The sequence below is a fragment of the Sturnus vulgaris genome, chromosome 14 (genome assembly GCF_052056855.1).
Source record: "Sturnus vulgaris isolate bStuVul1 chromosome 14, bStuVul1.hap1, whole genome shotgun sequence".
Classification (NCBI taxonomy): domain Eukaryota; kingdom Metazoa; phylum Chordata; class Aves; order Passeriformes; family Sturnidae; genus Sturnus; species Sturnus vulgaris.
In genome coordinates, this window is record NC_142256.1 from 15058495 (window position 1) to 16197020 (window position 1138526).

General features: G+C 38.3%; 2 protein-coding genes, 5 long non-coding RNA genes and 1 pseudogene across 15 annotated transcripts; 4 read left to right on the forward strand and 4 right to left on the reverse strand.

Annotated features, from left to right (window-relative positions):
- Positions 1 to 40684: 40684 nt before the first annotated feature.
- Positions 40685 to 56610, forward strand: SH2D1A (SH2 domain containing 1A). Of its 2 annotated transcripts, XM_014886226.2 has the most exons (4): positions 40685 to 40951; positions 52881 to 52944; positions 55289 to 55424; positions 55800 to 56610. In XM_014886226.2, the coding sequence occupies exons 1-4, from the start codon at positions 40815 to 40817 to the stop codon at positions 55838 to 55840; spliced, it is 378 nt and encodes a 125-aa protein (XP_014741712.1). In that variant the 5' UTR covers positions 40685 to 40814; the 3' UTR covers positions 55841 to 56610. The 2 variants fall into 2 exon arrangements, with proteins under 2 accessions (XP_014741712.1, XP_088029381.1); XM_088173255.1 differs by lacking the exon at positions 55800 to 56610 and having other exon boundaries at positions 55289 to 55645.
- A 3155-nt stretch (positions 56611 to 59765) lies between these two features.
- On the reverse strand, positions 59766 to 377946 carry TENM1 (teneurin transmembrane protein 1). Of its 4 annotated transcripts, none has more exons than XM_088173258.1 (32): positions 377849 to 377946; positions 302353 to 302631; positions 273860 to 274120; positions 220207 to 220447; positions 207554 to 207792; positions 197728 to 197877; positions 192434 to 192633; positions 190817 to 191027; positions 187462 to 187563; positions 186293 to 186487; positions 183206 to 183406; positions 163352 to 163537; positions 162327 to 162350; positions 159917 to 160063; positions 145077 to 145293; positions 138076 to 138195; positions 136068 to 136329; positions 133299 to 133566; positions 127796 to 127939; positions 122922 to 123171; positions 122056 to 122076; positions 118408 to 118640; positions 108575 to 108729; positions 89553 to 89919; positions 87259 to 87769; positions 82083 to 82255; positions 79600 to 79835; positions 73354 to 73650; positions 68856 to 69243; positions 66924 to 68144; positions 66294 to 66436; positions 59766 to 64879 (listed from the first exon to the last, which is right to left on the reverse strand). In XM_088173258.1, the coding sequence occupies exons 2-32, from the start codon at positions 302567 to 302569 to the stop codon at positions 64121 to 64123; spliced, it is 8139 nt and encodes a 2712-aa protein (XP_088029384.1). In that variant the 5' UTR covers positions 302570 to 302631; positions 377849 to 377946; the 3' UTR covers positions 59766 to 64120. The 4 variants fall into 4 exon arrangements, with proteins under 4 accessions (XP_088029384.1, XP_088029383.1, XP_088029385.1 ...); XM_088173257.1 differs by having other exon boundaries at positions 197728 to 197880; XM_088173259.1 differs by lacking the exon at positions 273860 to 274120 and having other exon boundaries at positions 197728 to 197880.
- A 5667-nt stretch (positions 377947 to 383613) lies between these two features.
- On the reverse strand, positions 383614 to 899989 carry LOC148222161 (uncharacterized). Of its 5 annotated transcripts, none has more exons than XR_015806784.1 (6): positions 899700 to 899989; positions 888938 to 889000; positions 765792 to 765885; positions 558868 to 558972; positions 458878 to 459113; positions 451153 to 452219 (listed from the first exon to the last, which is right to left on the reverse strand). It is a non-coding gene; the product is annotated as an uncharacterized LOC148222161 (long non-coding RNA). The 5 variants fall into 5 exon arrangements; XR_015806787.1 differs by lacking the exon at positions 458878 to 459113 and adding an exon at positions 714857 to 714934; XR_015806785.1 differs by lacking the exons at positions 451153 to 452219; positions 458878 to 459113 and adding an exon at positions 383614 to 385765.
- LOC148222162 (uncharacterized) lies at positions 388189 to 404723 on the forward strand. The gene is made up of 4 exons (XR_015806788.1): positions 388189 to 389801; positions 392400 to 392461; positions 396086 to 396201; positions 400852 to 404723. It is a non-coding gene; the product is annotated as an uncharacterized LOC148222162 (long non-coding RNA).
- An 87212-nt stretch (positions 899990 to 987201) lies between the features above and the next one.
- Positions 987202 to 1023704, forward strand: LOC148222163 (uncharacterized). The gene is made up of 3 exons (XR_015806925.1): positions 987202 to 988313; positions 1019427 to 1019478; positions 1022379 to 1023704. It is a non-coding gene; the product is annotated as an uncharacterized LOC148222163 (long non-coding RNA).
- Positions 997558 to 1000524, forward strand: LOC148222164 (uncharacterized; annotated as a pseudogene).
- Positions 1023705 to 1029867: 6163 nt separating the features above from the next.
- Positions 1029868 to 1039369, reverse strand: LOC148222165 (uncharacterized). The gene is made up of 3 exons (XR_015806926.1): positions 1039298 to 1039369; positions 1033175 to 1033273; positions 1029868 to 1031584 (listed from the first exon to the last, which is right to left on the reverse strand). It is a non-coding gene; the product is annotated as an uncharacterized LOC148222165 (long non-coding RNA).
- A 44364-nt stretch (positions 1039370 to 1083733) lies between these two features.
- LOC148222166 (uncharacterized) lies at positions 1083734 to 1090245 on the reverse strand. Its single transcript, XR_015806927.1, has 3 exons — positions 1089169 to 1090245; positions 1088955 to 1089071; positions 1083734 to 1085299 (listed from the first exon to the last, which is right to left on the reverse strand). It is a non-coding gene; the product is annotated as an uncharacterized LOC148222166 (long non-coding RNA).
- Between the last annotated feature and the right edge of the window lie 48281 nt (positions 1090246 to 1138526).

The window sequence follows — 1138526 nt, forward strand, 5'->3', positions numbered from 1 at the left end:
TAGCCCAGAAGTGAATGCTGTGGTGCTTTATGCTATACAGATACTCTTTTTATCTCTCCGTGTAGGTCCTGCAGTAGCCTGAGAGACGCCTATGCTTGCACAACTGAAGTGACCCCTGCAGCAGCAGGGTTGTCTCCCTGGTGTTCTGGGCATACATGGCCACCACCACCATGGCTCCCTTAAGAGACTCGAATTACAGTATAAATTCCATATTCTCACTGTGATGTCTCTGGGGAACTATCTGGGCTTGTTTCAGATCCACATTTCATTATGGATCAGTGGGGATGAATGCTGTGTAAGCTGGTTTTTCTATTTCCATCACAGTGACCATTCCCTGCTTCTCCTGTAGGGCCCCTCTCAAGGTAATAATTAAAAGTGGGAGGTCCTCACCACTTAGTAGTGGTCTGTAGCTGAGGCCTTAGGAAGATATTCTCTCTGAATCATCAGCAAAAAAAGGTGTGTATCAATGTCTTCTGGATTGTGTTCTCTGCTAATATGTCTTGCCATATCTTCTCAGTGGCCCACCAGCTAAAAAGAAAAATAAATTTAAAAGTCTGAGGATGTTCAGCAGGAATTTGGGATGACAGTTCCACAGAAGCTAGTCATTCAACTTTACATATTTTCATCACATTTTCTTTTAGTCTGTCTTCTGAATGGATTTGTCACAACAACAAAGTTTTCCAGCCTGGGAAATACTGATTATTTCCCCCGCTTTGTGGCTGCCTGGCCTAGCTGTAGGACAGACATCTTGCAGTGGTGTCTGGGAGCACCCAACCTCACCTTGGCCTCCACAGACCCTCTGGATCCAGTAAAGCCTAAAAGCTGTCACATGGGAAACTGCAGGGCTACTGCCAGGTAGCTGATGATAGAAAATATACAGCTATATAATTTCATTAATAGCACTTAACTTCATCTGTTCTTTTCAGCCTTGGGTATGAAATTGGCAGCCTGAGCGCAGTGCTGTCCTTAACTTTTTATTGCTTTCCTTAACCATTTCTTCTCAAATTGTTGCAATTTGTTGATTCATTCAACATTTGCACAATTAATTGTCAAATATATTCTTGGCATAGGAAAAGAAAAAAACCCACAATTTTCATTTAAAATTCGAGTAGTTTTCAACTTGACTTTGACTAAGTATTCAACTCCCAAGCACCAATTAGAACTAGTAATGCCAACTCCTGCACCAATTAGAACTAGTCTGTCATTTAACAAGGAATTTAGGATCTATCCAACTTGAGATGGTTTCCATTAAATAATTGTTTCTATCTCCACCTTGTCTATGGTAGTTGAAGTCTCCTTGGCTCTGTAGATGGATTTGTTTTAAGCCATACTAAAATTTTGCAGGCTCTTCTTTCCATCAGTGAGGCATTGTTTGAATGATAAAATAAATGCTAGAGGAAATGGGAGCAAAACCCTTTTCTTCCTTGAGGAAATGACTGCAACACCTTGGATGACTTGGTTTTCTTTGCTTCCCTTTTGTGCTTCATGTAACTAGATCCATTTTATTGCATCTCTTCAGTGCCACTCTACAGAGCATTATGGCCATGGCGCTGAGCTGGTGGCTCTGTGTTTCCAGGGCTCTCACTGAGGAGGGACTCTGGGCTGGGGAGCTGTGGAGGAGAGCCAGCAGTTTTCTGGAGGTGGACTGGGAGTGGCTGGTGAACTGGGGCAGCACGGGAATGGGTGGCCTCCATCAGCAGGGAAACAGGCCCAGGAGAGCTTTGGCTGGGAGGGTTTTAAACTTCTCCTTATTGCCCTCCTTGAAACTATGCAGGACAGTGTCTCCTGCCTCAGAGAGGATCATGGAAGTGCTTTGCAGAGGTGAGTTCTCAACACTCCATGACATCAAATTTGTGTTGAGTGGGGCCGTTCCCCACAGCAGGACAGTAAAGGTTCTACCAGTGCTCTGGGTGCAGCAGAAATGGAGGGATGGGGGTCTGAACTTCTGTAAGCACTTTCCCAGGCTGTTGGTGAGGCCACGTGTATTGTCCTGTGTCACAGCTGTTTCTGGATGGGAAGTGTGGATGTGAACATGCAGAGATTTGTGTAGGGGGGGAGAGTTGGGTACTGGCTCAGCAGGTGCCATCAGCTGCTCAATTCACTCCACAGTGGAATTTTAGCAAAAACCTCTCTCACTGCAACTGCTCAACAGAAGGCTGAGCTGTGGGAATGACTGAGGTGTCTGATATACACACATCTTCTCCAGTGCCAGATTCAATGGTCCAAACCATTGAACAGATCTTCTCAAATCATTACAGTATCTTTCAATAGTGGTGAAGTCTGTGCTTCCCTGCAACATGTTGGAGACCACATGGAGCTTCCCATTTCAATTGTGATTTCCTATTATTTCCTTCATTCTATCACAAAAGACCACCTTCTGCAATTTTAAAAGTTCATGTGCAAATTAAAATCAGAATTCCACTGCATACATCTGAATAGCACAGCAGAACACAGAAGTAGACATTTCACAATATTAGGGCACATCCCTACATGCAGCATCACACAGTGATACTGAGTGGTACTGAGGAGATGCTACAGTCTTCTCTCACTGGCCTTCCCAATTTCTGGGAGCCCAGCTAGCTCAGAGGCAGGGATGTGTCAGAGCTGCCCAACCTCATGACAGATGGGCAGGAAATGGCTTGAGGGAAGATGGACAGTACCAGTTGGCTTGCTTCATTTGGGAGCCTTCAGATTCCTTTCTGCTGTTTCTCTGCTGCACAGTGGAGTTCTATGTTTGTCTTCCATCCATAAATGAGGGTGGGGAGTGCTATGGGTTGTACAGGGCATCCACCTAAAAACCCAGTGTGAGAGGAGCTGTGACATTCATGGGGCGAGCTGTGGGCTGGCCTGTCAGGTGTGATGAGCTGGAGTGTCCCTTTCGTAACTGAGTTTGGGGGACAGACTGAGAGGAGATAAGAGGAGGAATAAGAATCAAATGAGGTATAGGTAAGGAAATTTAAAAAATACTGTAAGAAAGGGGGAAACAGGAAAATTTGTTCATACCAGTCAAGCTGGTTATTTGTTGGTTCGGTGGACCCACACATATCCCGGGAAAATAAGCCATTAAGGAAAATGGGCCTGCCAGCAAGTGGAGAGAGATATGATTGAGGAGGAAACTGCTAATACTGCTCTAAAAGCATGGGCTTTGAAGGAAACTTTAGTGTTGGGTGGAAAATCTGAAAATCACTAAAATGGAAAGGAAGTTGGGAAGCCACAGAAGGCAGAAAGCTCTGCATAAACCTGCTTGGTGATGCTGAGCTGGCAGGAGCCCTGTTCAGGTAGGTGAGGCAGGAAAGGCAGCTCCTACCTGCACAGAATGAGCCCCTGTGGCAGGACAGCTTCCCCTGGCAGTGGGGCTCTAATGCTCCTCACCGTTGGTCTCTCGCAGCTTTATGAATCTCTTTAATCACAAACTCGTGTGTGCCTCTGATGAACAAGAGGCCCTGTCTTGCTTGTTGTAGGTCTTGGTTCAAACCCCAGTGGATGAGAGAAAAGTAGCTCCAAGGCCTGTGCTAGGCTCTGGCTCTTCCCCAGCTCTGTGTGATCCCACAAATGAACACTCAGCCCTTCTCCACACAGGAGAGGGGTTTTGCTGGTGTTGCAGGATCTATGGGTACAAACCTTCCTGCAAGTGAGAGTGGCCAGTTTGAGTCCCTGTGTGCACAGAGCACACAGGGGAGGACCCAGGGAGTCCCTGGGCACTGGGATGGGGCAGTGGTTGCAGATGACTCCAATCCCACAACCAGTCAACTGTGGGCAAGAGCTGAGACCTGGGTGGAAATAAGAGTTTGTGGATTTCCAGTGTGCTGGGCAGCAGTGCCCTCCTTTTAAAGAAGTAAACGGATGATTTAAAAACTGATTTAGTCAAGCACCTCCAGTCCCTAGGTCGTCTCTCCCAGTTGGGCACAATAGTGTTTTCTGTCCCTGACAGCTGTACCCTGTGCTGTGTTCCCTGGGGGCTGCCCCTGTTGGGTGAGGGGCCATGAGTGCTGGACCCTGTTCCCTGTGTGCCCAGGGAACACTGAGTCATAGAATTGTTTTGGTTGGGGAAGATCTCTAAGACCTTGTTGTGGTTTGACACTGGCCAAACACCAGGCATCCATAACAGCCTCTCACTCACCCTCCCCTGCCACAGCTGGGCAGAGGAGAGAAAAAAAAAATGAAGTCTTCATAAGTTTATATAAGGACTAGGAGAAAAACACTCTAAGGGCAAAACAGGCTCGGCTTAGAGGTGCAAAGTGAATTTATTACTAACAAAATTATAGGATAATGAGAAGTAAAATAAGCCTTTATAACACCTTTTCTCCACCAGTGCCTTCCTCTTTCCCACTGACAGTGTAGGGAGAGAGGGCCTGGGGGTTTGATCAGTTTGTCACCTGAGGTTTTCTTCCACTGCACTGAGAGAGGAGTCCTTCCCCTGTGAGACCTCGGGGTCCCTCCCACAGCAGACAGTTCTTGGTGAACTTCTCCAGCATGGCTCCAAATCTCATGAGCAGCAGCCTGACCACACCTGCTGCAAGGTAAGACCCTCCCATGGGCACACAGTCCTCCCAAAACTGCAGTGACATGAGTCACTTTTTCTACAGGGTGCAGTCCTGCCTGGGAGCAAGGGCCCCCTCCCTCCACTGGGTCTCCCACTGGATCACAGCATCCTCCAGGCATCCCCTGCTCCAGCCTGGGCACCTTCCCCATGGACTGTGGGTGGATCTCTGCATCCCCCATGGATCCCATGGGCTATGGGTGGATCTCTGCATCCCCCATGGATCCCATGGGCTGTGGGTGGATCTCTGCATCCCCCGTGGGTCCCCATGGGCTGCAGGGGCGCAGCTGCTTCACCACGCTCCTCTCCAGGGCCTGCAGAGGAATCTCAGCTCTGGTGCCTGGAGCACCTCCTGCCCCTCCTTCTGCTCTGACCTTGGTGCCACTGTGTTGTTTCCCTCACGTGTTCTCATCTCCTTCTCTTCTCTGACTAGAAAAAACTGCGCCCTGCTTTGTTTTGATTTTCTTTTTAAATCTGCTATCACAGAGGCGTTACCAACCTCTGTAATTGGCACAGCCTTGGTGAGCAGCAAGTCCATCCTCAGAGCCATCAGAGAGTTCTGCTGGACATGGTGGAAACTTCAGCAGCCTCTCACAGAAGCCGCCTCTTTGGCCTTGCCCCCTACCAAAAACCAGGCAAAGCAAAACTAACACAGACCATCAATTCCAACCATTAAGACAGCACTACCAAGGCCACCACTAAGCTATGTCTAAGGGCCAAATCTATGTTTTTTAAATCCCTCCAGGAATGGGCACTCCACCACTGCCCCGGGCTTGATAGTGTTCAATGCTTGGCAACCCTTCAGGCAGAGAAATATTCACAAATATCCAATCTGAACCTACCCAGGTACACTTGGAGGTCATTTCCTTTCATCCTGTCACTTGTTACCTGGCAGAAGAGCCCAACTGCCACTTCTATTCAGGCAGTTCTGGAGAGTGGTAAGGTCCCCCAAGATTCCTTTTCTCCAGGCTGAGCTCCCCAGCTTTTTCTCTTCAGATTTGTGCTCCAAACCCTTCCCCAGCTCCATAGCCCTTTTCTGGACACACTGGAAACACCACTCAGCTGCCCCATGGGAGGCAGGGAAAAAGATTTAGGTCTGTCCTGAGTAAATGACTGCAAGGTGGTGGAAAAAAGTCTTCAGGTGGGGTCAGCTCAAGGGTGCTGTCCCCAGGGCACAATAATTGATGGGGATAGGCAGATCAGTCCCATCAGGTATCATCTGACATTTATATTTTGTCAGGCTGGGCTCCATCCTGTGGGAGTCTGTCTGTCCTGCTTTCCATGCCCTGGAGCCTGGATGTGAATACCCACTCACCATCTTGGCATAGGACCCTGCTGGCTGGAGAGGAAGCCCACTGTATTCTGGGCTTGTGACAGAAGACTGCAAAGGTTTTGTGACCTTTCTTGATGGTTCAGGAAGGGGAAAGAAAAAAGGATTTAAAAAGAATGCTTTGTTCTTGCTCTGGAGTACTGCAGCCTTTCAGGCACTCAAGTAAATGTTTGTTCTGATTAACTGCTCACTCTGCATCTCTGTGGTCAGACTGAAGTAGCTTGTACTGGGTCACTAATAAAAAGTAGGGATTTGCATTTCTGTTCCGAACTGTGTTCAAAGCACTAGGCATTAGTGATGGCACTCAGTGAGTGATTACCATGTTTCATTGCATGGCCTCTGACTCCTGTCTGTCTGCTGCTTTGATGCCAGATCTCCAAAAAGGCCCAGAACTCACCTGGGGATGGATTTTTAAATGTGCATCATCTAATTCAAGTACAAAGCAGATGAGCAGTCATATAACTGTGATCAGTAACTCAGGTGCTTAAGTTAAAGCACTGTCTCTTTGTAAATCCAAACATCTCTTAATCTTCAGTCAGAGCTGCTGGCTGCTGTGTTTTTTCACAATTTATTTATTTTTAATATCTAGCTACTAGTATGGCAGCACTTCACTCTTCAATGCCAGGGGGAAAACCTGTGCAGCCTTGCTGGCAAGAGTGTCTGGGGAAAGCAATGAGATTTGTGTTTGTGCACGAGCAGTGACAGAATTGAAGTGTAAATAAGGGTTCAGGCTGTGTAAATCTGTGCTGCAAGAGGTGCTGCTTGGTGGTAAATCCCTGTGTCCCAGAGGGAGGAGGCAGCAGGAGCCTGTCTGGGCTCTGGCTCTCTGCAAAGCAGAACAGTGGATGAGGAAGGAAACAGTGAACACACGAATTTCCCCCTGTCCCAGGTGGGACTTTGCAGTTACGGGGTTTGTGCTGCCCCACTGGTGATCCCACTTCGAGGGTGCTCCAGGATGCTTCATGGCTGTGCCTTGTGCCCCTGGGACATGGAGGGAGGGTTTCAGCATGTTGGGGATTAGTGAGTTAAGCCTGGATAGGGCCCCAGAGCAACAGGGGCAGCACTGCTGGGACAGTCCTGTAGTCCCCTGGAATGGACTTTGTTTGCTGGTGCTGGGGAAGGTGCTGAAATTGCCCCAAGGAGCCCTGCAGTAGGAGCCCCTCTCCCTAGGAAATGCACCTAAACCTCCCTGCAGGTCACACTCAGCAGGCACTGAGTGGAAGGGTGAACTCCTGCCCACTCCCAGCTCCCTCAATAGCTGTAGCTGGGGAGAACTTGTTTTTAATCCAGAAGGAATTTTGCTTAGGGAAGAAATGAGGCCAGTTGCAAAAAGGAGAGGTGAGATGCTAGGCAGAGGTTTGGCCTCTGTCTTTGAGGGTGGTTTCCAGACAAAAGGCATATTTATAGAACAGTCCAGAAATAGCAATGTGATCTATCTCTAAGACACTTGTTCCCTGCCAAGACATTTGGGGTGGCTTAGCCATTTAAAATATTTTAGGCACAGAGCAACATCAGCTGCCATCAAAGCTTGCACGGAAGAGCAAGAAGTGTCTGGGTACGGCGGCAGCAGCAGCTCTGAGCCCTCTACTCAGAACTGCAACCTAGCCATGCTGTATTTGCAAGCACTGAAGTCTAGTATTAGCATCTTATTTATGTTTGGAGTGCAAGTATAATGGAGAGAAAAACAGTTAAACTTTTCTTAATCCCTTTATTTGTTCCCCCTCTTGCTCAAGCCTGGCTTTCCCAAGGGAGCTGCATCTCAGCCTTTTCCAACTCTCCTTTCACAGAAGGGGAGAGAGGAAGGTAAGTCCCACACCCAGATGAAAAATAATACAAAGGGAGATGCTCAGAGGGCTGGAGTCCCTCTCCTATGGAGACATACTGAGAGACGGGGCTGTTCAGCCTGGAGAAGAGAAGGTTCCAGGGAGACTTTATAGCACCTTCTGGCTGGAGAGGGGCTTTTGACAAGAGCATGCAGTGACAGAACAAGGGGAATGGCTTAAAATTGTCAGAGGGTGGGTCTAGGTGAGATGTTAGGAAGTGATTCTTCCCTGTGAGGGTGGTGAGGCACTGGAACAGGTTGCCCAGAGCAGCTGTGGCTGCCCCATCCCTGGAACTGTTCCAGTTGGATGGGGCCCTGGGGAACCTGGTCTGAAGGAAGACATCCCTGCCCATAGCAGGGGGTTGGAAGCTGATGATCTTCAAGGTGCTTCTAGTCCAAACCATGCTGTGATTCTACAATTTACCTTGAACTAAGACCCTGCAGGGCCCCAGGGCACTTCCAGCCATACACAGCCACCAAGAACATACACAGAGTTGTTCCCTCTGTGCTTTGGGTCACTTGTAGATCCTGATGTATGCTGAAGGGGAAAGAGGAGCACTGTATCTGCTTCCCTCATGGATGAAGTAATGGTTTGGTGGAAGTGGAGATTTGGAAGCACTTAGATAAATAAATCGAAAAGGTGGAATAGAGGGGCTGGACAAGAAAGCATCTCTGCTACTTCCCCTGGAGACAACACCCAATGTTTGGTCTTTTGGACCCCCTTGGGTGCTGCTAAATACTGGGGGGCCTTTGTGCAGCCCAAAAGGGAGAACTACTCAGTGGTGCTCCACAAGCCCCATGGATCAGTGTAATGCAGACACCCATGGCAAAGGACATAATTCCACTGGTTTCAAGAGGCTCCATCAAGACTGGAAAATGTGAGTGTTAAGATGAGTTTTGTTCACTGTCACAATTGCATTGATTTGTCCTGTACCAGCACTGTGCTGTGAAGGGGCATGTGACAGTCCCCATGGGGCCACTTACACAGGCAGATCTGTGCTGCACGCTGTTGGGGAATAACTTGTGGAATCTACTGTCTGAAGGATAGCTGGCCTTACGAGTATTTCTGGCTGTATGTTCTTTTCTGATAGAAAAGGGAAAGAAGAGCTTCATCTGCCCTTCCCAGGAGTGGCCAGTGCAAATTTCATGTGATATATGTAATTTGAGGGCTGGGGGGCAGTGGAGCTTTTGGAAGCTAACTGTACTTAATGATTTAAAAGTAACTCTATCTCCTTCCCCCAGGTGAGGGCTGGACCTTTCCTTCCCCTTGGAGTACTTCTGGGGCTCAGGCAGGTGGAGGAGGGTGCTGCTCCCTGCAGCTGCAAAGAGACAATTAAACGAAATGGAAATTAGGGTTTCCTCAATCAGGATGGGGACTCAGCTTTTCCTGCAAGAAAGGGAGAATCTGTTCTTGAGCAATAGAAAAGGCCATGAAATCCACTCTGTACATCCAGATGGAAGCATTGTTTCCCTATACAACAGCAGGACCAAGGGCCCTCTGCTTCCTGTCTTGTCTGCTCTTGGCTTATCCCATGGAAAATCCCCAGTGTCTTGCTCATGTGACCTTGGACTTTTATAGGAAAATACCAATATATGCTGTTAGAATGAAGCAGCAGCTGAAGCATAGTTCAATTAAGACAGGTTCTTTCCACTGCAAAACGAAACAACTAATAAACCACAGCAAAGGTTAAATCTTCCAGCAAGAGAAAGTTTGGTTTTCTATGAGAAAAATGCTTTCCATGGTCTCTTTTATTTATTTGTTAATGGTTCATGTGTGAAATGAAAATCCCCACATTACCACCACCTGTCGGGTGTAACCAGACTCCAAAAGCTGGTGTAACCATCTTTCCCTTATGGTAATGCCTGCTGCTGTTGCTCTGCAAGGAAAAGAGATGTTCTGCCCTGTGTAAATGTGGTAATGCGACCATCGTTCAGCAGTTTGGTGTTTCAGGGGCTGGAGGTTTTGCCCCACTGCATTCTTTGTGGCCCAAAAGCAAGCTGTGCTCATGCCTAGAGGAGCAGGAACAGAGGCTACACAGAGTTAAGGGGAATAAATGGATATTTATTGAGAGGCCTTCAAAGGCCACACCCTGGCAGTGCCAGTGCCACAATCGGGGCCCCTGTCTGGATGGCTCTAAGATGGAAGCAAAAGAGGGCTTGGTCACGAGATCTCACACCTTTATAGGTTTTAGTCCATTTGCATGCAGGAGTCAATTGTCCAATTAATAGTCACAAATCGTGAAGTTTCATCCTCCTTGCTTGCCTGCTTGCCCGCCCTCCCCTTTTCACAATGTTTATGCTTCGGGCCTGAAGTTTGAAGAAATTGTCCTTGAGTCCTTAGCTGGAATAGGGCTGTTTTCACCGCCCAAGCACAACAGAAAAGCACACCTAAGCAGAACAGAAAAACTTAAAACCCATCTCACCATGGGCACATCCCTCTGTTTTGAGCCAGACAAAGCAGGCATTACTGGGCTGCGTTCCAGGAAAGAGGCCAGCTCGAACCTTCCATGTCTGCCCAAGCAGAGTCACTCTTGGCACTCACAGGAATGCTCCAGCAAGGCAAGTGAGGCAGGACCATGTGAGTGGTAGAGCATCCATCTGCCTAGTGATGAGACCAGGAGATGGGGGTGAGATGTGAGGTACCAATAACATGCCAAGGTGCCTCTTTATTGTTCTGACTTCACCTTAAATACCTTTCTTAATGTTCCCGGGTAAGCATCTGTGATTGGTTCAAAGTTCAGGCTGCTCAGCTCTCTGACAAATGGCCTCTGCAGCTTGGGCTGGGACTCATTGGGTCACATCCTTGTCTATCTCCAATTCTGTGCTATCTCTGGTCTCTGGGGGCCTGTCTATTAGGCCAGGCCGCTTCTCCTGTTTGTAGCCACATTAACTGCCCAGTACAAGCCAGCTCACACTGTGACAAGGCAGCAAGGCCAGCCTGGTGCCACTGTGAGCACTGAGAGCTGAAGGTAACCCAGATGCTGTTCCACGGCAAAAGCATGAAGCTATTCATCAGGATCTGGCTAACCTTTCCATCCTTTTAGTCTTGAGGAAGTGGTAAAAAAACTTGGAGGCCCAAAGCAGGGAAGATCAGAGTGCTTTGCAGAGCTTGTGTGATCACTAAAGCCACACACATTGTTTTTCTTTGGTTTGACTAAAGCCCAGGAAATGTAAACTGTGATGGTTCTGCAAGGAGGAAGCTGTACCACAATTCACTTCCTTGGCAAAGGTAATTAGAGGTGTTTGTGGTTTTTGTGTAGTCTGCAGCTGTCAGTGTGTGACCACTGGGCACTGGCTGTCCCTGTTCCCTGGACACCTGGCCTTGGAGTGGAGGCAACAGTGACATGTGGTGCCAAGGAACAGGCACACAAACATTAAGCCTCACACCCAAAGGTTAAAACTCACAGCGTTGTCTGCTCTTGGAGGATGGAGAGAATTTAATTCAGCAGCTCAAAGCCAGGTAGCACACAAGCCAGGTGGAGAGCTGGGTGAGAGGTGCTGGAGGGAGGGAGATTGGAGGGAGGTGAAGCTGAGGATGTGGATTTGCATGTGCTGAAATGGCAAATAAAAAGGTTAAACAGAAAACCAAGCAACTACTGTCCTGTACCTGAGCCTGGTGCTGGGTGCATCACTGTGAGCAGCAGCTTGGTTGTGGAGCCACTGACTGCATCCTCTGTTGAGTTCCATGTCAGTCCATCTCAGTCCATCTCAGTAACTACTGACTGTGGAGGAGTTTCCACACATCCCTCATTGTGTCAACCACTTTTGCTGTGACTGATTTACCCAGGGACCAAATCTTGTCCAGAAAACCATCTGAACTTTGTGAAAGACTAATCTTTTTTTTCCCTGTGAGGTTGGTGAGGCCCTGGCACAGGTTGTCCAGAGAAGCTCTGGCTGCCCCATCCCTGGAAGTGTTCCAGTTGGATGGGACCTTGAGGAATCTGGTCTAGAGGAAGACATCTCTGCCCATAGCAGGGGGCTGGAAACAAGATGATGTCTGAAATCTGAATTCCATGATTCTATGATTCTATGGTAAGAACTGGGGGTGAGTTCTCCCATCCCACTTGAGCCCTGGGTTAAGATGTGGGGCAGCTGCTGCCCTTGATAGACAAGTAGAGTGGGGCTGTGGGCTATCAGGAGTGGAGGGAGATGGTTTCTCTGTCTTCCTTTATTCCCAGGGTCTGGTGCTAGGTGTCCAGTGCTGCTCAGATAGTAACAAAGAGCTTGGAGAAGGCAGAACTGGAACCAGCCTTTATTTCTGTGGGAATCACTGAAGTGTCTTGGCAGTGGGAAAGCCTCACCTCGCTCAGTGCTCCCACTGGATTAAAGCTCCTGATGTTAGATATGCATATTTCTGTTACCCTGGCAAAGCTAACAGTGCTTGGCTCTAAGGGAGGATTGTAAATCTGAACCTTCCCCTGTCATCCACACTCATCTTGATTTTAGAGCACTTGGTGGTACCTGGAGTATTTAACAGCACCTGGCTCTGACTAATGATTACAGAAGCATATAAGATAGAAAGATTAGCAGCTCAGCTCTCTGATTAATATGTAAATGTACCCAGTTATGTGTGAGGGCTCTTAATGAAGTAGCTCTCACTTCTGCCTCTGTATATCAAAGGTGATTGATGGAAAAGTACTTCAGGTGCCTGCTGGAAAATGTAAAAGTTGTTTTTGTCTACATCTTGTCTTCAAAAAGTGGACCTAGGGCTGAGATTTCCTGAGGGAGGAAAACCAACCCAGTCTGAGTTTAATCTCAACTAATCCAAATTGTTGGCCATGCTCCTGCAATATCTGTAAATTCTCAGATAGGAATAATCCATCAGGATCTTGTATAGCAATCCACACAGTGCCTTAAATAAACCTCCCTTTTGGCTGTAGCCTGCAACTGACACCTCCTGTAAATTATTTGATGATACTTTATATGAAGGGCTGGAGGCTGAAATGAATGTTGTGGTGCAGGCAGGAGGCCCCAGTACCATGGAAGATGTTCCTGTGCTGTTGCTTCCAGACAACTGAAGTCACATCACAGCCTCAGTCCAAGAGCCTTCTGCTGGGCAACCCTGGGCAGCTGCGTGGATCAGGGAAATCAAATTAAAATCCTGACACATCAATGGATTTGTGGGATGCAAGGATTTCCCTGCTGGAGAAGGAACACCACCTGAGATCTCATCCCTGCAGCACAGGGTGGTGCTGACTCCATCCAGGGCAGGGGCTGTCACTCTTGGGGTGTCCCTGTCACAACGCTGAACACTCTGTGCCCCTGGTGGGTTCCCTGAGATCACCATCCTGAGTCATGCCAGGCTTTCATCCCACCTCTACAAACCACTGTGTACATTTCAAAATCACTCTGCAAAATAAAGCACATTCTGCTGAAACTGGTCGAGGAGTGGAAATTTAGTGGCAGTAAAAGCTGGGGTGATGCAGCAAGCAGAGCAGTGTGTGGTGCCTGCTCCAGGATGGGGCTGTGAAGTGCTCGATGCTGTGAGATCTCACACAGATAAGATGCACTATAGCACCTGGCTGTCAGAGGAGTTCAAAACATTCAAATCCTGTTACAGCTCTCTTTTGCAGCCTCCTTCTCACTCCTGCAGGTATCTGGGGCCTCAGAGCACACATCATTTCCACCTCCTCTCCAGGCTGTGGGGAACCCCAGCCTGTCCCCCCGCAGTGTGCCCTGGCCCAGCAGTAAGCAAGGGAAGAGGGAATAAGTGACAGGGCAAAAAGGCAGCAGGTTGCAATGCCACCAGCAACCACACGAACCATGGCCACACGCTTGCCATTCCCTGGTTTCAGCTCTGAGGAGGAGCATTTGGGACACGGGTCCCCTTCAAAAGTCCTGCAGGAGAGCCCCATGGAAGGTGAGGGCAGCAGGGTGACCCCTGACCCAGCCAGGGCACGTCACTGAGGATGGTGCCAGCCTCTGACCACCATCTGGGAATTTCTCCATAAATAAACACTATTGCTGGTTCTGAAGGTTTTTTCCTGCCATCACATTTATTGGCAATCATTCACATAATTTTTCCCCTAACTGCAGCAACTTGGGTACACACTGGCATTTTTAAGTGTAGCTTCTTATTTCCTTCCAGTTCCTCTGATGCAGGAGAACCACCTCCTTGTAAGCACTGGCTCACATAACAGCTTATTGTATTCCTGATGACAAATTGGTTTACGATAATTATTAGGCTGATGTTTAAAGCTTTCAGTGTAAATCAATGCAATTAAAAAGCAAATAATACTCCATAATTCATACAGAGAAAGATATTTGTTGATGGCTAAGGCTTCAGAAGAAAATTTTATATGAGAATTGTTCAGTCCGTGTGACACCAGTGTCCAGCTAATGATGTTGAACTGAGACTGTAACACTGTTATCTCTTTATGTTTCATGGCTACCACATGCATCGGTCCCCAGCTCCCCTGAAATGCTGAGGGGCTGAGAGTTCCCTCTCCTGATTCTTCATGATGGCAGAAAGAGTTGGTAACTTCAACATCTTCCAGACTTCCATGATCCTTCTGCTGTGAGTTCCCTGCTCTGCCTTCTATTCCCACCCTTTCATGAAAGGTAGGCAGGAGAGCAGATCAATAGACATTTGGTTGTGTTTCCTGTGAGTTGGTCTTTTCTTCAGCTGGAAGATATGTCAGACACTGAATGTTATAATTTATGGCTTAAACATCTTCATGTAGGCATCTTCATGCCTATTATAGCAAAACTGTATCACAAAAACTGCAGAGAAGACCACCACATCCTGAATAGGCTTTCTGACTAAGGCTCTGAACTGCTTGCTGGTGGAGATAAAGTAAACTCAGGTCTGGGGAGAAAAGAATGCATTCACAGAGGGATCAAGCTTAGCACCTTTGGGTGGAGACCACAGTTCCCGGGCTATCGGCTGCCAGGCTGCACAGACCCTCACACCAAAGCAGGGGAGGAGGGCAGGTTGTGGGTGTGTGGTGAAAAAGCCTCTGGTGAGAGGCAGTGAACACCCATCCTCTGCTGTGCAGAGCTCAGCTCTGGGGTCCTTCACCCTGGGAAAAGTGAAGGACAGAAAAGGAGGCATCATGGCCCATCAAAGACACTCCCCTCAAAGGGCTCCCCAGACCCTACACCAGAGATGATGCAACAGATGCACCGTGTTGCAAGGGACAGTGTCAAACTTGCCCTCTCCAGGGGAGGCATGTGGGTGTTCCCACCTGCCCAAAGTGTGTATCAATCCACTGGATTCTGTACTCTTCTGTGTGGTGTGGCACAGTGGTGGCAGGGCACCCTCACCACCAAGAAGACCAGATGGAGGGGAGCAATGAGACATCGTTGGGACCCTTGGAGGGGTGATATGCTTCCACCTAACCCCTGTCACTCTCCCCCTGTCCCCCCACCCATTCACACACAACTCTTTCTTTCTTTCTTTCTTTCTTTCTTTCTTTCTTTCTTTCTTTCTTTCTTTCTTTCTTTCTTTCTTTCTTTCTTTCTTTCTTTCTTTCTTTCTTTCTTTCTTTCTTTCTTTCTTTCTTTCTTTCTTTCTTCCTTCCTTCCTTCCTTCCTTCCTTCCTTCCTTCCTTCCTTCCTTCCTTCCTTCCTTCCTTTCTTTCTTTCTTTCTTTCTTTCTTTCTTTCTTTCTTTCTTTCTTTCTTTCTTTCTTTCTTTCTTTCTTTCTTTCTTTTCTCTTTGCCTCTTTTAAATTAAAGAGGCAAAAAGAGAACTTATTATTAAATAAATTTTTTTGACACCAACATCTAACCTCATTTGGTTTTAATCACATTTTGGGGTATATTTTGAACCTTTCTGTGTCCAATCCATGTTATTCACAGAGGCTTAGCTTCCCTTGGTCTCGTGTTAAACCTGTTTGTAACAAGATATTTAAGGGTTCACAAAGATCAGAATAGTCAAAAATCTTTGATCTCCCAGGCAGACTGGGGAGAAACACAGGGAAAAATACAGCCCTCCTTTGAGAGACAGAGGAAAGGGACTGGTCCATCACTCCCTCACACGATGAGAAACTGTTTGTACCAGGTAGGAGACACCCAGCGTGGACTATTCATCCCTGCCCGAGATGACTTTGTGTCATACCTCCCCTTTTTGGAGATCCCTTGCCGTCAGGCTCTGGGGTCCCCCGGGGTATGAGCAGCTGCCCTCTCTCACCTGGGCCCCCGCCAGCAGCAGGAGGAGGAGGTTCACTGGGCTAGGAGGGAAGAACCATGAGGAATGACAGTCTGAGTTCTGAATTTTGTGACAAAATTATTAATAGATTTTTACCCAATGACGGTTTGGTGGTTTTGAAATGTAAATATTCTCAGTATAGAGTGAAATTTAGGGTCACTCCTGGGTCACTCCTTTACTAAATGACATTGTGGCTCACAGACCTAATATATATATACACACTTATATATTTATATATATTTTAAAATGTATATAGTATATATTCATTTTGCTGTCATGTAGCAGGCTACTCATATATTAATAATTACTAACAACACAGATCTTAGATCTGGGTGGAGAATATCTAAAGTTTCTGCAGTTCAGTTCTGTTTTAAGGCTTCAAATCCTTTGACTCTACATTATAAAGACAGACCTAAAATTATTCAAGAGATATCCAGTATTTCAAGGCCACATTTCTTAATGTGACAGTACTTTAAAATCTGGTTACTATGCAGAGTCAGCCTCTGTGTCCCTTGCTAAGGGACAGTTGTGGGTGTGCATTGCAAAGTTCTAAAGCAACATCATGATGAGTTCAACTTCACCCTGTAATTTGCATTCAGCTGTTCACAGCTGTATCTGGGTCTTTCGTGGTAGATTTCTTTTTTCTTTTCCAATTCTAAACCAATTAAAACCTTTTAATGGCAGTAAGTGTACAGCTGATCTGCCATTTTCAAGCTGCAACTTACGGTGTCTCACAGCAGCATTAATTCCAGCCCCGAGGCAGGAGAAGAGCTCAGGGCCGGCAGGCTGATGAGCACGAATGGATCTGTGCTATTTAATGAGGAGCAGCAGCCTCTTCCCACAGTGCTGCCAGCACAGGACCTGCGGGCAGCCCAAGCAGCAGCCACTCCGTGGGGCAGGGCCAGTGCTGGCCCCAACCCAGCACCCACCCAAGGTGCTGGAGCCCTCTGAGCGGGCAGAGCAGGAGAGCAGCTGGCACACGGCTCCAAGCCCCTCACCAGCACTCCCGAGAGCAGATTTGCCATATCAACCTCTAGGCACAAACTCCATCACTTTTGAACTGAGATTCACCCTGAGAGCAGTCTTGCTCTGGGAATCCTGAAGATTATGTGTAGCTCTGTGTAAAGGAAGAGATAAAAACCCCGCTCAAATTTCCCTTTCTGCGGGAGAGCATTGATTTTTTTTGTGCTACAAATTGCTCTTTGTTTTTAGGAAGACTTTCTGACAGCCCTGGTGAGTCCTGCTTGCTCAAAAACACCTGGGACTACAAAGCTGTCACTCTTAGAGGGAGGATGGCTGGCTAGAAACTTTCTGTGTTTTCTAAAACCAGAGAAAAATTGTCAAGAAAGATACATTGCCATGTATACTGGCATTGGTCTTTAAGGTGTTTTCCAAGGGCAGAAGTGAAACTGCACATTATGTGACAGGGACATAAACCATCATGTAAGTGTCGGAAGAGGTGTAGTGTGGTTTTCTTTGCCTTTTCCACTTCCTTTGTCCCTGGCTTTGCAAGTGGGACAAATGATTCTCAAAATGTTTCTGGGAGAAATCCAAGTGGGACAAATGCTACTGGGAGACTCTGGAGGAAGGGAAAGAAAATACTAGGAAAGAGGTAGATAAAATGGGAAGCAGCAGGACATGATGGATATATTTGCATATCATTTTGCATTCGTGAGAAAAGTCATAACCCGGTTATAGAATGATGACATCAAGCAAATCAGTTTTAAAGCCTTTCATTTTGTTTCCAAAATAAGTTCTCTGCAGTTATTTTCCTTTTTAATCTAGGTCCATCCAATCTGCTTACTGGGATTTATGGACTGAAATTTGGGATAGCTTTGTTTTATCTGTCATACTAAAAATCAGATAAATAAACACAGCCTTGCTAAGTGGGACTGGAAACTGCGGGGCTAAGGGATAATGATGAGAAATGTGCCTGAATGGGAGATGGGAGCATGGTCAGACACTGGCAGCATCATGGGGTGGGGCCAGTCTTTAGGTTTAATCACACAGAGCCACTGCCACTGGGGGAAACCAGTCTCCAACCCCTTCTTTTCAAATATTTCCCTGCCTAATTCTGGTTCCAAAACTTTTCTATATTTGAGAAAATGGGGATTTCTCTGGAAGAAATATGGGAAGAAAAATGATACAAGCAGAGCTCAATAATTTTCAGAATATATTGGGAAGAAAAGGCATTTATTTTGTCAGGTACCAGCTGAGCCCTGCAAAAAAGATCTTTTGACAATGCAGAAAAGCCACTGATAATGCAGAAAAGGCACTTGATCCTTGCAGAAACATTCAATAAATGTGTCATGTTTGGGGGAAAATAGGTTCAGCTGTGCCCATACTGCATGATGGAGTGTCCCACAGTGACCCTGAGTGAGCAGCACAGCATGGGCCACCACTGGTCACTGATACTGGCCACACAGCTCTCAGAAGTAGTCGTAATGATTGTCAGTGGTGATTGGGCCATGACAGATGGGCAGCAGTGAAAGCAGGCTTGGAAACCAGCTGAGGACAGCCCAGCTTAACACCAGACCTAGACATACATGGAACAGCACATGGGAGGATATGGCTAATGAAGGATGGGGACCTATTCCAAGTCCTTCCGTTCACTGTAGGGTTACAAAAAAAAATTTCATATCTTTTTAATGAGATTACAAATTAGACTGCTAAATGTAATAATGTTATTGTCATTTACAGAGATATTTGATTCTTCAAAACTGTTGATTAAGGAATTAGAATTATATAAAATTAATGTAGTACATACTGGGTGCATTTCAAGGCAAGGGATTTACAAGCCTCACACAACAGAGCTGCAAACAGGGAAGCAGGGACCTTGTGTCTGTCTAGCTCTCGTGAGGCTCAGGTCTTGCTCTATCACAGTTTAACACTTCTGTCTGTGGTTTTGCGGAGAAAATGAAACAGCAAAATGAAACAGTAAAATCAGAAGAAAGGTGAAAAGTGAGGTAGTAAGTGACGGAGGCCGAACATTTGGGCTTTTTAGCTTAGCACAAATAAACAGTGATTTTTTGTTTGTTTGTATTTTAGTAAGGTCATCAAGCCCTGCATCCTGGAAGTCAGGAGCCAGGCTGTGTTTGCAGGACAGGGACTGCTGCCCAGACGACGAGCAGGGAGACAGAGAACAACTGAGACATTATGGAGAATTAAAGCTCCTCATCTAGCACTGTACCTTGAAGGTAAAGGATTGATTATGGTGGGATAGAGGGAGGAATTTCAGCGCTGATAAGGAGACACTCTTGTTTCTGTGTCGGATGACACGTGAAGATTTCTGAAACAGAGCTGTTATGGATAGGTAATATGATGACTGGCTCTCGCAATTAGGGGATGGATATTGTGTGTATGTTAAGAGAAGTTTTACTGATGTACAGTTATGTTGTTCAGATGTCCTCTGCTCTCCCCATAGCCCCTTCCTCCCGCCCGCCCCCCGTGGCTGTCAGGGCTGTTGGGGTTTCCATGACAACAGCTGGCTTCCAATCAAGTGGCAAGGGAGTCGTGTCCGCCAATGGACGGCAGACAGGGGATGATTGACAGCTTGGGGGAGGGGCCAGGTTGGCTGATGCAACCCCGGGATATAAAAAGGGAGCGGCCATTTTGTACATGAGCGTGTGGTTGTTGGTCCCAAAGACTTGCAAGGCTCTGATTTTTCCTTACTCAGTCTTTGGTTATATTTTGTTAAAGTTTAATAAACGCTTGAAATTTTGAAACTGAGCGTTGTTTCTCACAGAACCTAGCTGAGACAGGGCTGGTACAAGGGCCTTTTGGACCTGATAATCTACGAACTGTGCTGCATGTTTCAAATAATGCCCGGTGTGGGTGGATGGAATGTGTGCCAGCTCAACCCAGATGTGCCTTGTCTTCTCGGAGCCTCTTGTTGGAGCCAGGTGCTCACTCCCACCTCCTTGCTGAGGCTTTGTGTGCTCTGGATACGCTGATGAGTGTAGAGGGGGGAGAGATTCAGGTGGTACATTTTACATTTTCCCTTTGCCGCTGCCTTTTGCTCCTCTGTAGCTGCTTAGTGAGAGCCAGCTGCAGCCTTCAAGCATTAGAAATATTTAAAAATCATCTGCTTTGCTCAGGGGAAAGGTGGCATAGCAAACAACTGCCACGTTCCCCGAGAGATCAATAACACCCTGCAGGAAGCTAAATCGTCCTTTATTAATCTGATGAATTAGCCTGATACAGGGAGGAAGAGATCAACAGCATGGAAAATAAATGCATGCCCTGAGGCAAAGCTTGTCAGGTATGGAAATAGAAGTGTCTTTCATTTTATCCATAACAAATAATGTTGAAAGTTAGGCTGGAAGACCAAAGTGACTTCTGAGATTTGTTAGTGCAATGTGTACAGAAAAACTCACTTGTCTCTTTGAAAAGCAATTACACACTCACACAGAGACAAGCAGTTTTCCTGCTGTGCTGCTGGATTAGAAAGCCTGGATATCTTCCTCCTTATACTTCAAGAGGGACTGATTCAACCAAGTACTTAGGTATATGTTTCAGCTCCAGAGTCATTTCAGGGAGCTCAGCTTTAGCCTTGAAGAATCAGGATCTAGGGAAAAAGACAAAATGAAATGGTATCAGATTTCTACCTTCTACTGAAGAGGGCAAATGAGAATTTTCATAATAAGGAACAAAAATCAGCACTCCTGATCAGCTACTCTGGAGAGGCAGCCCTGGCCCGGGTTTTTCCCTTGCTCTTATGGGAACAGGTTGCACACTGCCAAGAATCATTGTGGTTTTCTCTCTGAAAATGGCATGATTCAGCCATTCCTTAGAAAATGTGATCAACTTTTTGAAAGCCTCCACACTACTTTTGGTTGCATTGATTTGACCAAATCAGGGCTGGCTATTTTGAGTTTTCAAAGCATATTCAATTTCGTAGTGTGGAGAGACTTCTGCTGAGACTTAGGGATGTGATTTGGTGGTGGACTTGGCAATGTGAATTAATGGTTGGACCCAATGATCTTTGGGTCTTTTCCAGCCTAAATGGTTCTATGATGGTACTTTATGATTTGTGCCCGTTTTCTTTCAGGAACATGGTGCATCATCGCCCAACCATGCTCTTCCTGGACCACAGCAACCTGAACCCAGTAGCTCTGCAGAACTGAGGGAGGTTCTTGTGGCTGCTGGAGAGTTTTGTTTCCTAAAGGTGCAGGGGCTCAGCAGGAGCTTTTGCACACCTGCTCGTTTCCCAGTAAAATAAGCATGAATGCTCATTCCGGAGCCAGGATGGTTGATATGTCAACTGTCATATCACTTAGTGTTTTCGCAAGAGTGAGAATTTCAGTTTTCATTTCAAAAGTCCACAATTCTTACTTAAACTGTCAGAAACTGCTTGAAGAAATTTTAAGTCGGATTTAGGATTTGAGGGCATGTCAGAATTTGCAAATTGCTGTGCATGGCAATGTGAATTGATAAACATGGCTCTAAAATTGCCATTGGGGGTGGTTTTTGAAGTGTGCAATAATAACTCTGGAAGATCTTCAACCAGAGACCATAAGGATCTTGATGTATTTTCTTGGTGTAGAGTTAAGGGCTGCATTTTCCCCACTGAGCTCCACAGCCTGAGTCAAAACCAAAATACACTGAGGTCTCTAATTCAGTCTTCACAACTTATTATTATTTTTTTAGTAGATAGAAAAGTCAAATACACAAATAGTCCGTTACAGTTATTGGGTCCGTGCAAGCCACAAGGTGTGGCCAAAAAGCAAGAGGGGGATTCTGCAGGTGCAAAACCCAATTCAAAAGATAAACTACCTCCAGTGTAACCACTTTGTTCATTTCCCATTCCTATGGGCAAATATGAATTTTTTCTGAACCTTTAGTCTACAACACTGAATAAAGTTATGTAAATCTGGTGCAATGAAGAAGGCTTTTAAGATGTGGTAGGTATATCATGGTTCTCTCTCATTCTGTGAAATTGCTTTACAGCCAGGCCATAATCGCAATGACAGACATGCTTGATTGAGTTTTGTCTCTCTGTTAATATATGGAGTCATTTGCAGTGAAAATGAAGAGCTGTGTGTATCTGGGAAACTGGGGATGCACTGAAAAATAATCCTTTTAATTTAAGCCTGGAGATTCCCTTGTGCTATTATAGGAGTGCATTTTAGGATTAGAGTCTTTGGAAGCTTCTTGTTGTAAGTATGATTTATTTTTAGTGTTTTTCCCCATGAAGTAATATTAGATATTAAAGAGCATATATTTCAGGTGATAGTGAAAAACTGAAGATTAAGACAAGGTTCTGTGAATGTGAATTCATGAGAGATGGTGAAGATGACTCACTTCTCTAATGCACAGGGTGAAAGCTTAACTGAAAGGGTGAACAGATGAGAGGCAAAGCACAAGTGGTGTTTTATTGTCAAATCCTGAGAAATGTCATTTCAGACTCTCAGGGGAATTCTGCCTGGGCTTTCCTGTTATAAGTACAATTTGTTGTACATGAAAGAAACCGATGACAAGGGGACGGATGGCCTTTCACAGTGGGATGAGGAGAGCCACACGTTCCGGGCAGGGCGGACTTGCAATGGCAGGTACCAAAGTAGCCAGGAAGGCTATTTGTGTTCTTTCCTGGTAAGGATGAGCCAAGGAGAGCTACATAAAAGTGGGGGAGGGTTATCTTGAGTCTACAATAATGGACTTAGTGGGACTCACCAGATCCTGAAGTGGTGCATGAAGTTAAATCCAGCCAGTGCGGACTGGAAGGGCTTTTCTCTTTTTTTTTTTTTTTTTTGCACAAGGGGGTGCATGCTGCTGCTGGAACCTTGTGTGGCTGCAGTCATCTTGTACAGCCCTGGAAGGGTCACATTGCCACTGAGAAAAGGTGATAAAAGCTCTTTTTATCTACACAGCTCCTCTCAGATATCAAGATGATTAAGCGCATGTATTTGTAAAATGTGCCTCAGCACCTCTTATTGTTGATGACAGGGATGACTGGGAGCAGTGAGTCAAAGTGAAAAATCAAAAGACAAGGTGAGGCAGGGGGAAGATTCAGACTCCCAGTGAACAGGCTCTGCCATGGTTCTTGCTGACATGGCTGCTTCCCACCCAGAATAAAGGACCTGACAACAACCAGGTTGCAGATGGGGCAAAGAGGTTCTGCTTGTTCCTTGGTCTAATCGTCATCATATGAGCTGTCCCCCTGTCCTGAAAAGGCTGTCCCTGGACTGGTGACAGTGTGGGGCAGTGCCAGAGCAGACATCAAGAGGCTGAAGCAAGGAGAGAGTCACTGGAGTGGACTTGGCCCTCCTTGCACAGACCTGTTTGATTTTCCCATTTCCCTTGGAGAAAGAAGAGGAAGAGTAGGCAAAGTGAAACAGAGTACCTTGACATGGAGTATTGACTCATTTCCATGCCCAAACCTATGTCCTCAGGCTCCCTGCTGGCTCCCCTCATCTGCACCCAATTACACACCCAGTAAGAAGGTGAATACTGGGAGATCTGATCATATTTCTGTGAAAATCAATGGCAAGCCTTCCCTAGTGCCAGACCAGGCTTCTGTGAGGCAAATGTTTCTTGTGAACTAGAAAAGTTGGTGGGAGAAAAAAAACAAACAACTTCTTAAAAATCCTTTGCAGGGATCAGCATTTAAATTTAGCCATTCAGAGGGACTTTTGGTCCAATGTAAGTGGAAAATTGTAACCTTTGTTGAAGACCGAGATTCTGCTCACCGGGAGGTGGCAGGGTGCTCCGGATCTCATGGGATTGAACCCAGAGGGAGGTTTGTTTTTAGGTTTCATGTTGACTAAGTTCTCCTCTCTCATTTAGAGAGGGCAGTGTTACTGTAAGGAGGAATATTCAGATGATCGTTGCCTTGGGCTCTTCAGAAAAATTGCCACATTTTACATTAAGGGCAACCTTCGTCACATTGTACATCTCTGCAATTAATTGTTTTGACACATGATTAGTACCTAGGGGCAAGGACGGATCATTCTGTTGATTGGGCAGGGATGCGTTATTAATTGTATAAACTGGCTTATAGTCAAAGGACACACACCAGTGGCTGCAGTTACTGTCACCATGGATATTTGAAAGAGTGCTGGAGATTTATGCCAGGACAATGCTCCTTTGCCATCCCAGTATGATTAAGATTCTCTCACTGCAACTCCTAAAAAATTAGTCTTTAAACCTGTTCCCCTGCAACACCAGGTAAGCTGGTAGTTCTGGTACCATGATGCATTGTCTCTTGTTTGTTTTCCATCATTGTCCAGACATAGAATGTGGCAGACAGAAGAGTACAGGCAGCTTCTCCCCAGCTGGCAGGGAGCAGTGTGGAGTTTTATACTTAAAGAAGGAATTAGCTGGCCTTGACTCATTCTGAAATTATATGATGTCCCTTTTAGAGTTTTAATACCATTTTTTCTGCCAAGAAGTAATTTTGAAAGGAAATAAGTTCATGAAAGATGTTACAAGATTTAGCAGAAGCAAATGTCAAAAAACTAAAAAATAATAATGATCATATAGTGTAGTTTCTTCTCTCTGCATCCCATGTAGCTGAAGCAATTTTATAGCTATTGTTACACTGTTTGGGATCTTCTCATAGTATTAATTACCAGATGAGATAATACAGTTCAAGCCTTACATACTTCACTAAAGTGAATCCTAAAGTTTTTCACTGCTGATTACACACTGTTCATACCAATGATGCTTTGGAGAGCACACCTGGACACACAGGAGGCAGCCACAGATGAGTAGTAATGATGGCTCCTTCCACAGGTAAACTCATAAAGGAGAAGCTGTGAGGTGGAGGCTAAAGGAAAGTCCAACAGCCCAAGGTGGGGGGAATGTGTGAGATGTGATGAAGATATTAAGGGTTATTTCAGGTTAATATTATTAGCTGTGAGTTGTGCATTGCAACAATTGGAACATCTCTGTTGCCAGAAGGCCGTTCCATGCGCTGCGTTTTATTCATGTTCATTCTCTTTGTTTTGTACTGTGTGGGCTCTGAGGGGAGCAGTTGGTGCTTCCACGCCTTCAGCACCTCTCATGTGAGCAGCTCCCATGCTCATTTCTAAACCTGTTCGAACTCCCTGGAGCTCGTGGCAGTGACGGGTCTCTGGTGGTGCCCAGGGTGGGGAGGACACTCCTGCCTTCAGCCTTGGGGTGACCCTGCTGCCCCCAAGTCCTGCCCAGCCACATGACAAACTGCCTGCCTGGGTGCAGCTTCACACAATGCTGCCAAAATTCCTCATCTTGACAGCATCACCCTCTGCTCTCATTACTTTGGAAACAGAAATTGTCCATACCAACTTTTTAGAGTGATACCTAAAGGGAAATGCATGTTATGTTACACAGAGTCATTAAGTGCCTCAGGCACCAGCAATCTCTTTTCCTGCCAGCATTGATTCATTAAGCAGCATACGGAAGTATAACAGTGACTGGTATTAGCTTATATCTCCCTTGCTTACCAGACTCTAATTTGTCTTCTTCATTTTTATTTCCAGTGTTTTGCATTGCAGTAATGAAGAACAAATAGCACTGGAGAAAACGCACCTACAGAACTGTAGCTTTTTGGCTTGTGCATTTCTACTAGGCCCAAGTGGTACACTGATAGGACTTTTATATATTGCAAATTAAAAAGGAAAGACTTCTTGGTCTAAAAATTGTCTTGATTTAAATGGGATCTCAAACCGAGAATAAACGTCTCAAGTTTAAGCACATTCTAGGATTGCAGACATTGTACCTGGTAATGTACAGAGATGTCCAGGGCCCTGGAAGCTTATGTAGAAGCATAGGGAGGAAAAACAGATAAACCAGATAAAAAAGTAAACAGCTTAAAAAAGGCGTCATGAGAAATGCTGAACATTATACTCTCTCCCCACAGGAGAAAACCGCTCAGACGTCAAGAGCAGCCCGGTTTGGTTCAGCTGAAGCATGTGTAGTGCAGGAGGCTCCTGTGCTGCCTTGCGCAGAACCTGCTGAGGGCTGCGGTGCCCTGGTTTTCGCAGGGCCCTGCAACACCTCACATTTACAGTTGATCGCCTCTGTGTTTGTGTCAAACCTCATGGAAACAAGATTAAAAATTAATGTAAACCACACGATGTGCAGAGTGAGGTGTGGGACTGCTCGGGGCATGTGGTGGAGATGGACTGGTGGCCCGGTGCACAGGAGGGCTGAACAGATGGCTGAACAGCCCCAGTGCACAGGAAGGTGAGATGCTGCCTGGCCCTGGGTGGATTTTTACATCTTGCTGGACGTTTTTCTCAGCCAGTTGTGTGGAATTTCCTTTGTTTCTGCTTTCTCCTCTATTTTACACCTGTGGTGACTGTGCAGGAGGAGAAGTGACAAAAAGCTCATCCAGCTAGGAGACCCAGTGTTTCAACCCTGTACACCTTCCTCAGCATGAATACTTTCACTAATGCCTTTTTTATTTTAAAGCCACCTCCTGGGAAGCTCTAGGTTTGTTGCTGGGCTCTGTGGTGCTGCCCTAGGGCTCTCAGTGCCAAGAGTGGCTTGGTTGTGGCAATAGCCCTTCTGCTCTCAGGGCTTGTATCCCATAACATTTCTTTCCTTGCTGAGTCAGAAATAACTCCCTCCACACTCATGCTGCCCATGTCCTGAATTTTTAAGTGTCTTCAGATAGTAATGACTTCAGAGCGGCTCCTGAAAAGAGCCCTGAGATTAACACTGCATCAGCAGTAAAAGTGGTGCACTAACCTCTAATAAAGTTTAAGAGCTCTGTTAACCAAATACTTCATGTCTCAATTCAGTTTAAGCCCTACTGCGAAATATTTGTTCCTTTGAAGTGGACAAAAAATATTTTCAACTGATGATGCACATTTTAAATTAATTCTTAAATTATTATATTAAAGTACACTAATGACAATGAAGAGATGTGTGTTGGTTCTTGAGGCAAGACCAGAGCAGACGTATTCTTCAATATTAATTAATTTCTGTTATCACCTATTATGTAATCACCCATCATGTGTTTTATTATTGTTAATAATTAATTTCCATGATATTAATATTTATTATTGTTCTGGCCCTGAGAAGAATCTCAGGGCTCTGGGGAGCAAAACGAGCTCTGTCAAACTCCTCATATTTCAGCTGCAGTGGAAGGGTGTGATCATATTGCTCCAGTAGGTAGAGGTGAGCTCTGTGTCTGAATTTAAAATGTCTCTGAAACAAAAATGGAAAGATAGTCCTGAGGACGGGTGGATTTCCCTGGGTCACAGCTTCTTGCAGTGTCTCTGGTGCTCTGGGTGTGAACAATCTCCTGTTTTATTTATTTTTGTGGTAGGCAGTAATTTTGTAAGTGGCTTTCTAGGCAAAGCAAAGGTTGAACTTTTGAAGCAAATGCACACGGCATGACCTTTATGTCTCTTAGCCACTGTCAGGCTTCGCTGAGTGCTCTGCACCCTGACATTCAGTAAGGCAATAAAGAAATGAAAAGTACTAATGTAACCTTTATAAAAATAGTGGAAATGATAGTTTAATTTTTAATCTCCCACTATGGTGTTAAAATAAGCTCAATAAACTTTCGTGGTAAATTACATTCAGAAGGAATTAAATTTAAATGACATTATGGTTATGATAGTCAGCAAATTATGTCCTAAACTGCCGCTTCAAGAAAAGAAAGACACATTTAGGGTGGGATTGTTGACTTTTCCAATTCGTGGAGAATACTTGGGCCACTATTAATTTTTTGGTAGTTGATCTGGAAGCTGAGGTCCTTTCGTCTTGCATATCCTGCCAGGAAATCAAGCAGAGGTTGTAGGTTTGCACCTCTCAGCAGCCAGGGCAGATGAGTCTGGTATGTTTGAGCTGCAGCATTGTGCTTCATGCCATCTTTAGAAAAGATCTGCACAAAAAATAGGACCAAAAAGCCTGTTTGAAGTGAAGAGGAAGAAATGAAACAAAAGAATGTTTTAAACAAGGTTATAAAGTTGTTTGATAGTGAAAATAATTTCTCAGCCTTCATATAAAGTGACATGGTTTGCAGAGTGGTCATTGCAGATCAGGCGATAAAATCGGGCTGAGCCTGTGGCTCTGAAGTACCTGTTGAAAACTGAATGTGGCATAGGCTCACATATATGAGTACATGCTGGAAACAAGTGCTGTGTGATGACTGAAGCCTCTATGTGAGATAAAAGTTAAGTAGAACCGTATATACAAGACTATGTCTTGCATTTTACATGGAGGGATCTGAAACTATTTCTCAAACATTTATTTCTCAGAAGTTTTTTTTACCTAAAATGCTCTCCTTTTGCAGTCTGTGGTGATACAGTAATCTTTATCCTTTGCCCTGGATGCAATTTTGAACTCTGTTTTGTCTAACTGTGCAAAACATAGGAAGGTAAGGGTCATGTTCCCAGCACTGATTTTGTTAGATGTTTTAATTCATGAGAGATATCACTGTTCTGTTGTTCTTTTGCAAAATGAAATCCTCTCCCATTTTGTCAGCCTTTAATTGCTTGTAGTGCTAGGACAGAGCTTGGAGAGGCACAATAAAAGGATTTTTTAAAATAGGTAGGACTAGAGAAAAACATGGTTCTCGAGCTCTGCTCACCCTCTCCTGCCTCTGTCTGCTCAGCCTGGCTGTATCTCTCACAGTGGGACTTGTGGCCCAAGCACAGAAGCACCAGAGAAGATGAATACAGTGAAAAAATTCAGTATTTCCACCAGTTCAGATAGACCAGGAGATATTTCTGGAGGACTGGCTTTATTTCTTACAGCTTTTGGGAGGTTTCTGTTCCTTTGAAGCTGAGGAGAGCACAGTGAAGATGTAGGAGGTAATGTTCAGTGCGGGGAAGAGGGACAGAGGAAAAGCAGTTTGCACTGCCAGGGAAAATGCGCCGAAGGGAAGGAAACAAATCTTGCCTGTGGGTGATAAAAAGATAGATGCACATTATAGACTAGTGGGGACTATTTTCTAGAGAAATGGTGATCTCTACTAGCAGGTGAGCGGGATTGCATTGCTAAAGACTCATTGCATTGTTCCCAATGCTGCTCTAGGCTTAGGTAATTTCACACTTTCACACTTTCTCTATGAAGAAATAATCTGCTAAATGAGTTTTACTGTATAATTTTCAATGAATATGATTTTAAAAGGTTTCAGTAAAACAGCTCTTTACCCCCTGAAGGAAACTGAGAAGTAGGAGGTCAAAAATTAGTGATGTAGTTTCATGTTATTAGATTTCCTCTAATCAAGGCAGTGGCGAATATACTGCATTAATAGAGCATCCACTGGGTAGAACAAATGGATTATGATTTTTTTAATGGTGTTGCTATAAATACTTTTTCTCTACCTAGATTTGCTGTTGGAAGTGAAGTATGACATTTTAACACGTGTAAAGAAGGCACATAATCATAGCTGCATAAAATTTTAACTTTTTTGCGACTGATTAGGAATATAGGGACTTTTTAAAAAGTCTCGGTTCTTTCTTCTTGAAAATTAAGGCAGATGAATATGTTCCAGATGTTGAATTGGAGGGGGTTTAAAATTTATGGTTATATTACTAGTTGGAATTTAATAAAACTGGGGTCGTTTATATACCCTTATTAATGAAAGATGTGGTTTGTTCCAGGGGGTAAAACTGGTAAGAAAGGAATGGGCTGAAAATGTGATACTCCATGAAATTATCTGGGAGTTAAGAGAAACATTTCCACTGGCTTGTAGTCAGGACATGGCTTAGTAAAGGAAAAAGCATATTTCATGTTTTTGTTCAGTGAATATCCCCTCCTTCTATTAAATGCAGGATGCTATCTAGAATTCTCTCATTTCTTGCATTTTATTAGTTTTTCCTTTTTTTACTCAGTATTTGCTCAGTAGTTTTTTCTGTTAAAGTATGTACATGTTACCATAGAATATAGAAGTTAGGTTTACTTTGCTGAAATTTTTGTAAAAAGAGAAGAAATTTTAGAGAAGTTATGAAAATAAAATGCCCTAAAGTCTGCCAGGTTTATTATATTGTCTCTTAGAAATTTTAGGTGAAAATATTGCAGGAAGAATAGTAACGAAAGTGTTTCCACAACACAAGAAGGCAAGTATTTAATGTAGTATTTATGTAAAAACTAATTAAATGAAACTAAAATCAGAATTGTATTTTACTTTAAAATTTGTAATGCAATATCCGAATGGGGAAAACCCCTTCATATTTGGTGACAAACTCTCTAAGGTAGAAAAGAATTCAGGTCAGAGATTTCTGCCTGTTTTATCTGCCAAACAAGAGCAGGAAATTGAAGTCAAACACCTATATTTAGCAACACAAAATGATGTGCCTGCTACAGCCCACATGGCTGCCACTGTTTCCTCACCTGGCACAGGTGTGGTCCCCGAGTGTCCCATTGCCACTGGATTGCACCAGACCAGCAGGCTGGGGTCTCTTTGGAGGGCTGGAGTCTCTCTGAGGGCAGGTCACTGCAACCTGGTACTTGAAGATGTTCCCGAGCACATTCATTTCTCTGAATGCAAACCCCTAATGGTTTTTTTGGACAACCCTGAATGTGCTTATGAAAAGTTCATAGTAAAAGCTTCCACGGAGAATATAAAAAGCAATTAAATCTTAATGACCTGATGTTTACATTTTTTGAACTACAGGTTGGAAAGCCTGAGTGCAAATTGTTCTGACACAGCTAACACTTTTGCTATGAGGGGATTTATGATAAGCACTGGGCAAAAAAAAAAAAAATCTAACCAATCTAGTTCCTCATTTTTTAATACACATTTTCCTTGTACCACTAGAAGTGAGGATTTTCAGTGGTATTTTAGGTGACAGTTCCCTCAGCAAAATGACTGTCAGTACATGTGGATTTAAGGTCCCAGGGAGAGGGGAATGTGGTCTCACCCAGGCAGGGAGGTCAGGATGAAAATGCTGTCCCCAAACACTATCAGGATGTTTAGACACCATCCCCATGAGAGCCATGATGACTACATAAAAATAAAAGATGACTCAAGTACTCAAAGTACTTTATAGCTGCTTTTAAGGAGCCAATCCTGCAGGGACAGCAGCCTCAGGGGGGTTTCTACACAGGCTGGGACTTGGGACCCACTGACACAGGCCTGCTACCAACCTTTCATGGGTATGTTATGCCAAGTCAAGCAGCAGGTTTCAGCTCCAAATAAAACTTGCCCTTTGACACAAGGGAGGATGACATTTTTGGTGCTTTTAGTTTTTTCTGCTCCCTTCTGGCATTTGCCATCTCAAATTTTGTTACCAACAGGCCAAGAGACACATCAAGGGAGGCAAAGAAAAGGCTTCCCTTTCAGCCTTGAAGACTGTGTGTCTTTGTGCCTGTCACAGGTTTATTTATCTTAAAATACAGTAGTAAGCTACCCCAGAATCATAGAATACCCTGAGTTGGAAGGGACCCACAAAGATCATCAAGTCCAATTTCTGGCTTTGCAGAGAACAACCCCAAAAAACGTGTGCTTCAGAGTGTGGTCCAAATGCTTCTTGAACTCTGACAGGTTTGTATCCCATGCACTCTTCCTCATCTTGTCCTTCTGGCTCACCTTGCCTCTGACATGGAGGGGTCAGCTGTGCCTGGGACAAAGCTTCCCAACCAACAGGGCTGCCAAGGCATGCCAGCCAAGGGGCATTGCATGAGTGCACTGGCTCTCAGAGGGGACCCGTGTGGTACAGATTGAAAGCAGTGACCTAGAGTTATGTAGATCCTCTGCATCACCCAGACTTCATCTGCTTAGCTTCTAACCTTTGAAAAACCCACATCTGCCTCAGGGAATGGCCTTAAATGCACAGAGCTGTGACAGTGATACAAGGAGTAAGAGTCTCTTGTGGCATGTAAAGGTTGTTGTCTTGGCCAGCTCAATTTCTTTCGCTCTTTTCTCAGTGTATTTGAGTCTGTAATCAATAGTGAAATTAAAAGAACGTGGGTTTATTCCACCCACAGACTTTCACTGCCCTGCTTGGGGATGCCAGATCTGCAGTATTCTACTAATCTATGCTCAAATGCTGGGTAGTTCTTGCCTAAAGATTGCTGCTCTCCAAAAAACCCCACGTTTCCTGTTGTCTGTCAAGAGTAGTTTCACTGGCTCATGCTCTCATTACAAGACGGGCAGCTCTGCTGTTGATTTCAGTAAGAATAGGATTGGAGCTACTGCCATCTTGGTATCTGTGTAGGTTATGAGCAGGTGGTATTGCCTGACATTGAGACCAGTGCAAGATTTCTGGCTTGGGCTGAAGCAAAATAACTCTATTGGAGTCTTTAATCAGTGAGAAAAGAGAACATTTAATGAAGGCATTTTTCAGGATCTGCCAGAAAAAAAAAAAAAGAAATTTATTACACATATCTGTTTTAAAATACATAAGCTCCACATGCATATATATGTGCCTGTACATGAACACATCAGTTCTGGGATTTTTGGTTTTGGATTTTCGGTTTTGGATTTTCTTCTACAGATATATAATTTTTCTTATTGCTGAAGTCTGTGATGTAGGCCGGAAAAGCATGCTGTACCCAAAATACTGAGGCAAAACTTTCCAAGAACTACTAGTATAACCAGAATATGGTTTATTTCCTTATTGAGATTGTGTCTGTTTTGGTGACAGCCAGGTGTATGTGAAGCAAGCATGCAATGAAGGCCATAGTTAGTGTGGTATCTACATAAAATACTCAGTGCCAGTGTGTGTGTATTTCTCTCTGCTGAGACCAATAGAGTATCACCACAATAGCTTTCGAACAACTCATGAAATGAAAAATCCCAGTGCAATGAGGGAATACCTACTGGGCTGTACTGAACTATCTGTTCAAACAGTTAAACTTGTTTTCTAAATTTAGTAAACAACCAAAATCTTAACACCTCCCATCCATATGTTTTCCTCTGTGTTGTTACAGGCAGATTTATGATTGGAATCTCAAAATACTAGAAACTCTAGCTGAACATAGAAATGTGCACAGAGCACATTTTTATTTTGTCATGACCAATGTTTGGTTTCAGACGAAGCTGTTTGTGCATCACCACAAATTGATAGTATGTGATGATGAGGTGAAAACCGTCCTACGAGAAACTTGGATTATACAATAAACTGCTCCCATTGGGATCAACTGGTACATTCTGAATTCTGTATTTATGAACCTTCAGCACAGTGTCATTTGCCTCACCCTACAGCTGTGTACTGGGAAGGAGACACTTCATTATAGACCAGAAGTTCCTACCAGGAAACCAGGTCAGGACATGCTGCCAGGGTGGCAGAGACTCTGTGCTCCTTGTATGCATCATTGGCACCATGCAAAACATCTGGGCACTGTTGAAATAGATACCAGGTAAAGTAAAAATACACAGAAGGACTGCAAAAACAACTTTGCCCCATGAATTTTCAGAGTTCACCGAAGGTTATTAGAAAAAAACCCAACAAAATACTTGAGAGGAGACTTGACTCCAGGGAATAAACACTTACACAGGGGAAAAAATAATGAGTGTCAAACAGCTTTTTGACTTAGCTCTGAAAAGTGTAATGAGATCCAGTGGATGGAATCTGGAGCCAGACACATTCAAATTGGAAACATGACCTACATTTTAAATGGTGAGTGTGCTTAGCCATTGGAACAAAGTACTCACAAAGTGGTGGATTCTCTCCTCTTGATGGCCTCAAATCAAGACTAGGTGCCTTACTGGGAGATAATCTTTAGTCAAAAATAGCTGTGCTTTAGTCAAACACATGTTACAGGGCTCGATATAGAGGTAATTGGGAAAATGTAATGGTCTGTAGCATCCAGGAGGTCAGGCCAGATGGTATAATGATGCCTTCTGGCCTCAAACTCAGTGAATCTCAGAATGAATATAAATGCTATCATCTGGATCTGCGTTTGAAATAATTGCAGGCAGAGATTAGACACGCAATTGCATATGGTTCAGAATTGATAAACTTTCTTCCCCTCCAGAACAAAGGCCCTTATTTATGCCTAATTACATGGTGCTGTTGTAATTCAGATAAATATCCGTTGGAAACTCAGATGCGATGTCAGCAAATCAACTTTAACTTCTGTGTGTGTGGTGTGGAAATCTAGTTTCTAAAGCTGAATATTCAACTGCAGACTTGCACAGGAATGTATCCAGGAAGAGCTCCTGTGTGGACATTTGCTTTGCCCTGAGAGTACCCTGATGTGATTTAGCCCTGTCAACTTTGAAGCTGATTCAGCTAAATCATAAAGACATGGAGGTCCTGGGCTTCAAAGCAGCTGGGTTCCTAATGCTGATGACTGCCCACACATTGCTGAATTTTACAGGAAAGAGTTGTTGAAAGAGTAATAGCAAAAACTAAAAAACTTCAAGCTTCTCTGAGTAGATTTTCTTGTGCTGATATTATCACAAGCAGCATCTCTGCTTGGCAATGCACATGCACCTGCAAAATAGCCACCTCTTACATTGCTTCTGCAGAAAGAAGATATAAGAAATATTAACTGGCAAAAGAAACCACATTAAAACACAGATGACTTTTAATATGAGTTTCACCTATATTATGTAGCTTTCAATTTTAGTGTTCTCTCACTCACAAAGCATTCAAAACAACTGTGCAGGTAAGCAGTGAGGCTGTGCAGAGGAAATAATATTGTTAAAGTTCAGTGAAATGTCGTCATTTATGGTATCGTGGACTTTTACCTATACTCAGAAGAGGAATGTTGATGAGTTTCATTCATAAAGGTCCATAACCTTTTGCATTCTCAGTTCTTCTCCACAATGAGTTCTGATTGATGGCACCAAACACCTAATTTCCAGGTGATGAGAAAGTTTTTTTTTTTCAAGTTCTCAGCACCATAGGGAAATTCTCACAGTAGGTTATGTGCACCTTGAGGACTGAATATTCTGAGGTAATGAGGTTTTTCCTTAGGCTATAAGTTTAATTTAAAGTGGGGGAAAGCCTGGATCTACAACCACCCTCACAACTACCATGTTCACCATTAAATCATGTTCTCAAGTGCCATATCCACATATTTTTTGAACACTTACAGGGATGGTGACTCCACCACTTCCTTGAGCAGTCTGTTCCAATGCTTGACCACACTTTCCATGAAAAAACTTTTCTTAATATCTAATTTAGATCTGCCGTGGTGCAGCTTGAGGCCATTCCTCTTGTCCTGTCACTTGTTACCTGGGAGAAGAGACTGACCCTCACCTTCTGTCACCCTCCTTTTGGGGAGTTGTAGAGAGCAAGAGGGCCCCTCCTTTTCTCCAGGCTGAACACAGGTTGGCCTTTCTCAATATGAACGATGTGTGTGTCCCAGAATATAAAGCTAGAATCCACACCTACATCCAAATTCTATTTATTATAACCAGCTTCCATTTCTGCCCCCTTTTTCCCAAGCAGCACACACAGAATATGATGATTAACATGGAGGCTATATAAACACATGCTTATCTGTGAATTTTAAGCCAGAAGTTCTCTGTATTCTCCTCTGCATTGATGACCAGAACCTTGCAACTAATTACACTGTTACTAATTGTAGTCTGCTTTTCTCAGCTTCTTTCATTTCAGCTAAAAAGGAAACATTATAATGGTGACTCTGCAGATACTCTAAAATAACCAATGCTTTTCTGAATCTCAGCATTATTTTCTTATGTGGAAGGCAAAAATCTCTCTGCTGATACTATTCTATGCCGTTCTGAGTATTTTTTCAGATTAGACTAAAAATGAAAGTGACATGAAATAGTGAAAATCATATTTGAAGTTAGCTGTGTTTTAATGTGGCATTCTACCAGTTAGATATTTTGTCCAGAACTTTTCAAAAGCTCCTGATTTTGAAGGTGCTTTTTCAGTATTTCTGCAGGGATGACACTTACGGTAATGCTGTTGTATTAGCAAAACCACCAATGCAGGTATTTTGCTTTTTGTCTTGCTTTATAGCCCTTTATACAAGGCCTTCTTATAACAGTTCTGCAGTAGCAGTCATTTCATAAAGGTCTTGAAGGTCATTCTTATTTTCAGTCAAATAACAATAACTGAGAATTTTAATGATGATCTTGCATTAGTGTTATAATAATCAGAATTGTTATAAAATTCAACAATGTATGAAAATGTCATTGCTAGGGATGAATGAAGCAGCTCATCTGAAAATGAAAATCGGCCCAAATCTTTCAAAAGATGTTAAAAAAACTTCAGGTAATTTCATTTGCTCTCTCCCTACTGCCACTTCTCAGGTACTTCTACAAGTTCCGGCACCTGAAATATCATCATAATTGATTTTTCTAGACAAAGGAAGTGCTTAGAGCTAATTATCTAAACTTAAGTACAGCATTTGGTACAGTGCCATGTGGGAAATTATTACCTAAAAGGGGAGATAAAGACAGAAATCAAAAAGTGAATAAGAATGTGAGGGCAGGAGGAGATCAGTACTGAGGGAAGGTAGTAAGGCTTCTCAAGCATCAGTCTTGGGCCTAGTAATTTTTAACTAATGATGATCCCATAAAAAAATTGGTGTGTAGTAATGGAATTTACCAGTGGCATAAGGGAGGGAGACACTGTCACTGCAAGGATGAATAACACTCTCATTTAGGAAGAACTGAGTGACCTTGAAAATAAGATAAATTAGACAAAATTCTGAAGGATTGGACTGCCAGTTCATGCATCTGGGTTTTGTTAATCAGGTTTCTACTATACCTGCATGCTCATAGGTAAGAAAGCACTAAGGAAGGGAAAACACAGACCATGAAAATCTGGGTATTTTCACCAGGGTAATGAAATACCTGTAATGGTGTATGAGTCAAGTGTTAGAAATCATCCAGGATAATGCACACTATTCATAAATGATTTGCTTCAGTTTTGCAAAACTATGGAAAAAGATGATTAGAGTGACCATGAAAAGGGAGAGCCTGCAGTGCAGAGGAATTTGGCAAAATGAATGCTGAGGGAGGCCACTATAAATCCAGCATGGGCATAAGCTCTAGGAAAATAAAACATCTATTTAAACTGAAGGACAACATTGGCACAAGAACAAATGAGCATAAATTGGTCATGAATAAATTTAGGATAGGAATTGGAAGCAGGTTTCCAAACAACAGAATAGCAATGTTCTACAATTGCTTTCCAATGAGAACAGTGGGAACAACAACAAATCCCAAGCTACTTTTAAGATGGACTTAAATGAATTTCTGAAAGGTATTATATGATGTGTTTGGCTAAGATAGCAGAGAAGTAGGTTTGATGACCCAAGAGGTCTATGCAGTCCTATCTGTCTAAACCTGTTTTTCATGACCAAATATTTCAGAGCACTTTTAAGTACTTCCTTTCCTTCATGTATTTTTTAGATAAATTTTTTATAGCATACTGCAGGGATTGCTAGCTGGACTGATTTAGGTAAGGCACAAAACAGTGGTGTCCAAAATATGCTGAGTACTCTCCTAACAAAACAAGTGTGCAGTGTCCTACAGGGAAGTGCTTGGGTGCTTAAAGAAATCACCATTTTCTGTGGAAGGTAATGGGGACATAATCCCCACAGGAGCAGCAGCCCTTTGAGCCTCAATTCTCTCCCATTTCCCTATGCTCCCAAGCCTGCTGCTCTATTTTGCCTTCTCAGCCCCACAGCACAGATGCAGCAGTGTGAAACAGGATGGCAAACAATGCTTTAGATCCACAAGATTAAATGGATGAAATCTGGAGCAGTGGGTATGAATCTGAGAGGATGCCAATCTGCAGTGAAGATGGATTATTTGGGGGCATTCCTTCAGCCTCACTGGAGTGAGCCTCCATTCCTCCAGCCTCACAGGTGAGTGTGGTACAGAACTGTGTTAGTATGCCATGGTTTCTCTTCTATCAGCCCAGGAAGCCCCTATGTCCTTTGGTTTGGTTTATCCTGCTTGGTGCTGTTATGGTCTGGTTTTTACAGTTATTAGAAAAGCCTTTGCCTGAATTAAGGTGCAATGAGACCATATGCTGAAGTCAATAGTATGGATTGTATTTAATAATAAATATGTGTGTGAGAGAGAGAGAGAGAGAAAGGAAGAGAAAGAAATAGAAAAGAGGGGGGATGGGACAGAAAGAGAGTGACAGAGACAGAAAAAAGAAAATATCATCACTCTGTGGATCTCAACAATGTTTCATTGATCCTCTCCCGCTGGTCTTCTTGGTGGTGAGGGTCCCCCCAAAAGCACAGAATCCAATGGAATATGCTCTGGCCAGGTGGGGATGCCCGGGTACCTCCCCCCAGGGCAGGGGCAGTTTGACAGTCTCTTGCAGCAGACCAGATCTCTTACATCACTTTGTGTCACCTGCAAGGCCTCAAGAATGAGTCTGGGGAGCACTTTGGGAGGTTTTTGATGGATTATGACACCCCCTCAGCTGCCTCCCGTGTGGATGTCCCATGAATGTGGCCTGTGGGGTTGGAGATTTCACAGCTGGGCCTATTTGTGTAAGGGAGGAGTCTGTGTAAGCTTGGCCTCTGTAGGCTGTGGTCTCCCCCACTCCAAACCCAGCCAGAGACGATTCTCGGTGCAGCTGCTGGGTGTGGCTTTCTTGAGGATGCATTCTTCTCCCTCAGCTTGAGATTATTGAACAATAGTGTCCCCTTTATTTTATCTACATGGCTTAACTCAGGGTCCAAAGTTTCAGTCAAGCTTCTTCAAGGAAGGGTGGGCTTCTGTGCTTGTAGCTTCTTTATACAGTTTTTGATATAATGGGCAAAACTCCTTCATAACAATGTTTAAGACATGAACCATTTTTAGTCCCTGACAGGTGCCTCAGTGTTACTGTCCCTTGTTCTTAAACACAGCATTTCCATGATTTCTTAAAAGCTGAAATTCCCCTAGTCAGTGGGGCCATAAAAGGATTTGTATGGAAGCCTGGAGTTGAGATTCAGAAGCTGGAGATTTATATATATTTCTTAACCAGACTAGCAAAGCTGTGTGTTTACAGCTGTTTTACAGTAATAGATGCTTCTTCATCCAAGTGCTGGAGAATGCAGGTTGGCTGGGTGACTCACATTAGGAGAGGATCTCAGTGAAAAGTTTTATGATTTTCTTTAGTTGAAATCTGATGAATGGGACAATGAAATCTGCAGAATTAAATGATTCTGGCTGGTTTTCCTCTCCAGCTAATTACACACATACTTTTTATGAAATCAGCGATTAATATTGAGAATAGGTTAAGAAATGGGGAAGTTGGATGAAATCCCCAAGAGCACAGGTAGTTTGGAAAATGAGAAGAAATAGGCAGCAGCTTTACAGCTTGTTGCCATCCACATTAATCAGATTTGCAGTAGGCAGCAGTTACTTTATGTGCAAATACTTTAACAACTGGTTTTAAAAACCAAGCAGGATGTCTTGAGTCCCTGGGTTCATGTAAAGGGGGTAATGAATACCTGCATAATGAGATAGAAAGGCCATAAACTCCGTGGTGGGAGTTTTCAGTCTCTCTTCAATGGAGGTTTCTGCAGCTTTCTCAGCCTGTCAGTGCCAGCCAGAGAGGCAGTCACTTGCCAGGGCCTCCCTGTGGGGAAAGAGGCTCTTGGCCTCCAAACGCTGCAGCTTTGCCATCAGTGACTTTGTGCAGTGCCCCATGCACGATCTACCCTGTGATTCTCGGATCAGAAATGCCCATCCCTCAAAAGGAAAAACTAAAGCTAGTTTGAAAAAAATATTTCCAAGGAAAAATTATATGGAAGATCAAAAAGTAAAAACATGCACTGTGAAATGGTTGAGAGAAAACACTTTGATTGATTGAAACTTAAAAAGAGCAACCATTATTTTTGGTATTTTTAAATTTCAATTCTGTTCCTGAACTGTGTGTACCTTAAAAGCTATTTTTTCACCTATCCTTAACTTCAACAGGGACACAGTATCTGTGAGCAACTGAATGAGATTATTTCATTCTGCCCTGTCCTGCTAGTAAACTCAATTTAAAAGCAATCAATCATAACCACAACCCATATTTATTGCTATATTTTACTGACTTCTTGCTCATGCACACAGGTATGAGAATGTGGCTCTTCGAAGGAGGGTGGCAGCCTCATGCCAGAGATGAATTTAGCCCTGAGCTTGCTGCAGCCTCATGGAGCCGACCTGGTGGGCATAACTGTGGGGAAACATGCTCAGTTTTTCCATGGCTGGAACTACCTGTGGGGTGGAAATATTTGTGGGGGTATAAAGCACATTGACAGCTTGTGTTCAAACAGACCTGCATATGCATGTGGGAGCATTCAATTGACAGGTATACTGAAGAAATGTCTTCAGCCACAGCAGGCGAAGAGAAGTGACTCTTTCAGACATGGCTCTGGATTTTTGATGCCAGCTCATGCCCCACATGAAGGCAGCATTGGCACCGATGGCATCCAGGAAGGTGTGCGGGGTCTCCTTGTGTGTGCCAAGGCTGTTGCCTTCCTCTAAGTGGGAGTAATGACCACCCCGACATTAACAGTGATTAAACAGCACCAAAGGCTTTGAAAACACCCCCTCATGAGGTGAATCAGCTGGGGCTTGTGTCCGTGGGCACTGGAGCAGCTGGTGTGGAGCAGAGGCTGTGCTTGCACCTGCAGCCTGAGGTGCGTGGGTGGGACAGTGACACTGAGGTCAGCTGACTTACTTTAGTCTCATCCCTGGGGATTTTAAAAACAAGAGGTTAAAAAATAATCCCTGCTTGGGATAACAATCCCCTCGGGTTAACACCAGAAGAGAGAAGTGCCTGGCCCAGCCGCTGGGAGCAGTGCCCTGATCCTGCCCTCCCTGTCCCAGCCAGGGCAGCCATTGGCCCCGTGGCCATCGTGTGCCTCATCAGTCCCACATGGCTGAGGGTTGATGTGAAATGACACCTGTGAAGGAGAGCTGCGATGGTGTGAGGATGTTATAGCCTACGTAAAAGGAAGATAGAAGGGGGCAAAGGAAAAAAAAACCCACAAAAATTCTGTGTTCCTTCCTCACTCTTCCCTCAGTGCTGTCTCACCCCGTGCAGAGGCTTCAGAGGTGTGAACACATCCTGTTTACATCTGCCGCCAAGGCGGGGAGGCTGAGGGAGCACACGGCTGCGGCACAGTCGGAGGGAGCTGCAGCTGGAGACGGCCCTGGCATGGACACAGTGCCTGTCTACCACGGGGCCATCAGCCGAGAGGCCGGGGAGAAGCTGCTGCTGGCGGCGGGCACGGATGGCAGCTACCTGCTGCGGGACAGCGAGAGCATCCCGGGCGTCTACTGCCTCTGCGTGCTGTGAGTGCGGGACCGAGGGCACGGCTGGGAGCGCGGGGCTGGCAAGGGCTGCTCCGGGGACAGCTGATTCCAACATTCCCCTCCGCAATGTGGGCTGTCCCCACAACAAAATATATTCTGATGTTACCATCTGCTTCCGTGAGTGAGACTTCTGGCTTCACCTTAAGACAGAGGTCTGCAGTAAGTGGTGTGGGGTCCCTTGCAAAGCAAAGAGGAGAAGGTTTTGCCTTGCAGAGCCCACGCTTCTTACAGACAGAAAAAACATAAAGAGAAAGCAGGCAGGCACATGGGAAGGATAAGCAAGGTGCCTTGGAGAAATGCCAGGTGACTTGGCTCAAAATGGTGTGTACTGCCTCTTTGTGCTGGATAACCCTTTTGCTTTCTGCCTGTGTTCTGCTTCTCTACTGTCCTCATGGTGTGCTCAGCAGCATCCCCAGTGACCCTGTCATGGGGAAAGGTAACACCGAGTGCCGCCATCCAGAATGTTCCTTTGTTCAGGATGCTTTCAGTCCCACAATCTTGTGCCCTGTCCCACAAGTCATGAGGGTTGAAGCAGATTACCTGTAATGCACATAAAATACTGATGGTAACAAATTAGGTGATAATGTTTCATCAAATAGGGTGAAAAGGGAGAGCTCTGATGGGATGGTCAGTCAGAGCGAGGGTAAAGATTCCCCTGGGAGAGCTGGGGGACTTTGTATTCATAGGACCTCATTTTAATGAGGAAACTTAATTACCCTCCTGTTGGCAAAATTCTTGGAAGTCCTGGTGGCACTGTACTGTTGCATCAGAAGAACAGATGGCACTTATGCCTTACTTCAGTAGGAGGAGGAACACTAGAGAAAACCCTTTTAGGCCCACCATGAAATTAGCTAACAGAGGCAACTCAGGTACCTGGCAAAAAAACACAAGAGAAAGAAGGGTTGTCAGTCAGGTTTTTCTCAAATCCCTTGAATACATTTCTGACACTAAGTAATTAAGCTCTGGGCGAGCATCATTATCTTCCTGTTACAGACCAGAAATGGAGACACACAAGAAGGTTATAGACAATCCAAAAATACACAATCCTCTTCTCTGGGAAAAGCTTTGTGGCAGAGGATGTATTTTTACTTCTATCATGAAATCAGGTGAACCAAGTTAGGGGCTCCTGCTAACAAATAGCTTAACAGTGAGCTGAAAAATGTGAAATAGGAAGCATCTTGAGTTAAATGAAAATGGAATAGACATAGCAAGAGGTAAGGAGTGCTATGATGCCTGTGATGGGAATAGGCAATAAAAGCAGAATCTCTTTAAATAACTATCAGAGGAAATGGGGATATATCACCCTTACACTCAGAAGTCATTCAGTGCAGGTGAAACTCTAAGGCATTAGAAAAAGGGTCAGGAAAAGTGTTACAATTCTGCATAAGACAGAGAATACTAGAATTAGTCCACCATCCGTCTAAATCAGGATGCGGGTATGTGATAAGGTCTTTCAGTTGGACACAATCAGTTGGGATTTTTTGTATATTAGTAGTAATTTATGCCCTTTGAAAAAAATTCCATGAATGAAATAAAATATGGAAAATGAAAATAGGAAGAAATTAAAACATTTCTAACTGTGAAGCTCTGCAGACCAAATTGCTTCCAGAATGTGGCCATTCATGTGTTCATGGTATGTTGCATTCAAACATATGTATGACAAACGAAAGGGTAAAAGAAAAAAAAATAAATTAATGGTGAATGTTATGCAGGCTTCTTACAGAACATAGATCCTTAATAGTTATTCTATAAAGGAAATTTGTAATAGCATCTTGGATAAATCCAGATAAAATGGAAATTAAAAATATTATTATGAGTATGGACTGATACAGAAAGAAAGGTGGCTGAAGAATGGTAGAATTAAACCTTGGTTCCAATACTTCTTAATATTCAAATAATTAGATAAGAAGTAGCAGATGTGGTAAACAGCATATCACACAGTAACTGTGGAGACAGCTTTCATACCAGGAAAGGACCCCACACTGAGACAGCAATGACAGTTTGAAGAAATGTGGGCTATAAACTAGAGAAGTGCTTTGACAGGCAAAGTTTGCCAAAGCAGAGCACTTTAGTGGAGAGACTGGCAAAGCAGGAAAGGAAGGCATGAGGGATGGATATATGTGTTCAGTGGAGAATGCTAAGCCTGGCTTTGGCAAAAGAAGCCAGTTGACATAGCCTGTCCAAATTCCAGTCTGAGCATCGTGGGCAGAGATGCAGACGGGTGACAAACATGCATGCACGTGCAGGAGACCTCTGGTAAAAACGGAGGGAAATGTGCTGTTGCTGTTAAAACTTCATTCTAAATAAATAGTGGAAATTATTAGGAAGAGCAAAGTTATTCAGCAATTTACATTTTGGTTCAGAATCCATGCTGAAGATCACTGTAAGAATATATAGACATATGAAGATCAGAAAAAAGATGAATTTACTAGAAGTAATGAAAGGATCTTTGAAACATGGGAAATAAAGCTGGTCAGCCATTAGATATACTGCAATAAGTATCAGAGCTAAACCAAATATTTTGCATGTTTCCAATGAAAATTTCTACCGGGAGTGTATCTGCTTTCTACTGCCGGTAGTATTTCTCTTGCCCTTCGAAAGCAAAAAGAGAAAAATAGTCCTGTTTTCCAAAATCAAGACATGTTCAGTCTGTCTTCTTTCCCCTCTCCCTCCACTTCCCTGGGGAGCTAAAACAAACCAAAACAAACATAAAGCCCTGCGGCTTCCCAGTTCTAACCCTCTTAGGGCTCCTTTTTCCATCACAGGGGAGTTATAAGGCACAGTTCTGATGAAGAGAAAAGGAATATTTATCAAAAGAGCAATTAAGCATATATTTGGATGACAGTGATATCATCTGCTTGAATTCACATTAGTGGCTGCTCTGCACTTCCAGCTCCAGGTACTGTAATTGTCAAGCCCTGTGATTTCACTGCATTGCTTATGCTCAAAAAATGTCTCCTTTTCCTGAGAAACTGCATAAATTTGTAATGCCACAATCACCACCACATCCTCCCCCTCGAGCACATCCAAAAAGCCCTGACATATTTTGGCAGGCTTTGAGCTTCTTAAGGCACAAATAAAGACACAATAAAGATTGCAGTGTTCATGGTCAGGCTCATTCACCTTTTGCATTTCCAATTAAAAAGCAGAGCCCTGACCTTTAAAAAGGAGAAGAGTCAAAGACTTCATGAATCCCTTGTGACTGATGCTGATTTTACAGGGCAAGCATAAAAGAGACAGGTAGTAGCATAAAACCTGACCTATAGAGGTGGGTAACTGCAGCAGGCAGGACCCTGTTGGAGCATTCATCTAGAAAACTCTGCTTTCTCTCTTTGTTTCTCCTGAGCTACTGATTTATCTCCCTTGAATGCCACTTTCCACTTTCTGAAGCTGGGATGTGCACATGGTGTGCTTGAAAGCCTTCAAAGAGACAATGAATATTTTCTTGGACTGCAGCAAAGCACAAAGGACCCACTTTCAAAAATATTTTAAGACCACAATTAAAGTATGCATGGAAGAGTAGGAAGGTTTTGATTTGCAATTGTGTGCTCCAGGGCTCTTGCAAACAGACAGAGGTGCTGCTTTTTGATTTTGGCAACAATTTTAATACTAGATGCACCCAGGTCTTCATTGTATGAATATCATTACTGAATTGATAATATATATTATTTAAAGATGTTGTGAATATGTCAACAGAGGTACACAATTGTTTCCTGGAAATTTTTGGAGTTGCACTGAAAGGCAAATTTTTGCTGTTCCTGAAAACTGGTCTAGAAGAAATGCATATGCTTTATAAAACATACACGTTTTACCCATAAAGAAGTTAGACACTACACACAGTACACCAGGGTTTTAATAGCAAACCTGATTGTTCCAGGGAGCTTTCTTTACTGGTCTGGTTTCCTCCTTGCTCAATGCAAAAACCGTTTGACATTTTTAGCACACTCAGAAATCCTCTGTGCTCACAGCTCCTAATGAAGTCAATGGGGGACACGGGACACACTAATGGTGACTACTTTGAGGAGCAGCCTCTTAAACCTTGCCTGAAAAATGTACAAATAAAATGCCTGAAAATGCCAAAAGCCCCGCATTCCTTTACAGATATATGAGCACACATGCAGAAACAAGCAGCTCATGCCTGAATTGACAAAGATAAAGCATTTTTAGTTTGGGTTTTAAAATTCATATACTTGAAAATACTGAGAATGTTAGTAGTTGTTTCAGAGCTTTAAGTAAGACAAACACGACGTGCTTGTCAAACTGTATGTTCAGATGATATGTTTGAAGTCAGCCGTTCGTGTACTGTGCTGCATTAAATTTGTGGAGAATAATCAAAAGCTGGAATTGAAAGCTGTTTAGAACTCTTGAAGCAACTTTAATGGCAACAGGGATAGGCTGCAGTCCTATCAGATTTTATGTGTGCTATTTTTGCTGTCACTGTAACCACGGTGAACAAGTTCAAGGCAACGTGCCGAAACTTTCTGATGCAGCAGATATATCAGCTGTACAGTACGAAGGTGTAACACAGGATCACAAGCCAGCTTCAGCTTAGCATTTTCTTTGTTTCCTATGTATTATTTTTGATAGAAATGGCAGAATAATTGCATTTTTTTATAACACTGCATATAATCATCAATGTAATTTAAAATGTAATTTGAAACAAAAGAAGAAGCCCCTCAATTCAACATTGCTGTTGCAAATATCACACGCTGTTTTCAGCTTTGAAAAAAGTCTTCTATAGCACAATGGTAAATTTTACTGAGGTGAGTATTTCAGGTACTTGCTAACAAGAGTGAGTGTTTTCTTTTCTGAACATAACTTGGCTAACTTCACATATTCCAATAACTTTTCTTGGAAAGGTAGACAGCCTGAATCATAGAATTGATGAAGCTTAGTGGGAGGCTAAATAAGGTAATACCCTTCTACATAGCATCTCAGATTTGAATAAATTCTTGCTTTATTTCTGAATTTGAAAAAATTCCTCTTTGAGGCATTGCTTTTGTCAGGAATTTCCTTGTACCAAACTGACACAAACCCTGCTCAGAAAGGCTACAGACTCAGCAACATTTCTTCAGATGATTAGGAGTGTTGAAGTGGTGAAGATTCCGACAATTTTCCACAGACATCTCTGCATAAATTCAGAGCTTTTTCACAAGATTTAACTTTCTGTTTTAAGCTTTTGTTAATTTCAGAAGAGAAAATCAAGATAATGCATTTTTTAAATCATTCTACAGTATTACAGTAAGTTAGCATGTGTTACTGATGCGATATTGAGGGAAATTTTTCCCTCAATAAAGGAATAAAGGGTAAAGGAATCAGTGACAGAAATCAGTGACAGAAGTGTTAATTCAAGTGCTGCTGTGAGTTAAGCTACAGGCACTCTGTTGGGCTTTTCAGATGTTGTAAACACCAGTTTAACCGATTTTATTCACTCTTGCAGGCAGAGAGCTTGTGTCTTGTGATACAGTGATCTCAATGTGAATGCTATTTCTTCAGCTTGAGTTCGCTGATGGGTGGTAATTTCTAAGTTGCTGTACTTAGCTGAGACCTAAATAAGGAGGGAACCAGACTGTTTGTCAAAGAGAAAAGATGAATTCTAGGAGAGAGTGAGGAGAAGATTGATGGCTCCAAGGCACTGCTGTGTGTTCCCCTAAATTCACAAGTTTTGGCTTTGTGGTAGCCATCTCCCACCTCTGTAGCTCCTGTTGTGCCCATGCCATCACTCACATTCCCAGTCCAGGGTTGCCCACCAGGAAACGGCCTGAAGTTGGTCTCTTTGGGCATTCAGGAACTGATCTGCACCTGCATCAAACCTATGATAGGGCAGAAGAGGGTCCAACCTGACCTCCCTGCCATTGACCCCCACTGCAAAAGCATGGAGTCCCCCTTGAGCTCCTCTCCAGAGCACTGTGGTACTCGTCTCCATAGCATTAAGTGGTTTCTAAGCTTTATCTCTGCTTGAGAGATGAAGAGTTTATGGAGAGTTTAACTGTTTCACAGAAGAGAAAAGTGACACAGGAGGCCCAGATCTGTGGTACCCTCTAGCTTTGGGTTTCAGTGTAAGGGCCACGGGAAGGGATTCTGAGGCTACCCAATGTTATTTGGCACAACTTGCTGACTTTGCTTGCATTGCTGAGATCTGTTTCCGTGTTTCATACAACTTTGGCTTCCAAAACACCCATCTTCTGTTCCTGGTTATTTCAGCATGTTGTGCTGTTCCCAGACCAAGCTCTCTCATACTTTACCTCTCTATATCCCCTTCCTTACTCATTTAGTGCTTCTGTCAGAGGTTCAGTGTTCATTGTTGTTTCCTTGCCCAGCTTGCATAGGTACTGGTCCTCTTTTTTTCCTTCCGCATCCATCCCACCAAATCCCAAACTTCCTGCCCAAGATGCCCAATTATTAAGTTACCTTCTGGTTTTTATCTCACTAATCTAGGCTAGGCAACACACATATATTTTAGATCATGGATACTGCTTGGCTGAGTGCCCGTGGTACAGGCAGCCCAGACGTGGTGATGCTACGACTGCTGACAACCTTTAGACAGTGCCTCTCTTGCAGCCTAGAGGGCCACTATTCTTTCAGAGAGTGCAAGAGATATACTTTCTTTCAAACAGATTTTATGTCTTATTCTGAAAACTGGGCACCTCCTCCTCTGGCAATTAGAAGATAATATTTTTAACATGGGAAAAGCACTGTTTTGCCTAACGTGTTCCCTTCTGCATTCTCCATCCCTAAATAAGGGTGAGACAAGCACCTAATAAATGAATTTTCAGTCTGAAATGCTGAAATGTGGCAAAGTTATAAGAAACTGATTCTGGGTAGCATAATGCTCAGAACCACTGTTTGTAGGCTACACCATGGTCTGGTTCTTCAACTATGTTTTAAAGTGAAATTCCAAGGTAAGGTCAGGTTGTAAATGTACCAGGAAAGAAGAGCTGAATGACATGATGCAATGACATCTGAAGAGAAAGGTATGTACAGAGGAAGCAACTGATGTAATTTATTGCTGACATAGCTTTCCCTTGTCTCTCTCCCTTTACATTTGTTCAATTTTGGGCTCAGAAATGAACAAAAATTTGTTTAATAAATTTCCCAACTGAGATGCAAAGTATTTGGAAATGATTTTAAAGTATACCATGCAGCTGAAATGTCATTGTTAATTTTAATCTGCAGCTTGCATCTAATGTCCTTGGGCAATTTTAATGGTGCAGAAGATTGTAATCATTCACCTGTTAAAGTAAATGCACCTTTAACAGGTCTGATCACAGCTAAAAAGGAGGAATGGAGAGGACAGGTAGACAGATGGTGTTTCAGTATGTCATCTGTGCACAATGCCTTGGTAAATCTTTGGGAGGAATTATCTGGCTATTAAGAAAAAAAAGCCTATAATATAAAGTGGACTGATTCTTGTAACAGCAACTTTTTCTAGGTTTTCCTTTGACAAAGTTTTCCAACGGAAAGTATTGAAACAGAGACTGTGTTAGTGCAGTTCCAAGCTGGTATAACATATCTTTCCCCGTGGAGACAAAAAAAAAAGAACTGAGATGTCATAAAAATGTCATTAGTGGTGACCAAAGCACTCTTTCCTAAGTGCGATCTGGTGTTGTCCTCACAGCAATGGCTCTTTCCTGCTTCCCCTCACCATCATTTTGACATATTTTGCCTATGAACAAAAATTTATAGAGACTCATTCATCAAGGTGTTAATTCATGATTGCTTCTGTCCCTTGAGCTTCACTGTCAGGAGAGAGGAGCTTTGCTGTTTTGAGTGAGGCTGTGTCTGTCCTTGGGACAAGTGAAGGGATGGGGGAGCCCTTCAGAGAATCTTTACCTGGGTGTCATGAACTGGTCTTGTCCAAGATGTGCTGGTACACCAGTGTCCCTGAGAGTGCTCTCTGAGCTCACACCACATATACAAATACATATACAAATAGGAACATTGTGTCTCTCTGGGAGCTTTTTTTCTGCCCTGAAGAGAGTAAAAATGTAGAAAATTGAGCTGTCCTCTCACCTTAGCTGGGAATTTCTCATTTCCTGAGGCTTAAGCTTCAGTAAATGAACTTTTTCATCTGCTTTTGCCCAGTTTTATGTGCTTTACTCTTTGGAAGGTAATGTTCACTACAATCTCAATTTTAATTCCTGTATTTAATTTTTCTTTTAAGAAAAATACCTTGATCTTCCTTCAGCCCACCCTGATCTTAGTTCATTTTAGGTAGATTAAATCGTAAAAACCTCTCTCATGGGAGGCTTTTGCCCAGGTAGCAGTAAACTTGGCCCAAAATCATATCACTTGTAAAATGGAAGGTAAAAAACTCTTAGAAGTGGTAATGAAGTAAGTTCCTGCTGCAGGACAGAAAGTTTTGATAAGATCACATTAATTGGGAGAGTACTTATCAGAAGAACTGTAATTCATTTTTTGGAGACCAAGGTTCCAATGGAAAGTAGTTCAATGGGAAGACCTAGCTGTTCATCCTCTTAGCAAAATGCATCTTCCTTCCTTTGTTCATCACCTTTGAAGAGGCAGATCTGGATGTCCAAGTCATCTCCCATTTACACAGTGTTTCACTTTCCTGGTGGCTTCAGAGCCAATAACAGATGATAATGGTGTGTTTTTCAACTTAAGTGCAGTAAAATCCCTCAAACCTTTCAGTGTTTCCTTCTCTGGGAAAAACATGAACATTTGCCAGGAGAGTGGAGAGCTTTCACTTGTCCCTCACGAGGCTGTGATAACAATGTCATTCTCTTCCCTTTCTCCACACTGTGCTCAAAGCATCCATCTCCTCAAACTCTTGTTCCTTTTTCAGAATCTCATGGGCTTTTAATCTGTACTATCTTTTGTGCTTTCCCTGTGCTCAGCTGAAATATTTTACAATGTGATTTTTTGAAAAATACAGGATAGGTGCCTATCTTGAATCTCAACATACTTCAATACTGAATATTATTTTATCTGACCTCTTCTTTTGAATTCATTCTGCTTAGCAAACCTTTCCAACAGAGAGCTGAGAGCCAACAGACAGCTCAGAGTCAGAACAGCACCACAGCCCCTCGACCTCTTCAATTCATGCCATCTCTAATGTAGAGAAAACAATGAAAGAAACAACAAATGGCGGCTTTCCAGGCAACCGTGCTATTTGTGGAAAAATCATATTTTAAAGGGAGTGAAGCAGTTGGAAAAACATTTCTTTCAGGAAGACCAAGAACCAAGTAAGGATATCAAGAAAGGATAGTAGAATCATAGAATCATAAAATGGCTTGGGTTGGAAGGGACTTTAAACATCCTCTAGTTCATCCAGTTCATCTAATCATCTAGTTCCAACTTGCCCTGACATGGGCAGGGAAGCCACCCACTAGACCAGGGTGCTCATACCCTTATGCACAGTGTAGTATTGAAAACAGAAAGCAAGAGAATGAGTTTTAGATGTATAGATACTGATTCTGGTGGATTTGAGACTTGAAAAAAAAAACACTGCAGAGAAGGTTAAATATCCACTTCAAAGAGATGGAACAAAATACCAGGACGTCTCTGATATTTCCCAGTACATTTTGGCCTGTAAAATCCTCATTTCAGTAGCCATGTATTGGCTGGTGTTCTATATACTTAGGTACAGCAAAACTCCTTGTGATTTAAAAAAAAAGATTAATGTGAACATCATGTTATCATGAAAAGTTCATCACAGGCACAGCTCTCAGTTTTTAAGAAAGAACATGATGGTACAATCATCTGAGGCTCCTAAAGGGAAACACTGGGTTCCCTGAACAAGAACATATATAATCTAGTGGCTTAGAGGAATGTGCTTTTAATCAGCTGGGCTTGAGCTGTGGCCTCAAACACCACTGACCATAGTGCCCAGGCGTGGACAAGAAAGCAGTTTGAGGGAATTCAGATCCAAATTTGGACCAGAGCAGCATCTCTGCATTACAGTTCCACAACACACAGAACCAAAACCTCAACTCAGCTGTGGTCAGCCTGTGAAACCTCCCACCTTGGGGCAGCTCAGGGGAAGGAATGTCTGAGTGCATCGAGGAAGTCAAAGAAGCCAATAAAACAGCATTTCTAGTAAGAGACTAGAACTGTTAATTACATGTCGAGTCCTGAGAGGGCCTCTTAGGAAACACAGATGTATATTCAACCATTTTTATGCTGTAGGCTATCAGGCAGTGTGAATTTGGGGCAATTTCCCCCCAATTTCAACATAGTTCTGGCATAGCTAGGAGGAGACTTGACCTCAAATTGTTTACTGGGATTTTTTTTTTTTTTGAGCAATGCAGGAATAGAAAGACCCAATTATAATCTTATTTAGACCAAACTAATTCCATTTGCTTTAGCAGATTTGTTCCTGATGGCTGTTTTCCTCCTTGGGTTTCCATGAAATGAGCATGGCCAGCTGCTTTTCCTGTCTATCTGGTGGCATACAGAAAGTCCAGGAAAAAGCCTCTCTTGGTGGACATGAAGAGGTGGATGAAGTTGTGGTGGGATTGTGGAGCACTCTCAGGCACATTCCCATGCTGGAGGAGAGGAGGGCAATGTCTCAGCTGTGCACAGGGAGCTTGTCCCTGCAGCAGCCCGGATGGGAGGGAATGGCTTTGTGTCCTTCACCTCTGTATCTAATCACAGTGGGAGTCAAGTGGGGTGGGAGTGCTCACAAATCACTACAGGCATTTTGCTCCCACTTCGTGGGGTTGTAGTAGAGTGCCAACTCTTAACAACTTCCTGCTTGGGCAAATTATACCAGACAACACTTTGCAAAGGTTGCTGTAATGACTTTTAAACAGGAATTTTTCCAGGAGCCATGACACAGATCATAAGTAATTGCAATCATATGATGTCTGTATCATTGATGGTTTCTCATATTTTGTAGTAACTGCTTTAATGCCATGCAAAACTGGGAAGAAATACAGTATATTTCTGCTTTCTTAAGAATAAGAATTGATGGTCAAATAGGGAATGGTCCCTAAAATCCTGCTGTGTATTCATGCAAATCTATGTAGTGTGAAATAGAAGCAAAGAATCATGGAATGCTGAGTTAGAAGAGACCCATTGGGATCATTGAGTCCAACTCCTGGCACCGCACAGGACACCCCAAGAATCACACCATGTGCCTGAGATCACAGCCCAAATGCTGCTTGAACTCAATACAGTCTTTTTTATTTGGTACCATCTAAACTAATGTTGTACCCATGGAGCTGCTATTAATTGATTCTGAGCTAAATTTTTGGATATTAGTGTAGTGATCTACCATGTAAATCATTCACTGAGTTGGGTTCATGAGAGAAGCAAGAGTGACTTTGGCACAAGTTGTCCCTTGTGTTATTAGTCTATTAGGAGTTATTAGGCTCCTTATTCCCCAGAGACTCTGATTTTAAAAGAAGGAAGATTCCATACTCTTTTATGTCACTTTCATCAGTATTTGAAAGTTTGGAATGTATGGGCAAAGCAAAGAGTAATTGATTTAACTCCTTTTTGTGGGTGTGGCTTTCCAAATAAATAATGTAATGGCATTGCTTCTGTTAACATCTGCATTTAAATGAGTCACAGAACAGTAATGCTACCTGTCAATAATACACCTTCTCTTTTTGCAGTGAAAGTGTTTCTGGTGTGTGTCACTGAAAAAAATTTATAAAAATTCCTAGGAAGGAATGAAAACAACACCATTTAACCTAAAATAACTGAATACTGCTAAACTAGATCTGAGTCAGACCAATCCCTCTCATCCCAAAAAAGCCCAGTAGGTTTAACACTGCATCTGGCCAGTAGGGTTTTAAGCTACCTAGAGCCTTTAGAGGTGAATTTATTTTTAAGGAAAAGTTAGCAAATGAGCTGATTCTCACATAACAGTGTAGTTCTTGTGAAAACTGTCAGTAGAAATGAATAAGAGATATCTGTTTTTAATTTTTTTTCCCTATAGGCATCAAGGTTATGTTTATACCTACAGAGTGTCCCAAACGCAAACTGGTTCCTGGAGTGCTGAGGTGTGTATTTCTCCTTTCCCTTCTGAAAATTTCTACATCCTGTTTGATATAGATTATATATTTAATGAAATATATTCAAATTATTCATGTTTCTGCCTAGTCTGATTTTCATTGATGGTAATCGATCTAGAGCACATCCATCAGTAAGATGTCTTGGTGCCACTTCTGACAGTCTGGATCTCATAAATTAATTCCCTGATTCATTTAAGCTATTGCATAATGCAATAGTGCATCATTTTGCATAATTTTAAATGGAAAAAAATATTGTGGTTTTATAATTTGACAAGCACAGTCTGTTTCCTTCTATCCTATGTAACATCAATATCAGAATATTAAAGAAATAATTTTCAATGTACAGTGTTTTAATTAATTATTCCAGATTAATTCATCATTAATACAAAATATAGAGGATAGCCAAAACTTGATACAAAATATATTTTCCCCCATCTGACAAGAAACTGGTAATTTGGGTACAGAAAAACATTTCTTGTAATATAGATAACATTTAGGTTGATGAAATTGGGATGTTAATCTCTATTTATTTTATGATTTTTTTTTTCTTTGGATGTAGTCTGTGTCTTGATTCATAATTAGCTTTCTGTTTGTATGTTAATGAACACTTATTTCAAATATTATATAATTTCTAGACAGGCATAATTCCTTGGCTATTACTATATCAGAAGTGATTCTGGAAGACACAACTGATTCTGTGGGTTACCCCGAACATATTGGGGGTGGAAGCAAATGACATTACTGTGGAGTGGATAATTATCCATGTGACCCTTGGGAGCAGTGCCCAGTAATTCTTTCTACAAGACTTCAGGAGGTTGATGTAAGGGTTAGGATTTGTAGTGCCCAAGACTGAAGTTTTCCAGGACAGGGTGAGAATGACAGTGCACCATCTGCCAGGGCAAGCACTGGCATCTGTGAAAGGGTTCCAGGATGCCAGGGACCTCCACTTGTGGAGGGTAATTCCCTGAATGAGGCTGAGACTCCTTTGGCCCCTGGAGACATCAGTATCTGCAGTGAGGTTTTTCTGGTGTTATATGGGCCACAATATCTGGCCTGTGACTTCCACTGGTGTTTTATGTGTGGCTTTTGGGCTTTCCCTGGCTGCCTTTTAGGCAAACCTTACCTGAGCTTCACACCATAGGTGTGCTGAAGGCCCAGGCTTCTCTGTACATCCTCTGTAGGAGAAGGTCCTAGCTACAGATCCATGTTCCTTCCCTTAAGGAACAGAAACCTCTAAGTAAATGTTGCTAAGACCATGCTGGCCTCAGCTATTACACACAGCAGCCTAGCTCCAGCTTATTCCCATGGAGTGTGCCTCCAAGGCCAAAACAGACTCTAGATGCAGCTGGTCCTTTCCTGCTTCTGCTGCCTTCCCTGTGGCTGGTTAGTCTCTAAGCAAGCTCAGGTCACATCCATCTTTCAACAATGAGGCAGGAATTTAATTTAAAACAGTGCTGGTGAAATCTCAGCCAGTGTGAATACTCCAGCTGGTGCCAGCAAGGCTGGATTTAGCTCACGGCTGCTGGGTGAGAGCAGTGTCCCTTGAGTGAGACTATGCTGGCAGGACCCATGCTTGTCCTCCCTTGACTTTGGTGAAGAGAAGTTATTATGAGAACACCCTGAAGGATTTAGCACAAACATTGGATTTGTGATTAAAAGCACACATAGTTTCATTTCATATTGTTTGAAAATATGCTAATGTAGAGAGATAGAAAGACTCCCACTTTTAATAAATATAGGTAACGTTTGTCTTTGTACAAGAAGTAGACAGGAATACTCAATGAACACATAAGTTAGCATTGCATGCTCCAAGAAGAGTTTGCAAAGATGTTGTGTCCTTGCTGAAACTTAGTGGTGTGGGGACTTCCTCTCTGTGGTAAGCCCAGGTTGCTCTCTAGGTTTTCTCAATGGTGTATCTAGGATGGAACTATCTTACTGATACAGGCTAGGAAGTTATTGGTAAGGAGGTTAAATCACTGACTGCAGTACGTCAGGGTCAGAAATAGCAAAGGGTCACTAGTAACTCTGCCTAATTAGTGTGGCAGGTGAGTGTGGGTAATGAGTGTGGGTTTCTCCTGCAGCAATTAAGAAATTGTCCCACTTCCAACTTTTAATCGCCATGCTGCTGGAAATTGCTCAGTGAAGGAAGGCTGGAATGCCCCAGGGAAAGCGGAGAGCAGTGCAGCAATTGACTCACCATGAACTGGCACATCAGGGGGTTCACATCCATGGGGGGCTCCTTCTCTGGGAGCAGGGAAGTTCTGAGGACAAGGCGTGTGTGTCAGCACAGGCACCCAGTCCCCTTCTCACCTGTCCTGCTTTGGCTTTGCAGACAGCGCCTGGGGTCCACCGGAGGCTCTTTCGGAAAGTGCACAACCTCATTTCAGCCTTCCAGAAACCCAACCAAGGCATTGTAACACCCCTGCAGAACCCAGTTATCAACCATGTGAAAGCCAACTATTCCCCAGGTACTGGTGGGGGGAGGAAACTGTTGCTGGAGCTGAGCAGATCCCTCCAAGGTGGCAGGGGTAGGAGTCTCTGGCTTATTTGTATATTTGACCTGAACTAGCCAGAAGAGTGATGCCAAAAATGTGCCCTAACTTTGCTATTGTGTCATTTGTGCCCTAACTTTGCTATCGTGGCACCTGTCACTCAGGTGCTCATTGTAGACAGGGCCTGTCAATGTGATAAGAAAATGGATTTTGAATATATATTCCTGAGTGCTACAGCAGCAATGGCTGCCTTCCCTTACCACCACCCTTGCTCATGGAGGTATGAGCCTTCTGGACTGTCCATTTTCTTAACTGTTCATCTGTTCATATATTTGTGATTATTTCTCTTAGGGAGAAATGAAGGCTACGACTTCCACCTGCAGCCATCCTGAGGATGTCTCCCCAAGTGTGACACAAACACATCTTCCAGCATCTCCTCTAATCCATGCTTTAAAACAGAATGATTTATATGATAGTAAATACAACTCTGTGAGTTTTCTTGTAACATTTGCAGAAATGTGTATTTCATAGAATTTATTGCTCAAGATGTAGAAGAAGTTTAAGTTTCAGAAGTTTAAGTTTCAGAATACTTTGAACTTAGGGTGGGATATTTTTTGGTTTTGTTTTGGTTTTTCCCAAGTGAGGATAAAAAAACATGAACTGCTAAATCCTTTATGTCTTTTTTCCCCCTTTGTACTGTCAAGTAAAAATATTTTTCCCTTAAAGATCAGTTCTTAATTAATAATTAGTTATTAATTTTACATTGCTTAACTTTGGATCCTGCTTTTCTTTGTTCTGGTTGGCATTTTGTGAAGAGTTGGGCAAGTCCCCTTTTATAACCTTAGGAGAATTGTTTTTATTAAAGTGTCCTTGCCTTGGATGGGCTGTGTGTTTTTCATTCATACAGTTCCTAAAGATATTCCAGATGCTACACCATGAGGATCCCCACTAACTTATTGCCCATCAAACCAGTTGCTCTGCCCTCTAACAAAATCTGTAGTTTTCACCAATGACCTTAAGTAATGAGCTTAAGTAATGCACAGAGTAACCAAGAACACCCGATGAAGTAGAAAGCCTTGTTCTTTGCTTTTAGGTGTTCCCTGTACTTGAAGCAAGCCATCCTTGCATACAAGTTTAAAAAATAAATTATTTTTGCATGACAGATTTTCTTTTCCTCTCTGTGTGTTTCCATGCTGCTGCTGGGCTCCTGGAGGGGGGTTTTGGATCTACAGGACTTGTCAGCTGTGCAGGGTTAGCGTGAGGCTACTGGAGAGCTCAGAGGATGTACCTTTTGCACTTGGGGTGGAACAAGTGTGATGACACTGTACTAATGGACTGGCAGACAGTAGGAGACACTTTTGAACAGACTGGGTGTTCTATGGCCCTCTGGTTTGAGGAGATAGGGCTGTGTTTGAGGAGATTGGGCTGTGTTTGAGGGGATAGGGCTGTGTTTGAGGAGATAGGGCTGTATTTGAGGGGATAGGGCTGTGTTGCACTGCAGTCCACAGCCCAGACTACTTCTATGTGGGTTTTTGCCAGGTAGGTTCACGTGAGTTCCTGTGGGCTTTGGGAGGGACCCCAGCTAGGGCCCAGCTTTGTTTGTGTGCAAGAGGGATGCATCTGGTCCAGATGGCTGGTTTGTGCCACCAATGGTCATGCTTCAACAAAAATAAATGGTCCTGACCACCAAAAGAATGTGAGTCTCAAGTGCTCCCGTCCAAAGCAGAAGACTAACAGTGATTGCAAATGGACTACAAAAATATATGCAATTACAGAAAAACATTGTATAGGCACTTTTGGGTTGATCTGGTCATGTTATATGCCTGTACTTTTCTCTTCTGCAGATACTGGAAGGCTGAAAATATTTCCTAAGAGAGAAAGAGCTTTTTCCAGAAATGCTAGGCTACAGACTCAGGGAGAACAAAATTGACTGAATTTCACTAGACACTGCCACCTGCAACTTGGTGGCACAGTAAGAAGCCCCACACCTGCCTTGTTTTCACCTCGCTAAAGGCAAGTTGGATGTGAACAATTGCAGAACTAAGTGGGCTGCAAGTCCAGGATTCAGCAAGGTGGGGATGCTCCAAACAACATTTGATAAAGCTGAAAGGTTTACCTTTTTACCCCCTCTGAGTGAGACACTGTATGCAATAAAAGATTTTCTGTGAAGCACAAGTTTCTTGTAAACCAGCAATAGGAGTAAGTGCAATAAATGAACAGCTCTGTCTTAACAGGGACTAGTGGGCAACAATGTTGCAAAGTTGTGTTTGAGGCATTTCCAAGTCATTACTCGGTTAATGTCTAATTGAAGGACAAATTTCATCTATGGTGAACTGTCCTGTTCTATTTTTCACTGCATGTACGTGTTGCTCTGTGCCTTCTTTGTACGTGTGCTTGTTGGTTGAAATTAGTCTTACCTTAATACAGTGCCATACAGTGGCAGATCCAGCATGACTTCCCCTTCAATAAAATATTTAAAGGCTGTTATTTTAATCGTTACATAACTCAGCAAATGCACTGGCTGTTTTGCTGTCATTTGTGCCCATTGAAGCTTTCCCTTCTCCTCCCTGCCTTAAAGGTTTCCCAGCCTGCTGTGAGCCTGCCACATCTGGTCCCTGGCAGCTCCTCTCCAGCTTTGCAAACCAGGCTTCCCCAAAGCCCGCTGAGCTGCTGGGTGCTGGCAGCGTGTGTGTGCAGTCCCAGCCTTTCCAGGGAGCTCTTCTGCTTTCCAAGTGCTGGGTCTAAACCCCTCGTTCACTGACCTCTCCTGGGAGCAGGAACAGGTGTGCCTGGAAATCATCCCTGGCAGACGATTGCACAGTGGTAGGGATATGTGCAGTAGGAAGAACTTTGCCCAGGGGCTATTTCCCATAGAACTGTCCTATTGACTTGAGGCTGAGGCCGCGTGTAGAAAACCTGCAGCACACAAGCAGCAGCCGCTCGCTTGCTTTGCAGTGCAGTGAGCTGAGGATAACTGGTTTGACTGTGGTTGACTCCAGAAGTGCATTGTTCTTCTGAAAAATATACAAAATAGGCCAGAAGATGCCATTTCTATTTAAAGCTGAGAATGTCATTTCAGTTTCTTGTGTAAATTATTAAGACAGAGGCTTGTATTGTTTTTTTTTGGGTTCCCAAGGGTCTGGAATTGCTGTAGGCTTAAACAAGGTGGAAACAGAGAGAAACTGATGGTGCCTGTGAAACAAGAAATAGATGCTTGGTTATGGGAACAGTAATATGGAAATTATATTGATTTCCTACAATGACTTAGGTGTGAAGAGCTACAGATCCTTTTAGAGAGCAGCAGCTGCATTTTGCAGGTCTGACTTCCCACATGATGTCAATGTTGCCTGCTGCTTCCTTCCCACCATCTCCTTCAGACTGCAGCCCCATTGGGCTCAGCCCCTCACTGCTGCCCTGTTCCCCTGCCAGCCCTCCCACGCCTGACCCCTCGCTGCCCCAGGCCCAGCCCTGGCAAATGGCTTTGCAGCTCGCTGTGTTCCCTCTGCTCTGGCCCTCTCCCCAGCAAAGGCAATGCTGCTCCTCTGCAGCAGCCGGCGCTCCCTCAGCTCTGGCTTTGCCTCCACTAAGCCCTCCCCTGCTCCCTGTCTGTGGCTGTGACAGGCTCCTGCAGCACTCAATCAATACAATATCCCAGGCTGGTTTCCTCCCTTTTCTACTGGAGCACCCGCCCCTTTGGAATCGTTTCCTTCTCATCCACCCACCACAGCTTCAGCCCTCCTGCTTGGTTCTTACCCAGCCTGGCTGTTCTATGGTTTTCACCATGTAACCTTTCCTTTAGCCTTATGCATTCCTTGTGCCCCTCCATTCATGTGCTCCTTCTCTTTGCTGAATGTACTGGGTTTTAATGTTTTATTTTCCTGGGCACATACTTTTGATAAGATAGAATCATTTATCATCATCTATTTGAGGCAGCTCTAAAGAATATGCAGACACTTAAACTTTGCTAACTTTGCTAGTCACACTGCCAGCAACATTGACTTCACCCACTCTGTTATCAGGAGTGCAAAGGCATTTAACAGAATATTATTTTCTCTCTCACATTTGCTTTGATGAAATATAATAACTTTTACACAGAAACTGGCTGGGACTTCACCTACAGTGAAACCTGCAGAGTTATAAGAATGAACATTGGTGAATCAGAAGTAAAATTAAATCTTGCTAAGCAACATTCTGCCCCCAACTTTTGAGTCAATCAGTATTGGCTGAAGTCCTCATTTAGCTCTATGGAAGCACCTTTTACTGACATGATGAGAATATCTCAAATACTGATGTAAACAAAGACAACATCACATGCCATAAGTTTGCACCTTTATTTTTTAAAAATGAAATAGTCAAAGTACTTTCTTTTTCAAATATCGACACATAATATATTAACTTTCAATATTTACAGTGTGTTGCTGGGATGTTCTTGTAGAAAATACATGCTTCTGGTCTGAAACCCAGAGCAAAATGCATCAGACCATTTAACTGCAGCCATATAACATAAACCTGTACAGTATCCAGTCACTATTCAGCACAGGAGTCAGAGCAGGAATAAAAAAAGTGGGATCTATTGTTTCCTAGCAACGAGGCTGAGGCCATTATAACACAATTTCTGTAAGATCAGAACCTCTAACTGGTGTTAGACAGAAAGTGAAGATCTTGGCATACATTGTAAACATTTTTTACTGTTGATGAGAAAGCTAAAAAGGAACATTACTTTGACATATATCGTATGCTATGCTTCTCGTTCTTGTTTACTGACACTTCTGCCAGAAGAGTTATGAAGATTTTAATGTTTTATCATGGTTCATACAAGTAAAATACTGTCAAGGACACGATCTGATATACTAACATTTATTAAAAGGCTAAAGTCCACCACGAGATCTAAGGAAAAACTGGAAATTGTCAAACACGTTTCCTTAGACAAATAATGGCAGGTGACAAATGCCCAGACAAATCTACAGCGAGTCCAACTCCACCATTCCCAGTTTCTGCCTGGAAGTGATTCCTCTGGCAGTCAGGTGCTTTCGACCTGGTAATGTTTTGCATCAAGGAGAGGTTTAAATAGCAGCCAGCGTTTGATAGGAAAACCCTTGGGGCTATTGGTGCAGCCTGAGCCGGGTGTCACCCGCGTGTCACCGTGCTGGATCAGCTGCACCCTGGGCACTGCCTGCCTCCTTCGGCTCGCCTAAACCACCAGCTCCTCTGCCTAAACCACTTTCCCTTTTGGAACAGCACCTTGGCTTCCAACAGCGCCCGTCGCTCACCCTGGAGGAGCTGCTGGCCCTGGCTGGGGAGCTCCGAGGGAAGGGGGTGCAGGGTGGGACCCCAGAGCACGGCCAGGGCACGGGGCCACCTCTGCCCAGCTGAGGGATGCGGGAGAGCTCAAACCAAAGAGCCAAGGTGGGTATACCCAGTTGCACATTGACCAGTTCATATATATTTATTTGGCTATGTTCTACATAGATATCTATATATATATTTATAACTTTGAAATGTTCTAGATTAATAAATAAATCTGAAAGCAAAGGAAATATTACTTGTACACACTATATGTTTGGCTGTCATAAAAAATATAGCATGTATTTCTCATGGTAGGTACTTTGCTACAGGATAGGGTGCAATAGTGGATTTTATTTATTTTTATTTTATACTTTAATTATTTTATTTTATTTTTCCCTCTTTCAGAACCTTGTTTTCAGTGCAGAATGCTAGCATCAAATTATCTGATCTAAATAACGGTAAATATTTCCATGCTATTGTTTTTTTTTTTCTCCACTGGGTCTCTAGGTTATAGTGCAAAATACAAAATAAAAAAAAAAAGGAAAAGAAAAAAGGAGAACTATATAAAAAAATCTAAACCCACCAAAAAACCCACTGAGAAATTGGTCTAACTACTCGGGAAAAAAAATGGGGATTGAAATATTCCCTGCCTCCATCTGAGGTTGTTTGTTAACAAGATGGTCCAAAGCTATTTGTTCCTGTAGTTCTCACAAATCTCTGCTGACTGGCCCATGTGTAGCTATGATATGACTTCAATCTCCCATGCTTGCTCTTTCAGCAATAACTTGTTTCTTGAGCACGGTCATCTCAACATGACATTTATATTTAGTTTCCTAAATTTAAGAAACTGTTATGATGAAGGCATTTTTTTGCTTTTGTAACTGGGCCATGTAATGTCATGTGAGTCTTAATGAAACCGTATTCTCATAAGAAATATTGTTCAAAATGTACCTTAGACTGCACCGAGGAAATAAGAAAATGCCAAATCTACTTTCAAAGACAAACTTGTAACACATCTAACTCTTTGACCTTTTGGCATGAGAACAACAGTAATCAAGGCAGTATTAAAAACCACAGCTGTAGGTAATACAAAGTGCATTTCCTGCATATAATACAAATATAACTTTAAGAAACTAAAGGCACAAGCTAACTAAATATGTATTACATACTAGAAATGCACAGTTCAAGGTAACTCTAATAGCTCCAAATATTTGTTTATAATGGATATTTAAAGCAGTTTGAAAATGATCCTCATTAGTGAATTGCAAAAAAGTATAATTGCTTAAAATATAAGTAAAATAGACTCTAATATTGACATCTTGGATCAGAGATAAAATACATCATCACGTTTATGAATGCACTCTATATACAATTCATAAATTATTCTTCCATTGATTAAAAGTGTATTAGAGGCTCAAGGATTTGAAGGTCCATTTTTAGGCTGGTGTGGAGGTATTCAAATTCTCTGTGATTTTATGGAAAATTACAGAAATCTGAGCTGTCAAACCTGGATATTGCCAGCTCCCTGCTCTGTACATTAGTTAATGATGAGCCTGATCACAATGTGTATGTGCAGATTTTGGTCCACAGGTCCCCCTGGCTGGGGACAGAGGAGGCTTTCAGGGGGCAGGCTCCCACTCAGCCTGATCCTGCACCCCCAAAGCTGCACTGGCTCCCAGAGGAGCAAAAGGAATCTGGGAAGAGACAGTAATAGGCCGAGGCTGAGACCTGAGCTCAAACCCAAAGGACAGGCTCAGATCTCAGCTACCAATTCAGGCTCATCTCTAACTCGGGTACAGTCTGCTCCACTTGCCCAAAAAGAAAGGAAAAAAGAAAACTTGGGGAAAAAACAGACAGAAAGATAAAGAATGCACTTCATTGGCTTCCATAAATAAGAGCAGAAATTGTTTCAATGTATTTACTATGTCTGTTCTGAAAGAAATGTGCAATACATTCACTGTTATGGATGCACAGGCTCTTTAACAAGACTTCTAGATCCCTCTGGAAAATTGCTTGCCCACCCCCTCTCCCTGTGTGCCTGACCCACCTCCTGATAATCAAGTCTTTTAAAAATAACAAGCTGGAGGAAGAATCATCTACTCTGCTATGAAGTAACTGTGCCAGTAGTGCATGTTACCTTGGGAAATAAAAATTTCTGTCCATGCAATATAATGCTTTTTAATGTGCTCTAGATATTGAGCTGAAAAAGTGAAGAGTCATCCCCGAAATGTTCTATGTTTATCAACATATTTACTATCCACACTTAGGTTCATCAACTCCCAATCCACCCATCTTCTTCAGATTCAAAAAACCGAGTACAACAACAGGATTATTAATTTGAGATGAAAAGAATGTGATGCCTAAACCCAACAACACTGCACCTTCCAAATCATCTGAGTGAATACGAGTCCTGGCCCAGTGACTATAGACAGGACTGATGATTACTCTCTGAAGGCTCCCAGCTGGGGTGTCCTCAAAGCACTGGATTAAAGCCCAGCCTAGAGCACACATACCAGTGGAGAGCCTCCAGAAGACTACAGTGCCCACTAAGCCTGCTTTAGCCACCCCATCTCTGGCTGAATCCTGGCCAGAATGGTGCCACCAAGCAGACTGGAAGCTCTGTGTGCTGCCAGACTGTAGTACATCCCAATGCCTAGGAAAACCCTGGGAGAGAGGCCTGACATGCACGAGTGGACATAATGTGATGTTCAGCATGGAGTGGCTGAGGGGAGGCCACGGCTGAGCACAGGCCATATGGGACATCCTTGTATGTACTGAATCCAACCTAAGTCAGATTTCACAGGTTACAAAATCCCTTAGCTTTTAACTAAGGAACACGTGTGAGGAACATGTGTGGGGCTGGTGAGCAGCTGCGGAGTTTCCATACACAGTCTGGTTTCTGTATGCAATCCCTTGAACTTATGGGAGATCTCACTGGGATAAAAGACACCCAGTAAATATGGGTTACAGATTCAGGCTCTGTAACCATTTAAATAACTTGTGAATTATTAAATCAACAACAACAAAAAGCTTGTGTTTCTTTAGGAGAAGGCAGAGCACGTGGTGCTCACCTGCACCCTGCAGGGCTGTGCGGTGTCACCCCGGGCACCTTGTGCCACAGGTCGCGCCGCTCAGCTTGCAGGACTCTGCTTCTGAAATTTTTGAATACTGCCACACAAGAACTAAAAATTGTCACTGTCATCTCTCAAAGAGTTAAACAAACAATATTAAAATACCATCTTCTGTCACATTTAAAGGCAGTTGGATATGTTTTTTCCTCTATAGTTATATATACAGAGTTCTGATCTAGAAAAACCAATACAATAAACCATTTTACGTTTAAAAACAGGCAGTCTTTGGTGACGCAAAGGCAGAGATTTTCTTTGTTACCTTCTGCCTATTTCACTCTGTCTCATGAAGTGAATATTATTGGCACTGTCAGAAAGTTCGAGATACTGCTCCACAGATAAAACAAAATATCCATCGTAGCCTTGTACCCGCCCAGTGCTTAAAAGTTGTTGTTTCTCTCCATCTGTCCACGCCCGAATTCCTTCTTCCCCCTCCTGCAGTCGCCTCTGCTCCTTAGTCCAGGCCTGAGCCACGGCTCGCTGCCTGGCTATCTCCAGGACATGATTCTTTTCCTCTTCCACCGTGGTTCCGTAGCGCACGTTGAAGCAGAGCGCGCTGTGCTGGAGCTGGATGTCAGCAAAGCGTCTAGTCCTGCCATTGATCACCGACGTCATCTGCGACACCGTCACGTTGACGCCGTTCTCCAGGATGCGGCGCCCTCCGGTGCTGCCAATCAGGGCCAAATCCTCTTCCAAAGAGCCCAGCTTGATGAAGTAATGGGTGTCCCGGCCCTCAATGGTGAAATGCAGGTTCTCCAGATAATGGGCGTTGTTGAGGATGGCAGCAATGCGCCGGCTGTCCTCGTTAGCCACCCCGATAATGTCAGCTGTCACTATACCGTCCTTTATTGCAAATTTGATGCCTTTTCCAAATACTGAAGGAGCAGCTGCAAATCTCAGTTGCTTAACTCCTTCAGAACACTTGCTATCACTATACCTGGGTGTCATAGGAAGTTGGTCCAAGGATATAAAGTTTCGGAGCTGCTTTTGTAGCTCACATTGAATGCCAAGGATAGTCTGGAAAAGAAAATATCAATCATGTTTGTAGGCAAGGTACCTTGAAGTTCATTATAGTATCTCACCCTATTTATCTCTTAATTGCTTAGAATGGATCTTCAATTTGTTTGGAAAGTATCATGCACACCTACAGAACCTGGGCATATGCACAGGCTTTTTAATCACTTACAGCAGTGCTTTCTGTTTCTTGGATTCCTTCATTTCTAGGAAACAAATTGAAACGTATTTATCACAAATGCTATTTTTGTATTTGTTCTTTTTATTCTTCCTCCCTCTTGAACTGTTACTCTAATGACTGGTTTTTCAGCCCTTAGCAGTTCAGGGAAACCTGAATTTAAAGCTATGGCCTTTCACACGGCTCTGCTTAGTCTCTGTGTTTAGTTATACCTTCTGTAGAACAATGCTAATGAATTTTATAGCCCATTCTTTAGGGAAAGCAGGTTGTGAAGGTCTGGAGACACTAAAACAATAGGCAAGTACATCACATCTATAGATCTTGCTCCCCATAGAAGCTAGAAGAAACTTCACTCCAATGCTCTCTTTGTCTTTTAACATTATTCCTATCACCACATCTTTTCTGTGCCTTGGAAAAACTTAACAGCTCAGTGATAATTTTCCATGGACATGCTCCTACATCTGGCATGAGCTCTAGCACTCTAGCCTTCTGCACTTGGTGGATGGTAACTGTCTTAAATGCTGGGAATATGAATGTGAACTCTCAAATGCTCTATACTTCTGTTTCCTGACTACAATAGAGGAAAGGCATCTTTACAAAATCATATTTCTTTGTTAAGAGATGCTCACATGCAAAATGTGAATGCCTGCGCAGAATATTGGTAGTTGGTTCTGTTGCAGTCACATTGATTGCCAGACTCTGATTGCTGCTGTCTGGCTCTTTGTTACTGAAAACAAGCCCTGGAGTAAGGCTAAGATTTACAGACCCCTTAAAAACCCATAGCAGGATTTCTGTTTCCTCCAATAATTAGGAAGAGGTACTGACTTGTAAAGCTGTTTATACCCTCAACGATTTTCCAGTGCTTGTGGCATCCTGGCTAAAAAAGATGAAAATTTGCTGATTTAGTTTTCTAGTTCTACAAGATTTTCTGTGGTTTTTTTTCAATATTCACACAAACACTTTTACCCTTTTACCTAACCTGCATCTCTAATTTGAATATTTTCTCTGTAAATATCTGTAAATTTTCTTCACTGTGGTGCTAAAAGCTTCTCCTTGAACCTCTCCTCCACTCTGATAGTAGTACATAACTGACAACATTAAAGTTTCTAGCATTCTTAAACAATTTACTTTGCCTATTACCCTGAAAGATATAGTCACATTTTTTCCTTGATATCCAATATTTTCTATTAAAACTCCTTAATTTACTATTAAAAGCAGCTGAAGAGAATGGTTGCTAACCTTTCCAGGATCCCACTCCTGGGTTTTTGTTTGAAGCTGTAGAAGTTCATATGTTGTCCCCAAAGCTTCTATCTCTGGTTTTGGAAATCCAGGCAGCACGTTGTGCAACTGGAAACCAAACAGCTCTAGCCAACTTCCAATGTCTACAAAACAAGAAAAAGATGCTGGCAAAAAGGCTCATAAATCCTAGAAAAAGTGAGGGCAGTCTGCAGAAATTCTAGCTATGCAGAAATGATTTCACATCAATTTATGTTTCCTGCATTAGCAACAGCATTTTTTTGTAGCTAAGAAGTTATCTGGTTACAAAGCATAGCTATACTCTAATCAATAATGTTCCTTCTATCTATAATAGAAAAAATTCAAATTAAGCTGCTTCCATTCTTTCCCTAATTTTAGCACTGAGAAAAGCAACAGAAGCAGCTATTAATTATTTTCTTGGTTAGCATAAATGTTAAAGAAAACAGATCAAGCTCAGTAAGATGCAATCTATTAAAGAAATTACTTCAATAGATTTAACATTAGAGACTTTTTGTATGCAAAAGGTTTCCAGAATGTTGAATCTATACCACAATTCGAGAAAAAGTTTTATTTTCTTTAGAGACATCTTCATGAGAGATAGGCTACTTTTACCTGTTGTATACTTAGCAACGTCTTGGATTTTGCCAACTGGGTAATTATTTTCAAATGAGTAGAGATTAAAGGGTTGTGGGACAGCATTCAGGTATTTCCATATACGGTGATTTGGTGTCGTCCACCGACCAGCAATGACATCATAGTCCCGCTGACCCAGATGAACTAATTTAGTAAGAGAATCATAGAGTCCTCCATGAAAACCAATGATAACTTCAAAATCTGGATTAGTGTCCTGATAGATCTCTCCATATGGGGTGTACAAAATTTCTTTTATGACTTGGCCTCGACTGCTGAACACAGCCAGAGGTGTCCCAGTGTTATCACAAGCAACATAATATTCTTCTCCACTGCTTAATTCCATTGCGATGAGATGACCTTGCAGATCATAATATAGGGATGTTATTTCTGAGCTAGTGTGATTGTACAAGTGAGTAACTCTTATTGGGTTGGAGAGATCAGCATAAAAGAACTGTAAGTGTTGTCCTAGGCTTGATTTGCTTGCAACTCGTCTTCCAAGACCATCATAACAGTATTGCACAGTCCAGCCAGACACTTTGTTATACGCTTTGTTCAGCAAACCATTAGAGTTGTACTCAAAGATCTCATTGCCTCTTTGCCTGAGAAAACCATCTTCATCCATTTTATACTGAATTTCCCCAAGCCTGGTAATGCGATCTCTCAGGTCGTATCTCAGAGGAGTGAGGCGCGCGCTGTTGCCATGGCTCAGCAGGTTGATGTTTCCATTAAGGTCATAGCTGTAGCGCCACTGGGTTTTATCATTCACAGACACAGTCTGGAGCTGACCATCAGCGTCATATTCATAAAAATACCTTGTTATATTGGCATCTACACCCACACGTATGTCACAGATCACCATGCGACCCATGTTATCATACTGGATGGTCATCCAGTAAGCAATAGACTTGAGAATTTCATACTGTACTTCAATCACCTGACCATTGGCACTGAAGATTTTGGTATGCTTCATCACAGTGGTGGTTATAACTTGGTTTAAATCATAATTAATGACACTGAATTTTCCAAATTGTTCAGTCCTGCCAGAAACATCGACGTAACGGTACAGATCTATGGGAAGGGGCGTCTCGTTGATCATGGCCTGCATGCTTGTGACACGGAAGTTGTTATAGCTGTAGTCAAACCTGGCATTTACAAGCCCTTCTTCACTAAACCTGAAGATTTGGCGACCAATAAGTGGACCTGTCCAAAACAAATAGAAAGAGGAAAACCAAGAAAAATAATTAATTATGCCCCTGGTTTGCTTACCCTACAGATCTAGGACAGACAGGACATGACCTCAGGTATGCCCTTTAGCCTTACTACTCCTTAGATATCTCAGAAAATACCATTAACTAAGAATATGTTAGATTTTTCTCTCACAAACCCTTATTAATGCTTGTTCTACAAATTCTTTATATTTTATTAATATTTGCTTAAATAAATGTTTTATTCATAATGATGATTTCTATTTACTTACAAGATAATTCTAAATTAAATTTATTTCACATGGTGATTTCCTTCCTCATATAAGAGGTCCTTTTGAATTTATGTTATATTATGGTGTAAACAGGGAAACTTGAAAATACAAACAATAAACCAACTTGATTTAGTATTTAGCAAATATCCACACAGAGGAATAAAACCAACAAAACATTTGAAGAGCTATTCCACACCAAGCAATAAAAAGAAAACTGTATTTCAAGTGGGACAGCTATATTCACCTATGGACACAGACATAGAGATATATACACATATTTTTTTAGTGAAACATAAAATGTAAGAACTTGTAGACATAAAAATAATGGAATTTCATGCCAGGTAAGTGCAAGATCAGGGTGTTGTGAATGAGGAATGAGTGTCACATTTTAAGGGGCCAAAAAACTTTAGCAAAGCAGTCACAGTTAGACAAACCTGTTTGCCTGTATCTGATGGTACAGATGAACCCATCATGCATTAAATGTATTGTTTTAATAACCCCAGAAGATTCCTCGTAGGTGAAAGTGACTTGCGTGGTGTCGTAGAGGATCTCGGAGAGCCGGGACTGTTTGGTGTACTTGTACAGGACCCTGCGGCCCGTGCCGGGGTACAGGGTCTGCAGCAGCCGCCCGTCCCTGGCGAGGTCCTGGATGAAGGCGGCGCCGCTGTCCGGAGGGGTGTAGATGTTGCGGTAGTAGCCCACGGACAGCATGGTCTGCAGGGCGTGCCGCACCATGCTGGGCATCGTCACCGACTGCAGCGACTCCGACTGGTCGAACTCGAAGATGTAACGCCGCTGGCTGTGCAGCAGGAGCATCACGGACTGCAACCAAACAGCAATGGCACCGTAAGGGGTGGATTAAGCACATGGGGATCCAGCTACTGAGCGCCTGAAGGTTATGGAAATGCTGAAACAACCACTCACTCTTGTAGTTTGCTCTTACTGTTTGTACAATTCCAAGTGAAGCTTTCAGCTTCAGGAGACCTGGCCAGCAAGGTGGTACAAAACAGCAGGAGGATCATAGTAAGTTAGAGGTAAGGGCCTCCGAACTGGAAGGCAGATGTGGCTCTCAGTAGCATTTCAGCCTCATGCTGACTTGCTATGTTGCTTTGAAATATTTAGGGCATCCTCTCAGGAAGCAAAAACAGAGGGAATCTCTTCCTCACACACAGGCAGAGCATCTGCACCAGCAGATGTGTCTAGAGAAGTAGGAAAGGGGAAACTGTGCATGTACAAGGTGTTTAGCTTTTATTGGCATTCTGTTTATCTCCAGCACAGACCTATCCCTTTTCCTGTATATCTTCTTTTAAATATACATTGCCTCAGAGTTCATAATATCTCCATGCTTACAGATGGATGAAAATACTCTGCAGATTCTTTGGTGTGACTACTATTGTTTATTTTTAATGTTTACAAAGAATATAATTTCTATGCAGGTATACTTGGTATTTGCCCTGTGTTGGTTAATTGTGGCTTGTTAATGAAATCTGGTTTGCTTATCTGGCAGATGAATGTGCAAGCATAGCAGACTTTTTCTATTGATAATTAAAGTTTGGGTTCTGTACACCTTCTCACCGACCATGTAAAGTCACAGTGTAACAGAGCACAAGCTGCCTGGTGAACAGTCACTGTTGAAACAAAGGTAATGAAAACACAGAATGAAAATATATGGAGGAACTCTGTAGCCTTCCCCCAGCTCTAGCAAGTGACTTGGCTGGACCAGGTCACTGCACATTCCTTGCCTTCTCTGAGTTGTGCTGGAGCACTGACACTGCCCAGCTCTTAGCCCACAGCTCAAACCTACCAGGCACATAAGCAAATTTGTCAGGCTTCTGCAGGACTGAGACATCATACAAAACAAAGTCTTACATGGAACAGCGTGACGACTTTGTCATAGAGTATTGGGGAAAGAAATCTGAAAAACAGGATCTTTTCCCCTCTAAGCTCAAAAATCTTCTCTGGGAAGAAAACCACCATAAGATCAGCCTTGCAGTGTGTTAAGTAACACTGGCCCTGAGCCACTTTTCTCTGACAAATAAACCAACTACCCATTCAAAGGGCCAGAGATAGGCTCAGCCTTGGCCATCCTCTCTGCATCCCCAGCCCCCTGCCTGCCCAAGATGTGTCTCTTCCTGCCCTTGGCAAAAGACATCTGTCACCTGTACAGCAGCCAGAGAGCATCAACACATGCCACTCCAGGTCACCCTCTGCCAACTGGTGACGACAGACCTTCACACCAAGCATTTTCTGATCACTTTATTGCTGCTCCACCAACCATTTCCAATATGCACCGTGTTTATTTTGTTTCCACCTTCAGTCAAGAGTCTCCAGTCTGCAGTAAACCACTGGCTGAACTGTCTCATAGCACTGCTGTGACGCCTCTTCCTATATATTGCTCCCATGCCTGTTTTTAAGCTGTCTGCCATTGACAGAGTATGAATAACAAGATCAGAAACATCCCCAATATAATTTTAGTGCCCCTGGGTACCATTTTTACAGCACTTTGTGGCTTTTCCACGATTGTCCGGGATAGTAAAAAGATAGACAGTACAAGGGCTAGAGACTGAGTATCCTCTCAAGCCTATTAGAGGATACCATAAAGAGAAAAGAAAATTAATTCCCTATTCATCCTGATAATATTACAATAGATTTTTCAACTTTGTACAAATTGGGTTCTAATTGTTTTAAAGGATTTCAGAGGGTAGCTCATAAAACATCCAAAAATCTGTCCTTTATTAAAGTAACCAGAGCCTGGTCAACCACATAATGATTGATGCCGTATGGTGTATCAAGACAAACAGCCAGTGGCCAATTACTAAGAGCTCTGCTGGGAATAGATAAATGCTGAGCATCACCACTAGATGTCATTTCTGTCCAACAGACACACACAGACACTCATCTGTTTTGTCTGCCAGATTTTGGAAGTGAGCTTGGAGTATTCAGGAGATTTTATAACAGCATTAACTAATTGAGGAAAGTGACCAAACAAGAGGTACTGAATCACATCAGTAGGAATTATTTACAATGCTAATATTGTAGTGCTTTTTAAAACCTTAATTACTTGAGCTAATTTTGTAAGGGGCCGAGATTTTTGAAGATGCACAATTAACTCATCTAGTGATAAAAATGAAAAATTAAATAACTGAATTGGAAGCGATCTATAGAATTGATTTTTTTCATATAAGGAATTATCGGATCTTGCAAAGCTTCAGACAACCTTTAGCAATCATTATATAATTAACACAATGAGTTATTGACTTTAATGGAGCCACGATGTTATATTTCAGTGTCTAATTTTGATAGTGAATTCATCTTCTTTGGTCACAAGAAACAACAGTCATGAAAGTACATTAAATAGCTGGGAGATTATTGTTCATGGTGTGAATGACTTTCCATAGTTTTAATGACAAGTTTCAGTATTACCCAAGCTGCCACCTGAACCAATAAGCTTTTGCCACTTGCTTCTACAAAATCAGGATTTGGTCTTTAGTGTAGAATTCTAGAATAACAGTGTTAAGTTATATGACTTTCTTTATGAGCACATCATAAACTAGGACCAAAGCGGTTTGGAAAGATAAGAAGCATATATCTTTCCAAAATTACAGTCCATTAGGTCCAAAGAAAAAAAATAAGAGATTCCTCCAAAAGGCACATTGCCCAAATATTTGAAAGCTGTACAAAATGCCTGTTTACTTGTAATTTGCAAAAGAGCATACAGACAAAAAGCCCTGACAAATTTATCTGAAACAAACTTCTGAAGCTCCTGGGGTTTGCCAGTCTCGTTAACACATGCAAGAACCACACTGCATGCAGACACGAAGGAATCATATTTTTATGCATTTTCCCTTGATCTTTTTTTTTTCACTGGGTTAGGTGTAAGTTTTTTGAGGATCAAACTTAAATACATTCAAAATAAGTACAGCACAGTTTATCTTAAAAGTACACATTTGGAACTCTTTAATATACAAGTAACTTCAAAGTCACTGGATTTCCTGTGTGGATTTCCTATCAATGTTACTCTTCTGCCCCCAACCTCCCATAGCCTTTTCCTGTGGTTTACAGGTTCAGAGAAAATGTTCTGCTAACTCAGGGTGCACTGGACAGTCCAAGATGTTGCTATTTAAAAAAAAACTGAATATGAGTTCGCACTGAGTTCTGAAAGCTTTAAAAAAACAGACTGGCTTTCTGGTTTTGAAAGACAACACCAAACAAAATGTTACTACAGATGAAGATGCTCCTCCTTGGTTTGTACAATATTTATCTCCACGTTTTGTGACCACTGCCTCTAGAACATACATAGAACTAACAATATTCAGGGAATTTAGATGTGAAGTCATCATAAAAGCAGAGCAATAACTAATTTCATATTAATATTTTCCCCCCAAATGGCCCCCACAAACACTGCAGTAAGCTTTCTCCTCGCAGGATCAATCCCTTGTTTAAAATACAGCATTGAATAGGTAAGCTTGTGCTCATGGGCTCCTAATTTTGGCTTAAAAGAACTGTGTTTGTGGGGAGAAAAAAGTTCTCTTTCAGGACTGATATCTTTCTGACTGTTATCCAGAGTAGCAACACGATTTTTAGCAGTTACAGTGTGTTCTTTGTTCACCCGAACTTGGACTGAGACCAGAAAGATGTTTTGACCTACTAATTAAACAAACCTGAGGTGCTGATAACTTTCTTCAGAACTAAACTGTGTCAGGTTTGAGCAGGTGACATGTAGGTCTGAGCATATCCAGAGATATTTTTGTCTAGTTATGTAATTCTATGCATTTTCTGTGTTACAAGTCTTAAATACTCTTGCAAGAGGCAGCATTATAACACAGTTCAAAATATAATAAATAAATAAACACAATATAATAAATAAATATAATATAATAAACCAAAATGTTTTTTTGCCTTGGCACAAACCCCACTTTTAAAATAATTTACCTTTTCTAGATATGTGTAACTCCATATTTTACCATCTGCCCATGTTCTGGAAACGATGTTCCCACTTGGATCATACTCCATTTTCTCAGTCCAGGTTCCTCTTTGGATATAGGTGACTAATCCAGAATGTGAATAAGTGATATTGACCTCATTGTACTTGCTGATGGGGGACCATAAAATGGGGCGTCCTATCTGGTCATACATAATTCGAAGAGTGAATTTTCGATGATCATCATAAATCTTCCCTGTTCTGGTTACATGGTCGAAGTCAATGGAGAGCAGGTTTCTGTTGTGGGTCTAAACACAAAGGTACAGTACAGTAAGAACACAATGCATCCTAAGTACACCTGACACAGACATATCTGTTTCAGCCCTGATCAAAGTGAGCAATGGTTTAACATTTTGAGTTGGGCCTTACCGAAGAAAAGAAAACAGAAAAGATTCAGATGAGAAACAGAAGGACCAAAAAGAAAATTGTTCCTTGCATTCACTGTTACTACATTTGGCATTACAGGATGTTTCCATGTGCTAAACCCTCACCTCTGCTTTCACCTTTTCCTGAATTTTTCTTCGTTCTTCTCAACTGTGGATGAAATTCTTGATTCCAGCCAAAGATGTGTAGTTACGCCCACAAACTAAGAAAGATCTACGATTTCACATCCTCTACTGGGCTCTGTTAACATTGACAGGTCAGCTTCTGCTCTGGGACAGCCTTCATAGCCCAGGTCACATCCTGGTGCTGCAAAGGGCAGAGCTGTGCTTACAGCTCCTGCAGACCCTGCTCACCAGTGTCCTCATGCTTCCTCACAAAACCACCTCACTCCCAGACTCCTGAAAGCCAGCAGCAGCCGTGCCTGGTACTGGCTATACTCCTCACTGCAGCCCTCATCACATCTGGGACCAGCAACTCTGTGTCTGGCAGGTGGAACACAGCCCAATGCTCAGTTTGAAATCAAGTTCAAAACTGACTCAGATTCATGAAGACAAAATACATTTATCCAGTGCTATCATCATCTGCCTCCTTAGATCATTCAGTCACTGGGAGATCTCTGTTAAACACCATTTAAATCAGATATATAATTTAGGGAACCATAAAATATTGTTCATTGACATGTCATTTTCAGATCAATGCTCAATGTGCTTGTTGCATTAATCTACCACATTTTATCTGATCATTCTATTCCCATGATTAACTTCCTTACAGCACAGACAGACAATGCCAGTGCAGGTGTCAAGCACAGAGCACGACTCAGTGCTTGCTCCTCTCTGAGACCTGGAGGCACAACCACGAAGTAAATGGTTAATAAGCCCTGGTTAAAAATTCAAGATGTAATTAGAATGAACATTTCTTTTTTGTTCCTCTTTCTGTTTTTAGATACAAAATAATCTGAGAATCCAGAAGGAGCAGGTGTTCTTTCTTCAACTACTATTTCTGGAGTTTTATATACACACATATCTAACTTTAATAGTGTTCATTTACAATAGCTGTAAAGTACCTATATACTCCTGTAGACTGCTGTAACTACTATAATTTATGCCCTAATGATAGTTAAGGAGACCAAGTAAAATGTGATGCTCAGTTCAACTACATTTGCTTGTATACAGACTGATGGTTTAAGTTTAATATAATATATTTTTTACCAAACTTCTTAAAATTTCTGAAAAAAACAAAAACCTCTTGGTGGCAAATAACTGAAAAGCAAGCAGGAGATATACCCTATGTCATATTAATTCAAGTTCTATGTACATGTTTAATGTTCTTATTGCTATTACTATCATTGTAGAATGCAGTTAGGAGAAAGAAGAGCCTTGAATATAAATGGCTTGCAATCTGAATTTCAGAGACTATACAACAAATAAGAACGAAAACCAAACGGAGGCAGAATTAGCAGTGAAGTGGAAAACAGCAGTAATTGAAAACTCACAGAGTTAAAATAAGGTTAAAATACTTCCCTTATATTGCACATTTTATGTCTCATTTGTTTACTTTCTTATATTAAAGTTAACACCCTTCTCAAGGCAAGACAGGACCATAAATGGGTAAGAGGACTCATCTCAATGTTGCTATTGACAAGCTGATTTCAAATCCCAGTGGCTTCATGAAATGACTCCTCCACAATACATAAACCATAGTAATGAGACCCCTAAGAGTGGCCAGAACTTGTGTTCTGCTATGAGCCAGGGAAAACTGGTTTCTGAAAGCAATGTCAGGTTGGAATACCAGCTAATGAAAATAGGGAGAAAATTCAGCTGACTTCAATAATGTTAGAAGTATATAAAAAGATGTATCTATTCTATGTTTTAAAAACATTTGTTGACTCTACTTCCATTAGTTTTTTAGCCAGAAATTTTGCAGTGTAAGTATCACATAAACATGCACTTCTTTTGATTTCATGTCCAAGCATACCCTGTCTACCCTGCTTGATTTTTAAGTCAGATGAGAAAATTGCATTCTTTCCTTGTCTATGTTTTGATTTGAGCCAATGCAAATTCATACATCCTGGCAGAGGACTTGGTCCCATCTTTAGAATTTGCTGTAAGACTGGTAAATAAAGGGAGATAATTTGGTAAGTGCAATAATGAACGTGGCTGTCGAAGCCTGTGTCTGCAGGACTTTTGAACTGAGGCCAGTGAGTTATTTCTGTTGTTGTTATTAAAAAAAAAAAACAACAAACAAAACAAAAATAAGTAAGACTAGCCAAGCATTCAATTTTCAATTTTGTAGACATTTCGTTATAAAACCTGGACTGCACCCAATGCCACGTTCCTCAAGTTATGCAAAAGTCAGGAGGGAGCAGAGCTGCATTCTAATCAGTGTATTAATATGCATCATGCTCATCAGATTTAACAGCAGTCTTTGCTTCATTTTTAGAAGTCAATTAAAGTAGCAGTTCAATTGATAAAAAAGAAGTCTTGCTAGATTAAGATTGATGTTAAAATGCCTGATTGTACATAGATTTATTATTAATATAAAATGCATACATGCCCACAGACTGTTTTATATACGTTCAGGAAGCACTGGGGCAAGCAGTTGTTCACTTAAAGGAAACCCATGGTTAATTTCTGTTTCTCACATTGATTTAGACCCTGAGATAAAGTTAGATGACTGTTCCAGCATTTCAGTTAACTTACTCACTTCTGTCCTATTTCCAGAGCAGGGAATTCACACCATGCACAAATCCAGTTTTTTAAAACCCAATGTTTCCAGCATTATTCAGAATATGCTAACAGTGGCCTCTTTCTAAAACTGGAAATAACACTAATAGAGTGACACGCTTTCAAGATGGTTGCTAATTGCTATTAGAATTTTAAAAAGTTAGGACTAGGCAGAGAAGGAAAACCTTTATTCTCTTTCTTCTCTTCAAGTAGGTCATCCTTTATCTCATCCCCAGCTACCTGCCTTCTAATTTATACCTTTTAGCAGTCAAAGCCGTTTGTTTCACTGATGGTATCAGGGCTGATTTCTAAGTAACATCTTTATACCTGATTTCTATGCTTTTTTTTTTTTCTTTCTCAGAAAACTTTTCCATTGTGCCAGGTTTTTTTTCTTTAACTGAGGGCTCCTGCAAGTTTGTTCATTTCCATTGAGATCTGCTACAGTCCCCAGAGCTTTTCTTTACATATATTTTCAAAATTCAGCATAGTTCTTTCTGCCCTACATTGCAAGCTTTCTAACAGGCTTCCTATTATGCCAGGCATGGCATATTAAGTGTTTAAATACTTTCTTTTCAAAATATAACTCACTGAAAGTTCTCAGAAGGTCTGTTCAGAATCTCATCCAGCATAATGACTTTCAATAATGCTATTTTTTTTCCCAGCAGTACTCAAGGATCTGTCCACACTAAGTCCTAAATCCATTTCATTATTTGAAAGAGAAAAGAGAGCTCTCTCTGGCTAGACTCTTTGCTCTTCCAGGTCCTTCCATCTCCACTGACTCCCCATTCCACCAGCATACCATGCAGGTATCTCAGTGCTAAAGATGAACTCCAGGATCCAAATATTTCTGCTATTCTCCAAAGTCTTTCTTCATGATATTACCAGCCTAAGTAGTACATCTGTCATTTTCTCTTGTGCCTATTTACATGGTGTCGCCTTTGTGCAGAATACAATTGGACTTGACTTTCTTAGAGGTCTTTTAAAATATAAATGATTCTATGATTCTAACATTTCTCCTCCTTTCCACTCTAAAATCCTCCTTTTAGAGGAACCTGTGCTATCCTACCAAGTTCCTTCCAGCCTTGCCCTGACAGCTCTCAGAGCAACAGGCCCAGAGCTCAGTACAGCCAAAGGAGTCAGTACAGTCAGGACTGCAATACAGGCTTGTCCTTCTGAGCAGGCAGGGACAATTCCTAAGTCCTCTTGATCTTGGATAGGTATAAAAAGGCACAGCTTACAGAAATAAGAATGCAATGTTCAAGAGCTGTGTTGCTAGTGTGTACTTTTAGAAGGACAAAGAGTAAAAGACGTCAGCGTATCAGAATTATTCTTATGCTCGTCTTTCGCCTTCCATCCTCTCTCTGAATGAAGGTGAATGGAGAGTAGGAATAAATTAGTGGTTTTGTCAACCAACAGCCTATTCCAGAGGTAGGTCAATGAGTTGACCTCTGGATACCTTCAGTGTTGCAATATTTCAGTGAACATCTTATGCCTCCAGCCAGAATGCATGTAATCCTGACCACTTTGTGAATCTGCTTTTAATTTTTTTTTCCAGGCAGTGCTAAAGATCACATAGAAACAAATGAAAATGCAAAAGAAACTTCAATCAATTTCAGCAACAGAAAATACAAACTGCCTAATGACGAAACTCTGCAAGATGAAGTAGTAGTATTAAACAGAATTGTAATGAACAACTAGTCCCTGGCAATGTAAGCAAAATAGATGACTGACTACATCCTTTCTGTTTACAATCATATTACATAAGATTCTTGTAGAAAAATGTGCCATACTGTTATTTAAGCACGAAGTTACACAGAAAGCCTCCAACTGAGTAGACAACATGAGCCAAGGAAACCACAATTTGGATCCTGCCATCTTAACATGTTTGTCATGGTGCCAAATTCAGCTACCTCCCCAGGCTGGGCTATGAGGCCTCACACCAATTAAGAGAGGAATGATGCAGAAGGTGGGCAAGAAGAACTCAAGAAGCTTTTGCCCCCTTGCAAGATCCTAAAAAGTAACTGTGACTGTCAAATCTGAACAATGCCCTTTGAAACAGGTGTTTTACATACAGTAAATGATCTGGCCCAGTCTGGTCAGATCTTCCAAGTCTTCCATTTTTGGTTGAGAAGTTGAAAAGCAAACAGATGGTACACTTACAAAAAATATGTAGTATCTCATAATCAAAATGAGATGGTTTTGATTTCGGTGGTTTTGACAATCCAGAGATTTTAATAACCATCTCTGTATTTTCAGAGCTATTTTTCAGGTCTTCAGACAGAATTCCTATCCAGAAAGGTTGTAGTCAATAACACAATATTTTAGGACCAAATTCCCAGTTGTACTATTGGTACAGGCATTTTAAGTGGTGTTCATGTGAAAACCAGAACTGATTTAATAAAAAACCTGTTTAGCAAAGTAGCAATCTCTTTGAGCCATGGTGTTACGTAATTAAATGGTAAATGTTGACCATCTGTCATTGTACTCACAGGTAAAAATAAACCAACAATGCAATGTTAAAGCAAGCATTTCTTGGAGCCATGGTGTAACCCAGCCAGAGAGAGTTGGAGGTTTGAGAGCATGTGGCAGAGGGAGAATTAATACACAGCCTGTCTGCATACACAGGGAGGCTCTACATCGGTCTGAGTCGAAGGAAACACAGAAGCCAGGACAGCCAAAGTGTGTCCTGCAAGACCCTCTGCTCTGGGCAGCAGCTGCCACCTCTCAGCTCCCCCAGAAGAAAGAGGGTTGATAGATCTGAGAGGCATTTTGCCTCCAACTTTGCTGCTGTGCAAGAGTAACGATGCACTGTCCTTTGCTCACAGTTTCTTCCAAAGCCATAATTAAGTTCTTAGTTGAAAAAGAAGAGGAAGAAAAGAAGTAATTATGCCTTGAGGTCAAATCTTACCATCAAAATCAAACAGAGATCAAACATCCCTGAGACTGTTGGAGTAGTTTGGTTTTGAAATTCATAGCTAGGGTGCACCACTGATGCAAAATTTTCATTCTTACAAAGTATAACATTTCAACATGATTTTAGTTCAATGATTTTCAAAGGGAACACTGCACTTACACAGGAGGTAGCCTTACCCTTAGCCTTCTCTCAAATGTGGAGATATTGCCTTTGGTCTGTTCCCTCCTTTGCCTCCATTCAATGAGATTTGAGTTATGCTCTCCAGGAAGGGAGATATTGCACTTCCCTAATGTGGGGCTGACAACCCCTGCTAGAATGTGAGGTTCCGTGTTAAGCGTGATTTCCATTCCACTGGCAAAGGTGACTCTCAGAGACCCATCTGGGCTGACCCGGTAGATGTTCTGTGTGTTATCTGTCAAAAAACAACAAAAATCAGGGAACAGAGAGAAGTTCAGATCTCCAGATTTATAAACCAAATGTTAGGCACAACAGGGCTCAGTTTGTAACCCAGGGAGGTTACAGACAGCTGAACACCAACTACAGTGTGAATTTTGCAAGCTGTAACCTCCAGGCCTTCCTAAGTCTGAAGAGCTTTTTATTGCATTTGGCCTGATGATTTCCATTGTGAAGGTTTCCTGCAGCAGGAAAATTTTTGAAGAAGAATTTTTGCTTTCAGCTGAAAAGTATGTGAAACCATAAGCTGAGTACTGACTGCTGATATTGTGATGATCTTAGCATGTTGCAGATCCCAACAGGAAAACGTACTGCTTTGAACAACTGCAAGAGTATCTGCGGTCAAACAAGAAAGCTGTTTTCCAAATATCTAGGATGACAGCAGTCTCCTATTCTGTCCCTTTTCCCTTTGTCACTGTACAAAAAGCTCATCCTCTTCCCCATTAGCAGCAGGACCCTGGGTTGAGGCACAGGGATGATCAGCTACAAGGCTGAAGCCTGGTGCAACAGACCAATTGGGAAGTGACTATTAGCAGAAAAATCAATGGATCAGCAGTGGTGGCACAGTGAGCAGCTCCAGAGGCTCAGGATGTGCCACAGAGGGCTGTTAAGGGACCTGGGGTGACCCAACACAGCCTGCCTCTCCTCCCCAAAACTACTAGAAATATGTGGAGGTCTCCACTGAGAGTATATGAAGCTGGAGCTCTTTTCCCCTTGCCTGGGCAGTGCAATTCCTCCTCTGCAGGCACAGCTGTACCACACTGTCTGGCATCTGCTCAGGCTGGGATATGGAGGTTCCTGCAGCCCAGCTGCCACGGGGAACTCCAACATTAGTTTAGTGCTAACATACAAAACAAAAGTATCACCCTTACAGTGAGACTGAACACACTCCAGCTAGGGAGTATCCAAAGCACCCTTTTTTTAAAGCTAGTCCACATGGAAGTAACTGGTCCAGCTCTTGAGATGTGAATACAAGGAAAATAGTAGGGTGTGCCAGAAAGTAAAGATAATTGGATGTACGGATATCACACCTGACTGGCTCTTCACAGGGTGCTTTGTGCTAGTTTCTCAGAGATACGTAAACATGTAAATTATATGAACTTATATGACACATACAATAATAACTAGAGCTGTTGATTTCTGGCACTGCCTGTTGTGTTGCAAGCACTTTCCTGAGATAAACTTTGATAATCTACCAACATTGAAGATTTTCAGATTTAAGGACAGACCGATCAGGCACCAGACAACACAGGTAGCAGATAGAGTCACTTGGACAAAGCCTAACAGGTGACAAAAAATATAATTCTTCCTATTTATGCAGTGTTGTCTCTACCACATAATAGTAAAGAAGAATGAGGGGTATCTTGTGAGATTAATTCTTCCTAGTTTTTCCTTATAGATCAAAACTTGAGAAAAAGAAAAGTTCTGTGATGTGCTCAGCTACAAAGCTTTTCTCTAGCAGACCTAGAAAGACATCAGAGAGCTATTTCCCAGCACCTGCTCTCTCAAAGCCTGAGCAATCCATTGACAACAAAAAAACCCAACCAGGACAAAAGACCCCAGACCAATTAAACTGTGTAAACCCAGAATTCTGGTGATAAATCTGCAAAATATGGAGGAGGACAGTGGAGCACTTCCATTAGGCAAAAAGCTTTTTTTTTTTTTTAGATATATGATATTACCAGGGAAATCTGTGGTGTCTACAGGGGTTGAGTCAAAATCTAATCCCCAAGGCGGCCACCAGCAGAGGTGGGCCATGTTCTCCCCTTTACTACAAGTGCTGTACCACAGAAGTCAGAAAGAATACACAGCATTGTCCAAACAAGGTATTTTAGTGCTAAAATGTCAGTGAAACCTGTCATTCTTCTGGGAAGTATTTCTTAGAATAACAAAGCTCAGTGTATTACAGGTTAGTCCAAGTCCTCCAAATACTGAAGCAGAGAGTAGCATGTAAAGGTTGGAGACATCAGAGATTTCAATAATTCGATTTTATTCATGGGATTCTTCTAGGAGAAGAAGAATTCACTTGTGGCTTGTTTCTAACTGGTAGCCAAGGAGAACTGTAGCTGTTTGTGCTGAAGCAAGGAAGAAACAAATGAACTAATTCTAAGGTCTTTTTTTTCTTGGGCAACAGTTAAGAATGCAGTAATGTCTAGGGCTCAAAACACAGTGATTAGGGAAGAAAAAACAGAAATGCTTTTATTACCTTGTTTTAAAGTATATATTGTAGAGGTAGCTGAGAAGTTTGTGGCTGTGATCACATTCTCCCTGTTTGAAGTATCAAGTTCCACTTGTGTCAGTTTTTCAACATTGCTGTGGAAGCTGCTGACTTCCCCTGTTGGGAAGGTTGCATTAGTCAGGTGGCCGTCGGAGTCATACCTGCAAAATGATGTTAAAGAGCCATGAAAATACACCACTACTGTTGTGCAGATACTCCTAAAAGCAGAAAAAATAGTGAATAAAGTAGGAAGCATTTTCAACACTGTAAGTAAAAAAGTAAGAACTGGTCTATTTAGTCACTCAAAATGCATTCAGTACCTAGCTTGAATTCCTGCTTGGAGTCTTTTTCAGTGGTGCTGGATCAAATACAACTGGGAATACTATGAGATGCTACCTACATCACTCAGCCTCTGCCTGAGGGTTCTGTGCTGCTCACAGCTGGCTGGGGCTTCCCCAGTGGGCTGCGATGCAGGAACAAGGCCACTGGAGGTCACTCGTAGTCAGGCATCCAACTCACCCCTAAAACGGCATTTTCATACCATAAGATTACATAAAACCAGCTCTTACCTTCTGCAACACTTAAAAGCTGCCTTTTGTCATAGATGTGTGAAGCAAATAATATGAGTGGTGAATGTAAAAAGGGGACCTAAAGCGTAACAACAGTGAAAAAATTAGATTGAAATCTGCAGGAAATAAGTTGCTTACACGGGTTTTGCTCTTGTGCTTCATTTCCCATGGGTTTACTTAAACCAGCAGGAAATTCTCACCTAGAATCTAGAGTACCACATTTCAGTTCACCTAAACTGCATCAGTGCTAAAGAAATTCTTGTCGCTCAAGGTACTTGATTGTGAATCGGGCCATGTTACCAAAAAGTCAATAATTAATTCCAGAGCTCTGGAGCAGAATTTCTAATGGGTTTTTTCATTTCTACCAACGTATTTCTTCTTTCTGATGGTTCACATGGAAACTAGCACATAACATTGCTTGGTGTTTGATATTGTTTCATAATAATGCCTCACATCTTAAAAATCTTATTGATGCTGACATGTTTTTATTCACGTAAGACAACTCACTGATATTGCAGAGTATTTGCATGAGGAAAACCAACTCATGTTCATAAAACAGAAACTTAATGTGCAGGTATGAAAGCATAATTAAATTTTCATGTTTTGTTAGCTGTCTCTTCTCACAGACCAAACTGGTATATCAGCAGGCAGAAATGCACTGCCACCAATGAAGCTATTCCAATTCACATCAGTAGATGATCTGCCTTTGTCCTTCTCTTTCAGGTATCGGCATAATTTCTTTAGGATCTTTATTTGACTCTAATCAGTCAGAGAAAATCCGTACGTCACAAGAAGTACTGGTGAAAAAATATTTGGATTTTTTTGTCTTCCCCTCAACATAAAGAAAGAAAAACAGAGCAGCTGTTCTTTTCCAATTAAACACTAGAGAATGAACTACAGAACATCTTGTGTTTTTTTGACAAATAAGTTAAAATTAATCAAACGTTAAATTCAAAATAATCTCTCTTCTTTTCACCTCTCACTGCCCTTCTATAAATTGTGTGACTTATTTACATTCTCCCCTTATGCCGGATCTGTGCAAGCTGACTGGGTGCCACAGGCAGCGATTAAAATTGACTCAGATCACTACTTTCCATCATTAGAAAACTCCACGAACATCAGGCAGTTATATTTCATTTACTGCTTGATCAAACAGGTATGACAGCTTGGTAGGTTATTTGGATTTGCTACTGTACCAAAGAAAATCCCCCCAAACTGCATTTTTAAGGTGCAAATGCAGCCGCTTTACTGCAATGTACTTGTGCTCAAGATCCGGGATCCATCTTCATTAAGGAGTTCACAGTCTCACTGCTGATAGTGCTGCTGCTGAGATACAAAACTCCCTGTCTAGCTGAAAATGGGATAAACTGTTCCTGGCTGGCTGGCCAGATAGGTGCTGACTTGTAATGAGACCCAAGCACATGCCAGAGGCCTCTCACTCGTGTAGATGGTCCCACTGACTTCAAGAACATGCAGAAGAGTGCCTCAGTATTGATTCTACAGCATGATCATCTAAAGGGTTTTTTTTCCTTCCAGATTACTCCAAGAAACTCAGCCCTCTGAGGACAGGTTCTGTCACCTTCCACATGATGAATAGCAGCACACTGAGACTCAGCTCCTGCAATGTCCTACCCATACTAATGGGGGTGGAATCATGACATATTTCTTAATGGTAATTTGGGGCTCAGTTATGCCACTGTTAATCATGTCAGTGACCATTTAATCATGCAAATAATTGCATTGATTTCAGTACTCACATGAGGAAGTGCTCACCAGTATTTTGAAATGCTCACATGGGGATATTGCTTCACAATCCATTTGCATTTCTATGTGTAGCACAGTTAAGAGTTATATAATTTCAAAACGGAAGCAGTCTAATTAATTTTTTTCAGAGAGTTGTTTCTTGCAGGTATTTTCTTGTCCTTGATTTAATAGAGGCCCAGTGCTTCCCCTCCTCTTTTACAGCTTTAATGACACAATATTAAAAGAAATATAGATGACTTAAAATTGTACATTAGCTATAATTGTATGCAAGAGCTCTTTCAGCACTTCAATTCCATCAGATTAGAGCAGATGGATGACAAGTACTTTTGTAGGTGGTTTTCTACCTCTTAATAATTTCTCTCTGCAAGTGATTCTGACATACAGGTAGATGTTCTGAACAGGTCATTATCTTTGCTCATATTCCCAAGTATGTGTGATATGTGTTAAACAAACTCATCCCTATTCAGCTTGACAGTGCCATGGGTTGAACTTTTGGATGTGAATGCAAATCTAGCTTAAGCACAGAAGATGATTTCAAGCAATTTGAATGTTGCTCTTAATTTCAATGCTACATTCTCATAGTGCTCACAAGCAATTCATATATATAAGTAAACCCTTCCAAGAATTCTAATTTTCAAACTGAAATTGGCTGTCAGTACAGAATGTGACCTCCCTGGAAAACAGTATCTGGGTAAAAGATAACTAAGGCCATCACAGCCCATGGACCTATTCATGGCAGCAGGTGAGCAGCATCCCCTGAAAGCACAACTATTCAGTAGAGAGGTGATTAGAACCCACTGCCCCTCTGCCTGGAGCAGATCAGGTGACATTCTGTGCTTCAGCCATTGAGGAACTTGTAATGTACTATGAACATGATTTAAGATACTGGGTTGAGTATAAGTAATAATGATATGATTTTATTTAATTGACATTATTTAATTTTGTTGCTGTTTTTGTAATGCTAAAGTTAATTTTCCCTGACTGATGTAGGCTGGCAGGAGTGTGTGGTCATGCAAAACCTGGACAGTGTTACCCAGCCTGTAGTTAAAGCTGGGCAAGTATGTAAAACTGTTTAATTTAGCAAAATTTCTTTGTGTTAATCATATACATAACATTAATCCTCACAAGTCACAGGTTCTTCTTCATGAATAAATTTCTACTACATACAGTGGGAAGCACTTGCAAGCAGGTAAAGTTCTTTAAAAGATCTTTCAGCATTTGAGCTGTACTTTAAAACGAGGAACAAGCAATAGTTGTGTGAAATGGTTTATGCTCAATGTCAGTGGGACAGAGTAAGAATGCCAGGACAGAAAGGCACATGACTAAAAATAATCTGTTCTCCCATGCTCTAACTATCAAGGCCCTGCTACAGGGCCTGCTGTTCAGCATTTTAATAGACATAACTTGGAGCTACTGTAAAGGGTCTTTGAAAGTGTCATTGGCCTGTGGCCTGGACTGACACCATCATCAAGTGGGGATAGAAATGGCTAATTCTCAGCACTGAAATTATTAAAAAGAAGCATACATACATTTACAGTCAGTTCTGTTTATAAAAGGTGACTCTGCTCAGTGTTTGAACAGCACCAAGGTAACAGCGAGCTTTGTGCTGTTGCAAGAGAGTTTAAATCTCCATCAATGGATGTTTGATAATGAAAACCGAACCAGGAAGATCCTGTATGCTTTTGTTTTTCCATGTACTGTAAAAAAGGCCCTCTCTAATGTCTTATACTTATGCCCACCCTATTAATTTAGTCTTTGGCAGAATAATAGAGAACATGATGAACAAACATCCTGTTGAATAAAAAACCCCACATACCAGGCAGCGTTTTCTCTGCTTTTATCCTACTTTCATTTGAATAAATTATAATTCCAAAAACCTGTAAAGATAGATTTAACTACCTCTCCAGGTGGCTCAGGCAGTAACTCACTTCTTATCAATGTGTTTTTTGTTCCAATCTCACAGTCTGGATGGTTTTAATTTTAGCTTTTGACCATGAATTCCTATGGTCCATAGGAAACAGGTACTATTATCCTCCTTGAGGACTCTGAACTAGGAACATGATTTCCATCCAGCACTTGCTGCATCCTCAAACAGGGATTATGACAATCAATTACAAATAATGAGAAATCCTGAAACAACACACCACTTTATAAATCAAAAATGAACTTTCTCTTGGGTTGTTCTTTCTCTGGGACCAGATTGGGATGTTCTGACTCCATCTCTAACTGCCTCTCTTTTTTTGAAGTTCTGTCAATGGTCTTGTTTATGAAGCCTTTCCTACTTCCCTTATTTACAGCCATTTGCTATCACATATCCTTTTGCTATTATTATATATCTTCCTCCCCTGCTGATAAAGACAAGCTCACTCTTGTCTTTGAATATTCCTTCCACTGAGATTCTCAATTTCCTTTGCAACACTCCCTTCTCTGATGAGTGTGCTAATTTTCCCCTTTTTGCCCTCCTCAAGAATTTTGCAAATTCCTGATTCATGTAACAACTTGCCTGTACCACTTAAGTTGCAAAAAAAAATCTCAGATTTTCATTTAGAGAAACAGATTCACAACACGAAAGTGCAAATGAAGTGCAATTTCAGGCAATTTTTGCTGTACTTAACAGGCACTGTGCATAGAGCTTTTACATACGACAGGTTTAGGCACATGAGAAACAGCAGTACTTCATTTTAAAAGCTTGTGCAACAGCACTGCTTCTCCTGTCTCACACAGTGTTAGTAGCAGGGTGTCTTTTTTAAATGACTAGAACTGTCTAAAAAAGTTTCAGTGCTCGCTTAAAATAGGGTTCCTTGCACCAGGCATTAATGTCGTGGACTTACTCGTACACAGTTGTCCATCCGTTTTCATCACTCTTGGTTGCTAAAAGCCCTGTATTTCCAGGATATGTCATCAGGGCCAGGTTGTAGCCTTGGGCATAGACCCTTTTCAGAACCCCATTGCTGCTTATGGTGAGCCAGTAGACCTGGCCCCCTGGCACCACGACCCACAAGGGCAGCCCACTTGTGTCCCTGCGGATGTGAACCGAGTTCCCATTGCTGCTGGTGATGGTGCCAACATCCCCCTCCCCGCTGTAGGAGAAATTGTAGATGTAGTCCCTGGTGATGAGGTTGAGGGTGTGCAGGTGGGTGCCGTTGATGGTGAACTGGTAGAGCTCCTGGTCGGCGGGCGAGGCGATCTCGTACAGGTTGGTGTCGCTGAGGTGAGCCTTGTTCTGGCTCACGGCGCGGATGCGCACGTTGCCCAGGTCTGCCACGTACAGTGTGTCATTGGGAGACACTGCTAGGGAAGAAGGGGCTTTCAGCTTTGCATCTTTGGCATATCCACCATCACCTGAAGGAGAAATGGTAATTTTAGCAATCTCAAATGTCCTTGTTTAAGCTGATCCCCTAAGCCTGACACACTGCTTCTCCTCAGTATCATTTACAGGTCAATAAAACAATATCCTCTTCCAACTAATTAAATCCCTATTATCTAAGGTTGGTGCAATTCTAAATTAGACTCAATGGAGACAAACAGGAATATAAATTATCTAATTCACAGCATTTTCGCTGAGTCTCAAACCCTGCTGTTCAGGAAAGCTTTAATGCAGAACTGTGAAAGAAAAGATCTGAAGTTTCATCCCCTACTTACTGTCTGTTGGCATGTTGTTAAAGTAGAATTGAGTTGTAAACAAAAAGAAAATAAACACAGTAATTCAGCTAAAATGACACTGCAAGAAAGATTAGTTTATACTTACTAAAAACTCAACACTACAGGAAAACAAAATCAGAACAGTAGTCAAAAAGTGCCTTGAGAAACAATCCCTTTCAGTATCTCTTTGACAATTTACTTGGTTTGTGTCATTTAAGGTTTCAAAACGATTTTTGCATTATCATGGACTGTATGTGTCTATCAAAATGAGCTTACATGAGCAAGATTTTCTGTAACTAGCAAGAAAGCATATTACACCTCACTCTCAGGGATAACCACATTACTGTGTATATTGCTCTCCTTCTCCTGACTGAGACATGAAATTGCTGGAGTGTTTGAGTATACCCTATGCTTCCTTGGAAATGGAAAAATCACTGGATCTTTCTGCCAAGCTAACCCTGCCTTTCACCAAACCAGGCTGACATAATCATTAGACTTGCCACATTTTTTTTCATTTTTCTCTCAGCACTGAGAGCAGTTTTCCTCAATAGGAATCCTGTCCAGGATTCTGTTCCTCACTGTCTTCCTGCAGCCACCACTAGAGCTTGTAGCACTTGGCAGTGCACAGGAGGCTCTGATTGTCATTACAATGCTCGGTCAGCAATCCACCTTTTTCAGAAGACCATTTGCATTTTTTCCTCTCTGTTCTCGACATACTTAATGTTTTCTTGTCAGTAATTAACCTTTTACTTGAAATGAGAGGCTTAAGAATTATGATGACATTATTATGGAGCTGAACATGGCGGTTTGTAGAGATGTCAAGATGGCAACATACTGCACACCTCTGTATGGGAATGCTGCCCTTTGTCACATTATGTTTTCATGAAATAAAAGAGCCACACTTTGTTTTGGTGCATGCAGGGGAGAGTGGCTGTGCTGCTGAGAACGCCCAGCAGTGCATTGCAGGCCTGGCACTGGCTGCTCCAGTTTAAAACACACAAAGAAAAAGAAATTTTGCACAGTATATGTTTGCACCATTTTGCTGGTGGTGCAGCATGACATGAGTGATGAGGAGGCATAAGCTGGTGTTCTGCACTTGATACGAAACCCCTTGACACTCTTCTTGCTGAGCAGGGCTGCCTGCTCCAGTAGCATTTAGGTAAAACTTGGTACCATCTTCAACAGGGCAAATGCAACTGCCACAGCAAGACAAACTTGGAACTAATTCTGAACAGTGTATAATCACTGTATCAAAAGAAAAAGCTAGGACCATCCCGAAGTTCTGTTCCCGAAGTGGCAACAGAAGACTCACATCTCAGAAGTCAATGGAAAAAATTCACAAAGATCTAGTGATAAGCTTTTGGGCTTTCCAAGGAAAATGAATCACTGCTTGTCTCTCCTTCCCCTTGTCGCTTTGCTGATCTGCAGTTTTATCAGAAAATCTCAACAGATAACAGACAGGAAATAACAAGCATTCCCTCACCTGAAAAACAATCACAATTAGGATCAATCTTGCAGTCACAATCTGACGGGGCTCCAGCAATGACAGAAATTTCACCATTGGTTGTGACCTGCTGGATGCGGTTGATTTTCCTCTCATCCGTCTCTGCGATGTAGAGGATTCCGCTGTGGGACACGGCGATGGCCCGGGCTGACTCCAGGGTGGAATGGATGGCCACCTTGCTCACCAGGAAGTGGTCGATGCCGGGCACCTGGCAGTGAATGGGGCGCCCCGCAATAATCCGCACACGCCGGTTCTCAGAGATCTGCAGGACAATGTTGTTGTCCAGGACATACAGTGAATTGTCCAGAGGGTTCACTGTGAGGTCTGTTGGCCACTCTAACCGCACCTGGAAAAAATAATAAGGGGAAAGCACGGGAAAAAAAGGGAAAAAAATGATTAAGGCAGTATGGCAGTTTTATTCAGCCATCTCTCATCACATCAGCAAGACACTTGGCAGATTCTCTCAGCACTGCTTCTCTAATACCTTTAATTAGGTTTGGAACAAATTTCAACAAGCATACTCTTTTCTGAGGTCCCACTCCAATGTGGAACAAGATTTGATTTGAAAAGTAATTTAGCACCCTCTGAGAGGTATTTGCACAAGTCCATTAAAGTGGGAACTTTATTATACCTATGCAGTCTTGCAAATAAAAACACACTTCATGTCATGCAACATCAGCCAGAAAATTTTCTAGGTCTGAATGTTATTGTTTCAAGGTTGCAGTCAGTGCTGGCAGAGTAGAAAACAGTGAGAGGTTGTCAATGTCATAACACTTTAATTGCCTGTTAGCACAAAAGGAAAATGACATACCAGAAGAGTAGGACACATTTCCACTATTTATTTACTAAGCAAGAAACGTTAATAAGACTTATATGCCACAAGAAATATAAGCTTAATACTTTGTAACAAAATAATACGCCAATATATCTTACTTTGTATGATAATGTAGCCAAGCCTAATTATTTATAATGATTTTGCTTTGTGAACTCATTATTTCCATCATGGATTAAGTAAATTTGTCATACTTAAGGGTAGCTTTTTGCCTTTCTCTGTGTAGGTGAGAGTGCCAACCAAAGGAAGTTTCAAACCAAGCTGGAGAAAATAGCTGAAGAATGACCTCACTCATCTGATACCTTTTGCGTTGTGATCTGGAGGAATTAAACATGCTTCAAATTAAAAGTGGGGATGTCTGTCAACCTGAAAAGCAATCAGTACACAGGCTGCTGATTACAGCATGTGCTGGCCAGAGCTTCAAACTACTTCTGCTGAGAAAAGCAGCACAGGATTGCTTAACTGGGAAACAACAGAGCAGCTCGTCCCTCTCCCCAGCTCACAGCCAGCGGAGGATTTGGACTCCAGGTTATCTCTGGAAATGTCAGAAAACAACTGAGCCCCTGAGATTGCAAGAGATCGTATTTCTGTCTGTCCCAGGATGCTTTTACTCTTCTCCATGAAGAGATGGATGTTTTTATCTGAGTGGAATTTTTCTGGTCTAAATATTTCAGTCATCAGAAGACAATAATTACCAGCCTAAAATGTAACTGTTTCATATGCTTTATATGTCACAGAAGCTTTTCCTATTTCACTTACTGATTTTGATGCAGGTTTTGCTCGTTTTTCCACTGTGCTAATTAAAAGCACTATGAATGTAGAGACTGCTGATGCTAATGCAGTGCTCAGCACTGAGGAATACCATATGGTGGAGTGTGTGGCCATCACCGGCCACCTGCTTGCCTGGGGTCAGCTCGGCAACCAGGCTGGATGCCAAATTCTCTCCCATTCTCAAGCACCAGTATTTCCTGAATAATCCTATTTCCAGAATTGCATTACTGGTTTGGTAAGTGATGTTTTGGTAATGTGAGGGCACTGTGACTGCCGTGTCTCATCCTGCGTGGTTACCACACAATTATGAAGGTTCACAGAACAATCCAATTCCTCCTGTGCCCAGTCCTTTTGATCAGACAGCATCATAACTGGCATTAAGACCAATGCTGTTGGGCTCAAGATTTCTTCTGAACCAGGTGGTCAAGTCCTTCCAAAAGATGCTAAATGTGGTGAAGTAGTTGGAATCAGATTCCTCCCATAACAGTGTTAATTTCTGTGCACGTATGACTGCCTGGGTTCCACTCACTGCTCTGAGGCTGGTTTGCACACCACTGTTAGCTCTTGATTCAGCTGAGAGTTCACTGGGACACCAAATAAAATTCTTCCCTTAACAGAGAAATCTCTACATGACTTTTTCCAGGAAGCTTGGAAAAAAAACATATTTGCAATGCACCTTTTAATGCAGAATAATTGCTGTTGCTACCTAAGTAGATGGATTAGTTTTAATGGCAAATAGACACCTTCAACTTTAAGGGCCTCCACAGATGGCATTGCTGTAAGAATAATCTTTGACTAACCGTAACTAGATTATTCACAATTAAAAATCTGGGACAAAACCATCTATTTTACCACAATGACCTTGCCTAGCACCTGCCATGTTTTGATAGCTGGTTTTCTTCTGTGGATCAGCTGCATTGCCTTTACCCAGCAAATAATGTGAATTCCTCTGACTGTGAAGGTATGTCTGGTGTCCTGTAGACCAACAGGGACTGGTTTGGGCCTAAACAACTTTTCCTCTGGTTTATTTGAGGCTGATTTGGTTAACTGAGATAGAAGAAACTCTTATGCAGCTGCACATTTCACTTGAAGCAATGTGCCCAAAGCTTAACAGCTGTTAACTGCAAGCATATTTGCTTTCCTACTGCTCACATGTATAAAACTAGCTGCAGTGAGGTAAAAATTAATAAAATTTTAGTTGGAAACATCCAAACAATTTTTGCTACTACACCAGACGTGCTGCCCAGCTCTCTGCTCTGCAAAGCTAACTGAAGGTTATTCCTACAGCTTCCCTTCTGTGGTTTAAAGCAGTCATGGATGTATCTGAAATACTAAAAGTAGCATACACCTGTCTGGAGATTGCAGCACAAAAACCAGCTGCTGCATACTGCAAGCTTATGCTGGTGAAATAACCCTATTAAAATCAAACATACACAATAATACAAATCACTGAGCATTCCTAAACTGAACAAGAATTTCATAGATTTAGAAAAAAATCTTCACTGTTCTCCTCAGGATTAGCCTTCATGACATTTTAAACTGATGTAAGATGGGACTGCCCTGTCTCCATCCGTTCTCCCAGTGCAGTCCCCAGGAGCAAGGCCAGTTTATGTGTTCCAACAGAGAGCAGGTTCAGGACAGTTTGCTGGCAAAAAACGAATCACCTAAATCAGCTTAAGCTGAAGTGTAACTGCACCCTCAGGTTCACTCTTACCTTGAAAAGTCACTGGTTGTTTACTTCTCGTTAAAGCAAGCTGCCCTCTGGCAGCTTCTGTGACCAAACCATCAGTTGTGCTTCATTCAAAGGCAATAAACATATTACAGAGAACCACCTCGATTTTCATCCAATACCACTGTGCCCACCACAAAGTTTTTCCAGACAAAACCTCAGTTAGAGTTAGAATATGAAATCCATTAATATACCTTTAAATTTGAAGCAGTACTTCACAAATCCGTGCAAAAAAGTCCTTTTCCATTTATGTATAAGTTTTTTGTAACTCAAAATTGGGCCAATTCCAAGCATTTTTTCTTATATTCAATGGGGCTCTTCTTTTTATTTTCTCTCTCTCTCTTTTTTTTTTTTTTTTTATTTTAGAGAAGTGACCAGAAATGGCATTGCTGATTATCCCATTATAAACAACCAGCCAGAGTTTGTTTACTCTTCACAGACTGAAATTTTCAGGTGACAATTCTGGTTTGGTTCACTGGAGACTGAGTATATGCAATAGAAATCACTGACAAAACAAGTGAACCCTTGAGCAATGAGAATTTTGCATGTAAGTATTAACATGTCAGCTTTTCTGGGAATTCAGCATTTAACTGTCCACATAAAGACTCCAGTTATATCTAATAATCCATCTCTGATTTGAGAAGTGCAAAATTAACATCCACCAGTCTGGCTTTCTAATACATTTTTTCATTTCGAGTGTTCTGGAAAATACAAAGTGCATTAAGGTGACTTTAATTTAAATGAATTTTCACTGAGAGATCTCACCATGGGTTGCAACACAGGCTGCAAAGGAATCTCTGCTCCAGCACCTAGAGCATCTCCTCCTCCTTCTTCATTGACCTGGGTGTCTGCAGAGCTGTTCCTCTCACATATTCTCACTCCTCTCTCTCGAGGAGGCTTTTTTCTCCTTCTTAGAAGCATTATCCCAGGCGTGTTACCACTGCTGCTAATGTCCTGGCCAGCACTGGGTCCATCTTGGTGCCAGCTGGCCATGGATCCACTGGACACAGGGGCTTCTCACAGAAGCCATTCCTGCAGCCCCCCTGCTAATGCAAACCTTGCCACACAAACCCACTCCATTTTCCCACAGCAAAGCTTGACAACTAAATTAATAGCTTGAGTTTTTTGCCTAATGGTACTGCTAGGAGAGTCCACACATATACTTAACCATACGTGCCTGAAGATGTACACACATCCATGGGTTAGTTTGTGAAGAACACTGCTTCACTTTTTGTTTTGAAGATATGGAAAAAACTTTCTGCACATTTTGCATGACATTTGATGGCTGAGCCATTTTTGGTACTGTTTTAAACAAATCATATCAAACAATTGATACTGTTCATATCAAAGTAAGACAAGTAAAGAGCGAAAAATTTATCCTTGTCTACAAATGCCAGTTGCAAGAGCTTAACTGCTTGGTTGTGAGGGTAAATTTCACTGGGATAAGTTTTATTTATCGTGGATTAAAAGAAGCTGCATAAATCCCTAGAAAGGCTTCACCATTACTTTGATTTCTTGCCATGCATTGCTTGTTTATTTTGATTCAATTTCATGTCGTAGCATGAAATTCATGCCAAAATTTTTCTGATAGTCCTGACTGATGGATTACTTCCTATCTGTGCTGCTCAGCTTCAAGCAATTCTGTTTATGATACCTCTGCCTTTCTTCAGCTTTACGATATGCACTTCAACATCTGCTCATGGTCTTTTCTGTATTTCTCTTTTGCTACTAACTTCCTTTTTTTAATCTCCTTTTATTTATCTTAAGAATCACAGAATATCCTGAGAGGGAAGGACCCGCATGTATCAAGTCCAACTCCTGACCATGCACAGCACAGTCCCAAAAATCACACCATGTGCCTGAGGACATTTTCCAAATGCTCCTTGAACCCTGTCAGGCTTGGTGCTCTGAACACTTCCCTGCTCTAGTGCCTGACCACCTTCTGGGTGAAGAACCTTTTCATAATATCCAACCTACATCTCCCCTGACACAGCTTCATGCCATTCCCATGGGTCCTCTTCATACTCACTTCAGATGTTGTTTCCAGGCCAAAGCCTTTTACTCACCACAATGTCCTTCGAAATAGCATTTTTCTCTCTTCCTGCCTAAACCCTTCTTTCTCCTACCTCCTGGGAAAGAAGTGACTCCAAGGAACGACTCACACAGGTAGGCTATTAGGAGTGAGCTGGTAGTTTACAAGGCTGAAGGAGACTGGTTCTGCTTCTGTGAACTCTTCACAGGATGTCTCACTACATATATTTTTCTCTATTTTTTTTTGGGTTGACAATCTCAGATATTTTTTCATCATTTTCTGTTAGTCTGCTCTCACTCTGGGCTCTTCCTTTTGTTGACACTGACACTGTCAACTCTCCTCATCAGCTTTTCTCCTTTCTTAATGACACAGCAACACAATTTGGGTCCTGTGGTTTGACACTGGGGAACCCTACCCTTCCCTACAGTGGGATCACAGCCTCATCCCACGCTAGAGGACCTGTTGTGTCTCCTGCTTCTGAGGCTGCGTAGTATAAAATGCAGAATTTTACAGTTCAGCTATAGCAGTCCCTGTACTAGACTTCACAAATATTGCTCTCTGCACTCTCTGGTCCCCAGTGAAAAACCCATATAAATGAGTTTTACAGACTAATGGCTGCTGTTTTCTACCCTGGGCTGGGTAAGCAGCTGTGGCACATTTCCAGGTGCAGCTCAGAGGTCTGAGGCCACCAGTCCTGCAGGATCTTGGCTCAGAGTCTCCCTGCCAACGTGCTTTTGCTGTCAATTATTTCCAGCTGATGAGGGACCCACTGCAGGAGTATGAAGGAAAGGCACCACTTCACAGCTTTCACTGCCTGTCTTTGCTTTGTCCACAAGACTTGCTGTGCTCTCATTTCCCAGCTCTCTACTTGTTTCATAATTTCTTGTTATTTTTTACTGCTTCACAACGTCAAAGACCATATCTAGGGTCTAGTAAATCGATAGGAAAAGTTGATTTCTATGGGGACAGTTTTCAAATCATCTTTATTTAACAATAGAGGGAATATTATCCAGTGTCACATAAGCACAGTGACTATGAAAATCAATGGGACTTAGATTGCTAAGCCATTTAAGTAGTTTAAATATGGTACCCATGGTTTTCACAGGCTATGAAAGAAGCACTTTGTTAAATGCCCAGAAGGAATTTATAAAGTATTTGGAACAGACTGGTACCTCTGAGAGGAGGAATCTTAGACTCTTCAATTAAAATATCTCAAAATAGACCATGCATTTGAATGTAACCCAAACATGTCTCCAGTGCAGGAGTGGGAACAGATGTCCTCCAAACATGCTGCTGCAAGTAATTTGCACAGCCAAAAGGAGGGAATGGGACCAGGTGGAAATCTAGCTAATAACAGGACTGGCTCCATTCTGCCTCACTTTGTAACTTGCAGTTCCAGGTCCTGGGGCTTGTCAGACAAGATGGTACAAAAGTGGGGTTGCATAAATCTTGAGTTTTGGCTTCATCTCTCTGTTTTGAGCTCAGAAATTCTGGATACAGAAAGCCAGTGTGCTGCCAATGCAGATAAGGTGAAAGGAGTATCTGGAAAAGCTTTAATTGAGACAGTAATTAAGAACAGTTTGAGAACAGTGAGAGGCTGGAGCTAACATATTACTGTGTCTTTTGTTCCCAATAACTGCTGAGGTTCATAAAAACATCTGGCCTGAAAACTGAAAGAATGAAAGGATACATAAAAGGAAATTTCCCAAACTGAAAAAGGCGAACTCCCTGCCTTTCAGCAACACCAGCCACTGTGAATATATCACTTAAATACTCAGACTCTTCCCTGAATTCTGAGTCAAACTCAAAGTGAAAATTTAAATTAAATTCTTGAAATGAAAACTTCCTGCAGGTTTGTGCCCAGGAAACTGCCTGCCTCTGCAGCATCTTGACCTCTGACAACAGCTCTGCTCCTCAAGGCCGAGGTCCTTTAACTCCAGGGGTGGGCAGAAAGTGGGACTGGGGGAAGCAAAGGACGAGAAGCTGCTGCCAGGAGGTCTCCAGCTGAGATGTGAGAGCTAAGAGTGCTCCTCAGACAGATCACGGCTGTGAAACACATTTCCACAAGGATCTGAACAAATGCCAACTCCACAGCTTTCACAAGAAAATACAAATTCACTTCTGTGGTTTAAGCTTTCCCTTAAGAGTTAAACTCACAAATACAACTTCTGCAAGGGAAAGAAAATAGGATGGAAAAATAGGTATCCTGCAATTCATGCTTATGACAGGGCATCTTCTATGGCAAATTCCTACCATGTTATGCAATTCAGTAGTAATAGCTTTTAAAATTCCATTCTAAGAGTGAACTAATTCTTTACTAAATTGTAGCAGAGAGTTAAAACAAAACAGTTACAGAAAAGTTTCATTATTATCTTTAAATTATATCTTTTCCCCCTCGTATTTATAAAATTGATAGGCAGAATAAGTAAAAGAAGTAGTTTGAATTCTTACTTTTACAGAAATTAGCACCAAGATCAATTGTTATCACAAGTTGATTTTCTGCAACTAATCTTTCACAAGTATTTACACAATAGGTCTTTCAACTGAGGTAAACGAATGCAAACAAACTAGCTGTGGTGCTGAATGGAAAGCAAACACATACTGCTGTAAAACTTCAAACAACTAACAGAAAAAAGATTAGACACCTTGCATCTTGCAGAACAAACAAGACAACAGCATTCTGTGCAGCAACCCTTCTGTGTGAGCATTTATGTTGATTAAATACAAGAAAATGCACTGGAGAATGTTTGATTCTAGTCTGAGACTGTAAGCAGGCACTCTTGATTTAAATTTCTGTCAGTTCGGGGCTTTTGTTACTGCTGTGATGCATATTTTTGGATACCCATTGTCAGACTGTGCCAGAACAGCTTACAATGACAACATTTAGGACTAAAGATTTTTTAAGCAAAATTCAGTAACTGCCACTTGACTCAATAACATATCTCAAGCCTTTGATGGATTAACTTGGATACAGAATGAGTGGCATTCTCTTTTCTTGCCTTCCAAAAGAGCTCTAGAAAAGAGATTTAAAAAGTGAACCTGAAATTAGTTTTGAAACAGGTTCGTAGTCAGATCAATAACTAGTTTTTGATTTTCAGTAGCTGAGTTCTAGATCTACAAAGGCATAGAATGGATTCAGGCCTAGAAAGGCTCAAAGGGCTCCACAGAAATGCTAGGCAGGCTCTAAGAAAAGGCTCTAAAAGGCTCTCTAGCCATGCTCCATAGGCTGTAGGTCTAGAAAGGCCCTATACCTCAAAAAGTCCTAGAGGCCTTCAGAACGACCCTCGACATCTAGTGAGGTCCTAAATATCTGGATCTCAGGTTTCTGGCAGCTTCTAGACCCAGACAGTTAAAGGAATCCCTAGCAAGTACTAGGTCTAAAAATGTCCTTTTTTTCCTTCAAGCCAAAAACAAAAAAATGAAGCAACTACCATAAATCCTTCTGGCTGGTTGAAAGCATACAAAAATAATTTCAAAATTAAGTTAGTTCCTTAGGACTAGACTACTTATACAAGTTTCAACCATTGGAACTCTTCTGATTCCCTATATTTTTAGCATACTTTTCATGAGCCACCCAACAGACTTATAGCTCTTGGTAGCAATAGCAAAAATCACATTGGTTTTATTATCACTGCTGATATGGACGAAGAATTTTAGTTCTGAAGTGGCAAGAAAAAAGGAATTAAAAAAACCCATATAGATGAAGGACCTAAAGGGTTTTACATCATATCATGACTTTCCCTGGTTCTCACCAGAGACAACTACATGCTGTTCAGTTTCCCCATTTTGCTTTGAGCAGTTGATTGAATGGCTACTGAGTGATGTTCAGACATTTATGATTTTCTGCAATGTGACCTACATTGCTAAACTTCGTAAATTTATTCTCCAAGGCAGTGTATCATTTTGCATGCCATACTCATCCCAAAGGAAACTATCAGCAGGAGATGAGGCCCAGTTTGTAAAAGCTGAATGTCCTTCAGACATTTTTAACTAATTTGTTTGTAAATGTGTTACTGTCAGAGCAACATACTGTATAAAATGGTGCTCTCTATCATTATGTTTGCAAGTCTCTGTGACCTGAACTCCATAGTGCATGGCTTTAAGCCCTCTGTGTGGCATAATACAAATGGGTAGAACCCATTTCTGTCTTGACATTTGCAATTTTTTTCCTCTGCTGACACATATTATTTTTTCCCTTGTTACAGCCAATGGTAGAAAAGATGCTGCAGCAAACATGGTATCATAGAGAGGCAAAATCAGGCATTGTTAGTTGTCACTGCCCAGGCTGCAGCTCCTGCCACAGTACTTACTCTGACCAAGCCAATGCAAGAATTTCTATGCCTGCAGGGTGTGACACCTCTGCAGGACAGAACACCTCAGGTGCCTGCTGCCCTCAAACCTGCCCTGTACTCAGACTCCAGACTTGTGACAACCCATTTGATTGTTGCATTCCTGGGCCCTCTCTAAAAAAAAAAAAAAAAAGGCTGTGCAGCATTTCCAAATGGCCAAACCAGAATACAATGTGAAATCTGAAAGGTTTGGAACAGAGGCAGTAAAGACAGCTCCACAGAGAGCTTAGTTATTCTCGTTATTCACTTCATAACACAAAAAACCTTTTACATCTGTGGGAGGTCCTTTAGCCCATAAATACGTGAAGGGCTGCTTGGTGAGAGGAGGAAAGCAACATGCACACAGTTCCTGTCCTGACAATTTTGAAAAGCATGGCTGAAGCAGGAATTGCCTCTATCAAAATAGCTGGCTCTTAAATCACAGGCAAATCTTGCTAGTGGATGTGGATAAACCACTGCATTAAAACAAGAGGGACATGGCCTGCTTGGCTTGGCTTGGCTCTGCATGTTCTCTCCAACACCCACTCTTCTTAGCAGATTGACTTGAGGCTTGGAGCTCAGGATGGCAGGGACCAGCTTTCACTGTCTGATTACTTATGGTAGCTCAGCAGTCTATGGAGAAACCACATACACCTGTACATATACAGACACAGTAGTATGTGCACATATAGATAATAAATTAGGTATCAATATCTCCTTCAAGCTTACATTTTGTCCATTATGTCTCTGCAACACAAGAAAAAAGACAGATATAGTAACCAATATATCTCAACACACTGCAGACTCTCACCAGTCTGACAAAGCTGTACTGAACATTTTCTGCAATTCAACACAGTAGAGATGGCCTCTGCCAAAAATAACTGACCCACTTGACTCCATTGTACTGAAACCATCTTTAGATAAGAGAGATAATCAAAAGCTACTTGCACATATGGAATAAAAGGTGGAGCATTGAGAGAAGTTAGTTGCACATGAAAGACTTACAGGAGAGCCCAAAATAAGACAGGCTTCTCATCTAGGAACCTATTTCCCAGATGGCTAAGAGAGGGTCAGGAGTTTGTGGAGCTGGGCAGTGTGCCACAGGTGGTGGGTGAGCTGGAGAAAGTCTGGGGGGGGCAAGGAAGCTTGGATGACCTGGAATTGGTGGGTGGTTATGTGAAAGGGCTTTGTGCATGTGCAGGCAGTGTTTGGTGAGTGTGGAGGTTTCTTCTAGTTGGAAGCATGGAACTGAGAGCACCTGGACTCAGGGCTGAGTTCCTCCCTTCTTACCAGTCATCCAGTTCTTCAGAAGATTTTTCCTTCTTGCAGTTGTTTATTAGAAACAAATTTTTGAAAAAAGAATTAGAATCTGTCTCTGTGTAGCAGGAAGTAAGAGGGAAATCATGAGCAGAGTCTCCTTCACTTCCCCATCAAACGTCTAGCACTGGCTCAACAATCAAAGGAAAGGATGCACTTGCTGGATGAGTTAATTAAAATGTACATAGTCTTTTACTCAGTTGTAAGGGAATATTTATGGCAGGTAAGCGAAATAAATTGCTGTTTTGCAGGTGCCCAATACAAAGAAAATATTTGGGCTTTAACGGAGAAATTGCAGTGTGACTTCACTGGACGTTATCTTGCATCTATGACTAATATTTCAAATTCAGTGATAGAATAATTTGATTGGAATATAAATTAGTTCTGATAAAACCAGCCTGCTTTCTGTTTGATATTAAAAAAAAATCACATTATACACCTACAAGTTTGATTTATGAGCTCTCAGACTTTTTTCACCTGAGGTCCTAATCCTATGAGCCTCTTTTCTCTCAGCTCCTGCTGAAGACAGGCTACTTAGCTGATCCTGTACCCCTGGGAAAATATTATTTGCCCTTATACCTGAAGATCCTTTTTAAAAAAGGCTTTCAGCTTGGTTTTGCTTCGAAGTATGGATGCTAGTGACTGCTTGTTCCTGCATATGCTATTATGGCTGGAATGATTTTGTACAGACTTAGAGTCTCCAAAGAGTAACACTTAATTAATTGGAGGGATGTCTCATTTTTGAAAAGGTTTGAAAATGCCTCAGTGAAGACCTGTTCTGGTCTATTTCTCAGAAGCACATACTTTCTTTTTCACTCCTTGCTACACACTCGCCTCTCACTACCCTTTCAATTAAGCTTGGCAAAGTCATGGTTTCACTAAAGTCAGTGACAAAACAGTTGCTGACTTTGCTGGGGCCACGACTTCCACTCTATCTTTTCTGGTACTCCAGCAAAGCCAGAGAAGAAAGAGCATGAAATTAAGCAATAGAGTAAAAAGAACCGGAGAACAAGATGACTTTATTTTGGAAAAAAAAAAAACAAAACAGTTTTTGTGGGCTCCTTCATCCAGCAAGACCCAGAAAAAAAATAATGAAGTTCTTTTCCAAAAAGAAAAATGTTCTGAAAGTCTTCTGTAAGGGAAGACCACAAATAAAATAAAAGGGTCTATAAAATGTTATTTCTGCTTTGTGTGCTTTTGTTCAGCAATTTGAAATATTTATGCTGCATTAATACTCACAGCTAGAACAATGTATCAAAAGACACAGGTAGAGGACTAAAAAGAAAGGAAGAGAAGTAGTAGTTCTGCAATACTTTGCTACAGTGAAAATAAAGTTGTCCCTTTCTGATGGCACAATTAGAATATTGTACATCTAGTGCTAAAAGATGCCTTTTTTTCCTTCTGCTTTTACAAGAAGGCAGTTCATAATGTCAGGTATGTACATTAGAAACACCTAAAGGAACAGTGTGTGTTCTGATCTACAATACTAATTAATTAATCAATGAGCCCCATGTAATCTTGCAGTTGCTCTGCAATATTCTACTCTCAACCTGGCTTAGAAGTACTTCAACCTAGAATCAATTTGGTTTTGTGCTGGCAGCTCGCTACACTTGTTCTCACCTGGTCATCAGATCATATTTTTGTCTTTCACATTTTTCTTTCCTTCCTCCAAACGTACCCAGTAAAAGTGCTGTTCAGGCTGTGCTTGCTCTGATGAACAGACCCTCATTGCTGCTTTCAAGTGAGGTCACCATATCCTGGGAGCTTTTTGTTCTGCTCAAAAGGCTTCCACAATGCCACTGAAGCATATTGTGCCTGTGCAGATGCTTCTGGGGAGTGCCTGCAGCACTTGTGAGTGCGGGAGCAATGTCAGTGTTTGCATTTTTGAGATATATAATACATTTTCAAGCATTTCTGTTTATCTTCACTCCTGCTTCCCCGCAGTCTGCCTCTCCCTTCACTATTTCAAGTAGGTCATCAACAGCATTACTTATTACCCTCTCTTCTCCATCACTCAAAGCAGGCTGTCTAGGACACAACATTTCTGCCACTCATGGGTCACCTTTAAACTCTGTTCTAGAAATCTGCCTTTTAATTTAACCTGTGCAAGCAAATTGCCTACGTAAGTAACGCTGTCATTTTTGTAAGGGAGCAAAACATTTTGCAGTGTCACTGAAGTTTATGTGAGGCAACACAATATAGACGGTTCCCTCACGTGGAGAACTGCTGAACAAAGGCTGATGAAGTGCAAATGTCAAGAAAAAGTCTTCAAACCAGACCTTTCATTTTGGAACATGGCGGTGACAGTTATTAACACCATCAATCAGGTCGGAGCTATTGCTCTAGCACAGACTAATGCCTAGTGGGAGTGATATAAGCACAAGAACAAGGCCATAGTTACAGGCAAAGAAAAAGCTCTTGGGATTCATTTTCTGTTGACTTGCAAATGTTTGGTCTCTGTATTTACAGTGACTGTGCTCGAGGTTGGTTCAAACAGCTCCCAAATAATACCTGCAGCCATTCACACAGATATAAATGACTTGTGGTTTGGAGCAGTGGAAATTCAGCCCACACATTTCTCATGGGAGGAAAGATACATGATGAAATTGCAAGATGGTAGAAATATCTGCTAATTTTCTCCTCAGCTTTCACTGTAGCAATGGAAGCAGAACAGCAAAGTTTATCACTCAAGATGAGCTGTAGTGTTTTTACTTTCACACAGAAACTCCCACAACGTCAGTATAACTTCCAAGAACACTGGATCTGATGAAGTCTGGTTTCCTAAGGACTTCTGTTGCATGGCTGACTGACTTGGGAGTTAAATAAGATCCAAGCACGAAATGAAATTTTCCTGTGAATGGGGCATTTATTACATCCTGAGTAGAATCTCTGGAGTTTACTAAAAGAAAGCTTATGCTGCAATATTTCCTTTTGAAAGGGCACTTTAGGTTTCTGTCCTCCAACTGGATTAATATTTTTATGGAACATGTAGGAATTTAATTGCCGTGAAGGCGGGTGTTTCTCTACACATTTGTTTGAAATTGGCCCAAGCTGTTAATTTACTGTGAGGAGAAGAATACAGACAGACAGACACATATCCAGACAATGTGTTCTCATCTGCTATCAATAACCAAGCTAAAAATATCAGTGTATCCTAGGGATGTGCAAACACAAAGAGAGTGTATACATGTGAGATAAAAGGCAATCTACAGAGGCCTCTGGTGTAAAGTCATCAGGCAGTGAAACAGAATGATGATCTCATCTCTTTTCTTTCTCTCTCCATCCAAGTCCCTTCCCTTGGTACTTGTGGCTCATGACCATGTAGGTGTCTGTTGAGGTCCTGGCATCAATAGTGAATGTTGAGCACAAACACATAGATATACACATACATAGCTCTGAAGAGCCATTTTGCTCTCTATCAACTAATTCAAGAACACTGAAATGATCTGTGCAGAGAAGAAAAGTCATCCAAATTCTGAACAGGCTGAAACAATACTAAAAATGCTGGAGCACCATATAAACACTTCGACTGAGTATCCCTTTCCTTCTAAATTCAGATTACAATCCCTTCAGTGAAGTATTAGATTCACAGAATTCACAGTATAACTAGGTTGGAAGAGACCTTCAAGATCACTGAGTCCAACCCATGCCCTAACACCTCAACTAGACCACGGCACCAAGTGCCACATCCAATCTCTTTTTAAATACAGCCAGGGATGGTGACTCCACCACCTCCCCGGGCAGACCATTCCAATACTTTATCACTCTTTCCGTGAAAAACTTTTTCCTAATATCCAACCTGTATCTCCCTTGGCTCAGCTTGAGACTGTGTCCTCTGGTTCTGTCAGTTGCTGCTTGGAGAAAGAGACCAACCCCCACCTGACCACAGCCTCCTTTCAGGCAGCTGTAGAGTGACAAGGTCACCCCTGAGCCTCATTTTCTCCAGGCTGAACAACCCCAGCTCCCTCAGCCATTCCTCACAGGGTTTGTGTTCCAAGCCCCTCCCCAGCCTCGTTGCCTCCTCTGGGCGCGCTCAAGCGTCTCAAGGTCCTTCCTAAACTGAGGGGACAGAACTGGACACAGCACTCAAGGTGTGGCCTCAGCAGTGCCCAGTGCAGGGGAAGAATGACCTCCCTGCTCCTGCTGGCCACACTATTCCTGTTACAGGCCAGGAGCCATTGGCCTTCTTGGCCACCAGGGCACACTGCTGGCTCATGTTCATTCAGCTGTCAGTCAGTCCCCCCAGGTCCCTTTCTGCCTGGCCACTGTGCAGCCACACCACTCCCAGCCTATAACATTGCAGGGGGTTGTTGTGGCCAAAATGCAGGACTGGGCACTTGGACTTGTTCAACTTCATCTTGTTGGACTCTGCCCCACATGCTCCCAGCTTAGTGTCATCTGCAAATTTAGTAATGAAAGACTCAATTCCCTCATCCATGTCATCAATAAAAATATAGAACAGACCTGGCCCCAGCACAGACCCCTGAGGGACACCACTGGTGACTGGCTGCCAGCTGGATACAGAACCATTCACCACCACCCTCTGGGCCTGGCCATCCAGCCAGTTCTTAACCCACCAAAGAGATCAAAGTAATTAGTCAGAGCTTGGTCATTTATTTGCCACAACATACAATCTTTTCAGCCCTATCTGTCCTTTCCTCCCCTGGTTATGAATGCAGGATATGCAGAATTATGCTTAAGAAGGAGGTAAATAACGAACACATAATTATTACCAAGAATACCATGAAAACTGATATTCGAACAAATGATTAAACCCTTCCATAATCAACTCATTTATTAAAGTGAATGCCTTAAAGCCAAAGCTTGTTATTTACGGTGGTGTTTGCAATGGACAGTTACTCTACATATTTATTCCAAGAGTACATTTTTGTACTTCAGTAAATAAAGAAATACTGATTTTGGGCAAGTTGTTGATTTTACTGTCAGAACAAATTTAGCATTGAGAAATGATTTTATTAACCTATTTGATAAGTCTCTCTAAACACACAATTTGTGAGCAACCCACATTCTCTTGATTTAAATGCCATTTGTAACTTAGTGAAAAACTAATTTAAGTGGAGATGGGCCAAATTAATTTTTCATTTATGTTTGTGCCATTATGGAATAAACTCAGCAGTCTTGCAAGGATATACACTTGTTTCTAAGTGAAAATATCATTCCATTATTTTCATTGATATAATTCCAGACTGACATGCTTGACTTCAAGTGGATGTGATTATTTCAGAGGCTTTTCTGGTTATCAGCAACAATTTTGGAAAAAGATGATTGAGCAAATTTGATACAATTACTTTTCAGAACATGCATTCTCAGTTTTTATTCCATGTCTATGATTTACTGTGCATGCAAAATACCTCAAAGGTGTGGATTTTCTGAAAAATTTCAATAAAGAGGTTTACTTAAACCCTCTCAAAACAAAACCTCCAAACAAGAAATGTTTCCAAAGGCTTTATGTTGCAGAGTGTTCACATTGTGACTTCACTTACCAGTGAAAAATATACAAAAAATTATACAGTATTTCTACCATTAGAAAATGAGACTGGCCCCTTTTCTAGGGACATGTTTATATGCCATAATTTATTATGTGTTTTTAGAATATTTACTGTCATGCATTCACAATTTAATTGAAGACTGTATTAATTTATGGGTAAGACCATATCTTAGCTTCCCAGCACACTGAGAAAATTGAAAAAATTTGAGAAATGTGAAGCCATATTTTCCTGCACCATGGAAACACCTTAAGTGTTCATGGAAAAAAAAATTGTTTATTCCTGCTTCTATGAAAAGGAGATTGTACCCCAGATGAATGAAGAATGATTTGCTCTGACATCTTTTTTCTTACCTATGACTCTGCAGAACACCAGCTTCCATGGCATTGGAACTATGTTGTAGGGTGAGGTAAATGAAACTTGTTTCTGGCAAGTAGCCAACCTATGAAGAACTAGGATTTTAGGGCTATTTAAATCTACAAATTTAGCATATTTGATTTCAGCCCAAAATGTTTACTTTTTAAATTTAGTTTTAATTTATAAATAATTTTATTTTTAAATTTGCCAGACCCCCTGCTGAGACTTATTTGCTAACACGTAGTTGCATTTTTTAAAAGGAAATGAAAACTATTACAACTCCCTATTTGAGATTTAGTGAGATATTTTCTTACTGAGCAAAATCAGCAAAAATTTGAATACATATCACATTAGACAAATAAAGCAATTATTTGTACAGCCTAAGAGTGCAGATCCAGAAGGAGAAGGCAGGGAGCAGACACCGCACCTGGCACCCTTCCCTGACCTCAGAGATATCTAATCTGGTTATGGGTGCCCCAGGCAGTTGTTAGATGTATCCAAGAAGCAAGTAAATGTGCTCCAGGCAGCTGGTGGGCAGCAGTGGAGTGGGAATGCTGCTGGCTGTCAGCTGCTGCTCAGCACCTGCAGGACTGGCTGGCCTAAGGCGAGGGGCCAAAGCAAGAGCCAAGGTGGCCAGAAGCTGTATAATCTTAAAACAATTACCAGGCTAATTCAAGCTTGGGTTTAGCACAACTAAGCCAGTTGACCCTGTTATGCTTTATATGGAATAATTACATATCAACTGGACCCGAGAGAATACAAAGGACTGTCTGTCTTAGAACAGGGAAGAGAGAGGCTGAGGTTCCCTTCCCCACATTTGCAAACACAGAGTCCACTGAAACACACAAAAGCAAAAGAAGTTTCACCTCAACAGGAAGAAGAAGCAGCTCTTTACGTTGAGTGTGGCAGAGGGAGGTTGTGGAGTCTCCCTCTCTGGAGACATCCAAACCCCCTGCGTGCATTCCCATGTCACCTGCCCCAGGTGACCCTGCCTTGGCAGGAGGGTTGGACTGGGTGATCTTCAGAGGTCCCTTTGAACTACAAGAATTCTGTGATTTGGTGACATGTGAAATGGAAAACAGAGTCGTTCCTGTTCTGATTCTAGTAATAAAATTCCTGAGTGACAGCAGCCTTTGATCCCTTCATTTGACCCTGTGAAATTTGATAAGAACTAACCAAAACATTGACCCCACATTCTTCAGGTATGTGAATTCAAGACCACAGTCATTTGCTATTACTCAAAATCTACTTATAAATAAGCAACAAGCTCTTACCATTGTTATACATTGTATTTTAACTGTGACTCTCCAATTGTGAAGGACAGAGGAAAGGGCAGGGAGAAAATGAAATGAAAAATTAACCTGACCCTGGTTATTAGCGACACAGTCCATAACAGCTTAGTATGTCACTTGAATGCCTCAAGATTTTTTCAAGTACAGCTTCTCCCCTGTTTTGAAGCTGATTAATTCAATTATTTCTTGACAAAGGCCAAGTCCTTCCTTGTGCTGTGTCTAGGTGTGGCTCACTGACTAGTCAAGAGTATAATTTATGTTTCTCCATGATTATCCATATTTCTTTTTTAGCATAAACTAGAATGTGATAAGTTCTTTTATTCCTATTTTTTTTTGCTCTTGACATAAGAACTGAAAAGCATTTTGAGAAATTGAAATGCAACAGTTTCACCACAATATTGCTGTTGTGTAATTACTTACTCTAATGCTCCTCCATGACTTAGAACAGATTTAGATGCAAACAGAATATCTATTTTTTTCCATTTACTAATTCAAGCAAATCAGTCTGCATGCTGGACTAAAGGAAAGCACTTTAAACTTCTGATTACCTTCTTAGAAGATCTATCTCAGAGTAGCAAGTGATTTTTTAAAGCACTTTGTATTCTTTACATAAGAAACTCTCTACCTTCACAGGCCATCTCCTGGCAAAAGAAATCAAGTGTAGTTTTACATTCATGCACCTTAAAATAGTCATGTGAGTGGAAGAACTACTCCATACTGTACATTCAGAACTATATGGCTCATCCAGCATATTTGATGTACAATCTTGGCACAAGAAAGTGATCTGTCTCTATAGTGTGTATCAAACTGACAACACATAAAAACGAGGTGTCTACCTGAGTGATGTCCATCCCAGAGTCACAGCTCAATGGCTGGGTTGATGTGAGGCCATTTGAACCTATTATTGTTGTGATCACACCGTTCTCATCAATTTTCCGTATCATTGTACCATCAACGAAGTAAATAAATCCGTGCTTATCTACAGTGATACCTGGATGAAGGGGAAGGGTAAAAAGTGTGTTAGTACTGGCATTATCTTGGTTAAAAAATATGAGCTTAAAATGTTTCCTCTCTTCTTAGACCACGAAAATCTGCTGATTTAAAGAAGTATGACTTTTTTTTCTCAACAATTACTATTTGAGACTTATACAAACTGTATATGGAAAGTTCATACCCCTCTATCAGATTAGCTTTGACTTTGAAGAGACAGAGGGAAGATGTGAGGATGAAACAAAACAAAACACCAGAGGTTTTGCTTTTAATGTAATTTTACATACAAAGAACAAGGTTCTTCAGTAACTTCATGTCTATCATGAAGTGGGCAATATTAGCTTTTCTAAAAACTTATCTTACAGTTGGTTTTTCTTCATTTTCATTTCACTTTTTTCATTCTTATGCTGAGAAAATTTTTTAATTGCTGTACTCTCTGAATGATGAATGTCTGAACAAGGACGAAACATCCACAGAAGGACTAAGAGACTTGTTCTGATAGGGGCTACATACAAATGGTGCAGACCAGGCTCTGCTCAGCAGGCAGAAGGAGCAACTGTGCTGCAGGACGTACCACAGTGCAGTGCTGCCCAAAATGATGGTCCTTTCACTGGAACCAGGCTCATGACAGCTGTGGTCACCAGCAGGAACTGGGGCAGTTCTCCCACTCCTGGATCTGCAGCAGCTCCTGCAGCACTGCACTGCATGGGAGGGATGGAACTCAGGTGCCAGGGCTCTGCACAGAAAAGGTCACAGTCCTTTGTATTTCAGTGGGGCAACTGAGGAATGGAAGGGATGCTCTCTCCCACCAGCAGCTTATGCCACAGTCTTGTTCTGCCCCAGTCTAACAGCTCCTCTGGAGTTCTTCCTGCATTAGATTTGAACTTTAAGTAAGATCTTATATCCCTCAAATACTGAAAATATAACTAGAAGAGCACTTCTATTCATGTTAGACTTGTGAAATCCTTTCTACCAAAACTGCTCAATTTCTTGCTTTAAACTACTTCATAATTTCCCAATTAAAGTTGCATAACTTTGCAATTATAGCAGCTGCTGTGCACAGCCAAGCTATTTCAATAATGAATTTATGTTCTGCTACACAGAAATGAAAGGCAGAGGACTTGAACAGATGGTCTGGACAGCGGCTTATATGGTTCTTGATTTTTGTCCCCTGCATTTAGTACAACTGAAGGCTGTAGGTATTCTAAGTTTACAAAACACTTGTCTGCAGGCGAGTTTAGGACCCCACTCAGCAATTCCACATACCATTAAAAAAGAAAAGTAGCCTCAAACTGAATTTCTTCAGCTTCCAACCCCAACTCCTTATATTTATGGTTTTTTTTATTCAATACATAGAAGCAGTTACAGTTGGAGAAAAGGGAGATTAAGCAGTCTAGGGGGCAGAGGCAGGACCAGGAAACCCTGATGCAGAACATGCATTTCCTATGGGGCTGGGAAGAGGGGAGGATGGTCTCCCCAGGCCCCTAAACACATCTTTACCTGGCAGCTGCAAACGCCTGGGCTTTGAGTTGCATACATAACTGAGTATAATGTGCTTTCTGTTGCAGTGTAAACACCCGGGGGTGAGCTCCCAAGACAAACTGCCCACGACTGCTTCTGAGGTGCCTCTTCACCACAGGCAATGCTCAGGCACCTTGCAATGGTCTGAGGGTATGATCACAACGTTCTGAGGGTATTATCACATAAAAAATCCAAAAGCCACAGCAGTTAACTTTAGTGTGCAACACTCCCTTTTGCATCCAGCTCCCAGGCTATCAGAATAGTGTTGGGACTTGAAACTAATTCTTTAAATTGCCAATGCAATGTATCCATCTGTCTGTGAACTGCCCTTAGAGAAGAGTATTCACCAGCCTGCCACCTCCTCCATCCAGGACAAAAAGTGCCCATGGACTGCTTAGTGCCCAAGGTACAGGGCTAGGCCACATCTCCTCATTATGTAAGATGGCTGAAGCTTCTGCAGGACAGAGACCACCTGGGAAACTGAAATCATCTGGTGGGGGCTGGATGGGTCAGCTGGGGAAAACTGGGAGGTTATAAAAAGGCTAAAGGAGGAGCAGACAGTCTCAGAGCCTGAGTCCCTGCCAGCCTGAGAGCTCATAAATCGTGACTCCTTGCTACTGGCTCCCTCAGAGGATCTTCAGTCTTTAATTAGAAAGTAACTGTGCCTTTGGAAACTCCAGAATGACTGGCAAGCTCCTGGCTGTCATCTGTTCCTGAGAAATACAAATCCAAAAGCCTGAAGGTGAGCTGAGGTAAAGAGGGACTCTGAGAAGCAAAGAGGCTTGTTCTGGTGTTGGGGGGTGACGTATTTTCCAGTTTTGGGAAGGGATGGTCCCTTGAACCTCTATCTCACTGATACTTCATCATATAGCAATATTAGATGGGATTTGATTTGCTTTCCAGTGTGGTTCACAAACTGAAATGAGAAACCTGATGTGGGTGGGAAGGGCAGCACATAGGCTGTGCCTGAGCCTGCCTTTGCAGAGGGGAGGTGCTGCATGGTAAGTGAGAAACGTTGCTTCTCAGCTGGATCAGATCCACACCACAGATAACACAAGGCCAGGATCTGTCGCTAGGGCAAGTGCATCTTCTATTTGTGTGCTTTCCCTGAGAACAGATGGCTGTGTTGGCTGCAAACCATCCATTATATAAAAATCAAAAATTATGCTGCAATGAAATAAAGCTACTCAGCTGTGTTGTTGAATGGGTTTCAAACACTGACTATATAAGAAAACCAAGGATCTTTTAATGTTTCTAGCATTCATGTAGCTCTCCAGCCACTGCAGAAAAGCAACCTGTTTGCAAGGGAAGGACATAGGCCAGTGCAATGGCATAAATAAGCCCATGTCTTCAGTATTTGCACTGAATTCCTGGTACTTCCTAGTAAGCCAGTTTCTTCAAGTACCAGTGAGTATATAGATGTTCAGCAATGACCTACTGCTTCCAGAGCTTATAACTCTACAGTAAAAGAATGACTTTACTTACTTGAAAAAATTACTTATGCATTTAAATCTTGTTGACAAACACCTTACATAAAGCATCCATTGGAAAACAATACAGACTTGTGGCTAAACTGTCCCAATTTATTCATTAGAGTTGGATTCATTAATGCTCCTGTCACATCTTACAGGATGTTACATATAATCTGTACTCCAAGAGCTTATTTTTAATCTTTTTCTGACGTACAGTGTAATGCAAAATCAAATCACACACAGCACAGCAATTGTGCTTTAATCACCAAGGAACTGGGGGAGGAAACATGTACATGCTGAGGTTAATGAATTGCACTTGAGTGCAAGTGGGAGCACTGCTCACCCCATGAGTGACTTGGAAAGGCTTTTTTTTTTTTTTTTCCAGAGAAGGAGATGTAGTTTGTATTAGGCTCTTGGTCTGATTCTGTTTTTCTTTTTTAAGGAAGTGTAGCACTAAGTTCTATGCCCAAATGATGATGCCTTTGAGCACTAAAGGGACCTATGGCCTATTGCACAAATGACATACCCTGCTTACATACAGATTTCTCATTAAAAACTGATTTCTGGGTAAGGACAAAATAAATGTGTGCCAGGATTTAGTCTCGTTGTTTGACTCAAAGCTGAGTATCAGTCATGCTGAGTGACATACTTGTGCTGAAGGACTGGTTTTGGTCATATTTTAGTCCCTGGAAATGTCCTACATAGGGCTGGATTTTGTACCTGAATGTGAAACAGTAGTTTTAATGAAGATATATCTCCAGTGGATTTACATGCAGACATTTAGGAACAGTATTTATAACATTCAGAGATCTTTTAATCAGTAGCATTTGAATTCTGTTAACTAACATTAAAAATTAACTGCTGGCAATGCTGTCAAATACGGTGACTAAGTATTATTACTAGAAAAACTATGCAGAAAGTTTTCCTTTTTATAACTATTTCCTCCAGCAAATAATAATTAGTACAGGGTCTGGGTACACCCATGATAAACACAGAAGGATGACTATAACCTCTCCCGTTATTTGCTCTCCAGAGCTGTTTTGGTTAAAGGGTTATTTCCCTTGACAGCTCTGCCTCAGTGCACGTACATACACCATATAAATGCAAATAGCACTCGGAAAGCAAACTGATTGTTTTTTGTGTAGTTATCATAGCTATAAATTCAAAATACATTTGATCATTCAGACTAAAAATTTTGTCATTTCAGAAGTTAAGCTTATAATGCTAAAAATACGGATTAAAAGTGATACAGTAAATTCACTATTAAGACATTTTCTTTTTTACCCCATATCATATCCCACACTTACATTCTAAGAGATGCTTTTCTAGGGAACAAATCCTTTTCAAACATGTCAATAAAGAGCAGCTAGAACTATATGTTGCTCACTTCTAGAAATTCTACCTTACACTTTTTGCTAAGCTAAAAACTTACAAATGAGCATTCTATATTGAAAGCTTCTAACTAAACTTCTGAAGGCTTTTTAAAACAACATCTACAACTCTGGGTGAGGAGGGATAAAAGAGAATTCTGCCTTCTGCTGAAGAACAACTGTATTTAGAAGGAACTTGCAATTCTCCTAAAACTTTTAATAGGAAGAAGTGAATTAAATTAGTTAATTACCATTTTACGGTGCTAAAAGGGCAAATTGCATGCCATCCATTTCTAAACTTCTAAATTTCTTTGGTGCTTTTAATTAAAGCTGCCATCTAGGAACTAAAGTAATTTTATGCAATTAGTTATTTATAGGTTACTATAATACACCACTCAAAATATGATTCAAGTGATTTGCAGTCTGCTGCCTTGTGATCTTTGTCATCTTTACTTCCTTATTGTCTCAGCACTAGCTGCAAAGTATTCAGTAGTTCTTTGTCAGTTAGAACACGACTTCATTACTTGCACTTGAGTGTTCTCTTTAGAGGCAGATCAGTAGAGTTGGAGCAAACAGCATTTTTAACTACTGACTGTGAATGAAAATGTTCAGCTCCCAGCCCAAGACATGACTGAGGTCATCCTGCTGACATGGGTGAATAGAAAAGTGAATGATTTATGAATTCAGATGAATGTTGGATGCAATTTAGGAAAAACCTGCTATCCAAAAAGTTTACAATGTTCTATAAGTTTCCCACACTTTGGAAATCACAGGTAGCTAAGGCTACTGAAGGGAAAAATAAGGAACGAATTTAAATGAATCAAAAATGGCATGAGCTTTTTTTTTTTTTTTGCTGATTTTATGATGCATATATGACAATGACTTGAGGCTGCAAATTACTTTGGCTTGTCTATTTCTAACTTTATATACTGCTAATGAAAAATCTCACCCCATTCTAATTTCCTTTTTGAATTCTATGGAAAGGTTAAAAAGATCCTAGGAATTTACAGAATAGCAAAGATTGCTGGAAAAATAGCATTAATCATTACCTTTGGCAAGTATGTCTGTTGTCACAAAAGGCTATAACAAGAATTTGGTTGTGCAGCCTACTGAAAGTAAAAGGAATCTTCTAGCTTAAGAGGAGTAGTCCTAAATGGGCTACTGCCATTTGAGAAGTGTAAAGGTTTAGTCTGAACAGCTGTTACAACTTTATTTACGTTAGAATGTATTGCTGAGGATGAGGAGCAACAAGACTGATTATTTCAGGATGCAAACTACAAGGATGAACACACCTTCAAAACCATAATTTTTTAAAAGTAATATTTCCTTAGTAAAGTAATTGCAAGCTAAATAGCAAAACTATAAGTAAAACTATACTGCAGAACTGCTTTTTAAATTATGCTTTCATTTGCATTTCTATCTCATGGCCATTGGCCTGAGTGAAAAAGTTCTTTGCTACAGCTGTTTGTGCATGGGATTTAGAACTTACTCCAGCCTTCTCCATTTCCCTAGTGCTTTCTTTGAGGTCACTGCATCTGCAGTGAGGTCACTGCACTGCACCCAGGTACTCTACTCAGTCAAATTTCTTGAGGCACTGACATGGCCTGAACAGACAGTGCATGCATCAGTTTTAGATGCTGGTCTGAACCCAGGAATTAAAAAGCAGACACCGCAGGACCTTAAATAGTTACATCTTTAGATTTAGTCCTTGGGCTTCCAAAAGGTGTAAATTACTTCTGATGTTTAGGGTGGCATCACGGGAGGGACCTACTGTTTTCACAGAGGTTACACAGCTTGCATTTCCAGCAGAGCTGTTCTGTGTGAATGCTGGTCGCAGACACAAGGTAATGGAAATCAGATGTTAATCAGACACTTTTCTTACCCTGCTGCCTGAGAGACACTGGAGCTCAGCAAAAACGTGGTAGCTTGATTGTCTCAAACTCTCACTCTGTCAATTATGCTTAGAAAGTCAAATCTATTTGCAGGTCTAAAACCCAGTGATTTCAGAATGCAGGATAGGTAAGTATTTAATGGTGTTGATTCAAGCATTGGCTTTGCAGGGCTAAGTACAAGTCCCAAGTATTTCCACTCATTTTAGTGCTTCTTACTGCTCTAACATTCGATGACTAATCTAGTTAAAATCACAACATGATCCTCAAGTACCTTATCATAAATATTAATCAGATTTTTTAAAAGATAGTGCTGGTGACTAGATGTGCCAGAGAGAATTTTTATTAAAAAAAAATCTACAAACCTGCCAAACAGAATTCCCTACCCCAAAATTAAAATCTGTTACTTGGTAAAGTTCAAGTGATTGGAATTCAGTCAATGATTAATATCTCGTGTAGTTACTTCTTCATTTTCAATATCTTCTTGTGTAACAAATGTGTTCAGCTTGTCACAGATCTTATTTTATGTTCCCACCTTGTATCATTTCACATTCTGCTTAAATACTTGGTCATCTATTACATGACTCATTAGTCTGAGATCTCTACAGAATTAAAGAAAGTTGCAGTAAAAATAATATATTGAAGTTCAAATTTCAACTACATCAGCCATGCATGTTTAAAAACATCTTTCAAAGTCAGCTCAACATACAATAGTACAAGATTAATATTCACTAAGCCCTAACTCTAGTCCTTCACAGAGAATTTGGAACAGACTGAACAAAGCTACATGTGTTTGCTACCTGTAAAATGAAAATTGTGCAAAGATAAAATCAGAATTGATTTAGTGTCACTAAGTGATATTTTCCTGTCTAGCATTTAATTCCTGGTCACTAGGCAAAGGCAGTCTTTCCAAATAAATATGAGAAATAAACATTGATGTAAGACTTAAATAATTAAATAACAATCTAGGACTCTCCTCAAGCCTCCCTGCATGTTCAAGGAAGTAAAAAAATGAGTATGAGTTCAGAAAAGTTAAAGCCCTATTCAAAGCAACTTTCATCCAGAAAAGTAAGAAAGAGAATTTGAATTTCCACCTGCTAACATAGCTTTGAGGATGTTACCAAACAGGATTAAGTTTCACAATGTTACACAGTAGGTATTTCTTACCAGTTTTGCAAATGGATAAACAGAGTCCTCTAGATAAGCCTTTATTCAGTTACAAGCAGCTAGTAGCAGAAATTAGAGTCCAGCTTTTAAGATATAATTAACCAAGGTCAGACAACCACTAAATGGAGTCCTTTTTCACATACTATCTTTCTATTGAGTAAGGGGGAAATTTATCTTTCATTTATAATGGGAAAAGGAATACTCAGGACAAAACCAAGAAGGCAAGCAAAGTAAAAAAAGCTAATAATATTCCTGTATCAGCTTAAAAAATAAATACAAATTATTCACTGAATAATAGAAATGATTATATTTAACCTTAACTTGGCAATTACTCTGTCTTTGTCTGGGACCTATTGTTGACTGTAAAAATCTCAGAGGTATGAAACTAGAAACAATTCATTTATTTCTGTGGTCAAATGCTATATCACACTGTGTGTCTGGGTGTGCCAGGATTTTTAAACACGGTTAAAAAGTTTCTGTGAAAATTTCCTGCTTCCTAGAGAAAATGGTTTTCTTTATACTGTTTGAGTGTTATTTCAATAGAAATATGACATCTTATGACTTGACAAGTATTTCAAGAACAAGCAAAATAAGTGATCCAAAAGAATCTTTAAAACTGTATTCAAGTATGGGAGACATCTGTTTCTTAACTAAGATCTGTGGGTACCAGGGAAACACCACCTTCTATTTTCCAGGGTTATTCAACCTCTTACAGTTCAAGGGAAAACAAGGACCTGTAGCTACTGGGCTGTTACAATGCTACACTGATCACACTACTGGTGACCACGAGCTGATGCTGCATTTTGTTAGGCCCTGTACAAAAAAGGCATATGGAAGTCCAGACTTCCTCGAGATGAAAATAAAAAACATAATAAATCAGATAATTTCAAACTGATGTTATTTAGAGGAGATGCATAAATCTAAAGTACCTGGGAGTCATTGCCTGATTTTGCCAACAGAAGAGTCATTGTCTGCTGACAATTTCTTTTTAATAATTCCTGGCTGCCCGAGAACCTTCTATTAAGGAAGTAAGTATAAGTATCTTTAAAGTAAACAGTGTATCACAGCATTTTCATCAACATATTTCCCCACTAAAAAATAAGATGGAACAACTGATTGTATTGTAATTGGATATAATAAATTGTAATCAGAAATAAAACATTGATCACTTTCACAGAATCACACTTTTCTGGTAAAGGACCTGAAAACCTTTGTTTTCTACTATTTTTAGAAGTGATTCATTAAATTAATTAGCGGCCTGAAGATTAAAATTTATTTGTACTTACCTCACACTTACCTTCTGTCATTAAAGACATGCTAAAGTCACTCTATAATTACAATGTCTCTTGCTAAACCTTAAACCAGGATTATTTGCTTGTCTTAGAGGTATTTCCGCCTGGATATACATTCTAATTTCCTACTGATGTACAGCCTTCCTTTATTAGCTCGCAAAAAATAATCAAACTCCTTCCTTTGAGCCAGCTGTGAGCAGGCGCGGGGGAAGTGCAGCACAGCCCACGCAGGGTTCTCTGCCTTGGGAGCTGCTCAGTACCCTTTGTTCCAGAGATTTCAGTGGGAGCTGAGGGTGATCAGCTGCTTTAGAGCACCAAATCCAGAGACTTTATCACAGTTCTAATGCACACTGCAAGGGGATTAATTGTGGCTTTGGTGGGGATTCAAGGCTTCACATGCATTTTGCCTTTGACAATACTGGATATACTCTGACAGGGAGGCTGCAGTAAAATGCTTGCTTCATGTGCAGCAGGGGAGATGCTCATCTCTTGCAAAGTGTGTTAATAAGAAAGGACAAACTAGAGTTCCAAATAAACTCGATTTTGCTGGCTGATTTGAACAGCACTCACTGACTTACTGCGTATGAGTAAGCTCTGTCAACATTACAACACTCGCCTGATGCATGAAGTCTAGAAAATGGACTTTGAAACCATATAATTTGCTTAAGAGTTACGTATAATTAAATGTTGCTACCTTGCAATTGAAAGGTAATGAAAGACGAGTGTTGTCATACAGGGAAGAGTAATCAGACACTTCAAGCTGGAGCCTGCTGCCCATGTTGGTCCCTCATAAAGAACTGATTGTACTGCAGACATGAGTAGGCTTCGTGAAATGATTCGGCTTAATAGTTGGTTAAATTATTGCCACAGACACATTTTTGTGCTTCCAATTGCATCTGAGTTCTTAAATAATGAAAGGAAATGACAGGTGACCAACACTAAGTACCCCAGATATGGTCTTTTCTTACCTCTTGGGCTGTTGAGAGAGGCCTCGGATGCCTTTCCACCATCCCCACAGTGACTCTGGTCGAAAGGAAGGCACTGATCACCTGTTCCTGCCACCACATCTGCATTTTTGGCCAGATCCCTTGTTTCAGTGAGAGATTTTGCTTTGTAGACTTTTCTGGTGTTGGTATCTGATAAGTAAAGGGATTCTGACACTGGATCAACGGCCAAGTAATATTTATGTGCAGGACTTGTACTAAAACAGAAGAGAAGAGCATCAAAGTCAACTTTTTTTTTCCTTTTATGTCTCTGTGGCAGCATAACAATTGTACTCTACTTATCTGAAGACGCCAGCTCAGTGATCTGAAGAGGACAGAGGTGTAGGTGTGAGCAGCTCAAAACACCACCAGTGTCCTGCTCCAGAGCCTGACCAGTGAGTTATGAGTCAGGGAGCTGGGACAGAGACTGGTACTGGGGCAACTGGTCTGCCCACCAGAACCAAACCACTCAGGATAAAGCTAACTGGAGTGACTTCAGCTTAGTTATAATTATTACTATCAAATGCAAGATCATTTTTCTCTGATACCTCCTAGTACTCTTGGCACTGAAAACAAATCTATGAGTTGCAGCAAAGTGAATCACAGGCTGATCTGGATGGGCAAAAATACCAACTCTTGGTTATTTTTATCTGTTTCTAAACCTTAGGAAATATGAAGGTGTGAAATATGGTGCCTTAATTCATGCCGACTCTATTGTCAGGAGCAAGGCAGAAGGCCAAGTACTGTCAGTGCAACTAAGCATGAATTAATGCACCATAATTCATGCACAGTCACTGCCTTATTGAGATGATAAAATGTTATTTTAAAAAATATTTACATATGTTAATTAAATGTGGGGATCATAAATTCTAATCTGAAAACTGGGCTGCATCTTATTATCCAGTAAGGCTTTTAGTTTCTTTTTCAGTGCAAAGTTAATGTCCCGTTTGAAGAAATTTTTTAAGCACATGGCACACCATGCTTAGTGTCCTGAGCCTGCTGAGCCTGCGTGGGGCCTAACTAAAAATCCAGATAGAAATCCTTTGTATCACACAGTTGGTTACTGAAATGGTGGGAGAGAGACACAGGCTGAGTGTTTAGGTGCTCAGACAATATTTTTAACAACTACTGTGTTCCTCTAAGGAGAGAAGGAGATTTCTGACAAATGGCTGGGTTCTATATGCCCAGTTAGATTTAAAAAAAATGTAGAAGATACCCCCTGCCTTTTGTTTTTAGGAGACGTTTTAATATTGGTACAATTAACTAACACTTAAGATTGCTACAACAAAGTTGTGAAGTTAGATCCTCCTCTCCCCTAGGCCAGTTCTATTTGTGGTGAGTTTGACAATGCTCAGTGATACTCCCAGAGCTGGGGAACAGATGTGAAACCCAGTCCAAGGAACCACAGGGAATGAGAGGGCAGTGCTCTGATGAAAGATGAGTAAGAGGATGAGCTAAAAGCAATTAATGTGAAAGGATCACCACTATAAAATTTGTTTGTTGAAAATATCAAGAGTCATTTTTGCTCTCTGGATTGAGGTCAGGAATGACTGGCCAGCCAAATGATGGCTTTTAAATAAAACACTTATATGAAAAAAGTTGCAAGGAGAATTCTAGATTTTAAATAAAGATGTTGTTCAGTATGCAGAAGCTGCAGAGAACCAGAGGTCACTCTATATTCTCCTTGTAGATACATTTTCTGTCATCCTTGTCATTACATTTAACAGACCAGCTGTTAGAAAACTCTTCGTGTTTATGCTTAAAGCCTTGCATACTAAAATGCTTAAAGAGTACTAGTAAAAAATAGAACACAATTAAAAAAACTTGCTATTTTTGCAGAAGATTGTAATCAGATATAAATCTGAGGTGATTTAAATTAGCCTTTTGAAAACTATATGAAGCAGACTAGGATTCAAAATTAATCTTTTCAGTACTATTCTGTAATAAATTTTTCTCTGTATTGTTCTCGAAGTTTAGTTTCAATTTTTACCAGTTAAACAGCTTCTCTATAGCTTATTAAAATCATTATGATAAGAAAAACAAATGGGATAAGGTGTTTGTAAACAGTCAAAAATAAGATCAGTGGCGTGTTTTTTTTTTTTTTTAATTGCCAAACTCTCCCTTTTTACACAGTGTTATCTTTTTTTATGTGGTAAAAAGAACTCTTTTTGAGGCTAAAAGTTATGTACATGAGCTGGATTTTGAAGCCTTTTCCTGTCCGGACTGTCAGGAGCCATCTTTTACCTGCTGCTTCTACATGTTTCTTGGAGCATTCTATACATTTCCACCATGACTACGACCTTTACAGCCTCAAGAGAACAGAGGGGAATGTCGAGTACACCCCATCACCTTAAAAACTACATTAACTTTAAGTGGTTTCCTCCAATTTTCTACAAAATTCACTTGGACAGAATAGTGACATTATTATTGCAATTAATAGGGCTGGGGTATTTGAATATTGTCATAATTAAATAAGGTTGAAGCTCAACTCAAGAAACTAGTAGTAGTGAACAGGTATTAAAAAGAAAAATCTAAGAAAGAAACCTCCGAATGTAAAAGCTGATTTAGTTTTTGAATAAATCATAAAGAAATTTATTTTACAAAGATACTGGTCAGTTTAAAGCAAGTGGAAAACACCCTTCTGTTAAAAAATGGTACCTTGCACTTACCAACTAAGAACTGTTCTTCCTTTTTAATTGTAAAATATATGAGATGTGACATAATCTGGTAAATAATTTATAGTATTCAATAGCAGTCCTGTGGCTAAAGAGAGCAATTCCAACCAATACTATCATGCTGTAAACACAGTTCAGTCCACACTTCACTCCCTACCTATGCCATGAAGTTACTGTCTTATATTGTACCAGTGCTGGTTTATTTATCTCATTTAAGTACTGGAATGCTAAGAAGCTTATTTCTAAGGAGACCAAGTGCCTTGCTGTCTCTTTTCTAGCATGCAACACCACTTCTGCAGCTGGATTGTTGGAACCAACTCCCTCGCCGTCTGTCGCAGAAGCCGAACGTGCAATGTTCATTCCTTTAAAAAAATCCCTAAATTAGAATGCTAAAATCCCAGTTGGAAAGGGGGAAAGCTGCCTGCTTTGTTTTTAGCTGGACCAGCAAGGACTGAGCTTTGACACAGCATCTTCAGTTCTGGGTTCTGCCGTGCACTCCCTGACTGGCAGATTTTAAAGCTCATGGTATCCTAGAACCTCTAAAGCACAGTCCACTGAAGTACAGTATGTTTCTGCAGCCTTTTTAACAGTTTTTTTTTTTTTTTTTTTTGCAGCTGAAACTCTTGTTTGCTTGGATGGCTATATCTGTGATCAGTCAAACACCATGTGAAATGGGTATGACAGCTATGAAATGTATTCTCAGCGTTCAGGTTTGAACCTCTCCATCTCTTCTTGGTGATCAGCAAAGTGGTTTTTAGAGGAAGACTTTACTCCTTCAATGGGAACAAATCAAACTTTCTGTACTATAAACAAAGGTGAATTTGATTAACATTTGTATTTATTACCATTTATATTTATTGAATTCCGAGTGTTCCTCTATATCCAGACTTCTAAAAGGACTTTTTTAAGACTGTCTCCTCGAATGTGGTTCACATACCAGTTATTGCATTTTACTTACCTGTGCCTTGTGTCTCTATTCCTGGAAAGGCAGATTGATTCAGGTTTAAAAGGAAAGAAAAAGACAAGAAATGTTAATCCTTGACAGAACTTTGCCTGATTGCTCACAGACTCATATCCCAATAGCAAAACATTGTTTATCTTCTTACTTGGTATTTCTTTCTCTCAAACTGTTCCTTTGCACTGCCCGCACATCGCCAAGTTATTTCTGAACAATGAGCACACAGAATCATCCCAGCAATGTTAGCTAGGTGGATGTTAAATTACGAGAAATTTCATGTATTAATGTCCAAAATCTTTCCTGTCTTTCCCTGTATCCCTCAAAGGGAATGGGAATCTGGGGTGATAATTACAGGGGAGTCTTTAAGGGCAGCACAGACTCAGCCTCTGGCATGTCTATGATGCCAGGTTTGCTCCTGTCTGCTTAAACTGAGCCACATCCATGTAATTGTATTAATCGCAAGTCTATAGGCCCAGTGCTGTGACTTACCATGATATTCTGCATGTTTGCTGTGGAATTATGCAGCTTTCTTCAAAAATGTGGATCATGGTATATTTTAACTTTTGGAGAAAATGTATGGAAAACCTCACAGGAAGAAGAATCAGCTTTATTAATTCTGCAATTTTCAGAAATTCATTATGCAAGAGCTGTCCTAAAGGCCACTTAAAACATCCTATTTAACTGATGACTGCAAGTAAGAATAAGCTTTCTGTTAAGTTGGTTTGATAGTTGATGACACATGTGGCCACAAAGAAACTACACGTGGCTATTTCAAGTCCCAAGGGATAAAAGCTCACCCTAGTTTTCACAGGCATATCATAGCCAGGATTATGAACACTAATCAGAGAAAGCCAATTATCTTTTACCTCAATTCTAATATGGCAATCGAATTTCCAGAGGGAAAGATCCGTCTAACATAATTGAAGTCCCCAATGTAGACACTTCCATCAGGCCCAGAAGCGAGTGCAACTGGTGCAAAGAGTTTGCTGTTGAGGGCAAGCCCATTGCAGTTGGAGCAAGAGACACTCCTCTGGTGTCCATTGCCCATCACAGTGGAGATGACTGGAGGCTGCTGGGAAATGAACATGTTTTCCCCATTTCCTTTGTGCACAATTCCTAAAGGGAGGGGAGGGAAGAAAACAGAGACAAAATAAGCAAATGTATGGCATTTAAACTATTCTGCAGTTTTGGATTACAAAATCCTCTAGAAAACCAGATTACCAAAAAGGCAACAAACATCTGATATTTTAAAGACTGTCACAGGGTTCCACTAATCTTTTCCAATCTTGCTCATCCCAAACTTCACTGTCACCATTTTGTTCAGCAGTGGCTAGTGGTTATTTTAAAGCCAACCTCAGGAGGAGAACTCATGGCTGGTTAATGTTCTAACAAATTGACTGCTAATTGCAGTGCTATCTGATTTCTTGGGGATTACTGCTTTAATATTCATTTTATTCATAAATTTTTATTAGGTAGCAGAAGAATTTCTTAGGCAGTTTGAATATTTAATTAAAGGAGATTAATAGCGGGACTACTATGCATTTTTCACAAAAGAGCACCGAGTGGCAGTACAAAATCAATATTCAAATTCAACTGTGAGTCCTTCATGGTATATGAAAACGCTGCCAAGTGCAGCAAAGCCAAGTTAAGAGTCAAAGAGCAATTGTGAGGCACCAGTGAATGTCTTCCCAGCAACAATATCCTACCTTCTGCTATAAAGGCTAAAAGAGTTTATTCTAGCACTGCTCTGCAGCATACATTGTTCAAAGTCTTCCCAATTACTAGGTTGGTGATACCAAAACTAGAACAAAGATGTGTTTTCTCCAGCTGACAGCTATAGTGTTTATTTTAGGTAACAATGTGGTAATATATTTATGAAGTATCTTTGAAATGACAAGTTATTGCAATAATTTGGCTACTGCAAACAGAAGATAGGTACTCTTTTAGATTCTAGTCCAAAATTTCTTATTTCCCTTGAAAGGCACAGTACTTCATCAGAAAATTGGCACTATTAAAGGAACAACCACAAGGGAATTTACTTTCTGGAGGACTCATGCTGGGAAATGAGAATATTCTAGACGCTGCAGGAAGTACATGTTGAGACATGTTTGAGTTTTCCCAAAGTACAGTAAATGAATTTATGTATTGTCTCTACCAACTTTTGTTTAAACTATTTTTTGTGACTTTCAGATAAATCTGAAGGCAAAATTCACCTTGGAAATTATTGAATGTTACCACAGCTATTTTGAAGGGAATTATATTAAAAAAAATAATTATGAACAGTAGAGGACAGAATGCATAGATTTGTTTGAATGATGGCTTTAAAAAAACCATCCTGGAAATATGCCAGCAAAATAAATGGCAATATCCTCTCTTGCACAGTGGATAAAAATACTATGAAAAGAAGATGCTACCCTTTGTCTGAAATTACAATGCTAGGGTAATCTTTCAACATCCTCTTACAAATGCCAGTAAATAATTAGGGCTCTGGAGAATATGTTTTGCTGTCAATAAATGTAAGTGTGTGCTTAATATCAGGCTTTCGAGCTGCTGCTTTAATTTTAGTTGATGCTCTGTTGCACTGGGGTTGAAATTACCTTAAAGCATGAAGTCCCTCCAAAACTACTCCTTCTTGCCCCAGATAAATAAAAATGGAATCAGTTAACTTGCCCATCAGAAAAAAAGAAATTAATTCAAATAACACCCTGAAAAACTGGCTAATAGCACATTCATTTCTATTCATGAGATACGGGTGTCTTTAAAAGACCTCAGTGTAGGAACTAATATTTATGGTATCTGTTTTCTTCTTGATTATGATAAATGCCCTGATGGTCTTCCAAACTGACAAAAACCTTTGTAACAGAAAACATTAAACTCTAATTATGTCACAAATTAGAAGTGATCAAACCTCCAAACTGGTGAGGAAAAAAAAAGTGGGAAAAGAGCAGTGGAGTATACCTAAGAATAGGATGTGATCCTTTGTTAACCTAACAGCCAGACTGATGCAAAACTGCATACTTTTAAAAAAACTGAGTTTCCAGTGACAGCCACATTGGAACAATATTTGTTATTTCACATCAATTCTGCTAGAATCAGGCATAATTTTCTTTTTCTTTCTTTTAGTAAATCCTTACATCTGGCAGTAGAACAGTTTTCACTTGCTAAGGTTTCTGCATGTCAATACATGTACCTCCTGTCAACACATGTACCTCCACATCACTGTGAACTGCAAGTCTGTAAAATTGCATCTATTTCTTGTTACTCAGTTATTTTGTAACTTCTCTAAAATGAGCAACCTTCAAGGGGAGGGAAAGAAGAATATCTACCCTGGCTCTGAGCAGGAATGTTGTGCACAGTACCAGACAAGCTGGGCAACCAGGCTTAATGGCTGCAGTTAGATATAAGCTCCTCAGGACTAGTAAATCAAGCGTTTCTAGTTTTAGTTTGAAAATAAAATTGCAATTTGCATTAGAGAATGTTACATTCCAATGATGTTTCTGCAGTTAATCCAGTTGCAGTGTTTCAAAATCATAAAAGTTTCATCCTTCTAAAAAGAGCAGTTCTTCATTCATACAGAGGAGATGCTTTAACTAAAAAGTGAAAAATTTAATATATTCATAGTCAAGAAGGCTACTCAATGCTTTTCATATCAGTAGTCACGGTGGCATGGAGATAACTCTGTAATATATAATTCTAGTCTGAATCATATTCTTGTCCTTATTTAAAGCCCATTTTTATATATCTGAAAGGGAAGTGCAATTCACTTGTTTCTAGATAAGACCAGAAGCACACTTGTTATTTTTATCCTTTTGGTTACCATAGTTCATTACTTTGTTCTGTTGCTTTAATATGAACCTACAAGCTGCTCTGGTAGGTGTGCAACAGCTTTGTTATAGTAATTGTTTTTCTGCCCTTAGCTGCTTTTCGAGTTGTTGTACACAAGCCAGGTGTGGGTTCTCAGAGCTGTAATAGTCCTGAGGAACCTCTGGCACATCCCTGAGCCTGGGCTTGGTCACCTCACTGGAGATTCTCTGACATGCAAACTGCAAACAGAAGAGACTCTGGATTTCAAATCAGATATGCTAATGCCCTCTCCTTCCCTCCTGTGCCTCTGCAAGTGATGGATAAAGATGTTTGGCAGCTTTCCCTGACTTCAGCCTTGATCATGTCCAGCAGAGTGGGAACATGCAAGGAAGAGGAGCAGGTGTAAGAAGTTGCCATCCATGTAGGGGGCACAGCCTGATTTGAGAGGAGGTGGCTTGAGGCTGACAGGTCAGTGCCCTCTAGCATTCTCAGCCATACAGCTGAGATGGGGACAGGAAGCAATTTGTCACCACATACCTTGTGCTCCAGAGAGCAATGACTTAGCCCTGCTTGGATTATAATTGTGTTCTTTACCAAATCTCAGAACATGTTAGTGCCTATGGGGTGAATTCTAGTAGTAACCAGTGCAGTTATCAGATAGTCATATAAACTGGAGTTACTGCCAGCAATTTAGTCTTGAAATTAAACTATGCAAGTGGTAAATTGCCACTAAGGAGCAGACTATGGGACTCACAGTTGGAGGCTCAGCTGACTGAGGTCAGATTTCTCTTTGTTAAATGTCAATAGCTGGCATTTAAAAGAGACAATCTATACAAACCAGTACGACAGGGAATGAAAGAACTGCTGTTTAAAATGTCAAACTATTTTAAATCAAAGTAGAAATCCAGATAATTTACAAACTAAATCTGACCTTTTGTATTTGGAATATTTATACTGTAGCTGTGCATTCAGCAACAGAACTTGTAAAACCTGAGAGCCATACATCTGTGTATGAATCTTCATCAACAGACGTTTGTAGATGGAAATAGATTTTATTGGACTGACTCTCAGCTGGATCAAATTGAGAGAACTTTACTGAATCCAATACTTTTTTGACTTATAAATGCCAAGATCTGACCTCAATTTTCTCTTCACCTGGCCAACGAGATATCTGTTTTATTGGCAAAACCATATATAGTTACCATAATTTATCTACAAATATTGTTCTAATAATTTAGTCTCATTAGTTCCCAATCATAGATGTTCATGGAGGAAAAGAAACCTACCAGGTGTGAAACAAAAGCAATGGGAAAAAATATTTAAGCCTCCATGCTTGAAGAATATCTCTGCAGGCTTAATGTTATGACACCAAAATGTTTACAGTTTTTTTTACTTATGCTTTGAAATGTTTTGCATTGCTTGTACTGAGGAATGACTTACTGTGCTTCTCCACAGAGTGGGCAGCCACAAAAGCTGCTGCACACTGGACTGGCAGCGTGGGCTTAGAGTGCTGGTCTGTGATCAAGCAGGGCTTGTCTGCCTGGGGCTGTGCTGCTGCAAACTGGCTGCAGCCATAGGATGAATCAGGGGTGAAGACACTTCACTGAGAATGTAACACACTACAGACTGACCTGAAATGTGGCACTTCTATACCAGCTGTGTGAGAATGAACCCAAATTAGTTTGCCCTTTCCCATCTGAACGACCACAATGTGTTAGCCATCACAAGAGTCGATGGTATTAATGTCTAAATCCTGGGAGCCAGAACATTAAAAATATCCTTTCAGATGGCATTACAGTTCAGCTCTCAATACATGAGGGTGCACATTCAAAGAGGATTACACATTAGGAAGTGTAACACTTAAAATCTGAACAATTAATTCCTTTAAAATTTATATTCTCCTCCTGCGTGGGGAGTTAATAAAGGAGGGACTTACCACTTTGTGGATTTAATACATGGTGCTTGTTTATAGACCAGCCACCCAGATTTGAAGCATCCATTTCAAAGCCTTGAAGGATTACTGTTCTCTTCTCCCACAGAATAAAATCAGGACATGTTTCATATTCATATCCCACCGACACTGCAAACAAATAATTAAAGATCTCTCAGTCTGCCTTTTTCTCTGTGAACTGCTAGGCAGTTTGTCATTCCAGGTTTTGATACTCATCTGTCAAGTAATGATGCCACTAATTTTCCTCTGCCTAATTGCTATTGTATGGTATTTTTTGAAAAAAGGTTTTAAGAGATTATTATGTTATTAGAGCTATAGTTATTACTGCTTCAAAGCAGAAAATTGTCTGTGGTATCAGTTATGGATTTCATAAGATTATAAATCTCCTCCAACGACTCCTGATTTGATTTTTATTGCATTTCTGCTCATTACCTGAGTAACAGCTTAAATAGAAAATAATCCATGCTAAAACAAATTGGTTTTAATTTGTTTGCTGACTGTAAAATTACAGTTAGGCAGAAATGGATTGACAAGCTGAACATTTCTAGAATTATACATTTATCTTAACAGGCTTGCACATTACCAAAATACCTGATGAAAAATCTTGAATTTCCCTAAGGATGGTGGGTCTTGGGAAATTGATTAAAATCCTTTTCCATTAGTAATTCCATAAAACAAAACAAAACTTCAATATTTTTGATATCTCTAATATACCATCCTTTCAAAAAAATTATTTATCTCTAACTTTACTAGATTTCAGTGAAGCTCATTCATAAAGGAGGAATATTTTAAACACCAAATTCCATAATTTGACCTAGGAAATATTGAATTAGTTCAACCTTTCCAAAATAAAAATATTAAAAAAAAAGATTTTAAGATACAATTTTTTTTTAATAAAGCATTTTTAATAGTTTCTTTTCACTTTTTCTACATAACAGCTTTAGGTATATTTTACTTAAACCAAAAATAGTTTTAATACCACCTAAATTCCATTCAGTATACAACCAAAATATTTTGACTTGCTCTAACAGGGAACATTTGTGTTTATAAGATAAATATTTTATGGAAAACTGAAACTGTTCCTTACAGTAACAGCTCTAGAGCTGCTTCACCATTTTAGCATAAAGAATCTATTTTTGCAGCTAAACTCTGACTTGTAAAAATCACGTATGTTTCAAACACTACAGGTCTCAGTTTGAGGGTCCAGCAGCCACTTTGTCCCATTCTTCTGTTAAAGGAGCTCTTACAACCAACACCAGCAAAGCTTCTAGGTACCAGCCTGAGCTGAGAGCCCATGAAAGGGCACGGAACTTCCAGAACAGCTACATCCTGTGCTGGGATGAGTCAGAAGGGCTCAGTAACCGAGCACACTGTTTTCTAGGTGTTAATGCAGAGAGAAGATAAAGGGCAGATTTTTTTCCATGAAGCAACCTCACATTTGCCACCTACACATTAACATCTTTGCTCCAGTCATGCACTTAACACATTCAGCCCCGGGTCAGCTGTGTGTGCCCTTTAATGCAGCCCCTCAGCCTTGCTCAGTGACCCGGGACCCACAGCACAGTTATCAGCTGCTGGGAGGGACCGTGCTGAGAGCTGGGCAAGGGAAGCATAACAATTCACAGTGCCTGGGATCTGGGCCCATGGGGCATCTTTACCAGGGCTGGAGATAACTCCATAATGCCTCAGTATTCTCTGCCTACTGCTGATGTTTCTGAGCTGCCAAATACTCTCCAGAGGTTATAATCCCTTTTTTCTTAGAAGTTCACTGTTCCCTGCTCCCACAGTTACTGTGCATAGCTGTCCTTTTATTCCCTCTCATCAGTGAGAGACATATGGACACACATTCACACTCACAACCAGGTTTCTATGCAAATTTACTCACATTTATGAAAGACAACTATGCTCTGTGCTCCAAAAAAAAAAAAAAAAGTGTGTGATATGTGTTAAAGCAGGGTCTCCTGATACTTCTAACTGGAAGTCCTAGTATTACAACCACGAAAATTTCCTATCAGTCATTTTGCATGCAAAGTAATCAAGGCAAAGCATAATGCTGGTAAAGTCAGTAGAATGATTACAGTGCCATGTAAGAAGTATTTTTTTAGGCACAGGTTTTGAGAAGTGTAATTTTGTAAGTGAAATTAAAATCTCTGTCAGCTTACCCTCATTGTGGGGTGTTACTTTCTGATCCAATTAATTTACAGCACTTTCTTGAGGTGACTGAGATTTCATTGTATGAATGTGAACTCTAGTGACTAGGGTTTTAGACTTTAAGAGTCAGCAAGTACTGCTCTTTGCAATCTCAAAATGGATTTCAAAAATTCTACTGATCATCTGTATCAAAACCCAATCCTTTTCATACAACTACTGAGAAGAATAATCGGTGCCAGTCCTACAGCTTAAGGGCTGTTGCCAAAATACAGGTAAGAAATAAAAGACACAATTAACCAGGACAGTAACCTCTATTTCAACCTCCTCTGAAATACTTGTACTTATCTGCATCCATCTTCTTTGAACAATGAACAAAATGAACTCAACGACAGCACCAGGTAGGGCTGCTGGAGAGCTCGTTTATGCCCACCCTGAAGAGGGCTCATCCTTGCAGACCCCTCAGTGCTTTTGTGTGGGATGCACGGACTTGCATCAGTCTGTATGGAGTTACACAGAAGCATTTATTGAGGATTTAACTGATATCCTTTTCTTGTGTTAGATTATAAGGGGACACAGACTTTACCCCCAAGCTTTTGTGTGTCAACATCCACATGATGCTTATTTATCCAGAACAAAAAATGCTGCTTTGTCATCTCAGCTGTTATTCTGAGAAAATGGCCTCTTTGTGAGGAGCTTGGAGACTGGACACATGCCAGCAAACATTTCTCCAGTAAGTTTAAACAGAACCATTTGCATATAGAAATATGCTCAGAAAGTCTTGTTTTCTGTAACTGGTTATGTGACTGCTGTCAATAAACCCGAAGAAAAATACAGATGTTTATAGTATTTAGAAAACCAAAAGCAGATGCTTATTATCCTGAGTTCCAGGACTTCAACCTGCTCCAATTTAATTTAATTAAAATAAAAACCTAACAGAATGCATTATTAAATATTGGTAATATACTGGCAGAAGAAATTATTTTGACAAAAAATCATATAATGGATGCAGATAAAGGTCTCGGAGTTACTACAGTGTGTCAAATTAAATAAAGTTTTATTGGAATATAACAAAGCATGCTAGTAATGCATTTAAAATATCAAGATTTGTGCTCCTATTTTGAAAGAAGTGTAATAACCTAAACTTTAGGGAAAGAGAAAAAAATTAAGCACCAATTAAATAATTTAAAAGTTGTTATCCAGCACTATTGTGTAAGCTTTATTAATATTTAAACAAATGAAGCTCATCTACCTCTAATGTGGGAAACTAACTACAGTATCATTTCATGGGATGCTATGTACATGAATTTATATGTTTTAAAGTCTGGATATGTACTGACTTCACATCATTAGAGGACTCTTAAAAGATGCAGTGGGAGCAGTATAGTCAACTGTTCCCTCTCAAACATGAGACAGTGACAGCCTCTGGACACAGGGCACACGTAGCCATGCTGAGGAAAGCCCCAGGTGGCTCCTGTGACCCACCTGCTCCTGCCTGATCATCCATGGGAGTGCTGAAGGGCAAGCTGGAGTATTTTTTTATTTCTGGATTTGCACAAATATGTGCCAACAACTCACTTGGTACCCTCCCTCCCTGCAAAAACAAACAGGAACTGGTATCAGCAATGGGACAAGGCTGGATCTGCCCCCTCACAGAGACTCCTGTATCTTAACAGGCTGAGAAGGGCACTGCTGCTCCTTGCCACACACCACACCTGGGATGTTCAGAACCTTGGTGTCTGTGCCAGCACCTGACTGACCCCAGCAAAAAGTTGCCCACTCCTCTGCAGATGTGAGCCAGAAGTGGAAGATCAGTTTCACATAGGAGGAGATGATGCAGCAGTTCTGGAGACCTTGCACCCAAGGCTGGAGTTTGGATTCCTTTAGTTCAATGCAATGTGTGAGCTACAGCTGGAATGAGATGACCTGAACTTCTGCATGAGCATTCACAGCAGATCAGGAAACCAATGAAACAAAAAACGTATCACTAATTTCTTGGTTGCTTCAGTTTTCAGCTGAATTTGTTCCTGATCTGGCTCATTTCATGATCAAATGAATGTGAGTGGTGGCCCATGGTAAGGAAAGAACGTGGGAATGTCCCTGCAGGCAGCAGCCAGTGTTGTGTGTGTTCAAGGAGACAGCAGGACAACACTCTGGGAAAAGCTTTATCTGACCTTTTCCCTTGCATACTGCATTATGTAATCATACCCCACATTTTGGTCTCACAATCATTCATGGACATCCTTATCTGTCTATGCCTGCATCATTCTCACGGAAGCAATGACAAGGAAAATGCTATTATCCTCCTTTTCCCCACTGCTTCCCCACAGAGCCACCTCACAGGCCACCTGTCTGGGAGCACACAGTAACACTGTCACGCACCAGACACCCTTTTGGTTCTGCACAGGCCACTCTGCAGGCACTCTGCCTGCATGGACAACACAACAGATGCTGAAGGAAGCTCCTGACTGCCCCTCAGAACAGCATTTTCTTATATGGAACGAAGCATACTCCTTGTGAGGGTGCATGGCTCTGTTGCCCCTGCTACTCTTGCCCTACAGACCGATCTGTCAGTGCTTCTGGTTATAATTGCCCTGACATAAAAAGCAAACAGAACTGCTACAGAAGTGAATGGGGTTGATTCACAATACTAAGCTTTGCTTGTAAATTAATTCTAATATAAAGCATCTATTGTACAACATCCATTGAACAACATAACACCGAACTAAATTAAAAAATAGAAATCCCTTAAAAAACATATCATGAAATTAATGGAAAAAAAAAAGCTGTCTAAATAAAATATGTTTGCACAAACAGCACTTCTGTAGCAATTCTCAGAATAGCCTGTGCTGCTTGCTGAACAAAGCCCATGAAACACGATGATTTTTGGGTAAACATCTTTAAACAATAAATCAATTAGTTTTAACTGCTGGGGACATGAAATGTAGTAAGAAAGGATGCCCAAAAGTTAGAATTTTGCAAACCCTAAGCGGAAATGACATTTTAAATGTCACAGCAAAAAAATGACAGAAACAATGACACACCAAAGGTCATATTCAGAGTAACATTCAAAAACAGAGACAGCTGAATATAATGCCATTAGTACATAACCATTCTCTGAAGGAAAAGGGAATTTTAAAATTGATTAAATTAGAAAGATGACATTGGAAGAAAAAGAAAGAAAATGCTCTTGGGAAATCATACAAGTCACTTCAGTGACTTTAGCTAAAGAGGCATTTGATTTAAAAGCATGTAGGAGCAGCAACAAAATTTATTGGCCGTATTTTCCTTGCTTGATGTGTGTGAGTGCTTCTGTTAACATCAGGGTGATTCTACATACCCATTGCTTCAGCCAGACCAGAAACTTTCTGTCCATATATATCTGTCTTATTCCAGGCAAATGTGTATACCAAATTGGCTGCAGCAGGAAACCATTTCTGAAGCAGACGACCTTCAACAGCAACTATCAGATGGACTTTTGCCATTCCAGAAGGGATGGTTGTGTGTGTCAAAATAATGCGCAGCAAAGCTTTATACCCCGGTGTCCGACTACTGAGATAACTGAGCTTCACAAAACTTGAAGGAATTGCGATTTCCTCTTGGACCACCTTGGAAAAAAACCCACATCATTATATCTACAGCCAAGAAAAATGCAAAATTATAATAGTATTAATAGCTGATCATTTTATGTTTCACAATTATTATGTGAACACGGCACCACTGAAACAACTGGGTTTATTTTAGCAATGCAGTAGTCAGGCACATGACAAAATGTCCAACATCAGACATTGTTGGTCAGCTTACTGGATGGCAGCCTGTCTGTTTGATAAAGAGCCTCTTCCTCAGATGCTTTACTCGTATCTACTGGGGAGCAAATACTGCATTCGTGCAGATATTCTTACATACAAGCTGTACAGCTTTGTCTTTATCACTTGGTTTACTTACTAAGTGCTCTTAACTGGAATACAATTAATTAAAAAAAATATACACACACCTTCTATCATATATATTGGGATGTTAAGATACTATTGTGCTTTGGAGACAATAACTTTAACCTGAGGAGGGTTAAGAAAGAAAAGAAAAACCTTCCTGCTAAACTATCTGTGCAGTTAGGCCAAGCTCCAGCAAGAAGGGGCATGGTGTATGAAGGAGCAGCATTAGGAAACTAGCAAGCCAACTGGGGACACACATCAGTGAGGATGAAACAGCCTGAGCATCAGAGTCATCTCACTCACAGGTAAGTCCCCAGGGAGTGCAAGCGAACTCAAATCCCAGGGCCCTGCTGTCAGTGCTGCTGTCTGAGCTACTCGGATTAAAGCAAGCTTGGATATGCCCACTGCGGGCTGGTATCAATTCCCACTGCAATGGAGATGGGCCCTTAGCAACCAGAAGGACTGCAAAGGCTCTGAGCTTGTCATGGGAACAAAGAAATTTGGCCATGACCTTTTGAATGATGTCGGCCTCGGAGCTACAAAAAGGGATTTAGCTCCTGAGAGAAAAGAGCTGTTCTGGGACAGACTGTGAGCAAGAGCAGACAAGAGACAAGAATGGCGTCTTGGAGGATGCTACCACAGTCACTCAGAAGCCACCTAAAAACGAGACTGTGGTTAACAAGGTTATTGATGTTCGTGCATTTCTGTACTAATGAATCAACCTGTCACAAGGCTAAATTAATCATGCTTGGAAAAAGACAAACTGTTTTGTTTATATTTTCCAGTTTTTAAATTTTCCTTATTTAACAATAGATGACTTCAGTTTCAACCAATTTTATTTACACACTGCAACAGTATCACTGTCACAGCATTGCTGCAATACAGCTGGAGGCCTGCCAGCACCTGTCGTTTCAACATATGAAATGTAGTGTTGCCAGGGAAATCCTGCTCCCTTTATTGTTCCTGATTTGCAGTGTTCCCCTTCTTTCCTGCTGACATCCCAGCTGCCCTCTCTGTCATACATCTGACATTCCTTTTCATTTTTTAATGGAAAAGCGGGAAAAAATATTCATGCATTAATACAAGCTAATATATCTCTGTTACCTATTATTCTCAGTTAATTTTTGCTCAGTTCCCAGAACATACAATGAAACTCAGTGCTCTAAGAAACCTCCAATGGTGGTTTCTGAGCACACTGCATCTTTGAGTACCCCGTTCTTCAAAGAAGACACAGGCATACCTCATGTGGAGCTCTGTGACCCAGTTTTTTCTTACTGGCATGCAGCAGTAATTCTGAGTTTATGTTCATTAGTTTCACTTAGTACATTCTGTGAAGCAATGCTATGACCATCAACAGGATAAAGCATGATAATAGTTATGGAGGTGTTTAGACATAATTCAGTTCAAGCAGAGGTCTTCACATGTAGAACAAAGTAGCAACACTTTTATGAGGCTACAGGTGCCCTCCAAAATATCTTCCAGGCTTGCTCAGTGAAATTAAGAGAACCCAAAAGAGGTCTTATGCTTTAAAATCTAACTGCTCCAACAACGTACTAAAAATTAAGGGCATTAATATGACCCTAGATGTGTTTTGTTGTGTGTTCAACTCTCACAACCTCTTTTAAATCCCAAGTAAAACAACAGTTAATTACCAGGTTAATTAGAAATTACTTTAAACACTTAAGGGAGTGTCAAGAAAATATACATTTAAATTAAAAAAGGAGTCCTAAAGATCATATTAAAATTGCTCTACCTTGGAAAAAAAGACCCAATAATAAAACCCAAGCACCTGACATAAAGCTGTGAATGGATGAACACCCCTAGGAATGTTCAAAGCATCATGTCCCACATTGATGTTTGGGAAGTTGTGCTGTTCATCTGTAACTAGGAATGGTTTTATGCATTGCTATCAACAAATCAGGGTTTCAATAATAATCCATGTTAGCATTCCCCACTTTCTTCTACTTGAAGGTAAGGAATAAAAAGCACCTTTAAATACAAAAAGTAAAGAAAGAATAAAGACAACAGAATCTTGTTGAACCATACTGAAGATAGGCATTGGTGCTATTCTGCCAAGTGAATGATATTACAGCAGTTATTTGCTCACTATCTTCGAAGATTGTCTAAACCTGGTTCTGCAACAGAACAAACTGTTAAATTAAAAGTCTTTTCATTACCTGTAGTTCTGGAATAACAGTTCCTCTTTCAGGACAGAACCCTCCAAACGCTGTCAAGGGGGATGGGAGTACAATTGGATTTGGGCTGATAAAACTACTGATGTCACAAGATGGTGTGTCCGACTCTGTTCTTTGCATTACAACTTTGTCTACAATGATAAATCGATTCCAAGGCAACCAAAGTGTTCTTTTTTCAGATAGGAAAGGAGATCTGTCAAAAACTAGAGTGACAGAGATTCCTCCAACAGCCACAAGGTCAAAACTGGAAAAGAAAAAACAATTTTTTTTGTTTCTTTTTGCTTTTTTCCATCACATTACCACATATTTCAATGCACCACAAACAAAAATTTTATTTTCATTATTACAGCTCTTAATTTAGTATGTGAAATCATTCAAGTGTACATTCCTTGCATCACCTTTGTATCTGCAAAGAAGCTTTAATGCTGTGTGCTTTCTCTCTGTATGCATCAACACCGAGGCACAGTACTTGGCCTCTCTCCCCTCTATTTATCAGCTAGCATCAATACTAACAAGCCATCTGTAACAAAGGGGTGAACCCAGTTGCTTTGGTTTATATGAAAAGAAATCCTGGTCCCAGAAAAGGATGCCACTCATCATCTATGCAGGAAGAGCATGCAGAATAAGAAGGCTTAAAGCCTGTTAGGCCTTAGTTCTATTAACATAACCCTTTCTCTTTTTCTAAAAGCAGCAGGAGGAAAAGGTTGAGTACACTGAGAATATGACCTCCCTGCACAGGATATGAATTTTTTGGGAAAGATGGCAATTAATTGCATTGAGAACTGAGTCAGCTCTTGAATACAAGGAGGGTGATCCTCTGGGAGCTACTGTGAAAAACTTTTGGCACATCTGGGCTGCAAAACAGTAGGACATAGAAGGCATGATGTACAATCTCAATTTCCAGAGTTTCTGACATCCAGAGTCAGGCAACACTAGGTAATATGTAAATAGCTACTCCTCTGCATTACTGAATGCATCTACTATGGAGGTTTTTGATGGTAACAAATTGTGATAAGAAGTCAGACTTAATTATGCATATCTCATCACATTTCCCAAATGACACCGATTACATTCATAGCAAAATACAGGTAGCATATTTTAATGCAACAACTTTATCCAGGCTAGTGTAAGGAGGAAATGATAATTACTAACTTTCAGTAGTGCGATTTGAAAGTCAACAAACTAAGGTGAAATAAATATGCACACTCCTTACTTTTATAAATTGGCAAAGCCAAACAAAAAAAATTTGTGGGAACAGTGACAATTGCACCACTTTTTCTCTGCTGGAAGACAGCTTCAGATTTCTTATAACTCACAATCCAGCCTAGGAGGATGAAGTCTTAAACTGCCCTGAACAGATTAATTGAAGTTCAGGAGCAAGTCATGACCCTATTGCAAATGCTTGTCCAGCACTGGAGTGCAATATAGACTATACTGAAACCTCACCTGTCTTTGAGAAATGAACTCAGACTTGCAAGGCTGGGGAAGAAGGGGTAGCTAGGACTGGTTATGGACCAGCAATTAACCATTTTTCTTTGGAAAGTCTGTTCCCACTTTTACTTGTGTGTCTCAGATGATCAGCTAAAGGATTTGACTTCACTGACACCTCAATAAACTACTTGGATAATTCACACTTAACAACAACAAAAAAAAGCAGGACAGGATATTTCCTGGAAATCCTGACTTGTGAAAATATTCCAATGTCAAGAAGGTACTGTTACAGCAGATCTGGCACATTTTAACTCCAGGAGTTTGAATGTCACTGTAATTTTGTTGCAGTTGATTTTTTTGTTCCTTGTCTTTCTTCTTTGGTCCCTTCACTACAGAGAGCTCCAATCAACTGTGCTCCCAGAGCAGAAGGCCAGACGTCATCCTCAAGCCATACTGCGAACTGTGATGTCTATGACAATTTTATACATGAATAGAAGTTGGCAGATGGACTTAACTACACAAACCTAAACCAGTGGAGGATCATACATGAAAGCCTGACCTTCCATCCTGTCGACTGATGGTGTATCCATACTCATTGTGGTGCAGGAAACTGACGTTCACTCCAACCAAAGGTGTTCCATCAACTGCTACAACCTGGCCTCGGATGACACATGCCCGTCTGTAACAAGAGCAGAAGACAACATGTAACAAACATAAGGAGGGTGAGAAAGGCATTGATTTCAGAAACTGGGCTGTGCTTTGGTCCCAGACAGACAGAATTACTGATTTTTGGAAGAAAAGTCATATAAGCCCAAAAGATTTATTTGAAAAAGCATTCTCTCTAAGGATGACACACAGACTCTCTCTCCCATGAACTGTTAGTATAGGGAGAATATATTCCCGTTTCCTGACGTATTTTAGGGTACTATTTGTTCTGCCACTGAATGGCACTGCAAAGGTTTCACTGATAGTGTGATTTAGCTTGCTACAGTTCAAGGGAGTGATGGTTTGTGAAAGAAGAGAATGAAACCTCATTCTCTGCTGCTAGGTATAGGGCATTGCTGTCTATTAGAAAAAAGCTGAACTAATGTGATAAGGCAGCAGTGAGATACACAAGCTTCACCAAACTTCAGAAAGTTATACAGGTAAATTCACAGGGTGCCTAATCAAGTGTAACTTACATTTTTCTCAATCCCCCACCACATGTGATTCCCTTCTAAATTCCCTTTGGGATGTGTCAGACTTGCACCCACTTTCCACTTTATCCTCACATTCCAGTAAAGGGGTTGGAACATGGCAGCACAGCAGAACACATCAAAGTCAATTGACAGGAAAGTGAACTCATTGCTAAGTGCATCTAATTGGAGGCTAACAGGATCACAGAATCACAGAAAATGAAAGCTGAAAGGAAATACAAGACTTTATCTTGTCCATTCCTTTGCCTCCGGTTAGATCAACTATGCCTACATCAGTCCACACAGATGCTTGTCTAACTCTATAAGCTCACCAAGTAACCCCTTTCAGTGCCTCTGTGAGTACTCTGCTCATGGCAAGTTCTTCCTACTGTCCAATTTGAACTTCCACTGTTGTCCCTTCAGACCACTGCTTTCAACTTAATCACAGAAATGGTGAAGAAATTACTCTTTGTCTTGGCTTTAGCCTTTTACCTATCTGAATAAAGAAACACAAAAGAATCAGGTCTCCTAAGGATAAGGAGTAAGATGTAAAATATCCTTATGGTTGGTGGGATTTTCTAAGGGCTTACACAGGTATATTCTACTGAAATTCCTCTCGGTATTTTTGCCCCGGGCTGTCAGCACATTACATCAACACACCTTCACTAGCTGAACCAACTCAGGTCTTGGAAACTCATGATACTGCTGCACCTATTTCCTGGAACTGTGGTTTGAGATAATGAAGTGAACAGTGTATGCAGAAGTCTTTTGGTAACATTAAGACATTCAGGGTCAAAACAACAGAATACTTATAAAATGAACTGGCATTAATTACTCAATATAAATGACAAGCATAAATTTAAGCATTGTTATGTTTCTTTCTCCGTTTGAAAATTTGTGGCAAACCTCAACAGACATCCACTGCACAGCGAATATGTGATCTAAAGGAAAAAAACTTAATAGCTTCTCAGACAAAAGTTATTTAGGAGCCTACATATGAATTTTAAAAATATCCCTAGAGAGATTAATTGACCATGATCCAATGAAATCATATGCAGAAACTGAAGAACACAAATTTCTGAAAATTTTGACATGCTTCTTAAGATCCCATTCTCCCAAGCCACTAATAGGACACTGATTTATCACCATGATATCATCAAACCTGTCTAACTATGACTTGAGAAAAAGCAACTGGTAAAAAAATAACCTCTCTGCAAGTACACTATTCAACACAGTTGCTAATAGGAATTCCATGCTCCCAGGCCATGGAAAGATGCTGATAAATCCTAGAAGAATGGGAGACGCTGTATTACTGTCAGTATGCAAAACGAGTTCTGATTTCTCACCTGTTTTGTTTTTTGAAATAAATCGGTTGTGGCCCTATTTGTGGCCCAAAATCTGCTGCTCCACTGAAGGCAACTGAGTTCCTCAACAGACTCAGTCTCAACAGACTCACAAGACTCACTCAACACAACAGCCAGGTCCAATTGCTCATTGATTTGTTGGAGCAGAAAATACTTGTTCCTATTATTTCCCCATATTTCTAACATTAACAGACATGCATTTTCTTTCTAGTACCTTTATTAGTGCACTCCATATATTTACAACACACATTGGTGTGAGAGTGAGAACCCTGGGAGTAATCATTACTCTACAATGTGCTATATTCTTGCACTCCTGTTTGTTCATTCCACACACACCTGTCTTCTGACACTACTCTGTCCTCATATTTTATTAAGCACACAGATTTGTATAATAACAGCTCATCAAAAATCTCCATTATTTCATCCATGGTCTTTTCTTCCTTTACTCATTCACTTCCCATTATTCATAAGTAATACTAAGAGACTTATATTTCAACATTCTCCTTTTTTATTCATCATATTTTAGAAGCCACATATATTTACAGTATGTGATAAATACGTATAAACCTCATTATTCTACATTTATCCGTACTGAATTGTCTTTGTAATCTTTTAGATTTTAAATGTCCTAAGTCTGCCTCTGTGTTCCTACATTTGTCATCATTATTTAATGGCTCTTTATGACCTACTCTAAGTTGAAGAGTCTTCTCTGCCCTCTTTTTGAAATACCAGAACCTACTAAATCTTTGACTAAGCATTTGATCAGAATTAGCTTTAATTCTGGCATTTACTGCAGCTATGAAAACATTTTTCAGTTCTTTTATGACCACTACAAGTCTCCAAGGCTCAGGAGGTAACCAAGAGCCCCAGCTTGCAGCCAGCTCTCCCTTGTTTCCCAGTGCCCTGGCAGCTCACAGAGCAGACCCCTTGTCCCCAGGCAGGCTGGCATGCAGGCTCCCTGCAGCTCTGCTGCTTAGAGAACACCTGACTTAATTCCTTCCCTTAGCAGAGCTTTTAGAGCATGTTCCCTGCAGTGATGTCCCCTCGTAGTCAACTGCCACTTCACGCTTCCTTGCTTCAACATTCATCCTCTTCCCAGATGAGCTGGAGGCCTTGCTACCACTCACTGCTTCTCTTCGTTTGAGCAGAGAAACCTCTGAAGATCTTGGTGTCTCCTCAATGCACTGTACTTTCTGCCTCTAAGACTTATTCCTCACTCTGCTGACTGCCCTGCTTTGCTTTCTCACGGGGGATGACTTGTACTATCTGTCCAACAGCCACCTATTTATGATGATTGTGTAATCTCAGACCTAAGGCTTTCCAAGTTGTTTTAACTTGAAAGTATGTGCAAAAATGTCTTTTCTATGAAGCTGGGCAGGAACGTGCCCCTGATAAGCTGCCTTAGTGTTTTCAAATGCATTAAAAATGTTCCCAGTCCTCTGGCAAGCTGTACTAAATCTGCAACTCCAGAGGGAGCAGTTGGCTTTTGGAGAGAAAGCTGAGATTCCCACAGGTTGCAGGTGGCCTGAAAGAAGTCGGATTCCTCTGTCAGTGCTTCATGGGTCATTCCACAAGTAACTGAGGAATTCACTATTCTGTGGATCTCAGGTGTCTGCTGTCAAGCAGTTTGTTTGACATCTCTAATTTAAAATATGAACAGAAGTTTAAATTTTAGATGTATTTTTTCAGTACCTGTAAAGCATTTTATTATTTTACCACCATTCTGCCTTGCCCTTCTGCTACTTACCTGCCATTTTTTTGCTTTTGTTTTGCATGTTAAGTTTCCAATAAGCACCTCAGGCTGAGACATTAGGCTCAGATATGGAACTCTGTCAAGCAGCTTGTGAATTTGCAAGTGTCACATTACCAGAAGATGTCATTTACTGTACTATATTTCTGATTAAAATCTTCAATGAGAGAAATTAAGCTGAAGGCTAGTGAGGTAAATTCATTTCTTCCTGCTGACAATGTTGCTGTAAGCAGCATTTGAAGGATAATTAATTCAGTACCATACGCTGGATCCTTTTTGTGGGCAATTTGCAGTGAGTCAAATAGCTTGCCAGCAGCAAAAAAAAAAACCTCAGCAAAGAAACAAACTAAAAACCTTCCTGAGAACAGAAGTTGACAAAAACATTATAATCTGCTATACCCTACTACATGCAGTAGGTTAAAACTGTGCCTGATGTAAGCAAGCACATTTCCATTTATCCATTTATTAATCTGCCTTTCAGCATGTCACAGTTTAAGTGGGAGTTTGTAAAAACCCAGTGTATATGACATGGCTTTGACATAACAAAAAGTAAAACGTTTTGCAAACATGTAGTCCCTTAACATTATTTTTGGTGTAATATTTAGCCATGGCTCATGCAACATCCTGACTGTACTGTATAAGCCACAATGTTTAAATATTAGACCTAAACTAAAGTCCAAGATACAAATGCAGAGAGATAGATGTCTCAGCAGCTGTTAGAACAACCAGTTTTAGTATTTCAGATTATTTGGAAAATTCCAGGATATGGCAGAGACTGAACACTTCCAGTCTGAAGGACAGAGATAAACTTCACCATTTTTGTTAACTTTCCAAGATCTAATCAACATCCTTTTGTCTCCAGTGAGATTCATGCAAACATCACCCATACTAGAGTTCCACTGACCTGTGCTATAGTAAAACACGGCACAATGTCATTTGAATCAGAAGACTGAAAACACTGGATGGATGTCTCTTCCTTAATTCTCCTAATGGTCTCAGAAATTTCTTGTAAAGGGAAATTAAAAAAGAAAGAAAGGCAGATAGAGCTTTTCGAAATTGGAGCACCAGTGGGAATGGATGCCAGTGTTCTGAAATAAATGCAAGCCACTGTTACATCCAATCCTTCTGACATTTCATGTTAAACCACCAATGCTATAAAATCAGTGGTGTTGTAGGCAGCTATGAGTTAATATCATCTGCCTAGACACATCCTTTTTAGCAATAGCCCAAAGGAGATTAAAACCTCCCAAGCATTCTTTGGTTTTTTACCAGACAGGCTGGATCACAGAGTTTTGATGGTTTTTTACTGTAGCAGCAGTTGTCTTTCTATATTTTTTCAGCAATCTTAATTCCCAGGAGAAGAACCAATACAAGATGACAGTCAGATTGGCAATGTCAGAGGGAGATTTCTGAACAGGGGCAGCACAATTTAGCTATTGCCTCTTTCAGAGACCCTGCTTATCTCTCATCCAAATAAAATTCTGGCAGCTTTTAATAATGTTTGGCTTATGGATGAAAAATATTTCAACAGCCTGGAAGACCCAAGGATTAAGCAAAGGGTAGACTGAGAAACCCTTTGGGGCGCCCAGTACCTTGCAAATTACTGTTGACAAACTCCAGGAGATACAGCACAAAATGAGTATATAGGTATTGCCCTGACTCCAAAGATGCAGCCACCGTCATCTGAATCCCAATGATTTTCTCACCAAACTAACTATGAATTTGTCTATAGTGGGAGGAAATGATATCTGGGGTGTTGGTGATACACCAATGCCAGTAAAGTCTACTCCTCAGTGGCAGGAAGTTAGAAACCATGGTGAGGGTGGGCTGCTGCTCCCACACAGAACTTTGCTGCTCTTCAGTCTTCAAAGGCATGGCAGGTATCAGGGTAAAGAAATGAAATACTCAGAAAAAGCTTTTAAATCCAAGTTAAATCCCATCAATGATAGCTTTAAAAGATCAATTCCTTATATCTATAAAAGCACGTTGATGGGATTATGTGCAATCTGGCTGCTAACATTTGCAGTGTCACAGTGTACAGGCAACTTGAGCACTCACCTCCTCTCTGGAAACTCCTCATTGTGAGGCATTTTGATGAGGAAAATATTTCAGTGGTGACTTTTGGTTTAAACTGCACACAGAGCCAGCCAAGAACCCTGCCCCAAGTACAGTGGCCTCATTCATAAGTGCAACACTCCAAGAGACTCAGCAGTGGCAGGAGGGTGCTTCTCATGGAGTTCATTTTCATAGCCTATTGTTCTACATATTTATAACATCCTGTTACATTATTAATAGTGATTAAATGTTTAGGTATTTCAGATCAATAATGACTGTTTACAAATCTACTTTATGAAAAATTAATGCTGAAGAAAAAAGTACACTGAATTTGTGTGCAGGATTGTGTTGAGGTTGTAATCTAAGTGCTTTGTACTGTGAAAATAAAAAATTCTTATGTGCTTATTACTGGAACATGGTTTATCTAATGCATAGGCCTAGTTGACAGGGTAATAGTCAGGTGATGTGGATGATTTGTGGATCTCTTTGTCAGCATGGAAGTTATAACTTCCCAAGTGAACTGCAGCATAAAAACTTATGTGCCCCTCTATTTCAAATGTTCAAGAAAATATGTTACCAGGTTTTCTGATCAAGTAAGTGCCCTTCTTTTACTGCACAGCTCCTTCCTGTTAAAGGACAAAGCCAATCTCATAAACACACAGGGATCACTCTACTCTTTGTGAGATAACCTGTAGCACAAAATAGTAAAGTCCACACTGCTTTATCAAGGTGTAGCAAAAGCAAGAAAGTTTTTAAATTATGTGCCTAGACTATGTGCAAGCCACACATACTAAATTCATTACATTGTAAATATCAATCAAATTGTATTGGGCAGAAACATGACTGAAGACAGCAGATGTGAATCCAACTTGTCCTTCTGCATCCTGCCATTCTATATGTACAGTGTGAAGGGCTGAACTTCCCCTGCTGGTTTTACAAGTATGAGACAACTTACCTTCCACAAGAGTCAATCTTGTTAATAAGAGCAGTAAAGTTTGTTGCTGTGACATTTCCACCAACCAGACAGGTAGCAACAACAATCTGATTACCAAGATCCTCAGCTGTTGGGACTTGGAAGTTTGCTATCCTTTTAAGTATTTTATGAGCACTGGTGAAGAATTCTCAGTTATCCAGGTATCCTCATTTCTTCCTGGTTTAAAAATTTAATTGCAGTTCTCAACATTCAGAAAAGTCTTTCATTTAAAAGAAGACTCACCTGCTTTCAAAGGAGATATCTCCTGGGATTACATGAGTGCTTTCCTTCCCAATAAGGAATCTGATTCGATCATAAAAGAGCCTTGGAGGATGCTGAGAGAAAGGTGGTTGGCTGTGCTGAATAAGGTCAAGGGGATCAGGCGAACCCTGGCAGAGAGGACTTGAATAACAGTTGCTTTGCTGACAACAGTCAGGGTCTACACAGTCTGTCAAGCCATCTAAAATGGAAAGAATGGAAACTTCAGGAAACGGAGCTGTTTTGAGAATAAAGCACTACATTTATTACCAGAGAGCACAGGTAGGATGTAATCAATGTGAAGGCATGCTGATTATGACACAGTCAAATTCAATAAAGCATTAGCATACATGCTTACTCCAGGAAGGGTATTTGTCTCAGTCATTAACACTGTATCACCTCACCAAATCCCCACTTAATGAGTAAACAGAACCTACAAACTGAGTGAATAAGGAAGAGCAGGACAATCTCTGCAGAATAGGCAGAAGAAAGTCACTACACTTCACTTGTCAGTGCAATGTGATCCACACTGTGCAGCTGCTCCCTCTAACAGCCCTTTACTGTCAGCACTGGTCACTCCAGCTGGGACATACACTCACTAACCAGTCCCCAACAATGACGTCTGAAATTTACCCAACTCTCCTAAGTATCCCCACTGCAGTAGTAAAAAAATGTACTTGTTACAGTTGTCTGACTTCTGTTTTAAACCCTGTAATAGTTTTACAAGTGGTTTAGAATATTTACTTTTCATTTATTGTTGCAATACCAAAATGATCCAGAAAGGGCATAATCTTAACTACACTCCTGCAGTTGATACATGAATACACACCTTGATTCAGGCTCTATCTCAGTGACCAGACAGTTACAGTCTTCTCTATAGATGTTTGCAACATGAAAGCAAATTTGGAACATGAAAATAAAGCTATTCCTCCTCTGTCCATTTTCAAGTATGAAAAATAGAAGAAATAATAGATTTTTTCAAAAATCTACATTTCTTCATGGACAAACTTGCAGCAACGTTTGTGGGTGAAATTAAGTTACTTAAATATCTAAAGCTTATGATGAAAATTGAAGCACTGAAGCACATCTAAATTAAGAACCTAAATAAAACTTAAAATTGGGCTACTGGCATTTAATTGCTTCTATCAGCAGCTTAGATGTCCAAATTGCCTAAATTACATACTCAATCAGAAACAGGTTTAATAGATGGCAAAACATCCAACAATCTTCTTCAACATCCACTTTATGACTTAGCAGCTGTGTTGCTTGCATTTAAAGCAAAATAAAGGTGTTTTATCCATCAACAAAGACAACTCTTTGTATTTCTAACAAGGTTGGTCTGAATAAATGCAGTGATCATATCACTGCATGGATCTCCCTTGTGTCAAATTTGGAGTTATAGGATCAACATACTGTTAGGTATTTTCACTTCATGCTTTGACTTGCCATGTTCTGTGGGTACCAACACTTCAAAGTCTATCAGACTGCACCTCCTCCAGGCAAACTGTGAGAGCAGGGGAGCTTCTAGAGTTTTGTCACTGACTTTAATGGGTGCAGGACCAATCTCCAGCCAACTCTACTACTTTTTCAACAGTGCTCTGTGTGAATGCTCAGTAAACAGTGGGATAAAACATTGACTTTAGAAAGAAAGAAAGCAAAAGCCCTTCTACAAAACAAACACATATAATGAAATGGGCTTTCCTGGCATCTGAAAATCCTTGCCTGACCTTGAGCAAGATTACTGCTTGGCTAAGCAAAAAATATTAACAAATCTATCCTCTGCAGCTGGGAAATCACATAGACCAGGCTAGTTTTTGTGAAAATGAGCCAAGGGCAAGTGAAGCTAGTACCCTTGGCTAGGACCCTCGGCTCCAGCAGAGCTGTCATGGCTACAGGTCAGTATGTGCTTTAAGTTCTTTCCACATTCCCCAAATCCTGGAAACAACAGGCATTTGCCAGCAGTGAAAGAAGAACTTCACAGGGCAACATTGACTTTATTTTGTTTGAGTCTAGCAGTCACTTTATATTAAGTAAAGCCCAGGAAGCAACTGAAATCTGCTAGGAAGTCAGTAATCTAAACCAATAAGGGGCCTCCAGTCTAAACAAAAGCACACAGGAAACGGATAGAGGAGTTCACAACTGTTAGGGGGTTGGTTTTTTTCTTCCTTTCCTCTTTGCCTGTGGAATTTTTCCCATTGACATGCTAAGAAGCACTGAAGGCTAGGTCCTTGAGACAGGCTACGGGGAACCTCTCCGGTTTTTGGGAGTTTCTCTCAGAGGAAGTGGGGGGGACACACCATGATATTTAGAAGCAGGTAAAAGGAGAGCAGGGACAGTTGCTCAATCTCCCACTCGTTCTCGGCTTCGCAGGAGGAGCGTCACCGCTACCACCGCCATAACCCAGCTGGGAGCTGCCCTCTTCATCTTCTTCTGCTGCTGGACACCACACCCCTGCCCTGCCGTTTCAGTTTTCTGTTTCCAAGAGTTCTGCTGGAGCACCGGGACCGACACTGCCCCGGGATTCCTGAAGCAAAGCCTCTCTCTTCCATCCCGTCCCGTCTAGGCCATGCCGCCATTACCGCGCGCTCTCCGAGCTGGCGCCACAGCGCCCCCTGCAGCCGCGCGGGGATGATGGCGCCTGCCCTGCCCACCGGGGGCCACCAGCGCCCCTGCTGGCTGTGACTGGAACTGCACCAAAGGGAAAGAGGAGTGTTCCTATTCTGTTTGTTATTAATTCCTTAGCTGTTGTTGTTTTGTTTGCCTTGTTATACATACTAGTAAAGAACCGTTAATCTTATCCCCATATCTTTGCCTGAGAGCCCCTTAATTTCAAAACTATACTATTTCAGAGGGAGGGGGTTTACTTTTTCCATTTCAAGGGAGGGCTCTGCTTTCCCTAGCAGACACCTGTCTTTCAAACTGAGACAAGTTTTGGTGCCCAACGTGGGGGCCTAAGGGCATCGAGAGAAAAAGGTGTAACAGTTCTTAAGTAACCTATTCTTTTGTGTGCTAAATTTAGAAACCTCATTAGGTAGCACCATGTTGTCTAGCCTACCCTGGTATGGGTGGCACGTGGTCCAGCTATATTTCTCCCATTTGCAAACCCTTATCTAAACATGGGTCCTATAAATAAGGCTACTGTGGCCATTATCTGTTTTATTTTTTGGGTTGATAAGATGAAGAATTTGTGGATTTTTAACTTCCTCTGGAAGAAAAGTACATGGATTCAGAGCTATTGCACACTATGTTTTTGGGGTTACTTCAATAATAGTACCTACTGTGAGGAAGTAACAACAGGGAAAATTTTCTCCCAACCCTTCACCTAGCTTTTTGGATCTACCCCACCAGTTTTCAAAGCGTTCAAATCTTCTCTAAATGCTAATGATACCATACAACAGCTAGTGTTGCTGATATGCTTGTTCTATTTCGCATTCAGTGATCAGGGGAGATTGACTTGGATAACCACCCTGATACCTACCCCAGAAAATAGGGATACTGCCACAGAGCCTAACCCTACCCCAGGGACTAGGGATGCTGCCCCACAGCCCACCTCAGAAATGAACCACTCAGATGGGGTGGGGGTTCTGGTGAAGGAAGTATGTGAGATGGGCCAGATGCTGAAGGAATACATCTCCCCAGCTCTTGAGAAACTCTCCCCCTGCCTCAAAGAAGAGTCTGAGAGTGCAGCAGTGAAACCCACAGATGTTACAACGGTTCAGGTTCCAGCTGAACTGCAAGGGTAGTCACAGCCAGCAGCAGTCACCCCATGGAAACAAGTCTAAGATGAAATCAAAGCACCTAGTTAATAAGGATGAAAAAGGAAGGCCCTCACAACTAGCAGGGGAGCCAGAGGCTGAGATCATCACTGAGTTCCCATTGTTTGAAAGTCTCCGTAATCTGCAAAAAGACATTGTACGATGGGGCCGTGAGGCTTTTACAACTTGGCTACTTTGGGTCTTGGATCTTATAGGTACAGGTGTGCAACTGGATGGTACTGAGGCAAGGAATTTGGGACCTCTGACTCAGGACTCAGGTGTGGACCAGGTATTCATAAGGGAGCCGGGGCTTCTTTCCCTTTGGGAGCGGCTTTCAAAGAGTGTGAGAGAGAGGTTTGTCCACAGAGAGAGAATGGAGGAGCTCCATCACAGAATGCACTGGAAGACCCTTGAGGAAGGGATCCAACAGCTGAGAGAAGTGGCAGTATTTGAGGTACTCTTTGGGAAGGATGGACAGTATGACAATGACCCTGACAAGGTCAGGTGTACAGGGCAAATATTATGGAATCTGGCAAAGCTAGGGCCATCTCAATACACCACCTTCATTGTGACAATTAATGCTGATAACAACCAAGAGACAGTGGGTTCTGTTGCCAACAAGCTCAGGAATTGCCAATAAGCTCAGGAATTATGAGAGTATGATCAATGACCCAATGCAGGCTCATGTCTCTGCTGTAAGAGCCTCCAAGAGGAGATGAGAGAAATGAGGGAGGAGGTGAGGAGAAGGAGTTCCCATATGGCACCAGTGCAAGTCACGGGCCCCAAAGTCAGAACCCAACATCCCCCAGCTAGGCACAAGACCAAGGGGGTGGATTTAACCATGAACAGTATTAGTCAAGTTATCCATGACTGTGAGATGTGCGCTGCCATCAAGCAGGCCAAGAGGGTGAAGCCCCTCTGGTATGGGGGGCGATGGGTCAAATATAAGTATGGAGAGGCCTGGCAGATTGACTACATCACACTGCCTCAAACCCGCCAGGGCAAGCGCTATGTACTGACCATGGTGGAAGCCACCACCAGATGGTTGGAGGCCCACCCTGTGCCTCATGCTACTGCCTGGAATATCATTCTAGGCCTTGAAAAGCAAGTTCTTTGGAGGCATGGTACCCCTGAGAGAATTGAGTCAGACAACAGGACTCATTTCAAGAACAGCCTTATAAACACCTGGGCTAGGGAACACGGCATTGAGTGGGTGTACCACATTCCTTATCATGCACCAGTGTCTGGGAAAGTTGAACAGTGCAATGGCCTGCTTAAAACCACCTTGAAGGTACTTGGTGGGGGGGACTTTCAAGAACTGGGAGATTAATTTAACAGAAGCCACATGGTGAGTGAACACCTGAGGTTCCACTAACCTGCCCAATCTGATCCCTTGGGATCAACAGATGCAGAGAAAGTTCCAGGGGTACACATGAGAGGTATGCTAGGAAAAAAACTGTTTGGGTGAATTCTACCTCCAGCAAAGACAATCCCATCTGTGGGGTTGTCTTTGGTCAGGGACCAGGTTGCACCTGGTGGATGATGCAAAAGGAGGGAGAGATCTGATGCATAACCCAAAGAGACCTTGTTTTAGAGAAAACTACCCATGACACTGTGCCTGTATCCATATCTGCATGTATGTATATAAAAGTTTAAATTTGATGTAACATGTTGGTATGGGAAAAAATTCGGGGCAGATAATGTTAGGGGTTGGTTTTGTTTTTCTTTCCCTCTTTTTCTCCAGAGGAGGTTTACATTCTCCATTTCAAGGGAGGGCCCTGCTTTCCCTAGCAGACACCTGTCTTTCAAACTGAGACAACATGAACCAGAGTCATTTGCAGTGTGCTCTGCTGGGAGGAAAAAAAAAAAAAACAAAAAAACCAAAAAAAACCCAAAAAAACAAAAAAAACCCCCCAAAAAAACAACAAAAAAAAGAGTTTTGGGTTGAAACTTGAAGAGCATGCTCGGAACTGCAGAAAAAAATAATGTTTCATCTATTTTTTATCCAAGGAATGAAGCTCTCTGTATTAATAAGTGAACTGAAAAGCATGAAGTTACAGATGCTTTTCAGCAGATCATCAAAGACTATAAACATTAAAGGATTCTACTAGATTTGAAAATGTCATAAAGACATTGAAATCTCTTGCTGTGGTTCATACTGGTGCCATTTAGGGCTGGGCCCTGCCAGTGGAAGGGTTACGGCAATGACAAACCTTGTTCAAGGAATCAAGGGATTTTCTGGAAGATACCAATTTCTGCAAGCTCGCCACTGTCCACCTGAGAAACGTGACAAACATTGGTCCAGCAGATTATGTGCTAATCAGAAAAAAGGAGCACTTATTTCAGAATAACAGTATCCATAGGGAAGCTACTTTAGAATAATTTATTTTGCAATAGCAATTCTGAGTAATTTTTTCCTTGTCAACTGGCCATTAAATGTGGGAACTGAGCTGACCTGATTCCCTCATTTATGTAAGAAATAAAAGTGAAAGGCCACAGAAATAATAGAATATGAAGATCTGCTTAGGAAAGAAATAATTACCAAAATAACACAACTATTTTGCTTTTTCGAATAGACTTCTCATTTTCTTCTTCTTTGGTCAATAGTTCACATACCTGGTGACCAACACAGTGCATTCAGGCTCTACACAAAAAGAAACCAAGGAAAAAGAAAGCAGTTTTGCATCTTCCAGTCAGACTCAATTTTCCTCTTTCCTTTCCAGCTTACTTGTCAGCAACATGACTGCCTTATAAACTCTTCCAGGTTCTGCTAATGGAGTTATTTTTGGTTTGAATTACTTGCACCTGCTTGCATTTGCCTCTTCAGCCTTCCAGGGCTACAACAAGGTGGGTTTCCCACTAGGAGAGTGTTAAGTCCCAGAAGCACATCTGAACAAGTCATTTTAAGACTGGTGTGTCCTAACAGCAACATAAATCTATGAAGTGCTGGATTCAGCAGGGACAGCTTACAGGCAACAAAGGCTACAAAGTCATCAGAGAAAGAAACTGCTACCCAAAGTACCATCAATGCAAAGGAGAAGTATCACAGACTATCATTCATGGATTCTCTTTCTCTCTCATGGTATATTTTTTAAAAAATATTTTGATTAAACAGATGAGAATTTATTTCAATCTCCTCTCATAACCATGCAGAATGAAAGAGAAGACACAGGCTCAGAAAAGATGCTTCATAGGCAGTGAGGCAGTAGGTGCAGAAGCTCCAGCTTCTCTGTGGACTCTCAAATGTATTTGGCTCAGACTGTTGTGGTATTTTAGGATAACTAATTACAATTTTCTGAATAATGCAGCTTCCAGCTTTTCTCCAAACAATCAACCAAAATTTAGAAGAGAAACTGATTTGCATAGAACTGAAAAATATTTTTCTCATTTTGTGAAGAAGCAAAATAATGAAACACCTTTTCTGGGGAAAACAGGGAACGCTTAAACCAAAATAAAATCTTTGTTTCACTTTAGGCTCATTCAAGACATTGGTTTTAAATTAAACAATTTAAAAGAAAAAAAAGGAAAAAATCCAAATCTAAGACCTAAGAAAACTCCTGTAATTTAGCATATCAAAATGAACCAGGTAAGCCAAGCTGGTACTCACAAGCTACATATGAAGGCAGATTGTGATAATGCAAATCATATTAGTAAGTGCATGTGAGGATAAAATTTTCAACAAGCCAATCCTTCTTGAAATGAGATTTTTAACACAGGAGAACAACCCAGAAAAAAAAAGCCAAATAAATCTTGTTTATAAACTATATAGTCAAACTCATTCACTTGAAAATGCTACAAATACATGAATCATTTCTCAGCCAATGGTCACAATTTTAGTTAAATTTTCATATCAGGAACCAACTATTAAAAAGCTCACTGTGTTAGAATATCAGCAGGGTTTCTTTTAAATCTCAAGAGACAACAGTCAGGAGTATGAATAAACTACTACAAATAGTAAACACTGTAATTCATACAGCAGGGGATCCTGTACACTGAAGTTTTTACTGTCAATTACCCCAAAGTACATCACAGTGTAGGTGCAGACTAAAACGTATTACAGATGTATGAATGGTTTTGGTTTGTTATTACCATTTTAAAATTTATTTAATATGAAAGACAGGTACATTCACAATACACTACAGATTATACAGTAAAGTGATTTACATTTTAATAAGTCTGAGATTATGGCTTCCCGTCCTCCAGGTACCTTCTTTTGTATGCAAGGATAATGATAAACCGGGGTTTTTGTTTTGAAAGTGAATTAGAAAATTAAAAGATGTTTAATATTACTGCTAAAACAGAATTCACAAAGACCAAGTTCAGGATAGAAAGCACTTCCTAGTACTATTCAATAATTTAAACAACCTCAAAGAGAAGGTAGAGCATGCCAAAACAAGTTGCTCTTGTTTTCAGTCGCAGCACTCCTATCTGCATTGCAATAGATCACAGAACTAGGACAAGATTTTCCTATTCCTTCGCTGGGGAATAGATTTTTTCAGGAAGCCTTCTATAAGGAATATTAGTATTTATTGGGTCAGGAGTGTGTATCAATGGAGTCACACAAAGTTTTCCATCAAACAAAATATATTTTCTTGCTTATACATTTATATATATGTGTATTTCTTATTCCATATGATGGAAAGGATGCCACAAGTGTTCTGAAATTACTTCCTCAGCTATGCTTCTGCTGCAGTCATAGAAGGCTCACATTGTGCTTGGTACAGCACATTTTCTGATGTACACATTGGGCAGCAATCTCTCTTCTACAGGCATGATCACCTTCAGCAGACAGAAGAATTGGCAATGGACCTGTGGCTATGGACCTACTTCTCCACTGGCCACTTGCCAGCAATCTATATCTCTCTACTTTCTATGTCTGGGAAAATGTTACACAGGAATGCATTTTGTATGTTTTCGTGCTGCAGAACACTTGTGTTAAGTTCTCATTAAAATAAAAGTTGGAAACAAAAAAGGCATTTTGTCAGCTCTAAGTTAATTGCAACATTGAACAAGTCATGTTTTTTGAGCCCAATATGAACACCTCTGTCACCTACTTTCCAAATCCCAGCATCTTTATTCTTGCACCTACCCTTGTTGTACTTGCAATTCATGAGCACAAATATGGGAATATCATAATAACTCATGCTCCTGGAAATGGATCTGTGTTCACAATTGGCACAAATTGTCTAGATATAATTTCAGCAGCACCCAAGGACAGCAGAGAGGCACTGCATGGGGACACTGGTAAGGGGACAAAGAACAAAGTGGTTCACAGTAGCAGTGAAGCACACAACAACTTGCACAGCAGCTTCTTTCATATTAAACCACTGAAACACTATTACCTGGCTATGAAAATGAAAAATTCAATCAGACTCTCCATCCCATATTGCTGATGTTAGATATTTTAATAAACCATCCACTAAGTTCTGGTGAGGAAAAGGCAACTAATTAGCAATGAAACTTAAAATTGCTATTCTTCTGCTTAAAAGTTCATTAAATAAGCAGAGTTCTCACCCTTTCCATCTTTTTTTACACATGCAGAAGTACTGAAGTTAACTACCTGGTTAATGCAAAGTAAAAGATTGAAGTTTTATGGTAATGTCAAACCCCGAATACTACAAGAAGTGATCTAGATGCTTATATGGTGCATGAACATGTATGCAGACATGCTCACAAACACATCCTAATGATGTACTTGCTCAGTGACATGAAAATCTAATCTCTAAGCAATACATTGTGTTTAGTGTTGGGCACCATGATGTAAGAAAGATCTAAAGCTACTAGAAAATGTCCAAAGCAGAGCTACAAAGATGGTGAAAGATGTCTAGGGGAAGCCCTAAGAGAACCATCAGAGGTCACTTGGCTTGTTCAGCCTGGATGAGACTGAGGAAGATCTCATTGTGGTCTTCAACATCTGCATAGGGACAGGCACTGATCTCTCCTCTCTGGTGAACAGTGACAAAACTTGGGGGAACACCATGAAGCTCTGTCAGGGGAGGTTTATGTTGAATATTAGGAAAAGGTTCTTCACCCAGAAGGTGGTTGGGCACTGGAACAGGCTCTTCTGGAAACCCATCACAGCATGAAATCTGTCAGAGTTCAAGAAGCATTTGAATAACACTCTCAGATACATGGTGCAATATTTGGGGCCGTCCTGAGCAAGGTCAGGAGTTACACTTCAGTAATTCTTGTGGGTACTGTTCAACTCAGGATATTCTATAGGTACCAATGACTTTCATTTTCACTGCTGCAGAGCAACCCAGAGAGGTGTGTGTGTCAATGCTCTCCTGCTCTATCTATACTGATCCCAGTGAGTGCAAGCCAGAGATGGAGCTGTGACATCTATGTCCAGAACATTTTCACAGAAAGTAAAAATTGGATTTAAGTGTCTCCTTAAATATTGCCTGCACTGACTTTATTCACCACAGGCTCAGTTCAGCCTAATTAGTGTTGCCAGGAATCTAAGCAAACAGAATCAAAGAGTAACTTCAGAAGAGACTAAGCAGCAGCAACTGTCAAGAGTCTCTAATGCTTTTTTATATGCATTAATTCAAAGTGCCCAAATTTTATCCATAATACATAGCATGCAGCAGACAGTGAGGCTGTGTCTTGGGTTGTAAAGCAGGATATGACCAAAACTGTGTATTCTATCACCACCTGTTGAGACCAGGTAAGGCTTTCAAACCAAGACAGGCTGGTAACTGGGAACACTGGTGTTTATATAAGGAAGCCCATCAGTGTACCTATGGAAAGGCTGCAAGTGTTTTACTCAGTGAGTACCAGCAGCGGTTGGCCTGCCACACTTGGGACAATATGAATATATCAGGGTTTTCAGAAACTCTAAGTATCTCTGGGGAGTCCTTGCTGCTCAGCAACAATGAAAACCATTCCCATCAGTTTTATTTATATTGGGTAATAATAGCATATTACTTATATATGGACTCAATATCTCTGTGATGGATAGGTTATTAAAATGCCAATGGACGGGTCAGAAATACATCAATATTTTAGCAGCACTGTTATCAACCTAAGGCTATGCTGAGTCATATTTCCTTGTGCTTGGAAAAGCTTGGAGAAAGCTACAATAACTGTCTGAAGTGACTGAAGGCATACTTGGAAAAGAATTCAAAGCTTGTATTAACAGCATTTTCCTTAAAAACAAACAGGCAAGATTGATTCATGAAAGAAAAACAATAAAAGGAGATGCAGGCAAATTTAAAAGAGAGATTTGTATCAAAGAAACTAATGGGAGTGACAGGCTGCAAGTTTCAGCTTGAGACAACGACCTGTTTGTGCAGCAGCTGGGTAAATATGTCCAAAACTCAGGCAAATTATAGCTTGGCTACAATTGAGTGGGGTGTGACCCATGACTGCCCTTTGTGTCCCCACGCCTCAGCAATGTGTTCTGCCTCCTACTCCAAGACACAGGAGCTTTGCCTGCAAAAAGCTCAGCAGAGCTTTCTAGAGACATCCTGGAGCTTCCAGTGAGCCTAAATTAGCAGCAGAACAAGAGGAAATGACCTGCTCAGATGAGCTGAATGATCATCTTATAAACCAAAATCATGTCATTCATGACTGAAAGGAGAATTATGCTGAGGGAAGATACAGTGAGGGAAAGGCCCACTGCAAAGGACATCTGCTTGACTCCTTGGCATTTTTAAATGGACATCACACTGCTAACAAACTGCAGAAGCACTCTGTGAGGGCAAGTGCAAACCATGCCATCATGCATCTGTTATAATGCTAAGACCTTTTCACTGATATTTGTAGTGATATTTGAACAGGTAAACATGCCCTTAAGTCTGCGAGCAGGAAAAAGCTAACAGAGAGTTATGAGCTGGAATGGGAAAGGCAGTTATGGTACAGCCAGGAAATAAGTACAGCGAATTCTAATGGGGCATTAAAAGAAATTGGACTTTGCCTGCCCCTGAGAATAGTTCCACATGTGTTTTATCTTACCAGCAGTAACTGCACTGAAGGGACCTTGGTGCTTCAGTGGTTGCAGGACCAGGATGCCTGTGAATATGCTTATGCCTTTTCCTTATACAATTGTATCAGTCCTTAAAAAATGAATTCAAGACTTGCCTCTTCCATAGCCTTTGTGCTCTTAACATGGGGCAAACAATACCACTAACACTTCCTCATGCCAATTAAATGATATTATTAAATCCTTATGGTTGGGACTAACCTGTTTTTTTTTTTGTACCGTATCTCGGAATGTAGTTTTAAATGATAAAAATCTCAGCTTTTCCATCCCTGAAAGTACAATGTCACAAATTCACTGAAAAAATAACCTAAAACTACACAATTATCCCTTTGTTTAAGTCCTAAAATTAGGGTTGGCTTGAAATTATAATTGTTCAACTTTACTACAGCTTTGTTCTTTGGTGGTGACCTCCTCCTCATGAACTTGAAGCAAAATAGGACTGAGATTTAAATGTTTGATTTAAACACAACTGGAATGATTAAGACCTTTTCTAGATGAGAATTCCATGATTTGGCTAATACAGGGGCACTCAATTATCTGTTGGGCTATGTGTCACTGACTATGATCACATCCCTAAGGCCTTAGGAAGTTACCACTGTCAGCTGTGTTTCTTTAACTCACCTGAGTGCAAGCTCTTACCTCAGCTGCAGGTGAAAATGCTAATAACTTCCATCCTGATGAACCTATTCCATCTGTAGCTTGATGGATGGAAACTTGCTATGCCACCATAATATTTTCATAGCCTAAGGCTCAACCTCCCAGCAAACAGGAATTAAGAGGTAATGTCATGTCTCCTTCCCAGTTCCTGATTTTCCTGTTGCGTTGGTATACAAACCCTGAAACACACAGCTTCTGATTTCATATTCATTGAACACTGGTATACCTTCAATAACTTTAGGGGAATTTTTCTAATTTATGCTTATGCCAAATCAGGTCCTATGAACTTCATATATATATAAAGAAAAAGAGATATATGTAGATATAATTTTCTTTTCTTATATTAAGTTGATTGTGAGGAAAACTTAATTACATTTAGCCCATCTGTAGTCAGATTAATTAAATATTTCTCTCTGCACTTATTTCTAATTTTAATGTCAACAGAGCTATCCTAGTCCATGTTATGTTCCCATTAAAAAGGCAAAAGAAAATTGCTTTTAAAACCTGCAGTGAAAATGACGTGAAGTGTCTGCCTTAAACTGACAAGTTCAAGGAGATTTAGAGTTAAAAGTTCCAACTCTTCCAATAACTCACTGTTATTGTAGAATATAAAGCACCCAAAATCACAGTACAGGACAGTTTATACAGAGCCAGTTCATAGAGTGTATCAGAAAATGCTCTCCATACATTACAGGCTAAATAGGGTTTTAGTGGGCAGATTTAAGAGCGCAGGCGGGTGAGTCATGGCTCGGACAGCGGGGAAGAACAGCGACAGATGGGAGAGCACAGGGGGGCAGGGATGCCAGCTGTGGGATCTTGTGTGACAGGGATACACACTAGTACAGGAGAGCACAGACAGTGGGCAGAAACAGGGTTCTTGGACCTCTTGGAAATAAAGTGGAAAAGGAAGGATATGAGAGGAATAAGGCAATTTTGAATAGAGTTCAGAAATGAGAAAGCCTTTGCCAAAGGACAGCAGGGTCTTAGAGCCCACAGGATACAAAATCAGAAGGTCTCAAAATATATTTGTAAATGAGGAATCATCACTGAGTCAGAGTGTTTCTACTGCGGTCCCACAGTGACCTCAGTTCTTGGACCTACATCAAGCTTAATTTATCAATGACCTAGAAGAAAACAAAATCATCATAGCAAGGTTTGCCCTTAAAGTTGCATATAAGCTCTCATCCTGGACACTGATATAGTCTTTAGGTGTGACACAGTAAGATAATATGTACTTTAACACATCTCAGTGTGCAATCAAAAGAAAAAAAAGTTAACTATGTTTGGGGCTGTTCATAAAATCATAGAACTGTATGGGTTGGAAGGGACCCTAAAGATCACCTTGTTCCAACCCCCCACCATGGGGAGGGATATCTTGCAGTAGACCAGGTTTCTCAAAGCCTCATCCAACCTGGCCTCGAATCCACTCTCTGAATGAGAAAGCTGCACAGCTCTGTGGATGACAGACAAGAACACTGCAAAGGCCGGTAGTAGGTGAAGGAGAAAAAAGCAATAGTCCTTGACTGCTCAGCAAATGAGTATTCCTAAAACAGATAGGAAAATTAATTAACTCTGAGAGTAACCAGCCAGGAATATTGTGGCTTCTCTCCCACTGGCAAGTTTGAAACAGAGCTGGACGTCTTTTCTTAAAAAAAAAAAAAAGTGCTCCAACTCATGTATTAGAACAAACTGTTGGAAAGAAAGCAGAGACCATTGTATAAAAGAACTGTGTTTTCTCTAGCAAACCTAAAACTTAAGCAACCTTAGAAAGAAATCAAGATCACAGAGGACTGAGGTGGAGAGCACCTAGTGCCAAATGCCCTTGTTTAACCGATAAAAAGGAGCAAATAATTATTTCAGTACAGGGCTCTGTTTAACATACTTTCCAAAGTCTCTTCTACATGCTACCTTCAAAAGTAGGTCCACATAATTGCTGATTTCTGCTGTGTCTCAGTAGAAATATTAAGAGAGACTATGTTAAAAGCACCTGTAAATGTGCATTTTATGCTTGCAAATATATTAAATTAATAATAATGGAAGACTAACTGGATACCCAGATGAAAAAACCTCTCTGCCTGTCAAAATCTATCTCTTGGCTGTTTCTTCTGAAAGATTGCAATTATGAGAAAGACTGGAAAGGAAGTACAGGAAATTACTTATTACACTTTTGATCTGCATTTTATGAGAAAGAATTAAGTACTGGGATGGTAGAGCCACAGATACTTTCTGCCTGCAGTAGCATCCAGCACAAGGGTCTGCTCCCTCACGGTACCGCTTCCGATAAAGTCAGTGGAACAACTGTCCTGAGCAAACAGACAGACATCGACATTTTGTGCTAAAAAGGAAAGCATACAACAAAACTATGGATTTAAATGGCAGTCAAGGATGTGACAGATAAACAGAAACACATGAATTATGTATCATACCTCCATCATTGTCCAGGTTATCTGCACACACCATTTCCATGACAACGTTACATCCCGGGCCACTCCAGCCTACTTGACAAACACAGTGCCACCCATTCTGATCAAGAGTGCACCTCCCATTTCCATAACAGAGACCTGGGCAACCATCTAAAAGAGAAAGTGAAAAAAAAAAAGCCCTCATGAAGGGATATTTTTCTCTTATTTTGCAGTTGCAATTACTCATTAACATCCCTACTTCTAGCCACCACTATACTTGCTGCCTTCAAATGATCACAGCTTGGAAGTCACATTTCTGGCCAAATATAGAAGAATCCCCAACTTAGTGCTTCCCTTTGCTTGCCCAAAAGTAGTTTCTCTGTGAGGAATGAGGATTATTTTTTAGTGTTTAGTATTTTGTGTACAGGAAAAAGGTGAGTAAAGTCATGCTATAAAGTTCTAGAGTCATGTCCATCTCTTTCTCTATTGAAAAATAAACTGTAGTTCACTAACAACATCACACACATAATCAAGACTTACATCAAAGTTACACATGAAAAATATTGTCTAAATGACAAACTGGCATCTGTGGACATAATTCTACGCATTGCAGGGAGTGGAAGTGACCTTTTTATTCTGTTCATAAATACTCATCTGACTGAGAAAAAGCCAATTTGATTTATGCTACAACACACTCTTTCCACAGAAGGCAATCGAGGGAGCATTGCCTTCCTGTTCTGGTTTCTTCCCTTATAGCCAATTCCAAGAGGACCAACACATGCCCTTTGGTGGTGCTGATTTTAGATCATAACTGGACCAAGGACTGTAGCATCCTCTCAATTATATACTTGCAAGCTCTGAATCAATAGTAGTTTGGACATTCACATCTAGAGTTCTTGCCTCTAAGAGAGAGAGAGGAATGGTCTCCTGGATATGTACACTCACATCCATCTGCTTGCATAGCATAGTGCCAGCTCAGACATTTGTCAGATCCTCACCATGTCACATATGGAGCCAAAGGACAATGGATAAAGCTTGGCAGTAAGTTTGACAGAGTGAGTGGCATCACTTCTAAGATGGCTCCTTTCTTTTTCCCAGCATGGACATACAGGGTCTGAAAGCCCCTGTGCATCTGATCAGCAACATATAGGTGTTATGAGAGAGGGTTTTTTTAAGGGGGAAAGAAGAGTCAGTGTCTGATAGGCCCAAGATGCTCCAAATTAACTTTGGAGGAGCCAGTCAGATTCTGGTCTGTCAGGCTGTGATTCACAGCTCCACATGTAGCACATTTCCTGGTAACTTTACATGAGACACACGATCTCCCTTTCTTCTTACAGTTTATCAATCACACCTGCAAACAGAAGGATCAGAGTCTGACCCTTTTGCTCAGAAAAACTGGGGTTGGGTGAGACCATATTCTCACACTGAGTTATGGAAGACACTACTCCAAAGCAACATGAACTTGGCAACCACCAAATATACTATAAAAGCCTCTTTCAGGGAGTTGGGGGGAAGGACAGGATGTGAGAGTTCTTTTGGGTAATGTGGATGTTTCTCCCCTTTCAGTCACTGTCCTGCTGAGTTCAGCAGTTTCTTGTACACGATTAGATTTTGCTACTGTTTATGGTTACCCTCTAAGCCTACAAATGCAATAAAATGAATACTTACATGCTTTTATTATTACCTAATTCCAAAGAAATAAAATAAGAAACAGAAAATAGGCACTGAGATCTTTCTGAACTAATGGGTATTTTGATATTTCAGTGAGCAGTGTTTTTGGAAGGGGCTGTGCATCACTGCTCTGCTCAGTGTATGCCAGGCAGAGGGACTGCTGTCACACTGGAGGAAGGTTCTCACACTGACATGAATGAGCAGCGTCTGAGGAAAGGCATGGGAATCACAGGAACAGCACCAGACAAAGCAACATCAAATTTTACTCTTGTATCAAATGATTTGAAGAGAACTAGATCACATCTGGCACAGACACCTTTAGAAAACAAGAGTACTTCTCTATCAAAAGAAACTTCAAGCATAAATGACAGAAGTATATTTTTTTTTACTTTTCATGGGAGACAGTATCAACACAAGCTTTTTAGCAAGTCCTCAGCTCTGGCATTACTTTGGATGGTAAACAAGAGCAAAAAATGGATTTGCCTAACACAGCACATCAGATGGCCCTGTAAAACATGCTTACATTGCTACAACTTTGCAAATGAGTTGAGCACATTACTTATTAAAAACTGCATTTTCTGCTGTAACTCTGTGTCTCTACATGTGCATATATATCTATATATACCTCCATAAGTGAATGTGTCATCTATTCTGAGAACCTAGCAGTACAGAAGCTCAAACAAAATGAGTAACAGAGAACTCTCCATTCCCAATACTTTTGTATATTTTCTTTTTTTTTGTAACATTGATACGAAAAACTTACCTTGAACAGCATCTAAGTAGTGAGCTTAAAAAAGAAAAGAACAAAACTGAGATGGATCAAACTTGTGTACCAAATGAAAATACATTTGCTTATGGCTTGACACCTGGGGGTTAGATATAAAATGTCTCCCTCCTCCTGCAGGCAGATCTAGTCCTGCTGCTGTGACCAGAACATTGCTTGTGATCGTCCTCCATTTGATGACAAGTGTGCAGGGGCCACACCTGGCACTACCTACAATGTGAACAGCAGGTCTTTTTATCTTTTTAAGTATTTCGGTTCTTCTCTGGATTTGCTCTAAACAAACTTCAGAAAACTACCGCAAACCTAATTCTTGATTTAGTGAATTCTAGAGCTAGTGAATGAATTAGCTTAGAACACTCAAGATAATGATAACACAGTCTAGATTTTTTTCAAGAAACAAATGTGAGACCTTATGCTGCTCATCTGAAAATTAGATAATAATCTCATTTTGGGACATTTTAGGGAGAAACACAGACTGCAAAAAACTGTTAAACTTCATTAAAAATACAACCTACATTTTTATAGTAGACTAATGACTTCTAAAAACATCTTTACCTTATTAGGAATATTGTTAGAGGTCAACTCTAGGCAAAATACCTTTAGCAGTAAGTAAAGTATGTAAATCCTCATACAGAAAGGCAACAGATTTATTGCAAGAATTACATAAGGCAAATAATAGCTTTGGCTCCTCACACCTTGTATTTTTTAAGCATTTTTTTTCCTCCCTGACTACCAAATTCATATATGAGCACATCTCAAAGATATGTAAGGACTGAACTATCTATGTTTTTTCTTAAAAATTAACTAATCCGTTATTTCCTCTATACAGAAAGCTGTGCCAAGTTGTTATTTTGTGGGACAAACAGAGAGCAGAGCCACCTTTTTAACACTTTGGATTCTGAGACTCTGCTTTTCCAAACAGATTTTAATCTGAATGATGGCAATCTGTCTAAAACCGGATTAAAACTTTCTGTATTTCATTTCTTGAAACAAAACCCCCTTACCAATGGTGCAGTGGTCCCCTTCCCATCCGGGGCTGCACTCACACTTCCCGTCCTTGCACTGCCCGTGCTCGGCACAGTGGGAATGGCAGGTCCGCTCTTCGCAGCTGGGCCCCACCCAGCCCTCTTCACACTGGCATATTCCTCTGGAGCAGACACCGTGGCTGCCACAGTCCAGGGTACACAGCTCTGCACAGAAAAACGAAAAGTACACCATGTGGAACAGCACTTTCATACTGCAATTAGACCTTGCATCAAGACTAATTTCACTTCTGTATGAATATCACTCATCAGCTGGATCAAACGTGGGATTTTATCACTCAATAGATGTTGCAATAGACCTCTCACGAGGGGTAGAAATGAGCCAAGACAAAAGACTCTCATTTAACAACATGAGAAGGGTGCTGGTTTATTCTTCTTTACAGCTTAGCCATCCTGACTCCGACTACAGCAAGCTCCTACAGTGGGGTCCAGCTGTAGACTCTAAGCACTGGCTGTTTCCCTGCCGGGCCATGACTGCACGGATTGGTTTGCAGACTCTGACTGCAGGCTCCACCAGCGTGCTCTAACTCCATCAGACCCAGACTGACCTCAGAGCAGATCTCCTACAGCAGCAGCTCTCTTGCTTGTTTCATTCTTCTTTGTGTCTCTCTGGATCATTCCTTTTCCCCCCAGGGCTCCTTCATTTCTTCAAGGTTCTCTTCCTCCGGAATCCTCCCTGAGCGGCCACTCACCTCTTTTATCACACTTATCTTTATTAGTCACAGCTGCGACCCATTAAGGGCAAGGCTGTTTCTCTGGTAATTATGATGATTTATCATTTATTTATCATAATTTATCATAATTTATCATTTAGCTATGATTTATCATTTAGCTATGATTTATCAGGGGCGAGATCCCCTGTAATCTCTTCTTCTACACCTACAAGTACCTTACCTACCAGACATCACCTAACAGACCTTATGCAATCTGGCTGCCTCCTTCTTTAGTAGTTACTTTTCAGATAATTTATTTGTTGGGGGTGGGGACTGCAAATGATGGCTTTGCAGAGGGTAGAGTCTGGTGAACCAGACAAACAATGACATGAAAAGGTCAGTATCTTTTGACTAATTCTTCTGAGACTCAATTCTAAAATCTCTTACAAACTCAAATACTGTGAGCTGAATTAAAGGATAGAGTGGCACATAAAATACATATAAGCAAACCAATCTTCTAGATATTCAAATGTTTGTAGTGATGATAAAATGGCCTTCACTTGCAATACAGAAAGGCACCAGAAAGGGAGTAAGAGATGAGGCAAGCACCTCTGACAGCAGTAAGCAACATTACATGACCTACAGGCCATTCAGATCCCCCTAGTTCTAAAATGGCTTCTGAGGATTCAGACTTTTTTTTCCCTTCCTGACCTTCATGAGTCAACTGCTAAGAAACCAAGAAAGCTGTTTCAAGTAATACCTCCTTCATTGCCCTCAGAAGAATTTCTCTACCTGGGCACTGCAGAACACCCCTAATTGTGAAGTGGTATGAAAGTCCTAAATTGTTTCAATACGTCAACATATGCTAACTGCACTTCTACTTCCATTTATATTAAAGTTGTTCTGTGAAAAGAATGGTTTCACTATAGAAAGGTTCAATGTAGTTTGAATTTATTTAGAATGATTATTGTAAAGACACAGAACTTGCTTGTTATCCTGTAATTAACCTGCTACAGAAATGTCTCCTCCTTCTTCCTCACAGAAAGCAGCTGATAGCACTTAAAAGGATAAGTCAAACACTCGTGTCTGTTCTGATTTCAAATGTCAATGCTACATATTTAGTTGTGGCAGGATTTTTCCCTTGACAGATTTTAAACAATGATCATTTAGATCTTGGAGCTATTGTATATAAACATCCTTAAAAGCATTTGTAGTGACAAATGCTGTCACTTACATACCAAGAAAAGTTTTTAAAGTTTAAATTGAAATCTTATCTTGCAATCATTTTAACACAAAGCAAAAAGCATCTCAGAACTGGAACAGCACAGTGACATCAAAGACGTGCTGGGCTCTGTCTTGAGTGAGAGCTTAGCCCTTATTTTTGTTAGGAGCCAGGATGACAGCACGATGCACAATCAAAAGGATGGGTGAGTGACAAACTGCAAGAGCATTGTCCAAATCAAATTCAGAAGCAGAAGGCATGGTAAGGAGCATTACACAAAATTCAGTAAAGTCAACTGCAAAGTACTGTCCTTAGGAAGTCAAAATCAGCTATACAAAAATAATTAAATTTACTATTCAGACAGGGAGTTGTGTTATACTGGATTAAAAGACAAAAATAATTATCTGATTATATGATTCTATGATATTACTGAAAAAACAATATGTAAGACAAGAAAATAGACATATTCAAATGAAAACTGTGCTGAGTCTGGGGCATTATATCTTAGAAAGTCTTGATTGTTGCCTGCTGATCATATATTAATCTACTGCTTCATGCCTTGGACTGCCTGCCTGCAGGTACTGGAAAGGATTTCTTCCTCTTTGCAGCATAATTTGTCTTGGCTCTTACATTTTGTTACTTGTTTGTTCCTGGAACAAACCTGGGGAGACTATAGGAGGACTTGCTTTCTTATTCCATTGGTACTGAAGGTGTCCAAACACTTGCTCCCAAGTTTAGGAAGTAAATTGATTCCACCAGATCACAAAAGCATCACCCCCAAGCAGACTGGCAGAGGATCACTGATTTTATTTGAAGCTTTCTTTCCAGCTTGGGCCTACTCCTGAGAATTAGATCTAGCAAATACTTTAAGAATTTAGGCTTCTAGATGTGTTTCATCTCCCCTGATCTCCCTCTAGTTCATTATAATTATTGCTTTTGTTATTTTACTTCAAGTGGCAATATACAATTACAATATACTAAGGTAGGTGGAATGGATGGTCTTTTTGATCCTCTGGATTGATGTTCTACTACACAGACTTCTTCAGTGGGACTGGCTTAGTTCAACTGATTCCAAAACTTCAGGGAAGATTGTAGGCATTGGAATACAGAAGTGGCAATGCTGAAGTGGGGAAATAAAGCAATACATAGAGCTTCTGACCCTGGCAGCAGCACTAACAGCTCCTGCCACTTCTCTATCTGTAAACAGACCAAAGAACCAGCTGTGGAAAACCTTGAACACATTCCCACACATGGCATGCATGGCTGCCTCCCCCGTCTGTCTACCCCGCAGAATCTAATTATGACAAACTCATCTTCCAAACAAACAAAAGAAATAACAGCATGGAGCTGAAGGCAATGTAGGCACATCCCTACCACAGGGACAGGGATAGATCTTGTGCACATTCCCCTTTTAAAACCAAAATATTAAACAAACCTTAAAATATTAGGAAGTTTTCCACTGTTTTCCCCATACATGGAATAAAATTTTTAAACACAACTTAAGCTCCTAATCTTTAACGAGTCTTCACTCATAAGGCTTATTTTTTTGGGTCTATTTTCCAACATAAGATCATACTTGAAATGAATGTACCTAGTTCTTGCATTTCCTTCTAAAAGTGAATTTTTTCCTCAAAATATTGAGTCTAAATGTTCTTTAATGAAAACCAAACCCAATTTTGTAAGCACTAGATGTAATGTAATGAGGTTTTTTAGTTTGCAACAGACACTTTCCTCAGCTACCCTAGCTGACCTGCAGTTCAGCCAATTCACACTTTGTTGTCACTGAGGCAACCTTGAGAATTACATTCATTTTGGTGATTTCATAAGGCTTCAGAAATGCTGTTTACCATGATAATGTATTATTCTGCCAAGCAAATCCAAGATTCTCCACAGACTTGTCATGAAAAGCAAGGGAAATTAAGACTAACGTCATCCTATTAATGCTGTGGTAGAATATGCAGCTTTAATCCACAGCTAATTCAAACAACTAAGATCAGAAAAAGGATTATCAGTTCAGGTTGTCCTCTTTTAAATGCAAAACTATTTATTTCTTAACTTCTGCAGATAAACAAGCCCAGAAACCTCTGTGTAGCAGGGAGCCACATTAGCATTTGTGTTTGCATGGAGGGTTTCCACCAGAGACCGGACAAAATGAGATACTACAGTGAGTGCTCAGGGACCAACAGCAATGGGAAATTATACAGGAAATTTAACTAGGTAAATACCTTCAAATAAAGCTGATGTGGCAAAAATTCACATAGAAGTGAAGTTGGACAGCAAATCAGACATGATGCAACTGTTCACCTCACCGGAACATCTTCCTCCTTCCAAAGCAGTTGGTCCCACAGGGCATAGAATCATCACAAAATGCAGCAGAGCCAGCACAATAGGGAAGGGCTTTGAGCTGTGGGTCAGTGCAGCAGTTGAGACAGCCAAAAATATCTTCTCTGATTGAAACACCTATTCCACTCCTCCTCCTCTCTATCCATCTCCTGGCTCTGTGATCCCTGCCTAGTGCTTAGCATGTGAAACTGGTGAGATGATTCAGATCATGGAACTGTCAGATAATTATTCAGTTTATTTTTCTGGGTTAATACCTGACAGCTAGCTGAGCTAAATCAGCCCAAGGAGAGATCAAAGCAGGCAGGATGAGGGAGGAGATGCAAATCACAGCCTGGACAGAGACTGTCCTGCTGAGGAGTCACAAGCTGTGCCATCATCTGACTGCGAAGGACAAGAGCAAAGAGATGACTTATGTAAGGTAACAAGGGAGGCAGTGACAAGAGGTACAGTTTGGATTAGTTGACTCAGGGATATTGCATCACAAGCCTTCACTTGTGCAGTTCCATTAATGCCATTCATTCTTACAATGTACAGTGACACGCTCACAATTCCTTAAGTTCCTTGACCATGTTGGTGTTCAGGCTTGTAGGCTTACATAAACCCATCTCCTCCCTGCCACTCTCCTCTGTGCCATTAGTGGGATATACACTGCCTGCCTGAGCTCTGGGCACACCTTGTGCAGCAAGCTGGGTTACAGGCTGGTCTGTGGCTGAGACACACTCCTCAGTACATGTGAATTTTCATGGTTCCCAGGAAACCAAGTCACCCAAATTCACAGTAATTCATGGCTGTGCAACAATTTTTGTACCTTTACACTTTGAAATCCAAACAAGGTTCTCTAAATGTAGGCCTGGAAAGTTAATTTTGCTTTTGAAAAAAGCCCAGCCATGCAGAGCCACTGTGAGCATCGTGCTGGCAGAGTGCCGGGGGCTGGCCTCAGCTGACCCCAGCAGCTTCTCTCAGCCTTTCATCAAATACTGTTTGCATCAAATCTAAAATTCTGAGTCTTTAGACTCGCACCAATTAATGAAGAAGAGACTTAAAAAATGTTCAACTCAGTCTATAATTTTTACTGACATGTCCTTAATTCTGAATGCTCATTAATTTCTTGGAAAAAGGCAAATGTGAGCTGTGAACCATTATTTGCACATATTCTTGAGAAGGAGTCAAATAGTTGATGATTCCTGAGCTAATCTAAAAAGCATTAGAAATGCACTCCACACTCTTAATTTTAATTACCTAAGTCAACAATGAGTTCTTTCAAATGTGTTTTTATAATAAGCTCCTACTTAGGTGTTATGAAAAGGGAAATTAAAGCTAAATATTTTATAATTTGTAATGATATGGGAAGATTTTAATGTTAATTCAACATGTGTCAGAAATAACTCCTAGATAATCATGCTAAGAATAACAATAACTATATGTATAAACAAAAGTGGCCATACATTTTTGTTCAGTGGTGAGTCTACAGATAGTCTAAACTTTCAGTATTATATTAATAATTTTGCTATCCATTTTTAAATAAGTGGTTTTCCATAAAGATTAGAAATTAATCTACCCTGACTTTCACCCAATAAGCTTAACTGCTAGAGGCAGCAAAAAAATCACCTATCTAGACCTAATAAAGAAGTTTTTCCAATTTAAATATACATTACATTTAATAAGTTTGCATGATAATTTCAACAATGTTCCTGAGCTTTTTAAATTACCTTCCTGCTGTGTCCTGGAGACAACTCTGTTCTAGCTTTCATTTTCAGCAACTGACTTTATTAATATAATTTTTTACACCACAAAAAGGTTCAAAAATGTAAAGTTTTAGGAGTTTGAAAAGCACTTGAGCTTTTTTTTTTTCTGTAAAACCTAAAGGAAATTTGTTCCCCTTAACAAAGGTTACCTAGGAGTGCACTGTAGAGGTTTCATGCAGACATCAAGTTGTACATATCTGTAGTAGAAGAGATGTTATTTTTATAGTACAGCTTATCTTATCTTCCCAATTTACATAAACTTATTTGGCAATCTGGATGTTAACTGCATCTGATCTCATCTTTTCCAGCAGTGTCACAGTCTGTTAGTTAGATGTGTAACTTTTTACATTCTCAGTCAACCACAGCTATGCCAATAAAGCTTCCTTGGAAGTGCTCAAGGCCAGGCTGGATGGGGCCTGGAGCATCCTGGTCTTGTGGAAGATGTCCCTGCCCATAGCAGGGGAGCTGAAATGGGCTGATCTTTAAGATCATAGATGTTAAAGAACCCAAACCATTCTGTGATCTATGATCAAGCAAGGGACATTTAGAGGCAACACAACAGCACTGTATGGGTTATACCAGTATCCAGTGGCACCTGCTCTTCAAGCTTGAGATGGAAATCAAAGGGATTTGCAAATATCTTCAAAACATTAACGCTGAAGTCCTTCTCTGTCTGCTGCCAGGTTTTGTATGTTTTCCTTTGGAAAACTAAAATCAGGTTCCTGTGTGGAAAGGCAGCAATGGTGCATTGCCTGTCTCTTCCCTAGCCTTCACACCACCGAGGAACACGTGATGGGAACTTGCCACAGAACTTAATGTGAAATTTAGTACAATCAGAAATAAATCAATATGATAAATCATCACCAAATGACTGATCTATTTTAACATAAATTTATAAAGAATAGAGCTGCAAAGGACTTCACAGAATCATCTATTATAGTTTCAAAATAAATCATACCTGGCATCCTTGAAAAGCTCCCAGCAACACAGAACAGGACTATACTATGACAGGCAATTCATGCCACTATCAGACCATCATCACAGACAAGTATTCTCTCAATCTAAATTTCTCTTGCTGCAACATTCCTTATCCTTCTCTTCATGCATTACATGCTAATATCTGACACTGAAATATACTAAAGGTCACCTCACAATACCACAACAATGTGCTACAGTTAGGTGAATAAATTCAAAGCAACTCTTTCTGCAAAACTATTGCATTGAATTTATTATCATCTCTCTCTCCAAAATAATTTTCACAGTCATTTCCAAAGATTCTGCCCTTGCCCAAAGTGGGACATGATGGCCCATCCCAACAAAAGACTCAAAGAGTGAGATTCATCTCACCTGAACTGAAATATTTGTCTGAAACACTTTTCTATTACAGTTTGTTATCAGACTAGAATGCTTAAATTTATTCTGCTATTGATATTTATCCTTTCTGGCACTATCACGAAGCAAGACTGTAGCACGTATATAAAGCTATATTAAGCCAAGGAAGAATTATTTGGAAAAAATCTTAAGGAGAAAACAAGTCCAACTCTAAATTGCATCTGCCCTCATTTCTGGCTCTGAACGATGTTAGAGAGGCTCATAACATATTCCAACTATTTTTCAGTTTTCGATGAATTACACAAATATAGACATGCCTTAGCCCCCTCAAATACCATTTTTTTCATGTCTTCTTGATGTCTTCTAATACTTAAACTCATATTAAGTACCCCCTTTCCTGCATGATTAAATGACTGATAACCTGTTTCTATTTTCTCTTCAGTAGATCTCTGGGTTTTGTTATGAAATGAATTAGTGATTCCAGAAAATAAGCTTTTGTGTGGTCTCGCTAGCATTAAAAAAAACCCAACAAAACCAGCACAGCTGAAATCTCAGTAGTGGACTGGCCCAGGCACTCTTCACCTTTTGCTCAGTATTACCTCAGGAGCTTTTCTACCAGGAGGCAAAGAAGTACTTCAGGAGGTTGGGTCTTCCTTAGAGAGACAAGAGTTGCTGAAAAAGAACTACTAACTAGCCAATAAGTTCAGAAAATAAATGGGAGGGACCTAAACTTCATACAGCCCTGACTATTATTTGGGATAATTCAGACACAATTATTGGACAACTATCAACTACTTAATTCCCCAAACATTACTTCATTTTAAACCTTCCTACTGTAAGTTCTATGTAGAAAACCTTTCTGGTGTCTTGCCTTGCAGTTAGCTAACTAGCTTTCTTATCTTCTTACCACAGGCCACAACATACAAAATAAACCCACTGGAATGAGATGCTGTATCCTCACTATTTGTTACTCAGAATTTTTCACTATCCATACAGCAGTGGTTTTAACTGCTTTCTGGAAATTATCCTACCATCATCTCATTGAACTTTTTCTTGATGCTCTAGGTACTCTATAAATAACTCTTCTGGCCTCCAGTAGGAAGGTTGCCATTAGCACTACTGTGTATCACAAAATACATGAATGCAATTGTGTTTAAAAAGCCCTGTAAAGTAGTTTCTGATAATGCTACATCTATTTACAAGTATCTTTTCGAAACTGAAAGCCTCACTTTACTTGAAAATTTATTTGTGTAGAAAAGTAATCAGTGGACAGACAGAGAGGTCTAGAGGGAAAATACAACATAGGTTGGGGAAATGACAGTAACTTTTTCTCCTTCTGAGATCTTTTATTACACTTTTTTCATCCAGCTTTATTTTTCATCTGATGAAGATTTTCTTCCTGATCCAAATCCAATTTATATATATATAAAATCTCACTCTATATCGATTTCACTGTGGTTCAAAATGGTATTTTTACAGTACAAAAATTTAATCAATACAGCCTGAAGAAGCTGGACTGGTAATGGTAAACATACTAACAGATATTTCATTTCAGGCAGCCAAAGCACTGAAAATTGATACCACTGCAAAAGATTCCTCATTTGGCACTGGGAACATCTCTGTTTACCCAGCCATAGCACTGGTGTAAAGGAGAATACAACTATGCTGGGCTTGCTACCCAAGAGACTTCAGCTGCAGAACTTGTTTCTTTCTTAGAGATCTGATGCAGGTTGGCAGGTTGGATGAGGCTGGTATGGGCAATGTTTAAAATAAATGAGCAGAAGTGTAACCTAATAGCAAGGAAGATTAGACTGACACAAGGGCAAGGAGAAGCACACAGAAATCTGACCAGGACATTTAAAAAATATTGTTGCCCAAGTAAATGTGGAGTTTCCTTGTCAAATTTCGTCCTGTTTTATAATTTGTCTTCACTCTATCATTTCAAGTTGTACTAGTAGCAAAGCAGTGAGATATCAGTCATCACTGGAGACTTATACTCTGACTAACAAGCTCTGAAATCCTCTGCAACACTCCAAGAACCACAAAAGGAAGTGCTGTGCAACCTCTACCATGTTCAATACTTTGTTTGATCAGGAGAGTGGTATGTAAGCAGTCCAGAACAATCTGTCATGAGCTGTAATGACTGAGATGAAAGTAATGCCTTTGTGCTCACTCACAGAGGGGAAAATGCAATTCACAGTTCCTTGGACTGAAAAGCCAGTTGTGCAGAAAAAATGGGAAACCTGTTGAGCAAGTGACAGACCACAAGAACTAGGGAAGGCATGAGGCCTGTGATAATGATAAGAAACATGGAGAACAACCATAGCTTTGTGGGGAAAAGGGAAATAGGCAAAGAGATGGCTCAGTAGGTTCATTCAATATAGCTGTTTCACAGGTACAGCCTGAACCAATACAGCATCAAAAGAAAATAAAGATTTTGAGACACCTATTTTCAGCAAAAGTTCACCAGATTGTCTGAGGAGATCAGGATATGTCCATATAAGCACTAAATCTTCTGTGGTACACAGAACAACTATTGTTAACACTGATTTGGGCTCTGCTCAGAATATAAAGCTTTCCACAATCATTTAATTACTAAGTTTGATTAGTGATACCCAGTAAAGAAGTCATGATTTATTCAAGCATTATTTACAACAAGTGGGCACCATCTTTAATTCACTGGCTCACAGGATGACCTTTGGGTATGGGTCCACTCACAAAAATTGTGCTGGTGTGAGCTCTGAAAGTTGGATGTACTTGCTGACTTGAGTAATGAAGATATATTTTACTTATCCTATTTTGAAAGAGCTCAAAATGCTGAAAAGGTGAGCATTGGCATTACTTCTCAATGTATTACAGGAACAGCTATTCAGATTCATCTCTGTAAAAGCAATGTCAGCCCACAAGTGAGAGAGATGCCATTGCTGCCCAAATCAGACACAGACCTGGCACTCAGAAGGAAAGGGGTTAATGATTTATGGAACGTTCATCTACACGCTGGGAATGGATGCTTTTAAAATAATGTGATTTTTATTAATTTTTTTTTTTCACTGAAGAGCCAGTCTACATGGACAGATGGAAATCTGTCAAACCTGGAGAAGAGAAGCTTCAGGGTGACCTAACTGTGGACTCCCAGTACCTGAAGGGAGCAAGGAAGAGGGAGAGGAACAGTGGACAAGGGCATGTGGTGATAGGACACAGGGAAATGGCTTTAAACTGAAAGAGGGTAGATTTAGATTAGGTATCAAGAAGAAATTCTTAACTCTGAGGGTGGTGAGTCACAGACACAGGCTGTCCAGAGAAGTTGTGGGTGCCTCATCCCTGGAAGTGTTCAACACCAGGGTGGATGAGGCTCTGAGCAACCTGATCTAGTGGAAGATGTCCCTATTCACAGCAGGGAAGTTGGAGGGTGCCTTTAAACCCAAATCATTCTATGATTCAATGAAGCAGTGAATCAACTAAAATAAGGCTTTGGTCTGTGTGTTCCCAACAATCAATCTGTACTATAGAAAAAAATACTGTGAGAAATCAAAAGTCATTACCAGCTTCTAAGTAACATCTCAGGTTCACAGGCAAAAGTAAAAGTAGATGAAGAAGCTAGCCTTGCTTCCTCCCATTTTATACAAATAAACAGTTCCTTGGACAAACTCAGCAGTGAGGCATAACAAGCTCTTGCACAAAACCAAGGAGTGTGGCCTCAAGTAGCACAAGTTCCACAGCACTCAGCATCTGCCTACGAACACTGTGTCCATCCACATGGCGGGAGCAAACATCCCTGTGCTCACAGCTGAGTCAGTGCAGGTGAGTGCAGACACAAAGCAGCTCCCAGTAAATAAACCATAACTTCCTCTGTGTCAGCAGCACCAACAGAAATAGCAGCATGCATCCGGCAGCTGCTACTCTGCCTGACTGCTGCCAAACCAAAGGTGCAGCTCATGACTTGCATTTTTCTGGGGAGCCTGGTACCAGCTCCTCAGAGCTGGCAGAGGCACCACCAGGTTGGCCACCCTTCTTCAGGGCATTTTTGAATTCAGCATATGGGGGACGCAAAGCAGGAGTTGAACAATTATATGCCATGTGAGCAATCAGCTCTCTGCACTCCCATCAGAAAATGATTTTGGACCCCAAGGTGATAGACACTATTTTAACAATCTGTTAATAGAATAGCCAAGGCTTCCTGGACTGAAGGGTGACATACCCAAATCTACACTGTAGCTGCAATACACAAGGAGTTTTTGCCCCACTGACATTAACATATTCTTGGATAATTATTATAAATTTATTTTTTTAAAGCATATTACTCGAGCCAAAACATTTAAGCAAATGTCATTAAGGAGGGCAGAGACTGGGAAATCCTTATATATCTACAGATATTACCCTTGCAACAATATAGACAACCAAAATGCTCAGAAATGTAGTATGTAGGGAAGTTCTCATGAGTTTGACTTTTACCAATAGCAATTGCCTGTTTTGAGAGGAAGCTGCTGCATAAATACGTTGAAATGATAGCTATTTTTGTACACTTACCATGACAACAAAAAATATAAATATCAGCTTTTTAGGGACTGATGCAGCACATTTTGCACAATAGATGTTCCAAAATGCACTGAAGGACAAAACCTCTAGTTGTTCTAGTGCTCTTTTGTACCCTTGCTCTAGCAATTCCCATTTGTGCTTTTCCAGCTGTGAAGAAACAGAAGCTCACTCTAACACAAGAACCTTCCTTTAAAAGAGAGCGGTATGGATAATTTGTGAGCAGCAGAACATTCCCACAGCTTCTCTACTTCAGAGTCCTCTTTTACAAAGGGTTATTGTGGAGTACAAGCCTTCCATAGTCAGAATTTCTATCTTGACATTTTCTTGAACACCGACTGTTCATGAAAGACCTTTCCATGCTATATCCTGTCATTTGTTTTAGCATGGCTCTTAATCCCTGTTCAGTAGATTGACTCCTGTGTAGATGATAAGGTTGAGATGTAAAAGAGGGATGCAGGCATTTAACTACAAATATACACCTCTAAACCCCTTGCTTACCGTACCTAATTCAAAGGTCCTTGAACAACTTTGGCACCTGAGTTGCTACTAAAATCCCACTTACTCGCCAGGTTTTGCTACTAGATGACAGCAGCTTTATGTTAAGAGCTCTAGTTTTGCAATCTGCAGGACCTTGCACCAGTGTTGCCCAAAGATCCTAAGGAGCATCACTTTCCTAAGGCTGGACTAGAACAAAGCACAGTGAGGGCAACATTCCTGACAGGATGGACTCCCTGCAGGGGCACGATGCCATGCAGACAGAGAGGAAAGGCTCTGTCAGCTACCCAGAGTGGAGGGCAAACAGAACCCTTTTGTCATCACCAGGGCAATTTGGGTATCTCCCTCCTGGGTAAGACAACAGTTGCTGAGATAGAAGCATTCGAAACTAAGTCTGTGGATTCCACCCTGTGGAAAAAGTAATACCTTGCTGTGCATTAGACTAGGATTTACAGAAGCTGACTTAATTAAATTGCATTTACATTCGAATGAGCAATATTTCCATTAATTGCTGAATGAGGTGCAAACAGCAATAGATTAAGAATCTTAATTTTCAGGAAGAAAAAGAAAAGGAAAGGGCCATTATTTTTGGTATATCTGCAAAATAAGCAGCAATCAGTTGAAAAACACCCTGTATTTCCTCACTGTATATCTCATACCCTTGACTTATCCTATTTCTTAAATCAATACATTACTACATCAGGTATTTTTGGTTCTCTCTGGACTAATTTAAACATGTAGATAATTAATTTTTATTGGAGTGTTTCTTCACTGCCTTAAATTTCTCATGTTCTAAATGCTGCAGCAACACATATTAAGTATTCCAATCTTTAACTGTATGTTTTTAATAGAAACCTTGCTCACCAAATACATTTTTGCAAACTCTTGCAACTCTACAGAAGATACAAATCAAACTAGTCACACGCTGTTTTTTTCTTTTCAATGAAATATACTGTAGTAGGGAAGAGTCTTTCTGCAATGTCAGACAATGTACAGCAGGAGAACTTCAATCATCCTTTTAATTAGCAGAGCAGTAATAGACAAATTACAGAAAAAGGACAGTAAGATGAAATTAAGCAAGTCCGTCATTTCTTAAGAACAAAACAGTGAAGGACGTTTCTAGTATAAAATCAAAAAGTTCTTGAGACTTGTCTAAAATAGGGAACAGAGTGGAAGCCCCAATGTGCAACTGAGCAGTCTTTAGAAAATGTACGACATTACATCATGTACCGAGGAAATCTCAAGGCTATTTTCACTACTGAAAGCTCTTTGTAGTGAACATCCTTGTCCTTGGTAAATGAGAATGATTGACACCCATACACTGCAATTCCCTAAACCTGAAGAGTTTCTGATTACGATGAAATGGCTTCACCTAATTATTTTTTCAAGTTGCAGTTTTTGATGTTTAATTTTGAAACCTATTTGAGATGTCTTGAACTATATTAATATACTGTATTATGCCTTCATTTCTTTTTGAAGTACTTTACTGTAAAAAATGGAGACTTCTAATGATTTTTAAATTATTCCACTCTGCACATATCAATTTACAACAATTACAACATTTTGCATTTCTCAAAGCCCTACAGTTTTAAAGAGGTTTTTTGCTTCACAAGATATTGAAGGAAGACGCTGCTGATTCATTTTTACCCTTTGTAAAATTACAACCAATCTTGCTAGGATAGCTTAACCAAAAATAGATATTCTAAATATATACCATCTCCATATAATCATTTTAGGATGAATGTTTTTGTGACTAAGAACTGCCAGTATTCTTTTCCCAATCATAATTAGGTTGCTTCAGCGATATAAATGGATTCAGTGGAATTATGACAAATGTCCTGGAGTAAGAGGACAGAAACTGGCCTACTTTGTCTGAACAGAGTCTAAAGAAATGAAGGCAGGACAGGATGTCAAAGGCATCAGCTCTGTGACAGATTTCTCAGTCTATAATATTTTAGGCACAGTGCTACAATTGATTAGTGACTCAGGGCTGGATTCTCACCTGAAACACATCGGGACTGCACTGCTGGTATCACTGCAGTTACACTAATTTATACAAGGCTCTGCCCCCCTGAACAACTCTGTCATCCATTTTCTCTTGATATTTCTCTCCCTTAATCTCAAGGCTCCATGTTAAAGGTGTCAATCTGGGAACAGAAGATGAGTTTTTTTGCTCAGTTGATGCTGCACCTTCAATTAGCCAGAGCTTCCCTTCTATCTGACAGGAGCAGTCAGCACTCATGCGTTTGACTTTCTTTTTCTGAAAAGCACTGCCTAGATGCCTCAAGGGGAGATGACTCATTAACATCAAGGCATTTTGGGTGACAGCCTATAAATAAAGCAACAAAGATCCATAGACAGTAAGTAGAGATATGACTATACTGAAGTCCTGGTGACATTAAAAGAGTGTAATATCAGTCTTCCATCCTACTAACTGTGTTATGTATTGGTAGATCACACCCCTACTACGGGTCAGCGAGATGTATGCTGGAGGCCTGACTGATAATGGATTTTTACATACTATCATCACAGGGTTCAGCATGGTGTAAAGATGCTGAGACTCTGAAATAGTCCAAGAATGACCTTTTTCAGTACAGGGGGTTTTCAAAAAGAATATTATCTAATCTGACTTGGAACAAAGTATGAAATTTCTGTTCTCCACATCTTGTAGAGGCAGGGAAAGATGACATGAGAAATGGAACTCAGTCTCTTGTGCATTTCTCTTGGGCACATCTACTGTCAGATGGCTAAATTGGTAATGGCTAAATGTCTCTGAGCACTTTGGTGTGATTTGCCAAAGGATGACCAAACTAGGAAAAAACTAAAATTAAATGGGTAAAGTGATAAACAAGATACCAAGGAATTAATTCCAAAATAGAATATATTAATTTGCGTTGTGAGAATTATCACGGATTTTTAATTTTCAGTGCTTTATATCAGACAAGCATTTTTTTTTTAACAGGCTAATTACTAAAGAGATGAAATCACATTTTCTTTTTTAGTATGAGCTAAAGCCATTTCAATGCTTGAAGATGAGCTATTTGCTGTATGGTTGGTGTCACTGCTGGGAACAACATCTTGGACAATGAAGAACTGTAGCAGTGCTGGTGATGTTTCTTTTTGTCTAAGAAACGCTTGAGAATCAAGGTGGAGAAACACAGCTCTTCTCAGAGATGTCTGTGGATCTCTGCCTGCAATCAGCTTCCCTGATGCCTCTGCCTCCCCTCAGGCAAAACTGACAAAACCCTCTTTATTCCTTGCACACTCCAAAGAAAAGCAGTCCTGCAGAAAGCAGGACAGATGACTGTTCAAGGGACAGCAAGTAAAACAACTAAAGAAATAAAGTTCCTGTAGAAGAAGATGTTGGATCTCTGTGTATTTCAACATGGACTTCACCACAAGTAAAGATTGCAAGCAATGTCTGCCCAGATCAGTAGGAATGGAAGAATCAACTGTATTACTTGAATGATGACTGCAGGTTTGGGATTCTTGCAACTGGAATTATAACAGCTATGTCCCAGGTACAGCACTTGAAAGAACTCTGCCAGAGTTCTCTATAAGAACTCTATAAGGCTTCTCTACAAATTTCTGACACTGGTGTAATTTTGAAGCAGTGAAAGCCATAGTTTGTTTTTGATCTTCAGCATTCAGGCCAATTGGTAAACTGGCACAAAAGACTAATCCATCTCCCTCATGGGAAATACATGTTAGTCTATAACCATATAGAACAATTAGAATACTTTCATCTTGTCCATATAATAAACCAAAGACAGACAGAAAGTACTTTTAAAATTTCTTCTCCTGATCATATATGACTGTAGAAAAAGCACAACAATATTGTTGTTACTGGTGTAGCTAAAAATCTGCCAGAATCTTTCCAGAGTGAAATTCACTTGATGCTGCCTAAAGAAGGCAGAAGAATCAGAGCCGTATTATCTGTATGTTTGTAGTTAGCTGATAGGAAGAGCCTAAAAAGATGCTCATAAGCAGCAAGGCAAAGCTTAAATGAAAACCATGTCATCTCTGGGAGAGGTAAATTGAAATCTGAGCTAACAAAGGAAAATGACTTTTCATGAAAGTTCAATATTGTAGGGTAGAAAGAGGCCAAATATATCTGAAACAGATATCCAGCTAGGGCTATTGAAAGGATGGATCTTAGCTGAACAAAAAGCCAGCCTAAGTTCTATCCCACAAGTAGTATAGGATTAGCAATAATAAGTCTGAACAACTTTCAAGCCATATTGAGCTGCTTTTATTGAGAACCAATTTAAACACAATGAAAACATATCTTGATAGCTGCTTTGGAATTCTGCAAGAGGATCTTTTGGCCCTCAAGGGATGGCAATTGTCTGGCAATAACTTTGGAAATAGAAAGAATATTTGGGGGTGGTGCAGTGATACTGGGTTATGCCAGTCCACAGGTCAGAGCAGAGATCAGGCTGGACACTGGAAAGGACTTCAAATAATCTGCCAGTCTTTCACCTCACAGAAAGAAACACGATTGCAAGACTTTGCACCTATTCAAACTAGGAGTGAAAGGTGCACTTTTTAGCAGAGAGGGCCAGACATAATTGAAACAATTTATCTAGGAAATGGTGGACTACCCTTAATTCTCAGTATCTGTGATGCTTCAGTTTCAAAAAACTAAACGAACTATGAGTGTCAAGCAAAAACCAAAGGACGATTGTAATTTTTTGGCAATGTTCTATAGAAAATCAAACAACATGAACAACATGGTCTTTTTCAGCTTCAAAAAATCCATGAATGATTCCAGAGCTCAGGCTGGGCCTCCAAACATTGGCAATTCTTAAGGAAATGCATGGGTCACAGTCACCCTTCATCTGTCTTCTTCCACCGATACTGATTCTTGTCTTTCCCCAGGGTACCACTTTTAAAATGGAATTTTATCTTGTTTGAAGAGCTAGAGATGGGCAGTTAGGGGAAGGTATCATAAAGGTGGCTCACTCCTCTTCAGGTTGGGCCACATTATATCTGGAACCATACATTACAAAACATTCTAGAACCTTGTAGCAATACAGTTGGAGAGCAGGGCTCAGAGCACTGCAACGTGACTGAAGTGGATGTACCAGGTTTGGGAGGCCACAAGCCCTGGCAAGCTGAGGCAAAACCCTGAATGGGGAAGCAGAAGGTGGGCTTGGCCTGCTTTGTTTAAGAAGAATCATGCAAGACCATCTGTGCCTATGCTGGTCTGTATAGGTCTGTGCAGAGGGTCTGTGCAGAGCTCTGATCTTAATAATGTTACTTAGAAACACCAATTGTGTGATTGTGCTATTTTTAGCTATAGTTTTAGAGGTATATATATTGATGTGCGAAATAAATAAATTGGCTTCATGCTTGCATCAAACAGGGGTCTTGTCTCTTTGTTATGCAAATGTGGGTCCCAGATTTTTGTTGATTGCTGTCAAAACCTTTGCTATTTCTCCCTTTTAAGTCTGCCAAGATATACTAACTTCTATTTTAAAAGAAAAAAATCTTTTATATAATGTATCCTTGTATTTTGAAAATATTTGGAATTTGCTAGGAAACACAGAAATTCTCAGGACCAGAGTCTTCAATGTGCTATAGAAAGGTGAATTTTCACAGCACTGAGAATGACGTGGTACAAAGATGGCAAAGTTAAAGGGTTTGAGGCAGGCTGAGACACTGCTGTTCTCTCAGTTGCAAAGCTCTGCTGTTGTCTGACTCCAAATAATCAGCCTGTGCTTTACCCATTTCTTCATTGTACAGAACCTTGTGACTTTCTCCATTCACATGTGAAAATTCATTTATTGTGACCTTGTTACTCCTCTTATGTTTCCTTATTAATTTGATGTTTTCCTTACTCACTGAAATCAAGCTTTATTTCCAACAAGCACAGCAATTACTGATCCTAGGAAGAACATCTCAGGCACAAATGAACATCTATACTTCAGTCTAACACTCAGTGTATTGCCAAGAGCATCCTGAATCTAGTCTAACACCTAAGAAGAAACATATATTTGAAAGGAGAAGTCTGAAGCATCTAGCCATGCTGCCTGTGGGTAGCTGTAAAAACATCCTTTGATAACTCAGGATACACTAGGGATGAAGAGAGGTATTTTCTCTACCGATGGGGGTAAAGAGGCTTCCTTCCAAAAATGTTCAAAATAGCTTTGGAGTTTATTTATTAGAATTTTGATTCCTTAATATCTGACTGCCCCCCATGCAGCTGGCACAACAGACCCATCTGAGACTAACATTGCTTTTTGATCTACAATAACATTGTATCAAAAGAGAATTAGTCTGCAATATTTTGTGAGTTAAAAATAATACATAGCTAAGACCTCTCCTAATTATTGTCTTCATTAATGGATATACTTCTATAATACTGAGCTTCAGAGAATATTTTTAATATATAATAAAATAAAGGATAAAAATGCAAGCATCTAGGCTTTTGCTGAAAACCAGTAAAAAGTCAAGTCTTATCAAAGCAGGTGCCATATCTGACAGTGTCAGACTAAAATTGCATACATTAATTTTGGAGTGTAGAATGAATGTAAGGTCCTTGAAACAAACACTGAAAATTATTAGCAGGTCAATATTTTGTTGCTTAAAAATTCATCATGTAGAGGAACATTTTAAAAGTCCCTACTTAAAGATCACAAGCACACACTTTAAAGATCTGAGCAGATATTTATACTGTTTCAAGTGCTCTTCTGAATGATGATTTCTAAGAAAAACTGGTGACTTGGACCACTGGCAGTATTCCACAGTACTCAGCAGATCTGTCACTTCCATCTATTCTTTACTGGGATGTGCTACTTATCATCTGAGATTCTGGCTCTGTGGCCTCTATAGGGGAAAAAGTAGTAGTAGATACATTGGTAATGACATGCTCCATTACAGAGCAAAATGTGCACAGTACATTCATTTCAAGAAAACGAAATGTAAATGTATAAAACACGTAGGAAATCCATTTCAACTCTCAATCTTAAGGGGAATCAAACCTTGATGGTCCTCTAAGGAGGAAGAGAATTTTTATCCCAGCGTGTGAGAATTATGGTCTTTTTTGTTTTAAGATTTTTTGGACAGAGCTTTCTTACTCATCAGTCATTGTGTTTGGATTTTATGTTTTTTTTAATATATCTTCCCAGTCTCTCTCAGAACTGTGGATTCCCTGACTGCATGAGCCTGACAGGTGCTCATCAGCTCAGGTGAGAGTCATACTTGCCTCCAGTGCATGCCAGGAGGCATCTGTCCTCTTGCAGGACTACTGGTCTCAATGTCACACCACCAGGCAGAAAAATTCTTGCCACAGACAAAATCCATTTCTTATCTGTGGCAACTGAAAGCCAGTTGCTGACAAGCTCATGAAGTGCCATGCCACAGTACTCATGGTTCATCCCAATCTTGTTTCTTAAATTCCTATTAGCACGGTAACAGCAACTACTTTCTTTCATGACTCCAGCATAAAGCACAGGCAATGCTGATAAAGCAGTCTCCACCATACCTGTGGAACAGTCTGGGCCCGTCCACTGTGGCTCACAGCTGCAGAGTCCCGTGTCCAGGAGGAAGGTGCCGTGTCCTGAGCACTGCTCCTGGCACACGGGCAGCGCAGACTCACAGTTCACCCCGCCCCAGCCTGTGGAGCAGTGACATTCCCCTTGGACACACACACCATGGCCAGAGCACATTGGATCCAGGCAGTCCTCTGGAAACCAGAGAATATACAACTTAGAGCACAAAATTCATACCTTTACAGTTATTTACTAGGGAAATACATCATGGATTTAGATTAATTTGATAATTTTTTTGTACAAATACCTAACTGAAACAATGTTTACAAACACAAGGCAAAACCAGTCTGTTAACATCTGTGCAAAAGGATAAGTCGAAAACAGTAAAAAAAGCAAGCACGTAGACTGTTAGAGGCCATATGAATCTCTTGACATGGATTTTGTCTTATTTTTAAAACACAGTTTCCCAGGACAGATCTATTGGTCTAAGTTGGTGAAGTCTGTGCTTCAGCAGTAGGGCTGGGAAAAAACTGGAGGAATTAAGGGTTATTTCTGTAATTGTGCTTTCTATTTCCATTTGGGTATTTGTGCACTGTGTTTTACTTACATCTGGGAAAAGGAAGATTTATTTTTTCACCTTCCTGTGAAAAGCTATCTCTATAGCTGAAAATTTGCTATGAAAGAAAGGTTATCCACTAAGACTAAATAGTGAATCTCTGACTCAATGCTTGCTGTAAAAAAAAATAAAAAATTCTCATATACATAAAATATATGTGCTGGGCAATTGCAGGTAATGAACAGCTTCTTAAAAGTCATAATGGACTGATGAAAAATTCGCAAACAAAGAACTAAGTTTGTTCTCAATTTGGAATAAACTATTCCTAGTGAAAAATTCAGGAGCTCTGTAGAGGAATTTATATCAGCTGGTTAGTGCTGTATGAGCAGCATATTCTTTCACAAAGCCCCAGCACAGCTTTAACAAGACAGGTTTTAAGCAGGAAGCAGCCAGCCTTCCCTGGAGGCTGCAGGAAGACTGCGGAGCTGAAGGATCTGTGGGGTGTGAGCATGGGAAACAATTAGCCAGAAGCCTATTTATGTTATATCATGCTTCAGACTGATGTTAAAGAGACACTGTGACAGTTCTGCTATGTATTTCTCAAGTATCAGCACAAGTACTGTTTTAATAATTAAACTGTAAACTTAACAAACAGTGTCCTGTGCTATGGGAATGAAGAAATGTTTTCTGTTAAATACTTCAGACATAGAAATTAATGGCCTCCAGTTTACAGGACCTTTCAACCTAAAAATAAAGAAGTAGAGTTTTATCTTTTGAACTGCTTTGCCACCAATTCAACATCTTATTTCTGGATTTATTTTGTATCTTTTTCAGCCTTCCAAGCTTGTGCACAGCACAGTGTAATTCTTAGAGAGGGAATCAGTGTTTCTGGACAATGCACATGTTGCTAAGCATAGGACAAAAAGACACAGCAATTTTCTTTCATCCTCTTTATTTTGCTGATATTTTGAAATTGAGTGAATCTTTTTTAGGAATGATAATCTGGCAGGACAAATTCAAAGGACCCCCATAATAATGAATACATGCAATTACTGGTGCTCCCTGGATAGTACATCTGTTGCTATGTCTGTTAACAGCACTGCTGTAAGACTAAATCTTGCTTACATGCAATAAAATAATCTTAATTCCTGACAGAATTCCCTAACTACTGCACAAGTTATGTTTTACAATACAAAATGAACAGTCATGTCAAGGACATACTGTTACAATAAAAGCCCAACGTACTTGGTTACATAGGTTTGTTTAATCCACCCCATATTTCTGCATTTCTACATAATTTCATGGGTTTTTTAAAATTTAAATAAGTTTCTTACTATAAAAATCTAATGTTTCTCCACTCTCGGTTTCGATATCTGTTTGAGTGCATTTATGTCATTTTTTCCCCCAACCATTTTGCAGGATCTAATCATGACAAGAAACAAAGCAACTAAAAACAGCAGTCAGCCTCTCACCAGCTACAGGCTTGTTCAGCATCATGGCCTCGCTGAGGAAATCTGTGTATTACTTGCTTTTTCCCATTTGGGTTTTCTTGGTTTCTGAAACTACCAACAATTGACTATGTCAGAAGCATTCTCTTGATCCTCCCTTTAAAAACCATTCCAGGTATGTCAAATCTATCAAATTCATCCAGGACATTTTTCTGACTAGAGAATTCAAGCAACATAAAAAGCCTCCTGTGTGTGCTTCTCAAAAGAATTACTGAAAATCTCTACAGCAGGAAGCACAAAGTATGCTGTCAAGTAGCTCCAGGCTAAGGAGACTAGTGAAAAATCATCAAATCAGGGAAAGCACGAGGAAGAGTTCTGCTTTCTGAGGCTATGCACAAGGGAAGAAAGTCAAAGCTGATGAGCTATCTCAGACATGCTGAGGGAAACAACAACTACTTCTGTTTATAGATGAAGGCAGAGACACATCAGTACCATAACCAGGAAAAATACAATAGCTTCTTCTCAAAGAATTTCCCACTTTTTTTGAGCCAAGCCTTAAAGGATGCCAGTTTAGTGCTGTGAGCAAAGGCTCTCAGTAAAAATGATATATGAGAACAGAATTACACAATATGTTCTGGTAAACTAACCTGTTTGATGCCCTTTTGGCTTTATATTGTCAGAAAAATCTAAGATGTAACAGAATGGAAAAGGGAAAAGCTGATTACAATCATCTCATTGCTTTGGAGAACTACCACATCATGTTTTGTTTAAATGATCTTCTGACTGCCTTACCCTGAGCTTTTGGCCAAATGAAAATAGATAATTTTATCTTTTCAAATAAAAATGCGAACTTTATGTGATCAGTCCACTGGACTGTTACCAAGACCGGAATACCTTTACCTTTGAAAATTTCCTACCTTTACTTGATGTGAGACAGTAAAGGTAGTTTTGAGCAAAATAGTTCTGCTTCACAGAAAGCTGATTACTTCTTTGTGACTTTTTGACTACCTTAAAACAGGTAGAAATTAAATACAAAAATCAACTCCCCTGACTGCAGAAAAGGAAACTTCACAAACCTTCCTCACATATCTCTCCTTTGTATCCAGGGACACAGATGCAGACGCCCATGATGCAGGTACCATGGCCAAAGCAGGTTGGATCAATACACTGCTCTTCTGGAACATCACACTCTGGTCCTTTCCAGCCATTTCGGCACACACAGTGACCTTTCTCATATTCTCCATTTCCACTGCACAGCACTGGACAGGAATCTGAAGAAGGCAGATTGACCTTTTAAATGTATTTACATACTTACATAGATTAACATTTATTGCATTTATGGTTCTATAAAATTGCTTTTCCACTCTAGCTCCTCAATTCTTCATTTGGTTTAAGGGTTTTAACAGTAATACAATGTCCTTTTCTCCTCAGTCTGCCTCTCTCGTACACTTTAATTTTGACCAGACATGGGATATCTTAGAAGATAAAGCCAACTCTCTCCTTGATTGGCCTCTGCAGAAAATTTGCAGGGATGCCTGATTTTCAGTAAGATTAATATTTCTTTCCTGTGAACTGAAGCAAGATCCTGCCTTTTTTGATTCTAAGAAGACATAATATCATTGAAATTGTAGCCATTACTGATCTGTATGCTTGCTTTTCCAATCTAGTATCAATTTCTGAGCCAATTGAGTCTTAAAAAAATAAATCCTACAATTGAGGAAACATGAGAACTTCTGGACATCACATGCAGAGGATAATGGATAACACTGGCAGAAATATCTGAAACAGAAGTAAGCTCACTTAGCATGTTTTTTTGCCTTAATGCTGGAAAACTGTCTCTAAGCTGCTTTAGGTTTCTTATCTACACCCTATTCAAGTTAAGACCACAGAAGAATTTAATTTACTTACATTTTCTCCAAAGTGAAACTGTTTGTCACTTTTAAATAACAGAAAACATTATCTATGCCAGCACACCGATTAAAAATGTATTTTACAATTACAGACAGGATGCAAAGGTGGGTGGAGGAACCTATTAAATTTGAAAGTCAGGGAGGGAGAAGTGGTTGATCTGTGTTAACCCAAGTACAGCATAAAGAAACTTTCCACATGTGTACTGTATCTGCCATCTGGCTGGAAAAAGGAATTTAATCTCCTTTAATCACTTTGAATCTTCGCAAGCCCAGCAGTTCACACACCATAATCATGATCCCTGTCATGCACCATGGGTCAGTTAATATAAGATTACCTTTTGCACAATCAGGACCAAGGAATCCTGGGAAGCAGTGGCAGTGGCCTGAGATACATTCTCCATTCCCATTGCAATTAGTTGAGCAGTCATCCAGGATTTCTGTTTATTCAGGCAATTGTGCACAAAGAAAAACATAAATTGCTTGAATTCGAAATGAATGGCATCTTCACCTCACTCTGCAGGACACATCTCAACATACAAATAGGTGCAGAAGCAGTAAAAAACCCATTTTCATTCATAGGGAGCATAAAACAAAATTCCTGTTCAAGAAGCTTACAAATATTTATTAGATTTTTTCTTGACAGCTTTGAGATAACAGGTGCATCATTTATATTACACCAAAAAGCTTTTAAAGTAAGTGTTCATGTAAAATTTACTACCATTAAAAGCACTGCAGGAACCTGAGTATTTACTGAAAAATGTCCACCTTAAACACTTTCTTTCTTGCTGAAGTAATTTGTTTGAAATCTGTTTATAGAGTAAATTGCCTTCTATCGTGTTCATTTGAACCATGTGAATTGAATCCCTTGGAGAAGGGCAGAATTTCCACTTCTATACAATCAGATAAACAAAAAAAATAATCTTTTGTACAGTAATGAAATTCAATGTGAAAAAGAACTAAGAACTAGATTTGAAGGGAAAAAAACCCACCTTCAGTTCTGATCTTAAAATTGCCCATGTTTTATCACACAGCTTTGGGTATTAAGCCACTTAACCTCACACATCTGAGGATAGGCTCCTATCTCTACATGGATTAGCTGGTTCCAATTTACACATGTATTTCCTACAGGAATGCAGTGGATTCACTGATTTATATGGATTTTCTGTAAAGAATATGAAGTAAATTCAAGCTAAGATGATCCTGTGTGGAGTAGGTCACTGTCAGACCAGCTCCAGGACTGAGGGGCTCTGCAGCCCTTGCTGGATGGGAGAGAGGCTCTGAAGCCAGGGAAACTGGGACTGTCCAGTGGCCACATCCACTAATAGATGTGCTGAAGTACCTCTGGCTATAAGAAAATGGGAAACTTGATGCCTTTCCCACAAAATAACTGAGGAAAAAGAAACCGAAGATCCTACAATTAATAAAAATAACTGATATAAGTGTACTTTGATCTTAATTATGGGTGCTTAGATGAAGACTGGTTCCTCTTGAAAACTCCTATGGTTATTTGAATACATTCTTTTCAGGCTATCAGTTTATACTAAAGAACAGATATTTGATATGAATCTGTTCATCAGATATCCACAACCAGATATACACAGATGTTTGTTTCGAAGTTAAAAAAAAAGCTCATTTTTAGAAGGATGTTTTTCTCACAGGACTGCTACTCGTTATTAATTTTTTATATTACTGTTCATTATCAACTCTTCTATTGCTCCATGTGTGCACTTGCCTGCCTTCTCTCAGTTTTCCTAGAATCACATGGCAAATAATCCCTATACTGACTGAAATGAAGAATGAATGGTTTCAGAAGTTACTTCCCCTCAATGCCATGTCCAGTTTGGGCTGCCCTTTATTTAGTTAATCGAAGTACATGAAGCATGCCATGTTTTGCATTCATTTCATCCTCCTCGGGAAGGTCTGATCAGAAAATCAGTAAAGTGTCAGAAAATAATAGATTTTGTACATAACTAATATGGAGCATCTTGAAATACAATCTAACAGATGCTGATGAGGGACATGGCTGGTTCACAGGAGCATTTGGTAGAGATGCATCCAAGCTCTTGCTCTGTTCTCAGGGTTTCTGGTCTAGTCCTGGCTCATTCCTTTGTTTCAGAGATGTCAAATATGACTCTAGACCAGTCTAGGTAAGAACAAGAAGAATGCCTCAAGGATTATTACTTTTTTAAATTTTTTTTTTGGAAACCCCCAAAGAAACAATCAAGTTAAGATGCACAGAAAACTAGGAGAAGAAGTTATACAGGTTACGAAAACATAATAGCTGGCAGTATTTTCAAATGCACCAGCAGTAGATTCTTGCAGCAACATGAACAGACTTTTTCCCAAAAATATCTTCTTGAAGCCATTTTGAAGATGAAATACAAGGATTCCTGCCTGCACTGTGGCTCATACACTTCCCTCTTTCATAGTCTCTTCTGCTTATTGGCCAGAGAAGGAATGGACAACTTTTTTACCACTTGCAACATGAATTAAAGTCTGGCAATAAATTTCATTTTTGGAGGGGGTGGGGGGGAAGGGGAGGAGTAGAAGTTATGCTACTAAATGAAATATTTTTTAAACCCTCCTCTATAAACTCTGCTGTCTTACAATAAAAATAAATAAGGGATCAGGAATTTGGATACTGGAATGGGCTGGAGTTTGGCCAGGTTTTATGGTCCTTGTAGAACATCTGCAGAGATGCTTCATAAATTGCTTGAATCTTATTTTCTCAGATGGAATCGAATAATGACATATTTTCTTGCAGAGGTTCAACAGAGCAAATATGAAATTTTAGACCAGAATCAGTTGTTACAACTCTGTCTCAATTTCTAGTTTTTTTCTTTTATGCAAGTCCTTGAGAATACTGATATTTGAATCATACTGTCCTACTCTGCACGGTGTTTACCACAAAGTAAAAATAGCATCCACTTGTTCTGAAGAGCAGATGGCACGTCCATTACTAGTAAAGACATCTTGTTAAACATATGGTAAAACAGGTTAACTAAAGGGTATAGTGGTTAAAGTCTTGCAGCAAACCAAGACTGTCATCAGTGTAACACTTTACCTATATTTAAATTCCAAAAAAGCCCTATGTGTGAGGACTGCTCACTCACAACACCTACACCTGCAAACACTTGCCCACCTATACGTGTTAAAAAGGCAGGAGGAAACTCATACACAACCAGGACACTGCCTCCTGTATTTGTCCTTTGTATTCCAAACAAAATGGTGCATTTCAGTAACTGCATAAAACAACAACATCCATCCATCAAACAACACTCACAAACAAATCCACGAAAGATTTTCCAACTTTCAACTGACTAAAATACTGGAAATAAGAACTTAAAGCCTGGATAATTTATGTAGGATTTATAGCCCACCTAAGTAGAGAGCACAGATATAATCTCTTTTACTCGGAAAAAGACAACACCAAAAATCATTCAAGCATTTAAGTTATCATATAAAAATCTTAACACATGAAAACTTCACACTTAATTTGGTAACATCCATCTTTAATATATAAATGTTTCTATTTGTCTAATATTGGCTTAAACATGATGTTGCTTCACTGTGGTTAATTAAACTAAGCTGAAATAAAACACATTTAAGAGAATACTTGTGCTGGAATACATCAAATACATCTTTGCAAAGTAATAATCAGAATAACAATTACATTGTGAGTGTTCTTACCAATAGCTGTAGTTAGTACAAACACTTGCTCTACTTTCTTTCCATCATTGTAGAATGCCATATGCCAAGCTCCTTGATCCATGTACTCGATGAAACCTGTCTCTTGCAGTGAAGTTAAAATCAGGTTCCTGGGAGCTTGCTGAGGCTCCTCTGAGTTTTTTGGTTCCTGTTTAATTAACTGTTTTCCATCCATCAGTTTTACAAAATCAAACTGAAATAATAATGAGCAAGAATTAACCATCTAGCAAATATTCATGAATCTACTCTGCATGTCTCCTTCAAACATGAATAAACAGTTGAAATCTTTAGAGGAATTGCCTAAGTACTCACCAATGTAGACAGCAATTGCATAACCCAGTCAATCTAGCTTCAGTTTACATATAAAAAGCATTATCAGAGGTCAGAAATGTGGCATCAAAACTGGCATAGCTGTTTGGTATGGCAGGGTAAAATCAGACTTGCTGCACTAGATACAGCACATTTACTCCAAAAATTACATCTCTTTAATGGGAATAATTCCAAAATTCCCAAGATACAGTGCCTGTGCTATGCAGCTATTCATCTCAAATGCCAAGAGCAGATTACAAATCTATTGTTCTATACCAGATTTTTAAATCATCACCCCTTAATATTACTATCAGATATCAAAACCTAAATATACTTTTTCTTTATATTTAATTTTAGTAATGCAAATAAGTATGCATTTTTACAGGAAAGCTCTTAATACCTAAACAGGTGGATGCTGACAATTTTAATGTCTGTCAACTTCAAAGCACCAGAGATTTTAATGAATCCCTGTTCAAGAAATATATGTATTTCTCTAGGTTTTATAGGCATTCTGATTTTCAGTAAAGCTCATTGTCAGCTCAATTGAAGATCCAGTGACAAGCACTGAAAGTGCTTATTTCTAGTATCAAAACTCTAGTAAAAAATTCTTGAGGATAGAGTAGATGATCTCCAGTGGTACATTATAAACAATCTATGATTCTATATATGTTTATCACACTCTGTGGAGTGTGATCCTGCTATAAAGAAAGATGAAAAATTTATTATCCATAGAAATGACAACTTCATATGCCAAATACATTAAGCCTAAACAAAAAAATCTGAATGTGACCAGCAATATTGCATATGACTGCTTAGCTAGGTTTTCTCTTGCAAAACCCCCAGGAGTAAGCATTCAAAAATAATTTTGATCTTAGAAACCTGAGATAGCATTTTTCTTTTCTATTAACTCTTTATACTGAGTGTACAATCGGTTTCTTTTAAGGGAATCATAAAAAAATTAAAGCATTTTCAAGTGAACTGGAATTTCATCTCTTGCACAGAATATGCTGGATCTATGCAGCAGGACAGTGTGTACCTGTTCAGCCTCCCTGACAGTCGCATCTCTGAGGTCACAGCTGCTCACCTGTCTGTTATGACACTGTCCCTTCCTCTGAGAGAGCATGGTTTGAAGTATTGCTAGGGCTCAGTAGAAGAAAAGGATAACCAGACTGCGGTTACAGCCAGTCCCTTCCTCCCTCTCTGCTTTGAAAGTGTGTTGTGAACACTCCCATCCCGTCCACTGCTGTTTGAAAATATAAATGTGATAGAATCAGGATCATTTCCAATTACCTGAGTGTGAGTAGGTGGGATGTTTCTTCTGCCATAAATTCCCAGCAGAGAGTCCTTCGCCAGTGAAATGTTAAATTTCAGGTACACGGGGTGATGTATGGTAATTTGGAAGCGCCAGAACAAACCAGGTGGGATGGTCTGCATAACCTGTGCTCCAATCTCTACTTCTCCTGTGTCTATGGCCCGGCCCTTCTGAAACACTAATTTTCCGGAAACAAACAATTAGTCAGTTGAGTATTGACAGTGGTTGAAGAGAGAAGTTTACAAGCTATAAATCTGCCTTAGATATATTGGAATATACAAAAAGCAACTTCTAACACTGATAACTGCATTTTCTTATTCAACAAGTTGGAAAACACAAACAAACATGTACAACATATTTCCAACAACACTTGTCATGCAGTATTTTTGTAATTATTTTTGCTGGAAATCTTATAACACTTTACTGATTATGAAAAGGTGGAACTGCTGCTGTGTAAACTGCGGTCTTTGCAAATCAACTATGCAAACAAAACACATTCAACTGCAAATACAGAGTGAGGACAGTGGGAAATTCTTCCTCTGGCACGTATTTCAGACTGCTGTGGAAGGGGCATTGCAGAAGCTACACAAATGGACCCCAGCGAGGACAGAAAACCCATCAAACCTGGTAGTTCAGAGGCCTTGTCCAAAGCCCAGATTTCTATTAATCACCATTCCTAATGGTTTTATTATGGTAGTGTTAATCTGGTCCTGAAGAAATAACATCTGTTCTGGCTTGGTCTTTCTTCATGAAAGCCTAACAGGGGCATGAGGACAGGGAAAGGCACTGAAGACAAAACTGGCATAATTTCATAATGCCGAACAATAAATTTGCAGATATCTACAATGTGTAACTTCACACGTGGGTGTGAGAGCACTGAAACAGAAAGGGAAATGGAATGCATAAGGAAGACTTTGCCAAGCTAAACTGGAGCTGGCTTGCTTTGCTGGCTTATATCACTATCTTTATGTTTTTTACTGCCTGTCTGGGATCAGCATTGTGACATGCTGCAAATCACAGACCCTCGCATTTGAGCTAATTCCATTGAAAGGTTTGTAAAACTCTATTGACATTTCCATTCTCTGAAATAGAGTAAAAGCAGGATAGTGCATAGCATTAGAGGACAAGTCAAGACTGAATTCAGCAGCCATACCCATCTATGTCACATTTCATTCCAGAACCACAATGAAAAATAACCAGGAGCAAAGTGACTGGAGCCTCATCTTTTACAATAAATGCATACAAATATCTAATCCAACATAATGTATGTGATATTTAATAAATCACCCCTGATTTATGGAAATGAAAACAGCAGTAGCAAAGCTAGGGCCAGCTTTTGCCTGAGTGTGTTAATAACAAAGACCCTCAGTGGGACCTTACATAGGCTTTAACTAGCGTAGGAAGTACTTAGCATTCTTAATGAATAGAGATTTAATTTACAAGGCAGGAGCGATTCTCAGGGTACCAGATCTTCCAGCTTTACAGCTGCTTTGTGTCACCAAACCCACAGGAAGAACAAGGGGCTAACTTATCACACCCCACCATGTAAATACATCTATTTTTAGAGTAGAAACTTGTAATCCGGTATTCAAAAACGACACCACTTACTTAGTTTATGAGTTAAACTATTTCCAAATTGCTACTTGAACAATGTTCAAAGTGAGACTACTTCTGCCCAATTTGCTTCACAGAAAATATCTTGAATTTTGGAAAGAGAATTAAACTTTCTCTGCTGTACAATGAAAGTGGATCCCTTTCTACTCCAACCCATAAAAATCCTACTTGGCTTATGTAAATTTAAAAACCTTCTTCCTTATTTCCAATACTCTAGAGATATTAAATCTTAATGATTCTTTGCAAGCAATTACCCTGGGTTAAGTAAAACACTATGGTATTTTTTGATGATATTGACACATGGTAATTAATATGATTCAATTACAAGACAGTAGAGCACTAAGTAAAGAGTCAAGGATACAGTATCATTTCTGAAGTTAAAGGCATTACTGGTCTGTGTTCAAGGTCTTCAACATACAGTAAATACTTCTTACATTTTGGAGTGAGAAAGTCTGTTTCCTTGTTGAAAAGAAAAAGTGTTATGTCTTCAGTCTGGGTGAATTCTCACTAATTGATATTATCAAATTATGCTAAATATCATATTAGTGTTGCGATGTACCTCGGGAGTTTTTCTGCATTTGGCTGCAGACACCTTTGCTTTAGGAATAATTTAACATAGGCTTAAAAAACCCCAGATGCACGTAGATGTATATATATCTCTTCCCCTGGGAAAGAAGTGCATGCTGCTGTTCACAATGCAAACAGGAAAATACACATGCTATCTACCCCTGCTGATAGGATGCAGTGGCAGAATCTTTACCTTCCAAATGCTAATTTTTCAGACAACCACAGAGCATAGAAAGGCTGTTGTAGGAGTCATGTCTGAAATGCATGTTTTAATATTGACTGAGCTTTTCTGCTTTCTTTACAGAAAAAGAATTTAGCTTTGTTTCTGTGTTTAGTTGAACTAAGCAGGTATTTGGCTATACAAAAAAGGCACTTGAAAACACACAGTCCTCACGGACTATCCTTGTGTTCTTTCTTGCTCTTTCTTGAAAAAGTCCAAAATAAGCTTTTAAATTACAGCACTGCAATATAATTCTACTCTTGTTGTAAAAACATTTTTGTATGACAAAGTATCATTTCATTATCTATATTCAATTCTTTGTACAGCTCCCAATCTTTCCAGTTAGGGTATTAATTCTCCCCTAAGCTTTCAAAGCAGTTTCCTCAGAAGTCTAAAACAGAGTACAGATTCCTAATCACAGGTTTCTCTTAGCTTCAAGAGAGAAAAACTCTGAACAGTGTGGTGCCAATTACCTCCACAAGAATATACCCATATGCTTATTATTACTGATCCTGAAACAATCAATTTCCTTGTATTCCCCTGGTAAATACCAGCATCAATAGGATATCTGACTTTTTAATCACATTACTACATATTAAAATGTTAACTCATAGCTGTGGGTCAGTGTGTTATAAAGTGACTTCTTGAAGAAATCCGACTTGCTGGTTTATAAACTCGATTTTCATTAAAAAGATTAGTTTTAACAGATATGCTTTCAAAGTCTGGAAAAGCATTCTGTGCTTCTGCATTGAGTTGGGAAAATGTGAGGTCACAGTATCCGACAGCAGTTATTTATCCCTGTGAAATTACATCAGAGGTTTCAAGTTTACAAGCAAAGCATCAACTTTCTGTGGTATCCTGCTGTAGGGAAAGGAGTTGCTTGCTTCCAAATGCTCCTTTTCATCACTTCTAGCTGCTTTTAGATGGAGAATTTGTTATGAGGACTGGGAATAAAATTACTGATATATATTAAAAGTGATGGAAAGAAAGAAAATGAGCAAAGACTAGCCAGAGTCAGATTATGCATGCACTAATGCCACATGATTTTTCTTGTGTTTTCCCAAGTGTATACTCCTTGCTATCTTAAACTCTGGATTACATGTTAGCCCCAAAAGGTGAAAGGGGACAAGTGAGATAACAATGTAGGTCTGTTCATTACTAACCTCTGAAACTGCTGGATAAGCCCTCAGTGAAATGGCTCTGCTTTCACAGGACCCTGTTCTTTAGGTTTGTGGGGGAGTTGTGTAGCTACACTAAAAACTGGAATTCCTAGGGGCAAGGCAGGCGGTTTGCATTTTTACCTACTACACCGAGTCTTTATTGACTTGCATATTCTTTTCTCTTTTTCCAACCATCTAATTTTTTAAGATTTTTGATGTTTTGGATGTTTTTTTCTATACATCCTTATTTGGAAGCCAAATGCATTGGGAAAGCTTTTATTAAATCTGTAATACATTGACAAAGTGATTTAATGCAGTTGAGGAGAACTGTTTGAGATATTTTCCATGGTGCACCAGGACAAAAATACAAAAGTGTATAAAACATTTTCTGCAACTAACTACAAATCTATTCTAAAGGATGAATTTATGGAAAACAACATCACTGTCTCTTTACATGCATTTCTGTTGTTCATTTATCTAATATGATCTCTATCCAGTTGTGCCACACTGATTTGCAAGATTATTGATGTGCAGTGCAATCTTCCTCCTGGAGGGACTGGTACAACAATGTTCTACTTTGTTGCCTATTTTCAGCTATGGATCTTACACAGAGCACACAAAATCAGATCCCTGCTCTGCTCTAAAATTTGAAAGCTCTGGAAGTCTCCTATCACTGCAGAGCTGCCAATACAATTTTACTTTCCTCCTAACAACTGGAAAGATTAGGTTTCATATTCCATTCCCATTCACTTTGATCTGATCTGATTCATCCATTTGTCTGAGTACCATAAAAAAAAAAAAAAAGGGAAGACCATTTGCTTTTTATGGTCAGAAAGCATTGTCATGGTGGTCAATGGGAAGCATAGACCAGAGCATGTGACTAATACTGGAGCAGGTGATCTAACAACATTAAATCACAGGAAGGAGAGCAAGGAATTGCACATTTTGGACAGTTCCTTCTCTGTTTCACACCCTGGCTGCACGGCCCACTCCTTTCCTATCCTAGCTCTGGCACTTCAAGAGGTTTGGTTCAGCCACTTCCTTGGCAGAAGATAATTTGCATTCTTTAACAAAGCCATTTCTGCTGCCATGGAGGAATGAGGTGGCTGGGCTGTGCAGGAGACAATCCCTGCAGTGGGCACAGGGACACAGTGAGCTGCAGAGGGAGGTGGGAGGGCAGAGCAGGGCTGTGCCCCTGGCAGCAGGGAGCTGCCAGCCTGGCTCAGGCGTTTTTGTGAAGCCGTGGTAGATTCCCGGGAGCTGATTCACTGTGACTGGGTCAGCCGGGATGTGACAGGATGCTGTATTTTAGCTTATGCCTTCAAGGACTGGATGCCTTGAAAAGCGTTAAGATTTCCACTATTCTGCACATTCTGACCTGTCAATACAAAGAGGTTCCCTTTGCCTGAGACTGACTTAGGTCTGCAAGACAGCGTCAAGCCCTCTGCACAAGAGGGGACGAGGCAAAAAGCACTCTCATCTCTTCTCTCACTGTGCTACCGACCCTTCCTTTTCTAATGGGCTGGTTGCTAATTTCAGTGAGTTCTGCTAAAGGAACCTCTCTGGTTATGGTTTTTTTATCTGTTTTAAAATTATACTGAAGAAGATAGAACCTGGCCTCAAAATACTGTCAAAATGTATGAAATACAGGATCTGAACAGCAGTAATGTTTAACTATTCACCCTCTGTCTGGCTTCTCATTTACACATACCTTTTTTTTCTGTTTTATCCGAAGCTTTTCCTCCAATTGGCGAGTAAGTAGTATCCATGGATTCTGTTCCTTTATTTCCTTTGCTAACTCCATTTTCATAGAGCTGCCCTTCCACAGGCTGTAGTTGCCAGGTTAAACCAAACAAGTGTACTGCTGCAAAAAAATGAAGACAAATTAATTGATGTCTAAACTACAGCACCTTCAGTGAGACTATGAAGGAATGCTATGACCCCGTTTCTGCAAAGTCAAGTATTACTTTATTCTGTTAGCAATAAATCAGAATTTCAAGCGGGCTAATGAGCAATTTACCATTTTACCTTAAAACTCAATGTTTAATTAGTTTCCACACTTTCTTCTGGAGCTCAGCCAGGTCAGGGTGATGAATTTCTGCAGCAATTAATGGAATTACTTGCAATTAAAAGAATAACAGTTGAATAAATTCAATATTATGGGACAGATTCTAATGCTGTATCAGTGTTTTCCCTCAGCTTTTGACTGTCAAAGATCTCAGAATTTGTTGACAAAAGCAATGATGCTAACTAAAACTTCTCACCTTTCCCATCCAGTTTAAAGTGAAACTCTGCCCACTACACTCTGAAACTATTTCATTTAGGTTAAACAATAGCAAAAACATTGACTCCAGACTTACTCTAGAATCGCACTGCAGATAAATTGCTGGCTCTACATTTAAAATATACGCAATTATTTTACAACACAAATTAATAGAAATATAGTTGTTATTTATGTTTGTACAAGGAAAATTACTAAATAATTATTTTAAGAAGTTAAAAACTATCTTTATTGCCATCCACGGGGGCTGCCTATTCTACCTTGCTTGCAGAGACATTCATGTTTTCTGCTTTCCCTTCTTTGTTTCTGATCTGAGGCCTTGAAGGATGGTTGGAGAAAAGAGCAACAGAGGATCTTATTTTAGTATAACATGATAGTACTGCAGCTAGTCTAGACAATTACTTAGGTCTTACTGAGAAGGGCAAATTATTCCAAGGAAGAGGTTGCCTTAGCATTGAAGTAACTCAGCAGGGAGGACTGATGACCCACTAAAATATGGATTGAGGATGACTCCCACTGAGGAGCTGAAATTGTCACATGAAGAGCAAAGCCTGAGCAGCAGCTCTTTAGCCACATGCAGCATTTTGCACTGAGTAGGATCTACCCACAGTGGGAGACTAAAAGGCAATATATTTGCTCTTCCTGAACCATGTAGGAAACTCAGAGACTCCCAGGAGAAGAAAGTGTGATCCAGAATGGGTCTTGCATTAAGAAAATACATGGTTTTATTCTGCACTTGTACATACTTCAAGGAAAATATCTCAATACAACCAGGAAACTTGGAGTGCATTTCCCATGTGTTTGGTCTCAAGTCTCCCTTGCATGCTGAAAAGGTGAATTATAAAAATTCAACAAAATCCCAAGCCTGGAATGGATTCCTGTCAAGCGTATGGGAAAACTACCACAAAAATGCAAAGCTGCCAATCTACAGCCATTAATTCTAGATCTGTGCACTCTAGGTCACCCAACTACAGATATATGAATCCAAATCAAGCAAATGAGAGCATTCCTACTGAATCAGTGAGGTGACAGTATTTGTGAGAAATTTACTGCATCTCCACTGACTCATCAGATCTGGACTCTGGAGACTGGGCAGCACATACCCACTCCCCAGAAGAGGTATCAGAAATGTACTTTTAAGCTTCCTGGTGTCAGTAGTGAGATCTCAAGCCTGGATTGCTTCATATTGTATGGTCTTGAAATCATCAAGGACCATAATAATACTTTGAAAAGGGTCATCCAGATCACAGAGAGTTAAGGTTTGAGTTTCGAGATTCTTAACACAAGACAGATCACTGCCACATACAACAAAAAGCAGCCTTGACTTCTCTAGAGTAAGTGCTCTTGCTCCTGGCTTGAGCCTCTGGACATGATTATTATTTAAAGAGTTATTAACAACAAAAGGGAACACAGTTCAATGAGACTGATAGCTAATGAATGCACATTTCATTTATACTAATGTAAATAATTATATAAGCACTTGAAACAGATCACTAGAAGCAAAACACAATGGCCCACATCAAGAATAAGCTTTTAGTGGTTATAGAATCTTGAATATAATATAGTTGCTTTCTGACACTATTCCCATTGTTGTTACTATTAATTTCCTAGGACAGCATCTGAACATGCTGCAGAGGGTACATCACAAAGCCGGGGCTGAATGTGTGCTGCACCTTTTCCTTGGTGCATGCCTTTGCCACATTACACACTCTGTGCTTGATATCATCAATTCCAATTCTTTATTGGCTTTGTCTTCCTCCAGGCTGGGGAAGTATTGTTTTTATAGCTCCTGCCAAAGCTTGGCAAGCTGCAAAATTATCTGTATCTACGTTGACAGTCAGCTTCCTCCTTGGAAACACCAACCACGTTGCAGAGAGGATAGTCTCTGCCAGGCTCGGATGTCTCATCCCTGGGAGGTGACAGGGGGCACCGCACTTGTGCTAAACAATGGGCACAACTGAGGGCAGAGCAAAGCACATGGCTGTGAAAATAAGATCTATGTGAACTGATCTGAATGACTTGTAACACTGCACAAACTCAATCGCCTTGCAATCTTAAAATCATTCAAATTTTCATTGCATTAATTATAGCTATTGAGAAACTACCTTCAGATCTAAGTGTCACTCTGGGACTAACTAGACTACAAACACCAGTGAAGGCATTAATTCCTAGAGATACCTTTTTCAGAAGTTAACTACAGGGAATGATATTTATTTAGCAGATATAGAATCCTCCCTAACCTCTTAATTTTCTGTGATACTTTTATTTTACCTAGGATATGCAAGATTCCTATGGAGCTTTTTTCCTACAATATATGTACAGCATGTTTTAAATACACAGTTATTTCACCAAATAAGATTACATAAAACTTTCAAATCTCTATCTCTCAAATCTCTTTAGAAATAAGTAAGCATGTAATGAATTTAATTAAAAAGCTCTAAAGAACTTATCTTTTGAGTTATTCTCCCTTTGATTTTTTGCTAGTGGATTTCTGGCTTTTACTAAAGGGGCACAGAAAACGCTATGCAATTCAAGTGTGGGCCACAATGTCATTTCCCCGTTTGCAAGGCTCTCAGTTGTATTTCCCATGTGTAATGCCCAGGTGTAATATCCTACTCCACTGAACAAACAGGAGATGATACCATCACTCTGTCTAAGCACTGGGCTGGGAGGAGGGAGATTCACTTTCTGATTAACATCTCTGCCTTTTCCTCTGATTTCAACCTTCTGAAGACCTTGCCTGCAGCACCCTTGGGGGCTGCCTGCTGACTAACAGTAAGAAACCCACCACTAGGACTAAGGATGCATTGTATGATGTAGCTCAAGTTCACACAGAACAGTCTTAGAAGTTTGATGACTACACTACATTACAGAAGCAAAAGCTCTGCCTATCTGGCACTCAAAAAAAGTTTCTGCAATCACATACCCTGTATTTTGCAGCATCTAAAATACTTCAGGTACTAGTAGGGCGTGTAAAGTCACTGCTGAGCTGCTACAGTTTCAGGCAATACCCAAGGAGTGGCAGGCAAATGGAGATGAAACAGCTTCTTAGCTGGCAGATGGCAAAATTCACACTTTTGTTAGGAGGAGCTGTGGTGAGTCAGCAGGAGCATCAGCCCCTAACTTCCATCAGCTGGCCTAACCAAACCTGTCCTCTGACAGCTGAGTGCTATACTCTCCCTGCTGGGAGGAGCTGCACTCATCTGAAAAGATACTCTTTCTTGGCTTGCTTGAACATCCAGTATAATCCCCTGCCAATAATTACATTATTACTTTGCTCTGTGCAATCTATGAGTTGCATGTTGCAATGACCAGAATTGTAGATTGCTTTCACTGAGGTGATCTGAAGGCAAAATTTGACCCTTTTTACATAACGTTGGGAGATAGGGCTTACACGATGAATACTACCATACCTATATTTCATTTATATTTTATTAGATAGACCTTTTAAATTCAAAGTTTCTGATAAAATTCTAACATAAAAGTAGAGAGAGATTTTTCTTTTTCTAACATGCATTATGGATTTTACAGAAGAAGCTAAATTTGAAGGAGTCTGTAGTCAGTGGATTTGAAGAGACTGGAGGATGCCAGAGGATTACGATGAATCTAATTTTTTTCCTCAGCCACTCTGCCCAGGCCATACAGTGGAGTTGTGCAGCATAATTTTAAATGACCTCTCTCTCTCCAGTACAAAAAATCCTAGTCATAGTACAGAGCTTTTCTTAGCTAAATTATTATGCTTCTTAGGTAAAAAAAAATATTAAGTATAAAACAGGTATCTTGCATAAAAGAAATATTAAAGGACTACATCATCTAACCTTTCTATAAATTTCTTCCACGGAATCTCTCAGCAAAGAGATGAAAAGTGAGTGTAACTTATGCTGCCTAAGGGATTCTCCCTACTCAGAGCCAGGTTTTTGCTTCACATTACTGCTGTACGTGAAACCAGTAGGGCCGTGTTCAGAACAAAAGTTTGGGTCTTTACTTCTGAAGCAACTGACCAGATCACTTATTTTGTTTTACATTTACACAAAACAAACTGACAATTCCAGACTGACTACCTCAGTCCCCACAATTCTACTACATACTCAAGTAAATATCCACAAGTACACAAGCAATTTTTTCAGAACTTGCTTTGTAAACTGGATTAACCCACCATCTGCTAGGAAGCCAATGATCTAATTTAATTTATTCTTATCTACCTTCTGTGTAAGCACAGCTTGTCAACTCCGGTGCTACATGTTTGGCAGAATGTGAATAAGAGCCTTGGCTCCAGTGCAAAAGAGACACTCAGTAGTGAGGAGACATCAAGAAAGTCCTGTGCAGTAAGTACTTACTACCTGCGAGATGAACTTCAAAGGACAAAATTCCTGCAACTGTGAAGCCCCTCCAAATTGCTGACCTCCACTAAAGGCTTCTGTTTAGTTTTCTCTGCTGTTTTACAGAATCTCAGTAGATCATCTCCTGGAAGCCCAGACTTCAGAAGGGCTGTTATAGAATGCATATCAGCAGCTGACTACTCTTTCTGCACCTGCTCTAAATGCCAGAAAATTATTTGTTTCTGTAACTGCTAGCAGGTTCTGCTCATAAAACTCGATTTCACTGTGGTGTGAAGACACATCAGTGTCAGTTCCAGTAAAGGTGAATAAATGAAAAAAACACCTGGACACATGAGCCAGAACCAAAGTTCTGATCCTGACCTTTAGAAGAGGTGATCTTCTGCAAGCTTATTTTACAAATAAAATACTATTTCATCCTGCTGTAAACGATTTCAGAATTTGAGGCTTTTAATATTTGATTCCGTCTTCAGAATATTTTTAAAAATCCATATTAAAGTAGTAAATTGTTTTGATAATCTGGGGCATTTAATGAAATAAGGACTTCTTCCATATATTTGTTACAGCCATCTTAACTTTCAGCACTCTCCTCCTTCTCACGAAGTCTCTTTATACCTAACATATTTTTATACCTGAAAATACAAATATACGCCCCTCCTAGAAGGATGATGGCTTCATTTTTCATTACTGAGTCATATTTTATACTTAGGAACAAACAAAACCTAGTCTTGGGCAAGAGTAAATTTTTCTTCCCTGAATACTTAAGAGATTTGTGACAGTATCAAGCTCCTCAGTAAGACCCAGGATCCAGGAGAGCAGGCACCACAATTCCCAGCTGAGAGATGCTGATGTATCTGTCACAGTGAGAGCTCTCCCAATAAGGAGTTCAATGGCATTTCAGGGTTATGCAGCTGTATCACAACGTTTGCATAACCCTGAAACCCCTAGCGCTGTTTACCTTTACCATTATATTATTCCGTGTACAGCAGTATATTTTCCCCTTGATCCCTCTCTGCATAATTCCTTTTTGCTACTGTTATACATTGTCTATAGCAATGCAATCAAATGTTATAAATCTATGCACTGAGATACATATGTCCTTAAAATTTGGGCTGGCCTTTCCCAATGTTGAAAACATCACTTCTCTCCCTCGTACATGGAGTGAGAAATGACAGGTCACAGTGTCAGGCAGCACAGAGGTTTTAACTTCCTTACCCTCCATGCGAATATAATTTAAGACCCAACACCCACCTCCAGTGCCTAGTCATAGTGATAATATCATGAAGGATGGGGACAACTTCATATTCATACTTGTGAATTAATTTGTTTATAAAATGGTCATTTCATAGTCAGGGATGGTTAAATCCAAGAACATGAGATGCAATTTTCAGAGGCACTGAACAATTGCATCCCCTGCTGAAATCAATAGGAACAGTAGGAGTTCAGCACCTTTGATCAATGGGACCAGTGATTTGCAAGTCTTAATCACCTGCTGATAAAATGGTGAAGTATCATGGAAGAAAAATCCTACTCACTAATGGGCTAAAAATAACTACTAAATGAGCAGCCACAGCACCCACTGTATTTGGCTTAAAGGAAATGATGGGGTGCTGCAAAAAACCAAAAGAAGTACTATATTTCTTATTCTATCTCTTGCATTTGCCTAATTTACTCTTAATTTTTTTGGCAAGACTCTCAAGCAGACCAGGAACTGCTGGTGGAGCTATTGCAGCCCTCCATGCATTGGTGAGAGGCACCAACATCACATCCCTGAGGTGTGTCCCAACTGCTCATATGCCTCACTGCCCACTTTGTGGGCAAATTCAACAACCGTGCCTCAGATTTACATTCCTCAACACATAGGAAAACAGAAAATGAAAAATAAAAGTATGTAGGACGTTTCCATAGAAAATAATTCAACATATTTACAATTACATCTCCAACAGTCTGAAGACCAAACACGCACTTTATGAAATAAGGTTTTTTGGGAGTGACTACTATGACTTTAGAACCTATTCACAGAAATTACTCCTGTTGAAGTGAAAATATGTGTTTTTCTTGATACACTAAATATTTTCAATAAATCTGCTGTTACACAACCACCAATAGTGTTCTATAATTTCCTTACTATCCATATAATAGTCAAATTTATTTCAGAATGGCCAAATAGTAAACACAGTGATTATAGGCCAAAAGAGGATTAATGGAAAAACAGTATTTTTTTTAAACTGAGTAGTAGTTTAAAGGAGAGAAAATACAGAAGAATTACATGTTCTTGTGTAAAAGCTTCGCTACTGAGTCTCACTGATAAGAGGGAAAGGCTGAAAAATAAAAGAACAAAAACATTTTTCTAGTTTACCTTTTGATTGAAAAGAAATCACAGATTAGAGCACTCTGGCACAGGTCTCAGTTCATTACAAATGTAAGAGCCACTTGTAAATTTTGATCTGGAAAAAGCTTCATGTCTAAGACTTTGTTCTGACTTGAGGCTCAGATTTTAGTGTCTTTTAAAAGTTAACAGGTAGCACAAGTATTAAATGGCAGTGAAAAATACTTGAACATTTGAGTTCTTAGATTGTGAGAAGAAAAAGACTGATGTTAAATTTTGATCAACATTCATTTGGCCTGAAATTGTAGCTTATGGTAAGTTAATGTAGGCTATGCCAAAAAATACAACGATGCAAACAATTTTGCCTTTTAAAAGTCTCCCTTATTTTTCCAGTAAAAACTGCTGAGCTGATCACAGGTTAAGTTTGGTCCTGATATTAAAATGAGTTTTGTTTTACAATGTGGGCCCATGTGATTGCTCAGATACAGCTTCCTCTGACTTGAAGAAAAGTTCTATATTCAACTGCTCGTAACATGCAAATTTAAATTTTTGATGTGAAAACATATGCAAATGTGCAACCCTACAGAGCCAGTGAACTCTGAAAACAGTTTATATGCTATGATTCAAACCTAGCAAAAGGGAAAGAACTGAGGTATCTGAGTCATAAGAAGAGACCGTAAACTTATTTAAATATTTAACCAACCAGAGATGGGCATAAGGAATATTCACTTGGAAAAAGCTAACTAATGCTACCTGAATCTGCAGGAAAGCTTATGCAATTCAAAGATCTCTGGGGAAACCAAGAACAAATAACGGCATCCTGAAATTTTTTCTGAATTAGAACTGCTGGTTCAAAAGTTGATATTTTTTTCCACTGAAAACATAAGTAGAAATAGTAATAATTTATAAAAGGAAAAGACATCTCCATTTCACCTGCTTCTGCTTAACTAAAGAAAACATGCTACACCCTTGTGCTACCAAGGTATGACAAACAGACACATCTACAGGAGAGTCACACAGAGATCTTTAATTCACGGTGACAAGGAGTGCTTCCAGCCTTCTCAGGCTGATGACATATACCAGTATATCCCTAGAAAGTTACAGAAATTTCAGTAGCAGACTGAAATCTAAACAGGGATGAAAGAGACAGTGCTTCATCCAGATAAAAATCTAAATGGAGTGGGTGGGATAAAATGTGTAGCAAACAGATGAGGCTGCAAAAATGATAGAGCCAGTCCTAACTGAGGGCATATGCTCGCCAGCTGTTATGTAAATCTGCAATTAATGGAGCTTACGAGATCCTCAGGTGCTTTCAAATCATCATGCACCAGAAATGCTCAAATCTGCTTTCCCATATGCATTAGGTGAGGATGTTAGGAAAAAATCCCTCCTGATGAGCATCTTGCTGACAATAACCAAAGCTTTTTCACTATGGAACCAAAGAAAACTTCAGCGGGAAACAAGAAATAATTGAAATTTTAATAATTTTCACTGTAGACACATTTATTCAGAGAGTATAGAAAATCACTGGCCATTTACCAGTCTGGTGGTATCTGTATTCGTATCTCTGTCAAGTTTTACCAAGTATGAATTGCACTCTTTCAGGCAAACCTGAAATTATTCCCATTCAAGCTACAGGGTATCAGGAATACTCAGGTTCCTGCCACCTCTGAACTGTCATCTAAAACAACACTCTAAGAGTGTGTGTGAGATGGCAAAAATTAATTAGATTTCCCTATGTTTACAGAAGCCACAGTCACATTCTTAAATTCTACACACAGAATGCTCTTTAATATTTTCAATTAAGATGGAAAATCCAATGCAATAATTAAAGTTCAGGCTAAATGTTATGTAGGAAATCACAAAGAATTGCTCTCCTAATATGTTTGTAACCACATTGACTTCAAGCCATCTCCAACCTGTCCTCCAAAGAAAAACACAAGAACAAACTCCATATCGAAGGAAGCCTTTCTGGCTACTCTGATAAACCTGTCCAATGTATTTTGCTAACAAAACGGCGAAGTTGGTACCATGTTACTCATTTTTTAAACATAAATTCAATAAAAGGATAACAAAGTCTATCTTAAGACAACATAGTATAAAATTATTTTTAGAGCTAGTTGTCATTCTAGCAAATGATTTAACAATTAGGAAGAAAATCGTGTAAGATCTAAATGGTGATGTGACTGAAGAAATTTACTATGGGTAGCAAGGGAAAACACAATTAAACATTACCAGTCTTTCCAAATAATTCCTTAAGAGCAACAATGTTGTAAGGCATAATATGAGAATCAAGCATTTAAGAAAATATCACAGTAATTAAAATCAGTAGGAGCCTTCTGCTAGTATAAACATGTAATCTTGAATAATATTTCTCTGTTAGGCAACATCAAGGTTAACAGAGTTAGAAAGTTAATGAGAATTCTATGTTCAACCTTTAGCCAAACCAGTGTTTTGTCTGCCAGGATTTAAAAAGCACCAATGACAAATATTATTAGTAAAACATGATTTATTTTAGTGTAATGCAAGCAAGAAGACAGAGCAGAGGAGGCAGAAGAATAATTCAGCAGAGGAAAGGATCAGGGCTTACCGATAACATAGGCGAGCAACAGTGCCAGGGTCACTGTGATAGCAGTGGCACTCAGAGCTGTGCACTTCCAGTTGCAACACCTGTAAGGTTTGTTAAAAGTGAAGGCAGATCTGGAAAAGGTACTTCTAGGAAGAGGCCTAGGAGGTGGAGAGTAAACAGTATTGGATGTTAAGGGATAATTCTGACTGGCTGCACTGAAGATAGCTGAAGACCCAGATCCATGTTTAAACAGGAAATGCCTACAAAGAGAAGACAAAGAATGATGTTGTAAAACCACTCTGTGATGCAAAAAGCAAAAGGAACTATATAAGCACTGTATAGTAAGCACTGAAGAGTAAATACTGCATATAGCCACAGAAAATATCAAAGACAGGAAAATGTGTATTTGAATACCCTCCACAAGTTTTTTAACCACACCACAAGATGTCCAGCAATGTTTTAGTGACACAACACACCATAAATAAATTCTGAGCTAATTTCCCCATGTTTAGAGTAATGCTGATGGAAGGTTGTTTCTCAGTACTGGGATCCTCCAAGATGAGCAGCCTCTGCGTGCCTTTACACAGATGTGACAGAGACGTGGGAACTGTTACTGGCAGTATCCCCTCCATCCACACCTACCAGGTTTATTCACTGGAGTACCCAAAAAATACTAAAGCCAGTGTCATTGTGAACATTTATTTTTTACCATGGAATATAGGAAATTAAAAAAAACAAAAAACCAACTGACTACTTAGTCACCTGATTTACAAGGCTAATCCATTCTGAAGAACTGTAGTTACTATACAGGGGAGCACAATTTCTTTACTCTTCTTAATTGCGCTATTTTGAGAGTAGTTTTTCTTCAAATGCTTTTGCCTACTGCAGTGATTCTCAAACACACTAAGAAAGAATTCATTTGGAGACCTATTTCAGCCTACTTAGCAGGACTGATTGCCTTCAGAAAAAATAGCAAAGATTTATATTAGCACAAAAAATAAGGTACAAAAATGTGCCTTGCAGAACAGGCTCTGGTGCAGAAGTATAGAGTAATTCTTTATAGGAGGGATGTTTTTTCAGGACTGGCAAGTGTCTCCAAGAGAATTTAGGAAAGTTTATTTAATGTTAAACAATAACTTACCATGATATGTGCTCAGAAATTGTGAAAAAAGAGCTAGTTCAGGGCACACTAACCACAAAGAAACACCAGGTTTTTTTGGTCCTTCTTGCTTTTTTTTATCTAAGGGAGTAAGCTTCTTCAGCGCTCTCTTTTCTGACAGGTGCACCTCTGAAACTCATGCTACAGCATGCACCTAAAGGAATTTAGAGCATCTTGGTGTTGTTCCTCCATCTCAAGCTAAGAAAGCAAGTGACATGGTCCAGAACCTTCCCAATGGCAAATGTGCCTCTACAGCTTTGGCAAGGCACAAGACGAGTTTTTGAATGCGTATATGGATCAATCAATCCATGCTGGGAGAATTTCTTTGACAATACACAGCGGGATGTATGCACGATCAAACACTCAACAGTAGGAAACATTGTTATACTGTGACATTTGACTTTAAGAATATTGTAAACACATGTTCCTGAAATGGTAATTGCTAAAATGGTGTAATGAGTATGGTATTATATATTTCCATTATAAGATTTTAAAAGAAAGGTTACGGTTTTCAAAATGCCAGATTATATAAAATAAAAAGGTATTACAGAGCAGTTTTATCTTTTAAAGAGCCCTTTAGTTACATAAAACAGAAAGCAAATGAGAATACAGGTTAGCTTGCACTGCAGTTTACAGGGCCTGTGTATCAGGAGTCTTATGAATAAACCACAAGAATGAAATTTGAGTATTAGTTACTTTTGCTTTGTGATTATTACCCAAATGAGCTGCACTCAGAAAAAACTGGACATCTGACCCTGACTGAGTACAGCATCCTGGCAGTGCATCAGACAACAAATTCTAGTTTTCTGTCCCACTGACTTCCACAGCTGTAGATACACACATCAGAAAGACAGCATAGCTCTCCATATTGTAATGTTACCTCTATTTTAGTTCAAAACTTATAAACTAATATATAGTAAAATAATAAATTCAAATGAAGTAATGTAACTATTTACAGGACTATATAAACCTGCTTCCTTCCTTTTAGGCCATGAGAGCACAGCTGGTTATTTTGGATTCAATGCTTTGTTGTCACACATGAAAGCTTTTGCAAGTATAAGAAGTTTATTCTCAGTCAGCAGTTAATGAGATACATAGTCACTTAGACTTTTGGTAGGAAAAAATGTCATGGCAAAATTCCTATTGATATTCAGGGAAATAGAAGCAAAATCACCACATAAAATCAGACATGTTATTAGATATAAGCATATACGTATGAGAAGTATGTATGCATGTATACATACAGACACACACACATACACATTTATATATATAAAAATATTACAAATATAAAAAGTCAATTGTTCTTTACATGTTTTAATTCAAGACATAATGACAAAATCTGCTTATTTGAAAATTTCTTCTAAATTTTTTGGAAATTACAGCAAAAGATCAGATACTGGCAGTATTGACTGTCCTTTATGGTGCATAGCTCAAAGTTATCAGAGACAAAGGGAAGGATATACTGAACAGAAAATTGTTATTATTAAGGCTCTAACAACCTGCAATCAATAGCTAGGAAAAATTTCATACTCTTGAACAAGAATTTATAACAAGGGCTCGATGATAAAGTGCCAGTGTGCGAAGTCACTTGTCTATTAGGAGAAGAGTACGCAGAACGTGGATCCAGCTCACTCTTTTTTGGACAGATGATTCCAGTCACATAGGGGAGAATTTAAATTGCTCTAATTTGTAATAAAACTGAGATTCTGAAGCAATGTACACTGAAACTGAGCTACCAGTGAAATAAAGATGAGAAAATGTTTAAAAAATCCAATTGTTTACTACTTCCATTTTTGGGAGTGTATATTGAGTACCCAAAGACATTTTTATAAAATCTGAAAAACACTAGTGGCACAAAGACTAATTTCCAAAGCCAGACTGTGACTATGTTCTCATAAACTCAGACGACTCCTCATCTGTCTGAGCACACCACGGTTCCCAAAGGACGTCAGGACATGCTAAACTGTTGCTATCAATTCCATAAAATCAGGCTCTCTTTCTAAAGAGCAAAATAATAAAACCTGCAGTTTTTTGGTAACCGGGAACACAAGAAAAATCAGAGAATTTATAAGGATGATTGATAACATCACTCCTTCCAAGTGGAGAAAAACTACATGTTCACAAAAACATATAAAAAATCCACAAAGAAGATGACAGTAAAAAGAGCAATATAGGACATAATCTGTAAAGCATTTATTGGTGAAATAGAAGTAATTTAATATTATTACACTGATAACTCAAATACATAAATAAATATTAAAGGCTTAATAATAACTTCACATGTAGAAGAGGCAGTTGGAAAGCATTCCCTCTTTGAGGTAACCTCAGTGTCTGTTTGGCTGTTAATCCCTCTGTTCATCTCTACAAATGTTAGACTTCTGAACTTTGAATCCTGTCAGGAGAACTTAAATGAAGAAAAAGATCCTAGCAGGACCAAAGCCCTCCACACCAGCAATGGAAGCAGCAAAAGCCTCAGTGAGGTTCCTTTGCTACACTGAGCTCTTTGCCCTCTTGCCCGCCCCTGTCCAGCACAGAACACTACTACTACTTTTGGGGAGTAAAGTGGAACCAACCACATGCTGGCTGACCAGGAGCAATGTCTCCACCTGCCACTGACATGCCCAGCAAAGGGGAAGGGACTTATTTGGATGTTCAGCTGACACAAGGCCTGAAATCAGACCTGTTAGTCCTGCTGATGGCAGAACTGCTTTCATTCTGTGTAGAAGCAGTTTCCTGTGGCTCATTCAAGTGCTCTTGTTTAACCTCACGAGGAATGGCAGATAACTCCAAGAGCACAGGTCATACAAATGATGAATTCTTAGCTAGGAGATGGTTAGAGAAGAGCTCATCTATTTATATGCCTCTCCATCAGGATATTTCATTGTGTACTTTTGGCTCTTTAAATGGAACAGCAATTTAAGTCTTATAAAAGCTTGAAGCAACATCCCAACTGAATTCATGTGGCAACAACATAATACTATTACAGAAACCAGATTATCTCCACAAAGAATTCTGTAATGAAATTCTGAGAAAATATTTTTATATCCCGATACTGTAGAAATGCCCCTCAACTTTTTCAAGGGCTTGGTATCATTTCTCTAACTTTCTATGCATTAACTCTGTGCCAAGCATCTGTAGGCCCAAACTTTCATTTGTTCCTGTAACATGCTTTCCTTCCATTTCCATTAAAAACCATGAGTTTGTAAGAAAAAAAAAAAAGAACAACAGCAGACTTGAAAGGGAGCCAACAGCCAAGTTAGAAACACAAATCTTGCTATACCTTGGCCAAAAAATCAGTCTGCACTTCTGGATAAACCAAATAGGAATACATTCGTACCTGTATATGTTTCACATTCAAGAAGTAGTTACTTAAAGCATTACAAATTGCTGCAAAGCTATGTGATAGAAAAACTAAGAAGACTTCAGTTCAACCATTTAAATTGCTTAATTTCTTTTCAACTACATTTTATAGCTGCATACAATGTATGTAATTGTATATCTATACTGATATTTAACTGAAGTAATTCCTTTAGATGTCAACAGAAGTGCAAAGGAAATTTTTAAGGGGCATAGCAAATGAAACATCAGAAGGATTCTGATTGTTGGCATAGCCAGAAAATATATAGAGATGGTAGCCAAAAGAGATTTGGAACTGATATGGTTGCCCATCTACTTTGGCAAACACTGACAAGAAGACATTGGTACCTGCCCATTTTAAGCCACTTAGTATTTCTTGTGACAGTAGTAACAAGCAGAAATAGAACCACTTTGTTAAAATTTCCTCTTTGAGCTGGACTTGCTTTTTGAATAGTTCACACAGAATTGCTTCCCTTTATTCACTCATGTTTTCTTTACAAAGCATCTGAAAACTAGCACTGTGACCCTGGATGTGAAAGGATGTAAAAGGAATCTGTATCCCTTGCTTTTTGCTCCAGTACTGAACAGCAAGTGATGCAATGCTGTCTCACTTTGTTGTTGCTGGAGGCAAACTAGGCTTGTTAACCAGGTGACTAAACTTTCAAGTCTCTGGCAGAAATCTGGGACAATAATTATATAAATATTGGATGGTGCCAAAATCAATCAAGAACAGCTTCTATAATGGAACTGTTGTCCAAAATACAACTGCTTTCTGGTTTAATTTGCTTTTTAATGAAACAAACAAACAAACAAACAAAAACTAAAACTAAAATTACCACAATGAGTACATAAATTACTGTTGCATATACCTGTATGGGCTTTGTTACTGTGATACATGGTGACGTCTCTACATTAACTCAGTAATTTTCAAAAATGTTTTTCTGTGGTTTAGAACTTTGCTGTAGCACTCCAACTCGAACAACAGCTGAGTAAAACAACTAATGCAAACAGAAATTTGTGATGTAAGGAAGGAATAAGCTCCTGGCTTGCTCTATTGCTTTTTCTCAACAAATTTTAAGAATATTTTGTGGAAATTATGAAAAACAGTGGTTACAATAATATTTATTTAAGTCATATAAAGTACACAGTATTTGCAGAGTACTTCAAAACCATGAATCAAGAAGGATAAAAATCCCAATATTGTAATTTTATTGCCTATATTCTGTGGTTGAAGGATGACTTAAAGAAAGGAATGAGTAACTCGAGCAGTTGCCCCTTAGTTCTCTTCGCCACCGATTTCCTCCTATGAATATTCATGCATATTCTGACTTTTGTTACCAGCATTTCAGTCTACTTCCATGTATCTACACTCACATGCATACAATGTAATCCAAGCTGTACAGAGACTGTGACAAATAAAGTTTACCTGACAAGAGATGTATCACATGAACTACATAAATACTGTTTAGACTTTGAAACCAGCTTTCCTAGAAATAGCTAACCAGAAAATAGAACATTTCTGGGGAGTAACATTACGCATACGTATCTGATTTTTTTGGAAATGAAAAGGTAGAAGTGTTTTCATGTCTCTGACCCCTTCTCACAGCCTAGATCCTTTGTATTAACCTGTATTTATTGTTCTCTTTTCAAATTTAGATTCAGTCTGTTTCTGGTTTTGTAAATGGAAACACTATTTCATAGAAAGCTAAAAGGCTGCTTGCTTATTGGTGGCCATAAAATCACAACATAGCTTTACATTTAGTTATAACTTTATATACCATCACATTATTCAAAATAATTTGCAGCATGATTGTTCAAGTTACTATATTTACCTGCCATGAAAAACCCTTACACAAATACTATCCCACTTTTCCAGGGAAGCCCACACCAGAGCTTCTCACAAAGAAAAAATTCAAGAGCGTATGAACAATTTAACTTATCCTATAGTCCTTAGTGACTGCATCTCAAAGTACTCAAAAGCAGGACCCTCAAGTGCCATTGCAGCTGACATGAAAGTTGTACTTCATTGTAGCTGACAAATGTTTATATTTTTATTTCCATAAAAGACACCTTCATTCTCACATTATTAAATTTAAGGTCATATTTACAGCTTTTATTTTTCAGTTCATGGTCATATTGACAGTCTTCAATTTATCTTTTGGAATTCAGAAGACAAATATTTTCAGGTCTTTTCTGCTGTGCAGTGAAAACACACGGGATTCAGAATGAATTAAAAAACCTTGCCATGTGTCTGTTTTTAATATGGTCAGCCTTTATATATGTTGATTTATTGTTTAATTAGGTAGAAAATGAGAAAATACAAGAGAAATGTCATAATGGCAAATACTGGCCAACATAATTTGAAGAAAAGATCATAAAGGAAGCCTTCCCTGCTTTTATTCTTGGAATAGCCCCAAATCTGGTCATTTAACTCAGGAGTAGGCTCCATTGCATTGCTCAAGTAGAAAGTGTCTCCCTGTTTGGTGGCTTATGATCATTAACACCTGTCTGCCTTGGGAGCTGTAAAAGCTGCTCTGTTTGCTATGGAAACCTTGACCTGGGAAAAAAATCAAGGCACAAAAAATGCTTTTTGAGTCTCTGCACTGGAGGCAAGATTTACGAGATCCACAAGATGTTCAGATATGTAGAGACCAAGAAGAAAGATCAAGCCTTCCAAGAGCTCACACTGAACTGTGAATTTCTAGACGCATTTTTATTTAATTATTTTTGCTTTTAAAATTACTCCAGCTTACACAGAAAGGGACTATGTAGAGGTGTCTGTGATTTGAAAGGCTATCAATGTACTTCCTGAAGAGAAAAAAATAATTATGTGGTTGATTTAAAAAGAACAAAGCTAAACCATAGTACAGAATAAATCTCTTGCTTGTTGTCAAGATCTCCCCTATACCAAACAGAAATATAATCAAGTTATTTTCAGGAAAACAAATACAGCTAATCATACCTATATTCCTTAAATATCTATATAACATGGAAAGGAATTATTCTATCTATAAGATGATTCAAATACACTTCTTGAACTCCAAAACTCTCCAAGTTTTCAAGTGTTTAGAGACATAATCAAACTTTAGGGCTCAGAAATATTGCTGAGTTGTAACTAAAAATAATAACTGTCTTGAACCCCAAATACTCCTCTTATTCTAGTACTTCAAAGTTTTATATAAATTAATGATAATTGAATCTCAAATTTATGGTCTGGTACCTCACTGTCCCCTTAGAGGAGCTATTACCATGGTGATAAGATTGCTTAAATTAAGCTGTCTTTTTCCACAGGACTTGGCTCATTGACAGTGCAGTGAAGGGAGATTTCAGTCCATTCAGCACAGCATTAACCTTACTGCCAACACTGCTAAATGGGCTAGAGGAACTAGAAATTTGATTTTAAAAAGGAAGGAAAAAGCAAATATCTTAAATACAGATGCACAAAACAGGACTAAAAATTCCACTTTGAAGCAAAATCAAACTTAGCTAAATTTTGAGATTTAGATATAAAACTTAAAAGTACTAATGCCTTGGTAATCTATGTCAAAACTTAACTCAAAATACGTGTGACCAATGGTTTATCCATAAGGGATCTGTAACAGACTATAAGGAGGATAAGAAAAATGTCAGGTAAAAAATCCCTACTTATCATCTAGATTTTACTTCTTCTTTGGTGATTTGACTGAAGTGGGAAAATAAATAGCAAACAGCAAGAAAAAAAATAAACTAAGAAAGCATGATATGGAAACAAATACTGAGTTAAACTAGAAGGGCATGGAGAAAATGAAAAGCATTCCTTTGAGTTATCAGGGTTTAATACTGACTCCATAAAAAGTAGTAAGCTATGTTCAGATGGGGCTGTCAGAGATAATGACAATCTATTACACTGCAAATCACAAGATTTGAAGCATTAGAGCTAAGTATCTATGGAGCTTGAAAAAACAAGTATTTTAGTGGAAAGGAAGGGAATAGGCAATAGGTTGCAAGTACTTTATTTTGGGGGAGAAGGAAAAAATCAATTTTTGTAGGAGTGCAATAACATTATCCTAAAAAATATAATCAGTGGTTCCCAATTTTTTATGTGGTGTGAGAGATCCTTGCAGTCTTTTTCTGGCAATGCTTAAAAATTATTTCTCTGTGTGACAAGGAAATTACTGCATGTTCATAAGTAATTTTAATTATGGCCATGTTTATTTTTCCCAAACTGTGTGTGCATACATAGATGGAGACTGCATTTGCATCTCTGGGCACATTACAGAGCTGAAGGCTGCAGCACAGTCAGTCACCAGTTTGAGCTGCAGGTACAGCTCTTCTCCAATTCCCTCAGCAGCAGGTGTTCAATAACATGTCCTCTGGAGTTTTAAAGCCATTCTTAATTCTTATTTTTATTTGGGTTGCTTATAATTAGAATAACTGCCAGAATTAGGGAGCTGGCCTTGGCAACAACACACAGACAGACTCCTCTAATTTTAGCTTTGACAAAAGCTGGTGTGAACTTGAACAAGTAATTTCATCTTTCCAAGGCAGTCTCATCATTAAACAGTTGCATTAATAAGTTAGGTCTTGACAAAACTGCTTTGCAGATTTGTGCAAGTAACACCTCTAGATGAAGTACAAAAAAAAATTTCTGATTGGCCCTTTTCTATAAAAACGTAACCACATTTTACTGTACATTTTTTACTGAAAATTTCAAACACATACACCACAGTATATGTCTTTACTGCAGCCCTTTGCCATCTAATCTAGGGTTTCAAATTCTAATTATGTAAGAGTACATGTTTAATCTGAGTATTGCAAACATTTTCAGACCTAGAGAATTTTCTTTTACATAAATATGACACATTATCATTATGAGCAGACTCATAAACTTGCTTTGTTTCTGTCTTTCCAGAGTGAACACGCTTAACAGACACGTGATTAGTTCTAGGACATCTTTTCCTGTCTGAAAATTCTCCAATATTCTATGGCAGTAGATAAAACATCAAACACATGCTCTGTTTATGGATTAACAGGAGATATAGTGGGAAGAAAAGCTGAACATGTGTATTCTGATTTTTTGCCTAGTTGTTACAGTAGGGAATATTTTACTGTCTAAATATTTTTGATTGCAAATGTTCCAAATTTAACAACAAAAAAAAATCTGCTTAGATGTATTAGGTATGTAGATATTAGTTAGATTTGGTATTATTAAAAATTTGGCACAGAAACATATAACTGAAATGCTTCTCTTTATTTTGTAGGATTATTTTTAATGGTCAGCTACACATTAATGGAGAAGGAAGGCAAGGGAATCCAGGTATTAGGCCAAAGCACCAGTTCAATTCTAGCAGAATCATTCCCTGGTAAAGGAAGGAAAAACAAGCTGCAAGCCCTCCATTTTCTCTAAGCCTGTACTGTGCACTGTAGACTTCTGGGAAGTGGTGATCACAAATGCTTCTTATTACAGTGTTCCCCTGCTATAGCACTTGTCTGCACACAAACTGCAGATACATCCCGGCAAACAGACTCACAGACTTTCCTTATGGATTAGCCAGCCTTTCAGCCAGCTTTGTGAGAGGCTTCTGGGACCAACCAGTGGGGGCATGAAACCAGCTGAAACAACCACTGAAGGGTCAGAATGTGGAAAATTTCCAGACTCTGAGAATGACTAATGTGTAGCACAAAGGATGTTTTCCAGGCTGAATTCCTAATTCACTGCACAGCCCTTTATATAATTTTAGATACAGCTATACATCTCTGCATTTGTCCTTTACGAGAAGCTTCAAATTTGCAAAAAATAATAAGAAATCAGAAAATTTAAACTGAACTTGAAAGAAAAATAAATTGTGAAGTATTGTGCCCCAATGGAGTCTGATGGAAATGCAGTGAACGGGGATGCAGAGAGACTTAAAAACATCTACCTGACTGTTAACAGAAGAGAACCAGAAGTTCATGGGGCAAATACCCAGAGATCACCTTTCTTGCAGCAGAAAGTATAGATAGATATATAAGCTTGTTACACGAGAAACAGCAGAGATTTATCTTTATAAGGACTGTATAAGCAGAAGCTTCTAGCTCCAGAAGGATCAGCTGAACTAAAATGTTGTTTATGTTCATTTTTGCAGAAAAGTTTCCATCCTCCTTGATTCTTCTTGAAATTTGTCCTTATTTGACAAATAAGAAAAGTTCTATTTCAGAATGAATTGGTGCATTCTTCAATCCCAACTTAACAGCAGAACTAAACTTGACACTTCTGATGACCAGCAGTCAAGTGTTTAAAGACTTTTATTAGGATTAATTTTTGGAATAAAACAAAACCAACCTTGTTATAAAAGAAAAAAATCTAGGTTTCAGTGATTAATTGTGATAACTGGGTGTCTTAGCCTGCAATACAGAATGTGACTAAAAGTATGTATTCTATGACCATTTGTTGAAAACAGGTGGGGCAGTGATCCTTATCTTTGTGGGAGATATTCTCTGCTAATGGGCCATCTGTTAAAATCAGGTGGGGCAGTCATCCTTATCTTTTCCACAACCCATCCTTCCTCCAGTAAGATATTGTCTGTTAATGGGCCATTGAGTCCCACTGTATGACTGATAAAATTACATCATCCCATTGGGAGATGCTCCAGCCAGGGAAAGGAGCCAAGCCTTTCCTACCTAGATAAAAACTGAAATCTGGAACACCAAGGCAGCCTTTTTCCACTCGATTCCAGAGAAAAAACTGAACCTTCCCACATCATCACTGGATCTTCGGAGGAAAACTGCCCCTTCTACAGGGGCACTGCTTCAGCAGAACCACATCTGTCATCCAGGAGGATGCAGCCACCATTTAACTGGACTGCTACCAACACCCTGACTGACAGGGTGTCAGGTCGTATTCTGACTCTGACAGTGTTTTTTTTGGGTTTGTGCTTTGTAATACCATATTCTCTATTGTAATTTTCCCAATAAAGAGCTGTTATTCCTATTCCCAGATCTTTGCCTGAGAGCCCCCCTTAATTTCAAAATCATAATAATTTAGAAGGAGGAAGTTTACATTCTCCATTTTAAAAAGAAGCTCCTGCCTCCCTTGGCAGACACCTGTCTTTCAAACCAAAACACTGGGCCTTGGATATTTGTGTTAAAAAGGCCCATACATCTCTGAGCATAATACCCTACTTTTTCTGGATCCTATTAGGTAGATGTCAGAAATTTATCTGTTTCACCAAACACAACTTTCACAAACTTTTGCACTTTACGTACTTTAAAATGGCAAAACCCAAAGGAAATCCTAGTTAAAACCTGGTGCTCTGTTGACAATGAAGAGGAAGAAGACTGAAAATCAAGATCTTGTTTTAAAAATCAAGTCAGCAAACATAGTTGTAGTTGAAAGCCATCAAATCAGCTAATACTAATCAGGAACAGGTGAAAAAAAGCTTATTATAGCCAAAAAGTCAGAGGAGATTGTGCAGAGGTTTGGGTACTGAAAAGTAAGTTGCCTGAAAACAGAATGTGTTTGCTCTCAATAGTTTTTTGGAGTAGATTATTTGTGTAAATTGTGAATGACCCTGAATTTGAACCCTCCCTTCCTCAGCTCCCAGATATAAGTCTTACCATGCCCAATACCTGTCTCATTATCGTTTCTCCTTTGCAAAATGATTATCAAATTATATTCTTTGGCTATATATGCAATAAAGTACTTAAATATGTATTGAGGAAAATAATATTTTAATATTATTTCTGATCTTCTCTTATCCACAGGAAAGCTACAGCCTGACTAGATATTTCCAAAGGTCCCTTCAACCATTCCTGCTTCTGTGACTGAACCAAAATTCTATTTGCTGGCTACAAAATGGTCCTGGAAGAATGCGGGATGGCAAGACAAACACACAAGCACAAATCCTGACTGAATGCAACTGCAGAATGCCACTGTAACCTATACACATTAAAGGAATCACTATCTTCCAAAACTTTGCATAATGTGCTTTTTTGAGTATTATTGATCTAGATGAATCAAGCAAATAAGGCCTCACATGGCTACTTGAGATGGCCTCAAAGCACAACACACTGGCATGTCCTGAAAACAGACTTGTGAATGCCCATCACTAGCTTGTGTCAATGTCAGGCCCCCACTCCATCTTGTTTCTTTTTCCCTCGACATCTGAGATCCTCTGTGCACAACCTTGGCTCATACCTGGTTTCCAGTGGGATGTTGCTGTTCAAGACCCAGCTGTTATGGAGGTGCACTGAGTCTTGTGTGCTGGTGGGGGGCGTGGGGGCAGCAGGGCTGGGCTGGCTGCGGGTGGTCATGGATCTCCTCTGCAGGGAGTCGGCCGAGGGGGGCGGCTTCCGGGCACAGGTACAGGCGTGCGGTGGGGGAGGAGGCGGCGGCAGCGGTCGGAAGGTGAACTGGTTATGTGGGCTACCAGGCATATCTGAAACAACAAGGAGAAGACAACCAAACACACAGAGGATTATTATTTTAGAAAGATCAAGACTGTCTTTAGATCTTGTTTTGCAGTTAGTGGTTCATTTAAGTTCTTAATTACAAAAGGAAAGGGGAGACTAAAGTTGCAAATTGAAGGAAGACAGATTTACATGAGATATTAGGAAGTAAATATTTGTTGTAAAGGTGGTGAGGTTCTGGAACAGTTTGCCTAGAGAAGCTGTGGCTGACCCATGCCTGGAAGAGCTCAAGGCCAGGTTGGACAGGGCTTAGAGCAACCTGGTCTAATGGAAGGTATCCCTCCCCACGACCTGGGGTTGAAACTGGTCCTTTCCAACCCAAATCATTCTTTGATTCCGCAATATAATTATTATTGGGAATAAAGCATTGTGCTTTACAACATTCCTTGCTCTGCTTCCTGTATATGTTACTGCAATATTTGAAATAATTTAAAATATAACAGTCTATTGAAACAGAAACTATCAGATACAGACACACCCCACAGCACTGTAATTCAACAACAGCAAAACAAATAAACAAAACCCAAAAAAAAACAAAAAGAAAAAAACAAAGTCGTATAACAGTCACTTAATTTATCAGGATTTTTTTGGGATGAAGGTAAAGAACATATAAATTGACACTGAATGGCAGCACAGATTTCACAAGGTATAATTCTCATTAAAAACATCTATGAAATAGTATAAAAATTAGTCTTGCACTTCAATTTGAGAGAGAAAATGACTGAGTAAGTCCTACCCCCTAACGAACATTTTTCATAAAACAATGTTAACACATTTCTGGAATCTGTTACTGCATTTGTTAAATGAGAGCTGAGAAAAGGTCTCTGAAGCACTAATAATCCAGACAGCCAGAGAAAAGGTTTTATGGCAGCTAAAGGCAGATGAGCTGGCAGGGAGCTTACAGCCACTGGACCAGTCTGAGAAGGAGACCAAGTCAAAGATGCCTGTGTGGATACCCAAGGTTCTGCTCCCTGTGCTGCCACTGCCCTATGGGACCCTCAGGCTGCCCCCCAGTACCCCAAAGGGATGTTGCACTAGCACAGGGTCATGTCCTGTGATAACAAATGCTGCCACACGGCTCAAGGTGGCTCAGCCTGAGCCACTGAGCTTCAATACTTCTCCAAATCCAAAACGACAATGAAGACACAAACATGGTAGAATAGTACTTTCAAGGAACAATAAAACCTTGTTTTCTCTACTTCCCCAAAGTCTCCAAAGATTCTCAGTACAGCCAGATACACAGCTATGGACAATAGCAAACAGTTTGTAACGAAGATAGTAGTAAAAATTGCTGCCAGACTGAGTGATCTGAGAACTTGTTACCCTGGAACTCCTCCAGCTACTTCACCTCACTGTCTAAGGCAGCTTTATCCCATTTCTGTATTCACCCTCACTCTCCCTTTTACCTTAGCAGATGTCCAGTTACATTTGCAGAAATCCAGCTGGATGAACCTGCAAAAATTCCCTGCAAGGAACTGTTGCCATCCATTTACAACATATACTTTCTTTACATTATGACGTGATGCATCTTCAAGGAGAAAGACGAAATTGTATTCCCTCCTTTCCTGGAATGGCTTGTGGAAAAAAAGCACCTTTTTCTCCGTGGCAGTTCCAATTTACCCCAGCTGGAGAAACAAGGTTGTTTAGTGCTCCACAGAAGCTTTTCAATGCTGTGGTAAGCAAAGCTGTCACGGATTTGGCCCAGGCTTAATCCTTTTAATTTCACTGATCTTTTATCAAGGCAGCATTCTTACAGTTGCACTAAGGTTTACGCTGTACTATTCGTTTGCATACACCAGAAAAGCATTTCTAAGCATATTAGAGAACTGGAGACCTCAGTAAATTAAATCACCGGAGTCAACAGTCCAGGGCTCCAAAATAATCTGTTAAGGCACTTTCATATAATAATTAATCCAGGTAAATCCTGTATCCTGCTATTTTAGAATTGAAAGCTACCCAATTTTTGCGCATAATATTTGATGTCCAGCATCCTTATGTATTTGATCAATGACATTTCCTTACTTAAGGTATCAATCTTAAACCCACTCTACAGAAAATCTGCAGGATTATTATACAGCCTATAATTTGCATGACAAGCCATTTCAATAGTTAAGCCACTGTCCTCTTAGAAAAATGCTGATTTTTGCCAGGACACACAGACTCTGCAAGGAACATCAAGAGCTGTGCAGTAAATGCCAAGCAGACATTTGGGAAGAAACCTGTATAATCTATAAGGCAACACATCTTTTAGTTCCCTTCTTTCCCTTTTATTTATCCTGTCCCTATCCCGTCAATGGCACACAATTGTCTGACAGAGTTCAGTTTGTTCCATGCAATAGATTGGTTCTACTTTTGAACCATAAAGTCCCTCTGGCTTATAGGGTACCTTATATATCCCAGTGCAATTTATCACAATACATCAACACATCAGATTTCCTAGGGGGATTCCTTTTTAATTATCACATTTGTCACCCTTTCATCTAGCTGCTGGCATTATAGAAAACCTCACATTGGAGCCTGATTATTTTGGTGATTTAGAAAGTCTTCTTCATCAGACCCTCATTTCAGTGAAGTACTGCAAACTCATTAGGATGAGAACCAGCCTGAGTTTCCAATTAGTTTTTACAGACTTTCTAATTTGGCAAAGTTGTTTTTATTTTGCTTGAAAATAAGTCTATATCTCATTATTTTTATAACCCAAAAAGTATTGCTCAGGACATAAAGCAGCATTAAATCTAAAGATGCACACTTAGGATTCTTCAGGACTCCAAATAAACAGCAGACTATGTAAAATAATTACTGCAAAATCATTTAAATACCTAAAAGTGGATATTATGCAAGATAATTTGTCTAAAACTAACAAGCTTCTAAAATGTATGAGACTGATATAGGAATTGGCTTATCTAATGCTTTCACTAACAACTGCTGCTTTTATTTTTAATGGCTGCTAAAAATCTCCGTATTTTTTAATTCTTGTACATTAAAACATTTATGTATGATATGCAAATACAGACCTATTTGTTTTCATTGTCTTCCCCGATGCCATAGAAATTTCCATTCATCTAAAAAGGTAGCCATATAACTTAATTTCAGCTCAAACTTTACACTTGGAATAATTTGCTTCAAATCAGATTTCCACCTGAGGAGCAACCAAGCCAGAAATTATTCTCTTGGTCTTCATCATTGCTCTTCTCATCTGCATTTAGCTCATCTCTTCAGACAAAAGAGACTGTTTAGAAAATGTGTAAATTCTTTCTCCCGAGAAGTAATTTTTTAAAAATAGTCCTCTCCTTTCAGCAGAGCACATCTAGAACTGTGAAGTTTCCTGAAAAGATCCAGACAACATTTATTCCAACTTGCACATTCCCCATTCACTTCACAAACTCTATTCAAACTTCTTTCCATCTATTTTGCTGTTGTTTGTTTTTTTTAGGGTTTTGCTTTCATTATTCAATAACAAGAATAACACAGTAAGTGCTAATTTGATTACCTCTTCTGCTTTGAGGCACTTCACAAATTTCATGCACTCACACCAAGAGAAACTGCAGTAGGGATGGCAGCTGGAAACAAGAAAATCTTGCCTTGAAATTCTGCGAGCTTGAAGGAGTTCTACTTTCTCTCTTCCCTTTGAAATTTGAAGGAAGGAGTTATTTTTCTTTCCGGAATGTTTCTTCTTCTTTGGTTCTGGCTTGTTTTTTTTGGCCCACAAACAGCACTGAACACATGCTGCTCCATGGCAATTGTGTAATGGAGCTTGGTATTCCATACCTACAGAGAACAGACCTCAACAGCTTCTTTTCATCTCCTGAGTTCTGCTACTAATGCTTTTCCTTTTAGGATATGAAATAATTCAGATCCTGCTTTTTTAATAGGCTTCTGCTTTTCAGAAAGTGGAAAGTCAGTTAACTCAGGACATTCCCTGGCTCTGCCATGGTGGTTGAGTGCTGCCATTCTGTTCACAAGGAATTGGACAGACAGATAAAAATGATGGACAAGAGAAGCAGTAACATAAACTCATTTTCCTTAAGAGTCAGGCTAAAATGCCTTTGTAACCATAAACATGTAGCCAAATTGCTTTACAGACTGGCAAAAATGAAAAAACAGCTAAATCAACTAGTTAGCACATAATTTAAAATTAATTTTGAAAATTAGCTAAGTCTTGGCAGAACTATTTTTCTAACAGTTCTGAAATATACTTTACTATACTTTTTGGATCCATATAAAAGGGTAATTGAACTGCTTTATCATTTACTGGCAAACCTGCATTGTTATTAGGTAAAGTATATCAGAGAGAATATACTAAAATGTTATGAATCATAAAAGGTTTACATCTAACCTGTAGTGCTTTTGAAATATTTCAAATTTTTTTCAGTTACTGAATTTATTACTTCTTGATATGTTTGGATTTTTTTTTTTTTTTCATTTATTGGATGTGTCTCAGCAGAGCATGAATTGCTGGCAATCCATTATTTAATGAACGAAATAGTAACATTTGTTCAGGGAATTTAATTCAGTTTATTTAAAAGTTATTTGGTATACTACTGCTCAGTTACAAACCACTCTGATTATTTTTTAACCATGCTTAGGAATTATAGAATGGTTTGGGCTGGAAAGGACCTTAAAGATCATCTAGTTTCAAGCCCCCTTTTGTAGGCAGGGACACTTTCCACTCTCTCAGGTTGCTACAAGCCCCATCCAGCCTGACCTTGGAAACTTTCAGGGATGGGGCAGCCACAGCTTCTCTGGGGAATCTGTGCCAGAGCCTCACCACCCTCACAGGGAGGAACTTCTTCCTAATATCTGATATAAATCTGCTCTCTGTCAATTTAAAACCATTCCTCCTATCACTGTATGCCCTTGTCAAAATGTCCCTCTCATGCTCTTATGACCCCTTAATGAACTGGAAAGTTCTGTAAGGCCTCTGTATTCTGCACAGGAGCAGTAAGGACTGCTAATGATGGCAGCACTTCCTTTTCTTAATGTTTTTACATTAAAAGCTAAACTTCGCCAATAAGACCTAAGTAATTGTATTTTAGAAACGCTCATACTGGACCTCATTCTAGGAAACTTTGCAAAAACATGATCATCCAGTTTTGAACATCAGAGGAAAAAGGAACAATGGGACCATCCCCAGCAGATCTCATGTTTTTACAGAAGTGGATGTTTTATACTTCTTTAATTCTAATTAACACAGTCTCTTTTAGTATAACACTAAACTTGCCTAAAGTTCCTTATGGAGTCCATATTTATTTAGGTAGACTAACATGAGCCTGGGAAGTTCCCATATTTTAATTTACACTTTTGATTAATTTCTAGCAAATAAATGTTGTACAACTTGTATAACTTCAGCCTGGAAGATTCAGCAAGCTTCTCCTGCTAGTCTGGCTCAACTTGCAAAAGGGATCTAGTGCAATTCAAAATGAACAAAGATTGCATTATTTTACAGCATCAACAGGCTATAAAAGTTCTTTTTGACTGTATCCTCAGTTTACCTCACAAGACATTATTTATTTATTTATTTATTAAATTTACAAGCATAAAGCTAGAAAATCTTCACAAGTTAAATAGTATAAGTGGACTTTATTACCTGCATATGATATCAAGTATTAATGCCTTAAAACCCTTAGCAACAATGAGCATAAGGAATTTTCATCATCAAGACTTCTGCATTTGCCAGTAACTTTCCATTATCATTGTACATCAGGATCATAACACTGCTGAGCTCCATTTCTTTTTCTTTCAGTTTTTTTTAAAACTTCCATTAGTGGCATGACAAAAGTGCAAAAAATACTAGAAATTTCAGTACTTTCAAAAATAAATTTTAAGTGTCTTGAAAGTGTCTGTGCAGACAACTATTTATTGACTCAGCTGTAGAAAGATGTGAAAGAATTTTATCAGGCAAAAGAATGGAGGTTAGAAGTCATTAGAGAAGGAAAAGCAGTGATTTCTCTCCAGGGAGCTATCACATGGCCACCTATTCCCACTTTCTGGATAGGATGCATTTAATAATATTCCGTCTTTCAGGATCAAAAACTTTTGGCATCTGTTGTCTTTGTACTGTATACTTAACTTATCAGGTTTCCTTTTCACAATTCTTGAAATAAGACTGATATACTCTTTTTGTAGGGTGTGCATGAGGGAGTGTTTCTGCTTTTTCTGATGACAGAAATGTTAATACACTCAAACCAAAAGAGGGGTTTCTGGGCCCAAAGCTAGCTCTTTTGTCTCTGCAGCTGTATCAGCTGGTGCACTGAAGACATTACCTATCCTGACAAACTTCGCTTCACTTCAGAGGCACTTATATATGCACAGCATTAGAGCTGCAACAGCACTACTCCTCCCTAATTAACTCCATCACTCAGTGTTTTAACTTGGGTGCCTGATTGCTGAAGTAGAATAATTTTGGTCATAAACACTGCACTATAAAATGTACCTCTCTGTGTTGTAGTTTGTAACCTGAAACGAGTTTCAGGTTATAGTGCTGTGTACTGTGAGATGCAAGGTTTAAATGTTATCATGCAGAAGCACCTGACAATATAAACATGCCGATGTGTGTTCATATAAAATTAACATTGCCAGAGGGGAATGAAGAGCAACAATGCCTGAGGTGCTTTTATTCTACTGAACTGCCTGAATTATAGCTTTGCTCTATGGTACTTCTTCACATAGTACTTCTTCACTGCTAAATACTAATGTGCTCTACGTATAATATTTATGTGAAAAACATTCCATTTATGTGAAATGTTCACATTTGTGTCAATTAATATGAAAAATTTGCAAATAAACTACTACTCACTCCCTTCCCTCTCCTTCGTTGCAGGCAGTACCTCTGTCAGATTTTAATACCCATCCAGTTGAGACAGGACTCCCTTAAACCATTACAGTCTGTGCCAACACAAGACAGGCCTCTTGCTGGCTAAGTCAGAGAGGTCAAGGACAAAATGTGAAGGGAGAAGAAAAGCAGCATTCCAGTTCTGATGGAGTCTGAGGGAACAGCCTAAACAATCAGCTCAGGCTTCCAGTGGTTTGTTTAGCAGATCAAGCAGCTGCTGGTACAATTAACATCACACAGCATTCAAAGGACAGAGTGAAGATTGACAGCTTCCAGCTAGCTTAAAGGTGGTATTTTCAGGAGAATGTGTAATTCCTGCCAGTACTTAAAAGTGGTGGGTTCAGTCAATATCACGAGTTGTAACTTCTGTCAGTGGGAACTCACAGGGGATAGCAGAATCACTATTCTAAAACTCTGAACAAAGTGGGAGAGATTATAGCTTACAGAGTAAGCCTATCATCTAGGTTTGCAAAAGACAGGTACTTACAAGTAGCCTGGTAGCAAATTTTTGATGACCTTAGAGGTGAAGAGATTTTGATTAAAGAGCAGTTTATGATTGGTAAAATAGGTTGCAAGCAGTCATGGCTGTAAAAATTAATGTTTCTGCAGTTATTGATGGGTTTTGGTGGTGATAAATATTCAAGTTTTGGCCCTTGTGTTATTCAATTCATTAGCTGTGAGGGCTTTCTGAAAGGGATCTATGGGTAATGGAATTAGCAACTATAAATCATATTGAAATACACCGTGTACTCAGCCCAATAGGTCAGTGGAAATATCATGAATACGGACATACTAAACCACTTTGTCACCACCCTGCCTCTTACCTGCTTTATCTACATTCTTGTTATTTTGCAACATTTTCAGGAAAAAAGACTGCTTGAGGCCATGCCCTGTTACAGACCCGAATAACATAAAGCCCTGCAGCATCTGAGCTTGCTGCCCTGTCAGGGCTGAGGGGAAGACTCTTCCCTTTTAGTACTCACCTCCTTTGGGCTGGGACCGTGGCATGAGTCCCACCAGTTCACCGAAGTACAGAATTCTTTTCAACTTAAAGCCCAGCCATGAGAGACATCAGTTTGTTGATTCATATTTTTGCAAACATAGACTATTCTGTGGCTCTACAGAAATATGATAATATGATAAGCCCTAAGTTATGGTTAAATCTGCCAGTTACATCAGGACCCAAACTTCAACCCTGATGGGCCCTGAAATTACTGGGGGCAAGATCCCAAGAATGTCTTGTAAGTTATCTGGACTGAGACAGAGCTGGTGCTTTGTTGGCAGCACTGCAAACTTACTCCATGTTTACTTCAAGGTGGAAGCACCTGAACTTTCTCGCTTCAAGGATGAACCATACTCCAGTTTCTCCCACCTGGCAATATAAAAGCTTTTCTCAGGAAACCTATTTGCACTCCAGATTATCCTGTCAAAACCAGACAACGAGAATGTCTCCTAAATATGATTTTGCAGAGCATAATTGGAAATCCTACATCTATTTTTATGATCAATATCGTGTACAGATGTAGAAGCTTGAAGCTCTTCTGGGTCATTTGGGACTTGACTCTACCCACATCTATTTACTTCATTTTTAAGATAAACTTTTTAGTAAGATATTAATTAGGGAACATCAAGAGAAACAGAGACTAGTGCCTGTGTTCATAATATTCTGAAGAATATGTTTATAACTTAAAGAGAAAAAATAATGTCTCTTTTATTCAATAAAACTGCATTCCTTATGCTTTATTATGGATTTCATCTTGACATTAAAAGGCTTGATATGAGCATCTTTATATATATTTACAGTGACTGTTACATAATTATAGGGAGTATTAAAAAAATTATCTATGGTGATAAAATAACCTCTGGAGGGTGAGAAAAAGCTGTTAAATGTCTCCATAATATGTAAACATATATAGCATATAACTGTCGTTCTATATGCACATCAACCTCACATTTGTCAAAATTTGGTAGTGGGCACCACGCAGTGCTGGGGCTGTCTAAATGGCTGTGCTCTACAGGAGCAGGGAAGTAGAAGACAGCTTGCTCAAAGTTGGCTGTTCAGGACAAACATCCATTCCCCTACAAAGTTTAACCAGAATTCACTGGGTGGCATCTGATTATAAATCTGTATCCCCTGTACTGGCTCTGTACAGATGAATTCTAGAATTCATCTAGAGATGAATTCTAATATGCCCAGAGATTAAGTTTTAAAGAGATTCTTTTTTGTCTGTAGACAGTATAGGATAGCAGAGTTGTTCCTACAATTTCCTGTTTTTTATTTTGCATATTAGAGAGAAATCTTTATATAGAACCAGGCTAACAACCAGGAAAATGAAGGGCTTTTGGTGAAACCAGTAACGCTTTTATCTGTCTCTTCCTGAAAGGCTGTGCTTACATTCAAATTTGTTATGAGAATTAGGAATGTGATCACCTACCCTTCCTCAGTCAAGAAGAGATTTCCACTTTATTTTAATGGAATTTAGTTTTAGCCACAGTTAAGAAGACGACAAGCAGCAAGCACGTGTGCTCAGTACTGGTCAAGAAATATCATTGAAAACATTTAAAAAAATATAATCTAAGTACATATATCCCTTCCTATCCTTTCATCAGAGCAGTCTGACCTATAAACCAATTTGCAAAGAAAACATAAATTATGGTAGGACAGATTTTTCTCAGCAACCTTAGTTTTCTGTTGGGTAAGGTAGAGAGCTCACAGGAAACCAGAGACTGTTTCCTTCAACTTCACTTACATTCTACTTCAGCAACTTTACTTAACAAATTTCTTAGAGAAAAGTTCTTTAAGACAAATTACAGTTTCAAAACATACTGTCCTTTTGAAGTTTTGCTTTAGAAGAGAAACAAATTTTCAAAAGGACATTAATTTCAAATTATCTTTTAATTATCTATTTGAAGAGTGAAATATTATTTTTAAAAAGGGAAACCATTTTTTTCAAAGGAAGAAGAATGGTAACCTTAGCTGTAGGATAGTTAGCATCAGTTTTTCCTTGCTAACCCTTAGAATTACAAGGGACCATTTAAGGAGGCTGCATGTAATTGTCAGATAGCATAACAGAAAGCTATTTGTTGTTCACCAAATGATTTTACATGGTATCTCAACTACACTGTATTAGTTAAAGGATATACTTCAGTGACAAATTAGCTGATTGACTACTCTTGCCTTTTATCCCTGGAGGAAATTTACAAGTTCTTATCCCTCTCAATGCACAAATAAAACAAATACTTCTACAAAAAGATCTATACCTACATTGATGTTTGCTAACATTTTATTTAGGAATGCTGACACTTCTCCTATAGTCCTGAGCTGGCTGGGAGGAGAGACAATGGAACATCTGTAACTGATGGTAAACAGCAAATCCATTATTTTTCAAAGAAAAGCCAAACTTCTGTAGGGAAAGACAAAATAACAACACAGAAACAGTTAATGTAGTGCCTGAAAAAGAATGTAAGACAAAGCCACAGCCTTCAAATCAGTCTCTCTAAGGCATATTTGGGCACTTAGAAGCAAGCATGTGCATTTTCTGAAATAACAATATGCTTCGACCTCTCCACTAAACAGGGGATTATACCCTGATTCCACAGAACTATTTAATATTTTGAACTCCACACTGGTGTCTACTGTTGGGAGCCCTGCACTCTCCTAACCATCAGCAGTTCTGAGCAGAGCATCTATCAAGTGGCAATAAGGCCACTGCTGCAGAAGCAGATTTAGCTGGTTAACTTCAGCCTGGAAGGTTCAGCAAGCTTCTCCTGCTAGTCTGGCTCAGCTTGCAAAAGGGATCTAGTGCAATTCAAAATGAACAAAGATTACATTATTTTACAGCATCAATAGGCTATAAAAGTTCTTTTTGACTGTATCCTCAGTTCACCTCACAAGACATTTCTCTGTATTTCACTCAAAGCTTATCTATATACAGTAATTTAAACTCATTGTAAATAAGACACACATTTTTGAATATTACTAGAAATTACATCTATAAAATTCTGAATAAAACCTTCAAAACAAATGCATAAAGAAGTATCAAGGGAAAAATACTTTTTCATATGAATCTACCCAACAAAGTATTTTAATGAGCGCAGATCTATTAAGAGAATTCTCAGGATACTGTAATTATTATTCATTTTCTAGAATTGTTTCACCATGAAGCTTTATGCTACTATGGGGACTTTAATGTTTATGTTTTGTGACGGCTGCGTTGACTATTAAAAAGCAATTTGGCTGACATTTTAAGTCTTTTGTTGCCAGTTTTAATTGGATTGTTCACCAAGCATCAACTCCCCCGTTAACTGCAAAAATTACAGGCCGACGTCAGTTTATAGTAATGACTGTTTAATGATTTTATGCTTTCAGTATGCCAGCTTCATACAGATGCATGCATGATTAGTTTCATATCAAGACCTATAATTAAATAATTGAAACCTCAACAAAAGAAAACATCAAATGGGAAAAAAACCTTAATAAAGACTCCCAAGATTTATCAACACACTCATTCCAAATAAAAAAAATAATACTTTGAGGTCAAACAGCACAAGAGGTGGTGCTAAGACAAAAACTTCTCTCACCTTTTCCTACAGAAGAAATTTCCCTTTAACTGATTCAAAGTCTGAGAGCTTGATGCAGTAAGTACTTGCACACCATTCTGAAACCTAACTCCATTCAGAACTCATTATTAGCTATTTTTGTTTACTTTCAGATGAGGTGAAGCTGCTTTTATAATAATAATATATAAAAATAATTATACCTCAACTGAAACTTACAGTACTTACAACTAAAGAAAAACAAGCCCACTAACTTCTCAGGAATTCAGGTTCTTGACAGGAAACAGATTATTAGTCTTTGTTCAGCTCTGAATCCTATGCCAAACTCCCACATATTTCAGAATTTCATACAGAGAAAAAAAGGCTTTTAGAGGAAAACTCTTTGAAAATGTGAAATATCCATGAAAATAAAGCCAGAACAAAGACTCACAAAGCAGGGCCAGCACTGCACAGGCAGCGAGTGCCTCCTCATACTACTCAGAGAATTTCACACCTGATGGTTTTGGCCACCTGACATGGCTGGAAACTCTGTAGGCAGCTCAACATTTGAATTTTGAAAAGAATTGGTATTTCATACATTTTTATACTTATGAAGTCTGGGGAAAAGAATCAGTGACCAAGGGCTTTCACTGTCTTAATAACCACAGTCCACATCTGCATTAGAAAATTTGGGACATGATGCCTCTTTAAACTGAGACCGTATATTTATGGATTCTAATTAATTTTACACCTCTAAGGTCAAACATCAGACTTTACTGTGTTACACAGTTAGCATTCTGGCAAATTTCAGCAATTTATAGCAACTTCAAAGAACTCAGGTTAATCTGTTTCAGGCTTCACTTTTACAGACAATAGTCACCTGCTAGAAAATATTAACCTATGGGAAAGTCAATAGGTTTTTAAGGCTGCTTCATTTTTATGTACAAAAAGCTGTATGCCTCACAGAATCCTTTCAGTGCCAGGATGATGGCTTAAAACCTGTTGTGACCAAACACCTGGGCAGAGGGCTTTATTTGAAAGATTTAGGGATAAATTTAGGGCCTATATATTTTTCCTGTTACAACAGCATGATATGGGATTAACTCCATTGATTTCAGTTATGTTATTCTGTCTTGGTTTGCCAGATGTAGAAGAAAACAGCCCAACTTTGAGAGGGCGTAGCTATTATAGAATGTTTAGAAACAGAAAATTTGCCACTTCAAAATATCAGCTATGCAACACAGTATGATTCTGTTCCAGGAACAGGGTTTTTGTGTTTTTCATTTAGAAAAGAATGAAGCACTGAACCAGTAAAATACAGGTTGGCACAAACATACTTTGATTTGTAAAATAAGAAAGTCCAGCAGAGAAGTGCGAATGGACCATATATCAGCAGATGAAAACTCACATTGGTAAAGGCAAGGTACCTCAGATTGGTTGCTGAGATCTAAATTAATTCCAAGTGCTCAGAAAATGGCCCTGGCTGGGCATGTCTGCAAACAGCTCAATGAAAACTTCTGTTCTATGTACCAGTTTAGTAAAAGAATGGAAAATAAAGTAAAATGGACAGAAAGTAAAAAGGCAAGTAGTGTTAAATACTCACATACGTATCTTGTAGAATAATTTGACACTTGTTTTTTAGAAAAAAATTGTGAAAAGAGAAGGGATTTTAAAAATGATGAGTAGATTAGTGATGTTACACTAAATAGATTATGCCATCTAAAGAGAAGCAAAATGTAAATGATAGAGGAACATCATCATGAACTCAGGTACACAACTTTTTATACTCACAAAAAAAGCACAGTGCATCAGTAAATGAAACTGTTAGGACAGAAATTTAAAAGTGATAATAAGCAATACTCTGGAGTGGGTTTTGTTTGTTTTTAACAACAAATTTAACCTAGAAACGTGTTGCTACTTGAGAGGAGAAGGTTGCAAATGTTTTATGTGTAGAATTTTATATAGATAATTATTCATTCACATAGAGTAAGCAGGCAGTATACACACAAATTTCAGTATATATAAATTTAAACCCTACATATAAAAACCAGATATATGCATGTAGGTATGTAACATACATGTATATATTTTATACACACACAGTCTCCACTGAATTTCCACCCAGTGGAAAGAACAAAAGTTAGGCTGGTATTTCCTCAGTTTATTTACGAAACTTTTTGTCATCTTGAAGGATTTCCTTTTAGAACATTATGAGAATAGCATGGAACAAAACTGCACTCACTGTCTGCTTCCTGCTCCAGCCAGAGAATCTCATCCAAATTCCAGCCATTGGTGGATTTCTTCCTATGTGATCAGGTCATGGCTAGTTAATTAGAAGACATTTAGGGAAAATAAGAGGAGCACGTCATTTACTCAGCCAACTGGTGAAACAAGTTTAAGGCAATCCCTTCTGATGGTTGAAAAGATATGAATGGATCTGCCTTGAAGTCATGTACCACCAGTAATGCAAAAGTTAAAAGCTAAAGAAGAAACAGTTCATTTACAGATCTCAGAGTGAGCTGGGTATTGACACTTGAACAGCAATTTGAAACTTAATACAATTTACTGTCCAGAACAGAATAGCCTCCTTCTAATCTTCATACTGATGTTTAAATTCTAATTTTGATGCCTCCTTGCAGTCTTTTGAAATACATGACTCTTAGCAATAACCTCATACAGATTTTTTGAGCAGTACAAATGGGACTCCTGCTCTTCAATCTGAATGATGCAATAAGCAAGTAACAAAGGATCCTCTGCCAAACCCATCTGATAGCACTGAGGAACAGAATAACCAAGGAAACTAGGATAGAATGACTAGTTCTGTTCACTGCACTGTGCTTTATCCACCTGTCTTCTATGGAATATCCAGACTGAATGAAAATAAGGCAAACGTACCAGGGAAGTGGAGGAACTAGCTGGGAATAATATGTGCAATAGTTACTTCCTACCAAAGAGGATGAACAAAATGGATGAAGATCTGTAGGCAGTTTCAGCTTATAAAATCTCAAAATGATGCTTTAAAAGTAATTATTAGAGAGGAGTTGCAGCATTCAGCTGAAATTGAACTTTTCAGACTTTCATGTTAAGTAGAAATTAGGAAAAAAAAAATCCTACGCATCAAAAAGGAGAAGGCTGCTCAAACATAGCTTCCCTCCTCCTCCTCCGCTTGGTCTGTTATAATCTTATACTGACTAAAAAGCAACACACCATGTAGCTATCAAAATGAAGCATGTCCTATTGCAGAAAAAAATACATGGCTGAAAAATGTTCGAGTAAACATGTCACTGAATTAGTCACAGCTGAAAAAATAAGAACTGAGTAGAAAGACATAATCTAAGCCAGATGTATGATAGTTCATAGCCCAAATTCAAATGAAAATTTTGCCTAATGTAGGAGGGAACATCAGATGGCTGCAGAGACACTTCCAGGCTAGTTTACAGCCTGCAGTGATCTCAAAAGCTCTAATTCTGTCCTGTTGATTAGACAGGGAAAAAGAGGGAAGGGAAGGATCTGTCACCAGCTCAGTTCTGCAGTGCACGTGCCAGCACCCAGACTCGCTCTGTGAGCTGGCAAAGCACAGGCACTGGTCCCAAAGAGCCTGTGCAGACAGAACATCTGCTGAGCTAAAATTCATCTCATGTGAGTATCTATCTTTGCCATTCAATAGCACAGTATGATTATATTGCTACATCATCTGTATTAAAAACACTGCTGCACACACGTGACAGCACAGCTAATGCAAAAATGTTGACTTCATGAGACCAAACTAAATGACAGAAACTGTCGTTGAATTCATGTTATTGATCGAGCTCCAACATTAATACAAAGTAAAATGGTTTAGGAAGTTTATTCATTTAGTAATTAGTGATTAGTGATTCATCCCCTTCCAGATGATCCCTGAGGATGACAGCATTGTCTATGTTTGCGTTCATCTTCATTGTGATGCATTTGCTTCATTTCACATGAAGTAAAGGCAGCACTAAAATTATCGTGATTTAACTATACAAAACTAAACACGTCACCCTCCTTTCAAAATGACTCTATTTCCCTACAGAAAACCCCTTCCAATCCCATAGCAACAGCAAAGACCTCCTTATCTCCTAACAGAAGCCCCCCACAGGCACTAGTCAAAGACAAGGCTGCTCTATTAGGTTATACTATTAAGAGAATCATTGAATGGCTGCTGTTAAAGCGAGTAACATTGTCCACATTATCACTGAACACGCAAAATCACCTGGAAAATTTCCAAAACAGAGTTATTGAGTTATAAGAAAATTCTGAACTCAGAATGACAGAGCAGGACTGCAGGAAGCTACTATTGGAAGAATACAGAGAGCACAAGCACAAATGGTCCTTATATGTACCAAAAATAGGTGGCAAGCTCCTACCATTAAAGTCAATGATGCTCCCCACCCAAAAGCAGGAATGGAAAAGCATTAATTGAGCGAGACATTGTCTTATTTTTCCTTCACGTAAGCCAGGTGAATGCAAGGGAACTGCCAAGTGCACCCTCTTGACGGGCATAGTAACACATTCCTTCTCTCTCACAGTCTCTCCTGATGCTTCCATTGTGCAATGAAGCCCTTTATTTTCTGTCCCAAGTTCTTACTGTCAAGTAAAACTGCGCAATGAATGGGGATCCAGTTCAGCTGAGAGCAGTATTTGATTTAATATTCCTATAACACTTTGAACATAAAAATGCACTATAGAAGTGCTAAGTTTTATTAAGCTTTGCAATGGTGAATGCAGGGTGACAAGTTTCCTGAGACTTGACAGTATGGCTCACCAGAATCCAATGCATACAGGCACAACCAGACAGTGCAGAGAACACTTAAGGGTAGAAAGCAGAGGAAACACGACTCATAAATCTAGAAAGCCAATCTTTACAGCTTTCATCTGAGCATGGGAGGCTTAGCTTTGATTATTTATATGCAGTGAAGTAGCTTGCAAGAGATTAGAGAGAGTGAGGAAGGGAGAAGACTAATTGTGTACCAGGTATGAGAGTATCATTTGCAACCCTCTTGTTTATCATTATCTGACTTTCCAGGTGAATATCTTGACAACTGCCTTTCCTGTGTGAGTCTCTTGCTGAGGAGCTTCCTCTCCAAACAGAGATTTCTTCTTTGGGGAAATGTCACTGGCATTGACACATTTCCTGAAATGTTTGGGTTTCAGTGCACATTCAAAGAAAAGGGATTTTACATTTTAAAGCTTTACCATAGAGATATAGGCAACACTTAAATGCAAGGCAGGCTTTTCTGTTATGGAATGAACTCTGAAGTCAGGGAGCTGTTCTGATGAGGTGCAAGAGCTCCTGCACAGCTCCTGGCAGCACGTCTGCCCCAACCAACGTGTCACCAGTACTCTGGTCATTTATTTCTTTGCCTGCCAAGCCAAGTAAACAAAATGTAGCCTAAATATAGCCAACGGGGGCTTCTTGTGGATTGCAGTAGGAGCTGAGTAAAACTGTGCATAACTTCAGTTCATTTGAATAAACAATGTACCTTTTCTTCCATCTACAAGAGAAAAACTGCATGGATTCTGAATATATGCACATACCTCTGATGCTACAGAAACAATCTAATTCTACTCTGTAGCCCAATAAAAGACAAGATACCTGGTAATCTGCCTCTTTGTGAAGCAGTACTTCTCATCTCACACAGAAGAGATGAGAGACAGCATGGAAAGCTAAAAGGACAGCACTTTATCCCTTTGTTTGAAAATCTTCAATAGAAGGTATTTAAAAAAAAAAACCTAAATGAGTTCTATTCAAATGCAGCATGAAAAAACTGATGCCTAGTCCAGGCTGGGCACAGTGACCTGCCCTAGTTTGCCACTTCAACAAAGGCATAAAAGCAAATGATAAATTTCCATTTTGTTACACAATATTTCATTAGGCAGCTAATTAAACAAGCTCTACTCAAACACAGCATATAAACACTATTATACTGGAAGGGAAGCATTTCTCGGAAGATATTAGCTGATAGCACTAACACAAATGATTTAAATTTTTTTTCTTTTCTCACCAGTTAGGAACAAAAAGCTTTTTCCCCATTACCTCATCCCAAGTAGTTCTGCAAATCAAGCCCATGTTCACATTCATGCTGTCACTGATAATGGATCTTGTGTCAAATAAGAAGAGAGTAAAGGACCTGATAATAAGTGCAATTATAAAACATCAAAAATGGTAGATCAAAGTGGATTTCCTTTATTCCACTGTGTAGTCACTTCAGAGATTTTCAGTGTTCCTGTCATGCAGTCCTGACAGGATGTATTAATTTTCTCCATTATCCTAGCAACAAGTATGGCACACTTCAGAAAGCAGCTGACAAATGCAGCTCCTCATTATTACTGTCTTATTTTTATTAATTTTGTTTATAAAAACACTTTCAAAATCCCCTTCTGAGATTCTCAGGCATGATGATAGCCATCAAATGGCTGATAGCCTTGTGATAAACAAAATTCAGGGACAAAGTCTCAAGCCTTCCAAGTACTGACACTCTTCAAAAAAAGGACTAAAATTTACAGCCTCCAAAAATTTCAATTCCACTGAGCTCATGTTAGACGAGCTTGAAAACTTTACCTAAATATTGCTGTTTTAATTCATCTTGGAAGACTCTCAATTTTCTTCATATTTACTAAATTCTGGATGGGAATTTATGGCATAGATTGGCAATTTAACATACAAATTGCCTCTGGAAAAAAAAAATTGCTCAGGAGTTAAGCAAACTAGCTCAGCTTCATCCTTCCTGCCTCAGCCCCACGGGTACCATGACTCAACTCCTGGTGTGGCTGCTCAGGTTTATCACTTCAACAATACTCAGAAGCTTCTGAAATGAAACATGCATGACAAGAAAATAGTTCTAAAGCATTTTCCCAAAGAAGAAATTAGGAGAGAGGCTTTGAGCTGGTGGTCCCTTTAATAAACACTGCTTGTGTCGCCCAACATTCAGGCTTTTGGGCATGTTTGCTTTTGAGCTGATCACAAAATGTTGCAGCTAGTATTGCCAATATACAAAGGAACAGGGACTCCAACACTAAGAAAGCAAAATACAGGTAGTATTTTGTAATATCAAGTAAATGGCACAATATAAACAAGTGCATGCAAAATTAAGTCCTGAAGCAATATATTGTAACATAAAATTGCATATCCTTGCTGAAGTGAGTAAACCATGACAATTTACACTAAGTGAGGAGATAATACACAAAACCCTCAACACAATTATATCTGACATGATGAATTTCATAGGATAAAATCTACTCTAAGCACGCATGCTAATGTGAAGTGCCATGTTCAAAATGTATGCAATGTTATTATGAATTTAGAGTATATTTGACTAGTATTGACTTTCATGACTGGTTTGAAACATAAATCTAAATTCATTCATTCGATTGACATGGCCCTACACAGTTGGAAATAAACTGAGGAACTGCACCATGCTGCCATCACAAAGAGTATCTGTCTTAAATATTAGTATAAAAGCGGATGCAGCAGTATCATATCCTATCATAAGAATATTATGGCAATGATGCGTAGAAGTGATTTACATCTTCATTATTTCCAGGCTGCAAGAACTGCTATTGCAAGTACTTTGCAGAGTCATTTGCTAACATTTAAGCAAGTTATGATTAATGCAATTTGAGTAGAACACATATTGGACAGATAGATTATAGCCCTGCTAACACTGTACGTACAACAATCAGTGCTGTGACAACAGCTAATTATTTATAATTTTAAAGCTTAAGGATTTTATCCATAAATATTGTGGTTGAAGTTAATAGATTGGTTCTTTCCATAGCCAAAACAAGGTGACAGAAATTATCCATTAAATAAATGAACAATTTCTTATCAATATTTAAAACTAATGGAATGCCAATCAATAACATCTCTAGCCATTTAAAGCACTGCTGCAAAGTATTACTGCCAAAATTAGTATATAAAGCACCCACAGCTAATCCCACTTGCTGTGCAACACAATGAAAGTTATTAAAAGACAATTGAAAACATAAAAACTACCTCCTTAAAATTCAGGAGATCTAAGATACAACAGTTTTTCACACTGTAAGAGTCAAAACGCAGGTTCTCAGATGGAATCCATAGGAATTACTTCATTGATTTCGATATTGCTACTCTAGAAGAACATACCCAAATTGTCCAGCCTGCAGTCAGCAGCAGGACCTGACTTACCTGCTAATGGCCTAAATACTGTACAGAATGAACACAAACACCTAAGAATTCAGGTATCAGAATGCCAAGGAAACTGTGAGGAGTTCACTCATGAATGAGCACATGGTCTTTTCAGAGTGGAAGTTCTGACTTTGAAATATTCCACCAAGTTTGAAACTTTAGGAAAAGAGATTTGAAAGACATTAAGGTGACGTGGTTGGGATGGGGGAAGGAAGAAATAAGTTTTGCTGATGCATTAAGATGATGCACAACTTGCAGCAAGCCCTAATGGGCAGTGAAGGACCTAGTCCAATATACTTGGCACTTTCCAGTTACCTATGTCCCAGGTGTAATTTGGGAGGGGAGAACAGCACTGAAGTGACTGCTGCAAGCATTAGTGCCTATTTTCCTACCCCTGCAAAGACCATAAATCAATGAGCACCGGATTTGTGCACAAACAATAGCTACTGGCAATAGCAGTGCAGAGCAAAAGCAGGCAGCCCACCACAGGACTAAGAGGTGGGCCTGAGCTGCTGCCGAACTCCGTGGTCAAATCCAATATTCCAATGATCAGATCAATGAGACACGGAGCACCACATAGGGATGCAAAAAGTATTTATATACTTTATACAGAAGTAATGATTAAAGCACCAAAAAACAACGTATAGCTCTAAATGATGGGATTTTCTTAAGGTCATTTATCCTTTTCCCTGTGAGTGCCTTTAGGCCCAATTAAAATAATTTCATGCTTTCCCATGACTGAGGAACACTATTTTATTTGAAACAAAAGCTGAAATATTTGCATCATCCTCTCAGCACTGCCTCCCAACATGCTCTCAGGGAAACAGGCAAAGCTGGGGAGAGCTCAGCTTGCAAAACCTTGGGTGTGCTAGGATTGGAGCAGCATACTGATTTTCTTTCAGCTTTTCCAATTTTCCAGCATTACAAAGCATTAATAATTGATGTTTCATTGATCTGATTATTTTCTTTAGAAAGCTGCCCAGTTCCTCCACAGCTCAGAGCTGCAGAATGCTCTCAGAGGCATTCACATTTATCAGTATTTCTCTGACTCACTCAATATCACTTTATTAGCCTTAATTTGTACCTTAGTGTTTAACATCAAGGAAGTTGCTTTTTGATTGAATCAGAAGAAACAACCCTTAAAAACAGAAACTGAAACAAAAGCTTTCCCAGCAGAACAATTTTTAAAACTTAATGATACTTGAACAAACTTCTTGGTTTCATTTACTTGGGAAGCAACTGCTCAGTGCAACAAAGAAGCTGTTTCTAATAGAAGACTCATATCCCCAGCTCCTTTAAGTGCTTTTGGTATCAGATTAAATATTAATACAAAAAACCCTGTACTGTTCAACTATTTTTTTGCATTACCATACTGTGAGGGATCACACAATGATGCAGATATAAGACTGATGTCAATATTAAATGTACTTAGCTTTTCTTTAAAGTCAATGTGTCAATTTACACAAACAGAAAGGTACTCATCTTCCAGCACTTGGGATTTTCTTGAGCATCTGCATCTCAGAATCATCATGAGATGAAAGAACTGGTCAGAAATGCACTGAGGTTGAATTACATCAAGAACAGAAGAACCTAAGAAAGCAGTCAGACAACTATGCCTCCTCATCAGTTTATCAAAAGATCTGACAAGACAGAAGAAGCAGTCTTAATTTCTAGGTTCACTGGAAGAGAGAAAACAGTTAGTACAAAAGATTCACATTTTACTTGTCATTACATTCCTGCCACAAACATGTATAAATGCAAATATCACCACAAATACCTATTCTGTTTTATTTAGAATTCATCATATTTTGTCTCATAGGTAGAGAATGACTAAGAACCAACTTTTTCTTTTTTCAGATACTTCAAATATGCTCTCAACGGCATGCACTTGAAGAAGCAGCAAGATTTCCTGTCACAAGTGGAAAGTGAGACATGATACTCTCAGTATCACTGGGTAAGGAAGATTCAGCAAGGGCTCTCTGGCAATGGAAGAGGGTTATCAAAGAACTCACATCTATGAGGGACTCCAAGATCACTGCAGGAGCAAAGGCTTCTGTGGAAATGTAGTCCAAGTAGAGTACCTGACATAAATTTTAGGCTCACTAATTAGGATATAATTAATATTAGCTTGCCTTGAGCTCAAATGGAAGCATCCAGAAGTAGCATGTAACCAATACCAATAACAGCTACACACCAAATACAAGCATTTTATTAACACGTGGGCAATACAACTGGAAAGACAGAAATTATGACTGATGCTCAGACCTAGGATATCTCAGCAAGAAGTGTGTCATTCCTGAATAAATCTAGTAAAGTTTTGTTGTGAAGTCTCAAACTGGCAGATCAGATTTACCATTCTTCCAAAATTATCCACACAGCTGCCACCGATTGCCTGGTGCATTTATGTTCACACATACTCAACAGCAGCTAAGAGCACCCCAGCTTCTCTGGGATCTGTGTAGTTTGCAGTAGATCTTATGTCCTTTAGATGTATAATAAAATAGAGAATTAAGTGATTAAGTGCAATCTGGCCCAAGTTCCTCTTTCTACATTATCACCCAGAGTCTCTTCTCTTCACACATCTAACCTGTTGATGCAAATGTCAGCTTGAAGCCCTAACTGTAATCAAGAATGAAAGTGAGAACAGATGCCTAAAAAATGAAGCAAAAGCAGGAAACGACAAAAAACTATGGGTTACAAACTCTGTTCCTGCAGATTTTATTATTTCTTTTTAAATCATAATTGGCTCTAATTGCACTACTTAAATGTTAATGCACAACACCTGGCCTCAGCTGTATAGAAAGAGGCTAACAATGTTTTCCTCTCACCTCATTGACAAGGAATTAAAATACAGTCCTACAAAGCTGGGCTTGCCAAATATAAGGCACTAAGAATTAGGACAGTGTGAAAGCAATCTAATCTAGTCACAAAAATTAAACATGTGAAAAGCTACTGAACATTCATTTTGAATTACTATTATTATTATTATTATTATTAGACTAAAAATAAGTCCAAAACACACAGATACAGAAGAAAAATAATACCAAAAGGCAAAGCTTGATTAAAGAACTTGTCTTTTGACTTAAAAGACTAAAGTGATACTCCTCCACAAAAAAAAACAACAAACTAACCCAAACCAGCCAAAAACCCCAACAAACAAAAGAGAAAGATTCAGCTACCTTGTGGACAGGATAAAAAAACTTCTAGCTATTCTAGCTGGATGGGTGATCTGCTGTATTATGATTATAATAAAAGTTCATACAGTGATAACCTGACAAAGGTAAGTGCCCACAGAAAGCTTTATGAATTAGAATAAACCAGTGATAATGAAGCTCAAAATGCCAACGCAGTTCCTAACCAAAGAGCGTCCTTCCTACAGAGTTGCCCTGGACCAACCAAAAACCACTTTACCTCTAACTTTTGTTTAATCACTGAGCTGTTTCCAGTACAACTGCTCTTAAAAACGTCCCCAGCTATATCATGTTATCTCTTTTAAACACTTGTTTTGGCAAAATTACCACTGCTATACAAGTACTGCTCCTGAAAACTCTCAATTATTGCTGCTAACCAGCACATGTCCAGAATTAATTTCAAAACTTTCAGTCTTCCACATCTTGCAACCTGAAACCAGATACCTAAGCACTGTTGTGTGCCTTATCCAAGTCCAGTGGACACTAACGTTTTCCATCTAACATTATACTACAACACAGCCTGAAGGATTCTGGTTGTGCTTTTGGCTGAGATTTTGTAGATCATACAAAATATAATCTCGAAACATGATCTAGTGAACTCTGATTCTTTAGGCTATCCATTCAGATTTCCTAATAATTCTAACTGGATTTTTGTAGTAAATATGTTCAGGAAATATTTATTTGAGACTTAATTCATGGTTCTGGTTTGTTTCAGAAACTTAGTAATATCCTCTTGAACAAAACTACAACATAATTAGCTGTATGTTGCTAATTTAACGTTGTTTAAGAAGATATTGCTCAACTACTGGGTTTCTTTTAATGTTCTAATTAGAAACTTCCTAAACATTATTATAGATCTGATTACTATTGTCCTATATGATATTTCTCAGAAAAATAATGCAGAAAAGCTAAATCCATAAACACAGTTTGCTAAGAACAAACCACACTAAATTTCTATTACAGACATGCAGAGATCATTTTTATGTCAGAAAGTAAATTTCCATACAATGAAACAGCTCATGAAATTAAAACACGTTCAGAATAAAATTTAGTTTCTTTTTAATATTGTTAAAAATGGAATAAAATAATTTTTTTTTAAGATCTAACTTTTCCTGAAGTCAAAAGTAGCTTATACAAATTTAGCCTATAAACTAGAAAAAGGCCACTGTATTCCCTATGCATGGCTTTCCCAAGGACACTTATGAGTTCAGTCAATTGTGGAGCTGCATCTCTCTCCAATGAAGTGACAGAGGAACACTGCTCTCAGAAGAATGGTGTCTCTGCAAACACCTGGGGTACAGCAGGATGAGCCAAGACCTCTTCTGTGCACGTCCCCTGAGACCTCCACTGGCCCTTGCATCCCCGTGGAATTCCTTCTGTGGGATAAACTGATGTCGAAATCAGCTGTTTCCTCCCCCAAGTAACAAACCTATCCCAGCTCATGCCAGTCAAAGCTTTCCACTGAACCATGAAATACTCTTTACACCAGTAATTTTCCCAATAGTTTAAGGACAGGAAAGTAACTTCAACACTATTGACATTTAACACAGTAAAACAGTGAATGTTCATGTACATAGAGACATATTTCCGAAAAAAGAAAAAATAATCTCTTCACACACTACTTTCCCCTCCAGCTATCTCTTATGCCACTTGTCCTACTACTGAGTACTTGCTAGAAAAGACGAAAATAACAAATCTGATATGTCCACACAGACACATACAATCAGTTCTAGAACATGTGGAGAGGAAAGATGTACAGAAACACTAGATGATGACAGTGAAAAATATAAATCACTTATTGGAGAAGTTGTTGAGAGACAATAGAAGCAGAAAACTTTGTTGTGAGAAGCAGAAAACTCTCATCCCTAAATCGGTTTCTCAGCCCAAGTCCAGTATCAAACTGTGTACAAATAAGTGCACATACTAAACACATGTAAACACCATGCTATTGATGCAATAATTAAATTGTTGACAAGCCCTGTTTTTAAACCTGCTTGGCTTTCTAGTAACAGTATTTAGAAACACTAGCAGAAGAAATGAAATGCAATCTTTATGAAATTCAGAACCCCATCCATGCACCAAGGAAAAAAAGCAACTATCAGAGTTCAGGAAGAAAAATCTAAATCTGCAGAATGTAAGAGGCATTCCTAAAGGTGTGTTTTTCACATTATATTTTAGGTTTTGGGGGAAAATACTTAATGTGAGATGAAAGGCTATACTTTATATAGCATCTAATTGACACAGAAAAAACCAGTTATGTTTGTGGAAAATCAATAGAGAAAGATAAATCTGAAAATAAGTAGTGATTTAAGCACTCAAGAGTGTGAAACAGAATGACAAAACATTTATTACAGTTAAGGCTGACATTCTATAACAAATGACTTTGTAAGTCACATCTGACAATACCAGATTTTATAGGAGACAACTCATTTATAGGGACAATTAGGTAAAGATTTAGTATTCTAACTTAATTTCTCACTTTTTGTCAATTTAAGTTATGGCTCTCTTATTTATCTGTATTTTAAAAACCACAACTCATTTTGAAGAATTCTTTTGGTGAAAGCTAAAATTGTATTGTACTTATGGTTACTAAAATATTGATTTGTAACATAGATCAGCAAATACAAGTGCTGATGTAGCTTCTTTCCCAAAGGAAACCAGAGCTTGCAATGCTCTTTACATCGACTTAAATTTGACAATTGGAAAACTACAATTTTAATACTGAAGCAACTTTCTACCGAACTGGTTTGAAGCACAGCCCAACACTTCTGAGGTGTTTATGTATTGTATGGGATACACGCAGATGAGAGATGGGTTCAGGCTTACAGGAGAATGATTTGCATTTGAGAGCTGTCATGTTCTGTGGAGGTAAGGGAAGAGCTGGCAGTGCTCCAAGCACATCTGGAGAACTTGTGTCAGTTCTCCTCACTCCCACACATGCTCCAGGGACCACAGTGGAAATGCTTCATACACCCCCATCTCCATCCTCTTCCCCAAACCCCAAAACAAAACAGGCATGAGGAAATTAAATAAAGCAGCTCTGGATAATTGAATCGATTATAACAAGAGCACGACAGCAAAAAGGAATTTTGAGGGGATAGTGTGGCTGGGGAGATCACACCAATCCCAGCAATATTGCCCTAGCAAATTGATTTCAAGACTGTCTTTTATAAGAATCAAGTTTTTGCTGATCATTACTATTCAAGGTAAACTGGAGGCTGAAGCTGCTCTTCCCAAATGTACTAGATTACATGGAGAAAAAACAAAGCAGAAGGAAAACACACATTTACCAAAACAGATGGAGAGATAAGGAAATGTCTTCTACATTCAGATCTTCTGTTGTACTTAAAGGGTACAAAGAACATCTCTTATGTGCCTTGACAGACATACAGTTAGATATATTTCTAGTTAGTAGAACTATTAGGAAAAATATTAATCTAAGAAGCTGTTAGGAGTCAATTCTACTACAGCTTTGGATTAGATGCTGCAGAAGAAAATGAATTTCACAACCCAGTAACAGAACTGTAAAGCCTAATGGGAAAGATTTTCCTGTATTGTCTATTTTGTGGATTTAAAAGATCAGCATGCACAAACACACAGAAGAAAATGATGCAAATGTCAATTTGTAAAGCTCCAGCTCTGCTGACTGAGCCCAAGTACTGAGATCCAATGGCATCACCACCAGCAGAGGGGAGAGCTCTTTCTCAGGCAGGCACCAGCTGTGGCATTTGGTGACTCTTGGAAAGAAAACAAAGTAGAAAAGTAAAGATATGAAAACCAGTTGTAGGGTTGAATTCCCAAGAGTACCCTTGATAAGATCACTGAGGCCTCTCCACTGAGATCAGAAATATCTTTGCAAAGGAATCTGGTTTTTTTTACAAATATATTGTTCAAACAACTGCACATGGATCAACTCACTCAGCAGAATTTGCAATTCTTTTATCATCAGTTTAATTGAGAACAAAATCACAGGATATTTATGTGTATTCTCTGAGAAAGGAGAGGATTTTTTTTTCCCAACTGACCTTTTAAAATAATTCTGCAGAATCAAGACCTTATGATACCTAAACTTGAGGATCTTTCTTGGCAGTGAAAAGTCCCAGAGGCAGTTCCCACCTTCCTGAGTGTCTAGAAACAATCTCAGTGCTGCTGGGGAAACTGGTACTAAGCAGTCAACCTCCACCAGACATTTCCAAGCCTTCAGCCATAACAGGAATGTGAGGGAGGAAAAATGAAGAGAGCAACAATGAACATAGCCATTAAGCATGAAACACAAAGAAAAGTAAGTTATTCTCTTCTTTTACAGTCCTTTAAACTAAACTTACATGAAAATAAATATGACAAATAAGATTGAACTGATGGGCAAAGACCAACTTACTATTGAGCATATTAAGCTAGGTCTTGCCTCTACATCTCTCAAAACCCAAAAAGAATCCAAAGAACAAGCTGATCTGAGAAATAATAACACAGCAATGTGAAGAACCTTTCTGCAGGGTAAGAAGAAGTAAAAGAAGTTATCGGAGCATGTCAAGCCAGAAGGTGCTGCATGAGATTCAGAGCGCCCCATTCTGACTCATGGGGTATTAACATGAACAGAAAACCATCAGTATGGGAAAAGTGAAGGAAAGGCTGGGAAAACTACAGAAACTGCAGGGGGAGCAGTGGGGGTGCCATGGCCCCGTTTGGGGCTTCAGTGTCTCTGGTTACAATCAAATTTGAGTGAGGCTTTGAGGGCATGGTCCTGGACATGGAGGGTTTCATGGACACGATGAAGGGAGCAGAGGGCTTGGCAGCCTGTTTAAACATGTCAATCAATGCATGGCATCCAGGCAGCAGTTTCACAGCTGTATAGTCCTGATTTATGGTAAAAGCATTGTATAGTTTGAGTCCAACCAAATCCCACAGGGGAAAGGTGAACACACAGGTGTCATCTACAGTTGGAAACTGCTTTCAAACCCAAGATAGCAAATCGTTTAATTCTTCTTTTAGAAACATTACAGGAATCAGATCTGATCAGAGCCTTAAGGCTCTTATAAACATCTCTGGAATGCTTGGACATCTTGTGCCTGACCATGTTCCCCGAAGCCTACCTGTTGGCATGCAGCAGGTGACAGTATCGACCTCCGTCCGAGTCGAACCAGCGGTGCAGGCAGAAGTTCCAACAGCTCCTTCCTGGCAGGAGAACTGTCATTTCCTGGGGTCCTGCCTCCTCACAGTGGCACTCAACAGAAAATACTTCGGGGCATTCCAACCGCTCGACAATTTACCAGAATCACATGCCTCAAAATGGAAGCACCATTTGTTGGAAAATCCCAGCACTACAGAGACGGGGTGACTGAGAGGGGCTTTAAAGATTTTATTCCATTATCAGTCTCATTGAAGGGTGAACATAAGAAATGTAAAACTCTACACCATTCTATCAGAAGCCAACTTATTTCCTAGTTACAATACCTTATAAATGTTTTTCAACCTATTATCTTTTGTCACACAATGGTGCTAATACTTCTAACACCAATCACCTATTATTTTACCCCACATGGTCTTGCCACAATGTATCTTTCACAGTTCTAATTCTCCAAAATATCTGGTCTTTTTGCAAGGCCACCGTTTGAAACTGGTTTCTAGTTCAATCTCTCTCTCAACAATGTCTTCTATATTCCATGGCCTTTGAAAGTCAGCACACCTTGCCTCAGAGTTTGCATACAGATATACAAGACTGTGTGAGCTCTCAGTCAGGCTTTGAGAATCCTTTACAAATCCATATCTCACAAAGAGTAATGTTGCAAAATGGAGCTTGCAGCCTATTATACTTGGAAAATGTATTGAAAGTCTGCCTTTCCTGTGATGCAAGAGTTTATAATTTCATTAGCTGTGCTACAATAAAAATAAATTGAGATATTAATCAAAACAATTAAATGGAAGACAAAACTTGTTGAAAACAAAGTCTAGTGGGCTTTCCAAATGTGATTTTACAAGCACATATTGTTACAACTGGGGTTTCTTTAAACTCCCTGCCAACTTTTCATTATCCATCAGCAGGTCTTCACTGATCACATGTCAATTAATAAACCTGCAGACAAGCTGGATGCTGTAAATTAATTTCATGTGTGAGAGAAAAGTTGGAGAAACTACAATTCTGCTCGACCTCCTCTGGTTACTTCACCTGGCTTGGCCTCCCTGTACAACTGCATTGTGAGCTAGCTCAGGGCACTTCACTGAGAATTAACAGAGCAAGAGAACTATATTCTTTGTACAAATCAGATCTGATCTCGAGCAGAAGCAGGGTCACCAGAGATGGCAGTTTGGGGGTGGTCAGGGCAATCTACAGTGTAACTGCATGTAAGAGTGAGGAAAGGACAGCTTCAGGATAACATATGGAACAGTGCCCTTCCCACCCCTGCAGTACTTCCAGTCCAAACCCTGCAAACACACAGGAACTGACTTCTAATCGTGCCCACAGTATTCAAAATAGAATTTAAAAAACAAAATTGAAGCAAAACCATAGAAGTCGGTTGGCACATACCTGTGCATTTAGTTTTTCAACCTCAGACTGAGTTTATTAAAAGAGGGCAAGAGAAGAAAGTTAATTTAATTGAGCTATGGACTGTGGAATACAGGCTGACTGAATTGGAACCTTAAAGAACTACTAAGGGCAGTTGCACATTCTTTCCCTGCTGTTTCTTCTCTACTATCCCACTGCCAATGCAAACATGTATGGAAATAGGAGGACCCATCCTGTAAGACTTTCCTCCTAGCAGTACAGTCACTAAAGTCAACCCCAGCTTTGCGTATGAGCTGGGAAGACAGGGACTCTTGTGGAGGAATGGTTTCAGAAATAAAGTATTTTAAAACAATAAGACTTCTTTTTATTTAATCATCTCACTATGTATTTTTGTCATTCTGGGCAAACAGCCAGGAAGGGGAAGAAAAAAATCTCCTGCAATCCATGAAACAAGAGAACACATGAAAACCATAATGTTATGATTTAGCCATCTTTTCTACCTTCCACAGATACAATACCTTGTACTTTGAGTTATTTCCTGCCAAATTTCTTCAAGAAAGAATAAACTTTGCAGACACCATTAAAGGGCCTCAGGGTGTGTCCAGCTGATGCTCTTCGTATTTTGCTCAGGGTTGGCCTGAGTGGACTCTGACAACCAGGGCACCCTCATTGTCCATTGTGGTTTCTGACAGGACACCTGGAGGGCTGGTTATGAGCACTTAAATGCCAGCATCCCTTATTAACCATTTCACTGTAGAATTGTGCTAAGGCGAAATGGAGCTAATGCACTTTCTAATGCAGCAAGACATTCTTGTGTCCTGACCTGTCATCCATCTGGAAAGATGCACTGTGAGAACCAAGTTAATAATATAGTTCTCTCTTTTTAGCAGCATTTTTAAATACTCTTGTGGATATTGAGACAGGTGTCAGCTCAAGGAAACTGCTGCTTAAGTAGGTTGTCTGATGGGACTGCATTCACTGCTGGATGGAATAAATATATTTCCTACATGTTTTATCCATGGAAAAATAAATCACTTCAACAGCTTATCTAGGACTCAAAGTGCACAGCATGAGAATATGTTGTTTCCTACAAAATTTTCAGGACCTCATTACTCTTTTCTAAGGCTGGCTTCCACCAGCTACATGCTCTTCACGAATTCTCTCTATTTCCCTTCTTTTCTTTCCACCACAATTTTTTCTGGGTAATCCCTATCTCTCTCTCTCAGCTTTAATGTGCACCTCTATTTCATTGTATATCATCTTTCTGTCCCTGTTTTTTCTGTCACCTTCTCATGACACAGGACCACAGGCTCATGGTGCATGAAGCCACTGCATCACACCAGTGAAAAGTGTATTATTTCTGATCTGGAGTAGCCACCTGCACACAACTGAGCTGCCTGGGGTTAACCAAAGCCACCCAATGCAGAGTTGAGGCTGATTCTCCACTTCTGTGCAAATGCTTTCAAGCTATATACAGAAATGAAAAAATTCTGGATTATTTAAAAGAGTTCAGTGTGACATTGCTGTAATTTCTAAAATTACAATTTAGTAATAACAGAGAACATCTTATTTTTCCAAAGCTTCTCCATGAAGATAGATGTTTTTTCTATACACAAAACCAGAGTAGTAGTATTTAAAATTAGTATCCAAGTGAAGAAAGAATTTTCTACTCCTTAATTAACATAAAGCCAATATAAGGATATTAATATCCCTGAGTTGAACAGTTTTGCTTCTAATAAATTAGGCTTTTCAATGATTAAATTTACTAATTTAAAATACTTGAATCTGGTTTACAAACAAAATATTTAGTTCTTAGTGAAGATCATCAGATTTCCTCAATTCCAGTACCTTCTTCCCTCTTAACCTGGAAGCCAGTCTGCCCTCCAAGCCAAGCAGTCAATCATTGTCCCCCGCAAGCGTTAAAAAAGCAAGAATTTCCAACCTCAGTGGATCATACAGATAATAAAACTGCCTTTATGACTGGACTAGAACACTGAGTTTTTTTTACTTTAATGCCACAGGGAAAATCCTCAAGTAGATGAAGGCTGCAGAAATTCTGCTTCTATTTATGGATTTTTCCCCTCTGTTAGTTTTACAGGCACAAACTCCTAAAACTAATAGTGGTGGTGTAGACAGTCTTGCCAGTAGCCTCATCTGCCCTTCTCTGGCATTATTAATACTTCATGTGTGACCTCTAGGAAGGCCCCAAAGTGATCTGAATACTCCTGAGGAGGAGATCCGCTAGAGGAACAACATACTGAACACTTCTTGCAATACATGTCTTATAAAGTATTTCAGCAGCCTGAAAAAAAGAGGAAAAAAGTATAAATTGAAAAGATTTAAGGGCCACCACAAACCTGTTAGCTCAGAGAGCTGTGAAGGACAGAAGGAAAGCACTACATCTGCTAAGTTTGAATTTCATATTCTAGAGAACACAAAGATGGCAAAAGCCCACACTTTGGTCTGTTCAAAAACGACATTCCTCTTGAGAAAAAGTGTCAGGAAACAGTTTAAAACCACAGATGAATAAAATGTAGGTGTGAAATAGGAGAACCTCTCTTATCTTAAAGTGTGGCAGAGGAAGTGAGTAGATTTAGGGTTGACAGAAGGCCCTAGACAGAAATACAAAGAGGAGGTATTTCCTTTCCCAAAGCACAGAGATGAAGAAGAGAAATAACAAACAAGAAGAGAACAAATTCCTCCACAGTCTCGCTTTTCAGAGGAGGAAATGTGGCGACGGGGCTCTTATACCACTTGGACCACAGCTATGTGCCAAGGCACTGTAGAATAGCTGAGGTGAACCCCAGCTAAGCCTTTAGAAGTACAGTAACATCTGCACAGGCAAAATTATTACAGTATCTGTTTTAGATTTTAGTAACCACAAAACACAGAGAATGTGGGATTTTCACTAAGAGCATAACTCAACCAATAAAACTGAAGATCAAGGAAATTTTCTCCATTTGTCTGGTCACTAAGTGGCAGCACATGCTTAATTTCATAAATAATTCAAGGTAATAGGAAGTATTAACTTTAAAGTAATTATTAGCAAAAATAGTCCTTTCTATAGGAAGCACAACCAGCAGCATAAACGAATACTTGTACCCTTGGGAATAATTTCACTTATATTCATTAAATGCATATTTTTCACGGACATAGTGTAGATAAGCATAGGTGAGGGCATAGCATTTCTTGCGACTTACATATGACGCTGCATGGAAAAATGTATTTGGCTCAATCACAGTTTCAGAAAGGAGCTAGGGTGAGACACGCTGCAACAGAACTACAGATAAATCCAGACACTTAGCAACAGAAATTAAAAGTCAGAATTTTTCATCCATTTATATGATGCCACTCTTCTTAGTGCTCCTAAATAAAGTTGATTCCACCAGGAATGGACTTTTTTTGCTTCCCCCCAACGTTATGACAGGTTCCTTGGAATACTGCACTTCTCAAACCATCAAATATGCATCAGAACAAATGACAACAACCCAGATGAACGATCCATATTCCCTGGCTAGATTATGTGTGTCATCCACACCCATTAATAAAACAGAACTCTTCAGTAAACTCTGGATAATGTTTCATTCAGAAACCAGGCAATACTGGGCAGGATTTGTCTCAACTTTCCAGCAGAGCAGGTGAATTATTTGGTATACAATCACACTGGCTCTTTGGTGAACATGTTTAGGCTACTGGAATATGGCAAGAATGAGACACTAATGTAAAACACTGTAATATGACTGTTCACTGGCTATTTTTTAAACTGAAATTACAGCATGACAATCACTATACAGCTGAAAATCCAGAGACAACCATCATATTATCTGTAAATTAAAAAACCCCCCGGCCACACATCACATCCTTCACTGAGCTGAGATCTGTATGTGTGCATACATGTATTTTTAATGCTGTCAATCAATCAATCAATCATTATGTACTGTGTGCAGAAATTACATTGACCAGTGTATGGATTTACAAAACAAGACTACAACAGGCTCTGAATGTTATGGAGAATGAGGGTAGGGAGCAGATCACTAACGTAATGTTACAGAACTTCAGAAATTGAATTAGTTTTGAAAGCATTATTTTCAGGGGAAAGTTGTAGGAAGCTGGTTTATCACTTAAACTATTTGACTAATGTTCTTAACACATTCCTTACTGCAATAGGACATTTGTTTTTTTTTTCTAAAATTTTAACCATTTGGAATGAACCTCTCATACCTCTCATGGTGTTCAGGGAAGCAGAACAGTTATTCAGACTCATCCAGACATCTCTGAGGATGATGTTGGGGACAATGTGTTTTAAATATGTCACTGGAGACTGCTCCTTTGAAATACTCCAGGGCCCCAGCTGCTCTTCCAGAACAGAAGAATGGCAAACTGTAGTAGCATTAGCCTCTATGTCAGTCTTGTATCCAAACTGAATGCACACAAGTCCTCAAAGGCCCCCGGCTAACAAGAAAATGCTCACATCACATTGCAGAGAGGCTGAGGAGACTTCAGCCCAGGGCTACAGCGCTCAGGTCTCTGCTCTCACTGTTCCCTGCACTCATCCACCAAGGACAGCACTAGGGAACGAGCCTGCCAGGGGTTTCCTCCTTCTGCACTCCCAAAGACTCTGCTTAAAGGCACTTAAGTATGATGGAGAAGACAGACAGCTGATTGAAACTTACTACAGAAGAGAGAAGATATGTTGAAACCATCTGGACAGAAACCAGATAAATAGAAACAAGAAGTGAGGAGGAATCATTAAAAACAGAATAAATAGAAAAGGAGAGAAAGGAGGAACACACAAAACCAATTTGAGCAGGAACAGTAAGATCAGATCTCATGAAGACTGCTGTGATAACTAGAATCTGACTGCAAGGTCCATAAGGAAGAAATTAGGTAAGAGAAAAGCTCTGGGGAAAAGCTCAGGCTTGGAAAGAAAGCCCCTGGGACAAGACCAAGGAAAGAACTCAACTTCAAGGAAAGGAGTGGAGAGAGAAAAATTTAAAAAAAATAGACATCTTCCTACTGCTATCACATTTGCCAGCTCAAGTAGTATTGGTAATGGTAATATTTCATTCAAATGGTAATACTTGAACCTAGATGTTAGAAACTACTCAAAACCAACTGATGTCAGATGATAATTACACTTCTTATTCCACTTTTTAAAATAAGTCTACAGAGTTGTAACTTAAGTCAGTTGAGAGCTATTTTTAGTCATATATTGTACTAAAATTTGAAGTATTCTAAAAAACAATCATGTGTTGAGCAGTTCAAACTAGGTGCGCAAGTTTAACAGGTATTTTTCACGTAATTCATATTCATGTGAATCCCTAAACATAAAATGGAGGTAAATATCCCCCACTGCTTCCCAGGGTTATTGCAAAGAGAAATACATAAACATAGATGAAGTATTTGAATAGCATAGTGATGAGCACCATAGTTATGAGCACCACAGAACTGCCAATAGTTTAAGTTACATGTCACTCTGGTTTTGTTTTAAAAGCACAGCAAGTGAATGTGACTGCAGCGAGCTCCAACAGCAGTGTTCTGTGAGCTGGCAATTACAGGGCATCTGAGCAGCTCAGTCCAGCTCAGCACTGGTGGCAAAGCACAGACACAATTTGTTTTGTTTAAAAAAAATAGCAGTACTTTTATTTGGCTTCTTCCTTGGGTGAAAACATTTGTTTGAACTGGGAGTTTTACCTGAGTCAGGGCTGCATGATTTGACATTCATTGAGCCAGTTGGCAGAATAAGAACTGAACATGGTCTTATGCTCTAGAAGTTCTAAAATTCAAGCACTTTGCTGGCATTATCAGACATAGTTATGCTACCTCATTATAAATTAACTTACAAGTGCTAATAATAGCTCATGGCCAAGGTGCTCATTATGTGTAAATACACGTGACTAAATTAATTAATTATTGCTACCATTCACAGGCTGACTAATCATACGTTTTATGAATGAGAAGGTTTCAGCCTTGATAAATGGATAAACCCATTTATATGGAAGCAGAATTTGCTTCATTGCATTGCTACAACAAATACTGAAATCTCTACCTTTATTCTTCATATAGGCAAAGATCATAGAGAAGTGAGCAGGGGAATGAAATGTGTATATTGTGTATATCACTATGCCATGAAATTAAGCAAAACATGCTCCCAAGGAAGTTGGAATAGTGATCTTCTGTACTGTGAATAGTAATGTGCCACGGGAAAGAGGTCTGGAACAAAGGAAACACATATTCCTATATTCCTCAGTATAAACATTCACTGGGAAATTAAAAGGCTTCTAGCAAAAAGAATTTAACAATGTGTTGCCACCTCTGTTAAACTTACATGATTAAAAAAAATTCTAGGCCAAGGGTCATTGTTTCCTATGCCTTCATGTTGACAGGGCAGTCATGAAGTGTAATGCTCCAGTGTGAGAAAACAAAATGCCTTTAGTACATTCCTCTGTCTCACTAGATGCAGCAGTTACGAAAGAAGAGTAGCACACAACAGAAATAGATAAGGAAAAGGAAGGCAGCCTTTTCCACAGACCAAATGTGTTTGTAAATGTATTTAAAAACACTGATCTATTGCAGTAAAGTTAATATACTATTCTATATTCAAATATAAGTAAACTTTCTCTGGTTCTCAATGAACAATGGTAGCACCTGATTCACATTTGTATCAAAGCAATTTAACTTTTTCCAATGGTCTCAAAATAGTCACCTTCCAGCCCATGGATAAGAAAATCACTGTTAGTTCTATTCCAAAGAAACACTCTGTAAGGTTTAGACAAGCAGAATTCTCCTCACAGTAATTTTTAGTTAAGGATTGCCTCAAACCAGGTGCAGCACTTTCCAGTCAATCTTTGTGCAAACTCACCTCTCCAGCCTATCCAGGTGCCTCTGGATGGCATTGTCATAGCCTGGTGTCACTGGCAAACCTGCTGAGGGTGCCCTTGATCCCACTGTTCATGGCACAACAAAGATGTTAAACTGCACTGGTTCAATTTCTGACCTGAGGAATCACTCACTTCCTCACTGGCTTCCACTTGGGCACTGAGATGTTGACCACAACTCTTTCAGTGCAACCATTCACCCAAGTGGTCCTTCTATCAAATCCATGGCTCTCTAGTTTAGATAGAAGGATGCCAAGAGGACAATGGCAAACGCTTTGCACAGTTCCAGGCGGATGATGTCAGTTGCTCCTCCCTTACCCACCAACACTGTAACCCTGTCACAAAAGGCCAACAGATCTGTCAGGCGTGATTTGCCCTAAGTGAAGTGATGTTGGCTCAAATCACCTCCTTATTTTCCATGTGTCTTAGCACAGTTTCCAGGAGGATTTGCTCCCTGATCTTGCCGAGCATCAAAGGAAACCCAGCAGCCTGTAGTTTCCCAGGTCTTACTTCAATTTCCGTGTCAAGCATTTGGCAAGATGTATGTACAGATACTGCTCAAGAGATACACCACATCCCCAGTTCAAAATTTTCCAGAGGAAGTTTTCAGCACAGCCTGGCTCTAACAGAGATGAAATACAGGTGAGATACATTGCACTGACAGACACTTTGCAGCTCAGCTGCTCAAAATGCAAACTGTATTACTTAGCAGTGTCCACCCTTAATCAAGTGCCCTAGGAACCAAAAGTTTAGATCTATCTGGACAGATCAAAAAGACTACAGACCAACTGCCTCCAACTGAGGCAGAAAAGCCAACACACTGGAATAGAAGAGTACCTTTAAAAGAAACACACTCTGCTACACCTGGAAACTGAAGTGCAAACTACACAGGAGACAAAGAAGCTGTGATTAACACCTTGTTAGGGGAGGGCAACAGTGCAGTAGGATAATAAAGGGAAGGTTGTCATTTAATCTCGACACAGTTTGATTAGATGTAGATTTCTGTAATTTCTTTGCTTAAATCTTTAATAAACTTTTGCCTGTTTGGGTTACCATAGATAAATATCTTGACCTGTATTCTACCAAAAACCCCCTTTATTTAAAGATTAACTGATTATTGCACAAATCCTTCCGTGATGTGTAGGCATTATTATTTTACAAATGAATCCCACCAGCTCGTTCCCAGATGTACCATCTTCAGATTCAATAAGCTTCCTGCATAAACAAGAAATTGAATGGTCTTTGTCCTTAATAGCTAATAGAAAATTAATTTTTTAGAGTTAATTTTTGGGCTCGGGCCAGTTGCCAAATGTTTAGGGCAGCTGCTACATCTACAGACAATACACACAAGTCAGAGATGGAAAGATCTATTGGGTTATTTCCTCTGACTACAAACTGATGAAGAACAGCAATCAATAATCACATGCTTATCACATCCTCTATAGTATATACTCAAATGTGTTGGTTGGTTTTAAACTGCAGCCACAAAACCTCTACCATTTCATTTGTTGCTTCATACTACTCTAAAACAGACAAGTTGGAAAAATTTAATAGTCAGTAGAAACCTAATAGCTTTACAGAAGCAAAGAAAGAGCCAATGCACCCATCCAGTCACATCACCTTCACAGTCAGAACAAGTTTCACCCAGTGACTCTCACATTAACCCTCACAGCACAAGAGCTCCAAGTAGTAAGAACTTATGGTCCCTTGGCAAATTATTCCCTTGTTGAATGACTACACCGTTTAGAAATTGTGTCTGATTTCATGTTTAAATTTCTCAGACTGCCAGTTACAGCTCCTGAACCGGTACTGCTGGGTCTGTCTGCCAGCAGACAGTTCATATTCTGCATGGTGCTCCTGGTGATGACAGCATCACCCAGGATGTGGGAGACCTACAGAGCTCCTCCCCCCCTGCACCCCATACTTGTTTCAATTACCTGAGTAACAAGTTAAGACTTTATCTACACATTCAGGCCTTTTAAAAAAAACCTTTCCTTGAATAGTAAGTCCCAAAGACACAACTGCATTGTGTGCTACTCTGAGATTCTTCGATTTTATACATCCCTGGTGTTGAAATGCACAGAAGTGACTAATCTTAATGTCAGCTTAATGACATAATGTCTTAATGACAGCTGCTACATTTCATAGTTCCTTGACAAGACACGTGTACACATACAGCCCAAAGTAGCATCTGACTTGTTGGCTCCATTTATCTCATTCACTGGCCCTTAAGGCCCCTTTCAGCATTAGTGCTTTTCAAAGTAGCTCCTATTAAATATTTTATATTTTGTTACTATCCCCCACACTGAATTTCATCCAATTTGCCATGTATCCTTCTGGATCTTTGAAATGTCCAGTATCGACTTGTGTGTCAGGGATGATGTTTTAATGCCTGCAGTTTAAATATCAGAGAAGAATCACATTTCTGACACATTTCATGACAACTTCTCATAAATATTTTTATGTCCCTAACACTGTGTCATGTTATCATCCCCACATTTCAGATATTAAAAGCCCAACCAGCTAAATTTTAATACTGAAATAATTCCTACATTTTTTATAATTTAAGAACTGAAAATAGTATATTTAACTATATTTGGTAATTAATGTATCAAAACATAGGTAACAGCAATAAAGGCAGCAAGTACCCCTTTTAATGGTCTGTTCCACTCCCCTGCTTCAACTGCTACTACTTCCATGCGACAAAATACTATGTGGGAAACAAAGGCATCAATAAATTAAAAATATAAGAAACCATTATCCTAAACACAATAAAAGCTTTTTTTCTGCAGAAACTAAACCGTTGTGGAAAGTATGACCTGATACTACCTGAAAAACAGATAAGAATAATAAAGAAGTTCTTCTCAGTTAATAACAAAATTCTTTATTAAAGAGCTTTATGCATTTTACATGAGGCTTAGAATGAATCTGTGGAAGATAAGAGATAAAATAATCACTATATATAGAGATATATATAAATATATATATCATTTGGGCTTTTCAGAGGGCTGGCTCATCTTTTAACTGTATCTGTATAATGTGAAGTAACATAAGTCTTGGTTTTGGCGAGAATCTGCTAGCTTTCTTCTAATGCAAATAATAAAAATTACTGCCTGGAAGCATTGTTTGGGAGATTAGAAAATGGCCATCTGATAAGGTTAACAAAGTTAACTAAGTCTTCGCTTATGTCCTGTCTCTATGACAGTGTGTTATTCTGATTAGGCTTATTTTTTGCACTTTTCCTACTATATTTCATTAACTGATAAAACTTCTTTGCATATACTGAACATAGGTAAGCATTTCTAGTAATACCAGACAATCTGCAAAAAAGAGGCAATCTGATGTAAAAAACACAGAGTATTTCCAAATACTTTTTAAAAAATTCTACCCAGCAGAATGGAACTAACTATAGCTTTCTCTGTACTTTCACTACAGTTTGTCATGTTTCAGCCTCTGAAATAACAGCTCAATGAAACCAGGTTTTCTACTTCTTGGATATTTTCTTTTAGGATGACTATAAGTTTCAGTCACAGCTACCAGTTTATCACAGAACTGAGGTGACCCAGAAGCATGCCAGAAGTGTGTCTAACTAATCCCCTGGGTGCCCTCATACTGGCAGAATAAGCTACATTCAAGAGAAAAGTCAAGAAACTAATTCAAAGATGAGGAGTTAAGAAATGCCACTGAATTTGGTAGGTATTTATAATCAACCAGGTTAGACGAGCAGAAGGTTATTTCCTGTTCTGCTAGTCTTAAGGATATAAAATAACCAATAAGAAAAAAAAACCCTGTTGGAGGTTAAGTTTCTTTGGTTTTCTTCCTTCTTACCTATAGAATTTTTCCCATGAGTTGCTGGAAAACACTAACTACGGGTACTTAGGAGTACTTAAAAAGCAAACAGTTGGCTAAGCCCAAGTAAAAGGAGGGCAGGAGACAGCTGCTATAGCTCTCTGCTCTGCGGCTCCAGGAGACACGCACGATCAAAGCTGCTGTTACTTGGAGAAAGAAATTCGCCATAACCCAGCCCAGAGCTGCTTCTTCTGTAGAGTAAGCCTCTGCTCGTGAAAGCAACCACTAGCCTAAAACCTTATTAACACCCACCTCGCTAAAAGAGGCACTATCACCATGTGCTCACGTTCCCGGGAATGCTGAGCCCCCTGCCCTGCTCGGAGCCAGGCTGTCCTGCCCCGGCCCCGCTGCTTTTCAACACTGCTCTGACTTTTCTCTACTCTGTAGCCCTGCACCGCCTGCTCTGCTGAAACGTCCAACAATTCCAACTGCTACCACAAAATTTCTAATACATCTCATCCACCAGCCCAAAATCTTTTACTCATTCCTGCCGTTCCAACTTAATACTCTTCAAAATTCTGCAAGAGCCCCAAAATCAGCTGCCCCAGGGCTTTTCTAAGCAAAATCTCTCCTCTCTCCTTTCCCATCTCAGTCAAAAAGGCTGTCACAGAGTCCCTAATTCTGTTTATTATTAATTCCATTGTTATTGTTTTTATTTGCCTTGTTATAAATCCTAATAAAAAACTGTTATTCCTATGCTCATATCTTTGCCTAAAAGCCATTAATTGCAAAATTATAATAATTCAGAGGAAAGGAGTTTACATTCTCCATTCCAAAAAAAGTCCTGTCTTCCCTAGCAAACACCTGTCTTTCAAACAAAAGCAAACCCCAAACCAACACTGAAATACTTGTCATCTGTTTTCAGATCACTAGCTCTAAAACACATGTAGAGGAAATTTTTTTTAAAGTAATTAAACAGCGATCCTGTAAGAAAGACCTACTTGTGGTAGAGAATTGTCCCTGTTTGTCTTCTTCCTGTTCTGGTGACTCACTGTAGGCATCCAGAGAATGGCCCACATTTGAAATTACCATCACAAGCTGCTGGGCAGAAGCCAGTTGAAGAACTCTTCCAAATACAATTATTATTCCTATGAAAAGGAGGAAATGCTTGACTGCCCAGTCAGCTGCTTTCTGGGATGCTTGCTTTTCTTGTATTTGCACATAGATCAATACATGAAACCAAGAGAAGAAATTCTCTCATCTGAGGAATTTCACAACATTTTTTGAATTAACTGAAATTTTGATGTATTAGTTGAGCAAATCAAGCGAAACGCCAACAACAAATTTACAGAGATAAACAAATTCCACACTTTTTATCTGCTTACCTTTTTAACCTGTGTAGTGACGGATTTCAGCACAACCACTCACACTATAAAGATACTGCCAGGCCTCAAACTGTCTAAGCTGCTACAAGAAGCAGCTGTATCGAGACAGATAGAGGAGGAGTGCATTTACCACCTACCAGAATAAGCCACGATGCCACCTCCAAACTTGCATCCTAGAAGAGGTTGACATGCACTAAAAGATCTTTATCTCAAGAGTATTAGAAAGTCCACTAGTACTCTAGGAATAACTGCTCTGCAAAATTACACATGAATTTTAAAAGTAATTTGAGACCTCAGGTTTCCACTTCTTTGCTTGACTAAGCTGTTTTTTTGGCTTTATCAGTTCACTGACACTTAGGATTCAAGCTTCAGAGTATTACCAGTCAAGGACTTTAGCAACACCATCACCAAAATATACTGGTGTTCTCAAAGGACATAAGGCGTCTTTAAGACAGGCAAGCAAACAGAGAACATTACACGAAGGAGGGAAAGCAGCAGGATGGAAAGCTTCTGCCATGTATTTTTTGGCTGGTATGTTGTACACCTGAGCTAGACAACTACACTCCAAACAGTACTCAACTGCTGTTTTCATTTCTCTTCCATGGGCATATAAAACTTCAAATTCAAATTCCATTATCACCTACTGAAAGGGCAGCAACAAAAGGGATAGCAGAGCAGGAGACTGTGGGTGGGTTTTTATGATACAGAAAACTTCTGCCAAAGATTATCATCAAAATATGATGGGACCTGGCAAAACCAACAGTCAAATATCACTTTGTGGACTGCCCTTCCTGCTTCTCAGCTGGCTGAGGCTCTGTTTCCACATTCTGACTCCTAAACCTCCCCTGCGGGAACCTATAACCTGAGCTCTGCAAGTGTCCGGAGCCCGGATCCACCTACATGAGTCCGTCCACAGGAACTATTTTTTTCATGATTGGAGCTTTGGAAGAAAATAATCTGAAACCATTTTAAAATGGCAACTCACTGCCATTTCTCCTACCAGAAGCTTCTTGCCATAAAGAGTGGCCACAATTCAGTATCTCAAGAGCTCTTAACTGAAGCAGTAAGAGAAAATTAACTGAATCTGCAGGATTTGACTTAGCTTTCTGTGAAACCTGAAGGGATGTGGTTTCTTTTTTTCTTTTTTCCAAACAGAAGGCAGTTAATAATTCAATCTAAACTGTTATAGAAGCAGTGCATGAACAAATAATTCTACACAGATAGATGCAAAAACTCAGTTGCTTTTGACTCTACTTATTATGGTTCTTTATTTAACATTAATAAGCACTGTTTGTGCTGCAAAGCAATTGCAAATAAATGTGTTTATTTTATTGCATGTACAGCTGCTGTAGTTTTGTTTTTGTCATTATTAGCCACCATGCAATGTATAAGAGCTAGAAGAAAGCTCAAAAAATTCCACTAGAGCTGGCTGGCAAAGTACAGAAATGCTTTCTATTTGATTTTGTATTAAAAAAGAAATTGGATATCACAAGTCTAAAATGGTGATGCCAGAAAGATATTTTGAGAGGAATTGCAGAAGACTGCCTTTAGAGAAAAGATGTCAACAAAAATGGTGACTGAAATAATGTGGAGTACTTCAAACATGAACAAGAGGTACTAGGGATCAGAAATGAATTATTATGCTCTAAAATGATCCAATAAAAATCGAACTGTAGTGCAGTAATCAGAAAATGTATTGGAAAAGAGGTTATAAAAAGGAAAAGGAGCTTTCAAGTACTGTAGGCTACTAGCTACTACTGAGAAATCTGGATTCAGGAGATTATATTTCTAAAAAAATATGCACACAACCAAACAGCCGAATTTGCTGTTCAATAGGTAGTGAACTATAAAAATTAAAAAGATAGTTTGGAGACAGAATTACAGCCTAAAATAAAAATAATCACTGCAACCATCAATAGGAATTTTGAAATGAACACTGTACTGGCTGAACACACAACCATGCAGGCTTCAGGAAGAATGACTCAATTATGTTTTTCCCCACAGGCAAAGACATAGAAGATAGCTGTAGACACATTGAGCACATCACAGAAAAGCATTTGGGCAGTGCCCCTTGTTGCAGAGAGAGAACTGCAATTCTAAAAGGTGAATAATTAGAGACGCCCTGAAGAAATAAATTTGGACTCTGATGCCTTTGGCAGAGCAGCCCTAAGCCTTGCAGCCACTGTGCCCACCTTCACAAATGCTCACCAGCAGATTGTGCCCATAAACCCACACAAAATGGGAGGGAAGGCCTTCCTTTATCAAAGCAATGGAGAAGCACTGGAACAACTTCTCAGCTGGAAGAGAGATGGGCTGAAGATTTTTGAAAAAGGCACAAAATGTGAAGTCTCATTTCTAGTCACATATGCTTCCTCATGAGTATGTATCACTATCATCTTCCTTATAAAAGAAAATTATGTAATATTCTGGGAAACATTTTGGCCTCAACAAAAATTTACAAGTACATAAAAATAAATTTGGAGATTTTCCCTTCACCAGGAGCTTTATTGCTTTACAGCAAAAGTTCCACCCCCATCTGTGATCAGCTGCATAACCAAAATCTTTCCATGGTAATCAAAAGGTGCAAGCATCCACAAGTTGTTTTGTCATAAAGAAAATAACTGAGAAGTCTCCAGTGCTGAGCTGTAAATCCTGCGTCACTCATCAGGTCCCACTGACAGTGCACAGCTCGCAAGCAGCTCTCTTACTCAAAAATTCAAGAAGATTCAAGTAACATTCAATTCAAACAAATTACATCAGATACTTTCTGGTTGTGTAACTGGAGGTATGTTTATAACACATTATGCAAAAAAACATAAATTCCAAGCATGCATTATGACCCTGCCACTTCTGCCACAATAAAATACTTGCTCCAAAAGACCTCAGCATGATTGGGCAATAACAAAGTTTGCTGTCTCAAAAACACTGTTTGGGGAAAAATTTATCAAATAGGATGTTCTCAAACCCAAACTGCCACTTGACACTGATGTTGAACAAAGCAATGAGAAGGGCAGGCAAGTCTGAACAACACTTACCATGACTTTGGTAGGTATAAAAGGTATGTATCAATTCATATTATGTATTTCCTCAAAAATAATTGTAGGCAGAGAGGGAAAAAATTTAAAAGCTACATTGAAACATGAGAGTAAAACCCCTTCCATTAAACAGGACGGAGGAGTGCTATGAACCATAATTAATGTAATACACAGTCTAGAAGTATCTTTTGTCCATTTGTTACCTGCTTTTGAGATATTTCAACAAAGTTTCCAGCAACGGAACTGAACAACTCTAACCTGATGTCCTAAGCCATCCTCAGTTGCAGGTGTTTCCTCCCACATAGATATCTTTTATGATATGTAGTTTCATAGAATAAAAAACCATCCCCAGCTCCCCTTCTGGATTACCCAAGGCAAAGGAAGATGGTTACTTTACAATACGTGGTTTCTGGTGCCCCAAGGGCTGCCCCTCTGTGCTGCCAGAACAGCTCCTGGCCAGCAGCTCATGATCAGAAGCTGACATGTACTGCTCAGCTGAAAGTCAGAGCTGGGAACATGCTAAAAAAATCTACATTGCAGATCATCTGGGACAGAAATTTCAGACAAAGAAAAAAACACTGGCAATACAATTAGTCATCAGAATATGTGAATCTGATAAAAATATTACTCAAAAACATCTGTTAGGGAAAAGAGGCAGCCTGCAGGAATTATTCAGTGCTCCTGAACCCATATTCTAGAAGAGCTAATTGTAACGCATTTCCTCTTATGCTTGTGTTACAAAGTAAAAAGTGAGGGTATAGAGCTAGACAAGATTAAATAAATAAAATTAATATATAAAATGCTGAATTTTATTTTGTAAGCCCTTTATATAAAAGCAAGTTGAAACAAGCAGCATTCAAATCTGCTTTATTCTAAAAATGAACTCCAATTTCATATACAACTTCTAATTCTTAACCTCTTTTCTTTGCAGAAATTAGAAACAGGCTAATACACGTAGTTCAGCTTTCACTTTTAGAAGACTATGAAGGCTGCAGCCACGGGTCACTATGCTTCTTCTAGACGAACCAGTCACTATGTTTCTTCTAGATAAAAACTACTTGCTACTATTAATACTCCCCTTTTGTAAGACAGATATGCTAATATTCGTAACCCTGAATAAAACAGATTTATGCTCATCTTCATCGTACTCCCAAACCCAAGAGGAAATTAAATACTAACAAATTTGAAAATGTAAGATAATACTTTCTCATGTAATTTAACACATAATGAATTAAATGAGTAAAAATTTTTAAATGTTGGAAAGGAAGAATAAACAACCTTTCTCATCCACAGCAAAACAATAAATTCTTAGATCTCACATCGAGAAGAAATAATATTTAGATTAAACCATGCTAGACCTTAAAATGATAATCTGTCAGTATTTGTCACTTCTGTATCCATCCAGTACTCATTTGATCCCTTCTTTTTATTTCACTTATGGTATTACAGTTTGGGCAAGTCAGGAGGAGGCTATGAAGATGCTCAGAGAGCTGGAGCTAAGGAGACAGGCTTGGGCTGGAGAAGAAAAGGTTCTGGGGAGATCTCAGAGCACCTCCCAGTACGTAAAAGAACTACAAGACAGATGGAGAGGGCATGGCAAGATAGGACAGGAGGGAATGGCTTGAAATTGAAGACTGTGGATTTAGAGGAGATACTGAGAAGTATTTTTTCCCTGTAAGAGTGGTTAGGCCCTGGCACAGAGAAGCTGTGGCTGTCCCATCCCTGGAAGTGTTCAAGGCCAGGTTGGACTGGGCTTGGAGCAACCTGGGATAGTAAAAGCTGTCCCTGCCCTTGGCAGAGGGTGGAACAAGATGATCTTCAAGGTTGCCTCCAACTCAAACCATTCTGTGATTTGGCAGCTGTAAAGCATTTTTCTGTGGGGATGATAAAAGCTCCAGTTCTCTTTGTATTTAAAACCATTCTGGCTGACAGTAGAAATAACCAAATGAGAGTAACTTGATCTCATTTACCTAGCAGCCTTAACTGTAATCTTCCATGATCAGAGTTCACAAGTGTTCCCTTATTTTGCACTAATGATACTCAACTTTCAGTTTTAAGCAGAGCATACAAAACTCTGATGAAAAACAGATTCCAACTGGTAGAAACATCTACATTTTAAAACATATAAGGAAAATGGGTTGTATTTCAAAATAACTATGAAACGAAGCTAAATAATTCCAAAGGACATACATACAAAATATGACTACAGGTTGTCTCGTAAATCTGATTGCTGATCTTCTAAAACATTTTAAATTTAACCAAAAGAGATGAGAACTAAAAAACACTGTAATCTTAACAAAACAACATAAAAAAAATCCAGATAGACATGCTGACTGTTTAGAATGGAACTGTTCCCAGCAACACACTTGTCCAGAGATGTCCTTATGTAGAATTCACAGTAAATGCTCAACATGAGAAAAAGTATTTTGTTCAGTGTTTGCCTAGTCCCATAAAGATTGTGAAATGAAAATATCATAACCCTCACCCTTCTGCACTGCAGCACCCTGATAGAAAGCAGACACCTGTCTATCCCATCTCAGTTTTCCCCCCTGTGTCAGCCTAGATAAACTGAGGTCCCAAGAATTGCAGAATCACTGCAATATATTTTTGCACTCTGAAGTATTTCTGGAGCTAATTTTCCTTAGCATTCATATCCAGAACACTGAGAAAATAAAAAGGATTTAAATGAAAGGAGTGATAATTTACATTGCTGCTGGCTCCTAAAGGCACATCCACTATACTTGCTGTATCACACAGGGGAGGAAAGCCAAGAGATTTTTTTTTCTGAGCTCTAATGCCAATTTACTGATTTCCGGAATAAAAATCAGACCTGACTCTTCTCCTCAAGCTTTCCTCCTTCCCCTCCTCCCCCCCATGAAAGAAAAAAAACCTGCAGGGATAAAAATATTACACAACCTTGTGCAAATGCACTGATAATTTTCACTATACTGCGGGCAAAGGTCATTTAGATTCTGGAATATAGAAAGTATTTCTGCTACATTCTAAACACTGTTTCATTATCTTTAATGGAAGATACTAAATATTGATATTTGTCTTTAAATCAGTGTTCACTGTGCTTAAAAGAGAACCACAAAAAAGGGAATGTTTTAATACTGCGTAATGATTTTAATAGACCACATGAAAATTGCAAAGATTAAAACAGACACGCAGATGCAATGCCCTTGTTAGTCAGAAAAAGTAATAAAGATGGTAATTTTAAAAGACAGAATTTCCCCCACAATACTGCCATTAGCTGGATTTCCATACATAAACGATTTCACAAATGGCTTAAATACTGGGGGCACAAGCTCAAGACTTGCATGATGTTGCTGCTGAGATGATGCTGCAGTGCTTACAGAAGCATCTCACACTTAAAGAAAGCAATTCAGATAACTTAGATGCTGCCTTTGAGACAGTAACATTTCCAAAGGAACCACTCTAAGGTCAACAAAAGCATCTTACACTCTTAACAGCTCCAGCAGAGCAGTTACCATGTCAGTGAATATGCCAATGCTCCCCAAAAGGCACTGCTTTGTTACTGTATGGGTTCACATGCTTCCTTTCACACAGAGGAGCCTTCTTTGAAACAACAGCAGAAGCAACCAACATAAACACCATCTAAACACTAAAAGACAAAAAAACCTCCAAAAAACCAACAAAAGCAACAGAGGACTTTTATTAAGGGAAGGTAAGTGGCCCTTTTCTGTCCAAGATCCCTAAGTACCATAAATCAAATACCTGACAAGCTATGGTAAACTAAAGAAGTTGAGGGAATTTCACCATGGGGGCTTTTGCATTTTATTGATGAGGTTGCCTTAATCTATTAGGTGCCTTAAATGATTTGATAGACAGGAGTGTACAAACAGAATGCAACCCATATCCCAAAAAAAAGGCAAGATAAAGCATACGAGGAACAAAGAGAAAAATATTAAATGACACAGAGGGAATGGGATTAAGACCAATATTTACCTTTATATTTTCAAGGCTACTTACACATATTTAACCTAATGGTTCTACTTGCAAATTAGTAATTCAATTTTTTAATTGCACCACGGTAAATACAGAGTGACAGGACAGGAGCTAATGGATATACTTCAGCCATCATTATTAGAAACACAATCCTGCATAGAGAGGCAGCCACATGCTCACTTCTCAGAGCATGTATTGTTATTGTAATGTAGCTCTCAGTAATAATTTCCTGGAGACATGAGAAAGCCAGAGATCAGCTTAATGCCTGACTTGTTTACAAAATAACAGTAAATAACAGCAACATTAATTGCAATGCTGTCACTTTCTTACATTAAACACAAGACTTTTATGAAGAGCCAAATTCAAGCCTAATTTAAACAGGTGTGAATTCACAGTAGGTCTATTGACACACACCATAAATTAAATCAGAGCCTTGTCCTTAGCTAAATCCTCCCCATGTGTGCATAACTACAGCATCCATAAAGCTTTGCTTCTCATACAACACCAGCCACTCTAGTATTTCCTTTACTAATTTAGTATCTTTATCCCTTTAACACATACTGTTAAGATATTGAATATGAAGTGCAAAGAACTAAGGTGACTTGTCCAAAACTCACCCACCTGCCCAGCAATCAAAATGAAAAAATCCCCAGAGATTTAGGGACAGTCAAAAGCTCTGTTAAATGGATCACTGCTCCCAGGCTATAAAACAAATACTTAGATGAATTACACAAGAATAATCTTACATGTTTCTAGCTCATTAAACTCAGCTTTGACCTGTAACCTACTAAATTCTCTACTACATCTACTTATTAATAAATGGCTAATATTATTATCCTATCTTTGCAGCCTGCTGCTTAACATGTTTGTTTTATTATTAGAAGTATTGTTTCAAATAGAATCTGATCTCATATATTCATGTTAAGAAAGAATTTTCCCAACAACTTATGTGGACAAAAAGGAAAAATTGTGTTGTTCCACAGCTGTTTTTCCCCCTCTCTTGCTTTGTTTTTAAAAAGACAAGTATGTTATTAAAAAAAGTCCCCTGACCAGATCTCGCAAGCACTCTAATGCTACACTGCATGACCAGTGGTATTTCAGCCTGCACTAAAACCCTAATTTCTTGGCTACAAATCTCTAAGAAGTCATTGTGAACTACAGCTAATACCCAGTTGTCATAAAATAATTCAGCCAAAGAAACTGAGCAGGAATCTGGATCCAAGACGAGTCTGCATTTCACAGTACACTCCTCCAGCACTGGGAATCCTCTACTCTTACCAGTTGTCAATATGGTGTAGAGAAAGGGTAACTAATTGCATAAAAACATCTAAGTAGATGTCAGGAATGAGCCAAGCAAGCCAGACTTAAAACTACGTCAAAGCAATCTGACAAAATAAAAAAGGTTAAAAATCGTGTTATTGTGGAATGGCTGAAGTTCCACACTAGCTCTCAGCTGAGATGTCGCAGCTAAAAGCAAAACTTGATGGCTGTGCAGATGTGCCAAATGTTGCTCAGAAATGGATTATGGCATGGCATAAATGTACTTGAGGTCAAATTCATTGTATCACAGCTGCACAGAGATCCTGTAAAGGAAAACATAAGAACTGAATGAACAACAACGAGGAAGGTTATATAGACACAAAATGGACTGTGGGCTGCTTTTTAGTACACGACCTAGTGTGGGAGGCACATCCATGTCAAACCATGTAATTTTAAGGATATATCTGGAGATCACACCTTCTGTAGATCAGGTTTTTATCCTCTTCTTGACCACATACTCCAGAAAAATAAACAAACAAGTAAATAAATAAATTTGCCATCTCAGTAATCTGGCAGATGAAAGCTCTGAACTTGATGTTCTGACATGCTGCAATGACACATACCATTGTACCAGTGAACTGAGGGCAAGTGCAGTCTTTAATAGAATAAAGGAACTATTTTTGATATGGTTATTCTGGGGTGTTGGTGTCTGAAATTTACATTTAAATTTGTAGAGTAACACTGTGTTTAAATGGAGCTATTTATACTATACCAGAGATTAGCAATGATCCCCAAGAAACTGGTCATTCATTTTGTGCAGTCAACATATATTTTGCTCAGCCTCAGGCAAAGCTGAAGGCAGTCTGTGCACTAATAGGCTATTATTAGTTGTCATTAACTTGACAACATTAAATGGGAATGCTGGTGTTTCATACAATGCTGTTCAATGCTGCCAAAACAACCAGAGTGTGTTTTAACAGTGATTATGACAGAGTTGATGTATCTAGAAGGAAAACAATCCTCAAATAAATCCTCAAATTGGGCTACCCAAAGTAAACAGAGAAGTATATATCGTGTGACAGGGAACTTCAAGCTAGAGCTTAAAATGAATAGGAGAATGCCAAGAAATAGCTAAAAAGAAGAAAATTTTAAGAAGTATGTTAGCATCAGATCAATGTAAATCAAAAAACTGCCTTGAAAGCACATCTACTGGAGTCTGCACAATTGTCCCAACATTACCACAGAAAGACCTGTTCTGTATTTATAGCAAAAACTGTGCTCATAGAGGAAGGAAAAAAATAAACCCTAACCCAAAACCCTACTGACCCTTTCAAAATATGGACAACAATAATAATGTTTTCTCAAATCATGCAACAACTGTACCTTTCTCATTAATTTTACTCCAGCTCCAAATAGCTGCATTCACATTTGGTGAACCCCTCAAAATCCAGAATTGCTACATATTTTTACAGAAATTAGACAGTATCATGGAAACTAATATTTCATGTGCTTCCAGCAACAGATCTTATGCACTCTCCCATTTTCACACTAGAGTGGTTACTGGTGGGCACAAAATCATACATTTCCATGGCAGAAACTGACAAGGATAAATGCAGCACTTGTGGCTCTCTGATAAAGCCCCTGGCACACAGGAGTGCATAGAAACAGGAAGATGTGCCATCTATGACATAATTTAAGCAGAGATTCATGAACTTCTGTATTCAAAGAGTGCTTTGTTGCTGAGTGCCAACCCAGATGAAAAACACACTGTTCTCTGGATCAGGAATCTTGGCTATGAACTTACCTGTGAAATAACAGATAATATAAACAAATATAGCTTGAAATGCGGTGTTCAAATTTATTCAGACATTAACTTTCAAGACTGTAGTTATTATAATGACTCAACACCACAAGAAGCACTGATACCTGTTTCGTTGGCCCTGCCTGGAGACCTCTAAACACATCAATCCCTGATTTAAAAACTGTTAGAAGGCTTACAAGAAATGAAATTTTAAAGCCACATGCAAAAACAATATCTACACCAGTTTAAATTGATTAAAATAATTCTCAGAGACTAACCTTTAGAAGAAACCATTCTTTGGTGGGGAAGCACAACGATTATGCATTCCTTCTTAATGACATGGTTCTTGCTACATCTGTGCAAGATGATGAAGGTGCACTACTTGCAGTAATTTTCATCTACAGAAAATTACTTATTAAGTGGTACATGTACGACTAAGCAAAATATCATCAACACCCAGCTGCACCACTGCACTCCAGACTGAAATACAGAACTCACTTATATGCTTAATTTGTTTTCAATAGCTCTGCTTCCCAGCACTTTACAAGAGATATGTGTATTTTTCAGTCTAAATGGCACAAGTATGCACATTCCTTCCATGTAGCATTCCCTTTCAACCGCTTTCATAGCTAAGGGCTGACCAAAGCCAGGCAGACCAGATTCAATTCCTTCAGCCACCATCTAAAACCCAAAGTCTTAGGAAGAAACAAACACGCACCTTCCCTCAAGCCCAAACGAAACCTCCCTATGCAACAAACACTTTACAGAGGATGGATCCCACAGAAGCAGGAAGCTGGAAGACAGGCAGCCAATGCACAGTGAAAATGGGATGGCATCTAAAAATTAACTGAGTCCAGCAACACAATAAAATGAGAGAGCACAGAATGCTTAATCCTCGAAGGAATATTTAATTAGAAACAAGCCGTGCACTAAAATCTCTTTTTTAACCTCTAGCAAATAATGTAACGTTTTTGAGCCTATATTGGACATTATCACTGGTACTGGCAGACATCCAGGTGAAATCATATAATTATGAGCTTCACATTTGATAAATTCAAACATGTAAGTATAGAAATGCCATTTATAACTGAAACCTCTTCCAGTTATATTAACCTTATGACTACAGAGGCACTAAAATATGTCATTGTCAACACTGAAGTGTCAATATTTAATGACATCTAGACCTGCCATAACATGCAGCTATTAAACACAGAAATTAAAATATCAGCTAAGCTTGTTGAGCTTAAGCATGATAAATTTGTTTACTTACTGTACTTTGTAAGGAAACAGAGTAGCTTTTAATCAACTTTAATGCATAGAGAAAAAAATACTAATTCCCCATGCTACTTAATAAAATACACATTATTCCTTTCTGTGACACACTAAATCGTAAGAAAAGCAAAAGAGTAAAAAAATCCTGAGTGAGAATGAATATTTAGAAAATACACACAAGCCCACTCTCTACACACAGAGAAATACAGAACTGAGATACTACAAAGACCTATTCAGTCTGTCGTGCTGATAAAGATAAGTCTTCAGGTGTAGCATAAGATTAGAGGTAAATAGAGAATAGGTTGTCTTTCTCAATTCACCTGGCTGAAAGAGCCTTAAGGCTACGCCCAGAAGCCCCAGGAACAACTGTATGCAAAATGTGATATAATGTACATATATAGATTTATTTTAGAACCTAATTCAGAGACCACCAAATTCAAATGATAAATCTCTCATGACATAAAAATGAAGAATGTGGAAAAGTTATTCGTCTCTAGAGAAATAATGTTTCAACATAACCACTGTTTCATTTTTTTGTCTTCTTTTCTGTCTAAACTATAAATACAATACACACAGCAGACAATCCCTTCGCCTTACATACTGTACAGGGATCTAAGAAGGAAGGGGAAAAAGAGAAAGAGAACAAAAGAGAAAAAAAAAAGAAAAAAAAAGAGAAGTAGGAAAAGAAAGATTTGAACAAATTACTACTACTATCGAGTACATTAGATGCATTTCTTTATTACCATTCTCCCCATCAGACTTCCTTTCATGGTCAGTGTCAGTGAGGGACAATGCTGAGTTTGCCCGGCTTGACAAGCAGGAGCTGTGTTCCGATTTGATGCCCCTCATCCACATCCTCAGGGCGTGGTCCGGGGATGCACCACCTTCTGTTTCAGTGTCCACATCCGAGCCCACCTCCAGTGGGTAACTGTGCTCAGCTACACCATGTAAGTCAGTTTGATAGCCAGGGCACAGGATATGGGGAGTCTCGCAGAATTCCATGTCTGGAAAAAACAAAAGTTCAGAAAACAATGTAGCAGTGAAAAGCAATATAACTTTGATTTTCTTTTGGAGAATCTGTTTTGAGAATTAACACTGTTCACTCTATTAGAAGGCTTTTTTTGGTCAGTGACTCACTCTGCTATCTAACCTACTCTAACTGTAATAAACTAGAAGAATATACAGTAAAATATATAGTGCTGCACTGTAATTGTGCCTTTTTGTCTGATAGAAAGTATGTATTATAGCTCAAACATGTACACACCCACACACTGATAGCTGCACATCAATTTACAACTGAAGTGAGCATCTGCAAATACAGATACTTTCTCACGTTTTGCCAGGAAGGCAACAGCTCCAAATTAATCTCAGTATGTTTTTATCCTAGGAGAAGTGTAGCAAATTTGCCAATGGGGAACTTACAAAATAACATTTAAAATACTTGTGTTATCATGGAAGACAAAGAAAGGGTACTTACCATTGCTTGCTCTTTGAGAGTGCTGTCCTTGCATATTCACACCAGTGGGTTTGGGTTCTCCAGTGCTGGTGGCCTACAGGAACTTCCTAGAAGAGCAGTGACTACTAGGACTGTACAAGGGCCATCTCATGATGACACCAAGCCATCTGAGATTTGAGAGTTTCACAGTGCTACAAGTTATTCTTACTGAACACAGCAGCTGTTGGGCAGTAGAAATCCAAGGACAAACAGAAGGTGGACAGGACCCATAATGTGAATATGCAGAGGAAACATTCTCGAAGAACTACAGATAAGTAACACACATAAGCAAATTGCAACTTCCCTTTGAGGTAGCCTCTGCATATTCTCACTTGTGAGAATCCAATTACAAATGCAACTCACAGGGACTATGACAGGGAGTTCTAATTAAATAAGGATTACAGAACTGCACTCCCTAATTGAACATCAGACCTGGAATGCCATCTTGACAGACTAAATACAATATCAAATATGCATATAGTATTTCAGTTTCTAGAAAAGAAACATTAGAGACAAGAGTCATTGATCAAGACTAAGGACAAATACTCTTTTCTACTGTCACCCTAACTAAAGCTTTAATTTGCCAAACTAATCCACTTACTAGCTAGTGAGAGGAATGGTTCTGATTTTAAGCACTCTCTCTGAAATAACGCAAAGCCCTAGTATTTTCTTGAAGGTATCAAACATTTAAAACCTACAAACCGAATTTAGAGATATAAAGAGATATAAATTGATCCAACTGAGGGAACTGTAAGTCATCTGTCTCTATTTTCTTTCGCCATATAAAAATTCCTAAAGGTCTTGGCTGCAGTCTTGGCTTTGAGTTCAGGGAACGGCAACCTTGTTTGTGGAGGGCAAGGGAAGAAGGCAGACAGCAAGCAGAGAAGCATGGCCACAGTCTCACTTTCCTACAGGAGTCATGGAAGATCAGCCTGTCTTGCCTGGTGTTGGTGCATTGAGTGGCCCATCCCAGCAGCATCAGCCACTGCTGCTCCTGCTCCTTTTGGAGCAGTAAGACAGATGCAGAGATGATCCCAAGTGCTCCATCACCACTCTGATCTTTTCCTCTTGTTCAAAAGAGGAGGATGTGACCTCAGCCCTATCCTTGAGAAGCTGAGATGTGCCTTTGTGAGCCCTGTCCTCCAAGTCTCTCAAATGCACTGAGGCTGACTCCAAGGTTTGATGCAGACGGCTAAGAGAAAACAGCCAAAATATTTGAAAGCAGTTGCATAGGGAATATTTGGAATTTGAACTTTGTCCACCTCACAACAGGTGTGATTTCAAGAAACATCATATGATCCTTCTTCCCCTCTAAAAGAGATGTTTGCTTATTTTCACCATCTGAGGAACTTCCCCATAATTAAAAATCTACCCATAACTTCAAGAAACACCTCAGCTGATGCCAGGTCCTCAGGGGGCAAGGATGCTGGCATTTTTTACATGGCTGTCCCTCCAGGCAGATGTCTGACATTAGCAGCCTGGGGCCCATGTTCTCCCTGTTTGCATTTGCATAAGCCAAGGAGAAAATTCATCCCAGTAAATCCCACAAAATGCTAATTAGATTACACATTTTTAAGAAGGACAGAATTTACCCTTCAGTCTCTATGTTAATTCCTTTTTTTTTTTTTTTTGCGGAGTGAGACTTTTTATACTGTAACTCATGTTCAACTCAAGTTTAACACAATCTATTGCCTTAATAGTCTATTTCTTAAGTATACAAGTCTTTGCAGGATTTTAACTCCCACGGGATGCATTTTCTGAAAAGCTTTTACAATAGCAAAAGTGGCTGCTTTTAAGTCTGCATATCTAACCTTTTTACCTAAAATACTACATATTTCCACAAGGAGATAAAGTTCAAGTAGATTTATGATCGATTCCATATTACCACAAAGACATAGTCACAAGAGAAATGAGAGAACATTAATACAAAATTCAAGTTTTTGCATGAACAGAGAACAGAAAAAAAAAAAAAAGTGGCAGTTATGAAGATGATGAAAGGATTTTCAACTCTGGACCATGGAGTCTGTTGCAACACAACCATTAAAAAACAAGTACTTTATCTCACATTGATAATTTATTTTTTTAAAGCGTAATGCATGAAGAAATATAAAATATCTAATGATCAAGAAAAGGAAAGGCTGCTTTGTTAAAAAAAACCCAGCATTTCAATTAATAGGCCCCTTTCTTTCTAGTTCTTAATACAATTTTCCATTAAAAAAAACATCTTCAGAGATAAACAGTTAAATAGAAGTTGGACAGTGGTGCCTCTGCTATTTAAGGCTGATATGAGAACTGGGCAGTTGACCAGGCAGTTCCAACACAGCTCCAGCTCTGCCCACAAACAAAGCTTCTGAAAACTCCAGGCAACTCATGAAGAGTTTATTTACTATGGCATCAATTTAGCCACCAATACAGTTAAAAACCTACATCTAGTATTTTCATGCAGATAAAAAACACTTATCCCAGTGCATCTTCAGGTCTATTTCCTTGTCCACTGTATGGTCAGTGTTGGGGACCGGGTTTCTTTCTTTGTTCTTATTTATTTATAGAATTTTTTTCCCATAAGTTGCTAGGAAACTAACTACTGGGTACTTATGGGTACTTAAAGAGCGGCTAAGGTGGGAGAGAGGAGTGTGTAGCATCTGGCTACACTTCTTTTTTTCTCTGGGAATTTCTCTCCGGGAGAGATACCACAAGATTTTAGGGGCAGATAAAGGACAGAACTGGGGGCAGCTGCTGGCTCTCATTCTCTCGGGGCTTCAGAGGAGAACGGTCAAGCTGCTGCTTAGGAAAAGGAACTTCGCTACCACTGCCGTAACCCAGCTGGGAGCTGCCGCTGCCTTTCTGCTGGGTCCCGCAGCCCCTGCCCTCCAGGATGTCCTGCAGTTCCAACTACCGCCGCGGAGCTTCTCATACACCTCGCCCACCGCCCCAGGATTTGTGCTCATTCCTGCCGTTCCATCTTAGTGCTCCTCAGAGTCCTTCTGGGACACTGGGATCGACTGCCCCAGGGTTTTGTGAAGCAAAGCCTCTCTCTTCCATCCCTTCCCGTCTCGGCCATGCCACCATTACCAAGCGCTCTCCGAGCTGGCGCCACAGCGCCCCCTGCAGCCGCGCGGGGATGATGGCGCCTGCCCTGCCCACCGGGGGCCACCAGCGCCCCTGCTGGCTGTGACTGGAACTGCACCAAAGGGAAAGCGCCTGCAGCTGAGCGGAGTGTTAGCAGGTCCCTGTTCTGTTTGAGGTTAATGCTGTAGTTGTTGTTTGTTTGCTTTATTAATAACAGTAAAGAACTGTTATTTCTATTCTCATATCTTTTTGCCTGAGAGCCCCTTAATTTCAAATTACAGTAATTCAGACGGAGGAGTTTACATTCCCCATTCCAAGGGAGGCTCCTGCCTTCCCTAGCAGACACCTGTCTGTCAAACCGAGACAGTCGGGAGTAACTGCCAGCTACTCTTTCTGCAACTCCTTTAGTTTTTCTGGCACAGGCTAAAAAAAAATAAAAAATTACCCTAGTGAAAGACCATGGAGGCCCTTCTCTCCAACCTAGTAATTCTGCAAACATGGGACTTGCAGGACATACAGAATCTCCTCACTGTTGCCATTTGCCAAGAATTGTGCTGATTTCTACCAACTAACCGTATAAATATTTATTCAATAAATAAATATTTAAAATACAGAAAAAACGATCCAAACAATGAAGACAGAAGAAACATAAAACTAGAGTATAGATAGGGACGGGCATGAAGAACCTTCCTTTCCAGTCTTCCTATTCCCTTATGGAAAATTATTATTTTGTATTTGTAACAGAAGGATAAATAATATTATTTTAAATTACTTAATTGACCTATGTGTTCAACTAGAGAAAGAGCTTACTTTACTTTCAGAAAACTGTTATTTATTTTTTATTTATAAACTGGAATCGTTTGACATCTTGCAGTAACGTGACTTTTATGAACCCCATCCTATAATTAAGCAATTGCAATGTATTGATTTTCAAAGTCTTTAAACATCACTGATTCACAAATTAATTTTATTCTTCAGTTTTGGTATGAGGTGGTTCTTACACTGAAGAGGCTCCCTGCTTAAATACACATAAAATCAATTCTCTTGATGAAAAGATACAAATTGCTCTTTCTGCAAATACAAAATTATAAAACAGACTAACTAGCTCAAAGACAAGCAGAAAATACCAGTCTTGGAATTTTAAATACATGATACTTATTTTACTAGTGTCCTCTTGCAGACTGGAGGGTTTCTGAGAACATTGGAAATCCAAGAGTCTGGGGAGGAGAACAAGGAAGAACTCCAGAAAAGCAAATAACACACATTAAGCTGAAAACTGTCATGTTTACGCTTGTGTCTGAGGGAGTGTATTGAGAACGCAAGGGAAAAAATATCCCAAACATGTACTTTTGTTTATGGGTTGGGATTTTAGTGTTACACCACAACTCATTTGGTGTATATTTTTTACACTGACCTTACTCCAGTGCTGTAATCTGCAGTGTATTTTATGTGTTGCAAAACAAGCAGAAAGGCAGACTAGCTGCTCATGGTATGAGACACTCAGAGACACTGGGAGGGAGCGAGGGAGGGAGGGAAGCAGGGAGGAGGAAATGTAAATCAAATGTGGAAAGCAAAGTTCGCCTTCATTTTTGGAAGCAATACATATGCATTCTCCTAAATGAGAAATTTTGAGGGCCATTGACCACTCTGCTAAATTTCATGTGTTCAACGGCCCTTAAAATTTCTCATTTTTCACCTGAGGACTGTGGTTTACTGGCTGGTTGCTGGACTTGAGAATTAAATGTGCAGAGATCTTAAGCTACTTCATAAAGGTATTCGTGAAACACAACGTGCTACATACATTTTTGAATGCTTTTGTGTATATGCTTTTCATTTAGTCAAAGATCTTACTTGTTTCTATGTTGAGAGCATACCACATCTTTCATAGACAATGTAATTCGAAGAAATTAAGCCCCAGTAACCATCCGTACAAAAATCATTGAGGAAGAAGCCAAAAATCAATTGATTTTCAAAAATGCATTACACTGACTAATAATTTGTTTTAGAAATCTTGTGTTTATCACCAATGGCATTATTGCCACAGCCTGGAACTGTTTCTCAACTTCATATATTTTAATAAATAAAAACTGATATATATATTACACATATATAACAACCATATAAAAGATAACATTTGAATTTTTACACTTCTATAGCAAATGCATTGTATTGTACATTTTATTTTGCTGCCTTTCAGCTTTTCCTTTCATTTCCTTATTTATGTAGCTTACTTTCTTACCTTAACCTCCAGTTACCAGCAGAGATGACAGAAAGTTCAAAAATATCAGTAATAACAATTAAAGGAGGAATAAAAGAGGAATCAGAGTCTGTTACAACACTAAAGAGTGAAATTTGCAGGTTAGGCACCTAAGGGATTAGGAAAGGAGGCTGCACTTTCAGGAAACTCTTTGGCTTGTGAAATTTATAAGGAAGAAAATGTCTTTATTCTTCTGGTCCTTCCCTAGAGGTACCAGAGGATAAGGTTCCAACCCATGCCCCATGGCAAATATCTTTCTAGTCTCTTCTTCAGACTAATTCTTCAAGCTTAGAGAAAGAGCACAGAAGTAGACTGGACCTCTTTTAAAATATTCTCCTGGAGTCCTCAGATATTAATTTTAATTTTTATTACTATTGAAATCAATATAAGTAAGGAATTTTTTGCACATAAGTCATCCTGATCATATGGGGACATAGATTAATTTTCTGTGTCCCCAGAAGCAGAATATTCTTTTGAAGATCACTTGAAATTTTTAATGTTAAAGATTTTGTTTTTCAAGAGTTTCTCAATAACAAGATGCCAGAGGAGCCATCTTTGGAGCTACAGTGTGGATGCAGCAGGTCTCATTTTAATTTAGGAAGAAACACTCTCCATACAATATTGGTTAGAAATTTAATCCTTGAAGTTCAAATATATCTGAATTATTGCTGGCTACAGCCTTTCCTACTCCAAAGTGAGGCTTTATGAGGCAAAATACTTCCATTCACAGGATTATGTTAAAGAGAAATTTCTGCAGCAGGTATTCATAAATATCTCTCCTTTAATGAATTTTAGAGTTATTAAACCATGGGAAATGCCAGGAATTAGCATTTAACCTAAATTTCAGATAAAGGAAACCAACTTACTCTCAAATAATGACCACACTAACTCTACCCTACTAAAGACAAGAGGGTAAAAAATATAATTATCACAGATGAGAAAGAACCTCAGTATCATTTGTAAGGATAAATTTAATTCTTCTAGTATTACAGTTGAAATAGTTTGGAAAAGCTTGTCTTACAATAGATTTACTTACAGTTTCATTCTCCATATGCAAAAACACATCAAGAAGTTAAGAATTTTCAAGAGAAAAATATTTTCTGTTTCCTAAAACTCTATCATAAGAGAAAAGCATTCCAATTTTCTTTCAAGTATTTTAAAGGTCCCTTGACTCTAAAACAATTTTTCTATTACAAGTTTTGGTATTTGCATTTGTGTTTGAGGGAAGGAATAGATATTGAATCCTTTCTTCTTGTGATTAAATTTTCAAAATCAAACCTAGCCATAACTAAGACTTTAATGAAGGCCACTAGAACTAAGAATCAATGAATCTCAAGTAAATTAACTAACTTTTCTCTTTGAAAGAGTTTCATGTGAACAAACAGTCTTCCTCAAGATTAACCAAGGAGTGTGAAGCAGTGGGGTACTATACTGCTGCCTCTGCTCCAGTGCATTCACAGCTCTCAACAGGCAAAATTGATGTTGTGATTCTATCTTGTGTTCGAGTCTGTATGGCACTTCAAAGAAGAAAGGCTGACAAAACTGTTGGAGGGCAAACAGGCTACCAACATTCCTCAAAGTGAAATTACCCTCAGATTGTAGCTCTATCTCTACAAACTTGAATTCAACTCTGCCATGCTTTTCTGGCAGTAATTTCTGAAAGCAATTAGATTTAAACCAAAATCCCTTTCATTCAAACCTCAGTCTTAGATGTCTGTGACATTAAGCATGACAGTTATCACTTCCTAAAAAAAATGAGACAAAGATATGAAAATAATTTCTATCAATGGTTTTGATTCTGGTTTATAAAATACATTTAAAATACACTATTTGTTTCTTAAAACACTGAAATTTCTTTGTTTTTAAAATTGCAGTCGAGCCAGTAATTTTAGATACATGAGTACCAGAATATTTTTAAAATAAAAGATATGTAAAGCAGGTATCTTTATAAATTTACTTGTCTTAGTTTTAGTAGGTTACACATGCAAAAATCCCGAAGTCTGAACTCCAATTTAATTTTCGGGGCTGTAAATCCAGAAGTTAATTCTATGCAGCCAGTGGGCCAGGGTAGCTCTTAGGCTTTAAGTCATTGTGACTGTCCCAGAGTAAGCATCTGGCAAGTGCATAACTTTGTGATGGTGGAAAGACTCAGAGGGCTGCTATCAACACCAATTAACCAGAAATCTGATCCTTTACTGCTGGGACATTCAGCAGACCTGAGACACTCAGATCACAGACAAGGCTCAAAAAGAATCATCAGAGTAAGTCAGCTCCTCACCTTAACTATCACCAGAAACTACAAAGCTACTACTATAATTTTAGAGTAGCTTAATAGAGTATCAAGGGTACTACTAACCATCTTCCTTTGAAGTGGCATGAATGGAAGGCAGACAGCAAACGGAGCCAGGCTGGAGTAGAGGAAGGTGGGTTTGATCCCCTTGTGCCAGTTTCAGTGAGTGATCTGTGAATGAGTCATTTCAGCGCGAGTGAGTGAAAGGCTTCAGCAAGACTGCACCGACCAAGTCTCATTTCTTCACATTCCAACTAATGTTAAAAATGCTGAAAATTAGGAAAAAGTATTTGCAAGGGAGGAGGTATCACCAAGAAGTCTAAGCATGTAGAGGCAAAATCCCTTAAAGGAAGAGGTGCCAGCCACCAGCAACACCTTGTGTAGTGAGAACAGAACCAGAGAACAGCTCCTGTGCACAAGAGCACAAGGAAAAGTAGCTGCTGTCACTGTGTCGCCATCCCAGAAGCAAGGAAAACAGGAGCAACACCCTGCCCTGAGGCACAAGGAGATGTGCCCAGCAGGAAGCTCTTGCCTTCCATGTCCAATTCAAGCTTGACAAATCCCAGTCTGCAAGTTCCCAGAGTTGTCCTGCCTGCTGGCACAGCAAGCAGACACACATTCTGACAGCTAAACTCTTCAGGTCTTGGGGATCAACCTCACAAATGCTGTCCATCCTGAAAGTACATCTGATACCCCTCCCAAGCATCCAGCTAAAAAGACTGTCTAATGAAGCCCGAATTTGGAATTTACATCCATTGAATTCTTGGTGGGACGTCTAATACCCACAGAACACCACCCCTAATTTTATAATTTTTTTCTCTTTAAATAACTGAAATTGGAACCAGTTTTAGCGGTCAACAGCACATCCGCAGCTCAAAGAAGGACCAAATTAGATCAGTGTGCCCAGGGCTCTTTGTGAAGAGAATTAGAATCCTACAGAGCAATGACTGCTGGCCAGACTACCAGACTATGAAGCATTTTTAAACTATCTCTTAGGTGAGTCTTTCAAGAGACACTGGGTTACGCCCCAAAAATAAAACTGGAAATCTAGCTTTGTTCTGTGATTTTGAAAATCCAATCCATTAATCGATTTTTCACTCTTAAAATACTTAATTTTCCCCATAAATGTACTAACAGCTTTTTAGCGTGTAATCACCTTTTCCATTGGGAAAAAACCCGTCAGACTGCAAGATGCCCACTAATAAAACTTGGGGCAACTAAACAGTTTGATTCTTATGTTGAATTAGAGTGCAGATATGTGTACTTCTTTTTCCTCTTTTTTTTTTCCAGATTATGCAAAAAATGTACATCTGAGAGGCATGAACTTAATAAATTAACATCTACTATGAAAGCAGTGCATTTTTAAATTTAAATTGAACTGCTAAGTAACATTCAGACAAAAAATATTCACCCTTCAGATTAATCTTGGAAGAAGAAAGAGAAAGCATGAGCATGTGCACAAGCTCCTCAGCACTTCCATTCACATCCAATTACATCCTGCTGTCAATCTGACATTAGTGAGAACACATGGAAGACAACTTGGCACGTCCGTTCCATTTGATCAGCCAACTGGGGACACAGCTTGTCAGTCAAACAGCCCCTCTGCCCCCCAAATCTCTTGAGGGGTTTGTCATCAAATGTTCCATCTCATCAAGAGATGGGAGATTTAACTGCCTTCACATAATTCTGACCACTTCTTCTCCCTCCTTTCCTCTAGTGTTCGGTTTACCAAAGAAATTTCAGTAACAGCAGTTCAAACTTAAAGGTCATCTCTGCTGGAGTTTAATATTAGAACAGTTGCATGAAAAATTGCATATTGTATTTTTATACGTACAATCACAATAACTTTTTTCAAGTGTTTAACTAATTTTCTTAGAAGATCTTTACTAGATTTTCTGATATGTCCAGACATTTGTTCTTCTACACTGTACTTCTAAAGGCAATTATGTAAGTTATAAAGACTACTACATTCTGTATCTGCAACTGCAAAACATAAAAATGTTGGGGTTTATACCACCAAAATGCATCAAAGAAACTCAGCTGAAAGTGGTGGCATCATTCTAGCTGTGTATCCCCAGAAAATAATTTTAGGGTAATCTTGCATCACTATCACACAACATCATTATTAATTAAGTTAAATAAATAGCTCTTAAAACATATACTATCCTAAAATGCACAAGGAAAGATGAAAATCGGAGACATTTTTGTCAGCATGATAGTTCCCAAGCATACAATATGGTATCTACAAGATTTTCCATCTCAAGATTTGATATACAGGTCGCAAAAAGAGGGAAGTGCCACTATCATTCCAGTGCTGCACCAAAGGGAATCAAGTATGAGGAAATTCCAAAGCTGACAAAATCAAAAGACCTCAGTACATTGTCATGAAGTTTAAATAAGTGGGATATCCCATCATCTGGCATCAAAACTTAGCCAAACTTTGGGAACACAAACTTATCAAAATTTTGGGAACAACACGATAAAATTACTCCAGTGTCATTAGGAGCATTTGGCTATAATTTTTACAGCTCTAGACCTCCTTAGTTTCCCTGCCCTTTCTTAATGAGAGCTGTAATTGTTTTAAAATACTAAATCACTCCTTTAGACCTGTGGCACTCATTTTAGCAGCTATTCTAGTCTCTGACTTTGAAATCGTCAGCCTGAGATTTAACGACATAGTGTTTTAATCTTTCACAGAGACACGGCCATATAATTGATACCTGGGAAATGACAAGTCACTGACTGACACCGAAATGTGATTTCTCGCTGTTGACAATTAGCAGGCAGGCACCTGCTCACTCTAACGCAAAGCACAGGTAGTGCTGACTATCCACAACTAAATCCAAATCCCCTCTATCATCATATAAATGGAAACATATGTATTGCTAATGCGTAGAAAGATGGCTGGGAGGCTGACCACCTAACATGAGAAAGCTCGAAGTTGTTACCTACTTTGATAGATAAATCCTGAAAAGGAAATCAGAAAATGACATAATTTGTATCTTAAGAGATTGAAAGCCACAGGAAGAATTACCTACATTATTGCACTGCTATGCTGGTTTTGCACATCTGACATTTGGTGAGGAGGAAGAAGCCACCCACGGAAATTATTTTCATGAGAAGAGCTGCTAAACGTTTCCTCAATGTCTGACAAAAACCAATCAGTGATTAGTTTTGAGAACTGACAACCTGTTAAACCACTAAAAAAGCTGAACACGCCTCTATGAACACACGTTAAAAACAAAAAAGCCCGGGAAAAAAAACCCTCTTACTTTCCGGCCATTGGAGAGACAAATTCTTCCCCCTCCCAGCCCGGTGGCCGGGCGGGACAGGGGAGGCCGCAGGGCCCCAGCCCAGGCTGGGCCGGGCCGCGGCCGCTCACATCCTGCCAACATTAAACCCGACATTAAACCCGACATTAAACCCGACCTGCCGAGCCGGGGCCCGGCGAGCCCCAGGAGCGGCTACGAACCAGGCCCGGCTCCCTCCGCCTCAGCCCGGCGGGCCCGGGCCCAGCCCCAGCCCCAGCGCTGCCGGGCGGCTCCGGAGGGGCAGCCATGGAGCCGCGGGTGCCGCCGCTCTGCTCTGGCCGTCAAAAAACTGTTATGGTTTCTCCATCTTAAACAGCTCCGACCACCGCCCAGCAAAAATCACATAACTACCTGCAGGCCTCAGGCAAAATATTAACTCTTTTAGTGCACAAATAAGACTTAGAAACCTTCAATCCTCTCTCAAGTAAAAGAAAAGGACAAAGCGAAGACATGTAAAGAAACAAAGTCACCAAAGTCAGTAAAGAAAAAGTCAAGTCTCAAATAAGAGAAGAATAGAGATGTCTTAGTTGTAGGCTAAATTTCTCTTATAAGCCATAGTAATAGACTATAATACACTAAATATTCCTATAAATCATTAAAAAAGCATAGAGAGACAGCGTTCAAACTACAAACATGAGCAAAAGCATCCATGCTGAACAAGCCAATATTAAAACAGCTGTAATCCCAGAAGTTTAAACAAAAAGAGAGGAGTGATAAAGACCCTCAAAAAAGAAAAAAATATCTCTGTTCCCAGAGATAATCTCAAAAATAGATAAAGAAAACCTTTGCTTTTGAACAACTCATCCTTAAAATAGTACCCCATAAGTTAACATAGCCCATAAACTCAACTGTTAAAAGGCTGCAAAAAATAGGAGGGATTTCACAATTGCAAATTCCCGGGTGGCTGCTATTCGTGAAAATTAAAAGGCACAAAAAACCTGTTTTCTTGTAAAAAAGTCTCCGTAACATGATGAGAAAGACTCCTGTCCCTAAATGAACTGAAAAAAGACTATTTTAGAGGTGACATACTGACTAAATTGTTTCTATACGTTGTCAGTAAAAAAAGAAAAAAGAATATAAGAGGAGAGAGGAGAAGTGTTCTGAAGGTTTTATTCTGATTCTTACTCTATTTTAGTTCTGTTAGTTAAGTTTTTCCCTTTAAAGTTTAAGCCTGCTTTGCTCTTCTCATAATTCTACCTCGCAATAGAAAATAAGTAAGTATATTGTAGTAAGTGCACTGGTGTTTAGCCAGCGCTAAACCCATTACATAAACTAGTGCATTAGCCAAAAAAAATCTCAAATTAGCAAACCAAAACCACTACACAAAAATTAATGTTTCTGCCCAGTTTCAAACTAAAACCGCCACAACTGCCCATAAAAACTGTTTCTGAAGTTTTCCAGCATTTGTCTTTCAGTCATTTTATTTGTGGAACAGAAGCAGAACACTGGTGACTGTCTTCATAGCTAACATACCTTTGGTTCTACAGCCATGAGCCTGTGTGCTCCGCATAATTCTTGGTTCTGCAAAAGTGCTCAATCAACGATGTTCAGGAAGAGTCAAAATTAAGAGCCTGCACCGCAGCTGAGACTAACCCAAAGAAAATAAATCAAATCCAAATGGCACTAACATATTAACCTACAGTGCCTCTGTAAACTCTGCCATGCCCTGAAGGAAAGCTTGCCACAGGCTGATAAGCAGAGCTCACACTGTATTGCCAGAAATACTTTGTGCCTCGGTATTAAAATATTCACACAGTTGGAAGTGAACTAATTGAGGCAGTGGAGACAGTAACACAGAAGGCACTTAAATGTAATTAAGCCATGATCAGAAAAGGGACACATAAGAGAGAAGCACTGAAAACAGAGACTCCAGATTCAAACAAAAATGAGAGCAATTGTGTATTAAACCATGTACAACATTTATATGTACTGCTGAAAGAATCTATGCAGAATTCAAAAACTAAGGCCACAGATAATCAGGAAAAACCACGATATATGTATTTTGTTTAGAGAACCTTCATGCACTTTAATGCATGCCAAGGGGACAGATGTTTTGAGAGAAGAGGGCCCCACCCTCACCTGAGCAATTCACAATCATGCTGGAGATCTAAGAACAGGAATGCTATAGGAGCATTCAATGTCTCAATTCTTTTGGTCTTATTCTGTAAAAATACAGTTTAGCTCTACTATTGGCTGTTCTGGAAGGACTACAGCAGCAACTGCTTCCTCTACTGAAAAGCCCAGCTCACACATGTACTCATTATATTAAGGAGGGGAAAAAAACCCCAAAACTAGAAGACTTAAAACATGTAACTATAAACTTCACAATTCTAACACATATAGCACATTCTCTTTGTAATAAACACTGCATTTTAGAGATACTTAGTGACTGTCTACAGAATTAAGTTCTATTTTTCCTCAGTTTAACTATTTTACAGTGAAAAAGCCTATCAGAAAAAACCTCAGGCTAATATCCAGTTACGCAAGGGTATTTTTTTCAAATCAAGAAAAAAGGAACCTTTGTAAAAAGGTATCTTCTAATAGACAGCTCTATGTGTTAACCAGAACTTAAACCCCTTTCCTATAGTTTTTCCCTGTTAAATTTGTTTCATGCAAATATGCTGAGTGCAGAGTCTTCACAAAAACCAGTTCCCCATAGAATGTACAAGTCATATGTGGATTTTGCCTTTTTTCACATTTTCTCCATTTAGTATTGTCTCATTTCCCTACCAGCTGCTTCGCCATTTCCTGAGCTGCACCATCTCGTGCTGTGTCCAATATTAGACACAGCAGTGACAGAGCAAATGGGAAATAAACAGCACAGCTGATCAGGACAACTGGCAAAGGACGCAAGCAGCACATCCAGAAGTGGTTATAAGTGAAAAACCCCCAAAACATTTGGTTGTAGGAGCTTAAACCACTGATCTTTAAAAACACAGCAAGATCCTCGCTGTCTTGACTCTAATCAGATAGAGCTCTGAGAAGCCAGCCTGAGTCCTATTCCAGAGGGCATATGAGCTGAGCACTGAATTAGGAGCAGACATTTTTCAGTGCTGGCACTCTCAGTGGAGAGAGAAAGGGGGAAGGATGGGCTTGAACTCAGGGGGTCTGAACATGAGGATAATTCAAACCCAAGCAGGATGAACAGTGACCTGCCATGTAGCAAAAGAGAAAGTAAACAAAAGAACAAAAGAACTTTTTGCCAAGCTAATAAAACGTGTTTATTTGAACTATCTTGTCAACAACATGCACATTCAGAAGAGAATGTACACTCCTCACCTGTCCCCACATTTCCCTGCTTTTCTTCCATTCAAAATGAGGAATCAGTGGACATATGCTGGGACACACAACTAAACACTGAGTGAGAAGCAGCCTGTCAGATGTTCTGCTACTGAATAACTGAAGAGACGCTGGTCAGAAAATGTCACAAGTAAGTATTTTCCTGTTTAATACAGTTGTCTTCTTGCTTAGACTAGGTTGCTGAAATTATAATGGACAGATTTGTTGAACATGTTTTGAGGCTAATTTAAAAAAATAATGATACAAACATTATAAAATTGTGCTCAGATGTTGTCAAAAACATCAAGTTTGTAAACACCTCATTTGCAAACAATCTGCTGCTGAACTCTAACCAGTTCAGACACTTACTGATCCCTTACCACTATAATTGTAGCTATCTAGCACTTTTATTAATTTTAATAATAACAATAACGATAGTAATAACACTTAGAGAATAGAAAGAAAACAGTATTTATGTATATTTTTAATCCTTTAGCAGGATGTATTAGCCATTAAAATATATTTTATATTAACGCATATATTCCAAAAAGATCATACAATTAAACTGAAATATAGGTACTTGCTAGCAACATTATTCCACTCAATTGACAGTTGAGATAAATCCATTACTACACCCAATTCAAGGACTGAGATTTCTTTTAGTACCTACAGTCTTGGAGAAGAACTTAAAAATCTTGAAATATAATGTCTGAACACTCAATTAATCACATTGGGTACCTGAACGAAGTCACAGCAAATAAGTGCCTTGCTTGTGGCCACTGTGCTGTTAGCTCAGGTGAGGGATTCAGGGGAGCACATGCAAAGATGAGTGGCAGTTGCCTCTCTTTATCTTCCTAAAGCATTGCATAAATGAAGAGATTTCTAACCCTTATGATGATCATTTGACCCAAATCTGATAGCACAGATGATGGAGCATTATTAAAGCATGAGGAATCATAAGCTCTGTGCTGCCAAAACAGTGACAGCAATGATGGGTTGCATGAGAAGTTTGGTCTCTGTGAGCGGAGCTGTTCGGGGATGACAATAATTACCTGTGAAATGAATATTCATCACATGGGTGAATTCAAGGCTGAATAATAGTTCACTGGAGAGTTGGGATAATGTTAGGCAGAAGTCAGCCAAAGCTGACACAGCTCACTTTGTACCAAAGTCTAGTGCAACTGGATGACACACAGATGAGTGCCAGGAATTCATGAACTGGAGACACAGCCTGCAGCAAGCAGAGCTACCCCCAGTTATAGTTTGTAAATACAAGCTGAAAATAAGCTAAATAGCTTTTTTATTCCCAAATGCATGTTCACTCCTACGCCAAGAAATACATTACTACTATTATTTCTGCAAGCAGTAAATAGTGTTGAGGTACCCAACACTAGCCCATCCTTTTCTCTGTAACTCCAAAATCTCTGTCAGAGAACACTTTCCTTCTTTAGAGTAATAAAATTTTTCAGAGGCAACCATTTCTAAAGGTACAGTCATTCTCTGCCAACTTCTTTGTGAGTGGCACAAAGCTCCAGCCAGCTGAACATTTGGCAACTGCCCCAAAAGCACAAGAGCCATCACAGAGGGACTGAAGCAGGATATTTAATTTTTAATGTTTTCCTTCTTTTTTCAATAGGTGTTATCAGATTGGGAGAAAACAAACCAATCAACCAGCCAACCCAAACCCCCCAAAAACTCCAAAGAAAATGTGTGCCTAAAGTCCTCAAATGTTACCAATGAAGTAGTAAAAGTGTGGGGAGGAGCCAAGAGATACTTTAAAAACAATGAAATCTTCAACAGTCTGATCCAGCAGCTAGGGTAAAAAGATGCACAAATGATTCAGTAAGTAAGATTTTTAATTGTCTGAAAGCAGATTAGTTTCCTAAGCATACAATAAAAGTAAACTATTAGCATCCATCCCTGAACACCAACACTCTACAGATCAATAGCCAACAATTCAACAATTAACTGCAAACTTTTAAGTAATTGCTGCTACAGTATCAGCTTAAACTTACATCTATAGGCATAATTCTCACTGTTACCAGAAAGAATCACTTCCCTAGAATCAACAGCTCAATTAATCATTTGAGAATCTGTATGCAAACCAAATCAACTAAATAAATCCTACAAATATTTCCTTTCCAAAGCCACTAATTACACACTTCTGACAAAACACTACTCAAGGTTATGTATTGACACAGGCACAATACATAATTTGTAATGTACTCCAGTTGCATCCCAAGAGTTGGGGATGCTGTGGTTCAGAGGCCTTGGGTGGAAACACCCCTTTAAAGTCTTGGAGGAATGCTCTCCCACAATTCTTTGTAGTTGCATGTTAATGTACCCAGTTACATCATCTTTTCTCCACACCCCAGTTCCAAAATGTTTCCCATTCCTGGGTTTCCTGTCGGTCCCCGTTTCTGGTCACCCCTGTCCTCAATCCCCGTGAGTTGTTAGCCCTTAGTCCCGCCTCTGCACCGCCCGTGTCCCCTCAGCCCACCGGCCCTCACTTGTGATGCTCTGCCTCCGGCTATCCCCCATATAATCCTGGACCCCCCTTTGTTCTGGGCTCTTTGTCCCTGGTTCCTTTCTCCGTGAGATCAATAAGCTCCTCAGGAATGCCACACAAAGAGCCCCTCTCGCATTCATTTGTCAGCCCTCAAGACCACGGCGGTGCGAGCGCGCCTGGCGCGCAGCGCTGCCCCTTTGCCGCGGAGACAACGCGCTCGGGAAGGCGGCGGCCCCAGCAGCTCCTGCCATGCTGCCGCACACTCCTTTGTTCTTAAAGAAAAAATACTATTTTGTGATTTACAGTAGTATGACTAGTGAAGGCAAAGGACTATTTTCATACAGAACTAGTATTAAAAACAAGCACATGGTTTTTCATATTTTTATCCATAAACAGACATACAAAATTAATTTTCTCCTGTATCTTCATAGCAAAATTCTACAGAAAAGAAAGTCTTAATCCAAAGACTACAGCAAAATACAAAACTGTGTGTCAGATAGTTTGTCCTAGGACTAAAACCACAAATCTATAAAAAGTAACGGATTAAGATTTTGGGGAATTGAATAATTAGGAAATTAATTTTTTTAACCAATAAAAAACCCAAAGTAGCTGCAAAAATTCCTCAAGCTAAGTTTAAATTTTGGGGAAGCAATGCAAACCATCTGCAGCATATCAGAACACCACCTTGGCATAAGGCATTCTTGAATAAGGATGTTTAAGTTACTATGTTCAGTTTTAGCTTTACCTGCAGAAATAGTGTAAAGCTGAAAGTTCTGCCTGTGCCTGTGCACACTGTGTCCTTCATCACAGCCACGAGTACAGTGGTCTGACCTTAAACTATGCTGTGCTCAATGACATCATGCAAACATACTCCAGTCAATTTATTACTTCTTTGTTTATTTACTTTTTCACTAGAACTCACTAAGTATTACTGAATATAGAACTGGCTCAGAAAATCTGGATACACAGGAGGGAAAATGAAATATATTTAAAGCAACCAAGATATTCTTTATGTGGTTGCAGTCACAATGGGAGGAAGAATGCTGTTTATGCAGGTGGAAACTGTGTTTTCATCACTATTCTTACACTAGGTAACAGACACGATGGTCATCCAAGATACGCTCACATAAATGAAGATTTATCCAGTAAGAACAGACAGTTATTTTCCTTTTTTCCTTTCTCAATTGAAATGCAAGGATTTTTTTCATACCATGCCCTTCTCTTCAAGAATTCTGTATTTTCTTTCAGAGAGAGTAAAAGACGAATGAATTTCATAATCCGTCCCCAAGTACAAAATGAGAAAACGAACATCAGCAAGAGGAAATTACTAATACATTTTGCAAGCAGCAGAGGTGAATAGCTCTGGGGGCAGCTATTAGTCAAAATTTCTAATACTTATGTATATAAACTATTAGTAATTGACTCCAATTATAAAAAACAACGCCAAATTTGTTCAAAGTTCACAAGCATGTGCACACACACTTCTGATTTCTGCCTTTCCTTTAATGTTCTATATCTCCATAAACACAAAAAAATCTCACAAAACATTTTCTGGCTATTTTTCTGGGCTAAATAGTGTAAGGTACAAGATTGCCTCTTAAAGTAATGCAGATAGAACTTGTACTATTGTCAGTAATACAAACATATCTAGTAATAACAGTAGTACTAACAAATACTAGCAAACAAATATGAAAACTCCAACAGAAATGATTGAAGGAAAATATTTGGGAGAAATTAAAAACATAATTTCTGTTTCTATCTGAATAGAATAACTAGCTTTGTTATTTAGTCTCTTTGCAAGGAAAGATCAGCTCAGTTCACACTGCACTTTGTTCAAAAAGTGCCAACAGCAGGAGGTCCAGATTCCTCTCCCTTCCCAGGTATGCAGGAAGGGTGTTTTTGGCACTTCAGTCTCAAAGACAAAGGCCATGGGCAGCACAACCTGATGCTGATCTCGATAACAGCTTCCTCTACAGCCCTCCCTTGTCTGTGCAGCAAAGGGAGCACTCCAGGCTCCAGGATTGGGCTTTCCGTGGCACTTCAAAACTCGAGCATGGTGCAAAGCACCTCACATCAATAACGCTGAATCCACCTTGTCAGATACTACTGTCTTCAGTTTTGAGAGAGAAAGACAAGTCTATAATAGCCAATTTCTGAGTACAATATTTTGACAGTCCAGTTGCTAATGTTCTTTCTTACACATGCAACTTCTGTAAAGGTCATCAATTCCAGGACATTAATACTGAATAAAGCATAGGTTTTTGTACAAAACTTATTATTTACCTCTGATTAGTCACAGTGCTAATATTATAATTTGAATTTGCTGGCTTCCTAATAATCTCTTGGTGACTTTCACAGCAACTGTTTATATTTTGGTATGTCCTAGGTCCTCAGACTTTTTCCTGGGGTTACAGCTGGAAGTGACTACATCAATGTTACTCAGTATTCACATGTTTTGTTATGTAACTGGTGCTTGGGGGGGTGAGGGCACTGGAAGAACTGTTCTGCTGGTGTTAAACTTCCTTCCATGCTGTTTTAACCATCTGAGCTAAAGATACATCATCCAGTTGCAAAGCCTTCCTAAAGAGTGACAGCAGGAAACTGATTTTAAACAGCTTCCAATAAAACTGGAACTTTGAAAAGAGAACCTTAGATTTTAAATCACATTTACAGTTTATTTCACATAAAGACCTAAATTCAGAAGAATTTGAGCCTCTTTCTCAAAAGAAAAAATAATTCCAGCTCTATATTGGTTAGGGTACATCCACCCTACTGTTTATCCAGATATGCAGCAATGTCATCAACTCACTGAGCTACTTCTTGACAGTTCTTTATTTTGAGACATACAAAACCTTCTGACAGATACGTAAATGAGAAACCCTGGGAAGAAATGTACTTTCGTTTCAGCATCTGCTACAAATGAAGATAAGCAAACCAGATTTCTAGTTCCAGAAAATGACAGCTCTTCTTTGTTTCGAAGAGAGTGACATGGAAGACACAGCAAGAGAATGTACATTAAACCAGACTGCAGGGCAGGAGCAGAGCTGTGAGCTGGTTCCCCTGCACTTCCTCACTCTGCCTTGATACTTGTTCCTATCTTGGTTTTACTCCTGACATCTTCTTGGACACTCTTAATAGGAAGAGGCTCTATAAATATAACAAGAATATTTAACAGATACAATTCCAGGTTTTGACAAACAGAATGCCAAAACATTAACTCAAAAGTTTAGGCCTCTCCTGTAGATATTCCATCAGTATTTGGCATAGGCTAATGTAAAGGTTGCCATATCTCAAAGAATCATAGAATGCTTTGGGCTGGAAGGAACCTTGAAGATCATATAGCTCCAATCTCCCTGCCACAAGCTGGGACAGTACTTACTACATCATGTGGCTTAGGGCCCCATCCATGTATAACATTTGGAGAATGCTTTTTTTATTCTTTAGATGAGATTTGTTAGCAGGGGATTGGAAATGCACTGTGATCCTTTGCTAGTTTATTTCCTCTCTCTGCAGGTTTTTTCCCTCACTTTTCCCCCTCTCTCAGATATCCACTTTTTAAATCAGAAGAATTACTTACGAGAATGAAACTATTTTTCATCATATGAGATATTTTTTTTCACTGAGATGATGGCAGCTGAGAAGACTGGAAGCAGCGTTACAGGAATGGTGACAGCAGGTTACAAACTTTTGTAACATGTTTGTGATCTAGGAGGGGAGGACCCACTTCAGCCTCGTGGGAAAAAAAGTGTCTGCACATTCAGTTCGCTCATGTATTTTGATTCGATGAAGGGAAGGAAAGTATTCCCCCCATGAGACTTCAAAGGAAGGCACAAACATACAGTTTTCTCGCCCTAGTTATTCCAGGGAGAGAAATTTCCAATTACTTGGCAAATGAAAAAAGAATATCTGGAGGGAGTCTGAACCTAAGTGCTACTTTTCCTTTCCTTAGAGTTTGCAGATACTCCCCACAGAGCAGAAGGCTGCAGTCCAGGAAGCCACAGGGAACTGCTCATGGCTCTGTTTTTCTCTGGGAGACAGTAACACCCCCAGCCAAACAAAGCACAGCACACCAGGAATCCCTATTTGTGCAAGGGAATACAGGAGGAGACAAAGCTTTAGGAGTGTGGAGTCTTTTACTTTGCCTAGTATGCATTTTTTTTTTTTTTTTGGACAACATGAAGCTCATAAACACTCAGAGCAGATGGTGTAACACACAGCAACAGGAGATGGAGCTTATTAGCTATTGCTTCCTTCCGCTAGTCCATAGGCCAGAAATCTGAAGGACCTTTAAATCACCCTCTGCAGAGCTGAGCCCCTTTCAGGAGACAGTACAAGGGATAAACTGTGTGCCCTTACACAGACATCATTTCACTATGCTTCAAGTCTCTGCTCCAAAGCACACAGGTACATAACACACTTAAGTTCTAAGAAGATTTTCTAAAATTAGCAAAACCCCCCTCAACATTAAAAATCTAAGCATCTGGCATTTGTAAAAAAAAAACCAAAACAAAACAAAAAAGAGAAGATCCTAATAATACAAAATATCTCAACTGTTTTTATACTAACCCTGTCTAGTAATAGCATGCTACCAGAAGTCTTCTATTTAACAAAAAAAAGAAATTCTTCTTTAAATCAGGAAAGTGCTTGCAAAAATAACTGGTTTCATTTGTAACCAGCCTGCTCGTAACCTCTTCTTATAGTACCCAGGAATGCTTCATTCCACTGTCCCAAAATCACCTTCCACAGCAGCTCAAGGCAGAGCTCTGAACAAATGATGCAGCTTAAAGGTTAAAAAAAATCCCTTCCTTCATTAACCAATGAATTTCATCATAAAGAAAACATAGGGAGCAAGAGAAGTAACTACACCTAGTTGAAGAGTTCCAAACTACCATACTCCTAAAAGGCTCCATAGCAGTAGTTATCTTAAGAGCATCTTCTTTTGACATTCTTTTTCCTGTCCTTCTCAAATCTAATGATCTCCCTTTCAGCTACAAACATAAAAAATTAATTTCACCATGTGCTGTTTACATGTCAATAAATAGCCAATGTGATATATTTTATTTTGACAGTCTTTATCACTTGAGTACTAAATGGCTCCCAAATATGTAAATGGCAGGTGTTGTCATAGTGAACTGTACCACTGGCCACCAAGTTACCACTGGAGCTGTAGCTTCTTAATAACAAGAGACTTGGGGTGCCCCCCAATAAAATTCTCCCCTCACTAACTGCTCTTTGTGGAAATTTATGAGCATAGAGTCCTAAATTCACCCAGGTAAGTAGTCCAAATACCTATTAAAATTGCTATTAAAACAATGAAAATTCATGCTGCTGGCATTGGTTTCCTCTGGGAGAGCTCCCAAGACCACAGACTTGTGGTTTGTTAGTTTGTTGTTCTAGGGTTATACATGACAGATTAAGGGGAAAATCTAATAAAGACTTTTTTTACCTTTATACATCATTTAAAAATAAGGAAATTGTAACTAAAAGCACATACTACATCCAGCCCAAATTCAACTCTCCGTGGCCCTGGTACAGACACAAAGCAGATCTGCTGTCCTGAATGAATTTACATAATTCTGGAATCCGAGTAGAACATGGTTATTATGTAAAAAGCTTTTGCTACTTCACAGAGGACAAAACACCACCATGACATTTTCCTGACAGGACAATTTCCTAACAGTGCTTGTCAGCATGCCTTTTATTTATGTCTAGGACAATCAGTAAAACTGGTTTTGACTGGTCATATGATGTTAAGAGTTACATGTGTTTAAATCTCCCTTCCTAGTAAGCTGAAAATTGCTGAACTTCAATGCATAGCAAAACAGACCACCTATTCCTGCACCTCACAAGTAGTGTTTCCCTTCTAGGGAACAAAAGTGCTTTTTAGCATCGAAACACTTCTGTTGCCTCTGAATCCTCATTATTGCTAGGATGTATCAGATGGCAACAGCAGAAAGCTAAAAAAGAGAGGATGAGACAGAAGTGGCCTTAGGCTGCAGAGCTTTCTCACACTGTGACCCAGGACTCTCCAAGAAGTCAATGGAGTTCATTTGATGAAGACTTTGAACATTTAGCTGGATCTGTTTACCGATTACTCCTGAAGGTAATTTTATATGTGCTTTTTAGAAAACATTAATTATGTCACCAATCTGGAGCTTTTGTCCACAGAAAGGATTTCCTTACTGCTTAATGGGCTAAAAGCAGAATAGGCCAATTCTTTGTGCAGCACTCTGTCATTTCCTACAATACTAGCAATGCTCATTTTCTCACATGGATTTACCAGAAATTATTTGCTGTTGGATTCTCCTGTGAAGAATAATTCCATTTTGCTTTGCCCATAATGCAGTTCAATATACTTATCTTGCCAGGAAATGAATATTTGTCTAACCAGAAATTTACTGCCATATGCTCATATTGTTAACAATCAATAAACTTCATCATGCCAATGACTCGATCCCAGATGATTATCCTATCAGGAATTCATTCCTCTAAACTAGTGTTTTCTTACAAATCTATAATTAACCTAAAAGCCAGAAAGCTTTTCTGTACTGCCAGCATTTGTAGAGTACAGCTCCTTTCATATTTGCTTTGGTGGAAACAGAGAAAGCTGTGGGAGAAAAGAGTTCTAATTATGTAAACATGTCACAAATAAGCTCGAGATGCAATCTATGTATGGTACATCTATAAGAACCATTTTCCCTCACAGCCAGGTCCATCAATGATTTTCCCAGAAGACCAACATTTCTGACAACTTCTGCCAATTCTACTCCATCTCTTTCAAGGACAAAACGGTATGTTTACCAATTCTTCCAAGAATTAATTTACTTTGTTTGCCAATATCTCCAAACTATATGATATTGGGTCTGCCAGGAATTTACTTCGTAAGATGATCTTGCCAGGATAAGATATTGCAGGTTTACATATCTTCAGACAAGCAGGATTCTGAACCTTCCAGTGACTAAGAGAAGGCATTTTTAGATATACACATTATGTGTTTAGCACTGACTCTTCAGGAGTCAATGATGCTTTGTGAGGAGATTTTTGTATCTGCTCACGTTGAGTTGTTAAGCCAGTAAAATTTAGTTGGGCTTGAAACAGTCTGTGGTGTTATTTGGTAAATCTCAAATTGTCAGATAACTGCAAATTTCTGATGCAAGCAACACCAGACACAGAATTCAGCTGGCACTGGACTCCATATAAACGGCACCAGTACTAAACCTAAAGAACAGCACATAAAAAAACCTGCTTGATCAATAGATAAATTCTGTACTTTTTTTTTTTTTTTTTTTCCTTTGGTATTTTTTTCCAAAAAGACCTGCAAAACCAACCAATTAATATGTCTGAAGTGTAACATATGAAATACAATTTCAGGAATTGTAAGTAGTAAAAAGTACTGACACAGTTAAGTATTCTATATTTGGATACTGTTTTCAATGTTTGCCATTTATTTAAACATTAACAGTGCTTTTCAGTTCTGCAGGATGAACTCTTGAAATGCTTCCTTTAAGTTCATGTCATATCAAATTCTGGTTTAACACAGATTGTCTATATATGCAAACATATAATACCCATGCATTATGATTTTACATAATCTCAGATTTCTATTGAAACATTTCATAGAAATAATTCCTCAGTATTGATACTAATAATGAAATGGACAAACTGTGTATTACAAAAATCTTCACAGAAATGGTTGAGATACAGCAGTATTTTGTGCAACAAATCACATTTTACTCTGAAGTTATTTACTAAATTCAGATAACTGCCCAGTTTAATTTATATAACCTATCTTAAGCAGCCAGTACAAATTCTTTCCATTTCCATAAACATCTGAATTGCTGATTCTTCTAACATAACTAACTAGATAAGTACTCACACCCTACACTTGTTCCTGTTAAAAGTTTATCTGTACTAATGATTTTATTCTGACATAATTTCTTCTCACATTCCATCATTAGAGCTCCTTGGAATGCCTTATCACAGTCATCATTATCACTCCATGCAGGACTGTTACTGTGTACCTGTTTCTCATCTATTCTCACACTTTTCCAGGAAGAAGTTCATATTATCCTCACAGTGCACTCTGTTAATTCATCAATACACGGTACTATTTCAGCTGCAGCTAGAGAAGAACATTATGCCAAAGAAGAGCATTATGGCACTAACTGGAGATACAACCTTTCTACCTACAGCCTTTGTAGGTAGAATTATTTTATGCAAGTCTCCAGCACTGGCATGGCACAGCACTCATAGCAGAACCCCCTTTGAAAAGGGGGTTCTGTGGGGGTTTGGGTTTTACTTTTTTAGTTTCTTTTTCTAGATTCTTAAGATGAGCCAAACATGAAGAAAAACCTTGTTAAACATTCTTAGGAGGCATTTTAGAAAAGAATGGATTTAAAAAAAAGAAATCCATTTACAGTTTTATGGATTCATCCAGATTCATAGCTCAAACCTGAACCTTTTTCCTGGTGTTCACAGAGTAACTACCAAGAACCACCAGGAACTCCCACTGTGAAACCTGGGATCCTTTTGGAAATAGACTGATTACACTAGAACTGCAATCATATCTGTCTGAAGTCTGAAATTTTGCACTCAGCTTTACAAACATTTTTGCTCTTTGAATTTTGAGCACTCTTTGAATTTTGAGCACCACCAGTTTTATATTTCAAATCTGTGCTGCTCACCAGGCCAAATACTTAGGTTCAATTTGTGGCAGAGAAAAAGCATGATTTAAATAACTAGAAAGATGTCAGGATGAATTTCTGAGAAGCCAAATGGATATACTTTGTCGTGCAATTATGGTATCAGTTATTCCAAACTGAATTAATTACATAAGACAATAGAAAACTATGATTTCTAGTACAGGTTCAACTCCATCTTTACAAATCGCACATGAATAGGATTTTTAAGAAGTTTTGAGGTGAATAACACAGTATTAAATACTAATACACTGACCTACACAATTCAGAGAAGGTGCCTAGAAGCAAGGAAATATTTAAGAGCTGCCCTGCATGTTGGCAAAGTACTCTTAGAAGCTTAAGTAATTTTTCTACAAACGCCTCATCCTGCAGTTTGAAGCAGTAAAAGACTGTCTTTTGTCCAAAAAGAAAAATACTGATGTTTGAAAAATAGAAGATCTGAAAATTCATACAGTATCTCATAAAAATTAATTTGAATGGAAAGATCTTGGGACATGTAATTTCAATAAAATAATCATACAACGTGAGTGCAAAATAATTCCTGGTCTGCACATACACATAACTGATTCCTTACAGGTCACTCCTGAATAACTGAATTTATGCCTGACAACTTCTTACAGAAATGCACACTAATTTGGCCATCTCTCCAAAATTATTAATGTGATTGCTTTCAGAGGTAATGTTCTGGAAGAATAAATTCAACATGACACAGAGGCTGGTTTCTTATGCCTACAGTAGTGATTGCCACCCTTTTACACATGCCCAAGGCAGTGATGCTGCAGCTGACAGAAATATCAACAGCAGCAAAGCACTGCAGACCTGGCATTCTTCAAGGCCCAGGTACATGCTGAGGTTTTCCTTTCACAGCCACAGGCACAAGTAACAAGGGAGTTGCTCTAAGGAGATCTACAAGAACATTTACCCCATCCAGAGGTACAACAATACAGCCATATCTCAGTTAATTAAACTCTCATAGCGTGTTCAAGATAATGTCATAAACAACAAACAAATCTGTTTTCTAAGCAATCCTCTGTTGAAATCTATGTTCATGACTTTTTCTTCCCAAAACCAGCAGTTTTACTGTAATTCTTTGGAGAGAATCTATGCACATAGATTGAGGCAGCCAAGTATTATTACTCCCATGAATTACAGGTACTTTCAGACAACATCAGTATTATGGTGCTGAAGCAGAATATCTGCAGTAACAAGCAAAAACACTGCAACAGCTATGTAGCACAGCTGTTCCAAATTTCACATTAATTTACACATCACAGAGGAGACAAATTTTCCATCTTCAAAAAGCCTATTTTTCATTTCTTTGTAGAAAAATAAAATTATTTTTTCTCTTCAGAAAATTGAAGAAGGCTTTTCTAAGTAAGCAGTGAGGGCTTAGGGGGCAGGGTGTGTGTGATGTGGCTTGTTTGACGATTTTGGGTTTGTTTGTTTATTTTTAAATAAGTACCATAAGTTTTAGCTGAGAAGTACTGGCCACACTTTAATGTAATTTAACCAATTCCTTGAAGAGCAGGGAGTGAGTGGCCCTGGAACTTTGCAGCTGCTACCTTTAAGGGGACAGGACTCTCATTGCTTCTGACTCTGATTCCTACAAATACTCTCCCTGTCCCACCATCCTGCCTGGACTGGGGACAGAAGTGAGCATGTGGGTTTACAGAGTCTGTCAGGAAATGCTGCAGTAAATTCTGCTCATTCCTTCCATTGCTTTAGTCTTAGTCTTTAGTTTCTGTTTCTAATCAAACAGTAGCTTTTCCTAACCTTAGTTCAGCTATCATCACTGTTCAAATATTTGTCCTAATCATGCAAAAGGCTAAAATAGAAACTTAACTCCTGGGTTTCTTAAAATACACTAATGAACTTCAGTTTTTAAATTACTCGATTATTTGTATCATTAGAAATGTTAAGAGAATTGTTTTATTTGAATTAATTCACAGGCTTTGTAAGCACATGCAGAGATAGCCTGCAGCCTCAATGTTGATTTTATAGCAAAATGCACCCAACATATGCAAAGGCAATAAATAATTAATTACTCGATATTACTAAGAAGAGTAGCTCCTACTAAAGAAAATATTTGTCTGTAGCTAGCATGTGATAATTTCCAGAATACCAGTCAGCCCATCCTGCTAAAAAAGCACTTTTTCTGCAATTAAAAAAAAATCCTAAATTTCTGTTATTACACTATGATTGAAACTAGGTAAAAAGTGGGTTGATACTGTGAGCCTCTGAGAACAAAACGTTTGCTCAGCTCCTGATATTGTTTCATAGCTTGCAATCACAAAGTAATAATCATAATTAGTAGATAAATTATTTACCTTGCGTGGACTGGTCAATGGCTTTTCTTTTTCTGCTATGACTGTTATAGTTAAGTCTTAGCTCTTGGCTATATTCATTCAGAGTTTCTCTTGAGTCATAAGATTGCCTTTGCTTTCCACCATCTTCACTTTCATCTGAAGAACTTGTGTAAGTTAGATCCACTTCATGTTTAACTTTTGACAGTGGCTGGTAGGGTTTGCAGTCCATCTGCTCCATCTCTGATTAAAAAGGCTCAAAGTCATGAAAACAAGCAACTGGAACGCCTTAAGGAAACAGTCCTGGAAAAAAAACAACAGTAATTCATTTCAGATATACTATATGCTTTTAGGTCAAAAAGGTCCAATTTTATTTTTTATTTATATGAACCAATTAAATTTAATTACTATCACTATAATCCAGGAAAGAAACTGAACATGTCATGTTTTACTGTTTGGGCTTCTAAAAATAGAATTAAAATAACAGCTACTTGAAGGAAAAAATTAAAACCAAATCTTAACCACTGTCCTATAAGACCAAGCAATAACTGTATCTTATCTATAAAATACAACAACTTATATTTGGTCTCAAAGCTAAGATGGAACAGTTTCTATTTCTCTAAAGGGATGTATAGTCATCTTAAAGTGAAAATAACATTTTATGTCTTTTAAAATATGAAGTCAAGAGAGCAGAAAGTTCACTCTTTTTAAGTATTCTCCTGTGACTTACATTACATCTAATCAAGAATAAGAGACTTCAGACATTAGAAAACCACTAAACTTTTTAAAAATAAAAATATACCACATTGTTACTCTAGAAGAGCATGCAGTGCTTCAGAAAAGGGCATTTTCTTTTAGATTTTCAGGACATTTCAACAGGAAGAAGTTTCTACCCTGCAGTATAATCCCTTTTCTTTCCCTCTATCTCCCATCTCAGTTTCTGCCCACATGGGGGCTTATACAAATCCTCAATGGAAGCTTCCAAACTGCATCTTGAGTTTCATGTATGTATTTCTATAATGATGTTCAAGTCCAATATGCTTGAAATCACATGCACTGCAGCTGCAAGTGCAACTGGGGCATGTGTCCTGTATCCTTGCCTTCATTTACCTGTTTCCATCACTAATTTTAAGACAAACTCTGTGAGGAAGTAATAGGGATTATGGCACAGCTTTTACAGCAGCTTGGCTCACAAACAGGGAGCTCTGTTCAGTCTGGTAGTTTTTGTTGTTTTCTTTTTAGATTAGCAGATATTAATAACCTAGAAAAACAAAAGTAACAAAAAAAAAGGTGCCTGTAAACATTATTGCTAGAAGAAAAAAAAACCCCATGGAAGTTCAAAAAGATTTTGCTTAATTAGAAAGTAATTTCTCACAGCTTCTTCATGATTTTAAGGTCAGCAGTAGAGGGAAATAGGTTTAATACTCAGTTTGATATCAGCCTATTTCCCATCTGCAGCAAGGTCTTTAACCCCACATACTGCCAGCTGTGAGCATAAAAACAGAATCTCCAAAAGCAAAACAGAAAAAGTGAAAACACACAAAAGGTAAACATTAAAACCCCACAGAAAGCACTTCCGAGACAGCTAAAGAGATGACCAGCATCTGAAACTGTCTGAATGTTTGAGACACACCTGGTGGCACTGCACAGTGTTCCAGAAATTCACCTCCTGCTTGTGTGTGCTCACAATACTTTTGGAAGGATCACCTTCCTGAGCCGGAGTGGGAAACACTACACATGGTGTGAAGCGGGAATAGAAAACAAAATCCAGACCCTCAGAACCCTCAGAGGAAAGAAGTGAGACAGACCATTACAGCAGAAGTAACACTTCTGGAGTGTGTGCCCTGCTTTCTTTGCTTTCTCCAGGTTTCAGGAGGTTATCTGGGGAAGGAGGCTGAAGGCATGTCTTTGCTTGAAACACAACATCTCAGGGAGTTAAGTCCAGCCCTTTACCCTGACATAGAACAGACCTTCAGAAACTAATGGCACCTAGATAATAAAGAGCTCTAGTATAAAAAAAAAAAAAAAAAACCAAACAAAAAGCAACTCATATCTCCTACTCAACAAAGTGGGCTTGAAAGCACCTAAGTCAGTAAAATCTCTTCGAGAGAGACAGAATCAAAACTATGAAGCAAGGAGCTGCCAGAGAGCGAGGCCAGCTGCCAGCATGTCATGGGGCCACAGCCCTGAACAGGCATTTGTGCTGTGGGTTGACTGCATGTATCCAGTTGGTAAGATCCTTCTGTACTAGTTACCATTAATACTTGCTTCTCCGAAGCTATTTGCTTAAATAATTTACTGTTATATCCCAAGAGTGCCTGTTATTGCCTAAGTTCAGTACTTAATCTGTAGGTTGCTTTAATAGCAACAGAAGAACACAAAGGGGCCATGACTTGCAAGCACAGAGTTGGCTTAAAAGATGAACTGATGACTCTGTAGAAATGGTTACTGACAGGAAAAGGCCTTCCAATATATTGTGTCTGACAGAATAAATGGAGACAAAGCTACAGAAGCCAGGAGAAAACTAGGAGAAATTAAGGGCCTCTATTAAGAAGATGCAGTAGAGAAGAAATAAATTTCGCCAAGAAGGCAACAAGTAGCCTCAGATGCAGACAGTGCATCCTGCTTTCAGAAGTGCAAAACCATGAATCTGACAAATTTGGCTCATTACTGAAACAAACAAAAAAATCCCACAAAACCAAAACACAGAAGTTCCCCCTAAAAGATGCTGTATTTTGTGGGAGATTTCAAGTGATTTTTAAAAAAATAAATAATAAAAAATTATTAGGATGCACAGAGACACGTAAAACTTAAGTTGCTGTAAACAACTACTTAATGAAGATTTATTTCTATTCTTTAAAAACAAGATTTAATAACCAAAATCTTTAGTTTGTGAGAGCTGTTTGTAGCAGGAATATATTTAATGATGTTAACCAAAGCAGTAGACAGATGAAATAATTTAATATAAGCAATTAATATTCATTACATATTCTATGTATTCTCTTTCACTGTGGTACTTTCATACGCATTGCCTTCTTATGTAAATGATGTGCACTTTTAAAAATTCTTAACTAATGAAATATGCCTTTAAAAGCTATAATTTTGCCTTGTTAAATAAGGACAAAGATGATTAAAAAATATGATCAACTTCTGAATACCGCAACACCCCCCTGCCCGTGCTCAGGGATGCTGCTGCTGCCATTGCTGCACGGGCCCACATCTGCAGTAGCAGGGTGGCAAAGCCCTGGAACAGGTATGTGATGCCACAGCTCAGCTTCTCCCCCTGTGCTTCTGACCACCAAACCACATCAGCACCAGGCTGGAATCCCCATTATCTTCAGTGCCCTCTGCACAGACCAGAAAAACACAGCATGAAGTTTTATACCCTTTGTGGTGGAAGGATATGGACACACATGTAGTGCAGACACATCCCAACTCACCTACTCACTCCTCTCACCTGCCCAACTCTTCCCTCCCCATGCCAACCCCATTTTACCACAGCCATTGAAAACTCAGCAGTGCTAAAGGCTCACAAGGAACTAAAGATGCAGGACCAGAGAAAGGAATGTCACAAGAAACTCTGGCTTCCTTTCACACAGGGACCAAGCTTGTGCTTCCTTTATTTTTGCTTAGGGCATCAGTGTCTCATAAACCTACAGCCACCTGGGCCTGATATGAGAGCAGGTGATAAATAATTTACAAGAACTGGAAAAATATTTCATAAATTTTTTTATCAAAAAATGCTTTTAATGCATCAGAAACACATGACTTAGATCAAATCTTCAAGCTTTTCTACAGTAAGAGATTCAGTTAAATTTAACAAAGGATGATATGATAAACTGAATTTAAACACTGACAATCAAATACTTGCACTTTATTTCATATTTTGTTTGGAAAAATACAACACAGTAAGCAACTAAAATGCTGAAATAGGGCAGGAATATGAAGAATATTGCCTGGATGTTTATACAGGTTTCCTCAAATAACTGGCCCTCAAGTAACTAAACAGAATACCCAGCCAATCAATATCAAGTTGACCTTGTCAGCAAAATGATGAAGTCTCCTAAAAGCTTACAGTTCCTGTAAGTGACCTTTCTGTAAGTGTCTTAATGCTCTCCTCCTCACAAGTAGCACTTTTTTGCCCTTTCCACCATTGTTCTGTTATTGAAAGGTTTCACAAAATATGTAATAAAAATACAAGAGAAAAATATTGTGTTTATTACATACATAGACATATAAACGTCTGAAATATATATTTAGGCACTGAATAGCAGGTAATTTTGAACAATATTTTAAAATATATATCATATGCATCTTACAGTCAATTTTGTAGAAGAATCAACAACCCATAACTTAAATTCACAATGAAATACTTTTGCAGAAAGTTCTGATAGATAGGAAAATACCACCCTTGAAGTAAAGGAACTAACACAGACATATGTACAATTTGTGCAACCTTTTAAGTGCACACTGTATATGTTATTAGAAACTATTTTCACCTTTCGTTTACATCAAGATCCTCTCCCCTCAGTCCCCTACTCCCCTGTTCTGCTCAGATCAGCCTTCCTGCTCTGGAGCTCAGTAAGATCAGGGGAACTGCTTATGAGAAAGCCTGAGCTGAGGCTGTTTGCAGTGCCCATCAATAGGTATTTGAGAACAAAACTCACTGTGTGCATTTACACTGCACAGAGGCTCTGCACTCAAGTGCCCCAGAGATCACATTACTGTAATAGTGCTTTTTATAAATTCTTAATATGCTGCTTTGATAGGATGCCCATTTAATGAACAAATTTTCATAGTGATTACCCACCATCAGCCCCATCAAATCACCAGTGGCATACCCACTTGGTTTCCAGTAAGTCCAGAATTAGAGAGGTCAGGTTATGGTTGTTACTGAGTGTCATGTAGCTGAACAGGGTCCCCCAGAAGTGTACAAGATCAAAAACCAGAAAAAGTGTAACATTTGTTGGCCTCAGCTAATCATTATTTAACACTCGGATATTCCAGACTATTTAGAATTAAAATCTAATTGCAGATATAATGCTAAAACACAACCAGGGAACTGTGCTCCTTCTACCTTATATTTCTTTTCTTTCATCACATACCTTTATCTGCAAGCTACCATTTGCTTATTGCCTTTTCAGCCCAGTAGTTTCTGAAAATGAACTGCTAAGCAGCAATATCAGCTCTGGACTGCTGAAGGCAAAAGGCACAGCACCTTTATTCTACAGGTCTTTCTGAAATACAACACTGTAAAATATGAAAGGCAAAATAGAGCAAACACTCTTGATTTAAACCTTTGAGAAATGCAACACCAAGAAAAAAAAGTAAAAACATTCTGATCTTGTACATTCCTTAAAAAAATGTATTCCTCAAATATTTATCTAGAGATTATAAACAAAGGAAGTCTCTTTAAATTCAGTCTTACAGAACACAGAAAGGAAGATACTAGCCACAGGAATTAAAGAAAAAACCCCAAAACCTACCAAAATTCACATAAATATTTTCTGTGGTTCATGAAGTACTGACACATCAAAAGATGTTTGAAAATGACATAAGGATATATGGATCAGTAGGTACAACATATCCAGTGTTTATCAGGGAATGAGTGAGATTGTAAAATGTTGAGACATCATGTTATTCCTGAAGGTGGACTACATAGCACCTCTTAAGAAGAACAGATGCACAGATAAAAGATGACAATCTTAGAATATGCTTTTTCACATATATTTCTAAATCAGGTATGTAGATGCAAATCAGGGCCATGCTATGGGTTTAACATGCTCCCTAGAGAATGTGCTCTTTTAACTTTTGGATGGATTACACTGGCTCATACATTTATATGTCATTGCAATAGATGCAAGCAGAGTAAGGTTCATTTTTGCATTTAATGATCTTCATTTAAAATTAGTCAAAGTCTGATTTAATTCTAGTAATTCAAAGTGTTGTCCATTATATCTCAAGTTTCAGAGAGAAAACACTGCAGAATAAAATTGTGGAGAAAGGTTGTTGCAGTATTTTGTGGCATATGGCAACTCTGAAAGTAATCTTAAAAACATACGTTATGTCAGCTACTCAACTGTGACACAGAATTCTTGTCCAACACGTGCCCTTCACTTTACTTGGAGAACTGCCACTGACTGTAAGAATCACACAAGTCCCTAATGTTTTCTTTTGGAAACTCATCATTTGATGTTACTGAGACTCAAGGACAAAAGCTCAAATTCTATTTCTGTTGGACAAAGTACTTTCAGGATTCAGGGTGATATATCCTGGACAGGTTCAGAGTAGCTCTGGAGCACAAAGTCTTTCTGAAGAGCTGTACTTTAGGAAATACAATTCCTAATAATACTGGAGAATAACTCATAGTGTGAACATTTTTTCATTTAAAAAAATGGAAACACTGTGAACAGTCTCCCACCATCTCAACACTTCAACTAAGAATTCTAAAGAACATGAAAAAGTCTGGGCTTAAGTAAAACCAGCTAAGTGCTTAATATCTACAGTTGGTCACACATGGTCAAGTCTTTTACTGCTTTTTTAACTCCTAACTATATGGCAGGGACAATACAGGAAAAGAGATAAAGGAAATCTGGTCTATATTAGAGTGCAGTTTGAGACTACAGGAATAGATATTCCAATATGGATCTCCCAGAACAATTTTTTTCCTCCAAGGAAGATGTGTGGTCAAAGCTGCAAATTTCTTAGTGAAAGACATTTTAAGAAGATAACAGAACTGAAGAAAAGGAATGTTCCCCTTCACATTCAAGAATGCCTGGGACAAACTAAGCTTCCTCGGGCTGGACAGGTAATTTCCAACACATTCCAGGCACTTCCTTCTACTGAACACATCCACATGAAGTGTTAAAATGCTTGCCAGTGGAAGCTCAACTTGTTCTGCACTGTTGTAATTACTGCTCTGCTGACAAGAGCATATTTTTGCATGGTAAAGTGTGGGAGTTGGCCTGGCAGAGACTGACAATGGGTTGGCCTTGGCCAACAGTGAAGTGGCCATCAATCAAAGGCCATGGGAGATGGGACACTAGGAAGGGAAACATCTGGTTTGGTTATGGTGAGAAGGATAGGATTATGGCAGTAGATATGCTAATATATTGGTTCCATATAAGGTTAACTTTGGTTCATACGTTTTACATATAAGGCAATGTTCTGAGTTCATGTTGTTCATTGGTTCACTGTTCTGTAACAGAGGTTATGTATTTTTATGTTCACCCCACTGAAGTGTCTTTTTGAGGTTGGCTCATAGGGTGTTTGGCCTATGTTCTTTTGTTGTCACATTTTTTATTAAAATTCTTTTCCAAGCTTACTCAATCAGACCCGTCCCTGTTTGTTTTGCTGCATCCCCCGGCTGGTCCGGTCTCAGAGTTGCACAAACACCGAAGCGACAGCAAAGACCTAAAATTAGAATACTCCACTTAGTAGTTGAATTCTATGAAAATACAGTTGAATGTTGGTGCTCTTCTCAACTAAAGTGGCAAATACTACCAAAATACTTACATCTGTGTGTGTGTGTATATATATATATATATATATATCTACACTGCTCTAATTTATCTAACAATGTAATACAACAGAGAGGTGTACATGAACTTGGGCATATGCAGGTAGGAAAAATTGAATGTTTATTTAATCTAGGAATAACTTTGGAAGGTACACTGTTTTAAAATACAGCAGTGCTTGGCAAGTAGTATTTCTATGTGACAAGAAAATTGAATGTGCTTTGGTTATTTTTTGATAATGCAAATTGGCATAGCCATCAAATTGAGATAATTATTGTTACTTTTCCAACTGTGTGCTTAATTAAGAAGACCCAGTAAGACTTAATTAGCAAAAAAAGCAATTGTTAAAATCAGGTTTAGCTGCTCAGAGATTACAAAAATTGAAAATTACATGTTCTGTGTAGATACTATTAATTTTTTGAGACACCAATTTAAATTTTGCATCACAAATAAGCTTAGCACATGAGAATAATTTACAACACATGGATATCGTGGAACATCTAAACCACAGTTCAAGTATTAGATTTTCACCGATACAAGGATGCCTTGACAATGGTGTTTAAAAACATCCAGCTGACAAATTTTTCTTCATTTTCACTTCCCCTGTTTTTAATTAGAATAATGGAAGTCTTCTTTAAGCAAACTAGACATTCATCAGAGTATTTACGGACTATCAAAGCATATGAACAAGTCTAATTATCATCACGTTTCATGAGACAAAGGATTTCATTAGCTGACTTCACAATAAACAAAGTCACAATTTTCCTGGTAGATTTTTTTTTCCCCCCGGGCATTGGAAGTTGTTTCAGTAGATCTCATGGGGCCTTAACAATTTTAATTTCCCTTTGCAAAATTAAAAAAAAAAATCTACCTAATAAAAATCTCTGAAAAAAATGCTGACACCAGCTCTCCACTTCCAGGTGAAGCTTCCTAATGGGACACATTATCTTAAATATTATCAGTATCTCTTTAGCATTGTCCACTTCTCAGATGTTATGTGGCTTGTTCATACTTAGATTTGTGACCTTTGTGGGGCAATTTATTTTTTGCTACATTCTAGGATTTCCAGAAGCAGCACTGATTCAGCAACTTGTTTTATTTCCAGCACAGCTCACAACATTGGTGCACTTACAGAAAGCGTATGATCTATAGTTTAATGTCTTGCAATATTCTCAATTAAGTTATCACAGCAGTGCTAGGAACTTTTATGAAACCACCATTATTTACTGCACCTAGAAAGTGAACTTTTCAGTCTTTTCCAAAATAATGTTCTTAACTTCTGCTCTTCCAACTCTGGGAAGAAACACCATCAAGTATAATGCAGTTCTGACATCACCCACTAAGTTAAAACTTGAAAAGCTTTTCAAGCATTTGAAATACTTTTTGCAGGAAGACCTGACTACTGCCTGACCACAGGACCAGCATCTGCTTCACCTTTATCTGAAGCATCACTCAGGTTGCTATTTGTGTGAGTGACACCATCATGCCTGAGAAGTGATCTTTCTGTTCCTTTTCTTCTTGCTTTGATGTCTGTCAAAGTATTCAGTGTCTTCAAGTGCCATTGTTCTGACAAGCAGACCCTCCCAGTAGACTTGTACTATATCCTGTGACTCCCAGAACTGCTATTATTTGAGCTAGTGTCAGATTGATTTTCTTTCTGTTCATGATAGTGCTATGATCTTGCAGGGTTGAAATTACTGCTGATTTATGCCTTGATGCAACCCCTTGAGAACTGGCTTGTATCAGCATGTCACCTCTGAAAAGGTACATTTGAATCCTTTGAGATCTTTTTAGTGGAATCTTTGTTCTCATTTCAATAGAGAATCCTTTGTAATGAATGTTTGCTAGAAATTTCTCCTGCAAGTACCAAGAATCTTCTGTAGTGCAAACTCGAAGTACATTATGCATCCATCCATTTTCACCAGTCTGTGAAACCTTCTTGGCAGAGATTATTTTAAGTTGTCCATCCAAAGCGTCACAGTTTTTGCAAATTGACTATACCATTTTCTTTAGCATTCTACAAAGAAATGCAGGTAGTTCTGGCACTGAAGAATGGAGATATTTCCCAGCTGTGTTCCCAAAGGCTCAGCTACATCTGGAATGTAAGACTAAAAATATACAAACATGCCTCTAGTGTGTTTGTGGAAGACTACTGCCTTTTATTCCAGGCCTTCTTTAATTTAGACTTTAGAACAGCAAAGATACTTATTGTTTAAGCATTATTCACATTTTTACATATTTTTCCAATTAGCATCACAGTTTTTGCACTCTCACTACAAGTAGCTTCTTGACTACATCTTTATGAGCTATTTTCCAAAAAAATAGGGAAATAGTGTCTTCTGTAGAAATATACTAACAGGGAGGCACTGATTTTACATTAAAACAATTCTAACATGGTAAACACGATTTCCAGTTGAAATCATCTTCCTGCTCTTACCATCAGTCTCTGAAATACTGGTTTGTTTTTGTTTTTTTTTTACTCTTGGTAGCGCTGTTTGCCCATGCCTTTTTTCAGTGTAAATGCCTCTGGTGCAGATACTATCCTTTTTCCTAGTTTAGGCCATAACTAATTCCAGTTTAAATGTAAATGGAGCTTTACTCTAAGTGCTTCTTCCCACTAAGCAAGAAATTAAACAGAGGTGTGTAAAAATCAAGTGGTCCTATTCTTCTGTTTGAGTGTTGGCAGGAAGATGAACCTTCTGAAAGAAATCAACAGCCTCTGAAACCCAGTGACTGCCAAGGGAGAATGGCATGGCTACAACCACACCACAGGCACATAAAATAGGAAAAATTAAACTATGCCACACTTCTGTTTTTCAATTAAGCGCTCAAAATTCTCAGCTACTTAAGCTCTTCTTTATAAAATACATTACTATCACTATGACCACCCTACTTGGCAAGAACACAATCTCCTTAGCACCTGTACAATGACTTCTTTTAGCTCAGCTCCCTTTCTTCAGCTGAGAAATCACAGCAAGGAGAGAAAAAAGGATGAAACTGAAATGTGACTCTTGTCTATTGCTTTTATATACGTGTACACATACAGGCACACATATCTATCTATATTAGCTGCATTTAAAATAGAGAATCATTATCTTTGTGGATGACAATTTTGCCGCTGCTAATTCTATTTACATTGGGAACACTGTAGTGTACGTTTAATGTGAAACTGTGTTTCTCTCATGAGCAAGGAAAATGTCACTTTCCCAAAGCACCAAAAGACTCCTTTCATTGTCACAGAACACAGCTATATGTTAGAGCTCTGCTGTCTCTTTCCAGCCAAAATGGCAAAAAAATGACCTACTGGCTGAATTGCATCATGTTTGGTTCAGTGGATATCCTTTTTTATATTCTCCCATATCAAATACATACATATCAAAGTTATGAAATGGGCACGTGCCTTTCACATCTGCCAGTGATTTCATTTTTTTCCAAAAACTTACTTTCACTTGAGGAGGGATGTTAACTCTCATCTCCCATTTCATATCCTAGTTTGCAACATTTGTAAATACCCAAAAACACTCAAAGCTGCAAGGACACTGCCAGCAGAATTTGGTTATTGGCTGCTGCATTTTGCCCCACAACACAATCGTGCAGAAGGTCAGAAAGAAATCTGCCACCCACACTCAGTCACTGCGTGCCACACTGTGACCTTGTGCATAATTACAGTGCCCTGAAACAGCCCCCGTATTACTCCCCCATTCTGTGAAGCAACCTGCATTTCTGGTCTGTCTTCATTTATGGGCAGGCTGGTAATGAAAGGAGAGACATTCCAAGCACAGGTATCTCAACTGCACTTTGGTTTATATGCACGAGATGGTGGGGGAAGCAGAAAAATGCAGCTGTGACATTAATGAAGTAAGCCAGTGCTGATCTGCACAAGAGAGCAAGTCAGCAGGGGAGGATTTGAGAACCTGACGCTGAATGATAAATATCATTTTGAAGAAAATTGTGCCATAGAGCTTCACAGAGTATTTAGTATATTTTTAAAATTAAGAAAGTTCAGAGACAAATGAAAATCATTACTAACACACGTAACTCATATCACAAGTGAATAAACTCCCCTAGAAAACATTTGGTGTCACTGCTGATCTGGAGGCAATTCTAAATACACATTTCAGTGCTTTTAGGTGCAGAGGAGTTCCAAGGTTCAGCAATTTGTTATGTGGCAAGGTTTATGTCAACCATTATTAAAGATGACTCATATTAATATAACTGCTCTAAGAAGAAAAGCTATGCAGCCTAAGGATACCTTCCTAAATGCTACCATTTTACCAGCAGTCTGTTGTAACTGCAGACGTGCACCAGAGACAGGCTGGAAACACACATTAACCTTGTGAAGATCGTCGTTCTCTTAAAAGCTTATGTCTGATTTTCTGCTATTACATTACACTGAAAATGGAGTACCAAACATTCAAAACAAAACAGTAATTTCTTGTTCTGTAGTTAAAGAAATCTCTGTATGCAGTCAAAGAGCAATTTAAGACCTTTTTGAGATTCACTGTGAAGGATAGGATCTCCATTAAAAACACATGAGAAATGTCTCCACTGATTCCTCTGAAGCAGACCAAATAAAATACAGCTTCCTGTGTGCCTACAGCAGCCTGTGAAATTAAGGAACGAAACTGCATTGTTCGAGATGAAATAAGCAAAAAAACCCAGCTAACCGACCAACCACAACAAAAAACCACAACCAAACCAAATGAAAAACAACCCCCCAACCCCACCCGAATCACTGTAGCTGCACAGTGTGATCCTCTTCATACAAGGACAAGTCTGCAGATACTCCCAGAGCATAAGTTCTGACACAATCACTTATTAAGCACCTGGCTCTTGAGTGATGGTATTCGCCTGTGGTTTTTACAAACACATGTAAATCTTCTGGCTTCAAAAATACTGCGAGTAGAAGAATTTTAAACTATGCAAATTTTTCACCTCCTAGAAAAAACAGAAATTCCTTACATATACAGAATCTATTTATATTTTTATATCATATCCTTATAAAATTACAAGGAACTAAAATCTATGGCCTAAACTATAAACACTACCGGGAAATTTGATACCAAAATCATCAACAAAAAGCCTATTCCTCATTTCAGCTCCAGCAATTCCCGACATTATTAATAGACTTTCAGCTGTTTTCATCAGGATTGGAGACCTAATCACAGTGAAATAAAAAAATCAAACTCTTGTTCCTATACTCCTACACATAATTCTTACAACAGTCAACCTTGAATTACATGTGGTGACGCTGCTGCCAAACAGCCAAGGATAGAAATGAAGGGGCTCTGGCTCATGCACTGTTCTGTGGGGGCTTTTCTGAGAACAGCAGAATCTGATCACAGGGTGACAGCCCAGCTGGAGCACTTGATAGGGGAAGCAATCATCAGTGGCTTCAGCTGATCTATATTTGCTGATCCATTCTCATTTTAGGGAATGGATCATTGAATAAGCATAACAGAACAAGCATAATTAAAAAAAAAAAACAAACAACAAACAAAAAACCCAGTGATCTTGTACTGGAAATTGCTGAATAGTTGGAGGAAGGAAAAATATCATCAGTAGACTAAGAGAAAAGAGAATTCGTTTCAATTTTATTTCTGCAGTTAATGGAATATATTAAAAAAAAGAAAGCTAAAACCAACCAAAAAGAAAACTAAGCTATCAGTACACCAAGTTTTATGTAACAGATATTGTTGCTTAGTAATTCAATTACACCACTCAATTCCTTTAAATAATTTAAGGATGAACACACATATAGAACTAGACCAAGAATTCCAGGGCTACCAGAAGTATTTGCAGGTATTATTACATTCAATACCATGATGGCCAGTGAGCTATATCTGACAGGAGAACAAGAAGTATTTCTATTTTGATTTCCCCCAGTTTAATTAGGACTTTTTAAAAGTTGCTTTGCCTTTAACTCCTAATACATTTATTATGTTCAACACCTTTATTTCAACTGATCTCCAAGGTCAGTTCCAAAGCCCAGGCATTTTTTTTTTACTCAAATCCCACATTTGAAAAGCCAGCTCTCAACAATACATCCGTGTGCATGACTTTCTGTGAAACTTTCTTGTTTAACACCTAAAACTGTAGAGATCGAAGCACGGTTTCCCTGTAGCCCTTGTGAAACTTTTTTTGCAATGTGAAGTACCAGGAGTCTTGTAAAATCTTAAGTAAGTACAAAGGTCTTTTGTTCTTTAAAGTGACAGTCCTAAGTCTCCTGCTTAAATATAATGTCGAGGAAGTTCGTACATGTTCAAAACATTGCAACACCAGTACCTCAGAAAAACCAAGAAATGAATAAACTATTTTCTACTTTAGAGGGGAGCAAGGGACATTTTTATACATTAAAGAGAAAACACAAGTTGCAGTTGCACTAACCACCCTGTAGGACTGTGAATGCTGTCACAGAGTTCTGTAATTTACTTTGGAAAAATTAGCTCATTAAGATTAAAAAACGTAAAAGTTACAGAATTAAGGTCATCCTCAATATCATCCTCTTAAACGTTTTAATATGCATTCTGAGCAAATAGAGTGAAACTGCTGGAGATGCAATCCTCACCACTTCACTGACTTTTAAAATTAGAAATACTTTTCTGATTTTTTAAAATTTTTCTGGGGTGGGAACGTACATTCTTCTAACTCTGAATTACTTCTAAAAATTTACATGCATTCCTCTAAACTCAATGGGAGCTGTACCAACACACAGTAGCATAAATGAGTTTAAACACAAACTTCATGGATTTAGCAATGTAATCTGGTGATTTCTGCTCTAAAGTTCAAATAAGACAACCATTACACTGGGAGAAACATTAAAAAAAAAGGCTATTAGCAGCTTGAGAAGGTCCATTTTACAACCACAGATGTTTTGAGGCTAAACTGCTTCAATAACTTGGCTTTAAATCAACTTAAGCCGTATTACAGTTCAGAAGTAATTCAGATAACAAACTGTATTAGGTGAGTTTGGAATTAAAAATCCTCCTTTATCCATTCAGTAGAATGAAAGTAAGAGACAAGTGAATACTTTAGTGAAAGTGCATGGCAAACAAAATGTTAAAAAGTGATTTATATATGCATTATTTTTTCTTGATAATTCTTGATATTCAAGTATTGGTGCACACAAATTAATCAGTTGACCAAAACACTAGATAAATTTATCTCCCTGATGAGTTTCAACATAAAAGAAAACATGAGAAATTGAATTCTTATACCACAAATATCTTGACTGAATTTGAAATGTAATCAACATTATCATATTTACTGAACATTAAAGACCTAAATTAATGAGTACCATGTGTTTATCTACCAAATTTCAACTTGCTAATCTAGTCTGATCATTTCCCAAGTCAAATGGTTATGAGAAGTGCTCAATGAATGTTTAATAATGATCGAACGATTTTTTACAGCAAAACAAACAGCCTAAACTTAACACAGAATACATTTTCAATAGAACATGAAAACAGGAAGCAGATCTGCCAGAGATACTGGTGTTCATAATAAAAAGTAAACCATTAGGATAAATGTGTATATTCCTTGCAACAACAGGATAAGAAAGCAACACATTTAGTGATCAGTGTGGCTGAATTTAAAAAATATTTGGATCTTAGCTAATGGATACTAATACTCATTAAAAAAAAAATTAAATTGCAATAATAAACGTATTTCTGAAAAGTTATCTGAAACATGAAACATTCATGTAAAAAGTGAAGCATTCTGCCCAGAAAACATGGATTGACTGAGAAAAAGCCTGAGTAGTGATGGCAAAATATGAAGAATTTTCACTGTCAATTCCCACTGGCAGGGTCAGCAACATCAGGATATTGGTGCTGCACTGTCTGTATCATGTGATCCTTTTTATCATATTTTTCAAAAAACATAACTGAAGAAATAAAGAACAGTACTCCTGACTGTCAGGTTTTTCAGTTCAGTATCCAGACATTTATATATTCCCAACCCATGAAAGATTATTTCTGTTCACATTAAGCCGTGAACTCCACAGTTGGTTTAGGTTTTGTAATTCAGAGTTCTTTCTAGCAGGATTAGGTTGATCTCAGCAGAGATGCACAGATTCCTGAGAAGTTAAGGTCTCCCAGATTTAAAATAAATAAATAATGGAGACCAAGTTAATAATCAGAAACAGCCTAATCAGATTAAGGTTATGAACTCTGGACTACCACAGTGTTTTTCAGCTTAATCCACAAACGGATAACTCAATACAAAGCATTTCTATCAAATATTTCCTTGCAAGACACTAAACCTATCATTTTGGTAAAGGAAACAAACACCTCCGCTAAATCTAAGACGATATTTAACCAAGATCTTTAAGTGAGCTATTATTTAAGCTGCCTTTAAAAATATTATTAGCACCCATCAAAAAATTCTTCCCATATTACCTAGTCTTTGAATTACTTTATATGAAACATTTTAAAGAAAATATATTCTCCTTAAATTCTTCTCCTTTATCTACACTGATAGTAACAGGACTAAATAGCACAGAGCCATTTCAAACCACCATTTCATTAGAAGTGACTTGGTTCACATAAAGAATGGTGTAACTGCCTTATTAGCAAAGGTCATCCTCATAGTCCAATATTATTTGGTACATTTTACTTGTCAGTTAAGCTTGGGTGAACACATATAGTTAACAGATTGAACAAGTTGTGCAGATGTTTCCTATCAACTCCTGACAAACGAGAGATAGGTAAGGACATATTCTTCACAACTACAAGGAGAAATTAAGTCTGACATGGAGTTCAACTTAGCTTGCAGCTGAGAAAGTGCACTTTCACAAATAATAAGCCATTAATACATGGCATTTGCCATGAAGTTTCAGAGCCACCTAAATAGTCCAAACTGATGTATCTATTTATTTTACAATAAATACATAAAACTAAACCTCCCTGAATTTTTAAGTAATAATATTTTCTAAGATCATGATAGCTGTTTGGCTTTCTACACCTCTGAATAATCTTCTCTGATTTTCCTGTTGCTTTACTTCCATGTGCAGATTAACATGTAGTGTCTTCTTCTTTATCCCCAGCCAAACCGAGTATTTGGAACATGGGATAATGTTCCAAATTTCAGCCCTCACAGTCTGTAATAGAGGGTAATTTCTATTCCTGCTTCATCTGAATCATAGCATTTTTAAGGTTGGAAATAGCTCTCAGAGCATCCAGTCCATCAACCAACCCAACACTGACACGTTCACCACTAAACCATGTCCCCAAAGGCCACATCTACACATTTTTTGAATACTTCTAAGGATTGTGATTCCATAATTTCCCTAGGTAGCCTATTTCAATGGCTGACCACCATTTCAGTTAAGAACTTTTCCTAATATTCAATTTCACTGACCACGGGTGCCACTTCAGGCCTCGTGGCCTGTTCCTTATTGCTTGGGTGAAGACACCAAACTACACCTGGCTCCATCCTCCTGTCAGGCAACTGTACAGAGCAATAAGGTTCTCCCTGAGCCTGCTTGTGCTTGTGCTCCAGACCCTTCTCCAGTTCCAGTGTTCTTCTCTGGATATTGAAGGAAGAGAGTGACAGGAACTCTTCTGCACTAGCTCCAAGATTTACCTCAACCCTCTGCAGAACAGCACTCTCAGCCAAGACATTGCAGGCTGGATTAATCTGCAGCACAGCAATACGCAGGAAATTAAACTGCGTTTGTCATGGAAGATAAAACTTGATCATCCATTTTACTGCACACCTCCAGAATATCAGAGTTTATCCAAGAGCTAATACTGATAAATACGGAAAAGAACATTAATTTAGAACAAATGCTGATTGCTTGAAAGAATGACACACAAGTGAACATACGTATATGTGACTACATGGCTATGCAAACAATATTTCATAAGTCAGTTTTTCCCCAACTATAAAGCAGCAGTCACATTTATCCATTAGTGTTTCATGGAAATACTCTGAAGATGTATTAGACAACTTCTAATTCATTTTCACTTGTCTTCTAAGACAAGAACAAATCCATTTTTCTTCAGAACAAAACAGTTGCCTAAACAAAAAACTGTAAACCAGACAGCTTTTTGTTCTCTAATAATACTCATATTTCACAAGTAACAAATTTAATGCCAGTGAGCATATGCTTAATTTCTAAATAAAAGTGCATCACCTCTCCAGTACTATCAACAGGGAGCTCCTTGATTCCAAGCATATTTTTGAAGAACAGTTTAAGCAGTCATAAATGTAAAAATATTGCCTGAATTTTCCACTGCTCATTCTATCCCCATGAAAGTTAGAGGTAAACTTGAAATGTGCAGACCAGACACACTCACTCCTTCATTCATCAAAGAACTGCCACTGACAATGGGATCATATATCTAAGTCATACAAAACCATCAGCAGCTTTAAATTCCTTTGATAATATTTATCCTTTGTTGGTTTCTGAACAGTACCCATTACTTTGTAACACTACGGTATTATCAAAGCCTGTAAGACCTATTCTACCACAAATAATACACATTGTTCATGCCAGTCTCATCAGAAGGAAGTGTGTTCACTGTGTTTGATAAAATATATTATAAGCATCTACATGAAGTTTAAATTTCTATCAATAGGTGGCAACACTGTTATGTGTAACATATGAAGCACACATGTTTATGTGCGTGTACGTGCCCAGACAATTTCTATACCCCTCTAGTACATTTTGCCCATGTTGCTTCATTTTGTTTTAAATGTTACCTGACACCATTTTCCAAGAATGTAAAACCAGTTTAATTTGTATGCTTTTTATAGAACATATGTATGGATTAAAAGGATACTTTAAATTATTTTAGTTATTCTCCCTGACAGACTACAAACTATGCTAGATTGGATTAGGAGGCTAATATGTACATTTGGTGCATGATCAATATGATACAATGGTTGCTCCTTGAGGACCAGTAGATTTTTCATGAAGATTGAGGAGTTTCTCCTTGCCCCTTGTGAGGCCCACATGGCTGCCAGGGCACTTATGGAATTTTAGGGGTGTTGAACCTTTTGCTTGTTTGTTATCACAAACTAATTGTATATTGCAATGTGCATCAGAAAAATTCCAATTTTTAAGCATGAAACTTTAAACATGGTCACCTGATTAGTGTGTCATGGTGAGTCTCACATCCCAAACGTGTTGGACATGTGCAGGGATAAAAAAGAGTTCTGGTTGGTGATTTAAAACTGCTACTTCGCAGAAGCTCCTGAGCCATTGTCAGAGCATGAGATTCACCCGAGGTCAGAGGAGCTGCCACAGGTAATCAGAAACAGAATCTGCCCCTCCTGCCCCATCTGAGCTAGAGCCATGAGCAGATGTCCCCTGGCAAATCACACTGTGTTCACCAGTCAGTGAAGCCAGAACTCTGTTAAAGCTGAGGTATCTTCCAGCTCAAAGCACAATGGAATAATTAATTCACTTTCCAGTATGTTTTTTTTAAAGCTTCTATCACACCAAACAAGAATAGCTGTAGAAAGCCCAGTGCTACTAAAGCCACATTTCTATATCCACTGTTAGTTTACAGAGAAAAGCTAAACCTTCAAAGAGGCAGGATTATACAATGAGATAGCAGCTCAAAACACACAGACTTTTGTTATTTTCTGAAGTACATTCATCACCATTTTCAGCAGGAGCTTTTTTTCTTTAACTAAAGAAAAATCCAACTGTGTTTTCCCAACTGATAAGAAATGAATTTGGGTGTCAATGCAACAGGAAAGCTGTAGGAATTTTGATAAAAGCTCTTTCTGGTGGGGGAAAAAAAGGCATCAGAAAGGTTATATTGGGCAATATTTCAGGTACCATGGTTACAGCTGCCCAGAGAAGGCTTCCTGTGTTACCTCCCTTTGGATGTTGCATGAATTTTCAGTTTAAAAGTAATGTCACATGCTGAGTAGGGTCCAGATATCATAAAAGCAATTTACAGATTACTTGGATAACATTTAAAGTGATATCATAATTTAAACTATTTCAAGTGTTTTGAGGAGAGTTAAAGTCAATCAGGACTAATATTTTAAAACTGCACAAACTATTTTATAAATTCACGTACATAGATACTGTTGTGTCTCAATACACACACAGACACAGCACAGTTATTCTTATCAGAAGCACCATCTTTACAGTGCCACCATATTCCATGGGAATAGCAGTGTTGTTCTAAGAGAAGTCAATAAACAGACTGAATATATATTTTTCTTGATAGCACAATGTAGCCATTTCCAGATTAAATAAACAATTCAAAATATGTATCTGTACATGTGGCAGCAATAGTTAGATTTAAAACAGCAGCCATTATTTATCTTGTCAATTACATTTCCAGCTGGTAGGAAATACTTGGTTTATTTAAAAAACTAAGCACTTTCAAATTTAAATTTGTCCTCCTTCTCTCTCTGCTTTCTCCTTATTCACTTGTTTTTAAAACATGGCTATACATGATGCACATCCTGAGATGGCAGCATTTCAATAACAGTACATCAGGCTGCTGTGCTTACTGAAGTTATTTTCATGTTTGCAGATGATGAAAAATGATGTCTCTAGGACTGCAATCCACAGTACTTTGCGAAGGCAAACACATGGCCTTGGTACTGCAGTAAGCTTTGGGAAAATACATTTGTCACAGGGAAACCATGGGATTTCTTGCAGTCAGAATGGCTGCAAAATTCCTCCTATTCCTCGTGGAATCAATTCAGATTTATACAGTTTTAGGCTGGCCATTTGTTTATTTACTGCCTCCTGGGCAAAACACTGTGCCAGGAATCAGTATGCAGAATGAGACTCATGTACATTTTCCTCACATAGACATATTTGTGTTCTACTCATGTATCTCACCCTCACAGTATAGGCAAATCAACATATCTGTTTACACCTTCCCAGAGAGCTGTTAGTGATGATTTATGAAAAACATGTAGCAACTACTTATTAAGGTAACCCTAACAGGTTTATCATTCATGAAAGCCCACTAAATTCACCATATGTTTGGAACTATTTACCCCATAGTCTCTCTTTTATTTGTTGCCTGCAGAGTAAGAATTATCATAATCCAGTGATAAAAGAAAAATAAAAAAAGATTGCCAGTATCTATGCAGAAATGCTCAAAGAACTACATGTAATTTAGCAGCGTCATAGATCAAATAAAAATAGTCCTACAGACAAAATCTTCACAGAGGAAAAACCACATACATGTGGCTGACTGTAATCTGGTCATTAGTTTACAGAAGAATATGAAGTTTAAGTGTTCGAGAAACCTACACTGTCTCAAATACTAGCTGTTGCTTTCCAGCTTTTAGTTACCTGAAAATGTACAAAATATTGTATCATTAGACAGCTCTTTATAGACAACCCACCTGAAGATGCTCGTGAGAGTTATTCTAGAAACAAAAATGGCAATAATTTACAGTAAAAAAAAAAGAAAAAAAGAAAAAAAAATAGAAAAAAGAAAATAAAAAGGCACCAAAGCTCTGTAATTTGAGCTTTTATTCCCCCCCCCCAGAGTGTTTCAGGAACTGATCAGATCTGCTCTGTCTCCATTTCTGCAGGTTGCCCACACATTTTGTGGAGGGAAGAAGATGGGCAAAACAATTCTGCAAGTCTGCTGCTGTTTAGTAGGCAGAAAAGTTGTTAGGGAGTTCAGAAATGCAGAACATCCTAACAGAATTTGGCTTACCAAGCATCCTCGGAGGGAAAAATCCTGATTTGCATTGCCATTTTTAGCCTGACTTTAAATAAAGAGAAAAATTGAAAACTTTCTTCAAATATACCATATTATGAAGTATAGAAGAAACTTCCCCCAACGGGAAGCCCTGGTAAAACAATTCTAGTAAATACATCTTGGCTACACCAAAAAATGTAAAATCTGCTTTCCTCCAAAAGCCTTGCCATACATGTCAGAAATGCTTCATTCTTCACTAATGCACAGCCATCTCTAGCTGGAAAGGCAGTTTTATTTAACAGTGGGTAAAAACACCTTCTTCTGTTTAAAAGTAAAGAGGAAAGACAACATATCCAGTAAGTTAACTTAGTTTATGCTAAATACATTAATGTTGTAGAAACCACAAAGTGTGTTTTCTGAATGCTTCCAACGGAGTGTGACATAGATAATGATCATGTAAAATACACAAAAGTCCTAAAAATATTTCTATAACAGTCATGTGTATGTGCAAGGGCAAGCTTAGAGAACAGGTCCGGAAATAGAACATTAATTATCATAACTTGAACAGAAATAGCAGTATGAAGTATAATCATCCTAAAATAACACATCCAGGGGGGTGGGGCAAAGAACAGAATTACTCTATAAAAATGAGTATATCTTGCAACAGCACACAGGTATTTCCAGTGCTAACTCCAGTATAATTCCTTACAAAAATGCCATCAACTATCCTGCTATAGTAACTCCCTGGAGTTAAAGGATGTGGCAATTCAGCTTTTGCAGACAAATCTCTTGAGGGGCAGGGGGAGCAGGGGTGTTGAAAAAAACCACGAAGTATTTCTGTGCAGTTTCTAATATGCTGAAGCGATTCCATCCTGACTTGCCCCCTTAGTCCTTTTCAATTTGATTAGGGTAGCAAGGTCTGTTTTTACATGGTGTTTAGAAATAATCACAGCTAGAAGTCATTTGATGCACCTTGCATGCCAGATTGTTGAAGGCACTAAAAGTTTAATTGATAATAAAGATAATATCATTGCCTTACATTTATATGGCCTCTTTCACACAGAAGGATCCCAGAGGCACTGTTGACTTACTGGTACCACCGGACTGGAAATGTGATTGCTGTTTGTTGCCACAGAGCAAAGGAGCTACAACAAATGAAAGGAGCACACAAAATGAAATCACCACCCATAAATTCAGAATTCTCCTCTAGTCAGTCTCCCTATCCAGACAGCTTTGATCCTAGTTAACAACCAGCTTGATTTAGACAAGCAAAAGTAGGATTTAATATTCAACCTTTTTTCCTATTCATTCATTCTCATTGATGGCTGGAAGAGAATCCAGGTTTGAAAGATGCTCCAGTTCTGCCTCACCATAATTCAATCACCAAAGTGCTCTGAAGCACACATTACTGAGATGAAGAAATTTTCAGGCACCAGAGCAACATCGTAGCCTGGGTTTCACAGGATCTGGGTGAATTAATGGCTGCCCCTGAGATCTCACCATTGTGGTGTGTGGAGAGGTGGCAGAGCCACAACACCTCAATTCCCTCCCAACTCAACCTGTCCTTGTGCAGTGGAGAGCTGCAGCTGAACTCCACTGATTATAAAAAATTTGAAAAAGCTTCTCAAAAGCAGAGAACCCCTCCACGTGCAAAAAAATGTGCAAAATCATCTGAACATGATCAATGCATCTTCGAGCTGTTGGAAGAGTAATGACTGCCTTGTCTCTCACGACTGAAATGATCACTGCCTCAAATAGATGGGAGCAGGGGCAAACCGTCTCTCCCTTGCAGACAGTATCAATGTATCCTGAATGTTTCTAACTAGTGCCTGATAGCAGTCTGCTACCCAGAAAGTCCAAGTGTAGCCACAGCCTGATGACCAGCTACTCTCCTACACCCCAATAAGGTCAAGATTCTGCTCAAGGCATGAGGAAAGAAACAGTCTCAACAACACTGATGCACAACTCCCTCTCCAGTGATGAATAGTAAGCAGACATCTGTGCCCATCCTCCTAGACTCCCCTACAGCATTTAGCATTGTGGATCAGAGAGATGGCAAGGATCCAAAGAACTGTACTGAAGTCATTTAAGTCCTTTTTGAAGGCACACACAGAAAGTAAGGAGGCAAAAGGCAATCTCAGCAATGCAAACCTCTCCTCAGAGGACTGACAAAGATACAGTCTCTCCATTTGTATTCACAACAATATAAACTCAAGCAACAACAGACAAAAGGCATTGAAGCCAAAGTGGTACTTATATCACCTAAGCATAAAGACATCCCAATCCCCAATTTTGTAGTATTTAGCTGAAATCAAAACTAGAGACTGAATCTGAATCCAGGTGTAGACAAAGATGAAACACTGAAGAACATGCAAATGTCAGCCCTACAACTGAGGGCAAATTTCAGCCACAGGCATTGATGCTTGGCCAATACCATTCAGTTTCTGCATTCCTCATGATTTCTTATTACCAGTGGGGACTAGTTGAAAGGGATGTTTCTACTTCTCTTAGTTTCATCACTTAGCAACATAGTATATTTTCTATAAATCACTGAAGCCAGTCTAATTTCAGACAGGGTAGGAAACCTTCCAGGAAGAGCACCAGAAAAGTCAGCACCTATTAAATCAGGCATCAAACAATTTAACTTTAGCTCTCAGTTTCCTGACTTGAAGAAATAGTTAATTTTCTAAGCTCATGATCTTGGCCTTTGTCATTAAGAATACACGAAGGGCAAGGGGCATACACTCCTTTTCCCCCCATTTGGAGAACAGTGTAAAAAAATCCACAATAATATTCTTATATATTTTTTAAAATGTTAATTAAGAAAAGATTAAAAGATTTCACCCCATATCTCTAGCTGTCAAGTCAGCTTATTTTACCAAAGGATACAGAAAGGAAAAAGTAGTCTTTCACCTGCAGTTAAAATATCAAATTGTGTATTTCAGATGAAGGAAAAAATGCCAAATTTGTTGGTCTTACCTTAAGCTTTTTCAATTCCTTAATGTATGAAGACTACAGCAGAAACTAAAGTAAGTTACCTTTTTTAAAAAACTAAAAATATCATACAAACCAGACCCATTTCATTCACAGAATTAGCTTCCATACATATAAAAATTTCCTACAGACACGATAATACTCCCAACCTTCATTTTCTATGATTAAAATATCTGTTTCAATTGAGTTACTGTGGATGCTAAACATAAACCCAGATATTGATTGACTCAGTTTTTACTGGACACACATATGCCAACTTTAGACTTACATCTTTCTTGCTGACATTAAAATACATTAGAATACATCTTCATCCTGCATTTTCTTTTTGGGTATTTCTCGAAGTACTTGTTGCCTCCATGCATTCCAGAAAAAAAATCCACAACTCAAAACTTCATTATTATGATAAAAGCAACATATGAATGCATTTGCTGGTTTATGCTTAAAAGAGCAGATGCTTTTGGCAACAGAAATACTTTGATGGATGTGGTACACACTGCATTTGGAGGAAAGGGAAGCTGTCAGTATATTCAGATTAATATCACTGTATACACGTTCCAGGCAATGCAGTCATTGCATCACACACACAACTGGGATCTAAAATAAATTGATTTACTCAACAGAAAAACCTCACTATTACCCTGGACAATTTAATTAACATGTCACTGCTCTCATATCCCTGCACTGGAAAATGAGACAGAATAAAAATACTTAGTTGCATTAAAAGTTTGAAATACAAAGAGAATCATTAAATACGCTGAGTGATGTGGGACGCAACCAAAGCTAAGCTTTCTTCTGTAATACTATAGTTACACTGTTTCTACTTGAAGTAATAGAGTCTCAGAAATGGGAAATTAATTTATTTTTAAAATAAATACCCTTCAGGTTTTGAATGTCATGTGGATGTCTTATATGGTGCAATCAAGTGAGGATTCTCATTTATTGATCTACTGGACTATTAATCATTACAAGCAGATTCACTTCTCCATTGAGCCATAAACTTGACACAAGTCTCCCAAAAAGCAAATAAGAAGTTAAATGGAAGTTTAGACTATACATCTAACAGATGATGGCAAATTTCCAACTAGATCTGAATTTCACAGCTTATAACTGTCCCTTTTGCAAACCAAGATACAGAATGTGAATCACATACTTACTCTCATTTAGAACACCTAGAAAGAACAAAGAAAATGAAATATCTCTTGGGATCTTAAGCAAAAAAAGTTGAAAGGCTTGGCTTCAGCTTAGAAGTCTGTTACACATGTGCTGTATTATATATAAACACTGAATGTTTTGGCAAATTCATTTTCCTGCAATGAATTATGTATGAACTGCTTTAACCCCCCTTCTCCCCCTTTGCTAATGGCAGCCAACACGATGCTCTCAGACTAATCAGTCATTGAGCTCATCCCTGGGTTTAAGTCATACTCGCAGCTGAATTTGTCACAGCACTGCGCATGAGCGCCTCCGTGGGTTATTTTTTTCAATGAGCAAAATGCCTTATAGTAAAATTTTCAGCAACAATGATTAATAAAAGCTTCTCTGATCTATTACAAATGTAAACCATCACTAAGATTCATATATATATTTTTTTTTTCCTTTCTGCATGTATTACCACAAGGGGAACTATAAGTAATTTCTCTCTCACTCATCCTTTAAGAGCCTGTGGCCACTGCTGATCTGTATTAATTGCTACTGAGAATTCAAAATCTGCATCTTCAAAACAGGCCAGAATAGCTCTCTTCATCATTATGTCAACTGCAGTAACATTTTACCATAGAAACCCTGAGCACAATGAGGCTGGAGCCTTCTGTGAGTTCAGAGTACAAAATTATTTCTGGTGAATTACAGTTAAAAAACAATTTACGACTCTTTCCTTAAGACAGTAATTTCAATAAGCACTTCACTGTCTTCGGTTTCATCTAAATATATCTGAACCCACCACAGTTTGTCAATCTAGAACATAAAAACTTTTCTTTGTATTCTTTAAGTCATTAGGCTTACAATTTCCTATTCTCTGAAACTGCCTTCCCAGTAAAGATCATGGAAATTTGCCCAAGCCTGCACAAAACCAGATATACAACAGGTATACTCAAATACTGAGTTCACTGGGATTAAACAAAAGAATAAATACACAAATATGACAGAAATAAAAGGATCTCTAAAATCTCTTATACATTTAATATACAACATTCAGGCAAACACAAAAAGCTATCTTTTAGGGGTCAAATAAGAATACACTTAAGTACATGTTGCAGATTTTAATAGAAACAGGATTGCCAAAGAAGCTTATCAAATGTAAGAGCCCAAAGCAGGAAATGCTTGGTTACTTGTTTTATATTTACCACTAGTTTTTAAGCCATGAGATACATTGTAGAGAATAGAATCTCTAGTAAGACGTGGTTTAAAAAAAATTCACCCCTAAAGCTGCATAAATAGAAGGTTTGACTCATAATTCAAAAATATTTTCTGTTCAAGTTAAAAAAGAAAGATGACAAATTAGGATACACAGCTATGAAAAGTTAAAAAGTAAAGTCAATGGCAAGGTTTAGAAGCTGTGCTTAGCTGAACATCAAACCTTGCTTAGCCTCTCAAGTCCATATTTTCCAAAGAGAAGCAAAATACTAAAATCTTCCCCTTATACTACACCAGTAAACAAAGACATACGCCAGCTACAGGTGTACAGTGCAAGCATCTGCAGCGATTTGAAGACAAGGGTGGACATCAATAATGTACAGACACAAGCCAGAGAGAAATCAATGGTCGAGATGCAATTCTGAGAGCAGATTGCAACAGCCATGCTACATCTTTGAGTTGCACAGGGGGGGTCTCTCATAAAGTATATAAATGTGACATCTCAGTGTTGAGGGCTCATGGAAAAATGCAAAAAGAAATTCTAGTTTGTAAGTGTACAAAGATTCTGAGAAGGTAGCTTGGTGGGTGGCATCTAGATCTTCATCTCCGCATTTTATAGAGACATAACAGAACAGCCAGTATTCTATAAGAAGAAAACCTAAGTAATTTTATTGTTGTTTTGTAGTCACTATCAAGTTTGGAGAAAAAAAAAATCAGTCTGAACTCATTTATCATTATTTTAAAATAATGTCAAGGAGCTCTCTAAAAGTCTTCAGTCATACGTCATCTGTGTCCTACAGAGGATTCAGGTGGCAAAACGCAAAGAAAAACAAAACAAAAAAATAAAAAAACAAACAACTTCTTTTGGGAATCTGAAAAACTCTAGAAATAACACTATATATCAACAAAAGAAAACTTCATGGATGTTATTGAAAAAAAAAAACCAACAAAACCAAAACCAACACTCTAACAATCCTTTAAAAAAACAAGTCCTTTTTAAAGTGCCATGTATTTCACATAGCTTCATCTAGAAATGCATCTGTGATTTCCAATTTTTTCCTCTGACTCTTCATTCTTAGGATTCAAATCCTGATTAGTGTGGGATAGTTACAATTCAGCTACTTCGATCTCTTTCAGAAGCAGGGCCAGTCTCAACCCTGGCCACTCAGTACTGCTCACTGAAAAGCATCAACGCATACCCAGCAGCCACCACTCTTAACCACGAAGTACAAATTAGCCATGAAGTACTAATTAGTCACGATGACTGAGTGTGCTCTAGCCCTTCATTTACTCTCTTCCTTTATTCTCCTGGTGTAGTGTAATCCACTCACTTTTGGATATAAAATAATATTGCACCATGTGAGAAACTACACCAGTCCATATGCACCACACCGAGGGCCCATCACCCATCAGGGCGTTTCCATTGAGTGCTTCCACACTGAGGGTGCTGCCTTTCAAAGCTCACTCAGATATGCATATCCTGAAAATAGTTTTGATCTGCTCCATCTTCATGTGAATTTTCACATTTCTTTAGCTGTCATGTTCTCTTGGTTTGTACCAGCAATCTGAAATTTCTATGACTGTACAAGGCTAGCATGCACTTTAGACTTCTCCCTAGAATGTCACCCCTCCCAAAAAGCAAGTCTTATTAGAAAACTGATTTAAAGGTCTATGTAGTATTTGAGCTATTAAGTAGCCTTTAACTATAATTTTTCAGAGAAAAGTCAGTTGCTGAAAAGTCACATGGTATTTGTTTCTCTTGCAAATCTTCCTCTCATCCTTTATCCAAAAAGATATTCTTAAAAGAATGCAGACCTTTTGTTACATATAACATGTAATTTGATGCCTCTCTACGGCAAACCCAATAATGCATTCAGGCTAACACAAGCATATCTCTTGTAGAAATCTCAAGACTTTTCCATTAGAAGAACGCCAGAGGTGTTTTAGCCCCTGGAGCTGGGGTGTCACGTCCCCTGAAACACTTACCAGTCTCCAGTCTGTTTTTACAGACATTTCCCTTCTGCCCAGGTTAGCTGTCTGGGCTGCTAAATGAGATCACTAGCTCAGCTGCTTTCTTACAGCTTCAGTATTGTTTGCATGCCAATGAGATTGCAAAGATAAAAATATGGATCTAATATCCAATCTCCTCTTGGTAAGCCATAATACTGTACGTATTATAGAGTAACCACCCTCCTAATGCTGCCTTAAACTGAAAACCAAACGAGAACCCTTCCACTCAAAATTCCCAGTTGATCTCCTCCAAAAATAATATCTGAATTCTGTTATTGTACAAGGCTACAGAGGGAAGTTTTACATGATCAAGCAAAAGAAAGGGAATCTGGTCGTCTGCTCTCAGCACCAGGACAATCCTTCTGCGTGGGCTTGGAAAAGCTCTTCCATATTTCCATTAACTAAACGGAAGATTTTCTGTATTTTTACAGTGAGGCTAAATCACTTCATCCACAATTGACAACACCGGGATGCTGGAATTGAAAGATTCATAGAGGTGCCCATTAAAGAAACCCAAAAAATGGGGTTTGGAAAGGGCAGGTGCAATCCAACACACAGCTCACCCAGCCTCTTGCTCTTGTGACAGTTCACACGTAAGATATTTTGGAGATATTTAAATTGCACTACGAACTCTGTAAATATTCTAAGCAACCTCCAAATCCTAAGAGCAAATGTTGTCCCTATATAAATTGCAAATACTGTCAATTTATTTGTTTACTGACACCTTGAGTTAAACAAAACAATCACCTTGACCTCTGTTGTCAATTACAATGGTAATAATTATACAATTAATATTTATCTTACTCCCTTTTCAGAAAATAAAATTATTTTGGCTAAAATTCTACAATACGGAACAATTCTTCAAGTGACTTTTAACACAAAATATCCACAAATAATTCCCCTTGCATTTCTGGTAATTCACTTATATTATGCAAGCAGAGAATTTGGATCAACTTCCCATTTTCTCTTTAGCTGGCTGGACAAAATCTATTATAAACAGAAAACTCCAACTCTGTTGTCTCTGGCAGAAACAGAGGGAGTTGTTAGCATTGTCCTCCTTTTGGAGTTTGGCTTCTACTGCAGCTCCAAAAACGGGTCCTTCCTGCATATCAGAAGGCTGATACTCAGACACGAGTGCATTGTGACAATGATGGAGGAAAGGGTGTTAGCTGAGCAGACAAGAAAGACTTAATTGAATAAAACACTGAGAAAATACATGTCTCATACAATGAAGTAATTTTTCTTAATGTTTTAAATAAATGCTGCTTTTCATTCCTCCCAAACTGCATTTATAGTATAATTATACGATTGCTGGGGGTTTCATACAGCTGAATTATAGGGTGTCTCTCCCACATTTTGTTTGTGAAAGAGTCTCTCCGCTTCCCTTCATACCTCTCTAACCACCGACAAGGATACTTTCAAGGCATTCTATAATTCAATTACAGCTATCCTCTGAGAAACATATAATTTTATAGAAAGATTTAGGCCATCATGTATCCCTTTTTTCCCTGTTATGAAAGCATTTGTCTAAAGTCTGGTATTAAATTTAAATAGGTCTGAAACAATCTAAACCCAGTAGTTTTCAAGTGTGCCATTTGACAGGTGTTAGGCTGGCACAACCCCTGTGCTCCCTTTTAAACTCAAGTGCTATATGGGCTAAGGATATGTTGCACAGAAACTCCACACAGGGAGTATGATGGGTCGTGTGTGTAAATATATAGATGATGCATGCCCCCACCTCAGTTTCTATGCAGCTAAACTGGACATAAATAGACACAAACATTCAACACATTACAACTGTAACATCACATTCTTAGCTGCTGTACTGGATGTCATATGCTAATTAGAATGCAAAACACAAATGTCTGAGCTAAATTAATAAACAGCACTATAGATTCAAAAATGCTTCCCCATCATACAGATCTTTCCAGGCACAGAAACACTGGTTTGTAAAAATCAGAAGGTCTTATATAGGTTTCTTTTCCTAAAGGAGTGATATCATGCTGATTGCAGTGAAAAACTGAAGAAATACAGAATGGATAATTCCCTCTCAGCTCAATTTCTCACACTTCACAGAAAAGGAAAGCCAAACTAGTTCAAGTAACTACCTCAAACAAGCTACAGATGGCCTAATAGAACAGCCATAACCTTTCAAATAGTGGGTCTATGATCCCTGCAAAACTCAATGGAAGATGTAGATGGAAAATGGGTTAAGATTTGCATATCATAACCAAAGTTAATTTTCATTATTTATCCTCAGTTCTATCACTCAAATGAAATTAAGTTTCTTGCAGCTTCTATTTTGAATCCGTTGTAGGGACTGAAAAAAACCTAATTCATTTAAATAAGGTTATTATTTTAATATGTCTAAAATTTTTAATCTAGTCCTATTTTTCTAAAAATCAATATTTTTAATACAATTTATATTCCCTATTATCCTGTGTGGAACAAAGTATTATAAGAAGAATAAAAAATTTGAAACTTGCTCTTCAGCTTGCTCAAATATAATCACATGGAAGACTGAGTAAATTGTAAAGAAAAATAATGGAAATATCTCATAAATGCATACAATTGTAAGAGGAAGAAAAAATAGTAGGAAATCTGCTCACGGTTCTGAAATGCTTTGACACCAGTGAGTTTAATCTCCTGACTAGAGACAGAGGAGTTTGCTTACCCTGGTGTAAGTAGGGCTTTCCAATGTCAGACTGCTCGTGGTAGGGATTGGAATTGTTTTCACAAGGCTACCAGGAACAGCTTTTCCAAATGCCTGAGCTCAAAGAGAAACAAGCTTTGTTCTCAGTATATTCGTCAGGAGCTTTACTAACTTGAGGCATTTAGTCATGTCTAAAAAAACCATAGATGTGGAAGCAACAATGCTTGTTGTAGCCAACTTGTGGAAAACAACAATGAACCTAGCGCCAAATTTCAAACCCAGGGAAATAACATTGAGCCTTCCTGACAACATTCTCTTGGTCAAGTCTTTCCTGATCTAGGATTCTGTAGTTATTGCAACTGTGAGGCTGGAAAGCAAGAATTTTCACTGTTAATACATACTACTTTGTTTACACATAACAAAAAATACCTTTGTGTATTTAAGTCATCACTTGTGATTTTTCATGTCACCTGAAATGGATTCTGAAAGCATCCCTGGAGCACCCAACTCCAGCTGTATCGTGCAAGGAAAACAGACCCCGTACGTTTTTAAGTCAACTTTACTTGAATTTATTGTAGTGCTTTTGAAATTTGCAGCCTCAAAGCTATCTCTGACTCATCTCTTTCTTCGGCAAAATCAAAACAAGCCATCAGAATAATTCAACTACACCATGGCAGTTATTTTCTATTTCCTAGGTTTTCAAGCACGACTGGATGGCAGCCAGTGCCAAATGCTGATTTTCAAAAGGATAACCACAAGCTACCTAGGGAAGGGAAGAAAGTTGCCAGTTGACATATCATATTTCATCTATCATAATTTGTCAACTAAACCCAAAAAGGGTTTCTAAAAAGAGAATCTCGACAGCACTTCAAGAATTTTATTTTTCAGATACTGCTCACAGTTGACAAAATCTTTAAAATTCGTTCAGATTCCTGGTGAAATTAAGCAGATATCGGGAGCTATTTCACAATTATTTTTACATGCGGAGGTTTTCTGGATCAAGCAGTTCGAAAATGGTGATACAAACGACACTGCAGTAACACTAAATTGACACTTAAAAATAGAGCTGAATTTAATTACCTTCATTTTGCAAAGCAGAATGAAGTACCATAATTTTTACCACACAATCTGATTGTTGCTACAGAACAATCTAAACATTTAATGCATTTAAAAAAAGAAGTTATTTGTGCAAATTCAACAATTACAGTATCCAAGATAACTAAAAAATGGTGACTTAAATCAAAATAATTCCAACAGAAATGCACCTGAAATCCATGATTCTAACAAAGAGAACTAAAACCTATGCCAAACAAGAAAACAAATATCTGCAAATTCTAGTTTCTTTGGACTAAAAGATTTCTAATGAGATTCACGTAAGTAAAACAAGTGTAAACCATTGCAGAGGCTGTCTGCAATGCCCAGCTACTGATGCACTAATGATTGTCAAAAACGGATCAAAAAGCTTTTGGGAGAAGTGAGGAAAAGTCAGCATTATACTTAGAATATTAAGCATATACTTACAGACCAAAACCACTGGCAATATTTTATATTCTATTTAAAATGGATGGCTGCTCTTCACTAGAAAATTTTGTTGGTATGGAGTTTTGGTATCACTTTCCACCAATTTTAAATCAATATTAAATGATCCGTCATACAGTAATCAGAGCTGTAGTTTCAACCACATAGAAGTAATGTTTACTTCTGTAATGAAGGTTGTCCTACTCAGTTTGACTGGAAATACATTTTCATTTGACTTCTTTCATTTAAGAAAAGCTGTACAACCCACCCCTCTAGCTTAAGGCTTGAACAGCTTGTTCAGCTCTGCTCAGTCATTAACTGCCCGTGTGACCTTGCACAAACAACTTTTTAATGTGTAAGGCTGAGATAATAGCACTTTTTTACACCATAAGAATATTCGGTGGATAAGGGTGTTAAGAGGTGCGAATTGCAGGGAAGGCACAATCCTAACTTTGCAGAGAGAGAGATTAGTTGCCAGTTATTCCACAATATATTGTGAAAATTCAGGTGTGGCAGAAACAAGTAGAAGATTGGTGAGATTACTGATTTTCTTGGATTTTCAGGTGCCTTATAGCCATAGTAACTAGTTTAATTTTGTTAAGATATTGTGTTGATTCCTTTGTAGAAATCAAATTGTTGGTGCCTTGAAACCTGACAAAACCAAGCAGTAAAAAGGGAGGCAGACTATTCCAGGTAATCTTGGCTTCCCCCCCTCTCAATTTATCAACCTTAGCAAGTGCCATTTTTGGTCTCAGTGTTTCTAGGATTCATTTGCTTAGTTCAGATTCAACATCCCTGTACATGTAACTGGAACTGCCTACAGAAAAACCAACACAAAACAACCCCCAGGTTTTGCCCAGAATCAAAAGGCAGTAGCACTAACACAGGAATGATAATATATTTTTGCAACTGGTCAGATCTTAGCAGCCAGCAAACATGTCAGGCCTACTGAATAATATCCATGTGATAAAGGAGAAAAAAAAACCCCAAACCAAAGAAACTAGAGCTCCTGGTCTACCACCCAGTAACAGAAAATAAGCAGTAGTATCCTGGATTTTTCTGGGAAAGAGAAGTATCTGCATTCATGGAGACAGGGTCTGTTTTCGGTTTGTGATGACAACAGGCACCAGAGGATTCTGTCACTAATCTGCCTCCAGCTGTGGTGCTGGAGAGCACTTGACACATACAACCAAACTTAGCATTTAATTTCCTTTCACCTACATGGCAGGGTCAGGGGAGTGCTGGGCATTTTTCCTGCATTTCCGTCCTCCAGCTCTGTGCCTCAGTGCAGCTAATTGGGAATTCTAGTGGGCGACCACTTACTCAGCACCTTACAGAGCCACCAGACTCATCTCTCGGAATACAAATGCAGTGATTTTCATGACAGAACTCTTCCTTAAAGATAAAAATGTATTTGAGAATGATGTAGAAAATGTCAAAATCATGCCTCAGATTTGCTACTGACCCCATGACATGGAGAAAGGTTAGCTTGGATATTGTTGGCAAGCTGCCTGAACTCCAGTGTTAAGTGTAAGGACTCAATCTCTTGCCATTGCCAGAAAGAACCCTACACTAAGACAGAGAACCAAGTGGGATGGAGGAAAGAGATTAGTACAATGAGGAAAAAAACCGTAATGGGATAAATAATAACACTGCAGGCCTTTAAAGACAGAAAGATTGCTGAAAGAAAATACCATATCAGATTTGTATTTAATAGGAAACAAGTCCTGAAGAGAAAAACTACGAAATCTTCTTTACACTGATCCTTGGAACACAGTGGAATAATACATTTTAATACAATGTTGAATTTTAACGAACAGCAAAGGCTTATTAAAATGTTAAGCAAAGAAACAAAAAATTATCAAGATTTTAGAGTCTGTGAATTCCTCGTAACTGTAAACATAGAAGGGAAATAAAAAACATTTCCCCTACTGCATTTTTATTGGTGTATCAGAAAGTGTCCTGATAGTTAATGAATAAAAACCAAAAAAGCATAAACAGGCTTAGATTACTGTTGTGACAATTTCTATCTAGGGGTAAGCTAAACAAAACAGAAATCCTCTCCTTATTATGTATAATATGTCTTCAAAAAATTAAAATTAGAGCTTTGTTATTATGTAAATTAAAATGTTTTTCAAAAGAAAATCTCTTACATGTTAAAGATCTTCTATGAATATCATAATTTGGCATCTTTGCAGCAGGAAAAAAAAATGATAAGAAGCATATGATATTCCTTCTAAAATTCCTCACATTAAGTTTTCCTATGGCTTCCAGGTGCAGTCAAAACCTAAGGAGAAGTTAGAGCTTTATCTACAGCTGGCATGTTGTTAATACAGTATTCTGAAAGGCAAGGACTGGCTGCTGTGCCCAGTCCTGTATACAAACCTTCAGCTTTCCAGTGACTCAAAAGAAGAAAAGAGCTCATTGTAAGTGTGTAGTATCTGCAAACAGATATAGGATATTTTCCCATTAAATGAATTATTAGGGTACCTAATTAGGTTGAAAAATGTGACACAGGCTATTAATAAACTGAATCAAAACCACTTAGCAAATAAAAATTACCCAGTCACAATATGTGAATTGAGTTTACACTCAAAGGTTAACTAGAAATCTCAGTAGTACTGTGTGTGGTCTGCTACAGCTACATAGATTTTTATTATGGTGCCATTATAAAAATGAAAAAAACTTTTCAATTTACCTTCTGATAAGTAGGTGGTCTTTGAACAAGACTACAAAGTAATCTTCAAATAAAACGAACAACAAGGAGGCATACCTCAAAATGGTAGATCAACTGCTTTCATTAAACACATACCAGCATTCTTTCAAAGATTCATTTGTTTTAGACAATTAGTTGATGATAAAAAGAATTTTCCAGATCTTTTAAGGAATACATAAAAGACTAAAAAACTCAAAGTTCGGTAAACATCTCCGTTGTCCCCCCCAACAATCCTCATCTGGTTGAAAGCTGTGGCAAGCCCTGCTGTGTCTGGTCTATGGCAATGTTGGCACACTCTACTCATAAAAGGAAAATTTTCCACACCTGACAAACCTCCTGAACTCTTTTCCACAATCCCAGAGGTTGATCATGTCAATGTGTGATAATTAAGTGAATATGGGTGGAGATTTTTGAGAAAATGGTGACCTCTTTTCACACAACAGTTAGAGCAAATAAACACAAAACTGTCCAGCTGAGAATCTAGAGGCAAAAACATGAAAATTTAGACCTTAATCAAACAAGGCCTTTGATCAAGCTGTGCAGGCATTGCTTTTACCATTCAATCAAGTATTTATGAAAGTCCAATACAAAGCTGCATTTACAGAAAAGCATAACTCCAGCTTAAATGTAAAGATGTAAAGGGAAGAACTGGTAGAATTTTGGTTGCAAAAACAATTAATCTTGGTTTTTCAATTACTTTGGAATGCTATGTTGTTTAAGAAGCAAACTACTATGCATTGCAATTTAATAGCAGAAACATAATTGGCTGGCTGAGGGATTGATTTTTCATTAATTCATTTCACTTAGTAACATACAAACACTGTTGGCCTTGTAAACTTTCCTTCAACCCTTTTTTGACTCTTCAGACACATCCAACTGAGATGTAGGCCCCTATCAGAGGATTTATCAGAAGTTATAACCATATCCTTCACCAACAGAGTTGTCTTTGAGCCCATTTATATCCTTGGTCTGCATTTAATTCCACTTTTAAGTTTTTGAACAAATGTTGACATTCTCAGACTGCACAGTAGTCAGAAAATGACTAATTCCTCATTCTTGCATTCTTAGGCAACTGCCTCAGTACGGGGAAGAGAGCCAGGCTGAGATATATCCTTATCAACAAATGCTGCTTCCCATCATCATTTTCACACTGACCTTAATGCACATACATTCCTAAGACAAAGAAATATTTAAGATCCTTCTCCCCAAATAACAGCTATGTTACATTTTTCAATGCAGTGCCCTGATTAAAGTATACAGAGTGTTAGCTCCTTTACAAAAGCACAAGTAAATCAGTGTGCTCAGTATGTATAATACTTTTCGACTGCTAAGGCCACCTGGAAAAAAACAACAAGGCCTTTCAGCTCTAGCCCAGCAGCTCAAATTTAACTCAAGTGTCTGGTATGAGCTAAAAGATAAAAAAGCAATGAGACTGAGGTTTAGATGGCCTTTCTTTCATTCACAGTATACAGCAAAGACAATACACTGACTGAATGGTTTTATCCAAATTCTTAACTTTCAGTGAACAAATGGACTCTATAATTTGAAGCACAGGCACTAACAGGACATAGAAAAGTGTTAATCTGATTCTAATGAAGAGAATCTCTAAGGTTAACTCCCTGGGCAGAGGTCTGTAGACAGCACTAAGTGACAGGTGAATGGAGCAAACAGGACCCAGTTCCTCTGTGAGCACATCTGCAGTCACAAGCCAGCCCTGGGACAGAGTGGCCAAAGCCACAGGAATTCAAGGACAGCACTGCTACAGAGCACAGCTGTCAGCCTCCTTACATCTGCACTGTGATTAGGACAGAGGATTAAGATATTTGGATTTAGATATTTTAGATATTTATGTGTAGATACCAGATCCTGGGAAAGCGGAGTCTTCCCAGGCGTTTGAAAGAGAACAGAAAGCATTAATAAACAAAAGTTGCACCTGCTATTGTTGACATTGCATGCGAGTCGAGATGTTTTGGTAAAAGCAAGAGGTGTTGCCTTCCTTGGACCAATGGACTGACTCAATTCTCGGGTCAGCAAAGTGTCCTATAAAAACGTGTGTAGTTCTTACAATAAAGCAGTTTCTTCTACCCCTGAGAGGAAGCCGTGTTGCTGGGTTGTTCTTTGTCGCTCCTCTAGCAATAGCGACATTTATGGATTTTGGTCTTTTCAAGAAATGCTCCAACACAAATGACTAGTATTTATTATTTATTTATAATTTTAAAAGAAAATCACTAATTGCATTTAGATTTCATGGAATAAGAAAGAATCCTACAGCTAAACAATCATGTAGCCACAGGATGTTGGCTTATAAACTAATGGAAACACCTACCTCAGACATGAAGTTAGTTTGTCACTAATAAAAAACCCAACATCCTACAGAAAAGTAGTCAAAACCTTACAGAACAATTTCCAGAACAATTTTTAGCATATAAATCAAGCAACAATTGAAAAAAAAAAAAAAGAAATAATTAAAACCCAATGAAAACAATACAAAACTTTTTTAGTTTGTAAGGAGCCTTGTGGAGGTCCAACACAACTCACAAAGCAGGTGTAACTTCAACAGTAGGCAAGGTTCTCTGCAGCCCTATTCAGTCAAAACTTGACATTCCTAGGATCCCACAACTTCTCCAAGCAACACATTCCCAGGTCCATACCAACCTTCATCACGAAGAACTTACTGTCCTGTTTTCCTAACGAGCATCTCCCTGTATTCCCTCCTGTCTCTGTGCACCCCCAGGCCAGCCTGGCTCCTGCAGCTCACCATCCATGGACACGCAGGAGGCTCAAGAGCAGGTGAAGGATGAACTCAGCCTTTCCATTTGTCCTTCCCTACAAGGTCACTCTTCCCCAGCCCCCATTTAGCCCACTGAAGCACTTAAGAGTGGGAAAGATCTTGTGTGGGAGAGTTTCAAAATCATTTGGTATTGACTTCACACTGCTCCTATGCTAACATCAAATGCTTATGCAAATTTCAGCCTACCACTCTGCAAGCTGAAAATACTATTAATAATTAAATTGACCAAAAAATACTCTTTTCTTTTCCCTATTTCCTGTAATGGAGGTGCCATCTGTTGTCTATTAACCCTTAGTTTGTAAGCAAAAACACTGAAATTCGTTCTGTGATTCCTGCAGGCTGATTATTTATAGCCCATCTGAATGATTTTCTTTCAGTTTTTACTGGGAGTAAAAGAAGGTCTGTAAAATATTTTTATTTATCCTTAATGCACTATGTTGTCAAAATGTCTGAGAAAAAGGGTCAAAATCATGCACATATCACAGAATTCTTGCACCAAAGAGATTTTTGCCTAATAGAAGTTACACACAAGGTGTATATTTGTAGGCTTATATATAAGTAATTTCACATGCATTTAATGGATGATATACCTGCTCCTTCCTCTCAGATGATACCTTCAGACTATTAATCTTTTGTAGAAAAACACAAAAGAAATTAACAATGTAAATCAAACAAAGTAAAATAGAAACTTACTCCTTAAAAGGACTGACTAATCTTGTATCAAATCCTGATAAAACATCTCAGCATGTCTCCTCCAGAAACAGAAGAAACCTTACATAATGATCATTATTTTCAGTAACCAGTAGCACTTCCCTGGTATTAGACACGTCTTTCCCAAACTGGCTGTGACTACCACCAGGAAGGGACCCTGGTAGGCCTGCAGTGAATCCTACAGGCCTATCCAGTCTGAATGATTTTCTGACTTCACCAATGAAGCTTAGAGCATGTAATTAAATAACCTTTTCTTTAGTCACTGCGAGTTATTACAACATTATTGCTACATTTCAACATATGCTTAAAAAATCTAGTTATCAAATTTTAATTATTTTTAATGAAACTACTGACTACTAGTTTCAAGGTTAAGAAAATAGTTAATATTTGAAAAAAGCAAAACAGCATTTAGTAACTGGGAAAATCAGTAGAAAGTCCTAAAGAACTTATTTTAGCATGTCAACAAAAGAACTGTATATAGTACAAGTCTACACCTAAGAGCTCCTGTACACGCACTCTTACAACAAAGAAAAAAATTTTTTCTTTTTAATGCAGTAAGATAAATATATATCCAGTAGTAATATTCAACTACCATTCGTGCTTTCACAATATTTTCAACTCCTATTTGCATTTGGGCTTGGAAAATACTATCTTTATTTTGCATTTCCATTAATATTTTTGGGGGGGGCAGAGGGGTGTTCAGCAAATGTCAACAAAATTGGTTGAAAAATGGTAACCCACAGCTACAAATGCAGCAGTCCTTAAAGGCAGTATACTTAATAACTGACATTGATTAGAATCTCTGAATGTTCCTGGTGGTATTTAGACGTGTGACAAAACACTTCCCTGTGAAATCACACCAGCTGATGAAGCAGACAGAACAAGAGGATGTTTCTTTGAATTTCAGCAGAAGAGGAGTTCCCATTCACATCTTATACCACTTCTAACTGAAACATACTCAAAGAACTTCTTTTCTCCATTTCTCACCATCAATTTGGCAAGTTGAATAGTAAACCCCACAGTACCATATGGTAGAAGACAGCTGAGAGATAAACGTGTTATGTAATGTCAATCCTAATGAGTGATAGAAATAAAACTCAAAGAGCCAAATATCTGGCTTCAGCATCAAAAATTCAAAGTTAAGCATAAAAGCCTATTGTACAGCCAGTGACAAATATTTCCAAACTATGATATTGTACCTTACAGATGTGTGGTACCACTTTTGTTTCTCACAGCAGCCCGACTAAAAAATATGCATTCTCCCAAACTCTCAATGAAGAGCTCAGCAATGCTTTCAGCTATGCCTAATACCTCAGTGCTGCTGGAAGAGAAAGGAAATGCAAACGCATGTTTTTATCTTTTTTCATTTGAGTACAGAGATGAATGGAAGAGGAAAGTAGAACCTATTTTCACACTAATTCAGTACAGCTTATTACACATGTAAAATTTCAGCTTGAAAAAGCAGACAGCAGGAAACACTTAGCATTTCAGGAAATGCAGGTTTTAAGATGTCTCAAGCATTTTAGCTGTATTTTTCTTCAACATCAAATAAACTACTGACAATCCCAGACACAGTTTCAGTTCTAGACACACAGCAAGCAAATCTGTTCTCCCTCCTACTCCCTCCACCCCTTAAAAAATTATTCCTATAGTTCAATCTTTCCCACTGATATGGTAAGAGGCTCAGATACGATAATACCTTCAAAGTTCTGATTTTTAGAAATTTTTTTCCTAGCCTACTCCTTCTTTTAGAATACACCTTAAAGCTGGAGAAAATTAAGTCCACACCAAGAGCAGATGTTCCTGAAACCCATCTGTATAGGCCAAGAGTTATAAAAGCATCACAACCTGACACGTTATTGGACAGAAAAAAAAGTACAGAAAACTATACAGAAAAATACTTTTACTTGCAATATACAAGACAAGTATACATACAGGAACAAGGGTTGATGAAACCAAGCCTCCTGAACAATTCCAAGCTTGTGGGGTGCATTACCTACATTCCTCAAATAAATACATCCTGGCTTCTATGTGCTCCTGCATTTAGTTGGCAACCATGATAAGAACTTCTTAAATCCATTTTCTTTCACCCTAAATCCTATGTTCAATTTTAAACCCTCACGATAAGAAAGACACTGAGGTGCTGGAGCAGGTGCAGAGAAAGGCAGTGGAGCTGGGGAAGAGTCTGGAGCATAATTCTGATGAGAAGCAGCTGAGAGAGTTTAGCCAGGAGAAAAAAAAAAAGCTCAAGAGCGACTTTATTGGTCACTGCAACTCCCTAAAAGGATATTGTAGCCAGGTGGAGGTTGGCCTCTTCTCACAAGCAACTAGCCATACAACAAGGGAGATGGCCTCCAGCTTTGCCAAGGGAGTTTCAGGTGGGTATCACTAAAAATTTCTTCACTGAAAGAGTGGTAAGGCATTGGAACAGGCTCCCCGGTGAGGTGGCTGAATCACCATCCCTGGAAGTGTTTGAAAAACAAGTACACTTCATCATCTTGAAGTATCTTTTCAACCCTTAATGATCCTACGATTGTCTCCTGCTGCTCTCTGCCCTGCAAACAGGCCCTACACTGCCCCAAACAGACTACTTTTCTAGAAAGCCAAAACAAAAGGTCTCTGGTTTTTATACCTGAACTACAGACAGGTGTTTCATATAAGTTTTCACAACTAATAATACTTTTAATCTGGCACTGTTTCTTTTTAGAAAAAAATCATAAAGCTCATGTTCAACAAATCCAGCTGCCCCACATTTTTGTCCTCTTGGCATATATGTTACCTACTACTCCATTCTGTTAGCCTTATTTCATTATTTCATTATTAAATATGCAAAATGAAGACTTAAGAATTCTTATCTGTTTTCCTTCCAGTATTTGGTTCTACCTCTTGAATTTCAGGAGGATTCTATAGTGTGACTTCTCCCCATTTAAAATACTGCAGTTATACTGAAAATGTGCAAATCTATTTAGACTTGTATGACCCAGCAAAGAAAGCAGCCAACAACACTGGGCTCACAAATGCAGAGGAGGATAGATCTAAGCTCTTTGGTACTGAGACCAGTTTTAGTCTGTCAAGTACCAAAAAGTTCCTACACGGTTTACTCTACAAAATTATTACTACTCTTCTATTAGTTCTTAATTGAAATTGAAACATGGAAAATTTCAATTTCCACTTAATGTACTAAGAGATATTCACTGAAAGGATTTGCTATAAAAGATAACTCAAAGTAAAAGGCACATTTGCTCAAATATCAGTTGCAGGCCTATAGAGTGATAATGTCAGGGACACAACCTTGGACAGCACAATGAACAGTATGTTCAGATACTCAGAAGTTGGATGCCAATTTTTATAAATGCTACCTCAATTATCCATGTTTTCAAATGGAGTAAATATGTGTGTAATATCAGAACAATTAGAGCTCAGTTCGGAACTATTAATACATAATGCTGAGGAGATCAGTGTTTTACTTCCATTTTGCTGCCATGTAAAATTAAAAATAACTTCAGAGGCTCCTTGAGCAGCACAAGAGCTTTATGCTCTGACTTGTCCATAGGCTCCAAAAACTGTTATCAAACATAAATTCTGAGTAAAGGGACAAGAAGTTAAAGGAGTATAGGGAACAGCTTTTCCACATGTTCACTTGAAACACGTGAAGCTTGAAGTGCTTCAAACAGCATCAACTTTTCCTTAGATCCATCACTTACTTCAAGACTCCTATTCTAACAGACACTGCCCACGTGCAAAATAGAAGTAATTTGAGTCAAACAGTTTACAAATCAAGAATGAGGAAGGAGAGACTAGATGACTACAGCAAACAGATGGGAAAAGAAAAAGGGAACAACTAATGAGACAAACCTGGCAAAAAGGCAGTCTCAGAGCAGTCTGGAGTGACTGGTGTTAAACATCCCAGAGATACCACAAATGCAGAGTCATACACAAGCACCTGAGGATAATGAACTTGGCAGACATTTACGGATAACCTTTCTGTTGACTAAATAGGACAAAGGCATCCAAACACTTCACTAGACAGAGATAAAGCTTGGCACAGGCTGATCTGTGCATGAATTTTGTTCTCTTCTGGGCTACAAACAAGGAAGTAGGCCACAGAAATTCAAAAGGAGAAAGGTTAACCAGTTTATATTTGATAAGGCAGAGAAAGTGAGTTGGGAGAGATGTTGTGGTGACAAACCAGAAATCTAGATTTTACCAAACAATTTTCAGTGGTTATATAAGGAGTGTGTTTAGGGAAGGGAAAGGTTTGTTTAGAGGCAAACGGACACCATAGTCAAGAAGGACAGAACAAGATTAAGAGATTTAACTATTCTGTCAGAGGAATGATTTTATCTGAAAATGTAATTACAAAAAGCCCGCTCACTTTGCCAGTTTGGGTCAACCAGGAATCATAGGAATGGGCCTGCTGCAGTGGTGAGCCTGAGCTGTCAAACCCTGCCAGAGTCCTTCAGGCAGAATGCAACTGCAGATAGAAACAAACCAACCAAACCAAGGAAACTATGACTAAGCTCTTACTGTCACGATTGTACAAACAGAAGTGGGCAAGACAGCAGTGCTAGAAATATAGGGACAACAGTAAAAATTCATCTGTAAAGTAAGAGGAAGAATATTAAGCAAGAAAGGATTAGAGACAAGCAAATGATCTGGGAGAAGTTTGAGTCAGGAAAGTCCAAGGAGGAAAGGATTTTAGGAACAGAATATGGTATGAAATGTAAAAAGCATGAAAGGGTTTTCAGAGGATAAATGGCTTTTGTTCTGACCTTTTCTCTGATATTATTTCCTAAGCAAAACAGAAGTCATTCAGCAACCCATCCCAACTACTGTCATTGGATTCTAACAAGCTACAAGAATGCTTGGTCACCAAGACTTACCTTTAACAATCCCATACATCACAAAATGTCACTGAAGTCTTCACAACAAAATTTCCACCAGTAATTCTCTACTTCTAAGAAACTGTTATTAGAGTTCAGAAAAACAAGCTGAAGAATATTTTTAATTGGTATTCATGCTAAGGCACAAACATCCTTCTGCTCATTTGAGTACCAACATGAACTGACAGATATAGAGGCTTCCAAACACAAACATTAAAAAAAAAATAGAATGTGGGCTCCACTGGCCTTCTACAAAAGGAGGAATTCAGCAGAAATTTCACATAGCAATGACAGTCATGTATTTTAACTCTTATAAATTATTTTTACACAAGGAGAAATTAAGTAAGCGAAGAACAACATTACTTTTTAAAATCTGAGGAGTGGTATCTGTCTGTGTTTTAAGAGTTATCTTTAAGATGGAAAGCAAGCCAAAAACTTATCAATAACTTCATTGCTTGAGCTGAATTTTTTCAGATAACTACATGCACGTAGATGAAGTTAACTTTCTTTTCACTTTTTCAGAAAATAAAAAAGTGTAATGATTATTTTCTGAAATATGCATATTTTTCATCTAAATATTATCTTCTATAACAGGAATGCAAAGTACAGAATGCCTAATGCAATACTCACGTAAAAAAATAATTGTCCAACCAATGTCAGAAGTGACTTGACTTTTAAGGGCAAGAAGATGCTGAACCTGATCCAAGTTTGTTAATTAATAGCTTCCCTAGATAAATTCTGTTTTACTGTTGTACTTCATTACTAAATCTCTCTGCTTCAAGGCAACAGATGGCTTCAATTCCCCAAAATTCAAACCAAAAAATCCGTAACTCTCCATACTACAACAATCTAAATTCAGATAGATGCTTAAATATCAGTATAATTTTTAATTGAGTAGTGAAACAGCCAAGGATAGAGGAACAGTTTCTGGACAGTTACAAGTTCAGAAACTTATTTCTACATTCCTGTTGTTTCGTGGATCCTTGATCAGCACCAGATACATAAAAAAAACTAAACCACCAATCCTTGGCAGCAAATCTGAAACCACTATGAGAAGAACAGTGAATCACACTCTTCTGTCAAGATTGTCAGTTAAACATTCTGTGTTGTAAGAATATCAAAACACAGTACACAGGCTCAAGCTTTCAGGGGACAGACTTTCCAGCTGACCTAGGATTACTGCATCGTTTAAATAAAGCCCACAGTAACCATTCTCTTTCAGTGACCATACACACGAAGATTCCAAACACAAATACCACTTATTTCATCCTGTTTCTATGGCATCATGACCTAAGGGCCACCAAATTCAGCAGAAACCTTTTAATTGATTTGAAAGTATGTCCTCTGACCCTGGTGTTGCAAAGATCTGCACAGACAGATCCTTGCTCTAGTGATTCCGCAACTCTTTGTAGAATCAGGACCACTAAAATAGAGGGGCTGGTTCTTTGTAGCAATTTTGGATTTTACACCATTCCAGTTACTGAAAATGCTGTGGAGTTTCTTTATCAAACTACGCTAACACCCATAAAAGGATAAACTGAAACTTCTGGCATCGTGTCAATGTGTGTATCAGAATCTTGGAGCAAAACAAATGGGTCTGTTGTCAGACACAAAATGAACATTCTGAATAGGCCCTGTATAGCCATTTGTTAATGCTTTTACAGTAATATTTTCAATACATATTATTAAAATAACTATTTTAAATTTCACCCCAACTATGTTAATTTTCCTGATCTGGCATTCACTGTATCTTGTGTTTCATACCTCATGCATTGAAATGTTTCAAAACACCGAGGTTGAAAATGTAAAGATAATTTCATTTTTCAGTACACCATTGCTTGTTGCTGCATTCTGCTTTCTACAAAATCAAGTCAAAGAGAAGACAATTAATCAACATTTCTAATACACTAAGTTTTAGTGTTTTGTTTTTTTTTAACTTAAAAATTTTAATTCATTCATAAGAGTCTGTTCTATTTAGAATTTAAAAGAAAGAAAGTCAAACCTCAGGGAAATGGAATTCAATTAATATGTATGTGTCCACTGGTGCTGGGGGAGAAGCTGATCTACATGTGGAAACCACAATACAATTCTCCATTGGTTTATATAAGAAAAACAGCTTTCATCTGCTGAAATGGTCAATATAAGAATATAAAACTTCTAATCTGAATTTTAATTAGAAATAGGTCAAGCAAATGCTCTTCCTCTCCCCCCATGCCCCCAATTTTCCTAGCACAAACCTCATTATTCTGAAAAGCATGGTGTAAAGCATATCTAAAAATAAAACTATTTAATATACTTTTAGCACTCCTATCAAGAAGAGTGACAGTTTTCTGTCAGTTTTGGAAAACACACATAAAAAGAATAAAATTTGAGAAACCTTGATTACTCAGAATTACTGCTTGACTATTAAATAAAAAAATAATTTGCATAGAATACTACCAGGCTCTCTATATGTAGGTAGTTATTTCCTTCCCAGCAGCTCTTAGAAGGCAGAAGTGTGAAGATGTCCTAGATATAAAAGCTCCCCCATCAGACACACGCTGCAGTCTCTCAGGCACCCCGGATTTCACTGCATTGCTACAAGTGGGACAGCAATGAGACACTTGATTTTCAAGACAAGCCCAAGTACTGCAAGAAGCAATCCCAGCTGAATAACATACTCCTGCCTGCCTCAAAATGAGCTGAAAGTGAGTCCAATATTAAAGGTGAATTGAAGAAGAGTTGAGAAGTCATGTTTCTTGTAAGAAAAAAACCATCCCAGTAGCAGGAAGGAAAAGCGCCCAGTCCTGCAGTTCTTATGTGAGCAGATCCCCTGAAATCTGTGAAATCACAGGAAGCAAAACTACAGGCTGCATCTCACAGCTATCAAAGACTAATCTGTGAATTCCTGTAAAGTTACTTATATAAGTGCATTAGGCTTTGACCTCATTTGGAGGAACATCAGAACTCTTTGGTCCACAAGGTTTACTACTTAGAACTGTATTTCAATTCAGAAGCCAGTAAATTAGTTTAAGCCAATGAAAGCACATAATTATTTGAAAACAATCCGTGCATTAGACAGCTGAATTGTTATCAGCTCTACATAGGCTGTTATAAAATAGATGCTCAAAAGCACCAACATGATTTACTTAAATAAATTCTTAAGTACCTACATATAATGGAGTTTGTAATTGAGATAGTTCAGCCTGGAAAAGAGGCTTTTGGGTGACCTAATTGTGGCCTTCCAGTACTTGAAGGAAGCCTAAAAGAACGGTGGAAAGTGACTTTGGACAAGGGTAGGCAGCGATAAGACAAGGGGGAATGGCTTCAAACTGAGAGCTGGTTTAGATTAGATTTTAGGAAGAACTTCTTTATTGAGAGGGTGGTGAGGCACTGAAACAGGGTGCCCAGAGAAGTGGTGGATGTCCCTGGAAATGTTCAAGGCCAGGCTGTATGAGGCTTTGAGCAACCTGGTCTAGTGAAAGGTGTCCCTGTGTGTGGCATGGGTGTGTTGAAACTAGCTGATCTTTAAGGTCCCTTCCAACCAAGCCTACTTTATGATTCTATAAACTCAGAGGAAAACTAGATATACTCAGTGGCATTATTTCTCAATTCATTTTATCTTTTATACCCTTTTCCTTTTTTTAGTATGTTTTATATTTAAAACACACTAAAACTTTAGTTATTTTATGCCTCTATGCTTAGTTTTCCCAGATAATTACTGCATACAAAACTAGTTTATGTGAAATAACCACAGAATATCATAGTTATCTTGCCATTTATTTGAAAGCACATTATTACAGGAAGACTCCTCCTTTGTTGAATTTAATTGCCTATGAAGATCCTACCATTTGAATCTTGTCTTCTGGAACATGCATTCCATCATTATTTTTCAGCCTTGTTACATCAATCACCACAACTGCTACAGAAGATTTCTGGGCTATGAAGAGATAATTTGTTCCAGCGATATTAATGAGGCAAGCAGTGGTCTTGAGGGAGGTGACAGCCCACTGCTTTACAGACAGCAGCAGATTAAGGTGTTGTACTACACATTGTTTGAAACGTAGCACTGGAGCATTCAAAATACTATTATCTACACTCAAGGTATTTTTGCCACCCACACTACAAATTACCCATTGAGTAACGTAACATCCCTCACCACAGTGCATTGTCACTTAAGGAAGAAACACCAGTGGTGGGTGGTTTGGAGCTTCTGGGAACGACACTACAGAACCAAGAAAAAAAAACCCCACAACAAAAAATGGGAAAGATTTGTTGATGCTGTAACAGCATTTGCAGTATACTGCTGCAGGAAGCAGAACATCTGGAAACAACAGATGGTCTGTGTTTAAATGGGAGGGAATAGAGGATTTTAATACCCATGCATCTCTAATTCAGTTCTACAAGTTTGATTTCTACGTTTTCTCAGATTATGGAGTGTTACAGGATCTGCATGACACGCTTTATCCATATTACTGTTACTATCAACATAGCCAGCTAAAGCCCTAATGTTGTACTATCTTTATCTGTGAACTCTGACTTAGCCATATGCGCACTTTCAGAAAAGCAGACTTGGTCTTTAAAAAAAACCTTACACTGGAAATTTATATGAACTAAAACACTATTTGTTACAAGACATATCTTCTACCACCCTGAATAATTCACAATCACCTATTTAGCTGCTTGCACTTGTTTGATGACATACTTTGTACAGGTACACATGGTTTTACAGGGTATTTTTAACTTAAAGGAAAAAGAAAGGAAAAAATGACAGAGAATATAGGATTTTTTTTTCCATATATCCTTTCCACATAAATGTCTCAAGCTCTTAACTGATTTATACATAAGAGCTACTTACAGGCATTCTAAAGAATAATCCTAACCATGCATGATTTACATTTACACATTTTAACTCAAAGGAGTGGAGGAAAGAGGATATGGCCATCTGCATTGAAAGCCTTCTGCGGATAACAGCTAGTGCTACCAGCTCTCCCAGTTCCTAATGCCAGATTGAACCATTTGTGACTGTTGCATAGGCAATGGCTGGCTAAGAGCTGGAAGATAAGCTTCTAGAAAAAAAGACCACATACTTATTTTATAGCGGAAAGCACAATTATCTTCCTGATGATTAATCTCCAACACAAATACAAGATGGTAAAGATGAATGAAGTGAAAATTCTAAGAACTTTTCATTTCATATTATTTTCAACTGCCTGTGTTCCAAGTATTGGAATTTTAAGCCTGAGAAATCCTAATACAAATTTAACAGGTATGTTATATTGATCTATACCCTTAGAAATGTAAAAGGTTCCTTATAGGTGGCCAAAATTGGAAATTTGTTCAAGAATAATTAGCCCTTATGCCTTCGTAATATAGAGGTCAGCATCTGTTTGAAGTAGGATTTGACATCAGTTGAAGCATATGGATAGGAATCCAAACTCTTTTTCTCATTAAAAATACACCATTTAATTTGGCTCAGTTCAGGACGATTAGCAATATGTGCTCAAAGAGAAGCTTACAATTGGCACAGGGAAAGTTGGCTTGGGCAGAAGACCACAGGCATAAGAGAATCCAGAAGCTTGTAAAGATGGCCTATATTCTATGCCAGTCTCTTGTTAATGCCATTAGCTCTTCATTTTCATAAGCACCCAGATATATAAAAACATTCAGTCAACAAGAAACATACAATAACAGTTATATATAAATAAATCAAATAGTATCTCTCTCCTTAAAATACCCAGAGACCTGTCCTCCAAGCTTTCTAGAAATAACAGACTTCTAAAACTAAGACACACCTTGAGGTTATTTACTCCTAAGGATTATAAAAATCAATTAGACAAAATATACATTTAATGAAGAAAGACATAATGCTCCAATTCGTGGATTAGAAGAGCATGCAATCAAATACACTGCTAAGTTTAATGCTTACACAGTTATTAGACTGTAAGGTTCAAAGAATGTTGAAATGCAAGAAGTATTTTGGAGAAGAGATTTTAAAGCAAGTCCTAGCACTTTCCAATCTCTGTCCTAGAAATTAAAATAACAAACAAACAAACAAACCAAGAAATAAATCCATATTGAAAAAATATACCTGTCATGTTAACATTCTCCTGTCAAGAACTTCAGTATATGCACAGAATCCATCCAAAATCCATCATTTTGTATGGACATACAGAAGGTGCTGGATTCAACATTTTAAAAATAATTAAATTTAATAATAAAATCTGTTTAATACAGATGAGGTGTTTTCAAAATTACTCTGAAGCCCACTACTGAAACCTCAAATGGTACCAAATGTATCAAATTTGTAAAACCAGATCCAGCACACATTTTTTGAGGAATCTTTTTTCTTCCCCCCACAGAATTACAGAAAAAAAAATAAAAGAAACAAAGTACATTGTGTTTTTCCACAGTAAAACAGACAATTAAAAAAAAAATTATGGGAAACTCCCAGCTGTAACTTTATATTTCACTTACTGTAATTTAACTGAAGTTATCTGGAAGACTGAAAAGTCACCGGATTAAAGTGAACTGACTTCGAGACTGGATTTAGTGCAAACTGCTCAAAAGAAAGCAAGAAACTGATTTCATCTTACCTCCTTGCACACTCCCATTTTATGTGTTTAATATTTTATAATCTTGCTATAAATACAACCAGGGCAACAAAGAGAGTACAGCCATGCCTCTTCCTACCACACACATATTGTTTGTCCATCCACTGTTTATCAACTGGATCATCTGATGAGTCAACCAAACATCTTCAGAAGTGCTATGACTCTGCCATGACATAGTGACAGCACATTTGCTCACAGCTCTCCCTGCTTTCACAGAAAGTGACTGAGAAATTACTTTTCACACACCATACCTGTATTTCTAGCAATGATGCTGGCATAACAGCACATGAATTCTCTCCCTGTGGTCCCAGGAGTACAAGTTCACTTGTGCTTCATTTTTAGGTTTGTTTTAGTAGGACCTCTGTGAAAAATCGTCCCTTGTTACTCTTCAGAAAAACCCTTTCTTGTTTCAGGGGCACAGTGTTACGACATAAAAATGCAAACATCCTCCTCTTCTTACTAAGAATAAGTAGAAACAGGGTGGACTTCAGTACACCTTCATATTTATTATTAATGCATTTACACAGAAGTCACACAAAAGATTTACCTTTATCATAAATTATGCTTTTTGTTAAAAGGCTCATTAGTTGTTTTTGAACTCTTCTTTGTCTATTGGGATAACGAATGGCATTTTGGAGGAAAAAAAAGAGCTTTGCACTAAAGCTTGTTTCTGGGTAATTTAAAACCCCATGACAGCCTTTGACTGTCAGACTGAAAAGCAGAAGAAGCTAACCAGATCTCTCTTTCTTTCTTAATAGGACTGACTGCTCTAATCAAATATGTGGAAGAAGAGAGAAAAAGAGGTGCTTATTTTTCTCCCTTGGATTCCTCATCTGGGAGAGAATACACTTATCAAACAGTTTCAAGAATATCAAAGTAAAGCCTAAATCTTCAGTTGCATAATACAGTGATTTTCAAAGAGTATTCTTTATTGATGTACTTGAATGTAACAGTATTAATGTGTACTTAGAGCAGCATTGTGATGTACCATTATTTTGAAGGAACAATAAAGCAACAGGCATGGACATCCAACATGGGATTTTAATCTACATAATTCCAAGAATTTTCCAACTTCTAAGCAGGTGCTGATTAAAAACAAAACAAAACAAAACCCAAACCAAAGACCAAAATCCCAAAACAAAGCACATATCCCTCCCTCTTAGGCCTATTATTCTGCAAGATACTTTTCTTGTCACAACTGCTTCCAAAATTTAATGTATGCAAAATTATGATGAATTGAATAAGGATTCAAGTAACTTAATATAAGAAAGAGACACAATTTTTAAAGAACTGCTGCTATTACCCAAACAATCACAGTAATGATCTACTGCATAAGGAGACAGCCCACATGTATTCACTGAGTGGTGTCTTGGGATAGGCCCCCTGTAGAACATGTAAGGCAAATTTAAAGATTCTAATATTCATAACTACAACTCATTGTTTTTCAAAATGGCATATTTGTAAGACTGTCTAAAAGAGAAATATACTAGGTAGAACATGTGTTATACTAATTTTTCTATCCCATAAAGCCCAAATAGATAACTGAATTAATTAATACATAGTCACTGAAACCTGCTTCAACTGCTGAAACTGTACAAAACGGCAGTAAAAATTATTTGAAACTAATCAATATGGTCAACATAAGAAAACAAAAAATGGAAAAATCATTGGAGATGATTGTGAAGAAGCACATACAGGCATTCCGAAAAGAAAAAAACAATCACAGATAGTCAAACTCATGTTTTCCAGTAGCTTCTCTGTCCAGCCCAGAAAACATTCTAATCACAAATGAAGAAGTTTAGTAGTAATATTTGAATAGATAAATTAAATCTTGACAAAGTGCTTTTTTGTTAACTATTTCTCATTAGAGTTAAGTATTACAAGTCTCACTTAACACAGACATGGTGTTATGTGCAGAGGAATCCCATTCCTTTCATATACAGGAATCCCTAAATGATAGTAAGTGAATGCCTTAAAGAAACTTTTTTGGACCAGTCTAACAATTTTCAAAACCGCCCTCAGCATTGTATTATAATCATTCAAAATTCACACTCAAAGACCAAATTATACGTTAGACTCGAGTCTAAAATATCACAACCTTCATTCCTTCTAAAGCAGCTACTTACTGAGAACTGTTTACTGCAGGTAAGGAAAGATTCAGCTGTTTCCTCTTCACAGTATTTAAGATTTCTTTAAAAGAAAACTGATATATTTCCACAATATGCAACTTCCTAATGCATATTCATGTTTTGATTCCCCTAAGTACTCTGTATATTAGGTTATAATTCATTATACAAGCTCATATTCACCCAATACTTTTTAATTATATACAATATTAATACATACCATCCTCTTTGTCTTTACTAACAATGCAGATAAACTGAAACAATGACTGATATCTTTTTATATCTGAAAGCAGAAAGAAATTAGAATTTTCCATCAATTTTATTGCAAGAGATAAAAATAATATAGAAGCCATACTAAGTATGCATGCTTTCACGAACCAGATAATGCAGGCTCAATTTAAATTACACATGAATTCTGTAGTTGAAGAAAGATCTAAATCCTGGCCACACACCTTTTCTGTCTTAAAGGGAAGGGATGAGTGGAAAGGAAATTGCAGCACCTGCCTCTACGAAAAAAAAAAGACTGTTCCTAGTATAAAAGTCTTGGAATATATTTAAAAATTCATGTGGGAGCCAGGGCACTGCCTTGCAATCAGAAACACCACTTCTATGGAAATGCAAAATACTAAATCTGCACATCTTTTAATCATCTGGTCTCGAAATAGAAGACTTGAATTTGCTGGTTGATGACTTAATTTAATCTATAAATACAAATAAATAGAAAGAGATTCCATTAGTCCAAGACAAAGCAAATGCTGTGGGTTAATTCCCATAGGCAGCTCAGCCTCTGCACAGCTGATCCCACAGTCTCCTCCTGTGGGATGAGGAAAAGAATTGGAAGGGTTAAAGCATAAAAATGCATGGGTTGAGATGAAGACAATTTAATATGTAAAACAAATGTGTGCACAAGCAAAGTAAAACAAGGAATTCATTCCTCCTGTGATGAGGTGGGCAGGTGTTCAGCATCCCCACGACAGCAGGGCTCGAGTGGGTGAGGAGCAGGAAAGGTGTTTAGCACCATGCAAGCATCACTCAGCAAAAGCATCTGTGTGTAATCAACACTGTTTGCATCAAAAATCCAAAACATAGCCCCAAACCAGCTACTCTCAAGATAAATAGCCAAAAACAAAGTAAAACATAGTAAACAAACAATAGTAAAACAAAGCACATTTTAATATGAAGGGTCACAGATAAAGTCACTTTCATATAAAGAATTCAGAAAGAATTCCATTAATTCCAGTTAATTTTGATAGTTTGGAAATTTTTGACTCGACTGAAATAGTCAAAAACCTGCTTTTGTGTCTCAAAATTTCCAGCAGACAAAATGATGCAGGTCAAAAGTAAGGAAACATCTAGAAGCACTGGAGCCACTGCAATACCTGCCCCTCTCTGGGCAGGGAGCAGGTACGTGGAGGCAGGGAGCAGCAGCAGCACTGTCTGCAGAGTTCCAGCACCTGCCTGTTAGTTCCTCTTGCAAGAATTAGGACTGTTTCATATCCTGTCTCTGCACAAAGATTTCTCCCTATGTTTCAACCAATATTTAAAGTTCTGGTTTAACATCGCTTTTTGTAACTAGAGGCAGTAACTCAGAAAGTATGGGAAGTTTAGAAACTGGAAATCAAAAGTAGATTTTAAATCAAAAGTAGATTTTAACTACTGCCAAATCTTAACACAAGCCTCAGCTCTTTTTAATAGTCACAACAGTTTAAATAACTGATGCACAACAACAGAAAGAAAACATGCTGATATATTTTAACAGAAAAAGTTCTTTAATTGAAGAGTACAGGAAAATAACTTTGAACAATTCCTTTTCCTTCTCTATTCTCACTACAACAGAATTTTACACATATCCTCTTATAATCACTACAAAAACATTAACATGAATATTCTTTCCCTAAAGGCAAATAATTCACCCACAGAAGGATTTTTTTAAAGAGCATGATTTTAGGAAATTTACTTCATGAAAAAGACTGTTTTAATTATCTTATACTGCAGTAAGTATACATGAGAGCTTTACATATCATATTCCCTCAAACCCAACACAAGATTTGGATCATATCCTCACATAGCAGAGTAGGAGATTTGGTAAAATATGGCATCTACAAGAATGCAAAAGAACTACTGCTGTACACTGCCTTCACCAGCAGCCAGTTCTACCAAAACCTGAACTGATGACAAAAACTGCCTGGAGACAAAAATTTACACCAAAGCCCAGCCAGCACACGTGAAGGAGTCAAACTCAACTCCCATCTTCACTTGCAGCCATTTCCTCTATCATGAACAAAACCAGTGAGATTCCTATGGGAACCTAAGATGAACAAATACAACAGGTAAAAAGCAATAATGACTTGCTCTTCTGCATTCCAGACCATCAGGGATGTGCCTGGCTATATGGTAAAGCTACATTGAGACAAAGCATTAGCTACAAGATGACTGCAACATTTTTCAATTCACAGCTATGAGTCAATGACAATACCAACTTGGAGCAAATAAAAATATTTTTAGTAGAAAAAAATTCCAGAATCATTTTATTAATCAAAACATTAAAATACATAAATATTTTCTCTACCAGATACAATACACCTACTTAAAAGAATGGGAAATCATTATAATGTTAGTCCTAGCTTTATCTTAGCTAGTTTACATGTAACAAGTAGAAATAGTTTTATAGACGTATTCCTTCTCAAACCTCTATGTGATCACTATTTCTGAAAAACTACTTTAATTAACTTCATTCTCTGATGAAATCTACAAGGTACTACTCTTTATTAATAAACATCTTAATCATGGACTAGTACAAGGATAAGAAACAAGAAGAACATTGCCACCTAGCTGTTTCAGCAGTGCCCATAAAGCATGGCTTGTTCAGCTTATGTCTCTCAAATACTCCAGGGGAAAATCAGTCCATATAAAAGATGTAGAAAGGGCTACCTAAAAACATGGGGAAAGGATAAGTTTCTGTCACTTTTATCTTACTCTGAAAGAAGGTAGTCACAAAATACACTAAATGAAAGCCTATTCAACATAACCATGAATCAATGTACGACACCATCTCTCTTTCATCAGTTCTTAGCAGAAAGACAAACAGACCAACATTTATGTGTGTGCACTGACATCTGACAGTTAAACAACACTGTGAAATTCCTGCAAAATCTAAAATATCCTTAGATAAGGTATCAATGTATACGCAAAGAAGTATCTCTGATGGAGAGACGTGTTTCTTTAAAATGCATTTCCTGCTTTTTTGTTTTAAATATATTTAATAAAGGCTCCATTTGAAAAGTAGTGCTCGTACAATTTACAAAATGCAACTGCAAATGCAACAAATAATATCAGGATTTCCCAGAAAAATCAGAATAAGGCAAAGCAGCTGAAGCTTGACATTGCAGATGCCTAGATTGGCATTTTCTAAGCAAATGTAAGAAATGCCACAGCAGAAGGGCATCCTGCCCTGCCCCACAATGCAGCAAGAGCAAAGGACAGCATCACAGAACTGGCACATCATCTGCTTGGCAGCTGTGTGTTCCCGCTCTGCAGCCCAGAGCTCATGCATTCCAAAAGCATTTGGTAGTTTCTCTGAAGCTCTTCAACCTCACACATTAAACTTAAGGAGCTAAAGTAGTTCTTTAGTAGTACTGAGTAAACAGAAAAAGGGGATTGAGCTTCTTTATAGCTGCAAGGCTTCAGATGATGTGATTTGATCTCCCCTCCAATGAACTTTTTTTATCATCTTCTTTCTAGATTAATGCCATCTTTTTGAAGAATGAAACTATGTCTTGTTATGAAGTAATGTGTAACATCACAAAACGTTCAATTTCGTACAGTTTTCCATTAAAAACGGAATTTTACCAGTTAGCTGCTGGTTACTCCCCGGCACTGCAGCTCTCTGGTCATGTCAGTCTGTGAATCTCATCTTGCTGACTGATCCTGTGCAGCTCAGCCTTGAGAAACCAGCTCTGGACTTCAGGCAGGACCTTTCCAGGCTGAGCCTCCCTCCTCACAGCACAGGGAAGTCAAGAACAGGGTCCCAGGTACCTCCAGCCTCCAAAGAGAACCATCCACTTTGTGACATTGGAGGAGAGTATTCAACTGGGAGCACTTCCCTCCCCAGCAATACCATGGCTCAGCCAAGCACGACTGTAATATTCTAATCTTTAATACCAACATTTTCATTATAATCTACGGGTGACTAAAAATTTGAAAAAGAACAGGGGGTATTCTTTTAGTACTTAACACTTAATCTGAAACACAATAAAACAGAAACTGACTACCACTGTGTACATTTATTATGGGCATATGTAACTACCAACTCTTTCTACAGTAGAGTGCTGAAGACCTGTAGCTTCTTTAACTCCTTCCTTAACCTGGAAATTCAGTGCAATTCTGAGGCAGTGTGAGGATGTATATGTTTATGCTACATTCAAACATACACAAAGATTTGGCAAATCTTGACTTATATACAGGTGGAAGGAACAATAAGGAAGTGGAAGGAAGAACAAGCAGAAGGAACAACCTCAAGATAAAGATCACATATCCACAATGCAGACAAAAACTGTCAATTTACCTGGAACTAGTAAGAATTATACTCATCTGCTATAGATATGCCAAATAACTAGTTACATATATTAATTGATAATTATATAGAGACTCTCAGAGATAAAACCCCAGAAATTAATTTAAGATAAAATGGCATAAAGCAGACAAAGGAAAAACCCTTACACAGCCCAAAGAATAGCACTACTTAGAGAAAAAAGCACACACCAGAGTGCCAGTGGTGTCACATCATTTTCTTTTGGAGATTAAACATGTACAAAGAACTTGAAAACCAAAACCACTAAAAATTAAACACACTCAGTAAAACTGTTGTTAATCACTTATGCAAGCTCCTTAAAAAGAAAATTTCTTCTCCTTAATATTACTTGATTAAGAAGATTTTACACCTTCACCAATAGAAATTATACAAATTGCTATTAGTACTTAGAAGAATTAACTGCAAATATTATTTTTATGATGACACAACCTCTGCAGAGCTTAGCCTGCAAAATAGACAGAAAATGAACACATCATCTCATCCCCGCACAAATTTTAGTCAGTCTTTTCCCATGAGCATTCAAATTTTGCATTCAGAGGTTTGTTATTCATATTGGCCACCAGATACTCCTCCTGTGCTTATCGGACATTAAATCAGGCTATAATTTATGCAAACAACTGGAAACCGGCATGAGCTCCTTACTCCATCACTCCCAGTCCTCCCTTATCTCTGTCCCATAATTATCATGATTACAGAGTGAAATTTGCTTAAAATTACTCAAAGGTTTCAAGCTGAAATGATTCTATCAGATGTCCAGACCCAGATACAAGGTAAAGCTAGCCAGGGTTCTGGGAGAAAGCGGTTGAGTGTTTCACACCTGCCCCTTCTCTTTGGCCAGCCTGTCAAGCACTTGCATTCAGACCAGCCACAAAAACTGCTGTCACATCTGGCAAGTCAGGGCCAAGACAGATAAAGAACAAAAGAGCAAGGATACCCTGGAGACTGCAGGAAGAAACTCGGACTGCTCCAGGGTATTTTCATGATGAATAAAAGATCATAGATAGAAGATCTGGCATCTCAGATGTAACAGTGGATAAGACATAATCTTCAGAAAATCACTTTTATTTCTTTTTGTCTTTAGAGAACAAAAAATAAATACAGGCTAACCTGTATTTAGCCCTTCTGCATCTAGACCTGAACCTGAACAAAAAGCTAAGCAAGTGTTACTCTTAGCACAGTACACAGCATTTATCCTGAAAAGAAGAAAAGTGCCAACCTATTTCAAAAAGATACTGAAAAAAAATACATAACAAAGTTTCCATGTGCAATATGCTTTGGAACAAAGATAAACATACACACATACATATATCTATATACGTATGTAATAAACAGATTATCATAACTAAATGCAAAACATTAATGGTTTAAACTTCTTTTGTATGATTCCCCTCAACACGAAGGAAAAATATGGCCATTAAACAAAATCTAACACATTACCACACAATTGCCACTGAATTACCAATTATGCTTACTATATCTTTAAGGCAATCCAGGAAGGATGCTACCCTGACTCTTAGTTTCTCTAGGCCACATGCCCTTGTTTCTTACTTTTACAACCATGTCAAGGTGTGTGACTCTAAAGAAAAAATTTCACAGCCTTTAATAAAAGCAACAGAACATATTTTTGTGCTTCAGTCAATTGCCATCAGTATCTATGTGGCACTGATTTTCCCTGATTTTAACACCAAAAAAAATATTCTATGTTCATAGCATTATATGAATGATACTATATATCATTCATCATTCATATGTTCATGTATTACAGTAAAGAAAAAAAACCCCAAATAGCGGCATTGTTCAAGCTTTTCCAGAAGAGTGTTCAAGAGAAATAGCTGAAATTTTCTTGTCACTTTTTTTGTTTTACTGGAACCACTGAATTAGTAATAAATCCTTTATTCTAGCAGATATGATAATTATGTAGTATCAAATTAGTTTACCTGGACAATAGTTCTGTTTAGATTCCTCACAATCCTCTGGTGTATAGTTACTTGAATCAGTGTATTTTATATTTGCTGTGATGGTCTTGCTAAATCTGTTCTTCCGGGTTTGTTCACATATTTTCAAATATTCTGAAAAGTTTGTCTAGTTTGCACAGCTGCAGGTGACAGGTAGAAAAACATTTCTACATTGTGTAAGAAAACAGGATTGTCTTATATTTAAGAATGGTTCTTACAGATGCCTTTCAGCTATTTCATAATAAAACTAGCAAGACTTCACAGAGATTAGCGTGTTGCATCAGAAGCAACTATTGCTTCTTCACAAGACCTTGGACACCTGCAGACCTCAGAGGTACCACAGCTTCAGGCCAGAAATCAAGGCTCACCTTTTCCTACAAGCCCCACTATGACCCACTGCCTGGAACGATGGAGAAAGAAACTGCATTTTCACTACAAAATGCTCCGTTTTCCATAGACACCGTGGGCAGTCCTCCCTTCCTACATGGCTGTAAGCAAGAAGTCACACAAGTGCCAAAGAAACCTTTTATCAGCTGAGCAACAGACTGAGCTGGCAATATTCTCATCTATGATACAAATGCAATAGTGGTCCTACAGATGAACCAGGCAAAATGAGGAAAACAGCTCAAGACTTACGAAGAGTCAGAACAGACATTAATTATTTTGCCATCTGAAGGCATGTGGGTTTCAAACATGCTCTCTATTGTCCCTTCTGTGCATCTGATAATCAGCACAGAAGAAAAGGCACCTTCTTCACTCCCTGGGTATTACAATCAAACCAGAACACTTGTGAATTGGTTGGGTAATATATGATTGAATTACTAAAAAGGAAGGCTAGAAATTAGGATTTTTATGATAACATGAACATTGGGTGATTATGTTTTTCAATGAAAGGGTGGATAAAATTATTTCATCAAGATTTGCAACTTCTGTAGTCCATTTCCTTTCATTTCAACTCTGGATAGTGCTCAAGACTTACCACTGGTCTTTGAATATTAAGTGGCATTACAAACTTAAATGAAAAGCCCTAATGGACAAAGCAGCTTCTCAGGCTCAATGGAAGACAGGATTTAGACTCCTTGTGTGGGAAGTTATCTACAAAATAAAGCAATTACCAGGTCTTCACACCAATTATTGACGGGTGATACAGGTTTCATGAGTCTCTTTTCTGCATAAACATTGGCTGTGATACTGCTTTTCAAGACTGACTTAGAAACTAAAACAAAAGCTGAAAACTAATGCAGAGGAAGCAGACACAGAGGTTTTAGTACACAGTACTGAAATGCTGAACATTTTATGGCAAGTAATACCATTTTTTTGTTGTTTCAATTAATGAGATATTCCCACCCCAAGAGAAAAAGAGGAATTCACAAGAGACAAATGCTCATCAATTACTCTTAACTTGTCACTTTAAGGACAGCTGCAAATATTGACAAAGGACAAGGTATTTATATGGCACCTGTTTTGTCAGGAAGAAGGAGCTGGCATGAGGGGTGGAAAGTGACACTTGATTACAATTCATTGGATACACAAACACTTGAAAGGCTTCAAGGCACCACATGTATACAACTCCGGAAACACAAAGTCTGTCTACTCTCAGAAAAAGAAAACTATTTAATTTAGATTAATTTTATTTCTTGCAAATAACTTTCAGGAAACCTGAAAGTGTCTTGATCTATGACAAGATTTGATTTACATCTAAAGAGCTTCAAAGATCTGTCTTGGCTTCCTCTGAACTGATGCCCAACTGCTGGTTTTGGGCACCTCTTGATTTTTTCCCCCTCTAACTCTGCCTTAACTTTTAAGCACATAAAACATGTTTAAGCACAGCTGTCACAATATTTTCCTCTCAAAAAGCAAACAGCTCTAAATCTCTCTCTAAAACCGCCAGAGTATTAGGGTCTCATGCAGCACCATATTTACAACTTCTCAGTCAGTTCTTTTTTTAAAGATAAAGTTAATACAGTATAACTTAGCTCCACTATTCAAGACTGAATTCCTATATTAGGATGTTTCACTTAGGCAGTAGTCTTAGGAAATCAGTATCTTAGGAAAATGCATTTTGGAGAATTTGTTTTTCCTCAGACTAAAGTACCCAAATATTTTCCCTGACTCTAAGGTCATTGTGGTCTACTACTGCTACACAGTAGAAGACTAAACAGTAAGTCAAAACCTTAACATCGAACGTGCACAAAAAACCCAGGAATCATTGTATGAATTCTAACATTTGTGCCCATGAAACACCACATAAAACTCAATGTTTGCAGTGTAGGTGAAAAAAAAACCCCAAGAAAACCCAACGCTGTGAGGAAAAGTGAGGCTTATTACAAAATTACAGGAATTTATGAAACAAAAATTGAAACAAACACCAAGTGTGAAAAAAAGTCCAAGAAATATTTTTGCAGAAAAAAGGGCATTATTCCTCAGACAAAACTGAAAAGAGTACAAGCTGAGAGATGCTTATAAGCAAAGAAGCAGAAGGCTAATGAGGACAAGGGCCATTGTCACCTCCATAATGTAAAATTAAAAGCTGATAAAGACTGAGAATACCTTTTACAGTTCTGTAGGAGGACTTTTACTAATTAGAAGGCATCTACTGTCTACCCCCAGTCTGCCAGGAAACAGAACCAAATATTTACTACTTTACTGACATTTTAACAAATTTAAAAGATGACAAACACGTTGTATTTGTGTTCATACATTTCAATTCTAACATGCAAATAGAAGCAAATGTTTAAGATGCACATAATTTTTTTTTCAGCTTAAAAGAAGTCTGTTATGTTATATTTTTTTTCCCACTGGAATCAGGGAATAAGAATGAAAGCTCTATAAAGAACACTTCTGCAAAAACTTCAGCCTTTAGAGTTGTAAAGAGAGATTCAAAATGGACTATGGACTACATGATCTCCACTTAAAAAATTAAAACAAGAGACCTGGCAGCAGGAAAAGTAAAAACTCTTCCACATCATCCAAATATCTACTATTGAGTAGCTACAACCTAAACAACAAATGTAGTTGGGGAAAAGAAAGTCACAGGAAACAGATACAATCTGGGGGAGAATGACAAGTTCCTAAACTCTCGATTATTTGGTGTGGAGAAGTGCATGCACACTCTCTGAAGATACACTGTCCATGGTAGCTGCCAGGCTACCCATAAGAACTACAGCACTGTTCTCTGCATCCTGGACTTGACAACCTTGGCTTTTTTTCCTAAATATGAAGTTGCCCTCTGCTCACAAGCTTAAGTTGAAGAGCTGATTTCCAAAACAACTATTATATTGGTTTCTCTGGAGTGTGAAAAAGATCTAACAAAGGTGTCACTAAAAAACTGACAATGTAGCTTGAATGAAGAAATTGTTGAAGTGTTGGTCTCAGTGTCTTTTGTGCTAGTTTGTCTTCAAAACTAAAGTCTCTAGATTTCATTTAATGTTTACTGATTTACAGCTAGCGGTTCTTAGTCATTCTATAACTCAATAAAACCCAAAATACACTATTAGAAGTTAGGCACCCAGTAAAATGTGGCATTAGCTACTCTTATACACTATTCCTACTGACCAGCAAGCTGTACAGCACAATGCAAAAGACTGCCCAAATTAAAAAGCCAAACATAAGGTATGTAAAATTTCAGTTTTATGATGGAGCTTAGAGCACAAGTGATACAAAAATACCAACCTGATTCAAAAAGAGAGTACAAATTTATCATTGTTGGGTGGTACATTTATTCTAAAATGGAATATTATGACAACTGAAAATAAAGTCTATCCATTTCCAAATGATGCTGAAAAATCACTTCAGCTGTTATGTTGTTATAAAAGCAACATATCCATCATTTCATAGTAATACTGCACTTGATTCAGTGCCAGCTATATGACTCACGTTAAGTATATCCAAGTACACATAGTTCACTTTATGATCACTAATTTTCACTATTTAATAGCAGTATATTTAGTGGCTCTGGATATGCTGTTTGAATAATGATACAGATACCTCTTTACATATGAGAAAGAACAAGAAAGAAGTTTTGCAGACTTCACTGGTCTTCCACTGTGAAACCTTTCTATTAAAAGGAATGTTAGCCCATGATGAAAAAGATAAGAGTTATATTTTATGACTTTCCTAGATTTACTTGAAATAAACAAGGCCCCATTTTAAAGTTACATGCATGAATGACTTCATGAACAATAAAAAATATGTTGGAAAACAACAGCAGGTTCCGTTGAGGATGGCACATATATGCAGCCAGCATTTCCTGTTGGATACTTCCTCTGCTGAAGAAGTACAGTAATATAAGCTGAAGTTTGGGCACAGAAACTATTTTCTTCATAGCATGGAATGTATTAGGTGCAGAAGAAAAATTAGGGGAGTTGTTTCAGTGACCCTCAAAACACGAAACAGTTATTCTCCTGTATATGCAGTTAATTAAATGCCTTTTTAAAAAGATAAACAGAAGTGAGAAGTGTGAGCAGCAATATGATCCACAATGCACAATAAACAAATGTGATACTAAGACCTGCTGTTTCTCAGTTAATCTCCCAGAAAAGCTACCATTCCATGGCTGAAGGCTACAAATACTTACTTTTCCCTCTCATCCAAACCTGAAAAATGTATCAACATTTTAAAATGTAGGAATAACAGCTCAAAAGTCCATTGCCTCAAGAACTATGCAGATAAGACTTACCTTCAAAATTCATTCAGAAAAGGACCTTTAAACTCCAGTCATTTACTTTATCATTGCAAATTATAGCTTCAGTTCCATTTCGCAAGTTGAAAAAAAGGTGAAATTGTTGTGCAAAAACCAAACTCAAAGTTTGGATTGTTTTAAATATTCAGAACAACTTTTTGCTAAGTTCCTTTCATCATTCTACAAACACCTTAGAATCTGTTACTATGGAAACAATTTTTATCTGATATAATTTGAAATAGTTTCATTTATATGACTGCAAAGGAGGAATGAAGTGATTTTAATTTAATTTTTCAGTGAAATAAAATTCCAGCAAGTCCACAGTATTGAGAATTCAAGTGGACAACTGTCGTCTTGAATGCCATTCATTACGAAGCACTCATTTCTAGAAGAATTATATTCTTTAGCTAATGTTATCCATCCTTAGATTCACAATTTGAATGAATGTTCATTTATTTAGAGGCACATTCTCAAAATCCATGTATTTGTACTCTACAAACTATGCCTTTGTTCAGATCGGAGGTGCACTAACAACTAAAAGGATCTGTACACTAAAATGAGCCTTCCTGTGTCTGGCCACCATTTCCACTATCAGTTGAAGAGTATCCAGGTCAAAATAATGTTCCTTGTTTATGGGTTTGTTAGGGAACTGCCGACCAGAAGCACGATGCTGAACTAGAACACCCATTTTTTTGATCTGGTATAGAAAACCTTATGTCTGACCCCCATATTATCACCTTACTCATGTAAAATTTTTAAACCGCTTGTCTGTAGCAAAGAACCTCATCTAAGCTGCTCAGGAAATGTCAAGAGAAAGAATTAAAAGAGGTATCTTTAGTCTTTTAGTCATAACTAAGAAAACGCAGAAGTGGATACATACTTGGCATTGCAGATCTCTAATTTTAAAAATAATTCCCCACCCACCCACAATCTTCTTGGAGAGGTTTACAAGTTGACCCAAGAGTTTAAAATTGCTACAGAGCATTTATGTTTCTTCAAAAATTCTGTTTATAAAGTAAGATTCCATGTAATAGAAAAACCACAGAGTGACTGCAGATTTAGGTAAGGTTTTCTGCTTTGAAAACCTAGAAGGGTGAGGTCCCAAGCAGGACAAAGCTGCTATATATGAATGTGCAACTGGCACTTGGTACTTTACAGTCCTGTCTCAGAAACTGTTCCTGTTCTGCTAAAAAACTCTGACACTTGACTATTTAGAGGTATTTTACTCTGCCAGTGCTGGCTATGCATGTAAGAGGTCTTCAGGGATCTTCCCAAACACTGTTGATGGGTTAGTGGAAGGAGGGAAGAACTGGAGAGGAGAAAAAGGCACCCAAGAGGAAAGAACATTCCTGCACTGGAGAGAGGGCAATGCACCTTCAGAGATGAACGGAACAGCTCTCTCAGACTTCTAAGACCAAGCAGCAGAAGCAGATAAAACAGAGCTGCTTTATTTCCCCATTAACTGTATACTAGAAGAGGAAAAGTGAATTTGGATATAATCTGGGAATCCTCAGAAACTGTATGCAATAAATTACACTTCAGGGAGTATCATCTACATATTCCCCAAAACAGATGAGTTATTTCAGCAAGCATGAAACAAGAAATCTTTATTTCTACTAATTCTGTTATCATTGCCCCTTAGGCCAATACAGCTCATCTACTGTCCAATTTTAGCTGTGTGCTTCCCCAGAAAGATAATCTTTCAGAAACAGCGTCCTTTTCTGCCCTTCTTTCTTAAAACATACAAATCTCATCCCATGTAAGAAAAATCACTGAAACATTTAAAAGGCCTAAAATAGTAATTCCTGTAAATGACAGATTATTTAATGAGCACTACTTAGCAGAGAGTTGAATTTGAAATGCTATGGTAGAGAAAGTTTGTTTTCCCATCAGTAATGAACTTTGCCTTTGTACTCAAATGTAACAAGATGCTCAGCTCCCAGGGTAACTGTCAGAAGAGCTCCTGTTTTATTCTGCAGACAAAGCAGATATAATACTTAAGGTTTTGTCCCTAGGAGCTGAAACCATAACAGAAGACCAGTTTTGTTAACAGTTTAAGGAAATAACCTTTTAAAAGTTTCAATACCACAACATTATGACCTAAAGCAATTTTGATACAAGTTTCCTATGGTCATAATCACCTTCATGGTACATATAGTTGTTCTCTCATCTATTAACAGCCTTGTAATACCACAGCCCTTTTATGCTGGAACACTAAATCAGCTTTGGAGGGAAATATTTGCAAAATGCAAACAACTTCTGTTAATAGGCACAATGCTATTTAAGTCTTTTAGTGCCTATAGACAGCAGGCATCAAGAACACATTCCTGACCCCCAGGCAAAGCATCGGAGAAAAATCAAAACAACAACTCTGAGGTTTATTTCTTAATTACAACGAGCTGTCTGCAAATTCAGGGCATAATAGCCTTGAACTGATTTCACGCATCCTCAGTGTAGGAAATTAATACTTAAGTTGTTTCTGCATATCAGTTAATAGTAGATAAACATTTACTGGAGGGATTTTTGAAAAATGCCTCATTTCTACTTCTAATTTATTTCAAACTTTGTCATTCCTAAGGTTCCCATTAATACATTATCCAAACAATAATGAAGAAAGTTGGTTCCAGATTTGGTGTCGTCCTTCACTTCTCTCATGCTCTTCACAAGAAATCTGTGCAGGGGATCACAGCTCATGGAAAATAAGCAAAACCCGTGCACACACTAAAACAGAATCTCCCCTTACAAATCACAGCAATCTCTGTGGTCAGTGTGAAGATGGATCATAGAACAAAGAATATCCCGAATTGGAAGAGACCTACAAAGATCATTGAAGTCCAGCTCCAGGCCCTGCACAGGACATCCCAGTGATCACACCGTGGGTCTGAGAACACTGTCCCAACTGTTCCCTTCCTGAACTCTGGCAGACTCAGTGCTGTGACCTGAGGAGACTGTTCCAGTGCACAGCTCCATGCCATTAAGGTGTCCCAACATATCCTTATAGTTTTCACTCTAATGGGACACAACAAAGAGCCCCAGGAAATCTCAAGCCTTGTTCTACAGAAGACATCCTGAACTACCAAGCCCACAAGTGAGTCATCAGTGCCCTTTCTTTTCAGCCCAAAAAGACTTTCTTTTCTGAGAGAAAACTGGAAGTATTTTTCTAATTACCTCCCAGATAATTAGGAAGGCTGTTTAATTTTTTTACAAAACAATTACAAAACATATACATATACTAACGATAATCCGGTAACAAAAGAAGAAAACAAACAAAACCCTACACTTTCTCTTTTGTCCTCAAGTTTCTTAGCATTTCCCAGAATGAAATAGTTGGTTTAAAACCTACAAGAAATAGCGACACCCAAATGCAAGTAGAAAATCCAAGACAAAGCAACACTATCTAAAGAAGAGAAGAGAGAGGCACAACTCCAAGCTGGAGCAGTTCACTGCTGATTTATCAATGGATATTATGATTCAATGCTACTTCCAGAAAAGCTGTGAAGTTAAGGTTTCTACTGACCCTGTTGCCACAAATCTTCCCATGAGGTTTGACATCAACAGAAAATATACCAGAAGTTAATTATACAGGACCCCACTGCAGTTGAACACAAGCTCAGAAGTAGGGGAAGCACATGTACATGTCACTACATATATTTAAACAAGAGGTTCCGTGTTTGATTACATCAGTCAAGGCAAATTTAGAATAGCTCAGATCTGCCAAAAGCACTTGGCTAACAAGTGGTATCAGTAGCATGAGTCTACCTGTGGCAGCCTACCTGGAACATGAGAGCAAATGGGGAACACCCTTGGCCATTTTTACTGCTCCAGTCACGCAGCTTCATTCTCCTGCTCCACCTCACCTCGTCTCTCCTCCTCACTCTGCACCATTTTCAAATTACCTTGAGCACATTCAGTTTTGCTTTGGCCTAGAACTGCAGCTGGTTTCCTTCTCTTCCAATTTATTTCTCACCTATCCTTTCTGCCCAAGTCTTTCATAAATGATGCCCAGCTTAAACTCTTGAACGCCCAGCTTTTCTTTGGTGTCATACCATCACACTGAGAGAAGCAGGTGGAAGTCTCTCTGTGGAGAGACACCAAACAGCAGCACTCTATTAAGAGCCTTTTCCCTCTGATTTCATTCCATGGCTTTTATTCCCATCTCTTACTTCCCTTGATATTTTAAAATTAGCTTATAAATTCTGAGGAGAAAGGGTGACAATAGATTTTTCATACGGTATTGTAACATGCAATAGAAGACTGATTCTTGATTGAGGTTTTTCCTTTTAAGGATGTAGGCAGTTTGAGTTACTTTTTAGATAGAGGCAGATCTCCTCCAAAAAAGTATTATTATTTTCATACATAGAAAAGTGCTGACACAGAATAATTTTTTTAAAAAACCCCAAAATCTAGAAAATATTCAGATTTGTTTGGAAATAAAGACAACTACTAAGGGTACCCTGGTACTATAACCATGCCATTTCATACAAAATATTGGGCTCTCAATAGCTTTATTTTATTTAGAAGTACATGCTAGATCTTTAATAGTATTCCAATTAAATATTTTAATGGATATGGTGCTGATGTTTCTTGAATGTTTTGATGCATTTACTTTGCATTTGCGACTTGAACTGCAGCCCTACATTTATCCCTTAGGTGTGGAAATCCCCACTGTTAAAAAGGCAGAGCAAATCAAAAAAGCTGAACACACTATTTAAGCAATCTATTTCAAACAGATGTCAGAAACACATTTTATTATTTTTAGATCAGACCATTCATCAGCAAGATGATGAGCAAAGAAAAAGATCTGCTAACCTAAAATGTGTGACTCTTATTTACTCTCTATTTCCAATCAATAAGGTAAAACATTACTAAAATATGAAGAGTCATTATTTGATTTACTGCTGCTTCTCATGTTCTGGTGTGAAATCCACCATCACATCATGCTAGAACTGTTTATACTTCACTCACTATCACTTTGCCATTATACAAATACACAGCAGTTATGCAAAAATGGTGCCAGATTTTCAAACTCTAATGAAGGTGCTGGACCTCTCTGGCTGAGTGACACAGCTGAGCTCTTGGTCCTTATCCTCAGACACTGGCTCGTGTAAACACCTTGCACGCTGACCACAGCTGTTAAGATGAAATCAGAGCTTGCAAACACTTGCTCAGAGCTTCTGTTTGTTAAAAACTAGTACACACTAGAAATATTTTATGCCCTTTGCTTATCAACAAAACAAAAGCACATGTGGAGAAGAAGCAGGCAATTCACATTTTCCTGCATTTTACTTTTGAGTAATTTCTTCTAAAAATGAGAACTTGTCTCCATCTGATAACAACATAGGCAGTACACTTTAGCACCCAACATGCTGATGTTTCCTGAAAATGTCAAAGGTTACTCACTAAGAATGAGGCTGGAATGACTAACACTTCAAGGGCCCTGTTTGTGTTGGCTTGAAGATTTATGGTATGGTAGTGGTAAGCAATGATAAAACACAATATAATCATATGTCTGTAAGAAGTTCTGAACATGGAAAACTAAAGACAGATTTTTAAATCATAAGCAACACAGACACCTACGATCCAGCAATCATATTCTGAGACTTATGAAATAAAAATAAACTTTTAATTTAATTTTTGATTATTTTTATTAAATTGAGCATATGGTCTACATTCAGTGTAACACCATGTGTATATATTTATATATGAGACTATCAGCATCACTTAATTTCCATACATCTGCCATTTCTAGATACAGTTACAAGTCTGAAAGTATAAAAGGTTACATGGCAAATACCTAACAGGAATCCAAAGCTGCTCAACTCAATACCCAATCAAACAAATTCAAGAAATCCAACATGCAGGTTCCATATTCAGCAGAGGAGAATACACAAGTCTTCAACATCTCAGCTCTCCAAAATAAATCCCATCTTCATTCCCAGCTGATGAATCTGCTACATTAAGTTTTGACTCTTCATCAGTTCAAAAGAAAATGGAAACGTGCTGAGTTCAATACAGAAGCTTCAACATCAAGCCAGAGAAGAGACAATGCTTTAATGCTGTCAGGAAGTGAACTGCTTCTGAAAGCTTGAAAGGAAAAGTTTCCTTTTTTTTTTTTTTTTTAACAGACTAACTGGAACTTTAACAGAGAAGATACCAGTTACTTACTGACAGATAATCAGAATGCAGCTAGACTGGCAACAGGAGCACTAAACTCATGTGACTGTTCTGTGGAAAGGGCAGATAGAGTCAAACATCTTTGGCTCAAGAAAATAAGGGAAAAAAGTACCAAAACTTACACCATATAAGTAAATAAAGATTACTCAGCAACACGAGTATGAGAAATGCCTCATCTCCTTGCACACTAGAATGCTCTTCACAAAGTTATCTGCCTTTTTTCCCCCCTTAGGGACTTTTTATGGAGATTAATTTTTATGCCCCGTTTCATTATTATTCAAGAAACTGCTTTGGATTTTGTGTTCAAATATAACAGCAGCAGTTAAGTTACAAGCTGCAGATTTAGGATGCATTTTCCCCACCATTTTAGCACTCATTTCAACTTTCAAAACACCTTGAAATTACTCTCAATGTAGAAGTTACAAGTAAAGGAGTGTTCATCCTCTGGATGGCATTTTTTTCCTGACATTCAATTAACCCTGTATCACTGATATTAATATTTCAATTTCACTAAAGTTGTATTTCTGGTGCTTTTTCGTTGCTCAAACAGGTTTTTAAATTTATTAAAGGTACATTAAGGTAAAACCACTGGCATTTATTATGAGAATTAAATGAACAGGTAACACCTACAAGCTATAAAAAAAAAGTGGAGAAGCATCTAAATTATTTCTCCTGTCAAGTATAAATACTAGAGGCATTACTGTGTTGCAGAATGCTAACTACAGCTATAATTTATACACAAAGATTTCCATGTTACAGTGTGTCAAATTTCAAGATGTAGGAAGGTTATCAAGCAAATAAACAGAAAACACACATCAACAAATAAAAAAGAGGTTTTCTGAAGTTAGATGGCAATGGCAGACTTTAGCTTCATCCACGTGAACCGATTTTTAAGCCTACTAGTAAAGACTTTTTTTTTAAAGGAATTAATATTTATGGGGTTTCAGCCAAAGGCAAAGATGGATGAGGACTGAAATCTGCTCATTTAAGCATAGTCTCCTCATCATGAAATACAACAGAAGAGTCTCAAGAACAGGCTTATCAAAGTGCCAAGATAAGAATATAACTAATATCTCCTTTTTACTTAAGCAGCATCAAAATCTAACTTTCCATCCAACAGAAGTACCATTTAACATAATTTCCCTCTTATTTTACTCAGAGAGATCAACTGACACTTAGCACATTTATGGCTCTTTCTTAATTAACTGTTTGAGTCATGGAAAGGAGAACAATAGTAAGATACAACATGTTGGATAGACACTTTGGAGGATGCAGCTACCACTGACAATTCTATTATAGTCTAAAACCTAAAGCTATACTACAGAATAATTCTGTGAATATGCAATAGCTCAGGCAAATATTACTGAACTGTGTCCTTGGTGAAGAAACCACAAAAAGTAAGTAAGTAAAATGGCAGGTTGAGGGAGGGACAAGTCTACCTCTAACTGATTTCAATAAACTTTGAATATGCCACTTACTAGCACTTCAGCAGAAGGCTCAATCTTTTACAGTATCTACCTGGTAAAATAATGATGATGCTCTTGGTGAGCATCACCGAGAAACTGGAAAGATGCAAAAGCCCTCGATGATGCAGGGCTGGTCAGGCAGAATCATCGAAAGGTTGATACGCCGGTAGCTGGCTGATCTATCTGTCTCCACAGATGAGAGATTTGCATGCTACCTAGACTAAAGCGAGATTCAGAGCTTTTTGTTCTCTAGTGGGTTTTCAATTTAGTCATACCAGTTGCAAAACAGCATCATACAGAAATGCAGCACTGGTAATGAATGGAAGGTTGGATAACCAGCTCTAACTTTTCTGTTTTTCACAACACAGTATAAGACTGGATCAACTCTATAGGAGAGCAACATCATCACTTTAGCACATTTCCACCTATGATTCCACACAATCTTACATCATAAAAATCAGAATTTTTTTCTAAACATGCTTTTTCTGAACTGAAACCTTCACGAATCTTAGCTTCAATGTGGTCTTCCCGAGCACAGCAAACATTTTAATTTGTAAGACAAGAATTATTTTTATTTATTCATTGGACAGGACTGTAGTAAAACACTGATACCAACAACAATGACTTAAACAGGATAAGGGCTAATGGTTTCCAGCTGAAGATGAGTCAATTTAGATTAAGGAAGAATTTTTTTTTTTTTTTAGTATAGGTGATGAGACACTGGCACAGGTTGCCAAGAGAGGTGGAAGATGCCCCATCCTTTGAAACATTCAAGGTCATGTTGGACAGGGCTCTGAGAAACCTGATCTACTTGAAGATATTCCTGCTGATTGCAGAGGAGTTGGACTGGATGACCTTTAAAAGTCCCTTCCAACTCAAACTATTCTATGACTCTATGAAATTCTCCTTACTGTTTTAATACTGATACATTTATTGATAACTTCTACATAGGTTTTTAGAAACATAAGTTGTCATCAACTTGTGTATGTAATGCACAAAAATCTTCGGAAATCTAAAGTTTGTACACTGGGATTGTAACTGAACTTTAAGGGTGAGCAAATGAAAAGTGACAAAGCAAACACTGTATTTCCTTTTCTTAACTCATATAAAGGGTGCATACGTATTACAGTACTTCATGCATCTACCACTTTAAAGCACAAAATAAGCTAAACAGAATAGTGAGTACAATACATAAAATTGCTTCCACCAACAATTACCAAACTACAGTTTGACTTGATGTCATTTTCACTAATTCTGAAGGCAGAAAATTTCAGACCACAAATCAGAAGACTCAGTACTGGGCCTTTAGAGAAAAAGCAAAACTGTATTAAGTCTGTTTGGTCTCACAAAAATTATCATTAACTCAGTTGTGCTTAGCTGTCAAATATAATCAACGTGCACATCTAAATAAAGAAATTGCAGAAAAGAAAACAGAAACTCACAAATTTCAGACATAGTTCCATCACCAGTTTATATCTGGTCTCTAAAAAATTCAAAATCTAGTCCCACTTACAATCATTGTAAGATACTGGCAACCATTGTGACAGAAGCAAAGACAAGGACACATCATTTTCTCAGTTCGTAAAATGGAGAGGACAGTTCTCCCATATCCAAAGCCCTGAGATCATGATAAATTAAGCAGCATTATTCTTCTTACATTTTTCAGATTAAGATAATTTAGAAATTAAATGCATAACACTTAGACCTCATGAATCACATTGAAGTAATGTCCTGCCTGTTCCAATTATCATCAACACCAATCCTCCAAATTTCCTACCTTAATGGAAAGAAGGAAGTATACGTTTACCCATTCCTAAGCCATTACTGCAGAGCATAATGCTGCACATCTCCATATGTGACTACAGGCACACGTGTGAGCAAGCAGGTAATTTCTTCAGTTTTCAAAACTACCATTTTAACTACGATGCCACATCAAATGAGTAATAGATTTCCTTTTCCACAGTTTTCCTCATATGACACTGCTTTTATAGAACTCTGAATACATTTCAATGGTTTTTTTACACATAAGCCATCAATACAATATGCTCATTTACTTCCACATCTGACTACTTGAAGTGTTGAGAGTAGTAATTTGCATTCACACATTCTTAAAAGCTGCTTTTAATAAGAATTTTCTATTTGCTATTTATACACATCATTTAAGTACTTAAAATTTGGCAACTGAAAGGAACTGTTCTCTTTAAAATAAAGGATTTTTATTTCAGTATTTGAAATACAATTTTCTTGGGATCTTATTTGGTTTTGATAGTTTGGGGTATTTTAGAGGTCAGATGTTCAGAGAAAAATCCTATTGGATATGTGTTCAGAAAACTTCTAACCATTCTTTGAAATAAAACTGTGACATAACAAAAAAACCCCCACAAAACAAAACAATAACCAACCAACCAACAAATCCCCCCCCCCACACCAACAAAAAAAAGGCAAGACCAAGAGAGGTTCCTAAATTCCCAGGCAGTTTAGAGATTTGAGTTCTTAAAACAAACCAACAAGCCAAAATCTCCAAGACACACAGTTATATTAAAACGACAGTATCAACTTCTGATGAATTTATGTTATCAATATGATATCTATAGGGATAGCAGGTTATTAAGTCGACTGCATTTCACCTGTGAATAAGTGTTTTGAGATTAATCCACAGCATTAAGGGTCATGTATAAAATAAGCTTTGAAAAGAAACCATGGACAAGAAAGAAGGAAAGCTATTGGGCTGTGTCTCACCTTCTGATGTATAGCTCTCCCCTTACTACAGTTTATCTTGCTATCTGTGATTCACAAAGTGCTCTCTACAACACCAGGAATTCCATACTTCAAATATCAAATTGCTTTACGTTAAGGTTCACAATTAACAGCTAAAATCCAGCACTAGGAGTGGTGGGGTTTGTTACTGCAAAACCATTTGGAGAGACAGAAGATGTCTGAGATGCTTGCCCCACCACACGGACAGTTGGTATTTATTTCCATAGTAGAGTGTATCTGACTCGTTAATTATCAGGGAAGCATCAGCACAATCAAGATGGGTATCTACAACCTTTGGATATTGGGAAAACAATCAATAAAAGACTATCACTACGATAGTTACTATACAGCCTAAAAAGGTAGCATATATTTAAGCCAAATAAAGGGGAAGGCGGGGAGTTCTTGGCATTGATTTCAGTATTAGAACACGTAAAGCCCAGATCTGCTAAGGTAAACGTGTTGCCATTCAGCACGGTAAGAGCACACAGTTAAATACTACAGAGGCAGGTTTCTCACTATGTACCACAAACATATCCACAGCTGGTCTAAGCATACATCGAGCTTAAACAGTCAGTCACGAGCTACAGCTGGAAGGTGTTTTAGAGAAAAAACAGCTGGAAGCAGCAAAGCAGTGTAACGACTGTATGTACACACGCCTTGACTAAAAGAGATTACCAGATCCCACAGTCACTGGCAGGAGAATGCACCAAGCACACGTTTAGCAGATTACGCCTGAGCGGTGAGAAATCAGGCAGCTCTCTCCTCCAGCTGGGAGCGAGCGCGGTCCCGCTGCCCCGGCGGAGCCGCCTCACCCCTGCGCGCACCGGAGATGCGGCATGTGAGCGGCCCGGGCGCTCCCGCAACGCCAGCGCGGAGCCGGAGCCCGGCCCCCGGCAGCGCCCCGCCTTTCGCCGCCGCCGCACCCCGCGGAGAGCCGCGCACCCGCCGCGCTCCGCCTCGGGGACGGGAGCCGCTGCCACTCGGGGCGATGGCAACCGCGGCCGGACGGTCAGAGCGCCGCTCCGCGCCGGCACACGGCGCCCAAAGGAGACCCTGTAGGTGTGCGGGGTGCCGGGGCTCAGCCCCGAGCGCAGCATCGCTGCTGGGCGCCCACTCCCGCAGCCGCGCGGTGCCCGCACGCACCGCCCCGGAGCCCGGCAGCCGCCCGCTGCACCCGCCGCCCCCTCAGCGCACACGGAGCCGCACGTACACACCCAGTGCCATCCGCAAAAACCCTCCGGGAGCGCCCGGCGGCTCCCGCTCCGCCGGGATAAGGCACCTCCGGCGGCGCCCGGCGCTCCCCTCTCCGCCCCGGCGCGGACGCCGTTGCCCCCCGCGAAAAGCGAAGTTCGGGCGCCTGCGGCGCCGCTCCCGCCTCCCCGGCAAACTTACCGAGCGCGGCCACCGGCTGAACTTTCAGCAGCGCCCCGGCTCAGCCCCGACGACGACTTCGCCCATCGCCTCTAGGTGCGGTGTCCGCGCCCCGCTCCCCGGCGGCTGCGGCGCGGGCCAATATAAATCCACATCGCCGCTGCCGGCGGCTCCCCGGCAGCCCGCCCTGGCCCCTCCGCCCCGCCGGGGCGACGCGCGGCTGCCGGTGCCGCGGCTCGCCCCGCTGCTGCCCGCGGCGGGCGCTGGGAGCCGAGGCGTGAGGGGACGCGTGGCCGGCGCGGCGCAGCCCCGCCGCTGCTGCCGCCGCTGCTCTCCGGCGGGTGTAGTGTCAGCGGCGCCGCTCGCTCTCAGGGTGGGATTTTTCTTTTTTTTTTTCCCCTTTTCGGCTTCTCCGCTGTTAATGAGCATGCCCGGGAGAGCTGCGCAGGCGCCTTGCCCACCGCCGCGCCTCGAGCCGCCTCGCACCGACCGCGGCGGGCGAGGGCTGAGGGGGCGAGAGCCGCGCCGGAGCTGCCCCGCGGCGGGAGGGAGGGGGCGCCGGCGGGGATGGCGAGGGAGGGACCGGGCAGCACAGGCTGAACCGCCCCCGCCCGTGGAAGATTCGGGCAGAGTTCGGGAAGTCTGCGGGAAGGTGAGGCAGCTGCGCTCTCCTGAGGGAGGGATGCTGCCCCGGCTCCGCGGGGATCCGCTGCCCGTCCCGGGGAAAGGCAGGAAAGAAAGCCCCACCGGCGGGCCTCTGCCTTGGGATGTAGCGCGGAACACCTTCTAAATAATTTACCTTGCCCAGGAAATGAGACCGATAGTGGAATCAAGGCTTGGGAGAGGGACGCTGATTTATACAAGGTGCTTCAGCAGGTTTCCTTTCGCGATCTGAGTTTATTAAGGTGGGGCTCTCCTGTGGCCACCTCCATTAACAGTTCTGGTCCTTAGTGGAGGAGAACTTTATCAGCTGGTGATGATCCCTATATTTTCACCATTTCTACACTGTTTATTCTCAAGAGGACATACAAGGCATAAAGGTTATGGCCACCTGCTTTCTTCATAACAGCTAATTCTGCAGCAGCACTTAATTTTTGTAAAAATTTTACTGTGCTGAAGAAATCCAAGGAACTGTAAAAGGTGTACCTCTGAGGATGGAAAACACTGGGGAAAAAAAAGAGTCCAATTTACTATTGCTGGTACTTCTTCATGAGTTTCTGCACAGACCACCTAAAGTGGGGTCTTTTTGTTTACTCTGTACTATGCCCCAGAACATACCTCATTCAGACAGTTAGTTTATGTTGTTTACGTAAGTATTTGGGGAAAATAGCATCTTGAAGATACATAGTATCTTGCAATGCATAAATAAAAAATAATAAATTAGGCAAAATCATCTGTTATTCTATACATTACTTTCGTAGGAAGCCCAGAAAAGCCAGACGTAACCAAATCTACTTCTCATGAATCTTGAACCATTAACTATTTCTAAAAGTTAATTATTTTAAGCCAAAACAGTCCTCTCTAGTTTTTGTGATTTAGTGCTGGTAGGTAGAGTAATTCTTCAGCAGTATAGATCAGTCTGAGCTCTTCTGAGACTAAAGTAAAAGGTAAATTTTCCTTCCCAGTAGACATGGTTGTTTTGGTTTCTTCTCTCTCTGGATAGACTTTAACATTTTTTTTTCATTAACACAAAAAATTAGATACCATGGATTGAACATGGAAATAACTCAAAAACAAAGAAAGAAGAAGGTCTGGAATGAAGTCACCATGTTAGTCACAGAAAAATAAACCAAGAGAGCTGACCCATCTAGAGTCCAGGTTTTAAGATAGTACCAAAGTCAAGTAAATGACTCTGCTATAGGCAGACAGAGAACATAAATTAATAATTCTTCTTTTTGAAATCCTATGGAATTGCCTGTTGTAGTCATTAACATATAGAAGTCATAAAAAGATGGTAGCCTCATCAAGGGAAGGCGTAAAAAGACAAACATTGGAGATGGATGTTTAATTCTATCTCTGTCTCCTCAGCCACTGCTGAGGTAAATGAAACAAAGTAGAAAAACTCAGCAGTCGAAAATTGTAGCCAGGTATCATGGGGAGTGCCTGGTGTGTAGTGTGTGTGTGTGTATATATATCTATATAAGTATATATATGTGTGTGTGTGTGGTACTTTCAGATACCCACGGATGTTCCATAGTGAGTTGGGGTTAGGGAAACTCAAAAGGTTTGCTTGGAGAACCACACAGATACTATGTGTTATTCCATGAGAAAGATGCAGAAGAAAGTGTGGAATTTCAGGTGTGTTACATGCAAACTCCAACAGAAATAGGAGCAGATTGCAGTGCGATACAAGACCCATGGGATAATAAGAGTGCTTTCTTAAGGGGAAATGCTCCAATAGAAGGAACAGATACAGATAGAGAGCTCTCCAAGAATCAGGATGGATATTTTTATACCTGGCAACAAGATTCCTTAAGTACATCAGACCTAAATACATTTAGCAAAAAGAATTCTGACCCTCAGATTTCACTGTCAAGCCTGCTAAACTAGTTTAAAATAAAGCAACAAGTAAAATATTGCTAGATATGCTGGCACCAAATGGAGTTTTCTTACACATGTAGGTTTATATAGTATTACAGCTCTCTGCAGTAGAGATTTCCTCTGTAAGTAGCAGGGGATGGTATCTTGAGTGCACGGGTGCAACACTTGTCGTTGCATCACTGATGCTAAGGACTGGTTTGACACCTTTTGGCTTGCTCAAGTTCAGATAAGCCTTCTGAGTGAGTCATTGTCTTTACCTGGTGAGTTATGCTGAAGCACTGTTTTTAATTTATTTTCATACCTCCTGTGGGAATACAGATCATTGCCTGCATTGCAACAATTTTGGTTAAGACCTGAGACACAGCTGCTGGTCTCACAGCTGAATAGGGACTTTTCAACCCACCTGGGGTAGGATATCACCACTCACCAAAGTTCTGTCAGCCTGTGCTTCTGAGAATGATGCTGAAAATTCCTCTCTGTGTGTCTTGTTTCAATCAGATAAAAATTCCTCAAAAACTTCTCTGAAGTTCTGGGGAATTTGCCTAGTTTATACTAGACTGCTTTCCTGACAACTGTGAGACATAAGATACTTCCCTAAATATGTGTAGTGATTGTTTGATTTGCCATTTGTGGAAATTACTCCTTCATACAGTTAACAGGCTTCAAAACACAGAGGCAAGAGGTCACCCAGATCCCACTGCTAAATACACAAAATACAAGGTTCAACTTCATAGAATCACAGAATAGTTTGTGTTGGAGGGGACCTTCAAAGACCCATTTCATTCCAACCCTCCTGCCATGTGCAGGGTCACCTTTCACTAAACCACATTGTTCAGAGCTCCATCCAGTTGACCTTGAACACTCCAGGGATGGGCATTCACAGCCTCCCCGGGCAAGCTGTGCCAGTGCCTCACCACCCTCACAGCAAAGAAGGTTTTCCTAATACCTCATCTAAAGCTTCCCTCAGGCAGCTTGAAGCCATTCCCCCTTGTCCTGTCACTCCATGTCCTTGTAAAAAGTCTCTCTTACAGCTCTCTTACTGCCCTGTCAGGTACAGGAAAGACTTGTTTCTTCCTGTCTTTTCAACAGAAAAAAACTATTTCAGAAAGGTGATGAAATACTTACAGTGAGTCCCTTAATACTGGTAGTAAACTACCCAAATATAAAGGGCATTGAGATCCCAGCTGTCTGACCAAAAGTGACAGAAGGAGCTGAGTAGCAGTAATAATAGTGCCCTGCGCCTTTTGGAACAGGGAGAAAAATTATAAGGACATTAGAGAAATTGTCAACCTCTAAAAGGACACTGTTGAAGAAGATCCTGTAGTGCACATCAAGGTGGGTTCCCAACCATACTGCACAAGGTTGCATTTTTTTTAAAAACCCAGGTTTATACTTGATAAAACTAATGAGACTGATTGTCAGGCAGTTTGCACAGTGGTTTTGGAAAATTTCAATTTTTTAAAATGATACCTTGCATCAGTCTGATAGAAGTGCATATGAGGTGTGGATGCAAAACAGGATCAAAACATAAGTCTAACTGCCCCCAATGCAAATTGTCTGGAATGGTGTACAAACTGAAGGGTAAAAGAGAATCAAGATCATTTTTTTAATACTTACGAGTATACCATGTTATTATATGTTTTTCTAGTTATGTGTGTACTGAAAAGAAAATTGATACATTGCACTAAAGTGACGTACAGGCACACAGACTTGCACTTAGTCTGGGAATATTCAAATTTTTAAAAGATAAGAAAGATGAAAGTGAGGTGTGAAACACCAAGCAGAAGTTTTTAATTTCTGGACCAAAAGAAGGGGCCAGAAAGTAGGGAAGGTTGCTATTCTATTTCATTCTTCGAGAGAAGACCTGGATTTTGTGAAGCTAGGCTAAATACACCAAGGTGTAGAAAACTGTCTATGAAATTGCACTCCCATGTTATTACCAGTTCCTGAACAGGTTTTGCCCCAGAATTTCTGCTAGAAACTGTACTTCCATACTACTGTATATAGTAGAGATAAAAGAGAAGTAACTGCAATTTCTGATGGGATATTTCTTTCCAGAAACTGTACTCCCAGAAGCAAATGGATAGAGAGAAACTGATTTTTTTTTAAAAAAAAAAGAACTGAAAACTGGTATATTTTCATAGTCAAGTGGTGAAAAATGTACCAGAAATAGATTTGTTTACAGAACAGTTTCTACTGAAGGACTGAAGGAAGCAGCACTGCCTTGTAGGCTGTTTACAGGCTATGAAAAAGGAATCCAAACATGATACTGACTCTCTCTCAAGGCTCTCCATCACTACATGACACCGGTCTCCTTAGTTCCTTTTTTAAATTTTCAAAGAAAAGAATAAGTTTTACAGTGTCATGTCTCACATTCAGAAAGAACTCCTGTAAATAACTGCAAACCTTCTCACAAAATTCACCCCTAAGGTGTCTTGTTCCAAGATGCCTACCCAAAAAATCTGGCAATAGTTGGGCTGTTCATGTGCTGCAACTACTGTCTAACACATTGACCAAAAAAGCAAGTAAGTTTCCTGATATAGTCTCATTTACCTGAATATATCAATAAACTTTCAGAAGCAAAAATTATGCATCTTTTCCACAAATATGACTCCTTCGTTAACGTGCCATGGGGAGAAGAGGGAAGAGCTGCGATTTCGATGGCTGGGGAGGTGTGTTCGGGACTGATTTTCCTATCCCATGAACACAAGGTGGTGCTGATGCTCCTGGCACCGGGGCTGATTCGCCCCTTCCCAGGAAGCCTGACTTGGGTGGTGGTCGCCGATGCGTAGACGGAGTGCCAGGCATTTCATTTGCCTTAAGTAAATTATAAGAAATACTATCTATTAAGATAAAAAACTTCTTTAACATTAAACTCTTGGTTTTTTTTTAATAAACTGGAAAAAAAATTCAGTTTCCAACTGACATAGAGAACTGTTTTCTTCATTATTTTGGTTTGAGCTTCAGAACCCTCCAAACAGACAAGTTGTATTTCCCAGCTTCCCTCCAAGACCCAAATAAAATGAATTCTAGGACATGAATGAGAAGGAAAGAATATGTAAGAGCATCCATATATTTTCAGATCTTAAGAAAAAATGAAGAAAAACTCTAAAGTCACACAAGAGAAACATGCAAAAATGTATAAATAAGTATGCTCTCAGGTAATTGAAAGGAGCTGGAGGTATGAAAAGATTAGTTTAAATGCTTTGCTGCCTTTAGAGGGAATTTCTTTGGTACTGCAGAAAGCTGTACATAAACTGGAAGATTTGAGAAACCTTTTACTAAGAAAGATGACTCTTAGAAAACATTGTTGAAAAACATTCAATTGAAATGTTTATTCCAAAATATGAATACATGCTAAAAGATGTTTGAGTATATTCGCTTGTCCATTTGAGTGGAACTAAGGTAAAGCACTTTTGAAGAGAGATTAAACTTCCATATAACAGGGATCATTTCTTTCCCAAATGAAATAATAAACTTATCATTTCATTGAAAGCTGACATTGGAGAAGATAAGGAACATAAAAAATAAAGGCATGTTTGATAGAGTATTTTGGATACATTGTTTCATCAGTCTCATGGTTACCTTCCAGTTTAATTTATTGTATAAATAGGAAATCCTAATCAGGATCTGTTTTCAAATATATTTTATAAAGACATAAAATCCCTTCTTCCATACTTGTCTTTCAGGTTCATCTGATAAGTACATATTACCATGTTAGGGAGAATTCTGACTCACTGTTCAGTGCAATATTTTTTGAGGCAAGTGAACATACTTTATGAAGGATAATCTACCCAGCCTTTCCTCTTCCCTTATATTACATAATAATCCCCTGAGTTCCTGCTGTTTTTCTTCTTTCTTTTATTTTTGCTGATCTCTTATGCTTATGTATTTACTTTTTCCTTAGGAGACTATACAAAAACAAGACCTAAATATCTTAATCTCTTCAGCTTAATTAGACATGAAAGTAACTCTGGCCTCATTAAGAAATGTCCTGAAGCAACAGGTAGAATGGAATAAGATGAGTTTGAAATCTGATCCTGAGATCAGCTTGTCAGACAGTCCTAGTTATTAAAGAAGCCTGGGAAATCGCTACTGTAGAGAAAAACTAAATGCTTAGTATAAATCTCAGTGGAAGAGATGACTAATTAGAGATAATTATACACAGATTTCTTGCATTAAAAGTGCTTTAAAACATAAACATTCAAATTTTACTTAGACTCCCAAGTGCTTCCTAGGAGGCAAGCTTGCAAAAAATATCTTTTAAATTATGTCAAATGCTTTTAAAACAAATGGTCTTTAAGAGGCATCTCACTGAAAATTGCGATGCTTTATATTTTCTTGTTCACCTTCACTTTTGTAAGAAACTGCAATAAAATTTATGGCCTAAGCTAGTATCCTAATTGTCCTATAACAAAGGTAATCAAGAGTCGTGCTGGAATAATTTGGTACTGTTCTCTAGCAACTTCAGATATTGTACCCAAAATTCACTTGATAGAAACACATTGAACTGTCTTCGGAACTGAGGCTGAAACGGTCAGAAAACTGATAACTAACTTTAAAAAGGATGCTATGCTAAAAAATATGTTATGTATGAGATAAAACCAACCAAACAAAATCAGAACAGAAATTAAATTCAAATGAAACAAACCAAATGACCCAAAACTTAGGATACAATCCATTAGCAAATTTCTGGAATACTTATTGAAAATTATGAAGGTTAGTGTAGAAGATTGTCAGGTATCTTCAACCCTTAGCATCACTTACCCTGGAGCAAATGGAGAATTTCAAATTTTTACAAGGGAGTCTCATTTTCTTCATTTTCATTTATTGTATTTGTTAGCAAAATCTCTCAAATGACTCCCACAAAAACTGCAGGTTGAAACATATGGATGTTGGGGTTTTTTTAGGTAGTAAATTAAGACACCATATTTCACACAAACATTTCTGAGGCTTACATCATTCTCATGCAGGTGTTCAGGAAAATCTATACATACTTCTTTATTCAAGATTCACTGAGAAGGTTTTTAATCCTTTAAAATATTGCCAATTCATATGGTTCCTTTTGGAAAAACAGGAACACACAGCAATCAACCATTCATCCATCCATCCATGTAGATACCTGTCAGATTCTTTATCTTCTACCGCACATTGATGTCAGAAGAACATATAATGCCTTTATTAGCAGCCTGAGCAGTGGGCAAGAGCATACACCTGGCAAGTTACCAAGTGTATAATAAAACCAAGTGGAGGGAGGAGATCCATCACAGCCCAGGGCTCACAGGACCCTTAGGAAGTTCAGTCAGGGGTAGCACAAAGTCGTGCATGTGAGTGCAGAGGAGTCATGTGCCTGTACAGTGCAGAGCTGAGGCAGGACAGCAGGAGCACCTGGGGATCCTGAGGAACAAACTGAACAAGAATTAGCAAAATATCCCTGAAAGACAGTAGGCCATTCTGTATCCAGCAGGTAGGGGAAGTCATGCTGTGCCTCTCTGTAGGACGTCTGAGTCCACACCTGACAGATGGTTTAGAGTTCCCCTAGTACAAGACAGACAGCAACTTTCTGGAGTTGAGCAGGATGGGACAGGGAAAAAGGCAACAGGCACACATGAGAAATTCCAACTAGATACTATGAGAAGTGTTTTCAAATTTGTCATGTGAGTATTTTCATTTCATGGAAATACTAGAACATGTTGCCTGGAGGGGTCTCATCTTTGGGAATATTCAAACTTGAAAGGTCCAGGCTCCAAGTGGTAGTAAGATTAAAAATTTCTTGAGATCCCTTCCAGCTTATTTTTATTTCTATGATAGATCACATTTTTTCATTACACCAAAAGAAAACAGGATAAAAATACTTTCATATAAAGCCTTCACAGTCACTCTATTTATAACAAACTATTCCTTTTAATTTATTCAACCCATTGTTCCAACTAGATAAAAGTTCTGAATAGACACAGAAAACACATTTTTTCAGCACTTCACTTAACTTTGAAAAGTGAGATTTATATCATCGTTGTCCTTCCAGTCCTTAATGTCTTCTAGTTATGGTCATTGCTATCAGCATATATTGAAAGAGATCAGTGATTCTGAGTAGGTGAAGAGTTAGATTATGCAGCTGGTCATAACAAATAGTGAGTGTTTAATCACTGTGAGAAATTTTTAAAGGAGCTGTTCTTCAAGTACAAAAATCTCAGGTTTTATAACTAGAATTGGTGCTTCACTACTAATCATGTCAATAGTTTGAAGTAAGAGCAAATGAACAAGCTTAATATTCTCACTATTTATCTTTTTTTCACTTGCTTACCATCAGAACGTACTTTCAGTGGTGATGGGGATAGAGGGTCAATGAAAGCAGAGTGTGGACACCCATGATCATATAAAATACACTGCAATGAAAGTAAACACTGCAGGTGGCTATAAAAATGTCAGGAAAAAGCAATAAATTTGCAAGATTTGTCTTGCCAGAAAAAGTGAAATAAGTAGAATACCGTGGCCACATTTGTTCTATAAATGGATTTTTTTAAGCAGAAAAGAATCTTTTTAGAAGCAGTCTTCAAGTCAAAATGGAATTGGACAGGAATTATTTATCAGACAGACAGTAATAAGCTGTAACTGGAGGATGTCTGAGTCTTACAGTGCTATAGCAAGCACACAGACAATTACAGAAATATTCTGATAATTATTAATGCAGTTTGAGGGTGCCAGTTGCAGAAGGCTGGATCCCACATTCTGTAGCACATTTTTAACTATGTTATAGGACGAAAATGTTAGTATTCAAGGCTGCTTGCTCTTTTCTGTTAATTTACATTTATATTCTTAATGTCTAGATTGAGCCTAGGGAAATTTATTTCATTAATGCTAACTTTTACAGAAATCCCAATATGCACAGAAGTTCCTAGATTGCAAAGCTAGTTAGATGAGAATGCAGAAGCTAAATGTAATTGCTGGGTGGTTATGATAGTTAAATATGTACCGTCAGTTTTGGTTTTTGAAATCCCCGTAGACATCAACCTACTGTTCTAAAGAATACAAAATAACAGAATAATTAATTAAAATGTCTTTAAAACAAGCATTTTGAGTTTACACACTTTCTGCAGATATGTTTGAACCTGTTACAACACAACAACATTGTGTTTGGTTTTTCAGAAAGAGTTAGATAATTTGATGTGTGAAGAGTTAGATAATTTGATCTCTCCTTTTTTTCAGCTTTTGAATGGATGGCAAATTACAAATACATGTGCAGCCATTTTAAGAGTCCATATTGGGTTGTGTTCTGGCAGGCTTTTGTGAAGTGCAACAGTTTTACAATGCTAATGCAGCATTAATGGGCACCCATTTACTGGCTTTCATCAGCTCTGAGCAGAAGGTTCTGATGCAACTTCTTTAAAAATAACCCATTTAGAGATCTGGGTGCAGAAATCTTGGTCACCTGCAGAAATCCTTGCATAGATATATATTATATATATATTTGTGTATATATGTACACACACATCTCCTTGGACAATAACGGGCTCAGGAGGAATAAGACTTGATAATTTTGTTACATAGTGATTTAGTTCCCTGGGTCTGCTGGCAGTTCCTGCCAGGTACATTACTCCACACCTGAAGTTTTGAGCTGCCTCAACCCTATGAAAGCTCTGCAATCCATATCCAGTAAGACAGTAGATAATCAGATGGAGCATAAATAAATTAAAAGTGATTGTGAAATATGCATGGGGCATTTATGAAAAAACATGTTTTCTGCAAGGTAATCTCTGATGGAATTTATAGTACAGTATATCACCAAAGAGAGAAACTGGAGAAAAGGTTAATAACGGGACTAATTATAAATCCAGATATATATAATTCAATGTCCTAAACAGGATCACAGCCTTGCACTTTAAATAAGAAGCTATAAGGGAAATACTCTTTTGGCACCTATTGGTAATTTCTGTAATATTTATGAGTAAACTAGCATTTAATTAATTATTTATAAGTTTCTGACACCCATCTCATTTGTTTGGTATCTAATTTTTATCAGTGGTACTTTGTAGACAAGCAAGTACTTCAGAAAAGCAGAATGCATTGTAAATCTGCAATAGCCTTTGGGAAAATGTATTGAGTATGTAAACCTGACTTAACAAGACATGGGGATATGGGACAGTAAGTTAAACTTACAGTTTTGCTATACTTGAAGTAAATTTTAATGTTTCTGTTATTCATCCTAAGTGCAAAATCTTTAATTTAGATTTTCACTGTGCAGCAATGGATCAGAAACACAGTCATTCTCATGGGAATGAGAACATAAGCACCAGAGAGTTCCCTCATGCTTCTTTTACCTAAGGCTTTTTTATGTTGTTTGTGTATTGGATGGGAAGAGGAGAATCAGTTTCAAACAAACGAATAAAAACTAATGACTAGATGAAAATATAAATGTTTATAAATGAGTGAATTCCGTGCAGTTCTGCTGTTTGCAAACTGATAAGCCCCCATATGGGTTTAGATTTATATATATGCACACACACACATAATAGGGAGCCTTACTTGCTGTAGAAATATTATTACATATCCTGTGGTCTACTAATAGGATGTACATATAGTATAGTAGCTCCCAGAGCTCTGAATTTTAGAATTTGGAAAAATAGGGCCTTAAGCCTATATACTTTTTTAAAAAACTATTATCTGGCTGTGGAAATGCATGGAAAAGGTTTCTGGTGTGAAAATAAATGAGATATGTCAATCTTAGTAGAAAAATGTAGAAATACTATGAGTCATGAGTAGAAATAATAATGAAATATAGACAGAGTTGAAAGATAAATGGAAAAGTGCAGTAATACTTCTTAAAACTGTGTTTTGCCATGCAACATAGCTAAATACTATCTATCTGACCAAATTTTTACAGCTGAAGATAATATTTTGCAGATTTACATGCATTACTTTTTCCCTCTTTCAAATATTTTGGATTGCTATGAATGACACAATTCTCCATTGTTTGATAATTTTACATAGTTGTCACAAAAAGTAACCTTTTTTTTTCAGAGACCTCATCAGAGGTAATTATCCTTTTGCTGGATAACCTATCAAATGCAGAAAGAGCTTCTGTTCCATAAAAGTCTCAGTGGTTGTGGAGAGCAAAGAATTGCAGACATTTATTTTTTCTCAAAACTAGTAAAAGTGACAACTAGCCAAGCCTCTCAGTAACTGCAACTAAATGTGATGGGTTTCAGCCTTTTAGATTCACTGCCAACATTCTTCCTGAATCCTATTCCCTCGTCCTTGCTGGAGATAAAAAGCAGGAGGACCAGAACTGATGGAATGCAAACTGCAAGGGTCAAAGGAGTTACTGCAGCTAGTGGTGCTGGAATCAATCTTTGCTGAGGGGAAATAGAAAAAGTGTGGCCTACTTTGGAGCTCCTGCTTCCTTACTGATGATGATGTGGGAGTAATGCAAAAAGTAAGTAAAGACTGTTATATCACTGTTTGGGAATCAATGACTTAGGAATTGAGCACTAAATTAGATCTATGCAAATTAGGTCTTGCTCCCAGTTTGGCAACTGACCATGTTCCAGACCTTATTTTTTCTTCTGATAGAACAGCACTGACACAAAGAACATTAGTCTCTATTAATGAAAAGTATGTCATGGGAGTGTGAAAAATTCCTATTGTTATTGTGTGAAAGAACAGAAGATAAAAATGTAATAACTTTACAAGTGTAGAAAATAACACTTGATAGTTAGCTACATGAAGAAATGTATAACGTTTATTGTGCAGATTCTTTCGAACTAATATACTATTCTTTTTAAAAGAAATAGTCAGTAATCTATTTTCAAGAAATTTAAATTTTTATTTTCAAATATGACCCCAAAAAATCCCTTCATAAGCCAATCAAACAAAACCAAACTTTGCTTCAGTTGATAATCTCACTCAGGCCTCCTATAAACACAAGCACTAAATCTTTATCTCATTACCTCTTTCCTTGTTAGAGGCTAAATGATACTTCCTTCCATTGTAAGGGAATGAAGAGTATGCATTTTCTGAGCTGCTGAAGCTTGTTATTGAAATTAAGCTTTATGACACTGCTGTTTTCCATACTTGGACCCAGTCTATTGGATTTGTGTGGCTGCGTCCAGAAATAAGAAGGGCAAATGTCAATGCATTTTCAAAACTAAAGGCAAGGAACAGGTTGTTAAATGGGCTGAGTTAAGCAATCTTCTAGAAAGGACAGCCACTAATAAAAGTAGTATTGCTTGTCCTAATGTGCTCCCATTTCTGTGACAGTACAGTCCAAACTCAACAATGTAAATTTTTTTTACATTTGATACCTTTGCATCTTTGTGGTTTTCAGTAAGATTGATTCCTTTAAAAAGGCTGGATGGCAAGCAACATCTCAACCCCTTCACTCATCTTTACATAAAAGGACGTGTATTTCAGTGTTTATGAAGTGGTGAGAAAGTACTGCTTCTATTTTCCAAAGAATTCTTGTCAATTTTCCTTTCCACGTGTTATAAACCATATTGATGTGAATGCCTTCTGAAGTTACTCAGTCAAAAAAGTAATTCATTTCAGTAGAATGATTTCTGAGGCACATCACTGCCCTGTAGACTTTCATCATATTCCTTTCTTCACATGAAAAATGAGTACATTTCTAAACTGCAATTTTAAATATTGAATAAGGCTACTGATATCAATAAGTTTGATTATTCAAGACATGAACTTACGAAGGGTTGAACACTATTATTATCAAGTACAAAGCAAGAGTGTACAGCCTTTTCAATGTAGCTGCAGCACTTTGGAGGATTGAACCCTAAAGAAAGAGGATTAACAGTTTACAGAAACTAAAGTAGAGAGACGGAAGCTGAGATACTGCATAAACCCAATATTTGACCCTTTAGATTATTTAGATATCTTAATTTAGAAATATGTACTTAATTTCTATTAAAAATGCATTCAAGCAATGATCAATATTTTTTACCATTTTAGCCATATATCACATCTATTTTATAGTGCTCATATTCCCTTGGATCAAGGTGTTGTCAGGATATTTAACACTTCATTAATACACAGTATTAGCGTGTAATAACAGGTTATACTGACAACAACATGCACTTTGCAATTTGACAACATTCATTTAGAATTAGTAACAGAGGCTGAGCTAGGAAGCAATTATATTATAAATGGGATGGCAGGGAAAACCAGATTTTTTGTACTTTATTAATAAACTTAATGCACAGATGTTAAGGACCTGAGGAGCTTATATATTACCTTCATATTTTTACATAACTGCTATGGAAGTAGAAGACAAAGGAAATTAGACGTGTGATCACAACCCTAGTTGCCTCTGCAGTTTGTCTGTATTTTACTGTGCTAATTCTAGGGGAAAGAAAAAAAAAGTTTAGCACTATATCCTGTCAGTTTTCCATCTGAGTTTCTTTCTTTAAAAGTCAAATGAAATTCTGATGAGTAATGGGCACATATCTATCTGCCATATACGTATCATCTTGGAGCATGAATGTTTTAACTAAAAAAATGTCATTTTTTTGAGCAGTTTGGTAAATAGCAAATGCACTTGTTTTGAATTAGGATTTTTGCTCTGTAAATTGATTTCAACATACTTAATATGTGCTTTGATTCTTACAGCTCTTTATCTGCTCCTTTATTTCAATAGAGTTTTCTTTTTCAAGGAGTACACACTGTGGATGTTTTGCAGGGTATTCTGATTCATCTGATTCTAGTGTGCTTTCCTATTCAGACAGTTGTCACAATTTGAAAATTCATTTTCTTTTCATCGAGAGCTTTCTCTTTCCATGGGGTATAATTTTATTTACTGTTCCCTTTTCTTTTGCCCTCTCTTTCTTGTTCTTTTTGATAACTCAGTTCAAGGAAGCAGCACTTTATTTAATGCTGTTGTCAACCATGGCTGAATATATTACTACAGTGTAAATAATTCCACTTTCATGAAACACTAGAGGAATTGTAATCATACAAATTCTGTTAAATCAATAACTTGAAATAACTTGATTGAATGACAGAAAACAATATTCTTTCATTTCAGTAATCTAGAACCTAAAAATTTGATAGCAACACATCATAAGCCCTGATGAGCCTTGTTTGCAGGTGAGTGTATAAAGGCAAATAGAGAGCACGTAAAATCTCATCTCACATTGTTTGCTTGGGCTGGTTTATGCTTTAGGGGAGTTGCTTCAATTTGTGTGTCTGAGAAAGTAAGACACAGAAAAATGGTTGCCTAAGTAACACTGGGGCATTTTATGCCTTGCCACTGTGACTCCAGATTACCCTACTTTACTGTAAAAAAATTTTTTTAATGTTGCCTGTTTATCAGGGTCAAAATTAACTTAAGATCAACATCAAACCTCATAATGTAATCAAAGATTGTCAAGTAAGAAAATGTCATAATTTATTCGTTTTTAAAATCCCAGTATTTTTAAATTGTATCACCAATTTTATCTTCCCTTAAGGAACACTATACAGAAGGAAATACTTCGTCATTAAAAATTTTAAGGTAGCATCTGGATAGGACTGTTTCTAAGGCTTTTACTTTGGCAGGAGACTGCAGAACTGCAAATGAAGGCCTAAGTTTTGAGAAGAGATTATACAAACCTCTTTAAAGCTTGGATTTTCATCCCCTGTGTTTCTGTATTTTGCCTAGAATTCTGGCCTTTGTGTTGCTGTTCAGCTAATTAACTTAATTCTTTCCAATTAACTGTAATTGGAAAGAATTCATCAAAAATTGCAATTGCATTTCTGATCCAATATCTAAAATAAAATTCAGTTCAGTTTCTTCAGTTTTTGTTGGTCTGACTGGGAGAAACACAGCAGGAAAATTATTTTTGTCACAGAAATATGCACAGGAAGCAGTATCACTGGGTAAGCAAACATCAAATTTGTAATGACCTGGATACATTCCTACATTGATAAACGCATAATAAATTCTACAGCTCACCAAAACAATGGTGGCTTTTAAAGTTAAATTCTTGCATGTATCACAGTTTCCCTTTAGCTTTTGAACAAAGGTTTGCCTTGCAGTCTGCAGTCCTCTTGAAAAATAATGCTGATCTGCATTATGTATCCTCAGAATAAATAAGTTTAACCTGTATCTTGCTCATGTTGTGAGTAGTTCTACTGCCACCAAAATCTTCAGTAGCTCTGTCAAGTTCTCTGGTAGTCTGAGTCATGTTTACTCCATATTTTCAAAGGGTTTTTCTAACTGATATGATAGACAAAAGAAAAGGCATAACAAGCAAGGAGAGGTTTATACTAGCAGCTATCTTTTGGAAGGTACAGGCTGTTTTATTCTTTAACGTTCTACAGACATTAATCTGCTTATTACAAGATTTCCCATTATTCTCTGAGAGCCATTGAAAGAAGATGTCTTTACAATACAAGCTATTAATATCCATTTCCATGTACCATGAGTCTCTCAATAGTGTGTGTGTTTAGGTAGTTAGACTACATCAGAATAGGAAATCAGTATGAAAGAAAGGAGTCTCCTTCTTCCTAAGAGTGAACATTGATTCTCATCTTTGATCGTGAGAACATGTTTCAGTTTATGGTTGGAAGACCAGCTCATTTTCTTCTAGTACTGATAGAAGCTATCCATCTCTGCTCTGGGAGCCACACATCTGCACCTTCAGACAGAATGTTCTGTCAATTGGTTAAGGCAGCTGTGATGGAAATTTTTATCCAGAGGACATTTCAAATACAGAACAGCAGCCCCATGCTGACATCAGACATAAGTGCAGCTGAAGCCATGCAGCTGGCAGAAACGTGCCTCCCCACTACCTCTAGCCATGGCATGCCACCAGCTCTTGTAACAACAGTCCTGTCCATAAAAGCTGCTTCTCAGGGGCGAAATGGACTGCCTTTACATTCTTTTTCTACTGTGTGGTAGACAAATAACTGACTATTAAATAAAATAGTTTAGATTGTACTGTGCAAAGAAAATTAGTAATTCTTGTCAGTGGTCTTCAGCTGTAGTCAAATAAACATAATTTCATGTGCCCCATCTGGCCACAACCAATTGTATCACAGCAATGCTTAGTGATGAATATATCCACATCATTAATACCATTAATACCATAGTAACTACTATTAAGAGAAGGCTTCATTAGCAGCTCTGAGAAGGAGTGAAGGATATAGAAGAGGACTCCAAGAAACGTGATCCTGTTTTTTAAGCAATGACATTTGAAGATCATGGCATGGTAGCACTGAGAAAACTGCAATGCCGTGTCTGCTCCCCAAGCAGGCAGATCTTTTGGTGCTGTGAATTTAGACTTCTCTCACAGCACTAAAATTTTAGATTACTATATCATCTAAGATAAGCTTCAATCTATAAATATAAATAAGTCCTTTAGCTTGATATAGCAGCAATGAATATTGAGAATCTTTCCATTACTATACTCAGTTTATTCCTTTTTGTTATCTAAGAATTCTGATCTGTATGCCTTTGCTCTACTGAGTAGATGTATTCCAGTATTCATAGCATTTTGATAAGTCTAATTTTAAAATCTATTTGTTACATCTCTTTCTCCCCCTCCCCACCTAAATTTGTCAATTTCATGGAAAATATAACACTGCAACCCTGAGTTAAAAGATGAACATACAAAATAGTTATTGTGCAGCAATATATTTACACAGCATTATCTGTGGTTGGCCTCTGAGTCACCCCAAATTAAGGCCCCATTTTTGCTGTGCACTGAGCACAGTAGAAGAGTATCTTGGGACTTAAGACAATCTCAAGCAAACCCGCAGGTATGAGATGCAGAACTACCTTACCATTTGATGCCTTGCTTCACATTTATTATTTGAGAGAAATGGATCTCTATGGATAGACATGGAAATCCCATGAGTGGCATGATCCAGCACAGGACATACACGGTGGAATCTCCTGGACTCTCCTCTACTCCTGTCACTCCACCTCCAGGTTCTCTCCTGTGCTTTTTCACCTCTCCCCTATCCCAGCATCCCAGGTGTAGCATAAAACATTTTACAAGTCACTGATATGGAAGCAAGATGAAGATGTTCTGGCATACAGAGAAACCCCACCTGCAGCACACACCAGACCATTCCTGCAGCACATACTTTGGCCTCTCCCCAGTCACTCTCAGCCATGTCTTTCTATCCATCACCTGATATTTCAGGCACTGTATTTCAATGTATCATTCAATGCTAAAATGCTTACATTCACTTCAACCATTGTGGAAGGTGCAGGATTTGGTCACAACTGCTCATAAGATTCCAACATTACAATACTAAAAATATCAGCTGTGCAGAAAAGCTTATACAGAGAAAATTAATGACTTGACAGGTTTTCAAAGTACTTGAAAAATTATAATTCCACTAACACTTAATCTGTATATAATTTTTTCCAGAAGCATTCAGATTTTGCTGATATCAGAAGCTGATATCAAGATCATAAGGTGAAGTGCATCCAATACCAGTAAAATTGATGCAAAAGGGACTGATCTAAAGGATATATCACAAAGGAAAAAATAGTTTCTTTTTTTATACATTGTTCAAATACAGAATGCTTTTTAAAAGACATTTATTTCAAGTCCAGCTCACCAACAATATCTCAGGCTATCAAGACTTAACTATTATTTCTTTCTTTTTTATTCAGCTATGCCTCAACACTATTTTATTTTATCCTTAGCTGACTGAAAGCTTTGTGTATTCCTCTAAACTCCATCTGTATACTAATACTGTCATGTCTGTTTTCAGGTTTTCAAGCTTGCTGCTAATGGAGACTTTTTCTGGACATTCTGTACAGCATTTTCCATTTTAGTGGTAATGCTATTGACCTAAGAGTTTCCATCATGCACTAAAAAGTATTACAGGTATAGATCTCTATTTCTTTGTGAAGATCCATAATACTCCATGCCAAAAAAATTCTCAAAGTCATGAAAAAATTACACAATAATGTTCCTATACCAAAAGAGAAAGTCTTTCTAAAAGTGCAAAAGTAATATAAGTTATTAAAAATTTTATTAAAATATTACTGAAGTATTAGTGCAAGACTGTGAGTAGCTATTTTAAGAAATAACTCGGGGATATTTTTAGATACCCAGCCGTCTAAGATGGAGCTTTAAGTACTCATATCACATAAAGTTAATATTCTTGTACTATAAAATCTCAATAATAGTGAGAAACAGGAAATGGGGAAGGACAGTACACTCTTTCAATTTAATCCAAGTATTCCTAAAGGGAATTTCATATTAAATTTGGCAAGAGTTGTCTGGCATTTAAACTAGATGCAAAATTATGAATGCAAACTTTCATGCCACTTGAGAATAAATACAGGATATACATATGCTTTATTTGAACCCAGTTATAGTAGTAAAACTTATTAAAATTTGAATTATATTAGTATCAATGAAGTTTTAATGGAGTCAAAACCAAAATGTGGATTCTCGTTGGAGTTCTGCCATAGAGATATTTAGGGTCAATACCACAGCAGGAATAAGGAGTCATGTCTATTCATAGCTCTAAGGATCCCACAAAGATTTGTCTGGGAAACACAACAGTGAATCACATTGGAAGCAGCAGATGCCAGAGGTTCATTAATTAGATGCCTAGAGAGGCTAACTGTAACAGAGGTTAGACAGTGTTAAAGGAATAAAGTGGTTATTTATTGGAAGGCCTTGAAAGGATACACCTTGGGCAGTACAAGAACCTGGCTGAGGCTACACCCAAGATGGACAATGGATCACATGTTTTCTCACTTTTATAAGTTTTGGTCCATCTACATATTGGGGTTAATTGTCTAATTACAGCTCCAGGTTATGCAGTTCCATCCTCCCAGATTGCTCTCCTCAATTTGCTGCTGTTTGCAAAGCTGCAATGGTGTTCTTGGTTTTCAGGCTGGAAAAGGATTGTTTTGTCTAAGTAAACAGTGAAGAGAACTTGCTAACACTATATGAAGTTTAGAGTCACACTAAGGCAGTACAGAATCTGAAAAATATGAAAGCTAAAACTTAAGGCCACAATTTCATAGGAATAAACCTACTAATCTTTCCATATATCATTTCTCATAAAGAATATGGAAGAGAATTGTGGAAACACAGATTTACCAACTTTTAATGTTGGAAGATCATGCATAGAGATGTAATTCAGCTCTGAGTGTGTCAGGCTTAACTTTGAATGACCTGTTTTTGGCCAAATGTGTCACAACTTTAATGTTATTTAAATGCGGGGTGTTTCGTGTGTGAATATTAGCAAAGCACTTGCTGCTTTAGATAAGCAGATGACATTCCATTCCTCTTCGTTTCCCTCATTAAAGCAAAGAAGTTGAATATTAATGAGTGTGGAGAATTATGTTGTCATGCATGCTAGTCTAGAAAATATAAATTCATCTCATAAAAAAGTCAAAGGATCAAAGAAGGTTTTTACTGTTAATTGGAAACAAAGTGTCAATGGTGTCCTGATTTAAAGGGCACTCAAGAAGGATAAGGGAGGGGCGGGGCTTTTTCTTTTCTAAAAAAACCCCAGAATTAAGGTAGGAGTTATTAGTATTTTTTTACTAAAATCCTTTTTGTTGCTTGTGGCATTCAATGTGGCATTTCCAATGTTCAAAATAATACTAAAAACAATAAATATATTCTTGCAAACATCAATATTAATAAAAGTAATATTTTTATTGCCAAGAGCACTTTGCTTTTAAATCTACACATTTAATGCAACTAGTATGTTTTCATTGTTCTCTTGGTAAGTAAGCTTAAAAATAGCACATTTAGCTTGTGGCTAATTAATAGACAGAATATAACAGAGGATAATTTCCATATTTTGCATTCTTGTGCTCATTGCAGAACCAAAAATTGAGCCTGTGCTTCTTTAGCAAGCCTAGAAATGCTGGATTTCTTGCACACACATGTGCACACAGAAGAGCAATAGAGTGAGGGAATAATATTTTAAATTAAATATGCAAACTGTAAACTCTAAGGGATAGACCTCACTTTTCTGATGAGACAACCTCTGTACCTTTACAAAACATAAGGTCATTACTCTGGTTTCCTCAAATATTACTTACAGAAGTCTTCAGATACACCTTAAAAAAGGCTCTTATTCTTTACTGCAGCAACAGTAGATGTTAATTCTTACTTTTATATGAACAGAAATTTGATAAAAATGGTGAAAACCTATTGTTTACATTCACCCTAAAATGCAGTGCTAAAATCAAGTGAGTATTGACAAACCTATCTGAAACCTTCCTGGTCCTTTTTATATGACCTCAAATTTTATTGAGATCATATAAAAAGATTTATTTATACTTTATAAATACTTTATATTTGTACTTTTATAAATACTTTATAAAAAGTATTTACATGGTAAAATCCAAACAAAACTATTCAGTATGCTCTTCCACATGCCTCAGCTGAAATACTCTGAGAATAAATTAATAACATTTCTCAGTTCTTGATTTTACTAGAATACCTGTTTATAACATCAAGATTTAATTAAAGTGAAATAGAATAGAATAAAAACAGAAAAATAGCATAAAAATACGATACTACAAATCATTACTGCTTAGAACAGAGTCATGTGAACGTTTCTTCTGTAGTAATGGAATTTACATGATTGCAAGTGCAGTGGGTGTCATTAAAATTTTAACATTTGCCACCTTTTGTCATTGTAATTCTGCATATAGTCAGGGGCAATGAATTTGGAGGTCTTAAAGCATCTGCTGTTTCTATATAAGTTGCAAATTTTATTTCATTATAAAATAATTTGAATGTTTTGCTGATAGGATTATTCTGCTGCCTGAGCTTGCTGCTGTCACTTTTCTTTGAACATAGACCCTCTGGGGCAAAGTAACCCCAACGAATTATTCCATTACTATTGTTCAAAACCAGGACATTTGTTTGTCATTTTAAAGTTTCAACTCCATTCCATTAAGCTTGCAAAATAGCCAGTCAGTGAAAAAAGTCCCTTCTTAAAGACATGAATGCATGGGGAATATTTTAGTATATATATGAGTAATCACTCCTTCATCTCTAGGTAAGCTGTAGGCAGGAGTTAATTGCTCAGCTCTCAGAAACAGGACTTTTCTGCATGGCTGGGTGGGGAATAGCCCTGTGCCTGTAAAGCCATTCAACCAGAGTCATTAATTGCAGCATGACATGAAACAAAATCTAATGTGGTTTCAGATTGATGGGAAATTAGTAGTTTTTTCTTGTCATCACATGAGACATGGAATCATGGAATCATTTTGGTTGGAAAAGACATTTAAGATCACCAAGTCCATAGAAAAACATGAAAGCCAAGCCCAAACTGGAGAGCTTAGGGATCCATGCTGAGGAGCAGAAGTTTTTAGGCTCTACTCTTGGATCAGGAACTGCTGGGTCACAGGGAGGAGGCAGGGTGGCTCAGTGGGCATAGGCTGAGCCAGGACAAAGCCATGGAGACACAGCTGCTCAAACACCACCATTCCAGATGAGCAGCCTGCATTGTCCTGTAAGGAAGGAGACAGGAGCACCAGCTTTCTGCAGGGATTGACATGTATTCTGAAGTTACATCTCACGTGTTAGGTCTAGATGGTAACCAAGGCTTCAGCACCAATGTCTAATCATGGCAGGACAAACAAATGCTCTGACTTCTCCAGGAGGGCCCTGATACCACAGTTCTCTGATAAAAGGATTTTCAAAGTTTAGACTTCAAAATATACTTTTCTATTCAGCTCCAGGGAAAAGATTAACAAAAAAAGATAGTTGTTAACTGAACAAGAATGTTACATGAACTTCTTCAGTTACTGCTTTCATACATTTGTTTAGATTTAAATATATAATTCACGAGATCAGTGTAGTTAGAAATGTAAAAGATCTTTTAGATCACCTCATCCATCTTTACCAGCACAGCATAATTTTCATCTCTGTGTTGTCTGTTTTCTCTTTAAACCTTGAAAATCTCTAAGTCATGTAGGGGTAATCAACTGAGTGCTTAGCAGAAATGTTATTTGCAGATGATAATCACAAGCCAAGGAAAGGCAACACGGCAATACACACTAAATTTATGAATTTGTTTTGTCCATCACAAAATAGCAATAGCTCTTGGTGTTGAGTGAAGTCAAGTACTACACAAGTATTCCTACCATTCATGGGGCTGATATGTTTTGTCTACAATATGCTGCATAGAATGGTGTTTACTATTTGAATTTTGCCTAGGAAAACTAATTCATGATGGTGGCAGTGAGAGCAGTCATGCTGTCAGGAAATTTGTCAGGAAATATAACCCAGAACTCCCCAACACTGTAATTTACTGTAGAAACACAATACAGGAGATATGTCCACAAGCACACACAGGAGGGCTATTTGTGGAGGCACTTATTAAGAATAGTGAGAGTTTCTCCAACTCAGTGTGCTGCTTGTCTGACATGTGTTCAAATCACTTGAAGTGACTATAATAATATATAAGATCTATATAGGAATTTTTTTTTTTATGTAGAAGTACCCAGATCTGCTACTGAATCACAAAAAAACATTTGTGTGTTACAGGTGAAGAAGATAACAGCCCTGGATATGCTGAGAGCTGCCCCTTAGACAGAAGTGAACCAGAACAGATAGCTATGACTTGCAAAAATTCAAAACTGCTTTCAGACAACTCTTAACTTAGCACAGCCTTCTTCAAGACACTGAGGAAACCCTAAATCTTTTTTATCAATTTAGTTTTAAGTATTATTTGTGTGTATATATGTCTATGAACATGAAAGTACATTTTTATTTTAATGACTTTTCTTATTATGAAGGAAAAAGTCTGAAACCAAATGTTAATAGATGGGGTTTTTTAAGTCTGAAAGGTCTGAAAAAAATGCCTTGGAGCTTTCTACACTTTCCTAATGCAGCAAAGTCTTAAGAACTTAATGAGAACAATTAAAACATCAATATTGTCAATAATGGTACTTCAGAGCATTTTCACAGAGACCTCTGACTACTGAGTTGTCCGCAGTCTGAAAGAGTGACAAATTCTAGAGTGAGGAGAGCAGAAAATGCTATCTAATAAAACCTGCTGGGACAACATAAGCTTTGTTGAATATGTATTTAAAATTCAGACAACCACTAAAACCTCTGCCTTAAAGAACTTAAAGGAAGGGGCACCTTTTCCAACTTCCAAAATCCCCTTGCCAGAGCCAGCTGTCAAAGGCTCTAGCTATGGATTTTCAGCTTTTATCTATCTTTTTGGAAACAAACAACTCCCCAGTTGTCTGTGGAGTACTCTAATTAATGAAAGTTCATGCATTTATTCTGCATAGTATATAAACCTACTCACAAAACAAAGCAGAACAAGGTTCATCACATCACTCTCAGTCTGAATTTTCCATCACTGGAAAGCAGGAGAGGTAAGATCAGTTGACAGATTCAGGGCATGGGACTGACAGTCGAGGAGGGGAATGGGGGCCCAAAGAGCTCGTGCAGTTTTCTGTCCTTGGAGATTTTCAAGACCCCACAATAAAAATCCTTGAGCTGCCTGACTGAACCTTGAGCTTTCTCAGCAGGAAGGTGGACAGGGCGTGAGCTTCTGAGCTCTTTGAACATGATCCTGCCTACCATCCGTGCACTTTTTGTCTTCGTGTTCAAACTGGTTTTAAAACAGCAACTATCCACACAACAAAGAATAATTAAGATGAGTGATAAGTAGACTCAGTTATCAAGGTTTAAAACAACTCAGATGTTGCCTGAATACCCTCTTGAACAGCTTTGATCACCCTCCTATTTCTAGGAGTCTCTTCATTTTATGATTATAAAGTCCATCAAGATGAAACACACTCCATGAATGCCATGTATATTCATTTTTCTTATATTTTAACCTAGTAGATGGATCAACAATGACACAGTTTACTTTCATGACAGATAGCTGCTAATTTTTTTCTGCCTCATGGAAACATGCAGCTGATCTTAATGTACTGCAGTGTTTTATTTTCTAGTTTTATCATGTCAGATACCTCTCTCCTATTAATTCAGGACATCAAAATCTATGCCAGTATGCAAAGGATTCAGAAATACTCCACTAATTATTTTATGTGTAAATCTACAATTTGAGGGTAAATCAAACAACCAGAGCACAAAGACTCTGTGATGCAGCATTGGTATGCAGAAATAATCAGGTTTATAACCCGGAGTATGACTAGAGATTATAAGGATTTAAAAACAAAAGTAAGGATATAGAATTTCCTCCAATGAATCTTACACAAGTACTAATGCAATCTCATTTGTTTTAAGTTTATGCTATAGTTTTCCTTTTTAGTTTGTAAAGAAAAACGCATCTGAGAATATTAATTTTCTTCTCTACCAGTCTTTATTTGATTTATTAATATATTAGATTTATTAGTATCAGCATTCTAACTTAAGGAACAATATAAGGCATTACATAATGAATGCAACAATGAGATTGCTGTTTAAAGAGTGAAAAATTTCCCTTCCGTATCAAAACTTGGATATCCCTTCAAAAAGGCTAAATTTATAAAGGCAGTGAAATAGTTCTCCCTCCACTTCCTTCAGTACAGTTATATAGAAGATGAAAGGAAAATATGGGGTCCATAACAGAGCAAGACTACATTTAATAGAAACAACAACAAAACTATGCAGTGCATGTTAGAATTTGAAGAACATATTTAGCTTAACATAGCTTTAATAATGAAGTTTCAGGTGTTCTGAAACTTGCTGTTGAGATCTGTTGAGAATCCCAGCTCTAACACTGCCCATACCCTCTGCCCTGGAGGCAAGACAAACATCTTACAGAAACTTTCTCTCCTCTTTAGTCTATTCATGTCAAATTATGCTTTGCAGCCTGTCTATGTGAAGTGGGGAAAGGGGAACACTAACAGAAGGAGGAAAAGGAGAAGGTTGACTACATGTAAACAAATTATTTTTCTCTCAAGATCCTTGCAGTAACAGAAATAATTGTTTCATTTCATGAAATTCAGGAACTCCTCCAAATAACAGTTTATCCCTGGTCTCATAGCAATGTTTGAGAAGCACAGGTGGAGACTGAACCAACTCCCTTTTAAGTTCATCTCATCATGCTACAGCCCGAAATCTCATACACAGCTTCAAATGAGGTTCTCTTCAACCAAACACCAAACTGACCCATAGTTACACTATGAAATCACATGAGATGTTCAGACCAGGATGGAAAGTCTGCAGAGCTAGAGAGACTTAGCTCCTTAAAATTATGTTGCACTTGTATAGAGAGTGATCCAATTGAAACTGGGATACTGATGTGATCTGTTTCTGCGGTTACATCAAAATACATTTCTTGGAAAGAGTTCCTCCAGACCTTTCCTTTTGAGCACTCATAAGACATTGATTGACTTAAGAGCAGAAAAGATACCAGAGGACAGCAAAGCCAGGTACAAGATGATCAGCCTGGAAATATGGACTCTAAAATTTCCTAAACCAGAGGTCGTACCAAAGTTTTCTCCAGGAGTGTACTAGGAGAGTTGTTCTGTAGACTAGAGGATGTCAATAATAGGTAAAGGATGTGAGCAGTGGAATGAATGGGCCTTGAGCACAGGCTCAAACTTGGTCCTCCATCACTCTGAAAAATGTAGCTTGTGAACATGTTCCTGTGAACACACCATCCATGCACATACAGACTTATTACCGATGTTCTTGGGACTCATAAGCAGAACAAAGACTGTGTCCCTTAGATTTGACAATCTGTATCAGAAAAAGAAGGTTTAACTAGGAACGTATCTGTTTCTGACAAGAGAATGATGGATAGAGCCCCTTTATTCACACTGACAGAAATATCTTTGTTGATAAGCCTCGTGTTTTGCAAAAGAGAAGCAATGGTGAGTACCTAGCTTTACATACGTGAGGTGAAATATTGTATTTTAGACTGGAATGTATAATTTCATCGATTATGAGTTTTGTTTAATGACTGACTGCAAAACTGATATTTCAGGGTTTAGCATTTCAATGATTTATGGACTTGTCAGTGCAGTTTTAATATGCTCTATGTGCATAGATGTTTCTGCAGTTGTGACATGCTATAAAAAATCACAATGGTCAATTGCCCTCCAGTGCTTTTCATGACAAGTCTGTGGCAGAAAAGTTAAGGGATTGTGGAGCTTCAATGACTAGCAGGGATAGTTTAGTCATTAACTTGTGATTTTTTATTGTTACCAGTGCTTGGAGCCCCCTGTGCTTCCAAAGGTGTCAAGAACAGAAAGATTAATTGAAATTAAAAAAGACAGAAAATTCAACTGAAAGCATTGCAATAATAACACCTTTTATATGTACAGACCTGACTTTCTGATACCTAATTTTGGGCTAAAATTCTCCAATAGCTAAATAGAAACAACCTTAGAAACAAATCTCCCTTATACCTTTTCAAAATTATTTTCTCCTAACTGGAAAACTGACTCCTCAAAAATCCCAAGTAGGATTGGTCAGAATAAGTGGATTTTGTTGTTCATGAAGTATGGCACTTACAGTAAGGTGCTGCTCTCCTGGTTTGGGGTCCAATCAGAGTGGGGAAGAACCAGCATCTATAGCAGTGCTGCTTAATACAGGCATATCTGTATAATCTTTTGACACACATTTCAACAAAACCTGAATAAATTTAAATTTCAAAGCACCCTCTGTTCTCAGAAGCAGCACTCACTAGATCCTAAGACTCCTGACAGCTAAAGATCTGGTCTTTAGTTTTTGTTTGTTTTAATGTTTATTTTTATCCTTCTGTTCCATTCATAAAATTTTCAAAGTTGTGTTCACTACCTATAATTTTGGTTTGCTTGGAATACTTTTGTCTCACCCTAGGCCTGTGAAAGAACAGAGAATGGTGATATCACATTGTTATGAGGCAGATCAGGGGTAATGTAGTCAGCTTGGTCGCTTATTGGGAATTTACATAATTTATTCTGCCTTCTTCCTACCTTCAAATTATTTCTCAGTCAGTCACCGTTTTCATGTTTTGTTTGACAGACTTATTTTCAGTCTAACTGAGGTCATTAAATTGCAAAGGAAACTAATGAGTGTGAGCACTACAACACTCCCACACAGACAGGCTCTTCCAACTGGGTGCCTACATGGCACACAAAGCCCTCACATAACTCTACCAGATTTGTTGAGCAACACTGATGTATCAGAACAATACTTTGCTTTAAAAAAAGCTCTTCTTTCCTATACATGTAAGTAAGAATACAAGTAAACAAAACTAAATTGTAAAAGTTGAGATCTATTCTTAGAGAATGTTTGGCAAATGAAGTCAATGTCTAAAATTGATGCTTCTGCTACAGGGTGTTGTTAGGTAGCTCCTAACAAGCAAATAAAAACCAAGAATTTAGCAGTTTTTTCCCACTGCTTAATTGACTGATTTATCCAAAGGAGTAATATTAAAAGGACATTCACACACATACACACACACAAAGGAGAGAAAGAAAAAAAGAAAAAAGAGAAAAAGAGCTGAGTTTCATCATGATCCTAGTATATACCTCCTCTTCCACAGCATGGAACCATCAGCAAGTCTGCCTGTTGTATTGCTGTCAATACCCTGACCCTTAAAGCCTTCCAATTTCTCCATGGACCCTGCATGCCTCTCTATAAAGCTCAGGTTGAAGAACACCTGAGAAATCAGCTGTTTATTTCAAGACTGTGAAATTCAATGACCATGGGATACTTAAGCCTGGATATCTCTTCCAGTTTTATTATTAGCTTCCAGTTTTATAATTAGCTACCTACATTACCAGGGGCTTTCAGTACCACTGCTGCTACTACTACTAATCTGTGAGTTTTAAGAAATAGTTTTAGGAACTTGCTATTTAAGAACTTCATTAGAGAGAAGCAAAACAACAAAGTAACTAACTTCTCTGATGTTTACTATCCTAAACAGTCAACATCTTACTTCATAATTTATCTTCTATAAAAAGAAAATCAACAACTTTAGCTTAAATTTAGCTGTGAAAAATAGACAAGCCTTAAAAAAATTACTATGAGTAGGCAAACACATGGCAACAGATTTTAGCTCAACTAGAATATGAACAAACTCCCATATGGTTGCATGAGCAATCATGACCAAAACAAGACTATATATCTTGTAAAAGGAATAACAAACAACTATGTTTTGACAAAAAACCCCTTCACTGCTTTATTTGCATGGAAAAAATAATTGTTTTTCTGAAAGTTTAACTACAGGAATTTCTGGATTACTAAACACAAAATGTCCTTTACCAAGCTGATTCCAGAAGTAACAGATGCTCATAAGAGCATATATTCTTATTTTCTGTAGAAAAATGTCATAAAAACTGCATAACAAAAATATATTTATGTATTTCATACAGATACAGATACAAATATCTTCTGAAATCAGAATTCAGGGAAAATAAACTGGGCAGTAGGTGAAAAAGGGCATAAATCAACACACTTCCAGACATTCTCACAGAAACGTGTATTCAATATTCCTGTGGAAGTCCAGACAGTGAATGATATATGCAGCCTCTACTTACAGGGTAGCTTTCTGGATCCTCTACAGTAGCACTGCAGGGCTGGGAAGTTCAAAGCTCCAGAGCAATAAACTCAGAGCAGAATATCTGCTTCTCTGCCAAAGGTTTCATTTGTTGTACAGCCCTAGAGACAGCATCTTCATATCTTGTACACAAAAAGGGGATAGGATGGCTCACTGGACATTAGAGAAAAGTTCTTTACCTAGCAGCTCTTTTACAGATTTCAGTACAACTGCACTCAGGCTCTAACATTAAGCTTATTACACTGCAAATTACAGGAAAAATATCTTTTTCCTTCGTTTTGAAATGAATGTTAACTATTCTTATTTAAACATTATAGCAAATAAACACCAATATAATACTAAATAAACAAAACAAAACTGCTTTTAGATTCTATGATTCTATGCGATATCCTGTCCTCATTAAAAGAATTCTCTGCAATTTTGATGTATTTTCCTGACAAACTTCTCCAACATTTTCCAGGTGGCATGTCTGACTTCAAAATCTCTTTCCAAACAGTCTGCTGTTGCTAATGCAGTAGAAATTCAAATAATTTGTTCTAGAAAAACAAGTTGAATCACCATGCAGACAAAGTGCAACCCCTATATTTGTTCAATATTAATTGCACTTCTGTCTAGTTCAGTATTGGACATCTGTCTCAAAGCCATCAAGAGGATGTCAGTTGTAAGGAATAACACAGTGCTGAATAAGATGTGTTTGAACGAACAGCCTGAGCCACTGTGTCAATCTCTTACCTCTCACAAACATCACATATAATCCATCTCCCTTTATAGCATAAGGTGAGTTCACAGAACGATCTAAAAATGTTAAATTGATTAAAAATTATCTCACAATATGTTCATACATTCATTGAGATGTTAACAATAGCTACCTCCATACTTTTAATATACTGTGCTATTCTTATACTACAGGAGACATTGTAAAGAATTTCTAAAGTAAATAGAAAATAATTTTCTTAAATTGCACTGGAATTTGCTAAATATTTGTGAATTCAGTATGAGGGATTTCATCTCCTCATTGAGTAATGGTAACAACACGGTGTCAACTAGCCAATATTTGGAGGTTTACATTTCCAAATTTCAAAGGACTTTGCAAGAGATAAGTATCAGTATCCCCAGCCAAGGCACAAAGAAGTTCCTTGAGACACGGTACAATGTTTTATCCATTACCTTTCATGGATACCACTGAAGAATAACTGGGTAAGAGACAACAGAACTTGCCTTCCACGGAGACATACTGTGGATAATAAAAACAATAGCTTTGATATAGCCAGAGGTCTCTCAACACACATGATGTTCCCACTGCAGAGCTGCTGAGGCCGAGCAGTGCCTGCACAGGCAATGAGCATTTGAGCCCTCTCAAGCTGTCAGTGCTCTTCCAATGAGAGCTTTTGCTGACACTGTCATAATACAGTTATGCCAGGAAAATAATCAAAATACTCTCATTTTGCCCATACTCACTCTTCACCCTACAAACTCCATTTGAACTGTTGGCGTTGATTATTAAGGTCAAGAAGTTATCCACATTGAGAATTCGTGCAAACCATGAAGGACATGTTGAAAAGTGGCTTCAGAATCTTCATATAAACCCCTCCTTTAATCCATGTGGCCAGTACCTTTTAGAGTTGAAAATAGGAAGCTTACATGCAATAGCTTTTTAATTCGTAACTAATTACTCACTATCAAGTTATGTTTTCTCTTCTACGCTTTAAAAATACTATTAAGGTCATTTACAAAACCAATTTTAATTATATAGAGAATACCATGGAAGACTTGCAAGATATTTTTTTTTTCTTTACACCTGCCAGAAACTGCTGTATATTAAATGTGATTTAGACAAATTGGGCTGTTTGCCAGTAATGAGCTGAAAAGAACATCTGTCACATGTAACACATGCAAATTCACCTCTAGCAAATCAGTCTGGTGCTTGTGAATCTTAGTTTGTTTCTAGCTATTTTTTGATTTGCGGCCAATGAATCTTGACCTCTAAAAAGGACTAAAACATTTCTAGACTTGTAACTTTTTAGATGTACATTTCTTGTTTACTCTGTAATATCAGACTTTGATGCAGGCTTTCACTATAGATAAAATGCATAGATTGTTCTAGTAATCTCATGTAGATCTTTTATAGATAGAGATATTGAGTCACAATATAAACATGTACAAGATGTTTGTAAATCAGTAGAGATATTTAATTTTGGAAACTTTTCCAATAGAAGACTTAATTTTCTGGAGCTCTTTTTTCCCTTTAGAAATCACAATGAGTCTGACAAAGTTGCCAGATTCATCCTCACAATTGCTGTCCTGAGGTCAGAGGTGTCAAGCTGAAGCTTGACATTCAAGTATGAAGTTGCTCCAGGCTAACGCCATTGGGATTCTGCATTAGAGAAATAACAGAGACTTTGATCAAGCTTAGAACTTCTTATAATTGCCTTTAAGAGATATAATTTGTTGGATTCCCCACACAGAGCACTATGCTTAAAAGCACTGGGCAACAGTTCTCCAGATCATTTCAATTTCTTCAAAAAAAGAAAAATTTCTAGTTGCCAAAGACCTGACACACTTGACTTCTGCTATGAGTAATGCCCTCCTGGAATGCCATTCATTTCAATAACTCTTAAAGAAGAAACTAACAATAATTTAAATATCAACATGGATATGCATTTTGCTGTGCTTACACAATCCTCCAGGCTAAAGAATGAATGCAAAGTTTCATAACTTTAAGTGGGCTATGTATTTATAAGTTTGAGGAATTCTATAGCCTAGGAGGATAAGAACACCTAAAACAAAGTGAAATATCTTAAATCTGTCCACGGCTTCCCATTATAGATTTAATTCTGAAGAAACACACAAGATTTTTATACTGTTCCAGACATACTTTATATTACCTTGAAATTCCAACAACTCACCAGACAGTAGTACCTACCAGTGTTCAATACTTTAATTTCTTTTAAAGCACTTTCTAATTAGTGAAAAATAAGAAATATGCCTTCCACATGCCAATAGGGGTGACACAGACCAGGAAGAGGTGACCATTTCCTAGTAGGGTTTTCAACGTGACTGAAAATTTTCCAGGTCAAAACTGGAAAAATTGCTTCTCAGTTAAACCAGAACAAAAATAAGTTTGCTCTTCTGGTTATTATTCTGTAAAGCAGAAGGGAAAAGCAGCAAATTTGTAAGGTGCTAAAAATCAAGAGCAATTGTTATACCAGTAGTATTTCCCTCATGAATAGTATTATTGAGAGTGGAAAACTGACACTGTAAGTCACAGAAACAATTACTGTCTGATGCTGGAGAAGTTCAGATCTGTTCTTATGTTCCTTATCTTAGGGCTAAACAGTCACATGAAACAGGATTTTTTTTAGGGCATGACAATTGAGGAAATAATAATAGTTTGGCTAGTTTATATAAGTGTCTTTGAAAATGCAAATTTTCTGCCTTACATAGTATAAGTAACTAGACAGATGAAATGAGAGGTTAGCAAAAGAAACAAGCTTTGGAAAGCTTCTCACAGCATGCAATAGGCTTCAAAAGTGTATTCTTGGTATCAGTAATGTGTATCAGTTGGAGGTAATTTTTTTCCCTGTTCATTTTCTCTCTACTTCCTACTAGAATATTTCAGAGGTTACTGTATAATTATAATCAACAGTTATTTTATGAGGCTGACGAGACCTCCCTGAACTAAATGACTTTTCCCTTTTAGTCACAAGACTTTCTATAGCACTAGTAATTTCTTTAAGTGGTCAATCATACAAATTCAAAAAATGAATAGCAATCTTTATTAATACTGGGTTCAGCTGCTTTATCCACTGATGAATATATCTTACACTATACATTTTTTATGTGCAGTCACTTCTATTTTTGTTAATTTTCCAATCAGAAGAGAGAAGTTTGATAGTAAGAGATTTTGACTAGGACTGTTATTGTACCTTAAAAAAATTTAATTTTTAAGCATTGGTATCTTCTGTTGCGTCTGTGATCATTGTATCTTCCTTTTCATTATTTTCCTTATAATGTGAAGGCTAATGTGCAATTCACCACTGTGGAATAGCAAAGTGGAAGAAATATTTTCAAAGTCATTTATACTTTAGAACAAATCAGAGTCATTAAAAGAAGCACTAACCAGGGAGGACTGCACTTACAACCTGAATTTCCTTTTTCAATTCACATTTTTCTGCTTTGAACCTCTGACAGAATATAAGGAAAGAACAAAATAGAGAAATGATACTTAGAGTGTTGCATAGAAAAGTCACTTATAATGGTAATCACAAGTGTATGCTATATCCTGTTGTACATACCTGTTTTTTTACATGATTTATAAGTTCCACCAATAGTGATTAAGCCTTATAAATCTCATAAAGAGTTAGTAATTCCCAAGAGGAAACACATCAAAACTATTTTTATTTCCACTTGGGGGAAGAATCTCTGCTCTGAATATGAGACAAAATATATCAAATAGTCGTAGGAAAAATGATACCAAAAAAGTTGGTGATGAGTTTAGAATACCACGAGCAAAGCAAGTTCTTTTGGAACAACATAGAAGAGAGCACTGTGGGGCTGAGGCAGAATAACAACGTGGCTGGGCAGATGTTTGCAGACAAAGCCAGCACGAAGGCAAGCACAGGGCTGGGCAGGCAAAAGTTGACCTTGTTGTAGCTGATTAAGAGATGGGATAGAAAGGAAGATAAAGTTTTAAGTCTGATGAGGAAGATCCAAAAAAGGACACATGTTGAGGAGTGATACAGTCAGAACCAAGGGCTGGGATGATAAATGAGCTCTGCAACAGAGTCGTGGATAATCTGCAATTCCGTCATGGTTAAACAAGAGTGGTGCAGCTGAAAGGGGGAAAATCAGATGCCATTCCTGAACATGTTATTTGCAACAGCAATTGTTCTACTGTTAAGCAGAAGGTGAATGGAGAAACAAAATTTCTCTGGGCAGTTCTAGAGCAGAATTACATCAGAGCAAGCGAAGAAAAGGCTGTACCTCAGCTCTCAGAGCAACCCAGGACTAAAACTCAGCTCTTCCTCACTGCTGCCTCTGTCTTTGTGGGAATCCTGCAGCAGGGCTAATTTCCCAGCAGCACAGCTCTTGCTGCCTCTTTTTCTTTGTTTTAAATAAATTAATGTACGGTCATGCTATACAGTTGCAGTCCCCTTGATGAAGGGACAGCTTCTTCAATTTAACTTAAGACTTACTTAAGAATCCCTAAATCTGACACCCAAACCTTAATGAGCAGAGATATTAAAACAAACAACAAACAAGCAAACAAACAAAAATTCAGAAGGTTTGGAAAAGGTAGTTAGAAGTAACTAGGAAAAGTCAATGAGCCAAGTAAGAGCAGGGTGTTACTTACAGACCTTTCTCTCTACAAGCACAGCAGAGCTGCTGAGATTTGCTCATACGGTGAGCATTCCTGCCAAGTTTCTACCATTATCTCTAATTAAGAAACATTTCTTTTTAAGTTAAAAGATTCCCATGGTCACATTATTCACCTTCTTTAGTTTGTTCTGTACACAAAAAAGCTATTGGCCTGGAAATCATTTACTTAAATTGAAAAAAAGAAACCCACAAGGTGTGTGTTAAAGTGAGATAACACATGCTCCACTGGCCTTAAAATGATCCATAAAAGGACTATCTTACAATACCACACTCTTAGAAATGTCTTATTGTGATAAGGAAATGGCACCAAAGTTCATTTTGTTAGAGAAAAGCTGTATTCATCCACATACTATGAATATTTTTACAGAATTTCAAGCAAACCCAACCAAATACTCAACCTTATTATTATTCGGAGGTATAGCAGAGACATACACACTGAATTATTTAATATATTAATTCTGTAATGTAATAATATGTGATAGTTATCAAATGCATTCTTTATCTATATATTTATCAATATATACACGAGATTGTGGGGGCCTAGAAGGTGGTTCATTGCTCTGTAAGTCTCCAGTAAATTTTGGACAGGAGACTGCCATTTCTTCTGTATCAATAATCCTTTTGATAATGTGGAAGAGAGAAAGTAAATCAGAATTTATTTAAAGGTCCATTCCTCCCCCCCCAGATTTTATATTTCTGTCATTATTACTGACTTTTTTCTACTGGAAAATTACTAACATTAGAGATATTAAATATTCTTATCATGTGTAGTTCTCTGTAATTAATACTTACAGACAACCAATATATATTTGCTGCCTGAACAGTCGTAACGAAGACACTTTGAAAGCAATGAATCGCTCCAAGACAGGAAGAAGGGATGACATTTATGATCCTGCAGATTTTCAGCCACAATCAGAGTACATATCAAGGGCACTTGTTCTCACAGCAATGCTGGAGCCTGTCCTTGAGGGCTTGACTCCTCCCATTTCTCCTGGCAGAAGGGCACTATTCAAACACAGAAGCAGAATCAAAAGGCTTATCACACTATTCTCCTTTTCCATTCTTCTCTAGCTGGTGGCTAAAATAGAGACCAACTCTGCAGTCTAATTCTTTCCACAGACTACTTCCTAAATCTTTGTTTCAGCTCCACAATGAACTAGGAAAAAATACTTTTTGTAGTTTTGTAAAATGTTCTTCTCTCAATGAAATTGTGGAAATGAAAGTGATTAAAATGTTCTACCTAGGCAGTAAAAATTTTTAAACTACTTTAAACACTCTAAAAATGCTATCTACAGCTTCTGCCTTCAAAAAGCAAAAAACTGATAAGAAAACCAGAAAAATAGGTGAGAAGAAAAAGAAGTATTTCCAAGCCTATTTCAGTGTGATATTTGAAATTGAAGTAAGAAACAGTGAATAATGGCCAGGAATTTTCTTTCTGAAGTTATGTTTTGTCTCCTCACTGTCTTCGTATATAACATAGATAGTCAAAAGAGATAATGTTTGTTTATTTTAAGTATGAATAGTTAGATAATGGAAGAAATTGGCTAGTCAGTTGTGAAATATTATAGCAATAAAAGTCTTTGGTGGAAGATGAATCTTCTTCAGAATAGTAGGAGGCTGTCAATAATTGAAGAGTAATGTGAAGATCACTTATATTTATTGAGACCTCAGCATTTATCAAACTCATCAACATTTAATTGGACTTAATATCTGTGCTTTTATTTCTTCTTTGTGTTTTTATTTCTTCTCTACTAGTTTGTTTGTATCCTATATTTAATAATAAAGTATTAAAGTACTAAACTACTAAAGTAATAAAGTACTAAAGTACTAAACTTAGTGGCTGTTAACTTTTTTTTTGGCTTTTACCTTAACTCTTTTTTGGTTTTTATCTTCCGTCTTTAAATAAATGTGCATTTGGATTGTACCTGTAGCATTCTTTTGGTGGGACTGCTGGGCTGCTCTTTAAATGCATTAGTACTTCCCACGGTGTACCTGCATGTTAACAAACCCCCTCTGATGTGTTAGAAGCATTATAAGTAAAAACCTAGGCATTTTGGCATTTCAGTAAAAACACTTTTTTCTGCATATGTTTCTAAACCATGGCTTTATGTTTATGAAAGAATTATATGATAACCGTAGTAGAGAAGTGGCTTGAGAGGTGATTCTATTCATGATTGGAATTGAATGGATCCAGGTGTGAATCTGAAGGTTGTTTGAACTTGGAAACAAATCTAAATATCTTGGCTATCCTAAGCACTAATGTCTCAGGATCTGCGACAAAAAGGAGAGGAGAGCAGCAGGACCTGAAATCATCTCACACATGAGTCCCCTTTTTCCTTCAGGAAAGGAGCTATTAGAAAAATAGCAACTCACACACTTGCAATTGTTGGCATTTATATTTATATTTTTATTTTCATTTTTAATTTATTTTTAATTTTAAAAAATCTTTTAAATTTTATCTTTTAATGTCATGTTGGTTCAGCTGTAGGTTCAGCCACTGTAGGTTCAGCTGTATCCAGTGGGCAGCAGACACCTGCTCACCCTCTTTCCCTTGAGGCTCTCAGGAGCCAGGCATCCAAGGGCAGCTGTAGCAGCCCTGGGCCAGCTCTGCATTCCCTGTGCCTGACATTATGTGGTGTGACAAGGACACATCCAGCTCTGCCGGGAGCAAGGGATTGAGGCAACAGGGCCCACCTAGGAAATCTAGGAAGAGCACTCTGTGGTTGTTCTGACTGTAACAGCTATCCTTTTTCCTAGTGCTCCTCTGGATACTACTGAACTGGGACTGGAAAAATTATTTGTGAAAAGAAATTACAGAAAGATGACTCAATGATTGCATTTTACGGGAATCCGCAGACCTGTTGGGACACTTACATTATTGATTTTACCCATTGATAGATTCCTCTTCCGAATGTAAAAGAGCAATCCTGCATTAATGTATGAATGCAGATTTCATGAGACTCCCTAACCAGCTGCTCATTAAATAGTAATGTCATTCTTGAGTAAGGGAAATGGAGAATATAGTGGTCGTTTTAACTGCTGTCTAATGGCTCAACAAAAGGTATCTGCACAACACAACTAAAGACAATTTTTTACTGCAGTTCATCTTTCAAGCCTGAATTTGTAGTAGTTGTAGCATGATTCCTACAAAATCCTCAGATGCATTGTGAGTTGTAAATTCCTACCACACTGTAAACAGGATGTGTTGTTTACAGCTTTAGATCCACTAAATATTTGTGGATTTGCTTCCTCAGCTATAGCAGGAACTTACTGGTGATAACTCCCTGCCTTGTTCAATAACTTCCAGTAATTATCATGAAGAAAATGTAATAAATTCATGTAATAGACTGCCCCTTTGCTATAATATATAATGAGAAGCAATCAATGCTCCTTACAATGAGGAGAAGAAATACAACTGTGTTTTATTTTATAGCTTTAGAAATGCAGCTTTGGAAACCACCAGAGGGAGTAGAGGGAAACTCCAGTGGTCAAATTCCAGTGAAAGACAGCCTAGGGTTGGCATTTTACAAAGCAGCAACACAACAATGCACTGCATACTTTTCAGTAGACTATTTTATTTGCTCACCCATCCAGCAAAATGCAGCATTCCCAGGAACTGATGCTCTTATTAGCATCTTATTAGAAAGAGAGAAGAAACATGAATCTCGTAAATAACCCTCAAACTTAGCCTTTGGCAAACTAACTGTAAAAAATACAATGCAGGAAGAAGATAGCAAAATATCTACTTTTGCTGTTAACAAGAGTGATCTTGGAAAACAAGATAGCTATATTTAATAATCATGGGTTTAATATATAGTTTTACTGTAACTTAAATCAAAGGGCATTTCTGAGACCATCCTTGTTATGCATTAAATATATAATTACATGCTATATATCTTGGAAAGTAAATTAAAGACTTTTCCTGGTGATTTGTTATACATTTCTTTTTTGCCTCTGGCTAAGTGAAGGCTAGGCCTCTAAAGAGTTTCAAGTATAATGCACAGTGAATATAAAACAGTTCATTAATTGGGATAATAGGTCCTGGCATGTAATTGCATTGCTAAGGTACTATGGATAGCTGCTGAGTGAAATGGTATTTATTCAAGGTTGTTAGTCATCCGTGGATAACTTTATTTGTCCACTGATGCTTAAATAAATGCATCATCCATCAGTAAGAATACTTATGAAAAAATTTATTGCAGAAATCATTATCGTGTCTCAAATTATAAAAGGAAACAATATACAAAAATTGCTGAGCAGTGGTACAATAAAGCCATGCTATGATGCGTTTTGCTTGTTTTTCTGCCAGTGGACAGTAAAATATGGTTGAAAAATCAAGGCTAAATGGCAAGTTTACATGCTTACAATATTTACCCTTGCCACTGAATATACTAGCTATCTTAAAAAAAATTATAATAATTCATTCTTAAAGTGTTATAAAAATTATCCTAATCTAAATAGGAGAAATACATTCAATAATGATCTCAGCACCAACTGCAAAAAAATTTAAAAAATAACAGTGTATTTAAGCTACACATTGAGCTATGGCAGCAGCTTTTGTTCTCAACATTGTTTTGCTGATACTCTGCAATGATCAGTAATCCCTGAGAAAACAGTGAAGAGCAGATTACAGACACAATAGTAAGACACGAGAATTGCTTGATAATGGGCAGTCTTAAATAAAGCTTAAATAAGACAGAAAAGACCTACAAAGAATTACCATTGTTAGTGCCCAGCAGCTCAGCTTAAAACACCTTTGTATCTCATGTGGATAAAGAAATTATCAGAGTGCAGCCACATCCTCTTTTATCTTCAGCTACATATGCAAACACTCATTATTTTGACAATCCTACCCTCAAGATTTTATCTCATCATACATTCCTGCTGTATAGAAATGAATAATATATAACATACAAGGGATGCAGGTATGCAAACAACGTTTAAAAGGAAATACATACATTTATTGGAATAATGGTGCCTACAGATGCAGCATGTCATTTGTATTTGTAATTCCTTAGTAATTGTCAGCCCGGTTTGACTGGGGTCATGATGCTTTGCATATTGGGTTTACAGCCCTTTTTAAAGGGTCACTCCCAGGTTTTAGATAAAGACAAAACAACTTCTTTTGAGTTCAAAAGTTCTTTGCCATTCCCGGCAATAAATCACAAGTCAGCTTTGGCCAGGTTTGATTTCTACACCCCTCACTAATGGCCAGTGGCCACCTCCCCACCTGCATGGGAGTCTGGATCAGCATCTCAGTCAAAGCCATGCTGTTTTTCAAGTGTCAAAATCTGTCAAAGCCATCCCTCACACGGGATACAAAGGCTGGCAAATGGAATAGATTGATGAGAAAGACCCCCACTTTAAAAAGAGCCTACATGTTTATCAGCACAATAAAAAGTGGTCACAGAGCAGTAATTCCTGACTTCCTAATGCACATCAAATTTCACAGGAGACAGGGAAAATTCCACCCAACTCACAGAAGGGGTTATTAGCTACATCTAAACACAAAGCTGATCAGTGAAGCCTGATCCTGCAAACACATATGCATGCTATTAAATTAAGATATACGGAGTGTTGCAGCAATCTTGGTGAGGTAACTCATGCGTTAAATTAACCACATCTATATTATGGGGATTAGAAATAGCAGCAATGTCTTTTTCTTGAGATTCACATCTGAGGACTTCTGTAAGGTGCCAAAGACTCGGTGTCAAGTTTTGAAGTGTCAAATAACATAATATGATTGAAGAATAAGTAGGAAAAAACCCTCCAGTCCTCCCTTGAAGACCCTCTATCATAAAAGCAGGATTTACAGTTTTTCCTCCAAGTTCAATGCTATTAACAAGGGCTCTCAACCTCTCTGCATATTACTTTTTTCCACCTCTCTAGATCATATACTCTCAGATTTATCAACTTCACTGAATGTGCTCCTTTTATTCCTTGATAATTCTATGTTTACAAGTTAATGACCAAAATAGGGAAATTCAGCCTAATGGCTATTCTTTATGAACTGGTTTATAAAACAAGATCAATTTTGTATTAGAAGTCCATTTGGATGCATTAGCCTATATTGCTGTTACACAATGAAGTAAGCAGTTAACACTGAATCTGTCAATGGCATGCATTGAACATTTTTCTGACTATTACCTTATTCAATATCAAGTTCAACTGCACTTAGCTTGTGTAATACACTGACCCAGGAGTACCACTTAACACTTAAATCTATTGCATTTAATTTTACACTCCCTGGTCTGTCCATTCAATTTATCAGAAATTACCCTGTACAGCAACTGCAACCATCTGCCATTTAAACTATCTTTTTACTTCAGTAGCACCTGAAATATTTATTACCTTACATATTTTAAACTGAATCAATAATTAAATTATTGAAGAGAAAAGATCGCAACAAAGAAAGCAAAAGAATTCTACTCTTCAGCAATCCACTAATATGCACTTCCCATTCCCTGCTACTCTGGTTACTTATCAGTATTAAAAATCTTCAGCATCCAATCCCTATTCAGATAGCCTATACAAAAAATCTGTTGCTTAAAATTTTGGTAAAAAGAAAAAGCTTTTTCTTTTGACATGGAGAAGTACTAAATCTTGCATTTTCTCTTCTGCCATTCACTTCTAAGATAGTGATCTTATTTATTTAACATGACTCACCTTTCAGAAATCCTTGCTTACTCATGTCCTTTAAGTTATAATTTTCTACGTGTGTCCTTTTGGCAACCATGAATTAGAATTCTCTACCAACAGACTGAAAATATTTTGCTTAACAGGACTCTGTTTTTCAACCTTTCATGTATGCTGTCATTTTAAAAACAGTGACTAAATTCACAGCTTTCAATCCCCTGAAGACTCATGTATTAAATATGCATTAAAATAATAATGGCATCAACAATTTATTTTCACTGTCACATATTAAGATATGCATAGTACCTTTTTCTACTTTAAGTAATTTCACTTGCCCTAACACTTGCTTACTAGCACTTCCTCAAATATTCGGTGTAATATTTTCTATATTATCAAGGTTTTAAAAATATTAAAATCCCCCCAAAACCTTCCCTGCAACTTTCCCCATGACATAAGAAAGCAGGGTAAAGACAATATTTATTAAGACAAGTATCATTAAAATTTGGGTCAGTCTCTGTAACATGACAAGTTCCTTGCACAGGCTGCACCAGGTTAGAGGGACCCTTGTTGTGCTTCCTGCCTGGAAATAAGGGGAGGAACTGACAACACCTCTAGCAGATTTTTTTTCCGTATCAGAGTACTCTTCCAGCATCTAAAAAATGCTGCTGGAGGACTTCTGACACATCCAGTTTGCATACGTTCATGCCAGGTTTTAAGCACTTTATCAAACGCTGGCAATAACCTCCTCATCCTTTCTTGTGTTTAACCCTTGGTTTTATTTACAAAGATGAATCATGTGCTTCTGTCTTCATCTTACCAGGCTAAATAAGTAGGTACTATTATATAACACACTTTAACTTCTTCTCATATGGTAGATTCACTGTTCGCTTAATCATCATAATTGCACCTCTTTCCATCTGCTCTCATTTAAGTTCATTTTTCTTGAACAAGGATGACCAGATTGTACCTACCTCTCAAAATAAGATTAATGCCTTCAGTGATTCTCATTGTCATTATTTCTTCAGAAGATCTTAACATTACTTTTTTTTTAAAGCGTATTGCATGGATTACAGAATAACCTGAGTAATTCACCATAAATAACTGAAGATCTCCCAATATTTTAATATTAAATTCTACTCGTAAAAATTGTTACTTGGATTTTGAATTTAATACAAAATTTTTTTAATATAATCACATATCAGTGTTATACATGGTATTAGGTAACATCTGAATTTAAAATCATATGTGTTACATGCTTTACAATGTTCAGCAAAACTTATTTCACATTGTTTCATTGTCACCATCAAATATCCTCCATTGGAAGGGACTCATAAGCCTCATTGAGGCTACTTTTAAAACCATGAAGTTTGAAATCTAGCATGAAAGACAAGGAAGAAATGGCCTTCATAGCTGAATGTGGGACCATCCTCCCTCTCTGTCCCCTCCGTTTTCATTAATTTTCTCCACTTTCACCCGATATCCTGAAGCAGTACTCTCAGAAAACTAAAATCAAAGCAATAAGTCTCTGTTACTGCACTTGCACTCAAAGAAATGTCATCAAGTCAGACACCAAGCCAAAGGTAGTTAAATAAGCTTTTTCTCTCTCTTATTATGACTTTTTTCAAATTAATTACTAACACTTCCCATACCGTCAATGTGGTAGTGAGGAACTCTCATTAGAAAATTGTTGACATTTAAAACATGATACATACATAGGAGAGAGAAAAATACATGTTAAAATCTTTATTTCCTTTGTTAAATAAGCAACTTATTTATTAAAAATTTTCAGGAAAAAGTTATTGAAAAGCCAAGCCCAGATGTAAGGCCTTAAAATAGTGAAAATATAAAAGAAAATCATAATTATGAGAGCCCATTCTATTTTAGAGAGGGGATAAAAGATCTGTTCTAAGCACCACTAAATACATTATGTTTTTAAAGGAATCTTCAGAAGTGAATCCACATCATAAAAAAGAATTAAATTGTCTATAGAATATTACAGCCGCATGTTAAAATCTCAGCACTTTTAATTATTTGCCATTTACATTTATAGTAAGAAAATATTGGAAGATCACAAACTCATATCAGACCCTATTGTGTGGAAGTGTAGTTCATTATGGTCCTCTCCCTCTGAAGAATTTCCTATTTAGCCTATGAATTATCAAGAAAAAATGAAAATGGTAGGGTTGTTGAAAACCTCAACAGAATACTGGTCTATCATACCACTAAGGTACTCAACTTGCCCATTTATGAAATTGAATAATATAAAGAAATTAATATTACTTTTTCTCCCTATTTTGACTGCAATAAAGAACATACTTAAAACACATTACTAAACCTGTAATATTGTTTCATGCTATAAGGAAAATTTATTACAAATTATGAAAGAGTGTCTAATAAAAAATTTCTCTCAGAAAACACTCATAGCATCTGCTTAGCAAAGCCTGGCTCCAGTTTTGGGGCTGCAGGATCTCCTGGCTCTTCTGTAATTTACATAAACACAAAATACATAAAACTCTTCCAACTACTTTTCCGAGAAAAATACTTGAACAGTGGACATCAGTAATCACAAAAATAGAAAGGGCTAATGTAAAAGCCAGTGATATGTTCAATCAGGAAGAGAATTTTCATTCATTTGTATATAATTTTCACACTTACTGTTCTACAACAGGAATCAGAAAAATAAAAAGTAATTTTACACTATCAAGAGGTGAAGCCTGATAAGGAAAGAACTCAAATGAAACTGTTTTCTATAGCATTTCATTAATAAATGCAGTCCTTGAATTTGAATAGATGACATTGCCCCCCATCTCCTGATTTTCACATTTGCTAATTTTGACAGTTTTCCATATCCACACAGGTAAACAAGAAGCTCAGAATCTCTACATTCCCTATGAGACATTAAAATTCCGCTACAGAAAGCAATAAAAACTAATCTTACACCTTAGAGTCACCTCTTAAAGATGTTTTTACCTTTCCTACGTATACCCTGCTCCAACTTTTATATTACAGTTCTTTAGGTACAATGTGAATAATTCAACTTAGAATTTCCTAGTATAAAATGGAGGTCTAGCTATTATTAAAGAAAACCACCTGCAGAACACACTAAAAGTACCTATTTCTGTATGTAGAAATCACAACTTTGTGAGGATGCTCAAGATAAAATTCGTTTCACTCACAGGGAATCAGGACCAGATTCTCCTCCTTCTGCTGCTACATGGAGTCAGCAAGAGAGTTCTGGTATGCAGTACATGGAGCTGCTTCTCCTACAATGAATACAGATAAATGTAAAGGAACCTCAACTCAGGCACTTCTCCTCACTTAATGATGATGTGCAGTCATTCAGCAGAGCTGATCTCTCCAGGAACTCTGGAAATTCTGCCACAGAACACTTCCCCAAACACAAAATAATATCAGTGAGCTTGGGATTGAGTTCTATCATGTCATAATATTTTTTTTCTATGAGTTTGTTGGATGCATAAGCTATAATGATCTTAGATTGTTCACATAGATGTGGAATACTAAGAGGCAGGAGCTCTCATTTCTAACAAAATTTCCTCTATTTGACAAGACAGCAAAATAATTTCACTGAAAATAATCCTAGTGAACCTAGAACCATTTTAGTTTAATAAATCCATCACAAATCAATAGAATTAGCATACACACATCATCCCGTATAAAAATCACTCTCAAGTGATGTAATATGTGACACGTTACAGACTTCTAAACACAGTTTTTGAGTTGAACATCAGTGTGGTTGAATGCCAGTTTACAGTTTTAGATGTATTTGTACATTCATGAACTCCGAGCACAGAACTCTGCACACAACACCCCCTCCCTACTGTAACATATCTGCAGTAGAGATAAACTGCCTTGGGGATTAAAGTTGTCTCAGACTTTTTCTTGGCTGATGAGTAGAATATGAGAGGGAAGAACTGAAGTGCCTCTGACCCAGACTATGCCCACTGCCAGCCAACAGCTCCAAGAGGAGTGTTTTGGCTACAAGGTAAAATGTACACCCCACCTAATCCAGCCCCAGGTTGACCAAAACCCCAAGGGAAAACTGCTTGCCTTGTATTTCCCTCTGTATTTCCTGTGTCTGGTAACACGATGTAGTGGGTTGACCCTGGCTGGGTTCCAGGTGCCCACTCAGTCACTCTATCACTCCCTTTCCCACTGGGACAGGGGAGAGAATAGATGGAGAACAACAGCAGGGTGAGATAAGGCAACTTTATTACAGCAAAAAGAAAGGAACAAGCGGAGATCTGCACATGCAGGAGCTAAAGAGGAAGAAGATCAGTCTGTAGTTCCCATCAGCAGTGATGTTTGGACACGTCCTGGGAAGCAGGGCCTCAGCTGCTCTGGAGGGCAAACCCTGAAAAGTCAGGAATGCCCCCCCTTCCTCCTCTCTCCCTGAGCTTATATGTCTGAGTTGATGTCATATGGTATGGAATATGTTTTGGCTAATTTGGGTCAGCTGGCCTGGCTGCATCCCCTCCCAGGATCTTGCCCACTCCCATCCCCTTTGGTGAGGGATGTCAGAGGGACAGCACTGCTTGGCAGCAGCCAAAACTCTGGTCTGTTATCAACACCCATCCAGCTACCAATGCAAAGCACAGCACTGTAAGGGCTGGGAACTTTACCTCAGTCAGACCCAATACACATGACCTAAGCAGAAAACTCCCAATATCACAGTATCAGAATCCCAGGTTGAAAGGGACCTCAAGGATGATCTGTTCCATCCTTTCTTGGCAAAAGCATGGCCTAGGAGAGGTGACTCAGCATGCCATTTAGCTAAATCACAAAAGTGCCCAATAGCAGGGAAAGGCAAGAAAAGAGATGTAATGTAATGTAATGTATCAGGTAACAGAGAGAACTCGTCCCTTAGATTTATTATCGGAACTGGGGGGGGTTGGGGTGTGGTGTATTATTAACATTGATTTCTAGGCTTAAATGCTGCAAAGATGCCTGTTTTCTCAGATACATAATTATAATAGCATTAAAAAAATAATAAGAGTGTACTCGATCCTGCCTTAAACATCAAGAGAAAGCCTATTTTATACAGAGCAAGAGCCTGTAAAGAACTTAGAGTTAAGCTTATTTTTAGTAGCAATATTAGCAGTCTGGAAAGTTTTTCTCTGATTTTAACAGTTAACTAAAATTCATAAGCATTCTGAAAATCAAAACCAGAGTGTATTCAATTAAACTCTACACATAAGGAAATTTCCATCAGCTGTTGCCAGCATGAATTTAGATTGGCAGCAGAATAAATGAAGTATTTATAAATAATAAATAAATAAATAAATAAATGCTGGCAGTCAGTTCTTGGTACACATGAGGCCAAGCAGCACACTAAAAATATATTTCAGGCTTAACTACTAGATTTGAGTGAAAGCCAAATAGCTGAGGGAATCTGTTACACGTGATTGGGCCCATTGCAGTTCAGAAGGCAGTGACACATGCACTGCAGTCTCTCAAGCAGCAACTGTGATGAGGACAGGTAACAGGAAGGTTTGTTTTCTACAGGAAACAGAAATAACATATTGCCCTGCCCTTTCATACAGGGTAAGAGAAGCACACAATAGGTTATTGGTTTAAAGGAACAAAAAATATATTAAAAAATGGTTTGTTTCTATGAACTTTTGGATCACTTAAAAAAAAATTACATGAGAGCATGACAAGTTAGAGGCTTAAAATCAGACTCTGGAATGTGAACTATGAATTCTCACTAACTAAAAGTACATGGTATATTTTTATAAGATCTCATAATTAGGTCTGTGAACTTACATGTGAGGTCATTCCACTGAACTGTGCCTCCCTGACCCTGGGCTCTGACATTTCACAATGTGAAATGATGCTTGACAGTGGTGCTGTCTTGGCTTGACAGGTGTAATAGCAGAGCTGAGCAAACCATAAACCCATACTGTGGAAGCCTTTCCTGTGCTGTTGCAGTTGGGGGAGCGTTATCTACTCCAATAAAGCACAGAATGTTCTTACCAACATCAGTGATAATTCACCAGCAACTTTGTTCTTTCCTTCCATGTCGGCAGACACTTCTCGGAAAGTCAGAGTAGCAATCTCAGCTCAGTGGTATAATCACTGTATTGTTCCTTACCATGATATATGCTGTGTTCTTTTCACAGAACTAGAATTAGAATTTGCATTTAAACAAGTTGATTGTAAAAATGATGTCAGTTTTATTGAAGGATGTCTTTCACATGGCTATGAAAGGGTTGATTTGTTCTGTTTTTTATCCAAAGACTTGTCTGATAACTTTTTTTGTGAGAATTTAAATATATCTAAGGTATTTAATGTCATATTAGTCCACCAAGTAACAAGGAATTAACACTATTGCATGGACAGTAAGCCAAATTAACACTAATTAGGCTCCAGGTTCCCACAGAAAACCATCAGCATGGTATTGACCTGAACACAATCCTGCCAAGTCCCAGTCTAAAAAGTTGTTCCAGGAAAAGCACATTGTGTTTTGAAGGAGGACGTAGTTCACTACTTTTCTTACAAACTTTGAAATTTTCTTCAGTTATGGATATTATTTTTTAAAATGCAATATTATTACTTAAAGAGGATGTCATTTTTGCTCACTGACTTTGCTACAGAAAAGTCACTAGAACGTGCTAAGAAAGCTTCAAGTTTATAACATTTAATTTTCCTGCATAAAAGGACATTAGCACCTCTTGTCCCCAGCCTACTGAATTAACCTATGAAAGAGCTGGAGAACCATCTCCCCTCCCTCCACACTGTGCAACGTGTTCTCTTGGCATCACAGAGACAGGAATCATTAAACCAACATCACCAAACACACATAGGAGCTGCCTTCCTCTGACTTTTGAGCAGCTGTCAGGGAAGCACAACGAGTTCAGCATCATGTTGCACTTGAGAGCAACAGCTCAGAGACAAGCAGCAGCCAATGGCCACAGGAGCTGACTGTGTAGGGCAGCAGAAGTTGCCTGTGACAACAAAAAGAAAGCTTCTGAGCCACATTTCCCTTTCATATTTAGCAAATCTCTTCAAAGCGGGTGCAGAAGCTTTTCAAGGACTTACTATTTCACCAAGTATGGATGGATTTTCACAGAAATGCCAAAACACGTATTTATGACACAAATAATTCCTTCTTGCCTAATTTGAAGCCACTGCTTTTTAAAATGCAAATCAAAGTGGAGTCAGCCCTTCCATTTCAAAATCTATTTGAATTTGGCTTGACAGTTTTCTACTCTTTAATGAAATAAAAATGAGTCATTTGAGAACTCCTGACCTACACAGCAAGTTTGTTTTGGTTATTACTCTTCTTAAGATAACTGGTCTTTTTGGTTTTTTATGCAGCCAGTCTGTCAAAATTAAGACATCATTTTGCCAGTTTTATTAATGCAAATATTTCTTGGAGGAGAACATGTAGACACAGCAAAAAGGAAACCTTTCCACAGCATTTGTGACAGGCTGCTTTCACAATATATTTTTGAGCAAATTTAGAGCAAAACCTTTAAAAAAAACCCTTTTATTTATGTGAAGGCATATTTATGAAAGCACAGACACTATAAGAAGATTATATCAAGTGTTAAGGATACAGAAAACATGCCTATGAATACATTGAGAAATTCATTAAGAAGGCAAGAAAAAGGGACAGGATGCAATATCTGCTTGCCTTCAAAATCAAATATTTGCCATAAGTGTGATTGAAATGGAAAAGAGATGTAAGGAAAAAGTATTCAAGAAAAATTAACAAGTATATAAATAGATACTAGGTAACTAGATATAGATACTGGAACATCTCCGCCGTGGGGACAAAATTTTTATCCAAAAGATACAATTTTTAAATTTGGGATAGAAAATACTAAAATAATTCTCAGTGTTTTTGTTTGTATCAGTATTAACTCATGTGATAGCTAAAAGGGAACAGTTATTTGAACAGATCAATGCTATTTGTTTTCACTTCATATCGCAGCATGCTTGCTTTGTCTGTAGGGAAAATATTGAAGAATGCAACTTTCTTCAAGGTTTGGGAATATGATCAAACAATAAACAAGTATTCTTCCAGCACTCTAGAAGCTTTCAAACTTTACTAGAAGCTTTTCAAACCATTGGACAACATTAATAATTAATGTGGAAAATGGGTGAATGTTAGGGATCAAAGACAAGGAGAAGGTTATGTTGTTTGCTGAAGACCCCACAGTATTCTGAAAGTAAGCCTAAGCTGAAAATTTTCATTTTCTTGAGCCCTTGGTTTGGTGGGGTTTTGTGTGTGTGTGTGTTTTATTTAATTCTTTTAAAATTATTATATGCATATTTTAAATTAATTTCATGTTTTTATTCTTGGGGCGAGTCTACCAATTTTCTCTTGACCTTTAATGCAAATGTACCATAGAGGTATTTGCAAAGACATTTGCTACTAGACATCAACCTAAGACTGTTGAATCTCACTTCCCCTGTCCTGTATCAACCTTCAGTATAAATCACATGTATAAACCTCCTCATTCTTCTCCTTTGCCTCTCTTTGATTTAAAGCCCAGGATTGGTAATTGATAATAGAAAACACTGTGTATTCCTTTCCCCATTCTTTCCATAACATGTTTACACCCACCTGCACTCTGTTTTCATCCATCATCATCATCATCATCATCACTGCATTCTTTTATCCCGCTATAGTTAAGTACTTTTGAGGCTAATCTAGGTCCTATTACAGTTAATGGATGCCTTGCCATTAAATTTGATGGAGGGAAAATTAGCCTCTAACCTCTACTCTCTTTAGTTCTTTCAAGAAGGAATTCAATCTTTAACTCTCTATTCCTTATTTATATAGCTATTCCATACATATGGTGTATTCCCCCCATTTTCTTTACAAATAGTCTCCTAGTTTCTTTCTCCATATTATACATTTTTTCTAATTTTTTTTTTTTTTATATTTCCAAATGTATATCGAAAATACCTAAACATGTTCATGCCACAGCTGTTCATTCCTCTGTGGGCATATATGGACACAGAGAAAGTTCTCTGCTAATGCAAGACAGCTCTATTTATTTCTAGGGAATTGCACAGGAAAAACCAAGGGCAAAATTTTAGGCTTTAACAGACCTGGAAAACACAGTAGAGTAGTTTACAGTAAATACAGCATAATAAGATACAACACTGCAGTAGAGCTTCCCTATCTCTCATTGTCTGTATCCCTAGCAATTAATATCACAGCTGTCAGATAGAATTGACCTGGATAAATCATTTTCCTCAATCAATAATCACAGTAGCACATTCGTGCTGCTTCTCTCTCTCAGTGTATCTTACAGACACAAACTTCTTTTACCAATTCCTTTAGGGAAAGCCTTAGGAATGTGCCAAAGGCATCAGGGCTCATCTTGCTCATGTGCAGCACTGACTACAGTGGGCTGAATTCTCATCAGTTAAAGTCATTGCAGTGCCTGTTTGGAACATGTCACTGAAGGTGTTTTCAACACACTAGCAGAGTAAAACGAAACTAAAAACATTAAAACAAAAGAGGATATTACAATAGACTCTGACAAGAATTTGAATATATTTTTCAGTTGTAGAGGAACAATGCTGACCACTGAGTAAAACCAGATGCAATCAAATCATATTAAGAATATCAAAAAATGCACCAAAGTAAGATGAAATGTTTTGGTGTTGCTTTGTTGGTACACTAATGGCATTTCAGAGAATTTACACAATAGTTATTCACTATACTGAACATGTCATATGTGATGTAATGTCTGTATGGAGACTGGCATTAAATAGTTAAACCAGAGTGAGCTGCTGGGTGAGCTGGTGAACAAAATAAGGTGAAAGAGAAAGAAGATAGACTAGTTTTACCTCCTTCATCAGCCAGTACTTTTGCAAATGCACAGCTGAAAAAGCCAAGACACAAAATCTTGAGCATCATAAACAACTTCAACTAATACACTGGGAAAGGTAGATAGACCTCTTTAATACTGCTTAAAGTGATCTGCAGATGACCCTCTGCAGCTGGAAGTCTTTGCTTTCAGTCTTCAACCACATATCATTTCCTTAGAAAATTAGTAGCTGTAGAATCATCCATCTCTTTCTGTTGAACAGGTCTATTTATAATTACAAATTCATGGCCTTTTCTGGATGAAATATTCATGTAAACTCAACTGCCAAACTGCACTTATGGCATAGTAAACTGCAAAACATTATCATATTAAAAGCAATTCAGCAACGTGGCTCATGCCAACATAATAAAAATGTCATTTTAAATATTGTTTAGGAGCACTAGTTTATTTTTCAATGTAGAATCCCAAAATGCATTTAGGACACAGTATATCTTCAGAAAATGAAATCAAAGTATGAGGCAAAGTGTTGAATACAAGCAAATTGTTTTATTTAGTGAAGAGTGTCTACTCTTCTTAATGATTTTCTAAGACCTGCTATATATGTTCTACACTTTTGGTTATTAGGCAGACTTATAACTAGTCATTAAAGATATGAAATAAATAAAGATAACTGAAGAATATTTAGATGGCACTTGAAACGAAACGCTTATGGGAATATTTGCAAATATATATGTATGTATGTATACTGACTTCAAAGATTTGTGAAGACCATAGAAATTTAGATCTGGTGATCAAACAAACTGAGAAATCATTGAACATTTTTAATTGAAGTAGTAATATGTACAATCAAAGAAATCTGTGTGTAACAGAAAAGATCACTCTATACCCTTGTAAAAAGCCCCTTTGTAGCCATTTTAGGTATTGGAAGGTGCTCTAAGGTCTCACTGGAGCCTTCTCCTCTCCAGGGTGAACAATTCCAATTCTCTTGGCTTTTTATCATAGGAAAGGTGATGCAGATGACAAAGCTCAGAAGGAATGTATTATATATTTTCCTATTCTCAGCTGGACTACTAATTTTTGATGACAATAACCTGAAATCAGTAATTCTGAAATTGAGGATTAAACTGGGAGATTGGATAATGGAAAAAATAGGCTCTAACTCAGAGGTAATAAAGGGTTATCCTGTTATGAAAATTGGGAAATTTTGAATCAAATCAGGATGAGTTTTCCTCCCACTAAAATATTGTTTCAAAAAATTCCAGATTAAACAAAATATTTCTGACTCTGTTTAACAAAAGTAAAACAAGTTCAAATAAATGTAAATCACAATTTACAATAGGAAAATAAAAATGGTCACCTTGGGACTTACTTTACTTAGTAGCTACTGGATATGGTCCCAGTCTCTGCTTTATTAAATATTTAAATCTTGCGTACAACAAAGAAGAGTAGAAACAGTGGAGAATGAAAGCAACTTGATGTGAATCACGGTGTATTCTCATGGAATAATCTATATTCAGACGCTCCTGTGAGATTGCTGCTGAGAACTTGAATATTCTTTGGTAAGAAAGGGAATGGAATCAGCCTTTCACCTCCAGGCTAAGCAAATCCTGAGCTGTGCTGCAGAACATGCTGCTTCTGTCAATACTCCCTGCGTTCAGACTGCATAGCTCACCTAAATAACCCTTTCAGCCACATACACTGCGCTATTTACTTTTCCTTTCTTTGTCGTCTTAATTTGATGTTTAATGTGTCCTGCCAAAACCAAATTATGCTTTTTTTTTTCACTGCAGCATTAATGACATCTTTGGAGCTTGCACAGATTCATGCAGATATTAACAAAATTTAAGATAATTTTGTCTATCTTCACAAATTGTTCTCTTCAACAGAAAGAAAAATCTACTGGATAGTTGAAGAAAGAGGAAAAGAAGAAAAATTTCCTGTTTTCTCAGTTACTCTTTTTTTTTCTGATAGGAATGTGAAGTGGTATCTAGGGGGAAATAAACCCAAGAAAGTAGAGGAAACAACAAAATTATTGACTATGTCCAAGAAGCTTATTACAGGAAGGTGTTCTGCTCAAAGACTCCAGCATTTCTGTGCCTATTTTTAAAAACAATTTTCTTTCAAAGCTGGCAAGAGCTCTACTTCCTGCTTTTTTGGTAGTAGGGCAAATCTTTGTCCCCTGGGAAGTCTTTTCTGCCCAGAGTGGTGTGAATGGCCTGCAATGTGTGCTGCAGTGTGTGAGATTTGCAGTGTTCTAATGTTTGTAATAATTGCTTTGTTCCAAAAGGTTTTATCTGTAGGAATTTTGTTTTTAAATTTTAAAGTTATTCATCTCTATCAGATAATTTCTGTATGGGAAGAACTTGAGATGGGTGACAGAAAATCTTCATTTTTAATAGTTAGCACACCTTTCTAATTTATGACAAACTAATAACTCCATCTTCTCCTTTCTTCTTAAGAAAAAGATACTAATTGAGGGAGTAAGACTTTGCTTAATTTTGCTGTATAAAAAACTAGTATTTTCCACATTAATATTTTGTAAAGAAACCACTTTATAGTTTAATTACTTTAAATTATTTACTGGCCTTGTAACATTCAGTAACACACAACAGCTTCCTCTGCAGCAACCACTGAAATTGCTGTAGAGAGATTCCTTGACAGCAGGAAGGGCTTATCCCAGTTCTGAAATAACTCCAAGGGTTTCGTGTATTGCAAAGCGCTGCAGAATTTCTTTGAAACTAATGCCAGATGTAGACACTTCTGTGGGTACTGACTGAATGCCTTTCCAGGTACTCCAACAACATTACTGTGCTTAATCAATAGAGAGAGTTTATATTGGCCATAAAACCATAGAGCATGGTCTTCTAACTAGAGCCACATGATATGTTTACTACCAAACCTGAAAACTATATTTATTCTCCATACTCCACATTATGGAGAGGAGGAATGACTCACAATTACTATTAGACATCTGAACCATTTCATTTTAACTATGGAATATACTCACTAGGTAGCAGTGTCAGTGTATAAAGGAAGGAGGAGGTATAATCACACATATACGTGTGTGTGTGCTTGTCAATACTACTATTCAAAATTTGTTTAAAATTATGAATCCATTGAGGTTCAAAATTTTCAAAATATTTTTCAGTCTAAACTCATAACAGCATTTTATGAGTTTAAATAAAAATCATATAAAAATATATAAAATATATAAGTATATATAAAAATATAAATTTAAAATATCCTTTAAAAATCTCAGACCAGATGACAGTGATTAAACTATGAGTCAGATGACAAGCAAAGTAACAAAAGATTGAGATCTCATTGAAATGTATCAATATTTTTTTTCATATTGTCTAGCATATTCACTGCATAGCTTTGAATACAGGCACATAGCATTTTCCGACCAAGGTCATGGTGTCCAGTACTGAGCCCAGAGGCAGATTTCTGCCCACCCTCATGGTGATGGATGTGGCCTGTGCTGCTGTCATGGTTACACCACCACCTTCCCATCCCTTCCTCTGGCTGCTCAGCAGAGGAGCTGCTTCTGCTAACAACCACTGATTACAATACTCATGGTCAGCATCAGATGGTGTTGCCTTCAAGCTGCTCTGATTCAATCCAGAGTTTTATATGAAAATTACATAATTCTCAAAGTAAGTAAAAACACAGATCCTCATTAACTTGTTCAGGAGACAAATATGTATTGGCTTTTCTTAGGCCATAATGTGTGAAGCTTATCACATTGAGATCTGGAAAGGGAACTTTGGAGATGATGCACTTTCACTTGGAAGGGTTCAGAAGAAGTCAAGAGGAAATAATGGATTTTATTTTGTGTTTCATATAATTTTGAAGAGTACTCAAGGACCAAAGCCTTAAGAGGACAACATAGAAATTGTTGTTCATTTCATCAGGTTTTCAACCAGGCCTCAATAACTTTTTTTTTAATGTCACATCACATTCCATTAAATAAATCCAATAAAACTCCATTATTGAAAGTAAAGCCTCTCAAAGTGATTAAATTATTTCCTTTTTCCTAATCAGTACTGGTCATTTTTGAAAGGCTGGTAATATTTTCTTTGGGTTTATTAACATTAGTATGAATCCAAGGAGCTAAATGTACTTTAGAACACTCACTACAGGTTCTTGGTGATTGTGTTAATAAGAAATGTTACCCAACACAACTTGGAAACAAACTTATATGCTTGTTGCAGACATGACCAAAATGAAATGCCTACAACTGTTGGAACTTCTGGCTGGTAAATATATAATTTCTACACTGTTTTCTGAACAAATCCATGTTATTATGAAAAACGATTGCATCATCTGTCACTAAATTTGGCCTCAAAAGTTAGAAATGCACATAAATCCCCACAGGGGGCTGTGCTGCAGCGCCAGTGAAGGTAAATTTAGTGGCTGGTTCCTTCCAGGGACTTTCCTTTTCTTGTTTTCTTGGGTCTTCGGTTGAGGGTTGTTTTTTTGACTTTCCAAAAATAAATTCTGCAGCTCTAGATGCTTATTCACCAGAGTATTTTGGCAAATAAGCCTTTGAAACTTATCAGGCTCCAGACTTCTCCCCAGAGAGCTCCTGTTTACCTGGGGCCTGGCTGCATGATGCAGAATAAGTCTAACAGATTTATAAGAATAAATCTAAAAGCACCTTCCAAACCACCAGACTTTTGGGAACACCTTTTCACACTTATACTTGTGTGAAAAAGCCAACAGACTTATTTGATAAAATGCTGCTTTACTGATAATATCAGTAAGTTGTTAAGTTCTCTTTGCAGACATAAATCCCAAGAGAAAGTCTTTTCTATGTACAGATCACACTCTCCTCTGTTGTTACTGCCTGACTCTAATAGAGTCATAACAGCGAATACCTTATATCTTTCAGCTCCAAGTTCATGTGTTTCTAATTTTAGGGTTTTGGTTTGGGATTTACTTTTTCTTTTTTTCTTTTTGCATAACTGAGAAGAAAATCTGATGCCAGTGACGATGTTGAAGTTGCTATACTGCCTAATTAGGTGTTGTATTGCACTGTTTGTTTCGTAAGTTGCACTGTTGTGTTTATATATTGCACTGAGAAAATGGTTTGCCCTGTATCCCCCTGGAGCTTGTAAAGTTGGTTCAGCCCTCCCTTAGCCCCTCCCCTTTGGCGGTGTCCCATTGGTCGCGGGTCTGTTCCCCGCCCCTTTGCCTGAGTTTAAAAGTGCCCGCCATCTTCCCTCTCTCTTTCTTCCTCTGCCACGTGGACAGAATAAACTGTGGATCACCTTCCCACAGGAGAAAAGAGCCTTCTTTGGGTTTTTTTGCCTTTGTCTGTGAGGTATTCCCACCCCTCTCTGGTCCAGAGCTAGCCGGAGGACTGGAGAGGAAAAAGGGATTCGCCTCATGCGGTGCCCAACGTGGGGCTTCCCATATGGTTAGAAGCCCATGGGAATAGATGGATTCCACTTGTGAATCATAAGCCTTTGGATCATACAGCTACCCTGGCAGCGAAGAGCTGCTTTTTCCACAGCAATTACTGACAGGGACGAGACTGGCAGCCTGCCTTCTGCCCAAAGGTGGGTCGGTTTGGACAGGGACTTTTTTGCAACAACTCTGCAATGCTGAGGACTCCAGGAGAGGGGTGAGTAGCTCTCAGAATTTGCGGGCATCCTGGGGTGGAGCTGTGAGTTTGGCACGGAGAGTGTAGCCAGTCCAGCACCGGGGGAACAAAGGCACCATGCCACATGGTCGGTGCGGGGGCGGGATAGCGCAGCACGGTGAGCATGCAGGGTGTGCGGTGCCAGGACAGCTCCCGCGACAGTGCGGAGCTGGCAGGCAGCAGCGAGTGACGCAGCGCCGGGTGGTGTGGGGCAGGCGGCATGAACACGGGCGGGCTGGCACGGGCGGTGGAGCAGCCGTGCAGGTCGCACAGGAGGGTTGGCGAATCGGCGCGGGCGGCACGTGACGCGGCAGGTGTGAGAGGGTTGGCAGCAGCACCAGCACCATGAGGTGTGGCAGCGTGGCTCTGCCGATGCCAGTTTAAAAGACACTCAGTGTGTCGGAGGTTTCTCCTCCTACCCCAGTGTCACGTGGGGAGGGGAGGGTGGCAGACCTGTTCTTGCCTCACTTGTAATTGCAAAGAAAGGTAAACCATTTGCATAGATTGTTTTTAACATCAAAATGGGCTGTAAACTTTCTACACAGCAAAGAAGTATATATTCCCAATTTTGGGATATCTTAAAAGGTGGGAATGTTACCATCTCTAAGAAACAGTTAAAGCTATTTGTGTGCTGGTTGTCTCTTCATTTCCCTCAAGATACCCTGCAAAATGTTGATTCTCTCTCTCTGCATAGGATGAAATTGGAATTCTTAACTCTCAAAGTGGAACAGGGAAACAAAACAATATTAAAATGTTTTCCTTTGTTCATTTTTATTCGAAAAGAATTGATGAAAAGGGAAATAAAGAGACAGCCCCAGCAAACAACCCTGGCTTTCCCTAACCCTCCTCCCAAACCCTCAGCCCCTGAGCTGGACAAGACGCGCAGGGCACCCTGAGAAATGCAGGGATCCCAGCAGATCTGCAGCTTCTCTGGCACCTCGCCTGCTGCCCAACACCCTGACTCTGGCAGTTGTGCGCAGACAAACAGAATGCCTTCCCTCCACCCCTCTACCCCTGTTCCTACACCCTGGCTTCAGCATAAAGATGAACCCTTCTACCCACATGCCACTGACCGCATGGTGGGGGTCCAAAATGGTGGCTGCCACGTGGCTGATCCTCCATCTTACTTTTCTTCTTCCCACAATCCCTTTTACCTGCTCGTCCCTGCTCCCAGCCTTTTCCCCTCCCATAATCCCTTCCTCCCCTTGGACACTCCCCGTCCTTCCTCCATGTTCCTGCCCTGCATGAAGTCATCCTGTGACCCCGCCCCCATGTGCTGCAATCCTGGTTCCCACGGTTACCCCTCCCTCCCGAATAGCTCCACCCCCTCTCACGTTCCAGTTTCCCATGCCCTGCCTCCAGGCTGCCACAGAAGAGGGGGTGGGGGGTGCGGTGCTCTGCCTCTGGGTTCCTACGGGGGGTGGGGGGGCGGGGTGCCTACCTTTTCCCACGGAGTAGGGGTGGATCCGCCTCCCCATTCCTGCAAGGAGGTGGGTAGGCCCCTTCCCAGTCCCCACGGTGGTGGGGGTGGGGGGTGGACCCTCGGGGGAAGTATCCTGGGGATCTAAGCCAGGTACAAGAAGCCATACCCTCAGCTGTCCCTGTCATATATACTGGTAGGAGAAATGGAATTAGAATCTATCAGCCTTTCTCCTACCAAAACAAAAAGGAAATTTGTGAGACCCAAAGAGAGTTTGGCCAAGGTCGTGGGATCTTTAAAGGAATGTTGAAAGCCACCCTAACATCCCACGAATTAGTCCTGGTTGACTTCCAAGATCTCTTCCAGTGTCTCCTAACCCCCTCAGAGTTTGACCTGCTGGAAAACACTTGGAAGCGATCTCTGAAGAGACTCCGGGGAGAACTTAAGCAGAACACCCAGGGTGCAACAGATGCTGATGGGAATAACATCACCTATGAACATCTATCTGTGCAGTGAAGGGGAGTGGGCTAACCTCAAGAACCAAGCTTGGGTGTTACCCAAATTCATTCTAGATAAAATCTGTGGGGTAGCAGAAAAGGTTTTTAACCAATTACCAACAGTCGAAACTATGGGCAGTTATATTAATATTAAACAGTTTGCCTTTGAGCCCTTTCTGCAGTTTTTGAACCGCCTTCGTGCACAGGTGGAAATACAGGTTAATGATCCTATGGCACAGGCAGAACTAATTAAAGAGATGGCTCAGAGAAATGCCAACGAAGCGTGCTGTAGGGTAATCCTAAGTCTGCCTATCGATCCTCCACCCACACTAGCACAGATGATCGAAGCCTGTGCTAAGAAAACAGAACTCTTCTGTGCACCAGAGAGGAAGCTGGGACTGGCAAACCCAAAGACTGCAGCAGCTGTAACATCAGGAGTGAAGAAGCAACCGATGTCACCAGAGCAGCTCCAACATGTCATCTGCTTCCAGGGCAAGAAGCCAGGACACTTTGCCAAAGACTGTCCTGAAAGCCAGCAACACGGGAAGAAAAATCAAAGAGAAGAAAACATCAACAAAGAAAAAAACTAAGACTTGAGCACAGACCTGCCCAGCGCCAGGATATAAATACAGCAGGCTCCACAACGGGGAAAGCCTCTCAAGAAAAAAGGGGGAGGGCTCCACGGTGGGGAAAGTTTCTTCCTTAACAAAAAAGGGGGAGGAAGGGAAGCAGGATACAGGACAGCTGAAAAATAAAAATGACAAAGGTTTACTTAACAAAGTTTGGCAGAGTCACAGGCGTTTCAGGCTCATGATTTCCAAAGCTTTTCTTTCCAGATCTACTGGTTGGATGGTCATTGCAGTGGACGTGCTCATAGGACGTGACGATAAACCACATGGGACTGGACAGCAGTGAGTATTTTGTTGTCGGAGACACTGCACACACACTCCTGGAGATTGAGGTGGCTCGCATGACCATCAAGGGAGGCATAACTCACCTCATTCTCCTAATGCGCTGCCCTCAGCCACCCTTCTGTTTGGCCAAGGGGCAAATCCTTGCCCAGGCCATTCCCATTCCAGTGGAGGTCCCAGTAGATGAAAAAGCACCTGAAGTCTGCTGGGCAAAAGTGGTTGGCGAGGACAAACCCTCTATGGCATGCAACCTAACCTGTGGGTCAGACCATCTCCACGTGGAAGGGTTGCTTGACATGGGGGCAGATGTGATGATCATACCTGAAAGGATGTGGCCGTCACATTGGGAATTGCAACCTGTGGCTGGCAAAATCCAAGGTGTAGGAGGGGGTCAAATTGGCAAAAATCTCAAAAAGCATCATGCAAATTGAAGGGCCGGACGGAAAATTGGCGGGTGTCCGTCCGTTTGTCACTGACTACAATACCCCCTGTGGGGGAGAGACACCATGTCCCAGTGGGGGATCAAATTAGTTATCCCTAAGACTCCCCAAGATTTTCAGAGGTCGCCACTGTGGAGCACCCTACACACAAGTTAACATGGCTGGATGACACCTCAAGATGGGTAGGTCAGTGGCCATTAAGTAAGGAAAAGCTTAAGGCACTCAAGGAGCTCGTGGAGGAGCAATTGACCAAAGGCCACACAGAAGAGACAACCAGCCTTGGAATTTCCCGATATTCGTGATTAAGAAGTCAGGAAAGGATAAGTGGTGGCTCCTCCATGACCTCCGGGAAATAAACAAAGTAACTGAGAACATGGCGTCCCTCCAACCTTGGATACCTTCACCAACGATGCTTCCCTGAAATTGGCAATTGGTTGTCCTGGACATCAAGGACTGTTTTTTCCAAATTCCCCTACACCCAGAAGATGCCCATGCTTTGCCTTCTTGGTTCCTACCATCAATCGAGAAGCCCCAGTGAAGTGCTACCACTGGAAAGTATTGCCACAAGGCATGAAATGTAGGCCTGCCATCTGCCAGTGGTACGTGGCCTCATTGCTGTCCCCAGCGCGCACCCAAAAAAGGGAGGCCATCATCCTCCACTACCTGGACGTTGTGCTCGTCTGCGCCCCCGATAACTCTATACTCCAACACACACTTGACGTACTGGTTAAAGTTTTAACCTCTGCTGGATTCCAACTGCAGAAAGATAAAGTCCAAAGGATGCCACCTTGGAAGTACCTGGGCTTAGAGATCACTGCACGAACCATTGCCCCGCAGAAATTGGAAATCGTTAGTGATCCCAAAACCCTAGCAGATCTCCATTCCCTGTGTGGGTCTTCGAACTGGGTCAGGCCATGGTTAGGCCTCACCAATGGGGATCTAAGCCCCCTCCTCAATTTATTGAAGGGGGAGAGAGAGCTGGTTTCTCCCAGGGAACTCAGCCCAGAGGCAAAAGCTGCAATCCAAAAGGCACAGAAGGTTTTGGTCAAGAGACAGGCTCACTGTTACCAGCCAGAGCTGCCTTTCAAATTCATTGTCCTGGGAAAGCTGCAACACTTGCATGGTTTAATATTCCAATGGATCAAAGGGCAGAAAGATCCACTCTAAATTATAGAGTGGGTTTTCCTCTCCCATCAATGATCCAAGACTATCACCAAGCCACAAGAGCTGATGGCTCAGCTGATCAGGAAAGCCAGGGTAAGACTGCATGAGCTGGCTGGTTGTGACTTTGTGTGTATTCACTTTCCAGTCAGACTTTCTGGGGAGGGAAAAAACTCTCCCGAGAGGTTGAGCACCTGCTCCAGAGCAATGCCAACCTCCAGTTATCTCTGGACAGCTACAGTGGACAAATATCAGTCCATGCCCCATCACAAACTGTTTAATGAGGAATTCCACCTCATTCACTGTGAGAAAAGGAGCCATAGGCTGCTCAAAGCTCTCACAGTGCTCACTGACACGTCCAGGGCATCCCACAAGTCGGTGATGACTTGGAGAAATCCCCAGACTCAGCATTGGGAAGCTGATGTTGAGTTTGTGGAGGGGTCGCCCCAGGTTGCTGAACTGGTCACAGTCATGAGAGCCTTTGAGAAGTTCACAGACTCAATTAATTTGGTAACCGTCTCAGCCTACGTGGCGGGGGTCATGTCCAGGGCAGAGCAGGCAGTTCTCAAAGACATTGAGAATGAGCATCTCTTCAGGTTGCTCTCAAAACTAATTTATTTAGTTTCGTGTAGAGAATCCATTCTATGGGATGCACGTGAGGTCACATACTGATTTGCCAGGTGAAATCACAGAAGGGAATAGTAAAGCGGACTCCAGCTGAAAAGGCACGCCTCCCAGACATCTTCTAACAGGCAAAGCTGAGTCACCAGCAATACCATCAGAATGTGCCAGGTCTGATCCATCAGTTCCAACTAATATGTAGTCAGGCTTGGGCCATTATGGCTACCTGTCCCAGTTGCCAGCTCCAGACCATGCCATTGCTGGGTGTTGGGATTAACCCCTGAGGCCTTGGGAGCTGAGAAGTGTGGCAGACAGACGTAACACACATTCCCAGTTTTGGTTGCCTCAAATATGTACATACAAGCATTGACACATACTCAGGTGCGGTCTATGCCTCTGCCCACACAGGAGAAAGGGCTGTGCATGCCAAACAACAGCTAGTGCAAGCCTTTTCAGTGCTGGGGATCCCTAGGGAAATCAAGACTGGTAATGGCCCAGCGTATACATCCAAGGAATTTCTTGAGTTTGTCCAGCAGTGGGGAGTGGAACGTAAAACTGGCATCCTCCACTCCCCCACAGGACAAGGTGTAGTTGAGCGTGCCCATCAGACGCTCAATCAAGTCCTGGCTAAACAGAGCAGTTCAACAGTGTGGATGTTACCACAACAACAGCTCTGCAAAGCCATGTTTACCATCATTTTTTTAAATTGTTCATTTGAAAAGATGAGTCCTCCAGTAGTACATCACTTTAACAGCAGTGATCACCTGTCCTAATTAGGGACCCAGAAACTTGGGAAACCAAGGGCCCTTATGAACTTGTTACCTGGGGCGTGGCTATGTGTGTGTATCCACCCCCTCAGGCCCATGTTGGATACCCCAAAAGTGGGTAAAACCTCTCATCCCCAGAAATCCAGTTCCAGCAGAAGGGGATGAGAAGCAAGTAGCAGTTGCTTCAAAAAGGAGATGCCAGGAGGAAAGAAAACCTTCCTGAGATCTGGGTACATTCTGGCAGACACTCTGACTTTTAATATGCTTTAAAATGTTTGGTTTTGCTTTTTAGGAAAAACCTACCTTCACCCAACCTCGTGATAAGCCCCATCCAAGTTGTCATCCTGTTCTCACTGAGCAGCTGTGTGAATTGTCCCTCAGCCATGCCAAAACATCTGGGTGACCCTGGCACAGACACTCCAATGCCAGGAATTTGAGGGACTTTGTTGCATGAACCTGACCTCAGAAGCTCCCAACATCCATGCAACCCTCCGAGTCATGAAAAGCTTGATCAGATAAGTGAAGCAAGAATCTGAGGATTGCTTCAGTGAACTGTTCAAAGGCTGGGGACTCACGGGGTGGTGGACTTCAATAGTTACAAAAATTTTGTGGTTTTTTGTTGTTCTTTTCCTTATAGTGTTGGTGTTCAGAATTCTACGTTGCTTAATTTTCAAAGCAATCAACGGCTTAATTTTGCTACCTCAGAAGTCAACCACATGGAGTTAACAAACCATAAACAGTCTAACTTGCCCACAAATCATAAGTGGTGGGCAGATCCATATTCTGAATCAGAATAAGTCCGATGCCTTTCTTTTAACTTCATTTAACAAAAAAGGGGGAGGTGTTGTATTGCACTGTTTGTTTCGTAAGTTGCACTGTTATGTTTATATATTGCACTGAGAAAATGGTTTGCCCTGTATCCCCCTGGAGCTTGTAAAGTTGGTTCAGCCCTCCCTTAGCCCCTCCCCTTTGGCGGTGTCCCATTGGTCACGGGTCTGTTCCCCGCCCCTTTGCCTGAGTTTAAAAGTGCCCGCCATCTTCCCTCTCTCTTTCTTCCTCCGCCACGTGGAGGGAATAAACTGTGGATCACCTCCCACGGGAGAAAAGAGCCTTCTTTGGGTTTTTTTGCCTTTGTCTGTGAGGTATTCCCACCCCTCTCTGGTCCAGAGCTAGCTGGAGGACTGGAGAGGAAAAAAGGGATTCACCTCAGTTAGGCCTTACAGGATTTGCATATCTACATCATCATCCAGTAAAATTGCTCTCTAAAGTCTTAAAAAATTTGTTTCTATACAAGATGAAAGAAAGAGCTGAAATAAGGACCAGAGATATTTAAGAGCGTATGAAATTATTATGGGTCCCATAAGGACAAACCCACACAAATCATTAAATGTCAGAAATAGGGACCCAAAACTAGGAAACATCATGATTCAGATAGGCTACTTTCACATACCCTATGCAGATCATAGCCTTCATGTGATAAAACCCCACATTATTTCTGAAAAAAACCTACCATTAATAAGTCCATGAGATACAAATAAATAACTTGTTGACACTTATTCAATATTATCAGTTTTATCCCCACTCTTTACTGTATGGTAGTATGCCTTGTTTATTGTACACTATTTAAACCCCTGACTGGACAAAATGATTAATTTCTTCAGAGCCTTTCTATGACATTCATTAGTGCAGTATTTAGTTCCTTCACTACACATTCATAACAACTATCTAAGTGCATATTGATATTCCTATTCCAGAGATGCAATGCCAGAAATCCAAAATCTGATTTAGTGCTATATTGTACTTTGGATATTCGAGGCAGAAGAATTTACTCCATTTGCCCCTGTGAAGTCTCAGCATTGGTGTATATTGCATTCCCAAGTCACATGTCCAGGATATTCACAGCTCAGGTAAACCTTTATCAAGTGTGGGTTTAGCAACCAGCATAGAATTACTACATGTCAGGAGCATGCAGAAAACCAATTCTCCAGGTCACTAAGCACGAGGACATCTTTTTTCTTCCTGCAAAACTGTGTCTCATTCACTCAATCTTATCCAGAAATAAATGACATGGGATTGAAACATTTTTCTCTCTACAGAAGTCTCAAGGCCACCGACTGCCATCCCAACATTCTCCCGTCCTGCTCTTCCCTAAGCATCCCTTGTACAGATACATGTCACAGCGTACAGGGACAGATCAGTCCTTTCTGCTTTAACCCAGAATGTATTTTCTTCCCTTCTAAAAGAATCCTTTTAAATTCTTCTACTATATAGCATCTTCTTTAATGCCATATATTTCCTTACAAGTGTTGTGTGGGTGCAAGAGCTGTAAAATTCCTTGTCGACCAGTTCTGAAAAAGGATCCAGAACTTCCACAATGGGTTTCAGATGTTTACTGGCAACTGAAGAATAGGAGAATTCAGTTATTTCCTCTACTCTGCTTGGGGGCTATGGAGGATACAGGAGAGAGAGTTTCTCTGCTCATGTGCTCTAACTCTCTCCTGGCAAAACCTACACAATCAAAAGTTTCTGATGCAGGAAAAGTCTTGTTTAGCTCCAGGGCTGGATCATATCCACTGTGAATAAAACTACAAAGTTTGCTGCACAAATAAAACCTGAGAAAACCAAGCTTAGCAGACAGTTTAAAAGTAGATTTAATTTTCAGAGTTTCATATTAAATATTAAAAATAATACTCTGGATATAACAGCTACTCTTCCTCCAACCTACTTCTAGGAATACCTGTGGATTGTGTGTCAGATCATCTTCTGGTTGAGCAAACCAATATATTTTCTCCTCGTTTCATCCATCATGTTACAAAAAATACACTAAAGTGGATATTTAAATTCATATTTATCAATATCTAAACAGCTTAATGGAGACTTTAACTAAAAATAATATGTAAGTCAAAATTGAAAATTCAGTTTAAGAAAAACGCTGAAATATCAAAAAATCTAAAAAGTGACAAAATCCGACTTAGCAAAGTACTGCATATTTTATATAATAATTATGTGGATAACATGTCATAACATCATGGGAGGATGGATACACATACACAAGCATGGGAACTTGACATCCAAAATAGCTGGTAAAATAAGAGAGAGGAAAGAGTAAACGCTAAATATTACGTTAGCTTGTTATTAAAAAAACAACAATGTAACCTCTCTCTTCTTGTCTCCTAAATAAACATTTACATATATATATAATTGAGTTTATAGAAGTGATTTTTTATTATTTTGTGTGTTTGTTTATTTCTTTCTTTAAAATAGAGCTTAAAGTTAAGCAAATATTATTCAGGAATAATTTTGGCTTAATTGATCTCAGGCTAAAGGAATGAACTGGCAGATCTCTTGAGAATGCTGTCAGGTCTAATCTCCTGAGATGAGTAGCCAGGGACAGCTGTAACCTGATGCATCTTATCAATCATAAAATAAAATTCTGTGCAAACTGCAGACCGAGCACTGCTTCTCGGCACAGTCATTCAGGTACTGGTAAGCTATTTAATTGCAATGTGATCCTCACTATTAAAGATGCATGAACTTTTTAAATGAAAGTGCAGGGAAGTCTGGGAATCTCTTATTCCTCAAACCTACTGTTTATAATATTGCTGGTATTCCCACTGCAGGCATCATTATCATGATACAAAGCATTAAGTGTTTGAAGAACTGAGGTTTCAATCATTCTCCATATGCCCAAATAAAGCACAGATGAAAAGCATAAGAAAATATATTCTAAGTCTTGAAACAAGCAGTAAACAACAGATTTTATACAAGACTACTGTGCTGGAGAGGAAACTCATTCATTCTTTTTTATAATTCCTCACATTTCTTCACACATTTCACATTTCTTGTTGACACAAAGCATAGTATTGTTTTATCTCCTTGTCTACCCATTCTTTTATGATATAAAGCCTTCCCTACCTCAGTAATACCAGCTCAATCTATCACTCCAGCCTAATGTTCTCATCAAACCCAGGCAGCCTCGCTCCATTTCTCGTCTACAATGTGCCAGTGATCGACACATCTTAACCCTCCTGCAGGGCTCGGGGTGTCTGCAGTGGGGAGGATTCCAGCCCTGCAGTCTGTTCAGGAGGGATGAACACTGTGCAGGTGCCACTCAGGGGGGCACTGATCTCACACTGACTTAACCTGCTTCCTTCCCTCTCACATTCCTTTACTGATTTCCTGTAATATTCTCAACCTATAATCTATTTCTCACTCTGCTTCCATAACCCAATTAATTAAGGGAAGCCCAGCTTTAAGTACATATAGATCCAGAACTAACAAAAGGTATGTGTAAAGTTTGAAAACACTGAAGTATATGTTTCAACTTATTTCAATTAATAGCTGTGGTTTACCCCATAAATTCACAATGATAGCAAATGCTAACTCATCTATTTCCACCTTTGGGAAACTGAAATGAATTTGCATGCACACATAGATCACATAGAGCAAGAAAATGTATGTCTAATTAACATCAATGAACAGCTAATTACGAACAATAAACATTGGATGAAGAGAATCACTCTGCAAAAGAGGAGTGGAGGATGCCAATTTGATCATATAAATCCTTGATCAAATATTTCAGGGCAGCTAACACTAACAGGAGCAAATTAACTATTGGCAGCAAGATATTCTCAGGTCTGTAGATATTTCTTTCTGACAGGAACATTTCATCCCAGCCCTGCATCTCAAAATGGAAGCAGACACAGGGAAAAAAAAAAAAAGGTTGGTCATTTAGAAGGAAACATTCTGTTTGAATAAAAATATCTATATGACGCCCCCCCCCCCCACCAAAAACTGGAAAACATGAAACACATCTGAAGTTTAAAACCCAATATTGTTGTTACAGGTCTTACTGTGTTGTGCTGAGGTCTCCCCAAATATTGTCTCACAAAAAAAGCCAAAACCTTCTGAAAATACTTGGGTATTTTGTTTGTAGTTGGTTTTGCTATTTTTGTTGTTTGATTTTTTTTTTCTTCATTTCACTGTTTCTGAGTATTTCCAGAATACTCCAGAGATATTCTCCAGATTACTTTTCTTTCACAATATCTGAAAACTGTTTCTTTAAGGCAGTTGTGAAACACCCCACTTTAAACCTTATCCAAATGTTTTGGAAGACTGAACAGATGACAAAGCAAGTTTCATTTTCAATTTGTCTTTGTCCATCTCTTAAGGGATTACTAAGGAAGTAAGCAGCATGTAACCAAATTCTGGGGGGTGTTTCTAATTAAATTTTTTACCTCTTTTTATTACTTGTAGAAAATGTCCTGTCTAACATTTAAGAGTTAAGAATCTCAGACCTAGAAGATGAAGAAATTTGCTTACTCAATAACAATACAATCTTTGAGCCAAAATGCTCTTGAATACAAGAGCAAGTATTTTCTAATAATGACTATGTGTTATTCCACAATTCCTATACTTTTATGGTCAGATAAACACTTCATGTCTGTAGGTACGTTATCTAGTGTGCTTACTTGAAACATTGAAATACTGTGATTACTTGTGTTAGTATGTGATAAAAATCAGATAATGAAATACTGATTATTTATAATGCATTCAGAGCATAGACATTTATGGTGTGGAAATGCAGGTGTTAGATACAGAGTCTACAACCCCAGGGGTAATGCCCGCAGCAATTCAGGTATTTATATAAAACATACACATCAGCTTGGGTCTTTCCTATCTCCTCACTAGGTGCAACTGAATGGGGAACAGCACTTTGCAATTGTGTTTTCTGTGGTCCACAGACTCCTCTATTCTCATTAATATTATGTCACATACTGTACAGATAGCTCATATTAAAAATGTTTTATAATGTGTTTATAAATTATTAATATAATCCCATATCCTTGATTGTCCTATGCTTCTGTGTGCATACCTCCAGAGAAGTAAAAAAAAAGATGAAGAATTTAAAATTAAAAGCATCTGTATTTCATCTTGAGTAGTTTTTCCATCTTGTTGAGGATTTCTGTTCTTTAACATCATGGTTTTTTTCAAATGAATATGTATATTTCACCAGGATCAAAAACTGTTGCAATGCTGACTTTAATTGCTAGAATAAATATATTTAATATTCTCAACTGAAGAGCAGTATCTGAGACACCATCCAGACATCAGGAATTATCAGTGGCAAGACAGACTATAGCATGAGATAAATGTGAACTTCTAATGAGCTTCCACAATTAAGAAAGGAAGAAAAAAATTCCAGTCAAAAATTCCATTTACAAAGTGTAAGAAATCCTCATCTCCCTCTATCCCTGTTTTTCCTAACACAAATATTTCTTAGCTCACATGATCCCATTGCCTGACAGGAGTATGATGTACACACACTTTTTCTTTTCTATGAGAATTTGAAAACTTTTTGGCACATATATCTTACATGTACATAGCAATATTTAAACATGCAGCACCTATTAAAAGGTGCATACAATTGCTCAGGAGGAGATTAATTGTTTGGTGGGTTGAATTTAAGACTCGACTGCACAGTCAGAGGTGTTTATCAGGTGGATGTCAATACTTGTGAAGAGAGAAAAAATTTGAAAGTGTAAACTTCTATTTTATATACACTAATATTTTTGGTGGTACTCTGTTCCCAGGGCCTCCATACATCCTGCTGCACTTGAGCAATAAATGAAGAGCTAACTGCAAAGAGAAACCATATGGAATTTGCATGCCTAATGTAACCATTTAGAATTTGGCTAAAATACTGAAAGATAACTATTAAGATAATAAAAACATCCAAAATTAAGAATCATTTTCTGTCTTGTTTTTGTCTCTTTATGACTATCTATGTATGTGGGTAAATACACAAGAGGTGCATAGAAAGTTCATCTATTAATATCAGACTTCTCATGCATTAATTATACGTGTATGTTCAATCCCTTCTTGTTAAATAAGAAACTTGACAAGAAGCACCAGAAAAATTCAGTGTCCCAGATGTGCTAGACTGTCTGGTGGCAGTGTATTGCAGAAGCCACTGTATATACCTCACAGAAATCAAAATTAATACTTGCACTACTGTAAATCAACCATCAGCCAATTTCAGAGATCTGTACAGATCTTGCCTTTATGCTATTGATAGATCCTGTCCTTAAACTTTTTTTAAAAGTTTGCAGAAAAAAATTGGCACATGGTCTTTAAGGTGTGTGGATGAAAGGTTCCCAAGCAAACATGGCATGGGAACCAAAATTCAGAGGTCAAAATCATAAACTATTTCTTGAAAAATACCTGTTCATTTAGTCCTCTTGAATATATCCTTAAGGGCCAGTTTAAACAAAGTACTGCAAAGACTATTTCAGCTCAGAATGCAAAAATGTTGCTGCTCTCCCATGTTCATGTTTTTGCTTAACCTAAAGTTACACTGCTGCCACTAGAGCATTACTGCTTTTTACATGCAGTATTTAGTGAAAAAGTAAAAAATCACCTTTGGCAGCAGCCACTAGCAATCTATGTTAAGTATCATTAAATTGCATAGCCCTCTGACTAGGTTTTAAATGGAGACAGACTTAAATGAACTTGCTGCTCATCCTAGAAAGTATTTCAAAGCAATTCTTGAGCAAGCTCAGAGAACTTGAGGTACAGCCACACAATACATTGAGAAGAGCTTTTCCTTCCCTGAGCAGCAAATGGATATGCAGCCTGTGTCTTTCCAAGGAATTCTCATCTGCAATTTAATATTCTAAATACCCTGGGAACCTGTATATTATTAGACAGTAGTTACTACAATGTTTAAATTAATTCATATAACAGTATGAGTTCCTGTGAGCATAATTACATGCACATGGATGGTGTTTGGATGAATGACTCCCACACCTGTCCACACCACTGCTGCAAATATCAAAAAAATTAATAAAAGGCAAACATCTTACCTGCTCCCAACAACATACCACAACAGCATTTTCCCTTCCCTCTCCTCCACTCCAGCTGATGCTCTCAAAGACACATCCTGGCAGTTACCAGCCACAAACAAGCTCTGAAGGCTCTGCTGGGGTCTTAACAACAAGTCCTAATCCTGCCTGGCATCCTGTGATAAATAAGTTGTTAGAAGCTGCTAGAAGTTGGATCAATGCAAAGAAACATCACCCCAACGAAATATGCACAGAAATTCTGCAAAACAGGAAGATGCTGAGAGAGAAATGGCATTGTTAGAGTGTTAACAGCATCCAAGCAGCTGTGCCTGGTCCTTGGCAATCCCAGTGCAATGTCAATAGAGTTACTCCAAACGTTTCAAAGTCTCTTAGCACTGCAAAAATAGCTATGAATACTACCATCTAAAAATACTGCAGTAATTCATCCTCATTCCCCCTCCCAACACCTACTCTGGGCTGTTGCATTTACGCTGTTTGCATTTTACTGTTTAGGGCACCAGCTGAACATTTACAATGAGATGCTAACAACTCTGTGTTCACAGTACTTATCTGTCTTGGCATCATCAATTGTATAGCTCAATTACTTAGAAGAATGAAAATTTGTGGCTCCTATTTGGACTATACAGCACACTATAAATAAGAATCCTACAGATTTGTCTTCCACTGTGCAATCTCTAAATCATATCACAAAGCACAAGTGACATAGTTCTCTTGGATTTGCTGGATTTGTACTGGGTGGCAGTAAACCAAAAAAAAGTAAAGAATAAGGCAAATATTAACTTAGAACAACTGTGAACTGAAATGCACGGCTCTGAGACCATTTGAAATAAGGAAAAGTCATGGTCAAGAGATTGCATAAATGATCTAAAGATTGAATGGTATGAAAAATCACTAAGATTTTTTTTTCACTTCTGGCTTCCAAGTTTGGCTAAGAAATAAAACACCTGAAAAGAAAACAAACTAAAATGTGAGATCAAAAGTTTTTTCATAAAAATATGAATATTTTTTAAAGATCTTGTGCACTTTTTTATTAATATGGATTTCAGAATCCATCCACTTTCAGGTCTTTGCTTAATAACTGGAACATTTTAAAGAACTCTGATTTACACTAAAAATATTCTGCACAGTTCTAACCAGAATACTCATGAGCTCTCTTTTGTGACAGCTACTCCCTCTACAGCTTTTGGCAAATGACTAAGGATGAAACTTTGTCTAGTAAAGTCAGAGGGTATTTGAGTGCTGCTTTAAATGAGGCCAACATTTCATAATCCGATCATTTCCATCTATAGTAAGGCAATCAGGCATGTCTGAAGAGTAAGAACTTGTAACATCATTTATAATTGACGCATAAAATCATATTCTAAAATGCAACATTTTCAGTCCTAAACTGTATTTGTACTAGTAAACAGATACTTCATGATCATCAGAGATCACCAGTATTGTTTTTCTTAATTACATTTGCAAGTAATTAATGCCATTGCTGCCTTCATGGGTTTGAAGTATTCCCTAAATGTTCCTATACTGAGAGAAAAGGGAATACAGTGATAACGTAATCTAATTGCAAAGTCAAATTGTAAAGATTTTTAATAGTAACCACTCTATAGCACTTTTAATTTTCTGTCTGCTTCATGAGCGTTAAATAATTATTTCTCACATTACCCATGTGAGTGGGTTGCAGCACTCCTGTCTGTAGGCTTGGTAGTGTATGCTCTCCCTCTACTGTAATGCTGAATGTTTTATGCTTGAGAGATGTGTTTCAGACACAGCCTGACTGCCAGTGCTGCAAAGGAGTCCTGTAGTTGTTGTATGGCATCTTTTTAGCAGCATCCATGGAAATTTGGTCTGGCTGCAGCACTGAATCAGATTTCTGTATGCAGAGAAACTCTGAATGAAGAGCTTTTCAAATCAGCAGATGAAACCTTAGGAAATCATGGGATGCCATCTGCTTTACTCTACATTTTAGCACCTCATACTCTAAATACCTGCTTTCAAATGCATGTTTTAGCATATTATCTCTAGGAACCAAATTATAGTCTAAGTTGAGGCCAGAAGAAGAAAGAAACGTAAGGACATAGTTGAAACAGTTGTCACTATCTGCAGAAGGACAAGCCTTGCACATGTTACTTATAGGAATATACTATGTTATTTTGCAGTGAGGATGTTATTTTGCAAGTGAGAAGGATAAGTCTTTGATCTTTCACAAGGCAGTAACACTTTTATTAGCAAAACGAGCTCTGTGAGACTACCCACTTTCTCTTGGAGCAAAAAACTTCTTCAAACATAAACTGCCATGAAGACTGCAGAATAATTTGCTCTGATGAGGACAGATTCACAGACTGTCACTGTTGCCCTGAATCCAAACAGAAGTAAGGCTCCAGCAGTTCTGCTTGTGTGTGAGGTGAGGGACTCACAGAAAGGATTATTCCCAGGAAGTCAGAATTGTTTTCCACACAACTCAAATTTTCCTCAGAAGATAGGTATACAATCTATTTCATAAATTGCTTGTATTTTACATTGGTAAAATCCAAATCAATACTGGGGAGATGGCTAATGCAATAAGAGAAAGATTTTAATTCAAGTTATTAGGTTTTTCTTTGAGCTCTTAAAATATTTAAGTCAAATCTATTTTAATGGCCTTAAAATTTTGCTTTTTAAAAATGTTACAGACAGTCTAATGTTTACCTTAGAGTACTTTGTTTCTGTTAATGAAAGAAAATTTTGTGTATATCACCTGGACAGAAGCCTAGTAAGCCTAGGCAGGTGCAACTTTAATTTTTTTTCTTTTATATAAGAAAATATATTTTGTCTTTTACATAACTACTCCAGTCATCTCTCAATGGAATCTGCCCTATTAGGTTCAGAAAAAAATAAATCATGTTTTGAGGTTAAGTAAAAAAAAGGAAAAATGAAATAAGATCTACTATGTGTTCTAGTCCTATCAAAGAGAGAGGCTTGGAAAAGGAATTTGAGAAACTTGTTATTAAAAAGTTAATGTGTCTGTCAGACTCTTCATATTAAGTCATATTGCTGGTAGACTCAATGAAATGACAAATTGAACTATAAAGAAACACACAGGAAATTATTCTTTGAGTATTGAAGAACCAGTTTTCATTGGTTTCTTCAGTATTTGTGAAGACTTGAATGATTCCAGTGGGAACTCTGAATCACCTGCAACAGTTTAACAAAAGACAGAATTTCCTTCTCAACTTTTTAATGCTTGTCTGAGACAACTGTCAGAGCTCTGACACTCACCAGCCATTTTAACTCTCCACCACATTTTTATTTCCAACTAATCACCATTAAGTATGTAGAAGATTATTTTAAAATGAAATTATATCAGACCAGGAGGAATGAGAGAGGAAGTAGCCTGTAAAATTCCAGAATAAATAACTATTGGTTTAAAAAATACAAAAATATTTTCTCATTTATGTGAGATACATGGGGTCTGCCTGTAGGAAACATTATGCAGTGGTAATCTTTTAAGCATATTTTATTTTTAGGTCTGCTTTCTCTTCCATTTTTCTATTATTTTAAAATGGGCAGAATATTCAAAAAGATCAACACAGCAAAGTAACCTTATTGTTGAAAACTGTTTGACAGGGAGTAACAAAAAATTATTCACACACTTTAATATATTTGAAATGTTTTGAGTTCATTCAGGCCACCTGTATAACACCATCTCCTCCTTCATTTTTGCCCAATAAGGAGAAAAATCTCTCGTAAAACAAATCCCTTCTAATCTCTCATTCAACTTCTATCAGAATTACACAGACCACTGCCCTCCACTTGTCCTTCCACTTTGAGGCCTCTCATGGGCTTGGATTCTGTCCTTCTCCTGTGCTGGTTTTTCTCCTGCTCCCAGTTCTGTTCCTTTTTCTGTGTCGTTCTCCTTACTGTTGTTGAGTCCTCTCTGATTCCACAAGGTTTTGCTAATTAACAGGCAGAGAATTCCTATGAGGCTGAATGACAATGCCTGATAGGTAAAATTAAAGAGAGAAAGCCTAATTAGTTTGAGTGGGCCCCTGCAGGATTCAAAATTCGAGGTTTATGCTATTAGGGCATAAGTATCCCATAGCAGTGTTCCTCATTCCAAAACTGGAGCAGGCAGGTAAGGCTGTGTCAGCGTGGCTCTGAAACTGGCAGTGGTGCTGGCAGTTTGACAAACATCCACTCCAAAGCTACCAGAGCTCTGTGCTTTTCTCAGGCCTCCACAAAGCTGTAGTCTGGGAAATTTATGATTTCTAAAAAAAAAAAAAAAATCAATATGAAAACATTCTTATATTCATTCTTATATTGCATGATCACATTCCATATTTATGACTTTTCAATAAAAGGACTGGTACAGTACTTGTAAACATGGATTTTCAATGCCAAGCCCAAAGTACTAAAATCACAGTAGGGATGTTGAGCTGTGGGAGACACAGACATTCTCTGTGTGAAGGGCAGTTTCTTGGAATAAATTTATCAAGAACCACTACTTGCATGGAAATATCCTGAATTTGATATAGAAGAGCAATGGACAAGCCAAGCATGGCTCATTTCCTCAAGGGAAGTGAAGACCCAGAGCATATCTAGTGCTACCCTCCAAATGAGTTCACCCATGTAAACACTTCTGCTGCTTTGCCATTGCTCCCTGACTGCAGGGAGGCCTGATGTTACACTGAACACCACTGACTGCAGCTAGCCCAGAAGGGTCTGGAATGGAAACACTCCTTATAGCACGTTAAAGGTTAAATTTAATGACTGCAGAGCATATATAGAAAAAAACCCCCTCAAACAATTACTAATTTTTACCATAATGTTGGTCATGTTATGATCCTTAATAATTATTCCCCTCATATTTAGGGGACACAGAGAAACATGACACACTAAATCTATCATCTCATGAGTATGAGAAACAAGATGGCCATTGGTAGTACCTTCATTTCAAATGCCCCATTAAATGGCTGATTTGGGAGCAAAACTCATAATTTCATAAGGGTAATTGGATACACTATCTTCTGTTGCAAGCAAATTACCCCCTGGCACAAGAATTTTAAAATCGTTGGCAGCAGACCTCCTGAAACCCATCTGTGTTGAAAATTACTTTTTTGCTTTTGGGTATACTATATTTACATATTTTGTTTTATTTCTCAATATTTAATCTAGAGAGAAAAGAGACTCGTAGGACTAACATCAAAACTTCTCAACAGGTTTTTAAAAAATGTAGGTGTCCAGAAGAAACTGGCCATCCTAATATAGCAGCATATCAAACTGGAACCAAATTGACTTTTTTTAGACAGTCAAATATTCATTTTAAGTTCACCTGTTTTTAAACATCTCTTTTTTATTTTATATCAAGAGTAAGAATTTGCTATAAATGCAAATTGATGACTACCTTATCAAATCCTTGTAACCTCCCCAAACTTTGCTTTGGTGAAATCTGCCATGCTGGATCTCCAGCAGGATGGAATCCCTATTATTTTCATACATTTTATTATTCATCAGAAATAGTTTATGAAATATTTTGACAACCAAAGCTCTGGACTGTTGAGCACAGAATTATCCCTCCCATTGTAAAATTATGGTGCTCTGATCCCCTCCTTAGCTATAGCAAGAAATGAAGAGATGGTGAAGCCTAAGGTACACCTGCATTCAATTCAGCTGGGTTGAATCAACTTTTTTGGTTTGCTCTGGGTAATACTCCTCTTGCAAATATGGAGTTACAATGAAATAGGAAGAGCAAATGATAATTTCACCCACTGAAAAAGTGACTTTTAAGACTGTATTTAATCATGTGGATTTTTGGAGGGGGGAAAAAAGTGCAAATTCTTTGGAAGTAAAACGGTAGTTTTATAAATTAATAGCATAAATGCCTAAAGGATTTTCTACCATGACGTGTCTTAGGCCTTCCATATTTCTCAACCAGAAACATGTCAGTATAAAGAAAAACTTCCTCATATTGAGTGGTATAGGCACAAAAGAGAAACACTCATTCTAAAAGCTTGCCCTCTCTTGTAGGAAATGATCACTTTAAGACCCCAGACACTTTGAGAACTAAATAAAGTATTCAAGGTTGTCAAGGCTGCAATCTATGAAAAGCACGAGGTGTTAAAAAAACCCTGGAACTCAAATGTGCAAAGATGATTTAGAGAGATACACCACTCTAAAAATGTAAGTGGAAAAAGCAAATGCAACATTTCAAAGGACACGTGTTTCAAAAATTATGAATTTCAGGGCATAAACTTGTTTCCAGATGAGGTTTGTAACATATTATTTTCTGGTGCAGTGCCTGTCAGCCGACTGCAAAATAAAAGGTACCCAGGTAGCTGAGCTACCATTCTGTTGCAAATTTCTCTATTCTGAATTATTTAGGAGGTTATTCCTACATACCGTGCATGAAGTATCCATGGTCAAGGACAAAAGTAAACATCCTTAAAGGACAGATGTCAGAAATTACTCATTATTACAGATGTAAAAGGACAGAATAATACAAATTGTTACAAATTTTAAAAATACCTGAAAAATAAATTCCAGCTGCGAAATACATGAGCACTGTGAAGCTGGCTATTCCTGTGTGCACTTACTCTGCTGCCTAAATGCTACTTAACAGCCAAAAATTGCATGAGCCTCCCCAAGCAGACACAGACAGATGAATCTGCTAGGACTCACATGGACAGGAGAGAATATTATAAGTTTTGAAGTACATTTTCCACACTGTAACATTACTGAAGTATGATAAAATTCCACGGTGAAACTTTGATCAAAAAATGTGAAAGGCACTGAACCAATTGACCCTGAGGAAGGCAGAGGGCAGTGTCTCCAGATGATAAAACAGCCCTGACAAGTTTGACAGCAGAGACATGAGGGTTGTACCAATACCTCCCTGTGATGGCCAGACTTAGTAAGATGATACAAATGGCTCTTTTTCTTATCTTTAAATCTTTCTTGCTCTCCTCATTGTTTCCCAGTGGGTAATTAAAGCAGTTGCTTTCAGCTCAGGCATTTTCTTCTACAGTTGACAGGGTGGGAGGTAAAGAGGGTGCTGTCACTTGGAGGTGTCAGAGCCAAGAGGAATGTTGGGTGCTGCCTGCCAGAAGAGACAGATCCGGGCTTGTAACCTGTGCCAGACACTAACCTCTGCCCTCAGCAGTGTCACGGGGCAGAGCTCCAGCCTGTGAACATCATCAGATGGAAGAACGAGTTTTTCCCACCAACTTATCTTGCTGTTTTCATTTGTACTAGATATATTTTAATTTCCCTAATTTTCCAGATTCTGAATGGGGTGCCAATATTTCAGTCTTTCATATGTCAAGTCTCTAGCAGTCCTATTCCTGTTACACCAACAGTGAGCACAGGATAAACTAAATGCACATGAGAGAGTGATACTAAACAGTCATTTCCAGTCTTCTCCCACAAAACACTGAGCAGGCAGAGGGATAAGTTGCCATTACAAGTCACATGTGTGAAACCTATGGAAGTATCTGTAACACTTTGTCAGAGTCACCCTGCAAGGAGCTATTTTAGCTGTTCAAGGTAGAGCAACCTCCAGAACCGTGGAATAAGAAAATGGAAGCAAACTCCAGAGCTATTTGGGCTGGATACCTCAGTAGCACCTAAGGACACAACATAAGCAAACCCAGAGGGGAGAGACAATCTTTCCCCCTTTTTAAAGCATAGCCTTGGTACACCAGAAAAGGAAAATCAGTTCCTGCCTTCATCTGGAAAAAAGCTGGAACCTGATTCAGAGCAGGAAATACTGTTAATCTCTATATTGCAATCAAATTATCTGTTACAACATAGGATGTCAACGTCACTGAGAGCACACGTGCTCAGATTTGAATAGAGAAGAATAGTTCCTCATTCAGGATGGCCAGGCAATGCATTCAAAAGTTTTTCTGGCCAGAGGGATCATTACGACCATCTGCTGGTTTTGCAGAAAACATGCCATAGGATTTTGTTGAGTATTTTCCACATTAGCCCCTGGCACGTGAAAGCTAAACATAAAAGAAATAATACTGATTTAAAAGTACCTTTCTATCTATAAAACTGAAAAAAAAACCCTAAAAAATACATTTAGAACAAATTCATAGACTTAAAAAAAAAAATTGATTACATAACCAAAAGCCCTAATTTACATAGAGTTGACAAATATAAGTAGTAAATGATATTGAGGAAAACCAAACCATATTTCATGACATATAATGTAGCACTACTGCACCGTATTAGTATTTTGTAACCAAGTAAGTGGGTTGGATTTCCCACTTCTCATGGTAAGGGAAGAAGGAAGGAATATAAAAGTAAATGTATCTCCACTTGGAGCCAAAAGAATGAAGAATTCTTTGTAATGTGTTGCCATACTGGTGTTATGTTATGAATATTGGAAAAGCACAGGCAAATTTCTGTTTTCCAAGAGGAATTTCAAAAGATTCAGAACTGCAGACACTTTTGTTTTATGAATGTGATGTCCAAAATCTAAAGGGTGTTTATATAAATCTCAAACAAATATATTTACAAGACAACAAACCAGATGGGTGATGAGAAAGGAAAGCAAATTTCTCTTTAAAAGAATAGCTGCATGTTATGCATATTTTAAATATTCTAGCAATTCATTTGCATTTTCATAGCATTTATACTCACAGCATAAGCCCCAAAAATTATATGGAAGGAAATTACTCTACCTGCAGCTTTTTACAACATTTGCTCCTGAAAGAGATTAGACTTTTACTAATTCTACAGCAATTTAACAATCCCATCATCTTGCTTCTTTCAAAGGAACCCATTTGTTTGGTTTTGCTGTATTGAGTATTTTTAAAGGTGACAGTGTAAAGTCTGTCAGTAATAAAATAATTAGATAATATTTTAAATTTATGGAAAAGAAACATTGAGGTTTTGGCTAATCTTCAGTAAAAAAAACATGGGACAGTTTTTGTGAAATAAACCACTTAATCAGATTAGCTTTAGAGCCCTGATTACTGTACTTCACATTCAAATAAATGCTAAAGAATAATTTATTTGATGTAGTAGTTCAGCTAAAAATGCAGAATCAACAGAATATTGAAGCTCTTTGATCCTTTGTAGGTGTTCAATGTATTCTCAATGCTGCTTGATGAGCAACAACAATTCATAATGTTTTAAAAATAAACCTTTATGCACAAGGGGCTTTTTTAGCTTTAAGATTCTGCTTTTATTGTATAACTGGTACTTTGAAGATATTTTCACTTCTTATTAAACCACATATTTTATTCTTATCTTTGAATGCAGAATTAGGAGCTAAAATAGGTTTGTGAAAGAGGGACAAAGTTGAATCAGATCCTTTTTCAAGATGATATTAAAAATATAGTCAGTAAAGTAAGTTTCTCATTTACTTTCCTTTTCAAAGCTGATAAAAAATGACAAGAGTCAATTTGGGTTCATTCTTGTAGTATCTAGGTACATTTTTCTGAATGTCATGTTCAGACAGGGCTGCCTTCAAATTTGTCTCCCATTTCCTATTCATTCTGTCAATGTAGAAAAAAATTGGAAATGGGAAGGGATATTACAAATTGGGAAGAAGCCTTTCTGCCATTTCCCACCACCATCCCTGCTTCCTCTTGACATCATCTAAAAACCAGGCAAAATTTTTTAAGAAATACAGGTAGTCCAGAATAAAGATTGACAGGAGGATTTACTCTTTCTCAGAAAATTTTAACAAAGTAGCAACTTTTTTTTTCCAATTGGAAGAATTTTAAATTTCAGCCAAGCTGCTCCTATCACTTTCTGCTGGTACTGGATGAAGCTGCTCAAGTTTGTTTCTTTAAATTGCAAAACTATGATTCATTCCATTGGCAACTTCTGGTCTGCAGTTGACAAAAAGTTTGGTTATTTCAGGTTTCCCTCACAGCATTTCAGAGACTGGAAGCAGGGAGCTGCAGTCAGTACAGTACAAAACTTGGCTTGGCTCACCCGAGTCTGCATCAGGACAATTCGTGTAGAGCAAGGCTGGTACGATAATGGGGGCAAAGCATTCAGCCAAGCTAAAATTCCACTTGCAAGCAGCTATTGAGGTTGGTAAGATAATGGAGAGAGATTGTATGTCACAACCTATTCTTTATTTATTCATGCTTTGAATTTTCCCCCTTAGGAATTTTTGATATGAAACAATTCTGTCGGTGCTGTGCTGCTGAAATATGGTCATCAATTGAAATAGAACAGAATGGACTGGGCCATGCCCTTTCAACAAGACTAAAGTGAAAAAGATTTTAGTGAAAAGCCTTGAATGTCTTTCAGGGAAAGGGAGACAGATTAATATTTTCAGAAAACATGATTTTTTGCCTTTATTTATATATTTAGTAAAGCTGTTCCACTTCCCCATCCCCCCCAAAAACCAGCAAGTATTATAAAATTTGAGCTTTTAGTTATTTCTAGAAAGAAAATAGTAAAAACAAACCAACCACCTGCACAAGTGATTCCAAATGTAATTTACATGCATGTCATTATAATTCTTGCAACATTTAAGATCATAATACAACCTTGGTATTTAAAAATAACTTGGTGCATCACTATTGTTTTTTCAAATTTCTGGGATGCTGGAACTTAAAAATTAACATAGTTTCATTACAGGTCTGTTTGGATTTTTTAATCAATACTGACAGTGGCTTTAAAAAGTCAGCTTCTGCTTGGTAAAGTAAATACTTAGGCAGCAAGAGATCAGGATTGCAGCACATCAGATTGCTAATTGGGGGCAGGGAGAGAAGTGATTGCAAGCCTTTTACTGCTTTTAGGTTTGCATGATTTTATTCTATTTTTTCACATCCAAGGGAAGAGGTGAGAGATAACTAGGATGGGATTTGCTCAAAAAAAGACATCCTGAACAGCAAATAATTCTGTGACCAGTTGTCTGTGACTAATTAACCTCCCATCTCTCTGCCTAGCACACACCTGTCAGCTGAGCAGAAGTTGTCTCAGGTCCTCTTTCACTCGTCTCTACTGCATTATTCCTCAAGCATTTATGTCTCTTCCCTGCTCTCCTCCACCAGGTCACCACCTTCCCTCTCCACCGTGCCTTCCAGCCAGCCAGAAATCTCATTGTGGTATCTTCGTTCAACCCCTCAAATCTGTTCTTCCCAGCTGTCATGTGCCTTCAGGATGAGAGCTAACACAGGTGTGAGCATGTCCTGGATAAGGGAGACAGCACTGTCCTAGTAAAGCCAGTCAAGACTTTTCTTTGGTCATCTCTTTAGGGTGTGAAGATCTCAGGGGTGTTTCTCTAAAAATCACAATCCAAATCATCAGATCGTGGTTCCTGCATGTCCTGAAACTCATTTCACCACGGCTTATGTTGAAACATCATTTTCACAGACTCCCTCAACCACTCTATGAAGGGATGTATAATTTAAAGTTCCTAACGCAGTGTCATGCCATTTGAAGTCAGCATGACTGTTTTCTGCTCATATAATTTTAATATTTTTCATATTTTTTGGGTTTTGGCCTTCTTGGTACTTGTGCCAGAGCGACAAAATTACTTTCAGTTTCAGGTTCATCCTAGGACAAAACCTCAGTCTTTGGTAAACTGCAAAAGGGGCACTGGTGGCTATAAAGACTTAGTTGTGTGTTTCTGCTCCAATATTAGCAACAGAAACAATCACTCTCCATGATTAAGTGCTCTCACATGACCTTGTAAGTTGATCTTATTAGGGATTTGTGAAAAACTGTGGTCTTGAGCATGGCACAGTGACTAAATTGCTCACAAATCATGTACAATTTACATAACTGAATGTCTCAGCTCTCACACAGTCAGCACTAGACCTACTTACTAACACATGAAAAATGCATTCTCAGACTTGGCACATGGCATCTGCAGCTGCCAAATACACCCCCTGTGAGACAGGAGCAGGCTGGTGAGGAGGAGATAATTTCCAACACTGCTAGCAACAGGAAGAAGAATGAGAATACTGTTTATCTTGTTAGAGATTTTCTGATCATATTAGTGATTTCATTATGCTGTTCCTAGAGACATACCTTTAAAAATGGCACAGAGATCAAAAATGCCCTGTGAAAATTGCTGCTGTAAGTCAGACTCACATCATATCAACAGCACAGGAATTATACAACGTCATGGAAATACAAACACTCTTTCCAGTTGGTGTCTGAATGCCCTTTTGCACTGATATTCATACAAGTGAACCTGTCTCCAGCCCATTAGTTGTCCCAGTGCCTGGTTTCTGGCATAGCCAGATTTCACCACAGGCTATGGGCACATTTGCTTTTGAGCTTTCAGGCAATACCTGAAAAACGAGATGATGGAGCTACTGAAGGGAAGGACTTCAGAGCAATGAGTGTAGATCAGTCACGATCAGAAATGGCCCAAATCCTTTTAAATGCATAAAAGGTTTCCAGCTAGATTAAAAAAAAATAAAAAGTAAATTTCAAAACTTCTTGTGGAATAGGAAAATCTACACTGGATGTTATTTTACTCTTTGCACCCAAGAAATAACTCCTAATCCACCAATCCTCACCAGGTGTTGTGTTTTAACACTGGCCAAATGCCAGGCACCCACAAAAGTCACTCACTCACCCTCCCCTGCCACAGCTGGGCAGAGGAAAGGAGAAGAATTAACAAAGCGTTCATGAATTGAAATACTCTCCAAGGGCAAAACAGGCTCAACTTAGAGGTGCAAAGTGAATTTATTACTAACAGAATCAGAGGAGGATAATGAGAAGTAAAGTCTTTAAAACACCTCTTCTTCTCCCAGCCCCTCCCTCTTTCCCACTGCCAGTGTAGGGAGAGAGGGCCTGAGGTCACCTGAGGTTTTCTTCCACTGCCCTGAGAGAGGAGTCCTTCCCCTGTGAGACCTCGGGGTCCCTCCCACAGCAGACAGTTCTTGGTGAACTTCTCCAGCATGGCTCCAAATCTCATGAGCAGCAGCCTGACCACACCTGCTGCAAGGTAAGACCCTCCCATGGGCACACAAGCCTCCCAAAACTGCAGTGACATGAGTCACTCTTTCCACAGGGTGCAGTCCTGCCTGGGAGCAAGGGCCCTCTCCCTCCACTGGGTCTCCCACTGGATCACAGCATCCTCCAGGCACCCCCTGCTCCAGCCTGGGCACCTTCCCCATGGGCTGTGCATGGATCTCTGCATCCCCCATGGATCCCATGGGCTGTGGGTGGATCTCTGCATCCCCCATGGATCCCACGGGCTGTGGGTGGATCTCTGCATCCCCCATGGATCCCAGGGGCTGTGGGTGGATCTCTGCATCCCCCATGGATCCCCATGGGCTGTGGGTGGATCTCTGCATCCCCCATGGGCTGCAGGGGCTCAGCTGCTTCACCACGCTCCTCTCCAGGGCCTGCAGAGGAATCTCAGCCCTGGTGCCTGGAGCACCTCCTGCCCCTCCTTCTGCTCTGACCTTGGTGCCACTGTGTTGTTTCCCTCCTCTTCTTCTCTGACTAGAAGCAAAACCTGTGACTTTGTTTTGATTTCCTCCTTACATCTGTCATCACAGAGGTGTTACCAGCCTCTCTTATTGGCCCAGTTTTGGCCAGCAGCACGTCCATCTTCAAAGCCATCAGGGATTGGCTCTGCTGGATATGGGAGAAGCTTCCAGCAGCTTCTCATAGGAGCCACCCCTGTGACCCCCCCACTACCAAAAACCAGGCTGTGCAAAACCAACACACCAGGTTAAGGTACTGGCAACAAGGTTAGGGGGATGCTAACAATCTGCATATGGTTCTAAGACTTGCTATTTTTTCTGTGCATGTGTCCATAATCCGTTTCTTTATTCAGATGAATTTAACTTCTCCTCTTTCCTCCCTCTTTAAAATAATAAAAAGTCCTTCTCTACTGTATACTAATCTCTCTGCATAGATTCATGTGCCAGATGATCTCATCTCCTTTCTATCAAACACAACAGAAATAAGAAAAATAACAAAAAGACCACTTTTTGGAGCCTTCCCAAACCACTTCTCATTAAAAGAGGTTCTCTCACAACATTCTCTCACATCAGAACTACCGTGACTTACCTAATCTTTTGTGCAATCATAAATCCAAACTATGTAACATAAATGACTGCAGAAAATTTTACCATTAGTAAACCTACATGTATTTTAAGAGGTGACTAATCATCTAGGAAAGGATATGCTTAAATTATTTCAAAAAGATTCCTCTTGTGCAGATGTGAGCTGAGAGCAGCATAATTAATAAAAAAATCTTTATCACTATCTGTTGCAGAGTAATCTACTATCTGGGGTAGCACTATGATTAATATAAGTTGTATGATATTCAATTCATTCCACGTGTCGATCATTCATAATAATCTTAAATTTTACATCTTAAATTTTACAAAGGCAAAACAATAAAAGAAGGAGTCAGATTTAGAACACAAGCATTCAAGATATATATTTAGTATATACATAGCATACAAATATACAAGAATACAAGACTTTGGGAGAAGTGTGAGTCTGAGTGTTTTTCTTCTGTTTTTAAAGGAAAATTTAAAGGAAGTTTTGTCTCAAGACAAAAATCCAGGGACTTCAGTCTACATTAAGGGGCTGTGAACAGAAATCAGATCAAACCCTCTGTGAAGTGAAAGAGAAACTCTTTGTTGATGTCTTTCAGACTTCAGTGGTTTGGCCCAGTCATATTTTTCAAAGGGAAGAAAAATGTGCTTATAATGTACATAGTTAAGATATGCTATTTTCTCAAAAATTTGAGAAGAGGTGCCAGAATATTCTGGACTCAGTATGAGAAAAGGAAATCTCATTCATCAATTATAATTTACAGGCTTTAGGAAGATCCCATTCGGACTTAGTATTAGCTATTCAAATAGCATCTGATCTTCCTAAAGGGAGAATAAAGTGATTTATTTTTTGAGATACTGAAAATTCTTTTGCAGCACAGGAGGAGTAAAGACAGAGATAGACACTTGGCTTAATTTCTCCTGTATTTTGACAATCTACAAAAAAAAAAAAGTGGCAGACAGGAGTTAGCCAGAATACAAAATCCTCTCATCCTGGACAGATCAGAAGTATCACTCTCCTGGGATTTTCTGGCAAATGCTGGATTTCTGGATGCTATTAAAAGGGAATATCTACATCTGGAGGGTAAGGATTAACAATAGCATTGAACATAGAAAGGGAAAAACAAGACTATGTGATAGTAAAGACCAGTAGTGCACAGAAAACATTAATTAGATGTGTGTTGATACACAGGACCTGCTCTGTAGTCTTCCCTGTCTTAATTAATGACAACATTAGTGGGACAGAATTACTCAATTGCAAATGAGTCCCCAGCCTCTTTAATAAAATTTACTATATGAAGTCCCCTAGACTGAAGGTTTTGGCATTGCACATCAGTAAGATGCATCTAAAGGTGTCTCAGTTGGCATGCTCAGATGAACCAAGGCAAATTTCCCACAAAATACATGAAAGTATTTCAAAGATTAAAGTAATTTTACAGATGAAGCCAACAAAGAATTTCCCATCTCAGTAGTCTTACTGAGTCAGTGTTCCTATTAAAACTTATCTGTTCATTTTATCTTCACTTTTTGCTAACTCTTAGGTGCTGGAAAAGTCAGTTGGCTGAGAACTGTAAGTGTACTGTAACTGTACTTCAAAATACTTTAGAAGCATCTAAGCCAACAACTCTTCTGTCATACTTTATTTCAATCACAGTAACTCCAATAAGGATGAATCCCAGCCTCATTTTCTATTATCTTATTTTGCTTCATCAATGTCACAATTTCTGCTGCTTCTCTGACATCTCTCTCTATGATAAGCACTGGTGTAATTTTTCATGTTGTGGCCTCATTTTATTTTTCTGTTGTTCTTTAAAATTATGAATATTAGGGTCCTACCAGGATATTGGTACATTGGTCTTGTTCTCAGTCATTGTCTCACAAGCCTGGTATTGTCTCTGCTGTGCCGTGCCTTAACCTTCCTAACAGCAACACATCTCTCATGACAATGTTACATCACAACCAGCAAATCCCTAATTCTGGTATGATGCCCATCACTCCTCTCTGCACTTGCAACACAAAAGGTGCCCTTACAATTTCCGTTGTCTGAACAATTAATGTCCCATGATACTGCCAAATTATCCAGGAACTCAATTTTGCATCTGAAGCTGCAAATAGAAGAAGTAGATTGTCTGATGTGCTCTTGATTCAAAAACAGTCTAAGATAAACAAAACACCATAGCAATAGAGGTGGAAGAAAAACAAAGAAATGATGCCATAGGTGTTCTGATGTCATGAATGATTGTGGTATTTTAGAAATATTATTCTTCCTAATATATACACAAAATATGTGGTGGCTAAAATGACTGAATGATGATGATGATGGGCATGCTTACCTATTACATGGTTTATCTTTGCCCCTGAAGTATTCTGCAACTCTGCAACTATCCAAGCTCTGTGTGAAAATATACAGAGGACTATGTAATCCAACTATTTAATAGATAAAACCCAGCTTACTGAAGTGAAACTTCATGAAAACAATAGAAAAATCTCTCGATAGAGGTTTTTGATAAGCTAAGCTATTGAAGACACTCAATAAATGTCTCAAAAATAAAAGCCAATCAATTGCCAGCTTGTGAGAATAAGATGCATCCCAGGAGAGCTGTATCACTGGTGATGTAATCCGTTAAAATAAATATATTTAATTGTACAGAACAGGTAAATAACTATTTCTTAAGCAGCTAATAAAGGCCAAGATCTTGGCAATTTATATTGTATAATTTACAGAAGAGATTTTTTTCTGTTACATTTCAGTCTTCAATTGCTCAACATGAAAGTTATTACCTTCCAGCCCATAAAAATTCAACAGGATTTTTCAGAAAAAAATCCATCCTTGGCACTCTTCAAAAAGTTGCCTTTTTTTTTTCCAGGCAGAATTACATATTCCCTTTTTTTCACTTGCTAAAGGAGATATCTCTAGGACTTGTTCATTTTAATACAGGTGACTTTAGTTGTCAGATGGATACACTGCCCTTAGGTGTATAATTTAACTGTGTATATACCCCATTTTGTAGAGAGGATACACAAGAGCCAAATAACTATTTATGAATATGCAAATATACTTTACAGTGGTGTTATACCAATTTCAAAGATACATATGATCATGAAAGTAACAACAATTACTTGACATACAAGATGAAGTTAAAATAGGGACACCATACGTTAATGTGATATTCAATACATCAGGCAGTACTGAAACTACCTATATATCAGAATACAATAATATCCAAGAGTGCAAAATGAGAAACAGAAATGGCAACTGCTGAGCTAGAGAATGGGTTTGAAAATCTGGATTTGTGAATGTATTTGGCCATCAGGCTCCTTTTCACAGAAAGCGCACTGGATCTCTCAGCATCGCAAATTCCCTACTTCCACACAGTGCAAACCTGATTGCCACCTTTGGCTATTTAGAGTTCAGAAACCTGTGGGAAATCTTCATTACTACCTTTCAATGACACCTTAGCAATTGGAAGCAGTGGAGAGAGAGCTGAATGCTTCAGCTTGAAAAGTAAAGCAGATTTATGTCATGCTTTGTTTTGCACCTTGGCAAAAACAAAAATAGAGTTATGTAGCCAATCGTTAAAAACTCCTTAATTTTGTTACAGAGACCTTGATAAAGATAATTCATTGCTAATGCAATGATGATGTTGCAGGATCCTACAGTGTCTCCTTTTTCTCCTTTAGACACTTAAAAAAATAATTTGTTGACTTAATTGTGACTATTTTTCTATTTTTCCTTTATTTCATGCACAGGAAGCAAATATAATAATCTTGGGAATAAAAAGGCTGGTATAAAATTGTGCATTCTTTATATAATTTTAGGAGGAAAATAGTTAACATTTTATCCTCATGACTTGCAAATGAAAGAAAATAATAATGCCTAGCAAAAGACATTAGAAGAACACATTTACCATGAATCATACTGCCCTTGAAGGTGCAGCTTAAAAAAGCAGAGAAATAGATTTGACACCACTTGGACTTGCAGCTCGGACATGCTGCATTAAACTGTTCAAAATTAATTTAATCTGAGCATGGAGAATAATAGCCTCTCAGTTCAAGGCTTCTGATAGCAGTAATTTGCACTCGAAAGTACTTCCAAAGGGAAAGAATAAATGAAGGGCGACTCTCCAAAACTGAGTGAGCAAATGTATTCACTAAACGAAAGCCTCTTGATCACACTGTGAAAGAGCATTCAGGAGAACGACACATTCTATATAATTTTGGGGGTTTGGAATTTTTTCTTCAACTGCTTGCTGCTACAAAGAGAGCTACTGTTCTTCCTGGGCTGATAATAGGGTAAGGAGCTATTTACTTAGAGCTCTTGCATTTTAACTCAAAAGCCGTGAGATCCACTTGCCTTACAACCAGGGAAGTTAGACTTGTATAGTGAAAAATCCTCTGGTCACACTTGCTAAGGCAATTGTGGACTAATTGAATACAGGATATTGGCAACTCCCCTTGCTTCATCAGCACAGGACTAAGATCTAACTGTAATAAAGTGTTAACACTCCAGCCATTAAAAAGTACCTTATCAACTCAGACTACTTTTATATTTCATGAAAGTCATATACTCTTCACTTACACATTCATAACTCTCATTTCCATTTGCCATACCTGCAGCAAAAATCTTTTGACAGCAGTTTCCTTTCTTGCTGAGCTCTGAGGAGGCCATGTGAGAGGGCTCTGGGACACAGGGAAGCACACACTGATTGTCTGCTTCAGCTTAAAAGAAGTAGTTGGTGTTTTACAGCAGCATCAACTCAACAAAAACTGCTCAGGTTGCAACACACTGGACACCAGAATGGGGACACTTCATTGCCTTCAAAAATCCCATGTAGGCAGAGATACCCAACAGAGAGACTGCAAGGCTGTGCTCCATTATTAGAGTCTGACCTTTGTTGTGACTTCTGCAGCCCAAAATGAGTCTCCTGAAGTATTCTTCAAGAACAAGGCAAAGCCTGACCTGTTTGAACTGTTTCAAGTCTAGGGGAAGACTGTGAGGAGAATCACAGGGGTCAAGTATTTGAAGGTTAATGCTGTATCCAGAAGGGGTGGTAGAAGAGCAAAGGGACTGCTATTGCTGAAAAATCTGGATTTGGTAAAAGCAAATAATTTACAACATCTGGAAGATGTTTGCTTTAGTTTTAAATGGAAAGGTGGGAGGGACAGGGAAGAACTGGAAAATAATCTTCACCTTTTCATTTAATATTCTGATTCTTTCTGAATGTTCTTACCCTTTCATAGTAAGAATAACAATAATAATAATAATAATAATAATAATAGTAATAAACAAGAGTACACGTGATCTCCTTTATTTATTAAAGCAGACAAGCAAAATATCCCAACCACAGTTAATTAGGGAGTTCCAGTAAGGAAGCTGTGACAGACCTGTGAGCACCAGGCAGGCCTGGGAAACAGGCAGCAGTGAGGAGATGACTCAGAGCCCCAAGGCACATACTAAGGTCTGGGGCTGTCTCTTTTAGGGTCTTGGGCAGTCTCTTGGATTTTACTTTTTTTGCTACACTTCTAAAGGAGAAAGCCAAAAATATGTCTGGGGACATGTGCCCCCACACAGTCACATCTTTATTTTAGAAAATCCAGCATTGTTAGGAGCTGAATTCTGTGGATGTGCAGCACAAGGCAAACTGTCTGCTTAAGTAAACAGTAATTAATATACTTTCTAGGCAGAGAAGTATGGAGATTGATTTACACTACAATGCACTGACAGAAAGAACAATATATTCAATGAAAAATAAAACTGTAAACCAAAATCAGTTCCTGACTTCACACCTTTTTGATTTAAATATTTTATGTCATTTTTTTCTCTCTTTTTTGTTTTTAAAAATTAAAAAATCTCTACTTTTTTGAATGAATTTATTGGCTGTGAGAAAGTCTTAGGAAGAGATACAAAGAAAAAGTTTCATCAGACAGCAGAAAAGTAAATAATGCATTATTATTCAAATTTAATTTCTAATCCTACAGTTGTGTTACTTTTGCAAATTTACAACAAAGAAAGCCAAAAGGTATTTTTGAATTCTCTGGTACTACTTAATTTCTTCTGAATAATTTACTTGCCACTAACTGTTTGTTCTATAATAATTCAAAGAAAACTAGTTATGCCAAAATTCTAAAAAAAAAATTTAAAAAAATAGAAAAGTGCTTTTAGAATGAATTAAAAAGTTAAAATAAGTTGAAAGCCTTCAGGATACTGTAACGCATATGCACTTGACATAAACAGCATTTCCAAATACTGGCACTTAAAAGACCAGAACTACTGTAGACATGACACTTCTGGTACCTGTCACCAGATCAAAACTGGAGGATAAACTGTGAATTTACATTGTCTCTATGCAAATTAATCTTTGAAGAAAATGTAGGTTGCAAGTGTTTGAGGCTCATCCTTTTATATCCAACAGCTTTCTTGAAACACCCGACTTTCTAATGTTCTTGACTAAAAAAAGAGAAGGATATCTCAGCTTGCTCTTTCCAGCATACAGCCATTTAGTTGCTAAGTTAATTTATCTAATTTCATTTGAAGTACACTGGTATTTAACCCTTGACTTGGCATATGAATTAGCATAGCAATATTAAGCAACTTATGGGAAAACGACCCTGCAAGTTAGAAAGTAATTGATGTTAGAAAACATAATAAAGTATATTTTCCCACATTTCAGTTCCTTAAGCATATTAGCAACAGAAAATTACATTGAGAAAATAATGACTGGTCAACATTTCAGCTCATTTATGTCTTTCAAAACTACAGTATTACATCCACTGTTTTTCAAAAGATGCTGGTTTTTGGCTTCACAGTAGCTGGTATGGGGCCGTGGTTTGGATTTTCCATGAAAGCTGTGTTGATAGTTCAGAGGTGCTCTGTTACTGCTAAGCAGGGCTTACACAGAGCCAAAGCTTTTTCTGTTCCTCACCCCACCAGTGAGGAGGCTGGGGATGAAGGAGGAGCTGGGAGGGAACACAGTCAGGACAGCTGATCCCAACTGACCTGTGGGATATCCCAGACCATCCAGCCTCGTGGTCTCATGCTCAGCAATAAAGCTGGAGGAGAAGGAGGAAGGGGGCACTGGAGTGATGGTGCTCGTTTTCCCATGTCAATGTTATATGGGGTGGAGCCCTGCTGTCCTGGGGATGCTGAGCTGAGCACTTGCCTGTTCTTGGGAAGTGGGGAATGAATTCCTTGGTTTGCTTTAATTATGTGACTTTTGCTTTACTTGTTAAACTGTCTTTATATCAACAAATGAGTTTCCTCACTTTTATCCTCCAATTCTCTCACTCATCCCACCAGTGGGAAGTGAATGAGCTGAGTGGCCAGCTGGGGTTAAACTATGACAACCAGGGAGGAGCACTTAATCACCTTTGCTTCAAATCACTTTTCAAGAGTAAAATTTGATGCCTGCCATAAGAATTACTTCATAACAGAACTCAGTTTAGGTCAGGAATATGCCTTTCAAGAAAAGAGCAATGCAATAATAGCAGCCTTCAATCTTTAATCAAATTTAACAACATATCAGGAATAACAAGTGAAACGGCAATTGATACCAACCCTATTTTTATTTTGAAATGAGGAATGAGTTTTTAGAGTTTGGAGTATCTCTAGATGTAAGAAAAAGTTAAAGATCTTGGTTTTATAATGTTTTATAATTTACATAGATATCAAATGTTTACAGTTCTCAGAGATAAAAATAAGGCAATTACTAGATGTGACATTTTAATTTTGTTAGGCCATAAAGTCTCATGACCTGAGTACATTTGAAAACTAAAGGCTCTATCACCTTTGTCAAGAATTAAATGGTATAAAAGTGTTTTGCCTAAACATTATATCTTTGCTTTAAAAGATAAGTACAGGCAATTAACCTGCTCAATGACTTCTGACTGAACATCCAGCTAAGGAGTCTCCTCATGGCCCAATATCACAGTATCACCTTTTTTTAAGTAACTTGGACCCACAGTTCAAGCAAAGTTTATGCAATCCAGAGATTAATGATGTTTGTTACTGTAAGATATTAAAGTTTCTCCTGGGAAAGTGAGATTGCATCAAAAACTTTTGTGTATTTGTTTTGGAGTCCTCAACTTTATTCTAAACCATGGTGCAAGAACTGCGTAGCTTATCTGAGCCACGGCAGATGGAGATGAGCTGTGGCCCTTTGTCCCTCTATGTCCCTTCCATGGCAGAGGCACAGCCAAGAGCATTGGGGAATGGATTCCTGGCCCTGGACTCCTGAAAGGCTTCTTGTCGCATAACAGGAAGGGGCCAAATATTTTAATAAAATAAAATTTTAAGCCTCAGTTTTGTAAATCTATAACAAAATCATTTTCCTTACATGAAGAAGTATTGATTGAATTTCACTCATGGATAGAGAACTATCAGGCATTCAGAAAACTTTTAGAAAGCCAAGTTATTATCCCTAAAAATGTTTATGTTCTTGTAGTTTGCTTCTTTGTATAGGGGAAAAGTATTCCGATGGCTGAAAATGTTTATAGACATTTACGTTCTAAGGATAACATGGAGAAAATTAAGATGTTCATGATAATGATAATTCAGAATAGGAAACCATCTTTGTGAACTATCTCTGGTATGGCATATAAAGCTTTCTGTGCTCATGAGCTCACTAACAAGAGAATTCATAGAAATTTAAGAAGTTTATGATCCGTTACAAGGAAACATCTGTGCAAAATAAATGCTGACCGCAGGAACTTGCATAGGAAACTTGCAGTTATATCCCTCCGTTGGGAGAAAACATTAGATCACAAAGTAACTACTCAACCAAGACCAGGCAGAACTACTTTAATTTCGAGCAATTCATCCAATCTACAGTGTATTGAGTATTTCCACGTCAAGCAGGGATAACCAGTTTCATTGATGTGCTATCCAAGCCCAGAGATAAGTGTGTGTAAGGGAGAACAGAGAAGCTGAGGTGAGAATGAAAAATCACTTTTGGTATAGCATTATATAGAAATGTAGACAACTCCAAACCACCAAAGCCCAGTCAGGCTTGTAGTCATGTACACTTACATCTAACTATGCCACAATTTTCATAGCTGACAGATGAAAGGATTAGTTGGGGTTTTTCCAGCACCTGGAAGTATTAATCCTTTTTGAAAGGTTAGTTATCACTAATTACAAATATAGAAATAACTGAAAATAATACAAAGTACTGCTAATAAGTAATAAGATGTTATTCTTCAACTCAGCAAAATTAATGGTTGGACTCAATGATCCAACCTCAATGATTCTGTGGTTATTTTATGGAAAACCAATTGACAACTTCTCAACACCACCCCAATACCACGGGAGACCCTGTAAGTTGACAAAACCACATGAGGGTTGCAGTGTAACACCTCCAGCTCATTTCGACCCTTGTATGGATGCATTCTGTGGGGAGAAAACCATCAGTACAGGGCCTGTGAGCCACCCTGGGGTTCCTCTTCAAAACTTCTGTGGATACGATGAGGATGTGTTGAAGGGACAATGTAGGGGGATTTGTTACAGAGATTAAATGATTTTAAAGGGATAGAGAAACTAGGAGGATTTTTGCATCTCAGAATTACCAATAGCAAGACAAAGAACAGTGTAAGTTAAGGAAACCTAGTGATACCTCCACATCACCTACAGGTAGGGTAGGTTTTGTTAAAATCTGCAGATTAGAAATGATGCAAATATAGTACATTTTTAGATGCAAAAAATATTTGGCCCCTCCATGTAAAACAAATGAATTTTGTCTTCTGAAATAACACAGCAGATACAGCCTGATTTGCTACACCAACAACTACAGCAGCAGTGTTGTGGACTTCTTAAAAAATTAAACTAACAGGTGGGGAAAAAATAACTCTCTCGTAATATCACAGCAAGAGAATAAAGCCACTTTTGCAGAATGTCTCAGTTTAAAGGATAACTGAACAGAACCAAAAACATGAACTATGAAAAATATTCAACAAGCAGATGGTGTGAGAATAATTTGAGAAGCTGATATCCAGTTAAGAACACTTTCTAATGACTGACAGTGTTAGGGATTGGTGGCATTTGTTATATAAGTGGCTACACTGTGTGTGGTGCTGAAGACCAGCTGCAATGTGGAATTACAGAAGAGAGGCAAAATGTAAAGAAGCAGAAGCAATTATTGCAAAGATGAATTAGAGCAGAAAAGTGGAAACATGGAAATGAAAGTATGGCAATCAAGCAAAAGTAGTAGGGAAAGTGAAATGAAAATATTTTGTTTCCAAACAATTAATTAGAAAACTAATTTAGGATCTTTATCAACCATATCTGAAGTCTACTGGATATGGATCACAAACTCATATTGCTATTATTATTGTATTAGTCACCATCCTTTTATTAACTCGATTACTTTGTATCACACTTTGTTCACACACTTACCTATAATTAAGCACCTCTTTTATGCTTCATCTTTTTAAGAGTCCAAATCACCTTGAAAATGCTGCAGGGTGGAATACTGACATGCCTCTCAGCACAGATATCAGAAGAACAAGCTAAGAACATCAAATTAACTGTGACTGATTTTAAGAAGGCTCCTTCAAGAGCACATCTCCACTTGATATCATTCCGAGCCTGGTTAAGTTCTGACAGTATATTTTTACTTTGCAGCATATCTGGCAAACCTTGTTAATCTGTCTAGGGGCATGTATGCCACCAGATTGGTGATAACACATGAACTGCATTTTAAGAAGCCAAATGTCATCTCTCTAGAGGCCTCTTAGCACTTTTGAAAATGCTGATGGACAATCTATTCCTTTCACGATGCTCTGTCTTGCTCTCTCAAAGTGATTAGCTCCTAGAAAGCTCAGGGAACTGAATCTCACAAAATACCTATTCAGAAACTCTCCCAACTGACCAAATATTCATGGATCCTTTGTCAGAATGTTCAACAAGGTTTCTGCCGAAAAATCTTTTGCTTTCCCATTTTGCCAAGGAAATACAATATAAAATATTGCCACAGTAATGACCAGTAATTACTTGTATAAAACATCAGGTTTCACTGGAGCTATTCTCCACCTTTTTGGGGTTATTTCCGTCTTGATTTAGCAAACATTTACATAGTAAATATCTCTCATGGACATTCAGATTTATTATTGTTATAACATTTTTCCTTGCAACTATAATGAAGATTGATTTAATCTCTACAGCATTAGCCCCTTGCCAACTGAATACTGTCTGGCTATCATAAATCAGAAACAAAATCCTTTATGATGATGATTAATATTTTAGAAAGTTGAAGTTTACCATTTGACTTTCTAAAATATTGAGTTTCATAAAACACAATTTATTAATTTATACTTAAATGATCTCTTACACTAAAGAATCAAAGATGATGGGGGAAAGACTGCAAATATTTTCATCGCTTCTTAGCAGGTTAAGAGCATCTTTGTCAACAACTCTAAGGCGTTAAATATTTTATATTCTCAGGTGCAGGTGAATTAAATGTCACTTTTCTCATTCAGGTCATGTAGTATCAATTTCACTAACACTTGAGCATGCACTCAACCGTGTGGTGCTAATGACTGCAATCCTTCCACCTTCTCACAAAGCATTGTGTGCAGAAGTGGCTCCATACCATGGTGCCTGTTGTTTCATACCACAGCTGCCCGGGTGAACTGCAGGCCCCTGTTCTCTCCTTCTCTTTCTTTCCTGTCCATCTAAGAGACACATAGGGTCTGCAAAGGTATTTAAGGAGAGAGTAAATTTTTTTGTTTCAGATGAGTTTCTCCCTGCAGGGATCATTAAATTCATTGCTAAAATGGAAGGATATCAAGTTTCCCTTCCGGACTTAGATCATAATTTTCAACTGTTTAATTACTCTTTCCCAGCTGAACTTTAACCACATTAAAAAAGCCCCATCTATTTCAGTCTATTCTATTTTTTCAGGGTTTGTAGTGTAAAGGCCAACCAGTGTATTCGTATTTGACAGAATAGGCTGAACACAGCAGATCCTAAGATAAAACATTAGATGTAATAATGCAGCTGTTTGGCTTTACTCCAATTGTTCCCAAACCACCTTTAGAACTTCTCTGAAATTCACTGGTAAGAGTTAAGTAATTCTGCAAAGCTGGCATATGATTTATGGCATATGCATGATATGGCATATGCAAAATACTATCATACGCAGGGATCTCCATATGGCAGTATTTTGAGATCACTAACTGAAAAAGAAGATTGGAAAGCACAGGGAAAGAAAAAGAATGCAAGCAGTGTGGTCATAACTACAGCATATTAATTAGAGTATGATGATTTTTCAAACCATTAAGTGAAAAGCTGATTATGTTGTCATACTGTGTCTTTAATGAAAGACCTAATTGTAAAATTGCCTGATATTTCTTTTTATTTTTATATAATTGACATTTGAAAATCATGATGTATAACTATGTATTGGGCAGAAGTTTATACCTTAGCAAAAACATAAAGTGAATGTTGTACATGATTCATAGCAGATCTATTCAGTTAAAATAGTTAAATAAAAAATAAGGTAAAATAAGTAAAAAAACCCCTATTGAACAGTTTTACAGAGGAATGCATCTGTCACAGAATATGACAAAAAGGCTTCTCCCAGTCTGGAATTCTCTATAGAGGCCCCTCTTTAGCTCAGCTGCCTTTTGCTGCATGCATTGTTTCTATGCTGTTCTACAAAGACAATATATTGCATCAAATACTGGCATAATGTACATTGGCATCTATTAATACAACTGTCAGACAAAAGGGGTTCCTTTTTATCAAAGAACAGAGAGGATAAATTCCACATGGGAAATAGTTACTGTGCCTTCTAGAAGTGACAAGCCCTAAAATTGGCCATAGTCTTTAAAAATTGACTAAAAATAAAAATTAATTTGTGTCCAAGTTTAAATCTTGTAAGTTTTCCTGATATCCTAAATACCTTAAATTTCAAGTTAAAAGACCCTCTTGTATCCCCATACAATTTTAAAATATAGAAATGAAAACATTTCTCAGCTTGATTCCTTGTATTTCAGAAGCATTTCTAAATCTATCCTTTCACTGACCAACAGAAATACCTGTAAAATATTCCAGATTCAAATGTATCCTGCCTATGACATATGGTCTCTACTTGAGGAAGATCAAAAGCTACAAATGAAAGTGAATCAAGAAAGGTTAACTTTAAAGAATAATTTTTCATTTTCTATCTTGAGATTATTTTAAGTTCTTGTTATGATTCCAATATTTTCAGTAGACTTGTCAACAGCACGGATAGACATACACAAGTTAGATAACAGGAGCTGTGAAGACGCTGCAAGAGCAGCCCTGAACATAACAGGAACCTCAACTATTACTGAAGCAGCCTGGGGCTGATGCTCATTCTGTCACATTTCCATTGTAACCAAAAATTAGATTACAGCTTAGTTCTGTAAAATTAGTCATGCAGCAAGCAGAACTTAGAGTAGGGATGGGAGCTTAACCAGGGTCTTTCAGAATTTTTAGAGTATTTTTCCCTACTTTATATATTTTGTTTTTCCACTATAAATTTATAGGTGTTGCAGTTGGCTAAATCTGACTCGTGTGGAGTGAGTTTCATGTGATAATGTGGAGCGGCCCCTGCGGGGAGGAGCCGGTGGGCGCGGGGTGCGCTGGTGCCGCGACCTTCCCGAGAAGCGTCTTCAGAACGAGGCCCTGGTGGTTACGGCTCGTTCCCGCACCGGGCGGAGAGCGACTGCAGCTCTTCCGTGAGCTCCCCGCTGCGGCCAACGGGGACGGGAGCCACGTGCCGTGATCCAAGGCACCATCCATTCGCCCACAGAAAGGCCCAGGGACCAACCGGCTCCAAGCGACTGGGTGAGCAGGGTAGATATAGGAGAGCCAGGGGGCGGGGCAGAATAACTAACGAATCATCTGAGGGCACAGGGGCGGTACTAAGGGGGAAGGGCCAATAGGATACAAATAATTTACATGAAACAGGGAGGCATGCCGGGAGTAACCTTTGCATAGCCACAAGGCAGAGTGCCTAAGGACATTCCCTCCAGGGGAAGGACATAAATTCTTCCTCTGCTGGGCTTTCAGCCTCCACAATAATGTGGAATTCCAGCCTTTGCTGGCACAGGAGTAATCTCTGAGTGGGATGAGGCAAGGTACAACTCACAGCTGGATTCTGTGACCGGGGGATGCCTGCATTAGCCTTTTATGGAACACGGTGTTCTGTTTGCCCCACAACAAGGCAGTGACTGCTCCGCTGTGCACATCTGCCCATCACTGCACTGGTTACACACAGCTGAACTCTAACCCACACCAGAAGAAGAATTTTGCTATTGCAATGCCTCTGTTTGGCAGGAAGGCTATGAAGTACTCTTATATTGGTAGGTACACAATGGATACCTTTATTGGTAAACTCTAAGTATTCATCACAAGAAATATATTTTTAATTATTCTGTTGCAGCTGTGACCTGGCATATACACACTAACCCAGCTTTAAACAGCTGAATACAAAATAGCACTGTGGAGATGCTAGCATACTGGATCTCTGAATTTTGCTGCCCCATGACATAATTACAAGAGGAAACAATGCCTGTTATTAATAATGATGCATGTGGATGTAGAATTGTATTCAGATGTAAACTTAGCTTCTATTTGCTACACTCAGCATATTTTGCCAGCATAGATTCTGATATTTAGGATGAAATGCTGATGTTTAGTATGCACACTGAATAATACATTTGTTTACAGCCCAAAGTCTGGAACAAAACACGTAGATATTTATAATTGTATATTGAAATGATGCCAGTGGTAAGAGTTGACCTTGGCTGGATGCCTGATGCCCACCAAAGTCACTCTATTGCTCTCCTCCTCAGCTGAAATTTTAAACATCTTACTTGTCTTTTCAAAGGAGACATTTCTCTGATCTTTAGGATGGTTCTAAATTACTTGATCTGATTGGGAGTGTTATTTCACATTTTTAGTAATTTTTGCAGGCTATCTCAAACTTAATATAAATTGTAGTTTTCTTTCAAGTCTTTTTTGTACTTTGCAGTATAAAGAACATTGGTAGTTAGATCAAAACTTTGGAAATAGAATAGTTTCAAAAATCAAAATAGCCTAAAGCAATTACCAGCTATTGTCTCATCTAAACAGCCACCTCGGTCCTCACTGCAGTCAATGACATTTGGCATTTCAGAAAAGCATGGAGCAGTGTTATGCCACAAGGTGAAGGTATGCCCACTGGAATGTTATTGTAGTGCTACTCAAATTCTGCCAGTCAGCCATGTTCATTTGTCTGCAGTTAAACATTGACTTTCCCTCATTCAAACCAGAATTAATGGTTAATTGCCCTGTCATTTCTTCCACAATTTTTGAACTTGTTAATATTTAATACACGTACTTTTGAAACTCTAAACAGTTACGTACATAATATTTTTTTATCATAATTTTTTTAAAATATTATGCCTCTATTAAATCTGTGGAACTGCACAGTGCCTGATCTGAAAAGTGATATGCAAGCACAAGACCTTGCACTGTTCCAGTCAGTAAACAGAATTCATATAGAAATGTCAGATTACTGCCCATCTAATCATGCTCAGAAATCCACAAATTCAAAACAATAGCCCACTGATTTTGTCCTGTCTCTTTGTTGTTTAAAAGCTATTGGTTAAATTCATGCAACACAAAAAGAACCCCAAATAAATAAATTTTAATAAAATGACCAATGTATATGCATTTAAAATAAGTAATTAAATAAATACATAAAAAATGATGCAATGTATTATGTTTTGTGGGTTTTTTCTAAATGCATATAGTCATTTGAGGGGCTGTATTACTTCATTCAGAGAGTACTCTGATACCTCAGACTGGTACTGTGCCTATGACTGTGCTCAAGCTATTAATTTATTTCTGGTCTAACACTATTGATGAAGAAGAACTTTTTGAACAGACCCTGATGCTATATGGACTGTTAAAACATGCCTGCCCAAGGACAGCAGTATCAGGGACAAAAACCTGCTTATCCTTCCTCATCTTCTCTGTCAAGGGTAGCAAGCTAAAAGTCACACCAGCATTCAGTGTATCAGCCCTGGGTCTGACCTGCTATTTTCTCGTGTGGCTATTTCCTTAACAATTTGGGAATCTGAAAGAATATGTAAATTGTCAAATACACAGTTTCAGAGGCAGACTGAAGAGAAGGAATAAAATCAGTACATGCTTCAGCTTTATTTTAGGAAGCTACTAATGTGTTTTAATTACTAATCAGTAATTAATCTCCAGAAAAACCTGTCAAATAAATTCATAACAAAACAGTGGAGCAGAGGCCACTGGTTGTGGAATTAATAAAATTATTTCCTGTATTCTCTTGTGATAGAAGCTAAGTATTTTTCAAGACTTTATAAAAGAGGAACATTGCATATTAATTTGAACAGCTTAGAGACCAGTTTTGAAAAGTATGGGTTGTTTTTGTTTTTTTTAAACTATATTCCCTGACACAATGGAACAACCAGTTGTCAATCTATGCTATTTAACATTTTATCTATTCTTTATATCCCAAAGACCTAAAGTACTTTGGGGAAAAAAAAAGTATGCCCAGATATCATCTTTAAATTCTATCTACTGGCATGCAAAAGTATTTTTAGACACAAAATGAAGCATATTTTTATTCCTGGAAACATTAGCACTTTTTTCACCATTCTCATTAATTGGGCCCAAACTCTGCAACACAATTTCAGGTATGCACTTTGACTTTTGAACAGCTACATACTGGTTCCAGCTAAATCGACATAATTCACCCTCAAATTAGTCAATCATTTTGCATTCAGCCAGCCATACTCCATGAAGTCTATTTAATAAAAAATTAAATGTGCATGTGAATATGAAGTATATTAAAAAATTATATATAAATGTCAATCTGGCAAGAACTGCTCCAGAAAAACATAAATCATGAAGACTGATAGAAGATAAAGCAATAGATCACACTTGCAGCAAATGCCACCTGACTTTTTTCCAGTTGGTGTTCAACCCATAAGACTTTATTGAAGCAGCTGAAGAACTGCTCTTTATTTTGTTGATCAGATAATATGTATAATTCTAATACCTTCTATATCTTAATGAAGCACTGTTAGTCATAAACTTCACAATAAATACATATTTTATGATGAGCACATTAAAAATTTAAATACAATTTATAAGTACTGCAGATTTTAAGGAGAAAGCTCTGTTTGCCTGTTGAAGTACACTGAGTAATATAGGATGTTTAAAGCAAAACCAAGGATTAGATAAGAGCTCAATGTGAAAAAAAAAAACATTTTTGTATAAGGAAATCTGGAAGGTCCCTACTGACTCATTCCTTTTCTGGACAAGACGTATGTCCTCAATGAAAAAGAGGAAAAATATGTATGGGGTGTTGAAAATTTCAGGCCATCCCCCTGAAAGTGAAGAGAAAATGTTCACATTTAGGGGGTATCATCTAGACACAGCTCATAGTGAAGAACATCCAGAAAGAGTTCCAGTGAAGAGTGTCTTTACTGTAATTTTGGTCTCCTGTGGCTCTGACTTCTGAGCTCAGGTTGTGTTTCAGTGGATTGTTGATCCAGGAAACTTCAAAAAATTCCTGGCATTTGTATTTCAAGAAGGCTCTCTTAATGCCTACTGGTGTGGATGGACATTTTCCTTTCCTGATGTCTTTTATTTCTGATGTAGAAATAAACAGAAATATAGGATCTGTAAGAAGCCTGTGAAGCAATGAAAGGACTTAAAATAACCAGTGAAATAAATGTTGTACATACAACCTCACCTTATTTATTGCTGAACTTCTACCCACATAATTCTTGCGAGGAGCTGTTTTATTGCAATTCCCTTTCAGAATCCCTAATTTCTACTTTTGAATTTTAACCAGTAGTCTAAAATACATCCACTTGGCAAATCTTATGATATGCAGTTCAAGAGACACTTGACTTTTAATCAGATCGGGGATATGTTATTTTCTTTTTAAGTGCCTACCCAATCTGCTGCTGAATTTGGTATCCTTTTTATTCATGGTATTTATAAATATTTGTTGAACCCAGATAAACTTATCCCTTCCCTCATCCTCATAAAATACTCCAAGAAAATCCTAGGTTTTAATGATTTCTTGAGCAGAGTAACAAATAGCTGGTGACTAGGCTTCTGTATGCAGAAGTTCTTTTTCAAACTGTGCTGACATGAAGGGAATACAAACTAGAAATAACCAATTTTAAGACCTCCACTGAGGTTTGTTCTTTGACAGTTGACAGAAGGACTGAAAAATTAGCATTTTGGTAAAACCTTTATTTGTTTAAGATGCCTCTTAGCCAAAGAGACTGTCTGTACAAAAGGATTAACCTATTGACAATGACTTTCTAAATCCAAACTCATTGAATAACAAGTACTGAATGTGTTTACCTTCCTAATGCACTCACAATTCACAATGAAGCAGGCTTTCTTGAAAAGGTCAAAATGTATGAAGACCTGAATTTCAATAGGAAAACATTTAAAAAAAAATTAGAACTGAATAGGAATGATTTTATAGTAGAATTAGTTGGATTAGATGCATTTTGGCTATCAAAATGAATAAAAATATTTAAAAAGGATTTTAAAAGACTGCCTTTGCAGACATTTTAGGTTTATCTGCTGCATATTCAATTGCCTGTCTTAAACACAACATCCAATAATTTCTCAATTAATCTACTATACATGAATTTGCTAATCCTAAATCACTCACATGTTCACCACAGCTGTGTGTACCCTCTGGGCTGACAAGTTTAAACATGTGAAATGAACAATTATAACTTATTTCAATTTTCTTCTGAGGAACAATTTCACCATGTGAGGCAACTACACTTGAAGGGTCATTTTTTGAGCTGGTTCTGAGCTGAGTTCTCTACAAAAGTTTTTTATATATTTTGCAGGGTAAATTGAAACAAGTTGATTATTCACCATAAGGCATACTGAAGAGATGATTATTAAGATAGCTCACTTGTCATACACTGAAGCTTTTTTTTTTTTTTTTTCAGATAAGGCTGCAAATGAAGCAGTTTAGATTAGGCAAATATCAGTATGCTGCAGACATCACAATGTGAGTACTATATATATATATGAAAGAGAGCATTCTTATAGAGAATGTAAAAAGTGTGATAGAATCAAAACAGAACCTGTGTCTGTAAGAATAAAATCTTCACCACATTACAAAAATGCAGGTGTCCATTAGGTATTTTGGCTACATTTACTATGGCCCTTAAATTATACACTGAGGTCAAAAATGATGTTTAAAGTGTTGGCCAGGGACCCTGCGTTCAGGTGCATATACTCGGAAATCATGTTTTAAAGCAATTCTTGAGCACTTAGGTCAATTTGAGGCTTGTGAAAACCTTTCCTCAAATCTGTATTCCTTTAGGCAACATCTTCTTTTCTCAAAATTGCCAACCTTCCACTACACACAGAATACATGTGTCAGGATATTCAGGTCTTGACCTGCACCATCACAGCTGGATTATAAATTCTGAACAACTCAAAATTAACTCAACTCATTCGCTATTTTATGGTGCTAACAATGATGACAACTAGGGAAACCTTAAGCATCCAAAACTGGGAGGGACAGAAGTCCCTAAATGGAAAGGGTTTGGCAGTGAGTCAATCCTTGAAGAAATTAATGACTTGTACTGTTGAAAGAGGCCCCTAGCTGCAGACTGCTTTGTTAATTTGGATGCCCTGATCACAGAATATTGCCAGCGTTTCCCATCACAACTGAATATGGGTGGCAATTTTGCTCTCTCAGCTTTACCAGAAGATTCTGTTTCTGGTGAATGAAGACATGACCTTGGTCACACAAACTTTCTTGTGTGTCAAAGTACAGAAGAAAAAATGTTAAGAGTTTTTTGCTAAGGGAACCTGCAAATAGGACAGTCTTGTTTAAAATAGACTATTGGAAACACAAAAAGATTTTGCTGTACCTTGGGAGTTTTTTTTTTTCCTTGTTTGTTTTTGTTTTGTTTATTTGTTTGCTTTGGAGTTTTTGTTTTTTGGGGGGAGGGTGTCTGGAGAGGGAAGCTGTTGATTCGTTTTTATTTTTAAAGATTTTAGAATTTACTTTCTCCCTCAAGATCTTAAACTAAAGGAATTTAAAAAGCAAGCTGTAAGCTTCATCCTGCTGGCAATTATTTTGGGGTGTTATTTGCAGAGTAGGACTTTCTACAGTACAAATAAATCTCACTTGTGTTTTAGACAGAGCTTTCATCAATGTACCCTAAACAGACAATGCTCATGACAACCAGTAGTCACAACATCAGTGAATCACCTATTACAAGTGGAAAGTAAAATTCAGTGACGCTTTGTCCCACATTCTTATGCATGAGTGACCAAAGATATTTTCCACTGCATGTCTCTGCATTGCTGGTTTTAAGATGATAGAGTAAACATGACAGAATAACTAACTATTGTGTTACTAAGGGTTCTTAAATTTGACAAAGATAAGCATTTGAAAAGAACATACACACAAAATTGCCATTATTGTTTTACTAAATATGAAAAAGAGATAAGAATGCTAATGATAAAAAAGCAAGAATAAAAAATGGTGAAGATTATTCCACTTATAGGAATACAGTACTGAAATATGATATTGAAGATGACCTAATTAAAATTGAAACAGTGTTCTGCTGGAATAATAATTTCATATTTTTAGAGAGGAACTTGAAATGAAGCTTGTGTATCTCTGCATGTAAGTACACTTATAGGAAAGTACACTTACCTGCTGTAAGTACAGAGCTAATCACAGGCTTGTCCTTCAAGATATGAAACATCAAATAAATTGGGAAGAAGAGCTCAAATGATAATGTTATGTAGAATTCATATTTTTTGTTTTGTAGGATACAAGCATAGATCTTATATGCAAATTAGGTATTGTGGAGAACAAGCTCTGAAATGGAAACTGCTTAAATAATCAGACTGAAGCAGTCTGATCTTCAGAAATGTGATTTGGAAGACAAAAGCTAGAGCTTTAGGAAATGACTATTGCAGCACTAATATATATGAGTAGTGGTAGATCACTGAGAATCTTTCAACCAAAGCATGACTTTCCATTAATACCAGCTGAGACAATGAGAGAAATTTAATATACAGTAATGTCAATAGAAAGAACAGATGTAAAAACCATTCTTAGCCATGAAGCACAGATGACAATATAATAAACCCATGCAATATGTGTTTGAGAGCACTGCATAAATTTCCTTTATTATTTGAATGGAGACCCACATTCAATATAGAAATTCTTAAGACCCTTCCAAAGTTCTGTATATTACAAAGGATGACTATGGTTGGGGGAAAGAGTGATGATACTTGCTCATGTGTTACCATGCACAGAATCACTTTTTTCATAATTCTTCAAAATTTTCCACAAATGTCAGATACAATATTGATTATTTGAGACAGTTTTTAGCATTAGCTAGAATTATCAGACAAAATAGAAATATCTATATTTCTTTTAAATGCATACTGATTGACTTCTGCCTAATACTGTATAGCAGGAAAAAAGATCCATAGATTAATTTATTTAGGGACACCTCTACATTTGCACATAGTCTTAATGAAGGCCTGTGTATATTTAAAAATCTAATTTACTAGAAACTGCCTAAAATTTACAACTAAGTTAAAAGTGAAATCTGTTCTAGGTTATTATGCTCTTCTTATATGACAAATTACTTTAAAAAGATAGTCAATGAACAACAAATTTTAAAAAAAGGCTCAGTAATGCAGCTTTGTGGGAAAAAAATCTCATTTTTTTTTAAACTGATATCTAAAAAAATGCAAAAATTCACCATAATGCTGAAATTCCATGACATTTAAAGTCAATAAACAAAGTATGAAAACTAAGCATCTGGATTATCATTTAAATGTTACATGTAAGCTAATTTCACTTAGGATAAAACCTTTTGAAATTAAAGAGTGTGTTCATGTACGTGTTTAATTGCCCTCTTGTTATTACAGTGATTGTATATTCAAGGTAGCTTAGCATTAATTTGGATCCTAGGATTGTTTCTATATTTTTTTGCTACAACAAAATAATTTAAAAAAAAGTTTTCCTTTAGAACCAGTGCAATCGATTAGGAAAATATCTTCTCTGCCTGTCAAAGGACACATGTTTTTCAGTAATTATGGGAACAGAGAGTAGGATCAGAATAACATAACAAAATAAAGAAAGCATTCTGTTCTACTGGGTAGGTATTTTCTTTTTTCCTTTGTGTATTTAAAACACTAAGTGTGACTGTTGCCATATGACTTTGTTTTACTATTTCTACTTTAACAAATCTTACTCTGTCAGGCTTTTGTTTATTTATGATGAACCAAAAGAGAAGTGTGAAGTGAACATGCAGTTTCTGACCATTGGGAGCTGTAAGTGCACATGCAACAGAGCTGTTGAGAACAGCAGGTCAGTTGTGAAACAGCTGAAAGTGTTCTTTTTCCTTGGCTCTCCTGATATGGTTCAATATAATTTTCCCTTGGTTTTGCTATTCTGTTGTGTTGGAAAGATCAGTTAAAGCAGTGTTGAAGTGGGGTATCAGCGCTGAAGTTCATACTAGATGTTAACAGTCACATTGCATTCAGCCATTTACCAGGTGATGACATACAGTCTTCTGCCACGTGTAACCCTCTGTACTCCTACCTTCATGAAATCTTAAGTGTGATGAGACAAAGAGCAAATAAAAACATTACAGAATACTTCAGCTGGAAAGACTTTAGTTAACTTCTAAAGTCACATGTTTAATCTTTATGCTAAAAACACTCCAATCCCCCTCACAAAAAAATTGTGTCTCCTGGTTTTATACAGGGAGGGTTTTAGGAAGTAAACGTTCTTTGTGTGTGTGTTTCTACAGAAATGCAGCAAATCGAAATAAGAGAGAAGTGTGATTAGGAATACCAGGTTTTAAATTGGGGCATTGTCACAACAAGCATGTCTGAAACTCAGTATAAGGAAAATAATCAGCTGAAAACCTTGGTATCAACAAACATTATATAGAAGTAAGACAGTAAATCACTGCTGGAGTTTGCCCTATGTTTAAGAAAGCTTAGCAAATAAGTTACCTGCATCAAGGATTCAAATTCTGAACTTAAATAGAAAAAAAAATTGTATTAAACCTATAATAATGACAACTTGACCAGATGCAAAAGACTGTGAAATGCTCAGGCAGATTAAACTGCAAGGGCAGAAATCAGAGCAGGACTGGGAGATTTCAATTATTTTTTAGACGGATGAGGTAAATGTCACAGTGTTCTCACATCAAATTTGTTTTTATAAAGGACACAATTTTAGCAGAGAGAAGTATCAGGATTTTCTACGGAAAACAGTGCATGTGCTCTTTGCTGCCCTGTGCCTCCCAGTGCCCCTTTTCCTCACACCTTTGGCTCTTGGAAACAGAGCTTTTCCAGACTCCTGCAACTGAATCCTGCTGCAGAGCAAAGGAGAACTGCACAGACAAAAAATACAATTACAAATAAAACTGCTGTAATTGCACGGTGACAGAGGAAAAGGATAATGACATCCAAGGAAAGTTTGTCTTGAAGACATGGAAATAGCAGTTCTTTGGTGAGATTTGGAAAGAGCTGTTGCGGTTCAGGTTTTAATTTATATGTTGTATAAGTTATTATATCCCTTGTTCGTAATGTACAATGGTTTTGGCCTTTCCCGCCGGTACCCGTCTGTTACCCTAAGCCCCGCCCATTCTTCTCGAGCTTTCCCTGACAGTTTTCCTAGTCCCCTCCCAAGCCCTTGTCAATCTCTCGTTCTAGTACCTTCCGTGTCAGTTATTCTGCCTTAAGTGTATGATTTGATGCCATGTATAAGTCCCCGCCTATGTTTCCCCTATTGGTTGTATGTATAATCAGCCCTGCCTTCTGTTACACCCCTAAGTTGTAGCGATTGGTTCTGTATTGTCCCCTCCCCTGTGGGAGGGCCCCTATTTAAGTTGCTGCACACCTGTGTTCCTTGCCTTTTTGGGTTCCCTTGCCTTGTGTCCAGTTCTCCTCTCGCCTTCCCAATAAACCCTACCCTGGAACCTGAAAAGGTCTCCTTCTCGTTCCTTTCCTTCTCCCCGGACGCTGGAAGCGGCCAAAGGGGGCTTGGAGCCCAAGCTCCGCTCCTGGTGCCGGGAGCCTGGGAGGTGGCCCACTCGTGACACTGGCAGTCAGCGGAGCTAGCCGGGCTTGCCAGGGTTCGGGTGGTCAAGGCTGCCGTGTCAAAGAGCGAGTCACTGAAATTGGGTTTCAGGCTGAAATGGAAGCCCTGGGCTGGCTATGCTGGATATTATTGTCATCTCCAGTTCTGAGTTAACATACAGACAGGATGAAAACAGGATACAAATTAGCTAGTGAGAGAATAAAAATCTTAAACTAGTTGATCTTAGTCTCCAAGCATGCTCGGGGAGTATTTTGCTATGGATGAGGTGCACCTTTATGCACTCCTCTGAAATTAGCTATACTGTTTTACATTCATGATTCTGCTTTAAGTACAAACAAATTGTTACAAATAAGTTGTAAATCAATAGTTGGCTTGATTTATTTTATCTAATTCTTTACACATATGTTAATCACATTGTAAAATTGAGGTGTCATTTTCCTTTCTCAAACCCTAACTAAATCTTGTCATTATGTAAATAAACACCTGCTCCTTAAAACAGCTAGAAAACAATCCACTATATTTACTATAGGATAATAGGATTCAAAAGTATTGCAACGTTATTTTGCTTTTGCTTTATTTGCTTCAGCATCATCAAGGTCTGAAAGCACTGAATTTCACTGTGACCAATGTTGCAACTAATATGCTTCTTCAGATTGTATGAACCACAGAAAGAATCAATGTACAACAAATCGCAGCTGTTTATATGTAGCATGTTCAAGGAAGCTATTTCCTTAAAAAGAATAACCTCCAGTGTGATCTGATTACATAGATTTAAAATACCAGAAACACAAGGACACAAGTAAAAGCAAGAGCACTTGACCACAATCCAGCTACCAAAATCAGGTAAGGAGAAATACATTGAAGTGCACATCTGCAGGTGAAAGTGCTTTGTGCTCACACCTGGTTATCTTACTGGGGTTGTTTTCCAGGGGAATGAAATGCTTCCATTTTATGGTTTTATTTTCTGCTAGGAGTTTCTGCTAAGATGTGGAGTTGGCATTCATCACTTCAGTAATGTCAAGAAAAGAAAGAGGAAAACAGAGAATAAATGGAAAACGTCCAAGTATTTCAGACAGGGTTTCTGAAAGAATAATGAAACTCCACTTAAAAAAATATTATAGAAGGGGCCCAAATTAAGTAGGAATACAGTAGCTATAAATTTGAAATATTTGACTGACCAATAAATATTTCTTAAGTTATACGACTATGGTGAAATGACAGTGGTGTTTGCACCCACTATAGGGCACAGAAATTTGCACAAGGTTCCATTATGGGAAATGATACTCCAAAGCCAAACTTCTAAACGAGTCATAGATAAGCTGGAGGGGTTGCATGAGACCTGATAAGAGAAGCAATCCTTCAGAGATTATGATGACAGACAGAAATATAAAATTTTCAAGAGGGAAGAAAACACAAATTAAGACATATTTTGAAGTCCTTAATCATGAGCAAAGTACAAACTCTTTCAAGTGATCCTTGTGTTTGGATGAAGGTGATTGTAAATCACTGTAAAAATCTAAAGATACATCTAACACATTTCAAAATGCTACTGAAATGGTTTCAAGGCTTCCAAACTCAAGATCAATATTATTACAGTTTGAAGGTTCCATACAACAAGAGAAAACAATGCTGCTTATTCTGTTACAACACATTTTCTGATACATTTGGGATAGGGAGCACAAAAAAGAAAAATAGAAACTGCTCATAATTTTCTACATTATCATGCACATGCAGCAAACTAGCTCATTGGTCTATTCTCTATTTCCCTTTTCCCTGGATAGAATGCAGACCACACAGCTTTCCAAACACAGCAATATTGCATGATAGACAGAAAAAAAATAATTGTTTTCTCCTGCTTTGAAGAGATGGGACTTTAACCTAATATGCAAGGAGCTGATTCAACTGAATATGAGATTTTCTTTATTGTATCCAGAAAATGCACGTGCTTATTTTGAGGATAGGTCAAAATTGTTTGAATTCCCTTGAGGGGCTGAGGATTTTTTTAATGCTATGTCCAGGAATAAAAATGAAGATAGATCTTGAAATAATTTTTTGCCTCTGCATTTCAGATGTTAAGATTAAGCAGTACTAAGGCTGAGTATAGACATCTTTTTAAAGGCTTGTCAGTACGAGAGCATACCATTGACAGTGTGCTTATTTCTGATGAGAAACAAAAATAACTAAAAAATTCCTATCTTATGTATAAATCAAGAAGGCAGATAAATAATCAACTTTTAAAACAATATGTAAAATTTCTCATCTCTCTAAAACAGTTTTCTATGATTTGTCTTGGGCTTTAGTGCATTTAGTACATTTCTTCAAGTAGAAGCAGCAGTATCTTCCCAGCTTTCTTTAATTTAAAACCTCTAAACACCTAATGAAAAAGGTAGGGTATTTGTTTATCCAATAGCTGGATTTATAAGCTCTGAAAATAGCTCTGTTTTTCTTTTTTACCTCATGTTATTGACAGTGAGAAACAGAACACGCTTCATACAGTTTTTCTTACACCAGTTAATTTCTGCTTATGGCCTCAAGTCTTGCTGTGATAATTTTGCACTTCTTTGTATACCAAAATATTTTAAATTGTCATCACTACGAATACAGCATTTTGTAGCATTTTGATGTTCTTTCATAGCCATTGTCCTTTAATACAGCCTTTACTTCTAAGCTATGTAACAATGACCTAGACCACAACATATTAAATTAACACTATCTACAAGTTTTCTCTAACAGGGACAGAATGGAAAGACTTTTTTTTTTCTGTGAACATGGAAGCATTGCTGTATTTCATTCCAGGTTCAAGTGACATAAATGCTATGTTTCACAATTATTAAAAGCATTTCTTTGGTGAGTAGTAGAAGTAAAATGTAGCTGTCATGCTCTAGGATCTTTCTCTTTTCTTAAATCTCATTCTTTACAGGATTTCAGAGAGCAGAGTATAACTGGTGCATGGAAACAGTTTTGGTCTTAGTGGTGTTTTAAAACATAAAATCTACAAAATGAATCCCTCATTACCCCATCTGAGAAGATACCTCAAAAAAAATTCACATTAGAAGCCAAAAATATGGATTTATACCACGCTTATCATTGGCAGCATACAGCTGGCACCATTGAAGGATTTGCAAGTCTCAAAGACAAAGCTGAAAAATCCTCATTCTACACAGTGTAATTCCAATGACAGTCACCACACTAAAAGTGAACCATTAAAAGATGTTATGCTTTGATACAAATGTCAAAATGGAAATTAATTTAAAGTGGATGCTGATAGGAGTTTCTTTGTGGCTGCATGACACTCAGAAAATCATGGCTACCATATCAAACGGAAGAGCAGACAGACTGTCATAAGCCATCATTTAATTGCTGCTGGGAACACAATCTGCAGCATGTCCAGTGACCCTGGCAGGCTGTGGTGAAGGCCATGGTGTAACACATACCTGGCAATCGTGCCTGGGGATATCCTGAACGCATGGAACCTACAGATTAAATAGTCCTAATTCTACTGTAGGAAACTGTCTTTTTGACAAGGTTTTTTTCATGATTTTTGGTGAAATATGTCTAAATTGGGGTGACTTTTTTGCTTTCCAAATTGTTCTTACACACAGCAGAGCATACACACCTCTTGTGCTTGCTTTACACATTGTATAAGCCATTCAAGTGTAACCTGAAGGGATTTGCAGCTACTTTACATCCTTTATCTCCATCCACAAACCACTAAGACAACTGACTAGTCTGAGGGAAAACAGTCCACATGATAGGAGGGCAGAATATATCTCAAGTGATTAGAGAAGAATAAAAAATTCTTAAAGCTTATACAACATAACAATGCTCTTTTCTCTCTTATTTCCTGTCTTCCATGCCAAAACATCAAAATTCCAAACGAAACAAAGATGGTTTTATCTTAAAACTTAAGAAAAAATTCTGCTAGCAGCCATGCATTTAAAACCTAAACATTCAAGGGAATAGCAGTTTTCTGCCTAATCCTGACTAATATATCCACATAAGCTTGAAATAGTGATTAATGGACAGAAACTTACTAATTTTATGAAAATAGCAGATTCTTAAGGGAACCGTATAGATCTCCCAAATCTGTTACCAAAGGCAATGTTTCAAAGGTCAGAAAGCAGCTTGATGGCAGCCACAAAGCTACTCCAGCCTAACAATACTACTGCTCATCCTTGTTCAAAATGCTGGAGCCCCAAATGGTTTCCCATGCAGAAAGTAAAGGAAGAGATTTTTGTAAAAAAACCACAGGAGACAGATAAGCCACAGAGGAACAGACAGACACGGGAGCTGTGGTAGGATAAAATAAAGGCTCCATTAAAAATCTGTTTTGAGGCAGTTTTAATCATGAGAAACCTATACCAGGTATTAGACTTTTAAGTTAGAAGCAATCAAAATAATGTGAAAGTGCTGTAAATAGAAACACAATGGATCAGGTCCAAATTTTCAAAAAGTAGGATTATACATGCTTCAGTAAAAGGACTTTCAGCTTGGAGAAATTCTTTTGATGGGTATAAATTTATTTCATATTTTGCAATGGACAGTACTGCACTAGGTAACACAGATATTAAATTGTTTTCTTAATGTCATTCACTACATTTGTCTTGTGTTTTCTGTATTTGCTACATTTCAGCAGCTTATTGAAAGGCAGAACAGTGGAAAATATAACCTGAGATTTTTCAATGCTTTCCACATTGCTTCCAAATACAATTTAAGCCAAGAATGTCAATCCCTAAGGTGTTAAACACCTGCACTCCTTGGACCTTGGTGACCACATTTCCCTCGTGTTTACACAATTCCTTTCACGTATCAAACCTTATGCTTAAAGCTGAGATTGCCTAAAGCAGTTTATTTTCGGGAAGAAGTTTTTAACTTTGTTATTTACTTTTCTTTCTCCAAAGGTTTGCCAGAAAGTGTCTCTTTTTTCTTTTCCTCAAACTGCGGATCTGGAGGTAAGCATGAAAATAAGCAATACATTGTGGGATATTGCTTGGGATGCTACAAAGGTTTGATGCTGTTTGGACCCAACAGGTGTTTATTGTGTGCTAAATATTGTAAATAGGACACATTTCAAAGCAATGGACTACTCTAACTTATGTTTTAGGTGAAAAAATTGAAGTCTAAAATGCATTTTTGCATTTCACACTTGACATGGAGGATTAAAAAGTGAGAGACACTAATTTTCAATTCACTGACTTGCAATACCATAGCAAGGATTCCAGCTGCTGAGCTATCTAAGCATCAAGAGACTGAGGTCCTGGCCTTCAGGCAGGAAACCTCTGGACACTTCCCAATTCACCAAAACATGGCATTTTTAAAGAATTATTCTTATGAAGATAAGGCCCTTACTGATAAGTCCTTTTCACCAATTAAGTCAATAGACTCACTTTAAAATACACAAATGAGATAAAGAGGTAAGAGGTAAATGGGATTTATATTTCACAGCATGAGCAGTAAATCTGAGAAACAATAAAGTGGAACTAGTAGGAATAGGTCATTCATTCACAGCCACAATGTACCAGGCTCAGGGAACTGCAGGAGAATACTTTATTTTCTATAATTTATCAGAAATGCAAACAGAATTAAACTGGCACTTAGGGCCTTTACTCTTTGGTATAGGCTTTTTGTGAATATAACAGTTACTGTACTGTGCAATACAGTTTGCATCCCTATGATCATTAGATTCCGGGTTTCAAAAGCTTCCATTTCAGTTGTTGACATAAATATTACCTGAAAAGGGCAGGACATCAACACAGCACCTTAATTTATAAGACTGAGGATGAAAGGATTATTTGATTTTGCAACATGATTTACAGCTGAGATTCTCCTTACACTAGCGAGAGTACCTCAAAAACTGAAATAAATGAAACTCTAATTTAAAAGAAAATTGAGATTTCAAACTTGCCAAATAATTAGCATGGTCAGAAAAAATAATTATATATTCACTGTGAGTACAGTCTCTTACTTAATATGAAATATCTAGAAAGATTAAACATAGTAACTTTGAGAAAATACAAACCTGTTCAGATGTTTATCTCTACATAAAAAGGCTTTATTATGGTGGCAGACAAAGAATTCTTTTCATATGACAAAATTTCCATTGCAGATAGGTTATATTAAAATTTTCACATGCTTTCATCCAAAAGTTTTATACAGGACTAAAACAATCACGCCTGATTAGCTCTTTAAAATATGAAAAATTGTTACACAAGTTACTCTTGAACAAATGCTTCAAATTTTAGCCTCATGAGATTTCACTCAGACGCTAAAAAACCTGTGCCATTCACAGACTTCAACATGTTTTAGACATGACAGCATGACAGTCTGAGAATAGGTCACTATTTGCACTGTTTAGCCTTTTCAATCTTCCTTTCTTACAATATTTTCCCTAGGAATGATGTTTATCTGTGAAAGTTTCTTAATGCAAGAATTGAATTAAAAGGGGCAGTGGCTGAGTTCTACTAATTCATGCTTTGGTCTATTTTTGCTGCTAAATGAGAGACACAGTGATTAGGCAGTGAGTGAGCACAAACAAGTGCTGATCTAAGGGAAGCAATTCTCAATGCCTGCTGCATTGAAGAATTTTCAGGCTGCATTGCCCATAGTACAGTAACAGAACACTTCATTTTCAAACCATGTGGTAGATGCAATTCCTGCATGAAAAAGATACATGGAGTTTACAGAATAGCTGAAAAGTGGCAACACAGTGACATAAAATCATGGTTATTATATAAATTTACAGACTTTGAGTAATTTTGGTTTGAAATTAAAATAATGAGTATTGGACACCTCAGTAGAGATTGTCTCTCATGTCCACGTTAAAAATGGGAAAGCCAGATTTTTATTCAGCTAAAAGGCAATTTTCACAGTGGCTGCTCATTTATAAAATGTAAAATTAGGAAGTATTATCTGGATCTTTCCTCTTGTTCTTTAAGGAGATTAGATGAACAAAATCCATTTTGTCTCGTCTCTTGTAAAGCTACCACATTTACTCAGAGCAAATAAGTGAGCTTTGCAAACACTTCCAGTTCTGTGAAGGTACATTTAAAAGTTTTAAGTGCCTTGTGGACATTCAGGAATGCAATTTGTGCTCTGAGGAACCTGGAAACTTCCACTTTAAGAAAGGTAGAAATATTTCCTGATCTATTTGAGAGCTGGAAGTTACTTTTGGCAAAAATCCTAGAACTATTCTTACTGTTGTTAGGAAAAAATATTTAAGATAGGAGCAGGAGAGATGAAGCTCTAACTCATCAAGCAAAACATAGAGCAAGCTAGAAGGCAGAGCTCAGGTCAAAAGCCTAAGAGGAATGGAAGCCACAGCTGAAATGAGGAATGTCCATCAGAAGACTCAGCAGTGCTTTTAGGTCCCATGATGGAAAAAGAGAACTCTTCCATGGGGTCATATGGGGGACACTTTAAGAAAAGACTGCATTAAGTCTGGATGCGAACAAATTTGTTTCCTTTTAATGCATCAGCTACAGTAATGGTATAAATGTTTGCAACCTAAAGTACTTTTAGTCCCTTTCAGAACCTACAAAGTGTAATACAGTGGAAAACTAAGAGTGTCTCGGAGTAATCTTGTCTGCCACACTTTCTGAGAGAGCTTTTAAAAGGGGTATATGTGACTTTTTAAAAAATGCATGTACAAAAATTGGAAGTAAACCTTAGATCAAAGAAGTGGAACACATATTGCACCTTTGGAAAGCTGGAAAGGGTTGCAGCCTGGTTTTTCCACAGGATGTTTATGAGACTAGCAAAGCTGCGGGTAATTATTGCTAGACTGACAATTCCAATTCTGGGATCAGAGCTGGCTTTGCTCTGAAATGGCATTTAAACTGTATCTCCAGTGGTTTCTAGCCCATGCTAACACAAACTGAGAATCCCTAAATCCCACAAAATCTTACACAATTTACCTATATTCTCCACATCCCTGAATAGACTCAAATGTAGTGCCCTTTTCATATCACCTTAATAACTTGATTAATGACAAAGAAAATATTTTATTATTTTTCTGTCTTTCTATGGAAAGACATAATTAAAACCTGGTATTTTAATCTCTGAAAAGTAATTAAACTGATATGCAAAGAATTATTCAAATGTATCCTAAATTTTAAGCAACATAATGATTATATGACAATTTACCACTAACATTGACCAGGAACATTTCCAAGTGGTTTAGAAAATGCTTGTTCTATATATAACATGGATGTGAGGAAGAAAAGCACCATGTCTTGATTTATGTTCATTTTCTTGACCAGGGCAAAGTATGGAGAACATTAATCTTGCCTTTAAGGTAATTTTAGCAATGAGTAACAAGAATTGCACTCTATATTTTTATGCCAGTAACTTCAATGCAGTTAAACCAGTGAAATGACAAATATATGACAAAAAAAGGAAATTTTGCCTAAAATATTGTCTAAAAATCAGGTTTTTTTAACTGAGATATCTAGATTTAATTTCTGGTACTGCAAGATATGGCACAAGAGATCACACTAGTCTAGCATATGTTTCTACTTTCACTTTCAAACATAATAGTAAATGACAAAATTACTAAAGGTAGGAGTTTTCACCACAAAATCGGATTAAAAGTCTGTATTAAAAAATATTTTCTTCTAGTTGCTATATTTTGCTATATTTTTAAAAAGTCATGGCATAAATTATCTTTGATTTATGCTCATGAGAAGCATATAAATAGACTTACAGGTATCCTATCTATTAATTTTGTGAAAACTGAATAGAAAAAGAATGGTACACTGCTCTTACACACAATCCAACCAGTGTTGGCATCCCTTCTAAAAAGCAGATTCAAAAACCCCTTCAAGACAATATTGTGTCTAAAAATACATTGCAAAGCTCTTGCCACTAAAACATGTGAATTATACTCTATCAGTGGCAGCATTAGATCAAGCATGTTATTTGCTGACCTGGATAGAATATTTTTGCACAGTGCCACCACTCCTTTCTTGTTAAATTTCTACCCATGTTCCAGCCAGCATGAATTGCTCTCAATGCATCAATGAATAGTATTTGTTGGGAGGAAACCCCTCAATTTAAACACAAAATTCACATTCTCATCTAAGACTTTGTCATAAATTTATAAGACTAGAAGCCTAATATATGCAAGATCCGTTTCTCACAACTGACATTAAAACTATCAGCCTTAGTTGACAGTTCTCAAAAAAGGTTATAGCTTGAGTAATTGACAAAGAAATTCACAGAAGTGATTTAGAATACAGTTGAAAATAAGGAACTCACTTTTAGAAAATTCTAAATTGATTACAGAACGTTCATAAACAAGTTAATTGATAAATTATTTATTGTTTTACTGCAAAACATTGAATAGGACTGTATCTATATGTATTGAATAATAAGCTACATGACACTTCTGCCATTATTTAATTGATAAAAAGAGCACTCAGGAAATGATCAGTCTTTTTATGTCAAAGTGCTCAGAGTAAGTGATGGTGATGATGACAAAGATGACAGATATTTTTCTCCCTTTTTAGTATTAGTTTGACAATACCAGCATCCCCTAGATTTATGAAATGTGACATCATTAAAATCTCAATATTTCATCATAAATACTTCAATTTAGAGTAGATTCAAAAATTGTTTATGTCTTTCCACTGAGGGACTCAGATATAAATGACACTGAAATTAATATATGAACTTCACTGAAGGTTCCCTAACAGAGGCAGGCATTCTAACATCAGTGGAGAAATGCCTCAAGCATTAAGCTCAAATTAAAAAAATCTCCCTTACTCAACTGCTCATGGTCCCTGGTATCCTGCACCCACGTTGCTGACCCCTTGAGTCCACGCTCAGATCATCTGAGCTTAAGACAACAGATCAAATTTTAGAGCAGTTCATAATTAGATGAACCCTGTCCAGAGCACATGACCACCTTTTAACTAATATTATTTTGCAGCTTGCAGGGGCTATCTGTGAGAACACTCAAAGATGTAAGATTTTCTTGGTGTGGCTATTTCACCTGCAGCTCTGGAACATTTTCTACTGTGCTAAAAAATAATAATAATTTTAAAAAGGCAACAAAAAAACCCACAAAAAACCAACCAACCAAACAAAAACAAACAAAAACCAAAAAAACCCTAACAATAGAAAAACAACCAAACAACAAAAAAAAAACACCACATCTTCCCTGAGGTAGAAAAACCATGACTCTGTCTTCTAGGTGGGCTCTCAAGACACAGAACCCAGACTGTAGTATTCATGCTCCAAGAAATGAATCCTCTATTTTTAAATTGGCCAATCTAGGCTTAAGGACCTCACCACAAAGCTTCACGTATTTCCTCTGTGACTGACCTAAAGTCCCCACCTTGCTCTGATCTGGGAAACGAGAGAGCTTGCTGTGATATCCATAGAGCACTCCTGTGCCCTAAGCTCTGTGCTAGCAGTTACATGGCCTGATGTGGCCATAAGCTGGGCCAAGTAATACTTGCTCCTAAGTCAATTATTTGAAAATAGAACTGGTAATGTGAGAATTACTGTGATACTGTTAACTTTGTAGAGAATTGAAGTGTTTGTAGCATCTGTAAAACTGATGGATTGTTTCTCATAGAGCCAGAAGTTCTATAGCAAATACAGCTTTTATGGGCAGGAAAGCAGCAAGGTCAAACAGCTGTGAAGGGTATAATGGAAGCACAACTGACTTCCAGGGGAATAATCCATGCCTTGGAACTTACTAGTTGTTTATTTGAAATGAGACCAGATGTGAAAATAAAAAAAAAAAAAATCCATTCTTTTTTAACAACTTCATGTACCTAAGATGAACAGAAAGGCTCAGAAAAATATTAAAAGATTTTAGGTTCGCTTTTAAAAAAGATTCAGCAGAGATAAATTCTTTTTCAAATAGGATACTACAACCTAAAATACATGCTCAGGTCTTCCCAAATGTACAAAGAATACAGAGAATGTCTGTGTTACCACTGCTAAATCTCAGAAATTACAAAAACCAAAGAGGGAACTGTGTTTATTTGTTTATCTACTCGTGCATGAAATAATTACAATGTAAGAAAAGCAATATTCATTTGAATTTGACTTTTCACTTTCATCCTTCTATGTTCTCAGTTCATATTTATGTTGTTGAAGTGGCAAAGGAAAAAGCAAATAAACCTCCTCAGAGCATGTATTTCTCATAGTATAGTATAGTATCTAAAGCTATTTAAAGTGAAAGTCTTGAAAAATTCACTGGCAAAAAATGCTTGAAAAAATGTAACTTTTTATTTTGAAACCCTATCAAATAACATTCTATCAGATCTTGTAAAGAGCTAAGAAAATCACACGAGTTTATGATACAGTCTAGTTTAAGACAATCTTTGGTTCTGATTACAGCTTGTCATCACGGAGGAAACATTAACTATAACAGTAAAACAGGTTTCTTGTCAAGCTAGGAAAGGTGGCTTGACTTTGGCTATTGCCCAACCAAACAGCTGCAATTGAAGTGGTAGAAAACTGTGTTAAGTAAATATAAAACTAGATAATTATTACAGACCTCTGTTTAATTCCTGGGGTTTTTTTTGTCTTCCTGTGTGACCTTCAATAAGGCATTTAATCTCTTTCTGTATAAAACTGTAAATAGTTATCTGAGAAGGACTATGAGATACCAGAAAGCATATAAACAGCTAGCAGCAAAAAGTGACATAAATTATGCATCGGTTTTATGAAAAGCTTGCCTCCAATTGAGTAAATAGAGCTTTTCAGTCTGAATTATATTGTCTGTGCAATATTTTCTTTATAATGAATTCATTTTATTGACTAAATGCATTACGTTACTCAAACACCAGGAAAATGGTGTCAACCATACCTTCCATCATTTATGATGAAATCACAGTCCATCTTATTAAAATCAGAGCTCTAATACTATTCCTGATATCTTTTTACTATGTCTCTTCAAGGTAGAGTGTTACTACACCTCATACTCTGACCAAAAAAACTGCGCTAAAATGGAAAGAGTTCTTAAAACCAAATTTCACATTTATCCTTTTACTTGAATAACCCTGCTCCAGTTAGTCCATACTGGCAGGGCAGTGTGGCCTCCCCTCAGTATCACTGAAGGTGTGAGCTCCTCTCACAGCTTGTGCTCCGTGAGCACTCAGGACTGCTTCGTGTGGAAGGCAGAAATTAAAAAACTGACTATAAACACACCACATAGCAGAAGAGTGGTGCAATGAAGGTAAATTATTTCCCCCTCATTAAAATGGATATAATTATTTTCAAAATTGTTGACGTCTAATAGGTTGCCTTGCTATTTAAATAATCTTAACTCTGTCATGATGTAATGAAAATAAATTCATAGAACTACTTTCCTATCTCATTTAGCAATAGGATGCAAATGTAACTAATGTTTTCCTGAAAATTGAGAAAAATATAAGTACAGTGTCTAATCAACGTCAGTAATGTTATGCTGGTAATCACTCACTATTAGTGTGAAATTACTTCAGCAAAATAAACAAGCACCTTTTTCAGTTTGCAATGCAGTTTAGGATAGCTTTCAAACTGAGAAGCATTTTAGCTAAGAGGTGATGAAAACCAGATTCAGACTTTACCTTCTTCCTGCACATACTCCCAGGCCAGATCCTTGCATGGGCTCAACAGAAGAAATTTATGAAAGCAGCTTCAGTGAGTGGAGTTTGTAAATCAAAATGTTATGATTAACCCCACCTATATAATCATGGTTTATATGTATATATATGATTGTTTCTGAATATAAAGCAGTTGTAGAAAGTTAAGTAAAAGCAGTAGTATTAACAGGAAAAGTTCTATTTTGCTGCAGAATAAGATATCAACTTTTTCAATGAACATCTTACATGCAACAAAAGTCTCAAAATCTGAGACAAAAATTCCCACTGCTTAAGCTTCTGTTACAGATAACCTAAATGAAATAATTCTTTATCTGTTAAGAAATTCCCTGTTCCAAGTCAAAAGTAATACTGCATAGAAATAATCATTAGCATATAAAAATGAGGAAAATAAGAAGGCAGATATATAAAATATAATTTATCTCACTGCAAATCTGATACCAAACATTAGCAGAACATCCTAATTATCCCTTCACTTTCTCTGAAGCTCTTTTAAATAGAATAAATATTCATACTGATAGTTCTTGATGATGTTTGGCAACACCCCTATATCCCCCAAAAATCCCCAAACACCAAAACTACAAATAGAAAGGATAGGAGCTTTTTTGAGGATGTTCTTATATGAAAGTAAATTATTTATAGAGCCCTGTGCAGACTGACCTTGAATATTTCCAGGGATATTTCCATCCACTATCTCTCTGGGCAACCTGTGCCAGTGTTAATAATTCTTTTACTGTATTTATTTAAATATGGCAGATATTTAACAACAGTTTCACTCTTAATCTAGTGTGGCACAGGGAGGCTGGGTATCCACATCCCTGTGTTCCCAGACTCCTGTTGCACAGGAGGGTAGGAAAAGCTCATAAAGGCCATTTCTGGGTAACTGATTGGGAGCTGCTGTAAGGTTTTTGCCAGACTGTGCAGTACAGTTCTTCCTAAAAGAAGTAAGATTATATTTCTGGAGCAGAAACCTGAAAGGCTCCTCCAACCAACAGATTCATTTTCATCCAGGCAGTTTCACTGGATGAAAACCAGTATGTTCAACTACCATATATTAACATCAGTCATCAACAGTTTAAATTAATTCAGAAGTTTGGCTCATTGTTTCTATCAGATACAAGTCTGTCTATAATTAAATTTTTCTATAAAGCACAAAACAGCATGCAAAAATAAGTCATGGCACTCAAAGCAACCTCAGAGCTTTGAGGTAACCCACAGACCTTTTCTATATGAGATCCTGAAATGAGGTGAGAATTCAGAACTTCCTGCCACTATCAGAGTCATTGCTGGAAAACTGGGATCACTAAGTCACTTGGTTCAAAAATAACTTTCTGATGGATATAAAACCTGATGCATTTAAGATTTATTTTTTAAAATAAAAAATAAAAGCTGTGGAACATAGCTTTTTTTCCCAGTAAACAGAATCATTTAATACTACTAGAGTACAACCATTTTATTTCTATTGAGGTATTACTGAAAACACGTTGCTTGCAATGAAACCCTAACTACTGAAAAACAAATGCTTGCAAGACACAGACAGACAGATCAATGTTTGAGAGTCTTGTTACTGTTATATTCCCCACAGCACTTGAACAGGAAGCTGTTCAAAACTTCACAGCTGTACTTCTTGCGTGTCCACAAGTGTTCAAACTCTTGTTTTGCTGCAACTTTAATGGCTCTGATTTCACTCAAGTTCGTCCTTTTTTGCACTTGAATCTTGTCAACTGCTGTGCTCCATGTTCAAGTCTCAGTTTGGTAAGGATTTTAAACTTCACTGTGCCATAGGAGACATATAATTTGAAAACAATGCACTAGAAACCGGTTGCTTTTATTAAACCGTTTTCACTAGACTTGCAAGTTTCCTGACTTTTCAGCTCTACCCTATCCAATAATCATCCTTGTCTGATTCTTACTACTATGATTAATTCATCAAAGACAATGAAACTTGTAAATGTGCAAAGGCAATGAACTCTGGTACTCTCATATTTCTTTGCAACCCATATTTGCTTAGGTTACTGAATATATGTGAGGTAATAAATCTCAAAAAATTGTTTATCAGGGGATGTAGAGATCAACCTGGATGTTAAGCATGCATAAATAATCTTGAAATACAAAATTGCCACTAAACTCCTAATGAAGGATTTGCTCTGATATCTTAGAGATTTGCCAATGTTAATGAAATCCAGTTCCTACTCTAAAATTACTCTCTTGTTGCTCTATATCTAATTTGAAAAAGCTTTTATATTAATTTGACAAACAATAGGGATTAAGGCTTTTTAGTATAAACTTTGCTATCTTGGTTTAAGTCAAAACCAATATAAGTTTATACCAAATCTAACTGAAAGTCATTATCCAGCCAAACATTTTTTATTTGTTGCTTTTCCCATGCTCCTCAGGAATGCATAGCTGATGTCTTCACAGTGGCATAGAGTAGGAATGTAGCTTGGTTTAGGTATAAATCCAGTATCGGACAAAAGAAGAGAGAGACCAAGAACAGAAGAAAGCAAGGCAGAGGTGAGTGGGAAGGGAAGAGGCAGAGAAAAGGAGAGAGGTAAAGGTCGCTAAGGAGGTATGCCTTTCACTCAGTACAAGCAGGAATATATCAATACCTGATGGCTCTCCAGATTTAACACAAACTCCAAAGCTGAAAAAGCTATTCAAGTTTCCTAATGCTCATCTCCATGCAGTCATGCTGTTATTTTAGGTTGACTGAATTGCACCAGTTCAGGCTGCCTAGAAATCACTATGCCTTTGCAACAGGCAATGTAATGGCCCTTTCAGGAAAGAATTGAGACTGTTTCATCTGTCCAGTGCTGCTAAGATGAACACCTTTGAGATAGCATTCAGAAGAGAGTTAGCACAAACATGAAACTCCAATAAGCACACAAACATTGTCATAATTAATACAACACTGCAGTGATGCATTGCACACCAAAATCACCACATTGCTGCTTCCTCACTTGAAAGAGTTGCTATATTACTTTCTATGACAAAATAAATTAATTTGCTAAAGCAGATAAAGAGAAGTCTGTGAATGCTGTCTATCTGGACTTCACTAAATATTTTTTATTGTTTCCTCCAGCATTCTCTTGGAGAATGGCTTGGATGGGAATATTCTTCACTGCTGGGTGGGGGGCTGACACCACTCGAAGGAGGCTGGAGCCTGGTGGCCACTGGTCTCTTCTCTCAGATGACAAATGCCGGGATCAAACAGCCTCAAGTTCTGCTGGGAAGGTTTAAATTGGATATCAGGAAGAATTTCTTTACTGAAAGGGTTGTCAATGTACTGAAAGCACAGGCTGCCCAGGCAGTTGTGGAGCCACCGTTCCTGGAGGGATTTAAAAAGATGTGTGGATGTAGCACTTGGGGCCATGGTTTAGTGGTGGACTTGATTGTGCTGATTAATGGCTGGACTTGATGATTTTAGAGGTTTTTTCAAACTAAGTGATTCTATGACTCCAAGTCTCCAGCTCAGCTGAGTTCTTTGCTGGAATTTAAATGTTATCACAATATCTAATGTCAAATGACAATCTAATGTCAAAGAACTTTATTGCTACCCGTTTTTAACTCTCAGGTCTAGGTTTATACAGATGAATAAATTCTCCAAAGACTAAGAGTTTTAGAAGTCTAGAAAGTAGCTTACTAGAATCAGTGCTAAGGTGTCTATTTACTTCAGAATACTTTAGATCAGACCTTTGGTTAACCTACAAGACATCAATACAGAGATGTCAAATTTTATAAAGTCCAGGATTTAAGTGACCCTTGTGAAAGGCACTCTGTTACTTGGCAATCAGATATAATGGGAATACCTGTACCAATCGCAGAGAATTTCAGTTTGGATCAGGTAGTTTCTGCTCTTTGTTATCATTCAACCTGAATTCCATTTATCTATTAAATGTCTGCTAGTCTGCAGACTAAAGATTCAGAGTTTTCATTTTATGGAACTGCTATTTTATAGTCAGGCAAGAAAGTAAATAATTAAGAGATTGCATTTATGGATAGTTTGAGTCTTCAAAGAGTTTAATGAGGGGAATAGCAAGAATCTTCTAAGGTATACTGGTTGGGAACAGCAACTCATGCTGCCAAACTCATGCTACAAATAAGGAAGAAGTTAAACAATTTTGGTGTTTGTCATCATAAGCTGTGTAGGTAATACAGCTCCAATGTGTTGTATCATCTTCTGATGCAATGCAGCAAAAAGACTTTATATATATATAATGTGCACATAGTTGCATTTTATATATATTATTTTGGAAATAAAGACATTTGAAGGGAATTGTTCTGAAGTGGTTGGTGTGAAAGCAGCCATAGGATAAATAGATGAGTACCCATATCGTGTATCATTGCCATTTCTACTTCCACATATGCTAGCACATGGATTTTGTTAGAATGGGAAATTTAACAAACTAAATAGAGAGGCAGACACCTTCATCTAGAGAATGGACAAGGCGCCTTTCTGCATTTAATGATATTTGGATTATGACATTTTGGATGCCAGATAACATATAAATCACAAACCATATCTTGTTTTGAAACAAGATAGATATAGGTAGGAAGTTCATAAACAGAGCACTCTCCCTGTGACTTTCTGCCATTTCTGTAGAGCTGTTAAGAAGTGTAAGAACACTAAGGCATTATAAAACAACCAGTGTTTAAGGATTTGTCTCTGCTTGCAAAGATTTTTGAGTACAGCTTCTCAAACACCTTTAAACACATATCACAGTCTAAAAAAATCAAGAGCACAAATTCTGGTGGAAATTTTTCTCAAGTAATCAATTTAAGAATCTTGAGAGTCTGAAGAGGTTTCACTACTGAGCGAGAACTGTGTAGTGACTGACAAATCCTACACAAATCCTGAAAAAATATACTAAAAATACAAAATAGACTTAGTATCTACATGTACGGGGTCAGAAGTCTCCCTGCCTTTATTGATAGGTCTCTGCTGGCAGCTGAAGAAGCCCCAAAAAATTAAGTACTCACAGTATCAGATTTACTTAATTATGGATGCACATTAACAGACCACCCATACTTTGGCTAAAAAGTGAAGATTTAATTCTCTGGGTAGAGGAGAGGCAGAAAAATCTGATTCAAGTGCTTTTATTTATCAGTTTAATAGAACTGTAACTTTTGAAATAAAAAACATTTGTCATAAAAGTAGCTGCCGTATTATCTTTGTGACAGACCATTTCAGACATACAATGGTAATATGTGTGTCCTTATTCCCTGAATTAGGATCATCAATTCCTTAGCTATTGCCTAGAGTTCTTTTGAAAGTAGAAGGCTTTATTTTCCCATTACAATTTTACACCAGTTTTTAGAGGCAGAAAGTACTTGTTTTAAATCTGGGATGTTTGTCTCAGATTCCATTTCAGAACTTTGTTTTAAAATGCTGACCAAGTGTCCCACGATAAAGATCACACTTTAAGGTAAATTGGACTGGGGACTCTGAGAATAGGTCAGTGTTGTGAGGAATGAGTGAACACATTTTCTAATATTAAAAGAAAATTAAATTAAATAGATTAAATGATGATCCTTTAGAAGTTTCAGACTTCTTTGGAAAAAACCAAATCTAGCATCCGGTACAGGGAATTACAAGAGGGTGCAAGTGCTCAGTCAACTTCAAAAGGGTAAACACCACAATGATAAAGAATTTACTTACCATATTCAGGTTTTGACTCATGAATGTGTATGGCAGAAGCTAAGATCAACCGAAGTTTCCAGCCAATCTATTAATCTTCCTGACATATTCAGCTACATCCTAGTGTTTTTTCCCCATCAGGCTCAGCCTTATTTTCTATCTATTTTCATTTTAAGGTTTCTTCAGGGCGTCACTGCAGGATGTAGCTGTACCAACCAGAGCTCCCCCACAGACATGCTCAAGCTCTGGTGTTCTGGGGACTGTTTGTTTTTGTTGTTGTGTTTTTATTTTGTTTCAGTGGCATATTTCTGACCCATGAGATTCTAAAGAATTGTTATCTTTCATGCAGTTAAGATGGCTGTGTCATATAAACAACCTCAGCCCTAAGATCATGAGAAAGATAAGATTAAAAAAAAATACATGGAAAAGTCATTGTGCTGTCAGGATCAGGTACTGGTTTTTCACCGTCTAATCAGTAGCTGCAGTAGAGATGATATCAATATATGTGAAGCTGAGGAAAAAGTCTAAAGATTTCCAAGAAATCACTCAGATTGTTGAAATATTTTCAAATGTAGAAGTGGAAAACAACCTGATTTCTAGAATTAAAAATGCTTTGCTTTCTTTAAAGAAAGAAATAGAAAATGAAAAAACTTGAGGTTGCAGCAGTGTGTTCTCCGTAGTTAGAGCAATAAAAGGGAAATGTATGTAATTTTAGTTTGCATAATCATTATAGCTGACCATTCAAGCATAAAAGTGGATTTTCTGCTGGAACAACAGTTTTAGTTTCTGTTTTTCATCATAAAACTAATTAAAAGTAGAGACAGGTTGAACTGTTAAGAAAAAAAGTTTGGGTATATTTGAATCCTGGCTTAGCCATTAAGGCAGTATATCACCAATTACTATTCACTTTAACTTAAGTTATGCCTGAGAAAAAGCTCCAAAATTTAGCTGAAGTAATTTCACAGGCTCAGAATCCCCCAAATTATCCCAAAATATGTCTTTTCCCCCACTACAACTTTCTAAAAAAAATTTCCTTTTTTCTCTTACAGTTGATTAAAAGCAACATTCCAATGTTGATTTTCTGGGTTGATGCAATTACTGCAAAAGCCGTAGAAAGTGCTTGAGACAATTTTATGAAATGCTTACAAACCTCCTCTTAAAAGCTCGCTCTGAAATTCAGCTGTGTTGCAGCCCCATTTCAGCACACATAAAACTAATGGAAAAATTGCCTGATATAGAAACACAAGCCTGAACTCTGGGTAGCCAAAATGTTTTAAGATCTAATCCACCAAGTTTTTTACTTATTTACTCAGGCGTGTGGGTGTAACTTGAAGTATTTTCAGGAGGAAAAAATAAATGGAAAAGACAGTTGGTGCAGCAGATATCAAAGCCATATCAAAACTTAAGAGAGATTTTAACACAAAGATAATGGATGGCTGTTAAGAACAATTACTTGATAGAATATAGACCTGGAGGCCAGAAGATGGGCTAATGGACCATAATTTTACATTTCCTATTTCTAGAACTTCATATCTAAGAAGCAAAATACACATGAAAACACACACATTTAGAATCCTTCATACTTCAGTGACCAGTTGACTATTCTCAGCATAGACAGACACACAAGCATGGGTGTAATTAGTATACTTAGTACCTGGTGTGCTGGTGCTACCTCCTGGCACCTGCCCTGCTCCAGTGCTGGGACAAGGCTGGCCAAACCTGAGCTCTGACCCACACATCAGCCCAGCCTATGGTGCTGGGACAGTCCTATTAGCCACAAGTTACAACGACTTGAAAAGATCTTTTGAAAAGAGTTGGAACAATATTTTCCTGAAAACTTGTGCCATTGTTTTCAGATTGTATACTGAGACCATGCAAACACCTAATCTTCACCTTATAGAAAGCAAATGATTTAAATAAACCCTCTCCCTCATAAATGTTACAGTTGTTCCTTGACAAGCCAGGAATTCATACTCCTGTCCAATTTCTAATTAAAAGATGTGTCTCAAAAGCTGACATCCCCACAGGGACCACAGGCAATTATTAGGTCATAGTATTCTACACAAACGTTCCAGAAGTTGAAAGTTAATTTGACATTTGTAATATAATGTTTCCGGTGCTTAAGTCACACAGTCAGTTTGTAATAATCAGACAAATACTGTATTATCTAATATAGGATTAAAAGTTTAAGTATATTTCTTCTAAATGGTTGCATCCTAGTAAAATAATTTAAATTCTGAAGAAATACATATCATCATCTAAATCTAAATCTTAATAATAACTAGTTTCATGACTAAAATTGTAAAAAAAGCAAGATTTTTAATAAATCTGTCTATAGATACATTTGGTTATATACTCAAAACTTACTGGCATTTTAATAGCTTTATTTGTCATTGTTACAGATTGTTGTTATATACTTACTACAAAGAAAAATGCTTTTTTTCATAGATCATCAAAAGAAAGTTATTTAGATTAAAACAACATAGCAACTACAATTGTAGAATCAAACAATAATTTTTTCCACAAGGTGTATTGTTTTAGTTATGCCCAGGATCATCTATGAACTTAGACATGCACATTTTAATGAACAATTATCATATGCCAAGGAGATTAAAAGAAGGATAAAGCACTGATTATAACTGAAAAATAGAAACAAGTGTAGAAATAAAAAGCTAGAATTTTGCAGCTCAGAAGAAGAAAAGATTCAAGTAATACAGTGAACTGCACAATTGAGGAGAATCAAATTTATTGCCCTAATTACTTTTATGCAAAATTATCTTTTCAGTACAGAGTAGTATGCCCATTAATTTTTACTAATGAAATTAAGCTTTCTCAATTATCTGTATTTACACAACTGTTATGCTTGGTGCAGATCAATAATGGTCATACAGTAGTGAACATTATTAAAGTCTTTGATTATCTGGCCAGAGCTTTCCTGTAAATCTCCAGTACAGTCCCAGCAGAAAGACAGTAAATGGAAATATAAACTGAAAGGGAAGAAAAGGAAACACTGCTTTTTTTGTAACATAATGCTAACTCAGGTTTGTTGTGTGACACTGTCTGCAGTCCCTTTAGAAGGTTAAATAGACAGATAACACTTACAGCTATGCAGTATCAAATAACTGAACAGCTCAGGCTTTAAACCTCCACAAGGAAGACTCCTGGCCCGGGATGGGATCCTGCAGTATGATTATTCTTTCACCTTGATTAGCACAATGACCTGCTTGACCAGGAGGTGACAGATTAGATACATCCATGATCTGATTCACTACAGGTAAATTCTCTGCTCTTTCTCAAAGCTAGAGCATCCAGAACATGAAGATTTTTGTGGGAATGGAAACTTAAGAGTTTGCTTTTAAATTTTGCAGTTCAACTATACAGACCAAAATATATTAAGAAAAATATATCTATGATTTTATTTGTTCAATATCCATATTTTTCACATTCATGTCAGTCATTCCTTTAGGCACATGCACAACAAAGGTCTGTCCTATGCCTTGTTAAATAAAAAGACATTTATATCCACTAATATTTTACATGGCAGATGAAATTGGAGCCCAGTTTGGAACCTCCAGGCATATAGTCCACCAGTTCGATACAAAAATAACTTTGTTAACTCAAGTTAGAAAATAACTAACATATCATTATATTCCTTCTAGCAGAAATTGAATTTATACTCGTGGGAGAGTGAAAGCTGAGGCCTTGTGTAGGCCAGTAAAGACCAATGCTCACAGACATTGGAATTGACCATATTCCATCACAAAAGTAGTGCTGCATGTCAGCTTGTAAGAGTAGCATCTCTACTGCATCTAATTATTAAATTCAAAGGACATTTAAACAAATGCTAAACCAGCTAGAAATTGTATTTTTAATTCCTGTAGCACATTCTCAATGAAAATGAAAATGCACATTTTAACTTAAGGTCTAATCCAATTTACAAAGTGATTGTTTGATAAATTCTTCTAGTTGTCTAAGCCTATAAGATTGTAAAGAAATAGTATTAACAAAACCTATGTAAAATTTTTTCTTTTTTTTATCTTTTTCATCTTTTAATATATAAATTAAGCTAAAAGCTTGCAGACACCACATAGTTTAATTGATATTGCCTATGAAACAAGTGTCTGAAACAATTTCAAGAGTCTAACTGCTTACTCTATAAAAAAATACTTCAACCTGTCACTACCCCTGGACACCACATGTCATGCTGCTAGTAATTCTTCTCACTGAGCTTCTTTTTTTCACCTTCTCTCCCCACTTCCACTTGGGCTGCAGCACCTAAACTAAAGGTTGATTTCATGTCCGGACTCAAATGATGTATTTTACTGTCACTATCTAGACAGTTTAGGATGTCCTTTCAGAATCTTTTAGATTGCTTCTGTTTGGACAAGAAACTTGAGTCCTGGTTTGGGCATCCATAGATATGATTAGTACTATATTAGAACACAAATGTTAGGGCACTTCCTCTTTAATCCAAATTCCCTGCCTCATTCCACCTGGCACATCAGACAAAGGAACTCTCCTGTCATGTAGTTTTCAAGGTCATATTGCAATCTCTTTGCTGCCAAGCTTTCTTACTGCTTATGTATTTAGCTTTTCCTTAGCTTAAAGTCTTTCGTATAAGCGTCTGGATACTACTTTTAGGATTCAGGTGCCAGAATTTCCTAGTCTATGTTGTTCAACTTTGGCTTCAGTCTAAATATCCACTGCTCTCCTGGCTGTCAGTAAAGGAGTTTGCTTTACTTTTCAGCCTGAACAAATAACAGCCATTGTGTTCAGCAACTTCACCGAGCTTTCATGACTCAACTCATACTAATATATATATAAAAATATATATGTGCATTAATACATATATATGCACACAGATGTATGAATATACATACACACATATGTGTAATCTCTTTTACGGGAAAGGTGTAAGATTTCCTATTGGTGGCCGAATATTCACTGTGTTCAGGTTTTTGAGTACCTAACCATTAACTGCTGTGAAATTGTTTCTGAGAAAATACTGAGTCTGCCTTAGTTCCTCTGTGGTTTCCCAGCTTCAGTAGTGTCAGCCAGCCAGTGCAAAGAGACAGAATGTCTCCAGACAGCCAGTAAATGCCATCTCCAGAATAAGAACTTTGTCAAGTTAAAAAGAGATGGCAGAATTCCATTAGGTTATTAATGACCATTTCTTCTCCTGCTGAGATGCAGGAGCTTCCTCTCAACCTCCTTGCCCAGCATACAGCTTGGACTGAAACGCTTTGAGCACAGCTATCTTCACCTCACAGGTACTGAAGAAATTAGTGTAGTTGTAACAATCAAATATAGTTTGCATTTTTATGTATCAAGTGGTAGTGAAAGATGAGAGACTGAAAGTTACAAAAGTTAAATCAAGCAAGATTATTTCACATCTATTCTTACCCTGGCAAAAGTTGGACATAAATTTTCACAACTTTTAGATTTTTTTCTGAATACTCCTGAGCAGGTATTTTACTAGCTATTGAAAGCCAGATCTGCTAGTTTCCCCATTTTTCTCCAGTTTGGGGTTGTTCAGATGCCTGTTTTTATCTGGACTGGACCTTCATGTGCGGGCCAAGCAGAGCCTTGTAATTAGATATGACAGTCAGCTCCAAGCTTCATAGACTATTTCTAATGAAATCCTGCAAAGTGGAGCCATAATTTCAAAAGCACTTATCAACAGTTAGTGACATGAAATATGAATGGGTCTCTTTATGATGACAATGACAAACTTGTGATGTGACAATTGCTAAGTCTGTTTCCCTTCCTGTCCCTGCTCTGTAAAGAAGAAATAGCTGTGCAAAAAAGGCTCATAAATGTGTGAATGACCAACAGATACTAAACGATAAGGGAGAAATAAGTATTATTTAACAGTAAAATATGTATTATGCTGGATATATTGTTCTCCAAGAAGCTGTTAGTGGTCTAATTGAATGCTGAAAATGAAAAATAGACCCCCTATGTCAGATGAGAAAAAGACCTTTCCTTTTTCAGCTCATTGCAAATACCTCTCTCTACAAAGTAAAGCAGGTCCCTCATGAGACAGATGCCCATTAGTATTGCAGGCAAGGCTAACTTATTTCAAAATGTATAAAAGACACAGCAGTTGATAAAATACTCTGTCTTCAGGGAACAAAGTTAAAAGCTTTTGTGCTATAGCAAAGCATTCAGATTATAAGAAAACAAATGAGTTACAAAGCACCTCTTTGGAAGCTGGAAGTTCAAGCCCTCTCATTTCACAGTTCTTTATTCTTAAAAATAAATGAGAAAAACTTATATACATCCTGGGAGTGGCAGAAGGAATGATGCTTTCGGCTAAGTCATGGGAAGTTCCATATCTCTCCAGGGAGAACTGAATCAGCCCACACATAAATTATGTGATAACTAAAGTAAAAAAACCTCAGTCACACTGGAGCTACTTAGCACCTACTTCTTTATGGAATAAAGAGAGTGGTTGATTAACCTTTGTTTTCTCCCTCCTTCCTTCCTCTTTTCCATATATATGTGGACTGTCCTCCTTTCCTTCTGAAGGTCTAGTCTGAGCTGTGTTTAAGTCAACAAGAACATTTCCACAGCCCTCAGATCACCTTGGATGACCCTGCAAAATTCTAGCTGTCCATCATGTCAAACAGAGCAAAGCCCAAAATCACCTCTGCAAAACTGGGGAGCTCAGGAAGATCCACTGCAGTAAAACAGGCTTTGGGATTCCAGGACCACAACTCCTTTTACTGAAAATATTTTGGAAATTAAATTAAAGCTAGAAAACTCTGTGCAAAACAAGCAGCTAAAACTGGCCAATCTACTAAGTTTAAAGTGAGATAGGTGCACTTTTGCTCTTACTGTTCCTCCAGAGATTAAGCCATCTTCTCTTGAACTATTTATTGTTCTGTATTATAATTTATAATTTGAGCTTCACCAACTTTCCAAAAGAAGGATAAAAAAAATAAAATAATTTCAGTGCCTTTTTAATGAAATAAAACTTTCCCAGAAACAAAACACAGACACCAAGTTGCACTGAACTCCATATCTGCAATACCAACTGGACAAGAGAAAAATACCCATATATACAACCCTCACTGACAATGAAATTTAACTTTGTATTTAACATCCCTCTGCTTCCTCATTTGAAAGTATTTTCCTACCATTTTGTGGCTGCAATCTCTGCTGTGTTACAGAACCATTGTCTGCCACTAGCAATGAGATAAACTACTGCTTCTGAGTTGCAAAGTCCAACAATATTTTACATATAAAAGAGAAATACAGCTGAAAAAACAGAACTGCATTTAAATTTATGTAGCAGGTACAACATCCCAGCTGGAAACTGGATTTGATGGTGAGTACCAGAGATGGACTGTGGGTATCACAGTGTAATAGAGCAGCAGTTGAAACAACACTTTCAGTAACACATTATGCAAACTTCATTTATTTATTCAATGAAGAGGAAATATACTTAAGCCACAGTGCCAAGATATGCTATTTCCTTTGCCTGAAATGCATTTTTCACCTTGCCATACTACTAATGGAAAATATGTTGTAAACAACAAACAATGTATTTGATCTCACAGCACAGTTAATCAGGCAGTGAAGATTTTAACTGAAGTTTCTGTTGGTTTAGGCATGAAGAAGGTTTTCTCTTTTTTTTCTTCTTCAAACTTCATGGCCACTTTAAAAATAATGTATTCAAGAGGTGTTAAAGATACCTACACACATCATATTTGTCTGTCAGTGGTACTGTCCTGGTTTGACTAGGACAGAGTTAATTTTCCCCCCAGTAGCTGGTACAGTGCAGTGTTTCAGATTTAGTATAATGTTGATGTCACACTGATGCTTTAGCTGTTGCTCTGTAGTGCTCTCTGAGTCAAGGACTTTTCAGTCTTGTGCTCTCAGGGAGTAGATACACGGGACACAGGAGAGACCATGGCCAGGACAGCTGACCCAAACTGCCCAAAGGACATTCCACACCACAGAAGGCCTGCCCAGTTTCTACACTGAGGGGACTTGGACAGGAGGGGCTGATCCCTGCTTGAGGATGGGACAGGCATTGGTCAGTGGGTTGTGAGCAACTGTACTGGACATCACTTTTCTTTCAAGGGTTTTCTTTCTTTTTGTCTATTTCCTTTAAAAAAATATTAGTGTATTTTTTATAATTGGATTTTACTTCAATTATTAAACTTTACATATCTTAACACAGGTTTTACCTTTTTCTGATTTTCCTCCCTGCCTCACAGCAGAGGGGTTGTGTGAGCAAGCTGGCTGAAGCTAAATGATGATGAGGCACATAAAGGCATATAAAATATAACTGCATTCCATGCAGCACATCTGTCAGCAGCAGTGGTGGCCAGTAGTAGCAGAGGGCTACTTCTTCATTTGTACCCTCAAAATTTCAGCAGAGGTCAAGAATGGCATTTTCTGTATTCAGTTGGGAAGAAAACTGTTTCCAGTTTTCTGTGACCACAACTGTGGTGAAATAAGCCTTCAGCTTTGCTGTGCACAACTTAGGAAGCAGCTGACTACAGAGTAACAGGGTTCTGGGAAAGATCCAAATCACAGCTGTCCACTGTCAGACCACACCAGAAGCAAGAGCACAACAGGTGTCTTTATCTTACTAAGACCTCAAAATTCATGCTAAATATTATTATGTATAATAGTATTTCTCAAGTTAACAAGAAAGGAGATGGTATTTAAAATTATATCATGAAAGTGTATCTTGAGTTTTGATGTCAATATTGTCCCACCCATAAATAACAGAGTTGAACTAGACTAACCACCTACAACTGCAGGCATGTCCTCTCATGTGACATAAAATACAGGATACAAAAAGCTGTCTAATTTTGTCCTATATAAAAAATTAGCAAATTGCATTAATTTAACAAGAATACTGAGCAAAATGAGCCATAATTTCCTAATCTGTAATCACTGAATCATGTCGGGTCACATGCATATTGTGTTATGTTATCAACACCTATACAGCTTTATTTTCACAGAAACACAAAGGCAGATGAATAATATTTGCATTTTCTGAATTTAGCAATCTATTTCCTATACATTCAAAATCAAAGCTTACGCAAGAGATGTCTTGCATGATAGGAAAGAACCAATGACAGATTGAAAGCTGATGGATATTTATAGAGGATAAAGCATTCTGAAATCTCCTGTGAGGAAAAGGTGTACTATAATACTATATTTATTTCTCATATTTACTACCCTCTTAACAGACTCTTAAAAGACACACAGCTATGAAAGGCCACTCTTCTGCTATGACAACACTCTAGTTTACACTCTCTGATGATTTTCCCAGAACAAGAAAACTTTCATGGTACTATTATAGTAAGAAAATGACAGAAAATAGCATCATATTTTGGTTTTTAGGTTCACTGTTGTTATCAAGCAATAGTCACAAATCTTTGTGGCCTTCAGAGTTTACTTATACTTCACATTTCCCTTATAATCAACAGGTTCAGGTGATCTAAGTATCAGACATAAATTCTGTAAGTGTGAACATTTCAGACATGCTGCCCAATTCACATTAAAGTGCTTTATTTTCAGTGCTTCATGGCTTGGCTTTTGATTGCATGGAGTGCTATGAAATCAGTTTTTATGATTTGTGAAGGGCACAGACAATCAAACACAACTTTTATGTCATTACCCTGCATAAAAGCATATGTTCACTATAAAATTCCAGAGCTGTAGGAAAGGCCAACGAAAACAAAAACAATGTTGGATTGTTTACTCACTCCATTTATCCCACATTAATGTGGAATAGATAAAGGAGTTATAAAGCAACACAGCATGTTTAACTCTCGCTGCTGAAAGTCTAAAGCACAATAGGCAAATATTGGAACAGTTGGAAAAAACGAGCTGCTCCTTTTCCAGTACAGCCTATATCCCAAAACAATGCAAAATACAGAGTGGAAAGTATTTAGGAATATCTATGAATTTTATATGCAAATTTTTTTTGTGTGTATTCTATTGCATTTAAAAGCCTGGCTTCACTCAGGCAGATAACCACTTCTGTGTGAATCTTTCAACAAGTAACTCCAATATATTCTTTATAGTTTTGGTCTATTGCAGTGGGAGGTGAGATTGTTATCATCTGTGCTGGTAAATGCCTGGAATTCTGCAAACTCCCTAGGTTAATTGTATACTTAAGCGTACATGCATAAGATATCAATTGCATTTAGCTTTAGTCAACAGAAAAAACTGCATGGTTACTACATAGGTATGGCATGTATTTTCACATCTGTCACACAGATGATTTTCTACTCCATGATGTTATGGTTATGGTCTTTTACTCAATGGTTATGGTTATGGTTATAGTTACCATGGCCAGTGGATATGATTTTTGACAAATGCATCTTGACATGGGATGCACAGATTTTTAGCAGGCTAAGAATATATACACCATTTTCTAATTCAATACAGTACTTTATCTTTTAGCCAAAACTATTTATCAGCTTTGGCAAAGGACTTCTTTAAATTACATCCTCATAATTTTTTTCTTAAACAAAGGCATACTAGCTTATTTGTATCGAATACAGATGTTTGCAAAATATGTTGTTTAAGTTAAAAAGCTTGCCATCTATAATTTATCAAAAATCTTTCAATCAATTGGTGAACATGATTGTCAAGAATTAAAACTTGAAAAGACAACCAAGAAGCTAACTCACATGGATGCAGCTTAAAAATGTAGATTAAAAATTGCCATGAAATATGCTGACCATATCATGTACCTACAGTGATAGAGGTTCACCCGACCAACAGTCTGGGTGTCTTCAGAATTTGGTTTGGATGTCTGAAGATAACATAACCATGTTGCTAAGGTAACAAGTGTTGGGTTGTTTGGGTTTTTTCTCGGAAGAATATACAGGCATGTAAAACCAGTATAAAATAGACAAATAGTATCTTGATGCCCGAGGGCTTTCTTGCTTTATATTTGCCACTTTGCAGAGATGCTTGATATTCATCTTTCCTGATTACAGCTGATTACGCATTTCCTCATTTAGAGACTCCATTAGAAACCATCTGTGTAAAATGGAGAAATAACTAAAGATTCACAAGAAAGAGCAAACTGTTCTGTTTAGGCAGTGCTGCAGCCCTGCTCGGCTGCAGCCTCAAGTGGATCACTGAGCACTTTTGTCCAAGGCATAGCAGAGAGAATGTCAGTGCAAAGCGACTCATACATCAGGGAAATCTAAATCATTGTATAAATAAAATAAGCTAGCACTGTGAATATCACAAAAAATCCCCAAAACCCAAAAGATCTGATTCCATTTAAAAAGTAAATTACACTGCACTCTTTTCCCCTTTTGTATTTATTTTCTGTTAACTATATTTTATTTGCATGAATCTTCCTGAAAATTACATTACAAATTGCATTATAATGGGAAATCTCAGAGCACAGAGAAAAGTTAGTTACCCTCAGGACTCAAATGACTATACTAATATTTTGTCAATTAAATGAACTAGAGAAGATATTCAACTATGAACACCTTGCTTCATGAGCTTAAGACAGGTCAGGTCTGGGATCAGATGACATTACACTGCTGCAATGCTGGTGTCTCATTGTCAGGTTTTATTCAAAGAGGTCAGAGGCTGAAGTATTAGAGGTTTCCGTTTTACCTAAAAGCAGGTGCCCTTTTCCACTACAATCTTTTTTCCTTTGCTTCCTTCCTCCTATCCAGTGCTTTTCTCCTCCCAGAGAAAGAATACCTACATATTTGAATCAGATATTTATAGGAACAAATTCAGCTTTGGCTCTGAGGTTTTTATTCCCTATAAATTCACTATTTGCACTTCTGGTAATTTACTATCTTTCCATCTACTTTGAGGCAATTCAAAGCTGTATTTTTAGGAAGTGAGGTGAAAGTCAGAAACACAATTCCAACCTGTCCACATGCATCATCACTGCAAAAAGAAGATCTGCTTATAGTTTAATGAATAGTGTTCAGTGCTTTCCCAAGCTAATGAACACCACTAGGTCGTATTTTAGTACATGATTTGCTGTTGAGCAGTCTCTTTTGGCCGTGAGAGTCATTAGTAACATGGTAACAGGAGGTGACAGCGTTAAATGGGGGTGAAGGAGTGAGATACGATGGAAGTGGCAGCATCTCATTGTGCTGGAGTATAGGCAGAACAGAAGTTGTGTGAAGGGCTGACATGGACATAAAGAACAGATCACTGTACTGATGAGAAGAACTGGGGAATTAGATTAGGAACTGCAAAGAGGAATAGAGATTAAGAGGAAAGGACAGGTGGAAAAGGATGGGCAGAACACGGATGGAAGCTTGGTGAACTGGGAGTTTTATGCCAGGAGAAGGAACAAGGAGTTTATAGCAAAGGGGTGTGAAAGTCGTAGGTGCACAAACAGAGAGGCCACTCTCTGAGATGTAAGAAGGGCTGGGATAGCAGACCTTGGGACTTTGCTGTGGTAACTCTAGAGCCATTCTGACTGTGACCCCCTTTGGCAGAGGACATCATGTACAAAGGTCCAGGCTTCTCTCATCATCCTCTCATTCAAGTCAAATGCATTCTTTTTTTGCTGACTTTCAACTGCAATGCACTAGGGCAAAACAGAATGACAGGGAATCACTGTAAAGGAAATTGAGGTTGCAGCCTGATCCAAGGCACTTGTACAATTGCATCATAGTAGTTTATGAGCTTCCCATACTCCAAGCCATAAAAAAATCATCTGCAATCAAACTCAAACATTTGAAACATGAAAATAATGAAGTACAAATATACTTCTGAATACATAAGATGTTTAAAAAGAATAATTTGAAAATGTTGTCTTCATACAGCACACGTTAGTCTACAAATTTTGTCTACTATAGGAGCGTGGTAGCTTGCTCCTTCACATGAAAAACAAGACTTAAATTAGAGATAATTAACCCCTCAAATGTTTCTAAGTTCTATAAAGATTAGCTTGAGCACCGAAAATTTAAGTTTTTGCATTCTGAATAAAATACACTTATTTTCTGTAGAACTTCACCTCTTTTTCAACATCAGCTACTTGAGATCAGACAGATATACATGAATAATACATTAAATTTTAAAATACAGCATTTGAAGCTGTTGTAGACATTTTGAAAAAATACTGTAAAAACAGGTAGAAAAGAGGAAAACAAAAATATCTAATAACATGCTGAGCAACTGACCACCATATGCTACTCATATAAAGAACTACAGGTATTCTATCATAATTCTGTCAATCACTGTTACTATTTTTCATATTAAGTGATCATGTATTCAATAGTTGTACTCAAGAAAACAAACACGGAACAAAACATATCTATAACAGTTTATTATAAATGGAAGATGTCTTGCTCAACAAGCTCTCAAAAGCAGTGCCCAGTATTCAAAGTACAATGTTGCACAATGCTCTTGTCCTCAGATATTAATAAGTTATTTCATATAGGTCTTTAGAATGCATTTTTCCTTGAAAACCATCCGTTTTTCACTTCATGACCCCCAAATAATCCTTCCACCAAAGACTTAATTTAGCTCATTGATACTTTTGATGCCATCTGAATAGTTTATCGTTTTTGAAAGGGAAAAATATTTTCAGAATGTGCTGGTTTTGCACATATGACATTTGGTGAGGAAGGAAAAAGACGTCCACGGAAATGATTTTTTCTGAGAGGAGCTGCTGAGAGCTTCCTCTATGTCGACAAAAAACAATCAGTGACTAGTTTTTAGAATTGCAACCTGTTAAACCACTGAGAAAGTTGAACACGCCTCTGTGAACGCTCATTTTGAAATGGGAAACTCTCGGGAAACTCTCTTCTTTCTTCCACCTGGGTATGTACAGGTAACAGCGTGGCTTGGGGCGCGGCCGGGCCGGCTGGGATGAGGGGCAGGGCCCGGCCCCGCTCGGGCACGGCTGACACTGTGCCGCTGCTGGGCACAGCCGAGACCGCTGGGCAGGGGAGGGGCAGCCATCCACCCGCCGATGCTGCCGCTGCTGCGTGCTAGCCTGGCTGGTGAGAGCCTAGCCACCCCCCAGGGCAACCACCAGCGTGTCTTGCTGGGCCCCTGCTATCCTGGCCCCTGCTATCCTGGCCCATCCCCCGGCGCGGCCGCTGAAAAACTCTCCACCGTAAACAGCTCCGGGCCGCCACCCAACAGGGATCACATGAGCAGGTCTCGGGCGAGATATTAATTCTTTCACTGCACAGATGAAACCTGCAAACATCCATTTTCTCTCCTGAGTGAAAGAAAAGGACGGAGATGAAAGACACAGACAGAAACAGCATGGAGACATCAAGGTAAGACAAGAAGGAAGAGTCGGGTCCCTGATGGGAGGAGATGGGGAGATGTCTTGGACTGAAATTCTCTTGTAAGCTATGGAGAAGATATGATTGATATATCAGACTGTCAGACTAACTAACTACAGTTATGAGAAGAAGCACCATAAGAAGCACGCACTTACTGCTGAAGTAAGCAGATGTTGAAGTAGCTGTGATCCCATAACAAGTTTGAACAGAGAGTGATGAAGACCCTTTGCCTCCAGGGAAGACCTCTGTTCCCAGAGCTGAAGATGATCTCAGAGTTAGATGAAGAGAATTTGTGCTTTTGAAGAGTTTCATACTTAAAAATGGTACCCCATGTTGACATGGTCCTTGAAAACAGTTGTGGGGAAAACTGTAAGTCATGGAAAGGGATTTTTACACAGTGATCAGATTTCCATTCTCCCAGGTGGCTGATTCACTGTGACATTGAAGCAACGAGAGAAATGTTTCTTGTGCAGTCTCCATAGACTGAAGAGACTTCTTGCCCTAAGTGAACTGAAGAAAGAGATGGTAAACTGACTGATTTGTTTCTGTACATTGTCAACGTGAAAGAAAAGAGAGTGTGGGGGGAGAAGAAGTGTTCTGAAAGTTTTATTCTGATTCTTACTGTTTTTTTAGTTTCCTTTAACAAAATTTTTCTTTATGTCCTTTAAAGTTTGAGCCTGCTTTGCTCATCACCTAACCCTATCTCACAGCAAGAAATGAGTAAATAGTTCTAGTAGGTGCAGTGGCAATTTGGCCAGCATTAAATCCACCACATAAATTGGTGCGTTGGCCAAAAAATCTCAAATTAGCGAACTAAAACAACTACACAGAAGAATGAGCCTAATTAATTATATTGATAATGACAAATATTTTGTTCAACATTCAAACAATTTGAGCTTTCCTGTTTGCCTGGTGAGAGGATTTTGTTGTTTTAGAACCTATAATTAAAACCAAACCTTCATGGTCAAATAGAAGCACCAGTGGAAGACCTTGTCCCTGTACAGACCTACACCAGCTTATTCATAAGCTGAAAATTAACTTCAGGCTTTTTGAGCTAATAGAATTGGTAATTAGCAAGTCTAAAACACAGTTCTGAACATTTGCTCTCCTGATGTTTTTGTTTTTTTGTTTTTGTGGCTTCTACGTGGAACATTTACATTGCAACTGCCCTTTGTACTGACTTCCCATCTGAAATCTTAATAATCATTAGCAATTATTTATTATATCAAAACGTTATATTCTAATTTAAGGCTGGTAAAGTCCTATAGAAAGAAATATGTGCTCATGAAACGAAGTTCCTTTTGTTAAAGCAATTTCAACATTCTTCAACAGCTATTGAAAATAAAAAACACTCCAATTAGAACATTGTGGATTCTTTTAGATGCTTTGGAAGAAGAAGAAAAAGAAAATCCTTCTTTTAGGCTGAGTAGGGTAGTATGCTTAAAATGCTGCACAGCAGAGAAATACCTGTCCATGCATTATTTCTACTCTCCGTTTGAATAGTGTCATAAATTGACTTGAAAATGATAACTCTGAACATTCACTTAGCTATTTCTAAGTAATTACTACATTTTTCCCCTCAGGAATAAACTGTAAAATGTAAATTATGTGGATACTTGCATGTTAAAAATCATACCCAAGTTTCTACAAAACATTATTCATGAATCTTTGCATCATGCTGGCCTGCTCCTCAAAGTACTCGAAGGACCCATTTGTAAACCAGGATGGGCTAAAATTTGTTGATTTGCTTAAATTTAACTTTAAAAAATCTTGTGACTCCAAGATACATGTCTATCCTGAAGAATTTTCAGTGGGATTTCAAACTAGGTCTCCTGAGTGGGTGAAGAGCTGCCAGCTGAGTGACTGGTCAGACAGGCTCTAGTCTGTCGTAGCCTTTGCATTTGGGCTTTGGCTTAAGATACTGCTGAAAAGAGATGAGCCTTCTCTTACAAAATGTAGCAGGCTACCTTGGAACAGTCCCAAGTTTTCAGAACTGCTTGGCTTCAGTTATATGCATCTGATCACAGAAATTTAAAAACATTGAAATGACATTTCTTTCAGTCTTGAGGTTTATGGGGGAGGGAATAAAATTTTAAATGTCTTATCTATCAAAATAGCAGAAAGATTCTAAATTTTGAATAACCTTGATGCAGATGGAAAGCAACAAAATACCTCTATCTGAAGTTTGAGAAGAAGCTTCACATTACCATCACAGAGTTGACAAGAAGTGACAAACATTTGCTTCATCCTAAAAGCTTGTTTAAAAACCAGAAGGGGACAAAATGTAATGTGTCTATCACAGATATGCTGTTCAGCATTCAAGTGGTAACTCATAATCTCAAATAAGAAATTGTAAAATGAAAAAACCTGGGTGTCCATTTCTATTAAACTAGGACAAGATGCAAACTCATTGTGATATCCCTGTCATCCAGTCTTATCCCCAGCTCCCAAAACTTGCACAAAGAATGTTGTAATCAGTTCTGGATGACACAAAATCTCTCAGGCCCTGTCAGGCATAATCCTTTGGTAAAATAAGCTTCTTTACCTGTGATACTATCACCTGTCAACAGAAGTGATGTGATGCCACATCAAGGACAACATATAACTTGATTCAGATATGGAATTTTAAAGAAAAAAAATATCAATTTTGTATAAGTAATCCGATCCAGAGATTTCTGACAAGTGCAGTTTCAGAAATTTGAGGTAGTTGAGGTACTTATGACAAAATGACATAATTTGTCAATATAGCAAAGATATCTTCACGGTGAGTGGTCAAAATAATTGCAATTAAACCACTCCCTAGTTACTGTTTAGATGATGATACAGTAAGAATGACAATACAACACAGTTAGTGACATTTAGAACTCTTGGAAATATTTCAAATGTCTCTGTAATCATGTATATGGAGAAATAGTTTCTCTTTTGATTTTGACATTACAAAGGTGTTTAGTAATGTTATTTTCCCTGTGGTCCTGTCACTGAGAGTCTCGGGTCTTGCACAAGATGTCCCATTAGTCTTAATATTAGCCTAAGTTGTGTATATTTTCTAGAAGAGAAAATTGCTGCTATTGTTTTATATCCATCTGGGTCCTTTCATAGTGCCTTAAGATGATTGAAAAAATAGTATTGTCTAATGTGTTTTACATAATTTTTCTACATGATTTCTGACAGTTTACTACATTTACCTGTTTATTCCACACATGCATAGATTTCTAAGTAGAGAGAAGAGCCCACTATTATCATCCAATTCACCCTCCTGCACAAAGTAGAACTCATAATTCAGCATGCCACATTAAAAAATGTACTATAAGCATAGCCTGTCTTAAAAAAACTCAAAACCCTCAACAAAATCTGTTTTCTAGTTAATGACTTAAAGAGTCAGCAACTCCATCATATTGCCACATAAGCATCATAGAATGACAGAATGGTTTGGGTTGGAAGTGACCTTAAAATTCATCCAGTTCTAAACTCCCTGTCAACTTTATTTTGAAAATATGATGTCTGTTAATGGTCTCCTGTTACTGACATATTTAATATCATACATGTGATAAAGGATCTGTTTAACCTAATCACTTCCCACTTAAAGGCAAGCTTTAGAGCTCTCTCTCATAGTTAACTTTTTACACAGGGATAAATTACATTTGGCTTCACTATGTTGATGGTCAAGTTATTTTCAGAATTACATTTTTCAAGAGTACCTTGTCACCTCTCCCCTCCCACATTTAAGTATGGCAAAGCATTTTATTCCTTGAGGTGTGACACTTCATTTTAATAAAGAAAAGAGCTGAATGTTCTATGTGATCAGCTTGCAAAACAATATAAATTCTGTACTGAATTAAGATATTTTGGACATACTTATATTTTTCATTCAGCCTTTTAGAAGACTTTGTCCTCTGATCAAACCATAAACACGATGCTTTTTATTAAAGTATTTTTCCAGTTCCTCTAGACTCTACTATAAAACAAAAATGACATTTCCACAAGGCTATAATTTGTTCTCTATTTTGAACACTGTTGAGTGTGTAAAACCGGCGTCTCTCTCAGTTCATCAGAGAGAGATCAGAATGCAGGAATCGAATTAAAACCTTTAGATAAATTAAAGTATATTAAGCCACTCATACATGAAATAGAGGTGTAAGCATAAGTTTTAAGTAAGTAAGTTTAAGTAAGTAAGAATATGTTTTAACTGCCTTAAAGAGCAAAAGCCTTAGAATCTTGTGTAAAAAACAAGCTTCAAAAACAAGCTTCAGTGAGAGCTCAAAAACATAATTCTAGACATAATAAAAACATAGTAAGAATATTGCATACATTCTTCAGATAGAACAGATAGGCTATATGAGCAATTGTGTGTAAACTTTCGTACTATAGAATTAGAATTCTAATAGGTTTAAAAGAAATGCGTCAGGTTCATGTTTTTAGCTCATTGGATAATTTGTAAATAAAAATCCGGTGCACTGGGGAGAGACTTTCTGTCTCTCCCTCCCTCCTCACCGCCATCCCCATCATGTGGAAGAAGAGAGGAGCTGCTGCTGCAACTTTGGCCCTTCTTTGGACCTTGCAGCAGAGACCTGCTTCTACTTCTAACTGTGACTCCATGCTTTTAGCATGGACTTTAACACTTGGGTCTCTCTGTCTCTGAGACTGATGTGACTCTAGAAATAAACAACTTTATAGCAACCAACAACTGCTCTTGCCTTTTTTGAAGACCTAGACCCATGACAATCTTGACGGAACACAATCTTTGGTCCATAGTCTTATTAATGTTTTTAAATAGACATTAATCATGCTCTAATATGTTCTAATACTCTACCTGTCTGCTTGTGGGAAGTGCAGGACATTGTGGCTGGGACCCTTCTGTTGATTCTGTATGCAACCAGTATATTAGTTAAAAGAAAACCTTTAAAAATATATATGTGGACTCACATATTCACGTTCTACATGAACAGTTTCTATCAGACACACTGATCAAGCACAGTCTTGTTTAACAAACCGTTAACATATTCAGTTCATCAATTTTGAGGGTCCTTATTGAATCCTCACGGTGATGACAGACTCATGAACCTGTAAAAGAAGTATGATCCCCAGAATGCACCCTTGAACTTGGGAGGACAGGACACAGTAGATCATTATAACAGTTATTTGAGAGCCAATGTCTTCTGGTATTTTAATATTGTAGTAAAAATAATGTGCTTGAACTTTGGAAAATACCTTTTGTTCTCCCTACCTAAAATCTATTATATGAGAAGACTGATTTATCTATTGATTGAATTTTATACTGCTATGACAGTTCTTTGTAGAGAAGGACGAAAAATATTCATCCCCAGTACTTTCATGATCTATCAAAAAAAAAACCCTCAAAAAGAAAAAAAAAAGCATTCTACTATCTCTTTACTTTCGAAATACTCAGAGGGTTATAGACTTGACATTTGTTAATCAGAACACAGCCACTCCTTCAAGCCTGATACTGCATTTCCGAGATGCATTGTGAATGTTACTTTCCGTGCCCCCTGCTATGCCCTGTAGCTCGGTCCCTCTCCCCTCCTGGCCATACAGGGCTGGCTGGGATCCCATTTCTCCCCGCCCCCCTTTCCAGACCCTAGAAAAGATCTGTGCCCCCTGACCTCTTGCTCTTTCGCTTTCTTTTCCTCGCTACCCACAAGAAATAAACCCTGCAACTTGATCAGGGGAAAGAGCCTCTTTTGTTATCTTATTTACATCCATGTGGCAAGGGCCCAAGAGGCTTCACCCTAACAGCTGAGCTAGACCAGGGGAAAGGGTGAAGACCCCATTTTAAGGGCCAGAAAAAGCCTCAGCCTTCCAAATAATTCCTGTTCTCTCTTTCAAATTAACTCTGTCTTGTAGGAAAAAACCCCTGCAGTTAAACATTTTCAAAGCACTATGTAAACAGAACAGTGTACACAGCCAGAACAGATATCAGGGAGCAAGTTCTGAGGTCTTACTTCCTGCACTTGTGTTCTTAGTTCTTTGATGATTGATCCCATCACTTGTCTTGTGATACCATGCGTAGAAGCTCATGCTGTAGCTACTCTTCAGCTATTCAAGTATGACTGGGTGGTTACACAGAACCTTGATGAAAATTACTGAATTTTGGTTGACTGAACTGAGAATTTTTTCTTACAAAAAAGAGCTGTTGACTGTGACACGATTTTTAAAAATTTGTGTGTCTTTATTTCAATTGAAATTAGACAATGTGGGAAGAAAATAGCCTGATTTCTTTCTGAAAGTGTCACACCAAATACTAAAAATCTGAGAGGGAACAACTTCTGTGACTGAGCTGAGAATCTTTCCCCTAAGATCTGCTGTGTAGAAAATAGCCTAAGAGCAGTGATCAATGTGATCAGCATAGGTAACTCAGAGAGGGTGAGTATGAAAGGTTATTTTATAGAATTGAACAGTACTCAAAAGCAGTCAAAGCACAAACACATGTTCATGAAGTGAACAATCATTTGCATTCTGCAAGAACTCAAATTTCCAAAAGTCATCACAATTTGGAGGCTTCGAGACAGCTGATGCTGCAGGTGAACACACAGGTGACCACAGCACAGCTAGTATTAGCACAGGAAAGGTACCTCTTTTACACACATTACCATGGCTCTTGAAACATAGAACAATGTTCCACAAACTCAAAGGTTCTAGAGTTTTTTTTAAAGCACAAAATAACTCCAATATCATAAAACCTAGTGTAATCTTATGTGAGCCTCTGCAGTTGATTCATGTCATCAATCAGAGCTGTCTGAGCAAATGCCTGAAGAGTAAGTACAAAAGAACAGCAAACCAAAAACATACCAGAAAGGGAGATAGGATAACTATCAAGTAAATTTTAGCTGGAAGCAATGATAAACTTTTCTTTAGAAAGGTCAGAAAGACAAAAAGTGGAAACTATTGAATAATTCAGAAATATGTATGATATCTCAAAAAAAAAAAAAAAGTGAAAATCATGTATATCAAATATGTTTCCATAAAGATAAAAAGGGAACAAAAACATCAGTAATGTCACAGTAGAAGCCTATTTCTTATAATCTGCTCAGAAGAAAATAAAAAAGTCTTTCTTTGGAAAAAAACCAAATAAACAAAAAAAACCCCAGAAGATGTGTGCAAAGGCTGTGTTCTCCTAAAAGTAAATACCTTTGCCATGATGTCTCTTGAAAAAGCACATTAGGAGCACACAGAACCATCCACTTTGGTGTCAAACCCAAAGATTAGAGGAACATGGAGGAAATAATTCTGGGAAAGGCTACAGCACATTTGATTAGTAAGGAGGAACTAATTCCAGGATTTTAGCAGACAGTGTGGCTGCTTCAGCATCTCTTTTGTGATCTAAAAATCAAAAAAGTATTCTTAGACTGAAACCTCAAACCTCTATTATGATAAGATAGCTTGTTTAGTTGGTTTTATGCCAATATAAACAACAGATACAGAAATAATTCAAAAATTTTCTTTATTTAAGTTGATAGATCAAACTTTTTAGAGTACCCTACTCCCAAAACCTCAGCATCTGAAAACCTACTGAAAAAAAGTAAAGGGCTAGAAGAGTAGCAAAGGGAATAGCCAAAGAACTGATTGACTGCCTTCCTAACTTTTCAATCTATAAGGAGCAAAGAATTAAATGATCACTTTATGAAATAATCAACCAATATTTTTGAAGGTGTGCATAAAAAGGCAATAGTCATTTGACAAGAAAAACTGAGATAAACAGCTACCATTTTTATTTCTTGATATTATTAATAACTTTCAATTTCAAACAAACATTTATTGTAGGAAAACTTAAAAGCAAAGAATATATATTGGTTTTTCCAATACCTAATTTATTGCCAGTATTTAATGTTATTTTATTTCTGCCCTAGATTTGCCTAACATGAACTTTCATTTCTAAGACATTTTTAATATATATATTTAAACCTTTCTTTGGTAAATTGAAGGCTCATCTGTTAGTAACTTTCTATTACACTGACATTTAGAGAAAAATCTGATCACCATATTGTATTTGACAAATACTTGAAAACTTATATTCCTGAATATTTTCTCAATGAATTACAATTTCTTTTTAATCTTTCTTTAATCATTCATCATTCAACTCACTGAGCTTCTCTATATTTTTTAACGTTCATCCTCAATTGTAGACACTGGAAATGAACACAGTACAGGGAACAGTATTGACATAGAGAGTTCAGCCAAGAATAAAAACTTATTAGAAGCCAGAACAATCAGGAGCCTGTTCTTAAAGCTCACCATCATTAGAAACTCAAAGACATAAAGGAATAAGAAAAGCTCATATTCCATATACAGATAGGTTATAGCTTATGTTAGCAACATCCATCACTAGTGAGCCATTTACAATATTTCCTTCCATAAAAACCTCTAGTCAGTGACAGTAACTCCTGGTGAGACCCTATCACTGGAAAGGCTAAAATACTAAACTGGGTGAATGGGCATAATATTTGTTGTTAATTCATCACCATCATTTCCAGAACACTGGTCAAGATTACAGCTTATTAATGACTTATTAGCTGAGTTTAAATCCCAGAGGAAGTAGTTCAAGTCAGCACCTGAAGGTATGTTATTAGGAACGTGTCCAAGAGTGGGCCAACAAAAGAGGAAAACAACATGAAACACAGTAATTTGCAAATTTCTTTGAGAAAGGCTTTTAATTTTTTTTTTTTAATTGGGGGGATGAGAACGATGAGACTGTGAACTTTCAAGTATCCAGTAAATTTTTAGCTTCCTTACAAGCACTTTTGTTATTAAAAAAGTATTTTTATTTTAAATTTATTTCTAATTAGTATAGGTACTCTGCAAAGGCCGGTGGGCCTACATTCCTGGAGAGAATGTCCCTAGGTGATCACCTCCACTGTTGTGGTGAGAAAAGAGGTTTCTCCCAACATACTTTGCTACTTTATGCAGAGTCAGTGTATCCCATTGGCCCTTCCCCTCATCCTGCCTCTGAACCACCCTCTCTCTATCCCTATACACTCCCTTGCTCCCTCTGACTTCCCCAAGTCTTATCTTGTCCCTGAACCCCTTCACAGCAGAGGCCTAATAAAGACCTTCTGTGGAACTCGAACTGAGGACTATGTCCCTCCTTCTGTGTCCCAAGAGTGGAATCTCTGGGCAGGAGTGCAGCCGTGCCTGTGCCTCCGAGGTGTCTTTTCCAAGATGCTTTTTTCGAGAAGGTCTCGGCACTCTGATCGATGCCCACCGCCACAACAGTGGTCCACTCCTTTCTTCCTCCTGTACACTTTTTAAAGCCCAGTGTAAATCTTGTGTAAAAGTTGAAATTCCACATAAAGTTTGCATCATGGGAGTACTAGTGGATCAGCTGAAATAAATTTGTTTTGCTTGAAATGAAATAAATTGTCAGGCCATGGCTTCTGGTTCACCTGCTCAACTAAGTAACCTGCATTTGCTCTAACCCCTTTTTTATACACAGAACCAATCTAGCATGAAGAGCTTGGAAGTCAGTCAAAGTACCTAAAAAGGAATGCACTTAAACTCTACTTATTTATTTATTAAACAAATAGGTACTGGTGTGCAAGCAAAAGAAACTGAGGAATCAGTGAATAAAACTAGCTGGCAAGGAGATTTAGAAGATCAAATGCTCACTTTTTGTCCACAGAAAGTGGACACAAACATAGGAGGGATGGAAATATCTCACTGGCCTAAACTGAATTGTCACCATTTTATTGTCATCTTTCAATCTTCCTTAAACTCTTTGGGAATCTGCAAATAACAGCAGACTATATTCTGTGCATGACATTTTAGAGGAAGATTGATGTGTACTCTTCTGTTCTAATTGCAGTGCTGGGATGCCACAACCCTTTGTGGGGCCATGATTTTCAAAAGTAGCATAGAAACTGTGCTGCAATCATTCAAAATTACACTGAGCTCTGTAGTCCTCTATTACAGTAATTTTTCAATACTTCCCATCCCTACCTTTACAGCACAGTTGCACTCAGAAGATCATAACAGGCCTTGGATAATAGAAATAATACCAGTTATTGTAATCCCTCTGACACAAGCTTGCCTAGCAGTAGCCAGAGTAGCCTCCCATTAACTTTCCATTTATGCTTAGTGTCATTTTGTTATTGCTGTGCTATTACTCTCAACACGTCTCACTGCGAAAACAGCCTCTCTATTTTAGAGTGAGCTATCACCTAAACATCAGTGAACATTCTTGCAAACAGACAAGGGAGCGTGCAGGGGACAAAGTGAAGCACTAATGAACAAGAAAACAGGCAAGACACAAAACAAGGAATCTCCTGTATAAAAGTGAATCCAACTGACCTCCTGGATTTCTATCAGAATGATAAAGTATCTGGTGTAATTAAAATATTTCCTCATGCAGACATGACTGAGATTTCTTTTTTTATTCATCTCCTGGTAACTGATTAAGTAAATTTTATGTGTTTTCAACTATGACAGGTTGTAATCTCTAATATTGACTCAGTTGAATGGCCTCATCAGTAGAGTGAATTAATTCATCACTCCATGTGTCACTTCTACCTGCTATGACATAAAAAGCCTTTTTTTCTGGTGATGATTTAATGAGGGAAGCTCAGAAGTGCAGCATATATTTTTGATATTCAAATTCACTTGTAACCCAAAATATTTTTTAAATAAATGCTGGTTGATTGGTGAGTATATTTTCTAAATAATGTTTATATGCTGTGTGTTACAACACAATGACAAATAGAAATGAAGACTAAATCTAATTTTGAGAAAATGCTTCTTTTAGAAATCCATAAGGCAGTTTGTGAGATTATGCTGGTTTTAAAAATAAATTTAAAAAAAAGGGTACTGAAAAGGAATTCAATAAGTTAGCTTCTTAGATAATGTCATTATCATAAACTAGCAGTTTTCATTAAAATCCAAACGGATTGGACAGTAATAGATACAGTTTCTTACTTCTTTTATTCACACTGGATATTCCTTTCATATAGCTTGTTGATATGAAATGGTTGTATTTTTGCTGATAATGTTATGAAACTGTAGACTATGAATGCAAATTTATTTTGTAGCCTGAGAGGTCCATTCAAAAACATTTGTCTAGGACTGATTTGGCTTCATTTTTATACACTTTCCTTCCATGGTCGCTGAAAACTACTAGCACATTATTCAAGCAGATGCCAACCTGATGCAAACATTCATGGGTTCAGTGGCTTAATGAATAATCACAATTTACACCAGCTGACAAGCAGTCTACAGAAATGGGCCTATACTCATATAAAACCAAACTGTATAGAAATAATTTTTTATAATTAAGGAGAATACAAGTCAAAAACATACACTTGCTGAAGGAATATGATATGTATTTATTCAGTCCACCTCACACTGATGAAAGACTGAGTTATCTATTTTAAATTTAATACTCAGATTTATGATGGACATAGTATTGTGGATACAACAGACTTTGTTCTCATGAGACAGAATTCTTTGGGTCAAATCTATGTGCTTGTTATACAACAAGACTTTGAATATCATAGCCACTGCTAGAAATGTATAAAAATGAATAATGCATTTTCTTTGGAAGAGACTTCAGGTAGAATGAGTTGAGAAATGCTATATATATAAAAAAGTGTTATACTAAATGCATAAATGCAAAGGTACTTCAATCAAATTCTTCCCCTAAGCTTGACTCAGCCAGGGGAAACAGGTATGAAAAAAACAAATACAGATCCTATGTATGTTTCAGATTTAATTTTCTTTTTTGTTGCTGTAGAGGTAAATAACAAATTTAAATTGGAAGGTTCTTTAGATAACATATAAACAACTATTATGATAAATAACCATTCTCTAAATCTTAAAGAAAAAGGTTTCCTTGAAATACTCCTGCAGACTTACAGAGTTAGACTTTGAATTTAGATTTTGTCCAACTGTATTCTTCATGAATGCAAGTTGATATATTTGTATGCAAATCACATAAGTAGACAGTCATTGACTTTTTATACTAATACTACTTATTTGTACCTACACGTTGCCCAGAGGGGCTGTAAAATCTCAGTCCTTAGAGACATTCCAAAATCCATGTGGACACGGTCCTGGGTAATCTGCCCTGCTGGCCCTGCCTGAGCAGGACGTTGGACCTCTGGAGGTCCCTTCCAATTTCATCCAGTCTCTATCTCTGATGGAAAGATAGCTTCATCTACAACAATTATAGTTATTTTAAGATATCTACTTACATTGCCACATGATTTAGATAAATGTGGAGTCTTAAATATAAAGCCGGTTGTTTGGTGATCTTCTACTAAAAATTGAAATACATTGAAAACATTGAATGCTGTTTGAAGACTGGTTATGGTAAGGATGGATTAAAGGCTTCCTTAAAGAAAGATCTCCCAGTTAGAATGACAGAGAACTTGCTTACATTACCCACCTACATCACAGCAATTCATTTCACATTTTCATGTTCTATTTGTCAAACACTGAAATACATTCTCCCCCCCAAGTTTATTTTAGTCATTACATGATAGCATAAAATCATTTTGCTATGCAGATACGAAAACTAGGAACTTAAGCTGGAAATAAAATGTTAAAAACCTGGTTCATATATAAATTTCATTGTTTGGTGTGATAATTTACTTCAGTCCATTCACTTTGCATGTGCCTCCCATTCCTCTCCCACTGTAATTACCTTCACTGTTTATTGCACACAAGCCATTTCTATTACTAATCCGCATGAGATATAGGAAACACAACACCTGTTATTGATCTATATTTCAGTAAATTATTTAACGTTATGCCTCAAGAGAAAATATTAGCAAAATGTTATAAGGTAGATCAGGAAATTATTACAACAGGAACAGAAAACGCATGTGACAAAACAAAAATCCTGAGCTTAGAAAAGGTTAAAAACATTTAATTCCTTGAGGTTCAATTTGGACCCATCTCGTAAAACTGTTAAAGATAATTCTTTTTAATAAAAATAAGGAATGTTCTTGTGAACTGTGATGATGGAAGAAGTTCAGGCTGTTTCATGAATGTAGAAAAGCTCCAGATACCGTACAATAGAACTGCATATCCTTGAGGACTCATGTAACACAAACAGAATGAAGTTCAGTAGCACAGGAAAGGGAAGGATAGGAAATTGGAAACTATTAGCAGAAGTATGTTCCTACAGTTGAAAGATCACTAAATAGAAAATATGAAAGAATCAAATGTTTGGCACTGTGGGATTTAGAGTGAGATGACCAAGTGCAATGCTGGGACACATCAGTCAGTGAGACAACTTAAAGAAGCACCACACTCATACAGAAGTATTTGTGCTACTCAAGCTGTACTCCTCTTTATAATTCATCATATGTATTCAAAGAATAGTACTGCAAACTGGAACTAGATACAGAGATGAGTTTTCTGAATGATCAAGAAAATGGATTCTTAGCAGAGCAAAGATGATCAGCCTCTCATTTTTACCCCAGCAAAACCAAGGTCAAGTGTGAAAGGCAGATTCACTTTGAAGGCCATCTGAAATCCCAACTAGAAACTCAAAGCACAACTGGGTTTCAGATAAGAAGAATTCAGGAGACCTTTTTACAGTTTGATCCTTGTAACAGAAGTTTTCTGTCTCCATTTATGGGAGTGAGAAGTAATTGCCTTTGAGGTGCATGCTTGCAGATATGGAGTATGTAACTGTAGAGAGCTTTGTTAGCAGTTTATATCAGCTAGGAAATGAAACAATTTCTATAGCATATCTGTAAACCAAGAACTTAGGAGATCATATTTTTCTTTACACTTCTTTCTATGTTGATTTTTTAGCACATCAAAGATCTCTCATTAGAATTACATCGACAAAGAAGCCCATCACCACATCAGCTTATTACACCCAATTATAGAATCTGAGCTGCTTTGTTAAGGTATTCATTAACCTTTTCAGAACTTACAATAAGAAATCTAATCAAATAGAGGTGGTAGGGTGCACTCTGAAATGAGAAAAGTTGTCATATACAGTAAATTTTAATGCACTGACTTTTCCTAAATTAGTTAGTTTTATTAAATTGAATTAGGTGAATTTATTTTAATCAGCACCAGCTGTACAAAACAGGAATTATTCTGCACTGTAAAAATAGTATATGTTTCCTGGAATAAGGGTTACAGACTATTTTTACTTGTATTCAAATTAAAAGGGTATCACTTACTAAATTTATTCTTTTTAATTTTGTGCCAGGTGAATTCGCATTATTAAAGGAACTGCATAAGCAATTACAAGCAGACTCAATGAAGTTCTTTAGTATTTATCATTCTAGAAGTACATAACATGCTCAAAAATAAGTAGAGTGAAATAGTAGTTTATGGAGCAATGTTACCAAAACAATCAGTAGCTACCTTACTACTGATCTGTGGTATCTGTCTTAGGAAATAGTCCTGTGAGAGTTCATTGGATATGAGCTGAAGCCAAATGCTGGGGCAGTCTTGGGCACTGTCTGAAGCCTATAAACCTAGAAAGATCCTCCTGTGAAGGTCAGTCTGCTTAAGAAAGTTGAAGAAATGGTTCTTGGAACGGGATAGTTGAATACAAGAGTGATTTCAATCATTCTCCTGAAATATGCAATTTCTGGGATCTAGTCCCTTTTCCAATGAAAATTTAAATATTCTGTAGGAAACGAAACAGTTTCAAAAGCAGAAACTAAGAGAGACCTCAGTACACTTCATAGACTGATATTTTTGAAATATGCTTGGGATAAGAGAAATTATTTTGAACCTTTGTGCTGAAAGATCAACATGGTTCCTTTTGATCTTTTTCTCTGTGTCATTTGTCCATATATTGTGTTGCATACATGAAATTTCCCTTCCTAAACACACCACTTCAACTGAAAGTATTGTCAATTATTTATTTGTTAGACATCATTACAATTTCAGTTATCTCTTTTAGCTCCTCCTTCCAAACCTCTGACATATATTCAGTGCATCATTCCTGGCTGTGGGAGGACTCAACTGGAAGTAGTTTCAGAATGATGTACTTTGGGCTTAATCAGAAATGGAAGATGCATTATTTCACCCACAATATGATTGTTGTTTTCACAGAGATTTTCTGTTCTCTCTCAGTTTGTCCTGTTCCTTTTGTAATTATAGCACTTTTTGGAGGGGTTACTGATTCCAAAAATACAGAATTTTGTTGATGTTCATACACTTCTCAGTATTGCTGAACCTGGCAAGGTGATACTTAGGAACCTTATGCACCTGTGTTCTGTTGCACAGCATCAAACTATTTGGAAAAAAATGCAGCTGTGCATAAAATACTTAACCAGGTTAAACTTTTAAGCACTGCTAACATTCATCATTTAATCTTGTGCACTGACAAATGGTTGTCGAATTTTTGAAGCTCTCTGGTATATTGTCATCAAGACTCATCTTAAAGATGCCATTTTTTAGAGTGCAATATCAATTGATAGAAATCACAATTATTGCTGTATTTTCCCTATTGTCTAGATATAAGACAGTAAATTGAGGGCTTTATGAAATATATAACATTTACTTGCCATAAGTTTGGCAAGTTGGTTTCTACCTCTTATATCAAATCCATATAACCGGTCTCAATAACAGCCAGTTAATCACCACCAATTATTCAAAGGATTATTTCACATGCATAATTACAGGCTTTGGTTCACCAATTCCCTGTAAAATATTGACCTATAAAAACTCCTGTTAACCTGACCTTGCTGTAAAATAAGTTATTAAATGACCAAAGCTATTAAAGGCCAATGTTTGAAGGACAGAGACAACTACCTCCACATTTAAATGCCTCTGGTACTACATGAAAGTGTGTATGAAGCCAAGGCCAATTAACTGATTGCATCCTGATTCTCAGTTGCTGATGTTGAACTCATGAAGTTCAGCAAAATAAAACATGAAGTCATGTGTCTTGGATGGAAGAATCCTGTTACATCCCAGAAACCTGGGTTTTTTGAGCTTTCTGTGCTTTCTGGCACTGACCCTCAGGAGAACACTGCTTTTGACCTGAGGCCTTAGAGAAGGCTTCCAAATTTGAGTGATGAAGCTAGAGTCACACGTGTGTAGTTAAATACACATGGTGAAGGGTTTTAAATATGAGGGTTTTATAATATAGTAATAGGTATGGGACAAGATGGAGGATTTTGGGTGGTGTCTCTTTTAGTGTTCATCTTCTTTCTTCATAGTTTCAGGTAGTAGTTTCTGGTTGGACAGTTAGTGCTGCGCTGAGGGTCACAGGAATTTGGTTACTGGGTTAAAAGTATAAATAATAAGGGTGTTAATTCTCTATTGGACTGTTTAGCTTCAAGAGACCTTGTAGCTAGCTGGATCTCTGTCCATTTTGCTCGCTTCTAGCTGGTGGCAAGAAGTGTTGCTGAACTTTCTGCACTTTAAATAAGATTTAATAAACAACCAAGCCTGAACACGAGAAAATCCGTTTCGATCCTGTGTTTTTTAATCCTGGCTCTGAGTGAAGACAGAAAAAACTTCAGACAAACCACTAATTAACTGGTGCAAAACACCACCCAGGATGCTACAGAATCCCACACAAGGAGTAGAGATGTGGGACCAGGCAGAGAGAAAGTGACTCTGCAGAAAAAACCTGAGAGTGCTGGTGGACAGCTTGAACCAGAGCCAGCAGTGTGCCCTTGAAACAAAAAATGGCCATCTGCATCCTGGGAAGAATTAGCCGGAATGCAGCCAGAAGTCTGACAGAAGTGATCCTTCTCCTCTGTTTCACACTTGTGAGGTTCCAAGTGCAGTGTCTCATTTTGTGTCTCTGAGTACACACCAGGCATAGGTGCATTGGAATAAGGTCCTGCAAAGGGTGAGAAAGGTGGGGGTTTGATGGAGCACAGGGAACTTGAGGAGAGGGTAAGAGCTGTCTTTGTTCAGCCTGGAGAAAAGAGACACAGGGGAGACCTTACTGCCATCTGCAACCTTGTAGTGGGAAGATGTGGAGATGGGGCCACATGCTTCCTGGAGAAGATCCAGGCAGGACAACAGACAACAAACACATGCTGGAGTGTGGGGAATTTGGAATAAAAATAAGAAATAAATCTTTTTACAATGCAGGTAGCCAGACATGAACAAGGGTTCAGAGGACTTGTTGAACCTCTTTCCCTGTAGTTATCCAAAACGCTTGTACAAGGTTCTGAGCAAATACAGAGCCAACCCTGCCCTGAGTACCAGTTAGAACCAGAGATAACAAGGGGGCTCTCACAACTAAGTGATCATAAGTGTCTGTGAGTCTTCTGGGGACTTACACAAATTTCTGCACTCTTTTATTAATCTACTGTAAATGTGTAGATCTTTACGCCTTAAAGTATTTTCTTCTGGTAATTCACTAGTATGCAATTCTTGTGTTAATAAAATTTTTGCTTAATAAATATTAATTAATAAATTCCAGGAGTGGTCATAAACTGGTAACATGTATGTATTAATGGTTTTCAAAACTTGGCTCCTAAAATGTAGCAACATTTGGTAATAATAGCCTCCAAAACTTAGAGCAGATGCTCACTTCATTTATTTTCAATAATTCAGTTATTATTCCTCTGCGATGAAAAGCATTTAGAAAGAGCTATCCTGGCTCAGTAAGACATAACCTGGGAAAGCCTCCCATGACATGTCTACCAGTGAATGCTCCCAATGCATTTCACTACATGCAGTTCTGGTTTTGGTGCTAATTTAGTGTTTATTGGACTTTGATACAGATTTAAGCATTGTTGGAGATTAGAAAAAGAAACTGAAAAGAAAGTAAAATAAGAAGAGAACAAAAAAGAAAATAACTTCTGAAATGCAAGCCTGATGCATAACTCAAAAATGAATCAAACCATCATAAAAGACAGGATAGTCTCAGGAAGTAGTGAGGAAAGAATTGTTTACATTGGTGTGGTTTGTAGTCATTTTGATTTTGCATGTAGTTCTGCTACTTCAAATATAGCGCCTCTGGGCATAGAAGAAGCATTCCTCAAAGACCCTTTTCTTCCTTTGTTCTCCCAACAAACTCTTTTGGTTACATCTGCCACTGAACAACAGTGTTCAACACCATCAAAGAGAAAATGAAAGACAAAGGTGCAATCCTTGCCTTTCAATACCTTTGAATTGCAGCTTTGCTTGGGGAAGTTGTCAAATTTCCTCCATCTCCCAGTGCACTCTGCCTATTGCTGACCTATCACCCCCTCATATCCAACAGCTACATTCCCAGTCCCTGGTGTTTTACACTCTCCTCATCATCTCACTCTTTCTGAAATAAGACAGAAAATTCACAGGGAACTCGTGTAGAAGGGAAACAGCTCGATGATGTTTTGATTCTTTGAGTGAAGTATTGCAATTTTTTGACTCTACAGATGAAAATTTGAAAGAAGAAATATTTCTGCACAGATCAAATTGTTTCTTAAATGTTTCATCTTTATTAAAAAATGTGAAATAATGTGATACCAGCCAGGTGACAGCTCAAGGAATAAGAAATGGTTAGAAAACAGCAAGGATTTAAATTTGGACTTCCTTGTTTGTGGTGGGATTTTTTTGTTTGTTTGTTTTTGGTTTTTGCTTGTTTTGTTTTTTTAAATTAAAGTAGAAAAGCACTATACATTTGGAGAGTCTTAAGGATGACTTTACAACTGAAATGTGACAAGAAGATTATAGGTTTACTATTATTCATGACGTTTAGTGGACAAAAACTGGCACACGGACAATTCAAAAGAATGTGCTTGAATATATTTTTAAATTAATACCTGCAACAGTGTGTTGACTGGATTTGATGAATGTTAAGATAATTAGTCCTGCGTTCCCAAGGCAATTCAGAATTTAAAACATAATGTCAAAGACCATATAATGAGTCAGTTCCATATATCAAACCAATAACAATCTGTTTAGCTCAAATGTACAAATGTCCTCAGTGTCACAAATGATCTCCCACCAGCAATGTCATGTCCTGTACAGCAAATATGCTCCGGAACAAGTAGCTTATAAAAAAAATTCCTCTCTCCTCCCACTAAATAAAAAGCTAAATTCTTAGCAGTAAATTATTTGGTTCTGCTTTCATAGTCATACATTTCTGAATACATCTCATAAAATTTAGTTCAGCCAGTAATTTCTGTAAGAGGCAGGTTCAGGTCAGTGCCAGCACTGCACAGTGAGGGTTTTTCCTATTGTGGCAAGTCACAAAAAGCAGGAGCTGAAGAGGTACAGACAGAGCACAGGAGGATCATAAATGAGTACAGGACAAGCTTTTAATTTTTTACCATATTAACTTAAAACATCTTAAGCTTCAGCAGAAAGCTGGAATTATGTGTTGTCATGGATGACAGCATGCATCAAAAGTGCTATTTTAAGAGGCTAAGGAAGCCAAGAAGAGATGAGGAGGAAGCTACTCCAGTGCTTAGAAATAAAATAGAAAGCCCAGGGTGCAGAACAATTGTATCATTTGCTTGGCATGTCCAGGAGAGGATGGTTTATCAGCAGCAGCAACTGCCTGGTTAGAGAGAGGCTGGGACTCTTTCCTGACAAGTGACTGCACTGCAAGGGCACTGTAGGTGGATGCACGGCTGCAGGAGTAGCTTGACTTTGGGGAAATAGACAGCAGACATCTGCTTGAGGCAATGTGCTTGAGGAGGGGGTTTTAAACCCCCACTTCCTGACTTCTAATAAAGACTCCAAACATCTTTCAGGCCGTGCTGGGACTGAAGCATACATCCTGTGTGATGGATTATTGCTGTTAAGGGGCTGGGGGCGGAAGAACAATCCCCAAATGAACCCTAGAGAATACCACTCCTCACTTAATTTCACTAGTGAACTACTTTACAAAGAGCAGAATATAAGCTTATCATAATTTCCTCCTTTCAATTTAACCATCATCCTTTTTACTTGAATATAAGCTTTTAAGCAGACATACTTGAAGAAAAAAAAGCCACTAACTAGTTCGATCTACCTGCTTTTCTGACAACTGGAAGACTAAGAACTGAAAAAGAATCAAATAAATAATGAATTACACAATTCTGGTTTGTGGTTAACAGTCACTCTGCCTGCACCTTTAAAAATGTTCTCAAGCAGAATTTCACAGGACTGTAGATATTTTTGTAGATGTAGAAGACAATGATCATTGTTCTGCTCTGTTCCTATTCTTCCATTTGGGAAAGATAGGAAAACCATTATCTAAGGAAATCACTTGCCCATAGGAATGGACATGGCAGTTACTTTATACAGCAATACAGATATGAGAAGCTCCTTTAATTCAAAATCCCTGAATAAAAGAAGCATGTGTGAGTGCTGTCACATTACATACTGTTCTTCGGAAATCAAATATAACAAATTATTTCATCACCATTTGAACTTGTTTCTCATAGTCATGTTATAAGGAAGGTGAGAATTTAGTTATCTGTTAATGCACTGAATACATTTTGAAAAGACATAGACTACAATGATGCTGGATCATCTGAATGCTGAAATATAGGTAGACAGCAGATGGGGTAGAGTGTTCATAAGTAAATTAAGCTTTATTACTTTTCCTTTGTGTTAGCTTAAAGCATATTTGTGAATTCAGAAAAATAATTCCTCTGTCTAAATGAACTTTTTAATTAGCTGATGTTCAGTGATACAGAGAAATGTAATATCTGTGACAAGACTGATTTCCAATTGTTTATTTAATTCAGCATCTATTGTTGCTAGGAATGTATTCACTTCTCATCTGTTTTTCAACATGCTAAACTATTCCTAATGTTAATATTAAGGCTACCATATATTTCAGATGACAACAGGTTTATTTGCAGATCAAGTCTTTGTAGATAATCTATGCAGAAGTCTGTGGTATCTACTCTTAACACCATGGTAAGTTACGACAGGTTGGTCTGAATTTTGGAGTGCTCTTTAGAAATTACTCTCTCTTATTAAATAGTTAATCCAATGTCAGCGTCTCATAAGAAATGGTCAGATTGCACAGTGAAAGCATTCAAGAATGCCTTAACTACTGCTGCAAGACAGAATTTGGAGACTGTTTTTTTGTTTCATTCTGCAAAATGGCTGTTTGGTCTGCACTAATAACCTGTCTCTGTAGCTTCAGAGCAGAGACTTGAAGCATGCTTAAATCTTACTAGACTGAGAATAAGCTGAAGTTGTTAACTATTTTTTTAAAATCTGATCATGCATCTAGAGAAAGATATGCAATCTGAACTTCTCAAAACACTGACCATTTGGAGCTCCTTTGAAAATGCATAGCAACACTAGAATGTCTAGTCTGAGAAGAAAATTGCCATTCAGGGAAATTTCCTTTAAAGGCAAAGGTCTAAATGTGACAACTTATAAAATATTTTTGTTTTTTTCCTTACTGAGTTTCTTCTAATTATTATTGGTTTTTAAAAATTATTTTTAAATTTTTTTTTAATTTTTCAGGATCCATGCAGATTGCTCCCAAAATTCTTCTGTATATGAGTAACAGAAACAAAAAACTGCAGAATAATTTAAAACTGAACAATCCTCTGTGGAAGTAAGTAGTTGTCTCAAGAGAATTATTTTATGCAAAGGTAATAAATCTATTCAGTAAACAAACAGATGAAAAACAATAAATGAGCCATAAGCACAGGAAGCAATAAAAAATTAGCAGAACTGCCATCCAAGGCAGCAAAACAACTAATCTCAGTGCATAAGAGAAAAAGAGTGTCTTTTAGGAGAGTTTCAGCTGCTAATGGATGTGAAGAATGTTGGGGTTTGCTATTTAGAGATTCATTTTTCTAGCAATCCACTCTAAAGACTGTATGAAGCTTTCAAATGTTGTTTGAGAATTGATGAAATAGAGTTTTATTTTCACAGACTGTTCTGTGTGTAATAAATATATCAAGAATTGAATATGCAACTTCTACATATAGTTGGCATGAATGGCATGATAATAAAAGAGACTGCAACAAGTTAGGGAAAGCACATTTGGAGAAGAAAATCAATGATCAGCAACATGTCCTAGCAATATCGACAAGAAGGAATAAGTCAGTAGTATTAGTGCTATCCGTGGTAAAGTAGCAGCAAGTAGTAAATGTGTGCCTTTGGTAATGAAACAGCTGCAATTTCACTTTTGCTCCATAAAGAATATTTTTAAATTTTACAATGCAGGAAATATGCAAATACCTGCTGAAATAATTCAGAATGATAGCACAGGGCTAAAGATAAGCATTAATCTTGACTGAATTACATGTTGTTGATGAATGTAAATCAAGCTCTAATTCTTATTCTTTAAATAGACCTTTAAAGTGCCATAATATAGGCTCCTCACCTGCTTTCTGAAAGAGCTATGAGATACCTACTGGATGTTTTCATTCTGAGTGGTGCACTGAAAATCAAGTTAATAATGGCTGTAATAGAAATATTTCTCCAAGCAAATTCCATTAGTGTGCGAATGAGAGATTTTTATTCTTCTGTATAAAAAACTACTATATAGACTGAGCTATTTCCTAGGGAAGTAAGAAGCATTGTGTATTTTTGACAATAGACCGAGGTCACTCAAAGTAAAATAATAACATGATGACTCCATGACATGGGCTTTCCTGCTAAAGACTGAACGGCAAGATTTCCTATTTTCTACCAAAAAGACACAACATATTTCCTCATTTTATTACACTAAATAGGGCAAGATAGGCACCAAATCACTGAATCTGCTCCTGGCTTTCACATTTAAGAAAACAAATGAATAATTTGATCACAGTAGGAAAATACCAAACCATGAACATTTATAAAGGAAAGGACTAAGAGCTCACCAAGGCATTTAAGTCTTCATCTAAGAAAAAATAATAAAATTGAAGAGAGCAAGTGTACATTTAGCAGCAAAACATAATCTAGAAAGAAACTCAGAAAGAAAAATTTTGACCTATTTTAAGGTTGATTAATCTTTGAAGTAAACCACCAAATGATACCATCACCACCCTCCCAACACCAATACATTTATTTTTCTTCTGGTATCTTCAAATCAGAATCAGATGGAGATTGAAGGACTTAATATCAGTGTTAACAAAATAAAATACAAGGGTATATGTGTAAAATATAAGGGCCAGTGATACACAGGAGGCTAAATCAGATTATTTCATTATGCTATTGAACAGAAGAAAAATCTTTTTGTGGGCTCACACAGTATTAACATGTTGTACTATTTCACATAACAGAATTCAGCTTTGAGTGATGCTTTCCCTAAGACACATGCACAGCTTTACAGTCAATGTCTACCATAAGGACAAAGGACAAATACCACATTCAAGGCAGAATTGTTCTGATCCCGGATCTCCCATTGAGCCAGAATCAGAAAGTAAATACACAGGATTGATAGGTTTGTGCCTGAAATAAGTACCATGCCAGCTAAAATCATGTAAGTACTTAATATTGACTGTCTGTATTCTGCTGTATGTTATACAAGAACATTACATAGCTAAATTAAGTAACTGACAAATCTTTAAGTGCTTAAAAAATCTACTTACTTTCCAATTTGCTTTTTGTCTCAAGGCAGCTCTTTTGCTTTATTTTGGTCTGTGGATTGGGGTTTTTCAGTGGTTGCAGTTCAAGCTTTTTTCCCCCACAAAATGAGAGTCACCGACTGGTTTGGGTTGGAAGGGACCTTAAAGATCATCTTGTTTCCACCCACTGCCACGGGCAGAGACACCTTCCATCAGACCAAGTTTCTCTGAGCCCTGTCCAGCCTGGCCTTGGACACTTACAGGGATGGGGCATCCACAGCTTCTCTGGGCAATCTGTGCCACTGCCTCACCATCCTCACAGAGAAGAATTTCTTCCTAAAATCTAGTCTAAACCTACTCTCTTTCAGTTTAAAGCTGTTACTCCATTGCTGCCATTGATGAAGTATTCTTTCTATTTCATTAAAAATTAAAGAAAGACCCAAGGGGTTGAAGGAAAATGGATTTTTCATTTTCACTTTTCTTCCTTTTGCTCTTGAGAACGATTTATGAAGTACAAGTGCATTCATAAAATAGATACTATAGCCTGGAGAAAATAAACTAGATATTATTCAATTGTTAGTGATTCATAATATAAATGACCACGACCAATTTCACAATGTTTGTTAGAATAATTTTTACCACATAACTCTCCCTCAAACCTTGAGCATTGGACCACTTTGGGTCAGCTGTCCTGCCCATGCTCCTTCCCATTGTCTTGTGCACTTGTTCATGGACTGAGCAGGAGATGCTGAAATATCCTTGACTTAGGGAAGCACTACTTAGCAACAACCACACCATCAGGGCATTACCAACATTAGTCCTATGTTAAATCCAAAACACAGCACTGTATCAGCTGCTAAAAAGAAAATTAACTGTATCTTTCACATAACCAAAGCAATATAAAGATGTATTGAATGGGGCTTTTGTTGTTGCTGATGTCAAATGTGCAGTCAAATTAACAGTGGTAGGTTTTTACTGGATATCAGTCTAATAAACCCAAGTGAAAATACAGCTTTTCTGATTTTAGAAAAATGGTTTGAATCTTAATGAAAGCCTATATTTTTGTATAGGTCTTGTTTTGTCTTGCTGTTTCAGATACAGCTACTGAAGCTTCTATACAGTATTTAAAGTTCAATAAATAGCCACTGGCAGCAGTATTGCAAGGAGCTGTATGTAAACACCACCTGTGCAACACTTCTTTTTCATCCATTCCTGGCTGCAGAACTACAGCTACTACAGCAAAACTTTCAAAGAGTTCACATATACAGCAGCTGTGTCAGAAACACAAATACCCTACAGCAGCCCTACATAAGAGCTTCTCTAATATTTAATTAATGATGAGACAAAGAGTGGATTAGAAATTCATTTTTTGGGAGACAAAGTGATCCAAGCCCCATCATGTAAATATCACTAAGCTCCATGAGCATGTGCAAGGAGCATAGAAGGGGAAAATGATGAGATCCAACACGGCTGCCAAACCTTGCTGAGGTTGGAGTTACTCCAACTTCATAAGGCTGATGTTTGACTGCGGTGACTCCCCTTTGTACCTGCTGTTCAATCTCAATGTTTGATAAACTCTGGAAACTCTGGCTCATGTGAGGTGCAGGCACTTATTGAAGGTAAGAGTGTGAGGATCCCTGCTTTGTCACACCAGGGAGGTCGTGTGCAGCACAACTGCAACTGGCTGTCTAGAGAAGTCATGTTCCAGGCAGGAGCAGAAATACCAGCAAGACCCTTTTTCCTCCTGTTAACAAGACAAGTCCACTGAGAGCAGTCAACCCTGCCACTGCAGAGCCAGTGTGAGTGTTGTTCTGCACTAATAGACTGGAAGAAAGCAAATAATTACTTTTTACTATTCTGAAAGATCTCTCTAAATCACAGAAGGCTCTAATAATATAGTATAGTATACACATTTAAAAGTAATATTCACATTTCAGTAATATGAAACTCTGGGAGTGATTCATGGAGTAGGTTTCAAAGCCTTCCCATATCCCACCACATCAACAAATAGCAAGAAGCTGTTACAGAAAATGCTTTTTATTCTACAAACATGATAGCTTTTGTTTAGTGTCTCACCAGTTGGCCTTTAAACAATTACTGAGATAGCATTTTTAATGTGAACATTAAATTCAGGTAAGTATTTTAAGAAAGGCAATGAATTTAGGAAGGATGCAAATCACACATCAGTGTGCTTATATTTCTTCCTCATTAGAGGCCTACAACAACCCCAGGCAAAAGCCAAGTGGCTGCTTGCACATGAATGGAGCAAGGATGTGCCTCTTCAATATCTTCATGGTTTTATCTAGACCTCTGGAGAGCAACAAAATTGAACATTGGTTCAGCACAGCTCAATCTGCTGAACTTCTGGGACATGCTAGCCATACAAAAAAGGACCACATTTTACAAGAAAGGGAAAACACATTTAAGTAACAGAAATGTGTTTAAAGTGTTGTGAGTATAACAATATTAAACAATCCCATTTTTCTTATAACCACAAATTTGGTAGTGTTCCAAGAATTAAAACTGGGCCCAAGAATAAATCTCCAGTGGCACAGGAGGTTGTTTTGAGCACGGCATATAACAAAAGGATAAAGCAATACTTGGAAACTGGCTGAAAACAATTATGACCAAATGTTGTGGATTTCTAAAGCAACAGAGAAGTGAGTCTAGGCAGTGTCTGCACATGCACACTAAGGTGCAACGCAGGCTAGTTTCAAGGGTAGATTCATAGTACTTGCAATGACCATTATTTGTAATGCTTCAGAACAACTACATCACATATACCTACTGTTCATGAACATTATAATTGTATGTAGCTTAATAATGATACTACATGTGCTATTTAAACAGATTTTTTTTTCTCCAACTGTGATCACATTGTTTTCACATAGCATCAGAAATCATGCCTACAGGTGATTTTATAAAATAAGCAAAATTCACCATCCCACATGAAACAAAAATGTTTATCAAGACTAGTATGTTTGGATCAAGGGTGCAGCAATGTGTTCCTTTGGGAAAGATGGGGCTATTCTAAACAGAGCTGGTCCTTTTCTTTCATATGCTTGACTTGCCCCTGCTGATTCACTTTCTCAACAGCTCTTCACTGAGACAGTTTTTCTTTTGAGAGCAGCATCTTTGACAAGCATTGCTGAAATGGCACGAGTGACCTTCTGATATAATACTGTAGTTAAAATTTTCCAGCTGACTACTAAAACAGGATCCTACAGAATAAAACTTTTGGTCTGCAATTCCAGAAAGGTTTCATCATGGATGAAGAAACAAACTCCTCAGGAAAGAACTACTTGCTTCAATGAACAGCCAGTGCAGTGAAAAACCTAAGAGGTTCTGCATCTTAAATCATCTAATTGATTTTAAACCTAGAGCTGTTGGTTACAGCTACTTTCTTACAAATCTTATCCAATCCAATTCATCTATTCTTACTTTTATTTAAAACACATTATTGACAGAGCCTTTATTTAAAGTGTGAGAATAACTGAGTAGAAAAAAAATAACAATGAGAAGGCAATGATCCAGAAGAGACAGCTTTCCTCAGATTTCACAGTTAAAGCATCATGTTCCAACAGGCAGATAAAGAACACAGTAATTTGTAGCCACATCCCATATGCTCCTTCCTGATTCTTCTTCTCCTCCCACCAGATTCATACACTGCATTACTTTGGTATTACACCAGGACTCCTTAAAAACTGTCTTTCAGCCTGGATTCTATTGGCAATTAAACTATCACATTGTTCAGATATATACAAGCCAAAATAGACTTAAATGAAAACAAAACAAAAGACAAGAAAACCAATAAATACCATTAGTTGTATAACTCAAAATATAACTGCACAATGGCTGTTAATATGATCCACACCTCTTCTGTAAGAGAGAGCCTCTAATATATTAATCGCTGCCTTTTTCACATAAGTGAGAAGCCAAAAAATCTGTGAGGGATGTGGTGTGATTACTCAATAACTTCATTAACTTTAGAAAATACATGGAGATAAATTATACAGTGCAGAATATCATGTACCTTAAACAAGCTTCTGTTTTTCTCAGAATGTTAATAAAAGCTTTAAGATGTATTAAAAAATAATAAAGATAATTATCTTGGGATAAGTAGCAATTTTATGACTAGGCCTTGTGCATCACCCAGCTGAATATGCAGCATAGGTAACAAACAGGGCCAAGAGCAGAGGGCTGCATCTGCCGACATCAAATCTCTACAGGAAGAGAAATTTGTTCTTTAATAATAATGTCTTTATTGAAAAACAGTGAGTCAGGAACTCCTCCAGAGTTTTCAGCCATTCAGCCAGACAGTGTGGCAGCGTCCTGTCCCACACTGGTGCCCTTGTAATAGTCCAGCTTTGAAACTTGTTTGCAAAGATTTGTTCCCAGGTTCCTTCAAAATCTAAGTGGGGCTCCATCACTCTGCTCATCCACGATGTCACCCACTACCAAGGTGCCTACTCAGCCTGGGGTTGGGATCTCTCTTGTGGATGGGGCAGGTTTCACTCCTGTTTTCCAAGCCCCAGCCACAGGTGAGGTGCCCCACAGGTGGCAAGGAGGCCCCAGGAGGGACAAAATGCTTTCAGAAGCAAAAAGCCCATCAGGTTCTATATAATAACCATTTCCTAAATGGTAGTTACACAGCATAATGATCCATGCTGCATCAAAATGAAATGTATACTCAAAGACTTAATTCTATTTTCTTTCTTTTCTTAAGGGGATATGAAAATGTAGATGTGGGATCCAACGAGCCAGTAGGCCCAAAGATAGGAGCATCAGAGTATTAAGAAAAGACATTGTAACAGTATCAAGAATGATCATAGAACTAAACCATCACATTCAAAATATTGTGAACATTTTTTACCTTCCAAGCAATAATTCCGAGTGTGTGTGTATGAATTGGTGAGTGTTCAGTGTTGATGAGGGCGGAGAGAAGCCCTGGGCAGCAGAGCAATGTGTCCTTCTGCCTATGGGAGCCCCAGGTGTTCTCTTCACAGCCACAGTGTGCAGGTGGGAGAAGGGCAGTGCCAGGCACAGAACGCCTGCTGTCCTCAGCAAAAGGCTGATACCTTGGAACTTGTGGCTTCTCTGGAAATTAGCTGTCACACTCACAGAACACTAAGGAATGATAAAAATTGCTAATACGATGGTCACCAAAATGCTCCTTGATAGAATGTGCCTGAGACATATGAGTCACCTACAAGGGGACAAATTCCCATTCTGAATTAGAATGGGCCTGAGAGCTGGACCAGATCCCAAATTTCTGTATAAGATGTAGTATAAAATATTAGAACACATTTTCTATTTTAAAGACAGATGTGCATGTCCAGGATAAATAAAATCATCTGAATAATTTAAGAATTATATATTTTATCACAACTGTTAGGTTTGTAATAATAATTTTTAATTATTTGTAAGTTCCAGTTTTAAGGAATTGGACACAAAATTCAGTGACCAAGGAGGTCCATAACACATTTTTAAGTACTACAGAAAACATATATGAGACTGAAAATAGTATAGTTGATCTCTTCCACGAATAGCTTATATCCAATAATTTAGGATGGAGATTCAATAATGGAGCACATGAATGTGTAGGGAGGATTAGAGGTGGCTCTGAGGAATGATTCAAAGAGTAGGAGGAAAATGGTAAAAATTCAACATAAAAGCTTACTTCTGGCATAAAAAAAGATGCAAAGCTAAAAGGTGAAAACCTAATTTGGAGAAAATGTGCAAAGGGTAAGCAGGATAGATTAAATGAGCTAAGAGAAAAAGACCAAGTATATCAGGAGTTTGGAAGATGCTTTGGCTGCTGGAATGAGATGCAGTAAAATCTAGCAATGGGGCAGAATCACTTCAAGAGAAAAAGGTAATAGTAAAAGCTAAATGATTGGAGTTGTGGGAATGGAACATTTCTCATCAGATGTCTACAAAATGATTACCAAGGAAGGAGAAAAGACAGAAATTTACTGTATTAAGGAATGAAAACTGTAAGGCTCAGGTAAAAAATGGACAGGAAATAAATAAAAAAACCCACCAGGTAATATGAGATCTGGAAAGGAAAAGTACAGTCACCAGTGGAAATCAAGAAAAAGATAACTGAAAAATTCAGAGAAAACATGATGTGAAGTCCAGTTTTAAAAACAGAACTATGTAGCATATTTAATATTTATTTATTTAGTCTTGGTTTTAAAGTACCTTGGTTTTAAAGCCTATCAGAAAAATCTCCAACTGTTGGAAAACAAGCATCATTTGCATGAAAAAACGGACTAATTTTTTAATATTTCTCAAAATTTTTTCATATTATCTAAACAATTGCCTTTTTGCATTAAAGTATACCATAAATACCTACTCAGAGATGTTTTACATCTCCTTCATCTTTCTATTTGTTCCACATAGAAACTGGACCATTTTTGTACAGAAAACAATACCATGTCAATAAAGGTTTTATGTACACACCCCCTCCCTCCTCCATTTCATTTGCAACAGTGAGAATTTTTGTGCTATATTGGGTAAATACATGGACTATTGTACAAAATTGATACTTTAGCCTTTTCAGCTTTCTCTTTAGGATAGGCAAGTCCAGGGCCTCTGCAGATACATTATGAAATGATTGATTCTGCAAGAGTATTCCTTGGTACTTTTCAACATTTTAATGATACAAAAATAAATTGAGTTTGGAAATTTCCATCATTCTTCTCTCTCTTCTCTCTAAGGGGAACATGTTACACTTTTTTTTCTCTCAAAGGAAAAAGAAAGCAATCACACTTCAACCATTAATGTTCTCATTGAAATTGCAAAGCATCATACTAAATGTACCAGCATCCCTCTGACAGACATATAACAGAATCTATTCACCAGTGTAATGGAAAAAGTTAGTGATTACATATACTGAAGTGATTGAGCCAACAACAACTCTAATGAAAGGAAAAAAACCTTGATTAATAACAAGTGCCACTAAAAGAACAGATTGTTTTATAAGGAATGAATCACATAGAAAGTAGTAATACATTGTGTCCTTGTCCATTGGCTGGGAATTGGTAAGGGAAAAAATACAAAGACAAATGGCTGAAGATAAGTAACAGTTTTGCTAGAAGGATTTAAGAATGAATTTCTCCCTTCTCCCAGTGTGCAGATGTTTGAGAGTAGGTATTTCATCATGATATATTTCTGGAAATCCCTTTCATGTTAACAATGCTGCTGTTTTAATGGTTTGTACTTTGTGTTACAGGGAGGGGGATGAAGGTGGTTCAACTACAAAGCTCTGCTTCTGTATTTTAAGTCAGCATGTTATTTCTATAAATCAAATACTGTGCCTGTGCATACTCCTAAACCCGGAAATATGCATACACACCCCATTTGAATAATGTTAATTCAGTAACACACAAGGCAGGAAAAACTTTTCATCATTAGATAAGGGGAAGCTCCAAGGGATACAACACATGTTTTAGGGTAATGACCAACTTTTACATACATGCAATGCTCAAAAGCAAAGAAAACAAATCAGAGTCTAAATGAATCACTTATTATGATTCCATAAACCTTTTCTACATTTATTGAATTACTTTGTTTTTTCTAAAAGTGAAAATGTATGGATTTAAAGAACAGACATTAAACACTGTCATATCTCAGCTGTACTGGTTATTTCATGGTACCATTGAAAGATTTGTACCAGGTGAAGCCTAAAAACTGCCCAACCAAGAAAATCCCATGCAACTGATAAAATTCTATACAGCCATCAATAGAAGACTGTTAGGGATCTTCTTGTAAATCAGCTGCTTGTTATTTATAGTAAGTACTGACAGAGAACTTAGAAAGTTATTCAGTGAAAAAAGGGTAACAATTTTAAAAGAAAACCTTGAACACTGAATATTTTTTCCTCTGCTTTCTAAATGAGAAAAAAATTATTTGAGGCAATGCCTGAATCAGAAGTGATAATTTTGGAGAAAATAGTGTTTAATGAAGTACCTAGACCAGCTTTGTAAAAAACATTTTAGAAGTTCTCACCAGATCTCACTTCAAAATAATTTTGCTATTTTACCATAAAATTGTATCCATTACTGATGGATACTCCCTAGCCAGATTTAACAACTACCCTGTGAGACTGACAGCACACAAACATAAAACACCAGTTTTCTATGGAAGTTAGGGATAAATACAGCTCCTCTCTCACATAACTTCAGAGAGAGCCAGGAACTGGAGCCACTACCAACAGTGATTCCACCCTTCCCAAAGTTTCAATCTCACATTCCTATACATCAAACACAAATCTCATCTATACATTCTTGTGCCACTTCTCCTGCACTTACCCACTATGGCAGCAGCATAAACCCAAGCAAATGATGCTGAGATTTAGTTCTTGGTCCATACGGGAATTTGTGCTTGAACACTGTTTTGTGCAATCAATGCACTGCATCCTTCACTTAAAAATATAATCACGGTAGGAGTTTCCCAACTCCTTTCTCCTAAAACTTACAAAGCAGATGGGTTGCACACACATATCCACACATAGTAAAAACTCTGATAGCCACCAGTAGGTCTGGTTTCACCAGCAGCAGAGTGTAATGGAAAATCACCTTTGTTGTTACAGTGTGCAGTTCTGGATATGGACTTAATCAACAGATTCCATTGCTTCCAATTTTTATCAATTTTCACTTGTTATAGTGCTTATATGAAATCATCATAGCTGGAATGATATATTTAGTGTATATTTGTTCATAATCTCAGTGAAACAAACAGATCTATCTTCGTAAGAACTACAATCTTAATCACTTTAGCAATATCACTAACTAGATATTGGCTTTTTTTTCCTGAAAACATCAAGATTTGTTGCTCTGCAGAAAATTGTTTCAGACACAATGTCAGAGTATTGCAGCTTGAAAAACCAGCTTGGTGAAAACAAGACAAAAATCTGAACACTGACATAAAAATAAACAGACCCTTCCTACTGACTGCCACTGCTATAAAACCACCATTTTCAAACCAGTATCTACATGCTTCTTGTGGTGACAATACTAATTTATGTAGTAAGAATATATGAAATAGCTGAAATTAGGAATGGAATATTAAAGAATTTGGGAAACACTGAAAAGGGTACTTTTCAAATGTGACAGGCTTTGCCTTTGCAGTGTGCTTGTGTATTCTGGCACTGAATCAGCAGAACACTTAGGTAAATATCTCGATAGGATAATTATACCAAAAAGTATAAAAGTAATTCCATTGATTTTAGTGGCATGACTCAAATCTAAGTGCCTACGTATTTCAGTATTTTTCTGCATAGTGACCATCTAAACAGAAATGTGTGCTTCCTTCTGTGCTTGTAGCCATTCCTGACCTCAAACAGAAGCTTTGTATTCCATAGATATCTCCATATTTTATTTAGGCTTCCTTTCACTGTTCAAAACTGAGCTTCTTGCTGCTGCTATAAAACAGATCAGTAGGTTCAATAGAATAGAAATAGGAATTGGGCATAATCCATACTGATGATACTGTATTATCAATAGATTACCTACAATGAACTTTCCATTAATTATTAAAGCAAATAAATATTATTTTAAAGTGTTATAGATACTAGATAATTTATAAATATGGGATCATTGAATAATAATTCAATCTTTCTCCCAGTCTCTGTTTGTACTTCTGTTTCCAAATGACTTTGATAATGCCCATCCAGTACTATTTGGTGTGACTGTCTATCTGTGAACTCGAATGCCACCTGCAGAGTGAAGCCTGCTCTGTATCTGACAGTCTGCAGGGACCATGAAAGGACAGTGGCTTATCCAGAATCTGTTCTTTGCCATGAAGTGGTTCTTTGCAGCACACTCTCTAAGAGCACATACTCACCCCTTCCATACCAACACTTGGAGCAATTCCTGTCCCTTGCTCTTGGATGGTGAATGTGTAATTGTATTTTAAAGAAACTGAGAAGAAAAGAAGCAGACAAGTGTGAAAGAGTACGTTAAGTGCTCAAACAGCCTATAATGGCAAGTAACCTGTCCTCTAGATGTTCACTTTGCTCTCTAACAGCTGATGGCTCCCAGCAGTTTTGCCATCAGATTTCTGGAAGAGAATCTCAAAGTGCTCTGAGTAAGGAATGACTGCAGACATGCCCTGCCTAAGGCAAATTTGGGGGTGGCAGAGCACTGAGCAAAGGTATGGCTAGGCACCCAGCATGCTGATGTCAGAGTGCTGCTGCCTGAACTGTGGTGAGACACACTGAGACGGATTTGAAATTTCCATTCCTACTTACACAGCCGGCCTGCACATAGGCAGACACCCACTGGACAAGTGTTGTGCTGAAACTGCAAATTTTACACGCCTCGCTGATGAAAGGTAAGAGCTGGGTGACTGTAGCATGTCTGTACCTATCCAGTTGAAAGAAAGAGTCTTCCTGACACTAGGGATGCGAGAGAAAAATTTTTTCCATTAGGATTTCTGAAGGAGTCAGGGGAGTAATGTGCTGAAAAATCTAGATTTCCTCAAGTTGCTGTCCTTAAACTTCTTGACACTATAAGGAGCAAGCCATGCTGTTAAAACAGGTTGGATATATTCAATATTACTATCTCATTACGTTTTTTTATGATGAAAATTACATGTAAAATATTCTTAAATGGAGGAATAGAAAATACAGAGACAAGCTGATTGCATTGAAATTATCTATTTTTTCAGCAAATACAATCCTGCTAGCTGTGTTTCAGATAGAAATAAAAATAAATCTGCAGTAATTAAATTAAGAACTTACACATGCTGTCTTGGTTTGGTTTCGTACAGTTTCTTCCCATGCTTGACACCTTCTTATAATTTTGGGTTTTTTTTCAAGCTGGAATTAACATGTACAACAAGGAATGGTGTCACCAAGACAGTGCTACTACCATTGTTTTGACTTTCTCACCTACATAAATCCTGGCCTGCTGCACCTATTTTTTTTTAATCCAAGTATTGCGCTCTTGGTTAAACAAAAAAATAAATTACTTTGGCATGACTACAGTTGTAGTTTTAAGATTTGGAAGAATGCCTACCAGGGATTAAGATGAGATCAGTTTGCTTACACAGAGTTTTATCTAAGTATAGACATATAAGAACTTTAGTATACTAGAGCTACCTGAAAGCTATGTAACATTTAAAACCCAAGAAAATCTCAAAATAATTTTTCTGGGAATAGAGAGGAGTTGCAGTAGAGGTTGCTGCAAGCAAAGAGGTTGCTGCCTTTAATATAATTTCTGATATTATTATTTTTTAGCTGTTAGAAAAATGATTACTACAATTATTACTATTATTACTACACCATTATTTGCAGTCTTAATTGAAGTTGAACTTGCAGAGCAGTATTTTAAAAATTATGTACTACTGATGAGCAGAGTGAATGCTGTGCTCAGTCTCATGGCCTCAACTCGAGAGTGCAGTGAGTGCAGGCAGGGGCAAAAACACTCTTGGAAATTTGAGAAAAAGATCTGGAAACCACCATCTTACTGCAAGCCATGGTAGGATTTCACTGGGATAAAGTCACTTTTGAGCTCTGTGCCTAGCATGATTTGAATTCCTCTAGTGCCTTGATTTTTGTAGCCTCACTGTTCATGGACAGCCTAAGGAGGGAGACTCAGTGCTGATTTTCTTCTAAACCAGGCACCAAAGTGGTCAGCTCCAGCAACATTCACATGCCCTGGGAGCTGCTGTTTGGTGTCACAGACCTCCCTTCTGCTGGAAAGCATTAACAGCCAGAAGATGAAAAGAACAGGATATGATGATTTTTGTGGAAGTATAACTAAAATTTGTCAGGCAGAAGATATATATTTATTCACTTACTGCCTTTTTGATGCTAGCAAAATGTATCACAGAAGGTACTCACAATCCTTCTAATGCTAACAAAAGCACATACTCCTATTATTTGTAGTATATAGTGATCAGCTTTATTTACTCCAAAAAATGTTTTATCTATAAAATTATGGCCTACAGGCAGAAAAACAAAAATATAATAATAAGTAAGTATCTCTGGTCTTTAGTCAGCATCAATCTTTTGAATTATTCATTTTGTCTTTCCTGTTACTGATTCACTGGTTTACAGATGTTGGAAGAATCAAAAAACATCTCTACCACATATGCTTTTGGAAGACTCAATGCAGACAGATGATTAGGCCAACTTAATACATCAGTGATTTGTAAAATAATATTTTAAAGATTGTAAAATAATTGGAATGGCATAGAAATACATTTATCTTAAAAGACAGAACTCTGGAATATTGCAAGAAACTGTCTCCATGGTGCATTACTAAAAAATTGCATTGCTGGAATTCTACAGAAACTCCATTTTTTAATTTTATATACATAGTTTAAGGAATAATGAAATTTCACTGCTAGATAATTCAATTTTTCTCCAAAAAGTGCTTTTATTCTGTCCTTAAAAACTATGTTTTGATATTGTAAGTAGAAACAAGGAGAATTCATGAGATCAAAATTAAAATGGCAGTGTTCATCTACATGTGATTTATAGTACTGGACAGTGTGAAAAATATTAATTTCCATTAATATCAAAATGAGGTTTTGTTACACAAAAGACTAAGGAATAAATTGTACTGTTGTCTGCTTTGGTATCTCTGTAAATTACACTGTGTAGTCATGTCTTGGAATTAATATGAATTAAATTGCTAATGGATTTTGAAGGAGAAGTTGGAATGAGGCTCTATTCCAGCGAGACAAGTTGATCAGACACGACCATAATAATTTGGCAAGCTCATTCTGACACTGGAAAATTCAGTAGTTACTATCCTACATTAAGTCATCATGGTTAGGTGTAGCAAATTAGAATCAAAATGTTTATGGTAACAAACAGAATACACTGTAAAACTTAAATATTTATGAAATAATGGGGAAGGAAAAAAATAATAAAATGCCTCTTAAAGTCAGAGAAGACTTTGCTATTTGACGGCTGAATTGCTGACTATTTCTCCTTATTACTAATTTGCAATTGAGTCTAAACTTCCAATAGTGTAAAACTGATTGAACAGTGAACATATTCATTCCAAGAGAGTTTCTATACATCAACAAGGTGAATACTGCTATTATGGAATGGTATTAGTGTTTTTGTTTCCTTCTCATTCTTCAGATTCTTTCAAGATTTAGGTGAAGCTATTAAAAAAATTCAAGATAGACTAGAGCTCTGATGGAATAATCAAAGATTAGCTTCAAAAAGTAGAGTCCAGAGACTGGAAACTGTAACCTATGAGAATTTTTGAAACTAAACTCCATGGATGTCCAAGAGGGTCCACAAAATAGGGAGGCCAGCAAAGGAATGGCTAGTTTCCATTGTCACAGCATAGTTGTTACCTATTTTTACCTTAGGTTAAATTTTTGAGAACTAAATGCTCACAGAGATTCAGGGGGTTACTGTAATGCGTTATTAATGTTTGTAAATTGTTCCCACAACCTTTAATAAAAATGAAAAGGACAGTGTTGTTGCCAAGTATTTTTCATTGATTGCCTGGAGATTGCCAGCAGTCACTCTCCTGTTTCACTATGGCAATATTTATAGATAATATCTGATATAAGAACCAGTAGAAATGAACGTTTAAGATCCTCAGAGCAAATATCCACTGTATGGATGTAATCTCAAACATTTTAAATGGTGTTATATCTAGAATATAAACTGAAAAGCATGCTTTATCATATAAATCCACTTATGTCTTGAAAGTATGAATACCCCAAAGATCCATTACACGAATTGTCCGGGAAACCACATTTCATCTTGAAGGCCTGTAACCCTATCAAGACTTTGCAGTGGTGAAAAGCCACGTTGACAGATATTTCTTGTGCTTAAGAGCCTCCCTGACTGTACCAGCTAAGAGGAATGTATAAAATCACAGCATAAGACGAGACATGGTTTATGAGAGTGATGTCTAATCACATGTTGCCTTGTGTGTCAGCCTTCTGATTGTTGATAGATTCTTTGTACAGTTTCTCACACTCTTTCTTATAAATAATGATTGTTTTGCATTCCTCTTTGGAGGAAGAGAGGACTGATGGACTGTTGATGGCACTTATGGGGTCAGGAAGTCTTACCCTCACTGTCCAATCCATGGTCATTGCTGGAATTCTATAAATAGACATGAAATGTAAATAAAGTGGTTCTTGCCCTGCATGAATAATTGGAGTCAAGAGTTGAGTATCTCTCTCTCTCTCTCTTTCTGTGTTGTAATGGCAAAAATCACATACCTACTACACGTAAGAACACAGATAAGTCACATTCTTTCATCTATAACAAAGGGTTCGTTACTGTTCAATAAGCACAAGAAGCTGTCCCACAAGACAAACAGCTATTTTTCTGTGTTTACAGCTGAAACTGCAAATATAATACAACATAAGCATGATCCCCATGAACCCCATGCATGATAATGGGGTTTGGTTTTAAACACAAATTATAATCTGAAAGTAAACGTTCCTCTTCCTGCAGGACTGGTTTTCACATCAAATATCAGCATCTTCCAGGCAGACAGGATGTATTTACCACAAGGGAGATATTCAGAGCACACAAGGAGGAAGCCAGTCTGATTCCCTGGAAATTCCCTGCATTCACAAATTTTCACTGTGGACCTGCCTATGTTGGAAAGGTGCAGATTCTGACTAAAATGCATCTCCCAAACTTGGCACATTAATTAGGTCTCTTTCTGTTGTAGAGTCTTTCAGAGAAGTTCACAAAGTGGCCTTGCCTTAGGGAATTTTCAATATCCTTTTTTTGACTGCAAAGCCATGTATTTTCACTAGAATGTTAAGAACAATTTTGTCTCAAAATTATATCTTCACGTTAATATCTGACATTGGCTAAAAGATCCTTCATGTCAGTGAATGAGTTAAAAATTACTGGGGGATATAGACACTCAGACATCCCAGATATAACATTGTAATCATTTAAGTCTTGATTTTGCTTCAAACCATAACATAACTAAATGTTTTCACTATCAGTAGGGGTCCCAATTAAACTGCATACATAACTAGCACGTTAGTCATTTTAGGCACCATTTCAGTGTAAAATTGATTTTTTAATGTCATCTGCACTAATCATAAGATAATTATGTTTATAAGAAGCTAATAATTACTAAGACTATCTGTTTTAAATTGTTAATGTGCCTCACCAACAGGGTTTTGTAGAAGCAGGAGGGTTTGGAAGGTAAAAAAATAAATTTTTTTTAAACAATAAAATACAAGAGAATATTTTTAAAAATAAATTTGAGATGTTTATCTATTTAAAGAAGAGCTTTGAAATGTAATCATGAGGAATTGAAAGAAAGTTGAGGAGCTACAGACAAATCAAGTGCACTTTTTCTTCCTATTAAGAGTAGTTAAATTAAAGCTTAATTAATTTTTTTAAGATGGACCCTGTTGGTAACTGATTCTATACAAGCTCCCCATCTTGCTTCCATAAGCAATGGTAGGAAGTATTTTTTATTAAATTATACAAATGTTTGTTGTTTCATCCTATTTTTCAGTCTCAGAGACCAATACAATGAAATTTTAGCAGACATGGGGCCGTAAGATGGGCAACCTAGAAGACAAGTGTACTGTAAGACACAGTTACAGCAAGACAGGATTCAGAAACCTGAAAGTTATTTGGCAAACTTAAAGCATTTACATAGCAAAGCCAACAATCTACACATATAAAAGTAATTTCTGATAGAAATTCTAGAAAATACTTCAGGAATGCTTCTATCAGTGAGCTATTTCCATCATCAGCTCTGGATGTAGAGGTACAACTCTCTCAGCAACAAATGTGCTTCAAAAACACACCTACTGAACCCAGTTTTACTTACTGCTGACAAATACCACTGGCAATTTTCTGCCTGGCCTATGGCTTTCCATGGTCTGATGATTAAACATTTTTTCCCAGCTACTTAATAACAGGCTTTACACAGCTTGAGAAGCAAAACTATAAATAGCATCCTTGAGAGAGACCCGAGAGGAGATGTGTGGTTAACACTCCCAAACCAAATACATGATATTTTATGTTGAAAAGGTGAGAGGCCAACAAACTTTCTAACGTGCCTGTTTTCATATAAGGACCCTTAGGTGAAAGCATATTAAGGAGTCACTGAGCCTGCTCAGCACCAGCTAATATTAGTTTGAACTCGACCCTAGGAAGGGATCTGAGAATGCAAAAAAAATGAGTGGACAAAAAATCCCCCAGAACTGAGATCCCAATATTGCCTCTTGTGCATGTCAGCAGTGGCTGCAGGGGTAGCCACTGCAGGCTATACTTTTGCAACTCAGGAAAGGTGTATATTTTTCAAACCATATCTGCCTTACATCCTTAGCCTGTCAAGGTTAAATCACTTTACTACTCTTCTCTGTCACCTCTAGTTATGCGTGCCTTGCTGTATGTTATTGCAATCCTAACTGATATAGCAAAAGCCAGTTCCAGGTATTTTGGACAGATCTATCATCAATAACAAAGGACAGTACAGCTCTAAGTGCTGAAACAGTTTAAATCTTGTAATACAGTGCCCAGTATTGCATTATGCACATTTGAAGAACATAAATCAAGACTGACCTGAAAGTAAATTTTAAATAACATCAGAAATGTTAATTATATTCAACAGTTCAGTATTAAGATGTCAAACAATCTTAGAGGACTCAGTAGTACAGAGAGGTGCACAGTATTCTGTGGCTACATCAACAGTAAATCTCTTAAACACAAACAAGAAAACCATCAGTGTATGCAAGGACATAATGGCTCTTACAGATTCTTTACAATTAACATGCCTAACATGAACACATTTAGTGCTCAACAAATAATTTTTTAATGTCATTGATCCTGGATTTTTTTAAAACTACTTTCTGTTCCTTTGACAGATGTGCTATGCTGCATTTCATTACTTTTTCTCCTTACCTCGTTCTTCTTTTGTTTTAGATAAGTGATGAGGCTTTCAAAAAAGATTAAGTACTAGCAGGCAAAGCAATGGCCCAAACACGGATTTAATTGGAACCTCAAATCCTGTGAAAGGAAAAAAAAGAAATTAAACCATTAATAATTTAATTTACTAGCAGATAGAATGAGTTTATGTATCCTGTTTTAGGCAGTTTTTACTACACTTCTTTGCATTCGATTTCAACAGATATACAACCTGTTAGTCAAACCATGTTGGAAATAAAATCATTAACAGAAGATTTCAGGGGGGTGTGCACAGCTGCTAACAACTCCTGATGGGGTTAGTATTCATCTGGAAAAGTAGTCCACCAATGATTGGTAATGTCAGAATTTACTTGATTTAAGCTTTAAGTTCAAAGAGCACTTTCTTCTAAAGTAAAGTAAAACCTAAGAATGTTCCCACTGCGTAGCATTCAAAATACCATTTTCTTAGGCTACTCTTCGCCCCATGAACACGTGGCAGAGTACAACCATTATACAGCAATATGCAGCCAAATGCAACCAAGATATAATGCTAAACAATTCATGCTTCAACACGAAAGATACTGAAAGAAATTTCATTTCTTTCGAGATTGTAAAGGGCTCTAAACATAAAAACCTCCATAAAAGTAAATCATAAAAGCAGCTTTTTAGAGTCAGAGGTTATAAGTTGTAGCATTTGGCAAGTGACAACCAAATAACCAACAAAATAAAGCAATCCAGAGTATGAGTAACTTGCTTTTTTCTGCAAATAAGATATTTCTTCATTAGTAATATTTATTCAGACATGCAGTACAAAAAAATCTTAGGTGTATTACAGAACATCTCTAATATTTTTGTAAGAGACTTATGCTTTATATTTCAAACTCTGATACAGTATGTGTAAGACTCTTATACAGTATGTGGCATTAATACAATTATTTCAATGGGCCAGGAATAACTTCCCACATAACCAATCTGACCAACAGAGCTATAATTTTTAAAGCTCTCAAAGCTACATTGGGGAGGAGGCTGTGTTTCATTTTCCTACTTTGCTGTTATTGCACAACAAGTATATTTAAGTTTAATTTGGGATTACAATCAGATTTATGTACCATGACCTCAGTCACACTAGGCCACTAGAATTTTGTAAACATTCTGTAGTAGGCAAGGAGTTATCATTAAGTGTGTTCAATTACTTACATAGTTATTATTTAATGTGGCAAATATATCTAAAGCCTGTACAGAAGGTGGCATTTCAAACTGCTGTAAGACCATATATTTACAAAAGCTCCTTGCATGATGATAGCTTGTATGGGTATTGAATTTATTTTTTATTGTTTGTTGATTGAGGAATGCAGGATGCTATGTGGGTTTTAAAGACTAAGCATGTCTGTGACTATGACAGCAATGTTTTTCATTAAAGTTTCTTTTCTGGAGAACAAATCTACTAAAATGTGTCTCCAAGCATCGCATCAGAAGCATTTTTTAGAATGAAAAGGTAATCTGTGGTCAAGATTATGATAATATAAATGGTCCATACTCAAATTATCTTGTACATCATTTCCTTTCCAGAAGTGATTAGCTAAACACACAACAATGCGTGTGTAGCAGTCTGCTTGCAAAGCTGCAGCAGAGGGAAAGCAGAGGCAGATTCTTTGCATGGCACAGAGACTGTCAACAAAACCTGCAATGACAAGATGAGACTTCTGTGCATGGTCCCCATCTGCCCCATGACGCTCTCCCAGCAGCCTGGGGATTGCAGCCGGGCAGACAGGCTGTGCCAGAGCCAGGGCAGACCAGCTGAGGAGGCACGGCAGGTACCCACTGCATTCAGGCAAATCTGACCTCATTCAGCTCAGTGCCTGCATCCTGCTTGCTCCCCACTCTTTCTAGTGGCTCCTTAGTCAGCAAGACCTTTTCTACTGCCCAGGTATGTCCACCTTGACTCAGCCTGCAAGGTAACACAGAGGGGACAGATGATGCCACTTTATTAAGTGCAAAGGCACTAAATAAAGGCTAACATGAGCACTGGCAATTTTAACTTACACAGAGCTGGAACCCAAAGTAGAAGCAGGCTACCCTGTCAGCTACAAAGCTGAAGTCCCAACATTCAGCTAAGGACATACCAGTGGATTTCTAGCATTCCACAGACAGAATGCAACAGTGCTCAGCACTGGCAATTCAGCCTCAGATATTTTTAGAGGGTTATGGCTGTCTTTTCTCCAGAAATTCAGAAATGAGCTTGAGGGGAAAGCATACTATTTCTACCTTAAAACAATTCTTGGTCCAAATATCTTTCACTTACTTGTCCATCAATAAATAATTTTAAATACAACTACTGGGCTTCCTCGTGTTCATTTCATAAATGTCTTGCAAACTGCAAGCTGTCTAAGCAGCACTGCTCCCTTTAGCCCCAAGAAACATTTGAGTCAGTCATTTAATACATAGCCATTCAAAGATATTACTGAAGTTTCATAGGAGGCAATTTTAGAGTCTGGTGTTCTAAATGACACTCAGATACTGAGTCCCCACCTAATATTTATTTACCTATGAAGCTATAAAATAACAAATACAAAAATAACAAGAATCACAATAGACATCATTACACTTTTGTAGCAAAAGTTGCCAGAAACAGGACAATATCTTATCCTGAGCAGTAAAAGCAGGATAGACCAGCTGTTTAGGTCCCTTCTGAAAATATGTGAACCCTTGGGACATTCAGATGCTATGCTGTATATGAGACACAGGAACATACCAGCTGACATCCATGAGAACAGTAATTGAAAAAAAACCCAACAGAATTGTTCAATAGCTTTACTATAAATATACTTATTGATGCTTCAGGCATAGAAAATTCAATAAAGTGAACAAATCTCACAATGTCTTCAAATTAATTTACATTCACAAAAAAGTCACAAAGATAATTTTGAGGGCAACTAACTCCATCTAATTAACAAACTGAGTGTTTGTTAGAGAGTGACTGCATGGATTGATTTACTGTAAATACATTCTGTACTGCTTTAGCTGTTATATTAGAACTACCCAAAATTTGAACCTGTGAAAGTGTGCCACACCTCACCAAATTGCAATTTACTATGATACTAGATTTCTTGTAAGTTTACCCTACCATGCTGAATATGTGCTTGGAGTGGAACAGGAGAAGAAAGGACAGCATCTCCTCCACGGCCTGTGTTTGTGAAAGAATTTACATGAAAGAAAGAGCATGCAAGAGCTTGACATGTCCTTGGGGTATGATTAAAAGCTCATGAAATAAAATAATTCAAAGATGACAGCTCTGACTTTAACCACCACTGAGGACAACAGACCTTTCACTTAAGATATGCCAGTCATTCACAAGTATAACTGAAATCATATGGAAGATGCATTTTAAAACCTGGTGATTTAGATACAAACCCCAAATCAGAGAGACCCTGTGGGTGACATAAAAATGCCACAAAGTTTAGCTAGAGTTTCATTTTTCGTAATAATATTAGGCCAAAGCTTAAAAATGTACCCCCACATAGAATACGATTCCTTATTAAAGAAGAAGTCTTCTCCCCCAGGCTGTTTCCTACCCAGTGCCACATCTGGGCCATAGTAACTTGGTTCTGTAGCAATGGTCTGAGCTTATTCAAAGCTATTGAGATTCATAACCTGGACTATTTTAAGTTTTATGTAGCACTGCCTTTTAAGTAGATGAATTTCATTAAATATATTCTTTGCTAAGTTTCAGAGTCTGTTCCACTTCTGTGAATTCCCTTTATTTCCTTTTTGACAGTTCTATAGTTAACTGTCTATAGAGATATAAAGCCAGCTGCAACTCACATTACAATATACATATATATGTGTGTGTGTCTGTACATACACAATTTACATGAGCTCTCATCTCATTCAAAGCTATCTTCAACAATTTATTTTTAAAAAGTCATGAGATTGACCCAGCATGTAACCACAGCATTTGAAACACAATGTATCTTGATCAGAAAACTGATGAAGTCTGGTTCAGACACTAATTTTTAATTCCCAAGTAGTTCACGACTAAACTTTCCAAGTGTGAACGCTGATCTCATTTCTCTCCTGGTGCGATAGATGATGTTTAGGAAAGAGCACACACACTACAGCCTCATTTAAACAGATAAAGGGCTGCTGATAGGGGCTCCCCACCCAACCATTGAAGGCTGATAACTAAACTGCTTTGAGGATTGTCACATTGTGGGAACTCACTGCCTTTGTGAGCTCTCTCTCTTCATGAAATGTGTTTCAAAATAGTTTCAAAGTTACCAGGGAAAAAAACAGATAGATGTGAGGCATGAACCTCTATTCCTTAGCAAAAAGACCAAAATTATATTGCATCTTATACATTTTTAAACTAGAATTAACAAAGTAAAAGACCAATCAAATCAGAAAACTGCATTTAAACTGTGTGTTAGAATCTGTTTAGTGGTGTGATGTCCTAATTCACTTGAAGTTAACTATGTTTAGACGTCGACTTCAGTACAGTTAAATATTCAGAGGATAGAATTGCACAGCTTTTAGACACAGAGTACCAGAGGGATTCTAAATAATTCCAACACTTTTGAAAAAATTCCACCTTTTAGACACACATCCCTGCTCTCGATTGCTGAGAGCCAGAAGGAGACACTCTTTCATTTGGAGGTGTGATGTTCAGATTATTTCAGTGCTCATTGTACTTGCAAATGCAGCTCAGTTATCAATATTGATATACCATTAATAGATCACCCTTGATGCTCCTCAATATTAATTATGACAAGGGTTAAATTTGAATCAAAACTCCAAGATGCTTTACTTTAACATTTAAAAAGCAATCTCTTCACATAGTAAATTCTACAATTGATATTATTTATTCTCAGAGTAATATTTACTGTTTTTTAAGCCAACTTTTGGCTTTCATTTAGCAGCTGCTAGATTTTTTTTGCTACTGTCGAATTTTTTATAAAAATACAAAAGAAAACAAAAGATTTGTTGCATGCTTCCTTTTGTATGTTTGTATATTTTGAAATCAGTTATAACAGTATTTTGAGTTAATAAGAAGCCCATTAGTAACAAAATAAACTGATTAAAAGATAGTGGTTTTGTCTTTATCAAGTATGGATGTCAGATGAAGCTGTACAGAGTAGTTCAAGTAGCATTTTCTAGTGTGGAGAGTGTCATGATTCTGACAAGCTTAAATCTGCATGGCTTCCTGACAGAAGAGAAGGCTTCAAACATGGGCTTTCTCCAGCTGAGAAAAAGTATTTAGAGACAAGAAATTTAACACTAATAAAGCAGCTACAGCTCTGAAAGCATTTTTACAACCAAAAAATTCTTGATTTCTTACACTTTCTTCTTCTCTCTTACCCTCTCTCGAAAGATCTGCTTTAATTTGTTCTGAAATCTTCCGCACCATGTTTCAGCTTGTAATGCATCTTCAGACTCAGTTTCAGACACATTTTCATTGTGCTTACGGATCTTTCCACAATGCCACACTGCCACATGTAAGATTTTATATTAATCTTGTGGGCCAGACCAAAACCTGGCCCTTGGAACAGATTCAAAATTCAGAATGCTGAACAAAAATAGATTATGGTTTTTGAACACGAGTCCCTTTTCTACCAATACATTAAAGTCTGGCTGAAAGAAAAAAAGAGTAGCACATTCTATTTGTCCTTTCTTCCCTCAAAGAGCTTACATCCTTCTACCTTAGAAATATTTTCAATCTTATTACTATCAATAAACAATTTCTTTCAATAATAACCTTTTAGTTCAAATTTTTCTTAGGCTGCTTCAGAAAAATAAATTTCCAAAAAATAAACAGATTTTCTTAGTATTCCCACTCTCTCTGTTATTTTCTGTTATGACAATCTAAACACATATTTATGCTAGTCCCTACCCAAAAGGTCTCAGCAATACCATGTAATTACTTAGTTAAGCGTCTAATTCATTTGTTGTTAGTTTTGTTCCTTTGAAATTCCCTCATTAAGTTATTGCAGGGAGCTGTGTTTGCACAGCAAAAGAGAAAAATACAAGCTCTTTATTGCATTCTTTTAACATCCCTTTTTTCTTTAAACTAGCTAATTAGCATATTAATTACTTAGATATAGTAGTCACAATCTTACAATCTACTGATTTAGTCTAACATCATTTGTACTTACATCACAATAACATCTTCACTTGCTCTGATAATCTCTGCCAATTATTTCCAAATTAAAACAACTGGTATTGGTAGACATGTATTAATGGTAAGTATTCAAGTGAATGTTTGTGTACCTTGTCAAAAGCTTTCAGTCCTAACAAATAAATATACAAAGCTTATTAATTACATAAGAGGTAAAGTTACATTCACCAAATATATCAAAAGCTTATTCCTTCTCTATTTTTACAATCAAAACTTCTATTTGTTTGATTTATACCTAACTGTTCTTGCCAAATTTCCAAATTTCAGTGGAGATAATCTTCCTTTATATACCAGTAACAGCTCTGAATGAGAAACACACCCCATAAAATGAACGAATGAAACCCCACTACCTGCTCCGATTCAAAGTGCTGCTGAACACTTGCCATCACTACCCATGTCTGGCTTCTCTCCTGCTCATGTCCCTCATATTCTACCTGCTATGGTTGTAATTACACCAAGAAATCTGCCCTTCTAAACCCCAGCACCTCTTACTCTTATCCCTACCTCAAACTGTGCCTTCCAGAATGGGCTGAGCTGGGAACAGACACTCCAGGTGAGGGTATTTCAGAACAAACTAGGTCAGTAATCAATTCATAATGGAATAAATTCTGGTTCACAGTGAAATAAAAATTGTTTTGCACTTTCAGTTTTAGTAGACTACAGTTTGGTCCAGAATGGTCAAAATATGTCGATCAATAAATTTCTGATGGCAATTTCAGCATAAGTGCCTACATCACCAAAAATGATTAATCTTCTAGAGCGATAATATTACACTTTCTGTAGCTGAGCATTTTGCAATATAAAGAATTAATTTCAATGCAACATTCCCGTAACACCGTCACAAAACTATGGTAGCTGAGAGCTATGTTTTCACATGAATTGAAAGGGCCACAAATATTAATACACAAGTCTGAGAGTGTGAATACAAAGTGTGTATCTGAATAGTCATGCACTGACTCCAACAAGTTTATTTTAAGACTGAGGGTTCTATGGGTGACTTCACTGGCAAGTTCTTTTCCACTGTAGTTGTTCCTGACATCTCCAGTGCACAAAAAGCCCTGTACAGTGTAGTAAGTGCCCGCCCCTCTGCAGTACTCCTTTCCTTTCACTGTCCTATAACTCTCCTCAAGTCCTCTGGGCTAGGGCAAAAATCCAAGGCAATTTAAAAAATAAAAAGATTAATGACAGGCTGACCACTTATTATATTTCTATCACTGCAACAGCCTATTGATGTCAACAAGTGTTTTTATGAAGTCACATATATGAGACAAAAGTATTTCAAGCCTGCTGTGGAATTGTGGGAATTTATAGCATGTACATTATATTTTTTATACAAGAAATCTAGCAGACCTGGACATTTTATATGCATTTTCATATGGACATTGATGTATCAGATGATTCAGAGTGTATATGCTTTGCATTTGTTTGAAATATCTCTGACAAGTACATATTTTTGAGTTAGTGATCTAAAGATTTTTTTTATTATTATATAATTATGAGCTGGAGGCTGAATTTTTAGAAGTGAATTTGGTGGTAGATTTGCAATTCAAAAAAGTTACTTAAATTAACAAAAATGCCCTAAAAGAATAGCTGTCTACCTGAGTGGTCCAAGAAAATGAACACTGAAAATAAACAGCTGCCCCACGGAAAACTATGCGATAAAACTAATCTCCCTTTGCATAATGTATTTATTTTCCCCTGTGCTTATTACAGACCTGGTGAACCTTCAAAGCAATAAATATTTAAGTGTTACAGACATCCCAGACATGTGAGTTCAAATGAAAGTAGGATTTCAGTAGCCTGACAAGAGCAAAACCAGATCTCTTAAAGCAGCTGGTTCTGATTGTTAGATAACACTCTAAAACATAACTTTTTTTTTTTTTCAAATACTTTGTTTTGTTATATCAACAAATTATTTTTAAAAGGACCTTTTTTTCTGAAATCTCAATGTTCTCCATAAAAGACTCAGTGTCTGGACAAAGGACACAGTTCCACTAATGTCATCACAGCACCATATTAGAGTGAATAAAAAACATAGTACATGTTTAAGGTTACTAGGATATCCCTGCGTGCCATATTTTATCATAGATCCTCCAAAATCAAGTCACTAAAATTAACCAAGTAATGACATGATTCAGTAGTTGAGATGTTTCAGCCATGTATTTTTCACTTTCAAAAAGCTAGATGAAAGCAGAGATACAAGCAGGCATGTATCAAAATAATTTCAGGGTTCAAAGCAAAGGATTTAGATGTAGGTATTTTCACAGCACTGAGGACTCAGTGGTCATGAGCCAGAGTAAGACAGTGGATGGAGTCCTGGTGGTGAAAACCTGCTGCGTGACAAATGAAACAAAATGTTTCAAAACAAACTGATTTCCCTCTTTTCATGCCCATGCACTGAGGGAAGGTGGGGTATCCTTTCCTTTGGGCCGTTTTCGCACTCCAGGCATTCTCAGTGGCTTCTACCATTTACATACTCCCCAGAAATCAGTGTTTTCATTCCTGAGCCACAGATCCTACTGGAATAGTCCAAAACTAATTCCAACAAATTCATTTACAGCAAAGGACATAAGACAGAACATTCAAAGCAAAGCTAAGCCATGTATCCATCATTTGTCATGCCTTGTGGGTATTAAATATGGCCTGGCCTGATTTATGGGGAAATCCATAGTGTTCTGAAAATCTCTTTAGGGAAGCATAATTTGGGATCTTGCCACCAGCCCTGAAGCAGCCAGAAAGCTCTGATGGCTGTGGATTTGATCTCTGCACTGATGTGCCCTTGGTAAACCTTTTTAAGTTTTAACCATCACAACAGTCCCAACAGTTTGCAGGGCTTTTTTCTAAAAGCCTTCCAGCTTGAAGCCTCTCAGGTCCTGTCAGCCCTCCTGCCATGCTGCACAATCTACCAAATGACTACAGTGGTTTTTTTCTCAGGAATGGAACAAGTCCCTCTTTCTTGAGGGGCTCAGTCTCAGAATCAGGCCTGATAGTCAGACATATGCTCCTAAGTGCAATGCTCAGCCCCTACAGAGTCAGCCAATACGTGTTTGATTTGTCAGACCGAGCATTTTACTTACATCTAGGAACAGATCTTTATCAGAACTGCCCAAAAACAGCTGCAGGATCCATTGGGAAGAAAGGCTGTGAAAAGCAAATATAGAATATTTACTGTACTTCAATTCCTAAATCAGAGAGCTTCAATTTATGCTTCTTTATTAAGATGAAGACCTGTCTATTACCAAATCAGCCCACTGCCTCTTTCAAATCCAACCACTAAAAAGTAATTATAGTTGTCACCGGCCCAGGTGCACAGATTGAGGAAACTTCAAGGAACACTCTCCTTTTTGATGCTGCCATGAGGGCTGTGTTTTCAGACTAAACCCTAAAAAAAGCCAAGAAAGTGGGTAGAGAGGTTTCAATCAGTCAGCAGAAGTGGCAGCCTGGAAAGAAGAGCACAAAACATACCTCACAACAGCTTTGCCCTTGAGGGCTCTAACAGACATTTGTCATTTTTTGAGGCATGTCTTTTCTTCCCTTTACCCCTCCAAAACCATGCTGAGAAGATCCACTCTTGGCAAAGTCAATAGAAGATTTCCACTGATTTTAATGAGACCTGGAGCATGTGGGCTCTCACTGAGGAGAGCATTTCTTTCTCTCTTTTTTAATTCAAAAATTTTCTTACATAGACTGCCTGAAAGGATGTAAGGAAGATTAACAATAATATTCCAAACTAGTTTAACCTAAAAAAAAAAAAATATTTATTCTAAAATGTTTCAGCACACACTCAGATGTTATGAATATTCAGTACAGCCCGCCTCAGCAGAGATTCTTTGCAAGACTATTTTTACTAAAAGACATTTTGATATGACATATATAAAAGATAAGACTTTTTATACAAAAGAGGATTCACTGGAAATACTTTCTAATGAAATTTTTATGCTATGTAAGTTAGCCTGCCTGCACTCCTTTGGATTATCCTCCATGGTCTGCTACAATACATTCCATGGCATAGCATGTTAAAAGAAGGACAAATCTGGTCAGTTTTTGAGTCTTTGTATATGAATGTGCTATTACAAACAGAAGACCCAGGAATATCTCAAGAGTAAAACACTTGAATAACACACCCTCACTGTGCTATCAAATCTATTATACATTCCTTAAAATTAATAATAAAAATAGACCTTAAAAGATCAATTATAAACAAGCACAAGAGAAAAGCATTTTAAATAGCTCATGCTAATTGTGTTTATCTCAGTGTGAAGCCATGTCAAAGAGCCTGCAGCAAATGTATTTTGTTAAAAGTACCACTTGCACAGCAGGCGTTAAACACTAGAAAGCAAGCTTGTCATTAGTGGGCTACAGCTGAAAAGGCTACTAAAACTCAGCTAAATTATTAATATTATATCTTAAAGATGTCAGATGGAGAATAAAACTCCTTTTACACAGCACATGATTTTGATGCTACTTTTTCTTCATGTCAGTCCATCAGTAATGCCCTAGTTTATATAACCTTGGGGAGGACCAGAGGGAAGCCATAAGCCAACCTTGGTTTGCATTCCTCAGTGTGGGAAAGCTCCACTGCTCTCCTTCTACTTCTGGGGCTCATATATTTTATTTAAGTGCTTATCCAAATGGAGTTGACTTTTTTTTTAAATTTTCTCAGGTTATTTATAAGTTTAATGAAGTATATAAAAGATAAGGTTTTTTAATTTACATCCACTGTGGTGTTTGAGACTCTTAGTATTTCTGCAGGTGCAGTTCCAGGCTGCTTCTAAGACAGTTTAACACTTAGCTGAAACTGAAGGGGACAATTCTGCTCTTTCTTACCAATCCATGTATTCTGGAGAGATGAGTCAGTTGGCTTCTGAGATGAAACATTATCTCTTTCAGGGTTATTTTCCCATTCGATCAGTCATACAACCAATATGGAAAAAAGAGAACTATGAGGTGCACCAAGGTGCAAGGTAGAAAACATTACTTTAGATGTCAATATGCCACTGAATTACCTTCCTTTAACATGAAATCACTAAGTCTTGTTTAAGGAGAAGGGCTGAAATCTGGAAAATACCACTGACTACTAAGAAGTGAGTGAAGGGGATATCTCAAGAGTGGAGTTGAGCTACATATTGTATAGTCTATTTAAAGATTTTCTTGGTTTTGCAATTCATTCCTAACCCTCCACCATGAACAAGCAATACCAAGACACAATGCAACATTTTTTCCTGTTGGTCTTTGAAGTCCGACAGAGAATAAGAAAGAGGAGAAATATGAGGTGTCCCTTAGGAATACAGCTATGATGAGAAATCGTGTTTCCTTAAAGCATGAACAGATTCTCCCCACAACAGGTTATACTCTCAAGCACCAGCTATATGGGTAAGTGCACACATTCATCTACCATGCTGAGAAAAGAATTTCTAATGGTTTGAAGCTGATTTTGTTTATTTCATATTTTTCCTTACAGAACTTGACTCTCATTTGATAGATTACTTTTAGTTACAAAGGCATTCTGAGAAGACAATGGAAGCCCCAACACACAATCCTACCCAATTCCTATAGTTGAAGAAAAGACACCAAAGGTTATGTTTTCTTATATCATCACGGTTCACAAACGAAAAGCTTTACAAAGTAAGTATTTTATTCATAAATGTTATATCTGTAATGTACTTGGTATTAGCTCCTAGTAATTTTTTTGTAAAGTAGTTTGTTTCTAACTTCAGAGAGGATAAGATGAGATGAAAAGAAGTAAAATGAGGAAACTCACACTCATGCCAGCAGAGTAAAAAAATGCTTCGGTATCAAAAACAACTCATTTGCTTTCAGATTATTTGGAAACCAATAAGAGAGGGAGAGAGCAGCTAATATGGATGTTTGCCTTCACTGCTGCCAGAGACCAAATGTGCTGCTCAGCATGCCTTAGGTGAAAGTGTTTATTATGATGGGGTTGCTGGTTGGAGACAGAGACACGAATAGCACTGAGTTTGTTATGGCTGCCCCTTTCATAGGGAGCTTGAATTTCCTGGGCTTACACATGTGATTGGTAGAGGTCTTAACACAGCCCAGATCCCTGGCCAATGATTTATCCACATTTAGGGCTGAATGAGATTTGCTGAGGGTCCCTGTGGAGGTTTGAATCCAACCTATCCTTTTTTACCCAGGGACCTGTTTATCGAACTAGGCTAGCCAAACTAGGTTTCTTTTTTATGGCTGAATTATCTGCCCAGCTACAAACTAGCCGTGCTGTGACAGAGGTGCTGTGACAGACCAGCATGATTTTCTCCTAGCGGTCCTAAAGAGTAAACCTGACACCAGTGAGATTCTCTGGGAGTCCAGCCACCCTTTCTCCTCAAGCTAAAGGTCATCTACTTAGTACAGGTGTCTTGGGGGGAGCAAAGGAATGCACTCATTCCTGAACTTTAGTGTCTTACACACTGAAATATTGCTCAGGCTGTTGTTTAAACATCAGTAGAAAGGCGCACTAGGTCAGTCATTCAAGATCTGATGAAATATCGAACACTTCTAAATGTAAGCCAAAATTATATTCTTAACTTGCCTTTTTTTTCTAAATAACCCTAAGTTAAAAAAATACTTCAAAATACCTATTCCAGGCAGCTCTTGACCTTGGCCCATGATGGAAACTCAAACAAGAACAATATGTGCACATCCACAAGCCAGGTAACAGCCGCCTTGCAGCCCTTTCTCTGCTAAATTAAGCTTAATGTCTTTCATTTTACTTATACAATCTAAATGTCCAGGTTCTTGCCTATTTGAGGACTCACATTCTCCATAAAATATGGTATTAAGAAAAGTATTCAAGCCTGAAAGTCCTTTCCATTTAAGAGACTAATGTCAAGGTATTATCTATCATACAAATCCATATCACAATGCAATTCTTCTCTCTACTTTGGTGAAAAAATACAAGTTCTTGGCCATATAAGACAATGCTGATTTCTTCAGAAAATGGGGAATGATGACATTAAAAGGATGGACAGGAGTTAGAGGACTCAATTGAAAGAACAGAATTGAGCTGCAGGGAATTTTGTTACTTGGTATTTTAGACCAAAATTGAACTTAAATAAATAACTGAATAGCTTCCCAACTAAGGCAACTTCCAGGAAGTTCTCTGGGAAAGCTGTCCTGAAAATTTTGACAGAGCCAAAATTTACAATTGGTTGACTACTTTCTGTGGCAGTGACATGAGGATGGCTCTGGGGAATAACCACCAGGCAGATTACTCCATGGACAAGGAACCATGTGTCCAAGCTCTCCTGCAAATCTGCACAGTCAAACCAAAATATTTTGAATTGTAAAAACAGCATCTCCTATCTCTCTCTAGTCAGCAAATCCTGTTGCTTCAGTTGATTAGATTGAATTTCGTATTTTCAATCACTGAACAAAGTTTTATTTTTTAGAAAGGTGTGGTTGGATTATTTCTGTTTTAAAAGTACACATCCAAAGAAATGTATTGATTAAAACATGGGAGAGACAGCAGACTGCACAAAACTGACAGAATTGGAGAGTAAAGGAGAGAGGTGAGTTTTCTTTGCTTAGCTCTTTCTCACAGTTTAACCAATTCCTAACATGAGTCACTATTAGAATGCTTCTCCTGCTTTCAGGCCCTACTCAGACACAGAGCTATTACATCCTAGTTGTTTTATCCTCATTTTATTAAAAATACATATTAAAATATGTTTTTCATATCCATTCATCTCTCTGCCATTCCCCTACCCTGTTTTATATATGACTATTTTGACTATAATAAATTCTACGTACTTCAGTTTTTCAGCCTTCTTGAGCAGTTTCTTCAACCGAAGACTTTTATAGGGAGGATCCCAAGTGTTGGTATAAATGTTATGCGGTTGACAGATTAAGCCAAGAATAAATAAAACCAGTACACTACTGCAGCAAGGATGCAGCCAGTGTTGTGTGAAATGAGGTGGCCCTTCTGTTCTGAACCGCTTTAGGAGACTGCACACAGTCATTGCTCTGAGCACAGCCAAGGCCCACTTAGCAACAGTTTTTAGAAATGCATAAATAAATTCCAAGAAGACCAAGACTTCACTGAGGAGACAGGTTAATTGCCCATTTATTAAATATTTGGGGTCTATGCTTTTTACCTTTAGAATGATTTACAAAAGTACTTTGATTATAATGGGACGATACTGTCATCAACATTGCCTCAAACAAGTACATATAGTGTGGTTGAAGACATTTAAGATATTTCTGGCCCACTTTTGAATTCTTTGATACTTAAATTTGACAAGTGTGACCACAGACTATTCAACATGAATAGCAGCCTCACATGTGTTTACCTCTGCTGAGATAACTGAGGTAGTCCAGAGTACAATGGTACAGGACAACTGGGAGTTCTTTGGAAGCTGACAAACGACCACATCTCATGGAAAACATGTGAGCAAGAGATGAGATTACACGACAGAGATTCAGCAGTCAGACAATTTATTCTCACTTCATGGAGTCCAATTTTCTTTCTTATTGTACTAAATCAATGGCTCATATTACAAAGTTTTATGCCATTTGCAGTGTCAGCTGGACTCCCTGCCATTGTGTGGGAATCGGTTGCAATGGGATAAAGTTTAAGTCTCTCCTTCAATTAACGGTTAAGCACAAAGAAGAAAATCACTACTGGTATTAGCTCTTTAAATGCAGACTTTCTCCTGCACTAATCAGCTTCTTTTTCATTTTATTCATGACTAATATGGAAGTAGGGACTTTGTATGTCACATCTGTCAAGCAGTGAGGTTCTGACCTACTTTGCTGCTATAATAAGAACAATATGCCATCTACAATGTGCTTCAATAAAAGCATTGGTTTAACCAGAATTTTTTGGAGGCAATAGTGACTAGTTTAAGTGAAAGGAAATATTTTTTTCCATACAGAAATTGATGAAAGTTTAAAAAAAATCTTCAGGAAAATATTCCAAAGAGATGTTTTGAAAGGTAGACTAAATCAGGATCGACAATAACTGTCCAAAATACTTATTTGCCTAAAACCCAAAAAACAGACAGATGTACTGGCACTTTTCTTGACAGATTGATAACCTTATGGTTTCCAAAACTTCTGTGTTCAATAACATTTCATTAGTATTCTCCAGTGTATTTACTACTATTCATTATTAATACAGATATGTGCCTAGGAGATGTACAGTTTGTAATTATTTTTTACTTTCAAAGCACAGTGGCTTCACACTGGACTTGTAGCTACAATATTTCATGTTCCTTCAGACATTCTGGGACTGTGACAGAAATTTGTATTTGAACAGAAAAGCTGTCAAGAACGTGCTGTGGTGCCATCCATCACAGTTTTAATCCTGACCATACCATACTTAGATTTTGTGGAGCTATCTGCCCAGCACACTAAACAAAGGCTGAAATTGTGCCTTCTGTTCTTCCACATCAAAAATTCAAAGTTAGACTGAACTCAATAGGCCTCTATTACACTCTATTAATTTCCTATTAGTTCTCAGCTATGCAAAATCCAGCCACAGTGTCACCGTGGTTTAGACATGCAACCTTGATTTCAGCATCAAAAAATGGAGCCTGTCATTTCTTATAATTTTACAGAAGATTCTATAAATGTAAATCCTTTTTCATCCTGTCATCCTTTTATGTCCTTAATGAGTTTGCTCACTAACAGTGCAGATTCTTAATTTCACATTCAGAAATATTAACAGTTGCCATAACTTTAAGCTCATGCTCAATTAAAGCCCAATTTATACTTTTACACTTAGTCTTACACAAAGCAATGACATTTAGAGCGTTGATTTTCTTTCTTTATTTTTCCTTTTCTCCTATTTGCATTTCACATTCCCAAGGGAAAAAAGATGCAGTCAAAAACGAAGCTAAAGATTCTAAAACAAAATCTTTAATCAGGAGCATATTATGTAGTATAATATGATTCTTTAGTAGTTAAAATCTAACATTTGTAAAAACAAATGGCATACAATTGACAGGCAAATTACACATGGATTACCATTTGTTAAAATTTCATAACAGAAAATAGTTTAACTGTTGTGGATATGAGCCAAGATCAGCCTGACAAGTACTTTACATGAAAGATTAGCATATTCTCTTCCAGAGGTTTATGCTTAATTTAGATGCATTGACTTTTTGCCACCATTGCTGACCTTTATGTCTAATCAAAGTCCCTTTGAATCCACATCCCCAACCTTTTATCTCTCCTGACAGCTTTTAATTTGAAGGCTTGTAATAAAGTCTATTAAAATTCAAAATGTATCAGTGTTTAAAGCATGGTTCACTTGCTGGATTTTCAGATATGGGACTTCAAATGGGCTGATTACAGAGACTCCAAACTTTCCATTTTAAGCTTTACACTAAAAAAAAGGCTAAAAAGCCCTTTGGAGGGGGATATCAATCTAGATTTTTAGTTATAATGCACAAAGATGATGTATGTGGCAAAACCGTGAGTATCTAAAAGGAGCATTTTTCATAGATATTGAGTAAGTCAGGAATGTTTCTGTGAGAGTCCTGTATTTCTGGTTCATTTTATGATGCCAATTCACCCAAGGCAGAGTTTCCACATAGGACAGCATGAATTCAGTGCAGTGGCCTCTGTGCAGCTTGTAGCCCGTCAGGCTACAGGATGCCAAAGCCAAGCAAGCAGCAGCTCTATAACTAAATCTCCCTGGAAGGAAAACAAGGTAAATTTTCCTGGGTAACCTGTAACTGTCAAGAATAAGGCAATCACCTTTTCCATCTTAATTAAGGCAATTACTTTAAGAATAGTAGGGTAATGGGGAGCAAAATGTTCCAGAATCACCAAAATACATGATTAAAGGGTCTTTATCTTCTTTTAAACAAACCAACCAATCAACCAACCAACCCCTCCACTTGTTCAAGTATGCTATTCCTTCAGTTGGAATTTTTCTATTCTCTCATAGTAGCCTGTACAAATCCAAACATTGTATATCGGACTTCCACACAATCCTCTTGTTCCATCAGGAACTGCCCTAGAGAGAAGCTGTAGACGTGACATTAAAAATAGTCTGAAATAAATTGGTCTTATAATTTTTTTTTTTTTTAAAGAAACACATGTTTGAATCCTACAATGAAATTTGAATACTAGCGAGGTTTATATTTGCAGGGGTATCAATTACAGAACTTTGTAAAAATTCCTGTACACTGCTGAACCCACAAAGAGCACAAGTCAGAACATGAGGGCTCAGAGATCCCTCCATACATATCTCATGGCAAGATGTAAATTGATTTCTTTGTAGTTAAGAAAAAAAGAATAAACAGAGATTTTGGGGTGAGTGAAGTTAAAATGCAGATGCTTGTAGCCACATGAGGGTTGGCCTCTTCTCCCAAATAGCAAGTGGGAGAAGGAAAGGAAATGGCCTCAAATTGTGTCAGAGGAGATTTAGATTGGATATTAGAAAAAAATCTTTGTTGAAGGGGTTGTCAAGCCCAGGAACAGCCTGCCCAGGGCACTGGTGGAGTCACTATCCCTGGAGGGATTTAAAAGATGTGTAGGTGGGGCACCTGAGGACACTTAGCATTAGACTCGGCAAGGTTAACAGTTAGCCTTGATCTTGAAGATCTTTTCCAGGCTAAACAATTCTCTGGTTCTATTCTTAATATATACATAATGTAAAACTTTTGAATTTATTACAGCACCGTAGTTCTAAATATAATATTTCTTAACCACAGAGCACAATTGGATTTTAAACCATGGCTTCTCCCCCAATGATACTGTAACTTAATCTTGTACAGCTGCTTTTAGTCTGGTAAAAAAAGGCAAAACTTCTCACTTCTAATTAACTTACTCTCTAATTCCAGCTCAGCAAATGATGCATCACCCTCATCTCAGCTAAGTTATACGCCAGATGACACAAGGAAATGCTGAAATATAGTCTAGGACACTGGTTCCAAGGATGCATTGAAGAACCAAGAAAGATTATTTCCAAAATTAGCCCAGATATTATAGAGAAGAGGAAGGTCTGCAGTCATTTCTTAGTACTGAAATCACTAGGACATTGCAGGTGCAAACATAGCCAGGCTGCAGCAACAGATATTTGTCTTTTTTTTATTTTCTCCTGTTCGTTATTTCACACATTCCTCTTTATAACTTCCTCATTTCTAGAGGCTGGTAATTATAATAAGCTGAACATCTTCCAGAACTTCAGCTGCTTCCAAAATAGTATCAGAAATTTTCTGGACAGATAGATGTTCCTCATGTCCCATTGCCATTTTCTGGCACTCCAGTGAAGCATGTTCCAAATATCCCCAATGCCACTCCACATTCATGTTCATTCCTGAAACAGCATTGTATCAACCAAAGAATTTAAGTACAAATATGTTTATGTAAGTCATATACTCATTTTTTTGGAAGCAGCTTTGTTTTGGCCTCACTAATAACTTGTTTACACCCACAGTAATTCTGTCATTAACCGAGAAAAAATGCACTTTACCCTACACCCTTGACCACCAACACGAAACTGACAATTTCTCTGATCTTGAACCAAGATTTAGAATTTTTTTTCCGGCATAAATAAGCAAACAAATAAAGGTGAAATTTAAATTTCAAAGATTTGTCCTTTAACAAAATCATCAACAAATATGATTAACTTACTCAAAGAACTAAAAATAAACAATGCACTTATAGACTTAGAATCTGCAGTGAGAGAAAATTTATTTAAATCCAACAGTAGTTTATATTATAGGTTTACATTCTGCAGTGACAGAATGTGTCCCAAATATAACAGTATTTTATATATCGAGAGAGATGTAGAATTCCTCAGTTGTTAAATAAAAGACAAAAACTCAAATAACAACCAACCCACAAAATCCCCCACAAACAACCACAAAACCACAAAACTAAAAACACCCCAACAGAAAACCCTCAAAACAATTCTCCAGCTCTGAAGCAAGTTTTTTTAAGAGTTTAAGGAGATGTTCAACACAACACCAACCAACATAAGCTAAATATCTACGGCAGTCAAACACTTGTGTTTTACGAATTACTGGTCTGCCTATTTGACCTGAATTTCCCATGTTATTTACAAGTATTTATGTAAAACTAAAAAATGGGACAAGAAGATGAGACAAGTTGGACATCATTATCATTTTAGGAATCCATCATTCCTCTGGCACATTTCTCTGCTTTTTAATCACTGGGTTTTTTGCTCAAGCATCACAAAGCAAGCCCTACTGCTGATTCTCACACTGACTTTAAAACAGTCTGTATAATATCTGTTTGCAGAGATGCATGTGCAGAACATTTCTGTCTGCTTTACCAAATGTATTTTTATTGGCAAACTCTTACTGTGTTTAGGAAAAGGAGCACCTCCAACCTGGGCTGCATGAGACAGGACAGGAAGTTAAGTGGTAAAGTAGTTTTTCTTTCTGTTTTTTTTTCCTTTCCATGTATTTTGTATGTATCTGTCACTTGATTTAGGAGACAGTTTATTTCCTAATGTTACACAGCAAGTAATTGCTCATTAAATCTACATAGACACAATCAAGTTCTAAGGTTCATCACTATGAGGAGAATGAAAAGTAAGCAGTATTGTCTACTGATTTCCTACACTGTGTGCAAAAAAGAAAAAAAAGGAAAAAAGAGAATTTTGTTTAAGTGCACTTATTGTTTTTGAGAATAAACTTTACACCTTTGAGGGCAGAGGGGTCATGTGTCAGAAAACAATTAATTTAAAGAGCAAGCTTTAAAATACAAAGTCTGCAGAACTCAGCTCCAATTGTTATCACTGATAGACTAAATTTGTTTCCAGAGACCCATGTTCTTTACGTGGTCATACACGGCTTCTAATTAAGAGATAACATAATTTCCATAACAGCTCCAGGTAAATATATTATTCCCATTTTATGGATGAGGGACACTAAGCATCAAGTATACAAAATGTCTGTTTATTTTAAATGCAGAATTTGAGAATGTGGGACCACATTGTTTCCATAATAGCATTTTCTGTTACAGCAGAAATGCTTTCAAAGCACAGCTCTCAGGCCCTCAGTATTTCTGTAAGTCAGACCTTGGTTATCAAGTTAGAAAGCAACAAAACAAAACACAGATAGTTACTATCTGGAAAACCATTTTTTCCCTTGTTTGCCATGGAAGCTTTGTGGCAGAGGCTGGGTCATAATCAGTTCTGCTGCAGAACATTCAGCTCCCTTTCATGAGCTTTTCTTTTCCTTAAAATCAGCTGCATCATTCCTTCAACACTGTCCATATTCTGTAACCAAAAATCTGGGAATAATAGAGAGGAGATACACCTGCCTGTGGTTCCCATCAGAGTACCCACACTTGGCTTGCAATGCAGGCTGTAACCAAAAGTATGTATTCTATCACCATCTGTTGAAACCAGGTGGGGCAGTGTCCTTTATCATTTCCACAACCCATCCTTCCTCCAGAGGAGATATCTTCTGTTAATGGGCCATTGAGTCCCACTGCATGACTGATAAAATTGCATCATCCCATTGGGAGATGCTCCAGCCAGGGGGAGGAACCAAGCCTTTCCTATCTAGATAAAAGTCTGAGATTTGGAACATCAGAGCAGCCTTTTCCCACTGGATTCCAGAGGAAACCAGACCTTTCCACATCATCACGACCTGCAGAGGAAAACTTCACCCTTCTACAGGAGCACTGCTTCAACTGAGCCACATCTCTCATCCAGGAGGACTGCAGCCACCATTTAATGGGACTGCTACCAACACCCTGACTGACAGGGTGTCAGGTTGTATTCTGACACTGTCAGTGTTTTGGGTTTGGGTTTTTTTTGTTTTGTTTTCTGGGTTTTTTTTATTACTGTATTTTTATTGCAATTTTTTCCTAGTAAAGAACTGTTATTCTTATTTCCATATCTTTCCCTGAGAGCTCCTTAATTTCAATTATAATTAAAATTTCAATAATTTGAAGGAAGGGTGTTTACATTGCCTATTTCAAGAGAGGCTCCTGCCTTTCTAAACAAACACCTGCTTTTCAAACCAAGACAACACTCTACTTCCAAAAGGAAACGAAGGAGAGATCTCATGCTAAATTATTGAAATTGTTTGATATGGAAGGTAGTTCTCTAAAGGATGCCAGAAATAATAACTTCACATATGTACATCAACTAAATTCTATGATTCTTGCTGTACCACTGCAAATGCCAACATACTGCAGAATAAAAAAAATGATCTGCAACATGCCACTACTGAAGCAAAAAATGACATGAATACAATTACCCATACTTTAGGGAGATATTATAATTTCAGCTAATCAAGTCAAAATGTCAATGAAAACAAAGGAAATTTAACATTTTTATGCATGTTTTCCAGAATCTCAGGGGATGATTTCAAAAGCTCAAATGCAGTATCCATTGGTACATTCAGTATGGTTAAGAACAGAACAATGTTTAGTCAAGTTAGACTGGTAATTTTCTATTAAAAGATCTGATTTATGTAAAAGTATTATCATAATATTAACTTCCTCTTTGTAACTTATGACTACATCAATTAAACTACATAGCCATAAAATATGTTTAATAGTTCAGCAGCAATAAAATACTTAATGAACCGAATGACACTTTCTGATACCAATACTCCTGATTTGCATTATATGGGAAAATCAAACCAAACCAGACCAAACCAAACCAAACCAACCACCACAACCTGGACACCACTGTCAGTTGAAATGTTTCTACGGCAGAAGAAGATGTAGAATTGTTTTTATAGTCTACTAGGAAGAAGTCTACTGTCCAGGAGGAGGACAGGAGACAACTTCTCCCTTGGCTTTCTGGAGGAGAGGTAGAGGTAGTGAGCACAGGCTATAGGAAAAAATCAGCTGGGACAAACACTAGAATATTATCCTTTGGGTCTCATTTCTCTATAACTGAGATGTGAGGCTGAGGTTAATAATTCTAAACCAGAGGACAGAAATATAAACTACCTGTTCCCAAATAACACTGGCAGGTGTACCTATGGAGAATACTCACAACTGGAAAGATTTTCCAGGAGCACTATACCTGAGATGTTTCCTAGTTGTGAGCACTCAGATAACATGAAAGTACTATCAGAACAAGAAATGAAATTCTTCTATTCTTGGCTTAGCTTTCCATTTAAAAAGAGCATTAAAGGCAACTAAACCCAGTCTCTGTCATTTTAACAGGAAAAAGCATATAGAAAAGCCCTTAGAACATACGTGGAAGAGGGAAAATGTACTATATCTGAGACATTATTGAAATAACAAAGACAAAACCTGATGAGATTTTTCTATATACTGTAAGAAATATTTGTCAGTTTTGGAGATCATTTTAAAGAGAAGAGCTTTTCAGCTTTTCATTACTGGTTTGAGGCTTTGCCAAATCAAGAGTCTATACCATCTCATTTTTGAAATAGAACCCAGAAGGACCACTGGGAGTAAGGACTGCTAAAAGAGCTAATTGTCTAATTTATCTATAGAAGCCTTTCAGGGGACCAAAAATAATAATAGCCTTCCATACTGAAACATCTTATTTGATTATCACTAATCCATAGCTTTATAAGGGGGGAATGTTGTATAAGGACCTGGTGCAACGACCTAAAATTCTGACAGTCTTGAAGTTTGTACTCCCAGAATAGTCAAATTCCAGTGGAAACTGAAATAAAGATTGGCTTGGCATCCTTCAGCAAACTGTTTCTATTTGTCTTTATAGTAAAAGCAGCTTTTACTTTTGCCCCATTAAAAATTCCCAACACTTGATTACCTGAGAGATTTCCTTATGTTCCTTATTATGGCAATTCCATGCTATGGGCAGGGATGGATTAGTTCAGCATGAGCTAATTCCAGAGTCATAATGCCTAAGGAGCACACTACAGAGACTCTCACGGGCATTTACTGGTTCAGGTTGGTCTAAGCTAAGAGGTTATTGGCTTGTATTTCATTACAATAGACAGTTATGCCAGAGGATATGTTTATGAAGAATTTGTGTGGATGGTGTTCCCAAGCTGATCATGAGGGAAAAGGTCAAATTATTCTCCTTCAGCATTTACACTGAGTTTGTCACCATCCGTTTGGTGGCTCACAAACGAATATGAGGCTATTCTGTAGTGCAACCTCCAGGAGCAAGAAGAGCTCTCTCTACCTTTTACATGACTCTGAAAATGAGAAAGGATGTTTTCTCAGAGGATGTAGGTCATAACTATGTCCCCTACCATCTGGTCCTTGAAACCTGGTAAAGGAGGCTGAATATATTGCATTCCAGCACTCTCCATTGACAGACAGTCCCTCAAGGAGTGTAACAAACTGGTGAAGTTTCAAACAACCTCCAAACTTCTCTAAACACTACTAGAGCTATAGAAGTCTTATATTGGCTCGCTCAGTAGGAAACTATAAACTCAATAAGAAACTGCATGAACTTCCTTCATCTGCTTCCCTTTTTACTACAGCTAATCTACCTTTATTTGCAGTCAGAAAGCATTCATACCTAAAAGTTGACTATTTTTTCATGTAATCCTCTTAATCAGCAACAGAGCATTTATATATTTAATTTTAGGCTACATTTGATGGTGGTTAATACTTTAATTAGCTATTTACACATGGCAAAAATTACAGAAGCAATTAGGAATTTCAGATTAATTAAAAGTATTAGGCAGTATTAAATGTGAGAGAGCAGATTTTAATTAAATCTTTCAAGCATTTTTTTATAATCTCCTCTGAGATTTCTCCTTGAGAAATAAACTGTAGGAACACAATCATATATGAATTAGATACCTTTGCACTGTCATCACCATAATGTTTTAAAAGTATCCAAAAGGAGTTAATGAACTTATTCTTTATAATTATTAAAAAGACTACCTATGCAAACTCTTTTTCTCTCCATCTCTTTGCTTTACCAGTACTGATACAGTGGCTGGTAGCAAGCTGTATTGATTGAAACGCTGTCTTAGTCTCACTGTAGCTTATTTATACTGCACAAAAATATTTGAGAGAAATACCCTTTAGCCAGTCTGAAAAATTCTATTCAAGAAGGAAGGATCTTTGTATCTAATTCAAATTCAGCACAATCCAGAGGATTGTGGATACCCCGTGGAGTCCAGCATCACAGTTCAGACACGCTTTAGGCAAATCATGAATGGGTTACTGTGTGTATGGATTCCCAGCTTGTGCTTGTGGCTGTGACAGTACTGAGATGATGCAGCCCCTGTAAACTTGTGCCTTGCTGCCCAGCACAGCCCTCTGAAGGCCTCAGCCACACAGAACCATCACTTGGGGGCTGGAAGAAGCATGTGAAGCACATGGAAATATGGAGGTGAAATAGTTTTGTGACTGTCTACTACATACAAACTGTGTCTCAAAGCATAAAATACGCTTACTAAATGGACTGTAGTATTCAAAATATCAAGAGAAACAAAAACCAAACAAACCAAAAAACCCCAAGAAAGCAAGACTTGCAGATACCAGAAAACATGACATCATGGCTGGCGAATGACACCCTCACCAACATAATTCCCCTGCAATTTCCTTGATTAAATTACCAGAAACAAGACAGTATTATAAAACAAGTACTACAAGGTCATTCAGGTCGGGCAGTTTAGAATGTTAGAGCATACAGAGATGTAAATGGCACAACTATTTACATACAGGCTATTGGCAAGATATATACTACTACATCCAAACTGGAAGAGAGTAGGCTTAGGTTGGATATTAGGAAGAAATTCTTCCCTGTGAGGGTGGTGAGGCACTAGAACAGGCTGCCCAGAGAAGCTGTGGGTGCCCCATCCCTGGCAGTGTTCAGGGCTCTTCCACCCCAAATCATTTTATGATTCCATGATGCATCTTTTTCAAAATATCACAAAAAAAGTGAAAAGGCTTTTTATACTTTTATATTCAGTGTTCTTGCTGTATATATGCAAGCCAGAGTAAGCTATTTAAGTTCTTCTACTCACAAATGAATCACCCACGTAGCGTCGGTGCTGTTTGTTCCATTCCCATATGTTCCAATATACTATTTTGTTCTACTTTTGCATGTATACAAAATTAGAATTGCAAGTTGCATCCATTTTCATCTTTAAATCGGTTTTATTTACAACCTCTAAAGTTCCTTGATTATTTCCAGTAACATTTGCATCGATGTTTGCTTAAATTATTCATGACATTTCAGTTATATCAGTGAGTGCTTCAAAGTAAAACTCAAAGTAACTTTTCTTTCCTGAGAACAAAGATATACTTTCCTTGCTCTCAAGCAGAAATTCATACGAAGATGAAAGAAACGTCAAGAATTGTTAATAAACAAATTTGTGGTGTAAATTATAAACAGAAAAATGAAAATATTCCCAGTGGAAATAGAAAACTCTGTATAAAAATGCCTCCAAACACCAATTAAGTATATCCAATTAGGATATTATTTGATTTATCTAGGTCAGGACTCAGGAAATTTTTTGTTGTCTAAGTAGCATCCGAATTACACAACTTCCTTGTGTGGGACAAGCGACAGGGGAAAGTTGCACTGACATCAGGCAGACCCAGGGGAGGACAGAGCCACCTGGAGACCCTGTGTGTGCTGCAGTCATTGCTGGTGCCACATGAGCCTGTCCCCAGCACATGAAGGGATGGCTTGTCCCTGTCTGCTCCAGCCTTGCAGGGTCAACAAAGCAGGAGATGAGGCAAGTGCAGGGACTGGAGCTTCTCTCTGGCCCTGCTGTCCTCCCCCCATACAGACATACACTTCTCCTCCAATACATGAAAAGCAAATTAAACTATATAAAAACACATAACAGTAGCACCTCCATGCATTCTTGCTTTAATTCTTCACCCTTAAACCTTTACCCTTTAGAAAACATAAAGCATGATTAAGAACCCTGTAGATTTCATTCACCCCAATCTTATTTTCGTGTCCTAACATTGAGACAAACGTTGTATTTATATATCCTAATGGAAGAGCAAGACATTATAAAACTTCCAACTTAAAGCCTTCAATTTGCACTCTAAATGAAATGCTTCTCTTCTTTCAGTAAATACATATTATGACTTTTTTTTAAAATATAAGTAATTATATTTATGGATGAAATGCAACTTTACAGTAAATAAATCACCTATTCAATTTAATGTTATGGAAATATGCTAACATTTTTTCATAGCACTAAGGTGAATTATTCCTAAAAAATAAAAAATCCCAGGACAACCAAACCAGTACAAGAAAACTAGAGATTTATATTTCATAGTAAATTAGTTTCCTTAGAAGGCTTCCTTACGTGCATGATTAGACATATTTATGTTTTCACAGCACATTTGTGATTTCACACCAAATCATGCAAAATTTTAAGTTTCCTATGGCTTTGAATCACAACCAAGTGGAAGCTTCTAAAAGGCTGCCAACATTTACCCCATCATGACAATAGCAGTTGATACTGATATTCCAGTAAATAACAGGTCACAGGCACTTACTGAAATTGATGGCCTCTAAGCTCACCAGGAAAAATTGCAAAATGTGGCTAATAGTTTGGTCTGAGCAGAGTTCCTTGGTGAATATGGGGTGGTAAAAGGGTGGTAAAAATAAAGTTTGAACTTTGAATCATAGAGAGTGGGAGAGTTTAAAAGCAGTATATTAATATATCTTACTCAAGATGCCGTTCAAGGATACTGTTCCAATCTTAAAGACCAGTAAATTAAAATTCACTTGAATAAGCAAGCTCTCGTAGATATGTTAGAGGCTTATTCACAAGGTGACACATAGCTTAAGGGATGAAAACTGCCAACCCAGTTAAATTCTATTAAGGCAGTCACATCTTTAGATATGATCACACTGCAAGCATTGCCTATTAAAATTAGGTCATTTGACCTTCATTGGGGAAAAGCCCCTTCATATAGCTAAAAGAAAAAAAAATTAAGATATCTATACACAGAAGGAAGCATTTCTACTTCATAGCTCAAATAGCATTATTCTTGCTGGTCTTCAAGATCTGGAACCAAAATGTAAAAATTCAGGAAGGTTTGCTAAAGCAAACAATGTGAAGGACAGCACTACCTTGTCTAAAGATTATTTTTTTATTGGCTGCAAACAATTCAGAACTAAAGTTCAATTTTCACCTCCAAAACCTAAAATTCACCCACAATTGTATTTGAGATAAGACTTTTTTTTTTCCAGTTTTATATTTTTGTTTGCAAAGAGCACTTGTATGGCAACCACTGGAGAAAGCAGTGCCCAAGAAAGAAACATTTGATTTCAAATATTTTGTTCCTGAACTCTGGCTTGTTTAAAAAGGACAAAAGGCTTGCAAGAGAAAATTCTGTAAACAGTAGTCATAATTTCAAAGATTAAACAATATCTTACAGCAAATTCTCATGACAAAGCGCTACATCAAGTGGAATATTTTTCTGGGATCATGCAGGGCTCTGGTTCTTGGCACATGGGTAGGCTAAAGGCCTCACAGTCACTCAGGCTGGAGAAGCTTTAGTGACATATAGTGAACAACTAGTTCTTTTCTTCTCTAACGTTTTAGTATCTATCTTCTTTCTGCTGCTCTAAAAGGACTTTATTATAAAGCTGAGAAACTATTTCTTTTGTTGTCAAGATAACTGTGGTCCAAATCAGCAAAATAAAAGCCTTATATTTTCAGACATATCACTTTGACGCTTGTTGCACTGTATGAACATACATATTAGGATACATCCTTTCAAAGATTCAGGAAATAACTCACTAGGCATTTGATGCAACCTGTACCAATAACATCAATATTTTGTTTATTTTTAAGGATGCTTCCTAGAGAAAAAGTAAAGTACTGAGAAGCAGCAGCAAATGACCCTTGCTATGCACATGCATGCATTTATATATTGCTAGCTATCAAGACAAGAAAGCTGATCCCACATCAAAAGGATTCCCAGACAGTTCTGGGGAGAGGGAAGAAAATCCCACAAACAAACCTCTTACACCTTCACTGCTCCTTTTCTTCACTTACAAATAAATAAATAAAACACAGCAGTGAGTCAGTTGGCCATTTATCTGAAACCATGAATAAGAAATAATAATAAAAAAAAATCCTTTTGTTTCCCTCTTCCCCTCATGATTCACAATCTTGGCTCCGCAAGGTTGGCTCTGCTTCTGATGACAAATGATGCAGTTGTAAATAGCAGTCCTTGTTATCAGGACAGGTCCATATCAGCTTTATTTAATAAAGCAAGAGTTGTCATTACTGTCTCTCTGATTTGTATATTTCTTCCTCCTCAGAGAGCTCTTTGGAGTAATTCTTTCTTTACCTGGAATCACTCCAGAACAGTCGTCTACCATTTGTTCAGTGCCTGGTTTTGAGCTGCCCCAAGGAGCTTAGGTGGTAGGACTAGGAAGTACCACCAAGCTCCAATAACTCCACTAATTAATTAGGGACTTTGGGGCACAGACGGGCTGCTTTACTTTTAACATTTTTATTGAAACATCTGCCCTCTCAGATAGTTGTTGTAGAGGAAATCCTGGGCTAACTGCACTCTTTCAGCTGCCAGAACTGACATTTCCACTTCTCTTCTAGTCCACAAGGTGGATTTCTCATTAGGGTCTGTTAATATGCCAGGGCTTTGAGCAAATTTTCACTGCCCTTTCTGTGATAAAACACTTAACAGTGCTAGGGCACACTGAAGTTATAATTCAAATGAGGATGTTCGTTGGAATTTCTAGAATCTTCAAAAAGCAGTTTTTGAAATGCTTATGAATATTGTGAAAAAGTGAGATATATGAAGAACATCAACTCCCTAGGTTGAGGTAGTCTATTCTGTGCACCTTTTTTCTTCAGGTAAATAAATGGCTTCATTGCTTTAGTGTCATGAAAGCATCATCTTTGACCACATGAGAAAATACAGAGGGTAAAAATATACTTTTTCCAGAAAATAAAGAAAAATGCTAATCCTAAAATTTCTGAAATAGGCAGAAGGCTATTCAGGAAGACCAAAAGTCCAGAAGACTAAAAGTCCTTAAATGCTATTCTTATGTCCTTAACCTGCCTCACACACAGTAAAGAAAGTGAAGTATATTGCACTAGAGCTAACAGGTTGTGTGTTTTAAATCCTCTGTGTAGACTAAAATGAGAAACAAAAGTGAGACCTGCACAGTTGTTGCTGCTCTGGTAGTGGAAATTCAACCACAAAAAGCTCTCTGCAGCCCCTCAGTCATACCCCAAACCCTGATGGTCACTGCCTTTGCCACCACTGCTATGGCCTTGCTCCTCAGCCACTTGATTCGCCCTCTTGTCAAAAGCTTTTAACTCAAAGACTCTTTTCAAAATAAAGAGCTCCTCTCTTGATCTGGACAAAGGTCTCTTCCAGACTCTATCTAGTAGGATATACTTTAAATGCCAGCAGGGTTTTCCCAGTGACTCCTTTTTTTCTCTTCTTTCACAAAGCTTTCCCAAAAAGACACGACAAGGCTGATGATTTTGTTTTCTTCTCAATATTCATAATGTAAAGACAATTCTTAGATACAGATAACTTTGCAAAATCCATGTTGAAATCTGCACTACGAAACTCTACCTGTCTAGAAGGGAACACTCAGTCTCCAAAGATTACATTTTCAGAAGTGTTGTTTCTTCTTAACCAATAAACATCCACGGCATTTAAGTGATTATGTTAAAAGAGTTTGGGCCATCCTGAGAGCATTACTGTACTTCTGTATCTTTGGAAGTAATTGGTAAATTGAACTAGACCCACTCTCACATGACAAACACACTTGGTCCAAAATTATCTGCCACAACCCACTTTCCTGTCACAAATTTATCATGTGGAAACTCTGCTTATAAAACAAACATGCTATTTTATTAAAAAAGGCCCCTGTCTAGTAAGTAATGAAAGACAAATAGCATTAATAACTTGGTCCATGTTTTGCCACAGTTTCTTTCTTACCACAATGTAATCCAGTAAATGAAAATCTGGTGAAAAAGAAAAATAATTCCTCGGAAATACTCCTTCTAACAAATATAGTTTAGACAGCATCCCTATTAACAACTTGTCTGTTTAATCCCATGATTTTTCTGTGCTCACCATTTGATAAAATTTTAAAATGTGCAATTCATCTGCAGAAGTGCCTATAACAAGTGCAGGCTGACATCACACTGTCTTCCTTGGGGCTAATCATTTTATAATGAGTTTAGTGAAAAGCACCTATGCAATAAGTTGTAGCTGACAGCAGCCCAAGGGAACCTCTAAGTGCTAAAAATTACCTGCTGAGGGTTGTTGAATCATCTTTTTCAGGATAGAAAAAGGATTTCTTTCAAAAATACACATATTTTCAAGTAGACATAAACAGCAAAAATTTGTATTGCTATGGGCTTTATCCTGTTTTTATTCTTACACTCTTATGAGGTAGCATATACTTCAAAAAATTAAGATTAGTCATGCTGCTAGAGATCCAATTACATTAATTTGTGACTCTGTACCACTCAGAATTCAAGAAAGGCTGTTTTGAATCAACTTGCCTTTGTGAGTACAGAGCTGAAGACCTCTACTCCCATTTCAGAGTTAGGTCATATAATTCCTCCCAACCAGATTTACAGAGTAGAACGATATCTTAATTTTTTTTTTTCCAGCAGTAAAAGCTATGTTCCTTTGTGCTGTCAATACATTGGTTTGTCAACCTGAACAATTACTGGCTATCATTATATAGCATGTTACACAAATTTAAGTTTTCACAGCAGAAATCTGTGGTTTAATATTGCAGAGCAAAAAATCTAGGGAGAAATTCAGAATCCAGGGATATTGACCACAAGGAAAAATAATTCTGAAACAATCAACTGGTAATACATACATATACAGAAGCTCTGAGTTACAAACCCACTAATTCTTAAGTGAAAATATAGCTTTTGCTGCTGCAATCACTACAACAATGGGCACTGTGTCTATCTTTGCCAGCACCTTTTCAGGGCAATATAACACAAATCTAGAAAACAGTTTAAATGCATCTAAAATAGTAATTCTAAGGTCTCTACAACCTCGTTAAAAATGATTCTGTTTTGACATACTGTAATTAAACCTGACACAACTAGAGTTAACTGTCGTCCTAATTTGCATATCTACCTATATTCATAAAATACATACCTGCTTATTATATTTTACTCCAGGCTACGCTTTTGTCTACACACTTATGAAATATAAACCCACAATTATTAGGAAAGAAATCTTTTTTTAGAGTGTAGTAGAATGTTTAAACAGAGAGGAAAATAGTTCCATTTTGCACAAAGAAAATTATATTTTAAAATTTTGAGAATACATCTCAACCTGAATTGCAGCACTTATGAATAAATGACTTGGAATTATTTTATGCTGTTTTGTGTATCAAACCCCACTAAGATGCATTAAAAATATTTAATAGTCTACTCTATTAATTTTTGATCTGAAGATGAGTTTTCAGAGGCATGGGAAATCCTTAAAGAATTCTGACAACAGCTTTGTTTTCCAAACCCAGAGAATTCAAGATAAGGTCCAAATATTAAATACTGGCTGCTTATCTGAATTGGAATCCACATCCAAACCATTTCAAGTGAGTCATTATATCTAGAGGCCCTTAGGTTGCTGTGGCTGTCAGCAACACAGACTTCATTTGGAGATGGGATAAAGTTCATAATTCAATTACAAGGATGATTGCCTAATCCACTGAATAAAATGGACATAAAGGGTAAAATAAACAAAAATCCCAGCTTAGTTTAATGAGATTCTTTGACACACAAAAAAAGTAATTTTATTCAATTCTTCCAAAAATACCTGCTGAAAATGTAGATATTTATCACTGAAGTCCAAATTTAATTGTAGCACAAATTCAATTTAAACAGAGTGCACTGAGTTACAACTACATTGTATTAACTGAAAACATGGCTCATCCATGCTTAATAGTTAACAATAGTATGGGAAGAAGAATCACATTTGAATAATGACCACTATTTGAAGTCCTGAGCATGCTAGGTAGAATTCTGTCATCAAAAAATTAATATATAAATTACAAAAACGCTTCCTACATTGTTACAAATTAAGGCAATAATTGTTGGTCTATTTTCCAGGAACTATTGATTGCTAAAATTGATGTTGCAATTAATATCTACCAAGATGCACTGAAGTTAATTAAATTAGTGTAAATTAAATCTTCAGAAAGATAATAGCTATTAATTTAACATTAGAACATCAAAGAGTAAAAAGTGGGAAATAGACAACAGTAAAACATGTTTAATTTAGTAATGTAGGAGAAAAATTCTAATGACTAGATGAAAACTTCTGTGATCTCAAGACAGATAAAATTAAAACAAGTTTAATTTCCATTAAGCATTTTTTAGATTAAATTCGTTTGGTAACTGTTTTATGAGATCACCAAACTTCAGTCTGAGGATGGCAAGTGTATATGTCCACAGCAAACACACTTTGAGATTCTGTGTGTTTTGAGTCTAATAACACACCACGGGCCATGGCTTATGCCAATATCATTGTGATAACAGCTCCAAAGCACAGTAAACACTCTTGGCAGAAAAACTCAGCAAAGACAAGGACAGGCCCAAACCTTCCTGTCAAAGGTCTCTCGTCTCATTAGAGTTTTGATAAGTGCTTTGTTTAAATTACTGTAGTTCAGTGAATTTATGTTTTAAATTACTTGTGGGAAGTAAGAGATTCCTCCCAACAACTTGAGTCTTTTTGCTGCATGGGGCAGGTGACTCCCTCCAAAAGCTTCTCTGGGTGCTCCATACTGGGTGCCCCTCTTCCCTCTTTCCCAGACCTATTTTTCTTTGTCCTGTACAAGTTTTAGGTGCCTTAGAGATGTAACACCTTTTCCTAGGCTGCTTATGCAGCAGGCTGAAGGACCCCTGTTTGCTCTGTTTCTTTTATCCTTCTTACACATCTATCAGAAAATTACTTTTGTAAAACAGAGGCTTTTTAGAGCATACATGTGGTCCTTGACCTGGCAGGTATAAATCTCTCTGGCAAAGGGAAAACCCAATCCCTACCTTGCTGCTTTGGAGGAAAAATTGTTCTCCTTGGGTATTAGCTCTCAGTCCTAGCTACACCATTAAATGAGGTGAGAGGAGGTACCAGATAGACAGAATGACTTTTGCTTATTAAAAGCATCACCATAAATCTGTATTACTTACACTCACACAGAACAAAGGTGTCCAAAGAACTACATCACCATCTATATTTCAATTTCTTACACAGGCCCCAATAACATAATTTATTTTACTCTCTGGTTATGCTTATATTGAAATGAATCTAAAGAAAAGCAAATTCTTTGTTGAAGTCCTGGAAATAAGCCAGATATCTGAACATTCGAAAGGTTTTAGAAAAGTAGTTCCTTCAGGAGCTACTATTTAGGAAATTCCTGAAAGTACGTACACTTTTTAAAAACAAAACACTTTTCTCTGTACTAGGATGGAAACTAACCTTGGAATGGGAAAAGAAAAATAACCAACAAAACCACAATCAGTTTGATTTTCTGCTTTGATGAAACATCTTCCAACAATTAAGAATCTTTTTCTATACAAGCTAAAATTTTAGAGTTATATATTCCAACTAAACCAAATCACAGAATTACATAAGTACAGAACCATTTAGGATGGAAAAAACCTCTAAGAGGAGTCTAACCAGTAGCCCAATACTGTCAAGTGCCAAGAATTTCTGCAATCATTACTTTCTTTGACATGAGCAGGCAACATTACTGTTTTTTGGCTATACAGGGATGCAAAATATACTTTCAGCCTGTTGCAAAAACATTACATAATTCTGCTTATACCATTACCATAGTAAATGAAGATTTTCTTTATTGCAGTTATTTCTACTTTATTATTTTGTGAATGCAGACTCTTCAACAAATGTTCACTTTGCTCCAGTCACCAAAAAATGCCCTTTGAGGACAATAGGTAAAACAAACTTGCCAAATAAAAATCAAGAAATGGTTGAATAGTAGAAAAAATTGCAATCTCTCCATTGCTGCTTGCAACGGAAAGAGACTGTTTGACCACAAACTTCATTCTGTGACACAGAATAGTTAGATTTATTTGCTAGTAACTACAAAGCCCCATAAAAGGCTAAATCTTCAAAGAACATTTTCCTGGTGTCTGCTGCTAAGTAAACACAATGCATAAATCCCTCCAAGCTTAAATGGTAGGAAGAAAACCCACTTTTATAATTACAAGCCAAAGATATTAAAACAACTACCCACTTCATAAATAAATACAGAGGGGAAACCTTACACTTGTAGCTGCTCCCAGGCGTGAGATAATAACTAGGAAGAAACGGAGACTTGCACTCTCAGCAAAACCAGAAAACTTTATGTACCAAGAATCAGTTCCATAGCCACACATCTTCTTACTAGCAAGCCATGACCAAACAGGTCAACGTGTTTAGGCTTCTAACCATGTCCCTCAGGACCCAGTGGCAAGGCATCAGTGGCAACACAACCTCCCTTTTGTAATGGGGCACTAACTTTGGCACACAGCTAAAATACTGCAGGCATTCCTATGCTAATAGGTCAAGGGAAGATATAATTTTTATATGAGGCCATTTCTGCATTGCACCAAGTTCCCTTTAAAAGAAACTATAAAGACAAGGATTTTCTAATTTGAGAATGCTCCTGGTGTGCAGGGAGTTTGGAAGGTAAAGTGCCAATATAAACAAGGTCTGTGCTGCAAGGATTGAAAGGACTGCAAGATGAAAGTGTACTCAAGAGGATATTAGCATGACACAAAGGTCTTGGGACCCCTATTTGCAGTAAAAGGTTAGGTGCTATCATTCCATTTAGATTTTTTGTGAAATGAGATACTTACATACAAATATTTAATTTCTATTTGACTTCCAAGTGTCAGAATGTCTTCTATTTGTATGAGAATGAGAGATTGCAAACATTTTTACCTATTATTTATAGGGTATAATGATTTTTAATAAATAAAATCGCCATCCTTGAAGCAGTTTAGTTCACAGGCACTGCTGTCCTTGTGAGTTCTGATGTGTCCACCTTAAGTAAAATCTGACAGCATGAATTCGTTGTTACACACAATGTCTCATAAGATAGACAAATCAATTGGAATGCACTTTCATAGCAAAACTGAAGGAGAAAAAATTACATGAGCTCAAGTCCTGTTAGTGTAGCACTGAAACTGAAATTTAATTCCTTTTCCAATAACTTGCCAAAAGAGACTTCAACCTCATGATTTAAAATCCTTATTGAGATGATGTTGCCAGTGCCTGAACTGACATGACCTACCCAGCTTAACCCTCCTGTTATGCTGGAAAGCTATTGTGTTATTAAAACAGTTACTTTAATCCAAGCAAGGACACACTTTGTCACTGAATTAAGATGACTTTTTAAATCTAAAATGCTTACATCATAATGCTTTATTGATTTCTTTAAAAAAGCCCTCTCCACCATCATTCATAATTCTTATTTATCAACACTAAACATACTTATTTGTTAATCTCATTCAAAAATTAAGTTAGCTTCTGTGCATTTTCTTCATTGCTCCAATTCCTGTGTTAAATAGGTGTTCAAAACAAATAAAACAATTATAATTTTCTCTGTCTGCCTCTATTTCCAGCCACAAAAAAGCTCCCCAAAAAACCTTCCACTTGTTAATAAACCAAAGTATTTAAACACAAAAAAGCCAGGCCTCCTTTGCCCTCCAACTCCAATAGACATAGAGGTTTCATTTCACATTCCTCAGTCACCAAAATACTTTACTACAACCTTTACAGTAACCTTTCCTAGCACTGCCTTTTCCATCACCTTCTCTAGACTTGACAGTAACTAGAAACTCAGCTTTATTTAATATTACTGAACAAAGTGAGAACATGTGCTACAATTTTGCAGGAGGGAAATTTAAATAAATATTTAACAGTAGTTAATGTTACTGTAGTCACTTCAGTTGAGCTTATGTATTCAAACTGCTGTAAACTCCTCCTGACAGTCCCACACATTGAGTGTTTATTTACTTGTTACCATTTATTCTATGCTCCTTGCAATTGCAGAATCAAAACACCAAAAAAGATTCATTATTTCAACATAAACAACAAGACTGGCTTCATGCTGCTTCCAAAAAATACCAAACAATTGAACATACTAAAAAACTGTTTCAGAGATGTTTTAAAAGAGTTTCAACACTTGATTTCTCTACTTCAAAGAATGTTAAAAAATCTATGACTTGAATTTAGGTCAACCCCTAGTTTGAAGTATTTAATATAAGAAAAGATGCATTTGTTTAGCACTGTTTGAAACAGAAATGTTTACAGTTGAGATTGAGAAAATCAGAAGAAAAAGATAACTCAAAATGGAAATCATAAAATCCCACCCACCTACAAATATATTTGTGCTGACACATCTTTAGCTTCATATATCCTTACAAAAGAGGAGGACTGAAAAGTATCTTTACAAAACATGCTAATAAATGTTGAAAAATGCAAATAAGTTTTTAGAATTTGAAGCTGAATTTACCTGGACAACTACAACGAAATATTATTACTTTATGAAGAGATAACAAATGTAGAAGAACTGTGGAGCTCCATTTCACACCCATTTAAAAAATATTGGTACATTTTATTATTGTTTTCCTGTGTTTACAATTCTATCACAATATTTCTGAAGGATAACTGAAGATTATCCATGCGGCTTTGTTATCAGTTAGAACTGGTTTAAGATGATTCCACTTGCCACTAAAGGCTCCTTACTTTTATTATGAAGTTTTTTGAAAACAACATCCCCAAAGCCATAACATCTGTTAAGGTCTTAGTAAATATATCTGTTCTGATAGACAGTGTGCTTTTATTGAGTGTTCATTTCCATTAGTCCGAACAAGTTAAGGTCTCTCAGAAAGGCAGCTGAAATCAGCTCTAACTTAGAGCTGTAGCAACAAAGACAGAAGTTGCTGTTTTTACAAAAAGGCAGTTTCTATTGACCTTTAACAGGATTTTAGAAGACTGTCCCTTCACCCTTTAAATTGATCAGCACTTGTTTGTAAGACAAATCAATATAACATCCATCTAATCTTAATCTAGTTCTTGCTTGTAAAAAAGTCATGAAGGATTTCTTTTTATTCTCTGTTTCTATTTAATTTATGAAATGGCCTCTGAAATTACACAGCAGATAACATCTATTTATAGCAATGACAAGTGTAAACAAACTGAGGAATTCACATAAATTCTAGATAGATACTGAACATTAACAAGCATTCAATTTGAGCTCAAAGAACTAGATGAATTTTATACTGTTGACCTCAAATTTTTAAATTCATATTGGTTAATGGAGGTTTGTGAAATTATATAGTTTATAGATAAAAGCCTAATTAAATATCCTAGATTATTAGATTATTCCTGCAAAAAAGAGGATAAAGAGTTCAATACAGCTTCACTTATCTGGAAACCATCCACACTACCATACAATCCTTTGAGTTTTTTTTCAGAGGGAAAGAATAATGTAGCAGATTGCTGAAGTAAATAAGATTTGCTTGATTATGTGCTTTGTAGAAAAAGTATTTGGGTTAGTTAAGCATTGCCTCAGATTTTTGTCCCTCTGGTCCTCAAATCAAAGCTTTGGTTTCTTATAGCTCTGTGGAAGTTAAATCAATTTGCAATTACAAAAAAAAAATCACTTCAGAGGATCAGCCCAGGATCCAAGAAACTTTCACATGCTTGTTTTAAATTATACAAACCAGGTAGTATCCTGTACCCATAACCACTGCAATCCAAAATCAATTTATCATGTACTGTATGTCCAAGACAGATGAATAATCTGGTCACAGTCTGAAAATACAATTTGAGACACTTGAGTGTATTATCCATTTTAAGCCAGACTTCTGCACTAACTGATTCTTCCTGTTAAAAAGAGCTTAATTAGAATTAAAAACCGAACACAGGGAGAATTGCACTGGAATTTCATCTTAAAATAATTTACATTAATGTCTGATACTTTTATTCATATTAAGTAACAGTACTATGTATTTATGCTCTTTCAAATATCCCTCAAGAAAACACTGCCCCAAATCAGGCTGTTGCAACAAATGCTTCCCACACTATCAACAGCAAAGCAGGTTTCTAACACAAGTGCCCATAAAGATTTTATCCAACACCACCACTCTGTGACTCCTTTTGTTCAGCACTGTGAATAACAGAAGTTCCAGTGTAACTGCAAATTAGGAATGCAGCATTTCTCAGTACAGGCAGTATGTGCTATTTGACTACAATGACCTAACAAATGGAGGCAACCTATTTATTAAACTCCTGCCACCATCTTTTATATTTATTTCAATGAGATAACACTCTAGAGATGTCATGTTTATTCCTGTCAGACACATTTCAAATGAACAGTTTATCTCAAAAGGTTTGCTTCTTTTGTGAGGATATTTTCCCTGATCCAGACAATAAAAAAGTGTGTTTAAGACTAGTATTGCATTAAAGGCTTCCTACAGAAGTTAGAAATGAAAGGGCCATATTTCCGAGCCTTTAATGATGCCCACTTTAAAAACATGCAGTGCAAACAAAACAAAAAGGACGAGGATCATTTTATGTTTAGCAGGACTCAAAATGCAATAAAATATTAATAGTGTTTTTGTTTTAAAAATTCAAAGGGACACAATGGATGAATATCCTTTGGGCTGCAACAATGTCACAGGAGTCTGCAATCTGAGGAAAGAACCAGAATTTCCAGTATAATTTTGGACAGCTTCCATGTCAGCACACAGTGATTAAGTAATATTCTCTCTTTCCACTCCTCTATGAGGAAAGTGCTTTATTCTTGAAACATCTCTCTTTGGTCTTAGGAAAACTGGCACAATAACAATGTAACCCTCCAAGTATATAACAAATTTATTATTTAGGTCAAAAATTCTTGATTGAAAATCCAAATCCCAGTATTTGCCTCTTAGGAAATTCAGTGGAAAGAACTTGTGTTTCCATGATGGAGTTCTACCACTCTTGTTGAAAATACTAAGACTAAGGCAAACAGATCCAACAACTAAATTAAGCCTACCTCAGGTTTTGCTACAGTCTAAAAACATGGGTCCCAGGGTCTATAATTATATTACATCTTTTATTATATTATTATATACAAGTGTTCTCCCAACAAAACAAAACAAAACAAAACAAAACAACCCCTCAGCAACTTCTATTACTTACATAATTTTTCCTGCAATAGCTTTTCCTTGTTCACCACACCTGATGAAAGCTGAGAGGCCTTTCACCAGCTCAGATAAGCTTCTAATTTGGTACAGACAGAAAAAGCAAAATATTCATGTATTTTGTTCACTTGTTTTATGCACATATCAAATAGCTGCAGAGCAATTTGACCAAGTAAAAGCCTCACAGGCCCCCTTGCTTCCTAAAGAGTTTTCTTCCATATTTACTTTTAACTGACAGTGGAAATTTCACAAGGTCTTTGTAGAGCTTTGCTAAATAATGATTTATTTTAACACAGTTAAACAAAACTGCTGAAAATCATTCCTTCCTCAAAGTAATTTCTTTTACAAATGATGCATGAGACATAAATTACTTAAAAATAAGACACACCTGATCTAGATTAAAAACGCCATGGCCACAAAAAAGGACACATAAACTCATGGGGACATGAACCCACCAATGGCTCTCCTCAGCCACCAGCATTCCTTTATGCAGCTGATCAAACCCACATCCAGGACCCACTCACCAGGTGGAATCCCAGTGATAATATTCCTGTAAACAGACTGGATGAGTAGGGATCTTAGAATCTCTGTTTTCAGAGTTATAGTCTGTTGGAGTCGGTCAATCAGGAGCCTCTGATTTCTTCAGAGAGAAATCAGAGTGCAGGGATTGAATTAAAGTCTTTGGATGGAATGAGTAAGTGAACAGATGGAGTGAATAAGTAAGCAAGTAAATGGAATAAGTTTTAAGTGCTTTTAGTGAGTAAAAGGTCTTAGACGCCTGAGAAGTAGTACGTGTTCTAGTGAAGGTTGAAAAACATGCTAGTGCTTCCTTAGAGGCTCCAAGAACTTAGCTTCAGACATAATAGAGTTAGAGTTAAGAATATTGCTTACATTTTTCAGTTAGAACAAGACAGGCCATGAACATAGTCTATACGTAGCCTGGTGTGCTAAGAAACCAGAATTCTAATAGGTTAAGAAGTAGTGGTCCGAGTTTGTGTCTTAGCTAGTTGGAAAGTGTCTACAAAAGAACACGCATCAGGGAGAGCAGGGGCTCGATGCCATGACTTTATGCCATGTGCATTTTGCCATTGCATTTTGCCACTGCAGTTTTGCCATTGCTTTTATGCCATTGCTTTGTTTTGTCTTTGCTTTTGAGACTGATGTGCTTCTACAATAAATAACTTTATAGCAATTATTAACTTGCTTGGCTTTTTAAAGAAGAACATAACCCGACAGTGTGGGTGCCCAAGAGGCACCCGGAGGTTTGCCCAAACCTCACAATAGTCAATCATACTTTTTTCATGGGTTAGACTGGAAAAAGAACAGTATAGCCTGTATATTATATAGATTTTTACTCTTAAAAATATCCTTTTTATTCTAAACTAAGGTTTCAGGCAAAGTGCCTAGTTAGAGCTAATATTTTCTGGGAAAAAGCAAGGTTTCAGATCTGTCAAAACCACCTCAGGATCTCCTTGGAGAGACTTCCGTAACAGTAGCTCCAATATAAAATACTCTAAAGCACTTTGAAATAAACTTTTTTTAAGACCAAATATATTCAGATATAATTGAAAACTGTAATTGTCTCGGTTTCCAAGTTAAATATTGTTGTATATTCCAGCATCAGTGTTTATATGGCAAATACTGTGTTAAAAATAGAAAATTTGGTCTTAAGATATATCTGAAGATGAGTTCCCTTTGCAGGAGAGTCCTGCAAATGCATAAAACATCCTATATGCAAAAGCAGTTTTAGTGGATTCTGGGAGATTATTGATGCCAGTACAAATAATTTACACATTAAATATTTACAGAAAATGAGCTTATAACTGCATTTTATTTTTTCTAACAGCACTTCCTCCACAAATCAGCATAGGTGCCTGAGACTTATCTCTGCAGGGACTAAAATCCTTTAATAATTTGGTTTTAATTTTCTGAAGTTAAAGGGAAAAATGGCATTTAATGCTCCTTGTGGTGTTCAAATACAGTAAAACTAGTTCCTGATGAAGAGAAAACCTTAATGAAGAATTAGACTTCAGGTTGATGCCTAAAAGAATGATGCAGTCAGTAGCAAAAATCTCACGGGGGTTTTGCATGTACGTAAATGGGTCACATAATCATCCTGATATTTGAATAGTCCCTCTAAAAAAAAAAATCTAATTTATCATCTGTTTACTGTGATCACAAAGCATAGTGGAAAGTGTGCTAATAAGCTAAGACTATTGTTACTTATCTATTGTAATTCACAAAACAATAAATTAGGTAATTATGTTAATGAGACAATATTCAGAGACCAGAATTTAAAGAATTATTATGCAAATCACATCATGAATAGGGAAAGGAAGCAAAAGAAAAGTTTTCATACCACAGTGAAACAATTATCCCAGAATTCACACACTCTACTGTACTTTAATTGGAATGAATGGAATTAAATAATGTATTTTCATACTTTTCTAAACACGAAATACAGCATGCTCAATTCCTCCCAGTCTGGCTGGTTGCAGTGTAGGCCTACATGCACAGAGAGAACATAGGCCACCAAGAAATTTATTTCAAGTTAAAAAAGAAGAAAACAATGGAGTGGCTAAACTATACTCCTTTATGTAAAATCCACCATCTTCTTCAGTTAAAGCTTATACTGTGTTGATACTTCACCAGATGCTTCCTTCTGGTACCACAATATTGCCTCCCACCAAATTCTACAAATCCGAATAAAGTAAAAAGGTTCCCAGGTAACAAACACAAGTAACAGTGTCAAAAATAACAAAAGATCAGAGCCTATGATGGGGGCAGTTGTTAACCCCTTTGAAAGAAGACTGGATGCCCACAGCTGAGCCCAGGGCAGAAGAATGCCAGGTTTTGTTGCAGTTACTTTACTGTTTCTCTTTTAGTAAGGTGAAGAATGTTTAGGTTTGGTTTCTCTTTTATTTCTTTTTTAGTTTTTTTTTTTCATTTCTTATGATCCTCCCCAGTATACACCAGAAAGCTCCCTGTATAATAGCGTTCTTCTCAGGAAATGAGAGATGAATTGTGAAAATCTCAGATTGAGGTAATATTCAAATACACATATGTAAATTATTTAAATCTGTGAGATTCTAACACACTGACTTTTGCACAGCTTAAAACTTCAATGACATGATATAGTCTCCAGTAAATTACACCAGTCAACTTTCTCCAAAAGACGCTTGAGCTCTAATAGGAGAATACTGCAGCTAATTGAGAGATATCCTTTAACTTTGTAGGGGACCTGTGGAAAAATACATTTACTTGAAGGGGTTGTTCCATGAGACCAATGAAGCCATGAGCAAAACTATCCTATGTTCCCCTTTAAAAAGGTAAGGTCAACACATTCATTTCTCAGTTCGTTAAACCACAATCTCGGTAGCATTTTTTAAAAGCTGTGTTGATGAGCTCAGGGTAATTTAAATGACAATGGGAGAAGAGCCAAAGAAAAGTTTGAAACCAAGGAACGGCCTGACCTTGAATAACTGCTTGTGTCTGTCAGTAATGGGCTGGACTAGCAAAGGAGCAAAAACTAAGGGAAACACGTAACATCCCCAGTTGTATGTGAGATGGACAATACAAAAACAACTCTTATTGATTATCTCATTACTTTAGCACTTGCCCTCCTCATCCAGCAAAAAGAAAGGTTACCCCTGGGACAGCTCAGTCTTTCATGAAAGGGAAATCAAATAGGATTTACCATTTCTTTAATGTAAGACTGACTCTCAAAATGAGGAGGAGGGGACTATGATCCTGGGAAAGGTTTCTCATTAAACTGTCGATTCTGTGTTTCAAAAAAATTGATTAATTGAGGTACATGTTGATGATCCTGTGAATTTTAACAACTTTAAGTCAATTATACCAGCATCCAGGCACAGAGTTACAGTATTAATGCTGGGATGTTATCTTTTACATCTCACTGAAATAAAGTTGGGAAAACCAAAGCCAGAAGAACAGCTTAAAATGTGAGAATGAAAAGGGCAGAGCTCTCCACATAACTGTAATTAACCACATTATTATTTAAAGCATTTTGTGATAAAATACTAAAGTTGAAACCATGAATAAGCACTACTTCTCAAAGCCTAAAATTACTATGGCCGAAAAAGCATTTACTCCTGCTTCACCTGTGAACCAGGCTACATAACAGGAAGATAAAATGGAAGTTGGCAGCAGAGAAACTCTTGAGCTATTTTTATCTTTTCAAGCAGGAAATTATGCAGACTACTACTAGGATAAGGAGTCACACATGTCCCCTTCAGTCCCTGTTTGGGAAGAGTACAGTAATCACAAGCCTTAAAAAAAGCTAGTTGTGGGATATAGGGAAACAAAATTAACAAATCAAGAAAGAAACAAACCAACAGAAAACCAAAACTAACGAACCAAATGAAAGATACAAGCAAAAAAGGACTAAAATACCCTTGTGCACCCTAAATCAGTTTAAAATATCAGAAATAGCTCAAAAAGTTAGACTGGAATGTTTTATTGGTGAGCCCTTGACTTGTAATCAGGCATTGTTACATTCTGTGAAAAAAATGAATTTATTTTGTTTATCTTCTGCTACTTGCATTTTCTACCCTTTGAAATTGGGAAACTTCAATAACAAAAAGCCAGTACCCTGTTTGTGCATATGGAGTTTCTAGGTCTGTAGTAGTAAAAAGCAAGAGAATTGCTTTATTCCTCATTAGTTTTGGAACCATACTGCAGTTATGATGACTGAGAAAGACATTTATTTTAATGGAGCATAGCCTATTATGCAACAATTGCATCAAATAATAATGTTAGAAAAGTTTTTGTTGGTTGGTTTTAGGCATGTCTGACCAGGTTAATGCTTAGGGAATAATTCTTAGGGAGTGAGCATATAAATTTCCATCTATATAAAAATGAAAAGATAATGCTGTGTCCAAATATTTAGGGAAGAAAAGCAATATGCTGGATAACATGCAGAGTTTTTAAAGAGAGACTGACAATTCTCTGCATTCATTCACTAAATTTCAGTGAACATTATTCACTTTTTCTAAATCTGATAAATGCAGAGTATACTGATTTATGTTCCAGACTGGCCACTGCTCCAACGTTATTTCTTACATCCATACCTAGAACAGTACAGCTGAGATTTCAGAGAGAAGAATATAGTTTATGTCAGAGACAAGCCAAATTTTTTTTCTCTATATGATTTTGCTACCTGTACTTTTTGAATATTGGCTCTATTTTACTTTTAGTACAGAGGGATTCAATACTTTCAATGTATAATTAATAGCTCAAAACAAAAGGGGACTAACATTCTACACTGCATTCCTTACAGAAGTATTAGTCCAATGTTATAATTTTGTAAGGATTGAAGAAAATTACATCTGTGAATGCGACAGGAATGAAATTTTATACTTTATTACCTTCAGATTGACAAGTTCTAGTTTTGAAGAAAAATAAGGGTTTGGTTTTTGTTTTTTTAATGTTAAGTGATTTGATTAAAAAACCAGATTTACTTTCCACTTCATCTCTATTGAGATGAATACATTTTGAGATGTACAAATATACAGAGTACATTTCAATAGTACTCTGGTTCAACAGCAACCATCAGTCCAGGAGATGATTCCTAGCCATAAACTGGTGCATATGTCCCATTCAAGACCAACTTCACAAGGTCAGGAAAGACTTTAATGACAACCTAATAATAGAGAGGAATAGTCCATGTTAGTTCAGTGCAGCTCTGCCTCCCTGCTACAACTAAGCCCAAGAAGCACCAGCATTTTTTGACAAGTTTTTTTAATCCTGTGTTTAAGCTCTGCAGAGTCATGCTCATCAACTGACACTGCACCACTCCAACTGCTGGCTCAGTTTTATATACTCTCAGAATTCTGCAGGTATTCTGTATTATTATTAGTTTTCCTTAAACAAACACGTTTTTGAGAGATACTGCAATGGAATAAAAATATTATTTTTAGTATTAATTGCATTCTACTATATATTAAAATTATTATTTTAAACACCAATCTTTTTATTCTCATTTAATTAAAGACCAATAAATGATCTATCATATGAACAAATGTCAAGCAGCATCTGCCTTGGTAGTATGGTTTTAATATTTTGAATAAGTTTGTGGACTTAAAATAGTCTGTCTTGAAGTTATTTTTGATACAGTGTAGCACTTCAATTTAGGAATATATAGACCTAAGCTGAATGAATCACATAGTATCAATATGAAGATGGTATAAATAAGTATTTTCTTGGAAAGGTTTTCTATGTAAGTCAGAACTTAGACATTTTCATGAATATATGACATTATATTAAAACTATCTTAAGCATATAATGCCAAAGCTTTTTTTGTGAGTGGTTACTGTGCTGCTTCATTATCTACAACCTTCCATGTCTCAGTGGAAGAAATATTTCTAATTTATTATAACACAAAAGATAAAACAGAAAATATTATATATTAACCATGGCTAACCCTAAGTCAACCTTATGACAGTTCAATTGATATTCATAAATTATTGCTTATTACTATGCACACATTTCTTCCTTTCTCCCCCCAGTGAAATACTAAATTTTCTTTTTTTTTTTTTCCAATTTAGAGCCATAGAATCATTTGTTTTGGAAAAGATATGAGAGATCAAGTCCATCCTTAAAACATGTCCCCAAGTCCCCCATCTGTACAACTTTTAAATCCCTCCAGGGACGTGATTCTGCCACAGCCCTGGGCAGCCTGTGATAGAGTGTGACAAACTTTTGGATGTAGACATTTTTCCTAATTTCTAATCTAAACCTCCTCTGGCACAAGTTGAGGTCATTTCCCCTTGTCTTATTGCTTGTGGTTTGGGAGAAGAGCCTGACCCCTGGCTGTCTACAGCCTCCTCTCAGGCATTGTTACATTCTGTGAAAAGAACAGAAAAAAATTTTGTTTATCTTCATCTACTTGCAGCTTCTACCTTTTGAAATTGGGAAGCTGCAATAACAAAAAGTCAGTGCTCTGTTTGAGCATATGGTGTTTCCAGGGCTGTAGGTAGAGAGTGATGAAGTCCCCCTTGAGCCTCCTTTTTTTCCAGGCTAAGCACCCTCAGCTCCTCATCAGCCTTGTACTCCAGACCCTTCCCCAGCTCCATTCCCTTCTCTGGACATGCTCCAGCCCCACAATGTCCTTCTTGACTTGGACCCAGAGCTGGACACAGGTTTTGAGGTGTGGCCTCAGCAGTGCCCAGCACAAGGGGATGGTCACTGCCCTGGTTCAGGTGCCACACCATGGCTGGAACAGGCCAGGTGCCACTGGCCTCTTGGCCACCTGGGCACACCTGGCTCATGTTCAGCCACTGCCATCCAGCACACCCAGGTCCTTTCCAGCCCCTCTGCCCCAGCCCAGAGCACTGCAGGGGCTGTTGTGACCCAAGGGCAGGACCCAGCACTTGCCCTGTTGAACCTCATCCATCTCAGCCCATGGACCCAGCCTGTCCAGGTCCCTCTGCAGAGCCTTCCTACCCTCCAGCAGATCAACACTCCCATACAACTTGGTGTTGGTTGCTATTAGTTTTTGCTATTGCTATTTACTAGTCCAGATAAATTTAAATTTCTTAAAAGTGTACAAAACCCCACTCACCAAATCAATTAACACATTTGATTTTTAATAGGTTAGAACAGTGAGACAAATTCTAGAAATATTTACATTTGTAAGCCCCTTTTATTGGATTGTTTCACTGTTGACCTTAGGGAGTTTAAAACATCAGATTAGAGCTTGTGAATTCCAGACTTCTTTTGATAAAATTGGATTCCTCACAGTTTGACCTGTGGCAATTGTTTTGCTTTCCTTTCTTCCCCAGCGGCAGCACTTTTCAGAAGAAATGAAATACACAACAGCCAGTGGATGACTGAATGCACCAAATACTGTCACAACAACACACACATGGTAGGAAATGGATAAAATGACAGTTAAAAAGGACAAAAAAATGATCTAATGGTACTTATTTTCTTCTCCCTTGCCCAATGGATTGCCTATTGGTTCAGCACTGATGTGAGGCATATTTTGCTGATAAATCAAAGTAGCTTATATTAATCTCCAAAATGAGAGTTGTTCAAATCTTTTTATACACAATAAAGGTGACTTCTTTTCCTACAGTGAAGTCTTGGGGACATATGAAATACATTTCAGAATGTAGGCTGCTCAGCAGAGAGCAATTCAGCAAGGGTTAGATTTAGTTCAGCTGTACAGCCTAGCAAATCTATCGGGGACATAAAACTTGGATGCCATGGCATCTCCATTCCCTTTCTGCCCAGGAAACGTGACTTCTTGCTGCGTGCTGAGGCTGCCCCTTTCAGTGATGGGACTTGGAAGTTGTGCATTTCAGCCTAGGAAAAAATGCTGTCCTCCCAGTATACCCAGTGGTACTCTTCAGTGCCACTAAGAAATTACATTTTAGCCTTTCATTAAAGGCTTAGACTGGAAAAGAATGAGAAAGGTGATTTTACCTCCCTACATTTCCCCACTGTTTCACATTTATAATTGCTCATCAGAAGTTCTTTTCAATTTTTCAAACTTATTCCCACGAAAAGGTATATATTTTTCTCACAGAGATCTTTCTCTTCTCTCCATATAAATTTAGGATTTTTTTTCCTGAATAGCTTATTAAATCACAGCTGAATTTCCAACATCTGATACCCAGTAGATTAAAGGTGAAGATGAATTGATTTAGAATACAAACAAACCACACAATTTTATCATGTGAATAATCAAATCTTAAAACCATTTGCCTACAAGTGTGCTGAATTCTCCATCACTTGAAGTCTCCAAATCAGCATTCAATTTCTCCTAAAAATATAAGCTCTAAATCAACCAGGAAACACATTATACCTCATGCAACAGTTACTGCAGCAGATTCCAGGTGTGTGTTACACAGCAGAACAGAAAAAAAAAGACAATTATAGGTCCATTTAACCTTAAAATAATTTAATAAACCCATATAGTTATTTGGTAGAAAACTAAAAGTAAATGTAAACCAGTAAAACTTCTATAAGTGACAGCAGAGTAGGGAGGCAGTTTGGATAAAGCTCATCTCAGTTAAGACCAACAACTCAGAATTCTCCAAGATTTCTTAAAAATACACTATTTTATATTGGCAAAAGTAAAAGTCACAAATAGAACAGATCCTCACTGGTCTTGAGAGTCTGGGGTTGGCATGAGGGTTTTCAGCAAAGGCAAACCCCCATGTCACAAAGATTTCCATGTGTATCAGCCAGTTTCATTAGCATCCCGTGGAAAGACACCTAAACCAGGCAATAGCACTGATAAAATTCTGCACTTTCTTCCTGCGTCTTCAAGTAACATCTTCTCAAAGTGTCCTTACAAAACAAGGAAAACTAATGACTGAGAAAATGAGCTTTATTCTTCCATTCTCATACTCAATACGTGCATTTATTTGTTCTTTAATCCACTAACAAACCAGCTCTTCAGCATTCCAGCATCGGGTTTTTTTCCTCAAGTGATGTTTGTCTGATAAACAAGAAAGTGATTAAGAGAGAAAAGTAGCTGGACTGCTGAGTGCAGTGTTCTGGAGCATTGTGATAAAAACACATGGGTAAAACATGTCAAGATAAATACAACTCTGAAAAAAATAATGGATACAAGCAGAAGTCTGGAACCTGAGTACATTCCTCTGATCTCTACTTTTTCCTTTTAATATATCCTTTTTACATAGCTTTTAGGAGTCACTCAAGCCACTGTGAGATACTGATTCTGCTACAGAAACATCAACAGCCAGACCTTGCAGCAGTGCCAGCAGATTAAATTAATTACTGACTTCTCTAGAAAACCACAGATGCGTTTTCATGTAACTGAAATGAAAATCAAACAAAATGGAACCCATTGCAGGGGCAAAACTTAGACTATGAAACTTAAAATCAGAATGGAAGTCATATTTACAAAATTTTCACATTCTAACCATAACTCTGGCAATACAATTCAAGTGAGTGAGTGATATAGGAACACTTCCATTTCTGACCATTACCATGTCTGGGGGGAAGATGGGGTTATATCAGGTTGGATACCTCTGAATATATTTTCACAAGAGTCAAAGATAATGAAAAGCTGTAAGAATATAATTGTTTGCAAGCAGAAGAAAGCACACGACACTTAAGAGTGCATCTGGCATCATAGACTGTTCAACATTTTACTTCAAATAAATCAAGGCCATCCCTGATTACACTGGGCACACACAAATTGCATTTAATACCAAGTTGCATCTGAGGCCATTCACCACTCTTGAAACTCTGACTTAGAAAGCCAGAAAGAGACACTGGAGGGATTTATGAGACATCCCATACTTCAAAATTTCTCATAGAAGACAAACTGTGCAATAAAAGCATCAAAATAGTTCACAAGAGAATAGTTATTTAATTAAGACGTGGCACCCTGAAGCTCTCCTGTATATTTTATACAGAAAGCGCTGAGAAAATTTGTTTTATTATTTTTATTAATAAAAATTACATATAACTCTCTAGCCAAATTCTCAAAGCAGGAAATGTGTCCTATATTATCAGCACTTCTTTCTGAAGACATTCTAGTACTAAGAACAGACAGTAAGATAGTGCCAGTTTGGAGGCTGCTACCTCTTTATCAAATCATAAGAGCATAATCCTAACTGAAGTTAAACTTCTATTGCAAGTGTATGCCACGGTACAGAACATTTTATCAGAACTATTTCTCTTAGACCAGTCAATCTAAGGGATTCTCCTCTTGCCTTGCTCTTGCCTGAACTTAGGCAAGACTGTCCTCTTTTCCTACTTGGTGGTGGAAAATTTGGAAACTCTGTTTCTGCCTTTCAGACAACAGGGAACAAAAATAAGTGTTGTTAAGGTAACTTTCACACTTTTGGAATACAAAAAGTTTAAAAATTAGGCATGCAAATGACAACTTTTTTATTTTTGCAGATCAGTTAGATGGCAAGCAGAGGTTATATCTGCTAAAATGAATGTATTTTTTTCCTCTATTGAAATAAAACAACCTTTATTTTCTGTTTTTCAGAACTAGTGTATTCTGCAAGTAGTTTTCAATCCAACAAATCACTTGAACATATGCTTACAGATTAATCAACTTTTACAGGGCTGTATTTGCTAATAGACCTGTACTGAATACTGATATTGTCACTGTATTACTTCACTGGCCCATCTGCACCAGCCAGGCATGTCACAATCATGGTTTTACTTATTTCAACATGCATTAGTAATACAGCACCTGATACGTAGGTTCAACAAAGACTGTTATAAAATATCATGCTAGAACATTTGTTTTATTGGAAACATTTCTGCAGACAGCCATATTAGGACCAACCCAATATCCATTCATTCTAAAAAAATCAAAGGCATACACTTATCCTAGGCTATAGAAAAATTCAAGTGACTGAGGACACCTAGGTGTCAAGTTTCCCAGTGAGAAAACTCCATTCTCTAAAGTCTTTGAAGATCTTAAATGCAAAGCAATTTCTACCAACAGAGATTAAAAAAATAAGTGACTTGAAAACCTTAAAAAATGGTTTAGATTTCTCATTGCTAACTTCAAAAATATATTTACTCCTTACTAAAGAAATAGCTTTCAATAGTGCAAGATCAGATAAATAAACATTTGACTTGACCAGAAAATTAGCACTGAATCTGATTTTACATTGACAAAATTGAAACTGGCAAAGCTGGGGTTAAAGAAGAAATGCAAACAAAAATGAATTATGTTGCAGATAAAAGGTAGTTTCAAAGGGGAAATAAAATATGAGGTATAATTTAATTGGAGTCACTAGACTATTCTTCACATTATGCATAGTGTGCATACAATCACTCGTGCAAGCAGGTAAAATTCAATAAAAATGAATAAAGTTTCCCAACAAATTTAATGCATTTATCTCTTTCACTATGAATCATATACAGAAATTGCACAGGTCTCCCAAGGATCCCATTTCCAATTACACCCATCTCAGATAAAAGAAAGCATTAAACACCGGTTTGTTCATCCATTCGTTTACAGTGCCTCATTCATTATGAAAAAAGGCATAGCAATTGGATTGAACCAAATCCCATTTTCATTATTTTCTTCAGCAAACCCCCCACTTACTGGTTGTTTCTGAAGTATTTAATTTGCAATAAAGTCAGAGACAAATTTGGGGGGAAGAGAATGTGTGCCTCAACTGCAGCCAGAGATCTTCCATATCTCTATTAACAAACATGTGAAGAAAAGACGGTAATTTCTTCTTTCATGAATATAATCAATGGTTTAGGATAGGAAAAAGTAATCAAAGCACATATATAAGAAAAAGACAAACTAAAAATATCAGCACTGAATTTTCACTAGCTTCCTTCCACCCAGCCTGAGCCAAGTCAGTTTTCCAAGACCCCACATGACTACAGGGAGCCCCTGGAAATGGACAATAAATGTTTGCAAGGGGTTATCACAAAAAGAATAATATGTGAATATATGCCTAAGTAATTTCCCCAGGTGATCTGGTCACAAGCTATACTTACCTCTAGTCATTACATAGGTAACATACAAATCAGAGACTATCAGATACTGGGGGAAAAAAAAGGCCTAATTTAGCAGTTGTCAGCCTATACCTCCAATTCTGCATTACTAGCAAATGATAAATACCAGTGACACAGGGCCTGACTACTGTGCAAATTATTTTTTATAGTTTTATTTAGAAGATGAAAGCATTTCCTCTGAGACACTGCTGCAGAGGACTTGGCAATACATGATGCATGAATCATGCAGTACTTTTAAGGGAAATATCTATGTGACCCTATAGCATAATTTTTTAGAGAGATTTGTTTTAGAATTTAGTGCTGAAGTGGTCTAAGAAAAACATTACTGGACAATGCTGCCAGCAGACTACAAGCATGAAGTGTAAATTACATCAGCCAAATTATAAAGCAGGCCACTGGATATGTTCTGTCACTGATGTGACACAGATATAATAGTGAGTTTTCTGGCACTATGAGAAATACATTCTGCAGCTTCTCTGTGCACAAAGCACATCAGGGTAGCATCTAATAGGGTCCTGTAGAAAAACTCTCATAATTATTTTCAGATGGAAACCATCTCTTATTTTATGTATAAAGATCCTTTTTCACCTTCCCATTTAACAGGACTGATACAAACTCCCTCTTTCCCAAGCCACAGCATCTATTGTAGTTCAAGGAGAAGTGAATCAAAGGTAACATGGGGCTTCTGATTCAGGAATTGTTTTTTAGTGAAGACTAACCACATCTGCATGAATTTGACTATTAATGAGGTAAACAGCACTGAGACAAACTGAAGAAAGTGTAGTGGAATGATTTCATAATACTATCTAGATGCATGGTAAAGTAAATCAAAGGATCTCATTTATTAATATTTTATTGATTGGTACTCATAAATAGTAAAGAAAAACTGCAAATTCAATGGACATAGTGGGTGTAATAAGCAAACTATGCAAACCACATATTGCCTTAGGAAAAAAAAAATGAGCAAAATGGAACCTTTAAGTAGTAAAAGACATACTTTGAAAGTCAGCTCTTTTTGAAGATCTCTAAAATGCCAAGAGTTAGTTGTGTGGCAATGTTCACTGGAGAAGGAAGGAAGGAAGGAAGGAAGGAAGGAAGGAAGGAAGGAAGGAAGGAAGGAAGGAAGGAAGGAAGGAAGGAAGGAAGGAAGGAAGGAAGGAAGGAAGGAAGGAAGGAAGGAAGGAAGGAAGGAAGGAAGGAAGGAAGGAAGGAAGGAAGGAAGGAAGGAAGGAAGGAAGGAAGGAAGGAAGGAAGGAAGGAAGGAAGGAAGGAAGGAAGGAAGGAAGGAAGGATAAGAAAGAAAGAAAGAAAGAAAGAAAGAAAGAAAGAAAGAAAGAAAGAAAGAAAGAAAGAAAGAAAGAAAGAAAGAAAGAAAGAAAGAAAGAGAAAGAGAGAGAAAGTCAGGATGTTTATGAGCAGTGAGATGCATCAGCTGAGCTCCCTACCCACAGCAGGACCCCACAAACCCATGCAGCCTGAACAGCTGCCTGGTACTTGAGAACGGCATCGTGACACACTTGTGCCTAAGTGTATCTTGCACAAAAGTTTCAGATTCCTTTTTATTTCCTTTTATTTTTCAGAGAGAAGCTTAATTGTTATTTAATCAATTGCAAAACTTATAAAAATCTTAATGAACACAAAAATTTAATATGAGAGTCATCAGGCTTATCTTCTAGCCAGTCTGCAGCCACAGGCCAGTTCCACAACCTTGATTTTGGAAGCTGGCAAGAAATCTTATGTGTCCAGCTGTCCTTGAAGTTAGAGTGAGTGAAGCATCTAAGCAAGTGGCCTCATTTTTCAAACCTCCAAATTGCCTTTTTCACCTTTCAGAATCCCCCTGCTATTACCACAGACCAGATCCTGACAGACTCTTTGCTGATGCACAGAAGGCAGCATTTTAGCAAAGCTTTCATGTTCCATGTATGGGTTGGTCAGAATCACCGTGCCAGGAGAGAAAGAATATCTCACAGCAGGAGAGGAGGAGGCATTTTGAACCATCACAAAAGACTGCATCAAAGCTTGTCCTTTTCCTCGGCACCAAATTAATGCCATGAAAGAAAAAGGGAAGAAAGAGCCCCTCCTTCTCTGAGAGAACGGAGAACTAAGAGAGATCTCCGGAAACAATTCACAATTTGGTTGATTGCAAACCTTCAGGGAGATAATGTTGATCATGGATCAAACAAGAGGCTGCTGCAGAAATGTTAATAAGGCATGGCTGGGCATGGAAAAGGTGCAGGAATGCTGCCTCAAGAAATCACTCACTATTTTGCTCCTGAATTGATGTGCAATTCACATTGTGAAGAAGGTCTGAGATTTTGTGTTACCTTTCCATTGCTGCTGCAATGTCCTATCCCTCTCCCTCATCCCAGTTATAATTAAACATGACTTGCCAAAAACCAGAGTATGCCAGAACCTCAAGCATTATCAAGCCTCCAGTGTCTCAGTATGTTGTCATATAAGCTTTAAAAGTAGACCTGGCAACTTCTGGATATTAAAAAGGTAGCAAAGGTGCTTAATGAAGAAGGTACTTCCTGGTCAGCAAGTAAAATGTATGGAAATTTTTACTTATCATTTATCTTGCATTACTCTACAATGAAGAAATTAAAAATACCCCAACCACAAAGAAAAACAGCCCACAGACCTTACAGTGATGTTGAGACAGAAGTTGATTTCAGAGTCAGGTCTGCTTCTAAGCAATTTCTATGTAAAATCCCATTGCTTTAATCACTGAGGGATTTTTCTGGACCATTTATCTGAGACTGTTTTCTTTCACAACCACTCCTACACTGTTGCCCTCTTACTTCTAGCTTTGAGTGACTTAGTTGAATGCCTTGGCCCTACACTGGAACAGTATGAGTCTTGTTTCCATAGCCCCTCTGATATACTGGAAGAGCTGTCCCCATAATACACAGTATTAAAGCCCCAAAAAAGAAACATTTGTACAGGAGCTTTTAAGCTTTACTGACATGCATGAATAACCGTGAAAGCAGAAAGTGCTCACAGACAGACTCAACACATGTGGGTCACCACTGAGTTGCTATTCCACACATTTGAAACATCCATTTGGTCAGGTAGTATGAAAGCTAAATATCACATAACAAATATATGAACATCTAATAGAGGTGAAATGCAGTTTAATATGGTATTATTGTTAATTAGAAAAACAACTGTTAATCTCGTAGGAATTTCTTGGAATTATTTTAATAAAACAGACTATTTCAATTTATTAAGCATATTTATTTATAACAGAATATTTATTTATTAAGCATTTATTTTGCAAATACATAGATTCAAAGATAAAAAGAAATTGTTTTAATTTTGAATTATACTTATGGTATGAATTCCATATAATTAGTCCGAAGTTCTCTTTTTACTTTTAACTTTTTACTTTTAACTTTTTACTTTAAACTTTTAAATTTTTCTGTGTTGAAAGGTACATATAGAATCAGAGAATCCCCATGGAGAAACCCTGCCAGACACCCAGCTGAACTGGAAGTTACTAATACACATGAGCATGTTTTTACCAGGAAATCAGTTACAGCTCTGAGGGTAGGAGGAATTTTTGCCTGCATTCAGTACACGTTGTTATTTAGCACTGATACTTATAGGATCTTTTTATGGTTCTAGGCATAGATAAGATTATTTATGAATTAAGAATAGATGACAAGATAATCTTTCATGCCTAATGCAAAAAATGCATAGGGCCAAACTAATCCAATATAAATCTGTCAGGGTGTTGGAGGTTGAATTGTTCCCTTTTCTTCCTGTGGAATTTTTCCCATTGTTATGCAAAGTACTTGTGGCTACACCTTAGTAAGAGTTTTCTCTCTAAGTGGGGTGGGGAACAGGGGGAATACCAGAAAAGAAAAGGTGGGACAGGGGCCTGGGCTCTCACTCTCATTCTCCTGCTCGCTCGTGGAGTCGAAGGAAGACGGCCAGGGCTCCTACCCAGCGTCCTCCCCGCAATCCCAATGCCGGGAGCCACGTTCCCTGCCGTCAGACATTTCAGTGCTGCCTTCCCGCCTCACCCTACTACCTCCAGGCACTGTGCCGAGCACCACAGCCGGCACCGTGAGGGGGGAGTCGCTCCTCCATCCCTCTCACCCCTGGGCCGCTGCCGCCATCACCCAGCCCCATTCAGCTACACGGGCCCTGCCCTGCCCACAGCACCGGGAACTGAGCGCAGGGAGAGAGGGCCTTGGCCAAAAGGGACTGGAACTGAGCTACACTGTTCTGTTCTGTTGTCAATTTTTATAGCCGTTGTTGTTTCTGCTGTTTGCCTTGTTAGATATATTAGTAAAGAACTGTTATTCCTATCCCCATATCTTCTGCCTGAAAGCCTCTGATATCAAACTATAATAGTTGAAAGGAAGGAGATTGCACTCTCCATCTCAGGAAAGGGACTCTTGCCTTTCCTTAGCAAATACCTGTCTTTCAAACCAAAACATAGAGTTTAACCCCAGCTGGCAACTCAGCACCATGCAGCTGCTCCACATGTGACTGATAATAACAATTATTAGAATGCTACTAAGAATCATTGCAATAAAAAGGAGGGGAGGAAAGAGAGAAAACCCAAGAAACACAAGTGAAGCACAAGACAGTTGCTTACCACCTGCTGACTGATGTCCAGCCCAGCCCTGAGCAGCAATCAGTGGCTTCTGGCCAACTCTTTCAGTTTATGAACTGGGCAGGACTGTCTATGGTGTGGAATATCTTTGGTCAGTTCAGGTCAGCTGTCCTGGCCATGCTTCCTCCTGGCCCTTTGTGCACTATTCCTGGCACATCATGAGACACTCGCAGAAGCAGGGTAAATACAAGGCTCAGGCACATGTCCATTCTCACAGCAATCCTCTAGGATGGACTAGTAACATATTCCTTTTTTATTATTATCTCTTGTAGCCATATAACGACACTTTTGGTCTAGTGGGCTCTGAAAATAAATACTGAACAAATAATTTTGACTGAAAATATCTATTTCAAGTCCCAAGATACCAGAAATTTTCTTGTATTTACTGTGTAAAAGACTCCAAACATCCAAACAGTAAGAAATACATAAGCAGCAGCAATAATTTTAAAATCAGTGAGATAATTCTTTTACAGAAACAGACGAATCCTAATTTTAACTACTCAATTTAATTTTACCTACATGCTCCCAGCTACAGGATAATTTTGTACTGGATAAGTCTTTAGTGGCACAGCTTTTGTGAAAAATACAACCGTAACAAAAGCAACACCAAAGGTTTCTGACCAAAACGTTTTTTCCAACACTTTTGTTAAGGTGTCTTATTTTTTGCATCTATAAAAGTCTCCGATATCCATCCAGTAATAATTTTGATATCCAGATAGTGGGTTATTTTATTGGCCTCCACTCTAGTATGGCCATGGATTTCAGTTTAAAGTTGTGAGAACATAAGCCACCTATTCTCAGGTCTGGCCTGATATTCAAGGGTTAAAACAGAGGATATAAACTACAAGAAGATCTATTTACTGCATCTTTGCCAACTGGAAGAAAGCCAGGGAGAAAAGTGAGAAAAATCCACTATTATTTTAACATTGACTGGGTTTTTATCTCATACATAGCAGTACATAGCAGTAGAGCAAACTCTTTCCCTGAAAAATATAGTTAATTCAGAAAACCAGTTCATATGATCAATATATCAAACTTCACCTATTATGCAACTGAAGGCATAATAGATCTAGAAAATAATTTTATTTTTCTACCAAGAGTAAATTATGAGTCAAGAGGGAGGAAAAAAACCCCAAGACCTGAGCTCTTGGAGTCCAGTCTCAATTACAAACTTGTCATTCGTGCTTCTATCCAAAGTCTTTCATTTTGTTTTCTTATTGGAAACAATAGCTAAAGAAAGAAGAAGGAGAACTGGGTATATCTGAGTTGACAAAAGATAAATTTCCAAGAAATGTTAGTAGAGAAAGAATTAGACAAAACAAGATTTGTATTTCACAATCTTGACAGCATGACTGAGTTTTCGGCTACAAAGGCATTCGAGATCACACACACACACTGTTATAACAAACTCAAGCTTTGCTTATTCAGACATTCATGTGGAACACTGCCTTCTGAGCTACTGTTTGACTTTCAGCTCTGTCCCTACAAGTAAAGATTCAGTCCCAACTACAGTTTAATAAATGTTTTTTGTATAAACCATTTTGACATACGGATTTTGAAGTATCCTCTTATTATGCCAAAACTAATATCTTAATAATAATAATAGTCTCCCTACAAAGTCTCAATTTAAAGAAGCCAATGCCTAAAAATTATAATCGCAAAAAGCAATTTTTAAGTAATGGACTGGCATAACCCACTATAATTTTAGAAGTGTAATCATCTATAGCCTCTTTGCAACACTAATATACAAACTAAATAAATAGTATTATTATTCCAGTATACATGTCTAAGTTATATACAAATAATTTTCTACTAATCCCCCAAAGTATACACATAGTTCAGGCAAATTAAAAAGGCTCCACAAATAAAAGAAAGTGAAATAGGGCTATAGATCAGACCTCCAGGAACTGCAATGTGTTAGACTGATAACTACTGATTTCTGAAGATACTTCAGAATACTCCAGGAAGAATACTTCTGGAAAATTAATGTCTTCATAAAAATGTGTAGAAGCAATAAACCCCCAAGATGAGCAATAGAGCATCTGTTAAGTAGTTTATTTTTTATGTTAGTGTAAGTCTGACAAAGGGGTCGTGCAGAGTTAGTCTGTATGTCACAAGTTACAATACATTTATTTTTCTGTGAAGTATAAAATCTTTACCGTACTGTAATATGCTGCTGATATCAAAACCAAGACACTAACAAGGTTTTGATCATTTCCTGAGAAAATACCAGCATAGATCTTAGGCTTCTGTATTATCTCAAACAACCAATAGACCTCATATGGTTTCTTCAAGCTTCTTTATTTTTCAGTGCAACACGTGAATTTGTGCTTCTTCAGGGAGAAATTGCTCAAATATACAGACATTTACACTTGGATTCTTAGCTCCATGAAACCTCATTAACTCCACTGCTACCCTGCTACCCCAAATGTTTTCTCAATTACATCAACCAAAACTGACTTCAAGGTACTAATGGCAGTGTAAATAGAGGGAAATGGCCTCTTTGCACTAAGTAACCATGTACATCTGACTTTATAACTTTATCAGTCAGAGCTTAAATCAACTCTTTCACATCAAGATGTGGCAGGACCTGTGGAAGAACCATCACCAGGGCAGTTATCTAATGATACTACAAGAAAAGAGTATTCATGCTTGAATCCCTTGGCATTTGTAATTTGCTGCACCTCCATCTACTTTTCAACAAATTTTCACTACCTTGACTATTGTTTTTTCCTCAGAATAACCAAAATATTACTTTGTGCAGATCTCCATGTTCCTGTTTGTCTTCAAACACCAACAATGGGTACTTTATCTCTCCTACACTGTCAATGCAGCAACTGTTTACTGCTACTTATTGTCTATGAGCAAGAAAATAACAGTCAGGACTAAGGAAATTTAAAATTGTTTCAGCTGCAGTGTTCTATAAATATTCACTTTCTTCATTAGTGTTATTTCTAGACTGAAAATAATATTTCATTTCATAAAATCATCAGCTTAACATTCTTTGTGAAAGCATAACAGTGGGGAATTTTGAAATTTCTTACAGTTGCTGTGTAAGCCCAGTACTCCATTTAATTCTTTGCAAATGTTGGTACTCCCATGAAGGTTTCAGAGGCAAATGGATCTTTTCCTTTCTGTGTACTTGTGGTCAGTTTTGCTGATCTAATGTCTACTATCTAATAAATAGCATTCAGCATTCTTTTAGATTTACTGCTTTAATACTATTCTAAATTATGTTGCTTTAATAGCTAGGTTAGACTGTTTTACAACCAATATATTCAGTTAAAGATTAGATAAACCCAGTCTAATTTAAAATAAATAGATAAATAAAATATTTTAAAAGATGTAGCATAGCCATACCTATCTTATCTACCAAGAGCATTTTTAAGTTTTAACTAACAATGCTTCCAGGTCTCACGCTTTATCACAGATTTTCTCTCATCTTTACCACAAAAATGAGATGTTCTCTCCTACTACATTAATCAGCATCTTATGGTCTGTCATGGTAAGCCTTAGTTACTTTAGCTCAGTTCTTTTCAGAGCTGTAAATACGATTATCTTCCAAGCACAAAATGGAAAACAATCCTAAAATAATCATCAATAGCATCATCAAATTCCAGAGTAAAACTTAGTCTTTACAAAACTCTGGAGAATGGCTGATCCTTCCAAACTGGTCTCCCCTTTTGACTTCTCTTGTTTGATCTTGGGAAGTATTTGGACAAGCAGTCTTTGCTCTCTGGGGTACAACCAATCCCTCTGATCTTCCTCAAATGAAAGCAAAACAACTTTGCTAGGAAAGATGGGACAAAATATTCCATTCTTCAAACATTCACTTATTCCAGCTATGCATAAGGAGGAGTCCATCAGTCTCATTTTAATTGGGTCTACTTCTCTGAAATAAGGACATCCAGTAAGTTGGCTAACCTTTTAATGATTTATTCAGTAATTTGGACTTGAATGGAAGAAGAAAAAAATTTTGATTGCAGTTCCACTGCACACAATCAGTATATATCACAGAAATATTTTACTAGCAATATAAAACACACCTACTCAAGACTAATGTCAGGTTTTCCTTCTTTCACATGCTCCAAAATTAAATTAACCACTTTTTTTTTTCAAATTTCCCTTTTCAATCTAAATGGATTTGAATTTGAAATGTCTTAGATGCATTTTGAATGACATGGTTAAACATATATTGCTTCAGCACACAGTTTAGATACTTGGATAATGGGACCACAGAAAATAGTGCACTCACCTTTGTCAGATATAAGCACTACCCCTAAACACTACATAATCCTAGCCCTGAACACTACATGAACCACTGAGGGAATGACCACACTAATTGTTGTGGTGCACAATTTTTTCTTGTTTTACCTTTGTTTCCCCCTATGTTATAATGGTTTATTCCAATGTTGTACCCCCCCTGTTGGTGCATTCCAAGTTGCCCTCCTTCCCGCCTCAGGCCTGTCAATCGCCCCTAAACCCCTCCCATTTTTCCAGACCCTTCCCTGTCCATCACCCCAGTCCCAACCCAAGAAGTTGTCAATCCTCCCTGGCCACACCTTTTGTTCTAGTAAGTTCTCTGTCAGTTACCGGTTCTATGTTATGTGATTTGATAAGTTGGGCTCCACCTATGTTTCCCCTCATTGGTTTACTGTACCCGGAATCCCGCCCTATGCCACTACCCTACATTTCCCCGACTGGTCTGTGCATTGTACCCTCCCATGGGGGAGGACCCTTATTTAAGTTCGTGTACAATCTTTCTCCTCGCCTTTTGTGGTTTCTCCTCCCTGATTCCAGTTGCGTTCCTCCTACTTTCCCAATAAACCTTGTTTGGAGCTACAAAAGACCCTCTCTGCCTCTTTGCCTTTCCTCAGACGCTGGTAGCTGCCAGAAAGGCTTTGGGCCTTACTCACATTCCAGGCTCTCGGAGACCCTGGAAGTGAGCCACTCATGGCGCTCCCCATGCCCGGAGAGCTAGCCGTGCGGGTCGAGCGTGAGTGGACAGAGGCGGGCGGTGTCAACTAACCACTACCCCTAACCACTACCCTGATCCAACCCCTAACCACACTGCCCTAACCTTTACCCTTAACACTACTCTCAAACAGTACTCCAACCCTTCCACTACAAATTTCACCAACCACTACCCCTACAAAGTAACCTAACTACTACCCAAACCACTACGGTAATCACTGTCCTAACCACAAGTGGAGGGAGTGGGTGGAGTGTTTGGTCCAGATCAGAAAGATGTAGTAGCAGCAATGCTGGGGCCTGGCCACGATCACCTTGGTGTGCCTATTCAATCCCCCAGTGCTCCTGGAGCTGTAGGCTCTGTGCCATCACTAACCCTAACCACTACCCTAGCCACCACAGATGTGTAATGATATGGTTATGCATGTATTGCTTCAGCCTACAGTTTAGTCATTTTGAAAATGGGCACACAGAAAATAGTGTATTCAATTTTGTCAGATATCTAAGATCTTTACCAAGTTGACCAGGCCGTAAGTAGTTGGCAAGAAGACAAATAATGCAATAAATAAGCACAGGTTTAGGGACTGTTCACAAGGACTAGGATCAATCCCTTCAGCTGCCTGACTGATCAAAGCACATCCTCAAGCATCTTGAGACAACTTCCTCAAATAATTGTTTCAGCATGAACTAGCCTGTCCAACAGTAGTGGGAGACAACACAGGAATTTCATTATAAGATGCTTACAATATTTAGTTATAATTCAGATTACAAATGAAAAGAGTTCCCAGAGAGCCTTGCACCACTGCAGTCAATACCATCTATAAATACAAAGTTTCTAATATCCAACAAAAGTTTGAATTAATTAAAGTCTAGCTATAAAAATAATCAGGAGATGAAAGGGCTGAAGAGACCAGACTTCAAAGAATAAAGTATGTGGAATTTAGTGACCTATCCTTTTATTCAAAGCAGATCTCTCTTTCCTCAAACATTTAAGGAGCTTTTGCCCTCTAGCAAGACTGTCTTGGACTGAGAAGCCTCTACAGAAATAAAATCTTAGAAATAAAAACTTCACCTTGAATGCTGACTACTTTGCCTAATGAAAGGGCACAAACCCTCTGATTCTTGTTCAATTAAAGTTTCCAATGCAATCACTGTTAAAGACCATAAGCAAGCTGCCCTCTGAGTATCTCGTTACAGGTCCTGACAAAGGGATGAAGCCCAAAGCCCAGCAGTACACAATTTCTTACTAACATTTTAGTTACATGACCACACAGATAATCTTCATAACTTGTAGAACTCCCTTCTTTAAATCTTCCCCCAGGCTCTGCTAGGAGTGAATTCATATAGGCAGGTACAGAGTGAGTAGGTCTACAGAAACAGACACCCTGGAATCACCTTTGTTCCCTCAACAAAGATGCAAGTTTTGTGCAGCTTGTCCAAGCACGTATTTCATCACAGCCATATTGAAGAAGAAACAGAAATAGCTGTGTGGGCCAACTCAAGGAGAAAGTGGCCAATTTGTTTAGGACTCGTACAGCAGATCTGCTGCACATCTCCACTTGCCTACACTGGATAAGTTTGAAGACAAGGCTGCCCTGCAAACTCTATCTTTAGGAAAATAATCTAGAAATGCCATGTGAGGATCTATTTATGTATTCCAACAACTAAGGCTCCAAAGCAATGAGTTTTCTTTTGGACAACTTCAAAGAGACCTAGTGGAAATGATTTCTATCAGGGACCAGAGTAAATACAGGTGAAACAAATACAGCACAGCACAGGTAGAGACGAAAACATAACTGTTTTGATCTAGTGAACTTTCAGATTGCAGCGAGTTACTTGTTCATGTAAGATGCTATCATGTCTTCTTTTAAAGGGTTCAGAGCTTAGATAATAACAAAAACAGCTGTGAGAAACACAAAATTTACTATATGTTTATTATACTTTTCCCTTATGATATTCCTCCACAACTCGGGGGGAAAAGAATGTTTTATTTTGAAATACAGCCCAGCATATGCCTTCCAAAAATGTACTTGGCCTTGAGAAGACAAAAATTCACAACTAGTCTAAATTTTGTTGAAGAGCAAAGTTTTCTGAAGAAAAATATTGGTGGCTCTAGTTTTATACCTACAGAAAATTCAAGTCTGAATTAGCTCACTAGTGGTCTCAAAATTTCCAGCTAATCAGATTTCAAGAGACAGCACAGGACTTTGTTGAACACTTTAATAACATGGATTGCCAAGATTAAATGTGATTGTTGGGAGTAAAATAAAAACATTTAGGCTCTAATTATCAGCGGTCTACATGAAGCGACCTGTCAAAAATTTCTAATAGCTGTTAGAAAAGAAATCATTTTCACAGGTCAAAACCAAAGACCTATTTCAGAAGAAGCCCTCTGTGTCCTGGGGCTGTGCTGATTTGAGGATTCACAGCCACTTGTTGGTCTCCACATGAATCAAAGGACAGGGATGCTCCACACACAGGAAATAAGGCAATGCACTGTTTCCTCCAGTGGGAAGAATCTCAGCAAAATGGAAGGATGGCAAAACGCCTGTTACACACACAACACTTGGGAGCACTCTGAGGTTTGAACATGGCAGAATTCCCCCAGGTTCAAAGTTTCTGTCATTAATATTTCAGTTTCTTTCTTGTGTAGCAACTGCAGAGAGGAAAAAAGAAATAACAGCATTAAAATAATCCCAGCCATACAAACAAAGTTTTGAAACTGGTGGCAAATAAGGAAAACCAAAGAGCTCATCCATGGAGAAGAAAAAGGCCATTTCCTGGATACACCAGATTCTTTTCGAAGCAATGATGAGCAGCACTGGTTTTGCTGTGCTTGTAATACCAAGCAGGTGATGGTAAGCAATGGCTTGGTTATGTAAGTAATTTTATGATGAACTTTATGGAGAAAAAGAGTGACTCTCACTAGATTCTTGACTTTTCCAGTCTGTTTATAATCTGTGCACCCATTGCCAAAGCTCAATCCCTTGGTTCACTTGCTTCATTGTTCCCAAAGTTAACATATACGTAAAGCTCTTAGTGCCATATGAAGCCATGCAAATGGGAATGTTGCCAACAGAAACTGCAGACAGACCTACAAAACTGTGCTTCATCAGCATCCCTGCCATTTGTTCAATGCCAGCTGATAAAATAGTACAATCGATTTAAACTATCATAACAGATAATGCACTTCATTTGGTATTAACAAGCAAGAGACTGGTATACTGGAAATTAAAATAGGCTTGCTGCCTAGAACAGAGGGACTGAAACATAGTATTTTTTAAATCTCATACTCTCCAGATAAGGAGCATTTAAATTTAATTTATAGCAATTCTATTTTTCCCAGTGTATCCATATTTAATTTTTTATTTAACTTTTAATAATAAGCTTATTAACCTAGGAATTATTTACTTTTATCTACCATCTTATTGGCAGTAGAAGTGACTGTGATTGAGACAAGGAACCACAATAATGCCATAAAGAAAGATGTGAACCTATTTTTAAAGTCTCTTCACACCTGTTTCCTAACATTTTAATTTATTTTCATATTTTGCACATCATGCTTTTATCTTCATCTGCACAGCATCATGTATTTATTACAGTTAAGCAATCAGTGTCTTTATTTTCTAATCTACTGGGCTGTAGTGTTTTAGTCTGTATACAAAATGAAGAGGCTATCAAGTTAAAATCTGATTATTAGAGTACATTAATATTCTGCATAATTATGGGCCCAGTGGAAGGCTAAGAAGATAATGCATTACAAACCTTATTTACTAGGGGTTATTTTTTTATTACATAAATGAAGCTTTCCTTATCTTAAATTGTATCTCACTAGAATTCTTGCTGAGCTTAAGAACAGTTGTCCTTTTTTTTTAATGAATGTTGTTGCACTTTGCCAAGTGTCAGCAAAAGGGTTCTGAAATGTAAGAACTGTAGAAAAAAAATAGCAGCAAGACCTTCGCCACTAAGGACCTAATGCTTTATTACTTGTCAAGAAACATAAAAGCAAAATAAATAAATTAAAATGATGCACCACTTTAGTGAGAATGGCAGCCTGTCATATAAATTTAATTCCAAAGATTTAAATTGTGTTCCACAGTAGCATTAGAAAAAGACAGAATCCAATTAAAATCATGCTGGATTTCAAGGACATTGCGATATTCACTCTGCTTCTGTCATGTAAAATAAATTTAGTCCTGATTCAGTGCTGAGTACGAGGAATTAGATTTTGTAATGATCTATTTCCTCAGGTATTTTGCAGTACTACCTTAAAATACTGGAAAACAGTCAACAAATTTGCTGAGCCAAGAAGTATCTTTATAAAGAGGCATATTTATAAAGTAAATCCAACCATTAGGCAAATGATTTTCAGACCCAGATTTAAGTCCCCAAATCCACATGCAAAAGTGAGTATTAAACAGTTTTCAGTGGGTGGGACACAGAAAATAAAGAAAATAAAACTGCAGAGTATAAACAAAGTATTGCACATTTTGTTAAGAGAAAGGACAGCTGCACAGCAGAAGGAATTCACTTTGCCCTTTTGTCCTGACTGCTACTCTGCACCAGAGCAAGCATGAGCAAGGAAGGGAAGATGTCACCTTGGGCTGGCCCAGCTGGGCAGGCACAGCAGGAGCCCATCCCAGAGCACGGGGCAGAAATCGAGCAAAACCTGTTGGCTGCAGCACGGGCACAGCACGGGAGACAGGGCCTAAACCAGCATCTCTCCATAGCAGGTAGGAAGGGCAGAGGAACTTACAAAAAGAAGAAAAGTGACAGAAATCCCCCAGAGATGCTAGAATTGAGGAAAGGCCATTACACTATTACATGTACAACCAGCCATGAGACAATGGAGGGGGCACATATCTTGACCTTTAAGGAGGCATTGATCTTCATGATTTGACATGATAATTATGTCTGGTTGTTTTTTTTAATAAACAGGTTATTTCTTACCAAAGTCCCTCTTATGACAAACACAATTCAAATATATGCACAGATTTAGTTAGGGAAAAATTAATCTAATTATTTGTAGAAACCTCATTATAAGAAAGGTATGAAAATTATTTTCTCTGCATGCATTTTAAAAATGAAATACATACAGCATGAACTACAAGTACTGTTCTTCAATGAGTATACACTTCCCCAAACAATTAAGAATATGTATATACTATCAGGGTATTATTGTGCCATAAATCAGTCTTCAACAGCCAAAGGGCTTTGCTTCTTTCTTTAAAAAGAATTTAACACAGTTGTGCTATGAAAAAAAAAGCATCTGTAGCTTGTGTGTGCCTCTATGCATCTCTTTGAAGCAATGAAATAAATGCACTTTGTTTGCTATACATGGATCCTATTACAAGTCCATTTTTACAAATTGCAGTATCTCCAGCTCTGCTGTATTCTAATTAGGTCACAAGAGGAGAAAAAGAATCTACAGACACGTTTCTAATCTCAAAAAATGCATGCAACATATTTTCAATAGAAATTCTCTTTTCAGATGTGATTGTTTTCTTATCTTTAAAGTAATTAATTCTTTAAATCTTGGACAACACACATAGTATACACTCCACACACATGTTCACTTAATGAATTGGTTTATATGTAATAACTAATGGTGTCAAAAGTGCTTTAGCACAATGAATAGTGGAATGTCTCAAACTATAAATTAGAATAGAGAATGCATCAAAACAATATATTGAATAACACTTTCATTACCAAAGATGAATATTTTTTCTAGGTTGTGATACATTTATTTGTTGCTGAAAAATAAAATTCAAATTCTAATAGTTGCTTTCTCAGTACAAATGTTATCTGATTGCTTCTGGAGGCAAGTCCTTACATAGCACATCACTGAATTCAAAGGCAGCATCATTTCTTAGATTTATTAGCACTACTATAGTTACAAAAATCTATTATAAAAATGCAACTTATCCAGCAACTTTAAGGGGAAAAATATATGTTCTATATCTTCAGTTCAGCATAAAGAAGATTCTAGTTTTTATCATGCTGATCTACTACTGTCAAAGTGAAAAATCTCTTTTCTTCAAGTCAGTCTTTTCCTTTTATCCCTAGTGACCTTTTTAGTAGTCTCAGGTCAAAAATGATACGGCCTGATGGCCTAAGATTAGCCATCAGTGAAAAATAGGCTGCCTCCAAATAGTAGAGATTTGACAAGGTATTGCTTGAAAGAATCTCCAGGGTTAATGACATAGTTTTCTGTTCTGTGTGGGGAGGAGGGAAAGTCCACCTTGCAGGACTTGGACTTGGGTCACCACGTCAGATCCAAACTGCTAACAGGAAGCACATGGCCAAGTAGAACATAATTAAGCAACAGAAATTCAGACTAAATGTATCTAACAAGAATCCATATAGACTTTGGCAATTTACATAAAGCTCTACATAAAAGTATCTGAAATATGCACTTATGCTTAATTGAAAAGTTATAATGGGTATAATGCTGTTCCCCTCACACAATCAGGACATGCAAGAGATATCAGGAGGCCATCCAACATATCCAACATTTTCTCTGTACTTGTCCAGATAAGTTTCAAAGGATGAAAAAAACCCCTGCAATGAATTGGGTGCAACCCAAAGCCAGCCAGAGAATAAGAACAAGATGCATCTTCTGCATCTGTTGAGCTGTTCCATCAAGACTTTGCATTTTTTCTGCTTTTGAGGAAACATTAGAAGCAGTGACACCTATCCCACATTGTTAACTGTCTGCATTATTTGTTGATGGAAATTTGATCCTAGAGTGATTATAATACTACATTTACTTTTAAGAAGTGCAACAATTTGCTCTCCTGCTGAATAGTCCCCCATTTTACCAGACAAGCTATGTAAAGGAAGGCTTTTAAGTACAGAAGGTACTGAGAACTAATCCTTGCATTTGCTCTTCTGGGAGAAGTCAGGAAAGAGGTCAAAAAGTAGCATCCTATTCATCCATTATGTCTATTAGTTTAATTTCCGGAACATAAATGAAATAGGCTTCTCAATTTCCACAGTGATCAAGATGAGAGTCGCGTTCATAAGACTTTTATCTGTAACACTTTGTTTTCTCATCTGTGACAATAACAGCCTGATAAACTCTTATATCGCTTGGTACTACTGAAGGCTTATGACAGAAAACACGTTTTCAGAAAAGTACATATTTGAACAACATTAATAGATTTGAAGACAACTTATTTTTCAAAGCACCAAACACAGCTCACCAATTATCTTGTTGAAAACCAAAGTCTGATGACAATTAAACAGAACACCAGATGTACAAAATGACATTCTATTCTGAAAGTCATTCAGCAGCACTGTCAAGTTTAGATCCTTTCCATAAGGAAACCATACATGAACTGCAAATAATGTACCAAACTTTGACATTTACCAATACAAAATTTCTGAATGACTTGTGCCCTGCAGAGGGTCAAGTTTTAAAATGCAGAGTTACTGAACATGAGGGCAGAATCTATTAACACCACAAATATCAAGAGGCTTTCCAAACAAGTTTCAGCAACTGTTCAAAGCTATACATTCCACATCACAGTGAAGTGTTCATCAAAGGGAAAATGGAACAGCCTGTAAGAAGTGATCACTTCTGGTTCTTTATTGTTCACAATATAACCTTGTGCCATTGCTCTATTTAAATAGCTGCACATTTTGTCTCTGCAGACCTCAGAAACAGTTATATGGCACCAGCAGTCAGTAAACAAAAACTGCATTGAATACTGACTAAATTGCAATCCAGAAACCAATATCCCTCTTCCCTGCCTCCTCAAACCGTAGGGGAAAACTGTAGTGAGAAATGAGGTGCCTCCAGCTGCACAAGTGGTGCAGCTCTCACACTCCTGCTAAAATGTGGCTACATGTTTGTATCAGACGCAGGGAGGGAACAAGTCACTCAAACCACACTGGAGTATTATTGAAAGAGAGATACTTTCTCTGCCTGTTTGTTGCTGCTGGAAAGAGAAAATTATTTCTATTCTAGCAGAAGGAACAAAATTCTGTATTTTTGACTTCAGATCTGCCAGTATTGATGACTTACCAGGTCAGGTCACAATGAAGGCAATAAGACCAGCTTACTAAACCCAAGAATTTTAAAGGCCAAGACTTCAGAACAAGAATTCTTCTAAATATTTTGAAACATATTGCAGCTTCAATTTTTTTTTATCATAACCAGAGTGATTAGCTTGTCATAGCAGTGTTACTTGCTAGGTTTAACATCTGAAAAGGTACAGGTATGTTCACAGTAATTCAAGAGATAAAGCTTTAATGTAAAAGAGACAACCTGGGTCCTGGGATGAAATGACTGGCTGTGTTGACAATTACAGCCATATTCCAAATTCTATTGCTCTTGAATCCATTTCTCTTACAATACATCACTTTATGCCAGGTACCACTTAAGGTTTCTCTAATTTTCCTTGAACTACTTTCATTTGAAATTATTTAAAATGCTCCTGGCATTGCTCATATTTCCTACTCACAGGTGCAATGAACTTGCAAAATACTGCAATTCTCTTAAAAATTGTCACATGAGGGCTTAAGACCTGTTCCCATAAATGCGTTGGCTCTGGACTGATTTTTTGGGTTTTTTTTGCAGTGGCGTTGAGACAGAACATTCAAATCTATTTTCTTCCAACACGGCCGTGAACATAAAGCACCATCTTTCCTTCTTAGTCTTTTTCAAATAATCAAGAATCACTTCTTTGGTCCTAGTTTTCACCTCTGGAATTATTTCATAAAAATTAAACAAGAAAATATTTGAATATAAATACAATACAAGAACAATACAAGAGAACTCAGAAAGCTTCTAGGAGACCAAGTTTATTTGTCCATTGCAGTGGCTCATTTGGTAATGAACTGGGAAACTGATAATTCATCCTAAAGGCAGAATATTAATAAAGCTATTACAAGTTTATCATTTGCTGCTTTTCAGCCTTAAGTAAATAAAATACTTTTCCTCCATGAAATATCCTTATCTGCAGAAGCACAGAGAACTAATCCTCTCTTTGATCTCTGACAGATGCCTCTACTAGAAGAAAATCTGAAGTGGGATGCACATGAAAGAAAATCCATCTGGGGAAAAATGTTATAACTACCCAAAACAAGGGTGGCAGGTACAGAAACCCATTGTAGAGACATGAAAAATTAAATTAACAATAAGAAATGGATGTAAGAAAGGTAATGTTGGGAGGTATAACATAGATGGCCCCTTAAAGAAATTACGGAAAACAAAAGGGTTTTTTTCTAAGTGAAAAGAGACTCTCAGTAAGTTCAGATGTATCTCCAGAAATGAGTGTATCAAAATGTGACCTTCCTCTTCAGATCAGCAGCAAAAGGTTACCCTCATTATTTTCAAGAGCTAGTCCAAATATCTTTAACCTTCTATGAAACATATTCCAAGATCTGAGGAAGGTGTTTATAGGATTCAATGAATATATGAAGAATATGTATAATATGGGTATGTGTTGCCCCAGGATTTCCTTGCCTTCCGATGTTCTGATGTTTACACGTTTCTTCAACAGTTCTCACACTGTCTTCTGATAAACAAAAGATTGTTTGCATTCCTCTTGGAGGAAGAAAGAATGGATGGACACTGGAACAAGACAATTGGAGTCAGAGATTCTTCCAGCATTGCCTAATCCATGATCATTAGATCATTAGATGTCTATAAATAGGCATGTCATGTAAATAAAGTTCTCTTTTTTCGTATTCACCTGACCTGGTGTGAGGTGTGTGTCTGTCTCCCTCTTTTTGTGGGTCTGTCACAAGTCCCACAGGTATGAAGTCATATCCAAGAAGAACGGAAAATACAGACAGGAACTCTTTCTCAAATATTATACTTCCTTGTTGAAAATGCAATCTTGATTGCACCAAGATCTTGGAATAAGTAACTACTAAATATGAATTTGAGTAGTTATTAACATTCAAAACATTATGCTAGAAGTACTCTTGCTTAAACACACAAACCAGAATAGGGCATTAAATGGAAAAGAACAGTACCCCACATGACTTCTTGTTCTAACTACAACATGTATATTCTGCCATTAAGAGAAGTTCAGATTTGGTATGAATCAAGGTAATTACCACCAATCTGAGACAGCTGAAAAGATAAAAAACACTGCTAAGCAATAAAAGTCCCAAGAACAATGACCAACAAATATTTGCTGCAATTATAAATTAGAAAGCAACTTTGGCTTCAGGTGATTGTAGAACACACTGTTTTTCAGCTGCAAATCTCTGCTCCTAGGAATGAGGTATGTTACAGAAAACAGAGGAATGGTGCATAAGTATCTACAAGGTCAGCACTCACAGGCAATGCTGCAACTGTTGGGTGGATTTTTTTCCTTGAGATATCTTTTGGTACAAAAGCTACATCCTTCCAGATGAGGATGAAGATTTAAGGAAATGTTTTCATAATTGTATATTTAGTCTTACTTTCTTATTAGAAAGAATTTCCTGAATATTCACTTAAAAAACCCCAAACCTTAGTACAATATCCACATTCCTCTCCACCAAAGAAACCCAAGCTCAACACAAAACAACAAAGGAAAAAAAAAAAAAAAACAACAAAAAAACCCTCCCACCCGACCAAAAAACCTCCAAAACAACCAAATACATACTGAAAGAGTACTTTATTCTCCAATATCATCTTGTTCGGGATTAGGAAAATATGTTAATAATAAAAAAAAAAAAACAGGCAATGTGTCGCTCATTTTTTATACATTATTTATAAATAAGCAACACTGCAGTGATGCCTTACTTTCATGATTGAAAGAAAAGATTAACACAGAGTTGGGAGGGTTTTTTTTATTCATAGCCCTCTTTTACACAGCACCCAATCAAAAAGCCTCTCTAGAATTTTCTTGGAACTAATTTTTTTCAAAGCTCTTTCTGATTTTCCCTGGCTTACAGTGATGTCTCTGTGATAAGCTCTCATGTTCACAGTGTCTCCCCCTCGCACATCTAGTCAATCACCTTTCTGAGCTTCCTCATATTAAAAAGCATGTCCTCATTTTGGATGGGGAAGTATATCAGAGCTTGGGAGTGAAGCCAGCATACGTTCATAAAAGAAGCAGAGCCATCTTTTGCATGTCGTTTTAGAAAAAATGCAGTGGTGACATTAACTTTATTGGCATTCCTTTAAAATTCCACCACCACAAATGAAATAAAATCTTCTTGAATTTTAAGTCCACAGAAGTTTCACGCTGCACTCAGAGAATAGTACATTAGCATAGTTATGAAGCAGGTACCAATTCAACCCTTATTGTTATGTTTAATTTAACATCCTATAACTTCCAGCAAATATTACACAGCCTTAAATGCATAAACCAACATAAGTCATGGCAAAATTTCAAATATTCCTTAACTACTTTTGAAACATGTACACATTGCATTGTGGATCTGATCCTTTCTAGCTTTGCTCAGCCCAGATACTGCTGCTCTCCCTATCCTGCCTCTTTTTTTTTCTGAAAATATTTGGGAAAAAATTAGTAGATGGTTAAATGAATGACCATACTGAGATAGGCCAAAGTCCATTTAGTCTGCAGGTTCAAATCCCACAACAGCCAAAAACTTGTGTCTAAGAAATAAGTTACGAGAAAGGCAACTACATACTGTACTACATAATGTACTCTTTCCAGGTACAGTCCCCCTGGCTTCAGTGCAGCTCAGGAACCTCCTAAACCAGAGGTGGTATTTTGTGTTCCAGGGAAATAGCCAGAATCAAGCTCAAAGCTAAGTCCTGCAGCTAATAATCTGAAATTCAGAAAACTTCAAACTGATAAAGAAAAACTAAGTACGTTAGAGAACAGAATAAAAAGTAGTTGTATTTAAAAACAAAAAACAAAACAAAAAAAAAAGGAAAAAATCTTCTTTAATGAAATCCTTTTAATAAAAATCTTGGGAGATTTAACTCTCCAAAAATACTTTTTTCTTAAAGTGTAAAACCACAGCTCAGTCCTGCTCCCCTGTGTGTATTTCTGTGTGTGTATACACTCCCTCAACTCCAAAGGGAGGGTGGCTCTCTTAACTCCACACATATATGTGTCAATCATGTATATATAGAAATATTTACTCCTATCCCTGTTAAACATCACAGAGGGGTTTAGCTCTCCACGTTTTCCGTACAGTGGTACCTTTGTAAAATGAGATTTTTTTTTACTTAATGGCCCATTAGAAAAATTATGTTTTAGTTGTTAAATATTATGCTTCTATGATTCATTACAGAACTACCATACTATCTAAGTAGGTTCAATGCATTGCTCCTTATCAATGCCTAAAGCCACAGAAGTGCTGTCAGGACCCCTATTTTACTTCTCTTTAGCTGATACTGTACTTCAGGATTCGTACACTTCAAGCTCCTAGACTGCCATCTTCTCAGCCATTAATACTCAAGTCTGTGGAGACCTTGAGGGGCACTCCCAGTTAGAAAGACAGGAGAAGCCTCTCAGTTATCTCCTTTTGATAACGAATCTTGTTCTATCAGGTCTAGACAACCCTTGTTCTGGTCCTTAGGACAGCCCCCTGCCCTCTCTGTCTGTCAGCCTTTTGGTCACTCCCACCCTGGTTCCCTGTTGGTCCCTACACCCTAACACCACCCTTGTAAAATCCCCATGTACTTAACCCAAAGCCCCAGACCATTGCCTTTGCCTTTGCCTCTGAACTCTGGGACTGTGCACACGCGTGGCTGAAATAAACATTTCTGTGAAACCCTTGCAAAGGCCATTCCTGTTTCTTCACTTGTTTCACCTTAACAAGAACCCTGACCATAACACAAGTCTACCTTTCAGTGTTGCAAATTCTCCTTTACTGCTGCTTTTTCTCAAGAACTTGTAGGTAGTGTCCCATCTTGATGTGAAATACTGGGTATTTAACTGAAATACAACAGATTATTTTAATGTTGTTATGTTAACAACACGGGTGAAATTAGGGGGCTGTCAGAAGGTCATCTGATGAGGGTTTAGCCAGGGGTTGCATCCAGAGGTTATTCCAATTTAACAACTAGTGGAAATCTTTCTTTGAGAACTTAAAGCTCAGTTTAGTGAAAAAAAGAAGAACTAAAGGGAGCCAAATTTTTAGTTATCATTAGAGCTTTAACAACTGATACCTTATTAACATTATTGTCAGCTCAAGTTATTGGTTAGTTTTGAGCAGCAGGTGGTTCTGATTAAGAGAGTGATATCAGGAATCACTCCAGGGCAAACCAAAAGCAGTGAAACCTTAGGATGCTTCCGAGTGGATTATGAAATGGACCATGACAACACCGAAAACGTTTGAGTTGCACTTGCTGGTGGCATCATGGTTACTTAAGGAGACAACAGGGTTACTTAAGGACATCACATCAGACAGAAAGTACAAATGCACAGAGCACTCATCTAGAAACAGAAAAGAGCAACAGTTGGCGTTAAAGGTAGGAAATAATCTTTGAGAAAGCTGAAGCCATAAAAATCCCCCAGACAGCATCAGAACCAGACAAAATTAAAATCTGTCTGGCTCAGTATGGAAGGATAGACAGACTAAAAAATGTTTAAAGCTGGTGAGTCTTTGGGTCCAGTTTTGGGTATAAGAGAAGCCCTTAAAGAAGATACGGTGAAAAGCTAGAATACATCTAGAAAGTGGGTCTATAAACTCACTTCAGAGTAGTCAGGCATGAGCTCAAGTTGTCAGATACTTTGGCACTGAGAATTGCATGTTTGAACCTCAGCAACTGCAGAGTTTATATGCATACTGAAAACTTGTTCTCTACCAGCATAACAGCTAAAAATAGGTGTTTTCAAAATTTAATCTTTAATACATTTCCATCTTTTCTCTCCTTTATTTTTTTTCCCTTTTCTTTCTTCTTTCTTCCAAAGGAAAACCAGAGAAGCTCAAATATTTTACCTAAGGTTTTTTCCCTTCCAAAATACTAGAATGAAAGACATTAGCAGCCAAGAGAACCTGACAATACTGGAACTTTCTGAAACAAGGTTTTGCATATCTCACTTGGCAGCTGGCAACAGAATGTGACAAAAGAGAATTCTCACTCCAAGCTGCTGGCTGCCAGTCATGAGTTATCTTATTCCTTGCAATGAGAGCAGACCACAGAAAAAACAGGGAAGCAAATAAGCCAGAGATACAGGGAAAAGACAACAGAAGAAAAAAAAGAGGAAAAAAATCTACAACAAAGCAAGCAATCAGACGATGAACACATTCATACTCTTGATGCTTTATTTAGCATCAAGAATTCTTGTGTCTCATTATCATAGGCTCTAATGAAGGTTATACAAAATTAAAAACATAGTCCTTGCTATAGGCATGTTTTAATTTGTTCTTGAGTTCATTTGAAGTGTGTCAACTTTTAATTGTTCCTTTAGAGAAACTCGTGGCTTGCTGAAACTGTTTAATATAATACAAGGTCTACAGCTAAGCCCAGGTGGCACCCATCAGACTGTTTGTGGTATTACCGACTTCAGAGCACATCCTGGCCAAATAAACACTTTCCTGCAACTGTGAACTGAGCTCCCATCAAAGGGAGGAACAATGTTTCCCTTACTCATCTCCTCCTGTGTTCAACATGCCACATATGCTTTTACTCCAATGTTTTTTGCATTGTAACTTACCTACTGTAATGTTCATTTTTTCTATGTATGAATCTCATAATCTTTGAGTGATGCACTTGGGTTTAACTTCAGACATGACCTCCATTTCTCTCAGTACTTTTGTTCACTGCCTGGAAAAAGAGCCCTCTCTTTCACAGCCTTTTATCCATTCATACACCATTGTTTTGTTCTTAGAATTCAAGCATTCACTCTGTGCACTCACAAATCCTGATACTCCCACCTCATAAACTGGCAGCTGGTAATCACGGGAGACCCCAGGTGACATGGCAACATTTTCAGAAGATTGTTTCTTCAATGGAAGACATTGCAACAGCAACTAAAACCAGAGGGAGCTTGTATTCTAAGCAGTCTGGAGAGAGAGAGACTGAAGAGTATTTTCTGTATCTTCCCCCAGCACTGCAACACTGCTCATCCTTTCACAGGGTCTGCATTTCCTCCTGCAGCCATGGCACCCTGGCTACAAGCATCTCGAATTATCTATGCCTAATTTTTTCTGTGCTAGAAATATGCAGATGTTTTTATGGTTAGTTACCATGAAGTTTGAAGAAGCAACAGATAAAGAACCAGCTAGCACCACCACCTATTGGTGAAAACAGGGTATTTTAAGTTATTGACTTGTATTATATTATGTAAATTTGTACTTATTAATAATTCAGCTTTAAAGGGCAGATACAATTTATTGTAAACACTGAGTGAGGATGTTTAGGAGTAAATAAAGTCCTGAAAATGACAGGTGGCTTGTAAAAAAGTCCTTAAAAAATTAAGGGAAATAAGTACCAAAGCTTTCTATAATCTTTTTCTGTATCAGTAATGAAAACCAGGAGTGGGATACCACATATATGTGGTTTCTTAAGCTTTTCTTTTCACTGTTTGGAATTATTAAAGTTCAGAAAGATGTAATAAGGGTTACTCACTGCCAGAGATGACCACAATTACAATCCCTGAAAGGGATTTATGACTTTTCAGGCATGTCATGACAATATACAGGAACTTATCAGAATAGCATTAGATTTTAGAGAGCAGAATAAAAGTAGATGGTGTGCAGTATGTTCTTAATATCTTGATGTTGTGATTCCAAGATTTACTCCAATATAATTTGGGGGAAAAAAACCTAATCTTGTGGATTATTACTTTTGCTTTCTTAAATTATGGAATAATTTAAGATAGGATAGTCTTACTTACTAAGTCTTATTGGGTATTAGCCCTGAAATAAATATTTTTATCAGGATTAAAAGAGTATGAGATTTTTTTTTTGCAGTGACACCATTATCTCTTGTTTATTTACTTTCTCCTTACCTATAACTGTCTTTAAGAGCAGAAACTCTGCAGATTAAGAGACACCCCAGGACTGCAAAGGAAACTTCAGACAGTACATATCACAGGATAGTATGCTACTTAGTTAAACACCAAATTTTGCTAAATGCTTGAAAACGGGGATTCCTCTGGTATTTCCTAACAGCACGAGATAAAAGTAAAGAACCTTAACATTTTCAAAGAGTAATGTGAGAAGCTGATTCTCCTTTGGACTGATATCTGAGATCATATTCCTTAATAAGATGGAATAAGCATTCTTGGAAATGGATCTTACCAGTATGTGGAATAATAAGACCTGAGATAGCACACTTATCTAGATATTCACTAGTTCAGGAGTGTGGTAAATGAAGAGATGCTTATAAATATTGTTTTGAAAGAATAGTTAATTTTCTAGATCATTAATAGATGATTAAGTTCTTTTGAAGCACCCGACAAAAGAAATTTTGACTGACAACACTCATCTAGAATCCAACTGCTTAGAACAAAAAATGCTGTTTCTGATTAAAGCCTTGCTGATGTCTAGTGAAGGTTCTTTTAATGTTTCCCTACATAGAAAATATCTAAAAAAATCTTGGATAAAGATACAGAACAAATAGTGGAGTGACTTATGTTCATTGGCAGTAAAACAAAGGAAGCTTTAAGGTGCATTCCTCAGATAACCTTTTTCACAAGAGATCAGTTGCCTTTTAGAAGAAAGCTATTTCAAAGAGACAAAACACCAGATATAAAAAGTTTCCAGAAGTAATCAAAATGAATCAACGTAGGAAAAGCAGGTGAGAGCAGAGCCATGCTTTAAACAAAGAGAAATATTGTTTGGCCATTAAAAGAGCACAGGACTTAACACCCTTCTGCCTTCCCCAGAAGATGAAAAGCCATGTGACCATTCCCATGGCATTCTTTCCCACCGTGTGTCTGCATACAAACTGTATGACACTGAAAAAGGTAAAGATCCCAGGGCTGTGTGAGCATATGGCTGAATCTATTAACTGTGGTGTTGGCACAGTTTAAAACGGCGATTACAGAAGTGTTCAAATTTTCTTGGACATCATCCATTTAATAACATTCTGAAGACGCAAGCACAGTCAGATGGCCATGCTGATTGCAGAAACTGATTTATGGTGGCAACTCAGCCACCTAACTTGGGAGCTTACATCCACTGGAAGAGAGGCTCTCCCAAGAGGCAGTACAAACTCCTCGTTTTAATGCCTTCTCCCTCACCTTCCATTGCATTTAAGACCTCATTGCTCCTTGGGGTCAAGTGATCATGGTGAGTTTAAATCACACCATCTTACAGGCAAAATAGGGATTGATTCCCCACCCCCATGTCATTTGACACATATATACAGCAAAATCCTTTTGCTGTTCCTTTGTTCAGTTTCATGTCCTGTTAATCCCAATAGGGAAATGCAGAAAGTTTAATTCTCTGATTTGGAATCATCCCTGTCAAAACCAACTGCCCCCTCAAATCAGCCTACTTCTATCTGTATACAGGTAATATTTGCAGAAACATAAACCTCAGCATCCACTGCCACCTGCCCCTGCACAAACTCAACTGCACAAACTGAACCACACAGCTACAGCTCACGTGCAGGTTTATATACTCTAATCAATCAGGCTGATTTTAATTAATCCTAATTGTCCTATTAAGGTTCCTGGCTAACAACAACACAGCAAAAAGGATTCCCTAAGCAGCGTAATTGACTTAATCAGCTCCTTAATAATTCTTCTTCAGGCCTTTAAAATGAGCTAACCTCTGGTTCATTTTAATAAGCATATTGAAGAGTATAAAGGCAACTGCTTGACTCCAGGAGTCAGATCTCATCTCTGGAATGAAGAGCATGGCAGGTAAAAGACATGTTCAGGCCCACAGGTAGAGAAGGACTGCATCAGAAATATGTCACCAGCTATCCTCCAGGCAATGGAGAAAGTTTAAGGAGACCTAGCTGCATTTTCCTACAGGGAAACATGGGATTTTAATCTTGGACTACAATTACAGCTGTTGATGAGTCTTCAAAGGCTAACTGAAGGTACTGTAGGTATTAATATAGCCATGAATTGAAAACCCTATGAATTAAAAATATCCAAGTTAAACTAAGGTGTCAAAAAATAGCAAGCTACTTTTACAGTATTTTTAATTCTGAACTTCTGCATTATATACATTTAAACTGTGCACATTAGTTACATGTTGGAGGCCTACAAGTGCAAGCCAAAGTAATGAAACGTCAATTGCAAAAGCAATTTTTTTGGTCTGGCCTTCTGATTTATTAAACATTTTAAAGTATAGGAACACAGTAGCATGATATGAAGTAATAAAACACACAATAATATGAAGCATTAATTTTGTTAAAGTTCCTCATGTTAAAGTGTCAGAGTATCTTTATGAAGCCAGGTTTGGCCCATTTCAGCTCATACAGTGATACTTTTCCTGCAGGCTGCTCAAAGTGCTCTCTGTAAAGATGTAATTTATGTGAAAGCCAAATGCAACCTGGGACAGCAGAATTTAGATTTTAAAAAGAAAAAAGCTGAAACACTGTACTTTCAGCTCGTTTCAGCAGACTGCTATACTTTTAGCAGACAACCTTCTGCTGATGTTTAGCTTCTCCTCTTTCTCAGTGACAACAAGAGGCTGGAGATACAATTCAAAAATGACAACGGTGGGTGGTTTAGCCAAAATACTCCCCCCAACCTCCAGAACCAGGAATACGCTTGCTTAGGGGCTGATGATGTGCTTCTAAGCAGAAGTCATAGCAGTAAATAGATGTAAATAGATGGCAATGTTCCATTCCTAAGAGTCTCTACTTACATAAGAGGCTTATTCTCTTACTTGGAAATCCACGATTTCAGAAGATTATGCAATTCTGGCATTTTCACGACATTTTATTCCCCAAAATGAAAGCCAGAGAATGTGCAATGTATTATAAAGGTACTCCAGTCAGTTAAATTCAATAGAGAGCAGTTTCCTTTAAAATAGTTACAAACCTCAAGACTGAAAGTACTGTCCATTCAAAAATTAGTTTTCTAATAGCTCTTTTATAAATCAGCTGAAGTATTTTTTTCAGTGACTTAATGGAGACTTACTACGAGCATTATTTTAAATTAAGTTCTATTAGATGGCAAGAAATCTCTTCTTCATCTTCACTGTCACACTAAAAGAATATGCAAGAGTAAAAAATGCTCTGAGTCAGAGCATTTGTCTACCTAGCCCAGGAGTCTGTCTTGGATACAAGGAACAGAAAAGGAATAATCCCTGGATTCCAGTCCATAAACTGAGTTTGGTTTTTGAACTTGCTGATGCTGTTCACCTCCACAGGCTCTTGAAACACGCAATTCCTGGTACCACAATCCCTAACCTTGCCTATCCCTGAAGAAACCTTGTGTCCCCCCCATCTGCTTTATGCTATTCTCCTACTGGCACTGTTGAGTATCTGGAGTTCCTCTATTACAGGAATAAACAACTGCTCTGTATTCAGCTTACCAAACCCCTCTGCAGTTTTGTATTCTACAGAATACAGATTCTATAGTGCTCTCAGATTTTCTTCCCTCCAAAGTGGGAAAGGCTTTCTCTGCAAAGGGCCTGACCTACTCTGTACTGCTGTGCTGTAACCATGTCCAGGAAGACTGGAACAACACTCGAGGTGTCTGTGTAACAAGGCTGTATTTCTGTTCTGAATAGCTGCATCAGCATTCCTGCAATATTTCATTTTCACTAATTTACTTTGACATTTCATTCAAGCTTACAAAAATACTTGAAAGGTCTTTGTGCTCCTAATGGAAGTGCCTATGTCATCTTGACCAAGAATATTAAATAAGGACTACTCATATACTTTAGGCTTTCTTTTTCTCTGTAATTTGAGAGACAGTCTCTCAAACTGTGTGCAGAAAATCAACCCAAATAACAAGATAACCAAACACCAACCCAAAATGTGCAAATGATTCCTGTAACTGTCTCCTTGCACCTCACAACCACATTCTTGACACTTTCATCAAGTAAAGTAAGAGATCCTGATGCTTGTCTATGTACTACTGTTCTGAATTAGCAATAGCTATTTAAAACTAACCTCCTACAGAAAATAATTGCTTTGCTACGTTCTAAATCATCACAAAGGACCCAGTGACATTCAAACATTATTTGTCCTTCTACTGTATGTTTGAGGAAAACATCTCAGTTAAGCATTCTGAAAGTATTTAATCTTAATCTTTCAAACTCACTTTTATAATTATTTCAAACTGCTATGACAGTATGATTAATTCCTCTATGAAAGGCAGAGGAAAAATAAGTGTTTAGGCTTTACATACAAATACAAATTATTGAGCTGCTGATTACGATAAAGATTTTGGATATGGTAATAGCCAATTTGCATACGTACCCCCTCTAATATTTTTAGGAAGTTGAGATATTTCACATTTAATTTGTAACAAGATTATCAAAATGGAATTACAGAATCTAAAGGTGACTACTTTTTAAATCCTCTATTCTTCAGTTGTGCAGGACTTATTTAATGGAAATAAGGTATTTCCAGGCTCCAGATGAATTTCAGTGTGCTCACTGTACATTAATAGCCCAAAAAAATTCAACACTAGGTTGCTGTTGAAATGAAACTCCTGTAAGTGCGCTACCATTCTTCCATTCAATAAAGGTCAAGCTGTTAGTTGACTGTCATTAGGCATAGTCTCTTGACTGCTTAAAGGTTATATAAATATTAAAGTTTATGAAGTCAGCCAGGAAACTTTCTTTTCAAATATCTTGCCACATTACTTTTATCTTTTACCAGAAACAATTACACATCATGTGTGATGTGCTTTCCTTTTGAGACTAACAACTGGTTTTCCATAAATAATGGCTTTGTCCAAAATCACAGTGAGCAAATAAAAGGAGACAAATCTAAGTTAAAAGTGGTGTTTCTTATTTGTATTAAAAAAACCCAAAGCACCCTATGACTTTATTTCATTTATCTAGACTCTGAACAGAGTGGCTTTCATTATTAGGTTACAATAGATCAAGATTTATGTCCACACTAACACTGCTCTCATTTCCATTTATATTAAAATGGTATTTGTTTTTTAAAAGAGGCACATGAATGAACAGAAATTTGCCCAATCTCTGTTTGTTCAGCTTGCAACTTGTGCAATAGCAAATTCAATCTTGTTAAGAGGCTTATTCTTCCATTGTAGAATTTACCTGAATTGTAAGCAAGTTGGATCTGCATAGTCTATAGGTTTATGTCAAAGGAAAATGAACAATTGGGGAAAGGCAGTTTTGGCTTGCAGTAATAAATTTCATATAACTGGCTCATTTCAAATATCTTTTGGCCATTTTATTTCGGGGGTGGAGAAATGCCTTCATCTGACAATGGCAAATGTCCTCTCACAATACTGTAAGAATAACAATGAAATTGCATTTCTCCCCCACATCCCAACTGCCAAGGCAATTTGTCTCCTGAACATCTGTCTTTGTCCACTACTCAGGGAGGTAAGTACAACCACACAGTCCTGGTGTGAAACTCTGGCCACAAGCAGTTCTTGAAAAGGTGATCACTGATCTTAATTGTTCACCTGAACTATTTCCAAGCCTGGCTCCTCGTGGCTCTCTATCGTTCCCAGCAAAACAATTATACTGTTTCCAACTTCATCGCTCGCAACATCAAAGAAATGAAGTAGATCCATCTCATAAGGATATAGGGGGTCTTGTTTGTGTGAGGTTCCTAAGCATGAGCTCGCAGTAACATTTACCTGAACAGTTATGGGGGAAAAATATCTGTTGAAACAAGTTTAGTATCTTGTAAAACAAACTGATCTTCCTGAACTAAGATCCCAGTGGGAAAATCACAAGCTTCTATTTGTTTGTTCTGTTTTCCTCAGTAAAAAGGAAAAAAAAATCTTCAGTAATGCTCACTTATTTGAGAGCAAAACATACCAGAGCATTCAGGGGATCTCTAATGAGAACATGTGCTATTATTGGAGGTGTCAAATGCCATCTTTTCCTTCAATCAATCCTTAAAAATATTGAATAAAAGTACTTTCTAAGGTGCTGGTTTCCATTTTTTGTATTGTGTTGGTTTTTTTTCTCTGAACCCATAGATATTCTATTATTAGGATTTATTTATATTTATTCTATTTATAATTTTTTATAACTGAATCTGTGTCTTATTCATGCAAATAAGAAATATCTTCCATTTCCTTACATTTTGAGCTGTTTTATAACTGCTTCTACATGGCCATATTTGCTTCTCTGGCTCCTACATAAGTTCACTAATAACCCCTACCACTCCAATCTCCACCCAAAAAGAAGAAAAAAGAAAGGAAAATTAAAAAGAAAAGTTATTTTTTCATTATTTAGGAAAAAAAGTTACGTATTTCAGAAGTAAAAATAAGAAAAGGTCAAGTTGCCAGACAGAGTAGAATAGCAAACTTCTAGAGAATGTAAACAAGTATCATTTCTGACATAATTTGACATAATCTTTTTTTATAAGATATTTTTAATTGTGGTTGCTGTTCTCTCACTGAAGGTGATATATGCTATCTCTAACTGTTAGTTACATGTTCCATGACATGTTGAGAACAGTAATTTTCTAATGAAATAAGGAGTATTTAGACTGTTCCAGTGAGGCTGAAAATGAGCTATTGTACATTAATGAAAGAAAATACATAAATGATTTCCTGTGCCCAGGAGCACCACTGAGAATTGGAGTGCTAGGTCATAAATTGTTGCGGCGTGTTATTTTATTTTGCTTTACCTTTGTTGTACTCCATGTTGTAATAGTTTAATCCTACGTTGTCCCCCCTATTTGACGTATTTCAGGTTGCCCTTGTCCCCGCCACTGCCCTGTCAGTTGTCCCTAAGCCCTTCCCACATTTCCAGATCCTTCCCTGTCTCTCTCCCTAATCCCTTCCCACCAAGTTGTCAATCCTCACTGGCCCCTCCCTTTATTCTGGAAAGTTCCGTGCCCGTCACCCGTTTTCTGAGGTATGATTTGCTATTGTAAGCGGAGCCCTGCCTGTTTCTGCCCATTGGCCTGATGGATTGGATTCCCCGCCTCGTGTCGCTCCCCGGAGCTCTCCGGGCTGGCCTGTGTGTTCTGCCCTTCCCTGGGGGAGGTCCCTTATAGAAGCTGCTGCCCCTCCTATCCCTTGCCTTCCGTGGTTTCGCTCTCCCATCCCAGTTGCCTCCCTCCCGTTTCCCTAATAAACAAACCCTCGTTTGGCACCCCTGAAGGCCCCTCCCGGGCTCTTTACTTCTCCTGGGCCGTGTGCGGCCACAGCGAGAGCTTTGTGCTCTACCCGTGTTCTGGGTTTTCCAAATCCCAGGAATGGGCCACTCCGGGCACGAGCTTGCCCTGTGGGCCAGCAGGGCTGACATAGTGTCAGTGGGAAAGGCAAGCAGCGTCAATTAATTTCTGTGAATGAAGAGTATTGTAAATGTTTCTCTGTCGGAGTTTTTTAAAGATTCAGGGGTTATTAAGGTTAAAAAGTTTACTTTCCCTCCTATAAAGCTCACGCTTTGGAACATCTATGGAAATTATATCTGAAGAAAGATATGAACAGACCTAAAAGTAAAATGGTTTTTTTAACCATTAACTGTATCTTGTAGGCAACGCAGTAGAACGATGAAGCTTCTCTTGTTCTCTTTTGCAAAGATTCCAATATAAATAGGAAATTTAACAGGAATTACAGATAACTACAATATCAAATCCACATTATATATCAGCTCTCTGCAGTTTAACCTAATGTTTAAGAATGGGTGAAATAAAACACATCCATCTAAGAGCCTGATTTACAATGAGTTGCAGAGAATGTTTGCACTCCTCGTTTGACATTCACTTCCAAGACAAACATCAATTGCTTCTTCCAAAAATTGGTTCACATTACAAAATCTAGGAGAAACGACAATGTTTAAGCATATTTTGCATGTTCTTCCTCATAACCATCATCAATGGCTAAAGAATCACACCGGGTCCCTGACAGCATTGTCCAATGAACAGAAGAGATCCATTGACAGAAAAATAATTGTGGTGCTTCTGGAATTGGATTTTTCTTAAGTGTGTGAAAACAGTTGAGATAGATCATCTTTGAGATTAGGGATAGGAGGGAAAGCATCTTTTAATTAACGTACCAGTATGGTATAGTTTATTTCAGTTAACAGAAACAGTCTGACTACCATTATTAGGTACAGTGACTACTGAAGAGCATTCACAGTTTTCCATTAAAATCAGGAGACATTTTAGGAATTACCAGACTCTTGGTTTTATGAAGATCCTGCTATTGTACATCCAAAGGAAATATTGCTCCTTGTTTAGATGATGAGGCCTCTGGATTTTCCCTGATTTCAGTAGTAGAATACAGTGTGCCATGAAGAAATGTCAATACCATTATTTACCTGTATTTTAGTCAATTTTCTTATATTTTACACTTAACCACAGCTCCCCAAACGTATTTTTGTACCTGATGCTTATTTGAAACAGCAGCTGCTTCTAATATCCCCCTTCCTTCACAGACCAAATAGTTGTAGGTAATAAATCCCCTAATGCAATGTTTAATCACCTTTGCACCCAGATCAAGATTAAACGTAGTTTTTTATGCCATTTCCTGTACTAAATATTTAATATTATATTATTTAGCATTTACACCCTGCACATTCATTAATTATTTCAGCAAAACAAGGACTATACCAAAATCTTGTTCAGTACTGGAAAACTAGCATTATATTTAAGAATCTTCAGGATCTCCAGTAAAACAATAACCAACCAAACAAAAAGAATGCCAGTCAGCTGTAAGATTGCAAAGACTGCAACGAAAACCAATTGAATTGTAATCCTCAAACATCACTTTCAATATACTGCCAAACACTGGGTTAATTATCAAAGTTATTATGCACCCTATATCTTTCAGAGCTACAAAAATAATTGAATTTTCATATGAAAATATCAGCTGCAAAGAATACCATCACTAGATATTGAAAAAAAATATTTAAATGCACAAGACCAACATGCTCAGACAGACAACATAAGCGCTGAGTGAAAAACACATTATAGCATTTGGACGTTTCATTTTTATACTATATTTCATGAAAAAAATACATTGCAAGATATCAGCTGGGAAAAATGTTACAAATTAATGGCTATTTAATGGCTTGGAGAAGGAAACAGAAGTGGAAATAACACTTTGAACAGCAGCAAGTCTCTGTGAAACCTCTCCTAAACATACAAGCTCATTGCAAGGAAGAAACTTATACAGTACAGATACTTACACCCTGAAGTCATCCTGCTGACTAAAGCCAATCAAAATAAAATTAGATTAATAATCCCTTTTAGGTAAAAGGCAGTGATCTTTGGAAAAGCCAAATATTTAGATTAGTAATGTACTGCATCCATGTTGCAGACTGTAACAGGTTGAAGAACAATGGATTCTACAAATTTCCATTTTCACTGAGTTTTCATTGCTTTGTTATTTGTTTCTATAAAACTGCTGAATTAACGTGGTGTTGCATTTCTTATCACTGGTCTTTTCTGGTATAGGGATTTTTTTGTTTGTTTTTTTCCTGTTAATGGTGTTTGGAATGACTGATGTGAGATTATTTGAAACAATGAAATAAAGTGCTCAAAAAATTAAACTACACAAAACGTAACTAGGGCCAATCCTGGATCTTTAACCTGCATCTTCAAAAGGTGCACAGGCACCTCACTTCTGTGTTGGACAAATCAGAACCAAGCATGTTTAGAGCTTACATAATTTCTGAGTCTGGAAGATGTCATTGACTCCTGCTGACATTTTAAAATGTCATCATTTATTTATTAAACAACTTGAAAACAGTTTAATGGTTTAATAAATAGTGAAGACTGACAAGCTTAAGACCTATTATATCCTCCAAAATGAATCCCCTGTGTACTAGAACAAAACCTAAGGGGCAGGTAAAACTCCCAAAACTTTTTAATATTGCCTAGAACTACACCACAACCTTAAAGAACAGAATCTTTACACAAGCATTCAGATCAATATAAACTGTGGACATTTCCGTCTCTCAGAGAAGATGGAATAGCTCAGTATAAATATCTTTGGAAGGCCAAAAGCTCACAGGGAGACTTTTTTTCTTCAGAAGACTATTGGGTAGATTGTGTATTGGTATTTTTCTGAGCTCCCACGTGGACAATCTAGTACCCAAAAGGAAAGTCTTTACAGGTGTTAATTAATCAGCTTCAGATTTTTCCACGTAACAAATTAATGTGGGTAGTTAACATATCATAAATTCAACATTGCTTTTTACTCCCGATTATGGATAAACCCTAATTAAATGCTGCCATTGCAGTTACTGTAGACTATGAAGATGCTAGCTTACTGAAGTGGATGAAAAAAATTGTGTTGATTCACATCTGTTATCTTTAAGATATTCAGAGTATTTTCTCAGTTTGTAGTAAAAGGAGTTTTAATCTCAAAGATTCTAGTAAAAATATGAAAGTTAATCTCACTGCTTTATTGCTTGTTTTCACTTGTCCAACATGAAAGCAGAATTGCTTCCTTAACTGGAATATTTACTAGCACACATACCCAAAGAGGACCCAACTCAAATGTACACAACGCTCTTGTCCCTGCTGTGGGACTCTCACAATTAAAAGCTGGTAGCTACTTGTTTCTTACCCAAATGCACACCTAAAGCTTAACTATACACTGGTAGTAGTACAAATTTCCCCGCCCTAAGTGAAACTTTTCTCCTAAGAGCAAAGTTAAGAACTTCTTCCTACCCTATTTTCATAACCATAATTCTAATGAAAGAACATACTGCTCATTACAGCAATATACCTGATTAAGAAAGTACTGCTGCAGCCAGTGATCTCCTCTATGATTTATTTGTGATATGGAATACTAAAAACTTTTAGAACTTATTTAGCGTACTGCAGGTGACATGTGATTGAATATTACTGTAGAACCATATCTCCCAGAGGATTTAATCAATACATTTTTCTGTTTTCCTATCATATGTGCCTTGTTTCATTTCCTACAAGCATGCTCTGACCATGAAGGGCAGATGGTTTATATAAAAGCAAATATGAAGAACTGGTGAAAGCAATTACTCTTTTGCTCTATTGATATGGAAAAGGACCAAAAAGGACCAAAAAATTCTTATTCTTGTAGCATACAAAGAAAATAAGTCAGGAACGTAAGTGTAAAATCTTCTTTATATAGAACTATCATTCTGTATTTCTATACTACTAGAAAATAGAAAACAGGTGTAGTCCTTAGTTAGGAGGTTCACATATTGTAGCTTTTCATTTTTTTTCCACCAGATGGCAGGTGAAAGTTTTTGATTTCATATAGAAATATGTTATAGCAAATTGTACTATTTCTACATTTCTAAGTGTTATCTTGAATCATACTAAAGGTTTTGATGCATTCAGGGGAAGATCAGTGTAGGGTTTTGGCACCTGGATTAGTGGTAACTTAAATCTCAAAATTTAAACGATATGAACTTAAAGCTTAAATATGCTGAACTTAAAGCTTAAATATGCTGAACCATTCAGATGATAATGCCTTGAGGGAAAAAAAAATATTGAGGAGAAAAAAGCCACACATATACATAATGCATTTCTGTACTCAATATTTTATATACAGCAAGAAGAACACACAGTAACTTTCTTACTCCATTATATTTGCTCACTTGTGGACTCAAATCCAGTGTTTCAAGTTCATTCCCCTTCTAATTGTCCTGCATTTCTCATATGGCTCTTAACCTTAGAAGCGAAGTCATCACAGGAAAGTACCTCCAAAATACCTCTTGCTTCTATTTTAAATGGAATTAGAAATTCAATAAAACAAACCAGAAAACTAATTATTGCAAAATCTAAGCTCTGGGGGCTAAACCCCGTAAAAATCCGTTTTCTTCGCCCACATGAAATGTCTGTGACAGAAGACAAGAAGGGTTCAATTTTACTCTCTGGAGACCAGAAGCCTTCTGGCTGGGGTAGGAGCAAAGAGCCCAAGGCAGGTTTGGGACCTTCCCTTTGCGCAGCGCCGCTATCCCAGGGCAGGAGAGCCCAGCCCAGCCCAGCCCAGCCCAACCCAGCCCAGCCCTCCCTCCGTGGCTGGAGCTGCCGGAGCACGCTGGCTGCTCTCCCGGCACACACCGGCCCTGGGCCCGCACAGCCAGCCCAGAGCCAGGGAAACAACATTCCCGAGGCACTCCTGGGGTGAGTGCTGGCTCATCCCCAGCAGCTCTGCCTCACTTGTGCCCAGCCTGATGCAATTCACTTGTAGCGACTGAAGTCAGCCTCAGGTGTCCTGGTGTAGCAATCACTGCTAATTGGCCTGTGCATGTTCAAGCGGCCTGAAAATCCATTATATCATCTACTGAGCCTTTCCCATAGAAAGAATAATTCTTCAGAACAAAAATGTCAGTGTTATACTGAAACAAAGAACATTTCTTGCTGCAGTGGGGCATCTAAATTATGCTGTCTTGGCCATTTTTACTGAAATTTATCTCAATGCTTTACGGCTTTTCAATATTTGGCCTTTATCTCCTCTAGTGTGATACTTCGATATTTCAACAAAGAGAACCTACAAAAAACCCCAGGACACAGAATGGAAAATTACCAGGCTGCTGAACCCTCAACCAAGGTCAGCAAGCTGTATTTATTACATTCTAGACACAAAACATATCTGGAAATTGAATGGTGATATTTATTAAAATTAAACATATTTCCAAAATTGATTTAAGCTGTATCTAATATTGCTTAATTAGAGTAATCTACAGAGAATATTTGTATCTTGGTGAGAAGATACAGAATTACATTCAGAAATCCCTGAGTAAGACAATTTAAAAATACCTTTTGAGTTTTATGCTGTTTTATAGTGTAAGCTATGTATTTGATAATTTCATACATATTATGTTCCTATCTACAACTCTCCTCCTACAGCTCTGCCTTAAGCTTCATCAAAAGAGTAACATAACCATATAGACAGTGTTTGTCTGGCTAAGGTTACCTAAAGTAGGAACATTTAAGACCAAATTTATCTTTGAAACCGTATTTTATCATGATACAGTATCTACAGGAGTTATATAAGACACGTTTACAAATACACTTCAGGGTAAATGCACAACAGAATACTTGATAATTTCAAGGCTGATAATAATGTTTAAATTATTTGAATTGTAAAGAAATATAGCTGAGCCTCATTTGTTTTTCCTTTTAAACAAAATCAGCAGAACCTGAGATATGTTATTTAAAGCTTGTCCTTTCCACTGGAGGTTGGACTGAATTAATCTAAGGTGCTATACAATAGGCATCTTCTATTAAACAAGGCAATCATAACTGTTCTCATCACTATTACTCCTGTTAAAAAAAAGACCCCAAACATATATATATATATATATATATATGTCAGAATCTGTGGGGAAAAAAATGCCCAAACCCTCACTAAAAGCATTAAAACAAACCCAAATACAACCAACCAAAACTATCACCCCAAAGTGAAGTGTGTGCATGTCTGCACACCCAGGCAGGGGCACAGTGGTGAATGCACATGTAACAGAGTGCTTCATTTCTGATGTCAGCAAATGAGGGACACCAAATTGCTAAAGATTAAATGAACAACTTCATTTCACTTATTGGTGATAAGGTTAAAAATGAAACTTCTGTTACCACGGCTTTTAAACTCCAGCTGTCCAAAATGTCTCACTGTCCTTCCTCAATAACACTGATGCAGAGAAGCACACAAGACTTTTCCATCTAAAGTTGCTTCTCACAGATATTCAGCTGTATAAAATTGAAGTTCCACACAGTTGTTACTATCAGTGCCTGATGGCTTGGACTCAGGGCATTTGATGACCGTAAGGGTGAAGCCTAGTGATAAGTTTGCTCCTCTTACACTATGGGATCTTCTTTACCATTAAACATTTCTCATCAAAGTACTCTCAGGGTGCTCCAGGAACTGAAGAACTCAATCTCAGCCTGGGGAGAGAAATCTCTTTACCTTTTGTTTCAAGAACAGAGCACATCTATTCATACTGACTTTCATATCAAACATATAAACACAGTGTTATCTAGAAACAAATAAACTCTATCATAGTCATTGTATCTCTCTGAGAAACAAAGAAAACAAAGTCACTTTGCTTAATACACTCCTATGAGGTGCAGTGTTGAGCAGAGTGAAGAAAGAATGTGTACACCATATACAAACCATCAAGAGCACAATAGAACCCCTCATCCGTATGAAATTTTCTCGTTATTTCTGAGGGGAAAATGTTTTTGAAACAATACCAAATATGCTAAAACAAATTCGTCTTTGATAATGCCTTCACTCCCCTTCCTGCCCACATGCACAAGCTGTCCCACACAATAACATGAGCATTTCACACAGCTCTTTTGAAGAGTCTAAGGAGGCTCATTCCATTATCCACTTTGCCAGACGTTGCAAACACCTGCCTGTCTCATATTTGGTCAAGCAGGTGAAAAAATCGATGAAAGGCTCTCAACGGGATGCAGAACTTACATATCTCTAGCACTCAGTTTGATTCAGCATTGATAAAATTATTTAAGTGAATGAGCAGTTCAGACTAAGCAAAAGTATCCTGTTTATCTCCTGAAGGAAGAACGTATGTAAGCAGCTAGAATGGGGAGGGGAAGAGTAGGCAACAGACCAGTGCAGCTTTTCACTGCATCTTGCAAAAAACTTCCATATATTTAGCACTCTGTTGATGCCTATCACAGCGATCTTTCTCTGAAGCCTTGTTTTCCTCCTAAATTTTTATCTAAATTGATATGACTCTGTATTAAAAAGAATAAAGAATAAGAACAGCTTTATTGAAAAGCAAACAAGTGTTTGTCCTAAAATGCCGTATTTTCAGAACTCAGTGGACAGATGGGTAATTCTGTACCTTTTGAGTGCATGGACTAAACTGCTGCTTTGATAGTTCTCATTCCCAAATTAGAATGATTGAGGAATCCATATCACTGAGCAATAATGTTCTGGTCACGGTGTTGGTCTCAATCCCTCCTGTCTACGTGTAGAAAGAAAATATAAAAAGTCATACAATATCAAAACTAAGAAAGAAGAATGACCCCACTTACTACTCCCTTTATGAAGAAAAAACTTACAACATAGTCCACCAATTCTTTTAGTGTCTAATTTCACACTCACAAAGTAACCCTAATCTAGACTGACACACAGTAACATCAAAATAAACAAAAAGCTCTAGTATGTACTGTTGCAGTCTTTCAATTCTCTGGCTAAATAGTGAAACACCTTGAAATGAGAAGAGCTTGAATTTTGTTTATTTATTTCTTATTTCATTGGCACCTTCAAATACAAACTTCATCCCTTCTACAAAATGTTTCCCATCTGAGCTAGCAACACACTTCAAAGGTGCAAAATTAGATGTTCCAGTCTCAAAATCAAGAAAATACATCAATAACTGCACTTATTATTAACACTCTTACTTCTGACTCTGATGAAATAAAGCTGAAGGAGGAACTGGCAGAAAGGCACGACTTTTGCCAGGCCATAGTCCCTGCAAAATCAAAGGTGAGAGAAAGTACTCCAGAAGGTGGACTACTGCAATGAGATACAGGCAGCAAGAAGAAATAGGAGCTGAGGGGCAAGGAAGACAGAATGCTGCAATTTTAAGATTCAAACAGATTGATTTTGAACCAAAAGAAAACAAGCATTAAGATCTGGAAATTTCGATTATAACAGAGCAGGTCCCTTGAACTGCTGTTTCCCTGCCTTATATCTGCAGCCCCATGTCCGTCATTCCTGCAGCTGTGCAGTGCACAGGGTGAACATGAACAAGTTGCTCTGTGACTCAGAGGGGATGAAGGTCTTTCTGCTACTCTTGGCCCCAGTATTTAGTGAGAGCTCTGGTTCAGCTGAACAGGAAGGCGTGGATGTAGCCCCTGAGGGATCCCACACACGTGGCCGTGTGTGTCTGGTACCTGCATCCCTGCTCAGTAGCTGTTACCTGCAGCTGTGGGGCTATGCAGTGCAGCTGGCTTTTTAACAAGCGTGCCATAAATTCAAAAATTCTGCTTCAGGTTCTTATTTGAGAGAAAGCCACATTCTGAACAAATAAATCAGTCACATAGGAAGCTCTGGTACAATTAGAGTAAATAACGTGATAACGGGAAAAAAATTAAAACCTGTTGTGTTACAATGATACTTCATTAAGTGCCAAAAGCAGGCCTGTTTGAATCAAAGAGAATATATTTTATTCAAGGAAAGGTTCTTAGGGAGTTTTCAAAGGAACTAAAAGAAAATAGCTTTTTATTTCAATTTTAAATAATGCCGTTCAGGAGATAGTAATTTTTTGTCAAAAATAATAAAAATTTCCTTTGATAAGAGAAGCATTTAGAATTAGTTTCGTTAACATATCTTAGTACAGATTGAAGGCAAATCTGATGAAAATGTTTGCTGGGTCCAGCAACAGCCAGAATACTTTTTATATCAATGAGATGTGGAATTCAATGCATTTAATCATCTCTCCAGAAAAAGCTTTCAGCACACAAGGTACCTGCACAGTTTCCATTTATTATTACCCAGCTTCACACTCTTCTGTCTTAAAGAACTAACTACAGCAAGGGTAACACTTGTGTTTCCTCCAGATAAAGGCAAGATTTCTTTTGAGTGCAATGAAGAAGTGTCAAGAAACTTAAGAAAATTTACTAAAAGTTGCATGGTCAAACACAGATGGAAGTCCAGGCCTTTTGACATAATATCACTTCTCTGTTAAACACAACCCCAACTGATTCTGTGGAAGTGAGCACTAAGCAGCACACTGCAGTCTCTAAATGACACAGTGTGTTCATCATGGTGAAAAGATTCTGAGAACTTCACCTTGAAATTTAACTTTCAGTGATACGTACCAGCTCTGGTAAGAAAAACAAACATATGCTGAGTGGTGAAACATCTGAATTTTTCAAACTAGGTATTTCACATCTCTGAGAGGGACCAGATGAGACCAAAGATGTCAGAAAGTACAGGTCATAAAAGGCAGGTGACTCCATCATATAGATCTACAGGAGACAAACAACCATTTAGAAATTATTAAGTTGGTTTGTTCACTGGTTTGAAATGGAAATTTGCTAGTATAGCAGAGAGAATGAAGGAGTATACTTCAATTTGGAAACCTGAAAAAAAACTGAAAGCAAGGAATTGCGTAGAAAAGTAAACACTGCTGAGTAAGTTAAAGACAGAAAAGCAACTTTTTCATGTTTATTTTTCATAAACTGTCTGAAGTGGAACACTCTTGTTTGATTTCCATACCTATCACTCATAATTACTGACACCTTCATCCCATACAAATTGAAAAGTTATTCTCATAAACTGAAGAAAACATGAAGTGGGAAAGACAAAGTATTTCCTCAGTGACATCGATGGCAACAATGTACTCACACAGAATCATAAAATCATGGAATGAACTAGCTTGAAAAAGACCTTTAAGATCAACGTATGACCTAACCTAACACCTTCTCATCAAATAAACCATGGCACTGAGTGCCATGTCCAGTCTTTTTTTAAACACCTCCAGGGACAGCGACTTCACCACCTCCCTGGGCAGACAATTCCACTGCCCAATCACTCTTTCAGTGAAGAATTTCTTTCTAACATCTAACCTAAAGTTTCCTTGGTGCAGCTTAAGACTGTGTCCTCTCATTCTGTCAGTTGTTGCCTGCAAGTAGAGACCAACCCCACCTGACCACAGCCTCCTTTCAGGCAGTTGTAGAGTGACAAGGTCTCCCCTGAGCCTCATTTTCTCCAGGCTGAACAACCCCTGCTCCCTCAGCCGTTCCTCACAGGGTTTGTGTTCCAAGCCCCTCCCCAGCCTCGTTGCCTCCTCTGGACGCGCTCAAGCGTCTCAAGGTCCTTCCTAAACTGAGGGGACAGAACTGGACACAGCACTCAAGGTGTGGCCTCAGCAGTGCCGAGTGCAGGGGAAGAATGACCTCCCTGCTCCTGCTGGCCACACTATTCCTGTTACAGGCCAGGAGCCATTGGCCTTTTTGGCCACCAGGGCACACTGCTGGCTCATGTTCATTCAGCTGTCAGTCAGTCCCCCCAGGTCTCTTTCTGCCTGGCCACTGTGCAGTCACTCTGTCCCCAGCCTGTAGCACTGCAGGGGGTTGTTGTGGCCAAAGTGCAGGCCTCGGCACTTGGACTTGTTAAACTTCATGTTGTTGAACTTGGCCCATCCATCCAGCCTGTCCAGGTCCCTTTCCAGAGCCTTCCTACTCTCCAGCAGATTGACACATGCTCCCAGCTTGGTGTTATCTGCAAATTTACTGATGGTGGACTCAATCCCCTTGTCCAGACCATCAGTGAAGACACTGAACAGACCTGGCCCCAGCACAGACCCCTGAGGGACACCACTGGTGACTGGCTGCCAGCTGGATACAGAACCATTCACCACCACCCTCTGGGCCTGGCCATCCAGCCAGTTCTTAAGCCACCAAAGAGTGTTCCCATCCAAGCCGTGGGCTGCCAGCTTTTCCAGGAGTTTGCTGTCAGAGACAGTGTCAAAGGCCTGACAGTGTCCAGGCTGAAGTCCAGGTACACAACATCCACAGCCTTTCCTGCACCCACCAGGTGGGTCACCTGGTCATAAAATGAGATCGGGTTGGTAAAACATGACCTACCCCTCCTAAACCCATGCTGGCTGGGTCTGATACACGGGCCATCCTGTAGGTGCTGTGAGATGGCACTCAAGATGATCTATTCCATTATCTTGCTGGGCACTGAGGTCAGGCTGACAGGCCTGTAGTTTCCTGTATCCTCCTTCCAGCCATTCTTGTGAGTGAGTGTCACACTGGGCAGCTTCCAGGCCCCTGGGACCTCACCAGTGAACCAGGACTGTTGGTAAATGATGGAGAGCAGCTTCGTAAGCTCATCTGCCAGCTCCCTCATCACCCTGGGATGGATCCTCAGTGTAATACAGGACAGTTATGCTGGTAACAATCCATAAAAACAAACTCACCATATCTAGCTGATCACTAAAGTTAATTAAGGTCTACCAGTATTATGAAGCTTAAGGAAGAGAATGGACACATTTGACTGTCCTTCTTGAACAGTACAAGCACAGTTCAGAGGAGGAAGTAAACGCATTATGTTTATTCTTTTGCTGTCTTTTGGTAGAAACTATTGATCCCAAATCAGCAATTGGACATCTTTACAAACTATTACCAAACCCTAATAATCACAAATCAGAGGGAGGCACTACTTTCAGAGAATATGCCTCATGTTAAGAGTTATATTTAAAAAATTATAATCTGTACTCTTCTCTACACAATCAAAGACAATATTCATTTAGTTCCACTAGGCTGAAACTTAAGCTCATATAGACTAAAACAAAATAGATAACCTTAATTTTTTATTTGGGAATAGAGGAAAGTACTAAGGAAAATTCATGAGTAATCAGAAAGCCAAAAGGATGGCATAAAAAAGAAGAAATGTGAAAAATCCTGTAATTTATCTCATAACAATTGAATGCATTGTTAATCAGTGACCTTTGTTACAGTGACAAAGGAAAATGAGAGCATCCTCCCAAACTAAGACATCTATTCAGCCTGCAGACAACTCAGTTCTTAAAAGCTGTCTGAATCTGTGAATTTGATTTCAGTGCTCTTTAGAAAAGCACACTGTAAAAGACATTATACCTCACAATCCTGGCAAATTCAGTGCATCCATGTCTGTGTTATGAAAAATTATTGCTGTAATGATATCACAGAAGATAATTAAATACATACATGTTTGTTTTCATTTATTAAAAGACCTCATTTTTGCTGCCATTTCTTGATGTTTTGTTCTGTTGTTTTAAACAACTACTCTGGAATTCTTCCCATACTGCATTTTTGCTCCTCCTCTCTACAGGTTAGTAGAATTTAATAAAAACGTGGAGAGATATGAAGATTGTCCATGGTAAATGTAGAAGTTGCTGGAATTGCATCTGCTTATACCAACTCCTAACTTGTTCTACAATTTTGTGCATTGGAGACCCTGGATGAGGCACCAGAAAAAGCTGGCTACAAGATCAGCTCCTTGTGACTGGTTTTTCATCTGTTCATCCACTATCCGTATGTTATGTGATGATGTCACTGTGATTGTTTTAGAAAGGATAAAATCTATATGAAATGCATTTTCTTATTCCTCTCCCATTTTCTCCGAACTCTTGTTAGCACCCCTCCTTCAAACTCCCAATGTGTTGTTTAATATGAATGAAGCTGTACTTGGTCCATCAGTCAGTTGTTTTACAGTAATTAGACCCCAAATGCACACAAATAATTTTCAGGCTGCCAGCTGGATATAACATTCATTGCATCTTTTGTTGACATTTGGATTCTGATTTAACTCTTTTCTGTCTAAAAATCAAAAGAGAGAACATATTGGCAGAGGAAGAGAAAGGAAGTTACCAAGTAATTCAGTGTTATGTAGGCCACATGGTAACTCAAACTTACACATGAAATAGAATAGTTAGTACAGCATATCTGTCAGGCTCAGTAACACAGGTGGGTTTGCTTCTCCAAAATTTCTCTCTGTATTTTTCTCTTCCTTCTTCATAAGCATATTAATGCTCTTCATCATCATTCTTTGGAAGTGTGACACTTACCACATTTCCCATCCTTCTGAGCATATGGTGTGGAACTATTCAATAGCTGCAATATGATGATTCCGGGCTGCTGAGCGCAACTGATAGGCACATTAAACTGCTGGGAGACTTTTATCTGGGGCAGACAGGATTCTTTCCTGTGCAGTCCTGAGGGGCCCTCAGTAATGAAAAATAGTAATTCTAAGTCTTTTCCACCTGTCTGTTGCCAGGCATTTTAAAATGCAGTTTCAATAGTTTTTCATTCCCCATAACCATTATTAAAGCAAATCAAGTGTAAGCCAGAAGAACCTGGAGAGTTTCACTAGAGACCCTGCAGTTATCAATATAAGAATAGGTTTTTCAAAGCTTATTTTCCCTTGCTTTTAACACTGTAAAGCAATCTAATATAGAAAAGATGCTAATACATATAGGTGTAAAATTAAGTATGTAAATACAGCACTATAATGTTTGCTTAATGATTTTTTTTAATTTTTAAATATGAAATTAATATGAAATTAATAAAGAGTAAAGAAAAAGAGAATTTCTTTTGCATATAAACATAGTTAGGGAAGTAAAAATCTAATTGAGGATATAAAGTTTACCAGATCTAAAGAGATTCCTTCATCTTTTTAGTCTCTTCTTAGCTGTCATTATAGTGATAAACACTCATGCTCTTTCCTGGAACAACAGTGAACGAAGTATTTGTTTCCAATTCCCATTTCTCCAGCTAAAGAGGAAAATATCAGCTTCCAGACTCATGCTCATGACTCTTTACAAAATAAGAGAATGATTTTCTGAGAACAGTGATTGCCTGAAGAAACACTGTAGGAACTGGATACTGATATCATGATCTAAAGACAGAGCTTTTGTGGTTGACATAGTGGTAATTCAAATGTTTTACACATGCTGCCTTTTAATTCAATAAGAAAATGCTTTCATCTGCAAAACTAGAAAAAACGGATTCTTTTCACCTCAATGTAAGTTTTAGTACACGTAGAGAGTGACTCTGTTTCTCCTTTCCAGGAGATCACAGTAAATTCTTAATAGATATGAGGATATACAGGAATTTGCAGCAGGTATAACTTCTGCAACACTGCACAAAATTAGATAAATGGAGCATCACTAAGAAGTCTAGGAAATATTCTCAATTGCTTTATCTTTTTAATGCACACTTTCTTACTTATGTTTACAACTACAGTAACATTTCTTGTACTGGATGACCCACATCACTATACCCTGAATTATAGTTTCTGTAAGGTCATAAATTTACCACTCTCTGTTGAAGTATTTCAGCTTAGAAAATATGGATACAGAAAGGATTTTATTCCATAGGAGTCAGCCATTCATATAACAGCATTGGAAATTAGAGTTTTTACTTCTGAGATTATAAAAAGATCCCAGAGATAATTCATCCTTAGGTTCTCTTCAGAAGTATTGCTAAAATTTGCAATTACAGCTCATTTGCAGGGATTAAATTTTATATTTTTTGATTTTAAAAGTTCTCAGAGGAGAAATAATCACTAATTTTAAGACAGATAGAAAGAAACCATACACAAAATTGCTTATTTTCACATAAAGAGCAATATTTAAGTTGTATGCTTGTCTTTATGCTTCGCATCAAAACTGCATTTACATTTGCATTATTCATGGACTCACAAATATTTTTCTTTAATTTCTGATGTTTATGTGTTAAAAGCTGTATTTTCCTCCAGCATCACTGTAGGTGAGGATCTGGCAATGCTGTTTGCACTCAGCTTGGTAAAACTGAATTCTTTTCAATGGTGATGCATTAAAGCAGTTGGATGCAGTAACATTTGTACAATTCTCCTGCTGGATATTTGTAAAACCATTTATTTTCATGTTTACCTATAAAAGAGAAAATCATTTATTTGGACAACTTTATGAGTGGCTTCTTGCAGAGTAATCTGCTGTGAGAGACAGAGCCATGGATCTCAGAAGGACAACTGCCTGACATGGAATATCTTACATGCATAGTCGTACCTAAAGACATTTTTACCCATTTTACCTTTGTTCATGGCTTTTTATTTCTACACAAGCTTCTCTTCAAATAAGAAAGAGGCAAGAATGAGTTACAAGCAGTGCAGTGATCAGCAGTGAGTACAATAAGAAATTGAAGTGGACTGAAAGGAAGCTTTCAGATACTGGGCACAACCTGGACTCTTTTGGGGGCTCTTGGGGAACACACAGCAGTTAGGTAACTCTATCAGGTATGTTCTAGCACTATTAGATGTGTAGTACTTCTGTAACTCGGTAGGCAAGTTTTATTCAGCTGTGCATAAACTAAAATAACAGTTTATCAAATTTATAACAAGCCTCTCATGTTTAGCCAGCTCTTGTGACCTCTGCTTTTGGAGAAAATTGTCGTACAGGTCAGAGGGTACTTTAGAATTTCCGAGTTTGGGAGTGTTTCTTCCACACAAGGGCAGATGTCACATCACCAATATAATACTTTTTTTTCAAACATAATGTAAATTATAAGCGGCTATGGCAATCCTAAGTGTTCAAGACTTAGAATATCTGTGATATATATTTTTCAAGTAGTCTAAGCTGAATGCCTTCTCTCCAGACTCTTGAGGGTTGCTGAACTTTTTTTAGAAGTAAATAAAATATCTATTTTACTAAAATAATTTTGCTGACCAGGTTGGAAAGTTAACATTATTGATTTTAATACATTTAATAAAACACTTCTATCAAAAATCAGCAGCTGAACACAAAACATTGTATTTTTTCTTCTTATGTGTTGAGAAATACCCTTTCATAAAGTAAAGTTTTACGTTATTGTTGTAGTTTAATGAGTATCATTAATGAAAAAAAAGTTTAATTATAATATATATTGGAATTTGGGGGACACGAAATGAAAAGGAGAGTGTGGTAAAAGAACAAGTCCTCGTCTATTTAGGTTTCTTAGGCTTCTTCCCACTCAAATCTCAGACACTCTCCTTTTCCCACCTTCACTAGGTATCATGTTCCCTGAATGACTTTAGAAGTATTTTTCCGCCAGTCAAACAGTCTGCCATTAGCAGAAAGTAATCCTTACTATAATGGTCTTTAATTGCCTCTAATTATTTTATATCTGAATTACCGTACACTGCAGGACATTCAAAGCCATAACAATAAAATATCTTATTACAGTGGCTTATTGAAGTACTAGTGGGCTCAGACTTCTGGGAATCATTCTAAAGTCCAGCAGTGACTGTAAATCATTCTGATTTCTCTGTGTAAGTCAATGGGGATATTGCATAAGAAACTCCACTTGAAAACTCTAACATTAAGTCCTACTAGAACTAAAGGTATTAAATTCCTTCATTCATTGTACTTGGGTTAGGCTAAAGCTGCAAAAGCAAGGCAAACATCAACTGTGGCACAAAATCAATGCTTTCTTTTCTCCTAAATACTCAGTATTGGTGACCCATAAACTCTCTGAAGGGATTTGCCCAGAGAAGTAAGCATTGCACTACAGTTACTAAAGCCACCTCTACACAGGCCATGTCCTGAATTCATCACTTTAAATCCATGCTTTGAAACTGGAGAAGTTTTAGGGTAAGGTTATTTCTTGAAAGGCAATAATAAAAGGCAGCCTATTCTCAGCAAGATCTCAGATAGCAAAAAGGTAATAATTAGAAAAGTTTGCTAAAGGCAAGTTAAGTATTAAAAAAATTAAGTCAATTATATTAACAGCAGAGAGGGGGTTTAGAAGTATTGAATACTAGCATCAGTACAGCCTTTAAACAAATTGACTAATAATATTTTCTTACAGGAGACAGATTTCCAGGGATGGAGCAGCCACAGCTTCCCTGGACTACTTGTATTACTCTTATTAGTCTGCTGTTCTAGCTCACACACAGCTCCTCTTGGAGCCAAAATATCAACACCTAAAATATGCAGGCAACAGTGCTTCAGCTGTACATGGGTCTGGCTGGCCTGTACTTACATGGGCTCTGCACTCAGAAACAAGGATTGTCTTCAAAGGACACAAAGCAATGAACACGAGATGCTGTTATCATGTGTTCATTATGCAAGACACAGAGCTTGGTGTTCCTGCGGTCTAGGAGTGCTGAACATCACACGTAACTGCATGCACACAGAAGAAAGCTGAAGCCCAGGACTTGGATCACCCCACTCTGGCAGCAACACAGCAACAGCAGAGATGGGGGAAACAGTTCTGATTCGTGTCACACAGCAGCTGCCAAATCACATCAGCTGCCAGTGTGTGCTCTGCTTTGCTAACCCATCCTTAATGCCTTGTATCTGCATGGACTTAAGCAGCCCACTCTTTCTGGGGCAGCAGGACAGGGAAACAGGCACCACCACCATACCACAGAACTAAAAACAGCCCCAGCTCTGCCTTCATCACTGGCCCTCTTCCCCTGGAATTTCTTCCTTTTTTCATTAACAAGCTTACCAATTGAAAGACACGTTGACTTCCAAATGACGTATCACAACTACCTTTAACGTGAAGAAAGTCAAAACCATATCCACTAAAGTAAAAGATTAAATTAAAGCACAGCAAAAGCTACAGACATTGTTTTGCTGAACTTCACTGGAAAACAAGACAGACATGGGAATCTCAAGAGTACTAGACATAATATCATGTAACTGTCCAGTAGTTTCAGATATTCAGACAGTATTTGTAGTGCCACTACAGAAAATAAATCAATAAAACAGTCTGATTTCAAAGCATTTTTATGCATCTTGAAGGAATTTATTCAACTTTTGTCTTACTCATCCTTGCAATCATTATTTTTCTGTCATCAGGTACCTCAGGCAAATGTCAAAAATCTGCAATCCTCTCCATCACAAACTAGTTTTACCATCAAATCTTTTCTATTCAGATGTAATACAGCCATTCTGTCAATATTGTCTCAGAGGATGTGCCCTCAGCAAGACCAATATTTAAATTTTATTGTATTCTATTTTGTCTTTCATTAATAGTATTAATAATAGTATCATTAGTATTAAAAATCACTTATAGAGAAGACAAGCAAGACTTTTCTCTTTGAAAGACGAAATGTTTGTTAAGTTTGTTGGTATATGCCTTCCAAACCAGCACAGCTGAGACTGATAAATAATAATTTGATTAGCATTCAAATTATAACCTCTCTATTCCTCTCCATAATGACAGCTTGACTAAGATTGTGTTTGTCCATTTTCAGAGATGAATAACTGTGGCATTTAGTAAAGAAGTGAGAAAATCATGTTTGGTTTTTAATTTGCTGTAATGACTTTCTTGGCCATGGTTAGTTGAAGAAGAGTCTAGCCAGATGCCTTTATTTCCCCTTCTGCTAGATCACTATCTCTCTCAAAACAATACTTGAAAATATTTCATCTGAACAAAATTCAGAAACGGCTACAAAGGAGCTGAAAGACAAAAAGAAATCGTGCCAGCATCACTAAGCTAAATTCAGGAGAATGATTTATGCTAAAAAACCTGGATAAAATTTGTCCTCCATCTTCCTAATTAATAATTTGATTTTCAGACACAGTCTAGCACTGGGCTTTTCTGTTTCTCTGTCTTGAGGCACGAAGGTCTGGTATTAGACACATTTTCAAGAGCATGTTGCATTCCGCCTTCACAACCCACGGGAAGGAGAAGGGAATTGTTTTCTGCTGTAGCTCAGGGATGCACCCTGCACACCTGTACAAGGTGTTTGAGTCACACATGCATGTGACTGCTCGGGGAGCATCAGTTCTGAAATGCAGGTCAAAAGTACCTTTCTTAAAGTGCTTTGCATATCAACCATGCTGTACCACACCCACTTTGCTAGAGCAGTACAGGAAGGTGTTAGCCTATCCATGAGGGTTTTCCTAAAACATTCTCTCTGTTCTTTATCTCAATGAAGTAATATTTTCAAATGAATCATTCTCTCACTTTCCACAGGACTTACAATAATCTAATTTATTCTCATATTCTTATTCTATCTGGTGAAGTAGGAGTATTTGTAACTAGAGAACACTGTCAAGTGGCAAGACACGAAAAGATGAATTTATCAAAGGATTTGCAACAGTTCTTAGACTATGTATGCTAAGCAGAATTAAAATCACCTCTGCCCATTTTTGCTGGCCTTTATATGAAGTGTTTTAGACAATTGTTAGTTATCACCAAAATCACAAATCAATGGATATTTCAAAACTGTTCTTCAATGTCCTTCACTCTTCTGTGCTTTATTAATCTACATGTACAATATAGATTTTTACTCTCCTCCGTTACATATTCAATATTACATGCCAACATAATTCAAGCTCTATTTCTCAAATGTGATTAACTCATTTAATGATATTTAACTGGTTTGTCAAATGGCTTACTTGAGATGCTGCATGCAAAAATGCGCTATTTGGAAGAGAACAATTTCAGTGCAAAAAAGAAAAATCAAAGAGGTGAGGCCAAAAATCTCAGGTGTCTCAAAGGGTTTTCTCTGTTCATTAATCAGAGTAGTAAGTCAATGCATCATGCAAAATAAAGTTTATATAAACATTACACTATCCAAAGACCACATTTACAAGCATAAGGTAGTGCCATATAATTAATTGTGATAGCCCCCTTGTGCAGTTATAGAAAATTCTATCCTACTGAAAATTCCAAGATTAAATAAAGCCAATAATTTATTATTCTAAATATATATATATTTTTATTATTATTATTATTATTTTTCCCAAAGTAGCTGAGGTTTCTGCTTGGAAAGAATAGTGCTCTTTTCACACAAATTCCTGGCTTAGCAGGAGCTCCTAATGTTACAGTACATCTGGAATGTAAGTGTTAACGGGCCAAAATTCAGCAGAAGTTCTGAAGCCCATGCATTCTGAGGCTTTCAGTGTGTGGGAAGTATTACATCAACAAGCAAGCATCTTCTATACATACAGAGCAACCTCATTAAAAGATTCCTGGACTGATTTTTAAAGTTATATTTACATAATAGAATTGAATTTTATAGTCAATAAGTTCTGGAGATTTTGAGGGAATGGGTAATTTCAAAAGAACTTACTTCCAGATTTCATCTTACTATTGAAATTCGTATGTCCATGTATGTACCCAGAAACAAAACTGCTTTACAGATCTGTGACATTTGAATAACATATTTGTTATTTGAGTATTTACTGTGTTCAACTGATAATTTCTTCTTTTTACATCTTTTTGACATATTCACACTTCATTAGCATTTTCTCTCTCTCCACAGTTGTGACAGGATCAGCTGAAAATTAATACTCTGAATAGTTTGCTGAATTATCCTCCCTTCTGTGTGCTACAACTAATTTTGCATGCGTTCTGTTAATGCTTCATAATTATCTTATCTCACCAACTGCTGTGCCACAGCAACAATGGCTTACTGCTACTGGTATGGATGAGGCATTTTCCCTCCTATGAAAGCAGATGTGGAATACTCACTGCTCCCAGCAGGCTCCTGGGGACAGCTAGAGACCCCTTGAATATTAGCTCTCATATGAAAAAGACTCTTCTACAAACTTAGAAATCTGTAAACAATGAATACTCGATGAGGATGTCACAGTGGTAGATAAGAGTCATACTGAAGACATTAAAATAGCAGCTGTCAACTGTTCTCTTTGGTGAGCCCTGCTCTTACAGTTTCTCAGTGTGAGGGAAGACCAGAATTTAACAGCACAGCCCAAAGCAGAATAAGCCCCTTGTTCTCAGATCAATCACCAACACAAGTCAGAGTCAGCATTTGGACACAACACAGCCCCTGTGCCCCTCCTCGGGTGGCTGTGCTGGGGATGTTGCCCTGTGGTGGCTGTTGGACGAGGTAAAATAAAATCCACTCTGTTCTGCAGTGCCCAGGTTTGGGGATTCCCACAGCACCTGCTTAGACAGAGCTGAAGTTTTACAAGTGCAGCTGAGTTGTTAAACACAGCTCAACAGTTCTATTAGTACAGATTTCAGGAAAGGCTGTTGCTGAATTTTAAATATGACTTTTCCTTGAAAAATACAAAAAAGAAAGAAAGTACTTTCCCTGGTATACAAGATGGGATGCATTTTTGCAGCAGGTGCTCTGCTTGTAATTCCACCTGGCCCATTCTGTTGGAAAATCATTACGGTTATGATTTTTTTTTTGCATTTTTGTCCATGCTTAAAAGAAGTGGTGCAGCAGGACTTAATGAAAGACACTGAAACAGTGTGCCCTGGACAGACTCTGAAAGCATCAGTACTTCTTAATCAATCAATAAAATAAATAAATGTATTTTTAATATTAAAAACCATAAGGATGACTGCTTTTAGTGTACATATTTGCACTAATGCCTATATTTGTATAATTCAAGATGTATTCAAACCTGTTCTATAGTCCTGAGCATAATATCACTTGGCTTATGAAAAAAAATTTTCAGCTGATAAAAATACCGATTGTTGTATTGATTCCCTAGAGCCATGCTCGTTGAAACCAGTCCAGGGATACAGTTGCACAGATATCACTGTAAATTCATCTGCATGGGCCTATATGTGCAGCAGAGCAAAAATTGCAAGTACCTATCCTGCTCTATTTTTACATTTTTCCTCTTGCCTTGGAAGACTTTAGAAATAGAAGCTGCAGTTTCGTATGTCATATTTTGAAAAGGAACATCAGAGTGAATGGAGAAAAGATGATTTTTCTGATCCAGATCCTGACACTTCACCATTACAGAATGTAAAGACGTCCCAGTGTCACTATGGAGCTGTCTGCACGCATCAGACACACTGGATTGAAATATCCCCTCTTCTGCAGAGTCAGTTCACCAAGGGGATTCAAAATGAGGATGAGAGAAAAAGAGAAAAGAGAGAGGAGGAACTGAAGCACCACTTCATACCATCTCTGTCAGCAAAACAGTCCCATAACTCCAGCATTATTAAAACACAAATGCAGAACACCCAGCAATAATGTAGGGTTCTAATGCAATCTTATCCAAGACTGAACACTGCCCTAGCAGTATATCCATGCAACTCACACACTGCATCAAAAACTGAATGTCAGGTATATAACATTAAGAAAGAAAAAAGTCACTTGCTGAATACTGCTCAAGAGATAACTTCCTATCTGCTTTCTTCAAGATTCACCCTTCCCCTGATCACATTTTACAAACTCTTGTTAAAATTTTCCTTTGCTTTTGAGAAAGATGAATTGTATCTGAAGCCACTGATAAATATATATATAAATTGTAGTACATAATCAGAGACACAAGTACACCTTGACATGAATTTATTAGCAATACAGAACTCTCCTCACACCTCTTACAATTACATTTTCACCTGCCTAAGGGGATATTGGTATTAACATTACTTACTGCTTATAAGCACTCCCAGGCTGTAGATAATCCTTATTATTTTCATTATTCCTACCCAACATTTCATTATTTCAATCTGAACCTACTTCATATGAAGAGTTTATGAAATCACATATATTTGGATAGAAGCTGAACTAAGACTATTTTATACCCATAATTTTTTAACCCACAGTAAATTTTTTAAACCATGATTTTATGCATTTGCTGGTGTGGTTGACCAAACACAAGAAAATAAAATCTGGACATTTATAAACTCAAAAATGGCTGTATCTTCCTTAAAAAAAAAAAAAAAAACAAACAAAACACAAAACCCCCGTGGGATTTTTCATCTGAATATTGTGAAGTCCTTTCACAAAATCCTAATCATCCAATTTTCACAACTGGGAGAAACAGTGATAGGTTCATTTGCTATTAAGTTCATAAAATAGTTGAGACTAAACACTTGGTTTTGCTCTGCAAGATCAGAACAACCTTTCCTGTTCTAAAAGTCCTCTATGTACTATCTTTTGGCACAAAAGATCTCAGATAAGACATCCTGGAGAAGCAGCAACCTTCCAGCACCATTAAAATCTGTATTGTCTTCTTTTATCTTAGGCGAGATACCATTCAGCATTCATTTATTCACTTCTCATGTGTTTATTAATTTCTTGCCCTGGTTCTATCCTGGTTGCACTTAAATCCTTATGCCTCCCAGTCATAGAATTGTCAACTTACATCACAGTTTACTGGATTTCACATTACACATATAATCTAATTACCTCTATCTCTGTTTCCACTGCAGTGAAATAATGAATTCTAACACCTGGAAAGCAATTTTCATTTAGAATGGAGCTCACTGCAGTTGATGATCCAGTTCAAAATAGTGTTTGTTGTGGGGTGGGAGAGCCTTAACAGAATGCATAATTATCTTATTGATGAGAAAGAAACTAAGCAGGTGTGGAAAATTCACTGGCCTTAAAAATATAATGAGCGGCCACCAGGCATAAAATCCTAGTGCACAGCACCAACTTCACCTATCCCAAAAGATGAAAAGCAAGCATGAGAATGGTATCATTAGAAACCAGTATTTTAAAGTTTAATGATTGATAAGGATAGGTGGATAAACATTAAAGCCTAATTCAACCTGCTTAGAAAGCAATACCTGAAAATAGCTAAAGGATACCAATCATCTACATAGGTTTTTAAGTTCAGTTCTCACTATTAAATTGAGTCATAGAAAAATAAAGACATGTAATTGCTCCTCTAGCCTTTCTGAGAAGAAAAAAAAAATGGGAATCTTATAATATCAGACACTACTATCCTTGAAACAGTCATTAAGGAATAGTTAAGTGAAATAACCAGTTTTGAAATGTCTTCCTCTAACTTGAATTGCAAAAGACACAGTAGGTGACAAGGGACTGTTAACAAGAGTGTGTTAACAGTTATGTGTTTTGCATTTCCGTACAAAACAAAAGGGCAGAAAAGTCATGAAGCAGTGACACATCTGTCCACATCTGTCCTGGCAAGCCCACCATGGCATCACAGTCCCGTCTGGCCAGTGGAGCCCTGCAGTGTCAGCCAGCTTCAGACAGTCTGCTGCATTTCAATAAGAATTATTTTATAAGTTTACTTATTTTCCCAGCCTTACAAGAAGAGACAGACAAGGTCTCTCATGCAGCATTTCTTCAAATGGCACCTTTATCATATCCCCCATGAGCACTTCACACCCAGTACCTTCATTTGCCGCTCTACTCTATTTCCAGATGTGGCTGCTGGGAATTCACATTTGGAAATAGCAGTGAGTGTACACAGCACTTGTGTGTGTGAGTAACAGTCCAAGGTAAGCACAGTGACTTTTCTGGAGTAAGGCAAGGTCACGGGAAGCATGTTGGGTCTGCACTGAGGGGATGTGCAGGGAGGAGGATCTTCCTTTTCTTCACAAAAGAAACGCAGGATTTTTTTATTACATATGAAGCTTCATCTGTCATTTCATATGCCAAATAAAGGTTGGAGTTTAATTTTAAAGGGTAAAAAAGACACAAATCCTTCCTGTTGATCATAAGACATTATGGCAGTTAGTATGCAGAGTCTTTGCCTTAGTGCATTTTTAGAGAATTGGAGCCCTCAGTTTCCATCTGTCAGGAATGAGGTGTGTAGATAGGTGCTAGTTTCAGGGGGAGTCAGGATTCAGAAGAATTCATCTTAAGAAAAGGTGGCATTAGGCTATGGAGCTGTTTGTTAATTTAAGAGACCCATAACCTACTTAGAACTCATTAGATTCCAACAGCAATGAACAGGCTCCTCTGGGCTCATATTTGGGCTTAACCTTCCAAACAGAATAAAGTGAAAAAAACTAAGCTCAGAGCTTGCACTGAGCTTAGAGTTATCTAATACCATCAGCAATATTTTATAAGGAAAGGAGAGCAACAGGGTTAATGTGCAGTCATAAAACATGATTTCAGTTTGAATGCTTGCTATGTTTGAGTGAAATTTTCACTCTAGCTTCAGGACGCAAAAAAAAATTATTTTGTTGTGATGAAACTAACAACATTGCTCCAAGTAAAAGAAATTTAACAAAAAAAGGATTAGTAAGTAGTTTCTGTTCCCAATTTTTCTCATTGTATTTAGCAAAATATGTGCACAGCATGAAAAATGTTGCTTGTCTGTTGTCAATAAAACACAGTAACAAGGTAAACATTAAAAAGGATTAATGATCCAAAAGCATCATGGTTTCACGAGCTAATCATTTGTGGCAAGTGTAATGTATTGACCAGTAAAATGCCCCAAGGTTTCATATTCAATCCGAACTTTAATACGTTTATTAATGGCAGTGCAGATGAGCAACAAAGCAGCAGTATTTGCAAATAACAAATTAAATTCAGGGAAAGCTGTGAGTTAGTCTGGGGGAATTTTGCTGTACTGGGTGAATAGGCAATGGGTAGAAGTGCAAGGGGAAGGAAAGAATTTAAACTACTTGCAGTCCTGATAGGTTTGGACGTGGCTGTTTTAACACAGGAGGCTCAGTGAGAGCCTCTGCTCGGACTGTTATCGCATTAAGATGTGATAGGTACGAGTGGAAGATGATGTGCAATCCATTCTAAGTCAGCCGCCTCTGGAATGCTACAGGCTGCACTAAAGGAGGACAATAAAAGCAATACGAGCATAGAGAAACTATCACAGAGAGAGAGAGAGAGAGACTGCAAGACTTAAACTGTTTGTCTTGGAAAAAAGACAAATAACAAAGGACACAAAAAGGGCATATTCCAAACTAAAATGACAGGGAAGATAGATCTGACATTACCATTCCACACACATCATAAAGCAAGAGTAAAAGGAAAGCTAATGAAAGATGGTAGAATTGAAAACGCTGAACAAATGCTTTCACTGTGACAATTCTGCTGTGAAACTCCCTGTCACCAGGTACTGCAGATGTGCATATAGGAGTCCACCCTATGACATTTGGGATTGGACATTTATACATGTATAGGAAGGATATACTGAACTACAATCACAGGAAAGAACAGTAAAAAGAGAGAATTCTATCTCATTCTCTAAGTTGATATCTAAGTAGAGCAGTTTAAAATCTGACATCAGGAAGAAGAAGAGTATGAAAACTTTATTTTACATCTATCTACTCTGCAGTTCCCAGTGTCTGCCATAAGCTACTATCAGAAGTCAAATTCTGAGTAAGATGGACCACATTTAGTACAGCAATTCATGTCATGATCAGCTTTCCCAAATAAATTATGATTTTATACATTTTTAAACAGCATATTGTTCAGCCACTGCTCCAGCAGACACTTTCTGTATCAGAAATTACTCCAGAGAGGAGCCAGAATGTCTCCTCACACACATGGACCCACCAGACTCAGAAGGCAAAACAGAGAGGCTTCACTGATTATAGTTTTGCAAATCTGCTTGGGCCAGCACAGCTATGTTTATCCCGGTATTTATCTGGGCTGTCTAGAAACTGTCTCAACATATCCTCCGATCCCTCTGCAAATAGGTACATAGTATAACACTCACAGGCAGAGGTCTGAAACCAGAAAATTGAAAGATGCCATACTGTGAAGAGTTGCACTATAATTATAAATTACACATGCCAAACCCCACAATCATGTATATCAAGCGAGCTTAAAGTTACTCATTAAAGCAAAGAAAAGAACAGGTTCTATTTACTGATTCTGATTGTTTCCCTTGGCTAACAAATTTAAATCAATAAGACTGAAGGGAGTTTGCTGTTTTGATTCATTATAAAAATGATACAGAAATCCCCATTCCCCTTAAGCAATCTCAAAAACAAGAAGACACAAATTTCCTGTATCTTTTATGTTTCCACAATTCACTTGTTCACTTGCTATGATGCAAGATCACTTTCTTTTCTTTGTCTTTTTTTTTAATACGGTAGTGTAATGCGAGGAAAATGTTACCGCAGAAAAAAAGTCTAATAACCCCACTGCTTGATGCCTGAAATTACTCTCCAAGAGAACAGGCTTTCACTGGAAACATAATTTCAAACTTCTTCTTCTTCAATGACTTTGAGAACACTCCTTTCTCAAAGGGACTGTGGCTAAGATGTACACAACAATAATGTTATCATCTTTACCTACATACAGATGCTGGATAGTCTTGTGTTACCAACTACTTTCCATTTCAGCAAAAGGCAACAGACTAAGAAAAAAAGAAAGAAAAAACCAACCCAAACACTCCCCAAACCCCAAAGCCCCTCAGTCTTCTTTGCCAGGTTAAAAAATTACCCAGTCTAACACTGATTTCTCTAATGCTGTAAAGGGAGGAGTGAAATTATGATCTTCCCTTTCATAGTGGCCACAAACTCATCATAAATATGTTGGGCCACCTTTTCCATTTGCATACAGACCAGCACAATTTCCTGCACTTTCAGGGAGTAACTAAGCCCAGCCTGTCACTTCTGTCACTGTGAATCTGCCTATCCAAATTAAACAAATCTTCTTGCTTTCCTGCTACAGTGATTTAGCGCTCACCTGGCCATTGCAAGAAGGTTTCACCAGGAGAAAAAACAGCTCTCCAAGAAAACCAATATTTTTGAAATGGTCCCCCAATCCATGCTGAATTAGGGTGTTTATGGTGGAAAAGCTGAATTCATAATTTTCAATTAATTTCACTTTCATGAAAATGAAAGTCACTACATAGGTGAATTATCACACAGCACAATCAAAACTGAGCTTGGCACCTTGGTCGATATGGCTTAGGTTTATTAGTGCAGCAACTAAACTTTAAACAGTGGCACGTTTGGAATGGATAGCCATCATTATCTATTCAACTGGACACAAAATAATTTGTTACAGGCACTTGGTTTTATCATTACTTGATATTGAAAACTGACAAGCATCATAACTCACTGGCATTTTGAAATCTCTTAATACTTTGATCCTTCAGAAGATTTGTTTTCAGTAACAAATCTAGGTCCGGCCTGCTAGGCTTATAATTAGTTTCCTAAGTGTATATACTACCTCAATGTGTCTTATGGCAGGAATGAAAATGATGAAAAGGCCCTGTCATGGTTCAAACTAATAGTTTCTCTAACCTCTTTGTGAATTCCCCAAGCATATCCTCCTCAGCTGCTACACTTCAAGGCTTTTATCTCAGGTAAATCACATGAAGCTTTCAGACCAGAAAATGTCCTCCTGATTAACCGTTCTTATCATGAGGGCAGCTCTCTAACCTTATTTATTTTTTTCTACCATCTACTGCCTCCTCTGCATACTACATTTCTCTCCTTTACTGGTGCAGAACTCCTTAAACAAAGAGCCCCTGATTCCCTCTGTCTCCCTGGGCTCTCTGCTGCCAAAATCCTCTGTCCCCCAGGCTCTCCCTGCCTTTCCCAGTTACCCATTCCCATCTCCTCTCCCTCTGCTGTCCTGTGATCTGGTTCCATCCAGATTCAATTTTTTCAGTGCACCTACACCCCTCACTGCTCATTCCTGCCCTGGTGTTGCCTCTCATTCTCTACTGGCACAACTCTCCTGTGGGATCAAGAAGGGACTAAACATAGGAACTGTTCCAGCAAAAACTGGAAACTCCTTTAGAAGCTGGATCAGCTCCTTGATGTAACACACCAGTTAATGAACATGAAAGCTGGGAATAGAAGTTGGTGCTGCTTCAGGTGGATGAAATCACTATTGCCAAATGAGATACCACAGCCCTGGTATTTTTCCTCTCAGTATTTAAAACAAGGGAGCCCTGAAGATACCTGAGAAATGTGCCTTGGTCCCAATTCCTAGAGGACCTAATTTTTAAACAACGACCTTTTTCCACTGTATCTACTTAATTCGGCTTTCAAATTGCCAAATGTACATGTAAAACCACAGAAGACGAAGGGAAGTATTTTATGAGTGCTGATACAGCCACCTTGCTCCCTTCCCCTTCTAGAGTTGCTAGAACTATTCTAGAGTACCTAACATTCCATAAACACCTTCTGACCATTCAGAGAAGTTAATAATTATTCATAATTTCACTTAAAATTTATCACAAACAGATTCAAATCTAAAGAAATCATAGAATAGCTTATCACATCAGAACTTACACTTTCCTTCCATTTTGAATTCAAGCAGCTGTGACAGTCCAAAGTTGCCAGAAAGATCCCCAAAATGTTGTGGTGTGTTCTGTATAGGATGCTACTTCCCTCTAGTGTGCAGCCCTTGTAAAGCCCCAGTGATACCGAACTTCATAATCCTTAACATTTACCCCAAAACAGTATCAGCTGCAAAGCTGTTGAGCCTTTAATGAGCACCACCTTGTAACATCATCTCATTTCTTTGCTGACTGCAATCTGAATGTGGCCTAGCATCTTTCTCATCTTCCGAGTACAGTCAGCATTCCTAAATATGACAGAGCTGATGTGAAGCTCAGGCAGAAACTTAAGAACACAAGTTACCTTTATGACACTGCAGAAAACTCTGACTAATGTATCAGCTAGTATTTGTATGAGGAGGTGGTCAGTAATAAGTAACTGATTACTCCTTAGAGTCACTTAATAGACATCTGTAATAAAGTACTTTGTCAAAGGAAATTTAAAAAGCCTGTTTAACAAGAATTTGTTACAGTCTCACTCAAAAGAGGTAATTGTTTTGAATTTGCTACCAGCTCATAGTTAATGTAAAAGTCTGCAGTAAACCAACACAATCATTTTGAGTATTATTTGAACCAATCTAACACATTTATCATGTTGACAATTTGACTTTTGCCTAAATGGTAGAAATCTGACAATAAGCTTTGGAGGAAAGATCTATTTCTGTCATTTCAAAACACAATTTAGTTTCTGCCCTTCCTCTGACTCTTATGGGTATTATAGGGTACACTTTCAGAAACAGTTATTTAAACCGAGCATTTGAGTCCCCTATTCACATGCAGAAAATGAACATTAAAGTTTCCTTTTAGACAATCTCTCAAAATTTTATTTGAATTTTATATTCCTCTCATTTAAAAATCAACCATTAATGCACTATATGAACCTGCCACTGGCCATAAGAGAGGGGACAGGCAGGGAATGTGTAGCCAAAAAAACCTCTCCCTTTTCCCCAGCTTTTCTCCAACTTCGAGTGCTTCCCTAAGCAAAGGTGACATTATCTTCAGGTATGTTATCAGCTGCCCATACTGGATGACTGTCAAGTAGCTAAACAGATACAGATTAATTTCCTCCTTTCTCAGTCTGCTTTCATGGGCAACTCACACATTCCCTGAAGAGAAGTCCCATGACTTCTCTTTATCTCCTCTTCCACTAACTTGTCAATCAACCAGCTGCATCTGCCACAGCAGGTCTTGGAGCAGGAGAGGAGCTGTGCAGCTGTACAGTTTTGTAGCCTGGAGAGAAGCAAACAATTTTAAGTAAACAAGTTTGATAACAACCGTCAACACTGCAGTAACTACACAGATGCTAAACTGTTAATAGTAATTAGATAGAAATTAACTGTAGATGGATACATGTGGATTCTTTTACTATTGATGCATAACTTGAGTTTCCAGGGTCCCTGAGAAATCTGGGAACCCCAAAGTATGAGTGTATGTATTAACAAGAATATATTAAGGCAAGCCGGAATCATTCTGAGAGAACAATAATGAGATTCTGCATTCTAAATAAATGTAAATCTGTCTCTGAAGAAAAACATATCCTGATGGCATTTCTGAAAACTGTTGATTCACAAGATGAACAGCAATAATACATTGATAGATAGGCTGTCTTCAGTGAGAAAACCACTTAAACTCTTACAAGAATAATTTAATTTAACTATGTGAGGAATCATTAAAGCTGATCAAAACTAACGGCATGAGCAGAGTCATCTGTGTTGACTCTAAGAACACATCAAACTCCAACGAGCTGCTCAGGCACTTCTTTTTTTTCTGAAGTGGGTATGCAGAACTGTACTTCTGGAAATCACAACTGTATTTTTTCTATGCTGCTACTTGTGTAAACCTTGCTCATTTGTTATTATCACCCAGGCTGGAATTCAGATGCACAAAGAGCAGTAGCAGAGCATGAGCACCCTCACTTCTCCGAGGTGTAGGCTCATCGTGCATGGCCTCTGGGAGCTCCTGGGTTTGAACACTGCTAATTAAGTCAGTGTCCTCTTCCACTCTCTCAAATAACTTTTTCTGTTCTCCCAGCTGCTGGATTGGGAGCAGAAGCAAGTATAATGAAGTACCTTTCACATAATGCAGAACATACCCTCGAAATCAAGTAAAAATTCTTTATACCTTATCAAAATATTCATAAGCTGGTGGAGCAAAAAGGCTGTTCTTTCCATCCTTTCTAGCTCTCTGTCTCCACTAGTCTTGTATGTGGGAATGAACAACTCTGTTTCTAGATTCATCACTAGTACAAACTTCAGTACAACAGAGACTGGTATAATCGCTTTCTCTTTTCAAACCACTTCTCCCTACTCCCATTTTGGGGGTAGGTAAGCCAGATCTGCTACCATATCACATCAAGTCAGCTCCCACTTGTAGCGTCCCTGAGACTTCACCCTAGTTCCCGACTTGCTCAGATGTTAGGAAAAAGCCTCTGGGATCCACTACATGGATGTGAATAAAAGATAACAAGAGGCTCTTTCCCCCCTGGGGAGAATCTGAGGTTTATTTCTTGTGGGCCTCCAGGAGCAAAAATAGGGTGAGGTCAGGGGGCATAGGTGTTTTCTAGGGTCTGTAAGGGGGGCAGGAAGAAATTGGATCTCGGCCAACTAAGCAGGGCCAGAGGGGAGAGGGACCAGAGCACAGGACACTACAGGGGTCACGGAATCCACGATTTCCAATAAATCTAGGGAATTACAACACCCACTGCTTTCCATTTTGGCCTTTCCTCTCACTTCTGAACTCAAGCTCACTGCCACCTAACTTTACTGAAGTGGTCCAAGTTAAAAATAAACCTTTAAAACCACAGCAGAAATTAAAAGAAAAAAAAAGAATAAAAGAGGGGGGAATGCACAGTTACATGGCAAGTGTTCAGGGGAAAAGGTGAGAAATTTTTCAGGCCACTATGCCTGGTATAACATGGCCCTAGTCACCCATGGGATTCCTGGGTATTGTAACACAAATAATTACAAACTAAAAGCAAATTCACTGTTTAAATCTTCAGGGTTTCTTTCCTGTTAGGTTCCTTTTTACTTCAGTTGTTTCACCTGCAAGAAACTTGGATTACTGAATCCCTAACTTAATTTTTAGCAGTGTAGCAGAAATATTTAATGCTTGTTGCACATTAAATATTGAAAATACTTTATTAATAGAACATAAAACAGAATATAAGCCTTAACACAATAGACCTGTTGGAATGAGTGTATTAAATTCAGCCTCAATTTTGAAATTAACGAAAATATCTTTTTTCTTTTCTCATTGAAACCCCAAAGTCTTTTGAGGTTATTTCTGAAAATATGTAGTTTAAAAAACGAATAACTCTGTAATGAGAGGAACTCTTCAAAAATCATTTTATCTTACTTCACACACCTATATTTAAAATCCATTATCACTATTGTACTCTCATGTATTTTTTTGCATCAGTTTCTAAAAAAGAGCCATGCTCAGACTTGTAATGGTAATAAACTTAACAGATGTCCATCTGTCTCCTTTTTCATCCATTCAAAGTGTTTCCAGCCTGTGGCTGTGCCTGAGGCAAACTTACATCATCTTGACACAAAGAAAGACCAAGTCTTGCCTTGGAGATTCCCTTGCTTGAAAGCAGCAGTACTGTAAAAGCTCCATGGTGTTACAATTAAAAACATATCAATTAGTTATACAGTCAACTAAAAGAAAATAATTGTTCAGAATTATTTTCATCCATATAGCAAACCTTTCCTTGTTCCTCTGCATTTTTACTTTTAAATTACTGATTAAAATTCTGTGTTACTTGCAGAAAAATCATACCAAATAAATCTTAAATACTGCCATGGACTACTAATCTGTGAAGCTTGTTATGTATATATTTAAAATACATTTGAAAATATATCAAATGATATGTAGATTTTCTGACCACTGCTTTGGGAAGCTGAACACAATCTCTCTCTCTAAAAATGCTAATATCTTTTTGATAACATGCAAGAAATCGAGTTTTAATTAAATTACGCTTTTTTCATTATTTGATCCTTTTTGGGTATGTATACAAATGTGGAATATAATCAGACACACTGTAATTAAAGAAATAATTAGCACTGCAGGCTGGCAGCACAAACATTTAGGGCAATTTCAAGCTTTTACCACCATGTCACATCAGCAAATTCCCTCCCTCATGCAAAGTCTGCTCAACAAAACCACCATCTCTTTAGTTACTCAAAATGAATAAGATATATTAACAAGAAAATGAACATTTAATCTTGTTGGGAATGAGATAAAATGATTCCGGCATAAATTAAACCGCAGAATCAGTTCTACTTGGACAAATTATAGCAAACAACTTGCTTTTTATGGACAGCCTTATTTTATTTTAATTAAACGACAGACTCAACCCACTACAAATAATTGTGGTGTTAATCTCACTACATTAATTTGAGCAGAAACTGAAGAAAAACTGGTCAATGTTAATCAAGTGCCTTGGAAAAAAGACAGGACTTTTTGACAGACTTGCATAATGGATGAAGCACAAAATGAGATAATTGGGAAGTGTTTGTCCTAGAGGTACAAAGTTCGCAATTACATGTAAAAAGTTTCATTATATTCTTACATTAAGTTCTTTTCATGTATGATCAGGGTGTGTTCAGAGAAAAACTCAGCAAGGAAGGGGGGCTGGCATAAATGTATCTGATATTTTAAACTATGCTTACTATATTATGTTAATGAAGGCCTTAGAACAGACTTTCACCTTAGCCAATCTTCAGCAAACAAAATTAATAAAAAAAGAAGAATGTTTAAAATTTGCCACATACTTACTTTGCTTACAATTATTATTATTTTAATATTATAATATTATATCATTATTATATTATTATAATTATTAGTATAATTTAATACATTGTATTTAAGTATTATTATAATATAATGTTACATTTATTTTAATATTATTTTTATTATTATTGTTTTTATAATACATAAATAACCTGCATAAATTGAAGTGATGATTACTTAAGTCTAACTTAGAAATCCCAGTATTTACTTTTTTCCTGTACAATAAGCCCTACCATTACTGCAAAAATAGATAACAATAAAAACTGAGCTGTAGAAAACAGCATCATAGAGCATCATTTTCACAGGAAAGTAAACTGCTTGGATAGCCTGTTGGATGACACAGTCTATTATCAGAAGCAAGAAAGTAGAAAATTTGGAGATAGTTTAAAGACCCAGGCTTAAAGAAAAAATCTCCCCAGGAGAGTAAGAGACCTTCTCCTTTCATAAAGAGGTTTTGATCACATTCTTCACACAGATTCTGGGTACCATTTAGGTATTTGCCCTCATAAGCATTAAGAAAACCCTAGTATGTTATTTCATGTATAATTATAACAAGGATTTGGAACCATTCTCCTAATACAAAATCAGAATTCGCTAATCCTTTCAATTGTAATTTTTTTCCCCAATCTTATGTTTTAATAGTAAAATAAGAAAAAATGACACCTAAATCATGACACCAATCAGTCCCAGGGGAACTTTGCATTTCTGACAATGAGTTGCAGCAATATGAAACTGGAATTAAGGTAGTGAAAAGCAACGTGTCAAAGTGCAGCACTTGTTCCAACCACATATTGGATTCAGTAACTGAAATTATTTGTCTGAAGCTGCAGAGCAACTTGTTAAATTTTGGAAGTAATTTTTAGAAAGAAAAAATTGAAAAGCAAAACAAATGAAGCTGAACAAAGAGATCTCTAGGTCCATACCTGAATTAACTTTCAAGGATTTAGCAAAAGTTTTGGTTTCCACTACAATCTTTTAACTGATGTAAATTCAGCCCTTGATCAGCTAATAGCAAGTAGTTCCTATCATATCATAACACCTGAGAGATTCAGAAGCCCTTGCATGGGGAGAATTGAACAAATTTTGCAAAAAGCCTGAAAAAGTTCATATCTACGGCATGTTACAAGGAATGTAACCAACATAATAAAATAATCACATTTTACTAATGACTCAGCTGTGAGGAGCAACAGAGTTTGCTAATTTGCATCTAACTTTTAACAGCACATCAAAGCATCTTCCATCTTCATCTTAGTGCTACACTTATTAAATTTTTGGATTGCTTTGTAACTTTTTTTTTGGTTTTCTGCCCATCTACAAAGGTACACATCTGTAGCCATCAACACCTAAATTGCATATCATAGTTTCTGATGAAAAAAGGATATCATGCCAGTAACAGACTGTTTTGAAAGCAAGCCCGTTTGTCAATAAATTATAAGCTTTTTTACATAAAAACTCTAGCAAATTGGACCCATTTCTCCTTAACTAAAAGCACAATGACTGCAGCAATATTCCTCTCCTGGAGGAACGCTTATCTACAGGGGGGGCAAAGATGGAACTTTTGCTGAGATGTGCCACTAATAATAACATTAACTTTACATATTAAAGAATGCCTGAACATTTCTGAAAATATTAATTTCCACCTTCAACTATGCTGTTCTGATTAGTTACTGTACTAAGGAATTTTATGAATTTTAACTTTTCTCTATCACAAAATCGCACATTAATTCAAAGAAAGAAAAATGTTTTATCTTGGATTTATTTTCATTGGCTTGCAACTTTCCACTTCCTCCAGTAGAATAATCTGTAAATTTAACTTGTTCTTGACCTGCACTACACTTTGAGCAAATGTAGAAAGAATATTAAAGAACTACTCTGCTGTTATTGATCTTGCCAGGCTTCGCTTTTATTTCTAAAGAAATTTATTGTATTTCCATAGACTGTTGTAATTATAGAAAGCACAGAGGAAAGTCTGCTCTGCAGTACATGACATAAAGCATCATAGTGATAGCATTAATTAATGAAGGCAAATATCACATTAGGATTTCCAATCATTTCACACTCCTACAAAAGCAATCATTTGTTGCTCTCAGCCAATGTCCCAAACTCACCCTGCTAGCAAGGAAGTTCCTGTAGCTGTGCAATAAAATGCTCTGCCCAGTGTGAGAACACAACCACAGCCCCACCACAGTCTGAAACCAGTCCTGCCCCAGCACATATGTGCTGCTGTAAGACAGCACAGAAAATATTATATTAGGTCTGTCAGCCTTTCTCCTGGCCCCTTTTATCTCATGAGGTGTTTAGGAAATATCTGCCAAAAGTCTGGGTAATTTGCTTTGATCTGGTTATCACTACTCTCAATTTTGCTATACATGAAACTCCCAGAAGAAACTAAGTCTTGAACCATCAATAAATTGAAACAAGCCATGCGAATATATATGCTTGGAATCTCTAAAATCACCTTTTTTCTCGCTGAAATGTATTTTTTTTTCTTTACAGAAACCTCATGCATGGGAATGACAGTCATCACAAATGGGTGGAAGGTATAATTCTAAGGTGATAGTAGGATATAATTTCTTTTTGAAAGCACATGTATTGTAGAAAAATTTACAGACAAAATGATACTATGAATATAACCTGGAAAGAAATTACTAGTCATGAAAGTCATATAGCTTTTCTTCCTTAATTCAGTCCAGCCTGCTTGATTTTCTCCTGTGATGGTAATTTATACTTTTAAACAAAATAAACAACCCCAAAACAATTTCAGAAGTTTCCTTAAATATCAAATAATACAGTAAAATATTATTTTAATATTCTTTATTTTCCAAAAGTATTTTAGACCTTGATTTTGATTCTAACTTACAGAACAGCCATAAAATACAATTTTAAATACAGATATCAAAGATAAATATAGATATCAGAGTAAATATATAATCAGATATCAAAGTAAATATATAGTAATTATTTATTTTGAAGGGAAAAGATCAGATCCATGTAATGATATCAAATGTAGCTTCTTTCTAAAACAATATTGGACAGTTTAAATTGGCAAATAAATACATACATTCAATGAAATTTAAGATCTTTGAAATTATTTAGTATTAGAAGTTTTTACTAAATATATGAGACTAGGGAGACAGCAAAAATCTTGTTGCCCAAAGAGGGTAGGAAGAAATACAACCAAAGCAAAATAGTCTGTCTGCAATAGATTAACGGACTCTTGACCAACCTAAATCAGAGCAAAATTAAATCCCTGTGCTAAGAGATTCTTTCCTATCTGGTGATTCTCTTCAGACCCTTGGAGCTGACTCGACACCTGATGCTGTGGCTGTTTCTCCTGCCAAGTCACACTGCACCATGCAGCTGCTTAACAAATCAGTTTGGTTTGATAAATAAAAAAATGTCTTCCTGAAAATGTAAAACTAAGAGACAAAGAGTCTTAATTCCTGGGAAATTTTAAGCCTCATGAAAACCATGGATTCTGCTAGGACATTTAGTCTCTTGTGAGCCTTTCAGTAAATCAGGTACTCCTACATATGTTTCATTTCCTACAGTTTCTCTCTTGCATTTATTTCCCTGTATGTAGTACTGCAGAGAGACCAGCCCTTGCTTCTGCTATTATTGTTACCCACAGGTGCAGAAGTGCAGTAGGTAGAGAGATTATTTATTTCCAAATTTATTTCTTGATCTAAATTTTATGGAACTTTAATTCCAAGATTCTAGAAGGCCCTATATCCTAACAGCACCTAGCAGCTCATTTTTTCCTTTTTTTTTACTCCAATCTCAGACTTCACCTTAGCTCTACATATTTTTAGTACGCTTATACTAATTGTGACACCTGGTAAACGCAGTTCACAATTTCCCCAATACAATAGTAATACAAAGAAAAAGATTGTTAGTGACGAGATTCAAAGAATTATTAACAGGGATTTTTTTTTTCCTACTAGGTATTTAAAACTGCAGCTATTAAAGATATTTTTAATAGAATATTTTCCTTTTCTCTGTTATCAAATAATCTAAATATTTGGACAGTGAACTGGGAATTGCCAAGAGGCAGAAAGTGATGGAATCAGCTTCGTGAAGCACAACCAAACTTAGGTCAATTGTGTAGCTGCTGTTGTGCTGATGCATCCACGCTGAGGAAGGACAGGAGCACAACTGAGGCCCCGAGTTTGGATAACACCATGGCTGTACTGGGGTCAGCACAGACACACAAACAAAAACTCTCCCAGACAAGATCTTTAATATACCACAATCAACACAAAATTAGGTTGAACTCACGTCTCTGCATGGACAAACCATTATCTATGACATCTCTGGCTCATCAGAATTATAATGATCAGACAATATGAACAATGAAAAGTATTCCAATTTTTTGAAGGGTCTGATTCTATAATACTGCAAACAATATGATCAGTAAAAAAGACTTGAGCTGGAAAGTAAGCTGAGGCAAATATATTTAAAAGCTTATTAAAAAGAAAATCTTATTAAATATTAAGCTCATTCCACAGTATTTATGTTTACTAAATATCCATTCAAATAACCTTTTTAATTATTGTTCCTGCAGCTGTGTTTACACCATTATTCCTGCAACTCAAACAGATTTTTCTCCTGGATCAGTGGCAAAGTTTCAGCTTTGCAACCTACCATCTTTACTATCCTTTCACAACACCTCCCCACAACTTTTCCTGGTAGACGAGGACATCAGAAGTAAAAAATAGGCAGCAAACTGCTCCTGTCTTTTTCAAGGAACTCTCCTGGTAGCAATGCTATGGGTATGGCCCAGATAGCCACAAACAAAGACTGGCCAAACAGGATCCAATTCCACTTTCATTTTGGTCTCTGCCCCGAGAATATTATCCCAAATATGTGTCTAAAATGAGAGGGTTGATTTGTGGCGTTCTATGACACAAAGTATGGGCTGGCTGGGCTATGGTGGGATGTGGGAGAGCAAGAAGCAGTTTGGGATAACCTTAAGTAAGAATTTTGAGCCAAATCCTTTGTAGATTATACTTGTTCAACTGGTCACAGAACCTGTTTCCTGGTCTGAACTACTCCATGGTTTTTGCCCAAGTTTTCCTGCCTCAATTTCTTTGCAAGGCTAAAAAACCTCCAGACTTGGAGCAGAAAGGTAAAAGACAAAGAGACCCAAAGAATAATGAACATGTTCAATGGTGTTACAGAACGAAATCAGGCCACTCTTCCAGAAATTCATCAGAGACTTTGGACTTTAGCAACTTTTCTGTGAAGTTTGCTACAAGCACTGGCTTATCTGTGTGATCTGAAATCACAGCCTGACAAACAAAGTCTAAATAGTAATAGAATCAAAATGTCATTGAAATACATATTAAAATTTTAGAACCCCCTGCTAAAATAACTGAGCCCTTATTTTGGCAAAAAAATGCCACCACACTTTTAATATTTCATTGCCTGTGTTACATGGGCAATTACTCTCAGAATGGTAAGTCATATTTTGATTCCATTACAATATTGTATTAAATCTGAACAATATTTATGAACAGCTCTTCATGGGTTTATACTCAAAAGAGATTAGTTGGTACCAAAAATTTTCTGCAAGCCTTCCAAAATATTTCTTTCATGTGTTCAGGAGACTTTATAAGTTAAAATCCAGACCACAGCCCAGACAAGCTGTGTATTACAATGAATAATAAATACATTGCATTGGCACTTCTAAACTTTGCTGTAAATTAGTCAAAACACATATCTGCATTTTAGCTAGGCTAAACAAATATAATTAGTTTTTGCTGAATAAAGTTATTGTTTATTTAAATGCTGTAAGCTTTATACTAAATATAAGACAGAAGTTAATTTGATGGCACAAGTAAATATTTCAAAGCAGTTTCATCCAAGTTACCCAATTTAGATTTTTTTTATTCCTTCCTCATAAAATTCACATTTACATCATTAGAATCCTTTACAGTTTCTCCTGTTGTTTCCTACAGATTGGTTAATAGATCTTCCATGAAGAAAAAAGACAGGAACAGGAAAAAAAAAGAGCAGGACTTCAGTTAATTTATGAAAGATTTGCTGATTTCTTGGTGTGTACACATTAGATTTATATGCAGATGTGAGAGAGTGAAGAGAAAAAGCAAATAATACACCTGAGATTTCTGATTTCCAAACATTCATGTCATCCCTGGGAGATGGTTTAACCACAGTCTCTGATTAAGGCCTAGTCCACACTGAAATCCTTGGCATTTTTAAGTCCCCCAATCTATTAAAGCTTTAGTGCTTGACTGATGTAGAAGCAGTGTTTGATGCAGCACATGCATGGGAAGACCCAAAGACTCAAGTGTTACTTTCCAGCTGTCATGGCACCTGACATCGTGCACCCTCCCCTTCTCACTGTGTCTGAATCCATCTGTTCTGTGAAGCAGAGGCATGAGGGATCTCCAGATTTCTGAGCTGCAGTGACTCCACTACAGGCAAATCTCACCATCGGACAGGAGAGAGAATGAAAAAGGAAAAATGCATCTGAAAGGTCAAAAGCAATTCACTTTCCCAGTTTCTGAGCACTTGTGGCATGTTACACAGAGATTCCAGCCATAAACCATGACCAATCCAGTTTCAGCAGAAAGAAAATGAAATTTGAGCCATGCTGAATCTTCCACTACTTATTAACATCTGGAGTTTTTGACAGCCTATTCCTTTTAGCATTTACTAACTGCGCAGGGGGAAAAAATCCATAACTGAAGATAATCGCATTCATGCATTGTTACCAAGGATGTGATAATCACCTGATTTAAACGCCAATTAATATGTACCCTGGCTAGATAATCAGACTAGCACATGAGTGAAAAGCAGAAGGTAAAAAATTCCATTAGGTTCTTTCCAAATATACATTTGTCTGTATTAATATCTCTCTAGCTAAAGGTTTGTCTCACTGCTGAGGTCTAACAGTGCAACACTGTCCCAAACACTTGGAAAGGAAATAAAAATGAAATGGAAAAGGTAAGAGTGAAATAAAAAGCAATTCACCTTCATCAGTTCTTCTGCTGGGACATACTGGTTTTTTCACTTTTTCTGACATTTACTCCACTGGACAACAGGTTGATTTTGAATAAGCACTTCAGAGCTTTCTCTTCCTTAGAGCATTTCCAAGGGATGAAGACTATCATATTTAAACCTTCTCCTGACAATTTCGCTTCTATTTTTGGTGGAACAGCAATCCCATCTCAAGAGTGCAGAAAGCAGACCTCTTTGCTGATCCCATTATTAAGGTATGGTTTTCTGCCCACTGGAATCCATTTTACACTTTATCTACTTGCTTTAATTGGTTTCAGTACAAAGAGCTAGTTTATATTTATGTTTCTATTACACTGTAATTTATTTATTAATTATGAATAATGTACTAAAGTGCAGAACACTGACTGGAAAGAGGCATTTATGAAATGTATGGAGAAATTATTGTTTCTCAGAAGAACACAATGTCCTTATGCAAAGGCCTTGAAGTCAGAGTCTGAGCACTAATTTCTTTAAATAAGATCTGGTGCATCTCAATCCCTCCAAATTAGAAAACACTTAGAAAATGGGCTGGAGCTGACTGTAGCAAGGTGAAAAACAATTAAATCTGTCACTACATTATTAACTCATTAATATGAATTTGCACACTGCTGCTAATACAGGAAGTCAATGGTCTCTCTATTTCAAACAGACCTGTTCCAGCTACACACAGAAGAAGCACTGCAGTTAAAGAGGGTTCTCATGCTTTTCATTTGGAAGTCGGGCATGTAATTAATCAATTTCTAAATGCTGATGTAAATGCTGGGCTTTGCATGTGCATATTTACCATCTTCAAACACTATTTCAAAATTTAGACCACTCAAGTAAATCTATATGGGGGATTATTATCTATTATATAGATCTATTATGCATCTATAATCTGCTTCTTATCCTTTGCTATTTGTCTCTTTCACAGTAGTTTAAATTTTACATGCTGGTTTGTACTGAATGCTTTGTTTCTTTGCATAAATAAATAAAATGCACAAAAATAACAACATCTATTTCCATATAATAGCAAAGAATTTCAAGGCAAAACAGCAGCCTTCAACTGACGTTGGACCTACAATGACACTTCAGAACTGAAGAAAAAATTCTCTGTTGTGCAGCTAAAAGCACATTCAATAAATGCATTTTTTCCCCAAAATGATATAAATAAAACAATTTTATATAAAATGACAAGCTAAATACACACAGAGGCAGAAAGACAGGTCCTATAGTACTTCACAAATGAGGAAATAGTTGTTTTACAAATAATAATTAAAAGGTATATTTACTAAACACAGGTGATAGCAACTGTAATTTAACAAAGAATTGGGAGCACTTCTTCTGGGTGGACTTCTATCATTATTTTAATTTTGGGTCTCATCAGTTTATTTTCTTGCATCTTGAATTATAGGCAGTATATTACATTTCATCCTGCAAGCTATTTGACCATGTAAGAAAATAAATATTACTGAATTTTTTTAGTGTATTAAAATCACTTTGTAGATCAGATAAGCATTCTCTAAAGGAACAGGAAACAGCTATCCGGGTTCCTCCCTCATACAACTAATCATCCAAACACTTTCAGTTGCTTTTTTCTGTTAAACTAAATCTTCTTGAAAGTCAAAATTCTGATTACAATTGACAGTCACAAAAACAGGAGTGCCACGTTACAGAAAAGAAAGACATGGATGCTTTCAGGCTCCTGGAGAACTCCAACACTGTTGCTGTGCATTGCAGTCACTACATGGAAGGAAATGAAAGAGTTCCCAAGTGTGGATGGGATATTTTACTATTTTCTTAAACATTCTGACCAGAAAAACAACAGTAGCCAGTTACATAGGACTTCAGACTTAAAAAGAAAAATGCAATTTATTTGCTGAGTTTTGAGAGTATTGAGCACCAGAAACATGGTCACAGCTCATTAGAAACTGAAATATGTCTTGGCAAGACCATTTTATATTTAATGTGGTAAACAACAAACAGCTGAACTTTAGACAACATTTCTTCTCTAACTAATTTTCTTTTTAACAAAGCTCCCTTCATTTGTTTTGGAACACAAAGCCTATCCAGGGGTTTTATGCTATTCAGACTGGAAATTCAATATTCTGCAACATGACCTGTATTCATTTAAGGTACTAGAGAAAGTCCTATATACTTAAATAGTAGAAAATCAAATCCTTCTTACTGTAGGCCCCAGCACAGCTAAGAGTGAGACAGGAAATCACTCCAATCCTGTCCCTGGGTGCTCATCTCTAGATCACTTCCTTATCTCCTCCTTTCCAAACTTTGTCCCTCTGCTACATGGCAGCAATGTGATCTTTTACTTCTGCCTTGCACAATGGATACACCAAGAACAGTGACATTATATATAAAAATGCTCTCAGTAAATCTTTTTATTCTACCTCTCACTAGCCAGCTTCCCTCTGGTTCCAAACGAGCCATATAGATCCTAGTAAGAGCAAGAAGAAAGCAGCTAACAAATATAATTATCAGTTTAAAGAGATGCCTGGAGCTATTTGGCTGCTGAAGTAGTTGCTATTGATTTAACTAGAAACTTCTTAGCCTTGACTCAGTCAGCCCAGTATAACAGAGTTCAATCTTTCTCTTCTTTGACCTTCTTGGCCTAATTCCAGGAGAGGTTTAAGGGAACACAGGATATCTGCTGACTGACAGGCCACGTCCACCCAATCACAATTCCAAAACAATTCCGTTTAACTTTTTTTTTTTTTTAACATTTATTATTTACTAATTAAAAAATGCCAATCACACAGAAGCACACTCTTTCCATTCTCACTGTTCCCTAGCAACACTGAGAAATTGAAGCATGTGCACTGTCTCAAAGCAGCACACTTACAGCAGACCACATCTGTTAGCAGATCTTTCATTTTTCAGACTTAATCTTTCAGGAAGCACAATTATGCTAGATTTGGGTTTTTTAGAAGCATTTTGAGACCTACAAAATATACAAAATAATACACAAAAATTTAATTGGTCCTTTCTCTGTAATGCTCTTTGCAAAAATAAAAAGCATTATTTTGACAGTAATAGAAATTTTAAGTGCTTCACTATCATTAAGAAAGAGTAAATATGCACATGTAAGGTTTCCAGATGGAATTTTACCTCAGTCCTCAAAACAGCTCAGCAATCCAGAATAAAGGTCATTTCCATAGAGGCCATGGATAATCACTACAGGCCAAATACTCAGATGCTTCTCAGCAAAGTTCTCCATCCAACACTCCCAAAGTCAGATATTTCATTTTCTAATTGTGTGTACTTCTTCCCCTTCATGAGGGTTTAGAAATATCACACCAAAGGGACACACATCACCCACATGGCTGGATTCAGGGTGCTTTGGGATGGAGAACTGGATCCAGCTTCCTGACAGGACACAACAGGTAGATTTAGATGACAGAGTATCTAACATGAGTGAGCCAATAATAGGAGCAGTAAAAATGTGAAATAACTAAGAATTATTTCAAAGCTCTAGGGAAAAAAAGACCAAATGACCTCAGAAATCCTTTCAACAGGAAGGAGGCTACAGGAGGAATCTGATCTACAAAACCAATCTGCAAGAGCACCAGCAGTGTACAGACAATAGATTCAGATTAGTATAGGTGTTTCTGTTGGATTATGTGACAGGTCTGTGAGAAAAATGACTTATAATCCTTTTACAGAAAGGTAATGGCCTTGGAGATGCCTAAAATACAACTGGAGATGTGAAGAAAATACTGGGTGGCTATAAAGCTGATTTGCAGGTCTTGATCCTGTAGATCACTCAGAATTTTACAAGAAAAGAAGTTTCTGATTTTTATATAATGTGGTAGCACTACCAAGATTCTACCACTGAGACAGTATTTAAGTGAAAATTTAAGAAATAAATTTAAGAAATTTATTTTCTATCTCATTGGCAGCTAGAAAAGGTGTCTTGCTAGTGCCTCCTGGATTTACTTCCACCTGAAGGAATTCTTTTTCATCTAACATCATTATGTTTTGGGTTCATGTATGTAATTCACTAAAATATCAAAAATTCAACGTTTATATCAACAGTAAAACCTAAATGTTAATCTCAGATAGTCTTGTTAACAGCTTGCTGAAAACAAGTAGAATTTCTTGGGAGCACTCTAAGAGAAATCAGTAGTTGGATGGTGAGCTGAAGTTTTCACAATTTATCTTGATTTCCTTACAGTTTTAACTAACTCAAATCGCAGGATTCCTTAAGATGAATAAATTTTTCTTTAATAAGCTACTCCTGTATAGTTATACCAGTCTTAAATAGCAGAAAGAGATTTTGAAAGGGCATTTGGATATGGCAGACGAACTTCCTGTTGTACTGTGTACATTGTGAAGTGGGAAATTATTCCAAAAAACAGCAAAACCTTAAAATGAGACATTAAACAAATCAGGACACAACTTCTCCTTGTAAGGACACTTAGCCACAGTGTGATCAACCCTTCCTGCACTTTCAGAGCAAAGGAGTTGGGAATCCTTATGAACATCAAAAATAATATCTGTACTACCTACAGTTGTAAAATCTAAGCCAGATACAGACAGTATGTCAATAGCATCTAATTATCTGGGTCTGTAGACAGTTTTATAAAAGGGTGGTAATGACTTTATTTCAGACCCACAAACTTTTTTGCACTCTCATTTTTATTCATGTTATTGGAAGTATCCACATTTATGCACAAATGCCTTTCACGCAAAAATGTTACCTTTTAGAAGAGTATGTCCATTGAAGATAGCACATTTAAGATCCTTGCTGGATCCAATTATACTTTAAAATCCCTTTCTTCTTTCTTACAATTACAGATACTCAAAGCATACATCTAAGGAAACATCTTCTTAGTATAGTGAGAATGAGTTGAGAATTTTATCCCTCTTATGCTTGTTACAATCATTATCACAAAAAGAGATTAATGTTGTGCTGTTTATTATTTATGGTTCTCATTATATTCTTTGTCACGAGACCACAGAATCAGAATTTTAATGCCTCATATATTCTGTGGAAGATAATAGTAAAGTGTACTGCTCTGACCTTTTCAGTGTCCCACAGTTTGATTCATTAGCCATTCCTATTCTCTCCTATTAAGAGCATCAGTAACCTGGGAAGATGTAGCCCGGGCTCAGCAACCAACCAAAAAGCAGAATATTGAAAAGGTTAAAATCTAGATTTATAAATCTATTCAGAGTTTACAATCCTTTCCAAACTATGCTTAGTATAAAAATTATATCTTCGTCTTCTGGCAAAGGCTGTCACTGCAATACAAGTAGTGTAAATAAACTACTTAGTCACTTTTGAGATTGAAAGCCTTTCCTTTTTAAAAAGAGTCAAAGGGGAATGAGCTCATTATACAGTCTATTTGTCACATACCATGTCTATTAATTTATATCCAGGTTATAGGAGCAGTTTGAGGAAATACTATAATCATTGCATTGTCATGCAGTAATGATATTATAAGTGCCAGAGAGAAGTGCTGCTTGCAAGACATTGTAAGGAAAATATATTGAAAAACAAACTTGTATTTCATTTCACAATAAAGAAGATTTCAAGTAGAAAAGCTGAAGCAGCTTATACACAATTATTTCATGATCAGCAAGTATTCTCAAATGATTTCTTAGGCAGTGTTTACTTTGCAATACAACTAGACTCTTGAGTACAATAAAAATGCATTTCTATTATAACAAATATAATGATGCTAATAGCAAATGAAAAATATATCAGAGTATAGAGGAGACATAAGAAATGCATTGTATCACCACGCCATTTTACTACTGCATGGTCACAATTTAAAAATAAAAGAGTTCAAATTTGGTTAAAAGTTAAACAATGGCAGTAAAGCCATATCCTTTATGTACTTTTGTTTAGCTTAAAATAAAACGTATTATATGCTGTTCTGCATATAGAAGATTCTACAGCTCAAAAATTCCCTAAACTAATAAGGATTTTTATAAATTTTGGTTATGCTAAATCTCCCAGAACAGATGTATTTCTCAACACAATATAGCATTCTGAATAGAAACTATAAATGAACCAATGAAGTAAACAAATTCTATAAACTCAGAATTTCTTTGCCTAGCTCCTATGAAAATCTAATTTTACTGTGTATCCACAGATAAATTAAAAGAAACATGGGACATTATCATTAACAAATTAGCTTTGTTAGAGCAATAGGCCCATGGAGCCTTTATTTTCTACTTCAAACACGTGGCTGTAACAGACACTGATGACTTTAGAATCATGCACTTTTTCCTCTTTGGTTATCTGAGAGCTCATTGTTTCCCTTTTTCACATTCTCAGCAATTGTGTAGTTAATAATTTGCAGAGGTGAAGCTAGGAGGGATATACTTGTTTTTATTCAATGCAGTCTTCATCAAGGAGCCAATAAATGTGTTTTATTGCTCTTCCCATAGTAGGCATTATTGCCTCCTCCATGTAAAAATGGCCATGTATTTTGAGTCCTTATAATCACTCAATGGCTAATCAGGAACTCATACTAATATAAATGTCTTTTATAAAGACAATACATATTGTCACAGCCTGAGTGCTGATTATTCCTTAAAAAGAAACTTCTACTAGTAATAGGTCACTTGTTCAGTATCATAGGAATTCTTTAAAGATCAACAATAGAATATATTTACACAAATCACAAGATAAAAATGTTTTCCAGGTACTAATTTAATTCCTTGCTTTTTCCTGGACCAGTGCATAGACTGTATAATGCTGCCTCTACACTCAGCACAAGCTCATCTTGTGTTTGCAAAGATTTCTGTACTAAATATGTTTTCTTTTTTAATCAGAAACAACATTTCCACATAATGCATGAAACACCTTATTCTTATAGAGAGTACTGTGAAGATTTTAGTAGTTTCCTAAGGCATAAGCCTTTCATTTCATGTGAGCTTCCTGCACTTGCATTTGCAAGTGGAAATGCTTGCACTGCATTTGGCTTTGCCAAATATATATATGTTCAGAGTAAGGATCAAGCGCAATAGCATTTTTAAATTTCATATTTTATCCTAGAAAGGAAGGATAGATTTATAGTAGAAAAGCAGCGAAAGGTGAACTAATTTTACCCCCAAGGCTTAAACTGTCATTATGATATTTCTGCAGGCTCTTTCACATTGCACCAGTCCCTAACACAGAATAAACAGATGTTAGAGAGGCAAAGTAAAACATTTCAGAAATAGTCACAGCCAGTGTGACATAGAGGAGTCTATTTCAAGTGTACTTTCTGGAGGAAAAATAATCATGGTCCTGAAATATTAAAGCCCTTTTAAAACAATTTACATGTAATTGAAGTATCGTACAATGCTACATACTGGATTTGCAGCAAAATGGTGATTAAAAATGAAGCCCTTTCCTCTTCAGTGAGGTAGCTGGAATCACAAATAGGACAATAATAAACTTTCTGTGAATTAAACAAGTTTCTTGGCAGTCATCCTTCATTTGCCACACTTTGAAAGACCCTATGTGGCACACAACTCCTTAAACGCAAATCCATCAAGCACTGCAGCACTATTCCAATTTCAATTGAGGCAACTTACTTAACAGTTTCTTAGGCAATGTCTCTTGGGTTTAGCTGTAGGCAGGAAATGAAGCGTAATTAGCACTTTTATGTGGCATTAACAAACAATCGTTTTACTTCATTACTTTTTAATATTTGCACCAGTCTTCTGAAAGCAGATTAAGACAAACTGCAATTTCCATATGTGAGATTCTGTGACTGTAAAGCTCAAAGAACCTTCACTTTAATCAAAACACTATGATGTCTTCCACTAATTTTTTCCTAAAAATCTTTTTGAAAACTAAGCTTTATGTTAAGAAAGTGCTAATCTGAACAGTTTATTCACTTGAGTATGATTTTTCAATTCACAAACATGGCCAGGGTCAAAATGAAATGTTGTGTATACCAGCAAAGAGCCAAATCAATTTTTAAAATGGTAAAAAAAAAAATACAATAATATTAACAAAATTGCTGAAATAGAACAAACAAACACACAAATCCACATAATAACATAGATATTCTGATTTAAAGACAGATCCGATCAGGGAAGTTAAATAATTCATCAGGACTTCTCAGCCTTCTACCTATAGGAATATTTCAATCTTCCAGTTTCATTTATTACTACAGCTTAGATTCTGGTATGTGGCAGTTTCTGTTCTTAGTATATGGATTTTGAGGAACACTTTCCCAAAACACTGGGCATATGTGCCCTTGGGGTGCTGAGTAAAAACCAGGACTAATTAGGTTTACTAAACATGCTGTAATGTGTAAAGCATACACTTTCATGCTGTAAACGAAAGCATAGCTAATCAAGTGGTCAAACACACTCCTGCATCATTCCCTACAATATGCAGACGAGAAGGAATTTCAAGAAGTTTTTCAAAAGTTTAGTTCCATTCTGGTGTTAAATAAAAGCTTTCTAGTACTTCATGCTGCAAAACAAATTCAGAACTTGCATTTAAATGGAAAGTAGCAAAAGTATATTAAAATCTTTGTAGTACATGTTTTCCTTAGACTGGACATTAGGAAGCATTTCTTTGCCAAGAGACTGGTCAAACTCTAGAACTGGATTCCTCAAAAGGCAATTGATGCCCCAAGTCTGTCAGACTTGAAGAGGCATTTGGACCACCCTTTAACTTTCTGCCAGCTGTGACTTGGTCAGGCAGTTGGACTCAGCAGTCACTGCCACTCCTTCAGTGAAACAGCCTGTTCTATTGACTTCATTTTCTTTGATCATAAATTCAAATTACTCAATTTAATTACTCAAAATAATGGAACATATGGTATTATCACTGTAGTCACAGAGAAACCTAAGACCATTTTATTTTCTTTTCTGGACTGCCTTTTAGGCTCAGGTTTTACACTGAATCAAAAACTTTATGTTCATGACATTTTATTTATTAAGATTTATATCTCATTATAGGGAACTTACTATTTCAGGCCAAAATCTACATCTTCGATTAGTTCCCTTTCCTTTTGAATCATTTTGCCCCCTGCTGTACAGAGAGTTAAATACTACAACAGGGATGCAGACATGCCAGGCAGATGTTAGAGTTGCCACCTCTGCATTCCATGTAAAGCATCTCTTTTCAGAACCTGCTTGTTCTGACTTCATGATCATTAAGATGAGTGCTGTCACTGTGCATGCCACACCTAGCCACAGCCTAGGACTGCTCTGTGCTACCTGCTGTTGAAGTAAACAGAAATACAGATTAGCAGAAGATGGAAAGGAAACAGCAGGTCACAGCACCTCTGTCAGCAGTGAATAAGGAAATTAGCCATTTATGTTTGTTTATAACACTCCAGGCAAAAATGGTGAGGTAGAAAGTGAAGATGCATGAATAATTATCTTAACTGATAGAGGATTTTTTTAAGGTGTGAGTAGCATAGGGGAGAAGTACTTGGTTTCTTTATGTTTAGCAGGTGAGAAAAACAGCTTAAACAGTATCTAATCATAGTTAAAAATCAATTTGCCATTTCTAAGTGAGAAGTTTTAGAAGTTTTAGGTAGAGTCTGGTGAAATGTGGAAATATTTATTCTTTGTCATATGAACTAGAACCAAACATCCAATGCCACCAATGCATGGCACGGCCTGTTCATAAGTAAAGTTTTAGTAAGAGTTGGGTTGTTTTTATTTCAACAGTGTACTTCTTCAAAAGGGTTGATCCAGATATTTCTTTGTCCAGAGAAAACTGGGTTCATTTTACTTTCATCTTGTCCAAAGCAGAACTGCCTAAATCCTTTCATATATGCTTAGCAAGTTTTGCTGGTGACCAGAGGCAAATTTTATCACTTTGTCAATGAGGTTTATCTCTGAAAACTACTTGGGAAAAACACAGTGTCTGAAAAACCAAAAGAGCAGCATGGTTCAGAAATACATACACACGCATATATACTCACACACTTTAAGAAAAAAGAAAACCATAACAAAATAAAATGCATAGAAAAAGAACCCCTGGATCCAGAAACTTAGATGCTTCTAATTTTAGCTAAAACAAGGAGCAAGAAAAACCTGAGACATCACTCTGAACAGACAGGAATCAGGAAGAATTGTGTTTATCAATCAGAGAAAATGAAGGCACAATAATCAATATGTGATGCCAAAGCCTATATGACAGATTTAGATGTTAAATAATTCAGATATTAAATTTGATCCATTCAGTGGATTCACTGTTTGTTAGACATCCAGAGATGTATCTCAGCAATCACAACTGCATGCATTTCTGCACTGTACGGAGTATCCACCACATTCTATTAGAGTTGGTTCTTTGTGAAGGCTGACACAACACAACAATAAATTATAGTGAGTTACATTTACAGTATTGGCTTGAAACAGTCACCACTGGCCAACCCAGCTCAGAAGTTCCTTCTACTATGGATTTTAGCTGAATTCTTAATGGCATTTGAACATTTTTATTGTAGTAGCATTATGTACTAGCATATTAAACATTTACTGCAGACATTTTCTGGATGTGAGGTGAAATACTTCTCAACATTTTTAATTTTACATTTTACATACCAAAGCTGGAAAAAGGACACTATTACTTTCACAATGTCGGTAATCAACATAAGCAGTGATTTAAATAATTACTTAGGCTACAGTCTACAGATTTTCAAAATATTTTGGGCAGCATATATTGAAGTCTTTAACTCTGTCAACTGGTATCATAATGGGAGGCACTGCTGCTATTCCAGTGCAAGCTTGTGGTTAAGTTCCTACTCAGGCACTTAGAAGTAAAGTTGAGCTCTTGTTCATAACTGCAGATGGTAAACTTTTGAAAATATGGCATTCTATTAACTTTTAAAGCAGTGGCTTGGCTTCAGTGCCCACTGTACATTATAAGAATAAATAGTAATATAGCACAGTCTCCAAGCCAAATGAATACACAAAATAATCTAAAGCAACATACTGTCTACCCTTTCTTCTTAAAGTAGTTGAAATATGCATATTTTTGAGCATGGCATGAGCTATTTAAAACCTATTTCATGCATCATCTTTCTCTTTCCTAATATCAGCAGATGAGCTGATTTTATAATCAGAGGCACTGTCAGCTTGTCACATTCTGCAGTTCAAAATGTCAGATGCACTGTAAATAGGCTCAGAGTAAGCCAGACACTTTACAACAGAGGGGCTGCATGCTGAGTTCGGATGTAGAGAATAGATGAACCCTCTTTATATTACACAGAATAATACATGAGCCAATACTTGTTACAAGGGCAAATTTCTTTTGAGGGATTATGATGAACAGGGTAACTGTGGGCAAAGAAGTACCCATCAATAGAGCCCTAGCAGTCTCATTCTTTTCCTCTCTCAATTATCCTTTTAGAAATGTGCATGCTGTATCAGGATAAACATGCTAAAGGCTGCTCGTTTCAATTAATTTTTTTGTCAGTTTTGGGGGTGTTCTCCTCTTCTCAATTCTTAACCCCCTAAAGCGTTTGACACATGAACGGTGGAGTCGGCTGTAAGTAAATATACGAAGGAGATTAACATCTATACAATTAGGAGTGTGAAAAACAACTATGAAGTCTTGTATGGTTTTGGAGGCATCAGGAAAAAGGTAAGACCATATAATATGTCATCTATTGAAACATAGTAATCTCCATTTTTTTTGTTTATATTCAGTTGGAAAGATTAACTTACCTCTTGCATTAAATATCTGCCTAAGAGCTACCTGATGTGGAGGTAGTAAAAAAAACAGCATTTGATTATATGTTTGAAAAGAAAGATCTTCGAGATCATCAAGTCCAACCATTAACATAACACTGCCAGATCCACAACTAAACCATGTCCTTAAGCACCACATCTACATGTCCTTTAAATCTCTCCAGGGATGGTGATTTAGCAAAGAAGCCCGAATTAACTAAAGCCTGTTAGAACGAGAAAAAATTTTTTAAAGGAAGTGACTAAGTTATTATAATAACTGTACTAAGCCCAAAACATTTTCATCATATTTCCTCTGAGACCAAACAGAGAAATAATAAAAGCCCCACAACTTCGCTTTCAGTATAAGAGAACACATCTAAATTAATCCTTGAGTCTTTCTAGTGATGCATTGATGAATAATTATGTCCTAGAGAATTAAAGCAAGATGCCCGAAGACTTGAAAACAGAGAAGCTGAACTACCACTCGTCAAAGGTGCTTGAGCACCTTTTAATCTACAACAGCAATCCTGAAGAAAATAGAATGGACTCCATATGAAGGACTTCGGATACCAACATGATTCCCTCTGAAATGTAGCATTCGTTAGCTGAAATGGTGGGAAGGCTACAAAGACACACAGACGTGCATAAATAGATCAGAAAGACACTTTGCATCTGTGTCACAGAAAGCTAATTTATACTTCATGCTTAGACAATATTCTTTAAGGGACACAATGCTGAAGTCTGCTCAAAAAACTTGCTATGAGCAATCTCAGGCATCAATCTGTACTGAGACCACTTTTCACAAGGGTAAAGTAAATATTAAGAAGGTATGATTGATCTCACCTCTGGCAATGTGGGATTTTGCTGTGCCTTTCTCAATCCCTGCAACTCTGGCACTAAAAGTATTACCATCAATATCTAACATTTTTATTCTAATGGTCACAATCCATTTCTGTTAATATCAGCAGGTACCACCGACTCAGGCTGAGTTAACTGAGCTCTGCTCCTTATTCATGGCCAAGCCCTGAAGTATTACAATCAAATGTTTTCTCCTCATAAAGAATTCACAGGAAAGATAATTCTCACTGGTTTTGTCAGTTCCTGATTTACAAGCCAAGACTTGCCAAGATTCAGGTCGTTAAAGGAAAGTGGAAAAAAGGAGGACTGTTCAGGATAACAATCTGATTAGGTATTTCTTTCCATTGCACATACATATTATTATTATTATTTGTAATACTCCCATATCATTGGTACTTTTACCAATTCTTAAAAGGACTTTTATTCATTTAACTTGTATACTGTGTCCTTTTGTCAAGTGGTGTCATTGTGATACCTTGTTCATTTCCATTCTGGAAAGGCTAAGCTGCAACTTACGTGATTTCTTAAAAGCAGTTTATTTAAATGTGCTTCTAAGAGTATGACCTAAAATCAATAGAAACATGGTTTTTTTTTTCAGCCTAGGCTTCCTAGGTGTGAACTCCTAAATTAATCTCTAAATGACTGTCATCTACAAATATCTCTCAGTTTACTATGCATTTACTGTGTGGCTACAAATATAGTAATATTTAACTCTGTGAAAAAAATGAAACAGTAGTATAGAAAGAAAGATCTCTAAGTATAATGATCAGATTTCATGCATCCACTTATGCATAAATACTTGATAATTTTCTATAAGTGCAATAATGCCTGCATCTGAGAAATTAGTAGCTCTTAAATCATGGTTTCTGCACAGGTGAAAAATCTGGTAAAAGTGGGGTAACAATGAAACCTCTGGTAATTGTAAACTGACAACAAAATATCATTCTTCTTTAGTGGCAATACTCAAAATTTTACTGATACCAACACTGAGTTTTTTCTTCTGTAGGAAAATGTTGCAATATCCAGTTGGTTGCCATTATTAATTAATCTGTCATCTGGCTAATGAGGAATGGTAGCTGTATGTCACAGAATTTCAAGGATAACTTCAACTTCTCAAGGGTCTTAAGCTGAAGTCTTTCTGCTGACAAGTGGTCTAATTGAATTTTAATGAGCTGAAAATCAAGTATTTTTAGAGTTTTTTAATTTTCATAAGTAGCTTTCTTTGTGACAATCCTATTATAATTATATGTAGTTCAAATGGTTCTACGTCACATATGCCCCCCAAAACAAGTCTTCCCAAATCTATCACCTTACTTTTAAAAATCACATCATCTCTATTGGCTCCTTAATGTTTGATCTTGTTGGATTTGTGTGTCTTTTTTACTAGATCTACAGTGGGAAACTTGGAAGCACTTCCAAGCATCCATGCCTCTGCTTCTGAACCAATTTTATTTCCATACAGAGTGAATATTGAGACTGCCTTCTAAATCATTCTTCTCTCCCAGCCAGTGCTCAGAAAAAAGAAATCTGGGTGCCTAGGAGTTACAGCACAATCCCCAGCTTGGACTAAACAAATGACAGGATTCCTCTGTGCCCAATGATCCAGGTCATCTATAGGTGTCAGGTGAAGTCTCTCCATCTACTGCAATACTTCATGATAGGTAGTTACACCAGTACATCCCAAACTAAACTCAGCTAAATTAATTGATTCTTTGCGTAATGGCATTGGCAATATCTGTAGCTAATAGCAGTTCTTAACACTCCAGTTTCTTCTTCAAAATAGAGACTTTTCTTTTTGTGCATGTCCTCAGTCAGTAATAGCAAGGCTTGCTGTCCTAGGCATCCTCGCTGAAGTGCACGCAGTGTATTTGGCACTCAGACACAGCCTGCACTCCAGTCAAACACAAGCTGTGGTGCTGCATCACATCAAATACTCCCCAGGGCTACAGGCTGCACATGGAGACAAGAAAAAATGTTTCTCCTACATTTCTGTGTTCATTGGACATGTTTGAAATTGTACCTAATACAGTATTGCCATTCAGTATGAGCTGAGTAGGAGCAACCTTCTTGATGGAGCAATGCATTATTCACAAGAGAAACAGCGAGCTGGCTCTGTGCTGCTGAGTTAGTTCGTTCCCTTTCCAAGAACACTGCTTCAGTTTAACATCTCCCTTATCTCAAATTTTACCACCTTGGCCTTCTAATTGGCCCTTGCCAGTCTCTTAAAAAGAAAAGCAAAACAAAACCCAAACCCCCCACAATCACAGAAAACAAGCTAAAAGAGGCAGTGTGTGACAAGAAGAGTCTCGAGCAAGCACATCCTTCCTGGGACAGCAGCATGTTGGAGAGCAACAGTGATGACTGCTGAGAGTGGATCTGAGTCACTGTTAGCTCAAACCAAGGAGAGCTGGGTAAGCACCTGCTTTCAAAAATGCCGTGTTGAAACGATCTGATTGCATATGCAAACAGCACTGAAAATGCTGTCCTGGAGATGAAGGAGAGGACTGAGTTCAAATCAAAGCTGTTATTTAGCTATGAGATACCGAAAAGATTAGTCAGCACTTACTCAGAGTAGTATCTCACTGATTCGGGGAATATTCAGAGCTCCTAATTTTAGAAACACGCAGACACTAAGAAACATTTTACTCATTTTAATGTTTGAACTTCAAATTTTCTAAGATCTGGCTTGTTCACTAGCTAAACAAGGACAGCCATTTTACTAGCACTGAAAAACCAAGCAGTGTCAAATTAGTACTTTCAGTTAAATGTACATCACTTCCCTCGAAGTCAACTAAAATTACTTTTTTATAACCTCATGTTTAACTCTTGAGAGTGTCTTAGAAAGATCTTCCAGATAATTTCTTGAGGTTTTTCAATTACTTTAAAGGCAGGCTTGTCTTTATATTAGCAGCTAAACAAACACTAAGATCAAAGAGCTGAGAGAAACACTGATTCTGCTCATGCACAGAAAACACGGGATATCCAATGTAGTTGCCTCCTTTTCATTATCATCAATTATTAACAGATTTAAAACTTTAGCTAAGTTTCATTCATCTGCATAGTCCTCTGGAGCCACCACATTTTTTTGTTTTTAAGATGGGACCGCTCAGTCCCTCAGGTGTTTTTCTGGAGTACAGACAGGTTTGTCTGCTTGGTTGGATTTGTCTGGTGATCAGCAGCTCTCACACTTACAATCATTGCAAAGCAGAAGGAAATAATTATTTTACTAAAAGATCATGCAACTTTAAAGAGAAACTTAACCCCGTAAGTAATTTTTAGAGAGTAACAGCAGATTGTGACAAGACCACAGGTGACAAAAACTGTCTCTCAGGTTATATATAACCTGATTAAATAAGAACTGTTTGTATTTACCCATTCCCCAAAGCCCTTTAGGAGCTCAGACAACAGATGTTTGTCACTACAGCCAATCATATGCTGCAATTTCACTCTGGTGAACATATTTTAGAAACAAGCTAACGAGGTGATCTGCAAGAAATATTTTTGGTCCTCTTTGGCTAATATTTTATTACTGATGTCATTTACCCTCTATCATTAGGCAGAAACAACCTGTAATTACTTTATCCTCTAGAAAAAGATAAAATATTAAGAATGTTCTCTACAAATGTGTCTAAAAAGTCAGATTTGCACAAGTACCTCTAGTTCTTCATAACAACAAAACTGAGAAATCAGATATTCAAAAACACAATTTTCCCATAAAAATTTGAATCACTTTTCTTTTTATATTTTGTTACATTGTAATGTGCTTTCTTCCTAACTTAGTTCTCTCCTCTGCACTATGCTTTCTGGAGAATCCCTTTTATCAAGTTTACCTATCAATATCTGTAAAAGTTACACTGACATTTCCAAGCTTTTCTGCCAGAAAAATTTGTGACAGATTTAGACTGTCGTTGGAAATTAGACTTTTTCTAAGGACAGAAGATCCTTTTTCAATTATTTCTAGCCATTGCATTTAAAAAAAAGTAAATTATTTTATTGATTATTGTGATCAGGATTTAAAATAAATTTTAATTGCACCATTGAAGACAGCTGCTGTTTTGCATTTACTGGCTTAAACTAGACCCTTTCTCTTCTCTATAAGCCACAAGATTGAAAAATGACCTGAAATTTCTAAGCACTTTTGCCAAACTGGAGCCCTTAAAGCTTTGGGAAACATTAGAGACAATCTTTAACGCCAATTAGTAATGGTGAGATCCTGCTGAAAAACAAAACTAAGATAGCCTTTACCTAAGATAATTATTATTAAATTCCCTAACAGAATTTTAACAACATTACAGACTGCATGGAAAGACAATTTCAGCTTTAATTAGGATTTTCATTTCTGTACCCATCATGGCAAAAAAGACAAAGGAAAACAAGAACTTAAAAAGGAAGACTAAGTGAATTTGTATTCTTGTGTGCTTTTTTGCTAACAACTTACTGTACATTTCTTTAATGAGATATTTTCCATTTACCTGTAGTCAGTTAAAAAGAGAATTTAAAGTAGCATCAAACACTACATCCACCCCAGCTCATTCTGTCAAATTTTGTGATTTTACAAACTCTTTTTCCCAAATGTTTCTTACTCCTTTGCTGCTGTGTGAAATAATCAGACATAAAACAGAAAAATTGGAAAAGTCATTTATGATCTGTCATTTGTAACAATGGTAGAGTAAAGACTTATTGGAAGGAAGTATAATGTTTATGTAAAAGCATTAATTTTAAGTTGGATATCAAATAATTTTCCATTTATCTGCAATGGGGTTAGAGAACACTCTTGAAAACTGAATAAAAAATTAATCTTAATGGGACAGTAACTGTAACACTATTGAGGTGTAATGAATTGAGCTGCAGTTTTCAAAGAATCACAGAATATTTGAGTTGGAAAGCTCCCACAAGGATCAACGAGTCCAACTCTTAAACAAATAGCCCATACCAGGATAGAACCTTTTTCTTGAAAGAGAGTAAGCAGAAACAGATTAGCACTCAATTGGCTTCACATACATGTCACTGGTGGGGTTTCAGGGTCCCTTTGGGATCCCTGAGGCTGCTTCTGCAGCCCTCAGTGACAGAGCAAATTCCCGAGCCTTGCCCAGATAGAATCCTGGCTCGTGGGGAGCTCTCAGACCAGTGGGGAAAAGAGACCAGCATATGCAGAAAGGCACAAATCCATCGTTTATTCTATGAAGGCATCCTATCTAGCATATACCAACGCTATTGTTTTACAGAGTTTTTTTATATCTTTTGAGGGTTTTACAATTTGCACCAATTACCAAGGGAATACTACTTTTTAACCAATCCCTGAAGGATTTTACATTCAAAGCTAACCTATGGATACTAAAAGAGAATGAACCACTAATATTGAAGATAGAAAAGAGGGTCTTCCAAAGGGGGGAAGCTAAATTCCTTTTGTATTCATCATTTCACAAGCCATTTCTTATCTCTAAGCTATAGTTTTCCAAGGAGCTTGTTCTGAGGATGCAGGGAAACTTTCTTCTATGTTTTCTGCTCCCTCCACACATATATATTGTAAAGTTTGTGTCTAGTGAGGTCAGACACCATGAATTTGCAAGGTCCATGACTCAAGATGAGAGGCAGGTGATGGCAACACCACCACACCCAGAGACTGTCTAAGTTATGTCATAAATCAAACCCTGAGAAGCACCAGCCTTTAGGACAGCACAGAATGGCTGAACCAACAGGGAAACCATAAAACCACCACTGGAACATTTAGGTCCTATAAGCATTTCCCCTCACTCATGTTTTTTCTCAGTATTTTTATTTTTTTACTGGGGTTTTTCGTTTAACATAATTTAAAATTAATGCTTTAAAAAATGGTAGATTAACCTAATTAGCCTAAATGTTCCTCTGTTTGGAACCTGCTGCTCTACTGGTAACTGAAGAGGCACAAAACAGCACATCACAGAATCAGCCTCTGTGCCTAGAAACAATATTCCTAAAAATCACTCTCAGTCACTCCCACGTGACAACATCCAAAGATGTGAGTAAGAAACATGAAAGTCATGACTCAGCAAACTCCAGTTTGTAAAACAGCAATTTGGGACAGTCACAGCCCTGTAAATAACAATATTTTTAGTTATACTCAGACCTTTAAGATCTATCCTGGACTAAGCAGTCATGAAAGGAAATAAATGGTCACAAATGATCAATTGCTATTGCAGAGCTACTACAGACCTCTAAAATATTTAGATTCTCCCTTGCTTCCTCTGCACTGCACAGCCCAATGAGTGTCACTGTGTGCTATGCAGCAGTAGGGAACACATGGCTTCCACGTAATGAAATCAGTTGTTTAACCCTAAAGCAAATGACGATGTTACATGAAATAAATGGGATAGATTGACTGAATGAGATATTAACTGCTTATACTACAAAGACGGTTTAACACAGTTCCTAAGATTGCCAATTAAAAATACATTTGCGAAGCAAAAGAAAGGGAGTAAAAAGTGCGTACCTTCTGAAAAAGGGAATTTATCAAACAAAATTGAAATCGATTAACAATCAGGACATAATAAACTTGTGCTTAGGATGATGTAGAAATAGTCAACACAGTTCCCATAATTTTAAATTCCACCCTTGGGCAGACACCCTAAAGTGAATAAGGTTTCACTAGTCACCTAATTTTATCATATCTAAAACTACATCTGTACCCTTCCATCAAATACTCAATAGACTGCACAACAGCTAAGAAAGTAACATGAGAATTTATAATAAACGGCTCAAGCCAGGTTAGATTTAAATACTTCTAATATACAAGAATGAAAATAATCTCAAGTTAATTTCATTAATTTATGAAGTCCTAAAATATATCTCTAGAGCCGTCTAAGCTATCAACTTTTAAACCCAAATAAAAGAGCTAAAGTTCTTTTTAATCATAAAGTTTTGCTTCTTCATCTGTCATTATTTACAAGTTGCTATCTTAAAATGTTTCAAGTTTAACAGTCATCCAATTTGATATCAAATGAAATAAGACCTTTGGAGTTATTAATGTAATTTATTTACTATTTATGTAATAGTTGTAAAATTATTTTTCAGCATGTTTTTCACTTTTTCCTAGTTCGTTCCAAACCTTTTCACATAATATTCCTACCTCTCATCTTTATTCCCTTCTACATGCATATGAAGATCCTTTGAATGTTACTATCATTAAATGCATAATAAAGTCAATAGTAAATGAACTCTTAATTGCAGGCACTTTGCATCGTTACAGTTTTTCTAACACGGTATGGACTCCAGTAAGTATTTCTTTTATGTTTTTCACATTTTTGGATGAAGCCTGAAGGGAACTCAGTCTTGGTGACACAACGGAGTGTACACTCATAGTAAAGATTTATGTTGTCATATAAAATTGCCTTCTTGATCTACAGAACATCACTGTATCCTCTCCACAGCAGCTTAGGGTCTTTTCTTACAGTCAAAGAGTGGATTGAGTAGGGGGAAACAACAAAACAGAAATTTATGCTTTAAGTACATCACCATATGAGTTTTTGCAAACCAAGGGACAGAGTAGGCAGGTGTCGAAAAAGTACAGTAAGTTACTCCTGAATCATAGAATCATTTAGGTTGGAAAACCCTCTAAGATCAACAAGTCCAGCTGTTAAACACACACTGCCATGTTCACCAACTAACCTTGTCCCCAGATGCCACTTCTACACTTCTTTTGAACACTTGCAAGGATAGTGATGCCACCATTTCCCTGGGCAGCTGTACCAACACTCACAACCCTTTCCACGAGGAATTTTTTTTTAAATAACCAACTGAAAATTATGCAGCTATTTGTATTGAAAATTATGAGAATTGAACATCCATTCTTAAAACGTTGGCTAATATCAGATGCCTGACAAATCTCTCATTAGGGGTATACTCAGTTTTATCTGTAGTGACTTACATGAGTTTATCTGAAAATAGTACTGTTATCAAAGAAGTTTACTGATCCTTACTAACCTGTCACTTTCAGTTTGTAGTTGAGGAAGTATAGGAAAGAGGGATGTCTCAGCTCTAGAAAGCTGGGAATCAACGTACACAAGTCTATTTTCAATTGGTTCTGAAGTTTTTAATAATAACTTCCCAGAGGAAATGGATTTTTTACAGCCCAGGTCTAATACTGTCACCAGTGGGCACAGCTTCTGCCCAGCTCCAATCCCAGCACAGCTCTGGGCTGATAAATGCGTGGGTCCTTCTGGTGCCTGGCTGACACGAGAATTAAAGCAATATTCCTACTATAGCAAGATGTTTACACCCTCTGACAACTTTCCTTTTAGTTGCTGAATTTTCAGTATAATTGCATATATAAATCAAACACTTTGCTTATTTATACTCTCATATTTAATGACATAGTGTTGCAGTAACTTCTGAAATTATGATGAATGATGTTTTAAATTACTATTCCTGCCTATTTCCATTATATATGTACTTCATAGAATCAAGCAAAGTTATATTATTTCATATATATGCAGAAATAATGTTTTTTCAAAAAATGCAAGCTGAGGAAAAAAACTCATCTATGAACTGTTCCAAATGCCTTCTTAATTAAATTTTTAACTGCAAATAATGTAATAGTCAAGCCATCACAAGAAGATAAATTATATTTATTTTTTCCTATGACAAAATGTTTGAGAGTTCAACTGTAGTATTTGAAATATTTTACAAATTTTAAGTGTATTTCTCAGCATTTTCAGTTCCTCTACAGCGTTTGAATTTTGTTTTTCTTTTACTACCTCTTCTAGCTCTCTGTAATTCAGCCTCGATGCAGACCAACCAACCTGAGGTGAAAGAACAGGTCCCCTGCATGAGCTGCCCAAATCCGTAACTGTTTTGCTTAGGCAACCAGCTGGAATGCCACAAGGGCTGCCCATAACATTTTGATACAAAGACTGTAAAAAAAATTCATTGATCAGCTACTAATTGATATCTGCAGTTTCTACATAACTGTCTGAAACAAATTTAAGATATACTGAGGTAAGTATCACTTTATTGTTTTTTAATCATTCATTTTTGGGGTTTAGTGAAGGTTATAAGAAAATTTTAGTAACAGGAAAAAGTAGTTCAGATCAATAATTTAAAAAAATATCATAAACTAAATGCCAAATAATACCTAAATGCTAATTTAAACCTACTTTCACTTCTATGTTGAATGCAGTGTAATGAATAAGTAACAGACTGTTCTCAATAGAGCAATATACTCTTATCACAAATCTGAGCTGTATTTCCTCCCTTATTTTTAGTCTAAAATATGATTCCAAATAGATGTTACTAAGTTATAACACCTTAGTCCTTTCCAAGCTCAAGGCACTTAATATGCTGAATTTTAGATTGCTTTTTTATATTCTACCTGTTCCTGCCTTCCTTACAGTACATTAAGGTATTAAAACTGCCTGCTCCAATTTCTCCTCTTCTTAGAAAGATATAACAGAGAGATGAAAAAGACTGCCTTTTGCCTTGAAAAGCTAAACAGGTGATAAACAAAGAAACAGTGGAAGTTAATAGTGCCTTACCAGTTTACATCATGCAGCCACTGAAAATACACTAAAATAAGAGTTTGTGACATAGCACAAGTCTTGTGAGGTTTCTTCCAGGAAAACTACAACTGCTGTTTCTCATATTTTGAGATTCTATTAGAATGCTCTGATATAAAATAAATTCTATTACATTAACCTTTTATGTTATTAATAACATTTAAAAAAACAAAACAGAGAAACAACTGAAAGGTTATTTAGCACAGTGAGCATCAATTTTTAAATTTCATTCTACTTGAAGTTATTAATCTTGACTGAACCAATCTCCATTCTCATAGATTTCAATGCTTAAAATTGAATCCTGGAAATACTTTTATGTGTAATTCTTGTCGTCTTGGAAAAATGAGGAAGAAACAGGATTGGATCTCTATGACTAAAGTACTAGATGACATATCCCTATTTGTAAGTAGAATTTGAGGTTGCAGTATGTAATTCTACAGACTGTTGCACCACAGATAACATAATTTGTGGGGGAAAAGAAAGGAACAACAGCTTTGCATAGATTTTTGGGTTGGAAGAGACCTTGAAGACCAACACACACGCAAAGAGGAGACTACTTTCCAGACAGTTTGGGACAAATGACATTTGCCACCACCGACCAGAAAGCACTACTGCATGTCCTCAGGCCTTCTGCATAATCAGGAACTTGCTAATAGGAAGCCATGAAAGCCAACCTCTGAGCTATCACAGTTTGTACATAGCCAAAAGGCTGATTTTGTTCAGAAGAAATACTGAGCCATTAGTAACACTAAAGGTAAATGAAATTACTTCAGATCTGAAAAAAAAACCACTTGAAAAGGCTCATTACACTAATGAATTGGCATACTAGCCTGCATCAGCTGGAACAAATTCCACAAGGAAACAGCCCAAAGCCCAGACAACAGAGGGCTGGTTCCATCGGATTGGCATCATGGAATCAGACTTCGTGTTGCTAAATGCAGCATTAGTCCAACCCCACATGCTGGGATCCACTGAGCTGCATTACCAAACAGCTGCACCAGAGAGAAGGGGCACACTCTCCTCTTCAAGCTTGAGAGGCAGTTTCTCCTCAGAGCTGTTAGCCATTAATGGTTACTGAGCCTATTCCCCCTCGACTACTCAGCAAAGCCTTGGCAAGGCTCAATGGCAGCTGCTGCCTTCAGGCTGGGGGAATCTCCTGCCGTTTCTGGAGAGCTGGTGACAGCAGCCCAGCTGATTTTATGTGAGATACTGCATTTCTTTTATGCTAACATGGAAATCAAACATTGCAAGGCAGAATAACCAAGCCACCTCCCTAAGTCAGACACTCAGTTAATTACCCTTTTCCACAGAGGTGAAAACAGTGGTGCCTCAGATACTTCCGCAAAGCAAGAGAACGTAAGCAATAATTTGAAACAAGTGACTATATCAATTATACTTATTTTAGATGCCAATTGGTGGGAAATTTACTATATAATTAGTGGGATGGTTTTTTTCATACTGAGAAATTATTACTTAGTGAAACAGTTCTCCTATATTGATAATAAAGGGGGGGAAAAGTTTCACTTAAGTAACTTGGAACATTTTCCTACAAGCTCATTTTGACCCCATGTCAGTGGTTACAGCAACATATTCCAGAATCTTCTCTCACATAACATGGAACAATCAAAGTAAGTTATTTTTCTGCACTGCAAAAGCAAAATAGAAGAAGTCAGCTCCTGGTCTGCATTCCACAAGCTGCTTATCTGGACAACCTGACAGGGAGAATTTCCTTTTAATTAGCAAGTGAGAAATGCTAATATGAATATGCTGACATAGGATAAAAATCTACCCATCCCATACTGCACAATGATATATATACATGCACACACATATATATATTCAGTCTACTCTAAGAGTCAACTTAAAAGGTGAGTGACTCTAATAAAACACTAATAGGGTTTCCATATCATACAAAGGACAATATTCAACAAGAGAAGGAGCAGAAACAAGTACAGTAATCAGGGTAATTACACGTACAACTATTTTGTATTCAACCTTTCTTCCCCACCTCATAATGTACTCGCTCAGCCATGTTGTCTTCCCATGCAAAACCCTACTTCAGAAAAAATTACAAAAACAGTAAGAATAATAATTAAGGAATTTACCTTGCATACATAATACAAACTTTTCGTACAAAGTTGCCATGCAGAGAGAAATTGATTAAATCCGTATACTGATAAAACAGAAGTCCATTAATTGTTTAGACAGTGAGCTTTTGAACTAGAAATCAGACCTCAATTTATTTCACCAATTAAAGTACAGTGAAAAACCACAGTCCATACCACTGTGACACAGCCTTACTGGAGCCCGGGCTAGCTCTTTATGTGCACACCGGCGCTGTGCCAGGTGTGCGCAACTGCCCCAGGGTAAGATTTTAAGGCAGAACCTTAAAAGCCAACAGCGCTTCAGAGTGGCTTGTGTGCAGGGGTGGGTAAAGGAAGCGAGGGAGTCCCTCAGCTTCTGAGGTCCCAAAATATCTATTGAGGTTGGAGAGTTCAGAGGCAAAAAGCACTCGTGTGCTCAGCATTAAATACAGGGGCAGACCAGCGTGGGCACAAACACTTGACGAATAGAGGGTCCTTAGGGGAGGGGGGAGGGCAGGGACTTTGAGCGTTACAACCAATGAGGGAAGCAGGGGGAGGAGAAAAGGTCACAAGGGCCAATGGGGCGTCGAGTAACGGCATCCCCAAAGGGGTGGGACAAGCACGGATTGGCCCAGGGTAAGACTGACAGGGAAGGGAATGGAACAAGGGGCGGGGTTACAATGATGGACAGGGAAGGGAAGGGAACAAGGGGAAGGGTTACAATGATGGACAGGGAAGGGAAGGGAACAAGGGGAAGGGTTACAATGATGGACAGGGAAGGGAAGGGAACAAGGGGCAGGGTTACAATGATGGACAGGGAAGGGAATGGAATGGAACAAGGGGCGGGGTTACAATGATGGACAGGGAAGGGAAGGGAATGGAACAAGGGGCGGGGTTACAATGATGGACAGGGAAGGGAACAAGGGGCAGGGTTACAATGATGGACAGGGAAGGGAATGGAACAAGGGGAAGGGTTACAATGATGGACAAGGGGTGGGGATTGCCAAACAAGGGAGTTTTAGGGGTGGATACAACTTAGGGACAAACTAACTGGGGAAAACATAGGGGTACATAGGAACAAACCATTATAATAATAAACTGAATAAAATAAAATAAACATGTGCCGCAACTCCATTGGTCATCCAGTTGATGATTTGTTACATGTTACTTGTGATGACTTGAAGGAGTTATTTTGGATGGAAATCTTTATGTATAGGATATGTAAAAGATTCTCCATCTTGTCTGCGTACAATCCCTTCTGCATGAAGAAGAAGAAGAAGAGTGCTTTTCTGTGACTACTCTTGCAAAGCACTGTAATAACAGATCTGCCCAAGTACTTGGATCAATACCACAAACTTTGGTCTGAATTTCCAGTGGGAACACACCTACCTCTCTGGATATTTAGTGAATTAAATGCCCCATGAAATAAGACCCAAGTCATAGCCAAATATCAACAAAAGTTGAACAAATTAAGCAGTGTTTTGTTAACTGGATTCTATTAAACCAGCATGAATTAAGGTGGTTATATTAAGCAGAATTGCATTATTTTGTTATTTGTTATTTTAGTACTTTGAAGAAGTAAATAGAGTGATAGGAGTTGAACACAACCTCTGCTTTCATAATGTTCTTCAAAGGCCACTTATTAAAGAATAAATTTTCACATAGCAAAATCCATCAAATAGTCAGATTGTGTAAACACCAACAATTCATTACCTCCTAGATCCTGCTTTTGTAAGGATTTTATATTCACCCTCTGCTGAGCACTCAACAGACATAACAGAATATACATGATAAAACACATAGAGTAAAAGGGAAAATTCAAATATCTTAATGTTTGGTAAATAAATTTGGTGAAATCTGCAAGGAATAGTATACGGAAACAATTGAACTGTCATGATCATGACCATATGTTAAAAATGTGCAATACGTGGAGAGATGAAAAGAGAAAATAAAAACAAATGCTAAACTTATCTCTGCTGATTCAGAAGAGTGACATGCTATCACTAGCAAAGTAGTTATGGATTTACAACAGCAAAAAATTCCTCTGATATCAATAAGAAAATAATAGACCAAAGACAAACCAAATTATTATTCCTGTTCTTATATAGCTTGACTATTCCTTTTTAATATCAGCTGATGACTTTCTGATGTCTAGGACATGGCATTACATACTTTGCAGTGAATTTGGGGGATCATATTATGCAGAAAATATTCTAAGAAAACTACAGAAACACATTTGCATTGCCTTTACTGAACTTCTTTTGGAAATTAAAAAAAAAAAAAAAGGCTCTCCCCAGAGTTCTCTGCTAAAGAAACCCCAATTGAAGAGTTTCAGAAAACCTTCAGAAATGTCCATTCTTAAACACATTTTGAAAGAGCCCAACTGATGGTTGTAGGAACTTTCTTGGAAATGGGTCTAATAATGGAGAGCTTATTACCAGGAAAATCAGATACAGAAATGATGGCCAATGATGGCATCCTGAAAGGTATTTTCATCCTACACTAATAGACAGCAACTACTATGCAGAAATAAAGGCAAGAATCTAATTCTTACAAGCAGCAGAATTTCTGTGTGAATCATAAAGTTTGAAACATGTGAAGTGATTAAAAAAAGATGTTTGCTATGTGGCAGTGGTGCGTGTGTCACATGAGCACTGGTTCAAGTATGCAGAAGGAGGAACAGTAGGACTGGAAAGGGAGAGAACATGATGCCAAGAATATAACTATTTTTGCAGTGTATTTTCACCCTCTCAACTAGTCTTTTGTCATCCCATGAAGCAGATGCAGTCTCCAGATGGATTATGCAGCTGTGCATATTTGGCTCAAAGGTGTGTCAGCTCCTATTTGTTCACAAGTCAGCTAAAAGGCTCTTGTCACAGGACCATGGGGAAGGATCAATACAGATGGATGCTAAAAAGAGCAAGTCAGTCTGGGTGGGTGATGGTGCCCATGCATAGCCCTGTGTGACTATAGGAGTTATGGTCTGGGCACTGGCTCTTTCTCAGGTTTATCTTCCTACCTGGGGTGCTGGAAGGGTAGAATAATGACCAAGAAGAATAATCAAGAATAACCCAAATGGAGACTTTACTGTTTCAGGATGTGGGAAATGGTATTTTATCATTCCTACAGCACTAAATACCAGTAAATTAGTATATTTGCATTTTTCTAGATATTTTTTGTTTCATATTTCATATTTCCCTTTAAAATTGTGTTGATTTAACTTTATCAATTCTTTCCTTCTCTGATATTTCAAAATTGCATCAGATTTCAGTGTAAATTATTTTGGCATAATTGAGCACTTTACTCCTTTCAGTACATACCATAATCCATATAATTACTTTGTGTGACCTTACTGAGGCAGGAGGCAGCGATTGTCAGTCCCCTCGGCCCATTCCAGCAGCTCACTCACACTGCAGTGCTCCAAAACTATGAAATTTAAGATATCTCAAGGTTACCCTTCAGTATCTATGGTACCTACTAATGTTCTTTTGAAATTGTGCTGCTCCACAGACTTTCTTGTCCTCATATACATAAAGATGACAGCTCTTATCATCTCTCTTGCAATTCTCATTTATTTTAAAACTGACTCCCGTGGTCACCAACTGAAAATATCACATTTGATGGCATTTTCTCGACTGCAAGATTTTGGGGAAAACTTGAAAATGGAAATCCGCCTTTATCCAGAACACTGATGTTGGATGAATTCTGAATTCAAGTATTCAGAATATTTTTTAGTAACAGTTCTGATTCAAAGTCCATCTCATAGCTTTTAAGGCTAAATTCACTATTTTTTAATTCTTCCAGCACAAACATTTTTATCTACATATAAATAAATATGAACCCTCTATCAGAAAAATATGGTCTGGATGCAGTTGCTCGGCATAGGACTACTTTTGAAGCTAAAATTATGAAGCAATATTTACTTTACAAAATGGATGTATAGATATGAGTGTCCATACTTTACTAGACATACATATGACAATCTGATAGGTTGTTGCTGGTGTGGCACATCCCCCACAACCCATTCACTTCTCATCTACCCTTTCTCAGTATATTTGTTGATAACACATGTTGCATCTAGACTTCTCATTTTTTCCTCAAAACATAATTGCAAAGCTGAGGAAAAGAAATAAAAAATAATAGCAAAGCTCCAAATGCAGCAATTCAATGCCTAGCAACCTGTGAGAGAATGAAGGAAAAAATCACAAATTATCTGCAAGAGGCAGTTGGAACAAGGGCTTGGGGTAAACAGACACACAAACAACACGTCAGCCATGATAAAGAGTGTAAATTTGAACAGATGTCACTTCCAGAGCAGCAGCAGGCAGATTAAACTGAATTGGCTTTGGATGAATTCCAAGGAAGAGTGAGAAAATATGATGCTTTCGCCCTGAGCACTTACAGAAATATAGTCTCCAGAACCTCTTTTCTTTAGTAATCATAATTGAACTGGGCTAAAAATAGGAAGAGTCTTCAAGAAAAGCAGTTTAAAATAAACTCATTCATTGCACATACATATTGTTCTGTAAATGTTTCATTCTCAGGTAAAAAGAACAAAAATCCCTGTCTGCTATGAAAAAAAGTACTAAACGAGGAGCCTTCAAGCTATGATAGTTTACAGCAGCAGAAATGTCACCAACATGCTATTTATGTCTAATGAATCTAGGCCAAGACTCTGAAACAAAACATAATATTGCAATCTTCAAGTTAAATCACACTCATTATAATTTTTTGCTCTATTCATTGTTTCTTGGATAATTCTGATTACCCGTGCTTTGTGCATGTATGTTTTAAATCACTGCTCATTCTTATTTGCATATTTCAGTTTCTCATATAACCTATATATATGATGTAGACCAGCAAGAACAGCAAGAATACAGAGCTCTTAATACCTCAGTCAAGGAATAAAAGAAATATCTATTTGGATATATCCTAAAAACATTCTAAACAAACTTCACCCTCTAGTTCTGGTCATTTACATCCTTGTTACACTTTCAAAGACCTAAGATGGAGCAATTACATCTCTGTCTGTAGAATGTAAGATTGTCTGTTGGGTTTTGGTTTGCTTTTGATGTTTTCTTCCCCTGGGACTGCAGTGTCTTGGCTTTGAGAATGCTAAACAATGAAACAAAACTTTATTCCAGTGGCCACAATTTTAATAAGGACATCCCCAGAAGAGTTCTCACTTATTCCATTTAGAAGTGTACAATTATCCTATGAATTTCAAATCATAAAACTAGTAGAAATAAATGCCAATAAATGTCACCTCTCTGTGTTTCCACACTCTAGAATTGAGAAAATTATATCTAATCCCCATAAATAATTAATTCATTATAATCAGCAGCATTATTATCTTTCACTGTTAGACACTAAAAAAAACCCCAACATTTTGAGAAATGGAAAAATAAAGAAATACATTGCAGAGGTAGATTATCAAAGCACCTGAATTTTCAATTATTAACACTAAAATGGACTCCACCATGTGATCTTTAGATCCCTGAAAAGACTGGCTTTCAGTATGGCCCACAGAACAGCACAGTTATTTTCATGGAAGCAAAATGAATGACAAGTCATTACTTCTCAAATTAATTAATGTCAGCTCTCCTTGTTAATACTAAGCTCCATGTGGAAGAGATAAAAATCACACACTTTTTTAATATTCACAACTGATGCCATCTCTCCACATTTGAATAAAATTTTCATGTTTGTAAGTCAGTATTTCAAGGCTGAAACATTACGGGGATTTTAAGTCAATAATACAAGCCTACGAAATTAAAATGCACTACTTGTGTGAAACAACAAAATCATTGTTTATTTATCTTTAAGGTGATAATAAAAAAGATTAATGATACTGCTGAATAATGAAACAATCTGCCACAAGGCAAGTTGCAGGATCTAGAATGAAGCTCTAGTAAAAATACTAAGGAAAGCTTCAGCTTTCTCCTGAGCACATTAAGAAGTCCCTTTTATTACCAGGTGACATTTTTACATTTAAAAGAGAGTTGATTTTCATGTGGTTCTTAAAGGTCAAACAGTTAATCTACCTCTGTAAGGAAAGCCTATTCCTCTGAAGAGATTTCTAGGGGACATCAAATCAATAAGAGTCAGACTCAAAAAGAATAAAATCTTTCCCTGTTCTCAAGCCAAAAGCTTATACCAACCCTAAAGAAATTGGATGCAGCTCATGAAAAAATCAGACATCATGCAGCAATAAAAAGTAGCAACCTTTAGAGTAGAACAGAGTTGTAAAAGATTTTTATATCAATAATTCTGAAGAAAAAACCCTATTCAGAATGGAATCTGGAAAAGTATCACACATCATCTGTGTTCCATTTGCTATTGCATTTGTATGTGGTAAAAACAAAAAGAGAGTGAAAAGTTGAACCTACCACGATCTTATACACTGGAATGTTCAACACTGTTTTCTCCAGCTCTCTTGGATGTGACACAAACACCCTGTGTTTCTGCTGGAGGTAAGAGAGACAAAAAGGGAATCCCAATGAGAAGAGAACAGATCAAGCTGTACACTCCAGCTTTGCTCAGTTTACTCAGCATAATAAGCCCATTCTTTATCTGCCTGAGGAAACTGCCATGTCTGCATACAATGGCTTGAGAAGTTCATTGGGGGTGCCTCAAATGAAAGTAAAATACTGAATTCTGGAAATTGTCATTTCAAAACCATTTTTGGGTTTGAAAGTCAGAAAGGGTACTTGTGAATGTGCTATTTTAGAATGAGATTCACAAGAACTGGTGTTCTGTTTCTGGCTCGATACAGCCTTGCACAAGAATTTTTGGTTTCAGTTTCCCATTTAGAACATGGTAAGAACAATAACATCCATTTTTAGTTTTTTCCACAGATCAGAAACTCTTCAAGACAGTGACTTTGCCAAGATAGGAATTGCATATATAAATATATACACACAAGTGGAAAAGAAATCTTAATATCCTAATCTCACTTATAGCTACTAGGCAATTCTAGATCACAAATGGAAAACTGCAAAAAAATAAACTCAGGTTTTGACCTTCACTATATGTGCCAAATACTTCTGTGCTTGAAAGGAAAGGAGAATTATGTAGGAATATTGAACCTTCCATGAAGACTGTTCTTTAATGTCTTTCTGCAGGTACAAAACAGCACTGGCTATGATGGCTTTGCTTCTGAAGGAAATAAAAAGAATACAGGGAAAACATACTGAAAAAAATTCAAAAGTTAGGGAATGGTAAGAGAGGAAGTGAGAACAAAAACTCAGTGAAATCCGTAACTACAAGATTACAGTATATAGACAGCACTTCAGTATAATTATTTAATTTGTTGGAAAGTAATTATTCAAGTGATAGAAAAACAATACAGCTGCTTAGTCTGTATCATATCTTGAGGAATTCACCTTGAAACTGACATTGTAATTTCTGAGTTTTATATGGAAGTTATGGTACATACATTTTTAATTTTCATTCCAACTTTAGCTGATCTAAGATAAATCTCAATCATTACTTTGCCTAGCTTGATTTCAAACACAGGAATAAAAAAATCCATAGCTTATAGGCTTTGGTGCTTTTTGTTTATATGCTAACTGCTTTTAATTACCATTTTGTTTGCCAAGCTTCTTCAATGAAATTTAAAATTCAATTATTTTTCACGCAAACACACAGTAATTTGAATGAATTTTATTTAGATGTAATTAAAGTAAACCTAATAATTATATATAAAACGTTTTAAAACATTTCCTGACATATATATAAAACGTTTTATAACATTTCCTGACAATACATTATTATTATTTATCTTTGAATTCTCATTTCATTCATCATTCATTTTAAAACTATTTACAAGGTGAACAGATTGGAAGAAAATTGTATTTTTCTCTTATGTCCTCCCCATATATACCATTCCATTAACTACACTACACTTCAATCTTGTTGCAGACTCAGCCCCAAAGCAGTTACCAGGTTTATATATGTCTGAAATCTGAGCTAACAAAGGACTGTGGAACAGGTGTGGGAGAAAGATACCCTATATTCCAGGGGTTTGGAGATTGGAAGTTTTGGGTATGATTTTGTTCACAATGGAAAAGTGAACACATGGTTTCTAAAAGAATTCAGCACAATAAAACAATTCCATCTTTTAAACAATATAATCCTTTAGTTCTAAAATCTTCCAGGAAATCATTTTTCTCTATTATCAACTTAGCTGCATTATAACATGGCTTTCTGAAAACTGCATTCTGTACGCCAAAGGACTAAAAGTTCATACCACACAATACATTCTTTTCTCCTATGCTTAAGTCAAGAGCTGTATTAAAACCCTGTCCTTTGATAATTTTAAGACCTGCCCTTTACAAAACTTACAGAGCTAAAAAGTGTGACTGAAAACACTCACAGACTTAGAATAAATCAAGCTGACACAACCGTCTTTCAAGCAGTCCAGTCCCCGGGTGAAATTAAGGGTGCAGTTCCCCAAGGATTGTGAGTAAATCTAAATTTTGGGCTCTCTCAGTCCTCCTGTCCTCTCAGCTCCTCATCCTCTCTCAGTTATGTGTTTCTTGCTCAGTAAACTTCCTGAACTGGTTCATCACTGGATTGCTAAGATGAGTGAAACTGTTTTTCCCTCCTGTCTACCTGCACTGCAGCTCCTTTTCCCTCCCATCACTCACAATCATGAATTCAGAAGATGAGCCAACCAGACGAACAGATTCAGATGAAATTGCCATTAAAAACATCCCAGACTCCAGATCAGTTTTTAGCCCATTCATCTTGTGCAGAATTGGGTGTGGATAATGAAACAAGATCATCAAAACATAAAGTATAACACTTAGTAGAAAAACTCCCATCCCTTTTAAACTTAAAAACTACAAAATAATTAATTGTAACAGCATCCTTATTATATAAATGTATCTCTTTGCAGGCTCACAAAGAATGTCAAAACAAATTTTTCTGTTAACGGACTCTTCAACGAATATTTAGACTTAAATATTATGCCTTGTGAGTAATGCAATATAGCCAATATGAGGTAATTATTTTTTGTCAGGAAGTTAATAGCTAGTAATAATCCACTGCTCAGTGAAATTTTAGTCATGGAAAATAGACAGCACAAGGACTAATACGACTCTGATTGGAGTATTTTTCCTGATGAAAGCAATAGAGAAACTCTACAACATAGAAGTCTATATCCTCTGTAAGAGGAACCTGGGGTAGAATAATACAGGGATAATGATGACATTTCCTTTTGAATGTACAATGAACAGGGACAGAGATTATTGGAAGACAGGACACAGAAGCAGAATGAGTGGAGAAGCTTCTGCGGTGGATGAAAAAATTGCCAATTAGCTACACCAGCTGATATGGAAACTGTTGAACAAATCACAGAACAGCAGAGTTGGAAAGAACCTCCCGAGATCACCCAGTCCAACGCCCCTGCCAAGGCAGGGTCACCCTGGGCAGGTGACAAGGGAACACATCCAGGTGTGTTTGGAATGCCTCTGGGGAAGGAGACACCCCAACCTCTCTGGGAAGCTGTTCCAGTGCTCTGCCACACTCAACATAAAGAACTTCTTCCTCATGTTGAGGTGAAGCTTCTTGTGGTTTAGGCAGATCCATGCAGCCCATACAGCAGAGGTACATGTGTCACCCTCCTGGTGGCACCAGCTGGCAGAGGACACGTGATAGCAAGAACAATCCCTGCAAGAGCTGCCTCCCTCCTGACCTGCCCAAAGCCACAAGAGCAGCTGTGAGGGTTGCAGGGTTACTCTCCTAAGGGCTGTCTGGCTGCTGTGGGTACATCAGAGCACATCCTGCCCTACATCCCTGTGTCCCCAGTTTCTCCGGGTCATGAAAGAGTGTTGGACCATTTGGAGTGTAACAAAGTAGAGAACAAGCAGGATAAGCAATCTGGAACAAGTGATTTTCCATTCTTCTTTAGATATGATATTTGGAGCTCAAATATTGTCTTTCATTTTATATTTACATAGGCCTTACACCATAAAAGGAAAGAAGAAACAACAGATGTTTGAGAATTTGAATACTAGGAATAATTTACAAAATTATTACAAATGAGACATGGTATGAGTTGCACACCATAAAGGAAAGACGAGATCTCAGCTAACAGAGCCTGAAGGTCAGAAGGAAGTTTAAGGTATACTTATTTCAGAAGAGAGAGGACCAACTCATTAGGGGAATTCCAAATACACCTTTGGATTAAAAAGTCTAATAGTGCAGAGTATAGATCTTTTTGTTATTGCTAAGAAGAGTAAATCTGCCTTGGTTAGAGAAAAAGGGAAGTAGATCAATCATATGCACATCTTTATGGTGCAAATTATTTGAATCTACTGGCTGAGCAAACACTGAACTGGGTGTAGCCATTGTATACTGAGACTTGCCGACTTGTTGGCCAGTGTACAACTGAAAATAAGTTTTAAAAGATCACACTCTCAGATAATCTCCCAGAGAATGAAGTTTCCCAGGCATAAAAAGCAATGAGCATGACATGCTCACACATGCTGCCTAAATCTGTCTGTACTCTAATTTCAAGAGGAAATTAAGGAAACCTTTTTCCTGGCAGAAAAATCATATAAGTCCTTACAATGGATGAAGAGGAGCCAATACAGATAAACAATCATATTTGGAGCAGCAAATTTCAACAGGAGAATAAGGCTTTGGAAATTAAGATACCCACATGGCATCAATGGAATTGCCCAAAAGACTCCGGTCTGAATGTTTGTTTTCACAGTTTAAAATAACTTGTGCCATGCCCTCCATTCAGTCTTGAAGACAATTTCACCAAGGAGACAGGAAACTGCCTTTTTATTGGAGGAGATAAGGGACATCTGACACAACAAATCTTGCTCTGACACCCCAAAAGTCTCTTCTGTTTGATGTATAGAGCTATAATGGTTGTCATTTTCATACAAAAACAGGATATAGTTAAAAGTATGTCTTTGCAACACAAAGAGGACATGGAATGAAAGTTCTGTTCCTATACCCCCAAAAGAAGTTCTGCAACAGATGGGATTCAGCCATTTACTGAGTAATCCATTATACTTAAAAACACAGAGAAATCTTAAAAGTTTCACACATGGAACTTTAAAAACATTTTGACAATGTTGGTTTTTTTTTTCCAAAGATCCACGTGCATTAAATACATTCCAGCTTTCACTCCTTCCAACACTTCACAGCAGTATTTTTAGTGTGCTCACTTAAGATGTTTCTTCATGTTTTAAAGGTCATCAGAGTTCAAGAAGTATGTTCTATACTTGAAATGTTCACCACAGTTTTAGAGTTATTAATAGATCTCATTATATTTTTCACATATATCTCTTAAAGTTTGTGTTCAATTTTAAATAGCTAGAATTTTGAAAGGTCAAATAAATAATGAGGTGTCTCATTGCAACAGGAAATATATTCACTATTGCCACAAGGTTTTTTTATTTAGTTACTTCTGAAAAAAAAGTACTTTGCTTTATTGTCTTGTTGCATTAAATTCTCATCATCCTTATCATTACAGAATATAAAGTATAAACCCATGTTAGACAGAAGCATAATAAAATCTGTAGTGATGTTTATTCATGATAGCCTCTCAGAAATTAAAATTTGTTTCAACATTTAAGATTAGTACTTCACCACCACCTATAGCATCATATAGTTTTTTATTGTTTTGTTGGTGACAATGGTAGAGACTGCAGTCTAAGTTCCCTGTCTAAGATTCTAGAGGACAATGAACTTTTCTGTGTGTGACTACATTGCTCAGAAATTGATACTCTCCTGATTTAAAAGGCACTGGTCTCTTTTCCAAGCATCCTCCTCTTCCCCAGCCATTACTGACACCTGATGCTCCACTCCACTGATGACAGGTAGAAAATCAACTGAATTAAACAAATCACTTTCATTTCTGATCCAGACAAGTGGCACAGCATTGTGGTGTCCCATATCCATTGATTCTTTCTTCACTATACTATATATTCTCCTGTCAGCTAACAGCTTTCTTACATTCATTATACACTTCATAATTGGCTAGTATCTAATTGGGGAAAAAAAAAAACTGTGAAGAATTTATTATCAGCAGCATCTCTATAGTTTTTCACATTAAGCCACAAAACCTAGAAGCTACCTGAACTACTTCTAGGAGCAGAATATCATCATTGTATAAAGCCTTTTTGTACCAGCTCCCTGGCAGAGCACAAAAACATCATGAGGTCTAGACATTTGTCACTCTTTTGTTCATTTGCCTTTCTTGAGGAAATCAGCCTTTCACAACTACAGCTACACTTCTCTTGTACAATGAAAGAGCTGAGTCTCCCCTTTCACATGTTTGTGTAGTGTACTCTGAGGCTCAGAGCCTTAACCTAAGCTGAATCCCTAAGTACCCCAAAATTAGGATTTTACAAGTAGGGGAAGGAACACTTGGACACTAAGGTCTAATAATTTAAATCAAGCTTGGGGAAGCCAAGGTCCAAAAGGATTTATGTAAGGATAAATGAATGTCTGACTATCCATAGCAGGAACTTGAAACTTAGTTCTCTCTCTCCCCAGGGTTAGAATCAGCAGGTTGAGTGTTCTGGGGGATTGCTCAGTAGACTGCCTCATGAGCTGCTCTATTATATTGGAGAAGTAATGTAAACTCAATTTTTAGTAATTTTATATTACAAACTTGATTTTTTGTCTCCACTGGAAGTTTCAGTTGGAAAAAGAATTCTCACCAGTCCCATCTAAATACTCTTATCACTGGGCTAATTAAGTATTCTGAGGACCTCTCTTTTTTCTTATGTAAAATCCAGGCAGGCAAGTACATAGATTCTTAGGTTAAGAACAACAAATGGTTCAACAAATGGTTTTGCAACACAGGGAGCTCAAAATCTGTTTGACCACATTGGTGCAACTCATAATTTCTCTTTTCTTTTTTTCTCCAGTAGCAACTCCCTGCAGAATTACATCTGCATCTCTTAGCAAATGATCAGTAAGAGACTGAGGATTGCATTTGATTGTAGAATATAACTCAGTAACTCAATACATATTTCAGGAAGTACTACTCTGAATATTTTTATATGTATCTTCATACATACATATACATACATACAGATATACACATATATATCTATATATCTCTTTCCAGGAAAAAAATGCCTTGTGATTCTGTGAAAGTTTCCATTAGATAACTACTTTCATTTATGTAGCACCATAACAAAAATATTAGGGTGGTTCTTAACTGAACATTCAGAGACTTGAGTGTGGAGGCAGAAGGCCTGATCCAGGCTGTGGCCCTACCCTGGAGGGAAAGCCCTTAAGAAAAAAGCTCACAACTCTCCCGGGGAGATAGAGCCCTTAGGTGATATCTGCTCTCTGTCATGGTGAGAGGAAGATCTCTCCCACAATGCTCCTTGCTTGTATGTAGATGTTTTGTACCCCATTGTCCCTTTCCCTTTGTTCCACCCCTGAACCCTCAGATGATTGGCCCTGTTGCTCCACCCCACCCTCGCCTTTCCTATATAACCCTGGATCCCTCAGACCCAGGATTTGTCCCTGGACTCCTTTGTGAGAGAAGAATGAAGCTCTCTGTGGAGCCCCGCATGAAGACTCCCATCCCTTCCTCCCGTGTCGCCCACAGCAGCACTCACAGAGAGCTGGGGTCCCTCAGGCCAAGGCAGACATGGCTGTGCCAAGGGGTGTCCTTCAAAGACGCTGCCCTAGGAAGGTCACAGCTCTCTACCAGCCTCGCTCGCCGCGACACTTGAGTAGTAGAAACTAGAGTAAAATCCAAACCTAAACCTTTTTCAAGTTTGTGTGTGTTTGGAATTAAAGGCAAAGACCTTCAGCTAGAATTTTCGAATCTAACTTTTAAGAGTGTTTAGATATCCTGCACATGGAAGTCTCAGAAGCCAAAGATATGTTAGCTTTTACTATTCATAACTTTAAAAGCAGTTTTGCATTCTAATGCTTTCTGTTTAGCTGTCTAAACACTTTAACTGTCATGTAGCTTTCTACTTGCTAAAGCTCTCTGTTAAGTTTAAAGCTGCTGAACATAAATTTAACTCCGCTTTGTGTTTTGTTTTTTTTAACAATTCTGTTCATTAACATCTTTGTATTTTGCTTCTTTCCTATAATTGTGTAGAAGAGCCTTGAGGCAAATGAGAATGTAAAAATCAATAACAGTTTTATTAAGAGATTGAATGATTGAATTTAGATAGACATGCAAACTGAACATTAATGTACCTACTTATTCTGATATGCAACTTACACATAAGATTTATTCAGAAATATGCTGAGTGAGACAAAATCATTTGTATTGGTGAACAACATTTTTTATACTTTGAAACTGTTTTAAATTTTTTTTACTCAGCTACAATATGCCACAGGCTACACTTTCAACAATTCAAGATTTTCTATGCTCAAAAGATCAGCTATTTACAAGTCTTGTCACTTAGCAACTTCTGAGAAGCACCAACACTTTAGTGAATGACGCATATGCTGCTACTCACTAAATTATTTAGGAGATAATGTAGAAGGATGAGGGACCTGGTAAAAAGCCCTCAAGCCCTCAAGTTTTCTTCATAGCTTACTCTAGTAAATTAGGAAGCAGAAAAACATAATTTCATTATTTAAATGCCTGCACAGAAATAACAAACAAAAAAAGTTCTGGCATTGTTGTAATTACAAGAAATATCAGAATATTTTAATGTTTATTCTAATCAGATTGAGAAAGAAGATCATCATAACTGAAGGCTCCATCTCTGCTCTTGTGAAGTTACCACAGTCCACTCCAGAAGCACAAGGAAGGTCTCAAGATCGCAATAAAGTAAAACCCCCATACTCGTATTGGAGCATGTCAACCTGCATTGTGAGGGGCTGGATAATTCTCAGTTTAAATGAGCATCATATTTTGCCTCCAGCAGAGCATGAAGAAACCCCAAAAGAGGTACCAGAACACTGATGAGATCAGATTAGCTGGACTGATGTGAGGACATTTGGGCGACAAGCAGATTCAGAGAAAGACTCTTTCAGCCAGAGTGACATATAGCCATGCCCATCTTAGCTTCCAGAAACTGCTTGGATTATTTTTCATTCCTTCAGCCTCTCCAGACTCTGCTACGCTAAAACTTTGCTGTGAATCACTCTGCTTTGTGAGGCCACCCTCCTACATCTAGATGGTACTATAATAATTTCTCAACAGCAAAGAGTTGAATCTTCAATCAGGCTATCACTCACTGACATAACACATTTAATCACAGAAAAGTTAAAAGAAAATATGCAAAGAGGTTTTTCCTTTCCTCCACTTTCAAGTTTCAAAAAAACATGAACAAACTGTCTCACACTATGCCAGACCTGTCTAACTCGATCTGTATCTCTGGGAGAAAAAGTCTGATGCAAAATAGGAAAGACATAAATTGAAATAGATAAATAATGCCCCAGAGAATGTTGATTTTATTCTACAACAAATTGATCAAATATTTCCAAGAAATTCAATCAAAAGAAATGTATGGTAACATTCCTTTGACCTTTAAGAGTCTGAGATTAAGAAATACTTCATTAAAAAGTAGAAGCAGTATCTGAATGCTTATGAGTTTCTAGGCAACCATGTTTTAAACTTTTAAACTTATGTAACACAAACCAATGGTGAATGTATATATTTTCTCAAAAACATACAAACCACACTCTATAGGTCAATCTCTTCATACCATCCCTATGCCAGATAAGATGGTAGCCACAAAAATAACAGATCATATTATAAAGATAGCGGTGAAATAGGAATCACTAAACATTTTTGAAAAAACAAAAAATAATTTTCCCAGTAAGATCTCAGTGACTTTTCTTTTTTTTCTGCTGTTGTTCCAGTTGAGTTGTTTTACCTACTTGAAGTCATCATATAAAAAAAAAGATTGGGTGTTAGGAAAAATTTCTTCACTGAAGGTGTTGTCAAGCACCTTGACAACAGGCACAGGCTGCCCAAGGCAGTGGTGAAGTCATCATCCCTGAAGAGATTTAAAAGGTGGTACTTGGGGGCATGGTTTAGTGCTGGGCTTAGAAGTACTGGGTTAACTGTTGAACTTGAAAATCTTAGAGATCTTTTCCAACCTAAATTATTCTATGTCTCTAAACGCATCCATTCAAGTGCAATCACTGTCAGTATTCAAAATCCTTTGTTTCAATTGGAGAAAACCATCACACTCAATGTTAGCATAGACTGTAAGTCATTAGATTTTAGGGTAGAGCTATCTGAAGATATTTTGTTTGATCCATACTAAAGTTAAGAGTTCAACTGAATTTTCATAACAAATTATATGACATACAATTAGACAGTTCCATTAGGCAGAAATCCTAATATTTGTGAGTTCTTGAATGTATTAACTGAATATAAGAATTATCTGTTGCTTAACTCTATTTGCTTGCCAGGTTTTTCATAAATAATGTCTTAGTTCCATCTTCAGTGTTCCATCTTTAAAGTTCTGTTATGATGTGCTGTATTCAATTCACTTTGTCCAAATTTTTACTTCCAGCCTAGAAAATTTAGAGCCAGAGCTCTGACACATCAGTCACACAATCAGCTAAATTAGGCTACTCCAGTTGGTTTAACTGGCAACTTTCAAGGACGCAAAACAAAGCAGCAAGGTTTTAATGGTTTAAACCCTCCAAAGTGGATCATAATACAAATTGTATTGCTCATTGGCTGGCAGAAAAGGCAAGGAATGCCATATGCTTTTGGTTTCATTTGTGTTGTTTATCTTTAATACTAAACCCTAATGCAATATACTTTCTATTACTCTGCAACATCAATCTTTTTTATGTGCAAGGGGATCAGGAAAACAAGACGATATTGGTTTCAATAGTCACAAGCTAATACAGACTCTACTAATTCAAGGGTAGCTCAGAGCTATGGAGTAGTAAATTACTACTCCATACATGAATTGAAAATACAGTTAACAACACAGTCAAAATACTTATTTTGATGGCTAGCTGATGGGTTGGAGTCAGTGCTTAGACAAACCTGAAAACAAAACAGCAATAGGTCAAAAATATGGGAGAGCAATTTGAGTTTTAAAGCATTGGTGCAAGAGTTAATTTCTACACCTTTAACTACAGGCTAACCAGTATGTGAGTAAGGGGGTTTCCTGCAAGACAGCACTGCATTCATAGATTTATGAAACCACTTTTTCCACTTACAATGGGGGACAAATGACAGTGCCTTGGTGACAGTAACTCACCACATCACAAGGCAAGAACTCAGTATTTATGAAAAGCCAAACTCCACCTGATCCACATCCCTACCAGGTTGCTGGTGTTTTCTTTTATCATGCTCAACACACATGCAGACAAACATCCAGGTAGAGACAGGCAGCAATCAGCACCTCTGAAAGCAAGTTTCAAAAGGCAAAAGATTTCATTCCAACCACATTATGGATTCTTAAACCTACTCATCTTTGTAATTAACAAAGATGAAGACAAACACAGAGGCAACTTTCTGAGGATCTCTTTGCCCCTAAATAATCCTTTCAGTTGCCATTTTTTTCTTCTCTTTGAGATGGTGGAAGTAGTTCTTGATGACAAAATGTTTCCATGACTATGTCACTATAGTCACATTACAGAAAGTGTTACTTTGCTGCTTTGCTCCCCTTACCTGTGGTGCAGAATTTGAAGTTCTAGTCTTGATTCTGTGTGTTGGTTTGAAAGTAAAACCAGTGCGAGACTCCAAGTCAGTAATACAATTTAACAGGAGAAAAGAGAATGAATAAAATACATGCAATAATATAAAAGAAAAAACACCGACAAAGTCAGAAATACAACCTGACACCCTGTCAGTCAGGGTGTTGGTAGCAGTCCCATTAAATGGTGGCTGCATCCTCCTGGATGACAGATGGGGTTCAGGTGAAGCAGTGCTCCTGTAGAAGATGCAGTTTTCCTCCAAAGGTCCAGGGATGATGTGGAAAAGGTCTGACTTTCCTCTGGGATCCAGTGGAAAGGTCTGCCTTCGCGTCCCAAACCCCAGTTTTTTATCTAGGTAGGAAAGGCTTGGCTCCTGCCCCTGGCTGGAGCATCTCCCAATGGGATGATGTAATCTTATCAGTCACACAATAGGACTTAATGGCCCATTAACAGAATATATCTTCTGGAGGAAGGATGGGTTGTGAAAAGATAACGATGATCATCCCCCTGATTTTATCAGATGGCACATCAGCAGAGGATATCTCCCACAGAGATAAGGATCACCACCCCTCCCACATTTCAACAGATGGTGATAGAATACACATTTTTGCATTGTACCCCAGGACATTCTGTTGCAATCTCTTTTAGTCCTCTACCTTTCTCTGGACCTGAACTACCCATTGTAAACAAGAAAGATGCTGCAATATGACATGATAAGAGCTCAGAGATGGCAGATTGCCAGCTGGCCAATATCCTGAAAACTCTCCAGGAGAATGACAAGAGGCAGCAAATGGAATTGTTAAAAACAGTCATGGGGGAAGACAGAAAATGCAGCTTAGGAGAGATGCTGTAGAAAATAAAGCAGGAATATGAATTAGATAAATTTGATGGTCACTGGGGAAATGACTTAAAACTTCATTCAAACCCCAGACTTAAGATATTCATCTTGAATCAGGAAAACAGGAATTGGTTTAACTGCAAATTTTGGTTTAGCTGGTAAGGAAATAAGAAGAAATTGTGGACCAGATCCAGTTCTGTGGTTCTAGAAAATGGAAAACTGGCAGATACACAGCTGAATTAGGAAAAGAAGAGAAAAAGTAAAGCAGATTTTGCTGAAGAGGAGCACATTAATTATCTCCTAGAAAGAATTAAGTCCCTGAAGTCGTAAAACTCTTTGAACAGTTTCACTGGGATAAGGTCAGAAAAGCAACTGCTTTGTTCTCAGTTAAAACATAGAGTAAAACAACACAAATAAACCAACCAAAAACCTTACAAAACAAACAAACAAAATTAATCAGAAAGCCTTGTATTGAAGCCATGTATTTTATAAACTGTCCGTTGTACTTTAGAAGAAAACAATTAGAAATGAAAACTCAACCCTTCTCCATGTATTGATCAACTCAACAATTATATATGTCCAGTATTGCTTAATAGTTTAATAGTTTTTTTTAAAAAAACAACCACCATAATTTAAATTTTCTTATTGGCTAGGAGACACATTTGCAGACAAAGACGACTTTCAAAGCATTTGCTGGGGTGTCCCAGACAGTAAAGCTTCTTAGTAAAAAGTCTTTGGTTTGATGATTTTAAATAAGACTTTGGTCTTACTCTAAGAGCTCATGACACAGCATTTTCTGCAGGTTTTACAATCTTCTCTACTGCTTAGCTTTAAAACCATTACCTAGGAAAGATTTCACTACATATAAATGTGCTAAGACACAGATTAAAATTTAATTAACCAGATTCATATTTTTCAGCGACATCCTTGCAGAGACAGCTTATATAATTATTTATAGAATTTTAAAATTACATTTCAAATACTACATCAGGAATATCATTCTTTCTAAAAAGTTATTTTACTCTTAATCTTAAGGTGACATTATCCAATTCTACCCAGCTGTGAATTCTTGAAAGGTTCTGACTTGCATCAAAAATTATCATTAAAAATTATCTATATTTGAATTAAGTTCACTTTTTGTGAAAACATTTAACTGTCGGTATAAAAGCTTTGCAGCTGCAGAATTTATCAAGATCCTTGGCAAATATTTAAAAATTAATTTCCTTCACTTAAAAATGTACTTATGGTCTGAATTTATATAAGTTCAATTTCTGCCCAAACAGCCATATCACAGAAGAGCTGAATCCCATCAGGTTCTGAATATTGCAAAGGATGGTGATTCCACAGCTTTTCTTGGCAATTGTTTCAGTGTCCAGCAGCCATCACATATATTAGAAAAAAAAAAAAAAAAGAAAAAAAAAAAAGTTGTTGTTTTCCTTTGATTAAATGGAATTTCTCGTATATTCAGTTGGTGGCAGCTGACTCTTCTCCTGTCACTGATCACCACTGTGAAGATCTTGTTTCCTAAAGGTTGCTATCTCCCACTAGGAGATAAGATCTGCCTGAGCCCTTTCTACTTCAGGTAAACCAATTCCAGCTCTCAGCCTCTTTTACTATGTCAGATACTCCACTCCTTAATCATCTTTCCTGGCCTTTTGCTGAACCTGTCCATTTCTCTGTTGAACATGGAGGCCCAGAACTGGACACAGTGTTCCAATTTTAGTCTCACCAGTGTATTCCCATAGTACATACATATGTATTTATAAAGCAGAGCAAACTGCACACTGATTTATCCCGGGGGCTCACCCTAAGCTCTCCTACAATTATCTAACAAAGTTACAAAAGCGCTTCTTTCTCTCAACTGCTCAGCTGAGCTGAAAAATGTTGTCTGTTGTTTTTAGATGTCACATTTAGATCTCCATTCCTTCTCTAAAACCCATCTTTTTATATCTTGGAGAAATAAATTTCTATTATGCATGAACTCTCTTTTACTCACTTCAAGAGCTTTATTCTCTGACATGAGATTTTTAGCCTTGGATGGGCACAGATGTTGTCTCTACTGTTCTGGCAAAAAACACAAGCACTAACAGGTGCTCCATTTGTTTGGCCTTTAAAACAAGAGCAAAAGAGATCAGCATCTCTAGATGTTAAAATTCCTGAATCTTCTAGCTCTTTTGTAATCTGCAGCTCTAGTATGCCCAGAGTCTCAACCTTAACACTCTTTAGAAAAAGAAAAGGAACTGGATAAAAAAAAAAAATCACATGCTTCCAAGGCCAGTCTGTGCTTTGCACACCCATCCCTATCAGTGTACTTCAGGAGTGTCTGTTCTCCAGTCTGCTCCCTGCTTTTTGCTGCCATGGACCTACCAGAGTAGCCATGACCCAACTGTGTCCTCAACACGGGGGCCTTGTACTCACTGCTCACATCCCTGCAACCCATTACCACCTGCCCTGAACTGTGCTGGCACTTTGAAATGCAGCAAGTTTCCAGGAGTAAAAACCAATACAGTTTCAGATTCCCTTCTCCAGGGAAGTGAAAGAAAAGAGCTTGACATTAAAGATCTATAACTCAAGTTTTGATTATATACTGCCATGCATCTGTGTGTAGTGACCTAGATATCACTGTGAGCAAATTCTCAACAGGAAGCTAAAGCAAGCTTGGGAGTTTTCTTTATGTTATCAAAGTACAAGAAGCAAAAGTAAAATTATATCTGCTTATTCCTTGCTACAGTTTGCAGTTTCCATAAACCCACAGAAGGTTTTGCAGATTACTGTTACTCTCACAAAAGTCCATTATTAATGCTAGTTTTTATTTTCCTGATTTACAGAATGCTGAGTTATGTGAATACAAATTAAATGTCTGAGTAAATCCTACCTGATATTGCCATAATTTTGGAATAATTTCTCAGGATTGTTTAGACTGTCCCAACCATCATTATTCTTGGCTATGTTATGATAGGGAATGAACACAGACAACTTTTAGAAATACTAGCATTATTTTTTCCCAGTTATTTTCTTCAGTTTTTGTTGGGTTTTGTTTATTTGGTTGACTTTGGTCTTTGGTTTTTGATATTACTCATTAGTTCCCTAGGATTCCATTGCTTATTAATCCAGTGTTTTTAAAAAACATGAAATGACTATTTTAGCAAAAACATTTTGTCATCTTTCAAAGGGACATCTAAGGAAGCAGAGATAAAACACTTTATTAAGAGATGTCATCTTTTTCTTTGCTTTTGTAACCTAATCCTTCTTTCCTAAAAGCTAAGGCATCCATGGAACAAACCGACTGAAACCCTAATAAATGAATATAAACATATTAAATCCTTTAATAAAGGATTCCAGTCTTAGTGGAATTGGGAGATTCTAGCATCCCTTGATGCCCTTGCAGTGGCTAGCTCACTCCCAGTAGGATCTCTGGGCATTTTACATGCCAGACACCAAGAGAAGGTTCTCTGACTGTCTGTACTTTTGTCCATGTTAGAGATCATTAACCAGAAAAATGCATTTCCTGACGTTTGAAGCCTTACAAATGGAGACCTCAGCTTTCAGAGCAGCCCTGGATCATGTGCTTTAGCACTGCAGCTCTCAGCACCAAGCCAGCTAAGAGTATGCTGGAGAGCATTGAGAAGATTTCTCTTTTCTGTCAACACCACTAAGTACCTCTGCTGAGCAGTTTTCTGGGGACAGAAACTAAAACTCTTTACCAGGCTTTGCAATTTACAGATTCTGAAACATGGATTTCAGCTGTTGTTCCATTATGTTGCCAACTCCCATCTCTCTCTCTCTTTTCAGAAATTTCAATTTGCTTTACTAGGAGAAAAAAGTTGTATTGAAGGGAAAAAAATCTCACTACAGTGCCATATAAATATATGATGAGCCTGCATCTTGTGTGCTGCATGCAGCTCTGGTCCCCCCAGCTCAGCAAAATTATAAACGAGGGGGAAAAGAAATAGTAAATAATTCTGATGAATGATGCAGAACTGCTTCCCAACAAGAAGCCAATAAAAGAGACTAGAACTCCTCAGCTTAGACCACAGATGCACAAGATGTACCTGCTGTATATGCACTCACAATACCATATTCCCTTTCTAAACCAGGTGTTGTAGCATAGCACAGAGTATCTTTTAGAAAATTTTACCTTAGAAATTCCACGAGAGGTTTCTTAGGGGAACTTGAGTGCCACGGAAAGTTCTGGAAACATTTAGAATCAAAAGTGAAACCTTGATGCTTAGTATTTTAAATTCTGACAGTAATAAAGATATACCATTTAATGAACATTCAGTCATGTAAACTTTTAGTTCATCATAGAATCAATCAATTTAATTTCAGCTTACTACAGGTTGTATAAAATCTCTTTGTTTTTTAACATCTTTCTATTTTCATCAGTTCATCTTTCTAATGAAGTCACTTAGGATTTCTATGTAAAAGTCTTAAAATAAGAAAATCAACCTTTCTACCATTTCAGTATACCAAAGAATGTTATTGTATGTAGAATATAGAATGTAGAGCAAAGAATTCCCTGAATATTAATGATTTTTAAATAACCTATTATGTTTTCTTTTAACAAAAAAAAAGTTACCTTTAGATGAATAAAAGGGTTAGATTATTTTTATTATTATTATTTCTATGAATGTGTATATTAATTTTCTCACAAAGTAGTTCTGAAAATTAAAAGCCGTTTACTGAGAAAGAACTAAGTAGCCTGGAGGTAAAAAACCAGAGGCAATTAGTAAAAGTGTATGTGAACAGATCTAGTATTACAGATACATAATTTCCTTACTTCTTGTTTTTTTCAAAGCTCATTAGAAAAATCCAGCAAAACACAAATGTCTGCAATAATTTTAATGGACATTGACTAAGTTTAATAGAAATTGCTTTAATTATTTTGAGATAGGGATAAGTTATAACATTACTTGTGTTTTGGAGAAATACAGTAGCTTTATAGAATAACTAAGTAAAACAATATATCTAAATCATTACTGTTTTCAGAGGGAAGGGATTGCTTTTGAGCCCAAGTACATTGAAACCAGTGCAGAAAGCCAGCCATTTACTAAATACTGTATTACCAGCTTACAAATGCATCTGCTGTCTCAGATAGAACAGGTGGTAATAAATAAACCCATCTGCCATCATACACTGCAGGTAAAATTCACTTTTGAGTCTGGGAATTATTACAATCAATAGTTATATTTTCAAATACGTTTTTCCCCACTTAACACAATATTTAAATTATGAAATGCAACCTTTTATGAGTTCAAAAGAGAGCTCAGGTGGACAAAAATGCTCTTTGAGGCTGGAAGGTGCTGAGTGGACCCCACAAATGCCTCACCCACTGCCCTTCCAGTGCACAGCCAGGAGCAGCCTGGTGCCAGCTCCATTCCATTCTTGAAGTGTAATAGACCCCTGTCATAAGATGAAACCTTTCAGAATTGTGACTTGTAATATCAAATGTCATTAGACATTTTGTCTAACTTTTCAAACAAATGCACAGATTCCTTTTCACTGACTCAGTCCCTTTGAGCTATGCAGTGTCTGAAGACTCTCTACAGAAAGCTGCTAATGTATGGAACTAAAAATTCCTGTTCGGTGCATAGAGACACAGTTTTGAGCATTTACTATGGCACCATTTGTTCTAAGATTAGTTTCCATACTACACAAGTTTTTCACATAATTATCATAAAAACAGTTAGGAAAATACATGCAACTACTTCAGAAAAATTCCTGATGTTCAGAGTGCCTGATATATATGTAACTTTATATGAAAGCTTTGCAAATATAAATATTTAATTTAAACTTACTAAACATTATCCAGCATCCAACTAACTTTTTCTTCCTTCATCTCACAAGTGATTTTTTTCCATGATATCTGATTCTGGATACTAAACAATTTAAAATATGGAGCTGACTTGTACAGAATTTTGTATTCTCCTGTTTCTTTGATCATCTATCAGATTCAAGCATTCTACCCAAACCTTCAGACATGACTGAGAATGTCCAACATGAATATTAAAGAAACTGCAAGATCTGACTGCAGTAGCTCAACAAGGATTCCAGGTTATTAGTAAAGGAACTCTGCCCAACACAGGACATCAGTCTTCACTCATACAAAAGAACAGAACAGGCATATTAATGATCTCACCTACACATCAAGCTTTGAAGGATAGCTAGTTTGAAAATTCAAAGTCCTACTAAGTTCTTTATCCTGTCCCTTTATTTAAAAAAATATCATAGTTCATTTCTAGGCAAAGTTAGCCTTTTCCAAAATATTTTATGGTACTAGTAAATAGCTATTAATTAAGATGAGAATTCTATGGTCTTGCTTATTGTCATTATTATGCCATATCCTTTTTTGTCATTTGCAAGGCAGAACTCAAAGAGGTGGTGCTTTCAAGCAATATTTAGATGGTCTGTCCTGTGTTATCCTAACCACAAGTCCCAGTGCCTGACACTGGTGGCATTTCCCTGCAGCTGGCACATTTGTGTCTTCCCACAACCCTCTATTAGCTATTCCTTGCTTCTTCATATTATGCTCTCCCACCACCTCTCCATGTCCCTGGTACTTTACTTTCAAAAGTATTTTTCAAATTATCTTCCTTTCTAGCAACAGTCCATACCTAAAATTTATACTTCTAGAGATCTAGAGAACTGTCATCACCTTTAACTCTTCAAATCTAGATATCACCTATATACATTCTGTTTAATTTAAGTATTCTGTTTATATAAATATTCTGTTTAATTTCCTCCTGGTAATTCTTGGAGAAATATTTTAGTTATTTAAACTCAATAAGCTGCTGACTGTTAGACAGACCTCATCAAGACCTTCCCATTGTTTTAGCATCTGTCTATTCTCAGCTGCCATTTTTTCCTAGTTTCCTGTCCAATGATTCTTTGTACCACATCTGTCTCGTCAATGAAATCCAACTCACCAAAGCAGCGTACTGAAAGAAGTGCTGATATCAACCAAGTAAACACGACATAAAAATGTAAAAACTTTCTGCATGATCTATGGGGTTTCAGGAACGCTTCCACTTAGTTGCAATTTGGCTGATACACAAAGCAAACTGAATGAACCTCTAAATACATGAGGACAAGAAAATAATGCAAACGGAATGTGAGGAATTACTAGCATATTCTCAAAAACTAATAGCGTTCATCAGGTTCATTTCAGCCCTCTAGAGAAGCACTGCTATGGACAGTAGATAAAAATGAAGTTGATAAAGGAAATTAATAGTCTTTTGGAAATAGGGACACTCTTTCAGGGCTCTGCATTTTGAACACAGGTAGATGAAAATGACATGCCTGACCTTAAATGTAACACTTCGCTTTGTAGATTGAGTTATTTGTATTAGACTTGTCAATCAAATCAGGCATGAATATATTTCAGCAGCTGTGAAATTTGATTAAAACTTATTGCAGTCTTTCCTAAAGACTGAATATGATTAGATAGCCTGCTACTTGTGAAATTTTGATTTTGCTTGTTAATTGTTCATTATTTTTACTGGTAGGGAAACTATTCTTGCTTTGCTTTCAGCTGAAGAGCAGTTAAAATCAGCCCTTTCATATTAACACTTCCATACCCTGAGGCAATATTTAAGATGCCTTTTAAGCAAGAATCCTGACTCCACACACTGCTAAATACTATGCTTAATACACGAAAAAAAAATAAAATCTTTAAGTACTTGCACTGTAAGAAACTAATTACAGGAAACTAATGCTTTTGAAATTTAAAAATCCAATTCTGTTTAACTGGACTTCTCGCTCAAACAGCTTAAAAACATGGGATGTCTAGGAAAAAATGGGAGACAGATGAAAGCATTTGGTAGACCTTTAACATTCTTACAGACAAAATAATTCAGTCTATCAGGACAGTTACTCATTATTATCACTTTAATATAGAAAATTATGCACCGCTATGAAAATACTTATTGAGCAACTGCTCTTTAAATATTAGGTAAATTGGCTAAATATCAGACAGGTGTGAGTTTTGTTCCCACATCTTAGAAAAATTATGGTATCACTAAGATAATTCTGTCTCTTTGCAGCAACAAGAAAGCTGTAGGGCTTTCAGTCCTGATTTTTAGTCGTCCTCCATTCTCTAAAAGGAACAGTTTCAAAGGTGCAAATGGCAGTGAAGATGTTTTATGATGAACTTAGTTTTATGACTTTGATCTCAGATAGACAGGTCTGTCTAATTGTGTCCATATTTCTGATGCAAAATTTTTATGATTAAATGACATCAATTGCACTCATTATCTGCAGCTCCAAACTAGGAAGACTGGGTTTAAAATTCTTTTGCTGCTTATACCTCTTTAAAGTAATTTCAATTACTGCAATACTCTTTTTATCATAGCCTTCAGGGTGTAAAGAAAAAAGATATCTAATCCTTCTCTCATCTAAGATTTTTAATAGCAGAATGTAATTATTTTAGTGCATTTATAGAGAGAAATTTTACAGTTGGCTAAAAGAAATACAATATATGGTATAGTAGGTGATGTGCATCATCATCTCTACATGTATAACCAAATTAATTTGAAGCTGCACGGCCAGTTTTCTCTCCCTCCTTTAGCCAGCAGTTTGAATTGAACAAAATTGTTGAAATAATAATTCTAATGCCAATGTTCTCACCTAAGCTAGAGATAATTTGATTCTTTTTGTCAGTACAACATGCAACCTCTCTCTCATTTTACAGATACATTTTGTGTCTGCAATACTCTACCACTTTGGTCTCAGAAACCTAAGGTAATCTTTCTGGTTTTGTCACTTTTAAGATGGCAGAGAATTTTTAGAAGTATAATGCATGGTGCTATGTAACCTCCCAGAACTAGTGCTGAAGATAAACTTTCCTCCCCAGGAAGCAATCTTCCCCGTGCTTTCTCTTTAGTAGAAATAGTTCCAGTAGAAGTATTCCCAGAACTCCATTTGAGAGTTAACTATATTTAAGAACAGTCAGGTATTTGGCCAATATTGGAATACAAAGAGAAGACTTAGATGATTATGCCATTTCATCACTGATAATGCCACCTGTCTGAGGATTTCTGCATAAACACTATAATAATAATAATAATAATAATAATAATAATAATAATAATAATAATAATAATAATAATAATAATAATAATAATAATAAACAACTTATAATATACAGTTCTGGCCTCTGATTTCAACATGCTGTGTCTCACTGAATATGATGGGTTACACTGTTTTTCCTTTAAGATTATTTGGAGATCTGTTTCTCCTATACAAGATCTTGTTTTCTATTGCTCAGAGAAGCAAAAAATCTCAGTAATGCACACCAGTTCTTTCCAGGGACCAGGATAGTCTGGAAGATCTTTGGATAACAAGGCTTAAACAACAGGAAAGCCTCTGTGGTTGTCACAACTCCCACTGACATGATAAATGCAGTCACTCTGAAGCCTAAACTGGCAAAAACCCCCCAAACAAACAAACAAACCCCAAAACAAAACCCCGTAAAAAGTAAAACAAAAACCAAACCAAAACAAAACAGAACAAAAACAAAAAAAACCCCAACCACCAAAGAAACAAACCAAACCATCCAACCAACAAACAAACAAAAAACAAACAAACCTCAGAAGAAACAAAACTCCATCTTTACAAGTTTTAAAGTTGGGCATTTATCACTATTACAGTTACACCCACAGGCAAATAGCTTCAGTTTCAAAGGATTCGTCGGGAAAATTACAAGCATTCTCAATAATGAACAAGTCAAAATGGAGATCTTTAAGAGGCTCCTTCCTCATACCCACTCCTGTGGTGTTTGTAAGCTGTGGATAGGTGGGGTTCTCCAAGCATTCACTATGTTCATGCTCCATGTTTATTTTTATAAAGCGAAGTCAGACATACTTTTTAGAAACACAGCATTGTTGCAGGGATAAAACCAAATATTAGTACCACTTTTAATAGAAATTTCACTCATTCCATCAAAATTTTATTAGAATAAAAGCTAAGCTATTATAAAGATCATAAGTATCTTGTTAATTTGGCAACTGACAGGACATTTTAATGCATTCCATGTGTTCTCCCTTCCTTTTAACTGTTTGATGAATGTACATCATAGATCCTACTGCTAAAAGTTGTGTTTTCTATTTCCCTTAGATTACCAGAGGTTGAGTAGCAACGTATACAACACATTAATATTTTTATCCATGACTTGATAGAGGACGATGAATATGTTTTCCTCCTTTAAAATAGAAAGATAGCCAAGATTGTCAGTAGGAACTTGATTGGTTTGCAAAAGAAACTTGCCTAATTTGTGCGTTTATGAGACACACTGTAAAAGCTCTGTGAGATTAAAGACCGATGTGCCATTGGAGCACACAGGCAAAGAAAATGTAAATATAAACATACCATCAATGCAGAGATTCACATTCTTCAAAGATCACAATCTAATTCAGATAGGTCTTCTCCAAAGTGTAGTAACAGTGTCAGTGCAGAGTATTACCTCCAGAGAGATTTCTTCATAGCAGTTTTATATTGACTGACATCCTGAAATATTCTTTTTTAACTCGTTGAGCTGAAGCAATGTAAAACTTTCTTATTCTGGATGTGATAAAAGGTACACAGAAGTTATTCTGGATGAGGAAATATTTGTTCCAAAGGTTGGGAAACAAAATGAAACTTCAATGAAGTTCACTATTTCACATCCACACAGCCACTTTCATTTATTGCAGCACTCTAAAGACAGCCATAATAATAACTCAAGCAAGGCTTGTTAGTGACAAACCTCCACTCTTCCCTGTGACCTCTGCAGAATCTGCTGAAGTCAAGGCTGTGGTGACATGTGTCAAGAAATCTACTTCTGATTGATTCATTCTGATTAAGCACGGGGACAAATGCAGAGGGAATGTGTGTGGTGGTGGGAAGTTACACATGGGAAGGCACTGTCAGGTGTCAGGCAGTCCTGATCTAAGGCAACTGTGCTAGCATGGTTTGTGTGCCAAGATGCTGGAAGAACATGCTTTATTTGAAGTAGAAATATATGATATTAATAAACATTTTAAATCCTTTTTCTTGCTAAACCAGCATGCCTTGCATATAAACACCAGTCCAGGCTTCTTATATTTCTGTTAACTCAGAAGTGATCTGTACAAATCAATAATCCCTGCATAAGCAAGTGAGAAAAAGTCTAAGCAAGTCTAAGCTTGTCAAGTGGAGAGTGCTGAAGGAAAAGTACAAGTTACAAAAAACTTCTCTTGATTTGCCTTTGAAATTCATCTTTAGTATGCCGAACTGAATCAGGGCAGAAAATATTCATAAAACATAGTGGTACTAAATACTCAATATGAAAAGTAAACACCAAGAAATTTATTTGCATATCTCAGAGAAACTTCTAATCAATTAGGTAGACTGTATATGCTTGCAGCCAATTTACATGTATTTCTGAATCAAAGAAACTTTTGGAAAATACACCAGAAACACAATTAAAATACAATAGAGAGACATAGGAAAAAAAATGAGTAAATGACAATTAGCTATCTTCTTACTTTTGGAATGCATATCCATATCTAGAAACAACTGCTTTATTTTAATTACTAATTATTTAACTTCTATGAATTTTCAATATTATGCTCATAACAAACTCTTCTGATATTTTATATCAATAAAACCCAGTTATTTTAAACATTTTTGGGGAAGATTCAAACTAAGCATGACTAGCAATGGTTTGGGCTGATTCTTAGATGAATGAAGACAGAGATTGGTGGACTACTTATCACGGCTCTATAATAGAGAATTGCTCTATTAATTTCTCTTAGTGTTTCTCTTAGTACAGAGAAGTGGAGTAATCTCATTATGTGACGTGTGTGAATCCCACACAGCAATACAAGAGATTCAGATTGGTTGTGCACATGAAACACACCAGCTGTGATCACTGCTCTGCTACTGTGGTTCTAAATTAGACATTATGCTGTAAAGGTATTGCATTAATAAAACTATCACTAATAGTCAGGCAATGCAAGGATAGTCCAGAATTTCTATTGTGGAGAATAACAAGCTTAGAAGGAGCATTGCTACCCATTTAGGGACCCAAAAGCAGATGGAACTGTCTTGCCATTTCATGAGATATTACAATATGGACACACAAAATCCTGTTAATAACATCTGTTAACGTAATTACAAAGAAAGTGCATCTGTAATAAATTAGTTTCTAAATCAAATAGCTTCCAGTGCATCTCTTATGACTGTTGATTTGAAATGCAGACAATTCAGTTCTTTCAACCAAAACAACAACAACAAAGCACCTTCTCACCTGCCAGAGATTTAAAAGTCTTAATAGATCAAACATCTATGCTTTTGTTAGGATATAAATCTTCAACTTGTACATACATGACACCAAATACAACGACAATTACAAACATTTTCTTAAAACTAGTATTCAGACTTCAATATATTTAGACTCAATTTGAGTTTTCTTACCAATTTCTCTATTTTCTTTGTGAAACTGGCTCTCAGATGAGTTTAGCAGTTGTTACTAATGATGCACATGTGTGTGAGAAGATAAATGGGCATGGTTAATTATGCAGTATCTAGTGAGATTAATGTTGTATCTGTATTATCCACATGTATCATTGAGAAAGACAATTTTATACACGAGACCAGGCAATTGATTAAGATGAATCATCACATCACTGAAGCTCATTTTACCAGTCATTACAATGGGTCCTGTCTGGCAATTTCAGCAATTTGGGTTAACATGAACCTCTTTTCTCAAGCTGTTTTGAGGGGGTAATTCAAGAGCAGAAAGGCTCAATCTTTACTGTCAGATAGATGATGTTAGAGGGGGAAAATATCATTATAAACTATCTCCAATGTACAGGTTATCTTTCATTTTACAACATTTTTTTAGGGTGAACCAATTAAATGTCTCCACATTAGAGCAGGTAGGGCTATCACCTCCTGGCTAAATACAGTCTTACAGTTAAATTAATCTAGGTATAAAGAAGATTCATCAATATCATGAAAAAGACCTGGCAAACGTGCACTATTAGATTTACTACATCTGAACTACTGCAGTGACTTTCATTCTAAATGAATGATTTGATTTTACTGTCTCAAGCACTGTCCACGAGACTTACAATTCTCTCCTTTTAAAACAAAAGCTCAAGGGCATGCAGTGGTATTCACTGGAAGCTACAAATCCAGGACAGGTGAAATTTTGCCATTGGTTTAATACTTCTGAGTTTCTAGTTATTCAGTGTTGACCTCTATGTTTGCCAACAGTGATGGAGAAACAGGCATTTTTAATTTATGTTTAAGCAGACCATTACAAATGACAGCAGCAGTCACATCTGACGTACTTTTAAAAATGGACCCAATTGGGTTCTGCACATCTGCCACAAATGTAGCAGGCAAACTTAATGGCATCTTTATTGCTCACAAGACAAAATGTTTGGATTAGGTTTTTATTTCTAGATTGAAATTAATCTGCACTCACTGGAGATTGAGTTTACATTAAGAAAAATATTGAAGAAGTCTGTCTTGCATCTGGAGTGGAAGCTTTGTAATGACACTCAGCTCTGGTGGGAATTTTCCCCACAATTTAGCACTATTCCCTGGAAGCTCTATTTGCTGAATAAACAGGTTTAACTCTTTCCGGAGAACATTCCACATAATTCTTCCTAGAAATCGCTATCACCTAAGTGCTATTGGAGTGTACTTAATGCCTAAAATGAGCCTGGAAATTTAAACTTGGTTATATATCGTGGGCAGAGTAAGAATTCAGCAGAGAGAGGAATGTTAAGGGAATTGCTGATGTATGCCTGACCTAGATAAAATGGTGACATTCTAAATGCCTGTAAAATGTTTCTATTTGAAGGACCTTTACAAATTTAAGGGGATGGAAAAAAGAGATATATTTAGAAGACCAATATATTAAAAATTAGGTTGTTGTAAAAAAATTTTTGGAAACGTTAATACTTTTCACATAGCAAGTTGTGTGCCACACTATAAAATTTGTGGGTTTTATAATATCCCTTAGAGAGTAATATAAGCAGATGGCTGATGTTTTAGTTACAACCTCTTCTATGCGCATTTCCAATAAAATAAAAAATGAAACCTTTCCTGGCCTGTGATATTATGATTATACAGATAACTGAACTGTGCTGTGACATAACCACGTAGTAAAGCTTCCTATGAACTGTACTTTTAAAATGTAGAGGAACATGTCCATCTACTACGTAGGGAGATTTCATTCATATTTCATATAACATGTAAAGCATAAGAGTGAATCACTACTTAGAACATTCTCTCAGACGCATTTTTGCATAGGGGGAACAAAAAATGAAGAAAAAATGTCTGGAGAAAGCACAATGAAATTCCATTTTTCTGTGGAATGTATGGCCAGTGTGGAATTATACTATGATCAAGCCATGTTTTTCTCGGAAACCCTGAATAGTTTTTAGCACCTGAAGGTGTTCAGGCCATCTCATTGTCAAGGTCCCAACATGTTCTGACTAACTAAACTGTCCCAAAAGATGCCAACACTTCTCCCAGTTCTCTGCTTGTCCTGGGTTATAATGCAAAAATATTTTTCTATCACCATCTTTTGAAATGTGGGAGGGGTGGTGATCCTTATCTCTGTGGGAGATATCCTCTGCTGATGTGCCATCTGATAAGATCAGGGGGATGATCATCGTTATCTTTTCACAACCCATCCTTCCTCCAGAAGATATATTCTGTTAATGGGCCATTAAGTCCTATTGTGTGACTGATAAGATTACATCACCCCATTGGGAGATGCTCCAGCCAGGGGCAGGAGCCAAGCCTTTCCTACCTAGATAAAAAACTGGGGTTTGGGACGCAAATGCAGACCTTTCCACTGGATCCCAGAGGAAAGTTGGACCATTTCCACATCATCGCTGGATCTTCAGAGGAAAACTGCCCCTTCTACAGGAGCACTGCTTCAACAGAACCACATCTGTCATCCAGGAGGATGCAGCCACCATTTAATGGGACTGCTACCAACACCCTGACTGACAGGGTGTCAGGTTGTATTTCTGACTTTGTCAGTGGTTTTTCTTTTGTATTATTGCATGTATTTTATTTTTTCTCTCTTTTCCTATTAAATTGTATTACTGACTTGGAGTCTCTCACCTTTGCCTTCAAACCAGTACACTGCTCCGTCCTGATTGCAGTGTTCTCTCTGCTGGTGCTGGGATCCTCCTCAACAATGGACAGCAAACAAAAATTTCAAACCCCAGGCACCAACAGATACACCAAGCTGCCAATCACTCTTGAGCCAATTCAACACACATGCACTTAAGTCTAACACAAATACCCTTTATGACCCTATTTATAGTATGACTCAGCAGCATCAATGACATCTCCTGCATGGTGGGGATATCAGTTCACAGAGAAAATCCACTTTGGTAGACAAGCTATCCTTTTGTCATTTAAAAGTGATAATTAAATGCCCTTTTTGCTTACTGGCCATGCAGGATGCTGTTATTCCTATGACCCTTTGGATATAGAATTTATAGTGAAGAATACAGCACGGCAGCTCTCAGGCTTCACACAGCATGAATTAAGAAGGTTGTGGTTTGGCTTTGCTGCTCCAGCTGGCTTCTTTTTATCTTAGCTTCTACAGTCAGTTTTGAGGGCTATTTTCCCATTATCTCACAAAGGTGTTATAAGGTTTAATAAAATAGAAATTGTAAAATATTTTAAGCCTGTTGAATGAAAAACACCACAAACCATAAACACTACAAAAAAGGAGTATTATCAGCTGAGACTCCCATTCTTAGCACTTGCTATGTTGAAGAAAGACCAGCAGTACTCCTGATATTGCAACATTCCTCTCTTGCTGCAAGGATAGTAATTTCTTTGCCAGTTTAGCACTTCATAGGCATTTTGAATTCCTCTTCCTTTTTATGTAAAATGTGAAATTAATATATATAATACTGACAGTCTAAAAGAGATAAGCATGTCAAAAAATTTAGCACTGGTTAAATAGTCATCTTCTCTGAGCTAACATGATTCAGAGTTATGTAAATTTAGTGTGGAGAGATAGACAGATAGCTATCTAATCCTGCAGTGGGAAAACCAAAACAAAACAATATTATTGACATTAATGAGATGAGAAGCAAATTCATCTGTTGGCCATGATTTGAACATTTGAAGATCAGACTTGTGACAGCTCAGAGAAACCAATGATTTCCTTTCATTTCCTTCTGACACTTCCTACTGAACTACATACTTTCCTGTGTTGTTTCATGTTGCAAGGAATAGTGGTCACCCAGACGGATTATGTTTCCTTTCCCCTGCAGAGGGGTCATAAGATTTACACATCCTATAAAAGAAGACATCAGAACATTGACATGCTTTTAAAATTACATTCTTCACTTTTCTGTAAATATATTTATCTGACTGTGTGTATCCTAAAACATAAAGTACATTTTTAGAATCCAAAGTGGCATACATTAGGATGTTTTTCAACAGGAAAATAAAGGATAAAAGCAGAGCACTACTTCTTAAGTATTTTGAATTTTCAGACATCACCAAAGATGGAAACATTTTCTTTTTCCACTCATTTTTCAAAGTATCAGACTATGCCTTTATTTTTTCTTGTATGGCTGATAAAATGCTAAGAGCTGCACCTCATAGATCTCCCTGCATATAGTTACAGAACAGCTGTCAAAGGCTCTGTGCACCTCTGAAAAGGTGATGAAGCTCCACTTCTTGAATTGACTGTTGCAAAAGACACTTCAACGTTTTCTCTTTTCCTCTGTATGAAAGTCATTGTTGAGATACCAGCTATAAATAGAGTTTTCTTTGTACACTAGGTGCTTTTCTTTCATCCTTTCTTCCTCCCTCTGACTCTGCCCACTGAATAAGCACTTTGCTGAAGCAATTCAGAAGCTCAATGAAATTAGTCTGCTGTCTCTCCATTTCTTTTAGAAATAATGAAGGCCAGTTGCAATTTTTTAATGTTTTCATCTACTGTGATACACCAGCAATCTTTTTCAAATATTTTCCTGTGTAACAGCTGATTGTCTTGATTTTAGAGGTTTCAAGTGTGAGTTTGAAGATTAGGACTGCTTAGTTATAGTTTTATTCCTCTAAAATTAATGCTAAAATTATATTTTTTATTTAAAAAACCAAAACATTGGGCATCCTGGTAGTGACAAATATGACCCAAATAGGCCAGGCCCTCTTTGTATGGTTTTCCAGTCCAAGACTCATAATCTCCTGAGATCCCATTTTACCTTAGCTGTTTTTCATTCCTTCACAAAAAGAAAAAAATAAAATCATCATTTGGCAGAAAAGATAGTGTCCAAACATGGAGAAAAGAGGTATGTCATAATAAAATAGTGCAGGTAAACAAAAGGTAAAGTCTTTCACTCACCCTGAAAACAGCAGAAATCCAACTCAGTCAGACATTGCTGCTGCTACAGAAACCTTCCAGCAAAGAGGATTGAAGACTGCAAATCACCACTCATACACAGTTATGTCCTCTGAAATTTTAAAAGCTTAAGCTAAATATTGAAAGAACATAAGTTTAGAATATTCATGGGTCTGATAATGATATTTAAAGAGCTTCCCTTGTAGCAAGACATAAAAGCACATGATAGCTCCCGATACATTGCTGGCTGTAAAACAACTTTCATTACAACCCTTAGTATGTTTCCCACATGATGTAACTTGATAGGCAGCCTTAATTGAGTACACACCTACATCACTGAATATTTAATGCTAAAAACGAGCAGAAGCAAATCTTACGTAGCAAAAGTCATATAACGTTAAACAGTGCTAGACAAGACATTCTTTCCTGTTTCTGCTGTGACATATTAAATATGTGCCACTAGATCCTGAAGACATGAGTTTAAGATCAGAGTAAACATTCCCCCTTCACCCCATTCAACTGTCTCCTGTGACCACTCAGTTTGAAAATGCTGGATTCTGGTTTATTATCTGAGGAACAAAAATACTTTATCTGGGCTTTCTGCTTTTATTCAACACCCAAAACAATCTATGTCTATTCCTTTAAGCTCCTTTGGATGTGAAAAAATATGGTTACATAAATCTTTGTAATCCTGAGGGGAGGATAGCATATAAAGAGTTTATAGGCATTAGGATTAAGTCTAGTGTATTCCAATGCAATCTTTAATCTCCTAAAATCTACCTCACCATTCCAAGCTGTTTTGTGTGAGTAGATGAAGCTTTGGAAATAGGACACAGCTGGCAAGAGTGATAGACAAAGAAAACTTTAAAAAAAAGGAAAGAAGAGAAAAGAAAAAGAGAGAAAAGAAGCAATTGATAAAACTGTTAATGGACTGATTTAACACAGTGATGTGCGAAACACTATTTTTATTAAGTAAGAAGTTACAGAAGTTGGATGAAATTCTTGTACAACAAATTTGGAGGAAAAAAATCATCAAGGTTTGAAAACAGGGAAGATTCAAACATGGACCAAAACACATCTAAACCCACTCTACAAGATAGCAAAGTCTTGTTTGGTTCTGAGACCCCTTTGTGATAAATGTGATTTGTGCTAACTAAATTGTAAATACATTAGCAAAATTGTACTCAAATCAATAGCAAGTAATTGTTACATAGCCAAAAAGGAGATGAGTGAGACAAAACAGATGAAATCCTCCAGATGTTAGAAGGGAGTAGTAGAAAGATGTAGGTTTGACAAGCAGCATCTAGAAATAGAAAGTTTTGACCTTGAAATGGGCCAAAATGGGATGATTCCAAGCACGGGACTCAATTAAAGTCTTGTTATGGAAAACATCTGCTCAGTCACACAGTGCACCTGCGCTACCTGCAGGTCACACCTCGGTCACTGAGGAAGACGACGAACCTTCATCAGAAATAAGACCCTCAAAAGGATGAGAGACCCCTAACTACTGGTAGAGAATGTGTAACACAACATAGTGACATAGATTTTAGGAATAGAAACTAGGAGGAGTTTTCCAGAAAATTCTGTATTAATATATATTAGCATATAGTATATAAGTAGGATTTTTGGCCTTGATTGTTGGGTATGTGAGGAAGGGCGAGCCCCTCCCTGTACCCCCGTTTGGGGGGGTGGACTTTGGGACTTTATATGAACCTCAATTATACTAAATTACTTACTGCCATATTTTATGTATCCTAAAATATATGTATGCTATACTTTGATTGCATTCATTTATATAATTGTTACTATTAAAAATTTGCTGCTAAATTTAATCTTGTTTGATAAATTGGACAAATAGAACATCATTCATAACACCTTGATACAAACAAACATAATAAATGTTTCTTAAGTAATACAAAAGGACACAACTGCATGCTGAAATGAACTTTTTGCTCTCTTTTGATGAAAGTGTATGGAATGAAGGTACTGCTGAAGCCATGTATTACTCAAGAGAAAAATGTAGGAAAAGGTTATTATTAGGCATATTTCTAAAGAATGCTACAGCTCTCTTTGGACTTGTGATTTCCAATTCAAAGTTTCCTGTTGAGATACATATGACCTCTGTTGAGTTTAAAGGTTCAAAAGGCCAAAAGCAGTGCAGATCATCAAGTAATGCACAGGCATGACAAGATGAGACACTGGAGTGCTGATCCCTAGCTCTGCAGACTCAGCTGAGGGATTTCACTGCATAAGTCTCAGTTTCCTTTGGCTCTGGTAAATTCAGGAAAGTATATATACTGACAACAAAATGTAAACATTTGCTTAAGGGCTATTGTGACCCTTGTATTTAAATTTGTGTTTAAATGATAACTAAATTAGGCCTTAGATAGTAAATACACATTACATGCTTGTGCTGTATTTGGAAAAGACAGATTTCCTTGCTCCTCCTCTGTGGCTGTAATCCCAAGGCACACGAGCATCACACAGCAAAACAAAAAACAATGAAGCAAATTCTTCCACTTCTGTTCTGAAGTGATACTTAAATTTTTGAACCTGAAACCACTGTTTTGAAAAGTTACAAGTGTGAGTGCAACAAATCATTAGACACAAGCACAAGCCCCTGTATCTACCTGGGACACTGCCAGCATGGTCTTTCCACCCACTTCTTTTTCTTTTGAATGGAGATGCCAACTTTTCTATATCTCAGATTGTTCAACCTGCCTTGTCTAAGCTTTAAATATACTAAAGTTCTGGCTGAAACTGAGCCATAATACACAGAAATAAGTTTTCTGATAAATGTATGCAAATAATTCTGCATGTAACCGATATTTATCAGTATTTCAACTGTTAGGTAAGTTAAGTTTTACTTATTTCCAGCACTGAAGATAAATATGAGCAGGAAGTAATCATGGTACTGCAGAATCTACAAGACAGTACAATAATCACATTTCTTTCTTATTTAGTAATTTGTATTTCCAAAGCACCACACAATCATGAACAAATTAATCTAGGACTTACACTGAATTTTACTCGTAAGGACATTAAAAGCCTTTAGCAAATATTTAATTGAAATAATTGCTGCACATGAATTCCTAGAAACTTGTTTTAGTACCCTAGAGATTTAGCAAACACCTTAAGAGTGAACTCAGTATGCCCCAGTGCACAGAATTCTCTTCTTGAATTTTTGTGTGCTCTTCTTGAGTTTCAACTAGCAAGAAAATGCTTTGAAATGACATCTTAGAAGCAAAGGAAGGGCACATTACCAGAAAGAATTTAATGATACACTGTCCCATGGAGCATGAGCAGAAATCAGTCTTTAAGGTTGTCTTTTATCTGATAGTATAGTTTTCCACGAAGAAACAAAATCACTTTATTGTTTCAGTAATTCTGAATTTGTCTCCCAAATCCAAAGGTTTTCCCTTTTTAAAGCAAAAGTGTGACACTCACAATTTTTCCCCTCCAAACCAGTAACTTAGTTGTGATAACTCAGTAAAAACTGGCAGACACGGTGATGAGCCCCAAAGGTTTTTTAGGAAATTATTTTTCAAGGAAAAGCATCACTGCTTTTCTGCTGAGAGAAATCTGAAATCCTTTGGGTTCCCCACCAAACACCACTGTCATGAATTCAATTTTCATTTTGAATTTTTTCTTCTTGCACACTCATTTTTGACTACAGTGCCTGGCATTTAACCAATTTGTTTCTCTCCCCAGTAAAAGATGTAAAGAAAAAAGGTAGGATTCTTCACATCCACATCTCAAACCACTTTCCGAGTTTCATTTGAAAACTTCTCAGGGTACACTTGATCCCATCTTTCACATCATTAATAATGACAATAACCAGTTGTCACCATCCGCTATTAATGCAGAGCGGGGGTCGTGATGGTTCTTTTGATCTCAAAGGTGCAAACAGGCAAAATGCAGGAGACAAAATCAGTTTATTCAACAACAGAAAATCAGTTTATTCAACAACAGCAGTGCATTTTCATTAAATGCCAACAACTCAGTTATGATAGAGAGGAGAGATATAGGAAATAAAGTGTAGAGAAAGAAAAGAAGGGGATGGGCAAATAGCTACCAACAGACGAGACAGGCCAGCCGATAGACGAGTCTCCATCCGTGGGGAGCACTCAAGGGTCTTCTCCAGAGGGTTGCTCTTTATAGTCCTTCTCCAAACGAGTGGCTTCTGGCCAAGAGTTGGGAAGATTTATGGACCATTGTGTGGTGCTGCAGGAGACAGGTACGGACAAGCAGTCCTCGATACAAGCCAACCTCCAGTTGGTACAACACAACCTCTGGTTGGTGCCACAACAGCACGGTCCAGTGAACACAATACACCAGCACACAGTCACTAGGCAAGCATCCACCTTGGCCAGGCCAGGAAACCATTGTTGGGAGTCAGCCTGGGTGGGGGTCCCTGAGGTCTCCTTGCAATGAGGCAAAATCGAGGGCAACTTCGAACCAACCCTTACACCAGTGTCAGGCCCAAGACTGAGCCCTGTGGACCCCACTTGTGACAGGTTACCAGTTTGAGGAGCCACTTTCCACCATGTTCCGGGTGCCAGTTGCTGGACAGTTCCCCACCCACTGGACGGACCATTTGTCCAGACTGACACATCAGCTTCTCAGGGAGGAGACTGTGGGAAACTGTATTAAAAGCCTTGGAAAAATCCAGTCAGTTGATGTTTATTGCTTAGCTCACATCAACAAAGCAGGTTGTAGAAGGTGATCAGGTTTGTTGAACAATGTTTACTCTCAGTGAATCCATGCTGGTTTTTCCAATCATATGCTTCATCTGACCTGTGACAGCCTCCAGGGGGATCCATTCCCTAATCTCCCCAGGGACTGAAATAACACTGGTGGGCCAATAATTTCCTGATTATTCCTTTAAGACTTTCTTGTAGATAGGTGTGGCAATAGCCTTCTTCCATCTTCTGAGACATCCCCTGACCTGCACAACTACTCAGAGACTATGGAGAACAGCCTCCCTACAATGTCAGCCAGCTCCCTAAACTGTCTCGGGTGGATATGTCAGGGCCCAGCAATTTGCAGGGCTCAAGCTCCTGCAACAGTTCATGTACCAGCTCTTCCTGCACCGACAGTGATGCTCCATCCTCTTTGGTCTCCTCAACATGCCAAGGTTAGGTCATTACTATGGTTTAGACTTTTGCTTACCCAGTTTTGGGGATAATCAGAAGGAGAGGATCTGGAATACTTTGTGAGGGGAAGAAAAGGGAAGGCACTAGGCAGAGTAGGAACTGGAGACTAGGAGTGTGAATGACCATGTTCAGGGAAAGAAGGTGGAAGGGAAGTATATTATATTCTTAGAGGAAGGTGTCCTGCAGTTGCAAGCTTGAAGTTCTTTGGAGATCCACCTGTTTAGTCTACCTGTGCAATATTTTGCTAAGTCTCTACCACATTCTCTGAATTATGTTTCTGCCAGTGTCTCTTCATGAAAACATCTGTGCTTTCATATGAAAGAAAAAATTGACAATGTATTTTTCCTATATGTAGATAACATACTGAATTTCAATTTGACATCAATTCCTCCTTGAATAAGTGTACAGAAACAATAAGAAGTATGCCAAGAAAAGAAACAAAAACTGAAACTGCTTAGACAGTAAGTAAAATAAAAATGATGCCTAACAGAACAGATACTTACCAGGCAGGAATGGATTCATTCCTCTCAATGGATATTCAAATGCAAATGTTTGTCTTAGTTATAAAGACATGAGCATTTAAGTTACACTGCCTTGTATTATGTCTTTTCTATCCTAAATGTTGTCAGACAAAGTATTTGTCATCAACTCAAATGGAACTAAAATTTCTTTAATATATTTAGCATATATAAAACCGACTAATTTCACTAAACGAAGTTTTAAAATCCATGAGTAGTTTTATTTTCAAAATTTTTATGAAAAGAGGGAAAGGTAAAAATCCCATATATTCAAATTCATAAAGCACTACACCTCAGGAGAGTGAAAACAGAATAAATTGTGAACAAATGTTGAATTGGAGGGTGGGGTTAAAACAACTTCACATTAGTGAAATATCCTATGGTGCCTTACATTATTGATTCTCTGTCAACATCATGTTAGTTCTTTTCTAAATTAGTTCTGTGGTTTGACCTTGAAAATACTGTGATGCAGGGTCCACAGGTTCATTCTAATTGCTGTTTTTCCTGGTGGACTTAACCATGCCAACCTGTCACTCATCAAGACCATTTGTCTGTGAACAGACTTAATTAAACACCTCGAATCCAATTTCTCTGATCCTTTCCACTATTAAAAAACCCACACGTGTTCCATGAGCTATTAAGAGTTTTCTAAAGGAAAAACTCAAATATCTTCATTGGGATTAATGAAGAAAGGCAGAATTCAAAAACTAAGATTATTAATTAGGATGGGAAAATAAAATATTTCCAGAGACAACGAAGAATTTTCTAACTCCTAATCATACAGTAGAAGATTAAAGAACGATTCAAAGCACCTACACAACTTTTCTGTTTTTTTTTTCCTCATCTCCTTCATATAAGATTTTCAAAATGCTGTACAGGCTTGATTTGAATATGAATTTTAATTTATCTTCCTTCAGGATTAAACAGGTACCTGCATTACTTTTCGTGAAAGAGGTAAGCATTTTCATCTTCCTTTTTCATGATTTAAATATCCAGCACGCTGGTAGAAACAGTGAAATTGAAAATACCTCAAATATAAATGCACAGTTTCATTACAATTATTGACAAGGTACTTTTGCTTTCTATTCTTAACAAACTTTCTTGCAACTTTAACTTTAGTTATTAAATTGTTTCCAAATTTCATTTAGCCATGTCTTGTCTTATAATTGCATTCCAAAGTATTTTACATTTTAAAAAAGATCTAATCTCACAGTTTTCTAAAAGATCATTCTGTATTTGATAGGTATTCACTGCACCATCAAGTGCAGTCTTCAATGTAGATTGCTGAGAGTTATAATTTAAAAGCATTTCTTAATAATCAATTTATGAATAATTAATATCTCTTACATTGGGAAATATTTAGATAATGCTATTCCTATAACAGCTTTCATGAAAGAAAAATTAATGGTTATGGCTAGTTTTATTGTTTCAAAGTCTTTAGTGCCTGGTGAGGTAATTCTCTCTTCTTGCTCTCAATTACATATTTTCCAGAATTTTATGAAGACCCAGTGTCTGCAGCCATGTTTGAAGTGGAGTTTCTTCATGACAGATATTTAACAGGCTAAGTAGTATTTACCACTCTAATTAAGGCTGCAGTAACATGCACTAAATAAATGCTCAGCCCAATCTCCAAATTTGAACTATACTATGAAAACATCTCTAAATTCAAACCATTCTCCACAGCATCAGCTTTTTATTTTATAGCTTTATCAATTTGGAGTTTGGGAAAACAAAGTTTATGTCATAAAGACATTTAAAGAAGAAAGGCACTGAGGTTTCAGAATTCCTTTGAGCTTCTGAAGCAGTGTTCAACTACTGCGTCATTGGGTTCTGTCATTAGAATTTAGATCCTTCATGCTAAAAAAACCTAGAGGCTTATTTTCATGTTTGGTGCAACAAATTTTGTGAGCTGCCTTAAAATACAATAGTAACCAATCTAGGAAAGTCACATATACCCCAAACAGTGCACTTGTCTACTCTGTGTACTGCCAGGCTTGATAATTCTCTTCTGCTGAGTTTGTATCACCTCCAAGAAATATAAAATCAGTGTCAAATAAAGCAAACTAATGTAACATGATTGATCTCTGATGTCAAGACAGCCAGATTCATCCCTGTGTCATTCCTAGGGCCAGAAAAGAGACATTTCCTTTAACACTCGATAACATATTGTATCTCTACTGCTGCTATAATGTCTGCCTCATACAAATGCATACATTAGCTTTTTATAATACTGGTAAATCTTCCTGCATACCAAGGTTTTATTAACCCTACACGTCACTGGGACTGGAAGAAGAAAAAAAAATGTTCTTCTCAATACAATCTTTTATATGAATGAAAACCACTGCCTGAAATAAGGGAGCTGAAGCACCCGAATCAGCCAAAATTCCAAGTATTATTGGAGGTGATGGCTCTGCTGCACACACGCAATGCAGTTTATCTGATACTGAGAAAGACTGAACATTCTTATATCAGATATACTCTCTTGGCAGAGAGACACATCCCTGAATTTGAAGGCTAAAAATATCTATGCTGAAAGTGTCGGTCCATTCTCTGTTGTGGTGACTATCACTCTTACTATTAATTTCTCCCATTCTTTGAATTCTATTTTACATCACACCAATGTACATGTGAGCATCACTGATATAAATGGAATTAATCAGTATTCAGCCTGATATGCTTGGCAGCAGTACTTTATTTTTCTAACTGTTCTAGTTTATTAGGCTTCCACACATCAGTTCTTATTTGGAGGGAAATATAATAATGAGAGCAGAATCTTAAAAATTGTATCTGTTTGGCAAGATTCTTACAAACCAAGTATGTGCTATGACAGTGCTCCTGTCCTGCATAATAATTAAAGAAAAAAATGTACCCTGGGTCAGACCAATTGTTCTTGTGGCTGCTATGGTGCCTCTGTCATGTTCAATGGGTGAAACTGTCACAGGAGCAGAGAACCCTGGTTGATTTCTGTGGCCCACTCCCCCTGTATTGACCCAGAATCCACAACTATAGGACTGGGGTTTTTAGTGGGTACAGATTGTCTCAGTGCTTTCAGCACTTTCAGGGATGAAAAAAACCCATTTAATACCAGCCAAACAGCCAGACACTGTATTGGTCTATTATTTGTTCTCATTATAACTCTTGTTCTGCCAGTGTTAGTTCTTTACAGACATTCAGAGACATCCTGTCTTGCAAAGAGAGGGCACTTCAACAGCACAGTCCAAACAAGGCTGTTACAACTTGATTGGACATGCCCGAACTGCAAGGAGGATCATTGATACCACATTCAAGAATGTGGGTGATGAGTAGCCTGTGAGCACTGTGAAAAGCTCAGGTAATTGGCATGTGCTGAACCCCAGTGGTGCCTGGCAGAGCGACTGGCAGCTGGGTTAGGGAGAGCCAGATAAAATTCTGCTTTCAGGAGAAGATTTACTGATGTGATAGTTTTTGTTCTCACATGTTGCTGTCACAGCTGGTGCTCAGCAATTACCTCCTTTACCTTATAGTTCCATATGTTTTAAGCTCAGAAGATTCATTGCTCCTCTTTCAGACTTAGTATTAATAATGAGAAAAAGCATTAAAATATTTGAACATATAAAAACAGCAAAGACAGGAGAGAAAAATCAATTTATGGATAAATTACAATCAATTCAGTATGTGGGAGGTCTCAAGCTTGCCAAACTAATAATAAATCCCAGTTCAAGATCTTTTGTTCTGTAATTGCACTTGGAAACTCTTTCTGATTACTCAAATAGACATAAGCACAACCAAAACACCCTAGTTTATGGTTTTCACAGGAGCAATAAGTCCTATATTTAAGCTATTTTGTCCCCCAGAATAAGGACTGAGAGGTCAAGTTTTCTAAATTGCCTTCTTTTTTTTATGCTACTCCTTAAGAAGAATTAGAGTTGGCTTTATTTGTAATGCTAAGAATGATTAGAAATAAACTTTTCACATATATTTTTATACTTTCTCTTTAATTTGAATGTTTCTTCTATTAATAATCCATCATGAAAGAAACAAATGTAATCAAAACAGAAATCTCTTTAGAGTACATTATACTTTGTTTACTAAGGATTTAGGATTCTTTAGATAATGAAAATTTTATGTCGATAATGCAATAATTTCATATAGTGTTTTTAGAAGCACTTTTGTTTCTTTATACAATTAAAAAAATAACGTTTATTTTAGGGTTTACTTTTGCTAAAGTTGTAATACTTATGGCAGAAATTTCTAGATTAGATAAAAAAGCGCAGAGTTGCTTTTATTAGTCTTCCATTCTCTGTAAAAAACAAGGTATTTTTGAAAGTTTGTGACATTGTAGTATAAAACTTACCATGATCAAAGCTGAAAAGTGGCATTACATTTGATTTAATAAACCAGTGTTAAAAGAAGGTAGAAGGAACCCCTGAGCAAAACAGTAAATTTCACATAGGCTCAAAAAATTCCCATTGCAGCCCACAATGAGGCTCATCTGTGTTATCTCTTGTTAAAAGAGTTTCACAAACAAAGCACAGCCAGACCTGCTGTATTTCCTTCTGAGCCTGACCAAATTACAACACAGATTATTCTCTGTACACATGCAGAGGCAGACTGCATACATTTTTTTTTATTTCAAAATACCAGGCTTTTGGTCCTTTATCCTTAAAATAAATACGAGAAGAAGGGTCTTAGTTTGTTAGGTGTCTTATCAATAAGTCTCCACATTTTTCCAAGGCATAATGACTCAGACTTTCAGAAGATGTGACTTACTGCTGACATGTATTTCAAGCACTAGAGTGTAAAGTGCAGCAATTTCTACTACTTCACAAGTTATCATAAAACGTTGTGGCAAATTCTGTTGCTCTATAAACTACAACTTTGTCTTAAGAACACTTTTAAAAGATTGCAAATACCATTTTCTTTGTACATTGAAATAATAAGTGGTTAAACTGCAATTTATAAAATGTCACACCACTCTTAATCTTCCGATCTTCAACATATTAGGATTTGATCTGTATTGCAAATACTACAGGTCAAGTTTTTCTTTGGCATGTGGCTACAAATAGTTGGAGGTTTTGTGCCAAGACCAAAAAAGTAAATTTTTCTATGCTTCTAAACCATGTGAACTGGCATAATTTGACTGAATACTGAGATGGTACCATCAGTACTGAAGTGAAGACAAGACAAGAGTCAAATGTGGCTGAATTTACAAAAGACTTTCATCTACCATTTTTCATTATCCCCAGCAAGTCCTATAAATAGTCTTATTAGAAGGTGCTTACTGAAACAATATCAAGCACAGATATCATGTTGTCCTGAATAAAATAACTTTCTTGTAGAGAGTGTAAATAACTTTTTTGCTCAAGAGAAACAAAGCAAACTTGCACTTAAACAGGCTGTTGGTCTGCCCACTCTATCAATCAGTGAGCTTACTTGAAAATAGAATCAACAGGATTTCTTTTTCTTATTTTTTAAACAGTCTTACCCCACAATCCAGTAGTATTTTATGAGAAAAAAATCACTGAAAATAAACTAAATAAACTGAATTAGTACAGAGGAGAGATGGTTAACACAACCAGCTCTGATTTCCATGACCTATTCAACTAGATGCAATCACCAAAGGGTCTTAAATTAAGCTGACATAAGATAAGAGGGAAGGTCCTCACAGGGATAACTAAATAAAAGATCAGGAAGAAAAAGCTGCAATAAATAGTCCATTTTCTCAGTGAAGGGAAAGCACAAGTGGAATCCCACAGGGATCTTTGCTAAGGCCTCAGCTGGTCAACACATTCAGGAATGATCAGGAAAAGAGAATGGAAAGGACAATGAGTTTGCTACTAAGGACAAGTTTTTCAGGGGAAGAAAACCAAGTGGACTTAAAAAAAAAAAAAAAAGGAAAGTTGCAGAAAGACTCCGTGGCACTGAGTGATTGAGGATAAAATGGCAGATGACATTCAAACCAAACAAATGTAAAGTAATGAACTTGGAAAAAAATAAAAAAAATCTCCCCTCCAAAAAACCCCAACCCAAAATAAAACAAAAAACCCCAACAACCAGAAAAGCAAACAAAACCACACACACACACAAAAAAAAACCCCAAACAGTTTTAACTACATGTACCCAGGAATTGATCCTGAGACAACTACTGCCAGAGGCAACAGAGATCTTAGGTTAAAATCATAGTCTTATGAACACATCAGTACAGTGGTTTCAGAATTATAATCACAGGAAAACCTCAGAAAGTGTTATGCTAATATGTAAAGTTTGCATTGTGTCAACATCATGATTGCTATGTGGTTCTTCCATCTGAGAAAAACCATTTGAGTAGAATTTGACATAGAACTCGACAAAAATTATTAAAGATAATCAAGTTACTTCCACAGAAAGAAGGTATTTAAAGATTAAGACTCCCAAACTAGAAAAACATCAAACAAGAGCCAACTAAAAACCATGACAGGCATTAAAAAGGTGAAGGAGAAATCAGTTAGCTGCCCCTTCCATTGCAATAATAAGAAACCTTGAAATACAAATTCACAGGTGGAGGTTCAAATCAAATTCAGGCAGACACCACTTCACTTAATGCAAAGATGAACTGTGGAACTCCTTGATATAAGATATATAATGAATGCTATAAACAGGCATGAATTCACAAACTTTGGAAAATATTAATAAAATCATACAGGCTCTTAAAACCAAAAAGCCTACCTTCCTCAGATGCCATGAAAGCATCTATCAGAATTACCACAAAGCGTCACCTTCTCACATGCAATTCATTTTCACCCACGTCTGAGCTGGGATACCAAAGCAGAGGGGCCTCAGTCTAACCTGTTGTATTTCCACAGGCTCCACAGACCAGATACCATTGGCCAGAATGGGCACCACGTCCCATAAAGTATTGCAGGGCCAGAATTCCAAGGATAACAATTTCAAAATCCTCTCTCAACAGGACTAATTCAGGGTGTGCAATGCCAACCAAGCAGTCTGTCTATCTTCAGCAATTCTCCTTAGCTTTGAGTTTTAAAAGACTTTTCTAGAAACAAACATTTTCTTTTTGGAGAAAAGATTTCCATTCTGATGACAAAAAGGATTTCAAACGAGGAGGAAATAACAATATGTATATTGATAATTTCACAGTCATCTGTGGGTTCCAAAGTCCTTTATAAGGGAAAGGAAGATTCTGTTCTGCAGAGCAGGAATAAATGGCAGAGCAAGCTGTACATGAACCCATACTCAAATGCTGGTATAGTGTTCTGTTAATTGAGCAAAGCAATCTCCTTGGATATACAGGAAAACTTCAGTGAGAGTTAGAACAGAGATTTTATTCCCTACGTTATAATAAAAGGTGTTTTCTCCACCATTCAAAATAATGTATCCTCCAGTCTTACAGCTAGTTTGAACTTCAAGAAAAGTGTCATAAAAGTATGTTGTAAAAAAATAGAGGAAAAAATAGGAATGCTGAATCTCAGTTCACCTATGCTACTAACTAGAATGAATTCAAGAGCTTTTAATTATAATTCCTAGCAAATTTGAAGTTCCTGTTTACAAAAATGCTGTGGGTTTTTTTTTCTTTCTTTCTTCATGAACTGTACTCAAAACATTTATCTATCTTGCAATTCTATGAAGAGAAAACAAAGGCTATGGTCTTACAAAATAAAAATGTATTTTAAGATTGACCTACACTTTCTGTATAAGGCTTTGAAAATCCTACCAATTGCATTTTAGTTCTTGGAGCTGTGTTTTGGACTGCTATATGTGACCTAGAACTAAAATCTGTAAAACAGTTAACAGCATGGGGAGTTTTAGGTTGTTGGGGTTTTTTGTTTGCTTGTTTGTTGGTTTTGATTGGTTGGTTTTTGTAGGTTTTTTAAATTGAAAACAAAGTCACATAATTGTACTTAATAGATTTAGGTTTACTTATCCTAATATTGAGAATTTGGTCATCTATCCAACTATATCTTAAACAGCATGTTCTCTTTACTGAAAAAGATTGTGCTATGATAAACAGAAATGCAGGACAACTTTGATCATCTGTGTGCTGATCAGCTAAGACAACTTCACAACAGAAGCAACTGTTGGTTGTGAGGATCCAAAACTAACAACTGAAGTTGAACATTTTGGGCAATGGGTGAATGTAACTTACTAAGTATTTCCCCTCATCTCCCATTGCATGATTATAAAACTGAATTATTTTTTTTTTAAACCCACACCCTCTAAAAAATTAGCTGTGGCACTTAAGTGCTATGGTTTGCTAAGAAGTGCTGATAACATTCTTCAACTTTGGTTTGACGGTATCTTTTAAAAGGGGCCAAAACCATTCAGCCTTGTTCAGAATAGGAAAAAATCTCCCCTCCACAGTCTATGAATTTTAATTCATTCTGTTCATCACATCATTGGACATTTAGATTTTTGACTTTAGGCTTCAGGCAATAGCTGTTCAATTGTCTTTAGTAACGTTTCTAACTTCCCTACACAGATTTTACAACAGCATATTCAGTAACTGGTATACTAGAAGTCCTGAACAAAAACATCCCAGATTTTGCATCAAAGTTATGTTAGGGATAACATAAAAGAAATGGACTATATAATGAGAAATGAGCTGAAATTCAAATACTTATCACCCAAATGCCTCTGGCTACCCAACACACACCCCAATGCAACAAGCCTGTAGGAACAGTAGGGGAATGGGCAATGAAATTGTGATGTTTCAAAACCAGTATCTTCAAAGCAATAGCAAAAAAATAACTGGGAGCTAAGCACAAACACCTGAGATGCCAAAACACTTCTTTAACTTTGTAAGTAGCACAAAGTCCCAGGTAATCCCAACAAGGAGCTCATTACCATGCAGGCTGTGCTTAGATCAGTCAAACCTCCCTAAGCCTTGTTCACTGATCATCTCTGAGCTTTGATGATTCACTTTAAAGATCAAAGTGAGCAGCTGCTTGAAGGAGCTCCAACTAGATCCATTAACATTCCTCCTCCTGAGAAATCTTCTTGTACAAAGCTCAAAATGCAGCCAAAATCACACATTCAGAGGATCAACAGGTTAGAAATACATGGCAGTGAGAGAACTGTTCTGGGGTTACAAATACAGGTAAGGAAGGAAATGGATACTGCTCTCATATCAACTCATTTAACATTAGAGGAGGATTCCAAACAGTTTGAAAACAGATGGGTATGTCAGAATTTTGTAGTGTAAGAAGAATGTATTGCATTGCTAAAATGAGTTTAAATTTTATATTCAAATCCTCATGATAATTTATTCAGGAATGTATTCTACCTTTCTGGTGCTGTGTTGCCTTCATTGGCTTAATTTGTGTTTTCCCCTGATATCTGAAACAAAAAACTGAGTGCAGGTGAAAGATTAGAGGGGACAGAATCAACATTCCTTTACTGGCATTAATGCTGCCCTCATTTATTTATGGGTGAAACTCTGTGGTATAACAAAGACAGGATAATGAGAGGATGCACATTGATATTTACTGATTCAAAAAAATTCAAATTGTGAATTGAAGATGTCATAATTTATTTTGTTGTGGGTTTTTCTAGAGTGCTCATCACTGTGGTATTTAAATTATTCTCCAAAACAAAAATAATTAAACTCCATAATGCTCCTTAAGGACAATTAGGGCTGAAAATCTCAATGCAGTGAGTATTGTAGTATGATACAGCCAAAACGATACATGAAAGAAAAGTTTCTGATGTTTTGTCGGTTTTTGGTTTTTTACCTCTGGATTCTAGATGGGAGGCAGACAATTATTTTTAATTAAATAGAAGCTTTAGATTCATTTAATGATCTTCTGCCTCTTGATTACACAGTTACTGACAGAAGGAGTGTATTTTTTTAAATTTCCCAGTAAAGTTGGCAATAAAGAATTATTTTGACTGCGAACTATTTTAGTTTTTGAAGCAGGGAGCATGACACTTATTCTAAAAGAATATGATATTAATGAGAGTACTTTGACTTAAAAAAGTAAAAATCTGTGAGATTTAAATAATGTAGCCATCTGACTTGAGAACATCTGAATTAATATTGGTGATAAATTATTTCACAGTAAAATTATTCATACTCAGTAGGAAATTAAGTTGTCATAATATGATAGTGTTAAAGAAAGCTTATCTGTTATTTATATCCATATATGTTGCATGAAATTACTGAACAGTGGTTTCTCGTGCTGTTGTCTAGAACATATTCCATCTATACATAAAGTCATGTTGCTCATTTAGTACAAATTACTGACTTCATTGACTTTAATATAAAGTCCTAACTCCCTCAATAAGTGAACAGTGAAGGAGTTCTAGAAGAGTTGCTCTGTGGTAGCATTTATACAGAACACTTAGAGTAAAAGAAGAAAATGTGAAAAATATTAGAACATTTTTTGCTCAACTTCTGGGAGACAATTCTAAAAAACTGGTACAATAAAGTCCAGTACTCACAGATTGCCAGGAAAAATAATGCCATTTCTGTCCTGTGTAAGTCTGTACTACCTAATTTAAAAAATTTATTCTGTGTATTGAAATTAATGAACTTGCTCTTTACAAAGTTGTCGTTAGACAACTAAGGCATAATTTTGCTAAGGAAACAAATGCACTGAAAGACAAAATTCACAAATTACTGAAGACAATTGCGTGGTGATGCCTTTAGAAGCTACCTATAACAGAGGTTAGACAGTGTTAAAGGAATAAAGTATATTAAAAATAATATCTTTTATATTAATATATATTAATATATAGAATATTAAAAAGCCTTCAAAGACTACATCTTGGGCAGTACAAAAGCCTGGCTGAGGCTACACCCAAGATGGACGACTGGCCACGAGTTTTCTCACTTTTATAAGTTTTGGTCCATTTACATATTGGGGTTAATTGTCCAATTAACAGATTTTGAAGTCCCATCCTCCCAGACTGCTCTCCTCAATTCACTGTTTACACTTTTTGGGCCTGAAGCTGCAATGGTGTCCTTGGTTCTCAGGCTGGAAAAGGATAGTTTTGTCTAACTAAACTAAACTGCTAACACTTTATACGAAGTTCAGTTATATACTAATGTAATACAGAATCTGGAAAATATGAAAGCTAAAATTGAAGACATCAGTGGGAGTTCTTATGCTTCATAATTCAGGTGTTTTCGGCAAACGGCATTTTCTTCCTGAAGGAAAAAGTCAAATTAAATTGGGATTTGGAAGAGGTGTATGATAGAATTTTGGTTTTAAGGACTGTTTTTCAGTCCTTGATGCAACAATTTAACGTGGTCCCAATCTTGTTATTTTCTTCCAAACAACTAAAGCCCTCAGTAAAAATGTGAAAAGGCATGAAGAACTTTTGCTTAAGGCACCTGTAGTCAATCAGTTTTGCTTTACTAGGTAAAAAAATATTTATTTGTATCCTATAAACTGCTTTTGAGTGAGCAAAGTCATCATTATGATTACATTTGACCTTCACTGCTTAAACTTCAGGAAAAATATTCACAATTCAGAGAGTTAATTAAAAATACACAATGCTACAGAAAATTGAAAACTGTTTGAAAATAAAGTTTTATTTGGTAAGTAAAGCTCCAGGTGCAGATGTTTCTTAGGAGGAAAAAAAGCCTTTTTTTGAAATATATCTGCTGTTATAATGATAGTAACTATTTTTATCTCTTCTGCTCTTGAATACTATGGTATAAACCTACTGGTAAAACTGCATCTGTTGATAAACCAGATGTTCCATAGATTGGCCTGAAGATTAAGGTGGTATTTTGCAAATCTGACAGGTTTTTCCTGATATTAAAATCAGTGTATGTCATATAAAATTAGTGTATGTCACACATAAAGACATATAATTTATGTCCTTCTTGAAATGTTACTACTAGGTCTAATGTAGACCCCAAAGCAACACTAAAAAAGCTGGTTCTAGATCTTTTAAGAAATTTAAAATATATTAGTGGGAGTATCTATTTGTCTATTTGGGGAGGCTTCTGATTGTTTTCAGTGTTGTTACTTTAGCATTCGCTGTTTATAATAAACAGACAGAAGAGCTACAGCCAAAGGGCTTAGTCAGAACCAGGATCTCAATTGTGCTATTCACTAAATAAACCAGAGAGAGTGCCTGTCCTGTAAATTGATACCTACACGTTGTGTGCATTCTTTCAAAGCGTGGTGTGCTCACAGGACTCTAACAAGGAAGAAAATAACTGAGGGTCAGAAAAGAGGACTGCAACAGCCTGCTCTTCATAGGGAAAAGTAGGGTTGAGTTAAATTCTCTATAGGTAGCAAAGCCATAGGTAGGGCTTATAAAGTATTTTACCTTTAGACAAATAAGTTGCTCCAAAAAGCCATTTCCCAGTGTATTTTCAAAGAGGTCTTCTATTGATCACAGCAAAACAATGCTGTGATTGATCCCTCTTGTCTTTGCTATTTCCAATATGCTCATAAATGAAAAGTGTAGATACCATTTATGAGGAAGATAACAGGACAGCATGCTTGAGCCCAGGTTACTAAATATATGAAATTTTATCAGAGTCCAGCTTCTTCACATCTACTGCTTTTACTGCAAAGAACAAGAAGACCACTTAAATAGCATTGGACATAAAAGTGCTGCTTGACAAACCTATTGATATACACACTTCTTTATTGAATCATACTGATTTTATAATTTTTTTAATCCCAGACTTAGGAGCATAACAGCTGTCATATTTATCACCTCAGTATTCAGTGCTGCCTTCTGTTATTTCAAGTCTTACCTCCTTTTCTATCAGGCAGTGCTGCAGGTCTTAGATTTATGCTTGCCCTTGTTGGGGGTTGAATTGTTCCCTTTTCTTTCTGTGGAATTTCTCCCATTGTTATGCTAAGTAATTGTGTCTACACCTTAAAACGACAGATAATGTTCTCTCCTAGGGGGGTGGGGAAACCAGAAAAAGGAAAGGTGGGACGGGGGTCGGGAGCGGGCTGGAAACTCTCTCGTTTGGCTCGTGGAGGGAGAGGACGCACCGTGCTCGGATCTGGCATCTCCCCTGCCATCCCAGCACTGAGATCCACGCTCCCTGCCTTTGGACATCGCTCTGCTGCTCTCCCACCTCACCCTACTACCTCTGGACACTCTGCTGAGCACCACGACTGACACCGTGAGGGGGGAGTCACTTTCCCCATCCCTCTCTCCCCTGGGCCGCTGCCGCCATCACCCAGCCCTCTTCAACTGCGCGGGCCCTGCCCTGCCCACAGCACCGGTAACTGAGCGCAGGGAGACGGCCTGCGGCCAAAAGGGACTGGAACTGAATTATACTGTTCTGCTCTGTTGTCAATTTTTATAGCTGTTGTTGTTTTGTTGCTGGATATCAATAAAGAGCTGTTATTCCTATCCCCACATCTCCTGCCTGAAGGCCTCTGATTTGAAGCTAAAGTGGTTAAAAGGGAGGGGGTTGCACTCTGCATCTCAGGAAAGGGGCTCTTGCCTTTCCTTAGACCATACCTGTCTTTCAAACCAAGACACCCTTGATCTTCACAGTAACAACTGGGAGGCCTTTATTTCTCTTTAGAATCCATCTTTCCTGTTGACACATTCTATGCAAACACACAATCCTTTCTCTAAATAAAATCAGTCTTTGCTTGATGGAGCTTAGCACATTAGCATGTAACTCAACAAAAAGTGGACGTTTGGCAAGGAAAGGAGAACAGAAAAGGCCACAGCTAAACTGGTGCTTGCCAAGACAACAGAATAAAGTTTGCATGCTATGTAGTCAGCACCAAAGCAGCTGCTTTACACTTTTACACCTTGGGAATTCTGTAATTAGATCTCTAAAACGGATGTACACACACACTTTTCTTTCTGCTACTGTGAACAACTTCATTGAGAAAGTCATGAACATCCTGATAGGTCTGCCATATCAAATGCTGCCAAATGATATGACAAAGCATCTCCATCAGCAGTGTTAGGCTGATGTCTTTCTCATCACTTTTTTTGATGCGTTGGGCACTATGGTTAAGAAAATGAATTTTACATTGAAAAGCCATCTTCTTGTTATGTGAAAAGAAGAACAAAAATGAACTAGTATTTGCCAATATTACTGATTAAGAGGACACAGAAAATTAACCAGTGATGCAAGTAGCATTACCTAGAATTCGTTCTGATGCAATGACAATGTATTTTTCTTTTTTGTTACTGATGCCTCACTCAGGTGTGTGCAGTATGCTCATGCATCTACCATCATTAACACACTTGAAACAGGAAAAAGCAACATCTAAATCAAACCATAGCTACAGCATACTTTGGTTTCAATGGTAAGGGACAAAGAAACCAGAGCTTCACATAAATTATGTGAAATTATGTATGGCTTCAGGCACTACCAGTTAGCTAGTGAATGGGATGTCCTTTTATTTCTGTCACTCTTGTAAACACATTTGAAGCAAAGAGGGTGTAGAAAAAGAAGTTAAAGGAGGTGAAGATGAACTGAGCAGAAAAAACAAAGAAAACTGGAATCAATATGGAGAAGAATTGACTGCAATCTCACCATAATTTAACTTTTCTTATTGAAACTAAGTACTCCCTGTAATCTGAGGTCTGTTATTGCAACCCTCTACTTTAGAAGAAATTACAGAATTGACAGAAATTATGGTCATACTTAATTCTCCCCCGAACCAAATTCCTTAATTTCTAAAATTAAATCTAGAGACAAAACCCCACTTTTCTGCAGCACTAGTTTAATTTCATTACGTCTTCTTTTATTTTACTGCTTTTTTCCCCCAGTAAAACTGTTCTACACCAAAATTAACTAAAACTCAAACACTTTTTTCCCTACAAACCAAATATGAAAAGAACTGCAAATATTCATTGTATACAAGGATAAACTCTTGGAACTGGAAAACAATCTGAGATTTTGTCAGCACCATTAAGTCAATTTACAGAGACTTCCAGCTGCATTCTGATGCATTTATGACCTTTCCAGAGAAAGTAATATATATATTTTCAGTATGTTTATTTTTCTTGTAAAACAGAAATATCAGTCTATTTCACCCAGCACAAACTATATTTCTCATGACAGAGGGCTATTTCCCAATCCAAAATAGATTGCAGAGGTGTACAGACAGAAAGGAGAGAGCAGCATCTAAATTGTGGAGAATTCTCTTGTAAGGAGCAATGGGCAATACCTAGACATACATATGCTATTACTAAAACGGCTGGAACAAAGGTCAGCTGTGGAACTGACACTGGCCCAAAAAACCAAACCTTTTATGGCACCTTTCCTGTTTGGAATTTAGAATTAAACCAAAAGATGTGTACTTTATCAGCAATGAACCCCGAGATTACTTCCAAACACTATAAGCAAATAAATGCTTCTTTGAATGTTCAGCTAAACTCCTAAATCTAATTATCAGTTTGTCTTCATATTGCTCAGCTTAATTTTGAATACATTTCTAGCTCAGAATTCAGTTAATGGGAATTCTACAGCACTGGTGGGAAAAAAAAATAACAACAACAACAACAACAAAATACGCCTAGAAAGTGAATCTCTAGTTAATTGTTTTACTGGTATTATAAACTTGGTTCAGAAAGAAGTAATTTCTTTGGTGTAGAAAAACTTACTTGTTGACCTATGAGACCAAGTCAGTTTTCCACAACATATTTTGAGAAGGTAGTCTTTGCTCACAAAGTCTTGTATGCATACACATAATTTGCATATTAAATCTTATTCAGTAGTAACTTTGAAAAATGTGAGCTCTGTACAAACCAGTCTACAAGGAGCAAACTATTGATTAAATTCTTAGCTCCAATAATTCACTGGCTTCTTATGCCTACATTTTTCCCAGACTTTAATCTGATACCATACTTGAGACCAGGCAATTCATAGCAAAATCTTCCTGCAGTTGCTTCTTTTAAACTCACCTAATTATTAATTGGAAAATTCTTCCCTTGTGAAGACTCAATGAAGCCTCTCTCCAACTTCATCACAGCTGAAGACTGTGGCAGGGCTATGCTGCTGTAAAGAAAATGACAGATGAAGATGATTTTATTCAAATCTGAAAAATAAATTGGACTTGCAACAGAGCTGCAAAATATAGCAGATGTGTTCAAAGCAGTCATTTTAAAGTAAATGCAAGTCACTGTTCTAATACAATGACTACAGCATTAAATAGTATTGTTTAATCAAGGAATTAATGATATTTGTGACCCTCCAGATTCTGCAGTAGCCTCCACTCCCGGATAGCCCTCCACATTAAAAATACCTGCTTTTACTAACACTGAAAAATAGCAAATATTTAGGAATAACAGCAAAACAACGTGTAAAAGCAGGACACACTATAAAGAAAAAATCTATAGCAAATTTTATTTCATTAAGAAAATATCAAAAAGAAAAATAATCAGTTATGTGTTCTACCAGGCTAAATCTACTAGAACTCCATGTGATTTGCACCAGTACAGCTGCAACATCATTCTCTGCTTCATGATAACAATGACTGCATCCATTAATTACTAGATTTGGAATTGGGCTTAAGAGACATCAGTCTACACAAATTTTGAAGGTCAAGATATTGTCTGAAAAGGGATTCTCTTGCATTAATGTGTTTATATAACACAGATTAACTAGGCTGCAAGATATTGAAAAATGAATAAAAGTGTTGTTAACACATATTGCTTGTCTGGGAACTGTGAATAAGGCTACTTTGCAATTCTCTTCTACACAGGAAAAAATGAAGCTTTGTTCCATTTGCACTATTGCATTTTGTTTTTTATTTTTTATTTTTCATATGTATTAGAATATTTTTCATGCTGTGAGAAATAAATATATTCAGAACAGCTGCAAAACATTGTGAAGAATTATTGTCTTAAATCTGGCATTGATTTCAAGCAGATAGAATGTTCATTATTTCATCTAACAACCAGCATACTTAGGATCTGGAAAAAAACCAACCAGATAAGCATTCCAAATGCATTATTTTATTTCAGTTGTCCATTTTGATGAAAACATAGAATATGGCTTCATCTACTCCAAAAAGCATTCATAGTAATATCTAGGGAAAAGGAATTCAATAAATAGAATGTGAGAAGTATCTATTTCGGGCATCATAACTTGTATGAGCTTATTTGGTAGGCAAAAAATATATCAAGGCTTTTACTAAGATGTCAAGTTGTAGCATATGTTCTTCTGGTAACAACTAGAAAACATCAGGTGTATGAATTGGCTCCTTAATTTCAGTAAGTCCCACAAAGACAAAAGTGTTGCTTGCTTGTTTTACCTAGTGATACCTGTCTTCTTGCTATTAAATAAAAAATTTTATTCACAGAAATAATGTTTGTGTGACTGCTCCTACATACACTTTCATGAAGCCATACAAAAAAAGATGCAGGTCTTGGATCAAGACTGTTCCCTACTGACACTGCAGGGCAAACCTTTAGACAATATCAGAGATTATTAAAAGAAAACAAAAACTGAATGACTATTGCACCACATTTGCTTTTAGTGACCTAAACCTGACTCCTCTTTGAGTAGTTCTTGTGGTCTTGTTTCCATTACAGGTGCTAACAGGTCCACAAAATATAGAATTAAAATTACTTTTGCCCCAGCCCAGGGAATCCATCAGCATCACCTCTTACAAAAAACTAGGACAGAGGTGGCCAAAAATAATAGAATTATTTTGGTCAGAAGAGGTTTTTAAAAGCCATTTATTCCAACAGCCCTGCCATGGGCAGGGACAACTTCAACTGGATCACATTACCCTGGACCTCATCTAACCTGGCCTTGAATGTTCTGGGGTGGGGGCGCGGGGGTGGGAGAATCTACCACCCCTCTGAGCTCCAGCCCTCTGATACTTTTGTCACCCTCCTCTGGACCTGCACCAACAGGTTCACATCGTTCCTGTGCTGGGGATGCCAGAGCTGGATGCAGCACTACAGGTGGGTCTCACCAGAGCTGGGCAGAGGGGCAGTATCTCTTCCATCCCCTGCTGCCCACAGGGCTCTGGATGAAGCCACGTGTGGCTTTCTGCACTGTGAGTGCCCATGGCTGGCTCATGTCCAGCCTCTCACCCAGCAGCACCCTACATCCTTCTGGGCAGAGCTGCTCTCCATCTGTTCATTTCCCAGCCTGGATGTCAATGGAAGTAGCCCCACCCCAGGTGCAGCATCTTGCATTTGGTCATAATGAGATTCCTATGGGCTGCTTCTTGAGCTTGCTCTGGTCCCTCTGGATGGCATCCCATCCTTCAGGTGTGTCAGCTGCACCATGCAGCTGGGTGTTGTCTGCAAACTCACTGAGGGTGTGCTCAGTCTCACTGACTGTGGCACTGATGAAGATAGCAAAGGGTCCTGGTGCCAGTGCAGACCCCTCAGGGACACCACTTGTTACCAGCCTCCATCCAGACCAAGCAGTGGACCACTGCCCTCTAGATGCAGCTGATTCCTTATCCACCAAAAAGTCCATTCATCAAATCACTTCACAGAGAAGGATATTGTGAGGGACCATATCAATGGCCTCACAGAACTGCACACAGACATCCACAGCCCTTCCCTTGTCCACTGATGTCACTCCATCAGAGAGGGTCACCGGGTGGCCTTGCCTTTGGTGAACTTGTGCAGCTGTTTTCAGTCACCTCCCCGTCCTCCCTGTGCTGTAGCAGAGCATCTGGGGGACTCTGTTCCCTGTTCTTCCCAGGGAAAGAGGGGAGGTTGACTGGTCAGTAGTTCCCAGGGTGTTCCTTTCTAACATTTTTAAGAACAATGTGATAACTTTTAAGCGACAAACTTCTCTTAAGAACTTGTGCAATATGTGGCCTAAACTATTAAAAAAAAAACAAAAACCAAACCAAACAATAGAAACTAAAAGGTTAAATTAACAAATTTGAAACATTTTTTGGTCAAATTCTGAAAGTCTGAAGTGATACTTGTTGTGATATGTTGCAGTGCTCTTCTTGTTAATGGTATGTTCTGTTATTGTCCAAGTTAATTGTTTAGTCCAAAATTATACCCTCCCACCCACCTTGTCAATCTATCCTGAATTACCTGTCAATCCTGCTTTGTGCCAGCCCCCTGCTTGGAATTCCCCTTTGGAAATCCCCTAAAAGTAGAAGTTTCATTACTCCATGTGACCCAGTTTTTCCCTCTACCTCCCTCACTGGACAATGCCTTTGTGAACCCTACCCTTTACCCTTCCCCAGAATTTCTCAAATTTGCTAAGAATTTGTACCTTTCCCTTGAACCTAGCCCATATTTAAGTTGTTGCACCTTCACCATTTTTTTCTTTTGCCCCCAGATTCCCCAAAGTAATAGATCCTTTTTATCCTACGCAAAAGACCTCCCTCTCCTCCTTGCCTCCTTCAAACACAATCTGACAGCCAAAGGCCATGGAGCCATAGCTGGAGCCACATCTCAGGCCTCCTGTTCCCAGGGTGGAACTCACTCTAGGCACAGGACCACAGTGGCAAAGTGAGTGCAGCTCTGGCTGTTGCATCATGATATGTTAGATTATTTGCATTTTTTTTTCTATTTCAAACCACCAAACAATTTTATCCACCATCTCCCCATCTATTTTTCCACTCAGACCTATTTCCAGTGCAATTTTCTAGAGGTCACTTTAGACATATATAGAATATATATCATTTTAATCTGAGCAACAAACATGAAGACATGAAACTGCTGGTGGAGATAGTAATTTGTCGCTACAATTGACCTTTCAGTGCTCCATCTATTTTATATTTCTATTTAATCACATAACCAGGGTTATTCTCACTCTATATGCATTTTACAGTTTTGTTCAAATTTTTACCATTGTTCTTTTCAAATCAAGTTTGAAAATATTCTTGAATTTTTCACCAAATTTAAAAATGGTAATATTCCGTGGTGTTCTGAAGCGGTATATTCTTTGCCACACTAAAATCAGTTATATGACTATTTACAGTTTTGAAAACAAAATAGAGGGAACTAAATCAAACACTGCTGAACCGGCCCTTACTTCTCCAATAAAAAAATACTGGAATGTCAGTTTTAACATGGACATTTTGGAACTCATTCAACATAAAATTTGAAATACTTTTGCTTCCACCTACTATGAAACATTCTCACAGGTCATGTGGAAGGAAACTCAATTCAATGAGCTTAACTCCATCACAAAAATGACCAACACTGTCTTTATATCCACCATCAGAAATGCTGTGTTTAAAGAGTTGTGCTCAAAAAGAGAAGCTTTAAACTTAAATTAGAGAATCTATTTCAAAATATTTATAAATTTCCCAAGTATGGATCCTCTCTGATTAGAGTGGTAGCAATTATATAATTTTTCTTAAATTTAATTATATACCTCAGTTTCATCACCTGCTCTCAGTCAGGAAGTGAAATACATTTTATGAAAGGATCAAACTTGCTGACTGTGCAAAGCGAAAGTGATTCTTAGAGAAGTAATCAAGGACAGCAGCTGTTTGCCTCTAGGTTTTCCTTAGCCTTCTACCAGCATGACCATTTCTCCTGCATAATTTGTACTCTGGTATCAGAGTGTATGAAATTTTGTCCCCTACTTGTCAAGAACTTGCCCATTGTTTCAATATACTATTTTAAAATATGTACGTTTATTAATAATGTATTTTAAAATAGGAATATTTATTAACAACTAGATTTTGTTTTACTAAGGCTGTCTCATACCCAGCAGAATCCTATGTACAAATTGGAAAAGATCTGATACCACTCTAAGTGTAAAGGCATTCAGGGATCTGCAGTTAAAAGTAATAACTCAAACATGACTCTCTCCCAGAGCTCCTCCCCTGGACTGCCATTAGCAAACCCAGTTCCTGGTTCCAGTCCGTCTGTATTTATATGTAAAAGCAACCATCTCTGTGAATTTAAAGGCCAATCACTTTTTTTTGTTTTAAGATTAATAATGCCTCATAAAAAAAAAAAAACCCAAACCACAAATAACTATAATTTATCAGAAATCAGTTCTGTTTGGTACTACAAAGTTTCTTTCCAGAAAAACAAACCAAAACATTTTCATTGAAACGAAACAACCTGAAATCCCAACAGTTGAAAATTTCTTTCAAATTATGAAAATAATTTATTTTATATAGGAAATACTTATTTTCACAATAAGTTTTTTTTTCCAAGTTAGTTACAGTATCTTTCAAAATACAACAGAAGGATAATCTGGATAGCACTTCTGAGGATGATTTTTCATAGGCACAAATGTAGGTTCACAGCAGTGAGAGAAAAAGAATGTGCCCTGTGTCCACAAGTAACTCAAAGGAGGACTTGTCAGTAAGTTCTGATTGAGAAAATGTCAAGTATATTCTTAAATGCTTTGTCCACAGGATAGAAAACTATCCAGACTGAAGTGTAAACCTCTCAACTTCCTAGCTCTAAGCTAGGAAATCTTCATTTATATCTTCGGTAGTTCACTAGGAAAGGGGTCTTATTTTTACATCAACTTTCATGATTTTATAATATATATAGTAAAGCAGCTTGAATAACATTTTTGAGGCGGGAAATTGGAATTTGAAGTGTTATTGTTCTGGAAACAGGGAGATTCCTTAGAATAGCACAATACTTCATCCATCTGTTTTGCTTCCTCTGCTTGTACAAGGGGCCACGTTGCTGTGGCAACTGAGTTCCAGGATGACTCCAGAGCTGTTTGCTGCCACTGTGCAGCAGGAGTACCATCCTCCTTGAAGGAGGAAGCTGTCATGATAACACTGAATTCCCCAAGCAGAGAAACTATCAGGTTAACTTGACTGTTTAATCATATACATGGTTTGATAAAGAACACAAAGGAACAAGAACTGAAGTTAAGAAGAAATATGGAAAATAGCCTCCAATTTAGGCTGATTGTTCAATCTGTGCTATGTCAGGAAAAGAGTTCACTTTTCTGTTTTCAGGTTTCTTTTTAACAGCTCTCAGAGTCCTTCCCTCATCATATTACCTTCATTTTATATATACTGACCAACAACTTTTATTAAAACAAAGCTTCAGGGCAAAATCCTCACCTCCCAGAAGCTAACAAGTGTTTTATCACTCAGCTTCCTAAGTTCACCATTTAATTGCTGGAAAAGAAAAGACCAGTCTAGAAAATATGCAGGGGTAACCTCTGTAACTAATGTACTCTCCAAGGTAAACAAAATCCTGAAAATAACTTACTATTAATCTAACATTCACTCAAAAAAGGGCTTGTGCTCATTAAAATTGCATTGAGATATCACTTACCTATTTGGCAGATCTCATTTAGATTTTTACCTTTAAAATCTAATCAGCATCTTTGTCCCAAATAATTTTTATATTCCTTCCTCATTACAAAAACTGCTATTTTCAACTTAATCAGTTTCACTACACAGTTATAGTTCATTAGACACTAAAGAGATATGAGATTGGGGTAGTCTAGTAAAGAAGACATTAAACATAGAGCTTGATTTTGGAGAAAGTGCTCTACAGGACTCCTAATGGAAGAGATTGGTGGAAACATAATCCTAACAGAAAGTTAGGAACTATACCTTACAACATATAAGTAGGCTTAAAAAGCATTGTGTTTTAAAGAATTCTCAAATGTGTTCAAATGGAATTATGGCCAGTCTCTAATTAGAGTAATACCTATTTTTCCTGTGTAAAAACCTTCTAAATCGAGTAGCATTCAAACCTCAGGTATATTTTGACACCAAAGGCTGATCATATAACTGCTTTACTGGGATGGGTGAGGTGGGGATGATGAAAGAGCAAACCAGAAACCCAGATAAATTTTCAAGCTTTTTTTGGAGCTGATAGCCATGGCGGAGAGCATTGAACAAAATCCCACTGTTTTCATCATTGCTTGAAGATTATGAGTTTGCTAAGACAAGTTGAAATTCCTCTGAAAGTCCCACCAAACAAATTTTGTGGGACCTTATATGGTAAGAGATATGTAACTGCACTACACAGCAAATACCTGTTACCATCTTTTGGTGCTCCTCTGAATGTATGATACACATCTAAAGATAAATACAATAATTTTGTTTAACAGCAAACAACTGGTTTATTTTTTGTTCAAAAAACCATGTTTCAGTTCAATTCACCTATTTTAAGAGAAACAAAAGCAAACAACAGAAAAGATCAATGTAAAAACACCAAAATCCCATAATGATGCTGTAGAGGAGACACTATTCAAACTGAAGTCTGTCTGAGCAAAAAGTTCTAATGGGTCCATCAAGCTCAAGGCCAAGATTTTAGATAATAATGAGATGCCAAATGTTCAAGTATTAACTTCTTAAAAAGACTGATTTTCAAAAAGCACCAAGGGCTAGGTGAAAAAAGCCCAGCTTCTACAAGTTTATTTCAGTCCATGTTGCTGTTTTGAATACAGCAGGGGTTCAGGGCACTTGCCCAGCCCACATCCAATCTAAACAATAAATCAGGAATAGACTGCAAGTTTGTATCAGCAAGACTGCTAACGTTTCATCTTTGGCAACAATATTTTATTTTCAAGGAAATAATACATTTCCCTCAATGTTATTTCATGGAAAACAGGAAAACACTAGCACTAAAATACTACTTTCCAAAGATAAACAAACTAGGTCATAGCACTGCTTAAATACAGATGCAAATGTGCACAATATAATATGTAGATATTCAAGGGATACTGCTGATATACCTGCAGCACAGAGAAAATTTACAGCACAAACCTTGCATGAGTCAGTGTGATGGCTGCTGTCAGCTACAAAAATCATCTGCATCTTACGCATCTACCACATGCAAAACACTCCTGCAATGATCTCATTAAGGAGGCTGTGCCATATATCAAAATAATGTTATACCTACAGCAGCTTATAGATACTAAAATATGCCCTTCCTGCTTATTTTGTACACAGTGAAAAATGAGACACTTGTGTGTAAGCTTGCTCATTAATTCTCATAGATAATTGAGATTACATGCTTGATACCACAACTTAAGTATCTGAAAGCCATAAAAATATAAATGTTCTAAATGTTTGTGAAAAAGAAAGAAAGGGAGAGGAATGTAGACAGCAATTATTTTAACTACACAGAATTTTAAATGAGTAATTATTAACACAGTGGTGAGTAGCTGAGAAGAGTGATGAAAAATTTCACAAGCTTTCTTGAGCAGTATCTAAAAATAGAGCTGAAACAGAAGAAACACTTTTTCAGCAATTCTGAGTTTACCTCTTCCATTCTTTGTTGAATCACCAACTTCTATTTACTTTGAAAAGCTGAGGAAGTTCTGTAAATACACATGAAAGAATTGAGAACTGTCTTGTACTTATACATGACCTTGAATAGATCAGCATTCATTAAGATGGGATAAAACTGAAGAGAGGAATTTCTAGAAGTTTTCTCTCAAAAAGACACAATCAATCCCAGAGGTGCCTTATACGGGTGAGATCATTCATATCTCAGTATCTTTGTTCAACATGAATATTCCTCTTTATTTGTAGTTAAGGTTCTATGCACAGCATAGGGCACAGCTTCATTTCCTGCACCTGAACACCCTTTGAATAGCAACATGTTAGAATGGCCCTTTGAGTACCAGCCAGCTGCAAGAGTAGCTGTGGCAGAACTGCCTCTTCTTTCCTTAATCAGAAGAGGAAAGAAGCCCCAGTCCATGGCAAAAGTTCACGGGCAAAGGTGTTCAGAGAAACGATCAGCAGCAACAGGAAAAACCTGCTGCAATCAGACATAATTAAAGCATTTCTTAGAATGGTTTTGTGTCTAGAACTGATCTTGCTCTTCAGGAGCCAAGTGAATTCCTCTCCTCCAATTTTCCTTTGCTCTATAAAATATATACACAATCGACTCTGTTCCATATTTTCTAAGCAGCACCCATGACACTGTTCATTCAAAGGTCAGGCCAACACATATGGCATGCAATTCAGAACAGCAAACATGAAAACATTTGCCATTAGTCATTATAAATCCTAAGTGTACACATAAATAGTTACCTAGAAAAGATATTTCATTTCTTAGGAAAGGAGGTGGTAGTGGATGCTCACTAGCAATGAGTTGCAGCTAGTATAATAATTTGAAAATTTATATACACAGTCAGTGTTCCAGCCAACAAATAATGTGTGCAATTACTACTCCCGTTAATGTGCCTGCATGCATAATTTCGGGAGCAGCATGCGCAGTGCTTTCCCCTTAAAGTGGCTTGAGCAACGGCTCTGTGTTTTAATGGAGAGAACCATATGTAATGAAAGCAGAACTTCCAGGAAACAAGCCACAATTTCAACTTGTTCTTGTTGCCAGAGTAATAATTACAGTGAAATGGAAAAAAACCCAAGTACACACCTACTATAAACAGATGGCTAATAAAAATTTGGGGAGCTCTTTCAATGCAGAAATTGAATACTCTGAAAAGACACCTACATAACAAATGCTTGGACATGTTGTCTTCTTTTATGGGCTACTTAAAGATGTGCCCTCTAGCTCAGGAGCTGAATTGCTTTTTCTTTTATTAACAATTATATGCAGAATTTTCAGAATATGTTTATATTAAATATTAAGCATTATAATAGAATGTTTCAAATATTCTCATGAAACACGGGTGGTAGATATTAACTACTAATGTGACATACTCCAACATGGTCATGAATTTTTATGTTATTGGTCACAAATTTCTGGTCTACCATCATTAAATAAAGAATAATCTTGATGACATTAGGAGTTTACAATATATATTGTAAGCTTGGTCCACTGAGATTTACTCATGCCTGCAAACATCTGCCCTGTTTTGTACTTCCATTTCAAGACAAGAACAAATATTTCCATTTGCTCAAAAATGCTGACAGGTAAGTCAATGTTTCAACATTCAAGTAGGTCAGCCCATGTTGCATTATTCAGTGTAGCAACATGACACTTCTCAACAATAAAATATGGTCTAATACAAATTTGAAGTGATACAAGCAAATATCTGTTTTTCTTGCAGAAGAAAAGCTGCTTTAATTTAAAGTTGTACCTCCTCCATCTGTAAAAAGAATGTGAAATATTAAAAATTAATTACTTTTGCCTGCCTATCTTCTTCATCCCAGTTGATAGCAGAGCAAACACAAGAAATAAGGAGAAGTGCAGCACAATTGACAGCACATTTAAAGAGATATCATCAGCTTCAAACATGGCCAAGTAGAAGCAAAAAGAATAAAAGCTATTTCAGGTATCACAAACTGCCTGAAATCCCTCCCTACCAATTTAGGGAGGCAAACCCAAGACATTTTCTGTTTCTTAGAATTTTTTTTACCCTGTTTGTATTTGAAAAGTAGTGCCCTTAAGGGAAATGCAGTCTCAATGTTCCACATTATCTGTACACAGAAACACTCGACAGTGGGGAAAGTAAACAAAGCAAAGCTTGCACCTCTCGCCTACCTCATTTACAGTAAATCTAGGAAGCACTTTAGTAACAGGAAGCTGGATATTCTCAGGAAGTGTTTACCAAATAGTTGCCCCTGAATCCAACAAAGAGAAATCAAAAGCATACTCCTAAAAAAAAACAATAACATGATTTACACCAAAATACCCTCTTTTTAGAATATGTTATTCTGTCACAGATTTCTGACACCAAATATCTACCACAGAGTTTCCTACATGGAAAGAAAAGACATTTTTAAGATTTCAAACACAGACCCTGAGAAGTTTCTTAGACCATGTGCTAAGGTGTACTTTTTCAGAAAGAGAAGAAGCAAATCCTTTTCCAAAAAAAAAAAGAGCAAATTTAGTTTATAATTAAAATACAATCCTATCATTTTCAACAACAACAATAACCTGCCGCCCCCCCAAAAAAGCCAAACAAGAAATCAAGAACATCTTAGTGTTTTATGAATAATCCAATTATTTATTAATTAAATCATTGAGCAAGGTGTTTGTACACAGCCTCAAACATTAATTTATGGAGTAACCAGCCTGAAATGCCATTTTTGGTATTGGGGAGGGTAAGCTTCACAACTTTAAGTGAGTACATTCATCTTCATGTGCAAGCAATCTGGTTATTCAGCAAAATCTGCGCATATGCTTAAAGCTAAATATACCTGAAAATATCCTTGCAGATGGAACAGCCCATAATCATAGTTGCAGAGGATATGACTGAAGAAAAAGTCTACAGCCTCTTAAAGCAATATTTGTATTAGAAATTGGTATAGATTTATCCAAGAATGGAGAAAGAAAAGTTAAGTCTTTTATTGTATAATATATTACCTCCCCATTAGCAGCATGTTCCTGGGTGGCAGTTTTATTTACCTCTGACCCCTAACAGATGTGATACAATAGATTCAGCTCGTCCCTGCTACACTTCATAAAGCCTCCAAAATGACAAATGGGTCAGAACAGACTCGAGAGAAGAGGGAGGGCTGACACTACAGGTAACACATTGGTTGCATTTATTAAAAAACCAACAAACCAACCAACCCCTCACCCTAAACTGATTACAATAATAAGGTCATTCCAAATACCACTTCTGTCAAATACTTAATTGCACAAATCACCAAGACATTTTACCTCTGATCACATTTCAGATTAGTCACACTATGATCATTCTTTTAAACTTTCTGATCAACTACATCTTAACAGATTTAACATATGAACAGACTTCACTGCTCTATTTATTCCTCTCCCTTTATTTACTAAGGACTTGCTCTTATTAATTTTTTTAAGCAGTCTCTTGTTTCTCTCTTTCCTAGGTCAGTTATCTCAGTAATTTAGAGACTCAAAATGCAGTATATGTCCATCACGTTGTCAAAAAGGACCAAACTGGGAGCATCTAAAAAACCTCTGACAGCTCTCATTTCCATACAGGTGGTTACTGATACAAATTTATCCTGTAAATCACCATCCAAAAGCATGGATGAAAGGTTCAGAAGCAGTTTTTCCAGGCAGGAGTTGGCAGTGCCAACACTGGAAAAGAAAAATAGCATTTGTCTGAGGTTTTTCATTTAGGTTTTGTTCATCTTTTCCCCCACATGGTTTCCTTCACTAATGACAGTGGAACAGATGTCAATGAAAGAAAGAAAACATATGATAAGATGACACATCAGTTACTAATTTTAAGTTGTTTGTTTTTATTATGTCTCTAGAACACACAAAAAACCCCATTGTTTTTCCTATTGAAGTGTGATTCTCCATAGAAAACTGACTAAACAGTGACACCACAGGGTGCTGTGCCTATTCATGCTAATTAATTTCACCTAAAAATATGTAGCACGTTAAACATTTCAACTGCTACCCCTACTGAAAGAATAAACAGCAGCATATATTGGACACACTAGACCATGATGCCTTTATAGGGACTTAATATTTTTGTAGAAGTATCAACAGTCCCTGTACAGAGCAACTCCACACTCACATTCCTCCATTTTTCATAGTCATCGTATTAAAACTGTCATATTGCTTTCTCAATCAATACTCCCCAAAACAGCAAAATAGCACTGAATGCAAATTAAGCTGAGGAAGCTGAAACAGATCTAAGTTCAGAGATAGCGAAGTTGTAAAGTGATCATTAAAATGCTGGTTTTAAAACAGTGAGGCAGACAGAGACACATTTGGTTTTTTGCACAGATTCTTTGTTTTTTTGGTTTTTTTCTAATTTAAAGCACAAATTATTTGGATTCATTTTCACTTTCAGGGGGAAAAAACCCAATCAAGTTAAAAGTGCTGTTTTAAGAACAGACATTAAAAGACACTTCTGGAAATGGAGACAGAAGTACACATTAAGTTCTATATTTTTAAAACAGTTTTGATGGCTAAATTTACATCCAACTCATTAATTAAAATGTCTGTTATAATTACAGCTTGGTGATGTCTCCAGTAGAACTTATGAGTCCAGAATCACATCAGTGTTTACTACTTTGATTTTGGTCATGAATGGATCCCAAATCAAGGCTTATAGCCACTTTTTTTTTTTTAAGTATAGATAAGCATGTCTCTCATTGTTACTGATCAATATGTTTTCTATTTCAATGGAATTTTCAGTTCTCACTTGCTTAGGTGATAGTAATAGGTGGTTTTTCACAGGTTCAACATCCTTCAGAGATACTTCACACAGTATGTCTTATCCAATTGTCACTTTAACCAGCTGGACAATTTTTTCAAACAACTTCAAGTTCAGCAAGTCCCTGAAGTGACCTCCATGTGTCTGAGCCTGCCCTGCTGAAGAGAATGCAAAGCTTGGGACTGACTTCAGTGGACCTCAGAATTCACGTGCTGTTTTGGAGGTCAGGAAAGCTAAAGATGAGATTTGGATCAGTAAATTCAAACAAGCTTGTGAAATCATCAGGTCCAGTTGAACACCTATCTTTAATGATCAGAGAAGTTATCTCTGCTCTAACTACACAGAAGTAGAAGTAGAAATACAAGCTTTGTTTGCATCTGGGCACTTCAGCTGCAGCAGCTAAGCTGTAAGAATAGTAAAATACATTCAAAATGGCTTCAGTGAATACACAAACATGAAAACAAATGATGATATTGATGCTACACTGTGCCTTCCAAAGTTAAAATGTCCTTTGTGGATAGTTCTTTGGATATTCTCAACTTTGAAAACCAAATGTGAGCTATCTCAGATCAGCTCACTGAAACCAGAAGTACTGAGGAGGTCACAAGCTGGGTATCCCAAAATGGGAAGGACTCAAAATACCTTTTTGAGATGGACATCATTGTGCTTTAGGTGAGGAACAGAAAGAGAAATTACAATTGCAGAACATTGCATTAACTCCTTTATAAGTGAGGATCATTCAATTGGGCCCAAAAGAACCTTACACTCCCTAAGGAAAGGAATTTAGCACACTTGTCTTATTCTGTCCAGAAGGACCTACTTTGTTTGGATGCCTGTCTGAAGACACAATGCCATGGGTTATTATTTCTTTGGTAAAACAACCCTTAACTGTGTTTTTCTGAAACCTGTGTCTCTTAATATTTCTCAGGGTGACATTGTACCTTGTGAGAGACATCATGTCTGATTACATCAGTCAGACTGCATTAAGCTGTGTCAGTAATGACTGCCAAAGTGACTGATATAACTGGACGTGACACACCATCACTCTGTTCTCTTGTCTGTGAAATATGAGATGGATTTGGGGGCAAGAGGAAAAACAAAAATCACAAAAGTTTCATACCAATAGGAAACTTATTTAAAAAACCCTATTCCTGTGATTCCTTTCAAAACAAATTTGATTGAAAATCTTTTATTATTTTAGGGACTAAAATAGTGAGGCTTAAGATATCTCTGCGGTTGGCTGTGCAGATGCATGTCTTTTTAGAGGAAAATCATGAAAACTGCAGGATGAAATTTAAAGAGTTTTGCATGTAAGGAAGTACTGCTTATTTGAAAACTTTCATGGCCACTCCTTTGACACTTCTAGAAGAATGCTCTCTTATTAATTTTATATACGTGGACACAATGGGTAAAACAAAGCAGTTTAACACTTCAAAACTTCTGGAAAGCTAAAAATTTGGTGGACCTTAAAGGCTTCTGGTTACTGCTTTATGATGAAGTATTTTAACACTATTAACATGCCAGTCACTAACAAATTTCTAAGAAATCTTTTTGTGGCCATCTGATTCTTTTGGCACTGGCTCATGACCATCACAGGTGATTGACAGGGGATTAAGCTCTGAGCATGCCCAGGCTGCAGAGCAAGGGCCAGGAAATCCTCTGTTACCAGACCTTTTAAAAGCCTCAGTCTTTCAATACTAATGTAAGCTCACAAACAAAATTCAAGCTATCTTCAGCAATGCCAATATTACAGAAGCCAGCACATTATTTGCCATGGATACATCCTCCCTAACCCTCAAAAACTAAGCAGTCATGAGAATCCAAAACAAATGAAGGCCTGGAAAGCAGCTAGAACAGTAAGACTTTCATATGGTGCACAGCAGAAAAAAAAATCGGCCTTTCAAAGCAGATCACATTCAAAAATCCCACGTGAAACTAAGGCACAAAAATTATGAGTAGTAACAGGCACTTCAGGGACATTTACCCTTTTAGCTTCTTACTATATTTTTTCCCCTGGCCAGTTAGGGAATTCTCACAGCCAGATTCTCAGGATGGTTGTATGAGCTGCAACACTGCTCTTTCCAACACAGAACACTCAATATGAATTGGCAGAGACACATCTTGAGCAACAAGATGAATCAGTGGCTCTTCATCTTCCATCATTGCCTCTCTGCTGAAATTAAATGAGGTGTGTTCAAGTCCTTTGTACCACTAACATTAGGAAATGGAATTACCAAACATTTTGTATGGGCTGATACCTACCTGATTGTAAGAACTAAAAATTGTCCTACTGCTGTCAAAAAATAAATCACACATAATCAACATATTCAGGCATCAGCTGGCATACTTATGCATGTAATAACATGTAATACCTATTGCTTATTATTACATATTGGGTTTTTTTTTGTTTGTTTGGTTTTTTTTTTTAGTAATAGGACGCAGCACTTCTGAGTGTGATACTACTCAGTGAATGGGAAACAGAGTAAAGCACTGCCAGGCAAATTAACCTCTATTCATTTTAAAATCCGTTACAGGAATTGCATCCCATACAATTGTGGAGAAATACAGCCTTGTTTGTCTTTTTTTTTTTTTTTTCTTTTCTTCTAATTGCCTCAACAGTTCTGAACATCATAACCTAATGGAACAGTATAGCAGCAGCCATGAAGTGGGGTAGAGAAAATACGCCTTGCAGGGGCTAGAGGAAGATGAAGTCACATGTGCAGCAAACACAGTCACACAGAGAAATGTTCAGGACAGGACATGTTCAAAGCATACACAGACAAAATGATTTGCAGTACCCAGCCCAACAACACTCTCTGCTCAGCCCTGGATCCTCAGCTGCAGGCTGGATTTGCCTGTAAATCCATAAGCTCCTATGGCCTGTGATTTGCAGGGAGGGGGAGAAGATGGTTTAAGAGATCTTTGCTCTGTTTACAACAAAACAGCCGACAAGTATTTTGCCCTGTATACAAATGACTATGTGCAGGTCCTTAAGCAGCTTTGGGGTTCAGTAGGAACTTGTCCATATATAAGCAGAGGATAAAAATAATCTTTCGAGTTCATTTGCTGCAGAAATAAAATAGAATGAAATATGTTTTTATATGTGCACAAAAAAAGTTTATAAAAATAGATTCATTTATATTAAAGTATCTTATTTTAAAAAAGTTTTCTTATTCGCACACAGAGAAATACCTCTCCCAGACTGCACACAAGGCATTTAATTACCTTGATCACTCTGATATTTCACCTCAAAGACTAGTATATGATAATCAGGGGAAAAATAATTGACCAGGTAATGTTTAGTCACACAGGTACATTTGGAGGTCCATCCGTGTTCTTAAATTCCTTTTCTAAATGCATCCAGGTGTTCTGATAAAAATCAGCCTCGATGTGAAATAGGAAGAGAATGCATTTTTGCTTGATTTCAGCCTTATCTCTGAAGGTCATCTCTCTCCCCAACACATTTTGCTTACAACAGAAAAGAGACTATATTTTCCATTATGTTGCCTCACTAAATTGTATGAGTCAAATTAATTTGTGTTCCCATTTTCCACAAAATTTTTTCTGAAGACTAGAGCTCTATACAAGAGAGTATGTAAAAATTAATCGTCTTCAGAGAGAAATCATGTGAATATTGAAACTGTGAGCTCTGTATGCAAACGTCAACATTAAAGAGCTGAACAGAATGCAGAGAATGAGCCCACTAGTGGAAATATGATTTCCCACAAATGTCTTTATATCTCATGCAGAAAAGTTGCATTTACCTCTTCTCCAAATTACAGTCCATCGAACAGAAATGGAGTTACAAGATAATGCTCACTGGACTTGTGGCAGGGAAGAAATTAGTGATATTTCTAAATTTATCTCATCAAACTTGAATTGTAATTTCTAATTCTAATTCTGCTTTTTAAATTGGAGACATAGAGTTTCCTACAGCCGTGCTTGGTGCATTGATTAAGTCTCCTTTCTGGTGATGTGTTAACTGAGCTAGCCATGGTTGGTTCCAGGTACTCCCAGTTTCCAAACACTGAATTAGATTTCAACACTGCCAGAAGCAGTCAAGGAAGAAATGCTAATGAGATGTTTCTATGAGTGTACCTAATTTGCTACAGACTCAGAGTGTTCTTGACCACATGCAGAGCACAAAAGAAGGTGTCAACTCTGTCCAGAGCACATAACGATCTTAAAAGAGTTTTAAACATACTGAACAGTAAACCAGAACTTACTCTCTAGAACTGCACATGCTAAAAAGCTAACTTTTTACACCTATGAGCATACTATAAATGAAATAGTGAAAAGTTAATAACACCTTGTTGTCCAGCTGTGAGAAATGAACACTGACACAGCTGAGATGTCTGCCTGGAAGCTCTCTTTTCACCCACATGACAGCAATAGAAAAAATACATTCAAGAGCTTGGCATCTGAGTCTTGCAGCTGTCAGAGCACAGAGTGGCCACAGGTGCTACTCCCAACCATGAAATCCACCGGAGAGGGAGAAGGCAAATGATAGTACAAACGCTACCAGCAAAACAGGGAGTAAAGGGCAGACATAAAATCCCCTTCAACTGCCAACACACTGGTACAGATGACTTTTGACTGAACTTACACGGTGACGTAGAAACAGCAACCAAATTGGTAATCTTAATGTGCAGAGTATTTGCCTTTGATGTAGGCAAGTCAGCATTTGCCAGAGTCTCAAAAAACAAGAGGGATGAGGATGTAAAAATTATAAATAAATAAATAAATAAATAAATAGTCAGAGCATTAAATGACTGAGGGGAGAAAACAGCAGTTCACTTCTTTCTTCAGTGATTGCTCAGTGATGTGGAGATGTACCCATTTCTACTCATTTTTCCTCTTGCTCTGTTTAGGCCTTCTCCTTTCATCCCTGTGGTCAGCTGTCATTTCTCATTATATGAGTCATCCATGCAAGATGCTACTTCTGAATGTCACCCTTACAACTGTGCTCATGTCCTCCACAGTGCTACACAAATAGCTCCATGAAAACCAGTACTGTTAGAGGCAACTCTATGACATGGCCAAGGAACTCGAGTCAACTTTCCGTAGTTACAAAATTAAGGTAAGGGATCATTTGAAGCATTCATAACAGAAGAAATGTCATTCCCAATGAGTCCAAGTAAAGTCATTCCCTCCCTTTCCTTTCCTCCCTCCAAAATACACCTATGCATAAGCTAGAAAGTTTCAGCAGCAGAATATTGGAAAAGTCATTACAATTATGCAGTTCTGCAACATACAAAAGCAAATCAGACAGCCTTGCTATTGTAGCTAAAGGAAGATGAAGGTCTCAGCTAGTCTCCTGTAAGATGCTTTCTCACACCAGGAATGGAATCCACAATTATATCATCTCTACACATATTTTAATTCCCCTCTTTTAAAAATAGAACTTAATATGAGAGCAATAAAAGGCAATATTCCTCATGAAAATACCCTATTAGAAAGCATTACTTCCAGCTCATGGAATTTCCATTTTAAAAAGTCCTTTTATTTTCCTGTAAAATAGTAAATATAGATTATTATAAGAATATAAAATCCAAATGTTCTGACAGCCATTTCCCTAACTTTCTATTTTTCCCTTAATTTCTAGATACGTCTGTAATAATCAAGTATATACACAATACTAACAGATTTGATTCCTTAATCCACATAAATTCTGAAGAATTAGCTAAATCCTTTCCTGTTATTTCCTATCCAACTTAAAAAAAACAAAAAAAGCATACATTTGCCCCAGACAAAACAGCTGGATGTAAATTCTTTCATGTACTCTTTCAAAAATGCAAGAAATCAATTGCAATCCAATCATTGTAAGCACAATGATTAGATCAGAGAGTCTGTTATATATATATGAATCAGGGCATGGTGTCTGTCTAGTTTTTAACTATTGCACAGTGGCAGATCCATGTGAGCCTTTGCAATCGTAAAAGTAAAGCATGGATTAATCTCATGCAGAATTTTCTACAGCTAAAAGAGACTAATTCCCTTAAGAGCCTTTATATTACAACTGGTTTCCATGTGCATTTATTCCAAAGCTTTTCCACTTAGCAATCACATTTTGCAACAGTCTCTGGCCATGGCTGATTTACTCAAACTGAAAAGCTAATGCTGATGTTTCACACATAGTTAATGCCTAAGAATTAATTTGATGAGATTTCCCAGGTTGGTTTACCTGATGGGATAGTTGGTGAGCACAGGGTCCACATTGCTAGAGCTGCTGGCAATGAAAGAGAACACAGAGGTTCAAATACCAGCCCATGGTCGTGAATCTTACTAGGCATTAAAAAACTCTGTAGCAATTAGTGATCAAAAATGTTTTCAAGGCACTGCTGGTACTTAAAATTCCATAGCTCTAGCTCATCAGAATTCCATAGCTCAGCTCATCATAGCTCTAGTGCATCAGAAGATACAGACGTCTATTGCATGTAAGAGGTTTATAAACATTATTTAAATACAATGGAATTTATGCCTTCAACTCACTTAAGTATTTTGTTAGCCAACCTGTCACCAATTTGCAGCTAACAGTGCCTAAATACATTAGCAATTAATCACTTTTATCAATTTGCATCATACAACCCAGTTTCAGTTTAGGGACAAACTAATTTCATGGTGCAACACTGCATTTTCATTTGTATTTTATAAGTAAAATTCATCAACTAAAAAACTTCTAAACTGTGTAAATCCAGGTAACAATGCATATAGTCTGGAGACAAAACAAGATCATCACTAGACAAAAGCACATATTAGCTACCATATAGTGTCTGGGAGATCATTCAGGTGCTTCTTCTCCTCAAGGACCTGTAAAGGTTCAGGGACACTTCAGCATTGCACAGTGCAGTCAGATGTCAAAAGTTATTCCATGTTATTGTCAGAAACTGAGACCACTGATGTTCTCAAAATAAAGACTAAAGGCTACTGTAAGGTTTGCTAGATTACAGATTAATCATCAGTTTCCAATCTGCAAATCAAGAACATTTCTCTAGGTCAAATCCAATTGGATCAGGGCTGGTCTCATTTGCTAACAATGCCTGTAGGTTTGATTACAAAACTTTCAATTAACTAAAGCTGCATTCACAATCACTATTTTCTGTTTGCTTGTTTGTCATCAGCTCTAAGCAACACATTTCATTTGGAACAACTTAAGTCTTTAAAGTTTCAATTTCTCCTCATAATAGATATGGGAAAAAATACTTATATTTGATATGAAATGTTCCACTTGATCAAATGTAAAATACTAAGGACAAGTTTGAATATAATCATCTGGATAAAGGAAACTATTATACATAATAACATAGAACATATGTTAACATAACATGTAATGTATTATTTCTGATCATTTCTCCTCTTTAAAGGCCTGCTAAATATTCAACAATATTATAAGCATTTTATTTACTATATACAATGTTTCTAAGCAACCCCTTGGCTTCTCTGAAGAGAAACCTTGAAAGAGCTCATAAGCCACAGACTATGTGCATTCACTTCAGCCATGGGAAATTACCAGGAAACCTATAGCTATTTGCTACCTGCTCCAGACCTTGCAGGCATCAAGGTCATGACTTGGACTACAGAATGATTTTGAAGCTACTGAAAGCAATAAAAGATTTCAGTGTGTATCTGCTTTTTCAAAACCATAGAACTTTCTACATGTTAATCAATATCTCAAATCCACCATATTAATGAACCCCTACTATACTGAGTATACTGACACACAAAGTGCAAGCACTTTTAAATAAATGCTAACTTATGGATGTCAAAACCACTTCACACACAATGCAAAATGCAGTGGAAAGGCAATGACTTTTGAGGTCAGACCTAGCAACAAAGCTGCACAGGAAAACTAGATAAAAGGATAAGAAAGACCTTCCAGTCATGAGAAATTTTATCTAAGCTTTTTCTGGCCCAAACCAAAAGTGTTACACCCGTACTTTTCCCTCCTGAACCCCACACTCCTTTCCTTCTCAAGTATTCTGCCTCTTTCCCTGTCCCGTCCTCGGTCTTTACTCCCAAGTGTCACTCCTATATTACTTCTGGATCCTTACTCCATTTCTTATTTCTTACCAGTAATCATCTCTACAGAAGTTTCTCCTTCACCAGATGAGCTTTCCAATACGTAGTTCTATAACCTAGGTTTCCCTAGAACTTCCTTGGGGAAAATTTGGCTACATCTTAAATTAAAGACCAAAAAATTGAAAATTTATGTAATTTGCAAAGGCAATCGTTATAATACCATGCCCACTCTCTTTCCTATAACATAGTTCCACCAAAGCAAACCCAGAGAATATGAATTAAGTAAAATCTTCCTATAAACTAGAGCTTGAAAATGACGGAAAAACATCATTGTCTGAATTACCCAGGACAGTGGTTTTGCTCAGCTTACAGATTCCCACATAAACTCCCCTGCTTCCATTTAGTGGCCACACAAGCACAAAGGACAGAGGGTGCTGGACTCTCTGCAGGACCAGAGCCAAAATACATCGTTGTGATTAGAGTTTTGAGACATCAAAAACAAAAATAAAAATCCACAGGACCTAGAAAATTAATGCATACATTTAATCTTAACATAGACATTTGTCCACCTTCTAAAGTTATATTTGTTTCTTTTTACACTTGATTTCAAGGAGAGATTTAATATTTGATCATTTACATATGGAGGATTCTCTTAGTATCTCCTGTGTGCAAATTTGTTTACCATGAGAAGTTCATTTATTTCAGGGCAGAATTGTTGATATCTTCTAAAAACAAATAGAATTTCTGACTTAATAAAGAGATTATGCCTCTATCAGATTTATGAGGCTATAGAAAATATTAAACCCATGAGAACTTAACTTCCAGTGGTTCATAAATGTTATTTCCAACTGCTAAGTTAATGTCTTATGGTATCATTATGGAACTTTTTCAATCCCATTGGAGAATTTCATCTATTCCCACTTCTGGAATAAATAGCCTGAAATGATGTACTCCTAAACTGTTCTGGCTGAAAATCTTAAGACACCCTGTTGAGAATCATAGTTAGATTATTATTTCTTGCAAATACAAATATTTGCCTCTCAAAATATCCAAGGAAGCTATATTACTGAACAGTTACTTCTTATTCATCTCCCAGATATCTTATTAAAACTTTCAGAAGTTATTTCAAAGTGATGACTAACAGAAAGTGAAGTATTACCAGCCATCTCACTAAGCTTAAACTTTATGAAAAGCACAAGGATGACTGTTGGTCTTTATTTTGAATGTGACTTGTAGTCTTTCAGCATTTTTCTCATGTCATAGTGAGTGACTGTATGGAACCAGGAGTTCCATACAAAGGAGGTGTCCTCCTGGAACAGTGTCACTTCAGGTTTACATTGGCTTTGGTCATGGAGATGGCTGAAACAACCACAGTGAACAAAAGGACACCCAGAAAACCCTCATTAAGAGATAATCAACAAATTAGAACTATTTGCATAGGTGTTAGCTTATATAATTCTTTTATCTTTTAAATGGTGAGATTTTTAATTTTAGACAGGGTTTCTTTGTGCCATCGTATTGCTTCCATCAAGACTATACTGTCCTTACCCTTTGGCTATTTTTAGGGTGTAAATAAATTGAAGTTAAACATTAGGTCCTTGTTTGCAAAGTTTTTTTTCTCTTTTGGCATTCAGTCACTCCTGTTAAATACACGTACTGTGTTTCCTCTGACAGCAAATCTCCCCTGCTGGGCGACACAAAGACATGCACAGAGCACCACTTGTTTGCCCAAATCTAACAAAAGGCTCATCTGGCGCATTAACCTGTGCAGTAATGAAATGTATATTGTACACATGGCAAATTAATTTTTAGCACTGTTATATCAATGAAGTCTTGAAGCTGACCTCAGATGAAATAAAATTTTCCACCAGTACCTCATCACTACTTTCTGAGAAAGCTCTCTGCAGTTCCATAGCATCTCTGCAAGAAAACGACATGCTCAGTTCCAGCTGGGACAAGCATTACAAACTACCAAGAAAATGGTAACTGAAAGTAACTTTTTTCTTGTAATTGCTGAAGTAAATATCTGTTGAAGATCAAGTACTTTGAAATAAAAGCATTGTGTTACATTTATGTCTAGAATATTCTTGTTATAATTCAATAGCAATTTAATCTCTGTAAAAATAAAAATATGGCCTTGTCAATCTGTTGTCCTTGAACACTTTTGTGCATCTTATCCAAGAAAAAAAATTTATACTAACAAAGAAGAATGTATTAGCTTCTCACTAGATAAACTTTCCAACTATTTCAGCTTTCTACATGACCATTCATAGGCAAATTCTTCTACTTTCTTCTGATAACCTCATAGTCTGCTTTACATGTTTTATAAAACATCTGGACACCATTCTGGTTCAAAATAGACATAAAACTAATGCATTGAATCCTTCCTTTAATCTTATTTTTTTTAAATTGCACTATGATAAAACTTTAAATGTAATCTATATTGTTAAGAAAAAAAGTTTTTTCCAAATGACAGTTAATTTAGATAAAGATGAAGACTAGATTAAACTGATACCAGACAAAATATATGATAGTAGAAAATTGGTTTCTATCTACTTTATCATGATCTGAATCAATGTTTTGCACAAAATACTAAGTAAACTGCCAGAGAGAAATGTTTGTTCTCTCTGATGGAGAAGTGAAAGCCAGCAATGTGACACAAAGGTTTTTATGTAGAGATTAACAAAACTGCATCATTGGTCCATGCACTGCTGACGGGAAGCTTCATCTCTTTTCATAGCATGAAGTAAATCCTAAAACACAATAAGAAAGATGAACCTTAGGACGGAGAGAGAAATACCTTGATAAAACTCACTAGTCCGTAGTTTGCAAAGAACTTCTCTAGAGGATTTTAGCAATCACTATGTTTATTTAAAAAAAATACATAATTTAAAATTCACCAAATATGAGCAAATACTAATGAGATCCATCCTGGAGAGAGCAACTGTTACAACAGTTTACTGTGAATTAGAACCCAAAATATATTCCCCCTATGTGCCATGTCCAATCCTGCTATGACTGAAGTAATGAGGACTTAGGCCATAGTTTTCAATGAAAATAACGTTTATTCACTCACACAGTGAACCTGAGTAATAGCAATAACAAGTATTAGATTTTCTTACAACAGGTGGTAAGAAAATATACAAAATCAGACACATTCTGCCTTACTTTCCCAAAAATATATATCCAAGAGGTAGGTAGTTGGTTATTCAAGACTTTTTGTTTACATACCCTGCCATTATATATCATCTTCAAGCTTCATTCCTTCTAAAATTGGTCTAGTCATTATTTTTTAGTTATACTGTGACAACCCTCCATTGCAGATGACTTTCAGAAATACAATAATTCCCTCTCTGAAACTAACAACATTACATGCCACTCTTACTTCAGGATGATATAAATCATAATAGTCTTCTTTTCTCCCCTTCAAATTATTTAATACTTACAAGTTTCTTAACAATCCCTCTCAGCACAGAAAAATTCAGCTTGGAAACAAATTTTCCATATCAGTTTTTTGCACCCCTGTCCATATGCCTGATTCTATTTTGCAGATACATAACTGTATTTCTAAATTAACTTTGCATTTTAACTAGTTGATTGTATTCTGCATGCCAAGTTGATTGTATTCTGCACACCAGCAATGCAGCTTATAAACTGTTTACATTTCAAAACTTTTCCTGCTCTATGTTTTAAAAGAAGGCAAAAAACTTTTCTGTTATAGTCCTGAGGGGGTCTTGGCATTTGCTTTGTCATCCATCTGTACACTGAGTAAACATCATCTTTAAGCCTCTTACATAATTTCAGCATTGTGCGAAAACATTGTATTTTAAGCGGCCATACATTCCACCACTTTCAGGTTTGATTTATATCGTTACTTTAAAAGGTTTTGAGCTTGTAAAACTTGGTGCCAAACCCTGAAATATGCTAGTAAAAACAAATTATCAACCTCAAGTTCAAGTTGGCAGTCAAGTTCAAAATGATCTTTGATTTGATGGTGAATTGGCAAAGATTGAGATAGATGAAGGAAAAAATAAAATAATATGTCTAAGTGTAGAAGAGGTGATCTTGCCCCTAATAAGTCATAGCTGTACTAATTACCAAAGAAGAGAAACAGCCTTGCCCTTAATGGGTCACAGCTGTGACTAATAAAGATAAGTGTGATAAAAGAGGTGGGGGGGCCTTCAGGGAGGATCCTGGAGGAAATAGGAATGATCTAGACAGACACAAAGAAGAATGAAACAAGCAAGAGAGCTGCTGCTGTAGGAGATCTGCTCTGAGGTCAGTCTGGGTCTGATGGAGTTAGAGCACGCTGGTGGAGCCTGCAGTCAGAGTCTGCAAACCAATCCGTGCAGTCATGGCCCAGCAGGGAAACAGCCAGTGCTTAGAGTCTACAGCTGGACCCCACTGTAGGAGCTTGCTGTAGTCGGAGTCAGGATGGCTAAGCTGTAAAGAAGAATAAACCAGCACCCTTTTCATGTTGTTAAATGAGAGTCTTTGCCTTGGCTCATTTCTACACTGTAATGAGAGGTCTGCTGCAACAAATAGGTACTACACTGAAAAATAGAGATTATAATTCTTGAGGTGGTGGGAACAGGACAGGTGAATGTGAGAAGCTTAAGGGGAAAAAAATGAAACAAACAACAAAATAAAACTGAAGTTCACATAACTTGGTTTGCTAAAGGCCCAGTCCATGAGAAATATTCTGACTCTTGGCTCACACTTATATATTACTTTTACCAAAAACTCAGTAAGCAAGTTTGTTTTTAGAATAAACATGTCAACCTTCATTCGCTTCTGATCATAAAACTGAAAAAAAATAAAAATATCTGGAAAATACCTGTGTCTGAGCACAAACTCGACAGCTTTCAGGACAGTGCAATAAACAGTAAGCTGTCCAGTTATAGGGCTGACTACTCCCACAGTGTTTTTCACACATAACACATGCTCATCAGTACAAAACATTAGGGCTGGATATAATGCCTATGTGTAATGCAGAAATACTTCACTAATACAGAGCACTGGACTATGTGTACAGAGGAAAAGTTACAAATACACACCTAATGGAGAGAAAGAAAGTAGAACACTGCAGCTTCATTGATTCCCCACCTGACAGCATGGGGCCAGAGACTCAAATATTTTTTATTTAATGAACTGATTACAGCACTTGTGCTTTTAATTTTTTGGCATTAAAATTTCATAAGAACTTTGATGTTGACTTACTGCACATTTACAACAACCATGCAGATCGAATCGACCACAAGGGCTCTAAAAGCTTTTTAACAAAGTATGTGGACAGCCTTGACAAAGGAGCCTTGAGAGACTTCCCAATTTAGTATTGTAGGCTTTAATAGGGTCTGTTGATAATTCTTTACAGTAGTCTGAAATTCCATCAGACTGTTGTTTGACTTTGCTAAACCTTGCTAAACTTCAGCGTTATCAAAAAGCTGTGTGAACAGGGTAAGGTGGGACCATTTGTGGGCAGCTTTGAAACTTCTTATAGTTCTGTTAGTTCCTATCACCTGTTTCAGCTGCAATTGTATCATCTTTCAGGATATACAATAAGCCAGAAAACAACACAATGCTCTATTCACATTTCTCAATAATTATGCATAATTAATTTTTTTCAATTTTTGCTTCAACCCATAAAGAACAATTTAATGAGCAAGAAATTAATGGGCTTATTTTTGAGAGTATTCATATCTCTTCTTACTTCACAGCTAATAACTTAAGTGCAGAAAGTTTTTAGTTGAACTACTCAAAATCCATATTATGATAATTCATTCTAACTGGAAATTCAGTTCAAAAACTATTATTTTTCCTCTAAATTAATGTAATTCTTCAAAGTGCAAACACCTAAATTTCCGTAGGCAATTTCAACTTTTTTTAATATATCCTAAAATTTACTTCAGTTTATGCCTTTAACTTTTACACTTGCTTTCCACACATGGCCTTATGCAGAGGGAAATGTCTCTTTTTAAAATGTTTTGCAATTTAAACAATCTACACAGATTAAAACTGGTAGTAAAAATAGCAATCAACTCGTTTCTGTATTTTGCACTTTCACAAATAGATTTCTCAAAAAGATGTCAGAAACCAATTAATATATGTTTCAGGTTGTTTTTTTAATGGAGCAGTTTAGGCAATCCTGCAGGAAACTAAAAGGGAGGACTGAAAAAGACAACTGTACTTTAAAGTACATTTAACACTTAATCACAAGGATGCTGACACATTAACAAATAGCTCAAAACTTCTCTGAGTTAACACATGGTCTAATATGAAATGGTCAGTCCCATCACTTTATCTCCAGCATTTAGATTTCATCACAAATTATTATATGACCTTTGAATTCCACAGTCTGCTTCAGTCAATCTGTGACACTTTCATCAGCCTGAAGTTACAACTGTTTATATGAACCCTGCCCATGGTGAAGCACTGTTGGAGAACTGGTTTCACCCTGATAATTCATAACACAAGAAAGAATGCAAACTGCTCTCTCAGCAAAACCTTTCTTTGACAAGATAAATAATGGAGCAGAAACTAAAAGCACCCACTTTATATTTCCCACCACTCTAAAGAAAATTACAATTCACACAGAATTTGTGCATGTAGATATTATTTTAATATTTCCATATTATATGTATATAATATATACATCTATAAGTATAGCTAAATAAATAAGGTAGTGTACTTTATCTTTCAGGAAAAAACCCCTACAGTATACCAGGTTTCTCTAAAGGTAATAAAGAGGACACTTCCCCCCAAACCATAACCATTTGCTTTATCCATACACGTCTTCCTTTTTGAAAATACATTTTTCATTAACTGCCCACAGCATAAGAAATGTAATAGCAATATTACAAATAAAAAAATTGTTTGCTAATGGGACTGGGAAAGGCAACTCAAAGACAAGTGGAAATGTGAAGAGTTGAAATATCTGCTGGAGTCTTGTTTGTTTAGATTAGCAGCTGATTACCACTTGTCCACATCAATTGCAATCAACTGTATTTATATTTATCCTTGGCATTTCCTTCTGAGATATCAATCAAAACATTTCTTTCTGGTTTTCATGTTAACACACACTTCTAATCTCCAACCTGCATTTAAGACTTTCACTTTAAGTGTTTATAAGCCACTTACACTTAAAAACATATTATTAAAAACAAGAAAAAGCTAAACAGTTTAGTAAATATGAGTGAAAGTTCTTTCCTTTAGAACTTAACTAATTTGAAGCTTTATGAAGATCAAAATTGGTCCAAACATTGGAAGATTTACTTTTCTGGTAAAATGACTAATATTAAAATTTTATTATTCTGTATATTGCTGTATACGATTAAAAAACCCCTGTTATTTCATTTCTCTAAAATAATTTTTTAACTCCCAAAGCTTGAGCTGTATGTCCATCAGCTCTTCATGCCAAGGTCAAAATGTTCATTTTTATGACCATCCTTTAGAAGTGAGACAAGGTACATGATGCACTTCTGCACCAGATGTACTAAGAAAACTCACTACGGTGAGCTGAGCATGTAAAAATTACTCGTTACAAATCCACTTTCTCTGGCTCTAAGTCCAGGTATTTACAGAAAACATGGGGCTTTAGTGGATATTGAGTATAAGCAATGTAAAAGAATGCACACAATATGGATTCTTTTGCACATTCATTTCACGTCTCTGGGTACACAGACATTGCTACCTACTTTGACCAGTTCTTCCAAGAGAGTTGGAACATGCAAAGAATTTACCTTCTGATGTTCCTGGAATTACCCTAGAGCTCCTAATCTGTATGATATTCACCTCCCAGTAATGTACTGGATCACTATTTTAAATACAAGTATACAGAACTTTCAGACTGATAGAACCTTATGAATTACTTTCGAAAACTTAAAAGCCAGGCAAAGACTTTGCATTTAAATTGATTTTTTGAAGGGTCTCCTGGAAAGGCCTATTTTTCTGACCATACTTAGTGATATCTAGCAGGGTCCCATAAAGCATAGTAGCCTAGAATAGAATGACAGTCATTTACATACAAATGAGCTCATTACTATTGCAATTTTTACCAGCTGTTGATTCAAAATTTGAAAGATGTTTTATGAATCTACATAAAATATTAAGTGATGGCCATTCTATTATCAGTGTCCCTTATTAATTCTTTGTACTAGTTTTCATCTGCAATTTAGTAACTGTCATTCCATATATTGATTTTAATCAAAGCCATCACATCCCCAAATTTTAATCTGTGCTAAGATTTCCAACTGCAATGCACACTGAATTTCCTAGTCATGAATTTAAGTTTAAGCTAGGACACAACACATAACACACTAACAAAATGTACGCTCATTTTTAATGGAGCCAATATCCTACATTTCCTTTCAAGGAAATAAGTATTCTATCCGTTGCTGAAAACAACATCAAATTTATGGTCAATCTCTGCAGAAACTTCCTTGAATAAACATTCACTTCAAAAGGATTAACATACATCTTTTCAGGAGCCAGCTCTTAATCAATATTCTGGTTGCCTTGCTCAGAAGCAGCAGAAACTCTTATTCTTCCATCTACTGTACAACAGGTAACATGCTACAGCCCCTTCCAGAACCCTCATCTGGCTACCTCCAGGGAAGCTTGAATTTACACACACACAAATCTTCATGCAGTCATTAAGGATTGCTTACTCATAGAAAGACTTTGACTAGGGTCATGTTATATTTCATGCACACCTTCACACAATAAGAGCATGAAGAGATCCAAGGAACATATCCTGGCTTCAGCAAAGATGTACTAAGCAGTGTCTGCCAAGAGGCAATTGCACACCTTCAGTGGTGCTGGCAGCACTTCCCTCTGCAGATGAGCAACATTAATTTGTATTACTCATTTAATACGAAAAACTTTAAAATTATCCTGAAAACGAGAGATTTTGTCTTAATGCAGAAGCACAAATTCTGGATCTTATGAAATAAGCAAACATAGTATTGAAAACTACCCCAAAAGAAATAAGGTCCTCCAAAGCAGGAGTTGTCTCACTAAGAGTGTGATGCCTCAATTAGAAAAGAGATGAAGCCATGAATGTATCATGACGAGAAAAATGCCTATCCCTGCTCCCAAATTACTGCCCTTAATCAGAGGTACCCAATGATGACCTTCATGTCATGGAGTTTCTTACATCCCAGAGGTACCAGATTTTGTTACTTTGCCATCTCAGAAAACCCAGCTGCTCCCCCTGCCATACAGACCTTTCCCTCATCTCGCTCACTCCTTCTTCCAATCTTGACAAAAGTCAGAGTTCAGCTTTTATCACTGTGAGGCACAATTTTTTTAAGCAGTAATTAGGCACCCACAGAATCAAAAGATGAACAGTGCAGGACAAAGAAAACAAAGAAGACTTGGAGCTTGCCAAATGACTAAAAACCAGCCCAGTTTGCAGGCCTAACCACAAAATTCCAGAGGAATTTCAAACGGTGGTATAGACACCATTCTTGCATGCTAGCTTTTGAATCAGACCTGCAGCACTGCATCATCCTACTCCACTGTCCTTTGGACTATAAACTACCCCATCACAAAGCATGAATTAATAATATCTGAAGTGGTGGATTTTAATTTAAACATTGCAGCACATTACTGTTAACACTACAGCCTCTGCAACTGCAGATTGTGTAGTATTGTTCATGAATTTCCTTCCTGCAGAGTTTTTGGAGGAATCAAGCATTCATGAACAAAGCTTTGCTAATTAGCTCAGAGCCTGCCTGTCTGAAGGGGCCATCAGTAATGAAAAATGAGAAGCAATCAGGGAGAGACTTCAAAACAAGAAATTGACAAGAAGAGCACAGCAAACTGAAACATAATTGTATTCTAAATATTGCATCACCCCCGAAATTAAAAATAAATAAATATAGGAACATATTTTAACAGATATTATAAGCATAATTGGAGGGTATATAGAGCTGGTTAACACATTCAGAAAAACACTTTCATATTTTGAATATATTGTTTGTCTAATGTCCTGGTGGGTGTGTAGCTTTAATTTCACACATTTCATGAGCAGCCAAGCTAAAAATCATTAAGGGTATCAGCAAAAATGCATGTGAAATTCCATTTATGCACTTAAAACATAGCTTATTCAAACTCTGTTTGTCATATGCACCAAGAGAGGCTGATGTAGTGTTATGTGGAACATTTTAGAGGAGAGGCAAACAAGATTTACCCCTGCAATGCCACCACACAAGCACAATAAAATCTGTCATCCCCACATCACACTGCAATACTGATCCATCTTCACACCAAAATAAATCCAAACTGATTAAGAAATTCATATTCTATATCCCACTATTGAATATGATTAATAATGATGTATAATAGAACCTGCTCTATTTCCGGTATTAATCAAGTAAATTATTACAAACTTGTAGTACTGTAGAAGCAAAGCATGGAACAGTGATCCAGGCTACCACATGACCCTAACACACCTGCAATCAGTCAACTGTATCCTCAATTGTTTCTGAGAAACTGTTTCTATTTACAGAAAACACAAGGATTATCCAGACATCTTCTAGATCTAATGATTTTTTCTATTTTTTTTCTGCCATGTTTTTTCTGTGTTAAGTTTTTCAGTAAAATTCAAAAGCCAAACAGAAGTATCTCCGTCAGAAGAGATTTGCTTATTTTATGCTTAAACTATTCCCGTAAGAGATACATGTTTTCAGAGGTTCAGAAGTGAAAATTAAGCTACTTCCACTACATTTAACTTTCCAAAAACATCCTATTTGAAACGGGACTGTTGTCCTTGATGAGTAAGACAGCTAAGAATTGGACTACACTTTGAGGGAAGACATTCTTTCATTGTATTTTATACTTCATTAATGTCTACCTTCATTAGATGTAAAGAGGCTGTGTCAAACAAGAAATCCATAATACTAAGAGAAATCATTGCTTTAAATTTCAAAGCTCCAAGAAGAAAGAAAACAGATGTTAATTAAAATCTCAGATTTGGATTCTTCAGAGAAGTCACATGGAGGTATTTTTATATTATCTATTCAAAGTTTAACTGAGTCTTTAAACCTGCCAAACTTTGACTATGACTAATCGTCTGTGCAACTGCTGATAATTTTCTAGAAGTTATCAAGGTCTACTGCATAAACTTCTTCATGGAGTTAAAAAATCCAGATTATTAGCAGGATAGAATGTATAATCTTTGAAATTATTTGGGAGTAGACAGAATATTAAATTGTATTTAATACAATGCATACACCTACTTAACACAGAAAATGGCCAATAATAATAGAAACTACTATGAGAATGGAGGGATGACCTCTACATCCCTCTCCGGATCCAAAATTATATAGAAGCAAGAAAATTCAGAGCAAAATGTGTACTATAAAGTTCATGCACGACATTTTTTACATTCCCAACTGTCTGGCTTCTGTCATCGTTTTTGTCGGAGTCCTTGTGTCAATTCCCCTGAGGGGCACAAATGTTGGCTTGCCCTTCTTATACTGCTGGCACAAAACAACAGTCCTCAGGCTCCAGGAACTATTTTCAGAAATATCACAAAATAATATTTATGCACATAAGTACAAATACAGATGTGTGTCAGGTATAAGCAACTTAGAAAATGGGTCATTAAGTTGGATAGAAGTTACAGAAACCAAAGAGAGAAATAAAGTAGATTCTGCAATCCCATATTAATTGTTTCACATAATAGTAAAATACTACAGATCATTTCTGTAACAGTGAAAGACATAAAACCCAGAATATTGAAATCTTTACAGAGTTCAGTGGATTACTCATGTGAATAACCAGCAAAAATAACAGTAATTTTTAAGATAAGAAGGCCAGTGAGAGAGCATATTCACCTATACAAACTACTTTTTTCCTTTTTTAGCAGTAATTTTTAAGAAGCAGTCACATTCTATCTATTTTTTAAAATTTGGATTCCAACAGAAATACAGTTTTTCTGTTCAAAAATAAGTATAATAATAAAAATATTGAAAATTATATGTTCAACTGAAAGTCATAAAATACTTTCAAAATATTTTTCTAGATTGCAAGGAAGTGTCCAAGTAAGGGTCAAGGAAAAGCTATATTAAATAACTATGCACAGTCTAATATTTGTACTGTTTGCCTTCATAAAATACTTCACTAGTCAAAATACATATTTTTCACACACAAAGCAACTATGTAGTTGTAGGTGAATGAAAGTGCAACATAAGCACCAAACTTCAATAGTAAAACTTTATTTTTACTCACAGATCTGAGTAGAAATGCAAAGAATCAGGAAGGAGGTAAAACTGCCCACAGTAGTGGTGTCATCTGCCAGGCTCTAAGGAATTCCCCCTTTCTACAGACTCTACTCATCCTGATTACAATATCCTGGCACATCCAAAAGAAGAGTCACATCCTTCAGCATAAAATGCTTAGACGTGTAAGAAAAGCTACATCTACTTTTCTCTAAAAGAAGACTGGGCTTCTCTTTAAGTACATCACAATGACCTTAAGGAAAGAAATTAAAGAAAGTATTTGCTAGATTTAGGCAAGGTCTAACCAAAATTTGCATGATTTGAACCAGAGCGGGTGAGAGGGGACTATTGATATTTTACTGTGTATAGAATTGGCAGGACAACAGGAGCTGTCTTTATCTGAGCTGAATTTCTGGACACTAACAGTACATATTAACTAACAGCTTGATTTAAAATACAGCAATCATTTTACAATGAGATGATCCCTGTAATAAAAAGTAAATAATTAAACTGCTAAGAACATAAATCTACATTTTTCATGGTATAGATAGGTATTTTGCTGATGAATTTATGCTGTTCTTTATATAGCCAGATTATTTGACAGACCATCTTAGAGTCAACCATATCAGAGGCAACAAATTCATTCAACATGAGTTCAAATTTTCAATTTCATTACAGAAACTCAAGGTTTCTAAAAGCTCTTTATTCCATTTGGTAAAGCAGAAGCCTTCATTGTTTTCTATCAGGGCTCAAAAAATCCTTGAATATTTTTATCAAGATATTAGGATATAAACAACTTCTACCTTTAATGAAAAATGATATTGCTCTTATTAGTATCAGTAGGACACTTTTAATCTTGTGTTTGTTTGGGGTTTTTTTCAAATGAGAAAGAAGATTCATTTTTATTTATCATTGAAAGAACTTGTACAATTGCAAAGGATACATGTGGGAAATAATAATGGAAACTTTGCTGATGGCAACATTTTTACTAATTGCTTCAATCCACAGGAAATAAAAAAATATCCAGAAGTTGTTGGTTTTAATCCCCATCTTCTAATAACTTTTTGATAATTAGCTCTTAAGCATCTCCTGATACATTAAGTATCTCCTCTAGCTTCATGAATTTAAAAAATCAACTATAGATGTTTGGTATTGTTCAGGGATTTAAATAATTCAGCTTTTCAAAAAATTTTTTATTTTTCTTTGAGCTTGCCAAATTTGTCAAAATGATAAAACTCTCCCAAGTCCAGAGATAACAGATTTAAAGGTAGTATTTGCAGTGCTTTATTTTTCAGCCATAACCACTCCCAGTCTTTTTGTTCTCAACATTCTAACTACATGCTTCACATTTGATTTGTGAAAGCACAACTAGCAAATGAGGAACAGGTCACATTCGATAAGGACTGGAAACACACTGGAGTTTTATCCTGAGGTGAGAAAACATTTCTCTTCTCATGCCTCAAAGCAAATCTTGATTTCTCCTAAGTGGACCCTGGAGAAGCATGGCATAGAAGGCAGCTGTAGAATTAAGCAAGTTTTCTTTCTTTCTCAGGATATTCCCCCTCACTTGTATCCCTTACAGATCTGTAACACCCAACTCCTCATGTGTAATCAACTTGTATCAGGAGAAAAAAACACCATTCATGGAACACAAACTGATTTTTTTTGTATAAAATGAGATTGTTACTTTTAGGTTGCCCTCAGTTTTCAATATCAGGGTTTTGTTCAAGTTTCCTGCCATTTTCATCACTTCATTCATTGAAAAGATTCCTTTCTCTTTCTTTGAGGAAATTATACCCCAGAAAAAGTAAAATCACACTTGAAAGTTAGAGTTGCTAATACATTCACACGTAAGAGCCCAAACAATTCCTTTAATGAACTTGATTTTTAATTTTCAGGAATGAAAATAGGCATTCAATGTTGTAAGATAAAGTGCCATGGAGAAACCTTCACCTTTACTTGTATCTCTGAAGCTAAAGTTATAATAATAGAATTCATCTGTGATTTGATAATTTTTGGTTCACTTGGGATGTGAAAAATATGCACAAGCAGAATTTTACTCCCTCTTTATTGATCATGTATAGCATAAATACTTGACCAGAGTGGAAAGGCTCCATTAAGGTTTTATTTTTAGGAGCTGCAAGAAAAAAATAAAGTGTTCAAACAATGAGAAACAAAATGCACTCAGAATACTTTCCAGGAGATGATAACTTAGAAGAGCCAAAAGAAGAGTTAGGGAGCAAAATCAGGTGTTGAATAGTCCTATATCCTGACAAGACCCAAGGGATTTGCAGAATAAACCTGTGGAAATTGGGGAGGACAGGGTAGTGGCTTCACCGGCAGATGCAGGGGGCTTTGGCTTGAGGCCATGGGAAGTAGCATGCTGTGGGGACACACATTTAGAGAGCTAGGGAATTACAGCTTGGAAATTCTTTTTCAGGCCTGAATTTCTCCTCAGGTCCATTCCCAGGCTGATAAGCTGACTATAGCTTCAGTTAGGGAGGAAGTCTCCCAAGGTGATAATATGGTGAAAAACAGAGTGGAATTCATAATAAAGATTAACACCTGGTGTCTTTCCTGTGGCATACATCCTGAGGTACGGTCCCATGGATGTTTTTCCCAATTGTCCAATGAGCTACTGTCCTGTCCTAGCTCCACATAACATGTTTTAAATATGGGCTGTCCATACAGTAAAGTTGGCCTTTTTTCCCTAAAGAAGTCCATGTGTGTTGTTGTCCTTTCCCTCTCTTTTTAGTGCAGTGACCACAGCATGCTAATGTGATCATTCTAGATTAGGTCATGTTTCTGGTTCTTGTTCTGGGCTGGATCAGAACCAGTCACTTTTAAGGGCATGCTCCTAGTACACGTTCATGATTGGACCTTTGCCCTCATATACCCCTATACATTGTTACATTTGCCACACACCTGGCTCTTTGAAGGTTGCCCCTTGTACCATGTGGTTTCTACCTTTGTTACTTTATACATTAACAGTTCTTTGTTTATCTGCAACTCCATTGTTCCCATCTCTCTATATTTACGCCATGGATTCCCCAGCTAGCCCAGTCCTGTTTATAGCTGCCCACAGCAGCTATATACACCCACAGCTAAATGGGACAGTTCGTTTCATTTAAAACATCTTTCCACTTAAACTCATTTGTTTTCTTCGGCTAAGACCCAACCATTGATATAAAGATCCTTTTCTTGAAATGTCTTGCTGTTCCAAATAACCTGAAATTCAGAGCGTTGCTCAAATTTTCTTGTTATGTGATATACGGTATAAGGATTGGGTTTTAATATCAGAGCTGTGTAAATCTTTAATTCCAGAGATAGAGTAAAACTACCTTTTTCAAAACAAAATATATTTTAGGACAGGGATCTACGGGGGGCACAATATGTCAAAGTCCAATATAGCTATTACTAAGCTCAAAAGGGGTTTAGTCAAAAAAACCTCTGCCTGATCAAGTCTGAGCAATAAAATTCTATTTATAGATAAACATTTAACAAGCTATTGAATAAGGAACAAAATGCTGTAAATAGAAGCAAATACCACTACAAAGGAACACGGAACTTCTTTGCAGCAGTACAAGTGAATTTCTCCCTGCTATCACTAGAGAGCAACAATTTGGAGAGAATTCTCTTTTCTACATGAGGAAACAGCTCTCAGACTCAAATCTAAGAGCAGATATGTTTTTAGGAAAGTTTTCCTTAAGGAAATATCCCTTTTGTCCAAATACATAAGATACTATTTCAAGCAAAAAGCACAAGACTTGTTAGGCACTAATGATTTCTGAAATGTTAATAGCTCAATTAAGTGAGAAGGGAGAACTGGATATAAGGAAAGGGACCCATATTTTCCAGCTGCATGACTGAGACACCCAGTACAATGTAAATCAGTCTCCACTCGTGCTCAAAGGTTACTGGAACCACTGGGTATCAAACTGCTCAGTTACTGGGACACAAAGTCCCAGAATGGTGATTTCTCTCACCAGCTCTCTTAGCAGCTCTGAAGACTTCAAACCATAACAATACATTCGATGATATGAGAAGAAAAAAGACACTCATATCATCTTTCAAATAATATCTGAACAATAAACCTAGAAGTTTCTGTGGAAAAAATACCTTTTCCTAAATCCTCCATCTTCAATGTGGAGTTATAATTGCCAGGGAAGATCTTTATCCCTTCCAAACATCCAGTTTATTCAAATTCAATCACAGTTTAGTGTGTTTCTTAATGCTGTTTTGGGTTTTTGCTACCAAGACCTAACAAACAAATAGTTTCACACAGCTGCTTTTGAAAGGTACTTTTTAAAGCAGTGTATCATCATCCTACTCCGCAAATATTGTGGGTGCAGAAGAGATTACAGGCGACCTTGTCCCTGCTAAGTCACAGCTGTACTAATTACCAAAGAATAGCCTAGCCCTTAATGGGTCACAGCTGTGACTTATAAAGGTAAGGGTGATAAAAGGGGTGATTTGGCTAGTCAAGGGAGCTCAGAGGCAGAGGACCCGGAGGAGGTAGAGGAGCCCTGAGGAATAAGGTACTGAAGGAATGCTGTGATGTCTGTCTGGTTCTGCAGTTAGACCCTGCAGTGGGTGTGTGCAGTCAGAGTTGACTGAGGTGAAAGCTTTAAGTCAGAGGCAGCAAGGAAAATACTTGCAGTCATATTCCAGCAAGAAATAACCAGCCTTGAGTCTGGTAAGGAAACCTACTGTGGGAGTTTGCTGCAGTCTAAGTCTGTGATTAGTTGGAGTCAGGATGGATAATGTGTAATAAGAATAAAATGGGACTCTTTTTCTGTTGTTAAACAATAGTCTTGGGTCGTTTCAACCCCTTAACAAGAGATCTGCTGCAACAAGTATCATCTAGCATGTAACAAATTTTGCAAGCATGTTTTTTAAAAGACTCTTCCCTTTTAGGCATATGATGCTGTTCACTTTTGGTTGCACAAAATCAAATTTCAGCGTAACAGTCATAGCACTTTACCTGCTGACAATGGAACTGTCCTTGATGCTGACACCATCCAATGAGCCAAGATCTCAAATAAATACCACTATCACCCCCTTTTGACCAGATAGAAGCATGAAAATAGGACTTGATCAAACAAACTAAAATACAAACTTAATTATCTTGAAGTGTTTGCCATTGAATTTCAAATAACTCAAAACTGCTGATGGTTTGTCACATTAAAACAGTATTACCATCTAAATGAAACTGACTTTTTCATATACACAACAGTATATATTTTTTTTTCATTTAAAGCATCATCTCTCTTATATAATATGTATATTGTGCTCAGGCTAACGTGAATTACAATCTAAGCCAAAACCACAATAAGATTTTCAGACAAAGAAAAATAAAATACATATAAGAATTATCAGTACTTCCTCTCTTTATGCTAGGCTGGAAGTTAAGCAAGTTTACTTCCCAAGCTAAGATTAGCACAGCTGGGGTTTCTAAATTGCCATTTTTTTTAGATGTCTGATAACTTCCTTTCCTTGCCTCTCAGAGATATCTAATGCATTTTAGCAATGAATTTGCTTCCTGCCCAAAAGAGAGAGCTCACTGTAAAGCTCTACAGCTTTCCAAGTTTCTTTTCCTTAGTAAAAGTTTCCTGCATACTGAGGTCATCTAAAAGAGGTGTTTATGTGTGCACTGAAACAAATGACAACTCTACATGTAAGTATATGTTGAGTACTTGAGATTTTATACTCTTTAGTCAGCACTACAGGCTGCAAGAGAAAATTGACAAAATATACACTTACATATATCTGTTTTAATAAATTGTAGGTATATGAATATATGAAGGTCATGGGAAAAAAAGAGAAGTCCAAACAAAAAAAAGCCCCCACCTCCTGCCCAAAATACCCCAAGCAAATGAACCAACCTACCCCTGCAGCTGGAGAAGGATTTAACTAGGTCTACAAAAGGCTCAAAAAAACCCCCAAAACAAGCTGCCAAGTACAACCCAGCCATGTTGTCCCAGCGTAAAAAGAAGTAAAGGTGAGACAGCAAATTATGTGTAATTCACATGTAATGCAGTTCTAACTTTAAGTCTCCAATTTCTTTAAATGGACTAATGATTTTTTTTTTTAAGAAGGGAAGTTCTCAACCCTTCTGTTTTGAGGTTTTTTAAGATGGTTTACACAGTTTTATGCTATGTCTTAAAACAGTCATTCTGGATTAACCATTCCCACTCCTCTCCATTGAATGTTTACTTGAAAAGATGTCAGAAATCCTGAATTCTTTGGGTTTTGCTTTTTGCCCTTTTTGTTGCTCTCAAGATTGCCTTTTCTGAAGCTGTATCTGAGTTTCTGCCACTGCTCTTCATTTCAGGAGCTAAACTGAGCCTAGAGAAGATCCATCAGTAGACTGATCTAATAAAACCTGCCAGATCTGACAGACTCTTCTCACCACTGCTGAGTACCTATACTTGGCATGCCAGTTACCCTGATTCTGGGAGTGTATTGTGGAATCCCAAACTGACCCTGTGAATACCAAAACCAGATCTGTTAATCCTGTCATGCCTGTGGTCCACAGTTCTCTTACGCCTTCTTAGCAGGTTTATTCATCTAAATAAAACAATTTTATGTGTCAAAGTTCCATGTGTGATTGTAATATCTGTCCTATAACTAATGACAGCTTTATTAGAACCACCTTGGACACCGCTGGCTACACAAACCCTTGTGAACCCTGGTCCACAACATCCCCTGCACAACAGATTAAGGAGACAAAGGTGACCACTTAAACCACCAGTAAGCACATACCACACCTCATGGAGGATACTATAATTCTGCAAATAGTTGCATGGATACCAGAGGCAGAAACAAAGTCTGAGTGTTACCTCAATTCATATCTAATTGCAAAATGATTTGTGGAATGAATTGCAATAGGCCTGCAACAGGAGTACTTCTTTCACAAGGAGATAGAGAAATTATGTTGATAAAAGAGAACCATTCAAAATTTGTGCCTTGCTGAATACCACCCGTGCTCCCTCCTCTGTTCAGGTTTCATGGACTGGGGCTGACTTATGCTGCAAACACTGATCAAAGCCCTGGTGTGGCAAGGACTTTACTATGTTTGATGGGATTTATTTAAATGCCACATGACTATTTAAAAATCTTTTTTATAAGAGGCATTTTACACTGCCTATTTCCCTGACTCCCCAGAATCAGATTGAAAACAACACCAACAAATCATTCCAAGGTGTCAAAGAAATCAAAGGCAACACTGAAGAAGAAAGATTTTTTTTTCCCTTTTTTTAAATGGCGAGTAAATCAGATTGGTTTTTGACGCCTCTTATTTTCCCTTTTCTCTGGTTTTATATACATACCTACAGTGAAAAACATGAGTTTATACTCCCAAAATTTTTGTCAAGTTATTACAATGCATAATTTAAAATGAAAATTAACTTTAAATAGTTAAAAATATATACTAGTAATAATAATTTAATTCTTTTTATATTTATCATTTTTATTGCTGCATTTTGCATTTTAACTTTTTATTTATGGGATCCTATAATAAAATTCCAATTCCTTATTGAATTATTTACTAAACAAAGTGGAAAATTGTAGAAGTACAGCCATAAAATTAAGGTGACTTAACAAAAAGGCTGAATTTTAATCAAGTTACAGGAAGATCGTTTTGAAGATACTAAAGCAAGACAGTTTACTTGACAAATACAGGAAAGGTTGCTCTTTCCTGCATGACAGAAATTTGGAAAGCATTCTAGTAATTTGTTTATCTGAAGTAAAAAAGAGGAAGGAAAAATGTAAGAAAAAGCCAATAGTAATTTTCCTCAACAGAATGAATATGGATTAATGTATATTATAAGGGAAGAAAAATAAAATTAACATTCTAGCAGATTAGCTTGCCATCAGCATTTTTTCAAGTCTTTATTCTCCAAGAGAGACATTCACAAAATCCACAAGTGATGATGATGATGAAAAAACCCTGAAAAGCAAAATACATAACCCCTATATGGTCTACAAGTATTAGCACATGCATAACATTTATACAGCTTTTCATTCATGTAAACATGAGCAGGTTTTTCAGCTTCACATTCCTTTTTATAATATGCTCTGTATCTGTAACACTAACACTGGATTTTGCAAGGCAGCTTTCCTGGATTTCCTATTACTTGGAAAAACTCCACTGCTATAGAGCTCTGACTCATGATGCTTTTCCTTACGCACCCCCCACTGGCTCTGTCTCAATTTCAATGCCTCTTGTTTCTTCACCAGACAAGTTCTTGTGCTTTTGCATTAGAACCCAAAGTTTCCAGATTGAGAATGCGGTGACTCTCTGGGCACACAAGGGCCTTGGGAAACTCCTGAAGAAGTCAGTTGGTGTTCCCTAGAAAGCCCTTTCTGTAATCTACCTAATTAGCAAACTAATGAATTCTCTTTAATTAAGACATCAGGAATTTGCTTTCCCTATAACACATGTTGGTATGTTTGGTTCTCTTAGCAAGCTGGGGAACAGACCAAGCACATAGAACAAGCTCCTTCACTGTAAGTTAAGAGTCAAATCCCAGAGGAGCAGCTTATGACAATCAAAGGCTCTCATACAGAGTCAGGTGTCACTGGGAAAGCAGGATGGAAATGTCTGGAATATCCTGCTGTTACTTCGAAATATAAAAATATATTGCAAAACATAGATCTCATATTCAGGCGTATACACAAACACAAAACCAAAACAAAAAACCCCCAAGTTTTGACAGGTATTATCTAAGCTTTGATTAAAATATTAATTATTTCAACCAATGTCTGGGTATCTCCATTCTAAAACAATGCCAACTGGTACAAAAAATTCTGTGAAAATCAACACGTTCTAGAGACCTTATATATATATATATGTGTGTGTGTGTGTTTATCTTCTTGTATCAGGGAGGTTTTATGCTTTCCCAAGCCCTCTCTCTTATTCAAACAGATGTTCCAGTTTGTTTTTTTTCAGATGTGGAATAAATCCCTGTTCTTTCTGAATCTAATTTACCTTCTTTCTAGATAACGGCAGCATGAGACTACCTTGGTCGTTAATATTGCCTTTACTAGAGGTAGAAGAAAAAAATTTATATCTGATTTTCAAAAAGATCATATTCTCCTGACTACAGCAAAATAAACCAATCAAACATGAAGACCAAAGGCTTTTTCTTGCTACTGCAATGACATTATGCAATTCTTCTTCTCTTATGGAAGGAGCATAAAGGAAACAAATACAGCACACTCCATGGTCTAAGATAAAATAGGTATTGTTCTTTTCTAAAAAAAAATTCTATACCTGTAATAGAGTGTACTGAATGAAGGTAAATCCTAGACATGGATTTTTTTCCCTTTGAACTAATCTTCAGGTATGCTAACTTACAGAGTTCATGAAACCTGTGAGATGAAGGACAGAGATGTAGCAACACCATGAGCCAATATAACACAAACTGAAATGACAGAGTGACAGTAGTGACTGAGACGACAAATTACAACATCCATATTATTAAGTTCTAGATGACATTCAGTAACTGTCCAGCCCTGGCTACAGTGAAAGACAATACAATGTTTTGGAACAGCAGCAGGTGAAAGATGACTTTTTAAAGTCTTCCGCAACTTCAACAGTCAGCAGGGAAGGACCAAAAATTACATACCTCTGTAAAGAGCTCTTGTAAAGTTCAGCAAAATAGATATTACTCAGAAGATGTAATGCAGAATTTTTCATTGACCTAGTTAACTGTGTTTTATTTTTTCAAATCCATAAACTCGAAGTTCTGCTATCACATACAAAAATGGTGAAAAATAAATTATTTCTCACCCTGAAATAGAGGCATGAGAAATGTCTGGGCCTTCCAAATCACTTTTTCAATAGACTTTTTGCTCATTTAATCCATATACTTTGTGGACCAAATTGCTGAGCCGATTCCATTCCGGCTGCAGACTGCGAGTTTCACCATAGGAACATTCAAATTCCCTTCTGCTCCTTGCTACCTCCCCTGTCCTTGGTCCTTACTCCAGGGAGCTACAGCATGTATTTCAGCCTTCATGCCAAAACCCCACCAAAATAAAATGTTGCCCCTTCTTTAAAGCAGGTGGCCTTTCCCACCCTGCCAGCTAGGAACAGACCCACACAATCCTTTAAGACATACCCTTGAACAACCTGTATCCCTGTCCCTGTCCGCCTGCTGATCCCATTTTGCTCAACTTGACAACTCCCAGAGCAGCTGGTTCAGGTGGCTGCTTTCTAAGAGCTGAAGAAAATAATGAGGTCCTTCAATGTATTTTTCCAGGCTGTTATTTGGAGTGGTTATGTCCCACTGTATATTTATTTCCATCAGACAATGTTTTTTCATGGATTTTTCATGGTAAAACACCCAGAATCTACCATGTCTCGTGGGTCTGTAACCACTTCAAGGTCCAATAGAATAAATGAAGCACTTCCAATAGAATAAAAATATCCTCACAGCTGAACACATTTTTAAGCTTAAAGAAATAAAATAGAGGAATGAAAAAATAGAGACTTTCTCTGTACAGGCTGTACGTCAGTGTAGCCAAAACCGGAAATCAGTTTCAGATGAGTGAATAATCAATGTTAGACTACACAGCTACAATTTCCTGCTCCAGGCTGCAGCTCAGCTGCTCTTCAGCCAAGTCCCTACTGCCTCCCCAAGCTTGACCACAGCACTCTCCACCCCTACAGAAAGGGCAATCAAAAGAAAATGCTCTTCCTTACAAGACGATAACAAAATAAAGATATTTATCCTGAATATTCTAACCTGTTAGAGCACAGTTTAGCTTTCAGACACTATACATTCCATTCATTATTATTCCAGCAAGCTTTGCTCCTGCTCTTGTGTAAAACAATGTTAAGTCTGTGTTGTCCTTAACACTGGCAATAAAGGGACATACTCAACATCCTCCAAATCTTTCTTTTGTGGCATGAAAGCCATGAGAATTTGGTTCTAGGCAGCCAGTATTACTCCAGGGGTGAGGGGGCATGTGTGTATATACACAGCTGAAACAAGCAATCCTCCAACCACATTTTATAAATGCACTCACTGATTTTATGAAATATACAGAAAATCCACTGGAATTTTGGTGTAGAGATACTCTACAGTCCGAGTACAAACACTAATTTAATAATTTCATAAAGAAAGCTGCCCACAGTAGTTAAATAACAGGTGAATATGAATATATTATTTATGTATTTGTGTATTATTTATATAATACTATTAGTAAGTATGATGCAATGATATAAAGTGTTCAGTGTTAATCTAAAATATAAATTATTTGTATGGCATTTTTTCATGTTTTGCTACTACAGAATGCAGGCCCAATACTCCTTTCAACATACACGGCAGAAATAACTACTAACCATATGCTCTGGGTCACCTTTTTTCAAAAACTTGTTCATCATTTCAGGTGTTTGTATTTCCCACCACAGGAAGCAAAGATAGTTTAGAATCAGAATGCTTTAGCAATTAGTATCCATCATTAAAAATATTACACAGAAATTATTGAAGCCTTTTACATTCCAAATGACTCCAGGATTTTAATACTGTGGAATATATTCCAAATTATGGATGTAATCAGATTATACTACTATGCTGAAGCAGACAGTACAATAGTTATTGTAATAGTTTAGTGTCTATATAGAGAAATTAAGAATCAAGCAGACTATAGCCAGTTATTGTAACTAAATCAATGAAATGGGAACAAAACCAGTAGCTTATTCTATGCACAGTTTAATATTATATGAAGAGCTTCTAACCAAAAGCCAAAAACTATCAAGTTAGAACTGACAAAGGAAATACCAAACATATACCTACTACATTTACATCGACAGCTTAACCACTTCAGTTGTTAAAACTTCTTTACCTATTTTTGATCAAAATCTCTAAGACCATATTTCATTTTAAAAATTGATATTGAAACATGATCACCAATTACTGAGAATCTTAAAATTCCTAACACACAATGTGATAATTCATAAATGCACAAAGCAGACAAACTTGAACCCTTAACAAAGACAGCCCATCGAATGCTCAGCCACCTGAAAATTACTTTTGTGAAAACAAGTATTTCATCCACTCTGCCTTAAGAGTAGATCATGATAATCTCCCACACTTTGTCTTTCTTAGGACTGCAATGCAGAGGTATTTGTTATCCAGAAGCTCAGCTTTGTTCCAGAAAATTTTAAAGATCTACCCGTTTGTCAACCTCTTACCATCTTTACACCACTCAACAATTCTTTGATTTTCTTGTCTGACAGAGAAGAATGCTAATGACAAGCATGGGTATGTTAATTTGTGTTATAGTTGCATATAAAACCACAGAACAGAGATAGAAGTTTGTGGTCTTCATAAAATTCAGCAGGGTTACTCTAGCAGATTAGGCACTGTGATATTAGAACACGACCAGGAAGCCTCCAGAACACAGCAGAAAAAAATGCTATTGCATTCAATGAAGAATTGATGGGGGAAACAAATTACAGAAATATAATCAAAACATATCGTGTCTAAGTGCTTAGAATGGTTAGGAAAGCTGTTGAGACAGAACAGCCTTGGAAACATCTTTTTCCTGTATTTTTGCAAAAGCAATGCAGATGGGAATTTTATACCTAACTGATGAGTCCAGTGCGGTACTAAATCCAGCCTGTTTGCACTAGAAAATAGCTTTCCATGGTGATGGGATGAATGTATGATAAGCTGCATGGGATGGCTGCAAATTCAGCATGGCTTGAAAACTGCATGAGATGAGATTGAGATGTACAGCACATCTGCCTGGACCCAGCCCCAACCCTCCTGTAAGATACTTGGTGATGGTTAAGGATGAATGCAAACCACATAAGGAAGACTGACTTCCTACAGGAAAGGATGAAATACATCTTTTCATACTCCACTGAACTGTGCAGGAAAAGTATGCAAAGATTGTGTTGGCACTTTATTGTAAAAGTTTTCCTTTTAAACACCACTAGTTTCACTAAAACCAAAGTACATAATATCCATTACCACTGATAATCCTGCAGAAAGTAAAAAAAATATCACGTGTTTCCTTGCTTATTCTCCTTCATAGTTATTGACTTGGTTTAGTGCAAATTTTGGGAAGAAATTTTTGAAGTGGTCTCTTTTAGAAAGCAAACTTAAGCTGCCCTTCTCCTAGCTTGTTTGTGAGAAAAATATTTTTTTGAGAGAAGAGGAAAAAATTGTTTATTTAATAACAAAGTATTCACAAACATGAAAAAAAAGAGTAATATTTAACAATGAAACCTCTCTTTGTTCTGAAGAGATGGCAAATTCAGAAAGTCCTTTTGTGGGGTGTAGCTTAGTTTGTTCAGTCCTGGGCCCTGGTAGGCCATAGGCATGAGCTTTTGGTGGTTTTTTGGGTTTTCAGTTCAGAGTAGGTTTGAACAATTTCAGGAAAAAATAAAAGCTACAGTTCAGGGAATTCTTCTACTTCATTAGCTAAAAAAACTAACTTAAAGCAAAAGAGAGCTCTCTCCTGCTTCTGTGCTGAAGACAACACAGTCCATGAGAAGGAATGCAAGGGAGCAAGTGCAGTTTCTGCAAACAAACTGCACGCTTCTTGTCCCCCCACTTTGCTCTCAAAACCAGTCTTAAAGGTGCAGAACTTAATATTCAGCAAAAACAGAACAGATGATTTGGGATACAAGCATCATAAAGTCACCTTGGGACAGTTATCAAGCCATTTATTCTTACTGCTTTCTTTGATTAAAGTCTGAAGTTCTATTATTAGGCTGACATCACACTAAAACTTTATAAAGTTTCTTCTCATTGCTGACTTTGATCAATCACAAAGGCATTAATTGCAAACACTACTACTTCTTTTAGGTCATATTAATCTAATTACAATAGTGCATCAAGCATTAGCATGACTAAGTGCTGCCACTTTAATGTTTAACTGGTTTCATAGATAAAATTAGGTGCCAAATTACAATCTAGAAGTAAAACTTTAACAGCAAAAGAATCCCTGACAAACAAGGAAAAAATCCTGTGAGAGATTATCACTGTGAATGGTCCTTGCTGGAGTTGTTCAAAGTGCTGTTTCTGACTCTCAAATAAGATCTGCAGCAGGTGAAACTCTGCTTCTAGCCATGGAACATTGGCGTGGTTGATCCTGATCTGTCAGAACCCCTCAGTATTGGGGATTCAGGCAGATGAAGGGACAGTGAGGGCAGGGCAAATGACACAGAAGCTCACAGCTATGAGTGACAGACCCTTAAGTATGTCCAAATTTTATTCAGTCTAAAACAGGATCCAGGAAAGCTCCTACAATCTAAAATTCTAACAGTTGAGAACTCATTATAGTTTTAAGAGAATAACCACTTCCTTTCAGTGAAATCAAATTAGATGAGAGATTGTGGAGGGGTAGGAAGACGTAACTGAGCTTTATCTGGCCCTTTGCACACACCTTTTCTCAGCAGGAATTTGCAGGGTTGAAAAATATCTTTAGTGCTTTCTTCAGCCGTGCTGCAGTGCACATTCTAAACTCCATGATGAAAAGCAAAGCAGCCCTGAGCATACATTGAAAAAAGATATTCTTAAAGGTTCTCCTCTTCTATTTTCCTTCCCCACCCCACAATGGCTATCAATTTATTGAATGGCATTTGATACCAGTGGGAACTGCTATGTTTCCTTCTCTGTATTAAAAATCCATACCTAGTAAGTAAAAAGCATGACTTATAAAGGTCTTTTTCCTAGTTGTTGCCTTAGTGTGTTTTATATTCTTTTTACTTGAGTGAGTTCTTTTAATTCTTATTCTTTTTTTTGAGCTGACCATGTATTTCATCATAAGCACTCAACTATGTTTCTTAGCTTTATTCTACCAGGTCAATCTGAACACTTCTCAAACACACACTTATCATTACAGCACAGGCAAATTTGCTAAAGAAAACAGAAGTTGCTCCACAATACTCCTCACTCCTAAATTCAACTTTGTGACCCAAAATATGTGTCTAGATAATGGGTTTATCTAGGTCCTAATTTTTACAATCATAAATGTATGACTAATTATTCAGCAAAATCTTAAATAAATTAATGGGTAAACCATAAAATGGTTAAATCAGCTGTTAGAATAATTCTAATTAATCACAGTACATCATATTTCACTAATATAACATCATTTTACACTAATTAACTTTACCATTTTATAGAAATAAAGTAAAAGGGATTTCTGTCTCTATTGCAGCCCTACTTTTCATCTCTGCTTCTGTCTGCTGGCTCAGCTGCTTTTAAGACACCATCAACACCTTGAGTTTGTATATACATGTAAAGGGTGGCTGATGGATCATAACTTTAAGTGAAATCAGCTGTGGGGTGGTTCGTGATCACATTTACCTGAACACCTGGCAGGGGCTTAATAATGAGTAGCAGAACAAAACTGTTCTATTGCAGAGTTTTCTCTGTAATCAGTTTTCTGATTTTTTTAATGAGAGTTTTACAAACTACATCCTCCTCTCTGGAAAGATACTATGAATGCTTCTTGCTGGCCAACTGTTTTGTTCCATATATTGTTGGTTTGGTTTTTTTCCTAGTATTAGTTTGGAAAAAAAATTGAACAGTGGATGGAAATAGTGAGTTCATAATATTCAGTGCTGGACAACAATACTGAATGGATCTGTTGAGTGGTATTTTAAGAGCTATTTATAATAAGTGGTATTTTAGTGTTACTTTGAAAGTAAGTTGTATCTTTGTACTGTTCTACCTTTTTCAGATAATACTGCTGCTGTCCAAAATATAATAAACTGCAGTAATTAAAATTATGGTTCATCTAAATATGATGAAGATAAGAAGAAAAAGTATACCAAACTGGCAAGATGAACAAGTTGCAATTAAGAAAACTCCAAAAACCTATCATGATGTATGGCAAAGTTCTTTATGGCTTAGTAATTATCTGATAGCTGTTTTAATAAATCAGAAAGGGAAAGAAAAACGAAAATATCGGTACATTGTGACTACTCAGACATGCAAAAAAAGGGAGAAATGATGAAAATCCAAATAAAATTAAGATCTATGAAAAGCAAATGGTTCACCACCACTCATGTCATAAACATGAGAACTGTTTCTGAGGTTTTGTTTATCCTGAAAGCACAATATCTTGCACTTTATTTTAGTAAATTGTAGAATTAGTTGTATACTCACAAATCCCTGCACCTGCAGTGGACAGGGAGAGAATAAGAACAAACAAGACAGGCAGAAAGATGGACAGGTGTGTGCTTTTTTAAAAAGAGAGAAAGAGATCAAAAATATGAAACCTGAAGTGGGGAAGATGCTTGCCAAAGATAATCTTCAGACCTTTAGGTGAGCAAGAAAGTGAGCCCAGCATCCTGAACTCCAGTTCAGTACTTCTCAGTCACACCATATCAGAAATTGATAATTTAGTGTCTTCAAATGGTGAGACATTAAAAAATGGGACCTTTGCTTCTATTTTTTAAAATACCACTTGTAAAGTGTGCACATCCAAGCTCAAACAAATTGAGCTATGAAATAGGAACACCTTCATTTTTAGAACAGCACACTGCTGTTGTACAGGAAACCTTATCACTAAGTAATTGCTCCAAAAAAACCTGCCAGGCTCAGTTTGTAGCTCTTGTATATGCTGCTTGAACCCCAGCCATCACTCAAGCTCTCTGTCTCGATTACCTCATCTTCAAATTGCACAGTGAATTCAAAGCATGTTGTTAGAAGAAAATACTCCTCTGAAAATAAGCATTTCTAACTTCAAAATCCAAATATGTCCCTTTCTCCATTTACATAAATAAGTAAGAGAAGCTACTTTTTTTTTTACATGGAAAGTCTCTGGACTCATCACTTGATGAGCTACATGCAAAGTAGTCATACGGGAATCGTTGTTGTACTGTTTTGGGATTAATGCTGCTTCTCCAATATTTTAAAAATACATCTGTTTGATATAATTTACAGTCAGTCTCTCTCAGCTGAGTATGATTCACAGCTGAATATGCCAGCAGTTATTAGCCAATTACATGTAGTTTATGCTTACTTGCATATTCTTGTAGTTATTGTTTATTCTTGCTTCAGGTTCAGTGTGACCTGCAGACCATACTAATACATAGCTCCTAAATCACAGACTAATTTTTCAAAAACGCTGAGCTTCAAAACAGCATGAAAAATCTTCCATTGCTTAATATTAGACTGCCAGCTTCTTACGTGGCCATGCAGTTACTGCAGATACACTTCAACAGCTTAAACAGAGCAATACATAAAGGCTCTGATTTAAAACATCAGTAAAATGTATGCGGCTGAACAGGTATAGGATTCTCCACATTCTTCAGCCAAGATGTAAGCTCATATTAAATACTTTGCTAAAGAATACAGTCTAATATTTTCAGTATTATTATTGTTACAAACTCCTGTAGATAAGAACTCCATAGTTACTCCACAAAGGTTTGCATTAAGACAACAGAAACAACATTTTCTTTAATATACTCTGTTTTTCCAGTTATCACAGAGTATTTGTTTATCAATAAAAAGCATAATAAATATTTTATCATTATGGTTTATTTTACAGTAGCCACATTTTTCAATTTATTTCTATAAAGTAGTAAAATATTCTTAGCTGGCAATAAAAAGGGTGTCACAGCAGTATTTTAGTTGATGAAATCTTAATTTAATAATATATATGCAAGAATAAAATGAATAAACATAAACTGTAGTACAAAATCTAATTGGAGACATTTATAAAAAACTTTGTTCACGCAATCCCTGAAACATCAATTAAAATTAATTAAAATTACTAATATTGAATGTGGTTACTCTTGTTTTGAAATGCTTCTTCACAGGCGTTCTTCTATGAAATGTTTTGTTTAACTCTACAATTTCTCTTTAGCATTATAACTGAGTGGTAGGATTTCCTGCCAGAGCAACACCTGCCAGAAAACTGTGAAATCAGGTATAAACATACCAAATTTAGAACACCAAACACAGTGGTTAATTAAACAATTACCAATTATCAGATTTTTAAGCCCCAAAGCTGAAGGATGTCAAATTATCACACAGAATAGTTAAGTTAGGATACAAACTTTAGCAGTAAAAAGAACTTGATTCTTTTATTACCTTTGTTACCAAAAAATCTCAGGTGATAAAACTGCTGATGACAACAGTTTAATTTGATGAGTTAACAGTACTGAATAAAGAGTGACAGGTCACTAAAAGTGAATTTACTTTTCACATGTCTGGAATTACACAATAAAACTTGATTCAACCACTGCAACATTATGAATAGTTCAGTCAGCAATACTAATACAGCTGGACAAGTAATACACATCTATTTGTGAGAGGTGTGGAATGGATACTTCAAGAGCACTGTTATTTAAAAAAGGACAAAAAACAGAGATGAAAATTCAGTTCACCTTACCATAACCTTCCATTTGAAGCTGTAAAGATCTGAAACTGCCAGTTTACCATATAAAATAGAAACTTTATTCCTTCTACTGACCGTTTCTAATTTTCTGTGAATACTAAAAGTTTTCTGGTTAAAGTAACTACAGTGGTATCATCTGCTGCAGGGGTATCACTCATTTTTATATAGGCAGTAATTTATTGCATTGGCATTTTCTTTGCCTTGTTGACAAAGGATACAACTATTACAAGTCCTAAAAGGAAGTTTGGTTTTAACATGTGACAGTTTACATCTTTAATTTCACATACATACAGAAATCCAGGTTTTGGTGTCTTTTCTGTCAGCTCAGATAAGGTAATGACCATTTTATCTACACAACATAATCTCTGCCTCTCAGCCCTGGCCCTCACTCCAATCTGCTGGATGTTGCAGGCCTATAACACTATACTTAGTTTCCCTGTCCCTAGAGACCCAAATTCTATCCCAAGAGCCAGTCACATTCAAAATGAAATCAGGAACTTATAATTGAACAAAACCCAAGCCACTTACCCTTTTTCTTAACTGCATAAGACTTGTATGACTTAGTGATAAGATTTCATTTTTGGCCCTAACAATACAAAATCATTCACACCCAGGCAAGCCCAGAAAACCATACTTAGCCTGAATGTACCATAAACCTTCACTGTTAATAATATTCTCCCTCACTGAAAACTAGTAAGCCTGTCTGAGCCCTGAAATTACCCGAGATTTATTCTAAATCTAATCCTAGCCTACTCTGAAACTACTGATAAACTCTTTTTCCCTGCTGGCATTTCACCCCAGCAAGACTTCTAGAATCTCAAATAAAAATTCTGCATTTTATAAACAAAGTATATTCAGCACATACAGGCCAACACCAGCTCAACAGCTAAATCAGCTCAGGGCACACCACAAAAGAATGAGCATAGATCTGAAGCTGATAGCATCAGTTACTCCTTCCCCCTTCAAAACTTTTCTGGCCAGGTTCTGCAATCCTGGACAATCACATTGGATGCATACCTGAGGCTTACACTGGGTTTGAACTTACCCCATGGACGTCTGGTTCTTTGCTCTCAATCCCAACTCTAGTTTCACACCAAGGCAATGGATTTCAGCCACTGGCATTTTCTCAGATTTGTGAACCTCGAAGGATAAATCGACAAAATTTCTGCTCTGTAATTCAAAGCCCTAACCCCAGAGATCCCTTTCGGTCACCAGAAGTTGTCAAGAAACACTAGAGAGCACAGAGCAGTTTTGATCTCAACCCCAAGGTCTGTCACCACTACTTTCACCTTTTCTAACACCTAATGTCACTGCAAATATAAAACAAGGCTTTCTTGCATGTCCTAGGGTCACAAGGGTCTATTCATCTCCACTGTAACCAGCTGTAAGCTATGCTACAAGCATTAATCCTAAAATGAGTCTGAAAGATCCTGAGTTTTATTTGACCTTGGGGATATTTACCCAACCATGAACCATAAGTTTTCCGTTATGACCACTCGATTTTATCTTATTTCTGTTCTAAAATGTAAACCATAACAGGGATTACCTGATCTTTCCTTTCAAAGGATTCCACAAGGTATTCTTAGGACTCGGGAAAGAAACATAAGATCTTGATATATTCCTTGATCTTGCAAGGCTGCAGGACTAACATGGAGTGTGGCAGCAATAAAAAATATGTTATTGTTATTTCTCAGAAGACTGAGCAACACTCACAGCTAGAGTGTGAAATAGGTTGGAATTCACTAAGGAGGACAAACATTTATTGCTGTATCTCAAAAGGCAGTCAGAACTACAATGGATGCTGGTGTGGGTGGGCTAAACAGTTTGCACTTACCTTCAAGCAAATATATACCCACTGGACTGTGGCTACATCTACAATTAGAGGTGATTTGGGAAACAGAGATGGAGCATCTCGATTTATTGCAGGCTTCTACACTTGTAAGCCCTCTGAAATCCAGGAATAATCTTAGCTGCTCAAGCACCACTTTCTCAAATACCTGTCCCTATTTCATTATTAATTCTAGATGTACTCTAAAAATGAATTTTCTCTTTCTTACCCACCGTCATTGTAAGCCTTTTATCCCCACCTAAACCACCTTCTTCACATTAAATCCTACAACATCCAGAAACAAATGTACCCATTGTCACTCTATAGTCTCCAACACTAATCTTTAACATATCCCTAACTTTAACCTTAACATCACAGACTTTGCAATTCTGGAACTTAGTACAATCCAGTTATTCTACTAGATTTGAATTCTGGACTTTGCCACAGAAAAAAATATTGAGTTTTTCAACCTCTCTCTCATTTTGCTATTTTTATAGAGTTTAGAGTGGCTTTTTTTTTTTTTTTTTTGCTGATGTTTTCATATGTGTTCATAAATCTTGATATGTCTGGCTAAAAGAATCCATCATTTCTATAACAGACATTAGTGCATATAAAGCTGGAATGATTCAAGTTTTAGCAAAATGACACTGTGTGTTTTTTAATGGCACATTTAAAGTAATAAATAAGATAGAGCATTAATTTGCTAATTTGAAGTGTTTGTAATGAGGCAATGAGGATATTTGAACATCAAATGTTCTAAGACATTTGTGGAGTCACTCAGTGTTAGTTTTTAAGGTGCTTCTGTGATTAAATACTTTAAATGATGCATATAACTTTATGCTGCTATTAATACCCACAAAAATTGAATGTAGTGCTAATCAACAGAATGAGATTTCCTAAGTATATATTACCAGATAAGTGAGCATGTATTTGGGAGATATTAAGGGATGAATATACATATATCAATATAACTGGTTTGAATGTAGTTTTCTGAAAAGGACATCACTTTTGGTCTTACTCATCAAAAGCCAAAGGACTGGTGAGCATATGAAACTGTTGTTGAATATTTGTTCGATTAAACTCTCAGAGCGTGAAGTTATATCTAGGTTGTTTTTACTGTGAAAACACTAAGCACAAAAAAATAATTTTTTCATATGCTTCTTCAGGATTTCAACCTGATCATGAAATATTTCAAATATTGAACTAATTTATTTTTTTGGCATCACTGTCAACAGATAAAAAATCCTGGTAAGTCTCAGACTGTGAACTTTTGACCACAACCTCAGTGCTCCTCATCCTTGGCTCAGAGTAGTTATCCATTGTGTGCTCCCTCACATTCACATATCATCCTCTACATGCAGGTGGTACTCAATGCATGCAAAAACAGATTCCAGCATGACAACACAAATATGCAATTACAATTAACTGCTACTCATAGACACAATTATCACAAATCCATGCAATAGTACAGAACTTGCATTCAGATTCATAGAAATACCTTCACATTCCTTAATAATTACCATGAAGGTAGAATAGAACGAATATAATAGAACGCACTTCTTTAACTAATCACATAAAAAAATTATATATGGAATTAAAGTATTACAAAATCACCCACTGAAAATCTAGCATATGCCAAAATCTGCCATTAAATGCTTGTAAAGAAAAAGGTTTTCCTTATCCTGCAAAACCCTGTCTGACTTCTTTTACCATTCCTAGAACATGTTTATTATTTCCACACAGTACTTCTCGTTAACCAAGGGTAGATTTTTTTTTTGAAACCTCACAAGCCTAATTAAAAGTGATTAACAGTTCTTTTTCATCTCACCTTTGGTAAACTTTGCATTCATTACTCCCTCAAACTTGGAATAATCAGCAGATCTGTTGCTTCATGTTTGTATTCTGCCACCTGAGCCATTTATATAGGCTAGAAATGGGGATAACAAGCAACTCCTAGGAGAACACAATTCTCTCTGCACTTAAACATCCTGATTGAGTTCATTCGCAAGTACTCTGTTTCTTCTGTTTTAAAACCCCAATTCTTTATCTGTCTTCATCCTCTGCACTCTGGCTTTAAAAAGTATATGCTATGTATGGAAGCCTGCCATGTGGAACAGAGCTTTATATAAATCCTAATGGTGTGTTTTTCATACTGGCTACTGGAATCTAAAGTCAAATTCTGCTTCCCTTGCTTATATGTAGTTCTGAAAAGGGCAACAAGGAGGAGTGTGAAGCAAACCTGGGTTTCTCTGCAGTTCTGAAAAACAATGGAACAGAACCTGTTACACAATGGATGTCAAAAGAGAACTGCACCAAGTGCATCTAAACCAGGGCATTTTGTGGGGAAAACTACAAACGAGATGCATGACACAGAGCAATTCAACGGCATATTGGAATGAAAACAAACATTTTAGGTTGATGTAATTAGTGCTGCAAAGTATCTTGGTGCAGGAGAGAAGGAAGCAAGTGCTTAGACTTTTCAATGAGATGTGCTTCAAAATGAGGTATCAATGAGGCTCAAACAAGAGGTTTTTCATTATAGCATAAAGCTTTTTGTCTTTTAGAACAAAATTGTCAGACTTCTTAAAGAGATGTTCTAGAATGAGTTGCAGGAAGGACAGTGAGACAGTGATGTCTGTGTAGATGTATGCTTCAAATATCACAAGGGATAAACTCAAGAGTATAAATCCTCATATGAGGCAATAGTGAGAGATTAAACAAAACACTTCTCTACTGCAATATGTGTCAATACCTACTGTGGGACGTTTCTCAGATTCATCTTTATTCAAGCTCTCAAGTTGGTCATTGAGTGACTTGCCCCTACAATTGCTTCTAAAAAAAAGTGCAAAGAGCCATTAACTCAGTCCTTAACACAGCAGGCTTTGATGAGTATCCAGCACAGACAACTGCAAGTTGTTTCTTGCCTGAGATATTGATTCTAAAGTGATATGAAAGCTTTCTTAGTGCTAGCATATTTACATGTGCCGTCCTCATATTGGAGGATTAACCAAGACTGAATGAATAGGAAAGAGATGCTGATGTCACTTTAATGCAAACACAGACAGTGTTAACTCCAACCAGCACCAACTGCTCTTGCTCTAGGCCAGATTGGATGGGGCTTTGAACAACCGAGTGGAATGTGTCCCTGCACATGGCAGGGGGATTGGAGCAAGATGATCTTTAAGATCCTTTCCACCCCAAACCATCCCACAGTTCTGTGACTGGACTGTTTTCATGCTCCATCACATCCAACATTATAAGGGTTGAGCATCCTTTGCTGAGTGTCTCTTCCATGAGGCTTGACAGCATTAATAATGCACTTACACAGAACTGGAATGTGGTGACCTAGAAGTGTTTCTCTGGAGCTATTCTCAAAAGCAATTATTTCTACTGTAACACTTTAGCTTGTTCTGCAAAGTTGCCTTCAGGCAAGTCCTAAGGACCATTGGGAAGTTTGTAGCAGAATAGAATAATCATATCTTAAAGTGATTTTGATGACAATACTTGGTATCTGATTTATACTTTAAAACCACAGAATGCATGATTTAAATGATGACCATTATTAACATACATTGAATGAGATGTTTAAAACAGATGCAATAACAGTATTTAGAGACAAGTTTCTGAACCAACAAAATTTCAGTTCCAGCAAACACAGAACTGTGATGTTTGCAATCACATTGGTAGACTGTGAAATTTAGCTAAAGGAACAGCTAATGTCATATGATGCTATTTCTCAATGCCATTCATACTTTTTGTCGGTGGAAACTTGGTTTCTTTTAGTATTCTTAGAACTCTTCAACTAGCTGCCAACTACTAATGCTTCCCATTGTTTTTTGCAAGTCAGCAGCTTATAAGAGAACACCTGTATTGACCTTCTTTTCTTATTTTAAATGCATTGATTACAGAGTAGCACCTAACATTTCACTCCAGTATTTTCAGTATCCCAGTAAAGTCAGAACGTTGCTACTATTTAAAATCGTGTTCTTATACTGCCTTCTGCCCCTAAAATCTCACGTGGGAAAGTTGTTCCTCTAATGTAAAACTTTCTTTATAAGGGAAGATACTATGAAGTCAGTCCCAACACTACAATGGACAAAAACACCCTCAGGGCACAACTGTCTGACAAGAAGGATCAGGTGTCATGAAAGGGCATTTCTTTTGTAGTGGCAACAATTTCTATGTGGGCATCGAGGCTCAGATCTCCTGAGGAACGTGAGCACTATGCTGTACTGATTCTCAGACATACAAGATACACACAGATGTATACATTTCTCAAAACAAAAAGATATGCCAAAGACAAAGTATTCAAATAATCAGGTGGTTTCAGTTCACTGCAGATTTTACTGAACAAAGGACTTAAAATTAGATATATCATTTAACAGTACAACTCCCACTAGGATCTGCAAGGCAAAAAGGATGCCTGTGACTGACTTCTACCACAGAATAGTTAGGCTCTGTGTGTACCCATGGTTATTGACCTTCCTGTTGATGTGCATAGGGAAAAACATAAGCTAGAAATACTGACTCCTTTTCTGAAATGTAATCAAGTATTTACATGAAAATCATTGCAAATATCAGCTGGGGTTGAATGTAAATAGAAATTGGTAAGGCTTAGGCTCAAATTTTACAAGCAGAAGTAAAACTCATGTAGTATCAGTGAGATATTTGAAACAGTAACAGAAGAACCTGAGAGTACTACTTCATATTTAAATAAACTAAATTAATGGTTTTGTTGTTGATAACAAAGGACATATGTGCAAAAATTTCCTGGGAAAATTTGGGCAATGATGGATTGGTAAGAGCCTTGGAACATCTCTCCTCATTTTCCTGTATTCCCATAGAAGGGCTGGCCACAGTCTTCATCCTTAGGCTCTGAAAAATCAATCACATTCAAAGGTTCTGGACAAGACACTGACTCAACCTTTGTTCTTATAAAATGATATAAATAAATAATTGGCACTAAAACTTGAAGAATAACCAGACTGCAAACCCCAAAACTACCCTCTCTCTAAATACACCTTACATATGTGCAAACTGGAATTGAGTCCTTCTTTCAAAAGTAAAACCAGCAAGCCTAATTTTACTTTGTGCTTTTGCAAGGCATGAAATAAGTGCACATCCATATACCACACTTTTTTTAGTATCTCAGCTAATTTTGCTCATGTGGAGCTCTTCATCCTTCTTTCTAATTTTAAACAGTTCTCAAAGTTTAAGATAGCTCAGAAAAATTCTAATTTTGCAAGTAACATGTGTTGTAAAAGTGAACAAAGAAACACCAAACCAGGTGAAGCTGTAATTACTGTATACGCTGACTGTAGCAGCACTGAAGTCTGCATTTCTCTGCTTTGACTCCGGTCAAGTGCATGCAATAAATGTGAATTATTACAAAAGAGTTAGGAGATAATTTTGAAAATATGTCTGATATGCAAAAATTCGAAAGTTAGATTAATTTGAGATGGCCGTATTGATTTTGATTTTACACAGAAATATGACCCTGTTTCAAAGTGGATCTCAAATAGTTTAAAGCAAGGTCTAAATGGTTTCCAGTGCTGTGTTTCCGTCTCTGAGCAGACATAGTCTTAACCCTTAACCAATCTGTAGATCGGTGGCTTCTGAAAGTGAGAACGAAGTCCTGAGTTACTAATGCCAGCCTGGGTTATAGCCATGCTCTTTTGGAAGCCTTCTAGACCAGCTCATTAAGGAGCACAGCCTCAATATTGTTAACACATACTGATATTGCAAAGATTTTCTATACACTGAAAAATGTACCCTGACCTCTCAATCTTTCATAGGAATCAAAGACATTCAATTGCAAGCATTTAAATATTTCAAAATTTACTTAAAGAGCAAAGAATTGTAGCAAGTCGAAAGTCATAGACACATTAAACAAACAAATACACAAAAATGTAATTATCGTCAAAAGAAAAAAAGTGAATTCAGGCTTAATCGTAAGATAAAATTTATCTGATTTTTGTTCCCAATCATCCATGTCAGGTTCCTGAAAAATCAAGCATACTTTATTTTTAAATATATTAACAGCAGACAATTTAAGGAAACAATTTCTCAGACTTCTCTCAGATAAACCTACCCAAGTAGTGATAATGTCAAACAGAACATTTTGTCTCTAGTATTTTCGGCAAAAAATTCTGCTGTTTTTCCTCATGACTAATAAATATAGGAATACTCAAAAGGCAGGGCATACAGCAAGGCAAGCAGTTTGCACTTCCAGATGACATCATCAGAGTACAAACTCTCTGGGGGGAGGGCATTTTAATTAATTTGACAATACACAGTATTATATATATTTATGGTGATCTAAGCACAGTAACACATTCTAATTAGTGTACTGGAATAGGATGAGTAACACTGAGACAGATTGGTGTTTGTAAGGCATTTATTTACCATTTACAGTGGTTGGCCATTTTGATAACAATGAGCCTCCTGGCTTCTGTGAGCAAATATTCTTAGAGGATGAGAGTTCCAGCTATCTTCTCTCTCACGTACTCTCTTGTTATACTAGAAGAGAAACAACATTTTAAAGAATACCTGTGATTTTCCATTTCACCTTCAACAATTGTCTGTGTCTTCCAAGAATTTTCCTAACCTATAGGAGTTATCAGATCACCAATTTCAGCCTATTTTCAGTACCTTTAAATGGCATGTCTGAGAATCAAGAATTGAGGTTGAGATCAGCAGCATAATACTTAACCATTTGATGACTGAGTCGGCTCAGAGAATAAATTTGATATGCTAGAAACATTTAAAATACCCTGAAGCTATAGAGGTAGAATGAACAAAATTTTTCAAAATGGTATATATATCACTAACATATTATTTGAAATTTAATGCACAAATGTTAAATTCCTCCTTTTTTCAGTAAACAATCATATTAAAGTGCAATTATAATTAAAGAAAATTAAATAATGATTACTAGAAATTATTAGAGGTAATTACAAAAGACATTAAATGTAAAGAGAAACTCATCTTCAAAAGAATTATATTTTTCCTATGCATTTAAACTATGCCTTTATTTCTATTAACGAGCTGCATAATGATGACTCTGGCCATTTGAAAAGCTAAAAGTCTGTAATTGAACAATTATTAGTGTCATGCTGCCTTAGGGCACTATTTGTCAAGAGATTTACATTATGGTAATTATATCCACTCAGGCTTGAAGGATAGGTAGCATCTTCTAATGGAAATAAATTACACTTTGTGTTTAATTTTTTAAAATAATTCTAAGTTTAGGTTCCCTGTTTTATTACTTACACCTTCCATACTAGAGTCTTTTAGAATACCTTTTTTCCCCCCACTATAAAGCACTATCAATTTCACTAGGATGCAATACAGAAAAAAGGCCTAGTGTCAACTCATTATGTTAATTACCTCACCACAGGGAAAAAAAAAGAGGATATCTTTAATTCATGTCTTCGGCTTATTATGTTTTATTTAACTTTAGTAATGTACAGAATTGCATCTATAATCCCTACTGAAAGAGAGAAGAAGCTTAATGAACACACAAAAATTCTTCAAACCTTTGAACGTATTTAATTACAAACTCATTCATTCTTTAGTATCTAGATGAATCAACAGAATGTCATGGTAAAACAAGACATCCAAGTCCCTGACCATTCTTTCCTAAATGCTTTTCAAGTCCTTAAGAAGTGCAGGGATCATCTCCACCCCTCCTCCAAATGTTGCTTTATCTCTCATAAGTAAGAAAAAAAAAGGAAAAAAGGGGAAGGAAAGAAAGAAAGAAAGAAAGAAAGAAAGAAAGAAAGAAAGAAAGAAAGAAAGAAAGAAAGAAAGAAAGAAAGAAAGAAAGAAAGAGCGAGCAAAGCCTTGCTTCTGATAACAAATACTGTGGTGGCCTCTCACAGCATAATTCATTTTGTCAGGTCCAAATCCTAAAGCAGATTAAAAAGAGCTTTAAAAATATAAACATAATGATTTCTAAATGCAGAGTGCTTTTCTTCTGTTTTCTGTTGATTTTTCAACTGGCATTAATTAAGTTCAAGAAACCTGATTGGACTTAGTAGGCCATGATTTGTGGGAAAAACACTTAAGTAAAGGAGCTTCAAACCCTGGCAGGATGCTGAGCCAGAGCCTGAAGGATACTACAGAGCACCAAAGGCATATAGGTGTATTTTTTTCCTTCTATCCACCTAACATGAAGAGTGATTAGTCCTGGAACCACTCATTAAGCCTACACATTGTGTGCTTTATCTACTGCCCATCCCTGGAGAGATCTGCACACTGGCAATCTTGCAATAGATTTTCAGATCAGAAAGGTCCATATGTCTCCTTATAACCCTTCCAACACAGATAAAATCAACTTAGTACTTACAGAGGAGTCCAAAACCCACAAATATAGCCTGTCACAATGAGTGCAGAGTGATCCCTAATATAACAAACATTGTGTATTTTTCCATAGAGAAAATAATCCCCACAATGTAATGAGCCCAGCCATCCTTCAGCAGCAGATGGGGCAGGACAAGTAATGCCCTGGCAAGGACTGACATTGATTATTGCAAGCATGAGCCAGATAGAATTAGGAAATGAAATTCATCATTACATCACAACTATCATGACTGCACAGTGCATGACATGATAGGAAAATCAGTAGCCACATATTAACAAGCATGACCACAGGCCCACTTCACACATGAAAAACCCCAAACCTTTTCCAGGAAGGATCTGAAATCTACCACTCGTTAACTTTGGCCACCAAAAATAATTGCCTTTGGAAGACTTACTTCAGTGTGCTTCACTGACACATTTCTACTATCAAAGTCTGAATAATTTTTGTTAAATAAAACAGTGGTAAACACTTCATTCTTTTCACAAATTATATTTCTGTCAGCTCAACCATTACTGCTTTTCTTCTTGTCAGTTTTAGCAAATAACCTACTAAAAAGTTATCTGCAACTTAATTAAAACACACATTATTAATGTCACGTTTATATGGAAAATCTTTGGCAAAATAAGTAGCCTCTAGCTTTTGAAGCAACCACAATTAAGTCTGTCAATATGCACTCATTGCTGAATACCTGAAGAAAATAAGACTAAGTGAAGCAACTTGGCCTGCTTCAAACATTTCTGCATAAGCTACCTTTTCACAGAATATTGGATATAGAAAATTACCCATGGATCAATTATAAGAAACTGCCACTTGTGCAATATAATGCATAACTAAAGGTGCTAGCTAATCTTCTTTAAAGAGAATAAGTAAAATCATATCTCATACATTTAACACCAATTTCAATAAAAAACATAATTTCTTTGTAGTGCATAAAAAGTAACCTTAATTTGACTAAAGATTAGGAAGTGGCTGCTCAAAATATATATAGCTAGATGAAAGCATCCCAAATTCCAAAGCTAATATTTTGATTTTTAATTTTTCGTCTTCCAGGTATCCCTGGTGCCATCTCTCAATTTCATGACTGCTCTCTCTAGTCTGATCAGTAAGTAGGCAGTTCAGTCTTTTCTCCTGGATGCCAAACATCACCACAGTTCTTATATTACCTTCTCCCTCTGAGTCACTGTAAGGGGCTGTGAAAACTTGTATTGAATAATTTTCATGTCAGTAAGATTTTATCTTGAGGATTACTCTACATATTACATTATTTACATTACTATTTACATATTACACGATTACTTTTTTTTTTTTTTTTTTTTTTTAAGAGTGGATTTTCTACTGCTTTGCTTGTTATTTCCTTCCTCGTACTGGTACCCCTGACAACACACGATGCCAACACACACAGGTACTTTCTTTTGCATGGAGCAGGAACTTAGGAAAGGTGAGATGGAACAAAGGCTCAGGGGGATTTATTTCCACTCGGAAAGTGGCAGGCAGAGAATTCAGCAGCTGAGAGGCCATGTCACAGCACCATGGAAGATACAGACAAGTGTGTGTGCTCAGACAGCTGGTGTGGAACAAATTCAAGAAGCAGATTCAAGTAGTGGATTTCTCAATATGGTTGTTTTAGATGTTAGAGCCCTGAAAAATGGGGATCTTGTTCTTTTATTTTGAACATAGCTCTGAAATATCAATAAGACATTTCTCTAATATTATGTCTAATATTCATTATACACACAGAAATACATAAAAGCATCAGACTATTGATATAAACATGATACACATGAGCAGACCAATCCAACCAGTGCCACTCCTTGGGAACTGTGCATCTCACACCATTTGCCATCTGCAAGTTCCGTTTTTTTTCTCCTTTCCTATAGCAAGACTAGATGAGAAGATGTATCAAGGTTTGATTCACTTATTGTTAAAGTGATTGAGATTAGGAATGAACAAGTCATCAGAGTATACTTCCCATCTCCCTATAAAACAGGGTTGTGTAAGAGGGGCAAGTACACATGGGCATCACATGGTGGGACACAGTCAGAGAGACAGGAAAGAGGAGATGTGATGGTGAATAGACTGCTCTTCAAACGGTCCCAGTAGAGTGTGGGACACATATTGAGAAATAAGAAAATTACAGCCTGAAGAATATTCCAGGCTGGAGCTTTTCAGCTCTGTTCCCAGCCAATAAGCTGGTCCAGCTCAAGGCTAGGGAGAATTTCTGCCAGGGTGATCATTTGGTCAAAATAAAAAGGAATTAATAACAAGGATAGAACACCTGTTGTGGTGTGTGACCAGGCCCTGGCAATGGGGTGTCTTCTCTCTGAACCGATCACCTTTTCTCTACTCTTGGAATTGCGAGTCATGCTATAAAACCAACTGTGTTTCTGAATAAACTTGTCTCTTTCTTCCTGTCGTGAAAGATGACCATGTAGCTGTGCATCTTATTTCCGTCGCACTTACAGGGTTAAAACCCCTTTCCACGGCTACAGTAGAGAGCAGTGATCAGGTTTACAGACACATCTGAAGCAGAGTTTGCTGTGAAAGAGCAGGAGGGAAATCCAAGAACACTGACACAGTGTCATGAGCACAGTGAGCTGTGCAGCAATCCTGCTAAATGCATGTATCTGACAAGTCAAAGAAAATCAGCAGGTTTTATTCATTCTGTTTTTGCAAATGCCAATATCTAGATTTATGTGTTTAAACTTTGTAAAACACTAGATGCAATTAAAAGAGCTGTTGTTGAGTAATTTTGATTAATAAAGTGTTAAACCACTGGCAGAAACGCATTTAAATATTTTAGAAGCAGATCAAGTGTTTAAGTGTTATAAAAGTATTTACTATTAAGCATTTACTATCTTGAATTCCCATCGTGATCTGAGAGAGAAAACAAACGAGAAAATATCCACTGTTCTCTGGAAGTCTCAAGAGTTAATTGACTCTGGTAACACACATATATTATAGTAACTGTACCAGGGAAAAAAACCTAATTTACCTTCTAAAATTTTACATGATTTAATATTTTTATCTCCCTGTTGCTCCACATCTATTAATATAGGATAGAAAAGAGATCTATCACATATAGTGACCAATTACATCTTTAGTCACCACTGTTACTTGAAAAAAAAATCATATTTAAGGGAATCATCAATTTTTGAGCAAAATTATAACCATAGAAATTTTTGTAAAGTCAAGTAAGAACCTAATAGCTACATAAGATGTCTGAAGTTAATGCAAGATCAAAAGCAGACTCCCTCATAGCCTACCCGCATTAGTGGGACATTTCCAATAAAGATAATCCAAACTATGTGCATTTAAAGTGTCAAAAATAAGATACAGAAATTTATATCTGGTGAAATGACTTGTGATTCCATTGGCACTCTTGTTTCACATATTTTCAGACTCAAGCCCTGCCCACACTGTGATTGCCATCAATGCTCTCTGTGATGCACCTGTGGCAACAGCAGGTCCCAGGTTTCATCAGAGAGTCTACAGCCAGATGCAAAATGATAATGACGTGCCAAGTGCCTTCTGTAGTAAGAAACGTGCAGGAGTTTTGAGGAACTGTGAACGTAATGAAATGTGAGAAAACTTTAAAAAGTCACAATTCTTTCACAGTAGCAAACATCACTACTTTGGAATGAGCAAATACCCACAAAACACCTGCCTTATGTAAACAAACCCAAAGCAGCTTAAAAATATGTATTTTGACTCCATGATTTCTTCATCACACTGGATGAAATTCTAAACTCTGTGAGTGCAGTGAAAAAATTCTACTGATTTCGACAGTCACAACTTTGTCTCAGAGACATTCAATTCACCATGGTCCTCGTCTGCATTCCATGAGCTATAAAAGGGCATAGGGCTGTTGAGAGGCTTGAGGGATACTAGACGAACCCTCCAGACTGCAAAAATGTGCAACAGGACATTATTTGGAGCACAAAATGTACAGTATTTCAATAAATTATGTTTTAAATATGTTAATTTAATAAATGTTCAAGCACCATTTAATGATATGATATGATATGATATATGATATGACATGATATGATGCCTAATACTGGCAAATATGGGATAGGATTATGGGATTAGAAAATGCAAATACCTCTGATGATTCTCAAAGGATAGAATCAATGCTATATTAGTTCACAGCTGTTACACTGTTCAATGCTCTTTGATAACATCAGCAGGACAGCAGAACATTTTACAACAAAAAAATTAGGTGATGTCTGCAAAAGAAGGGATGATCACAAAAAGAACTTGTAAAAGTTACTGGTTTATATGATGAAATTATACTTAATCTTTATACTCAGATATGAGAACAAGAATCCCTTGAATAATGTGGATACAAATGTATTTATAATGTAAGAGGGTGTAAGACCTCATCAATGTGTATAACAAAAAAGCTGAAGAAAGACTAAGGCAAATAAGAACAGAAAATGAATCCTATACTAACTGCAAATAATTAAGCTTATCAGGGCAAGTCCTAAGATGCTACCAGAGATCAATTTCATGCAGTAAGTAGACAACACATGTCAAGTTTTTCAAGTCTCCTGGCTGAGCATAGGCTAATAGCATCAAAATAACATTTAGTTAATTATAACAAGTTCTGTAAATTTCAGCACTGCAAAATATAAGAGTTTAATCCACAAGATACATCTTTCTAGTGCCTGTTTCCCACTAACAAAATGTTGGACCAACATTTCACTGCAAATCACTAATGGATTTTTACAGATGACAAAACACAAATAAAGGCTTTCCTCCCTTACCCTCTGTCAAGAACTCTATTTAATTGTAAGAGTTATTAAAGACACAACCCCCAAATTATTGAAATTGCTTAGGTAAATCAAGTCATCATAAATCAGAAGAAAATTAAATATTCAAATACACGCTAAAATTATTATCCAAGACCAATTCCAAGAAGCTGCTTCTGATTACTGTAGTATGCACTAAGGAAAGTCTAAGTAAAATCAGAACTGCTGAGAACAAAAAGCTCCTTTGTCTCCAATATGCAAAAGTGCTGCACGCCCCAAACACAGGGTCAGTAGTAAAATGCAAGTTACAGTGTTAAAGTTTCATTTTCACTGGTAAGAAAAAGTAGAAAACCTTTCAGGAGAAGTCGAGTATTTCACTGTTTTATTAAATGCTGTCTTCAAAGATATCTTCACAGGAAAGCAAATCTCAGACTGTTTTCATGCCTTGAAAAGCCTATATTCAACATTTTTCACTCTGCCAGAGGAGCAATGCAGATATATCTTACAGAATATCTGTATGGTCAGACATTCAGATTTGCTGATGTACTATTGTCTATGGAAGAAAAACAAACATATTTCCCCTTCTGAAAGTGTTTATAACTCCTCACATTAATAAACTAGTGCAACAAATGTTTCTTACAGAATAAAATAAAATCTTAATATTTCCTAGAGTGAAGAAAAGAAAATTATAGGTATTACAGTATTTCAGACAACGGAGTGGTTTGACTGAAGTGACATTTGAAACACAAAGACTGCCTCATCTCTTTGAGCTATGGGTCTACAACTATTTTTGTGCTAAAGTTCTCATCTATCAATAGTTAAAGTCCATCTTAACACAGAACTATTACACTACACTACGAAACTTTTCAGAAGTGGTAGCCTTACGAGCCAGTGAAAAAATGAAGCAGCAACATTTTGTAATGCTAAGTACTTAGAACCCAAAAGCAGTCAGACAGTTGACTCTTCTCACACATAGATGTCCATTATCTACCTCAGTGTCACTGTAACAATGAAAGCAAAAATGCCATGGATAAAAAACCCTCACTGGAGTAATAAGCTCGCAAAATAGAAAGGAAAAGCAGGTCAGGCTTAATGTGCCTGTGTGATTTCTCAGGGCAGCTCAGTGTGCCAGATGCTGTACAAAGCCTGAGGAGACAATATCCCTGCTAGCTGAATCAACCTTATCCTCATCACTCAGGAGATACAAGCTGTGTTTTATTTGGTATAACAGTGTTTCTTAAGTGACAAGTCACAGAATGGCTGTGGGTTCAATGGGAATTGCAGAAAATCTTTTGATATAATATTTGGACCATGCTTCAACCTAAATTCACCAGTAATTTTTTATGTTCAAGGTTCAAAAATAATTCGATAAGCTTTCAAGTGTCCTTGAACAAACTCCATTTCTTCTTCATCTCAAATTTATCACTGTGGTTTGGGTTCTTTGCAATATACTTTTGTATAATGTTCAATAATTTTATCTGGCCTATGCAAATTTAATGTATTTTGATGTTTCTGGAAGCATTTCACATCCATTTTGCCCAGTAAACAACTCAACAGGGCTCATGTAGAATAGGATCAAGCATATTGTGTGCTGATAAAAACTTAATTGTAATTTTTTGAAAAATTTGGTATTTATTAAATCAGGAACTTGAAATATAATCCTTCCTTCCAAGTAGAAAAGACTATTTGTTCTGCATTATCTAAGATATATTTATAAGCTCCAAAATAATTTAAAATAGGGATAACCTGAAAATCTCAAGGCTCAGGAAAGGATACTCACATTTATAGGTGACTGACAAGAGAAACTAGGGCTATGAAGGGAGGCTTAAGGCTAGAGAAGATTTGCTGCAAGAAAATAAAACTAAACTCTGATTAAGTTGATACAATGGATATCATTAATTGTGGAAATAGGTCTGGTGGTGATGGACAGGAGTGGCTTCACCTGCACATGCAGGAGGCATCAACTGAGACCATGGGAGTTGGTACATTAATGGAGTGATCCTATAACAAGTCATGTTTCTGGTTCTTGTTCTCAGTTGGTTTGGGGCTGGTCACTTATAAAGATATGCTCCTAGTTCATGTTCATGATTGGACATTTGCCCTCGGATACCCCCATATATTGTTACATTCGCCACAGCCCCGGGTCTTTGGATGTTGCCCCTTAGATCGTGTGGTTTCTACCTTTGTTATTCTATCCATTAAAGTTCTTTATTTTTAAGGTAACTCCATCGTTCCCATCCCTCTGTTTTCGCCACACACCTCTCTGACCAGACTGGTCTCAGTATCACTGCCTCCCCAGTGGCCATAATTAACAATTGAGATATTTTTCAAACTTCTTCATAAATAGGTGGTTATTTAGAAAAGAATTGTCAGTGGAATTCCAAACATTGTAGATAAATTACTATATAAATGACACTTCTTCTAATTCAGAATACGCATGGATACATCTGGATTGCTTTTGTATTTAACTCTCTGATGTGACTGATTAAAGGTCTCTGATGTGACCTTTAGATTAAATTTGGGGGAATAGATTTCCCATTTACATTAAATCAAAGAGTTTACCTCTGAACTCCAGACTTTCCTTGGGCTTGAGATTATTTCTGTGTTCCAGTTATTTACTGAGCCTACTAATATGAAGATACCCAAACCAACATCTTGACTAGCCTACCGATTTCATAATTAAACATAAATTAAACATAACAGTACTCTGATCCAGAGACAAAACCTCTCACTCATCTTTCATCACTAGTTCAAATAACTTCCTGCCTGTTTTGTTTGCAAGTTATTGTTTTCCACTCCTGAAGAAGGTTCCTTCCTTGTTACCAGAAGTAAACAAGTAGATGTGTGAGCAGCAGAACTAATGAAGCCTGTTTTACAAATCTCCCATAGGAAGCTTCTGATGCTTAATAAAAGGAAAGCTAATTAGCTTTGGGGTTAATAAGTTTGGATATTAGTAGGGTCTTTCTCATTGTATTCAGTGCCTAACACTTTGATTCTTCCAGGTTTCTGGCAGATACAAAATACTGGCCAATCAAAGTACCAAATACATACAGTGTGATTGAAAAGCCTTATTTTAGGGGAAGCAGTGATAAAAATAAAAAACCTTATTTCCTTTCACAGAAAAAAAATAAAATAAGACGTTTCATCAAACTGGGCAAATAATCCTGAAGATAAAACATTAAGTATTTTTCAGCAAAACATTCACATCCCTTGTCATATATTTTCTCTTAATAAATCAACATACACATGGACAGCGTCCATGAACACAGCAGGATTCTGCTTCAGAAGTCCTAACACCAAAAGCAGTATTTTCTTAGACTTTTCATCCCAAGGAAGTCAGCAGAATGTATGGAAAGAAAGGATGCCAACAACATGCTCGTAGGAGCGTGCAGGGGAAGGATTCACACAGGTGATCACTAACAGGTGGACAATGCTAGTGGAAGGAATAGCTGTGTCTATTTGCACCACTGGCCAAATCTGAGCACTCTGCTGCTACTGCTGCATTGCTGCTTGCTGTAGTACTTGAGAAACTTCCAGCCTATGTGCCATTTTAACAACTATTTAGATGATAAAAGCAATCTGAAGAACAAAACTACAGAAGTTAAGATTCTAAATTTCACAAAGAAAGCATGTGCCAAAATGCACACAGTTAAAAGATTTTGTAAAAGATTTCCCTAAGCATATCCATTTGTTCATTCTGTTTTACAGAAAATAAAAGCTAAGTCTCCCCAACCCGTGAGAATTTTTTCCTGGTAATTGTATTGAAAAGAATCATGAATTAAAGAACACTTAGCTCAGTTGCTCATCTTGACAGTAACTCTGGGTCAGGAAAAGCTTTGGATAGGGAAGAAAATAACATAGTCCAGCCAGCAGCCAATCAGTATTCCCAATTTGACATCAAATCTGTAGCTCCAAATTGAAAACCTAATTCTTAAAAAAAGCCCAAACCCAACAAGTACAGAATGCTGAGTATTTATTTAAACAATCACCTTGTCTCTGTACCAATACATTAGCTTTAAAGTGATATTTTAGAAATTATTTATACAGACTTCTAAAAGAAGAGGCTACACCTTATTACTGGTATGCAGAACACTCTCTCTTTGTACTTCCCATACCTGGCAATAATCCCAGGACACAGAATTGTTAAATTGTTAAAAAAACCACCAAAATCCTAGAAGTTAAATAGCTGTGTTTGAGTTATAATTGTATTTAAGTTTTGGTTAAGCAAATGAATTCCATGAAAACCATAAACTAATTGATTTTTACCCTTTAGAAATTGGTCAAAGAACACATTTTCATGGTGGACCTTAGGAAGTGAATCACAATTAGAGAACAGAGCAAGCATCAAAACGTTCATAGTACAACAAACTATTTCTTCTCTGCCTTCTGATTGCTGGACAGTTACTAGAAAGCAACGAGATGTTCATTACTAACAGAATTTTTTACCTGGTAAGTATGTTGTGTAAGAAAGTATCATTTGGGAAGCTGGGGAGGAGATGAGAGACAGGCAGGCTGCTGGAGTTCATGTTGTGTTAGAGGTATTAAATACCAGCCAGTTTATGTTTTTTTTTTTTTTTTAAATTCAGTATTTATTTCCACTTTATTAAAGTTTTGTAGTGAGTGCTGATGAACTTCACATATATTCATTGTGCAAATAATGTATAGAAATTCTAGTCTGAAAAACTGTTTTAGGAACATTATATTGTACTTTTACAGTGGAATGTATATGTATATGCACACCATTATACTTTTCTATTATGTAGCATGATACACATCAAAAATGACTGAATTGAAATTCTGTAGTTCAGTTGTCAAATTATGTATTTTTAGATCTTAATTTAATTTCTAATCTAAAAACAATAAGAACTTAAGGAGATTTATGCATTTTCCAAGTATTTGTTAGTACACTTTTTTCCTGACAATTCTTATCAAAGGTTAAAGGTGGAAAAAAAACCCAAACCACCAAACAATGAGATACATCACTTCAGCTGACTGCTAGATGGACTAGTCCAGACACCTGTTTCCCACAATGGCATTACATTTAGTTGATTCACATTGACTATGCAACCATGACTTCTAAGGAGGCATGAGCCAGAACTAAGGAATATATGAAAACATCAGGCTCTTTTACACTAATAAATTGCAGTCTGATATGCAATACCTCAAGACTTGATAAATTTTATTCACCATAAGTGTAACTATTGTATCACTTACATGATTGATACTGAAAAATGGAACCAACTGCACTTGGGAAGAATGTGTTAAGAGTCTCATTCTAAATAGGCTAATGGACCTGTACTCTGAGAGTTACTTAACAACACTGTTGAAAAATCAAAGTCTAAATTTACAGTATTGTTTTCCAGCTGTTGCTGGCAAGCAGTTTAGGGAAAGCATTTTACTTTTTTTAAGTGCATGTTTTCAGGTATAAAACCTCCATTAAAATAAAATGTATTACATTCCTTATAATCCTCCAAGGGCATGGCTTCTTGTTTTTTTAACCTGCAAATATTTCATGCTCATAACAGGCATCTTCACATTCTTATTAGAAACAAGAGTTTGATTTGATTCACATGGCTGTAAGTCAGTGCACTCTGCCTGGTAAGACAATATTGGGATACGTTTTCCTCTATTCTATCCATTTCTGCAGTCCGGGCTTGTACGATACTCATTACACATATCAGGAGCTCTGAATCCCATACCAAAACTGTTTGTGCAAAGAAATGGGAAATCATTTCTCTAGATTTTGAAAGCTACTTGTAGATGCAGAGAGCTGTCAGATGTGTCATCATAATGAATATAATTATGATCCTGCCTCTCTTTTTCCATCACTTCATGGCAGAAAGAAACCGAGTATCATAAATAAGAAGATCTCAACATATTGAGCCTGTCATTTACAGGTATATAGATTTATGCAATAATACCATAAAACTGAAACCCTTATTCCACTCTTGAAATGTGATTTGATTCATCATATTACATTTCAGAGAGAAGTAAAGCAACTGTTTAATCCAGTAGTTGTTCACATTATACCAAAATGCAGTATACTTGTCTATATTAATGCTTATGATTGAGCACCCACTTTAGTAATAAATAAAGGAGGAATACAAGATTATGTAAGAAATACTAAAAAAATTTAACCTTCTAATTCCTTAATCTTTTTTTTGTGGGGTGGTGGGATGGACAAAGGGTAGAAGGCTATTGTAGATATATTGTTTAAAAATACAGTCAAACTAAGATTTTTAGAATGAGCTGATACTTTTTAGTTAGAACAGCAGGTTCAGAAAAAACAGGTAAAAGTTCTGGCAAGTGCCTTCTCAGATCTGAAACAAAAGGAGAACATTTTAAAAAGAATTGTAATTAGACATTAAGAGCAACTGCTTAGGGTTTATTAGATATGAATTACTGCTCAAGAGAAGAGGAAAGCTTGCTTGGGGGGCATCAAAGACACTCAGTAAGGCTGGCGTGAGAGGGGTTGCTCTCTCTCAAGAGGAAAGAGCTACATGTAATCTGTAACCTGTGGAACTCTGTAACATTAATGGGAGGCTGAGGATGGACAAGGACTTGGACAAGACTGTAAAGGACAAGAAAAACAGTAACTGCAGTGAGTCCACAGCTTTTGGTATTTACTAAGTTATGAATTTGAGTTTCCAGGCTTATCTTTCAAAAGTATTTTGTAGGTCATTAATTAAGTCAGAGCAGTTGCTTCCAACTTGAATTTTGCTTTGAAGTTTCCTGCTTCTGTTTCAGACCTAAAGAACTACTCATGTGCCTGAGAGCTTCTCTGTTTTTTATTTCCCAACTATACTTAGTCTAATTAAAGATATTACCCCTACCTGTAAATCTTCTCCTAATTAGCAACTTCATGGATTTGCTGATGGCAAGTACAAGAGTGGATCACTCCACTGCTATCAAACCAATAGGGAATTAAACTAAGCAGGCTGAAATATTATTTCCTCATTAAGAAAATGTAGAAACACCTTTTCCTCTCTAACAAGACCATTACTGAAAAATGCTGCCCGCCGAGACTGGAGTGTTCTTGTTGAGGTCTAAGAGAACACCTATCTCATGCTGTAGAGGTTGCTGAACAACAAAATTGGGGTTAAAAAATTAAGTTTCTCTGATATGCAGGTGTAACAAAAGAAAAAATGAGATAGAAGCACTGACACCTGTAAAGAGTCAAATCAAAATGGAAATAATTAAAAATAACATGTTGTTAGCAAAATGGAAAAGAACATAAAAGAGATAGAGGGAGAGTAAATATTGAGTGGATTGGCATACTGTTGAAGAGGGCAGTTCTCCACGATCAGTGCATATTCCCTACAGAAGTTAGAAATGACAATCAAAAAAAATACTTTCTGTCTCCTGGGTTTAAAAAAATTTCCACTGAAGGATCTATGTCCTCTCCCATGTAAAGGCAAAGCCAGAGGACTCAAAAGGCAAACTAAGCAGATGGGACGTTGTGAGTGATCCAAGAACTGACTTAATTGTACGGCAAAGCATTGTATGTACAATCAGCTTGAAAGATTTACACAAAATGTCAAAGAGATGGAGAGGCCACATAGCTCCTCTGAGAAATTTTGCCATAAAAGAGCACTATTTTCACCTACCTCCAAAGGGAAAAGGAAGAGCAAATAAATCTGATATATTATAGAAGAACAATTTTATAATTTAATTTTGAATTTCTTAAAGAAGATCTCAGAATTTCAGTGCTATAGTGTACAATGGTACTCTGTAAAAGTATCAGGAAAAAATGTAATATGAATGCAGTTCTTGTCATGTATTTATCATATAAAACAGATTAAACATCTTTCAGGGCTAAACAAGCAAACAAGCATATCTACCTTCTCCATTCTGGCTTTCTATTAAAAATAAAAACAAAACAAAAATAATGAAACTAAAGACAAATTTCATAAAATACTAAGAAGATTATTGGATGAAGACAGTAAAAATGCCAAAAATGTGATTTATTTTAGTCTGTTCTCTGGAGCTTCTCTGCCAATTTTCTTTCTTCCTTTGAGGATAATTGTTCAATATTTTATATTACAGATCAAGTACAGTTTCAAATGGAGGCAAATACAGTTCAGTAAAAGGATTCCTTAGATAGAATTCCCAAAACTGAAACATAAATACAGGATTATGGAAACCACCTTAAGATGGGAGAGAGCAGGAACTTGATTTCCTGGTCTGTTTGCTGCAGACACTGACGAGCATGAGAAAAAGGATTCAGACTCTGTCTGTGGATAAGCACTGACAACAACATGGGATAAGTTCCAGCTGCTGCTTGGCCATATAGTGAGATAGGAGGAACCAGATGCAAAGTTCCCAACCGACTACACCAAAAAAAAAGGCAAAGCCAGGTTAGTTAGTGATCTGCGCCCTTTTGGGACAATGAGCTGCACCTACACAGACTTAAGAATAGTCAAGTAGATCCCACTGTTTTCTTTGTACAGTAACTAGTGCCCTTCACTTCTGGTTCCAGCACTCCGTTGTGATCCCCTTCCCTGCTCACAATCTAGATTTAAAATTATTTTCCCACCTTCCTGACTTGCATACCCACATCTGTACAAGTCATTAGGATCTGACCTGCACCTTAGGCAGCTTTTTCTTAGTCTGCATATCAATTATTTCTTTCTGGAGGAATCAGAGTTAAACTCAAGAAGTGGCTTTACTTGCCTGTTTTATATAGTTAACTTTTACCAGAATTACTAGAACATATCAAATAACAATTGACAGATGAAAATATAAATTATCACAGGTTCTCTCAGACACATCTGTCCTAATATTTATTTTCATCAGTGTGGCTCCTTACCTTCCTAGCACCGAAATGTCTGTTCCTTGCTCACAAGGGTCTCTGATGCATGTTCCTAACAGATGTCTTCCTGTGACTGTCATCTTCATAAACCCCAGTGAGATGATAATCATCTCCACAGCTTTCAGTTTATTCTAAGAATCTTCCCTTACTTAAAACTTTTTCTTCACCTCACAAAAAACAAACCCTTTCTAACACAGAGCCCCTCTGTCAGGTGTATTCTCCTGATTTCAAATTTTATCCCTCTAACAAGTTTATAAGTAAAATAGCCAGTGTTTCTTTTGAAAAGACCAATGTCTTTGGATCAATGTCTTTGATCCACACTTCTCTTCTACAAAATCCCTTCACTAACTACTGAAACATGTTAGCAACAAAAAAATAAAAAGGAAAAAACCTCATAGTCTCCAGCACAACAGTTGTAATCTTTGGGTGTTTGTTTATTGAGCCCAGGTTTAGAAGTCAAAAACCAAAATTATATTCTTCTGGGTTATATCCCTGAGACAAGACATGGAAACCCTGTATGCTAGGAATAGTATCCTTGAGCCACACTGAGGTACACGTGCTTACCCATGTCCAGAACAGGCTCCTGCACAAAAGCCAAGTGACAGCTTTTTTCCTATCATAGCCTCATAACTGAAACACGCACAAAAGTTAGAAACTTCCATTCAAATCCTTCCTCATAGCCCAAGGGGACTCAAGTCCTTATCTCTTATCTTCCTGTGAGTATCCTGAAGATTAGACCTGTGAGATTTTCTGGAACTGCAGGAAACCACACACTGTTCACTCACAACTTTTATTAAGGCTGTAACACTGAATCCAAAGGAATACCTGACTCAAAGGAACAAAGAGAAAGATTATGTAGGAAGAGGCCATTTTATGGTCCCTTCTCTTCTACTTCACTGTTATATGACTCATTAACTATATCCTGGGAAAAGGAACTGGAATATGAAGCTTCATCACACATTTGTCCCAGATGACATTTTCAAAAGAATTCAAGAAACTGATCTGTGTATAGTAAAGGAAATTAACCCCTGCTACTTTTTTGCTCTTTTCTTTGGGGTAATTCATGTCTTGAGAATAATAAAAAAGGGGTTTCCAAAGAACCTGAAATTCTTACATCTCTTTCTTCACTCTTAACTCAAGGGAGTTTTTCCACTATTACCACATTCTTTTTCACTAGTCCTATCTGACCATCTCCCCCTCAAAACAGAGCACACTACAGTCACTTTTATTAAGAAGGAAGTGAAAAACCTCCATATGTGAAAATAAGTGCAATGTTAACACTGCTGGGGAATCATGACTCAGTTACTAGGGACTGTTTGTCCTGCTCTGATAGGTGATGGTCACACATTGCCATTAATGGGTTAAATTAGCAAGCACACTGAATGAGATGTACCTGTCTTGAATGGGGTGGGGTCGTTACTTCTCAGGAGGAAAACCATGGGTGATGGTGACATTTCTTTAGCCTGCGGGGATTATTATATTCTTAAAAGTGATGAAGTTTTTCAGAGATGTGCTGGCTTTGGCTGTGAAGGAGTTTTCTTCTTATTAGTTGGTATGGGGCTGTGTTTGTGATTCATGCTGGAAAAAGTGTTGGTAAGTCAGGGATGTTTTTGCTGCTTAGCAGGGCTAATCCAGAGCCAGGGCCTCCTCTGCTCCTCCCCCCACCCCAGATGCGAGGAGGCTGGGGATGCACATGGAGCAGGGAGGGGACACAGCCAGGACAGCTGAGCCCGACCTTATGACCGCATGCTCGGCATATAAAGCTGATGGAGGAGGAAGGTGAGACATTCGGAGTGATGGTGTTTGTCTCTGTCACCATTATGTGGGATGGAGTCCTGCTGTCCTGGGGATGCTGATCACCTGCCTGCCCTGGGGAAATGTGGAATGAATTCCTTGTTTTGATTTCCTTGTGCACATGGCTTTTGCTTTACTTATTAAACTGTCTTTATCTTGACTCATGAATTTCCTCACTTTTACCCTCTGACTCCCTTCTCCATCTCCCCAGTCAGGATTGAGTCAGTTGATGTGTGAGGCTTAGTTTCTGGCTGGGGTTAAAATACGACAAGAGATTTCACTCTTAAGCTTCCCCATTGTTAAAAATAAAGAGAAGAGATGTTAGATTTTTGCTTAGGAAATTCAGTTTGTCCCATCAAAGAAAGCCCTTGTTTCAGGATGCCTTTGTTACTGTCTTTACCTCTTCCTGTTCCTGACATTATTGCATGTTCTCTACCAAAGGACATCAGTATCTGAAGTGAAAACTGGCAAGAAACCTGGCACACAGATAAAAATCAGTATCATTTTGAAAAAACAAATTGAGAGGTAGCCATCAAAATACTCTGTCTCTGGAGGTAAAAGGAAATATCTCCTTCCTTCCCTCCCTCCCAAATGCCATGGTTTAGGAATGATATTCCCCAATTGATAGTCCCCTAAACCCATGCCACTGCTTGCTCCCCCTTAGCTACCAACGGGAAGCACAAAAGATGAATATCGCAGGCTGGAAATAAGAAAAAATTACTGGAAACAGCAATCAGATAAGAAAACGAATAGTAAAAACAGCAATACTAATAACACATGGTCTAGCTAAAATTCTACATCTTAAATTATTTCTTTGCTATTGGAGTCCCCTTAGTTCATGTTTATTTTATTTCTGATAAACAATAGTTCAAAGAAGTATTATATAAAATTCTAAATTCATTTTTACTCTTCAGTTTGAAATAAGTTACATGAGACAATTTCTAATTTTTCTTGTGAAGGACAAGTACTATTTTTGTTTGTTTTGATACAGCAGTGGAAATTCCTAGCCTTGATTCATTGCAAATGCTTGTGCCATACCAGCCATGAACTCTGACAAGGATCTCCACCCTCTGCAGGTGCACCTATACCATTCTGATAAGGGCAAACGTAAGCCCTTAACCAGGCTTTGTGTCTTTAAAAACAGAATCATCTCACAGCAAACAGATTATTTCTGTGCTGACTATGGGTCTTGGAGGTTCTGCTGCTTTGAGACACCTAAACACAATTAAAAGCTTTCACAGGCCAGCGTATAAGCTGCGTTCCTGAATGGAATGGTTTCAAACTCAGTCTCCATATTAATTTGTTCTCCAAAATCATGACTTCACTAACTTATTAACCTTCCTCTGCTTTTTTAACAAACAGCTAATTATTTTTTCTTCACAGTGTTCTGGACAAGGTTTAACAGTTTATGTCATTGCTCCAACTCTTTCATTTATAAAAACTGTCTGTAAATAATAAACCCTCATTTTTAAAGGCTGCTAGAAAGGTTATATACCAACATAATACAAAAGTTTTAAGATAAAATATTAATTTAAAAAAACTCCAAACAATAAACACACGGAGATCCCTAAATTCCTCTCATCAACCCAAACTGGCATTGCAAAGGAATGTCACGTTCATATCTATTTGTGCTTTAACTTACCCTTCATCACTGTGAATAAATTAGCACTTCTACCACTTCCACCCTTGGCCTCTTATTTTTGAGATATCAAAGATTTATAGAAGCAAAGACATCACTTGTACTCCAGTTCAACAGATTTCACTTATGCTACGTTGTCACGTCCTTATAGTCAACTCTGACACTGTTTTCTGAATCATAAAAATTCAGCATCAGAACCAACATATTTCTGTTCAATATTTGCCTTGAGGCTAAGCAGCATACACAAACAGGGAATGTAATACTTCTGACTGCAACCACTGCTAAATGAATCATGTGATGTGAAAACAAATGCTTCTGCATTTCACAAGGTAGAGAAGCTGTCATTTGATAGGCAATTATAACTGTATTTAGATAATAGAAAAAACAGACTAAAATATTTATAGTATTTTTGTAAAACTGTTTGGAAGATACATTAAAAAGTCATTAACATTTAAAAATATATTCATGAAAGCTAATATAAGCAGAAATGTATTATAAAATGCACTCTCTATTGCATGTTACTGAACAGCCTTGAAACTCTTTCCACTGAAACCTAAATCTTACACACAGAATACCACCACCCACTTCTCAATCCCCTAATTATAACTGAACAAAATGAACTTGTGAGATGCCAGTATCACTTCCAGTGCTAATTTGGGAAAACCACGTAACTTGTTCTGAGTAGGAAAAAAAGTATTACTCTGGTTGAAATGGTGCAATCACACCATGTAAAGAAAATGTGTAAACCAGATTCCAACTGGCTCAGGAGAAAGGCTTGTGTATACCACAGAGACCGCAGCTAGCAGTGGTGTCATTTCAGCAATCTCAAAATCAGAACTGAAAATCAGCTTTGTTTTAATGCGATGGACATTTCTAAAGAAATGTAATTATTTTCATTAATTCCAACAGAATCTTGCTTCTATCTGGAAAGTTCATTTAGCAGCACAAGCACATAGAATATTGAATCTACCAGCAACAATGCTCAGCAGTATCAGGCAACAAAAGCAGCATGGCCTACCAAGCTCTGAGAGATTTAGGGCTATTTACAGTGGATTAGCATTTTCAGTTTCCTCAATATGAAGTCTCAAAATCTCTTATTTGCTGGGCTGAAAATAAAAAAGTTTCATTAGAGACTTCTAAGTTATTTCATTACTTCTTCCAAAAGAAGTTTTGCTCCAGCCACCTCCAGCAGTCTTTTAGCATTCAGAATTAATATACTGCACTGAAATGATAGGCAAGTCTAACCCTGCCAAACAGATACCTTTAGAAGAACCATAAAAGACCTCTAAGTAGACCTTAATCATAACTGCTTACTCCTAGGAAATATTTTTAAAGACTCACATCTTGCAACCACTTGAACAGAGGCAATTTTGCTCATGGGAATAAACACACAGGATGAAGAGTAGTACACATGAACACAATATTATTGCCTTCAAGAGTTGGCTGAATCTTCACCTTTTCAGTACTTGAATGTCTCTGATTATGCCCTGGCTTCCCAATCTGAAACAAAGCCGCCCTCAGACTGTACCTACTGGATATTTTCATGGACACTTAGCAGATCTGAAGGCTTCCATTTCAGAACAAACCAAGCTGTCTGAGTACCTCAATATAAACATGTCATGCCTACACGTAGAATGTCATTCACTGGACCTAGAGTGAGTGCAAGGTACTTCTCAACTTCTCTGCAGTGTTCCCAGGGACATACATGTGTTGTACAAATTCAGCCATGGAAAGATAGCAGGAAACTAAGTGTGTATTCTGAAGGTTGTGTTTGGGGAGAGTTAAAGATCATTTTATGTTCTGCTGAGTTTCTTGAAGGAAGGAACAGACCATGAAAATTCAACTGGCAGATTGGAAACTCTTGTCTATGTTTGTTCATTTTCAAGTAGCAGAAAAAGAATGCACCAATGTACCATTCCTCTGATGCCTTTCTCTTACCAATACATTTTCTTAGTAAGAGGAATAAAATATGTGAATTAATCACATTTTCAGTAGGGTCATAGTCCATATGGCTCATGACCCAATCTATCTCAACATCTAATATTACAATTGCTCATGCAGGCAACAAGAACATGTAGCTACAAAAAGCATCCTGCACAATTTTAGATTGGCATGAATTCCTCACAAACAGCACAAGAACTTCTTACATCTATTCTGATAATTTGGTCCAGCTCTCTTTGAACCTATTATTTTCACTTATGCCTTTGGGTTAATGCAAGAATTCTGATTCTTAAGTAGCCAAACTCTCATGCAATTTAGTAGGAGAAAAGGCAAAATATGACTTAGCCCAGTACTCAGAACGACTTCAGCAGCTTTCAGATTATGCCTCATGCAGAAAGTTATCTAAACCTAACTATGCAAAACTCAGGGTTCTGGAAGATGGTCTGTGTCTCCTTGCTCAAAGGCAACAGGAATTGCCTAGAACCGATTTAAAAGTCTGCATCCACTTTTTTTCCCTATTAGTATTCATTATCAGGCTGTTACAAAATGGGACCTAAGTACATAAATAAAACTCTAGTAATGGTTTAGGAATTTAATCCTTCAACCTTTCATCTTTAGAGCTATCTTTCTTCACGTAGGGATCTCTCAGCATGGGAGTTACAGCAGCTCAGGTCCAGGAGGAGGTTTTCCCCTTTAAAATGCAACACTTCACACTGAGAAATGACTTACTGGTTTTGGCTCTATTTTTAAATAAGAGACATTGCAAGGTGCTGTAACATCCAATCTCACTGGTGTTAATGGGTAAAATTCTAAGGTTATGATTTAGTTGTGCTTCAGCTCCTGCTGAGATGAATAGACAAAAACTTTGTACTGCTTTCAGTCAAACAGGATTGGGAGTTCAGTTTCACCCCAGGCCTGGCTCATGCAGGTTTTACACTGAAGTCAGTGGGACGTGGCTTGAACAAAGATTAAGGACCTCAAGATCCAGCCTAGTGTGAGCTGATCCCTCAGCACCTAACAGGATCAGGCACACATACATTACTTTATGTGGAAAATTATGACAGAAAATGAAACCTATTTATATTTCACTCATTTTTCTGAGATATGAGGAGGGCACTATTTCATAATAATATCAGAAAGTACATTATAATCCAGAAAAATATAAAGACGTGTGGAAGAACTCTGTTCATATGTATATTCATCAAAATAAAACTTATTTGCAACTCGTATGGCTATCAGCGGCAGCAGGCAATTAACTTTCAAGCTCCAGCTATGGCATTTTGAGCTCAAAGGCAGTAATACATTTCATCTATTTAATGCAGTGGAGAAAGGCTTGTACACCTCTTCATTTGTAAATTGAAATGTATTGTGAGTCTACATGAATAATGAATATTAAGCAAAGACACTTGCTGCCAAAAGGTCTAAGAAATCCAAACTTTAACACAAACAGGTTTAAAATTAATTTCAGAGCTTTTCCATTTTTCCCAACATGACAGCTTTGAGAGAAAAGACTCTACTGAGCAAAATGGGAGCTGCTTCCTTCAGAGTTCATTATTTGATTTCCTGTGACATTTGGAAAATTTTCACTCCATTCTACTCTTTCTCCTCTCTGTGTTATTTGTTACACTCCTTTTCCTTTCTTGCCTTTTATGTCAGGAAATAGATGAAATTATTTGTCTCATCACAATAAAAGAATGGTTCATAATGTTTTTCTTCCAGTTTTAGTTCTCTATTACTTAGCTGAAGTCCTGGCTGGTTCTTTATATTATGGTTTTCATCTCAGGAATTAATAAATTAAACAGAACAAAAATTTAATTAGACTTGGCAGGTTTGCAATACCAGTGATTTAGGTGCTTTCTCACATCAAATTGAGATGGAATGTTTCTGTATCCTACGGGAGACCAAATGAGATAAACACTTGAAAAGAGATTAAAATTTGTTAGGAAGACAGAAAGAATAGGGAGCCACTTTGGAAAAATATCTGAGGTGCAGCAATTTTATTTTTTCAAAATCTGTTTGAGAAAAGAGTTATCTGATCAATTCAAAGACCACCTTCTGAAAATTGGCACACTAAAATACTAAGAAATCACATACTTTCTTACAACCTGTACCACTTCTACTAAAATTTTCATTTTTAACTCTAAGTACATTTTAAAAACCCTTCCATTTTATTGGTGTTATACTAAAAGTGAAATTGTTGCAGAATTAAAAGCGTGGACTTCAACTGATTTTGCATGTTCTTAGTTTGCATGTTAAACTTCTTTAAGCATAACTGGGTCAGGGCAATTCCCAGTTTAGAGTGCTGACACAGGTGATTTTGCACTACAATTTCTGGCTTATGACTGACATATGAGGCATCCAATTTGTTTTGCAATCTTTATTAGAGAGGCAGTTATCACCTAGAAGCTCTGCATACCGAAAGTTAATAAGATGCCAGGTGAACTGGGGCAGTTACCCCAACAAGATTTAGCAGAAGATTCCTGTCATGGCTCTGATACATGAGCAGAAAGCACATCTTTATAATAGTTTACATATTCATGCAGCAGTACTCACAGACTAAAGGAAATCACACATGCAGGCATGAGACTAAGGGAAAGGAAGAGCAAAAACTGTACTTCACAGGAACTGTTTCTTTTGCCAAACCAATTTTTACCCTATCACAAGGAGGCTTATAAGAAAGATGGGGGTGTTTTCCAGCAGGGCTTGTTGCTATAGGACAAGGAAAAATGGTTTTAAACTAGAAGAGGGTAGATTTAGATTAGGCAAGAGGAAGAAAGGATGGTGAAACATTGAAACAGGTTGCCCAGAGAGGTAGTGGATGTCCCTTTCCTGGGAACATTCCAGGCCAGGTTGGAGGCGCCTCTCAGCAATCCCATGTAGTTGAAGATGTCCCTGCTCATTGCAGGGGGATTGGATTAGATGACCTTCAAAAGGGACTTTAAAAGATCTCTTCCAAGCTAAACTATTCTATGATTCTATGAACTGTAATTTGTTCTGTTAATCCAGTAAACTGGAAGCAACTCAACATAAACCCAAATAATCTTTAGAAGTGCTATTATTGATCCAACAGAAAAGCATGTCTTCATGTTTTTGTCTGAAAATGAAGTCTACTTAGGTTGGTAGTACCACGCAAGAGCTTCAGTCAAACTGAAATGTATGATACTGATCTGTTCCATCGAATACATCACTAACACCTCAAGAACAAAATTCCAATCGGTTTAAGAATTATTAAAGTAATTCTAGTTAATATTCTGAAGGGTTTTGCACCTGATGGCAGTATCAGGGAACTAGCATATAAAATGATACACAGTATTCAATGGAAAGGTCTGGGGAAAGGAAGGAAATAAACCACAGGCAAATCAAATACACAAAATTACATCTTGTTGCTATTTATTTTAGAACTACCAATTAAAATTAAAGAACTACTCTATCACCTTCTCACTGTGAATTATTTCAATTTTGTAAACCTTATTATTCACACCAGCAGGCCTGTGATCATTCCATAGAAATCAGTTCTTTCTGAACTGACCTGTATTGTTCTATTTTACAAGTAACTGGAGGAAATACATTTGTTGTGATGGTCACACAAAACCAGCCCACTGTTACCCATGGGGGTACAACCATCAAGCAGGATTTATTACTACAATTTACTGTAAGTGGGGATATAATCATAGCCCTTCTTTCTCCAGCAGAGCTGAAGAAACCATTAGGTGACCAGCTATTACTTTTTCTCTGTTCACTTTGATTTCTAAACAAATGCACAGAACTGTGCTGCTTTTCAGACAGGACTTTTGTGTTCAAGTATATTCAATTCTAAGTGAATGCAGCTACAAGCCACATCGAACTGTGCCATTTATTTGGCTTTGGGTCTGGCCTGCTAGATAACAATCCTGATTTTTCATGGTAAATGTGACCAGTCAATGACAAAAGTTAAATAAAGATATCTCTGCTAACAAGCAAAATTGGAATAATACATTACAAAGAAGACTCAGCTTTTCAGACCTTTCCTCATAAAATCTAAGAGGTCATTTGATTAAAGCTGAACAGAAATAGCTATACATCCTCGTTTAAAATGTTCACCAAGCTTAATACATTTAATGGTGTTAGTTATGATTGGCTTATAAAGCCAGATCTAACAGAAGTATTTTAGCATTTAGTATTTCTGTACAGCACACAAGAGAGCACAGACCCATCAAAATAAAGACAAAGGTCCAGGCAAGAAAGCTTCCTCTTACCAGAAGTCACTTTACTGAAGACAGGAATAAATACTAAATTTGAATTAGGATACTTTTGTCTGCTTGGTCATGGCTGTTGGAAAATGGAATCCACAGTGTCTCTTTTGAAGGGCTGCACAGGCCAGCACTTTTCTTTTAAAAGACTGCTATTACTATTAAGAATAGACAGGTAATAGTATTTATACATTTCATATAATTAGACCATTTACCCAGCAATAACTCTCCATGGAGGGATTTTAAACAAACAGGATAGATAGCATGTAGAGTAGCAATTAAGTGGTGCTGTTAAGATTTATAATTGTGGCCTAGAGTTTTCACATCAATTCCATTTTATATCTAGCCCTAAGGATATCAACTGGGTGAGAAAAAAAATAAAAAAAATATTTTTTAAACCCCCCTTTTTTTCCCCCAGCCCATCCATAGACAATAACTGAAATCTCTTTGCAATAACTGTCTAAACACTGAACCGAATTTTATTTCTTTGTTAATCAAAATGGTCATTAGAGAAGCAGTGATCATCCTGAACACTCTCTGAAGACTACGAAGAAATTATCCTAAATGTAATGAGTTCTGTATAAGGCTACGGAGCATCTTCATTTCAATTTATGAAATTGGTTATTTCATTTGTTGTCCTTTTGGACATGTTCTAAAAAAAAGAATTCATTATAGCTATCCAGTGTTAATTGATGTGTTCATTAAAACTGTAGGCCAATAGGTAAAACTGCATAGCCATAAACTTCAATGAAAAACCCATACTTAAACCTCTTACTCATTAAGAATATTACAAGTTATTTATTGCAGTGTTGCAAGACTGGAAATCAGTTCCTACATGGACTATGCACTTTCCATAACATCATTTAGCGCAGAAATTCAGACACTGATGACCTCATGATTTTGCCAATCTGCTGAAGAGCTTTCCAGGAATAAAAAAAAGCAAAACCAAACCAAATATTTTCCACTTAACATTCTATTCTTTACAATCTCATGCTTCTTATTTCTAAAAAACTAACTTATGCATTTCTATCAATTTTCTTGTAAAATTGACTGGGGTGATCAGGCTACAATTGAGCTACCTGCAAATCAACATATATTGCAGAGCTCTGTCTTTCTCATTCTGAAAATAGAGGATTAATTTATGTAAAGGTATAATACCTTAGCTCTCATTCTTTATGTTTCTTCTGAAACAATTTTCTTTTTAATAAAGTGTGAAGGAAATCCTGGCCACACTGAAAAAATAAAAAAACACTTTCCCCTCTGACAGTTCTGGTGCCTGAAATTCACCTAAGATTTTTGTACATGTTAATATATTTTTGATGAGAGAATTTCTATCACCAGTAAGTCACAGCCTCTCTCAGACTCCCTCTCAAAGCAAAAGGCATTATTGTCTGCACATTAACAAGTAGAAGCAAATGTGCAAACATTGACGTGAAACATTTCTAACATTCCTTTCCTCCTTTGACAGTCAGGTGGCCCAAGGCCAATGGTATAACCTAACCATCCGCCAGGTTTCCTCCACATTTACATTTCTCCCTATAACAATTGAGAGTCTCTCAGGCACCTTCTTCTTTTCTCACACTGAAATTATGTTCCATCCACTCCTACAACAAGGAATGTGAAATGATCCTTTGAAATCAACCCTTGGAATTATGAATACAGTGTCTTATTTTACATTAGCATCAACAGCAGGAAAATCATGCTGATGTCTCATCCTCCAGCTTCTAACACACAATTTAGCATTACTGCTGACCAGTCCTTGCTGTTTGCTCTTAATACATTCACCCACTTGGAAAACAACATGCCACATCATGTGTTTCTGGATGGTGAAATAGCTACATACTCTCCAAATTCAGCAAGATTTAGAGATTGAATGAGAAGATGATAATTTATTTTTCAAATCAGCAACACTGTACAGCCAATATATATTCAGGGATGACTAGGTAGCCAGACAAAATACTTGGAGGTATTCTATGGCAGATAAATTAGCAAATACTCTTGCAGTGATGATTTCTAAAGATGAATGCTTTGGCTGTATAAATTGCACAAAAAGCTAAGTCTGTTCTAAAACTTCCCAATGTCCATGCCTGCATTGCTGTTGCAGCTCTACCTGCTTTTCTTTCTGGTTAGAAGTGCATGTTCTCTCTCCCAAGAGCAAGGTCTAACTCAAAAGTGGGAATTTCCTGTTGACAAGTGGGAGTGCATTGCTTTTGACAAGGAAAAAGGTGGAATATGATTTATGAAGATCTAATACCATTTGAAACTATTTACATTTATCTCACTCAAAGAAAAGCCCAAAGGAAATTTAGTAAAGAACTATTCAATCTGACATTTGCTGTCCTGAGTATGAAAAAGCATTCCTTGTATATATTACACTTTAAAGCTATATGAGAAGTTGTAATCAAAATTAATATGAAGAAAATAATGTTTTTCTCAGTAAAAAACCCAATCACATCACACAGAATAGGTTGATAATAGCATTTCATCAAAAGCATTAACTCTAGAAAAGACACAAATAAAGTAGTTATTATTTAGCTCTAAATCTGAAAGCATTAAACAAGGGCAACTCACATTTGTAGGGCCATGATTTACCTCCATTATTAACTACACTGCTATTTCTGAAAGATCTCAAAGAACCCTGTTTTCTTCTAAGTCCATGCAATCTAAGACTGCTGTGTCTACGTCAGCTTTCAATACAGACACACCTAAGCCACAGCAAATGACAAAAGACAGCAAATTCAAAACTGTTCTCAAGTCTTCTTTTGGTACTTTAATTCAATATTTTTTTGTGAAAGGAATCAAGCGTTGTACATACACAGTCTGGCAAAGCAGAAGCTTTCCCTGGAACTTGGAGGAAAACAGAAAGGAAATAATCTTAAATAATATGCACCTGCTATTGTTTACAGAATGTGTACTGTGAGAACTGTGTTGTTTACACTGAAAACATCTGTGCAAGAGGTGTTGCCTGCTCTGACCAGTGAGCTGTATTCTACTCTTGGTTTAGCGATCTAGTGTATATAAGGGAATGTAGTCTTAAAATAAAGTGTCCTTTTCCTATTTTGAAAAGAGACCGTGACACTGGGTTTACTTTTTGCCGTTCCATAGCTAATCTTATAGCTAACAGTGACAAAGTGTAGCACAGGAGTTTGTGGAATCTAGAGTCTGAGTTCCTAACAAGTCCTTTTCATTATGAATGCTGAAAGCTTTTCAGAGACAAGGGCAATGCTTTCATATCTGTTGCAAGGAATAAGATCTTCTCTTTGAACCTGTGCCCCTTAATTCGACTGATTGTTAACTTTTTTCAAATTCTAAAATAGTTTAGATGAGTATTATTCTCAGATGACATTCTCAGAAATGCAAGGTTAGACGTAACTTATAAATTAATTCCCTTTGGATGTTACCAATACCCCTCTTTGCAGGCCTCAGATCTATTAATTACCAGTGTTATGCTTTACGATTTGACATTTAAGCTAGAACTGAGATAGCCTTATTGTGAGATCCATGAGCTGGTGTAGAGCTCACTGAATGTGCAGGGTACATAGAGAAGGAAAAAGACAGCAGCCATTCCAAAGACAATCCTGTGTGAGAAAAAAGAGGACTGGGACAGAAAGGGAGATAGACAGAGTACCAGAACTGTGGTTTAAACCTATTCATAAACCATAAAATTAAGATGTTGATAGAAGTCTGAAACAGCACTGTAATTCGCAGCTACTGTGCTCCTTCAACAGAGAGTGTCCTGCAATATTACTATGTCTGAACAAATTCTATGTCAGGACGCAGTCCATTGTTTACACAAAAGCGAAAAAGAGAAGATAAACACAGAAAATACACGTTCTAAGTAAACAAAGGGAAAACATTAATGTCTTAGGAGAGAGCAGTTTCTGTTTGGCTGAGGAGTGCGAATGCAGCAATAGAAAGTCCAGAGAGATCTACTTGCTGGTTGGAATGATAGTGCTGCCTACAAATCTCACAGGAAAAAGTTCAGGTTTGATTCCTAAACTGGGCTTTGGCCACAGCTGGGACTGCCAAACTGGGGTGCAGGAACATGCTGAGCTGGCTATGGGAATGGGAAAGGGAAATGGGCTCATTTAAACTGTGTTTTAATCGACAATTTACACAAGCATTTAAAATAAGTTAGGCAAAGATTTCTTTCCCCTTTAAGAAGAAGAGCTTTTAAAAATTATTTTGTTGTTTACTTTGTCAACACAGATGGGTTTTATACCAATTTTAATTTCTTTAACATTAGCTATTGCTGGCCAGTAGCATGAGATAAATCCTGCCTTCACCACTAGGGCATATTCAGGCACTCTAACTTACCTAAATTCCTTTCTACTAACTTAGCCTGAAACCACCGTTTTCCCAGCAGTTCTTGTGGCTTTTCCCCCCTCATTTCCTGGCTCCCGAACAGCTCCCGCAGCTCCTCTCGCAGGGCCCTCCGCGGCCGCTCCCCTGAGGCCCGGCCCGGCCCCGCTGCGGCCCCTTCGCCCTCCCGGGGCCCGGCCTTCTGCTCTGGCTCGGCCCCGGCGGGGCAGCGGCCGCTGTCCTCCCCGACCCGCCGCTGTTCGGCCCCTCAGGCGTTTGACCTCCCCTCCTCGTAGGCTGCGGAGCTCAGAGCCGCTTTCTCTCAGGAAGATGCACAGAATCAGTTCACACGTAGCCGTGTTCCTGAGGAAAGGGGGATTCCAGCCAGTAGTTCCAAAATCCATCATGAAAGATACTTTAGAAAGGGAAAGAGGAAAAAGAAAATAGAAAAATATGATGAGGCAACGGGCAGGGCGGATTGGCCCTGGGAAGGAACTAACATCTCAGTGAGCTCCAGTCCAGGATGGCCACAGACTTAATTTCTCAGCTATTCTGTTGTAGACACTTATTTATGCCCTAGTTAAAGCTGTTCAGGAGGGTTGGGGGAGGGAGGAACCACAGATAAAAAATCCCAGATGTTGAAAGAATTATTTGGGGAAATGAATGTTTTGAAGTGAGTGGGGTTTTGCAGGCCTGCCAGGCTGCGGAATGTTTCCTGCTTCCAGTGCTCGTAACTCTCCTGCTCTCCTGTGAGGAAATATCCTACCTGCTCCCCAGTGAGAAAGTACTGGAGGAGCCAGTATTGACTCTGCATTAAATTTAAGTGTAATCTTTTCATAAAGCAGAGAGAACACAGAACTTTTGAGTAAATTGGGGAGAGGATAATTTCTGCTCTGAGTTAAAACACCTCTAACTCAGTTTTTCTTTTTAATGGTTGTGGAAACGTGTATATACCTACCTCATTTTTTCTACAGAACAAGCTGCATTTAGCTCATCTAGACAGTTTTTCTAGCTGACATGGAAATGCAAAATGCAAATGACATTCACACAGATACATACAGTGACAACTAATGCTTTTAACAAATTATAGCCCTTCAGACTCCTTTTTGACACCAGATTTCTTTCAGCCCTCTAATCACTGTGTCCTGAGCCTGCAGAGAACATGGCACTTTCTCCTTCCATTCAGAGCCATGAAGGTGAGGATGCTCAGTGTCTTCGGGGATCCACTTGATACTTCACAGAACTGTGTCTAAATCTGCTCATGGCTGGTACTGGTGAATTGTTCTCTGCAATGCATCATGGAAAGGTCACTTTCTGAGCTGTGGTTAGGGGGATGTTACTAACCCTCTCAATGTCAGTCAGTCTCCAAGCCTCTAAGGGCAGGAGAGAAAGTCAGAACAACAAACATAAAATAATTTTAATAACTAATATTTAATATTTTATCTTTTTCTTCCTGCTTTATGCTGCTGCCCTGCTAAAACAGCTGGGATGAAAATGGCTTTCATTGCTCTTTAGGGAAACAGCTTTTTGTTACATTTCCATTATATTTTGTTGTATTTCCATGAACCCTGGAAACTGCAGAAGCAAGTAAATCCCTTTTTCAAGAAGACATACTCAAGGTTCCAGGGACAAAACTGATATTTGTCTCATGGGTTAATTGCATTAATAATTGCATTTTGATAAGTCTAAATATAAAAAGCCTGCTTAAACAAAAGAGTCAACTCTTCAAAAATGACTATCCATGATAAATTTTCAAGAGCAATGAAAATTGTCACTCTGCCAACTTGATAAATTGTAGCCCCAACTGGCAGAGCCATTTGCCTTGCAGTAAGCAGAAAATGACAGATATTTGCTGAATACAAACTATGTGCTTGCACCTTTCACAGCTGGTTTAGCTTGTAAACGCAGCAAAAAAAAAAAAAAAAAAAAAAAAAAGAGGTGTAATAAAAGATGAAGGTTATGCACAAAAAATGGTTTCACATCTAACTGTTTCTCTCAGTTTTTAAAGACATTTCTTTCATATTGGTAAGTAGTCTTGAAAGAAACCCTCCAGCAGTCTGTGGGATCATGCTCTAAAAATACATGCACAATCACACCGTGGTGGTCTCTTCACCACTACTGAAATGATTCAACAGTGCAAGCACAATCATTTCAGGGAGAAAAAAATCACATTTAGTAACACCTCAGTATTTACCAGAACATATGTACACCCCTCATATGTGAAGAAGATATGAACCCTTCTACTGAACTGTGTATCATGATGCAAATAAATACAAGCATCTAGTCTAATTCCATTGTTTAGGTGCTGATCTGTCTCCTTGATGACTCATCTCATTTTCCAAGTTGCAGAACATCTTTTACATGTTCTTTTCTTTTTCTTCTTTAGAAAAAAAGGAATTGCTTTATCAGAGATATGTTCAATTCTTCAATAGATAGAATCCCATCTTGAAAAAAAAATAAAACCCCACACTTGCTGAAGCCACTTTTGCATAATATGTACATTATGCATAATGTTATATATATTTTTATAAATATATATAATATATATATTATGCATAATAATGCACTTCACACAGTGAAGTTGAAATCTGTGGCTTTACATTGCTATAAATGGATGCTTTATGCCTTCAAAAGGAGATTTCCATGTACTTGACACAAGCAGTCACTCCTAGTCCTAGCAAAACTTGATATCAATAATGTACATATGTAAAGATGTGATACACATGAGCTCTTTTAGGGTGAGCTTAAGGATTCTTAGTTTTCCTGAGCCATGGAAGACTCACAATGTCTGACTAGCACATAGCTTGATGAGCAAGAATTGTACAAAGCTCTTCCAACTTCCTGATAATTATCTGCCTGTAACAGATATTGCAATGGACAAGAGAGGTTTATTGTAAAGTCTTCTTTCTTGGTCTGTCCAGTCCAATTCAGAGGGGTTTTTTTTCTCTTTAAAAAGATACCTCCCACCAGCTTATTTTATGCTCTAGTAAAACACAGCTTCAAAGATCAGAAGGCTTCTGGTGTATTTTGACTTGTTCACTTCAAAGAAAGCTCTGGAAGCTCCACCTCAGGGCTCTGGCTGACTCGGTACCTCCATTGTATTGCTGTAGGCAAATACACAGACAGATCTTGAAAGCAAGTTCACATATTAAACTGCAAATTCCAGAGGTACAAACAACTGGTATTCTTTAATTCCGTAATTTCTCATTCCTTCAATCTGCATCTTTATTTAAGTTCATGCACAGTTCATACTGTTTGGATGTCTCTTGTTTACCCCCTCTGTACTCTTCCTTGCCCCATTAAAAAAACCCTGCAAACCAACAGGTAACAAAAAAATGAATGAAACAACCCCCTAAAACCTGTATAAAAATCTCATCAAGAGCAGAGATGAAGCATGGGGAAAAAACCCTCAGAAGAAACAGTTAATATCTTTGAAAACTGTAAGAAGCTACAGGTCAGTCACATAAATTTGTGAATTATGTTTCCCAGGAAATCTCAGTGATAGGCTCACTGTTTGCTATGCTTGTTAAGGTACAGCTATGGACATGCAGTTTGCCTCACTACAATGATTTGTATGGGACGAATTTTGCCAAAACTAACTTATTGTTTTACTTTGCTTACATAATGTCTTTTTGCCTTGTCTTACAGAAAGAGAACTTAAGTAATTTATATTATACAGCCCAGAAAATCAACATCACACTATCCAGAACTGCTTGGCCCTCAGATCTCCTTGCTATCCTGTATTTGACAAGTAGATAATGCTTAATAAAACTTGGTATTTAAAGAGTTTAGTGTATACATTGTATGCAAAAATATACACTATTAAAGGAAAGACAGAAAAGAAAACAAGTAATACTGGATTGCCACTTCCATTCTGGGGAGTGCAGTGGACCTGAGTTTGTGCCAGGTAGATCCCACAGCTGAACTCCTGCTGGGAGGATGAGGACCAGCAGTTGAACTCACCTCTGGAGCTGGTGGAGTTACAGTGCCCTTCCTGCACATCTTTTTTAACTGTCTCTACTTTAACTATGTAAACAATGTGTAGATCCAAAGCGAAAGGGCTTTACTGAGGCAGCCACCCAATTAAATTATGCTCACGGATTAGTATATTCCTCAGTATTCCAGCCTGTTACCCTGCTGACAAAATTCAACACATCATAAGGGAAAGTACTGTAGTTCATGGGGATATGGCTAGTTATCACTTATCAGAGAATGTATAATAATCAATGCTTTTGATCCACTTAAATGAAAAATCAATTAAATATTAAGCTTAAGGAAACAGATTGTGGGGAAAAAAACTAATTCTGTCTGAAAATGAATATATCTTTTAACATGAATAAAAAATATGGCACATCGAAAATAAGACACAGATGACACTGTAGTTAACAGTCAACGTGAAAATATGATAGAGCTGATAGAAGATAGGCATTTGCTGTGTGGAGGAAGCATAGATAGGATGGGAAGACTGTCAGAAGATGTTTGACAATATCCTATAAATAGTAGCTTAACCCGAGATCTTTAATACAATAAAATGGTCATTGCTTTCCAGAGGGACAGTTAATGGTTACTTGGGTAATATACATGAAATTCTGTGGATAATTTTATTTGCCTAGGCAAAAATAGGCACAAGTGGGTACAAACAAAAACTTTCTAAGGAAAGACATTTCTAAGCCTCACATTCAAGAGTTTGACGTAACCCTCCAAAGGAGAGGTGTGCAAGGGAAAGACACCTAATTTTAGAAGGAAAGATATATGATGCTGCTGTCCGAAATAATAGTAGACTATGACATGACCCAGAAAATCCTTTCACTTCTTACATTTATAGTGCTGCCAATAAAAGCAGAAAGAACATGCAGTCAAACATGCAGAGAAAAAGAAAAATGGGGAAGGTGTCTAGATTCTTGACTGAACTGAACTGGAAGCATATTGCATAAGGTGGGAAAGAAAAGAAATGGGGGAAAAAAAAGAAAAGAGTAAAAAGAATGAAAGAAAAAAAATCTTCCTCTTTACTGTGTTACCAGGGTAAAGATAGGAGTTTTCTTTTTCCAGTCTATGTAATTAATTTTATTCCATCTGGCCTGAGGCTTTTTTCTCCCCACTCTCTCAATATCACAACACCAATTTTTAATCTGAAAAAGTCAGATAACTGCAAGGTTACCACAAAGAAAATGTCGTCATAAGTTGAGGTCATTTTCCTGAGGAAAGAAAAGAGAGAGCGAACACGAGCAATGTGTTTGGTTGTGCTTTTTTTTTTTAACTAACTGGAATATTTGTTTGCTCGAGAGCACCCCGACTGGAGTGCTGAATGCTCTTCAGCTGCAATAACAGACTGACTGATTAACATATGCAGACGACATGCTCCAGAATGTGTGTGCAAGTAACTCCATGTGCAGTGTGACTTCCTAAGCAGGATACAAGATTTGGGAAGATGCTTCTAAAGTTTTAATATAAGAAAGTGGTTGGTTGGTTGGTTGGTTGGTTGGTTGGTTGGTTGGTTGGTTGGTTGGTTTTTTATTTTCTCAGTCATGCCCTGATTAAATACCCTCCATGAAGTACACAAATACTTCACTGTAGTAGACTAATCCAGACCAAATTCTTTTATTCAATAAAAATTCTTCTTTTCACGTTGTCAGAGCTTATCTTACTTGTATTATTTGATCCAACAGGTAAGTTCCTTTAAATCATAGCTTTCTCAGCTGGAGAATGAAACTGAAATGAGAATAGGACTGTTATACAGAGAAAAAGTATTTCTGTGTAATGTCTTAGCAAAAGTCAGGGAAAATGCTATTTTTTATGGTATCGGGATTAAAAGTATATGAGAGAATCTAGGAACGATAAATTGCAGAAAAACAAACATATAACAAAACCACTAAAAACCTAAGTGGATGTGGCTGTAGTGTTTGGCATTTCCCTTTATCTGTTTTACACAGACAAGCTTAGCCAAGGCTTTTCTTTTATAATTCAAAATAGAATCCTCTAACATCAGTATGTATATATTGAAAGAAAATAGGTAAAAGGAATTATGAAATCAAAGACTACAGTATCATTATTTAACCAGTATTAATGGCCTCCCTTCTTTTCTCATGTCCCGTTTCTCTGATTTCACTATTACATGAAAACAGAAGCAGAGGGGATTTCATATTTTCTTCCAGGCAACAAGGTCCGAAATTTCTTATAATAAAGGGATGAAAATATATATTTGTGAGACCTCTTTAATCATACACCTCTAGCAATACCCACGTCTTCTGATCAGTTCAGCATTTGCTATCATTAATTTCTATCATTCCGTTGCCTTAGACAAAATTCTTTACAGTATCAAGTCAAACATGTTGTTTGATTCTGTTAATTTAGACAGTAAGATTAGTAAAACAACAGTATTCTATAATCTGAAAATTGTAAGCTTGCTTGTGTTGCCAATGTTGAGTTATTTATTTAATCAAGTCTGAGTTGTTCCATTATTTTGTTTAATGCCAGTGCTAGTCTGGCATTCCCACAGTTACCCAGGCTTAAATTTTTTACCTTTAATTTTTATAAAATATTGTTGCAACATTTCTTTCATGTTTTTTGCCTTCAGTATCTGCTGCCTTACTAAAAGCTGATATTTTCTAAGCTGAATATTTCATATAAAGGAGGAAACTAATTTGGTAGAGCACTCACTCTGATCCTGATATTCTTTCCTATTTGGATTGTCTTTAAAGAAGAATAAACTAGGGAACATGATGTTCTTATGGTTCTTATGGAAAAACTTCATGAAACAGCAAAAAAATTTCAAAGGACCGTGTAAAAAACTTTTTTTTTCCCACAGATCTGTGGCAGATAGAATCATTAAGGTTTATTTTGTGCTACTTTTCACATATTTGTGAAATATTTTCTTATGAATACAAACTAATTGAAAATACTGTATCTATTAGAAGTGCCTCTATGTTAACAACTTAGAGAGAACTGAAATTGGCAGTGCTGAAGAAGGCAGGAGGCTTTGTATTTGAAATTTGAAACCATGTTGGCTGTGTTATCTAATATTTAATCAAAGATAATAGGAACTATCAAACTATGCAAGTCATTATTTTCAGTGGACAATCGAGAAGCAAAGAAACAACACACTACTGCAGATAATATTCTTTCATTAATGATGATATCTCACTGCAGATGACCAGGATATAGCATTTAGAGTTCATAGCTGACTATGGGGAATTAAAGAAAATGACAGTCAAAAACTTCAGTAGGAAGTTCAAAGTGGAAATTCGCTGCTTCACTTTGTAGCTTAGACACTGGCAGGTTTTCCAGTGCCTCAAATGAAAATCGGATATTCTACATTAGATGCACAATACTAATTTCAGTATGGAGTTTACTCTTAGACTTGTTATCTATGTTAACTAATTATTATTTGAAAAAGCAAGAACTCAACCCTTCACATTCCCCTCCCCAAAAAAGCCCCACCAGCTCACGTTTTCATGTTAAAAGTTCTACATGATACATACAGTGATGATAACCATAGTAATGCCCATGATTTAAAAAAAAAAAAAAAAAAAGGAAAAATGAAGGAAAGGAACAGAAAGGAAAAAAAATACTAGGAATGAACCAAAGTCTTGGAAAATAATAAAAAATTCTCGCCATCAGTTGGAGAGGATCACTTGTGCAGCATCTGACTTGGCTTTAAAATTATTGTCAATTAAAAATGTGAACCACAGTATTTACAAAATTGTAAAACCATTTCTTTCCTGGCATCTTTTTTCCCTATTAAGAGGATTAGCACACCTTTTTATTGAAGGAATGTTTGCAAATGTTGAATTGCTGGGAAAGAATTATCTCTTCTGCTATTTAAAAATGGCCCTGAAGATTTAGTTTGGGGTATAAAAACACTTAAAGAAGCAAATGAACTCTGAAAAAACAGATGACAAAAAAGAAGAGCCTTGGCAGCTGCTAGGCTAAACACTTCTGCTGTATTACAAAAGTGGCAGGATAATCAACTTTCATGATCACTTCATATTTTGCTTTATCCTACTGCTTCTATTCCTCCTGCCACGTCCTGGGGCTGTATCAACAGCCTCATAATTTAGCAGTTTTTTAACATGGGAAAAAAATAAAATAGGATGGGTTTGACCACATAAATAAGAGCGAATATTTGCCTGTTTCATTTCATTTTGAAGCTGAGCATATGGTGAAAATGATGTGTGACAGCCAGCTTTTCATACAGCATGTTTTCTGCAGCAATGTATGGAAGCTCACTGGCAGGAGAAAAAGCTGTACAATGAGCTTCCTTCCCCATGGTGAGATCCATGGAGCTGAATGAACTGACAGCAACAGCAGAGGGGCCTGGTGCAGGTACATGCTGTGATGGGCTCCAGCCGTCACAAGTCGAGATGCAGAGCCTTTGCTGATATATCTGATTTAGATTAATTTGGTCAAGTAAACGATACAACTTGATCATGAAGAGTCAAAATAGCTTCGATAGAAAAATACAAGTCTCTTGGCTTTCCGGTTTGGAAAATAAAGTATTCCTCCTAGAAGCAATACTTTTTGGGCAGAATAGGCATCTTTGTATTAGATCTACCAGTATTAGATCAGTCCTTTGCAGTAATAAGACGATGAAGCAACTAGCATGCTACTGTGTCTCTGATAAATAAATGTAGACTGTACTGCTGGATACAGCTTATATAGGATCTCATTTATTTACAAATAAATAAAACACATGAGGAACATGAAAGAGTAAAAGAAGGAGAAGAAAAAAAAAGCAATCCACAGGCTAAAAAGAAATATTATTACACTGGATCCTGTGATCTTTTGTAGCCCGATAAGCTGTTTGTGGCTTACCAGGGCGCTTTCAGGTCTCCCTTCTGAAGGCCACTTGCACACTGTCACCAATTAGTATTGCATTCTGGAGCTCAGAAAGCTGCTAAGTGTCTTTTGAGCTATCATTCTGTAAATTTTCCAAACCTGACCTTTTCATTATCATTTCTCACCGCTCTGTATGTGTATGAGAGAAAAAGAGCCTTTTTAATGTCATGCTTATTTCCACTGGCTTTTAAACTTCCTGTCAAAACATCTTGATTTATTGTACATTAAGTGAGAAAGATCTGATCTTTTAAATACATTCAACACAAAGCAAAACATTTAATTCTCTTTTTCAGGAGGAGTATAACACTGCATCATGGTCACCACCACACAGTGCATGAACATTATTACTAATAGTGGCATATAAGGTCCTCATATCTCAGGCCAAGAAGCAAATGTTGGTTCTTCTCTGAGCGATTTGCAACAAGGCCCCATTTCAAGTGGAGTTGGCTTCAAATCTCCTGTGCCTCCGTGGGGAATCTTTTGTTACAACAGTTGTTCATATTCTTAGGTATCACTGCTGATGGGCCTTAAAAAGCTTTTACTGAATGCATTTGGTTTCTTAAAATGCATTAAAAATATGCTTATAAAAATTCCTCTGGAGCTGTGGGACAAGTGTTGGGAAAACTGCATACTGAACAAAACTTTTACGTCCATTTCTGTTTCTCAGTTCTAAAGAAGTGCCTATGACAAAGTTCCTAAGAACTGAATCGGAAACAGCAGCTCCCTCTGCATGATTCTGTAAAAAGTTGTGTTGAATACATCTGGATAAACTGAGACTAGTTGTTGGTTTCTAGCAGTTTCAGACTGTCAGGTGATTTAAATTTGTCCATTCCTATTGCTGCAATATTTCTATTGACTGTATTAGTGAAAGACAGCTATTTGAGGAAATTTGAACATTTCAGTGTTTTCTGAAAGGGTTTTCCATCATGAAGTTCACCTGATGCTGATTTGATTTTCCGTTTTCTCTCTTCTGATCCCTCTGTCTTCCCTGCCCTCTTCTCTCAAAAGATCTTATTTCTAACAGACTCTATAGAGCACTTTCTTTATCTCCTGAGCACTGGGCTCTGGTGCACTTGCTCTCTCTCATATCTTTGATTTCTAGAACTACCAGGCTTCCATGTCAGGTGCCCCAATTGCTATTCATTTTTTCACATCCTCTGCTGAAATTGCCTTATTTTTTAGCTTTTTGCTTCCTTCACTTGCCTTTGCCACATGGTGAAGACCATATGCCTACATAGGTCACGTAGCTTGTCTAAAATCTGCTTTTAGGTCCTAGGCATATGTCAAGAAATTTCTATTTACCCATGAAATCTGAGGGTTTTTTCCCACTCTCCTCCCTCAAATTCTCAAAACTTTTCTCTAGTGCCTGGTGTCAGCTATGTCTGGTCCTTGAATCTTGTTTTACAGGTTCCACAAATTTTCAGGCAACACTTAACAACTAAACAAATACTGTCAAGCACCTACTTGAGAGTACAATTGGTTCTTCACCTTCTCCACACAGTTTTGTTTTCATTATTTCCTCTACTATTAAGAGCACCTCCAGTCCTGCATCAAAACTGTCTTTTCAGAAAAAAAGGTAACTTGGCTCCCATCAGCCTTCTCTTGCCTCCTCACTGCAACCCAAGAATAGCCACACATCCAAGAACAAGTTGACTCTGCTACTAAATATGAACAATAGTCTAAAAAATTACTCTCTCCAGAGTGTGATAGGTTGATCTGAGAAGAAGAAATTCAGAGGGAAGTTCTCTCTAAGATAGTTTCCTCTATGGGGGTTGGGACACCTTCAATAGTCAATTGGAGAAAGTTAGTTTGCTCCGTGCACACACATTTTGAAGGAGGTAATCCAGAACTGAGCCTCTTTGTCTTTCTGGTGGCTGAGCAGGTAACACCAACCCGAGATTCCCCTTCCCCCATGGCGGGGGGAGGCTCCGGAGGCCGCTTGGGCCCCGTTTGCCAACGAGGGGACCCGATGGCCGGGAGGAGGAAAGGCTCCCTGATAAGACCTTCACGGCTTCCTCCTGCACGGGCCTGTGGCTCTGGGGTGGGGGCCCGGCTCCTGCTGCTGTCGGGCAGGCCGGGCCTGCCCAGCCCCCATGAGGTCTGGGGGAGGCAGCCGGGCCCTGTCTGGAAGCAGGGGTGGCCATGGGCAGGGCTGGGCCCTGTCTGGAAGCAGTGGTGGCCATGGGCACTGTGGGGCTGCAGCCCAGCCCCAGAAAGGCTGATTGACACCTCAGCCGCCCCCCTTCACCCAGCGCAGCCTGAGCCTGGCCCAACTTTAGTAGTTGTGTTAAACTTTAACTCTTTAGTGCTCAGGTAAGATTTGCAAAACCTCTGGCCTTTCCTTTGAATATGAAAGGGAATAAGAAGATTTCTGAAGTCAGTGAAGCATGAGCTACTTTTTTAGGTGGAAGGAAAGTGAGGAGATGCTGTAAATAGCTGAAAGCCCTTTTGTAAGACTGTAGGGATGAACTGATGTACTGAATATTCCTATAAACCATGGAGAAAGACATGGGGGGATGGAGATGTTCCATTTAATGTATGATTTGACTAAAGAGCACCATGTTGAGAATCTTTACCCTGAGAAAAGAAGGGGATTTCGGTTTTCTGAGGATGAAGCCTGAACAGAGAGAAAAGAGATGAAGAGAACCTTTGCTGTAAAACATTTCGTTCTTAAAAGTAATACCCCATGAGACAGACATGGCCCACATCTACAGCTTTGGGGAGGCTGTGGAGTTGGGAGGAATGTCACGATTGCAGGTTCCCTGGCAGATGCAAATCGTGAAAAATGAAACCACGAGAGGACTGTCTTCTTCCTTCTTGTAGAAAAAAATCACTACAGCTTTCAACAAGAGGAGGCTTCTCTCTCCAGAAGTGAACTGAAAAAGACTAAATTGGGGACTGACTGAAGAATTTGTTACATGTTTGTTTTGTTGTTATGAAGCTTGGGAGGGGGGAAGGAAGGAGGGGTCTGAAAAAAATCTTATTCTGAATTTGTTTTTTCCCTTCTCTTTGTTTGTGTGGTTAATAAAATTTTTTTTATATGCTCTCAAGTTTTAGGCCTGCCTTGCTCTTTTACTCCTAGTTCTGTCTCACAACAGAAAAATGAGTTTATTTAAATTGGCAAATCAAAACGAAGACAAGAGCAAAGTTAAATGTCAGTGGATGAGCCTAAATAAAATACAAGTGGGTTGAAAAGCTGTGATTCGTTCTGTGTTTTCATATGTTTTAGGTCAGAGAAGGATTCAGCAATTCTTTATAATTTTGTAATAATGACTATTCTTGTATATCCACCAGGTAATGTTTACAGGCACATGCAAAATACAACATCATTATTTTACACAGCAGGACAAATAAAGACTGATATTACCAACTCCTATTAGCTCTGTCCCAAGACCAGTCAGAAGTAGAAATGGGTTTGTTTCCAAGCCATCACCTTCTCTCCAACCTAATGGCCTCCCTCCATGAGAAGGACTATTCAGAGCTTAAAGACAAGAAGGCATTAATGCAGCAACACAGCAACCCTATTTACAATAGTAGTTTCCTTTATGACAGATTTGAAGCTGGAGAAAAGGAGAATTGCAGGGAATTCTAACAGAAACAGGAGTCTGAAGTGATGGTCACAGATTTCAATAGCATTTATATATTTTTTTTAAACCAAAATAAACTTTTTGGTCTCATATTCCGCTTTAAACAATTGTCTTGGTAGATTTTCCAGAATAATCTCATTCTTTCTGTTCAAACCTTTACATCTTTCAAATTCCTCACTTTTTTCTTGCCCCTCCAGCTCCAGCCAGCAGCACATTCTACCACTTTTTATGCTTAGCAGCCTATGCCATTACTCTGTTGAATGCTAGGTGCCATCTATATATTCAAATATTTGACAGATATTCTTTGATTCAAAGTTTGTTTGCTTTGATGGCTTTTTGAGGCAGGAGAAAAAGTAAAATAGCAGATTAGGATTTTAGCAGAGTCACAGTTCTATTGTGCTAATTTTTATGTTACCCATCTCTGCCTCTTGCCTAAAGCAGTTTTGAACCAGATGTGCATCAATGCCCTTAAAGCACAAAGACAACTGGAAATATTAAGCAGCAGGCTAAGGAAGTGAACAATCTAGTTGCTTGATACACACCTCAGTTCAAGAGCAGCATATCTTCTGGGGGACAAGCTACAGGTATTTGGTCTTCTGCTCTTTATCATTACCTGTGAGTCCAGATGCTGATGTTGTTTAGTCTATTTATGCTTTAGCACCACTAGTTTAATTTTATCACGTGCTTTAGGCTATTAAAGCTTCAGAAAAGCATGCTGGTATTATGAACTGGAATATCTAAATGTGGAGAGCAGGCTGGAGTTTTTTTTGCACATAGGAACTACATTATTTTAAGGCACTGTGTGACTCCTGATCTACATCTGGGGAAACACATGGCTACTTCAACTTCTGTGCAAGAGGAAAAGCAAACCCCACAGAGAAATCCTTACCTGCAGAGATTCAGGAGAGGTTTCTGTGAAATTCATCATTAACATTAGTGTTTCTCCCACAAGTCAATATAAATAGACACAGTAGAAAAGTTGACAGGGCCTATATTTAAAAATTATTCTGTAAGATTATTGAAAATGAGGCACTACTGGATACTTGCTAAAAGTAAGCCAGCATACATATAGGTGCATTTCTGCTGAGCTGAAACTCTGTCTCCTTGTAATAGTAATTAGGAAAAACTTCATTTTATGAATTATTAAAATCCCACATTTAACCCAGAACTTTCAAATAGAAAAGTTTTTATTCTGGGTGGGAAGATAGTTTATAGATTTCTCCTTGTAGAAACAATTTTTTTCTCTCTGCAAAGGTAAATATCTGCAATAACATGAACGTTTAGAGAGGATTTCTACTCCAGTTCTGTGTGAGAGTCAGCCTGACTGGCATTGAAGGCCAGGCAACCATCAATGAAGAAGAGTTGCATCCCAACCCTAGACCGTGGGAAGCTTTGCAGTTGTGGTGACCCCAGAAAAAACGTTATGGGATTGCCCATGTTAATATCTGATTTGATAGTCAAATATCACCACTCCCACACCCAGAATGGTCTCCCTTCCTTGTGTTCCTATTGGCCCCCAGTTGGTGGGCCACCCCACCTACCCCATTGGACCCTGCTTCCCTTTGTCCCACCTCTGCACCACTTTCTCCTGTACCCATTGGACCTTACTTCAACTTCACCTCCTCTCCAACCCCATATTTTAACCCTAAACCTCCCTTGATCCCTGTCTTCGACCACCGGCTCTTAAACACACCTCATCCCCTTGGTCGTTTTATTTGGATTTTTGTGCCTCATCCCACTTTTACTTTCACTGTTATTAAAGTGTTTTATTCTGCTAAGCCATGGTTGTTGTACCAGTATTCTTTTATTTTGCCACTTATACCCTGAATATTTGAGAACCCTAAAAAGCATTATTGGGGACCACCCTTGACCCTGATAGTTCTGTATTTCAGAAGCTTCAGATGATAACCTACTGACAGATCCAGAGTATGCACACAGCTAATACTTTTTTGTCAATGGCTCACCAGATTCATCAGAAAGGAGCCTAGAAGAGAGAACTGGAGTGAAGACACAGTGCAAGCTTCACCCATGAAGTAGCTTGCAAAGAGTTGGTGTTCTAAGAACATAAGCTACTTAGTGAGTGCTGCATTCTCCCAGCAGCTGATACACCCCTTAAATGAAGCCACTGAAAAATGCAGGGACCATGGGCACTACACAAAGGAACAGATCATGTGTGTTCACAAATAGTACTTACTTTCAAGAAAATGTAAAGGAGGCTCTTGCTGGGATGCTGCACTACATTGAATTTAGAGATTTAAAAGGAGAAAAATAATGCAAAGGATTTAGATTTGTAACCTTGAGCAAATTCATGTCTATTGTCATGAAACAGTTTATTCAGAAATTCTTCATGACCACACATACCACCATTAAAACTGTCTTAAAGCCCCTGACATTTCCATGTAGATCTGTTTGGTAGATATCATTACCATCCCTTTTATTGATGCATATGAAGAAAGTGTTTACATTAAGGAAAAAAAATCACAAATGAAACGTGTGCACATGTGCAAGACTTTTGAGAACTATAAATACATTGCATTAATAACAAGTCACTATTAAATTCTTCATTTATTCTTATTCTTGTAAGAAAAAAAGAAAAAGCAGATTAAATTTATTTGCAAATTGGAATTAAAACATCCTACCTTACCTTCCATCACTGTCTTGGTCATATATGGAGCTCCTTCTTTGGTATGTGACAAAAATCCCAGAAAAGGGGGAGGAAAGCTTTCTGCTGAGACTTCTGCTGAGCATAACACCACCAAGTATATTGTTCTGGACTGAGCCTCCTGGAAACTTGGTGTTCTTACTAGCAGCATATGTTTTATGCTGACTTCTACACTATCTTAATGGAAAGTACTTTATTAAAGCAAAACTTGTTAACTATCATGAAGAGGTATTCTCCAGCATTAAATAATACCTGTTTGTGTAGCCCCTTCACCATTTAAAACCTGTTCATTTATACCTCATCACAAGTAAATATTAGATAATTTATTTCTAAAAAAGAGTATTATTGCTCTCCAAATTATGAGGTATATGTGCTGGGTTAAAAAAAATGGACAGGGCTGCTGTGAAAATTACAAATAGCTCTAGGACACATTGCATATTTCAATAGATTTTATTGTATAGATGTACTGTAGTAAAATGGATTTCTGAGTTCATGGGAGGTAAACTGTGGACAATATAATCAGGATCAACCCAAACACAGAGTCTGGGGTAAGACCATGACCTAATCACCCATATCCAAGTGATCAATGTACTTTCTCGGAAGGTGAAAATTACTGTTCTTGCAATTTTTCCCTTTTGAAGGCAGAATGAGAAATTCCAGGTTCGATACTTGTAAGTCAGGCACACTCAGCATCTAAGAAAACCTTTGAATTTAAGTGTTCTGGGCATTAATGAATGAAATGTTACATACTCCACAAGAAATTTGGGAAAAATACAACTATTCAAATACAGGCACAATTTAAAGTATTACTAAACTAGATGTGGACAACCAGATTTTGGTGACAGACTCAATACAAGAGATGAATTGCTGTTCTGCTGATATAACTGAAATCACTTATTGTCAATACCAAGAATATAGTTTTGTGTAATCCCAAATACAGTGAGGTTTTTTTTACTCTAAAGAGGTTTTTCTTTAGGAAGTTCTAAGTTTTGTCCTGGATTCAGCTAAGAGCTTACAGTACCCCGGGGGAAAAAAAAATAATCTAAGCTTGTTTTTCTTGCAGCAAGTCATAAAATAGAACTAAAATGGAAGAATTATTAGTTTCCACCCTGCTGTTCTTGCTGCCTATGTAGAATTGTCCCCTATGGCACAGTATGTAGTGTTTCATCCAGACTTATTTTAAGTGTTCAGCTCAATTTCAGCCATGATATGGCAGCTAACGAATAATCTCCTTCGGTTTATTTTTATCACATTCGTAAGTATGCATTAAAATTAGCATAATTGATGGTGTAATTAAAGATGTCAGCACAGCCCTGAATACAGAGTTTGTTAGTTTACTTGTACTCTTAGGATGTTTTTTCCTCAAAGCTTTCTGCCAACACCACATTGGATTATTTTAGACATTTTAAATTCCTAAATTATTGTCCTGGAGATCACAAAATGTTTTAAAAGCTTTTAGAATTACAGTCATATGAAAAGTTTCATCCTATGAAAACCAGGTAAGGACACAATTCCACCTGCTCCCATTCCATCTCTCCATTTCTGTATATAAAATTGATTGTCAGGAAGGTGGAGTCCCTCTACGCTTCTTTTGTAAAAATTGATCTAAATGGGAGCACTACCACCTCAACAGGCACAGCAATTTCCAATTGCCTATGCAGTTGTCAAAGCTTAAGCACCTACTGTTAAGAAAACATTTCTCTTGAAGCTTCTTGAAGTAAGAAAGCCACAGGCTCAGTACAGCTCTGAACAGAATGGCAGCCTTACACATCCTTTTCACATATGCCCTAGGTAAAGATCCAGGGACCAGGACTGAAATTGAATTTGAGCCATTAAAATGACCAGGAGAATGAAGGAAGAAAGAAGAGTCCAACATGCCATATCACTGAGGGGTTTTATTCTTTCATCTGTATCCTGATGAACCCAGAAGTAACAATTACCCTGCTTCAAAGATGGCACTAGTTGCAATCTTCCTCACAGCTTACTGTTTATTATATTACCAATATAATTAAGGATAGTGCTAATTTCAGAGTCAGCTTTTGGATGATGCAGAATTTTTTGTTGAACCTAATCTCATGCATGGGGTGTTCTTATATTATCATGCATTCAGTAAGCAATGTTCTTGTGCTGTCCCCTTGTACCAGCCAACAACAGATAACTTTCTGCCCTCTAAGTAAGGTAGAAGATTCATGAAGCAGATCACTAACTCATATATGAACACTATGAAGAGGTAGCATGCTATGACAGTTAGTGCCTTTTTTTCCCTGCTAAGGCACTGTTTCCTATTGAACCCTTCCCATTGTACCAGAAGCTCCCCACAGCTGTTAGTCCTAGCTCCACCGATCTGCCAGAAAGGCTCAAGGAGTAAGTGGATTCTGGAAAAAAAAGGTTTAGTGGAATACTGCCACAAATGTATTTTCTTGTAGATATCCTGCTGAATACTATGCAGTTCCACAATGAATCACCTGCTCCCAATTTATGAAGGAGCCAGCCGAACTTCTCACAGTTGTTAGTAACTTCAGTTAGAGAAGTTTTTCCTTTTCCTCAAATTAAGTAGGAAACAACTAGTAAAAATGTCAGAATAAAGTATAAAACAATCTCTTCTTTCTCTAAATAGCAAACTAAAGCAAAGGTAGAGCTGGGAATACCTGAGAGCACAAAGCATGTGTCCCCAGCTTGAAGAGCCATTGGCTATGAAATGAGCTCAGAACTGTCCTTCATTTGGTGCACAGCAGAGCAGTAGGATCTCATGTATTTGAAGATAACTACACTGGGATTTTAATCAAGGTTGATGCACAAGAGTGATGCAGTGGCAAAGAAGAGATCTTGATATCCATACAGACATGTATGACAGTTATAATAGCTCTTAATGAGAATTAATGGAACACTTCCATCTCTTTCAACTCTATTCTGCGAAAGATCCCCTGTAAGTCCAAAATTCTTGACTTGTTTGAAGCAGGAAAAGATGTTTTGTGTCTATGCAGGTCTTCTCTGGCCTGAGTTTATGGCTGTACATTCAAGAGTGTTGAAGATTGATGTTTAAACATAATTTTTACAAATAGTAAAAATGCAGTATGTTATCTTGGTTTCTGATATGTAAGCCAAGCAAACAAATCTATTTTTGCCTGTTATTTGGTACAATTCCATTACAATTTTCCATTTAATTCTTTCAAATGCTCCTTTGCTGCATTTCATCTGCCTTATAGATCTCTCAGCTTCCTTTTCATGAATCCATTGCAAGATGCTTTACCTGTCTTATACTTCAAAATTCCTTTGTTTCAAAAAAAGATAAAGGAGGATAAAAACAATCAGAAGTAAGTCTTGATAAAAAGGCAGACTTTGAAGCTCTGATATAAATACAGCACAATGCTTTCTAACAGATTTTTAATAAAACTCTTACAGTAGAACAGAATAATTACTAGGCTCAGTAGCAATTCAGGAAGATACCTGCCTTGTATGTTGCTTCCTTCCCTGCTTCTCTTACTTTAATGACATTTCAGCTATGTAATGGTTCTGGCAACTGCCACCTCTAAGAGCTTTTTGAAAACAGAACCAGTCCAGACAGAACTGGATTGATCAAGCAGTACAAGTTGTATCAAGAAGGAGACTTTGGAAAAATATGTTTGGGCTGTATTTGAATAAAGTTTAATAGGTACTTCTCAAATGTCTAAGTGGACAATATTGCCCTGAAGTTCTTAAAGATAAGGAAATGTAGTGCAAAAATACTCCCAATAGCACACCTTTATATAAGAGCAAAGCCATTTTGGCAGCCATGTCACCACCTAACAGAGTGTCTAAATGTAATCTGTTGTCATCAGTTATTAGGAAAACATGACATCAGTCTTGGTAACAAGACTTAAGAACATAGGCCATGGAGGTCGAGAGTTATGAATACAAAACAAAAGTAATTACAATTTTACTTTGGTTATCTTGGATTACTTTAGAATTAAAGCAGTAATTATTTCATATGTAAGGTTGTATTTTCAGATGAATTACAAACATTCAGGTAGCAAAGGCATTTGGCCAAAAAACCCCCCAAACCGAAAAACATCACATGGGGGAAATGGGAACACAGACCACAAGGAGACTATGACATGCTAAATTGGGACCTCCACTATGGACCATTAACCTCAGTAAACCAAATGACTGCATGCTTAAATTGACTCTGAATCAGGGAGACTTGGAGTCTAATTGATTAGGAATTCATAAATTATAACGCATAGTTAACCTATAAGGCTGGTTTTAGCTCTTTGGGAGAATTCTAAAGAGCTACATCTAATTTCAATAGACATGAGTACCTATCAATTTAGTTCAGTTTAATCATTGTATTTCTGACTCACAAGAGAAATAGGTAAAAGTGCTCTTTAATTTTAAAATACCAATCCTACTTATCTCTTCGTACTTTTTAAAAACATGAATGTCTTTTGAAATAGACATTCTCAAAAATCTGTATTGCTAACGTAATCAAATGAGATTTAGGCTTTCAAGTATGGCAATACCAGCAAGTTTGAATAGACAAGTGGGTAGGCATATAAATAACTTTATTCCATGTTAAATGAAAATACGAAGTGTGAAATGAACTGGATTAAGAGTCAAAGTGAAGTATAACCACTTCATCTACAATTTCTTTGCTGTTATATGTATAGTCAAGACTCTTAATTCATGTGTGCAATTATAGTTGGCAAATACCTAGTGTAAGCCAATATTCTGTGCAACTATCTTTCCATCTGTAATTCTGGATGGAAACTATGAAAAATGCCTCAGAATGATATCTACAAGTTGGAAGTTATGGCACTGAATAACAAGAATGACGAAGTGAAACCACAGAAAAGTTGATTGACTGACAACCACTGACAAAACTTTGGAAGAAGAAAGGGATGCATAAGCAAGGAGACAGGAAAAAGCAGAAGTATTCCTAATCACTTCCACTATGTATAAACTGATTAATGTTTAAAAATAACCAACACACTGTCATCTCACACTTCCAAATACAACTCCTCAAAGCAGTTTCTAATATATGTTTCTGACAGCTATGAATCAAAGAGATCTGCTATTTGGCATGAAAATCTAGAAACAAAATTGTACACTGCCAGTATAAATGTACCAAAAGCAGCAAGAGTTTGAAGGCAATAAATCAAGTTGTCCACGCAGTCCTCTAGACTATTCAGTCTATTTTGTCAAGATGTGTGTCACACATAACAGGAAAATAGTTTAAAGGAATATAGTCCTTCAAGTGAAATACTTCACTGTAATTACAAACCAGTTATCCATTGCTCTGGATTACCTAGTGATCTAGTACACCTTAAATGGACAGATACTTAAACTTCTTTTTTAACCTCCATAGTAGGTCAATGCCCTACCCATCAATTTTACTCTTCCTTCCAGAAAAATGAGGCAATGACCCTATTAACCGTTTCCTTGAGCAGCTCAGTGATGGCACAGTGCTCACTTTGTAGAGCATGTTACAAATACAGTAATGATATGGCCTGACAAGCTGCTTGACTGCATATTATTTAATTCTCACAGGGCCACTAAGTGTGCAGTGAAATTTGTGCTCATAACATACACTAGGCAGTATTGGTAATTGTTTCATTCTGTGGCTGGAATTCTCAAGAGGAGGTTATCTAAATCATCTCAGAGCTGATGGGCCAGCCATGTGGGCAGAGGAGAAAAGGACAGAAGCAGAGAGGGCACCTGGGAAAATGCAGGGACTCAGAGCAGCCTTGAGTCAGACACCTTAGGTAAATTCTGAAATCCAGCCTATTTGAGAGAGGCATCCTGGGGTGCTTCTAAAGTTCTGAGACACTTCGAGGAAAAGTCTAAAAAAATTTCATATGCTAAGCTTATGAGTATCACAGACTCAGCTCATCACATACAACACTACAGGAACCAAAATTGGCAATATTCCTTATTCATTACTCTGCTTCAGTCAACTTTCAAGTCAGAAAGTAGAAGAGCTGAGGTGCATTCATCCTATCTCCATTGCAAACAATTTTGAGATTATTGTTTCACTCTTGTCATTTTCCCACATAACTATAATGAGAATTGTACACTCATTGGGCCTGTATCAGTTCAACAGCTTGAGGCTGTTGCTACAGAGGGCTGAAAGGAAATACACTGGTCTTTAACAGCATCTTTGAGAATGTCGCAGTTTTGTCAGGAATAAAGCCCATTAAATACCTGTCTGAGAAATACAATCTTTATTTGCACCATTTGGTTGATTCACCTTTTGCCATTCTGAGGAAAGATTTTTTTTTTCTTTTTGAACATCAGCTATGATGATCCTGAAATAATAATAGCAACAACAAAAAAATTTAGGGAGTATATCTGGGACATTTGCTTTAAACTAAGCAACAGATATGGAATACCTCAGGATTGGTTCCATGTCTTGATTATTGATGCTTAGAGAAGTCAGAAAGAGCAGAAAATATGGATAACAGAAAAGTGAAGAACTGTTGCTCCCTAGTGCCTAAAGAAAGTAATCCCTTGACTACAAAGCTGAGCAGTGCTCTAAAGGAAAAACAATTGGGTGATCCATGTATCTCAAGTATTTAACTGTAAGCAACACAATATGTTTCGTGGTATTCTTAAAATTTTGCTCCAAGATAAGTATTTCAGAAAACACTAACCTGTACAAAATAGAAATAGCTTCCCACATTTAATCATGCTTCAACCATCTTGCAAATAGCTAATAGATAATAGAAAGTAGTAAAGGCAACTGTCAGAAGTTGGATTGCAGTATCTGTGTTGTGTGCTTGCATTACAGCGTTTACAAAGAATGGATTAAATTTAGGTGACACTGCATTTGAATTTAGTATTTATATTATGAATTACCATGAAATTTTAATGCATAGACTGCTTTAAATGTATTTTCATTCATGTATCAAGGAGTACAAGTGCAGAAAATAGTACATTTATCCATTCTTAAGGCATTAAGAACATAATCGCCTTGCAATTGTAAGCTGTTTTGTTCTATTTTATTTATTATTTGACATAGTACTTTGGTTTTGTAGATTGGGCTACAGCATTTGCTGGCAGAAGATGAACCTGACATAATTTTAACTATTCTAGGCTTTCACTGCTGTTGTAGTCAGTGCTCTATTTGTTGTCCAAACAATGAAAATTACAATGCATCTTCAACTAAAATTACTCTTTATTTCGCCAAGCCCTTTAAATATTACTCTAAAATTATCCTATTTTAAATGTAGTGCCTCTGTAGGATACTTCCAAAGTCCTTTTAAACCGCTAGTGAATCATTTAACATTTCGTCAAGCTATTTGGTATATTATATATAGACTTCAAACAAGACTTTCTTTGCTTGACCACAGTAGGCAGGACAGTCCCAGTGCTGTGATAACCTCATACCAAGGCCCAGCCACACTGGGCGTTTATTTAATACTCCAAGGGTTCCACACAACTCTCTCTCTTTTCCATTCACAGACTTTGCTCTTCAGCTGTTAACCCTGGCTGGCCTCATCATGCCCACAGGAGTCAGGACACGTCTGGAGAGGGGCAGGCAAAGGGCCCTCCACTCACACAAATTTCGACTACTTAGATCAGGGAGCTGAACTGGGAAAAGGTCAACGTGCCCAGGCTCTGAAAGAGGGGAGGAGAGGGAAAAGCTGTCAGCCCTGCTGAGCACACCACCCCTCCCCAGCCATCCTCTGGAGCCCGCTCAGCACTGGGAACAGACTGGCTCTATAAGTGCACCCCAATAGTTACACCCCTGCAAGTGTTGGCTCCTGTGAGAATTGGAAATTATCTGCCCCACATCAGTGTGACTGCACCATGCAGGGTTTTCTCACTCAAACCCTTGTTACTGTGATGGGTTTGACCTTGGCAGCATTTGAAAGAGCCTCCTGCCACTGACAGCCAGTGCTGGCCTGTTGTATCCCACAATAATGAGCTCCACCTTAGCAGAGCCTGGATCGATTTCCCTGTCAGTTGTCAGCCCTTACTGTAGTGCTGTGAAATGAATAAGTAAGATCAACAGTGCTATAACTGTGCCACCTGGATCACTGAGATATGCACTGTGATATAATAAAGTGACACACTTTGCATTTAAGCAGTGGCCTAGCAAAAAAAAAAAAAAAATCCTGATAGTGCAGAAACTGTTTCTCCTCATAAGATTGATAGCAATATCAGGCAGGAAAAGAATAATTAGTTTTGCTCTAGTTTTATGTAGAAAGTATAACAGGCTTAAAATATTACCCATGCTGTTTATTAAAACGAGTTCAAAAATTTAAAAGTATGATAATTTACTTATGAAAAAAAGAAGAAAATATCAGCAAGATCGTTAGAAATTTTAATTTTTACTTTATTTTCTCTATAGGGCATGCATTCATCACATCTATGCACTATGGGTGGGTTTGAATCATTGCAATAATAGACCAATTATGAAAATGAAGGAGCACAACAATCATGAATGTAATAAAAAACATTTTAAAAACCTCAAATAAAATCAACTATGAAAGAGTGGTTTGCCAACTTCAGTACTCATGTCCTCTCTAATACCATTAACCACTACTCAGTTTATATATTGAAATATACTAAAATATTTATTTTTATGAAGACAAAAATGAGGATTATTTTCATGTATTTAATTTTAAGATAGTGAAATTGTCCTTATTTAAACCAAATTATTAACAGCATTTCCTAAGCAATGTAATATTCTGGCCCATGGGAAGTCTTGTCAGACAGTGAAAGAAACCGGGTACCACAAATGCACAAGACGAAAGCCCTTTCACCAAATTAGACTGCATTTTAATCCTGAAGTGCATCTGAAGAGTGTTTTTTGTCAAATCATTACCACCTTCAAGTGAACTGAAACAAAACAGAAATTGGAAAGAAAATAAAGGCAAAACTGGAAGCAATATAGTCAAAACTAGAGAATAAGAAGCAAGGGTATTTATGTTGCCCAAGCTCAGGGGTTCATCCTCAGGGACTCAACTTCCAACACCTCACATAGACAACAGTGAAAACTGTGCAGGAGAACAAATTAGAGAATCTGGCTTTGAAGTGTGACCAGCACAGAGGATGTACAAAGAGCTCAGCAGAGACAGGGATGATGGAGATGTTATCACACCCGAAGTGTCATTTGAGTGGTAGATTCTGAAAGGCAAGGGTTACAGCTGCCCAGGAAAGACATGGGGACTGGAATTAATGAAATGCAGATGAGATCAACACTGGTGCCTTTTAACACACTGGTCTTTTGTATGTAGAGCATGTAAAGACCTCTCTCAAATGCAGACCTCTCCCGTGCAAATGTGGAGAGATTAACATCTCTACAACTGCCAAAAGCAGAATGGAAGAAAATGAAGAGTCATGAAGTTATCACATGGATTCATTAACCAACTGATTGGCGCTTTCCTATTGCGGCTGTCATGAAAAACGAAGACAGGAAGACAGATCCACATTTATCTTAAACACCTCATAGCAGCAATTCTCAGGGAAAGTACATAATCTCCTCTCTGAAAGGTGTCTAACACTAACAGATTTTCAAGATAGCAGGTGCTAACTGTGGAAAGAGTGACTTTTATGAAGTACAAACTTAGAAAACTTGGCATTTCCCATAATGTTTGCATTTTTGCCATTCTGACCACACTTACAAATGCGAGAAATCCAACCACTAAAGGCCTAGATTATTAACAAACAGAACGTAAAATCCACAGCAAATACTAAAAAAACCCTCAAAAAACAAAAACAAACCAACAAACAAAAAACCAAAAACAACAAAAAACCACAACCTAACAGTAAATGGTGGCAAAGCAATATAAGCCTAGAAGATTAAGGCATACTTTATATCATCTACTTGCTGATAAAATCATAATCATTAACCAAAAACTAATTGTAATTTCACCAGAAAAAGACTTGAAGTCACTAATGTAAATATCAAACAGTAATGGAGAATTCCTGAAGCTAAACTGAATATTCTAAAAGAATAGAACATTGGTACGAAGACACAACCTTTACTAGCAAATAATTTACACAGTGTTCTGGGCAAGCCTTCACATATCATAAGCCTTTGCAGAGTGTGCTTCAGAAAAGAAGTAGTCCCATATTCTATCTTTTTACCTTCATAAAGCTTGATTTCTCTATACAGAATAGCCTTAAAATCTTTCCAAAAGCACAAACTATGAGGTTTTACAACTAGCACAAAAACAGGCTTGTTAAAATGCCAACAGAGATACTACAGTTACACTGCTATCTACTTGTAGATTTCTTCTCTGTGAGTTGTAGGAATCTACAAATGCACATTAAGGAAAATGGTTATTGATAAGAACCTGTTATTTTTTCCTGCATAGACATTGACATTTTAAAAAACACCAAAATCTGAGTACCATTAGTAATTTTACTTTTTATATGCAAGATTATTCAGAGCCTCCAATTGACTGCAGGCTTGCATCTTACTGAATTCTGCATGGAAATACACAAAGGAATGGCTCTTTTCAATAGCTTAAAATCTAAACAGACAGTTGACACAAGAAGCAGGAAGACAAAATGGGAAGAGTCTTCTGTAGGCAATTAAATATACACAGAAACATATGTAAAAATACTAAACACATATGGAGAATGCTTACTAGAGTTAAGAAATTTTTAAAAAGGCTCAATGAGAAAGAAAAATAAAGCTGAGAATTGCTATTCTCCTCCCTGCCACTACCAACATGCAATTCTGATTCATTTTCTCTCCAAGGTGAGCTAGTATGGCAGAAGCAGATGCCAGAAATGGTACTGTAGTAAGAGCACTAAGTGTGACGGAGGAGAGCAGTAAACAGTGGGGGTCAGGGTGCAATAGCAGTTTCTGCAGCAGGAATTACCCTCTTTCCCTCTTCAGGGCAGCGCCAGACCTTGTTTTTCATGAGAGCATGAAAGAAACTGCCACAGATAACCTTAAACTTTGGGGCTACAGCTCACTCTTGTCATAAACCTGTGAGCACTCAACTGCAGTGCAGCAATAAGAATGACATGGTGGGATTTTTGGTGTTGTTTGGCGCAGGGCCAGGAGTTGGACTCCACGGTACTTGTGGGTTCCTTCCAACTCAGAATATTTTATGATTCTATAATAAAAGCAGCACTCCAAGTTATGAATAAATGGCCTGATGTACAGTGCTGCTGAACAGAGATAACAATGTGTTTGACACTTTCAGTAATGAACCATGTGCTTTAGGAGGGTCAAGGAAAGTTCTCTTTGAAAACACCTGGTTAACACCTGGTTGCTGTCAGGATGTTTGTTCTCGCCTTTTCTGCATTCTGCATTGTGTTCTCATCAGCAAGTTCATGTACCTTAACAAAAAATGCAAGAAGCTGGCTCTACTGAATATATTTTTAATGTGTCTGAAAATATTCAAAATATTTATAAGTTATATTGGCACTTGGCTGCAGCTGGAGTAATCGCTTGCTTTATCACTTTGCCTGCAGTTCTGTAGCATGCCTATTCGGCACCAACAGCTCCTGGAATCTGGTGTGAACCCAACACAGATGTTTTCCAGTAGTTAATCTGTGACTGTGACCAATGTCTCCCAACAAGAGCCTATTCTAGCTTCAGAAAGACTGAAGGTAATGCAAAGTGAGACTGGCATAGCTTTATATTTTGCAGTGCTCTCAACAATACTGCCAAACCTTGTCTTTGGACTTATTATTTTTTTCCCATGTTCACAATCACTGTGGCTTATAAAACTGTCACGTTTTAATACAACTATTGTATTCTTCACACCTGCAACTAAAATAATTACTTCAAAAAGCACAGGTTAAGATTCGTGTCTCTCTGAAGTAAGACAGTTTATCCTAAATCAATTCAAGCAATACTCCTTGAGATAAATTTATGTGAAACTTTGTCAGCTGTGTGATTCAAGAATTGAAACTCTATATGAAGCATAGGCAGAGATTTTGAATGGTGTGAGAAGAGGTGACGGATATGAAGAGTCATTTCTATTCCTTCAGTCTTTATGTAATCATGCATTTTTCTGATAGTGAATGTGCTAGAAGTACATATCTCCTAATCAATCTGTCACAGTGCTTCGTTTTTCTACATTATGCAGTCATTCTCTACATTATGCTATAAAAAAAAAGTTGAATTTTCAAGCTTCAAGGAAGAATACTCGAATTTGTAGCTTTAAATTAGCATCTTATTCTAATATTTCTCCCAAAACTCAAGATGTCTCTTACTTGCTACCTCTTCTTAAGTATTAAAACAGCCAACAAAATCAAGCCTATGCTGGCAATAACTGTACTTTGAGAGCACACTTAGGGGTGTTAGGGGTTGGTTTTGGTACTGTATCAGCCTTTGATTCTGTGGCAAAGATATATTATTTCACCTTCTGAAGACAATTAACAAGGATACTATCCACTGAAGTAGGAATTGTCAAATCATCACAGGAACTGACTAGCTTAGAAATTATGCAGAGAAGAGTATTTCTTTGACTTCCATTTTGAAAAGAACATATGCAGTCAATGTAATAATGAATTCTAATGGAGCAAAATGGAACATTACTATTTCTTGTTAAAAGTTACTTCATGATCACCTTCAAACTCAGTCTAAAAGAAAACATCTTTGCTTCTCATCATTGCCTGCCTAAGTGCACCCCATTAACTAGGTACAACCAGTAGTTCAGCAACCAAATCAAAAGATAAATAAGTGTTAATATTGAAGATTAAGAAGATATAATCCAGCAAATACTCAAGTTAGGAGGAAGAAAAAAAAAGATTCTGTACATGGGCATGGTGGCTCTAGGAGCTCGCTCCCAGCAATTCTACTTTGTGACAATAAAGCTGCAATTTAAGCCCACAATTACCATTTGACAGTATTTGAGGAACTTCAGTTACTATCTGCTGTCGGAGTTAGTCCAGTACCCTCAGGCATTTTAGAATTTCCCAGCTGATTTCACTGTAAGATTTCTACTGCTATAGCCAGTAAGTGTGCACACAGGAGGATCAGATACACTAAGTATTCTACAAGCAAAAGAATTGGGTTCTCCCAAGGTGACTGAGCTTGCAGGGATGTGAATCCCAGTATGAAAACTTGGGAAGGAATAAGAAAATGTTATAGCATAACACAGGAGCTCAGTGGAGTCAGGAGTTTGTCCTTCAGGGCTCACTATCCTGGCAGCACTCCTGGGCACCTTTTCTCACTCCAATGGCACAACACACATGTCAGAAAGTCTATCAGCTGTGGAAGGGTTCTCCTATTGTGGGAGACTATCCTGGAGAGATGGCTGCTCCCAACCTAGATAACCCTCGGATGTGAAGCCATGAGGGAAAAACTGGAAATGGCTACAAAAAGATCACACCTCTTGGGTGGCAAAACAGCCAGTGGGGACCAGGCTTCAGGCTGCAGGATCTTCAGGTGGGTTTAAAGATAGCCTTAAACATGAGTGAGATTTCGAGCCTCCTTCAGTACAGCCAATAGCACTGGATACTTCTCAGGAGCAGGCTGACAGACACTTTCAAATATACAAACAGTTCAAATATACAAAATATAGCTCTACTTACACACTTTGCAGTACAAATTAAAATTGATGTGACTTGTGACAATCTTTTTCAGCCTAAATAAACAGTTAAAAGGGGTAATTTGCCATGCTTATGTTGGTCTTGATTTTATTAATATTTCTGCTCCTCTTCCCTGTTTTTCATTGTCAAACTTTCTGTCTTCATGGTTTTACACTTCATCCTAGTCTCCATTGCATTTGTCACACACATTTTTCACTCTTTCCCTTTTATCCAAAATATCTCTCCATGGCCATACTGAATGGACTGCAAAGAAAGCAATTCCTCCTATTTCATGCCCACTGATTTCCCACACTAGAGAAGAGATGTTGTTTTTCGAAGTCCCAGTTCAGCTCAGCAAGGAGGAAGTGGCTAATGCCAAGAACAGCAAGAAATTAGTGTCAGCTCATTATGAGGGAAAAAAAAAGAAAAAAACCCAAACCACCCAACACCTGCAAAGCTAGAATTTCAGATCAGCAGGATGGGAGAGATAGCAATTTTATGGGAGTTCATTAATATCATTAAGGCAAGTTCTTAAGAAAAACTGTTTGCATGACAGGAGTTCAAGCCCTTCTTTGCTCTATTTGCGATCGGCGTGGGGTCCAGTTGGATCTAAGCCATTGGGATTTGGAAAAATGAGATTATAAGTAGATTGAAATGCAATATTTTAGCTGAGCAAATATCCAGGAAGGTATTTGCAGGATGTGTCCTTACAGAGAAAACAGAAAGAGAATATGTCAGTGAGCATAAGCTGCATTATCAATGCCATTATAACACTGCAGCTCTTCCCAGTCTGACACCACCATTCTGGCAGTTTATGAGTTTAGCTGATTTCTTCTCTCTCCATTACAATCCAAATAAACAGTGGTTGAACCACACATGAACCCAGCAGTACCTGAATTACAGAAATTATTTCAATATTGGCTTTTCCTTATAAATGCTTAGAAGTACTGGATATGATTGCTCTTGAGCTCCCTTGCTCTTTGGCTCCCTTCAGTCACAAGCAGGCAGGTTAGATTTTCCCCTTTAAGACAAAAGGGTCCTAGCCCAAAGGCTGGTAGTTTGTGGGGGGTTTTGACCACCACTAAAATTGAGTCCAGAATACACCAGAATACAACACCTCTGAGAACTGGACACATTTATTTCCAACCTAAATATATTTATGTATTTTTTTCTAATTTACTGCTTCATTTCTGATAAATTTATCTGGTTGGACTAAACACAAGGTCTCTCAGACTCTTCTTATAAGACTCCCCATTCTCCTGAACATCCTAGTAACCTTTTTTTGCACCTGTTCCAGTTTGAATTCACCTTAACTAAAAGCAGGAAAGAAAACGATCACAAATATCTCACATTATTGTTTCTGTGGGACCTAGTTGAGGTGTTTGTTACTTCCTTTGCTAATGCAAATATCTCATCTGGCACAGCGTAAGATTGTATTTGCCCTATTCACTGATGTTTTTCTACTGATGACTTGCAGTCATCCTATGACTTTCTCCTCTTCTGTCATTTCCAATTAACAAGCTCCTAGCTTATAACAGAAATGTATTGGTTTTGTGCATGATCTTACACTTTGTCCTATTGAATTTCATTCAGATAGTATTACTATAGTCCTCAAGGTCATTTTATTCTTCCTGCATGGAATTCTGAAGCCCCCTGTGACAGGGCCCAGAAGCCTTTTTGGCTTCAGAATAATTTCTTTTTTCAAGGGAATTACTAAATTTTTAAAACAAGATATACCAGGAGCATTTCTTGAGAGACTGACTTGTAGCCCCACTACCTGACATAACCTTAGTGTGTCCCTGGCAGATTACAGTAATGGATATTGTCTCTGCAATGACTTTGAAGTACTTGAAGCAAAATTCCAGAATAATCTGGTCTTTCTCTCCGAAAAACAACCAGAATTTTCAGACACATCCAGGCACTCTACTTATGCATGGTACCAGTTGCTTTATGCATCTTTCACGTTTCTGACTATCTCCATATAGCACATTGTCTAAACTAAAGTCATCATACTTCACAGCACTGCAATTGTGACATCTCTACACTAAACAGGTGCCTATACCTGGAGACGTCCCAGGTGACTGCACGTATTTACTGGATATAGATATAGATATTTACAGCTACTTCATTTATCATGAAAAAAGTTACCACAAGGAAAACAGCATATCTCTAAAGGCAAGTCTAACCATTATCAATTTATGGCACTGGAAACTTCCTCAAGTTCAGAGAAAAACACATGTTTATGCTAGCTCCAGGACACTGAAAAATTGAAATATAAATTTGAGTGATCAACCAACCAATGTTAACTTCATGAAAATGAAGTTCTTGGCCTATCTCTCATGATCAATCCAGCTGCGCTACAAAGAAATCTATTTTTTAGAGTTTTTTCCTCCTGCTTTTGAGTTTTCCATCTCAAAGGCTTGAATGATTACCTATCTTGAGAATAACTATTTTCATAGTATTTTACCAGATAGCTTAGAAATACTTAGAAAACAATGCAATTGATACACATTAGGACTTCAGAAACATTAGCTACACCACTAGCAATATTCAAAGAAAGAATGAAGAGTGGAGAAGGATCCTTTTACTCCTTAACTGGCAGATCAGAAGAACAGAAACTGCATGTCAGTTTTGTCCTTGGGTTTATTTGCACAGCAAAACAATTCTTGAAATTCAGAAGTCCATTTCTATCCTGCAGGAAAATATTAGTGAAACAGTCTGTTACATGAAATACTGCATGTGGGAACAGGTATTCTTATGTGCTGCACAGCAAAAATCCAGCACCTTGTGAGAATCCTTTCTTCTTGTCCCTTCTGCCTTTCAGCATCCTTCTTCCTCTAGAAACACACAGAGGACACACACTTTACCATGGACTTGGGTGTCACCTTCAGTCTGCCTTCTGACCTCATCTAATTATGGGAAGCCAGAGGACACATCTACACTGATCCTCCCCTGTAACCTGCAGTGATCACACTTGCCAAGATACAGTGTGTAGCCCATGCAGACCTTTACACCAATTCTTAACACCTCTTCCTAAATGTTATAAAACATTTAACAATGTCAGTGTCTCAGCACATGGTATTTGCTGGACTGTATTCTCATATACTGTGCCACTGCTCAAAATGTAAATGCAGCTCCCGAACATTCCCAAATAATTAGGCAAACTTCATGAACTTGAAGAGTGCAATTAATTGATAGTGAAGTGGGAAAATTGGAGGTTTTCCAAGAGCCTCCTGGAGCACTCACCTGAGTCTAATAAGCAAAACCCTTCCAGTGTCACATCAAACTCTAAACACATTCATTCCAAAGACTGCAATGAGAACACGTATTCTGAAAATCTAGATAGTCTTTAAATTAAGCACAATTTTTAAAATAAATTTTAAATTTTTCCTCTGGTTTTTATACATTTTTCATTACATAATTGGAAGAATTGCCTTCAGACAATTTTATGAGATCTACAAAAGCTCATTTTTACCTCTCTGCAGAACACTATATATTTAGATTTTTAATAATTAAGCATTACAGCTCCCTGTCATATTGTCTCATAGAATTTCAGAGAGAAAAGTCATACAGAAAGAAAGATTATTCAAATTTACTACAGAAAGAGAAACAAGCTCTCAGAGTGTGTATCCTATTGTAATTCTCTTCAAAATTGTCAACAGTCACGGTAGTAAAAAATTATTTGTGTCTTGGGCTACTAAAGCTAATTCCTGTCAGCTCATTCCCTTGGTTTTAAACACAAGCAGATGAAGAAAAAAATGGAAGAAGAATCAAACACAGCCCTAAGTGACAGGGACTGTTCTTTACCTCCTCATACATAAACATGTGTCCTGAGGAAGACAGGTTTTGTCACTAGCCCCATGACTAGCCAAGTTTTAGAATTCTATGTGGACTAACATTGCTTGGAAGCAAATTGCCATGTGGAGCTGAATTGTGGATAAGCATCTAAAGATAGGAGAGAACACAGGCTAATTTGCAAAACATGGGGAAGTCTCCTGTGGTGTTATCCTGGGTGCAGATATCCAAATCCCTTTTGCATGAATCAGGAAATTTCAGCATCATACCAAAGGGACATTAAGAAAGACCATGTTATGCAAGGATACAGCATGCAAAGAAGACATTCTACCATTGCTGTAATTTATTCCTTACGTTCCACCTCACACTGGTCTCTGTACAGTTCCTGGAAAAAATGGCAGACTCTTCTTTCAGTCTACAAATTCAAAACATGAAGTGTATTTCATGGGCCATTTGAAGGGAAGAGTACAAATAAGTACTTTTTAAATAACGCCCTAAAAAGCTCAGTGTCTTATGAATCAAGACAAATGCTCCAGCAGGCAGGAAGCCCTGGGTGTTTGGCACTGCAGCCCAGACCAGAAAAGGAATCCAGCTCTGCCATGCTGTGTCTGGGGATAAGGTGGGAACATCGACCTCAGGGAATCTCTCATGTTTATGCTACCTTGTAAGGAGTTTCTTAGGAAACTCAACTGAGATGGGGGCAATAAAATTCCTGGTTAATAAAGAAAGACTCAAGTGCAGCTGTTCTTCTGTCTGGCTGCAGAGGTTCCCGGTGGTGAATGCTGGGCTGGAACCCCAACACAGCTGATAATTCAGCTTCAAGCAGTTGACCTTTGCTTTCTGTTGCAGTAAAATCACACTGAACTGTTTGGGTGTCCTGTCAGTGCAACATGTAATTCATCTGTCATTCTGCCTGAATTATGCTCCCTTACAAAAAATGTTGATCCTAGATTATAAATTGATATTAATATACCAAAGAATAATTAATTTCAAATATTTGAGTACTTAAAGGCCACAATTCATTTGAAAGGGGGTTCTAATTTCCTTACCTCTCTATGCTCTCTTATTTATAGGTCTACAGATAAAGTATTAATAAGGCAAAATTAGTTTTATTCTATGAAAACAATTTTTCTCTTTTATTATACTACACAAGTATTCTTTTATCCTGGCAATAGAAAACACAGAAGCTTGTCATTCATTTCTGCAGACTTAAAGATTCATTATGTTGTGTGGTGATTTGCTGTTAAATCTGAAAGGTGTTTTGTTGGCAAATGTAAATAAAGATACAGCCACTCTGGAACACTGGGGTGTGCCTCACATTCAATGAAGCACTAATGTCAACAGCTTGATGGATGTATTTTATACCAGGAAAACCTATTTCAATTAAATGCTGTCATTTTAAGAAAGGACATCACAAAATAAACAAGTTGTCTGTAAGAACAACTGTTTTACCTTTACTCCTTCTCTTGAATGATGTGTGTCTTCTCTGAGAGATTTGTACCCGTCTGGTTGACACTGAAGTGAAAAGAAAAAAACAAAGAAGGAAACTACACCAACAGCATGGCCACTTCACAAAAGTAATTTCTTTCTCAAACTTTGTGTTGCTTTCTTCTGCTTATTTACAGGTACCTTCAAATTGCTGCACATTGTGCTAGGTAGGGTGCTGAGCACAGTGATCCTCCTTCTCTCCACTTCCTGTATTTTCCACAATAAGTTGCTTTATTCAAAGAGGTACTTCAGAGATGCATTTATGGTACCAAACTAATTCACTATAACATAATTAAAATTGTGCTCCCATCTCTCTGCCTCCTTTGCATCTCTACAATACATAACCTTAATCCTGACAAATTTTACCAGCCATCAACCCTGACACTGCCTGGTTGCTTAAAAGAAATATAAAAACAAGAGCTTTTGAACTGTAAAGAGTGATTAATTTTTCATAGAATCATAGAATGGCTTGGATTGGAAGGGACCTTCAAGATCATCAGGTTCCAACCCCCATTGCCATGGGCAGGGACATCTTCCACTAGACCAGGTTTCTCAGAGGCCCATCCAACCTGGCCTTTAGCACTTCCATGGACGAGGCATCCACAACTACTCTGGGCAACCTGTTCCAGTGCCTCACCACATCCACAGGGAAGAACTTCTTCCTGACATCTCATCTAAATCTACCCTGTCAATTTAAATCTATTGCCCCTTCTCTTTTCACTCTATGCCTGTATAAGAAGTCTCCAGCTCTCTGGTATCCTCTTTAGGCACTGGAAGGCTGCAATGAGATATCTCTGGACCCTTCTTCAGGCTGAACAAGTTCAACTTTCCCATCCTGTGTTCAGAGGAGAGCTACGCCAGCCCTCTGAGCATCTTTGTAGCTTCCTGTGGACCCACTCCAACAGGTCCATGTCCTTCTCAGGTTGTGGTCCTGGGGCTGGATGCAGTGCTCCAGGCAGGGTCTCATCAGACCAGAGTGGAGAGGGACAATCCCCTCCCTTGACATTCTTCAGATGCAGCCCAGGACATGTTTGGCTTTTTGGGCTGTGGGCACACATTGCCGATCACACTGAGCTGCTCATCCACCTACAGCCCCAAGTCCTTCTCCTCAGGGCTGGTCTCAAGCCATTCTCCACCCAGGCTATGTTTGTGCTTGGGCTTGTGTCAACCCACATGCAGGAACCCACATGTAGCCTTGCTGGTGAGCTTTGCACAGACCCACCTCCCCAGCCTGTCCAGGTTCCTCTGGGTCCATCCCTTCCCTGCAGCACCAACCACACCACACTGCTCAGTCATTGCCATACCTGCTGAGGGTGCATTGTACAAATCCTTATGTACTATTTCCTTTTGTTTGTACAAACAAAATCTTCTGTCCTAGGTAAGATTCAGACTAAAGAATCATGTAAGCCAGTGTCTGGGTTGTTTTATTTTATTCTAAGTTACTCAGATTACGTATTTAACTTCTAAGTTGTTTTTTTTTTTTTTCCTGCCAGTGTCGTATGTGGGGCTCATTAAATACCGACCTAAATCCATCTCCCTACATTTCATTGTAGCGTGGCAGATTTTGTGATGGTTCTAATCAGGCTTAGTAGAGCTGCCCACCTCAATTCCATCAAGGAAAAGTCAACACATGCACACTTGGACCCCTAAGCTATTGGTGATTCCTGGATCAGGCAAGCAAAGTCCACAGAGATCAAACAGCTGTGTTACTTTATAAAAAATATAATTTTATATCTAGCCTGCTTCTTTCCTTTAATTTTTCTGACCCTTGAAAAGTAAAACAATGAAATAGAATACAACATTAAATAAAACCAGAACTTTAAACAAACTTATTAAAATAGCAGTTTTTCAGCTTTCAGTTTATTTTCTGTGTCTTTCACCATTCAGTTTTGCTTTCTATTTTATACTCTCAATGAGGCTGAGGATCTTGATAAGGCAAAAATATGACAAGGTATTTTCTCCAATTCTTCTTATTCTACAAATGACCTGTATCAGAACTTCCTTGTGCAAAACACTGCTGCTAGGACTGATTGAATCAGATCAGGGTTGTTATAATTTCATTTAGGGAAAAAAAATGTTTTAAGAAATCAGATATATATTTTATTTTAAATTATTATATAAACATAAGTATTGCATTAAGTGTCTTTTAAAAAGCAGCAATGAAGTTTCAGGCAAAAAACCCCAAATTTTTCACATTTTGTGTAGCCTTATATGCCAGTGAGCAGTGGGCTGATTGAAGAAGAGTGAAGCAGGTGTGCTCCTCACTCCTGTGAGTTACACGGGTGCGAGGCGGGGCTTCCTCCGCCGGTGAGCAGCGGGCTGGTTAAACACACCCCAACAGGAGCGGGGCGAGCAGGGGCAGGCAAACAGGAGCCGGGCACGGCAATTTGCACGGCGCTTTGCCCAGGCAGGCAAGCAGGAAGGCAAGCAGGTTTCTTCCTGCTAGCAAGGCTTGCTGTGTGTTGCTTACTGTGTTTCGGTTGGTTGATTGATTTTGGGGTTTTTGTTAGTAATGGTCTATACACGATCAAAAACCGTAGTAAGTACAAGGGTGTGTAACCAAATAGAACCCTTTAAAAAGGATGTGCCCGTGCAGATCCATTCCTGTGTGGAGTGTTTGAGCTTATCAGGGATAGCAGGGGGCATTGCAGAAGAAGCCCGCCTGTGGTGTGAACAGGTGAATGATCTTTCACTGGCGGCCGAGCCTAGGGAGGAAGTTGAAAGACTAAGGAGTATTAGGGAAAGTGAAAGGGAAATAGATTGGTGGAGTTCCACCCTTCCATCCTTGAGGGAGGCCCACCAGGAGTCAGAGGACTCCCAAACCTCCCACTGCCAGGCAATAGGAGTACACTTGGTCGATGAAGGGGAGTGGAAGTGGGTCCCTGTTTGGCAAGGCCATAATAAAAATTTCTCCCGACCCCCATCCCCTAGCCAGGTGCCACTTCAGAATGGGTACAAGACCCTGGGTTTAGAGAGTCAGCCAGGTGATTGCAAAGAAAATGATCTGACCAGTGAACCTCTCAATTATGCTTCATCTGTGAGACACATCACCAACTCTGACATCAAAAAGAAAAGAAGGGTAGTCGTGGTGGGTGACTCCCTTCTGAGGGGAACAGAGGGCCCCATATGTCATCAGGGACATTCCACAGGGAGAGGTGCTGCCTCCCTGGGGCCCGGGTAAGAGACATCACTGAGAGACTTCCTGGGCTGATTTGGTCCACTCATTATAACCCACTGTTGGTACTCCAGGCTGGCAGTGATGGAAGGAGGAGTGTTAGGGCAATTAAAAGGGACTTTAGGGTACTGGGTCAAGTGGTTGATAGGGCAGACACATGGGTAGTCTTTTCCTCAGTCCCTTTGGTGGCTGAAAAAAACAGTGAAAGGAATAGGTGAGCTCACATTATTAACAACTACCTCAATGGTTGGTGTCATTGGCAGAATTTTGGGTTCTTTGATCATGAGGCAACTTTTACAGTGCCTGGCCTGCTGGAACTTGATGGGCTCCATCTGTTGAGGGCAGAAGGATTTTAGTTTATGAATTGGCAGAATTTGTTGAGAGGGTTTTAAACCAGGTTTGAAGGGGGAAGCGGACACAGTTGGGCTGTCTGAAAGCAAGCCCAAGGGCAGTAAGACTGAGTTAGGGGTGAAATCAGTAGCCCAGCTGAGGTGCATGTATGCCAATGCACACAGCATGGGTAACAAACAAGAAGAGCTGGAAGCCATGGTGCAACAGCAGAGCTATGATGGAGGCACAACCACAGAAACGTGGTGAGATGACTCACACAGCTGGAGGGCTGCACTGGATGGCTCCAAGCTCTTCAGAAGAGATAGGAAAGGGAGAAGAGGTGGAGGGGTAGCCCTTTATATTGGGGAGACTTTTGATGCCAAAGGTATTGAAAATAATGAAAATGGAGTTGGATGCCTATAATGCCTGTAGGTAAGAATTAAGGGGAAGGCCAACAAGGCTGAGATCTTACTGAGAGTTTTTCCTAATCAGGAAGAAGAGGTGGACAACTTATTCTTTAAGCAGCTAGAGAATGCTTCAGGATTATCAGCCCTTTGTTCTTGTAGGTGACTTTAACCTAACATCTGCTGGGAACTTAATATAGCAGAAAAGAGGCAGCCCAGGAAGTTTTTAGAGTATGTGGAGGATAACTTTTTATCACAGCTGGTGAGTGAGCCCACCAGAGAAGAGACTATGTTAGATCTGTTGTTTGCAAATAGAGATGGGATGGTGGGAGATGTGGTGGTTGGAGGCTGCTTGGGGCACATGAAATTATAGAATTCTCAATATTTGGTGATGACATCAAGAGGAACATCAATATGACTTTTACATTGGATTTCTGGAGGGCAGACTTTGGCCTATTTAGGAGACTTATTCAAAGAGTTCCTTGGGAAGCAGCCCTTAAATAAAAAGGAGCTCAGGAAAGGTGGATGTGCTTCAAAACAGAGGTCTTGAGGGCCCAGGAGCAGATTGTCCCTGTATGCTGAAAAATGAGTCGACAAAGCAAATGTCCAGCCTGGATGGGCAAGAAGGTTTTGAAGGAACTTAGGAATAAAAAGAAGGAAGGGAAGGATGGAGGGTCACGTGTCTCAGGAAGTATTTAAGGGGGCTGCTAAGGCATGTAAGAAAAAAAAATTGGGAGGCCAAAGCTCAGTATGAACTTAAAATGGCGACTTCTGTAAAGGATAATAAAAAAATGTTTCTACAAATATTAATGGTAAAAGGAAGGATAAGACTAACCTTTGTTCTCAATTGAGAACAAATTGGATGAGGGAGGGAACTTAGTAACTGGGGATGAGAAGGGCGGAGCTGCTTAATGCCTTCTTTCCCTCAGTCTTTAGTGGGAAGACGTTTTGTCCTCAGGATAACTGTCCTCCTGGATTTGCAGATGGTGTTAGGGAGCAGAATGGTCCCCTTGTTATGGAAGAGGAGGCAGTCAGAGAACCACTGAGATGCTTGGAATTCATAAATCTATGGGACCAGATGGGATCCATCCCAGGATGATGAGGGAGCTGGCAGATGAGTTTGTGAAGCCACTTTCCATCATTTACCAACAGTCCTGGCTCACTGGTGAGGTTCCAGATGATGGAAGCTGGCCAATGTGACATTAATTTATAAAAAGGGTGGCAAGGAGGATCCTAGTAATTACAGACCATTTAGCCTGATCTCAGTACCGGGTAAGGTTATAGAACAGTTTATACTAAATGCCATCATGCATTATCTACAGGATGGCCAGGGTATCCGACCCAGTCAGCATGGGTTTAGGAGGGGTAGATCATGTTTGACCAACCTGATCTCCTTTTACAACCTGGTGACCCGCCTGGTGGATGATTGAAGTGCTGTGGATGCTGTCTGTCTGAATTTCAGCAAGGCCTTTGACACTGTCTCCCACAGCATTCCCTGGAAAAGCTGGCAGACCATGGCTTGGACAGGAGCACTCTTTGCTGGGTTAAGAACTGGCTGGATGGCCAGGCCCAGAGGGTGGTGGTGAACAGTGCTGCATCCAGCTGGCAGCCAGTCACCAGTGGTGTCCCTTAGGCATCAGTGCTGGGGCCAGTTCTATTCAATATTTTTATTGATGAGGGTATTACTAAATTTGCAGATGACACTAAGCTGGGAGCATGTGTCGAACTGTTGGAAGGTGGGAGGGCTCTATATAGAGACCTGGAACTGGTACCCATCCTGGAGGGATGGGTAGAATTCAATCAGATGAAGTTGAACAAGTCCAAGTGCCCAGTCCTGCACTTTGGCCACAACAACCCCCTGCAACGTTATAGGCTGGGAGTGGTGTGGCTGCACAGTGGCCAGGCAGAAAGGGACCTGGGGGGACTGACTGACAGCTGAATGAACATGAGCCAGCAGTGTGCCCTGGTGGCCAAGAAGGCCAATGGCTCCTGGCCTGTAACAGGAATAGTGTGGCAGCAGGAGCAGGGAGGTCATTCTTCCCCTGTACTCGGCACTGCTGAGGCCACACCTTGAGTGCTGTGTCCAGTTCTGTCCCCTCAGTTTAGGAAGGACCTTGAGACGCTTGAGCGCGTCCAGAGGAGGCAACGAGGCTGGTGAGGGGCTTGGAACACAAACCCTGTGAGGAACGGCTGAGGGAGCTGGGGTTGTTCAGCCTGGAGGAAAGGAGACTCAGGGGAGACCTTGTCACTCTACAACTGCCTGAAAGGAGGCTGTGGTCAGGTGGGGGTTGGTCTCTTTCACCAGACAGCAACAGAGGATATAATCTCAAGCTGCACCAGGGGAGATATAGAATGGGTATTTGTGGAGGCCAGTGGGCTGGCTAAGAAAGAGTTTGCCTCTTTTCCCTGGAGGGAATACTCTTAGGCGCTAATCTCTTTAAATGGTTAGGAAAAATTCCTCCCAACATGCCTCCCTGCTCTAGGCAAATTGTTTGTACCCCATTGGCCCTACCCCCTTTGCTCTGCCCCTGAGCCCTCATCGGATTTGCCTGTTGCTCTACCCCACCCCCTACTTTTCCCATATAAGCCCTGTTCCCTCAGTCCTTCTGAGTCTCTTTGTCCCTGGTACCCTTCATGGAAGACGCTCAATAAACTTCTCCATGGAACACCATACAAGGCTCCTGTCATTCTCTCCAGTGTTGCCTGAAGTGTATTCACAAAAGATAAATCATCTTGCCTGGAAGCACGGACATGCCTGTGTCCCCAGGATGCTTCTCTGGAAGGTCGTGGCACTCCACCAGCGCTCTGCCGTGACAGATATTAGGAAGAAGTTTTTCACAGAAAGGATAATAAAGTATTGGAATGCTTTGCCTGGGGAGGTGGTGGAGTCACCATCCCTGGATGTATTTAAAAAAAGACTGGGTGGGCACTTGGTTGAGGTGTTAGGGCATGGGTTGGACTTGATGATCTTGTAGGTCTCTTCCAGCCTGTGATGCTGTGTGATAGGTATGATAAATACAGCTCCAACATGACAGCCTTTCCACGTAGCATCAAAAAGTACTAACAGAGAATAAATAGCTGTTAAAAAAGTGTAGGGCAGATTAAAAAGTTATATAACACAAAACCCACAGTCAGAAGAAATGCATACCTCAGAATTTGTTGTTACTGTAGTTAACAGTCAGTTAGTTAGAACATTAATGATCCAACAACCCACAAACCAACAGTTAATTGCTAGTAATGATTGGCTTCTTGGGGATTATTGCTTAAATAAATCTTAAAAGTTGTGTGGTGTTAAGTAACTTACTATTTTCTTAAAGTTGGCAGTGAAGTCTAATGGTTAGTTAGTGTTAGTCAGCCTTTACCATTAATCCTGATCCCCTGAGTCCAACCATTAATTCTAATCCCTTGCATACGTCGAAAGCAAAGTACAAAAGTCCTTGATTGTCTTCAACAGTTCATTTGGAAAAATGTTACCGAATATCTTGACAGTGGAAAAAGAAAAAATTTGTCTCATAGTCTTGTTCATGCTTACAGTAGAAGGAAGACATGCCTGAGTGCTGACAGGTCTGCTCAGTATAGTTGCCACCTGTGAGGTTGTTTGGAAATCCTCATGTATAAATTTGCAGTCATCACACATTACTGGGACTGCATGTTTAGTGTTTTGATTCCAAGAAAACAGGGAAGCTATTAAAATTAACTAAATCTAGATTAAAAGATAATGGCCACTCTGGGGACCCACAGTAATACAGGATAATATCAACACACAGAACGTCATTCATTGCATTTGATAGTCCCTTTACTAACATCAGACTCTCAGGTCAGGCCAATTATTTGATACAATAAAGTGTCAAAAAGCACCAAGAAACATCAGTTAGTTGTAGAGAGGGACTTTTCCTTTCATACGTCAACAGATAAGACTCTTGCAACAAATCTGAAACTTCATGTGATTTCCAATGGTGCTAGGAGTCCAAGTTTTCCATCTTAAAATAGTAGTTCTGGGAACTGATAGAGAGATTTGTTCAAAGCCACTAATGTAAAGGAATACCCACACATTGCAGTACGACATTGCAAGGTCAGCTAAGTTTGATACCTCTGGATATTTGGATTTGATAACTCTGGAAGTCAGATTTGTCTGGTTTTACATTTAAAAAAACTACGCAGAACCAACTGCACCATTTCTGCTGAGAAATAATAAGATTTCTGGGACAGTAAATCCAATACACTTTTAGATACACAGACATTATAGATTTGCTGTCAGTGACTCCTGAGCTTCTGAGAGGTCTTGTTAAAGGTAACAGGTTCCCCCCATAGACAGGGCCATCCCACATCCCCACTAAGCTCTCTGCAGTAAGGGGAGTCTCTTCCAGGGTAGGGATAAAGCATGAAGATTTCTGCTGTTTTATAGTTTAAAACATGATTTATAATAATGAAGAAAACAGTAGGGTAAACAACAGGTAATAAACCCAGAGAAATAATTAAAGCCAAGTTCATAAGCTACAAGGTGAACTAGAGTCACAATAAAGCAAATCTACATAAAGCACTTCTAGTCTAAGTGAGGATAATCTAGAAAAACTCGTATCTGCAATATGTTTCCAAATAGGCAGCTGCCAACACCTGTATTTATGAGTAACCTGAGGCATAGAAAGGTAGTGACCTGCAAGCAATACCAAGCTACCTATAGATCCCAATGCACAGTCCTCGTGATCCCTCTCAGAGAAACCTACAAAGTATGACAATGCATTAATAAATTACAAACCCTTTCAAGCCAAAATTTAAGGCCTGAGTCAATTAATATTTTTTTAAGAATATCTGAGAATTCTACATATCCCTGTATGAGCATTTGGACTGGAGGTTAAAAAATCACAAACAAAAACAAACAAAAACCCCATAAATCCCAAACCTACCAACTGTAATTCACCTTAAATGTTTCTGAAACCTGAATTTTATGAGTCTCTACTGAAATGCATTGATGTGTTCAACTTATTATCTCCTTTTTCTCTTTAAGGTAATGATTCACTTCAGTTTCACATCAACCTGTTAAAACAACCTGAAGGGCGTGAGTATAATTTTCATAATCTCAAACTTCATATATTAAGAGAAATTAAAGGAGTCAAGACATCACTTTCCCGTTCTAGTTTCCTTCCCACCTAGGTTGCTAATTGAACTGGTACTTTCCAAGTGTGATTTTTCTGAAGCATTGAATTTCTCAGAACAGATGAAACAGAGGGTAAAACTGTTCTCACCTACTGCCAGATGCTCTAACCAGTGCTGGTCACTGACTAGATCTCACCTCTATTTCACAGCTGTAATTTTCTAAGCTATTTCTTTTGTACCTCCTTAGCTTTTATTGCTATCAGATACAATTCTCATTTTCTAAGAATTGTTTTTTTCATTATGCTTACCAGAAAAAAAGGCTACGGATTTAGATATCCTCAATAGTTTTTCATACAGATAAGAGTCACAAGATACCTTTAAACAAAATATATAGACCTATTTCTGCATAGAGCAATTACATAAAAAAAAAGGTTGTGTAGGTATTGAGAGAGCTGTGCTATTATCAGTATTTATTTTTTTATTACAGCAGTGGTACCTAAGCTCTGACTGTTTTGAACACTGTTTTCAGGTATTCTTGCAAGCAAAAGAGTTCTTAGGCATGGTATACTTGCTGACATCACTGGTTACACTTTAAAAATATGTATAGATATTTACCCTAAAGAATTCCCTGTCTGGGGAATTCTGGTCTGATATATAGAAGAAAATGTTAGATTGAGAAAGTTTGGTTCAAACTCCCTCAGCTACTCAGAAGACAACAACTTAAACTGATCACACAATGAACCTCTGAGTCTCACAGACACCATGGCGAGCCTCACAGGACTTCTTAACCTCAGAACTCATGGAAATGCTACTCCTGTTTTTAATAAATTTATTAAGTCACATGCCTGTCACAATACACACAGTACAGGTGGAACAGATATTACCTGACCATTCATTCCTGTGAGTGAACACAAATAAAAGTACACAGAGAAAAACACTGTACAATGTGATCACAAAGCACAATTATAGCTTCCACCTCCTCCTCACTCTGCCCTCTGTCCTATAGTACTAAGGCAGATGAAATGAGCATTTGTGACCTCAGGCTCCATCCCACCCCAACCCTCATACATCTCAGGAGGTGTCTGCATTCCCACAGGCTTGCAGCAGGCAACCCTGTAAAGCGAGTATCATAACCACTCACTACAATTATTACATAAATTATTTGTTAGCAGGAATACTAACCTGCCACAAGACAGCTGCCTCAAGAAAGTTTAGAAAAGTCTTAATAAAATATGCATAAGTAACTATGAAAATATAGTAGATAACTGTCAAAATAACTTTGAATATAGCAAAATATATCTGCTGACTTACCAGCATAAAAAGAATTTATGGTAATAAGTTTTGGAAAGTATTACAGCCGTGTTGCTAAAAATGCAGAGCAGCTGCTTCAGTTATTATAAAATGGCTAATTTTTACTCATTTGTGACATGGTTTTGTAGATGGGTAACAGCTGCAGTTTCACCCAGCTGCATCCTGATGCTAAATGCACACTTTAAGCCATCGGATGAAAGTATAGATTTCTTTACTTTACAGCACTAAGTACCAGTGTCTTTCTAAGAAATACCCTGAAGGTCATTGGCAATTAAAGCTCCCCAAGGTCTCTTTCACTCGGGGAATGGTGACTGGCAGACACAAGGTCTCCACAAGTCAGACACTGTATAGCAACATAGCAAGTAGTAACTGAGGTGCATGGATTTAAAAGGATGTTGAAAGGGCTTCCTACCTGGTACAAGTTGCTATTCCCCCTCACAGTCTGGAACCCTAGATGCTGGCTCTTCTCCTTATTGCTGAGGTAACACAAATTTCTCTAGTAAGAAGTGGGGAAAGGAAAAAAAAGAAAAAAAGAAAAAAAAAGAAATAAAGGTTCTATTGGCTGCTGCCTCCTTCTTAAAAAGGTTACTTCAAATGCCTTTCTCACTCCCTATTTATTTTCTCTCCCTCCCAGAAGAGCAGTTTAGAGGGAGAGTAACGGAGTGTTTATCCTGGCTCTGAGGATGCACGCTTGTGCGATAACTGCCTGCTCCCTGCAGTATAGCCGGCATGATGTGATGTGCATACTAAAGCAGTTTGCATTAGACAAGGCTTAGCAGAGCCAGCTTCCCAGTCTCCACCTTCTATATCACACAACAAGCTTGCTTCCTTGAGAAGAGTGAGGCTGTAATGACAGGACGATAGGGCTTTGGTCAGAGTATAAATGCATTTTCTTTGAAGATAGTCTTTAAGAGAAAGCTTATATTTATCTATCACCTCACCTATGAGAGCACAGCAGCAGCTTTAAGTGAAAACGCAGTACAGTCCTACAAATGTGCAAAAATTCCCTGTTGTTTGCTGCCATATGACAGATGATATTAAAAGCAAAAACTAATGAGACATCTCCAGTTAGGAAACATTTATCTGCTGCCATCTATCAAACAAGCAAAGGCGTAAATAAATAAATAACCCCCCAAAGAACAGAGAGGCTTAAATGTCTACAGGCTCAGAGATAAATGCATGATATTTATACACTTTGGTCATGAGTGAACAATATATACTTTATGAACAAGAATTAGCTCTAAAGTACTACATTTATCATAAATCTGAATAAATATTAGAGAAGGGCTCAAGCTGTAAAGCCCTGATTTGGATTTTGAACACTCCACAGCTCAGGAGTGCCTCAGTCTGGGGATTTGGCTCTGGCCTCTCTGTCCATATTAGCTGCTCATGCACACACGTACAGAAGTACACACAATAAGTAAGACTATACATGACTGTATGAAAAATCCCTTTGCTTGCTCAGGTGTAATTAGTAATGGCTACTCTGTTGGCTGCTGATACTTCTTCATTGTTTTTAAAATCAGGGATTTGGTTCTTAGTTACAAAGCATATTTCCAAAGTCCACATACAGTTGTGTGATAAAATCTATAGCTGGGCATCCACATAATGAACTCCCCTTTCATTTCCATGTTTTTCACTGAAAGTTCTCAAAAAAGTTCTGGAAACATTGCATTAAAGCAAAACAAAATGACAGCCCCACTCTTGAATTCGTGCCACTACTTGAGAACAGACTAAGAGCCTGGTTTTTAGTTCTGTATTAAAAATCTGAGTCTTTAGTTAAAGTCTTCATCAGAACATTGGCAGTGCTGCTGATGTGTGCAGACACAGATTCACAATACATCTGTATTATTCACAGCAGCAAGCACTGAAGTACTTTACAACCTTACAAGATGACAAAACACTCTTGGATTGTTTCTTCTCTTTTGCTGTGTGTAGCTTTGATATCCATTAAAAGATTATGGGTTTTGCTCACTATTAGTTATGAAGCTTGAAATCTCTATTCCAAGTGTAGTCTAAATTGACTCAAATATTGTCACTATGCACACAAATAATTTAAGTCAGAAACTGCTGAAATTAATTGCATGCCTTAACCATTTTTCATACATTTTTGTTATAGACCCAGCATATAACTTTGAAGATATCCATTAACATACCTATATCAAACATACACATATATGCACAGACACATGTATATAGATTGTAAATTACTGTAAGATTTTCAATAGAGCACTCTATTCCCCACAGTCAGCTAAAGAAGACTGGAAAAGAAGGTGTTTCATATATGTATATATATAATTGCTACCAGGGGTTCTGTAAAAGGCTAGAAACAGGAAAAAATTAAACCACCCGTAGCCAATTTTAATACAACCTGTTATTCTTCTGATCCTATGGCACACATGAGTTCTGAGTGAAACAGAAGCAACATTTGTCTGGCTAAAAAATCTTTACAGACAACTCCGCCAACAGATATTACACATTAACATTGACAATGTCTGATGTTCATTGTGCAAACATTCTCCTTGTGTTTCAAGTCAGAGACAAAAAATATTTTATGGCTTACATAAAGTTTAGTGGCAACAGCACGGGCGCATTTTTATGGACAGTAGAGTAAAAGTCCTCCTGCTCCTGAAAAGGCTATTGGGGAACAGCTGGCAGTCACTGCCTGTTGAGAAGTGCAGATATTGGACTGGATTATAAAATATACCTGTCACTTAACACTTGCAAGGGTGGACACAAGCACTAGCCACCAAATAATTTTCTAGGCATTAATCACATCTTCCAAGAGAACTTTAGAAACTGAGTCAGAAAACAATCTATTCGCAGTGAAACAAAATAGAAGTGGGCTGGGTTGATTATGTTTTGGAGGTGGTTAGGAAGGAAAGGGGAAGGAGCCGTTCTAAAAATCCTGATTCCTTTGTAACACAAAGGTCAGCTTCTCACCCAGACTATCTAAAGATCAAAGCTACACAGCTGTATAGATCAGGAGAAACACAAAAGTTTTTCAATAGGCACTTCCTTACTAGACAAAAGGAAGAAAAAGCACATATTCTAAATGAAAATAAAGTCTTTAAAAAAAATCCAAATTCATAAAGTTTGAAACAAAAGGTTAGTTATAAAATAAAAGGAGTATATATATAATTCATAGCAATGTTAGTGTTACTATCTTACATTGCTAGGCTTTAATCATTGCTTACCAAAACGTCGTATGATGTGTATTTCAAATATTCTAGTGCTCCCTTCCTTCCTCCTTGCAGTTCGCAGGTATGACAGGCAAAAAAAAAGACTCTGTGTGTCTTGGTGTTTGACTTCTAGATGTCTTATTTCAAAATGGTAACATCACCATTCCATGCTGACAAACTTTATTGCCAGTAATTTCAATGCAGGATAACCAGAAAAGCTTGACATGTCATTATATACCAAGAACTGGAAGTAAAGAGGGGCACGAAGCTGCTGTCATTCCTCACTTGCTCAGAAGCATGAGATGTTTTTAACAAGGACACAGAATTTTGGCCCACAAAGGAAAGTTTGACACTATTTCTATTTCAAGCTAATAACCTCCTTTGACAAACAGATCTCACTCTCAGTCTCAAAAGAAAATAAAAAAAACCCAGCAACGCCTTCATAGATACATTAGAGAAGTCTGCTTTGCAATTGACATATGACCAGCCTAAAGATGAAACTGGTATTCATGAAGAGGAAAAAAATAGGAAAAAATCCTGCTTTTTGGCTCACATACTGGGTTTGCTTTTGCAATAGGCAAATTATTATGCATCTTCATTAAATAGTGTCTATATTTGAAAGGAATGTTCCTGCTCATTACCTGAGAGAGCTTGAGTGTAAAAAGGCTGAAGGCCAAAAAAAGTGCTCCATATGATTAGCTCTGATTTTCTGTTCTCCATAAAGTACATCATTAAAATGAAATTGCTATTCAGTGTAACCAATATAATTCAGTCCAACTGTTAGAATAAGTGTTTTCTCAAAATCCATTCTGGGAGAATGATCCAATCTCTTCCTCAAATAAATATTTGCTCAGGGACAGAGAAGAGCAGGGTACCAAACTCCCACCACCTTTGGACACAAGCCAGTAGGAGATGGATAGAAAACTTTGCTCAGAGTACGAACTTCTTTGATCAAAAAGTTATTTAAATATTTTTGGTTTAAATTTTAATATTCAAATTAAAAGTTGTAATCCTGTGAGTGAGCATAGTAGAAGAAGTTCTGCAAAATATTTAGGAGAACAGTAAGAAAGACCTAAAATATCAGAACATGATAGCATTTTTTTTCTTTCCAGGAAAGCTAATCTATATTTAATAACAGAGCACCAGGAGAGGGGAACTCATAACAGGATGAGAAATATTACAGTGTTTCTCTTGTTAAGCATGAAATATAGCCATTAAATCGTTAAAACCTCTGTAGTGCTTAAATATGACAGAAGAAAATTGGTCCCAATGAGATTATATGATCCTATTACAGTCTTTTAGAATCGTGAATGTGGACAGCAAGATTGGGAACTACACTACTTTTCAGTGAAATTTCAGGGCATAAACCACCATTTTAGTGAATCAATTTTGACTTCCCAGAGATATTTACACAGAGATGCAGAATACAGCATATTAATTCCTTCATGAGTCCCCAGAGGGGAAACATTCTGCTTAATTAACAACTCTTAAAAAAAAAAAATTCACATATTTGTTCTCCAAAACCAAAGTTAACAATTTGAATAATAGCAATATTTTTACTGATATAAAAATAAGATCTCCACACATGTACAACAACATACAAGACAAGGTGAAGGTTTTGCAGAGGCCTTGCAGCTTGTCATTCTGTATCTGCCTCTGCAGAACTCTGGGCCTGGTGGCACAGATGTGGCCAGAACCCAAGAAATGTTGCTTTAGAGACTGGCTCTTGGAACCTCAAACAGCTTGGCAAAACCTGAAGCAGATCTGAAGCTGTTCAGTGCTGCTCTGGGATGGATGAGACACAACCAGTCCCTCAATTCCCAAGGCAGATGTGAAGAAGAACAATGTTTTCAAATATTTCAGGACAAGAGTTTTTTGGGTTGTTTCTTTTAATTATTTATTTTAATACCAGTTTGCATCCTTCCAATTGAAATATCTCCCCCATATAAAAAAAAAAAGCCACCAAAAATCCACAGAACCTGTGAATCCTGCAAGTGTTTAATTGCTCTCCCTAGAAATCAGGGAGGTGTTAGAAGGTCTGTAACCTAGGAGGCACACAGACAGCGTGCCAGCTTCCCTCTGTGCATCAGCCAAAGCACAGACAAAAGATATTAACAGACTTCTTTGAAAACAGAACCAGCCAAGTACTAGAAGCACTGAAAAATGGTCACGAAGTTTCTGTCAGGTGATTAATAGGCAGTGTTTCTAAAATTTCAGTTTTAATTACCTGCAGACTGTTTACATGTACCAGAAATGTTAATAAGTCTTACCATAATTTCTGCATTTTTATCCAAAATATATCTTGATAGAAGAAGAATCCTACAATTCTACTATCTTTTTGAATTTCTTGTAATCAGTCATTGAAAATAAAATAAATGTCAACAAATACAATTTCCACTCTAATTTTATAGACCCTGACAGCCTTCAACAGCTTACTGTTTGCTAATTCCTTTAATAACCTTATTTCTCTGTGTCATGTGTTCTAGTTTATGACTTCCTTTTTAAATCAAGTTGTATCACCCCAGAGGAAACAAAGCATCTACTCCTAACAGTGTGGTGGAAACAGCACAGCTGGAGAAAACTGGTATCTAATCATGAGGCATTATTGCTTTTCCAGCAATGCTATCACCAGCGGCTCTATAGTGCTCTCCTGAAGCATCAGGCTCTTTCTTGTTTTTATGTTAAGTAACTTGACTTTTATTTCATTTTCACTACGTGCATCAAAAATAATGTTTATGAAATTGATTGCATTCTAAATCTAAGACTCCTGGGCTAACTTTGATTTCTTTTTCTGGTTTTTTTAGTCTTTTTTGGAAAAGCAGTGGGCATGTTTAACATACACCATCCCTGTGGCATCAATTTGTCAAGGGTGCTTTTTCTTCTGGGGAAAGAGGCTGAAAATTCCAGGTTAGAAGACAGTGACTTAGTCAGGAAAACCGAAATTTTCATCATAAAGGTAAGTTCAATTCTGGTGTCCCTTGCCAAAATTGCATCTGAAAAAACATAGTGGGGTTGGCTCAAGACTGAAGTAGAGACCCTGGCTGCAGAGCAAACCCAGGCACCCAGCAGGAGCCAATAGTAACAGTTTGGCTGACTGGTGTGATAATAATGTTCAAATTCAAGTGGAATTGTGCTAAAAAGTCTGGGTAAAGTCAAGGAATGGGATTGTGACACAGCCCAGAAAGCTTCTCAGGTCCCAGCATGCAGACGTTAATTAATGCCACAAAAATTTTCTATTTTAATATCCTAGGAAGAAAACCAAAAATCATTAAAGAATTTAAGACTTGTGAAAGGACAGAGAGGAGGCTCATGTGATGTTTTACTCATGTGGACTTGTGCTGTGTAAGTAATGGTGAGCTATTTCCAATCACTTTTCTGCATATTACACTACATATGGTGGTAGGAGGACCCATAGTTTAATTTAGCATTGGAGACAACATAGCTTATTTTTATTCAGAGTGCTTATTTCAGGTTTCTCCCTATGTACTAGGGTGCTCTTGTGAGAAAGCCCTGGCTCAATGACCTTTGCAAAGACAAGAATTTATAACTTAGATTTTGTCAAACTCAGTCAAAAATACCAGTATACCTTCCAAATGCAATAATGTCAAAGGAGGTCATAAAACATTAATAGAAGAAAGTGAAATTAAATTATGCTTAAGACTTAATTCAGTATCTCTTCTACCCCAAGTATTTTATTCTTATACTACTGGTCAATTTAAAATTTGCTTCCATATCTCTTGTCTTTTCACCTTGCTTGCTAATTTGAACATGGAAATGCAGGTATAGGATCCAAATAATACAAAATTTTTCAGAGAAACTTTCCAAACTTTCCATTTTTTAAATTAAGTTTCGTAAAGTAAATATTTGCTCTGTACTCTAAAGGAGGGGTTCTTATTGCTTCCCCTCTTGAAAATAGATCCAGAAAGATATTTAGGGATTTGGCCAGCTATTTCTTCTGTAGAAATAGAGTAACTCTGATATTCAGAAGATATATATCTCCATATACAGGAATTAGTGGAACAGAAAAGTCTGTTTAAGCATATAGGATTTAACATTGTGTGTTTTTTGTACTGTTTTCCTTTGTGATTCGCCTACACAAAACCCTCAGTATCATTACAGAATTAATATTGTGAGAAAACTCTTTTTGACTTTATTGAAAAAAAAAATTTAATCAATATAATCCAAATCAGCTCCTATGCTCCTTTTTTTTTCATTTCAGAACAAAATGAAAACAAAATCTCATGGGTAAAGAATTATTAACTGCAGAGGAGAATCAAATGAGATGATTCAGGACGAGGGAGACTGACACTAGCAGACACCAAGTATTCTGTCAGAAATTCGGCATAACTAAAAGTAGTTAAATTTTTTTTTAAATGAGCATGATTAAGAAAAAAAAAGCAACAGAATTAAGATTACTCATGGCTCAATAGATGGAGAGTAAGTAAATTAAACTCTATGAGCTATTAATACTGGGGAATAAAACAGCAAAATGGCCAATCTCTTTGATTAGCAAGATGACAACTCCTTTTGTTCACCACAGATATCAGTATTTTTTTACATAAATTGCGAATGAGACCTCAATGGGGTCTAGAATCTGTCACGAGTGCCATCCATTAATGCTATTCAGGTCACCACTGCCAATGGTGAGCACTGCACAAGTTGAATTGGCACCTTGCAGTAGTTCACAAATAAGAGACATCCCATGCCTTAAATACAGTGGCAGAAGTAGGTCAAATTTAGTTACAGCTGAACCCTGCTTTTCCCTTCTGTTACACAGTGGTCACAGTCTTAGGCAGAAGGGCAAAGACAAAAAACTGTGCTCTTTTGTGCAGAAAAATAAATAGTTTATCACACCCTTCTGTACCATAACTGAAAAAGTGCGTATCACAGCATAGGGAATCAAGAATCCTTTTAAATGTTCTTTCTGTCACCTGTGCAGATACAAGGGTAGCTGCTCAAAGCAGAGCATCTTATGCACAGACCTAAAGCTCAGACCTATGAGGAAAGGTCTTCACCAGTAATGGGCTCGTTTGAGCCCCTGAGCAATTAACAGGAACATGCCATCTCCAGGTACAAGACTTCTCACACTTTATTCTGAATCTAAGCACCACCTGACCCATTGTACCCCAGTCCACCCCATTCCTGGGCCTTTCTTAACTAATGAACTCGTTAATTACTCTGAGGTCAAGGTGGCAGAACAGCACTGAAGTAACTACCCAGACCCTCACCTCTTTCCAGAGGACATATGCGACCCTGTTTCTGAGATTCAGAGATTTGTTTCAGGTGGGAAACATCTTTAAGATGGTCCAGCCATTAAGCCAGCACTGCAAAGTCCACCACTAAGCCACATATGCACCTCTTTTAAATTCCCTCAGATTTAAAACACGTCACTGAAAAGTGAGTTCTAACGTTTGGCAACTCTTTCTGTGAAGACATTTCTTTTGTTGCAGACACTACTTTTGTGATCTGCTCCAAAATACTTGATTAATTTTGAATGCCTATACAGTTCAACAGAGTAATCACCATCCCCAGAGAATTTCAGATAGGAAATACATGTTTTAAAAAAATCTATTTTACTTAGTGTGTTTTGGTGGGTTTTATGTATAGCTTCTAAAACCCTTTAGCAAATGAAGACATTTGCAGTAAGCACTTAAACAGTAAGCATAGATACTTTGATTTAAAGAAAAAAAAAACCCAACAAAATAAAACCCATGACAGCACAGAAGTAAGATAAAGGAAATCTGTTGTCAGTCATTACATAAAGCTGTATGACCTGGTTAACCCCACCCCACATTAAGAGAGGTGATATATTTCCTCTATCAATATTTAAAAAACAGATAAAAAGAAAAAAAAAACCAAAAACCACAAAACCAAAAAAAAAATCACAACCAAAAACTAGAGAGCTCAGCCAGCCCAAGAGAAGACATAGGACCACAACAATGCAACTCTTATGCTCTGTATCACTAATGACAGTGCTGGGAGCTTTTTCAGACACCTTTTCATCCTTGCTTCTGCCTCTGGCTACCACAGGATGTTTTGTGATTTTCTCACATAGCAAGCAGTAGTTCATACCTCAGAATCCCAACCAAGTTGTATAAAATGCCTGGAAGGCACCCCTCAGGAGGCAGGAGCAAACATAACAAGCTACACCAGAGAAGCCTGTGCCTCCCTGCTGCATGAAAGCAGGCTGGTTGTGACTGCCAGTGAGGAAAAATCCTAAATGCTTGGAAGTAGCAATTCTAAACATTTCATTTACATTTGCTGTTTCTGTTCCTAATTTTGCCTTTCAGTGAAATGGTGTTTATCAAATGGTGTTTATCCCTTCTTTATTGTTAGCATGCAAATGCTGTCCCCATTTACTCCACAGACATGCTATCATTATACTGTAAGATATTGCACATTAATGCTAAATGAAGGTTTATGAACTATTGCAAAATAAACTGATCTGCATCCTCAATCTAGCATGCCATACCACAGGCCTCACTCACAAGCAGATTACACCATCACTGATATTCTTCTATTTGACATAGTGGGGGCTTTTCTAATCTGACTCTGGAATATGTGAAATTCAAGCATAGGGAGGGAATTTACAGAAGGCACACACTGATTTTGAAATCTGCCTGATTTTTATGCAAGTTGCATAGAAAAATGCTGCATATCTCTAAGATGAGAGGCAGTCCCAAAGTAAACCTTTTGTCTGCAACATGAAATTGCCTGCATAATATACTAAGCAATATCATCTCATGCAAACAAGAAAGTAAGCATCTACCATTAAAAGAAATTAGTGTGGTAGCCAGGTGTGCTTAGCAGACAGACCTGGAACCTTCTCTCTTTTCTTGCTAGATATGTGGCAGTTACTAAGATACCAACAAATCTCCCCCCTTTTTTTTTTGTATCAACACACACAAACCCTCTGTGTTACTACACAGCAAACACATTATGAAGCATATTCCATTTGGATTCACTTTGATGAACTCTGTGTACCTCAGACGGGAATAACTAAAACATTCCCATCAGACTTTCAAAATTACATCAAGATAAAAAATGTGAAGAAAAATTAAGCTATTTAAGTAATTGAATTTCATTAGATTTGCTCATTAAAGTGCTTATTTCCTTCCACATCTAAAAACAACTGCACAGAAAACATCTCCGAGTTTATCTGAGACACCAGGAATGTTTTATGAGAGCTGCATACTTCCTTCTTGAATGCACCCTGTATGAACTTATTTATTTGTACTTGAATAATGTGTGAATAATGAATAATGTGCTACAGACATGGGATCAGAATTTGGTTGTTCCTGGTGTTGAATAAACCAGTAACAGCAACAACAATAACAACAACAACAATAGCTTCTTTCCTCAAGAGAGGTCATACAACAGACAACACATGGAGACAGAAGAAATGATGGGAGCACCAGAACCTCTGAGAACACTCTTCTCAGCAGGGAGGCAATCCTGATACTAAATCACCCACTCCCTCCTTGTCAAGCTTTTGCAGCTTCTTGCACGGGAGATCTCGAAGGGGGCTGTGAAGTAGGATGCTTGCAGATATTTACAAAAAGCTCATCTTATGCGAGCAAAGCAACAGGGAAAAAAATGTGACAGGCTTGTTTAGAAACACACACAGGCAAAAACACAGACCTTTTTAAAATTTTTTTGTTGTTTTGGTTTTTTTTTTTGTTTGTTTTTGTTTTTTACCAAAAAAAAACCCCAACAACAATCAAAAACCCCACCTTTTTTGTATTCCTGAGTTGGAGTTCATTCTTAATTAAGTGAAATAACTGTTCTTGGAATTCTCACATGTCAGAATGAAACTTTAAAAATCTTTAATTACACTGACAATTACCAGAATTGCACTGATTTTTTATAGTAAATATCCTGTTTCTCTAGAGGGGCTAAGAGACATGAAGGAAAAAGGAAAAGGATTTACCAAGTGGCTTTGTGATGAGCAAATTAGCTCTACTAATTCAGGGTAGTGCAAATCATATATTCCTGTACATTCCCCCGACCCAGATTTAGATGTCAAAGTGCATTAGCAAAACTCATTATATATCAGCTATTACAAACCAAGTATCACAAGAGCTGGATTTGGGGGAGAATGTGCCTAGTGAGAACAATCAATATTACTAAAACTTGTGCTCTTTCCAAGATCCATTGCTTTTATACCACCTAAGTGGCCCAAAGGGGCTCTAACCAGCCACAAGGTGTCCATCAAGCACAACCTAGAAATGGAAACTGCTGTAGCATTTGTGTTGGGCCCTGGTCCTACAAACAGTGCAAGACAAATTCCAAGAATTTCCTGAGTTTGAAGAGACCCACAAGGACGATCAAAGTCCAGCTCCTGGCCCTGCACACAATAGCCCCAAGAATCACACCATGTGCCTGAGAGCGTTGTCCAAATGCCTCTTCCATTCTGCCAGGCTTGGTGTTGCTACCACTTCCCTGAGGAGAAGTTCCAGTGCCCAGCCACCCTGTGGGTGAGGAACCTTTTCCTAACATCTAACCTAAACCTCTCATGACACACACAAGGATGAGAATTCTCTCCAGTCTTTTCTCCCATCTAGCTGAGCTGTTTGGAAGTGCTTTTGAACTTTTCCAGAAGGCACAGCAAGATGACTGCAATGCCCTCAAGTCCTTGTACACTCAGGAAAGTCAGGTAGCACCAACCCAAGGGCAAGGCCAAGCCACAGCTGGACCAGCATCACTGGAACCTGAAACTAATTTTCAGTCGTTTCAAACTGTCTTGAACCACATCTACACAATCACAGAATCACATAATGGACGGGGTTGGAAGGATCCAGAGTGGGTTGCCTGGTCCACCCTCCCTGCTCAAGCAGGGTCATCCCAGAGCATGTGGCACAGGATTGTGTCCAGACATCTGTTTGTGCCTTCCACCACAATTCTGCAAAAATGTCGCAACAATTTATGGTGAACTCTGAAAAATGTAGCTAGCAGGTTCCACTGAAATTACTTGGGCTTCCAACTTCATTGTTACATGCTCGAGAGGCAGATAAATGGAAAGAGCACTTTTCCCCCTTCAATTTCATACTTGTACCATAACAAATCAGTCCACTTTTAATGGAAGGTCACAAGGAAGTACTTGAAAAATAAATATCAGATAACAGAGGCCTCAGTACAGTAAGAAAACGGGAGTAGCACTACATTTGTAGCTGGAGAATTCTATAATAAGCACAGATTCTGGAATAATAAAAAACCTAGTCAGTGTTTCATTCTATAATTTTTTTAAAAGTCATTTAGGACTGCTTAATAAAAAAAATCTCAATTTTAACCCCACGTGAAGATAATGCTGTTCACCTATAGCCAGGATTTATCCTGCCAGCTTTTCCTATACTATGTGTGTTCTGTGTGTATTACTTCCACCAACTGCAAATACCTCTTTGCACTTAAGATATCTCTCCTGGCAGTAGTCCAGCTTATTTCTATGTCTAAGCTCCATCAGAGCTCAATTACCCTGAAAGCTTCAATAAATGTTACCAGGATCTCTGTTGCAGTCCTAGAAAGACAGGCAGAAAGAGTGTTTTAAAGTAACAGTACCACAGTGAGAAACAGTACCTATAGTGTTGCATACATTCTAGGGAGGGGGTAAACAAAAAAATATCCAGATTATAAAAATATATTAAAAGTGGAATTTTAAGTGCATCTTATAATGAGTGTCATTGATTTTCTACACCTATTCTCTGAACTAATTTCTGGAGTACTTACCTTCTTCTTGGGCTGTTCACCAGCCACATTATAGGTACTTTATAGTTCTACAAATCATTTTCTGTCCTATGAAGGTTTAAGCAGAAAAAGTCTGAATGTGATACTACTGCAGCTTATTGAAAAATATAAAACAAGGTAAAAAGAGTGTAAGTACAAAATCCTCCAATGGAATATTATGGTGCCATTGAAAGTGCTATACACAGGCACACAAAAACACTTGGTGAAGGTTAGTTTGCAGTGCTAACGCTGAAGGCACAGAAATTCATGGGTTTTTGTGAACACATCTGTCCAAAGCACAGTAGTTTTGAAGACATCACAAGCCTTCAAACAGTCTCACTGGAAGTGCAGGGAGACAAGGAAGGGTAACTCTGAGACACAGGACTGAGGAGACACCACAAACAAGCAGACAGGATGAGAACTCTGCAGTAAACATGAGAAAATGGAATTGCCAGGGACATGGCTACTGGAAATCCCTAAGGCACCATTCCCAAACCACAGCCATGCAGCCAATTACACATTTTGGTTGTAAAATTTAGAGATGAACATGGGAGTTTTTCTCTAGTTCTATGACAGACAAACTACAAGAGAGGAGCAGCTGTGAGGGAGCAGAACAGAGATTCTGCAGGAAGAGCTGGGACTCCACAGGATGCACTTAGTGCTGCTGAGGCTTCAAAAATGATAACAAATGTTCTCCAATATTAGATACTGATAGAAACAGCTTCTTAATGATTATAAAAATATCAACAGTATCCCATGTGAATATACATTAAAATATTTTGTATTTTCGATTTTTAGATACTCAGTTATCACTGAGCAAATTATGGAAAAGCTTGTAAAGCTTTACACCAGCTCTACAGAGCCTGAATGCCTGCATCATCCAAAATCGAGCAAAAAATCTGTTTCCAAACAAATATTTGTGGTAAAAAGTGCTATCATTGTAATAGTTACTGATGTGCCATAAAATCTAACTTATTTTATATACAAAATTATACACTGGTATTATGCACTATATAAGATTCTGGATCAAACTACCTACTCTGTTAAACTCATTTTAAACTGTGAGCAAATTGACATCCAAGCTGAGGCATTGATCCACAAACCAATAGGATTGCTCAGTGGTGGAAAAATACTTAGAAAATTGCCATATCCAGAACAAGATAATGTGCCCAGGACTAACTGCTAATTTCAACTATTCACTTTCATGACTGGCAGCTGCAGGTCAGGCTTCTCATCTTGGATGAGGAATCTGCCCTTAACGGTATATTAGATGATGAAATCTGTGCACACATATACCTTCATTCATATTTTGCATTTGTACATGTTTACAATTCAAAGACACTGTAAGTAGCTCCTAGTCTGGATAAGACCCTTGCAGAAATTTATAAGTAATGGTTTAATATATGGAGTTTAAATTTTGTGGGCTGAAACATCTTTTCCTCTTTGAGAACAAATGTGGCTCTAAATCCTGCAGAAGCTAATGAAGATTCCCAGCTGAAGATTCCCACAAATCCCAAAGGCCGTGACATCTGCCAGATTATAGATAAAGAACAGGACATTCTGCAATAATGTGTTTTTAGTACTGGGAGATTGAATTCATTGTGCATATTTGCTGAACAGAGTGGGGTTTTTTGTTTGGGGGTTTTGGTTTTTTTTTATAATTTTTGGTAGGTTTTAATCATAAATAAGATAACTCCTAGCCTTGAAAATGCAGATTTTAAGATGATCTTAATATGTAGTGCATGCATCTAAAAATCCTAAAATTCTATCAAATTAATCATCATAGCCCAGAGGGCACTGATACATCTCAATGGCCATGACCAACGTCCTCTGAGCCCCCTACCCAGTCCTGCTCAGGAGCCTGTTCTGGCTCAGCCCAGGGTCCCACCATGCCCGAGGCTGTTGCTAGATCTTGTTGGCAGTGCCTGGTTCTGCCACGCCATCCATGGTGAATCCACTTGGTGCTCCCTGGCAAGAAAGAGACTGAAGAAGGCTCAGGGTGAAGTTGAAGTAAATGGAGGAATCAGTTTCACACCCCTTACACTTGCTTGAGTGTGGGGCAGCTGACCCAGCACACCCAGTCAGTTCAGGACAGCTTTGCAGGCTCTGTGATGAAAGTTTAAACAGAGCTTGAGCTGAGTGATATGCTGGAGGTTTTGTACAGCCTGGTGCTCCCCTGCTGCCCAGCAAGTGTCAGGGACTGGCTGCAGGAGAAGCAGTTCAAGGGGAAAAGATAAAGTTTTTGAGAAAGAACAAAAACACAGCAGGAAAAGTAAAAGTAGCTATGGAAAATATGAAACATCAGTATCATTAGCTGGAGATAGACAAAACTGACCCATAAAGCCAAGATAACTTTTACACGCCTTTCACCACAGCTGGGTTTCTACTCATAGGTTTGCTTTAGATCAAATTGTTTTTTGGGAAGAACATATTTCGAGAGCTACTTTGAAAATTTTGCACTATAGTAGAGAAGGCAGTAATCATTAAAAAAATCACTACATTTTCAGGTTCATATAGCAATGTGATCAACAAACTGGCAAAGTCAGCTCCAGCTCTGGTCCAGAAGGCTAGCAGCAGAAACTCGGCACTCCTGACCTCTCAAGCCCAAAGAAGCAGCAGAGAGAAGAAGTCTGTGGTGCCTGTGCTGCTGTGCTGAAGAAAGGCAAGTTCCAGCTGTGAGCATCTCCCTTCAGTTGCCCTTAGAGAGCACTACAAAAATTCTGCTTCCCATGCATCCAGTGTGTTAGGGGTGCACATGGCCCATGCTGCAGGTGCTGTCACAGGTGTGCTATGAAGGGTGACACCACCAGGGTGTCCCCACACATCCTACCCTGCGTGTGGGATGCCTCTGTATCAGCCCCGACCCTCAAGGGCATCACCTTGCCAGCCCAAACACATGGTCTGGATGGCAAACCTGCACATCCTGAGCCCCAGAGGGATCTACTATCTTGCTTTTTTTCACCTTTACAGTACCCAATATTCTCAGCTTTAAAGAAAAGGTCAGACAACTCCCTGGCTCTAATTCAGTTGTATTTATACCGAGCTTTATTTTAAGGATTCTATTGAGAGACCTTAGGTAGCCTCTCCTATCAATGTGTCCAAAGAAGTAGAAAAGCACAGTTGTTCACATTTTTCTAAATGCTTACACCTTGTTTTAACCTGCATATACCCACTGATATCCAAACCCTCCCCTGCATTCCTGCTAGAGCAATTCCTTTCTGTAACGTTCCCCTCTTCATACGTAAAACCCCCTACTTCCAACAGAACAGCTGGCCAACACCAAAAATACACGAAAATACTAATTATGTATTTGGTTTTGGGAGCATGAAAGCACACATGGAAATACCAAAATATTGTTCTTTACCATGTTCCTTTGAATTAAGTGAAAGAACCTGTTGTATTGCTCTAAAGTAGTTTGGTTCGTGAATGTTCTCTTGCACCAAATGGTTTGTTCTGTACTCCCCCAGGCTACGGTGATGGTCCCACCCTGCGGTCGCCCCTCCCCCTCGGTCACACCCCATTGGTCAGAGTCCGGCTCCTCCCCTTTCCCTGCCCTCAGAGCCTCCCGCCATGTTCTCTTCCGTCCCTCCTTCTTTTCCTCCTCCCACCTGGGAGCTGCAATAAAGGGTGGGACCATTTCCCACGGGAGAAAAAGCCTCCTTTGGTCTTTTGCCTTTGTCCTTATCGGTATTCTCCAACCCTCACGGTCCAGAGCTAGCCGAGAGGACCCGGGGAGAAAGGAAAACCGACAAGAACCCAAAGGTGAGTGCGATTAGTGGCAGCTGCTGTCACCCTCAGGGGAGCAGCAAGGCAGCCTCAGCACACAGGGACAGGCTGGGGGCCCTTTTTGGGCTGGTGAGATAGAGCACACACAGTTCTGCTTCCCTCCCACACTGTTCAATAGCTGCCTGCGAGGAGCTGGTGGGGAAGAAGTGATAAGTTTTTATTTATTATTCCACAAATTCTAAGTCTATGGAGATACATACACATATTTATATACACATTAAATGTCTGGATTGCAGTATGTGCAGGTGCCAATTTAGAATTAGATACATTTGCAGATAGGAAAGTTAATGTCCAAGCTTCAGATTTCTGGATGCCTCACATTAAATTCATTAATAAATTTAAAAACCTAATAAAATTAATAAAGTAATCTAATTATATAGAGTCTAATAAATTATAAAACACAAAGGAAAAACCAACAAAATAAGACCCAGTTACTGTTGCTGGTTGTACACACAAAATTAATATTTTCCTCTTGAAGATAGCTTGGATGTGTATTCAGGATACCACCAAAACCAATAATTATTTAAAGAGAGTAGTGAGAACCTTAGTAGCAGAGGAAGTTTTTATTTATTATCCACAAATTCTAAGTACATGGAGATGCATACACACATTTATATACAAATAAAATGTAACATATATTAACATGTTTATACATGTTTATGTATTTATATGCTTACACAAACATCTATGTGTATACAGAAAAAAAGCAGGTACGTTATTTTTTGTGGTTGATCCAATCTATACAAGAAATTAATTTGTGATTAGGAGAAGCCATATTCTGTCAAACTTTTAATATTAAGATCATTATTAGTGTTAATTTGATGCAGTCCCAGAAGAGGTTGCACCTGAATTTTTAATAAATTGTTAATTAAAGTTTACAGCTTTGGTAGGTTCTTTTCTGACTGAAAAAGTAGTATTGGCCAGCTCTATTCTCAGAGGCTTTTGGCCTATGATTTCAGATCCTGCCTCTTCCTAAAAAAAAAAAAAACACACAAAACACATTTTTAATGAGCGGTGAGCTACCACATCTTCCATTAACCACAACTGGATCTGTGATTTCTCACGATTAAACAAAAATAGTATGTGTTTGATTAGTTGTTGAAGAAGACTTGGATTGTTCCAGTTCATTAGATTTACAAGAAAGAGGGTTTTAAAAGGAAGTTGATGCAAAGGAAAATATAACCCCCAGCAGTTTCAATTATCTTCTTTGACTTCTTCTACACTGCATCACCACATTAACTTAAATATTAAATAATCACGCCTGAGAGTAGTAAAATTACATTTAAAATACCAAAATATCTGAAGTATACATTACGTCTTAGATCATTCAGAAGTAAGTTTTCATAGTTAGAAAACACAGATGAAATACTCTTCTGAATTGTGGGGTTGTTGTTTTGTTTTTTAAATCTTTACCTGGGAACTCACATTTGAGCTCAGGGTGAGCCAATTTTGATGTTACTCTCAGAAATCAGCCAAATTTCCAATGAAGGGATTGTGCTAAAATGCAAATCCTATACAGAGGGGGAAATTAGCTGAAAAAAAAAATCCCAAACAAACCACTAATAATCAGCAAAAGACCACACAGATAATGCCACATCAGTCTGAAGAGATGGAAACAGATTTATCGCCTGCCATGGCTGCAACTGTCGGAACCTGAGCCTGAGGACCTACAATCAGCATCTCACAGAACTTTGAGAATTTTAGTCATGAGATCAGCTGGCACAGCCACTGTATTTTAATAGTATCCAAGTTGCCAGTGCCAGAAAAAAAACACACAGGAAAACTGAAAAAAGGTTTTCTCAGAAAATAACCTCAGCAAGGAAGACACGAGGACAGGATTTCCAGCAGGGTTTTAACTACCATTGACTGCACTCTTGAAATAAAGAGGCAGAAACGTGTAAACAAGAGAACAAGTTCAGACTTCTGGAAAGGTCATTAAAATTAAACTGGTTTTCTCCCGAAAGTAGTGCTATTTGAATTACCGTCTCAATTACCCGAGCCTTCCTGGCATGTTTTGAAAATCGTGTTTAGGAAGTCAAGGACAGTCTAATCCTCACAATGCACCAGCAGTTAGGTACCCATACATTCTAAGTGGTAAATTAGAGTCAGTTGTTTAATCCCCTTTCTGATTTGTTTTAGGCAAATACAAGTACTTTTCCACTTGGCTTGGATATTGAGAGATTTAAATTCAAAGACAGGTTTCTCACAAAATGGTAAGATTGCTCATTTGATCTCGAGGTATAAATATCTCATCTAATTTAATCACCCTAGAAAATAAAGGTAAGGAATTACAGAGCTACTGGAAAGAAACATCTACTATGATTTACAAATGTGGAAACTTACTTTTTCATATTTTCTTTTTGACAGTAAACTTTTCTCCATTTGCCTAAAAGTTAAAGCCACTTAATTGCTTGAAATGACACAAAATTAAAATAAACTTAAAAATCAGCAACTTTTATATTATAAAGGCCCCATCTAAAATTAAACCATAGAAAAGTGTCTGTGCAAATATGGAGCTCCATGTCTTTGCATGTCTGTTATAAGATGAAACCCAGGTGTCTTTGGCATTACTGAACCCAATTTCCATGCTTTTGAAAAGCTTTACTTCTAAATTCTGCTCTTTCCAGTGGTTTTTGTGAATACCAAATTTAATTAAAATTAAAAATTAAATCAATTAAGAGGTAATATTTGACATGTTTGACAACGTAAAGCTTACTAACTACAATACAGTGATTTATCTTGAATCATAATGCTTGTCACCAAAACCCATTCACATCACTATCTTGGAAGCCAATTCCTCAGGGTGCTGAGAAGGACAATAACCTGGAAATTAAATCACTATCAGATATTCTAAGCAAATTATTTCATAATATAATACATTAATCAAAAATATATAATTAACTGTAAGTGAAATAGAACCAATTACTGAAAATCCTAGAGATACAATTATTTTTAAAAGACAGTAGAAAATGAAGAGAAGAGCAAATTGAATTTGCCAGAGGTTGTTCTCCATGAAAATATGAAAATCAGTATTTTTCAAGTGTGTTGTGTCCTGTGTTTTATAAATGAAGGTGGCATATTGCCTTTGCTGAGTCTGTGGCAAAGTGCTCAAGGTGTGCCAGGTGGGATACACACCTTTGCACCCTGCTCAAAGGCTGTGATTATCTGTCATTCCCATGAATGCTATGGGCTTGGTGTTCTTGCCCTTTGTATTAAAATGCAAAAACAAGACAAGCCATTCATTGCCAGCTAAGCCAGTAAAAGCAAATTTCTGGTTAAAAGTCTATGACGTTACTGATTAAAAAATCTCAAGTGGAATTATTTAAATGCCAAGTTAGGCACCATAACTCGCTCTGCAACAGTTTCCCCATTGCATGGAGAGGTTGTTGCATTTCTATTTGTTTTGTTTGGGGATCTTTTTGCTTTTTGATTGATCAATTGATTTATTACATACCATAGTCTGCAATCACTGAAAGGTAATAAAAGGTACTATTCATGAAACTATTATTCATTTTCATTCTTGTAACCACTTCATTAGAAGTGTGTTCTTAAAAAGAACTAGTATTGAAATTGGTGATTTAGGGAAGTATGGGTAGATGTTGAATAGTTGGAGCTTTGCTGAATTGTCTCTCCTCAGTCAGTTTTTCTTATATGTACACAACGATCACATAGAGACCAGAAACTAAAGGAATCAATATAAACCTGAAGCCTTAGGTCTTTCCTGGAGCTGGCATTATAAAATGAATCCTTTTTATTCCTTCCACTTCCAACATGTTTTAATAGTAATGAATACTAATGCCGTATCACTCCTTGATGGGATTTTTTTCTAACGATACAGAGCACTTTAAAGATTTTTTCACCTCCACCAAGTGTAATGGTATTTTAATTATGTAGTTCTAAATGCTCAAGAACTTTAATGAGGAATTTGATAGACTAATTGATGAGATGCAGCCAAATATAAAAATTTAAATGGATGCTCTTTACGATTCCTGGCAAAGGTGCCTGAAAAACCTGTTGGCCTGTTTACGTATCACCATGGGTATTTCACTTCACTGCTTCACTTTCTACATCAACAATCCATCTGATGGCAAAGCAAAAGAGGGTATTAAACTGCAGTGGCAAAATCACCAGCTCCATCTGAGTGTTAATAGTACAGAAATAACATTTCTGCATGTTGGAATGACAGGTTCCACTACAATGTAGGTATAAAGAAACCAGAAATGGAGTTAATTTCAACAGCTGAGACCAAATCCTGGGGGGAAAACTGCACATTTAGAACATAAAAATTGCCTTCCCCCGTCCCCAAGGGTACTGTGTACTTATGTAAGCCTTTAAAGTAATTTGTTTAAAGTTACCCATCTAATTTCCAGCAGCTTCATAATGTAACAGTAACTTTGCAAAAACTACTGTGACTGCACGAGAATAAAGCTTCTGTGACAGAAAAACCTGGGTGAGAATCCCCCAAATACCTTGGACTGCAATCGTACACCATAAATCCCTCAGCTTTTAAAGGCCAGTACAGCAATAGGTATTTGAAGGCTAAAAGTTCTGTTTTCCTGGTTTTAACCATTTAACTTGGACTGAAGGCAGCAAAACGACAACTGAAGAACTTTAAAGTGTTTTTCACATAAGTGGCTTAGCACAATCACTGTCACAGGAATGTCATGGCAGTCTCAACATGAATTCAACACTGTCAGTTTAAGATGGAACTTTCTCTTGCTTCTTACTGAGAGTGTTGCCCTGACCACAGTAGAATGAATTTTAAATTAAGTGAAGCCATCCTTACAATTTAATACTTCTTATTATGCATTAGTACAACAATGCACATTATTGAAGAGCATTACTTATTAAAGATGAATATTTAACTATCTATTTGCTAAGTTTCCCTTTAATTCTAAATCTTCAGAAGCTACATGACAAGCTGAAGATCTTCTGTTTATTTATATATGCATTTATCCTTATGCAAACATTGGTTCACCTTGCAAGGACTGGTATTTCATATTGTTTTTAAGTCATTTCTATTTCAGATTTCTTCCCTTACAGCTCCATTAGCTTAAAAAAGGGCACTTTAAAGTCTGAAATAATTTTGCCTTTTTGAAAGTAACACAGCAAAACAAGCCATGGAGCATCATGTAAGCCAGGCTGAATTGATAAAATGCCAAAATTTTTGGGTTTGATGGAGAAGCTGAAGGTTGAGGAGCATCTCTGCAGGTGCAGTAGTGCTCAGGGAGCCCAGCTTCACTCCACCCAGGGTGTGTCTATCAGGGTTTCTCACTGCTCCGTCTCTCTGTTGACAGAACGCAGTGGGCTGGAGACTTCTGCACCACCATCAGATTTGTCCAATGTTAGCCCCAATATTCAGCAGCTCTGGGGAGGAACAGCAGCATCTTATGGAGAGAGCAGGATGGGGAAAGCGTCCTACACATTGAAATAAAAGAAAAGCATTTTTATATGTGGCACCAAGGTGTTCCATAAACTGCTGCTCACCACCTCTCAGCTTCCAGACACCAGTTCAACCAGCAGGACAGGTGTTTTAGGGACGTGGTCAGACTTCAGTGCCTTCCAGGACTGAGCACTGATGAATAGCTTGGTTGTCATTAAATCACTAATAAGACTGATCTTAACTTCTCAACATCTGTGCTGTGTCAGACAGAACAGTGCATCTCCCAGAGCAACCACAGGCAGCTGAAGATTCAGGAGATCCTATGATTAGGAAATAACTCACTTTCTGGGGAGGATTTCTTTCTAATTTGCAGGCTCTGAGAGGATTTGCAATAGTCAGAACTATGCTTGCACAGTGCCCATCATGCCTGTCACATTCAATAGCCATATAAATATCTGGTCAATGAATTCCATTAAGAGCTTACTATTTTGTGGCAATGAGTTCTATGGATTAATTCCGTGTTTGGTAGAAAACAGATTCAATATATTTGTAACGTAGCAATGTGAAATCAAATTGCTTTTGCTGGCACTAAATTTAAGCTGCCTTGCTAATTTATTTGCGTCTTCTTTTGCGTTTACATTTGTTTTAAACTGTCCAGAAAACCACTAGTAGTGGTTTTCTAAATAATTTTCTAAATAATTGCACTGCAGATGATAGTTGGTCCTAAACTGCTATACTGTCCTATACTGCTAATTTAAGCAAGCAGTAAGTATGGTATCAATAGCAGAAGAAAAAAGATTTTGAGAAATTGTATTTTCAGGCCTTCAGGACTTTTACTAGATGGCCTGGAGGAGCACTTCATATTTTTAAGGCCATTTTAAGTATTCTGCAATTGGTAGATAGACCAATCTGGGTTTTGCAATGTTAAGAAAAATAAATATGTGATGATCCATGCAGAAATATGATGAATGAAATACTGCAAGATGACAGTTTATTTTTATTATAGAACTCCTGAAGATTCCTAGCTTAGAGAGTCAGCAGCATAATTTCAGGAAGAAATATGTTGTGTGCTTTTCTCTTCACACACTTTTCCCATCTCTCAACACCAAACAGTGTCAGAAATTCAACATCTCCTGCCCTCCTAGCCTGGTACACATGTAAACCTGGGAATCATCGATTGAGGTGATGCACAAGTTGTCTCGTGGAATCTCTTCTCCACAGGTGTGACCTTTCTTCCATGAACACCCATTTGTCTTAATAACAAGTTATGACACACCTACAGTGTGACTAACGTACTCCAAAATACAGTGCACACTGCTGTGACTAATCACAATAACAAGGAAGCTTATGCTGAGAAGTCAATATTACACCCTAAATAACAGTGTCTACTCAATTTGCAGAGGTACATTAGCAGTAAGAACTGGGGAGGTTCCAACGTGTCGCACTTGGTCAACCCATGAGAATTGGGAGCCTAAAATGTTGCTCAGGGCAATATACACACACCCTACTTCTGTTTAAAGATTTATGTTTAGTGCAATTTCCCCTCATTATGCTGCTTCTGAATTCAGATTCTTGCCAATGAATCTCAGTGAAAAGATCAGCAGCAATCTGTGCTTCTCCTCGGAGAGGTTACATGAAGACTTACACCTAAACTGCAGGTACAATTCTAAGCCGTCCTGAAGGCTGTAAATGGTTGAGGTCAGAAGGAACCTTATAGAGGTGGCTTATAAAGTTTTGTGATCACAGAGGGATGTGTCACAAACACTTTTGTCAGTGATATTAAGGAACATTGAATAATTAATTAAAAGGGGAGGGGGAAAACCTCTAGGCACTGAAAAATTGTGCCTGGGAAGAAACACATTATTTAAAAAATTGTATAGGATAACCATTGAATTCATTCATTATTAAGACTTGCCAATTGCATGTTCCATGTTCTTGCAGTTTTTTTCCTGCAAGGGAAGTATTTCCTATACGACACTAAAAAGAGCATCAGTGGCTCAGTGCTATATTTTAAGGATCCACAGGGCTGAAGACACACCTGGTTCCCACTCCATCTGATGAAACCCATCCTGCAGATTTACACTGAACTCACACTATTAAGGGAATGGATGTGAAGAATAGGGAGAGGAAATATGGCCAACCATCCTACTCTTCCTGGAATTCCCATGAAACTGAGGAAGCAATGGGGAAGAACACAAAAGGCATGTGTGTGTCTCAGCCTGATGAAACCACAGGAATTGAAAAGCAAAGCTGCTGGCTCAGTTCAATGCCTGCTGTATATGGAAAAATCAACCTGTGCAATATGCAATTACATCTACCCTGCTGAGACTCTGAAATAAGTACAGAGAATCTATCAAGAAAAAAAAGAGGATCAGATCATTCCATCAGGTGCTATGTGGAAAAGTCCCAGTGATGTTCAGGTGTCTATCTTTAATGGATAGATGTACGTTGCTGAGAAACTCCCTAACCTGGGTTAGGTTGTTCCTCTAATCCCTTGCCTCTGGTATGTTCAGAAACCTCTAGAATAAGCGCTGATATATTTTACTTAAATGCAAGATACCTGTACACCTTCATCAGAAATGTACTGATATTACAAGCAACATAAAATTCTTCTCCCATGTAGAAGTGCTTTGAATTTTTCCAGTTCTAATTTCTTAATGCATTTCTTCCAGTAAAAATGCATTTTTTTTTGTCCTTGTAAGTTTCTGTGTGGTTGGATATGCATAAATACCTATCAACATGTATGTGCTCACTAATTAGGCATCTCTGATGATACCAAATGTTACCAAACGGTTCTGTTTCTAAGAAGTCAAACACTGGCAGTTATGCTTTGCACTTTTAAAATACTCCAGGGTTTATTCTATGATAATCAAAACCCTCACCATGCCTTATTGCACAGAGTCATCCCAGACTGTGAAACTGGAGGAACATGACCTATAAAGTTTATCTAGTGCAGCAGTTGTCTTCCTTGGTGATTTTGCAGTCAACATTGCATTAATCTAAGTCTATTTTTGAGCAAGATACAAACAGCTCATTATTATGGCAAAGAAGAAACAAATGTTAATGAAGCACACAAATCAGTGTGTGTTTCTGAAAATAGGATTCTGTGATAGAAGAGATAATAGCCACAGTGCTGGGCTCTTCACTCATGACCCAAGAGTTGGCAAGGCAGAAGGGCCATTTTGTAGACCTAGGTCGTATTAGAAAGTTAAATAAGTAGAAATTTCATATTACCTTTTTATTATTCAAGAAGTAAAGAGGAACAAATTTGTCAGATAGTAAATAAATAATGGTAAATCTATAATAAAGATATTCTTATATGTTTTAACAAAGTGCAGTGTTTTGGCAGCCTTATGCAGAGCATTAGAACAGGGTTAACCTGATGAAGGTGAAGGATGAGAAAGTGTTGTTACGGTCCCACTTCAGTGTATTTTCAGATTGATTAGACTGTTTGCTTGATGTTCGCCTCTTATTATTCACTCTAAAATGTCAACAGCCACTTGTGAAATTAAGATTTAACAAAAGGAGGCCAAAAAATGTTACCTCAAGTGTGTTGGAATATAAAGATTTGTATTGACTGTCAGTGAGGAAACAAAGGGTATTCGTGGGTTCATCACAATTCAAGATTGTCATCTGATTCCAATTCATGAACAGATCCAAGCTGACCTTTTTGCGTAGTATTTGTACATCAATTGGCTAAGTGCTGAGCAGATTTTATCACAAAGGTGACAGCATAAATTTCTAGACAAACTGACCTAAAAAGTACTTTTTTAATCTCCATAAGCAGTACAGAATTTCTGAGCATGTGAATTATCTGATGACCACCTCTCAGATTACATCCACTCAAAGGATGTGATGCCACTGGTGTATTGCCAGCACCGTCCACACAACATTAGCACTTCCACATACCATACTTGCCTATTCTTAATACAAGAAGCCTAATTATGCATTTTATGTACATACAGAGAGGATTTCTAATAATCCATAATCATTTGCCATACCTGGATCATGGTGCAATTATCCTACATCAACATTCCTCCAGAAGTGTGGAGGCTGGGGAAGTAACTCTCCCTCTGGACAGCAACAGGCACAGCCTGCTGCAGAAGGCTGGAAAGCTGCTCCCATGTTGCTGCTGTGCCCTTGCACAGGCTGCAGCAGCTACCCCAGCCGCCCTGCAGGAGTCCAAGCAGCTGCTCCATGCTCATTAACAGGATCTCCTGCTATGCAAGGTGAGCACCCTGAGAAACTCCACATTAAGGACTACTCCAGCCTTAACTACCAAAATCATGTAATGCAGTGCACATGCAGTCTATCTGCTGGGTGATGATGTACAATGTGTCTTTTACTACGGTCAGCAGGTGTTCAACAAATACTCTGAAACTTCCAAGGGTATTTGTTATAGATACCATTTCTTACTTCGCATAAAATATCTCAGAGAATGCCTTCAAGTGAAAGCAAACAAAAAGCTCACTGGTACCAGCATACATCACTGCTTGGCTGTATTGATGCCCTGTATTTTCAATAAGCATCCCTTCTGCAGAATATCCAGGTAAACATCCTACTTGTCTGTGTCACATTCTATACCACTTCTGCTTAAAAATATGATGGATACAGCTGTGACATTATCACCCCAAGCTTCCATAAATTATCTCTGCTCTCACCACTTCATTTTCCTCCTACAATAAAAAGAAATACCCAAGGAACCCCCCAGCTACTCTGGTTCTTTCCAATATCCCTATATCTATTGGGATTAAAAACAAAACAAACAAACACCAACCAACCAACCAACACCCCAAACTTAAGAGAGTTCAGAATTCAGCTCCTCAGTGACATAGCCAATATCTGCTTTGTAATGGCCTGCTCTGTATTCCAGCTACCCCAAAGAAATCTGATATTTCACTGTACATTATCTTTGCCCATGCTATGGTATGAGTCACTCCTTTCCTGAAAGTATGAATAAATCTTTGCAGAAAAGCACTGTCTGAGTGGTGAGGAGCTGCTCTGACATACTGCTTATTTCAAAAAACAATTAGGGCTCTCAAGGTGAGAATAACATTCTGCTCTTTAAATTTATACAATTTATACAAGTTCAGAAATGAGAATTTTGCACTTCCCAGTCCTTGCACTGCTATGTCCAGGCATTAGTGAATATCTAATGAAGTAAAAGCATTAGATTCCACAAATAGAGAGATGTACATACCTAATAAATGGCCCATCATAGTCTAAACAAAATACTGCTAGTTAAACTGTGGTGAAAATGAAAATATTTAGGCATAAGATTAGCATTTTTAAAACCCTTGAGACCATTATGCTGTATCTTCTATTTCTGTAGAAGTCCCTCACTGCTGAGATAGAGGAGTGAGACAGACAACCTGGACTTCAGATATTCCCTAAACCTGGAAAAAAAAGGCCCTTTAAAAATCACATCTTAATGATTGTAACTGAGACCCAGCAAGTCTTCTTAATAAAATAAAATACTTATCTTAAGCCTGGTTTCTAGGTGATGACTCTGCAATGAAAGAGCAACAGGAGCAATCAAATTTTACAAGGCTTATTGGGTAACTTCTCAGGTACTTTGCAGAATGCCATCTGATGTTAAACATGCCTGGTTTAACTGTTTCCATCCTCCAACCACTTCTATATTCTCCCACCAAATGCAACCAAACCTGACATATCAGTAAAACATACAAAAAATTTTAATTCCTTAAGAAACAAAACCACCAAAAAACCACAAAACCAAAAAAACTAACTATGCACCATATAAAAAAGTCAAACCAAAGGAAAAAAAAAAACAAAGCCACCCCATCACAATCCACCCCAACCACTTCTTTCCTTTACCATGAAACACGACACAACAAAAACAGGGGTGATAGAAATTATCAGAGGGTGAGTACGTGACTGGATACACAATGGGAAGGATGAAGTTGTAGAAGTCACAGAGGAACACAGAATTCTTCCAAAGATGAGAGAAAGTTGTAAGAGACATATTTGTAGGAAGAAAGATGTTATGTTGTTGGAATAGTTTGTATGTACAAACGTGCCCACTTTGTGTTGCACAAATTTTAACCTTCAGATTACTTTTTTATTTTAATGCATTTTTCAAGACTTTGCATTTGTGCCATGCAGAGTCTATAGGCCTCCCTTAATGATGATTTTTCAGTGAAAAGTTTGCCAAATAAAAATTCATGAAGCTGTTGATAGTTTTGAAATCAATTCAGTTGAGCCATCTTCCCATCCTGGAAAGCTTCGCAATAGTTATGGTTGGAACTCTTTTTTGTGGGATTAAAGCTGAAAGTACAATTGATGATCTTCAATCAGCATAAATCATTACCTATATAACACTGGTGAAAAGTTTTAAACTGCCAAGAATAGCTCAGAGATCCTTTCTCTATTTCCATGCAGCTCCATTTTGCCAAAGTAAGGAATTTAAAGGCAAAGGCAATGAACCTTTCACTCTGATCTTCCATCACATGTGAAATTACTGCTCCAGTTAGGGAAGCATCATAAGGTAGCTTTATAGACAAAGGTGTGTAAGGACTTTCTCGCACAATATGAGCACCATCACTCATGAAAAGTCTGAAAACGCCATGTGAATCAATGTGTTTCTATTCATTCTGTAACAGTTCATTCTGCAGATCGAACACTGTTACCGCTGTAGGCAAAACCCTACAGAAATAACTGACTGCGAACAGGGGCTCACATGGGGAACATTTGAAGGTTAAGGCTCCTCAAGATAAATCACAAGGCTTAGGTGAAACTCACCAGCCATAACATAGTTGAATCTCCAAAAAAGAAAAAAAACTGATTTTTCATATTACCTTCAAATTCTGACAATTTCTCAGCACTGCTATTTAAGGTGCTCTATACACTAATTTCCAGTACCACTGAGTGCTAACAGTGTCATAAAGCATCAGTTTTATTGTTCGGTACTAAAAAACAAGTACTGATGGCATTGATAGGATTAGCTGGTGATATTGCAACTATCTTTGAAGAGGTGTTTCTTGCTATCAACTTCAATCTCCAATTTTATAGATATATTTCTCTAGGTAGATTTGGGAGTTTACCACCAACTAAGGGAACAAGTTTACCCACTGTTTCAGTTAAAAGTTACTAGATTGCAAGTATAAGTGAATATTGATCTCAGTTTGGATGAACAGAGCCTTAACTAGTTTCCAGAATGTGGAAACATGTTGCAGTGCTCCACTCAGGTTGTCATGAGATTCCTGAGAGGGGCTTATATTCACCTTTTTCTTTTTTTTTCTAATTCCTGCAGAAACCTAGAAACCTGTATGTTTTGTCTCTCCCAAAACCACAGTTTTAAGATACTAATATCTTCCTAAAACATGTAGGAAACTTCACACCATGCTACAGAAGAATATAGAATTTATAGTTACACATTACACCTTCATTGCAAGAGCACTTGGAAGAGGTAGATTCTTTTTCCGCCCATTTAAAACATCAAGTTCACTGCTACTTCATTCCTAGTGTGTAAGCATACTGCCAAAAATACATTTCACATTCAATTCCCTCTACTTCTAACAAAATACAATAACATTTTGGCTATTGTGTCCTAACTTAAACGGCTGTAAAGATACTACTGCTTTTACAATACCCTACAACAGAACACAATAGACACTGTCCTCTGCAGCACCACAGCTCTAAATGCTTTTTTATGTTGCCTTTGTAAGGGGTAGTAAGCTTGGAACCTGCATGTCTTGTCTGCATATCCCATTTTCTCTTAGCTATTTCAGATCAGCATCATTTGCATAAGACAGAGACAAGAAATGCTGCTTTGTGTGTCTCGGTCCGACAGCATTTTAGTGTCTCCCATGGCCCTGCCACTCTCAATGTCCTGCTCTGGATCAATTACTCCAGTCAATAACAATTTTTAGACTGTTTCATTTCTGCATATAATACACCATCCAGTCTCTTAACATATAATTTAAACCCTTTCTGAACTGACAAATTCAAGAATTGTCTCATTTTCTCTTTTGATATTCTTTATAAAAGCAGATAAACTCAGCAGATACCAGAAAGGTAATTTTCTAGACTTTCCACAATCTCAGCAAATGTTTTGTCTGCTGATTTAATACCAGCTGTTAAGCTATACAGCACGTTATAGGCTTTAGCCCTCATTACACTCTGTAAAAGTGTCACCTTTTTCTCATTACTCATATCATTTGTTATAATACATTGTTCCTATTGCCTGATACAGACCAGTTCTCTAGTGCAGTGTAAAGCATTCCTGCTTTACATCCCTGTGAGCTCCTCTCTATCCTTGCAGCATTTTCCATTTTCAAGGTGCAAACCCCAGGCTCTCTGTAACCCCTTGCTCCTGCTGCATGCTGGAATCAGGCCACCACAAGCATCCACAATGCCTTATCTCTCACAATTTAATTCCCAAACTTGCTTTTAGTAATTTCTGAAGAAGGAAGGAAAGAAGGAAGGAAGGAAAGAAGGAAGGAAGGAAAGAAGGAAGGAAAGAAAAACCAAAACCCAGAATTACTAGACACACACAGATGTTTAGTAATCGCCTAGTGTCTTCTACCAAGAAAGTTAAACTGTGAGAAATTCGTAATTATTTAAAGGGGTATTAAAAAGAATAGCTTAACTGGGTTTGAAAGAATCACTGATCCCATATAAATCAAATTCAGTTTTATTCAGTGTCTGTAATTACTCTGGAAAATTTAGGCTTATGTTGAACAGTACTGTATTTGAGACACCAAGTACCAGAAAAGTTATAGTTGAGAAAAGATGACTTGAAAACTGGGTACTAAAATCTGAAATTAGTGTAAATTATCAGCAATTGGAAGTGCCTACCACAAAGATTCAGACCTTTCTGAACTGCACTGGGAATACAACAAGGGAACTTATTACTCAGTCCTTTATTGATAAAATAATTACCATTAAATTTATAATTAAAAAAGTCATCCTTCTATCCATGCAAGTCCTCCATAGTGATTTTAAGATTGTCTAACAGTATTCATGGAAAATTTGCTACAACCTCCACTGCCAATTTAGCTTGCTTAGTGACGCGGCCCGCTTTCTCCACCCTGCACCGACTCGCCCAGCTAGCTCCTGAAGGCGAGACCAGCGCCGAGAGTGGCCCACTGCCAGGATTCAGGGGAACCCGGAATGTGGGGAGGGCTCTGAACCCTAACGGCCGTACACGCGTCCGGGGAGGAGCAAAGGATTGAGACAGAGTCCTTCTGAGGTTCCGGGGAAGCAGGATTTATTGAGGGAGGGAAGACAACTGGGATCGAGGGAAGGGAACCACAAAAGGCAGGGAACACACGTGTGCAGCAACTTAAATAGGGGCCCTCCCCCAAGGGAGGGTACAATACAGCAACCAATTGCTACAGTTTGGGGGTGTAACATAAGGCAGGGCTGATTATACATACAACCAATAGGGGAAACACATGTAACATCAAATCATGCGCTAGGAAGGGGATGACTGATACAGAAGATACTGGAAGGATAGGAGGGGCTAGGAGGGATTGACAATCTCCGGGGCAGGGACTAGAGTGAGGGACAGGGAAGGTTCTGGAAGGTGGGTTGGGACTTGGGTTGATTGATCAAGGGAGGGCGGAAATTAGGGCAACTGAATTATAAGGGGGGGGGGTACAAAAAATGGAACAAACCATCTAATAACAATAAAATAACGCAATAAAACATCTTAGAAAAGACTTTTTACTCCACCCCCTTAAATAACCAAAGCATGTTAAGTGTTACCAAGTCATAATAAGAGCTTTGCATTTAGATTTTTGCAAAAATTTATATATATTTTAATTAAACAAACAAACCCACCCACAATACTACTGCCTTCAGAGAATATTAATGGTCAGCTTGTTTTGGAAATCAAGACATAATAATACTTAAAAATCTAAAATGCTGATGCAATCCTTTGAAGGCAACTCTTTTGAGGGAAACAGATAAGCTGTAGTGTTAAGATACCTTTTATGTGAGGTTTAAAGGATTTTTGATTACAAAAAGGAGTCATTGATGGTAAATAAATTAGGGGGTGAGGAGGGGGTTAGAACAGTGGTATGTCTGGATTTAAGTTCTACTATTAACCAGGTGTTGGAGGTTGAATTGTTCCCTTTTCTTTCTGTGGAATTTTTCCTATTGTTATGCTAAGTATTTGTGGCTACACCTTAGTAATAAGAGTTTTCTCTCTAAGTGGGGTGGGGAACAGGGGGAATACCAGAAAAGAAAAGGTGGGACAGGGGCCTGGGCTCTCACTCTCATTCTCTTGCTCACTCGTGGAGTCGAAGGAAGACGGCCAGGGCTCCTACCCAGCGTCCTCCCCGCAATCCCAATGCCGGGAGCCACGTTCCCTGCCGTCAGACATTGCAGTGCTGCCTTCCCGCCTCATCCTACTACCTCCAGGCACTCTGCCGAGCACCACGGCCGGCACCGTGAGGGGGGAGTCGCTCCTCCATCCCTCTCAGCCCTGGGCCGCTGCCGCCATCACCCAGCCCCATTCAGCTACACGGGCCCTGCCCTGCCCACAGCACCGGGAACTGAGCGCAGGGAGAGAGGGCCTTGGCCAAAAGGGACTGGAACTGAGCTAGACTGTTCTGTTCTGTTGTCAGTTTTTATAGCTGTTGTTGTTTCTGCTGTTTGCCTTGTTAGATATATTAGTAAAGAACTGTTATTCCTATCCCCATATCTTTTGCCTGAAAGCCTCTGATTTCAAGCTGTAATAATTGGAAGAGGGAGGGGATTGCACTCTCCATCTCAGGAAAGGGACTCTTGCCTTTCCTTAGCAAATACCTGTCTTTCAAACCAAGACACCAGGTAAACAAACAGTCCTGTAAATAACAGACTGTATATTTGAGTCTACTTAAAATGATAGCTCACTGAAAGTAAAACTGAGATTAAAAGCTATATGCAACTTCATACCAGAGGATTTTTAGGCTGTAAAAATTTATCTGAGAAAAAATTACGGTGAAAGGCGAAATATATAAATTTGTCAGAAAGATTATTAATTCCTTTCTGGAAACCTAGGAGACAGAGCATTAGCAAGGAAATTGTAAGTATGATGCAACAAACTCATGGAAGGAAACACAAGTTAAAAGGAAGAAGGAAATTTTGAGATTAGACAGCAGCTTGTCTCAGATAGCAGAAATAAAGTGTCTTATTGAAGGTCTGGTAGAGGAGCATTAGAGGACTCTGGAATGTTGTAACAAGATCAGCTAGAAATATGAAGAAGGTATTTCTTCACATTAAGGTTCAAAGTAATAGCCTTCTCCACCTCAGCCTTTGTTCCAGAATAAAAACAATAAGCTTACAAAAACATGGTGTTTAACATGCCTCACAGCAGGATTCAAGGCTACATAGAGCTGGCAATATCACTATTTGGGGCCAGCTGCTGCACAACACTACCTTGTCTGACTTGGGGGGAGTCAAACAAGAAAAACTGTCCTTTTTACCCTAATAAATCCCTGCTTGCAGATTGTTACCGAAGGACAGAGTTGAGAATATCCTTAGACCATTTGCAAAGTTGGAAATTGTGAAATTTTGAGGTTTTTTCCTCAGCAAAACTCAGATAACAAAACAAAAAGATTCTCTACAGAGTATTCCCAAGTTGTAAAACTTGCAGGCATAAATCTACTGTCTTTGCCTAATATGCCCAAGGAAAAGGAAAAATATCGGATTTCCTGAGAATTTTTAAAAGGAGGAATACTCTACTGAACACCTCTCCGAAGTTAGCTTCCTTTAAAGCTGAAGCACCAGAAGCTATCCACTATATTTCCATACTTATTCCTGCATTTATTTAGGAGGAAATCTCGATGAGGAAAGAAAAAAAAAAAGAAAAAAAGAAAGTTGAGACTTGGTCATTACAGACACAAATCTTTACAGAACCAAATCAATCATTTTGAACATGCTACGAATGTCTAAGCAGAGAGAAGAAAAGAAGGAATGAGTTCAAAGAAATATCAGAGGAAAGGCAAACAAATAAAGTGCAAGGTATCCTTCAGGAAGAATTGGGCTGAGGCCAGTGTGAGCATTATGAAGTCCCTGTTATTCTCCAAGATTAAATAAGTGTCTGTGACACAACTGACATTGCTTCTCAATGGATCAAGTAAGCCACTTACCAGCTAATTCAACATCTTCCTAGAAATAAAATTGCTGAGGTATGAACAACAATAGGAAAATTAATGAATGTTTTATCCAGGTACTGTTTTGAATCAAGATGTTCAAACCTGCTTTTAAATCCATATACCTGCAAATATTTGCATTAATTGAAATTTTCTTCTCATAAGTCTTTCTGCAACCTTTATCCACTCAATTTTGGGTAAACATTTGCATGTTCACCAGGAAACATTGTGATTAAGTCACAATTATCCAGTTAAAAACCAGGAAAGACCATCAAACCATGGGAACAGTTCCAGCCAGGCAGCTACACACAAACAAAGCAGGAAGTGTATGACAGTGTTTACAATTTACAAATTGCACAAATACACTCAGAAATAAAAAAAAAATTGTGGGCAATTGGAAAACAGAAAGCACAGAATACTTCTGTTGACTCGTGTAAAAACAGAACATTTCATTTATCTTTCAGCTTCATTTCAGAGCTGAGAAAATATTATACTCTTTGCAGTGTTTAGGATTCCCTTATGTCCGAAAGATTGCAATTAAATCTGCCCTTTTCTGTGAGGAACAATGGATTTCTTAATTTTCTCTATCTCCACCATTTCCTAATACTTTTGATTCACTAGGCTGCAATACTATCAGAAAACACTTTAGCTAAACAAGCACATTTTAGTATTATTCTGTTTTCTGTAATCTGCTGGTTTTGCTTTTGGGCCACTGTGGTAATCTGTAATGGCAAACAATAACTGTGACATTTTAAGGCATTGAGGTGAACCTGAAGATGGAAAATTTTAGGAGATTACTTGAAAGTTAAGTCTTTGAATCCTAGAGCTTTTTATTTAGGACAGCTCATCTTTTACAGTGAAATATTGGAAGTAGAAACTTCCATAAAACAAAATCTGACTTACGGGATTCTCAAGATAAAAACTAGCATTTTGATTCCCAGAGGTTAAAATAGGATGGATTCTCTCTTCCTGATATTTCAGTCCATTTTGTCTCCTTTCTTCTTCCTAATGTAAAAAAACAGTTGAGCTGGTAGTCACTGAATGAGACAAGAGCAAATATACCCAAAAAGGGAACAACAGAGAGAAATTATGACATTTATAAAGTGATTGACTTGGGCAGAAGAGAAGTAAGGAAGTGATATAGAGTGAGATCCATTTCACTTAAGCTTCACACAAAGGACCCGTAAAGGAAGGAAGGAGTTACGAAGATAAGGTTTATTGACTGCTCATTACTGAGACAGAGTTTTCCTGTATAAATTCTTTCTTAGAAGGTTAATTTAAAAAGGGTTAGGTCCATGAGCCAAAAACCCTTTATTCACTAGCATAATCCTTATTCACACAAGAGATTCTACTGATTTCAGTGGACAAGGGATTGCTTATGGGCCTTAAGGTTTGCAGAACTAGACCCTGTGATTCTGAAGCATTAAAATTGAGAATTCTTTTGGATATTATTACACCCAGTTCAGGTAGAGCAGCACAGCTCAGCCTGAACACAGTAGCAATCTGGAGCTGTGCTATGGGCTAACTTTTATTACAGAGGACAGAACAAATAGATGGCAGTTATGTTAAAAGCTTGCATGAATACATATATAGTAGAGAAAAATCATTTGATAATTTAGACTTTGGTTAGTACTCAGAGCATACATGCCAAAGTAACACCCCTTTGTCCAGAACACTGCCTCTGTGTCTGTGCAAAGCTCAGGGCTAAAAGTACAACATGGGGCTACAGGGAACACTGTTGCATATTCCACACTGCAGAGGATGGAGACTGAAAGCATCAGCTCCCCTTAAACTCAGCACAAATTTCCATAGCACCAGGATCAGCAGCAAGAGCCCTCTACAAATACACCTACTCTTAATCTCAGAACTAATATTCTGTTTATAGCCCACTCATTCCCTCAATCTGCTTCTTTACCTTGCCTTGTTCTGCCTCTCTGCCCCTTTAGAGATGCTAGCTGGAAAATGTACAAAAACCATTTAAGTCACCTTTATTCATCATGTGCATACTCCATAAAATTATTCCATACATCATTAATAGGAAGGATAGGAATATAAAAAAATACTTTGTGTATGTGTGAAACTTGGGATGACACTTCTTAGCAGAATTAAAGGATTAACCAAAGCAGGAATGCTGTACCTTAAACACTGGCACTTCTAGAAATATAAGAAAAATAGAATTTTGGAGAAATAAGAGTGATTCATTAAATGAAAACTGCTTTGGAGAAGGCTTACTGATATAAAATAAGCCCTTGACCATCATCACCCTAATCTATGCCACAATCAGAAAAAACACTGAGATGCTTTTTCTTTAAGAAATTCCATGAAGTTATAAGGACAGGAAATCACTGTCTGTATTATCAAAACAGGAGTGCACAGATAACTATATACAGAAGACCCTAACATAAGGTACTCCTTTAGCAGACACAAGAAATAGAGACCCAGGATAACACAGGACTATCAGGGGCACAGAGTATTTCCAATACAAGCATCATTAAAAAACAAACAAACAACTCAAAAGATATTGTAACATCGTTTTTCTTCAAACCTCCTCATATTTAAGGATAACAACAACAGAAAGAAAAGGATCAATCAGGAAAGGTGCTGCAGGCCACAGCATAGGAAATCTTACCATATTTCTTGCAGCCTGCTCTGAGGAATCACAAACAAATCAAACACAGAAGAGTGATCAATAAATCCTCATGAAAGTTAAGCCAAGAGCACTTAAAGCTTTCCTACCTCTGTACCTGGCATCACACCCATCCTTTGGTAGCAGGACTGACACAAGCACGTCCCTGCTTCTGATGAGCCAGCACTTAACCATGAACATAAGGAGAAACACAGGTGTTGATCCTTTCCTAACCTGAGCTTTAGGGGATCCTGAATCTGAGGTTCTAGCTGTTTGCTAGCTCTGGTGGGATTCACTCCCTCATAGTTTTGTCTATTTACTTCTTGAACCCATCAAGGTTTCAGCATCCACTGTATTTGTTAGCAGTGAGTTCCATATTTTAATTAAGCTTTGTGAAAACAGCTACTTTGTCCTGAGTTTCTTCTTTTGTGCTGGATTTTATTTTTGAGCTGCCTACCTGAAAAGTTCCTAAGGTGTCCCCTATCATGAAAACAAGGAGCAAACTTGTAGAGCTACAGCAAGGCCAGAGAAGGGCAGGAAAGGTACTGCATAGGGAGTACCACGGCACTTCCTGGGGCAAAGAAGCATCCTCCTGGGAAAGGAGAATGCACAGAATACAAGATAATAAAAACACAGTGCAATGTGAAGAAGGCAAAAAGGATTGCTTGTTTTTTCTCTTGAGATTAGGATCAGACTAAGGAGGCAATGTTATTTTGCACTCACACCTATTGGCAAGTATATGGTCTCTATAGCCACAACCGATTGAAATGTGCAAATGTGTGATTGACTACTTAGATTTTATAGCTCTAAGAATAATCAAAGTCTAGGCATGTGCTTTAGGACTAAAAAATAAATAGAGGTGCAAATATTTATTTATCCAAAGAGAAGGTTTAGATGTAGCAAGCATAGGTTTTAAGAACTTATGGAAAAGGTAGCAGGGGCATGGGAAAGATTTTCATTCTAAATAAAACAAAGTATTTATTGTAAAAAAAAAATCAGTATTTTTGGAGTGAGAAATAAGGTGCAATTGTTTTATCAGTGAGAGTAGCTAATACCCAGGAAAACAATGTGTATTTATTACAAGCTAAAATTAAGTAGAAACTAACTTTTTTTCTAACAGACAGACCTTGGTCAAGTGTTAGTATAAAAACTATATCAGGATTTATAGCAGTGACATTTTATGGATGGTGTTACAGAAGAAGCCAGAGCAGACAATAATCCTTTCTGGTCTTAAAATATATAGTCACTTCCGTTTTCTGTGAATGTACTAAAGTAACCTCAGTTCCCAACAAGTACATTCACCAATGACAAATCTCCAGTGGAAAAACGTTGATAGCTGCACATGTGAGAATAAAAAAAAGGTAAAATCTGTATTCTAGGTGGGAACAGAAGGTGGATTCTGTTGGAGATTTGTTTGACAGTTATGAATACCAGATATAAGACAACGTCAGTTAAAGATGACTTGAGCAGATGGATGGCAGAGTGCGTGCACTGTGAAGTGATGTTAATTGAATGGCCTGGGATTTTGTTTAAAAATCTTTAAATGAATAATTGGAAAACAATTAAAGAAGTGACTACAGTCTGCAAATTCCAGGGTTGACAACTGGCCCAGAAGGTGGGATTGGAGCTACATGAAACAACTTTGGAGGTTTCCCTGATTTTCACACAAGCTCAAAATAGACATTTTGTGTATTTCTCCAGCAGCCTAAGTGACTGTTTTGATGCAAAATAGGTTTTGGGTTTTTTTTAATAATAGTTTCTGTATTGCCAAGATCTCAAACTATTTTTATTTAGAGTATCACCATTTCCATAAGCAAAACACTAGACTGCTAGAGCTGAGCTTCCTCAACATTTCATTAGTAAATTTGAATGAATGGGCTGCAGAGACAGGGGCTGCTGTCAGCAACCAGGAAAGCACTCTGGGAGGGCTGTGAGGGTGACAGACGTGGTACCAGCTCTGTTATCCCTGCTGGAAAGAACACTGATTTACACGTGTGTTCAGAGCCATCTGGATTCACTGCATACATGGGGTAGAGTTGAGTTTCACTGCACAGGTGGCCAGAAGCAATGCACACACAGGAACAAAGAGCTAACAGGAACCTGGTTTTTCCCGTTTATCTTCCACTCATTGAAACCAGTGTTAAGTCAAGCAGTGCACATTTCATGTACTAATCTTCTTCCTCAGCCTCTCTTTTCCTCCCTAAGCCAACGCTGAAAAGAAATAGTGTTTTATTAATAAAATGAGACATGAAATATAAAAAAAGGGCCAGATGCTCAGCAGTCCTAGTCTAGTTGAGTCAGCTTTTCAGATTTCTCTCTGCATGGTGCTGCTGCTGCTACCTGTACCAATCTCTGTAGTGCTTATTTTCAATGTGCTTGGAATCCCAGAGCATCTTAAAATTATTGGAAAGTCTGGTTGATTTGACTTCCTTTCTGAGGTTGAGACCAACTCCTAGTTCATGCCAAGCAAAAATCTAAGGGGAACCATCCCTGTGTCATGTGGTTCTCTTGATCACAGAGCAACTTGCAGTTTGGAAAAGACTGACATAGCCAGGGACCACTGCAGAGGATGGAGATGCTCTGTGACAAAAGATTTACATGACAGCCTTTACACCCATGAGAAACTTCCTTCTGTAAAACGTTTAGAGGCACAAGGTTCTTCAGCTTTGACACTGTGATTAATAGTGTTTTGTATCCAAATGCTGAACCCAGACAGGCTGAGTGTAAAATGGGTAGTTCACAGTGTGGTTGTTGTACTATTTCTGCATTTATAGTAAGGAAGCAGAATTCAAAAACCACTGTGTGGGTCATGGCTCTATTTGGAACTGAACTGGACTTTGCTGGTCCTGACCCTGTTTTGTAAACTCAACTTCTCAGCTGCACCTTGGCCCTCCATGACAGATTGCTGAAGCTTGCCATTCCTAGAGACATGGAGCAGGTAGGGATGCTGAGGGGACAGGAAGTATTTAGACCATCAGAGTGGTTTGTGCTGGAAGGGACTTTAAGGATCACCTAGTTCCAACTCACTGTCATGCACAGGGATGCCACCCACCATATCAGATTGCTCCACACACCACTGAACCTAGCTTTGAACACTTCCAGAGATAGAGTATGCACAGTTTCCCTGAGCAGCCTGTTTCAGTGCCTCACCACCCTTGGAGGGAAGAATTTCTTCACCTTTTCTAATCTAAACCTAGCCTCTTTCAGTTTAAAGCCATCCCTCCTTGTCCTATCACTCCATGCACTTATCAAAAGTCCCTCTCCAGCTCTCCTGTAGCACCTCTAGGTACTGGGAGGTGCCATGAGGTCTCCCTGAAGCCTTCTCTTCTCCAGGCAGAACAACCTCAACTCTCTCAGCCTGTGTTCATAGAAGCAGTGCTCCAGCCCCTCTGGGATGCCCTGTTGAGCACATGCTCTGGAAAGATCTCCTCTGAATTCTACCCAAGTTTGTCTATGCTGGCTCTGTGCAGGGGTCCCTCTGAGAAGAGCTGAAGGATAGTCCCACTACCAATCCCCACAGTGAGGCTGGTGGCACCCACAGGTCCCAGGCAGGTGACTTCACTCAGCAGACCCTGATAGACCTTGTCATGTCTTTTCACAGACAATTTAAAGCTCTTACACTCTTCACTTTTATCTGAAAAGGAGTGACATTTAATTTCAATGAGAGCTACACGCATTTATACCTATAGACTTTGTCCTTAAATTTTCTTAGTGCCAAAAGGGCCCCTCTTTTCCTGAAAACAATATTGTATCTTTGAGGTGTGTTTCTTGTCATGTCATATTGTGATGAATCACACAGTGCCATGCCAGTCACCATAGGGAAGCAGATATAAAACAAATGATGCTTAAAAAAGGAACAAAACATTTATAAAACTAAGCATTGAATGCTCTGTGTCTCAGTTTTGCTAATATTAAGGTGCTGTTTTCTATCTAATACAGACAGCACAGTCTGCAGGCATTACAACACAAATCACCTCCATAGAGTGACTTGCAAGTTTCAAACAGATTTTTTCAAGTTGAGTTTTTGAGACCTGGACTTCAAAGCCATAAAAGACAATGTATTGTACTACATTATCAATATGTGTAGCAGGCTGGAAAAGCTTCTCCTTATGGATCTGAAAGCCATTATAGTAAATTTGTGCTTCATAATAAAAAATGTGTATTTCTAGAATAAATCAAAACCAGAAGCACTTTTCTCTTTAGAGCTCGTGAGATGAGTGAGGGTTTCAGGTATCTGAATCCAGTGGCTTGAGAGCTCAGCCATAAATAACAGAGATAAGAGAAAAAACACCCTCCTGTCCTCCAGGACATTAATGTGTAATCAGCTGCTAGGGAAAGTTAAATGGCATCTTAAAAGACAAAGAATAAAGAACCGTTTATGTTCTTAATCTTAAAGGTAATATGAAAAGGCAGATACCCAATCTGCCTGTTGCTTTCAAAGAAATATCTATCTTTTCTTGACTGCAGGTCCTGTGTGACAGAACTTGTACATCTGGTCCTGCATTATTTTTGCAATGTGCAGCTGAAGGAGATACGTGCAGACAAAGCAAAGGAAAGGCAGTCTTTATCCCCCAAAGGAACAAGACACCTGCCCTTGGACCAGGCAAAGCTGCACTGTCAATCTTGACACATTGTGTTGAAATAATGGATAAAAGTGGTCGCTTTGTTACATGCAGATGCTGAAACTCTGTCTGGACATACTGTTCCATGCATTGCTAAAGGAAAATTGAACTCTGAATGTATCAAGGCTCAACATTTTTTAGAGTCTCCTGGTGCTGCAGCAGCATTTTCCTTGTTCTCTCCCTCACAATTCTGCTCTCGCTTGTCATCTCCTCTCTCTCCTGATCCTGTCTCTTCCTTTGCCTTTATCTTTCCTCTTTGTGTTCCTCCTCCTCTTTCCACTGCTATCTCAAATTATTTCGCCTGCTAGATCTTCCTTCTGTCATCAGGGGGACAGAATACTTGATTCTACTAAGGCAGACAAGGCTCCCCTTTGTCTCAGGACAAAAGGGGCTGGAGGAACTTGTGTTAGATTGGAGAGGAAGGCTGCCACGAGTGGAACTCTGCTCCAGAAGCAGCAGAACAAGCAAAAAGACTGAGGAGGGGATAACACATAGATATGCCATGTCTAGGTACTTGTCTACTCCTGGAGAGGCCTTAAAATTATTCTTCCTTGCCTTCTTTGCCTTGCCTGGGGTTTTGTGCTGTCACAGCTGTGGTAATCACAAAAAAAACCAACAACCCAACAAAAACAGGCAGGCAACTTCATGATGCTAATCCCAAGAAACACAGAATGGAAGAGGAAATATGAGAGGGATGATGCTGCTGAGCCTTTTAGGTGATTCTTTTCTGCAGACAAATGTGACAGCTACCAGTACTGACCTCTCTCATAAGGGTGTCGTGGTGTGACTGCTGTTCCTTTCCTGGACTACACCAACTGTACAATTTCCTAGTTTGCAACAAAAAAAGACAGTATTTTAATATTCCTTTCATAGGTAAAGAATAAAAACTTAAGCCACCTATCTACATTTTCTTCTGGGTTTCCAGACAATATTATGTTTGGAAATTCTGAAATTGTTTATCTCCTTCAGTCACCATCCAGCAACTGATACCCTTCCGTGCCAGAGAGGAGCGGCTGTGGGGGAATTCCTTCATTCTGCTGCAGTCCTAGAGCCCACTGTGCAGGTCAGAAATTAGTCTGCCAGTGCACATAGTTTTAAAAGTTTGTGTTAGCTTTTTTTTTCACTGAAGACGTTATAAAGTATTCCTTTCAAGCTGAATTCCCCTGTGGATGCAAATAAATGCATAAACAAAAAACCAAAACCCCAAAATGTTTTAGCTGTATGAAGCAGGAAACATTTAAATTCCACTCAAATTTCTTCATTGGAAAAAAAGAGGAAATAACAACAAATAAAAAGAAACAAGAAAAACTGGGAGTGTACTTTTCAATTACATAATCCTAAGGGAAGGAAATTCTTGGCTGCTTCTGAGTTACTTTTCAAACTGAAACATTACTGGGCCAAAGTCCACAACCCTGAAATGAGTTCTCACACATGGAAAGGTGAATCAAAACTTTTCCTTTCTTTCTCCTCTGAATAAAATATACAGTCTTTTAATCACACTTTTTCTAGAAGCTGAAAAACAAGAACAAAAAAACAAAGCAAAGCATTTCACCCATCACTCCAATCATTAGAACAAGAAAGAGAAAACTGCACAATTTTGATGAAATTGTTCAATGAGCTACCACACGTTATCCAACAAATCTCCTAAGTGTGGTAGAGAAACTATACAGCATGAGTTAAAAGAAAAACAAATTGGCACATAATTTTTCCTCTACTTTGGGTATTTCTATTTAGCAAAAATCCTGTGACAATATAATAGCTCAAGATTACAGCACCTTGCTTCATCACCACCAAAAAGGGCTTGTCGGCCTCAAATGCTTTACTCCAAAGTAATTGATGGTTAAAGGAGTCAAGCTATGTATTGGAGCTACAGACAGCATTGCAAGTAGGTGCTTTGCATTGTCCCACCCAATGTTTTGTGCAGCCTGTCTTAGTTAGGATGGATGGAGAGCTTTCTGCAGCACTGCTACTTACTTGAATGAGCTGTAACAACCTACAAGACAGGATTAGTGTGTTTGCCTCTGTGTAAAAAGAGAAAGAGAACAGATATTTGACTCATCTGAAATTTACAGAATTTTTATTAAGCTTTCTATCCAAGTCACCTATCTTGACTTGGCCAACTTAAAGACTCTACTTTTTGTTTTTTTCCAATGAGGACAGAGCAGTAGCCTATTTTCCTCAGCTAACATACTAAACACACTAAATCTCCAGCTTCTTGGCTGTGACAATATTTTACCTTACACTAATCAGCCAGTGTTAGCAAAATTGTTGGAAATGAAGAGGGGGAGAGGAGGATTAAGACAAGGTCATCTTTCTTCTCATCATGGATACAAAAGCCAAAGACATTTCCTCTTGTTTTTCCCACCCTCAATTCCAGAAATCTCAGGTCCTGTGTCTGCAAAATCAAAAAATGTGCAGCAAATCAAGGGAGTGTCATATAACACTGGGACTGATTCTGACGTAGACAAAACTCCCTTTCCATCTCCTTTGAAGATTTGTTTTCTACACTGCAAAAACACTTTATGCTAACCTTTCTGTGAATCATTGTCAGGAGTGTGGTACTTAATTGATTAAGATGCTGGGGGGGGTCTGAAAAGAAAATGGTCATCCTATAAAAAAGCACAGCTCCTTCAAGGTGTTAAAATCTAATGAGATTTTCCACTTGTTTGTGCACAACTGGCTCAGGGCCTCTTTTAAAATCCTCCCCCAGCTGTGGAGCTGGAGCAGAAAAACACTTAAAGCTACTTAGTTTTGTTTCTTGCTTTGAAGGACAAGCCCCTGTTATTAGATTTTTCTGATGCTCTGTATGGCTATAGGATGTGATTTTTTCTCATTTAGAGGTTCTGAAGTAGCTGGTAGGATTCTGACTAGGCAATTGTAAACAGCTACACTAGCACTGACAATTCCTTACTCAGTACATGCCTACCTTGTGTCCAGCAGTCACATCAGGTTCCTGTGTTCCTCCAATTTTATTAAAGGAATAAATATTTTTAAAAGCATCCTCCCCTCCACCTCAGTAAACCCGTCCTCTCATCCCCTCTCAAACAAAGTCATGTTTACCACTTGGTAGACTTGGTATGACAGGAGCTCCAGTCCTGGGTTTCCATGCCACCAGTGGTAACAGGAGAGAAAGCCTAAAATTAGAAAGGAAATATTATTAAAATGGAAACAAAATAAGTGGGGATGGGGGGAAATGAACTGGTAGACTATAGAAGAATAAATGGTGGCAATAATGACCAGAAGGTAAAAATCTGTTCCCTCCAGTATTCTTCATTTTAAAAGTTCCCTCTCCTGATTAAAACTTTGTAAATAGTAATTATTATCACAAAGATATTCATAAACAGATGTTTTAAAAAATGCAAATTAGTGCACAATTCAGAAAATACACAGTTTGTGTGCCACAGGGAATTTAATCTTTGAAAGCAGAAAAATGCATCAGACCCCATTTCCAGTAGAACACCATAACTCAGGACTGGAAGCAGTGCATTTTTTTCCTCTACTTGTTAAATATGGTAATGGAGTGAAAAACCTATTATTTACTGAAGTCCACTGCTTTTATATTACATTTGTATTCATAAAAAACCCTATAAAATATATCTAATTCCAAACTTCATTATTATTTTGGCATAAAACTGAAGCATACTTACATGAACAAAAGTAAAAATAGTTTCTGATATGTAAGTATCTACAAATAATTCAAAAGGTATGTATTATTTTTCTTGTCTTTCCCTGGAAAGAGAACATTCATTCAAATCAGATGCATTTCTGATAAGTAAGAGCAGATTTCCTGATTGCCATTTGTTTGTGAAATACAACATGGATTATTGTTTCTGTGAGGGTAATTGGCTGTGGAGTCTCTTCTATTTCATATCATAATGCTACTAGAAATGATGAAATGCTATAGATTCTAAAATGAGTATGGTCACTTAATTTTAAAACAAAGCAATTACTGTTCTATTACCAGGTCTTCGGAATCAATATATTGTCTTTCAACTTGCACTCACATCCAGAATAAATCTATAATATTACAAGTATTTGGAAGTGAATAGCAGCACAGCAGAGCAGATATTCTACAGGAGTTCTTGGATACAGTTTGCACAAATTATACACTCAGATTGGCCAGCAATGAAATTAGAGATTGGTTGTTAGTCTTCCAGGTGTCTCAAATATCCAACTTGCCCAGAGATATACAGAATTGATGGAGCTTCTGGAAGCAGTAAATTACAATTCTTACTTTACTTTCAACAGCTAGAGTTGGTCCCTTTGACATCAAAGGAACTAATAAAGCACAAAGAGTGCATTGGATTTGACCCAAGAGACACACATGCACTTTTATATACAAGGTAAAATTTTATTGGTGATGGTAAGCCTCATGGCTTTCTTACTGGTCTGAATTTTTCTGCCTGTCTCTTTCTTTTCAACAGTTTTTTGAATAAACACTATATGGTTCTAATTTCTTCCAGACTGGAAAAACAATCCGCTTCTCAAAAGGAAAAATATAAAAATTCCCAGTGGTTTAGTAGTAAATAAATACTTAACATAAATAATGAGTAAACAAAAAAGAAAAGTGATCACTGCTACAAGTGTCAAAACCAGAAAAGTAGACGAGCTTTTTTTTTAACTGAGAGAAATTTTCACAATGCTATATTTGCTCCTTTAATTGACGCTTTATACATCAGCATTTATACAGATGATTTTTGCAATGCTTAATATCAATAAAGGATTACACAACTTAATGCCTCAAATTATAATAATTAAAAAATTAAACCTCCTCAAGCTCTCTGAACAGCAGGTAACTGCCATCTTCTCTGTGGAAGCCAAAGGAGGGGATACCAGGATGTGTAGGGATATTTCTCTTTATTCAAAATGACAGAGAGCAGGCTTAGATTAGGTATTACAAAAAAATTCTTCCCTGTGAGGGTGCTGAGCCACTAGCACAGGTTTTCCAGAGAAGCTGTGGCTGCCCCATGCCTGGAAGTGTCCAAGGCCAGGTTGAATGGGGCTTGGAGCAGCCTGGGATAGTGGAAAGTGTCCCTGCCCATGGCAGGGGGAAGAACAGGATGAGATTTAAAGCACTTTAGCCCCAAATCATTCTGTGATATGATTCTAGGACAAAACCAAATTTCCTCGGGTTCTACCAGGGGAGGTTTAGATTAGATACCAGGAAAAGTTTCTCCATCAAAAGGGTTATCAAGCATTGAACAGGCTGCCCAGGGCAGTGGTGGAGTCACCCTCCCCAGATTTATAAGATGTGTAGATGCAGCATTTGGGGACATTTTTGTCGTGGGCTTGGCAGTGCTGGCTTAACAGTTGGGCTCTATCTTAGAAGTCTTTTCCAACAGAAATAATTCTATGATTTCCCACACACACTCCTAGCCCATGAGTAGCACAGCAAGGGATGACTTACACCTTGTCTTATTCACTAGAGAAGGGTTTACAATTCGGTCCTAAGCAAACAGGCTCCTTTATGCCCCTTAAACCTGTACAGGGCTAGCCCAGTAACAAGCTGCACCACACAGTTCTCTAGGGACTCACCCCATGTGGTATTTCAAGGTATTTTCAATTACTAATGCAAATTAACTATAGAGTACTAGGGCCTGTATTTCTTCATGCAGAACAATACTCCACTTCCCACCTTATGCTGAAATTTCTCATCTGTCATAACACTGAGGATTAAACAGATGATCTCAAGAGTGAATTTGTGACAGTGGGAGACATGGAGAGCGGTCCCACTACAGTGAATTGGGTCTGAATTTGGTTCCCCTACTCCTCCTGCAAGCAGATAGTGAGTCCTAGCAAGGCAGAAGCCTGGGTCTTCCAGAACAGCTTGCCTGAGCTTACCTCCACAATTTCCCTTCAGCTGGAAAAAATACTCTCTCACTCTGAAGAGGTAATTTATCGGAAAGCAAAGTGTAATCTGAATTTATTCATGATCATCTCAACCATAGCCACACATATGAACGCACCCATATTCCAAGTGCTCCTGTGCCATCTCTCTCCATCCCTGATGAGGATTCATCTTCCTTACACACTGATGTTACCCATCCCCAATCCACTCCTGGGGTGAGAGAAGCCAATTTAATTGTCTCAGCCCTGGTTGCAGAGGCCTGTGGGGCACATGTGCCATATCCAAGAGACACCCAAAGCCTCTCTGGGAAGACTCTGCCTGCCAACCAGGTCATGTCTCGCATGGGACAGGCAGGGACACCAGGGACACTGCACCTCAGAGCCACTGCAATCAGATGGCAGTGCGACATGGGACTGGGTCTTCTCTCAGCAGGCAGACTTTGGGAGGAGATGGAGCATAAAAAGTAACTGCATCACAAGCCTCCGGGGCTTTTTGAAGCTTGCTTTTTGAGTGTGTGTTTTTGTCTTGGGGCTGTGCTTTTGCTTTTGAGGCTTGGTGATTCAAGGGCTTTTTGAGACTTGCTTTTGAGTCGGGGCTTTTTGAGTCTTACACGTTTTTACCTGGCCCCAACCTGCCTTTTGGCTCTCCTGCCCTCGCTGGCTCTTGCTCGCCCTCAATTCTGCCCTGCCTCCCTGTGTCCCTGCCCAGCGCCCTGCTTGCTCTGTCTCTGCATCCCTGCCTGAGGCACCTGTGTCTAGCCGTGCCCACCTCCGAACCAGCCCACCACCGTGATCCTCACCGTGATCCTCACCGCGACCCCATCCAGGCTCCGGGCCCCCCTGCCCGGCCCCTCACCCGTGTCCGGCCACGGCCGGAGCCGCCCCCCGGCAGGACACGGCCGGCACTGCCCAACCTCTGCTGGGAGCGCCCTCTTTTCCCTCTGTCTCCTCCCTCTCTCTATCTCTCTCCCCTTTTTCTTCCTCTTGCGCCGGCTGTTCTAGGCCTCTTTACTAAGGTAACTGCTTTTATTTTGTTGTTTTTTTTTTCCGTTGCCAGTAAACGGTTCTCACATATAATGTTTGTTTAGTTTGACTTAACTTCGTTCCTGACCATCTATTTTTAAAATAACTCCTCCCAGTTCCCCACAGTGGAACATGACATGTGGAGAGGGTTTGCCACCAGGACAAGGAAAACACAAGGAAAATTGGCTTTCCTCCTTTAAACCAAGCTCCTGCGAGCAAGCAGCGGCCTTTTCTATATATGTTTATACCTTACATTAAATCCATCATTGCATGCCATTTACCAATGCTGTGTAAAACCACAGAAGATGGTTCATGAAGATGAAAACGGACAAAGACACAGCTGATTCTTCCAGCACCCAGCTTCTTGAAAAGAAACTTTTGATTCTGTGTGTTAGTTTAATCCTGAAGTTCGTCACTGCAGCTGCTGGAAGACTGACTTTCCAAATACTTTTTCGATCACACTATTCTAGACAGGATCTTAAAACAAGATTGTTGTGGGCACCCAAGTTGTCAGTAATTGCTAAATCAGTCTGTTGATGTTTTAAATGTGTGACATTGTGCTCAGGTCCATCTCTCTTTCCAGAAGACCTGGTCAAGGGGAATAAAGCAATTCTCCCTCATCTCAATTCTATGAGGACATTGGAAAACTCTGAGCCGCTAAGAAAAAACAACACCTTCGTGATGGTAGTCTCATGTTGATGCAGTCACAGATTAACTCACCTCCTGAATATAGTAGGAAGTAAAATATTGAGCTAAAAAACTGCATTTCTGGGAAGATTCGAATGCTAGTGCATGAATATCAGCAGTTCTTGTGTCCACAGGGATTTTATAAAGTGGTTTTGAAACAATCTTTGCATCAGAAAATACCACATTTTTCAATGAGCACAGGAAGTCTGTAAAGCTTTTTGTGCAAAAAGCTAGGTTAAAACTCATTAGAGCTCACATCAGGCATTTGATGGGCTTTACAAGCTGCCTTACTGTTGTAAAGTGAAAAATAACTGGTAGGAATTGGTTTATATTTTTAAATGTTCTGGATTCTCTTTCTCTAGCAAGGATGCAAAATTGCACCATGCCAGACACTTATTCCCCTGATAATTCTTCTCCTACAGTTTTAAAATTATGAGTTTTGACAAGGGTTGTAAAGATTGCCATTAAACTCTGCTCGAGAGCTGCAATGGAGTGCAGAGAAGAAAGTAAAAATAGTGAGGATCTGGGCCATATTTGCCTCCACTTTACAGACCAAAAGAAGGAATCAGTGGCAGGAACATTCAGGCCTTTTCCATCTCAAGTTCAGGGTTTACACTGTGACCAGGGGGACCTGCGTTTTTGAGTGGCCTGGTCACTTGGGACCAAGTTTCACAATGAAAGATCCCTGTTCATGGCTTTCTTTGGAATCAAGAACAAATTAGGGACTCCTCCGGACTGCTCCTTTGATTATAGAGAAATCACAGGTTTGCTTCCAAATAAAATTATTTACCAACAGTAAAATATTCTCTTGCAAAGAGTAAAATATCCTGAGATTAAGTCTGTGATCTATAATTCCCAATGTACACAGGCCCAGATTAAATTTTCTGTTTTAATTTCAAGAGCTGTCAGCAAAACTAAAATGCAAAAAAATGTTTGATACAAGAAAAAAGAAAACAAAAAATTATTGGTAAAGAAAAGCCCAAAACAGTAATAAAAATTTCCACTATTTCTTTGTAATTTCTATTACTTTTTATCTGATTTTGCACATCATTGAAAAACCTGAAATCCTTGAATTTTAATTTGGAAGTTTCACTGATTTTTTTTTTCTGTATTCAGCAGTGTCAGCGCACAATTTGTGTTTGTGTACTTTGTTAAATCCATGTAAAACTTTAAATTTGTTTCAAGAGAACTCTGGATGTGATCTAAATAACTGAGCAAGAAAATCTTGTTAAATATTTAGAAAATGTATATTGGCATTTTTATATTTTACAATACCATCCTATTAAAATTTATGGTAAGGAAGATTCTATTAAGCTTCTGAGACACTAAGTGCTAAATAATCCCTGAAGAGAAGAGAGGAGGGAATGTAAGTATTTCCTTGTTATTGACTGTTCCCAGAGTTTTTGAGCAAACAACACTACAATCCAATCTGCATTTAAAACAGTTGACACTATGGTTGAGTGCAATGAAAATAATTTTATCTAAAAACTTACTTATCTACCAAGACCTCTTGTGTTTGCAAATACAAAGAATGTGCACATACACAGTGTCAACAGTTATTCCATCTAAGTGTTTCCATCTTGGATTCAACCCACTGCAGCTTCAGGCAGTCCTCTACCTGAAGTCCTGTGCTGCATGGGTATGAGGGGACGAAAATAGAGAATAGCTGAAAACCTTTCGTTCCATGTCACAGAAGTAGTGATAAAGCAAGAGGAAATCTCTGAAGACACTCAAACAGATCTCAGATTTACACAACATGGATGATTTAAATGGCTTTTGGATGACATTAATATTTTGAGACTCAGAATGGAGAAGCCAAACAGGACTTCATCAGCAAGTCAAGCTGAGGTCTTCTGAGTTGAACTCCAAAAATATGGGGGAATAATCAGCACACTTCTTGACTGACAGTGTTTACACCAAGAAATCTCTCATGGTAATGGCATGAACCTCTGCCCAGCTACTGCTGCATGCAAACCAAATACATAAATCTGTACATTACACACACTGAGCAAAGTGAGGTATTCTCCTATGGGACTCTATGTCCTTTTTAACAGCTTGAAACATGCAACTGAGAATAGAAATTTAGTTGCTTTTACAAATTATTTATAATGAAAGAATATGAGATGAAAAGGAGGAGCATGTTGTACCATATTACAAGAAAGCAAATGTTGCACAAACCACATTCCTAGTCAGAAGAAAAAAATAAAAGGCACTTCAGGCCTGTGCAGATTAACTGTGTCAGCACAGGACATACTCATCCCGAGTTTTCTGGGTTGGTTTTAGAGATAGAATCTGTCAGACAACTGACAAAACTACTCAAGGCGAGAGCAAGGTGAATGATCACTACCTCTATAACTGCCATCAAAAGCAGTCCAAGCCTTGGAATTCTGAAATTATTTTTTAAATGGCTTCCTTGACAATTTTCAATTTGACAGCAATAGTACTGACACATTTTCTTAGTTACTTCTCGATTTATTTGCCAAAACTGCTGCAGCAGAGATGCTGTTTCAGGATGACAAGAATCAGATGTCACAGGGTTATTTATAATTTTATATAACAGTCAATTTGATAACAGAGTGAGAAGGGATGATGCAGATTCACTGACTTTTACTGACCAGAATGTACATTCCATATCTTCATTTGGTGAATCTTGACTTCTAGTTCCCCCTTGAATTTATCTGAAATTGGCTAAATTAAATACAAAATTAGGAAACAAAATCTAGTCCCAAATTTTTAATAACACATTAACTGTATTCATTATCCATAAATCACACAACAGCCTTTATGTTCTCAAATTAGAGCTTGTGCAAGCACTTTCAACACAACAGAGATACTAATTTCACATTGACACATCTCTGTTCCTCTGATGCACTCAGAATGCTCCTCCTAGAAACATGCAAGAGAAGAAAATAACTAAATATCAGGTATAACATGACGTGCACAAAACAGGAGGAAAAAAGTCTTACTACATGACCAGAACAACTTGGGGGCTTTTTTTCATTATTTCAAAGTATCAGTTATCTAAAAAGTTATGGACTGCATTCATTCTACCACTGATGCAATCATTAGATATCTTTAATTTAAACATTTAAACTTCCACCAAAGTGATTAAAAATGTTTTTATAGCAGCTTTGGAAGAAAAATCGTTAAAATCAGTTTGTGTCCTACTGTCGTACTTATCCTGGGTCTTTCAGCTAGCTCCTAACTGGGGAGGAGAGGATATTCAACAAAGGTAAAAGATTAAAGGAGGCTCTTTTCTCCCGTGGGAAAAATGATCCACAGTTTGTTGTAGCATCCACATGGTGAGAGGAGAGAGAGTGAGAGAGAAGATGGGTGGGCATTTTTAAACTTGGGGAAAGGGGAGGGGAGGAACAGACCCAGGACCAATTGGGACGCCACTGATGGGGAGGGGCTAAGGGAGGATTCAACTGTGTCACAGACCAATGGGGAGAACAGAAGATACCATAACAACCATGAACAATGCAACTTACAAAACAGTGCAATACAACATCTCCCCCTTTTTTGATAAATAAAGTTAAAAGAAAGGCATCAGAATTATTCTGATTCAGAATATGAATTTGTCCACTACTTATGATTTGCGGGCCACTTAGGCTGCTTTTGGTCTGTCATCTCTATGTGGTTGACTTCTGAGGTAGTGTGGATTATACTGTTAATGGCTTCAAAAATCAAGCACTGTAGAACTCTGAACGCCAACAGTATTAGAAAAAGAATAATAAGAAATGACAGAATTGTTTTAACTATTGAAGTCCACAACCCTGAGAGTCCCCAGCCTTTGAAGAGTCCACTGAATTAGTCTTCGGATTTTTGCTTCACTTGTCCAATCATGCTTTTCATTTCTCAGAGGGCTACGTGGATGTTGGGAACCTTTGAGGTCAGGTTCAGGCAGCAAAGTCCTTAAAATTCCTGGCACTCGTGTCCATGCAGCAGCAGGAGAAAGTCTATGGCTGCGTGATTTTGGAGTGTGGTCTGCCTGGTAATTTCTTCTCAATCTCTACCAGGCACGTAGACATAGAGTCTCTTGCTGCTGCAGTGGACAGGTGGAGCATCTGTGCTAGCATCATGCAGATGTTTTGGGGTGGCTGACGGACAATCCACGCAACTGTCAGACTGCTCAGTGCAAACAGGATGACAACATGTACAGAGCTTATTGTGAAATTAGGTGTGAGGTAGGTTTTTTCTAAAAAGCAAAAACATATTAAAGCATATTAAAAGTCCGTGTGTCTGCCAGAATGGAACCAGATCTCAGGAAGGTTTTCTTTTCCTCTTTCTGGCAGCATCGTCTTTTTGAAGCAGCTGCTACTTGCTTCTCATCCCCTTCAGCTGGAGCTGGATTTTTGGGGACGAAAGGTTTTACCCACTTTTGGAGTATCCAGTGTGGGCATGTGGGGGTGGATTCACATGCGTAGCCACACCTCCAGATAATGAGTTCATAAGGGCCCTTGGTCTCCCAAGTTTCTGGGTCCTTAATTAGGACAGGTGGACGCTGGGACAACTTAAACTGATCACTGCTGTTAAAGTGAGCTACCACCAGAGGACTCATATTTTCAAATTAATAATTTAGAAAATTAATGGTAAACACGGCTTTGCAGAGTTTTTGTTGTGGCAACACCCACACTGTTGAATTGCTCCATCTAGCAAGGACTTGATTGAGCATGTGGTCATGCTCAATCACACCTTGGCCTGTGGGGGAGTGGGGGATGCCAGTCTTATGTTCCTCTCCCCACTGCTGGACAAACTCTAGGAATTCTTTGGATGTATACACTGGGCCATTATCTATCTTAATTTCCCTAGGGATCCCCAGCACTGAAAAGGCTTGAACTAGCTGTTGTTTGGCATGCACAGCCCTTTCTCCTGTGTGGGCAGAGGCATAGACCACACCTGAATATGTGTCAATGCTTACATGTACATACTTAAGGCAACCAAAACTGGGAATGTGTGTAATGTCTGTCTGCCACACTTCTCAGCTCCCAAGGCCTCAGGGGTTAATCCCAACACCCAGCAATGTCATGGTCTGGAGCTGGCAACTAGGACAGGTAGCCATAATGGCCCAAGCCTGACTACATATACATATTAGTTGGAACTGGCAGATCACACCTGGCATATTCTGATGGTATTGCTGGTGTCTCAGTTTTGCTTGTTGGAAGATGTCTGGGAGGTGTGCCTTTTCAGCTGGGGCAGCAAGGTAGTCTGCTTTACAATTCTCTTCTGTGATTTCACCTGGCAAATCAGTATGTGACCTTACATGCATCATAATAGAATGGATGCTCTCGATGTGAAACTAAATAAATTAGTTTCAAAAGCAACCTGAAGAGATGCTCATTCTCAATGTCTTTGAGAACTGCCTGCTCTGCCCTGGACATGACCCCATCCACGTAGGCTGAGACGGTTACCAAATTAATTGAGTCTGAGAACTTCTCAAAGGCTCTCATGACTGTGACCAGTTCGGCAACCTGGGGCGACCCCTCCACAAACTCAACATCAGCTTCCCAATGCTGAGTCTGGGGATTTCTCCAAGTCATCACTGATTTGTGGGATGCCCTGGAAGCATCAGTGAGCACTGTGAGATCTTTGAGTGGCCTATGGCTCCTTTTATCACAATGAATGAGGTGGAATTCCTGATTAAAGATCTTTTGTGATGGGGCATGGACTGATATTTGTCCACTGTAGCTGTCCAGAGATAACTGGAGGTTGGCATTGCTCTGGAGCAGGTGCTCAAACTTCTCTTTGGTCAACCTCTCAGGAAAGTTCTTTTCTTCCTCAGGAAGTTTGACTGGGAGGTGAATACACACAAAGTCACAACCAGCCAGCTAATGTAATCTTATCCTGGCTTTCCAAACTATCTGAGCCATCAGCTCTTGTGGCTTGGTGATAGTCTTGGATCGTTGATGGGAGAGGAAAACCCACTCTGTGATTAAGAGTGGATCTTTCTGCCCTTCAATCCACTGGAATAACAAACCATGCAAGTGTGGCAGCTTTCCCAGTACAAAGAATTTGAAAATCAGCTCAGGCTGATACCTGAGTCTGCCTCTCAGTCAAAGCCATTTGTGCCTTTTGCATTGCAGCTTTTGCCTCTGGGATCAGGTCCCTGGGAGACATTAGCTCTCTCTCCCCCTTCAATAAATTGAGGAGGAGGCTGTCTCGGTTTGAAAGACAGGTATTTCACTGAGGGAAGGCAAGATGCAGAGTGCAACCCCCTCCCTTCTAATTATTATAGTTTCAAATCAGAGGCTTTCAGCAAGATGATATGGTGATAGGAATAACAGTTCTTTACTGATATCTAACAAGGCAAAACAGCAGAAACAACAACAGCTATAAAAACTGACAGCAAAACAGAACAGTATAGCTCAGATGCAGTCCCTTTCTGGCCACAGGCCCTCCCTCCCTGCGCTCAGTTCCCGGTGCTGTGGGCAGGGCAGGGCCCGTGTAGCTGAATGGGGCTGGGTGATGGCGGCAGCGGCCCAGGGGTGAGAGGGATGGAGGAGCGACTCCCCCCTCATGGTGTCGGCTGTGGTGCTCGGCAGAGTGCCTGGAGGTAGTAGGATGAAGTGGGAAAGCAGCAGAGTGGTGTTCAACGGCAGGGAATGTGGCTCTCGGTGCTGGGATGGCGGGGAAAGATGCTAGATCAGAGCACTGGCCGTTCTCCTTTTACTCCATGAGCAAAGCGAGAATGAGAAAGAGAGCCCACGTCCCTGTCCCACCTTTTTCTTTTCCAGTGTCCCCCTATCCCCCAACCCCCTGCGAGAGAAAACTATTGCTACTAAGGTGCAGTCATAAATACTTTGCATAACAATGGGAAAAATTCCACAGAAAGAAAAAGGAACAATTCAACCCCCAACAGAGGCCTAGATCCTCATTGTTGAGGCCTAACCAGGGCCTGACCCAGTTCAAAGACCCACACAGAGAACAGAGATTTGCTAGGATTTTGGGATCGCTAACGATTTCCAATTTCTGCGGGACAACGGTCCGCGCAGTGATCTCTAAGCCCAGGTACTTCCAAGGTGGCATCCTTTGGACTTTGTCTTTCTGCAGTTGGAATCCAACAGAGGTTAAAACTTTAACCACTAGGTCCAGTGTTGGAGTATAGAGTCATCAGGGGCACACACAAGCACATCATCCATGTAGTGGAGGATGATGGCCTCCCTTTTTTGGGCAAGCACCAGGGACAGCAATGAGGCCACGTACCACTGGCAGATGGCAGGCCTACATTTCATGCCTTGTGGCAATACTTTCCAGTGGTAGCGCTTCATTGGAGCTTCTTGATTGATGGTAGGAACCAAGAAGGCAAACCGTGGGGCATCCTCTGGGTGTAGGGGAATTTGAAAGAAACAGTCCTGGATGTCCAGGACAGCCAATTGCCAATTTTAGGGAAGTATCGCTGGGGAAGGCATCCCAAGTTGGAGTGACCCCATGTCCTCAATTTCTTTGTTTATTTCCCGGAGGTCATGGAGGAGCCACCACTTATCCTTCCCTGGCTTCTTAATTACAAATACCAGGAAATTCCAAGAGCTGATTGTCTCTTCTATGTGGCCTTCAGCCAACTGCTGCTCCACAAGCTCCTCGAGCACCTTAAGCTCTTCCTTACTTAGTGGCCAGTGATTTACACAGACGGAGTATCATTCAGCCACGTTAACTTGTGGGTGGGGTGCTCCACAGTGGCCACCTCTAAAAATCCTGGGGAGTCTTAGGGATAACTAATTATGTCCCCCTTCACTGTCATGGGAGCCACCACAATCTCCAGGGTGTGTGTGCAGTGTCCCCAATAAAAAAATACTCTCCAGTCCTGTATAGTTTATCATCACATCCTGTGAGTTGTCCGGCAAGCCCACTGCAATGATTGTCCAACCAGTAAACTTGAAAAGAAAGGATTTGGTAGTCACGACCCCAAAACACCTGTGAGGCTGCCAAACGTTGTTGTTATAGTTTTCATTTTTATTTTTCTGCTGACCTGAATCCCGCTTACCTTCCTCCTTCTTTTTTTGATAAGAGAGAGGCTTTACTCACTGTGGAGCCTGCTGCATTTATATTATGGCCCACATTTATATCAGAGGCGGGTCCGTGCTCTGGTCTTAGTTTTTTTCTTCGTTGGTTGCTCCCTCTTTTTGTTGTTTCTTCTTCTGCTATTGGCTTTGAGGGCAGTCTCTGGCAAAGTATTCTGGCTTCCTACACTGGAAGCAAATGACATATGGAAGCTGCTCAGGTCATGCTTGTTGCCTCTTTACTTCTGGTGTTACAGCTGCTGCAGTCTTTGGATTTGCCAGTCCTAGTCTTTTCTCTGGTGCACGGAAAAGTTCTCCTTTCTTGGCACATGCTTCTATCATCTGTGCTATTGTAGGTGGAGGATTGAGAGGCAGTCCTAGGATAACCCTGTGACAGGCTTCGTTGGCATTTCTCTGAGCCATCCCCTTAATTAGTTCTGCCTGTGCCACTGGGGCTTCCACTTGCCTCTCCACTTGTGCATGAAGACGATTGAGAAACTGCAAAAAGGTCTCTGAGGCGAACTGTTTAATATTAATATAACTACCCTTAGTTTCAGTCTTTGGTTAAAAAGATTTTCTCCAACTCCACAGATTTTATCTAAAATAAACTTGGATTACACCTGAGCTTGTTCTTTGGGGTTAGCCCACTCCCCCTCACTGCACCGATGTTCAAAGGTGATACCATTCCCATCTGCATCTGTAGCGCCCTGGGTGCTTTGCTGAAGCTCCCCTAGGAGTCCCTTCAGATATCTCTTCCAAGTGTTTTCCCACTGATTTAAGTCTGAGGGGGTTAGGAGACACCAGAGGAGATCTCAGAGGTCAGCCGGGACTAATTGATGGGATGTTAGGGTAGCTTTCAGCATTCCCTTAAAGATCCCACTACCTCAGCCAAACTCCCTTTGGATGTTATGAAGTTCTTTTTTGTTTTGGTAGGAGAAAGGCTGATAGGTTCTAGTTGCATTTCTCCTACCAGAATATATGATGGGGTGGCTAATGGTATGGTTTTCTCTTTCCGGTTTTGATCTCAGGGGTCCCTCCACCTGGGGTCCCCCCGTTTAGGGTCTCCCCCACCGCCTCCACCACTGTGGGAACCGGGCAGGCCCACCCCCTGCCACTGGAAAGGGGAGGTGTCCCACCCCCTCTCACACAGGAGCCGGGAGGCAGCACATCCCCCACCCTATGGGAAAGGGAAGGCACCCTGCCCCTCCACCTCCATGGGAACCTGGAGGCAGGCCCCCCACCTTCCCACTGGGACTGGAAGGGGGTGTGTGGGAAACAGTAACAGGAGAGGGAGTGGAGTTTCTGGGGAAGGAGGAGTAACCGTGGGAACTAGGATTGCAACACATGGGGGCAGGGTTGCAGGATGACATCATGCAGGGTGGGAACACGGAGGAAGGGGTGTCCAAGGGAAGGAAGAGATTGTGGGATTGGAAAGGGTTGGAGTGGGGACATGTGGCTGAAAGGGATTGTGGGGAGAAGAAAGGTAAGATGGAGGATCAGCCACGTAGCCAGCGCCATCTTTGACCTCCGCCACATGGTCTCTGACATGTGGATGGGGGGGTTATCTTTACGCTGAAGTCGAGGTGCAGGAACTGGGGTAGAGGGGTGCCGGGAAGGTGCTCTGTCATCCTATGTACAACTGCCAGAGTCAGGGTGCTGGGAGGGAGGCGGGGGGAAGCTCTGGGTGTTCTGGGTTTCCTGCATTTCTCAGGGTGCCCGTGTGTCCCGTCCAGCTCACGGGCTGAGGGCATGGGAGGAGAAACTGGGGGAGTTTGCTGTGGCTGTCCTTTCACTTCCCTTTTTATCAATTCTTTTCAAATTAAAATGAACAAAGGAAAAAATCTGGATACTGTTTTGTTTTCGTGCTCTACTTTGAGAGTTAATAGGTTTTGGATTTTGTCCCAGGAAGAGACAGAATCTACATTTTGCAGGGTAAATTGAAGGAAATGAAGACATAACCAGCACACAAACGTCTTTAACCGCTTCTTAGAGATGGTAACATTCCCACTACTTAAAATATCCCTAATTTGGGAATATATGCTCCTTTGCTGCGAAGAAAGTTTAATGCCCATCCTGATGTTAAAAGACAATCTATGCAGTCAAAATCTACATTTTTCTGTAGCTTAATTGTTTCCAACCAGGGTAGGGACAGGTCTGGCTTCTTCCCCTCCCCCCCACTCACGTGGCAGGAGGAGAAACCGTGTCAGCAAACCATGCGAGTTTTAAAGTGCCGCCAGTAATTCTGCGCTGCTGCGCCGCTCCGCTGCTCACAATACTGCACTGCTTGCTGCCGCTGCTGCCCTCAGCTCCTGGTGCCGAACTGCTCCACGTGCATTGCTCCATGCTTGCTGAAGCCCTCATTGCCACTGGGCTGCCCATGTGTCGCCACGGCTCCGCCACCTCCCTGCAGGACCCACACTGCTACACCGCAGCTCGCTGCCACCGCCGCTGGCCAAAGTCGCCGCTCCTGCCGCTCCCAGTGCACGACCACGTGCAGCCCTCCGCCCCTGGCACCAAACTTTCCAAAAGCACACCACACTCGCCGGTGCCGTGCAAACTCTGGCCCTGCGCCCCTGCTGCACATGTGCCGCTCTGGCCATGTGGCGCTGCGCTGAAGTCACGGCGCAGTCCCAGGATCTACAGGGTCCGCGCTAACATACGCGAGAGGTACTTACCCCCTCCTGGGGACCTTTCCTGGCTGTAACTGCTGCAGAGAAAGTTCTCTGCCTTTGGGCTCAGGCAAGCTACCAGTCTGTCTCTGTCAGCGATTGCTCTGCAAAAAGCAGCCCCTGCCATCAGAGTAGCTGAACAATCCAAAGACTTATAATTCACAAGTGGAATCCAGCCGTTTTGTGGCCTTCTGACCTTGTGGGGATGCCCCATGTTGAAGCACCAGCTGTTGTAGCTACCCTCTCTTATCCTGGGTCTTTCAGCTAGCTCCTAACTGGGGAGGAGAGGATATTCAACAAGGACACAGGTAAAAGATTAAAGGAGGCTCTTTTCTCCAGTGGGAAAAATGATCCACAGTTTGTTGTAGCATCCACATGGTGAGAGGAGAGAGAGCGAGAGAGAAGATGGTGGGAATTTTTAAACTCAGGGAAAGGGGAGAGGAGGAACAGACCTGCAACCAATGGGACACCGCCAACAGGGAGGGGCAAAAGGAAGGATTCGACCATGTCACAGACTGATGGGGGAGAACGGAAGATACCATAACAACCATGAACAGTGCAACTTACAAAACAAACAGTGCAATACAACATCCTACTTTGCTACATAGTAAGGAAAAGTCGTCTCTAGCTACATCTTTACTTCTGTGTCTTCATGCCTGCAGCCCAGGTTTAAGGCTGGGCTTGTTCTTTAAACCATGGTAGAACTCAGGGCTTGGGGCAACCTCATGGTGACACAGGGTTTGGGCAGACCCTGCTCTGAGACAAAGCCACGCTGTGTTCATGTGACAGCACAGACTGTGAGCAATGGTGCCCTGCATAAGGCTGGGGGGCCTTATAGTCACCTGTGCTCATGACTGATAGATACTTAAAAGAAAATGTAATTAAATCTGAACACAACTATAATAATTACTTCTACATAAAACATGGAGGCTTTATACATTCTCTTGGCTCTTCATCTAAAAGTAGCAAGTTAAAAACAGCCATAAGAAGCAGCATTTATTGTATGCAACTTGCCTCCAAAGCTCTGAGCACAGAGACTTTCTCTTCCACACTGTTTAAATATAGATGAGTGGTTTTTCAAAAATGGTAGAATTATTCAGTTCTTTGTTATTGATAAAATACTCACAAAGGTCACAGATGCAGCACTTTATAGATGATAAATATTCCCAACAGGAAAATCCACAGAAAAAAAGCTACTCTGACCTTTTATCCCTCGCAAAATGACTTCCCAGGCAGTAACAGCCCCATTTTGCTTGCTTGGTTTTTTTGTTTGTTCTCCCATGAACTTCAAAGATGTACTTTATTAGTCGTTCCAGGGGGGAAAACAAACAAACAAACAAAAAACCCAAAACCCCCAAAAAACCACAACCAACCAAACAATAAAACAACTCAGCAACACGGCTAGTAAAATTCAGGAAGATATTACAGATAATTCCTGCTGCAGAAACGAAAGCAAAGCACTGTGCATGGACAAAATCAGTGAAACCAGGGTGTCCTTCATAAAATTATTGTTTCATTATTGCTACCCTTGATGTTCTTACATTCTTTTCTGTGTAGTCAAGCCATACCTATCAGAATTATTTCTCTATATTTACATTAATACATTTATCACATCATATGCCTGCCCCGTAACAATACATGTATCGCTACGTATTATTTGCACAGAAACAGAAGAAATGTAATATAAAAACAAAATCTTATTATTTATAAGTCAAACTCAGAACTTATAAGACTTTTAAAGCATATTTTCACTGACTTGAAAGTGACAGTGGGTGAAGGCATTGCACACAAGTGCTGACAGCACTGGTTTGTTGTACTATACCATTAGGAGTGCTAAATGCACAGTATATTTTACAATAAAAACTTGAAGGTACTCAGGAGCACCTTAAAATGTTAATGATGCCATCTTTTGTACTAGACAAGTAAGCTTTAATCCAGCCCCCCATGCTCTAAGGCAAGGAAAATATTGTTGGCACTAGTCAAGAAACTCACAAAATTAGATAAAATAGTTTGCCCTTAAGAAGCAAGCCTGCAGCACTATTATCCAGCCTTTGAGGACACTCCAAGTTTGAAAACTGCAAATATGTCATTACAAAATACCACATCCAAAGCCCAGGAGGGGTTATTGCTCTACAACAGAAGCCCAGAGCAGATGATTTCACTCTGACCCGCAGTGGCCACAAGCTCAGCTCACAGCGCGCACTCCTGGGTGCGCGAAGTTGGTTTGGAATAAACAGCTCTCAGTCAGTCACAGGTCCGTGGTTCATTTCCACTGACCAAACACTCTTCTGTCAAGTGCTTGCTAATTACTATCAGGAGTCAGGGGGCAGGCTTAGGTTTGCAATGAAAGGGTAATCCTGACATTTTGACTGAATGTTAGGCAAAGCCCACAGTCTTCCTCACACACCAAAAGAGCAAAGTTTGGGTGCAATCCAGTTTCCAACACTTTGTGGCATGGAAAGACAGCTCAGCTCCAGTTTCTCCCTTTGCTTCCTGCACAACATGGGGTGGGGGTGGATGGTGTTTTTCATACCAGTTTCAGCCCTAAGAGAGACTGTGGCATCACAACTTATAAACACCAAGTTGAACACAAGGCAGCAATTTACCCAGAGGCATTAGAGCCTGAGACAGGTTTTGAATGCAATGATTTTTGCTTACTACATTACAATGGAAGTATCTTTTAATACATATCCTTTGGGTCCTACATTCCTGTAACATCTTTATCTCTTCAACAGAATTAAGTGCTCAATCTTACCAAGCAATCACATACAAATTAAGAAGACCTAATAATCGTTGGTTTTGACTGGCTGGCAAAGGCGATATGGCTGATCTCGTCATTATTAATTATGCTTACATAGGTCTTCACCAGAAATACTGGTTACACACAGTCTGTTGTGATATAAATACATTTTTAAATTAACTCAGGATTTCATACCAAATCTTTTATTCACGTATGCCAATCAAATCACCTTCATACCTTTGCTGACTGGAAGTGGCCTAGGCACTTCAGCAGAGGCTACATACATAAGTAAGAGAATACAGATCTATACTTCCTTTTTCATGTTTTATTTACACAGACTTGCGATTATTTGATGTTAAATGTATTGTTAACACATTTCTTTATAGCTGTTTCATTTGTAATTTATTTGTATAACGGAGGTTATAGCTTACTCTTATTAGAAGAAGAGCTCCTGGAGTCCTGGGATTTCTGTCAAGGAAATCTAGGGATTACTTGCGTTATCAGTAAGTGAATTCCATCCTTGTCAGTGAGTAGATTCTCTTAGAAGACATTTTTGCATTCTTCAAACTTCTCTTTTAATTCTCCACTTGAAGAGCAGCAATGCAAGGCATTCAAAGGAAAAAAACAAAGAAACAAATCAACCAAATAAAAACAAAATAAACAAACAAAAAACAATGAAAAACCCACAAACGTCAAAAAATAAGGAAGAGACAGAAAAATGAACCTCAGAGAAATCTCAGCCTACAGACACACTGGATTGAGGAATAAAAACAGGGAAACCAGCTGACTATGGCAGAAAACTTCCTTTAATCTGTAATCTGATCTCACCCCAAGCAGCTATAAAATGATTTTTTAGTGAGACTGTGGGGTAATGTATATTAACATAACCCTATAAAAAAGCTGAGAGTCTATCAGAGGCCCTAAATATCGGTATATCAATACAATGCATTTGTTAATGAGAACAGGGCTTGTGCACAGCCTGAGAAGGAGCTGCTGGAGAGTTCCCCAGTCTCAAAACACCTTGCCAGTATGCAAAGCAGAGCAGTGTAGTGCCTGGCTTGCAGCACTAACAATGGCAGAGCAAGTCTGTGCCGTGCCCTGTGCCAACAGCAGGAGTACAGGAGATCTGGGCAGGTTTCTACCAGGCTCTTGCACATCACAGCAAAGTTGACGTGCTCAGGTCTCTTGCTGCCTTAACACCTCTGGCCTCTTGAGGTTATCCAATCTCCCTCTTATTTGCAAAATCTTCTAGAGAGAATATGGTCAAACAAGCAACAGGTTTGGATCCTAGAAATCCAAACTTATTGTGGAGCAGTTTGCTTGGCACACACATGAGAGCATCCTGCCTTACTTATGGTCTGAGAGGAAGGTACTGAAACACCAATTTTGTACCTCTTCATGGCATGTGTATTCCTTATGATGCAAGAGAACACATTTTCATAGAAGTTCAAAACCTTGGCAAAAACCAGAGCTATGCTTCCTGTTATTGGGCATAGAATGTGGGGAGGATCATGGCAGCAGCAGGCACAGAGCATCGGAGTCTGCAGGCACACCACTACCTCAGAGGAAGCAGGGGCAAGGAAATTTGAGAAGAGATCTTCTTCAGGACAGTAGAGAACAATGCTGATATTGCTCTTTTTAAGTTCTTGACAGATCTGTTGAGCAGTAAGTCAGTATTTAATGTTTGCCTCACCTTCAGAGTCCCTGTAGCAGCCAGTGCCCAGACTCCTCCTTCAGGCACAGGCAGAAAGGTGGTGTAAGGCTGTGTGGAACAGTCAAATCCATATAAATCCATATTTGTTGACAGTTTCAATAATAGATTATAGCCACAAATAAAGCATGGTAAGCTTTCAAGAAAACTTGGAGTTTTCACAGCTTCAGTTTTACCTGATTCGCTTCTCTGCCTATCAGTTTTTTGGATCAAGCCTCATAATGTTTGACAATGCTGTCTCCATGGCCCTCTGAGTACTTGCCTGCACCCAACACTGAAATGTTGAGCAAAGCTACCACTTTTTACAAAGAATCAAGATTAGCAAACTTCCAGAAAGATTTTTGTGAGCTGAAGGCATTTGAACTAAAAAGATAAAAAGGGAGGAGGAGAATGTGCTTGTGCTACTCTGCAAATTATTTGGAGGCTCATTGTTAGCATTACCTGCAGAAGATGATCTAATGTGAACAGCAACTGGTCTGAATGCAAATACTCTTTGTCCTACCACCACCAGCAAGGAGCCAAACATTTGGACCCCTTAACCAGGGAAGCAGTCATTGTAGGTACAATCATAAGTTATAATTGGAAGCTATGGTACAGTAGTCTTAGATGAGGGATCAGTGCTTTTGAAAACTGGCAAGGAGAGGAGATATATCTGTCTCTGTACACTTTATTGAAGTATGATTCAAAGTGCAATGTTGGTGGTTTAACATAAATGCAGTACATTTTTATAATCCTTATCAAATGTTCACTCACTAGATCAGCATAAAGCACAATTTATTAAAATGGATAAAAAGGGATTATGTGATTCCCATTGTGAAGAAAAAAAAAGTATTTAAAATACAGAGATGTTGTATTGCACTAAGAAAGTGTTTTATATTTGCACTGAATGGTCTATTCTGTTCTTCCCCCCCAGTTTGTGATGTGGTTGAGTCCTTCCCTTTGGTTATACCCCACTGGTCGGGGTCCTGCTCCTCCCGTCCCCTTTCTCTGGGTTTAAAACTGCCCACCATTTGTTGCTCCAGCTCTCTTTCTCTCTATGTCCCACCTGGAAGCTACAATAAACAGTGGGAACCTATCCCACGGGAGAAAGAGCCTCCTTTGGTCTTTTGCCTTTGTTCTTGTCAGTATTCTCCATCCCCCATGGTCCAGAGCTAGCCTAGAGGACCCAGGGAAAAGAAGAAAACCAACACAGAGATTCTTTAATCTGTTGCTCAGAAGGCACCATGCACGTTGCTGATGGAATAATGTGTGTGCATCCAACTTTTAATCACACAGGTCCTGACAAAGAGAATAGTGAAATGATTCTTTTCCAGAACAAAGGATAAGCTGTGAACAGTATAATCCTGATTGCATGCCAAACTTTGATGACTTTGGTTTGGTTACTAAGTATTTCACTACACTTTGCAAGTTATAAAAACAAAGATGAGATTTCAGAGTCTAAACCCTCATTCTAAAGTTTTATATATCTAGTTTGGGCATAAACAGTGTTTTCTAACACAATTTTATATGATTTCTGGGATTTAGAGAGGAAATTAAAAAAAATTTGAGCACTCACAAGTAAAGACCATATTTTTCAGCAAAACCATATCCCAAACAAAGACATCTCTGATAAAAAGAAATATAATATTCATCAAGACCTTAACATAAGCTTTAAAAAAGATCAGATCACAGTTGATAATACTGGTTTCATTTAGTGAAAGAGAGTATTATAACTTAAAAAATTGTCACAGGTTAGATTTCTTCATGTGTGCTGTTTTTAAAGATATATTTAGACTAAAAGCTAAAAGAAAGGGAAAAGGACATGTCTCTTCTTGGAAAATGTTGAGGAACATGCGTCACCAGAATTCTCAACAAACAAAGCAGAGATGATGTCTTGAGACAATCACATAAGACTTAAGACAGTACCTACAGGACTAAAAGATACACTTTAAGGAGTTCAGAAGTCGAATAGATTCCCACATTAGACTTTATCCAGGCTGTGTTTTCAGTAGAAGTTCTCCTTTATTTTGTCACAGGTTGACTCAGGCTATGAGCTGATAGACATTTGAGAAATATCCAAAATGAGCATGTACCAAAAAACCCCGAAGTTTACTTATTTCTGAAAAAAAAGTCACAGATTAAACAAAAGTCCTTAAAATTTGTAGCTTAGATGACTGTGACATCCTAATCACAAATCAATGACAAGCATATTTCTCAACTCTCATCTACTGAGTAAGAACAGTTACTGTACTTCTGTGGTGTTAGTGTTCTGTATGAATTCACTGACCTATGGTTAAAATGTTTAGCAATCGAGTATATAATTGAAGCTTCTTTACAATATATGGTAAAATTCAGAGAAGAAAAGGTTGGAGGATATTATGACTCATGGTTTTTTCAGGTCAGTGATAAGTTCTAGTCTAACTTAGAAGCAACCTTGCACAGAAGTTTGTATTTTCCAAATCATATCTGGGGGAAGTGTTTTGCTAGAATTACAGCTGGGATCAGAAAGAAGCTGAAGACACCACAGTATAGAAAATATATGATTATGAGAATGTTCTTGCATAAAGGGAGTTTTACTACTTGTACATATTTGTGCTTTCTCGTTGGTTCTGAAAATAAGCTGATGCCCTACATGGACTTAAATACCCTTGGATCACTCAGAATTGGTCTTGTGACTGGAAGCAAATTAGAAGAGAGTGCTTTCAATTTACATCACTCAGACAGGAATTAAATACTGTAATAATGAATCCTAATAAAATTATACCTTCTTTAAAATGAGATCATAACAACGTTATCATCAGATGGATTCAATTTTGTATTAAACCTAGGAAAACAGAAGAGCTCAGCACAAGAAAATAATCCTTTTCAAGAGCCACCGGTGCTGATAGAAGTGTATATGCTGTTGGCAGAACCCTCTCAGTAGTGCTCTGCTCGAGCCTAAGGGCAGAACAAACACAAGCAAGTCATTAGTAAAACCAACTACTCCACCTGCCACCACAATTTTATGCTTACAGATAAGGAAACTGGGTTAACAGCTAGAAAGTTCCGTCAGAAATATTAACACCTCGAGTGAAGTGACTGGCAGGGCTGACTCTTTTGAGGGATGTATGGTGTCTGACCCTTCAGCATTGTAGGAATGAGGTAACATATGTCCAAATATAAATTCAAATGTTACTCATGGTCTTTTAAACACTATGCGACTTGAACTTTAATTGCTGTTTCTTTAGCATTAAAGGTAACTAAATACATTTTAGCTCTTCCATCAAGAAAAAGGAAAATACACTCCCATGGCTCAAATGACCACAGGTTGGAGAACCAAGTGGAACAACTACTTTTCACAGCCTCTACAGTAGCTCACCACCCATGTCTTTGGAAGCTATGACCTTTATTTTGTACACTGCTCAACAGAAATCAGTAGTTTTATTTTTGCCTTGTTTCTTGCATGAAGAGAGCCAATATGAGTAATGCTGAGCTAGCCAAACCTGGTGTCATTTACATCAATTCTGCCTTTTTGTTAATCTTTGAAGAGTTAATTCTTCAGGTGAAACAGCAAACAGTATTTTTTACTTACATAGATAAAATAAATTATCATAGGGGTATTTTATTCTTAAATATTGATTTTAGAAAGGGAATGCATTAGTTTCTTGATAAACAGACTAGAACATCAATCATGCAATTTACTCTGACATTGAGTGATACGATGATAAAAATGGGAGTTTCTCAAGGTGGCAACTTGTTGATTAAGGCAACCCAATACACCACAGTCTATGCACACAACAGATAACTCCCTAGCTCAAATCATTGTTGTTTTCATTGTGAGCCAAACATGATGGCCAGTGACCAAAGCAGTGTGTGAAGTCGTGAGCTGGATTGTTAGTGAACCAACATTATTATTTAATGCTAACAAAAGCCATGGTGGGAGTTATAAGTCCTCGCTACTTTAAGTGGAAAACACATATCATGATAAATCTAAACAAATTTTTAGATGTTTCAAAACACATTTTAATAATTATTTTGAGCAAAAATGAAGATCTGAAATAGAAAGCAACACAAACCTAAGTTGACAACAACTCGTATTCATTTGAAGAGAAAGAAAACACTCTTATACCAGGTTCTTTGTAACCTTGCCATAATTTTGAGTTTGTATGTTTTAGTCATTTCAAGAGCTGGTATTAGCTACATAATTATTGTTGTAATTAATTCCTTGTGTTGCTATGGATTAAACAGTAACTTATCTGTAGTAATTATGCAATAGGCTGTAACTGACTGAAATATGAATACTGCCAGTTTGTCCCACTGTGTTTCAGATCTGCTGCATAATTGTTAAGGTTCACAACAGTGCAGTAATTGAATTATAGAACATTATCCACATTATTATTATGATTGTAAACTGCTATCAAAGGGAAGACTGTGAAATAAGACTCCAAACTCTGAAGTTATGAAGTTCATACCAGCTGTATCTGTCCCACTCTTACCCTGAGACTTGTTTAATCAATATGATAGCCATTACTTCTTTCACCTGTAAATTTCAGCACACACGGCCAGCTTTATCTTCATGATTCCAAGCTTTAAGTTTCATTTTGATGCAACTCACATAAGTCTTCCATGTTGCTAAATTGGCCAAGTTTCCAATCCTGAAAAATCTGAATATATTTATTTGAATGAGCCTACCTTTGAGAAGCATTGAGCAGATATCTATCTGCTCCAGGTTATCAGACCAGGGTCCTGGTGGGATTCACTTGACCTAATGCAGCTTTAGGTTGAATACCCAGTCTAAAGCAGACATACAGTTTCAACATACACGGGGGGGGGAAATAAAAAGCATTTTGGGGAAGAATTCTTTGCAAAGAAACATGTTTAAGAACCTGCAAGTGGATATTCTTGAGAAATATTTCTGTTGAGGAGCTTTGGTTAAAACCCCATTTTTCTGGCCAGTCAGGGTATGCAAAATCTCAGCATCATTTTAGTCCCATGGTATTGGTGAACAAAGGTCATTATCTTCTATAGTTTCTTACATGTACTGCAATTGAAATACAAAGTCACCAATCCAAAGAGACTTCCCATTTTGACTCTGAAAGCATCATAGTCCAACCTAAATGCTCATTATATGTCACAGTTTAATTGGGAAGACTCTATCCCTGAGTTTTACATCTTAAATGAGATATTATCCTCATTAGACATTTATTACATTTTTTTTAAAAAAAGAACATGACTGAGAATATAATTGAAATAATTACTTTTAAAAAGACTTCTACTGTTACTTCTCAAGATTACTTAAACTATCAGAAAGACAGGTAACCTAGGTAGACCTGAGCATAAAGAAATTAGTATGGAAACAGGAAATGTGAACTCTTCACCCACTGGGGCTTTCTACATCTGGCACCTCTGAGTTGTTGTTCCATCATTACACAGCTTTCATGAGTTCTTTTAATGCATGAAGCTGCAGATTATTTGTGGTGAATAAAGCCCTAACAGATTACTCATTGTTAATTAAATAACCTGGTTCTGTCCACTGAATCTAATGCATTATAGTATTTAATGTTTGTTTGGTAAACTGCTTTGCTAAATGCTCCTTTGACTTTTATTGGTAATAAACATTAAGCATTTATGGCCTGTGAAAGCAGTTTCACATCTTGCTTATGCTGTTACTATTTACAGTTTGTTAATGAAATAACATTAACTTGCTCCAAACTGCAACTTGTTTTTGTTCTACTCCTTAACTTTTTTAACTATATAGTATATAGAATAAGTCAATGGAAATCACATGAGCTATAAGAAACAATGGTATACTTGTTACAAAAAAACCCTTTACATTGTCAAATCCAAACATGTTCTTAACTATATAAAGCACCAGCTAGTATGTTTTTTTCCTTTTTATTCCTGCTTTTGCTGTGTGCACATGTACATTTATTTGCATGTGCCGTTCCCAGTCTCTGTTCCCTGCAAAGGAAGGACATCAGTTCCATGAGTTCCCAGGAAAAGTGCATTTGAGACACATCTGTGGAAAGCCTGGCTCAGTCCAAAATTCAACCTTTGCTGTACATGACAGTGGCTTCTGATCTCAGCAGGTAAAATGTGCCTGCTTAAAAATAAAAACCTTTTCCCCCTCCACAAAACAGACACATGCTCCTCTTTCTGTGTACCAACACAACACAGCTCCTGAGAGCTCTTGAAATTTAAGAGCAGCAGCCTGTGTGTGCAAGTGATTTGTGTTGCTACACTGAACAAGCAATGCATTTTATCTGCCAGGGGTATAAAATACAAGGTTCTGCCAATTTAACAGTCTCCTGTCTGTTGTGTGCTGTGGCAAACAACTTAAGTGAGCCCAACTCTCTATAAGGAGGAGACGTGCTGTATTTATGAGAGAAGACACACAAACATTGTGCTTTTCAGGATAGTTCCTTTGATTTTGTATTTGCTCTCAAATTATTTTCTTTGACTGTTAGATGTGCCCCACAAACATACTGAATATATTGTGTAATCATCCCATATGTTTATCTGCTTGGTCTGTGTCCACAGAGGGGAACATACTGCCCAACACTTGTGTTCTCTTTGCAACGCAGACTTGAAAAGTTAAAAAATTATTTGGTCTTTCTGATAAATTTAATTCCTGTAAAGAAACCACTACTGTGACAATGCAGTTTTCTTTAATGGAAACAGTTGAGTGATTCATTATTCTCCTAAGGAAATGTTAAAAAAAATAATGAAATAAATGAGAAGACAAGAATTCCAGCTGTTGTGTGCTTAAGAGCAACACCACATCTATCAAGCAACAAAGAGTATACGTTTTCAAAAGAGGTGACATTTCAGGTAAGCTGAGGGGAGACCTTGCTCTCTACAATTACCTGAGAGGAGGCTGTACCCAGGTAAAAGTCAGCTGCTTCTACCAACTAGCAAGAAACAGGACAAGAGGATGTGGCTTCACATTGCACCAGAGAGGTTCAGAATGGATATTAGGAAATGTTTCTTCAGCAAAAGAGTGGTCAAGCCCTGGAACAGGCTACCCAAAGCAGTCACCACACCTCTGGAGGGATTTAGAGATGTGTAGATGTGGCACATGTAGACATGGTTTAGTGGTGGACTTGGCAGTGATGGATTAACAGTTTTTATCTTAAAGTGCTTTTCCAGCCTAAATAATGCTATAATTACATGAAGGCAATACTTGGGAGGTGCCTGTGAGGTGCCAGGCAGGGCTCAGAAGGGTTCCAGTCTCTGACCAGCACAACTACTGATGCCAGCACAGACTGAGTCAAGGGTCAGTGCTCAGCCAGGCCACCACATGCACAAAGAAACAGAAACCACCAAGGAGGCACAGACTGGGACTTCAGAAGGAGGGCTGTCCTTAGACTGCCTTTTGGGTGGCTTCCCTGGCATTCTAAGGTCTCCAAATTTGCATCATTGCCTTTGGATACTGCTCAAGGGCGAGCAGTACAATCTTTCCCTTGGCTCATTTACTGAACTGGGACTTTTTTGCTTGAAGTTTTTTTAATTTAATATTGATTATTGTAGAGTGCTGTAAGGTAACAGCATGAAAGTGTTATTAACTTACTGGTAGGGTACATTTTCTCTTTGAAAAAAACTAAGTGTTTGTGTGTGAAGGTTTTAATCTTCCTGAATAGCTCCATGATGAATAAGTGTTAAGTGTAACATTGAGAAATTCTGATTTTTAGACTCAAGTCATAAAATCATAGAGGAAAAAAAGAAACAATCTCAGACTCTTCTATCCACCTACCTCCCCAAAGTCCAGGCAGGAGTAAGATTGGAGGTTTCTAAAAGAAGCTAATCTATTTGTAACTCTGCTTCCTAAGTGACAGCAAAATTAAATTGAAGCAATCATGGATCATAGGAGGCTCAGAGCTGAGTAACTAATTGGCCTATTTTCTGTACTGTCAGAATCCTCTTGAGCAATTTTCCTCAATTATAACTGCAAATCAGCATGTTATTTCCTTTTCACAAACTACTCGTTGCTGAGGGACTAACTGGGTGTCCCATGATATTTCCTGATCTATTGCTGGAGACCAGTTCCCACTGTTAAATAATTACAAAAAGTTCAGACTCCCATGTTGAAGGGCAAAGAAAAAAAAAAAAAGCCTTTTACCTATAAAAAGAGAACAAACCTTATTTTTAATAGCAGACTTTCCCAATAATTGGGCATCTGTGATCAAAGCTAGGGACAACAACAGAAAATTCTCAACACTTGCTCTTCAGATATAGATTTCCCTTCAGTATGAAGGTTATAATACTAAAAATCTGCCAAATGTAGGCAATGGATATGGGAAAAAAGGACAGCAGTTATTCACTACTGTTGTTCAGGGAGATCAAAGATATGATTAAAGTTACATTCAGTGACACCAACCAAGGGAAGTTGGTGCCTTCTCTGACTACCTGCTTATCACACACGATGTACATTCCACCTGTTAACTGTATTCTTCAAGATGCATTATTATGTCTATTATTTAGATCAATTGGCCCTTGTAATAGCAAATATGTAAAGAAAACACAAAACTTCATATTTTATAAAGCATAAAGAACACCCCAAAGAGATCCCTTTGGAAAAAGGAAGGTGATAAAACAATTGACCCTTCTAAAACATACTATCCAAATTTCCTCATTTCAACCAGACTATAAAATATATATAGATTAACAAAATTAATCTGGAATAAAATAGAGGGAAAAAGGTTTAAAAAAAATCAACTTTCTTACTCATTTCAGAGCAGGGGTACTTCACTGGATGACAAAATATTTGAGTCTCCCAGGTGGCAGGTCCAGCAGATTCACCCTGACTTGTAGGGCAGTGAGGAAAACCTACACATAACAGCCTAAGGGCATTTGTTTGCTTTTTTAAAAAAATCTTTCCCACTACTAGCAGCTTGCCTGCCCAGGGGCTGAACTGGATTTGCTTTCAGAGTGATTCCTTCTGGCTCATTAGTAATGACAGGCTCATTTTCCCCAGTGACTCCAGTGCTAGTGCCACAGAGGTCTTTACTCATCTTTCACATACAGTTGACATGAGAGAAGAATTGTTATAAGTAGCATTCAGGCATCTTTCTTTGTTGCTTGAGCTAAAAAAGAGATTTAGGATTTAGCATCATTCATACAGCTTCAAACCCCATCCTATATCACATAAAATAATGGCTTAGTATTGGAAATACTTTGATCTCAGGGAGTCAAGAGCTTAAAAAAAAAATAAGGAGAGAGTGTGTGTGTGCGTGTTAGAATTATCTTAACATTCTTTTCTACATCATGAAGAGTTTGACTTTCCTAAATAATGCTCTCAGTGGTGACATTTTGACATTTTACATTTTTTTCAGTAGGGTTTTTTTTATTGTTGGTTTTTTGGTTGTTTGGTTGATTTTTGGGCTTTCTTTTAAGTGGGCAGCTATGTATAAACTAAAAGGAAATAGATTATTGGAACAACACAGAGATACTAGAATATATTTAAGGTTTCTTAGTTCTCACTAGCTGCAGTTGTCCTGTCACACTTAGAGCAACTCAGCAGATGAAGCTCCATCTTTGCTGTCTGGGAATAGCTGAACAACTATCAGCATTTCCAATAAGGTCTTAATGCACTTTGCTGAAAGTAGTGCTGCACTAGAACCTTTTCTAAAGACTGGGCTATTACCTCATATCCTTTAATTTTTAATTTGGTCTAGTGAGATTCTGAGTTTCTATAGTATTAGAATTGTACTACTTCATAGTGTAGAGTAGCAAAAAGACTTACTTCTTCAGATCAGCTGTAACTGTGCCCCAAGATTTTCAATTTATTTCTAAAAAACATAGAAATATCCACCAAGTTTCTCAGTGGTGCTTTGCAGCCCTCTAATACAGCACTTATGTCTGGAGGAGGAGTTTCATTGAAGGTGTTGAAATGGTCATGCTTAAATAAGTAACTTCAGATGGTCTTGATTCAGTAATTTCTTGAAAATAAAAGTTGTGCTATGTTCATAATCTGCGTTCAAGAACCACTTTTTACCCTGTCCAGTTAAGAAACTGAAGAATGTTCATCTGAAGTGTCTTGGTTTGAAAAGACAGGTGTCTGTTAAGGAAGGCAGGAGCTTCTCTTGAAACAGAAAATGTAAACCTTTTCTGTTGTGGTACGTTATTTAATTTAAACTTCTCTGTTAGTTGTATGGTTGATTCCCAGTTATTCTCCCCGATTTATATGTTAAATGGTTCGTTCCTTTCCTGCCTTGCTCCAATCCATCATCCTAATCCCCTCTCCTTCTTCAGGAATTGTCCCTGTCTGTTACCCAAGTCCCATGCCACCTAGTTGTCAATCCCCGTTTGCTTTGCCTATTCTTCCAGAAACTTCTATGTTGATCATCCTTGTTCTGTGATATGATTTGTAGACAAATGAGTTACCACGCCTATGTCTTTCCCTATTGGCCTAGATTGTAAGAACTCCCGCCTTATGTTACACCCCCAAGTTATTGCGACTGGTTGCTGTATTGTACCCTGCCATGGGGGAGGGCCCCCATTTAAGTTGTTGCACACCTGTGGTCCTTGTCTTTTTTGCGGTTCCCTTCACGTTGTTCCAATCCTGTGCCCTTTTCCTTCCCAATAAACCCTCCTTCGAACCCACAAAGGCCTCTCCTGCAGCTCTTTATCCACCTCCGGACGTCCTGCTGCAGCCATAGCTCTCTCAGAGCTATGCCTCTACCCCAGATTCTTGGAGATTCTGGAGGGAGGCCACTCTTGGCGAGGCCCACACAGGAGCTAGCTGGGTGTCCTGCTGGAGTGGGAAAATGGTGGGCAGTGTCACCTTTCTCTCAGAATTATTATAATTTTGAAATTAAGGGGGTTTTATGCAAAGATATGGGAATAGGAATAACAGTTCTTCATTAGGAAAATTAATATTAAAATGCAGTAATACAAAAAAACCACTGACAGAATATACCCTGACACCCTGTTGGCCGCAGTCTGATTAAATGGTGGCTACAGTCTTTTTGGAGTGACAGATGTGGTTTTGTTGAAGTAATGATTTTGTAGAAGGGTGTCGGGGTTTTTTTAAGGTTTAGTGGTGGTGTAGATGAGCTTGGTCTAGTGGAAAAAGGCTGTTTTGGTGTTCTAAATTTTAGATTTTTATCTAGGTAGGAAATGCTTGGCTCCTCTCTCTGGGTGGAGTATCTCAGAATGGGATGGTGTAATTTTATCAGTCATGTAGTGAGACTCAATGGCCTCTTTGGACAGAGGAAGGGTCATGGAAGAGATTAAGAAAACTACTTGGTTTTAATAGCTGGCTTATTAGCAGAGGATATATTTCTTGGAGCTATGAGGTATGGATTATTGAAGAGATTAAGAATACTGCTCTACCTGATTTTAACAGATGGTGATAGAATACATACTTCTGGTTACATCTTGCAATATAACCGAAGACATGAGGTCAGCAGGGAAAACAATTGAAGACAAAGTCAGAAATTACGTAAAGAATATTTTAAACATGTATAATCTGCCAATTTTTTTTATGTCCTTCAATTTTATTGTGTTTTGGCAATGAGCCATTGCTGTTCCAAAAGCAGCAGCTTTTATTCCTCTGTGAACCACAGGGCACAGCATCCCCTTTTCTCTTTTCCTGTAGGGAATTTCAGATATGCATTAAAAAAAAGAAAGCAGGCATAACACTATTGACTTCAATGATGTTTTGATGTTTTGCTGGTAGAACAGAGTATCATTTAGCTTAAAGCAAGTGAATGTGAAATCTAATCAAGAGAATCCCAAGAGCAGCCCAGTATTTACAGCTCTCTAATAAAGATGAGCTGACAGAAGGTTAAATTATGTCATTTCTAAAGTATTTAAGCATTGTCTGATGGGGGGAACTGCAGCACTAGAAGGAAGATGCCTTGAAGTCATTCACAGTCGTAGTAGGTGTGATGGAGATTTCAGATTTAAAACTGTCCAAAATTGCTCCTGAGAGAGTAAGAACACATAGAGTACCAGTACCATGGAAGAACACCATGTCTAGGCTCACATGCTTTGCCAAGAACCAAGGCTGCTCAGTGGATGCACTACTTGGTGGACTCTGATAACCCCCATCAGAACGTACTAGTCTGATTGATCTGTATTGTGCCTTCACACAAACTGTCAAAGCAGAAAACACCTACAAAGGGGCCAATATTTAAGGAGGGCATGATTATCACTCCACTTTGAAAAGTGTAACAGAAAGTAGCATTAAACTTTAGGCTGACAGAGAGCAGGCTTAAATTAGATAGTAGGAAGAATTCTTCCCTGTGAGGGTGATGAGACACAGGTTGCCCATAGAAGCTGTGGATGCCCCATCCCTGGAAGGGTTTAAAGCCAGAATGGATTGGGCCCTTGAACAATCAGTCCTAGTGGAAGGTGTCCCTGCCCATTGCGGGGGGTTGCAACTGATGGTCTTTAAGGTCCCTTCCACCCTAAATCATTCTGTGATTCTACAGTTTGCTGGAGGAGGCAGATGAAATGTAAATTCACATTTCAATGTGTAGGATGATGCAAATCAGGATACATGCTGCTGGGATGTCAATCTGTACTGCAGAAGTCAGAAATCAGAGCTAGCTTTGAATGGTATTTAAGGTCTGTGCTACTGAATCATGCATATTCCTTTTGTTTATTTTTCTGTTCATTTATTAAATGTGCTTATCAATCAATTGCCACAATTATTTCTCATAAGCTCCAATTTTGCTGTTCCACACATTAGCTGTTTGATGCCAGCCAAAGCAAAACTGATTCCAGTTTGTTACTCCAGGACAAGGATCTGGAGACAGCCCTTGCAGCCCCTCCACTCCTGCAACACACACAGTGTACAACATGATAATACAGAACACAAGCACATGAAACTTGATGATAATGGGCCTCCAACCTCTGTTCCTCACATCTTTCCCCAATGACTGGTTCTAAGCAAAGCCTCTGGCAATAGATTTTTTTTTCCTGCAATGTAGCCAGTTCAGGCTCGGGCCTTACATGTTGAAGCTTCCTGCTTTAATTCACACCAATGAAAACAGCTGTAGAATTTGAAATTGTCAAAGATCAATTTGAATCGTTAAAGAAGCTCTGGAGTAGAATTTGCATGATGCAGCAACACCTGGTAATTCTTTATTCTCAGCACTGTGTGTCATATAATGCTATCTCTCACCATACCATCAGTGCTATGCTGAGCAAAGCAAACTAGCAAACTGCAGCTCAAGCCTTTTATACTGCAAACCATTGCAGTCACACTAAACTTCATCACAAATGGTCATGCTGATTCATTAAAAGCTGTTACTGCACTGGAGGCTAAAAACACTTGTATGGCTCACCTTCTCTGGGGGTAAAAGCCTTCATCTCACCAGAACATAAATCAAAATAAAGCATTTTAAAAAGAAAACAAACCCAGCCTCTCCTTGAAGAGCTTGAATCTGGTTTTTCCCCTTATTTTTTACCAATGTTGTGTCATAGTCATTAGCAATGTCTTCTAATATTCCCTTCTTCATAAAGCACAGACTCTGCATGTGCTGGCAGCAGGCCCAACACCATGCTGGAAGAACATAATATGGCAGAGGAGCTCCCATGTGGACAACAATAGCTACCCCCAAGCTCAGAGAATAGGGTGGGGGAACTGAGAAAGTTGAAAGACAAAGACCCTTTTCTTCCTCTTTTCCAGAAAAAAAGCTACAGGGTTAAAGGATAGTTAAAGAAGTGTTTGGACAATGCTCTCAGGTGCCTAGAATGATTTTTGGACTTGTCCAGTGCAATGCCCAGAGCTGGTTTCATTGATCCTTGAAGATTCCTTCCAGCTCAGGTTATTCTGTGACTTTTTTTTTTTCCAAAGTTAGTATTATTTTAATAGCAACCTACCCTGATTTTTTTTGTATGATATTGTTCTCTTCAGTTTCCACAAAGTTATGTGCAAGTGAATGCAATGACTCACATGCACCAGAAAACACTTTCTGAGATCACCACCAGATAAAATATAATACAGCCTTTCAGGGAATATGTCAGCTTAAGAAAAACCCTTACTTTGCTCTTTCATTTTCTTAAATTAGTGGCATCTACTGGACCTTACCTCAACTAGAATGTTTACATTTTATCTCCACTAAAGTGTACTAGAACAGGACGAGTTCTAGATGACACTTCCATTCTCCCTTGCATGCAGTTACCACCAGCTTAAGTGCACAAGGAAAGCCAAAACATTGCCACATTTTTTTGACAGAAGCTAGAACTTATACCAATCTATTGAACAAATCCAAGAAATTAATCAATGTTTTTCCCGCTTGAAACAAAAAAAAGCTTCATGGCCCTGAGTGTACCAGTAGCCTTTGACCACCCTGAGTAGCCTTACTTGAGGCTTACATGACAACAACCCTCCTCCAAAACAGCCCTTGCCTTTGGCTACTGCTTTGCTGCCTCAATGGGACAGCCCCACTTATGCTGCTCCATCTCAAAGGACTCCAAGCATTCCTCCCTAAAAATATCCTTTTTTATATGGTGTCATGTCAAGTATATATTACCTGTGTGCATAACAACAGCTGTAGACAGCAGTGATTCAATAAAATAAAAAAATCTATAAATGGCATCACCTTGCATTAAACTTTTGACTCGAGGTGAACATGGAGTAGACTTGACATTCACAGTTATTCAGGTCAGACATTTAACTCTGAGTGGTCCAGGTCCATCTCTCCCCAAGGAAAGGCTGTTCTCTCCTAATGAATGCATATGCTTGCTTTACATTTTCCCAAAGCCAAAAGAGGTTCAGATTGAGTTTGGCTGATATCCAAACTCTAGCTGCACAGAAACACGAGGTGACTGTGAATACAGTAATCAAAAATGGAGAGTAAAGAAAGGAACGGAGTATTATCTCTTAAGAGGAGAGTTTAATTCTGGTTTCTATACTGATTTTATACCAGTGTTGCCTCATAGGTATTAGTGATGCTATTTCTAATCACCCCTATTATGACAGAAAAAATAATTAGATTAAGTTTAGCCAAAGCCTTTGACTTCTTTTGTGCACCCAAATCTGTACCAGAATGCTAACAAAAATCATGTACTTCCTCAAATAATCCTTTTTGAGTTCAGAAATAAATATGGGCAATTTTCAAAATTAAGACCCCCGAAAAAAATCCCAGTTCTGATCAGTAAAGTAGGATTAGGGTTTTTTAATTGATGAAGGTTTAAAGATTATGTTCAGAAGTTTACAGATGACTTCTGAAAAATAAACAAATGTCAAAGTGACCTGTGCTCAGTTAATTAATAAAAACCCCCAAAATATCAGTTTTAACACCAGTACCAATGGTATGTAAATCAATTCAATCTGAGCATACTTTGGATTAAATATAAGGGGGTTTTTTAGCCATCTCATTGTTTTATTCAACATATTTATTATTGACATAAATGGAAAACCCAATGTTATAAAGTGAACAAAACTTCAATACTGCAAGACCTGAATAGGAGGTGGATTCATTAAACTACTTGGAAATGTTAACTTTTGCATTTCTCGGAGTTCAAGACGGTCTGTGTACATGTCCTGGAGATTTCTGCTGGGCTGAAGCTCTGCTCCTCCTGAATCTGTTGTAATGATACAACATGTGCAGATGTGTTTAAAACAGAAAAATATTTGACATTAGAGACTTGTCAGATGCAAAACCCAGACCCTCCAGGTTATCACCCAGTCAAATGTCTGACAGAGACCTAAAGCTCCGTTTGGATCCCACCACCTGTTAATCTCCCTGCAAGACTGCTTGAAGTCTCAATTCATCTTCCATACTCCAATGTGTTTATTTTATTTTGAAATGTTCTCATTTATTCCACTTAATGATTTATATATTACCCATACTTTGAGTGAATTGGCATTTTTCTACTGAAGGTAAGACAAATTGCAAAGGGAACACACAATGGGTCACGTAAAACAACCACAGCAATCTCCAAGGAGATATTAATTTCCAAGTTGTGGAAACAGAGTAACTAAAGAAAAATAATACAACAGAACTGCAGGCAATTAGGGTGCTTCACATTATAGATTGAAACCCAAGGACCTCAGATTGATAAGAGTAGGCTTGAAAATCAGTGAAGTTGTTGAGTTATTAAAATGACAGACTGGAAATTTACAACAACTGGTTGCTGTAATAGTAAATTGTGCAGTTCTCAGGCTCTACAATTCCAGATGGGAACAAGGAGCAGAAGCAACAGCATGGATGGAAGGGACTCAACCTACAGAAACCTCTGCCAGTTCTTTGTTGCTGTTAGTTAAGGATTAACCCTTGGAATGGCAGTAATAAAGCACACAGCAACATGGTCATCTTTCAAGATAGGAAAGAGGCAGTTTATTGTAGCACTACCTTGCTTAAGTACCCCCGAACACTAACTCAAGAACAAAACACAGCCCAGTGGTCAGGGCGAGCAACACCTCCTGTAGGATGTTCTTACCATAATACAATTTCTCACAGTACACATTCTGTAAATAATAGCAGGTACATCTTTGTTTGAGATTCTTTCCCTTCTGTTTTTCTCCAAGCTTATGAGACAAGCCTGTACTTCTCAGGCAGTCCATGGGAAAGCTCCCAGACTGTGTAGCCACAGTTCTTCATGCTAGTCCGAACACCTGAGGCTCTAATTCCCTCTGAATCAAGATAGAATTAGCAAAATTATTTATTTTCCCAGAAGAACACCCAGTGCTCTAGGAAATATGATAACACAACCTTTCCACATTAGAATAGATACTGTGGTCCAGCATACAATTCAAAAGAAAGAGAAAAAAAGAAGAAATTTATCTTGATTAAGTGATAGGTCAGCATGAGTAATCCAAAAGCAGGAAAAATTAAGTATTAATAGTGGATAATTTGTAATGCAGTATAAGCATTATTATACATGGCATTAGAGGTATTAGCATTTCATTAACAAGTGCAGAAATAACGATTTGGTGTCGTGGTTAAATTAGGTTTGGTTTTTGGTTGAGGAGGGAGCCCACTACCTGTGGAAGGGGTTCCCTGTGGGGACTGGGCAGAACCAATGAGCTGCCGAGTTTGGAAGATTGACACCCAGTTAAACCACTCAAAAGAGCTCATTACGCCTCCATGGAAAAGTACATTTAAAGTCGAACAAAGCCTGGGAAAGCTCTCTTAGCTTCTGGCCTGAGACAGATAAGTGGGTAACGGGAGGCTGGTCCCGTTCAGCCTGCACAGCCTGGCGGGGCCGGGCCAGGCCGGGCCGGGGTCTGCTGTGGCCCTGGCCCCTTCCCGGGGAGCCCACTGAGCCCTGCCCCGGCAGAATGGCTGGGCCCTTTTTCCTGGCAGAGCCCGCCGGTCCTTTTTTTCCAGCAGCTTCACTGGGCCGTGTCGGGTGGAGGCTGTATCTGCACCAGGAGCAACCATGCATTAGGGACTAGAGCTAGCAGTGGCCGCTGCCACCCCACACCTGGAGCAGCCACGTGGCTAAGACTGTGCAGCCAAAACTTGAGACAGTGGATGTCTGCACCTATCTCAGCATGACTCGCAATAGACTTTGTTTGCTTAACCATTTTTAGTCAGCCATGCTGCAGACAGAAGGACAAATCTAGCAGCAGCAGTTTTGTTTCTTTTCCCAGCACCCCACATGAAGGAGAGGTGCAGGGCTGGCAAGAGGCAGCCAGTGCAACTTGTGTAGTGCCACATGGTCAGCAGCGAGAGACACAGCGATTCCTCAGTTGTGGAGCCTGGATGAGGTCAACCTTTTAATGCTGCAGAACTCTATAAAAACTGTTTCAATTGATAAAGCCTGAGAACAAATGAACCAATAAGCACTAATTCTCTCCCAAATCAGGAAAAAGAAAGGGTAAAGACACATAGAGATGACAACATGGGACTCAGAGGTCAGTGAAGAAGGAGTCAAATTTTAGATGGGAGGGCATTGAGGAGATGCCTTAGTCTTAGGCTGAAATTCTCTTTTTTTGTGAGGGTATGGTGAAGATATATTTGCTATATCAGACTTTGGGTTTTTTCCCCTGGAACTCATGGAAACTCACTGTGGGGATGTAGTGTTCTAACACAGCTGTGAGCCAAGGCACCAGTATTGACTTAAGTAAATGTTGCTATGATCTAATGAGAATATTGGAACAGAGAAAGATGAGAGAGATAGAAACTTCGCTTAGGAATAAAAGAAGAAAACCTCTGTTCCCAGAGATGGATGAAAAGAGCTTTTGTTTTTATGCTAGAACAGCTCATCCTTAAAATAGTACCCCATAAGTTTTACATAGCCCGTGAATGCAGCTGCAAAAGATGGGAGGAACTTCACGATTGCAGATTTCTGAGTGGGTGCTATTTGTGGTAATTAAAAGCCATGAGAAAACTATTTATTGTGAAGAAGTCTCCATGGCATGGCAGGAGAGACTCCTCTCCCTAAGTAGACTGAAGGAAGATTATTTTAGAGATGGTAAACTGACTGAAAGTTCCAGGTTTTGCCCTCTTCTTTCACGATTTCTGGCTAAATAGGCCTTCTTTAGATCCCATCTGAACAGTGTCTATACTTGAACATGTTTGCAGAAGTCATCTCTGCTTCTTAAGCAACAAAAAATAAAATTAATTTAAAGAGAAAGAACATTTTAAAATATTATTTCTTAATGTATTGAATCATGTAAGCTGGGGAAATCACAACATTTGTGTTGAAGTGGAATAAAGGTTATGAATGAGACAAGATTCTGATGCAGAACCTTCTCATTATGCCAAGAATTAATGAGCCAGGGGCATCCAGAGGGAAAAAGATGACCATGCTTCTCCCAGGAGAGGTACACCCTGCACCCAGTGCTCTGCTCTCTCCCAGCAGAGAGAGAACAATGTTATTCACGTGGAGAGGGTTTGAGAGCTACAGTCCCGCTTGGGCAGGAGGCCATGGTCCTGAGCTGAACTTGGCCATGTGAGCCCTCTGGCACAATCCCTCAGCCATCATGGCCAGGACAGCCAGCTCTGCCACCCCAGGGCCACAGCCACCTCCCAAAAACCAGCAGCAGTGCCTGATGACAGCAACACTGAGCAAAGCATGACTGATTTAAGAGGATGCATGAAACACAATGGGATTCCATTACAACCTGTCATCCTTTTTATGCCTTTCCTACACGAGAACCTATTGAAAAAATCCCACCACTATAATCACAAATAAAACCACAAGTATGAAAACAAATAAAAGGTAAAGCACTGCATGCTGTTATTCCAGGGCACCATACAAATTCAAGCCATAAAGAACAAGAGAAGGTAAGGGGGAAGGGAATGACCCTGCTACAGTCCCTCCTCTATGTACTGCTGTCCCCATTAGTATCAGCAGCTATTCCTCTCAGCTGTGACTCGAGGGGATAATCAAACTATTGATGCTCCCATTTTCCCCACTGAGCCGCCCTGGCTCAGCCGTGCTGGCTCCTCCTGCCAGAGCAGAGCTGGAGCCCCTTGGGAGAGCTGCATGATGCTGCAGTCCTGCCGTGTGACAGGGAATGCTCAAATATTTCGTGAAGTCAGTAGCATCTCCTGCCTTCTTCTGTTACAGTTTTCAAACATCAAAGCCACCCTTATATCATTTACTCAGGAACCATTGAGGTTTCAGTGGAACTGGGAAGATTAATTGATAGCAAGTTTGAACGTGGGAGATGGATGATTAAAAATTCTCAAGGTAAGAGTAGGTACTATCTTTTCAGCAAATGGTACCTACTTATATTGATGAATTTCTTGCTCAGTGGTCTATAATGTCATTTCAAGATGAGAAGCTGGAGTGCTGTAAAGAGAAATTCTCTAAAAACTGCTCTGCTGACATTGTAACACCACTTAAGCACAAAGTCAGATAATGCAGCATCACTCAAATACTGCCAGACTGATAATATTTTTAAGCTATTGAAATGAAAGAAAGATTTCTGATTTATTTGTATTGCTGTAAAAATTATCAGAGCAGTTTAAAAAAAAAAAAAGTGTAGCAGTTCAAATTATTATGTTCAAGTGATATTTTCTACTTATTTCCATTTACAAGCTCATCTGCAGTTCTAAAAACTGCATGACTGTTAGAAATGTGCCTGTCTGGTAAATTCTAAACATGTGGATAGAAAGGGAGGGGAGTACAGACGCTATCAGTACAAGCTTTTCCATCCACAGCCCAGTTCTGCATCAGGAGGATGAACTGGGAGGCAGCCGTGTAGCAGTGTCTCCACAAGATTATTTGCTCTGTGCTGAGCTCAGGGATGTGGTTCTGCAAAACTCAGACAAGGCAAGGGCTGCTTGGCATAGAGAACACACAGGACAGTTGACAGCATTTTGTATTGGCATAGTGGCCAGGCAAGCTGAACAGAGAGAACAGGCTCAGTCTCACATTAGTAATGGTTGCTGGTGATACCCACTACTTTTGAATTCCTGAATTTATTAAAAGTGATGTAAAATTTAAGTATTTTCAGTTTATCTAATCTTTAATCCAACGAAGGCTAACAAGGCTACACTGGAACCATGTATACATATTCACCAGAGTCATCTGAAGAGGGACAAAAGTAAACAACAGCTCTTAATTTCAGGCATTCCTGCTTTTTCTTTTTAAATCTCTTGCTCTGCTATTTATCATAGGGCAATCACAGGTCAAACATCCCCAACTAAACACAAAAAACCCTCTGTGCAGTGTAATGAGCCTCAGCTAGGAAGCAGTCATTGATGGAGCAATCAATAGCATGCATGTCTGAAGAAAGCAGGGAGGTTGTAATATCATCTGTATGCCTGACACTTACCAGGGATAACATTAATCCCTAGAAGAAATCTGTGATACTCTTAGTATTACTTTTTACCCAGAAGTATCCAAAGAATTAATTATAAAGTTGATTTTGAATAGTGCTTTAAACTGGAAATTACTCTAGAGTTTAAATTAAGCAGTAGATTGAAACGACTAATGGTTATTAACCAATGATTAAATAAAAGAGCTGCAGCTACTGACTATAAAAAGATTTGTGCTTCTTATCACTGTGTCCTGAGACAGGTGACTGATGCTGAGATGCTGAGTGTATGTTAATTCCAACATCTTTCGTGGGGGGAGTCACATTCATAGCCTCTCAAAATAACATCTCAGGTTATTTAAATTGGTAATTTTCAGCTGTTTCCAGAGACAGGACTCTATGAGACGACTCAAGAACTCACTCAGACATCAGCCATTTTGCTGCTCACACAGCTACAAGCAACCTCTTGTTTATTCCCATCATGCTGCAGAACAGGAAAAAAGGAGAGAAAGCAAGCAAGAGGAATGAAGTTCAGTCCAGTGAGGCATCTTGGACTAAACTTTATGTTTGTCTTTCATGCAAAAAACTTGTGATTCACTTCCTATCTGTTTGGAGATGTAATGGAGTAAAACTCTACCTGCATGAGGAAGGTATGACTACAGCAATGTCTTTATACCACATACTTTCCTGTCTATTGCAATCGCTCGTGCAAAACTTGAGAAAAACTGCTTGAAATTCACGCCTCCTAGAATCCTATCTATTGAATGTTTCTTGCCTTGCAGGAAGCTGGAACAATAGGTGAATCAAAGGCAGCAGAAAAATCACCCTGTCGGGGGCAGAGAATAGGAGCTGAGAGGCAAGCACCAGAAATAGCCCAAAAAATGATATTATTTTCTGTAAAAAGAAAAATTTGAAGGTTTTGCTGGGGGGAGAAAAGGAGGGGATGGGGAAAGAAATCCCAGACAAAAACACTTGGTTATTCTGAAACATCACTAAGGAATTTCAACTCTAAATATGTGTTCTATCAGGTAAGCTGAATTATGTGCCTAAACATGTTGGATGTTATGATCAAAATAAACTAGGGATTTACTAAAAAACTATAAATCACAATGTATTTAGCAAAAAAAATTCAATTCACTTGGATTTTTTTATTTTGTTTGTTTTAGCATATAACATCCATTCATCCAAAGAGCCCCACCATCCCATGATGCCCTCAGCAAAAGCATCCAGTGATTCCAGCTGCAGAGGGAATCTGCTTATTTGCTTTACCAGAGGATGCTCAGGTCCCACGGACCTGCCTCCCACCCTTGAATCCTGTACAGCTGCAACCTGTTATCATAATGCAGAGTGGAGGGAAATAACAGTTTCTGGCTGTTTTTACCTACTCAAATTCCACACAGAAACCTTATCAACAAGGTGGCTCTATCACTCAGGTCCAACATGTGATGGTGATCTCCATTGTATTAAAAGGAAGGCGTGTAGCATTAGAAGTGGCCAAGTCAAGAACTGGAGTGCTAGGAAATATCAGAGGCTGGAACTTTTAGCTTAGCCCACCCCTCTTGGGACATATAACATATATATGATTTGGGTGTGCTTAGCTTATCATTTACTGTTCCAGCAAGGCTATTTTCCCTAGTCAGGCCATGAAATAATGTGAGATCAGCAAAATAGCCCACCAGAATAACCGGTGTTATGTGGACTGAAGTGGCTTTGTTGTTTATTTTTTGCCCTTTTCAGAAAAACACCAAACAAACAAATGTTATGTGGACTGAGGGATTTTTTCAGAAACAAATCCAGAGAGGTTTCTGAGAGAACACAAAACGACACTTTTGGTAGAGGTGACATTTAGCTGCTAGATTCCAGTCTTTCTTCCAAAGTACATGGGAAATAATTTCACAGATGTACTTATTTAACACAGACCAAGTTGTAGTATTTCCTGGACTCAGAAGATGATAAAAATATTTTAATTAAATACTCCTAGAATGGGAACACGCAAGTACAGTGAATATCCAGCCAAGAGAATGTCAAGCAGAATGATTTATATCCATCAAAGCTATCGGGGACTGGAAACAGGACTTTTAAGTGAAAGGTTCTCACACCCCCTCAACTGTGGGCACAGTACATGTGTACTGCCTGTTTTCGTTCTCTGCTCTAGCATCTGTAGCCACTTCCTTTACACTCTAGAGAGGAGTGAGTGTGGATTTTTTCCTGGTTGTGCCATCCCCGTGTCACTGGACAGAGCTGTGTGTCCATGCATGAGGCCAGTCTGTGTTTGCAGTGCCGCTGGCTCCGAGAGCTCTGCAAGGGCCAAGGCTCCTATGTGCCTTGCCCTGCTCACAGTGCCCAAGGGCTGCACACACCTACAGCAGGTGCAGCCACAATGAGGGTGTTTTCATACACCACATGCCACTCAATCAAAGCACTGATATTAAGAACTGTAATTAGCAATTTCTGTCACATAGTGGTGTGATATTTTTAGCGTATTGAACATAAGTAGTTGGAATACCTTTAGGAACTGCTGCACAGAGCTGTTCCATGTGAGCAAAAATTACATCTAAATGAACAAATACCAAAAATGGAGATATATATTGCACCAGATGTGCCCAATACTCATACCTGATAATGACCTTGCTGAGAGAAACACACAGTTAAGAGACAACATAAAACAGGAGAGCTGCATTTGAAATTACAGGGTGACAAGGCTGTAACACCACAACATTTACACTACATATAAATCAGCTTCTCAGATGGCACTTACTTGTAAAGTGTCAGTCAGTCAAACCACTCTCCTCAAACTATCAGAGTTTTTCAGAATCATTTCCTTGTACATTTGGACACTCCTGTTCTCACCTAAAGAGCTTCTCAGTCAAACAAAAAGCAAAAGGCACTTGCTGACTTCCAAATGGAAAACCTGTAGAAGCAAACCACATATTTGTGTTTTGCTGTGATCAACTATTTCATTCTCCTTGGACAAGAAACTCTGGAAAAACAATTTCACAAAACTGTAGGTGAAAGTATTTTTTACATTTACAAATAGGACCATATCTGTAAAAATGTATATGTTTGAGCTTAGGAGGAGTCTCCAAGCCATTTTCATATTTGGTTTAAGCATTATAGTACAAATATCCTTAAAGTAGACCCCTTTAGCAGACAGTATTTACCAAATTTGATTGTGCTATCTGGAGTTTATTCCTGAGTTTCAGATTAACTCCATTTCCATGACTAGTTTTATCACATTGTTCTGATAATTTAACTTATATTTTTAATACTCATTCAGTTCTCCAGTCTCCAGAGTACTTGATGTTAATAGTGAATCCTATCCTGAGGATTGTCAGTGAAAACAAAAGACACCATGAGAGAACCCTGATGAGTGATGGCATCTCCTGTGGCTCAGAGAGCTGAATTAATTTGTCCACATTGACAAAGGGAGTTCATTAGACAAGCTCTGCTGAATCATGATGGGGAAATCTAAGAGGTTGCTGCCCTTGTCTGTTCGACTGACTCCACCCTATAATTGATGGCAATATGAGTTAATACACCCCATATGAGTTCTTCCCTCCTGCAAAGCTGCAGGATTAGCTAAGGAGCAGAGGATGTGGCCTCCCTACTCACCCTCAGGTTAATAGGCAGAGCTCACCTGCCACAATGGTTTCCACTGCCAGGAGTTGTCCTTTTCCTAACACCCTGTTCAGCTCACCCCATTGTTGTATTGCACTGTTTGTTTCATAAGTTGCACTGTTCATGGTTGGTATGGTATCTTCCGTTCTCCCCCATCAGTCTGTGACATGGTCGAATCCTTCTTTTCACCCCTCCCCATCAGCGGCATTTCATTGATCGCGGGTCTGTTCCTCCCCTCCGCTTTCCCCACCATCTTCTCTCTCGCTCTCTTTCTCCTCTCACCATGTGGGTGCTATAATAAACTGTGGACCATCTTTCCCACAGGAGAAAAGAGCCTCTTTTAGTCTTTTACCTTCGTCCTTGACAGAGTATTTTCCGTCCCCTGTAGTCCAGAGCTAGCTGAGAGGACCCAGGGAGAAGAGGAATCCCGTCAACTGGCGTCCAGTGCTAGGCCTTCCCGTGGGGCTTTCCACAAGGTCAGAGACCCCGCGCAGCAGCTAGGACTCCACGAGTAGATTATGTGAGCCCTTGGACTATGAGTTACCTTGCAGGCAATAGGCTGCTTTTTGTGCAGCAGCGCCTATGAGGACGAGACCAGCAGCCTGCCTTCAGCCCAAAGGTAGATTGGCCTTGGACAAAGGACTTACCTTGCAGCACTTCCAGCCAGCTGAAGAGGGAGGTGAGTACCCCTCGTGAGTATTAGTGGGGACCCCAAAATAGCCCCCAGTTGCAGCGGGAGTATGTTCCCGCCGAGGAGACAGGGGCACCACCTGGCCTGAGCCACGTGGCAAAAGTGGAACGCAAGTGGGCAGCCGGTGCCAGCGAGGGCTGCGGCCAGCACGGAGCGTGTACGATGGTTCAGCGCTGAGAGCTGCGAGCAGCGGCGCGGTGCCACAAGCAGCAATGAGCCGTGGTATAGCAGCGTAAATCTGGCGAAGGGGCTGGCGGAGCCGCGGCAGCGCGTGGGCGATCTGGCACGCAGAGCGGCGCAGGCAGCCCAGCAGTGGCAAAGGCTGCAGCCAACGTGGAGCAGCGCACGTGCAGCGGTTCGGCGCCAGGAGCTGCAGTGGTGGCAAGCAGTGCCAGTATTGTGAGCTGCAGCGGCAGCACGGCATTACTGGTGGCAGTTTAAAAGCCGTGCGACATGTTGGTGCAGTCTCTCCTCCTACCACAGCGTCACGCATGGAGGAGAAGATGCCAAACCCGTCCCCAGCCTAGCTATAGACTATTTTTAATGCTTTCAGTTTCAGTTTGCGTCTTTCTGCAAGATAAGGTAGATTTAATTGTGCCAATTATTTTTAACATCAAGACAGGCATTCAACTTTCTGCACACAAAAGAGTATATGTTCCCAAGTTCAGGATATCTTAAGTTGTGGGAATGTTACAATTTCTAGGAAACAGTTAAAGTGGTTTATGTGCTGGTTATCTCTTCATTTCCCTCACTTTACCCTGCAAAATATAGATTCTGTCTGTTCCTGAGACAAAATTAGAAACTTATTAACTCTCAAAGTAGAGCACGAAAACAAAACAGTATCCAGATTTTTTCCTTTGTTCATTTTAATTCAAAAAGAATTGATAAAAAGGGAAATAAAGGGAAAGCCACAACAAACACCCCCAGTTTTCCCTAACCCTCCTCCCATGCTCCCAGACCCCTGAGCTGGACGAGATGCGTGGGGCACACCAAGAAATGTAGGAAACCTGGAACAGCCGCTGTATCCCTGGCCCCCTGCCTCCCTCCCAGCACCCTGACTCTGGCAGTTGTGTGCATCATGACAGAGTACCTTCCTGGCGCCCCTCTACCCCAGTTCCTGCACCTCGACTTCAGCGTAAAGATAACCCCCCCATCCACATGTCAGCGACCTCATGGCGGGGGTCCAAGATGGCGCTGGCCACGTGGCTGATCCTCCATCTTACCTTTCTTCTTCCCACAATCCCTTTCAGCCACATGTCCCCGCCTCCAACCCTTTCCAATCCCACAATCTCTTCCTTCCCTTGGACACCCCTTCCTCCGTGTTCCCACCCTGCATGATGTCATCCTGCAACCCTGCCCCCATGTGTTGCAATCCTAGTTCCCACGGTTACTCCTCCTTCCCCAGAAACTCCACCCCCTCTCCTGTTACTGTTTCCCAGGCTCCCCCTCCCAGTCCTGGTGGGGAGGTGAGGAGCCCACCTCCTGTGTCTCCCTTGCAGGGGGGAGTAGTCTCCCTCCCAGTCCTGGTGCAGGGTGGGGTGGGCCGCCTCTGAGTCCTGATCTGGGGGAGGGGGGTGTGGGTCCTTTCCAATTCCTGGTGGGGGGGCAATGGGCCTGCCTCCTGGCTCTCATGACGGGGGGGTGGGCCACCTCTCAGTTGCCACGGAGGCAGTGGGTGCAGTGCTCCACCTCCTGCTTCCCATGGGGAGGGGGGTGGGGGGGGCAGCAGGGCACCTCCATTTTCCCACGGGGTGGGGGCCAGGGCCGCCTCCCACTCCCCACACGGGGGGAGGTGGGGGGGAAACCCCAGGAGAGTGGACCCTGAGGTGGGGGGACCTTGGGGAGAGGGACCCTGGAGATCAAAATCAGGAAGAGAGCACCATACCCTCAGCCGCTCCTGTCATATATGCTGCTAGGAGAAATGCAACTAAAAGTTATCAACCTTTCTCCTACCAAAACAAAAAATAACTTTTTAAAACCCAAAGGAAGTTTGGCCGAGATAGTGGGATCTTTAAGGGAATGCTGAAAGTTACCCTAACATCCCATGAATTAGTCCTGGCCGACCTCCGAGATCTCTTCTGGTGTCTCCTCACCCCCTCAGAGTTCAATCTGTTGGAAAGCACTTGGAAGAGATATCTGAAAGGACTTCTAATGGAACTTAAGCAAAACACCCAGGGTGCAACAGATGCAGACAGGAATGGCATCACCTTTGAACATCTGAGCAGCAAAGAGGAGTGGGCTAACCCTGAGGACCAAGATTGGGTGTTAGCCAAATTCATTTTAGATAAAATCTGCAAAGCTGCAAAAAAGGTTTTTAGCCAGTTGCCCACAGTAGAAGTTAAGGGAAGTTATGTTAATATTAAACAATATCCATCAGAGAAATTTTTACAGTTTGTTAATTGTCTTTGTGCACAAGTGGAAAGGCAAGTGGAAGACCCAGTGGCACAGGCAGAATTACTTAAGGAGATGCCTCAGAGGAATACCAACGAAGCCTGTCACAGGGTTATCCTAGGAATGTCTCTCGATCCTCCACCTACAATAGCACAGATGATAGAAGCATGTGCCAAGAAAGGAGAACTTTTCAGTGCACCAGAGAAAAGGCTAAGACTGGCAAACCCAAAAACTGCAGCAGCTGTAACACCAGAAGTAAAGACACAACAGATGTCACCTGAGCGGCTTCCACATATCATTTGTTTCCAGTGTAGGAAGCCAGAACACTTCACCAGAGACTGTCCCCAAAGCCAACAGCAGAAAAAGAAACACCAAAAAGAAGAAGCAAGCAACAAACAAAAAAACTAAGACCAGAGCACAGACCCGCCTCGCACCATGCTATAAATACAGTGGGTTCCACAGTGGGAAAAGCCTCTCTCGTAACAACAAAGGGGGAGGAAGGGAAGCAGGATATGGGTCAGCAGAAAAATAAAAATGAAAACTGTAGTAACAAAGTTTGGCAGCCTCACAGGTGTTTTGGGGTCGTGACTACCAAAGCCTTTCTTTTCAAGTCTACCGGTTGGACAATCATTGCAGTGGGCTTGCCGGACAACTCACAGGATGTGATGATAAACCATACAGGACTGGACAGCAGTGAGTATTTTATTAATGGGGACACTGCGCACACGCCCCTGGAGATTGAGGTAGCTCCCATGACAATGAAGGGAGACATAACTCACCTCATTCTTCTGGAGCACTGCCCTCAGCCACCCTTCTATTTGGCCAAGGGGCAAATCCTTGCCCAGGCCATTCCTGTTCCAGTGGAGGTCCCAGTAGATGAAAAAGCACCTGAAGTCTACTGGGCAGAAGTGGTTGGCAAGGACAAACCCTCTATGGCATGCAACCTAACCCGTGGAACAGATCATATACACGTGGAAGGGTTGCTTGACACTGGGGCAGATGTGACAGTCATACCTGAGAGGGTGTGGCCATCAATGGGAATCGCAACCTGTGGCTGGCAACATCCAAGGTGTCTGAGGGGTCAGATTGGCAAAGATCTCCAAAACCATCGTACAAATTGAGGGGCTGGAAGGAAGATTGGCCAGTGTTCATCTGTTTGTCACTGACAACAAGTGCCCCCTGTGGGGGAGAGACACCATGTCCCAGTGGGGGGGCAAATTAGTTATCCCTAAGACTCCCCAGGATTTTTAGAGGTGGCCACTGTGGAGCGCCCTACACACAAGTTAACATGGATGGATGAGGTGAATCCCTTTTTCCTCTCTGATTGCCCAGCAAGCTCTGGACCAGAGAGGGGTTGGAAATCCTGATAGACAAAGGCAATAAACCAAAGAAAGCTGTTTTCTCCCGTGGGAAGGTGATCCACAGTTTATTCTGTCGCGTACATGGCGAAATGAGAAAGAGAGAGAAGGAAGATGGCGGGTGGTTTTAAACTCAGGGAAAAGGGCGGGGAGGAACAGACTCATGACCAATGAGACACCAATGACGGGGAGGGGCTAAGGAAGGACTGAACCACCTTCACAAGCTCTGGGGGATACAGAGCAAGCCATTTTCTCAGTGCAATACATAAATATAACAGTGCAATATAAAACCATGAACAGTGCAACTTAGGAAAAAAACAGTGCAATACAACAGCTGGATGACACTCCAGATTGGGTAGGTCAGTGGCCACTAAGTAAAGAAAAGCTTAAGGCACTTGAGGAGCTTGTGGAGCAGCAGTTGGCCAAAGGCCACATAGAAGAGACAACCAGCCCTTGGAATTTCCAGGTATGTGTGATTAAGAAGCCAGGGAAGGATAAGTGGTGGCTCCTCCATGACCTCCGGGAAACAAAGAAATTGAGGACATGGGGTCACTCCAACTTGGGATGCCTTCCCCAGCGATACTTCCCTAAAATTGGCAATTGGCTGTCCTGGACATCCAGGACTGTTTCTTTCAAATTCCCCTACACCCAGAGGATGCCCCACGGTTTGCCTTCTTGGTTCCTACCATCAATTGAGAAGCCCCAATGAAGCACTACCACTGGAAAGTATTGCCACAAGGCATGAAATGTAGGCCTGCCATCTGCCAGTGGTACGTGGCCTCATTGCTGTCCCTGGTGCTTGCCCAAAAAAGGGAGGCCATCATCCTCCACTACATGGATGATGTGCCTGTGTGTGCCCCTGATGACTCTATACTCCAACACTGGACCTAGTGGTTAAAGTTTTAACCTCTGCTGGATTCCAACTGCAGAAAGACGAAGTCCAAAGGATGCCACCTTGGAAGTACCTGGGCTTGGAGATCACTGCGCGGACCATTGCCCCGCAGAAATTGGAAATCGTTAGTGATCCCAAAACCCTAGCAGATCTCCATTCCCTGTGTGGGTCTTTGAACTGGGTCAGGCCCTGGTAAGGCCTCACCAATGAGGATCTAGGCCCCCTCCTCAATTTATTGAAGGGGGAGAGAGAACTGTTTTCTCCCAGGGTACTGATCCCAGAGGCAAAAGCCGCAATGCAAAAGGCACAAATGGCTTTGACTGAGAGACAGGCTCATCATTATCAGCCAGAGCTGCCTTTCAAATTCATTGTCCTGGAAAAGCTGCCACACTTGCATGGTTTGTTATTCCAGTAGATTGAAGGGCAGAAAGATCCACTCTTAATCATTGAGTGGGTTTTCCTCTCCCATCAACGATCCAAGACTATCACCAAGCCACAAGAGCTGATGGCTCAGCTGGTTTGGAAAGCCAGGATAAGATTGCATGAGCTGGCTGGTTGTGACTTTGTGTGTATTCACCTCCCAGTCAAACTTCCTGAGGAGGGAAGGAACTTTCCTGAGAGGTTGACCAAAGAGATGTTTAAGCACCTGCTCTAGAGCAATGCCAACCTCCAGTTATCTCTGGACTGTTGCCCCAGGATTTTCGTGCATTCTGATATTCTGATGATTACACTTTTCTTCAACAGTTCTTACACTCTCTTCTGATAAACAGAACATTGTTTGCATTCTTCTTGGAGGAAGAAAGAATGGATGGACACTGGAACAAGCCAATTGGAGTCAGAGATTCTTCCAGCATAGGCCTGTCATGTAAATAAAGTGCTCTTTTCCTGTTCACCTGACCTGGTGTGAGATGCGTGTCTGTCTCCCTCCTTATGTGGGTGCGTCACAAGGCCCACACTGGACAGCTACAGTGGACAAATATCAGTCCATGCCCTGCCTCACAAATTGTTTAATCAGGAATTCCACCTCATTCATCGTGAGAAAAGGAGCTATAGGCCGCTCAAAGCTCTCACAGTGTTCACTGACACGTCCTGGGCAGTCCACAAATCATTGATAACTTGGAGAAATCCCGAGACTCAGCATTGGGAAGCCGATGTTGAGTTTGTGGAGGGGTTGCCCCAGGTTGCCAAACTTGTCACAGTCATGAGAGCCTTTGAGAAGTTCTCAGACTCAATTAATTTGGTAACCGTCTCAGCCTACGTGGTGGGGGTCATGTCCAGGGCAGAGCAGGCAGTTCTCAAAGACATTGAGAATGAGCATCTCTTCAGGTTGCTCTCAAAACTAATTTATTTAGTTTCACATCGAGAGCATCCGTTCTATTATGATGCATGTGAGGTCATATACTGATTTGCCAGGCAAAATCGCAGAAGAGAATTGTAAAGCAGACTCCCTTTTCACCCCAGCAAAAAAGGCACGCCTCCCAGACATCTTCCAACAAGCAAAGCTGAGTCACCAGCAATACCATCAGAATATGCCAGGTGTGATCCTCCAGATCCAACTAACACGGAGTCAGGCCCAGGCCACTGTGGCTACTTGTCCCAGGTGCCAGCTCCAAAACATGCCATCACTAGGTGTTGGGGTTAACCCTTGAGGCCTTGGGAGCTGAGAAGTGTGGCAGGCAGACATTACACACGTTCCCAGTTTAGGTTGCCTTAAGTATGTACATGTAAGCATTGACACATACTCAGGTGCGGTCTATGCCTCTGCCCACACAGGAGAAAGGGCTGTGCATGCCAAACACCAGCTAGTGCAAGCCTTTTCAGTACTGGGGTTCCCTAGGGAAATTAAGATAGATAATGGCCCAGCGTATACATCCAAAGAATTCCTAGAGTTTGTCCAGCAGTGGGGAGTGGAACATAAAACTGGCATCCCCTACTCCCCCATAGGCCAAGGTGTGATTGAGCATGCCCACCAGACGCTCAAGCAAGCCCTTGCTAGATGGAGCAATTCAACAGTGTGGGTGTTGCCGCAACAAAAACTCTGCAAAGCCATGTTTACTATTAATTTTCTACATTGTTCATTTGAAAATATGAGTCCTCTGGTGGTAGCTCACTTTAACAGCAGTGATCAGTTTAAGTTGTCCCAGGGTCCACCTGTCCTAATTAAGGACCCAGAAACTTGGGAGACCAAGGGCCCTTATGAACTTGTTACCCGGGTGTCACGGGAGGCCGTGGGTTGGTAGTAGAGTGCTGCGACCTTCCAGAGAAACGTCCTTGGAGGACAACTCTGGGGCACTGGCACGTCCTCTGGCTCGCTCCCAGGCGGTGAGTGATTTAGCTCTTTTGTGAGCGCTCCACTTCGGCTGACACAGGAGAGAAAAGATGGGAGCTGCATGTGGGGTTCCAAGGCGAGATTTATTCCTCTTCCTCAAAGCGTCCGGGGATGACTGGCTCACAGGGTAGGAGTGAGCAGGGCAGATACAGGATAGCCAGAGGGGCAGGGTGGAGCAACAGCGAATGGTTTGTGGGCTTAGGGGCGATACAAAAGGGGAAGGGCCAATGGGGTACAACAAATAAACATGTAACAGAAAAGTATGCCAGGAGCAAAACTGTAGTTCAGATAACAAGGAGGGAGTGCCTAAGGGCATAACCTCCAGGGGAGAGAGGCAGACTCTTTTGCTGAGAGGCTTTCAGCTTCCCCTTTCTTTATTTATTAAAAAAAGCTTTTCCGACAGCCTCTTTTAAAACAACATATATGACAAGAAAAGCAACACCACAAAAACAGCAACAAAAATCAAAAAAATGCTTTTAACTAAGGAAAGCCCCCATCCCTTGAGTCCCAACTGTCCAAGAAAATTATTAAATCCATCGATGAATTTTCCACACAGTTGCAATGATGACAACGAGGTAGGTGGTCTCCATTGTTGGGTTGGGATTGAGTTTGAGGTAGATGTTGCCAGCAGGATCACTTTACGCATCAGGGATGCTCAATCTACTGCTAGCAGAAGCAGCATTACGGCGGAAAATTTTAAACTGAGCTTAAAGTCAATTTCAGCTAAAATTAAAACTGGAAATGAGATAAGTAGGGTTGGAGAAGGGAACTTGGGGAGGAAGGAGAAACAGGAGGGTAAGTACAGAGGTAAGTAGGGCTTACCAGGTTGATTAGAGTTTATTTGGGGATCATGGGGGATGAGGTAGTTGTGGCTAGGTTGTGCCTAGCCTACGGTTACATAGTTATGTCTAGTTTTGTATCTTTTGCCTGGGATCTTGTGATGGGGCGATTTGGTTGCTCCTGGTTTGTTGCTTTGCGGAGTCTTCTCCTCCAAGCAGCCCACTTTTGGTCTTGTAGTCCTGCTTTGTTACACCAAACCGCCATCTGAGAGGGCAGGCTTGGCTCAAAGCAATGTGCTTGTTGTGATGATAGGGCTTCCTGGACTTTCTTGATGGACTTTCGGGCTTTGGACAATGGTCTTGAATGGTCACTCTTTCAGGACAGTCTTTTAGAAAGTGTCCAGGTTTGCCGCAGTAAAAACATTTTTTGTTGCTCTTTCACAGTAATGACCGCAAATGCTCCAGCTACCCCATTGGCAATTCCTTTTGCCACCGTCTGTGCCACAGAGTTGTCAGTTGGAGTATGTTTGGCACAGGCTTCCACCATCTGCTCGACGGTGGGGTCAGAGTCAATTGACAGAGACCGCAGGATTGCCTTGCAGTCTGGATTTGCATTTGCTAGTGCAATTTTATTTAGAACCTCTTTTGCCCCTCCGGGCTTTCAGTTTGTTTTTCAAGAGTGACTTTCAGTCTGTCAACAAATTCTATAAATGACTCATTTGCCCCTTGCTTGATGGTAGCAAAGTTCTGGGTGGAAAGGGATTTGTCAAGGGTAAGCAGCAATGCTGTTTTTGCGGCATTAGTAATGTCCAGTAAAATTGTTTCTGGCAATAACTGAGCCTGATCATTTGCCTTCTGGAAGGTCTCCTCTCCAGCCAATTGTTCCACAGTAAAATTTTGTTTATTGGGATCTTTTGAATAGGTATTGGACAGGGTGATTAGATGTTTTTTCCACTGTCTGTCCCACAACATGCATTTTGCAGGTGTTAATAGGCAGTGCATGATGTTTTTAATGTCATGTGGAACTAAGGTGTGAGGCGAGAAGGTTGCTTCCAGGAGATTCTTAAAATAAAATGAGCTCCGCCCATGCTCTTTTGCCACTCCACATAAGTCTTTCATCTCTCCATATGAGAGAGGCTCATAGGGCATATGGTATGGCCCTCTTTCCCCTTTTGCGAATGACTGGGAATGCAGTGATCTTATCTGCCAACTCCCAGTCTCTCTCCCAGCCTCCCTTTGGGTCTTTGCCCAGTGGTCCTCAACCTCAGGTGGTGAGTTGGAGTCTGAGGCCTCGCTGCTCTCATCCTCTGAAGAGGACACCCTTTTGACTACGGTGACACCCTTTTGGCTACGGTGACACCCTTTTGGCTGGACTGGAGCTGCCAGACTGTGGGTGGCAGTGGAAACCAAGATGGCTTCCTTCCGGTCTCCATCAGAGCCATTTCCGGTCCTGGTGTCATGGGACCTGGAAGTGAGACGGGCCATGGGGGAGGGATTAACCGAGGGGGTGTGGGTGGTGTCTGCATCAGGGAGGGGTTTCCCGGTGGAGGGGGAGGGTCCCAACGTGGTTACACCCAAGAATGACGCAGGGAAGTGGGAGGAGCAGGGCACGATGGGGCCACGGGAAAGCAGCCATTTTGAGGTGGTAGGGCAGGAAAACTGGGGTATGAGGGAGGCAAAATGGTGGGGCCGGCTGCATTGCTGGTGCCATTTTGTGAAACAGAGGATGAAATTGGGTACAGGGGCATAGATAGGAGGTTGGGGGAGAAATCCAGAGCGACATGGCCAGTGCTGCCCTGGCAGGGGAAGAGAAATGATCGGGAGGTGTAAGGGAGTTGGAAGCAGCCCTGTGCATCATTACTACAACCACCTGCTGATCGTCCCTATGACAGGAAAAGGGGTTTGGGAGTGTAGAGGGAGGAAAGAGGAGAAGGGGTTTTTAACAAGGGACCCCAAGTGCCTGATTTATGAGACAAAGGGAACAACTTCACAACTGAAAGCCCAAAAAGAACCCAAATGACTAGATTAGGAAAACGTTTGAAAATCCAAAGGAAAAAATCTTTTAAGTTCCCCTTTTGATAACTTAAGAAAAAGGGTGCTCACAACTTGGTAATAAACATCTCTTTGAGGAGGGCTGAGCTTAAGGCGGCTTAACCGATTGCCCATCCTCAAAACTCCTATTTCCCTCACAGCAGTAAAAGGAAAACAGAAAAGAAAAAGCCCCAATGTCACCAACTCACGATTCTTTGGGCTACACGACACCCGCTGGACTAACAGAAATGCGGTGGGGGGGTCATCCAGCTGTCAACCAGTCTTCTGGGATGTTCCGATGAAGGTCCTGGTCTTCACCCCGTGGATGGCACTCACATAAAATGTGAGACACCTTCCTTGGGGAGCTGCTACCCGAGAGCGGCTTAATTCCTGCAGCCGAGGCTGCAGGAGACGCTTCTCCAAGAACCGCTCTGAGGAAGGTCCCTGTTCAGGTGCCAACTGTCACGGTGGGCCCTCAGGCAGTGGTAGAGTGCCACAACCTTCCAGAGAAGTGTCCTTGGAGGACAACTCTGGGGCACTGGCACGTCCTCTGGCTCGCTCCCGGGCGGTGAGTGATTTAGCTCTTTTGTGAGCGCTCCACTTCGGCTGACACAGGAGAGAAAAGATGGGAGCCGCATGTGGGATTCCAAGGGGAGATTTATTCCTCTTCCTCGAAGGGTCCAGGGATGACTGGCTCACAGGGTAGGAGTGAGCAGGGCAGATATAGGATAGCCAGAGGGGCAGGGTGGAGCAACAGCGAATGGTCTGGGCGCTTAGGGTCGGTACAAAAGGGGAAGGGCCAATGGGGTACAACAAATTAACACGTAACAGAAAAGTATGCCGGGAGCAGAACTATAGTTCAGATAACAAGGAGGGAGTGCCTAAGGGCATAACCTCCAGGGGAGAGAGGCAGACTCTTTTGCTGAGAGGCTTTCAACCTCCACACCTGGAGGCGTGGCTATGCGTGCGAATCCACCCCACATTTTGGATACGCCAAAGTGGGTAAAACCCTTTGTCCCCAAAAATCCAGCTCCAGCAGAAGAGGATGAAAAGCAAGTAGCATTCGCTTCAAAAAGAAGATGCCACCAGAAAGAGGAGAAAAAACCTTCCTGAGATCTGGGTACATTTTGGCAGAAACACTGACTTTTGATATGCTTATAGAAATGTTTGCTTTTCTTTTTAGAAAAACCCTACCTCCCACCCAGCCTCATGATAAGCCTTTTACAAATTGTCATCCTGTTCACGCTGAGCAGTCTGACAGCTGCATGGATCGTCCCTCGCCACACCAAAACATCTGGGTGACCCTGGCACAGACACTCCAACAAGAAAATATGTGCTTGTCCACTGCAGCAGCAAAAGACCCTATGTCTATCTGCCTGGTAGGATTTCCATTGCAAGCTGGGGAATATCCAGCCAGCTTGAACACACCTATGCCTAACTCAGGTCCTGAGTCATACAACCTCTGACATCTGCATTGTCGGTGAGCTGTAATGATTAAGAACCCCATAGAAGAAGGGTTAGCAAATTTGCCCAAAGAAGCTCAGGAACCCCAAGAATTGGAGCTGTTGGGTTCCTCCCCAGCACCATACTGCATTCACTTTACATTTGCCCCACTATCTCGAACTAAAGCTTTTCACAACATACTGCAATATCGAGAAGAGTTCACTGCCAAAAAGTGGTGTGATATTCTGAGCCATGTTACAGCAGACAATCCTTACCATTCATATCCCAAAACCTTCCCTAAAGGTCCTCTCCTGATTTGCAGAGATTGGGCATGGACAGGAATCCCTTCTCGGCTGTTAGGAGGGCCATATATCATTGGGTGGTTGTCCTTGTTAGCACCCAACCAAACCTTATTTGGTGAATAGATTTGTAAAAACAATTTGGCCAACAAAATACAAAAGAGGAGTGCTGACAATTTGGACGCAAATTGTGATGCTGAAATTTTTCATTGGGCCAAGTCAAAAAGAATTGCTGTGTCCATATTCTTTACATGGGTCATAACAGCCAAAGCCCTAGGTGAATTGGGCCACCTAGAGTGCTGGGTGGTCAAACAGGAAAATTTAACATCCACTGCCATCAGTTCCCTCCTGGAAGATGAGGAAATTACCAGGCAGGCCACACTCCAAAATCATGCAGCCATAGACTTCCTTTTGCTGTTGCATGGATACAAATGCCAGGAATTTGAAGGACTTTGCTGCCTGAACCTGACCTCAAAGGCTCCCAGTATCCACAAACCCTCAGAGAAAGGAAAAGCATGATTGAACAAGTAAAGCAAGAATCCGAAGACTGGTTCAGTGGACTGTTCAAAGGCTAGGGACTCTCAGGGTGGTGGATTTCCATAGTTAAAACAATTTTGTCGTTTATTGTTATTCTTTTTCCTAATACTGTTAAGCGTTCAGAGTTCTACGGTGCTTGATTTTTGAAGCCATTAACAGTATAATCCACACTACCTCAGAAGTCAACCACATAGAGATGACAGACCAAAAGCAGCCTAAGTGGCCCGCAAATCATAAGTAGTGGACAAATTCATATTCTGAATCAGAATAATTCCGATGCCTTTAACTTTATTTATCAAAAAAGGGGGAGATGTTGTATTGCACTGTTTGTTTCGTAAGTTGCATTGTTCATGGTTGTTATGGTATCTTCTGTTCTCCCCCATTGGTCTGTGACATAGTCAAATCCTCCCTTAGCCCCTCCCTGTTGGTGGCATCCCATTGATCGTGGGTCTATTCCTCCCTTCCCCATTCCCCTAGTTTAAAAATGCCCACCCATCTTCTCTCTCTCTCTTTCTCCTCACACCATGTGGACGCTGCAAGAAACTGTGGATCATCTTTCCCATGGGAGAAAAAAGCCTCCTTTAGACTTTTACCTTTGTCCTTGATGGAATATTCTCCATCCCTCGTGGTCCAGAGCTAGAGAAGAGGAATGCCGTCACCCCATGTCTTGAACATAGTCTTATTCTTGCAATATTAATAGACAACTCAGAACAGAATGTTTTCCATTATTCTAGATAATAATTTGTTGCATTATTATATATATGAAGAATCTAGGATACAAACACTACCGAGCAACTAAAGCAACTAAGAACAAATCTTTGCACACCTTTAAATACCCTTTCTGCATGGCCTCAGGGTAGTAAGAAGGGTAAAATGGCAGGCTGCAGATAAGATCGTAGCCTTGCATAGGGTACATATCCATTCGTAAGAAGAAAAGTTCAACAAACTCTATGCCAAAACAAAGCAGAAACTTAATAATATTCCCCACATTTTGTTTAATTTAATCACAAAATAAGCAAATGCAATATTAAAGATTTAGAAACAGAAGACACAAACCTGTCACAGTCTGGTAACAAGACATTTTACTCATGGTGAAGAGCAGCTTCCTATTATGATATCCACATTAATACTGTTATTTATAATCACAAGGATAACGTAACCAACTTTTATATTAGTCTGAAATCAAAGGGCACTTCCCCATTCAGTGAGAGATATTTCAAGAGTGAAAAATACAGTAGACACACCTCTGAAAGTGAAGTCCAATTAGCTTAAATGAACAGCGAGACAAGCCCATCCCTCTGCAATGTTCTCCGTGTTAGATGAGATAAGAGAGCCATTGCAGCTGCTGCAGTTGTCCCTTCCCCTGCTTTTAAATCCCTGTTTTACAGGGAGTGCATAATCCATCACAACCCATTCAGCAGATTAGCTGTGACCAGGTTTGAAGCAATTCACACCACACAACCAACCAGTCCAGATCCAGCTCCCTGCCCTTCTTGACTGTGCCCACAGCACCAAGAGCAGATTCCTGGCACGTCTTCAGTTCCCTACAGCAAGGGCAACTCCTTGCATTGATTATTCAACAACACAAGAGAAACCATCTCCTTTCCTGAGGTCATTCTGTTTTAAAGCACAGCAGTGGGTTGCCTATTTCTCTGGGGTCAGCCACTGCCTGACTGAGAAGAGACACTGTAGTGTTGATCTAAAACTCTGAGCAGGAAAACATGGACATGGGCATCAGTCTTACATTTTACTTGGGATATCAGCTTTTCCTCACTCATTCTTCCTAACTGTGGTTGATGTTCCCCAAAGAGGTCCCTTGTGAGACCCTCTGCACGTGGCTGAGATGTTGTCTCCACAAGGCTGTCCTTGACAAAACCTCCACCTTCAGCAGTGCACCCACTTTGTACCAACCAGACCAGTTGCACTAAACAAACCACCTTTACAAACTGCCTGCACCCCCCAGCTGGGTCATTTGTATTTATGCCTTGCACATGATCCTCATCTCATTACCTGCCTGCACCTACACAGGCTCTCACCCTCTTTGGGGCTGACCACCACAATTCCAGTTGGATAAAATCACATTTTGGGGAAACATGAGCCTACTGCTTCTTATTTTCTTTATACATAAAGGGAAAAAAGCCTAAAACTATGCTTTACCCAGAAAAAAAAAAAACAAACAACAAGACACAACAAAAATTTAGTGAGGGGGAGAATGAATGAGAAAGAAGGTCTTTAAGCCAGTGGCATTAAGGGAACTCCAACAAAGCATCCTAGTCTTCAGGACTGGGAGACCTTGAAGGCTCATTAAAGATGTAGCAATATGGAAAGCCCACCATAATAAAATAAACAGAGTTCTTTCCGTTTGGTACAGTGGTCTTGAATGAGGCCTCTGGAAGTTAGGCTCACACCCAAAGCTAAACAGACCATCATGTGCACTGTCTCCCACCAAGTACTCTGAGTAACCTCTATTAAGTAATACTCCTTTTATAACAAGCTGACAGCAAAGGTGCTGACACTACTTGCTGAGTATTTTTTTTGCTAAAATCAATCTCTTAACAGTGACCACAATAAGCGAGTTAGGTTTTTTTTATAAAATTCATACTTAAAATAGCCATGAATCTTCTTAATGTGTCATTTGACATTTGTTATTACTTGGCTGTGGACTGGCTTTGAGTATTTTATGAAATATTTATGGCAGAAGGGGATATGGGATTCATAAGAGCAAGACACATACAATATGTGGAACATTAGTGACAATTACCACAAGGGTAAAATTAGTATAATCAGACATCACTTTCTTATGAAAAAATACAGACTTGATTGATGGCAGGCAGATATTTCTTCCATTTTAAGACTGCAGTTTTTTAGGACTGATTTGCATAGTTTTCTTCTCTTTTGCAAGATTAAATAAAATTCTGTCTAAATTTGAACTTCGGCTAATTAACTCATGGTAAACAGAGAAATGTCCTGTTCTCTTTTAAGAAATTTTTCGCAAATTCCCTTTTCATCCCTAATAATTTGTCAAAAGGAGAGACTAGTAATTATGTGCATCACATCAAGCTAATGTGCAAACAGATTGCAAGCAGGTGAAAGTGAAATTTATGGAAAAAGACATTTCTGCTGTTGTGTTTGTTGGAATGTGGAATGAATTCAAAATCTGTAATTAAAAATTATTGTAAAAGTTCCATGATTAAAAAATATTCTCCAGTGATAATGCCAGATCACATTTTAGGAAAAGAAACACTGAGTCACTGCAGTGTCTCCAAAGCAAGGTATATTTGGACTTCCCAAAGGATATTCTGCATTGGCTGTCAATGTGTAAAATGGTAAAATACCATGTCCCAACTGTGTACCACAAGATACCCTATGCTGTGGGGGCACATTGCCCAGGGCCAGCAGCTCAGACTCTGTAAGCCAAACTCACCTTGGAAGAAATGTTTAAGCAGTCACTTGATGAAAAGATTTCTCAGGCTGGATGGAAATTCACCTGCTTTTATTTGTGCAGGGCTTGAGATAACATGCACACTTCCAGGAGATTATGCTTCTAGATTTATATCCACTGCTAGAGCAGAGGCAGGGAAAATAAGTCAAAATCTGCTGCTGTATGTGTTGCTGCACCATCCATTGAAGTCATATATTCAATGTAAAGCTGGAGTTTGCCTTGCATAGCAAATCTGTAGTTACTACTGATGCAACAAGACTTTCAAGGTATAGCTGGGGCTGAAGGCCACTAAACACCTTCCTTTCAAAGAAGTGTGGGTTGGACTCCCTCAAATTACTCACATTTTCAGCTGTGCCCCTTTTAATTGGGCTTAAGAAAGCAACACAGTCAGAAGAAATCTAGTCTATAATTAGCTTACCCTAATTAATAAATGAAAATAAAAGGCTTGCTATTAGTTTGACCTGGGATTAGTATTCCCATCGAGGTTTACACTGTTCCTTTCCTTGCTAATACACTTTTCCCTGCAGGAAGATTAGCATCCATAGGATCATATTTATTTATGTGCGAGTATTTATTTATATGTATCAAATATTTATTCCTTCTTTAAATAATAAGAGTCAAAGCCATTTAATACCAATTTTCCCTTGCCCACTAAAACAGTGTTTCTCATGCAAGTACTTGTACCACTGTGATTGTGTTCACTTGAAATCTCTAGAGGTTAGGTGCTTTAACACCTCCCGGGATTATGGCATAAAAACAGAAATGTATTCTGCATAATAACACCCCATCTTAATGCATTTTGTTGCTTTTATCTAGGAGCAGACCTAAACAGCTCTCTCTCAGGAAAAAAACCAACTAGATCTCTAAGCAGATAATGCAATTCTTTTGGAAGCCGGAAGTTCTTTTCCAAGTGCATACATACAATTCCATTAGCATTTAGAGGAACATGAAATAAGGAGAGATCTCTGAGCCTGTTTCATTGGCTGTTGTGAATATCCTGGCTGCAAAAATGTTAATGTTTTTATGTATTACCTCCATCTGCTTCAATCCTGTGAAACTTGGGTGTGCTATTTATAAATATGAATATCTTTGAGTTAGTATATGTTTTGCCTGTTCTGTAGGCACTATTAATTTTCTTGCAGAAAGCACATCTGTCACTGCTTTCATTAGCAAAGGGTCCTTTTTACGTTCTTTTTAAATTCTAATACTGATTTTTTTTTCCCCTAGCACTTCTGTTTTGCATAACCACTCAACATATTTAAACCCTTTAAAATGGGGTTGGTAGTGGAAGTGCTGGCACACCCTGAGCTACATTGTCATGAGCCCTGATGCTGTGCTAAATGGATTGAGCCACACTGACACCTCCCACTTCAGGACTGAAGTCCCAAACACCTTGAAATACTATTTCAGCAACACAGTTATGTGGTGTTATACTGCTTGGATTCAAAATAAATTCTATGAAATTCAAAGAAGCTGTGGGAATGGATAACCACAGCTGAGGTGCTGGAAATGCCTCACAAATCAATCATCCCAGGTGTGAACAGAATTTCCAGGTTGGTTTCCTACATATTTTATTTTCATGGGTTTCTTTGAAGTTGAAATCTCTTTTTATTTGCAACATCCTTGCTCCGAGTCTTTTTTATTTTCTAAATATTCACTCATTCCCCATAATCCCTTTATTCTGTTCTATTTTCCAGCCATACCTCCCCTGATACGCATTTCAAAAGCCTATTGTGCTCAGGCCCATCTGGATGCACTGTTACACGTGCAGGTTTTTTTCCACTTACCTCCCACGGGAAGTGGTGAATCCGAAGTTCCTCTGGATCCTGCTTAACCAGCCCTTGGGACAGAAATATGCTGGTGGAAGTGGAAGTTACATTGGGCTTGGAGCTGCTCTCAGGCCATGCCCACACCTGTCCTGCAGTATCTCAATATTCATATCACCCATAGAAGTGTTCACCTGAGCACGTAGAGCAAATTCACTGATTACTGCAATGTCACACATAAACTCAACATAAAACATCTTTATGTGCCTATTCCTTTGGGAAAAAACCACATTTCTGCAGTCCCCATGACAGTGTAATAGTCTAGTATTTCTAGTGTAATTATATTGCCTTTAACAGTCACTATATCAGGATGCCTTTTTTATGGAAGATATACAGACAACATCCTACACACTTTCTCAGGCCTTTGTTGAAGTACAAAAAAATTGCAATTCAATGAGTGCTTGGAGGCATTCTGGCTTCACTAATATTCATATTTTAGAACAAACAAATGTGGATTTTTGGATTACAGCCAAGTGAAATATCACATCAGCCTGTTTCCTTTTGAAACATCAGATTTCCTTTTGAATGATTAAATATTGTACCAAAATTACTTTGCTGCTACTATTCAGGGAGAAAACATGATAAGAAAATGCAGAAAAAATATATGTATCAGTGGGCTATGCAGCCGATTGCAATGGAGGCACCCTTGCTTTTCAGTCCATTCCTTTCCCTGCTGCAAGGAACTCCTAAAATCTTGGTGGGAGGACAGGCAGAGTACCTGTTCATGAGGTCACAGGGCAGGGAAAAGGTGTTCCAGAGCCATGATTCTGATGGGGACTGGCTGAGACCCTCCCCTGCATCGTGCTGGACCCATGCCCAAGCCTCCCCTCTGGTTTTGCTGCTTGAGCAGCCCTACACCTGCACTTGGATCCAGGCAGGCTGGGGTATCCTGAGCCCAAAATACCAAGTGGAACTGTGTGGCTTTTCCAAAAAGCTACCTAGAAAAGCCCCTTCTCCACTGCTCACCTATAAAAGCCTGCTGTGGAAGCGAGGGGGTTAAAAAGTAAGACCATTTGCAGCTCTATTTTGCTTTTGAAATGCTAGATTTCTGAGATACTCATTAAAAGATGAATTCAGACAGTGTCCTTGAGACAGTTAATGAGATATGCTAATTTCAAATAAATAGGTTTGGTATGAATTCTTGATAAGAAAACATCTGCTTGGATCTATTGCTCACTTCAAGGGAGGTAACTGGGTCTGAAGACAGCAAGATACGATAAGGAATATGTAGCCATCTTGAAGGAAACAGTTTAAAAGAACTGATTGTATTTCAGGTTAGCCCTGGAAGACATTTATTTCTTCTGTCTGACTTCTTTTATGTACAGAGACTGAGAGGCAGGCTCAGGGCCAAGAAGGCACTAAATGAATTAAGGGGAGCTTACTTGGCCATCAAAGCCACCAGGGCAAAAAGCAGTTCTAAGGCACTCCATGTTCCCCAAACAGCTTTGTCGTGTGGCAAAGAGAACAGATTTTGCCTGAAAGTCACCAAAGGAACTGACTCTAACCATCCCTCTCAATAACTGCACAGCATGTCACCCTGATTGCCACCTGTGTGACAGAGTGTGGGTGGCTGCCAGTGTGCTCCTCTGGGTGAGCCAGCAGCAAGGGCATTTTACCTCCCCTGACCTTGGCAGTGAAGCAGAATGACTTTACAATACTAGGGTTTGTGTCCTGGGTGTGCTGTAGATTTTATTATTGGGTTGGAGGATTTTTGACTCAGTCACAGAGATGTGTTGTCTCATTTTATATAGTCATCCTTGCACAATCCCTGCCTTAGAAGCAGCAGCTTGGATAACACCTTGTAGCAGTCACAGAGCAGCAAAAGGTGGCAGGAAAAATCCTACTGCTCCCAGTATCTTCTCAGCTCTCTTCTGAAAAGTAAGAATTGCCATCCCCAAGATGGTCACATTTTGTCTAACAGCACAGAAGTGAAGTGCTATGGAACAGGCAGTTCAGCTCTCTGGCTAGCAGTTATAATAAAGCTTATGTACTTATGCGGGGTTTGAGTTTCACAATCATATAATGGTGTAGTGTACATGTTACAAAATGTTATGCTGGAAGTTTCAGGGGTTCAATATTCAAAGATTATTTATACTGACCTTTCAAAATTTTCTGATTCAGATGTTTTCATTTTTAATTTAAGTCTATGCACCATACCTGTTACAGGGTATTACTGAACTTTTAATATATTACTGCCAGGCAGTGTCAAAATCTACTGGGTATTCAATCCCTTGTACTTGTAACATGAAATGAGGACTTTAATTCCCTTCTACCACACCATTCTTTTCCAGTTGCACCTGTGCAGCCTCTGGACGTGAGGGAATGTGGAGATACTGTCTGAGAAGTACTATTTGTACTCACCAGCCTGACTTGGGCTGAGGTTGTTCTCTGTGGTAACCTGAGATCAACATATGGCTGAAAGATCTTATTGCATTGTGACATTTCCTCACCTCTGTCTGCACCAGCTTTCGGGCTGTGGCAAAATGTCAATGAGCTGCACTTGCAGGTCTGAGTCCAACCTTTAGATTTTTCTAAAATACTGATGCCTCCAAAGTGGATCTCAGATGGCATTTGGAAAATATCACAGTTCCTGCCTATGTGCAAATGCCTGAATGCCAGATTTCTTGGATGATCAGAACATGCTTACATAGATTCCTATTCCTTGGTTTCATGTCTAATAATGGATTCCTAATTTCTGTTTCTGTCTGATAAAATCTAACTACTCAAGAAGGTAAACCAGATAATATGACATAAAATACCTGGTTTTCACCCGTCATTACTGTAACATTCACATTACATGAATATTTTTTTTCTCTAAAACATTTTGTTGAGGTAATTTTTTGGCAAAAAAAATTTATTATTATATAATCATAATAATATAATTTGCTACAATTATTGTCAGACACATAATTTCATCATTAAATGTCATGCCATGAAAGACATAATCTTTCCTTATCATACTTTTTCTCTCCTGCTCCTGACTTGCTTTGTTCAGTGTTGTGTACACATGCAGTCAGCATCATGCTGAGTCACTTAATAATTGAATCAGAGTTACTTTTATAGCCCAGGATTTTATGCTTGGGCTGGGAGATTACAGCTTCCAGTAACCTGAGTTTCAAATCTACTTTACTAATGTCTTTAACATGGAGTTTGATCCCTGAGTTTATTTGTGACAATAAAGAGAGAATTTTATAACAAATAGTATGCACTGATGGTGCTTGGTTAGTTGTAATTATTAAGTTAGTGCTGCTGCTGCAGAAGGTTACTGGACTTCATGAATAAATGATCTATACCTATACAGCAAGTTCTGTTACCCTGAATATTTTGTTCAAATGGTGTGAATGCTAGTACTCAATATATGAAATGCAAGGAGAAATGGTCCAAAATATTCTATACAATTAGTGTTTACCAAAACTGAGATGCTAATTCCAAACTCTTACATATGTATAATGTAAAATGGGAATATCTGAATATGTTACATTTGTCTAGAAGAAGGTTTGAAATCACGCCCAGATTTCATCTTACCTGGTATTAACCAAGCTTTCATTAAGCCATCTCCTTTTTATTTAAAAAACAGAGAGTCATATCTCTAGCTGATATAAAAGCTTCACTGTATTTTTTTACAGAGGTACAGAGACTATATTCTCAAGTCATCTAAGTTTGAACTTTGCTACCTAAAAGACAACATAAGTCAATTTATATTAAAACGGCTGAGTAATTCATGAAAGGAGGAAAATCTAGGCTGCATTATTCCTCACACTGGATAAATTGCTTTCTATGCCTTTAATAAGGTGGGCTAATGGCCAGTCATTAGCATGTTTATATGTTTAGCAAATAGCCTATTATATAATCTCAAGATTAATTTTGAGGAATATCCTTGTCATAATTCCCTTTGCAACAGCTTAATTCAAAGGTTCCCACTTGCACTTTTGTCTGGATTGCACGAGTGCTAATGAAGCACACACAAAGTCCTTGCTTTTCTGCTACTTGTACCTTGCTTAATCTCCTTTATGAACATGCTACTCACTCCTGTAAAACGTCTTAATGGAGTGTCTGTGCCGTGCTGGGAGCCAGCTGGGAGCTCTTCATGTGCCACTGTGGGGATAAAGGTGAGCACTGCCCGACTGGCAGCCCTCACTGGGCTTGCACCGCCCTGCTCTGGTGACTTGGACTTTGATTGTGATGGTTGGTAAATATTAATAGCATTGCTTATGTTGCCTGGAAGGAGATTAGAGCTTCATTGCTCATTCTACTGCACACAATAAGAGACAGAGCTGCCCTAGAAGGGGTGAGGCAGCAGAGGGGAAAGGGAGGGACAGGAACAGTGCCTGGCACATGGGGCTGCACACAGCCTGTGGGCCAGGGAAGAACAGGAGCCTGCTGTCCCAAGTTGTGTTATGTCCTCTCATCACCCGTTCACTCAGCCCCTTTCTGGACAGCCAGGGTTTCACCAACCAGTCTCGGGTGCCCTGCACCTGAATGTGCTGAACCCAGGAGCCAAACCAGAACTCCCCACGTTATTTCTGGGCAACAGCTCCGTTATCACTAAGCCTTGCAGATACCTGCAGTACGCCAGCATTTGGCAACTCCTGCTAGTGCCTGTAATGTCATAATAAACTGACATATTTATGTACATTTTATATCTTTTTGTGATGCATCTTGGGGATATGATTTTTCATTGTTGTCATAATCAGTCAGTCAGAGAACTGGTACCTTTCCACAGACAGAAATAATGCATTGACACTGCCTGACTGCAATATATTAAAATTTAAATCACCCTCTGGTCTGCTGTAGAAATCATATTAGCTGGTCCTAAACACTCAAAGAAAGGCAGAACAATAAAATTCAGAGAATGATAAATTACTGATATTCTTTCATATTTCATAAAGAAAAGATTTTATAATGGCCCAAAGTTTACTTACTAAATGTTTATAGATGCTAAGATAATTTTTTTTAAAAATCAGAATAATGTATTAAGTTAAGAAGATGTTTCTCTGACATTTGGCATCTTCACAGCCTGGGTAAAAACCAACTTGCAGTAACTATGAATTGCCATTCTATTTGGGGGCATGAACAGCTTAAATGAGAAAGCGTGTTAGAAGCCAACAAGCCAGAGCCACAAGTAGTAACTTGAGCTCCCCATGGCAAGCCCACCATGCTCTAAGGATCAAACTGTAACACCTTTGTTTCAGTAATTAAGTGTACAGTGGCAACAAAGGCTATTTTTGTTCCCATATTGAGCTCCTGCAATAGAAAGCTGCATGAGCTTTCAGGTTGAGATATACATGTGAATGAATTTGTATAATGGTCCAAGAGACATTTTGCAGATTTCTGTTCCTTTTTTAGATACTTTTTTATCTGAAAAAACATGTTATTCTAATCCAATTGCCTGGGTCCTTTCCATTCTGATAATTTCAATACCTGTGTATATAACATGAAACCAGTTCCTCATTGTTAACGTATCTGTTTAATTAGAGAAAATGGGGAATTTGTGGTGGTTTTATTATAGTTTATCTTCATGTTATGAAGATAAACTGTAATAAAATAAACATGCTATTTTTGGGATCAGTCTGAGTTTTGGCTATAGAGAATCAAAATGCATTTTAATGCTTGCATGACAGAGCAGCTGCTACTTTGCAACTCTACCTTTTACATGTGTCTGCCCTTCCCTCTACCCACCATGGCCAACAGTGTCTCTAGCCTATTAAAAAAGGAATCAAATCTGAGTTTGGCTGATGTTTTTTTGAAATATGTTTAAAAATAATCAATGCTGGCTTTAATTTTGGGAAATTACCAAACAACCTCTTGTAAGATTTCCAAGGTTGTGGGACAGCCCACACTAAAACTTTCTAACTACATTGAAGGAAAGACTGTTAGAACAGGTAATGTCCATTACACATCTTTTGTTTCCTTCTCTGAATTCTACTGGATTGTTTTTGATAGGAGAAAACCAAGGTTCATAATGAGGTCCACAGACCAACTGCTTTTGCAATGGGCAGGGTGGCACAACATGTCAGATTTTTTCTCTCCAGTTCAGCCAACATTTTTCCTCAGTCATACTGATGCTCTTTCACAAGCTCAGTGTATTTTCAAAGTATTTGCTGCAAATGCATCTCAGACATTTGCTTGCTATACTGAACTGCTTTATTAAAACCAAACTCAGCAAATCACTTTATTAAGTGCAAAATCATTAAGACACTCCATGGAGTTTCATGGGAGTGTCTTGATGCATATCCCCCTCTCGCACATGGTATGCATCTCAGGGTTAAGGGAAAATTGCAAAAAGCTGGCAGGACACCATCTGTGTTGGCATCCCTACTACAGTTTTTGAGTTTTGAGTTACAGTTTTGAGCTAACAAACTACAATACTGCAGCACGAAAAAAAATAAGTAAAGGATCATGGCTTGAACCCTGCCAGATGGAATACGAAGACAGCCCAGGAGAACTTGCCAAAAAATGTTTGTGTGCATGCATGTGTGTGCACAAACCCTTTATAAAATTAAGCAATCTCTTGAAATTTCTCCACTTTAAGAAGCTTCAAATCAAACGCACTTTCACTTGCCAACACCAAGAGAAAGTTGCCACCATTTATATTCATATACACATAAGTTTCATCCAGATGGTTTTACACACTGTTTCCTGTAATCTAATACATTTTTCTGCTTGTAAATTACAGAGAGATGATTCTGGTTTTGACAATTATATTCACACTTGTAACTGTCTGATAAGTGCATAGGTAAATGCTTTAAAGCCAACACATTAGCTTCAGATTTTCCACTTCTATTAATTATCTGTTCTTTGTAGTTGGTCACCTAGTCACAGGACATTATTCATATTTTAAATGTGTAAATAAAACTTTCTAGAATAGCAGAGTACGGAACAAAAAGCATGTCATCCTCCCAGAAATACATATTAATTTCTGAAAGACTAGGAAACTGATAACACGAATGTTAATGGATAGGGAATAATTCCTTCCATAACTGACACAAAGCTAAACCTCATTTGGCACTCATCTGCATAATTCCAGCATCTCATAGGAAGATACAGCAGTTTACACAAGCTAAGAGGTTCTGAACTTTTGCTTCTTGTGTCTCTGCTGTATTCTCCTATTGTCATGGCCTTTTTACCTTGCATAAATGTGTGTTAATTAGCTTTAATTAGGATAATTTTATCATGGCTATTCTACTCACACTTTCAATGGTATTAAAGAGATTCAGCCCCTTTAGATTTTTGCTAATAATGGTGGTTCACTTGGAGAACAAAGTAATATTGCAAGGTCTGATACCAAAAACTTTTATTTTAGAAAGAATTAAGAATTTGATCATGTCCTAAATCTGAATAAAGGTCAAAATCTCAGCTTTTACAAAAATTGAGATATAGATAGGCATATACCTATTACAATCATGAAACAAGACACATAACTGTGCATTAGAACAGGTAAAAGAAGAAAATGACAATGCAGTTGCAAGATTTTTTCCAGTGGATTATGGTTTTAGTAACACCAGTAATGATGCTCTCTAACCACATTTGGTCACATGCAAATCAACTATTTTTAACAGAGATTAACACTGTATAGGAATGGACTAGAATAATTCAGTTGGAAGGGTCCTACAAAAACCATCTACCCATACTTCCAACTTCCAGATTGCAAGATAAATCCTTGGCTGCACAAATATTTGCTTTAAATAGGCTGAGTGGGCATAGCTAAGTCATCTTTTCACTCTGCTCACTATGGCTGTTGGAAATAAATTTGGGTTTTGTTATGGAGAACCATCTCGGGTCTGATCAAATTTGTGTTTGCTCCAGAAAATTATTTCATAGCTTTGGGCTTTTGCTGCATTTGGTGCCCCATCAACCAAATTAAATAGGAGAGTGTTTAGAACTGGTTGTGTTGTCTCAAGATCACCTGTAAGCAAGAAATCCCTGGATGTTGGGTTAGAGTAGTTTGGGAGCTGTAGAAATGAGGCTTAGCAAGAGCCAGTCACCCTTAGTCAGTAATTAGTAATACACAAATGTCCTAATGACTTCTGATTATATTATTAAGCAGTGCAGTGATCCTGTGTTGCAAAGGGGTCCTGCACTGCCCTGCAGTCCTGCCCAGTGCTTGCTCAGTTTACATCCCCTCTCACACTCTCAGGTATGAATTCACCAGTCCCACAGATGTTTCTGCAGAACATCACTTCAGCAAAACCAACCCTGAATTCATCACCGCAGCAATATAATGTAACTTGGCACAACTGTACTACACTATTGCATTCTTGTGCTGTAGTTAAGGCCCGTCAGCAATTTCATTATTGAGTCCTATTTTTAGCCATTTGTAAATTTAAAAAAAATAAAAGCATTTACAGTGCAGGCTTAATCTGAACAGTATTTTTTCTCAGTGGGAAACGTAATGATATATGTTCTATGTGTGTATGACAGTACAAATAGTTCATCTACATAAAAAATCTGCTGACTTGTGTTTCCTTATTTTTTTCTTTAATTTACTGTTATTCTCAAATGGATTCTAATAAATTTGCAATTTTCTGCTAAACTTTCATAGTGACACAGTAGTACTAATGTGGAATAATGTTATACATGGGCTCTGTAAAGCTGAATATTCACAGGGTGCAGCAGTCAGTGATAGAGGTGACATTGAGCTGATGATTATTGATGAAGACATTCCCCTTGACTTCATGGGTGTAGTATATACCATGACTTTAAGCATCATGAAGAAAAGTCTTCTTGTGCCGAAAAATAAGCAGGATTGTATTCCTCTCCATAAAAACACAATGTAAATCCAGAATAATCCTTGGACGAGCTCTAGAGATTTTAGTATCTGATTAAGAGCCACATTTTCTATTTGTTTTCTATACAAAATGATTTTACCATCTATTTTGTGTTATATGACAAATTCTGTAATGAACTGTATCTCTGGAAATCCAAACTGGCTTAAAGGATCCTGGTGGACTGCTGCCAACTCACTCTTGGTGTAACAGAGCTCATGGATTGGCCTCCACCTTGAAGGTGAATAAGCATTTTTCATGTGACGATTGATACTAAAAAACTAAAGGCAATTCACAACTTGTACAAAACATAATTCATCTATATATTGTTTTTGGAACAAAAGCTTGCCTTTAAAGGTGGCAATTACAAGTAATTGCATCTCTAATAGTGATATGTAGCTCAATTATCAAGGCCTTCCTGTAGAAGTGAAAACAGAAGTACATGGAATAGCTTACTTTTTATTTATTTGCTAACATTTTTGTTAATTTATTTATTCTGAGCCTTCTACACATGCTTAAGCTGACTCCATAATGACCTGCTCTAAAGCAACACTGATGGGAATATTTATTAATGGCTACTTAATTACAGAATGTCCCAAAGAGCATTATAAATGTAAGAAACTGGGATAATTAGATTAAATGTTAAACACTGAATTTGTGCTTGATAATATTCAAATATGCAAAATCTGCCCAAAACCAGAAGTTCTTCATAGAGGAAGTTCAGCACATTTTTAGGCAAATGTTTGCTACAGAAGCAGCTTCCACGCCTGGGTCCCCTCCTCACAGGAGCTCCATTAGCTGGTACAGCTTTAGCTGCAGTCTTCTCCCAGATCTCTCTATAAAAGTCATTGCCAAGAGAAGACTTTTCAGCAATAAACAGAGACACAGGCCAGCAGCAGAAAACGTGCAGCAGCATCAATTTGATAAAGCATCAATTTTGATTAATTACTGGCCAGTAGCTCCAAGATATTTTTCAATTTTATCAAAGCTTCTTGTCTTTTACAGTATTTCTGCTATTACCCTACAAACAAGGGTTTGCATTCCTCAGATTTTTGTATCCATCTTTACCAGGGAAAGCTTTGTACATCTTCAGTGCCTGGCTTTCTTAGAGCTGTTCCTGTTCACTAAAAGGTGCATTCTGTTGGACTCTGTCAGGCAAGAAAGAGACAAAACCTGCTCAGCATCAGCAAAGTTCATGTTTGAAACAAGTTTATAATTTCGATTTCTCCACTGCTCTCAAACTCCCATTAAACACTTGATGATTTATGATACTGAGAGACTATAATCATTCTCGATAGGCACAGTGAGGTTGTGGGGAAAATACTGGGCACCTGCTCCCAAAACAAACAATCTTTGTGTTCTGTGATCACCTGGGTGATGAGCTGTGACTCCTTACCCAGAAGTGTGAATGGGGACCAGCCATGCCAGTGTCCCCAGAACAGAGCTGTGTCCTAGCCTGGATCCTGCAGGCTCCAAAGGGGCGGCAGCATCAGCCAGGTGTGCCAGGGCTCGGCAGGCCATGTCCAGCTGCTGTTGACAGCACCTTTCCTTATGGGGCAAAACCACTAAAACTGTTATATCATTTTGAAAGTATGTTTCAGGAAACTACTAAATCTCATTGCCTAGATGGGAAAAATTTCATTTTGTGGACAGTTGCATATGGACACAACTTCTGTATTACTGTCACAGAAGGAGCCTGTAAGAATACCATAGCATAGTTACAGGAAAATATTTCTGGCAAGTGGGGCTGTCCTGTCATTTTGTGGAGGATGAAGATCTATACGAGTATATTTTTTGTAGGGAAAGGATGAGCAGCCGCACACTGTGTTGGCAGCCCTGTATGTTTTCAGCACTTTTTTTACCTACATAACTAATGCGGACTCTAATTTGGTGTTCTCAGATTTTCATCAAAGCAGCAAGAGCCTTACACTACAGAGCAGCATAGAGCAGCCAGGTAAATATCATCCTAGCAGCAAACGTGCAACTTCTTTGTCTGTGCCAGAGAAACTCCATTTCCAACACCTTATAAATTATTCTTTTGCTTTAATTGTGCCCAGAGGTGGAATCAGTTTTAATACAACACAGCTAAAAATCTATCCTCACTCTGAAAAAGGATTTCCTATGTATATATTTAAATATCTTACATTATATATATGTATATATGAAAGGATTTTATATATAGATAATCTGTCAGATATATGTTTGTATCCACATAACCCTATTTACTGGCATGAATTAATTCCTTTTAAAATTAATTTTTTACTTTCTGCCAGCTCATTAACCCTGTGGCAATCAGTTCTGTAATTTAATTACCTGTTGGGAAGAACAGCCCCTCCTGGTAAAAACAATTGGCTAACACTTTCATGGGGAAGTTTATATCTCCAAGAAGACATTTTCTAAAATCTCTGCTTTATAGAAAATGTTGATGATTCACAACTCACTTCCTCAACCTGCTGATAATTTTGTAGGCTCCTGTTAGATCCTTACTGCAGTCATCAGTTTTCCAACACAGCAAGCTCCAGTCCACTTAGTACTTGCTACAAACAGATGCCATTTCATTTTTATAGTCATTCTTATGGCCTTCCTGCTATCTTGTCTAGGTCTCCTGCAGCCTTATGAAAATAGAATAAGAGGAATTCTGTACAGTATACATATTTACTACTGATAGATACAGCAGTATAATGATACATGCTGGTTTATTCTCTTTGTCTCCAAAACAAAATCAAATTGTTCTACATTAGGAAACAATGACTGTGATAGCATAGAGTTCCCCTGTTTTTTGTTGGTTTTTTTTCCTTGGTAGCTCTAAGTTTGATTGTGAAATTCACCATCTAAGGAAGAGACCCTGATGGCAATGTCAGGAAATAATTTATGTCACTGCTGTGCAGCGGAAGAAAACTCTTGAGGTTTCCATAGCTCTGAACTCATGTAACCTACTACTGGACCAGTGTGGAAAAAATCCTCACAAAAAAAAAACCCTTCAGGGACTGTAAGGAAATCTCTGCTTTTGACAAAAAATGCCTTCAGTGTTGCCGCCTGTGTTGCTCACGGCAAGATAATGTGCATCAGTTTTCAGTACTGTCAGTAGGGCATTTTTCATCACCAGATAATCGATGCATAAATCTAATGATCCATAAATTTGTCCATGGCTTGGAGAATAAGTGACTTTAAGCATGGAAGCAGATCTATTAACAAGCAGAGATGCTGCACAAGGAGCATGACCATGAGGTCACTGCCAGCAACTGCCTGGGCTCAGCACTGAACTGGCCTGACTCTGGGCTTGCTGGAGGGAGTATACACACACAGATATACATACTCAGGCATGAATATATAGATACAGACATATTAATAATAATTTTTAAAAAACCTTCTAAAGGATCAGGGTTAGCACCACACAGGTGATGAAGAACTCATTTTCAGAATCACAGCCCTTAGAGCAGTCCATTGCCTGTCTGGCATATAGCCAGAAATAAGTATGCTGCTGCCTGGTTAAGGTTCTGCAGAATATTAATGGCTTTCATAGCCCACACTCTTCTGGATTCATAATTTCCCCAGGAGCAGGCAGACACAGGTATTTCTCATTTAGCCTTTCCTTTCACAACATCCAACAATATCTCCCCTCCAAGATGCAGAGGTCCCACATTCAGCAGGGCAGACCAAGGGCAGAGTTGCTACAGCCCTGGCAGTTCCACAGAAAAACTCAAGAGGCAGGTTTGGGAATAGGGGCACTTCATTATTTCAGCTAGATGTGGGTGGAGATGAAGATGGAACTCTAGGTCACTCAGTGAAAATAGATGGATGTGGCTGGGGCACACACTCTGTGTCCCTGCCTGTCCCAGCCCAGCTCTGCCCGCTGGCACAGGACAGCCATGGGCAAGTGGCTGAATCAACAGCAACGGTGAGGAAGAGCCTGAAAAATGTCTTGTGTCTTGTTCCACTTGGTGAAGGAAATGCAGGATCAATACAGCATCCCTTCTCTTTTGCAGAAGACAAGTGTCCTCTTCAAGGAAGACACCAAGATATGAGCAGTAGTCTCCTAGGAGGAGCCACCACAAGGATGAGGGCAACCTGCATCCCTGGAGAGCCCAGGGAGGGGTCCTGGGTGGTGCCTGTGGGTGCATGTACATGCCAGTCAGAACGCAATCCCCAGGTTCCTTAGAAGTAATTAATAAAGGCAAAAATACGTATGTACAAATCAGTTTATTCATATATTATTCATTCATTCATTCATGTATAAAACAGTATAGTGTGTTAATTCAGGTCCACAGTGTCAAGGCAACACTCCCCACTTCCATTTCTGAAGCAAAAATATGACATGGTACATTTAATTTTCACTTTTAAAGAACAGTGCTATACAGATTTCAGGTATGTTTTTAAACCTCCAGAAAATATGCATCACACTTGTTTGTCATGCTTGAGCCTAGTGTGATTTGAATGAGAGGAGAAAATAAGCGTGACAACTAATATGTTTATTGCAATAGACATTAAATGTTAAATACAAGTATTTATATGAGACATAAAACCTGTCATGTGTATAACAGGAGGGGCAGAATGTGTATATGAGTCAGGAATCTGTTTTTACCCTCATGGCAAAGGTAGCTGTATTCTGCTGTTCCAAGGAGCAGTGCTAGCAACACACGAGCCAAAGTTCTTCACTGGAGTTTTATACTTCATTAATAATATCACAGGTCTTGAAAAGGAATCTTTTTCCCAGTATGAGAGGAAATTATTTCCCTTGCTGCACTCTATCATGGTGCCTCCCTGATGCACCGTTTTGCATTTACTTCTCCTTCCCTCCCATACTTTGGGGTAACCAAGTAAAGGTGGGTTTGGCAGATTTTCACACTGCCTCACAAGAGACAGATAATCATGATTAAATTCCTCACTCTAACAGCTGTACTTCTTTTTTTTTATGTAGTATTTCTAAACATAATTGGATCATCTGAGAATTGGAGCTCTGTTCCCCAGCTCATTTCTAGTAACCAGAATCTCTCTTTTTTTCTCCCCAGAAATAATCCCCTGGAGATGGGAAAGGTTTTCTGCTGTGGTTTTCGCTTCCATGTAAGCTTTGAACAATGACTGCTGAGTTAACTTTGACAGGTGTTAAAATATCTTGGAGCCGGCTGAACATTCGTATTGATTAACTAATACATGGACAGAGGTTTTTAGAAATGATTGCTTTACACTGTTTCAGTAGGAAGTGGAGAAAATATGCTACATTATCACTTTCTTTCTCATCCATTTTCATGTACTATATTCCATGTTCATCCAGTTTAACTGCTAAGCTGTCAAAAACCAGAAAATAGTGAAGAATGTAGTTATGTGCTTATTCAGAAGATTGAATCTCGCTGTTTATTGCAGCTGTTTATTCATGATATAATTAGGCAGAAATATACAGCTTATGGAAAAGTTAATAAATTCCTGAGACAGTCCTAAATGATTGATGAATATTTTTCTACCAGTTTATCTGGTAGAAATGCCTTTTCAAAATAGAGACTCTTCAAATTTGTTATTATCAGTATCCCTTTGCCTCATCACTACAGCTAGCTAGTAATAATAAATACCAGCCAAAAAGATTTATCTTGTAATCCAAATACCTGATTTTATACTTGTGTTTTATACCTCCCTTGTGACACAGTCCTCAGTGAAAATGTTCAGTGTCGAAAAGATGCAAGATGAGACCCTTTTAGGAGACAAAGCTGAAATAAATTTATCACAAACTCTTTAACAATGAGTTGCATTCACAGCTGACAATAAGGTAGTGGGGCCTGATCCTCCTACTGAAAGGTGCATCATGGTTTAAAAAGGCAAAACTTAATAGCACTGAAGTAAATCAGTTTTGATCACAAAAAGTGAATATTAAATATTTTATTGTAGAGATATCCCACAGCTATCCTCTCAGTTTGGATTCAGACAGACATATTAAAATTTGAGATATTTAGATCCATTTTGCCCATAACAGTAATACATTTCTCTAAAAGCTAAAATCCTATAATTTCCAGGCTGTTCACATGCATAACAGTACCAAAGCCACCTCCTTCAGAAAATGCTGCATACACATCTCTAAGAGTTTACAAATCATCTCTCTTATATGCCAGCACTTGCCACTAATTCAACAGCCAACTCCCACTTGAATTGCTAATAAGAAAATGTACAGGTATTGCATGGTATAAAAAAAGAGTATTATTACCAGGCAAAACAGATGTTGAGTTTTTTTCTTCCCTTTTGGCATTCTGCATGCTTGTGTGTGCCCAACAGACAGCCCAGGCCAATAAAAAGACTGATTTTTCCTGCACTACATGCCCAGCATGGCCCTCACTGGATGGAGGCACATCCTCCTTTTCTCAGGGAGGATTGACCTTTACCCTGCTGCATGAAACCCCCTTCTGGGAAGCAGAGGTTTCTTTCCATGCAAAGGTGGAACAGAGACACTGAATTTTAACTGACTTCAGGCCTGTGTGTTCCTGACTCTTTTTTCAACTGACTGCCAGGAAGTTTTGTGGAACAACTCTTTTCTTGGAGTCATGACTACTTAATCCAAACTTTTTTCTATTTTCCTTTAATGCTATTAATGAGTTCCTATTATGCTTTAAGTACCTCTTCTAACTCAAACGTTTACACTGTCAAGTCATGTGTGTAATGAACTGAACAGTTCTTAAATTTAAAGAGCATTAGTTAATTTTTAACTCAGGAACAATAAAAAGTAAGGATAGGCTTCTTTAAGCCCAAGTGGGTAGCTTTAGATCCCCTTTTTACTTAATTTTCATTATTTGGTTTATCTCTTTTTTTCCCTATTTTTTGATTATCTTTTCAGAGTTGATTGAAACAAAACACAATTGGGCCCTTACACAAACCTGTTTTGTCTGCTAATGAATGCATGAGTACATGAGAGTTACCATAAAGTCATTGTGAACAAAGCATTAACGTTTTTTTCTTTTATTTTTATTGGATTTTATGGATTAAATAATTAAATTATGAGCTATCCACTCTTTATGACTGCACATGAATCATGAACTCTCAAGACATAAGGGATGCATAAGTAAGAACTCCTGCCTGGACCTTTACTGCATTTATATATGAAAGTGAGGAAGAAAATTCTGGTCCTATTTATGTTAATTTAAATCTTGAGAAATATCAGTTAATTCAGTTCTATGTCTCTAGATTTACATTGCCATAGCAGATTCATTTTCCGTTTTTACCAGTAAAGGAGCTAACATTGAACCCAACATGCAATTACTGCCTGAGCTTCAGAGTTCTATTAAACAGAAACTTCTACCAAAGCTTTAAAAAAATAAGATAAAAATATAATTCAATGAGTGTTTGCACCATACTAATATTTATTTTATTCGCATGTATTTTTAAAAACAACCTTCTCTTTGGAATGCAAAGATTTTTCCTAGTTGTAATAGATAATAAAGTCATGTCAAGGAAAAAAGATGAGACAAAGCCAGAAATTCTGTGTTTTTGTTTATTATACATTCAGTACACTTAGTTTTCCAAATAAGCATTAAATGGATGCACTACTTTTCAGAAAACCTTCACAAATTTTCCGTTAAAGTTATGATGCTCCTAGCACAATTTTTGGTTATTTTGTTAAGACTAAGCTTCACTGCATTACCCTGTAGGTCTTTTGTCAAGTCTGAAGAGACTTGCACAATTTCATCTAGAATTTTCAAAAATAGAAAATAAATATATTTTCCACTTTTAGGGAAAGAATACAAGTCAAGGGGGAAAAAAAGAAATAACTAAGAAAGTTAACATACTCAGGGTGTAGCAGGGAAGTGGTGAAATCACTATTCCTGCAAGTTTTCTAAAAGCATATGGATGTGGCACGTGGGGATATAGTTTAGTGCTGAGCACAGTGTTGCTGGCTTAATGGTTGGGCTCAATTACCTCAGAAGTCTTTTCCAGCCTTAACAGTTCTGTGATTCTGTGATCCTTGTTTAACCCTCTGTCTGCAGATCATGGTGTTTCCAGGTCTCTGCACAGAGCACCCAGGACAGCAAGATCCTTGCAATCTGGAGCATTCCCAGCACAGGAAGGAGGGAAGGGGATGGTGAAATATTTCAGGCACCGATATCTTCCAGAACCTTCTCCTTTTCTGACTCACCTTTCAAGAAGTGTTTTGGCCAAGTACCCTGCTGGACTTACCAGGTTGACACTGCTTGCACTGACATCCAAACCAGGGTCCAGCCAACCCTTCAACACTGGACTGGACCTCCTGCTCACTGCACACTTCAGCACTCCCTCACCCATAGCTTGAGAGTGCAAACCAGAGCCCACAAGAACATTTTCACTGAAGCCTTGTAATGGGAATGAGAGATGTTAAAGTAGACCAATATTTCACACCTTACTGAGCTGATAGCTTACTATAGAAATATCTTTATCTCAATAACAAACAATTAGATTGGTGAAGTTCATTTCTCACTTTTAAAAAATGTTCTCTCCTCAAACTGCTAGTCTGAGATGGTCTACATTTGCACATTGCATTATTAGCAAAATGACTGCGATCATTTTAATTTAACAAATGGAAATGCACAAACACCTGCCTTTGTGCTAATGAGCTTGGCCTTTGGAACCCGTGGTGAATGCCTGCAGGTTATTAGACATGTCCAGAAAAACAGTGGCTGCAGCTTCCATTTGCAGGTCTGTAATTCACTGAAGTTATCTCATTTTCCCATTTTCATGGGTACAATTACAACAGTCATGATAAATAACCTTCCATTGTTGGTACATTTAATTTTCTGGAAAAGTAGCTGGGAAATGGGTCTGGGGTACTTACATGAATAGGAAAGAGTGTGTTGTGCATCTTGGGGGTGGGGAATGTACAGGAGAGAGAAACAATTTTCTAAAGTCACTGTCTATTAAAATAGAATTTTTTTCTTAATAAGAAAACCTGGAAATGTTTATCTCTGCTTTTTTTTCTCCTGCATCTCTGTTTGTCCCCAGACAGGTTTTGCTTCAGTCATATCATCATAAACCTTTGCCTTCTAGATGACAACTCCTTGCTTTACAACACTTCAAATCAAGATTGCCTGACCTGAAGGAGAAGAAAAACCTTTATTTTTTTTCTACAACATATTCTTTATTTCAGTCCCCCTATATCACAAATTATATTTTTGAAGAAAAAAATTCCATTCTTTCATACTTTGTCCTAACAAAATCAGCCTGTTTATCTCAGACTGAATTGATACTTCAAACAAATCACTCACACTGGAGAGGAGCTGTCCTAGGCTCCTGGATATTACTCACCAACAGGTGCTGCAATCTTGTAACTTAGCATTATCAGAAAGTCAGTTTTCACTAGACTGTCCTGGTATTTCAGTAGGATTGGAGGGAAGGGAAGGGAAGGGAAGGGAAGGGAAGGGAAGGGAAGGGAAGGGAAGGGAAGGGAAGGGAAGGGAAGGGAAGGGAAGGGAAGGGAAGGGAAGGGAAGGGAAGGGAAGGGAAGGGAAGGGAAGGGAAGGGAAGGGAAGGGAAGGGAAGGGAAGGGAAGGGAAGGGAAGGGAAGTTATTTCCCATAGCCAGGGCTTTCTGTTCTGTTTTGTTGATGTTCATTTTGTATTTCTATACATTCCCCTCGAGCATTGAATTGGAAAATAAAACTGAAGCTATTATTCCTCTCTATAAAAATAAAAATCTTGCATGCTGAGCACTCGTCCGGCCTTCCTAACATTCCTTTGGTTTTTCCACATTGCGTGAACATGGAAATAAGAAGACAAGAAAATAGCTCAATTATCTATTGGACATGGGCACTAATGAGGCCCAGGTCACTCTGAGCTAATTAGAAGCTGCCCAGTTTTTTAATGATTGCAGTCTTAATATAGCTAAGAACCAGGATGGCAGCAAAATTAGTTGGTGCCACTCTTTCTATGCTTTCCATTCTGCCCATTCTGGCATGTAAATTCTTCCTTATTGTTACTCGTGGCTGACTGCCCCACTAATAAATGTGATTTCTCCAGTCAGATGTTTATGAAAATATTGTGCCACTCCATGCAAGATGCAGTCACTGAACTGACCCTCCTTCGGAGCAAAATTGTTCTGTCTCGGGGATTCATAAACAGAAAGACTAGTAGGAAACTGAATCAGTTGTGATACTCCAAATTGTCCTAGTCACACAGAGCTCCTAGGATAATTGTTGCTATGTCCTGTTTGATTTTTCTTGTAACTCTTGGAGCAATGCAATTAGTGGCGGTATGAACATTAATTGACCTAACCACTGAATCAGAAAGGCAGCCCTTGGAAAAGGACTGTGAGACTGACAACCCTGGAGAAAAAACCCTGACATTTCTAGTTAGTGTTTCCACAAGCAGGTAAGCAAATGAATATAAATTGGACTGTGTGACCACGTGTAGATATCCCATTAACAAGCCTAGGGGAAATATTTTCTAGGAGCATCAGCAAGTGTGTTTTATGTGGCAAGCAAGCTGCCATACTGGGGAATTGATGGTTTTCATGCACAGTCAGGAAGATCCCTTGTTTATGCACTGCCAGGACATGTCCATTCCCAGCTATGTTTTAATATCTTCGGAAACACAACTGACAACTATTCTGCTCCAGAGAAAAATGCTGTTTCAGAGCTCAGTCCAACACACTGACATCTACCTGCTCAGATTTAATCCACTGTATGTTGAAAAAAACTCCCTATTTTCACATAAACCCTATTAAAATATCACAGTATTACATTACCATATCATAGAATCATAGAATGGTTTGAATTGGAAGGGACTTTGAAGATTATCTAGTTCCAATGCCCTTGCCATGGGCAGGGACAACTTCCACTAGAGTGTGGAACTCGACTAGGAAGCTGGCAACATCAACCATTTCACGTATTAATGTTCCACAAAGTACAGTTAATTATCATGTTTCAAAATTTTTAGGGAGTTCAGTCCTTTTAGGTCTCATTTGTGGTTTTGTTCAGACCTCTCCACACGGGTTCAGGTCCTGAGGCAGCCTGCCCAGAAGAGCAGCTCCTGTGACAGTCCTTGTTTATCTCATCTCCAGCTCTCTGCCTGAGAGCCCGCTGTCACCAAGTCCTGGACGAGTCTGAACAAATAACAGATGTGGAAATGTCCTTCCAGGGAGCACAACTGTGCTTTCCGACATCTCACCTTCATTACGTCAGGCATGGTCAGCTTTACCTGTCACTACTTACAAAACATTTTAAGCATTTGAGACCACTTTCATCGCCACACTGACAAGGCAGGGAATTTTTGTGGTCTAACAGCTATCTCTGTCTTGTAATTAGGCAATTTGGAGTACTGGACATTCTCACCACCACCACCCAGATGGATTATGAGGGATTCGGAAATGTGAGGTTCAAACCAACCCATCTGTGCCATCCTCTACATCCGTGGCAGGCGGCAGAGGACTGGGACAATCTGCTCTGGCCCCCCTGTGCTGCTACTGCACTAGAGAAAGCAATGATAGGAACACAGACTTCCCTGGGGAAAGAAGCCTTTTTATTGAGAACACAGTTCATATTTATAGGGTGTTTCACTGAACTAAGACAAGACAGTAGTTCATTGGATAATTGGGAAAACGCCTCTGGGACAGTACTTCAGGACGGTCAACATGGTCAACACCAGGTGTTAATCTATGTTATTAATTCCATTCTGTTTTGACAAAACTATCATCCTGGGAAAAAACTCCCTGCTTGAGCTGAGCATGTTATCATCTTGGGAAAGGATCTGAGAGAACCAGGAGAGACTTCAGCCTGGGAATGATTTTCCTGGCTGTAATTTTCCAAGACCTCTAACAGTGTGTCCACACCCCTGCACAGCCCCAGAGCTGCTTGGTCTGTCTGGAGGGGTCTGTGTGGCTCCTACAAGGCCCTGCTGGCTGCTAGACCCTCTCCACTGTGCCAGAGGGGCTGGCATGTCCTTCCCACTGCCACCTCCCTGAGCCCTACTCACACTGCTGACAGGGCCCAGAGGAAGGGGTGGCCTAAAGGCAGCCAGGGCTTTCTCCCCCTCATCAGTGACAGGGACAGGAGGCAAAGGGACCTAGGAAGCTCTGCCAGGCAGACCTCTCTACCCTCAGACTGTGGGGGAGCATCAGAGCAGATGCTCTTCCCTCACCACCTTTGCCATTACTGTGCCCTTCCCTTTCTATGCCTGAAGTAAATCTTCTGCCTGTAACAGTCTTTTCCATTGGATATTCGTGCCATTAGCTTTAGGCACCTACTTTACCTGGCTAATTTAGGAGCTTGGGTTCATCTCACTGGGTACTAACAACAAGTTGTAATTAAGTGACATTTTCTATGCTATATTAAACTCTTTCAATCAAAAAATAGCTCATTGAAAAATCAGGAAATATGTCTCCATGACTATCATTAGGTATCTGATTCCTAGGAACTTTAGGCAATGCAAATTTTAAAATAAATTGATATGGGATGCCTCCTTCTCATGTTGTTCATGATATGGACCTAACTATCTTTCATGTCACCTTCTTGGAGAGCACAAGAACCAGAGATATTATTTTGTAGCAAAGTGTCCCTTGCCAGCCATGAAGGCAGCAATCTCTGCATTCCCAGGTGGCCTTTGACTATTTACAACCTAACACTGAGCTGCTCCTCAGCATCTCACAGACCCATAAAGGAGGGAAGAAGGTTACTTTGAACAGGCAGGTAAGAGAATAGTTAACAGCTGAAGTTCAATTGAAATAAACAGAAACAAATCAGTTCAGAAATTTTGTGAGACCAAATTGGGAAGGTTCAGCTTTGGGGAGGTCAGTAGGAAGGTGAGGGGTTTTCTAGCATCTAGATAGATTTTCACATGACCCACAACATCCTTCTTTTAATTGCAAGCAGTGCAGAACTTGAGTTGGAATGATTAGTCTACTCACACAGGAATGCATGAAGCACCCCAGTACTGCTTAGGAAGAAGCTGAGATGCTAGGAAGGGAGCAAGCTGACAGATTTTAGGCAGTTTAGGAACTGATTAAATCACCCAAATATTCAGTGTCTCTCTGCATTGTGTACATAGGTGACCTCCCTATAGCAGCCAGCCTGGCTGGCTGCCTAAAGCTGGGAAGGGAAGCAGGAATATTCCCTCACAGAAGCAGCCCAAAGCTCTTCAATAACAAAGAAACCACCTCCCTGGGAGTGGAGCAGGAGGTTTGTAGGAGCAAACTCAAAGGACTGAGGGAACCAGAAGTGGGTCACTGACATCTGAGCACAAAACTGCTAAGCCTGAAAATGCTTCCATTTGTTCAGTGCACAGCACAGCGGAGTCCAGATGTTTAAATTGAATTCTTTAGACAATGAAGATGACAGCAGCTACAATCCCACAAAGTTTCTTTCATCTTTCAACACGGTACAGAAAAACTTTGAAAAAAAGGGAACTGTGCCTCATTCCTATTATGCTTTATGGTTACACATACTCACCTCCCAGCAGCAGCTGCCTCTTCTTAGAGCTGAATTGTAGCAGGCTTTCCATGGTACATCTTAGGGCAGTAGGTGATCATTAATCTTTGTATTTCGGTTACTTAGTCCTTAGTCCAAATTTAAGCCAATAGAGACTGTTTGTTTCATGCAGCTATATTAAAACTAAGATTTGAACAGCACCCACTTGACATTATTAAACTACAAGTTTTGCCATTCATCTTCAAACACAAACATGAATATAAGTTATAAATAGATACTTAAACGTTCCTTTCAACTGATGTTAATAAAAGATTCTGAAGGGTAAGTTTTACGTCTGGGTTCAGGAGGAAAAGCCTTCCAGTTATTTATAAGATAATTCCATTGCCACGTACCTTCCCCTCCTCTTTGCTGTATGCCTCTCCAAGGGGTGTACAGTGACATCAGATTCTGCAGAAACTGCTAAACTTTCCCTGCACAACTTTCTGGCCTTAACTGCAGCCTATAAAGAGTTGGAGCTGCTGCCACCTATAGACAAGCACCAAACACAAACATGGTTTTGCTACTGGAAAATGGAAGTGTGAACTGGCACAGAGTTGTTAACATTCCCCTGTAAGTGTATTGTTCACCCCACCATTATTAATACCAAGCTTTGTGCTAATGAGCCACATTAAATGTTTATGGCACATACCAGAATCCACAGAAAACATCCAGCATTTCTTGTACTGGTCCCTCTGTTGTCAGAGCTAATGGAGAATAAACCCCAAATTTCAATAATATATCAGTTACTATGCTCAGCATGTTTAACCCATAAAGAAAATGAATTACTATGTTTTAGCTCTGTCAAATAACAAAGTATGGATTAACCTTTGATTTAGATTTTAACATGCCTGAGTCTTGTTGTCTATGGACTTAGCAGGATAGCGCAATATTTTTTGATTGACTCACAGTAGCTGTGCATAGATTATTTAAAAGTACATTGCAACCTCTCAGGAAAAAAAAAGTAACCAATATTATAAAATAATGCAACAATCCTGTCCTTTTTTGCTTGCATATTATACCTGTGTAATCTAAACAAGTGCAGAATGGAGCCATTTACAAGATGAAATAAACACAATTCTCAATATTATTGCAAGACAGCAGTAGAATAAATTTCACTGTAATTTTCACTGCTGTTGTTTCTGTAATGCAAAAAAAAGTGATAAATTAGTGTCTATTTCATATAAATCATTGTAGGATCATCTGGAATCACTAAATCTAACATTTTTAAGAGGAATTTTAAAACTTTTATTTTTCTTTTCACTACAGGTTAGGGAGTTGGAAGGTCAAAATTCTCAATGATTTTTTATCTTTTTTTTCCAGACGGATGCTGAGTATCTAATAACCCTTCCAGGTTCTTGAGTTCAGGGCCACTGTAAAATCTGTAAAAATAAAATCTGAGATTGCTCAAGAAGGGCATCCAAAATCCCAAACTTCACAAACCACAGGCCATGTTTACAAAGAAGGTCCTCCTCCTCCTTAGCCATGGAACACAGAACTGGCAGAGTGTGACATGTTTGCTGAGACAGGCATATACCTCACAGAGCTGAGTTAGTTTTTCAGATCTGCAGAAAATTGTAGATCTTAAAAAAATAACAATTGTGAGAGATTAAAAGAATGCTTTAAACATGCTGTAGACAAGATTTGTCACCAATTTAAAAGTTCAGGAAATCACAGTCTACCAAGCTCTTTGAAGAACACTGAAAAGGAAAGGAAACCAGAAATTGTTTCGTTTTCCAGTGCTTCTGAAATGGAGATGTGCTTGGCTGTGAATAGCTCCACTTTCCCTCTATTGCTGGAAACAGTCCCAGCCTGTTACTTATTCTGGAAGAGCAAGGCAGGACCATCCTGACAATGTTCTAAAGAGCTTATTTTGTCTGGACTTGAAACAGTAAGAACACGGTTGGTCAGCCTGTGTGAAGAAACTAAAGGAGTTGGAAAAGAAGGAAAAACGTGTCAGTTTTCTCCTTTTCCCCGGGTCCTTTAGACTAGCTCTGGACCGCGTGGGATGAGGATAATGTTATAAATGAGAGACAAAAGTCTCGATATTCAGCAAAATTTTTAGATTGCTTTATTTGATATAGAAAGAGCAAGCAGCGCGCTGGGGAACGTGAGGGGTCACCGCCCACTCCACACTCCACCGAACCCTGGTTTGCAGCCTCGTCTTATACTGTGGGTTCTCGTTGTAGTCAAATTCACCCAAAGCCTTTGGGTGATAATCAGTCACAGATTGCCATCCGGTCCTTGTAGATAACCACCAGAGAAGTTCTGGGAGTCTGGTTTTTGGGATAGGCAGTATTGATCAGACAAAGGCAGGAAGGGCTTTTTGGGAAGTCCGATTTCGCAAGCTGGTAGCCGATACAACTTATTTGAAAAACATAACATAATATAACATAATGTAATGTAACATAATACAACATAATATAACAAGGTGATTTTAAACGGAATTATTTAATCATGTAATTTCCTTTATCTAGTATCCATGCTTCACTTCAGAGCTTAGTATTCTAGTTTATGCAAACCCCAATGCTTTTGTGATTAACACAAATCTTTTATCAATTGTCACAATTTCGACAAGGACAGAAGCAAAAGACAAGGAGGCTCCTTCTTCCCGGGACCAAGGTCGCAGTTTAATGTGTAACGCTCCCACGGGAAGAGGAGGCAGAGGGCAGCAAATGGCGGGCGTTAAAGGCGGGGCAGGGGCGGGAGGAAAGGGACCCCGACCAATGGGGTGCAGCCAAGGGGAGGGCGGAACCATCCCCGTAGCTTGGGGGAGTACAGAGCGAACCATTGAGTGCAATGGAACATTCTCGAGCGCTGTGGTACAAGGCGAGCCGTAGAGTGCAAACAGCGACATAGTGCCGTCGACAAAAACGTGCTCCTCGGAGAGTACGTGGCAAGGAGGAAAATACTCATAAACCAAACGGCAAAATGGTGAAAGGAGGCTCCCAGTTTCAGAAGTGCTGGACGTGCTCTATTCCCTCTCCAGGCAAAATATATATTTTCTGATAGAAAACAGAGGCTTTCTGCCTCTCCTCTCTGCCCCCATGAGGGCCTGCTCCTCCCTGGGGCATTTCTGTCCCACTAAAACACTGGCACCCCAAGGACTGTGACAACTGGCCACACCTGGCTGTCCCAAAGCCACCTCACACCGTGGCTGTGCTCATCCCAAACCCATGACTTTGCAGTGCATTTCTATGCAAACTTCTTTATTTTCGGAAGTTACAGAAGTACATTAAAAATTAAACTAAGCTCCAGTAAACACATAAAATTGTTCATCAGAGAACCCTAAATTGTTCCAGTAGCTAGAACTTTTTAATAAACATTAATCTAGTTTCTTTTAGGTTAAATCATGCCTTTTCCTATGTTACAACAGAGATAATTCCTTTATCAATACATTGAGCACACATAAAAGTCTGAGTCATTAACAGCACCACATGTTCAGTTTGTACAAACTCAATTTGTGTTAAAAGCTATATTCAGACATTTCCCAGCACCTCCACTTAATGCAACACCAGGACATCATCCTCAGAATGATTTCCTTTTTTTTTTCTTTTTTTTTTTAATATATTTGAGGGACATAATTACCCACCTCATCCATCTAATATTTTATTATTTGTCACTCATGTTCTCAAGCTCCTCCTTACTTCAGCTGACAACAGTTGAAATCCATTTATTTGGGACTCCACAATATTAATAAAATATAACATATTTGTTACCAGAGCACACCTGGCATCTTCTACCATATTTCCAAGAGTCTTCTTCCTGCAAGACAATAAAAATTGGCCTGAAAAAGTCTCTTTAGTGCCTGTTACTTTGTGTGCAGGTTTTCTGCTCTAACATATCTAGCAAGTTTGGGTAGGCTTTGAAGAGCTGAATTTTTGAACATCCATCAACTCAAAACTGTTGATGATCTGTTTGATAGAAACATTGATGTGTTCACCATGGGAACCAAAAGAAGAATATGTTTCTGAGCTTCCTATTTATGAAGGCAGGATAGCAGAAAATTTCCCATATATGGGGTTCAATTCTTCCTTCAGTCTAGCCTCCTATTAATTTAAAAAGCAGCTTCCATTCTTTCAAAACCAGAAAATGAGGATGCCATTGTGGAATATAATATTTAGCTACAAAGCCACTAGCACTGGACAAACACCATTAAAAGAAATCCAGAAAATAATAAAATGAACAAGTTTTTTCTTTGAAAACAATGAAAGGTTCTTCTTTTCCAGAATAATTTTTATACTATTTATTTCATAATTGATAATTGTACTGATAACAGTGAGGCTATGAGCAGTTTGTTTAATTTGTTTGATTATGTCCAGAATTGTAGCTAAAAGCAGCAAGTGGTTTTAACATGGTGTGTTGGTTAGGATTAATTAGACTGAATTTTCTATTCCAGTGAATGGTATCTTGCCTGCTCCAGGCCTATTGTCTGGAAACAGAAACAACCTCACAAAAAAATCAGTTCTTGCCCAGGAGAAAAAAGAGGCATGTCCCTGGGAACAAAATGGAAAGAGGTATATATTGATGGAACTCCCTCTAAAAGTAATGGTGGAGTACAGGGAGGAGCAAAGATCATGACAGAGAAGAGACAGCAAAAAGGGAATATTTTCCTGAGGCTAAGAGGCCTTTTTAGATTAGACAAAGAGAACAATATCTGCAGTTAGAAAGCTTATCAACTTGCAAGGAAAAAACCCACAAAGTGCAGACTTAATTATATATAGAATTCTCAAATAAAGCAGTTGCAGCTAAAGTGCATTAAAAATATGCAACAAACTCTTCCTCAACTTCTGCTGTTATTGGGACACATGCTGTTTTCAAAAGCACTAAACATCCCTACATTTCACTGCACTAATGATACCTTTGAGGGAAAAAGCAGGATTAAATAGCTGCCATCCAGCAGGTACAGTGGATCCTTCTGTCATAAGGTTAAAGCATATTGGCAAAATGAGAGTGGCTAGGAGAGATTCAGGTTGATGCACAACAATATGAATTCCATTTTATTAATCCCAGAGCTCAGTCCTGGGAGCTGCTGTCGCAAAGGGAGAAAAATACAGTAAGAAAACTGAATAGGTCTGGGGACCTCTGAGTACATGAGAAAATAAAACAGGTTCCCCTTGCATGATTTATTAGCACAGCTACTGAGTAGCCATTTCTAGCAAATTTAGCACAAACTGCTTAATACTGGATGTTTTTCTCAAACGCCCAGTGGCGGAAGGCATGTACCTGCAGTAGAATCCCAGGATTCAGCACAGGAAAGAACAAAATGCACTTCTGTGCCTTGGGATTGCACAAAACTGTGGAAAATGCAGTTCATCTAGCCTTGGGAATGGTACACTTATTTAAAAATGTCACCTGATTCCTGCAAACTTGGCTCTGCGTGATGTTCCCAACACTGTGAGTAGAATGTGACATCTTCTTCATGGGCAAGATGAGACTTTGTTCAAACTATGCCTAAAATAGACATACACATAGATAATGAAACAATCACATCATGGCCTCTGGAATATCCTTGTAAAAGAGGGGGGTTTTATTGTTTTCTTGGTTGTTTTTTATACCCACATATATTTTCATGTTAATTCATGTCAGTGAGGAGCACCTTGAATCAGAGCCACTGACATCTCTGTGCTCTCAGTTTGGCAAGCTAGGGCAAATGTTTCAGTGCCTTACCCCTTACATTTTCTTCATTTTTTAGAGTGTAATTGCATCTAATTGTACATTTTGAGCAAATACACATAATCACATCATTATGACAGGTAATTACCTTATTGTGTTGCATAATTAAGTAAATCACACAAGAAATTGTGCAGAACTTTAATAAAATTTTCCAAAGAGAAGTTAATCTTTCCTGCAACTGACAGAAGAAGCCATTTTCACTTCTAATGATCATAATCAATTTAGCATTTTCTACTCTAATTAGTGGGCACTCTGCAGGCATGTGCAGAATATGCACATTCAAGCAAAGTGCTGGATGATGACATTTGTGACTTTTCATGTGTGTTTTCTATGTGGAAAAACAAACATCCTTACGTAGAAGTTAATGACCAGTTGCTATGGAAAATGCAATATCAGGAGAATTCATGTGTATATTAAATGCGTTCTGTTGATAACCTTAAAATTTCACCATAATAGTTTGTTTTATCAGTATGGTTCAAAGTACATTATTACCTGTTAATGCTTATACATGTGTTTCATTACATAGCATAGCTTAGGAGCTGTCCTTTGATGGAAGGAGACTTCCCCTTGGCAAGGGAATTTATTTATTATCATAGCTGACTTTTGTTATTGTCACAGGAAAAGTTTGTGCATTACCCAATTATATATGTACATTTTATATACACCCAAGAAATGGGTTAGGAACTTAATAGTGGCAAATAGAAAAACAAGTCCCTTTTAACATCACATAGTCAAGCAACACAGGATTAAAGAAAAAGTAGCGACTGGTGAATTTTAAAACAGATTCTTGACAAACATAAAAGGCTTTTTCCAAGTTTTTTGTTGCATTTTTCCTCCCTGGCATACAACACAGTCATGCCCAGTCATGCCAGACAAGGGGCTGTCTTAGACGTCTCTATGAGAGGTTTACCCACCTCCCTTAGAAACTGTTCAGTACTATCAAGGCACTGTAAAGCAATATTGGTTTCTAAACAAAGGTTTTCTACACAAATATAGAAAAGATCATGAGTAAAGATCACACAAATACACCTCTTAGTCACAGCTTGCCCTGTTGATATTGACAGTGATTTTAGGAACAGCTGATTTATATCCAGGAGTTGGGAGCTTTATACTTTATGCTCCTTATAGTCTTTCTGTTTCCCAAAGGCAACAAAACCCCAAACTATCCAGAAATGAATTGAATCCACATGCTTAGGAACTACTTCCTCCAAATAGCATGTTTCATTTAGCAAATATTTTGAGAAGTAAGGTCAACATAGATTGAGCATTGAGGAAGTGCTTTAAAAGATGCAGTGAACAGAGGAGAGATACACAGAACATTCAACAGAGCAAATATGTGATAGAGAAAGTTTGACAAATACAAAGCACTTTTCAAAGCATAAAACCAGATTTTGTTTCTTCCTATGTTACAAAAATAAACTGCAACTAAAGAATAGCACCAGCTAAAAAAATAATTTGGCACTGCCTATTTAACTTAAGAGGAAAATGGGTATTTTCCATGCACGTTCTGCAGCTATCTGAACAAAAATTGACACCCTCATTAGAAAGCAGGAAATCTAAGTTGTTGGCAAAACTATCTGGAAGCAGAATAAAGAAAGAAAGAAAAGAATCTGGGGTGACAGTAAGAATGGTACAATCAACCAAAACAGAGGCTAAAACTTGAAATTGCTTTTGCAGTTTCCAGTTATCAAAACTTGACACCTCTGTCACACCAGTATTCCAGGAAAAAAAATGAGCACTTCAAACACCTCCACCCACACCATCAAACACAACTTCTATCCACAACAACTCCTGTCAAATGTCTTTTTCTTTTTTTTCTTAATGGTATTAGCTCAAACTAGATTGCACATGGGGGAAGTAAACCCAACACATAGGCCATCTGAAAAGCAGATATGGTCACGTATCAACGTGGTTCTATAGAAATAGATCTTTCCATCATTTTCTAATAGACTCAGACCATTAGAAAAATTTCAAAAACAGTCACAGAAAGAATTTGGCAAGAATAGTTCATATAATTATCCCTCTTCGCGGGGGGGAAGAGAGAAACTAGAGGAGGAAAATGTACATATTCTGCAGAAACATTGACATTGTAGCTAGGCTTCAGGAGAGAAACACTTAAAGCTTTCAAAAGACATTTTCTAGACACTGGTCTAACTGGTCTTTTGTTTAACAGAAACACTTTCAAAGACCAGAATTAATCCAGATTTGTTGATTTAATAAAGAAATGAATCCAGCTCACTGATTTAATGCACTAGATTTACTGCTACGTTCTGGCCATGTGAGGAGCTGTAAATTGGATTTAGCGAACATGAGCAAGTCAATAAATGCCAGAAAGCAGACAAGATACCAGTAAATCCACACCAAAATCACTGCAAAATATCTTAACCAAAAATTCGACTCATGCAATTTTTTTTCAATATTTATACCTGCCTAGATGTAAAGAGCATAAATCAATGAATTTCACTTAAAACCAGATTTTCAGGCAGGTAGGTAGGTCTACACCAGCTGAGAAGCCTGTCCCCACTCATTTCTCTCCTCAGAAGAAAATCACAGAACCGTTCAGGTTGAAAAGACCTCTAAACTCATCGAGGCCAACCGTAAACCCAGCACTGAAATATTGAGCACTGAACTCTGTCTCCAATGGCTGCATCTACACATCTTTTAGATACCTGCAAAGCTGGTAGCTCCAGCACTGCCCTGGTCTCTTTGCATATTTATTTCAATTCATCCTGGCCAAGAGACCTGTTAATAAACATTCTCTGTGGATAATATTGCCTGATCATTTTCTCACCTTCCTTCACAAAGAATCAGACACAACTGAGATTTCTCCTGTATCACTAATTTTACAGAAGTGTATTTTCGGCTACCCATCATATGGAATTTGACAGGGAAGTATAAAATTTGTTGAAAAAATACACAAAGTACTCTAAAAATTCACAGCTAAGACTGTATTAACCTATCATGTACACGAGTTCAGATACAGAAATGTACCTTGCACATACATTTTAAGGCAAACAACTGTACATGTTCATTGTGTGATATCTCTTTTGTAAGTGCACCTTTCCCCTCATGGCCAGGCACCAGGAGAGCATCAGCCCACTCAAACACTCAATTGTTTCTTGCTCCCCAAGTACACAGGTACAAGCTCCACCAACATTCTCTGTCTGCTGAGTCCTTTCCTTTTTGAAGGTGTACGATTTCACTGCAACAAATCATAAAGTCACTTTTAGTGGCAGCCTTATGCTCTTGAAATCCACAAACATCCGAGGCAGTGGGGGCAACTTGGTAAAATTAAAAAAATCTCCTTTTCCTCAGTGGTTTGAGGAAATTGTGACTTTTGCATAAACTGTCATGTCCTCAGTTTTAAACAAATTTCAAGCAGTCTCACAATTTCTTGTCATGTGAGTTCCTAAATCTACAAGGAGTCTAACCCTCTCAGCTTTTTCATGCATGTACACAAATTAAATTTACACTTACAAAAGTAACCTATGGATTGTGTCCCTCAACTGCACATCTCATAAGATAGAAATCTCTGCTCTTATCAGTGAGAGCTACGTAGACATTGTTTTTTCTGAGGATTTCTAAACACAATTCATCTGGGTTTAGATAGTTACATAAACCTCTCGATTTAGGTAGCATGAGCATCATCAGATCCAGACAAAAATAATCTGCATTTTTTGCCCTGAAATGATATAATCCTGAGTGCTCAGGATCCTGTTCTGATCATTCATTTCTCTCTCTCGACCTGAGGCCACTTGCTTTAGCCTTGGCCTGTCTCACAGTTAACAGAACTGTGTAAAGTTAAAAGACCTACGAAAGAAAATATGTTTAGACTTTTTTATTCTCTCTGAATTCTTGTATACTCCTCTCCAAGTTTTCTTAATCATCATAAGTGTTCCACTACAAGCAGGTGTAACTTAACACCAAGCTTTTATGCTGCCTACAAAGGACCTTTCCAGTTTCATGGAATAAACAGGAATTATTAGCTCCATATAATTAGAGTTTCCAAGTCATCAAAAGAAACTCATAAAGAAAAGCACATTTCCTACTGAATAAAATACAAATATATTTTGTAAATCCTAAAAATAGGTTCAGAAAGGGTTATGTATTGGTTTTTCTGCTTCACTTACACATATGGTGACATGCATTTATTAGCAATGGTACATTTTTCCCTTAAGTCTCACCAAATATGCTATTAAACATGAAAAGTAAGATGAAAGATATAGGCATAAAGTCCTGATGCTAAAGCAGACCTCCAAACCAACCCCATTTCCATTGAAAATGCCACATCCCTCTCAGTAAGGAGAACATGCCATTGATAACTGTATTAGAAACACAGTAGATCACAGTGAAAATGAGGGATTGAGCTCAGGTCAAAAATAAGTTTTTTAAGATAAATTAAGCATTTAATGCAGGTCATATTAAAAAAAAAAAACCAAAAACAACAAAACAAAAAAAAATAACCCCACCAGAAGTTCCTAGCTGTTTCCTAACAGTTCATGTTCTCTGTGTGTGTGAGGTGTGTCCAGTGCAGTGTAAGGTGGCAGCTGCAGAAGGGATCAGTGCAGACAGGATGGGAAATTAGAACTCCTGTCACTCACATCCTACATCATCACAGTTAAGTGAAAATTTCATAATATCTGTATTCTTAAAAACTTATTAGATATTCAGGACATAGAAGAAAATTATACCGTGCACTAATTAATAGTTTAACAAACCCCAAACTCCTATTCTCTCCAGTGACCGTCTTGGCAAATACAGATACCAGCACAGTTCATTTTCTGTGTTTCTATCCATTATCTAACTTTGCCTATAATGGGTTCATTAAAACAGTGTTTTGTAATAGTGTCAAATTAGTAGAAAACTTCAGATGTAGCAGTTTGACAATGATATAGCTGTCATGATAGGTCTACTTTTTGCTTGTACCTACTTAGGCATCATTAGAATCAAATATCAACCTCTCAGTATTTCTCTTGGCTTCATCCAACTCTGAAAGCTCTCAGGCCATTAAAGCATATCAATTAGTAATGATTTTTTCCAGCTCCAGCAGCCACTGAAGCATACATTAAAGGTGATACCTGCAGTCCAAGATTTAATGTAGGCATTTGAGAATATCTAACTTTGATAAAGAGATTATCAGAGAAATTCATTTGCTTAAAGTTTTATATCACGATTATTAAAAATGTTTTATTTGCTGAACAAATGCCTGATGAACATTCCTGTATCTGTTAAATAATATTAATTGCACACAGGTTTGGAAAATACAAGAATCATTAAAGGATAAATGAGGTTGTGCAACGGCCCAGAAGAGCTAATGTTATCACTTTCCAGGGTGCTTTTACAACCTTCTGAGTAGGACTATTTTTAACTGAGTCATCATGGCCTAAGGAAAGTTACTTTCACTTTTTTAGTGTATCTACCCAATTGAGTAGATGTCACAGAGGCAGCTCATTACAAGCACTGGAATCAGAGAACTGTCACATTCCTCATAGCTAGGTTAGGTCCCTTCAGTCAGGACTCTTTGGGAAAGCAATCTTTTCCATGCTCACAGGTATTTCCAAGCCTGAGAGGTCACTTACCTCTTGTTTCCATTACAACTCCAAAGTCAGGTACCAAAGATCAGGCTGCAAAGCAATGTAATTAACGAATGCAAAACTTCTGGACAATACACTGTGACCATTCTACCCGCATTTATTTATTATTAAACACACAAATACACTGCTCCTTATGGAAAATATTGCAAACTAGTTAAACACTAGGAGCACATCAAAATCACATTTAACCCACCACCATGAGACTTACTATGGAGATACAGATGCAATTGAATTTGTCACTCCTTTGAGTGGCAGAGGCTCTCACTCCTCCTTAAGTGATGTGACCTGGAATGATTTTTGGAATACAAGCATAAGATTAATTTCCCAGTTTTTATCCTACTGTTATGCCTGTAAAATCGTTCCACTTGAATATACTTGACATTAGTCATAAATCTCTGGCCAAACAAAGGTGAAGAAGGATGAAAATGCCATGTAAAACATTCATTCTTACCTTCAGGTGCCAAGAATCATCTTTCAGTATAGTTGACCTGATCGCTACTTGAAACATTCACGTATTGCTTTAATTATCTGTATAATCACCCAACAAATTTGGCACCAGGTTTCTCAGCAGGAGTTTGTAGATTCCTTCTCAGTTAGTTAATGAGTCTTAAAGTTTGATCTGGACACAGAACACAAACCTGGTATGACACTTTCAAATTAAATCTAATTTCTTTTTCATGTCCTTTTTCCTTTGAATATAAATAGTAACTCTGCTGTGACCTCTACACAAGTTTCTATACTAGCAGAGCTAATTTTTCTTTCCATGTGGAAATCCCCTCAAACAGACAAGATCAACATGAAAGAAGCTTTTCAGTAGGTGGCATATGCTCACTTCCCATCACCTCTTTCCTACTGCTCAGCCACCATGGCCACTCCTACACTCTGGACATGTCTGGCCAGCAATGCCTGGCACACCATTTGCATCTCTTCTCCTGCCTATTTAAACTCAGTGAGTATGTGCATGCTGGGCAGCACTTCCATAAGATGTTAAATGAAAGCATATGTGGAAAACAGATTTACAGATTGAATTTTAAGACAATGATTTTTGAAAATGTAACAAATCTATCATATGAAACTTGAACAAACACTTTTATACTTCACTGGATTACATACACTTTGATATTAAAGCCTCCTTCCAATCATAGAAAAATATTTCCAAAACAGAAAAAGAAATATACTTCAGTCAAAGTGCCAAATAATCTATCTAGCCTTATCTGCACACATATGCATGCAAGAAATATCTACCACCCAGGCAACAGTCTACACATCCCCATTCCCTTTCACAGCTATCAGACAAGTTTGACCTTTGGTTCAGACCTAAATCTCCCAACCTATTTGTTCTATCTTAAGAAGAACAGTTTCTTCAGGGAAGGAGATGATAATGTATCTGCAAAGGCTGACTCTTTGTGCAGTTGGAGGGGGAAAGTGCCAGCATAACAAATTGCTCCTGTTCAAACACATCAATTCAAAACAAGCATCTGGAAAACTTGACAAGAATACTCAAATGACCCTTGTGTTCTGACAGCTGGAAAAGAGAAAGCACTCCCCATAAGGGGAAGATGTGTGCTCAAACTTTTTGCCTGGATAGAGAAACACATAAAACTGTTTGAAATATTTTTCCTCAAAGCTCATTAAATAAAACTTTCAGTGCAAAGTGTGACTCAAGTAGGCAACTATGTCAGCACTCACAAATCTGTGTTCAACAGCAGCAGAAGCTGGTCATGGTGATGGGCACGTTACAAATTCCCTTCTCCCATGAACCTCCATTGCTGTAACAGATCATTTCCTCCCTGTGACAGGAACCTCAATCTCCCTCAAACCCTGGTGCATCAGGGCTGCCAGCTTGATGGGCAGAGCTTCTGCCTGCTCCACTTGGAGAGGCCACTGAGGATGGTTCCATGAGGAAGAGACTGCAATTCTGTTCTCTCCAGTCCTGCCAAGAGAAACACCCTGATTAGGGTGTGTCATTGTGAGTATAATTTCAATTTGTTTGTGTCTCAGGATTTCTGGTTTGGTCAAGATCTGCACTGAGGGGAAAAAACCCCGAAAATCTACCTTGCATCGTCAATGAATTATCTTCATTCTGAGTTTCCTGACTTTGGGCTCTGCAGATGAAACATCTACCTAGTGTATCAAAATATCTTAAAACTCTTGAAAACGCAACAAACTGCTTCTGGAACTTTACAGTCCCAAATATCACTAACAATACTTTAATAATACTCTGCTCTAAATTTATTCTTTTAGATTCAACATAACAATTGCCTCAAGTTTCCTGACTGAAACAGAAAATGGCAAAAAGAAAGGAAGACCCTTCAGAAAGCACAGGTCTGTTTGGATATTTAAGCTCTCCAAAAGATAGCAGCCCAAATTATGCCCAAAATGGATGTAGACAAAAATTGTGTATTTACCTAAAAATGTCTTGGAAAATATTTCCTAATGTATAGTCTTGTATGTTGGAAAAACAAAGCCTCAGCACTTTGTAATTGCTTGTACAGGAGAAATGGCAGAAATTCTTTAAATTGCATGAGTTTTATTGAGCAAAAAAAAAAGACCTGGTCCCGGATTTAAGGTGTTTTTGATTAAAAGTGGCTCTGTTTGGAGGGACTCAGTAACATATTCAGTATTCAAACCAATTAAAAATTGACACTTTCTATATAGCAGCAAACACTGGACCTTATTTTTTTTTTTGTGTCACAAGAAAAATTAAACAAGTTACATTAGAAAATGGGTCACAACAGGATTTGCAGTAAACACTATACACAATATCAGCCATTTGTACAGAACACAGCTGACACACACACACAGTTTTTTGGTTTATGCCTTAATTCTACAATTCTAAATTGATTTACAGCCTCATGTGAGACTCATAAAAGACCCCTAGGCAACTCTATCCTGCTCACAGACTCCCACAGACTATTTGCAACAGTGTGAATTTCTCAATTTGCCCATTTGAAAACATTTTCTATTTTCCTTCCTTTCAATAACAGATTTCTGGAGGGAGTAGGGTGAGAGAGATGAGAAAAGAGATAGTTAATGTTTAAATAACTTGAGACACAAATAAGTACATTGCCTTCTCCTGATCCTAGAGAAGCTCTTTTCTTTGTCTGGGGGAGTCATTGTTTCCCACTCACCTGCCCTGGTAAATACAATGAGAGATCTATAAGCAGCATCAGCATCCTGACCACATGTGACGATGCAAACACTTCTGGGAAATGAATCACTGCATCTAACGTGACTTCAATTAGAAGAAGGACCTACTTTTATTAAGGCAGAAGATTTATAAAGGCAGGGATTTTTAAATATACACAGATGGGAAAGGCCTTCAAAATGAGGCATAGTTGGTCCATAAAGGAGTTTGCTTATTAATTCCCCCTGCTTCTCCCCCATAACACCCTGACATTGCTGGATAACTATCCATCTTCCAGTTCAGAAATTAAGTATGGAGAAATGGAACAGGGGCTCCTAAGGTGGTCCAGGAAAATAGAGACAGAACAAGAACCAGAATTTGCTATTCTGATAGTTACTGCAATTATCTTTCTAATAAGCCAGATTGCTCCTCTTCATTACTGTTTTTATTTTACTTCTGTAATGAGAAAATGTCTATGGAGAAGATTTTCTGTCAGGCAACAGACATCTAGTGAGCAAATACCAAAGTTAATAATTTGTTCTAAGTGCAGTGCACTTTGGTGGAGTTACACAGCAAAAGCTCAGAACTGATTTAGGCCCTGTATGGACCTGCTTTTTCTACTGTTCACTAATTCACTAATTTAAAACTTCATGAAGAAATGGATGTGAATCTCTGCTCCTCCTCAGCACTTTAGCTGAACTGTTAAACCTACCTAAGGTGCACTGATGAAACCTGCCCTGGAGGCCCTGAATCTCAGCAGCTGAGAGCAGCCAGCAGAGCCCCTGTGTGAGAAAGGCATCGTTTAGGAGTGGGGATTTCAGTACCCTGCCTGGGGCAAACCCTCTCTGTATCACCTCATGCAATCCCTGAGTACCCCAGCAGCAGCTGTTACCCTTCTCCCCACATGTGGCCACTTGAATTCCCTCTCAGATTATATTCTTAGTTCCTACATCACTCTGCTGCTCTTTCATTAAAACCTTTCTGGTTTTCTGCAAAGCAACCCTTCAGTATAGTATGAAGAAGTAACAAATCACATACAACTGACAATTTTTCTTTTACAGTCAGTCATGTGAGAAACATGTTGATGGTTAAGATGAAGAGCCTTTTTTTCCATGACTCATAAATTTTGAATTAAAAACTGCAATATTTCAGGACTGTGGGTTTTGGGAGCAAAGTTGCAGTTAATCATAAAATCAGAATAATTTATGTTGGAAGAAAAACCCATGGAGGTTATCTCATAACCTCTGTCTCTAAGCAAGCCAACTTTTACCTGGACCTTGTCGAACCTTACTCAGAACCTTGTCACTCAGCTTTGCCAAGTAGCTGGTCTGTTTTCTGTATTTTTCACTTTCAAATTACTTTTTCTATAGAACATGTACAATAACAAATTGAAAAGATGACATATAAATGCTACTTAGAAGGCTCAAGACTAATACAATATCTAATTTAAGATTATTGTCAACATTACAAGTTTGTGGGGTTTTTTTAATCAAACCAAATAAAACAGGTGAATCTTCCCAAGCTTCAATATTCACTATATCAGAAAAGATTCTGAGTTACAGAGAAAATAAGCAGCAACATGAGAACAAATTCTCATTCTTTTTGCCATGAAGTTGAAGTTGTATTGGGAATCATCTGTAATAGTGCATTCAAGATATAAATTTTTCTTACTAGAGAAAATAGATCTATGTTAGTATTGACTTACCAACAGACTAGACATTGTTGGCCTTCAGTACATCACAAGGGTCTTCCTTGATAAAGCAAATATTGTTCTCTTTCATATAAAAATAGTTTATTTTTGTGACCGTTCTGACGAGGAAACAAACCACCCCTCTGAGTGACAACAATTACAAAGCTCTACCAGCACATTCACATGTGCAGACAGGTCCATCATGGGAAAGGAAGCTCCGGGGGGAGCTGTTCTTGGCCCTGGAATCCAGCTGCCAGGCTCACACTGGCCACTGGGCTCAGTGCTGTGGTTCAGGGTCTCAGCATGGACAATGTCCCCAGCTCGGTTCCCTGCCCAGGCACAGCCCCTCCCTGCTGCTCCCCCTGGCAGCCACCATCTGGGAGACATCTCAGACCTAAAACTGCTCCCAGGGCTCTCAGTAATAGTTGTTACATGCATAAAAGTGGTTTCTTTTTAACAGATTTGTATCATATAACAATCTCCATCTTCAATTATTGGTGTTGTAGTCGCCATAAAAGTTGTTCTTGCTTTTATCTGCCAATCAGACCAAGATGGAGCTGTGCGAAGGCCTTTCCATACAATTAAAAGCATTTAATACATTTAATTACCACTGTAGGGTAATTATAAAATATCACATCATGAGGGCAGAGGCTGCTGCCCTGACCCAATGTTGCACATGTGGGAGCTCTTTGGGAGCAGGGCTGGTTTACATGGAGTGAGCCAAGGACTGCAGTGGTAAGGGTGAAGTCCAGGAGGCAGCATCAGAGCCTCATGTCTCTGCACGATCCCTCCTTCCTCCAAATGACACCAGATTGGCTACTAGGAAAAATTTATTCACCCAAAGGGTTATCAAACGCTGGAACAGGCTGCCCAGTGAAGTGGTGGAGTCACATCTTTGTAAGTATTTAAAAATATGTGTCGAGGTTACATGAGGACCTGATTTAGTTTCCTTGGCAGTGCTGGGTTAGTGATTGGACTTGATCTGAAAAGTCTTTCCAACCTAAACAATTCTATTCCTTTATCTCTATGCCTAACACTTTAGAGGTGTTAGGATTTCTGGAAAAACCCAATTTTCATAGGAGTCCAAGTGAAAACTGAATATCTCTGAAACCACCCCTTTACCTCTCTGTGCCTCAGCTAATCATTTGCAAATCTATGATACTTCTATTTCCCTTCTCTGCCTGGTAAATGTAGATTTAAAGTTCTTCAGGCAAGAATTATCTTTAATGATGTGCATGTAAATGCATAAAGCTGGGTGTCCCAGTATAGACTGTGACCTCCAAGAATTCATGCTTTACAGGAAAATATGGGGGGGGGGGGGGGGAAGAGGAGAGAGAAAAGTATTTTTGAATATAAGAAAGAAGTCAAATACAGCTAATTACCCAGAGCTTCCCATCAGGCTCACAGACTCCCACCATGGACACACTCAGTGGTTGTTCTTTATTTCTGAGCTTTACTTTAATCCCTCCTCATTTCTTTTCTTTCATTTTCAGTCAGTTCGGGATCCTAATGTTTTTTGCCAACTTATTTTTAATGGGATTGTTAACATCCAGGAAGCCTTGTCAAATAGTCATAATACAACTGCTTTCAGGGACCCCTGTGGTTGCTTCCACTTGCAGTGCATTCCCCCCCACCCCCTCTCTCCTTACATTAGCAGGGGAGATATTTTCTTACTGGAAAAGTGTCAAATTAAAAATCTGGCTGTTTGACCTTATCCTGCATGTTCATCCAAAAGTGTAGCTGCTCTGACTGCCTGATGGTTCTTTTACATTATTACATTGTCTTTGGCAATTCACATTTACACATTAGCCAACAAAAAGGCATTTGTAAAATTTTTTCTTGAGTAACAAATTGATGTCTGTCAGCTACAGGAAAACCATAAACCTGCTGCTCTTCCTCACCCAAATGGAAGAAAGGTTGCTTTTAAATGGGACTTTTAGCCATTTATATCTAAGAACATCTTACTGATTGCTCACCACCCACAGATCAGCCCTTTCAGTGACGATTGCTTTTCAGAAATACTGAACAATGTGTGTTGCTGAATCTCAGTGCTTTGCCCATCTCTGCTAAAGATGCTGCATTATCTCCCTATTTTGATATTTTCTACTGAAAAGCTTACATTGTGGCAGATTTACTTTTCACCTAGTTTCCCTGTATTTCCTTCTAGTTTCATATATAAAGGAAAACCATCATTGCCACCTACAAAATCTTTATGGCTAGAAATTTTAGGGTCCCAAAACCTTTAAAATTGAGGGGCAATAGTAGAGAGTTGGACAAAAATTTCAGAAGAGCTTATCTCCCACTGGAAGCTGGTAGATTCTGTGGCCATTGAGACATTCAGAAAGCTTGTGGCAGGTTTACTTCTCAGTGGCCAGACCCACAGTTACTGTCAGCAGTAGCTCTGTGAGAGGGAGAGAGATTATGGCAAATCAGCCACATGCAGTGCCCTTTGTCATAACCACATCCTGACATGGGGCAATTTCTCTTTCCTCTCTGGTGCACCAGAAACAAGAGCTGTGTGGTGCTGCAGGCTCTGGCTCACCAGGCAATGCTTCTCCCTGTGCGCTGATCATTCCTCCAGGTGCTTTAACCTTTTGAAACAGTGAGATTTGTTGCCCTGATTTTGAAAGGATTTTAAGGAGTTTCACCCGATTCATGTCAAAAACATGATATCTCAAACTATTTGAAGAGGAAGCTCAAGAACTTGAGAGTGCAGAGCCAAAATCTATCCTTCCAGGACCTACCCTTCCTGCTAGCCTATTCCCATCAGAGAATGCAGTCAGAGTTTCCAAAGCCAAGATTTTAAACATAGTTTACCTTTTCCAAGTTTGTCCTTGTAATTCTATTCCTTGGTATAGGACAGGCTTGTCAGACTCCTGACATTTCATGAATCAACTGAAAAAGATGATGGTGTAAAACTGCTTTTTATTTTTTTAGGCTTACATTTTGCCGGGGGGGGTGCAGGGGGTGGTGCGGCGGGGGACAGAGAACCCAGAGTAAGTGTGTTGCTTCATACATTTTGGTCAGATGCTTTTACAGGAGCTCAGAGACAATCTGCCTGAGACAGTAAATCAGTTGGCAGACATCCATTTTTGGCACTGTACTACTTGCATTTTTCTGACAGAGCCAAATATTGATGACATCAACAAAACTAACTGGCTGAAGACAGTTGTCATTCTCAAGAAGGATAAACCCAGCATGGAAAGGATTGACAGACATGCCTACGGTAGGAGTTTTGTTGCTGTTCTCCTAATGGCCCCACCCAGGCAGAAATAAAATCAGTCTGAAACTGCTCTGCCATTAAAGGATCTGAACTTGGAATCTTGGGAGGGGCTCAAGCTGGAGACGTAGCAAAGTCACAAAAACACCTTTGTGAGCCTGTTTCTCCCTAGCAGGTCACATTGCTGCATGGGTGAATGGAATAATTTATATTGACTCCAGGACCCACTTAATTAGAGATTGACCTTGATTTTATTTTTTAGCATTCAAAACCCTGAGAAATCCTGATCCATCCTAGCTTGTTACATTAAGGAGGGTCAGTTTCCAATCTCTAGCCCTGGACAGTGCACTCTGCATTACACCTGCCCTGAATTTCGTGCTTTAGCAGCCCAGCAGAGGTGCAAATAATTGTGTTCAAAGCAGAATGTATATAGACATTGATATTTTTCAAGGGATATCTGCAGGTAATGACAGCACAGCAAATTGCACAGAACCATATTCTTGAAAAAAAATCACCCCTTTTTGGGTTGGCAAGTCATTCATGAACCAATCTTGATTACTATGTATTTATTTCTTGTCCACAAATATTCCCCAATTAGTTTCCATGAAGTATTGTCAACATGTTAGTTACAGCCAACTGATAGTTATGAATATTTGCTATTCATTATGAATGAAGTGAGATAGGTCACCAGGGGTCTATGTTATTGTTTCTGCATTTGCTTTGGACAACTGTTTTAAAGAGGAGATTAATGAATCCTGATATGAATGATGTAAAGAATAAAGAATCCAAGTGACAATTATCAAGTGAAAAAAATCACTTGTGTCAAAATTCTTGGCTCAGAGATGGTAGGAGTCCAAGAATTAACAAGTCATAATTAGTATAGCCTCACAATTCACAACAAACAAAATCTTTTTTTGTCCATACAAGTATTCTCAAGCCAGTGCCTTTAACTACTATTTAAAAAGCGACAGTGCCAGACATCATCCAGCATTCTTTTAAATGTAGCAGCTATTGTTTCAAATGCTAAAAATATTTATGTAGAAAGCAGAATTTGGTAATAGTTTTGAGCACTCAGAAATACAGTAATGAGTGTTTGCAGAAATAGCTCTTCTTGACTGGTTATTACAGCATCTTCACAAGAGAAGATTGCCATCCTGCATAATTTAACAACAATGCTCTTAAACCTTGTGAAGTAAGCAAGTGAAAATGTTTAAAGCTTTTTTATACATATTCTCTATCTTAACACTGTTAGGAATTAAACCCTTACAAGAAAACTCTTTGAGGAGTATCTGGGTTGCAATTTCACTTGCACAGGCTATGGTACAGATCTCAAAACTATGATAAGTTTTTTGAACTGATCCCTTTTTATGTAACCACTCCACCCTGTTGGTCCCTTAAAAATTAACTATGTGAAAACATGATTTTCATGAGGAACTCCATGTTAAGTATCAAGACTGCAAATCAAACACTCAAAAGCTGAAAATGCCACTGATCTCCCTGTTGATTTTTCGCTAAAACCCTCCTGTCCAATCTGTCTTCAATAGTCACTCAGTTTTGCCAAACAAAAAACTGAAATTTGGAATAGAATGCATCTGGTAACATCACAGTGGCAATTCTGATCCCATTTATTATTACCTGGCACCATCAACTATTTTGTATCAAAAAATCAAATGCTAGCCAGTACGTGCAACTATAGAAAATCTGCATTGTAAAGGGAGTGTCAGCCTTGGTGTTCCTTTGGCCAGGACACAGGAAATTTTTCCCCTGAGCCTTTCAACCAAAATACAACAATGAAATTCAATGCTCCAGAAAAACCATTTTCTCTGAATGGCCAAATGAATGTGAAAGCAGCATGTTAAGAACATCTACACTGGATAACACCAACCATTTAAGTTCAGTAACATCATCTTTGTTAACCAAATTTTGGCCTAAAGGCAATATTTAACCCTAGATGACTCTGCAGTAGATGGGCTATTCTGATAAATAGGAACTTGAGAAAATGCTGCTATGTGGTTGGTTCAACATCAACTCATCATAGAATAGAAATCTAAGCATTTAATGCAATTTATGAATAAAGCTTTTGAGGGAACTGTTGATGAATAAAGAGCAACATTAGGAATTAGGTACAATTCCAAGTATTTCCAAATTAAACAGTGCTACAGTCCAACAAACCAAACAAGGACCAGAGGAGTTCACTTGCTGACATGTAACTGGGATTTGCCCAAATGCTATGACAAGTGTCACATAACTCAAGAGAAAATGAGAAAATTTGAGCAGTCATCAGAGTGGGAAATTTGAACAGATAGGGCCCAATGCCACACGCTGAGAAAAACCAAAACTGAACATCTATTCATTAAGTGATCTCTGTCCATATTGTGCACTGAATGGACCTGGGGCTCAATGTCAAAATAGAACTGCTTATTTAACTAAACTCTCATCATCAGAGACAAAACATTGCACACGTCCCCCTGATTCATTTAAAAATTCATGGCCTTGTCTTTGGAACCTAGTAAAATTATTTTGTTATAGTGCTGTGTGTAATAATTATACACATAGTCTTATGATGAGGTAGGAGGCCTGAGCTGCAAAAGCAGCAAAAAATGAATCTTCACAAAGCTTGAATGTCACAGACTTCACCAGAGGAAAGCTTAACTTTACATCGTTCTGGCAAACCATTCCCATGTCACTGGTTTAATCTAAAATGTAAGATTAGGTAGTGAAAGGATAAAGAAGAGCTTTAACGTTTAGATTTTAGGTCTGGTTGCTACAAGCACTGTAAATTGGCTCCTCAATAGAAAAAAGTAAAGACAGACAATGGATGAATCCCTGAACAAGATGGTTAAATTCAAAGAAGTCCATGTAAGTGTACTTTGGCCTGTTAAAATGAGCCATGTGAGGTAGATGGGCTATAGAAATGTGGGACTTGCCATACATTAGCAATCACAGAGGCATTCTAATCAGGACAGCACTTTGAACTTGTACCTCAAAGGCAACCAAAAATGTTGGCTGTGTTTGATTGGAGTGAATGTTCCTTGATTTCACAATGTCCTAAAACTTCATTCAAGGTTCTTCTGGAAAGGATAAAATAAAGTGGCATGTGGTAAGTGCCTTGAAGTCTTTCAGGAAAAATCAATAATGAATATGAGTGAAGGGTCAAAAAAGAAACAGTTCCACTACTGAGCTAACCTAGAGGGTTTAAATCAAACTAACAAGATTTGATAAACGGCGAACTCTCTCTCATCCATGTATTGTAGGTGAACTTAGTTATATTCCTCCTGAGAGAGAAGTGCTAATTACATCCTGGCAGCATCCCCAGACCGGACAGAGCTGACACTGCGTGGTTCCTCTGAGCGCCCGTGCCACTCCTGCCCGCCCAAGCCCTGTGTCTCTTCCTCTGCAGTGATGGGCAGTCATGAACAATTAGGTGCTGAACCCCAACCAGCCAGGCAGGCTGAAAACTGCCTGTGAGAGCAGAGAAATGGTGAGCCAGGAGAGCTGAGGGTGGTGGGGAGGGGGGAAAGAATGAAAGGATAATTCTGCTGCCAAATGCATGGACAAGCTGAGATACCTCTGACGAACTGTCAATTTTCTTGCACATGCTGCTGATCCTGGTCTTCAGATCATGGACACACTTCTGAAAGCATTTACCTCTACACTGGACACGTAAAATAATGAGATGTGTGGCTTGTATTTTAAATTACCCTGAGAAAGGATAACATTCTCATGTGGCAAAATTTCATTCCAGAGCTTCACCCTATGCTATACTGAAATTTCATAAAACAACTACTCCTCTACAGCTTGATATTCAGGATTACACTGAGGGGAAAAAATAGAAATATAACCATATTATGGACTCAAGAGGATCCACACAGCCTTGACACTTGCACCCAGAGGAAAAATTGCTAGAGATTCTCTTCTCCTTCATTTTCTACTGAGCAAATTTTTCTATGCTTCTGTGCACAGGGACAACTGCTATACACTAAAGAAAAGGTTGGTTTTGGGGGCCACTAATTAATGGTGAATAACACTGGCTACCAATAAAACAAGTCCATTTTCCCAGGGTTCAGATAATGGCAGTAAGCTTTCCCTGGGAGAGTACAAAGCTAATGAAAAGTCTGTTCATTTTGCAGTTCAGATACAGACAGCATTTGGTCCTCTAGTTTTCCAAAATGAGCATATAGTCATCAGATATAATTGTTTACCAAATTTGATATTTTTATATAGTGTCATTCTGAGCCTGAATAAGCACAAATAAGGCAGAAATGTAGCACAGAGAGGAGGAAAGAAGTTGCTTATAGATTCCAAACAAGACTTCATTGTACTTCGTGTTCTAAAACACTGCAGAGTCTGGGTCTGTTTTTTGTACCTTATTAGCACCATCTAAGGGAAGAAAATGGAAAACACCTAAGGCTGGACAGAATTTGCAAACAATGGTGAAATCTTTTCCCTGTGGTGAAAAATCTATGTCAGAATGTGTCAACTCAAAAGAGATCAAAAATCATATTGTAGTTCTCAAATGACATCAAAAAAATACTGATTAAACTTATCAGTGAAAAAAAATCAGAACATGGAATGTAACTTGTGCTTTTCAAATTGACGCTAATATTTATATGCAGAAGCAAGAAAGAGTGAGGGTTTTTCCCTCCACTAATAGTTCCACATTAATGGAAGTGATGTAGGATGTGATGTCCCACAGAAGAACAAAATAATTAATTTGTGTAAGAAAAGATTGCAATTTTTTTTTTTTAATAAACAAATATGCACTTTGTGGGGAGCCATGAAGTGGGAGCTGTTAACACGTATCCATAATAAAAACTAAAGTCTTGGATTCACAGTCATGGCAGTTTGGTGTGACAAGGAGTCATCTAATAAATCAACTTGGAAAGCCAATACAGCTCAGCAATTCGCTATAGGTGTGGAAATTACCATTTGCCACCTAGTGAGGTAATCACGCCGATCTTTAGATCTCTAGCTCAGTGCCTGAGATAGGATTTTTGTACTTAACTAGCTGAGGGTGCTCCAGCTCCTGACTGGGACAGGCTTTATGCTGTCTTTTCCTCTTATCATTGCACTTCTGTTTATGAGTTCTAAAGTCTTTATTTCTTCATTTATAAATCAAAAAAACTATGTTACATTAAGCAATTGAAATTATTACAAAGATTCTTCCCTCATAAAATATCTTTCTTATTGAATATAGAAACAATTTATCAGCATGTGAGTCATACTGGCATCTGCTCCATTTGCAAAATAAAGTGAAATAAAAGAACAGAGTGAAATAACTAGAACATAAAGAAAAAAAATCTATAAGTAATAGGTTCTTCAGTGTTACAAATAATTACATATGTCACCAAAGAAAGAAAAATTCAGGTTAGAGAAAAAAGACACAAGTCTTACAAAGAGGACAAACAATTACTAGAGTCCTTTGCCACATTTTTTGCCAGGACCTCCATCATATTAACTATTAAAGCAGGGTATGACATCTTTTCAGAAGCTCTACTCTGCTTCAATTAAGAAATAATCAATTCAAGTCTCCTCTACCATGTTATAAAGGAGGTATATGAAAAACGTATATCTTGTTCTTTTATCTACAAAAGGTGTATATTTTACTTCCTTTGGGGAATAGCTTTTGTTTGAACACCTATCTGCAAATTACTAAGAACACTGCTAGTGCTTTAAAAACAAGTTTTTGTAATACCAGTAAATTGTATTTGTGACTACACTGAAGATTGATCAACCCAAAGTTCATGCCACAGCAAATATTTCATTTCCTCAGAAAAAAGGCAGTAAATGCTTCTCTACAATGAACTGCAATGTGCTATTATAAAATATTTTATATATTTTGAAATTATGTTTGTCATTCAAGAACTGCATTGACTTCAAATCCTCAGGATGCTCCAAGAACACATTAGCTTTATTACTTTACATTAGCTTTTTAAGTAGTACTCACAGTGTATTTGAGTTAACAGCTTAGCAACCCACATATTGAAACACATCATTTCATGAATCCCCAGACCTACAGAACTGTGTTCTCCTGTTCACTGACAAGGCTCCAGTGAAGTTATTACATCTTTAACAATTTGTGCCGAATTACAAGGATTGTTGTGAATTTATGACCCCATCAATGTCAATGAAAATTTCCACTGGTTTCAACAGAGGCAGGTTTTTGCTGCTAATTTTTAGAACTCCTCCTTTTTTATCTGCATCATCCTCTTTTTGCATAACCAGAGGATCAGTTCATCCAGCTAATTTCACACATCCAACTGATGCTCAGTAAGCTCTATATATGCTTTTAAGGGAATGAAAGAGGTTGTCTTAGGACAATTCAGGAACTGCAACATCCCAGCCATACTTAGGAAATCTATCCCTCTTTCTGTAAATAGAGTAAGTCTGCTGCTGACTGAACTGAGGAGATTTGAGAGAGTGGAGAAAGGTGAACACTAGAAAGAATGTATAAAGGTAAAAACTCTGATGGGATGATGACTCAAAATAAGTGATCCAGCCTCTGCAAGCAAAGCTGGAGACAGAAATGCACAAAACCCGAAAGTTTAGAGATGAAGATTAGGCATGAAGGACTTCCTTTAACCATCCTGCAGGTCTCTTGCACAGCAGTGCTGTAGAGGTACCTGGGGCTGGGCTGCAGAAGGGATATCCTTGCATTTCCCAGGTGAAAGAGCCCCATTACGCAACATTTATTTACCCAAGAGCACAGTATTACCTAATTCCATTATTTAACTGCACTTATCACTATAAAAGTTTTCTGAGGTGTAATCTAAGTATCTCTGGCTGCAGGCATACATATAAACTCAGTCTATTATGTCTTTTCACAGTCCAGTGAGCACTGAGCATTTTTCTCTTTGTATAATCTTTCTATATAGTCAAAGATGTTGAAAACCCTCAGTTTCCTTTCCCTAAAGTAGACTACACTATTTCTTCTAGTATTTAACATCTTGTAAGCAAGAAAACCACCTCAGCAAAGAAAACCCCTTATCATTCTCCCTGGTTGAGGTCTATTACTTGTCTTAGAAAACTGTGATAACAGTAGCATAGAAGATGGAATGAATAAACTGTGTCTTAAATACAGTTCTTGGATTGTCCCAGAGTTACTTTTGGCATGGTAGAGGTAATATTAACTCATGTTTAGTTTATGATGGAAACCCTGAAGGCTCAACTAATAATGAGTAGCTAATTATTCCTTATTTAAACACTGCACTTTGGGATTTTATTCATCCAAAGTGTACATTTGCATGAATAATTGCATAGCTGTAAGACCTGACCTTATTGTGTGCCAGAGTTCCCAAAATTATCAAGATTTCTGATCATTTTCTGCAAAGCCACTGCAGTCCCTTCTGGATCTCACAACCTACAAAATCTATAACGTAAACTCAATTCCAGCAGCCAGTGATAAAAATGTAGAAGTGAACAAGACCAAGAACCAGAGTTGACTTAATTTATGTCTCTGACATGACTTGGTTATTGGCATCCATGACTTATTTCACTTCAGTTTTCAACCAGCTGAGGACATACACTACACTACAACAATACAAAACACTCCCTTTCTGTTTCAGGAATAGTGTGCTGCTTACCTCCCATATCCGTATGACAACTGAGAGCATTAATTTATCATAACTAACAACCTTGCACTTATTTAAGTTTGCTGCTCTCTTCCTGCCTCTCTTCCTTATGCAAATTTAGCTTGGCTGAGTATCAGATCTTCCTGTCCTGAGGTCATCTTTAGATTTTTTTTCTTTCAAAATAACACAAAATACAGTGATTCTGACTCTCTACCAGGCAACAGCATTTTCACATGATCCTTTAATAGGACTTGCAAAAGCAGCTCAGCCTGACTGGTTTCAGGGGATCTATTGCTTCTCGGATTAAGATACAAGAAATTGCCCATCCACTTCTAGCAAAACCTCCACCACAGCCACTTGTAATCTCCATCACAGAAATCCCAAGACATTTGACAGGAACAACAAGGTTTTGCCTGCATGCAGAAAGCAAAGCCACATGCAAAGCACAACCTCCAGGGTATTCCTACTGAGCTGAGCTGACACACTGAAGATCACAAAGGAAAGTGCTCAGGACAAAGAGGGAGGCTTAAATTTCTGCAGATTTTTGGAGTATTTCCTGGCAACATCCACTGGTGATCTTCAGAAATATTACACAAACTTGGAGGGAAAATCACCTCTGTATCAGGAGGTTTTATAGAAAATCTATGGAAAGGGAAGGAGAAATCACTCACCTCACCTCATTGCCCCCTCCACTTGGCAAGAACTAAGATGAGGAAGGAGCCAAAAAAGAGCAGCACAGAGCAGGGAGCTTTTCACTCTCTAAAGAAGTCCTTTTCTCTCTGTACTGTCAGTTCTAGTAACAGAACCATTGTGCACCATCTCAACTTTTCCCGATTTGTTGATTTAGGCTGTAGTCACTGTCTCAAACATTCTCCATTTTTGCCCATCTTTATTGACAGAGAAGAACAAGGAGCTTCCAAACAGCTCATCTTTCCCTGTTTTCCCACACAGCTCTGTGTCATATGTGCCCTTTGAGGCCACTCCTTTTGAATTTTCCTGTGCTGGTCAGTAACCTCAAAATGCTCTAAACAGACTTTGATGAAGATGAAAACTGCAATCTCAAAACAAATAATTTCCTTTAAAAATAATATTTCTGTAATATTCAGTCACTCCTGATGAACTTTTGCCACTGAGGAATCTTCGTGCTTAACAGCATTACTCCCACTACAGTGTTAGTAGCCTTGGAGGTAGCAGAAGTTTGCCTCAAATTTTTTTTTCTCTGCATATTCTGGAATGATGCATTTCTGTTTCATAACTCTGTGTTCCTGTTTGTGGATCACATTCTGATTGTCCAGAGACTTCAAAGCATATTCTTGCCTTGCATCTTGTTATGCTAATTCTCAGTAGATAGTCATTGTCACTGCATAGATTTTAGTAGGTTTTTTTCCTACAGTTTTCTTCATTTAAGACAAGAACAGAATGTTTTACTGCTCCAGAATGGAATCCTGGGCTCCTAAAATCTGTAGTAAAAAAACAGCCAAAAATACATCTTAAAATATGCTGAAAAAACTTTGTTAAAGAATCAAGACAGGTTCTTCCAAAGCACTTTCCCTCAAAACAGATATTTGACCCAGGGTGGTCCGTTGTCTCCCTGAATTCTCACTGTGCAGAACACACACTGCTTGAGAGCTGCTTCTCTCTCTCCCACACGTGGCTCTCTGATCTGGCTGGTGAGGAAGGAGGCAGCCCCTACTCAGTCCAGCCTGTTTCAGCAGCTGGCTTCTTTACTACAGCCATCTGTGTTCTGTGCTGCAGCCAGACAGCTCTTTTCTTCATTGGTCTATTTATATGACTCTTGTTTTGAGTTCACATCTTCAGAAATCAGTTGTAACCGTGCACTAGTGGACGTGGAGCACAGGCACAGCTTCCAGGGTCCTGCTTGGCTCAGTCCAGGTGCTCCTGGTGAATGCTTATGTACCAGCTTGGCAAGAGAATGCTCCATAACCTATACACAAGATCCCTGCATCCTTCTCACCTGCTGAGTGGGAGTTATTTCAGTTAAGCATGCAGAGAGCCTGAGGCCACCCTTGTATACAGCACAGGGAAAACAGGTGCTGGAAACTGTACACATTAAATAGTGGACCTTTAAAACAGTATTGGATTTCATATTATAACAAGCAGGGGAGAAAAAGGGACTGAGACAGAAGAGGAGACTAGCAGAGCATATTAAAGGAAGAGGAAATCCATTTTTCATAGGCAGCTTGCCTGAACTAATCAGCATTTTCCTCTTAATTTGTATTAATTTTGCAAAAATCAATTTTTTTCCCATCTGATACAAATTAATAAAGAATAAGCAGCTTGGGTTCTACTTCATGGACTGATAAATAGTTACTTTGCTTTTTAGCAGTGTGCACTTTGAAAATGATGGAAGTCTCCCAGCCTTGAAAGGTATGTCTTCATTTTTGAGACTGCCATACACTAATTCTTGCCTCATCTTCAGAGGCATTACAAGGCTGGTCAGAGCAGGATGGCAAGTGGATCTGCACCAGACTTCTGTCTGCACCTGAGCCCATGACTTGCTATATTGAGATACTCATGAGTGCTGATACAGCATTTCCCAAACTAGAAGGGACTCAAGAGGCTCCTAAGGGGCAGAAGAGAGCTAGAGAAAGATTCGAGGAAGTTTTCCCTTAAGAAACCTGTGTGAGGTCCAGCAGGGAGAGAGGCAGCTGCTGAGTTCACTTGAAAGGTGAACACTGATGAAATTTTGCCAAAATATCCATGTTCCTTTGCTGCAAGGAAGAAAAGTTCATGCTCTTTTCTAGGAGTAATTTTAGTCCTGCTGAAGCCTGGCTGGTCTGATTTATCTTCTCGCAAATGTATTGATGTGTTGCTGTTCCGATAACACAGAGAGCCAAAATAAGTCAGTTTTTGTATTTGGTCCAGGTTTGTAATGAGGTGTGAGGTAAGACTTGCCCAGCTGGCTCAGTGCTGGCAAACCACAGTGTAAAGCACACTCCTGCCCCTTCCCTGGAGGTCTCTTCCCAGCACCAGGCCCTGGGGATTTAAAACAGTACCAGCTGTGCTTCATGGAAGGATGTCCAGTGGCTGAGCATAAGCAGGACGTGATCTATCTGGTTTTCATGATCTGTCAGATGAAAGTGTCTGAAGTCTTGAGGAATGTCAAATTTCTCTTCTGTATCTTCTCATTTGCTTTCTTTCTTGAGATCTTTGTGATTCCCAGAATATCTAATTGATAGGCAAATATTCAACAGCAAAATCTTTCTATAAAGTGTATAGCTTTTCTACCTAATTATTCCATAACCTTACAAAAAATACAAAGGTAATAAAATAAACTTCTTTTTTCTCCCTCCCACCGAGTTGCTAGGTTTCTTTTCTCATTAACACCATATACTATACCCTTGATTTGCAGCCTCACTAAACTAAATTTTTTTCTGTAATACAATTATAAAGTTTGTTTTAAAGATGAAACACAGGCATTTAACCTGTCAAAAACAAAGTTCAAGCTGGCAGCTTTCTGTATTTCTGCCATTAAAGATAACAGACCTGGTCCTGTGGGGTTTTTTCCACTCAGGGAAATTTCTCAACTTTGAATGGGAATTTTGAGTAAACAGGGATGCATGGGGAAATATGCTTTCAAAGCCCTGCTATCCTGTCCAAGGGCACAATAAATTGCTCTCACATTGGGAGTCTAACGAAGATAAAGGGAAAGGAATCCTCCCCTCAATCTGGCATCCTAGTGCTGTTAATGAGTTGTAAGGATTACAGAAGCAGCCAAAGCACCTATATACCCTTTAAAGGAGACTGCTTCAGTGGGAGCAAGGCTGAAATAGAATTAAAAACTGCCAAACCCCCCATTTTTTATGTACACAGCTGAATATTAACTTAGTGTCAGGTCAGCTAGTTACAGCCTGTTGTATCTCACTCACTCCAGAGAGGAGATCTCAATGACAATACTCTGCTGATGACCATGAGTGACTAAAGGGCACATCCAGCATAACATAGTCTTGATTCCAGTCAGTTCTTGAAAAACTCCTGATTTTTAGTCGTTTTCACTTCTGAATACACTTCGGTGTCACCAAACAAGTCCGAATTTCTAATGCAGATGTAATTTTTCAGGGTGCAAGCTATGCTAGCTACACTGTTATTTATCTTTGTTCTAAAAGTGAACATGACCTGTGTTTACCTGGCTATTTCCTTTCTCGAACACCTCTCCCATTCCCATACACACTGTAGGTGTGACCTTTTGTTGGTATGCTCCAGGGTAAACCACCATTCATTTAAAAGAAGTGAACAATCTACACAAACTACCAATAGTCCAAAACTAGTGAACTTAAATCTGCACCTTAAATTTCTATGCTGATAATCTCAGTTGTGAACAGATTCAGCACTGAAATTTTGCCACTTTCAGTTCTCCAAGTAACTTTTTGTCCTCAGATGACACAGTCAACAGATATCCTGTTTATTATGCACTCAATTGCTGCAATTACCATGTATCCCCCTTCTCTTCTGTCTCTATGTTATCTTACAGTGTGACATTTTACTATTAGCAACAGGCCATGGAATGAAAAAGAAGCTAAGAGAAGAAAGTATCAATATAAATAATCTGTAGGGAAAATGGAGCCAGAGAAAGAAATAAGTTAATGAAAATGTCCTAAAACCCTGTTTTATAAAGAGAGCATACAAATATTATACTATAATACACCTGAAGATAAGCAAATTTTAAATTTTCCTCCCTGTTGGGTTGCTGAGGAGGCAAACACCCTTGAGCTTCAGGGTTCATGTAAGCTTGGTCACAGACTAAGTATTAATTAAAAAAACAAGAAGAAAAAAAGAAGAGGAAGCACAGGAGACACAGCAGATAAAGAGGCAATATTTGGCACATATATTAAGTGGAAGTCAAAGTTACAGTCATGGCAAATCTGCCATCAGTTTGCTGAGGGAACACAATAAATGGGCTATTCAGCTAGAGAACTTAAGTATATCTAACATGAGAAACAGACCAGGTAGCGATGATGAAGCATTGTTTTTGTTCCACATTAAATTTGACAGCATTCAGAATGAGGGAACAGCTCAATTAAACAAGGAACAAAGGGAATCACTCCAGAAATGTCAAGACATATGTCAATCCATAGGTTATGCACCAGATACCAAGAAATACTCAAATTTCTACATAGTTTAGATACATTTCTAGCACACTAATAAGGTATTCTGTCCATGTTGCTTATGCCAAGACCTATGCTAAAACTCCTATTACTGTTTCCATCGACTAATGATCTATATTTTACAATAGTCTATTCATAATGTTATGGATAAAAGCATCCCCTGCTGCTTTGACAATGCTTGGCAGACTTTAACTCCTTGTTCCTGCTGTCTCCTGAATCTTACCTAGTCCATTACTCACATGTCAAGTGTTTCTGCATCTTTCATTTCATTCCCAATCTCATCTCTAATCTGTTGTTCCCTTCTCTCCCCGCTGCCTTCTCCCCTCACCTTCTCCCTCTATCTCCACAATACCAATCATCACCCATCACCACTTTTTTTTCAGCCTCCCTTCCACAGCACCTTCTTACAACAGATACAGCAAGTCTAATTTTGTTTTCAAAAAAGAATTGGCATAATGACCAAAGCCTTTTAATCCTTTGTGGATCTAGCTCAACTAGAAAAGCATCCTAAAATTTCCAATTTCTCTTCTTAAAAGTCTTGAAAACAAAACCTTACCACTAGAAAGGGAAATAAGCAAGAATTTTAGTGTCCTTCACTGTGTTTGTTGTTTTTCTAACATCTTGTGATTACACAGACTGGATACATTTCAAGAAAATTACACAGTCTTATTAATGCAAGAAGTGTATGGTTAATGCAAAATATGTAAAAGTAAATTCGTATCTTAAATGATAGTAGCAGTTATACACATTTAGAGAATTGGTTCTTGCAATCATGAATGAAATATGGCAGCCATGTGCTTTATGCCAGCAAGAACACTCAAGGAAAATCTATTGTATGATACTACTAGGAGAGGCCTCTAATGATTATTAAAGCACTGAGGAGACCCAGAGCTTAAAGCAGAGGTGATCCATCCGAGTCCTGCTACCTCTGAAACTACAGCAATACATACTGACCCCCTTCAGATTTCCAGTCTCCAAATCCACACAAAACTCAGTAAAAAAAATCCCTGGACTAAGGGAGTATAACAAACATATTTCCACCTGTGTGGATGCAGTGGCAAAACACCAGAATTAAAAAAAAAAAGGAAAAAAAAGAGTCTTACACTGCAAACTTCCCTTTTTCATTACCCACACAAAAGGCGAGTCTTGGTACCTGGATGAGAACTTTAGACACACAGCAGCACCAGTACAGCAATACAGAAAATTAAAAAGTCTGTGCACTCAATTCTTATAACATTAGGGACATAAATAGGACTGAGACTCTTACATAGGTACCTTCAGGACAAAATTCTTTGCAGAGAAAAGGAATTACTTTTCCATTAAGAACATGTACTTAATGGTAAGAGCAAGCAATTCAAATTAAAGTATCTGCCATACCATCATGAGAGCAGCCTTGACTTTGCAAACACCTCCTTTCCATTTTGGTTGGGTAGGCAAGAGGAGCCTAAGCTTTCCAGGTCCCTTGGCAGGAACATCTCATGCATTTTGAGACAGCAGGTGATAAGGGAATGAAGCAAGAGCAACGTCCTGCCATCTTCATTACACTGAAACCCAAATGAATCCAGACAACAACCAGACTTTTGCTTTGGTCCCTGAGAACACACACTCCCACATATAACAAATTGTACCATTTCTCAAACACATCTCAAAATTTATCCTTTTCCTAATCTAAATAATCAGAAAAATATCACCTTGGTGTACCACAAAGGTAGCCAAGGAAGAAACCAAAGTTGTCTTTTTTGTTTTTTCCCAAGTAAAGCCTGTATAAGAAAAAGAAAACAGAGTTTAAGAATAATCACTGAGTTTCCCCCTCCTTCCAAATATTGTTTTCCACTTTTAAATCACTGTGTGCCATCTGGATGAGCACCTTATCACTAGCCAACAGGGGGAATTCAGTGTTTGTATTTATATTTGCATTTATATGGCATTCTCATACACTGTATCTCAAACCACTGACACAGCAATGAATCACAGACCTGGTGAGTGGTGACGCATCACGGCAGCAACATCGCACAAGCAGGGCAGCTGGAAATGCTTTGGGTGCTAATTAAACTTGGCTACTGGTAATTCAGAGAGAAAAGAGCCTGGCCTGACATATTTGGGTCTGCCTTACAGTTTGGAGGAGAGCTCAGAGAGACAGCATTTTTAAAAATTGCTTTGGGAATGCCTGACATAGCATTTCATTGAGGAGATGAGACCAGCACAGTGTTCTCAAAAGACAGTCTATGTTGTAGATGCTTGACTAAAATACTGTGGGCTTCAAATAATTTCTTCTCTTATTTGAAAACATAAAGAGACTACATGTGAGATATTTGGGAACCTAGAAGATCATTTATTATGAGGGAATTCAGAAAAATCACTGAGCGTATTCAGGAGAAAAAAAAACAAAAACGAACAAATAAAACCATCAAAAAAACCCAACACCAGAAGTAATCACCTTTCAAAAGATGTAAAAAAAAAAATTCAATCTGCTCAAAATCTGGCTCAGGCTAATTGCAAAAGCTGGATATGGTTTGGAAAAACCAAGGGATCATCCCTTTTTAATTTGCAATTCAAAGCTACACATGGTGCAGATTTGAGACTGTGGTTAGGAGCAGTAAGACTTGTCCTGCTATAGGGATCAACCCAGTGATTCTGTAGCTAATAATGCAACCACTTAAGGTGTAATCATCTGCCTGCTCCCCACAGAAACAGAGACACTTCCAGAGTCGCTAAAGCCACCCTGTGCTGCCAGCAGGAAGGAACTGCTGTATTGATAAAAAAGTCAGGACTCCTGCAGAACAGCTTCTTTAATGTGATGGAAAGGAATGAGAGTGTCTCCAAACAGCTTCTCTCTGTACCTCATGCAAATGGTTGTCACATCAGAGCCCCAAATAATTCATGTTTCTTATTTCTCATCAGCCCTCTCATTCAGTCCCCCTCACACCAGCCAACCCAGTTGTAATGCTGATGCTATAGACTACTCTGATTAATTGCTCTCATTACAAGCTCATTTTTTAAATTTCCCTTCATTTTAATGCAGAACTCTTCTCTGGAACATGACTTGTAGTAAGCAAAAAGCAGTAATAAGTATGAAAACAGGTCCCAGTGGCTGGCAAGAAGTGACAGCTTCACCAAAGGGAGAAAAATGAGAAGTCAGCCCCTCAGAAGAGTGGAGCTAATGATGAGCAATCACAAGCCAAGTGACCAGCAGACATACATAACAGGCGCTGGCACTCAGGAGAGGAAAAGCAAGAAGCAGCATTGCAGAAAGGCCATGGGAAGTGCCCTACAACACCTGGATAAACCCTGCAGCCCCTGCTCTGCCGTGTGTGCTGCTGGAGAGCCCGAAGCCATGATAGGGGCTTCACTCCAAATGACAGGAGAGGCAAGTTTCTTTATTAAAATGGCACATTTCCAGCAGGGATTTTCTTCGAGGTAAGTGAAAAGTATATAAAATACCAAGCAGTTCTCAGAGATTGTCCTGGGTTACAATGTAAAGATATGTATTCTATCACCATCTGTTGAAAGAAGGAGGGGTGGTGATCCTTATCTCTGTGGGAGATATCCTCTGCTGATGTGCCATCTGATAAAAACATACCCATCCTTCCTCCAGAAGATATCTTCTGTTAATGGGCCATTAAGTCCTATTGTATGACTGACAAAATTACATCATCCCATTGGAAAATACTCCAGCCAGGGGGAAGAGCCAAGCCTTTCCTACCTAGATAAAAACTGAGGTTTAAAATACCAAAGCAGCCTATTTCCACTGGATCCCAGAGGAAAGTCAGACTTTTTTTCTACATCATCACTGGACCTTCAGAGAAAAACTGCACCTTCTACAAGACCACTACTTCAACTAACAAACATCTGTCATCCACGAGGACTGCAGCCACCATTTAACCAAACTGCTACCAACACCCTGACTGACAGGGTGTCAGGTTGTATTCTGACTCTGTCAGTAACTCTCTTTTGTATTACTGCATGTATTTTATTTTTTTCTCTTTTTTTCCTATTAAATTGGATTACTGACTTAAAGTCTCTTGCTGGTTTTACTTTCAAACCAGTACAGAGGTGAATCAGACTTGCTGTGGACTTACTATAAGCACAGAAAAATAGTAAATATCACTCTCTCTTCACTTTAACACTGACAAACATTCCCTTTGAAACAGAATGAATGTGAATGTAAACTTGAGAAATGAGGGAGACAGAAAATTTTTTTCTAAATGGATGAAATGTTGAAGTTACTGAATACAGCACTCCCAAACTGTTATTCAAATGTACTGCCAGTAAGAGGATGCATGATGATTGTTGTTTATGGACTAGTTTCCATAAGTTCAATACTCGAAAAAGGAATATTCTACATCAGGCTTGAAGGCTTAGACTTCTGTCACAACAATTCAGCTGTTCTGTGGTGGAAATGATCATTTAACTTACCTTGCCCTAGCTGATTCTGGAGTCATCCTATTTCTGTGAATATGTTCAAAGTTTCAGTGTCACAAATCAAAGGTTCTTAACAACCCCTCTTTACTATGGAAGAGAGAGAATAAAGTCTGTCTATTTTATTGAATAATATACTGTTTGTTATTGAATACTACTTGCTGTTTGAATAATACTAACAGGATGAGAACTGTAGAAGCAAGGTACAGCTGTAAACCTCCAAATACAAGGAGGCCAATCAGGAAGAAGTTTCCATTTTCTCCAAACAACATTTCCATTTCATCACTGGCAGACACAATTCAAGGCAGCCATTGTAGGCTATAGGCATAATACAGCTCCTCCAGCTATGAAAATGGAGTTTGGAAAACAACAAAGATGCAAAAACAAAGGTCTTGCATCTAGCTCTCCTTAAATCTAGTGTTCTTCCTGTTGTGACAAAAAGAGAGAAATTATAGTTTGCAACACAGGCCATGTGTAAAGCTATGCTAATTTAAAATACAGGAGCACCTAATACAAGGTAATTTTGCAGTTATTAAGTACTTACTGAACTCTAATTTCAAGACCAATTCTTTTGCTATGCATAAAGGATAGAGTATTCCTGTATTTACTGAAATGAATAATTAGCTGAATGTTCAGTAAATAGCGAGCTTACCCTTGACTTTCCTTGCCACTATTTGCCTGCTTAGCAGCCATTTATGGATGCTTGACTAATAACCAGTTCAGCTCTGTGTTCACTCCTTGACAGCTCAGGTTGCCTGACATTTCTCGGTTGCTCTGCACTGATGTATGCTGCTGAAAAACAAACAGATGTACTAATTCTAGCTCTTTGTAATAATTTCCCAGTCCTTATTTTTACCAATTAAAATTACTTTTTTAAGACTTACAGCCCAGAAATCCCATGTTCTCTGACATCTCAGGCTGTGATTTAGTTCAGAGAGAGAGAGGCAATTCCTCCAGAAAGCCCAGTCTGACACAATCAAATTCATCTTGTCAAAGTCCAGCTAATCACAACCCTGCACTTAATCACTTCAGCTTTTTCAGATAACTCCAGACAGCATTACGTTTGAGGATTCTTGAAAAGCTCAATATAACCCAGCATTCAAATAACGCAGATCACACCTTGTTCATCAACTTGATGCTGCTTTCTACAAATACGTCACTATTCATTAAGAATGGTGTCATAATTTGATACACAAAGTTTCTGAGAACTTGCTTACATTCTGCAAGTTCCCTAGATAGACATCAATGTCCTGGGGATGTTGGAAATGCCTATTGGTTTCTGATGTTAATTTTTACACATATCATTTTAAAATAGCACTCCTTGACTCTCTAAGTGTTGTACATCCATGCATAAGATCAATAAATGCATCTCTACTTTTGGGAAAGTTCTCAATTTGTGACGCTTCTTTATGAACTAGCTAAAATTATGAACCTAATTATTTCTTTTTTTGGACAGGATCTAAGAGTTAAGTTGCAGCTGTTTTCAGAACAGAAGGCAGACTGAACACCAAGCTAAACAAAGCTTAGTCTACTATCACACTTTCTTCTACAAATATCAATCCATCCAAGCTTCCATTGGGCCACTTCATTTAAAGTCACCTTGGCCCTAATGGTATATTATATATGCAGTGCAAATTATTGCTCCTTTTCCCTGCTTTTCAGAGTTACAAATGAGTGGGAGACATTTTCCATTAAAAATTTAAACCAGATAGAATGTCATGACTGTGAGATGAAAGTAAGGTTGCTCAGAAAGTACTGGAGTAGGAGAGAAATCTCCTCGCAGGAATGCCATGTCCTGTGGAGAGGGGAAAGCAGTATCATGCCACATCACTCCTTTATTTACAAGGCATGTGGCTACTTTGGAAGGAAAGCAAATGGAAACTCTGCAGCCCCTCAGCAGGTCTCTCCAAGGCACCAGAGTGTTTTGCAGCTCCAAGGGCGGTATAAATGCAATCCCCACCGAGTTCAGCAGACACCCAGGGTGGCCAGATTGGCTGTTCAGGGCTAACAGCTGCTTCTAGCTCCAGCTGTCCCCACTTTCCCTTTGTGGAAATACTGCAGATCCCCACACATTTCATGAAATGAGAGTGGAGTTTACTGGCTTTAGGGATTAGTAGCACTTTAAATTCTGCTTTCCAGTAGTCCTGCTAACCAGACATGGATGATAGGAAAAAATACATGATAGGAAAGCCCCCAAATGCTCTCATTAAAACCTTCCTATGATTTTAACATTATTTAATGGAGAAAATATTTTTTTTAAAATACAGCTATTTTCAGTTTATTCTAACCTTCAAAGCTTGCTTGCCTTCAAAGAGAATTTCCACTTCTCCTGAGGATTATTTTTTGAATAAAGTATTATTAAATAATATTAAATATGTTCATTTGCAAAGAAAATAATTAAAGTCACACTAGGTATAAGAAGAGAAGGATGACTGATTGGACCTTTTAATTAAATGATTAACACTAGCCAGCAACAACACAGTGAAATGACAAAGGAATAGTGACCTTTCTATATCTTCACTAAGAATGGAAACAGGGCACCGTCAGCATTTAAATATTTTCAAATTTTTTAAAGTTAGGTAAGTTATAGAACCACTCACCTCAGAAATAATTCATAATTCTAGCCTTCCAAGTTCAGTATATATATATGTAATACACAGTCCACTCAGTGCATGGAAAAATAGCTATTCTCAAAAGTGACCAAGAGGAAAAAGGTCAGCCTGTCATATTTTACTAGTATTTGTCTTAAAGTCTACAAAATGCATTCCTTTGAAATGGATAGACTGCTTCAGTGACTCTGTCAAGGCCATTATAAAAGTAAGTTGCCAAAGTATTAAACTACAAACAGGACTTCAGTGAAGCCATGAATGCTTAACACTAAAAGTGAAAGACAGTGTAGGGCTTTCTTGCCTAGCTATAACTCCACTCTTACAAAGATAAAGTTAGAAATAAAAAAAAGGGGAGAGGGAATGTCTCCATATAATATGAGAGCTGGTTAAACCAATGAAAGTAATTTTTCTTTTTTAAAGACATCTCTAACTTTCTATATTTTGAATTATAGCTTTCAAATTGAATTAATACCAGTTTGAGGAATAAGTTAAGGTTTTCATGTTATCTGAACACAATGAATTTACAAGTTGTGAGTATTTACATCCTGAATAAAGCAGAGATAAAACAAAATTGAAACAGAGGTATTTTGGGCTTTGTTTTTGTTTTTTCCCAGCTTTGTGGGTTATTCGTTAAATAAACTATATAGGCTTCAGGCACACAGTGACACTCGGATATCTGTGGTAGCTATATAGCCAATAGCTCTGAAATGTATACTACCAAATATATAGCCTGCTTCTGCAATTTGCTTGTAAACCAAGTAGGAAGAAAGAGTATATTGCATGGTGAGCTTCATTTTTATTCAGATCCTCTGATCCAGTCATATTCTTCCCAAGCTGCACATCTAATCTACAGTCCAGAATTTTGTTCTATGCTGCTTTCCATGACTAAATAAGGCTAAGACTATAAGTTCTGGCCATATTTTTGGACACACACGCAGTTCTAACAGAAGCCTAAACTGCACTTCTATTGTCTTTGCAAACACCTGGCCCTTCAGCTGAGATCAAGGGCAAAATCAGTTCAGTACCTGAGACACCTTCTCCCAAGAGGCTTTGCTCTGCATTAACAGAGAAGGGAACTCAATGATGTTGAGACTTTTCCATCAGTTCCTATTAATAACCAAATCATTAAAAAGCCTGGCCTTGCTATGGATCCCCTAGAGCCTCTTTAGCTCATTATCTTGTTCCTAGCTTTCAGATGTACATTGTTTGGACTCTTATGTTTATTTTGATCATCCATTTTCCATGTTTTGTCACATGACAGTGATACATATCTACCATCCTAAGCTTGAATACCAGTAACACAACTACAAGAAGGATGCACATCTGTATTTTTATAACACTTCATAGGCTACATTTCATGGTTTGTTTTCTTATCTGTTTTTCTGTCAACAAAGAAGTAACTTCTGCTTCATCAGAATAATTTCAAATATAGGAAAATATATACAGGAAAAAAAGATTTCATATTTATTTCATTCAAACCACATTCTTTGAAGGCAGCAGCACATACTTGGTTGTATGTCTTCAAAATCCATCTGAACACAAGAGTGAAATGAGCTGTACAGATGTTCTATATAAAGATAAATGAGTAAAAGCTCTACTTAAAGAGCTCTGCCACATCTGACTTTCAGTCTTATTTCCATTGCCACCTTACATTGATAAAGCATTTTCAACTGGCACAAAAACTAATTCATTTATATTTTGTATTTTTATAGTTATTTCCTGCTAGGACAAAACAAGGTCAAAAATATAAACAGTGTAGCTAAAAATGCAAAAAGCCTGAGGGATTCTCTCAAGTCAGACACTGCAGCATCAGACACATAATGCATCTCTGTTTAAGTGAGCTCACATGCAGACATTTTGTTTCTCAACTGTTTAACTGTCAGGACAGTTAAAAAGAAAAAGTCTATAGTCTTTTGTTATCTTAAGATTATTTCCAGTATGCTGCTTTGAGAATTTGACCACGATGACAGCTTTTTGCCAGTGCTGAGAAGGTTATCTGCTTTTGTGGATTTTTTGACCTCTGCAACAACTATGCATGAAGAAGAAAAAAAATAAATTTACTTCTTTATTTCTAACTTATCAGGTTTTTGTTACCTAACCCTGAAGTGAAAGGAATTCTATGCACTTTCCCACATTTGTTTCTCATCTTTGCAAATCCCAGTGGCTCCACAGTCTCAAATGTGAGATAATCTGTAGATCAATGAGGGTGGATGTAAAACTCTTGCTAAGCCATGTTTTCCCAGCTGGGGGTAAATTCACTTGCCTGTATGTAAAATTTCCTAATTAAAAATATCAAGTCTCTCTTAAAAGCTTCCAGAAATTGATGCTGAGCTCTACAAAAAGTTAATTATTCGATAGCTGTGTCTTATTTGACTCATCAGGAAAAACTTTTCCATATTATTCATAATTAGGGCTATAGTAGCAGAAGAATTCAGAATTTTACTAGGTTAGGGGGTTTCTGCCTATCAGCCATAACAGCCCTGGAAATGTGGCCCAGGAGGACCACAGCACTGGTGCTGGGCACTGCCCAGGCTCTGGGCATCCATTGAGGGCAGTTGCTTAATTCCCAGAGGCTTTCCACACCCCAAATCCAGTTTGAATAGAAAAATTAGGAAAATCTTTGATTACTTGCCCACTGGTATAAGCTGCAATATTGCTCAGCTCAGAGAGGAGCAGAGGAGTCCAATCTATGTCATCTCCAGGTCAGAGAAATTAGAAGAAAAATCTGGAGTTCTTTCAGTGCTTAAATTTTGCATCCTTGCCATTGGTGATCAATCAATTGAAATTCTCATTTCAGTGTGACACTGATAAAAGTAATATAACATATTCAAAATTTATATCCTGTCCCCCACTTATTATGCACTTTTCATCACCATAACATAGTTATACTCTGGATGTGATTTTGCAATGTTACTGTATTTCCTAACTGTTGCTATAGTTGGAAGACATTTTAGAATAAAGGCACAGTTACAAGTAACAGCAATTTTCCGATGTTAAAACTCTATTATTTGGTAAAATTGCAGAATGTTGATGTTGGTAGAGGTGGGAAATATCTTTAAATATTTGCACAGAGATAAGAGTTCTGATTCTGCATCCCAACTGATCCCACTTATGTATGTACAAACCATGAACAAGTTCATTGAAACAGAGGTGATACCAAAGCCTTGAGTAAGCATGATGTTGTGCCAGAATCATGGTCATAGCTTTCATTTTACCCTTATTTATAACTAAGGAGGTTTTGTCGTGATAAAACATGATGTGTAGTATCTGTAAATGAAAACACCTTTAAATAAGTAGAGACAAGACACAATAGCCATATTCCGCTTCTTCAACAAAAAGTAAATTTGGATTTGTATTCTCAATTAAGCTGAAAATAAATAAGAGAAAGAAAATAAGAAACTGTTGACAAAGGCTACCACAGTGCTCAGTCAGATATTTTCTGAACTGCAAGCCAGAGAGTGGAACCTGGCAATATAAGCTATATTATGAGTTGATCGTTAACATTTGGCCTAAATGTAACAAAATACTTGGAAACTTGGACAGATTGAGCTGTCTCCAATAAACATGCAGGGCAAAAGAAAGCTCAGAACCCAACCATAGCTGGACCCTGCCCCGTGCTACTGCCAACCTCACTTCTAACACCCAAGAAACCTGGCAAGAAGCCTTATTTCTACCTGTTAATCCAAAGAGAAATCATGACATCTACCTAAACAAATATTGCCAGAGGTCATCTGCACCTTTTTTTGTACATCTGAGCTTGCTCATATAATGTCAGTAATTGTCCTCCCTGCTTAGGCTGCTAGCTATGATATAACCTGTGTTTCACTCCTACTTGCAGAGTTCCAGTTATTGCCATGATTAAGTGGTATTTAAGTGGATGCTGGATAAAGTACAGGGCTTCAGTGTCATTCTCTCCTTAAGAGCAACCAAACAGCTCTACTGCATTCTTCATACAATGACTGGAAAGCTTAAAATTGTGATCATACTTTCTCTCCCCATAAGAAATGAAAGTTATGGAGGAGAGGAAAAAAAGTTAAATCAGTGTGAGTTTTCTCACACTTTAAATTAAATAACTGGCTAAAATTTAATGTCTCTACCACGTTGTGAAATAGCTTTCAAATAATGAGAAGATATGAAAGTGGATGCCACAAATAAGTGAAGTGTTTCCCCAGAAGACAGCAGTTTCATTATAGGAAGAAAAAATAAACATATCTTGGAAAGGCAAATATATTTGGACTGTAAACAGGGGTCTGAAGGCTTGTTCAAAGGCTCACCATCTGATTCCAGTATTCATACATAACAAATATCCTTTTTTCCCTGTTTTGTTTGACTTGTACATAATGGTTACTTACGGTGTTTCAAAGACAACTAACAAAATAATTGAAGAAGAAACTAAAATTAGTTATATCATCTGTGAAATTTCCATTTAAGAAAAAGCTACAGAAACCTGGTTGACCTGCCCTTAAAAGAAGAAAAGTTAGGTGGTCTCCAGTGACAGTAATTAAGGGAGACCCTTCTTCTCTCATCATTCTATAAGCAGATTATGGTTACAGCAGAAAAATAAATACTGTAAGTGTTCCTTCACAGAGTGCAGAATGAACATGCAGCACTCGAAGAGCAGGGCACAGTCACTCCTGAGAAAGGCAGCAGGGACATCAATGTTCTCTGCAGCAACACTGATGCAGGAGGACCAGGTACTCACTGGTGGTTCTGGGTGACAGGGTATTGCCACAGGAGCTGAAAGAGGGAATCCCCCAAAGAATCTGCATTACAACCTCTGAAGCATCAGTATCAGATGTCTGCCAAAGCTGCATATTGATGGTGTTATTGTTTATGGCATTTCTGGTGATTAAATTACTGCATGTCTGAGGATTTTCCTTTAAATAAGAGCTTCCCCAATCCTCAACCCTCAATAAATGAGAACAGAAAATGCTCTGTGCTAAGAAGCAAAGAGCTGATGAGTTCAGGAAATGATCCATTACTTTGCTAGGAATAAAATAATGCAGAACAAGACACAACATTTTCATCCTTTTCTTTGCAGGGGGTGGAGTGCCAGGAACACTTGTCTCCTGCCCAGCACATGGCCTCAGCACAGCCAGCTGTCTGGAGCAGCAGTGGGCAGGAAGCTCAGCAGATGTTCAGCCTTCTTGGGCACTTAGAGTTCAAAACAGTCGTCATCTCCAGCAGAATGAAATCAGCGGGTCATACATCGCTGCTGGAAACAATATGTTGTGCTGACCAGTGAAAGAGCTACCAGGGCTCCCCTGCTGCAGAAGGGATGATGGATTTGAGTATTGCAATCACTCAGCCAACAAAAGACTAATAAAAAAATAACTCTTTCCTCTCCATCTCAAACAAAAAATCTCTCACATTCTTTCAGATTCCTGATAAACTAAAGCATGATCTATGTGTCATTGTGACAAAAATTTTACATTGTCAAAAGGTTATTTTGAAACTCAGGACAAATTTGTGATTTGGGAAACCAGTTTTCACTTCTTACCTGCGCTTTTCATAGATTTTAATTAGATATCCATCATTCTCATAATCACTACTGTAATTACAGGGAGTTATAAGATGCTTAAAGTGGTTCTTTGTTATTTGAAGTTAAAAGAAAAAAAAGACACAATTTTTTAGAAACCTCAAGCTCTTGTACTAACAGCAACCACTTGCTCTTTTAGACCATGGGAAGTTCTGACAAACTTGACTGTGACCAAGTTGCATCTGTACAAATCAGAACTTGGGTTGGCATTTTTCTGTGGCAAGAATTAATCATACACAGTGAACTTCTCCCCCAAAACAAACAGCCCCACAATTTGCCTGCAGGTGCACACTGCAGTTACTTTCCATCATTAAAATACTGATGGTTACATGAACAGTGTACGGAAAAAAATAGAAGATAACTCTGACCACAGTCAAATTTGTTAAACACTGCTAAATTTAGAAGAGAAGGCGCACATGTGATTTTGCGCTCTCTGCTAAAATGACTCATTTAGATTGGGTTTAATAAGAAACAGAAAACAAGCTTTTTGATAGGGATATGCCACTCATCTCATCTTACACATGACAGATTGGATGAAAAATGAGCCTCAGTTTGCAGTGTACAGCCACATTTGCTGTACATTTCCAGCATTTATGTGAACACATCCTTTACTTGACCTAAATCCATCCTCTGGAAGCAAACCATAACAGCAGCTTTACACAGAAGTATAAAATGAGTATTTTTATTAAAGGCTTTAAATAATGGATATTAATGAATATAGCCTGCCCTCCTACTATTACACAGACAGAGAATACTTTGCAAAAGGGCACCATGGGCCCTTTAAACTGCACAGGGAATTTTATACTATAAGGCGAAAAAAATGACTAGTCATTCTGGCAGTATGAAAATGGCACAGTTCTTTTGATTTTAACGTAATTGTTGTGCTATTAAATAGAATAACAGCCCTAAGTTAAATAATGGAGGCAATTTGAAGGGTCCACATACTTTGCTTTTCTTCTGGGAAAAAAAATAAAAATTTTGAAGCCTTGTGTCTGTCTATTCATAGAAACTGAAAATCACCCTTATAGCCACAAGGGAGTCAAAACATCCCGGGTTATTACTTCATTAACTTTGATTTGTTTCTAGCAAATGGAACTTTAAAAAATTTTAACTACTTACCACGATATTCTATACCAGTCATTCACTCTCAAAATCAGTGTGTCACCAGGCAGAATTATGCCATTTTCTTTCTTCCCTTTACCCACAGAACTCAGAGATTATTTTTCCTCTTTCATCACAACTGTAGAGATGCAGCATGATGACCTAAAAACCTAAGTAAGCCTAATAAGAAAATTAAAGGTTTCCAGAACAATGACTAAGTCACTCTAAAATATTAATTCCTCCAAAATATTAATTCCTCCAACAGGAAGCTTATTCCAACACAAGACACTGAGTTTAATTCAGCACTGAAGAAACCCAGTGCAATATCTCTCTGTGGCCTGAAATCCAACCTGCTTCAGTGAATTACCATCACCACACATTATTTGTTGCATTGAGAAACCTTAGTTATTAAACGGCCCAGAGCTGCTGCTGTGGCAACTCTTAGAGCAGGGACCACTCACACAGACAGACCTTCTGAGTGGGAGATAAGATTATCGTCCTATTATGAAAATGCAAAAAAACACCCTCAAATTATCTCAATAAACAGAGACTAAAAAATAGGAAAATACTCTAGATTATCAGGTGCGAGGCACTAATGTGAAGGTTATTATAGCTTCAACTCAGTATGAATATTACTTCTGGAAGTAACACACTTATTTCATTCTAGTCCATGCTGGGAAAAATAAGGAGCTCTCATGATCCTGAGACATCTCTTCGTGTCCTTAAATTTGTCTGAGCTCTGGGGATACATACAGAAGACTTGAGCTCAATACTAAATATTGTCTAGGTAAACTATACAAGTCCAATATTGTTCCTGAAATTAGAAAATAACACATGCTTTTCTTAAAGCATTCTCTGCTTTTTTAAATTTTTTATTCCCTTTCCTAAGGGAGGATGATCAAGCAGATATTAATTCAATAAATTTTCAAATGAAAAACGCAGCTAATTATTTAACATAGATTTAATAATATTTCTTTTGATATAAATGTATTAGAAAAGAAATATTTTCCACACTTATGCTTTAACCAGAGTTGAGTCACTCATGCTTCCTCTAAATAAAAGCATATTCTGGCTGTAGGCTTTCTATAGTCTTACCTTTGTATGGCACTGTGCTGTGGAACAAATAGATTGAGAGATGCAGTAATACACATAACCTCTATCTTAGCTCTTATCACAAGGAAAATAGTTACTGTTGCTACGGTTGTTTGGTTGTTGTTTTGTCACCCCGTATCAGCATTGTTAGTATTCACACCTGATAAGAAGATATCTACAGAAAAGAAGATGGAGGGAAGTAAAGCAAAATGCTCTGTAGAAGGCAATCCAATTCTCATCTAATCTCTTTTTAAAAAATCTGCTGTGCTAATGCTATCCTGTGTGCCTATCACAGAAATCATATGAGACTTCAAATAAGAGAAAAGATAAGTAGAAAATAATGAAAAGTAGAAATCTGTACAGTTTTTCTGATTATAGCGATGTTCAGATTTTTATTTGTAAGCCACCCATAAGGTATTTTCAAGGTCAGGAAAATAAAAAGAAGGTTAAAAAAACAGGGGTGATTTTCAAGTACATCTAAGCTGCATTAAATCTCTGAACTATTGCTCTACAATCTGAAACCAATCCCATATGAGACTGTTATTTCTCAGCATCTTGTTAGTCCTACTTTTCACATGACCTTGTGAACTACTAATCTTCCTGAACAACTACACTCAGCTCTACAGGCACATCAACAACTTTCACAATTAGACTTGAAAATTTAAATTAAATTTTGTTTCAGACACAGCTCTACAAAGCAGGTGTTTCAAAGTATTCCTGCAAGGTAAACTTTTAGAAAGTTCAGCAATCTAAAGAGTGAAATATGGGAGGCTGAACAAAATTAAACGGCCACTATAAAAAACGCGAGCTCAGACACAAGCATGAAATATTTTTTATTCCCAGATTTCCTAGTAGTGGAGATGCCACCCCCCTCAGTAAGGAACAGAGGGGTTTACATAAGTCTCCCATTAAGGTGAACACGTTACAGACCATTAATACATACTAACAAGATGCTTTCTGCTGCTCTCTTTCCTCCCTTATCTATTTTTCACACAACTACTTAGAGCTAAACGTTGGTTCTCCATCTCTGCTCTGAGGAAGGTGACGTGCAGCACAGCCCTGGCACCTGTCCTGCCCACAAACCCCTTCTGGTGCTCACAGCTCCCCATGATCTCAGCAACTCTTGTCTTTACTCTTATTGTCCGAGATCTTGAAAAATGTCAGCAGGCCTGGTCCTGTTTGCTGAGAAGCTCCAGAACCTCCCAGATATCCTCCCCGTGGAGCAAATTGCACTGTGGATATTTGCCGTGCAGCTGTTGCCCATCACTGCCAAGGCTGCTTGCTAAAGCAGACACACATGCTGTGTTGGTAAATAAGACAAGAAGCTTTACTGCTTATTGTAAAAGCCCAGATGAGAAACTGGCACACTCTTACCTTCAGCACCTTCAGTCTTGCTTAACACCCCACTAAACACTAATCACAGGGAACCAGGGAACAGTGACACTGTTCTGTGAATACTTCTCTGTTCGGCAGTTTCTCCATTTTCACAGCAGCCCAGGTCTCCGGAGCCCTTCTCTGCATCCACAAGGCAGGTACTGATGCACTCTGGTCATCCAGCTACATCCACAGTAAGGCACAGGAGGTTGCTAAAGGAGTCTATTTTCCAAAATATTCATTTGTTCTGCTGTCTTCAGGAAATAGGATGCCTGTTCCTGCCCTTGCAGGTATAATGGAACCAGTATTTTATCTGTTGGCTTCAATGTGAAAGGGTGAGAAAGGTTGCTTTATTCTGTCCTAAGGATAAGGCACAAAAACTCTGCATGCAAACCACTGATTTGTGCTATTTTTGGAGATAAACAAGTACACATGTAAATAAAAGTAGATATATTTAAAACAGGTGGCAATGTGTGTTCTTTCTGGTGTTTTAAGACAGACCTCATTTGTTTTACATAACTAAAACTAGTAGTGCCTTTAAATACTTTCCTAAAAATTCAGCCCAAAATTGTGGCTTAGCTTCAGTTGTTTCCCACATCAGAAGTGACAGCCTATTACTTAGCCTCTGCACACTCTTGCAATCCAGCTATCCAGAACACAGGTAGATATAGGTTAATATATATCCCAGCAGCAATGAAATTCAAAAATAAGGTTGCAATTAAAAACATGGATGTTAAAAGCTACAGCGTGTCATCTTGTCCTGCTGATGCACACATGCTACTCAAGTCTTCAAACATTTTGGTAGTCTTTTTTGGCTCCATCCTAAGGCTCAGATTTTAATTTGGATAAGTCTGTTGGCTACTACAGCACATAAGTTGTCACTTGCATGTTTAGGAAAGCTAAAAGAAAAAGAGTATGCTGGCAGTTAAAGATGTTTACAGTTTTTTCAGAAGTGAGGGCTAGGCCATAATGGGTTCTCTGGAAGCAATCACAGCACAGTATATTTAAGTGTAAAGAGAATAATCACTTATATCAGCAGGGTAGGCAAGACTGCCATTTGCTGACATCAATGCATTTATTGAGTTAGTGCTCCTGAACTCAGGATACTAATTTATTTTTTACAGCAACTAGACCCTGCTGGGAGAGAAGAAGAGAGAGGTGTGAGACTGACCACCTCTCTGATGAGCAGTACTTAAGAAGTTTGCAAAAACATTATTCTCTCTGTCACACAGTCAGTGCCACTTAACAATGCAGGAAAATCAAATCCAGAAGAAGACATGCATCTGAGACATGAAAGAAAGAAAGTCAAAGCAAACACCTATTTATGATGCTGTTGCAGATGTCACTCAGACACATCCACCAAGTAGAAGGTTACGCATATGATATTTTCTCTCTTTAATAAAAACTTGAGGCTTTTGAAAGCTCTAATCAAATCTCAAAACAATTTCCAGCTATAAAAGAACTGTGTATATAACATAATCAAACCCAAGTATATGCTGCTCAGTTTAAACTACTCTTCTACTGGAGCTCCCTGTTAGCCCGGCCAAACTGAGTTCTGTAAGTCTCCTCCGAGCATTTGCAACTTCCTAGAAAAGTAAATAGGTTTATATGTCTGGGGTGAGTCAGGTGGCGAGGAGGGGAGGTGTCTGAGCACACTGGTGTCCTTTATGTGCTGTGAAATCAAAGCAATTATAGCCAATTTTCTAAACTAGGAGCCGGTAAGGAATACTGTGCAGCAGTAGGAAGGACATAAATTAGGAAAAGACAACACTGTAAGAAATCCAAATATAAGAACAATTATCCTTGTGGGACATTACATATTCAAATGAGGATGAGAAATGGCAAAAGCTAAGTCAGCATTAGCATATCAAGGTATTAAAGTTGCTTTATGTATGGAACAAAGAACAGAGACTGGCATAAGTTGGAGGGAAAAGAAGCTTAAACACAAGGGTAATTGTAGGGTCAGGAAAGACGGGGATGAGCTCTGAGGTATCTGGACATTGCTGTACCATCCATGGGTACAATTACTGAAGGATGAAACACTTTAATAAAAAGTAATTTGAGAAGAAGACAAATAGTCATCCTTGAACTTACTCAGGATCTTCTTCCAACTCTCTCTGAAAACGTCGATTTTTAGAGGGGTTATTTACTGTCAATAAACAGGGGAAAGCTACATGACTATGAGCTCCATTTTTTGTCAAGCCAGAAAATGAGTGCCATGGCTATTTCAGGACTACAGATGACTCTGCTCTCCCCAGCTTGCTTTGCTCTGGTTTTCACTGCTCAGCCAGGGGCAGTGAGTGCACAGAACTGCAGAACAAGGAGCTGTGTGGCACCTTGTGGCATCATGCACCTCAGCCAGGTGAGGTACTCTGCAGGCAGTGACAGCCACAGAGATCCTTGAGAGAATTTTGGCAAGATTTTCTTCTAAAATACAACATCTTATTCAATTCAACAGCAGATGCTTTCTATGTTATCCCCTACAGCAAAGAAGTTATTAAACAGCCAGCCAAAGCCTCAGTCCTAAGGCTGCCAACTGGTGGTTGTAAAACTGAGTTTTGTATTTCCCTCCCACACCATCACTTATCATTACTACCCGTAGCCTTCTTTCATGCCAATTTTTACCAGGAAATGGCAGTCCCATTCTACGCAGAGTTAAAACAGCATCATTTTCACACAGATTGAAAAATTAAACCAAGCTTGACTGCAAGGTAAGGTCTCACTCCCTTTGCAGCCACAGCTGTGAGCCCCCACGCCCTCGAGCTGCCTGTGACTGTGACTAATGCACACAGAGCCCTTCAGGAGCTGAGACTGAAGGGCCAAGGGCTTCAGCAAAACACAAGAGCAAGTGATGTGTTTGCAATTAATCGTTCAGCTTGGAAAAGCTTCCCCCAAGTCATGCACAGTGCTACACAGCCAAGTCCTGCTCGGCTTGGCCTGGCAGGGGCTCAGTGGTGTCTGAGGTACAGATGCTAAACAAGCCCAAAAGGAGAGGAATCCACCTGCCAGCCTTAGGATGTAGCAAACACACCACAAAAGGTGTCACAGACATGTGCATTCACAAATTTTGAAGATATGCATCTTTTGCCTCTTGTTTTACTCTTGATGCAGAAGACAGAGTAATAGCAATGTAAACAGTAACACAGTCCATGTTTTTCACTATTTGGCTCATAATGTTTAAAAAGGCAATTTTTTGCTAGGCGATTTCCACAGGCACTAGCTCCAAAGGGTGAAAATTGAAATTCTTAAGGCCATAGCAGAACTAAAGAGCTGTTAACTGAGGGGGAATTAATCCGTAGGTCAATTTATAAAGAGAGAGTGATATTGTAAACACATGGAGTATTTAAAGGAATAGCAATGTTTTTGTAAAGAATACTTCTTCCATTGAACCATGCTTACTTTAGTGTGGTTTCAAGAGCTCCACATTTGGTAAGACGACCCCAGATTAAACCCTCAGAGGAATATCTGACTCTTCCACTGAGCAGCAAAATCAAACCAGATCATAAAGAGGAACTAGTACTTCACTCTTTAGTTTTTAAAGCACAAGTCCCCAAAGTGAAGTGACAGAATTTTTGATGCAAACCCTTTTATCCAGAGCAACATTTCTGTATAAACTTCTCATCTGACAGGACTACTAGCTCCTCTTTGATTTTATTAAATCAGGATAGTAAGGACCAAGAGAGACTAAGAATAAATTTTTAAAACTGCTTCTGGTCAACATGCAAAGCTGATTTCAAGGAGTTCTTCTGTCCAACCCCGCACAGTATAAGCTGAGATATGAAGCAGATATGTGTACAGGGGCAGTGGGGTGGGGGGTGGGGAGGAGGGAGGGGAAGTAAAAAAAATTCCTCTCGTTCAGGCTTCTCCTGACTGTGACCTTCTCTCATACTTGCAAAAAAAAGAATTAAAAGAAAAATCTGCCAGCCAGACTTAAAACCTTGTAAGTACAACTTGTGCACAGGAGGTATCAATCCTTCCCTAGACCTGGGCCTCTGCTTCCCTCCTGGTTTCTCAGCCTCGGTGATGTGCAGCTGCATCTGTCATGAGGCATTACGTTATGTCAGTGATTTAATGCAATAAGAGATACAACTGGTTCTGGCACGTAAGAAAATGACAAATCACTCTAGAGAATTTGAAGAGACAGTTTTCTGGAGGAACACAGGTGCACAAGCTGGGATTTAACAAAAGTTATTTGAAATGCAGGAAGTAAACAATAAAAAAGGCCATTTTACCCTAAGTAAATTTTAGAAGATAGGTTTTTTATACAAATGTTTTGCTACAGCTGCAAGTCTCAGATTCAAAAACTGACAAATAGGATTTCTTTCAAACTCCAATATGAATTGAATGGTAGAGAGTGAAAGAGACAGAATTTCATATCCATTAGGATCCCAGTACTCCAATTTAACCAGGAATCAGTTGCAGACTTCAAGAAATTGTCCAGTCTGTACATCTCATTGAGTCTTTTGCGAGAAATTCAACTACTTTATGTGTTTGGAGTTGCTTCCTCACAAGCAGTTAACAGAGACTTTAGTGAGACTGCAAACCTTTCATCACAGAGATAGTCCCACCATTATACACTCACAATAATAAAGGGTCAGTCTGTCATATTCTGTCTTCATTGTTCTCTCCTGTGGGTACAAAATGTTCTCGGGGAAGCAGTACAGGAGTTAAATGATTCCTTATACCCTGTTACCAAGGTTAAGAGGTTTTCACCACAAGATCACACGCCTGTTTTACTTCACTTTCTGTCTATTGCCATCTATCTCATTGCCTCTTGCAATAAAATAGTGGTTAAAAACAAACAGGAGATTACAGAATCACAGAATGTTTAGGGTTGGAAGGGACCTCAGGAGTTCCCCTAATCCAACCCCCTGCTGCAGCAGGTTCATCCAGAGCTGGCTGCACAGAATCACGTTGTTCAGGTGGGGTTTGGACGTCTCCAGAGAAGGAGACTCCACAACCATTCTGGGCAGCCTGTTCCAGTGCTCAGTCATCCTCACAACTGAAGAAGTTTTTCCTCCTATTCAGGAGGAAAACTGAACTTTGTGTTTCAGTTTGTGCTCACTGTCCTTGTGCTGGGCACCATTGAAGAGTCTGGTCCCACCCTCTTGACACCCACCCTTAACACATTTGTGTGCCCTGATGAGGTCCCCTCTGCCTTCTCACCTTCAGCCTGAACAGGCCAAGCTCCCTCAGCCTCTCCTCGTATGAGAGGTGCTCCAGTCCCTCATCATCTTCACAGCCCTCCACTCAACCCTGTCCTGTAGATTCTTGATCTTCTACTGTCAACCCACAGGACACAGACTGAGAACTCCTCCCACTCTTCCTCACTGTAGCTCCAAATAGCCTCCCATCTAAACCCAGGATATATTCCTCACCAGTCTAGTCAGAGCTTCCCAGATTGACACTCAGGCTGTAAGATCCTTCAAAAGTAAGAGTGACAGGAGCAGCCTCAGAGTTACAGTTAAGGAGAGCAGGGAGCATATTCTTATTTTATGCTGGGGGTGGCCTTGGAGAGGCTCTCTTCCAGGTGCACACCTCCCACTGATACCAGTGAGAGCTAAGCACCAGGAGTAGGAAAAAAAATAAAAGTCTATGCTAAAGAAAAAAAGTTCAAAATAATGGGGTTTTTACATAAAAAAGGCAAAAATTAAATAATAATTTTAAAAAAGAGAAGCAAACAAGACCTGGCATTAAAAAGTGGGTACTGACTTCACCAAAACACCCGAGACAATTTTAGTGTATGATTTTTGTATGATTTTTGTATCTCAGTGCAGCCTGGCTCACTGATGCTTTGCCAGTACTAGAGATAATCTTTTGAAATCAAATTATATGTGTGTAACATGAATTATGCTTTTGGCTTACACTGCAGTAAAACTGCACATTTTGCATATTTTAAAGGAGGGGAAGGGAGAAAGAAAAAAATTGAGAATTATATGTCAAAATCAACTTATCAGAGATGCAGATAACTCCAGACACAAGCAACATCTTAACTCACAGGAAGGCTATATAGTATCAAACACAAAAATAACATGTTTTTTTCCATTCCACTGGCATCAAACTATTTTAATATTTCCCACAGGAATGTAATGTTGCTTGGGAAGGGCCAGCCATCACAGCACACTTACAGCTAACACTGGTAATCCACCATCTTCTTCCAGTGACACATGGCTCAAATGTGCTCTCTGTGTTTCCCCTACATCTAAAATAGCCCAGGAAACACAAGGATTTTGAGGGGGAAAGTTGGGCCCTGTTGCCAAAGATGATAGAAATATGTTATTTGTGTGTAAGACCGAGAAAGAACGATCAACCAAATTTGAAATTAAACACCAATTTTGTTTCTTTATTTCCCTCTGGAAAGCATCTGATGCAGTCTCTGAGAAATATCTCAGCAGTATTGGAGCCTTAGTCACTGTTTCTGAAGTTTTCTGGACATAAAAAATTACTGGAACATATCATAAGGAATCCACTGGCCTAACAAGGATTTATTTTTCCACTCACTGGCACACCAATTTAATTAAGACACCAAACCAATTAATAAGCCCTCCTAATAAGACCCACTATTAGCATATGCAGTGAAAGCAATTTCTGCCTGTGACTATTTATGAGAGTAGTTATTCACTTGGTAACCATTTACATAGTAACAGCACTAAAAAATGCATTTGAGGACAAAGAGGATAGGAAATTAAATGCTATGTCTTTTACATTGCACAATTTCAAAAATATATTTCCAGTGAGAATAAAAAGAAAGGGGGAAATTCCTGCAAATAAGAGCAAAAATAAATACGTCTCCATGCTTGCCAGTGCCCCTTGAGTCAGCCATTCCTACACACACTTCCCAGCACCTTGGTGGCCCCAGCAGCCCATAATAGATCAATAAGACATCAGGGTTGCAGCAGTAACTGGCACTGCTAAAACTAAGGTTACATTTAAGCCAGTTAAGTGTTCTCCCTGTACTCAACAAATCCACACAAATTAAAAAGAGTTAATTAGGAAGTGCCCCCTTTAAGCAGGAGAGCCAAGAGCACCAATTCCAGCTTCACCCACCCAGGACACTCCTGTGGCCATGAGCCAAGTGAAGATAATCACCAGGCATATTTCATATCCACCATGAGATACCATTTTGCAAACCTCCCTGGAGAAAAGGATCATTGTTCAGGAAACATTCTCCCCCAAGTGGTAGACACCATTTCATTTATCAGCTTATTTTAATTGCTGTCTCAAACCATCTCGATCCACTAAGGAAGGCAAAATTAAGTTTCTGGGAAGAGACCCACCATTATGAGGAAACAGATTAAAGTAGGCCATTTATTTTCTGTTCTTATTTACAGTAATTTCTGGTTTCATATTCTCACTGAATCTCATCTCAGGGCAGTATGTATCTCTGTGTCAAGACGAAGCTTCTGTAAGATGCTCCCAAATTTTCCCCCATTTATTTTAATGAGAGATGTATGTGAATGTGTTGGTTTGAAAGTAAAACCAGTGCGAGACTCCAAGTCAGTAATACAATTTAATAGGAGAAAAGAGAAAAAATAAAATACATGCAATAATATAAAAGAAAAACCACCGACAAAGTCAGAAATACAACCTGACATCCTGTCAGTCAGGGTGTTGGTAGCAGTCCGTATAAATGGTGGCTGCATCCTCCTGGATGACAGATGTGGTTCTGTTGAAGCAGTGCTCCTGTAGAAGGTGCAGTTTTCCTCCGAAGATCCAGCGATGATGTGGAAAAGGTCCGACTTTCCTCTGGGATCCAGTAGAAAGGTCTGCCCTCGGGTCCCAAACCCCAGTTTTTTATCTAGGTAGGAAAGGCTTGGCTCCTGCCCCTGGCTGGAGCATCTCCCAATGGGATGATGTAATCTTATCAGTCACACAATAGGACTTAATGGCCCATTAACAGAATATATCTTCTGGAGGAAGGATGGGTTGTGAAAAGATAACGATGATCATCCCCCTGATTTTATCAGATGGCACATCAGCAGAGGATATCTCCCACAGAGATAAGGATCACCACCCCTCCCACATTTCAACAGATGGTGATAGAATACACATTTTTGCATTGTACCCCAGGACAGTGAATAAAGATGCAAAGAGGAAATATCAGAAACAAAACCTCATGAGTGAGATGAGAAAAGATTTTCCCAGCATTGTAACTGTAGCATATCTGATACACGCATTGTTTGTGCTAGGCTAGAAAAAGGAATAGAAAGCCTTCCAAATAATGAAAAAACAATCTTTCCAGAAGTTTCTGGGCTCCTCTATGGATTTCATCCAAATGTCATGCAAAATAAAAATACTGACACGTATTTGCAGTAGGAATTCATGAATAAGCCAATGGTAAAGCAAGGGGCATATAACTGACACTACCTATGGTATACCAATCAAAGAAGCAACTCAGCTGTGAAATTTGAATTCAGCTGTTTTTCCAGATCCCTATCTGGCACGGATTCAATTATATATTTATTTAAAATGGCTGCAAACACACTTCTCCCCATCCGTTCTGGCCATCTCTCTGCTGCTTTGCTGAAGAATGCAGATGATATTTCAGCAAATTTCATCTAATAAAATATCAAAGCTGAACATTAAGTTTGGTGAGTTTATTATTACTGCTATCTTTCCCTGGGAGGAGAGAAATGAAAGACAAGCCAGAAAAAGTTTAGAAGCTAACCATATATTTGGTCAAGTGTATACTAATGGGAAGGATGAAATAAAAGTTAGCATCCCAAAGTGATATGAGAATTCCACATCAGCAAATGGCATAACACAAAATAGCACAACACAATATTTTGTGAATAACATAAAACTAAAATTAAAATTCTTGGAATTTTTGCTGGGTTAGGTTTTGATTTATCTTTTTTTTTCGCCCAGATAATTTCAGCAGTCCTGCAAAATCTTGCAATGAAAAAACAAGTGGGCTTGCAATCTGCAGCAATGGGCTGGAGTGAAAGGAAAAACTCCAAGTGTGCATGGGAGAGAGTAAAACATTTCTAAGACGAAGAAAAAAGAAATAATCCAATTCTGAAGAAAAATTATTATCATTTGTTGCCCTGGTGTTTTTGACCTTCTGATGTTGCTATATTCTTGTTACACTTTCTCACCCTCTAGTAAACAGAATTGTTTTGCATTCCTCTTTCCCGAGCATTGATTGACATTGTGATGAACCAGTGGAGTCGAGAGGCCTCATCATCACTGTCCAGTCCATGCTCATTGTTAGATTTCTATAAATAGCCATGTAATGTAAATAAAGAAGTCTTTTTTCCTGCTCGACCAACTTGGAGTCAGGTGTGTGAGGGTCTCTCTCTCTTTCTGTGTGCGTCACAACGACCACAATCATTCTTCTTCCTGCTCATAAAGAAATTAGTTATTACAGAAATGCACACAACCAGGCAGAAAGTTCCTGGGTGATATTAAATTCTTTCTGGTAAAAGAAGGAAAAAGACAAATTGTTTGCAATTGCCAGGTAACTTATTGAATCACCTGCAGTGGTCAATCCCATTTTTTTACTAAGGATGAAATCTTCAGGCAATGTAATTTTCAAAGTTGAAGAAAAAAGCCAAACAAACAAACAGCCAGCTGCAAAGAAAACCAAACCCCACCTTAGACAATACAATATCCTTGAAGAGACTCAATAGTGGGTCTCAAACTAATTGTTTCATTATTTTAATCATCAAGGACAGCTTGCTCTCTGAATTGAATTTTTTAAAAAGAGCCGGTTTTAATTAGTATGGTTTCCCAGCAATCCCTTGTACCTATTGCTGTGACTTCAGCTAAAAAAATTCAGAATAAAAGCAAACATATATCTCGAATAAAAGACATGTTTTACGAAAAACTTAATTTTCCTCAGTTCTTTTGTTACCATTTCTGTTATTTTTTTCATTAGATGCTCCACCACCACTGATCCCCCTCAGGAAAAGCTTACATGACTGATTCTGAGCTTGCAACACCTGCTGTAATCAGAAAAATGCCCTTCCTGAAAGAGTTCCAGCAGAATGCAAGGAACAGCAGCAACCAGGGGAGGCTGAGAGAATTCTTTATCCCTTTCTACAGCTCACACTTGTGCTCATTGAACCTCATGTGCTTCATGTAAGTCCACTTTCCCACCCTGTCCAAGTCGTCCTGCAGAGACTCTCCCTTCCAAATATCAGCTTCCTCAGTATGGCATCAGCAAATTCAGAATACACTTTATCTCATATTCCAGATTACCTATGATGACAATAAATAGTATATGCCCAATATCAATCCCTGCTGGATTACACTTCCTGTAAAATCTTCAGTCTGCATGGAATACATGCAACAGGAAGTCACCCAGAGTCACAAAGCACAAAATTGATTCAAAGTAAAAATCTCAGGTCAGCACCTTAAGGAGCTGTTGAAATCAGGAATGCTTCATCTAATTATTCCATCAGAAGATTTGTGGCAGAAATACTTCAGTATTTATAAAAAATATTTCTGTTGAGCCCCCAATCTGCATTTCAGTCACCTTATAGTGGACAAATGTGTCATTTTAAAATATAACATCATAAAACTTAATGACTACACTATTTCTCCTCTTGTCAACACACTAATTTTCCAACATAATACTATTTGCTTGAAGACAACTATTCCCAATACATCCCAGTGCAAGAAAGAGAGGTATTTACCCGAAATTATTTAGTTATAAATTAAAAATTGGGGGTGTGGAGCTTCTAAATAAGGGGTTTTTCACCTGGTGCACAGAAAAATGTGCATGTGAATGCATTTCATTAAGAAAATTGTTAGAAATCTAATGTGATCAGTGTTCCTATCAGTTTATCTCAGCACATCTTGCAGGCAGAGGGAAAGCTAGGAATGTGAGACAAAGTATTATGAAATTAGTACAATTGGGTTTTTCCTACCCTAACATTCAGAAGATTTTTTTTTTCCTGAAAGGGATCCATTCTCTAATAAGACTGAATTATGCACATCTCATTTACTAGAAGAAACCATGAGAAGAGTGGTTTACAGGAAGGGAAGTGTACAAGAACCACTACATTGGATCTTGAATAGCTGTTGTAACTAAGGAGTCTTCACTTGATTTTGACATTTTTTACTTGTCTCTTGAAAAGTATGTTATACAGAAGGGACTGCTGATGAATTTTTGACAGCATGTCTGGTTTCTGGGCTTTTTTTTCAGGCATCTTGTAACATAGTCTCCAAACTTTATATCATAATTGCATGATAGCTCAAATATTCCTCATGTGAGGACTCATGTGAGAAATTAGGCTTCTTTCATGTACAACCTGAAACATTCTCTGGCTGTGAATACATAACTGCTCAGCAAAGGTGTTTTTGGCAGCAGAGCTTCTGAGAATAAAACAGTAGGATATCTCACCAAAATGTATAAACTCTGAAAATCCCATCATGAAGGGCAAAGTCACTCTGTCATGGGCCCACTTAAAGCATTTTTGTGGGATGTTGTAAACAAGCCTCAACATCCATTTACAAGGCTTTTAAGATTCTATTGAAGCTGATCAAATTGTGGGGGAAATTTTTCACCTAGTGTAAAAAACTCCATCTTTTGAAATTTTTTTAAAAAATTAAAACCTAAGATCATTCAGTTCAGTTCTTTTCCAGAGGGACTGGGATGTAAACGAGAGTTCCTGTCACTAGCCAGGGAACAACCAAACACTGTTAGCTGCTATCAGCAGCCACAGATCCTACTCCCCATGATTTGTAACAAAGTAAGTTTTGGCTTTAGGTTCAAGTTCCCAGTGACATCTTTGCTGAGAGGGCCTGTGTGTTTCTACCCAAGGCAGAATAGGGGACTATCAATTATGTGCTGATAAGCTCTGGAAGGGATGAAACCAACTGAGATACAGGTAATCATTTGAAGACAACAGTGAACTCAAAAAAAGCCTGCAGCAATTTGTTTCATGTCATACATTGACAGAATTCTGAGTTTAATAATTCTTACAGAATTATGGCCCACAGAGATGTTAAGTTATGACATGAACAGATGTGAGCATCTCCACACCACCTCCGGGTGCGAGCTGTTACCCCAGCCCACCCTGGGGTGATATCAGTGATGTATCTTTCCTAGAGCAATGCTTTTAGTGCTCTCTCTTTGCTTTGCACTCACAACGAGGTAGAAACTTGCACACAAACAGCTGTTCTGAGTTCTCACAAATTCACACCCTGCCTCCTCCTGCTCTAATGTAATTGTTTGCCCACACACCTGAAAGTAACACAGACATATGTCAGATTTTACTAACAGGATTGTGGCAGGTGTCTCTTTAATTTGGAATCATGGTAGTGAATACTTCATCAGCATTTGGATAATCATATTTGCAAAGTGGTAACATTTGCAGGGCCTAAAGACAGGTAAAGGCACACCTTCCTTAGGGACTCTGTTTTTTGGGCAACTGCTGCACTGTGTGCCTTTTTCTACACGTACACTGTTGACATACATCTTATAAAAAGAGGCTAAACAATTTTTAAGTGCAAAGTTAAAGTGGTGTTTGCCATACAGACATGGCATTAGTGTTATGCAGAGGACAGGACCTGGCACAGAAAACATCTGTGATTTGTTTTGTTTTTGTCTCTTTCCCAAACATGAGAAAGCTTTTGTTGTTGGTATATTTCTGAACGGTTTTTTTGCTTGCAAGAGAAAGGCTCTTTAAAGTGTCTGGTAAAATGCTTCAGTGCAGAATGCATGAAGGGCATGCATTAACATACATTGATTACTTGTATTTTTAAATGTAAATGTTGTCTGCTCAGCATCTGATGGAATTATACCAGTACAGTCAGTAAGTGTCATTGACATTCAGCTCCCTGTTCTGAAGCTTGACAATACCTCTGATTCTGCACATTTTATTTGGATAATATTCATCATGGTAAAAGAAAACTATTCCAAAAGGCAATAGCTTCTGTTTCTCAGACTTGGGGATTTCAGATGTAATTTTCCAAGGTGTTAGTCTTTGACAGAGGGTTCTGGGGTTCCCTGGCAGTGCCAGCACAGCACTGATAGCCTGTGACTTACTTTGTGCATGTCCCCAGCTCCATTTTCTCCTGAAAGTAGCAATTCAGATTCCATGCAGAAGCACTCCCAGCATCAGTGAATCCTCCTCTCCTCTGAGCATAGTAGGCCACGATATGTCTAGAGAAAATATTTTTAGTGAACTCTTGATCTTGGATATACTGCAGGTGGGGAATCCCACACTTTGCAAGCATATATCCAGAGGCCAAACCCTCACCTGTTTTCTTTCCAGACAGGACAGAGATAGTTTCATGCCACCTGGTTTCTGGAATCCTCTTGTGCTAACTTCTGTCCTGTGACAAGCACACAGAGCCTGGCTGCAGTGGCCTCCACACACCTGGGCAGCCACACACCTCGTCCTCACCTCTGAGCCTTTGTCACAGACCCCGAAACAGGGATCCCTTTTCTGAAGTCCAAAGCAGAAAGACTTTATGCTTTAGCTCTAACTTAATGAATGCAATAGTACTTAACTCTACAAATACAAAAAATCCAGAAGGAAACAGGAACAAATCCTACCTGACTCTAAATTCCCCAATTTTAAGAACGGGTGGATACTGGCAGAAATTTGAATCACATTAGCAGAGCCACCTTGCCTCCCACTGTTCATTTTTAGCCTGTTCTCTTGATGACACAGGGACACTAATACATCAATACATTATCTCCCACTGTTCCACAGCTTAAGCGTCCCAGGACTCATTAGTAATGACCAGGCAGAGAGCAGCTCCACAGCCCGATCAGCAACACTCACATATTCAGGCTCTGTTGCCAAATCTGTACATTTTCACTCAGTCTGATAAGAGAATGCCCTTTTCATGCCCCCAGGTAATGCACAAACACCACTCTTTGACAGTCAATAACCCGCTGCTCTTTTGACATTCTTCTGAATCCATATACTTAATTAAGGTATGAATGTCTATCCAAAAATCTATACTGATTAAGCCTGGATTACAGAGTCCTATCCTTGCTCATTCTGAGTAACCATGGAAATGATGAATATCCAGACAAAGAAAGCAGCACCAGTTTCCTGTGTATTTATTTGACTTGAGATCTGCCATCAAAGAAAAGAGTGTCATTACTTGAGCACCAGGCCTTAAGTGATAGATTCCAAGTGCATCATTTTTAGAGCCATTAGAGGTTATCAGGCCTATATGGTTGCTAAGATACCATGAATCTTGAAGGAAAATATAAGATAATGGTAGGCAGTCACTGTGATGTTTATCAGAGTATGTTCTCTGCATCTCACTTAATAGCATCATGATTAGGATCATTTTCAAGAGTTCCTGTCTATTTTCTAGCCAGGTGCAAGAATGCAACTGCACTAAGACAGTAAATATTGTTTATAATTCATGTTTTGCCAAGAGCAAATGAATTTGTGGAAGTCAAAATTTGTAATTGCCACAGCAGAATTTATTAACAAGAGTGTGTGTCTATGTGCAGGTTTCTTTCCTGGCTATTGAATAGTATCTTCAGACTTGGAAGGAAATCACCCTTCATTGATTTCAAGTATATTTTGTGATAACAGAGTATGTACTTTCAAAGAGTTTTTAAATTAAATTTGAAGCTGAGGTAATTGCTGTTGCAAAATTATGCAACTAAAGTAAGCGTTATGCAGGATTTTTCTTGATATTATAATTTAACTGCCTCTTTTCTAAATCACGAAAGTGTGAGATGCCAGATTAGGGCAAAGTATTAGGTTATTACTGAATTATTTTATGTTCTATCTCTGGAAGTATGCGGTGAGAAATAAATAGATGACTCTGCAGTGCTATGAGAGTGCCCACATCATAACCCCCAAAGTCCTCTCTGGGTGCACTTTTTCACTGCTCCAAAATGAAGTCCAAGATGGGAAAATTGCCCACCCTTCCTGACTTGCTACCCCAACAAAGAATGTAATTCCTACACCAATGGACAGAGATAGCCAAATAAGCTCTTATTAGAGAACTGAATAGGTGGTGGTGGTTGTTATTCTTTCTATTAGGTAGTGAGGAGTGGAATAAATTGCTCAGAGAAACTGTGGATGCCAATCCCTGCAAGTGTTCAAGGTCAGGTTGGATGGGGCCTGGTTGCAGTGCTCTCCTTGTTAAAGGTATGTTCTCCCCAAGTTAATGTCTTAGTCCAAATCATACCCTCCCATGCTCCTTGTCAATCTATCCTGAATTACCTGTCAATCCTACCTTGTGCCAACCCCCTGCTTGGAATTCCCCTTTGGAAATCCCCTAAAAACTGGACATCTCATTAGTCCATGTGACCCAGTTTCCCCCCTACCTCCCTCATTGGGATGCTTTTGTAAACTCTGCCTTTACCCCTCCTCAGAATTTCTCCAATTTGCTGAGGATTTGTTCCCTCCCCATGAACCTCACCCCTATTTCAACTGTTGCACCCTTGCCTTTTTTGTCTTTTGCCCCCAAATTCCCCAGAATAATAAATCTTCCTTTATCCTATGCAAAAGACCTCCCACTCTTCCTTGCCTCCTCAGAACACAAAATTGACAGCAAAAAGGCTGTAGAGAAATTACTCTAGCCAAATCTCAGGTCATCTGCTCCTGGGCTGTGACTCGCTGTTGCATTTCTGAGCTGCATTGTGAATGGTACATTCTGTGACCACTGCTGTGCCCTGTAGCTTGGTCCCTCTCCCCTCCTGGCCATGCAGGACTGGCTGGGATCCCATTTCTCCCCGCCCCCCTTTCCAGACCCTAGAAAAGGTCTGTGCCCCCTGACCTCTTGCTCTTTTCCCCTCTTTTTGTCCCCCTCTCTCTTTCCCTCGCTACCCATGAGAAATAAACCCTGTAACTTCATCAGGGGAAAGAGCCTCTTCTTTCCATGAGGCAAGGGCCCAGGGATTTTCACCCTAACACTTGAGCTAGACCGGAGGAAGGGTGAAGAGCCCCATTTTAGGGCTGAGAAAAAGCCTCAACTCTCTCTAGGCCCGGGGCCATAGTGGCCAAGCGCAGCCCCGGCCATTGCGCCAGGGCCCTGAGCAGCCTCATCTAGTGGGCCATGTCAGGAGCAGGGCTGCATGGTCCCTAAGGTGCCTGTCAACCCAAACCATTCTAGGATTCTGTGATTCTTATCTGTCATGCACTAAACCCACAAACCCATGGACAGATGCCTGCATGGCGTTTGAAGGAAAGCACACAAAACAAGTAAAACAAAAGCTCAACGGGTGGGCTTCCCTTATCCAAGCTTTCAAGTAAAGCATCTTCCCATTCCACACTACAGAGGCATTTTAGTATGATTTGTCAACTACCTTTCCCAACACAAAACAAAATACGGTTCAAGAGAGAAGCTGCTGGAGTACACTGCAGAAAACACCAAGCAGCCCAGGAGATCAGAGTGACATTATGCTACAAATTAACCTGCATCTTCTGCAAGATTTCAACTGGATCTCACACAAAACAAGACTAGTGTCACCTTCCTGGAACTGTCCCATCCATGTTAGTGAAATTTTGTTCTATGATCCTGCAGTTCTGACTCAAAGCAAGGTTTCCCTGTCCTTGACAAGAATCACAAACTGCTTTTTAATTTTTTCAAGAGCACTAGAGATTTAGACATTCATTTAAAACTCTGAGTTTGTTCAAGGAGCCTAAGACCCACTCACAAGAACAAAAAGAGGCAGTAATATTTCTAATTTTCCTGGCACCTACAAAGATGAATACACATTGACATCTGAGTACTGTAACTTTTTTTAAGTAAATGAGCCTTGAAGATTACCTGGCAGCTAAAATGCACCCAAGAACTTGCTTTGCAATGCTTCTTTTTTAAAGAATGTTTGTTCTAACCTTATTGTTACAACCAGCCAAAGAAAAATGTAGAGCCACCATAAAAAATACAAGTAGATACCCAGTTGTTAGAGTTGGTTTAAGAACAATCATAGGAGTGATGGACTGTGCGACCCAGGAGAGGTTCCTTCCAACCCTAATGATTCTCGGAATTGATTTTCTTTTGCAACTCACTTTCAGTTAGTCCCTTAGAAAAAAAATAAAAAGGGTTAGATCAATGCTGGCTTCAATGACACAGCCATTCCAGCTCCTGCAGCATTTTCTCGCCATGGCAATCTCTATCTTTTTGTTTGTATGAAGACCATTCTCTGCTCCTCTGTTCCTGGCTGTACATAAAAATAAGGAGATGGGCTCATTGTTTGCTGACTACAGGGGTGAATGTAACATTAATTCAAATCAGCTAGCAGATAAAACTCTTGACTACACTTCTCAGAGAGTGAGTACACAGTTGTTCTGCTCACAGCTTGGGAGAGCTAATCTTTTCATTCATTATCACAATTGCTAAATAGAGCCTCTTCTAGCTAGAAACTAGAACAGAAAAGCAAATATAAGAAATGTGTATTTTCAGAAGGATCCATTCTGTAAGTTTAATATTACACCAACACAATTTCACATAAACGAGTATTTGCACCAGACTCTTAAGGACAGATTTCCAGCACTTCCTCACTTTCAGTTAGCAGTCTAAAAGGAGTACAGCATTTTACCCCTGCTTCTTTCCCTTTTCAGTCCACTGACATAATAGTCTGGGCCTAAACAAGAAAGAAAACTCTCTTTAGATCGGGGGGAAAAATGAATCAGGTGAGCTCTAGGGTTATCTCAGTGTCCTGCGTCATGTTTTGCGATGACACATAGAGACTAACTCATCAGCACTGGCCTCTGGGGTGGCCACAGTGAACAGAGAACAGTTTATGGGCATTCCAAGATCTCTCTTTTGATGGAGCTGCCTATAAATTATTGCAGAGCAAGAGGTCCAGATATTTCTCAAAGAGCCAAGCTGGTTGGTAGCATAAAGAAATATGCTTAAAACAATAATTAAAAAACCAGAACACCCATAGTTTTAGTGCACTGCACAGTGGCATTCTCTGAAGTGCCTCTCTTAATCAAGCACAGTCAAGCCTCCTTTTTGTCTCTTTCCTTGAAAAGGATTCGCACCATGGAAAAGGGAAAGTAGAAAGGTGTAACACCAAAATGGCTCAATAAAGCTCCAATATTGAAGCACATAATGTCCAAGATTTGTCGTTTTCTACTATGGTATCTATTTCTCGTTAGGTAGGAGGACTTCAGGGGCACAGGATGCCTGGAAGCAGTGGTAATGGAAGAGGGATATGAGTTACCCCAAGCATTCTGCTGTCCTTCCATGACTGTCAGTGACCTGGGCCACAGTCTCACCTGGAGGGCAAGTAGTTTGCTGCTAAAGTTGCATGCAAGGCACAAAAGCAACACTTCAAAGGTGTACACAAGCAAGACCTCATGTTGAAGCAGAAACCATTACAGAATGACAGCTGAGATGCATCCATGTCGATATATTCATCCCTGGGACTGCTGTCCCACTGCTTCATTTACCTCAGATGCTTTGTAGCTCATTGCAGGCAAGGCTTAAATGTTGAAAATCGAGCAGCTGGAGGCAGACCTCTGCTGGCAAGCCATGTGGAAATCTCCCTCAGGCAAAGTTCGTAGCAGTCAGTAGCCTCTAGTATTTGTCATGTATCTTATTTTTGCATTTCTCACTTTAAAAGATCTCCATGCCCATGGGAAGGCAGAAGCAAGTCATGCAATCAAGAGCTGGTGTGTCTGTGCAGGAACAAAGCTGGCTGTGTTTTTTAACTGGTTTATAGAACTTTGATTTTTCACATGCTACAACATGTCCCTAGCTCAGGACAGAACTCCTCCAGGTGTGACCTGACCTGTGGCAGGTGAGGGCAGTGCTGACCCCCCTGCTGTGCTGTTCGAACAGCCCTTGAGCAGGTGCAGCCCAGGACACGTCCTTTGCATCATTGCTCTGCTGTGCTCTCCCCGATTTGGGGGCTGTTGCCAAGAATGAGCACAAGAAAGACTCCCCAGACTTGCCTGGCCTAACTTGCCTGTCTCCATAGGGTGGCTCATGAATTACCAGGGTCAGCACACACTGACACAATTTTGTTCACCTTGAGCCAATGCAATCCAATCAGTTTATAGTGCAGAACTAAGATTTGCACTGTTTTGCTTTTGGCATGTGTTCTTTCCATTCTGTCTTCCAGGCTTGTCATCACCAAGTATTTTAGCAGCACAAAGTTACTTCCTCATTGTGGGAGTTTTACATGATTAATAGAAAGGGGTTGGAATGGACCTTAAAGATTATCTAGTCACAACTCTCCTGCCATGGGCAGGGACATCTCTCACTAGACCAGGCTCCTCAAGGTTTTTCCAGCCTGATTTTGAGCTCTGCTACATTGGGACATCCACAACAAAACCTATGGCTTTAAGCACTGTCCAAAATCCCAGAAAAGTCCCTGCCTTGTGCATTTTTTACATTGTATTGCCTTTCTGATCCCACAGATCTTCTGTGCCTTTTTACTTTTGGTTTTTCTTTGCTTCTACTTCTCTCTGTTAAAGCCCATGATGTTTTCCTCTCTCCCTCTTCCCACACTTCTTCCACTCTGCCAAACCTTCTGCCTCTTCTTGGATTTCCATAAACTCATCATATGGAAATGTATGCAATACAATTCAGAGAGGTCACCTACTCTGCTCTTGATTTATTTTATCCAAGTCATCCTATTCCTTATTGCATCTGGTGTTTTCCAGACGGGCAATTTCTAGATGACACATGCATGGAAGTGGCACACATCCAAAATGTGTTGCTGCTTCACATAACACAGTATCTGGTATGGTCTCATGTTGCCCTGAAAAGCAGCTTTTATTATGGGCAAAAGATCAAAGAAAAAAAAAATAAAAGAAACAAAGTCAATCTGGTCAAAACTTAGATTTTCAATTGGCCTGAAGTAATGAGATTGTAGATTTTGTTTAGCTCATACTCAGGGTAAATTGGCATTTTTACTTCTAAAAGGAACCTTTAATAGAAATGTTCTTGCTTCAGAAACACTATGCTTCCAAAATTCATCCTGATACCATGGGCAACTGACTGAAAATTGTGTTGTTTTTCAATCTCAGAGTTCTTACACTTTTCCTTTGTACCAGACACAGAAACAAGGAGAGTCCCAACTTTTTCAGTTCAGCTGTTCTGGCTTTCTGAACCCCAGTGTTTTAGAAGTGGTGAAACTATCTTGCCTCCAAAATAGTTTGAGACTCCTAGATTCCCTGAAATGGGCTCACTTTGAAGAATGGGTGTTTCAAGTCACTGAACCAAAAAATACCAGCCAATAGCAGCTCACAGCCTCAGGAGTTCACAGCTAATCACAGGGAGCCAGACACCTCTTCTGGCTTTCACATTGTTTTACTTCTGAATCCTCCTACCTGTACCCCACAGGTTCCCATCCCCCTCAGCCCTGCTGAAATAAATCTGTCTTCCTTCAAAAACTCTGTTCAAGGAGAATTCCAATAGCAGAACACTATCTGGAGATTATAGCATTTTGAAAAAATACAATTTAATGGGTGCACAAGTAATATTTTTTTTTCACTATGATTATATCAGGTCACATCTCCGGAAAGTAAAGTTAGGAAAGGGCCATGGAAAGCAACATAGCTGATTGTACACAGTGCCCTAAATAATTAATCTATTCAAAACTCCAGTGAAAGACAAGGGAAAGTGTGGTTACTGCACTGCAAATAGAGAGAAAAGACAGCAACACACACGGACTTCTTTTGGGGAGAAAAGGCCAACTTTTTTGTACGGACATCTTGTATTTAAAGTGTGTTACGTGCAGCTAGGACAGGACAGAAGTTCATTGGACAATTGGGAAAAGCATCCTTGGGACAGTACCTCAGGATGTATCCCATGGGAAAGACACCAGGTGTTAATCTTTATTATGAATTCCACTCTGTTTTTCACCATGTTATCACCCTGGGAGACTTCCTCCTTAACTGAAGCTGCAGTCAGCTTGTCAGCCTGGGAATGGACCTGAGAGTCAGGAGAAATTCAGGCCTGAAAAGAATTTCCACGCTGTAATTCCCTAGCTCTCCAAATGTGTGTTCCCACAGGAAAGTTTCTTGGAATTTGCCGAACTCCATTCAGTGTGCTTGTCTAATAAATGCTGGTCCTTGGGACATCCAAAAATGAACAGCAGAGGAGGACTCCAGAATTCACCATTTCTAGTTCTGGGCTCAAAATGCAGCCTCGAGAACAGCTGACCTAAAAAAAAAAGGAAAATTCTGTCGTTGAAAGGTTTTTTACTGTTCTTGACAGAGCTGATTGATATATCATTTGCACCTCACACTCAAAATCAGTGCCACAAGACAGAAGAGCTATATTCTGATGTTTCATATGTACCAGCTTGCAAATTATAGAGGAGGAGGAGCTGCAGTTTTATCCTTTCAGTATCTGACTGATGGCCATTTTACAAAATTATGTTACCATTTTCCTGGTTTACAAAATCAGTCACCCATAAGAAATAGTTTTGAAATTATGAGCTACTGAATGCGTAGACTAGTCTCATCTCATTCACAAAATGTTTTATCAGTAGAGTTTTTCACGTTCTGTTCCATTTGTTGTTTTTTTTTTTTGTAGTCTTTGAATATTTAAAAACCTCCTACTAAGCAGGTCTTTTGTGTGATAGAAGATAAGAAAGAGTATAAGCCAGTCAACTGCAGTCTGCAGCTGGAATAACACATACATCCTCAGCTTAATAATGTTCATCACTCAGGTAAAATTTCATTAGCAAAAACTTACAGCAATAGTCACTGATGCTAAATTCTTTGTACCCATTTCTCTGCATCAAAACACACAATTTATAATCTGATCTGTTTTAGTTAATTTCTCTATACAACTGAAAGTTCCAATAAAACTGGACAAAACTGAGTTTCAAATAAGCATTTCAACTCAGGCTGGTGCAGAGCAGAGGTAGAAGCACTGAGAACACTTTGAAAAATATTTTGATTTCAAAATTTTTATATCATCAGAGACCAAGAAGCTGGTAATTAAGAACTGGTAACCTGCTGAGAAAACATCTCTAGACTTCGAATAAATTGAAAACAGAAGTAAAACTTTATCTTTGAACTAATAAATTAATCAATCATCTAACTGCACGATACTGTTTTTTTAATTTATAATTTTATTATTTATAATTTTATCATTTACAACAAGTGCAATCTAGTATAATGGCTTAAATAATAAGATATTGTTCTCCTTAAAAGGAAGTCCCCTATCAGACAGCAAATTTAAAAGCCCTAACATCAGTCTTTCTATTGGTTTTTTTCATTATCATTACACATCAATTACCATCATGCACGTTTAATTATGAGGACAAAGGTCCTACCAAAGCATTTTAGCATCTCTAATTGTGTATGCTCATAACAAGGCACTGTGCAGTGCTTGTCATATGGTTTGAAAAACTATCAAGTATCAACACCATCTTTCCCATTGACAGAAACACTCAGCACCTGTTGCAGTTCTTGCACAAGGAGTGTCTCCAGCTCAGTTACACACTCCTGCAAAATATACAATCCTGCTTGCTACAATAGTAAGGCATGTGGCTTCTCTTCCCATGTCTTTGTTCTTGTCTTTTTCATTGGTTGAAATTCAGATTAATGTTGCCAATATTGGATTCTATCTGCAAGGTCTTTTTCGGTTGGTTTGTTTAAAAATCTCTTAACTGGATTTCAACACAAACTCAGTTAAGTGAATAGGCTTGCCTTGCTTTGCATAGATTAAGTCTTCTGCTAGCAATGGAGTAAAATAAGGCCTTTTCTCATCAAATTCAATTTAAACTTCTACACAGGTGTATATCACAGCAGTCTTACCAAGAAACTCGGCAAGATTTACAGTCCTTGCTAAGGAACAATGAAAACTGCCTTCACTTTGATTTTCTCCTTTTACCTTCATACATTTCAGGAGAGGTCCGGAAGTAGATTAAGTGAAGGAACAAAACAAATTATCCACGTCCTTGTCCCCAGTCACATAACTGGTCCACTAGCACTGCAAAACTTGTGAGGTCTCATGCTCCTTTCTATTGTATTTTTCTACTTAAATGTAATGTAGAAATTTTACACTTGGCACTTCATGAAGGTCCATATTTCTAGGATTACAATAAGCATGGCTGTCCTGGGGTACAATGCAAAAATGTGTATTCTATCACCATCTGTTGAAATGTGGGAGGGGTGGTGATCCTTATCTCTGTGGGAGATATCCTCTGCTGATGTGCCATCTGATAAAATCAGGGGGATGATCATCGTTATCTTTCCACAACCCATCCTTCCTCCAGAAGATATATTCTGTTAATGGGCCATTAAGTCCTATTGTGTGACTGATAAGATTACATCACCCCATTGGGAGATGCCCCAGCCAGGGGCAGGAGCCAAGCCTTTCCTAGATAAAAACTGAAGTTTGGAGCACTAAGGCAGACTTTTTCCACTGGATCCCAGAGGAAAGTTGGACCTTTTCCACATCATCCCCGGATCTTCGGAGGAAAACTGCACCTTCTACAGGAGCACTGCTTCAACTGAACCACATCTGTCATCCAGGAGGATGCATCCACCATTTATACTACCAACACCCTGACTGATAGGGTGTCAGGTTGTATTCTGGCTCTGTCAGTGGTTTTCTTTTGTATTATTGCATGTATTTTATTTTTTTTTCCTTTTTTTTTCCTATTAAATTGTATTACTGACTTGGAGTCTCTCACTGGTTTTGCTTTCAACCCAGTACAATGGCAGAGAAGAATCAATTTGATTTTACAGAAAATGGAAACAAATAATCGAAATAGAAAACCGAAAGTCATCTGTGTCCCTGCAGACACCTTTACATCTGAGACCACAAAAAAAGGAACTTACTGCTGCCCTACACATCACAGGACTGTTTGGAACAGGAATCCCACCTCATCTTTGCCACTCTGGGAGGAGTCCAAGAAGAAATGAGATGTCAACATGCAGAATGCTGAGAGCTGCAGTATGGAAATGAGGAAAGAAGAGCTAAAGGAGGCTGTGGCCCCCTGCTCCCATGGCAGAAGACTTGATGGAAAATTTCAAAACGTCCCCAAAATAAGAAAGGAGAATGAGGATGTAAGGCCCATGTGTGCTTTTTGCACCCAGTTCAGACAGTAGAATTAAAAGTGAGGTGAGCTACTAGTTTCATTTTTGTTTAGACTTAAACACTTCAGAGCAGGGATTCTTCTTTATTCTTTGTTCAGCACAATGAGGGCAAATGCCTCAATGCCTCTGTGAGATGCAAAGAGCAGAGGTACTACCTAAAGAACTGCACATAAGGCAAAGTGGCTGAATGCCTTGGAGAAAAATCCTGTTGTCAATGTATTTTTTTTCCTTCTCAGTGTTTAATGTTTACTGTCCAGAGTATTTAAGGCTTGAGTTTTGCATTGACGTTTTTAGGACTGATGTCAGGCTGGAAGCTAAACACACATTTAGATGCTTTAGCACAGCAAGAGACAATAAGCCCAGCACAGCAGAGGATTAAATCTACACTATAGCCACTACAGTCTTCACATTGCTTTATTGCTAATTTTTGCACATATGTCTGTGATCAGTTATAGTCCTCTGACATATGGTGAGTGCACCTGCTAAGTTAGCCAGGGCTATTGCCTCAAACAACACGGACACTTATGGCAGGATCTGCAAGGGTATAAATAAGGGATTATAATTGTCCCTCATTCTGTAGTGCTTTGCATTCCCCAAACAGCACTGTGGCAATGCAATAACCTCAGATAAACAGTCTAAAATGTTTTGTAAATATGCTACAAAATAGATTCATCACTCTCCCACAGTTAAGCAAATTTATTATTAATTATGCGAGATTCAAATTGATAAAGTGTGCTTTCAGGGTTTGGTGCTCATTTGCATGACTTAGGGTGGAATATGAACAGGTCACTTATCTACCCACAATCATGTTTTCATCTGTAAAATTACATAAATTGCTCAAGAAATTGGCAACCACATTTGTGTGAGGAAGCCATAAAGTTCAACCACTCTTTTCCACAGAGCTGGGCAATACCTTTTACATGTTCCTCCAGCACCAACCTCCCTGATCTGTTCCCTCTGCATCTCCCAGGGATGTTCCCCCACTGCCCAATTAATGCCCTAATTAATTAAAAATTGCTCACCTGTAGAACCTTTTATTCCCAGGCCTCTGAGCAGAGCTTTAATCCCTCTGCTATACATCCCTTCCTGCAGGGCTGCCGTGGTTCTTGATGCATTTTCAAATTCAACCCAAATACCGAACAGCCTCTCTTGCTTTTCCAGCACTTAAAGAGGTTATTCCTTACCAGATCCTTTAGGACCTACCTGTATCTTGTGTTGTTTTTCAGTCTCAGAGTTCTCCAGACCACAGCTGTAGTCAGGCTTTAAAGCAACTCTTTACACACATCTGAGAGAGCCATTCCCCATGTTTATTCTGCTGTGTTTCACCACATTTGTTTTGGCATCATCCTCTTCTGCCAGATTGGAAATAGCACAACAGCAGCTCTGCAACTGCCCATATGATGGCTCTCTCTGTAAAAAGGCTTTTAGGACAAAGAATATCAAGTTCAAATCTCAGAGCTTTCATGGCATTTAATACCACATCGCTAGATCTGGTCCCCTTGAATTTCCACATGGATTTTTGCAGGAAGTAATCTTCTATTTCACTTACCAGGAAAAAAATTGAAAATAATGTATTTCACTCAAAAAATATCAGGGAAACATCTTTAAAGATTTGAATACAATTAAATACAAACCTCAAAATCTCATTTTCAGTTTGGACATGAATACCATTATCTTTTCTCTGTGTATCCATGTAATTTTATATTATAGGATGCAATATTATATCCTCAGGCACAAGAATAAGAATGGAAATTTTTTCATTTTATCCAGTTCTGATTATTTTTGTAAGGGTATTGAATGTGTGGCTAACACCACTGTGGCAGAGGTAGTTAACAAAGTATCATTTTTTTCCTCAGTGTTATTTCCATAGCCCTCTGTACACTCTGGCAGTCTTTTTACAAGGTTTTTTTCTTACTCTCATATTAAATTATTCCCCATGCTTACACCTGAGTACACAGAATATATAGTTCAAGTGACATATTTCAAATTCAGGCTTTTGAATCTCTCCTGTCCTAGTCCTGATAGCAATTTTTGCCTATGGAAGACTCTCCAGAGCACATTACCATCAAAATCTGCCAGAGACACTATTCAATATTAGTCAAGGCATCTTTAATAATGCAAGAAAGGTCAGCAGCTCACAGAATATCAAGCTGCATATCGAAGAACTATGAATCTTTTTCTCTGTGCAGATTTCACAGATATTCTTTGGGGTTTTTTCCTGATTAATTTTATGCCAACAGAAGACGACTTGTTTGATTTTCAGCATATACCAGAAAAACAAAAAAAAAGAAAGGAGAGAAAAAACCTTATTGAATGAGAGTAAGAGTGTCACTATATAAATCACTTCTCCCTATATGTCAGTACATAAAAATAGTGTAGGGATCAGGTATAGAAAATACTCTTTACATGAAAAGTAGCTGATTCCTAATAATTCAATTAGAAACTGCATTGTAACTCCACATGGGAAAATAGAGCCAGAGCTCATGGCTTCACAGGCCATGCCCTCTCTAGACCATCGAACACAAGGAGCTAAATTCCAGATTTTGTTCTTTCAATGCTACCAAAGTTAATGTTGCTTTACAACTACCAGGAACAACTCAGGATGTGATCACATAGCAGGGCCCTGACCTTTTGACTACATAATGCTTTTGTGATCAATAGCACAGAAATGAATGTGTTTATCATAGCGTATGAAAAATTTCATACATACAGTCACTAATTACCTCCAATGCCTATGATAGAGCATTTTGAAGTGTTGGTCCATTGCTTTCAGAATTCTGCACAGGAATAAGTTGAATTAGGCAGTCTGAAAAATCAAACCCAAGTAATTTATTCTGTTCTCCCCAGGTCCTTAATCTTCATGAGACAAATTACCACCAGCAGCTCAACGGAGTGGCACTGATGGACTGGGGAGACAACAAAGCTACTCTGGCATAACTGAGTGCCTAGAATTTGCCTCATGTTCTCTGCAACTTCTACCTTGAATTTCCCCATATTTCCTTCCTTCCTTCCTTCCTTCCTTCCTTCCTTCCTTCCTTCCTTCCTTCCTTCCTTCCTTCCTTCCTTCCTTCCTTCCTTCCTTCCTTCCTTCCTTCCTTCCTTCCTTCCTTCCTTCCTTCCTTCCTTCCTTCCTTCCTTCTTCTTTCTTTCTTTCTTTCTTTCTTTCTTTCTTTCTTTCTTTCTTTCTTTCTTTCTTTCTTTCTTTCTTTCTTTCTTTCTTTCTTTCTTTCTTTCTTTCTTTCTTTCTTTCTTTCTTTCTTTCTTTCTTTCTTTCTTTCCTTCCTTCCTTCCTTCCTTCCTTCCTTCCTTTCTGAAAATTATTAGAATTTATTATTTTTAATTCATGTATTTTTTAGAATTATTCATTCGAGCTCACATTGAGCCATCTTCTGCTGAACAACATGACTGCTTTGATGGCAATTTGACAAAGCAATTTTGCAAGGTATTTTTTTTGCAAGTTATTCTGCAAGAATAGCAGAACTATTCTGATACAGGAGTAGCAGAACAAGTCTAATAATATTTAGAAATTACACAGGATCCTGGTATAGCGTTAGAGGCAAAATATTAATATTAAACTAAAAAGCTGTTAGCTGAATTCAGGGGGGGTTGTCATGATGAAAATGTGAGTTCTCAGCACAAATGAACAGCAATGAAGGAAGATGAGTTCCAACTTAACAAAAATAAGATTTTAAAATATAATTATAAACACAATACTAAAAAGTCTATTTCATTTTCCCAGACAGAAAGTACGCTCCTTTCAGTGTGGTGTGATAAATGCACAAATTACCTCCAGGTCACATTTGCTTTTGTCTAAAAGCTTAAGGGGAAAGATATTCCAGCCTTTTTCTTTAACCTATAGCAGTACAGACAAAGGCACTGATGAGGTCATAACAGTACATAATAAGCGATCAGTAAAGAAAATGGTGCCATATGTTGCTTTTCCCTTGCTGTACTTAGTTTTCTGGAAAATGATCAACAGTAGTTGCAGCTAAATCATACTCTATTTTTCTGTTATCAAATGGGGTTTAAAAGTCATGTAAATAAATATACATGAATTAAACAGAAACAGCTGGAAAGTTCCCAGAAGGGACCTCTAACAACCTCCAAGTTGGATGGACCATGGTAGATCAAGGGATCATTATTATGATTAAAAGCTTACACCAAACCTGGTATGAAATTCAGTCTGCTGAATTTTAAACATTGATGGTACAAAATAGAGAGTACTAAATGACAGTATTTATTAATTCTTAAAAGGCAAGTTGATGAGAGAGTTGTTAAATTTTCTGCATTCCAAATGCGTATGGTGCAATTTGCTGAGATAAAAATACCTGTAGGTACCTCCTGTGAAAGTCAAACATTTCAGGCAAACTCCTTCTTGTATAGGTTTTCTGGAGAAAAAAATATCAGCATCATTAGTGCTTTTGGGTTTTCTTTTAAAGGCTTTAGACCAACTTCATTTTAGAGAAACACACCACAGAAGTGACTGGAGCTAAATCTGAACTCTTGATAGATCTGTGCTATTCCAAATCTATTTGATGGGATTAGGGACCTGTGCCTAACAAATAACTAAGATGACAGCTGTCTGAGAATGCAACTGTTACTCAGCGTCTCACCATCTTTGTGGGATACCTGCTCCCTGAATTGTTTCTAAACTAAGTTAGAGAAGTGTCCTACAAGTCTCCTGTAAAGGAGAGGCTCGGCATCTCTCCTGCAGGGAGATGTTCACACTGTGTTACACTGCATGCTGAGTCTTCGCACAGATGCCACCCTCTAACTCGCTCATCATTTCTCAGCTAAGATCTGTTACCAGCCACAAAGTCCAAATGTTTCAAATCTCAAAAATCTCTCTTGAATGAATGAACAAAAGAAAGCTCCATGATTTTTAGAGTCATTTTCGTATCCCCAAAGAAGACCATGTGATTAGTTATACTTGTTGAGAGATTTGCACAGGAAATGCTCCCTCCAAAGACAAGCCATGTGGAATTTCTGTATATTTGGAAAAATATTTAGACTTCTCTCATGGCTTTGCCATCTGTGTTCCTGGCAATCATACTCCTTGGGCAAAGAGCTATGCTGACAATATAAATTAGAGTGACATTGGTCCTCTGGGGATGCTGGAAGATCTTCAAAACTGCTGAAGAACAAGTGCATCCTGTAACCTGGGGGGATTTCCTCATTACTTGGGGCTGTATTTTCAAACAATAACAGCCCTGAACCTTTTAGTCAGCACAGAGACACATTCCACAACTAGCAATTCAATTGTTGAAACACTACAAACAATTTTCTCTCCAGAAAGATGGTTACAAAGAGTGACAAGACCCATGGTGTGACACAATACTAGCTTTCTGCTTCAACCAGTTCCCACATTGAAGCCCATTGACAATATTTTGGGAGCAAATCAAATAGACTTATTCTTAAAAGCTTGACCCAAAGACATTTACATTCTCTTCTGGCATATGATGGCATATTTTAATTGCTTTAAAGCTGCCATATCAACAGGTCCCTCTGAATATCCTGATACCTGTGTGCCAAAAACCTGGGAGCTGTAGGAAAATCTGGCTTGAAAAAAGTATTGGCTGAGAGAGGGATCTATTTGTAAATCAGGTCACAGGGTTTCAAGCTTTTAGCAAAGGGAGAAGTTTAGTAGAAGTGTATGGGGAAAGTAGAACTTCTATCAGTTATGAAGATGATTTTCTTTAGTTATGCACTTTTTAAAAGTGCATCTATTTCTGCTCCATCTTACTTGAATCTCACAACACTTAGAAGCATGGCACATTTTATAGGAACTTGGAAGAAACTTCCCTGCACAGATCCCTCTGTTCTGCCAATCTGGGATACATTCTTGGAAGATAAACTGATCTAAAGGGACAGAAAAACACCTTTGTGAGTTGATTTGTGAAAATTGTTTCAGTGAGTAAACAAATGTACTTCCTTACTCTTGACAGCCTCATTTAGTTTTCATAAAAGATCTGTTCTCTCCTGAGGACTGGAGGTATAGGCATCTCAGGTGAAATGAAACTTTCAATATAGATGCTATTTTTAAAAAGAACACTTAGCAATGGAGCAGGTGTCCTGTTCTTTTCAGGATAAAGCCCTCCCTTACAAACAGGAGAGAGAAAAACAACCACTTACTTACAAGTGGAAAAGAGCCTTAGTCACACTAGGAGCCCACCCTGCCTTTCTGGCATATCTTGCTTACAAAAGTCTTTTCAGAAAACAAGAATAGAGTGCTTCAAGGAGTGTCTTTACAAGTGTCGACTTCTTTTATAACCATCAAAGTGTAGCATATGGAAATAAAAAGATAAGAAATGAAATGTGCAAAAATATGCATAACCAGGTGTTTGGACTGCTCTTTTCACCCTGACTCCTGCGTATAAAACATCAATCTGCTATTATACTCCTTCCAGATTAATAGGTAAGATAGTTAAAAGTGACCTGCCAAGAAACTTTTAACTTCTGAGCACATCATCACAGCAGACGCAAGATTTTTCCCTGATGAGTGCAAATTACTGCGCCTGTAGGACTGGTGGTCTCCGTGGCACACAAAGAGCAATACACTCTACCCTGCATAAAAGAGTGAGTTTCACTTTGCATGATAATGAGCCTTTGTATTTTGAAAGTCACTAACAAAGTACCTCTGCAGGAGGCCTTCTATGTTAGTCTTCATTAAAGGATCCAAATCGATAGATTAAGCAAAACAAAATGGTAGCAATTCTGCCTTAGCCTGAAGCTTTTTCTTTGCACTCCTGAGCTTTATGGGAAGCACTGGAACCAAAAGAAAAGTTGCCACTGCATCAAGCAATGAGACTTAGAAAAAAAAAAATTCAGAAATTAGCACTCAAGTGGAAATGAGGCAGAGACATAAGTCTAGAGATTGATTTGCTGATAAGTAAAATAGAAGAAAATTTGGAAACCCCTGGAAGTCATCAAGAGATGTGACATTGCAGATGCAGCAGCAGCAGGTACTCAGGTGCACCTCTTCTTGGCAGGCTCTTCTCCCTTAGCAGCTCCCTAGCAAATCATGGCAAGTGGCTTCCTCCCTAACCTGTAGAAAAATGCCCCATTTTATTCAACCATCTCCAGCACAAGTTTATCATGCTTCTAGCTCACCTTTACTTAGCTCAAAGGAAATATCTGGTGAAACTTGGAACTCAATGCAACTCACTAACTCAGCACGGCTTAAAATTAGTTGGTTGTGGGTAAGAGACCTATGGTAAATATTAAAGAAACATTGGGAATCACAATTCTGATAAGCAAGCTTTTGTTACCCTTTCTCTTTTGGAAGCAGCTTTAGTAACAACTTAAAATAATCTAATAAAACTTCATCTCTATTTAAGGATGTCAGAAAGAGCCCCACTACAAGAGAGAATACTGGGAAAGAAGACCTGAGGGAAAAGAAAAGTACTTCTATCAATGAAGAACTGGAACTATCTGTAAGAACTGTAGAGCACAGAAACTTGGCACAGTAAAATCAGAGAATGTTTCTACTTTCAAAATGGGAAGTTATTACAGCCTGCAATCAGAAAGGAGATGAAAGTTGCACCAATGAACTGAAGCGCCAAACTCGCACTTGAGAAACCGTAGAACTAAGTGCCTATTAAAAAGCCAGAAATCAGACAGAGAAACATGCAAGGGACAAGGTTAACTATCATCAAAGAGAAGAATTGAAAGAAGGTCGATAGCAGCTTGGACAGGAAAGGAAGATGAATAGGAAATTGTTCTGGACCACCTCAGACCCCTGCTCGGCAGAAGGGTATTAATGGGATTTGAAGTGACCAAGAAAAATGTGAAAGATGTGTCTTCCTTTCTCTCACAAAGTGAACTGAAGAGAAAAAAAAACAACCAAAACCAAAACAAAGACAAAAACAAACAAAAACAAAACAAACAAATAAAAAACCCAAAACAACAACAAGAAAACAAGACAGAAAAGAAAGAAAGAAAAGCCAAAGTCAGAGAAACCTTCTTGCAAGTTCCTAGGATTTGCTCAGGACAAAGGACAGACTTTCAATTGGACACTAAAATCACCTTTTTAAACCACAATTTCAGAAAAGTACTCTGCATATTTACATAATACAAGTCATTGTATAATCACAGGGCTTTCTGGGTATTTCACTCTTCTGTGAATTTTATTTATATAGAATCACTTCTTACTATTGACAGAGACATAACTCATTTGAAACTCTTTGAAAAATCCCCAGCTGGTTATCCTGCTCACCCAGACAAGAACCAGAACAGCAGGTATCTCAAACACGGCAGTAATCTCATCAAGAAAATCAGAGCAAAATCTATACTATAAAAACCGTTTATGTAAATCAAATGGGAGGAAACCGCTCTGGTGAGATAGGAAATAAATTTGAACAATCTCAGAGAAGAATTTCTTCTGGCACAAGATACTGAGAGATTTTGGTTAGTTCTTTTGGCCCCTTATGCATCAAGTTCCTTATCCAACTAAGAGAAATAACAAGGTTATCAAGGCTTTGAGGTTTTTGCTTCTGTGCAAACAATTTGGAGCTGTGACTTTCTGGTGACCATTGCCTCTACTGCAATGGGCCTCTGCTTGTCAGGATCACTTTAATGCAAAGAAATTTTAATTCTTGGTGCTCTTAGTGGGAGTAGATGACTTTCCAGCAAGTGACAGGATTTTGTTGGGGTGGAGGTTGTCAATAGTTGTATTACAGTCATTCCAGCCATTGGAAATGAATTAGGAAAAGTATTTCGGAGGGGAAGTAAAGCTGCTTCTGTCCTCCGAAGCCTGAGTGGGATTGGGTGTGTGGGTCCAGTGTCCAGAGCCTGTGGTGGTAGAAGCTACAACTAGAGCCACCAGCCAGGCAGAAGGGATAGGGAAAGAGCATTTGCAGGCCAAGGAGGAGTGGGGCAACCAAACTGAGCTCAGCAGGTCTTTCAGATCTGCCAGGGTAAGACAAATGGAGGGGACAGATCTATAAACACTTCCATATCCTTTCTTTCAGATCTCATTGCTCTTTGCTTCTACAGCACAACACTGATTTACTCACTGAGAAATGTCTTCAGCAAATGCCAGCAGTGACCAGCATAGAGATGTCTATACTGTGACAGCCACCAAAAGGCTCAGTCCTGCTCTAAAACCCCTCGGGAAAGCCACATGAAAAATGAAGTGTAAAAACACCCAGACAGACAAATTTCTTTCAGATCAATGTGCTAAACTGGACAGAACTGATGGGCAAAACAGGCTGCTGCTAAGAAGCAGCTCACTCAACCCCTGTCCCATCTGTTATCTGCAGACAATACAGTTACATTCTGTAATTTTTCCAAATAACATCTCAAACTCTATGTATTGAAAGAAGAGGTTTAGTCAAGATCAAGGACAGTGGTATTCAGCTGTCATGGTGATAAAAGCTTGAGAGATTGTCTAAATGAGCTCTCGATTCGTGCAGGCATAAGTAAAGCAGAAGCCAGCAGGTGAGAAAATGGCCCCAACAGAGCAAACTGAGCTCCTTCCAAGGTTATAAGTATTAAACTGTGTTTTGTTAAAGATTTTGGGGAGGACTGAAGTGTAGGACCTATGATGAAGTCCTATTTTCTCTAGTTTTCCTTTCCAACAGGGATGATAAGTTCCACATAAGCTACAGCACATGAAAGGGACTTACTTTTTTAATACTGGTTCTCCATTGCAGGAGTAATTGTGATGAATTGTCAATCAAGATATATAAAACCTGTTGATGAATTTAAGGATGTGAAATTAGAAGCTGGTAGCAAGACAACAACTGTTGGAAAGCACTGTGAGCAAATGATAAATGAGACCAGAAAAACAAATGGGTGGATTGTCAAACACACAGACCAACAGCACACGGGAAATTGATGGCAGCTGTTCCAGCCAAAGAAGATCTAACACACTGCATTAAAGCATCATTAACTTCAGTATAAAAGCTATATGCTACATAGACTTTATTGGGCAGAATCGCAGGTGTTTAAGAACTTGATGAAGTATTTTCTTGACACAAGTGTTCTTGTTGCACACACAGATGCTGGGGGGTGCTCAGGTGTATACCAGAGTGACCCAATGTGTTTGACATGCAGGAAGCATCTGGGGAACTCTGGTAAATGGTCTGCCTTGCCAAAAATGAAATTTTTGCCTAGTCAGACAAAAATAAAGTCCATTTACACAAGTGGAAAGATCAGTGAAGTGTCCATGTTGGAAACAGTGCCTCCTGGAGGAGTAGTAAGGCAGGCTGGAGAAGCAGTAGTGTGGCTCATGGCTCATGTTTGTAGTGTAGCATTAGTCAGTGATCCAGTTTGCCACTGGCATCTGTCACACACGGCCTTCTCTGGATGTACCTGGTCAGCCTCTGTCTACAGCACAAGGTGTGCAGGTGAAACACTATTCCACTGGTGTACAGGCACTCCAGCATGAAAGAGAGAAGAAATGCTGCCTCACTACACATCCAGGAATTTTCCTTTAGCTTAGCATTCATTCTACTTGCATTCAGTTTAAAATAAACATACAGTTGATTAATCCAGAGAAAGCAAAACCAAGCTCCATCAGTGAAGAAGACAAACCTTTGCATAGCTGTGTTGGGGTGACTGTATGATGCCTGTATCCCCAAATCGTCTGATCTGCTGGTGTTGAATATTAAATTCTGCAACTTTAAGACTGGTTCCAGGAGTGAAGGGGGAAAAAAAGAAGTGCAGAGTTTGTTATCAGAGACTGCACTGGCTCCCCCACATTCCTGCTGACAGACGGTGTTGTCTGGGGTGGACAGCAAGAGAGAGCTTTTCTTTGCTCTTGGTTAGTTTTTTCCAGCTAGCTGAGTCAGAAAAGCTCCCTAGATTTTTATTTTCTTTTTTTTTTCTCTTTTCCTAGAACTGTTTGAACCTGCTCTAGACTAAAAGCCCAGAAGAGCACCAGGAGCTCACACCTGTGTCCCACCAGGCCTGGCCTGGGCGTTCCCCAGCACAGGAGGGGCTGAGAGCAGACTGAGTGAGCCGGGCAGCCACAGAAAAAACTCTTCTAAATCTGTCATCTCTTCAAAACGGCAAAATGTTTTACTGTTTAGTATTGTTCATTTTGTGCTGGAAAGTGTGTTGCCTGTTGAATAAACAGTTTTTCTTTTTTCTACTTCTCTCCGAGAAAGTTGATTTTTTTTTTCCCCGAGCTGACTGAGGAAAGGACTGCTTAAATCTTTTTTTTCCTAGAAAAACCCCATTCAAAAGTTTCCTCCCAAAGCAAAGATGTGAGCTATACAGCAAAGCTGGAGAAGAAATGGAGTCTTGCTTGCTCTGCCAGTAATTTCTTTGGCTATTTTTGATAATATCTTAGAAGCTTTTAAAGGACATTCAACAAAAAGGTCACTTGAAGTGTTTGCAAAGATTACAGGGGATCAGGATGCATTCACTATGCACAGTCTGCTACATGCTCAATTCACTGTCATGGAGGAAGCAAACAGCAGAATTAATCTACACAGAGGAAATTAAGATGATATTGTGCTGGATCACGTTCCTGGATTATAAGCTTTCCACCAGTCAATCCTGAGTTATTGCTCTGCAGATACTCAACATAATTTGATGAATACTCTGGGAAAAAAATACAATAAGAAATTACTTTCCTTGTGTTTCAGAATGAACATTCCATAAAAAAGAGAGGCATCTGGCATGACACCACTGAATGCCCAGACCTTTATTAATGGAGGCTGTATTTCAAAGTAGGTGTCTATCATTTTGTTGCTATTAGCCCAAGTAACAAGAATATTTTTGCACAGTTAGCATGAATTATTCTAGCCAGGAGGGAACATGGGCTTGGTTAGATAGAGGGCTGCTTACACATCTATCTTTATCTTCAAGTTAAAGCAGGATGTGAATTAAAGTGTTCAAAGACACAAAAAAACTTTTCCTTAACTAGTACCCCTTTTCCTCTAGTACCCCTGTTATGCCATAGAACACTCTGCCTCAGTTGGGTGCTTTTCTACAACTTTCAATCTGAAATACATGTTTTTCCTTAACTACTTCTCACAAATTCTTGAGAACACATGCAGAAGCAACATAGGTTTAATAGTTACACAGCTCGAACAGAACGTCAAAACACACAGAGATTAAAGATAGAATTTGATTCTCAGCTTTCAAGGTGACTTTGGCTCCTAATACAGGATTTTCTAAGTCACCCACGCAGATAAGGGCATCTGTACTTCATGCTGTTCATGGGAATCTAACCCCACTAGACACTTTCAAATTCTGGGTGGTTTCAAATTCTCATGTGGTTCCTAAAAGCCATACTTCTGAAGGCTAACAGAAAAGAAGCATTTCCAAAAGGACCTGTCTGGAGCATGGAAAACAGGCAAATCCTCCAAGTCCCTTTACCACATCAGGATCTGGAGATTAGTGGAAATCCTCTCTCTCATCTGGCAGAAGCATAGGGAGCCTGGCACACTTGATGGGATGCTTCAAACCAAAATACAGGCATTAAACCCATGGGAATCCCACACATGAAAGGTGTGCAGTGGAGCAGGGAGATACAGGGAGAGGTCCTGTTTATGGAGAGAAACCAGAACACCACTCCTGTGTAACTTTTTCATTTCCTTTCTAGCCTAGTCGTTTATAGTGAGTAATTCAGCCCTTCCTGGCATTTCATAATTCAGTTAAGAACATTTTGTCATGTCCGAAAGTTCAGGATACTCATGTCATGCAGGGAGGGGGATGACCCAATGAGCCTGAGAGAGGCTGAGAAGAACTAACAGTGTCAGGGCCAGCTGTAACATTTCTCATACCAATTATTCAAAAATGCTTGGACAGATCTCGTTAATGAATAAGAAATTAATAGACTCTTTTGCTCCTGTACCAGGTGATGTGGCTCTTCAAGTAGCCTGTTACCAAAAAACCCAAAAAACAAAAAAAAGCCCAAGCAAATAAAGACAGGGAAACAAAGTCCTCCCAAAGTCACAGAGTCTGGGTATGCCACTTAGGTCAGTCTGTGAACTGCCCTAGCCTGAAGACAAGAAACAGTGTGAAGTATAAAACGTTCTGGTCTCTAATAAATTCTGAACAGTTACTCACAAACTTATGCCTCTTTTCAAATATTGTTCTCATTACTAATGTAGCCAGGAATGGTGTCTCATTATGCAAGACACTGCAAACAGAAGCAAAAAATGGTATTTGCCCCCGAGAGGTTAGGCTGTGTTTGAAGAAGGCAGATGGCAAATGCAGAAACAGAGGCACAAAGGCAGCCAATGGCTCACGGAGCAGCTCTGCTGCTCAGAAGTCAAACCTCTCAAATATTTGCCTGATGACCACTGCTTCATAGTTCATTGCTTCCTCAAGTCCTCGTCCTGCCTGCAAAGTGACATGAAAATGCCTGTAAGACAGCACAGGGTATATTTTCCCTTGTGGAAATCTGTAGAATTTCATGTGCTCCAAAAATTCATCTAATTCAACCAAACATTCCTTCTCTAAGTAGAACACACAGATGTAGAATGCTTGTGTGCCTAAATTCTTTCACTTAAGCCTGACATCAAACTCAAGCAAAAAGCCCAGAGAAAACATATCCTACTTCAAAACATTTTAATTAGTCACACTCATTTAACTCTACATTTCCCTGCAGTACAAAGCAGTACTTATTTTTATGGTTCAGACTGCAAACTTCTCACTTCTCAAGATGCTCACAGAAGAAATTTGACTGCCTTGGGTGGGGTTGTTGGCATCAGAAGGAGCACATCAGTAGAAATGGTTCACTGTCCTTTGTGAAGGACTCAGTTCTGTCACCCAGGTTTCTCTTGGTCACTTGCACAGTCACTCTGCACATCATATCCAGGCATGACACCATCAGTTCCAAAGCAAATAATTCACTGCAGAAAATTGTCCAGTTTGGTTCATAGCTCCAATCCAGTGTAGTACAAGCATTGCTATCAGTGGGGCTCCTCTCTACTCAAGTGTCCAGGTTTTGTCTGAGGTTTGTGAAAGAGTTAAATGTTGATTTTATAATCGCAGTGGCCTTCCCACCAGGGAATGATATTTCAGCATACCATTATGGCAAATTTTCCTAATGCCTGCCTATGGGGACATCTATGTAATGACACCATCTGACTCTTACCATAATTTGATTCAAACTCATATTGCTTTTACATTTCATTTCTCTTTGCCATTCTGGCTTGTAACAGCCAACAGCAGCCTGCAGTTTTACCTAAATGAGAGCATTTTTGCTCAGTGGAAGAACATTACTCTGTGCCATTTGCTTAATAGTTCACATTTCTGTGTAGGGAGTGTTGCATTCTTAGGCCAACTTCCTGTACTCAGTGTGTTAAAAGTTTCAAGGGCAACACAGCAATAGCTTCTGCATGGAAAAACCTGTCTGGGCAAAATTATAGTTTCTCAGATAGACTAGAAGTCAAGAAAAATCTCAGCTGTATTTATGCATGGCAGAAATCAATTAATAAATACACATTATACTCTTGCCACAAAGTGTCCATGTTTTCTTAATGAAAACAACCTTTATTTAACACTGTGTTCATTCTGCAAGTAGGACAGAAATTTAAGAGATGGACTTTGCCATTCCTTTGTTGTTTTCTGTGACAGCTTGCAATGATACTCATTACCAAAAATTAAAATTAAAGAAAAGGGAAAAAAAGGAAAAAAAAGAACAGAAGGAAACTACTGAATCCAGGAGCTGAGTAGATCAACATTGTGATGACAAGTGAGAGAAACTATCAGGTTACTGGAGTGTGATCCAAACCAGAGGGACCTGACTGCAGCAGGTGAGCCTGGCCCTTCCTGCTCCCTGTTTGGAAGGAGAGCTGCAGGGAGAAGGGAAGCTGCACTAAGGGCCAAGGCTGATGGCACAGCCCTGAGTGCCTTTCCTGGAGGAAGGGCCGGGAAAGCCCAAGGGACAGAGTGTGCAGCAGAGTGTGCATTTAAGCACAATATGCTGAAATACTGCAGAATTTCCCATGTTCCCAGGACTTCACTGCAGTGGATAGAACACCAGTAATGCCAAAGACTGAGCTATGGACAATGGATGTTTGTGCTTCCTTGGATCCTATCACATTTGGAGATTGCTTAGATTCAAATCACACAGATAATCTGCAAAAATAAATCAATTTGCCATGTTTAAAAAATGCTGTGGCACACCGGAAGACACTTTACGTAGTAGGAAAGGTATTGTGACAGTCCAAATGCATTAAATTGTAATTTTAGCTCAGAAGGAGCATCCTGCCTGCCTTATCTCAGGCTCCTAACTCCTTTCTCACAGCCCAAGAGTCATACACAACTACGACAAAAGAAAAAATGTATGTATTCTCAAGGTAGGGAAAGTGGCTTTGATCAAGCTGGAAAAAAGTTTAGATTTAGATGAAAAGACACAATATAAAAGCAACACCCATAAAAAGGAGTATGAGCTATACCATCAAGAACAGAAAGCTATTTCAGACAGATTAGATTTTATGTCCCATGTTCCACATACTACATCTCGTTCCAGAAATAAGACAATAAATCTGCAATAACTATGGAGCAATTTGCCCCAGACCATAGTACATTGGAAGTTTATACCAACTATTAATATGCCTCAACATTGATCCTAAAACAATGTTAGCACTAGTTATTTACCTCTAGATATTACTGTTGTTCACACATAATATCTAGGCCCTTTGATTCCTGCTAAAAGCCAGTAAAGGGTCCAGGAAAACTGTAAGTAACAGAATGTATCTTAAGTAACTGTTTTTTCACCACACAAATACATTTCAAAACTATTTATTTATGTCCAAAACAATATTAATCAAATTTAGTTTGTCCTTCATTTGTAAATGTCATAGCCTTCAGTCATTTGTCATCTTCCCTGTGAGGGTGGAGAGGCACTGGCACAGGATGCACAGAGAAGCTGTGGCTGCCCCATCCCTGGAAGTGTCCAAGGCCAGGTTGGATGGGGCTTAGAGCAGCCTGGGAGAATGGAAGATGTCCCTGCCCATAGCAAGAGCTTTTAACAAGATGATGTATAAAGTCCCTTTCAAACCAAATCATTCTGTGATTCTGTTCTATTTTTATTTCGTTATCATTTCCTGAAAATTTTTTCAGCCTTTTGTTTGGTACTTCCCAATAATGCATTTTGTATTTCAAACTGCTAGAGTGAGGCATCAAGCGGAAGCATCCATGCTTATTCAACCCAGAATTCAATTCATGAATATATTATCCACCATTAAGTTTGTATTTACAATCTTGGAATCAAGAGTTTCCTCTGAACTGCTGTGCTCTCTTGTGTAAATAAGGGAATGCTGTGCAAAGCATTTCATGCAGCAAGGAAACCTCACTGTTCCCTGCCCAGGAACCAGGGGCACTGCAAGGACCAGCTGGAAGGACCTGCACTGTGCCAAGCTCCAGTGCCTGGAAGGGTGACTGAACAAAAATGCCCAGGTTTTCAGACTTGTCACTGACAGGAGATGTGGCCAAAGGCCATCTTTTCATCCTGAAGAACATTCTCCATTTGAGCAGTGAAACACACTGATTAGGAAGCTACTACACAGAATTTGTATGTGCCAATGCTACAAAGTATTTTAGAAAAAAACCCCAAATTATAGTTTGAATTTCAAAACATGAAAAACTATTAGCACGAGAAAGGATGAAAAACAAACTGACGTTTAAAATACTCAACTAGATGCATTAAAAAAAAATTATTTTTTCTGGAGTTCCATCTTCCTTTCTCCCAACAGTTGGTCTTATTTTTCCCCTGAAGAGCTCAAAGCACAAATTTAATAGAATTTGATAAATATCTTAAATATCATGAAAAAGATGTTAGTTACTTCCAACCTGTGATTACAGTTGATATTGATCTAGGAAAGCCACATCTTTTTTCTAGATTCCTGCAATATACTTCAGTGGTTTGTATTCAAATTATTTCAGAAGTTGTTTTTATTAATACACATCCATCTGTACTTCTAAGCAGGTGATAGAAGTTTGATCTGCAGATTTAGAATTCTGAGATTCTTAGTTGCTAGGAAACCAGCAAATCTAATTCCTGTGCCTCTTATAACACAAAAATATAACTACATACTGATTCTCTCAGAAAAACTCATGCTACATATTTTTCAACTTCACCTTTTGTCAGTGATTTGAAGCTTTATTTTCTTTCATTTAGGCCTAAGAGGAGGCACATCACTTAAAAAGAGATTCGTAAATATGTTAACAGAAAAAGAAATGGAATATTCTTTTATCAGAATTTTTCATTTCTGGAATAAGTAATTTCTGAGCAGCAAGTTATAAGGGCTTGAAATTTACTTCTAATATAGATTCAAAAATTTTTCTTTAATATTTCATTGCCATGAGTGTTGATCATTTCTGGCTCAGAAGATGGTTTTGTAGACAATCAATCTAGTGTCTTTATGAGAAACATTATTCATAAACATATGTAAAAGGCCTGTGCTTTCATTACAGCACAACCAGTTAACCATCTATCTACACCCATCTGACCTTGCAATTACTGCCTTATCATATGATGCATTGCAACAGAACTATTAATTCTACTTCCTTACACTTTTATTCTTTGACTTGGCAGGTCTACTAGGAAGAGTAACACATACTCCATTAATAGCAATTATCAGTGACATGATAGGAACCTGAATAAAATATTATTCAAAAAGTGGTATTTTGTTTGTGGACAGAGATAAATATAAATATCTTGAATTCTGGGAAAGTATTTTCTCAATTTCATCAAAGAAATGTTGCTGTATGTAGAGAAACAGAGACAATATACCCTTTTGTTATAGGAGGAGGAAAAACTCAACAACGTCTAAAATAAAATCTATATCCTCTCCACAAGTTATCACATATTTTCTCAACCTAAAAAGCAAATGCAGCGATGAAGAATGTTAGGACAGCCAGTTTGTTCCCGTCTTCAAGAGATGTCAAAATTCCAGAGGTCACCATTTTGCATTTGCTTTTCTTGGGACAAGGCAATGCCAGCTGAACATCCTTCCCAACCTTGGTGACAGCAACCAAATGCCAACACTCCTGCATCCATGTCCTCACTGCTGCCTCCTCCCTTTCCAGAACCCCACAGGGAGGAAACATCCCTTCTTACAAAAAAAAAGAAACCTCAACGTGCAAAAACTACTTTTCTTCCCCAGTTTTGGAGCCAGGCAGCTGCAGCCCGTTCCTGCTGCCGGCCGTGCCATGGCAGAGCTGGAGCGAAGGCTCTCAGACCCTGATGATGTGCCATGTAACAGCTTCTGCAATTACTCAAAACAGACTCGGTTTTCTCTTTGCCTTTAACAAAATAAATTGGAAATGACATCCAATAAACCACATTAAAATGCTTCAATTGCAAATCACACTCTTCAGCTTAAGAAATAGCAGATTTATGCTGCCACACAGCCTTTATTCTGCCCTTTCAGGATTATGACACATTTTTCAAATTCCATGATCCGACCTTCTCTTTCAAATACTTTGGGCTTTGAGAAAGATAAGAGCTCAGTTTTGGAAGATAAGTGTGGGAAGGAATCCAGCATGCATAGAATTAAGGTTGTACAAAGAATTACAAATTTAGATTTTCTCAGTTCTCCAATTCTTGACCTTGCAATAGAGAGCCAAAATTTTAATGCATAACTGTAGTGAATACATCTGCGTATACATTAATGGTATTACATATGTATCTCAAATACACAGACAAATGCATTTTCTCTGCTGAAAATGTTTCTGTTAGGAAATAATTTTGAAAATCCTTTGTCCATTTACGCCCTGTGCACCTTTGAACAGAAAACCTCTATCCCTAATGAAGCATCAGTTACTCCCCAGAACAACATCTTTCCTTCACACCCTGCAGTTTGCCCCTCATAGTTCTTACATACACCTCCCAAAAAAGACTCTGGAGAGAAGCAGAGCAGAGCTTCTCATAAAATGGAGATGGAAAAGATCAAGATTGTTTACATTAAGGAAAAATTACTAAAGTAGGACTTGATGAAAGTGATGTAAAACAGATACTGAACTGGGGGCTTGAAATCTACCTGAGATGAGGGGAAAAAAGGCTTTCTTCTCTGTTAAAAATAAATTCTAATTCTTGGAGACACCCTCAGCATCACAAGCAGCACGTTCTCCAGTACATGGATTGTTACCCTGCCAGGTGCACAGAGAACTATATCAGTACTGGGATTTTCTATTCCAGCACTAATATATGAAAGAATAATACGATACACAGCTTCCTCCCCAAAACATAATAGACTATTACAGCATGTATTCACCTTCTTTTCCCTTATTCCATGAGATCTAGGTCTCCAACACTCTCATCTGGGTGTGCAATATAAAGAAAGCCACATGTGAACCAGAAACAGGATGAAGGAAAATGTCCAAAGGACGGAAGGCTCAGTGTTGCTCACTGCATTGAAAATAACCTGCCCAAAGTGCCAGTGTGACCAGGGCTCAGCAGGAGTGACCCAAACCCCAGTCACTCCTCTCTGCTACATCTGTGCCAGACATCACCAAGCCTCGGTTTGCGAGGCTTTGGTTACCTAAACTTATCAATTGAGCTCACTTTTAAAAGTCATTTAATGCACAGTTGAAACAAGAAGCTTGCAATAAATACATAGAGACAGAATTTCTTAATCAAAAGTGGAAAGGTGGAATCAGATTATACAATCAAACATTTATTTGTATAATTGTTGCTTTGACTGAAGTACAGTGAAGGAATAAAACAGAATTAAACTTCAAGCACCTACCATTCAGCCACCTCCATTCTCTAATCATTTGATGTTGCTATTTATCAATGAATTTATTAAAAATTATACTGAAGAATAGAAATGTGTATCTTTGCAAACCAAAGTAGATAGAATTATCTAAATCAAAAATGCAATAGAGCTGCTGTGGAAGGTGGGAAGAAGTGCAGCAAGGTCTGCAGATCACACCTATGCAACAGACAGAAGATCTCTTGTTCCAAGCTAAAATAACTATACCCTCATTGCAAATCAGTTTTGCAGGTTTATTCCAGCTAAAGGCATTTCCCAAATGCCAGAGAAAATTAATAATCTTAATATGTCTCCATATCAGTGCTTTTGCACCATATCCTTATTAAGGAGAAAGCCTTTGCAGCTCCTCCCTTCCTTGGTACTCTCACACATCTTAATAAATGTTGTTCATTTGAAATAATGACTACTTACATTACCACTTTTGAGAAGGGAAAAGAGGAAGGGAAGAGAAAACCAAGAAGATTAAAGTAAGAAGATCTTAAATCTAGAGCTACAAGTCTAAAAGATATCTTAATCTCCTAAAATAATAGCTCCTTTGGCACTCTTTGGGGACATACAGGACAGAAGAATTAATTTGGAAGCTCTCTTGTATATGTGATACGTGAGCAAAAAAGACTTATGCAGAAGTAATCGAGTTTATCCACTTTGAAATAATCCTTTTACCTCCCCCAATATTGTAATTTTTACTGATAGTTGTTTTATTCACAATACAATGTTTAGTTAAATTAAACAATATAGAGACAAATCAGCTGAAGTTCAAAGGTTTATTATAACAGAAACCATATATAGTTCACCACACAGAGAGTAACTGCTTCAAGGTCAAGATTAAAGATGCATTACCTTTTTCATATTGTATAAAATAGAGCATTTTGGTATATATTTTGCATTTTATACCTGTAGCCATAAAAAAAAAGGATAGCTCTAACGAAAGGCTCTAAAGAACATGTTTCATATCCCTAGTGCTGTCAATAGCAACAAACAACTAATCTTCACTCAATAAATGTATCTTTTATAAGAGTGCTTCCTTTTACAATTTCTAGCATAGAAACTGCAAGAAAGGAATAGACAAGATTAGATGAGCACAACTTGACCTAATATTGAAAAACAGATTACTGCTCTCCTATAAAACAGAGGTTATAAAACCATTTATTTATTTGTGGAACAGCTCACAAATACCAATTTCTTGCAGTAGAAACTGGGAAGACAATAAGGCACGAACCCCTTTAGTCTGAAATAATGCGGTAATGTTAGGTTCTTTTTTTCCTCTCTCAAAATGCAAAGGTGACTTACAATCTACTGTGCCTCAGCAATAAATTGAGAAAAAAATAAAAGAGGTGGCTTGCTACTTGTACACACATATACTGTTCTATCATAATTAATAATGATAGTTTTATTATGGTCCATGTAGCAGCTAATCAATAGGCTTTGATACTTGCACAGTCAACAACAGTTCCTGTGTGCTTGCATAATGTTCTCTATAGAATCTGCTGCTCCAGATAATGCATTTACTACCAATGGCCCAAAGGCAGCAGAGAAAACGATATTTACAGTCCATACATCACTCTTCACATTTGTTCAGATTCAGGATGAATGCTCCAGAGCACAGAGAAGAATGGCAGAAGACAAGTGCAAAAAACAAAAGGCAGGATGAATAAGAGGTAGGATTACTAGATATTTGGAGATGAGAATCACAATTCTACTGCTTCCGAATCATTTTTTTTCTGAGTTAGCTCTGAAGAGCTACTCCATACTACCTCAGAAGAAACAGTCCAGAAAATAATCCTACCTCTCATATGGACAAGGTCACATGTAAGACTTGATGCAACCCAAAAGCATCAGGAGAGAGAAGCAAGTTTCCCAAGAGCCTTGGACACATCTCTGTTTTAGCTACTGCAGGTTCATAAGAGATAATTTTTCTTACTCTAATTTTCAGGACATATTTCATTCATTTGCCAATCCTCATTCATCTCAGTAACAAGTCACTAAGTGAATGGGTTTCTTCAGAAGACATTGTGGCTGAAGTTCTGCTAATTACATACAATGCTTGACTTGAATTTTTATCTTCTTCAAATCTGGGATATAGCAAATATATTGAGAAACTATAGGTGACCATGGTCTCTCATTTGGAAGAGCCACTTTGGTTTTAAAATCACGAAGACTGAATGCTATAAACCTTACAGGGCATTCTAAAATTCAAAGCTTTCCATATTAGTGTCTACACCAGAGCCAAGAGCTTCAGTATCCTGAGTCTTCCTGTTCCTTTGCTTTCATCTCCTTTCTCCAGTAGACACAGTGTTGCTGAACTAATTATTATCAGAAAGGTAGTTAGCTACAAGACAAAATGCAGTGTACAATGTAATATATGTGTTTAAATGCAGAGTCCCTATTGTTTTGTAGCTGCTGTCTTGAGACTTAGACTTTTCTAGTATGATGGAGGCTACAAAATGACAGTAGTAGTGATTTATGCTCAAGGTTAGAAAACAGATGCATAAGAAATTATGTTCTGGTTGGTTATGAGGAGCATCTTTTGTCTTACAGTTTGCATCTTAGGAACAATGACTTACACAAAGCTTTTCAAACTGTTCAAGGACTATGAAAGGAAATTTACCATCGTTCCTGCTTGCTGGATTCTTAATGCCCTATAAAACACATGATCATTTTCTTTCCCTTTGTTTTTACAGGAGAATGCAGAATTTTCCCCCCTATTTTATCTTGCTTTTTCACTCATTCACAAGTATCTTCCACTTTGACTTTCTTCCCTCTTTCTCCTTCAATATTACAACATATATAAATTTTCTACTTCAGATAGTGTTTTCAATTTCTCATCTTTCATCTTTCTTTCCTACTCCATCTAATCTTTTAACTCTTTTATTCTATATGCCATTTTATATACTTTAATATTCTTTCTGGGATGCTTTTCACTGTACCCACAATTTAAACACTACTCTGTATTTTTTTGGTATTTCTACCTAAAGAAACACTCACAGTCTTTTTTCCTCCTTCTCATTTCCTTCACTGCTTGTTTTACCTGGCCATCTTACTCCTGACCTCTCCATTTTCCATTCTCATCCCTTCTAATTTATGGGCTTACCTCACCCACTACTTTGTAATTAGCCTTTGACTATTTTTTAACACAGTCCCTGAAAGCACTTAGCTCTAATCTTGTTTACTCTCCCAGCCTGTTAATTCATAACCTCTTTTGCATTATCCAAAACATTTATTCAAGTGAGCACCTCTTGCAGTTCTAGCACATTTTGCATTTCTGTGTGGATATTTCCACAATATTTGTGATGTTGAAGGAAATTTATTACGTCTGACAACTATAAGCAACTCATGAAGTCCACAAAAACTTGAGATGTGACCACTGGAAATAAACCAGTGCAGCACAAATATTTACTAGACCAGGTCACCAATTCCACCAGCCAGGGAAAAACCAAACTCTTCTTTACCCACCTGCAAAGACACTGTGCTGACCAACTATTTGTCTACAGTCACTGTTCCTTTTTTGTTTTCCCCCCTACTCTACAGACATCAAATTTTCCAAACTAGAAATACCCAAAGTTTGTTTCTCAGCAAGACATTTCTGGTCTTCATTAGAATAGGTATGGGAATTAAATAAATTGATATATATTTTGCTTTCATTTCACCACTCCTTCAAGCACAAACTGGCCTTCATTTGAGTAATGAATGACACAGAATGCCTTTTATACACCAGGGAAATTTCCTGTGCTCTAAAGACTTTCTCTCCCCTGCAGAGAATCTGAACAAGACTAACAATCTTTCTGATTGACAAAAATTATTTTACAAGAACTCTCACTCCACTACCAGCAGTGTGCAAGGTTATTTGTGCCTGCCAGTGCTGGGAGAAATTTCACATGGGATGCACCAGAACGGGCACAGAAACATGCAATATTTACATTTCTGATTGTGGCCTCCAATGACTATGCTACTGGGAATAGCTGGAAAAGTGTTCCTAGACTTTGTTTGAATTCACAGAACAACACCAGGAGTCATATTTCTCCAGTTCATTTCAGAGGAATACATAAACCCCAATATGTTAGGTCTTTCCTGAAGAAGCTCCTTGCTGAATTACAGTGGATCATCACGCACACCCTCACACTATTGACTACAAATCACCCATGTTAAGTCAGGAGGAAATGTATAATCAATGGCAGGAAAAGCAAATACTACACTTTAAGTTGCCTTGGTATTGACTTCAGCTTTATTGGAACCCAGTCTATGTCAGTCTGGGAGTTACTTTTGCCTCGTTAGTTTGACTTTTGCAATACAGGATTGGTGCTATTTTCTTTCAAACAACCACCTTAACAGCTGCCCAGCAGGTGCTGTGCAAAACCCACTGCACTGCTAGAAAATAAAGATAATGGGAAAAGCACCCATACTTGATCCTTTCCAAAGTAAGCAGAATCTGAAGAGTCAGAGAGCTCAAGAGTCTGTCCTGTGGCATGTTACAAGGTGCCTCCAGGACTGCTCTCATTTTTGGTAACACACCATGCCCAAGTTTCCAGTGCAGGATTCTGAGGTGTGTTTGGGTCTATACAAGCTGGCAGATAATATGTAAGTATCAGATCTACTTCTGGATCCTGAGCATGTCAAACATGTCCTCTCCATCATCTTTGCTAAGTGATGTTTCACATATACACTAGGCCTCAAGCTATAGGTGTGACAGGGATGATACACCAGAGTTGTTACAGACGAATGGGTAGCCTAACATCCAACAAGATTACATTTCCTTATTAAAGTAGAAGATTCTCAGCAGAGGAAAAAAGGCGACACTTGCTAAAGTGAGAGAAAAATTTTCTTTTCTGCAGTGCAGGAACATGGAAATCAGGTACATTTGCACTGCACTACCTCACTACCTTAAATTCTGGACCAGCATCAAGAAAAAAATATTAAATTTTATTATATTTTCAATTTTACACTTACTGCTTAATCCATTTAATGGGATTTCATCCTGTGATTCCTACATCTCTGAAGGAGGTCAGAGTAGATGATCACAGTAATGTCTTCTGGCCTGCAAATCTAGGAAATCACTGGGCCATTATAACTTTTAAAAATATGCAATTAAGAAGAACTTTTAACACCAGCAGCTGCCTGAGATTCAAAAAGCCTCTCTGGCCTTTCTGGCTTAGGAAACTAGAGGAGCAGAAAAAAAAATCAAACTGTTGAAACTTTCATAGTTTCCCAAGACTGCTAACAATGAAGGTAAAAAAGCTTCATATTTGCAGTCATAAAATGTTACCCACCAATATTTCCTAAATACCTACCATCATCAATCTTAAAAAAAAAACCTCCAAACATTGAATTCAGCTTGAGCTGAAAGGCTTGTTTAAAAACCATTTTTGAAGAAGAATTTTTATGAATGCTAGAAGGAGAAATTGGGTTGGACTCATTTGTGGAGGTGGGAGGTATAAAATGGGATTTATCAGGGCCTGCTGCAGTTGCCATAAGCCTGAGAGGCTCAGCTGTCTTATTTCACATGCCTGGTGAAATACAGGGTCTGGAGAACTGGTAGCAGTGAACCGTATCCAGCCCTGGACTCAGAGGAGAGGAGGGCCACATGCCCTGAGGAAAGAGAATGATGAACAACTGGAATGAATTAATTCTTCTTAAAGAAGTTAAGGAAAAGGCACAGTTGGTCTATTTTGGCCCGTTACCTGGTTGAAGCAGGATTTTACCAGTTTCAGAAATGCGGGCAGATGCTGAATTAGAGACTGAGGCTGGCTGACATTTCTAGTTCAGACCCATAAGAAAACTTTGCAGGCACTTGGATCTGAAAGTTATTACCACCTTATCAAAAATACAAAACTGGATTGATCCTAGAGCTACTCTCTGACTTCCACTCTTCTAGCTTCTCCTAAAGAAAACCTTCTATTTCACCACTGCAAGTATTTTCTGATGAAGTGAGGAGACAGCTTTCTAAAAGACCAGTAAGTCAAATAAACAAGGTGGTTGCAAAACTCCAATCACTTAAATTTGCAATGAAGGTTATGGGAGTTAATGTCATTAAGAATACACAGTTACTCAAGCCCAAGGCAACAGAGCACTTTTCCATCCCAGAAACCCCACACAGCAACTCAGCAGCCTCCCAACTTTTGGTGATCACGTCAAAACAAGTAGTTTGTAAAAGCTGGATAACACCGTCATTATTGTGCTGCAGTTTTCTCCAGTATACAAATATTGCTCTGCACGAAAAGGGAAACACTGCTGCTGCCTGAAGGGTTTATTTTCCACTGGTTTCTAGAGGTAACAGAGCACTCCAGTATCATCCTCATTCTGACAGTAACAGCTGCCTCTTGCTGACCCTGCAGAGCACCAGGGTTAGATAATAATGACTTGGCTTACTTTGCAGGTGAGATTTTATTTTATATGCTATACACAACCTTTAACACATTGTACAAGGTCAAAGAAGAGGCTGCTTATAGCAGAGAAGTCAGCCAGTAGCTCACAGCCCTTAAAAGTGGATAGAGAGTTGTGTCCCAGGGAGCAGGGCAGGGTCAGCATGGCTCTAGGAGGAATTACTGGCAGTTTTGCTACTGAATTCAGTGAGAAGGGGAAGGCAAAAGCATAATGAACACAGTTCTCTAAAAGGGAAGGAGTTGCAGTATAGCCGTGGAAAGGGGTATTAACCCTTTAGGTGCAGCAGAAATAAGATGCACAGCTACATGGTCCACTTGCATGATAGGAAAGAGAGTTTACTCAGAAACACACTTTCTTAAATAGCATGCAACTCTAAGAGCAGAAAAAAGATGATTGGTTCAGAGAGAAAACACCCCATTCCCAGGGCCTGGTCACACACCACAACAGGTGTTCTATCTTTGTTATTAAATTCCTCTCTATTTTGACCAAGTTATCACCCTGGGAGAAATTCTCCCTAGCCTTCAGCTGGACCAGCTTATCAGGCTGGGAACAGAGATGAGAAGCTCCGGCCTGGAATATTTTTCAGGATGTAATTTTCTAGCTCTCTCAAGTGTGTGTGTGTCCACACTGCAGAAATGTAGGACAAAAAAAAAAGAACTAATAGAGAACTCTGGAGGTGCGAAGTAGTTAGGAGAAAGGCTGTAAACACAGGTTTTCAGTGGAAATGGAAGGGTCAAAGGGAAATGGAAGAACTGTCTGGAAAAAAACAGAATTAACTTCTCAGCAATTACTTCTCATCCCAAATAGAAAAAAAATGGAGGAAAATCACCTGTACAAAAGCAAAACATACTGTGAATTTCTAGTTCTGCGAAACGAAACTGGAACTGAATACAGACAGCTCCTTTTCTTTGGGTTCTTACATTTCAGAGGTGAGCAGGCAAAAGACCATCTCACTTACCAGCACCAATATTTACCACCAATGTATTTCTAAAGTTCAGGCACCAACACTCTCAATTACAGCTTGTTTTTACGTACGACAGTTTCACAAATCTCTTTGTTCTCTAAAGGAGTTGAATCAAGCTCAGAAAGAATCACACATTAAATAGCTTTATCTAAATCCATCACAGACTCTCAGAATGGTTTGTGTTGGAAGGAATCGGAAAAACCATCTCGTTACAAGCCCTTGCCATGGGCAGGGACACCTTCCAGTAGGTCATGTCTCTCAGAGCCCCTTCCAGCCTGGTCTTTGATAGATGCTCAGTGTAGGCTTAAGAGCACTCATTAGTTAAAGGCAAGGAAAAGGCCTCACTAGAGGCAGCACTACCAAAAACAAAGAGCCTACACTATTTACTATATGTTCAGATCAGTAATGCATTAAAAGCCATCAAGAAGAAAGTGCATGCTGCCCATTATTTTCAATGTGTTTTTTTCTATCTTCTCTTTTTTTTACTGTCCTGGTTCATATAAATGGGGGACCAGCTACAGAGTGAAAACGATTTTCTGGGAGACGTGTATCAACCATTATATGCTGTTGATTCTAAGTGTGTAAGGGATGGTGTTATGCATGAAATTGCTGTAATGTTGAATTTCATTGCAATCCATTTGCTGCAAATTGATGCAACCAAATAAAATAGAAGAGTTTATTATAAGTCCTTTCTTAAGAACTACTAATTAGAACTACCATTCACTCGATTACACATAGTGGAGTTCAGGTTCAGTCTTAGACACTTGTGTCTGAGGTAATTCATCAACTGGAGGCAGAAATTTTCCTTCCCGTCTCCCGTCTTGGAGCCAGTTTTTATACCATTTGAATAATGTGTGTAAAAGTAAAATGAAACCCATCCCTTGAAAAACAAAGCTAGACTCCTCTATGAAACAGGGATTACTTGCTTCTCATAAACTGCTGCTCTTGCGCTTGATGTGAACTGAAAAGGAACACCTTTGGAACTCTATTTTTCCAGACATCTCCTTCATCTATGGAGGGTTCACGTAATGCTTTTTGTGGCATTATATAATAGACATGAATTGCCATTGTGGCAACAGCACTGGTTTTCTTATATTTCCAGTATCCCAGAGAACAACAAACACATATTTTATGAGACAATTGAAATGGTAATTAAATGATTGTTCAGGATCACTGGTGACTCCAGCCTCAGGATTGCCAATGAGAAATCTAAATTTAACTACAGCTACACTGCCAGGCACTCAATCAAATTATTGCTTGGGAAAATAATTTGCCTAACAGATTTGTTTCCCTCAATCAGCGTAGGATATTACTTGGAAAATTATAGGTATTATGTATTTCAGGTTTTAAAAACAACTTTAGTCTTCATTTTAACAGGTTGGATCAAATTCAGACTTGCTGTTTGTAGATCTCAGTCTTTAATACACCACTAAAAGTGATTGCATAATCAGGCCACTTAGTTATGATATGACTATTTGTTTACATGGCATGTTTTAATGACTCATTAATATATGCTATGGGCACTTTAAGAAATCTGTCCTTTACTTTGGTATTTCACAATACACCCCAGGCTTAATGGCCCATTAAAAGATGCCCTGTTGAATCTTGTGGCTTAATTGATACACTTTTGTTGTTTTGATATTATTTGCAGGAAATTTCTTTTTGTTTTCAGCAAGGAAAGACAGCACTAAATTGGAAATGAGCTCAAAAGGCCATCTTTTAAATGGAAACATGGGTGTTTTCTTTATCATTTTTTTCTAATCCTCCCAATGTTTAAGATTATGGCACATTTAGATTTAAATTACCAGACTGGTTGATCACAGCAGGAAACAGAGTAAGCACATTACTTCAGTTTTGACAGAACAATATAAGATTTTTATACATTTCATTAAACAGAACTACTTAAAGAAAAAGAAAGTCTCACTGTGTAGCACCATTTTTTACTCATGAACATCCTGTTGAAAATCCAATCAGTATTTTCAGAAAGAAAAGAATTCTTGCAGTTAAACTCCATTGTCACAACAGACATCATAAGTATGAAATGAAGTTCCAATATTTAAATTTTTTTTCCATGATCAACCTTTGCAGTGCCAAAAATTTTATCATAAATTATACTTTAAATTAGGATTTTTTTTTCTTATCTGTTTTTCTAATTCATGCAGAGAAAATGGAAATACATAAATAAGCTTAATAAGAACTCTGAAAGCATTAGCCTATCTGCAAAGAGAAGCTAGTCAGGAAAAATGCTGATGAGTGGACTTTTCTTTCATAGCAATGTTTCATTCTTAGTGATCCCAATAATACATTGTGAGACTGTATTTGTCTTTTTTCATAGGGAGCAGATAACTGGGAGCATAGTAATTTCTGTTAATTTTAACATTTTAACCCATCAGTATGCAAATATTAATGCCAAATAAATAGGTCTTGACACTAGAAGCTGAAGGTAAAAACAATTATTTATCTGCAAAATTGTGTAAAGAACTCTTTTTATTATTATTAATCTGAATGTTATGCACAACAAGAGCAAATGCACTGACTGGTTACTTGAGAGATATCTCAGTCCATGAATGATAAAACATTAAAGCAAGTGGCAAGAAATTTGGAGGTGGTCAGTTTTACACGTATTGTATCCAGACACAATGAAGTTCCAGTAACTGCTGTATGGATGGTTTCTTCCCAAAATCCTGCTGCTGTTCTTTTGCCATACATATAAGGTAATGCTGTCTGTTATTACTCACATTTAAGAAACAGCAGTGAATATGCTTCAAGAAATGTTTTGTGCGACACAAAACCTTTTCCCTAGAGAAAAGTGTCTCATAAGGAGGTACAGAAGCAGATAGTTGAGATGCCACGGGATATTAATTCTGCCTAATGCAGGATAAAGGCCCTTAAATTACATAATAAAATACTATGCAAATTGGTAAGGCAGAGGCAAAGAAAACACATACAACAGCAGGTACTTGAAACACAGTGACATAAGGACACTAACACTGGTTTCTATTTTTCATCCCCATTTTTTTTCTCATTCATTCCCACTGAGAAACCATTAAAAATGAAACTACAATCTAGTGATTCAGATATTTAGTCTGAGCTGATCTTAGGCTCAGACTTAATTCCCCATATTGATACAGACCACCTCTTGCCTGAGCAAGTCATACATTCACACTGTTCCTTGTTCTCAATGCCCTAAAATTGATTATTCCCATTTCCCCCTCAGAGGTGTCAGATGCTCCAGTACTACAGGGATATGGACCAGAACTGTAGTACCCAGCAGGATTTACCATGACAGGCAGTCTTTGCTCATTATCTGCCTTCACCTTCTAATGCTTTCAAAGGTGATACCTTTTCTGCCAGAAATCTAGCACACAGTCTAAGCATAAACTAGAAAGCTATTCATAAACCTCAGCCAAATTATGTGCAGCTGCCTGTGTGAGATGGGACAAACGACTGCCAGTAACACAATAAGATGAAATCTGCATTCGCTGGGGGGAAAAAAGACAACCCAAAAGACAGCCTACAAGAGTAATTCTTTTGGCAATGTATTCCACCAAATCACACAAATGTCACAGAATCCTGTCTAATATACACATAGTCCAAAGTAATAAGTAATGCAACACAGCAGATGGGATTGCTTTAAAGTAAACAGCTGGTTCTGATGGACAATAACCAATTGTGTGCATTCAGGGATGAGGGGGGAGGCAGCTTGGACTGACTACTCTGATCCAGTGCACAGGGTACATGCAGCACCTTCTCCTAGTCCACTTGTATCACAGAATAATGTGGTTGCTTTGCTGTCCAAGGCTGTTCTGTGAAGCAAATGAAAGAAACTGGGGATTGTTGGGAGACTCATTTCAGAAGCCAGCTCCAGATCTGAACTGCACCTTTAATGCAAATACATTTTTGCAACACATGAAAATGCTTTTACTGTGCCATAAACCAGCCCGAGAACTTCAGTGTACCTAGTGGCATCCTAGAATTATCCCAACATGCTGCAAGGCAACATGAACAGCTTCCAAGCAGTGCAATAATATGTTACAGTTTGAATGCCAGGAGCAGGGTTGCAGTTGAGCTCTAACATGAAAAGTTAAAAGCCCCACATTCCAGTGGCCCAACAGGAACATAACAGAGAAATGAATTAACAGCACCTCATCCTCCTGCAGCAGCACTGTTAAGACCAGTGCTTTCCAGTATCCCATCTTTCCAGTATCCCAGAAAACAAGGAATATGGGGTTTGTGAGGTAACTAAAATGATAATCAAATGATAGTTCAGGATCAACTGTGACTCCAGCCTTAGGTAGCTTTATGTCACTCCTAGTAAAAAGGAAAGCAAAGGATAAAGTAGGGCCAGAGTGCAGTGCATCAGTGACCAGAATTTGGTTTTCTAACACCTGGTGTTCTGAAAGTTCAAAAAACCGAGGTTCAGTGGCATGTAGGCCATCCATCAAGCCAGAAATTGTGTAACTGAGGTCAGCTGTGATAAAAATATGAACTTATGTCATAACAAAGTTCATTAACTTTGTTATGTTCTTTCAGCCTCGCCTTTATCTCCCCCAAGCAGCCACAGCTGGGTTGCTGCTGTTCATGCCCTGCACAGCAGCCCCTTCCTTCAGTTCACCAAGAGACTGTGCCTGCTGCAATCCATCCTGGCACCTGCTCTGGAAATCTAACCAGCACTCCCTGCTGAATGCCACAGCTGGGATCAGCTCCTGCACCAGTGTGCGCTTGGATCCATCTCATACAGCCTAGGAGAGTCCTTCCAGTGGAGGCAGTTGGAATTTTTCAGCCCAGAAGCCAGCAGCACAGAGGAGCAGCATGCATTTTACCTAGTGGGAGTATAGTATGCACTTTTCAGAATTCGGTTTCTATTAAAAACAAAGACCCGACTTTGTTAACAGCTTCAGCTAATGAAGTGCACACAAAATACTAAATTGAAGGAACTAGACCAAAAATATTCTGGTTTCCTCTGCCCTCCTGTTTCTCATTAATATGCTGTAAAACAAAGAAAGGATAACAGTCTGAATCTATGACCCAAATTAAAATTATATATACAAAGCCAAATAGGAAATAACATACACACTGGGCTCAGAAATTATATTCAACAGCCAGATGAAAACTTGATACAGTGAGAAAAAATATACTACCATGTGAACCACCTCCTCTCCCCAAGGATAAAACAGCACTTCAAATTGCTTCTACAGCCAGCATCTATATTCGCTAAGGCAGCAACAGACCAGCTAACTATCTTTTGCAACTGTAAAAGCAAAAAGGAATCCACAGCTGCTCCATAGTCATAATTCTTTAAATCATGTGAGCCACATGAAACCACAGCAAACCTGGTGACCTTCCACAAATGATCTAGACTGTGATGTATTTTCCAGCTCAGTTATTCCACCAGTGAAACCTAAATGCCTTCCCCTCCTTTTCCTATGAGAGAGGAACTGTCAACTTTATGCCCAGGCCTGATTTAAAAACATAAATTCAATTTATATTTTTATCCTAGCAACACAAAGTATCTCTCTGCTCCAACATATCCTGACTGAATTAAAATCTTTTCAGAGATACCTACTCATTAGTTTCAGCTTAACATAGCAAGACTGCTCGAATATTTTTTTCTCTTTCCTCAGTCACTGCCAACAGTACAGCGCCACTTGTTGCAATCCATAATCTAGGATAACCTTCATCTCCCATCCTTTTCTCTGTCCCCACATCCAGTTTGTGTGTAAATCCTACAGGTGCTCTCTGCATAACAAATTCAGATATGGCTTTTCTTGTCAGATCACACTGGAAAAGCTGTCTCTGGGCTCCAAGCACCTTTTCGCTTTATTAGAGCAACATGGAGTATTTTTCCTGGGGTTTGACAAATGCAATTCTGTCCCTGCTCACATCCATTAGCAATATTTTTGAAAATATGATTTTATTACTCTGTCACTTTGACCACATCAGCTGTCCTCTCTGTCATCTTTCACATCATTTTTTCCTCCTTTTATGTTCCATCAAACAAAAAGCATCTTCATTTTCTAAGCTTTCCCTTGCCTGTCCCAGCCTTGTCATCTCTCATTCCACACTGAGAAACAGGCTTTCACTTATCCTCAGGCAGTGACTTCCACTTCCTACAAATATACAAAAGCAGCTTCATCCTCTCTGCCAGTGCCCTTTGTTGTGGGAAACAACACACTTTGAACATCTCTAAAGTTACTTACAGTCCTTCCATTCTCCACACAAAGATTTCCTTTCTGATACAGCTAGGGAGTGGCCAGCCTTGGAGAGCTGTATACCAGGAAGTAGCATGCCACCACTCTGCTTCGTGTCCCCGTGCCTTTTAGCAACCACTTTTGTCTCTTCTGTCTGTTCAGAGTTACTGCAGAACAGAGCACACTTCTTTCCTGCACAGCCCACGGCTGGGCTGCTGGGCACTGTGCAATAAACAAAATTTCTGCCTTTCCCCTGCACTTGGCTGTGCTGCTGCTTATGGAACAGGTTAATGTGAAGCCACATTAAGCTCCAGCTCTGCTGCTCCTCGGAGCACAATGTGAACACCTGAGAGTGCCACGTGTTTCCAGTGCAGTCCAGGCTCTTGGTGAGTGCTAAGGGCTCAAAGGATTTTCAGATCAAGTATTGACAGGTAAAAGCTTTTATATTGGAGAAATATGGAACACTGCAGGTCTTGGTCTTCTTTTAAGAAACACGTATGCCACAAGCTTTCATTTTGAGTCATGAGAGTTTTGCTTCTAAAGATCAGAAATCTGCCAAAAGGCATTTCTTTGCCCCACCAATAATTTCCAGAGCAACAGACTTTCTTTTAAAGTTGAAGGTCTTTATATCTTGCAGAATCAATTCTGCAGATTCTGCACCCTTGGCAAGTGATAGATGCTCAGGTAACTTATTATATGTACTCAATAAAAATAAGATGGAATTTTATTAAAAACTAGATAAAAACTATAGTAATGGTAACCTGGGTTATCAATTTAGACTGAAAATAAAACATCAAGAACGAAAAAGCAGGTCATGCATCTTGAAATGAAGATTAATACACATGCCTGGGGACTGGTAAAGACATCTTCAGATATAGACTTCCAGTGTACTGGCACCCCAAGAGTAGAGGCAAAAAGAGGAGTTTGGATAACCTAGGAAAAGCAGAAGGAGAGAGAAAGGGAAATGTCATTAGAAAAGTGCAAGAAAGTTACAAATATTGAAAAGGAAAATCCTTGGAGAACTTCAATTTTTCTTTCCAAAGAGAAAACAAAATGAACCAGAATTTTGGTTTATAAATCTGTGTTAAAATCGCTTGAACTAATATAATGAGCTTTGATCTACTCACATCAACTTCCATCTTCAACTGTGCTCCAGACTGGGTGGCAGCAGGACAGGTATATCTTTCCAAAACCTTTTGGACAGTAACTGATTTTAAAGATTGGTTTGCAGTTTGTAATGACATGGTTCTTGTATATACTCTGTATAAATCAGTACAGTCTCGCATGCTACACTGAACAAATCAATAAATCACTTACCAGTAACACTTGCAGACCCTTTATTATCTAGTGCCTTTTGAAACACTTCCTGCCCCTTTCACATAATATTTCCTATCTTTAGTTGTTACTAGAAAAGTGTTTTATCATTTATCTGTCTGTCTTATTGGAGACATTTTATGCCTAACAGCTTAGTTGCTCAAAGATTCAGCAGACTCACATGAATGTTTTTTCCTTCTCCTCAATACCCTTGAAAATTCTAGTAAAATTGAAACAAAAATGACGTATGGAAGTGTAACCCCACAACTAAATGAAGTCTAAGATCAGCAACAAAATATTATGGGATTTGTTCATTAAATCAAAAAAATTAAATCTTCTAATTTTCAATGGAATTTGCTTGTAACTGCTTATGATCAAAGAACATGTGGAGAATTATTCATCTTACTCATCTGGTGAGCAATTTTGAAAAACAAAGGATTTATTTATGGTGAATTGGTGGAAAAGTGTGTTTGACCAAATAAATTATCAATTACAAACTTTGTTTTAATTAGTAAATCACCTACAGGGGAATTTATGTACATTAGAACATTAGAATGCAAAAGGATTTGAAAGTAGTCATGTAATTGTTTGTCTTCATAAACAAGAACAAAGCCCTTCAAGAGAGAGGGTAAACACATTTAGATACCTGAATAGGATGGAAATGAGTTATGCTACTTAAATAGCCCAGCGATTCTATAAAGTATTCTATTTAGAAAACACCTTTAAACTGCAACAACCAGCTCCTGATGTCTGCTGGGGAGCCAGCAGAGGGAATTGGAGAAATGAGTTTTCTTTGGATATTCTCCTTTATCACTTTTTTTCCATACACTCAGTTCCTCATTGTGCTTCTGCTCAGCCCATGCCTGGGTTCACAAAGGCCAAGTGTAGCTCAGCACAGCTGGGACAACAGAACCAGAGCTGTCCAGGGCACTCAACAGGTCCTGCTTGGCACAAGTAATGCCAGATATTTTACCTGAAAACACGAGAAACATAAATATCAAAACACAGTAAACAATATAATAAAAGCATATTCTTCAGATCTGCAGGTAATTCTAGTCCAATACCTAACATTCCAACCACCTATCTGAAAGGACAGGGTGTTTGAAGAGCAATATTAGTGGATCTTTCCAGTCTGCTCTTTCCATGCAGCCAATAAAGAGCATCACATAAACCCCTGCACTCCAAATTTCACACGTCATTAGCAGAGGGAAGGGATTTTCATTACACTCAGCAGCAAGGACTGGATGATGGACTTTGTTACAAACGTTAAACTTTCACCAGAAGTTAGAGCAACAAATCTGAGCTGAACCTTCTTCCAAGAGAAAGCATGTTGTGTACATGTTGCAGGCATGAGAGACTGACTTTCCACAGGCCTTCTTTGGTCCTTGTACTAATTAGGAATTCGGCACAAGGAGATGAAATTTTAAGCATCCATATATTTGACCTAATGTTTCAGAAAAAGCAATAGCCATCATAGCCAAAAAACCCCATATTAACAACCTTAAAATCTATATTGTTTTAATGTGCTTTTACTAATACAGTTAGAAGTTTCAGCCTTTCTGAGCAGCACAACTTAAAACAATTGGATAAATGCTCAAGGCTTTGTTAGGAATCATCTTTTCCTTAACACTTTTGTAAGCTGACAGACCAAACTTCTTTTCTGCAAGGCAATCAGTAATCTTTTGTAATCAGAAAGCTTTACAGAGCCTATAGAAATAGCCTTATGTTATGTAAAAGTGTACATATTTCTCATGTGGCATTGGATGAACTACAATGTGCTGGGATGTGAAAAAAGCATTCATGACAAAGAAAATATAAGAAATAATGTTAACTAGGCCTTGTCATTTCATCTGAAGAGAGCTGTGCATGTGTAATAGGCATAAAATGCATAAAGTTTTATAACATATTGCCTGCTTAGAATCTCTAACATTTATAGTACATTTCCATTATTATTTGCTATTAGTTGCCTATGTCTTTTACACTAAACATAAGCTAGACAGGTAAAAGGTTTTATTTCCTTGTAGTTGACAGTATCAAAGAGAAAAATTCTAAAACTTTGAGCTTAAAGAAGAAAAGAAAGACACAACTTTGCAAAGATGATCACTGGTGAATGAACTTCGATCTATTTTCTGTCCCATTAATGCTTTGTCCTTATTTTGGGGACTATTCCTCTATATTATCTTTGGAAACTTTGTCTCTCTCACTCACCAAAGAGCTGGAACAGTCAATAGCAGTTTTTAATTTGATTCAGTTTGTCAATAGCAACAACTGTAACCCTCCAGGATCAATGCCCACATAGAGCACCAAGAGCTTCACTGGCTTTTGTTTTATTGGCAGGCAGGGGACAGGGACCTTGCCATACTTCCTTCAGCTCTTGGTACTGGGTGAGCAAAAGTCTAGAAACTAGCCTAGTCCTGCGTTCCTGAGGAGCCCTTTTCAAAAAGTGAAAAGGCAGAAAATGGAGCAACTGGAGACATCAGTTTTTGCTTGGTTCATCTTCTCCATGTCACATGCAATCAGGGTACACAAGTGGACCAACCAGTGCTGTGGGACCCCATCTACATTGTTAAAACATAAAAGGTATGTGTGAAAGCTGGGCATCCACTCTTCACTCCTGTTCCCCTAGCTAAGCTGGGGACTGCTGGTGCACACTGTGCCCTCCCTCTTTCACCACTCCATTCAATCACCTGAAAGCGAGAGGAAGAGCAGAATGCTGCCAAAGGAAGATTAATAATTGATGTTTATATAACGAACATGTAGCAGCACTCATGTCAACAGGGAATAACTAAAGCAAGAGTTCAACAGCAAATATACTTTTGTAATCTTCTCTATCTTTTATTCTCCCTCATGGGCATGATCCAGTTTCATAACGACTCCATGAACTGGAGTGAGTTGAGAGATCTGCCACAGAGATGCCTGGGAAGTCTGATGTACAAGTCTGATGAAGTTTTAGGTAGTTTTGTGTAGTGTAAGGTAAGAAAAAACCTTTCATCAGGGGAAATTGAATAAATCTTATCAAAATGCACCAAAGCCAGGTTTATGGGACTGTTATCCCAGCAAACTGGCATACTACACCTTACCAGGCTCTCTCTGGCATGACACATCATTGTTGATGTCGATTCAGCAAACAACTGAAGATCTCACAAGTACTGGAAAGAATGCAAACAATACTATACTCCTAAAGTAATTTGCAGATCTCTGCAGACTAGAGAAAATGTCTAGCTTTTGGAGACCAAGAGAGACAATCATATTTTCCCTGTAAGTCTTGATGTTTGGTCGCTGCCATAACAGATCAGAGAAGAGGATTGCTTCACATATGATACACACCACCTGTTCTGAAAATACTACTCATTTTTAAAAGTACAGCTCAGGGATAATCCCAAATGTTTTTCCTTCCCCTACTGAGTAGGCTAGAAGCTAGTGAAGTACTTGTGTTCATTTGCAGGACCCAAGAGCTCCTGCTCCAAGCAGAAGGTTAGAATCTCTGTTCTGCAGCAGCCCTATTAATTAGTAATGAAATACTGTATGAAATACTGTATAAAATATGTGAAAGGAAAAACCACTTATCTTTCCAGGTAATCCAGAAATCATATGGGGTTTGTGGGTTTTTTCATTACTTGTGTCTGTTAGCTGCTTAAATGCTTATCATGTGACCCTAAGGCTGCCAGCACCCCCTTGTTGAAATCTCCATGGAAATTGAAGTCATCTCATGGTACATCCTGCCTTTTCCCTTCCCTATTGAATAAAGGTAAGTGTTTCATGACTGTTCCTGTCTTCACTGTTGACTGACAATTAAAAGAGGGTTCTGTAATTTACTTATATTGGATTACATTCTGCAAAGACAAACAAAGCTTTGATGACAGATGGAAAGAAGTAGCTTATTCAGCTGTCTACAAGCTTCAAGAATAAAAGCCCTTCACACCTCATGCAGGAGAACGGTGGAACTATGCCACGTGTCTGCAGCAATTCAGTGCTCAGTGTCTGGAAAACTTCTAAGACACATATAAAGTGTTGCTGTTCGTTGTTTTCTGTTGTGATGATGTTGTTATTCCCTCTGTTGAAATGGTTTGTCCCTGTGTTGTGCCC

Coding starts and splice junctions, on each gene's coding strand:
- SH2D1A (XM_088173255.1), top strand. CDS start 40,815: ATGGACACAGTGCCTGTCTACCACGGGGCCATCAGCCGAGAGGCCGGG. Junction 40,952..52,880: donor GTCTACTGCCTCTGCGTGCT/GTGAGTGCGGGA, acceptor TTTTCCCTATAG/GCATCAAGGTTATGTTTATA. Junction 52,945..55,288: donor CTGGTTCCTGGAGTGCTGAG/GTGTGTATTTCT, acceptor TTGGCTTTGCAG/ACAGCGCCTGGGGTCCACCG.
- TENM1 (XM_088173257.1), bottom strand. CDS start 302,569: ATGGAGCAGATGGACTGCAAACCCTACCAGCCACTGTCAAAAGTTAAA. Junction 163,538..183,205: donor GGGCCCAGACTGTTCCACAG/GTATGGTGGAGA, acceptor TTTTCTGTGCAG/AGCTGTGTACCCTGGACTGT. Junction 162,351..163,351: donor AGGGGACCACTGCACCATTG/GTAAGGGGGTTT, acceptor TTCTTTTTTAAG/CTCACTACTTAGATGCTGTT.